This window comes from Budorcas taxicolor, chromosome 6, assembly GCF_023091745.1.
Source record: "Budorcas taxicolor isolate Tak-1 chromosome 6, Takin1.1, whole genome shotgun sequence".
NCBI lineage: Eukaryota > Metazoa > Chordata > Mammalia > Artiodactyla > Bovidae > Budorcas > Budorcas taxicolor.
In genome coordinates, this window is record NC_068915.1 from 112,960,623 (window position 1) to 113,986,271 (window position 1,025,649).

At 53.8% G+C, this 1,025,649-nt stretch overlaps 8 protein-coding genes and 2 non-coding genes across 12 annotated transcripts; 5 read left to right on the forward strand and 5 right to left on the reverse strand.

The window, feature by feature from the left end:
* Positions 1–9,700: 9,700 nt before the first annotated feature.
* Positions 9,701–9,772, reverse strand: TRNAS-GGA (transfer RNA serine (anticodon GGA)). The gene has a single exon. It is a non-coding gene; the product is annotated as a tRNA-Ser (tRNA).
* Positions 9,773–26,193: 16,421 nt separating this feature from the next.
* On the forward strand, positions 26,194–108,770 carry KIAA0232 (KIAA0232 ortholog). 3 transcript variants are annotated; one of them, XM_052641640.1, is made up of 9 exons: positions 26,194–26,263; positions 58,648–59,146; positions 74,253–74,390; positions 85,727–85,793; positions 87,008–87,089; positions 89,395–92,704; positions 99,163–99,274; positions 103,597–103,694; positions 106,213–108,770. In XM_052641640.1, exons 2-9 carry the CDS (start codon positions 58,916–58,918, stop codon positions 106,390–106,392), a joined length of 4,218 nt encoding a protein of 1,405 aa, XP_052497600.1. In that variant the 5' UTR covers positions 26,194–26,263; positions 58,648–58,915; the 3' UTR covers positions 106,393–108,770. The 3 variants fall into 3 exon arrangements, with proteins under 3 accessions (XP_052497600.1, XP_052497601.1, XP_052497602.1); XM_052641641.1 differs by having other exon boundaries at positions 99,166–99,274; XM_052641642.1 differs by lacking the exons at positions 26,194–26,263; positions 58,648–59,146; positions 74,253–74,390; positions 85,727–85,793; positions 87,008–87,089 and adding an exon at positions 87,117–87,243.
* A 19,191-nt stretch (positions 108,771–127,961) lies between these two features.
* TBC1D14 (TBC1 domain family member 14) lies at positions 127,962–243,218 on the forward strand. The gene is made up of 14 exons (XM_052641665.1): positions 127,962–128,070; positions 138,435–139,173; positions 179,179–179,299; positions 206,776–206,894; positions 208,809–208,891; positions 210,200–210,317; positions 213,327–213,433; positions 217,104–217,184; positions 218,282–218,376; positions 219,216–219,287; positions 220,102–220,230; positions 221,382–221,491; positions 233,934–234,192; positions 240,785–243,218. Exons 2-14 carry the CDS (start codon positions 138,452–138,454, stop codon positions 240,848–240,850), a joined length of 2,082 nt encoding a protein of 693 aa, XP_052497625.1. The 5' UTR covers positions 127,962–128,070; positions 138,435–138,451; the 3' UTR covers positions 240,851–243,218.
* Positions 231,148–231,220, forward strand: TRNAA-CGC (transfer RNA alanine (anticodon CGC)). The gene has a single exon. It is a non-coding gene; the product is annotated as a tRNA-Ala (tRNA).
* Positions 243,219–248,124: 4,906 nt separating the features above from the next.
* CCDC96 (coiled-coil domain containing 96) lies at positions 248,125–249,774 on the reverse strand. The gene has a single exon (XM_052641668.1). It carries the CDS (start codon positions 249,772–249,774, stop codon positions 248,125–248,127), a length of 1,650 nt encoding a protein of 549 aa, XP_052497628.1.
* Positions 249,775–250,494: 720 nt separating this feature from the next.
* On the forward strand, positions 250,495–263,099 carry TADA2B (transcriptional adaptor 2B). Its single transcript, XM_052641671.1, has 2 exons — positions 250,495–250,764; positions 261,988–263,099. Exons 1-2 carry the CDS (start codon positions 250,495–250,497, stop codon positions 262,999–263,001), a joined length of 1,284 nt encoding a protein of 427 aa, XP_052497631.1. The 3' UTR covers positions 263,002–263,099.
* Positions 263,100–266,917: 3,818 nt separating this feature from the next.
* Positions 266,918–281,029, reverse strand: GRPEL1 (GrpE like 1, mitochondrial). Its single transcript, XM_052641674.1, has 4 exons — positions 280,927–281,029; positions 277,549–277,711; positions 275,592–275,673; positions 266,918–267,996 (listed from the first exon to the last, which is right to left on the reverse strand). The coding sequence occupies exons 1-4, from the start codon at positions 280,986–280,988 to the stop codon at positions 267,650–267,652; spliced, it is 654 nt and encodes a 217-aa protein (XP_052497634.1). The 5' UTR covers positions 280,989–281,029; the 3' UTR covers positions 266,918–267,649.
* Positions 281,030–364,256: 83,227 nt separating this feature from the next.
* Positions 364,257–856,118, forward strand: SORCS2 (sortilin related VPS10 domain containing receptor 2). Its single transcript, XM_052641644.1, has 28 exons — positions 364,257–364,724; positions 553,454–553,521; positions 669,419–669,518; positions 770,948–771,112; positions 780,044–780,117; positions 784,968–785,032; positions 788,014–788,132; positions 790,495–790,584; positions 803,140–803,319; positions 808,474–808,620; positions 813,891–813,993; positions 820,839–820,915; positions 824,177–824,268; positions 825,266–825,373; positions 828,754–828,874; positions 829,694–829,827; positions 830,581–830,709; positions 833,545–833,716; positions 841,025–841,211; positions 841,800–841,933; positions 843,033–843,156; positions 844,733–844,845; positions 845,843–845,968; positions 850,155–850,254; positions 850,959–851,061; positions 854,089–854,234; positions 855,742–855,815; positions 856,095–856,118. Exons 1-28 carry the CDS (start codon positions 364,257–364,259, stop codon positions 856,116–856,118), a joined length of 3,543 nt encoding a protein of 1,180 aa, XP_052497604.1.
* On the reverse strand, positions 578,965–580,578 carry PSAPL1 (prosaposin like 1). The gene has a single exon (XM_052641669.1). It carries the CDS (start codon positions 580,576–580,578, stop codon positions 578,965–578,967), a length of 1,614 nt encoding a protein of 537 aa, XP_052497629.1.
* An 18,600-nt stretch (positions 856,119–874,718) lies between the features above and the next one.
* On the reverse strand, positions 874,719–1,020,144 carry AFAP1 (actin filament associated protein 1). The gene is made up of 18 exons (XM_052641645.1): positions 1,020,043–1,020,144; positions 965,463–965,591; positions 960,704–960,801; positions 947,891–947,999; positions 939,127–939,338; positions 936,320–936,499; positions 920,741–920,836; positions 919,271–919,352; positions 912,843–912,992; positions 904,121–904,332; positions 899,232–899,377; positions 890,518–890,635; positions 887,306–887,572; positions 884,609–884,723; positions 880,088–880,252; positions 878,248–878,438; positions 876,825–876,989; positions 874,719–874,821 (listed from the first exon to the last, which is right to left on the reverse strand). Exons 2-18 carry the CDS (start codon positions 965,587–965,589, stop codon positions 874,795–874,797), a joined length of 2,460 nt encoding a protein of 819 aa, XP_052497605.1. The 5' UTR covers positions 965,590–965,591; positions 1,020,043–1,020,144; the 3' UTR covers positions 874,719–874,794.
* Between the last annotated feature and the right edge of the window lie 5,505 nt (positions 1,020,145–1,025,649).

The following is a 1,025,649-nucleotide window of genomic DNA, read 5'->3' on the forward strand; positions in this document are numbered from 1 at the left end:
GCTTCCCGGGCTTCTCGCTGGCCGTGGGGAGCGGGACCTACTCTCCGGTGGCGCTGAACTGGCTGCTCACTGCAGTGGCTGCTCTTGCTGGGGAGCACAGGCTCAGAAGTTGTGGCTCACGAGCTTAGCGGCTCCTCCGCACGTGGCATCCTCCCAACCCAGGGAGCCCACATCTCCCGAGGCGCCTGCATCGGCAGGTGGATTCTTTACCACCGAGCCACCAGGGAAGCCCAGCTCCTGTAAGTGTTATATGCGTGATTTTACTTCCATATTTGTTTACTTTTTTAAAAGTATAGTTGATTTACAGTATTATACTAATTTCAAGGGTACAGCAATATTAATTTCAGGCGTGCAGCGTAGTGATTGAGTATTTTTGCAGATTTTACCCTAATTGCATTTATTCATTTTAAATGTCAAATATAAATGTACATTTTATATCACATGATCTGTGCAAGTAGATTTAGCCCAGAGCCTGCCTCTGAGTGAGCAGGCAATACAGTTTTAGATATTTTTTCAGCAATCTGATATACAGTAGGGCCTCCCTGGTGGCTCAGAGGGTAAAGTGTATTGGCGGTGGGAGAAGGGGACGATAGAGGATGAGATGGTTGGATGGCATCACCGACTCAATGGACATGAGTTTGAGTAGACTCTGGGAGTTGGTGATGGACAGGGAGGCCTGGCAGGCTGCAGTCTGTGGGGTCACAGACAGACACGACCGAGTGACTGAACAACGACAACAACACGGGAACGCCCCTTACACACATACACACCTTCTCCTACAATCAACCTCTCGATGAATCTTCACTGAGCGTGTGTGAGCACTGGGGCAACTCCACCTAGGCACATCTGACTGGCACACATCTGACCTCGCGTGGGGGACACAGGTGTTCAAAAATAAAAATAAAAATGAACACAGTGATATTATCACGATTGTGCCGAGGGCCCTGAAGGAAATTTCTGGGTGAAGGGAGCAAACAGCAGCCGGCGGCGGTCAGGGAAGCTTCCCAGAGAGAAAGTGGGGTGGTGTGTTTCTGGAGGCCAGGAGCCCGGCTGGCAGGGAGGTAGAGGCGTGATGTGGATGCGCGGTCCTGGGGGAGCTGGGCCTGAAGGATGCTCTGGGCAGACCGCACGGTGCCCTTAGCTGACCATCCCTGACCACAGCCCTTCTGCAGAAACCCTGCTATTCCCCACGGCTTTGGCCAGGAAACAAAAGAAGAGCCAGCCTGCATCCATGCATATGAAGTTCAGAAACAGACAAAACCAAACCCATGGGGCAGGAATCGGAACAGGGGTGGCTTTTGGAAAAGGAGGGGAGTCCACTAGAAGGGGTGTGAGGGCAATGGAGTCATTCGGGTGGTGGAAACACTCTTTCTCTTGGGAGCGGAGGTTACAGAGTGCATATGTTTGGAGAGACTTGTCAAATAGCTAAGTTCTGTGCATTTTACTGCATGAAATTATTCCTACAAAAAGGAACGCGGGGTGGGAGGTGGGGAGGAGGTTCAGGAGGGAGGGGCCACATGTACACCTATGGCTGAATCATGTTGCTGTATGGCAGAAATCAACACAATAGTATAAAGCAACTCTCCTCCAAGTAAAAATGAATTAATTAAAAGCAAAATAAAAGGGAGAGAGATGGAAGGGGAGAGGGCGAAGGATGGGAGAGAGAAAGGAAAGAGAGACGGAAAGTGGGAGGGAGGGAAGAAAAAGGCAGTGAGATAATGGAGCACCTAAGCCCGTGGGCCACAACTATTGAGCCCGCGTCCTAGAGCCCGGGAGCCTCAGATACGAGTCCACACACCCCGACTACTAACGCCCAAGAGCCTAGAGCCTGCGCACCACAGCAAGAGAGGCCACCACGGTGAGAAGCCTGTGCACCGCAGCCGGGGAGCGGGCCGTGCTTCTCTCCAGCTAGAGGACGGTTCAGGCAGCAACAAAGACCCAGCACAGCCAAAAATAGAAAAACAAATAAAAGAGAAAGAAATGGAAGGAGTCAGCCTCAAGTGACCTCAGCTAGGCCGTTTAGCCTCTCTGAACCCCAGCTGCTACCTAGGTAAGACCTGATCCCTGCACAGAGCCTGGTGCCCAGGGGCTCTTCCCGGGCCCTTCTGGCCTCTCCCTCCCCTCCTCTCTGAACCACACCCTCCTCACCGTGAATGGGGACGAGGGGCTGATGGCAGCTTAGAGAGGCCCCCGTGGGCTCCGCAAGGATCATCTGCCCCAAACCAGCCTCTGATCGCGCCGCCTGCCCCGGCCACATCAACCCGGAGAACGTTCCTTGTTTGCGCTCCACGTGCGTGTTGCAGTTCACAGCTATCCGCAGCTGAGCCGCGTTCAGCTCCTGGGACCGTGCAGTCGGCAGCTCCTCCTCACTCCACGGCTCTTGGCTCGGTCTTGCATTCCCATCTCTCAGAGTCCTCCGGCTGCTTCCATCTGCAAGGGAGGGGGGACCCCGAGGGGACCGTGGTGACAACTCCCCCACAGTGAACAGAACAGCTTCTTCCATGTCACCAATAACCCCGGGAGCACGCACTGCCCTGGAAAGCACCTCCACACTGTTCCTTCTGTATACCTTGGCCTTGGCCTGCTGCCAGTGCCGGGTCAGGACACTGAAGATAACATGGAGTGACCGCCACGGGACTTTCACCTGGGGATGAAAATCAGGCCCAGGGACAAGGAAAGGAAAGTCCTAGGGAGAGGTGGGGCATGGCAGTAGAAGCTCGATAGTGAAGAGCTTGCTGCTCTGAGCAAGAAGTCTGAATTTTACGTGTCCACATAAGGGGCAGAGGGGATGCTTCAGCCAGGAAGTGGGAGGGCAGTGGGAGAAAGACAGTGTTGCAGAGATGGCTGCATCCTTCTTCTCCCTTCCAATGAAACCCTGATTTAAATCTGTCCCACCAAAGACTACATTTCCCAGCCTCCCTTGCATCGTGTGTGGCCTGTGACCTAGTTCTGACCAGTGAGCCATAGAAGAATTTGGGAGGACTCTGCAGAAAGCTCATTGAAAAGGGGACAGAGAGCTGGTAAAGGCTTATTTTGCCCGTCTCCTCTTTCTTCTGCTTCACACTTGGGATGAAGACATGATGGTTGGTGCTCCAACAGCTATTTTGGACCCTGAAGTAACACCCAGGCTAGAGGCCAGGACTCAGGCAAGCAGAGCAAAGAGACAGGTCAGTTGTTCCTGATCCCAAGCCAGTGGCCAGCAGTCCAAGGCTGTCAGGCAGACTGGTGGCTTAACCTTTATCTACCTCAAGCATAAAGCATTCCACTTTGCCCAGCTTATTCAGAACTCTTGATGCCAATCCCATATCCCCTCATACCCTCCCCATCTCTGTTAATGTACCATCATCCCTCAGTTTCTTATGCCAGAAACGGGTGGCATCCTCCACCTGCTCTTTCTCATCTGTGAGCCCCACAAGCAGTCCTGTTAATAAATCCCTGATGCAACCACTTCTCCTCTTTCCCGTCAGTGTTCATCTGACCAAGTCGCTGCTCCTCCCCCCGGGATGCGACAGGTGTCTTAGCAGCTCACCTGGCTTCTGCTTCCCTCCCGGCAGCCTCAGTGCTGCTTTACAAACATTAATCAGATCGTGTCTTTGCCTTGTGACTTCCCGCTGACCTTGGGAAAGAACCTGCACGCCTTCCTTGACCTCAAGCTGACCTCGGGCTTCCCTGGTGGCTCAGCTGGTAAAAGATCCTCCCACAATGCGGGAGACCTGGGTTCAGTCCCTGGGTTGGGAAGATCCTCTAGAGAATGGCTACCCACTCCAGTGTTCTGGCCTGGAGAATTTCATGGACTGTATAGTCCACGGAGTCACAAAGAGTCAGACATGACTGAGCGACTTTCACTTTCTTTCTTTCAAGCCGATCTTTCCACCCTCAGTTCCTGCCACTCTCCTCCAGGTTTCAGACGAGGAAGCTGGGTGTGATGATGAGACCAAGGTCACCTAGCTTAGCATAGCTCCGCCGGGCACCACAGGTTCCCTGCCCCTGCCAGGAGCCTCCAGTCTGGAGGGAAATGCAGATGAGAGAGATGGTGACGAGACAAGGGAGCTCTTTCTCGTCTCAGGGTCTCCTCACATGCTGTGCCCTCTGCCCAGTTGCCCTTCCCTTCACTCCCCACCTAGTTTAGTCCCAACTCGTCTTGGGGCCTCACTCAGATGTCAGTCACTCTGAGAAGCCTTCCTTGCGTCCCCTCAGCCCCTGATCTAAGTTGGTCCCTTGTTGTATTCTTACAGCCTGTGGTGCACCAGTGAGCAGGCAGGACAGGGGCCGGGTGGGAGAAGCCCTGATTTGCAGCATCTGATAATGTCTGTGGTGCAAATACTCATTGTTGTTGTTCAGTAAATAAGTCGCGTCTGACTCTTCGTGACCCCCATGGACTGCAGCACTCCAGGCTCCCCTGTCCTTCACCATCTCCTGGAATTTGCACAAATTCACCTCCACTGAGTCCGGGATGTCATCCCACCATCCTCTGTCAACCCCCTTCTCCTCCTGGCTTCAGTCTTTCCCAGCATCAGGGTCTTTTCCAATGAGTCTGGCTCTCCACATTAGGTGGCCAAAATATTGGAGCTTCAGTCCTTCCAATGGACGTTCAGGGTTGGCTTCCTTCAGGACTGACTGGTTTGATCTCCTTGCTGCCCAAGGCACTCTCAAGAGTCTTCTACAGCACCACAGTTAGAAAGCATCAGAGCAAACCACAAAGTTTCTATGAATGACCTCATCCTCCACAGAAAGGATATCGAGAGCCCACCACAATATCTGCTCAGAAATGGGGCCCAATGTGTATTAGGGTTGTTGTGGTTAATATGATTTTAGCCTTATCTGCCAGGTGCTTTTACCTGTACCATCTGATTTTGCCCTCCCCACAATCCGTACAGTAGATTTTATTAACTGCATCTCGCAGGTGAGGAACTTAGACCCAGAGAGGTTAAGCAGCTTGCCCAATGTCACACAGCTGGTAAATGGGACAATTTGAATTCATAGAAGTCCGGGACATCCTATTGTGGAGGGAACACGATGTTACAGGATTTAAACATGCTGAGAGTTCTTATTTTATGAGTTTAAGATTTAAATCGGCGATACCTAATGTCTGGGGAGTAGAATTCTTTCGTGCACCCATCCAGCCTGGTTCTAGGCCCCGTCCCAGGAGTCCTGGCATGGGCAGGGTGGAGATGGGCACCCACCATGAGGAATAAGCTGTGGGTGGCCCTGCTTCCAGAAGTTCAGGGTTTAATGAGGGCACCTTAGATGGGAACCAGAGTCCCAGTGATGCTTTGGGGGTGCTCTGATAAGGCATGGGTGAACACCTTTCCATACTGGTGTTGATTAAACACTTCCCGTATGACAGGGCTGTTCAGGGCCTGCCCTGCAACCTAGTTCTGGGCTTGTCATTCCCTTGCTATGTGACTTGGGGCGAGGCTTTGTCATCTCTGGACTTTTGGGCACCACAAGGGTGTGGGCTGCCTGGCACGGGGCCCTCCAGCCTGACCCTGGTGACTTCAGGAGGAAGGTGGGGCCCCACTGGATGTGTGGGTGGCTGGGCAGACACATTCCTCCCTAAAGCTTGTCCAGAGACGTGGGGCCCTCACAGGGACAGCCTGGGTGTGCCTGACACTCTTGGAGCCTGGGACACTTGCCTGGAGCCAGGTCATCAGAAGCCAAGTGGCTCTGAGCACTAGGTTTTGGAATCAAAAACCAGGGCTGATTCATGGCTCTGCCATCAGCCAGCTATGTGACTTTGTCAAGTCACTCAGCCTCCCTGAACCTCCGTTTCCTCATCCATAAAATGGGAATATTTTCAGGGAACCCAGCACAGTGTCTGGTAGGTGCTCAGTAAATAAACAGTAGTTGACGCTGACAGTTATGAGCTGGTGATGTCAGAGGGTGAAGCATCAAAGCTGACATTTATGAGCACAACTACGTGCCAAAGCGTGTGGCACAGAATAGCTGCCCCAGTAACAAGGCGTGCGCGTCGCTGTTGTTCAGCCAATCAGTTGTGTTCAACTCTGGGACCCCAAGGACTGCAGCACACCAGACTTCCCAGACCTTCACCATCTCTCAGAGCTTGCTCAAACACATGTCCATGAAGTCAGTGATGCCATCCAACCATGTCATCCTCTGTCGTCCCCTTCTTCTCCTGCCCTCAATCCTTCCCAGCATCAGGGTCTTTTCTAAGGAGTCAGTTCTTCGCATCAGGTGGCCAAAGTATTGGAGCTTCAGCTTCAGCATCAGTCCTTCCAATGAATACTCAGGATTGATTTCCTTTAGGACTGACTGGTTGGATCTCCTTGCATTCCAAGGGACTCTTAAGAGTCTTCTCTAGCACCCCAGTTGGGGCTTGTTTACCTGTGTATAAACATAAACACACGGATTCTCGTAACAACCTCTGACTGACTCTCTCTGTCCCTTTTCTCCCCTCTTTTAGGCCACATGGTGCAACATGTGGGATCTTATTTCCGCAACCGAGGATCGAACCCGTGAACCCTGCAGTGGAAGTGCAGAGTCTTAACCACTGGACCACCAAGGAAGCCCCTCTCTGCGCCTTTCTATCTATGTACCTATCTATATTTCTCTATCTAACTACATCTGTATATCTATAGAGAGACAGAGAGAAAAGGAGAGAGGGAGGCAGGGAAAGAGGACTTTTGGGAGGGTAGCTGTGTGTCTGGGCACAAGGTCTGGACTTGGGAGTAAATAGCCCTTCTCTATTTTGAATTTTGAATCATGTGACCATTTTGCCTATTTAAAGTGAAGTCGCTCAGTCGTGTCTGACTCTTTGCGACCCCATGGACTGTAGCCTACCAGGCTCCTCCGTCCGTGGGATTCTCCAGGCAAGAGTATTGGAGTGGGTTGCCATTTCCTTCTCCAGGAGATCTTCCCAGCCCAGGGGTTGAACCCAGGTCTCCCACATTGCAGGCAGACGCTTTACCATCGGAGCCTCCAGGGAAGACTCTACTTGCTTATTTAAAGTCTCATTCAAATTAGACGGATCTGTTTATCATTCTGATCATTCTGTCCTCAGGATGACCTGCAAGAGAGAGAGAGAGAGAGAGAGAGCGCGAGGGCTAGGCTCCCGCCCACCTGGCAGAGGAGGGCGGTGCCATGACTTGCTCAAGGTCACTCAGGGAAGACATGGCTAATCCAGGCCCCGAACCCAGCTCCATATTACAGGACTCTCCTGGGGCCTCGGGTTGGCGGCTCGGAGCCTTCAGCTCTCCGGGTTGCTTGCGGTCGCTCCGTCCCGGGGAGGGGCCTCCCCGGTGGAGGGGGCAGTGTCTTCGCTGGGTCTGGCAGGTCTCTCGGGTTCTGTTTGAGAACCTGCCCCGCCGGCCTCAGCTCTGCACGGGAAGAAGTAAAAATAGCCGGGCCGAGCGGCCAGCCACCGGGCTGCGGGCAGCAAGGCATGCCTTTCCCATGACTTGGGTTCTGCAGAGCAGAGTCCTTCCCCGAGGCTGCTGCGTGCCAGGCCCCAGGGCCCGCGCTGAGTCAGGCCCAGCTGCCCGGGGGCGGGCCACGTCCGGGGCAGCGCCCTGCGGTGGGGCGGGGGCCGGGAGGGGCCGCATTGGCCGGGTGCCGCAGACTGTGCAAGAGAGGCCTCTGGCCCAGCCCCGGGGGTGGGGCGGGAAGGCTTCCAGAAGTAGGTCATGTGGGTGAACGCGGGGATTAAGGAGAGGTGTGTGGACGGGGAGGCGGGGAGGGGGGTGGGGCGCGTTCCAGGCAGCGGGAACAGCGCCTGCAAAGGCCAGAAGGGCTCTCAGCCAGGAGATCTAAAGGGTGGGGGGCCTGCTGGGGGTGGGGCCCCACGACAGGGGCCAAACGGGGCTGTGGGGAGTAGGGAGCCTCGGGAGGACGTGCAGCTAGGGGAGGAGACGTCAGATCAGCATCTTAGAAAGGCTGTGGGCGCCCGCGTTCCGTGAGGCAGCCTCTCGGAGGCTGAGGCTCCACCGTCCCCTACCCGTCCCTGGTGTACCTGCCCCAGGCACTGCGGAGGCCTCTTCTGGTTCTCAGCACCTGCAGCTCTTGAGGCTTCCTGGGTGGGACCAGCCGTAAAGAACCCACCTGCCAATGCAAGAGACAGACGCGGGTTCAGTCCCTGGGTTGGGAAGATCCCCTGGAGGAGGGCATGGCAAACCCCTCCAGTGTTCTTGCCGGGAAATGCCACGGACAGAGGAGCCTGGCGGACTGCAGTCCATGGGGACGCAAAGAGTCTGACACAACTGAGCCACTAACACTTTCACTTTCTTCCAGAGGCTTCCTGAATCCTTGCCTCGTGGCCCCTCCCTCCATCTTCAAAGCCAGCAGGTCAAGTTCCTCTCACTGACCCACTCTTCTGTCCTCCCTCTTCCACTTTTTAAAGGAAAGATTCATTTTTATTTATTTCTTTGGCTGCCGCGGGGTCCTAGCTGCAGCATGCAGAATCTTCCAGCTTCGTTGCAGCACACGGGATCTTTCTTTGTAGCATGCAAATGCTTGGTTGTGGCACGTGGGATCTAGTTCCCTGACCAGGGATTGAACCCAGGCCCCCTGCACTGGGAGCTCGGGAGTCTTAAACACAGGACCACCAGGGAAGCCCCCTCCCTCTGGCACTATATTAGGACTCATGTGATTAGGTTATTGGCCAGATAATTCAGGATAATCTCCCCCTCTCAAGGTCCACACTTTATTCACATCTGCAAAGTCCCTTTTGTCCTGTAACCTAACACATTCTCAGGTTCCCGGGAGAAGCAAGTAGACACCTTTGGGAGCCATTATTCTACTGACCCATCTCGATACTAAGCCACTTGCACTTAAACCCCTGCCCCAAGGTCTGAAATGGGGGCCCTAAACTAAAGATGCCAAACTTTACTTGAGGGCATACCCCAGCTCTAGTCGGCATTGCTCCTCCTTCTCTGAGAATCTTGGCAGTTCAGCTCCAGCAGACACTGGGTTTAGCTGACCTTTCACCATGAATTGCCTCCTCCAAGTCCACACCCCCTGACCAAGGCCTCGCCCACAGCCCTTGAAGTCTCTCTTAATCTAGGACAACCAAGGTGAAAAGCCAGGCAGAGAATTGGAGTCACACCTGGGATGAGAAAAAGGCTCAGGGTTGGTCACTGCCAGCTGTTGTGTAGTGGCTAAGTTGTGCCCCACTCTTTTGCAACCCCATGGTCTGTAGTCCTCCAGGCTCCTCTGTCCATGGGATTTCCCTGGCAAGAATATTGGAGCAGGGTTGCTATTTCCTCCTCCAGGGGGTCTTCCCGACCCAGGGCTTAAACCCATGTCCCCTGAATTGCCGGTGAATTCTTTCCCACTGCCAGAGCTGGGTTCAAATCCTGCCTCTGCAGCTTCCTTGCCCTTTGCCTGTCCTCACCAGGCAAAGGAGGGAGGAGTCTCAAGGGGTCACTAAGTAGATTAGAGAGTGGAAAGTGCCTAGGGCACAGAGGGCTCTCAGGAAACAGGAGCTGTTGTCAGGGACCAGGTGGTTCTAGCCCTAGGTGGTTACTATCTTCCTCTCCAGAAAATAGCAATGATAAATAAACAACTGCTTTGCTACCACCCTGAACTGCCAATCCGATTAGGGGGCTGAAAGTGAAAGTGAAGTCGCTCAGTCCTGTCCGACTCTTTGCGACCCCATGGACTGAAGCCTACTGTGCTCCTCCCTCCATGGGATTCTCCAGGCAAGAGTACTGGAGTGGGTTGCCATTTCCTTCTCCAGGGGATCTTCCCTACCCAGGGATTGAACCCGGGTCTCCAGCATTCCAGGCAGATGCTTTAACCTCTGAGCCACCAGGGAAGAAGAAGCATGTTAGTTTCCTGGATGCCAAGAACCAGCTGATTTCTCCAAGCTTGGTGCAACTGACAGTTATCCCAGAACAGGTCAGAAGGTAGCTGAAATGTTGGGCCAACGCAGGAGAAGGAGAGGGCTCTTCAGAGGACTCACAGGCACCTTTGTCCTAAAAGTGGGCCCTGTGCCAGCCAGCAGGGTAATTAGGCCAGATGGTGTTGAAGGAGAAATCCCAAGCCTCTTCTTGAAGCCCCAGATGGGAAGGATGTCTGACTGTACATCAACTTTCCCCTTCAGGTGAGTCGTCCCTGGAAACGTGTACTCTTCCCCCCATTTGACAGTGGAAATAAAGTTAGATGATGGAGTATTATGTTTCTTGGCATTAAATTAATGTGCTATTCCCCAAGAATATTCTTAGATATTCCCCTTGATGATGTCAACTAGATGGAATGTGGTTTTTAGCCTCTTATCCAAAGGAGATGTGTGAAATAGGAGTTTCTACAGGATTCTGGAATGCGTTTTGTTGTTCTTTTGCTTTCCAAAAGCTGGGTTGAGGGACTTCCCTGGTGGTCCAGTGGCTAAGACCCTGCACTTCCAACACAAGGGGGGAAGGTTCAATCCCTCGAGGGGGAATTGAGATCCCACATGCCACGTGGCATGGCAAAAAAAAATTCTTTTTAATTTTAAATTAAAAGAAAAGTTGGGCTAAAGGAATATCTTAATATCTTCTGCTTCTGTTAGCTCCATACCACTTCTACTTTTCGGAACATCTCAGTACGTTTCTGCCGACTAGATTGTCCACAGAGACCCCTGGTGCTTTTCTCCATCTTCCTTCCCAGGACTGACCCCCTCAGTGACTTGCTCCCCACCACCAGGAATGCTTGGGATGAGCCAGGGAGTCAGCAGCCAGGGGTCATAAGGACAGTTCCCTGTGAATTTGTGGACACACTGCCTTTAGGCACCGTGGACAGGAAAAACCTAATCACATGGGAGAATATGTAATTGACAGATACTGGACTTTGGAGCCTGTGACTTTCTGTCTCAGTTCTGCCACTTCCCTGCTGCGACCTTGGGCAAGGTCACTGGGTCTCTGCTTCGGTAAAATGGGATAACAGTGGCACCTGCCTTGCAGGGTTGTGTGAATTTGATGAGTCAACACACGTGAAGTCCAGAAGGGCACCGGGCAGGCAGAGAGTACTAGGCAAATACAAGCATTTTTACCCCGTTTATGAGACTTCCGTGGCTTATTAAGCAAATGTCGAGGAAATTAATTCATCTAAAATATCAGGACAGGGACACCATTTTCCAAATGAGGAAAGAGGCTTAAAAAGAAATGAACCGCTACTCGTAGTAGCCAAAAGTGGGGAGCAACCCAAGGGTCCATTGAGTTGCTTGTTGTTCAGTCACTCAGTCGTGTCTGACTCTTTGCGACCCCATGGACTGCAGCACGCCAGGCTTCCCTGTCCTTCACTATCTCCCAGAATTTGCTCAAGCTCATGTCCATTGAGTTGGTGATGCCATCCAACCATCTCATCCCCTGTCCTCCCCTTCTCCTCCAGCCTTCAATCTTTCCCAGCATCAGGGTCTTTTCCAATGAATCAGTTCTTCGCATCAGGAGGGCAAAATAGTGGAGCTTCAACATCAGTCCTTCCAATGAATATTCAGGGTTGATTTCCTTTAGGATGGGCTGGTTGGATCTCCTTGCAGTCCAAGGGACTCTCAAAGGTCTTCTCTAACACCACAGTTCAAAAGCATCAATTCTTCAGCTCTCAGCCTTCTCTATGGTCCAACTCTCACATCTGTACATGACTACTGGAAAAACCATAGCCTTGACTGTACGGACCTTTGTCAGCAGAGTGATGTCTTTGTTTTTTAATAGGCTCTCTAGAATTGTCATAACTTTCCTGCCAAGGAGAACCCCATCAACAGTCCATTGAGGATGAATGGATAAACAAAGTGGATCCGTACAATGGAATGCTACAGAACCTTAAAAAGGAGGGAAATTCTGACACTAGCTCCACGGATGGACCTTGAGACCATTTTGCTAACTGAAATAATCCAGTCCCCCAAAGAGAAACTCTGTATGATTTCACTTCCACGAGGTCCCTAGAGTAGTCACCCTCATAGAAACAGAAAGTGGGGTGGTTGCCAAGGGCTCAGGGGCCAGGGGCGAGGGATGGAAGTTATTGTTTAATGCACACAGTTTCGGTTTTGCAAGGTGAAGATTACGGAGATGGTTGGTGGTGATGGTTGCACAACATTATGTATGTATTTAATACCACCGAACTGTGTATTTAGAAATGGGTAAGACAGTATAATTTATGTTATGTGTATTTTACTACAGTTAAAAATATTTGTAAAACTGTAGCTTGCCTGGCTCCTCTGTCCATGGGATTTCTCTGGCACTAATACTGGAGTGGGTTGCCATTCCCTCCTCCAGAGGACCTCCCCGACCCAGGGATTGAACCCAGGTCTCCCACATTGCAAGCAGATTCTTTACCATCTGAGCCTCCAGACTTTAAAAAAAAAGAAAAAGAAATGACCCAACTTGCCCAGGTCCCTTCCTCTGCTGAGAAGTGTGAGAGGCAGGGTTTGGACTCAGGACAGAGTGACACCCTACCCAGCCAGTGGCTCCCCAACACAAAACCTCCCTGCCGTATGTCTGATCAGTGGGTACAATTCAGGGGAAGAGGGTGGGGCCAAGACAGACTGCTGAATATATTACTGAGGAAAGACACAAAAAAGGTGACCTGGGAGAGAGGAGCAGTCAGGGGGCATGACATGCGGAGGGTGGAGTGTCAGGCGACTTCTTCTGCGTGAGCTTGGGCACACCACTCACCCTCTCCACACTTCTGGATGAGGGTTAGGTCAGAGGGCATCCGGATGTGTCCAGCTCTAAGGTCTAGGGAGGAGTGAGGTGAGACACCCAGGGACATGCTGACAGTTACAGCAGGCCTGAGTGCCCACCCCACCTGAAGGTCCTTGCTGGGTGCTGGAGACTGCCTTCCCCCCGGGGGAACCTGCCATGCATTAATACCAAGCACCATTCTGGTCCAGGTCCCTGCCCTGGGGCTGGTGTCCTATTGGGGAGAACAGATGCTAGATAAACAAATAAACAGAAATCGGGTCTATGGAAAACAAAGATGAATAAGATGGCAGGGCGTCTTCATTGGCAGGGCCAGCAGAGCTCCTGGGGAGGGAAGCGGCCCTCCCTGGGGCCCCAGGGAGGCATTCAGGAGGAGATGGCGTTTGAGCCCCCAACTTTAAACCTGGTTCCGCAAGCCCGTACTGAGCACAGACCGTGCCAGCCAACCGGACGTGCGAGAGATAAAGACGTCAGGGGCCCAGTCTTGCGGGGCAGACAGACATGGCAACAAACGCATTGCTGCAGAACTGCGGGCGGGAACGGGGGAGGCGGCAGACCGTCTGATGGGAGAGCTTCCTGGGCAAACAGACACGTGAGCCGAGGTTTGGAGGATGGATGTGCTCATCAGAGCTGAGAAGTGCCCGCCCCCCCAAACGCTTGGGGTCAGGACAGGCAGGGCGGGTGGACCTCCTGCTACCGAGGTCTCCCAGGCTGAGCGGAAGGGGCCTTGGGGATCTGCCGCCCAGTCCAACTTGTCCACGTGGGAAGCAGAGGCTCTGAGACGCGGAGACCCCTGCCTCTGGCGGCTTGCTCTGCAGCAGGCTGTGTGCCAAGCGCCTTACCTGACGTGTCTTCTCACCTCAGGTCACCACTTTCTGGAAGACGCCAGCTTCTGCTAAGGGTACTTAAGCATTGTCATCAGACTGTGACATAATTATGGCACACAAGCTGTAATATCATATCCATTTTAACAGGCATCAATTACACTCGTTTCCCCTGTAAACACATGGGCTGTGAGGGACAGCTCTGTCTCTTAGGATTGACCCGAACTGGACTGTAAATCTTTGGCATCCTCTGATCTTTATTTATTCGCTCAACTGGTATTTATTGTGAGCACCTGCTGTGTGGGAGGCCCTTTGCTAGGGGCTGGGAACGCAGCCGTGCTTAGCATAGACAGAGCCCTGGGGACTTCCCTGGAGGTACCGTGGTAAGGACTTCACGTGGCCCCTGCAGGGGCATGGGTTCAACCCCTGGTCAGGGAACTAAGATCCCCATGAGCCGGCCAAAAGTTTAAAAACAAAACAGCGAAAAAAAACAAGAGATGCACATATCCATATGCGGGAAAGCACATATGATTAGCGCTGTGGAGAACAAAACCAGACAACACACCTGGGAGAAAAAGGGGCTGTGCCATTTTGTGACCATGAAGGATTTTTAGGGCCATAGTGTAGTGAGTCTGATGGTGCCCCCCAAAGATACGTCCATCTGGAAACTGTGAATATGACCGTATTTGGAAAAAGGGTCTTTGCCAATGGAATTAAATTGGTAATACAAATCTCAAGATGAGTTCATCCTGGCTTATCCAGGTGGGCCCTAAAGCTAATGACAAGTGTCCTTATAAGAAGAAGAGAAGACAGGGAAGGCCATGTAAAGGCCCCATGTGACCACAAAGGCAGAGATTGGAGCAATGTGGCCACAGGCCAAGGGATGCCTGGAGCCCCCAGAAGCTGAAGAGATAAGGCACTTGTCCTCAGAGGCCTTGGAGGGGGCATGGCCCCTGATGACACCTGGACTTTGGACTTCTGGCTTCCGGAACTGTGGGAGAACCAATTTCTGCAGTTTAAAGCCATCCCGTTTGTGATCATTTGTCACAGCAGGCACAGGAAATAAACACACATCATTTCTTTTCTTCTCCTTAAAATATTTTTCTTTATTGAGCGGTAGCTGATTTGTAAAGTTGTGTTAGTTTCCGGTGCAGAGCAAAGCGATTCAGCTATATACACTTGTGTGTATGTGCGTATGTTCTTGATGTAATTAACTCCCTTTTTTTTAACCTTTTATTAAATATTGGCATTTAGCTGATTAACCGTGTTGTGATAGCTTCAGGTGAACAGCAAAGGGTCTCAGCCATACACATACATGCATCCATTCTACCCCAAACTCCCCTCCCATCCAGGCTATGACACTGAGCAGAGTTCCCGGTGCTGCACGGTAGGACCTTGTTGGTTATCCACTTCAAACACAGCAGAGGGACACGCATAATTTCTGACTGAGGCTCAGAAGCAATGAGGAAGTAATCATGCACGTGTGTGGAAGAAAAGTATTACAGGTCAAAGGAATAGCAAGCGCAAAGGCCCTGAGGCTGACTGTGCAGAATCAGGGAACAGCAAAAAGCTGATACGGCCACAGCAGAGGGTGTGGGGGGTGCGGGGGGAGATGTCAGAGACGGTCAGAAGCGGCCTGGTGGGGAAAGGACTGAGATTTACTGTGTGACATGAGAAGCTGCTGGGGAGTTCGGGGTAGGAGGGGTAACATGAGCTGGTGTGATTTGTCATCAGACCACTCTGGCAGCTGAGATGAGAGTAGACTGAGGGAGTGGGGCTGTGGAAGCCCCCTTGACATGAGCTCCGAGTCAAACACAGCTCCAAAAGCATCGCAAGGCCTTATGGTTTATGGAAGTTTTGACGGGAAAACAGAGGGCAATTACGCAGCACAGCGCCCAGCAAGGCCCCTGCTTTCCTCCTTATGCTTCTCAGTTCCTTTCTGAGCTTCCCTGACAGACTACTGGATCTCCTTCTCTCCAAAGTCTCTTACGGCCAAACAAAGCCTCCTGCAAACCCTGGGAAATGACTCCAGCCTTCTCGCTTATCATTGTCCACGTTATCTGCTTATGGTTCAGACGGGGAGCCAGACCGTGAGCAGGCAGTTAGGTAGATTATCTGTCTCCCTCCAAACTCATAACATCTTAGGAAGTGGAAACGACAACCCTCATACCTGTTTTACGAGAAAGCTAAGGCTCGGAGAGGGGCAGGGACTCTGCCCAAGGCCATGCATCTGACAAAGAGAGGAGTCAGTCCTTTGAACTTGGGCGAGAGTGTCAATTTAGCTTCGACTGGACAGAGGTGGGGAAGCGACGATACGTATTTGCACAGACGTGAACTGGCAAAGGCGTCTGCCCATCACCCTTTCCACTGAGTTTTCACGTGGCCTTGGAAGTGACCAAGTGCATCCGGGAGACTCGACAGTGTCCTCTCTGGTGTCAGAAGTTTCCAGGCCTCTGGCTATATCCTAACTGATTGGGACCCAGGCCTCCAGACTCCAGCTGTAACCACCACCCTCTCTGCCTCCTCCCCAGGCTGTAGCTTAATTGGTGCTCTCTTTAGCCAGTCTTCAACCCTATTGTCCCAAACTTGCAGGACTGAAGGAGCCCCTGGGGCTCATTCAGCCCAGACCCCATACCAAGTGCTTCAGTAGCTCCTCCTGTAGGATCTCAGCTGAATGATCAGACCACATACAGACACTCCACTTAGAAGCTTCTCACCAACCCTCAGAAGCTCAGGCCCATCTTGGGACACCCACGCTGTTTTTTCTGTGTTTTGTTTTTTGGCTGTGCTGGGTCTGAGGCGCAGCATGCAGGATCTTTGGCTGTGGTACGCAGGATCTAGTTCCCTGACCAGGGATCAAACCTGGGCCCCCTGCACTGGGAGCGTGGAGTTTTAGCCATTGGACCACCAGGGAAGTCCCCCGTGGCTATTCAAAGTGAATGGAGTGCCAGGAGGGGGAAGATGGGTTATGATGCTTGGTCCAGTCACCTGGGACCAGTCACTTCATCTTTCTGAGCCTCAGTGTCCTCTCCTGCAAAATGGGGCTTTCGTGGGGCAGTGGGTGAGACTGAAGGGAAATAGTATAGTCAAACTGTCTTTGCACAGACCGTGCACATAGTAGGTGCTCAGTAAAAGCATCCATTGCCAACAGTCCAAATATGTACAGCCTTCCTGGAGGTAATTCCAGGCGTAGCAAACGTTCTGAATGCTCATTCTCTGCACCAGGCACATATTATTAAGCCTCTCTTACAGAAGAGGAAACTGAGGCTCAGTGGTCACCCAGACAGCATTGGCCACAGTCTGGCCCTTGGCACGATACACACTTGCCACGTCACAGGAGTCTGAGATACGGTTAGAAGTCAAGGGCAGAGGATCACTGAGAGGAAGCTTTTCTTTCTCTTTCAGAGGTTCTAGGAACACACCCCACAAACAGCTCTGCAAGCGAGGAGGCAGGAGCCCCAGGAAGGGACATAACTCACTCAGGATCACCAGCTGGTGAGACTCAGAAACCTGGCTCTTTCTCCAGATTTCTTCTCTGCACAGCTCCTGAATGGTGGCCTTGTTTTGGGGGCATTTTTGAACTGATACTTGAACTGGCATCTGGGAGACCGGAAACTCCTCACAAACCCAAGAACTAGTCTTTCTCTGCTTTAAACCAACCATAGCATGAAGCATATAATATGGGCTCAATCTGAATGCACTGAAAAGGTGAATGAATTATTCCCTAGCACACTCATCACAGAGTCATGCACTATGAATAAATTCTAAACTCTCTGCCATAGCTTACAAGGCCAGGTTTGACCTGCACTCCCTTCATACACACACAGGCACACACACACACACACACACACACACACACACACACACACACCTCCAGTGGCTTCTAGAATCCTCCAGCTGTGCCAAACTGCTTTCACTCTCTCATTGCACTATGACTTGCCCTGCTTAATGACCTTTGTATTTGCTATTCCTCTTCCTGGAATGCTCTCTTCAACCTACCTTCCCATACTGATCGCAAAGAAAGACCTGGGTTCTCTGCATTTTCCAAACCTCAAGGTATATATCACTTCCTCATAGAAGCCTTTTGCTGATAAAAGGCTAAGTAGATTCCCCCCATTGATGTCTTCTTGTCGCGTTTATCATGTTGTTGTTGTTGTTCAGTCACTTAGTCATGTCTGACTCTTTGTGACCTCATGGACTGCAGCACACCAGGCTTCCCTGTCCTTCCACCATCTCCCAGAGCTTGCTCAAACTCATGTCCATTGAGTCGGTGATGCTATCTAACCGTCCCATCCTCTGTCGTCCCCTTCTCCTCCTGCCCTCAATCTTTCCAGCATCAGTGCCTTTTCCAATGAGTTGGCTCTTCACATCAAGTGGCCAAACAAAGTATTGGAGCTTTGGCTTCAGCATCAGTCCTTCCAATGAACATTCAGGATTGATTTCCTTTAGGACTGACTGCTTTGATCTCCTTGCGGTTCAAGGGACTTTCAAGAGTCTTCTCCAGCACCACAGTTTGAAGGCATCAATTCTTCAGCCCTCAGCCTTTTCTATTGTCCAAGCTAGTAATGGTATATTTATGTATTTTTTTTTATAGTTGGTTTATCTCCATCCTTAGTTTGCAGGCTTCATGGAGCCATGCTCGCTTTACTTACCAGTGACTACCATCAATGCCTGCCAGGTTTGCTGACTCAGTAGACAGAAAGATGAAAAGGAAGAGAACTAGATTTGGGTGGATAAGGACCTACTGTTTCCTGGTCCTGAATCTGAACCAGCGGACCAGTAAACTTGTGAGAATTACTTCAGTTCCCTGAGCCTCAGTTTCCCCATCTATAAAACAAAGATAATAATAGTTTCTCCTTTCTTATGAGAATTAAATGAGATAGTGTGTGTAATGGGCTTTCCAGGGGGCCCAGTGGTAGAGAATTCGCCTGCAATGCAGGAGCCACAGGAGATGTGGGTTCATTCCCTGGGTCGGGAAGATCCCCTGGAGAAGGAAATGGCAACCCACTCCACTATTCTTGCCTGGGAAATCCCATGGACAGAGGAGCCTCGTGGGCTACAGTCCACGGGGTTGCAAAGAGTCAGACTCGACTGAGCGTGCACATGTGCCCAGTGTGTGGAATACGCAAACCCATGTTACGGGTTGAAGTGTGTTCCCTAAAAAAGACAGGTCGAGACCCTAATCCTCAGCCCCTCAGTGACCTTATTTGGAGGTAGTCTTTGCAGATATAATTAGTAAAGATGAGCTCATACTGGAGCAGGCTGGGGCCCTACTCTAATACAATTGGCATCCTTATAAGAAGAGAGAGACGTGGAGAAGATGACCGCGTGATGTCCAAAGCAGACACTGGATTGATGGGTCTGCAAGCGATGGAACACCAAGGATGGCTGGAAAACAACAGCGGATGGAGGAGGCAAGAGAGGATTCTCCCCCAGGGACTTTGTAGGGACACAGGCCTGCTGACACCTTGATTTCAGACTTCAGCTTCCGCTGCTGCAAGACCACAGATCTCTGCTGTCCTTTTTACAGCAGCGCTAGGAAATGGATGCAGTAGGCGCTCACCCAGTGTCAGGTCAGCGTGCCTTCCTTCCTTTTTCGCTCTGTCATGTTCTGTTACATACACAGAGGCCCAGAGGGAGGGTGCAGTCCTCAAAGCGCCTTAGGGTCTGATCCTTGTCGCGAGGCTCTGACCCGAGTCAGGAAGTGGGAGTCAAGCACAAGGGTGCCCTCGTAAGGGCCCTGTGCCCTGAGCACTGGGAGGTCAAGGGCCCACATCCTGTCGGGCTTGCCTGGCTGGGAACCACCTCCCTGTTGTGCACTGACAAGAACGGGGCAGAGCTGGGCCGGCCCAAGACCTGGAGGTAAACGGGGAAAATTTGGGTTTGCCCAGACTTCCCAGGGGTGGGACCTGCTCTTCTGAACAGCGTCCTCTTTATGACTTCCCAGCCTCTCCCCCTGGGACAGCAGCTGGGGAGCCCCTCTGATGAGATGACTACTTTCCTGCTCACCTGCTCCAGGCTCTTAAATATCACCTGGATGGAGCATCCTCTCCTATAGAAAGCCTGGGTGCTGGCAAGCTGCTGGTAGGCTAGGCTGCTGCTGTTGCTGCAAAGTCGCTTCAGTCATGTCTGACTCTGTGCGACCCCATAGAGGGCAGCCTACCAGGAGAATCTCGTCCCTGGGATTCTCCAGGCAAGAACATTGGAGTAGGTTGCCATTTCCTTCTCCAATGCATGAAAGTGAAAAGTGAAAGTGAAGTCGCTCAAGCTGTGTCCAACTCTTCGAGACCCCATGGACTGCAGCCCACCAGGCTCCTCCGTCCATGGGACTTTCCAGGCAAGAGTACTGGAGTGGGGTGCCACTGCCTTCTCCGCTGGTAGACTATACTCACAGTTTAATTGCTGTTTAGTCGGTAAGTCGTGTCTGATTCTCTGCAACGTCATGGCCTGTAGCCTGCCAGGCTCCTTTGTCCATGGAATTCAGGTGTGAATGCTGAAGTGGGTGGCCAATTTCCCTGGGGAGCTTCTTGACCCAGGGATCGAACTCAGGTCTCCTGCATTGCTGGAGGATTCCTAACTGCTGAGATAATCCCTTGATTAAGAATCACCCCCAAGCTCTTTGCGTCTCAGTCGCCCAGATGCAGGGTCCTGCTGAGCATGGAAGAGCTAACCGGTGCAGAGGAAGCCCCCATCATTAATAACAATACACTGTCAGCGCTGAGGCTGGGAGTGCAGTCAATGTCCAGCCTCTAGGTGGCTGGAGAGGGATATCAGCCTTTCTTTCCACCCAGACTCACAAGCCGGGGGGGTTCCCCAATCTCAGGACGGGCTTCAGATCCCGGGCAGCCCCGTTAAGAGACCGGTGCTTGCTCCTGGAGGGTGCTTCTATTTTTGAGGTTTGAAAGCCAGCTCGGAGAGAGGAAGCAACTCGCTCAGGGTTGCACCGTGGCCAAACGGCAGCATTGGGCTCCCACTCTGGTCTGCTGGACCTTGGAGCTGGACTGCAAGGGCATCGCCAGAGCAAATTTAATAGGACCATGACGGACGGGGGGAAGAGGCACTGGTTGACTGGGGAAGGCGATGAGTCAGCCGTGGACACGCTGGGGTGGGGGCCCCACCAGCAAGGTGACAAGTGCAGGGTGCAAGTCTGAGGCCTCAGGCAGAGATCAGGGTGAGGAGAGAGACACACGATAAAACTGCCCCAGGGGTGTGCTGAGCAATGGGGTGAAGCAGTAGGTGGGGCGGGGTGGGGGCGGGCAGGGAGGGCAGAGAAAGAAGAGGCCAGAGCTGGGACAGGCTGGCAGCAAGCAAAAGGGCTGGTGTGGACAGAGTGTTTCCTGTGCTCCGGGCACTATCCTGACCCTCTCCATGGATTCGCACATCTCCCACACAACAGCCCTCTCAACTGGGTATTTTGTTACGAGACCATTTTGCTGATGAGCAAACTGGTGAGGCTAAACAGCTCATGCATGTCAGAAAACTCCACGGTGGAGCGATGGAGCACGGCTTCAACCCAGTCAGCTTAACCATTGTGGTCCCCGACATCTACACTGGACGGTCCCTGGTACCGCTGCTGAGGTTCCCTGTGGATTGGGGCAGAGGGGCGGGAATGAGGGAAAAGCCAGCAGCCATCGGACCAAATTTGGAAGCATAATGGACTTAACATGTGTACGGTATCTTAGAGTCTGTAGAGGACACCACATCATGGATTCTGTTTGGCTTTGAACACAACCAACAGCTGAGCAGGGCAGGTCCATGACCCCTCCATCTTCTCACAGAAAGGGCAGCCCTGTGAAATCTGTGGGCTCTTCAAGATCATACCAGGAAGCTGCATCAGAGGCTTAATCTCAACTCTTCAGAGGCTGGAAGCGTGTCTGCCACCCCTAAGAGGAATGCAGGACCACTCAGAGGAGGGATGGCTGGTGGGGAGGGGCTGTAGGCCCAGCGGGCCTCCTTAACTGACAGCGTCCGAGCTGAGAATCTTATAGGAAGCGAAGGAACACAAGGGGGAGTCCACGGGGAGCTTCTCTGGTCAGAGATCATTCAGTCAAAAGTGGACTCTTCGGACTTCCCTAGTGGTCCAGTGGCTAAGACTCTGCACTCCCAATGCAGGAGGCCCCAGGTTTGATCCCTTGTCAGGGAACTAGATCCTGGATGTTGCAACTAAGAAATTGAATTTAAAAAATTAGTAACAGCTGGCTTGGGATGGACTCACAGGACAGAGTGAAGCACAAGGCAAAGAGCAGGCTAGTCAAATTCCGGTGCCCACCACATAGCAGCAGCGTGGCCTGGGGCCACCTAACCCCTCCACAGCCCGCGTGGCTCTAGCTGTGTCTTCCTCTGCTGGCTGGGGTGGGGGTTGGAATGCTGTGAGAAAGGTACCTGACACTCGGCTGGGGGTGGGGAGGCGTGTTAGCAAAGGGACTGGTGGTGTCAGGGTTGCACCCAGTTGAAGAGTGTACACATTCTTTTACTTTTCAAACCAGGGTTTATTTCCTGGAGCAATTTAAGGTTCAGAGCAAAATTGAGTGGGAAGGTCAGAAATATCCCATACACCTCCAGTTACTCCTCCCCAGCCTCCCGCTTTCATCAAAGGGTAGCTTCGATGAAATTGTTTCCAAAAGTGAAAGTCGCCCTTGCAACCCCGTGGACTATACAGTCCATGGACTTCTCCAGGCCAGAATACTGGAGTGGGTAGCCTTTCCCTTCTCCAGGGGATCTCCCCAACCCAGGAATTGAACCCAGGTCTCCCGTGTTGCAGGTGGATTCTTTACCAGCTGAGCCATGAGGGAAGCCCTTGTTTCCAGAGTTCACAGGAAAAAGTAAAAAAAAAAAAAAAGGAAAGAAAAGGAGACTTTTGAAATCTTGCGTAAGTCCCTTGGGAAGGGGAAACTGAGGCCCAGAGCAGGAGATTACACACCCAAGGTCACAGAGCCAAGGAGGACCGGCCCCTGCTCTCTGTCAGCGTGGGGCAGCGGAGCATCACCAAGTATTCTGCACTCAGCCTGGTCCCCACGCAGGCTGCAGAAGCGCCGCCCCAGCTGGCATCCAAGGGAATCCTCGCTGGCATCCCGAACATCCAAGTCAGAGGGCACTTGGAGTTGTCACATTGCACTCTTGCTGCGTTGTCCTCACACAGGGGTCAGAGAGCCCAGGCTGGAGGTTTTGAGGCTGGTGAAATGAATGATGGCAGCCAGACACAGAGGCCTGCAGCGGGACCCCTCTGACTCCACACCAACTGTGCATTAATACCAGAGTCCTTGGGCCCCCTCTGCACTCCCTGGGAACCTCAGCCCCACAAGAGCAGAGAAGCCACGGTAATCCCCAGTCTGTCCAGGCTGATTTCTACCCAGGGGCTGTAAGGAATGTCCAGGGCGGGCTGGCACACTAAAGAATGTGGGTTCGTGCTTGGGAACGCCGTTCCCGACCACATCCACGAACACAGAGCTGTTTTCTCATGCGTGTCCGCTTGGACCACTTTACAGATGATCGTTCAGTCCTTCGTCTACAAACTGGCAGAGCCAGTGGCGGGTCGGTGAGCACCACGTGCAAGCTGACTGCTCTCTGAGGATACGGGTCTTGGGTGGAAGGGAGGCTGAGCCTAAGGACTAAACACACATATAGCCAAGATAGTTTCAGATACTGACCAGTGCTGTGAAAAAAAGCCGAAATGAAACATTGTGACCGGGGAGCTGGGTTCTCTAAAGTGGGGAACAGGGAAGGTGTTTCTGAGCAGGTGACATTGTAGCTGAGCCTTGAGCAAGGAGGAGAGAGGACAGATTTTTGAAGAGGAATCAGCAAGTATAAAGGCCCACGTGACACTGTAGCTGAGCCTTGAGCAAGGGGGAGCCAGCTGTGCAAACATCTGGGGAGAGAGGGTTCTGTGAAGAGGAATCAGCAAGTGTTAAGGTCCGAGGCTGGAGTCACTCAAGTCTTCTACGACTTTTATTAAAACAAATAATCTGAAGGCCAGGGGGCACTTCTGTTAAGGAAACAGTAAACAAGATGCTTTCATTCTCTCACCTGTAATCTTCCCCCGCCACCTCAAAATCATACTTGGTCCTAGTTCTTTCCTACTCAGCTTAAATACCTCTTCCACCAAAGAAGACTTCTGGTTCTACTAGCTCATGGTTTATAAAAACTTCTCTGTGGCAAAACGAGAAAAACGTCAGTAAACCCTGTGTGTGTGTGTACAAAGTTGCCAACCATGTTCCCTCTCTTCTGAGAATCTCTGAGATTTATTGTTACTACAGTCATCCCTCTGTTCAGCCACGGTTGGTTCCAGGACCCTTTTGATACCCAAACTGGAGGATACTCGAGTTCCTTATACAAAATGGCACAGTATTTGCATATAACCCGTGCATATTCCCCTCCTCCATACTTTAAATCATCTCTAGATTACCTATAATCCTTAATGCAATGTAAATAGTTATTACAATGTAAATGTTATGTAAATCGCTGTGGCAAATTCAAATCTTGCTTTATAAAACTTTTTGGAATTTTTTTCCCACCAATGTTTTTGACCCATGGTTGGTTAAATCTGTAGAGGCAGACCCACGGATACAGAGGGCCGACTGCATTTTTATTTTTTACCGTTAACAAGTCTTTTTCACTAAATACTGAGCATGTCGTTGTTATTCAGTTGCTGAGTCATGTCCAATTCTGCGACCCCATGGACTGCAGCATGCCAGGCTCCCCTGTTCTCCACTATCTCCCGGAGTATGCTCAGATTCATGTCCACTGAGTCGATGATAATCAGTATAGATGACAACAAAGTTAACAGTGTGGCAAAAATTAAAAGCTGACCACTCTTTGCCAATCCCTTATATTGGTAGGGAATTTCAGAGGTCTGTGAAATCCCGGGTGTGGGGACACCTAAAAACTAGACTCCATTATTTGCCCCTTCTTTGCACCCAAGTCATCCTGGATTTCCCACACCCTTTCATCCTCTCCCTCTTTCCAGAGTTTGATTTCCAAGAGGGCAGAGCCACCCGGGGTTGGCCTCCAGCCAGACCCAGAATAGGTGCTCAGAAGATACTGGCTGAATGCACTGTGATTCACGTTGACACACTCAACTGAAATAAAAGGGGGAGCAAGCTGATGAAGGGAGAGAGCTGTGTAAAGGAGCAGACAGACCGCAGACCTTAGAGCCAGACGCCTGGGTTCAAATCCTGTAAGAGAGTGCAGTTCAGGGGAGCCAGAAAACCTCACCTAGTCAGGAACAGTAAAAGTGAGAGTTGCTCAGCCGTGTCTGACTCTTTGCGACCCCATGGATTATACAGTCCATGGAACTCTCCAGGCCAGAATACTGGAGTGGGTAGCCTTTCCCTTCTCCAGGGGATCTTCCCAACCCAGGGATCGAACCCAGCTCTCCCACATTGCTGGCGGATTGGTTACCAGCTGAGCCACCAAGAAAGCCCAAGAACCTGGAGTGGGTAACCCATCCCTTCTCCAGCGGATTTTCCCAATCCAGGAAATGCAACCGGGGTCTCCTGCACTGCAGGCAGACTCTTTACCAACTGCGCTATCAGGGAAGCCAGAGGTTGAGGTGGAATCCTTTGCTTTCTCAGAGCCTCAGGTGGAGGGATGATCATGCCTTGATCCAGCATTCTTCTCAAGAGCACACCCAGGTGTACAGAGAAGGACTTGGCAGAGACTGTGCAGGTATCAATAGCTCATGGTCGTTTCTCCAGCACCTGCAGCTCAGTGTCCAGTTTTCCCCATCTCAGCCCGCAGGTCAGCTTCTCCCCCACCAGGAACTGCTTCGGGAAACTGCCCTTGCAAGTTCTGAACAGCAAAGCTCAGAGCCCGGCACCCAGTAGGCGCTCAACAAATCCAACATGGCACCATAACGTCTAGGCAGGTCACCCTCCCTCCGAAGTTAAGCAGGTAACCTCTCGAGCTCCTTCCTGTCTGGTGCCTTTTTTCAGGACAGGTCTAGGAATCACGTTTAGGAAAAGTAGGTGGGTGTGAAGAGACTCTGCTTCAAAGGTTAGTGCCTATTTTTGGTTCCCACTTCCGAATCTTCCAGAATTTATTTTTGCCTCCTTAATAAAAAGAGCCCTGTCGCATTTCCTTAGCTTGTCTTCTGGATTTTTTTCTTTTTTTTAAACCGGTATTTTAAACCGCCCACTGCAGCCATCCCAGGACGCGGCGAGGAGGTGGGGAAGAGCGGGCGGTGCACAGACAGGTGGAGCGTGTGCCCGCGAAGGAGAGGACCCGGGCGGCGGCGGTGGCCCGGGGGCGGGGAGGGGCGGTGACGGAGTTCAGGAGCCCCACGCGCCCCTGCACCCGGGGGCGGGGGAGGGGGGTGTGCATCTCCGCTCCGACGCCTCGTACACCGGGGATGGTGGTGGTGCGGCTCCCGCCTGCAGTCCCCCAATCCCCTCCCCGCCTGCGACCCCAGCACCCACCCGCGGCCGCATCGCTCCCACCAAGCAGCAGGCCTCCCCGGCGTGCGAGCGCGAGCCCCCGGAGGCGCCCCGGCGTCGGCCGGAGGGGCGGGGCCGGGGCGGGGCGGCGGCGCTGATGTAATCCCGGCGCCTGGGCGGAAGGATATGGAGCGCGGCCGGCTGGCGGGGCGCTGAGGCCGGTTGCCGGGTAACGGAGCGGAGCGGCCGCGGTGCACCGCCCCCCCCGCCCTCCGCCGAGTGGCGCCGCTGCCGCCGCCGCCGCCGCCGCCGCCGCCGCCGCTGCTTTACGTCAGGCGCCCGCCCCGGCCCGCCCGGCGCTCGGCAGCCGCTCGGAGCCCGCGGAGCGAGGAGGCGCCCCCGCCGCGGCCGCCGCGCCGCCCGGCCGCTCGCTCGGCAGGTACCGCGGGCTGGGCCGGGGCTGGGCCGGGGCTGGGCCGGGGCGGGCGGGGCCGGGCCCCCAGCGTGCGGGGCGCTGCGGGCGCGGGACCCCGGCGCCGGGGGGGGGCGCGGGCGGCGGCGGCGCGCGGGCCGGACGATGAGTGCGCACAATGGGGCTCGCTGGGAGCGGCTCTCCGGGGAGGCGCGGCGGGGCGCGCGGGGCCCCGAGGGCCGGGCCGGGCCGCCGGGGTGGGCGCTCGCGGCGGCGCTGGCCGCCTCCCGTCCTGCATTGTCCTTTAGGGGCCCCCCGCCGACCCCGGGGAAGGGAGGCGGCCGGCGGGGGCGGGCGGGCGCGCGGGCCTGTGGCTCTCTGCGCGTGCGGGGCGGGCCCTGCGGCGCCAGGTCCGGCGGAGGTTACACGGCCGCGCGCGCGCGCGCTCCGGCGGGCCGGAGCCGGCCTCCTGCGCTGGCCGCCGGCGCGAGCGTACCCCCCGGCGCCACCGAGGAGCGGGGTGGTCGCCGGGGAGAGATGCCTGCGCCCCGGGCACCCCGGCGCCCCGAGCAGCGGGATGGTCACCGGAGAGAGAGATGCCTGAGCCTCGGGACGGAGCGGGGCGGCGCGCGCTTGTACTCGGGCCTGCCCCGGCTCCTGGGGCGGGCCTGCCCGGGTTCCTGGGGGCAGACCACCAAAATCGTGGCAGAACCCGGGTTTTCGATTTCTCTACTTGGCCGCCTTTCAGGTTTTGTCCTTTAGAGACAAGCTCAGGAAAGCCAACCTAGCAAAAAAAAAAAAAAAAAAAAACTGTAGGAGATTTAGCGGGTTGGGGGGACAGAACTAAATATGGTTTCTGCTCATCACTTGCGAGTGGATGCTTGGATGTCTAGCCCGTGCGTGTGTGCTGTGCTCAGCCGTGTGTCCGACTCTTTGCGACCCCCCCGTGGACTGTAGCCCTCCAGGCTCCTCTGTCCATGGGGATTTTGCAGGCGAGAATGCTGGGGTGGCGTTGACATGCCCTCCTCCAGGAGATCTTCCCGACCCAGGGATCGAACCCGGGTCTCCCGCATTGCAGGGCGACTCTTTACCGACTGAGCCACCAGCGAATCCCCCTGGATGTCTAGGATACTTAGATATTTGATACTCCGTCCAGGTTCCTAAGAGGGAGCTTTACGTGTCTGGGTCTTTGCTTGTTAAAAAAACAAAACAGTGGTAGACGATCGGTGAAGAGTTAGTTGGGTGCAAGCAGATTTGATAATAGGTAATGTCCTGGGTAAAACTAACTATACAGTCAAATCCTAGAGCTAGCTAGGTGCCAGAGCACCTTGACCATTTCATAAGCCTGAATCCGACATGGGGAGTTCTCCCACTTTGCAGCCTGAAGGTCACATATTCTTCCATCGGTTATTTTGGGTTAATCCATTCATAAGTGGTTTTTATGTTCTTGATGACATTTCTTTGTGACAGAAATGATTCCTGAAATTGTGTCTTTACGTACCTATATATGTGCGTAGGTATACACTATTGGGGTTTCCCTGGTGGCTCAGTGGTAAAGAATCTGCCTGCAATGCAGGAGAGCTGGTTTGATCCCTGGGTTGGGAAGATCCCCTGGAGAAGGTAATGGCTACTCACTCCAGTATTCTTGCCTGGAGAATTCCATGGACAAGAGGAGCATGGTGGGCTACAGTCCTTGAGGTCCCCAAGAGTTGGACCCGATTGAACGACTAACATTTATACTTACATGTAAGCTTCTTGCAATGAATACTTATTGTGTTCTATATTAAGTTACTGTACTTGCTAAATAATTAATTTTTAGTAATTCAAAAAATATTTACTGTTTCAGTTTGGGCACATGTAAGTTTTTACATAAGCCTGTGTCATCTAGTTTGGCCACTGAAACATTGAAGGAAGTAGAGAATATTACTCTTAAATATTTAACATTGCAGAAGATGGAAGTAGAGGTACAGATGTCTTGTTTTTCAGGAAAAGTACAGGTCTTTACTGTGAGGCTAACACAAGGCAAATCTGTAACTATTTTAAGGATAATTAGCTTATTTGCTACACAAGTTGCAACCATTTAAGAAAAGTAAATGGAATTTTAGCAACTCTTTTAAAGATGTCAAAGATCACTCTGTGCTTTATTTTGCAGTAGCAGTTTCGAAAGCAGTAAGATTGTTTTTATTTTGCTTTGTGTGGAGCATTGCGGAGCCTAGGTTCTCCCTGTTGTAGCAGCATTTGACTTGGAGCAGTTAATGGCCCTCTGAGCCAGTTTTCTCATCTGTAAAATGGGGAGAGTAATGATACCTGTTTCACAGGATGGTTGGAATGATTAGGGGAGGGGAGATGTGAAGTTGTTCTGTCAAGATTCAGTCCCGTATAAAATATTAGCTAGTGCTAATGTGTCAAAGCTTCCCATTCCTCTCCTGGCTTACAGCTTTCTTAGGCTCCTACCCGACCCTTCCTACCTGCACTTTGCCCGGCTGTCAGGCCATCTTTCCTAAACACAGATTGGATCTTGTCAGTCACTGGCTCAGAAAGCTTCTAAGCCTGCCTGTTGTGTGGAGACCGGAATCCAGAGCCGGCAGCATCGCGTTTAAGGCCCCCTGCAGTCTGGCCCCAGCCGCTCTGAACCTCACCTGTCGTCCTGGTTCCCTTCTCACACTGCCCCGCGAGAGGGCTCTCGGTTCTCGGATCAGCCTAGCTGCTTCATCCCTTTTGTAATCTTTTTCTCCAGTTGGAATGCCCTGTCTCACTTCCACCCACTCCACTTTTTTAAAAGTCCACATCTGATTTTAGGTCCTCTCTGGAGCCCTTTGGAAACCCTATCAAAGTGAATTATTCATTTCTGCAGTCACAGTCCTCTATTTTTACTTTCATTATTGCCTGTATCACGCGTTGTGCTTGTTAAACTCTGGCTGTGGTGACCATGTCGTTGTTTTATCCCCAACATGAAAATGTCTAAATGTTTGCTGAATGAAGCCAAAGTCTGTAATCCACCTTATGAAGAATATTATTATTATAAAGTATTTTAATAACAAATATCAGTACCAACCACAGCACTGGGAATCTGGGAATGAGGTTTTAGGATGTTAAAGATACTGAGCATATTTCTTTTCAATTATTTTTGATCTCTCATAAAACACCAAGTGGTATTTTTATACAAAAATAACAAACAACCACCTCTGCCCTGTGTGTTGAAAGTTTCAGGGTTCACAAAGCCAGCACTGCTGACTGAAGTCAGTCTCTTGGGAGAGGGGATTGGAGCACACGTTTTAAAACATTCCTTACCTTTGAAATATAATTACATTCCCAGCAGATTACCAGCTTTTTGTTTAAAACGTTTTTGGTGGGTTTATTTTTTGGAGATTTTTATACTCATAAAAAGTAAACTGCTTTTGAGGGTGCCTGTTTAGAGTCCGTCAGGTCCGGATTTGGAAGACTCAGGTTTGTGTCTCGGCTCATCCCTCACCCCTGGGTCACTGTGGGCAAGTTAGCTAAATCTCTCTTGAACTTCTGTTTCTTTATTTTGTGAGAAGACTGCTATTTTTGCTTTGCGGTGTCACTTAAAGTGGCTGTTCTTTGTGTACTGTGTGGCCTCGTTCAGATAAAAGGTAAGAAGGATTGCATAACTTCTCAGAACATTCGTCCTCCTCGTCCCCCGGGCTGGAAACTTTCTTGAGTCTTCTTTTTCTCGACGAGATTTTTACCGAGTCTGCCTCCGTGTGTCTTTTCCATCAGCCTCTTTTTTGTTTGTTTCCTTCCCCCAGCAGTCCCTCCGTCCCTGCCCTCCCTGGCTCTTGTCTGTCCTTGTGGAGGTTGTTCCTGTAGGTAGGCCTGCTGACCGGCCTCCCTTTCCTGAGTCCTCCTGTGTTCTGTTAACAGAATTATTCAATATGTAAAATCAGGTCATAGCACACCTGCCCACCCCCCCCCACCCCCACCCCAGGTGTATAGCAGAGGTTCTCAACATCTCCCTCCACTCCATCACACCTGAGGGGTATGACCTAGTTCTGTTGGTAGGCTTACTCCCACAAAGATTTTCACCTCGGAGGCATCACCACCTGGCCAGCTGAGAATTAGTGTTAAAGGGTTAGGAAATCATTGAGACCTATGCCATCTGGCATCACTGTAACTTTTAGCTTCATCTCTCACCACCTGGTATTTCGACACTTAGACCTCTGGCCACTTCCATGGTTATTTGGAATGGCTTTTACTTTACTCTGGAATGGTTTTTTTTTGCCTTTTTTTCCTTCTTAGCAGAATCCTTAATACCGAAGGCTTGACTTCAGTGCCGCTGCGTCTATGAAAGAAGCTTCCTCTGACTTTCAGAATCAACTCCTCAGTATCCGCCCACACGGTGCTTGAGGCTGCCCCCCCTCAGCTGCTTTTTCTTTCTTTTTAGTTTATTCGTTCCATGGATCATAAACTCCTTAAGGGGAGAGAGGAGGTTCTTGGCCTCCCTCTAGGGTGTCATACGGTCTGTCACACACTTCTTACCGGTGTACATGCTGGGCTGAGTGAACTCGAGCAGTCTCCGTTCTCTGAACTAGGCAGAAGGGGAGTAGGGTTGGGATGGCTGTGTGTGCGAGCTTCATGAATCCACGGGACACTCAGAGCAGGGCCCAGCGCGCAGTCAGTGCTCAGGGAGTGGCAACCTCCACCTGTTAATTGCGGCAGGTGTAGAGACCACTAGTGGTTGGGTAGGTATGTCGATTGAGTGTATACGTTGGTTACTGTAATAGTGTTCCCAGATTTATTTCTGGCTCCTGTGTAAAGGAAAAATAATCATCTGGTCTCCCCACCTTCACTCTTCCATTGGTTTTGGGAATAAGCGAAAAAGTGAGTGTTGGGTTGGAGGGAGCTTTTGCACAGAATTACTCTGAAGACCGAGTAAGTCTTTCTGTAAGTGAGCTTAAGAAAGTGGAAAAGGGATTGCCATGTTTTCTGCTCTGTTGTTTTTTAGTAGAGCACGTGTTTTTGTTGTAGTCTGGCAGTAGAATCTTACATCTTTGTTTCTGCTTTCCTTTCCGGCTGCGCGGGGTCTGGTTGCAGTGCGTGGGGGCCGCTCCGGTCGCAGTGCCCAGGCGCATCACCGGGGGGGCTCCTCCTGCTGTGGAGCGTGGGCTTGAGGACTGCGGCTTCGGCCTGTGGAGCGCCCGGGTTTATCTGCCCCTCAGCGTGCGGACTATTCGCAGACCAGGGCTTGAACCCACGGCCCCTGCGCTGACGGGCAGCTTCTTAACCACTGAGCCAGAGGGCCACCCTCATGCAGTATCTGTCATCACAGCTGTTTGTGACATCATCTCCGAAGCTCCTTCCTGTCCCCTGGCCTTCTCCATAGCTCTCTGTCTCTTCCCGTGTCTGCTCAGCAGTCTTGCTCCCAGGCTGGAGAGGGAGAAGCTTGGTGCTGGAAGCCAGCTGTAACTCTGAAACTTTTAATTAAACATTTAGTTACTATTTTTAAGATTATCCACATTACTGCTTGACAGGTTGTATCCACTGTGGTATCTTTGATTCTGTAATAAGAAATTCCCTAAACTTGCAGCAGCATAAGTGTGTGTGTCAATCGCTACTTTACTTACGTTGACCTTACTTCTGATTATGAACTTAAAAAAAAATCATTGGAAATCTATATATTCCTAATCAGTCTCTCTTAAAACCCACCCAGAGAACTGAGGGCGATAGGTCTATCCCAGGGGACGAGCCTGGTATGAGTTAGAACTGAAAGCGGTAGGACAGTTTAGAAGACGCATAATTGCAGAACTGCAGGCATGTGGCTTTGTGTCTGTGTCCTTCGTCAACGGGGTGATGAGAGAACGTGCGTCCTGGGAGTGCGGGCTCTGTGTGTGTGCGCGTGTGCGTGTCTGTATGTGGTTATGTGACAGGAAGCAAGGCCAGGCACTGTGTGGGTGGGTGCGCGTGTGTGTGGTCTCTGTAGTGCGGCACCGGGAGTGGTCACTCAGCGCCCAGTGCACGCCCGAGCCAGTCGTGTGTGGAGGCGGCGGCCTCGGCATGTCTTCAGATTTCCTTTCCGGTGATAATGGTTGCTCACCTCAGTACCGGGGAGAGGTGGAAGGCGGGCAGGGATTTGTCTCCCCTCCAGCCAGGAGTCCGTTTCTAGCCCTAGCACATTCCCCAAAGTGCCTGTGGCGTCTTAAGAGCCAGGACGCAGGACTACTGCAAAATTGTTTGCCCAAGTTTGGGCATTTGGTCAAGCTCTTTATTTATTTTTCCTTCAGTTACTAGCCTTTTCTTAGGTGTCTGATAACCTTTTGCTCCTCGTTAGCATCTTCCTTGAAGATATTAATGGTGAAAAAGTTGAAAACAGTACTTCATTGAAGTATAGTCGACTTACAAAACTGGATTAGGTTTGGTCGCACGACCAGAGGTTCAGTTATTTTTACACATCAACAGAATGCCACCAGGAGAAAGCTGAAATTGAAGAGACGCATTTCTGGGCCGGTGGTGGTGGTGGTGGTGGTGGTGACTTGCCACTACTTCCTTTGATCACCACCCTAGATAATGATTACTGATCATACTGTTAGTTTTTTGTTAGTATCATCAGAGCTGTTTCTTATTTTTGTAAAATATAAAACTTAACTTATTAAAACTATATTTTGTGTGATTCACCAAAACATTTTTTGAATATGCGTATGTGCTCAGTCGCTAAGTCGTGTCCGACTCTTTGCGACCCCGTGACTGTGGCCTGCCAGGCTCCCCTGTCCACGGGACTCTGCAGGCAAGAGTACTGGAGGGGATTGCCATGCCCTCCTCCAGGTCTTGCCGACCCAGGGATCGAACCTAAGTCTCCTGCTTATCCTGCCTTGCAGGTGGATTCTTTACTCACTGAGCCACCTGGGAAGCCCCTGTTTTGAATACAGACAACTCTTTTAAAACCTGTTTGTTTATTTTTTTTAAGCCTTTTTTTTTGAAGTACATGTTAAATCTAAAAAAGCAGTAAGTTTAAGTTGATTAGAAAAATCTCTTTCACTCCCTGCCCATCCTGTACTCATCTTGAAAAACGATTGATAAACTTCTTGGATGTCATAGAAAAAAAATTACGTCTGTACGTGTGACTTGTGGAGTCGTCGTGGAGAGTGTGACGTGCACTGGCATCTGGAGTGCTTTCCGTGTCAGCATCTGTATCTTTCTGCCTGTGTAGATCCACTTCACTGTGGTTTCTTTGCTGTGCCTGGTTTTCTGTGCTGTGGATGTGCCAGAATTTAGTTGATGGAGTGGACTTCCAAGTTGTTATTGTAACACAATGAACATTTTTGTACATAATGTTTTGGTGAACTTTCTTGAAAAACCCCCCTTACTCTAGGCAGCCTAAAAAAAGAAAAACGAACCAGCAAGCTTCTAATTTCTTTAAATTATCATTGATAATATTAATGATTATGATCATATTAATTGTCATAATCATAATTATAGTATTAATGATTGTGATCATTAATAATATGATCAATTAAATTATCATATTAAACATTTTCTTGGTGGCTTTATTAGTTTTAATAATTTTAGACCTCAGCCTGGGCATTTTCTTCTTTGAAGTAGTTGTGAGGATTCAGTTCAGTTCATTCTGTCAGTGGTGTCTGACTGTTTGCAATCCCAGGGACTGCAGCATGCCAGGCTTCCCTATCCATCACCAACTTCCGGAGCTTGCTCAAACTCATGTCCGTTGAGTCGGTGATGCCATCCAACCATCTCATCCTCTGTCGGCCCCTTCTCCTCCCACCTTCAATCTTTCCCAGCATCAGGGTCTTTTCCAGTGAGTCAGTTCTTCACATCAGGTGGCCAAAGTATTGGACCTTCAGCTTCACCATCAGTCCTTCCAATGAATTTTCAGGACTGATTTCCTTTAGGATGGACTGGTTGGATCTCCTTGCAGTCTGAGGGACTCTCAAGAGTCTTTTCTAAAACCACAGTTCAAAAGCATCAATTCTTTGGCGCTCAGCTTTCTTTAGAGTCCAACTCTCACATCCATGCATGACTACTGGAAAAACCATAGCTTCGAGTAGATGGACTTTTGTTGGCAAAGTAATGTCTCTGCTTTTTATTATGCTGTTTAGGTTGGTCATAGCTTTTCTTCCAAGCAGCAAGCATCTTTTTATTTCATGGCTGTAGTCACCATCTGCAGTGATTTTGGAGCCCAAGAAAATAAAGTCTGTCGCTGAGGGTGACAGTCCTTAGGGTGCTTAGGGTCATTTGGGGCTTTATTTAGTTGACAAGTGGTCAGAGTTGGTGGTGGAGGAAGGCAAGGGATTCTTAGAAGCAGCTACAGAGGAGAGTGAGCTCACGCTTGTTAAAACACTTCCTCCACGTGAGGCCTCTTGTTGGGGACCCTAGGTGAACTGTCCGTTGTACTCCTCCTGACAGCTCTTGAGAGAGGTGGTGGTGTCTTCATTTTACAGATGAGGAAGCTGGAGCGCAGAGGTCTCAGGACACTTCCCTAAAGTTAGCACATGATGCATGGCAGAGCAGGAGCCCCAGCGTCTGTCTTTGTAACTTAAAAATGGACGTCCTCTCCACGGCCTGGCTCTTCCTGGAGAGTCATTTGTTTCCACAGCACTTGGCTGCGCTCACAATGTCCCAGGCGTAGATGCCAAGATGGTTAGACGTGTGGGAGACTTCCACGAGGGGACGAGGGAGGGAGCAGGGGTGCTGGGAGGAGCCCTCGGCTTCCCCACGGTGCGATCCTGCTCACGAAGGAAGGAGAGGTGGCGGAGGGCTGGGCAGACTGGAGTCAGCCTTGGCCAGGCTTCAGGCTCTGTTGGAAGACGAGGGCTGGCACCCCCTCCTGGTCAGCACTGCTGGGAGCAAGCAGCGCGAGGGACACGTGGCCTCATGTCTTGGCCCTCGTGACACTGCATGTGCAGCGGCTGCAGGCTCTGGTCAGCTGGGCTCCCCCCCGGCAGGTGGTCTCTGGGGGCTGTCTGACCACCCATGGCCCCCTCACACCGTCCTGTGCCGGTGGGTGGGGGTGGGGGAGAGTCAGCAGATGGACACACAGGCCACGTGAAGACGTAAGGCCAGAGGGCTGCTGTGGGTTTAGGGTGGACAGGGAACAGCTCCCTGGTGAGAAGACCCTCGAGCAGAGGCCGGGGGGAAACCAGGGAGACAGATGGGGAGCCATCTGAGAGGCAGAGCAGCGCTCGGGAGGGCAGAGCAAGCGCAAGACCCCCGTCCTGGGCCACCGTGAAGGCAGGACCGGGAGGACTTGCTGATGGGCTGGGTGATGTGGAATGGGAGACGGACCGGAGGCGTCAAGGCTGATTCCAGAGCCTTTGGCTTGAGTAGCGGGAACATATGGACTTGCCCTTGATTGACGGTGGGAAGGTCATGGCAAGGATGCTGGTGGTGGTGGTGAAGAATTTGTGGGTTTTTTTTTTTAAGAGATGTTGTGAGTTGAGATACCGATTAGACACCTGTCTGGTAGCTTGATGGCTTTATAATTTTGGGATTCAAGAGAGAGGAGGAGGTGAGAGGAAGTGTGGAGTGGCCTCTGTGTAGACATATTTACAGTCGCGGGAGTGGAGATCAGCTCGGCCTGGCTGTTCAGTAAGCCAGCCGCCTGAGCCACATGCAGCTTTGGAGTGCGTGAAATGGGGCTAGACTGACTTGAGATGTTCTGTGTCAAGTATGCACCAGATTTCAAAGACTTAGTATGGGGGGGAGCAACGTAAAATAGGTCGCTAATGACTTTTACCTTGATTATATTTGGAGTGATAATATTTGGGGTCTCTCGAGTTATAAATATATTACTAAAATGAATTTCTTCTGTTTTTCTTCTTTAATATGGCTGCTAGGAACTTTTAGATTACATTGGTGTGACTTGGGTTTTGCTGCTGGATCGTGCCATAGGAGGAAGTGAGTGTAAACAGAGAAGCCCCAGTGAGGCCAGGGCAGAGGAGGGGCGGCGTGGGGGCGGGCATGGTTGTAGTCTCTGCAGCTTGAGGGAAGGAAAAGTGCCAAAGAGCAGGGCGCCCTGAGCCCCTCTCCCAGATGGGCGTGATTCCAGGAGTGAGCAAGGCTTGGAGCTGGGCTGTCGAGTGGTCTCTCTCCCTACCCTGTTTTGCTTTTGCGTTTTAAGTGCGTCTCATCAGGACAAGAAGACAGCCTTTCCCACAAGAGTTATAACATAGCCTCTGCGGATGCAGCCCTTGGCAGTAGGGAGGAGCCCACATTCAGAGGACTGGACGCAGTTCACGCAGGCAAGTGGCTGTAACCCTCAAAGCCTTGCTCCCGAGGCTTCCTCTCATCTTGCAATCTTCCCCTGATGAAACGACCGTGAGAATTCGTTGCCTTCCTTTTCCCGTTCTCAGCCCCGGAGTGAACCTTGCTACCACGTTACCATCTGCTGCCTAAACCTCTAATTTGGTTTTCTGGTTTACAGGTAGCTCAGGTGGTTGGTACCTCCTCGGCGTGATTTCCACCCACCCCCATTCCCCACCCCCAAGTCCACTTCTGGCCTGCCCAGGGCTCTGGAGCTGAGGAGCATGCCTGGGCCTTCACTGGCAGCAGGCAGTCTGAGGATTTCCCGGTGCCGCTTGGGGGCTTCTTTTCAATATGTCAGTAAGTGTACCAGGCTTCCCTGGTGACTCAGAGAGTAAAGAGTCTGCCTGCAAATGCAGGAGACCTGGGTTCAATCCTTGGGTCAGGTAGATCCCCTGGAGAAGGGAGTGGCAACCCACTCCAGTGTTGCTGCCTGAGAATCCCATGGACGGAGGAGCCTGGCTTGTAACATTGCACAGGAGGCAGTGACCAAAACCATCCGGAAGGAAGAAAAACACGCAAGAAGGTAAAGTGGTGTTCTGAGGAGTTGGGCACAACTGAGCAACTGGACTGCAGTGAGGAGGCTTTACAAATAGTTGAGAAAAGAGAAGCAAAAAGCAAGGGAGAAAGGGAAAGATATACCCAACCAAATGCAGAGTTCTAGAGAATAGCAAGGAGAGATAAGAAAGCCTTCTTAAGTGAACAGTGCAAAGAAATAGAGGAAAACAATATAATGGGAAAGGCTAGAGATCCTTTCAAGAAAATTGAAGGTATCAAGGGAAGTTCATGCAAAGATGGGTATAATAAAGGACAGAAACAGTAAGGAGCTAACAGAAACAGAAGAGGTTAAGAAGAGGTGACAAGAATACATGAAGAGTTATACAAAAAAGGTCTTAGTGACCCAGATAACCACGATGGTGTGGGCACTCACCTAGAGCCAGACATCCTGGATTGTGAAGTCAAGTGAGCCTTAGGAAGCATCACTACAAACACAGCTAGTGGAAGTGATAGAATTCCAGCTGAGCTATTTCAAATCCTAAAAGATGATGCTTTGAAAGTACTGCACTCACTATGCCAGCAAATTTGGAAAACTCAGCAGTGGCCACAAGGACTGGAAAAGGTCAGTTTTCATCCCAGTCCCAAAGAAGGGCAGTGCCAAAGGATGTTCAAACTACCGCACAATTGCACTCATTTCACGTGTTAGTAAGGTTATGTTCAAAATCCTTCAAGCTAGGTTTCAACAGTTTGTAGACCGAGAGCTTCCATATGAACAGGCTGGGTTTAGAAAAGGCAGAGGAACCAGAGATCAAGTTGCCAACATCCACTGGTTCATAGAGAAAGCAAGGGAATTCCAGGAAAACATCTGCTTCACTGACTGCGCTAAAGCCTTTGACTGTGTAGATCATGACAAACTGTGGAAAATTCTTAAAGATGGGAATACTAGACCACCTTACCTGTCCACTGAGAGACCTGTATGCAGGCCAGGAAGCAACAGTTAGAACTGGACATGGAACAATGGACTGGTTCAGAATTGGGAGAGAAGTACGTCAAAGCTGTGTACTGGCAGCCTGTTTATTTAACTTCTATACAGAGTACATCATGCAAAATGCCCGGCTAGATGACTCACAAGCAGGAATCAAGATTTCCTGGAGAAATGTCTACAACTTCAGATATACAGATGATACCACTCTAATGGCAGCAAGTGAAGAGAGACTGAAGAGCCTCCTGATGAGGATGAAAGAGGAGAGAAAAAGCTGGCTTAAAACTCAACATTCAAAAAACGAAGATGATGGCATCTGGTCCCAGAAATTCGTGGCAGATAGATGGGGAAAAAGGAGAAGCAGTGACAGGTTTTATTTTCTTGAGCTCCAGAATTACTGTGAACGGTGACTTCAGCCATGAGATTAAAAGACACTTGCTCCTTGGAAGGAAAGTCACTGACAAACCGAGACAGCCGTATAGTCAAAAGCTATGATTTTACCAGTAGTCAGGTATGGATGTGAGAGTTGGATCTTAAAGAAGGCTGAGAGCCGAAAAATTGATGCTTTCAAACTGTGGTGCTAGAGAAGACTCTTGAAAGCCCCTTGGACTGTAAGGAGATCAAACCAGTCAATCCAGAAGAAATCAGCTCTGAATATTCATTAGAAGGACTGATGTTTCAGCTCCAATATTTTGGCCACCTGGTGCAAAGAGCCAGTTCATTGGAAAAGATCCTGATTTGGGGAAAGATTGAGGTCAGGAGGAGAAGGGGGCGACAGAGGATGAGATGGTTGGGTGGCATCACCAACTGAATTAACATGAGTTTGAGCAAGCTCCGGGAGATTGGTGAAAGACAGGGAGGCCCCATGTGCTGCAGTCCATGGGGTCACCAAGAGTCAGACACGGCTTAGCAAGTAAACAACAACTTATATCAGGCGAGTGTTTTTGCTCTTAGATGTTATACTTTCCCCCCCTGCATTTCATTCTCTGTTTCCAGAAAAGCACATGTGCAAATCAAAGAACAGTGTTTCTAAGCTTTTTCACTGACCATGCGATAGACACTGTCACAGAAGCGAAATGCATCTTAAGTGGAACATATTCAGGCCTTGTCTGTGCAGGCGGGCTGTAGCCTTGAAAGGGCTCAGGGAGCGCCCTGCCGTCTGTACGGCTGCACTGGAGCAGAGCCCATCTCGCTTTCTCTCTGGCTCGGCCTCAGGTCGCCCAGCTTCTCAAGATGCCTCCAGACCTGTGGGGACAGTGAAGCGTATTTGGAAACCACGATTAAGAAAGATGTGCTGGAGGGTGGGGTGGGGTGAGCATCGGCTACCAACACAGGTGCCACAGGCTCGATGCCTGGTCCGGGAAGGTGCACATGCCTTGAAGCAAGCGAGCCTGTTCACCGCCACTGTCTAAGCCGCAGCCCCAGAGCCTGTGCCCTGCGACGGGAGAAGCCGCTGCAGCGGGGAACCTGGGCGCTGGAGCTGAGAGGCGCCCTCGCTGGCCTCACCTTAGAGAAAGCCTGGGCGCAGCAGTGAAGACCCAGCACAACCAGATATCGCTGGCCTCACCTTAGAGGAAGCCTGGGCGCAGCAGTGAAGACCCAGCACAACCAGATAAGAGGCTAATAAAAAGAAGGACGTGCTAGATGCGAAGTGAAACAGCTTGTCTTTGACTCTCCAAAATCTTATGCCCGCAAGGCTGCAAGTCAAATGAGGGGCAAACGGTGCTGCGGAGAGACACAGCTTTGGACCTAGGCCCACAGTGACCCCAATCCTAACCCGGGACCTTGAGTGCTCACTTCAGTTTCTTAACCCATAAGACAAGGAGGTTGGGCTGAACTCGGTGCTTGTTGGTGCTGTGAAGGCAGGATCTGCACAACTTAGGGGCTCAAACGTTTGCTGAATGAATGAATGGGTAGAATTCTTCGCCCAGGTGACTTACTGTGTGAGGCAGGGGCTGGGGTGATGGGCAGGCCCCCCACCCCTCCCTCGGCTGTGCCCCTTCAGCCCCTGTCAGATTTAGTCCTGGGATCTACCGCTTGATAGCTCATGTGGTAAAGAATCCACCTGCAATGCAGGCGACTCCAGTTCGATTCCTGGGTTGGGAAGATTCCCCTGGAGAGGGGCTAGGCTACCCACTGCAGTATTCTTGGGCTTCCCTGGTGGCTCAGCTGGTAAAGAATCCGCCCACAATGCAGGAGACTGGGTTCGATCCCTGGGTTGGGAAGATCCCCTGAAGAAGGGAAAGTGTCCCCCACTCCAGTATTCTGGCCTGGAGAATCCCATGGACTGTATAGTCTGTGGAGTTGCAAAGAGTTGGGCACAACTGAGCGACTCTTACTTTCACTTTCTACCACTTGGAGAAATGTTTGAACAGCCCTAGATCGGGTGACCCCTCTCTGAACGTGAAGATGGGGTGCTTCCAAGGCTTCCCCTGTCACCTCCCTGGACACCTTTTACCGGGATAAAAGCTGCGGGAGAAGAAGCGCAGTTGGCGTCACACGTAGGGGGGGCCGTGCCGCAGACGGGCTGTGTTTCCTGGCGCAGCTGAAATAGGGCCCCACCGCCCCGGCGGCTGCGAGCCACAGACGCTCCTGATCGGTCCTGGGGTCAGCAGTCCCCTGTCGTCGGCAGGGCTGGCTCCTGGAGATTCTGCGGGAGGAGCCGCTGCGTGCCCCTCTCCTAACCTCTGGGACTGCGTTTCTCGGTCTGCAGGCACACCAGTCTGGTCTCTGCCTCTGCCTTCATGTGATGTCCTTGAGTGTCTCTGCCCAGATTTCTTCTTCCTTCTGAGGACATCAGTCACTGACACAGCGTCTAAACAGAGGTAGATAGAAAAACGAATAGTGGTTGTAAGAGAATGAAGAGGAGTTACTAACTGAAAGTGATTACATTGCCTAGAACTTTGGTTAGCATACTCGTGTTCTTAAACATAGAAAACAGCGTTTCCATAGAGCGGAATCGTGGATTCTGCCTTTTCTGCAGAGCGAATGATATGCGAGCATGATCATTTCATGCATGTGCTGAAGTCACGTTCTCATAGCTTTTTAAATTACTGGATAGCACACCACCACTGCCTTCCAGCTGAAGCTGCCCGTGCCCCCATGGTGTCTTGCATGAAGTAGCTTACCCCAAGTGGCGGCTGTTTCTGATGTTTCAGCTGAGGGGCCTGTGACTCTGATGGGGCCTTCGGTTCCTTTGTGAGTCCTTTGGTGGGCGGGTGCTCTGGAAAGCAGGTGCAGACAGGTTAGCATGCAGAGTGGGGATTCGGACCTGCCCGAGGGGGCCGCACCTGCACGCAGAAGGGAGCCGTCGGGCCGTCGGGCTGCCTGGCAGGTCCAGCCCAGCCTTGCTCCCCTCCCGCCGCGGGGAGCTGCAGAGCTCCAGTTGCCCCAGATTGGAGCCGCGTATGCGCGCCAGTCAGTCACTGCATGTGGGGCAGTCCTGGGAAGGGGCACAGTGCAGCCAGTAGGGCGGCATTTGTCTTAGAATGCTTTTGAGTGACTTGGTTTACCGGTTGACCTTCTGGAGAAATACAGGATAGGGCTGTTCCCCTTTTGTCTCTGACTCCACTCAACACCCCCCTCACCGTCTATGTAACATGTACATATGTGTGTAGGGGGGTGACACCCCTTGTGCATGTAATGTGTACATATGTGTGTGCAAGGGTGATACCCCCACTGTATATGTAACACGTACATATGTACACTGTAACATGTACATGTGTGAGAGGGGCTACACCCCTACCATGTATGTAACATGTACATGCGTGTCTGGGTGACACCCCCCACCGTGTATGTAATGTGTGTGTGGGGTGACTCCCCTCACCATGTATGTAACGTGTACATACGTGTATGGGGAGACAGCCCCCATGTGTGTAACATGTACATGTGTGTGGTGACTCCCCCCACCATGTGTGTAATGTGCACATGTGGGGGGCGTTGACACCCCCACCGTGTATGTCATGTACGTGTGTCGGGGGTTAGACAACCCCATGTGTGTAACATGTATGTGTGTGGGGTGACTCCCCCATGTATGTAACATGTACATGTGAGGTGACTCCCCCCACCATGTGTGTAAAATGTGCACGTGTGTGGGGGTGACTCCCCTCACCGTGTGTAGTGTGCACATGTGGGGGGGTTGGGTGGTGAGCAGAGTGATGATGCACGTCAAGCTTTTCTTTCCCAGATTAAACGCACTGGCTTCCTGTAACTTACATTATTTCACGTGTTATCCATGCTGACCTGCTGTTTTCTTGGTGTGGTCTAGACTTCCTTGATTTTCTGCATGTTTTCAAATATTTATCAGTCACGTGGAGATCCTTGGAGCCACAGCTTCTCAAAAATTTGAAACCCTGTATAATGTGAATTAAATTCTCATCTCATTTAATCCTGCCTCTCTCTTTCCCCTGCTGATTCATCCCGCTTTGATGATCATAGGATCTCTTACAGAATCTGTGGTACAGTTGTGCTGTGTTCAAGCAGGGCGGAATCTCTGGAAAGCCAGACTTAGATGCAGACCAGTGCCGCTAAGGTCGTCCCCTTTGGGCCCAGAAGGACCCTTCTGGGTTGTTGTGAGTTGTTATGGGATGGTCTGCAATGGTGAGGAGCTCGACTCTGGCGTCAGCTCAGCCTGCTTTCAAATCCCATCTCTTCCTCTTTTGTTTCTGTCTGGGGAAATTCATTTCCTGAGTTTCAGTTTCCTCATCTGTAAAAAAGGGAACACTCAGATGGTAAGGCTTCAGTAAGCATGAGCTGCTTCTGTTGCTGGAAGAAAACCACAGCTTCTGTTCTAGGGAGGAAAGGATCTTTGCTCGCTCGTTCTGGACACAGGTGACCGGGCTGTCTCCATGATCTTAGATGTCAAGTAGCAGGAAACGTGCTTCACCAATAAAGAATGTCTGCGGAAAACCTAGAGAGCATCCTTCTCAGTGAGGAAGTGTGGAAACGTTTCCTGTATAATCGCGTACCCGACGCAGGACGCCCCGCTGGTGCTGCTGCCCTTCCCGGCGCTCCGCAGCCCAGACCGTGCGTCAGTGGGGGCGGGATGCGGGGAACAGAGCCGTCGGCCTGCGCAGATGACGGCCGTGGAGAGGACCTAGGAGCATCTGAACCTGGTATCTGGGAATAAAGCTCACAGCCACGGTCCGTGTAAAAAACTTATGATTTGGACACATCCATGAAATTTTAAAGTTTTGACCTGTACTGGGGCTCTTTATATAAATGTCATCATTTCACTCTGTCTTTTGAGGGAAGACGTTACTTGGTTTTGTTTTTTAAATTAAAAAAAAATTTTTTTTTGGCTGCACCTTGTGGCTTGTGGGATCTTAGTTCTCCAACCAAGGATCAAACCCACACTCCCTGCATTGGAAGCATGAGTCTTAACCTCTGAACCACCAAGGAAATCCCAGAGAGTTTTAATTACTGTAAAATTCGAACCCACAATGTATCGCCTTGTAGAGTGTCACACTTTGCCGAGTACAGTATTTTAAATATATATTTTTAGGGCTGTTGTACTGTTAGCTTGTCTTTAAAGTACTTACGTTTTGGGGGGTTTGGAAAAGTATAGCTGTTTCACTGATCTAAGGAGAATTACATAAGACAGGTCGTCGCTTGGGCTCCAGATATCATAGGGCCTCTTAGTGTGTTTCCCAAATTCAGGAATGCCTCAAAGTACACTTGAAGTGAAGTAGCTCAGTCGTGTCCGACTCTGTGCGACCCCATGGACTATAGCCTGCCAGGTTCCTCGTCCATGGGATTCTCCAGGCAAGAATACTGGAGTGCGTTGCCATTTCCTTAGTAGCATTTCTGAGGTTTTCAGCACATATGTTAGATCAGGTACCGTAGTTCTAGCCTGCGTCTCCACCAGCCCCAGAGTGTACCCCCTGAGAATGATCCTTTTCCCTCCAGTGTGGATCCACTGGCCAGCTGGATTCACTCTTGGCAGTGGTTCTGCCCTTAACCTCCTGTGTTTACACCTCCAGGTGTCTGCCTTGATCCCCTAAAATACAGCTTGATGGCTGTGTGAAGCAGAAACAGGCCTGAGCCCGCCTCAGTGGCTGTAGGCTCCCCACGGTGTTCGGGTGCCTGCCTTCCCGCCGTGCTTGTCTCGGCCGCCGGGAGATTGTCACAGCACGGAGGACGCGGGCATCAGCCAGCAGCCTCTCCGTGTATGTCATCAAAGATAACAGATGAGGACCCGGGCATGCCTGGGGAAAAGGGAGACTCTGTAAGTTTCCAGTGCCACAGAGGAGTACTGATTGATTTTACTAAATAGAATAGTACAATTTACGCAGATTATTTATAGAAAAGGAGAAGGATACAACTAATGATCTCATTCCTAAATCTTCAGTTTTCTTTTTAAAAATTTTTAAATTCGAAACTTTTGAAGGTTGTTGTTTTGGCTGCGCCGAGTCTTGTGGCTGCTTCCGCTGGTTGCAGAGCGGGGACTACGCTGCACTTGTGTGGCACGGGGCTTCTCGTCGCGGGGGCTTCTCCTGTGGCAGAGCATAGGCCCTGGAGCACTCGGGCTTCAGCGGTTGTGCACGGACTTAATTGTCCCGCAGCATGTGAGACCTTCCCAGACCAGGGATCGAACCCTTGTCCCTCCATTGGCAGGTGGAGTCTTAACCGCTGGACCACCAGGGAAGTCCCAGGTTAACGTTTCAGTCCTGCGGAAATTGAGGCTCTAAGGGCCTTAGGTGATCTAGGTCTTCCTTACAATGTGGGCCTTAGAGAAAATGTTAATTCTTCGTGGTTAGAAGATTATATTTACCAAAGCATATTCTGAGGAACACGAAACAGGTCTTCAGCAAGTATGGGGATGCTACTTTGGCTCCTTGCTGGAGGTGCCACAGGCATATCACTACCACAGTAAAAGTTTCAGGGTGTCCTAAAATTAACAGAAAAAACTGCTTTTATTTCAGCCCTGGTATTGTCCTAACTCATGCACAGAGGAGGTAGTTTTATGATAGAAGTGATACATTTTTTTGTCACCTAGCAGGCGCTCTTTTAAACCTTGACACTGTTCATTTAAATAGCTTCCTAGGGGCTATACTATGGCTATCTTAAGAGTTGCATCTAAAAACTTGATTTAATCTTTGAAGCATGTAATTAGTGGATGCAGAATGAAAATATTTACGGCAAACCTGTTCTGAGTTCTCAAATCTGTATCATTTTGCAAATTCAAATAGACAGTTTTATTTTGATGCTTTAAAATTTCTGACTAGTAAGATACGAGTCAGATAATCTGTATAAAATTTTTATACTGAATTAGGTATCCCTCATTGACCTGAAACATTACCCAAATATTGCTTCTTACCTAGGTTTATTTTAGAGAACTGTAATATGTATTAATACTACTGTTCATGGGGTTCTCGCGGCAAGAATACTGGAGTGATTTACCATTTCCTCCTCCTGTGGACCACATTTTGTCAGAACTCTTCACTGTGACCGGTCCATCTTGGGTGGTCCTGCACGGCGTATTTCATAGCTTTGTTGAGTTAACACAAGCCCTTCTTCTTCCATAACAAGTCTGTGATCCATGACAGGGGAGCCTGGCATGCCGCATTCCACGGGGTCACAGAGAGTTGGACATGACTTAGTGACCGAACAACAACAATATGTGTTAAGTAATACAGTAATAGTAACTACCAGCAAATTGGCTCACTGTCTTACTCTTAGTGAGTTGTAGGATTTCCGGCCATTTTGCTCCCACTCGGAAGCTCAGAAGATAGATTCCTTTGTAGTTTTGAGATGAGTAGTTGAAAGCTGTAAAGGCTTTGTACCTAGACATTTTCACAAGCAGCAGTATCACTTTTAAAACTTCCTGTAATACGCAGTGATCTACTCTTTGACTTGATAGAATGTTTCATCCTTGACAGAGTAGTTTTCATTATGTTGGAGTTTTTTGCATTTTCAAAAATTCCAAAAATCTGCCTGTTCTTTTTGTTTTGTTTCGTTTCCAAATAAACTTGCTTTTAAACTTCCCCGGCGGTCCAGTGGTTAGGAATCCGCACTCCACTGCAGGGGCACAGTTGCCATCCCTGGTCAGGGAAGATCTCTGTGAAAACAAAGCTAACAAAGTCACTTTGGGTTTGTGAGAATATGCATTTCTTAGAGTAGGATCAGTTTAACTTGCTCCTAACTGGAGTTTTTAGGTTCCTAAAATTTGGTTGTTCCTTCTCTTTTCCAACATTTTTTCTAAAAGCTGTCTAGACTTTCATAGTAGTGAACTTTGTTTGAATTTTTGGGTTTTCTTTGATAGCTGCTTTGTGATCTTTGAGACTGCTTCTTCACTTCATATACAGGTGTATACATTTCCATCTCCCTTCCCTGGCGGCTCAGACAGTAACGTGCCTGCCTGCAATGGGGGAGACCCGGGTTCAATCGCTGGGTTGGGAAGATCTCCTGGAGAAGGAAATGGCAACCCACTCCAGTACTCTTGCCTGGAAAATCCCATGGACAGGAGCCTGGTGGGCTACAGTCCACGGGGTTGCAAAGACTCGGACATGACTGAGCAACTTCACTTTCCTTTTGACCCAGATGGCTTCATGTATGTTTTTTAATCCTGCAAACTGTATGACATGAAATTTGCCCCTTTTAGGAGAAAAGGGGACATTTTTCTAAATCTCTGTAAAGACTTTTTTAAAGGCATAAAAACTACTATTTTATAGCCCTGCTAAAGAGTTCTGAGGTCTAAGCTAAACACCTCATTGGTTACTGTACTGTGACAACCTGCAAATAAATTACAATCTTTGAAAAAGCAGTTCAGCTTTTCAGACCGGAAGTATTGAGTGGTGAGTAGTGAATCAGCAAGTAACTGCTAGTCAGGTAAAACTTAGAAATAAAGCAGGGTTACTTGATGTAAGCAGTTCATCTCCTCCATGTTTAGCCCAGTTAAAGCTATCAGAACATAAAGGCTGGTCTGGACTTTGATTCCTATAAGCATTTGACAACAGCACGGTCAGTAGACGAGAATTCCTCCGAGTTGGACAGTTTTTCCCTTTTATTCATTCTCATCTCACACTTGATCTGCGTCTGATTTGTTTTGCTTTAATGGGAGACTGTTTGGTACTTCTGATTCTTAGTAGAACTGAGTGCTTTCACCTGTACTTTACCTTCATATAGTTGGTTATTCCTTTTAAACATAGATATTAACCAAGGTCTGTTACATGGCAGCAGTTTATTAAGGCATTTGCTAGTTACTTTTGTTATCAACTGGTAGTTCTTATTTATCTATGAGAACTATCTTACATTCATGAAAAAATTCATTTTGTTTGTCCCTGAAGAATATACACTGATCATTGCTGGTTACCTGGCCAGTGAAAGTGGGATTTCTTGATCTATTACGCAGTGCTTCCTGTTTGCACAGAAGGAACTCATGTCCTGCACTAGATTTGTTGATTGCATTATTTTATAATGGAGCCTTATTCATTTCCTAGGTCTGGACACACTTCTAGGTGGGGAAGAGACTGTAGATCTGATTGTCCATTTCTATGTAGTTTTCCAGTTACATGGCTAAACAGGTGTACATGACCAGCTTTTAGCCCCTGATCCTGTCCTCAGTGATAGAGCTGTGGGGGAGAATCCATAGATTCTCTGTGGGTTTTCCCTTCCAGCCATCCATTGGCTCTGGAGCCAGAGAATAAGCAGTACTTTGTGTTCCAAATTGGTGCGCTGAGATCTGAAAATAATTGGCAAGGATTACATGTATATGCTTAACTCCCTCATTATGTGAGTGCCCTCTCTGGTTTCCTGGCAAAAGTTATTCAGGAATTTTGTGACAGTAGTAGAATACGAAGAATCATAGTGTTTCAGACATCTGTCTCTTTATTCTCGTTTCCGTGTTGTTTTTTCTATTTTATACCCTTTACCCTTCCTCTTCAAAAGCTTTTCTTTATGTGAAAATCCTATGGACACCCAAATGGAAAAATTATGAAAAGATAGTCGCAGGTAATGTAGGCCCCTTTGGTGAATACTGGGTCGGACACGACTGAGCGCTTTCATTTTCACGCGTTGGAGAAGGAAATGGCACCCCACTCCAGTATTCTTGCCTGGAGAATCCCAGGGACGAGGGAGCCTTGTAGGCTGTCGTCTATGGGGTCGCAAAGTTGGACACGACTGAGGCGACTTAGCAGCAGCAGCAGAGTACTTTTTAACAATTTTTTGATGAAACTGGTAGTGAAGAAGGACCAGTTAAAAATAGAGTGAAGGCATAAATTATCCCATACTAGGTCACAGGGCAGTGGGTTCAGTGGGAAGAAGTCTGTATTGTGCCTAGGACGCAGGAAGCCTCTGGGAGGCGTGTGTGTGTTCGGGGCTTACCAGGTGCCCTCCCCCCAACACCCCCCTCCCATTCCAGTGTATGGATATTGTTTTCTCTCCCAGACTCTTTCCTTCAGAATTCATTCCCCCTGTTAGATTGGGGAGTATTTGGCCAGACAGTTTTGATCACCTGCCAAAGGGCTCAGCACTCTGCCGTATAGCACCTGGACCATGTCAGACTAGGCCCTGAAGACCAGCCTCATTTGGAGGGAACCCCCGCACCGGAGGCGCTTGGAGAAGCGTGTGAATGGGGGGGTCACTGAAGGACGAGGCTGCTGAGGACAGCGAGAGGCCTCAGTGTTGCCGGAGAGCACAGATCGCCCTGTGCGGAGACGGCTGCTTAGGGGCCCAGGGCGGGGCTCCACCCCATTACCACCTCGCCACTCTTATCGCTGCAGCGTTCGTGCCGCCAGAAACCTTTTTGAGCATTAAAATGAGTCTCTCTTGTATGGATTCTTTTTCTTTTTGCAGTGTTTTAATTCATCCATGGCTTTGAATGTTCCATCTGACTTTACCAGATGGCTGGGTCAGCGTTAGACTTACCATGTCAGACTAGAGTTGTTTCCTGTCGAGCCCCCTACTTGTTGCCCCTTGAAGCCACAGTGAGGCCTGGGGCTGTTGACGCCTGTTGCTGCCCGCCCTTCTCCTCCCTGGCCCCCCACCCCCAACACACACACACCCCTTGTGTAAATGAAGTGAGCCCCTGAGACTTGGTTTGATTGATGAGGTGGGAGTGACTCGCTCCAGGAGAAGCTTTCAGAGCTCAGGTACACACTTGGGTTCAGATAGTCTTTTCTTTTTTTCCTCTCACTGCTGGATTGGCAGGGTTCAGGGCTGACGGCCAGGGTCATCCTATGGCCCAGAGTGGTTCTGCTCAGTGATTGTGCCAGGCGCCCCTGTCCGTCCAGGACGGACATGGAGCATGAGCAAGATACTGGCATTGGTGTTCGTCTCCAGCGATTGGGTTTCTGCAGCACACCCACTCCCTTGGACTAAATAACCTTCCTCCCAGATGTTGCCCTTGACCCCCTGTCCTGTTTATTGTCAGCTTTCTTCTGTCTTGTCTTTTTGCTCTGTTTGGTTCAGTCGCTCAGTTGTGTCTGACTCTCTGCGACCCCAGGGACCGCATCCCAGAGCCTACTCAAGCACATGCGCATCACGTCCCTGATGCCATCCAACCGTCTTATCCGCTTGTCCCCTTCTCCTCCCGCCTTCAGTCTTTCCCAGCATCAGGGTCTTTCCCAGTGAGTGGGTTCTTCGCATCAGGTGGCCAGAGTATTGGAGTTTCAGCTTCAGCATCAGTCCTTCCAGTGAGTATTCAGGACTGATATCCTTTAGGATGGACTGGTTGGATCGCCTTGCAGTCCAGGGGCCCCTCGAGAGCCCTCGCCAGCACCGCAGTCCACTGCGTCTCTGACCGCTCTCTACAGCCTGGCTTCGTTCTTCCACGGTCTTAACTGTGAGTATGTTCTGCTGCGGTGGGATCTGACTACTTGAGACAGGTGAGGCCTCTCAGGCCTGAGGGTGGCGTTTTGCCAGGTCCCTCACACACTTCCTCTGGGACGCAGGTAGGCACCCCATCTTCTGGTACGAGGAGGAGTGTCTGTGCAGTTTGCAGGCACGTGAGGGGCGTGGGAACTCTAGGAAAAAGAGCTGACGGTTCTCATTTAGCCCAACACAGTCATCTGCTGGAGAGCGTCAAAGCCAGCCTTGTCAAGTAGAACTTCTGTGATGAGAGAAATGTCCTGTGTTTCATATTTGTAGGGCCACTGCTAGCCACATGTGGCTGTAAGAGCACTTGAAATGTGGCTGGGGAACTGATTTTTTTATTTAAATAGCCAGTGTGACTAGGGGCCACTGTATTAGACAACGTAGTAAGGCTCTGGAGCAACACTGGGGTGACATAATGTTTAGGTGAAAAATGCAGGATATGAAAGTATATATTCATATTTAATAAGTAGAAGTAATGAAAGCTTTTAAGTTCTGTGTGAAAATAGTCACACAAACACTGACAATCATACCAGTATACTAACAGTGAACGAGAGTGGAGAAACTGTGTATGTCTGCCCTTCTGCTTCCATATTTTAAAAAAATCCTTTAAAAAGCCTTTACAGTAAAAATGTATATTATAAACTTGTGCATAAAGAAAAGGGCTCTGAGACCCTGAAAGAAAGCTTCAGCAAGTGAATATTTGCTTGAGCAGGGCTGTGCAAGATTTTCACTTTGCCCAGAGAAGCCAGGTTTACGACTGTTCACGGCCTGGTGCTCTTTGTGATCAGCTGTCCTGTGACACAGGTGAGTTGAGAAGACAGCCCACAAGTAACACGTATGTTCTGTATCAGAGAATGTGCTTTTTGAAATAATTTTTATGAGTTTTTGTGCAAACCTAAAAATATGTATGTCACCAAAAAAGAAGTGGGGGGGGGAGTACCTTAGTATGTTTTAGTTTCTGCCGCATGTCTTTTCCACTTGAGCACTAAGGAAGCTGAGCTGCCGAGAGTGTGTCCTGTAGCTGTTTGAGAACACTGATGGGAGCTGCCGTTTGGATTGTTTTCATCACTGTTTGTGGTGTCACAAAGAGTGTAAGGCCAGGGCACTGTGTTTCTTACAACATTGTTACATAGGGGAGGAAAATCTGAAAGGTCAGTGACTTCTTCAGAACCCCCCATTAGCACCCCCAGACCTGCCGGAAAAAAAAAAGACTGCTTCATCATTAAATGACTCATTTGAAGATGGTGGCATTACCATGTTTTGTCTGGCAGTTTGCTGGAAAAGTCCTTATGTAATGACTTAAGTCCTTAAGATGTGTTTTCTTTTCTCCTAGATAGAGAAATCATTTGGGACTAATTATATCACTCCGAAAACATGTGGACCAGATAATTACAGAATTAAATGCTTTCATTTTTAGGATTCAGTTTGTTGTTCTGGTTCCCGGTCTGATCGTAGCTCTCACAGGCCCCAGGGCCCTGACTGACTGCTGGAGACGGAGGGTGACGTGGGGTTTCTTGTGTGGGGGGCGGTGGGGGCGTGGGAGTGAGCAAGGCTTGACGGACAATTCTCCGCCCCCCCACTCCACTGGGCTCACAGTAATAACTTGGCCTGGAGGCTCTCTTCAACCCCAAAGTCTTTGAGGGGTGATGTTCGTTCACTCCCAGGACTATTTTTAATTCTAGAGCCCTTGAAACACGTGGAAACGGTACAGTGGGCCGCACAAGGAAAGTGGTGTGTGCTGAGCGCCTGCGCCTGTATTGTTGGGGACAGTGTGGCCTAATAGTGCATCTGTGCACGGTCCAGACCACGGGAACCGGGCCGAGGAGTCCTCGGTGCTCCTGCGGATGCGCTCGGTCCAGAACACGGGAGACAGATCCAAGGGGTCCATGGCGCTTCTGCGGGTGCGCACAGCGCGGAACACGGGAAACGGGGCCAGGGGGTCTTAGGTGCTCCTGCGGACGTGCGCAGTCCAGAGCACGGAAAACGGGGCAGACGGGTCCTTGGTGCTCCTGCGGATGCGCACAACCCGGAACACGGGAAACGGGGCTGAGGGGTCCATGGCGCTTCTGCAAATGCGCGCGGCCTAGAACCTGGGAAACGGGGCAGATGGGTCCATGGTACTTCTGCGATGCGCACGGGCCAGAACACGGGAAACGGGGCAGACGGGTCTATGGCGCTTCTGCGTCCATCCTCTGCACTCCACCACTTAAGCTCTTCGCAGTCCCATTGGAACTTGTGCTAGAGACCAGACTGTTCCTCACAAAAGCAAAGGCTGCTATGACTAGAACTAGGTTATTGTAAACGAAGGTGATTTCATAGTTTTTTTTTTTAAGGATAGTGAGGTAATTGAGTATTTTTTGTACTAAAAGCTTAACGTATTTTACATAATTGCTGTTCTTCAGATAATCTTATTAGTGAAGAATCCTGTAAGAGTAAGCGGATAGTTGACAAGGGGAGTTTATAATAATACCTCCTTCCACTGGTATGACATTTCGTGAAATGCAGAGGCCACAAATAGTTGGAGGCGTTTCTCACTTGCTCATTTGCAGCAACCTTGTGAGAAGTCGAGAGGTCGGGAGAGCAAGGATTTACTATTCTCTTTTCCAGATAAGTTACGGGCACCAAACCGAGGTTGATGCGCTTCCCACTCGCCTGTCTTGTCTTCATGAATTGAAGAAGGTGCGCCCTTCCACGGGCATTTGATTAGCTATATATGTATTTTTTGGTTTCAAACCACTTAAAATTCAAAGTAAAAAAGACAAATTCTAAAATGAGAGTATTATTGTTGGACCTTTAAAATTACCATTTATGCAGCCCGCTCTTTAGGATGGTTTGGGTTAATTTTGTGTGGGAGAAGGATGCCCAAGATAATTTGAAGGTTCTTTTTTTCTCAGTGTAAACCTTTGTAGAAGAAGACATTGGAAAAATGGGACAAAACAGCCTTTGAATATATACGGTTGTGCTTTTTCTTTTTCTTAGAGAATTTTAACTAAATACAGTTTACCTTCCTGCTAACTCAACTTCATGTTCTGAAATGAGTGTGAAGGCAAATAGACAGAGTTTGCCATTTTGGTGTTTGCCAGCTGTGTTCTTGAACTTGCCAGGTGAATGATAAGTGGGTTTTGCATATGCTTGTTGCTGCTGCTGCTAAGTCGCTTCAGTCTTGTCCGACTCTGTGCAACCCCAGACGGCAGCCCACCAGGCTCCCCCATCCCTGGGATTCTCCAGGCAAGAACACTGGAGTGGGTTGCCATTTCCTTCTCCAGTGCATGAAAGTGAAAAGTGAAAGTGAAGCCGCTCAGCCGTGTCCGACTCTTTGCGACTCCATGGACTGCAGCCTACCAGGCTCCTCCGCCCATGGGATTTTCCAGGCAAGAGTACTGGAGTGGGGTGCCATCACCTTCTCCGATATGCTTGTTAGATCCCAGCATTGTTTTGGCCAAGTGGTTAAACAGGTAACTTTCAGTTCAGAACTAGACTATAAAGGCTTCCATTGGGTCAAATGTTTGCTCCTCTGCCAAAGGCTTGCAGCTTCGGAGAAGGGAAGCTTAGTTAACAGCCCACTATTTAAACCTGGGTCATCTGTTTACAGTTGAGGTTCACAGCAAGGAGCTTCAGGAATATTTAGACCTGTTGTTGTGTTACTGGAGTGCTTCTGTCTCAGCCCTTGTTGTTAGGGTCCTCTCCCTGGTGCTGCCCAGCTGACCACATAGCCCGATGCCCCTCCTCCCCGACCTGGCGGCCTTTCCTCTCTTTCCTCCAGTCCTCTGAGTCTGTTCTGCGTAGACAGTAAAAACAAACTGTAGCCCCTAATGACTAAGGAGATGGGCGATTCAAAATTTATATGAAGTCGACTGCTGAACGCATTACAGCAAGAATCTCTTAGGGGTAATGATGCAAGGTGTTAACTGGCTTTGATGAGATTATGGGCATTCAATGTGTTTTGCTTTATTTTGTCTCTCACCTATTTCTTGGATCCTTTCCCTTGGCTAAATCTCTTAATGACAACAGAGAGATTCCCACAACCATGTTTTAAAATAAACATAGTACACTAAAACAGTTTTTTTGTTTGTTGGTTTTAATCAGTCTTTACAGTGAACTGAGTCTGTTGTGTGAATTTTTAAAGTCTTTATGCATTTAAATGATGGAGAAAAGCCTTCCACTAAGTTGTTGACAGTGAAACAGATTTTTAGGAGTTCTCTGGCCAAGACAATTAACATACCCTTCATTAATGATGTTTCTCTGATTCCACTGTACTCTGTATGTATATTGTTGGATTAAATTTCCTAAACTTTTGTTTAGAATTTTTTGCATCTGTGTTCATCAGTTCAGTTGCTCAGTTGTGTCTGACTCTTCGCGACCCCATGATTCGCAGCACACCAGGCCTCCCTGTCCATCACCAGCTCCCGGAGTTCACTCAGACTCACGTCCATTGAGTCAGTGATGCCATCTAGCCATCTCATCCTCTGTCGTCCCTTTCTCCTCCTGCTCCCAAGCCCTCCCAGCATCAGGGTTTTTCCAGTGAGTCAACTCTTCTCATGAGGTGGCCAAAGTACTGGAGTTTCAGCTTTAGCATCATTCCTTCCAAAGAACACTCAGGGCTGATCTCCTTCAGAATGGACTGGTTGGATCTCCTTGCAGTCCAAGGGACTCTCAAGAGTCTTCTCCAGCACCACAGTTCAAAAGCATCAATTCTTCGGCGCTCAGCCTTCTTCACAGTCCAACTCTCATATCCATACATGACCACGGGAAAAACCATAGCCTTGACTAGACTGACCTCAGTCGGCAAAGTAATGTCTCTGCTTTTGAATATGCTGTCTAGGTTGGTCATAACTTTCCTTCCAAGGATTAAGCATCTTGTAATTTCATGGCTGCAGTCACCATCTGCAGTGATTTTGGAGCCCCCCAAAATAAATCCTGGCACTAATAATGTCTTGAGTGAGTGAAGCTGCTCAGTCGTGTCCGACTCTTTGCGACCCCATGGACTGTAGCCTACCAGGCTCCTCCCTCCATGGGATTCTCCAGGCAAGAGTACTGGAGTGGGTTGCCATTTCCTTCTCCAGGGGATCTTCCCGACCCAGGGATCGAACCTGGGTCTCCAGCATTCCAGGCAGATGCTTTAACCTCTGAGCCACCAATCTTTAAATATCCTTTAAAGATATTTAAATAGCAAGAAAATTTTAAGTTCCTGTTTCTGGTGCTCTTAGTTCCTTTGTGTGCATTCACGTTTTGTTCTGTTCATTTTCCTTCTGCCTAAGAGACTTCCTTTAACATTTGTCTTAGGGCAAGATTGCTGGTAATGCTTGCTTGCTTCTTTTTCATGTCTGAAGAAGTTTTATTTTTCAACCTCACTTTGAAATGCGCTTTTGGTGAGAATTCTCAGTTGACAGGTTTTTTGTTGTTGTTCTTGTTTCAGTACTTTAGAAGTTTCTGCCCGGTTATCTTCTCACTTGCATTGTTTCCAACAATCTGATGTCATTCTTATCTTTGTTCTGTTCTCCCGAACGGGCTCTGCACCCTCCACAACTAAGATTTTTATCACTGGTTTGAATAGTTTCATTATGTGTTTCTTGTGCTTAGAGTTCACTGAACTTTGTGGATCTGTATGTTTTGGTTTTGATCAATTTTGGAAAAATTTTGGCCATTATTTCTTCAAAATATTTCTTTCTATCCTCTCCCTTCCACTAAGTAATTGTAATATGTAACAATTCTGTCTTCCAATATGTAGTTTTCTTAAAGTTATCACACAGCTCATTAAAACTGTTAGTTTTAAAAAATTCTTTTCCTCTTCATATTTTGTTTTATGTAGTTTTTGTGTGTGTGTGTGGTTTAAGATTCAGTAATCTTTTCTTCTCTAATCTGCCGTTCAGTTCAGTCGCTCAGTCATGTCCAACTCTTTGCAACCCCGTGAAGCACAGCACACCAGGCCTCCCTGTCCATCACCAACTCCCGGAGTTCACTCAGACTCACGTCCATCTAGTCCGTGATGCCATCCAGCCATCTCATCCTCGGTCGTCCCTTTCTCCTCCTGCCCCCAATCCCTCCCAGCATCAGAGTCTTTTCCAATGAGTCAACTCTTCACATGAGGTGGCCGAAGTATTGGAGTTTCAACTTCATCATCAGTCCTTCCAGTGAACACCCAGGACTGATCTCCTTTAGGATGGACTGGTTGGATTCACTTGCAGTCCAAGGGACTCTCAAGAGTCTTCTCCAACACCACGGTTCAAAAGCATCAATTCTTCGGCGCTCAGCTTTCTTCACAGTCCAACTCACATCCGTACATGACCGCTGGAAAAACCATAGCTTCGACTAGACGGACCTTTATTGGCAAAGTAATGTCTCTGCTTTTGAATGTGCTATCTAGGTTGGTCATAATTTTCCTTCCAAGGAGTAAGCATCTTTTAATTCATGGCTGCAGTCACCATCTGCTGTGATTTTGGAGCCCAAAAAAATAAAGTCTGACACTGTTTCCCCATCTATTTCCCATAAAGTGATGGGACCGGATGCCATGATCTTCGTTTTCTGAATGTTGAGCTTTAAGCCAACTTTTTCACTCTCCTCTTTCACTTTCATCAAGAGGTTTTTTAGTTCCCCTTCACTTTCTGCCATAAGGGTGGTGTCATCTGCATATATGAGGTTATTGATATTTCTCCTGGCAATCTTGATTCCAGCTTGTGCTTCTTCCAGCCCAGCGTTTCTCATGACGTACTCTGCATAGAAGTTAAATAAGCAGGGTGACAATATACAGCCTTGACGTACTCCTTTTCCTCTTTGGAACCAGTCTGTTGTTCCATGTCCAGTTCTAACTGTTGCTTCCTGACCTGCATACAGATTTCTCAAGAGGCAGGTCAGGTGGTCTGGGTATGCCCATAGTTGTATCCTATATTTTTAATCTCAGACATTGCAGTTTTCATCTTTAGATATTTGATTTTTATTATCTTTTTGAACTTATGGAATATAGTCATAATTGCTGTTTTAGCCTTTTTCTCCTAACTTCTGTGTCAGTTTTGGGTTGGTTTCAGCTCGTTTCCTCCTCATCTCCACCCCCTCTGTGCTCCATCTCTTTGCACGCCTCCTAATTGTTTAGTCTTTTTCTCCTTCTAACTTCTGCGTGGATTCTGGGTTGGTTTCAGCTCGTTTCCTCCTCGTTCCCCCTCCCTCTGCTCCATCTCTCCGCACGCCTCCTAATTGTTTAGTCTTTGGCCACACTGTGCAGCTTATTGGATCTTAGTTCCCTGACCAGGGATTGAACCTAGACCCTCAGCAGTGAGAGTGCACAGCCCTAACCCCTGGACCGCCAGGGAATTCCCACATGTCTGCTAATTTTGATTAGGTGCCAAATGTAGTAAATTTTATCTTCTTGGGTGGTGGATATTTTTGCATTCCTATAAATTTCTTGAACTTTTTTCGGGGGCCTTAGTGAAAAAGTTGGAAGCAGTGTGGCCTGTGGGGCCTTGAATTTTAAGATGTACTAGGCGAGTCCAGAGCAGTGTTTACTGTGAGGCTAGTGACTCCCCCTTACAGAGTTGAGATCCGCTGAGCCCTCTGCCTGATGTGGCCGGAACTGTGAGGTTTTCCAGCCCCGACTGGCGGCAGCAAGCAGCGTCCCTAAGCCCTGGGCCTGGCTCCGCCTTTCTGCACGATGATCCTTCCCTGTGCACTGGCTGGGTCCTCGCCTGCATGCCCCGATTAACACTCTGCTGGAGGTGCAGAAGCAGCCCTTTGCTAGTGTCTGGTGATGTCCTCTGGGCAGCTTTCCCCTCGCTGGTGCATTTTCTCTGTGATCTTCAGCTGCCTTACCTTCTCTCGCCTACCTCCTAGAGCCACTGCTTTGCGTCCCCACATCGTCCTGGGGGACCTTCGTTGGATGAGTACCGACTTGTGCACCTGCTTCAGGTGGTGTCCCGAATTGAATGTACTGTTTAATTGATGATCCGCCTGGCATCTTGAGATCCAAAGATGTTAAAAGAATTTTGGAAGATGTTTTGAGAGTCAGCTGGAAAAGTTTAGCAAGTAAAACATAGAAAATCTTTGCTTTGATTTATGTAGTTTTTATAATTCAGAAAAGATGGTATGGTAAGGAAGATTTTAGAAAGCGGCAGAAGCCATATGACTGTGTGCATGGTCAGTCGTGTCCAGCTCTTTCTGACCCCGTGGACTGAAGCCTGCAAGGCTCCTCTGTCCATGGAATTTCCAGGGAAGAATACTGGCGTGGGTTATCATTTCCTACTCTAGAGGATCTTCCCGACCCAGAGATCAAACCCACATCTCTTGTGTCTCCTGTGTTGGCAGGTGGATTCTGTACCACCGTGCCACCTGGGAAGCCCGGAATATAGTAACCTAGTGACGCATTAATCTGGTAACATCGTCCTGTGGTGGATTTAAACTTGTATGTAACATCTAATGTGTAATTCTAGATGAAATGCAGGAAGCTGAGTCTTAAATTTTTGGTAAGGAATGTCTGTCTTTCTGGCTTGATGGTCTTACTAGAAATAACTGTTCATACATTTTTTTAAAAGTCATTTTTGGTAGCCCTCTGATTATCTACCAAGATTCATATAAAAGCTGATCCAATGAGATTTACCTATTACTGTTAGTTTTCATTTTCTAGTGGCATAAATCAATCAAAACTCTAGCATAAAGAATATTATGACTAAATAAAGCCATTATGTTAGTTTGACATGTTGAAAGTGTTAATCTAGTGGGAAAAGCTATTAAAAGAGTGGCATGTATCACAAGTGATCAGAGTCAAAGGGGAATGGTTCATTTGGATTTTTTTTCAAAAGATCAATAATTTATATCTATACATAATGCTCCCTTTTTTTCTCTCTTGTTTTTGTAGGTTCTGCTGGAGACTTACATTTGGCCTCGATGTGAAATTAAAGTAGAAAATCGTATCTACATGTATGTTAATATCAGGATGTTGATTCATTGGTCATGCCTGCAGAGTGAAATTCAGTTGTAGACGGCTGACTGCCAGCAGAAATAAATGCTTACCCTAGATGTCCAGCATCTCTCCTTTTTACTGGAGTGAAAATCCCCTCCAGACACCAACACAACGTCACTGCAGAAAATGCTTCGCATTTTAAGGATGTCAGCCACCTAAGTTCATGCGCCCTGTCTGTACAGTTGCTGTGGACGGTTTACCATCTGAAAGCTCCTCCAGCTCTTACCCAGGCCCCGTCTCTGTCTCTGAAATGTCTCTGCTTCATGCTCTGGGTCCCGTGCAGACCTGGCTGGGACAAGAGCTGGAAAAATGTGGCATTGATGCCATGATTTATACTCGATACGTCCTCAGTCTTCTGCTGCATGACAGCTGTGACTACGACCTGCAGGAACAGGTATTTGCGTTCTGTAAATGTTCTGTGAAAGCTCACGATTGTGTCTGCGTGTGTGCATTTTTCCTCCCGAGAGTGCTTTCGTACTCCGGAGCAGGTAGACGGCTGTGGTCCAGAAACTTTTAAGCTGACGAGCCAAGTCACCGAGCACACCGTCTGGTGCGGTCACTGTCTCTGAGACTTTCTCCATGTTCTGGCAGACTCTGGATCTTGTCACGGACGGTAGTAGTTAGGTGACCTATTGCCTTGGAGTAGCACTGCTCCAGAATGTTGGTTTAGGAAAATGAGACATGATTACAAGTTTTAATCATTGTGTCTATTAACACTCCTTAACGTTTCAAACTTTAATATTTCATCTCCAACAGTGACGATAAGCTGCTTATTAATCCAAGTGTGTGTGTTTTGAATCAGGAGACTTAAAATTTTGATAAAGCATATAACCTTGAATACTCAGTGGATATAAATTTGAGCAAACTCTGGGAGATAGTGGAGGACAAAGGAGCCTGGCATGCTGCAGTCCATGGAGTCACAAAGAGTTGGACCCAACTTTGCGACTGAACGATAACAAAAGCACCTTAAATGAGCCATTATACATATTACTTGACTTAGGTGCCTAGGTGAATAAAGCAAACAAATCTGTGTTCTTGACAAAGATCTCAACTTTGGTCTCACTCACCAGGAGAAGCTGTTGAGCGCGAGGCTTGCTGAAAGGGAAGCAGAGCTCTCAGCACCGGGCGGGTGGTTTCTGAGTGACTGCGGGGCACAGATTTCACCTGAAAGGGAGTGACTGGGACTTCCCTGGTGCTCTGGTGGCTAGGACTCTGTGCTTCCATTGCAGGGGCCACAGGTTCAATCCCTGGTTGGGGAACTAAGATCCCACATGTGGCGAGGTGCAGACAAGCCGAAAAAGAGAGTTGACTGTTTTGTGGGCAGTTTTTAGTCGTTGTTTTAAACCATTGTTAGGAACACTGAAAGCAGGAGCAGAATTTCATTGACAGAAGAAACTGGCTTTGATGTTCCGAACCCCAGAGGAGTCTTATAAACACAGGGGGTTTCACAGCAAGCCCGACACTTGCCACGCGTTAGTTGCGCAAAGTGTTCTTCACTGCGGGTGTTGTCTCGTTCTTTCTACATTTTCCTTGCTTCCAGATTGGTTACTGGCCTATCTGGTGACAACTGGGTCAAGTAAGGTTTTGAAGGATTTGACATGTAAAAACCTAATCATCAGAAAATGTGTTATTTTGGTGGTCAATAGTTTGTATAATTTTCTTGCCAAAGCTCTATTATTTTCCATCATCTTTCCAGTAACTATAAATATACTTTTTTAGGGGCAAGCAAAATGTTAAATCTACCAAATAGACTAGAGATCTGTTCAAGAAAGTTAGAAATACTAAGGGAACATTTCATGCAAAGGTGAGCACAATAAAGGGCAGAAACGGTATGATTCTAACAAAAGCAGAAGGTATTACGATGTGGCAAGAATACACAGAAGAACTGTACCAAAATGGTCTTAATGACCTGGGTAACTGTGATAGTGTGATCACTCACCTAGAGCCAGACATCCTGGAATGTGAAGTCAAGTGGGCCTTAGGAAGCATGACTATGAACAAAGCTAGTGGAGATGATGAAATTCCAGCTGAGCAATTTTAAATCCTAAAAGATGATGCTGTGAAAGTGCTGCACTCAATATGCCAGCAAATTTGGAAACCTGGCAGTGGCCACAGGACTGGAAAAGATCAGTTTTCATCCCAGTCCCAAAAAGCACTGCACAATTGTACATATTTCACATGCTAACAAGGTAATGCTCAAAATCCTTCAAGCTAGGCTTCAACAGTATGTGAACCAAGAACTTCCGGATGTACAAACTTGATTTAAAAAAGGCAGAGGAACCAGAGATTAAATTGCCAACATCTGTTGGATCATAGAAAAAAACTAGATAATTCCAGAGAAACATCTACTTCTGCTTCATTGACTTCACTAAAGCCTTTGACTGTATAGATCACAACAAACTGTGGAAAATTCTTAAAGAGATGGGAATACCAGACCACCTTACTTGCCTCCTGAGAAACTTGTATGTAGGTCAAGAAGCAACAGGCAGAACCAGACATAGAACGACAGACTGGACAGACTGGTTCATAATTAGGAAAGGAGTACATCGTGGCTATATATTGTCACCCTACTTATTTAACTTGTATGCAGAGTACATCATGCAAAACGCTGGGCTGGATGAAGCACAAGCTGGAATCAAGATTGCTGGGAGAAATATCAGTAACCCCAGATGACACCACCCTTATGGCAGAAAGTGAAGAGGAACTAAAGAGCCTCTTGATGAAAGTGAAAGAGGAGAGTGAAAAAGCTGGCTTAAAACTCAATATTCAGAAAACTAAAATCATGGCATCTGGTCCTATCACTTCATGACAAATAGATGGGGAAACAGTGAGAGACTTTATATTCTTGGGCTCCAGAATCACTGCAGATGGTGACTGCAGCCATGAAATTAAAAGCCGCTTGTTCCTTGGGAGAAAAAGCTATGACAAACCTAGGCAGCACATTAAAAAGCAGAGACATTGCTTTGCTGACAAAGGTCCGTCTAGTCAAAGCTGTGGTTTTTTCAGTAGGCATGTAGGTGAGAGTTGGACCATCAAAAAGGCTGAGCACCAAAGAATTGATGCTTTCTAACAATGGTGTTGAAGACTCTCGAGAGTCCCTTGTATGGCAAGGAGATCAAACCAGTCAATTCTAAAGGAAATTAACCCTGAATATTCATTGGTAGGACTGATGCTGATGCTGAAGCTCCAATACTTTGGCCACTTGATATGAAGAATCAGCTTACTGGAAAAGACCCTGATGCTGGGAAAGATTGAAGGCAGGAGAAGGGGCTGACAGAGAATGATATGGTTGGATGACATTATCGACTCAATGGACATGAGTTTGGGCAAACTCCTGGAGACAGTGAAGAACAGGGAAGCCTGGCGTGCTGCTGTCCGTAGAGTCACAAATAGTCAGAACTGACTGAGCGACTGAACAATGAGCAACAACCAAAGTACAAGAATTATTATTTCCAGAAATGAGAAAGGTGTTTCTGTTAACTCAGAAATCATATACTTCAGTTGTAAATATATGCTCATATGAAACAAGTCAGAAGTATTTAAGTGTTAGATGCTATAGGACATTGAAAGGGGAAAACGCGTAGGACTGCTGCTGAGATTCCAGTTGAACACTTACGTGATCAGACTTGTTTGTGAACCCCTGAGTTCGTTCTTCGCTGTAGGGAGCTGGGGCCAGGGGTCCTGGCTGCTGTCAGCGCGCTCCGTGTTTGCGCCTCCCTGTTCTGGTTCATGTTTAGGACACAGGACAGATAAAGTCCAGTGGAAACAGAGCATGCCTAGAATCACAAGGAGAATCCACTGGGAACCAGAAGGATCCTGAAACCCTTTTCTGCTCATCCCAGGCTAGCACAGTGCCAATAAGTCTCATGCTGATGGGGAAGGTCATATTGGAAATGCCCTTTCATAGGAGGGGACGCAAGGGTCAGCCAGCCCCTCGGTAACTTTTCCGAGCCTCAAGGAGGAGGAGGATATGCTCAGAGTTAGGGCAGGGAGCCACGGAAGGCGCTGAGCTGACCTCCTGTGGCTCAGACTGCGGCCAGGTGTGCTCGGAAGCCCGCTGTAGGCGAGGAGGTGTGCCACCTCCCTGGTCCCTGAGTCACACCCAGGGTGGCCTCACTGCCCGCCCCCCCCACACACACACCCCCATCCATTGGATGTCAGATGACTCCACTTTGGGGATGTTTGTTTCCTCACATCTTTTCTCACCCCTCAGTCCTTGAATTAGCCTGACCTTGAAAATGACTAGTTTTAAGGTCATGGCTTCAACTACTGGCCTTATTTGTCATAATCAATTCTTGGTTTTTCCCAGTTTTGGTTAAAAGAAATAGAGAGCTCCTGAGGTCTAAGAAACAGGTCTGTACTTGTCCCAGCATCCCTGGACCACGGGGTAGGAAGTGCAGCCGATCAGGCCCTCACGTAGGTCGAGGCTGACAGGCAGCCACAGTTAAGTGTGAGCCTCTGATCTGGGCGGGGCTGGGAGTACCGCTGTGGCATCAGCTGATGCCTGTGTAGTCCTGGACAGCAACCGCCTTCTCATATGTAGACACTGTAGTTGGGTCACAGCAATTTTACTTCCACATAGTTTTCTTCCGTTTTTTTTCCTTTTTGGTTAAGATTACCATATTCAGATAAACGTATGCTTAGATAAACCAGGTATTCACTATAAACTGCTTTTAGCTGTAAATATAAAGCACTTTTCTAATCCATCCTTCAAGGCCCAGGTCACCTTTCTCTGTGAATGCACTTCTGACAGCTCCTGACGAAAACGATGTTGTCGTCTTCCAAACCTGAGCGTATTTCTGCTCTTCATTATGGTTATTTGAATGTGTCTCTCCCAGTAATTTATAAAATGTTTAATGGCAGAAATGATATAATCATCTTAAAATTTTTTAACTTATTTTTTGAAATAATTTGAAACATCAGAAGAATTAGAAGAATAGGGCAAAGAATTTCAGTCACCCCCTTACTGCTAACATTTCCCCACTTTTGCTTATTTCTCCCCTCTCCTTTTGATGCCCATCTCTCTTACATGAACCAGCATATTCTTTGTTGATTGCCACAGGGCAGTTGTAAAATCGAGGAAATTTAACTCCAGCACATTATGACCTAGTATGCTGTTGATGTTCAGCGATGTCCTCCATTGTAATCTTTTTCCTTGCCTAGGGTCACGTGTTGACTTTCGGGGTCGCGTCTCTGTATAATTTCTTTTAATGTGGAATGGTTCCTCATCTTTCCTTTGTGTCTCATGACGCTGCCGTCTGAAGCGTACAGGCCAGTTATCTTGCAGAGTGTCCCCTGTTATGGGTGCGTCTGCTTCCTCCCGTTTCGAGTCCGCTCATGCCTCGGGGCAGTGGCATTGCTCAGGCGGGGAGCTTCCTTCTTGGTGCGTCCCGGCGGACAGCACACGACACCAGCCTGTCTCGCTCTGGCGGACGCTGACTTTGGCTCCGCTGCTGGCCGCCAGGTTTCTGCACAACGAAGCTGAGCACCTCGCTGTGTGGTTTCCAGATCGCCTGTCCAAGGGAGACTTTATGAGCTCACCACCAGGGATGGCTGCCACCTGGATCTGTTGTCACTCTGACGGTCACAAAATGGTGATTCTTTTCCTGACTCAGTTATGCCCTGCTCCTTCAGTCGTCGATGTCCTGCTTGCAAGTGCCTTCATCTTGTTGGCGTTCGTGTTCCTGTGTGTAGAGAGCGGACCGCAGGCCAGGCGCAGTGCCGCCAGCCGCTTCCCGCCACGCCTTGAACTGCTTTACTTATTAAAAGAGGGTCTTTGTTTTTTTACCTGTTTAGTTTGGCGTTTATTTGGTTTGTCTTAGCCTCAGTCTTTCTTTGACCACCATATTTAAAAAGAAACCTTCCCTTCTCAGTCTTTTCTCCCTTATTTTCCTTCATAACACTTGTTTAACCAGTGAACTTGCTCAGTTGTGTCCAACTCTTTGCGACCCCATGGACTGTAGCCCACCAGGCTCTTCCATCCATGAAAATTTCCAGGCAAGAGTACTGGAATGGGTTGCCATTTCCTTCTCCAGGGGATCTTCCTGACCCAGGGATCGAACCCAGGTCTCCCGCATTACAGGCAGACGCTTTGCCGTCCGAGCCACCAGGGAAGCCCATGACACTTGTTGCTGCCCAGAATTGTGGGATTGTTTGCCGTGTTTTCTGTCTATCTGTAAGCCTCCTCCGCCGGGATATACAGTTCATGGAGTTAGGGACCTTGCCTGCCGTGTCTTTTGCTGTATTCGTAGCCCTGAAGACAATTCATGGGATGTAGGAGAGGCTCAGATGTTTATTAAAGAAATGAACAGACGTGTGCTTCTTTCTCAGGCGTGTGACTTGTGTGTGGGTGGTGGGGGGAGCATGGTGGAGGTGAGTGCAGAGGCTGTAGCTGCACACTGGGGCCTGTCCTTCAGAGAAGTTACTGAAGTTTCTTCCCTCCTCACCGCTGCCATCTCTCCCATCTTGAAGTGTACACATTTCCGTGGTACTGTGCACATTCATAATGTTGTGCAGCCATCATCCGTCTCCGAACCCTTTTCATCTCATAAAATGGAAGCTTTATAAAATTTCCCCTCCCCCCAGCCCCAGGCAACCACCGTCCTATCGGTTGGCCAAAAGGTTTGTTGACGGATTTTCCCCAAAAAATGTTAATGTAAACCCGAGTGAACTTTTTGGCCAACCCAGTGCTTTCTGTCTTTATGATTTTTGACTGCTCTTAAGTAAGTAAGTAAGTAAAGTTGCTCAGTCGTGTCCAGCTCTTTGCAACCCCAAGGACCGTAGCCTACCAGGCTCCTCCCTCCATGGGATTCTCCAGGCAAGAGTACTGGAGTGGGTCACCATTTCCTTCTCCAGGGGATCTTCCCAACCCAGGGATCGAACCTGGGTCTGCCGCATTCCAGGCAGGCGCTTTAACCTCTGAGCCACCAGGGAAGCCCCTCTTAAGGACCTCTTATCAGTGGAATTGTACGATATTCGCTTGTTTTTTTGTGACTTCTTTCACCGTGCAGCACGTCTTCAGGGTTCATCCGTATTGCAGCAGGTGTCAGAATTTCCTTCCTTTTTAAAGCCGAGTAGTAGTCTATCATATGGATATGCCGCATTTTGCTTAGCCATCCATCCAACAGTGGACACTCGGGTTTCTCGCATGTGTAAGCTGCTATGAGCAGTACTGTTGTATGAACACAGGTGGGCAAATATCTCATCAAGACGCTGCGTTCAGCTTTGAGAGGTGTTGTCCGGAAGTGGAACTGCTGGACCTGTGGTTATTCTGCTTTTACGTGAGCTGCACTCTGGTGCACTCCCACCGGTAGTGAATAGGGTTCCATTTCTCCACATCCTTGCCAACGCTTGTTCTGTCCTGTCGGTTTGTTAGTTTCTCACAGTAGTCATCCTAATCGGCGTCTTGCAGTTTCACTTACACTCTCCCTGATGAGTGATGACGTTGAGCATCTCTTCACATGTTTATTGGCCGTTTACATGTATCTTTTTTGGAGACTCTCGAGTCTTTTCCCCATTTTTGAATCTCTCCTGGTGGTTGTTGAGTTTTAGATATTCTCTACAGGTTTTGGATACTAACCCCTTACCAGATATGTGATTTGTGGCTATTTCCCCCTCCTTCTGTGGGGTTTGCCTTTTCACTCTGTTCATAGTGTCTTTCATTGCACTAAATTTAAAAAACCTCATGAGCCCAGTTTGTTTTTTCTTTTGTTTCCTGTGTCTTTGGTGTCATATCCAAGAAATCTTTGCCCAACATTTCTAAGTTTTAGCTTTTACGTATAGGTCTTTGATCCATTTTGAATGGACTTTTATGTATGTTGTGTGTTAAGAGTCAAAGTTCCTTCTTTTGCATGTGGATACCTAGTTTTCCCAGCATCATTTGTTGACAAGACTGCCCTTTCCTCGTTGAATGGCCTTGACACCCTTGTGAAAAACATTTTGAGGATGACCGTAAGGGTGTGTTACTTGGCTGTCTGTTCTAGTCATTGGTCTGTATGTCTGTCTTTATACCAGTACCTCACTGTCTCGATTTCTGTCGCTTTGTCACAGTTTCTTGTCTCTTTTTTGGCCGCTCCATGTACCATGTGGGATCTTAGTTCGCTGACCAGGGATAAAGCTCCAGCCATCTGCATTGGAAGTACAGAAGACCACTGGACTACCAGGAGAGCCCCAGTTTCAGTTTCTTTTAAATCCCTTAATTGTATCTTCTGCCTCAGAGTCCATCATTCTACAAATGTAGCTGGATTTTTGCATTTTCTGTTTTTGCCTACAGGTTAAGAAAGAAGAATCCTAGTACTAATTGCTTGTTGAGATGGATCATTTCTGTATTCAGCAGAACTTGTTTGTTCTTTTAGCCCACTTGTAAAGTACTTTGCGGTATATCCCTGTTAGCTTAGCATTTTATGGCTTGGAAAGGCTGGTATTTGCAGTGTTTTCCTTTACCATAATCCGTAACGATAGCCACCGACCCATCCTACGTTCCTCAGGCTTCTTGCTGCATATACTGTATTTCAACAACCATTCACTTAACAGACATTAAATTAACTTGATACATGAGGAGTAGGAGTTAGTAATAGTGGTGGGTGCACAAGTTCATGTCCGAAAACTCCCTCAGATACCATAGTAAAAAGGGTGGGGTTTTTTCAGTAAAATCTTTTCATGCAATAGAGAAAATGGTCTGAGTAGAAATACTGCATCTAGTGCACATGTATAGGCTTTTACTCACCACGTGAGTGCCCATCAATGCTGGGCATTGATGGCGGCAGGATGGTGGAGATGACTGGGGATGGGCCCTGGGAGACAGCTTCCAGGCTAGGGGTCCCTGCTGTGCTCTGACTGCAGAGTCTGGGGCAGAACAGCCTTGAAAGGAGACAAACGAGTGGTCACAGAGGCAGGAGGGCCTGATGCTGGGAGCCAGGGGGGTGCTGTGAGGGGAGGGAGGAGACTGGCCTGGGAAAGGTGAGCAGGAAGCCAGTTCGCAAGAACCTGTCATTGTGCTCCACTGGGGGATTGGTATTTTAGTCCCAGAGACAAGAAGACCCGCTGCTGTATTTAGTCAGCAGTGCCAAATGGCAGCATTGTGGTGGGTGAGCTGGGTTGGGCAACTGAAAGCAGGAAGACCAATGAGGAACATGTTGGCTGATGACCTAGTAGGAAAAATGGATGTACTTAAGGTGCCATTATGCTCATTTAATTTGTGCTACTCACTTAGAGGCAATTTACAGTTCCTTTGAGCTGTTAGAAGTGAATTTATTACTGAGGTCTCTCTTCAAATTCTAACTGCATCTTTCATTCACACGCAGTCAAAAATCTGGCATACGTTGGCTTAATTGGGAAGGAATGTCATATATCTAGAAGTCCAGAATCACAACCGCCCCTGCCTGGTTCAGCAGAGCTTCCCTGGGTATCCTCAGGGTGTCTGCTTGGCCCCCTCTCCCCGGCCCTGCCTCCCCCATAAGCTTGGTTCTGCAGCTACTCTCTGGGGCTGGAGGGCATAAGAAGGTGAGCATCACGTTTGGCCAACGTCCTGTCCACCTGCTATGGTTTTTCTAGTGGTCATTATAGATGTGCAAATTGGACCATAAAGAAAGCTGAGCACCGAATAATTGATGCTTTTGAGCTGTAGTGGTGGAGAAGACTCTTGAGAATCCCATGGACAGCAAGGCGATCCAACCAGTCCATCCTAAAGGAAATCAGTCCTGAATATTCATTGGAAGGACTGATGTTGAAGCTGAAACTCCAATACTTTGGCCACCTGATGCGAAGAGCTGACTCATTTGAAAAGACCCTGATGCTGGGAAAGATTGAAGGAAGGAGGAGAAGGGGACGACAGAGGATGAGATGGTTGAATGGCATCACTGACTCAATAGACATGAGTTTGAGTAACCTCCGGGAGTTGGTGATGGACAGGGAGGCCTGGCGTGCTGCAGTCCAGGGGGTCGCAAAGAGTCGGACAGGACTAAGCGACTGAACTGAACCACACGCTCCAGAGGGTGTGGTTCCTGCATTCCCAGCAGAAACCTTCGGGGCAAGGGAGGTGCTTTATTTGAACTGCTCACTTCTGATTGGTCACATGCCTTTCCCTCAGCCAATCCTATGGCAGGATGCGTGAAACGTGCTGATTGCTATTCAGCCAATCAGGGCCCAGAGCTGGGAGAAGCGTTAGTCCCATTCAGGCGCTGTTGGTTCTGGTGTTCCAGGACTGCTAAGGGGAAGGAGTGGGCGGCGACAGCAGACGTCACTGATCCCAGCTGTATTTCAGAATGTTGTGTTCTTTTTCTTCCTCCAGCTCTCAATTGCCTTTGTGGTAGATGACAGCTAGACAAAGTCAATCAAAACTCTAGCCTTAAGTTCCCTCGCTATAGTGTCCGGAGAAGTACCATAATAGGTTCTCAGCCATAGCTTCTTTAGGGACTTGATAATTGCGTTTTATCTTCGAGGTTATGACTTTGAAAAATCATAACTTGATTTAGTGAATTCATTGTTGATCAGTCGCTCAGTCGTGTGCGGTTCTTCGGCGGCCTCATGCACTGCAGCGTGCCAGGCCTTACTGAGTTTACCTAGTGCATATTCCGCACACGCTTAATGTTCTATGTTCATGTCTAAGTGGACTTTTAATGAGTTTGCAGCATAGAAACTATAACAGTAGAAGTATAGAGATTTTTTTATACTGTGTTCTTTTAAAACCTGATTGCTAGTTTAATTCTAAAGGTTAATAAGTCATAATACATTCACACAGTACATGAAGCCCGAAAGTAGGAAAAGGGAGCTCTCAAATATAGTAAATGGAAAGAGCAGAATACATAACAGGTATCACATATGCTAGTGTGTGTATAGCTTTGCCTATCGACTTGGTGCTATTTCTTCATGAATTCAGCCTAAAGTCACAAGGCAAAATAGCACTTAAATGAAAATTTGTAATAAGGTAGACTCACTCTAACAGCTAACGGTGCTTGAGTCACGGTTAATGTCAGGTTGCGTCATTATGTTAGAAGTTAAAACAAGAAGCAAAACTTCCATTCCCAAACAAATCTGCACTGGGTGTGTTGTGCAGTTCCAGCAGCATCTTTCACGCCTTAACACGGTGCAGAGGAAAATGTCTTATCTTGGAATCTGTGTAACGGTTCAGTGCAAAGCTCCCACTTCACTTTCACTTGGGAGTGATTGATCTGCAATGTGATAACATGTTGAAAAGGCACATATCAAGAGAGGAAGCGAGCAGAATTTTATAAATGCCTTCTAAGCAACAAATAGTTACCATTAAACCCATGCCTGTTGGTTAATACCCCTATTCGGCAGTATCTATTTGTGTGAAAAGACATTTTCAAAGATGAGATACATAAAATCTTACAAATCAGCATTAACAGGACAGTTAGGTAAGGGGAAAAAAAGTCATCAGGTTGGAAAGGAAAAACAAAAACTCTTTCTAATGACATGATATAGTGTTATAATAGAAAATCCTAAGGAAGGAAATTAGAAAAGTTCCATTTACAGTAGAATCAAAAAGAATTAAATTACTAGGAATAAGTTTAACAAAAGAAGTCAAGACTTGCACAGTATAAGTTACAAACATCATTGACAGAAATCAAAGAAAACCTGATAAATAGAAAAGCATTCCATGTTCATAGTCAGAAAACTTAGTATCTGTAAAGTCTCATTGCTCCCTAAACTGATCTGCAGGTTCAAGGCAACCCCTGTCGGAATCCCAGCTGCCTTCGTTGGAGAAATTGGCAAGCCGATCCTGAAATTCGTGCAAAATGCAAGGGACCCAGAATAGCCAAAAGAATTTTAAAAAGAACAAAGTTGGAGGACTCACACTTCCAATTTTAAAACCTACTGCACGGCCCCTATAAGCAAGACGGTTTGTTCCTGGCCTACATGTGACTGGCTGTACATAACGGAACTGAGTTCAAAAATAAACCTTTGTAATTTCCAACTAGACCCTTCAGTGGGGAAAGAAATGCCTTCAGTAAAAGGTGCTGGGACAACAGGGCGACCATGTGTAAAGAACGAAGTTGGACTCTGGTCTCATACCACATATAAATATTAACTCAAAATGGGCTACAGGCTTAAATGTAAGAAATGAAACTGTAAAACTTAGGAGAAAACATAAATCTTCATGACTTGGGTTAGGCAGTGATTCTCTAGATAAGGTACCAAAGCACAAACAGCCAAAGAGGACATCAGTAAATTGCCTTGATCACAGTGAAAAGTTTTATACGTAAAAGGACATCATCAAGAAAGTGAATGGACAAGCCTGGTGTCTCTTCAGAAGGTTGAACCCTAGAGTTAACTATGTGACCCAGCAGTTCCGCTCCTAGATATAGCCCCAGCAAGACTGGAAATACATGTCCATAGGAAAACTTGTATTTGAGTGTTCATAGCTGTATTATTCACAGTAGCCAAAAGATGAGAAGAATTCAATGTCCCTCAGTGGATGAATGGGTAAACGAAATACGGTACATCCATGCACTGAAACATTAGTCATAAAAGACGATGAAGTACTGGTAATACGCCACAACATGCATGAGCCTTCCAAGTATTACACTGAGCAAGAGAAACCAGGCGGGAAAAGAAGTCGATTGTGTAATTTCATTTATACGAAGTACCCAGCACAGGAAAATCCATAGAGACAGCAGGTTAGTAGTTACCAGTGAGCTGGGGGAGAAAGGAAATGGGACGTGACTGCTGGGGGGGCGCAGGGCTTCCAATTGGGGTGATGGAAAATGTGTTAAAATAATGATTTCACCTTACCCTGTGAATTATACCAAAACCCCCTGAATTGTATATTTAAAATTGTATATTTTAAAAGTAAATTGTCTGTGGTATGTGACAGACAAAGCAAGTACCAGACACTTGTTCTAGGTGAAGCTATAGGAACTCTTTTCGTTTCTCTAGTCTTGACTTACAAATTTTCCATTACAACAACAACAACAACAACTTTTGACTGTTCAGGGAGTCTGCCCTAATTACAAGAAAAATTGTGGACCCCTCTTCCTGCTCACCAAGAGTCAGGCTCCTTGGTGGTCTCTCTGTACATTTCTTTCAGACATTTGAATGCACATTAACAGGTGTGTGTGTGTCCTTGAACCAAAAATGAAATCCTACTGTTGTATGAACTACTTCTCTTCTGTACATTGGGAATAGCTTCTCATGTCAATAGGTGTGTTCATAATCTCCTTAACGGCTGTGTCTTACTGCCTGGTCAGTTATAACTTTTTCACGAAGTCCTCCTCTCTTGACATTTAACTTGTTTGTCCATGTTTGCTGTTGAGAACTATATGATGAACATCACTATAGCAAGATCTGTGCACATTTTGGTGATTTTTTTTTTTTTTAGGCTAAATTTCCAGAAGTAGAGTTATTGATCAGAAGTACATATATGTGTTTAAGATATTGGATGTGTATTGTCAAACTGCCCTCCAGGAGGACTGTGTGTCCATGTGAATTTTGAAAGTTCCTCTGCCTATGAAAACTTTTATTTGGACCTTTAAATGTGTTATTAATCCTGCTGAGCTTAAATATGGCTTCAGTAGAGAAACGTGTTCATAATGCTCGGTAACGGGAAAGCCAGTCTCAGCAACTGAAACAGAAAGGAGCCCTGTTCTGAGTAATTACACAGACCTTTTCTGCCTTTGTTTTATACACCGTGAGCAGCAGAGCCAGATTACGACGGCTCTCCGCCTTCAGAAGCTTTGGCTCTACTTGGTCATGGGTCCATTCCCATCCTGTGAAAGGACAAGCTCTATCTCCAGAAGATATCACTGATAAGAAATGTCAGTGTCAGGCTTCAGCTGTCATGTAGCCAAACGTTAGATAAGCGGGAACAGACTGAGAGCTCTCACTTGGCCATCAGGCACATTTTCCCTTGGCAAATGGAATCAACACCTCTCAGGCAGAAAAGGGTTTTTGGGTTCATGAGATCATCAGACGTGCCCAAGAAATTACGTTAAAAGTATGTTAATTACGATGAGTATGGAGAGAAGGGTCCTCCCACTCTTTACCTGGTGTTAGAAAAGTAATTTTTATATATTTGATCAAAGTAAAGACTAGATAGACAGTTGATGGTATATGAATTTGATCCTTAAAGATCTTTTGAATTAATTATTATTGTGCTTTTCTTTCTTTATTCCAGCTCATTCATTAATTCATATCCATTTCCTGAGGGCTTACTCTAGGCCAGATAGTCTTTGGAGTAGTTTTCTTAATTTGCCTTAGTCTTTCTTTCTAATCTTTTTTTTTCCCCCTAACTCTTCTTGTATGTCCATTGGTTTTAATAGTAACTTACCAAATGAAAGGCAGAGTGAAGTAGCCGAGCAATTAAAAATATTCAAGTCCCAGTTTAGAGAAGTGAAGTAAACCTATTGAAATATTATGTAGCCAAAGAATTTGTAGTAACATGCAGGTAATGTTTACAATATAAGTTAAGTGCAAAATTATACAGATAGTGTGAATTCAATCATGTTTTTTTCTTTTTTTTAAGTGTGTGAAAATTGTTCTAATTTTCACTGGTGGTAGAATCATGGGAGATTTGCTTTCTTCCTATTTTTCAAATTTTCCTTAGTTTTTATAACAGGCATATATAATCAAGGGGAAAATAAGCTAAGAATACTAACATAGAATATTTTATATCTGTTGCTTTCTGGACTGCAAGATATAGAAATAGGAATGAACCATCCAACTGTTAAATGTCAAATTCTATTAGTAAGGGACTTCCCTGGCTGTCCAGGGATTAGGACTTTGCCCTTCCACTGCAGGGGGCCATGGGTTTGGAGATCCTGCATGTCACCTGGCATGGCCAAAAAAAATAAGCTAGTAATATGAACACTTGCTATTGACAGGTGGGAAGTACGGAAAAGAGGACATTTGTGTGTATGATTTTTTATATGAATGGCTGAGTTATTAGCATTTCCTACAAACATAAATGGGTGAGATTTATTGAGATCATAAATCCTAAATAATAATCTAATAGTAATCTCAGTGCTGCTGCTAAGTCGCGTCTGACTCTATGCGACCCCATAGATGGAAGCCCACCAGGCTCCCCCGTCCCTGGGATTCTCCAGGCAAGGAACACTGGAGTGGGGTGCCATTTCCTTCTCCAATGCATGAAAGTGAAAGGGAAGTCGATCAGTCGTGTTCTACTCTTAGCCACCCCATTGACTGCAGCCTACCAGGCTCCTCCATCCATGGGATTTTCCAGGCAAGAGTACTGGAGTGGGGTGCCATTGCATTCTCTGAGTAATCTCAGTAATAGGTATTAAAATGATGGATTATCCTGAATAGTCTGGTTGATTACTGTTCTGATTGACAGCGTTCTATGGCTTGATAATATAATTTATCAATATAATGTAATCATAAAATAATATTATTATAATTGATTAATGTGTACCAACTTGTGAATGAAGATATTTGTAGAGGGAATGTGTGTGTAAGTCTGTGGGAAATAATAAGTGTTTGAAACTTTATGTTGATCACTGAAACTGGCCTTAATTTTATTTCAGGAGAATGACATCTTCCTGGGCTGGGAAAAAGGAGCTTATAAGAAATGGGGAAAGAGTAAGAAAAAGTGCTCAGATCTAACTCTCGAAGAAATGAAAAAACAGGCTGCTGTCCAGTGTCTTCGATCTGCTTCTGATGAAGTGAGTTTACATTTGGTTTCTAATGCTCGGGAGAAAAAGGGGGGAGGTGTTTCTTAAAACTTTATAAATAATACATCTTGACCAAAAAAAAAAACTTAGAAAAATAAAGTACTCATCTTACCACTGTTAACGTAAATATTATCATGTTTTCCTTTGTAGCATCTTTCTGTATGTACTGAGTTTTCTATGATGTGTTTTTTTTTTTTTAAGTACTATTGTGATTAGGGAATACCTCATTCTATATCTTTTCCCCACTCAACATATATTTCACTTTGTTATCGCATTACCTTTTAGCGGCTAAGTTACATTATCCAGTAATATTCCAGTAGCCATCTGGTATGCTCTTTGTTACTGGATGTTTAGCTTGCTCTTAATTTTTTGTTACACTGTCTAGAATATTTTCATGTGTGCTGTTTCCATGTCTCTATTATTTCCTTTGGATACGTTGCTAAAAATGTGATAACGACTCTAACATTTAAGATCACTATATTTGCTTGATTCATAACTTTTTGGTTGTTTTACTGTAGGATGGTGTTATTGCTCTTTTAACATTTCATGTGAAATATTTCTCCTGTCCTTCAGCAACCTGAAATAGAATCATTTTAGAGTATAATCGCCTATTTGAATTCGTGCTACGAATTCTTACTTTATTGCTCATTATAAGATGTAATCTCTAAGATCATAACTACTTAGAAAATTGTTTTGCTTTTACCACGCTATTTGACCTAGGCGCTTTAGGTGCCTTTATAATACAGAGTTAAAGTGAGAAGATTCCTACAGCGTGTCTATTATAGAGAGGCTTCTGGGCTTCAGAAACTTCCTCCCTAAATTATCTCGTGGTCTGATGTTGGGGTAGCCAGCTTCGCTGCACTTGATAATCCGCATATTCTGTCTGACTGCCGCCTACCATACGTGTCTTTCCAAGCTTGTTCAGCACTCCCCAGCTGTGTGTTCTTGTGCCACTCGGAGCGGTCTGTGGGAGCCTTGTCTGTGCGTTCCCGTCTTCCCTTCTCAGCTGGGTTGGGACTTTGGCATTCCCCTGCTTTGCATCTTCTGGCGCCAGTAGACGGGAAGGTACTGACTGTCTCTCGAGCTGAGTGAACCCCAATCTCTGAAGGAAGAGTTCTGCGTTCACCCTGTCCTCCTCTTTCCTCTCCCTCCCCGCTTCGACTTAGTTAACTTCAGGTTTCTTGAAGCTGTGGCCTCATAGACTGTGGCCTAGGAGGTAGGAAATTGCCGCTCAGGTGGCTGTCTTAGGAACCTTTTTGTTACAGAGCGAAGAAACGTAATGAACCTCGTTTAAGACAAAGTGGACATACTCGTGAAGGAGGCAAGGGTCTCTCACTGAAAATGCCGCCGCCTGAGCTGGGAGCCCAGTGACTGACAGGCAGAGTTACTGTGTCTAATGGCCTACAGAATCTCATCTGCTCCGCTCCCTGTTTCGGGGTCATTCCTCCTCTACCTGAAGTCTGGTACCCAAGCCCGTTCAGTTAGAGGGAGAATCCGATTGGCTGGACTCGGGCCAGTTGTCCACCTTTGGTTTGAAAATCTGCATCAGGGGGACAGAGCCGCCTGGAGCAGGGGCTGAGTGATAGGAAGTCCTCAGAGAAAAGGGGTGGTTGGACAGTTACCCAAAAAGTGTTTCCTGTGTGACCCTGAAGGGGGTAGTAGATTGGGAAAGGAATTCAGAGTTTTAAAAGGAATTCAAAATGCAGATGGCTTTTAAAAGTGAGAGGTTAGTTCAGGTAAGTCCTCTGGGCAAAATCCAAAGACGCTACTGCTGAGTCATGGCTGGGAGGAAAATCTGAGTAGGGAGTTTCAATCTGGGAAAGGATCTTATTTCTGCTTTGGACCAAAGTTGCTGAGAAATGACTCTAGCCTTTAACTCATGGTGAAGTGGAGCAAAAGATAGGAGCTGAGGTCAGTGGGAGAAGGGGGAGTAGACACAGCTGATGTGCAGGACAGAACCCTGTCCTCCTGCAGCGAGGAGCCGGTGGGGCGTTGGGGGTGCCCACGGGAGCTCGAGGTCAGGCAGAGAAAACAGTGCTTTAGCACTGTTGCTTTAGCCTGGCTGTCGAAGGTGGGGTTTTTGTTTTCAAAACCAATGAAGCACATATGTCTTCTTTCCTTCTCCTTGTATTAAAAACTGTTGCATTGCTTTTTGCTAACAAGGTTTTTTCTTTGTTTGTTCTCAAATGAAAGTTGGCTGAGGAAGTGGACGTGCCAGGCATTCACCAGGAGCTTGGTGTAGGCCGTTTGCAAGTCCCCTGGTTTTTCTTTCTAGAATCTGCCTCACTGAAAAGAAGAGAGCAGAGAAGGCCCTGTGTGGGGAGTTTCCGCACAGACGTCTTCTATTTCGGCCACAGTGTCTGTTGTAGCGGGTGTGTTGTTCCTTCCCCAAGTACTGAGGACGGTGATATTTGCGGTTCTGCGCTTTGCTCGCTCCCACGCGGGTCTAATACCAGCTTCACGCCCTTCTCCGTGCAACTCTGTGTGGTCACTGCAAGCTGATGAGAGCCAGAGCCACTGAAAAGCTTACTGTCTGATCGATTGCAGTGTTAGTGACGTAATCGTGAGACAGGGACGTAGGTGATGCTCTCGCTCTGTTAGGTAGGTAGATAGGTAGCGGTGACGTCACGTGTTACATGTGAGATGAGTTCTTGTTTCTTGCCTGTGTGCAAATGTGACCACTGCAGCTGCAGCGCTGGCTGTTCCTGTAAAAGCACGCACCATCTTCAGACTCTCAACTGCATCGTGGTTTACGCAGAACGGCGGCCTTCTCTGACTGCACTTTGCATCCCTGTGATGTGATGCTTGTCCTCATTTAATCCTGGCATCAGGGTGTACCCACGCTAGAGCAGGCCCCTGGACCTGCTCTGCTGTGTAGGCATCTGAGAAGAGTTTAAAGCCGTATGCAAGTTCAGTCATGTCAGAACTATGTACGTTGGTTGCGGTTTGGCCGCACCATGAAGATGCGTGAGCTCCTCCAGGGGACCCTGCTCTGTAATGGACCTTGTTGTTTGTCAGGTCCATCCTGAAACTGCCTTTGCTACACTCTTCATTCACACATGCAGAGAACATGGAATTCTGGGTACTCATTGTTGTCTATAACATTTTGCATTCGCTTCGAGTGCAGCTGGTCCCTGGGCCGTAGAGAGGAATGGAGCTGTGACGCGGTGATGGCCACTGGACGTCCCCCAGTGGGCATCTCTCACACGGGATGTCAGCCTGAGCTGCTGTGGACAAGGGCACGTGCCTGCTGTGGTTAAGTGGACGTGGACCCCCTTTCCCCCTTTGAAGAACATAAAACAGAAAGTTGAACTGTGCCAGTGATTGTTTCTTGAATCCTCAGGTTTGCTTGGTTTTGTTTTCTCTCTGCAGAGTTAGAGCTTTTCGTATCGTTTGGTTTTGTCTTTAATGATTATATTTCTGTTTCATTTTTATTGAGCTACTTAAAACTGAATCAAAGCTAGTATTTCATCTCCCATTTGGGGAATCATGAGGAAATACCAAGGGAACATTTCATGCAAAGATGGGCTCGATAAAGGACAGAAATGGTATGGACCTAACAGAAGCAGAAGATATTAAGAAGAGGTGGCAAGAATACACAGAAGAACTGTACAAAAAGGATCTTCACGACCTGGATAATCACGATGGTGTGATCACTCATCTAGAGCCAGACATCCTGGAATGTGAAGTCAAGTGGGCCTTAGAAAGCATCACTACAAACAAAGCTAGTGGAGGTGATGGAATTCCAGTAGAGCTATTTCAAATCCTGGAAGATGATGCTGTGAAAGCGCTGTACTCAATATCCCAGCAAATTTGGAAAACTCAGCAGTGGCCACAGGACTGGAAAAGGTCAGTTTTCATTCCAGTCCCTAAGAAAGGCAATGCCAAAGAATGCTCAAACTACCACACAATTGCTCTCATCTCACACGCTAGTAAAGTAATGCTCAAAATTCTGCAAGCCAGGCTTCAGCAGTACGTGAGCTGTGAACTTCCTGATGTTCAAGCTGGTTTTAGAAAAGGCAGAGGAACCAGAGATCAAATTGCCAACATCCGCTGGATCATCAGTAAAGCAAGAGAGTTCCAGAAAAACATCTATTTCTGGTTTATTGACTATGCCAAAGCCTTTGACTGTGTGGATCACAATAAACTGTGGAACATTCTGAAAGAGATGGGAATACCAAACCACCTGACCTGCCTCTTGAGAAATCTGTATGCAGGTCAGGAAGCAACAGTTGGAACTGGACATGGAACAACAGACTGGTTCCAAATAGGAAAAGGAGTACGTCAAGGCTGTATATTGTCACCCTGCTTCTTTAACTTCTATGCAGAGTACATCATGAGAAACGCTGGACTGGAAGAAACACAAGCTGGAATCAAGATTGCCAGGAGAAATATCAATAACCTCAGATATGCAGATGACACCACCCTTATGACAGAAAGTGAAGAGGAACTCAAAAGCCTCTTGATGAAAGTGAAAGAGGAGAGTGAAAAAGTTGGCTTAAAGCTCAACATTCAGTAAATGAAGATCATGGCATCTGGTCCCATCACTCCATGGGAAATAGATGGGGAAACAGTGGAAACAGTGTCAGACTTTATTTTTTTGGGCTCCAAAAGCACTGCAGATGGTGATTGCAGCCATGAAATTAAAAGACGCTTCCTCCTTGGAAGGAAAGTTATGACCAACCTAGATAGTATATTGAAAAGCAGAGACATTACTTTGCCGACTAAGGTCTGTCCAGTCAAGGCTATGGTTTTTCCTGTGGTCATGTATGGATGTGGGAGTTGGACTGTGAAGAAGGTTGAGTGCCGTAGAATTGATGCTTTTGAACTGTGGTGTTGCAGAAGACTCTTGAGAGTCTCTTGGACTGCAAGGAGATCCAACCAGTCCATTCTGAAGGAGATCAGCCCTGGGATTTCTTTGGAAGGGATGATGCTAAAGCTGAAGCTCCAGTACTTTGGCCACCTCATGTGCAGAGTTGACTCATTGGAAAAGACTTTGATGCTGGGAGGGATTGGGGGCAGGAGGAGAAGGGGACGACAGAGGATGAGATGGCTGGATGACATCACAGACTCGATGGACGTGAGTCTGAGTGAACTCCGGGAGCTGGTGATGGACAGGGAGGCCTGGCGTGCTGCTATTCATGGGGTCGCAAAGAGTCGGACATGACTGAGCGACTGAACTGAACTGAACTAGGATAGAAGAAACTCAACAAGGGCCCTGTTTGGGGAACAAATAAAATTAGGATGCAATGATCACTTATTGTAAGTTATTTCAGTTAACTTAGTTTTGAAAGTAACAGCATGCTGCTTACCCCAGGTCCCTGCCTCGACCTGGTTATTTAAAGAGAAGAGCCTTGTACAGAAACCGTGTCTTCGGTGCCGTGGAGTCTCATTGCAGTTGCTCATGTTTTCTCAGTGAGCTAAGTTCACCAGCAACGTTCTTTCTGCCAATAAAAGTTCGCAGTACATCTCAAGATTTCACGTATGTATTATTTATATGCTCTACAGAGATGTGTATTAAAAAACACGTAAGATTGTTCATGGTGGTTTACTGTCAGGGTTAATTTTGACCAGGTACATTGTTCCTTTGCCTGCCAGCGTTTGAACCTAATTCATTCTGGATCACCGAGCATCCAATGATAGCTGATACTTACTGAGCCTTCGACATGTGCAAGGCCTGTCTGGGCACTCTGTGTGCCCCGCGAGAGGTGACGCCATGCTCCCTCTACAGGCCAGACCCCCAAGAAGCCAGCGGGTTTTAAAGCTGAGATAGTCCCAGTCTCTGTGTTTCAAAGCCAGCCCTACCCACGGAAGCCCAGGCCTTATCTCCTTGGGCAGAGATGGAGCTGGGCCTTCAAGGAAGCCTATAGGCCCTTATGAGGGCTCCGGCTTTTCCTCGGAGAAGCCTCGAATGTTGGAGAGCTTGGAGCAGAGGAGTAATGCGACTGGACTTGCCTGCTGATAGCATGCTGCTGGCTGCTACATGAAGAGTGCAGGGGCCGGGTGAGGCCGGGGAGGCTGCCGGGCAGAGGTGGACCCAGAAAGCAGGCGAGAGGCTATTATAGGCGTCCAGAAGGCCCACGACGGTAAGGCCTGGTTGGATTCTAAATATATTCAGAAGCAGAGCTGACAAGCTCGGGTTTGGGGTGGAGCCGTGGCCCCCAGCCTTTTTGGCACCAGGGAACGGTTTAGCGGAAGACAGTTTTTCCCCCTGATGGGATGCAGGGCAGGGGGAATGGTTCAGGCCGTCCTGTGAGCCACGGGAAGGGCAGATGAAGCTTCGCCCCCCACCGCCACCTCCTGCTGTGTGGCCCCAGCCCCGGGGGGTGCAACCCCTGCAAGGAGGGCAGAATCAAGGAAGACAGCCCTGAGCGACTGCAGGAGTGGACGCTTCCCTTACCAAGGAAAGGGAGTTCGGGAAGGAACACTAGCTCTGAGCGGACGGGTATGAATTAAGCCTTGAATGTGAGGTGCCTGGGAGCGAGCCGGCAGAGATCTTGAAAACGCAATTGGGTACGCGTGTCGGGTGCAGGGGCTGGTGGTCTGGGGCGGGAGATCACGTAACAGCCCACCTGTTGCTGGTCTGGCCGGGGACTGAGTCTGTGGTCTCGCACGTCTCCAGGGGCTGAGCCGGCTGCTGGCAGAGGGAGACGCTGGGGAGTGCCGTCCTGGGGATGCCGGGTCTTCTTCTCTCTTTAGGAAAAGGGGGGGGTGGTGTTTATAGGAAATTCCTGAACTCTTAAGTGCTCTAAGCGAGGGTGTGAAAAAGGAAACAAATGGGAGGTGCCCCCCTAACCATCTGAGAGTGAGGGCATGAAAAGAGGCGTAGGGGGGCTACGGTGTGTAGCCCAGAGCAGTGTTGAGCCCCTGTGGACGCGGCCGGGGAAACACGGAGCTGTGAGCAGGGCTTGAGCCCCCACCTCCCCTCCCTGAGCACGCCCTCTCTGTCTCTCTGTGTGGGTACCACCACTCAGAACCACGTCGTGACCACGTGTCCGGCTGCTTCGTGTGGCACCGCCTATGTGACACTCACCACGTGCTCGTGTGACTCCCCGGCCACCGGAAGGCCTGAGTCTGTGAGCCCTGGTGTACGCTCTGGGCGCGCTCCTTGCTCTCCCGTCTGTTTCTTCCTGAACGGTGCTGTGGGCCAGGCTGGGCCCCGCTGGGCGGCCCCGTGCCGGCCCTGTGTGAGGGGTCAGCCCGTTGCCGCCCACGGAGCGGGCACCGGACCATCCGGGCTTGCCCTCCTGGCTTGTCCGGTGCCTCCGCAGGGCCGGCCCGGAGCCGAGACCCTCTCTGCACAAGGCTGAGGCTCTGCTGATGGCAGATGGAGCCAGGAGTCAGCACCCCCAGAGGACAGGTGTCGCCCCTGCCAGTGTCTTGCCGAGGCGTCCCCGCAGACCCGTGGGGCGAGTGCCCGAGACCCGGTCCCCAGAGCACACAGCGAGCGGCTTCCCCGTCCCGTCGGTACTTCTGGAGAGGTGAGAGCCAGGCAGGAGTGCAGCAGCCAGCTCCTCTGCGGGAAAGGATGCGATCCCGTGTTGAAACCTGGAGCCTGACGGGCGGGTCCGCGTGGCTCTCCTCCCTGGCTGCCGCAGCTCTGAAGCCCGGGGAGTTCCTCACTGAGGAGGAGGTTGCTGCAGAGGAGAAACAGTCAGCTGGCAAGGTGGCCTCCTGAAAATCCTAAACGGGAGGATGGCAACAAAAGGCTGGGAGAAGGGTGGAAAGGTATAGCTGAGGAAGTCTCCCAGGAAGTAGACCCAAAAATGGAGCAGAGGTAAATAGAAAAGAGGAGTTAGGGCATCAGCACAAGAAGTCAGCTTCCCTGGTGGCTCAGAAAGAACCGCCTGCAGTGCCAGAGACCCAGGTTCAATGCCTAGGCTGGGAAGTGCTCCTTGAGAAGGGAATGGCTACCCAATCCAGCATTCTTGTCTGGAGAATTCTGCTGACAGAGGAGCCTGGTGGGTTACAGTCCATCGCAGAGTCAGACACAGCTGAGCAACTAACACGTATGAAGTCAAAATCCCAGCTATTTGGAAGCAGTGTTCTTACCACTTTCCAGATGTGGAAAGTAAGGCTTCAGTAGGAGCATAACTGACGGGCGGTCATGTGGCTAACCCTGGGGTGGACTTCAGACCCGCATCTGTCTGACTCCACCCGCCAGCCCCTGGTCCTGCGTGGAACAGGCAGTTGAGTGGCCTGCGTGTCACGCCTGTCAGTGAGCACGGTCGGTGTGGGGCTGTCGTCCAGCACTCAGGGGCTGTCCAGTCTAAAAAGGGTCTCTGTAAAAGGTTAGCCTTTGAGATGATTAGCATAGCCACAGAAACCTTTGTGGAGAGGAGGGATAACTAGGCAGGACAGGTCAAGGCCACCTTTGTTTTCTTGATGCTAAAGATTAAAATCCTTAGCTAAGAAGGATGGGAGGAGAGGAGGAAGAAGCACCGTGCTGTGGGGTGGGAGACGATCGAAGCCAACGGAGAAGCTTTCCCAGAAGCAGGGGGACGGTACGTCGCTGAGGGTCTGGCTGGGGGCTCCGTCATCCCGGAAGTGCCCCGAGTCCACCCTGTAGCCTGGGGGGAGTGAAGGCAGCAGGGGCCGCACTGTGCGGTCCAGGCAGGACCCATAGGACCTTGCGTTCTCTGGATCAGGTGTGTTTCTCTTTCTTAATCGCCCAACCTCAAACTCAGAGCAAAAACCCCAAGGTGCTGGAAAAAGCAATGAATCCAAAAATGAGACTCTGAGAAATGAAAGTCAGATCCACTGTCTAGAGATGGCACCAGTGTTTGTGTGGCTTGATGTGACAGGCACGCCCACCTTGGTTTCCTCTCGGGAACCTTGAGATGGGGGTGTTCAGAGACAAGGAGCGGGCCTGCACTCAGGGACCCAGGCCCAGGTCCATTGCTCCGGGCTGTTTCCTGAGACGTGGGAGTTAGTGGAGTGTAAGCTCCACAGGGATGAGGGGCTCATCTCGCAGGCTGTTCTGAGTGAGGGAGGAATAAACGAGTGAACGGTCGTTACAGAAGACGGCCTCCCGGACCTCTCCTGGAAAGCACCAGGCTCTGTGTGTGGTTTCCCAGTGTAAAGATTTGGATACTGTAACTTGCATTTTAGAGTGATTCTATGGTCTGCAGAGAAATTTTTCATGTTGGTTTGATACTGGGAGGTAAATGGGTATTATCCATCTTGCAGCCGGAAAAGTGGTTCTTGAGTTAAATGGTAGAATGTTAGTGTTTTGTTTTTTTTTTTTCATCTACAGCATTTTTCTCCCTTTGAGTTATCCCTAAAGCATGAATATAATATACTTCTTCCTTAAAATGCTGTAGGCTCTAGGTGTTCTTGAATGCCCTTGTGGATATGCTATGCTATTAAAATATGATAATTAAAATTATCTAGTTAATATAATTGGGAAGAAGGATAAGATTTCTCATTAGCAGCACCAAATCCACGCTTCAGAATCTCCTCCTGGGAGATGACAGGGTCCAGAATGGCTTTTGACACCCTTTATGTCTCTCAGTGTGCTCATGTGATAATCCAGTGGTCTTATGATTGTGTGTGTGTGTGCGTGTGTGTGCGTGCGTGCGTGTGTGTGTGTGTGTGAAAGTGTAGTTAGGATGCTGCAGGAATCAAGGAAGGAAGACAGGCCTGATGGGAGTGCCTGTCCCTTGTGGAGCACGCATGTTGCTTCTCTCCCATTTGCACATGAGAGCAAATGGAAATACTCCTAAGCTGCATTACTGTCCAGAGCAACTGAATTTTATAGTTGCTTGGAAGGACTTTCCAAGACAAAGCAAAAAATCGAGCAGCGTCCGGTGACTGTTGTCACGGCTGGCCCGTGGAGGACAGTACATGCCCGCCGGCTCAGAGCCCTGACTGGAGTAGAATAAGCGATCCCTTGGGCTCGGTGTTCGGCACTGGAGGCTGGCGCTGGGTTTAGAAACGGCGACACAGGCTTGCTGTACTGAAGAGCAGCGTGCCGCCGGCGGTCAGCTGACACTGGTGTTAGGTTCATGGTCCGGAGGAAATGGAATAAAGCGGCCATACTCACCCCACCTTGAACACTATGGTAAGCGAGTCCCCCGGTGGAATTGTGTAGCTGGGCCTGTGTATATTATGACTTAGTCCCTGCCGTGGTTTCTAGGGCTTCTTCAGGAAAGGTCAGCTCTGTCCTGGCCCGTTTTCCTTTTCTCCTTCTGTCCTGTCTCCCGTCAAAAGCTGTGCTGTGATGTGGATAGCGTGTAACTTAATCAGTGTGTACAATTAGCCGTTCTCATTGTGATCCTTCTCGCTGCTCAGACTGTGTGACTGTGCGGTTTCTCCTTTAGGATATCTCTAATGCTTGTGCTGAGTCATTTTGAGGGAAGCAAATGGGGTAACGTTCTATTTTTAGCTCCTCGAGGCCCCGCGGGGGCGAAGGGCAGTGGAGTCCTGTGCATCCGCTCAGGTCATGCCCACCTAGAGGGACTCGGTTCCAGTTTAAGTAGGACTTTTCAGCTGCTGAGTAAATGCGGAGCTCCTGGGAAATGCGTTCAGTTTTCCGGTACCTTGTGAAAGGTCGTTGCCTTTTCCTCCCTTGAGAGAGAGAATTTTAAAAGTTTGAAAGTCTGCGCAGTGAAAGGTTTGCTCATGCCTGTTTGCATCATCCATTTTTCCGTCGAGTGAGGCTCTTATTCTCCCCCCACCCTCCCACCAATTTCCGACTCTTCCACGCCCTCTCCTTAAATTTTGCCCTGATTCTGTCCAGAGGCCACTACCCTATCCATGACCCGTGCAGTGCAGCTTTCACATCTGTTCACAGTGATGACATATGTTTTCCATCTGCTCTTTCTGTTCAGTCATGAGTGTTCACTTTAAAAGAGAAAAAAAGAAAAAGAAATCACCTGTTTTCTTTAGACCGTGAACTGCTCAGAGGACCAGAAGGCAGTTTTTGTGATTTTAATTTGTATTGAGCCCGGTACAAGCCCTTTGCTCACACAGATGTTACAGATGTTGAATAATGTTTTTTTGATAGTGACAGACTCTTAGCTGTAAGACAGGCATTTAGGTCCTGAGGCTCCCCCATGAGCAAGCTGCTGTACCCCCAGGAAGACAGAGCCACTCTAGGAGTCTCATAAGTGTTTTTACATTCTATCAGCAAGTGCTGGTAAATATGCTTTATTAGTAAACTATGTCTATTGGATTGAATCTACTCTTATGTTCATTTAAATATGGAAAATGTATTTCTTTTGAAACATGAAAGATTTGTAAAGCTTTCCTGTTAAGACAATAGCGTACAAACAGCTTGACTCTTCCATACCTGGCACTCACCGTGTGCGTTTCTGTCCCCGCAGAGCTCTGGCATTGAGACTTTAGTGGAGGAGCTCTGCTCCAGGCTGAAGGACCTGCAGAGCCAGCAAGGTGAGAGTGCTGTCCCTGTGGGCTGTCCACGTCCACCACGCAGGGCACAGGTTTCAGAACCGATCGGAAAGAAAGAGCACGGAACCACAGTCTTCGTGCCCAGCGTGTCGCCAGGCCGGTGTCCTGCCCCGTCTTTGGCTGTGGAAGGCTGCTGGTCAGCCCATGGCCATCCTCTGCAGAGAGGTCCCTGCTCTCAGAGGAGTGGCTTCATCTGCCGGAGCACTCCTGGAGAGGAGATGAAGCTCTGGATCTGGAGCAATCATCTCTTGTCTTTCCATCCTCCCCCTGCTCCCCATCATCCCACACTAACACTCGCCCATGTGGCAGCGAGGCCTGCAGAGGTGTGTGACCTGCCATTTCAGGGTTGCCACAGGAACTTCTGCCGTGAGTCTTGACTGTTTTGGGAAGGCAGACTCGACAGGCCCATCGAGTCGTTGTCATCTGTGAACTCTCACAGCTTCTTTCCCCAGCGTTTCTGCAGGCCCATAGAGTGAGAATTACCTGTTAAGGGTCTTTCTTTTGCTTGTCCCCTTCATGGTCATCTTGCTGCGTGCCCCCAAGTCTTGAGCCTTTTTAAAGGCACAGTTTGTTTCTAATCTGAGAGCAGGATCGTGAGCTAAGAGTTGAAACACAGCCCTTGCTCCCCTACATGCTAAGTAACAGAGCTAATTGTAGGAACTTTCTTTACATATCAGTTTTAATCAGGAAGAGGCGATATAAAGTCCGTGAGTGCGGAATCATGTGAGAAAGTATTTTTGGAATCCAAACAGATGTTCTGTCCTTGCGGTGTAATTAATAAGCACCCAGGGGATTTCAGTCTCGTAACTAAGTGCCTCTAGCGTGCTCTGTCAGTGATGAGGTCAGAGATCTCAGCCCAGTGTTAATGTGGCTGAGCAGAGTTTGCCCTGGCTCACTGAAGAAAGAGGTTTCTTTCTTTTTGGCCATGCCACGGAGCATTTGGGATCTTAGTTCCTTGGCCAGGGATCGAACCCACACCCTTTGCATTGGAAGCATGGAGTCTTAACCCCTGGACCACTAGGGAAGTCCCTGAAGAAATAGATTTCTATTAAAAAGATAAACTGGTGTAGAGTTCTTTTTAAGCCACAGAATCCTGTGTAATTTCTGATTAAATTTACTTGAGAAACTTTTAAAAACACAAGCATTTACCGACTTGATACAAGACAAATCGTTCTGAATTCTTGTTTCCTTAACAGAAGAGAAGATTCACAAGAAGTTAGAGGGGTCTCCCTCTCCAGAGGCAGAATTATCGCCCACAGTGAAGGATCAAGTGGAAATGTACGTCCCACTGGGTTCCGTGATCAAGTCACAGTAATGACCGCCCTGCTGCACGGTTTACAGGTTTAGTTTGCTGTCTGCGGTTTAGTTTGCTATTTTGTAACTCAGGAATCTATTGAGCGCTTACTGTGTGCCTGACACAGAGAACTCAAAGGTGAATAAGATGGTCTTATCTTTTTTTCACACACATTGAATCAATATTTGTGAAACTGATAGAACGAACAAGTTTATTATTTATGGTCCGTTCATACATGACCTTCGAAATTCAATGCCAGTCCTTTGAGCCAGCTGTGGGAATTAGGATTGTCTTTGTTTTACACATAAGGAAGCCAGCTTCCCACTGCTGATTACTGAGGGAACGTGGGCAAGCCATGAACCCGTGTCAGACTTGTTTCCTGAAGATGCTTTTCCGCTTTCTTCATAAATGGTTTGTATTTAAATTGGCCGCATTGTAAGCAGACTTCCTTATCATATGTGTCATTGGAATCTTCCAAACTTGTAAATCTTAAGCAGAAAGCAGGATGCCATTGGTTGTGCGGCGTGCGCTGTCCGGCGTGGCGGCGTGCGCTGTCCGGCGTGGTGGTGTGCGCTGTCTCGTGCGGCGTGCGCTGTCCGGCGTGGCGGCGTGTGCTGTCCGGCGTGGCGGCGTGCGCTGTCTGGCGTGGTGGTGTGTGCTGTCTCGTGTGGCGTGCGCTGTCTGGCGTGGTGGTGTGTGCTGTCTTGTGCGGCGTGCGCTGTCCGGCGTGGCGGCGTGCGCTGTCCGGCGTGGCGGTGTGTGCTGTCTCGTGTGGCCGTGTGCTGTCCGGCATGGCGTGCACTGTCTGGTGTGGCGTGGCGTGTGCTGTCCAGAGTGGCGGCATGCGCTGTCTGGCGTGGGTTGCGTCCTGACCCCCAGAGTCCAAAGATTTCATATAAAAAAGAATGTAAAGCATTACATTAGCATTTTTACTATTGAGTAAATGTAAAATGATCATGTGGATATATTCGGCTAAGTAAAATACACTGTGGAACTTAATTTCACTTGTTTCTTCTTACGCTTCTAACGGGATTCCGAGAACGTTAAGAATGATTTACAGAGCCCACAGTAGGCTTCCGTCAGACAGCGTGGTGTAGGCTGAGGAGGAGAGTCCAGCGCAGGCCCTTGAGAACCCGGCCCTGCATCACTCCGTGTGTGACCTTGACTGGCCTCCGCAGTGGCAGTCCTCGCTCTGGCAGCCAGTCTGGCTCTCCCGAGTCTTCCTTGGCCAGTCGAGTCCGTCTCGCTCTGAAACCTTCCGGGGCTACCAGTTTCCTAGTAAACCGAAGCCCTGCTTCCAAGCCCTCCGACGCCAGCCTCCTGGTTTCCCACCCCGTGTTGCAGGAGCCACTCTCCCGAGGCATGGGGCAGGTGTCTTCGTATCCTCACCCCGGTTCCCACGCTGCACAGCCGGCGCTCACCAGACCGCAGCGTGCCTGGAGCATCAGGCTCAGGTGTGGTCCACCTCGTCTGATTGTTCCGGGCCTCACCAGCATCCATCCCCTTTCCCGAACCCTTGAATCCCACGATCGCTGCCATTTCTGACGGCCTGCTTAGCCAGCTGGGCGTCGCAGTGGCTTCTGAGAAGGAGACACAGTGACAGTCAGCGATTCGTTGTGCATGTTAATTCCTCCCTTCTTCACAGCTCTGTGAGGTAGGTACTGTGGTCAGCCCGTTTTCTAGGCCGCAGGTTTAGGACCTGTGCCTAAGGTCACGGAGCTGGCAGATAGCAGAGTGAGGACTCAGGCTCAGGGAGTGTGGCTTCAGAGCACCTGCTCACAACTACTCTGCTCTCCAGCTCTTCACCTGCATCTGTTTCTAGCGCGTGCGCCAGCCTTGCGAGAGAAGCCACGGTACCCCCATTTTCCAGGTGAGGAAGCGGCCCGTGGCCCTGCACGAGTAGCCTGACCTCACAAGCAGAGGAAGTGAGCCAAGATTCACGTCCAGACATTCCTTATCAGAATATTAGCATTCTTCCCACAGCATCCCATTTGTACTTTGTGACTTTACAAAAATCCAAAGTTTACAGTCGTCAGCTTAACATATTCTCTAAGTATTCCTGGAGTGCTTATCTCGGTGTTGAACTTTGAAGGTGCTTGATCCACGGACCTAAGTTTAAAGGTTTTACTGTATTGTCAGTTTTTTAAGTTGCTAAGTCATGGATGGCGTGTAAAAACACTGACTCTGTTGAAATGAAATGCCCCATTTCTCAGGTGGGTGATGCTGTGTTACTATACTGGATGACGTCTTGAGCGCCCACTTTTGAAATCTCTTGCTTGTTTTTTTCAGGTACTATGAAGCGTTTCCACCGCTGTCCGAGAAGCCAGTTTGCCTGCAGGAAATCATGACCGTGTGGAACAAGTCCGCAGTCGGCTCCTACTCGAGCTCGTCCTCCTCGTCCACAGCCCCTCCAGCCAGCACAGACACGCCCTCCCCCAAGGACTGCAACAGCGAAGGCGAGGTCATCCGGGAGAGAAGCGGCGACGCGCCGCCCGCCAGCCTGCACGAGAGAACGCAGAGCGGCCGCAGCCACAGCGAGAAGGAGAACAGGTTCAGGAACGGGCCCGGCGAAGAGCGGCCCGCGCCGCCGCCGCCGTCCAAGAAGCAGAGCCGGCACCGGCCAGACGGGAAGCCGCGCCCGCGCTCCTGGTCATCCGGCTCCAGCGAAGCCGGCTCGAGCTCCAGCGGGAACCAGGGGGAGCCCAAGGCGTCCGCGAAGTGCGTGAAGTTGAGGCACAAGGTGCGGGAGATCCGGAACAAGAAAGGTGCGCGCAGCGGGCAGAGCCGGCTCTCGCTGAAGCGCGGCGAGAAGGCAGAGAGAAGCCCGCACGCCGCCGGGAGCAGCAGCAGCAGCGGCGGCGGCGGCTCCTTCCGACAGCTGTGCAAGCGGGGCAAGCGGCCGCTGAAGGAGCTGGGCAGGAAGGAGGCGGGGGGCGCCGAGGGCAGAGACCTGTTCCTGGAGAGCAGGACGGACAGGGAGTACAAGGAGGAGCCGCTGTGGTACACCGAGCCCATCGCCGAGTACTTCGTCCCTCTGAGCAGAAAAAGCAAGCTGGAGACCACGTACCGCAACAGGCAAGACGCCGGCGACGCGACCTCAGCGGCTGTGGAGGAGTTGTCCGAGTCAGTGCACGGCCTCTGCATCAGCAACAATAATATTCATAAAACATACCTCGCAGCAGGTACTTTCATCGATGGCCATTTTGTAGAAATGCCTGCAGTCATAAATGAGGATATCGACCTCGCTGGGACCTCATTCTGTCCTCTGCCAGAGGACGACAAATACTTGGATGATATTCATCTGTCAGAATTAACACACTTCTACGAAGTGGATATTGACCAATCCATGTTGGATCCTGGTGCCTCAGAAACCACGCAAGGAGAAAGTCGGATTTTAAATATGATTCGACAAAAAAGCAAAGAGAAGACAGATTTTGAGGCAGAATGTTGCATAGTGTTAGATGGAATGGAGTTGCAAGGGGAACGTGCAATATGGGCAGACTGTACCAGCTCTGTGGGCGCTGAGGGCTTTCTCCTGCAAGACCTTGGCAGCCTGGCCCAGTTCTGGGAGTGCTGTTCGTCCAGCTCTGGCGATGCCGACGGGGAGAGTTTTGCGGGAGACTCCCCGGTTCGACTCTCCCCGACCTTAGACAGCACAGTGCTCAATCCGCATTTGCTGGCCGGCAATCAAGAGCTCTTTTCAGATATTAATGAAGGATCTGGTATAAACTCCTGTTTTTCAGTGTTTGAAGTGCAATGCAGTAATTCTGTTTTACCCTTTTCTTTTGAAACACTCAACTTGGGAAATGAAAATACAGATTCTAGTGCTAACATGCTTGGGAAAACACAGTCTAGATTACTAATATGGACCAAAAATAGTGCCTTTGAAGAAAATGAACACTGTTCTAATCTTTCAACAAGAACTTGCAGTCCATGGTCCCATTCAGAAGAAACACGTTCAGACAATGAGACGTTAAATATCCAGTTTGAAGAATCCACACAGTTTAACGCAGAGGATATTAATTATGTAGTTCCTAGAGTCTCATCCAATTATGTAGATGAAGAACTCCTAGATTTTTTGCAGGATGAAACTTGCCAGCAAAACAGTAGGACTTTAGGAGAAATCCCAACGTTAGTTTTCCAAAAAAAATCTAAACTAGAATCTATCTGTGGTATTCAGCTAGAACAAAAAACAGAGAACAAAGCCTTCGAAACTACGCAAGTGTGTGGTGAAGGCAGTCCGCGTGGAGATGGCTACAGCTCAGGGGTTATGAAAGACATTTGGACAAAGATGGCAGATAGAAATTCTGCAGCTCTGCTAGAAATAGAAAGCGTTGATGATGAGTTGTTTCCGACAGATGTAAATAACTACTGCTGCTGTTTGGATGCTGAGGCTCCAATGGAGCCCCTCCAGGAGCCGAGCAAGGCCGTGCAGAGATCAGAATACCATCTGTGGGAGGGCCAGAAAGAGACCCTGGAGAAGAGAGCCTTTGTGTCCGGCGAGCTGTCCAAGGTGGATGGCGGGGACTACACCACCCCCTCGAAACCTTGGGACGTGGCCCAAGACAAAGAGAACTCATTCATCCTGGGAGGAGTTTATGGGGAGCTCAAAACCTTTAACAGCGATGGGGGGTGGGCAGTCGTACCGCCCAGTCACACCAAAGGGAGCTTGCTGCAGTGTGCCGCTTCCGACGTGGTGACCATAGCGGGGACAGATGTCTTTATGACCCCCGGAAACAGCTTCGCTCCTGGCCACAGGCAGTTATGGAAGCCCTTTGTGTCCTTCGAACAGAGCGACCAGCCGAAGAGCGGGGAAAACGGATTGAATAAGGGATTTTCCTTCATCTTCCATGAAGACTTACTAGGAGCTTGTGGCAACTTTCAAGTTGAAGACCCTGGACTCGAGTATCCCTTCTCTTCCTTTGACTTAAGCAATCCATTTTCACAGGTTCTCCACGTAGAGTGTTCCTTTGAACCCGAAGGGATTGCGTCTTTCAGTCCAAGCTTCAAACCGAAATCAATCCTCTGCTCCGATTCCGACAGCGAAGTTTTCCACCCCAGGATATGCGACGTCGACAGGACGCAGTACCGGGCTATCCGGATCTCCCCCAGGACTCACTTTCGCCCCATCTCTGCATCTGAACTCTCCCCCGGAGGAGGAAGTGAGTCAGAATTTGAATCCGAGAGAGACGAAGCAAATGTTCCCATTCCTTCTCAAGTCGACGCATTCGAAGATCCACAGGCAGATCTCAAACCGCTGGAAGAGGACGCAGAGAAAGAAGGCCATTACTATGGGAAGTCCGAGCTTGAGTCTGGGAAGTTCCTCCCCAGGCTAAAGAAGTCTGGGATGGAGAAGAGTGCCCAGACGTCCCTGGATTCCCAGGAGGAGTCGGCCGGGGTCCTGCCGGCAGGAGAGCGGAGCCCGTGTCTGGAGTGCAGCATGAGCGGGCCTCTGGAGACCGGCCTGGAAAGCTCAGAAGCAAACTGTAAGATAATGGCACAGTGTGAGGAAGAGACTAACCATCCCTGCAGCTGCAGAGCAGGCTGCCAGCTCCCTGCTTATGAAGATAATCCAGTTTCTTCAGGACAGCTGGAAGAGGTATGTGTCAGTGGGGATCGGTACTTGGTGAAAGGATTTGATCAGACTTTAAGAACAGCCATTTCAGGCAAAGAAAAGATAGGGTTAAATTATTGGGAATTTACCTGGAATGTCTTAAAACTTAGCATCCTTGGATTTGATGTTTATCAATTTGAACTAGACAGTTGACATTTTTAAATAAATCAGAGTATGAGGTGTTTCTGAGTGGTCTTAACATGCGTGTGCTATGCTTAAAGCAAAGCTTTCACAACTGATGAATCCAGAAATGGCTGTTCACTCTTCAGAAGGCCCCTTGCTCCTCAGAAATGGCGGCGAAGGGTTTCTTGAAGTAGGAAGCCTGTCTGACTGTCTCTGCAACACTGATTAGTTTATTAAAAGTTACATTTTACATGTAAGATAAATTACATCTCTGTAGAATTCTCTGAAATTTTTTGTGGTACATGTAGCAATGAACCCTCTATACAAATGTAACAAATAACTTCCATAGATTCCCTGCAGGTGTACCCTTGCTTATTATGAAGTATGTATTCCTGAAGTTACCTGAACTGTATGGGTCAGTCTATCAAATGAGGTTAATAGGAATAGTTTTGTTAATGGAGTCATTGTACCATTTGTTATTGCTGAGAAGTTATCTGAGGTTAAACTGTACAAGAAGTAACAGTGAAGGTTCCAAGGAGAAGCCTGTGGCTCTGCCCCCCGCCCCGCACCCCCCGGCCCTTTTCCAGGGGCAGCTTTTTAAAAAGTCAGGTGGAGGTGTCGATAAGTCAGGCCACCTGTGGCTGGAGAGCAGCTGGGTCATCCCTTCCTCGCCTCCGTCGTCCTGCGTGCTCCGCCCGCCTGCCTTCACGTGGCTCCGTCCAGCTGGACCCACGAGGCGCCCCTCCCTCCCACGTCCCCCATTCCTCGCTGCTCCAGAAATCGCTTCTCCTTCCTTTTAATTTTCATGTGCTTGATGCCTTTCCTCTTAGTTGCATTTGCCATTTTTCCTGAGTCAACGGTGTCCTTTCTTTGTTAAGTTGTGAGCTCCTCATGGATTCAGATGACATCTCATTTGTGTCCGGTCAGTGCCTAGGTGAGGCTGTAAGTGCAGGTAGTGGTGGGAAGTCCCCACAGCAACCCAAGAATCTGTCTGAGGCTCTTGCCTGGGGATCTTTAGCCACGAATTGAATCCCGCCGAAACCCTGACATCTGAGCTGCTCAGGACGGCAAAAGAGTATAACGCTGTCAGCCTTCATCTGTTCGCTGGTCACCCCACTTTTCATCCTTAAAAGTTCCCTCATGTACTTGGTGTCTCGCCTGGCACCAGATGGAGCAGGAAGAAAAAGAGTGAGAGCGAGTCTGCGTCACAGCCACCACCACAGGCCTCCACCCCCTGGTGTGTCGGCGTCTCCGTGTGTTATCAGAGCTCTGGCTTGTCTGACACGGCTGTTCAGTTCAGTCGCTCAGTCGTGTCCGACTCTTTGCAGCCCCATGGACCGCAGCATGCTAGGCCTCCCTGTCCATCACCAACTCCCGGAGTTCACGCAGACTCATGTCCGTTGGGTCGGTGATGCCATCCAGCCCTCTCATCCTCTGTCGTCCTGCCTTCTCCTCCTGCCTTCGATCTTTCCCAGCAAACCTGACAGGTCTGGGGCGCCAGCTAAGTCCTCGGAGGACCCTCGCCGTCACCAGTCCTCTCAGCCCTGATCTCTCAGCATCGTTGCCTGCAGCTCCCACCCCGTAGCTTCATCTGAGCTGCAGAAAGGTTGAGGGTGGCCCGAAAGGCCCCAGTCTGGGGCCAGGATCTTGCCTCTTCACTCTCATGCTGCCTGTCCATCTCGGAGATCTCCAGCCAGGTCATCTTCCCCCCACTTCCCTGAGTGAGGGCAATCTTTGCAGAGGGCAGGGCTCTGTTTTTTTTTAAAGTCACTAGTTGCCCGTCTGTTTTAGAGCACAGGTGGTCTAGAATGTAGGATTTCTGATAGAATTGGTACCCAGGAGCATGAATTAACGATCCTTTTCAAAAGGTTAGTTGAGTTCAGTTCAGCAAACATTTATTAAACACTCGCCCGTCCTGGGCGCATCCCTGCGGCAGGTGCCCTGAGTGAACCAGAGGCTGTCCTTGTCCTGGGAGAATTCAGCCTGGTCCTGAAGACCAGTCTGCGAGCAGCTGACTTGTTCTCCGTCGTGCAGGGCATTCTCTGCCGTGGTTCCAATTCGGGCACTCCAGGAGGGCGTGTCTGTGGCGTACCAGTCCCCTCCTAGCCGCGAGTGTGAGTCCCAGCGTGTTGCCTCTGAGGACCCTGCATGCTTGTGGGAAGCACATACGTGTTCACGTATGTTCTACTTTTTTTTTTGTCCGACCTTTTTTCTTTTTTGACTGAAATGACACTTTATTTAGAATCACCCTTCTTTATTTTCTGCATATTATTTCTGCATATTCTGCATTTTCTCCATCATTTGGAGGTACTATAATTTCCTAGCTGGTTCCTTGCATTTGAAGGTATTTACGTGTGTGAGTCACTCAGTCGTGTCCAACTCTTTGCGACCTCACGGACTGTAGCCCGCTGGGCTTCTCTGTCCATGGAATTACCAGACAAGAACACTGGAGTGGATTGCAATTCCCTTCTCCAGAGAAACTTCCCAACCCAGGGATTGAACCCTGGTCTCCTGCATTGCAGGCAGATTCTCTACTGATTGAGCTACAGGGAAGTCCTTTGAGGGTGTTCGGGCCCACATAATTTGAGGTGGCAGGGGTGACGGCCTGTGGAGGATGAACACAGGAGGCGTGGGAACCCAAGGAGGACCGACCCAGCCTGCTAGTGCGGAGGAGGCTGGTGCACAGACCTGAATGTCCAGGGCGGAAGGGAGGAGGCGGGGCAGGCCAGGTAGAAGCAGCAGCAGTCGCACAGGTGAGCAGCTCACCTGTGCAGGGTGGCAGCCAGCACGTGGTCGTGGCAGCTGAGGTATGAGGGAAAGGTGAGGACAGGTGAGGAGCTGTGTGCCTTGGTGCCCAGCTCTGCGTGGCCTTGTGGCAGGAGTGTCCGCTCTGCCGTCTGCTCGATGGCTGACTCCCTGTCGTGCCCTCGAAGGCCCAGAGCAGCAGCAAGAGGCTTCGTCGTGCCTCCAGGAGTTTGCAGTCCAGCAGGGGAAGGCGTTCCTTGGGACAGGCAGCAGTGCCGTGGGGGTCAGGGGCTCTGACGAGCGGAGGGTGTGAGGTCCCAGCCCACCTGCGCCAGATGCTGTGCCCTCCATTGCCACCACCCCCCTACCAAATGCCAGCAGTGACGTTCCCCACCCCTCCCCGGGACGGCTCAGGGCACGTGGGCGCGGAGGGTGGGCCACCTGCCCCGGATCCCTGCGTGAGGGAGAGCCGGAGTTCCTTCTACCACCACGCACTTCCCGGCCAGCAAGGAGGACTAGGACAGCCGTGGCCCTGCTGGGCGCTCTGGCGCAGGGCGTCTCTTCACTTCCTCTTCCTTTCGTGACGTGAATAAGGGGAGCTGGCTGGGACCCAGGGCACCATTCAGCACTCTGTTCACAGAACAGAACCCAGGGCGGGGCCCTGGACTCCAGTCTGGTCACCAGATGCAGGGGTATTCAGTGCAGGTTTAAAGCAGCGAGCATTTACCCAGCTTTGATCTCCTGAAGAAGTACTGACCATTACATCTCCTGCTACAGATGTTTTCGATTAGGCTTTCTGGGTAGTGTTCGAGTCTTCCCTCTTTACTGTCCTTCATCCGTCGCACGTTTGTTAAGAGCCACTCTGTCTGGGCACTGCTCTGGGTGCTGGGTATAAAGGACCAGAGAGAGAGAGGTCTGCATCCTTGGAGGTACATTCCGTAAGCAGCGTGAAGCTACACGTACGTTAGAGCACTTGTGCCACGGGAAGGCAGGGCGAATGCGGGCGTGGCAGGATGGGGGTGCTCAGTGTGCCGCAGTGGACCCGAGAGTCAGAGGGGTCCAGGTAGCCAGTGAGCCTGGAGGGGAGGGAGCGGAGCTGAGACAGAGCTGCCGGGAGCGCCCAGGGCCATGCCCCATTCTGTTCTCCATCTCCTTCAGCCTGTCTTCATCCTTTTCATGCTCAGCCACTGCAGAAGGTGAATTAATACATTAAGCAGACATTAGTCAAGCAAGGCCTCCTGGTCATCTTTAGCGTGCAGGCTTCAACGCTGGAAATAGCTAAGTGGAAAGATGTCATAACGTAATGCATATTCACTGACCACGTATTCAGTGTAAACAAAACAGGAGAAATAAGTCCTCGCCATTGGAACTGATACTCGAAGGAAGGATGCAGGAAAAAAAAAAGACAATGGCAGAAACTGCACGACGCAACTAACGGTGGTCTCCTCAGGGCCGCGGGAGCGGTGTGCTGGGCCATCAGGGTCTCTGGCCGGGAGGGGAGCTTTTCTTAAGGCCAGCAGCCGTGGCGTCCCCGCTCTGTGCCAGCCCTTCTCCTGGAGGGGTGCCCGTCAGCGAGACGCAGCTCCTGCCCTTGCACTCGCTGTCCGGTCGGCTTGTGTCTGTCTCATCTCCTCCTGTCCTTGCTGCCCAGCCACCTGTCTGCCCCTTGGCGCCCCCAGCCTGCTCTTCCCCACCTGTCCTGCCCGTCCTGACGGGTCCTGTCCCTTTTCCTGCTCTTCACCCCATGCCCTGAATCCGGGAGGGGATTAAAGGAGAATCAGTCCAGCTGCGCCCACCTGAATGAACACTCGATCGTTCCACAGCCGCCCCAGGTGTTTTTCTTTCACAGGTAGGGGCTGGTTACCTTTGAACCCATCGCCCCTCGGTAGTGCCTTGGGTGACGGAGACACGTTTGTCCAGGGAGCCGTCCTTAGCGCTGAGGATCTGCATGCAGACAGGTGTGCCCTGCAGAGAAGGCCGAGGCTTTCCAGCGAGGGCTTCCGGTCCTGTGAGCTGCGTGCCCACTGCAGGAATCATCACCTCGAATTAACCGCAGCCCTGGCACATTGCTGGCTTCATTTGCATTAGGCCCGGCCTCATCGGTGCAGTTCACCTTGGTGTCTGCTTGTCTAATAGCTTTCTAATCGTTATTGTTGGAATACACCGCAAGAGAGAATGGTGGCGGTTGAGTGGCTGCTCTGGGTGGACAGAACGAAATCCTCTTCAGTTTCTGATTGAAGAGTGTTTCTGAGAAGTTAAACGAAAATCAGGAGCTGACATATATTTCCCGTTTAGCTTAATAAACACACATTCCTGAGTCCAAAAAGGTTTTGATAAAGTGATTTACGTTGTTTGTTCAGAATAAATAAAATCCTATCAGAATTGAAAATCATCGGTTGCTGAAACAGATCAGGGTCTAAACTTGTGATGAAACGTCTTCTGAAACAAAAGCCTGTGGAGCATTCACAGAGCATGTGCATCGACCCAGCAGGCCCTCGTTGAGGCTGTGAGGGGCGATGGGAGGTGTGGAGATGCCCAAAGCGGGCCTCACCCTGGAGGGCCTGGTGTCAGGCTGAGCAGGAAAGGAGCAGGGAGCGGGGGTTGCCCTGTCCCCAGCATCCCAGGGTGCACCCGTGGTGGCCGCAGCTGGCCCCGCCCAGGATGGTGGGCAGGTCCTGCTGGAGCTCAAGACCTCTGCCAGTGAAGGGTGGGGCCTGGGCTTGGACTTGGTCCCCCTCCCCGGCATGGGCAGCTTCTGCTGTGCCAGGGCCTGGGGCCTGCACAGGATGTGGGGTCTCTCCCGTGCTCCAGAGTCCCACTTTCCTCTTGTTTCCATGTACGTTTCCTGTTTTGAAGCTGAATTACTGTCCGTTTGGTTATTTGGTTTTAGTCCCAGCTTCCTTCTGGTTCTCACTGAAGCAGATCATTGCTGTAAAGACCATTAGGTTGGTATTGCTTCTTTGACTCCCTCCTGCCTGAGTGTGTGAAGGAGAAGAGAGTCCTCCCCACACTTGAGTGGGGAGAAGGGGCTCAGGGCCACACACACACACCCCCAACCCCCACTAGCTCTGCTGTTCCAGGATCTGGAAACTTGCTCTCCTCAAGGCTATTTCCTGTTGTTTTTGTCTTGTGGTAATCTTGTTGTATTTTTCGTATTCCATTTCCAGTATCAGTGCTTTTTTTAAGAAAAACTTCCTTTATGTGCTGTGAACGTGGCTTTTTTTTGTTTTTTCACCTTGTCTAGTAGAACAGTGAAAGTGAAAGTCGCTCAGTCGTGTCTGACTCTGCGACTTCAGAGACTCTACAGTCCGTGGAGTTCTCCAGGCCAGAATACTGGAGTGGGTAGCCTTTCCCTTCTCCAGGGGATCTTCCCAACCCAGGAATCAGAACCAGGGTCTCCTGCATTGCAGGCAGATTCTTTACCAACTGAGCTATCAGGGACGCCAGTAAAATAGTAAAAAATAAAATAATCAATTAAAAAAATCCTGGGTTTGCAGTCACTAGTTAATAATGTTTGAATTTTCCCTTTTATCTTGAAAGTTTATAAACTTGGTCTGTATTTGGTTTAATCTAAGCAGTTCCCTGTATTGAACACTGATGTGCATGGAATGAACCGGAGTCAAGAGAAACAAACCTGGTGGGAGAAAGCCTTGTACTCGCCTCTTTTCCCCGCCTCGGAGTGTGAAGGTAAGGAGACCTGGCGGGATCCTTCACCGGCTCAGATCTCTTAGCTCCTTAAAGAGCAGTCTGTTCCTTTCGCTGTGAATATTGGTCCAGAAGCATTTTGTGTGACAGGCATTGGTCATGGGCAACTGGGGACACAAGAGGTGAGCGCGGGCTGGACCCCACTCTTACACCCACCAACAGCCTAGGGCGGGATGGGCCGTGGAGACACGTAAGCCCCCAGGGAGGGGGGCAAAGGTGGGAGGGTCGGTGGCCAGTCAGGGTGGCAATCAGTTCCCCCCGGGCCCAGCCGAGGCTGGAGAGACCAGCAGGGGATGAGCCGAGTTGGTCAGCAGGCTCATGAGTTCTGCCGCGTTAGGTGGAGTTTGAACAGGAAGGAGAGGGCCGCTTGCAAGAGCTCACGTTGGAGGGTGTCAGGTCAGGTGCATTTTTTTCCTAAAGCAATTCTAGCAAGAGAATTGGAGTGGGGAAGAACTGGAGGGCACCTGCTGGGGCTCCTGGCCTCTTGTCACAGTCTGGTATGACAAGATAAAGGCCCCTGTGGGGGAAGGAGAGCACAGAGCAGCCCCAGGGGGCTGTGTGGTGGAGGCCAGAGTTTGCTGAGTGACTTTCTGTGACCGTGAGCCGTGGGAGGGCGCTTGGGCAGACCAGGGAGAGGGACGTGGGGGCAGACTGGGAAAGGGCTTCTCATCCATGAACCTCCCAGCGGGGGCGCCTCCTCAGAAGCGATAAACAGCCCGGGCCTGCCATTCTCAGGGAGGAGAGAACCGAGGAGGCGGCCGAGCAGTCAGCTCGGGGCTGAGCCTGTGCGGCCTGCTGTGGTCGCCTAGGCCCCGCCGGCTGCAGCGCTGGTCTCGAGGTCTTTCCACTCAGGGCCCTGGGAGGAGGCCAGGCTCCGGTTGGTATTCGCGTGTTCGCGTGTGCGTCCCGTCTCCCCTCCCCGCCCGCGGGGCAGTGCCCTCGCAGCCTGGCCTCAGCCGACCGGAGGACCTGGGGTTGTCCGCGTCTTCTCTTTGTCCTGTGGGCACAGAAGTGGCTCCCCATCCCTGCCTCCCCAGGGTCATGAGGGCAGCAGAGTCTTCATTTCCAGCATCTTTTTTATTTAACAGCCTCTACTGAAGGCCGGCTCCTCTGCCATTAGCTAATATTTAGCCACTCTTCATTATTTCCAAGGTGCTTCAGTCTTTATAGCCCCCACAGAAAGCCTGATTTTGCCTCAGATGGTGCATCCATCTGAACGGCTCCAGCTGTTCAGCCCAGGCCTGAGTGCTGGCTGTAGCCCTGCAGTCCAAGCGTGCCCTCCAGAGGCCTCCACACGCGGCGCCCGGGAGATACAGGGACAATAGGAGTGCAGACTGGACTCTGACCTGAGTCCAGTGGCTGCCCTGGCTGAGCGAGTCCCAGCTGCAGCCGTGGGGAATGCAGATGAGGAGGGCCAGGGGGCCCTGCACCCAGGATGCGCCTGCCCGGAGCGGGAGTGGGCGGGGGCCTGCACAGGGTGACCCCTAAGCACCCCGGGTGGGCTTCCCTGGGCCACAGGGACGTCTTGGTGGCCTCAGCCTGGTTTCCTGTCACTAGCGAGGCAGCCGCTCCAGCTCTTGGCCTGTGGTTTTCCGTGCCGTGCGTTGTAGGTGCTGCACGCGGCTCGAGGCACACAGAGCTCTTTGTAATTGCGGTGTGGCGTGCAGGAATGTTCAGTGAACAAAGCATGGTAGCCAGGCTTTCAGATGACCTGCCACTCCCAGCTATCCCTGGTGGTGATGTCATGAAGCCCGGTTCTTCCAGCCTGGCGGGGTTAGGGGGTGGGGGCGGGCCGGGCACAGTCTGAGGAGAAGCTCAGCCCGGAGAGCAAGTGGCTTCTCACCTGCTCAGCAGCCAGGCCTGCCGACTCCCCTCGCTCCTGAAGCTTCTGACGCCACTCATGCCTCATAAGAAGCCCGTGCAGCTCTGAGTCAGGGCCTGACCAGGCAGCCCCTGCCTCCCTGTGGGGGAGGAGGAGGAGTGTCCCTTTTTCCGAGCGAGTTGGGAGACGGAGGCCCTGGAGGGCAGCAGCACAACCCCGGAGGGCAGTGAGGGAACCCCCTCCCTTGCCCTGCTGTGCGTCCACACACACGCTCCTTTGGTAAAGCCTTCTTACACACTCATCTCATGCCAGGCGCTGTTCTGGGCGCTGGAAATGCAGGGACCCCAGGGAATCAGGACCCAAGCCGGGACTACCTGCAGGCGCAGTCCACACAGGGGCCGGGGCAGGTGGTGTGTGACAGCTGAGACCGTTTGTGGACAGAGGTGCTCACGGGGGCGCCCGCCGCGGGGAGCAGGAGCGCACTTGCTGTGCCCAGGGCCCCTGGCCACGAGGGCCGAGTGGACTGTGTGCCTCCCCTGGGCTGTCCCGAGCTTCCGCCTACAGGGCTCACACACTCAGTTCGAAAAGTGTGCTTGTTCTTTTGTCTTAGAGAGAGGGCCCTGCAGGGACTCAGTGCAGGTGACGGTTAAGGGTTCAGCAGACAGAGCTGGGCTGGAACCCAGTGCTTCCCTTCTCCAGCTGCTAGACCTCAGGTGATGACAAGCCTTTCTGTGCCTCCACAGTCTGTATTTGTAAAAAGAGGCTGAAAGAGATGGCTCTCTTAGAGAATAGTTGTAAAGACTGAAATGCCCAGAACTGGCCTGGCCTGTGGTCACCAGGGCCGTGGAGACCATGAAGAACCCTGACAACAGTCAGCATTGCCCTTTCCTGACGCCTGGGGCATCCACTGACCCCTTGTGTCCGCATAGAACCCTAAAGCAGGAAGAGAACGGGATGGCGGTGGGTTGGGAGGGGGGACCCACTCCACCTCCTGGCGCGTTCCAGCCAAGGACACAGTCACCTTCCCACCTCATCCAAGGGGCAGCCGAGTGCCGTGGGGCGTCAGGATGGTAGAGCTTGGCAGGTGAGCTGAGAAAAGCGGACGGCCTGGGCTGGGTGCTGGGTTTCTGCCTCGGTGGAGCGTCTTAACCAGCTGTCCCAAGGCAGGTGGGCCCAAAGCCAGGCTTTGGGTAGCAGCACTCGAGAAGACGTTTACTGTGTATACCAGCCTTGCACTTGAGGCCGCGCACCTGTCTTAACTTGCATAGAAATTTCTCTAGAGATGAGAGCACTGGGGCTCTTTCAGTAATTAGCCCCTAGTTACAGCACAGTTAAGTAGAATCTCCCCGAGTCAGCTGACAGCCTGTCTCATCACAGAGCCTGGGGTTTCTCATGAACGTGCACCAGGGAGGTTGAGGGCCCCAGGCTGTCAGAACTGAAGGTTGCGGAGAGTGCAGCCTTTCGTGGGGAGGCCAAACAGGGTGCACAGGCCCTCCCCTGGGGGTGGCGGGAGGGCGCAGTCCTCGAGCTGGCCCTGCCGCCATGGGCCCTGCGGGTCCCCGTCTCATCGGGTATGTCTCATCTCGCGCCCCGCAGTGACTGCCAGCCGGTCGGCCGGATGCTGACTCACAGGAGGTCAGGTCTCCTCCTCTGCACCCTTCCCACACAGCGAAGGTGCCTGGGGGCTGATCTGAGTTAAGGTGGGCCTCAGCCCTGACCATGCATCAGGATCGCCGGGGAGCCCCGCCGGAAACAGCTGAGACCAGAGCCTGCCCTAGACCAAGTGCGCAGCCTCGGGCGGGGCCTGGGGCTTCCAGGCTGGTCTTAAGGCTCCCCAGGTGATCTGCAGGGGAAAGCAGGGTTGAGAACCACGGGACCAGGTGACTGGCACTTGATGCCTTCGAATCCCAGCGTGCAGTCCCGAGCCCCCCAGTCGGCCCGCGAGCTCCCTCCTCCTGCCCCTCCCTGTCAGATGGCTTAGGCTGTGCTGAGCTGAGGAAGGACAGACAGGATGGTTGCCTGCTCTGTGTTCTCCCATCACCCCTCGTCTCGTCTGAGATGCGTTTGTCCCCTTGTCCAGCAGCGTGTTCATGGTGCGTCATCCGTCTCCCTCCACACCACGTCCACCCCCGGGGCCTTGGGGGCCTTTTTAATCCTGTGTTACCAGGGCCTGTCACTTGAGAGGTGTGAGTATGTTGTTGAGAGAGTGTCTCGTGGTGGGATTAACAAGACTGTGAGGTTATGTTGGCCTCTTTTTTTTTTTTTTTTTACTCCATGAACAATTCATTAGAAGCATTTTTTTTAAACTGGCCTAACGTTTTCCTGGCGCACACCTGGCTAGCTGATGCTGACCATGTCTGCTTTTCGTGATCTGACTGCTCAGCAAAAAAAATGAAACAAGAATGGTATGTTTCATGACTGTGTCTTAATGCAATCTCCCCCCCTTTCCCTCTTTTCCCTTCTCCATTCAAAATGATTTAAGAATGTTATACAAATGCCAAGGGAGAGAATGGTATAGAAGAGTATCCAGATGTTAAAGAAATGCCCAGTAATGAAGAGCGTCTGTTAGATTTTAATAGGGTAAGTGGACTGTCCTCCTCCTTACTACTAACTCGCAGTAGCCGCCAGCGCCACGCACAACCCGGGAGTCTCGCGGCTGCCTCTCCCGGCACCGAGCTCTGCGGCTGCGACCCTTTGGTCTGCCTTGCCTCCCACTCACTGCCAAGGCCTCCCCCCGGCCTCCTTCTCCTTGCAGTCTGTCCCTCACTCCTGCCAGAGCGTGTTTGCCCCACACACGCCTGACCCCGTGGTTCCCCCTTAAGATGCTCGGGTGGACACCCTTTTCATCTTTCAAAATGCACAGCAGAAAGGAGCCCCTCCACTCACACCTGCCCTCCCTCCCCGCCCCCCGCCCCCATAGAGCTCCGCTGTGGCCCTGCCGCAGCGGAAGGCACCGTGGGTCTGCCGCCCCTGCCTTCTGCCCTGCCCGAGCTCTTTGGGGCGCCAGCTCAGGGAGGGCCCGGATCTCGCCTGGTTAGGCAGGCAGCTGAATGAGTCCAAAGGAGCCCCTCTGGCTTCTCGGCGTGGTTTGTCAGTGTCAGTGGAAGTCTTGTGGAAGTCGTCCTTCCCCCGCCCCCACCCCGAGCGCCCCTGCCCCGAGCGCCCCCGTGGTCTTTGTGTCCGTGGACCTGCTGGACTTAACGCATCAAGACAGGCGTCTGGGGCGTCCCCAGCGTTCTCTGCTTCCAGCTCCGTGACCGTTCTGCCCTCGACCGCCGCCCCAGCTTCAGTCCCCAGACCGCCTGGCTGCTGGTCCCTCCTCCTCACCTCCGCACGCCGCCCACCCTCCTCTCAGCCGACCCCAGTCCTCCGGGCTCTCCCGCCTCCACCTCCACCATTCACACTCCCCCGCCCCCCTTTGCCGCCCGCTGCCTGCGCTTCGCGCGGGCTTCCTGCTTCCACCTGCCCCTCCACCCCCGTCTCTCTCACACCACAAGGCACAGCACCCCCACTCTGTTACCTCAGTCGCCCAGGAGGCGGGTGCTGTTCTGCCAATCTGCAGAGAACTGAAGGCCCGGAAAGATTCCGAGGGGCTTCCCCGCTGGCTCTCTCTCACACCACAAGGCACAGCACCCCCACTCTGTTACCTCAGTCGCCCAGGAGGCGGGTGCTGTTCTGCCAATCTGCAGAGAACTGAAGGCCCGGAAAGATTCCGAGGGGCTTCCCCGCTGGCTCAGGGGGTGAAGAACCCGCCTGCCAGGCAGGAGACGCAGGTTCGATCCTGGGTCAGGAAGATTTCCCCCCGCAGGAGGGCAGGGCAACCCACTCCAGTATCCTTGCCTGGAGAATCCCTTGGACAGAGGAGCCGGGCGGGGGTGGGGGGGCTTCAGTCCATGGGGTCACAGAGAGTCCAACACGGCCGAGCACACGTGAGCACAGATTTTCCAAACACGCCTCTGAAGTCGCACAGCCAGAGCCTGCGTGTCGATCGAGCCGCGCCCTCAGCCCCCGAGTTCGACGCCGCTCCCCCCCCCCCCCCCCCCCCCCGCGACGTCCTTCCGCCCTTGTGCACGGAATGGATGCGCTCTCCCTGCCAGGCCTGTGTGTCTGCCCTCGCGTGCCTCTGCTCCCACACCTTCCGCTCCCCCGTTGGTGTGGCAGTCTTTCTGTGCTCCTTCCTGGGGGGGGGGGGGGGGGGGGGGCTTTGAACCAGGGACAGTACTGCCATCTGGAGGTGGGGGTGGGAGCAGGGGGTGGGTGTTGCTAAGCCACTATGACTGGCGGGGCATGGCTAGTTACTGTAGTAAGTAGGGGGTGCTGGTCACCACGAGGGAGGGGCTTTTTGCTAGCCACTGGAGCGGGGGGCGGCTTGTTAGTTACTATGAATGAGGGGCATTGCTCATCACTGGGGGAACGGGAAGAATTACCCAGCCACTGTCAGGGGAGGGTGGCGTGGCTAATTAACCATGACGGGTACAGGGAAGCATTGCTGGGTACTGTGACTGGGGAGGGACCACCACTTGCAGCTAGTGTCCCGAGGGCCAGGAAGCTGCCTGTCTGCTGGGTGGGGGGCAGTCCCACACAACCAAGAGTTTCTCTAAAACGCCCCTCATGCCAGTGGGCCCCCGGTTCAGAAGCACTGCCCCCAGGGTCCCTGCCAGCTCTGCTTTTTCTGTGGCCCAGCTCTCTTCTCAGCATCTCCTCAAAAGAACCGCTGTCCCCGCCACTCCTGTCTGGACCCCCATCAGCGCTCCCCTGCCCACCCCAGCTGGTCAGCGCAGCAGGAACCTGGCAGAGGTGTGGGCGGATCGGTCTGCTTGCTGTCCGCCCCTAGAACGGAAGCCCCAGGAGGGCAAGGCGGCGCTCAGAGACTCCAGAAGGCGGGAACGTGCAGAATCAGGGTCCTGGGTCCTTTATAGGTCAGGAGGGAGAGCTTGTTCGTTTTGCTTTCAAACAGGAAAACTTCAGAGTCTGGTAACTCTCCACCGGAAAATATCCACCAATAGTGTGTTCCGTAACCTCTGTATGTGAAAAAAAGCGCCTCCCCCGGCCCTTCTGTGACCTTTCGAAAACTCGTTCCGTGTCCCTCTCCCCTCAGGTGTCTTCTGTTTATGAAGCGAGGTGCACAGCAGAGCGGGACGCCGGAGCCCAGCCCAACGGCTTCCACCGCACGCCGTGCTCCAGCGCCGGCTCCGCCGCGGAGGACTCAGGCTTGGAAGGTGGAGGCGAGTGGGCGGACCCCGGCGAGGAGGCGCTCTTCTCCCGAACTCATCTCTAACCCCGCCCCCCCGCAGAGCAGTACAAGTTATTTTTTTTTAATTGCTATGTGAGGGGGAAAGTACCCTTTTGTGAGGCCTGTTAATCTAAAACAACAACTTAGGTTTCTTCTTCAATTAACTGGTTCAGATCAGTAATTCTCTCTTGCTTATTTTAGAGTTGAGGACAGCTGTCCTGTTGAAGATTTTCTTTCTTTCTTTCTTTTTCTTCTTCCAAGCTGTTAAAATTCTTGGCTCTCTGAACTAGACTAGAACCGGTGTGCATGTGCTCGTCTTGAAGCATCACTGCCTTCCGCGTCCTCTCGCTGCCGCAGCCCTCCCCACTTCCAGCCGCAGTCCGTCACCGCCCCCGCCCTTGCTAGCACCGCAGCGTCAGCGCCCACGTTCACTCCTCAGAGACTCTAGCTTCGGGGACACGCAGGCTCTGTCCTCTCCGAACTGGGGTGTGAACGCATACCCCCGCAGCGAGTCATGCCTGTCTCCGGAGGCCAGAGGGCAGCCCGGGTGACTCATCCCCGGTCGCCATTCAGTAAAAAAAATCTCATGTACATTTAACGTAGGAACTGCAAGGGTGTGCTTTTAGAGACTTAACAAAAATACTGTGTTTTCTATCTTAGGATCTTCCCCTAGAGTATGTACCATGGACAGTGCCATGGTCGGGGCCTCCTCGCTAGCTGAGGCAGCCAAGCACTTGGAGGTGTGGGGTGGCATGTGAGGCCAGGTGCGGCGGAGGGCGGGCCGGGACACCCCAGCCCGCTCTCGTCGCAGCCTCTTTGACCCCCGCAGACACCAGTCAGGGTTGTTTGCGGTGAGTCTTGGCAATACTCGGTGAGGACCTGAGTTGCCGGTGAGATTCTTGCAGTGACCGACATGGAATCCAAGCCGCCCCCCACCCCCCGTTCCCACCCCCGCCCCAGAACTTGAGATTGTAAACGTCTGACCTGAAACGTAGGCCACCTCACGACCCCAAAGAGACCTTGGCTGCAGCAGCTGGCTGCGCTCCTGGCTCTGACTTAGCGTAGCTTAGATCTCCTTTTGTGTTTGAGAGAATGTTCTGGGCAAGTTGTGTGTGTGGCGGGCCGGGGGCAGAGTCCTGGTTTCTCCCATACCGCTGTGACGGCTCCACGGGGCCCACCCGCCAGTGGCATCCAGAAGCCAGGGCTCGGTCCGTCTCGTCCAGGCCCATCCGTTTCACAATGGTCACTTCCTCAAGCTTTTCACGCCGCCGGGCAACAGGCTGAAGTTAGAAGGAGCAATATTTGCAAAACCTAAATGTTTAAAATTACTTTTCTTTTTTAAACCGACGTGTGAGATCAGTTGAGCGTGTCTGTAACGTCGGGAAGTCTTAACTGGATGAGACAGCTCCACCACTGATTCTGGCGGGCACTAGACCCGTAACATGTACTAGCTGGGAGCTGAGCTGGCCGAGAATACGTGGTTTGCTTCAAGCATTGGGTTTCATTGCCTTGCCTTCATGATGACACAGGAAACTCCCTCCAGGGCCGTGGAGTCACCCCCTCCCCCGGCACTCTCTGTCCTCACTGTGGGAAACCTGATGGGCCGTGGGGTTTGGTCTCACCACACGTCAGGGTTTGTTTTTATACAGCACATCTTTGACACTTTAAAGTGGGTTTGTGTGTGTGTGTGTGTGTGTGTGTGCGCGTGTGTAAGGTTTTTATGTTGCTGTTATTTATTTATAGACTTTATAAGGGTTTATGTATTTTTCTTTCTTCCAGAGCTTCCTAAAAATTGATTAGCATCTGCACTGAAATATAATTTTTAACAGCAAAGGCAAAAAAAGAATTGGAAGTTGTAAAATTCCTAAAAAAAAATCACTACAGTGACGATCATTCTAGAAATCGTTGCTCATGTAGCCGAGACCAAATAAATAGATTTCAGACACAACCTTTAGCTCGGTGATTTCGGACAGCTGCTTTTTTTTTTTTATCATGAAAAGGCTCCAGGTGGTCACGTGCAGACTTCCTCACGCTGGTGGGAAGGCGACGCACCTCCCACGGGAACGGGAAGGGATTACAAGTGGGCGAGGGAGTGAACAGATTACGTATTTATTTGTTTTCGTAGCTAAGTGGCTGAAGCCCGGAGGCTCTCAGCGACAGAGTTGAAAGTTGTGGTTTTCAGTTTTGTAAGTGAGTGATCACAAAGAAAAAGCATCTCTTTAAAAAGTTGGCAAAACGCTGAAACGCACTGTGGTATGAAGCGCGTTGCACATCTTAGCACTGAAGCACCAGTTTCCCATTCCTGGGCTGAGATTCTTTTCCCGTGGTTGTATCGTTCTGATTTCACGTACACCAGAGTAACCGATTTTTTGTTTTGTTTTGTTTTCTTGTGGAGTTAACACCAAATAAAAAAGTTAAAAAGCCATTGGTTGTCTTTGTTTATCGCAGCAAAGATTCTTTCATAAAAGAACACCAGCCTCCTCTTAGCAACTTACTGACCAGAAACCAAGTCCATATTCCCTTATGTAACAAATCCCCTTACGTAACGCCCGCTGACGTAACGCCCACAGGTGTTAATTTCCGCAGAGATCACCCTGAGTCAATAATGTGTTAAATTCCAGATGAAGGTTATTTAGCTCTTCCTGGAGTTGGTGATGGACAGGGAGGCCTGGTGTGCTGCGATTCATGGGGTCGCAAAGAGTCGGACACGACTGAGCAACTGAACTGAAGATGGGCACTGTTGAAAGTGCTGGCGTCTGCTTTGCTGGAGAAGAAAGTGGCTGGGGCCTTGCTGAGAAAAGAACCTACCCCGCCCTCCACCCCCCATTCCCACCCCTGGGAACTACTGCCTGAATCCTGCTGAGAAAAGAGCCTACCCCCGCCTCCCCATTCCCACCCGTAGGAACTACTGCCTGAATCTTGCAAAGAAAAACACCTTTTTGTCCTGTGGTGGTAGAAAAAGCTTAGTCTTTTTCTTTGTGGGTTGGGGGGGGGCGGGGAATGTGTATTTATATTAACATAATGACTGTACATTTCAAGAAAGCAATATATTATTTTAAAAGTATAAAAGAAAACTCATCCATACCTCCATCACCCTGAGAGGGTAGCTTCTAAGCTTTGTGTGAACCACCTTCCTAGACAGCTGAGTGTGTATGTGGATGTATGTATAGAGAGACATTTACAGTACAGGGTGGCACTACGCTTGCTCTTCTGTAGCTTCAGAAATAGGTTTTTCTTCAAGAGATCTTCTCATTGTCAGTAACGACCTGCATCACTTTTACAGCTTATCATTCTAGTACATGGATTTAATAAGTTCTGCCAACATGGAGAAAGTTCCTCTCATGTTTGTTCAGTACCCTAAGTCGCATTTCTCTGTTGATGACCTTTAACCATGGACCTTCTCGGGCAGTGGCTCTGGAAGGCCAGTTCCAGCCCTTAGGACGCCTGCCGCTGGACGGACATCCACACAGACGCACAGTCCTGTGGACACATGTGAGCCCAGACGTCCTTTTCTCTCACCAGCCAGACGCTGAGCACTCGCCTTCTGTCAGCACAGAGGGTTCGAGTTGTGTTCGGCCTGTCCTGGCTTCTGGGATGTGCAGGCATGTTTTCACACGCTTCCCAAGTAGTGCAGTGGTCAAGGATCTGCCTGCCAAAGCAGGAGACACAAATGACTCAGGTTAGAAACCTGAGTGACCTCATCACCTTCGCCGGCTGGACCATACCTCTTCTTCCGTGTGGCCCCAGCACCAGCTGGGTGGTCAGTGCGGCAGGGGCCGTGTAACATGGGAGACGGGCGGTATCCCGGGAGCGCGCCCTCTGCTGTGTCCAGGGCTTCTCTCATCGGTCATCTCCCGGCACAGGTGTGTGCCTTACGGCCACACCAGCCATCAGCTCCACCTTTTCACAAAGTACCGTGAGCTTCACAAGGGTACCCACCTGCCGAAGCAGGGTTGGGGAGGAGGCGCCCTGGGCACAGTAACTAGTCACCTGGAGACTTTGTGTTCCCAGGAATTGAGGCGTCACAGCCAAGTGGACGGCAAAGGTGTGGCAGCCCCTGTGTGGGTGTGTGCCTGCAGAGCTGGGGTTCAGTCGGTACCACTGCAGGTGCCACCCAGCAGCCTGGGCACGTGGGCTGAGTGGCTGAGGCTGGGGCCTGGAGGCCAGCTCATCTGCACAGTGGGCTAGGGGGCCAGCAGGCAGGGCCCGGCTTCCCTGGTTGAGCTGTAAGAAACACAGAGACCAGGACGTGAGGTGCTGCTTTTAGAGACTGCAGCTGGCCTTCATCCCCTGTGGGGAGTTAACAGCTTTTTCAGGGGCTGTTGCCTTGGTTTACCGAACTAGCGGCAGCACCTGGCCATGTGGTGGGGCTCAGGGATCACCCTGTCCATGCCAGGAACACTACCAGCCAACGCTGGGGGCATGCCACGTGCCAGGCACTTGGCTAAGCAGGGTTTAACCCTGTGAGGTAGGTACAGTGGCCCCATTTTACAGATGAGAAAACAGACTGTGATCACTTGCTAAGGTCTCACAGCTTGTGACACGGCTCAGATGATTAAAGAATCTGCCTGCATTGCAGGAGACTCCGGATTCAATCCCTGGGTCGGGAAGCTCGCCGGAGAAGGGAATGGCTTCCAGCATTCTTGGCCTGGAGAATTCCACGGATGGAGGAGCCTGGTGGGCCACAGCCCATGGTGTCACAAAGAGTCTGATGCAACCGAGTGGCTTAACATTTTCTTTTCCCTCTCTTCACACCTGGCGGATGGTGGAGCCAGCATTCCAAGTGGACGCTGACCACAGAACCCATCCCAAAGAAAGCCTGTGTCTCGCCAAAACCCTGCTGTACAAAGCGTGTGGGGCCAGCCGCTTCCAGCAAGCAGTCTCTTGCTGGTCCTCGTGAGCTGTGCAGTGAGGCCGTCGGGGGCCAAGTCCCAGCCCAGCCCCCCACCCCTCCCACCCTCGCTGCCTGTGCACTCCTGGGTGAGCGTCCATGCCTCACCGCCCTGGCTGTCAGTGGAAGCTGGCATGCCCAGCCTGGGACGGCCGGGTACCCCTCCTCCCCTCCCTCCACCTAGTGGCTGCCCAGCCCTGCCTCAGGGTCAGGCCCTGCAGAGCACGGGGCGTGGGGGCGGGGGGCTGGGTGCTCAGCGTGGTCATGAGGCCTTTAGGCAGCACCTTAGCCCTCCTCTCACCCGTCACGAGATCCCCGTGTCCCTCCTGGTGGTAGGGGATCCGTGGGTAGCAGCAGGACCGAGTGTGCCCTTTGGTTCAGGGCCACCAGGCGGGCAGGAGGGTTCCAGGCACCCAGCCCTCTTCTGCTCAGACCCGGAGCTGGCCACTTCCTGCCACAGCCCAGGGGTCATGTGGGGGCCCCCCCAAGCGGGAGAGGTCTGTTTCAGGGGGAACCAAGGAGGCCCCACCCTCTGGGCTGCCACCTTAACAGGTCCTGGCTGCCCTGGACCACCCCCAGCCTCGTCCCAGAGAGGACTGCATGAGGGCCTGTGGACCTCCCTTCTGCTTGCCCACCCAAGAAGGTGCCTGGCTAGCCTGTGACCCTGGGCTGGGTACCCTCTCCCTGACCACGGATTGAGGACACCCCCCTCCCCAGGCTCCCAGGGCCAGGCTGGGCCACCCCGCTGATGGGCAGGTAACCCTGCGTCCTCCCCACCACCCCCCGATGTTGGGGCGGGGGGGGACAGGCCCCAAGCCCACCTGAGCTCCTCCCCTCCGCTCCTCTCTTCCTGGGGGTGGGGCTCCTGTTCTGAGCCGCCCCCTCCAGCCTTGGGAAGGCCCAGGAAGTCCAGGGACTTGGCCTGGAGCATCACCCACTCGCCCGAGTGAGCAGACCTGTGAGGTGACCCCCGGGTGGGGTCCCCTCCCTACCCTGAGCATCCTTTGCACCGCCCCCCTCCCACCCCATCCCCCCAGAGGGGGAGCTGAACTGACTGCAGAGCCGTGGGCTCAGGGAGGCCTGGGGGCCGCAGGCTGTGAGACCAGGCCGGCAGCACAGGTCCAAGCCAGGTGCCCAACTTCAGGGCAGGCCCTCCCTCTGCCCAAGAGCATGCTTGGCTGTGTGCTGAGCCCCCCAGGCTAACTGAGGGTCAAGTACATCCGCTCCTCCGGGCCTGCCTCCCAGCTCTTCTCCTCCCAGGCTTGGGGCCCCTCCCACGGCCCCGCTCAGGACCCAGCTCCTGCCTGTCACACACGTCAGATGTGACCGCGGCGTGCTCCCACACCACGAAAGCTGCTCCCCAGCGATCGCAGGCAGCCCTGCTCAGCCAACGCTCACCTGGGCCCTTGGCTTTCCCCCCAGCAGCCGTCCAGGCCCCAGGGTGGCTGGCTCAGGGATTGGGGACCCTGGAGAGATGCCCTCATTGTGGCAGACCGTGGTTCTCTGCACTGCACCGGTCACCCCCCCCTACACACACACACACACACACACACACACACATCTGTTCCTATCTCCATGCCCAGCCTCGGGAGCCTAAGATCGCCGGGCACTCCCTCCAGCTGGCTACCTTCCCCTCCCCCAGTAAGGCCCTACCAGAGTGCTGGGTGAGTCTGGCCTCTCTCCCAGGATGCAGGTATTTGTAGCATCTCAAGGATCCTTCTGGGCGCCTCACTTCTCCAGGCTCATCCCTCACGTAGACCTCCCCTTCCCGAACTGGGGAGGAAGTGGGGAGATCTGAGCCTCTGAGTCTTGTCCTCATGCTGAACTCTGGTCCTCACTCGAAAACGCTTTTCCCAGGCCTGGTGGCATCATGCTCGGAGGGCCTTTTGTTAACTGGATGAGCCTGGTGAGCAAAGGACCCTGGAGTCCACACCTGGACCTTGCTGAGTCATCACGTGGAAGGAGGGACAATCTGGGGCCTTCTGAGGGCCACTGTCTTTTCATGTAGGCATTAAGCTACCAATTAGGAAGAAAGGAACATCTCTGGGTCTTGGTTTGGAAACTTGTATTCATTCATTTGACAAACATGTTTAGAGCGTGGTGGTGGTGGTGGTTTAGTTGCTAAGTCGTGTCCGACTCTTGAGACCCCAATGGACTGTAGCCCTCCAGGCTCCTATGTCCAAGGGATTCTCCAGGCAAGAATACTGGAGTGGGTTGCTGTTTCCTTCTCCAGTTTAGAGCATACGATGTGCCAGACCCTGAACCTGATGCTGGAAATAAATTTCATTTTCCTAAGCCAGTCAGCCTCCCTCGGCCCTACCTGTGCAATGATAAGGAGACCAGAGTTTCCTCTTCCATCTCTCCAAGATAAACTTCTGAGGGTCTTTCCAGCCTGCCTGAGCTCTAAACATCTAGAATTTTTCAGCAGTTTGAAAGAAAGTGGGGAAGACGCCAAGCCCAGGCAGCCATGCCATTAGAAGCCTGGTTCTTCTTCATCTTGCCCCTCAATTTCCCTGCCTGGCAGCCCCCAAACTCCACCCCACTCAGCGGCCTTGGAAGTTGGCGGGTCGGGGGTGTTGGGTGAAGCATCAGGACCCAGTTCTGCCCTGAATGGTCCGATGGCCTTAGCAAGGCCACATGGTGTCCCTGAGCAGGGCAGGCTGGGGAGGAAGGAGGTATAGTCCTCAGCTTGACACCCTCAAAGGGCCTTCCCACGGTCCCATTTGATCTGGAAGAAACATTTGGGGCTCTGTTTCCACCCCGGGACTCTGCAGACTGGCCGTTAACAACGTGGTTTCCTGCTTGGTGGTGATCTGCCCTCCAGGGCCTCTGCGGATCACAGGAAACAGAGGCGCCTCCCTGGGAGGTCCGATAAGAGTATGTTGCGGGGGGGCCTCTGCCTCCCTCCCAGCCCTGGGCAGGACGGCCTTCTGGGGCCGTCGGGGCAGCCCAGGGTGGGGCCAGCCCGCCCATCTCCCCCGGAGCCCCGGCCTCCACCGTGTGGCCTTTGAAGAGACACTCACTCTCTCTAAGCCTCAGTTTTCTCATCTGAAAAAAGTGGAAAGGTGAAATCCACATCCCAGAATTAAAAAGAATAACGTGCCTGCACCTGTGGGTGCTGAACAGGGGCTAATCCCCTCCTTAGGGCCCACAGGGTCAGAACAAGAACCCAAGTTCCCTGTCCCAGTGGGTTTGGCTGGGGTGGGGGCAGTGAGGTGAGAGACAGTGGGGAGAGGGCCTTGAGCGTCCCTTGAGAGGGTCTGGACTCAGCCTGGAGGCGGCAGGGAGCCCGAAGGGGGGTGATTCGGGCACCGTTGTGTCCTGGGTGAGCGGTGGTCTCCGAGGTTGGAGAGGGATTTTAGAGAATCTCTTAGAACTTTTGTAGCTTTTTTTTTTTTAAAAAAAAGAAAATCACACAGGAGATCCTGTATGCCATGAGGCTTGGCAAAAAAATAGAAAAAGTAAAAAGATCATAGACCGCTTCCTCCATACCCTGCTGCTGGGTGAGCTGAGTACATGTCTGAGAGTGGCCCTCTGGGTGGCCCTCTGGGTGGTCCCGCTCAGGCTTAGCCTGGTGCTCTTACTAAGCTGTAGGGTCCTGTGTCACTTCCTTCCTCTGAGCTGTCTCCTTGTCTGCAGAAAGCTATTAGAGGATTATCAGACCTCCCTCCAGCAGAGCCTGGTTTTTCCATCCTGGATGGGAAAGCCCTTTGCAAACTGTACAGGAGAAAGTGTTAAAGTCATAATGGTTGTTGTTGAGTCGCTCAGTTGTGTCCGACCCTTTGCAACCCCAGGGACAGCAGCACGCAAGGCTTCTCTGTCCTTTACCATCTCCCTGAGTTAGCTTAAATTCGTGTCCATTGAGTCAGCGATGCCATCCAACCATCTCATCCCTTCTCCTTTTACCTTACACACACACACACACACACACAAAGCAACAGGCCTCACCGTTCTGCAACCCTCATGGCTGATCAAGACCACGATGACCAATGGCTGCAGATTCATCAGCTCACGTGCTCAGCACCGGGACTGACTGGTCCCAGGTGACGTCATCACCAAGACAGGGGATGAGCCATCCACTCCTGATGGACGTGTATCCAGTGCCCACGCAGGGATGCTGGGAGTGACCCCTAGAAGTGACCCCTCCCCTGGGCCTGCTCCCGTCTCCAGCTCAGTGCCTCCTAAGGGACCCTCTTTGGAGGACACTGCAAAATGTTCCCCTGGGGGCAAAATTGAGAACTGCTGCTTGAGATGAAAACCAAGTTGAAAGGGAATCCTGGGGCTAGAGGAGGAGCTTGTTGAACACCACCACACGTACATAATCCACTAATCCATACTTCAGAAAATTCTGCAAGACAGATAATGCAAGGTCATCAACAAATACATGGCTCAGGAAAAACCAAGGGTGAGCCCTTCAGAGTAAAAGAGACAAAGGACTCTTCTACCAAAGACTTCCCTGGTGGTCCAGCGGCTACTCGCTGCCAACACAGGGGGCCCAGGTTCCACCCCTGGTCAGGGAACTGGATCCTGCATGCTTCGACTAAAACTCGGCACAGCCAAGTAATAAATAAATACAAATGAATGTATATGTATATGGACCTGTTTGCCAAGAGCAGTGTGTCACCTTTGGAACTTGATTTGGACAAACTATAAAAAGACATTTTTAGAGATGATTGGGGGATTATAAAACATTGAGGAATTGTTAATTTTATTAGGTATCTGATGGTATTGTGATTATGCCTCAAAAAAAAACCCAAAAAACAAACCCACTTACCACTACAGATGTGGGTAGAACAAGCTGAAGTATTTTCATGGGCTCTGATATATCTGAGAGACACACTAAATGAATCCAGGAAAAATAAAAATAACAAGAGTGGGGGGAGGGAACAGGAGGAACAGCGTACGGATCTGTGTTGAGATGGGCTCGCAGGGACCTCTGCACCGTTCACTCTACTCTGTGTGTATGTGAAACTTTCACAGTGAAAACACTCTCAAGAGGTAAACAATAATAACTTAGAAGTGCAAAGAGAGGTTTTCAGTCAGCACGCGTGCTAAGTCGCTTCAGTCGTGTCCGACTCTGCGACCCCATGGACCTGCCAGGCTCCTCTGTCCATGGGATTCTCCAGGCAAGAACACTGGAGTTAGTTGCCATTTCCTCCTCCTGGGATCTTCCAGACCCAGGGATCAAACCTGCGTCTCCTGTGGCTTCTGCATTGCAGGCAGATTCTTTACCATCTGAGCCACTGGGGAAGCTCTGGGGCAGCGGGGGAGCCTAATTCTGGAGTCTGCCTGGACCTGAAGGAGGAGGAGCCATGACCTCTGGGCCTCCATCTCTGCCTCCCTCAGAGAAGGGAGCTCTGCTGGTTCTGTTCGGGAACCCTGGTGAATTTGTAGGCCCCTCTGCAGCTCCGGCCCCCGGCTCCCAGAGCACCCCACCCCACCCCACAGGAGGACACAAGGAGGTTTGAGCAATGCGCTTTCCAGCGGTTCTGCCCGGGAAGGCAGGACTGCAGGCCCCCGTGTTCTCTTCCGTGGACATGTCTGCACTTGGCAGACTTTCCACAATGGGTACCCTCACACGGAGGCAGAGTAACAGCTTGAAAGAATGCAATTTCCTTTTACACACTTGTCTCCTCTGTAAACTGAGAAAGGATTGTTCCTGAATCATTCCTGGGTCCTTAACTTTGAGCACATGACCTGGCATACGGGAGATAAATTTTAAGTAAGTGTTAGTCACTCAGTCGTGCCCAACTCTGCGACCCCATGGACTGCAACCCACCAGGCTCCTCTGTCCATGAGATTTTCCAGGCAACAATACTGGAGTGGGCTGCGAATTCCTTCTCCAGGGGATCTTCCCAACCCAGGGATCAAACCCGGGTCTCCTGCACTGCAGGCAGGTTCTTTACTGACTGAGACCAACTTGCTTAACCCATAGAAGGTAGGCAAAAATCACACCACCAGCCCTAAGCCGTAAGCAGAGGCCCAGACTACCTGGGCCCTGGACCCATCGAGGGCCACTCAGGGTCTCCATGAAGACGCTTTATGTTAATAGCTTCTGCAAACGGAAGGCCAGCCTTTTCCACTTATTTCCATTTCCTATCTCAAATGCATAACAACGCAAGCGCTTATCACCGTGCCTCTAGAAGCATCCTTGTGAGCATCTAGCCCGTCTCATCCACGCGCCTGTGTTAGCGCTTTGGGCCGCATGCTCTGCGCCGCAGGTAAATCGTGCTTTTTTTTTTTTTTTTGACTGTGCTAGGTTTTCATTATAGCATGCCAGCTTAGTTGCTGGGTGACACGTGGAATCTTGGTTCCCTGACCAAGAATCAAATCCACAACCCCTGCATGGCGAAGTGATTCTTAGCTACGGACCACCAGGGAAGTCCTAGCCCCACCCCTCTTGATGTGCCCATTTCTCAGATGAGGAGACTAAGTTCGGGCATGTTAGACACACCAACGCCATCGTCACGGGGAACAATGAGCACCACACCCGGGATGGGGACCCTGGTCTCCTGGCTCTAAGCCTGGGCCTCTTTCTGGCCCTACATTGTCTCCCCAAATAAGACTCTGGAGAGGCTCAGGGAGGCTTCTTGGACCCTTCCTATAATTTCAGTGTAGACGTCTGCTGGGAGCCTGGATGGGGCCCAGGTCAGGGCCCCCCGAAACCTACCCACTCACCTCCTCTGGGTGGTGCTGCACCTGCCCTTTCTCCACTCAGCCCCGGCCTCTCCCTAGAGACACAGCTATGCAAGGGCTCCCAAGAGCCAGGGGGAGTGCCAATGGTCACCCCCATTTTACAGATGAGGAAACTGAGGCTCACAGAGGGGCAAAGTCCAGACAAACCAGTGCCAGACAGGTGTCTCCAAGCCCTGCCGCATGCTGGGGGTGCAGCGGTGAGGAAGCGCAGCCCTGACTGTCACGGGCCATGAGAGGGTGGGAGGCAGCGTGGACGGTAGCGTGTGGACTGCTCTTGCTGGAAGCTCGGTCGGGCCGGTTTGGTGCAGCTGGAAATGAGCCTCGGAAGAGGTTTGTCTCCTGGGGCGGGAGCTGCTGAGCCACACGCGGGCTGGCGGGAGGGGTGGACCTGGACCATATTGCCCTTTCCTGCCCCTGAAGCCCAGACCCAGCTCAGCTCAGCTCCCCGAGGCAGGGGCGGTGGCTGTGCTTGGTGGGTGAAGCCTGGATCTCCCTGGAGGACTGGGCCCCCTGGGATTGGGAAGCCTGGAGGTGGGCCCCCAGCCTCTGGAAGAGCCGCCCTCCAACCATCCTGAGTTCTGCCTGTGTGCCGGGGTTGGACTCACAGCCTAACGGGGAGGCAGATGGACAGACAGGTCTAGAGACCACTGACCGGTTCTGAGAGGTCTACGGGGCGCTCAACCTGGTACCCCAGCGGCTCCAGACAGCACCCTTCACCACCTGCGGTTCTTGGCAAATCTCTTGGCCCATTTTAGATTTTAGGAGTGGTCCTCTCCACCCCAAACCCACTCCCTACCCCCAGAGATGGGAGGAGGGCTGGACTGGTTGGCAGGTGTTTACTGTCCAGCACTTCCCAGGACTAGCTGCTTGGGGTCGGGAGGCCCTTAATTCGGGGGCCACGCTCCTTCGGAGAATCTGGTTCACCTGCCATGTCTCCACTGTGGTGGGCCACAGGGCATGAGCAAGGGGCTCCCCAGCCTCTCAGGAGGGAGAGACCAGCTCCGCCAGGCGTGGGCAATTTGGGGTGGGGTTGGCACATGGCCGAGGGGCACCTGGGTCATGACAGCTGATGAAGGCAGGAAGGGGATCCAGGCAGAAGGAACAGGACAAGCAAAGGTGGGGTTTGTGCAGCCAGGATTGTGACCTGTCTGGAAAATGCCAGTCTGGTTGGGAGAAGGGAAGTGGGGGGCTGAGAGATCAGGCTGGAGCCAGGTTGGGAAGGGAGGGGCTGGAAAGTCAGGCTGGTGGCCAAGGGGGACACTTTGGTGGCTGCTGGAGGCTGGACTTGAAGGAGCTCCCCTCTGGAGGTGCGTCTGCCCGTATGTCTACTGGGTCGCCCCGGCTGGCCTCCTGGGACACTGAGCCAGGCTCCACCTTGCTCCTCTTGAGCCCACCCGCTCTCACCCTCACCTTTCCAGGCCCGTCCCTGGGAAGCCCCCTTGCCCAGATTCAAGCAAGAACAAAAACCTAGCAGCCAACTCTCCCAGCCACGAGCTCTCCCTCCACAGGGAGTGGGTGGCCAGTGCTCAGAGGATCACCGTGATTAGCAGAGTCTCAAGGTCTTTCTTGGAGACTTTTGAGTCCATAAGATGGACTTGGTTTATGCATTCACCTGGGTGTCAGTTGGACATTGGAGCCTCGCACAAGGCCTGGTGTAGAGAGGGTGCCTATAAGGTCTGGGGCTTGAGGGTGGACTGGCAGTGGGAGGGACAGGTCTCCTGATGGGTGATGCCTGCCAGGGAGGGGGGTCAGCAGGCTTGGGGCCCCTCAGGGCAGAGACCCAGGGTGGGGACGCTGAGGTCTTGTTGTTCTGTCCTATCCTGTCCAACTCTTTGCAACCCCAAGGACTGCAGCACGCCAGTCTCCCCAGTCCTTTACCATCTCCTGGAGTTTGCTTAGGTTCATGTCCGTTGTGTCAGTGATGCCATCCAACCATCTCATCCTCTGTCATCCCCTTCTCCTCCTGCCTTCAATCTTTCCCAGCATTAGCGTCTTTTCCAATGAGTCAACTCTTCACATTAAGTGACCAAAGTATTGGAGTTTCAGCTTCAGCATCATTCCTTCCAAAGAATATCCAGGACTGGTTTCCTTTAGGACGGACTGGTTGAATCTCCTTGCAGTCCAAGGGACTCTCAAGAGTCTTCTCCAACACCACACTTCAAAAGCATCAATTCTTTGGCACTCAGCCTTCTTTATGGTCCAACTCTCACATCCATACATGACTACTGGAAAAACCATAGCTTTGACTAGATGGACCTTTGTGAGAAAAGTGATGTCTCTGCTTTTTAATGCGCTTTCTAGGTTTTTAATAGACCAGCTCCCTCCCTAAAGAAGTGGATGGGCTGCTCTGGAGAGGGAAAGACAAGGAGCCTCCAGGAGTGTTTTCGTGAGATCTAGGAACACCTGCCACTCCAGGTGTAGGACAGAGGAAGGATGGAAGCTGGACTCCGTGCTGGGACATTTAGGAAGCCGATTTCTATAGATAGGATGAGGCTGGGGCCAACTGTGTGCATGTGTGTGTGTGTGTTTGTGTGTGCACGTGCACATGTGTGTGTCTATATATGTGTGTGTCTGTGTGTAGCTGTTTATTGGTGAGTGGATGGATTAGGAGGAAATAGGGGCTGAGGTCTGAGAAGAGGAACGTGGGGCGCATCAAAGAAGGTTCCTCTAAGGTACATGAGACCTCGGGTTGTCTCAGGATAGTGGAGGGAGGGATGAGGTTGAAGTCAGTAGGTCAGGGCGGGTGGATGCATCAGGAAGAGAGACAACACGTATCAAACACCTCCCCTGCTTGACATCCAAACCACTCCCCGACCTGAGGTATGTGGGGCACCCCTTCCTCTGAAAGAGGAAACTGAGGCTCAGAGAGGTTAAGAAACTTGCCGAAAGTCACACAGTAAAAACATGAAGAGCTGCAACTCCAGCCTAGACTTGCCTCATCTGAAGGCTCACGTCCTCTCCTATCATCGCCTTCTTCTCAAGGGCTGGAAAAAGTGGGGTCTCAGGTGGAGGAACAGTGGGGAAGGAAGGGTGGGGAGGGCATGGAGGGGGCAGGACCTCAGCACAGGGGTCCCGTCAGTCACCCCCAAAAAGCACCCCGGCTGACATTACCTGGAGCCAGAGGGCCTGGGTGCAAATCCTGCTTGTATCCTCGGCAGCTGTGGGGCCTGGGCAGGAAGGTTTCCCCCAACCCCGGGAGCCTCAGGTCCTCTGTGCACCCTCGGCGGCTGTGAGGATGAAGGGGGGGCCTCCGAGTGGGCCCTGGCTGCCACTGGGGACCTGGGGACAGATCAGAGACTTGGCAAGGCAATAGGCATGTGGAGAGTGGCCGGGGGTGGGGGTGCTGGAGCCCGGTACGGCCTGGGGATGGGCGTGGATTAGAGCTGGGGATGCTGTTCTGAGGGTGGGAGCACCTGGAGCACCGTTCTGGGCCACCCCCCAAAGGGGACCAGGAAGTATAAGAGCGAGGAAGCTCAGGAGGTCCAGGCCTGGGGCGGAGGGCAGGGCAGGCGCAAAGGTGAGGATGTAACAGAGTTCTAGATGCTTCTGGGGAGCCCCTGGGCCTGAGGGAGAGCCTCACGCGTGCAAGGGTGCTGGGAGGGTCTCCCATGGCAGATCATCAGGCCTGGAAGCGTTTGCCTCCCCTGCCCCCACCTCACGTGACTCCCACAGCAGACCCGATCCCGCAGCTTCTAAATCGGGTTTAGCTTCCCGATGGTGGAGGCAGCCGCAGGCGACTGGGCGATGCCTTTAAAAAAACAAGGCTATTTGGAAAATTCCACTGTGGTGCGCTGCAGCGTGGAGCCCCACCCCCACAGGCTTCTGTGGTTTCTCAGTACCCGGGCCTTTAAGGCCTCCAGCTCCGGGCACCTCTTAAGCATCAGGGGGCCTCAGGCCACAGGAGGTCCCCTGCAACACTCCCCGCCACCACATCCCATTGCCAGGCCAGGGGTTCCAGGCTCTTTGCAGAGTCTATTGGTTTCATTATAACTTCCTTCTTCCAAGTAATTATGTGGGCTGCCCTGAGATTTAGTGACCTTTGAATCCACACCCACCAGGAGTCAGGTGTCCCCAGTAAACGGGGTAACAATACAGCGTCACTGGGCTGCCAGAGATGCTGTTACTGACCCTGGGCTACACACCAGGTCACAGGGCTCTGTTATTGGCCATCCCATCACAGCAAGTCTGGCTGAGCACTGATTACCTGACCCCTTGGAGCAGGAGTGTTCCCTCTCGCAAAGTGCTAACAGGACTTGTCTTGCTCTGGGGAGAAGGGTCAGGGGGCAGAGCCCTCATCCAATGGCCTGGGTGCCTGTGCCTCTTGAATCCTGTTGGTTACCCATCAGGTGGCATCTGAACACATCTCATCACAGAGCACGCGTTTGTTGTGGGAGATCTATAAGTTTCAAAATACACCATCAGAAGAAATCATGTGTGTTCTGATATCATTTCAGGGTGTCTTTCCGTTTCTTTTTTGTGGATATTTCATAGACTTCTATTTTATTTGAAATTCAGTGTCACTCTTATAACAAGCATTTCCTGTTTGCTATGATAAACTTTTTAAAAACAGAGTTGTCAAAAACGTTAATTTATTTTTGGCTGTGCTGGGTCTTTGCGTGGGCTTTCTCCAGGGGTGGGGAGCGGGGGCTATGCGTTAGTTGCAGTGCGCGGGGTCCTTATCGTGGTGGTTTCTCTTGTTGCGGAGGACAAGCTCCAGGGCACAAGGTCATCAGTGCCTTTGGCTCACGGGCTCTAACGCACAGGCTCAGGAATTATGTAACACAAGCTTAGCTGCCCCACGGCACGTGGGATCTTCCCGGATCAGGGATCGAACCTGTGTCCCCTGCCTTGGCAGGCAGATTCTTAACCACAGGACCACCAGGGCAGTCGTATACTAAACTATTTGGAAGGCTTTAAAATAGCTGCATAGACGTTTCTCTGTTTAGTTAACCTTTCCTCCCGTGGTTGGACACCCACATCACATCCATTTCCCTGTTGTAAGTAACAGTGCAGGGCGCATCCTTTTACAACAGTTTTGGCCTGAAACTGAGGGTAATTTTATTACAGTTTCCCTTCAAGTGTACATTAAAAAGTATTCAGTGTCTTATAATCTTCTTTTCTGCTGCAGCCATGCCTTCTCCCTCTTATAAATGTGCTATTTCTGGGAGTTCCACCTCTCTGAAGCCTCTGATTTTAATCTCTGATGGTAAGAAACAGGTAACAGTGCTTGTTAAAGCTGAGTAAACGCGAGCTGATGGCCTGGGGTGAGGGTTAGAGGCTCGCGGTGGCTACCCTGTTTGCTATGACTTTTCCATCGGTGTGTCTCTGTCTCTGTCTTCTACCGGCCTAAGTTTGCCGGAAGGCTTACCTCCAGCTTCCTGGACTCCTGACGTTGTTGTTGTTGCTGTTTTTTTCTCATCTGGCTCAGTTTTCAGAAACAACAAGAGAAACCCAAGTTCCAGGCGTTGTGTCCTAAAAACGAGAACATCCAACTCGATGATTTCCCGTATGCCAAGGAATAAAGACAGAAAGGGTAGGTTTTCCTGGATTTCTGCAAGCCCTTGGGCCAGAGGAAAGCTCTTCTGAAATAAACGATGGTTGCACAGCCTGCTTCTGCCCGGTGGGGACGGGCCCACTGCCAGCCCGAGGGAAGAGTGACTGTCCCGGATACTTTCATTCACACCCTGCCCCCCACCATCAGTGGCCCTGACTGGAAGCTGTGTCGGGGCAAGGAGGGTGGGAGGGGGGCTACCAAGTGGGTTGGAGCTTCTGGAGAGTGGAGGGCGAGTGGTGAGACCCGGGCTGAGCGGCCTCACTTCCAGTGCGTTTCCTCACCTGTGAAGTAGGTGTGCCAGCTCAGCAGGTGTGGGGCCCACCTGGCAGGTATGGTGAGAGGGTGAAACTGCAGGCATGGCACAGGCTACCTGGAGGGCTCACATGAGTGCAAGTATGAGAAAGGCTTATTCACCCATTCAACAAGTATTAAGGAGCTCACTTTTGGGGAGGGGTGCTGGGGAAGTCAGGGTAAAATATGCATTTGGGAGACGGGATCCCCACACCTTCTGAGAAGCGATGCCAGGGCAGTTTGGCAAGGCAGGGCTGCTAGCCTGGGTCCGGTGCCCACCGGCTTCCCCACCTGAACTCGGGCCCCTCTGCACATCTCTCTCTGAGCCTGATTCCCCGCTGAATAATGAGAGGGGTGGGCTTGAGGACTCACAGGGGTCCTGCCAGCTCTGAGACCCTCCTTGTGACCTTTCTGGGGTCTGCACGTGTTCAGTTACCATTTTCTTGGCAAGGGGACATGGCTGCATTTACGAGTTGCCACGTCGGTCCGGCCCTGGGGCTCTGTAGGGCAGGAATCGTGGGCTGTGGACTCCTCTAGTGCTCCCGGAGCCCAGAAGGCTGGCACAGAGTGGGCTCAGGCCTGGTTTCCGTGGGTATCAGACATTCTGGGAAGGGCTTCCCACTCCTGCTGAGCAAGTCTGGGGAGGTTCAGAGGTCGGGCTTGGAGAAAGAATTCCCTCCGTGGGGCCCCTGGAGGGGGGTGGTCTCGGCGTCTCTCCTCACCTTGGCAGTTTGACCAGCACACTTTCTATATACATCATACTGCTAGGGAGGCGCCAAGAACTCCCCAAACATGCCAGAAACCAACAAGGCCAGACAGCTGTTTTACATTTAATCACCACACAGTTCGGGAGGTGGAGATGCTATGAGCCTTGTGGAGATGGGGAGAGTTGGGGAGGGGAGGTTTCGGGGCTTAGCGAGGCCAGGCCTGGGCCCGGAAAGGAGGCGAGGGAACTGCAGGCTGGGTGCTTCTCTACGTCAAGCAGCGGCTCCACAGCCCCCAGAGGTGGGACCAGGTGAGGATCAGTCTGGGACCCTGCGTTAGGTCTGCACGGCGTAACTGGGATGGCTGCCTGCCCTCCCGATGGGCAGCAGTGAGCCAGCAGAGTGGGACAGCAGGCTGACCACCCTCATCCAATTGTCTCCACATTGGAGATGGGGGCCGGGAGGTGTGAGGTTCTGAGAAGTGACATGAGTGCCTGCCACTGCGTGGCTAATCTTGTTCACTGTATTTTTAATTCTTAGACTGAAACTGCAATGAGGATTTGCCTAGAATGCTTGTGGGTGCTGGTGACAAGGGGTGAGACGGGGGTCAAATCACAGAGGGTGTGAGTGACACATGGGCTCCGGGGAGGAGCTCTGGGCTGGGGTGGTTGGCCGCAGGGTGGCAAGAGAGGGAGGAACAGGCAATAGAGGGCGCCCAACACGAGTCCTTGGACCACTAACAACTTTCTTGGCTCTGGATTTAGAACAATGGTTTCTGTCGTTGCGGGCTTTCAAAACCCTAAGACTGAGAATGAGGGCAGGTAGGGATTTGGAGAGTCGCAAAGAACACTGTAAAAGCAGATTTATTAATCTGAGGTATTAAATTGGGGATTAAGTCAGGCCCAGAGCAAGTCGGTAGTTCTCTGGTAGTGTTTTCTTAAAATAAGCTCAAGAGGGGACACTGGGCTTTGGAGGAGCCCTGGTATTAGCTTTCCTTAAAACATCCAGAAATGCAGCCATTTATAAAGCTTCTATTACGCCCTCAGCACTGTGAAGGCTGCTGATGTGTTCTATTAACAGATTTCCTTTTTAAAGCTCTCACTCCTCCTGCCATCATGACTGCAGGTGCGGAGAGTTTTTAGAGCTATGACCTAGGCAGCAGAAACAAGCCTGGGGTTCTCGGGACCAACACTAATGACTACAGCCAAAATTAATCTTCACCGTACGCCTCCAGATGTTCTGATGTACGGATACCCTTCCTGTCCCTCTGAGGTTTCTTCTCTGGTAGTTCTGCCTGGGGCAGCCCTCAGCGCTCCTGGCAGTCAGGCGCCAAGCCTTGCTTGGAACCCAGGCCTTCCAGCTCCCAATCTCTGAAGTCTTGTAGGCTCAGGGAACATACCAGTAAACAAGATAAGCCCGGTTTGGCTCAGGCAGCCCACATTCTTGGAGGACGTTGAGGAACAGGTCAATAACTAGTGAACAAGAGGTCTCTTATTCTGGGGCTTTGCATGATCCTAGAGGTGGGGCATCTGGCCTCTGACTCCTCTCAGCTACTGACCAGACCTGGACCTTGGGCAGGCGACTTCATCTTTCACTCTTTGTTGTTCAGTTGCTCAGTTGTGTGCAACTCTTTGCGACCCCATGGACTGCAGCACGCCAGGCTTCCCTGTCCTTCACCATCTCCTAGAGCTTGCTCAAACTCATGTCCATTGAGCCAGTGATGCCATCCAAACATCTCCTCTGTCACCCCCATCTCCTGCCTTCAATCTTTCCCCAATTCAGGGTCTTTTCTAATGAGTCAGCTCTTCACATCAGGTGGCCAAAGTATTGGTGCTTCAGCTTCAGCATCAGTCCTTCCAATGAATATTCAGGATTGATTTCCTTTAGGATGGACTGGTTGGACCTCCTTACAGTCCAAGGGACTCAAGATCTTCGCTAGCACCACAGTTCTAAAGCATCAATTCAGTGCTCAGCCTTCTTGTCCAACTCTCATATCCATACATGACTACTGGAAATACCAGTTTTGACTAGATGGACCTTTGTTGGCAAAGTAATGCCTCTGCTGTTTAATACGCTGTCTAGGTTCGTCCACTCTCTACCCACTGTTTTTTTTGGGGGGGGGGGGGGGCGGGGGAAGGCGCCTGCATGTGGAAGCCCCACCAGGGATCCAACCTGCGCCACTGCAGTGAAAGCGGCAGATCTTAAGCACTGCACCGCCAGGGAAGTCCTGCGTGACAGTTCTGATCACAGATCGTGTCTCTAGATTCTGCAATACTGACGGAAATCATGCAATGAACACTAGGCCAGCGGTTCCTAAACGTGTCTGCACATTACGCAGCTTTCAAAACCATATCTTACCTCCAGAGACTGTGATTTAGTTGGTCTGAGGCGTGGCCTAGCCTTTAAATTTTTCAAAGATCTTCAGGTGATAGAGCAGTGCAGACATGTTTGGGGAGGAGCGGCGCTGTGCCCTGTCTACCGGCTTAATAAGAGAACTGTCAGAAAAGCCCGTTTTACGGATGAAGAGACAAGGCCCGGCCGGGAAAGCCTCAAAGCGATATGCTCAAGGCTCCATGTTCCAGGCCGGAGCTCCGATCTTGCCCACCTGGCCTCCAGCTTGCGGGCAGGTGAGGGGCGGGACTTTCCTCTCCCACACACCTGCTCGGGGTGGGCAGGGCCACCCATCGATGCGCTCCGCCGCTCGGCTCCCCACGCCTGGTCGCTGCCCGCTCGTGCCCCTTCCCCCTCCCAGCCGCTTCCCACTTCCAAGATGGCCGCGGGTGGAGCCGACCAGGTAAGGAGGCCCCCTGGTGGGTGTCCACGGGGGCTCTGCGGGCATGAAGATTCCCTCAGGCCTCCCCTCGCGGCCCTTTTTGGCCTTCGGGAGAGAAAAGGGCGGGCAATGCCGTCCCGGGGCCTGTGGAGAGCGGGCGACCGGGCCGGAGAAGGGGCAGAGGGACGAGCGTCGAGCTTAAGGAGCAGCGGCGGCGCGGCGGGGGTGGGGCGGCAGCCCGGGCGGAAGAGCGGCTGTGCCGGCAGGGGGCGGGGCGGGGCGGGGCGAAGACGCGCGGGGCGGGGCGGGGCCGCGCGTGGGCGGGGCGAGGGCGCGCGGGGCGCGCGGGGCGGGGCGGGGCGGGGGCGCGCGGGGCGGGGCGGGGCGGGGGCGCGCGGGGCGGGGCGGGGCCGCGCGCGGGCGGGGCGAGGGCGCGCGGGGCGGGGCGGGGCGGGGGCGCGCGGGGCGGGGCGAGGGCGCGCGGGGCGGGGCGGGGCGGGGGCGCGCGGGGCGGGGCGGGGCGAGGGCGCGCGGGGCGGGGCGGGGCGGGGGCGCGCGGGGCGGGGCGAGGACGCGCGCGGGGCGGGGCGAGGACGCGCGCGGGCGGGGCGAGGGCGCGCGGGGCGGGGCGGGGGCGCGCGGGGCGGGGCGGGGGCGCGCGCTGCCGTTGGCCGCGGGCTCCTTGCCGGCACCTGCCTGGTCGGCTCGCCGCCTGCAGCGCCCAGCGTCTTCGCCGCGCACGTTGCGGGTCCCGCGGGGCCTGGGCTGCGGGCCCGCGGGCCCCGGGGATGGCGTCGGAGCCACGCTGACTCCGGTACTGAGGGCCTGCGGCGGGAGCCGGGCCGCGAGGGAGGGAAGGGGCCGGGCCGCGCGCGGGGCCGCTGCCACCTGCTGCCGCGTCGGCCGGAGCGGGGAGGCGGCGGCCCTGAGGCGCGGCCGGGCGCGTCCTGCCTGGCCTGCCCCCTCGGCGCTGCGCGGCCGCCGCTCTTTCCCGCGCCCGGGGGAGCGCGTGGGGCGCGGGGAGCGCCGCTCCTTGGTGAGACGCGCGCCCCGAACCGCACCGTTTCCGGAACTTGACGGAAAGTTTTCACCCTCAGGCGCGCGGGGCTCCGGGGCGGGAGACGAGCCGGCTCCGCGCGCGGAACCGCTCCCCCGACCCGCGAGAGCCCCGGGACCCCCTCCACTTCAAGGTCCCTGAGCCCCGGGACCCTCTCCATCTCAGATCTCTGAGCCCCGGGATCCCGCCACCTCAGGGTCCCTGAGCCCCGGCCCCCCAACCTCGGAGCCCCCCGGAACCCCCTCCACCTCATTGTCCCTGACCGCCAGGACCCCCTCCACCTGAGTCCCTGAGCCCCGGGACCCCCTCCACCTCAGAGCCCCCTGGGACCCGCTCCACCTGCGTCCCTGAGCCCCGGGACCCTCCCCCACCCCGCACCTCGGAGCCCCCCGGGACCCCCTGCATCTCAGAGTCCCTGAGCCCCGGGTCCCCATCCACCTCGGCGCTCCCCCCCGCCCCGAACCCCCTCCACCTCGGAGCTTCCGCCCCCTTGCTTCTCATGTCCTTGTCCTCCCCTCTTTCTCTTGGGATCCCCGTTGCCCAGGCCAGGGACTCCCTTTTTCTTCTGAGACCCGCGCCTTTGGGCTGCAGCCCCCAGCCTCAGACCCGGACCGGGGATGCATCCCACCGCAGCGGTCGTTCTGAGGGTGGGGGGCGAGGAGAGGGTGGGAGCGGCTCCTCCGCGGTGGGCTGGGCCGCCGGCAGTTGGACGGCCTTCTTGCCTGGCCCTGGGAGACCACGTCTGTTTCCAGACTGCTGAGGCACCCTGTGCTCCAGCGTGGATGTGGAAGCTTTGGAAAGCTCCCTGTGCGGCAGGCTCCCGGGCACTGCCGCGTGTGCCCAGACTGGCGGCGGAGGGGGCCCGTGTCCAGCGGATGTGGGCACCTCACCCCTTCGTCCTGGCTGCCTTTGTAGGGGGTGGTTGCTGCTGGCCACGGTGAGGTCCCTGGCATGGACCAGGCACACCTTTCAGCTTTTGCTTCCTCCTGCCCGGTTTATCTGGCCAGGACCAACTGGGTCTAATGTTTGCCTATGACTTCTTCTCAACTTCACACCTGCCCCCTTAACTGGGGTGCTCCTGCCCCAACCCGCCTGGCCTTCCCCCAGCTAAGACTGTCTTACTCCTGTCTTGGTTGTGGTATGTTTGATCCCTTGAGACTGTGGACTCCCAGCCCCTGATTTCCAGCCCTAGTGAGAACCTGCCCGTGCTCTTGGGACTCAGGGTTGTTGAGTGAATACGCCCTTTGGGAAACATCAAGAGAGGTACAGTAACTGGTTTGGGGTCACGCAGCTGGACAGCTGGAGACAGGCATGGATGAGATTCAGATAGTTAGGTCTCGGGGCCAGACGCTGCTCCCTTAGTGTCCTTCGTGGTCCCGGCAAGTCCTGGCAGGTCCCTGCTCAGCGCTGCTTGGCTGGGCTTACCCTGGGCTCGTGAAGCTGAGTTTTTGCAGTCTGCCCCCAGCGCTCCTCTCACGTTCTGCATCGGCACCGCCTCACCTGGCCTCCGCTGGTCCTTGCCCTTCCCCTCGGCACCCTCTCTCTGCCTCTCCACCCTCCACTCCTCCATCACTCCCCTCCACTGCCCTTCTCCCATCTGTGCAGCAGGTGAGTGCCTGTCCGTCTTCCCTCCGCTTGCCCTCGCTTGTGCTCTGCTGAAGACCTCTACGGAGTGGACTCAGCTTGTCCGAGGAACAGCTTGTTTTGGAATCTGTCCTCCCTTGGTCAGAGCTTCTTGCCGCCGTGTCCCCGCCCTCAGCACCGAGGATGCACGCCCCGCATGTCGTGGGTGCGCGTGGAGCTTTGAGACCTCAGGGGAGATTTGTCATCTTAACAGGCATAATACGGGAGAGAGGATCTTAGGCACGTGGGTATGTGCTGTCTGTTCATGTTTGTTTCAGGGAGGGTATAAAGTTTCTAAGGCCTGGGTTTAGACTTCTAGACTGTCAAGTTGGAAGGACCTCAGATAGACGGGCTGGGCTAATCGCCTCATTGGACAGGTGGGGAAGCTGAGAGCTAGGCTCAGTCAGTGCCCGCAGCAAAGGTGCGAGGAGGATGTTGGTGACAGGCGGAAGGTGTAGAGTGAGGCCGCGCAGACTGGCTGTGTCTGGGCTTGTTTATGCAAATGAGTTGCTAAAATAGTGCGCCTGAGCCGGGTGCCCAAGGAAGAGTAACACCAGCAGGCATCTTCTAAGGCTTGATTCTAAAAGCTTTATGTGGATTTCTTCACCCTCACTTTGTCAACTGCCTAATGAGATAGGGTCTGTTGTCCCCCTCCTGCTAGGTGGAAAGTTAGTGGAGAAGTTAGACTAATCCAGGATCACACAGCTGGTAAGTGGAAGAGCCAAGACTTGAACCTAGGCAGCCTACCTCCAGAGCCTGCGTTATCTTTTCCCCTGGCATATTTTCTTTTTGAAACTTTCTGTGGAAGTACACAGAGAAGTCTAAATATTGTTGGGTTTATCTTCGATGGTCACAGCGTTTAGGATCTGTATTAAGCACTCCAGCAAGCCAGGTATGGGGTTTGACGTCAGAACCTGATCTGCATCCTGTTCTCTTGCTGTGTGACCTTGGGTGAGTCGCTCAGCCTCTCTGAATCTCAGTTTCTTCGGTGTACTTGGCAGGCTTGTGATGATTAGAGAATGCGACAGCTCCTTATAGGTGTACGTATATGTGTGTGAAAGTCGCTTGCTGCTAAGTCGCTTCAGTCATGTCTGACTCTGTGTGACCCCAGAGACGGCAGCCCACCAGGCTCCCCCGTCCCTGGGATTCTCCAGGCAAGAACACTGGAGTGGGTTTGCCATTTCTTTCTCCAATGCATGAAAGTGAAAAGTGAAAGTGAAGTCGCTCAGTCGTATCCGACTCTTAGCGACCTCATGGACTGCAGCCTACCAGGCTCCTCCATCCATGGGATTTTCCAGGCAAGAGTACTGGAGTGGGGTGCCATTGCCTTCTCCATAGTCAGTTCAGTTGTGTCCGACTCTGTGCAACCCCATAGACAGCAGCCCACCAGGCTCCCCCGTCCCTGGGATTCTCCAGGCAAGAACACTGGAGTGGGTTCCCATTTCGCGACCCCATGGACTGTAGAGTCCATGGAATTCTCCAGGCCAGAATACTGGAGTGGGTAGCCTTTCCCTTCTACAGGGGATCTTCCCAACCCAAGGATCAAACCCAGGCCTCCCGCATTGCAGGCAGATTCTTTACCAGCTGAGCCACAAGGGAGGCCCCCCTAATGTGTTTGGTCTGTGGCAAATGTTCAGTAAATTGTTTACCATATTAATAATTAAGACTATAAACTGGGTTGGCCTTGCTGAGTGGCCTTTCTTCCTAAGCCATCAGTTGCCTCTCAGTCACTTTGCAGGTCCTTATGAGGATTAGTTTTGGTAAATTGCTGTATGAAACTGAAACGTTTTGGTCTAGTGGGGCAACCGCCCTGTGCACTGAGTGTCCTTAATCTAAAATGTCCCACCTGTGCCTTATAAATTGGAGAAGGAAATGGCAACCCACTCCAGAGTTCTTGCCTGGTGAATCCCAGGGACGGGAGACCTGATGGGCTGCCGTCTATGGGGTCGCACAGAGTTGGACACGACTGGAGCGACTTAGCAGCAGCAGTGTCTTATGAGCCCAACTACCTTTGGACAGTTTAAGTGAAGTATCTGTTTCTTAGGGTTGGGAAGGAGCCTTTGGGGAGCCTCAACCGTTTAACACCAGTTCCCGCCTATTTGCTGCTGAATGGAAACTTACTAACCTCCATTGTGTTGAGTTCCAGGTGCCTCAGAATTGCCATTCACTCTTCGGAGAAATACATTGGGCTTCTAGAAAATTCTTTCTTAGGGTTGTTTTTATCCTGAAGAGTAACTTATTTGAATAACAAACTACTTTTCTAGTTGCCGTTCACGTTCTGTGTGTGTGTGTCGGTGTGTGTGTCTGTGTGTATTTTGGCTTTACCTCTTGGCATGCGGGATTTTAGTTCCCTGACCAAGGATTGAACCCATGATTCCCGCAGTAGAAGCATGGAGTCTTGACCACTGGACCGCCAGGGAAGTCCCGACTTGCCCATCCTGTGTAACGCACGTTCCTCCATTGTTTTCGGCTTGCTTGTGCAGCAGTGGAGACAGTAATAAGCACCCTAGAGTCAGATCCAGATCCAGGTCAGAGCAGGAACACTCCACCTGTGTTCTGTCGGGGCCTCAGTCTTGCCTGTGGGATGGGGACGACAGTGTTCTCAGCTCCGGGGCTTGCTGTGGAGGCAGCAGAGACCACACAGACAGCGGGTGTAGACGCTGGGCTTGTGCCCAGCACGCAGCACGCACGGGCGCGCGGAGGCGGCTGCTGGGTTAATCGCTCCTGTGGAGGCCTTTGAGGCCCCAAACGGCCCGTGCCTTTCTTTTCAGGCTTCTTTCTGGCTAAGCCAGGGCTTGAATTAAAAAGAGAAAGGCACTCACAGCAGTTGGTGCTTGGGAACCCTTTACAGAGCAATCTGTTTTTTTTTGTTTATTTTAAAATACTTATTTTTAAAATTTTTGTTTATTTATGGCTGTGCTGGGTTTTTGTCGCTACATGTGGGCTCTCTCTAGTTGTGGCGAGTGGGGCCTCTCTCTCGTTTCGGGGCACGGGCTTCTCTTCGCAGGGGATTTTCTTACTGCGGGATGCAGCCTCTAGGGCGCAGGGGCTCAGGAGCTGCGGTGCGTGGGTGTAGTTGCCCTGCAGCGTTGGATTTTAGCTCCCAGACTACGGATCGAGCCCATGTCCCCTGCATTGGCAGGTCGATTCTTAACCACTGGGCCACCAAGGAAGTCCTGAACAGCCTGATTCTCATGGGAGGTGTTAGTGGGTTCTCCCTGATGTTACGTCCAGGCTTGAGGGGAAGGCCTGGGGGAGCCACTCCTGTGGGGAGCCTGGTGGTCCCACCAGAATCCTCCCCGGGAGACACGAAGGACCTGGAGAGGCCTTCAGGAGGGTGACGGGGGCGTTGGAGAGAGGGAGTGTTGAGGGGCCCTGCGTGTGAAACCTCGGGCAGGTGGCCACATCTGACTCAGCAAGCTCAGTGTCATCGTTCCCATCTGTGAAATCCTGCTCTTTGGCTGGAGGGGTGAGGATTTGAGGAGGTGCTCAATGTCTGCATGAGGGCTGCAAGGAGCAGAGCTTACTGAGGGGCTGTAGGGTGGCAGACTTGGGCTCAAGCCCCAGGTGCTGCCACATCCAAGTGGAGACCTGGGTAGGCTCTGTGCCTGTTTCCTCCTCTATTCAGGGAGGTTAGTGCCTGGTGCAGAGAACTGTTGAGGGCCCTAGAACAGACTGGTGTGTTAAGAGCCTCCAACAGTGCCTGGTGCTCACGAGACTGTAGTTTTATGGTGATGCTCTGGGTCGGGAAGATCCATCCCCTGGAGGAGGGCATGGCAACCCACTCCAGTATTCTTGCCTGGAGAATCCCCATGGACAGAGGTGCTCCAGAACATGGGGTTGCAGAGAGTCAGACCTGACTGAGAGACTCAACAGCAACAGCTGGTGTTGTCCGGACTTGCAGGCCGAGCGTCTGCCCTTCTAAAACTTCGGATCTGTGACAGACGTGCCCTTAGACCATGGCTGACAGAAAGGAGCTCTGTGCGCCCAACTCTTAAGCAGAAGGCACGGAAATAGGTGGCAGGGCTGGGTTGCCGGGAGGCTTGGCAGCGAAGGGGAGTGCACCCTCCCTGGAGGGTTGAGGGCACAGCGCCGTCCCTGTGGGATGGGAGCATGAGGGGACCGCTCTCCCCTGGCATCCGGAGAGGAGGCGGGACAGGAGGCTGTGTATAGCACACGCCCCGTGGACGGGAAGGAGCCACGGGGACGAGCGCAGAGGATGTGTGCATGGACGGGTGGAACAGGTTCTCCCCGAGGCCACCCAGGGGTGGGTTTTTTTTTCCCCCTGGGGATATAACTAAATCATTTAGCTGTGGTTTCATGAACTGGTTTTTTTTTTTTTTTTGTATTTATGAAGAGTTGGTTTTAGTCTTGTTACTTTGTAAGAAGGAGAAAATTAAATTGTTTCTTCGAGCCCGGCTTGTTTTCCAAAGCCTTGTTTCCAGTCACCCGTGGAAGAGCCGCTGTCCACTCTCTTGACTTGTGTTAAACTAAAGGTGGGCCCCTGGCGGAATGAGATCATTCCAGCCTCTCGGAGAGGCCCTTTGCCTCTTTGTTTCCTTCAGAACTCAGTTTCTGGCAGGTAAGTAAAATTCCGGTGGCCTTGCTGCCTGGAATAAAAAGCCTTTCTCTTGCCTGTGCTTGATGGCGTGCATGTTTCTCTCCCGCGGGCGGCGATGGCTGCTCATGGTCAAACTGGCGTCTGGTGCCAGGCTGTGCCCGGGGATGCCGAGAGCCCAGGTCGCGTGCTGTGACGCCCGCAGCACGAGGGGTCATGTGTGACTTTGGGAAAGAGCGCAGAGGGAAATTTTCTTTTGCTGTCCTGAGCCGTCCAAGGTCGAGCGTGTCAACCCTCGCCTGCTAGTCTAGCAGCCGCCCCGGCGCGCAGGACGGTCATTGCTCCCGGGCCGGGGCTGCTGTCCGCACGCTTTGCCGGGAGGGCGTGGTTGCATTTACTTCTCTTCCGTGAGCTCCCCTGCCCACCTTGTTGTGGAAACACAACCCGGCTCCCAACAGAGGTTTCTTGGATGGACAGCCGCTGACGCCTGCCCGCAGCTAGAATCTAGTCGTCGGGAATACTTAATTCAGCAGATAGGTTTTCGCATCCTTCACCATTGGAGGCGTTTGCCCAGGCATCGACATCCAGGTGCCTTGTTTGCAGCTCGGGAGCGCAGGGAGGGGACCCCAAAACTGCTGAAGGTGGGTTGTAGCCACAAAGAACCCCGGAGAGAGGAGGGCCTGCAGCTTCCTGGGGGGTGGGGAAGGCTTCTCTGAGGGGCTGCCTTGGGGGCGTGCTCTGTCTCCAGGGACATGAACCCCCAGGGTGCTGGTGGCCGAGCGGGGGACAGAGTCCCCAGGGCGGTGGGTGTTGAGAGAGGTGCGCTGGCGGCCCGAGACTGGCAGGGTTGGCAGGGGACGGGTCCCTGGGGCTGGTGCTGGCCCATGGAGTCGAGGCTTCCTCTGTCTTGAGAAAACGTGTGATTTGGAGGCCAGCCATGGGCAGCTGCCTGCTGGCCGCCTCCCAGCGTCCACACCGCTGCCTTGTTCGGAAGCACGCCCTTTCTTTGTGCAGCCCCCTACGCAGGCCCCGTCGGGAGGCCGGCTTTGCTTTGTGCTCCGGCTGGCTCCAGGTGGAAGCGCCTAAGGGCGGGTGGCTTGGCCCTCGCGGAGTTGGGTCTTAGAGGATGTCGCAAGAGGAAGGACTTTTTCCCCTTTTAAGTTTCTGTCTCCAGAGTCTGTTCTCTGAGGCTGTTTGGCAGGTTCCAGGAACTTAAACTGGACCTGGAACCCTTGGAGCCTCAGAGGCCCCTCAGCTTCTCCCTAGAAGGGGCCCTGGGGCTGTTCCGGTGGCCCCGAGGCCGAGGGGAGAGGCTGTGGGCGGGCCATCGCCAAGTGGCTTCGGCCTCCACCCCACCTGCTCTTCTCATCCCTGGCTTGTCTTGGCAACGGAGGAGCAGGGGGCCTTGGGCTCCCTTAGCACACTTGTTCACTGTTCTTGTCTATTCTGGTGTCAAAATGTCAGTTTAAATCCGCCCCCCTCCGTGTGTGTTCTCTGTTCATGTGGCTGAAGCAGAGGGCGCCTGCTGTGTCAGACGGAGGTGAGCCGCGCTTCACCAAGGCTCCTCCTCTCGCTGCCCAGAGGCCTGCCTAGGAGTTTCATGCTTGCTGCCCCAGTTTACTCCTGGGCCCAAGGGGAGGTGATTCTCAGAAAGGTTAAGTGTCTCCTGCACTAGCAAGTCAGGAGAGTTTCCACCGGGCCTACCAGAGGGTCCCAGCTCTGCCTACTGTCTGTCCTTTTGTGTTTATGGGGTTTTTTTTTGTCAGTGTGACCTGTTGGAATGTTGGTGGTGTCTGGATAATTCCCATCACCTCTACCACGGCCAAAGGTTAGCTCTTAACTAGGTGCTAAAAATGTTTCTCGCTGTATTTTCCTTTTAATTAGAATATTTTTTTAGAACTTTAAAGTTTGCACAGGTTTGTCTTCCTGTTGTGAATGCTGTGGTTTGACAGTGTAGTTCAGTTTGGGAGTTTTGCCAAGTCAGAGTTCCAGGGACAGTTTGCCGTGGCCTTGCCTGGGAGGAACTCGTGGCTGGGGACTCAGGGTAGGAACTGCAGCGCTGGGAATTCAGGGCAGCGTGAACTGTGGAGCATTTAAAATGCATTCCCTGTGGTGAGCTGATGCCCAGGTCCTTTTGGTCCTTCTTGCTCTGCAGGTTGAAAGTGAAAGTGTGAGTTGCTCAGTCGTGTCCGACTCTTTGCGACCCCATGGACTGTAGCCCACCAGGCTCCTCTGTCCACGGGATTCTCCAGGCAGGAATACTGGAGTGGGTTGCCATTTCCTTCTCCAGGGGATCTTCCTGACCCGGGGACTGAACCTGGATCTCCCACATTGCAGGCAGATTCCTTACTGTCTGAGCCCCTAGGGAAGCCCTGTAGGTTAGGGAAACGCTTTACTTAGTGTGATCACCTTTATGATCTCATTTTTGTATTAAGCTCTCCTTTCATTTGCCGTCTTGTTTTGGTGTCGTGCAGTGTGGTTCCATCTTGCCAAGGAAAATTGATAACCAGTTAGTACGACACCACAGTTAGATGATCCTTCCCTACCACTGGGCCACATTTCAAGGTTTCATATACAGTTTGGTCTGTCCCTGAACTGCGCGTTTTGGCTTCGCTCCTTATCTCTATCTTTGCTCCAGTGCTGCGCTGCGTGCCGAGCCCCTTCAGTTTCTGGGGAGGAGGGGCATCGCCCTCCTCTGTTGTCTGCTTTTAATGAATGTGCTTTTCCAACTTGACATTGAGAGGCCCGGCCAGGCTTCCTGAAGGGGAGCAGGACGCTCACTGCAGAAGCTAAAATAACACCCCAAAGGGAGTGGTTATCAGTGTCGCTGCGAGGCTTTAAAACTTGGCGTTTGATGACAGCAGCCGCCTGCAGAGTGCTTGTGGGAGTTCGAGGTGGGGGACGGGGGTCGGTGCCTGCTGACGCCTTTCTCGCGGCAGTTTCTTTCATTCTCCCGAGCCATCTAGTGGAATTGGGGTTAGAACCCAGGCATGTCTGAGTCTGGAGATCCATTCTGTATGTTGTTCTGTTCCGTGGATCAGACGTAAATGCGCCACTGGGTTTCTTTAGTTTTCGGTATTTTAGAGGACAGTGGGAAGGAACACAGCGGAACGCGCCAGGCTCTCAGTGAGGACTGCGCCTCTCACCCTCTCATCCCCGCCTGAGACTGAGGCCGTAGGCAGGGCCTCTGTGTCACCAGCAGCTCGGACTCTCCCCATCAGGCGTTTCCTCCAGGTTCGATTATCCTTCTTCACTGAACCAGCCTTCTGACCTGGGTTTTATAGTCCCAAACAGAGCCATTCGACCCCTGGGTGTGGCTGGTTTGCGGGCCAACCGTGTAGATCCCGACTGAGCCACCAAGTGACAGCGTGACCCTGGAGCCTTTTCTGAACCCAAGCCTCAGTTTCGTCCGTGGGGAAGTGGACAGCATGCCCCGCCATGGAGACTCGAGTCGGGTGACTGAAACTCCGTGGAGAGCACCCCTCACCTGCGTCTCGGGCTGTCTCATTGCACCTGGCGTACCCGCTCCATCTTGTTTTCTGTCCTGATGGAGACGTCTTGAGTTTTATGCTGTTCACACATGTTGTGCCTTGACTTGTGTGTGGGTTATGAACTCACGTGCTTTTGACAGGTGTCACGCGTCTGCCATTTTAGAAAGCACGGAAAACAAAACCCCTTTGCTCTGCTGCCAGTGCTGTCCTGAGGACCTCAGTTGTGACCCGTGGGATACTTTATGATGTCGTGATAGTACTATGTTTAAACTCTAGCTTCCGGTCCTGGACTAATACTCTGGCACGTAGGGCTTGTTTGAATTTCACTTTTCAAGGACTCCTCTTTTGAAGGGGGCGCCGGAACATTAGAATCCCAGAGGGGCTGCATCTTTGGCTTTTATATCCACTGTCTGTATTTCCATTTTTGTGTTGTTTTTTTTTCCCCCTAGTTTTTCCTTGGACCAAGATGACTGATGGAAACCTTTCCACCTCTGCAAATGGCGTAGCCTTGATGGGCATTCTGGACGGTCGACCAGGAAACCACATTCAGAGCCTGCAACACTTGACTCTCAAGGCGCCCAGGTCCCTCTCGTTGCCTGAGTATGGGCCCAAGCTGAGACTCAGTGCTTTAGAGGATTGGCACAGCCTTAAATCGGTGGACTCGGGCATTCCTACCCTCGAGATCGGCAACCCGGAGCCTGTCCCCTGCAGCGTGGTCCACGTGAGGAGGAAGCCGTCCGAGTCGGAGATCGTCCCTGAGCGCGCCTGCCAGAGCGCCTGCCCGCTGCCCTCCTACGCATCCCCGGCCCCCGCCGGCGGCGCCGAGCGGGAGCAGAGCGTGCGCAAGTCCTCCACGTTCCCCAGGACAGGCTACGACTCGGTGAAGCTCTACAGCCCCGCCTCCCAGGCCCTGCAGCGCAGCGACAATGTCTCTGTGTGCAGCGTGTCCAGCCTCAGCACGGAGCTGTCCACCACACTGTCCGTCAGCAATGAGGACATCTTGGACCTCGTGGTCACGAGCAGCTCCAGTGCCATCGTGACCCTGGAGAACGACGACGACCCGCAGTTCACCGACGTCACCTTGAGCTCCACCAGGGAGACCCGTGACCTCGGGCGGGACTGTGCCGGTGAAACGGAGGAGGGGAGGAAGCTGAGACTCCTGGGACCGTTCAGTCACTTCTTTACCAGGTAATGCGGTCTGTGTCTCTCTAGCGGAGCCAGGCTGTTCAGCTCAGACCCATGGCCTTGTTGTTCCATCCAAAGCATGTGGTGTGTTTCCTGCTCGCTGGGCAGACGCTGTTGTACAGATAGCCAGGCCGTCTGACCCCAGCAGCCCGGCATCCTGCGGGCCAAGGCCTGGCGTGTTGGCGACTCTGCGGTTTGCCCCCTCACTGCTGGCTGTCACTCCTGAGGCCCTGGCTCACGCGCACAGTCTCTTGCTGCTTCCTGGCCGCCGGCCTCTGACGTGCTGTGACTGAGGGTGGCCTGTGAGTGGCCATCGTTACTAAGTCAGCACCCTTTGTCAGCTGTATCCTCTGAGGGGCCCTTCATGCTGATAACTGGAGTTTCCTGGGCCAAACGGAGGTGCTGGTGAGGGTGATAATCAAGTTAGTAACCCCAGGCCCCGCTGGTGTCACCCAGGGCTGGTGTGTCTGGGCGGCCCTGGGTGTGTCCCCTGCGCTCCGGCATGGCCGTGTTCCTTTGTCCGCATCTGTTCTGGGCCTCCTGCTGAGGTGTGGCCCCCCCGCCCCCCCGCAGCCACCCACGTTCCCGCATGTGCTAGGAGCGGGCCGCGCACCCCATTCCCCTTCCCCAAGGTGGCCCGCGAGCCAGCCACTGAGCTGGGGGTGCCGGGCTCCCCGTGGCTCCCCGCAAGCTCCTGTAGCATCTGCCCGTCTCTTGTGCCTCACGTTTACGTTCGGCATGCGTCTTGTGTGTGTGTCCTGGGCTCTGCTCTTGACCAGAAGTGCAGGAGTAACATGGCCGTGACTCTGGGGGGCTTGCAGACCAACGGTGGTGGGGAGGGGACACTCAGTCAGTCACACAGGCAGGCACAAGCTCCCGCACTGTGGAGCGCTACGAGGAGGTGCCAGGGGGTCTGGAGAGTGGGCCCAGAGTGGCCGTCGGCTCCCCAGCGGCTCTCTGGAGGGCAGGAGCCAGGACCGGGCGGCTGGGCCTGCTTCTGGGGTTGCCCCGGCTGCCTTGTGCGTGCCTGTCGCGGAGCCCACGCTGGGCACTTTGCGGTGCTGGGCGTCCCTTCAGGATGGCGTGATGTCCTGGCTGGGTCAGCTGGAGACCTCTGTTGCCTTGGGCACTCACGTCCGCTTATGACTGCCTCAGCTGTGTCATCAGCCAAAGTGAGGGGTCGTCTTACATGAGCCTGAGTCCAGTCCTGAGCGAGAAGGTTCCCCGACATAGGCTCTGGTTTCACGGGGCATCTCTTTTCTGTGATGCACCCGTCAACGGGTACTGCTGTAGCCCCAGGAGAATTCCCAGCTCCAGACCTCAGTGACTCCACGGTCGCCTTCAGTGGAGGAGCCCAGGAACTGTCGGGGACACCCATGGGGACACCCACGGTCCCCTCAGACAGTGCTCTGTGGTTCAGATTCGAGCGGCCACCGTCCCCTTTGCTCAGATCAGAGTTTCTAACTTTCCCTGTTTGTGAATACCATCTGTGAAAGTCGCTCAGTCACGTCCAACCCATCGTGACCCCACGGACTATACAGTCCACGGAATTTTCCAGGCCAGAATACTGGAGTGGGTAACCTTTCCCTTCTCTAGGGGATCTTCCCAACCAAGGGATCGAACCCAGGTCTCTTACATTGTGGACGGAGCCTTTACCAGCTGAGCCACAAGGGAAGCCCGAATACCATCTGGGTGCCTGTTAAATATGGCTCTTCAGGGCCCAGCCCAGGTCTCCAGGATCAGAGTCTCAGGGAAAATGGCTTGGAGACGGGTTTTTAGAATCCCCTGGGGTTCTTGGCAGATTTGGGAAGCCTGGCCCGAAAAGAGAGGCGGCTGGGAAGCAGCATGGAGGAAGGAGCTTAGCGTTGGAGTTCAGCAGACCTGCACCTGTGTTCTCGCTGTGTGACCTTGAGCAAGGTACTTCACATCTCTTGAGTTTTCTTGTCTCTAAAACAGCAGTGGTAAGTGCCTGGCACAGGCTGCCTGTTAGGCGTTGATGGACGGCTTATGTCCTCTTACCTGCGTTGTCATTATTTGCTTTCCACGTCAGCCTCTTCATCTCCACAGTGGATATGATGAGACCGCCTCGTCGCTGGTCTGGGGGCGCGGTGGGCTCCCGTGTGTGAGGCTTGGTGCAGACCCAGACAGAGCAGGCCTGGAGAGCCTGTTGCTTGCTGTGGGCATCCTGGCGGCAAACGCTTGGTGTGCTGCCTTCGTCTCACTGTGGTGGAGCCCCTTTTCCTTTGAGAGCAGACACCATCCGTCGCTGCAGATCGTTTCTTGAAAATCTTTCTCAGCTTTGTGCCACGAAAATCAGACATCTCCTCTTTGTTTTATTTCTTACTTCTTGTCTCCTTACCCTTGTTTTTGAGGACTGAGATACTGTAATTAGGAGCCGTTACTAAGTACCTTTGGAGTATTAATGACAGATGAGTCAAGATGTGTGATCTCATGGCCCAAATGTAGTAGCACAAAATTTGTAGCACAAAGTTTTTGCGCCAGAACTCTTGAGTATTAGAGGAGAGTTTCAGCCTATAATCCCAGAGGGGAGAAAGGGTGGCAGTTCTGTGCCAGAAGGATTCGGGACCCACTAAGCATTTTACAGGTGAGCTACGGAGAGGGCTGGCCCATAGCTGGCACACAGAGGACGGTGGACCGTGTGTGTTATTGTCGCAGGCAGGGCTGGGGCTGGAGCTGGATCTTTGTGGTTCCCAGCCTGGGCCCCCGAGTCATCCTGCTTGTCCACTCTCCCCCGCTGGAGCCTGGGCCGCCTGTTCTCCTGTTCCTCACCAGATCCACTCTCCACAGCGTTTGTGGGCAGCGGCGCGGGCCTTGTGGGGGAAGGCCAATCAGGAGACTGGGGCGTGCAGGCAGGCGCTCAGGGAGCCGGGCACTCGGGGAGCTGGCCTGCGGGCGCCCCGACTGCCTGATGAGGGTGCACTCCCAGGGAGCACCCCCCCCCCCCAACCCCGGAAGCCAGGCCGGCTGCCGTCTGCGCCTTTGCCCCTTTTTTCACACAGGCTGCGGTGAGCGACTCTGTTGCCGGCTCCACCCTGAGCTTAGAGATAGTCCCTGCCCCCCGGGGAAGATGGACACACAGCGGGGCGGGGGGCATGGGTCTTGGCATGTGTGTGTGTGCGTGCATGCAGGCGTGCATGTTGGCGGGGGTGCTGAAGTCAGGAGCGCTGATAAAGGAGTCAGGTTGGCTGGGTTCAGTGTGAGCTCTCCTACTTAATAGCTGTAGGACCTTGCCAAGTTACTTCCCCTCGCTGAGCCTTCAGGGGCATAAAACTACCTAGCAGGCTTAGAGCTCAAATAGGTAGAGCGTTCAGGGCCTTCTGGCACTTGCAAGTAGGCGTTATCAGTGATGCTAGCATAAACGTGATCGTTTCTGAAAAACGCGTTTTGTGGCGCGTTCTGTAGTTCTCGTCCACGCGTTGGGCTTTGCTTTGATCGGTCCGTTAATGGGAAGAGTTGGGGTTTCTCCACTTCGGCTCTGCTGGTCCTCGGGGTGGGGTGAGTCTTTGTGGTGGAGCCTGCCTTGTCCACGGAAGGCTGCTGGCCTCTGGTCGATAGTTTTCAGCAGCACCTTTCCAGTGTGGCCACCAGAAAGACCCTCATCTGCTGGGGGTGTCCCCAGAGAGCCAGGGCAGGCGGGGTAGGAGAGGTGGGCAAAATCACCCAGCCGCTAACGACTGAGCTAGCATGCTGCAAATGTTGGTATTTAATTGCTTCTTTGTGGGAAATTTACTAATGTTTTGTGTGTGTTCTTTTAACTGAAGTGTAGTTGGTTTACAGTATTACTTTCATTGATCCAGTATTTTAATAGATTTACTTCATTTAAGCACTTCCCTTGTGGCTCAGTTGGTAAAGAGTGTCTGCCTGCAGTGCAGGAGAGCTCGGTTCGATTCCTGGGTTGGGAAGATCCGCTGGAGAAGGAGAGGCTGCCCACTCCAGTGTTCTTGGGCTTCCCTTGTGGCTCAGCTGGTAAAGAATCCGCCTGCAATGCAGGAGACCTGGGTTTAGTCGCTGTGTTGGGAAAGAGCTGCTGGAGAAGGGAAAGGCTACCCACTCCAATATTCTGGCCTGGAGAATTCCATGGGCTGTATAGTCCGTGGAGTCGCAAGGAGTTGGACATGACTGAGAGATTTTCGCTTCTTCACTCCACTTGAAGTTATTATTAAGTGCTGGGGGCCTCCACTGCTGTGGTATGTTTTGAGCAGGATCCTCATCTCGTGTAGACGAGAGGGACCGTGTGAAGGGGCCCTCTGAGCCCAGAGCGCATCAGAGCCTTCCTCTAGAGGGCTGGCAGCGCCACGAGAGGGTGGGGCCGCGTGCTTGCCTTCTGCGGGAGACAGGGCTGGGGCGTCTGGGAGGCCCAGGCCCATGGCTCTGCTCCGGTCCGGGAGGTGGGGATTAGCTCTGACCACGTCCATCTCCTTTTGCGCAGCCCCTCGTGACGCTCTCAGGAGAGGGGATCGGCGCGTCCCCTGCCTAGAAGAGGGGCTGGCACTGCATTCGAAGGATGAGAGGAGCACGCCAAGTGCTCACATGGAGCAGAGGGAACCACCTGTGGGATGGCCGGGAGGTGTGGGGCACCTGGCTGGGTTTAAAGGACTGTAATGATGCGTTTTTCTGCTCTGCTTCCCGACCTGGCCAGGAGCGCCTCAGCGGTGCGCTGTGTGTGGTTTGCCCTGGCACCGAGTCGTGACTTGAAGGTGGAGACAGGTGGCGTTGGTGGGCGAGAGCCAGCGCTGCTCCGACACCAGTTTCAACCTCCACTCAGCTGTTTTTGACTGGTGTGGCCTCCAGAAACTTCGTTAACCTCTGTGATCCCAGGGTGTGCTGGGTGACAGGGGTTGACTGTACCTCTTGTAAAGAGTGGGCGTGGGGATGAAACGAGGTCACACAGGGGCAGCTCTGGGCAGAGCACACACCCAGTGTGAGCGTGTGGGCTCCTGGGCCTGCTCTCTTGCTTTTGTTGGGTTTCACCTCAAGTTGCTCTTTTTAAAAAGGGCCTGCTGTCTGAAAAAGCTCGCAACCACTGGCCTAAGAGAACTAAATCTTTGTGTGGGCACTTTGACTCGGCGTGAGCGTGCGCAACTGAAATTTTTGTTCCTTTACTGGTCTAGGCCTTTGGGATTTGTTCATTTGAAAGGCAACCTGAGCAGTGCTAAGGAACACGTTTGCTGCTAGCTTTCTGGTTAGTGAGGTGAGCGGGAACCAGAGACACGTGGCGGCCGGAGCCCCTGGTGCGGGGGGAGCAGGCAGAGTGCAGGGCCCGCCGGGCGCCGTTCTCAGCCCCTCCGTGCGGCCACTTGGTTTGATCTTCAACTACCGCAGGCAGAGGGTGGGTGTTAGCTCCTGTGGGCTGGCTTGTTCATCCTCCTAGGGGACCTTCCTGCCCTGGGGAAGCCTGAGAGTTAAAGACGTGTATTTCTTGGGTCACTTGCAGCTGGGGCTCCCGGCAGGAATCAGGCCCCGTTTATGAAAGACGGGAGGCGGAAGTTAGGTGGAGACCGTCTCTCTGCCCCTTTGGGCTGTGTCCTCCTGTCTAGTGGTGTCACAGAGATGTGAGCACTGCCCAGCGCCCACTCCCTGACCGCGTGGCAGTGGCTGCGACCTGCATCCCGTCGTGGTGGCCCCTGTCTCCGTGACCCTGTCGCTCCCTCAAACTCGGTCCTTCCCGCGGCAGCTCGTATGTGACCACTCCCCCGATGCGTCAGTCCTGTATTGTTCAGGGAGCCATTCCTGGGGCCCCAGTTTAGAGCCAGCCGCTTCAGCCCTTAACAGCGATTGGAAGTCGTCTAATTCCCTGAGTTAAATCCCTTTCTGCTTAAAATTCCTAGAGTGATTTCTGTATCCTGCGCTGAAAACCAGTGGATTCAAGTGAGTACTATGATAATTCTCTCCCCTAGGGGAGGAGGCTGCAGCAAGAGGTGGTTGCATAGCTTCACGGGGTGCAAAGATGGTCCGGGGTTTGGACTCAGAGCTTAGGCTTCTTTTCTGGGAAACAGAAGCTCATGCTTCAGAAGGTTGCTGGGGTTAAAGAGGAGGAAATGTATATGTCTGTGAAGCGCCTGGCCCACGGCAGGCCTGTCAGTGTCTATTTATTTACTTATTGCCCGACTACCACTTTGACCCTGTTAGAATTAGTGTCAATAAACTGAGGTGTAACATTGTAGCCGAGACTTCCCTGTAGCATCCACTTGCCAGCATTCTTTTTAACTGAAGGATAGTTGCTTTACAGTGTTGTGTTCGGTTTTGCTGTGCGGCAGAGTGAGCCAGCTACAAGCGCACCTGTACATCCGCCCCCCCACCCCCCCCGCCCCCCCGCCCCGCCCCCGCCGTCCCCCCATCCCACTCCTCGAGGTCATCTCAGAGCTCCAAGCTGAGCTCCCTGTCTATACAGCAGCTTCCCAGTTTAATACTAAGCAGTGATTATAATAATATCAATATTAATGTCAATAATATCAGTCGCTGTTCAATAAGCAGTGATCTGTTTAATGCTTTGCATGTATTCCCGATGACTTCGATCTAGCACTAGTGATCCACAGAAAACGCCTACTGTATATCTGAGCTGCTGGGGTGCGTGTGCTTATGTGTGTGTGCATGTGCGCACACGCACTGCTGTGGTGCTTGGAAGAAGCAGTGATGGGCGCTCTCTTGCCCTCCTGTCTGCTGGGCTGGGGTCTTGGGGGAGCCAGGCCCTACGCCTCTCTAGGGCCTAGTGTCCTTGTTGCAGAGGAGCTGAGGGTATCCGCCTTTCAGAGCTCTTCGGAAAGTGAACGCAGGGCTCTGGTCAAGGTGCTGAGCCCCGGTGCCAGGCTGGAAGGCACGGAGATGGGCAGACACACTGCAGGCGGCCGTGTGAGTCCCTGCGCTGTGCGGTGTGATGAGGGCTTGGAAAGAGGCTGGAGTGCAGCAGATCCCTCAGGGGAGACTCAGGGGCCAATGTGCCAGCGGGCCTCTGGAGGTGCCTCCCGGGCGCTCTCTGGCAAAGTCAAGGGAATGGGGAGAGGCACAGCCCTTCCGGGAAGGCGCCTCGACAAGAGGTGCCCGGGATGGAGCCGGGAAGGCGCCTCGACAAGAGGTGCCCGGGATGGAGCGCAGAGCTGGGGGAGGAGATGGGAAGGTGGTGGAGCCAGAGTGGGTGGGGCCTCTGCGGACTACAGCACGGGACCCCGGATCCGAAGCATGCAGGCACCAGAGGGAGGAGCACACAGGTGTGCCCAGGGCTGCTGGGCTGCCTCCAGGAGAGGGCAGAGGCTGGAAGAAGCGGGTGCCCTGGTCTGAGCACACTGGGCGCACAGCGGGCGCTTCACCCCCTCGGGCGCCTCCCAGCCCTCAGGTCGAGACTGAGCACCCGCCCATGACGCCACAGGGGCCTGCGCCGCCCCGGCCAACCCCCCCCCCCCCCCACGACTCCCCGTGCACACGTGGGGCTGGGGCAGGGAGAGAAAGAGGAGAGGTGCCCTAGACCGTGTGTTCCAGAGCGTGGAGCGGGCCCAGTTCAGCTCTGAGTCCCGAGGCTCGGGCTCCGGGCCGGGGAGATCTCAGCAGAGAGAGGTTAGACCCGGCGCCGCCCCGTAGGTGGTCTCCGTTGTTGCCAGTGAGAGATCTGCCGGGGTCTCCACTCTTCCAGGCCTGTCCTCCTGCTCTGTGGCAGTGCTTTCCCAGGCACACGTTGACCCTGGCTCCCTCTCCACAGGGTTTTCTGTCTTCCGATGTGAATTGCCGCACCGGATGGATTTGCAGTAGCTCAGCTCCCTCCGTTGTGGAATGCCTGCACTTTGCTTTTCCAACTCCAGTTACACAGCTCAGCTCTCACCAGCCATGGTTGCGACACCTGGGAGGTCATCATTGACCTTGACCAGAGATGTTTCTCTCGCTCCCCCTGCGCTTCGGTCTGAGGTTGCCCTCAGGTGTGGCGAGGTCGCTCGCAGATGCGGGCGGGAGCGTCTGGCGGGCCCTCAGCTGGGCTCGGACGGGACAGCTGGCTCTGCTGAGGGTGTGTTGCCTCCTTGCGCTTTGCTAGGCTTTGTGGGTTTGTTTTGCCAGCAAAGCACAGGCATGATCATTTCTTTATTGAGTGCTTGCAGTGGACCAAGCCTCATGCTAGGCCCTGTTTCTCATTGCCCGTCCTTCCCAGGGATACTTAGTGAGCATCTGCCATTTGCCAAGACACCAAGTTCTAGGTGCTTGGGATTCATTTCTGGATGGAACAAGGACCGTTGTCCTCAGAGAGCTTAGACGGTGTTCTAGTGGCCAGGGGCAGATAATACTCACAGTGAATAAATGAGTGAAGCCGTGATAAGCGCTGTGAAGAAAATGAGAGAGTAGAGGCAGTGGGAGGGACGGGGCACCGGGGAAGACGGGTTGCGGAACGGTCAGAGTGCCCAGCGAAGCCGTGCTTCTCGGAGGGACGAGGAGGGGAGATTCCAGCAGAGACTTGAAGTGCGTCAGGAAGACCATGAGCGCAGACGCCTGGGAGCGGAGCGACTCGGGTTGAGGAAGGGCGCGGGCAGGCCTGGTGCGTTAGAGGAGCAGCGGGGAGCCCGTGTAATGGACTGAGTGAGCCGTGAGGGGGGTCGTGAGCAAGGTCGGTGGGGCCCGGTCCCGGGTGGGCCTGAGTCTGCGGGCAGTGATGGCAGGGACGCCCGGGCTTGGGTAGTTGGGTCTGAGCAGGAGATTCAAGTTTGGAGTTGTTGGCATCGTGGGGGGTTTGGAACAGGTGAGGTCACCGCTCATCAAGGAGTGACCTGAGGGCACCTGAGGGCTGAGAGGCCTGGGGAGAGGAGGCGGCGGGCAGGGGCGGGAAGCCGGGCGGAAGGGCAGGCTGTGATCCGCTGGGCCCAGGGTGCTGGTGCCGGGGAGCTGTGGGCTGACCCGTGACTCAGCGAGGGCCTGGGCGAAGCATCCCCGGGCGAAGCCTCGGGGATGAGAGGAGGCAGGCGGGAGCAGTGAGCTCGGGCGGTTCTGCGGTGGGTTTTCTGCATCAGGGCAAAGAGCTGGGTGAGAGCTGGGGGAGCAGCGCTGTGGGGTTGGTTTCTCTTTTAAATGTTGGGGAAAGCTTTGTTTTTGCTTTTGTTCTGTTTCTGCGCACTCTTAAAGAGTAGGCGCTGAGCGTGAGAGAGAGGAGCGAACTCCGGCGCGTGGCCCTGGCGTTGCTCCCGTAGGGGTGGCTCTGGAGCTCAGATGGAGGCGGCGGCTGGGGCCGGCAGGGGAGCCGGGCGTGGGCACAGACGTGGAGGCTGGACGCGGCCACCGGGGTCCGGAGTCCTCGTGTTCAGCACGTAGACGACTCCATTGCTTTCAGGGCTGCTGGACTGTTTTTCTCTATGCAAATGTAGGTTTTAATCAACATGTTTATTTTTTCAAAGGCTGATTTTATCTTTCAGGGCAGTTGTAGGTTCACTGCACGATTAAGCAGCGATCCCATGAACCCCCCCCCCCCCCCAACGTGTGCAGCCCCACGCCATCAGCATCTCCCCTGCCTCACTCACCATAAGCAGCATCGAGGCCTTCGCTTGCACAAGGGTTCACTCTCCGCGCAGCAGATTCCGTGGGTTTGCACAAGCATGTAATGACAGGCCCACATCATAGTGCCAGCCAGTCGCTTCTGGCCCTGACAGCCCCTCTGCCTGTCCCCCATTGTCCTCTAGCCCTCAGCCCCGGGACGGCTGACCTCTCTCAGGTCTCTCGGCACGCATACGGCATAGAGCCTTTGCAGACTGGCTTCTCTCGTAAGGCGCCTCTGTGGCCTTCTGTGCCTGCCTGGCTTATCTCCTCTTGGTGCTGAGTGATCCTCACGGCCTGGGAGATGCCACGAAGAGACGTCTGAGGGAGCGAGGCCAGCACAGGCTGGGTGTGAGGTGCCCTCCTCGCCTGCATCCTTGATCTCCGGGGAGCCACCCTCCTCCGGCTGCTGCTTGAGAAGACCTTTTGGCCCCTGTAGCCCAGGTCCAGGCCTGGTCGCTCAGGAACACCTCCATGCTTCTCTGCGCGCACGCACCCTGAAGTGTTTCTGCAGTGCTTACCCACTCTCGGGAAGGCCGGTCCAGCCTCCATGGGGGACCGGCTTCACGGGCCTTCTGTGACCTTCCGTGTGTCCTGGCGAGCTCGAGTTCACATGGGGGGCTCACGGGAGACCCTGGGGGAGCTCGTGTGTGTCACCTCAGCTGCCCCCACTGGCGGTTTGGTTGCCCTCCTCCTGGGGGCCCATCGCCCTGTTGCTCCAGGTCCGGGGGGCCCCCTGCAGCAGCACTCCCCAGAACATGGGAGGGGCTGGAGCCCACGTGAGGGCAGCGTGGGGTCCGCACCAGCAAAGGCCCAGACATGCAGGGACGCGACAGCAGCTGTCGTTTCCAGGGCTAGAGTGGGCTCGGCTGGAGAAACCTGCCCTCAGCCCTCGCTGGCGTCAGAGGGCGCCGTGGTCCTTGGCAGCTCTGCCTTCTACGCCCCCAGCCCCCGCCTCCGCGCCGCTGGCAGGGCACTCTGCAAGGCCGTGTCCCATGTGTGTAGCAGTCCATCCAGCAAGAGGAACTGTTTCATCTGCAGGTCGCCCCTGTCCCCCCACGGGCCTGCCAACCCCTCCCGGAGGACGTCCCACGTCTGCCCCTGGTGCTCTGGACACTGTGAACGAGAGGACTCTCTGAGGTCCCCAGGGAGGGGTGGAGGCTCCTCGGTTCCCTGCTGTTGCTATGGCAGTGCCATTGTGGGGTGTCACTGATGGGTGCCCCTGGAGGGACTCCGTCTCCCTCGTCCCATGCTGGCTCCTGGTCAGAACCCAGGAGACGCTTGGAAGTCGCTGAGTTCACCATTCTCCATTTCCTCCGTGGATACCTGTGGGGGCCCAGTGCTGGGGTGCCGCCGCCGACAGCCTTTCCCCAAAAAGTGCCGCAGGGCCCTTGTGGTCTCTTGTGACCACAGGTTGTGAGAAGTGCTCCGTGTCAGGCTTGAGCTGCTGGTGGGGGATCAGAAGCACAGTCTGGGGAGAGGGGTAGGGGTGGTGGAAGGCCGGGCTGGGGGGCCTGTTTGGAATAGGGGAGTCAGGGAGGGCCTCGCTGAGCAGGGGCAGGTGAGCAGAGGTCTGCGCGAGATGAGAGAGGCCACGGCAGGCCCAGAGGCTCGGAGGCTGGCGGGCACTGGCCAGGTCTCTGACGTGTGTGGGCTCCGCTGCCCTTTCCCCACCTCCCCAAGAGGCAGCCGGTGCGGTGGGCTCCCCGTCCCTGGTCCACAGCAGCCTGTGCAGCCTTCACCCGAGGTGCCCTGCGGCGCTTAATGCGGGACCCCAGACCTGCGCTGTCCAGCATCTTGGCCATGGCCACGAGTAGCTGTTTAAATTGAATTAAAATGGGTACTTTGGCTCCTCAGTGCCACTGGCCACATTCCAGTGCTCGGTAGCCACACGTGGCCGGTGTCTGCCACATGAGATTATGGGTACTTTGGCTCCTCAGTGCCACTGGCCACATTCCAGTGCTCGGTAGCCACACGTGGCCGGTGTCTGCCACATGAGATGGCTTGGGTTTATATGTTCCTGGCACTGTGGGGCGTTGTGTTGTCCAGCGCTGGTCTAAGTGGTCCAGATGACATCTCTGACTTGAGTTTAAGCCTCTGTTGTCACGTGTGAAAGTAGCACGTGGTGGTTGTAAAACAAGTGAGTCAGCAGGGAGGTGTGTGGAGCCCAGGGAAGCCTGTGGAAGGAGCCATCCGCAGGACCCTGTGGAGAGGGAGCGAGCAGACAGGGGGCCTGCCTCCTCCTCTGGAAGGAGGGGTGGGGCGAGAGCCGCCTGCCGCGTGGTGAGGGTCTCACCTGAGGCCGGTCTGACCCTGCCTGTGAGCTCGGGGATGAGGTTCAGAATCCCCGATACCGAAGCCGGGAGCCCGCCCCTCCGAGGGGTGTTCTGAGGTGTCTGTTGTCCCTCCAGCGGCTCGAGGCGGGGGGCGGTTCAGAGAGTGCAGCCGTGGAGCCAGAGACGTGACTGTCCGACCTGCCCTTCGGGCTGGGGGCGGGCCCTGGGCTTCGCTTTCCTGAACCCTGGGCTCCTTGTCTCCGATGTGGTGGTAACCAGGCGACACACAGGGCTTGGCATGGTGGTCAGTGCTGCGCCCTCTCCAGAATTTATCAGGAATCTCTTCCCCGCTTCTCGCTTGAGTAAGCAAATGGTGAAGGAATGCTCGGAAGTGCCAGCTTGCCCAAGAAATGAGCGGCCAAAAAAAGAGAAACAAGGGGTTCTGCGGCCTGGAGGGTGAACCCGATGCGTTTCTTTCACATGATGATGGCTTGGTTAAAGTCAGGCCACCGGCTGGTCTTGTGTGGTCACACTAGTTCTCTGTTAGGTGGAGGAACTCGCGGGAGCAGGAAGGTGTTCCGGGAAGCCCCAGCTGGGTCTCATGATCTGCTCCCTTCCCATTTGAGGATTAGGAAACTGGCCTATGCCTGAGGAAGGAAGCCTCCACGTTCAGCTGCTTGCTGTTCGGCACCGACGTCGACAGGCCTGTTGGCCTCAGGTGGGGGCGGGCAGGGGCTTTTTGTTCCAGAGTGCTGGAGCCCGTGATCAGGAGCGGCTCTGTATCTGCCCTGCTCAGTAGCCGGACTGTGTTCTGGTAACCCTCATGGGCCGCACCGACTTCTCTGCACCGTTTCTGCCCTGGCTTCTGCAAGGCATTCATGTCTTTAGCGATTCCACAGCCACAGGCAAGGTAGTTTTGGGGAGTGGGGGATGAAGAGAATGTCTTTGTTCTTTGCAAGATTGGTTTGGCTTCCTGACTTGATGCCGCACCCCCAGCGCCCTGGCACTATCGGGAAGGCGCGTGCTGCGTCTTTATGGAAACTGAAGTTATGGTCGCCTGGGAGGGTGGCTCAGTGTGCAGGTCAGGACCCTGGTGCGGGGGCACAAGGGCACGGAGGAGCCGCAGGCTGGCCCATCCCTGCAACACGCTTCTTCAGCTGCCAGCTACTCGCTGCTCAGAGATAAACTTCCCTCTGCCCGGTTGAGTATTAGAGCTGTTCTACTTAAAGAATGCTAGTGGAATGGTAGAGCAGCTAACCCCGTCTTGCTCGGTTTCCCGCCGTGAGTAGCGCCTGTTTTAAAACGGCTGCGCGCCCTGGACACCCGGTGCAGCTGACAGGTAAGCTCTGCTGCGCCATCTGCATCTTCCGTGTGCACGTCTTGCTGGATTGCCACATCAGACCAGCTAGTTCCTGTTGACGTTGGCTGAGCTGGGTCTGTAAGGGAGACTTCTGCTGGTTCTGTTGTGAGTCGTTGTGGTTTGTCTTGGGATCCCTGTAAGACTCTATATATGGAGGAGTGATGAGTCATCCAGATTTGCCTAATGGCCGTGGTGACCCCCGCCCCCCCCCCCCCCCCAGCCGCAGTCCACTTTCCCATTCATCCCCCTTTGCTTCCAGCCAGAGGCTTTTCGAATTCAAGCTCTGTGTACAGTGTTACAGGGAAGAGTGAATGTTTATAGGGGTCTGAAAACTAGAGTTTAGAATTAAGTCCTCATTTCCTTTAGGTTTCAGGATTAGGTGGTTAAATACATTTCCTAGCAGGAGGAGAAAGAAGTGAAAGTGTTAGTCACTCAGTCGTGTCTGACTCTTTGCGACCCCATGGACCTGTAGCCCGCCAGGCTCCTAATTCTCCAGGCAAGAGTACTGAAATGGGTTGCCATTCTCTTCTCCAGCGGATCTTTCCAACCCAGGGATCAAACCCGGGTCTCCTGCATTGCAGGCAGATTCTTTAGGCACCAGGGGAGCCTAGGAGGGGAGGTCCAGGAGAAAAGGTCAGGAGGGCATGGGCTCTGCCTCCCAGTTCACATCCTACAGGGCTGTGTCGACTGAAAAAAGTGCACCACCCAAAAACTGAGAATTCTGTTTCATTCCGTGGCATTCCTGCGGACCATAGCCCGGGAAGGCAGCCTCTCTGATAGCTCTGATGGACTGACTGTTCCAGAGAGATAAACAAGGAGCCAGGGTCTGGAGTTTTTTGATGGGGGAAAGAAACAACTTGTAGTCAAACACAAAAGATTATTGCTAATCACAGAAAGCAGATGTCTCAAGTTAATGGTTTTAGAGCTTTTCTAGTATGGGAAGATGCAAGAGTCTGTGCTGATTGAAACCATCCCTTAACTATCTAGGGCCAGTCGTCTGGTTCTCTCTACCCTGACCCCCCCCACCCCCCCGCCACTCCCAGGGCGCACCAGAGGGTCTTCTGCAGTAGCCGCTGGCCGGATGGTAGGCAGCACTCATATTTACGGGATGGCGGGTGGCATGTTTTTTTTGTTGTTGTTCACAGGTGGAGAGAGCCTAGTATGAGGAGGAAGAAGAGGGCAGGCGGCCAGTTAGACGAGAAAGAATGTTTCCTGGTCAGCCCGCACCCTCGCACCTGACTGTTTACTTTGAGTCTTTACCCCGGAGTGAACAGGTTTCATTCTTTTTAGAAGTTCCTTTGACAGCAGTTGTTTTTAAGGCAGAATAAATTGAATGGTGGTGAGAGATTATGGAGAAGGAAATGGCAACCCACTCTGGTGCTCTTGCCTGGAAAATCGCGTGAACAGAGGAGCCTGGTAGGCTACAATCCGTGGGGTTGCAAAGAGTCGGACACTACTGAGCGACTTCACTTTCACTTTTCACTTTCAGAGTTTGTGGGGAGAAGACATAAATACGTATTTGCTCAGGTGAATGCTAGATGCTGTAACAAACTTGAAATATATTTGAAGACTCAGACACAGCGGAGGTTTATTTCCACTCTCTTCCATGTCCTCTCCATCTCGGGGCTCTGTCGATTTCGACCTGAGGACTCCAGGCTCCTTTGCATCGAGCCGGAGAGGGGACAGAGTCTGAACGTGCTGCGTGTGGGGGGTTTCCTGGGGAGCACACACTTGAGGGGGTGCAGATCACCCCACTCACAGCTTATTGGCTGGCACTCCGACTCGTGGCCACACACACCTGTGGGGGGCGGGGGGCGGCTGGGAAATTGGCCAGTGCCTAGATACAGATTTCTCAGAACACAGGTCAGGTAGTCTGGTATTCCCATCTCTCTAAGAATTTTCCACAGTTTGTTGTGATCCACACAGGCAAAGGCTTTGGCTTAGTCAAATAAAGCAGAAGTAGCTGTTTTCTAGAACTCTTTTGCTTTTTCGGTGATCCAGCGGATGTTGGCAGTGTGACCTCGTAGCCCTGGCCGGCCGTTTTTCTCGACCCGTGGCCACACACACCTGTGAGGGAGGCTGGGAAACGGGCAGTGCCTGGATAATGAGGAAGTGGGTTTGGTGAAGAGTGAGGAGCCTTGGCCGGCCATTTTCCTGAATCATTTTTCTTGATCCCCTTTCTTCATAAGAAGTAGTGCCTGGGGCCTATACATTGAATGCTCTGGCACCCTCTCGCTTAAATAGTAGTTCTCACCATCTGCAGCATCAACACCTAAGTGCATCAACACCCAGGGAGCATTCTGTGTCCAGCCCCCGTCCTATGCCACGGCCACAAAACCCTACCAAAACATGACTTACAGTAACAGAGACAACACGTGGCGAAATGCGACTTAGAGTCTCCGGGGACTCGCCTGGTGGTCCAGCAGTTAAGCCTCTGCGCTTCTAAAGCAGGGCACACACATTCCATCACTGGTCGGGGAACTAAGGCCCTGCAAGCCGTGCAGCTCAGCCAAAAGCAAAAGAAGTGAGTCCTCTGAGCCAGCGTGGGTTACCCTGCACTTTGGCCTGCTGTGCTGGCAAACTCCCGTTGTCCCTCTGGAGAGCCTCCTCTGATCAGCTGTCCTCCCACCCCAGACCCCCTTGTTTGGGTCCACAGTCCATGGTCTTGTTTTGCGACAACACCCGCACCCTCTGGAGCCCCCTCACCGTGAGCTTCCTGCAGGTTGAAGGCACCCACACCCTCTGCAGCCCCTCACCCTGAGCTTCCTGCAGGTTGAAGGCACCCACACCCTCTGCAGCCCCTCACCATGAGCTTCCTGCAGGTTGAAGGCACCCACACCCTCTGCAGCCCCTCACCATGAGCTTCCTGCAGGTTGAAGGCAGGGGCTGCATCTTATGCGGCTTATTCGTTCTGGTTCTGTTTTCCTGGCCAGTGCAAGCGCTTAGTAGGGGTTCAGTAAATCCTCTTAAGTGAAGGAGCACTAGGTTGTGAATCTAAAAGAGCAATAAAGAGATCCGGAACACTTGGCTCTTAAAGCCTAAATATCTTCCTTTTCAGCTTTGTTATTGTTCTAGAATTTGGGAGAAGCTCTCCCCCCCCAACAGTTTGAGCTTCCCCATCAGGTCACCCTGCAGCGTAGGTTTCAGATTGCATGTGTGGCGTCCACACCGGCAGTGTCTGCGAAACTGGCGTGTTCTTCTGGGAGGTTTTTGCCTTTTGTTTTTAATGGTAAACCTTCTTTTACATGGTTTCCCAAAGCTTCTATTTTTTTAGTAATATGTAGGAAAATTTTGACTTTTTATGTCCATCATTTTGTTTTTGTCCTTTCCACTTTTACACCTGCTATTGATTGTCCTCTTTACTGTATTTCCCTACAGACTTTCTCTGAATTTTATCCATAAAAATGTGTGTTATCACTACAGCTCGATATCCTGCTTTTTTTTTCTTTTTTTTACTTATTGAAAACATTTTCTCACATGATTAAAAATGAATTGTCCACACACACTGATGTCTTTGTGGTGGTATCCCGTCCTGTGAATCATTGACTTATCCCACAATAAGGAAATGGTTTTGCTCCTACTCTTTGATGATGAAGTTGGCTGTGGGCACCTCAGTGTGCACCGCGTGCATTTCAGACGATTTCCTGGGACAGAATCCCAGAAGTGTTCTTGCCTCCTGACCGTGCCCCTGACCCCGGGTCGGCTCTGATCTGCCGTCTCCCGAGGCGAGGAGGAGAGCCTCCGGAGCCCTCTGTCCTGGGTGCAGATTTATGGCAGTGAAGGTCCAGCCCTGCTGTATGAACGGGGAAACTCACTGAGGGCCGGTGGACTGGTAGAAGTGTTCACAGCTCTGGCCTCTGGTTGCTAAGTTGAAGTTTGGGAGGATTTGTCCTTCCACGTCCTGCGGTCTGCAGAATGCAGAGATGCCTTTGGCTTCCTCCCGTCCTTTCCTTGGGCTCCCCTGGGTCGAGAAGATCCTCTGGAGGAGGGCATGGCAGCCCACTCCAGTGTTCTTGCCTGGAGGATCTTGTGGACAGAAGAGCCCGGCGGGCTATAGTCCATGGGGTCCCAAAGAGTCGGACACGACTGAGCAGCTGACATTTCCGCTTTCCCTTTTCTCCTTCCCCCGGGCGCTTGCTCTGACTCATGGGACAGTATGCTCTGAGCCCAGCACTGCTGGCTCACGCTGCCCTGCCTTTACCTGACACGCTCTCTTTCCCTCTGCCCTGGTCCCTGGGGCCGACTTCTGCAAAGCTTCACGGCCCGGCCCAGCTGACACCTCTTCTGTGAAGCCTGGCCCGCTGTGGCCAGGGCAGAGGCAGCCTCCCCCAGGCGTGCTGCCCTCTGTTCCCGCAGCCTCTTTCAGTTAGTTCAGCGTTGTTCCGTCTCGCTCTTACTGTGGGCCCCTCAAAGACAAGGCCTGGGGCTTCGCCACCCCTGATGCCCAGCTGGTGTCCTTGCCTGGCCCTGGAGTGTTAGAACGTGACTCAGTTCTGTTCACTTGGCCAGCATGTGCTCTTGTTCTGGAGCCGCACGGAAGAGACTGGTCTGTCTTAATCCTCACGGGCAAGGCCTGCGGCGTGCACACTCCGGGCTGAGTGTTTCCCATAGGAGAGAAGACAAGGATCTGCTGGGCTCCAGCGAATCCTGGGGCAGGGCCTGGATTTGCTGCTGTGGAGGGAGAGGGTGCGGGCAGGTGGGCTCTCCAGGCTCCCTGGGTTAGGGACCTGCACTAGCCTGGTCCTGGAAGCAGGGGAGACTGGAAACGTTTTCATCACAAAGCAGGTGTTCACAGTTCGGTTTTGCTTTAGCAAGTAGAATTGTTGGGCCATTTAAAGCAAACTCTAAAAGTAATTTGCTGTTCATGGAAACTGCTGGAATGGAGTTAATCTTAAATTCATATGCGTAGATTAAAGCATCAGTTAAACAGATAGCAGGGGAAGGGAACATTTATTAGTGAAGGAGCAAAGTTCTCAGCCTTTGCAGCACAATAGAATTATTCAGAAAACTTGAAAAAAAAAAAATTGTCCAGGCCCTGCCCTTAGAGACCAGTTTTAATCAGTTTAGGGTGAGAGCAGGGCATTAGGAATTTCGAAAAAGCTACCTAGGTGATTGTAGTTTGCAGCCAGGATTGAGAACCACTCTTGGAAAATACAGACTTAAGTCCAGATCCAAGCGTTCTGGTTTACTGCGTGACCTTAGGCAAGGTTATGTCTCTGAATTTCCTCATTTTGAGGAAAATTATGCATAAGCCTGTGGAGGATGGACACCTGTGTCTCTGATCATCATCGATTGTATTTCCTGAACTTGGCCCTGCCTCGGAGATGCTGCTACTGCTACTGCTAAGTCGTGTCAGTCGTGTCCGACTCTGTGTGACCCCATAGACGGCAGCCCACCAGGCTCCCCTGTCCCTGGGATTCTCCAGGCAAGAACACTGGAGTGGGGTGCCATTTCCTTCTCCAATGCATGAAAATGAAAAAGTGAAAGTGAAGTCGCTCAGTCATGTCCAACCCTCAGTGACCCCATGGACTGTAGCCTGCCAGGCTCCTCCGTCCATGGGGTTTTCCAGGCAGGAGTACTGGAGTGGGGTGCCATTGCCTTCTCCGGCCTTGGAGATGAGCAGTGCTCAAAATATATTTGTTGAGTGAAAGAAATAACATGTATGACTGACTAGGTGGTGGTGGTTAGTCGCACAGTTGTGTCCAACTATTGCGACCCCATGGACTGTAGCCCTCCAGGCTCCTCTGTCCATGGCATTTCCCAGGCAAGAATACTGGAGTGGGTCGTCATTTCCTTCTCCAGGGGATCTTCCTGACCCAGCGGTCAAATCTGTGTCTCCTGCATTGCAGGCAGTCTCCTGCATTAAAGGTGGATTCGTAACCGCTGAGCCACCAGGCAAGCCCCGTGTGCCTAGGGTCAGGATTCGACGAGATGTGGCGCTCGGCCCTATGTAGTGAGCAGACTGCTTTCAGTGTCATTGATAAGCCCTCCTAACAGTCCCAAGGCGGGCAGCTGGGTGGTGGTGCCTCGAAACCAAGAGCTGCTTTTCTTGCCCAGAGTCCAGCAGCTTGTTCCCATGGTGGGATGCAAGCCCAGCTCTGCTGATGCTGAATCTGTGTATGATCAGGGATTCGGATCTTACCTGTCAGAATCCCTAACATGGAAAGAGTGTGGCCGTTTCGTCCCTTTCCTCAGCCACCATTGTGGTCCTCAGACCACTCACGATTCATGATGCTTGCAGCCTGTTGCTAACGAGCAGCTCCGTTCTCCCTCTGTTCTTTGGTATCCAGACAGAGATTAAGTATAAAACTGTGTGTTTTTTCCCTTAGCAGTGTTCTGTACTACATTATGTAGGCATTTTCACCGTGTCTTCTCTTTCTTCTTAAAAACCTAAGCTAATGTTAGAGAAGACATCTCTCTTTAATCTTTCCTTCCTGTATTTAAATGATGGGAGTGTTTGAAGGAGATTTCAAGGAGGTTGTGGCCCAGGATAACACGGGGTTTTGTTTTGCTCTCTGACTTATCAGTGGGAGGCTCTGAGGTGGTAGTGCAGTTTCAGGGTTAGTTAATGAATTACTTGTTAATGCAGCAAATCCAGCAGGTCTTATGCCAGGCCTTGGAGGTACAAAGACCAAGTAAGGTTCCCCTGTATGTAGTGGGCTGCTGCTGCTGTTGCTAAGTCGCTTCAGTCGTGTCCGACTCTGTGACCCCATAGACGGCAGCCCACCAGGCTCCCCCGTCCCTGGGATTCTCCAGGCAAGAACACTGGAGTGGGTTGCCATTGCCTTCTCCAGTGCATGAAAGCAGTGGCGCGTAAATAACTGAAACATAGCCCCCAGCCCTCGGTCACAGTCAGTGTGAGTGCTCTGGGGGCACAGAGGAGGGACTTGGCGGAAAGGGGCTCCATCAGCACAGAGGCTCCAGAGGAGCGTGCTTGGAGCTGACTCGTGTTTGCCGAGTGGGGACAGAGTGAGCACCCACTCGTGTGCCCCTGCAGAGTCACACCCCTTCTCGGTCAGGACCTTGCTCCCTGGGGGCCGCCACTGTTCGGACTTCTGTCACCATAGACATGCTCCGCTCGTTTTGAACTTTAGGTGTATGGCGTCACACAGCGTATACTCTGTTCTCTGGCTTTCTTTGCTCAGTTTTGTCTGCGGCTCGCGCAGGTGCTTCCTGTGTGGCAGCAGGATCCATTCTTTCTTTCTGGGGGGTTTTCAGGGGTACAGGTAGACCCGTCCCTTTGCGTTCTCCTGTGGGTGGATGTTTCGCTTGCTCCGCTCGTGACCACTGGGAAGAATGCTGGTAGTAGTGTCTCTCTGTGCACGTAAACCTCAGTTGGACTCGCTGGGCCTGCTTTCGTGGACGTGGCTGGCTGGTCTTCCGGGGCGGTTGTCCCAGAATGTGCAGAGGCGTGTGCACACGGCTCCTTCCTCTCCCAGACTTGGTGGTGTCAGTTTCCTGGCTTTTCTTCCCCTTTTTGCCGTTCTGGTGATAGGATAGGGATATTTGATTTCATTTACATTTCTCTGATGACTCGTGGTTCGATGCACTTTTTCGTATCTTGCTGATTGTTTGAGAATCTCCCTTTGTGGCTTGCCTGTGGAGGTTTGTCTTAACTGGTTTGTAGGTGTACTGTCTGTATTCAGGATGAGAGTCCTTTGTGAGAGTTACGTATTGCAATATCTTCTGGTGGTGGTGGTTTAGTCACTAAGTTGTGGCCAACTCTTGCGACCCCACGGACTATAGCCTGCCCGGCTCCTCTGTCCATGGGATTCTCCAGGCAAGAATACTGGAGTGGGTTGCCATTTCCTTCTCCAGGGATCGTCCCAGTGCAGGATTTGAACCTGGGTCTCCTGTATTGCAGGCGGATTCTTTACCAGCTGAGCCATGAGGGAAGCCCATATCTTTTTGATTATATTCTTTGCAGCCAAAGATGGAGGAGCTCTATACAGTCAGCAAAAACAAGACTGGGAGCTGACTGTGGCTCACATCATGAGCTCCTTATTGCCAAATTCAGACTTAAGTTGAGGAAAGTAGGGAAAACCACTAGAAGACCATTCAGGTATGACCTCAATCAAATTCCTTATGATTATACAGTGGAAGTGAGAAATAGATTTAAGGGACTAGATCTGATAGATAGAGTGCCTGATGAACTATGGACTGAGGTTTGTGACATTGTACAGGAGACAGGGATCAAGACCATCCCCATGGAAAAGAAATGCAAAAAAGCAAAATGGCTGTCTGGGGAGGCCTTACAAATAGCTGTGAAAAGAAGAGAAGCGAAAAGCCAAGGAGAAAAGGAAAGATATAAGTATCTGAATGCAGAGTTCCAGAGAATAACAAGAAGGGATAAGAAAGCCTTCCTCAGCGATCCATGCAAAGAAATAGAGGGAAACAACAGAATGGGAGAGACTAGAGATCTCTTCAAGAAAATTAGAGATACCAAGGGAACATTTCATGCAAAGATGGGCTCACTAAAGGACAGAAATGGTATGGACCTAACAGAAGCAGAAGATATTAAGAAGAGGTGGCAAGAATACACAGAAGAACTGTCCAAAAAAGATCTTCACGACTCGGATAATCATGATGGTGTGATTACTCACCTAGAACCAGACATCCTGGAATGTGAAGTCAAATGGGCCTTGGAAAGCATCACTACGAACAATGCTAGTGAACGTAATGGAATTCCAGTTGAGCTATTTCAAATCCTGAAAGATGATGCTGTGGAAGTGCTGCGCTCAATATGCCAGCAAATTTGGAAAACTCAGCAGAGGCCACAGGACTGGAAAAAGTCAGTTTTCATTCCAGTCCCAAAGAAAGACAGTGCCGAAGAATGCTCAAACTACCGCACAATTGCACTCATCTCACACACTAGTAAAGTAATGCTTAAAATTCTCCAAGCCAGACTTCAGCAATATGTGAACTGTGAACTTCCAGATGTTCAAGCTGGTTTTAGAAAAGGCAGAGGAACCAGAGATCAAATTGCCAACATCCTCTGGATCATGGAAAAAGCAAGAGAGTTCCAGAGAAACATCTATTTCTGCTTTCTTGACTATGCCAAAGCCTTTGACTGTGTGGATCACAATAAACTGTGGAAAATTCTGAAAGAGATGGGAATACCAGACCACCTGACCTGCCTCTTGAGAAACCTGTATACAGGACAGGAAGCAACAGTTAGAACTGGACATGGAACAACAGACTGGTTCCAAATAGGAAAAGGAGTACGTCAAGGCTGTATATTGTCACCCTGCTTCTTTAACTTCTATGCAGAGTACATCATGAGACACGCTGGACTGGAAGAAATACAAGCTGTAATCAAGATTGCCGGGAGAAATATCAGTAACCTCAGATATGCAGATGGCACCACCCTTATGGCAGAAAGTGAAGAGGAACTCAAAAGCCTCTTGATGAAAGTGAAAGAGGAGAGTGAAAAAGTTGGCTTAAAGCTCAACATTCAGAAAATGAAGATCATGGCATTTGGTCCCATCACTTCATGGGAAATAGATGGAGAAACAGTGGAAACAGTGTCAGACTTTATTTTTTTGGGCTCCAAAACCACTGCAGATGGTGACTGCAGCCATGAAATTAAAAGACGCTTACTCCTTGGAAGAAAAGTTATGACCAACCTAGATAGTACATTCAAAAGCAGAGACATTACTTTGCCAACAAAGGTCCATCTAGTCAAGGCTATGGTTTTTCCTGTGGTCATGTATGGATGTGAGAGTTGGACTGTGAAGAAGGCTGAGCGCCAAAGAATTAACGCTTTTGAACTGTGGTGTTGGAGAAGACTCTTGTGAGTCCCCTGGACTGCAAGGAGATCCAACCAGTCCATTCTAAAGGAGATCAGCCCTGGGTGTTCTTTGGAAGGAATGATGCTAAAGCTGTAATTCCAGTACTTTGGCCACCTCATGCGAAGAGTTGACTCATTGGAAAAGACTTTGATGCTGGGAGGGATTGGGGGCAGGAGGAAAAGGGGACGACAGAGGATAAGATGGCTAGATGGCATCACGGACTCGATGGATGTGAGTTTGCGTGAACTCTGGGAGTTGGTGATGGACAGGGAGGCCTGGCATGCTGCGATTCATGGGGTCGCAAAGAGTCGGACACGACTGAGCGACTGAACTGAACTGAATATTTTAAAAGTTTGCTTAATTAACTAACAAAAGTTCTTCATGGTGATGATTCTGCTTAATAGAATTTTTCTTTTTATGGTTAGTGCCTTTTGTGTCCTGTTTGAGGAAGTCTGAGCTATCTTCTGGGCTGTCCAGGTGGTGCTAGTGGTAGAGAGCCTGCTTGTCAACGCAGGAGACCTGAGAGACACAGGTTTGATCCTTGGGTCGAACACGACTGAAGCGACTTAGCATGCATGCACGTTATCTTCTAGAAACTTTGTTTTGCCTTTACCAACTAGATTAATTTTCTGTTACAGTGTGAGGTAGTGAGCGGTTAATCCTTACTTATTGTAAAGATCATCCATCCCACTGAACCTTTGAAAGAAGTCAGGGGACTGTGTATGTTCCATCATCTGTTTTTTCTCTCACTTGTATCCCCTTAGTTACTGTTACTGTATCATAGGTCTTGATATCTGTAGAGTAAGCCCTCCTCCTTCGTTCTTCTTTACCATTGCTTTGGTTATTCTAGGTCATTTTCATTTCCCTGTAAATTTTAAAAGTCAGTTTGGCAATTACCACAAAAAATCTGCTCTGATTTTCTTTGGGATTACATTGACTCTGTTGGTTATTTTTTACTATAGAAGACTTGTATAGTAGAAAACTTCTAATCTCTGAATATGGTATGTCCTTTCATTTATTTAGTTTTTAAAAATTTTTTCACAGTATTTTATAGTTCTTTATGTAGAGGTTTTGTGTTTCATTAAATTTATTCCAAGATACTTGTTATTTTTGATGGTTTTCAAAATGCTATTTTATAAGTGTTAGTTGGAAACGGAGTTAATTTTTATGTGTAGACCTTGACTCCCAGAATCTTGCTCAGTTCAGTTCTTACAGTTTATCTGTGGTTTCTTTTGCTTTTTCTCTGTAGAATATCGTGCTGTCTGTGCATGGGGTTTGTTTCTTTCCAATTCTTACACTTTTTATTTACTTTCTTAAGTTATTGCATGACCAGGATCTCCCATACAGGTTAAATTGAAGTAATGCTGGCAGAGAGCCTTGTATGGTGCTGGTCTCTGGGAAAGCTTTCACCATTTCCCCACTAAGTGTGATTTTTGCAATAAGATGTGTTTTATTAGATGCCTTACTTTATAGTAATAAGTACTTTTTAAAAATCAGATTTTAAGGAATCTGATAAAAATTGTTAGCTTTTATTCATAGTTTTATTATTTAAAAAATCATGAGTGTGTTGCATTTATCAAATGCTTTTTTCCCCACATCTATTGATGATGCGTTTTAGCCTTTATTTTCTGAATGTGGTGAATAACATATTTTTCTAGTGTTAAGTAAACTAACTTGGCTTCCTTAGAATAATCTCAACTGTTCTTGATAGATCATCCTTTATATCTGTGGTTGGATTTGATTTGCTAATATATATATTTGACATTTTTTTCTGCCTCTGTTCATAAGAGTATAGCCTATAACTTTCCTTTCTTAAAATGCTCTCTGTCCAATTTCGGTGTGAAGATGATGGTGAGCTTATAAAATAGGTTGATGAATGTTTTTGTTTCTGTTTTCTCAAAGACTTTCTGTAAGATTTTCCCCTGGTGGTTAAATGAACTGACCAGTGTGTTAAAACTTGGAGACCTGCACACCACAAAGTTTGTTCTATTGTATATGAATTTTTAAAAATAATAGAAAGCCTTCATGGGAATTTAACATGTATACATGTACATACTAACCCATGTCAGATAACCCTCCCAGGGTCATCAGAAAGTCCTGTTTTTCTTGGTGAATCAGACGTATAAATGCATCAGTTGAGTGACCTAATAAATTTGCGGTGGTGGGGCTGGGGGGTCTAAAAGGTGTGTTCTCTGGAAGAGTTTGTGAAGGTTTCTTTCTTAAATGTTTAGAAGAATTCACCAGTGAGACCATCTGGACCTGAGTTTTCTCTGTGAGTTTTAAAATTGTGGCTATTTCTGGAAGCATTTCTTTTGCTGAGGAATGATTATAAAACATGAATACTGCAGGTTGAGGAAGAACTTGAAAGGACCACAGAAACACGAGTGTTCTGGAGCGGAGAGAGCACAGCGCCTCCCGAGGAAGAGGCTGCAGACGAAGCCGGGAACGCGCCTCCTGACAAAGACTGCAGATGAAGCCGGAACGCAGGCTGTCGCTGGGGGGCTTGGACTAATCTCTTCCAGCGGTTTTGTGAGGAGTCTCTTCAAGTGAGCTCTTTGTGAGTCTCCTATGGTGGCTTTGCGGATTCTTAGAGTGAATCTCTTCCATTCACGTTGTGAATGGCTGCTCTGTCCTCACCCTGGGCTACAGATGGAAGCGTGTCAGTCTGGCTCCTCGAGTAGTGAGGGATTTGACCAGGTGCTAACTCGGAGAGCAGGAATTGTTTGAAGCATGTAAGTGTAGTCAGAACAGTGCTTCTCAAACCTTAGCCGCATCCGAGCCACCTGGGGGACCTGTTAAACAGAGCTTGCTGGGCTGCGCCCGGGTTTCTGACCCAGTAGGTCTGGATGGGGTTAAGATTTGTATTTCTAGCCAGCTCCCAGGTAGGTGACGCTGCCTCTGGTCCAGCTTCCCACTCTGGGGTCCCCGGCTTTGTAGAGTGTGCGTGTTAGTGTCCGCTGCACTGGGGTGGGAGTCGTGTCCGTCTTACTCCCTGGTCCTGGGGCCCGGGACAGGCGTGTGCTGGGGGCCGCACTGTACCCTCTTATCGCCCATGCTTGACTGTCTTTTTTTCTTTTTAGTTGCAAAGGTTTGATTTTTTAAAAAAAATAAAGCATCAGTACAGTACTTTGTAACATAAAGTAAGTTTTCCCTCTGTTCCTCACCAGCTCCTCTTGCCAGAGATGTCCACCTGCTGTCTCCAGTCAGATGTCTTTTGTGTAATCAGATGTACAGACATGTGCCAGATGGGCATGGATGATGGGGCTGATCAGTAGCAAGTGAACCCTAGCTGGGCGCCTGGAGGATTGTCTTACCGTGGGCTGATTGTTGACAAATGACTGAATGATGCCTGCCCCAAGGGCCAGCCAACCCATGATATCTTGTGGCTTTAGAAGAGATCAGTTCTATAGACCTTGAAGTTGCTAATTAGATCTTGTCCCTTAAAAAAGCTTTAGCACTATTTGAAGTCATGGAGGGACAGTCCCCTAGTGATGGTTCTAAGGCAAGTGTTTGGACAGAGATTTAGTGACCGTGTTTGTGACTCACCAGAAAACCTGGTTGCTTCTGCACAGAGTGCAGTGTCTGGCCCAGAGGAGGTGCTCCGTTGTTCCAAGGTGCACTTTGCCTGCCTTCTCAGTCCTCAGCGCCTGTGGGTTTTGGGGTCAGCTGAGCCTGTCCTGCTGTGCTGTGGCTCTGGGTCTCTGCTGGGCACTGAGCTGCACGAGTGGGTCTGTATGGGGCCCTGGAAACCTGGTCGATCAGCCTTCCTCCCAGACTGCCCACACCCAGCCTCCTGGGGACTGGCTAGGAGTCAGAGCCCAGCACACCCCCACCGCCTGGCCTTTCCAGCCGGGCCGCTCCACCCAGCCTTCCTTAGCCTTCCAGACTGCATGGAGTGGGCTCTGAAGGGCGCCTGTGGTGCTGCTCGGGACTGCAGCTTGGGCCGGGCAGGAATGTTCCCGGGGGAGGCGCGCGCTCTTGTGGCTAGCCCCTCAGAGCCAGGCGCTTCCCGGAGATGTGATGGCTGTCTCCCCTGCGTTGCTGTTGATGGACAGGTTGGTGGTTGCGATCTGGCCTTTCTTGCTTCTGTAGTTGCAGACCTAACTGGAGCACGTTCCTCCCATGTTAGATAGCTTTTAATGTGGTTTAGATCCCCCCTCAAGCCTGCGTGGGGCAGACTTGTTTCCTTGGCTGTTCCTCAGTTTAACATGGGGGTGATCAGCAGGGGTCTGCTGGGTGTACCAGGAGCTCAAGGGCCCGATTTTATATCCGTGCTCACTGTCCCCCGCCCCTCACCCCTCATCCCGAGGGTTAGCACTGTTTTTAGTGGATTAAATGTTTAGCATCAGCTGCTGCTTGGGTAACATTTTTGAGAAAGGAGAGGGACTCCTGGGTACTTTTAACTGTGTGTGGAACTAGGAATTTGAGCCACAGTGCTTGTGGCCATAAGACCTCGGTGTCTCCCTTACTTCCTTTTACCCACAAGGTAGCTAGAATCTGATCACACGGGAGGTTTGCTCTGCAGACTGCAGCTTTCCCTTGGTGTCTCTCTGACGGTTGAAGTGGGCCAGCCTCTTCCCCTCATGCTTTCAGAGCAGAGCCGAGGCCCAGTGTGCGTCTGTGCAGCTGCGGAGCGTGTCAGTCGTGGAGGGGTGGGAATCTGGAAGAAACACATGGGGATGGACTTCTGAGGAGTCCGTGGAGCTTCTCCCCTTCTCTGCCGTTGATGAGTGTCAGGGTTTAGATGTCTCTCGAGTGAATTTTTGACCTCACTGAGCCTGTGTGAGGTTATGCTGTCTGTATTGTAGTAACGATGGCACCGTTCCCGTAGCGTTGTTTCACACATAAAATGCAGGAGAAGTGCCTGCTGCCGGAGCCTGACAGGTGGTCTGTTACTCAGGAGACGCTGAAGGAGATACCCAGCTAGGCCAGGCAGTCCTTGGGGGAGCCGAACACTGCCTGTTTCTGCTAGTTTCCGGTTGCTGTGGAATCAGAAGTCACCAGCAGTTTGTCACTGAGACAGGAGTGAGAGAGCGGGAACCCCCAAGTAATTACTGAATCACAGCCAGGAGTTCAAACGTACAGCCTCTCAAAGGAGGAAGACATCGGAGGTCTATTTCTCAAGACTCTGAGAAGTTCTGAGAAACCCTGGGGAGCGTGGGTGGCTTGTGGAACCTGCTCCACCGGGTTGGCGAGGACTGTCCTCCCGTCCCAGCCCTCCTCCACCCTCCGGGACAGCCTCATTCCGTCTCTCCCTGGGCAGGACTCCTCGCCCTCTCCCAGTCCTGGCTGCTTGGTTTTAAATGGACAGGAGTAACTCTCCAATAATCTTTATGAAAATTCCCTGTAAAAGCACACGTTTGATGAGTTTGAGTCTTTTCTTGTAGGCCAGGAACCGTTCTAGACACTGGAGGCATCACAGTAAATGGAAGAGACTGTGTTCGTGCTCACGGACTCTGCCTGCTGGTGACGAAGACAAACACAGCCGCAGTGATAGCATCTAGGAATGTATCCTCGTGCCCGCCTGTGGCTCAGCTCACACGCGGCACGTTGACACCCGCGAGGCCAGGGACCCAGGTTGAGCGGCTCGCAGGCCTCTTGTCAGCGAGCATTCTTGCTTGCTCCTCAAATTGCCTTCTTTTGTCTTCAGTAACTCGGGAAAGTTAACTCGGGGGGGGTGGAGGTGAAGGTAACAGCCTCAGCCTCACCACCTGTGAAGATAGCCTTGCAACCTTTGTATTGGCCCTTGGCTCTGTAATCACTCAGCTAAAAGCAGAGACGTGGGATGTTGGATTGTGCCGGAGTTTGGTGACCTGTGAGCTCGAGTGGCCGCTGCGTCCCTCTTCCCAGGGTTCAGAAGCATATAAGGCTGGGTTTGTGACGTGTTAGGGACGCCTGACGTCAGGACCTCTCCAGTTCAGTTTAGTCACTCAGTCGTGTCTGACTCTTTGCGACCCCATGGACTGTAGCCCACCAGGATCCTCTATCCAGGGGAGTTTCCAGGCAAGAGTACTGGAGTGGGGTGCCATTGAGGGACTCAGTTCACTTCAGTTCAGTCGCTCAGTCTTGTCCGATTCTCTGCGACCCCATGAACCGCAGCACGCCAGGCCTCCCTGTCCATCACCAGCTCCCGGAGTTCACTCAGACTCACGTCCATCGAGTCCGTGATGCCATCCAGCCATCTCATCCTCTGTGGTCCCCTTCTCCTCCTGCCCCCAATCCCTCCCAGCGTCAAAGTCTTTTCAGATGAGTCAGGACGACTTTGTGTTCCTAATTAGTTTTTTTTTTTTCCCCTTGAAGAGCATGCCCCAAAGTGTATGACCTTCGAGGCTCCCCAGATGTTCCTCTGCCCTTGCAGATGGGCGGCGGGAGGAGGGGTGAGGGGTGAGGCCCTGGAGGCCCCGCTCAGCTCGGGCTTGCACTCGCGCAGGAGCCAGGCCCGGTGCGGCCTGGTCCTTGGTCTCTGTCTCCGCCTTTTCATCTTTTACGTTCCTCCCTACCCCACGCCCTTGCAGCTTCTGGGCTCTGGTGGGAAAAGTGTGGAGGTGGGACCGGAACGTGCCTGCCGCGCCCTGGTGACTGCTTGCTGGCTCTGTGTGCCTCTGCAGGGCAGCAGGCAGCCAGGCTTCCTTCGTATCGCGGGGCAGCCTCCACCTGAGTGCCGGCTCTGGCCTGGCTGTGAGCCCCCAGTGGGTGGCCTCAGGGACTTACCTCACTCTGAGGCCATTTTTCTTGGACACCATCACTGTTTCTGGCTCGCTGGCTTTGCCCAGGGACCCGTGCCCTTCCAGGTGCGGCCCTCCAGGCTGCACTGCTCGAGGGTCCTCTCAGGACCTGCTCTAAAGGCGCAGAAGGCACAGTGATCTGCTTAAGTACCTGAATAAACATCTATTTTCAGCCCTCTCTTCCAAGAGGCTTTTTGTTTGTATATCAGTCGCGCGGCCACGAAACATTTTCTCTTCAGCTTTTTTGCTTCAGACACTTCCGCCTAATACAGCAGGTGCTCCGTGAACTCAGTGCGTAATGCTGCTAGCTGCATGGAGAGAAACCAGCCACTCTCTGGAGTTGGATGAGGGCTTTCTGATTTGAAGGATGGGGTGAGAACAGTGCAGAAGCCGTTCATTTTTTTATTGGCAGGAGTTCCTCGTTTAGCAGTGACTTTTTTATTTCTTTTTAACTTTTTTCAATAGGCAATGCATTTGCACGGCTCAGAATTCAAAGAGCCCAGGAGAGTATGTGATGAAAACTTCCCGTTCTGCCCTGTGCCTTTTGCCCCCAGCAGCCCGTCCCGGAAGCAGTGGCGACGCTGGTCGGTCGTGTCTTCTAGGGCTGGGCTGTGCGTGTCAGGCGGGTGCACATGCAGGCATTGACACGGCGTGCCTTACGATGATCTGTGACGTACCTTGCTTTTTTTTTCTCTAAGAATGGACACTTCACCGTCTTTCAGAAAGTGCCCCCTGACCCTTTAAGGCTGCGTATGCAAAGATCACGAGCCCTTGGGCCGCTTCAGTCTTTCTGGGACACTTGAAGGAAGGTGTTTCTTAGCCAGTGCGTTGTCTCAGCGTGATCCTGCGCACACTCCTAGTGCTCAGTGGCCCCGTGTGTGGCGGGTGGCCCCAGCGCAGGCCCACACGTCTTGTCAGAAGGCGAGGGCCGTCAGGCCTCGGGGTGTCATTTCCCCACGCCCGCGCGGCTGCCTTTTGCCGCTTCGGATGTTGGCCTCCCCTGTGCCTCCTGCCGACAGGGGCCGCTGGACGAGCCTTCGACCGTGAGGACCCCGGTGACTCAGAGTGTAGAGGAGGCCGAGAAAGGGAAAGCTGTGCCTGAATCTGTGTGGGCTCCGGCCTGACCTCTCCTGGTGAGGACTGGGGTCCCACAGGTCCAGCCCGTCCCAGGTAAATGTCAGTGAGCGGCCTCGTTGCTGCGTCTGACGGTGCTGGTCTCTCGTGGCCTGGCATCTGCCGGGCCTGTGCGTCCAGCCTCACGGGGGACCTAGCAGACTTGACACACTGGTTTATGTCTTTTAAGAACATCTTACTTTGTATTGGGGTATAGCCAGTTAACTATGTCGTGATAGTTTCAGATGAACAGCTAAGGGACAGCCACGCATAAGCAGGTATCCATTCTCCCGGAACTCCCTTCCCATCCAGGCTGCCACGTGGAGCAGAGTTCCCTGTGCTTACAGTGGGTCCTTGTTGGTGATCCATTTTAAATACAGCAGAGTGCACATGTCCATCCCCTCCTCCTGCAACCATAAGCTCGTCTCCTGAGTCTGGGCACACCATTATTGTCAGCGGGACTTGGCCGTTGGTGTCCTGTATCTTGTCCTCTGAGTTGTGCCTATTGAGACAAGAATGAATGTTTTGCCAGCCATGGATAAATGCCGCGGGAGACCCCTGCTCCTTTTTCTTGCCTTTGGCCTTCTTGCCCCCTCAGGCTTTGAGGGTGATGCTCTTCCCTTGTAGCTGGATGTGGCTCACCTGTTGACAGACTCTAAGGTGTGTTTCCTGAGGCTCTTCAGCTTTATTGGAAAGTGGACCTGACGTGCGTCAGCCATAGGCCTCTGGTGGGGCCCGCACCCCTGGGTCACCTTCCCTCAGCTGCCGGCCTTGACGCCTACCTCTGGGGGCAGAGTGCTGGCTTGGAGAGGCGGGTGGAGCTGGGGGACCGTGGCTGCCTGCTTGGTCCCCCGTGGACTTTCTGGGGCCCATGCACGTGCAGGTCCTGTGTGCAGCCCGTGAGGCCCAGCGCCTCCCCATGAGGCCGACCCTCCTGGCCCCGTCATGAGCGCTTTGAGGGTGGGGGGTTTAGTTGGCAAGTCGTGTCCGACCCTTGCGACCCGATGCCGTGCTCCGCTGTCCATGGGATTTCCCAGACAAGCGTACTGCAGTGGGTAGCCGTTTCCTTCTCCAGGGGATCTTCCTGATCCAGGGATGGAACCTGGGTTCCCTGCCTTGCAGGCGGGCTCTACCACCTGAGCCGGTGGAGGGAACAGCCAGTGTGTGAGTGCCACGAGGCCAGGGGAGCTGCGGGGGTCTGGTAGGGGCCGGCAGGTCCACCTGCGCTCTGCAGAGAGGGCCCTGGGCTCTGGGAGGGATGGCTGTTGGAGTTCAGCGGGGGCCCAGGGCTCGCGGGTCTTGGAGCTGCGCCTGAGGCACTGCTGAGGCACAGGTGGGGCGACCGGCCCTGGAAGCCCCGGGGCGGAGGGGCAGTGGGGCCGAGACCAGAGTTGAGGAGGAGAGCCTGGTGGTCTCTGAGCACGGAGGGCTGCCTCTCCCTGCCGTGCAGCGCGGTGGAGGCCTGCAGCAGCACCAGCCGTGGGACTGAAGCCCCGGGGGTACGGAGCAGCACCCCCAGCCCCCCACCTCCGGGGGCAGCGCCGCCGAGGCCCCCACGCCGCAGCCGGCCTCGGGGCAGGCGAGTGCTCTCTCCCCAGGGTCTCCTAGGGTCTTCAGGTGTGTCCCCAGAGCCACCACGCCCACAGCCCTCGCCCTCCAACCTTGAGGGGGGGGCTCGGGGGAGTTAGGTTGTGCCTACCACGTGTGTGTGTCAGACTGTGTGTGTTGGGTATGTTGGGTGTGTGCGTATGTGTGTGGTGTGTTGTGTATGTGTTGTGTGTGTGGTGTGGTGTGTGTTGGGTGTGTTGAGTATATGTTGGGTGTGTTGAGTGTGTGTGGTGTCTTGAGTGTGTGTGGTGTCTTGAGTGTGTGTGTGTGGTGTGTTGGGGGGGTGTGGTGTGTTGGGTGTGTGGTGTGTTGAGTGTGTGTGTAGTGTGTTGAGTGTGTGTGGTGTGTTGAGTGTGTGTGTGTGGTGTGTTGGGTGTGTGTGGTGTGTTGGGTGTGTATGGTGTGTTGGGTGTGTATGTGTTATGTTGTGTTGGCTGTGTTTGTGTGGTGTGTTGAGTGTGTGTGTGGTGTGTTGGAGTGTGTTGTGTGTGTGTGGTGTGTTGTGTGTGGTGTGTTGGGTGTGTGTGTGTGGTGTGTTGGGTGTGTGGTGTGTTGGGTGTGTGTGTAGTGTGTTGAGTGTGTGTGGTGTGTTGAGTGTGTGTGTGGTGTGTTGAGTGTGTATGGTGTGTTGAGTGTGTGGTGTGTGTTGTGTGTGTGTGGTAAGTTGGGTGTGTGTGTGTGGTGTGTTCAGTGTATGTGGTGTGTTGAGTGTGTGTGTGTGGTGTTTTGGGGATGTGTTGTGTGTGTGTGGTGTGTTGAGTGTGTGTGTGGTGTGTTGGGAGTGTGTGTGTGGTGTGTTGGGTGTGTGTGTGGTATGTTGGGTGTGTTGAGTGTGTGTGGTGTGTTGAGTGTGTGTGGTGTGGTGTGTGTGGTGTGTGTTGTGTGTGGTAAGTTGGGTGTGTGTGTGTGTGTGGTAAGTTGGGTGTGTGTGTGGTGTGTTGAGTGTGTGTGGTGTGTTGAGTGTGTGTGGTGTGTTGGGTGTGTGTGTGTTGTGTGTGTGGTAAGTTGGGTGTGTGTCTGTTGTGTGTGTGGTAAGTTGGGTGTGTGTGTGTGGTGTGTTGGTTGTGTGTGCGTGTGTGGTGTGTGTGTGTGTGGTGTGTTGGGAGTGTGTGTGGTATGTTGGGTGTGTTGAGTGTGTGGTGTGTGTTGAGTGTGTGTGGTAAGTTGGGGGTGTGTGTGTGTGGTGTGTTGGGTGTGTGTGGTGTGTTGGGTGTGTGTGTGGTGTGTGTTGTGTGTGTGTGTGGTAAGTTGGGTGTGTGTGTGTGGTGTGTTGGTTGTGTGTGCGTGTGTGGTGTGTGTGTGTGGTGTGTTGGGAGTGTGTGTGGTGTGTTGGGTGTGTTGAGTGTGTGTGGTGTGTGTTGAGTGTGTGTGGTAAGTTGGGTGTGTGTGTGTGTGGTGTGTTGGGTGTGTGTGGTGTGTTGGGTGTGTGTGTGGTGTGTGTTGTGTGTGTGTGTGGTAAGTTGGGTGTGTGTTTGTGGTGTGTTGGTTGTGTGTGCGTGTGTGGTGTGTGTGTGTGTGTGGTGTGTTGGGAGTGTGTGTGGTATGTTGGGTGTGTTGAGTGTGGTGTGTTGGTTGTGTGTGCGTGTGTGGTGTGTGTGTGTGGTGTGTTGAGTGTGTGTGTGGTGTGTTGGGTGTGTGCGTGTGTGGTGTGTGTGTGTGATGTGTTGAGTGTGTGTGGTGTGTTGAGTGTGTGTGTGTGCAGGGGCCCATGCTGGTGCGCCTGCGTGTGCGGGTAGGCGGCGCGGGACTCGGCGTCCAGGGTCCTGGGAGGCTGTGGACAGTCTTGTCACGGAGACCGTCGTCGCGCCCTGTGGACTGGAGACGGTGCAGCCCTGGGTCCCTGTCAGCCCTGGTGGTGTCGTTCCCTTCAGTGCAGGGACGCGTCCCCTCCGTTTCCGTGCTGTTTCTGCTCTGCAGTCAGAGACTGCGGGGAGGCCAGCAGCGGAGGTCCCGGTGCTGCCGGCGGAGGACGCGCTCGATTCCCTGCAGCGGGGCTTCTGCCCTCCCGCCCAGGGCCCTTCCCTGGGGTGGCCGGTCCTCCTCGCCGCCTCGAGCCCTCATCACCCCTGCTGGCGGCCTCCCTTGGGAGGCGGGCTGCGTGTCCTGCTCAGCCGCCCCTCCCCTGACTGCCAGCACCCCCTTCCAGGAGGCCCTGGGGGCCCCTCCCCTGCTCAGAGATTTCCTGTCTCATCCTCAGTCCTGAGCTCCGATTTGTCCAGATTTTCTCTGTTGCCTTGAGCCTGCATGGGGGCCCATCTGTGGGCCCCACCCTTGGAGGTGGCCGGCTCCCCCTGGCCTTGGCTGGGCCCCAGCCTGCCCCCTCCTCTCATGTACTTGTCCCCTTGAGGACACACGTGGTGGAAGGACCACTGCCTTTTCCAGCGGCACGTGCACGCTCTCAGCCGCTGGGACCCAGGAATGGGCTACACCGTGGTCACAGAGCTCGCCTGGGGACACCCCCAGGGATCCAGACACGTCTTCCTTCCAGGCCCTGTTGGACTGGCAGGAGCAGCCCCACATGTGGGCGTCTCCGAGGGTGTCTCTCAGCCCCATGTTAGGACCGCAGCACAGGGGCTGAAGGCACAGGTTGGCCTGGGGGCTCGCCCTGCCCCTGGCCCCCGGAGTGGGTCCTGTGATGGGCAGAGGTGCGTCCTTGGCTCCACCTGGCTCCTGGGCCCAGCAGCCAGCTCCACGCCAGTCTCCCCGTGACCGTGACCTGAAAGGGCAGCAGAGGGCGGGAGCTGGCTGGGCTCCCTGCTCCCCGCGCCGGCGCCGGAGCTGCAGGTGACACGCAGCTGAAGCTCGGAGGGAGTCCTTTCTGCTCGGAGCTCCTGGGTACTTGTGGTGACCTCAGCATCACAAAAAATAATACATCCAAAGATCCAGTTTACAGACCCTTCAAAAATCATGGCCTGTAATGTATAGCCTAAGCTCTTATGCTGAAAATAATTATGCAACTCTGATTTTTTTTTGTTTTTGGCCTCTCCAGGTGGCATGTGGGATCTTTGTTCCCCAACCAGGGATGGAACCCATGCCCCGGCACTGAAAGTGCAGAGTTGTAACCTCTGGACCGCCAGGGAGGTGTCCCACCACTTTGAGTTTTGATAAGCTTTATCTGCACTCTGTGTGGACAGTATGTAGCCTTAGCAGTGGACAGAGAAACCAAGGTTTCTGTTGCTCTTGGTTCACTTCCTGTCAGCCGTCTTCAGTGCCTAGCACTGCGATTGACACTCAGCCGCCCGGGTCACAAAGCCCACAGTTCCTTTGCATTTCCCCGTGTCCAGTGGCCTCTGAGTGGTTCTCTGCTGTTACCCCCAACACCCTTAGCGACTCCCGTCCCTGCAGTCTGGTCAGGGTCCTCGAGAAGGCGGGCCTCTCGTCCCTGGCCCTCTCCTTTCCGGGTGCCTTTGATTTCCTCACCTTTGTCCCTTGACACCCAGTTCTCTTCCCCAGAGGCACCTCCTCTCTTTAGCAAAATGTAAGCCGTTAGAACCCAAGCTCTGAATGCCCAAATTCTTAGAACCCTTCTGGGTGCCAAAGGATTCAGCGTGGTTTTAAATGTGGGCCTGGATTATCAAACAGGTTGGGCCTGGAGACACCTCAAACTTCATTTCTTACAAATATAAATAGACATTGCCTTGGGGATATGAAACCAACTTCTGAATAGGTTCCATTATAAACCACAAGAGAAAAGCAAGGAAGAATACAAAGAACCTTTTTTGAAAGTTTTTGTAACATTTGGGGGATATAATTTTAAATTTACAGAGACTTTGCAAGAAAAATATAAGGAACTTCCATATATCCTTTACCCCAATTCACTAGTTGTTTACCTTTCATTCCTGTTGTTTTATTCATTCTGTGAACAAGGCATCTGTTCTACATAAGTGCATGCGAATTTCGGGGAAGCATTAGAAGAGGCTGTTGGAGATATGCCCCTTTGTTGTTGTTCGGTCGCTCAATCATATCGTCGCTTTGCGACCCCATGGACTGCAGCATGCCAGGCTTCCCTGTCCTTCACTATTTCCTGGAGCTTCTCAGACTCATGTCCATTGAGTTGGTGATGCCATCCAACCATTTCATCCTCTGTTGTCCTCTTCTCCTGCCCTCAATCTTTTTCAGCATCAGGGTCTTTTCCAATGAGTCAGTTCTTCGTATCAGTTGGCCAGAATTTTGGAGCATCAGCTTCAACATCAATCTTTCCAATGAATAATCAGGGTTGATTTCCTTAGGATTGACTGGTTTGATCTCCTTGCAGTCCAAGGGACTCAAGAGTCTTCTCCAACACCACAGTTCAAAAACATCAGTTCTTCGGCCCTCAGCCTTCTTTATGATCCAACTCTCACATCCATACATGACTACTGGAAAAACCATTGCTTTGACTGTATGGACCTTTGTCGGCAAAGTAATATCTCTGCTTTTTAATATACTGTTTAGGTTTGTCATAGCTTTTCTTCTAAGGAGCAAGCGTCTTTTTAATTTTATGGCTGCAGTCACCGTCTGCAATGATTTTGGAGCCCAAGAAAATAAAGTCAGTCACTGCTTCCAGTTTCCCCATCTGTTTGCCATGAAGTGATGGGACCAGATGCCATGATCTCATTTTTTTTGAATGTTGAGTTTTAAGCCAGCTTTTTCATTCTCCTTTCACCTTCATCAAGAGGCTCTTTAGTTCTTCTTCACTTTGTGCCATTAGAGTGGTGTCATCTGCATATCTGAGGTTATTGAGATTTTTCCCAGCAATCTTGATTCCAGCTTGTGCTTCATCCAGCCCAGCATTTCGCATGATGTACTCTGCATACAAGTTAAATAAGCAAGGTGACAATGTACAGCCTTGTTGTATTTCTTTCCCAATTTGGAACCAGTTCATTGTTCCATGTAAGATTCTAGCTATTGCTTCTTGACCTGCATACAGGTTTCTTAGGAGGCACGTAAGGTGGTCTGGTATTCCCATCTCTTTAAGAATTTTCCACAGTTTGCTGTGATCCACAGAGTCAAAGGCTTTAGCATAGTCAATGAAGCAGATGTTTTTATCAAATTCTCTTGCTTTCTGTATGATCCAACGTAAAGTATACCAGAAGGGCACTCTCTTCTGTAACCATAGCAGTTAGCAAGACCAGGAAATGTAATATTACCCCAGGGCTATTCTGTTCTGTCATCTGTGTTCACATTGCACCAGCTGTCCCGGTAGTCTTCTTTATACCTTTTTGGCCTGTGGTCCAGGGTGTGGTACAGGGTCCACCTGCTGCTGTTGCTGTTCAGTTGCTGAGTTGTGTCTGTTTCTTTGCGACCCTATGGACTGCAGCACTCCAGGCTTCCCTGTCCTTCAGTGTCTCCTGGAGTTTAATCACACTCATGTTCTGAGTCCATCTCATCCTCTATCACCTCCTCCTCCTCCTGCCTTTAATTGTCAGGTCTCTGTGTGTGTGTGCTGTGCTGAGTCGCTTCATGTCCTGTCAGATTCTTCGCAACCCTGTAGACTGTACCCCACCAGGCTCCTCTGTCCGTGGGATAATCGAGGCAAGAACACCGGCATGGGTTGCCGTGCCCTCCTCCAGGGGATCTGCCCACCCAGGGGCAGCACCCGTGTCTCTCATGTGAACTGCACTGGCAGGTGGTTCTTTACCACTAGCACCACCTGGGAAGCCCCCAGGTCTCCTTAGCCTCCTTTTAATCTGGAACAGTTCTTTTTTCTTTGTCAGCTGAGAAAAATGCAGCACCTAAAAGCTGAGAATTCTGTTTTATTAGGTGGCCTTACTGAGAACTAAGCCTGGGAAGGCAGCCTCTCTGATAGCTCTGATGGACTGTTCCAGAGAGATAAGCAAGGAACCTGGGTATAGAGGAGTTTTTGAGGAAGAAAACAAAAACAAAAAACAACGTAGTGGAACATCAAAACATGACTGGTAATCACAAAAAACAGCCAGCTTGCGCTCGTGACTGTAGAGCTCTTCTGTGTATGGGAGGACGCAGCAGTCTGGGCTGACTGACATCAGTCCTTTGAAATACGTCATTACTACATGGGGCCAGTATCCTGGCTTTCTGTATCTTGAACCCCCTCCCCCCTCAGGGTGCACTGTTAGAGATGGCTACAGTGGCTGATGGCTGGGTGGGAGGCAACGTTCTTTGTTTACGAAAATGATAGGCGGTGTTTTTTGTCCACTTGGGACACTGCCATTTTCAGAGTCAGATGTATTGTTTCATCGGCTGTCCCTCTGTTTCGGTGTGTTTGTGTTTCCTCATGGTGATATTCTGGTGGTGCATTTTTTGGCAACTACGATCAACCTGGTGTGGTGTTCTCAGCATCAGAGGAGGTGACCTGCGCTCTCCATCCTGACGGTGAGGATGCCCACTGTGATCACTTGGCTAGTGAGGTGTCTCCACTGTGAAGTTAATTAATTTTGTCTTTGTATTTAACTAGTAATTTGTGGGAGATGCTTTCAAACTGTGTAATGATGCTTTTCTTCTTCCAGCTTCCACCTACCAGTTTTAGCATCCACTGGCTAATCCGTAAGCCCATCAGGCTTTCTCTGCTTGCTGCTGCTGTTGAGTTGCTAAGTCACGTGCGACTCTCTGCGACCCCGGGACTGTAGCCCGCCAGGCTCCTCTGTCAGTAGGATTTCTCAGGAAAGAATACTTATCTGGGGCATTCTAAGACTTTTCCTTCCACCTTCACTCGTGGATTCATTTTCCTGTTTGTATCCATATCCATTTGGGCTCATGGATTTCTTTTTTTATTGGGTGGGTTATAATCCCTTGTTCTCATTATGTATCTTGATGATTACATTCCAGATTTAGTCAGCAAGAGCCCTCTCAAGCCGGGTACTGTTTTTGTTAAACCTGTCGCAGTATTTCTTTGAGCACCTTCTTTCTAGCACACAAGATGCTTCATGCTTATCTTAAACTTTCCAGTGAGACCTAGAAACCATTCATTTTCAATGAATGAACCAATACAGTGTGTTCCAAAACAGTTTATTTTGTAGCACCATTGAGAATTTATTTGTGTTATTTCGGTTTGTTTACATGTTGTTGTGAGAGAAGATCATGTGGCTGTCTCATGAGTGGCTTTCTTTTTATGATACATGGAGACTTTATAAATAGATAATATAGATTTACCTTATAGATAATTTAAACTAACTTAGAGGTTCAGGACTAAAGCAGCTGTTATCCTTTGAGCACTGATCATGTACCTGTAACTTTAATTCATATAGTGACCCTTGTTAAACATAAGGAAACTGAGTCTCAGAGAGGTTAATCTACAGATCAGAGTCACACAGCTAGTGAGTGACTGAGCCAGGGTTTCAGTGCAGTTTGGTCTGACTTCAAAGCTCACTTTTTCCGGATATGCTTTGTTATGCTGTAATGCATATCCTTACTCTCGATGATAGAACTTGTACATATTTTCATTGAACTACAAAAAGCTTACTTGTTGTGGTTCAAGAGCTTTTCACCTGCTTCATAATTCCGTGTCCACATGAAAATCAAGTCTGCAGAATTAAAGTCTGTGATTCAGCACATTGATCTCTCAGAGGAAAGTCTGCCTGTTTTCACTAGAGGGATTCAGCAGTCCTAGTGTTTCTGTAAGTATCCAGCAATGCCCTAACTCTTTCATTTTCTTATTACAGGAATTTGCTTGCTAGGAAACAGAATGCAAGACTTGACAAACAAAATGACTTGGGATGGAAGTTATTTGGAAAAGTACCGCTCGGAGACAATGCTCAGAAAGATTCAAAGAAGTTGCAAAAGGTATACAAGATACAAAGACACAGAAATATGGGGTACAGCATCTGTTTATGAGCCTTGCATAAATGCCCATTATTAAGGCTTTGAAATTGGAAAGCTTTGTTTTAACTTGCATGCTAAGTACCTGCTATTTAACTCTGTCTTCAGAACGTGGGTGACTTCAACTTTTTTCTTACAGCTTGTATGCGCACATGGGAGAGTTGAGACGGCTGGGCTTTAGAACTTGATTAAATTTAATCAGTTTTTTCCCGATAAGAGTTACAAATGTGATCAAATTTTTACTAATTGTATTTGATATTAAAGAATTCTCCCTTCCTGATCCCAAGGGCTTTAGCTGTTTCAGTTCAGTTCAGTTTGGTCGCTCAGTCGTGTCTGACTCTGTGACCCCATGAATCGCAGCACGCCAGGCCTCCCTGTCCATCACCAACTCCCGGAGTCAACCCACACCCATGTCCATCGAGTCGGTGATGCCATCCAGCCATCTCATCCTCTGTTGTTCCCTTCTCCTCTTGCCCCTAATCCCTCCCAGCATCAGGGTCTTTTCCAATGAGTCAACTCTTCGCATTAGGTGGCCAAAGTATTGAAGTTTCAGCTTCAGCATCAGTCCTTCCAATGAACACTCAGGCTGTTTAGAACTTGATTAAATTTAATCAGTTTTTTTCCAATAAGAGTTACAAATGTGATCAAACTTTTTAATTGTGTCTGGTATTAAATAATTCTCCCTTCTTGGGACTTACCCATTCCTGTGCCGCCTAGGAGCAGGGCAGCTGGGGCCTTTGTTACCCAGGCTGCCGTGTGACCCCCTTCCCCTCGCTGGTGGAGGCTGCCCACCTGTCCTGGGAGAGAGGGTGGGGTTCAGGGTCAGACCAGGCCTGTGGTGTCTCACCACCGTGGGCTCCTTTGCCCCCCACGGCGGGGAGGGTGCTAGCCCAGGAGGCAGGTGCTCATCCTTCCAGGGAGAGAGCTCAAGCACAGACTCAGCAAGGCCGGCGGGTGTTTGTGGCCTCAGCCACCCCAACTGTGACCACTTGCATCTTCTGCTTGGCCCCAAGCCCCAGCCGTCCTGACAGTGGGGCGTTTGCCCAGTGCCGTGGCACCGCCAGTAGCTGGCCCCCAACCCCGCCCGAACCTTGGTTTTTTATCCACTGACACTTGTTCAGTAGACACTTCTCTAAGAGCCAGCCTCGTGCATGGCTCTGGAGTCGGAGAAATGGCACTGCCCCCAGGCTCCAGAGCACCCCTCTGGTGCGCAAAGGATTCCAAGGCAGGGCCACCGAGAGGGAGGCAGGGCCGCCATGGGGAACACACGCTGGGGTTAAATGAGTCATCATTTGGGTTTCTAGTTCATTTAAAACTCGCCACAACCTCATGAAGAAGTTCATTGCTGTCTTCATTTTACCAGAGGAGCCCTGGAGCAGACCGAGTGAGTGCGCAGCTGGAGGGCAGAGGGGCTGGAGGTCGGCCCCGGGCCTGCGGCTGCCAGGGCCCTCGCCTTGGCTCTTCCTCTGCAGGGCGTGCAGGGGGGCAGGTGCCAGGTGGCCCGGGCCCCGGGCTTCGTGCAGTGGGAGCCCAGGGAACAGGGGCGGGCAGTCCTCGTGGCGGGACGTGATGGGCTTGGAGCCCGCCCCGAACCTCGAGGCTGTGGGGAGCCCCCCACCAAGGGATTTACGCATGCAGGGAATGATGAGGCCCCCTGGCAAGCATGCGGCACTTGGACTTGTGCCGGTGAGAGAAGGGGGTCTGGCTCAGTGCCCATGGAAGTCGTGGGACTGTCAAGTCTTGTGGCCCCTCCAAGTATAGATGTGTTAGGTCCGGGGGTGCACTGTGTGGGGCTCTGGCTCAGACCACAGACTGGCTTTGTCCAGGTTTCATTGTTTATGTTTCGGCAAATTCACAGTGTTTCGAACGGTGTATAATGTTCCTTACAGCAGTTGTTGGGACCCAGGAGAATTGCAAAATAAATCAGTGTTGAAATTCATTTTTAGAGACTGTTACATTTTGAATGTGGATTACTTATTGTGTAGGCTGTTAAAATAATACACAATTAAAATGTATATTCACATTCAGAGATCAGCTCTGCCGTTTCTTAGGAAACTCAGTAGCTAAGCTGTTACAGAATTTTTGAAGAAATCTATGCTTTTCTAAAAAGCTATACTTTTTATGTACGTTTTGCTGCGTAGATGTTCCTGTGGCTCTTAATGCCACTTGCATCATGCTTGAGTTTCTCTGTTATCTTTGTCGTACCCCCCCTTTTTAAAGGCGAGTGTGGATTATGTTCTCAGAGGGTTTCTGTGAACTGAAGTGACTAGGTCAGCTAATTCTGTAGTAACCTGATACTGCAGAGAAGAGGGCCATCTGGCTCTGAGCATCAGTGATACAGAACGTAACGGCACCTGCATGCCTCATACAGCCCTGCCTCCGTCCTGTTTGCTCCAGCTTTGTGTCTGGGCCACCCATCCCTCACCCTGGGGCCTCCCCTGAGCTGGGAGGAAGATCCTGGGCACAGGCCGGAGCTGGCTGCTATCCAAGCTGTCGGTTCTCCCAGCCTCCCCTCCCCGATTCAGAGGGCCCGTCCCTGGGGCCTGAGTGTCCAGACTGGTGATCCCAGATGGTAGCAGTAGCTCTAGTTAGGGCTAAAACATAATTAAGATATTTCAGTTCAGCTCAGTCGTGTCCGACTCTTTGCGACCCTATGAACCACAGCACGCCAGGCCTCCCTGTCCATCACCAACTCCTGGAGTCACTCAGACTCATGTCCATCAAGTTGGTGATGCCATCCAGCCATCTCATCCTCTGTTGTCCTCTTCTCCTCCTGCCCCCAATCCCTCCCAGCATCAGAGTCTTTTCCAATGAGTCAACTCTTCGCATGAGGTGGCCAAAGTACTGGAGTTTCAGCTTTAGCATCATTCCTTCCAAAGAAATCTCAGGGCTGATCTCCTTCAGAATGGACTGGTTGGATCTCTTTGCAGTCCAAGGGACTCTCAAGAGTCTTCTCCAACACCACAGTTCAAAGGCATCAATTCTTCAGCGCTCAGCCTTCTTCACAGTCCACAACTCTCACATCCATACATGACCACAGGAAAAACCATAGCCTTGACTAGACAGACCTTTGTTAGACTCTTAATTCCTTTCCCCTTTCTCTTTGGGAATATTTTGTACCTGAGTAGAAGTGGCCTCCTGTGGCGATTTAAAAACATGGACTTTGGAGTCAGACTTGCTGGGTTTGGGTCCCCGCTCTGCCTCACACATGGGCCTCCTGCTGCCTACCCGACAGCTCCCTCTGGACGTCTGGTAGGCCTTCCCTGATGAACAAGCACCAAAGCTGAACTCTGATTTTCTTTTTTTCTGATCTGTCAGACCTGTGCCCTTTGCAGCTTCCCCCATTTTCGTAGATGACAGCCTTTCTGGTCAGCTTTAGAACTGCTGGACTTCTCTTCCTGACACCGCCCTTCCAGCCTGACAGGTATTTTGTTTGTGTTTATATGCTGTGGGTGGGGCAAATCTGATGTGCAGTCAGGTTTGAGAAGTAGTGACTTGCTGGAAAATTCTGAACCTCTGCTCCAATGAATTCGCATGGACAAAGTCTTACTAAAGAGGTGTTCCTGGCGTAGCTGGCAGAGGTGGCTGTGGCAAGTGGTCTCCCAGTTGCTCATGTTTTGGGGAATAGGGAGTGGAAGCCTTATATAAGCTAGTCACGCTCACCTGGTTATGGGCTTCCTCGGTGGCTCAGATGGTAAAGAATCCGCCTGCAGTGTGGGAGGCCCAGGTCAGTCTCTGCATTGGGAAGATCCCCTGGAGAAGGGAATGGCACCCCACTCCAGTATTCTTACCTAGAAGATTCCATAGATAGAGGAGGCTGGTGGGCTACAGTCCATGGGGTCCCAAAGAGCCGGACATGACTCATGACTTCCCTGGTGGCTCAGACGGTAAAGCGTCTGCCTACAATGCGGGAGACCCAGGCTCAATCCCTGGGTCGGGAAGATCTCCTGGAGAAGGCAATGGCATCCCACTCCAGTATTCTTGCCTGGAGAATACCAGGGACAGAGGAACCTGGTAGGCTACAGTCCATGGGGTCCCAAAGAGTTGGGCATGGCTAAGCGACTTCACTTTCACTTCAGCGACTAACACTTTGACTTGGTTATAGTAATGTGTAGAAGATGTATAAGAATATTAGGAAATAAAATAACACTTGAAATCTTACTGCCCCCAAATGATGACTGTTTGTATTTTGGTGTTTTTCCTTTCAGTATTTTTCCATGTGCTCTGCTTTTCTTTTCTTTAAAGAAAAGACCATTTGAAGAGTGATAGCGAGTCTTTGTAATTTGAGTACATGTCAGAGGGACTCCGGACTGTGAACCCCTGGGATGATGCTTCAGAACGGAGTCTGTGACTCTTTGAGGCCTCGTGCTGTGTACACAGATGTGAGGGACTGTCAGTGTTGTCAGAAAGTGAGGCTGAGCAGCAGGCTTCAGTCCTGGGTGGGCTCTGAGGCAGACGCTGCTTGTGGCAAAGACAGCAGCAGGAGGGGCAAGCTTGCAGGCTTCACCGTCCTGGACAGAACTGTCAGGGGAGCAAACACGAGTACATGTGTTGGGGTTCGTATAACCTGGGATGTCTTCGGTGGCCTTCTGGAATTTCAAGTCAGCTCTTAGATGTGAAAGAGAGAATCCCAGAAGAAAGCAAAACCAGGACAACTTAAAAGTGACATTCATTCTCACCTCTGGGTTCTCAGGAAATTATGAATGATCATGAACTGCAGAAAGGAAAAGCCTTGAGTACTCACTGCAGGCAACGGGTGGCTGGCCTGCAAGTATATTCTAAAACAATTTAATTTCATTTTAAAAGGAAACCTTTCTTCATTCTTATAATCCCTTATGCATTTGGAAAATGAGTTTCAACTAGTTTACAAAAAAGATCAGGTCTCAGTTACGGATAAGAAGAACGAAGCATACTCTAAAGTGTCTCTCCCAGTGAAGGGAGCCGTACCGCTCGAACATAAACGTAGTACCTGGAGCAGCGGTGTGGGGTTCTAGAAAGGAAGTAGGAGCAGGTGGTTTGGAGAGGAAGACTGGAAGCCCTGCTGAACGGGCCACACTCCCCACTCTCTGCGTCCTCTGGTACCCCCAGCTTGACACAGGGTAGTATACATAAGGGCTGACTGTGTCTCAAATCTTGCAAAAGATATAAACCTGCAGATTCGGGAGGCCAGGAGGCTCAGTGAGCTCCAGACAGGATGAACTCACAAAGTCAGTGCCCAGACATTTCATAACCATGCTGCTTGAAATGTAGACAAAGAAAAAAAATCTTAGAAGCAGCCAGAGAAAGTATATCACTTACTGGGGAGGGGCAGTTTGGATGACTTGCTTTTCCCATCAGAAACCGAGGAGGCCACCAGGAAGTGAAACAGCATTTTTTAAAGCGCTGAAAGGAAAGAACTTCTCGTTGCTCAGTCCCTGAGTCGAGTCTGACTCTTTGCAACCCCATGGCCTACAGCACACCAGGCTCCTCTGTCCTTCACATCACCCGGAGTTTGCTCAGACTCATGTCCATTGAGTCACTGATGCCATCCAACCGTCTCGTTCTCTGACTGCCTCTTCTTTCCCTGCTCCTCTTCATCTTCCCCACATCCGGGTCTTTTCCAATGAGTTGGCTCTTCGCATCAGGTGGTCAAAGTATTGGAGCTTCAGCTTTAGCATCAGTCCTTCCAGTGAATATTCAGGACTGATTTCCTTTAGGATAGACTGGTTGGATCTTCTTGCAGTACAAGGGACTCTCAAGAGTCTTCTCCAACACCACAATTCAAAAGCATCAATTGTTCGGCACTCAGTTTTCTTTATGGTCCAACTCTCACATCCATACATGACTACTGGAAAAACCATAGCTTTGACTATACGGATCTTTGTTGGCAAAGTGATGTCTTTGCTTTTTAATACTTTAACTCTTTTTAATGTCTAGGTTTGTCATAACTTTCTTTCCAATGAGCAAGCGTGTTTTTTAATTTCATGGCTGCAGTAACTGTCCACAGTGATCTGGAGCCCAAGAAAATAAAATCTGTCACTACTTCCACATTTTCCCTTTCTATTTGCCATGAAGTGATGGGACCAGATGCCATGATCTTAGTTTTTTGAATGTTGAGTTTAAAACCAGCTTTTTCACTCTCCTCTTTCACCCTCATTAGGAGGCTCTGTAGATACTCTTCTCTTTCTGCCATTAAAGTGGTATCATCTGCGTATCTGAGGTTGTTGATATTTCTCCTAGCAATCTTAATTCCAGCTTGTGCGTCATCAATCCTGGCATTTCTCATGATGTACTCTGCATACAAGTTAAATAACCAGGGTGACGATATACAGCCTTGTTGTACTCCTTTCCCAATTTTGAACCAGTCTGTTCCATGTCCGGTTCTAACTGTTGCTTCTTGAACCACATACAGGTTTCTCAGAGATGGGTAAGGTGGTCTGCTGTTCCCATCTGTTTAAAAATTTTCCACAGTTTGTTGTGATCCACACAGTCAAAGGCTTTAATGTAGTCAGTGAAGTAGATAGAAGTAGATGTTTTTCTGGAATTCCCCTCCTTTCTCTGTGATCCAGTGGATGTTGGCAATTTGACTCTGTTCTTCTGCCTTTTCTAAATCCAGCTTGAACATCTGGAAGTGCTTGGTTCCTGTACTATTGAAGCCTAGCTTGGAGAATTTTGCACATTACTTTGTTACTGTGTGAGATGAGTCCAGTTGTGCAGTAGTTTCAACATTCTTTGGCATTGCCTTTCTTTGGGATTGAAATGAAAACTGACCTTTTCCAGTCCTGTGGCCACTGCTGAGTTTTCCAAATTTGCTCGCATATTGAGTGCAGCACTTTCACAGCATCATCTTTTAGGACTTGAAATAGCTCACCTGGAATTCCATCACCTCCACTAGCTTTGTTCGTAGTGATGCTTTCTAAGGCCCACGTGACTTCACGCTAGGATGTCTTACTCCAGGTGAGTGACCACACCATCATTGTTATCCTGGTCATTAAGACCATTTTTGTACAGTTCTGTGTATTCTCTCCACCTCTTCGTATTAATCTCTTCTACCTGCTAGGTCTTTACCGTTTCTGTCCTTTATTGTGCCCATCCTAGCTTGAAATGTTCCCTTGATATCCTCGATTTCCTTGAAGAGATTTCTATTCTTTCCCATTCTGTTGTTTTCCTCTACTTCTTTGCATTGTTTGTTTAAGAAGGCCTTCTTATCTCTCCTTGCGATTCTCCGGAACTCTGCATTCAGTTGGGTGTATCTTTCCCTTTCTGCCTTCCTTTTTACTTTTCTTCTTTCCTTAGCTATTTGTAAGGCCTGCTCAGACAACCGGTTGCTTCACCTTGCATTTCTCTTTCTTTGCAGTGGTTTTGGTCCCTGCCTCCTGTACAGTGCTATGAACCTCTGTCCATAGTTCTTCAGGCACTCTGTCTACCAGGTCTGATCCCTTGAATGTATTTGTCACTTCTACTGTCTAATCATAAGGGATTTGATTTAGATCATGTCTGGATGGCCTAGTGGTTTCCCTACTTTCTTAAATTTAAGCCTGGATTTTGCAACAAGGAGCTAATGATCTGAGCCACAGTCAGCTCCATGTCTTGTTTTTGCTGACTTATATAGATCTCCTCCATCTTCAACTGCAAAGAATATAACCAATCTGATTTCGGTATTGACCATCCGGTGATGTCCATGTGTAGAGTCTTCTCTTGTGTTGGTGGCAAAGGATGTTCACTATGACCAGTGTGTTCTCTTGACAAGACTCCATTAGCCTTTGCCCTGCTTCATTTTATACCCCAAGTCCAAACTTCCTTGTTACTCCAGGTATTTCTTGCATTCTAGTGCCCTCTAATGAAAAGGACATCTTTTTTTGGTGTTGTAGGTCTTGTAGGTCTTCATAAAACCGGTCAACTCCAGCTTCTTCGGCATTCGTGGGCAGGGCATAGACTTGCATTACTGTGACGTTGAATGGTTTTCCTTGGAAACGATCATTCTGTCATTTTTAAGATAGCCCCCGAGTTCTGCATTTCAGACTCTTGTTGACTATGATGCTGCTTCATTTCCTCTAAGGGATTCTTGCCCACAGTAGTAGATATAATGGTCATCTGAGTTAAATTCACCCACTCCTGCCCATTTTAGTTCACTGGTTCCTAAATTATCATGTTGATGTTCATTCTTGCCATCTCCTGCTTGACTACATCCAATTTACCTTGATTCATGAACCTATCATTCCAGGCTCCTATGTGGAACTGTCCGTTACAGCACCGGATTTTACTTTGACCGCCAGACACATCCACGTCTGAGCGTTGAGTCCATACTGGCCCAGCTGCCTCAGTCTTTCTAGAGCTGTCAGTAATGGCCCTCCGCTCTTCCCCAGTAGCATATTGGACACCCTCTGACCTGGGGGGTTGTTGATTTTCCAGTGTCATATCTTTTTGCCTTTTCATACTGTTCATGGGGTTCTCACGGCAAGAATACTGGAATGGTTTGCCATTCCCTGCTCCAGTGGGCCATGCTTCGTCAGAACTTTCCACTGTGACCCGTCCATCTTGGGTGGCCCTGCGTGACATGACTTATGGCTTTCTTGAATAATGCAAGCCTTTCTTAACCCAAGAAAAGCACTGTCAACCCCAAATTCTATATCCAGCAAAAATGCCCTCCAGCAGTGGAAGTAAAATAAAGACCTTTTCGGATAAAGGAAAACTGAGGGGATTTGTTGCCAGCAGATCTAAAAAAAATTACTGAAGGAAGTTTTCCAGACAGTAGGGACATTATACTAGAAGAGACCCGAAACATTAGGGAGGAAGAGGAACAGAAATGGTAAAAGTCCAGATGAGCACAACAGACCATTGTTCTCACAATGAGGTCTTTGAAATGTTTTGTTGAAAGCAGAAAGTATGTTGTTGTATGGGATTTTCAGCGTATGTTGATGTAGTATGTATTACAGATAGACCATGCAGGTGAAGAGGGTATGATGGTAATGTTTCTACATTCCACGTGAAGTGCTAAAATATTGATTCTAATTAGATTGTGAGAAATATATATTGTAAATCTCAGATCAACCACTAAACTTCACAAAGAGAGCGAAAAATGAAATATTTTAAAATGGAATTCTAAAAAAATAAGTTCCAGGAAGTGAAAGCAAGACAGGCAAGAGGAAATGTAGAAAGGAAAACTAGAAAACATAAGATGGACGGCTCAAATGTAAACGTGTCAACAATTACCTTAATACAAATGGTCTGAGCATACCAACTGTGTGTGACATTGTCAGAGTGGGTTCAGAAACAACGACCCAGCTATGTACCGTCTAAAATAAATTCACTCCAAATAGGAAACATGTAGTTATAATTAAAGGGTGCAAAAAGATACCACTGCCGTGAAGACACTAGTCAACATGCAGATGGAGTAAGATCAGGAAAAGTAGACTTCAGAGCGAAGAAATCACCAGGGACAGGTGGGATGTTGCCAGTGAAGACGTAGTCACACTGAGTGTGTGTCTAATAGCAGAGCTGCAAAGCACGCAGCCCAGAGCCTGACGGATCTGAGACAACTGGGCGCATCCAAGGTTACAACTGGAACGCCAGTGCCCCTCTGAGTAACTGACGGGGCTACTAGCAGAATGAGCCAGCCCCACCAGGGAGCCTCCCATCACTGAGCCAGGCTGCTGGGCGTTCGGAGAAGACTCCACACCCCAGCAGAGCACGACACACCTTTTCAAGCTCATGGGGATGGTCACCACGGTAGACCAAACCTGTGATATAAAAGAAGCTAAATTGGAAAGGACTCAGTTTATACAAAATATCTTCCCTCACCTCAGTGGAGTTATCTTCTTCTTATCTTTCTGATAAGAAGAACATCTCTCCACACTTGGAAATTAAACACGTAACATGCTTCTAAACCCCTGGAGAAGGAAATGCTAATCTCATCCATTATTGTTGCCTGGAGAATCCCGTGGACAGAGGAGCCCTGTGGGCTGTAGTCCATGGAGTCATAAAAGAGTTGATCACGCCTGAGCATATGCTTCCAGATAAGTTTTGGGACAATAAGAGAGTCACAAGGAAAATGAGAAAATATTTTGAACTGAACAAAAATACAGTCTATCAAACTTTGTGGGATGCAGTGCTTAGAAGGACATTTTAATTTTTTGGCCTCACTGTGTGGCTCATGGGACCTTAGTTCCCCAACCAGGGATCAGACTTGGGCCCTCAGCAGGGAAAGCCCAGTGTCTTAACCACTGGACTTCTGGGGAATTGCCCAAGAATGGAATTTATAGCATTAAGCCAGTTCGGTTAGAAAAGAGAAGAGTTCTCTAATTTTCTACCTTAAGAAACTGTAAAAGGAGCAAATAAACCCAAAACAAGCAAAAAGGAGAAAATAACACACATGAGAACAGAAGACACTGAGATTGAAAACAGAAATTAATAGAGAAACCACAAGCTGGTTCTCTGAAACGATCAACAAAATCAAACGTGAACAAAACTGACAGCAAGGAGGACCAAATTATCAGTAAGAGAAGTTAGAGGAGGAGACACTGCTGCAGACGCTGCAGAAATTAAAAGGATAAGAGAAATTAAAAGGATAACTCTTATTTATAAGAGTTATAAACAACTCTCCAAACATAAGTTTGATAGCTTAGATGGAATGATCCACTTCCTTGAAAGTCACACATCACCAAAGCTCATTCAGGATGCAATAGATAACCCAAATTGTGCTGTAATTATTAATGAAATGGAAATTGTAGTTCAAAACCTTCCAAAAAAGAAATCTCCAAGCCTAGAGGGGGTTTCATTGATGAGCTCTTCTAAATATTTAAAGAAAGACTGGGAGCTGACTGTGGCTCAGATCATGAACTCCTTATTGTCAAATTCAGACTTAAAGAAAGTAGGGAAAACCACTAGACCATTCAGGTATGTCCTAAATCAAATCCCTTATGATTGTACAGTGGAAGTCACAAATAGATTCAAGGGGTTACATCTGACAGAGCGCCTGAAGAACTACAGACAGAGGTTCGTGACATTGTACAAGAGGCAGGGATCAAGACCATCCCCAAGAAAAAGAAATGCAAAAACGCAAAATGGTGGTCTGAGGAAGGCTTACAAATAGCTGAGAAAACAAAAGTAGCTAAAGGCAACGAAGAAAAGGAAAGATACCCATCTGAATGCAGAGTTCCAATAAAATAGCAAGGAGAGATAAGAGAGCCTTCCTAAGTGATCAATGCAAAGAGATAGAGGAAAACAATAGAATGGGAAAGATTAGAGATCTCTTTAAGAAAATTAGAGATACCAAAGGAACATTTCATGCAAAGATGGGCACAGTAAAGGTCAGAAACAGTATGGACCTAACAGAAGCAGAAGATAAGAGGAGTGGCAAGAATACACAGAAGAGCTATACAGAAACGATCTTAATGACCTAGGTAACCATGTTGGTGTGATAACTCACCTAGGAACCAGACATTCTGGAGTCCAAAGTCAAGTGGGCCTTAGGAAGCATCACTATGAACAAAGCTAGTGGAGGTGATAGAATTCCAGCCGAGCTATTTCAAGTCCTAAAAGATGATGATGTGAAACTGCTGCACTCAATATGCCAGCAAATTTGGAAAACTCAGCAGTGACAACAGGACTGGAAAAGGTCAGTTTTCATTCCAGTCCCAAAGAAAGGCAATGCCAACTACTCCACAATTCCACTCATCTCACACGCTAGCAAAGGAATGCTCAAAGTTCTGTAAGCCAGGCTTCAGCAATACATGAACCTTGAACTTCCAGATGTTCAAGCTGGATTTAGAAAAGGCAGAGGAACCAGAGATCAAATTGCCAATATCCGCTGGATCATCGAAAAAGCAAGAGAGTTCCAGAAAAACATCTATTTCTGCTTCATTGACTATGCTAAAGCTTTTGACTGTGTGGATCACAGCAAACTGTGGAAAATTCTTAAAAAGATGGGAATACCAGACCACCTAACCTACCTTCTGAGAAATCTGTATGCAGGTCAGGAAGCAACAGTTAGAACTGGACATGGAACAACAGACTGGTTCCAAATCGGGAAAGGAGTATGTCAAGGCTGTATCTTGACATCCTGCTTATGTAACTTATATGCAGAGTACACATCATGAGAAATGCTGGGCTGGAGGAAGCACAAGCTGAAATCAAGATTGCCAAGAGAAATATCAATATCCCTAGATACGCAGATACCACCCTTATGGCAGAAAGTGAAGAACTAAAGAGCCTCTTGATAAAAGTGAAAGAGGAGAGTGAAAAAGCTGCCTTAAAACTCAGTATTCAAAAAACTGAGAACATGGCGTCCGTTCCCATCACTTCATGGCAAATAGATGGGGAAACAATGAAAACAGCAACAGACTTTATTTTCTTGGACTCCAAAATCACTGTAGATGGTGACTGCAGCCATGAAATTAAAAGACGCTTGCTCCTTAGAAGAAAAGCTATGACCAAGCTAGACAGCATATTAAGCAGTCATTACTTTGCCAACAAAGGTCCGTCCAAAGCTATGGTTTTTCCAGTAGTCATTTATGGATGTGAGAGTTGGACCATAAAGAAAGCTGAGTGCCGAAAAATTAATGCTTTTGAACTGTGGTGTTGGAGCAGATGCTGGAAAGTCCCTTGTATGGGAATGAGATCAAACCAGTCAATCCTAAAGGAAATCAACTGTGAATATTCATTGGAAAGACTGATGCTGAAGCTGAAGCTCCGGTATTTTGGCCATGTGATGCAAAGAACTGACTCACTGGAAAAGACCCTGATGCTGGGAACGATTGAAGTCAAGAGGAGAAGGGGACGACAGAGGATGAGATGGTTGGATGGTATCACCGACTTGATGGACATGAGTTTGAGCAAGCTTCGGACATTGGTGATGGACAGGGAAGCCTGGCGTGCTGCAGTCCATGGGGTTGCAAAGAGTCGGACATCACTAAGCCACTGAACTGAACTGAACCAGACCCACTTCCACAATATACATCTTAAGATAACAAGATTAGTCATAAGGTTCTTGTTAAGGAGAAACATGTCCTCAAGAAGATACATTGTTATATTGATCAAGACAAAGCAATGTAGAAAAAGTTTGTCCTTTTCTCCTCCTTGAGAGACCCGGACCCCTTTCTCCTTCTCAAGGGTTCCAGACCCCTTTCTTCTCCTTGGGGACTGCTTATCACCTACCCAAGAATTGACTGTCTCAGTCTCAGCAGGAGATTATCTCATAAAATGTCTGTGGTGGTTGTTTAGTCGCTAAGTTATGTCCGAGCTCTTGTGACCCCATGAACTGTATTCTGCCAGGCTCCTCTGTCCATGGGATCCTCCAGGCAAGAATACTGGAGTGGGTTGCGATTTCCTTCTCTAGGGGATCTTCCTGACCCAGGAATCGAACCCAGGGCTGCTGCATTGAAGGCAGATTCTTTACCGACTGAGCTACGAGTATAAAATGTCTAATTCTTATTATCTTGGATTTTAGAGAGGCAGCACGTTCTATATCAGGCTTTTCTATGAGGCATTTGTGGAAGAGAAGGAAAGGGGGAAGCGAGGAGAAAGGGAAATGGCAGTGTGGTCCTTTAGTTTGGACAGGTTTTGTTCTGTGCATGGATTGTCTCCTGTTGTCGTGGTGACAGTTAAGTCATCTGAGCAGTTTAGCTCTCTCGCCTCAGATGCCTTAGTATAAGCTGGATTCCGTGCCCGGTGCCTCTCCAGGTGTGGAAGTGATGCCTTCCCCCGTCAGTCCTAGAGGGCAGAACTCGGGGCACACTTCCAGCCTTTGCGCTGGGGCTCCCAGGGGGAGGTGGGAGCTCGAGGCCAGGAAACGGACGGGCCGATCTTTCCTGGGGCCGCAGACCCTGCTGGGGTCCGAGGGGTCAGGCCTGGGAGGGACTCTGAGCAGAGGGCGCCTTGTCTGTGTCCTGGTTCAGTCACTCGCAGTCAGTTGCGTGGCTTCAGGCCGCTGACTTGACTTTGCCTCTCTTAACCGGTGGCTCCTTCTCTGCAAAGATAATGCCCGTCTTGCCTGTGCTTGTGAAGGTTCAGTGGGAGGAAGTCTGGGTGGTAGTGGTCCCAGTGGCAGTAGTGGGTGGTGGTAGCCGCAGTAGTTCAGTGGTTAGAAGGCTCTGTGCTTCCACGGGCTCGACCCCTGGTACGCTGAGACCCTGTGTGCTGCGTGGTGCAGCCAAAACAGATAAAAGCTAATGCGCTCAGTTTGTGTTTCAGTGTGGGTGTTCCTGGAGCCGCGGTTGGTGTCCAGTGAGAGCTCAGTAAATGTCAGTGGCTTCTCGTGTTCTGGTCTCACCTCAGGGCTATACCTTTACTCCTGTGACTGGATAAAAATCTTAAAAAAGTAAATTAAAACAACTTTGCCACTGTCAGGAGTGTTCAGTGTGTTTTGGAAATTTGTAGTTGGCAAAATCAGTCTTGAATTCCATCTGAAACAGCTTAAAAAACAATTTTTTTTTACAAATTATAAAAAATAGTTCATGAAAAAAAACACTTATAGAATCCCCAAATGACAGAGGCATGCAGAGTTAACAGGAAAGCCCTCTTCACTTGAGACTCCGCGCCCTGCCTCCCTACCCTCCCTGGCCTTCCTCTGAGCCAGGGGACAGTGTATGCTTTGCTCGCGGGCACACGTTTGTGATAGAGCTGTGCAGCTTCTCTCTGGCGTGTCCACAATCGGCTCTCAGGAGAGTTGCCCAGTCTGACCCTGAAGATGCTGTGGCCGGGATTGTTCAGAGGGGACCGTCCGTCTTCTGAACCTGGTCTGTGACTGACTGTGGGCTCCGGTGATGGTATCTGCAGCTGAGTAGCCTGTTGAATAACCTGAACCAGAAAAGTGTGTTCCAGGCAAGCAGCTGAATCAAGGCCACTTCCGAGGAATATGTAGGGAGGTGGCCCTTGGGAGCTTTCAAATGCTCCTGTGCTTCCCTGAACAATTTAATATGTTGATATAAAAATATTGACAGCCACATAAAACTGCTTTTTTTTCCCACATCAATCTAATTCCCAATGGAAGATTGAGATTTTTAAAAGTATTTTGTAGTCTCTGAGCACTGTTGGGTCAGCAGGGGAGACACTTCTTGGGCCTTTCCCAGGGGTTGATGGGCACAGGCCTGGCTGGCTTGTCTCGGCTGCAATGCGTGGAGCCTAGCTGACCCTTCTGAGGAGGTGTAGTCAGCAAGCGGCCACACGGGACTTGGAGGAACCTCAGATTTGAGAGGAGTAAGGCTGTGAACTTTCAGTTTCCTCTAAACTGTCCTTTAAGTTACTAGTGTAAGTTGAGCTCAGAATGTTGCTTTGCATCTTGTCAGTGTGTGAAAGCGCTTCAGGTGGAGTTTTCTCTTTGCCACTGGAAACCCCATTGTTGTTGCTGTTCAGTTGCACAGTCGTGCCGACTCTTTGCCACCTGGACTGCAGCTCGCCAGGCTTCTCTGTCCTTCACTGTCTCCTGGAGTTTGCTCAGACTCCTGTCCATTGAGTCGGTGATGCCATCCAGCCATCTCACCCTCTGCTGTCCCTTCCCTTGCCCTCAGTCCTTCCCACTCCGTGGTACCCTTGAGTTCACAGGCAAGTGTTAGGTTTGCTCCTTGGTCCTCTGCCCGTGTCTGATAGTTACTGTGGCCTTAGGACCATGGAGGGGGCATGGCTGTGGTAAAGTGAAGTCGTAGTTCGAAGGCTGTGCACCAGGGGAGTTGATAGGAAGAGGCTTCAGAGCCAGACTGCCTGGGTTGAAATCGCACCCTGCCCCTGACCAGCTGTCACTTAACCAGGGAAGGTACTCAGAGCCTCAGCTGCTGTGTCTGGGAAAAGGGGGGGTGGTGGGGAGAGGATGCTGACGGTACCTATACTCGTTTCTTGTTGCTCCTCAATAAATTACCACCAAAGTTGGTGACTTAAAACAATACAGATGTATCCTCCTATGGTTAGGAGGTCAGAAATCTGGAATGAATCTTCCAGGCTAAGATCAAAGTGTAGGCAGGGCTGGCCTCCTTGGAGGCCGGGAGAGAGCTGCGCCTCCCGTCCCAGGTTCTGTAAGCTGCCGGCTTCCTTGGCCTGTGGCTGCATCACTGCAGTTTGTTCCCATCAGCGCGTCGCCTTCCCCTGCTTCCATCTTCACATCCTCCTCTGCCTCGATCTGCTGAGGACACTTGGGGTTATTTTGGACCCACCCAGATGATGAAGGATAATCTCCCCATCTCAGGGCCCATGACGTTAATCCTGCCTGCAGAGTCCCTTCTACCACCTAAGCTAACAGTCACAGGTCCCCGGGGTTGACGTGGGTGTGTCTGCGGGCCGTCCCTCTGCCTGGCACAGGACTGACTCACTTTGTGGGGTTGAGGGGGTTGAATGAAACACGTCCCGTCTTAGCTCAGATGCTCCCTCCTAGGTGGTGTCTTCTAAGCGGTTTTCCCTGACCACCCAGTCTGAAGGACCATCCTCTGCCCGAGGGCTGTTGGGTATTTTCTGCACAGCGCTTTTCTCCGTCGTAAACTCTTGCCCACTTGCTTGTTGCCTCTTTATTGCCTGCCTCTCGACCCCTCCTGGAATGTGAATTCACGAAGCTTAGGAGCAGACTTCGTTTGCTTTTCAGTCCCTTTCTCCCCAGGGCTAGAACAGTTCCTAGCTTTATTGGATGGTTAAAACGAATCTGTTAAATGGGTGAAAGTGAAAGTCACTCAGGTATGCCCCACTCCTTGGGACCCCATGGACTGGACAGTCCGTGGAATTCTCCAGGCCAGAATACTGGGGTGGGCAGCCATTCCCTTCTCCAGGGGATCTACCCAACCCAGGGATGGAACTCACGTCTCCCACATTGTAGGAGGATTCTTTACTGTCTGAGCCACGAGGGAAGCCCGTTAAATGGATGAATGAATTTCAAAATTTCAAAGTACGCCACTTTGTAGACTTTGTTATCTCTATGACAACATAGACATTTCCCCATATCATTAAGTATTCTCCCGCGATCTCGTTTTTACGCACTGAGGTATGGCCTTTGTGCAGCCATGTCTTGGTTTATTTAACCAGTTTTCCTCAGCTGGGCGCTGGCGCCGGTGCTTTCCTGTGAAACCCAGTGGCCTGTAGCGTGGCTGGGCTTTGTCAACCGTGCGTTAGGGTGTTGCAGGGAGCAAATCACCCAGTCTCACCTCCTGACCTCAAAGGGTGGAGACAGCCATGTTGTAGGTTAACCAATAAGGAAACAAATCCAGTGTGCTGGTAGCCTGGGAATGCGCTCTGGCTGCCTCAGAAGCTTCAGGAGGCAGAATTCTTGACAGGGGAATTAAGATAGAGTCAAACCTAATGCCACACTGAGATAGAGGAGAGGCTCTGTTGACTTCTTAAGTTTCAAATTTTAGTAAATTCTATCTGTCCTCACATGGTATATAGTTAAAACTTTATAAATGGTACTCAGATGTAAAATACGTGATAGAAACTCTTGTTAAAGTAACTCGAAGGTTACCACCTGCCGAGGGGATAAGCAGTGTGTTTTTGGCAAGCATGTCTTAATATGTATTTAGCCCATGCTTAACACGTGTCTCTCATATTTAAATTCAGTGAGCCTGCAGGCTCACTGTGGACTAGATGTTGGTAGGAGAGGCTGAGAACCCACACCTGTCTTTGAGAACAGAATGAGCTCTCTTCCTGTCTCAGGACTTATTTCCGGAAGGACACAGTAACTCCTCAGGCTGGGTCGGCTGCCTCTCCTGGGGTCTGTTTCCTCTCCGTCACAGGACCGAGCACCCCCAGAGTGTGGTGATCGTCTGTTTGCTGGTCTGTGAGGGACGTGAGGACAGGAGCCTTGTTCATCTTTAGTCCTAGGGCCAAGCACGGCGAGTGCTTCTGGGAGAGATGGGAAGACAGGCGGGAGAATGACGGAGTCCACGCGCGCCGCGTGTCTCCTCTTTGCTGAGGGCTTCGCTCATCTCCAGTGGTGGAGAGACAACAGCCAGTCCCCACCCTCAGAGGTTTCTTCTTGAGGGAAATAAGTACTAATCAGAGAGTCATGTAATTACAAGGTGTGATTAAGTGCTGTGAGAAAACAGAACCTGATGCGGGGAGGGAGACGAACAGGGCCTTGCTGTAGTTTACATGGGAGGGAAGAGAGTGTTTCTGCAGGGAAGGTATTTAAGATGAGTTCTGAAGATGAGGTCGGCCTTCGTTTAGTCCCCTTGTGAAGAAAAACTCAAACCTAGAGAAAGGTTCAAGGAATAATTTAATGATGAACAGCCGTATATTATGCTCCGCTAGATTGAACAGTTGTTGACATTTTACCATATTCATTTTATCCTGCCTTTTCTAGTTTCAAAAAATGGAATCACTTGAAAGTAACTTGCAGGTATCATGACATCGTACCCATAAATACATCACCATTCAGCGCTCTACACAACCATGAAGGTGTCATCGGGCTTTAGAAAATCATCAGTAATTTCCGCAGCGGCGCCTGGCCGTGGCTGTGTTCAGACGCTGTTCGGGGCAAGGCCGCGTCTTCTTTCTCTAGTTGCACCAAGCTGCTCTTCATGGACCAGCATCCAGTCAGGTCCCTGTACTCACCTTAGCTGTGTGTCACTTAATTCTCTTCATGGAAAACAGTTACTCTGCCATTCTTTGATGACATTTACCTTTCTTAAAAAAAATGATCATGGGTTTAAGATTCATTTAACACATTGAGGAGATGTGTGAAATGAAGCAGCAAGATGGAAAAATTTATTCCAAAGACATTTGAGGAAGTAGATAGTTATAGACATAAAACCGAACAAAGAATTAGAATAAGATTGCTAGGTTAGATTTAAATAAACGAATACGGTAAGAAAACATCACCTCTGGAGTTAAGTTTTCAGTTGGACATAAATGTGCAAGTTAATATGTCACTTCACAGTTTCTGGGTTCTAATCGAGTGGTAGGTAGCACAGGCTTATCTCCTAGAGGATTAAAAACTTCAGGCAGGCTTGTTGAAAACAACCAGGTATAAACTGAGGAGACACCTCTCCCCTATGCATTTGTCTTACTTCCAAATTTTGAGTTAAGTTTTATAAACAAGGCTTTCCTTAATCCTTCCAGCCAGAATCAGCCTCTCCCCTTTTATCCTATTACTTTTAACAAATGGCTTTATTGTGGCAGGATTATTATACCATCAGATTCACTCAGTGTACATGTTCGTGATTTCTTAATAAACTTAAACAGTTACGCAACGGTCACTGCAATCCCGATGTAGAATATTTTCATCACTCGAGAAAGTTCCCTCATGCCTATTTGCAGTGGATCTCTGCTTCCACCTCCAGCTCCAGGCGAACATTGATTTGCTTTATGTGGAGAGATTTGCTTATCAAAGACATTTTGTATAAATGGAATCGTGCACATTATCATTGGTCTGCCTTTCTCTCCGCAGTGCCCTGAGGCGCGCCTATGTGCTGTCCATGTGCAGCGTGTATCAGTGCCCCTGTTCGTTGCTGTAGATGCTGTTTATCCGTTCCTCACTTGGTGGATTTCTTTTGGTGTTGGGCTATAATGAATAATGCTGCTGTGCATATTTGCTAGCAAGACTTTTTGTGGATGTATTTTTTTTTTCTTTTGGATAGATTCCTACAAGTGTGGTGGTGGTGGTGGGGGTTTAGCCGCTCAGTTGTGTCGGTGTGTATTGAACTGTATATATAAGACACTGCCAGATTCTTTCTAAAATGGCTGCAACTGCCAGCGACTTATGAAAATTTCTTGTTGCTGTCTGACTCCTTAACTGCAGCTTGATGGACACTGTAGGTTTCTGAGTGAAGTTTCTAGTGGTAACTTGGTAATGCTATTATTCAGAAAGTCAGCTGGGGAAAGCCTCCTTCCGTGGTCTGAGGAGTCGTGAGTTTCCATCACAAAAGAAGGGTCTGTGCTGTCTCAGAGCCAGAGCTCAGCCCTTGAACATTGGACCCATGGGCTGACCAGCAATCATTTTGACCTTACCGCAGATTTTAAGACTTAAAGCACTGAGGTATGATCTGCAAACAGTGGAATGCTCTCCTCTGAAGCGTACTATTCAATTAGTTTTGAGGAATGCTTATCAAGATAGTAATTCTGTCACCCCCGGTGATACACTCTGTCCCTTCCCAGGCAGTCCCTCAAGCTATCACTCGTCACATTTCTCCTACTCCATTTCTGTGTGCAGCTGACATTTTAATTGAACTGATCTGATTGTGGAAAACGTTTGAACTGTAGTTCAGTAAAAGACCCTGATGCTGGGAAAGGCTGAAGGCGGGAGAAGGGGACGACAGAGGGTGAGATGGCTGGATGGCATCACCGACTCGATGGACAGGAGTTTGAGTAGACTCCGGGAGTTGGTGATGGACAGGGAGGCCTGCCGTGCTGCGGTCCATGGGGTCACAAAGAGTCGGACACGACTGAGCCACTGAACGGAACAGTACAAAGAAAAGAAAATAGCCGTCACCCCACCCCCCGGGGCTTCCCTGGTGGCTCAGAGGTTAAAGCGTCTGCCCGCAATGCGGGAGACCTGGGTTCGATCCCTGGGTCAGGAAGATCCCCTGGAGAAGGAAATGGCAACCCACTCCAGTATTCTCGCCTGGAGAAACCCATGGACGGAGGAGCCTGGAGAGCTACAGTCCATGGGGTCGCAAAGAGTCGGACACGACTGAGCGACTTCACTTCACTTCCACCCCCCGGAGGTTACCAGTGTTACTATTTTTATGCAGTTCCTTCTGGTAGCATACGCGTCTCGTTTTCAGAAGTCTCACAAAGCAGAGGTCTGCGTGTGCTGCCGGGCGCTGCGCCGCTGGCCTTCGTAGGGAGCGTTTTGCAGCGTGGTGTCTGCTCAGCGCGCAGTCACTCGCTCAGTGCGGGCAGCACTCAGGCCCGGTTGTATTAGGGCGGGCGTCCCGCATCTAGACCCCCCTGGCCCGCGTGGGCACGCCCGGAGGGGTCCTGAGGGCTCCGCGCGACCCTCCTGCCTGGCCGGCGGTGCAGGGACCCCAGCGGGCTCCGGGGGCCCGGCGTCCTCCCCCGGCCCCAGCCCCGCCCCGGCACCCGGGTCCCGGGTGAGCCAGGCCTGACGCGCCGAACCCGAGCCGCGGATTGGCTGCGCGGCGTCTGCGCGCGATTGAGCGGCCTGCCGCCCCCGCCCGCCCGTCCGCCAGAGCCGCCGGAGCCGCCGCCCCGAGGTCCCGCCGCGGAGCCCCGCTCGCCTGCTCGGGCATGGAGCCACCGGCCGCGCGCCTCTGAGCCCCGCGGCGTTCATGGTGAGTGGGGCCGGGCCCGCGCACGCCCCTCCGGGGGTCCCGCCTGCCTGTCCCTGGCCGGAGGCCCTCGCGTGGGTGCACCCGTGTCCAGGTGTGGGCGCTGCACGCATCTTATCTGCTCCAGCGAGCTGCAGCTTGCATGCGGCCGCGGCGCTGCGCCTTCCTCCTCAATCGCCGTGCTTTGTCTGCGGTGCCCTGGAAAGGGTTGAATTCTGACGGTACGGTGGGAGACCACAAGAGAGAGCACCGGCGCGCCATGATTCTCATCACCCACAAGGGGATTGCAAGCCGGTGTTCAGATTGAGGACAGGCCAGACACCCCTCTTAGAGGCCTGAGTGGGGGAAGCCTTTGTACGGGGATCGGGGCGTACCCCCCTCTTTTACTCCCCCTGTTTGCTCCACGTGGGAATAAACGTCAGATGGCAGCAGAAAGCAGGCTTGTTAAAACCCACAGTTCAGATCTGTTCCATTTCATTCACCAGTCCACAGATGAACGTCTGTGTTCTACATGTTTTGGAAGGACTGTGACAGGCCTCCTGAGAGTTGTTTCCCAAATGCCAACATTTCCAGTAACCTAGAGGATGCTTTCTGGGGAAAAGACTGGGAAGCAGGTGAAAGAGGTGAAGTAGGAGGAGCCCTTCAGGGGATCCTGGAGGTCTCTCTTACTGTGAGGTCAGCCTCGTTGGTCACAGAGGGCTGTCGTTTCGGAAGTCCCAGTGTCTGTAAGACCTGTTCAGGCTACTCCTACCCGATGAAAATGGCAAAACAAAACCCGTCTCGTGTCCCACGCTCCGAAACTACGCTCACACCTCCCTGAAAGTTGCTCGTGACAAAGGGCAGAGCGTAAAGCCCGCTTCAGTGTTCTGGGTGCTTGGCATTCATCTGGTCTTCACCGCAGCCTTATTAAGCACCCCTCTTAGCGGGGAAATACTGTGAGGAATAGTTTTGTAGTAACTCAATGACAGTAACACTCCCTTGGCATTTTTGGGACCCCTGCTATGGCTGTGTGTTGGGTTGGTTCATTCCCTTTGACTAGATGGGGAAACAGGCTTGGAGACCTGAAGAAACATGCTCAAGGTCGCGCTGCTGGTGGTGATGGTCGGGAAGTGCTGGTTTAGACCCAGCCCTGCTGCCCACTCCCACTGCCTCTCCGGCAGGGGCCTTGCCTGTGCCCAGGCAGTGGCCGTGGTGTCGCTCTTGTTGGCTTGGGGCAGTTTTCTAATAGGTGCCAGGTAGTAACCTGCTGTGTTTTTATTCTAGACATACCTCTAAAACCTTCTATTTGTTTTAAAAAGCTCATCTTGATACCCAGTTGAGTCCAAGGTGTAAGCACAGGTTTTCACTGATGGCCCTCTCTGCTTGTAGCTGGGGTCGATTTCAGGAAGCTGAGGGGCTTCTGTTGCCGCGCTGGGCCATAAACAGCTGCCTTTCACCGCGCTCCAGCAGTGCTGGGAGTAGCAGTGACACCCCTCTGGTCATCCTCCCCGGAATTCCTCCTTCTCACCATTTGGGAATCTTGATCGTTTCCTCTTAGGCAAATGTCTGTTGAGGGAGACTTTTTTTGTCATTTCTTCTTTAACCAGCAGAGTAAACACAATTTCAGAGTCTGATGCGCTGTTCTCATCCTTAGCACTGTCCGGATCGTGCACAGGAGGAAGACCTTGCCGTTGAGTGTGTTTAATGGGCTCATCGCACCCTGGGCTGTTACTCTCTGGCTCTACCCCGAGTCTGGCTCTTCCTTTTTTCTCTCTCTCCTTTGCTCTCAGCTTGTCCCATCGCTTCCAGGTAGCTCGTATTGAGACCGTAAAATCTGGAACAGAACTTTGACTCAGCATCATTCCCGGTTTAAAGTGCTCGTGGCCCGCCCCACCCGCCCCCTGCAGATAGGCCTGCTGAGCATCGTCTCTTGGCTGCTGTCGTGCTGTCAGGATGCCTGGCCCTCATGGCTTCTAGCCCAGCTCCCCCGTCTTCTGTCCGCTGAGATGGCCCCTTTAGGAAATGCTCTGTCTGCCTCTGCAGCCTTTGGTGTCCTGTCCTTGGGGCTCCCGCAGCTGTGGCTTGCCCTCTCACGGCGTGTTTTATTATCTGCCCTGGCCTCGCAGCCTCTGCTGGCATCTTCCTGCCCCAGCTAGAACGAGCCCTTTAGGCCTGGGGTCTGGCCGTCCCCTTCACACATGGCGTCCCTGCCCCTGTGTGGTGTTGAGGCCCTGCTCAGCTGCCTTGGCCCCTGCCTGCTTACTGCTTTCTTTCCTGACCCTTTGCTGGGTTACAGACACGCCCCACACTTAGCCCCTGGTTGTGCACAGTAGGTATTTTGGGAGTGGGGTACAGCAGGTTTTGTTTCTTGTCTCTCTCTGGTGTCAGTCTTACCTTTGCAGCAGCATACAAGGTAAACCACTCCGGGCAGGGACTGTGACCTGTTCTAAATGAGTGGCTTGCAGTCCTGGTTTGGCACAACCCCCCACTCCTACCCCTGGGTTAGACAGTTTGGGTTGAGACTCAGGGCTGTCAAAAGGCACAGCCATAACTAGGCGTGGAACTGAAACGCTCTCCTTACTGTGTGCTCCCTGTTTTTTTTTTTAATTGTTTGATTTTAAAAATGCTGTCATGACCAGTTAAACTGAGTTGGCCCCTAGAACTTTGAAGAACCCTGTTCTAAATTCCCTCGGGTTACACAGGGTGTTGGAATCTGTAGTCTTCCTTGAATGGATATTTTATCCTCATTAGTCAGTAGGACTTCAGATGAGCACAGCAATGAATGGCATTGTTACTTGGTTTAAACCAGGAAACTTTGAAACTTGATCCAGTAAGGGCCCCAGGAGAAGAAACTTCAGAATGGTGACTTGGACTGAGGCAGGGACGAGCCTGCCTTTTGCCTGGCACACGGAAAGGGCTCATACTTTATGGGCAGCCATCGAACGTATATCCGTCATATCATCATCACAGGAGTCTTCATAGTTGCTCTTTTTTGTGGCTGAGAGAGAAGCAAGATGATTTGCCTCAGATCAGAGCCAGGACTTAGAACTGAGTCTTTCTGCTTCCCAGTCCCCAGCTCTGGCCACATCACAGGCTGACCTCGATGCTGATAAACTCACAGCTGAAAGTTGTTTTCTCCTGAGAGTGACTCATTCTCTCTCTCGTTCCTGATGTTGGTTTGTCCGGCTTGGAAGATGAGCTTGCTGTTGGCGTCTCCAGGTAACAGTGTGAGAACCAGGTTTGGAGTAGGACCTGTTACCAATCTCCAAAGCCGTTTGTGTTCTGAAGTGCCGTTTAGAATGTTGACGAGGCCTTCCCTGGGTTTGCAAGCGTGGACAGGACAGGCCTGGTTTTTTTTAATCATGCAGTGCAGTATGTGATTAAATCCTAAGTGTTTGCCCTGCGTCTGCATTTAATTGGCTGTTACAGGTTTGTGTCATAGTTGAAAGCCTCGTTTAGACTGAATGTGAATGACTGAGTTGCTTCTGGCCCAGGCAGGCTGCGGTGGGCCGCGTGGCTGCAGAGCCTGGGTGCTCCTGCCCCGTCTCCTCCAGCCCCTCCCAGCCGCCACCCCTGCAGGTCCTCTCTCTCCGGGTTGCGGGTGGTGTGAGGCGGGGAGGTGAGCCATTTCTGTGTGTGTAAAGCCCTTGGAAAGCACTTGGCTCATTACAGCTGTGCTGCGTTTTATCATCTATGATGGAGCCTTTGAGCTCCCACTGAAGAGACTGATCTTTTAAAGATCACAAATCAAGGCATTTAATTAACGTTACAACTCCTTTTCATATCTGTGCTCTTTGCAGACTTTGCAGGGCACCTTGATTGTTGTTTGGCCAGGCTTCCTGGAGCATCTCTCTGCCCCGGGGGCTGTGCTGGCTTTCACACGCCTCTCCCCACTCCTGAGACAGCCCCCTCTGCCAGGTGCTGTTGCCCTTTTTGCAGATGTGGAAGTGAGGCACCGGCAGGCTAGGCTGTGCTTCGGAGGTCGAGGCTGGTTCTCGGTGGATCCGAATTTGCTGCTGGGCCTGTCTGGCCCCAGAGACCACATTTGACTCGAGTGGGCCCTGGGCCCTTCCCTCCACGGCTGGACACCAGTGTGAGTGTATCTGCAGGGGAGGTCGGGCCTGCGCAGAGGGTCGGAGAGGAGAGTCCTACAGGCTCCGCACCTTGCAGGCTGTGGGCCTGGGGCCAAGTCACTTCACTCTGAACCTCAGGGGCCTTGCTTGTAAAACACGGTGACACCTGCTGTAGAGATTGTTACAGAGATAAAGCACACAGAAGCAAGTGGCAGTGGGCGTCCACATTCTCGGGCATCTAACTTGGGGCTCGGCTTCTCTGGCCTTGGCGTGTAGTTCATCAGACCAGGGTCAGCAGATGAGTAGCACTTTACAGGGTGTTCATTAACAATGCTTGTTAAAATGGAACATGTCTCAGAACCTTTCTGAGCACAACTCTAGGTAGTTTTCCTATAAAGTTCAAGGTTCCGCATCAGGTGCTACGTATGATACTTCCTCATAGCTGTTTATTACCGTGTTAAGTTGCAGCTGAGTGCCTGGCACATGGAGGTGCTCAAGTGTATGAATGGCTGAACACACGAGTCCGTTTTCTCAGCTTTGGGTAAGCGGAGGTCATTTTAGATTTTAGTGAAACCATTTTACATCAGGGCGACTCCTTGGAAAAGTCCCTGATGCTGGGAAAGATTGAGGGCAGGAGGAGAAGGGGGCGACAGAGGATGAGATGGTTGGATGGCATCACCAACACAGTGGACGTGGGTTTGAGCAAGCTCTGGGAGGTGGTGAAGGACAGGGAAGCCTCGTGTGCTGCAGTCCACGGGGTCACAAAGAGTCAGACATGGCATAGCAACTGAACAACAGCAACGAACATTGCTGAGCTGTCTAACCCTGTACGTCCAGATGTACAGAAACTGCCCCTCCCACCTGCTTCTCGGTGCACACCCTTCTCACAGCCTGTGGCTTCTGAGGAAGTAGTTTTTCCTTTAAACTTTTTAGAAACCTCAACAGGCTTTCCTGAGAGAATAGCTAGCCAGATAGTTTTACCAGCAATACCCCGTTAACAGCTAGAGCTAATAAACGGCACTTGGCAGTTCATCACTGTCCACTCCTGACACTGCTCTGGTTGCATCTGGAGCACTCACTTACATCTTAGGCCAGCTGCTCTGTTTCTACCCTACCTTCCCAGCTAGGTGGCCTTCGCTTAAGGTAGAGTCCTGAGAGCTTTGTCTGTAATAGACAACAAGAAAATGCTGGTTTTTATTTTTGCAGAAGGCTAAGGGTACAGAGGAGGAGGCCATGGCAACCCACTGCACTGTTCTTGCCTGGAGAATCCCATGGACAGAGGAGCCCAGCAGGCTACAATCCACAGGGTCGCAGAGCGTCAGTGTGACTGAGTGACTTAGCATGCACCCATGCACGCAAGGATACACACAGAACTTTAGAAACTGGGCTCTTTGGCCCAGGTCACTTGGCTCTCCTGCACTCTGCTGGTTGGGTGTTTGGAATATGGGTCGCCAGGTGTGACTGAGGTTTTGTGGTTGCCCTTCATACGACAGATTAGTGACCTGGAGGTGCCGAGGCTGCTCCAAGATTTCCAGGGCATGGCACAATTATTTATGTACCAACTGGCAATGATGGCTTCATACAAAGGTGTTAAAGAATTTCTTTTTTTGATGTTTCTGCTCTAAGAAAATGAAACAGCTCTAAGCACCTGCAAGCAAGAACTTTAACTCCTTCCTCATATTGGAAAAGATTTGAAAAGTTAACAAAAATCGATAAAATTGGGATAAATGGAAATGCATTAGAGATTTAGGATGGGAGTGGGAGATGAAGCCGGGGGGTCAGAGGAGTGCCAGAATTGGCTGTCACTCTGACTCTGAGCTTCCTGGTGGCCACTGCAACAATCATTTCAATTTACCATGTCCAGAAGACAGAATCCATGCCTCTTACCCAGAAGACACATAGGAGGCCTGAGTCAGTGTTTGTGGTCCCTCTGAGGGGCAGCTGGAATGATGAGATCTTTAGTGACTTCCCTACCAGTGCGGAAAGCCCACAGTCCCCATGAAGTGATGACCTGAACAGCAGAGCTGTAGAAACCCTTTCATTGGCAGTTTTTCCTTCTTAGAGCAAGAAATATTTTCAGTATGTCATCCTCAAAGTCAACTTAAAGGACTTGACAATTTCGTAACAAAACAGCTTTCTTACTTTGAAAAGGGCTTTGTAACCTCAGAATTGGCCGGGCCTGGAGTTATCCCTGGTCTCTTTGTCCTAGGAATATGAAGACAAGGCTGGACGACCTAGCAAGCCTCCTTCTCCGAAGCAGAATGTGAGGAAGAATCTTGACTTTGAGCCTCTCTCCACCACCGCACTCATCCTGGAGGACAGACCAGCGTGAGTCTGAACGAGAGTCTGTAGAGAGTTTGTTCTGGGGGATCAGTCCGCTTGCTGGTCGCCGTTTCATTAGCAAAGGACTGGGTCCTGAGGGAAGGAACAAGTTAGCACAACACTTACTAAGAACACGGGTTCCCTCTTCGTCCCCTGTGCTAATGTGTATTCTGTATGATAGTGTGACTGATTCGGAAAAGTTTCATGTAACATGGAAGTGTTTTTTTTAATTAATTAAATTTTATTCGTGGCTCTCCTGGGTCTTCGTCGCTGCTCAGGCTTTTTTCCCTAGACGTGGAGAGCAGAAGCTCCTCTCTCGTTGCAGGCTGCCGGCTTCTCACTGCGGTGACTTCCCTTGTTGCGGCTCCCGGGCTCTAGGGCACAGACCCAGTAGCTGTGGCACAGAGGGGTGGCTGCTGCGTGGCATGTGGATCTTCCCCGGATCAGGGGTTGAGCCCGAGTCTCCTGCGTTGGCAGCAGATTCTTTACCACTGAGCCACCAAGGAAGCCCTGACCTAGAAGTTTTAACCCGGATTTTCTGTTCAAGTGACTTTTTAATTTAGCATGTCTAAACACTTGCAGAACTGTTAAATAGACTGGCTTGTAACTGTAAGAAACAGCAGAGCGAATACCCTGAAGAGGGTGTTTTGGAGGCACCCCAGACAATGGCAGAACAGTGCCTGGACTAGCCTGCTGGTTCTTTGGGATGTGCTGCAGTAAACGGGCTGGGTGAACCTTAGCAAGGGTCTTCCCCTCCAACCTCTGGTTTGCCTCGAACTGACGAGGAGATTGGTTTTGGTGACTGGCCTGCGGATCGTGTTTGGAGACCCTAGTTAGATAAAGGGATTGCTCCATTGTACCAGGCCAGAGGTTATCTCTAGTTAAGCGTCAGGTTTCCATAGAACCCTGTTTTTGAACAGAAAGATTCCACAGTTTGTTTGTTTGTTTGTTTGTTTTTTCCTTAAGAGAGATTGTAAAATGCTGAGCTAGAATTTCTAAGGTCCCTGCCAACCCTGACATTTAAAACTGATGAAGTCTGAAGAAGCAATATGTGTCTTCCAATGTTAATTTTTGGTCGTTGGACATTGTGGATGTATGGGTAGATGGGACGAGAAACTCTGACACGGCGAACTCAGAGGTAGGTAGGGACTTAGGGACTGTGGGTGACAGCTGCCGCCCTGTGAAGCTCAGCCCTTGTGACACTCCCTGAGACGCGAGCTGTTGCCCTGCAGTAGAGATGGTCATTCAGCTCAGCATGGGAAGCGCGGGGGACACTGCGAGGCACATACCAGCCAGACATGGCCGCCCGCCCGGTTCCCCAGGGCCAGCAGAATCACCAGCACGCTTCAGAAAGAGAGCGTGCCTTTCATTACTTTAACCAGAATTCGAAGTTGCCCTCCACATTTAGATGTTTAGAATTGCTCTATGAATCTATGTGTGTGTGTATGCATATGTATAGATACAGATATAAGACGGATGAACCGCATAGCTAGTGTGAAACTTGCACACTTGAAAAACAGGCCAGGGAGTAGATTCATGCATACATGTAATATACGCCGTTAGAGCGCTTCACCGGTGACTGTTGACAGTGATCAGTGCATGTGGTCAAATCAAAGTTTCTTTGGAGATCTGGGGTGAAAAAAAGACACGAAAAGATTTAAGTGTTTATCTATTGGAATTGTGGGTAATTGCTATTTTCTTCTTTCTGCTAACCTTCAGATTTCAAGTTTTTAAAAACGAGCTTTATTTTACTTTGTTAAAAAAAAAATACATTTTTAGGTTTTAAAAGGGCTGTGTCTTTATCATCTAACAAAGGTAGCTTTCATCTTTGAGCTTCTCATTTTTTTAGTAAATGATGCTCCAAGTTTCTCTTTAATACTTGAAATGGTGGAAAATCTTTTTTTTTTTTTTCCTATCAAGAAATCTCCCAGCAAAGCCAGCTGAAGAAGCTCAGAAACACAGGCAACAGTATGAAGAAATGGTGGTTCAGGCCAAAAAACGAGGTAATGGAACTCGCACGCATTTGGCTATGTAAGGCAGCACGAGAGTTTGTGTCTTCCTAGGTGTTTTCTCTTTACATTTTGAAGCTTTAGAACCGGAACTTTGGTGCATGCCTTTAATATTTTGAAATTTATAATTTTTCATCAAAAATGTACATTCCTGCTAACTGTTCATTCCTGGTAACTTTATTTGAGGTAATACTTTGAATTTACATGAGGAAAGAGCTTGTGTAGGATGGAAGTACTAGGGTGGGCAAAGCTTTAGCTCGCAGGGATGGGGAGGCGGCTCTCTGCCCTCCGTGGGCTCAGTTCTCCTCACTTAGAAGGAGGTGTGTTGGGACTTGTTAAAGTGCCGTGTGACACCTAAACACCCTGTGATTCTTAGATGTTTAAGAAGTATATATAGTAAAATGACATGGTCTGCCCGTGCAACAGAATATCGTCCAGCCTTAAAAAGGAACGAAGTTCTGACACGTGCTACAACGTGAAGCTTGAAGACATTGTTCTAAGTGAAACAAACCAGACACAAAAGGATAAATTCTGTACGGTCCCACCTATGTGAGGCATCTGTTGGGCTGGCCAAAGTTCCAACAGAAAAACCCAAATGAGCTTCTTTGGCCAACCCAATAGAATAGCCAGATTCACAGACACAGAAATTAGACTGGAGGTTGCCAGGGGCTGGGGATCGGTAAAGGGGTAGCATGGGAAGTGGGTGTTTTCTGGGGACAGAGTTCCAGTTGGAAGGTGGCCGTGATGGTTGCGTAACGTGAATGTACTTCATGCCACTGAACTGCACGCTCAACGGGGGTAAAGTGGTACATTTTATGTTTTGCGTATTTTACCCCCCAAAAGGTATATGTAAATGGAAATGCGTGGTATTTCTCAGTTGCTGTTACATACTCAGAGTTATTCTTAAGCTGAGAAGGGCGAGGTTGCAGGTTCCGTTGGAAGGGGGATTGGGTGAAGGAGCACAGAGCTTCTGGCGCCTGTTGCTGTCCGGTCTCCTGGTTGGGGTGGGAACTTCATGGGTTTGTCTGTCACGTGATAGGTTTGCCATGTTCTTGTCTGAGTTCTTTTCTGTATACATGTTATACGACATGTGTGTTACAAAAAGCTGACTGAATGGTAAATAACACTGAAGGTTTCTAGACTTCCTAAGCTGTGAGATGAACCAGGTCAGGTCTTAAACACTATGCTTCAGTGCTGTCTTCCTGGTGTGTTGCAGCCTGACTCTTTGAGAAGAGTCACCCAGCCGGGAATCAGTGGATATCAGCTAACAGATGTTTTCTTCTTGTTAATTGTGATGTCTAGAGCTGAAAGAAGCCCAGAGGAGGAAAAAGCAGCTGGAAGAAAGATGCAGACTGGAAGAAAGTATTGGAAATGCGGTCCTCACTTGGAACAATGAGATTTTGCCCAACTGGGAAACAATGTAAGCTCTGACATCACAGACACCCTAGACGGCATGTCGTTTCTTGGCAGAATTTATCGGAAGCAGCTGTATTAAGTGTAGCTGGCGTCGCCGCCTTTGATGAAGTTGCCTGATAAGTTTGAGACGCGTCGTCTCCTTCCCCTGCCTTGGTTTAGCCTTGTTCCTCCCATGGGCGCTCTGACCGCCCTCCTCTCCCGCCGCCTCTACCTCGTCTTGTCCTCAGCAGTCTATGGCACAAACACGTGTCACTTCCACACTTAACACTGCAGCAGCCTCCTGTGACTCCAGTGTAGGATGTGAATTTCGTGGCTTAGCTGACGGGCCTCCCGTGCGTGGCACAGCCGTCCCTTTCCCTGTGGCCTTGCCTTTCACCTCTCCTTTGCTTGGGCGAGTCTTTCCCTTGGGGAGGCTCGGGGCCATTGCATGTTCTCGTCTTGCTGTCTCAGTGCTCTTGCCCCGTATCTCCTTGTCCAGTGAGCACGTTGTTCTTTAAAGCTCAATCTTCCTTGGAGAAGCCTTTTCTGCCCTGGCCCTGGCTCCAGGTGCCCACAGAGGACCCCCGGGTACACTGCACCGTCTGCTCGAGTGTCTGTCCTCTGAGGGAGCCGGGGTGCCGGAGCTGCTCTGATGACGGCCTCCAGGAGTCGGGGACGACTCGAGTCCTTCAGCTGCTGTCTTCTTTCTGTCTGAAGACGCACTGTGCATCTTTAGGATGGCTAGGGGCCGGCGTGCAGACGGCTTCCTGGGGCCCGGTGTGGATGGCTGGGGACCAGCGTGTGGACGGCAGTCCCGGGGCCGGTGTGTGGAGGGACAGCAGTCCCAGGCCCATGCACAGAGGCTGGTGGCTCCTTTTGGGCCTCCCCACATCAGCTGGAGCTGTGGAGAGGCTTGGATGCCAGTTCCTTTTCCCTTTCCTTCAGCCTGAACTGTGGGTCAGGAAGCTGGGGGCTTGCTTGGGCACTTAGCTGGCTGTCACTCACTTTCATCACTGGGAGTGGGGTTGGGGGAGATCACCCTGGGCTCTCCGCCGGGAAGACACGCTGCACCTAGAGCCTGTTTTCCTCAGACATGGTCAGAAAGCACCTCTTCCCAAATGGGGCCCAGTAACAAGAGTTGAGGTCTTCAGAAGCCCGGACTGTCTCCCCACGTGGTGGCAGGGCCCAGCCTGGCCCGTCGCGCACTGCCTGATGCTTGATGGCATCCAGAGGCGCGCGTGCACACAAGAACTGCCGCTTACGGACCCGCGCTGGGTGCCAGGCTGTGCAGCGGCGGCCTTTGTGACCTCCCCACTTAATCCTCTCTGGCCCTCTGTGTGAGGGGAGGTTTCATCATCTTGGCCTTAGGGAGGAGGGCGCTGAATGAGAGAGGAGAAGGGGTTTGCTCCGGGGGCTCGGGTGAGGGTGGGGCTGTGCCTTCTGCACCCTCAGCCCGTGCTCCTCCACCCTCAGCCCGTGCTCCTCTCCACCCTCAGCCCGTGCTCCTCTCCACCCTCAGCCCGTGCTCCTCTCCACCCTCAGCCCGTGCTCCTCTCCACCCTCAGCCCGTGCTCCTCTCCACCCTCAGCCCGTGCTCCTCTCCACCCTCAGCCCGTGCTCCTCTCCACCCTCAGCCCGTGCTCCTCTCCACTCTCACCCCGTGCTCCTCTCCACTCTCACCCCGTGCTCCTCGCACCCTCAGCCCGTGCTCCTCTCCACCCTCAGCCCGTGCTCCTCTCCACTCTCACCTCGTGCTCCTCTCCACTCTCACCTCGTGCTCCTCACACCCTCAGCCCGTGCTCCTCTCCACCCGCAGCCCGTGCTCCTCTCCACCCGCAGCCCGTGCTCCTCTCCACCCGCAGCCCGTGCTCCTCTCCACCCGCAGCCCGTGCTTCTCCACCCTCAGCTCGTGCTCCTCTCCACTCTCACCCCGTGCTCCTCGCACCCTCAGCCCGTGCTCCTCTCCACCCTCAGCCGGTCCTCCTCTCCACCCTCAGCCCATGCTCCTCTCCACCCTCACCTCGTGCTCCCCACACCCTCACCCCGTGCTCCTCCACCCTCACCCTGTGCTCCTCTCCACCCTCAGTCCGTGCTCCTCTCCACCCTCAGCCCGTGCTCCTCTCCACCCTCAGCCCGTGCTCCTCTCCACCCTCAGCCCGTGCTCCTCTCCACCCTCACCCTGTGCTCCTCTCCACCCTCAGCCCGTGCTCCTCCACCCTCAGCCCATGCTCCTCTCCACCCTCAGCCCGTGCTCCTCTCCACCCTCAGCCTGTTCTCTCCACCCTCAGCCCGTGCTCCTCTCCACCCTCAGCCCGTGCTCCTCTCCACCCTCAGCCCGTGCTCCTCCACCCTCAGCCCGTGCTCCTCCACCTTCAGCCCGTGCTCAGAAGCGCTGTGTTGAGTCTTTGGCACCTTCGCGCTTGTCCCCGTCTGTTAGCAGTGTGTGTTCACTGTGCACAGCAGACGCAGCGCCTCTGTGCAGCTCAGAGCGGTGTGAGTTCGCGGGCTCTGGCCGTTAGAGTCCAGCAGTCGTTGCCCGAGCGCTTCGCCCACGTGCAGCAGTGCGGTGGTGGGCGGCTCCCGTCACGGGGCCCTGGGGTCTGCCCGTCCGCTGCCGCTCTGTGGTGGTGCCACCTCCCCCCCCGCCCGCAGGTGTTTGCCCAGCTGTGTGCGGTTCCCGGAGCAGGCCAGGTCGTCTCTTGTTGCTGTGCTTTCCACTCGGAAAGCCCTTCCCACTCTTCATTTGCTCGGAATGCTACTGTCAGGCAGACTCCGGCTTCAGCACAGAGCCCTGGGCCCCTCCGGTTGCTGGTGCCCGTCTCTGCATGAGCAGTGCCTGCAGTGTACGTGGCCCGGTCACTGCTCAGTGGGAGGCAGTCACTAGTCTCCTGGTCTATACGGATCGCTGACCTGTGAGCCCCCTGAGGCCAGGGCTGTGACATACCCTTCTGTGGCTTGGGGGTGAGCATGTGGGCAGACAAGTGTTTCTTCACTGAAAACAAACTCACGAACTCACGCTTCCGTTTTCGTCCAGGTGGTGCTCTAGAAAAGTTCGAGATTTGTGGTGGCAGGGAATCCCTCCCAGCGTGAGAGGCAAGGTCTGGAGCTTAGCCATTGGCAACGAGTTAAACATCACCCACGGTGAGTGGCTCACGTGGTCCTCAGCCCGGGGAGCCCGCCCTTGGTCCCGGGGCGTCTCTCACCCCATGTACCTGCTCAGGAAGAAAGGCAGCTGTTGCCACGAAGCCGCGTCTTTCAAGAGGCCAGCGTGCCCTCCGGGAGGCGGTGCATTAGAGACCCCGGGTGCACCCCGGGTGCCTCAGTCATCTGGTGGCTCAGAGCCGACGCCCGCCTCCCTGCTGGGCCGGTCATCCTCCCTGACACATGGGGGGGAACGTTGGTGGGCTGAGTCACGCCAGGATCTCTCCTAGAGCTGTGTGGAAAGCAAGCCTCCAGGGGGACGGGAAAACGGTGTGTGTGGGGTGTTTCTCTTTGTGGGGGTGCTGTGTTTGTAGGGTGTGTGACCCCGCCCGGCCCTGGCGTCTTTTACATAAGCAGCTTAGTGGGGACAGCACGCTGTGCTACCGCCGGGTCCTTGGGGGTCTAGTAGCTTCAGCCCAGAGGGCGGGGAGCTCTGTACCCTCATTGTTTGGAGGTGCCATGCTGCGCAGCTTGTGAGATCTTAGTTCCCAGACTAGGGATGGAACCCTGGTCCACAGCAGTGAAAGCCCCGAGTCCTAGCCACCGACCACCAGGAAGTTCCTGGACCCTGCTTTCTCAGGGCTGTTTGCCCCGCCGCACGCCCTCGTACAGTTCGGGCGAGCTTTTCTTCCATGAGGGTGTCCACTGCTTCACTCCCTCCCTATCCAGCGCTTTGCATGCTGTGACCCAGAGTGAAACCGACCCTAGGAGCTCAGGCTCACAATGAAGTGCCTGGTAAACAGGAATCTTTACTTCCCTCCCTTCCTCTCTGTCTGCAGTCTGGAATAAACATATTCTACATTTAGACCTGCGATGTTCTAGATCAAATTTTTTTTTTGGGGGGGTGTTTTCTTGTCGGGAATTCATTTGTGTTTATTCTCTTACTTGTCCTTAATTCTACTGACGGTTGTTGATAAAAGTAATATCAAATTTCCTCTCTGTCTGCAGCCTACACTGCCCAGGCCAGGAACTCTTTCCTTGCCTTCTCTGTATTAGTGCCCAGCTTGTAGTGTTGGTGGTGGCTGGCTTTTTCTTTTTACCCTCTTGAAGGGCCTTGAGTGTAAAATAGATTGGTTTGTAGCTTCTCTGTGGCTGGGGTTCATACTGTTGTTGTAAGTTTTGTTTTGTAAGATACCGATCTTATACTGCGATTTCAGCCCTGGCCAGCAGTGTTCTTCCTCTTGAGTAGTGACAGCTGGTTGGGTGGATGGTTACTGGTTCTTTTCTTTGTCATCTCCTCAGAGTTCCATTTTTCTGTTGTTGTTAGTCCATACCTGCCCAAAACTTAACATCTCTAGGTGAAAAGATGTGTAACATTTACTTGTGGAAATGGTTTCACAAAAGCTTCCCCAAAAGTCAGTGTTTGGAGAATGGACGACAATTTGTCTCAGTCCCTGTTCCTGAGAGTTTCTAAACGTGTCAACAGCTCTAAGCCAGCTGGGCGCAATGCAGCATACTCTGGGTGTGTGTATTCTATTTAATTTTCTGTTCTCACCATTGGCTGCACTGATTTCATTTAAATTAAAATCCTCCATAGTCTATATCATAGTGTATCAGGCGAAATGGCTTAATTAATCAGTTCCATGCCTTGACAGTCTGCGTAAATCTCGATATTGGCCAGTTTTATTTAAATTGTGTCTTTCTTGTGTAGCTAGCTGCCTGGAGTCAGTTGCCGACCTCACTTGGCGCTCAGCAGGGTGGGGCCTCATGCTGTCCCTCTCATCACCTGAAGGCCTGCACAACCTCTCTGCACAGTCAGGCTCTCAGGAAGTGTTTGCTGGGTGAATGAAGGAGCAGATGGATGAGTGTGAATGCCACCTTCTTGGGTCCTCCTTAATCTCGAGATTGGCTGTGTGTTGAAGCCTCCGTGACTGCACTGATGAGCTTGAAGTCCCCTCTTGAGGCCAGGCATCGGATAGGCCCTTTCTCGTGTCGTGGTGAACGTTGACAGCAGTCTGAGGGGCAGGGACTGTCGGCCTTGTTTCCCTTCTGAGGAAGTCAGCCTCCCCGACAGGTTAGGCAGCTAACGCTGAAGCCTATGCTGCGATTTGGGAAGCCCCAAGGTTTTGCTGTTTCTGCAGCTATGCGATTGGAAACTCACTGAGGGTCAGCCTGGTAGTACCGTTGCCTTCACTCTTGAGGGAGTTAGCTTTGTACTTTGAAGCTCCTCCAGGAAGAAGGTGGGGTTACTGTTCGAACTCCCTCTCTCCCTACAAATGCACGCCAGCTAAAGCGTGGCGGTGTTGTGGAAACTGCCCTTTGCCCTGTGTTCCCCAGGGCTGCCCGTGTCTGCGCTGTAACTGTCGGGCGCCTCACTGGGGAGCGGCTCCCAGTGGCCAGCGGCCACGTGCTGGTTTTCCTCCACCTCCTGCCAAGATGAGCAGCTCCGCCTGCCTCCTGGAAGCAGAGTGGGCAGGGGCGCCCCAGACCCTGTGGCCTCCGGCTCAGCACATCCCCAGGTTTGTCCCATAAGCAGCTGAGTTCAGACGCTCGCTGCCTTCCAGGTTAATATGACGTTAATGCGATGTTACGTTGCACAGTTGTTCTGCCCTTACAGACGAGTGTAGATTGTAAGTCAGGTCCTTCCTTCACAAGGTTAGAAGAAGGTTGGTAATCAGAATTTAGCTTGTTATAACACAGTAGTGTTACTAGAATTTGACTTATGTTTTTAAAAATAGCATTCACTGTCTGGGAGGCAGTTGTGCTCTGCTTTATATTCCAGAAGTATTGAAGGAAAGAATAAAGCGGTAGGAATTCTCTGGGTAGCAGCCGTTAAGTCTCAGTGACTGTTCCTGATCCAGGGCAGCCAGTGGCTGGGCAGTGTTGGAGCCAGAGCAGCCGCGAGGCGCGGGGGCTGGATGGGCGCAGCAGAGGCTCGGAGGTGTCTCTGGGTTCAGTCTTTGAGGAAGGGTGGGGCGTGGAGGTCTGCGTACGGCAGTGAGATTTGTGAGCTCAAGTTATTTCACTGTTGCCAGACTACCCAAAGAGAAGAATGGCTGAATAAGTACGTCCCAGATATGAAGACCTGACGGTTGTCTTGTGAGAGACATCTCGCTGCTTTGCTGCCACTGAGAATATTTATTTTTGAAACTTCTGCCTGTGTTGCTTTCACCCCTCCTGCACTTTGAGGCAACAGGTTCAGGAAGACTGGGCCGGGGGTAGTGGTTCCATCTTGCTTTATTTGAAACCAGCTGGTTTTCTGCTTGTTTCCCACTTTGTTCATCAGTCGTGTGCTCACTGAGTGTCCTGGCCTGTGTCAGTCCAGTGCTGTTGTTCTGGATTCAGATGTGACCAGAGGCCCTCACAGTCTTACCCCGGAGCTCAGAGTCTAGTGAGGCCACAGCCTCATCAAACACACCAAAACGAAATAGCTTTACGGATGGGTGGTGTAATGAACACCAGGCATAGTGGCGTTTTGTGTATTTCTTTGTACATGGTGATGTCTTTAGAAAACAGAAGTGCCTTCCGGCCAGAAGGGAGGAAGTAGCTATAATAAGCGTGGTGTCTGTGGTTGAACTTTAGTTATCTGAACGAGGCGGCAGTGTATTCTCTGGTGTGCTGGGAAGACATGCGTGTGCACGTGATAACTTACCGAAGGCTTTTCTTCCAGAGCTCTTCGACATCTGTCTCGCCCGAGCAAAGGAGCGGTGGCGGTCCTTTAGCACGGGAGGCTCCGAAGCGGAGACCGAAGGTGTGTGAGGCAGCAACACCAGTGGGTTCTTTAGGTTGGCTATACAAGTTGTAAATATGCACATCATTACGTAACAAGGAAAACTTGCTTAACTGAAATAGTGGTTGGTGCAAATTTATGAAAGCTTCATGGGAAAAGGGATTAAAAAAATTTTTTTTGGCTGTGTAGTATGGCACACGGGATCTTAGTTCCCTGACTAGGGCTTGAACCTGGGCTTAAGCACCTGAGTCCTAACCAGTAGACCACCAGGGAATTCCCTAAAAGGGCTTTTGTTTTTTTTAAAGATCAATTGAGTTAAAGAAAATAAAGCTTTTACAAGACAGATGGTACCAGTTCCTGAGAGTTGTCTATGTCCAGACGTGCTGGAGGGCTGGCCATCACGTATGGCTTCCTTTGTTCGCTGATGGACAGTAGCCCGGCCCCCAGTAGGGCTCAAGTGCCGGTTCAGAGAGGAGGGTTGCAGCACCTTCCAAAGGGAGGGGAACACTGCCTGTTCCTAGGTTATGCTTTCAGAGTTTTCCACAACACACAAATGATGGTGGTTGCTTCTGTTTGTTAAGTAGTATCTTTCCTGCTGATCTTTTTTTATACCACGTGGTATTGGAATTTTAAAAATATAAAGCAAGTTATCTATAGTTATTTGTTACAAATAACACACAGTAATGTTACGCTGCAGTAACTCCCATATATTCTACGTTTACAGCAACGATGTTCTAGCCAGTTTCAAATGATTTTTCAAATGGTCTCAAATGGCTTTTCAAATGGTTTCAAATGATTTTTCTGATGCTATCTGTGTCTGTAATTCATTTGTGTTTATTCCCTTACTTGTCCTTAATTCCAACTATCAACAGTTGTTGATGATTTCAGACCCTAGAAAATATCTGATGATGATCTAGCCTTAGACGGTACTGTGAGATTTTTGCTCTTAAAGTAAAGAACTCTGCAAACTGTTGATGCTGTAGGTTCAGGTTATAATTAGGTCCACATGGTCCTGAAGACTGTCCCTTCCTTGTTTGATTCTCCTAAGTGTTTGAAGCCTTGCGATCACTCCACAGACTTGCCTCTGAGAGGTATGATGACTCCTGGTCTTTTGACAGATGCTGGTTTTTCAGCAGCAGACAGAGAAGCCAGTCTGGAGCTGATTAAACTGGACATCTCCAGAACATTCCCCAGTCTCTGCATTTTCCAGCAAGTAGGTGGTGGTGATCTGCTGCTTTAAGTAACAGATCTGTTGCTTTAAGTAACATTTTGTCTAAAATGCCAAATTGCATGTATTTGTGATCAGGTTTGAAAAATACTGGGGATTTTTGTTGGGAGGGTGGGTATTTTGCTAATACTTTCAGACTCTTAAAAATAAGGGTAACTAATGATGGACAGGGAAGCCTGGCATGCTGCAATCCGTGGGGTTGCAAAGAGTCCGACACGACTGCGTGACTGAAGTGAACTGAACTGAATCCTTTCTGACAGATAGTTAATATGACTTCGGAATACCCAGTCTGCTTCTATCGTGACCGTGTTTCTAGCATCATGCTTTGCACACGCTAGGTAACCAGTAAAGGATAGTGGAGTAAACGACAGCAGATGAGTCAGGGACCTGCACCTGCTGTGCCGAAACACCGCAAACACAGACAGTGACAGGCAGCGGGGGGCAAGGGAGCAGAAAGGATCATCAGGGTGAGGGTACGGTGGGAGGCAGAGGCAGACTGAGCATGGGCACGTACCTGCTCTGGAGAGCCTGGGTACCCGGTCACCTTGAACTTGAAGGGGCAATACAGTCATCCAGCAGCAGCTGGATTAAGGGTGTTGTTCCAGTGTGGTGCTCACACCGGCCCACCAGCTTGTTTCAGACCGGCTTTGTGGGTCGAGCGCATCAGCTGTGGCCGATGGTTCACTTGTCCAGTGCCGTGGCAGTGCCGAGCTGCCGCGTGACACTTGGCAGCTAGTCCTGCGGTGTGCCGCCGTGTGCTTGGCGGCGGGCCCTGTGCGCGCACTGACGTGGCTCACGCCTGTCTCGTGTGTTGGTCCTTGTAGGGTGGCCCGTACCACGACATGCTGCACAGCGTTTTGGGCGCGTACACTTGTTACCGACCGGATGTGGGTTATGTAAGTGAACCTTTCTGAGATTCTCTGACGTTCTCCTCTAGAAAGAAAGTCATGCTCTCCACCATCTCACCGTAGCTGCAGGTGGCGGGTCACGTGCCCCCGTTTTTGTGAGCTATGAAAAGGCTCACGGTCAATGACTCGCCTCAGTTTCCTTGTAGGGAAATTGAGCTGCCCTGGCTGCTCTGTGGCATCGATCTTTTTTTTTCTTTTTTAAAGCCTGATGTACGAGCCTAGTCACTCAGTTGAGTCCGACTCTTGTTGTGACCCCGTGGACTATAGCCCGCCGGGCTCCTCTAGGTCCGTGAGATTTCCCCGGCAAGAATACTGGAGCAGGTGGCCGTTTCCTTCTCCATAGATCATGTTTTAATAGGGTTTGATTTTCATTTTCTGCATGTGATTTTTTTACCCCAGCATTAAATCAAAAAAGCTTTTTAGTTGTAACTGTTTTTAAAGCTATGCTGCTGAGGTTTCTGCGGCTTAGCGGACGTGTGCCTGCATGGCTTTAGAGCAACATGTTCCCTTAGGTGTGCGTTTCTGTGGTGCCCGGATGCTGCACCTCCTCGAAGGCAGTGAGCCTGTCAGGTGCAGGAGCAGGGTTTGGGAATGAAGGAGTGCAGATAGGTGGCCGGCGTGGCAGGGCGGCGACTCTGCGTCAGGACGGGCAGGGCCCTCGAGGCCATGGGGTGGCAGCGGGTGGGGGCAGCGTAGGCCCTTCCAGCGCAAGGGCATGTGGGCTCCTCCTTCAAGGAGATGCGGGGGCTGCTCCGACTGCGGTGGCTGCCGGTGGTTTGACCGCCCTCTCTCCTTCCCTCAGGTTCAGGGCATGTCCTTCATAGCGGCCGTGTTGATCTTGAACTTGGATACTGCAGATGCCTTCATTGCTTTTTCTAATCTTTTGAATAAACCCTGTCAAATGGCGTTTTTCCGAGTGGACCACGGCCTTGTAAGTATCCCCATGTGCGTGTGGGTCCCTGGATGCCATGTCTGCACAGAGCAAGAGCGGCCGGGCCCTTCTGTTCGGCAGGAAAGTCCCATTTTTTCCCTCCCCGGGGTTACTTGCAGCAAGTAGCACTGTACAGCGTGGAGGATTACCAGGGCGCTGTGTTGACCCTGAGAAATGGGCGGCTAATAGCCATATGTGTGAATTTCGAAGTGCATTCTTCCAGCAAGTGTTTCTGAGAATAAACCCTTGGCATGAGAGGGGAGGGGTGCCCCCCCCCCGCCCACGGACGTCCTCGCTTTGTGTCAGAGCAGGTGCTTGGCCCCGTCCCCCCACGTGGAGGTCCATGGGGGAGGCCGGTGCCCCGCAGCTGTTTCAGCACAGTACCCTGGTTGGTGCATCGTGCTTTCGCACAGACCCCATAGGACGTTGAAGAGCCCATGCCGGTGAGACGCGGGCTGGGGCGGTTCCCTGTCCCTTCTGTGTTTTCTCCCGAGCTGTCTCCTGGGCTGCACATGAAGAGGCCTGCAGTTGCCCTTGCCCGAGTGTCAGTATCAGACCCTCTCCGGGAAGGCCAGGGGTCAGCACGGAGGCTGCGTGTTTCCTCAGATCATCCTTAGATGGCACGTTCCTTTCTGCTTCTTGGAGGAGAATGAGCCGTCAGGGGTCAGCCTTTGCCATGGGCCAGGGCGCGAGTTCGAGGCCGCACCTTGCACACACACGATGCGCCCTCGTTAGGCAAGTTACGCACCTGCTCTGCAGAAGGAGAGGGCACCCCCTCCAGTGTTCTTGCCTGGAGAATCCCATGGACGGAGGAACGTGGTGGGTTACAGTCCATGGGGTCACAAAGTCGGGCACGACTCGGTGACTAAAACTTTCTCTAACCCTCTGGGTTTCAGTTCTCTTATCTACAGGTTGAAGTAATGATGAAGTGTAGTCAGTTACAGTGACGTTACAGGGAGGTTAGAGATTGTGCCTGTTTAGAAATCATCTGCTCAGTGCCTGGTTTAGGGTTACCAGTAAAGATATGTGAGCAGTTTACATACGAAGATGATTGTTGGATTCTAGGGGCGTTAAGTATACTGACTTTCCCTGTAGATTGGAAACATGTGTTGATAACATATTTATTAGTGTATTTCACATTTTCTCCCCAGATGTTGACGTACTTTGCTGCATTTGAGGTATTCTTTGAAGAAAATTTGCCGAAATTATTTGCTCATTTTAAGAAAAACAACTTAACTCCAGACATCTACCTAATTGATTGGTAAGACTGCATTTTTATGCATTTTGAGAGTGTTTTCTCATGTCTGTGCCCCCATCTTTCATTCCTCACTGCCTGCTTCTTTCGGGGCCTAGCTGGCCCCCCACCTCCTGCTTTACAGTCTCCCTTCTGTCCGGAGCCCGAGATGCCCTGTGTTGACAGCCCGGGCTGCCGGTCATCAACTCGGCTGATCCTCTCTTGATGCCATGTGACTCTCACCGCTCCTTCTGAACTCCCTCCTGGGAAGGAAGGTACCTTGGACCTCTGTGTTTCCAAGATACTATTTATCCATTCCTCCCCGAGACATAGCTCAGCCCCTGGCCTGTGCGGGCTCTCAGCTGGGATCGAGGGCAGACTTGGCACTTTACATCCGGGGCTCCCACCTGGAGGAGTGCCTGCTCCTGGACCTGGGGCCGTGCAGCCTGTGGGGGCGTCAGGGCCCATGGGGACGACCCGCAGCTGGAGCTGAGGCCTGCTGTGAGCATGCACGCTCCGGGATCAGCAACTGCGGCCGGCGGGGTGGGACATGGGAGCCTCCCGCAAAGGGCCAGGGTGGCAGGTGCGAGCTCCAGCAGCTGAGTCAGGGGTTGTGGATGCCAAGCTGAGGGGCTCAGGCAGGAGTCCAAGGGCCAGAGGGAGAGGCTGGTGGCTTTCACTTGGAGTTAGGATGGCAGCGGGTTCTGCCCAGAAGTGAGTTTCCAGTTCCCTGGGAGGCAGGGGAACCGGGAGGCAGAGACAGTGAAGGGGAAAGACCGGGGCTTGAGCTGAGGCCGCAGAAGTGGGTGGAGGGCTGGGAGGGGTTGCGCTGGCCGGAGGCTGGGGCCCTGGGGTGTCCTGTGGCCATGAGGGGTGCTGCCGGTGCCGTCAGCCATGCCAGGCCGGGTTTGGCAGGACGGCGAGTGGAGCCGGTGTTGGACACATTGGTTTTAGGGCACCTGGTGGACATTGAAGTGGACGTACAGGGTCCCAGAGAACTCCTGCTGGAGCCTAGACCAGGAAGTCTTCACACAGGGTGGATTAGTTGCCTGAGGAGAGGCTGGAAAGTCTTGGGTGTTCCCCACCGGGCGCCAGGTGAGGAGGCCAGGGCCTCCTGGGGAATAGGGAGCAGTGTCTCGGGTCCCAGAATCCCGCCTGAGCCCCGGCCGCTCCCGTTACGTCCCTGTGGCCCGAGCACAGCCAGGGAGCCTCCCTGAGCCTGTGGCCTCATCTGTCCACACAGACGACTGGCCTGTGAGGGCCCTGTATGGGGCATCAGCCTTGCGAAGGCCTCTGCCTCACAGAAGGAGACGTCTCTGGGCCGAGAGGCCATTTGGGTTTTTGCACCGACGTGTGCGGTGAGCCCACAACTGCTGGGAACACACAGCGGGCTTGGCTTTCCTCTGTGCTCACTTGTTTCAGGAGGCAGAGGCTTACCTCTAGAAGGCAAAGGCCAAGTGTCTTCTGAAATGAGGCCCCACCTTTTAACTAAAGCTGATTTGTCCGCTCCCGTGGGAGTGAGCCTGTGGGACACTTGGCGTTCGTTGCTTCTGTCCTGAACCCCGAGACCGTTCCAATTCTGCTGAATTCGTCCTGGGGACAAGGGTATGGAGGTTGGGGCTGGTGTCACTGTGGGTCAGTCCAGACGTGAGGCCACGAAGCCGCCACTGGTGGGGGGCTGGGGTGGCCTGTCTGGGAGTGTTTGGGGCCAGGGTTAAAGGTCACCTCCATTTAACCAACAAATGATTTCTCCACACTGTGAAAACTCAGCTCTTGCACAGGCTGTCCTGCTGCACGCCTGTTTGTGCACCTGTGTTGTGAGATTTGACTGTGAACCCTGAGCTCTCAGATTCCCAGGCCTGGAGGGTGTCAATGGAGGGTCGTATGGGACCAGAGTCTTTAGCTTCGACGTTATCTGCTTAGGCCACCGAGTTAGATTCTTAGGATTCCAGGCTCACAAGGAACTTTGGAAAACACTGTCCTGGAATAGTATCTCAAGCTTATTTTTGCCCTGACTTGCAGAAATAAATCAGTTGTGTGTTGTGACGCAGCGTGTGGCCGTGTGTTTGGAGCAATATAAGATAATGTATATGACAGAAACAATTATAAGAAACAGTACTTACCAGCCTTTACTATGTGTAGGGAGCATGCTGAAGTTTTCTGTTTTGTTTGTTAAAAAAAAAAAAAGCTGCTGCTGCTCCACGCCGATGGTGTTACAGGGCAGCAGTCAGTGACGGTCACGATGGGTGGCATGAGGGGTGCTGTACCGCAGGGAGCGTCTCTGCTTCCTTCCCGGCTGATGGGGGAGAGGGGCCCAGGCCACGGGGACTCGCGTCTGTTAGCGCTTCTCACAGTATCTCATTCATCCAGCCCTTGGAACAGGCCCCGGGAGCGAATCGTAAGACATCTGTTTGACACATGAGGAAATGGAGGCTCCGCAAGGCAGAGAGACCTGCCCAAGGTCGTTGGCTCGCTGGACGGCAGCACCGTCGTTCGAGCTCAGGGCCAGCTCCAGAGCCTGCGTGCTTCCCCTCAGAGTGGGTTGAGTCAGGGGTTTCTTAACCAAGGCAGCATACCCTGTGCAGAGGGCCCCAGCGCTGCAGTCAGTGCTCTGATGAGCGTGGGCGCTGAGGGTTGGACGCGTGGGTGGTGAACGTGGAGCAGAGCGCAGGGTGTCTGGGTGCGGGACCGCTCTGAGGACTCCTCCCCTTAGACCTCTGTGATGCGATGTGCTTGGAGCCTGAGGCCCCGTGGACGCTCGCGGTGCCTGGGTGCGGCCTCTGCTGGTGCTGGGGCTTGGCTGCTTCCTAGAATTAGGGCCACGGGTGCCCTGTCTGTGTTTGCAGTCCCAGCGCAGGGCCAGGCGCACAGGAGGTCGTTAGTAGGTATTTGAGTTGATCTAAGCCCAGGAAACCACGCAGTGCACATCTGAGCGCGTCCGCAGGGACCCAGGCTCTCGGTTCGGTGCTCACGGGCAGGTGGACGCTCAGAGCAGGAACGGGGGGACGGAAGCCCAGGGAAAGGGCAGGCGCTGCTCAGGACCCGCCCCGGAAGCTGGTGTTTCAGAGACACCGCTGCCCCGTTGCATCTTCACAGCACCTGGAGCAGGCCCCTTTAGCACAGAGGGAGCCAGCAAGGCCTGTCTCGCAGCGGGCGGTCCAGGTGGCCCTCTCTCCCATACTTGGCCTACTTCTGTTGTGTCCCAGGCCCCGTCTGCTCCCCAGTGGCGGGGCTGCCTCAGGCGTACACACCTGTGCGTGTTTCTGCAGAGGGTGTGGGTCGCTAACCTCTGCACGGCTGTGGGCCCCCGTGGTTTGGCTGCCGAGTGTCCTGGGTGAGCCGTGTGAGTGCTCACGGGAGACCTGTCTGCCCGCCAGGAGACATCTAGGACTTGCTCCTTCTTCTGTCGCGGGACACTCTCTCCACCCCCTGGGTTATTGCGTTAGTTTTATAAGACGTGGTCTTGCCCAGTCTGAGAGCCCCTCTTCCAGAGCCCCCTCTCCACTCCCCACAGCGGTGGGGGCTTCCCTTCATGAGAGCACCCCTGTTTCTCGCTGCCCCCGCAGTAGACCCAGTGCAGTCAGTCTTCTTGGTGACCCCCGTGCCCGGCCCTGTGCTGGGCTTGGAGTCCTGACCCAGGGATGCACCCTCTCCCGAGGGGCCTCTTCCTTGAGTCTGAGGTGCACGGAGTCTAGCCTGTGTCTCGCAGGGGTGCCCGCCTCCCCACCTGTTCAGGGGCTGCCATCTGCCCAGCGCTGCAGAGCCTTCACGGTGGAGACTCAGATTCACTTGGTGAGGCCGTCCTCCTGGCAGGGATCTTACCCACAGACACAGAGGGGCCGAGCGGGCTCTCGCCCTCCATGCCTGGCTTCCTACAGAGTTTCCAGCGTTCAGACCATCAGATGTCCGTGTTTTGTGGGAGAACTGACGTGCGGTCAGTTAACTTGTCAGAATATTTCCCACTGCTGTCAAATATTAGAGTTATTAGGAGGCATGGATAGGTTTTGTAATAGATAATCCTGAATTAATGAAATTATCAAGCAGAACATTCTGTATCTTGATTAATGTTTCCTGAACGTTTGGTGGTACTTGGAGACCCTGTCGTCATGCCAAGTCTCTACCTTAAAGGCAGGTTGGGGTGAAATTCCTGGTGGAAGAGTTCTGTTTCCATGGCATCCAGCATCCTTTTCACTCATAGCTTCTGCTTTCCGGTTTCAGTCAGTTCAGTCGCTCAGTCGTGTCCGACTCTTTGCAACCCCATGGACTGCAGCACGCCAGGCCTCCCTGTCCATCACCAACTCCCGGAGTTTACTCTCAAAGTCATGTCCATTGAGTCAGTGATGCCATCCAACCATCTCATCCTCTGTCGTTCCCTTCTTCTGCTGCCTTCAATCATTCCCAACGTTAGGGTCTTTTCAAATGAATCAGTTCTTTACATCAGGTGGCCAAAATATTGGAGTTTCAGCTTCAACATCAGGGCTTCCAATGAATATTCAGGACTGATTTCCTTTAGGATGGACTGATTGGATCTCCTTGCAGTCCAAGGGGCTCTCAAGAGTCTTCTCCAGCTTTCTTTATAGTCCAACTCTCACATCCATACATGCCCACTGGAAAAACCATAGCTTTGACTAGATGGACCTTTATTGGCAAAGTAATGTCTCTGCTTTTTAATATGCTGTCTAGGCTGGTCATAACTTTTCTTCCAAAGAGCAAGTGTCTTTTAATTTCATGGTTGCAATCACCATCTGCAGTGATTTTGGAGCCCCCAAAAATAAAGTCAGCCACTGTTTCCATTGTTTCCCCATCTGTTTGCCATGAAGTGAAGGGACTGGATGCCATGATCTTATTAGCTTTCTGAATGTTGAGTTTTAAGCCAAATTTTTCACTCTCCTCTTTCACTTTCATCAAGAGGCTCTTTAGTTCTTTGCTTTCTGCCACAAGTCTGGTGTTATCTGCGTATCTGAGGTTATTGATATTTCTCCCGGCAATCTTGATTCCAGCTTGTGCTTCATCCAGCCCAGCACCTAAAAACTCCTCCAGAGCAAAGTTGTCTTGCTGAGCTGCAGGTGTTTGAGTCGCATCTGGCACCCCATGTGGGGGTCTCCTCAGCGTGTGTGTGGAGGGCGGGAGGAGGGTTCGGAGCCTGAAGGTGGGGGACCTTCAGGCAGAAGGACCCACATCGCCTGTGGTTACTGGCCCACCCACCCCCGCCTGGCGGATGACGGAGCCTGGGTGCTGAGGCAGGGTTCACATTACTTACCTGCTGTTTGCAGCCCCTGCTCAGGGCTGACGCCTAAGGTGGAAACACCTTTGGGCTCAAGTTGGAGGGTGCTCTGGGAGCTCAGAGGTGGTTCTCTCTGCTTGCTTCCAGGATTGTGGGGGGAAGAGTTAGGCTTGTTAATCACGTTTGGACGGAGACTTGTATAACCGCCTTCAGTTTTTAGATGCGTGTGGTTCTCTGTTGCTTCATGTTGTTTTATTTAATCGCACAGAATGTAAGGAGGCTGAGTAGTTACCTGCTCCTAGTCTGAATTTGAGGACACTGGGAGCACCGTGGTGGGGTGGGCTGGGGTTCAGGGCCGCTTCCTGAGCCAGCGCTGGGGGCGGAGGCTCCACGCGCTGGGCACAGCTGGACGTCGGTGGTGTCAGGCCCTGAAGGTCCAGGTCTCCGGGGGTGTCTCCTCAGTGAAGACACTGTGAGGTGAGCTTTCCCCTTATGCTGCTGTTCAGTCGCCAAGGCGTGTCCGACTCTGTGACCCCACGGACTGCAGCACGCCAGGCTCCCCTGTCCTTCACCGTATCCCGAGTTTGCTCAGACTCACATCCATCGAGGCAGTGATGCCATCCAACCACTTTGTCCTCTGTCGTCCCCTTCTCCTCCTGCCTTCAATCTTTCCCACCATCAGGGTCTTTTCCAATAAGTCGGCTCTTCGTATCAGGTGGCCAGAGTATTGGAGCTTCGGCGTCAGCGTCAGTCCTCCCAGTGAGTATTCAGGGTTGATTTCCTTTGGAACTGAGTGGTTTGACCCTTTCCTCTTTTACCTCAGGCTAAAGCCTATGTTTCTGCATCCTCCCTTCATTTGTGATTTCCTCACCTGTGGTTTTTCCAGTAGTCACATGTGGATGTGAGAGTTGGACCACAGAGAAGGCTGAGCGCTGAAGAATTGATGTTTTTGAACTGTGGTGCTGGAGAAGACTCTTGAGAGTTCCTTGAACTGCAAGGAGATCCAAACAGTCAATTCTAAAGGAAATCAGTCCTGAATATTCATTGGAAGGATTGATGGTGAAGCTGTAGTACTTTGGCCACCTGATGCGAAGAGCTAACTCATTGGAAAAGACCCTGATGCTGGGAAAGATTGAGGGCAGGAGGAGAAGGGGACGACAGAGGATGAGATGGTTCGATGGCATCATTGACTCAATGGACATGAGTTTGAGCAAGCTCCAGGAGATGATGAAGGACAGGGAAGACTGGCGTGCTGCAGTCCACGGGGTTGCAAAGCGTCGGACTCGACTGAGTGACCGACCACCACCACCACCTGTAAAATAGAGATGATGACGGCTCTTCCTCAGGGGTCACCGTGGCTGAGCCAGGTGGAGCGTGTAGAGCAGCGCCCAGCCCTGGGAGCGTGTGCTGCTTGTTGACTCTGAGGAGCAGCGCAGGGCGGTGTCAGTTCTCCCACCATTGATTTCTGAGAAGCAGCTTCTGCCTCCAGGCCTGGCTTCCCTGTCTCCCTTCCCTGGCCTGCTCCCTGTTTGCAGGCCAGCAGTTAGGTTAGACATTGCTATTGGAAATGTGAAGTCTTGGCAGGAAAAAGGAAAAGCAAAAGCAAAATTGTTCTGTTCCTCTTACATACATTATGGGGGAAATAGAGACACAATTTGTCTTTGTTGTCTTTTATGCGCCTTTAGCCCCTTATTAGTTTAGCAATATAGAACGACTGTTTTTTTTTTAAGTAGTTGAATTGGTACCTGAAGCCGTCGTTTTGAAAATGATTTTATTTAGCTGCGGTGCTGGGTCTTTATTGCTGCACGGGCTTTCCTCCAGCTGCGGCGGGTGGGGTCACTCCCTAGGTGCGGTGTGTGGGCTTCTCGTGGTGCAGACTACAGGCTCTCGGCCACAAGGGGTTCAGCAGCTGTCACTCCTAGGCTCAGCAGTTGCGGTTTCTGGGCTGTTGGCACAGGCTCAGTAGTTCTGATGAACTATCAGAACTGTTACTCTGTTACTTAGTTCTTAGTCACATCGAGACATGGTCTTCCCATAGGATTGGGGGCAGGAGGAGAAGGGGACGACAGAGGGTGAGATGGCTGGATGGCATCACCGCCTCGATGGATGTGGGTTTGAGTGAACTCCGGGAGTTGGTGATGGACAGGGAGGCCTGGTGTGCTGCGATTCATGGGGTCGCAAAGAGTCGGACACGACTGAGGGACTGGACTGAACTGAACGGAACTGATAGCACTGTGAACCTGTGTCTCCTGCACTGGCCACCGAGCCCCCAGGGCAGCCCTGAAGCTGTCCTTTTTTGATACCCAGGGTAGTAACGTGCAGTCGTACTGGGGAGCTCAGCACTCCTGTCCCGCAGGTGAGAAGTCCTGGGGGTCCCGCGTCCTGTGCGGGAAGCGCACCACGGTCCTGGGAGGGCCGGGGAGCCTTCCCTGTCCGTCCTGCCTTCCTCACGCTCATCCTGCTTGGAGAAGGATGACTCTCAGGGCTCCCTGTGGGGGGCAGGCGGGAAGCCTCGAGGCGGGGGAGGGGCGGCGTGCATGCAGCAGCCCCCTCATCCATGTGCTCTGACGGCGGGTCCTGGGCTGCGGGCCAAGCCGAGCGGCTGTCCACCCGCACCTGATGAGCTCTTCCGAGAGTAAACGCGAGAGCGTTGTTTCCGAGTCCTGTTCACTCGCTGGTTTTGACTCTGAGTGCTGCTGAAGATACAGGGAAGCGTTTGACAGCTGCTGCTGATGAACAGTTTTCCAGTGAAAGTGGAGGTGGGGGGAGGCAGGGAGCCTGGGGACCCTGGAGCCGTCTGAGCGCCGCGCTCTAGGGGAGGATGAGAGGGGAACACCGTCTCGGAGGCAGGAGGCCGGCAGGAGGGACCCTGGACTCTCGAGTGGGGCACAGGTGGCCCCGTGCAGGAGCCCAGGGGCAGGGAGCTGGCTGCTGGAAGGCCTCCTGGGTCTCGGGGCTCAGAGTAGGAAGGGCGGCTGGGGTTCCATCCCCGTTTGATGGCTGTCGTGAGACGGACATGTGAGGCGCCGTGTGAGCAGCTGACAGGAGAGGCCCAGCCCAGCCCAGGGGCAGGAAGCAGCCTTCCCAGGAGGGCCTTCTGAGGCCAAGCTGTGGTGAGGAGACATGTTGTCAGGGGAAAACTTTTACATGCTTTTCTTTAAAAGGCACATTTTATTTAAGATACAGTAAGAGTCAAGGCCTTAATGGTTCCATTTCAGTACCTGAAGATAGTAAACGATACTGTGTATGACACAATTTATAGTTTTCCACATGAATGACAAGCTTGGTGATCAGGTCTCCGTCTTGCTTTGACTTTGCAGCAGCATTTGACAGTCTTCACTCTGTGATTCCAGAATATTTCCTTTATCTGGCACCATCTATACACAAACTGTCGCCAGCCCCAGACCCTCCTCTGAACTTGAAATTGATTCATGCATCCACCTGGATGTCCGGTGACTTGAGCTCAGGTCCGAGCCAAAGGTCCCGCAGCTCCGCCCGTGGAGTTGCCCCACAGACCCACCCGTCACGTTTCCCGTGAGGCGCGTCCACGTTCGCTCTACTTTGGGCTGCCCCCTCTGCTGCAGTCCCGTGCCGACCTGCCTGGTGGGTTCAGTGGCCGCCCTGGTGAGACCTGCGTTCCCCTGCAAGAGCTCAGCACAGGGGACGGGCCCTTGCCCTGCTCAGCCCCTTCAATAGTCTTCCATCTCATGCAGAAGGAAACCCGCAGGCCTTGCGGTAGCCTGTAGGGTCCCGTGCGCTGGGCCCCGGTCCCCGCAGACACCCTCACGGGTTCTCCCTTTGGCTGTTAAGCACAGTGGCCTCCTGGCCGTCAGTGGGCGCGCTGGGTCACCTCTGCCTCCGAGTTGCGAGCTCACTGCGTGCTCTGGGGCTTCCTCCTCGGGGCTTTGTGGAAGTGTCGCTTTTCAGTCACGCGTTCTCCCTGACCGTCCTGTTCACACACCCAGACTGGCAGTCCTTGCCTCCCACCCTGCTTTTTATTTGAATCCACATCCAACGTTCTGTGCACTTCATTCAGCTTTTCTACCCACGAGGGCAGGGAAAGCTGTCTGTTCTGCTGGATTCTGTGTATTCTCACCACGAAGAACAGTGGCTGGCATAGAACAGGCTTTAAAAGCCGTTTATGATGTGCGGCTTAGAATCAGCAGGGCTCAGATCTCAAGAGCTGCTCGTGGAGTGATGGGGGATGGTCGGCAGCATCACAAGCCTTCAGCGTGGCGTTGCTTTGCAGGGGTGGCGGGGAGGACTGGGCTTGGCTGTGCTTATTTTAAGTATAAGTTCATCCTAAGTTCAGTGTGAGTTTTTGCACTTTGAACAGTTTCTGCACCACAAATGCTACCTGCAAGTAATCTGTATTTGCCAACTCAGCAAGGCAGATGGTTGCTAACAGCTTGACTGGTGAATTATTGTGAATTTTTAAAAAAATGTAAATTGAGGGACCTCCCTGGTGGTCCAGTGGTCAAGGCTTTGCACTCGCAATGCAGAGGGCTCAGGTTTGATCCCTGGTTGGGGAGCTAAGCTCCCGCATGCCATGTGGCCAAAAAATAAAGTTAAAAAAAAGTATCTTTTAAAAAATGTTAGTTGAAGAGGATTAGGTTGATCTTACTTCTGAGTTCGTGGTAAACTAGTCACTGTTTCATGTAAGTCTTGTTTGTCTGTAGTTGCTCTTTTTATCCCATCCTCATTCTGTTCCATAGACAATACTTCTAATGTGTTTAAAATGTGTCTTTTCTGTATACATTTTAAAGAAAATGTAACAGTAAGTAGCACTGGAACTACTGCTCCCTGCCAGATGAGTCTGGCGCTCCTGATCATTAGGACATCAGCTTCACAATGTATCTGAAGCAGTTTACAAAGACCACACACAAATCTAACACAAATTGTGTTAGAGAAATTTCTTCTGCTGTTTCTCTCTCTCTCTTTGCCTGTAGCCACTCAATTTTACCAGTCGTTTTTTGCCCTTAAGACTACTCTGCTTTTAAGATGTAAAGGTGTGACTTTTCACCTGTGAATTGGCAGGTAAGTGAAAATGAGGATTAGGTCACTTGCTTTTCGTTTTTTAAAAATAAAATGTCCTCTAGAGTTGAGAATGTTCAGATTGGGACTCAAAGATCTCTTGGCTCTCTCTCAAACTGTGTTTTCTAGACCAAGTGATGAGGTGGTTTTCTGTGTTTTGAGACAGTAAGGAGCTCGGGCAGAAGGTTTGTTGTGGCTTTAAAGGTACGGGGGCCTTCCCTCGCCTTTGCCTGAGGGCACAGGGCCCACTCTGGAGTCTAGGGCACGTGTTCAGGGTCTAGTTCTTTCACTGTTGGTGGCAGGAGCTGCAGTGACTTTTCTCAGACCTCTGTGTCCCGCTTCTAGCGTCTGATTTGAAATCTGACCTTTCTTGAATCTCTGACTTTTAAAGCACTGACAAGGGATGGCCCTGAACGTTTATTGTTCGGTCGTGTCCGACTCTTTGCGACCCCATGGACTGCAGCACACCAGACTTCCCTGTCCATCATCAACTCCTGGAGCTTGCTCAAACTCATGTCCTTTGAGTCGGTGATGCCATGCAACCATCTCATCCTGTCATCCCCTTCTCCTCCTGCCTTCAGTCTTTCCCAGCATCAGGGTCTTTTCCAGTGAGTCAGTTCTTCCCATCAGGTGGCCAAAGTATTGGAGCCTCAGCATCAGTCCTTCCAATGAATATTCAGGTTTGATTTCCTTTAGGATTGACCAGTTGGATCTACTTGGAGTCCATGGGACTCTCGAGAGTCTTCTCCAACACCGCAGTTCAAAAGCATCGATTCTTTGTCACTCAAGCCGCCTTTGTGGTCCAGCTCTCACGTCCATACATGACTACTGGAAAAACCATAGCTCTGACTAGACGGAGCTTTGTCGACAAAGTAATGAGCATCACAGGGTCTTTGCCAGCTCGCTGGGTTGACCGCACTGCCTTCACTGCGTGCCCGTTCCCCCAGGTCCTGGAGGAAAGGCTGTTTCTGGGGCAGAGCACCCTTCTTGGGGCGAGGGTGGGGTTCACACCCTGGAGGTCTCGGCAGGCAGAGAGCCTTGCAGCTTGTGAGCAGACTTGCCAGCGTGGTGTAGACCCCACTGCAGGGGAGAGTCCTGCTGTAAAGGCTGGGTGACAGGACCTCCTGACCAAGGCGGCCCGCATCCTGAGCGCAGCACCTGAGTTCAGGTGCCTTCACGGCCCTTGCGTGTCTCTTGGAGGCAGCGTGGGCACTCAGGGAATACTGCAGCCTGGGGAAAAGTGAGTTCCCAGGAGCAGTGAGGACTGTCTGGTGGGAAGGCAGCGAGACCTGCTCCCTGACGCCTGTGGCATCCTGGAGTGGCCTGGGGGCTTGTGGACACAGGTGTGCCACAGAGATGCCAGATGCTGGGCCCAATGTAGGGTGGGGCTGGGGGGCTCCCTCCTGGGGGCGGCATCTGTGGGGACGGTGGGGGCGGATGGCGCATCCTCAGAGCCCTGGGGTCGAGGGAGCCCAGGCAGGTGGCTGCATCTGTCTGGGTGTGGGGTCAGGAGATGCCCCGGATTCGGCCTCGGGGCGGCAGGAGGACTGGGCTCCACACAGTCGGCCTGGACTCACCTACCTGTTGACATGCTCTGGTCACCCAAGACTGTGTGTTTGGTGGTTTGAATTGAGATTGTCAACAGTTTTTTAAGGGAAGGCATATCTGTGTCTCACTGTTTTCACCTGATGGTTTTAAATATGAGATCAGTTTCCTGGGATCCACTGTCAGATTTACTCGGAAAACTGTACCCTGTTCTTCTGTGGCCCCTGCCGGGAGGAACGTGTGCAGCACTCCTCAGACACCAGGTGCGTGCGCGTTGATTCAGTGACGCATTTCCATTTGCTGTTTTTATTTCCCACCAAACGAAGCTCTACCTGCCTTGTTGACTTAACCTCTAGCGCCTGCCTCAGAGTAAGAATAAGCACGTAGTAGGTTCGTGATAAACGTGTTGCATGCCGAAGTGCGGTGTCTAATTCGGAAGCTGTATGTTGTTTGAGATTCTTCGTGAAAGCTGATCATACTGTTTTAGAAAATGTTTAAATTGACCTTCAGTGTGAATGCGGGCCAGAGCTCTTCCACCACCACCCCCTCCCCGCCGAGGACATGAAGTGTGAAAGGGCCTAAACTCAGGAGTGCCGGAGAGGATTGGCCCTGAGCCAGGGCTCCATTGTGGAACCTCCAGGACCTGACGCCCCCTCTCCCCCCCAGGATCTTCACTCTCTACAGCAAGTCCCTGCCCCTCGACCTGGCCTGCCGGGTCTGGGACGTGTTCTGCCGTGACGGGGAGGAGTTCCTGTTCCGCACGGCCCTGGGCCTCCTCAGGCTGTTCCAGGACGTCCTGACCAGGATGGACTTCATTCACGTGGCCCAGTTCCTCTCGCGGCTGCCAGAGGACCTGCCCGCCGAGGAGTTCTTTGCTTCCATCGCCAGCATTCAGATGCAAAGTCGAAACAAGAAGTGGGCTCAGGTAAGTGGGCTTTTGTTCCCTATCACGTCTGGTTGAGGAAGCGGGTTATGCAGAGCACCTTGTGAGGAACCAGCCCTCTTGAAGGTGTCCTGGGTTTGGGGCCTGGCTTTGCCACACAGGGTCTTAGACAGTCACTTCCTCTGAGCGAAGGAGCTGGAGAAGAACACTCTCCCCACCCCTCCTATAGGGGCTTCCCAAGTGGCTCCAGTGGTAAAGAACCTGCCTATAATGCAGGAGACAATCCCTGGGTTGGGAGGATCCCCTAGAGAAGAAAAGGGCAGCCTGCTTCAGTGTTCTTGCCTGAGCCTGGCGGGTTCAGTCCACGGGGTCCCAAAGGGTCAGGCACAGCAGGGCGACTGAACAACGGTAGCAGCGCAGGCCCCCGCCTGGTGGACAGCACTTTGTAAACCAAGCTCCCCCCTTTCTCTAAATCCCAGAGACAGAGAGCCAAGGGGGCTGACCTGTCGCCCTCTCACCGACAGAGGAGGCGCAGAGAGGGGCCGTGTGTCCTCAGTGGTGGGAGGGGAGGGGAGGGCTCCCCGGACGGGTTGCTGGAGCTCCCGCAGCTGCCCGCAGGGCCGTCCAGCTGACCGCAGGGGAGTGCGTGCTCCCGGGCTCCCCGGTCCCCCTCTGGACTTCGCTCCTAGGCCTGGTTCTTCGTCTTTGCCGTACGAAAGGGAAATAGGACACCTGGCCTCAGGAGCTGTGCGCGCTCGGCTGGCCTGCGCACCACGTCCTGGGGAGCCTTGTCCTTGCCATACGGTGCTTGTTCCTGATTCACGGTTTTTTTAATTAGTGGAAGATTTAAAGTACATGCAAAATAGAAGAAGAGAGAATAACCGACCCCCATGTGCCTGTCAAGCATCCCGTCAGCTTTCAGATTTCTGTTTTCAGACATCAGCAGTAGCTTTGTTGTTGGCTTAAATCAAGATCTAGATAAGGCCTACACACTGTAATTGGATGAACAGCCTTTCACGTCTTCTTACAATGTACAGGGTTACCCCTCCTTTCCACTTCTCCCTCCCCTTTACATATTGAAGAAACGAGGTCACATCCAGTAGCACGTGTCACATTCTGGATTTTGCTGCTTCTGTCCCTGTGGTGGTGTTCATCGTGGTCTTTCTACTCTCTTTCCTGTAAATTGACAGACTTGGAGGCTCGAGGAAGCTCCCAGTCTTTATGTTTGGCCAGATTACTTCACAGGTGATTGGACTGGCTCTCTCTGATCTTAGTTTTTTGCGTTGCTTTTCCATGGGGATGGTCTTGATCCCTGTCTCCTGAACAATGTCACGAACCTCATTCCGTAGTTCATCAGGCACTCTATCTGTCAGATCTAGGCCCTTAAATCTATTTCTCACTTCCACTGTATAATGATAAGGGATTTGATTTAGGTCATACCTGAATGGTCTAGTGGTTTTCCCTACTTTCTTCAATGTAAGTCTGAATTTGGCAATAAGGAGTTCATGATCTGAGCCACAGTCAGCTCCTGGTCTTGTTTTTGTTGACTATATAGAGCTTCTCCATCTTTGGCTGCAAAGAATATAATCAGTCTGATTTTGGTGTTGACCATCTGGTGATGTCCATGTGTAGAGTCTTCTCTTGTGTTGTTGGAAGAGGGTGTTTGCTATGACCAGTGCATTTTCTTGGCAAAACTCTATTAGTCTTTGCCCTGCTTCATTCCGCATTCCAAGGCCAAATTCGCCTGTTACTCCAGGTGTTTCTTGACTTCCTACTTTTGCATTCCAGTCCCCTATAATGAAAAGGACATCTCTTTTGGGTGTTAGTTCTAAAAGGTCTTGTAGGTCTTCATAAAACCATTCAACTTCAGTTTCTTCAGCGTTACTGGTTGGGGCATAGACTTGGATAACTGTGATATTGAATGGTTTGCCTTGGAGACGAACAAAGATCATTCTGTCGTTTTTGAGATTGCATCCAAGTACTGCATTTTGGACTCTCTTGTTGACCATGATGGCTACTCCATTTCTTCTGAGGGATTCCTGCCTGCAGTAGTAGATATAATGGTCATCTGAGTTGAATTCACCCATTCCAGTCCATTTTAGTTCACTGATTCCTAGAATGTTGACGTTCACTCTTGCCATCTCTTGTTTGACCACTTCGAATTTTACTTGATTCATGGACCTGACATTCCAGGTTCCTATGCAATATTGCTCTTTATAGCATCGGACCTTGCTTCTATCACCAGTCACATCCACAGCTGGGTATTGTTTTTGCTTTGGCTCCATCCCTTCATTCTTTTTGGAGGTATTTCTCCACTGATCTCCAGTAGCATATTGGGCACCTACTGACCTGGGGAGTTCCTCTTTCAGTATCCTATCATTTTGCCTTTTCATACTGTTCATGGGGTTCTCAAGGCAAGAATCCCCATGGAAAAGAAATGCAAAAAAGCAAAATGGCTGTCTGGGGAGGCCTTACAAATAGCTGTGAAAAGAAGAGAGGCGAAAAGCCAAGGAGAAAAGGAAAGATATAAGTATCTGAATGTAGAGTTCTAAAGAATAACAAGAAGAGATAAGAAAGCCTTCCTCAGCAATCAATGCAAAGAAATAGAGGAAAACAACAGAATGGGAAAGACTAGAGATCTCTTAGAGAAAATTAGAGATACCAAGGGAACATTTCATGCAGAGATGGGCTCGATAAAGGACAGAAATGGTATGGACCTAACAGAAGCAAAAGATATTAAAAAGAGGTGGCAAGAATACACAGAAGAACTGTACAAAAAAGATCTTCACGACCCAGATAATCATGATGATGTGATCACTAATCTAGAGCCAGACATCCTGGAATGTGAAGTCAAGTGGACCTTAGAAAGCATCACTACGAACAAAGCTAGTGGAGGTGATGGAATTCCAGTTGAGCTATTTCAAATCCTGAAAGATGATGCTGTGAAAGTGCTGCACTCAATATGCCAGCACATTTGGAAAACTCAGCAGTGGCCACAGGACTGGAAAAAGTCAGTTTTCATTCCAATTCCAAAGAAAGGCAATGCCAAAGAATGCTCAAACTACTGCACAATTGCACTCATCTCACACGCTAGTAAAGTCATGCTCAAAATTCTCCAAGCCAGGCTTCAGCAATACGTGAACCGTGAAGTTCCTGATGTTCAAGCTGGTTTTAGAAAAGGCAGAGGAACCAGAGATCAAATTGCCAACATCCACTGGATCATGGAAAAAGCAAGAGAGCTCCAGAAAAATATCTATTTCTGCTTTCTTGACTATGCCAAAGCCTTTGACTGTGTGGATCACAATAAACTGTGGAAAATTCTGAAAGAGATGGGAATACCAGACCTCCTGACCTGCCTCTTGAGAAATCTGTATGCAGGTCAGGAAGCAACAGTTAGAACTGGACATGGAACAACAGACTGGTTCCAAACAGGAAAAGGAGTGCGTCAAGGCTGTATATTGTCACTCTGCTTATTTAACTTCTATGCAGAGTCCATCATGAGAAACGCTGGGCTGGAAGAAACACAAGCTGTAATCAAGATTGCCGGGAGAAATATCAATAACCTCAGATATGCAGATGGCACCACCCTTATGGCAGAAAGTGAAGAGGAGCTAAAAAGCCTCTTGATGAAAGTAAAAGAGGAGAATGAAAAAGTTGGCTTAAAGCTCAACATTCAGTAAACGAAGATCATGGCATCTGGTCCCATCACTTCATGGGAGATAGATGGGGAAACAGTAGAAACAGTGTCAGACTTTATTTTTTTGGGCTCCAAAATCACTGCAGATGGTGATTGCAGCCATGAAATTAAATGACGCTTATTCCTTGGAAGAAAAGTTATGACCAACCTAGATAGTATATTCAAAAGCAGAGACATTAATTTGCCGACTAAGGTCCATCTAGTCAAGGCTATGGTTTTTCCTGTGGTCATGTATGGAGGTGAGAGTTGGACTGTGAAGAAGGCTGAGCACCGAAGAATGGATGCTTTTGAACTGTGGTGTTGGAGAAGACTCTTGAGAGTCCCTTGGACTGCAGGGAGAACCAACCAGTCCATTCTGAAGGAGATCAACCCTGGGATTTCTTTGGAAGGAATGATGCTAAAGCTGAAACTCCAGTACTTTGACCACCTCATGCGAAGAGTTGACTCATTGGAAAAGACTTGATGCTGGGAGGGATTGGGGGCAGGAGGAGAAAGGGACGACAGAGGATGAGATGGCTGGATGGCATCACTGACTCGATGGACATGAGTCTGAGTAACTCCAGGAGTTGGTGATAGACAGGGAGGCCTGGCGTGCTGCGATTCATGGGGTCGCAAAGAGTCGGACACGACTGAGCGACTGAGCTGAACTGAACTCTGATCTTAGTTAGCAGCCTATTTATTTTTGTTTCACAGCTTTAATAATTTACAGTATCATGAACTTCACCCCTTTTAGAGTACACAATCCAATGCCTATTCATTTATTACCCAGAGGGGGTCCCCTCTGCCCTGGGCCCTTTGGTCTGCCCCCGAGCTGGACCTCTCTCACCTGCTGTGATGCTCTCTGGCTGGTGGCCTTCCTTCCTGTCGCGTCTTTAGGGAAAGAGCACCGGTGCTGTGGCAGGCCCTTGGGTAACACCATGAAACGCTCCCCTGGTTTTACCAGCCGGGGGGCAGGGGCGCTGCTCTCTGCTTAGTGTGCTGTGCGTTACAGTTCCGAAGTAAATCCATTCAGTTTATAAAAAGGAGTGAAGTACTGACTCCTGCGACTGTGTGGGTGCACCTTCAGAACAGAAAGCCAGACTGCAGACCACACACTGCGTGGCCCCATTCCCGTGCAGTTTCAGAAAGGAAGCTGTAGAGATGGGACGTGGCGAGCGGGACAGGGCTGTGGCAGCTGGAGGGCAGGGGCTACTCGTGCCCCGATGAAAATGCCCCAAGATTGGCTGTGCTGAGGGCTGCACGTTATCCATGACTGTATTAAAAGCCACCAGATTGAACACACGAAGTGGGTGAATTTTATGTATGGTATGTGAGTAATGTCTCAGTAAGCTGTTAAAAAAAAAAGAAAAAAACAGAAACCTCAGCTCCTGTGTGAGCAGGACCGGCTATATAATTATCAGGGATCTGGTGAGAGGGAAGAAGAGCCTTTCTCTGGTTAAGAAATAAATGGACAACACACGATGAAGGTGTGGGGCCTCGTGTTCAGAATTAAGTGTCAAGGGTTTGAGGATGGCGACTGCAGAGCGCTGGGCTGGGCAGGGCCTCTGAGTGGGGTCCCCGCTGGACTGCGTAGGTGCCCTGGAGTCTCCTGGGACTCCGCCCCTTGCACTGATGCTCTGAAGTGGCTGCAGAGAGCCAGGGGCCTTCCTGGTGCGCGTGCCCGTGCCTCTGGTGCGCGTGCCCATCCCTCAGAGCCAGCGCTGCCTTGGCTTCCCATCGCGCACAGCTGCGGTCCGCCGGCCTCCCCTTGTGTTTCCCTGGTCCTCCCCCGCCCCTGTCCACGCACCCGCAGGGACACGCACAGACAGACGGGCCGAGTCCAGATCTGTCATTACGCCTCGTACATTTTAGGTGAAAATTGCCGGTTAAGACCAGGTCAAGGGTTATTAGAGAGTAGGACGCCCTCTAACAGTGGGGCGGTAATAGGAGTTAGCCTGACGGTGGGCCTCGCCACTGAGTTTGTTTAGTTCCAGGTCCCACGGGAACTGTGGTTTGTGCCCGTTTCTCTTAAATATGGTGCTTAAGAGTAAGGTCCTGCTGTGCTTTAGCAAACAGTTCCGTGGTTGTGTTTGGCTGGCCGCTTTGCTCAGAGGAGGAGAAGGGGGCTTCCAGATGCCAGCAGCCCTTCTGTGCCATGCGTTTGAAACTCTCATGCAGGGTTTCTGCTTTACCCCCTGTAACTTGTACTTCACCTAAAGTGGTCCAGTGCTGGGCCCAAGGAGTTTCAGGAACTGGTGCTCTGGAGATCCCCTTGGTTCCGAAGTAAGACCGATGTAAGTGTGGATCCGTGTGGCTTTTAGCGGGTCGCTCATGTGAGTGTCTGCCGCTCCCTGCCTTCCACGTTGTGTGGTTACATGGTTCCTCTGTGGGAGGTGCCTGGCGGTGTTCTGCATGGCTGCAGCAAATGGACCCGTCCTGTCCCTGCTGTTGTTAAGCAATCACAGTGGAATGTCATGCTTTTAAAAATAAAGGTGTTAACTTAGAGCTCAGAGCAGCGAGGAGGGAGCTAAATTGCCCTAGGGACGCGCGGGGAGGCCTGGCCGGGAGCTGGTGTCTCCTGGGCCTTAGAAGGATTGGTCATTCCCTGGTGAGGAGAGAGGGACGAGGCAGAGGGGGCAGCAGCATGGGAAGGCGTGAGGGCACGTGAGCCTTCCGGAGCGGGGGGCCTGGCTCCGCTGGTGGGGAGCGCGGGCAGCTGCAGCCAGACTGGAAGGGGCAGAGCCCAGTAGCCTGGCCTTGACATCGGCGGCTAGTGCCCAGAGGGAAGTCCCTGGGCTAACGTCCTAGCCCAGAGAGGGCATGACCTGGATTCCATGGTAGAAAGATGAGTCTGCAGGAATGTGGAAGGTGGACGGGAGGAGCGGCCGCTGGGGAGGCCATGAGGACCTGTGTCCGTGTGTTGCCAGTTGCCCACTGGTGTCTCCCTGTGATTCCCAGGTGCTGACCGCCTTGCAGAAGGACAGCAGGGAAATGGAGAGAGGAAGCCCGTCTCTGCGGCACTGACGAGGCAGTGGACTCGCCATCAGCTGGGAAGCAGGCTCCACGTGGCACCTGTGTAGCTTCAGGCGGATGCCCTGGCAGCTCCGGAGGACAGGGGCTGTTTCCACGTTTGATCCCTAATGCTGGAGTTGGCCTTAAACACAACACAACAAACGAAAAAACACTTTTAAAGAATTAAACCAAGGCTAAGCCTTAAGCTCAGTGGAATGAGGACCATGGCCAACCACTGCGTATTCTGCATGGTTTAAAAATAGGGCAGCGGCCAATTCCCTCCCCTCATTTCAGCAAAAGTTAATTAAATTGTAATGCTTTTATGTCAACTACCGGAAAGTACATTACAATTTTTCGTTAGCCAAGGTGCATGAGAAATGTTATTTGGGAGACCTCAGAGATGGCATTGGCTCACATCTACATATTTTAGTCCAAAAGGGACTGCTGATTTTAGTTGCCGAGGTAATCCTTCCAGAGCGCAGGTCATGTTTTTGAAGCCTGCCTACCAAAGACAGTAGGACGGGAAGATGGGCTCTCAGAGGACAGCCGCTGGTGCGTGGGCTCCCCAAACACACGCGATCTGACCTTCAGGCTGACCTTTTACCACGTTGCCTTGACAAAATTCCAGCACCGGGGCTGACAGCGCACGCTCAGGTTCCGGGGGGTGCCCCGCTGTCCCAGAGACCGCACCCCCGTTTGTCCAGCAGTGGTGGCTCACCCAGACCCTGCAGTAGTAGAGACGGGCGTTAGAGCAGAGCCTGCCTCTCTGAGCCAGGCGCGGGGGGCAAGACGCCCTACCCCTGGCCGCCCACCAGTTCTGGGAGGCCGGGCCAGCCCGCGTGGGGCGGGTGCTCCTCCTGTCCCTGCAGGGCAGGCGCCGTCCCTGGGGTGGTGACCCCGCCTCACGCAGTCCACTCACAGGATGGCTGTGGGCACCGGGGCGTGAGCAGCACGTGTCCAGCGGCCCAGTTAGCTTGTCAGGAATTCTCAGTGTCCCACCCCAACTTCATTCACCACCTTTTTGTCCCAGCTTTTCCTTGACTCATTTGGCGAACTTTGCGTTAAGAGCTTTGCTTATCTGAATTCAGAGACGTGAAGACCGTCGGCATGAAGAAGTCCAAAGGACAGGCCCCTCCGCACGGACACGGCTCCCATGTGCGCACGCGCCGGTCTCTGGGGCGCTCGGGAGGCCAGGCCCATGGGTGCTTGCCGCCCAGCCGCCCTTCTCAGCCATACGTCCGCCCTCGGGGTGGAGCCTAACCACGGAGTTAGTTTTATAGGTTTTTCTCCACCTGCCGTGCCCGCCGATGACACTTCAGGTGCAAAGCAAGCTGCTGAGCCGCTGGCCGTCCTCACGCCCTCCACCCCGGCTGTCCCACGTGTCCTTTCCCACCTCCTGTTCCTGCTGAACTCCCCGGGGAGCTTGCAGGGCATCCCCCACCACTTTCTGCCTCAGCCTTGAAGCGCCGACCCTCCTGACCCCTTGGAGGTGGTCTTCCATCTCCACCGAGCGCCAGGGCAGCCGTTCCCGGACTCTGCCAGAGGCTGAGTGTAACCGGGCCGAAAGCGGGCTGCTGGCCCCGTCACGCCCTTCCTCGCGGAGGTACCTGGTCTCGTCCCATGACTGTAGGCTTTCTGTTCGTGAAAGATGTATATATTTTCTTACTGTACATAAAGACGTTCCCGAAGTGGTGACAGAAAGCGACGCGCCCGGGGCCGCGGGCAGTTCCTGAGAATGCGTTTGTGCGCCTCGATGTGCCGTCAGCGCCCCCAGCCCTCGACGTGGCTGTCAGATGGATCGACGTGTCTCTTCAGATAGCACCGTATATGCATTGAGTTTTTAAGCAGGATTCCAGGCCATTCTGCAACACTTCCCGATCTGTAGTTCAGAGGAAGTTTTCATGACCTGTTCAGGGACCACACGAGCTCTCTGCTGGCTAGATGTGTCCACCTCGGAGTCTGGGAAGTTCAAGGTCCCAGTCTAGGGTCGCTCAGCCACTTGCCGCAGAGGGCAGAGGGCTGCTGGACCGCAAAGGGCTGCGCTTGTCTGCTCGCCATTCTGGTTTCGGAAAACCGGAAACAGAATTGGAAGCGCACCCCCCTTGGGAAGTCGGCCCTCTCCACTTCTGGTGCCACTGATTTTCAGAAAGTGAGGTGTCAGGGTTGGGGCGTCTGCGGCTGGCACCTCAGAGCCGGTTGCCGTGTCCCCACCAGTCACTGAAATCCCATCTGGAACGACATTCACTTTAAAGGGTACTTTTTAACTACTCCGTTTTTGACTATTTTAAATAGTTTGCTGATAGAAAACTGGTAACACTTGCTACATACCATGTTTTAATTGCTTGTACAGTTAACCTTTAATTTTATTCAGTAAAGTGTATCAAACTAGGGCTTTTTGAATTGTAAATATGTGGTTTTATTAAATAAAAAGTCATGTAAAATTGTTGCTTACGTTCACTGCCGTTTGGTTTCAAGTTAGAGTTCTCACCCCAAAGTATGGTAAAATTTGACTTTGAGCATCGTGCTATTTGAATATTTTTAAATGCACTTACTAGTCTCAGTTAAATAAAAGAGGTGGTTCAGTTACGGTGATTTGGTCAGGGGATCGGAAGGTTAGCGCTTTCCCCCTTCGAGGCCGAGGGGAGCCCCAGGCTTGCTGCCCCCCGAGCCTGACCACCTACAGCTTTAGCCCCTGGTCCCCCGGCCCACGCACCTGCCCCGCTCACCTGCTCACACCCCTACCACCCGCGCCTGCCCCCATCCCAGCAGGGCATCAGGCTCTCCGGGCCAGTTGCCCGGCTCTTCCCCTGACCCAGAACCTGCTGGGTGTCCGCGGCTACCCGTGGTCTCTCCCCGTCTAGGGGGCGGAGACCAGCAGTGCTGCCTCGCTGCGGTGGCGGTGAGCGAGAAGCGGTCCTCCAGGTCCCGGAGCCGGTAGGGCGATGGACTCTCACGTTGCCGGTGTGCATGCTGGTCCTTCCGGTCTCCGGTGCCTGGCTTCTGGGCCCTGCACGGCTCAGAAACAGCGCCTTCCCTGTGCACGGGGTGACCTGCCCCAGGCACTGCCCTGTGGTCTCCACCCCCTGCAGGCTGAGGCTGGGGCTTCGCTCACTGCTCCACCCATGCCAGGCCTGGGGCTCAGTCGCCAGGATGACCTCATTTACCTCCGCAGCAGCTCTGTCACACCATCGTTGGAGGCATGGCTCAGAAGCGATCTGCGTGGGCCCCTCTGGCCATGTGGTGGCAGAGTGGGGACTCAGACCCCAGCCCTTGGTCAGAAAGACGGCTCCCCAGAGAACATGTTGCTCTGGGGCTCCTGACCTCAGCTCTGAGGAGGCAGAGCCGTGCCCGACGGCTGGCCCTGAGGGGTGACCCCCTACCAACTCCCAAGCCGTGGCAAAGGTGGAAGTTGGGGAGTGTTTTCCTAAGAGAAACTAGGGGGCTGACAGTTCAAAGACAACCACTCCCCGAAGTGTGCAGCCTGCCAAGAAGGCAAGAGAGGGAAGGAGGTGCTGTGCCAGCAGGGCAGGGAGGCGGGCGCCCCCCCAGCTGGGCCTTGCGGTGAGCTTCGGGTCACCAGGAGGACCAGAGGAGGGGTATGGCCAGCAGAGGGAAGCTTTAGAGCCAGGTCCTCAGACGGGACACCGTGGAAGTAGTCTCCTGGGGTCCCTTTCATCCATAGCCTCTGCATGCTTCATCACCCTAAGACCATCTCAAAGTTTAAAACAAACTACGAATTGGGGGTGGATGAACTCTCTTTATAGAAGACACACTTCCCAGGTGGCTCAGCGAGTAAAGAATCTGCTGGAAATGCAGGAGGCACAGATTCGATCCCTGGGTCAGGAAGATCTTTTGGAGAAGGAAGTGGCAACCCACTCCAGTCTTCTTGCCTGGAGAATCCCGTGGACAGAGGAGCCTGGCAGGCTACAGTCCATGGGGTCACAAAGAGTCGGAGACGACTGAAGCGACTGAGCAAGCTTGCACGCCTGACTAGTGGTAAAAATCCAAATAGTGACTGCAGATAAACTTGCACAAAGAGAAGAGCATGTATCTCCACTGAGGAACTAGAAAATTTCACTTGTTGTCACCCAAAATGGTTTTCATTTAGTGGTGAAGAAGCGTTTCCTTTTCAGATGCCTTGGGCTTTATCCAGGTAGTGCCTGCGTCCCTCCTGCCACCGATACCGACAACAAACAAAAAACCCTCTGTAACAGCGGCCACATCCAGCTCAGATCACTTTAAAAGAAAAAGGCTAGTTCACCCTAAATCTCCCTTGCCTGGTAGGCTGCTGTCTGGCACGTACACAGCTACTTCCATGAGTTGAGCCTAAGTCACTGATTATCATTCTCAAGTTTTTTTATGCCAATGGTAGTAGTTATTGTATTTACATAATTCAATTAAATGGTATGTTAAACGAGTGTTGTGGAAAGAAACTGTTTCTTCTGAGAACACTAAAAGCTTTGAAAAGTCTCAAAGGCAAATCTCAGATGCTATTGAGTGGGATGTGGGCGAGACAGCTGGAGAATACTTAGAATCTGCTGCATGCGGACTGTGTGCCAGGCACTACACTAAGTCTTTACTAAAGTATGTTTCATCCTCACGACAACTCCGAAGTCAGTACTGAGGAAACCGAGGCACACAGAGGCCGAGCCACCTGCCTGATGGAGGAAGTGGTGTGGCCAGGATTTGAAAGAGGAGGATAATGGAGTCTGCACTGTGGTTATTTTGCAAGAAATTTAAGATGCCATAGACAATTCGAGAATCAAAGATTCTACCCTTAAGGAAAGGCCTTGGCCATCTACCCAAAGATTAGCAAATGGTTGTGCGTTTTATCTTCTAAATTAGGATAAAATGTTGAAAGCAGAAAACCAAGAGGCTACTTTTATGGACATCTCACTTAGATTTTCTTGTGCCTCCATTTTTCAGGCCCTTTACTTTTTGACAGAAGAAAAAAAAAAATCTTTATAGCCTTTTAGTGTTCATAAGAATCATCTTAGTTTTAGGGGTTTCTAGTCCGGACTGGGGCACTGCTCTGTAACTGTCCCCTCGAGGAAGCGGGAGGAGCTGTGGGGCTCTGGGGTCCTCCTTCCAAAGCTACGAGCCTGCCTCCCTGTCCGTGTCCTCATTGGCTCTACTTCATTGAGACATCCTCGTTACTACCTGTAATCATTTTTTAATCCGGCATGGGACTTGTCTGACACGTAACAGGAATTCAAGTAATGAATATATTCAGCAAATGAGACTAACATGGATGTTATTAACCCAACAAATTTATTGAACCCCGACTCTACTGCACAGTGTGCTGGTCACCAGGGAGGATGATAAACCCACTGTCTGCCTTCCAGGGTCTTTGTCTCCTCGGGGTACAGTCACAGAGGGGTGGGTGGGTCACAGGCTGGGGTGGGGCTGTGCCTGCACACAGCTGTCAGGCGCTGAGGGAGGGGGATGATGATTTTTGGGTCCCTGGCGTTCTTCCTCGGACGTGGGTCTGTCTGCAACAGCTTGTGAGTTATTAGAACTTTGTTATAAAATAATTAACAGAAGATGATTACCTTCTAGTCAACTGGAACATCTTCAGCACAGGTAACATAATTTGAGAGGACATCGGTAACTTTGCAGCTTAAACACAACTGAATACAGACACAGACCCAGACACACACACACACACACCACCCCCCCGCCCAGAGACCTACTGGTCACCAGGTTGAAGGCTGATGAGGAAATCCACCTGGGTAATTGCCAGTGGTTCAAAGTCAGCTGAAAATACCTGTTCTCTCTCTAGTGAACCAAAGGCAGGAGACTCATAATAAAAGCTGTAGGCACCGAGCCTGTTGCCAATTTGAACCTCCCCAGCCACAAAAGAGTGAGCCACTGCTGTTCCCAGTTTGAGGCACAGGAAAAACCAAGTTCTGTCTGCCAGGGAATCACTATTTGACTTTGGTCTTGATGAATAGGATGGAGAGAAGACAAAAATTGTAGAGGAAAAACAGAAGGGAAGCAGGAAGGCAAAGCTTCTTACTCTCCTCACTGTTAACATTTGTGTGCTTTGATTACGATATTATAAAAGAGTATTCATGCTGTGGAAGTTAGGGAATTCTAATCAGTCTTCACTTGCCTTAAAGGGAAAGCACTTTAAAAAACAAAATGTCATCAAAAGACGAAAGTTATTGTGATAGTGTCACGACCGAGTCATCTGCCTACAGTGGGGTTTTCTAAAGGTATTTAGCACCAAAGAAGAGATCACCCTTCTTATGATACTTCTTAAATTTAGGGCTGGAAGAATGCTTTTAATCCCAAAACTGCACATCTCAAAATTCAAGCTAAAACTAAGAAGAAATAAAGCCCCTGACTCCCAAAGCATCAAAGAAACCTTAAAACAGCCATCGCTGACTTCAGGTTAAGGGGATAGACCTGTCGGGTGTTTCTTACATTAACTCAAGGAACGATAGACATCTTAATATTTGACACAGTAAAAAAATCACGTGCTTAGTGACGGTCTAAGGTCTGAAAATATCTTGCTGAAAACGAAAGGCTTATGGACACAGCAGTCACACCACTCTGTATGTTTTGCACCTGCAAGACACAGTACAGTCACCATTTTGTCTTCACTGGAAAACAAAATTTCACTTTGGGTACGGATCAATGCATTTCTTTAGTGGGTCCAAGAAAACGTTTCATCAGCATTGAAGACTGTCCTTGAGCCAGAAACAGACATTCACAGTTAGACAGACTGAGCCTCCTTTTATTGGACAAGGCTCTTCTCCGTTTCTCATCCCTCCTCTTCCTGGGTGTTGATTACCCCAGAAGCTAGCGCTGTTTACATGCAAAACAGTTTTAAGGGAATTGGTGAGGTTTGAACTGAAACGAGCGATTCAGGACCACACAGTTCAATCCATTCAAAGAGGATTTACTCATGGGTTTAGTGCACAGGAATTTTCTGGGCACCCTGCCTGTTTGTTGAACCCTCTTGAACATGGAGGAGGATCAGTTCTCCTCAGTGTCAGGACACTGACATTATAGAATTGCTCAGATAGAAAAGGTCTGTGACAGCTTTTTATGAGAAGTCAGTACATTAAGCCATCCCTGTTTGTTTCCCTGTCCTTGTTTTACTATTTTCTCTCTATTTAACTCAATTCTGTGCTCAGCATTAATTTGAAAGCTGAAAAATTAAGAATACAAAACACACTTTCATCCCAATCATCAGGGGCCTTTTAAGGGCAACAAAGGGAGAAGAGGAGTGAGTGAAGGGTGGAGTTTGCTGAGACCGAAGTCGCCCATCAGCTGAGTCAGGAGGGCAGAAAGGCCTTGGCCTCCCTGATCTTCTGCTTCACGCCTCTGCAGGACAGAACGAGCCCGGCGTGGTGGTGCTTCAGGCTCGCCAGGCGCTGGTTGAGCACCTCCGTCCTGTCCACCTTCTCTTCCATGTCCCGGAGGAGGGACTCCTTGCCCAGAAGCCCACACTTCTGATTCAGCCTGATGTTGTCAAGCCGCAGGCCATCTCGGGCTTGCTTAGTCTTGGTCAAGATGTCCCTCTTCCGGGCCACCTGAGCCTCAATCTCCATGAGCTCTGCCTTTTTACACGTGTTTTCTATGTCCACAAAGTGTAACTTTTCCTTCACGTGAGTTATTATCTGCACGTTGTTGGTCACCTTGCCGCGCAGTTTCAGGAGCTCCTCATTCCGCTCCTCGACCTTCTCGTTGAAGGTCTGGTTCTCGATCTTGAGCTGTTCAAAGTCTATCAGGAGCAGGCCCTCGGTCAGGTCCTCCTGGGTCCTCATCCTGGTTTCAAAATGCACCAGGCTCTGCTTCAGCTGCACGTTCTCTAGCCTCACTGCGCTCATCTCCTTCTCCTTCTTATCCTCCAGCGCCTGGATCTGCTCCACCTCTCGCAGAGCGACCTGGCGGCCGCCCCTCATCCGGCAGCTGCCCATGGCCTGCATCACCACCTGCTTCTTGAGCGCCTGGAAGCGCCGCCACTCCTTGTCCACCCGGGAGACCTTCTCTTGGCACTGCAGCTTCAGCTGGTCCAGCTCGTGGTGATACCAGCGCAGGTCGTCGGCCTCCTGCTTCCGCAGGTCCTCCAGGACGGCCAGATGGCGGAGGTAGGCCTGCTCTTTCTCGGGGGCCTCGGGCTCCGCGCCCCTGTCGCCTCCAGGCGCCTCGGCGGCGGCCTCCACACCCTTCTTCTTGCGCAGCGCCTCGAAGATCTTGTGCTGCAGGTAGATGTTGTAGCGTTGGTGGCGGCCGCGCTCCGCCACCAGGGCGCGGTACTGCTCCAGAAGCTCGGCGCGCAGCTGCTGCTCCCGCTGCTTCTGCACCTCCTCGCTCCAGTCGCAAGGCTCGAGCCCAAGCCCCTCGCCCAGGTTTCTCAGCTTGTCCTCGTCTTTCTGGGGGACCCGAGCCTCCAGCCCCTCCTCGCTCGCCTCGCTCTCTTCCTCCTCCTCTACCTGGCCCTCCCGCTCAGCGCCCCGGGCTGCCGCGGCCTCTTCCTTACCGGCCGCGGTCTGCTGCAGGGAGATCTGCGACGGGACTTCCTTCCTCCCGGGCGCCGCCGCCGCCGCCGCCGCCGCCTCTTCGCCCTCCTCCTCCACTCCCGCCCCCTCGGGTTCCTCGGGCTCCGGCTCGGCTGGCTCCCCAGGCCCGGCCTCCCGTGGCTCCCCTGGCGCGGCTTCCTCCTGGGCCCCGGCTGGGCTCTCAAGCTCTCCGGGCCCCTCCTCGCCAGCAGCTTCGGTGACCGCCAGCCCTTCCTGGGATTTGGCCGGCTTCGGCGCGGCGGCGCCTTCCTCCGAAGCCTCTACGGTCTTCGTCACCGGCTCCGGCTCCGCGGGTTCCACCGGGGACTGGGGGACGGAGCTGGCCTTGACCCCGGACAGCCGCGAGGCCAGGCTCTCCACCTCTCCATCTTCCGTCTCTGGGTCCCCAGTGTGGTCGTCCATCTCCCTCCCTCCGGGTCAGCGCCGCAGACCCTCCAGCGGGGAGCTGCTGGATGTTTGGTTTCCAGGGGCAACCAGGGGCGCGCGTGGAGGGGCCCGGCGATTGGCTGGACCTCTGTCCCACGCCCCGTCCTTTCTCCTCCCCGCCTTCCCCGCCGGAGCAGATCAATGGGAGGCTGCTCCCGAACGACTGGGGGCGGCTTTGATTGGCGGAGAGCGTAGGCTCGTACCCAGAAGGGGCGGGGCGCGTCCCTCCGCGCTTCCTTTTCCGCCCACTTTCCAGGGCCTGGGGCTCTGCCCCCTTCTCCTCCCCGCCTCCCGCCAGAGCAGACCAATGGGTGGCCGGCCCCGGACGACGGGAGGCGGCTTTGATTGGCGGAGGGCGTAGGCTCGCACCGAGAGGGGGCGGGACGCGTCCCGCCCCGGCTTCCTTTTCCGCCCGCTTGCCAGAGCGCCTGGGCCTCTGAGGCGAGGCGGCCCGCCCTGGATGTCGGGGTGCGCAGGCGCAGAGCGGCGGGCCGGGCTCCCCCACTCCCACCCCGCTCCGCGCGGCGGCGCCTGCGCGGTGCGCGGCCGGGCCGGCCCGAGGGCGCCTGCGCGCTGAGGCGGGACGCGCGGCCCGGCAGGCCGGCTGCAGCGGGCGCCTGGGGCGGGGCGGCCGCGGCGGCGGCGGCCGCGGCGGTTTCGCTGGAGCGCGGGGCGGCGGGGCCCCGGTGGCGGAAGATGGCGGAGCTCGGCAAGAAGTACTGCGTGTACTGCCTGGCCGAGGTGAGCCCGCTGCGCTTCCGCTGCACCGAGTGCCAGGACATCGAGCTGTGCCCCGAGTGCTTCTCCGCCGGCGCGGAGATCGGCCACCACCGCCGCTACCACGGCTACCAGCTGGTGGACGGCGGGCGCTTCACGCTCTGGGGGCCCGAGGCCGAGGGCGGCTGGACCAGCCGCGAGGAGCAGCTGCTGCTGGATGCCATCGAGCAGTTCGGCTTCGGGAACTGGGTGAGCCGCAGGGCCCCGGGCGCACCTGCGGGGGTGCGGGCGCCTCGAGGGCGCAGGGGGTGGCGATGGGCGGTGGAGCGGGGGAGGCCCGCGCCCGCCTCCCCGGGCAGGGCCAGGCACCCAGAGAGGGTGAGCCAGCCGCCCAAGGTCACACAGCAGGAAGTAGCGGAGCGGGGCGGGGAGGTGGGGCGGAATCGGGCCGCGGCTGGCTGCCCCTCAACCCCCACCCCAGGGCCGTTTTCCCAGCCTTTTGGGCTGACCTCTGCTGGTGTCTGCCGAGTACACCCCTTGGGCGAGGCCGGACTCCCGGAAAGGGAGTCGGGGGGACACAGGCGGCTCTGAGACTTGACAGCAGTAGGGTACCCCAGGAAGGAGTGGGTTTCGCCTGGAGGACAGCGTGCTGAAGGCCAGAGGAGCTCCTGTCCACGCCCTCCGCCCTGCAGGCAGGCGCTCCTGGTCCTCCCTGCCGTCCTCACGGCCACCACCACTCACTTCGTGGCCTTGTGTCCCCTGCTGGGCACTTGTTGACCCTCGCGTCCCCGTGACACCCTGGGCTTCGTGTGCCCCTGAGTGGGTTCTGCCATGGAGCGCGTGGAGCGGGCCACACCTGACCTTTTGCATTTGGCTCTCTCCACTGGGGGCTCAGTTGGTAAGGAGTCTGCCTGCAGTAGACCCCGGGGTTCGATCCCTGGATGGGGAAGGTCCCCTGGAGAAGGGAAATGGCAACTCACTCCAGCGTTCGTGCCTGGAGAATCCCCGTGGACAGGGGAGCCCGGCGGGCTACAGTCCATGGGGTCGCAAAGAGTCAGGCACGACTGAGCAACTTCACTGCCTTTCTCTCAAGAGGTTTCTTTGGGGACGTTTATCGGAGAGAACACAGAGCTGGACTGGACTCATTCACATCAGGCTCTCGAGAGAGAGACACGTGGTGGCTCTTCTCCAGGTGGTTTCTGAGGAGTGCTCTTCGCGCTCTGCAAGAGGCTCTTGTCCGTGTTAGGAGGAGGTTTGGCTGGCTTTTGGCCCATAACCACCAGGGACATGCGGCCACCTCCGGGCGTTGTGAGGAGTGTGGGGGGAGAGACGGGAGCCCACTCCCTCATCTTTCCGGACTCTTCCACATGCTGGTCCCCCAGCTCCTCAAACCACTCTCCAGCAGCACAGCCGTCCCTCGTCATCCACGGGGGATTGTTCCAGAATCTTCCCAGGCCACCAGAATCATCCCATACTCTGTCCCTTGTCTAAAATGGTGGAGTGGGGTTGAGCCCACGGACGCTGGGGCCCGACCGCCGGCCCCTTTCCTGGGCTTGGTGGTGGAGACGTCCTGCACTTTTCCCCGCATCCCCAAACCTGCCCTGCCTGTATTCAGGTTAGCTTTATTCTATTGGTCAAGCAAGCCAGTCTTCGGGGACCCGTGCCCATTCTGCAGCCCTGGAATCTCGAGCCTCTCCCAGCTCCTTAGAAACCCTGCTTCGGGTTCTCAGCTGAGTGCCCGCATCACGGAGGCCACGCTCCAGACCCTCCTCACTGTCCTGAAGTGCTGCCCACGGATGTGTATGGAGCCTCTGCTCCATGCTCATCCTGCGAAGGAGTCCGGAAAGAAAGGCTTCAGCCTGGCCTTCACGGGCGTTACAGGGTCATGGCGGGCTGGTCCTGAGGTCCAGCCTCCGGTTGCAAACCCATCCCTCCTGTCCCTGTGCGTATCTCCTGGACTCCTTGACTCAGATCTCACACCTTGATCCTTCTGCTCCTTGGGCTGCAAATGGAGTACCATTCTCGGGATCTTCTTCAGGGTCCAGTTTAGCGGCAGCTCTGTCTTCAGAATCCTCCAGAAGCTAGCCTCCTCTCACAGCCTCAGTGCAGGCTGATGTCCATCTCTTGCCTGACTACTCCTGGAGCCTCCGGACTGGCCTCTCTGCTTGGTCGCCAGGCCCTGCAGCCCATTCCAGGCAGCAGGATTGGAGCTGTCTCTGAGGACAGGTCATGTCCCGTCAGCCTGCAGCAGCTTCCAGTTCTATGGAGATGAAACTTGAGGGCCTGCGGGGTCTTTCAGCGTCTACCTACCCCGGGATCCTTTTGATCATTTGTTATTTCTTCTGTTGAGAGCACTCCCCCCCACCGCCCCAATCATGGTTTGTGTCTGGTCTTTCTGCTTCCATATCAGTGCTTCAGAGAGACTTCCCTTCCCCGCTTCATTCTTGCAGCTCCTATCTCTGCAGTCGCCGCTAAAAATAGCTGGCGTGGACCAAGAGGCTCGCTGGGTGCCACGCACTGTGCTGAACTCGCGTGGTCCCTTGTGAGAGCCTCCCAGTGCAGGTCTGTGCCGCAGGTTCAGACAGAATTGTTTGGTGTCCGAGTCTGTGCTCCGAGCACCCCCGTCAGCACTGCCTCCCTGCAGCTCTGCGGAAAATACTCGAAAAGCAAGCCCGGGACTAAAAGATGTATTCGAGTATGCTGAGGGAGGCCGGGAGGGTGCTCTGAAAGCAGTGCGACTTTAACTTGCACACGAACCATCTGGAGAGCGTGCTGAAAGGCTCCGAATTGGGGCAGCAGCAGGCGCAGCTGTTCCCAGAGACAAAGCCGGGGCCTTCTCCCTGCTCAGCAGGCGTTGCGGTCTGGGGTCGGAGGTCCACAGACCAGGCCGAGGTGCGGCTCCCCCGTCTCTCCCTCTCTGCTCTGGGGCGCCTTTGCCCTGAGCGTCGCTGTGCTGCCTCAGAGGCTTCTCTGCGGTGCTGAGCTGCAGGCTGTGTCCAGGCGCCAGCCCTGAGCCGCATGCCCCACACAGGCCGCCATCAGCAGGTGTGGGCTCCGGGGGAGGCGCGTTGCAAGCATGTCTGCGTGCTCCTCTCAGCAGGCTGTGGGCTGGTTCTTGGTTGAAGAGCGGCAACCCCGAGAATGGAATGCCCTGGTGCAGAGCCCAGGCTTAACCTCCTGGTACGGCAGCAGTGTCTGCTGTGGCTGGGGGGCTGCACGCCCCTGGCTGGAGCCGGGTCTTGACTAGGTGGGGGGGTGAATGTGGGGGCCGGGGCTAGGGGACAGGGACCGAGTCCCACGGGTGGGTGTGGGTGTGGGGACAGTGATGGAGAGGCAGGTGAGACCGTTGGGATTTCTCTGGTGGTACTCGTGGGCACGGGGTCGTGGGGATTCTGTGGGGACAGGCCCTGCTGAAGTTTGGACCATTTGCTCACAGTCTGTCCCAGGGTCCGGGCCCAGCTGAGGGGTGCCGGCCACAAGGCCAGGAGGGTTTGGGGATGAGCAGCAGAGAGGATGGGGGTGAGGGGCTGACAACCGTGACGGGAGACAAGAACAGGGCTCAGGGTGGGCGGGGTTCACCGTGTCCCAACACCATGGGTTTTGAGCCCCCCGCCCCGGGCAGCTGGTTGTGTGGTGGGCACTGTGCAGATTCAGGATTGGAAGACACGGATCCTGGGGGGACGCAAGCACAGATGTGAATGCCAGCTGCATTTTCCCACAGTGCCGCGCATTTGTCAGTTGGTTGCTGGAGCATTGACCAGTTTGAAGGAGGCATGGGCCCCCCCTACCTCCCGTGGTCAGGAGGACTCCAGGGGCAGGTGGGGTTCACGCTGGCCCCGAAGCTCGATTTCACGTTGAAAAAGGACGTGGAGTGCTCTGTGGACTCTGCGAGGCCTTGTGCTATGAACGTTACATTCAGGCTGATTACCGGAGGCAGGCGGAACGTCATGAACAAGGGCTTCTCCTTTTGTAGATGACAGTGGGGCCCGGCAGGCTGGGTGATGCGGACGCGCTGTGTGCCTTCATCATCTGGCACTCGCTGAGGACCCACTTTGTGTTGGACCCCATGCTACACGCAGAGCATCCCCGGGTGAGGTCTGGACACAGCAGGTTACAGAGTGTCCAGGGCCTCTGACGCAGTGGGTTCTCAGCGTGGCTGTCTTCCTCAGCATGGTGGAGCCCTTCTGTGTGTTGGTGGGAAATGGATAGGTCCATCCTGTGAGCCTCCTGAGAGTGGGGGTCTTAATCGCCATCAAGGAGGGGCAGGGAAGAGCTTGGGTGGAGAAACCAGCTAGAGTTCAGAGGGTTTTACAGAGCAGGGCGTTTATTGTTTGGGGGGGGGGGTGGGCTCTGTGGGACCCTAGTTCCCTGGCTTGGGGTTGAACCCTTGGCTCTGCAGAGGGAACATGGAGTCCACAGGAGTTCCAGGGAAAGGAAGCCCCTGAGAAGTGGGTCTTAGACTTTCAGAGTGAGTGAGGAAACCCTGGGAGGCTCCTTAGGCGCAAATCCTGTCTTTCACCCCCGCCACCCCACCCTTCTGAAGTCAGGTCCGGGGTGGTGTGGGAATCTGCAGTTCCAACAGGGTCATGGGCTGCTGCTGCTGTGCCAGGGACCCTACTTTAAGAAGCACCGATGCAGCTAGAGTAAGGCTTGTGGCTTGTAAAACTTTTACTATTCAAAAGAAAGTGTATATTTTTATTGTGGTAAAGTATATATTATGTATACATAATGTATATATAAAGTATGTGGATACATGTATCTAGTGTATACATAAAGTATGTATCCTAATACTTCATGTATTATGATACACAGTGTATACTTTGTGTATACATTAGATGCATGTATCCATGTATACATAAACTTTATGTATACATTATGTATACTTTATGAATACATTAGACATACAGTGGACTGCAAGGAGATCAAACCAGTCAATCCTAAAGGAAATCAGGCTTGAATATTCATTGGAAGGACTGATGCTGAAGCTCCAATACTTTGGCCACCTGATGCCAAGATCTGACTCGTTTGAAGATACCCCATGCTGGGAAAGATTGAAGGCAGGAGGAGAAGGGGACGACAGAGGAGGAGATGGTTGGATGGCATCACCGACTCAATGGACATGAATTTGAGCAAGCTCTGAGAGTGGGTGGTGGACAAGGAGGCTGCAGTCCATGGGGTTGCAAAGAGGCAGACACGACTGAGTGGCTGAACTGACTGACGGTGTAAAGTTTGCCATTTTAACCATTTGTCAGTGTCCAGCTCAGTGGCATGAAGCACATCAGTGCTGCCGGGCAGCTGTCACCACTGGCCGGAACTCTCGTCGTGAACAGAAAGTCTGCCTCGTCACACACTAACCTTGTTTCCGTCTCCCGCAGCCTCTCTTAGCTGCTGTTCTGCTGGCAGTCGCTGTGGGCTTACCTGTTCTAGGGACCTCACCTCAGTGGGTTCTCATAATGTCTGTATTCTCGTGCCTGCCTTGTTTCTTAGGATAACGTGCCCCGGGTTGGCCAGTGTTGTAGCAGGCGTCAGAACCTCCTTTGTGTTTAAGGTTGAGTAATAAAATAGTCCGTGGTGTGGACGGACCACACTTTGTTTATCCAGTCGTCTGTGGATGGGCACTCGCTGTCGGGAGTGCTTCTGCGGTGAACACGGGTGTCCAGATAGCGCTGAAGTCCTCGTCAGTTCGGGTGAACACCAGGAGGTGGAATTGCTGGATTGTGAGGTAATCCTGTGTGTTTCTGGAGGACCCGCCATGCGGTTTTTGCAATGGGGCCCGGGGCTTCGTAAAGCTCTCTCACAAATATAGCCTGATTTGACCTGAGACGCTTTAGTCCCCCTGAGGGGCACTCACAGGTGTGAGCTGGTGAATTCTGAGTAGGGAGGAGGACGGGGACCCTGGAACAGAGGGGAGGCTTATGGAGCTTTCTAGCTTTAAAAAAAAAAAAAAAAAAAAAGACCCATCAAACGGGAGCGGTGGCCGCGCCTGGAGTGGCCTGGGAGGGTGGGCTGAGGTCAGTCCTCGTGGCAGCTGGCCTTGACCCGGCCAGCGGTGCATGCTGGGGGCGGGTTGGGCTGGAGGGCAGGGGGAGCGTCTGGAGATGCAGGCGGCCAGCCCGGGGTGTCCTCCCAGCCCTCGAGAGGCCGGCGGGCCATTCCCCTCACTGTAAAAGGTGACCGGCCGGGCTGGAGAGGGAAATGGCCACATCCAGGGCCCTGTGTGGGTGTGCTGGGCTGGAGTCCTCACTGCGGGGAGGGCGCGCGCGTACTGGAGGCTGGCGGGGCTGCAGGCCCAGGTCCGAGTCCAGAGCCCAGGTTGGGTCCTTGGGGCAGGACGGCCGGCCTGGAGCGCTTTCCTGGGCCTGCGGCTCTGACTTCACTCAGTCCTTCGGGCCCACCGCCCCCTCCTTGGCCTTGGACCCCGCGCTCCTGGCCCCGCAGGTGGCTCCCTCTGCCACCCCCCGAGGCCCTGCAGTGTCCTGGCTGGCCCCCGGGGTCTCTACCCCAGCTGCCCATGCGGTGGGCCCTCTGGTTGCTTCTGTCCCCTTGAGGCATCTTCTTTGAAAAGGAAGCGGGAGCCACATCTCCCTGAGGGAATGTAGCGCGCCTGGCCCTGGAGCCTCGGGAACAAAGCCAGCCTCGTGGCCTCTGCCCCCCAGGCAGACACGAGGCTGGTCAAAAAAGGACGTGCACCCTTCAGGGTGCTCCAGAGCAGCCCCGCCCACCGACCTGCTTGGGAAGGGTGCCCTGCGACGCGATTGAGAGAGCCGCCCTGATAAAGGCCCCGGTTTGCGCAGAGACCGGGGACTGGATGCTCCGCACTGGCAAGAAGTGGGTCTGCAGTGTCCCCCACATGTCCCAGGGGTCAGAGAGGGTGCCACGGCTGCGTCCCTGTGAGGTGGTCCGTCCGGAAAGGGGAGCGCTGGCACCGCCCTGCCTGTGGGTGGGTTGCACCCCCGGTGCCAGGGTGGGCGAGAGCTGGCCTGTGTTCCTGGGGTGGCCGCGCCCGAGGTGGTCCTCCCGATGTGGGAGGCGGGAGACGTTGCGCGGAGGATGAGATGAGGGGGAACCCGTACACGTTACCTGTGGTTGCTCACGATGATGTGTTTTATCCCGACAGAACACTTCAGGGGAGCGATTAGAGATCATAAGCAGGAGCGGAGGCGACACACGCCTCACAGCAGTGAGTAATTGAGTCAGGATGCGAGTCTCACTCTGGGCATCACGGACGCCTTCCTGGAGGAGGTGACTTGGGTGGACACAGGCCCGGGAAGTGACGCTAACAGCTTCGTAGTAGGAATAACGAAGCCAGCGTCCACGGGCCAAGCCGTGCCCAGCACTGGACCGTCCTGTGACGGTCAGTAGCACCCCCGTAATCCAGACCCGGAGACTGAAGGGCAGAGAAGTTAGTCCCTGACGCGTCCAGGTCCCTCAGCAGTGAAGGGGTGGGGCCTGGAGCGGGCCAGAGGCCCAGCCCCAGGCTGTGCCCAGAGAGGGCAGCTGGCATTTGTCAGCAGAGGGCGGGTCATAGGGCGGGGGCGGCCTCAGCCGGAAGGGAGAGACCCCGTGGCAGCCCCACCAGGAGCTGGCCAGCCTGCAGTGGGACTGGCCTCCATCTTTTCCCTTTGGTGACCTCATGCGCCCAGTTCAGCGTCTCAGAGATGCGTTTTATTTTTCAAAGGACTCCAGGAAGCAGCATATCGAACTCTCCTCACCTTGTTCTAGAAATGGGAGCTTTTTAAGTTCGTGTATAGGAGAACAAACCTCCAGACTTTGGGCTGCTTCCCGGGGTGTTACCGCAAGCTGCAGTGGGAAAGGGGGTGCCTTCAGGCTACAGCTGGGTGCCTTGTTCTGTTTCAGTTATACTTGAACTTTCCCTTCAAGTCTCTTTCCCCGAAACTCACTTCGGCTGCTCCTTGCTCTCCCAGCGGGCCTGTCTGTCTGTCCATTTACCCATCTGGATGAAGCAAAAAAACCTGGACCTTGAACGCGGGAGGGACAAGGCCTCCCCTTCGTCCACCCTGCCCCCTGCCATCACGGGCCGCTGTAAGGCACAGATGGGACCGTCCCTCCCTGGTGTGACCCGCTGACACATGGGGACTGGAGACGCGCGAGATGAGACGAGCTGGACGCCAGGCCAGCGGCCGGCATGAACCGTCATCGTCGGGGTGTGTCCGTCACTGCTTCCGGGAACCTGTGTGTCCTCTGTGGACTCCTAGGGTCAGAGCCTGGCTGTCCGCTTCCATCACGGCCCTCAGTCTCAGAGCCCGTGGAAGTCAGGCTCCTGTGGACTTTCCCGGGCCTTCTTCACTGGCCCCGAGCTCACGCGGCGGTCCCCAGGGTCGATTCTCAGCAGTCGCTGGCCGGCATCTCCCCGAGTAGCGGCCTCCCCCTAGGCAGCTGCCAAGGTGGTGATGCGGGGTCCTGGGGACCTGGTGACAGGGCGCCAGCCCCGCTGCTTTGTGGCTTCATGAACAGCCACTGCCCGGGTCCCTCTGGAGCAAGAAACCCCTTATGTTAAATGAAGAGGAGCTGGGTCACTGAGGTGTCTGCGCAGGGCCCACGGCCGTCCGGCCCCTTGCCTGGCGGGGCTGGAGAAACCCAGCCTGTGTCTGGAGACCGCCCGGCTTCTTATCCCCGGCCGCCCGCCTCCACGAAGGAGGCCCCAGGAGTGCGGACGTTTGCGGAGCAAGACGCGGAGCAGTGGGCCACGGGCCTGTGGACCCCGAGGAAGCGCGCCTGCGCGCGGCCGGGGGGCGGGGCTGCCTCCTGGAACAGAGGTCGTCTCTTTTAAGGACGCTTTATTTTTATATGATGCAAGGAGATCCAGCCAGTCGGTCCTAAAGGAAATCAGTCCTGAATATTCATTGGAAGGACTGATGCTGAAGCTGAAACTCCAATACTTTGGCCACCTGATGCGAAGAGTTGACTGATTGGAAAAGACCCTGATGCTGGGAGGGATTGGGGGCAGGAGGAGGAGGGGACAACAGAGGATGAGATGGCTGGATGGCATCACCGACTCAATGGACATGAGTTTGAGCGAACTCTGGGAGATGGTGAAGGACAGGGAAGCCTGGCCTGCTGCAGTCCACGGGGTCACAAAGAGTCGGAAACGACTGAGCAACTAAACTGAACTGAATTTTCATGAAAATCTTAGACCAGTTTAAACAGAGAATTGAGACAGAATTTAACTTTAAAAAAAAATCCCTTTTAGTATTACTGGAAAAAGTGGAAAACTAATGCACAGAACCTCCACCTCCCTTCCCGGCACCCCTCTCAGAACGTGAGCGTCTTGCATCTCAAGGCAGGAAGTTGGTAACACCCGCACAGACCGCCCCTGAGGGTCTGCCCCGGGTGCACACTTCCTCCTGTGTCTCCGGGGCACGCAGGAGTGCTGGCGCGGGCGTTCGGGGCACCTGTGGTGGGGGGCGGCCCAGGTGCCCCCTCCTGCTTCTCTCATGCTCGGGACTCGTCCTTCGTTTTCAAAACGGGCAGTGCCTGCAGCCAGCGGAAAGCACCAAGTCCTCAGAAGGCAGACGGCGGAGGGCCTCCCTCCCAGCACCCCCACCCACCCGCTCCGTGCCCTGGGCACCAGGCTGGGGGCCCGGGCCCCGAGGGAGTGTCTGACGAGCACAGGCAGGCCGCCGCCGTCTCCCACGTGCCCTCGCCGCCTCGCGTGGGGGGCTCACAGGGGCCTGGCAGCCTTGCGGGAGGACGGCTGCACGCCCCTGCCTGCTCCGTCCGCAGGGCGGGAGCTGATGGAGAGGCCCTCGCACAGGTCACGGGGCTGCCTCGGTTCACTCAGGCGCCGCGTCGCTGCCCAGCCTCCCGCTGCGCCCTCGGGCTGTGAGTCTCCCCGTCGCCGGGCATCCGAGGGGCGCGGGGGCAGCGCCCTCTCAGAGGGCAGAGCTCTACCGCAGGGCCGCACTGGACCAGGCCTGGGCCCCCGGCGCTGAGCCGCACCGCACTGGCGAGGGTCGGAGGCTGAGGGCGCGGCTCCCACGCCTGGCCGCCCGCCCAGCGTGGGCAGCTCAGCTCAGGCTGGTGGCACCCGGCTCCCTGGCGAGCACAGCCTTTCTTTCTGGAAGGACATGTGTCCCGGGGGCTCCCTGGGCCCGGCTGGGGTGGGCTGGGCTGGGGGGAGAGCGTTACCGCCCCCCAACGCCCCCCGTTCCTTTACTGTGAGGACCGCAGGCTCCAAGGCAGGAGTGGCCAGCCTGGGAGATGGTGACGGTAGTGATGGTTGTGACTCCCTGTTGTTTTTTTGGACAAAACGTTTCCTGGCAAAGGATAACTGCACACTTGGTGCTGAGAGAGGTTTTTAAAGAAAGAAGCTTGTAGTTTCTCCAGCAGTCTGCTCTCCGCTCTGATCCCCGCTGCCCCTCACGGTGCACAGAGGTGGCCTGGCAGGGTGGGTCCCAATGTGGCCTTCTCTGCCCCCCTCCCCCGAGCGGCGCCCCCTGGGGAGAGGCTGGCAGGGCAGACGCTGGTCTGGTCCCTCTGAGGGGCTTCTTGACACCTTCCTCCCCTCTGTGCCCGGTGGTCGGCAGGGTCAGCCCCTCAGGGGACCGGCTGGTTTCCTGGGCTCCCATTCGGCCTGTGGGGGTGCAGGGACCATCCCGACCGGGGGAGGGGGGGGCGGGGCGCTGAGCGTCTCTGGGCGGGAGGGCAGAGCCGGGGGAGTGAGGCCGGCCAGGCGCAGAGTGGCTGCAGGGAGCGAGTGCACACTGCAGGCGGCTGCTTTCTCAAGTGGCTTTAGCGGTTCCCTTTAAGGAAGAGGCCTCTTGGCAGAAGGAAAAGATTGAGGGACTTGTACAATTTCCTCCCATTAATAATCCTGTGCGCGCAGAACGGGTCCCTTCTGGAGGCGTGACCTCTGCCTGCAGCCCGGGCCGGTCTCCAGCTGCTTGCTGGACCCCAGGGGCCGGCAGAAGCGGTGGCCTGACTCTCGGGTCATCTGACCGCCACCCGGGGAAGGAACACACCGGCCCAGGGCCGGGGCATCAGAGACGGAGCCCAGCCCTTTGCGCTGGGACGCAGGTGGCACAGTGAGCCGGCTTCCTCCCTGGTGGAGAGGCCCGTGGCCGCATCTATTCTCCTAGTTCAAAGAGCCGAGAGGTCACTGGAGCCAGTGGGGACCCCCCCGCCCCAACCCCAGGGCTCTGGCTGCCCACTCAGGCCTGATTGCTGGCGTGCAGGGCGGCTTGAGCCCCAGGGAGCCTCTGCTTGTCCTCTTAAGAGAACCAGGAGAAGAGTTGGGGTCTGGGATGTGGCTTTCAGCTTTGCAGCTCCAGGCCGGTCGCCCATCTGGGTCCTGACTTTCTCCGGGCGTGGATTCCCCAAAGGTCCTCCCCCCAGCTCCCACATCCAGAGTGGCCGTGGGGGACGGACAGCACGGCGCTCGCGGGGTGGCGGCGCCCAGGGAACTCCGCGCCTGGCCTGCGCCTGACCCTCTGACGCTTCTTGTCTCTGCAGGAGGACATGGCAGCCCACGTCGGCGCTTCCCGGACCCCCCAGGAAGTGATGGAGCATTACGTAAGCATGTACATCCACGGCAACTTGGGGAAGGCCTGCATCCCCGACACCATCCCCAACCGGGTGACCGACCACACCTGCCCCAGCGGGGGCCCCCTCTCTCCCAGCCTCACCACCCCCTTGCCTCCCCTAGACATCTCGGTGGCCGAGCAGCAGCAGCTGGGCTACATGCCGCTGCGGGATGACTACGAGATCGAGTACGACCAGGACGCCGAGACGCTCATCAGCGGGCTCTCGGTCAACTACGACGACGACGACGTGGAGATCGAGCTGAAGCGCGCGCACGTGGACATGTACGTGCGCAAGCTCCGTGAGCGGCAGCGGCGCAAGAACATCGCGCGTGACTACAACCTGGTGCCCGCCTTCCTGGGCAAGGACAAGAAGGAGAAGGAGCGGGCGGCGCGGCGCAAGGTCACCAAGGAGGAGAAGGAGCTGCGGCTCAAGCTGCGGCCGCTCTACCAGTTCATGTCGTGCAAGGAGTTCGATGACCTGTTTGAGAACATGCACAAGGAGAAGATGCTGCGCGCGAAGATCCGCGAGCTGCAGCGCTACCGGCGCAACGGCATCACCAAGATGGAAGAGTCGGCGGAGTACGAGGCGGCCCGGCACAAGCGCGAGAAGCGCAAGGAGAACAAGGCGGCTGCGGCTGCTGCCGCGGCAGCAGGGGGCGCCAAGCGCGGCAAGGAGGACGGCCGGGACGGCGAGTTCTCGGCCATCGAGCACCTGCCAGGCTTCGAGCTCCTGTCGGACCGCGAGAAGGTGCTGTGCAGCTCGCTGAACCTGAGCCCCGCGCGCTACGTGACCGTGAAGACCATCATCATCAAGGACCACCTGCAGAAGCGCCAGGGCATCCCCTCCAAGAGCCGCCTGCCCAGCTACCTGGACAAAGTCCTCAAGAAGAGGATCCTGAGCTTCCTCACCGAGAGCGGGTGGATATCCAGGGACGCCTCCTGAAGCCCGCCGTCCGGAGCGCCCGGGACGGACGGACGGACGGACGGATGGTTGCGCGAGAGCCACACCAACAGCAGAGAGAAAAAAAAAGCTTTGTGAGCCAAAACGAAAGGGGGTGGGCGGGAGGGGGAGAGGAAACACTTTTCCGCCCCCCCCCCCCCCCCCCCCCCGCATTGTTGGTCTTTTTTAAAAAAAAATCGAGTCCTTTTTTTAGGGTATCAGTTCTTTTTACTGTCCTCTGAAGAAGCAATAGCAACAGTCGGATCAAGGGGAAGACAAAACCCGTGTGTATTTTAACTGAATCCCTAAACGTAGTTCTTTAAGGTGATGATTTGCCTTTAAATGTTCAGTGTGGAGCATATGATGATGAGATCGGGAAATTTCCCTTTTTTTGTTGCTTCCCAGTGGTACAGGACTGTGAGGTGGGCAGAGGAGCCCTTCCCTGCCGGCTGCCGGCTCACCCCCATGACCTGAGCTCCGCTGCTTCTGCGCTCGGTGTCGGGCAGATGGCACTTTAGGCGGAGGGCGCCGGGCCAGGCAGAAGAGGCTGGGGAAGGGCGGGACGGGCATCCGTAGGGAATCGCCGGGAGGAATCTGGTGTTGAACGGTTTGGCCAAACTGAGCTTCCCCACGATGGCTGGCGATAGCACTTTGAGGGAGCTCACTGTGGTGTCTGCGGGGGGTGGGGGGGGGGGGGAACGCGGGGCCTTGCTGGGCTTAGAACTCGGCCTTGTGTTTTACTTGGAAGAACTCATTTTAAATGAAGTTCACTGAGAGTTGAGAGTTCTGGGTTTTGGGTCAGCTCCTTCCAGGGTTCTCACCGCAGTTGCAAGCCCCTCTTTCTCTGACACCGGCCATGTGTCTTGTCTTGTGTGGTCTCAGGCGCTGGGCTAGGCAAGAGGGACCCTGGTGGCCTGGAGGCCTGGGCACTGCTTCTCTGGGAAGAAGTGGCTCAGAGTCTTGAGCCAGACTCTGACATGGCTCTGCCCAGCCCGGTTCAGAGAAGCTCTCAGGGGTGCCCTTTCGTGATGGGCATGGTGCCTTTGCGCAGGAACCTGAGGAGTCGTGTGTCTTCCAGCTGCCCAGGGCTCTCCTGTCCCAGGCCCTGCTGTAGAGTCAGTGGAGTGGCCAGACCCCAGTGCTCCTCCAGTCGTCCTGGGGCACATCCTGCCTCTCATCCCCCGTAGCTACCAGACTGTTTACCTCCCAGAATGCTTGGGCTTGAAGTTACATTAAAGTGAAGGTATTTGAGAGAGAAAAGAAAAAAAAAAAAAACCTTATCATTTCCAAGGACGGCGTAGTTATGGTGCCTTTTCCTTTCACATCCTGTCTGTCCCCTAGGGTGAATTTCCAGCATTAAGTACACACTTCAAGTATACTGGGGGCTTCCCTGGTGACTCAGATGGTAAAGAACCCAGCTACAATGCAGGAGACCTGGGTTCAATCCCTGGGTTGGGAAGATCTCCTGGAGAAGGGAATGGCAACCCATTCCAGTATTCTTGCCTTGGAGAACCTCCACGAACAGAGGAGCCTTGGTGGGCCACCGTCCACGGAGTCGCAAAGAGTCGGACGCAACTGAGTGCCTGACGCTCAAACACGTCGTCCGTGGCTTTAGTTGTAAACTGCATCGCGTGCTGGCAGAGTAGCACTCCCCGCGACCTGACCGCAAGCCTGGGACCTCTCTCTCTGACCGTAAAGCAGCGGGTGGTGGTGTCATTCCCGAGGGTAACCATGGCTGCCGAGAGCGCGGAGACGGTGCTACGCCCTTCCAGGGTTCTCAGCCAGGGTTCCTGGAGCAGCAGTGCAGCGTCCCCGGGGGAACCGGGTGGCCCTTCAGGGACTTGGGGCCCCCCCAGGCCTCGGACACACGGGGTGGGGCCTTGCAGGTCACTGGGATGCGTGCTGAAGTCTGAGAACTGCGGGCTTTAGCTGCTCCGGTGTAACCGATTTTCTACATCAGATTCCTAGTTTGGTGAGGTTTTAAATTTGTCTTATTTTTATACAAAACGATTGCCAGACTTTCACTAAGCTTAAGAAGCAAAATCTCCCTGTAAAATGTGCGTGGCCCTGGCCAAGAGCTGTCAAATGAGAAGTTCTGTGCTTAAGCAGGTTGTCAGTGTGTGTGTCTCTTCTCGACGGTATGAAGAATTTATTTAGGCTTGACTGTTTTTAAACACCATAATGAATGTATAATTTATGTTAAAAGTGTGAACCCTTTGTTACAAGGGAAAAGTAATTTCATGATTGGTTGCCTCCTGCCCCATCAACTCCAGCTATTACTGTCGCATTAGTCCCGCCTCTGCTGTTTGCTCGGAGCCTTTAAATTTCTGTATTTAATTCTTACGATAAATGAGTCACCACGATCCCGTCGAATTAGGTCTTTTCAAAACTGAAACTCTCTCAAGTCACAGAAGATAATCAGCTGTTCAGAATGATACTCTGGATGGCCAGCATTCCAAGAATGTATTCAGACCGAAACTCTGCCTACCGCCTTTTCTCCCCCTTTTACACATTAAACAGGTTGAGAACCAAACAGTGTCACCGATTGCTTTTTACTACCTGCCCCTGGAGCCACAGCCTTCCAGTCTCAGAATCAGGATGGGGAACAGCTTGTGACATGTCTTAGTGTGGCTCTTGGACTTTGCGCCTGTTTTCCCTCCGAACTGTTGAGTTCAAATAGATCTCTTGTTAAGCAGAAAAGCCCTTCAGGCCAGCGCTCCTTCCCAGAAAGGAAAGAAACACCCAGACCTTCCGTGGAGCCAGGCTGCGGAAGCCTGTGGTGAGTAGACAGCACCGGCTCCATCACCTGCACGGAGCAGCGGATCCAGGCCGCAGTTGGAAAAGACCCGAGAACCAGGCCTGAGTGCAGCCCACGGGCCTCTAACTGCGGTGGCAGCGTGGACACAGTTAATGTTTTCCTGTTGGTGTGACCATGGATGAGTGAAACGGGAAAACGTTCACATTTAAGCCAGACCATCTCTGGGTTTAGCACCTTTTAGCAGGTGCAGCTCCAGCTGAAAAGGGATGGGAGGGGACACTCACAGAAACTAGCGCAACAATTACTCACGCTCAGCGTACAGATGTATCCAGAGAGGCAAGACCACGTGCCCACAGCCGTGGTGTAAAGGCGGGCGTGACTCGGCGTGGTTTCCTCAGGGAGCTCTACCGCCTTTAGTTATATATTTTTAACACTCGTTTATTGGGCCGCCTCAGGTCGTAGCTGCAGCACACGGGATGTTTCCTTGCGGAGCACAGGTTCTCTAGTTGCGGCTTAGCTGCCCTGTGGCATGTGGGATCTTAGTTCCTCAACTAGGGATCAAACCCAAGTCCCCTTCATTGGGAGGTAGATTCTTAACCACTGGGCCACCAGGGAAATCCCTGGGCTATGCTTTTGACCAAATAATTTAAAGCAACTTAAAAAGGGTAAATTTTTTTGCAATTTTAATGATGGGATTATTACCTATACCTTTCAAACTGTGTGCCCCTGATTTTTATGCAGTAAATAGATGTAACTGTACTAATCTTCAGTCCCTGAAGTACCCCTCAGAAGCAAAGACTGTGGGAGGTTACTTTTTCTCTGGCTCCATCATTGTTTTTCCCTTAGCGTGAGGAGAGGAGGGTCCTAAGGAGTCACAGGGGCAGCATCTGCCGATCCCGTGTCTCTGCTGGTGCTGCTCCTGAGTGTCCGCGGTCCCCTCACAGTCGCGGGCGGACCCAGGCCTGCCCCCGGCACCGGCTGCCAGCCGCCAGCCAGGGGGAGCCCTGGAGGAAGCCTCTTGCCCTTCCGGGACACAAGCCAACACGTCTGGGCATCAGGCACACAGATGCAGGGTCTGAGCAGAGACCCAGAAGCCTTCGTTATGCTGTCCTTAACATGAGGATCTCTGCCATCAAAGCACACAGAACAGCTATCAGAACGTAGGAAAATAATATCAGGGCTTTAATCCTCTTAAATAAAATGTAACATTTAAAATATAGCAAGCACATCCTCAGGTTTCTCTAGGAAAGTCCATCTTACTAGGGGAAACACCTTTAGGTCACTGGTCACTAGCTGGGTACAGATTTCAACATTTCCAGAGGTGAATGAAACAGGACAACAGCAACTGATTCCGTCACCTTCGGTAACGGGCAAAGTAGAGGTGTGATGGTTCTGGGCAGGCAGGTAGTTACTGATTATAAAGAACTCAAATCATGTTTGTCACCAAGGGCATCATAAACCTTCCTCAGCAATCCCCTCCACTGCCTGAGTGGGAGCCAAGCATCCCAGGAGCTCACAGGCTACAGTGAGACGCACGGGGTGCAGAGCAGCCGGCAGGGCCAGCCAGCAGACGGGGTTCCTGAAGGCCTTTTATTTACTCCAAACACTCTGACGTCACCAGAGTCACAGCAGACACAGTGTTTTTTGTGATACCCCAGAGTCCAGCAGTGTCCCATCAGCCTGTTCCATAAGCACGTGGAACATGTTAAAAATCAAGGGACCGACTCCTGTATTCCAGTTTGTTAACGGAGCTGTGCAACTGGCTCGCTTTTCTGCGGGGGCCTTGCAGCAAGGTTTAGGAAAAGGTCAAGAGTATTCATAGGTGAGAAAAGACGAACCCGCCCTGGAAGAGTCAGCGAGTGATTACGACAAAGCGCTGCAACCCACGGGCTGCTAAGCCTCCTTCACCACCCCCACCAGGGCGGGCCTCAGGGTGCGCCCGTGCAGCTTGTAGCCCACTTTGTTAACCAGAGCCACCGTGCCCGGCTCCTTCCCCTCGACTGGCGTGTGGAACAGCGCCTCGTGCTCGTACGGGTCAAACTTGGCGCCCAGGGGGTTCAGCCGGAGCAGGCCATGCTTCGTGAACACCTTCTGGATCTGGACTTCGGTCATCACGAGCCCCTCGTAGAGGTTCTTCAGGTGCGGGTTGTCGTCCCGAATCTCTTCCTTCGGGACACACTGTGTGGCCTTCTCCAAGATGTCTGCCACCTCCAGCAAGTCCTTGCAGAAGCCCTGGATGCCTGCACCAAGGTAAGGGAGAACGTCATTGCATTCTGCATCCAACTGCACAGGCAGCTCAAAATGATGAGCCCTCCTTGTGTGAACGCGTGCGTGCTCACTCTGTCGTGCCCCACTACTGTGACCCTGTGAACTGCAGCCCACCAGGCTCCTCTGTCCGTGGGAGTCTCCAGACAAGAATACTGGAGTGGGCTGCCATTCCCTTCATCTAGGGGATCCTCTCAACCCGGGGACTGAACCCGCATCTCCTGCAACCGCAGGTGGATTCCTTACCACTGAGCCACCTGGGAAGTCCGTCTGTCACCTTTTTTCAAATCACTACTTTGTGCTAGAGTTTCAATGGGTTGGATTAAACAAAAAAACGTTCCTGAGGTTTAGACAAAAGCCAATGAGGTGTAAAGACAGGGAGCTGAAAACCTGCAGAGCCAGACTGGAAACTCCCAGTCCTGCTCAAGACCAAGAGGACACACAGACTCCCGAGCACGTCACAGACTCCCGAGCATGTCAGTCCCATCTCAGCTGCTGAGCGCTGGGCCTGGAGAAACACCCCCGGCTGTCACAGACAGCCCTGTGACTGTGCAGAAGCCCTCTGGGTTGAAGCTGCTTTGGTTACAGCGCAGGGCCAACAGTAGCTGACACACAGTGAGCTTATGAGGACAGGAAGCCACGCACCTCACAGCGCCTAGAGCACTAAGTGCTCCATAAACATCAGCCATTACTCGGCACCACGAGGTCAAAGCTACCAGGACACAAGCCTTGATCTAACTGAAGAAATAACAGTTAAAAATTTCATATAAATGCAAACGTCCGTGGTTTCAAGACAACCCTTCAGATGCTGAATGCAGGAAGCTGGGGCTGACAAGAGGTGCCCCCTGGGCCAGCTGTCCCCCTCCCCCGAGGTGCAGCAAGGAGGCTCCAACAAAACCCACTCACGTCTTCTCAGGTTTCAAAGGCTCTACGCTTTGAAGGAGGCAACGCTTGTTTAGGGCTTCCCTTGTTTTAGAGTATTTTCACCCAGTTGCTGGAAAATGAAATTTAAAAGTCTACTCATCCAATAAAAATGTGAGCATCTAGTAAGGACTAACCCCTCATGGGAGCTGTTGGGGAAGCGTCTGCCCACGTGGAGTCTTGGTCTGAGACATGGAGCGCACGATCGCCACAGTGAGACATACAATTACCAATTATACTTCCAGGACGGAGCCCTCCTGAGTGCTGAGGACGATTAACCTCAGGGACATGGCTTACTTAGCCTGCAGTGTGGCCTGAGTCAAGAGTGAGCCAAGCATTGCAGGAGCCCAGGGCGCCAGTCCACCAAGTAGACACAAACCCAGAGAAGCTGACAGCTCCGGGCAGGGTGGTGGACTGGAGGGGAGCTGAGGCCACTCTGCCAAGGGTGTGGAGCAGAAGCACGGGGCTGAAGCTGGCCTGGACAGAGTGGAGGACGTGGTGGAGGGCAGTCGGCAGAGTCCAGCCGCCCCCACCCCCAGGGTGGGAGGGGAGTGGGCGGAGTCCAGCCATGTCTGCCCCCAGGGCGGGAGGGGAGTGGGCGTGGGGGGAGAGCCTAGTTTCAGATGCCTGACCTGAACACCTGCGTGGGCAACAGTATCATTTACTCAAACGAGGAAGGAAAGCAAAGGGGAGAATTCAGTTTAAAATACCTCTGAGACACCCAGGTAAAGACAGCCAGGACTAGAATGGGGAAGAAACATCTGAACTGACAGCTCACCTGTGTGTGGACACCACTCAGCCCTGTTGGAGGGCAAGTCAGTGGGGGGTGGTGAGAGGAGGAGGGGAGGCCTGAAGAACGCGGGCATTTAGGGGGCAGCAGGCCCGCAGCTAGTGCAGGGGACAACCAGAGAAGAGGAAAGAAAAACAGGAGTGGAGGTGACGGCATCCGAAAGCGAAACGCCGTCTGCAGAAGCAGTGAGGTGCCATGGTCAGAGGCCCGTGGAGGAAGGTGGGCCATGGCACCATGGTCAGAGGCCCGTGGAGGAAGGTGGGCCCGCCCCAGCAGCCTCCTGCTGAGCATGGCTTCTCAGAGCCCTGGACGCCCGCCAGTGCTGGCTGCTCACCCCCACGCAGACGCGGCTCTGCAATCCACGCTACTATCGCCCACCCTGTAAGCTCAGCAGCATCTGGGGGACATCCAACGGGACTGGTGCTCCCGTGGCTGGCACGGTCCCGGCCGACTAAGGCCTGAATCTGTGGGTTTGGTGGGCGTGCCCACAAAAGCAAGGCTGGGTCTGGGCTCCAAGAGGTCTGTGTTGGCAGCTCTGGGAACATGGCGTGGGGCACGCCAGGGCTGCCTGCCTGCACTCCCACGGTGGAGGTGGGGCTGGGGGCAGTGGGCGACAGCACACCCTGTGAGCCTGGGCAGTGGGAGGGCTTCCTGGTGGCTCGGCGGTAAAGAACCCACCTGCCAATGCAGCAGACGCAGGTTCCATCCCTGCATCGGGAAGATCCCCTGGAGGAGGGCATGGCACCCCACTCCAGTATTCCTGCCTGGAGAACCCCATGGACAGAGGGACCTGGTGGGCTGCAGTCAGTCCACAGGGCCGCAGTCGGACACGATTAAGCACGCACAATAGGGGCCACCACGCAGCACGCTCCCTGGTGGCCAGCTGCAGTGGAGGGATGTTCAGTGGCTCTCCTCCCAGAGGGAGCGCTCACTCCCGCCTGCCTCACTCTGCAGCTCAGAAACAGATCTGGGGGGGTGTCCACTCTGACCAGGAGGGAGCAGACGCTTCCCCTGACAGGGCTGTGACAACCAGAGGGGAGGCCCTGCTCAACCAATCACACCCTTCCCCCCATCAATGGGACAGTGGCCAGGACACCCAGCAGCACCTATACTATAAAAACAGGCCTCGCACCAAAAATGTTAGACCCACTCGGGCTACTACACAGGGAGGCTCCCACACACAGAAAAAAAAGCCCTCCACGACCATGGTAGGTAATTGTTTCTCCTAACAAATAAGAAATCTGGAAGGCAGAAAAATGAAAATCACCCAATCAGAACAGCAGACAAGAAAGCCAAATGAAACAATATGCAAGCAATGTAAGAGCCCTATGGGATAATGTGCCAATGTACACATGACAGGGATCCTAGCAGAAAAGAAAGGGGGGGATGCGAATGTATTTGCGTGCATCACGGCTGGGCACCTGGTAGTCCAGGGAGTTAAAACTGTGCCTCACAATGCAGCAGGCGTGGGTTCAATCCCTGATCAGGGAGCTAAAACCCCACGTCTTCAAGTCAAAACACAAAGCAGAAACAATACTGTAACAAATTTAGCGAAGACTTTAAAAATGGTCCACATGGGAAAAAAATCAATTAAAATGGAACAGTTAAACAGCGGATTCTACAGACAGCACAAGAAAGGGAGTGAGCTGTAGGGGATCCCATACGCTGTCAGCGGTGTTCCCGCAGAGACACTGCACACCAGGAGGGAGGCGGCCAAAGGCCTGAAGGGGGAGGTCTGCAACCTGGGCACTCTACCCAGCAAGGCTACCATTCACAAGGAGACAAAGAACTGTTCAGACAAGCAGAAACTATTTGTACTTTTAACACAGCAATACTAAACCTATCCTAAAAGAAACATTAAAAAGTCTTCTCTAAGTAGAAAAGAAGAAGCTATAGGCAAGAGAAAACCCAACTGTAAAGTGAATCCCTTAAAGCCAGTACAAAGATTAAAAAAAAAAAATTACGTGAAATCAATGACACCACAATGAACACCTGAAGGGTAAACACGAAAGATGTAAAAGACAGCATCAAAATCACCAAGTGCGGGAAAGGAGTAAGAAAACGCTGACTTTTTTACCCCTAGAATATATTTGAGCCTATATGACCACCAGTCTAAAGCAAGCAGATACAGAAAGAGATTAACATACTATAAAGAAAGCTGAGCACCGAAGAATCGATGCTTTTGAACTGTGGTGTTGGAGAAGACTCTTGAGAGTCCCCTGGACTGCAAGGAGATCCAACCAGTCCATCCTAAAGGAGATCAGTCCTGGGTGTTCATTGGAAGGACTGATGTTGAAGCTGAAACTCCAATACTCTGGCCACCTGATGCAAAGAGCTGACTCATTTGAAAAGATCCTGATGCTGGGAAAGATTGAGGGCAGGAGGAGAAGGGGACAACAGAGGATGAGATGGTTGGATGGCATCATCGACTCGATAGACATGGGTTTGGGTGGACTCCAGGAGTTGGTGATGGGCAGGGAGGCCTAGCGTGCTGCAGTTCATGGGGGACACGACTGAGCGACTGAACTGAATATACTTGAAAAACAGGGTAACCACAAATCAACAATGCACACCAGATTTACAAAATCCAAAAAGACAACAAGCACAAGACAAAAAACAAAAATACATCAAACTACAATACGCAGTCTACCAGAGACCTACTTTAACCAAAGAACACACACAGGTTGAAAGTTGAGGGGACAAAACAAAGATATTTCATGCAAAGGTAAATAAGAAAGTGGGGGGGGGGGTGGTGGTCACGATATTCATCAGACAAAACAGTAAAACAGAAGCTATAAACACAGAAAAACACTATATATTAAAAATCAATACAAGAAGATGTTATATTCCTCAACATACATGCACCCAACACAAGAGCACCCAAAGTACATAAAACAAACGCTAACAGACATAAAGGGAGACACTTCATGGGATACAACAGCAGAAGAGTTTACTGCCCCCCTCGCGTCACTGGACAGAGCTACACAGAAAGTCAGGAACGCAACAGAGACCCAAAATGATGCGGCAGAGCAGCCAGACTTACCTGACGCGCTCATGCCATCCCATCCAAAAATACAGAGTACACGTTCAAGTGCACACAGGGCCTTTCCTAGGACTGACCACACACTGGGGCACAAAACAAGCCTCGACAAATCTAACAGAACAGAAATTATTTCTAGCATCTTTCTGACCAGAGCTGCATGAACCTAGATATCAACTACAGAAAAAGAAATGAAAACAAAAGAAAACAAAAACCCAACTATATCGAATTAAACAACATGCTACTAAAATACCAATGGGTCAACAATGAAATCAAAGCAGAAATTAAAAATTACCTAGGGACAAATGATGATGAAAACACAACCATACACAGCCTACACCATGCAGCTAAAGCAGTTTTAGAAGGAAATTCACGGTGATACAGGACTTCTTTAAGAAGCAAGAAAAATCTCAGAACAACCTAACCTACCACCTGAAAGAATTAGAAGAATAAGAACAAACAAAACCTGAAGTCAACAGAAGCGAGGAAACGAAGATCAGAGAGAAACTAGACATTAAAAAAAGCAAAAAACAAAACAACACAAAACAAAACTGGCTCACCAAGAAAAGGGAGAGGATCCAAATAAAGAAAATAAGAAATGAAAGAGAAATCACAACTGATGCCACAGAAATACAAACCATTAAGAGATTATGAACAAGTAACTATATCCCAACAAACCCGACAGTCTCGAAGACAAAAGCAAGTTCCTACAAATTCACAGCCCGCCAAAACGGAATCAAGACACGTGTGATTCCAACAGACTGGGAACTAGACGTGAAACAGAACCTGTCATTAAAGAAACTGCCTACAAACAAAAGTCCAGGACCAGATGGCTTCACAGGTGAATCCTATCAAACATAGAAAGAACTCCTACCGATTCTTCTGAAACTCTTTCAAAAGAATGAAGAGGAAGGAATACTCCCAAAGACATTCTATGACGCCACTATTATCCTGATACCAAAACCAAAGACAGACACTACTAAAAAAAAAAAAGTTACAGGCCAATATCCTTGATGAATATAGATTCAAAAATTCTCAACAAAATATTAGCGAATGGAAATTAACAACACAGAAAAAAGATCATACACCGCGATCAAGATGGACTCATCTCAGGATCATAACAACAATTCAGCACATGCAAATCAATCAGTGAGAAACAGCATGTCAGCAAGAGAAAAGACAAAAACCCCATGCTCATCTCAAAGGATGAAGAAAAAGCCTCTGATCCAACATCCACTCACAATAAAAACTCTTATGACATAAGGATGCCCACTCTTGCCACTTTATTCAACACAGTATTGGGAGTCTCAGCCACAGGAAGATGTAAAATTGTCAGTATATACAGATGACACGATAGAATACTTATTGAAAGCCCTTAGATTCCACACAAAAACTACTAGAATAAATGAATGAACTCAGCAAGATATCAGGATATAAGACTAATATACAGAAATTGGCTGAATTTTTTTACACTAACAATGAAATATCAGAAAGAGAATGTAAAGAGTAATATCTTTTAAAATCACATCAAATAATAAAAAACTTAGGAATAAACCTGAAAGGAGGTCAAAGACTTATATGCTGAGAACCATAAACCATTAGTGAAGGAAACTGAAAATGATTCAAAGAAATGGGAAGATATTCCATACTCTCCTTGGAAGAATTAACATTGTTAAAATGCCCATACTACCCAAAGCAATCTACAGATTTAATGTGATCACGATCACATTACCAGGGTTTCCCAGGTGGCTCAGTGGTAAAGAACCTGCCAGCCAATGCAGGAGACACAGGAATCTTGGGCTCCATCCATGGGTTGGCAAGACTCTCTGGAGGAGGAAATCGCACCCCACTCCAGTACTCTTGCCAGGACGCCCATGGACAGAGGGGTCTGGGGAGCTACAGTCCATGGGGTCACAGAGCTGGACACGCCTGAGTGACTGAGCATGCACACTGCCAAGTTACCCGTGACATCTTCCACGGGAGATGAGCGTGTGCAAGCTATTATACACAAACTGAACAACAGGTTACCACTGCGCAGCACGGGGAATTACAGTTAATCATCCTATGGTAAGACAATGATGGAGGAGAGTGTAAAGGGATGTGTAACTGAGTCACCTTGCTGCACAGCAGAAATTAACACATCATAAACCAACTATATACTTCAATAAAATTAGAAAAAAGAGAGGTTTGTTCTCTGTTCTCTGAACTTAGATCTTTGCTTCCACTGCAAGCACCAAGGTCTGTCCTTGGGCAGAGGGTTTAACCTTTTATCAGTTCTGCATCCAGAACAGGGGGACTGAAAACTCTGTCCCCTAAGTACTCAGATGGTCTTCTGGATGATCAACACAACATATATGGGGTTGGAGACAGGCCTTGGCGCCAGCACCATTTTAGAAGCAAATCATTTCAGCCTCAGTGACCTCAACTGTAAGGTGGGAAGCATGATGACAGAAGGATCCAACGGTGTCAACACAGACAGACAGTGACGGACGAGGTCTTAAGTGAGACCAGCATTAGGGCTGCTCCAGCTGAGGACCCGAGCCTCTTAGGGCACCTCTGCTAGTACCTGCAGGCTCACACTGAGGTCCTTGTGCAGAAGAGCGAAGGATACTCTATTGAAAGAATCACGTTCGCCACTACGAGCATGCGTCACCAGCCAGCTTTGCTCCTTCTAGGCAACAGCTGACTCATCTCAACAGCTGGACGGAATGCAGCCAGCAGCCGCCCCACCTCCCCACCTGACCCATCACGCTGCCTAGGGCCACACCCACCACTGTCCATGTTCCCCAGGATCAGTATCACACAGTGTTTAAAGTTACCATATAGTTTGGCCTCCTCCACCAATTTTTGGCTCCTCTGCCGCAAGTTCTCAGTATCTGCTAGAGCTCGCTTATATTTTTCCTTTAAAAAAAAAAGGAAGACAAATTCACACAAAATAAATCTGGAACAAATTAATCGGAAAACAAATGTGATATAATAAACTGCAAGGTAAAATACAAACAGCAGCTATGAGTACTTTGGAGACTGGATTACAAACAGCTGCTGTGGAATAAACAGAAGTAAATTAACCAGTGCCACTAGCTCCACTATGTGGGGAATAAGATGGCCAGGTGTCACATATTCACAAGCCCCCAAGGCCATTCTCTCTGTGTACAGCTGAGCAAAGGACAAGAAAAGCTGCCAGTTTCCGCTGGTTCTGATGGTTCCTCGCGAGGAAGGACCATTCATTCCTCTGCAGAATCTCCAGCTCAAGGGAACCCTAGAACCAAGGGTAAGGGCTGACCTGGCTTGGTTCTCACACCCCAAGGAGAGGGTCAGGAGAACAACAACCCTGAGTGGACAGTTTTGGCCTCTACCCCACAGAAGAGGAAAAACCTCAGGAATGAACCTTTGGTATTTTTAATATTGCCCAGATACGGTTCAGTTGGAACATTTATTGTGTAACAATCATTTGAATTCTTGTATCTTCCTCATTTTGCACCAACTCTTCCTATAATCGTACCCATCTCCTGGCATTTCTATTTTTCATGGGCACTCGGTTATTGCCTTCAGCTTTCTGGGGGTTCCAGAGCCATGGTTAAGAGCAAGGTCTCGCACGCTCAGACCGTGGCCCTGCCACTGGGTAGCAAGGTGACCTTGGAAAGTTTACCAAACAGTCCTGGGCCTCAGTTTCGTCATCTGTAAACAGGGGTATTAATGGCCGACTCACAGGGCTGTTGTGAGGATTCATATAAACAAGGGGGTGAGCAAAGCCCTAGCGCAGTGCTTCACGGCAAACAGATGGGGATACGACAGAAACAGTGACACACTATTTCCTTGGGCTCCAAAATCACTGCAGGTGGTGACTGCAGCCATGAAGTTAAAAGACGCTTACTCCTTGCAAATAAAGCTATGCCCAACCTAAGCAGCTTATTAAAAAGCAGGGACATTACTTTGCTGAGAAAGGTCCATCTAGTCAAAGCTATGGTTTTTTCAGTAGTCACATCTGGATGTGAGAGCTGGACCATAAAAACAGTTGAGTGCCAAGCAACTGATACTACTGATCTGCAGCTGGAGAACTCTTGGGAGTGCCTCTGACAGCAAGGAGATCCAACCAGCCCATCCTGAAGGAAATCAGTCCTGAATATGCATTGGAAGGACCGATGCTGAAGCTCCAGTACTTTGGCCATCTAATGCGGAGAACTGACTCATTGGAAAAGACCCCCAATGCTGGGACAGACTGAAGGCAGGAGAAGATGGTGAAGACAGAGGATGAAATGGCCGGATGGCATCACCGACTTGGGGGACATGAATCTGGGCAGACTCCAGGAGATGGTGAGGGACAGGGAGGCCTGGAGTGCTGCAGTCCCTGGGGTCGCAGAGTCAGACACGACTGAGCGACTGAACAACAACACTTTTCCACATGAGGTCATAATCTGTATTACTAATTAGTTCAAAAACTCCAACATTCCTAGGAGAGCACCACGTGACTTTACCTCTGGTTCCTCCCAAAGACCCAGGCTCAAGGGCCCTACTGAATATTCCTCACTTGTAAAGACCATTTCCAGTCTTAATTCAATATAATCTATGTAGCACATGAGGATAATTCTCATGACAACCAGAGTCACAGCGGATTTGAGTTCTATCCCTCCTTCAGCAGTAACTTGCTGTAGAACCCAACAGGGACAGAACTTGTCTGGCTTCCGCCTCTGTTGTCAGGGAGGCCATCTTCATATCCCCAGAAGATGGACCTGGAGTTCCACAGACCATGCTCCTCACGAGAGCCCACAGCCTTACCATGGTCTCCTTCAGCTGCTCTTCCAGCCTGACCTTCTCTTCCATGAGTGTCTTCTCCATGGAGGGAAGATCTGTCTTCTGTTCATTCTGACCCGCATCCTCTTCCAAGTTCTGGCCGTTGTTCTTCTGTTTTGCAGCTGTGCACAGCAGCCGCGGAGAAGACCTGAAGGCAAGCCCACACGACAGAAATTACGATCATGATTCTTCTGCTTGTTAAAGTCAGATGGACGACTTCGGAAATCAAAGGTGACTTAAAACTACTTGCTACGTGGGAGAGAAAGGATTTGTCTTAGATACAATAAAGGCAAGTTGCATATGACGTATGGAAGCTATTTGTTTATGTAGTCTTCTGCAATACACGCCTAAACTAAAACATCAGTGCACCAAGGCTACAGTACTAATCTCCCCTTCTCCTCACTCTCAGGAACTCCTGGTCATCCAGACCCCACCAAGAAAGAGCTACTACTGGAGGTGAGGTCCAGTGCTGCTGTCCATTACAAAGCCTCGTGGGCAGACATCTTGCCCACAGGATACTTCAGTTCAGTCGCGTCCGACTCCTTGCGACCCCATGAACTGCAGCACGCCAGGCCTCCCTGTCCATCACCAACTCCCGGAGTCTACCCAAACCCATGTCCACTTAGTCGGTGATGCCATCCAACCACCTCATCCTCTGTCGTCCCCTTCTCCTCCTGCCCTCAATCTTTCCCAGCATCAGGGTCTTTTCAAATGAGTCAGCTCTTCGCATCAGGTGGCCAAAGTCATGCAAAAAGGTATCTATATTCACAGACTGTAACTTGGGTTTGAAAGTGATAAAAGAGGAACCAAGTGCTTTGGGAGGCTCAGAGTAGAATATTTCTAGCTTTGGAGAAATGGAAGTCTGGGAAAGGATTTGGGCAGATGGACTTTGAAGAACAGGCAAGAGTTCACATACAGAGGCAGGAATAGACAAGACAAATCCACTTCAGGAAGGGCGTGAACAAAGGCATGGAGGCAGGAAAGCACAGGGGTGGTATGTACACAAAAAGCTCTGAAAACTAATGCTGGAAGTGACTTGGGATATTACCCAATCTGACCCCCATGTGGAAAAGGTTAAGTAATAAGCCCAAGGCCACAGTGCCATTAATGAATAATACGGATCTGTTCACCAGGTCCAGTGGGGCTCTAAAGTATGCCACAGCCCAATCTGATAATAAACTATATTCAATTTCCTTCCCAGATTAAAGCAAGCTGCCTCAACGAACAGAAAAGCTAAGGACACACAGAACATGTGTGTGTACAAGGGTGTTTAAGGCAGCACATACAGATGTTTTCCAGGATGAAAGCCTGAAACAGAACACTGCTCAGAAGGACAAACTGTTGAACAAACGGTTGAACAAATTTGTGAACAAATTATTGCTTCCACTGTCTGGAATACTGAGCAGCCATCAAATAGATGGTGATGTTAAACTGCCATCTTTTGGCCTACACCATGGGGGTACTGTGCAGGAAGAAATGCAACTTAGAGAAATACACAAAACATGACCCCAGTTTTATAAACACAAACCAGAAATCCTATTTTGAAGAGAATAAAAGGATACACTAGTCTGTTACCAATACTTTGGCCACCTTATGTGAAGAGGTGACTCACTGGAAAAGACCCTGATGTTGGGAAAGATGGAGAGCGGGAGGAGAAGGGGACGACAGAGGAAAAGAGGGTTGGATGGCATCGCCGACTCAATGGACGTGAGTTTGAGCGAACTCTGGGAGACAGTGATAGCAAGGAAGCCTGGCAGGCTCCAGCGCATGGGGTTGCTAAGAGCCGGACACGACTGAGCACCTGAACAATCACCTGGGGGTGAAGACCAGTGGCCTTCATGCTGCCGTTTCTACTTCTGCAATTGAAAAACTAACTATCTAACGACGGAATGCGCTGCTGTGACCTGCCCTAGTTTCCAGGTGTCCTGGCGTCTGGGTGTAAACAGTCACAGCCTTTCACGTCTGCTCCACTCAGCAGAGCCCCTCCTGCAGCAGCCAGTCTGGGTTTGCAGGGAGGCTCAGAGAGCTCCACACACAATTCAATTTGCCCTCTCCCCTACTTGAGCCTCCTTATACAAAACCTGTTCCTAGAGGCAGAAATGCACGCAGTCTTGGCAATCAACTGGATTTCCCAGGTGGCGCCAGTAGTGAATAACCCAGCTGCCAATCCAGGAGACATAAGAGAAGCGGGTTCAATCTCTGGGTCAGGCAGATCCCCTGGAGAAGGGCATAACAACCCACTCCAGTATTCCTGTCTGGAAAATCCCCAAGGACACAGGAGCTTGGCTGGCTACAATCCAAATGATCGCAAAGAGTTGGACACGACGGATCACGCACACACGTCCAGGCAATCAATGCCAGTTACAAAAATCGCAAATTGAGCCAACCGCCTGTACTCACTCAAGACTCGCCAGGCGGGTTTGTTCCCACGCTGTCTATACAATGGATCAGGCTAGAATCGCAGCTTCATCCCCTCGCCCTGTCCTCGTCCCCTTTTACCGACCCGTTTACCGTCTCACCATCACTAAATAAAGCTCCTCGAGGGCAAAGTCCGGCTCCCTCTCCCCGCAGCTTCTATTCCCATGTTCGGCCCAGAGCAGCTTCTCTTAACAGATAACCTGGTTCTCCGAAGCTCCCCCCAACGTGGAAGGTACTAGTTCAGTTCACTCGCTCAGTTATGTCCGACTCTGCGATCCCATGGGGTGCAGCAAGCCAGGCCTCCCTGTCCATCTCCAACTCCCGGAGTTGACTCAAACTCATGTCCACTGAGTCGGTGATGCCATCCAACCATCTCATCCTCTGTCCTCCCCTTCTCTTCCCGCCTTCAATCTTTCCCAGCATCAGGGTCTTTTCCAATGAGTCAGTTCTTCGCATCAGATAGCCAAATTACTGGGAGTTTCAGCTTCAGCATCAGTCCGCTAAGCACGGACTAAACTAAGTTAGGAGGCCGGACTTTGAAACGACAGAAACCGCAAAAAAAAAAAAAAAAAAAAGGCAAAAGAAAAGCCAAGGAGAGGGCAGGGCCTCGTGACCTCCGCCGCGGCGTCACTGCTCTAAGTCAACTGCTCTCCCCCACGGTGGGTTAGGTAGGGGACTCGGCAGCACGCGGAGGGGGAGGAAGCTCGGGCAGGGCGGAAGGAGCCCGCTCGCCACCGCCGCCTCGCGCGGGGCGCCGTCCCGTCCGCCCCGCGGGCAACACGGACAGAGAGGCGGCCGGGCAGGCCCCACAGGAGAAACCAGCGGAGCCCACGCCCAGCGTCTGGAAGACCCCCCACGACGCCCAGGCCGGAGCCGGGCAGGGCTCGCGTCTGAGCCAGTGGGGACAGCGCGCCCCTCCTAAACCCGGCCATCGGCGCCCCTTACCTGAGAGACAACGCGAAAGCCGGGAGGCTGCGCCGCGCCAGCCGCACACACCGAGCGGCCATGACTGCTGCCGGCACTGCGTGCGCGCACCGGGCATGCGCGAGGCTCTATTCTTGCTTCTCCCGCCCAATTGCTTCCCCTCAGCCAATCAACCACCGCTTTTCCACTGATGGACAGGCCATATTCACCAATAATTGCCGGCCTGGACGGTGGGCGGGGTTTGAGGCCTTGAGAGGCCCCAGAAAGTGAAGCTGAGGTGAAAGGTGAAGGAAACAGACTCCTCCGTGGAGGGGCGTGGTCAAGGGAAGAACCAATAGAGAGAGAGCATGGGGAGGGCGCCGGAAGTGCGGACTGAGGGGGCAAGGAGACTCTCGAGCGCGGTTTCCAGTGAGGCCCTCCCTTCCTGTACGTGCGCCTCAAGTTTCGGGGCGCTCTTTGCTATGGGAGGTGGCGAGACGCCAGGGCTTTTGCCTTTTCTCCCTCACAGCCCGAGCTGCTGGGACCGAGCCAGACTCTGGGTGCTCAGTGTAGGCTAAAGGCAAATAGGTCAAGGACGAAAGCTCGTGGACGGGCGACCGCAGGGCTCCAGGAAAGTCGGTTAAAACTGCGTTAGGCGGTCACCGCCCGTCCTGCCGGCGACTTCGCGGCGCAGGAGGGCGGACTGGTGGCCGGAGGGGGCCTCCGTCGGTACTGTGGGTTTTGTTAAGGCAAAACCCGGGAAGCCTGTGTGGTCCAGCGCGGAGGCGTCGGGCCTGGGTGAGGAGACTTAGGTGGTGTGTTTCGTTTGCACTCCTTCCACCTTCAGTTTTCTCAGTGTGTTAGTCGCTCAGTCGTGCCCGGCTCTTTTCGACCCCATGGACTGCAGCCCACCAGGCTCCTGTGTCCATGAGATTCTCCAGACAAGGATACTGGAGTGGGTTGCCATCTGTTTTTCCAGGGGATCTTTTCTACCCAGGGATCAAACCGGGGTCTCCTGCGCGGCAGGCAGAATCTTTACCGACTGAGCTACAAGGGAAGCCCAATTTTCTCAGAGTAAGACACCAAAGCATACCAAGAACAGCATCGAAGACGACTTCTGGGGACGCAACCAAAGCTCATAAAATCCGAATGTTTTCGTTACTCTTAAATGCCAGTGCTACTGTGTCTCGTGCCACGAAGGAGCCCAGGTGCTCCTTGTACCTGGGTGTCTCAGCTGCTGTCCTCTCTGCCCGAATCGCAGAGCCCGTGGTGTCCCCAACGGAGTGCTGCCTGCGTGTCCCATCTGTGAGGACCAAACCTCTGTTCTCCTGCTTTGCTTCCATTGAGAGCACTCATCACGTTGAATGTCAGGCCCTGGGCCACTCGCAGAAGGAGGCAAAAAGTCAAATCCAGAACGTAAGACGTTCTGTTGGGCAAATGACCCCAGTTAGGGTCTAGAGGGAAAAAGGAAGTAAGACTGAGAATTAGAGCACATAAAAGATGGACTGTGTGGACCTTTATTTGAATCATGATCGAACAAACCAACTGTGAAAAAAGACATTTGTAAGATAAAGGGGAAAGTAAAATATAAACTGTTAGATGACAGGAGTTATTGATATTTTTGTTAGGGAGAGGTGGCCTAATGTTTAGATTAAAATACCGTAGTTGTTTGGCGATGCCAATGGAAGTATTGAAATTGCCGCAGAATTTGGAATTTGCTTTATGGTTATGCAGGCTAAAAAAAAAAAAAAACGAGGATGGAAGAAACAAGAGGCAAAATGTTGGTAATTTTGGTAGCTGGATGATAAAGTGTGGGAGTTATGACCATTTTCTTCTCTGTGAAGTTTTCTATAGTAAAGTTAAAAACACATCACGGGGAAAGGATAAATTCAGTTCAGTTCAGTTCAGTCGCTCAGTCGTGTCTGACTCTTTGCGACCCCATGAATCGCAGCATACCAGGCCTCCCTGTCCATCACCATCTCCCGGATGGAGTTCACTCAGACTCAACGTCCATCGAGTCCATGATGCCATCCAGCCATCTCATCGTCAGTCGTCCCCTTCTCCTGCCCCCAATCCCTCCCAGCATCAGAGTCTTTTCCAATGAGTCAACTCTTCTCATGATAAATTAGGATAAATTAGGAGCTTGGAACTAACACACACTGCTGTATGTAAAATAGATAACCAGCAAGGACCCACAGTGTAGCACAGGGATCTCTACTCAATATTCGTTATCACCTATATGGGAAAGCAATCTAAAAAAGTGAATATATGTGTATATTTAACTGAATCACTTTGCTGTTTACCTGAAACTAACACAGCATTGTAAATCAGTACACTCTGCTGGTTCACTTTGTTGTGCAGCAGAAACTAACAGCATTATGAAGCAATTATACTCCAATAGAAAACAAAAAGCTATACGCTAATAAAGTTTAAAACATGTTTCTCATTGGCTGTGACCTTGTGCAGCATCATGTAATTGCTCTCAGCATTGATCCGCTCACCTGTAAAACTCGGACTATATAATTTATTCTGAGGATTAAAAGAGGTGCAGATACTCATTTCCTATCTCTTCTTAGGACTCAAGGGGATCAGACGGGAACTCTGCTGTAACGAGCTCACAGTGCAGCGTGGCTATCAACAGTGATGGCTTCCGTGTCTTCAAACAGACACCGGATGGCTGTGGCAGTCATGTTTCTGCTGTCCCTGAACGCGGGTCCAGGACAGCCAAGAGGCCATGCGCTGGATCTACATCCAAAACGGTCGGTTTTCCGGAGCGGAGGCCTGTCTGTGCTGCCACTTCGTGGCCACATTGGGAACTGCATCCTTGACAGCCTGCTGAGGTCTGCAGGTTCACCCCAGTGGAAGTCATCGGCACTTGGACGTGAAGCTGCCCTCATGGGGAGACTCCTGCGTCAGTCCTTGGAACGCATTTCCAGCAAAGGGAGTGGTGGCCCGGGCAGGGGGTGCAGGAAGAGCAAGCTGAACAGCCCACGGTGCCCCCAACAAGGATGGAAAGAAGTGAAAGTCGCTCAGTCGTGTCCGACTCTTAGTGACCCCATGGACTCTACAGTCCTTGGAATTCTCCAGGCCAGAATAGTGGAGTGGGTAGCCTTTCCCTTCACCAGGGGATCTTCCTAAGCCAGGGATCAAACCGGGGTCTCCTGCCTTGTAGGCGGATTCTTTGCCAGCTGAGCTACAAGGGAAGCCCAAGAATACTGGAGTGGTTAGCATAGCCCTTCTCTCGTGGATCTTCCCGACCCAGGAATCGAACCGGGGTCTCCTGCACTGCGGGCAGGTTCTTTACCAACTGAGCCATCAGGGAAGCCCAACAAGGATGGGGTCACATGTAAAAGAAAATGTCCTCAGGAGAAGGTCGTGCAGAAGACACGACAGCGCGTGGGTCATGGGTGTGATGCTTGTGACAGCTGAGTGCCTGCAAGTGCCAGGCTTCGCACAGGTGTCTCCTCTTGGACCAGCCCACCCTGCCACGATGGGGAGACAGGAGATGGGCCAGGTTCATCACACACTTGGGAAAAGGCAGAGCTTTTGCCTGTTTTTCCCAACCAATCCCAGCCCACGTAACCATCACAGCTGAAGCCAGAACCGTCATCAGAGTGTTGGCTGCTGCCACCAGCTGCATCACCCTCTTTATTATTACCATCTCTCAGCAGGGGCATGGATTTGCATCTTTTATCCAACTCTGAAATACTCAAATTAAAAAATATATATATGGCATGCTACCCACCCCTTGTTTTCCAGTCAAACACCAATCTAGGTGCTGCTGTGAAGGGACTTTGCAGGTGTCGTTGGGGTCCTAAGCCAGTGACCTTTTGTAGAGAGTATCTGGTGAGCTCAATCTCGGTGAGCCGCTTAAAAGCAGAACGTTTCCTCCTGCAGCAAAGTCAGAATGCTTCACGGCATGAGAAGGACTCAGATCTCTGCAGCTGGTGTGCAGATGGGGGGGGGGTCTAGTGAGAAGGTGGCCTCAGAGCAGAGAGCAGCCCCCATCTGTCCACCAGCAAGGACATGAGGGCCTCAGATCTGCTGTCTCAAGGAGCTGGACTCCATGGACCTTCTAAGCAGGCCCCCACACCAGCGCCTGGCCTTGTGAGATGTGGCACAATGGAAACCCCACCTTGCTCACTAAGCCACATCTCTGTCCTAGGAGGAGGGCATTACGGCCACCCTCTCCACTTTATCTGTATTTGGGCTCCCAGTACACAGAATGGGTTAATCGTACACCTTGTTCTGATTTCCATCATAGTGTCTCATTCTTGGCCCACTTCTGTTTGTTCACTTGTTTCAGTGCTACAGGAGAGCCACCCCTCCTCACCAAAAACAAAAAACCTTCCAGCTGGAGGAGACAGGGGCTCCCTGGTTAAGAGATTTTTCTAGAAGAAGGACCTGACAACCAGCAGCAAATGGCACTGTCATTCCTCTGGAGCACACGGGCTCCAAACTGAAGTGTATATTCTTGGTGAGAAAATGCCACCAGAAGGGGCCACAGACGTTCAGGCTGAAATAACCTTCAAAAAAGCCAAATCAGTTGCATGAGGAACTAACAAACATGTGAACTGACAGTCCAGAGCATCTGAGGGCTGGCGGCAACCCCTGGAACCAGCGGCCTCCATGTGTGGCTTGGGTGCAGGGTGAGCTCTGTCGGCTCCTCCTGCAGAGATGCCTGAAGGACAGGGAAGGAGGGGGTGGTGGCAAACTCCTGAACCCCGAGAGGAGTGTCTTATAAAGTCCGTGGACATGAGAGAGGATTTGAATCTGAGGCTGATTAAATTGTTCACCACCAGCGCACTGCGATTGGAATTCTCCTGTGCATCAACAGAATCAGCTGTTAGAAGAAAAATGAGAGCTGTGTGAAGCATGAGGGTTAGCAGGAGGGAGAGCTTCTCGTTATGAAAATAGTGGATGCTCATTATAGAAATGTTAGAAAATGTAAATGGTAGGATGTTGTTTTTGAGTCGCTAAGTTGTGTCTGGCTCTGTGACCCCATGGACTGCACATGCCAGGGTCCTCTGTCCTTCACTATCTACTGGAGTTTGCTCAAGCTCATGTCCATTGAGTCGGTGATGCCATCCAACCATCTCATCCTCTGTCGTCCCCTTCTCCTTCTCCCTTCAATCTTTCCAGGCATCAGGGTCTTTTCCAATGAGTCAGTTCTTTGCATGAGGTGGCCAAAGTACTGGAGTTTCAGCTTCAGCATCAGTCCTTCCAGTGAATATTCAGGACTGATTTCCTTTAGGATGGACTGATTTGATCTCCTTGCAGTCCAAGGGACTCTCAAGAGTCTTCTCCAGCACCACAGTTCAAAAGCATCAGTTCTTCAGTGCTCGGTCTTCTTTATGGTCCAAACTCTCCTATTCACACATGACTACTGGGAAAACCATAGCTTTGACTCTACGGACCTTTGTTCCTTTTTCTCTTGTCACTGTTGAGACCTTGGGTGCCTGCACTCTTTGTCTCCTCTTGAACTCTTGACCCTGAACTTGGATTGATCAGAAATCCAAAGCTGGAGCTGGAGACATCTTGAGGTGACAGCCGTGACCCTGTGATGAGCAGAGGTGAAGTGTACCTCTTGCCTGTTTCATGAGGCCAAAAACACTCATGTTATTGTGAAAAGCCCGGGCTTCCCACAAGCAGAGCACAAGGGCAGAGGGGCTCTCTGGAGCTGTGGCTGAACCCAGAGTGCCTCAGAACCTCCTTCCCCACCACTGGTGGCCTGACTGTCAGAAAACACGGACATGGATGTGGGGTCCGTGGAAGCAGTGGGCACACCTGCCCCTGCCCTCATCCTTACACCCTCCTGGACTAGGAACCAAAGCAACAGTAACTTAAACCAGAGAAGTTTAATTCCCCATCTGCCGAAGTCCAGGTGGCTCTGTGGCCCCAGGTCTTCAGGGGCCCCGGCTCCTTCCTGCTCACAGCTCTGCGTTCCCCTGGGTGTGACCCTTGTCCTCACCATGGTTCTCACAGCAACATCCCAAAAAGCAGGCTGGCAGAGGTGGGGGAAGGGAAAGACCGCACTGCAAGAGTCTTCTTAGGAGGTTCCAGGTACCATATCAGCTCACACCGTGTTGGCCTGAGTCACATGGTCATACCTAGCTGCAAGGGAGTCTGGGAAATGAGGTCTTCATTCTCATAATCCCTTCCCAGCTTAACATTCTAGTCCTGCAGAGGATACCAGCCACATCTCTATCTGGGATCTTCTGTGACCCTCCACCCCCTCTGGGTATGGGAGACCCTCTCCTCAACATCTCAGGAATTCGATCAGACCTCCTGTGAGCCAGTGCTGTGCTCTCACCAGCTTGTGAGGTTGGGTTCTCCATCCACTCATTCAACACTGCTGAATTCTAGGCTCTGCCTGTTCTTCCCACCCCACCGGCCGATAAACTGAGAGAGGTCCTCAGCCAATGCACGGTGGAACCAGCGTTTGGCCCAAGTCTGGTCCCAGATGGCCAGCGTGCTCCTTCCAGGCTTTGCTCCCCCCGCCGGTCCACCCTGCTGCGCATCTGTCTTGTTTATCCATCTCGCCTTTTATGGGCTCTCCTGACCAGCACATAAGTTTGTGAGGGCAGAATGGGTCTGTTATATCTGCTGTGGATCTCAACAGCCCACAACTGCCCCTGGCGCTCAGGGAAAGCCCCTGTCAGTGAGAGGATGAATGAATGAAGGCCTTCTGAAGTCCTTTCACAGCCACACTGCTTCCCTGTCCATGAGCGCATGCATGCTAATTTTTCAGTTGTGTCCGACTCTGTGCGACCCCATGGACTATAGCCTGCCAGGCTCCTCTGCCCGTGGGGTTTTCCAGGCAGGGCTACTGGAGTGGCTGCCATGCCCTCCTCCAGGGGTCTTCCTGCCCCAGGGATGCAGCTTGTGCCCTTACATCTCCTGCACTGGCAGCGTGTTCTTTAGCACTGGCGCCACCCGGGGAGCCCCTGTTCCTGCCAGGACTCAAGTTGAAGCGGCTTCGCGGCTTGGACGGCTTCTCCCTCAGGCAGAACGCTGGAGAGCACTTTCTCCAAGGGGAGTTCTCACAGCCGAAGACTCTCCCATCAGCAGGAACAGAGCCAGTGTCCGGAGGTGGCAGAAGAGCCAGCTGGAGCCCGAGTGGGCTGGGACCCCAGGGAGAGCTGGCCCACCCCCTGCGGGGCCTCTGGTGTCAGCGGCTCTGTGGGCCCCCGCGGGCCTCTGCCTGTCTCTGCTCTGGCATCTTGCCACTACCCTCCCAGTCCCTTCCGGCCACAGGGCAGCCTCGGGCTTCTCTCGTGCCCGTCTCGAAGGCTCTGCTGCTCACTCCCCCCTGGGGCAGCACACAGAGCACCCCTCCCGAGGGGGTCTCTGTGTGTGCCTCTGTGTGTGTGTGTACCTGTGTGTATGTCTCCTGTGTGTTCCTCTGTGTGTGTGCCTGTGTGTATGTCTCGTGTGTGTTCCTCTGTGTGTGTGTGTACCTGTGTGTATGCCTTGTGTGTGTGCCTCTGTGTGTGTATGTACCTGTGTGTATGTCTCGTGTGTGTTCCTCTGTGTGTGTATACCTGTGTGTATATCTTCTGTGTGTGTGTGTGTGTTCCCCTGTGTGTATGTGTATACCTGGGTATATGTCTTGTCTGTGTGTGTGTATACCTCTGTGTGTATGTGTGTACCTTTATGTATATCTTGTCTGTGTGTGTGTTCCTCTGTGTGTATGTGTATACCTGGGTGTATGTCTTGTCTGTGTGTGTACCTCTATGTGTATGTGTATACCAGTGTGTATGTCTTATTGTTTGTATGTGTGTGTTCCTCTGTGTGTGTATACCTGTGTGTATGTCTTGTCTGTGTGTGTGTGTGTATATCTCTGTGTGTACGTCTGGTCTGTGTGTGGGTGTTCCTCTGTGTGTATGTGTATACCTGTGTGTATATCTTGTCTGTGTGTGTGTGTGTTCCCCTGTGTGTATGTGTATACCTGGGCGTATGTCTTGTGTGTGTTCCTCTGTGTGTCTGTGTATACGTGTGTGTATATCTTGTCTGTGTGTGTGTATACCTCTGTGTGTATGTATATGCCTGTGTGTATATCTTGTCTCTGTGTGTGTGTATACCTCTGTGTGTATGTGTATACCTGTGTCTATGTCTTGTCTGTGTGTCTGTGTTCCTCTGTGTCTATACCTGTGTGTATGTCTTCTCTGTGTGTGTGTGTTCCTCTGTGTGTGTATACCTGTGTGTATGTCCTGTCTGTGTCCGTGTATGTGTGTTCCTCTGTGTGTATACCTGTGTGTATGTCTTGTCTGTGTGTGTGTATACCTGTGTGTATGTCTTGTCTGTGTGTGTACCTCTGTGTGTATGTGTATACCAGTGTGTATATCTTGTTGTTTGTGTGTGTGTGTTCCTATGTGTGTATGTGTTTACCTGTGTGTATGTCTTGTCTGTGTGTGTGTGTTCCTCTGTGTGTGTGTACCTGTGTGTATGTCTCGTGTGTGTTCCTCTGTGTGTGTACCTGTGTGTATGTCTCGTGTGTGTGTGTGTACCTGTGTGTATATCTTGTCTGTGTGTGTGTGTGTTCCCCTGTGTGTATGTGTATACCTGTGTGTATGTCTCGTGTGTGTTCCTCTGTGTGTATGTGTATACCTGTGTGTATATCTTCTCTGTGTGTGTGTTCCCCTGTGTGTATGTGTATACCTGGGTATATGTCTTGTCTGTGTGTGTGTCTACCTCTGTGTGTATGTGTGTACCTTTATGTATATCTTGTCTGTGTGTGTGTTCCTCTGTGTGTATGTGTATACCTGTGTGTATGTCCTGTCTGTGTCCGTGTATGTGTGTTCCTCTGTGTGTATACCTGTGTGTATGTCTTGTCTATGTGTGTGTATACCTGTGTGTATGTCTTGTCTGTGTGTGTACCTCTGTGTGTACGTGTATACCAGTGTGTATATCTTGTTGTTTGTGTGTGTGTGTTCCTATGTGTGTATGTGTTTACCTGTGTGTATGTCTTGTCTGTGTGTGTGTGTTCCTCTGTGTGTATGTGTATACCTGTGTGTATATCTTGTCTGTGTGTGTGTGTGTTCCTCTGTGTCTATACCTGTGTGTATGTCTTGTCTGTGTGTGTGTGTGTGTCCTGGCTCTGGGAGCCTCAACCCTGGTGTCGTCTTACTTTTCAAATGTACCAGCCGTCTGACTTCCCCTGAGATGTTTACTGCCCATTTTCCACCTCAGGATCCTTTTCCTAACAGTGCTCTGCTGGGCATTTATCCCAACGGAACACAGCCAGAACTCAGGCAACATGAGCAAGTCCTAATATTAGTCTAACAGACTGCAAACTGCGCAGGGACCCTCAAGTCCATCCCAAACCAGTTTTGAGTCATCAGGTGGGCACCCCTTCACCCCCACCTCCCCGAAGGATTAAAGAGAGCTGAGTCAAGCTGTGCAGCAGTGTCACCTCTTACATCTCCTGCACTGGCAGGAGAGTTCTTTACCACTAGGGCCACCTGGAACCCCATGTTATCTACATTTTACCACAATTAAAGACAATCATATAAGAAAAACACCTAGGATAGGCCTGGAAAAGTTTCACTAGATGTGGGCATGGACATGCTTAGGAAAATCCTGGCAGAGCATCAGGAGGAAGGGAAGTGAATTAAACCTCTCTGTGACCAAAACCAGAAAAGTTTTATGGCCCACTTGAACACTGTAAATCTTCAATTAAGACAAGAAATAAACCCATTCTGGAACTCTGAGTAGATGTGATGGGTTAAATTGTGTTCCTTCAAAATTTACATGTTGAAGTCTCAACCCCAGGGCTTCAGGATGTGACCTTATTTGGAAATAAGGTCTTTATAGATTAGTCAAGTTAAAATGAGATCATCAAATATTTGCAGGGCAGCAGTGGAGATTCAGATGTAGAGAAAAGACTTGTGGACATGGGGGGAGAGGAAGGAGAGGGAGAGCCAAAGGAGAGTAGCGTGGAAACACACACATTACCATGTGTGCAATAGACAGCCAGTGGGGGTGTGCTGTGTGGCGCAGGGAGTTCAGCCGGGTGCTCTGTGACCAGCTGGAGGCGGGGGATGGGGTGGGAGGTGGGAGGGAGGTTCAAGAGGAACCTATGGCTGATTCATGTTGTACAGCAGAAACCAACACAGTATTGTGAAGCAGTTATCTTTCAACTAAAATAAAGAGATGAGTCGTCAGGCTGGGCCCTGATCCGATATGATTGACGTTCTTATAAAAAGGGAACATTTGGACATGGACACACAGGAAGATGTCATGTGAAGATGAAGGCAGAAGTTGGGGTAATGCTTCTTCAAGCCAAGGAGCCCCAAAGATTGCCAGCAAACCCCCAGAAGCCAGGAGAGAGGCAGAGGACAGATTCTCCCTCAGACTCGGAAGGAGCCATCCTGGTGACACCTCGATCTTGCACCTCTGTCCTCCAGAACTGTGAATCCATAGATTCCCATCGATTAAGCCAACCAGTCTGCAGTGTACTGTCGTGGCGGCCTCAGAAAACTAATAGACAGGGCTTAAAACAACAGACCTTTTCTTCCCTCTGTGACCGTGTTCAAATGTTCCTCTTCTCAAGGGGCACCAGGCAAACAGGATTAGGGCACACCATTCTCCATCATCACAGATTACATCTACAAAGACCTCATTTCCAAGTAAAGTCATATTGACAGGCATGGGGTGGAGGCAGGGTGAGGATTCTCAGGCCTTTGCACTCAGACTGAATTACACCATCGGCTTTCCTGGGTCTCCAGCTTGCAAATTGTGTGATTGTTGGTCTTCTCAGCCTCCACAACCCTGTGAACTGAGTCCTCTAATAAATCTACTCTTGTGTAAATCTGTCCCTGGTTCTGTGTCTTTGCAGGGCCCTGACAAGCACTAACTCAGACTTCTGCTTCTGGGCTCTGAGCCACTGACAGGCGGCGGTCCAGGTATGTGAGGTTGGCCAGCAGAGTCTGAGCACACTTTTCTGGGCCCCACGAAGGAGGCCTGTCCACACTGGGGAGGCCTGGGGCCCAGTGTCAGGAGGCCCGTTGGCCCACAGATAGACACCACAGTCTCCAAAATCAACTTGTCCAGCCACAGAGATGGTTTCCCATCTGCCAAGTCATTTTCCTGACATCGCCCCTGCTTGAGAACATAGGTGAGGCACCACTGGCTGGGCCCTTGGGAACATCTGATCATGTGCTTCCTTTCTGCAACCCACAGGCCACCCTGCTGGCCCTGAGCTAAAGCTTACATTCTTAGGATGGCCAGCCTCAACTCCTTGCCCTCCAGGCCCCAGCAGCATGCTGAACTGACATCTTGCAGACCCTCTGTTCTCTAGAGTCCCAGCCTGGAGCATCCCTTCCTCTCCTCCTGGACCTCTGATCCCAAGCAGCCTTTGCCTGGCTGATGGTTGTAATGTTGTTCAGTCGCTCAGTCATGTCTGACTCTTTGCCACCCCAAGGACTGCAGCACTCCAGGCCTCCCTGTCCTTTATTATCTACCAGAGCTTTCTCAGACTCATGTCCATTGAGTTGATGATGCCATCCAACCATCTCATCCTCTGTCGTCCTCTTCTCCTCCCGCCTCCAATCTCTCCCAGCATCAGGGTCTTTTCAAATGAGTCAGTTCTTCACATCAGGTGGCCAAAGGATTGGAGCTTCAGCTGCAGCATTGGTCCTTCCAATGAATATCCAGAATTGGTTTCCTTTATGACTGACTGGTTTGATTTCCTTGCTGTTCAAGGGACTCTCAAGAGACTTCTCCAGTACCACAATTCAAAAGCATCAATTCTTTGGCGCTCAGCTTTCTTTATGGTCCAACTCTCACATCCATACATGACTATTGGAAAATCCATAGTTTTGACTATATGGACCTTTGTTGGCAAAGTAACGTCTTTGCTTTTTAATATGCCGTCTAGGTTTGTCATAGTTTTCTTTCCAAGGACCAAGTATCTTTTAATTTTGTAGCTGCAGTTACTGTCCACAGTGATTTTGGAGTCTAAGGAAAGAATCTGTCACTGTTTCCAATTTTTCCTCTTCTCTTTGCCATGAAGTGATGGGACTGGATGCCATGACCTTAGTTTTTTGAATGCTGAGCTTTAAGCCAGCTTTTTTATTCTCTTCATTCACCCTCATCAGAGGCTTATTAGTTCCTCTTTGCTTTCGGCCATTAAAGTGGTATCAGCTGCATATCTGAGGTTGTTGCTATTTCTCCCAGCCGTCTTGATTCCAGCTTGTGATTCATCCAGCCCAGCATTTCACTTGATGTACTCGGCATAGAAGTTAAATAAGTAGGGTGACAGTATACAGCCTTGACATACTCCTTTCCCAATTTTGAACCAGTCTGGCTGGTAGCTATCTTTCGACTTGGCTTCCAATCTGGCCGTCCCCTCCTCCAGGAAGCATTCCTGGATCGCCCTGGCTGCTTTAGGTCTCTCCTCTGCATCCTCCTTCATTAAGGCCCTGATCACACCAGGAGTGCGAGGGGGAAGGTCTTTGCGCTTGTCTTGGCTGCAGCTGTGGGCTCCGCTTGCCTCCTCTCAGTGTGCTGAGCAGAACAGAAGGAACCGTTTTTCCTCCCATCCTCCCCCATCACTGCCCCCTCCAGTTTCTCTTCCTTCCTCCTCGACTTCACCTGGTCCTCCTTCAATCTGCTGATTCCCTCACATGCCAGGATAATGAGAAAGCTGCAAGGGGCCTCCTCCCAAGCCGCTGACACCCCCCTCTGAGTCCAGCCTTCTCTCCCAGCTGCCCCCGCCTTCTGTTCCACGCCAGCCTTGATTTACTACATGGGTCGGGCTGTTTGCCAGGTGTCTGGTCCTGTCTAGAAGCAAGCAGTTAGCTTCGAGGTGATAAATGTGGCTCAACGGAGCTCAGCCCAGCCGTGGTTCCCAGGTCAGTCCCCAGATGCCTTGTAGTTCCCCCATTCCCCATCTCTGCAAAGAGTTTAGCCAAGAGAGATGGTTTATTTACTTATTTTAAAAATGCTTTTATTTGTTTTTTGGCTGTGCTGGGTCTTCACCGCTGCGTGAGCTTTTCTCTGGCTGCAGAGAGCAGGGGCCATGCCTCTGCAGCACACACGTTTCTCGCTGTGCTGGCTTCCGTTGTCATAGAATATGGGCTCCAGGGCACGTGGGCTTCAGCAGTTGTGACACGTAGGCTCAGTAGCTGTGGTACACGGGTTTAGTGGCTCTGCAGCACATGGGATCTTCCCAAATCAGGGATTGAACCCGTGTCTCCTGCACTGGCAGGTGGATTCTTTACCACTGATCTACCAGGAAAGCCCCAAGGGAGATGATTTAAATAACCTGCCTCCAAATCTTCTTTGTTCCTGGAACTGTCTCGCACACACTATATTTTGAAAAATCCATGTAAGAAGTTACACTCAATATACTCCTTAGCTGGGAAAGATGGACTCCTTTCAGCCTGGGCACTTCTGTCCCTGCCAGCAGGGAAGACACACGGGCTAATAGACGCCGACTACAGTGATGACCTCAGGTGTTTGGGATTTGTCTTTAGAGAGCCGAGGAGGAGCAGGCGCTCCGGCTGCCTTGTGCAGCCGGGAAAATGTGTGTTAAATATCTCTGAGCTCATGAAGGTTTTCAGTGAACAATGTGACAATATGCCCTCAGAATGACCCCACCTGCAGGACCTGAGGCAGAGGACGTGCCCCTGGGTCACGGAGCCATCTCAGCAGGGACGCCTGTGTGGCAGAAACAAAGCAAACGACACAAAACACCTGGTCATCAGACACAGAAAAGCCGCTGAGTAGCCCCTGAAACTCTGAGAAGAAATACTCCGTATTTGACCACAATGCAGGCTGTGATTTCTCAAAAAGAACATACAGGGTAGTTTATGTGGGCTTTCCAGGTGGCTCAGTGGTAAAGCATCTGCCTGCCAATGCAGTAGACACAGATTGGATCCCTGGGTTGGGAAAATCCCCTGGAGAGGGAAATGGCAACCTGCTCCAGGATTCTTGCCTGGAGAATCCCATGAGCCTGGTGGGCTGCAGTCTGTGGGGCCACAAAGAGTCAGAAACAAGTGACTAAGCAACGGCAATGTGGCAGAGTTCTATCTTGTAGACAATGGTGGGATGCTGCAGAGGGTCCAGGTTTGGGGAGCTGTTTGGGGCGTGGAGCAGAGGGCTCCATCTGTGAGCCCTGGGCCTGGCGACAGCCTGTGTGCAGGCCTGACTCTCAGCTCCTGGAACACGCGCTTTTGCCCAGTTCTCTTTGGGCTTCCAGGCCCAACTGTCCATACGCATGAGTTCTGGGTATCCGTCCACCCCAGTGCAGACGCCTACTCAACACACTAGAGGTGTTGGCCAGTGCCCGGCTCTGCTGTGGATGCCGGTGTTGGAGGAGGTGGTAAGACACCCTGCCCTGCCCTCGGAGTGCTGCAGGTGGGACAATGAGAGAAGTGGCATATATATCAGGCCCTCTCTCTAGGACCTCTTCTGCGGGACCTCCATGCAGCAACAAAGACCCACCACAGCCAAAAAATTAAAATAATAAGCGTGACTGCGGCTGTGCACAGAGCACTTGCTCTGAGCCCCCTGCACTGCTGAAACCTGCCCCCTCCCTGAACCTTCACAGCCTCCTGTGGGCTGGTGCTGTTTTCCCAGGGTCTTTACGGGAGGAAGTCAGTGTCAGACAAGGGGCAGGGGGTGTCGCTAGCCAGGGAGGGGTGGAGGTGGGCTAAAACTTGGGTCCATCAGACTCCAACACTCATGCCCTTGTCCTGCCCCAAACACCCCTCTGGAGGAGTTCCTGCAGGTAACGGAGCCTGGGCTGCACCAGTGAGGGGCAGGACCCCATCTGGGCCCCCAAGTGTGCAGAGGGGAGGAGTGGGATGGCCCCTGGCTCCAGCTCCCCTCCCTGCTCTTCCCTTGAGACCTTTCAGCACCTCCACTGGGCGCATACGGAGCCCAAAGAAGGCTGCCCGGGCCGGAGCAGGCGGCCAAGCATGTCCCGCCCTGACTGCGCTAGTGTTTTATTTGTGGTGGCGGGGGCGGCTACGCTCTAGTTCCAGCGCGCAGGCATCTCGCTGCGGTGGCTGCTCTGGTTGTGGAGCACGGGCTCAGGGGCTCGTGGATGCCAGGAGTTGCGGTGTGTGGGCTTAGGAGTTGCGGTTCACGGGCTTAACTGCTCCGTGGTGTGTGGGGTCTTCCCAGATCAGGAACCGCTGAGCCACCAGGGAAGCCCTGCGGTCACTGTTACTGGTCTTGACCCTGAAGGGCAGTGTACTGGGGTGAAGATGCAGCCACATATTCCAGAAGTGTGCACCCCCTGAGAAGCCCAGGAACTGGCCCCTGATGTGGACCCTGCAGCTAGCTTCTCTGGGGTGGCTGTAGAGGGAGAGAAGCCTGGTTTGTTAGTTTCCTTGAAACAGGCTCTGTCCCTTCCTAACTGTGTGGCCTTGGACACGTTGCTTAACCACTCTGAGCCTCAGTTTCCTCATCTGTAGGAGGGTGTGGTCTTGAGGTTATGTTAAGGAAGGTGCATGGAGGGAGCGGTCCCTGGTGTGATTTCAAGCTGCTGCATGAAGCTGCCAGGAGTGAGGCTGCTTTGTCTCAGGACATCACATCCACATCCCAGGCAGAGAGGACAGGAAGACCTTGAGGTCAAGAAGGGGAGCTCCTCTGCTGGGACTGGTGTGGACCAATCAATCACAACTCATCCCTTTCATGGGTGGCCCTGCCTTTGAGATGCTGAAAGCTCCAGGTGCTGTCTGCCACCTTTCGATGTGGGGGTCAGGATAGCGCAGTGGCCAGTGGCTGGGAGGTCGTGCAAAGTCCAGGCATGCGTAGCCTTACCTAGGCAGGAGATGCCCTTGTGCCTTGAAAAGACAGAGAAAAGAGGATGGGTGACCTGGTCCTGTGTGCCAGGTCACACCTGATGGGAACTGGCCCCAGGCCATCACTGTCCATGCCTGATTATGTTCCCCTGGAAGATGCTGGAGCTGAGACTCTGACAGGGGGGTCTCCAGTGAGATGTTACTTAAATGGTGTTACATCCAGCTGGCTATCAAGGCCCTGGGAGCCATTGGAGGCATCTCTGGCTTGCACACCTCCTGTGATGGGGAGCCCTCCACGTGTCCAGGACTGGCAGCTCTGGTCAGGCACTGTGGCCACGGGAAGAACCTCTCTGTCCCTGGGGAGGCCGGAAAATGAACAGACAATGGAAATCCAGCCAGGAAAATTTTATACACCATCTGCGCTCTGGCCAGGATGTCTAGAGAAAGAGCCTTGAAAAATGCAGCCTTTGAGCCAGACCCAAGGGTCGGGGTGGACTCGTCCAGCCCCTGGCTTTCAAATGGTTAAGCAAATCTCTGCAGCCCTCCAGCCACCCTCAGGCTGGTCCCTGTCCCCAAGGCTGTGAAGGGTAAATCAGCTCCAAGGGGGACTTCAGGTGTCTCCTCTCTGTCTGTCTCACCCTGCTTCTTTCTCCTCTCTCATTAAAGCTCAAAGAGTACTTAACAAAAAACACCTTGAGAATTTCCAAGGCCTGGATGGAGCTGCCAAGAAAACTGCAAACTCTGGAAAACAAACAGCTGGCAACGGTCCTCCGGCTGACCAAGGAGGGTCTGAGGAGAGATCTACTCTGAATCTCCCTCCAAACTCCCCACCAAAGACAGAACCCCTTTCTCAGGAGGCTCCAAAGTGGGGGCACCAAGGCTGATCTCAAGGGGTCCTGTGGACAGAAGCTGATGGGCGATCCCCAGGTAGAAGAGAAAGGGGATACTCTCTTGGGGGGAGACTGTGAACACCCGCAGAGACTGTCGTCTTTTCCAGACCCTGGGCCAGCGTCTGTGTGTCTGTGTGCTGGTTTGCAAGGACCGTCTCAAGAGCAGAGACGGTCCTCGAGGGGAGGGGAGCAGTGCCTACAGGGTGTAGGAGAGAGAGGACCGGCTGGAGAGCCTTGGCCGCTCCCGGTGCCGCCTGGGCCTGGGGGCGGGCAGACTGGGGGGACTCACCTTCTCCCCACACCCCATCCTGCCCTAGTAGGTGGTTAAGAGTGGCCACCCTACAACGGGGGGGCTCTGCCAGCCAAGCCTCCTCGGCCACTGGCTCCCTGAGCCTTTCGTCTGCATCTCCAAACGGAATCACAGTTCTTGGCTCAGCTGAGTTTTGTTGCTGTAACAAAAAGCTCTCCAGCCCCAGGGGCTTGCAGCAAAGGTTTATTTCCTGCTCAAACACAAAGAGGAAATATGAGGGCCCTGCAAGAAGTCCTTCTCATCCGTCGTCTGAGGTTGGGGTCCTCGAGATAAAGCTTTGCGGGGCAGGCAGTTTACCTGGAAGATGATGGCCAGTAGGGGAAAGAGAGAGGGAGGGAAGGAGGCACACGAGGTTGCTTTCTTTGGCTGACGACCCCGTGGATGGCAGGTTCACGCCCACGGGGCCGTGGGAGAAGGTGTAGAACCGCCCCACCCAAGGGCAAGGTTATCTAGTCCAGGGCGAGGAAGCTGTGGGTCCTGGAGATGGGTTTGCCCAGCCTTTTCATCTGCCTTCGAAGAAACCCAGGCCAGATACCCGGAGACAGAGCAGGGCTTCTGCAGGGAAGCCCAAGCATCAGTGACTGAGCGTGGGCACCAACGCTATCCGCTCGGCTCCGGAACCCTGGCTGCCCAGGAGCCAGGGTGCTGCCGGAGATTCTGCAGAAGGACAAGGGGACGAGGTGTCCTGCCCTGGTTCTGAAGCTTCCGCTGGAAGTGACAGGGGAAGCTGGCATTCGTAATTATTGGCCAAAGACTGGGACCTGCCCTGAGGGCTCCTGGGTTTACATTAGCTTAAGGGTCTGATGTCAAGTAGCAGCTAAGTAAATGTGATTTTCTTTTTTTGCATTAATTCAGCAAGCATTTCTGAGCCTCTTTGTGGGAACCAGGCATAGAACTGGTGCCAGCCTCTGCCCTCTGTGAGCGCGGGCTGGAGGGGCCAGCCACGCTGGCACATCATTGCCATGCTGTGGGGAAGCTGTGCCTGGGGTCTGAACCCTGGAATCCTGCATGGAGGAGTCATGAAAATCCTCCCAGAGTGGGGATGTTGGGGTGGGGCTTTGAAGGATGGCTGGGGGCTCTTCCAGAGGTGCTCAATAAAAAGCTTTTCTCATGAAGTAAAGTACTGTCATGACAACTCACGGATGCCTGCGACCTGGCAGTCTACAGCAGCATTTCTTACATGGAATTTCATTCACATGTCAAAATGACTCTTTGTGGTAAACATTAGTGTCCCTATTTTACAGCTGAGTAGAACTGAGGCTCACGGTTAAGTCAGTTTCCTGGGGTGATGTGGCTAGAGGGTGATTCAGGATTTGAGCCCCGGTCTCGTAGTCTATGCCAAGTATCTTCTAGAGGGGTGTGTCTGCCCCTCAGTAAGTGGGTGACTTTTCCCTGGTTACTCTCCTGCTCTGAGTTCCTCATCCGTAGATGGGGACAGTCCCCTGGGCTGTGCACCTCAGCATGAGCAGGTGGCCTTGGACCAGAAGGCCTCTGCTGACATCCCAGGCTGCAGCGGTCATGCCTGTCTTAGCTCAACAAAATGCCACACACTAGGGGCTCAGACTGCCCAGGCTTACCTCTCATAGCTCTGGACACCCCTGGTCCAAGGCCAGGGGGCCAGCGTGGTCGGGCTCCTAGGGGATTTCTCTTCCTACCTCGGGGATGGCTGCCTTTTCCCTGTGTGTCTCCTCCTCTGAAGAGGGCACGAATCCCATTAGGGACCCACTCTCATGACCTAATCACCCAAAGGCCCACCTCCAAATACCACCTCACGCAAGGAGTTGGGGGGGCAAGATGTTAGGGCCTCAACGTAGGAATTTGGGGGGGACAAAAATGTTCAGTGCATGGGAGACCCCTCTTTATGGGTGCAGTACCCAGCGCTGGAGCGCTGTGTGCCCTTTGCGGCAGCTTCTGTTGGTTTACCTGCATGTCTCTGCTCGGTCGCTCAGTCACATCTGACTCTGCGGCCCCGTGGATGGTAGCCCACCAGGCTCCTCTGCCCATGGGATTTCCCAGGTGAGACTCCTGGAGCGGGCTGCCATTTCCTCCTCCAGGATTACCTGGATCGCTTGCTATTTCTGTCTCCCCTGCTGGTGTGAAGCAATGGGTGAAGTGAAGTGAGGTGAAGTCGCTCAGTCGTATCCGACTCTTTGCGACCCCATGGGCTGTAGCCTATCAGGCTCCTCTGTCCGTGGGATTTTCCAGGCAAATAGTCCTGGAGTGGATTGCCATTTCCTTCTCCAGGGGATCTTCCCAACCCAGGGATCAAACCTGGGTCTCCCGCCTTGTATACAGACGCTTTACTGAGGCACCTGAGCCACCAGGAACTCACCAGGAAGCAATGGGTGAGCACTTCTTTATTGGAGATGGGTTACAGGGCAGAGTGGCGCCTGCTCTGAGCACCTGCAATGCAGCTTCTATGGTCACCAGGAGGGAAGTCTCCAGAACGGCCCATCTGAATGTGTCCAGCCCCACAGTCACCATCCTAATGGTCTAAGATGCCTCTCCTCTAACCTACCTTCTATGTGGTACCCAGGGCATCTTTTTAAAAGGCACATCGCGCCTTGGCAACCAGCTGCCTCACCCCGCCACGCCTCCTCATTACATTTACGGGAGATGACCTCTGCTTCTCGGGCTCCCCAGGTGGCGCTAGGGGTAAAGAACCCGCCTGCCATGCAGGCCACGGAAGAAACGCAGGTTCCACCCTGGGTCAGGAAGACACCCCGGAGGAAGGCACGGCAACCCAGCGTTCCTACCTGGAGAATCCCATGGACAGAGGAGCCTGGCGGGCTACAGGCCGTGGTCTCAAAGAGGAGTCAGACGTGCCGCAAGTGACTTCGCACGCAGCGCGCACGCCTCTGCGGCCCAGTTTCGGGGGCCCAGGGTCGGGTCCTCAGTTTCCTCTGTGAGGTCAGCTCTTCCCTGCTTTACTCCCTCAACACCAGGCCACTGGAATGGGTTTTGGCTCCGGCCCCATGCCCTGCTCTGCACTCCACCAGGGGTTGGGAGGTGTGGGTGGTGGGGAGGGGTGGTGGGGGTGGCAGGGCTTGTCTCCTGTCGAGCCTCTGCTTTGGGCCTCAGGCCCCATCCCCACCCCGCAGCCTCCCTAACCCTTCCCACCAGGGAGAGGCGGGTCAGTGCTGGAGGTGGGGGGCTCGGGGCTCTGGGTGCCCCCTATCCCGCACGTTCCCCCTCCGCGGAGCACCCCCCCCCCCCCGCCGCCACCCCGCTTCTGCTACCTTCTGGCCCCCACCTGGCAGGGAGCGTGGGAGGATGGAGTGATCCTCGGATGCACACGCAGGGCTTGGCGCGTGTGCCGCGGCAGCTCCCCGGTTGTCTGCAGTCTGAGCAGGAGGGCCCGGCGGGTGGTCAGGGAAACTCTCGGTCTGCCAGTGCGCCGTGCACACTCTGATTGTCCACGGGCTCCCCAAAGGCCAGGCTGGGATTTGTCCACCCCCGGTGCTGCCGGAGCCAGGGCCCAGGCCCTGTGTGCCGGCCACTTGCCTCCTGGGCCCCGGCTGTCGGCCTTGGGGATTCTTGTGTGTTCCTTTCCGCGCTCCTGTGATGCAGATTTGATACTGCTTTACCTTCCCTAAATGACCAGCAATTAGAGATTTATGTGCAAAGCCCTTGCTGGGTCAATACTAGGCTGGCCTTGTGCCCCTAATCTTCCTCCCCTTCCTTTCACCCCTCCTCCCCCTGCCTCCTGGCCTCCCATCCTTCCCCTGTGCTCAGAGGTGCCCAGAGGCTTCCCAGGGGGCACTAGTGGTAAAAAACCTGCCTGCCAATGCAGGAGACGGAGGAGCCGAGGGTTCTATCCGGCTGGTAGCCTCTGTCGGGTTGGATCCCTGGGTTGGGAAAATGCCCTGCAGGAGGGCAGAGGAGGGCATGGCTGGATTTTTGGCTGGAGAAGCCCATGGACAGAGGAGCCTGGCAGGTCCCAGTCAATGGGGTGGCAGAGTTCGACACGACTGAAGCGACTTAACAGGGCTCGCTCAGGGTTCCAGGCTGAATGAGCCCGCCCTTATGTTATGGTTTATGGGTCCTTCCAGTTCTCTCCAGGGTAGGCACTGAAGGCGGGGTGATGACACAGGTGTGAAAGGAGCATGGAGGTCAGAGGTCGAGAAGGTGAGAGGCAGCCAGGTGACAAGGAAAGGTCTGGCTCCTGGGATTGGGAGGTGCACATGCCGAGCTGGTCCTGGCTCTGCCAGAGTCAGCCCTGTCCAGTGGGAGGAAGGCTGAGATCTTACCACCATCCCTACCCCTCCTCTGACAGGGGGCGAATCCTGCCTCCCAGGTGGTTTTGAAGACCAAATAAATCAGGGACTGTACAAGTTCTCTGTAAATAACCAAAGGCACTGCACATTTTTGATTCATGGAATTCTACCTTCCCATGTGAATGAAAATTTCTCGTTTGAATATATATTTAAAATGGCTAAACTAAAACATGTGCGCTGAAAAAAGCTGAGCCCCACTCAAGCTGGTAAACAAAACGTGGAAGGTTTCTCTCCGAATCCAGAGATTCTCCGCTGTTAGCATTGTTTACGGGGTAGATGCAGAAACATCCAGAAAGCGTGGAGGCTGGGCTCTCTGCTGTGTGCTCTTGGTGCTACAGACGCACTGCGAGCCCCGAGCCTCGGCTTTGCCAGGTTTACACTGGGGATGAGCGTCGTCTCTACCTTTTGTGTGGGGATTAAATGATGCTCACCAGGCACGGCCTCCTTGCAAGCAGTTCCACACTGTGGCTCCAAGGCCCCGATGCGTTTATGGAGCAGGCTTGGTTCCCAACGAGCGATTTGCAAAGGCCAAACACAGCAGGACTCCTGCTACAATTCCAAGAGTGATTTTAATGGCAAACAAGTTGCTTTGGGCTTCCCTATTTCATTTGCTGAAGTTGCTTAATGCCTCCCATTCAGTGTGTTTCAAGCCCTGCTTTCCAGGTTTTAAAAAATTGTGATAAAATGCCCATAACCTAAAACCACCTCAGCCATTAGGCGTGCGGTTCAGTGGCGTTGTGTGCACTCACACGGTTGCACAACCGTCGTTGCCATCCACCTCCAGAGTTTTCCATCTTCTCGAACTGAACCCCTGTCCCCATCAAACACCACCCCCTGCTCCTCCAGCCCCAGCCCCTGGTGCCCAACATTCTACTTCCTGCCTCCAGGAATTTGACGGCTCTGAGGACTTATGTAAGAGAACCATAGTTTTACAAGTGGATTTGTCTTTTTGTGAGTCACTTCACTGAGCAGAAGGCCCTCAAGGTCCATCTGTGTTGCAGCATGTGTCAGAACTCCCTTCCTTTGTAAGACTGAATATTGTTCTGCTGTGTGGTTGGACCGCATTTTGCTGATCCATTCATCCATCCGGGGACATGAGAGTTGCTTCCACCCCTTGGCTCTTGTGAATAACACTGCTGGGGACATGGATCTGCACGTATCTATTCTAGTCCCTGCTTTTGGTTCTTTGGGGTGTGAACCCACCCAGGTTTTTAACACCTTCCAGGCCTGGCACCTCATTGGAAGGACTGATGCTGAAGCTGAAGCTTCAATCCTTTGGCCACCTGATGTGAAGAGCTGACTTATTGGAAAAGACCCTGATGCTGGGAAAGACTGAAGGCAGGAGGAGAAGGGGACGACAGAGGATGAGATGGTTGGATGGCATCACCGACTCAATGGACATGAGTTTGAGCAAGCTCTGGGAGACGGTGAAGGACAGGGAAGCCTGGCCTGCTGCCGTCCATGGGGTCGCAAAGAGTCGGACACAACTGAGCGACTGAGCCACAGCAGGCCTGGTGCTGGGTGTCGGGGGCGAAGCTATGAGGAGGGGGAGGTTTCTATCCTCAGGGATCTGGAGTCCGGAGCGGGAGGTGGAAATGGATGGGCAGGTAGTGACGCTGGGTGGGAGATGCCAGCTGTTCCTCTGAACAGCACTTTGACTTTCTGGCATGCTGTCTCATCTGTTATTTCATCACTTCCTCATGGGCACCGGGAAGCAGCCTCGAACATCAGCTCCATTTTTTAGGTGAGAAACTGAGTCATGGGGGGATGCAGCGCCTTGGCTGAGATCACCCAGTGAGTCATGAGATCCAGTGCCAGAATTCAGGTCCACAGGGCCCGGTTCACCAAGCTGTTCTTTAGAAAAAGATCCCCCATGCAGCTGGTTTGAGGCATTTTTGGCTGCACTTGCAGGTGACAGAAACCCAGCTCACGCTGGCTCCAGGGAGGGAGCTGATGGCCCGTGTAATTAGCAAGGCCAGGTGTTGGGCTGGCTCCCAGCTCTGCCAAGCTTTGGGGGTGGGGCCTGCCTCTGCTGCTCTCTCCGGCGGCGGCTGCCTTCCTCTGGGTCTTTATTTAGCAGTTCTGGGCAGCTGGGGAAGCTGACCCCCCGAAGTCCAGGCTTCTGTGGTCCTCAGAACACAGATCCCAGAGCCCCCCACCCCGCCCCTGGCCCAGGGGCCCAATTGTTGGAGACCTTCTGGGACCTAGCTTAGTTTTTGAGCCTGGGCTCAAGTGAGTCATGGGCCAAGAGGACAGATTTTGGACTTGCAGATCCGGCAGACCTCACAGGGGGAGAAGCAGGCTGGCAGGAAAGTCACGAAGTCCTCGCAGGGAGCGCTCTGGCGGCAGAGCCCAAACACGAGTGGAAACGAAAAGCTGACCGTGGGCGCCAGAAGCCCCGCGCAGTTTGCGTTTCCTATGTGCGAGCCCACTCTGAAGACGGCTGCAGTAAAAATAGCTGCCTTTCCGGGCACCTCGTGGAAGTTTATCATCTGCAGGGATTCGTGTATGAAAACCTTTCTTGTTTTTTGATACAATATTTTAACTTTGGTTCTTCAGCCTGCAGATGTAGACCTCTACCAACTTTTCCTCCCAAGCAGAGGTGCTCCTCCGAGTCCTCTCCTGGGTGTTGCCCACAGGCTGGGCTAGCCACGTCCATGCTGACGTAAGGTTTAAATAAAAACAATGTGGGCGAGGAGCCTTTACAACCTGGAAGACGGAGGGAGTGAGGAGAAATCAAACTGCCTTGAGGTTTTCCGTGCCCACTCTGCCTGCAGGGAGGCCATTCCCACCGGGACCTTCCCCCGCCACCCACCCGCAGATGCTGGCACTTTTAAGGAGCTGCTGTCAGGGGGTTTCCCTTGGCATCTTTAAGACCTACTCATCGGAGAGACAGTGCTCGGTGGCCTGGCCTGGGGTGGTGGCAGTGTGATTGGGGGAGTGGATGGAGGGAGGTCCCATGGGGGTGCCGTGGCTCAGAGTGGGGAGTGAGGTGGAACCTGCCCTTCCAACCTGCACGTGGACGCCTGTGGGAAGCCGGGGACCACCATATCTCCAGGCCCCTCTGCTTTATTTCTAGAGGACACTGCCGGTCATTGCTTCTTTTGGGGGGATTCAGGGTCCTCGCTTCTGTTCCCTCTGACCCACCCCGATCTTCTCCACTTCCCAAATACATTTTTAAGTTCTGGCTGGGTACCCGACCCTGTCTCTGGAGCTGGGAATACAGCTGGCAACAACACAGACAACCCCTCTTCCCTGAGCGGGGCTTATGATCCAGAAGGGAGAAGTGATGGCAAGCAAGGAACAAAGCAAGTCATCTGCTGTCGTGTGTGTTTGAAGATGCGGGGTAGGGTGTGGGGGGCACGGGCAGCCCCCAGGGACAGGGTGAGGCAGCTGAACCTGGGGCCAGAAAATTCCGGGTGGAGGTGGGGGCCACAAAGGCAGGAGGGGCCTGGCTGGCGGGAGGGGGGTGAGAGGAGGCCAGGCACACACAGGCCATGGCGTCTTTTTTTAAAAAATTATTTAAACATGACATTGTAATGCAACTATGCTCCAGGAAAAATTAATAAAGAAATTTAAACAGTTTTATTGAAGCATAATTCTCGTACCATTTAATCCACCCATTAAACAGACAATTAAACGGGTTTAATATATTTGATGGTTTTGCAACCACAGTCAATTATAGAGCAGTTTCATCTTCTCGAAAAGAAACCCGCATCGTTTAGCCCTGGTCACTCCCATTCCGCCTCCCGAGCCCTGAGCAGCAGCTCCCCCCGGCTTTCTGTCTCAGCAGGTTTCCCTGTTCCGGACACTTCATAGGAATGGAATCCCTGGGGTGTGGCCTTTCGTGTCCGGCTGAGCATCTTGTCCTGGAGTTTCATCCATGCTGTAGCCGACGTCCACCCTGCTCTTTTTCGTGGCTGAATAGTATTCCACCGTGTGGATGGACCATGTTTGGTTCACCCGTTCATCCCATGTGTGGAGGAGCATGGTTTCCACCGTTTGGCTTCTGCAGGAGGTGCTGCTGTGAACACGTGTGTATGTGTGACCATATGGGCATGCTCTCACTGGTGGCAACATTCTGGGTGGAGGAGAGTCACGCTCCAGCTCACACCGGAGGTTCTTGGGCAAGTTCGTATTTTCATCACTCTGGGGAAGCAGAAATAGGGAACGTCAGCCCCAGATGGAGAGATGGAACCCCGGTGGCCCCACGTGGTCGGAGGAGCTCCCCTTTCTAGCCCCGCACTTGCTTGAAGTGTGGGCCCAGGTGCACCTGACCCCGCCAAGCATCCCTCCCTCTCTATGATTAACCGTGGGACAGTTTCAGAACGGCCAAACATCAGCTTCCCCTAATGTTAACTGTGAGTCTCACAATGAGAATAGCTAATTAAAAAGTAACTCACGCACAAAACAAAAGGTGTGTCCTGAGAGATCCATCTCCTTCTCAACCACCAGCCCATCCTCCGCTGACCCGCCCAGGCCCTCCCTGCCCTCACCTGGGAAGAGGGTGGGCAGGTAAACATGAATCCCAGATAAACAGGGAGTCACTTTTAGTACAAGTATGTCCCAAGTAATGTAGGGGACATATTTGTTACTAAAAATCATGTCACTTAATCTGAGATTCAAATTTTGCTGAAGGTCTTATATATATATGTATATGTATATATATATATATATGTATACTTTTTTTTTTGGCGGGGGAGCTTCCCTGGTGGCTCAATGGTAAGGAATCCACCTGTAATGCAGGAGAGGTGGGTTTGATCCCTGGGTCGGGGAGATCCCCTGGAGAAGGACATGGCTACTCCTGTGTTCTTCCAGGACAATCTCACGGACAGAGGAGGCTGGCAGTCCATGGGGTTGCCAAGAGTCAGACACGACTGAAGTCACTGAGCACTGGTGTTTTTTTTTTGCTAAAACTGCAACACTGCTGAAGAAGGAAAGCAGCCCATGAGAGAGAGATTCGGCTGGAGAATAAAGCGGGGCTGGGATGAATCAGCTACTTCTGGGCTGCAGCTGTGGTCTTGATGATGGTGTTTGGGTTACCTTCTTCCTATCCAGCAAATTGGTTCCACAGGTCTCATTTTAGTTTCTGTTTGTTTATTCTTTTGTTCAACCCAAGACACCTACTGCGTGCAGGCCATAGTAAAGGCAGAGGCTGGGCACCACGGCTGCTCTTCCCAAGCTGCTCAGAGAACAGATGAAAAAGGAGCAACCTCCCCGGCATTCCTTTCACTGTTTTCCTCTAAAACATTAGCCCCATGAGGCTGGGGTCGGTCCTGCGTGTCTTGGTCACGGCTGAAGCACCAGTGCCCGGATCAGGGCCTAGGACAGAGCGGAGCTTTCAGTGAGTATTTGTTAAGTGGAGAACTCTGAAAATGGGCACTGGGCATTAACCATCATATGAAACTCAGCATGGCGATGGGGGCAGGTCATTAAATTTGAAGCACCCTTTCTGGGGTAATTTCATTGGAAATACTTGCAGGATAATGGGTTCCTGCTAGATTGCATCTTTCAGTTACTGCCCAGGACAACAGCTCAATTTTCCCCATCGTTGTATCAGTGAACATTGCTAGGATTCCAGAATCTCTTGCAAACGTGTATCCTTGGGACCCGGGTAAGCCTTATACCTCCTGGGTTCTCCCCGCCTTTCCTCCCCTCCTTGGGTTCCTTGGTTTCCATGTGGCCTCCGCCATCGAACTGTGTGCCGGGAACTTGAAGCCAGGCTGTCGCCTCAACTTTGTGAGGTGTGTGGACAGAAAGAGAGGCAGGGCGGGGAGGAGGAGCCAGAGTGAACTTCTGCTGCATGTGTACAGCGTGTGACTGGAAGACGCAGGTGTGTGGTGCCTCCCCACGAATATGGTGGGTTCTGTGTGCACTGAACGAGGTAACGGGGACCAAGGCCCCTGCCCTGGCCCAGCGCATGAGGGCAACACGAGGCTGCCTGCTTCTTCTTAACAAGGACGCCACTCCATGCCCTGAGCACCCCGGCACCTGGAGTGCTTCCAGCTGGAGCCTTGCAGCGCAGAAGTCACTTTGAAGTCTGTGTGTGAACACGGGCGTGCATGTGCACACATGCACACCCATGTATACATGTGTCACTCATGTGTGCACACATATTCGTGTGCACACGTGTGTATGCACATGTGGATATGTGAGTGCACGTGTACTTACGTGCACACACATGCACGTGCATGTGTATACGTGTGTGTTCGTGTGTGTGTGTGCGTGCATATACTTGGGAGGAACTATCTGGGGGAATGAGAATTTGGCAGTAATGCAGCTGAGTGGGATTTTACAGGGCATCTCCTGCTTTTGGGGTCCAGCCTGCACCTTCTGCAGACAGCGAGTTTCTGTCCAGACCCACTTCCTTCCATCTGGTCCACGCCCCCTTCCACACCCAGGTCCAGAAACCAGCCCTTCTGGAGATTAAGCTAAAACCAAGAGGTTTCTAGCCAGCATCCAGCCTGCACCCTGGGGAGGACTTTTGTTTGAAAGGGGTGGCTGTTAATGTCTCAGAAAAGTAGTCTTGCTATACCTCCTTTTAGAGGTAAAAACACCTTATGGGCACGATCCTCATGACCGCCATGCTGGGGAGACAGGGTCATCAACCCCTATTTGTCTGTCCAGTGTTCCTAAGTTTTGGGAACTCCTCCACGCTTCCACCCCAGAGGGGTTTTCAGAGAGGGGCCATGACCTCCCTGCCACAAGCTGGGCACAAGTCCCCAGCAGGCAGGCCAGAGCGCCTTGTGCGCCTGCGTGCAATGATTGGGCCAAGGCTGAGTGCACAGCTGAGGCAGAGTTCAGCTTCCCTGTTCTGAGGTGTGGCTATTGAGACCCAGAGAGGTTAAGTGACCTGCCTTAAGACACACAGCTGGACCAGAAATGGAGAGGCCTCTAAGGCTGTGGCACCTCCAGAGCAAGGGCAGGAGGCTGAACCCTGGGCCCTGAGCAGGGAGGGAGTGACGGTGGAGTTCTGACTCTGAACCAAGAAGGCCCCTGGGGGTGGGAGGTGGGGGCGGCACTGGGACCCCCAAAGACAGCCAGAATGTTCTGACAGAGGCCGGGGCAGCCAGACTGCTCCTGAGTGGCCGGGAGAGGATGCTGGCCCGCCAGCTGTGGAGGGTCTTGGCTGTGCTGGGGCGGCGGGAGCAGAGGCATTGCCTGGGGAGTCTGCTGGAGTGGGGCCGGGACCTTGCTGCCTGCATGGGGAAGCAGCCAGGGGGAGACGGCCCAGCGGGAGAAGGTGTGTGCTGGGTGGCCCTGCCCTGCGTGATGAGGAGGGAGAGGAGACCGGCCATGTGGTGTGGCCGCAGCAGGGCCACTGGGCCAGAGCCAGGACATCCTGGCAGAGTGGGTGTGCACTCTGGTGGGCATGGGAGCGTGTGGAGAAGAGCATGTATGTGAACATGTGAGCATGCACATGTGTAATGGTGTGTACATGTGAACACGTGCATATGTGTAATGTATACACACATGTGTGAACGCAATGTGTGTACACATATGCATGTGTGTATAGTGTGTGCACCAGGGCATGTGCGTGTGGTGTGTACCTGGGCATATGTGCATGTGCAATACGTATGTGCATAATGTGTACGCACATACACTTGAGCATGTGTATATGATGTGTGTACCTGTGCACACATATACACGTATGTATATGTGTATGTAATGTGTGTGCACACACATCCAGGCATGTTTGTGTGGTGTGTATCTGTGCATACATGTGCATGTGTGTATACATGTGTGTAATGTGCACACACACATCCAGGTACGTGTGGTGCGTGTACCTGTGCATACGTGTCTGTGTACGTACGTGTGTATAAACATATATCCAGGCATGTGTGGTGTGTATCTGTGCATGTGTGTGCACATGTGTACACATACACCCAGGCATGTGTGTACCTGTGCGTATGTGTGCATGTGTGTACATGTGTGTGTACTGTGTACACATGCATCCAGGCGTGTGCATGTGGTGTGTGTACCTGTGCATGTGTGGGTGTGCATATGCACGTGTGGTGTATGTGTACACAGGCGTGTGTGTGCAAGTTGCATGTGACTGTGTGTCCTTTTGGGGCTGGGGCTCTGGGGGTGGCAGAGGTGGGGGCACTGCAGGTGAGGCTGCAGGCACGGGATGCCGCAGAGGGAAACTGAGGTGGCTTCGGGCAGACAAATGTCCCCACAGGGCCTTGCCCCTGCTGACTGCAGGGGGCAGGGGGGCACTGCAGGCAGAAAGTCCGGCTCAGATCCAGGCCAGGGCGCTCTGCTCCCCCTACCGGCGCTCACACTCAGTCCCACCCCGGCCAGGCAAGAAGGCAGAGCCGCAAAGCTGCTGGAGATTGGGCGGCTTCTGAGGCAGAGGTTTTGGCCAACGCCAAAGGATTAAAGGTGGGAGGAGAAGGGGACGACAGAGGATGAGATGGCTGGATGGCATCACCGACTCAACGGACATGAGTTTGAGTAAACTTCAGGAGTTGGTGATGGACAGGGAGGCCTGGCGTGCTGCAGTCCACGGGGTCGCAAAGAGTCAGACACGACTGAGCAATTGGACTAAACGATTAAGCCTGGGAGAATACTAAGAAAACCACCTAACCCACCGATGGCAACAGTCCTCCAGTCCGAGGCAGCTTTAACGTGCGCACGCTGCCCGCACAGGGAAGGGAGTGGACTTGGGAGTCTTTATAAAATGAAGGACCCAGCCTCGGCTGCAGGCCCACACTGCCGCCCTGGGCCCATCCTGCCCAGGCTGCCCCTGCCCGTCCTCCTCTGGGCCTGGGCTGGGTCTGGGTTGGGCACCCAGGACAGGACGCCAGGGAGAGGCCAGTAGGCCCCCTGGGGTGGGAGGATGGAGAGGCGGGGTGGCGGACGCATGAGGGTGGCTGGGGACGGGGCGCGGGGGTGTGCGGATGGCCCCACACACCCAGCTTCGCAAGGTCACGGGGTGCGGGGGAACCTGCTCACAGCCTCGGCCTCTCCAGCTCGTTCCTCCCATGGACCAGTGTGGGGCGGCCCTGCTGTGGGGCGCACTGTCCGCTCCCCCTGCTCCACCCCCGAGGTCTTCCCAGCTGTCATCTGGGCCATTGCCCGGCCCCCTCCCTGGGCTCCCACCTCCATTCCGAGCCTTCCCACCCCACCTTCACAGTGGGAAGAGGCTGAGTCCCCTACCCAATATTCCCTTCTCTCTTTACATCAGGCAGAACCCTGGTTTTGTGTTGGAGGGGGTGCGCATCATGTCTGGATAAAATGCAGACCTCTCAGGCTTGGTTGCCATGTGGTGGCCACATGACTCAGGGCTGGCCGTGAGAATGTGAGTGGAATTCCTGGGTGGGGCTTTGGGAACATCTTTTGTTACTTAGTCTGTTCTCTTCCCTCCTGTCTGGAATGGCGACATGATGCCTGGTGTCCTGGCAGCCATCCTGTGACCATCAGGAGAGAACATACGCCTGGGATCCTAGAGACAGAAAGAGTCTGGGTCCCTGAACAAGTTCTGGGACTTCCTGAGGAGCCCTGGATTGGTGCTTATCTAGCCTGCTTATTATCTAAGAAAGGGTGGTGGGAGAGCAAGCCTTCCAAAGCCTCACAGTGGGGGACACAGCTTGTTCCAAGGAATGGAGATAAGAAAACAGTGGAGAGGCCAAGGCAGGGGTTGCCTCCCCATGTCTCCCTGGCTCTTGGCCAGAGGCACTCTGCTCTGTTCCTCTGGCCCTGCCGGCCCTGATGGAGCATGCCAGGGTGAACTCAGGAGGGACCAGCCTCTCCCACGCCCCTGTTCCCAGCCTCCACCTCCAAGTTCAGCTCCTCTGAGCCCTTGAGGGCCCCCTTGCCTGCACGGTGACCCCGAAGCCCCTCTCTGCTGCCTGTCTTCTGCCCCAGCTGGAGGGGCCGAGCCTTTGCCACCCCTGCTGCTGCCTGAGCATGCTGCGGTCTCGGTCCCCCAGCAGAGGCTCCCGGATTTAGGACATGGCGGCTACACGGAGACGGGGGTTTGGGCATTTGTAATGTGACAGCTGCGTTCACAGGCTCCTAGGACCTCAGGCAGCCAAGGGGCTCCCACAGCCCAGGGCCTGGGGTCCAAGCAGGTGCGGGTGATGGTTTGCCACGTCTCTCCAGACGGCATGGCTGTTCGGACACCTGATGACCGAAATGCCATGTCCAGCACCGCCTCCTGGGCAGCCGGCCTGTGTGTCTCCTTCCCGCATGCGGACAGGGTTGTCCCGATTCTCCGGGTTTGGAGGGCTGCCCCAGTAGCCGCGGGTGTGCGTGCACAGGTGAGTGCTCTGTGGACAAGGCTGGGCTGGTCAGGCCCCGCCCCGGCCACCCGCCCCGTCCTCTCCCCCGGCTGCACCCTGGGCCCCAGGACCTGTCCTCCCTGGACACTGGGGGGTCTTCACTGCTCTGGACCCAGGGGCGGCCCTCGTGCTTCCCCTGGTCTACCGTTGGGTCTTGGCTGTTCCTCTGGAGTTGTCCCTGAGAGCGTCCAGCACTCTCCAGGGATGCATGCGCTACATCTTGGAGTCCCAGGCTGGGCCCCCCGGGAAGCTGACCCGAGGTGGCACCAATGAGCTGGGGCTGTATCCGGGGTGCCTCTGGAAACCAAGCCCCAGGAAAGGGAGAGGAGGGAAGCAGGATTCGGCAGAAGTTGTTCAGTGGAGCCCAGGCCCAGGGCAGCCTCGTTCAGCCTGGCAGAGGGCTCTAGAGCTCGAAGGTCCTTTTGAGCTGAGAAGCACCAGGTCCTTCTGCTGCAGCCTGGACCGTCCTTGAATGTGGGCTGTCCCGCAGGGTCGTGGCCTCGGGTGCAGAGGCCTGTCCTGAGCAGGGGTGGGAATTGAAAGCCGGCCACCTCCGCCCTTGATGGGGTGTCTAGGGGGTCAGTCCCCCGATGTGGTTTTTGAAACCTCACCCCCTGGTGAAAGTGGAAAGTCCACCCCGCCACACCCTCCCGCCGGGGCCCTTCTAAGGGCCCGTCCTCCTCCCTGGGAGGGTCCCCAGGGCTTGGGGGCACCAGTGGGGATGGTCAGTGTCCAGTGTAGCCCCAGCCCTGCCTGGGGCTCTGACTGTGCAAAGGGGGCTGCTGTTAGGAGCCGCTGAATGGAATCCTGGCCGAAGCAGACTTTGGTGGCCAGAGGAGGACGCAATGAGAAACAAAATGGGGACTGTGGGCTTGGCTGAATGGGAAAGGGAGGAGGGGCTGTTCGGGCAGACCCATCACGTTTGGAAGACTGGAGACCCGTGCAATGTGGTGGAGGAGGTTTCATCTGACGGTCCTCGGCTGGCCTGTGTGGGTCGTAGAGCGAGGGGATGGAGGGCAAGGCTCAGATGTTGGCGCGTGCTGGTGTCTCGAGACACGTGTGGGCTGAGACTAGAGCCGGCCCGTCTATAAGGAGGGGTGGAGGAGGACAGTGCACACGAGGCCGTGCCTGCCGTCTACCTGCACCAGCTCCGGCCTCCAGGGGTGAAAGGGTCAGTGCTTTCCCACCCCGACTGAAGGTGACGTGGGCAGCTCGATACGGGGCAGGCACAGGCACAGCAGGAAACGGGCCCCAGTCCTCCTGCTGGCAGGGACCCTTGAAAGAGTCTCCGGTAATAATCGGCTGAAGGCGGTCTGTCTCTCTGGAGCGTGGTATCTTGAATGACCTCAGGACAAACATGCCTGGGCTGAAGCCAGGGCTATGGGCACAGCACAGGGTGGACACACTCAGATGTTCAGGCTTCGAGTCTAGGCATGGCTCTGGACGTGTGCACAGGGCGTGGACTGGGAACTGCCTAGGTTTTGAGGGAACTAGGTAACTAAAGCAGCCTGGGCCTGTCTGGGCTCATGGATGTTGAACCCCTCAGACTGTCCCCGGGCTCCCCAGTGGCACCAGAAAGAGGCGGGCCGTGGAGGGGTCAGCCCCCGGAGAGATGGCCCCCAGTGCTCATCTCAGGCGGCCGTGGAGACCCGTGGCCCAGCAGACTTGTCTCCACGGAGCACTGAGCCGGGGCCGTGGGGACACTGGGCAGCAGAACGTCTCCCAGGGCAGAACGGGGGTGGCCATTCGCTCTCGAAGGCAGAAACACTGCTCAGGCTTGACGGTTGCCAGGGAGCGCACGGGTTTCCTGTTCTGCAGTGGTCCAGCCAGGCTGTGATCATGATGGGCACGGCCCGCATGCCCTGGCTACACCATCCTCTGGTGCAGCTTCCCTACAGAGTCCGTGTTCTTCCCGGCCTTGGCTCCTTGTCTGTGCTTACTCCATAAGCTGAGAGAGACTTTCAGCTTTCTCTTCCTACTTACGCTTCAAGGCTCGGTCCACATGTCACCTCCTCCCAGAAGCCTTCTCTAACTGCTCAGGGCTTCCTTTGAGTTCGCCTGCGTTTACTTCCAAAAGGGGCTTCCCTGGCGGCTCAAATGGTAAAGAGTCTGACTGCCATGTGGGAGACCCGGGTTCGATCCCTGGGTCGGGAAGATCCCCTGGAGAAGGGCACGGCTGCCCACTCCAGTGTTCTTGCCTGGAGAATCCCGTGGACGGAGGAGCCTTCCAGACAAGCACTGATGGTACCATGCCATCATGTATCAGTCAGTTATTGCCCCATCATGCTATATAACAAATTATCCCCCCAGATTAGGTGGCTTATTACAGGAAGTACTTATTTTCTTACTCATGGGTCTGCAGGATGGCTGCGGCACGTCTGGCCAAGGCTGTGGGTCAGCTGCGCTTGGCTCCCAGCCTTGGGTTGGTTTCAGGTTTCTTCCAGGTGTCATTCCGGGAGCCAGGCTCATGGCGGAGCTCCAGAGCACAGGAGGCCAAGCTTCACAAGGCAGGTGCCTTGAAAGCCTCTGCATCACGTCCTCTAACACGCCACGGCCTCAAACCAGAGCTGGTGAGGCAGGGGGTGCCCTCCACGCACGCTGCCTGGGTATATACTGTGCGCTTCTCACTGCCTGCGCCTGAGTCTCCTGTGGTCCCAGCCCCCGTCAAGAGCAGGTGCCCAGAGTCCTTGAAGAGCTGGCCTCGCCCCTGAGGCCACCTGCTGGCCTCTGTTGCCCTCACCGGCTGCTGGGTCTGTCCACACAAGCCCTGCTTCTGCTGGGGATGTCTTCAGTTAATTAACGTCTCATCTCACTGCTCTGTTAGTTCTTCTGATCAAGGAAGTACACTTGTTCTCCTGAAGGGGAAGGAGTACAGAGGCTGAATTCTTTCTTCTGATACAGGATCGCATCACGCACCCAGGAGGTGCTTTCTGAATGTTGGCCAGCCAGAAGGCAGACTGGAATTTGGGATGTCATCAGGTCAAGCAGGCTGCCAGGCGGGCGTGAGCAGCGGCACCCCCAGTGGTGTTTGCGTGTAGTGGGTGCTCAGCGGGTGTTCCTTTCTTTCCCTCTGTTGTGCTCCAGCCCCCCTCAACGCCCCCAGCTCTGGATCAGAGCCCCTCACAGCCCTCCTTTCTGCCTTTTCCTTCTCTGCGCCCACCCTGTCTGTTCACCGCCTCCCAGACCTCGTTCTCCATAGGATGCTGGGGATATATTGTTTCTCCTGAAAGGAAAGAGGCTCTGGCAGTGAGGTTGCCAAAAACGTAGACTTGAAACCAGATATTTTTTTTTCCAAGAGGAAAAGAATTTAAAAATCTTGGCCTGAGAGTTTTGTTCCAGGGAGAAATTGAGTCCCAAATCTTCCTTTGGGACGTAGCTTCTCCCAGCTTTCCATCTTGAGATGAGTTTAAAGGAGAGGTTCATGGAGGGTTGAGGGGACTCTGTGCTGACCTGCAGCTTTGTCTTCCTGGCTGTTCACCTCTGTGCCTCAGCTCACTCTTCTCCCCTCCTGGGAAAGGCCTTTCTCTGCCCTTAACACCTCTGGCTCTTACTTACCCTTCAGGGCTCAGCACAAATGCTTCCTCCTCCATGAAGCCTCCCTGATCACTTTGTGCACACACAGTGAGTGGCCAGTAAGTGGGACTGGATTCAGAATCAGACAGCCCTGGGCTCAGATCCAGGTCCTGCCAGCTATGTGGGCAAGTCCCGCAGTGACCCTGGGCCTCAGTTTCTCACCTGTACAATGGGGATGGCAAGGGCAGCACTCACCTTAGGGGATGGTCAGCAGAATCAGTCAGACAGCATCTGTCCCCAGAGTTCCTGGCCCCTACAGGCGTTTGGAATTGCTGCTTCTTCATAACTGTCCCTGCACGTGCGTGCATGTGTTCAGTCCTGTCCAACTCTTCTGTGACCCCATGGACTGTAGCCTGCCAGGCTCCTCTGTCCATGGGATTCTCCAGGCAAGAATACTGGAGTGAGTTGCCAGTTCTTACTCCAGGGAATTTTCCCAACCCAGGGATCAAACCTGCGACTGAGTCTCCTGCACTGGCAGGTGGATTCTTTACCACCACGCTGGTCCCTGGGTTTCTGCTAAATCATCACAGTTCCCATGACCCATGCACCCTGCTCAGGCTGGGAAGAGGCTGGCAGTGAGCTCAGTTTGGGGTTTTCTGGCAGACTCCCCTCTCTGTAGCTTCTGCACAAGCAGCACGGCTTCTGGACTCTGCCTCCCAGGCAGGGGGCTAAGATCACCCCCCGGTTGCCCAGTTGCTCCCTCACTGTTACAGCATTGCTCTGAAATGTCTTCAGCTTCCTTTACGACACACAGACAAGCATCATCACCTGGCAAAGGCTTTGATTTTAAATCAGCGTTGCATGAGAAGATGGAAAATCACTCATCGGCCTTGGCAGCTGTGAGACGAGACTGACGTAAAGCTCCTGATCTGGTCACTGGCTTTTAAGAGTTACAGAAATGTGACGCTGGTTGGGGTAGAGGTTTCCTCCTCCCTGGAGCAGCACAGATGATTTTTGGAGGATCAGACGGGAGTGCAAACCCTCTTCCGATGTGTGGGAATACAGCAGGATGGGATTGAAAATGCCTAAGTCCGGTGTCTGTCGATTTTCCCTGTGCCCTGACCAGCTGGCCAATGGGGCTCGCTCGCTTCCTGGATTTGCACCCCAGGTCTCTCATCTGGAAAAGAGATTAATCTCTCCCTCAGCGGGGATTTGTGTGGATTTGCTGAGATGGTGTGGGGACCTGATCACCCACACAGTAGGAGCTCAGAAGATGCCAGACCCTTTCCCCAAGGCCCCTAAGTACCTCATCCAGGTAAATTCCCTAAAACATAAATTCTAGCAGGTGACCCTTTGGGTCAAAATCACACAACTTTAAGCACAAAGGCAGCATTCTCCTGCTCAGTGTTCAGGTCCCTCCAGTATGTGCCCCGGCTGTGTTCTTGCCCTGTGATCTTCCCGGTTCCCATCTGAGAGGGTGGTGATTAACCCTTGGAGCTCCACTTTCTCCCATCTCCACCTCAGGCACGCTCTCTCATCCCTGTCTCAATACCATTGCCTGTTGGCAAACAGACCTGCATTCAGACTCTCCTCTGAATCATCAGAGTTTAAGCTGCAAATAACCAAAACCCACTCTGGCTGATTCAAGCAGAAAGAATTTGCTGAAGAGGAGACTGAGTCACCTCAGATTTTCTGGACAATGAGGCGGGAAGGCAGCTGTTACTTGAAAAAGTAACAGTAAACTCAGCTCAGAATGACCGAAGCAACAAGGAAGGTTCACAGTTCCCGGTAACAAGCAGAAGTCCAAAGGCAGGGCAGCTCCAGGGGTGGTTCATTCAGGGGCTCTGTGATGGACTCTAGGACCCAGGCCATTCCATCTCTCTGCTCGGATGGGCCCTCCTGATGGTCACAAGGTAGCTGGAGCATCTCATTCAGACACAAGAGTGTCCATAGGAAGAGGAGAGCTGGTCTCTTCCTGTGAGTCATTGGGAATTAAGGGAATCTCCCAGCATCCCTTGGGCAGTCCTCTCCTCAAACCTCATTGGCCAGATGGACGTCACATGCCTGTGCACAGACCAGTCATTAGCAGGGAGGTGAACCAATCAGGAGGCTTGTCTGTAGCAGACAGGAGTGCAAATTAGTGCCACCCTCTTGGAAACAGGCTTGGCATGTCCTTCTAGTCAAGGCTATGGTTTTTCCAGTGGTCATGTATGGATGTGAGAGTTGGACTATAAAGAAAGCTGAGCGCCAAAGAACTGATGCTTTTGAACTGTGGTGTTGGAGAAGACTCTTGAGAGTCCCTTGGATTGCAAGGAGATCCAACCAGTCCATCCTAAAGGAAACCAGTCCTGAATATTCATCAGAAGGACAGATGTTGAAGCTGAAACTCCAATATTTTGGCTACCTGTTGGGAAGAGCTGACTCATTTGAAAGACCCTGATACTGGGAAAGATTGAGGGCAGGAGGAGAAGGGGATGACAGAATGAGATGATCGGATGGTATCACCAGCTCGATGGATATGAATCTGAGCAAGCTCTGGGAGTTGGTAATTGACAGGGAAGCCTGGCATGCTACATTCCATGGGGTCGCAAAGAGTTGAACACGACTGAGCTGAACTGAACTTTCGCCTTCATCAAGAGGCTCTTAGTTCCTCTTCGCTTTCTGCCTTTATGGTGGTGTCATCTGCATATCTGAGCTTGTTGCTATTTCTCTCAGCAATCTTGATTCCAGGCTGTGCTTCTTCCAGCCCAGTTCACATGATGAGCTCTGCATACAAGTTAAATAAGCAGGGTGACGATATACAGCCTTGACGTACTCCTTTTCCAATTTTAAACCAGTCTGTTTTTCCATGTCCAGTTCTAACTGTTGCTTCTTGGCTTGCATATATACTCCAAAAGTAATTATACTCCAAAAAAAAAAAAAGGTTATAGAGTGGATAAGTGCAATAACTTTACCAGTGATGCCAACTTACCTGTGAAGGAAGCAAGGGAATGAAGCAGCTGTTTCTAGGTGAGGTCGACACTCAGAGTCCCCTCCTTGATGGCTGCCGGTCTCCAGCCTCTGCACCTTTGAGACGTGGCTACTCCTCCTTGGCTCTCTCCTCTGGGTCAGCTCCAACAGGTCTCCCTGCTGCGCCCCGGCCCCAGGTCTGCCCTGCTCTCCCACATGGCACCCTCTGTCCACGCAGGACCCCTCTTCCAGAAGAGGCCGCTCTTCCTCCATTTGGCAAACTCCTATTCACCCCTCAAGGCCCAGCTCAGAGGTCATATTCTCTGTGACATCATCACTGCCTGCACAAAGCCCTGAAGGAGGGTGGAGCAAACCCTGGAGTATTGATGGGAGTGAACTCCTGGTTGAGGGCACAGCAGGTGCAAAGGCCCTGAGGCATTAGTGTTTCTGGAATGGGCGAGGAGTCCCATGTGGCTGGAGCAGTGGGTGCGGGGGGCACAGGAGAGAGGGGCTCATGGGATGAGGTCTGTGTGGGGCAGATGTGGGGTTTTGTAAGGACCTGGCTTGTACACTGCCTGTGATGAGAGGGTAAGGTCTGACTTTAGGTTTCAAGGAAACTCTGGCTGCTGAGTTGAGACAAGACTGTCAGGGGAAGGTCTGACGGTTAGGAGGTGAGGATGAAGTAGTGTCCTGGGTGTGGCAATCACTGCTTTGTAGGGGCTGAACCCCAGTGTCATGTCCTACCCCGTCCCCCGCTTTGTCTTCACAAACACACACGTACACACCAGTGACACCCACCCCGTGAGTCTGTTTGTCTTCTCTTCCTTCCTGATCTGCTTACCTGGTATGAGAGCCCAGGGGTGGTGCTCCTTCCTCAGGGAAGCCTCTCTAAGCTCCTCTGTGTCCTGGCAGATTACCATTCCCTCCTTTCAGTGTTCCAGAACCTTCCATGCCCCCACCCCCCGCCACTGTGTACCATAACACCAGTGACCTTGACTAAGCACCTCATACGACCAGGTCCCATTTGACCCCAAAAGAGTCGCAGCAGGGTCCCCATGTTACATCTGGGAGAGCAGGTCAGGCCACCTGCTGAAGAGTACACAGTTACCTCCGGGCCCCTGGGGCCGGCGGCGAAGCCTGCAGCAGGGACTCTGGGGGCCTTGGCACGTCTACCCGCAGTGGCCGTGGACCGTCTGTGGCCTGGTTTAACGCCAGGCGGGCAGCGTGCCTCTGGGTCTCAGGCCTGGGAGCGTTTCCCCTTCTTGAAGCCTCTTGCTTGCTGTGCTGGGAAAGAGGAAGCTCGTCTGCCTGCGTGCGTGCGTGGGGCTGACCCCTTAGCTCTCAGCACCTTCTAGCAAGTGCTGGTTTTCCTCGTTCATCTGGTCTACTGTCTCTGCCCAGAGCAGTGCTCCTCTGCTTTTGCTCTCTGGGTGTTTGGGGCTGGGTGACTCCCTGGGGGCGCCTGTCCTGTGTATTAGCAGTCCGTGTCCTCCACCCAGTAGAGGCCATGAGCAGGCCCGCCCCCAGCTTTGTGAAAACCAGACACATCTCCACCCGGCCCGGTGGCCTCCAGGAGACCGAACCACCCCTGCCTCGAGAACGACAGCCCGCAGCGTCAGCTGCATGAGGACGGGAAGCTCGGTCTGTATGTTCATTCCGGTGTCCAGCCCCGACCCCCCACCTGCCGGGGATGGGGCCTGGGATGTGGGCGTCATGAATAATCTCCTGCTGTGTGTTGCTGAGCAGAGTGCACATGGGCCCAGCCAGTCCCTGCAGGAGGTGGTGTCGTCCCATTTCTCAGGAGGGTCGAGCACCTGAGCAGAAGAGGGACGTGCCAGGAAGGGGGTACACCGTCGAGTCCTGGTGTCTTTGGTGTCCCAGGGCAGGGCTGGCCTCCAGCTGGTCGGTGCCAGGCCTGGAGGGGCCATATGAGAGGGAAATGTGGGGAGGGGCTAGCGGGTGCACCTTCCCTTAGCTCTGGTGAGGACCGACGGTAGCCAGGGCAGCAAAATTAATGGGAAAAAAAAAGCAATCAAAATATCATCCAGCCACAAGAAAGAAGGATGGCTGGCACTTGAGGGTATTATCTTCAGTGAGATAAGTCAGGGAGAGAAAGACAAGGACTGTATGGTCTCATTTCTACATGGAGTATTTTTTTTTTTTTGGTGGAATATTTTTTAAACAGTCAAATTCATAGAAACAAAGTAGGAAAGTAGTTGCCAGGGGCAGTCGGGAGTGGGGGAGGAGAGACGGGGATGAGGAAGAGGTTCGTGAACGGGAACGAACTTTAGCTGTAAGGTGAATAAGAGGTGAGACCCTAACATGAAGCATGGTGACTGCGGTTGCTGTTGCGTGTTGCTCACTCGCTAAGTCGTGTCCGACTCTTTGGGACCCCACGGACTGCAGCACACCAGGCTTCCCTGTCCTTCACCATCTCCCAGAATATGCTCAAACTCAGGTGCATTGAGTCAGTGATGCCATCCAACCAGCTCATCCTCTGCTGCCTCTTTCTCCGTTTGCTCTCAGTCTTTCCCAGCATCAGGGTCTTTTCCAATGAGTTGGCTCCTCGCATCAGGTGGCCAAAGTATTGGAGCCTCAGCTTCAGCATCAGTCCTTTCAATGAATATTCAGGACTGATTTCCTTTAGGCTGGACTGGTTGGATCTCCTTGCAGTCCAAGTGACTCTGAAGAGTCTTCTCCACCACCACAGGTCAAAAGCATCAATTCTTCGGCGCTCAGCCTTCTTTATAGTCCAACTCTCACTTCCATACATGACACTGGAAAAACCTCAGCCTTGACTCGACAGACCTTTGTTGGCAAAGTCTGCTTTTTAATTACACAGTCTTGGCTTGTCATATCAACTATGGTTGATACATTATATGTATAATTGAACTTTGCTCAGTGTGTGTGTGTGTGTGTGTGTGTGTGTGTTAGTCGCTCAGTTGTGTCTAACTGTTTGCGACCCTGTGAACTATAGCCCTCCAGGCTCTTCTGTCCATGGGATTCTCCAGGCAAGAATACGGGAGTGGGTTGCCATTTCCTTCTCCAGGGGAACTTCTCTACCCAGGGTTCAAAGCCAGGTCTTCCGCGTTGCAGGCGGATGCTTTGCCGTCTGAGCCACCAGGGAAGTCCTTGCTAAGAGAGTAAAACTTAAATATTCTCACCAAAAAAAAGAAGGGAAAGAGAGAAATGTGTGATGTGACTGGTGTGTTAATTACCTAGACGGGAGGAATCTTTGCACAGTGTGTCTACATATCAAATCACCATGACTCACACTGTGAATATCTTGCAAATTTGTCAGCTGTACCTCAATAAAGCTGGAAAAACCCCACATCAACTGGAGATTTTTGGTGGGAAGGCTGGTGTGGAAGCCCAGCTGGCAGTCTGGACCCTGCTGACCTCTAAAGGCAGAGCCTGGGGCCTGTCAACCTGCCTGTTTAGGTACAAAGCACCTGCCCACCCATCCGGATATGCTGGGCTCCCCTGGGTAGAACCCCTCGCTTAGGGCCCAGGTGCTGGCTGACGGGCTCTGGGAGACGGACTGCAGTCAATCTGAGTCAGCTCGTCCTGATTTGAAATTCAGATCCCGACTAAACAGAACATTAATCTGAATTTCATATTTTGTTATTTTTGCAGACCCAGCCAAGTGTGTGTGCCAAGCAGTGGGGGTGGGCACGGAGGCTGCTCTGCGGCAGGGCGGGTGGGGGGGGCGATGCCCACCTGCTGCCCCTCCCCCACCCCCAGGAGGGGAGCCGGCTGCTCTCTCTGGATAATTCAGCCGCAGCTGAACAACAAGTCAGAGACGCAAGGACTGGGGCCGACCTCCTGCAGCCGAGGTACAGCGAGCTTGTCTGGGAGTGGGGTGTCCCGAGAAGCCACACCGTCAGTGTCGCCGTGTTTCGGAGCGGCCCGCAGGCCCGGCCTTGAACTTGGGCTATGTGCGCTCAGCCAGGAGGGAGGAAATGGACGCCAGCCGGGCCTGGCGGTGGCACTGGGAGGGACTTGTGGGCCACTTGTTCCTGACCTCGTGAGGAAGAGTACGAAATGCCAACCAGAAGAGGCTCTCAGACCCCCCCACCCCACTCCCCACTCAGGGCCATCACTGCTGATCCCCAAGTAGGGCCCAGACTCTGTGGTCCCAGGGCTGCTGTCCATCACAGGCATGGACGGGATTGTGGCCAGACCTCCCCCTCCAGCCTCATCCTCCACCAACTCCATGCAGAACGACCAGGCCCCTCTCTCCCTCAGTAACCTTCCGTGGCTCCCGATGGCCCAGGAGGCATTAAAGCACTGGCTTTGGGGGGGGGGCAGTCAAATACTGGCTCAGTCAGTGGATTAGCCAAGTGGCCTTGGGCAAGTTTCTTAGCTTCTCTGTGCCTCGGTCTCCTCACCTGTACATGGGGATAAGAGTGAGGTAGGGTCAGGGAAGCGAATATGTGAGGCCCTAGGGCAGGACCCAGGCCTGTCTGCATCCCCAGCCTCCTCACTCTCCAGACAGGACCGGGCGCCCCCAGCCCGGCCAGTGTCCCTCCTGGGGGTAGGGGTGGTTGTTCCTGAGCCTCCGGATGCCCGCTGACACTCCAGCCTGGGGCCACGTGTCTGCAGCTGCACGTGGAGCGATGGATGACAGTCCGTTTGTCGCCAGATCCGTCTCCACTGTGGCAGCCCCGTCCTGGGCTCCAGCACTTTATTTACAGCTGACTGGAGGGGCTGGCTAAGCCCTCTCTGGACTCCGCTCTATCTATCAGCCCCTCCGACGTGGCTGATCACAGCCTCATCCTCTCCCATCTGGGACCCCCCACCTTTCTGTCCCAGCCCTTCCGGGGAGGAAGGTGGGCAGAGGGCGTGGAAAGTTATGTTCATCAATGGTCGTAAAAACAGCGACTTCTTGAGGGCTCACTGTGCTCCTTTTACATGTCCTCTGCACCACCCCCTGGGCACTCTTCGGGGCACAGACTCAACCACTTCCATTCCCAGCAGAGAAACAGAGAGGTCGAGGGGCCACCTGGACTCACATAGCAAGGACTCGGCGGGGCTGGGGCTGGAGCCCGGCCACCTGGCTCCAGAGCTATACTCTTTAGCTTGGCAACTGCAGTGTTATTACCAGACAGAGGCCATGGCTAGGTGACTAGGGCGGGGGGAGTGACCAGTCAGTCAGTCAACAAGTGTTTCTGAGACCTGGGCACCAGGGACACAGATGGTAGAAGTCAAAGCTGAGCGCAGAAGAGTTGATGCTTTGGAGCTGTGGTGCTGGAGAAAACTCTTGAGAGTCCCTTGGACTGCAAGGGGATCCAACCAGTCCATCCTAAAGGAGATCAGCCCTGAGTATTCATTGGAAGGACTGATGCTAAAGCTGAAGCTCCAATATTTTTGGCCACCTGATGTGAAAAACTGACTCGTTTGAAAAGACCCTGATGCTGGGACAGATTGAAGGTGGGAGAAGAAGGGGACGACAGAGGATGAGGTGGTTGCATGGCATCACCAACTTGATGGACATGAGTTTGAGTCAACTCCAGGAGCTGGTGATGGACGGGAGGCCTGGTGTGCTGCAGTCCATGGGGTTGTAAAGAGTCAGACACGACTGAGCGACTGAACTGAAATGAACTGAACTGAACTGATGTATTCCCTTCTTTAATTTGCTAAAGTAAAACCCATGCAAGTTAGGTGCGATTATTGTTATTTTTTCTTTTCCAGTATGGTTTATCCCAGGATGTGGGACACGGTTCCCTGTGCAGGACCTCGGTGCTTTTCCATTCTGCCTGTGGAAGTTTGCACCTGCTAATTTCACCCTCCCGTGCCACCGCCCTGCTGTGGGCAGCCAAGTCCATTCTCTATCTGCGAGTCTGCTTCTGTTCTGTGGATAGCAGACAGGCCCTGCAGTTACAGCAATGGCTGCAGGGTCCAACAGCCTGAATGGGCTTGGCCCCTACCCTTTGGGGGCTCTTCCGGGACCAGGGCAAAGGGAAGGACAGGCCCAGTGAGCTGGTGCTGAGCCCTGGGCATGAGTCCTCTACTCATCTGAGGCCCATCGGGTCTCCAGGGGGTGGGTCAGGGAGCCAGGTGCCCCTTCTGCTGGGGATAAAGGCATTTTGGTGGCAGAGGCCCAGAGGCAGCTGAGTCTCTAACGTCCCTTCCACTTGGCACCTCTTCCTGTTGTCTCTGCCTCCGTGAGGTCGCTACCCTCCAGACCTCATGTGATACAATTTAGATCTGCCATTGGAGGCCTGGTTTCACCAAAACATTTCAAAGTCACCATGAAGCTCTCAAGTGATTTCTGCGTTGGCCTGCCCTCGTTATCCTCTGTATGCTTTGGGCCTCTGGGGTGGAGAGATGGCCAGGAAGGAGAGTTCACGGTGGGGAGGAAGTGATGGCGGAGGGAACAACGAAAGGTCTGTGGCCTTGGGGAGCGGGCAGAGTTTGGGACTTCTGCCCCCCAGTTGTTGTGTGACTCTGAGTAAGTGTCTTCTGGGCTTCAGGGCTAGAAGCTGGTGAAATCCAAGGGTGTGGGGAAGGCTGCTCTCCCCCTGTACAAAAATGTCCAACTGCTTTGTGCCCCCAAACTCATTCGTTTTTATCCAGCAGGGTCATGTTAATAGAACATCTCTCATCTCTCCTGTTCTCTGTTACTGCTAACCCTGTCTAAGCTCAGTCCTCTTGGTATCGGACGGGGCTGAGGGCCTGAGTTCTGTCCTAAGTACCACGCACATCCCACTGGGTACACAGGACTCTGGCCCAAGGCCAGGGCACAAGGGAGCTTTTCGGGGTGATGGAAATGTTTTTCATCCCCATCATGCTGGTTACATGACTGTAAATACTTGTGAAGACTCAGAACCACACACTAAAAAGGGTGGATTCAACAGTTTGGGCCTTCCCTGATGGCTCAGCTAGTAAAGAATCCGCCTGCAATGTGGGAGACCTAGGTTCGATCCCTGGGTTGGGAAGATCCCCTGGAGAAGGGAAAGGCTGCCTACTCTAGTATTCCGGCCTGGAGAATCCCATGGACTGTAGAGTCCATGGGGTCACAAAGAGTTGTACATGACTGAGTGACTTTCACTTTCACTTTCTTTCTTCCTACTTGTGTTAGGAATTCCACTTTGGGGAATTAAGGGAAGAAAAGGAATTTGGACAAAGAAGTAAAGAGGTGAGAAGATGTTTATGAAAACAATTTACTACAATAAATATTTGAAAACAATGTGTGTGTGTTCAGTCATAGATGATAATAGATAAGCTGTATATTTACATGCTATAAGATTTTGTATTATTTTAATAAAAATAGGGATGATGAAAAAATTCTTTTAAATAGTGGCATCTAGGAGAGTGAAAAAAGCTGGCTTAAACATTCAAAAAACTAAGATCATGGCACCTGGTCCCATCACTTCATGGCAAACAGATGGGGAAAGAATGGAAACAGTGAGAGACTTTATTTTTGGGGCTCCAAAATCACTGCTGCTGCTGATGACTGCAGCATGAAATTAAAAGACTTGCTCCTTGGAAGAAAAGCTATGACAAAACTAGATAATGTATTAAAAAGCAGAGGCATCACTTTGCCGACAAAGGCCTATATAGTCAAAGCTATGGTTTTTCCAGTAGTCATATACGGATATGAGAGTTGGACCATAAAGAAGGCTGAGTGCTGAAGAACTGATGCTTTCGAACTGTGGTATTGGAGAAGACTCTTGAGAGTCCTTTGGACAGCAAGGAGATCCAACCAGTCAATCGTAAAGGAAATCAACCCTGAATTATTCATTGGAAGGACTGATGCTGAAGCTGAAGCTCCAATCCTTTGGCCACCTGATGTGAAGACCTGACTCACTGGAAAAGACCCTGATGCTGGGAAAGATTGAAGGTGGGAGGAGAAGGGGACGACAGAGGATGAGATGGTTGGGTGGCATCACCGACTCGATGGACATGAGTTTGAGCACGCTCTGGGAATTGGTGATGGACAGGGAGGCCTGGCGTGCTGCAGTCCATGGGGTTGCGAAGAGTCGGACACGACTGAGTGGCTGAACAACAGCATTTAAATCAGTAGACTTCCAGCAACACAGATAACCATCTGTGGTGTGGGTGGGCCTTGCCCAATCAAGTGAAGGCATTAGTGAAAAAAGACTGAGGTCCCCAAGGAAGAGGGGGCTTTGCCAGCAGATGGCCTCCTGCTCTGGCCTGGGTGTCCAGCTCACTGGCCCGCCCTGCAGATTTTGGATTTGCCAGCCCTCACCATCTCACGAGCCAATTCCTTAACATAAACCCCTCTCTGTACGTGCACACACACACACAGTCTGTTGGTCCTGTGTTTCTGGAGAACCCTGAGACTAGAGGCCCCTTCGAGGGCTGGGTCCTATCACCTCTGTTAGGACCTGAGTCCCGCATGGCTGTGGACTTCTGGACTCCGAAGGCTGGGCTTCCGCAGCGTAGCTGTGTGGACCGTCCTGTGCTGTCTGCGTGTCCAGAGTGCAGGACCGTGTGTCTCTGAAGCTTGTGGCCAGACTCACTGCTCCTGGCGGGAAATCCTCTCTCCGTCTTGGAAAGTTGTTTTCCTACCTTCAGATGGCGTGTTCGTCTGTCAGCTGTCCTCCCCGCCTCGCCCCTGCAGATCAGGCCCGAAGTGGGATTTCTCAGGCTGTCACGCCTCCCTCCTCTGCCCTCCGTGCAGGCCCACCTCACCCCTCCCAAGATCCGGGCTGCGTTCCTCTAATCTTCCCCCGTAAATCAACGCCCTGGCTATTAATCATGCTTGTCTCTCGGAGCGGTCTCGTGTCTTCTCTCCTGTGGGTAACAGTGCTTATCCGCCTTTCCCACCCCAAATAGAGATTGATTATCTCCCTCCGTGTGCGCGGAGATAAGGGTCGCTGGGCCCCCAGTGCACGCGGGAGCTGCGGGAGTCGGGAGCGCGCCAGTCTGTCTGCCAGCACCCACGCCCAGAGTCCTTGGCCCTCAGAGCTGAGGGCCCTGGCCAGCCAAGGCTGTGCCCCTGGATTCAAGGATGATGAAAGACGCTGCCTGTGCTTCCGGCCCCCTCGGCCACACGGCGCCTGCCTTAACAGGTGCCTGCCTTGCTGTTTGGGCTTCCAGGTAGCTCTAGTGGTGAAGATCCTGCCTGCCAATGCAAGAGAGATAAGAGATGCAACTTCGATCCCTGGGTGGGGAGGATCCCCTGGAGGAGGGCCTGGCAACCCACTCCAGTATTCTTGTCTGCAGAATCCCGGGGACAGAGGAGCCTGGCGGGGCTACAGTCCGTAGGGTCTCAGAGTCGGACACGATTGAAACGACTTAGTCCACACAGACACCTTGCTGTTTTCCGCTCCTAGAAAGCTCTGGTCTCTGTGGCATCCCCCCCCTTTCCCCAGCCCTGCGCAGGCCTAGACCCCATCATCTCACATCTGAAGCCTCAGAGCCTTCTCTTTTCTCTTGGTCTCGCCCACTCCAGGGTGCCCTTCACACTTTAGTAAGAGCAAGTCTGCTCACAGGCAAATCTGACTCCGCCATGTCTGTTGAGACCTCACTGCGGTGAGGCCTCCTCCTGGAGGCCACACTCACCAGTGCGCCCTTGCTCGGCCAGGTCCCACACCGTGGTCCTGAGGGTGAAGCTGGCCTCTCTCGCCTCTGCGCATCGTGCTTCCTCTCCTGGTTCAGGTTCCCGCTCATAACGCCATAGCGGCGGTAGCGACAGTAGCCTTGGGGGGTTAGTATGTTTGGCCTGTGAGGAGACAGCGGCAACTCTTGCCTCACCCCTGGGGCCATCCCTTCCATGTGAGCCACAGCAGCGCCCCTGGCTTTGGGAGAAGAAGCCATACCCCTTGAAAGGTGAGCACAGTCTCCACCTGGGGCCCAGCTGCCCCGGTTCTCGCCCAGCGCGTGTGCACACTGGCCCATAGGGCAGGTGGGCGCTCCTCTGTGTGGGGTGGCTCAGAGAGGCTGAGTGAGCTGCCCCAGGGCACACAGCAGAGCACCAGACACGCCGTGCCGGGCTGCAGGCCTCAGGGCCGGGCCCTCCACCTGCCCCTCCCCAGCTCCTAACACGTGTGCCCCCGCTTGGCTCCTGGGGAAGCGGACACTTCTGGCCCATGCTGTTGTCCAGATCATGGGAGCCCCACACGGGGCATGGCGGTGGACATGGCATGTCCCTGTTGCAAAGGCTCACATCACGTCCACGGCCACCGTCTGCTCTTGGGTGTGGCCTGCTGCCTGGGGAGGCATTCTGGACCTTTTTGGAGCCAGTCGAGATTCCTGACTATGGTGAGCCTTCCCTGGTGAGGGAAGAACCTTGGAACTCAGCCAGCCCGTCAGGGGACAGGCCTGTCAGCAGGTGGAAATGGTGTGTGTGTGCATGGTGGCCTCCACGCACCGCGTCCCACCCACCGAGTCGTGATCAGCCTGGCTCTCTACACCTGCTGGGACCCCAGCCTGTCGCCAGCTGGTGCCCTAACAGTGCCTATTGCCCTGGGCTCCTGATGAAAGCAGCTCAAGCGCCAGTGCATTCACTGCGAACGCCAGCACACAGTAGGACACAAGGTTGTTCAAGGGCTGAAGGGCCGATTCCTCACGCTCTGATCTGCTTGGTGTGAGACTTTGGCTTCACCATGGGGACCCCATGTGTGCTGGATGGGTGTGCATGCGTGCTAAGTCACTTCAGTTGTGTCTGACTCTTTGCAACCCTATGCGACCCTATGGACCCTAGCCTGCCAGGCTCCTCTGTCCATGGGATTCTCCAGGCAAGAATACTGGAGTGGGTACACATTCCCTCTCCTGAAGATCTTCCAACCCAGGGGATGAACCCTGGTCTCCCACATTGCAGGCAGATTCTTTATCGTCTGAGCTACCAGGGAAGCCCCAAGAGGGTAAAGATACTGGCTATGGGCTGAATTGGGTCCCCAGAGTCACATGTTGAAGCCACTGCCTCAGTGGGACTGTATTTGCTTTCTGAATGATCTCTCTGCCCCTTGGAGCAGCCCTGTACTCCTAACCAGTGCTCTTTCTTTTTAGAAAGAGTGAAAGTCAAGTGTCAGTCACTCAGTCGTGTCCAACTCCTTGTGACCCCATGGACTGTAGCCCACTAGGTTCCTCTGTCCATGAGATTCTCCAGGCAAGAATACTGGAGTGGGTTGCCAGTTCCTTCTCCAGGGAATCTTCCCAACCCAGGGATGGAACCTGCGTCTTCTGCATTGCAGGCAGATTCTTTACCATCTGAGCCACCAGGGAAGCCACACCCAGATATGAGACATTTTCATGGAGAGAAGTGAGGCTGACCAATGTTCTTTCTTGGGCACACGCACTTTAAGAACTTAAAGCATTTTCAACCTCCCGAGACTGTGTTTGGAGACAGGGGCTTTCAGGTGAAATGAGGCCATAAGGGTGGGGCCCAGACCCAAGGGGTTAGCGTCCTTGTAGGAAGGGACACCCGAGCGGCCTCTCTCTCGGCCTTGGGAGGACACAGTGAGAAGGAGGAACTGACTGGAAACCTCACAGAAAACGACCGATGACACCTTGATCTCCGACCTCTGGTCTCCAGAACTGTGAGAAAACGCATTTCTCATATTGAAACCCCTTGATCTGCTTGCCATATTTTGTTACACGACAGGCTGGGCTGAGACGCAGACAGTGACTAATGACAGACTGATGATAGGAAAGAGAAAGAACATGAAATTGGTCAAACCCAGAGGCTTCAGCTGTGTTTTCTCCCGACGAGAAAGACCCAGCGGAACACTCGCTTTTGCTAGATGACAGTGTTCATCTCCAGCTGTGGCTTCACGCAGCTCTGAGCAGCTAAAGGAGAAGTGGAAGCTGCACACACCAAGGCGATGTCCTGGCACGAGGCCCCGGCCCGCCCGTGGGCCCCCAGAGCTGCAGGGAGGAGCCGAGGCAGCTAGGGGAGTGCTGGGGGCTGCCCCCCGTGACCACCCATGGCCCCCTTCTCCCCAGGGGGGCTGGAGCAGGGCTGTTGGTGGATGAGGTGGGCTTGTCACACACCAGGCGGCGCAGGTACCCCTCTGAGATGGATTTTCAGGTCTCCTGGAGAGAGGGTCTCCTGAGCCTCGGGTTCCGACATCTGTTGCCAGCAGCAGCAGCAGCTTTGGGAAAGCGAGACCCGTGGCATGCTGGATGCTGGAGGCTGCTGTGATTTCTCTGGGTGAAGGGCCCAGAGCAGAGGGGTGCAGCCCCTCTTCCGTCACCAGGGCCCCAGAGGGCGTGTCAGCATCCTAGGGCTGGTGGAGCAAGTTGCCACGAAGTCAGGGTCTTAAGACAACAGAGATTTGCCCTCCTGGCTCAGGAGCCAGGAGCTTGACACCGAGCTTGTCCCGGGCGGCTCCTCTGGAGGTTGGGAGGGAGGGTCCATTCCAGGCCCCTCTGTAGCTCCTGGCGGATTTCTCAGGGCGGCTTGGTTTGGCTTCCAGCCTCCCACGGTCTCCTCAGTGTTTCTGTGTCCTTGGAGTGAAAGTCGTTCAGTCGGGTCTGACTCTTTGCGATCCTCTAGACTGCAGCCCGCCAGGCTCCTCTGCCCATGGGATTCTCCAGGCAAGAATGCTGGAGTGCGTAGCCATTCCATTATCCAGGGGATCTTCTTGACCCAGGGTTCAAACCCAGGTCTCCTGCATTGCGGGCAGATTCCTTACCGTCTGAGCCACCAGGGAAGCCCCTAGTCCCACCTTTCTTGTGTTAGGACCCCTGTCGTCAGATTAAGCGCCCACCTAAATCAAGATGAACTCATCTCAAAACCTGAATTGCACCTGTAGGCAAATCCCATCTGTTCTCAAATAAGCTCATAATGGCAGGTTCTAGGGGTTCGGATGCGGGCGTATCTTCCTGGGGTCCCCATTTAACCCCGCTCCAGAGGGCAGGGACTGGAAGGAGCTGTTGTGGGCATGGTTTACAGGGCTGTGCTGGGGTGAGGGGCCCCACGGGGCAGGAGAGGCGTTCCCACTCTGTAACTCCAGGGATAACTCCATCTGAGCTCCAGGGATAACGAGGTGAGTCAGCAATCCCTGACACCGAGCCGGCCTCCAGACCTGCTGGCCTGGCTGACGAGCAGCTCGGTGATGAGCCAGATGCATGAGGGTGGCAGGGACGGCCCGTGGGTGGCAGGAGGTGAGAAGGAGCTGCCAGGCAGGAAAGGGCAGGTCTGGGAGCGGCCAGTGTGTTTCGGACCTGGAGGGAACCGCCCAGCAAGGCCAGAGCGAGAAGCCACAGAGCCGGTTCCTTCAAGGTCAGCTTGGGTGAGCGAACCCGGCCGGTGTCTCCCCCGCCCTCCACTCACTGTCTCCTTGGCTGCCGACGGCCTGCAGCCAGGTGGGGTGACCACAGGCCTTTCTGAGGCTGGACGCAGGTTTTCAAGGGGAAAGGGGGTGGGCTGAGCTGGAGGCGGTGGCTGGGAAGAGGGTGACTGTTGAAGGGGGTTCTGACCGGCGGCAGGAAACCACCTCGTCCAGCTCCCAGGCCCCTGGCTTGCCGGTAAGCTGGGGCCAGAGAGGAGGGGCCGGGTCAGGTTCCCATGATGGTTGAGAACCCAGCTCCCTGCTCCCGCCCGTGTCTCCTGAGGACACACGGCAAAACCGGGTCAGCGTGTATTTCTCCAGGGCCACTCTTGTGACGAGGACCCAGTGTCCCATTCGGCCAGCCCTGTCCCTTCTCACCCGGGTTTCATCTGAAAACCGCAGGAGCACCGCATCCCACTGTGCAGAGCATGAGCGTCCAAGGGGCCCGGGGACCCTCCACGGGCCGCCCAGCACCGCCCCGAGGGCCCACCCCGCAGCCTGAAATGTGTGGCATTTCAGACTTGCTGCGATTTGTTCCATAAAGAGATGAGCATGGAACTGTGTTCCTGAAGCGAACCTCACACCCCCTGTCCGCCCCTCCTGGAGGTCACTCTGTCCTGGGCTGTCACCCCGTGGACGCTGCGCTGCCTTGGTCTGTGGGGCCGGGGGCTGGTGGGGTCTAGGTCTGATGGTCCACCGTCCACGTCGCGAGGCTGACATGGAGAAATGCTCGGTGTCCCCGGCTGACCAGCGTGGCAGTGGGGGTGCCTCGGTGCCGGCCTGCTGGTGTGGGCCCAACGGCTTTCAACTGCGTGTCTTGCTACAGGTAGAATGAATTGTTGGGTCAAAAAAGCCACGCGTTTAAAGCTTTGTTGGAGGTCAAAAAAAAAAAATTCACCGGCCAGTGAGGGTCGAGCCACACTGTCACGACTCCGAGTGTCGGCAGCCTTCACGATTCTCGTCGTCTGAGAAGCGAGGGCTCTTAACACAACGGGTATAGTCACGACGTGGCCCGAACTCCTGTTCTACGTGGTTCCCCTGCCCTGTCTCGAGGGGCCCAGGGCTGGGCTTGTCTGCACTCCCCGGCCTGTGACCCGCCCCCGGTCCCCTCCAGGCCTCTCTCGTGTCTGTGTATCTGTTTTTATTCCTCCGTCTCCCCGTTTACCCCCTCCCTTCAGACGACTGTTCCAAGTGGCTAGTACACGTCTTCATTTTTATCCAGTGTGCATGGATCTTTTTGGGGCAGGGATTGTGTGCAAATTTTAATTGAAAAATCACGCACATAGAAAATACATACAGAAACGTACACAGATCGTTAAGTGTGTGGCTAGAAGAGATTTTCACATTTATTAAACCAGTGTGATCAGCAACCCAGATCAAGAAACAGAATGTCGCCGTACCCCAAAGCCCCCTCACTCCCCTCCGTGTCCTACGGGGGCTGGACTCTGAGGTTGCTTGTGGTTGGCTGTGGCTTTAGGTGAACATGTGTGTGTGTGTAAGTTGAACTCATGCCAGTGAGGTTGTGATGCGCAGCTGGCGGGGTTTTGCAAAGTTCTGTGTTTTTAAAGCTTTGTCCCTGTTGCTCTTTACATCGTGGAAATAAAGACCAACGGAAGGAGGCAAGCAAAGGCTGTTGGCTCGGAGCTGGCTGAGCCAGGGATTAGCCTTGTCACTTGTGTTTGGCAGAGACTCAGAGTCAGGCAGAGGCGTGGGTGGGCTCCCAGTGGAGAAAAGGGGGCTCAGGGTGCCTGATGGAGCTGGGAGGCCTGCCCAAAGTCGGGGTGGGGGTGTCCTAGGTGACTGTTCAGGGGGCAGATGGGCCCTTCTTGTGCTGGTCCTGAGTCGGGAGCAGGACCATGATGAGGGAGGCCGTCCGATATTATCGAGCCCTGACCGATTGTCACTGGGGTTGCTGCCTGGCTGCCCGAGCTGTCACCAGAGGCAGGAGTCTGACTCACAGGTGTCTGGCGACCGGGGCCTGAGGCTGTGGGCCGAGGGTCAGAGTTCTGCTTTTGCACATGGTCTGGCCCTTGTCTCTGTATTCATCCCCAGCCTTTACTCTGCTTTTCCTCTCTCTGCGTCGTGCTCTTGGCCTGATCCACCAAGGCGGCCCCCAGGCCGCCTCCAGCTCCCGACACCCCCACAGCGCAGTAGGGGGCAGGCTCACACTGGGCCCTAGCGTGAGGCTCTCTTTGGCCCACATGACCATGGATGGATTGCCGGTCATGGAGTAGTGACCTTGGCCACCTAGGGTCATCCAGAGGTCCCGGTGGCTCCAGCGAGTCCCCCGTGTCCCTGCCCTGGGTGAGCCCCCGCCTGGTCCAGGTGCCGCTCAGCGTGTCTCCCCGAGCCCCAGAGTCAGAGCCGGGGTTCCAGGAGGAGACCAGGGACCAGGAGAATATGGAGAGAGGCGCCAGCAGCCAGGAGAGACACAGGGTGAGCCCTGGCCTCGCCCGGGGCACAGGGGCTCTTCCGAGGCAGGTGTGCTGATTCAGCCCTCATGTCAGTTCCACACCCAGACTTACTTACACTCACATGGCAGCTGCGTCTAGCATGTGGTCCAGGCAGCGTCACGGGGGTGGAGGGGGGTAGGTGGGACTTCCCAGGTGGTGCTAGCGGGAAAGAATCCGCCTGCCAGTGCAGAAGACTAAGAGATGTGGCTTCACTCCCCGGGTCAGGAAGATCCCCTGGAGAAGGAAATGGCAACCCACTCCAGCATTCTTGCCTGGAGAATCCCGTGGACAGAGGAACCTGGTGGGCTACCGTCCATGGGGTGGCAAAGAGTTGGACACGACTGAAGTGACTTAGCACCGGGGTAGGTGGGGGGAATTTGCTGTGCCAGAGTGATGAGTTTTCTGTGCCGGAGACTTGAATCCAAGGTAATAGCAAGGCATCAAAAGAAGCCCCTCCCCCTCTGATTTTTGTTTTGAAACGTTTAGAGCCTCTAGAAAGATGGAAGGACTAAACAGTGTAACTCTGTGCTCTTCCCTTGGTTTGGTGATTGTACACACACACCCTCTCTCTCTAGGACTTCCACTAATTGGACACAGCCCACCCACACAATGCAGGGGGTGACCTGCTTTACTCCCAACTGACCAATATAAATGTTAATCTCATCCAGAACACCCTTCTAGCTGACATAAAATTAACCATCACAACAGCGATCACCCTCCAGACATTTAGTTCGGATACAGTGTTATTTTTTAGAATAAATCCATATTCAAATTTCCCCACTCATCCAAATAATATTCCTTATGGCTGATTTTTTTTTTTTTTTTAAGTCAGGATTCAATCAAGGATCCCGTTAGGGACACCCCGGGTAGTCCAGTGGTTAGGAGTTTGCCTTCCCATGCAGAGGGTGCAGGTTTGATTCCAGGTCAGGTCACGTGCCTCACAGCGAGAATCCCAGAACATAAACAACAGAAGCGATAGCAATATTGTTACGGAGTCAATAAAGACTTTAAAAATGATTCACATAAATTTTTTTTTTTAAGGATAATGGGTTGCATTTAGTTGTCACGCTTTCTGGTCTGCTTTGACCAAAGGCAAAAAAACGCAACACTACCCCAGCCACCGTGCCCCCCCCCAACCCCCACCCCCATAACACTGATGCTTCAGAAGAATTCAGACCACTTATTCTGAAGAGCATCCCTTGCTCGGGATTTGCTGACGCTGCCTCACTGTGACTCAGGCCAGCATCTGCTGTGTCTTTCCCGGCAATCCTGCCAGGAGGCACATGGAGTGAGTGTGTCTTCCTCGCTGGCCTGCTTAAGGTGCTTTCTGCTTGGGTTCTCCAGGATAAAGATGCCTTTCCCTTGGTATCCAGCAGTAACCTAGCAAACTCCTGCCCTTTCCCCTCACTGAGCTCCGCCCACTTTTCTCCCCATGTTAGTTGATGGTGATTCCATCCTTTCAGTTGCTCGGACCGAAGTCTAGGGGGATCATCCTTGAATCTGATCTTTTTCCCATGACCTATCTTCCACATGTCCGCCCAGCCTGTCCACTCTACCAGCCAAGTGTTTCCAGAGTCCTCCGTCCAGTGTCCCCTCTTCTCCTCGCCACTTCCATCCCGATTCAAGCCGCCACCCTCTGACACCTGAATTACGGAATTATCAGGGTTCCTCGCCTCCCTCTTATACCCCTGCCCCAAGCCTATTTTCAACTCAGCAGCCAGAGTGATCTTTTTAAAGCTCAAGCTGGATCAAGTTGCTCCTGAGTCAAAGACCTGCAGTGGTTGGGTCACCCAGACGTCACCCCTGCTTCCTCCCCGATCGCGTCTCCTCCTCTCCTGCCTGCTCAGGTGTTCCCACCACACTGGCCTCCGTGCTGTCTCTGGCAAGCCCCTGAAATGCTGCTGCCTCAGGCCCTTTGCTCTTGCTGTTTCCTCTGCCTAGAATGCTCTTTCCCCCAAATACCCACGTGGCTGCTTCTCTCAGCTCTTTGAGGCTTTTGTCAAATGCCCTTCCTTCCTGAGGATATTGGAGCATTTAAAATTGCATCTTATTGGAGCCGTGGTCCTAAAGGTACACGCAGGCAGGACTGTGATGTTCATGCTTCACTTGGGAGGTGCAGGTCCAGGCTGGTGAGAATGAGGTGGGGAGGGAGCCTCTGAGGGTGGGGGGAGGGACCACTGTGTCTCCGGTCTCAGGATGAACTGTGAGATGCACAGGAGGCCACCTGACCCCCAGGAATTCTCCAGAAAGTTTTCAGGAAGAGGTTGTGTTTTGGAGGAGTCCACAGGGGACCCCTCTAGTGGCTCTGAGAGTAAAGAATCTGCCTGCAATGCAGGAGACCTGGGTTTGATCTCTGGGTCCAGAAGGTCCCCTGGAGGAGGGCATGGCAACCCCACTCCAGCGTTCTTGCCTGGAGAATCCTATGGACAGAGGAGCCTGGGGGGCTATAGTCTATGGGGTCGCAAAGGGTCAGACACGACTGACCCTTTCACAGGTGAGAGCACAGAGCGGGGACGTGTCCGCGCACGTCTCTCCACCCTTTTTCTCAAGGTCAAGGACCACGCCCAGGTTGTTTCCCCCACCTCCACTGGGCATTCAGGGACCCAGAACCCAGATGTTTTCTCCAGATACGAACGTGCCCGGGCCCCAGGCACAGGTGGGTGCCAACAGAGAAGGGGGCAGGAGACAGGCCAGAGATCCGAGCTGCGCCCCAGGTCTGCGGTCAGACCCCCTGCCGCACCCCCGGCTCCCTTTCCTGCCTTGTTTTTCTCCTTGCGACTTACTGTCTGACACACTCCAGAGTTTTATCTCCTCTGTTTATCGTCTCCTTCCCGCCGCTGGAAAACAAGCTCAAGAAGACAGGGATCCCTGCTGTGCGTGGCTTGCTCCTAGCGGGTAGAGAGACATCTGCTCCGCGATAGGCTCTCAGGAAACACTGGTTGCATCAAAGAGTGAAAGGGGATCCTCTCTCATTGACTCAAAGAAGAGTCTGTTTTGAATGATGCTGGACTATAGTTTTTCCTCTGTGCGTCTTAAATGCTTTCTTGAGTCTGGGCCTGTGTGCGCATGTGCTTAGTTCCTAAGTTGCTAAGTCATGTCAGACTCTTTGCGACCCCGTGGACTGTAGCCTGCCAAGCTCCTCTGTCCATGGGATTCTCCAGGCAAGAATACTGGAGTAGGCTGCCATTCCCTTCTCCACAGGATTCCCGATCCAGGGATTGAACCCGGGTCTCCTGCATTGTGGGCAGATTCCTTACCAAGGTGCCATCTGGGAAGCCTACAGGCCTCTCATTGCAAGGACTCCAGTCATGCTGGATTTGACCATCCTACTCCAGCATGACCTCGGCTTAATTAAGTACTCTCGCAGTGGGACTTATTATTTCCAAATAAGGTCATGTCTAGAGACACAGGGGTTAGGACTTCAGCGAACGATTCTGGCGGGAAGCAATTCAAACCGTCTCAAGCAGTTAATGTTGTTACCCCACCACGTCAAGCCCCTAGGTAGACTGGGAACTGGGATGTCCTTGGTCCTGTGACCGCAGTGCTCCGACGGTCCTGGGGAAGGGCAGGGCGGCCCCAGCTCCGGCCCTGGGGTCAGCTCTGTGCCTGGCTGCTTGGTCTGACACGCGGTTTCCTCATCTGGCAAAATGAGGCCACCCACTGCCTCCTCTCCCTGGGCTGGCCGAGGGCAACATCCTGGGTTGGGAGTCGCTGGAGTCAGGGGAGCTGGTGGGAAGGGCAGGCCCAGAGCCACGAGGACAGACTCAGCCAATGTTGACGACTTCACCAGGGTGCAAAGACGGGCTGAAATGGGTCTGCAGAGGACTCATGTTTTGAATTATTTCCTCACACCTCTCACTGCTCTGAACGGTTCTGAAAATCACCGTGTGAGAGATTATGAGAAAAGTGGAGAGCAGAGCCCAGATTGCTCCTAAGAACAGATGCCCCAAGATGCCTCCGGTAAGAAGAGATCCTCCAAGGCCTCCGGAAGGGAGAAGCGTGGTCAGCTTGCTAAGTGGACCAGAAATAACTGACATAACTGGTCTTCTATGAACGCATTCCTCACTGTGGCCGTCTGAGCAGGCTTTCTCTGGGGCCTCATCTATAAATCATGAGACACAAAACATTTAAATTGCCCCGAGGTTTAAACACATCTGGGGCAGCTTGTCGGAGTCAGAGCTCAGGCCCCCAAACGTCCGGGAGCTAATAGAGGGAGGGACTCAGCGCCAGGGAGAATTAGGCGGTGTTCTGCCTGTTCAGAGATGTCATGTCCCGTTCTGCTATTCTCAGCTCACTCCTGGCGTGAGGGCGTTAGAACTGAAAGCTTCTCTCCTCCCGATGGCCTTCCGTGTGTTTCCTCGTGTTTTAATGCTGCGCGGACAGCTTGGGGTTCCAAACTCAGATCTGCCGTGTGACCCTGGTCACTCAGCTCTTTCGCTTCTTACCTGGGAAGCTTCGATCTTTGGACAACACCCTGCAGGGCCATTAGATGATTCCAGGCAAAGGGGACGGACGTCTGGCATGGTACCAGCATCCCGAAAAGGCTACCCTCCCGTGGACGCTGGCAACCCCACTCTGGAGAACAGATGCTCCATTTCCTCTGGGTGCTCGGCTCCATCCTCCCTGCCGAAACTTGCTCACAGGAGGGGCCACACTTGGGAAGATGGTTTGCTGTTCTCCAGGGAAGTCAGGACGTCCCTCCCCGCGGGTCCAGCAGCCCACCCAGCTGCTCTGTGGGCAGGGATACGCGGCCAGCCCGAGAGGCCGGTCTGCGTCCACATGGTGGAAACAGCAGGCCTGGGTCCACACGCCAGGGCCCTGGGCGAGTCTCCTGCGACGGGAGCCACCCTCCGAGACAGGGCCGAGCCTGACGAACACGCTGGGTGCTGGAAGCTGGGCCCTGTGTGTGCCTCCGTTTGCGAGATGTCGGATCGCAGCTGAGCTGTGGGTCTCGTGCACATGGGGGTGTGGGGACGGAGCCACATGGCACACAAGGCCGCCGTGACACCAGGCTGGCCCCACCACCTCGGGAAGGGCCCAGGGCCCTCAGGGGCCAGCGCGCGCTGCTCCTCGTCCTGGGCTGTGGTCGTTTGCGCAGCGCCCCGGTGACGCCGACGTTTCTGTTTGACATGCTCTTGTCCGTATGTTTTATGTTGCACTGTGGGTTTAACTGTGGTGCCCCCTCTGATGCCCGATTCATATGCTGGAGTCCCCAGGACCTCGAATGGGACCTTCTTTGGAGACAAGGACTTTACAGATGATCCAATTAAGGTTAGGCCATTAGGGTGGGTCCAACATGCCTGCATCCTTTTAAAAAGGGGGTGTTTTTAAGCATGCACACACACACCGCACAGAAAGCCAAGTGATGATGAGGGCAGAGATCTACAGGCCAAGAAACACGGAGGATGGCCAGCAAGCCCCCAGGAACTAGGAGAGAGGCCAGGGGGAGATACCCTCCCTCCGCTCTCAGCCTCAGAAGCAGCCAGCCTGCTGGTGCTTGGTCCCAGACCGCTAACGCCCAGACCTGCGAGACAGTGCATTTCTGTGGTTTCAACACTTTTGCCCCTTCAGGCCTGGCTGTGGTGACACTGCTTGCTGTTGACCCTGGACAGCCACAGCTTCCCATGGGGGTCCCTCAACCCCAGCCTGTGTCTGTGCAAAAGCCCTTTTCGCTGAACCCTCTTCATGAGCCCTCTGAGTGAGGCACCCGGACAGCACCCCTGGGTCTTCCCCGAATGCACGGATGATTCCAGAGTTACCCAGTGCCCAGCTTGGAAAGGAGGTATTTAGAGGATGCTCCCTGAACCAAATATGTGATTTTCAAAGGGCCTGAAGCTCTTGGATTCAGTTCAGTTCAGTTCGGTCTCTCAGTTGTGTCCGATTCTTTGTGACCCCATGGGCTGCAGCACGCCAGGCCTTCTTCTCCATCGCCAACTCCTGGAGTTTACTCAAACTCATGTCTATTAAGTCAGTGATGCCATCCAACCATCTCATCCTCTGTTGTCCCCTTCTCCTCCTGCCCTCAATCTTTCCCGGCATCAGAGTCTTTCCAAATGAGTCAGCTCTTCACATCAGGTGGCCAAAGTATTGGAGTTTCAGTTTCAGCATCAGTCCTTCCAATGAATGTTCAGGACTAATTTCCTTTAGGATGGACTGGTTGGATCTCCTTGCAGTCCAATGGACTCTCAAGAGTCTTCTCCAACACCACAATTCAAAAGCATCAATTCTTAGGTGCTCAGCCTTCCTTATGGTCCAACTCTCACATCCATACGCAACTATTGGAAAAGCCAGACCTTTGACTAGACGGACCTTCGTTGGCAAAGCTCTAGGAATAAAGCATTTAAAAAGTGCAGAGTTATGGGATTATCCATATATTGTTCAGCCAAGGAGCCTTGGGATTCCTGCCACGTAAGCTCCGTGGCACTCTGGGCCCTTGTTTGTTTTCTGTAATGAAAGCCAAGGCCCTCGCATGTCCCGGCCTGGATTTTCTTTACCTGCGGATTCTGTGTTACTGCAGTGAATGAGGAGGGTGGGGAGAGAGGCTGCCTGAGGGTAAGAAAGCCTGGCAGCCCAGGGAGGGATGGTCAGTCCAGGATTGGGGTCCCTGGGTGCTGAGGTGCAGGCTTCGGTTGGCTGCTCCTGGCATCGCCTGGGTGCTGACACTTCCTGGAGGAGAGGGCTGAGCGAGGAACTTAGGGAGGGTGCAGAGTCACCCATCAACTCCCCCTGCTCCTGAGCAGCAATGGGAGGGGGGGCAACACCCTCCCTGTCTCAGGACCCCACGGGACCCCCCGAGACCTGGGAACAGCATCTGAAGCCCTTCGTCACGCTGCCTCTCCAGCCTCCTGCCCACGGCTGGCGGCCCCGCAGTGAATGAGTCAGCTTCCTAAACCTATTGTGCCCGCATCACACCTCTGCGCCTTCACCCATGCTGTGCGCTCTGGCTGCGATGCTGTCGCTCACAATCAAAATAATCTCAACATAAAGAAAAATGTCAAGGGTAAGACGGGAGGAGAGCTTGGTCCTTTGTGAGTGAGTGAGAGCGTCCCGCGGGAGAGACGAGCTCCAGAGCAGTGGGAAAGGTCCGACTGTTTGTGGAGACGGCCCCAGCCCCCTCTTCCCAGGGACTGAGCTGCCCTCAGGGTGGTCCAGACTCTGGGTGAAGACCTCTAGCTGTGGAGTCAGACAGGTGGGATTCAGTCCCAGCCCTGCCACTAGCCAGCAGTGGGAGCCTGAACAGGTTCCTCCAGGAGCCTCAGTTTCTTCATCTGGGAAACGGGTGATGATGCTTGTCACCCAAGATGGACCCATGTAAGAGCTAGTAGGTGGGCTGGTGTGTGGGACTCACTCAGAGATGGTCCTGGCTGTAGTTTAGGGTAGTGTTCGGGGCAGAGCTGGCCCCCAGCACCTGTCCTGGTCATGGTAGAGGGTCTTTGAATGGGGGCCTGGGCTGTGGACTAATGATGAGCCACTAAGCATAGGTTTCATGCTCCTGAAGGCATCGCTGGGTGGGCGGCTGGAAGAGAAGCCGTTCATTTCTCACAGTTCTGGAAGCTGGAGAGTCCAAGATCAAGGTCTAAGATTCCTAGAAGTTTCAGTATCTGGGCAAGGGGGGCTCCCTTCTTGGCTTGGCAGGTCCCACCTTCTCACAGTGTCCTCACATGGCCAAGGGAGTGAGGAAGGGCCCAAGTGTCTTTCTCTTCTTATACGGACACTAATTCCATCCTGGGGGACCCGCTCTCGTGGCGCAGTGTAATCTAATCACCTCCCCAAGGCCCCACCTCCAAATACCATCACGTTAGTGGCTGGGGCTTCAGCAGCTGAATTTTAGAGGGAAACGATTCAGTCCGTGGCAGAAGGGAAGGATGGTTTCTGCCTTCTTGATCTCCAGGCTTCTTTGAGCACCCAGACATTGGCTCCCTCCCATATTTGAAATTTGCTGATTTTGCTAAATGTGATCAGTCTCCGTTAGCGCCTGGCCCCCAGACCTCCACCCCCCTTGCCTGTCACCCCGCTGATCATCAGGGATGAGGGGAATGGTACACCGCGAAAGATTTGTGCTTTGGAGAGGACAAAACACCCTCTAAATGCACATTATTGTTATTGTTATTACAGGCATCAGAGCAAAACCACCCGTTCAAAAGAGCTAATTTAGTTAGATCAGGCAGAAGTGCTACTTGAGTTGAAAACTCATTCTCCTTGGCAATATTTTCTTTTGGGTATAAATCAAGAGAAGGGCTTTTAAAATATTTTTAGTGCAAATGAGCTTCAATCATGTGGCCGGTCACCTCTCAGCAGACTTACCTCTCAGGATCCCCACGTGACTATGGAAATTGGCTTGCCAAGACAGCCTGGTAATCCTTTCTCTATCCAAACCGTACTTGACTTCATCTATTTGAAAAGGAAGCCAGGAAAATCTCCCACAGCTTGGCTTGGATAATCAGGTGTCCCGCAGGACGATGGAAAGTTCCATCGCAGACTTGACCTCTATGTGGAACTGGACATCACTTTGTAGTTCCGTGGAGGGGTCAGCTCTAGGAAAGTTCCCTCCACCTTCTCATGAACGAACATAACAAATGTGAAGTCACTCAGTCATATCTGACTCTTTGTGACCCCATGGTGTGTAGCCCGCCAGGCTCCCCTGTCCATGGGATTCTCCAGGCAAGAACACTGGAGTGGGTTGTCATGCTCTCTTACAGAGGATCTTCCCCACCCAGTGACTGAACCCCAAGTGTCCTGCGTTTCCTGTATCGCAGGGAGATTCTTTACCAGTGAACCGCCAGGGAAGCCCTTCCACTTGTAGAGATGCTACAGTTTCCACCCTTGAACACACAACCCGCAAATCCTCGTGCTGCAGTTAAATGTCCTTGGGAGGCTGAACTTCCTAAACCAGGACTGATGAGCTAAACAGTCACTCACATGCCCTCGCCCGGGGCAGGCACCACTAACTGATCAGGCACGCGGACCTGTGAAGCCTTGATCTCCACCAGCAGCTCCAGGCAGCCGCTCCCGTTGGGTCTCAGCTAGCACGTGGGTGGAAGATATTAGCCATCCCAGCCTGAATTCGTGGTGGGGTACAAGAAGATGGGGAAGCAGATGGAGGTGGGGAAGGAGGCAGCTCAGGACAGGAGGGTACATGAGAACAGGCCCCTGAAGAGCAGGGGGGAACCGGGGAACTGAGGAGGCAGCCAAGGGAGGCCACTGCGGGGCGAAGTGGTGTGAGCAAAGGCACAGAGGAGCAAGAGGGGGTCATCTCCTGGAGGGGTGGAGGCCAGCTCCCAGGGTGAAGGCTTTCGCGCTGGTTCTGCGGTGCTGAGCAGGACTGGAATGGGGGCAGTGTGAGGACCTGGGGTCCTGAGGTGGAGGTGAAGGGGCTGCGGAGGTGAGAGTTCAGACCTTGGCACTGACGGTTGCTGGGTTACTGCGCACAGGGCTCCCCCTCGGAGCCTCGCTCTTTCCATCTGTAAATTGGGGATGAGGATCACAGACGGCTGATAACCGAGGTGAGGAAACGTGTACTATAATTTACCCCAAGTGCCCAGCATCCAGAGGAGGATGAATGCAGGAAACACTCAAAAAATGCTGGTTGAACCGGTGAGGGATGAAAGCCTGAAGCACTTTTCTTTCTTCTTAAAAAGCAGCTCTATGGAGGGACAGTTCCCACAACGGTGGAATCCACCATTGTCAAGCGTGCCATCCGGTGACGTTCAGCACGTTTCTAGATCCGCACAGTCGCCCCTCGGTCTGGTCCTGGGACCCAGCCAGCGCCGGTCTGCAGTCAATCCCCAGGCGACCATGGGTCTGCTTTCTGTGTCTATTGCGCCTCATGTGCACATTTTGAAATACATAGAATTGCACAACATGTCAGTTTGGAGTCTGGCTGTCTCACGCTTGGCTTGATGTTTTGGAGGTTTGTCCGTGGTGTGGCATGCATCAGATAGTCACTCATTCCCTTTCATTGATAAAGAGCGTTTCCTTGGAGGCATCGGCTATATTTTGCTTATTCGCTGCTCATTTGATGGACATTTGTGTTGTTTCTAGTTTGGGGCTGTAATGAATGTTGCTGTTGTGAACATCCACATATAGTCTTGGTGTGGGTGGATGTTTTATTTCTCTCTGGTGAAATCTTTTTATTTATTTTTCTGGCGTTGCCAAGTCTTAGTTGTGGCATTGATAGCTTACGGTGAACAGAGTCGGATTACAGTGTCAGATTTGAGATCTCTGAAGAAGACTTAGCTTCAGGACCAGAAAGCAGGCTTGACCACTCAGGGCTCTTGTGTGGGGGAAGTTTTATTACAGTGAAAGTGGTGGAGAAAGCTTCTGACACAGACATCGGGAGAGGGGGAAGGGGGCGGAGAGCGCCCCGCTCGATAGTCTTTGGCAAGGGAATTATATACTTTTTAACGAGTTATTACAAAAGAATGTCCCAAGCTGGTGGAAATTTTACCAGACTCACTCCCACAATTTACATTTTAGGATAACAGGATTAGAATTTAACAACAGAAAGATCCTACCAGATCCACTCCCACAATTTACATTCTAAGATAATAGGATTAGTCAGAAGGTTTTCAGGAAAGAGAAACTGTCCTCAAGCAGGATACACTGTTGTTATCCAATCCCTAGTACAGAGTTTAAACTGAGTTGTTTGCTGTGTAATCAATCATCTGTGCCAGGCTTAAAGAGAAAAGCCCGGAAAGAAAGAATCATCAGTTCCGGTCTTAGTCACGTGGCTAAGACTAAGGAATGTAGAGGGAAAAAAAGGTTGTCCTTTCCTCCTCCTTGAGAACCCCAGACCCCTCTCTCCTGGAGGACCCCCGGACTTCTTATCAACCTGCCTAGGAACTGACTCTCTCAGCATTGAAGTCTTAGCTCTTCGTTGTGGCATGCAGAATCTTTGGCTGCGGCTTTCAATTCTTAGTTGCATCATGTGGGATCTGACCAGGGATCGCACTGAGATAGATAGATAGATAGATAGATAGATAGATAGATAGATAGATAGATCTCACTGAGTCTTAGCCGCTGGATCACCAGGGAAATCCCTCTCTCAAGTAGATTCTTGAGTGAGCTTGCTCTCACGCCCCTGAGAGGTGGGTGCCCTTGTAGTCACCCCCATTTTACAGATGAGGGGAGTAAGTCCATGATCACTTTTTAAGAAACTTGTCAGCTTCTTTTTCCCAAAGTGGTTGTGCCATCTCCACCCTGGTGTACATTTCCACCGCAGCAATGTCTGCAGCGCTCACTTCTGTGTGTCTCACTCACATCTGTCTTCTTTACTACGGTTACTTTTGTGGGGGTGTAAAAGCAGATCACTGCAGTTTTAATTTGTATTTCTCTAATGACCAATGATGTTGAATGCCTTCTCATGTGCTTATTATCCATTCACGTATCTCCTCTGGTGAAATGTCTATTCAGTTCTTTTGTCCATGTTTGAATTGCTTTTTATTTTTGGTGGGGTCTTCTCAAGGTTTAAGAATACGTATATTCTGGATACAAGGTTATTTTATACCCTACTGAGTTCTCTCCGCACTTTTGCCAAAAATCTATTACCTAGCTGGATTTATTTCTGGACTCTGAACTCTGTTCCATTGATCTATACATTTTTCCTTCCGTGAGTGCCCCAGTGTCTTAATTACTGAGGCTTAACAGGAAGTTAGAAATCAGGGAGAGTAAGCCTTCCAACTTTGCTGGTTTTAAAAATTATTTTGGCAATTCTAGGTCTTTTGGATTTCTATATAAAATTTAGGATCCTTAAAAAAAATTCCACAAAAAAAAGCCTAATGAGGTTCTATGGGAATTACATTGGATTTATTGATCAATTTGTAAAGAATTGCCATCTTGGCAATATTGGGTCTTCCAATCCATGAACGTGGAATATTTCTCCATTTATCTAGAGCACCTTTAACCTCTCCCTCTCAGCGTTGGATTACAGTGTTTCAGGCCTTGCAGCTCTTTTGTTAAACGTATTCCCAAGCACTTTATTCTTTTCGAAGCAATTGTAAACGAAATTGTCTCCTTCATGTCATTTTTGGATTGCTTGTTCCTAGTACACAGAAATACAGTTGAGTTTTGTGTGTTGGTCTTGTATTGTGCAGTCTTGCTAATCTTGTTTATTAGTTCTACTGGTGTTTTTATGGGTCTCTGGGGATCGCATCATCTGTGAATAAACATAGTTTAATGTTTTCATTTTGAATCTGGATACTTTTGATTGTGTGTCTTCATGCTCTGGTTATAACCTCTGGTCAAATATTGAATAAAAGTGGTACAAACAGATGTCCTTGCCTTATTCCTGAGCTTTGAGGGGAAAGCATTCAGTTTTTGTTTCTTTTTTTTTTTTTCATCATTAAATATGATATTACCCATGGACTTTTGTAGATGTCCTTTTTCAGGCTGAGGAAGTTCACCTTTATTTCTACTTTCTTGAGCTTTTTCTTTTTTTTATCATCAGTGGGTACTTTGTTTTTACAATGCTTTTTCTGTGAGATAATCATTTTTCCCTTGTTCTCATGATATAGTGTATTACATTAGTTGATATGTGGATGTAAACAAACCTTCAATTCCTAGGATAAATTCCACTGGGTCATATTGTAGAATCCTTTTTACATGTTGCTGAATTCAGTTTGTTAATATTTTGAAATTAAAAGACACTTGCTCCTTAGGAGAAAAGCTATGACCAACCTAGATAGCATATCAAAAAGAACAGACATTCCTTTGCCAACAAAGACCTGTCTAGTCAAAGCTATGGCTTTTCCAGTAGTCATGTATGGATGTGAGAGCTGGACCATAAAGAAAGCTGAGTGCTGAGGAATTGATGCTTTTGAACTGTGGTGTTGGAGAAGACTCTTGAGAGTCCCTTTGACAGCAAGGAGATACAACCAGTCAATCTTTAAGGAAACCAGTCCTCAATATTCATTAGAAGCACTGATGCTGAGGCTGAAACTCCAATACTTTGGCCACCTGATGGGAAGAGCTGATTCATTGGAAAAGACCCTGAAGCCGGGAAAGATTTAAGGCAGGAGAAGAGGGAGAGACAGAGGATGAGATGGTTGGATGGTGGCATCACCAACTCACCGGACATGAGTTTGAGCAAGCTCTGGGAGTTGGAGATAGACAGGGAAGCCTGGCATGCTGCAGTCCATGGGGTTGCAAAGAATCGGACACGACTGAGCAACTGAACTGAATGGAACTGATATTTTATTTAGGGCTTTGATATCAATTTAATAAGGAATAGATAAATTGAAAACTCTTCCCCCCTCCTCTATTTTCTGAAGAGCTTGTGAAGGATTGAAAATATTTCTTCTTAAATAGTAATATTTGGTAGGCTTCACCAGTGAAGCTGTGTGGTCTGGGATTTTCTTGTGGGGAGATTTAAGATTACATACAGTCAACAAAAACAAGACCAGGAGCTGACTGTGGCTCAGATCATGAACTCCTTATTGCCAAATTCAGACTTAAATTGAAGAAAGTAGGGAAAACTGCTAGACCATTCAGGTATGACCTAACTCAAATCCCTTATGATTATACAGTGGAAGTGAGAAATGGATTTAAGGGACTAGATCTGATAGATAGAGTGCCTGATGAACTATGGAATGAGGTTCGTGACATTGTACGGGAAACAGGGATCAAGACCATCCCATGGAAAAGAAATGCAAAAAAGCAAGATGGCTGTCTGGGGAGGCCTTACAAATAGCTGTGAAAAGAAGAGAGGCAAAAAGCAAAGGAGAAAAAGAAAGATATAAGCATCTGAATGCAGAGCTCCAAAGAATAGCAAGAAGAGATAAGAAAGCCTTCTTTAGAGATCAGTGCAAAGAAATAGAGGAAAAAAACAGAATGGGAAAGACTAGAGATCTCTTCAAGAAAATTAGAGATACCAAGGGGACATTTCCTGCAAAGATGGGCTCGATAAAGGACAGAAATGGTATGGACCTAACAGAAGCAGAAGATATTAAGAAGAGGTGGCAAGAATGCACAGAAGAACTGTACAAAAAAGATCTTCACGACCCAGATAATCATGATGATGTGATGACTCATCTAGAGCCAGACATCTTGGAAAGTGAAGTCAAGTGGGCCTTAGAAAGCATCACTATGAACAAAGCTAGTGGAGGTGATGGAATTCCAGTTGAGCTATTTCAAATCCTGAAAGATGATGCTGTGAAAGTGCTGCACTCAATATGCCAGCAAATTTGGGAAACTCAGAGTGGCCACAGGACTGGAAAAGGTCAGTTTTCATTCCAATTCCAAAGAAAGGCAATGCCAAAGAATGCTCAAACTACCGCACAATTGCGCTCATCTCACACACTAGTAAAGTAATGCTCAAAATTCTCCAAGCCAGGCTTCAGCAATACGTGAACTGTGAAATCTCTGATGTTCAAGCTGGTTTTAGAAAAGGCAGAGGAACCAGAGATCAAATTGCCAACATCCGCTGGATCATGGAAAAAGCAAGAGAGTTCCAGAAAAACATCTATTTCTGCTTTCTTGACTATGCCAAAGCCTTTGACTGTGTGGATCATAATAAACTGTGGAAAATTCTCAAAGGGATGGGAATACCAGACCACCTGACCTGCCTCTTGAGAAATCTGTATGCAGGCCAGGAAGCAACAGTTAGAACTGGACATGGAACAACAGACTGGTTCCACATAGGAAAAGGAGTACGTCAAGGCTGTATGTTGTCACCCTGCTTATTTAACTTCTATGCAGAGTCCATCATGAGAAACGCTGGACTGGAAGAAACACTAGCTGGAATCAAGATTGCCGGGAGAAATATCAATAACCTCAGATATGTAGATGACACCACCCTTATGGCAGAAAGTGAAGAGGAGCTAAAGAGCCTCTTGATGAAAGTGAAAGAGGAGAGTGAAAAAGTTGGCTTAAAGCTCAACATTCAGAAAATGAAGATCATGGCATCTGGTCCCATCACTTCATGGGAGATAGATGGGGAAACAGTAGAAACAGTGTCAGACTTTATTTTTTGGGGCTCCAAAATCACTGCAGATGGTGACTGCAGCCATGAAATTAAATGACGCTTACTCCTTGGAAGGAAAGTTATGACCAACCTAGATAGCATATTCAAAAGCAGAGACATTACTTTGCCGAGTAAGGTCCGTCTAGTCAAGGCTACGGTTTTTCCTGTGGTCATGTATGGATGTGAGAGCTGGACTGTGAAGAAGGCTGAGTGCCGAAGAATGGATGCTTTTGAACTGTGGTGTTGGAGAAGACTCTTGAGAGTCTCTTGGACTGCAAGGAGATCCAACCAGTGAATTCTGAAGGAGATCAGCCCTGGGAGTTCTTTGGAAGGAATGATGCTAAAGCTGAAACTCCAGTACTTCGGCCACCTCATGCGAAGAGTTGACTCATTGGAAAAGACTCTGATGCTGGGAGGGATTGGGGGCAGGAGGAGAAGGGGACGACTGAGGATGGGATGGCTGGATGGCATCACGGACTCGATGGACGTGAGTCTGAGTGAACTCCGGGAGTTGGTGATGGACAGGACGGCCTGGCGTGCTGCGATTCATGGGGTCGCAAAGAGTCAGACACGACTGAGCGACTGAGCTGAACTGACCTGAACTGAACTGATTGAACTCAGTTTCTTTGTTGCAGATCTATTCAGATTTTATATTTCATCCTTTAAAAAATATTTAGTTGTTTATTTGGCTATGTCAGTCCATCTGTCTAGTTGCAACGAGCAGGCTTAGTTGCCCTGTGGTGTGTGGGACCTTGGTTCCCTGACTGGAGGTCAGACCCACATCCCAAGCATTGGAAGGCAGGTTTTGAACCGCTGGACCACCAGGGAAGTCCCAGATGTTATATTTCATCTTGAACCAGTGTTGGTGATTTGTATATTTCTAGAAATTATTTTCTGTTATTGGTCATGATACCCTCTTTTCATGGTTGATTTTGATAATTTGTGTATCTTTTCTCTTTTGTTTTTCTTCATCCATCTAGCTAAACGACTGCCAATTTTTGTTGTCTTTTTAAAGAACCAGCTTTTAGTTTCACCGATTTTCTCCATTGCTTTTCTGTTTTTTTTATTTCGCTGACTTCTTTTCTAATCTTTCCTGTTTTCCTTTCTTCTGCTTTATCTTCTTTTTCTAGTCTAAGTTACTTAAGACATTTTATTCTCTTTTTGGACATAGGCATTCCCTTTTACACACTTCTTTACCTGCATGCTGTGAATTTTCATATATTGTTGGGGTTTTCAACCATTTAAAAATAGTTTCTAATTCTCTCGTGATTGTCTCTTTGACCCTTGAGTTAATTAGAAATATGTTGTTCAGTTTTGAAATATTTGGTATTTCCGCGGCTTTTCTCTCTGTGGTGATACCTAATTTGAATGCCTGCGTTTTTTCCTGGAGGTATACTCAGGAATGGAATTGCTGAATCCTATGATAGTTCTGTTTTTAGTTTTATGAAGAAACCCCATACTGCTTTCCGTAGTGGCTTCACTAACTTATGTTCCCACCAACTGTGCACAGGGGTTCCCGTTTCTCCACGTCTTCTCCAGTATTTGTTATTTGTAGACTTTTTGATGACCATTCTGACAGGTATGGTATTGTTTTAATGGTGTTTCTTGGTTCTATTGTTTTATTTTCAAACGATTTGTGTCTTTGAATCTAATATGTTCCCTCTTGTAGATAGTGCATAGCTGTATCTTGCTTATTTATCTTGCCTGACAGTCCTTGCCTTTGGATTGGGATGCTTAGCCTACTCACACTTAGTGTAATTGACATATATGTCATCATACTGGTCATTTAGCTGTTTTCTCTGTTTTTCCTGTGGGCTTTTGTTGTCGTTGTTTCCTAGTTCTTCTCTTCTTCCTTTGCTGTTCTCTTTTGTGTTAAATATTTTTAATGTCCTATTTTAATTTCTTTGAACATATTTTAAATTATTTTCTTTGTGGTCATTCTAGGGACTACAAAATATATTTTAATTTGTCATAATCTACTTCAGATTAATACTAATTTATTTTCAATAAATGTGGAAAGTTTAATATAGTTTCAATTTCCCCGTCTTTGTGCTATGAGTATCACATATATATTACACTTTTAGTATTTTAAACCCAGCAATAAGAAGACATGATTATTATGAATGTCTTCTAAAGAATTCAATAGAATACTTGTATGGTATTTTACATTAACCTTCATGTTTACCATTTCTGGTGATTTTTGTTGATTTCTTTTACCATCTCGTGTCATTTCTTTTCACCCTGAGGGACTTCATTCAGTATTTTTTGTAAGACAAGTCTGTTAGCCATGAATTCTCACTCTGTCTATCTTGATTTCATCTACATTTTTTGGAGGATAGTTTTGCTGGACATAGAATTCTTAGTGGCAGGTTTTTTTTTTTTTTCATGTAGCATTTTGAATATGTCATTCCACAGCATCTGCCCTCTGTTTTTTCCCCTGTGAATCATATTGTTCCCCAAATACCTAATGAGCTGGCTTTCTCTTTCTCCTTTCATTGCTTTTCTCCTTGTCTTTCAATAAGTTGATTATGATGTGCCTAGGTGCACATTTCTGTATTTAACCTACTTGGGGTTTCTTGAGTTTTTTGGATGTTTAAAATTTTTTCATCAATTTTGAAAACTTTTGCCCATTATTTCTCAAGTGTTTTTTCAGTCCTGTTCTCTCTCTCTCCTCCCCACTGAGACTTACATAATACATAGGTTTGCGTGCTTGATGTTATTCTGTGGGTCTCTGAGGCTCTGTTCATATTTCATCAATATTTTATTTTTTTCTGTTCTTCGTATTGATAGTTTTCATTACTCTGTCTTCAAGTTCACTGATTTGCTACCTCAAATCTGTCATTGGTTATTTTACATTATTCCTCCTCTTTATTGAGACTCCTTACTTGTTGATTTATTATTGTTATACTTTCTTTTAATACTTCTGATTAGCTACTTTGAAATCTTTCACTACCACCAATTTCTAGAGACCTCTAAAGACTACCTACTGTGATATTGGTCATATTTTCCTGTTTCTTTGCATTTCTTAATAATTTTGTTGTTGAAAACTGGACATTTTGGGTTGTATATTGTGTCAACCCTGGATTTTTATTTCCTCCAGATGATTGTTGCTATTTTTTGTTTATTTGTTTAAATATGCTTGGGTTAAATCTGCGAAATCTGTTTCTGATGCTGGTCCTTTGCTTTTAATTTCTAATTTTTATTTTTAAATCAGGCTTTTGAGCCTTTGTCTCTGCACAGCTCTGAGGTCAGCCAGTATTTGATCAGAGGTCATTCTGAAACACCTTGAGCTAGGAAGCCTTCTAAGCTCTGTCAAAGACCTGGCACTCTCAAAATTTAGGCATTTATAGCCTGCCTGGCTTTTGCTTTTCACCAGGCCTCGTATGTTTCCTACGTATGCCCACGGTCATAGGGTCAGCTAGGAGTCTGCGGTTGCCTTGGGTCCTTTTTTGAGGCACACAGCTTTGGTCATTCTACACAATCTCCAAGACACTAATTTCCATGAACAGTGCTACTGGGCATGGCCATCATCCACTGTTCCAAGCTGTGTGATTTCCCTTCACCTGTGCCATTGCAGCTGCTGGTCCTCATGACCTGCCCTGTCTTGCAGAATCTCTGAGTCTCTCCAGCTGGGACAGTGGTGTGGGAGCAGCTCTGGGCCAGAATGCTGTAGATTCCCACTGTTTGTACCTGAAGTTCAGCAGTTTTCAAGCATAAACGCTTCTCTGATGGTTGCATGCTTTTGGATGACTTTCAGGGCATGGAAATTTTTTTTTTTTTTGGTCAATTTGTGCAGTTTCATAATTGATTTTTGAAGAGAGGATTTGCCAACCTCTTCATTTGGCCGTTAAGTGGAAGTTCTGCCTCCCTGAAGTGCATTTTCGATTGTGAATGTTGTGGGCACAGTTCAGGGTCCTTGGGAGGATGGGGGTAGGGGAGAAGTTGCTGGATATGAAGCTATAAAAGTTGGCTCAAGTGGATAAGACCTCATTTAGAAGAGGAGGAAGATAGTCACCTTCACAATGAAAAGGATCTTCCCAAGTTCTCAAAGCTCAGTCCATGGAGTGGTGGCATGGGACGTGGGTCTCCTGACTCCTAGTCCAGGGCTTTTCCTGCCCACGAATTGCTGGTCATTTTAGCAGTTGTAGTTTAGAAGTCTGAATGTCTAGGAGTTTCTAAGGTATCAGTGTAAATGATCCCCCCATCCGTCCACCCATCCACCATCCGTCTACCTATCCACCTACCCAACCACTCACCCATCTATCCATCCACCCACCCACCATCCATCCACCCATCCACCCATCTACCCATCTACCCATCCATCCACACATCCATCCATCCACCCATCTACCTACCCACCTACCCAACCACTCACCCATCTACCCATCCACCCATCCATCCACACACCATCCATCTATCCATCCATCCATCTATCCACCCACCTACCCACGCATCCATCCACAAACCCATCCATCCATCCATCTATCCATCCACCCATCCATCCACACACCCATCCATCCATCCATCCACCCACCCACCTACCCGCCCATCCATCCACTCATCCATCCATCCATCCAATATGGATTGAGAGCCTACTGTATGCCCATGATGGTGCTCGAAAGTGAGGCCAAGTGAAGAATAAAAACTGGCACAATCCCAGGGCTCAGGAAGCCTATGGTCTCTGAGTGGGGACCCCAGCCTCAGGGAAAGGCTTTTGCAAGAGCCATTTGAAAGAAGCATCCCATTTTCCTCTGCTAGACTTGGTTAAGGCAGGAACACTTTCCAAGGAAAACAGCGAGTTTTCCCTCAAACCATGATTTTCAACCAAAATTTTATTTGTGGAAAATGTTATTTTTGAAAAAATGCTAAGTGTAGAAAGCATTTACATTTAAAAAAATCAGTTTCATATACAATAATTTTAAAGCAAACATTTTGATTTCTAAAGTGACATTTAAAGGCAGGAATACAGTGAGTTCCCTTTTAAAATGTTTATTGGAATTGAAGGCTTTGAAAACCTCTGCTCCAGACCAATCTATAATCAAGGGGTCTTGGCCTTACACAGAGAGTGTTACAGAGCACCACGGCACTCAAACACTTGCCAAGTGCTTTTGGCTGCCTGTGTGACGCCAAGGAGCCATATGGAAACTGAAAAATTCAGGAGAAAGCTGGATGCCTTATCTACATGACAACAATCAATCAGATATTTGGAAACAAGAGATTTTGGGCTAAATCTTATCATCCTCTGGGAATTCCTAAATATCAACACAACCTCAGAGGTGTTGCTTGTTTTACCCTAGGGTTCTCTTTTCCTTTCTTCCCCTGGGTGATCTCATTCAACAGTCATGCCCAAACCTGTACCTCAAGCCCTGAGACTTTGCTGATCACCATTTCCAAGGATCTCTGGAGTCTCCCTGCCAGCATGACAGTGACAAGTAGGGCTCGCCAAACGTCCACGTGCTGTGGGGAGGAGGAGGCCACGAGTCCAGGTTCTGGGGATATCCTCCTCTCCACCGCTGCCCATGACTCTGCTCAGGTCTCATCGCCACTCTCCTGGACCACTGCCACGGCCCCTGGCTGGTCTCCTCTCCCCTTTCCAAGCTCCAGCTTTCAGAATCTGCCAGAAGCAGCTTTCCAAAACACAAATCTGATCATGCTGTTCCTTTTCTGAAAACCCTAGAAGGGTCTCTTTGATCTCAGGAGAACCCCATTCTCTTCTCCAGTCTAAAGGGCATGGCTCCATCCTACACAGTCAGCCTAGCGTGCCCACCCCACGCGGACCAGGCACCTTCATTCCTTTGACCCTTGTCTGTGCCGCACCCTCTGTTTTAGTCCAGCTGGGTCCCAACTCATCACTCAAGACCTGCTCAAATGAATTTCTTTCTGACACAGGCCCTCAGGCGGAATAAATTCTCCCCTCCCTGTGTCTTCCTTGTGCTCAGCACATATTTCTGTAATAGCCCGTGTTCTCTGGGGTGTTCATGCTGTTAAGTGGAAGTAAAGAACTACAGGGTCAGAAAGTCGGGGGAAAAACTGAATTAAAGTCAAGCAGACTGTTAAACTGCAGGGCTTTTCTTAATCCGCACATGTCACAGCATTGAGTTGGGGTGTTTCCTAAGCCACGCACCCCACAGAAATACCCTCTGAGCATCTCACAGACACTCATCTATCCCCACACAACCGATGACCATTCTTACTGAACACACGAGGAGACGGAGGTCCAGAGACACTCAGTGACTCACCTGAAGGGCCCAGATCACGCTCAGCTCCCGGCTCGCTCCTCACCCTGACTCTGAGCTCGTTTCCCCCAACAAACGCCAATTATGCCACGAGGGGGGCACTTTCAGACACAGGGCACCCATGTGGCAGGCAGGTATTGCCCATACATTCACAGCCACGTCCAAACCAGGACTGTGAGCACCCTGGTCCAGGCTGCCTCTCTCCAGCTGTGTGACCCAAAACAGGTTACTTAGCTTCTCTGGGCTTCTCTGCTTCTCAGGTCAGAAGAGCTGTGCACCAGAACACTGGCCCATGGCAGGCAGCTGGCATGCTTTGCCCCCTCTTGCGATTCCAATGGACCCTGGTGTGTGGTGGGGGTGTGTAGGGGGAGCTTGCCTTCTGCCGCAGGTGAGGCTGAGGAGGAGGGGGCCCCCGAGGCCGGCTGTGGCTCCCTCTTTGCCCTCTGCCCTGCTCTGTCTCCTTCACAGACACTCCTTGAGTTCCTACCGTGGCCCGGGCCTGTGCCAGGACTCTGGCCTCGGCCATTTGCCCCAAGGACGGTTTCTGTTTGGTTGAAGGTCTGTCACTCCTGAGTCCATCCTTCCACCCCTCCACCCTGCCTGCCAGAGGGACCAAACTGGGCTCTGGGCCCAGGGGAGGGGCCCCACGTTCCTGGGCCCATGGGGGCTACGTTCCCAGGCGTCCCCTGGTACCCACAGGAGATGACTTGGTATTGCGGTGGTCCAAGGCCCCGAGGGCTCCCTCCCGAGTCACATCTCCACCTGGGAGGAGAGAGGGGCTCCCTCCTGAGTCACACCTCTGCCAGGTAGGGGAGGGGTGTCTGAGACAGCACCCTGCCTGAACAGGCCAGCGCTGATCTCTGCCCCCCACGGCTCTGTGTGACATGGAGAGATGGGAACGACAGGGCTCAGGGGTGGCCCAGGCTCAGGCCCCACAGCTGCGCTTCCCTGCGGCATGGGGTGGACCGGCCACTGTCCACGCCAGGAGCCTTGGTCTCACCAGGTGTCAGTGGAGCTGATCCCCGCCCCACCGGCTTTGGGGGAAGACGGAGGTGAAAGCTAAGGCAGAGAAGCCTGGCCTGGAGGTTCCCCCTCACTCCCAGGCCCATCCCCCCACCCCCAAGCTCATCCGCATGTGGGGAAGCCCGGTTCACGGCCACCCCCGTGCTGCTGGCGGAGACCGGGGCAAGCCCCTCGCCCTGTGCTGTAGCTTCTTCCGCTGTGAAGAGGAGATGGTGGTGGTGCCCGCCCCCCGCCCCACGGGTAGGGTGGTGGAGGGCAGGGCAACCCTGGAAAGCACCTGGGGCAGAGCTGGCGGGGCCGCGCTGGGAGAGTGTTTCCCTGTCTCTGCCCCAGCGTCATTCACCTGCCTGTCGCCATCGCTGGTGCTGACCTTCCTGAGGCTGCACGCTGGCTCTGGTCACCGCCTGGCCCCCCGGAAACCATGATGGATGTTCCAGGGCCCAGGGCCTTCTCTCCCCACTCGGCCCCGCCCTGCACGCAGCCCCTGAAGCTCTTCCTCTAAGGCCCCTGCGTGGTTTTCCTCCAGCTCCTGCCCCACACTGCTCCCTCTGCCAGGACCAGGCTTGCCTGTCTCTCCACTAGTTCCTGTTTTGGCCTCCAATGATTTGGTCTGACCCCTTCCCTGTTCTCTCCCGGGGGCCTGGACTCAAGCCAGGCACACAGTAGGTGCTCAGCAAACATTTGATGAGCAGGAGAGAAATGAAGTGAGCTGTTTGCAGCAGCTGCTGTGCAGCGTCTGTGATTAAAGAGCAAGCCCTGATGGCCGGAACTGGCTGGTGGTCATCTGCGCCCTGTCCGGTCGGGCCTCCTGCCTGGCTGGTCTCTCATGCATCAGGGGTTTGGGGGCCCACAGCGCTGATGCTCCAGGATGCAAACCTCTGCCTCCAGCAGGAAGCAGCCACCACTGCCGTGGCCGCCCCCTTACCATGCACCCAAGGGACCACCACCGCTTCCTCTGTTTCCCCTCCATCAGTCTGGCTGTGGGGCCTCATCTTCCTTCTCCGTCTGGACACGCTTCCCTTCCGTCTTGGGATCAGACTTCTTCCTGACTGGGCGACCCCATTGCCACCTCTGTTTCCCTTGACAACCTGGTAATGAGGTTGTAGCGCTGATCTTCCTCTCAAAGCTGTCCCCTCTAACCCTGTTATTCACTGACAGTCATTAGGAGACTTGTCTGCAAGTCACGGCTGCCTCCCTGCCCCGGAGCAGGTACGGAACATCTCAGGGTCCCTGGGGGCTGAGTGGGGTGGCTGAGGGAGTGGCTGGGGTTCCCCTCTGTGGAACCCAGCCCCCCACCAGCCTGTCCAGATGCTCAGCCTCCCTCCTACTGGGCCCCCCAGTGTCCCTGGTGAGGTTCTTTCGTGATTTCTTGACCATCTCTGAGATGGACAGGCTAGGGGAGCCGTATCTGTTGAGCTTTGCCATGATTATAAAGATAAAATGTCACTAAATTAAATTAAAATATAATTTTAAAATAGTATCAAACAGACCTTTGATAATTAAAAAAATCTTGAGAAGTTTAATGAGCAAGTGGTCTGATTAAAAGCTGGAGAGACAAAGCCTGGTGGGCTGCTCTCCATGGGGTTGCAGAATCGGACACAATTAAGCACGCAAGGTGTGGGGTGGGCCCAGAAACCAGCATTTCTAACCAGTTGCCATTAACGCTGATGCCTCTGGTCCAGAGATGGCACACAGAGCATCCCCGAGTCAGGGCTGCACTGGTCCCATTTTACAGGTGAGGCAAGCTTCTGAAACAGGTGAAGCTGGGCCCTATTCAGGACGTCCAGTTGGTGCATGAGGACGTGGGCCTTGGAACCCTTCAGGTAAATCACGGCCCCCTTGCATTTGTTCGGAGGTTCTAGCAGGGGAGCGCAGGTACTCGTATGCCCTTGATGGAAGACCGGTCCTCCTCCACTGGGGGTGGGCGTCCTCTTCAACAGCACAGGGAGCCGTGAGGGAAGAAAGGGACAGCGCCTGGTCAGCGGATCAGCTGAAGCCACCCTGGCGGTCAGCAGGGTGACAGGTGGCGCAACCAGATCAGTTCATGCTGAGGTCTGACAGAAATCAACAAAATTCTGTAAAGCAATTATTCTTCAATTAAAAAATAAATGAAAAAAAAATTACTGCCCCTGCATGCTGTGACCATCCTCACCTTTAAATTGGGGAGAACAGGACTGCCCCCATATGGACATCAGAGGTTCAGTGAACGCTTCCATCCAAACAGTGCCCGGCCCAGAGGAGGTGCCCCGCAAGGGCCACTGACAACGTATTACTGCTGTCACTATTACTGGGAGGATGCGTTGAAGGGCACCCCTCTGAGCAGCTTCCCCCTGTACCTCAGAAGGCGGTGCCCCTTCCTTTAGGCTCCCAGACACCTCCCTGGGGGCACCTGCTTCCCTGATGTCGCTCCCTGTTCAGCTGTGTGCCTCCCCCATCAGACTGTGCACCTCCACCACCATTAGACTGTGAACTCCACCACCAGACTGTGAACCCCACCATCAGACTGTGAGCCTCCCCCATCAGACTGTGAACTCCACCACCAGACTGTGAACTCTACCACCAGACTGTGGACTCCACCACCAGACTGTGGACTCCACCATCAGACTGTGGACTTCACCACCAGACTGTGGACTCCACCACCAGACTGTGCACCTCCCCCATCAGACTGTGAACTCCACCATCAGACTGTGCACCTCCCCCATCAGACTGTGGACTCCACCACCAGACTGTGCACCTCCCCCATCAGACTGTGCACCTCCTCCATCAGACTGTGAACTCCCCCATCAGACTGTGGACTTCACCACCAGACTGTGGACTCCACCACCAGACTGTGGACTCCACCACCAGACTGTGCATCTCTTCCACCACCAGACTGTGAACTCCACCACCAGACTGTGCACCTCCCCCACCAGGCTGTGCGCCTCCCCCATCAGACTGTGAACTCCACCATCAGACTGTGCATCTCTTCCACCACCAGACTGTGCACCTCCCCCATCAGACTGTGAACTCTACCAGCAGACTGTGGACTCCACCACGAGACTGTGGACTCCACCATGAGACTGTGGACTCCACCACCAGACTGTGCACCTCCCCCATCAGACTGTGAACTCCACCATCAGACTGTTCACCTCCCCCATCAGACTGTGAACTCCACCATCAGACTGTGGACTTCACCACAAGACTGTGGACTCCACCACCAGACTGTGAACTCCACCACCAGACTGTGCACCTCCCCCATCAGACTGTGTGCCTCCCTCATCAGGCTGTGAGCCTCCCCCAAGACTGTGAGCCTCCTCCATCAGACTGTGCATCTCCTCCACCATCAGGCTGTGGACTCCACCTCCAGACTGTGCGCCTCCATCATCAGACTGTGAACTCCACCATCAGACTGTGCACCTCCCCCATCAGACTGTGAACTCCCCCATCAGACTGTGGACTTCACCACCAGACTGTGGACTCCACCACCAGACTGCACCTCCCCCATCAGACTGTGAACTCCACCATCAGACTATGCACCTCCCCCATCAGACTGTGAACTCCACCACCAGACTGTGAACTCCACCACCAGACTGTGGACTCCACCACCAGACTGCACCTCCCCCATCAGACTGTGAACTCCACCATCAGACTATGCACCTCCCCCATCAGACTGTGAACTCCACCACCAGACTGTGAACTCCACCACCAGACTGTGAACTCCACCATCAGACTGTGCACCTCCCCCATCAGACTGTGAACTCCCCCATCAGACTGTGGACTTCACCACCAGACTGTGGACTCCACCACCAGACTGTGGACTCCACCATCAGACTGTGGACTTCACCACCAGACTGTGGACTCCACCACCAGACTATGGACTCCACCACCAGACTGTGGACTCCACCACCAGACTGTGGACTCCACCACCAGACTGTGCACCTCCCCCATCAGACTGTGAACTCCACCATCAGACTGTGCACCTCCCCCATCAGACTGTGAACTCCACCATCAGACTGTGCACCTCCCCCATCAGACTGTGAACTCCACCATCAGACTGTGCATCTCTTCCACCACCAGACTGTGCACCTCCCCCATCAGACTGTGAACTCCACCAGCAGACTGTGGACTCCACCACGAGACTGTGAACTCCACCATCAGACTGTTCACTTCCCCCATCAGACTGTGAACTCCCCCATCAGACTGTGGACTTCACCACCAGACTGTGGACTCCACCACCAGACTGTGGACTCCACCACCAGACTGTGGACTCCACCACCAGACTGTGCACCTCCCCCATCAGACTGTGGACTCCACCACCAGACTGTGGACTCCACCACCAGACTGTGGACTCCACCACCAGACTGCACCTCCCCCATCAGACTGTGAACTCCACCATCAGACTATGCACCTCCCCCATCAGACTGTGAACTCCACCACCAGACTGTGAACTCCACCACCAGACTGTGCACCTCCCCCATCAGACTGTGTGCCTCCCTCATCAGGCTGTGAGTCTCCCCCAAGACTGTGAGCCTCCTCCATCAGACTGTGCATCTCCTCCACCATCAGGCTGTGGACTCCACCTCCAGACTGTGCGCCTCCACCATCAGACTGTGAACTCTAGCATCAGGCTGTGCGCCTCCCCCATCAGGCTGTGAGCCTCCCCCATCAGACTGTGCATCTCCTCCGTCAGACTGTGTGCCTCCCCGATCAGACTGTGAGCCTCCCCCATCAGACTGCGAATTCCCCCAGGAACAGGAGCAGGCCTGATTTGGTCTGGAGTCCAGTGCCCTTTATGGAGGTGAAGGAGGAGGGTGGCTGGGGTGGGTTTCCCAGTCTTGGGATCTTGCTGTTGTGAAGAATGAGGCGTTACGAACCTGGAGAGGGTTCAATGTTTATTTCATGCACCCAGTACCAGGTGTCGAACACCAGTGTCCACATGTTGCCCGGCTTTGCAACGCCTCCATCAGCATTCACGCTCCAGCCGTCAGCCACCTTGATGGGCACTGTAGACATGGCCTCTGTGGCCTCCCAAGATCCCTCTGCACTGGGGGTGTCAGACAGGAAGCCTGCTTGAAGCTCTCCTTTGCTTTCTACACTTGCCTGTGTCTTTCTCTTGCAGCCATGTCCCCGAGTCCCTGACGTGGGTCACTAAGGAAGGTCAACATGGCGGGTGGGAGGCACCCAGAAGCTGGCTTCCTTCTGCTCCTCCTCCCCTGTCTCTGCCCGTCACCCATGCCCAGCCGCCCTGGCCTCTCTCAGGCCTGGACAGTCACGTTCTAAGGCCTCCTTGCACCTGTCCTCCTCCTAGCCAGAGTGACGCTATAAGAACGCTGCTGGCCTTGCTCCCCCTGCTTGAAGCCCTCCAGAGTCTTTGCTGTGCTTTGTGAACACAGATCAAGCCTGGCGCCTCCCCTCTGACCGCACAGCTGCTCTGGGCTGTGCTGGATCTTACGGGCTCCCCCCTGCTGGGACGGCTCTTCTTGCCAGGCCCACGCAGCTCCTCTCCCTCTCTGCTCAAAGTCACCTGGCCCTCAGCACCCCCTCATCACCACCCCACACCTGCCTTAGCTTCTCCTGGGCATGTAGCACTGTCTGGGTTTTCTCCCAGATCGGCCTGTCGGCACGGACAGATATTTCTCTCCAGAACAGGGACCTTGTTTTCCTCTCTCATCACTGGGTCCCCAAGCCCAGAAATGTTTGTAAGCTGAGAAATCTGGGGGAAACATCTCTGAGCTTTGGATTCAGATAAGGGATGAATCAGGGCTTCCCAGGGGGTGCTAGTGGTAAAGAACCTGCTTGCCAATGCAGGAGACATAAGAGACATAGGGTCTATCCCTGGGTCAGGAAGATCCACTGGAGGAGGGCATGGCAACCCATTCCAGCATTCTTGCTTGGAGATTCCCCATGGACAGAGGAGCCCGGTGGGCTACAGTCCACAGAGTCGCAAAGAGTCGGACACGACTTGGCACCTGAGCTCACATGCACCCCTGCACCTCGCCCCCCCTCCCTTCAGCCCCGCACTGACCCCGTTCTGTTCTTCTCTGTCCCTGTGTTGGACAGATGTTCCCCCAGCTGTTGGCTCCTCCTCCTCCCCTGACCCTGGGCCTGAGCTGGAGATTCAGACTCTGACAGATGGGGAATTTACACTGTGGAGGGGTAAGGGCATACTCCGAGATAGGAGATGGCAGTGTAGATATCTAGCCAGCCCCCTGCCCCGCACCCCAGCGCTGCACACAGGGCAAGCCCAGTCCCTTATTGGGCATGAATTCCAGTTGAACCTGGGTGAGTCCACAGAAGAGAGGGTACTGGGTGGTTGAGCTCTTTGGGGGCCAGCGGGAAGCCCCGCTATCTTTCCCGAATGTTGGAGGCTTTGCTGCTCTGCCCTGTTAGGCTCCCTCTGTGAGCGTTCTCTCTTTTTCTGAAGCAGAGACCCATCTGGGAGGAGAGTGTGATGAGGACACTAAGCCTGAGGATTTCTAACGGAGGGCCCACTGCGGAGAGGGATGGGGGCAGGGTGGACCCTGGCCTGGCCGAGGAAGCAAAGCTGACTCTTACGTTGAATTCTGTCTAAAGCAGGTTCGTGACCTTGGGTGGGGGCTTCCATGCTCTGAGCCTCTCTCCCCACTCTGCTCGGTGGCCTGCCAGGCTTGGAATGGGACCTTGCCTGCACCCTCTTCTCGCCCAGGTGTCTGTGCTTACATTCAGGGCTGCCCCGTTGGTGGCCCCCGGGGTTGGGACATAAAGTCACTGTCTGCAAGTCCTGAAACCTAAGCCACAGGCATGGCTGCAGGAATAGGTCGTCTGGAAGCTGCCTTAGGGTTTTCGAAGTATCCCCCCTCCCCAGGCCCACCCCAACTTCTAAAGGTCTCCTCCTCATCCTCAGGGTGCTGGGTTCGGTTTTGCCCACTGCTGCTCCTTCAGAGGCCCCTGTAAGAGACCACCTTTCTACCTATGATCTGGCTTCATCCTGTCTCCCTGGGGTGATTTCGTCCATGATCGGGTCCACTTGGGGGTGACAGACCACTCAGCTGCTGAACCAGGCACCTGGCTGTGTTCACGCGGTTATCCCCAGTGCCTGGCACTTGGCTCTTCCAGAGTAGGTGCTCAGTAAATACAGGAAGAAAGGGCCAGAGGAAGGGCGGAGGGCAGGAGGCGGGGAGGAGGAGGAAAAGAGCAAGGCTTGAGGACAGAGGTCTGCGGCCTGCGGCCCTGGAGGGTGGGGGCGCGCCCCAGGACCTCCGCCGCCGCGGTTGCTGAGCGTCTGGCGCTCGCCCGGGCGGGCGCGGGGCTGGCCGGCAGGTGGCGGTGCGCCCTCGGCTGCGCGGCGGCGGCGGCGGAGCGCCGAGTCCCCTCCTCCCGCCGGCGCCCTCCCCTCGCCGGCTCCTTTCTCTGCGCTCTCGCTCGCGCTCCCCGGCGCCCTCCGCTCTCCCGGCCGCGGTCTCTCTCGCCCGCGCCGCCCCGCCGCCGGCCCCGCCGCCGCCCCTCGGCGACCATGGCGCTCCGGGGATCCCCGCGCGCCCCGAAGGGCCCCGGCCCCACCGCCCGAGCCCCGAGCCCAGGGGCGCCGCCGCCGCCGCCGCGCTCGCGGCCGCTCCTGCTGCTGCTGCTGCTGCTGGCCGCCTGCGGGGCGGCGGGGCGCTCCCCGGAGCCCGGGCGCCTGGGTCCCCGCGCCCGGCTGACCCGGGCGCCGCCGAACCCGCCTGCGGAGCGCGCGCTGCCCGGCGGGGGCGAGGATCGGCAGGCGCGCGACGAGGAGCCCGGTACCCCGGGTCCCGGTCAGGCTCCGGGTCCCGGCGAGGACGGCGCCCCCGCCGCGGGCCAGGGGCGCTGGGCGCGGGCAGCGCCGATGGCCGGAGCCGCTTCGCGGGCGCAAGTCTCGCTCATCAGCACATCGTTCGTGCTCAAGGGGGACGCGACGCACAATCAGGCGATGGTGCACTGGACGGGCGAGAACAGCAGTGTAAGTGACCTCCGCGCGCCCCCGCGGGCCCTGACCCGGACGCCTCGGAGCCTCCACTTCTGGACGGCCCCGCAGCCACCCCGCTATTCTCGGAGACATGGGGACGGGAGTTACCCCGGCGGCGCCCCTGCTGGCCCTGGGCCACTTGGGAAGAGGTCTCCAGATACGTGAGCACCCTGCCTCACCTCGGGGGACATTTCCACTGATTTCCAGGACCCTAAGCCGTTTCGGGGGCGCCCCCACTGGCCTCCGGACCGCAGGTTGGGGGTGTCTCTGGAGGTTTCGGGACCCCGGCCACCTTGGGGCGCCCCAAGGCCTTTTAAGATCACTCCCAACTCGGTGCTGCGCCTCGATCGCCTTCATGCTCCGCCGGGTCCGCCCAGCGCTGCTTTGGGATTTTTCTGGTTCCAGGACCCTCTCCACCTTGGTCTACCCGGTACCCGCTCTTGGCACCTCCATGGGCTCCAGGACCTCCGCGGTCAGCCCGGCGTCCGGTTCTGGGGCAGCCCCTCTCCCGGTCCAGAGGACCCGCCGCCGGACGCACCTGGATGTGCGGGGATCTACTAACCCGGGGAGTTGGGCTCCGCGCCGCGCTTCGGGCCAGCTTCCTGCACTCCCCGCCCTCCCCCACCTTCGCCGCTACTTTGGCCTGGCTCCAGCTGGAAGTTGGACACCCTTACCCAGCAAAGACACTTCTGTTAGGGTCCTCTGGCGCCTCCTTCCACCAGCCCTGTGGGTCCTACCCGCTCTTCCTCTGGGTGGTGTGTCAGGAGTACGGGGCTAACCCTCACCTTCTTCCCCTGGGTGGGGCTGGGCCGGGGGAAGCACAGCCAGCAGCTGTGTGTGTGGGAGGGGCTGGTTATGCGGAGAGGAGAAGGGAACCCCTCCTCACCCCCTTGCATCCATGTCTGCTCATTGCCCAGGGGCTGCCCCCAACCCTTCTCCCTGACCACTGCTCCCCAAACTTCTGGAGAGGCAGCATAGGGCCAGGCCCTGTGTGCATCAGTCCATCGGGAGTGGAGGGGTGGGGGTCCAGGCGCTCCCCCAGGCAGGGCAGCAGTGTAGCCTGGGCTGGGTGGTACTGATACTCAGCTCCTGCCTAGCTCCGGGTGCTGGGCGCCCTGGAGGGGGGGGATGGGGGGGGGAGTGAGCACCACGGCTGGGCGTTGGGAGCCTGTTGGGGCAGGGGCAGCATGGGATGGGCTGCTTGGTCCAGAGCTCAGTGCCGGGCTCTGATCAGCCGTGTGTGACCCTTCGTGACCCCATGGACTGTAGCCCACCAGGCTCCTCTGTCCGTGGGATTCTCCAGGCACGAATGCTTGAGTGGGCTGCCATTTCCTCCTCCAGGGATCTTCCTGGCCTAGGGATCGAGCCTGGCTCTCCTACATTGCAGATGGTTTCTTTACCATCTGAGCCACCAGGAAAGTGCCTGGAGGTCCAAACCCGCACCCGTCTGGAGAGAGGGGTCGGACCCCAGATGTGCAGCCAGGCCCTGCCCTTCCCTCATGCCCGTTTCATTCCTAAACCTTGTCTTGTGTACCCTAAGCTGTACCTTTGGGACTGCAGGGTAAAACCTGGACACCAGTAACTCAAGGAAACAAATAAATATTGACTGTTAAGTCAACTCTGTGGAGCCAGAACATTCAAACCAAGCCTCCCTCTCCCCCTGCTCCCGCCACCGCGCCCCCCCCTCCGTTCATCCAGCAGCTAATTCATTTTAGCTTCGTGGGGGGTGGCCAGCGGGGGTGAAAGAAGTTAGGGAGAGACACAGAGCGGGGGAGACCAGCCTCCCGGACGGGACCAGCACCTTCAGGACTCACTGAGGGCCAGCCTGCCCACCCCCATTGAGTGCAGAGTTTCCTTGGAAAGACGAGGGGGCAGGGCCTGGCAGAGGAGCCCACCTGGCTTTGCTCCTTGGGGACAGTGGCTGAGTTGAGTGTGGGAAGTGGGAAGGGGGTGCTGGTTTCTCTTTAGTAGGGGGCAGGAAGTCCAGATTTGGAGGGGAGCTTTGAGAGATGCCTTGCTCCCCTGGAGCTAGGAAAGGGGGCGGGCAGGGGTGACTGTGCGGAGCCCGCCGTGGCCTGGCGGTTAGTAAGTCACTCAGGAGGCGGAAGCCCATGTACTCTTGGCTGTTAACGTCTGTGGGTGAGAAAGCGAGCAGAGCAGCCAGGAGATGCTGACCAGGCGTTTGGCTCAAGCACCTCCCACTTCGCTTGTCAACACCGCCTACTCCCCCACCCCCAGCTCACCCATTCTCTGGAATGGGAGACTGGAGTCCTCTCTGGAAAAGCACATCATTCTTTGGCTTTGGCAGCAGGTGATGCCTGAGTTTCACTTGCCTGGGGAAAACTCAAGAGGAGTGAAAGCTGTAACCAAGCGCCGAGGAAAGCCATTTTTTTTTTCTTCCTAGTCTCCGGTTTCTTAGCACTCCGCGCATGCGTTACGTTATTTTCTCCGCTCTCAGAAATGCGCTCCAAGCCCCTCGGGCAGCCACAGGGCCAAGGATTTTAGCCAGGATTCTGCACTTGGATCACCTCCGCTCCTCTGCTTGAAAGCCCCATCTTTGAAAGCGGCAACAGGAAAGAAACTGACTCGAGGCTGATTTGCTGAGTAGAGTCTTTTCAAAATTTCATTTCACTTCGTTTGCGCAGGTATCCGGCCCCAAGGAGCTAGGCTCTGTCCAGGTGCTTCCCGTGAGCAGAGAAAGTGTTTGCTTCACCGTGTCAGGTGTTTTTCCAAGGTAATAGAAAAAGCATTTGCTGGGAGGGGTAGCTGCTTAAAACGGCATTTTAGAGCATCTGCAGAAAGGAATGGCGAATCACAGGATGTGAGCTGGCTCCAGGACAGGCCCCGTGGCTGTAGCGCTGAGAACATATGTGCTTTTTCCTTCCAAAGGCTTGGTTTCTTCCCGCTCCCATGGAGATGCACAAGTTGGAAGTTCAGACACTGCCTTTCTGTCTGCCGTTTAGCCATAGAAATGAATTGTTAGGTGTGAAATGAATGTTTCATTGCAACCAACCGGTGTTACCTTTGATGCTTCCAGACGGGGTGGTGCACAGAGGCTCCAGGTTGTGAGTCTCGCTAGCTACCCTCAGAGGTAGAGGGGTGATTTGGAGGCAAATATGACAAGAATGAAGGCTTCCCAGGTGGCTCAGACAGTCAAGAATCCACCTGCAATGCAGGAGACCCGGGTTACATCCCTGGGTGGGGAAGATCCCCTGGGAAAGGTGAATGGCAACCTACTCCAGTATTCTTGCCTGGAGAATTCCATGGGCAGAGGCGAGAGCCTGGAGAACTAAAATCCATGGGGTTGCAAAGAGTTGGACACGACTGAGCAACTCACACACACACACACACACACACACACACACACACACACACGCACACACGACAGGATGCAGGTCTCTGCCTCCAGGCTCAGGGTTTGATGCTACCCCAATGGCACGGTGCTGTGCCCTGTCTGAATTTTCCTGCTTCTGGGAAATCCCACGTTATAGATTTAAGCGCAGCTCTTCTGCAAGCCTTTCTTTAGGGCAGTGAAACTGTAGCTTTGATACGTTAATGGACTGGAATGTGAGCTTCCTGAAGCCAGGTCCAGTTTGCTTGGCTTTGTTACTGCTGGGCCACGGATTGGCCTGCCCTGCCCCCCCCCTTTTCTGCTTCTGCTCTGTGTCGTGTTTGCAGGGTTGGGTTGGAGATGTCTAGGGGAGCAGAGATAATTCTGCCCTGACTATCCCTGCTCTCTACTGGGGCATCTTTGGGAACCTAACATTTGTGCGTGTTTTATACCCAGAGACACAGAGCTCCAAATGGGAGCATGGAGCTTCTGAAGATGTGAAATGGGTCACACCCGACACACCTGTCAGAGGTCAAGTTCCTTCAGGGCAGTTGTGTTAGCCTCCTAGGGCCGCCACAGCAAAGAGCCGCAGGCCGGATGGCTCAGACAGCAGGGCTTCTCTCCGGGTTTTGGAGGCTGGTCATCCAAGGGCTTCCCTTGTGGCTCAGCTGGTAAAGAATCTGCCTGCAATGCGGGAGACCTGGGTTCAATCCCTGGGTTGGGAAAATCCCCTGGAGAAGGGAACGGCTGCCCACTTCAGTATACTGGCCTGGAGAAATCCTTGGACCGCATAGTCCATGGGGGTTGGAAAGAGTCGGACACGACTGAGTGACTTTCACTTTCACTTTCAACGGAGATCAAGGCGGCAGCAGGGTTGGTACCTCCCAAGGCCTCTCCCTCTGGCTTCTCGATGGCCCTCTTTGTGTTGTTCAGTCGCTCAGTCGTGTCCGACTCTTTGCGACCCCATGGACTGCAGCATGCCAGCCTTCCCTGTCTATCACCAACTCCCGGAGCTTGCTCAAACTCATGTCCATTGAGTTGGTGATGCCATCCAACCATCTCATCCTCTGTCGTCCCCTTCTTCTCCTGCCCTCAATCTTTCTCAGCATCAGGGTCTTTTCCAATGAGTCGGCTCTTCGCATCAGGTGGCCAAAGTATTGGAGCTTCAGCTTCGGTCCTTCCAGTGTTGATTTTCTTTAGGACTGGCCATCTTTGGGTCTGCGTCCTAATCTCTCCCTACAAGTACACCAGTCATACGGAGTCAGGGCCCACTCCAGTGGCTTCATTTTAAGTCGTGTTAGTCGCTCAGTCGTGTCTGACTCTGTGTGACCCCACAGACTGTAGCCCACCAGGCTCCTCTGTCCATGGGATCCTCCAGGCAGGAATACTGGAGTGGGGTGCCATTCCCTTCTTCAGAGGATCTTCTCGAACTAGGAATTGAACCTGAGTCTCCTGCATTGCAGGTAGATTTTTTACCATCTGAGCCACGAAGGAAGCCCCATTTTACCTTAATCCCCTCTTTAAAGACCTTATCTCCAAATATGGTCACATCCTGAGGTCCTGGTGGTTAGGAGCTAAACATATGATTTGTGAGGGAGGGGCACACTTTAACTCATAACAGCTGGGAAGGGGCCTCATTTACTTTTGTGTCCCTTGAGCTTCACGCAGGGGAGCTCAGAGTAGTCCTGTGGGGAAAGAAGGGATGGACATGCACAGTTAAGATATGGGGGCTGAGCACCATCTTCCCCAGTGGGGAAATCAGGGAAGACTGCCTGGAAGAGTCGCTATCAGGGTGAACTTACAGGTTGAGTGGGAGGGGACACATGGGAGACGGAGAGGGGCATTCTGGGGGAGGGGCTACTTGAGCAAGATCTGTGGGGAGGGGATGTGAAGGCACACTATGTGCCATCTAAGGAGACAGTGAGCACATTGTGCATGAAGAGAAACCAGAGGAAAGAAGTCTGAAAACAAAAAACTGCTTGAAGTCACCTCCTAATGGGTCCCAAACACGAGGCCCAAGGGCCCAGTGTGGCAGTGTGGGTTATGGGTGCTTGAGCATCCACTTGCCTGGGTTTGCAGCGGCCCTGCCCCTTTCTGGCTCTGAGGTTTAGGGTGGATGGACTGAGCTCTCGAGGCCTCGGTGTCTTAGATCTGGGGGAAGTGACGGCTCGAAGGTCTGTCTGCAGTACCGGGTCGTCCGTGTAAAGTGCTCCGACAGGGCGCGGCCTGAAGCAGGGACTCGGGGAGTGACTGCGGGGGCTGGGCTGAATTTCAGCCACCACCCCGGAGGCATTGTGTAGGGTGGGCTTGGGGAGACCCTGTACAGAGGCTCAGGGATGAGGCTGCTGCGGTGCTGAGACCTGGCCCAGGCCCTGGAGGGGGCAGAGGGAGGGGAGAGTGGGTCTGAGAGCAGGCTCCGGTGAGGATGGACAGGGCGTGGCTGCCCGCCTCAGCTCCAGCTTCCCTGTCCCCCCTGCAGGCCTCTGTCTTTCCTAGAGCGGCACTGGCCTCCTGGCTCATGGCCAGCCTTCAATGTCCAGAGGACCATAAGGGCCTTCATGGAAAGCCCTTCAGGTTCTTGAATGAATCCGGTGACAAAGCTGATTTGTAGCCTGGCGTCTGATGATGGGGGCTTCGTGGTGACAGCTGTGGTCCACTCTTGTGGGCGGGCTTTGTGGCTCCAGGGCCTTCCGTTTAAGTCTACAGAACCCTCTGTGAGATATTTCGGAATTCCAGGCCACCAGAGTGCCGGCCTGCAGCATTGTGGGGTGGGGACTGGATTGGAGAGAGAGGTTTCGTTCACGGTGGCTGAGCTGTGGCTGGTCTCTGCTTGGCCGGTGGACATCTTCCCAGATGCAGGGCGGCTTTGCTGTCTCACAGCCTTCACCAAGGGCAGCCAGTGGCCACCTCGACACAGACAAAAGCAGACAGAGGTCGAGGGACGTGGTGACCAGCACTGAGTGGCTGTCTCATTTGCTGTCAGGAAGCCAGCTGTGCCAGCCTGGGCCTGGTGGCGGGACCAAAAATGATGAGAGTGAGGGCAGCCGGTGCTGTGAGGCAGGTGGTGGTCAGTGGACTCATGGGTGGCCGGGTCTAGGAGAATCTTGGCATGCAAGCTGGCAGTGTGGTAGCTGGGGGGTGCCTGTCTTGGACGCAGGACCACCTGGGGTCTTTGGCATTCTTCTGTGCCTGGAGAACTTACTCGAGGTTTGAGAGTCCCGGGTGAGAAGAGACCTCACGTTAGCCTTCAAAGCAGCTGCTTTCTAAGAGGGTCTGTTAGGACTCAGAGAATGCACTTATGGTTGCTGGGGGTGGGGGGTGGAGGGGGTGGGGAGGGTGGAGGGAGGAGACAGCTAGGGAGCTGGGGATCGACGTGGCTGCACGGCTATATTAAAGGTGGATAACTAACAGGGACCTACTATGCAGCACAGGGAGCTCTGCTCGGTGCGATGTGGCCCCTGAACAAGGAGGGCAGTTTGGGGGAGAGTGGATACATGCGTATATGAAGCTGAGTCATTCTTCTGTGCCCTTGCAACTGTCATGGCATGTGAATTGGCTAGATTCCAATATAAAATAAAAAGTTAAAAAGAAGAGGCTCTGTTAGGTGCTGGGGTGCAGTGATGAGCAAAATCAGCCACGACTCCTGTCCTGGTGGGACACTGGGACTGGACAGGGATTTATTACAGAATTCTCATGCCCTAAGGATCTATGCTCAGGAGGTCACCAAGGACTTCCTGGAGGAGGTGATGCTTGAGCAGCTCTGAAGGTGGGTAGAGTCACCGTCACCGGTGGGAGGAGGTTGGGAGGGTGAGAGGGTACAGGCTGATGGTGAGGTATGGCGTCCTGGAAAAGCCCGGTGCACCAGGCAGAGAAAGAACAGGTCTGTCAATCAGGAAGCTTGGCTCAAAGGCACAAAAACAGCTCTGTTAATAAGGTTCCTGGACACATTGCACAAATCTACTTTTACTTTAATGAAGTGGCTATTTAATTTGTAGTTGCATGAGGGTTCCTGAGAGTGTTTTAAGGAGATCATAAATTAGCTTCATTCTTCTGCACGCCCCTTCAGATTAGAAGGCAGTCCAGCGCTTGGTAGGCCTCCTTTAGAGTTACAGTTGTTTTAACATTTGGTTTTAGTATAATTGGTCAGAGGCAGGCTCAGCCCCCCGAGGATGACACCGGGGAGTGTGGGGCTGGAGCCATGAGATCACGTGCCAGCGACACACCAGGCACCCCCATGGCGATCCCCAAGTTCAGGAGGACCCGGAGTGGGAGCTTGTAAACTGCCTTCTGTTTGGTGGGGGGGCTTCCTCATTTTTCTTTTCTTAGCATCTGGAGAGTGAGTTATTTGCAGATGCTTCCCAGTGGCCCGTTTCGCCCTTGCCCTACTAATTCCCGAGTTGGCACGGGTGCTTTATGGAGCGAGGGGCAATGCTGGTGAGCCTCGAAGCCAGCTGCTTCTGCAGCCCTGTTCCTGGCCAGCCCGTGCCCAGGCTTGGAAGCTCAGGAATCAGGGGGAGCCCTGGCTGTCACGGTCACGGTGAGGTCTCCATCCCCGGGTCTGGAAGGTGAAGCCCACGTGGGGGGGTCTATCCCCAGCCTGCTCTTGCCGTGGGAATCCTCAGAAAGCCTCATCCTCGGTGTGAGCGTGGATACACAGAAGTGCCATGAAAATGCACCTGTGGCTCTTCCGGGAGTGCCCAGTGAATGGCAGGCAAGGTGAATGCCCCACGCCGCCTCACCCGGGCTCCCAGGGTGCAACCACCCCTGACCCGCGCACCGTGGGTTGTAAAACACAGACCCGTTTAAGCCATTCCCAGCTCCCCAGGAGCTGGTGATGATGGATGGACAGCCCTCAGAGGGTAGCAGGGAAACCCTTCCTGCTGCAGCTCCGGGATTCCAGGATACACAGCGTTGTATCTTCTGTATCCCAGTTAAGCTCTGTTTATTGTTTTAAACATTTAATGGGAATCCTGGAATGGGAGCTCTCACTGGAGAACCGGGGGGGGAGGGGGGGGGGGAGGGGGGAGAGAGAGAATGAAAACTCTGCTGTTCTTTTGAGGTGGAAAAGGTGCTTCTTAATTTTGCATCTCTGCAGCAGTCAGTTACTGCATTCGTCCAGAAAATTATGATCATTTAATTAATTTTTTTTCACACCAGCTCCAAGATCTTAAAATAACAGCACCCTCCTTCCTTCGTGATTTTCTTGCAAAAAGCCGATCATTCCCTTCAATGCCGAGCTCGTCTTGACTCCAACAGGGCACATCTCTTGCACGACGCCATGTCCTGATGCTCGGAGATAAATTAAGTTCAAATTAAAGGAAGAAAAGAGCCAGGCTGAGTGTGGCTGCTTCTATTCGAATGACTTTTAATTCAGAAAGGGTTCTTTATGAGTGTCTATGCCGCGTGTATTTCTGAGGCGTCAGAGATACCATCTCCCGGGCCTTAGCTGGAGAGGTGGCATTTAGGATGGCCTCCATACTTCTGCTTTGGAGGTAATTCTATCTTAGAATAACAATTTCTCGTCATTTACATATTGCTTCTGATTAGTAATCATGAAATTAATAATCACGGCCCCCTTTTATGTGCCCGTGGCTGTGCCAAGCACATCACAAGCATCATCTCATTTACTTCTGCAAACAGTCCTAAGAAGTGGATACAACTATTGCACTCATTTTACAGACAAGGAAAGCACGGTTCGCAGCCTCCAGGGGACTTGCCCAGAGTCACAGAGCTAATACAGGCCCCAGAGGTGATTTCACTCTTCACTCTTGAGCCTGAGCTCTCCTTTTTAGGGCAAAAAATATATTTATGCTTTTTTCTTCTCTATTGTTTCTCAGCGGTGGTTCAGTTCAGTTCAGTTGCTCAGTCGTGTCCGACTCTTTGCGACTCCATGGACTACAGCATGCCAGGTTTCCCTGTCCATCACCAACTCCCCAAGTTTACTCAAACTCATGTCCATTGAGTTGGTGATGCCATCCAACCATCTCATCCTCTGTCGTCCCCTTCTTCTCCTGCCCTCAATCTTTCCCAGCATCCATTGAGTCAGCTCTTTGCATCAGGTGGCCAAAGTATTGGAGCTTCAACTTTAGCATCAGTCCTTCCAATGAATATTCAGGACTGATTTCCTTTAGGATGGACTGGTTGGATCTCCTTGCAGTCCAAGGGGGTCTCAAGAGTCTTCTTCAACAGCATAGTTCAAAAGCATCAATTCTTCAGTGCTCAGCTTTCTTTATGGTACAACTCACATCCATACACGACTACTGGAAAAACCATAGTTTTGACTAGACGGACCTTTGTTGGCAGTGGTGGTAAATTACAGGTAACTTAGAATTTACCCTCCGAACCGTTTTTAAGTGGACATTCAGTGGCATGAAGTCCATTCACATGGCTGTGCGCCCATCCCCACCGTCGTCTCCAGAACTTTGTCATCTTCCCAAACTGAAACTCCGTCCCCAAGAAACAGCAACCCCTGTCCGTTCCCACCTCCCACTGTCTCTGGAAACCAGCATTCTGCTTCTGTCTGTGAGTCTGTTTATTCTAAGGACCTTGTATAAGCGGAGGCATGCACTGTTTATCCTTTTTGTATCTGGCCTGTTTCACTTGGTGTACTGTCCTGAAGGGTCACCCGTGCTGTAGCACGCATTAGAGTGCCCTTCTTTTTCAAGGCTGAATCATAGTCCACTGTGTGGATGGACCACACTTGCTCACCTGTTCATCTATCCATGGACACTTCGCTGCTCCCACCTCTGGGCTATTGGGAACAATGCCGCTATGGACACGGGGGTATAAACGGCTATTGAAACTCCCGTTTTCACTTCTTCTGGGTATGTACCTAGAAGTGGGATTGCTGGGTCCTATGGTAATTTTGTGTTAGTTTTTGGTTGAGTCTGTGGTCTAACGCAGCAGATGCCACTCCTGCGTCTGCCTTGAGCTTTGCCCGCTTGTCAAAGCTGCAGTCCCTAAAGAAACCCGCGGCCTGTGCCGTCACCGTGCTCCGGGCCACCCCGCACCTGGGATCACACGGCGGGAGGCGGCAGTGCTCCTGTTTCTGCTTTCCTCCCACAACCCCCATCCTGCCCTTTGACACCCGAGGGGAGAGGGCTGTTACCTGGAGCCCAGGAGACCCAGATCTGTCTCCTGGGAAAGTCAGGAGTAGGCTGACAGGTCAGGGGCGGGGATGGGAGGTGGGTGGCCCAGAGGGGCGTGGCTGGGAGCTGCCGCCTCCCTGCCGTGAACCTTTTGCGTTTCAAGTTCACAAGGCTTCACTTCCTCTCTTTCCCCCTTAGGCCCTTTCCCTATGGATTACCTCACTGACTAGCTAAATAATTCAATTTTCACTCCATAAAAATAAAGCACTCAATAACAAAATCTTATGTTTTTCTCAATTTATTCCCATCGGTACAACTTAACCCCATCCAACTTGATGTTCTAATCACTTGACCGTAGAGGGGCTTTAGGGTTTTTATCCATCCCTGCAGCCGCTCTTCATCCGTGAATGGAGGGAGCTGAGGGGCTGGCCAGGGACACACATGGAGGGGCTTCCCAGCTCCGAGGACCACCCCTGCTTCCTGGCACAGGCGTCCTCAGCTCTCGGTGTGTCATAGACTCCCCCACAGAACTTTCTCAGAATGTGGGTTTTATAACCAGTGCAACATTCAAATAGAGAGGACTGAAAGGAAATACGTTCTGTGGTCATAAAGTCACCAACATATTAAAACTAACTTCCTTTAGTCACACATCGATGAGAGTTAGCAGCAAGTGTGATAACTCCTACAACTTTGACGTTGTGGTGAGCGTTAATGATATTTCGTGGTGAGCGTTAATGATATTTCGCGGTCAGCAGCACCTGTCTACACGCCCTGGGAAGCACCTGTGGTTGGTGACAAAGTCCTAGGTGCCAATGACACCCTTGTGACTTGTTGCCTGCTTCATGCTGAGAGAAGTGCCCAACTGCAGCTGAAGTTGATGGGCATAAAGAGGTCATTGCCGGGACTTCCCTGGCAGGTCCAGTGGCTAAAACTCCTCATGACCAGGGCAGGGAGCCTGGGTTTAATTCCTGGTTGGGGAACTAGATCCCGCATGCCGCACCTAAGACCTGCTGCAGCCAATAAAATAAATAAATATTGAAAATAATATTCAGTTCAGTTTAGTTCAGTTCAGTTGCTCAGTCGTGTCCGACTCTTTGCAACCCCGTGAATCACAGCATGCCAGGCCTCCCTGTCCATCACCATCTCCCGGAGTTCACTCAAACTCATGTCCATTGAGTCGGTGATACCATTCAGCCATCTCGTCCTCTGTCATCCCCTTTTCCTCCTGCCCCCAACCCCCCCAGCATCATTCTTTTCCAATGAGTGAACTCTTTGCATGAAGTGGCCAAAGTACTGGAGTTTCAGCTTTAGCATCATTGCTTCCAAAGAACACCCAGGGCTCATCTCCTTTAGAATGGACTGGTTGGATCTCCTTGCAGTCCAAGGGACATGCAAGAGTCTTCTCCAGCACCACAGTTCAAAAGCATCAATTCTGCGGCGCTTAGCTTTCTTCACAGTCCAACTCTCACATCCATACATGACCACTGGAAAAACCATAGCCTTGACTAGACGGACCTTTGTTGGCAAAGTAATGCCTCTGCTTTTGAATATACTATCTAGGTTGGTCATAATTTTCCTTCCAAGGAGTAAGTGTCTTTAAAATAATATTAAGAGGTCATTATTTCTCCATCCCAGTTCATGGGTCCCTGGATCCTGTGATCCTGGAACTGGCGGTGGGGGAATCACAGGGGAGTAGAAGTGAAGTTAATGCCATGTATGAGCTTCCTTTGTAGCTCAGTCAGTAAAGAATCTGCCTGCAGTGCAAGAGACCCAGGTTCAGTCCCTGGGTTGGGAAGATCCCCTGGAGAAGGAAATGGCACCACCCTCCAATATCCTTGCCTGGAAAATCTAATGGAGAGAGGAGCCTGGTGGGCTGCAGTCCACGGGGTCACAAAGAGTCAGGCACGCCTGAGCAACTAACACTTACTTAGGGCGTGGCTGGTGGGAAAGAGAGGACAGACGGACCCTGTGGAAATTATTCCCCAACCCCCCAACCCCAGCTCCTGGACCTAGTGTCCTGTGTCCCCCAGGCCCCAGCCCTTCCCTTGGTCCTCACCAGCCCCTCAGGGTGTGGACTGCAGGAGGGCAGGGCTTCGGTCCGTCTGTTCTCTGCTGTCCCCCAGTGCCTGGTGCTTAGCAGATGCTCAGTAAATGACACCATGAGGAGGCTAGGAGGAGCTCGCTGGTCCTGAAGCGTGGCTAGCTGGGAGGTCTGGCCCGCCTTCTCCCCTGTTGAGTGTCTGGGCATGACCGCACGGCCGGTGAGTGACGGAGCTGGCCTCCCTGTCCAACTGCCTGCCCCTCACGAGACCTCTGAAGCTCTGCAAGGCCTTAGTTGATCTCAGCCTGTGTGCAGCAAGGGTCCTGAGCCTTCCCGGTGGAGATGAGCTCTTTGGGGGGGCAGATGGAGAGACGGGACGAGGCAGAAGGAGACGATCCAGAACCTTCGATTGGCAGCAGTGGCCAGGCAGCCAGGTCATGGCGCCTCTGCCCTCTGGCTGGGGTGGGTCAGCTGAGAGCCAGGGCACTCAGCAAGGAGATAGCAGCAGTCCCCAGTTCAGCTGGGGCTTCTCTGGGTCCGAGTGTCGTACATTCACGTAAAACAGAACCCAGCACCTGGCAGATGGTTGGCTCAGCTTTTCAACAAACATAAGTGACTTCAGGGGACAGCCTTTAAACATGGAGGAGCTTTCCTGGAGGGGCGGCATGTGGGACTTGGAAGGTCGACCCTGATGGGTGTCTTTCAACAAGTGTCTTCGTGGGGTCACTTGTTCATTCGTCTATCTAGGCTAAATGCTTCCTCCAGGCCAAGCTCACAAGCGGAAACATCACTTTGCCAACAAAGGTCCTTCTTTTCAAGGCTATGGTTTTTCCATTAGTCATGGATGGATGTGAGAGTTGGACTATAAAGAAAGCTGAGCACCGAAGAATTGATGCTTTTGAACTGTGGGGTTGGAGAAGACTCTTGAGAGTCCCTTGGACTGCAAGGAGATCCAACCAGTCCATTCTAAAGGAGATCAGTCTTGGGTGTTCATTGGAAGGACTGATGCTGAAGCTAAAACTCCAATACTTTAGCCACCTGATGCGAAGAGCTGACTCATTTGAAAAGACCCTGATGCTGGGAAAGATTGAGGGCAGGAGGAGAAGGGGATGACAGAGGATGAGATGGTTGGGTGGCATCACTGACTCAATGGACATGAGTTTGGGTAAACTCCAGAAGTTGGAGATGGACAGGGAGGCCTGGCGTGCTGCAGCCCATGGGGTCGCAAAGAGTCGGACACAACTGAGGGACTGAACTGAACTGAAGCTCACAAGGATAACCAGGTTCTGATGTCATCCCTGGGGAGGGAGGGAACCCCTGAAAATTTGCCTACGTCTTTTCTTCCAAGTTGCATCAGCAGGTCATCTTTTAAGAGGTTGAGAAGGTGTCACCTCTGGAGGCTGTGGCTATGTGCTTGCACCCTCCCTTTACACCAGCACCCCTGGGGGTTGAGGGGATGCTTGGAGCTCACCCCAGCATCTGGCCAGGGCTGTGCTAATGTGCCGGGGGTGGCATCCACAGGGAGTTTGATGTGGTTCCATTGTTGTCCCATTTCCTGAGGGGCTTGCTGGAACCAAGCAAAGTCCAGCAATGTCAGCTCTGAGAGCCCACTTTTAAAGGGAGTATTTCTCCTTTACCAGAAACGTCTCGTTTCTGGTAAATTTCCTGATATGAATTATGGCCTGAAATGCTCACCTCCTAAGGTCTGATCAGATTTTCTTTTTATCTCACCAAACAGAGGCCCGGCAGCCACGGGGAAACCTGAAATCCGTGGCCTTTTGGGGAGGGGGATCTAGTGGGAGGGGTGCTTTGGGACGCGCTTTTCCAGCATCTCTCCCCCCACCGCACTGCCGGCCCCAGGGAGGGGAGCTGGGCCTGTGGTCACCAGTGCCCTCCTGACGAGGAGCCTGCCAGACGGGCCCTGGACACTGGGGTGACCTCGCCTCACGCTGCCTGGCCAGCACCCCCACCTCACCCTTCCGGGATGTGCAGGTCTGGCTGACTTTGCTGCTGGCCACCTTGACCTCTGACCTGGGAGAAGGATGGGGGTGGGGGGACTGTCCACGTAGCACGTGGGGGCAGGAAGTGGACCGCCCTCTGTTCCAGGGGTTCGTGAGAGTCCTGCTTTCAGGAGTGTTTCCAAGCGGCACTGCCCACTGGAGTGATGAGGAATTATTGCCGAGGGTGGGGGGGTCTGGGTGGGATGGGATGGGAGGCGGGGCTGTGGCCCAGGCGCCTGTCGCAAGATGGGGTCCCAGCCCTGCCTGTCCTGAGGCACCGCGTGCAGGGCCTGGGTCCCTCAATAGTGAAGGATGAGAGACTGTGAGTCTGTCCCCTGTCTGCCTCGGTTGGGGCCCTACCAGGCCTCACGGCTGGGCTTACCTCTCTGCCTGTCTCAGGGTCCCTGGGCTCCCAGGGGACTGTGGGGGGTATGACATCTCTATTCCCTTAGATGAGCTGGTGGCCAAGCCTGGGTCTGGGTGTCCTCAGCGTGAGAAGCGGCTCGCGGAGCTGCCTGTCTCCCCTGCCCTGGCTTGAAAGGGGCGGAGCCTGGAGGGTGGCCCCATCTGCCACCTGGCTCCCCTCTTATCCCAGGAAGGGGGTCTGAGGACCCACCGCCACTTGACCTGCAACGCGAGAGGCGTTTCGGGGAAGGAGGAGGGGGTGGTGGGCAGCCAGCTGCCAGCACCTCGATGCCCACCGGGCTCTTCCTGAAGCTCCTGCTATCCTCAGAAGGTGCTGACATTTATAGCAGAGCTGAGTCGGGGCCACAGACTCACCGTCCAAGACATCTCATGGGTCTGCCTTGCTTTCCTAAGTCGGTAGATTCTGACTTTCGGTCTTAACCCTCCTGATGGGAACGTAGCTTCCCCCAGCGCCTTCCCGTCTGGAGAAACCTGGCATGGCTTCCCAGAGGTGGTGGTGGGGTGAAGGAGGGTGGGGGGAGGGTCGGAGGGCATCGAGGTAGTGGCAATAGCAGGGCTGTAGTGTGGTGAGTTTGGGAATCGAGGGTGGGCTGGGAGAAGGGAGAACCAGGAGGGAGCATCCCCAGGAGGAGCCAGGCAGTGAGACTGGACAGTCACCACCCTAACATTTTCACAGGGCCTTTTGAAGGGCATGGATCGTCCGCCTGAGACTCCACCAAGTGCATGCAGGCCCCCAGCTCATTAAGAGGGAAGTGGGTGTGACGATGGGCAGGTAGCTAAGAGTCTGTCCACTAATCCTTGAGGTGAGGTGAAGTCGCTCAGTCGTGTCCGACTCTTTGTGACCCCATGGACTGTAACCTACTAGGCTTCTCCGTCCATGGGATTCTCCAGGCAAGAATACTGGAGTGGGTTGCCATTTCCTTCTCCAGGGGATCTTCCTGACCCAGGGATCGAACCCGGGTCTCCCGCACTGGAGGCAGACGCTTTAACCTCTGAGCCACCAGGGAAGCCCTCCCTCTTATTCTTGCTCCACCTGGAAGAAAATACAACGGCCATTTTCCATAGTAGTGCAGGAGCCTGGTGGGCTGCCGTCTGTGGGGTCGCACAGAGTCGGACACGACTGAAGCGACTTAGCAGCAGCAGCAGGTCTGTGAAGAGTGGTACCTAGTGTCCGTTTCTGCCTAATTCTGTCAAGAACGTGCCCAGCCGGATGTGTGTGCAAATCTCTTCTGAGCCCTGCATCCCCGTGGGCGCCCTGGCGGACTTCCTGTCCACCCCCAACATCCCCCCCGCCCACAACCCCGGGTTGGGGGAGGAAGGAAGACAAGGGGCAGAGTGCAGGGGGCCCAGGATGAGGGCTGGCTCCCGTCCCTGGGCGCTCCGGGGTCTGCCTCTCCTCCCAGCCCCGAACAGCCAGTGTTGGTCACACCCCATCTCCCCACCTGGTGTGTCTGGGCCGACTGGTGAGATCCTCCTGGTTGGGCCGACGGTTCCTGGAGGGCGAGGGTGTGTGCTCGCGCTTCCTGCTGTCCCCATGGCTCCTGCAACTCTTTGTGCAGAAGTGGGTGTGTTAAGCAAGATTCTTGGTCACAAGTCATAGAAACCCAAACCCACCTCGCCTGAGCGAAGAAATGGGCTCATCAGCCCCCAGGTCCTAAACGTCAAGGGTGCTGGCTTCAGGCGTGGCTGGCTCCAGGGGCCCCGGGTGTGGCCTCTCGGCCTCTGTCCCCCGGCCTCTGTCTCTGCACTCTGTGTCCTCGTGTGCTGGCCCCCATCTCCGACAGCCCATCTGGTCATGGTTCCCTGAGCACCCGAGGCTGAAGAACGCTGCCTCACACCAGGGCTTCCCAACAGAAGTCCAGACAGGGACCTGCTGGCCGGCACGGGGAACGTGTCACCCTGAACCCATCATCTTGGCCAGTTCAGTTCAGTTCAGTTGCTCAGTTGTGTCCGACTCTTTCCGACCTCATGGACTGCAGCACGCCAGGCTTCCCTGTCCATCACCAACTCCTGGAGCTTGCTCAAACTCATGTCCATTGAGTCAGTGATGCCATCCAACCATCTCATCCTCTGTCATCCCCTTCTTCTCCCACCTTCAATCTTTCCCAGCATCAGGGTCTTTTCTAATGGGTTAGCTCTTCCCATCAGATGGCCAAAGTATTGGGGTTTCAGCTTCAGCATCAGTCCTTCCAGTGAATATTCAGGACTGAAATGCTGATTGCCAGATGAAGTGCTGATTGCCAGGCCAGGGCGCTGACCCTGGACTCCTCCCCCCTTCACCCCCACCCTGCAGAGGAGACTGAACACATAGTTCGGGTGGGACCATGCAGAGGGCTCTGTGGTGAGTGACGGAGTCCAGCCGCAAGCAGCCCGGAGCCCCTGCCAGCATTTCACTGTCCACTCAGCCTCCCACGCCGGGAGAACTCCCGTGGCCGTCCATGACGCACCCCTACCACCCCCCACAGGGCCCTGCACTCCCAGACAGGTCAGTTGAGGGCTGCGTGATTTCCACATGGTCAAAGCCAGCACTGCCCCTCACTTCTGCTTTTGACAGCAAGCTGAGTGGTGAGGCCCCCCAGCCTGTCTGCAGGGCCCCCCCTGGATCTGCGGGGAGTCATGCCCCCATGCGCCAAGCTCAGAGTAGAGGAGGGCCCTGACTGGGTGGCCCTCCCTGCCTCTCACTGGCGTGGCGGCTCCTTCGAGGTGGCCTGGGCTGTCTGTTGGTCATTACACACGCAGTGGGCCACTGGCGCTTTGTGGGGACTGTCTGGGGTGAAGTGCAGGGGGGCAGCTGATGTCACTCCAGTAGGAGTGGGCGTTTCCTGGGACACCCGAGGCTTTGCACCCTGGACGTGGACCATCCCGGTTAGGGCTGGAGGCAGCCCTCTTGGGTCGTGTTATGGGTGGAAGGCAGGGCTGGGATGGTGTGGTCACCCTAGCCTGGGCCTGGGGGTGGGGTCCGTGCTCCCACTCATTCTGCCCCCGTGTGCCAAAATCTCAACCCGAAGAAGCCCAGAGCCCCTGAGTTAAACCAGGGAAGACGGGTGTTGTCAGGCATCTTAGAGCCTCTTGGCCTTGTGTTCCAGATGAGAAAACTGAGGTGCTGGGAAGTCAGTGGTTTGAACAGAGTCCAGAGCTGCGGGCGGTAGAGCAGAGCTAGACCAGGTCTGCAGGGTCCAGGCCTGGGCCCTTTCCAGGTGGTGATCCAGAGGGCCTGGGCGTGGGGGGGCCCCGGAAAGGCTCTTGGACGCCCGAGCCCACCCTGGCTGAGTCTCCGGGCTTGGGGCCATTGCAGCAACCTTCCTGGGCTTTTATTTCACGTCTCTCCCCTGAGCTACAGAGTTCCCCATGGGGAGTGAAATGTGGGCAGGGCTGAGATTCCTTCTGCCAGGAGGTCGGCTACGAATCTTTGTTTTGGTGTCTTTGCCTCCAGTCTCCAGCCCGGGATGTCTGACAGGAGTCGTAGGAGAAGGTGAATCACAGATGGGTCTTGTCTTCGAGAAGGAAGCCAGCCTGCGCTCACGGCTTCTTCTGCCAAAAGGACAGCTGTTGGGTGGGAAGGCTCTGGGGGTGCAGAATCATTCAGCAGACGCCACGTGGGCACCTACTGTGTGCAGGCTGGCTGCCCAGGAGGAGTCCAGGGTGGACTCAGAGGTCTCAGCATCTCCAGGGTGCTCAGAGGTCACCGAGTCCCAGCTGGGGATCTTTCCAGGGACGGGAGGCTCACCCCTTTCCTGAGACAGCACATTCCAGGGTGTCTGGTCTCGCTGAGAGCAGCTGAGGTCAGCACCGAGTCAAAGGCGCCTGAGAAGGTGATGCTAAAGAAAGCAGGGCGTGTTGTCTGGATGGACCTGAAGGGGACCTATCTTGGCCGGTGGGGTTTCTGGGCTGTGAATCTGTCCAACTCAGGAGCCTCACGGAAAGCAGGGCGGGGACTTCCCAGGCAGTCCAGTGGCTAAGACTCTGTGCTCCTAATGCAGGGGGCCCCGGGTTCAATCCCTGGTCAGGGAGCTAGATCCCATGTACTGAAACTAAGACCTAGCACTGCCAAATAAATAAATATATTTTTTTTTAAAAGAGGAAAGTAGGGTGATGCCCAGCACTGCTGAATGACCCCAGTCTTGCCTCCACGTGACAGCATACATTAGCCGAAGGTGAGACCAGGTGGCCTTGTCTCTGTGAATGGTGAGCACTGGCTCCAAGTGGAAGCCCAGCCCTGGACTGGTCCACCTGGGGCCAGCAGTGCTGGGCAGAGGCGTGAGGGCTGCAGCTGCTCTCCCAGGGCCGTGTCTGCGTGCTCTGGTTCCTTCCTGGCTGCTGTAACACACGACCCAAGCTCGGTGGCTGAGAACAGCACGATGTATTTTCTTACAGTTCTGGAGGTCAGACGTCCAGAGTCGTTCTCTCCGGGCTGGAGTCCAGGCGTGGGCACAGCTGTTCTCTCCTGGGCCTCCCCTGCCCTCCCCCTCCCGGGAGAATCGTTCCCCACTCCTGCAGCTTCTGGAGGCGCCCGCGTTCCTTGGCTTGTGGCCCTTCCTTGCATGACCGTGATCGCTGGGCTGCCGCCACTTCTCGGCCTCCTCGCCGACTCCGCCCCACAGTCCTCAGCTCCGGGCCCCCAGACCCCGTGGGCTCTGCCTCCATGCCCATGTCCCCTTGCGCTGGGTCAAATCTCTCTCTGCCTCCCTCTTTCGAGGGCCCGTGTGCGTATGCTGGGCCCACGTGGACGGTTCAGGACCATATCCCCGTCTCAAGACCCCTCATCACGGCTGCAGGATGCCTCACAAGGTCATGCAGGTGGCGGCTCTGGGCATAACGATGTGGGCATCTTTGAGGACTGGCGTCAGCCTGCCAGCCCTCTCTTCTTTTGCCGGCCTCGCCCCGGCTTTACACTGCGGCTGCTGTGGACTGTCCTCTGGCCACTCCTGCACTTCTGTCTTGGTCTCTGTACCTCCAACCCCCTCTGTCTGGTCTGGAACCTTCCAGCCTGGGGTTCTGACCACTGGCCTCCTCTGCTTTGCCCCTACCATCGCCCATACTGGAGACCATAATGTTCTGCCCTTGGTCATCTCCCTGGGACACTGGCGTCCCTGCTTAGGGCCCGAGGACCCTGTGGCCTTACGGGTGCCAGAGCCCTTGGGCATAGCTGCTCTCAGTGAATGTGGAGGGATCAGGTGAGTGGAAGTGTCTGTAGTGAGCTGCAGATAAATGAAAGCTGTTCTTAAAGTGCATTTAACCGGTGTGCGTGGCACTTGGCCTCGTGTCCAAATTCTTCCATCTATTGGACCTGCTTGAGGGTCCACGGAACAGACAGCCCCTGTCCTAAGCCCGAGTCTCTGTGCTTTTACTGAAGACGAACGTTTTTAAGTCTCTTGGAGCTAAAATTTGGCCAACTTGTTTTGGCCGTGGTGTCTGGCTTACAGGATCTTAGTTCCCCAACCAGGGAACCGGTGCCCTCGGCAGTGAAAGCTTGGAGTCCTAACCTCTGGGCAGCCAGGGAAGTGCTATGAGCAACTCTGAATGATAACAAATCGCAAATATTGAACGTTAATGAATGGAAGGTGGATGCCCCGGGGTGGGCGGAAGGGAGCGGCCCCCAAACCCACGACAGAAATGCCCAAGGCCTGTGACTTCTCTCAGGTTATTTAGTTTTGTGGGTGAGTGTGTGTGTGACAGGGCTTCCCAGGTGGCACCAGTGATATAGAACCCGCTTGCCAATGCAGGAGACGTAAGAGACGCAGGCTTGACCTCTGGGTCGGGAAGATCCCCTGGAGGAGGGCATGGCACCCCACTCCAGTATTCTTGCCTGGAGAATCCCCTGGGCAGGGGAGCCTGGCGGGCTGCAGTCCACAGGGTCTCAAAGAGTTGGACACGACTGAGCGAGTGAGCAAACACACACTTGTGTGCGACAACAGCGCACAAACGGGCGAAACGGAGAAGCAGCCGGTGGTTTGGACGAGCAGGAGGGGAAGCCTTGAGGGGGTGACTGGTGAGCATCTTCCCCTGGGAGGCTGGGGTCTTGAACAGAGGCTCGGGTTTTAGGATGGTGATGGCTGGGGGTCTGGGGGAAGGCTGAGAGCCCTGGAGAGGGGAGCTAAGCCAGGCCGGGGTCACATCGCCCATGGGGAATAAAGTCCCAGGCCTGCGCCTCCTGGTGATTAGCTGTGACCTTGGGTGGACCATCACACGCATAGTGTGGGACTCTCCCCACAGACCAGCGGATGGCCAGGGTGGGCTGAGCCGCTGGACCGGCCAGGAGTCAGGGGCCAGCCCCCTGCAGAAGCAGAAGTTCACCTTTGGAGCTTTGTGAGCCGTCAGACTTGGCTGAAGTAGAGGATTGGGTTAAACAGCGGGAGAAACCCAAACAAGGAGATTCTGTGTTCCTAATTGCACTTGGCCGGCTCACCTCCCATTCGGCCGGGTGTCACCTCCTATTTGCGCTGCATAAATGGATTCTAATAGCTTTCTTCTCCTCTATCACTCAAAGAATGGCCTTGGTAGCCAAAAAGGAAATTAGTTTCAGGTGAAAGCCTATTTTTGCCATGGTGAAGACCAAACTGTTAATTACCTAGAAATCACATGAAAATTTTTAGCCCCCCAAAGTTTTTTCTTGGGTTCAACTTTTTGTAGATACTCATTATAGATATTGGCTTCAGCACACTGAAATAATTCCTCTCTCAAGAGATTAAAGACATGTAAAACGCTATGCCTTGTTAAACACAGTGCATAGACTTTTTCTCTATTTCTGCTCGGCATATGGGGTGGAAATAGGAGACTGGGGAATTTAAAAATGACTTGATACCTTTTCTGTATTTAACTCATGGTGGATTCCATACTCTGTGTATGTTTTCGCTGAAGCTGGTGGGAATTGATGGCAAAGGTCTAGAAGGCCACCCTTTAATGTTCTGTTGGCAGATCCTCATGGGACTGTTGTGCCTCATTTCTAATACGTATCCATCCAGCCGTGTTCACATGCAGAGGACCGCCGTGGGGCTTCCCAGAGCCTTGACGTCAAGTCCAGACTCCTTGCCTGACCTCCACTCGCCCTGCCCTCTGCCCTCTGCAGAGCTGTGTTCTTCCAGCTTCTGGACACGTCAGGCCCTCCCCACATTATTGCCCGAGTCCCTGTGATTCCCTCTGCCTGCAATGTATGTTGGCTCCATCTCATTTTGAGGATCTTTGCAGCGAAGATTTCCCATCAGTCTCCTTAAACTCGTATTCGCAGCCTCCACCTGTTTCTTTCATTATACCAGGCAACCCGCATCTGGTGCATCTTTTTGTCTGCCTGTTTATCTGTTTCTCCGTCTCTATCAGAAATCGTCATTTCCTGACTACAGAGATGGTTTTAGATTTTGAGGCCACGTTGAGGTTGAGATGATGCATGGGACAGCTGGGTGCTGAAGCCCTGCAGGTCTGGGAGTCCCTAACTTGCCCTATGGTATCTGTAGCCCCAGCAGCTCCCCCAGGGAGCCTGGTTTAGTGGATCTGGGCAGAGGCCTGGCACCTGGATGGTTCTAGTCTGCAGCTGTCCTGAGCTAGGAACTTGAAGGAAATGCACGAGGCCTTTCAGGGCAGATGGGACCCCAACTCAGCCCCTCGGGGGCCACCACGAAGCCTCAGAGTCCTGCCTCCCTGTCCGTGTGAAAGTTGAGGAGTGTTTGGCTCACTCGGTGGAAGAAGCCAATTTGTGGAATGGATTTGAGTACTAGTTCCATGAAAAGCATTCATAGCATTTAAACAGTACCCAGTGCTGGCCACCCAGCCCAGCTGGCTTAGTGTCCCCAGGGCTGGGCTGAGGCTGCAGATTGCGAGCCTGGCTTTGTCATCGAGCCCTGGCTTGGCTGCAGGCCTGATGTGAGGAGGATGCCCTGGAGTGAGGAGGCCAGCTCCGTGGTGTTTTCCCAGCTCCTGAAGCAGAGACCGAGGCTCGGGGATGACAAGGCCCAGGGCCACGTTCCTGCTCTGTGGCACGTATTGGTGCTGGCGTGACCTCCCATTGCTGGAGGGTGCAGTGTTGGAACAGGTTTCACTCTGCACCCTAAGTTAAAGCTTGGTGCATAGTAGGACCTCAGGGAATAATTGGAGTGTAGAGATACATGGATGCGGGAGAGGCAGAAGGAGAGGGAAGGGCTGGTTTTCCTAATTCCTGGGCTTCCTGGTGGCTCAGACGGTAAAGTGTCTGCAATGTGGGAGACCCGGGTTCGATCCCTGGATTGGGAAGATCCCCTGGAGAAGGAAATGGCAACCCACTCCAGTACTCTTGCCTGGAAAATTCCATGGATGGAGGAGCCTTGTAGACTACAGTCCATGGGACAGCAGAGTCGAACATGACTGAGCAACTTCACTGGTTCACTGGTTCAAACCCGTGAGGGGCGTGGGTGGGTCCCAGGCAAGCCAAGATGTTGGTGCCCCCTTCAAACCGATTTTCTGAAAATATCCACTCAGTGTTCACTTTGGTGAGGGTGGGATCGATTCAAGCAAGGACCAGGGCTGCAGCCTGACTCGGGGGGAGGTGCCTTATGCCAGCGGTCCCCAACATTTTTGGCACCAGGGACTGATTTTGTGGTAGACAGTTTTTCCATGGACCAGGGGTCAAGGAATGGTTTCAGGATGATTAGAGCATATTCCCATTTATCGTGCACTTCATCTCTATTATTATTGCATCAGCTCTGCCTCTGATCACCAGACATTAGATCCCAGAGGTTGGGGACCCCTGCCCTATGCTGGGTCCAGCACTTGGGGTGGTCTTCCTGGGCTGGTGCTCAGAGGCAGCTGTTTTCAGTCCTTCTCCAGGTGCTTGCTGGGTCCTGTGCAGTGGGAAGGAATTCAGGGGGTGAGCTTATGTGAAACTTTCAAGAAATGATTTCAGCAGTCTTCACATTTAGTTTGTTTCCATGTTGCTATAGGAAGTAAATGATTAATTAAGCGGCACCCACATAGCTTCTTAAAAAAGGAATGATTTTCCCAAACAAAGCAATGTTCCACTGATTTGTCAGAGAGAGGAAAGAAGGCTTTAATAAGCAGGATGCTGTTTAATAAATCATAATTACTTACGTGGGCAAATGCGCCAGCTCACGGAGGCGCCCAATTAGACATCTAATCACATTGACTTTCTCCTTTGTGCTGGCATGCTAACTGCCCACCCCTAGGGTTGACCAGATGTCCCCGGGTTCTGATGGGCAAATAGTATCACCTTCTTTCCTTTCTGTTTTTCCCCGGGTTGCTGAAGTGATGTCCTTGAAGGCTTCTTTCCAAACTGGTGTGCATCAGACTCTCCTGGGGAGCACTTGTGATAAAGACATATCACTTGGATGTCCCGAGTGGGAGTGGCTTTCATGGAGCTTGTATTTTAGCAGGAGGAAGGACACAGAACCAAAAACTAGTGAAGTACGTTCCGATGGTGGTAAACGCCACGGGGAAAATCAAACTGATAATGATCTGCAGGGGGCAGGGCGGTCATGGATGGCTTAGGAGCCTGCATGCAGGGGGTCTGAACTGGGAATGGGCTTGGCAGGCTTGAGGGACAGACAGAAGGGAGGTGCCTCATGACTCAGCAGTCTTATCCCTTAAATATATGTACACACATGTGTTCGGTTGCTTTTTTGATTTCTTTTGAACTGTGATGTTGGAGAAGACTCTTGAGAGTCCCTTGGACTGCAAGGAGATCCAACCAGTCCATCCTAAAGGAAATCAGTCCTGAATATTCACTGGAAGGACTGATGCTGAAGCTGAAACTCCAATACTTTGGCCACCTGATGTGAAGAACTGACTTGTTGAAAAAGACCCTGATGCTGGGAAAGATTGAAGGTGGGAGGAGAAGGAGATGACAGAGGATGAGATGGTTGGATGGCATCACTGACTCGATGGACATGAGTTTGAGCAAGCTCCAGGAGTTGGTGATGGACAGGGAAGCCTGGCGTGATGCAGTCCATGACTTGCAAAGAGTCAGACACGACTGAATTGAACTGAATAATCAAGAGAAGTAAAAACCTGTGTCTACAAAGAAGCATGTATGAATATTCATTGCATCGTTATTCACAATAGCCCAAAGTGGAAACAACCCAGATGTCCACCAACGGATGATGGGTAAGCAATGCACTGTATCCATGCCAGGCTTTCCCTGGCAGCTCAGCGGCAAAGAATCTGCCTGCAATGCAGAAGAAGCAGGTTCAATCCCTGGGTCGGGAGGATCCCCTGGAGAAGGAAATGGCAACCCAGTTCAGTATTCTTGTCTGGGAAATCCCACAGACAGAGGAACCTTGTGAAGCTGTAGTCCACGAGGTCGCAAAGAGTAGGATGTGACTTGGCAACTGAGCATGAGCAAGCCCATACAGTGGAATGTTATTTGGCTGTTAAAAAGAAAAGGATGTGCTGATACACCCTGCGGAATGGATGGACTTTGGGAACATGATGCTGAGGGAAGAAAGCCAGACACAGAAGAGCTCATATTGTGTGGGCCCGTCCGTGTGAAATGTCTAGAACAGGCAGATCCGTAGAGACAGAAGGAAGGAACGTGGTTGCCAGGGGCCAGGCAGAGGGGATGGAGGGATGGAGGAATGGGGACTTGGGAGTGAAAGGTACAGGGTTTCCTCTCCAGATGATGAAAATATTCTAAACAAATATGGCGAAGTTTGTGCAAGTCTGTGAATGCACCAAGATTCACTGATGTGTACCCTTGAAACAGACATATCGTATGGTGTGTGAATTTCATCTCAGCAAAGTTGTTGTAAAAAGCGGGTGGTGCTGCTGCAGTAGAGGGATGGGGGCCAGGGGTTGTGCTTAGGCAGGGGGACAGGCAGGGGTGGGAAAGGGCACAGTGGGCAGTGGCTGTAGGGAGCTGGAGGGTCCGGAAATGGCTGGTGAGGCTCTGGATGGCAGAGCTGGGTGTGGAAGTGCACAGGTGGGCGGGGCCAGGCACAGCAGGTCTGGGCATCCCTGAGGGCACTCACAGACCGGCAGGCCTGGACGGATTTCTTGCAGGGGGACCAGATGGCAGCTAGGAAACTATTCCTCTTTTTGCCCCGCTCTGCCTCCGTTAATCCACTAGTTACCCTGCAGCAGGACTTTCCTGGGGGCTCTGTGGTAAAGAATCCGCCTGCCAAGCAGGAGACTGGGGTTCGATCCCTGGGTCAGGAAGCTCCTCTGAAGGTGGAAATGGCAACTCACTCCAGTATTTTTGCCTGGGAAATCCCATGGACAGAGGAGCCTGGCGGGCTACAGTTCATGGGGTCTTAAAGAGTCGGACACGGCTGAGCAGCTAAACAATAAAAACACCCTGCAGGGACCTCTGTCTCCTCTTGGGGCAGATGATGCCAGGGCAGTGGGGGTCTCCTCTGCTTGGTTCTGCTCCCTAAGTGGGCAGGGGGCCTGAAATCACAGCCCTCCGGAGCCCTGAATTGGCCAAGGTGTGTAGCTCATTAAACACCAACAATCAACCATCGGCAGAACATCCAGACTCATGTTACAGTTGATTTAAGGATGTAACCCAGGCTCATTTTAGATGTTGCGAGAGGAAATGTCTAAGGAAGAAGCCTGAAATTACCAGTAATCCTTCAGAGATAACAGTGTCCAATCTCTTGATCATTCCCTTTCTGATCTGTAGTAAGATGCGTTATCCACTGCGTCACTAGCCCTGTTAATGACCATTTCCTTTCTGAGCCAAGATTAGAACCCTGTGATATGGTTTGGAATTCTCTGCACGTTACCATTATCTTGTCAGCATTTTCGTCCATCAGTGGAAATCGTTTGAAAATGACCGTGACCGAATTCTTGTGTTGTTGTTCTAGAGCTTTATTAAAGTTTTTTCTTCCAGTTTTATTGAGATGTAATGATACACAGCATTGTATAAGTTTGAGGTGTACAGCCTGATGGTCTGTCTGACATCCTTCTTGAAATGAGGACTGCAATAGGTTTAGCAAACATCCATCATCTTGTATATAGGTACAACATTAAAGGAATAGGAAAAAAGCTCTTTTTTTTTTTTTTTTTTCTTGTGGTGAGAACTCTTAGGACTTCCCAGGTGGCTCAGTGGGAAAAGAATCTGCCTGCCAACATAGGAGACACGGTTTCGATCCCTGGGTCAGGAAGTTCCCCTGGAGAAAGAAATGGCGATCAACTCCAGTATTTTTGCCTGGAGAATTCCATGGACAGAGGAGCCTGGCCGAAAAAAAAAAGGGAAAAAAAAGGCTCTTCTTTTTTCTGGTGGTGAGAATTCTTAGGATTTAGTCTCTTGACAACTTTCGTACATAACACATAGCAGTGCCAGTTGTATTTATCACATTATTCTTTATATCCATGGTACTTACTTCTTTACACCTAGAAGTTTGCACCTTTTGACTGTCTTTATCCAACTGCCCCTCTCCACACTGTTCTGCCTCTGGTAACCACAAATCTGTTCTCTTTTTCTACGGGTTTGTTTTTGAAGTATCAATATAATTGACCTACGACACAGTGTTAGTTCCTGTCACACAGCACAGAGGTTCAATATTTCTATACAAGTCAGAATCATCACTGTGATAAAACTAGATGTGACCTGACACCATACACAGACGCTATGCAATTGCTGCCTGTGTCCCCCATGCGGCGCTTCCAGGCCCGCGGCTGACTTACGTCGTGGCCGGGGGTGTGCACATCTGGAGACCCGTCATCTCTTTATTGTTTTCCCGTCGTCGTATTCTCGGAAGGAAGCTCATATTTCATCATGAACAATTGTACTGACATCATTCGCTGAATCGACACCCTGGCATGCAACTTTATCCACGCTTCTGAGTTTCCTAGGACAGATTTGCTGAAAGGTCATCAGTCCAAGACCGCGAACCTGGAACACACCAGCTGCCTAGTTGTACTCATGTCTTCTGGAAGGATCTGCTGGCGTGTCCCAGAATCACAGCGTGGCTCCAAGTCCAGCTGTCCCACAGAGCCTCTGGCCCTTCCTGCGAAGTGCGGGGCTCGGGAAGGGCTTCTTGGAGGAGGCATGGTCAGGCAAGGTCCACTCTGGGAGGCCCTGCAGGGAGGACAGACTTGTGCAAAGTCTCCATGGCTGGAACAAGCACCTTTATCTGGTGGCGGGTGGGTGGGTAAGGGAACTGAGGGTCCAGAGCTGAGTGGTCCCCCAGGGATGGACAGAGCAGGGAGCTGACCGCTCTCGTGTCCGTACACAGCCCCCCGACATGACCTCCACGTCTTGTGAGCGTAGATGCTGAGCTTTGGTCTCCCGCCGAGCCTGGGTCCACAAAGTCATTTTCGCACGTGGGAGAAGCCCGTTGGGTTGGCCTGCGCTTATTAGAGGCTGTTCCTGTGGGAAGCAAAGCAAGCCCTGAAGTGTTTCTCCTGTGATCTCAGAGCGACTGTGGTTACCCTGCTCCCTCGGCCCCCTCCGCCCAAGTCTTTACTGCAGTTTTATTGAAAGATTAAAAAAGAGATCCAGGAATCTTTACTTAATTACGGCTGCTATGGCTTGCAGAGCTGAGCCTTCAAACTCTTTCCTTTGGTTCTCAAGTGTTCTGAGTGCAGGGCGGTGGGCGGGGCTGCCTGGTTCTATTCAGGAGTGACCTGCATTCCAGGGTCATTTGCTGGTCGGGCCTGGTCCATTGAGCGTGCTCATCCCCAGAGGACATGAGCTTTCCGAGAGGGCTCCAGGGGGCCCCTGGATGAGCACCACCAAGGGACTCACCCTGAGCGCTCAGGGTCGGGGCCCTCAGCAGCTGCTCCAGCGGGCATCGGTCACTCCAGAGTCCTGGGAAGATGGAGGTCCCCTGCATGGGTCCCTGGTTTCCACAGATAACTATTGATCTGATGGTTGGTCAGGGACCAGAGGCCCCGTGTGACACCCAGACTAGTGTCAGAAGTCCTCCCCGTGCCCTCCCAGATGGACTGATGTTGGGCGAGGAATAGATGCCCCTGGGGAAGCCAACCTATGTTGGCTGCTGGGGGAGGGGCATGGCTGGTGGGAGACAGCGGCAGCCGGGTGGGTGGCCAGGGTGCTGTGTGTCTGATTCCAGGCGTGCCCTCGCACAGAACAGGCTCTCTACCTGGGAGGCTCTGGCTTGAAACGCTCGCTGGAGGGAAGGTGGGGATCCACTGAGAAGGGACCTTTTGCAAAGGGCAGGGGGAGCCAGCCCCTGGCTTGAGGTTGGCTCAGATCTGAGCCGCTGCTGCTGGGCTGGCATGAGGGGCCCAAGGAAGGAGGCAGACCAGGGTTGTGGGGACCCCCGTCACCCCACTTGCAGGTGGGAGAGTCACGGCACAGAGGTGTTAGGTAGCTTGCACCAGGGCACACGGCTCAGCGGTCAGCCCTGGAATTTGAACATGGCTGCCTCACTCCAGATTCCACACTCTGAAGCAGCTGCGAGGTGGGTACTTACTGTCTCTGGGCCTCAGTTTTCTCATCTGTTCAGTGGGGTTACTGATACTGTGGAGGCGCAAAATAGGCGCTCAATGGCTCTTTGATCTCATTAATTGTTGTTCAGTCGTGTCCGACTGTTTGCGACCCCATGCACTGCGGCATGCCAGGCTTTCCTGTCCTTCACTCTGTCCCAGAGTTTGCTCAAACTCATGTCCATTGAGTCAGTGATGCTACGTAACCATCCCATCCTCTGTCTCCCTGCTTCTCCCCCCCGCCTTCAGTCTTTCCCAGAGTCAGAGCCTTTCCCAATAAATCGGCTCTTCGCATCAGGTGGTCAATGTATTGGAGCTTCAGCTTCAGCATCAGTCCTTCTAGGGACTATTCAAGGTTGATTTCCTTTAGGACTGACTGGTTTGGTCTCCTTGCTATCTAAGGGACTCTATCAGTCAATGGATAGAGTTGTGCAAAGAGTGTGGTGGCCACAGGGGCAGGAACCCCTGGGCTGGTTGGGGAAGTCTGCAGCGGGCCCCCGAGGCACTGTGAGAAGGAAGCCGAATCAGACCATCTTCTGGGAGGATGAAAACTCCTCAGAAGCTCAGTGCTGGCCAGGTGGTCCAGGAACTTCACAGACTACAGCCCCAGAGGCGGCCCCCAGAGCGTGGCTGAGCAGGCTGGGGAAGGCAGGTCTGACAGCATTTAATTTTCTCTTCTAAATCTGCCTTCTCTAACCGAATCCTCAAGTGTGGGGAAAATGCACTGTTAAGGCACCAAACAGCAAATGTGGAATTACTTTTTAGTAATTGAGATGGGGGTTGGGTGGGCAGGAGGCAGAGCTGTGACTCGACTCATGGAAGCTGTATCTGCAGGCACCAGACAGCTGTCTATTCTGGCCTTAAAAACCCCAGCTTTCATTCGATGTTTTTGCTTTGGTCACCTCCTTCTGCCCACACCTCCTGATCATGGTGATCCTCCTGGCTGGGGGAGGGGCTGGAGGCCCCTCCCCTGCCCTTCCCTCCAGGGCAACCCTGAGAATTGTGACCCGTCCCATCTGCTTGCTGGGGCCACACAGGCCAGTCCGAGGGTCCTGAGCTTCATACATTTTTTATTTAGGGAAAACGCTTGCCAGCTTTCCTTGAGTGTTTCCTCTACATGATGGTGAACAGACCAGGCTTCTGCCCACCTTATAGGAAGTGATGTACAAATGTTATGTCCACAAAAGCTCTAAAGAGAGGGAAGGGAGTGATCGAGGCTATGCTCCAATTATTAAAAAATATATATATATATATATATATATATATATATATATATGTTGGCAAACTCCTATTCAACCTTCAAAACCCTAATGTTTGAGGTATTGACAGGTAGTGCCTTCTCTTCAAAGCCTTTCCTGATTCCCCTGGATGAACTTACACTGGTTGCTCACATTGGTGCTTTGCTGCACACATGGTTTTTTATCATTATGGGGTCCTGTCGGTGCTGGGCTAAATCACTTCAGTCGTTTCCAACTCTTTGTGACCTCATGGGCTGTAGCCTGCCAGGCTCCTCTGTCCATGGGATTCTCCAGGCAAGAATACTGGAAAGGGCTGCCATTTCCTCCTCCAGGGGATCCTCCTGACCCAGGGATTGAATCCGTGTCTCTTGCGTCTCCTCACTGGCAGGTGGGCTCTTTACCACTAGCACCTCCTGAGAAGCCCTTCTGGGTCCTACTCAACCGTCATTATGGTTCCTCGGTGTCCAACTCTGGACGGTAGGGACCACTGTATCTTTATTTTTGTGCAACATTGCTCTGGGCTAAGAAAGGGCTACAACCACTGCTGAACTGAAAGGATACTGACAGCAGCCTTTGGCCAGAGCAGAGCGTGGCACGGCTGCGCGTCCCTGCCTCCTGAACCCTTCCACCTTTCTCCTCCCTACCTATTGGAACCAGCATGGTCCAGCCAGCCCGGGAGTTGTCGGGGTGGGAGCGTGTGTGTGTGTCAGGTCCAGTCCTGGGAAGCGGCAGGGACCCTGGCACCTGCTGTGCCCTGAACTGTCGGATGAAACAGCCTTAGCTTGAGCTCCCACCATCAGGGTCGGTGTGGACGCTCCCCTCTGGATGAACTCTCAGCTTCTCTGGGTGTACTTCGCCCGTGGACCAGTTTGAGCTTCCTCCCTGCTCCGTGGCCTCAGAGCAGAGGGGCGCTCACGGGACCGTCCTGGGCTCCAGCGCAGGGCTCCAGCCGAGAAGCGGAGGCCCCATGGCCTTTCAGGACGCAGCCTTGGAAGCCGCAAAGTGTCACCTCCACCACCACCCTGCCAGAAACCTGTCTGGGTTTGGGGGAGGGGAACATAGGCTGCGCCTTTCGACTGGGGTAAGTCAGAGTTTGGAGCTGTATTTTCAAGCCGAGAGGGTGAGAAAATGTGGCTGTGGCGGGCTGGAACTTCCTCTTGCAATCCCTGCAGCCCAGGGGCCTCTGATCTCTGGTTCCTGTCACACCAGGAGGGGCAGGAGCCTCGAGTCACCGCTTAAGGCATGTGTGCTGGAGCAGGACTGCGAGGCTGTCTTTGCTCCAGACCCCGAAGAGTGGCCTCCCTCCCCTCCTTTACAGTCGAGGCTGGAGGAGGCCACCTAGCTGGCCTGAGGTCACGAAGCCTAAGGAGCAGAGACTGGATGTGAGCCCAAGTCCACGTGACAGCATGCATGCCTCTGGGGGCTCCAGAGTAGAAGCTGATAGAGCTGTGTTCAACGCGCCCCACAGGTGTGGCTGGTGCTATCCTGCTTGCTGGCAGGCTAAGTCCTGACGTCTGGGCTGGGGCCGTTCATGATGGGTTTCTTCCTAATGGGTGGAGGGCGCTGGGCCACGCAGCCCTGATGGCCTGCTGGCTACCGGGCAGGATGAAGAAAGCTATGGCCCCTCCCCGAGTTCACGGATCCGGACTGCCCTGCGTCCCTGCTGCCACAGGCCGCCTCCTGCTCAGCGTCGCCGTTCAGGTCAAGAACGAGCGGTTCCGCCGTGGGAGGGAACCTCCCCAGTCCAGAGTTCATGGCCAGGCCCTGCTCTGTTTTGGGCTGGGGGTGGGGGGATGGCACAGCTGTTCCGTGTCTTTGAGGAGCCCCAGGAAATGCCAAGGGTGGGCTTTTCCTGTTTTGGGTTCCTCATTTCGGAGCCTCCTTATCGCCAAGATTGCGAGCATCTTAGCTGAACGGAGAGCTCTCTGCAAGCAAGTTAGTTCTCCGACTCAGAGGCTGTAGCTAGTTGGGCGTGGGCCAGGCATCGGGGCTGGGGTGAGTGTGACCTCGCTGTCCACACTTGCCCCCACTGCCCGTCACGCTCACACACACTCAGGGCCACTGGCCGTGGTGCGGCATGGCAGGGTGCTCAGAGCGCCAGGTGCAGGATTAAAGCCGAACCTCCTGGCTGTCCCGCCAGGCGCTGCTCTGAGGTCCCCATGCTCAGGTCAGCTCCTGCGTTCTGATAAGTGTCCCACGGTCTGAGCAACTCTGGGACGTGAGCTGTTTGGCAGCTGTGACTTTCCTGCCACCTGACCTCTAGAGGAGAAGGACTCACCCCACCGAGTGAGCCCACACCTTGCTGGCTGGACCCGTGTGGCTTCTGTGCCTGTCTGGGCGCCTGGCACTCGGGTCACTGCGGGCTCTGGGTTCTGATCCGTGGCTCTGAATTTGCTCCTACCGCCGGAACTGGGACGAGAAACTCCACGCGGTTCAGTGTCTCTAGGGAACCTCAGGGGCCTGAGGGTGTGGTGGCCTTTCCTGGTGGGAGGTGGCCAAGGGCGCTTGGTGGCAGCCCATGTGACACGCTCAGGTAGGGATCCCAGCCCCACTCTTGGTGGCCTGCTTGTGGGGCCAGAGTCTCTACCTGCCCTGACGTCCTGGGAGCAGGACAGGTGAGGAGGACAGAGGGCTGGGTGGGCAGGCAGAGGGGAGGGAAGTGGGGACGCCTGGTGATGCCACGGCCTCTGCCTGGGGGCTGGGGGCCGCCGTGTTTGGGCCTCGTGGTGCCCCTTCCCAGTGACCTTCTCCCCGCAGCATGCAGCCCTGGGGCCCTGGGCCCCCGGCACCCTGTCCACTGAGAGCTCCAGTTAGCAAGCGAGGCGTGGTGTGCGGCCTCATTATGCCAGTCCCCGTGGCGCCCTGGACAGCAGAGCCATTCTTTTCATCATCTCTGAAGCCCACCCCCCACCATCCCGGGTTCTGGTCCCAAGCTCTTAATTTGCTTCCCTGCTGAGCCTCGTGGTCCGTGACCTTTAGACTCGCGCTCGGCTCCGGCGTGCCGACATTTCAATCGGGCCCTCGGCAGGCAGCCGGGCTTCGCATGACGTGGGGCTCCTGCCGCGCCAGCTGCTGCCGTCTCAGGGGGGAGGCGCCGTGCCGTGTAGTTGCCTGGCTTCCTCCCTCCTGGGGGGCGGGGGAGCATCACTGTGGACCACCCCGCCCCCCATCCATGGGAGACGCTGGGGAGGAGCCCCGGGACGCTCAGTTTAATTCCACTCAATGGACTGTCAGGCACCAGGGGTCCAGGTCAAGGCTGGGCAGGGCCGGGGACCACAGGGCCCCACAGGGACGCGGCCGCAGGGCCCCGGGAGCAGCATTAAAGCCAAACCTCTCCGCTGCCCTGCCAGGCGCTGGTCTGGGCTCCCCGTGGCTCAGGTCAGCTCCTCTGTTGTGACGATGCCCCGTGAGGTCAGCACACCTATATATTACCACATGCGTACGGTGGGGTAGCCCGGGGGGTCATTCATTCAGCTGGGAGTGGCCAGGCTGGGGTCTGCACCCCGGAGTCTGACTCTCCGGCCCACTCGCTGGTGGAGGCGGATGGCGGGGGGCAGGTGTGGTCCCACCCCCGTGTCGCAGGAGGTGAGGCGCCCCAGGCGGGGGGAACAGTGAGGAGGTGATGATGGCCTGGGGAACTGCTGGAGCCAGGAGAGGGGGCAGGCCAGCCCCGACAGTGGGAGGGATGGTCCAGGGGCCTCCCACCTGCTGCGGACTTGGTCTGCAGAAGCCTGGAAGGGGGACGGGACCCCCATGAGCACGGTCAGGGTGACCACGACTACCTCCTGGCTGTCGCTGAGCCCCGACTCCACGGCGGACAGAGGCCCCCAGCCTCATCCCCTGCAGCCCTCCCGCTCATACCCGGGGCCAGGCGTGGGCTCACACCTCGGGAGGAGCGTACTCCCTTCAGTTCAGAGCAGGGCAGCTTCCCGCTACCATGGGGGCGGGCCCTCCCCCCGGGGCCAGAGGGAGGCTCCAGGTGCAGCTGCCGGTTCCTGCATGGTGAGCGTTTTGCAGACGGGGCATTAAGTCCCCAGGGGGTCTTGGCAAGGCCCCCTGCCGCCCCAGTTCTGTGCCATGAGGCACCTTCCGGGTCAGTCAGAGCCCAGCTCCGGGGCCGCCCTTTCTGTGTTTCAGTCCGGGCCCTGGCTCTGCCTACTGAGGGTTCAAGGTAGGCCCTGCCCCTCCGTCCTCAGTTTCCCCATCTGTAAAATGGGCGCCATCACTGTGCACACGTCAGAGGGTGGTTGTGAGCATTCTGAGAGTGACATGTGATACACCGTCCAGGCCCCTTCTTAGGCCTGGTTTCCTCGTGTGTAGGTAAGGCAGTTGGCCCTTCGGGGCAGGTGGGAAGCTGTGGGCAGGGGGCTGCTTGAGCCTCTGCATGGGTCGCGTGCCGTGACAGGCAGGCCAGGCGCCGATGGTCCTGGGCTTGGGGACGAGAACGTGAGGATGCTGGGCCGGTCACCCTGCTGAGCCCCGCCCCCTCAGCCTTGCAGCCCCAACACCCCAAGTGCCACGGGGCTGGGATGGTGACAGGTGTCTAGCAGGAAAGGTGACTCGACGCGTGTTCCAACCCGGAAGTGGCAGGTTTGTCCATCACCCGCGAATGTATCCATTTCTTTGCTCTCCTGAACTGATTCGGAGTGGCTGGGGCGGGGGTGGGGGAGGGCAGCTTAGCCCTGGCAGGATGTCCCCTCCCCCTTCCGTCCATCAGCGGCTTGTTCTGCTGCCGCTGAAAGGGAGGCGCCCCGCTCCCTGGGACGTCGACAGCCACTGTCCATTTATTGGTCTGTGTTTAGCAAGAGAACGTGACTTCGAGTTACATCCTGGGCCTCCTAGAGCACTGTGGGCCTGAGGATTTCCGGGAGGCTCATCCTGGTGACCCCGCGTGCTGACCACTCTGGAGTGTCCCTGGGTGGCATTGTGCAGCCAGGAAGTTAGATAACCACCTACCGGGGGGCGGGGGGGGGGGGGTGTTTCTAGAGCAGGAGGAGACGCCAGCTTCACCCCTTCTGTGGGCACTGAGGTCCAGGGGGCTGCCCTCCACCACTGTCTTAGAGATCTGCCCCCCAGGCACCTCCTGGGCCCCTCGGGGGCAGAGTCCTGGGTCTGACCGCTCACGGTGCCAGGGCACTCAGGTGGAGCTGAGCTTACCACCCCTGCAGCTGCTCAGGCTCCAGCCTCGAGGCAGGCTGCCCCCCACTCCGCTGTCCCCCGCCATTGTGGCCACGGGTTTGGGGATGAGCTTAGGGCTGCTCCGGGCTGGCGGCTGGGGGAGCCTAGCAGAGGAGAGGGGCTGAAGCTCGTGCAGAGCGGAGAGTGGGAGTTCACCCCAGGATGGGATGGGCAGAGCAGGCTGAGAGAGCTGTGGCCACCTGTCCAGGGTCACACAGAGGGCCTTGCCATGGTCCCCTTGGCCTTGAATTCCGTGCCTTGATTCTGGACCATGAGTGTTTCTGAATGAGACATCTCTGGAGCTGTGAACACAGGGTGGGTGTGTGGGAACCCCTCCCTGATTCAAGGGGAATGTTTGGGTAGCCAGGCTGTGAGGGTACAGATTCCTGGAGAGGGTGTGGCTCTTGAGCCCCTGGCTGGCCCCTGGTGGGGTCCCCTCTGGCACCCCAGTGACTGTTGAGAGGCCAGGTCCTGGCTGGGTGCTGGGACTGACTGTGTCCCTTGGGGTCCATGGGGGCCATGCTGATGAGCACTCAGGACAAAGACTCTTAGAGTTCATGGCGAGGGTGAGGCACCTCTCTGAATTCCAGGGGCAGCTTCTCGGCGTGGGCAAGCCCTTTGGGTCACATTGCTAGTGTCGGAGTCTGGTTTGCAGACAGGCAGGAGCACCTAGGAAGCATCAGCTGTAGGTTCCGCCCGGCTCCAGGGGAGCACACCCACCCCCACGAGTCTTGTTTGCGCTCAGTCTCCTCAGTCGTGTCCGACTCTTTGCGACTCTAAAGACGGTAGCCTGCCAGGCTCCCCTGTCCACTGGATTCTCCAGGCAAGAGTACTGGAGTGGGTTAACATTTCCTTCTCCAGGGGGTCTGCTGGACCCAGGGATAGAACCTGAGTGTCTTATGTCTCCTGCACTGGCGGGCAGGTTCTTTAGCACAAGCGCCACGAGTCTTACTGAGCTCCCGCTGTGGCAGGCGCTGCCCCAGGTGTGAGCAACAAGGCAGGCGTCATTCAGTACTCCCACCATGGCGGCGGCTGCTGCTGCTGCAGTCGAGTCTGACTTGGTGCGATCCCAGAGATGGCAGCCCACCAGGCTCCTCTGTCCACGGGATTCTCTACGGGAACATTGTTCTTCTCCTGTTCTCTGCTCTAACGCAGCTCAGTTCAACCTCATCACTCAGGACTTTCTCTCTGATTATAACACAGAGGGGGAAGAAAAAAAAGCAAGGGAGGAGACCAAATAGCTGAAAGTCCCTCTCTCCCGGCACCCCTGTGCAACAGGGGCTCACTAAACACACAGGAACGAGAAAACACATGCCCAAGACAGTCGCACACGGACACACGTTCACCCCTGTGAGAGTGTGTGGTGTGCAATGGAGAGAATAAAATGTTGGGGGTGGGGTAAGGGGGAGGGGAGAAAGAGCAGGGGTAGGGGGAGCATCTGGAAATGCAGGAGACGCTTCAGGGTGGACGGCCAGAGGCGCCCTTGCTGTGGGGAGGTGAGGAGGTGAGCCGTGGGGGCGTTTGGTGCCGGAGTGCTTGGGCTGGAGGAGGTGCAAAGGCCCTGGGACAGGAGTGTGTCCCTCTGTGTTATGGACCAGTGGAGTGCCAGTCGTGGAGGGCAGTGAGTGAGGGGCTGAGGGTGGTGGGAGACGAGGCCAAGAGATGAGGGGGCTGGAGGCTGTGTTCTCAGCCCCCCACCCCCACTGTGATCAGCTCATGAACTGTGGTCTTGACTTCCTGCCACAGGCTCACATCTCAGGTGTGAGAAGTGGCTGTCCTGATCTAGATGGAGACCCTGAGCCTTGGGGAGTCGGACGGCTCTCCGGGGGGCCAGCAGGGCCCCCTTAGCTCCAGTTCAGCCATTGGCGACACTGGCCTCAGCGGCTGGCCCCTCGGTGGCAGGCCGCTATTTTTAGTACCCGGAGGAGGTGTGCCAGGGCCTCCAGTCAAGCCGCGAGTGGAAATAGAAATGCGGTTTCTGACAAGCAGCAGATAACGTGGGCAATTCCCCTCTTCTTCTTTAGGAAATCCAACGTTAACAAAATTGATTGCAATAAAAATAGATGGCCTTTCAAAATGCCCAGCGAAAGCTCCCCAGCCAGGGGAACTCTCGCTTACAGCGATTTTTGAGTTAGGAAGAGGCCTCTTCCTTCTGACGGCTGTCCTGCTGTACCCACCAGCTCCTCTTGAGAATAGATCCCGCTTGACACCCAGGCGTCCGCAGGGGCCCTGGCTGCTCCTCCGACGGGACCCCACTTGCGTCCGTCTCCGTCGAGTGGAGCCAGCAGCAGGTGGAGTGAGCCTGGGAGTCCCAGGACGGGGCTCTGACGCTGGCAGGACTGGTTGTCTGTTTCCCTTTATTCGCGTGTTTATTCAGCAATCTTGCTGAGTCCTTGCTGCAGACCAGGGTCTTGGGCTTGATGCCACGGATACTGTGGTGAGGTGAGCAGACATGATTCTGTGTCCTGGAGTCGGTGTCTCTAAGCCTCTAGTGTCCCATCTGTAGAATGGGAACAATAACACCCCTTGGGGGTGTTTTGAGCAAATCCACATCATGTCACACGTAAGAAAGCTCTGAGGAAGCCGTGTGATGGGGCCCAAGGAAGCGGCGTTTTGAGTCCTCCTTTTCCTGCCCTCGATCCGTCGTGGATGTTTTACTGAGCTGAATTTCTCTAAGATGTGCACCACGATCCACCTGAAATGTGGCTTTCCTGGGGGTGTCTCTTTTGCTTCTGAATTAGAGAACACAAGTGTAGGAACGCGGTGCCGAAACACTCAGGGGTTTTAAAAGATGCTACCAGATGGCGGACCAAGGGGTGTTCCTGAAAGTCTGTCGTCTGAAACGTGAAGTGCATTTGTTTTGCTCACGGGCAGTGCTCTTTCTGATGCAATGGCAGTGGAGACGAGAGTCTATTTGACTCGTGGTGAGAGCGGGTCTGCAAGGCGAGGCTGCAGTTTTCAGAGGCGAAGCAACATGATTGGAACGCGACGGCTCCATGGCCCAGATGTGCTGCTCCACCAAGAGCCAACCGCGATGTCAGTAATTTTGGATGCGGGGGCTTGAGGACGAACAGATTTAATGAGAAGAGGTGGTGGAGGTGGAGGGCGGCTTTGTGGAGGAGTGGAAGGGGATCCCTGGGTACCAGAAGGGCTTTGGATGCTGCAGCCGTGTTCTTTACTATGTGTAAGGCCAAATCCAGGCTGGGTCGATCTTTTTCAAAGAAATAAGGCGTGTCCCCACACTGCGGCTGTCTAGGAGAACAGCTGGGGTCCCAGAGACTGCAGGGCAGGCAGTTCTTCTGAGTGCCCCTGAGGGGCACTGTCCGCCTGGGGCAGCTTGGTTGCTCTGGGGAGTGAGGGGGCGGGCGTGTGCATGCCTGGACTACGGGAGTGGGTTGCCATGCCCTCCTCCAGGGCATCTTCCCCACCCAGGGATCGAACCTGCATCTCTTACGTCTCCTGAATTGGCAAGTGAGTTCTTTACCACTAGTGGCACTTGGGAAACCCAGGCCCCGACGGTGGGTACCAACACTCCACCCGCTCTGGAGGAAGGAGGAGAAGTGTTCACGGGCGAGCTTCGTTCTAATCAGGTTTTACTTCTGCAAGATGTGTTTTACCAGCAAATTACCGGCGAGGAGCTCTTCCCGGGGATTCATAATTTGTTTGATACGGAACGCGGAGCCAATCCAGGGTGTCAGCTGGAATGAAAGATAAACTCTAATTTGCTGGGGAGCACGGAGGCTGGAGTGACGGTAAGTAGGAGTGATTATCTGCTCCCGATTCTGCCGAACCGCTTGCCCCTCCCTGCTTCTCCAGGTTGGGGAGGAGCAGAGCTTGGCCACCCAGGGCCCTGCTCTGAGGCCGTGCTTCTGGGCGGTTCTGTAGGGCTCGTGTTTCCCCGGGCGGGATCATGCTGGAGTGCAAGGTACTGTCTTTGCAAGAGGACTTCGCCTTCTCAGCCCTGGCTCCTGCTAGAGGCTCATGGCCGTAACTGACCACCTTCTGGAGAGGCAGTGGGTGATACACGACAAGCCCCAGGGCCCGTTCACAGACAGCGGCTGCAGCGGGAGACGTGGGTTTCCGACCCAGCTTGATCCTCATTTGGGGGTGCCCCATCACATACAGGACGCGCCGTTCAGTCTGAATCAAAGGGACAGTGAATACTTTGGTAGTAAAGTGTTCTCCCGTGTCCTATTTGGGATGTTGTTGTTCAGTCACTCAGTCGTGTCTGACTCTTTGCGACCCCATGAACTGCAGCCCGCTAGGTTTCTTTGTCCTTCACTGCCTCCCAGAGTTTGCTCAGATTCATGTCCACTGAGTCAGTGATGCCATCTAACCATCTGTACTTTAAAAAAAAGTTGTTTACTCAAACTTCAAATTCAAACTTTGCAAGGGTCATGCTTGTACTAAGAAACTACTTGAATAACCTGTGTTGTTTCAGAAATCCGGATTTAACTATGGGTCCTGCATTTTTACCTGATAAATCTGCAACCTACCCTTAGCGGCCTGGGACCTTGCATACCTGCCGGGCCTTCTGCCTTTCTGCATGCGGGGATGATAAATCCAGCTACGCTCACTACCGAGGGGGCTGGAAGCAGTGAGGCAGTGTGGCCCCGCACGCATCTATAAATGCCCACCCTGCTCACCCATGCCCCCCGTGAGCCCCTGTCAGCCTCACCGCTCTTTCCAGAGGTCCCCGTCTCATTTGGGGTATTAAGAGAGGCTCATGGGGGCCTGGCCTTTGGACCAAGAGCGCCCAGTTCTGTAAGATCCTGGCTTCTCCGCTCTGTCCAGGCCTTGCTGCTCCGTGTCCCTCTTGGACCTTGATCGTCGCTGCAGAGAAGGGGCTGGACCACACCGGCCCAGGAGCTGGGGCTGGTTGATCGCTGGTTGACAGACTCTTGAGGCCCCGTCAGGCCGTCCTTCTCTCATCCTTCGCTCACCGTTTTGGACACACCTGTCTGGGTCTTCTGGATCTCCCTGCTGATGTCGTGGGGCTGCCAAACCAATGGGGAGCTGGTGGACGGAGGGGCGGACAGCTCTGCTTGGCTTTGGGGTCCCCCCTTCTTGGCCGTGTGGCCCATTAACTGACCGCATTGTGTGCCCTCTCTGTGCCACGTGGTGGGGATGCCAACACACAGGGGGAGCCCACACAGCGCCAGGGAGGGGCTGCCCTGGTTGATGAGGAAGTTGCCAGCAGGGGTGTCTCTCAGGGTTATGACATCACCTTGGTTGGCTTTGGCCTCGCAGCCCCTCCCGGCTGCCACATTGGTTCTGCCAGGCTCTCTCACCCACCCTCCGTGGGGGCCAGAGTCAGGCTCCACCTTGTGGAGGCAGCTGGATGGGGCTGAGGATGCGCAGCTCTGGAGCTTTGGAAGCCCTGTTGCCTCCTGATTCAGTCCCTAAACCTTTAGCAGGATGTGCACTGTCCATCCTGCTGGCCTCAACCCCGCTTTCCTTTCTACCTTGACCAGCAACCGATTAGACTTGCCTGTCCTTTCCTCTCTCTCTCGGGAAAAAAAAAAGTCTCCATCTTCCTTCTGCTTTCACAAGCCTCCTCATGCTGCGGGACCCAGTGCAAATGTCAGCTCTTGGGGACGCCTTTCCCTGGTCCCTCGGCCAAAATGCCCTCTGCCCCAACTCCACTGCCAGCTGTTCCTCCCAGGGTTTGAGGGAGTTGACCTTGTACCAGACTTGGCTGTGAATATGACCGTGTGCCCGTGACTTGTCACTTAGCCCAGGGCTCTGAGCCCCGGAAAACATTGGTCAAATGGGATGCTCCCAGGAAGGCCAGCGGCACATGCCGGCGAGTTTTAGAAGGGACATTGAATCTGGTCCTCTGAATGGGTGGTCAGGTGGGTTCCCAAGCCATGCGTTTGCAGCTCTGTTCCCCAGGGATTTTCCTGCACTGTGGGTGGGTCCCTGTACAAATCTGGGAGACCATGCTAGTCTCCCCAACTTTGATCTCCCCAACCCTGAGGCTGCCCGCTGAGCTACAGAAATTGGCTGGGGCTGGATCTTGGCCATAGTCTTGGGTTTGGGGCAACGGTGGGGACTCTAGGAGAGGAGACCCTGCCATCTTTCTGTCTGTTAGGCCTTGCCAGAGAACTGGGTTCAGAGAGATGGGTGCCCAAGCGCAGTCCCACATTTGGTGGCCTACAGGAGGCCTCACGGGACTGGGCACAGAGCCCTCCTCAAAGCTCTGGTTTGTTGCAGGGCAGGATCCGGGGGCACAGCTAGGGGGGCGGTGAGGCTGAGCACCAGACACAAGCTCCGGGGGCATCTCAGGTGTGATGGCTCAGGACACACGTTCCCCCGCGTCTGGTTACGACAGCTGCTGGAAAGTGTTGCCCGCCCGCCCGCCCGGGGTTTCTCACTGGGAGCTGGTCACGCCTGCAACCTTCGCCTGGCACTTTCCCAAATGCCTAGACCCCCGGAGGGATGGTGGCATGCAGTGTGGCCCGCACCGCTGCACAAACAGCTTAGGCCCCTCGAGCCGCACTCATCAGTTGTGGCAGGGGCACCCTCTGGACACCCAGGCGCTCAGACCCCACCTGGGCATGCAGAGCTCTCTAGAGGGCTGGAAGCAGAGCCTGACCTCACACCTGCTCTTATGAGCCCTTCCCTTCACGGGAACATAGTGGGGCCTGACTGCATGTGGGGTTGCTGTTGGAGCTGAGGGCAGCCCGCGGCCAGAAGGGAAGCCCCGGTCAGTTCGGTGGTGACTCGCTGTGCCCCAACCCCCATGGGGTCACCACGGCTCTTCCTGCCTCTCTTCACCCCGATCGGCTCCTAGCTTTCCCAAGTGGGCCGAGAAGGGGCGCTCCCCTTTCTGAAGCCTTTGGGAAAGGGGCAACCTGCCCCCTGCCCCCTGCCCTCCAGGCCCGTCAGGCTCCCGCCATCCTCAGAGCCCAGCTTGGCTGAAGCCCCAGCTCAGCTGCCCGCGGAGCGGAGGCTCCTCCACTCAGACCGAGCTTGGGGAGGTGAGTGTTGTTTTCCTAGACTCAGGCGCTAACCCACGTGATGATTTATCCCCGAGATCCGTCCCAGGATCCATGGGTGAGGCTCTACGCGGCTCGTCTCTCCCGGCCACTGCTGACCTGCTGTTGAAGGAGATGCTGTTGTTCCCCCAGGCGTGGGTGACATCTGTCCTGCCGGTGATATCCCTGCCACTCCTCCCCAATCCCCCCTCCCCCGCCAGCGTCTGCCCTGCATGTTAAGCACAGGGTCCCCGGCAGGCCTGCCAAGGCCTTTTCAGGGCCCGTGCGTTTTCAGGGGCCGTGCAAAGCGTGGAGAGCAGGCGAGAACAAAGGGGGCTCTGGCACAGCCCCCCTGGTTCCAAGCACCCAAGGCCCCCTTCCAGCCCCCCGTGCCCCCATGAGCCCTTGCAGACCGGCCTGAGCTGCTGCCCCCGCCACCCCAAACTCTTGTTTAAACAATTAGGGGAAACCCTTTTCAGGCAATTAGGAAAAGGCAGTTGCAGCCAAAGAGGCTCCTCCAAGTGTATTGTTCTGCCCAGCGGAAGGTTTCCAGAATGCTGGGGGGCGGGGTGGGGGGGAGCCCCGTGCCTTAATATGCAAGTCAGCAAGGCCAGGATGCGAGCCTGCATGCCAGCCAGCACCCGGCGTCCTTGTGTGGGAAAGCGGGGAGGGGAGGGGAGGAAGCGGGCAGGGAACCCCAGGGGCCACCCCCGACCCCTGAGGGTGAGTAGGTGTGGAGGGCATGGGTCCCCTTGTGCCCTGGATGTGCCAGGTGCAGGAACAGGGGGAGCAGAAGGGGAGGGCAGGCCGCCCCCTCTCCCGCGACCTCGAGCCTGGAAGGAGGCCCTTTTCTCCCCACTCACCACCCCAGCTGCACCAGTCGGTGAACTGCCCCAGTGGGGTCTCCCGGCTGGTGGGGCGGGGACTCGGCATAGCCTGCCTGGTGCCTGGGAACATCCTTACTCCCGTCACCCTTGTGTGCTGGACGCGGCCGCGCGTTCCTCAAAGCCCCTGCTTCAGGGACCTTGGGGTCTGGCTGCGGGACCGGCCCACTAGTCCTCATGCCTGCTTTGCTTTCCCCCCGCAGCATCTCGGGCTTTAGGCTCAGAAAGACCTGGCTTCAACCCTGCCTCTCCCCCCTCCTAAGTGAAGCGAAAGTGAAACTGTCAGTGGCTGAGTCGTGTCCACCTCTTCGCGACCCCCTGGACTATAGCCCACAAGGCTCCTCTGCCCATGGGATTCTCCAGGCAAGAATACTGGAGTGGGGTTGCCATTTCCTCCTCCAGGGTATCGTCCCGACCCTGGGATGGAACTTGTGTCTCCTGCATCACAGGCAGATTCTTTACCATCTGAGCTGCTAAGGAAGGGCCACTGCACACAAGGCCTCTGTTTCTTCATCTGTAAAATGGGAACAGAGCCCGTGTCGAGGGTTTCAAATGTGCCCAGGGTGCTGAGGGGGTGCTTGGCTTGGGCTGGATGAGGCTCAACTGCAGTGGGGGAGCTCTGCTTCCTCCTGACCCGCCTGCCCAGTGCTAGAGCAAGGCTGGGTGGGCAGGTGCTCGGTCAGCGTGGGGCTGAACAGGTGACTCACCCTCTGCTGTGTGGACATGTATGTCCCTACCAGGGGTAAGGGGCCTGGGCACAGCCCTGGAGGGGCCTGAAGGGTGGGCTGGACTACTCTGCTTTACAGACGAGGGAACAGTGAGTGACGCCAGCAGGGCCACCCACCGAGGTCCCAAAGCTCAGGGTTAAACGCGTGGGGCCGCAGTGTTGGCACAGGAGTGTGTGTTCAGGGAATCTTGGGTCGATGATGGAGCAGGCTGTCACAGCTATTGCTCGCACGCCTGAGGGACGCTCCCATGGGGTTGAGTGACCATGACTGGGGTAGGAAGCAACGTAGTTAGGAACCCCGAAAGGCACTGCCTCTGAGCTGGGCTCAGACTTGACTTTACGTCCATAAAGGCAAAGGGTGGCGGGGATGGCCCCCCCTGGCCCCTAGGAACCACGTGTCCCTGTCAGCCCGCAGAACCGCAGACCTGTGTCTGGCCCGCAGGGGGCTGGAGCGTTTCCCAGGCACATGAGGGTGTGGGGCAGGGACGACCTCACAGGTGGGTTGAGGAAGGCCTGGGGGCCGAGCGTGGGGCGGGGAGGGCCGGCAGATGGCAGCGGCTGGGGAGGAGGCCACAGGTCCCAGCCTGAGCTGGGATGCAGCCCGGAAGCAGCCCATCATTGAGTTGGAGGACGCCTTTGGGCCCTCGAGGTGCTCAGGGAGCCTTGTTACCTGCACACACTCTGCAGGCCCTGTGGCCCCTTGAACCCTCTTTGCTGAGGGGTCCTCAAATCCCAGACACTCAGGAGCCCTTGAAGTCCTGCTGTGGAGTCTCCCATGGGTGGATAGCTCCCTTTCTTTGCTCTGGAAACTGCACCCACAGCCACCACGTTAGCGACTTGGCACACGAAAGGGGTGAGGGGCTCTGATTTAAGCCCCGGCTTTCACTGCGCTTAGCGGCCGAGTGTCAGCCGTGATGCTGACCTGCCTGGTTTTCCGCACACGGGGGCTCGGATGCCCCAGCTCAGCAGACAGAGGGCTGGCCTGGGTACCCGCAGTTCCCTGAAAGTCCATTTTGAGGGGACACAAAGCCGCCCACCAGCAATTCCACACTGTGTATATTTCAGTCCTGGGCTGACGTCAGAAACCACGGCCAGGCAAAAAAGGCCAGGAGAGAAGGCTGGAGGGTTCCACGGCCCGAGTCATCTGCGCCCCCACGCGTGCCTCTGAATCTGCATTCGGGATACCCGATCACGCCCAGTCAGGAAGCTTCTGCACCCTTATCCTTTTTTCTTCACTGGGACCTGTGCTCCGCGTCTAATCTGTAGATCTCAGGATTCAGAAGTTACAGGTCATGGGGCATCACCCCCCACCTGGCTCTTTCCTGTCCTGTTCGGCACCCTCACCAAATACGTCTAGGTCCCTGCAGGGCTTGGTTAGAAAAGGAATGCTCAGGTTCTCCTCCAGCCAAAGCGTTGGTGCCTGGGGATGGGTGGCCTGGTGGAGGCCCTGGGCAGCACCGTGGGGTGGGGCGGTGTGCCGGTCAGAGCTGGAGATGAGTCTGGGGGTGCCGTTCTGAGCTCCTGTGCAGTGCCCCGCCTTGCCTGTGAGCGGTGCCCGCAGGGTGAGTCACTGTATCCTTGCATCTTGAGCATGAAGGGTTTCTACCTGAGTGTCTGCACAGAGCCGGCAATGAGCGCCCAGCCCTCCCTCCCCTGACCCTACTGTCCACCTTCCACCCTGCCTCCTCCACGGGCAGGGTCCCCATCCAGCCCGGTGCTACCCATTGGCTTCCTCCTCCAGGCAGTCTGCCCTGATGTCCCCCGTCCCCGCCTTCTCCACGGGACACACAGCGGGTGCCAAGCAAGCAGAGGTGAGACCCTCGCTCTGAAAGCTGGAGGCACTGGGTGAGGGGGCAGTGTGCTGCCCTGGCCCGACTCGGTGTGCAGGCCTCACGGGCGCCGGTCACCAGCGGATCCTGGGCTAGTAGGGGAGCGCACTCTCAGGGCAGAGCCTCTGTTTCCGGCGGAGCTGATGTGGCTGACTGAGGATTACGTACCCTAGACGGACGACGCTGTCTTCAATGTTTTTTTGCGTTTATTGGAAGCTTTAATGTTTCTGGGTAATGAAATCCATTATCTGGTTTTCGGTGGAATACTTGGAAAAGAAAATTATTGGAATGAATAAACAATGCAATATTTGTACCCAAACATTCCTTTAAAATATAATGAAAACCATTTCTTCAGCACTTGAAGCGTTTTGGCTGTTTGGCCAACCCTAAACGGCGTCGTAAAACAAAACGAAGAAGCAAATTTATTAGTCTTCATGGGGACGTTTGCTATATGTTTTGTTTGGAGGCTCTGGGGTGTAAATGCAGAGTCTTAGCCGAGCCAGAACACTGCCAGCTCTCTCTTTGTGGATTGTGAAAACTGAGGTCCAGGGAGGCTGGCCTTGCCCAGGACGAGCAAGGGGTCATGGCCAAGGTTCCTCTCTCCCAGGGCCTGTCTGTCCCCCCATCACCAGTGATGTCAGCCAGGCGCGCATGTTGAGGGGTCATATATGAAGGTGTGGAGGGAGGTGCTTTATAAACCCTTCTTGTAACCAGAATCCAGGTCCCAGGAGGGCGTGATTTCTTCTTGCGCCAAATTCCTACCCCTCTCCAGCCCTAGTCATCGAAAAAGCCAAGCTCCTGAACTCCCTTGTTATATGCAGAGGTGCCCCAAGGACGGGGATCCCGGGTGTCAGGACCTGAGCCTGGGCCCAGCAGTCACACAGCTGGGAGGCCCCGGCTCCGTGGAGAGTCACCCTGCCTGAGCTCACATGCCGGCTCAGCTTCTTGCCATGTGCAGCCAGCGGCAGTGGAGCCTTCCCCAGCCCAGAAAGCTCGTCTGTAAATCGGGACAATTCCATGACCCCACAGGTAGGGTTGGATGGAGAGGCGGTGCGTAGAGAAGAGACGGCCAGCTGGAGGATGCTGTGTACGTTAGCTGAGGTTACAGGCCAGGCATTGCTTCTGTTGACGTACAGGGCAGTGCAGGACAATGGCTTGGAGTCGGGCTTTACATCCGGACCCCAGGTGTGTGACCTCCGTTGTGTGACTTTGAGCATGTTACCTGACCTCTCTGGGCCTCCAGTTCCCCGCCTGTAAAAAAAAGAGGATGAATGCCTTGTCTAGTCGGTTTCTTATGAGAAGTAGAGACGGCGTCCTGAAGTGCCTGGTGTGTGGAAGCATTTTGGAAATGGTTATGGCTATTAGTCTCACCCTCCGTGACCTTGGCTGGGCGCCTGGCGTGTCTCATTCTCAGTTTTCTTATCTTGACTAGTTGATTTTAAAAGGTCTCTTGCCCTTTATTTAATTTCATTTCTCTTTCAAGATATGTAATTCTTCAGCAGTATTTACAGTGTTTGAAGCCCCGTGCTTTCTTCAGAGTTTTGCAGAAAATACGTCAGTATCTTAAGAGGCCAGATGTTGCAGAGATGAAGTGTCCTGCTCATGGTCTTAGTGGGAAAGATTAGCCTCTGTGTCAGGCCAGAGCATGGAGACAGCTCAGGGGCGGGACCCCTGACAGCTGGTGTCTGGGGCTGGAGGGATGATGACTTGGGCCAGAAGATCAGGCTAGCAGGGTCTTAGCCATCATCATCTGAGCTATCTCGGGCCTCCTCACATGCATGCGTGTGCTTCATTGCTCTGTCATGTCTGACTTCTTGCAACTCCATGGGCCACATCCAGCCAGGCTCCTCTGTCCATGAGAGTCTCCAGGCAAGAATATTGGAGTGGGTAGCTGTTTCCTTCTCCAGGGGATCTTCCCAACCCAGGTCTCCTGCACTGAAGGTGGATTCTTTACTGTCTGAGCCACCAGGGAAGCCCCTCGGGCCCCTTATCTGTTGTTAAGTCACTTTAGCACTGGTATGTGGATGACGGTTTTATCAGTCAGGGTGTTTCAATGATGCTTTAGAGACAAACAGCCCCCAGCCTCTGTGTCTTAGGACAGTCATTTAGTATTATAAAGGTTATCAGGGTTGACTGGACCCACCTGCATGGGTCTTGCTTGGCTGTGGTCAGATGGTGGTGGAGCTGGAGTCATCTGAAGGTTTGACGGGGCTGGACATGCACGATGGCTTCCTCACTCTTCTCCTGGGCTGGAGCGGTCTGGACAGGCTGGAGGGCCAGCTGGTGTTGGTCTGTCTCTGTGTGGCCTCTTCATGCATCGGGCTTCCTCACACCATGGCGGTCCTAAGAGTTAAGGATCCCAGAAGGTGAGACGTGGAGGCTGCTGGTGTCCTAAGACCTGGAACCAGGCATGGGCACGGCAGCTCTCCCACTGTGTCCTTTGGTTGGGGACACTGTAGGGCCGCCCAGGTTCAAGGTGGGGGTGGCGCTTATAGATTTCCCCTCTAGAAAGGAGGGGTGCCAGAGCAGTTGTAGCCTTCTTTCTTTTTTTTAATGTTATTTTTTCCCTTTTATTACCCATTTTTATTTATTTATTCGTTTATTTTCCTTTTAAAAATTTTAACTGGAGGCTAACTACTTTACAATATCGTGGTGGTTTGGCCGAACGTTCACAGGACTCAGCCACGGGCGTACGTGTATCCCCCTTCCCCACCCTCCCTCCCACCTGTAGCTTTCTTTAGTCATCCTTGGCCACCCCCGGGGAGAGTCTACCCTGGACCCGATCCAAAGGTTTACAAAGGCTTTCCACCTGATCTAAGCCTCCGTGTTCCCTAGGGGATAGGTATGCAGTTGGCCAAAAACTTCTTCTGGGCTTTCGGTGAGATGTTATGAGCTTCTCAAGTGGTGGTAGCGGTTTTAGTCGCTCAGTCATGTTCGACTCTCGTGACCCCCACGGACTGTAGCCCGCCAGGCTCCTCTGTCCGTAGGATTTTCCAGGCAAGAATACTGGAGTGGGTTGCCATTTCAAGTGGCGCTAGTGATAAAGAACTCCCCTGCCAACGCAGGAGACGTAAGAGACACAGGTTCGGTCCCGGGGTGGGGAGGAAGCCCTGGAGGAGGGCATGCAACCTACTCCAGGGTTTTTTCCTGGAGAATCCCGTGGGCCGAGGAGCCTGGCGGATGACGGTCCACACGTTTGCAAAGCGGGAGGCAACTGAAGCGACTCAGCATGAATGCATGTAAGATGGTACGGAAAAATCGGGACGAACTTTTTGGCCAACCCAATACTACGAGATGCCCATTTTATAGATGAAGAAGTAAAGGTCGGGGGTGGGGTAACCTGTTCAAGGCCTCGCAGGGGTATGTGGGAGAGCCAGATTTGAACCCAGGCTCCCCTCCTACTGCGGCACAGATGTGTGTGAACAGCGACAAGGAAGGGACTGGGCCCTTCGGATTCCTCTTCTCCAGCGAGAGCTGAGTTTCTCCACGGACGTTATCCTCGGGCCCCTGAGAGGCTTCGCATGCGGGACCCTGCCCTCCACAGGCTCAGGCAAGACCGCGTCTTACTTAAGAAAGGGTGACAGTCTGCTTCAACCTAGCAATTACCCCATCACCCGGGCCTCCTGGACTGGGGTGGTTTCTTTTCTGTAGGTTGATCCATCCGTAATTTAAAAAACCCCATGGATCCTCTGTAACGAGAAACACGTTGGCTCTTCTGGTGTGGTTTAAACGAGTGGTGTATCCCAGAGGCGTCTCGTTGTGAGTATTAATAAAAACAACGTGCGTTTTCGTGTGTTTCCATAGAGACTTCCTAAGATTTACGTCCACAAGACATATCTTTGGATCCCATGGAATGATTATCTTCCAAACATCCCCTGATAGTCTGCAGGTCTCCCCGGCTGAGAGGCAAATGTCAGGATATTTGGGTATGAAATAAAAACAGTGGGGACGGGGCCAGCCTGAGGTCTTCCATGTACTTGAGAAGGTGAGATGTCGGGTACAAACAGGCGAGAAACATCTGAGCACGTGAGGCTCTTGCATCCGCGGTTGGGGCTGTTTAGAAGTCGGCGTGAGTCTGCCAAGAACAGCGGGTTCCCTTTTGCTTTGCCACCTAATAAGAGAAGCTCAGGCTTTCACTGAAACCAAAAGAACCTGACCTTTCGGTTAAGACGTTGCCTGAACCACCATGGTGCCAGGGTGCTGGCTGGTCTGCTGAGGGGAAGCAGACCCAGGCGGTATGAAGAATTTTGAGGACCCTGAAGCAAGAGTTAGAGCAGAGACCTTGTCCCTCCTCTGCTGCCAAAAAGCTGAATGACTCAGGCTAAGACAGAACTCTCTGGACTTCAGGCTCTTCATCTCCAAAGTGGGTCCTGTAGGGTGATATCCTTTCACGTGCAGATGACAGAAGGCCAGTTCAAGTTAAGAAAAAGAAACAAGAGGAGCATATGGATTTGTGTGATGGACAGTTCTAGGGGTAGAACTCTAGCTTCAGGTATGACTTGATCCAGCAGTATATGGGTTGGTGTAATGGAGAATTCTAGGGGAAGAAATCTAGCTTCAGGTATGACTTGATTCAGGGACTTAAACTGTGTCTTCTGAGCTCCGTCCTTTCTTCTTGTTCTGCCTCTGGGCCCTGCAATGTGAAGGAACAAATTTTAGAGGAGTTTGTTTCCTGAGGAGTCATCATAAAGTTTTCCTAAGGAACTGAACAACCAGGAGTTTTTGTTTTTTCTTTTTTAAAGAAATACACGCACTGGTATTGACAGAATGGAGGACGGATTGGGGGAGTAAGGCTACATTTTGCCTTGTCCCCTTGTTAGAGGATCTCATCTCATAGGTACAGGAGGCCTCAATCTAAGTCACGAGATGCCATTCTTGATTGAGGGGAGGCTGTTATGTGGGAAGAGAGTTTTGGACCAAGACGACCAGGTTGCTGAGTTTTGCTCTGGTATTTTCCCAATGTCTTTGACTGCAAGTGGGAGAATTCTCTCCCTCCCTTAGTGTTCCTTTCTGTGATTGGTAGAATACGATCTGTTGGTGTCTTGATTGGGTGGCTGTGAAGAGATAGACGGGTGCCTGGGTGTAGTAGACACTTCCAAATGTTACCTGTCTCCCTGACATCTCTATCCTTCAAAGCTCTCTTGATCCCTTTGGCATCAGTTTTTAGCTGCCTCTTGTCCATCTGATTCAAATTCAGTTTAGCCCCTTGCTCTGGGGGGCAGTTGGCCACTGGTGGTTTAACTGGTTAAGACTGTATTTGTCCCATTCTAGCAAATGTCTGGGGTGAGCCAGCTACTGCTGGGATGGCAGCTTCTGTCCCAGGCTCCTCTTGCTTGCCTGCTCTGCTGGCCTCAATGTGTGGCTTTATCCTTCCATTTACAAGATAACTGCCATAGCTCCAGGCATCACTTCTGTATTCCAAGCAGGAGGGAGGGAGGTAGGGAGGTGAGGAGTAAAGGAAAGACTTCAGAGAACCTAACCTTTTAAAAAAGATATCTCAGAAGCCCCACCCAGTGACTTTCATTTCTGTCCTGTGGGTCAGAACCGGGTCATACAGCCGCTCCTGGAGCCATGGAGTCTGAGGAGGCTGGGGTTTCAGCTGAGCACATTGTTTCCCAGAAACCTAACTGGGTTAGGTTGACAAGAAGGAAACCTGCAGACCTCAGTTTCCCCATCTGTGCGATGGGGAAGGACTGGGGTGTGTGTTCGGTTTAGCCAGAGTCCAGTTAATCAGCGACTTGGGGCCTGGGGGTCATGCTCTGCCAGGAGCTCCGTTTTCAGAGCAGCCCTGAGTATATCAGTGAAGTCACTTTGTGGGCTGCTTCCGAGGTGAGTCGCTGAGGGGGTGGGATTGGGCAGGGTCACTCCAGAAGGGGAAGAGGAACAGAGCAGGGAAAGGCCCCATCGCGTGCAGGAGTCCCTTCGGAGATGAAGTGAGTGAGGAGGGAGGGTGTGCTGTCCAAGATGCTTCCCTGGGAGGGGTCCCCACAAGATGCCCGGCACAGGGACGACAGGGTAGGGCAGGCCTGGGTCCTCTGAGCTGCAGTGGCACACCCGACACCCATCTCAGGAACCTGGGGTCCCTGGAGGCTGAGACATTGTCACCTGTCACTTGTCTGAGAGGGCAGGCTGGCTGGGTGGTGGCCGGGTGGGAGCACGACCAGGAGGTGAGGGGGCTGTCTGTGGGCTCCAGGATGACCCTTCCCTGCTGGGGGCCCCTCATTCCATTGGGAATTCTCTGGAAGCGGCGGCTCCCACCTACAGTACTGAGTTCCGTGTCAGGATCCCCGGGTTGCCACGAGGCCTGTCGACGAGCCTGGAGCTCCAGGGCGCCTTTGTTTATTGTGTCCAGTACTACTGCACATACAACGGACAGAACTTTACAGTGTCAGGAAGTTCTGCAAAGCAGACGCTCGGGCAAGTGACCTGACGTGCACAGACAAGAAGATGCTTCTTGTAATTGTTTGTGATGGTGAAAAATTGGAAACGACCCAAACGGCTTCCCGCAGGGGACTGGTTAAAGAAACGGTGTCTCTGCAGCCATTGATACAGTGCGTGGTTCTCTGCCCCGGGAACCGGCGTCAAAGGGTGTTAGTGACTGTGAAGCTGATGCACTGATGTGGGTTTAATTGGGTGTTGTATACAGAACTGTGTCATACTTGTGTGTGTGTGTGAGTGTGTGCCATCAGCCCTTCCGAACAACAGGTTCCTTGGGCTGGGAACTCCGTAAGGTGCTCTGTGTAAAAAGAGATCCTCAGTCCTGCACATGTGGGGGTTGGTCCTTCGGCCTCTTCAAGAAGTGCATCGTCCCCTGGCCAGTAAAGGCCCTGATAAGTCCTGTAAAGGAGCAGTTTACTTCCGCTTACGCCTCTGCCTCTCAAGCTTACGTGAGGTGAGGACCCTCTTCTACCCCCAGTCTTCTTTCTGGAGCATCCTCCTAGGATCTGTCGTGGTCTCTGCTCCATTTGGTAGATCTGTGCTGACCTCCACTGCCAAGCGCCGTGCCCAGCCCTGGGGAGACCAGCAGTGACCGGGAGAGACGCCCCCCAGGGTGCCCAGCGCTCTCTGCCTACTGGCAAGTTACCATCGTGGTCTGGCAGAGCGGAGGGGTGCGTGGTGCTGAGCCCCATCTCGGGAGCCCTCTTTTATGGCTCAGACGTGGTGGGGGTGTGGGGCGAGCTTGCTAGGACAGTGGTTCTGAGTGGGGGTCCCTGGACCAGCCACCACTGCGGCAGCATCCGCTGGGGTTGTGCTGGAAATGCAAGCTCTTGGCCCGGCCCCAGACCTGCTGAGTCAGAACCGCAGGGCGTGGCCTGGCGATGTGTTTTCATGCCCTCAGGGGCGGGCTTGCTGAGGTGCTCCTGGAGTTTGAGAACCGCTACTCTGGAGTGGCCCCTGGATGAAGGGAATGGCAACCCACTCCAGTATTTGTGTCTGGAGAATCCCATGGACAGAGGAGCCTGGTCGGCTACAGCTCATGGGGTCGAAAAGAGTGGGACTCGACTGAGCGACTAACACACATGCACGCCCTGGAGGGGACGGAGAGGGGCTGGCAGGGGGTGGCCTTGAGGCAGGAGGTTCGGGGAGGGGGGCGAGGGTCGTCCAGGCAGAGGCTCTGCCTGAGCCAAGGGCCTGTGGCAGGCACCTCGGCAAGCTCAAGGATCTGGCCGACGGGCGTGGCTGGGAGAGAGGGAATTCTGGACGTGGTACAGTTGGGGCCTGGGTGGGCAGGGCAGAGCTCAGAGCCGCGGGGCCAGAAGTGGCTATGTCTGCAGTGAGATGTCCACTCTTTGGGCAGGGGGGCTGGGTCAAGAGGGTGTTCCTTACCACCCACCCCTTTAAAAATATTCCTGTTTCGGTGGAAGTTTTTCATAGTGCCAGGGTGATAGTTGTAAGCAGGGACCACTGTTTACTGAGGGAGCAAATGGTTTTCCCCAGCCACAGCCCCTGAAGAGTGATTCTAACAATTAGTACAGGCAGGAGTTTCCAGCCGACCTGGGTCCTCCAGGGTGGCATCTGAAATCGTTGCTGTATTTCGTTTTGAAATATTTTAAATAGTCGAATGGGAAAATCTCCCCAGCAGACAGATCACTGGGCTGAGCGGCTTGGTCTCTGTTGTCCTGGCGGGGCCTCTGGAGGCGGTGTGGTGGTCCCAATCAGAGCCAGTGTTCCGGGTGGAGACCCCACTTGGACCCCCTGCACTGCTTGGATTCAGCCCCTTCCTCACTCGGCTGGGCTTAAGACCTCTGCACCCCACCCCAGGAGGCCTGGTTTCTCAGGGCCAAGAGGCATCTGAAAGGTCTGGGTGGGGATCATGGCAGCAGTTAAGCATTTAAACAGTGAGTCCCCCGGACCTCCCCCGCTGTGAGCTTCCGGAACAGCCTGTCCCCCGCCTCCCACATCCAAGTCCCTCATCCCCAAGAGTCCTCCCCACAGAGGTTTGCTAGCAGAGGCTCAGGCCTTTTAGGGGGGGTGGAGGAGGAACCCCTCAGGGGGCGGCTCTGGGTGCAACGTCCCCAGGGTTCCATCCTGAATCCATGGCTGCGTCCAGCCTTCTCCAGCCCTGGAAACAACACGTTCACATTACAATGAGCAGGGGCAGCGGGCTGGCCCGTCCTCACCAGCTGGACCTTGCAGAAAGGGGGAGGGTTTTATAAGAGGGGCGGGGGCGAGAGGAGGGCTGGGAGGAGCGGAAGCACAGTGGTGGGAAGGGGGGTCCCTTGGGGGGCAAGGTAGGGCGGTCAGTCGGGCCGGAGTGGGGTGGGGAGGTAGCATGTCAGGATCAGAATGGATCCCCAGTGCTGGGACCGCGACTAGAGGCCGTGACGTCCAGCTGGGGAGCCCGGACCAACTTCTTCCTCCAGTGGTTCCAGGTTGTGGAGGCCTGTGGGCGGGCCGGCCACAGTCCCTCCCCTCCCATCAGAAGGGACTCAGAGCCCTTGGTCTGGGGCTCGAGGGGTTAGTGCTCAGACAGGCTGGTCGTCCTGAGAGACTCAACTCGGAGACACGCAGACCAGGGAAGAGACAAACCATGTGGAGACCCCAGTGACTCACGGGGACCCTCTACCCTCCTGGAGGGGTGCCCGCCTCCCCACTGTCTGGTAGGGGCTGTGTCTGGCAGCTTCCCCTCAAACAGTGCAGAGTGGGGGGAGAGGAGCCGGACGTGGAGAATCCTGGGCCACCACAACCTCGGTGACAGGGTCAAGGTCAAGCGCAGTGCCTGGTCACGTGGACAGCAGCACCCCTGACATGATGGGGGGAAGGCACCTCCCCTCTGGGCTCTTCCCCCCAAACCTGTGACCCCTCTCCGGTCATGAGAAGACATCCGGCAAATCCTCCCTGAGGGGCAGTTTGCCAGACGCCTGCGCAGAGATTCTCAAAGCTGCCCAGGTTGTGAGGTGCCCGGACAGTGAGAAGCGGTCACAGCCCCGGGGGGCCTGGGGGATGTGAGGACCATGTCGCCTGGTGTCCTGGATGGGTCCCGGGGTACCCAAGGAACTCGAGGGGAAAGCTGAAGAAACTGGAATGCAGCATGGGCTTTTGTTAATTATCATGGTATCATCGGTCTTGCCTCATTAGCTTTGACAAATGCACCGTGGGGACGCAGACAGCTAACAGTGGCGGGGCTGGGGTGCGGGGGTTTCAGGGATTCTCGGCACTGTTTCTGCAACTTTCCTACAACTCCAGAAGACTTCCTGATGGTTCAGCAGGTAAAGAACCCACCTGCACACAGGAAACGCAGGTTCGATCCCTGCGTCAGGAAGATCCCCTGGAGGAGGAAATAATAACCCACTCCAGGATTCTTGCCTGGAGAATTCCATGGACAGAGGAGCCTGCTGAGCCACAGTCCCTGGGGTCGCAAAGAGTCTGACACGACTGAGCGACTGAACCTAACTCTAGAACCTTCTAATATAAGAAGTTGATTTAAAACAAAACACCCCAGATCGCTCCCTTTCCATGCTGGGTCCAGGGGCAAAGGCAAAACCCCTTCTGTATCAGAGCCTTTCACAGGCCCCCCTTGTGGAACCAGCTGTGAGGATGGTCTTGGATGTGAACTTGACTTTTGTCAATGGGGATGTGAGCTTTTTTCTCTTCCATCTTGACTCCCCTCCCCCTTGTCACACTCTCCCCGTTGTATTTCCCTCCCCCTCATATCCCTGGCCCCTCCCGTCCCCCCGCCCCTCTCCCCCTCCCCCCCTCCCTCCTCTCCCCCTAGACACAGGCACGAAGATGTCTCTCCTCCCTCTGGATCCGGGAGACCTTCTCACTCAAGGGCAGTTTCCAATTGTCACGACTCGCAGGGCGTGCTGCTGGCGCCTCGCAGGTGGAGGCCAGGGGCACTGCTGACATCCTGAGAGGCACGCCCACAGCAAAGAATCACCGCATCCAGAGTCAGCACTGCCAAAGGCGAGGGCTCTCGTTCCAGAAGGACGCCGCGCAGGCAGACTTCTGGCCCTGGCTGAGAAGAGTGGCCATTCTGCGCGGGCATCTGAATCTTTCCAGCAGACTCTGCCCTCAGGTATCAGCAGCCTAAGGGGCACCTGTGACGGCTCGCACCTGTGAGCCGGGCCTCAGGGTGAGCTGACTCCCTTCACACTCCCACTGCCCCAGTGTGACAGGTGCCTTGATTACTGTGCTCATTGAACAGGTAGGGAAGCCGTGGCACACAGAGGCTGAGCGACTGGCCTCGAGTCACACAGCTAGCAAGCGGCTGAGCTGCGCTTCGAACCCAGGCTGTCTGGCTCTGGATGGCATGGTTGTACCCAGCGTGCCAGCAGCCTTTCCTGCAGGAGCGCTGAGGCCTCTGAGTTACCGTGGGCAGATGCTTACACAGGGCTTCCACCTGCAGGGGCGCCGGGGGGTGGGAGGAAGGCCCCCCTGTGAGAGGAGACCCTGGAGGTGCCCGCCCCTGGAGCGTCTCCCTCACTCCTGCTTGCTGCTCCTCCCCAGATGTTGCCCACGTTCCTCGGGGCCACTTGGCATCCACCGGTGGGATGCGGGCTCCAGCCCCGGCCGCTCAGCCCAGTGCCCTGCAGACGTGGGTGTCGGGGGTGCCATGGAGACGCTCTGTGACCCGTCACAGGGCATCATCATTAATTTGCGGCTCTGGGGTGCTCACTGGCTGGTGATTTGAGAAACTCAGTGGGAATTTCTCAGTCCTTCTTATTCAGAGCAGGGTTTGAGGTTTTCCCATCCAGGGCCCAGAGGGTGGACAAGGGGGCAGGGTGTTGTGAGAACGTGTGAATCACTTGGCCCTCTCCTTCCGGTCCTGGAGACGCGGACAGCAGAGGGCAGCGGGAGGTTTTCGTGCAGGGGAGCCGTCTTTCCTTCCCTGGCACGCGCAGGGCCCTCACCTGCAGGATGGAGCCGGCAGTCAGGCCAGCCTGCCCAGGCCGGGGGCGCCCGCTGGTCAGAACCCTTACCTGGAAGAGGTAGGATGGGCTGTCTGGCTTGGTGCCCTGCAAGGAGCAGGGCTGAGCTGGCGTCCTCACCCCCTGCTGACCGGGAGTGAAGGTTCCTCTGGACAAGTCTCTTAACATCCCTGTGTGCACAGGTTTGAGGCTCCGTTTGGCTCAAGCTCCCCCACCTCCTCCAGACCCATTTGCCCATCTCCGCCCTGCTCTGGGGCGAGGTGGTGGCCTCATTCAGCTGGGCCCGCTTGCCCCCTGCTTGGGCGTCCTCTTCTCCCTTCTGCGCTGGGCCCTGGGCTCAGGGTACTTCAGTAGCTCTGTCACGTGCCTTGCTGCCGCCTGTGAATTTAGTAATGATCAGGTGGCCCCTCCAGTGGAAGCTCAGAGTCTTAACCACTGAATCACCAGGGAAATCCTTTTAACATTACATTTTTAAGGCAGGTTTTTGGACCAACCAGCCCACGACGGCCGTGGGGGCTGGTGATGCCCGTGTAGAGGATTCAGGCTCTGGAATTCGGAGTCCCTCCAAGGAAGGGCCTGGCTCTGGGCAGCTCAGGTGAGGCTCCATGAATGCCTTGGTGCACCACGTCTTGAGTTTTGGTCCAGGCTTACCATGCCGCTTCGTTAGTAAGTGTGACGCTTGTCTGCTGTGGCACCCAGGGCCAAGGCTTGAGATTATTTATTGACGCAAATCACGCCTCAGAAATTTATTTCCCTGTCTTGCTGTTCCTCCCTTCTTCCTTCTCTTCTCAGATTTATGAAGCATATGGATCTTCTCTTTAGACCATCCCTCAAAAGCTCTGACTTGCAAATTAGTTCCTTGAATGATCAGCTGTATATACTCTGCATTTAATAAATTCAGTTATTAGGGAAGCAGCAATTGATTATTCAGTTACAGTGGATCGGGAATCAGGCTCCTCAGCAAACCGCCTGAGACACTGGGTTGAGAAATAATGAAAGGAAGCAGCATCCGTTACAGCAGCATTGCCTGGTGATGACAGGTGCTGCGGAGGCCGTGCCTAGGCCAGCGTCCCCTGAGCTCGGCCCTCCACGCGTCCTGTGAAGGAACCGGAGAACCAGCCAACCGAGGTCCTTTCCGTTTGATTTGTGTGGATTGGAGCATTTGCATTATGTATGAGTTGCAATTTGCATTCCAATCCGGGCGGGGGGGAAACAAACAATATTGATAAATACATTTTATGTGTACACAAAATAGATTTGAGCAAGATTTAGGGGTCCTGGGAGTGGAGGTGCGTCGGGAAATTAGCTTTATAAAAACGGTGTTGATGCAGTGAGAAGGTAATCAGGAAAACTCCAAAAGGCCCCAGTTAACACGCAGAATCTGGTTGTACCTTCCCCGTCTAGCCAATCTGTGCTCAGCATTCAGGGGGTATCTCAAAGGCCACCTCCTCCAAGAAGCTCTCCAGATTTGTTTTTCTTCCTTTTGAAACTGCAGAGCGCTCTGTTAGTCTTTGCCAAGAGGGGCAGGAGGTGTGGGTGCTCTCTTCCTTCCGTCTTTCCTTCCTTTATTCTTGACTTCTATTCTTTCTGTTCGTTCATTCTTCCACTCATCTGTCCATCAATCTGTCCCATCTACCCATCTGTCTATCCACCCACCCCTCCACTCGCGTTACCATCCAGCCATCCATCCACCCACCCTTCTATCTATGCATTCATCAGTCTCTCATCTACCTGTCCAACCGTCATCCATCCATCATCCATTATCCATCCATCCATGTATCCTCCCATCCATCCATCCACAGTCCACTGAGGGCCTCTCCCCACAGGCCACTCTCTAAGCTCTAGGATAGACAGGTAACAGGACATCTACAGATCTCTGCCCTCTCAGAGCTTCCTGTCTGGTGTGAGGGGCACAAAACAAGAGATAAATCAACAAACGGAAGTCCCAGGTAACTGCTGGTAGGGGTAGGTTTTACTAAGGAAATACAGTTGACCCTTGAACAACACAGGTTTGAACTTTGCGGGCCCACTTAGACACTCGGATTTTTTCCAACATTAAGTGCTAACAGACCTGCAGCTGGCCAAATCTGCTGATGCAGAGCTGTGGGTGTGCAGGGCCGACGCTAGGTTATACATGGATTTTCGGCTCTGCGAAGGGTTGGCACCTCAATGCCTGCATTCACTGTTCAAGGGTCAGCTGTATATGCAGAGAAAGCCTGGATAGTGGCTGGGGCTCTTTGGTGGTGAGGCGGTCAAGGAGGGTCTCTGAGAGCAGGTGGAGAGCACGTGGCCACCCTTCTAAGGGTTCCCATCGGGGGACCCCTGGGCACGTGTGGTGGTGACCTCCAGGACACCCCTTAGCAACTGTGGCCACAGAAATGGCATGGCTGTGGCTTATCAGTGCCCTCCGACGGGTGGCTTGACTGGGTGTGTGTCAGTACAGAGTCCAGATCGCAGCATAGACGGCCCAGCTGCAAGTGCTGTGTGGGGCTGGCTGAGGCGGGCGGTCTGCAGCGGGGGCAGTGCCCTCAGGGACTGCGACTGCCAGGGGGACCCCCTTGGACCTCCTGGCCTAGACAAAGGCTCTGAGTGGTCCTCACGTGGGAGTGGGGACTAACTCTCCCCCGAATGCTGGCCCTTGAGGCCATGTGATGTGGAGAAGGACAGTCTGCCCCCAGCCTCTGCCCTGACAGGTGACCTTGGAAGTATTCTAGAAACTTCCTGAGCCTTGGTCCATCTTGGGGAGATGTTCCAAGGATTCAGGCATGTGTCCCTCTCCTCCTGGGACCCAGCCCTGCCGTGGGCTCCTTCCACCTCCGCTCTCACTACCCCAGCCCCTCTGCCGCTGGTCCTGTGCAGTCCTGGCCTCCTTGTGCGGGCCTCCCGGGACATGAGTGATCATTGCCACCTGAAACAGGGCTCCTCCTCCCTGTCCCCCTCAACAGCAGCCGATTCACTGAATTCTCTTCTCACTCTGTGAGAGAAGATTCCTGTCCGCAGCCAGGTGCCCTCTACGCCTAGCCAGGGTCCCAGGGCCGCAGGACACTCTCCCCAAAGGGGACGTGGCAGGGCTGACTGATGGAGGCCGTGTGTCGCGGACCAGGAGAGCATTGAGCGGTGGACCCCAGCCATCTCGTGGCTCCCTGACCGACCACCCCTGGGGTTTGGGGTCCTTGCCCTTAGATGATGTGTGAAGAGTCACACGGCGATCCTGAGGCTGTGCTGAGTTGGTCCCACGTTCTCCCTTCACTCATCCCTGAGATGGCAAGGCAGGATTGCCCAGCACCCCCTCTTCTTGGGCGGGGAGCTTGAGGTCCAGCTCTCGGAGCCTGTAGGCAGGTGCGCTGGGCTCAGGACGGGGGTCTCCAGGCCGCAGGGCCCCCAAGGGCTTTCAGGAGACCCGGAGCTCCGTGGGCGAGGTTTACTTCCAATGCCCTCCAGGGAGCCAGTGCGGGACAGCCGTGACCTCCACCCACAGGGATGTCGGGGGTCAGCGTCAGGGCACCCGCTCCCATCCTGGGAAAGCCTTGGCCTCCGGGAAGCCTTTGTCCTCTGGGGGCCAAGCAGACCCTGGGCCTGTGCCCTGGGGTTTTGTTCTGCCTTCCAGCCAGCACTGGGGGCATTGTTCTCCTTGCCCAGCCTCTGGGGAGGTGAAGGGAATCAGGGCCTGTCTTCAGGCCTCAGGACACAGCCCAGATGTTCTTGGCTAAACAACTGCAGTGCTCAGCCAGCCTACGTGGGATTTTGCCGTCTGGGTTGGAGGAGCTCTGAGCGGTCCTGCAGCTGGACTCTTTGCACCCCTGAGGTTCCGGGGGCCCATCCCAGCAGTGAATATATTTACCTGCTGTTCCCAGAACACCACGGAGGGAACCAGAGCGTCTAGACCCAGGATTGAGCCGGGTTGCATCATGTCACCTGGGTGAGCCTCAGTTTCCTTATCTGTAAAATGGGCTCCATGACCCTGTGAAGGGCAGAGGTGTGCGTGGAGAAGGCCCAGACTGTTGTAAATATTCAGTGAGGATTAGCGCTGAGAGAGGCTCTGGCCACGGCTGGATCTGTCTCGAGGCCGGCCACCTGGCGTAGGAGGACTCGGGAGACAGGAAGAGTCCAGCTCCCCCCCGAGCGGCTCTGGGGCCTCGGGAAGCCCTGCCTCCGCCCCATAACTGTGTCCACACGTGCAGGAAAGCGCAGCTTGGAGGGCAGGCAGGACCCTGCCTAGGAGGCCCTGTGATCCTGGTTCTGCGAGAGCCATGATAGGAGTTGAGCAGCGCGTCTGCCCTGAGCTTTGTCATCTTCCCTGTTGTCCCGGGAGGCAGCTGGCATGTCTCTACCTGGCTTGGAAGCTGCTGTGTGTGTGAGTGACCTTGGTGTGGGGTTCACGTGGTCCCTTCCCCTGCTTGGGGGTCCTCCTGCATTCAGGCGAGGAGCCCCATGGGCAGTGGGTATCACTAAACCCATCTTCTCTGCTGACGCTGCTTCAAGGCAGCCGTGGCCAGGGGACCGGTGACATCTGGGGCTGCCCGCCTCTGTGCTGGGTTTGGGAGGCTGGCAGGATCCACAGTGGACGCCCTCTTCCTGGGATCCCCCGAACCAGGCAGGGCGAGGGGCCTCATGGCCAGACTGTTTGGCATTGATGCGGGATTCTCACCGAGCCTGTGGCGGGTACCACACCTGTGTCTCCTCCCCACTGTCGGTTGGGGGTGGTGGGGGGCTGGCTGACAATGTCATTCCTCCACTCACACTCTCATTCATGCACACCCCTACCTGTGTCCTGAGGACCCAAATGTGCCAGGCCTCAGGCGGGGTCTTTGGGGGGCTCCGGGAAGGTTGAGGAGCAGACAGGCAGACACAGAGGCTGAGACAAAGATTGCGGTGGTGTCTGTGGGACGCAGGAGTGGAGCCTGGAAGTTGCCTGCCTGACCGTAGTGCCCTCCTAGCTGTAGCCTGCTCATGGGGTGTCCTGAAGTTTTTGGGGGAGGAGGTATGGCAGGCTGGGGCGTCCCTGGGAAGGCCGGTGAGCACGGCTGGTATCAGGACCAGCATGGGCTCAGCCCCCTCAAAGCACTTGGTGGTCTCTCAGTAAATGTGTATTGACTGAATGAATGGGTTAAACCAGTCCCTTTTTCCTGATTTAGCTGGAAAATTATTACCACGAGGGACAGACAGAGGGATTGTTAGAAATGAGTGGACATTTCCTTTTCCTTAGGCCTTTAAAATTTTGCGGCTGTTAAATTTTGCGGCCCACCCCGCCCCCCGCCTCCTTTTTACATAGAGTGGTGTATTAAATCCAGGGATGTTTATTTCAATTCTTTGCACAAGATACTTTGCTTAATCAAGGGCAGCGCCTGGGGTTCTTGGAGAAGCCTCCTGCAGGCGGTTGCAGCTTTGAGTCTCCCGTTTGGAGTTGGCGGGGGGGCTTCTATCTCCCACTTGGAGCCGACTGGGGACATGCTCCCCCCTTGTCTGGTCCTGCCGGCCTCCTTGGCCCTACTTGGTAGATAAAAGAGGGAGAGATTTGAACTCATGCAAAGCTGGGCTTGCCCTGGGCCCGGTGGGGAGGGGCTGTCGGCCTGTCTATTGATAAGTAGTCAGAGCACCTGCCGCTGATAAAGGTGTCCTTTGTGACAGCTGCTCCGGTGGGTGACCTTTGTGCTCAGGAAAGCTGGCAAACCACCTGCCCGGGTGAGCGAGTTGGAGCTAGCTGGCGCCAGCCGGTTGAGGAGGGGCTTTCCGGGAGGGATCCGGGTGGGTCCTCTACATAGCCTGAAACCTGATCTGAGTCGTGGGCCTGGCCCCTCCTGCAGGGCAGGGCCTCTCAGGCCTTCTCCTTGGACGGACCCCGAGCCTCAGATCCCTGGATGGGGCAATGTTCACACGTCTGCACAGGGAAGGGGGTGGACCTGGGGGTGAGCCAATGTGGGCTCAGGATCCTTCAGCAAACGCCCGGGTGGGTCCTTCCGAGTGGTCCAAAGCTTCCTTTCTTTTGTGTGGCCCCTTCCCTTAGTCAGAGCTCCAGGGAGAGCTGGCGAAGGTGGCTTCTCTGGAAGGGGATGACCGTCCAAACAGACAGCTCCTGGTTTGCCCATATACCAGTCTGTCAGTCACCCGCCTCTTCCAGCCACCCGTCAGCTGACGGCGGCCAACTAGTTGAAGGGGCTGGCGCCCAACGCGGCCACGGTGTGTGCTCTCAGCAGTAATCACGGCCGTGGCCGAGGGCCTGTGGCTGGCACAGCCTTGCTGCTTATCAGTGGGACTGGGCTGTTCGGAGAATGAGGCCCAACCCTGTCCTCCGGGGCTCCCTGGTGGACTAGTGGGGAACCCGGCTGCAAGTGAAGGAAGCTGAAAAGGTGGTGGGAGCACTGAGGAGGGACCAAGTCAGCCTGCGGGATGAAGAAGAATCGGGGGGGGCTTCATGGAGGAGGTGATGCCGGACATGTGTCTCAAAGCATGCACAAAGGGTGGCAAGCCTGTGGGCTTTCCGGGGAGAGTTGGTCAGCTTGCAGAAGGGTCTGGAGGAGACCCCAGCCTGGGGCACGGGGTAGGGGTGGCAATGATTGCTGAGTTAGTAAGTTGATGGGGTGAAGGGAGGGGGGAGTCTGATAATCAGGCCTTCTAGGATGGGGTATTAGTGAGACCGAGGGAAGGAGATTGGAGGCAGGACTGAGACTGGGACTCCAGGGAGGAGCGAGTGCAGGGATCCTGGGAGGGACGAGGAGGCCTGGCCTGGAAGCAAAGGGTTCGAGACCTGGTGGTTGGCAGGGGGCAGATGGAGGCGGAAGGGAGCAGAGTCCAGCAGCCGCTTAACCAGCACTGCCTCCTCCAGTCCCCGGGGCGGCTGGCCTGGTGGAGCTGATGTCCGAGTGCTGGGCTGAGGACCACCAGACATCAGGGTGCTGGTGGGGTCCCAGGAGGATGGCCTTGTCATTCTCTGAAACAGCAGAGGTCCTGAGTAGGTGGGATAGTGAATGGCAAAGGAAGTTGGGGGTGTGTCTGGGGGGCACCTATGCTTGGTGGGGTGGCAGTGGGGCTGCGGGGTGGGGTGCTGTGTTGACCGGGGCCCATGTCACCCTGGCCTGACGGTGGGTGTAAGATTGAATGGTGTCCCCCACAGAGGTGTGTCCTGGTCCTGACCCCGGTACCCGTGAATGCGAGCTTGTTTGGAAGCAGGGTCTTTGCAGAAGTAATCACGTTAAGGATTTCATGGTGACATCCTCCAGGCCCAAAACCCAGTGACAGGTGTCCTTACCCGGGAGGGGAGAGGGAGGTTTGAGACGCAGGGACACATGGAGGGAGAAGGCCGCTTGCAGGCGTAAGCGGAGATGGGAAGATGCGGGCAGGAGTCGAGAAGCACCAAAATTGCTGGGAGCTGCCAGAGCTCAGCTGGTAGAGAACCCGCCTGCAGTGCGGGAGACCTGGCTTCCATCCCTGGGTCGGGAAGATCCCCTAGAGAAGGGAAAGGCTACCCACTCCAGTGCTCTGGCCCGGAGAAGTCCATGGACTGAATAGTCCATGGGGTCGCAAAGAGTCGACCCGGCTGAGCAACTTTCACTTCACTCACCAGAGATCAGGATGGTGGGGCGGGGGGTGGGGGGGGGCAGAACTCCTTCTCCACCCGCCTCGCCCCAGCCCTGCCCACCTGGATTCTGCCCAGGGATGCTGATTGCAGATTTCCGGTCTCCAGAACCGGGAGGGAAAGGAATTTCTGTTGTCTTAAGACCCCCGCCGCCCCCCCCCCCCCCCCCCCCCCCCCCCGCCGCCCCACCACCCCGGCCCAGGTTTGTGGTTATTTGTATGGCAGCCGCGGGAAAGGCACGCGATGTGGCTTTAGAGTCTTGCCCTCTCCTCCAGGGACATCTGCGTGTCGCAGATGAACGGCGGGGACAGAGTGCAGGCGTGTGGGCGGGCGTTCCATGCAGGCACATCGCGCTCCAGAAATGCCGCGACTCCCTCCTGGCGCCTTCACCCTGACGGGCCGGCTGAGCCGGCTTGATCTGAACTCCGGCAGGAGGAGCGCCTGGCCGCCCCCACGCCCGTCCCTCTGCGCTCGCCAGCTGATGAGGCAATGGCAGCGGCAGCGTGGCCTGTGGTCCCGCCCCTCCGGCTCCGGGGGTCCCTCCGACCCGGAGCAAGGGTGGTCCAGCCCGCTCCTACACAGATTCCACCCCCACCTCTCTGCCAAGTTCAGGATGTGTTCAGAGTCATCGTCTGGGGACTAATAGTTGCTATGAAAATTGTTGCTGAGAATAACTTAACCTAAAATTAAAATGTGCCTTTCCATGAAAAAAAAAACAAAGCTTCGCCTAGATCCAGCAGTTCTCCTTAAAGCCGCTGTCAAGGAGGCGAGGACCAAAATAGAGCCTGAGTGCTCTTTCTGCGAAGCGTTTTACCAAGTGTCAAACGAGTAGAAAGAAATTTTGGGACGTCAAGGGGGTAAAAAAAAAAGACTCTTTTCTGAGTTAGAACCCTATACCTCTCTGGGGAATGGCGGTCACGGGTAGAAACCCAGCCCCTCTGGGCTGGCCACGCCCTGCCCCCAGCTCAGCGGGCTTTTCTCTTGGGAGAACCAGCGGATGGTTGGTTATGATACTGTCCTCTCCAGCGTCCCTTCATTCATTCATCTGTTTGTTCACTCATTCATTCATGCCCGTGCCTCTCGTGGTTGTATGCACCGGGCAGACACTTGGAGGAGTGGAGACCCCTTTTTGCTAAGGGAAGTGGGTGTTTCCATGACGACAATAGGCCAAACTCCAAATGCTGAGACTTTTCTTCAGGAAGCGTCTGATGGAGGTGGGCGGTATTGCAACAGCCTCCCAGCCAGGCTCCCGGCTCCTGCCCTGGTCCCTTCAGTCTGCTCTGCACACAGGGATCCTGTGAAAACACCATCTTGTGTTCTGAGAAGGTCCCAGCTCTCCTCTGAGCTCTCCCTGGCCTCCCCAGTTCTCTCAGGGAAAGTGTTACGTGATCCCAGTGGACCCCAAGGCCCCGAAGAGCCCAGCCTCTATTTCCATGCAGTCTCCTCTCTTGTTCCTCTCCCTCGGAAGGACTCTGACCTCCTCGCTATCACTGGAATCTTCCAAACACGATCCCATCTCAGGCCTTTGCACTGGCTGTTCCCGTAGCCTGGAATGCCCTCCTCAGAAGACCATGTGCCTCCCTTCCCACCTCCTTCGGGTCTTTACTCCCGCATCACCTTCTCTGGGAGGCCTCCCTGGCCACGGTATCTAAAATGTCAACACCCCAAGCCTTCTGAGGCTTCTTCCCGATGGTTTCACTCCAGGGCACTTGCTTTTTGTGTGGATTGTGTGATTTTTTTGTGGCTCCCTCCCCTAGCATGCAAAGTGCAGGAGGGCAGGACTCTGCCTGCTTGCTTGCTGTAGCTTTCTCAGTGCAGGTGCTGAATAAATGATGGTTGCATGATGAGTAGCCTGGGGTCTTGAAGGATGAATAGGAGTTTTCCAGCTGGAGAGAACTGGGAGAACAGCATGTGCAAAGGGCCTGAGGCAGGAAAGAGTGTCTGTGTCCAGGGAAGGGACAAGTGGGCCCTGGATGGGAGACTTAGCTTGGCGGGGGAGAGGGGATGGGTTCGGGTCTTTGACAGGAAGTCTTGAGCTTACCCCAGGGGCAGCGGGCAGTTTCTGCGTGGAGGCAGCAAGATTGGTGTGTGTGTGAGCAGTGTGTGAACGTGTGCTCAGGTCGCAGGGATGGGGCTGGAGGAGGGGAGGGTCTCTCTGATTTACCAGACTCGCCTTTGCCACCTTTCTTAAGCATTTCCACTTCCAGTGTGAACCGGTTATAAAGGGCTCCATTCTCACGACCACAGGATGGTATGAAAGGCCTGCAGTGAACTGATCTGGGTGAAGCGAGGTTGGGTATCAGCAAGAAAAAGGGGTGCACTCTTAGCCTTGCTGTATCTGAGCGCTTCAGCTACTCTATTTCATGCACTTAATCACTCTTAGCTGCACCCTGAATTGCATGACTATTTTATTCGCCACTCAGGAATGGCATTGATTATAAGCCACATACCAGTTTCAAAGAAGTTAAAATGTGGGGGGTGGGATGACAAAAGCCCTCAGGTCTTAGAATCAATGAAATACGGCAACAATGGAATGTAGGGATATGTGGGGGAACATGCCAGTTTCTTTCTGTGAATGCATCTGGTCGAACTGATGTTCTGGACCAAACCAAACAAGTCAAGATGCGCCCACATCCCCAGGCACATGTGTTCAGGCTTCCTGGGGCAAAGCCTGTCAGTGGGGAAGCGGGGCTCCCCTGCCCTGTGAGACGGGCTGGGGATTTCCAGGGGACGGGTGATTCGAGACGGGGTAATACTATCTGCTGCAGCCGGCCGGGGATAATCGCCATCAGATCCTGTGCTCCAGGGGTGTAAGCTGAACCCCAGAGGAGGCGGGAAGGAATGTTTATTCAAAGAGAAGCAAAAGTTTCCAGAGCATTTCCATTCCAACGTCCGCTACCCGCCCGGGCTGTCCGAGACCCTCTCCCCTTTCCTTTTCATTATTTCTACTTACTACCCTGGGGTGGGGGAGCCGCTGTTTCCCACCCAGTGAGCTCTGGACAGATACAGCCGAGTGCGGGGTGGGGGCAGCCACGTGGAGCGGGAGGCGCTGGGCTCCCTGGGGATGTGGGATGAGCTGTGTGCTCATCGCTATTAGAACCTGAGCTTCCAGAGGTGGGGATGGGGCTTGATCCCCAGCACATCTGGCCAGCAGCTTGCGGTGTCATCTCCCAGCGTCCTTAGAAGTACTCGGGAGGACACGATGCAGGTGGGAAGGCTCCGGAATGAAGACAGAGACGTGCAGACCCGGGGGATCAGGGGGCGTGACCTTTCTGGGAAAGGCTGGGGAGGGGAGTGCAGAGAAGAACACGGGTGCTCTCCCCCGGCCGGGGCCAAGCCCGTCCCCCTGCCCCCGGGGATCCACGTGGACACGCGGCGGAAACTGCCTGCCACGGATCCTGGCTCTTCCCCCATCATGGTTTGGTTCCCCCAGGAGCAGACCCCGAGCTGAGGCTTGGAATGAGCCTTGTTTATTTAAGGGGAGCAGGAAGTGAGCGGCGACTGTGCCAGTCGCATGGATCGGCACGTGGTCTCCACCGTGGGCCGGGGCCCTGGGGAGACAGTGCGGAACACGCACCCGGAGCCTCAGGCGTGCTAGTCAGCACCCTCCGCATGTGGGGTGAGGCTGAGGCGGGCCACAGGGGGACACAGTATCCTTAGTCTTTGCATCCCTTCCAAGGGGCACGTAGACACGTGGACTTCGAAGTCGTGAGATGTTGCTTGTGACTGTCACATTTGCTGATGCTGTCGTAACTGTGACTGGGGCAGTCAGGTCCCCGTGTGGCCACCGGCACACCTCCCTTCCTCATCCGTGAAATGGGAAGATCCAGTTCACGTGACCGTGACTGTGAGTGAGAGGGCTTTGTGCAGATGAGGGGGGCAGGGCGCACGGGAAAGGGGAGCGTGAGCCCCAGGGGGTGCCTCTCTCACCCCCCGCCGCCGTGTGCCAGGCTGCCGGGGGATGCGGGGAGACCCAGGGGAGTGTGCAGAGTTAGGGGGGACAGAGCTCTCAGAATCTCAGAAGCCACCACAGGGGGCACAGTGGGGAAGTAGCAAAGTCGCCGTGCTGAACCGCTCCCTCTGATTGGAAAGTCAGGCCAGCCCTGCGTCTCCAGGGTTTACTGCTTGTGCCAGGAGAGGAGCGGGTGGCACTTGGTTGAAGGGTTAAGACATCTGGAGGGTATATCTGGCTCCACCATATGACAGCTGTGTGATTCCGGGCGCCTTCCCAGCGTCTCTGAGCCAAACCTCGGTGTCCCGTGTGTGAACAGAGCTCTGGCCCAGTGCCTCCTCCCCATGCCGTTTGGGAAGCTTGGGTGCAAGAAAGCGGGATGCCTGGCGGAGTCGGGGAACCCACGGGACCAGTGGAGCGGCCTGGCCTCCAGGCAAAGTGGACCACCCCCTCCTCCATGCCTTGGACTCTGTGCTTTAATATCCAACACTCCAAGTTTCCAAAATGAAAGTGGACCTTCCCTGGCGGCCCCGTGGCCTGGGTTTTATTAACTCCTCGGTCTCCCTCCTGCGACCTTTCGCCCTTTCCCTCCTCTCTTCTGGCGTCCAGTCGGCCTGAAAACAGCTTCATTACTTTGCCCTTTCTCCGTAGGCGGTGGCTGTGAAATATTGAACCTCAGCGGCGCTGGTATTGAATTGGATATGGTTCCACTTCACTTCTCTGTCGTGGGGAGGGAGGGATCATTCATTCCTCTGCTGGTCCTAAGGTTTTGTGCTCAGAGCCTGCTCCCGGAGCTCTGGTCCAGCACAAAGTGGTGTTTTCTGGAGTGAGGGGTCTGGGCCGGCCCGACGAGGATGCTGGCACTGGGCTCAGAGCCTTGGGTTAGAGTCCCAGCCGCACCGCTTGACCTCTTCTCGCCCCTCTCCGAGCGCGGCTGCCTCTTGCTGAGGACGGGTGAGCTGGTGTGCGTTTCTCAGGGTGCTCGGGAAGCTGTGATGAGATGGGCAGGGTGCACTCAGTGAACCCCGGCTCCCTAAGTGCCACCTTGCAGTTCCGACGCCTGTTCTTTTAATGACTTTCGATGATAGTATTTCCAAAATGCCTCGGGTGGCTTCCTGGAAGGCAGGGGGCAGCCTTGTTGATGGCCAAATGTGGCCTGGTTATTCTACCAGGTGAGCCACAGTTTCCTCACCTGTAAATTGGGGTGAGCATCTCTAGGCTGCAGAGAGCGTTAGGTGGGAAATATCACCTGGGACCCAGCAGGCGTCTGGGTGAGAGGTCTCAGAGGGTTAGGTTCTTGTGTTTCTCGGGGCTCGGGGTCACAGACGGCCTTTCCTTTAGAGTGAAGTGGCTGGGCTCCCAGCCCTCTCTTCTCACTGCTCCTGGGATTCCTCCCCTGGCCATGTTGTGCTTCTAGTCTCGCATGGTCTGGAAACCTGCACTGCTAAATTTACTTACACTGTGCACAAACTAAGAGTCGGTAGGCTCTGAGGGGGGTTTGAGGAGTTTCTCCAGTGATGAAGGCACCTGGACTTCCGGCGGAATGACGTGACATGACACATGCCGGGCTTCCCTGCAGGGTCTGACTGCTGTGTCCTGTCTCACTTATTTCCTCATTCATCCATTCCTCAGGCCTGCGCTGAGCAGAGTGCAAGGCCAGGCATGTACCCACAAGGGCCCAGGCCCTCGGCCTGGAGAGCGAGGTGCCGGGTGGAAAACCTCCAGCGAGGGGAGGGGACCACTGCTCCAACCATGTAACTAGGGGGTTTCTGTCAGTCCCTGGAAACTAACGCTTCCTTGAGTGATCTGTGCCCTGGCTGTTCCAGGTTCCCTTCCAGCCACTGGACACTCTCGTAGCCTCTGTGACTCCCAGAGGCAAGCCCCAGTTTGCTGGGCGGTATGGAGAATTTTCTAGAATGCCACTGAGATGTGCTGTGTGGGCTCCGTCACTCCAGTTGTGTCTGACTCCTTGCGACACTAAGGACTGTCCCCGCCAGGCTCCTCTGTCTATCAGATTTCCCAGGCAAGAATACTGCAGTGGGTTGCCATTTACTTCTCCAGGGGATCTTCCTGACTCAGGGATCGAACCCATGTCTCTCGCATCTCCTGCGCTGCAAGGTGGGTTCTTCATCATCTGAGCCACCAGGGACAGTAATTTAAAGTACAGGATTTATTTGGCAAAAACAGAACTGTGTTTGGCAACATGGAACTGAACATTATTTGAACATTAAAAGCACATTGTATTTCCTTTCTGACCACTTGCTCAGTCCCCCATCTCTTTGAGACAGATAAGCTTCATCTAAATTATTTCATCTGACTGACGATTGTCATTTATAACTTTATCGCTGCTTCTGTCTCAGGCATTCCTTTGGAAAAGGTGTATGGATTCATTACATATTCTAATGTGTTGCCTATAGATTATAAGATGAAGTCAAGGATGTATCTGCTGATGCTTTTTAAATTGACCTGTCTTTATACTTAGAAATGTCTCCTAACAGTAGCCTTCCCTGGTGACTCAGATGGTAGACTCTGCCTGCGATGCAGGAGACACGTGCTCCATCCCTGAGTCAGGAAGATCTCCTGGAGAAGGAAATGGCCCCCCACTCCAGTATGCTTGCCTGGAAAATCCCATGGACAGAGGAGCCTGGTGGGCTACAGTCCATGGGGTCGCAAAGAGTTGGACCCAACTGAGCGACTGTCACTCACTCACTCCAGCAGGGAAGTTTAAAATGAGTTTCCAGAAGCTCAGCTGAAACTTGGCTGTGGTGAGAAAGGAGGTGGAGGTAGGGGGTTGAGGCAGGAAGGGTTGGGGAGGAAAGCGGAGGCGAAGAGGGGCCGGGGCGGGGGCAGATTTTCTGAGGTGCGAAGAGCCTGTGGAGGAGAAGTCTTCAGGCTCCGCTTTCTAACCCGGGCTGCAGGCGCGCCGTCACCGGCTGATGACTTCTGCACGGCCCCCACGTCAGCAGACCCGTGGGTGCAGCCCCCCCTGCTGAACGAAGGCAGACAGGTTTGACGTGAGGAAGACAAGAAAAACAGCCCTGCAAAGGGAGCTGGGAGTCCCGGGGAGAACGCGGGACTTTGAGGCCCTGCCGTGCCCTCTGCGTTTGGAAATTCCCGGGGCAAACTGAGGTCTCCTTATCCATCTGCAAATCTGTTGATTTGCTTGAAGGTCAGAAGGAGAGATGGTTGGATTAAATTAGAGACATGAGTCACTGCCTAGGCCCCGGACTCTGCCCCCTGCCCCCCCAAACTCTCAGGAGAGCTTCTGGAAGGAAAGAAGTCCCCATCTGACCGTGTGTTCCCCCACGAGGGAGCCCCCACTGCCCAGGATACCAGGCCAAGGGGCTGGGCTGGGCCGTGCCCAGAGTCAGGTCCCAGGCTGTTGGGCCCTCCAGCCCCCTTCTCCAATCCATGATCCTCTCGGCCTTCCAACATAGTGAATACATCCCCTCCCGGAGTGGGGTTTGCTTTGGGAGTTCCTCTTCTGCAGAAGATCGCTCTTGGATCTGGGGCCAGACCGAACATGTGCGGTGAGCAAAGCGTGTGTCCGTGAAGACCCCGCGGGCCTGTCTGCATGCTCACCTGTCTTGGTTCTATGGTCCTTCCCATTTCACGGATGAGAAGACAGAGGCCGGGGTGTACCCGTCAGGGGGCAGGACGTGCTGCTGGCAGCCTGACCCTGGGCTCCAGGGCTGCTTCTCAAACTGCCTGGATGTGCTCAGCACTTTGTGAGCCTGTTCTCATGTCCAAGGCCACGTGTGTTCTCACGGTGGCCTCTGGGAGAGGCACCCAACCCCACTTTACTGGTTGGGGGTACTGAGAGCTTGACAAGGGTCACCCCAATTGAAGGTGGTGCAGACGCCATCCTGCCCCTGCAGCTTCCGAGTTCTCACCTCCCCTGGGCACTGGCACTCCAGTAGAGGTGCCGACCGAGCCCTAGAATTCAATCAGGGCCCCTTCCTGGGTTGATGCCAGCCAGCATCTTGGCGGGGTGGCTGCCCGCCTGGGCTCATGGGGGTAGCTCATCCCCATGGCAGCTCATCCTCTGGGCCAGGTCCTGGGACACTTTGCACCAGCCTGTGCCCCCACCAGTTCCCTCCTGCAGAGCCGCAGTGTGGTGGGTCCTCCGGGGCCCAGCTGCACTTGTCTGTGACCTGGAGGGTCTGTCTGCCCCCTGAGGTGGCTGAGAGCTGAGCCTGGCTTTCTAGCTCTGCAGAGTTTGTGGAGCAAGGCTGTGAGAGGCTGCACCTGGTCCCTGAAGCCTCTTTGGACACCTTGGGGTGGCTCCTTGGTCCCTCACTCTTGTGCGGGGGACGCCCTGTCATTATGCCTGCATGACGGGTGCAGAAACTGGGACTGGCAAGGCTCAGTAACCCACTGAAGGGTGTGCAGAAGCGGGAGAGCCTGTCTCCCAGCCGGACCCTCCCGGGCTCCCACCTCTATCCTCGGCAATCCCCTGCCATATCCCAGGCTGGGTGGAGAGCTGCAGCCCTCCCTCCCTGGAGTGCTCTGGGGTTTCCGTGCTTTGTTGGTGCTGACATTTATCTGGTGGGAGTCACTTCCCTGAAGGCAGCAGAGTCTCCGTACTCGTCGGCTCCTCAGATGTCACGCTGGCTTTGCATTTGTTTATAAAGAGAGAGAGTGGCAACTAGGGGAAGCCAGAGGGTTAGTCACTCGGTTGTGTCCGACTCTTTGCGACCCCCTGGACTCTGGCCTGCCAGACTCTTCTGCCCATGGGGATTCTCCAGGCAAGAATACTGGAGCGAGTCAGGGCCATTGTGATGCCCCAAGCGAGTTGTCCACGTTTCCAGGAGGCTCCAACCACGCATGCTCCTCTGCGCCCTTCCTTCCCGTGGGTCTGCTCTGTCGGATCGTGTCTGAAATGGGGCATGGTGCCAGGTTGCTGACGGTAGAGGTTCAGAGCGCAGCTGTGCGTAGATTTGGGGATGGGTGTTATGGAGTGTCTCTGATATGAGGACCGGTGTTTGTATTGCCAGGGCAGCCCTCCCACCAGGGATGGGTGTTAGAGCTGAGAACAGCCAGGCATTGAGCCTTCATCACCACCAAAGGGTCTTCTTTGCTCACAGAATGGATCTGTTGTGATGCGGTTGCAGAGAGTCTCTTCTGTCTGGCTCCCTGAAAGGAGATCTAACACCAGGATTACCTGCTTTCAAGATACTTGGAAAGGCTTGAAGAGCACCTCAAAGCTCGAATCTCCAAGATTAAGCTTCTAGAAAACCTGCTGCCTGGTCCGAGGTCAGGAAGCCAGCAGGGGGCAAATCCGTCTATGGAGCCACTCGTGCTAGCCACCACTCATCTCTGCAAAGCAGCCCCCTCCCTCCCCATCTAGCTCAGCCCCTGGTTTAGGTTTTGCTGAAGTGGTTCCAAGAACTGACATTCTGGCTGTGACCCTAGCTGCAAGGGAGTCCTTGAAATGTATTTTAAAAGTTTTTTGTTTACTAACGTACCTTCTCTCTCTCTCTATTTTTTGGTTGTTTTTCAAAAAGAGGAATTGAGATGGCTTTGTTGTTGTTGTTTAGTCACTAAATTGTGTCTGACTCTTTTGCAACCTCATGGACTGTGGAGCCCACCAGGTTCCTCTGTCCATGAGAACACTGGAGTGGGTAACCATTTCTTCCTCTGGGGGATCTTCCCGATCCCGGGATTGAATGCGCTTCTCCTGCACTGCAGGAGAATTCTTTACCACTGAGCCACCAGGGAAGACCCAAAGATGTAAAAGCAACATGAAAATAAACTAAGTGAGGAAAAGAGGAGACGAAAAGGATGGAGCTAGGGACAGGCTCAGTTCATAAAATACTTGCTGTGTTGCTAAAGGTGGGTCACAGATTTGGCTCTGTGAGCTTCCTAGCAGCTGGAGTCAAGAGAGAAACTGGAACAGATGCATATAGACCCATTGAATCAGGAGAGCTTTCCTGAAGCGAGCAGCGATACCAACGGCTGTTGGGGCGATCCCATATCCTTGCAGAGAACGCAATGGTCGGTTTCATTCAGCTATTACCTACAATGGATCAAAATGCGGTGTGGTGACTTTATTCCCAATCCCAGTTTGCCAGAGTGGCTCTACCAGAAACCAGGACAGCTAGTTGAAATGCACTGGTCCCTGCCTTGTCAAGGGTGGTGAAGGCATTCACTCCATGTGGCATCAGAGATGTAGGTGGTAGCTGTCCAGCCTTGCACCACAGGGAGGCTCACCAGGAGGAGTTCCGGAGATGCTGAGGGAGCCTGTTTCCAGGGATACAGATATGCTACATTTGGAGATGGGGACAAAGGGAGCATTCTATATGCTCAACAACCTGTCGTAGGTAACGTTTGTATTTATAGCTAGCAGGACAGACTCAAAATAAAACTTGGTTTAAAAGTGCCTCTTTCTGGATTGCCCTCCCCCTCCTTGCCTCCTGCCCAATTAGTGCCCCATCTCGTTGTTGCTGTTGTTCAGCCACTCAGTCGCATCCAACTCTTTTTGACCTCATGAACTGCAGCACGCCAGGCTCCTCTGTCCTCCACTATCTCCTTGAGTTTGCTCAAATTCATGTCCATTGAGTCAGTGATGCTAGCTAACCATCTTGCCCCTTCTCCTTTTGCCTGCAGTCTTTCCCAGCATCAGGGTCTTTTCCAGTGAGTCAGCTCTTCACATCAGGTGGCCAAAATATTGGAGCTTTAGCTTCAGCATCAGTCCTTCCACTGAATATTCAGGATTGATTTCCTTTAGGATGGACTGGTTGGAACTCCTTGCTTCTCCAATCCCACAATTTGAAAGCATCATTTCTTTGGCATTCGGCCTTCTTTATGCTCCACCTCTCACATCTGCACACAGCCCCTTGTGTTGCATTTCTGCAACTTTCAGCTCCAAAGTGTGATCACTGCCTAGGAGACACTGTTGTTACACCTAGACTCTCAGCTGCCCTTAATCTTTGAATCTCAAAACTTTTTTCCTGACAACTAGCTGCAGATCAAATGGCCGTCTGCTGCAGCTTCTGACAGCTATGGGGCTTGTAGCTCTGAAGATTATCTGGAATTCAGGCCTCTTGCCTCCTTTTTGGGGAGTGTCACTCATACTGAGAAGTCAGAACTCGGGGGTGGGGGAGCAGTTGACACTCCCAGCGACGCCTCCCGCCAGTTTCACATCAGGCACCCACAGAACTCCACCCACAGGGGTTCCATGTGCAAGGAGTCACCTTATTTCTGTGCCCTTTAGGGAGGGGCCAAGGGTGCTGTGTGTGCATGCTTAGTCGCTTAGTCGTGTCCAACTCTTTGCAACCCCGTGGACTGTAGCCTGCTAGGCACCTCTGTCCATGGAACTCTCCAGGCAGGAATGCTGGAGTGGGTTGCCATGCTCCCCTCCAGGGGATCTTCCCGACCCAGCAATCAAATCTGCGTCTCCTGCATTGCAGGCAGGTTCTTCATCGCTGTGCCAAATTGGTGCTGAAGCTTTTTTTTTTAAATATAAATTTATTTATTTTAATTGGAGGTTAATTACTTTACAATATTGTATTGGTTTTGCCACACATCAACATGAATCCGCCACAGGTAGACACGTGTTCCCCATCCTGAACCCCCCTCCCTCCTCTCTCCCCGTACCATCCCTCTGGGTCGTCTCAGTGCACCAGCCCCAAGCATCCAGTATCATGCATTGAACCTGGACTGGCTACTCATTTCATATATGATATAAACGTTTTAAAAAACAACTGCATTCTCAAGAGGTGAAGATGGATGAATTCGGTTTTGGAACTGTGGTTGCATTTTCAGAATTTGTGTGAAAGCTTGTCTTTATTCATACTTAAACTGTGGCAGAACAGGCATTAGGGGACTTTGTCTCTTTTCCTTCTTAAAGCAGGATAACACTTTCATCTTTCATGCATGGCCCCTCTTTTGTCCTAAGTAGGAGGAAACCTTGCTTGTAATTCTGGGAGGGCCAGTGTTTGGTGGGATGTTTGGATCTGATTTGATGAAGCAAAGCAGGTGGAAGCGGACTGGGGTGTGTTAGGAGGGCAGGTGCTGCGATCCAGTCCAACTTGACTAAGTTACAGCTGACCGCTTGGGGCCTCAGCCTCCCCTTTTGTAAAATACAGAATTGGCCGGTACTGATCGTGACCCACTGTAGCAAGAAAAGGGAGGATTTAACCCAAGGACAGTCCTCACCCAGCGCCTGGTACCTGGGAAGTGCTCATGAAGGGTCACTAGCAGGGGTGCAGCAGGCTTCGATGAATTAACTGGAGACTGAATAATGGAGGCCTGTCCTCCTGTCTCCTAAATAGCCTGGGGTGAGCCCTTCATTAATTCCGTGAAAACAGGATGGCCTTTCCACACCATACATCAAGTCTCTCGTGGAACCGTGCCCCACCCAGAATGTCCCGGAATTGCAGACTCACAGCCCAGTCCTGGTGAACCCACCGAGGACAGTCAGGGCTGTGCTTCCTTCCGCGTTCTACACACTGCACACAACTGTTCTTACTTGTCAGTCTCACTGATGGAATCGGAGCACAGGGGTCACGTTTGTGACAGCCAGCGCCCTGCTCTTGAGATGGGACTGCTGTTTCGGCGAGAAATCATTATCTTTCGGGTGGACCGCTTCGCCTGTGTCTGCTTGTCAGCCGAGTGCTGCCTGACATGTTTGCAAACCTCTCTAATTCCTTTGTAGTCCCCTTGGCTGGGCTCGAGGCCTCATTTAACTCCGGAAGGTCTGAATCCGTGGGCTGCCTACTGGAAGCCCACGTCCTCCTCTTTTCCTGCCCCCCTCCCCAACCCCTCTTCCCCTTGGCCTCTGAGCACAAGCGCTTTCTCAGAGTCTTTCCAGCCTCTGGGCTTTTTCCTGGGTCTGGTCATCTTGCTCATATTATAGACCTTTCCATCCTCCCGTTCTCACAGACCTGTGCTGGGCACGTTCATTTCATGCCAACCAGTTCTCATAGACCTGGAGAATTGTCAAGCCTTCATTGAGCCATTTGTGGGGGCAGCGTATCCAGACGGTGTTGCAGCCTGGCAGGTCCCTGGTGGGCTGTTCTGTTGGGAGTGATTATATCAATTCTTCCCTCCTCTTGTCCCCTCCCTTTCGGCGTGAATCCTTATGTACTGAAAAGGCGGTGGCCTCCGAGGTTCACTGCTGTCCACCGATGGGGACTGGAGCATCTTTTTATTCTTTTTCCAGCCAGAAATCCACACAGAGAATCCTCATCTTCAAGTACTCATTGTGCCTTAGTGGCTGCGTTTGCTCCAGGCCTCACAAACACATTCCAGCTTTGACAGTGCCTCCTTTGCTGGGACCTGGGACAGCCCCTCTGCCCAGGGGCTTGGTCAGGAAGGAAGTCCGATCCGGCCCCACTTTTGCTCTGTACCCGCTCTCACCACAGAGTCTGGTTTTACTCCCCAGTTCTTCCCATGTTACCCAGCCCCAGACCACCTCCTGGCCCCGTGCCCAGGCCTTGCTGACGGCCCAGAGATGAAGGTTGGTGTTTCTGACAGGGCGATGTTATCACCGCAGGTTGCTACTGCGTCTGTGTCTGGCCTGGGGGGTCCTTTGCCTCCCGATGCACGTTTAAATGTCAACACACAATGATTCAAGCACTTTCTGGAGGGCTTAGAGCTTTGTCAGGACAGTGGACATGTTTATGAAACAGGATGTACCTCTCCACCCCTTTAAAAAGTAGATCATACGATGACGTTTGGGAAAAATATCAAGGTTTGAATGCATAAGCCGTGTGCCTTGTTAATTCTGACAGCAAGGGACTTGGGGTTGCAAGGTGTAAATGAACTCAGTTGGTATTATTGGGTCAGTCGTTCACCCCCTCAGTCAGTTATTCACCCCCTCAGTCAGTCATTCACCCCCTCAGACAGTCATTCACTCCCTGTCAGTCATTCACTTCCTCAGTCAGTCATTCACCCCCTCAGTCAGTCATTCACTCCCTGTTTGGTGCCATTTACTATTTTAACTTAACGAGGATGTAGTTGCGTATTACAAGGACGCAAAAGTGGCCTGGATTGTGAGACCTGTTCTTAGCTCCTCCACTAATTACGTGGCGAGCCTAGCAAGAGCTGGGGGTTAAGAGCAGAGGTGCTGGTCTGTGGGTGGTGCCAGTCACGTCAGGGCTTTAGGCCCCCAGATTGGATGTGCTTGGGTCCTCAGCATATGTATGAGGGAACCAAGAGGGAGAGAAATGAAATGACCTCACTCCCAGGCTCACTCAGTGGCCAGCGGAGTTGGGTTCACACCCAGGTGGGTCTGTCCTGAGGCCTCAGTTCCCAGCCTCTGGAGACGTGGCAGGCGGGGCCTCTGTCAACATGCATCACTCTCAGCTCCTGTCCCTGCTGGGCCTGAGAAGGGAGGGTGCAGACATCTGTGGTGGAAAGGGAAGGCGAGGAGCCATCACTGAGGCATGGGTTCTGCCACTCATTCACGCCCTCAGTCAGTCATTCACTCCCTCAGTCAGTCGTTCACCCCCTCAGTCAGTCATTCACCGCCTCAGTCAGTCATTCGCTCCCTCAGTCAGTCAGTCACCCCCTCAGTCAGTTGTTCACTCCCTCAGTCAGTCGTTCACTCCCTCAGACAGTTGTTCACCCCCTCAGTCAGTCGTTCACCCCCTTAGTCAGTTATTCACCCCCTCAGTCAGTCATTCACCCCCTCAGACAGTCATTCACTCCCGGTCAGTCATTCACTTCCTCAGTCAGTCATTCACCCCCTCAGTCAGTCTTTCACCCCCTCAGTCAGTCTTTCACCCCCTCAGTCAGTCTTTCACTCCCTCAGTCAGTCATTCACTCCCTCAGACAGTCATTCACTCCTCAGTCAGTCAATCACTCCTCAGTCAGTCATTCACCCCCTCAGTCAGTCTTTCACTCCCTCAGTCAGTCATTCACTCCCTCAGTCAGTTATTCACTCCCTCAGACAGTCATTCACTCCTCAGTCAGTCAATCACTCCTCAGTCAGTCATTCACTCCTCAGTCAGTCAATCACTCCTCAGTCAGTCATTCACTCCTCAGTCAGTCATTCACCCCCTCAGTCAGTCATTCACTCCCTCAGTCAGTCATTCACTCCCTCAGACAGTCATTCACTCCTCAGTCAGTCAATCACTCCTCAGTCAGTCATTCACTCCTCAGTCAGTCTTTCACTCCCTCAGTCAGTCATTCACTCCCTCAGTCAGTTATTCACTCCTTAGTCAGTCTCTCACCCCCTCAGTCAGTCATTCACTCCTCAGTCAGTCATTCACTCCTCAGTCAGTCATTCACTCCCTCAGACAGTCATTCACTCCTCAGTCAGTCTTTCACCCCCTCAGTCAGTCATTCACTCCTCAGTCAGTCTTTCACCCCCTCAGTCAGTCATTCACCCCCTCAGTCAGTCATTCACTCCCTCAGTCAGTCATTCACTCCTCAGTCAGTCTTTCACCCCCTCAGTCAGTCATTCACCCCCTCAGTCAGTCATTCACTCCCTCAGTCAGTCATTCACTCCTCAGTCAGTCTTTCACCCCCTCAGTCAGTCATTCACCCCCTCAGTCAGTCTTTCACCCCCTCAGTCAGTCATTCACCCCCTCAGTCAGTCATTCACTCCCTCAGTCAGTCATTCACTCCTCAGTCAGTCATTCACTCCTCAGTCAGTCATTCACCCCCTCAGTCAGTCATTCACTCCCTCAGTCAGTCATTCACTCCTCAGTCAGTCATTCACTCCTCAGTCAGTCATTCACCCCCTCAGTCAGTCATTCACTCCCTCAGTCAGTCATTCACTCCTCAGTCAGTCATTCACCCCCTCAGTCAGTCATTCACCCCCTCAGTCAGTCATTCACTCCCTCAGTCAGTCATTCACCCCCTGTCAGTCATTCACTCCCTCAGTCAGTCATTCACTCCTCAGTCAGTCATTCACTCCTCAGTCAGTCTTTCACCCCCTCAGTCAGTCATTCACTCCTCAGTCAGTCTTTCACCCCCTCAGTCAGTCATTCACCCCCTCAGTCAGTCATTCACTCCCTCAGTCAGTCATTCACTCCTCAGTCAGTCATTCACTCCTCAGTCAGTCATTCACCCCCTCAGTCAGTCATTCACTCCTCAGTCAGTCATTCACCCCCTCAGTCAGTCATTCACTCCCTCAGTCAGTCATTCACTCCCTCAGTCAGTCATTCACTCCCTCAGTCAGTTATTCACTCCTCAGTCATTCATCTCCTCAGTCAGTCATTCACTCCCTCAGTCATTCACTCCCTCAGTTAGTCATTCACTCCCTCAGTCAGTTATTCACTCCTCAGTTAGTCATTTGCCCCCTCAGTCAGTCGTTCACTCCTCACTCATTCAGTCTCTTGCTCATTCTTTCAGTCCCTCACTTATTCATTTGTTAACTCACTTGTTTACTCCCTCCCTCACTCATTTACTCCCTCACTCATTCAATCACTCTGTCATTCCCTCATTCACTCATTCACTCGCTCCCTCACTCATTCATTTAGTAGGTGGAGTAGCCACTGTATGGTACCATTCTAGGCACTGTGATGAGTCAGACAAGGGAGAGGGGAGGACAGATAATGAGCAAGAACAGGGATGAGATGATGTAAGGCAGCTGTGGGCTATAAGGAGTATGAGTCCAAGCACCTGATGGGAGAGGGTGGGAGAGAAGGTGAAGTGAGGAGGTGAACAAACAGTGGAGACAGTGCTCCTCTGGGTTTGCTGTAACAGGGAGCAGAGAGTGGGTGCTGGCTGGGTGGGGAGGTGGGACAAACGTCTGGCACTTAGCTCATGTTTTCATGTTGAGTGAGTGAATTGAGCCTGTGCTGAGTGAAGGGGAGGCACTGTGTTCATCTGTTCAGACTGCATAACAAGATATGAGACGTGGTGGCTTCACGTCAACAGAAACTTACAGTTGTGGAGGCTTCGAGACACACATGGCTTCGGCATGGCCCGTTTCTGGTGAGAACACTTTTCTGGGCTGCAGACAGCTCCTTCTCCTTGTATCCTCACCTGGTGAGAAAAGAGGGGAGCTAGCTGTCTGGTAGCCTATTGTAAGGATACTAATACGACTTGTGAAGGCTCCATCCTCATGACCCAAGGTTCCTGCTCTTAACATCATTACACTGGGGATTAGATTTTAACATGTGAATTTGAGGCAGGTGAAGCACAAGTGTTGAGACCACAATGGAGGGTATGAGGAATGAATGAATGAATGAATGAATGAAGGGATGAAGGGCATGATGAATTCATTCATGGATGGATGAATGAACGCAGTGACTGGATGGGTGAGTGGAGGGCACTTTGAAATCACGGCGCACAGGCTCAGGGTGGCAGTGGAGGGGCTGGAGTGACGATCCGGATGGGGTGTCTCTCGGGCCTCCCTACTCTAGGGTTGCTTTGTCGGACCGTTGCCTGGAGGTGTACAGAGCGGCTTCCTTCCTTCTGCAGTGCCCACCCTGTGGGTTGACACTAGGTCTAAGGCAAGTTTTGAAGCTCAGGGGCTCGGGTGGGTGGCGTATGCTCACCTTTCTCACTAACAATTTCCAGCAAGTGCAGGGCAGGCACACTCGGGAGTTGGGAGGAGCTCGGTCTGGCTGGAGCACCCAGGGTGGGGAGTTGGGGCTGAGGGAGGTGGGAGAGGGGGTGGGGCAGGGACGTGGGAGCTCTTTCTGCTGAGACTGGGGAGCCGTGAAGGACTTGGGCCAAGGAAGCGAGGACATCCTTTATGACGTGGACTCATCCCTTTGGCCTCCAGGGACCTGATTTTGCAGGCTCCTTCCCTGGCAGCCCTGATCGGGGGCCCAGCTTGGGGATTGCTCGCTCTGAGCTGCGGAGAACTGGGGCGATGGTGAGCCATCTCAAAGTGAAACGGCTGCTTGTGGAGTCCTGCCGGGGTGGCCTGTGAACAGCTGCAGGAAGGGGGCAGGACCGTGCCCTCCTAACAACACATGTCACTGGGCTCAGGGCCCAGCTGGATCATCCAGGGTGCTCATACCTTGACATTCTTCACTAACATCTCAACACCTGCAAAGACCCTTTGTCCAAACGGGCTCGTGTTGTGGGGTCTGGGTGTGAGGAGGCAGACACATCGGTGGGGGAAGTTGCTCAGCCTACCCACCTGCCTGCTGTCGCACCCTCCCGCAGCACCCCTGCGCTGCAGGGGCCTGGCTGGGGTGGGGGACTGATCTGAATTTTCTGTTGAGAGCCACTGTCCTCCCCAGGGACCCGGCCGCCGGGGGCTGAGGCTCTGAGCCACGGCTCCCCGGGCTTCCTGCACGCTCTGCAGCCCGCTGGCCGGGTCCCACCAATGACCGAGCCAGGTCATCCGTGGGGAAGCCCAGGAGGGGTGACAGGGCAGGGGGCATTTGCCTGGGGGCTCAGCCCTTCCTTCTTCCTATTGGGGAGACACGGGTCACCAGCAGAGCCTTGTACAGCCTTCCCAACCCCTGTCAAGTCCTTTCCGGGCTGGCTCAGGCTTTGGCGTCCCAGGGGGCCCGGGAGCACGTGGGCCGCTGGCTATTAAAGTGAAGCTGACAGCGAATTAGAGATTCCCCTGATGAGCTGGTGGGCTTCTCCGATGTGCAGGGCAGTCCTGATGAGCCTGGGGGCTCAGGCCAGCTCCCAGGATTCAGACCTGGATGCCCTAGTGCTGGCACAGGCCCACTGTTAGCCATCATGGTGAGCGGGCGCCTCCCATGGGTGCTGAGGGCCAGCTGCCCCCCTGCTGTCTTTGGTCCATCCTCCTGGCCACCTCCGGGCCAGGTGTTACTGTCCACCCATCCTCTCCACCCCTCCCCCGCTCCGGGAGCCTATAAATGGTTTCCTAGAGTCACCAGCGGGAACCCCAAGCCTGCGTTTCTTCCCACTGCACAGCTCCGACCCTGAGCCTGCTGCTGTGTGATGGGCGGGGGCGGGGGCGGCATGTCCCCTGCCTTCCGGGAGATGCTCAGATGGACAGGAGATGCTGCGGGAGAGAACCAGGGCAGGGCAGTGGTAGAAGCAACCTGAGCCCGAGGCAGGGGGGCCCGGGGAAGCAGCTGCCCACTCAAGCCTGGCCAGGAAGGCGGGCACTACAGGGAACAGAAAGAACGGGGTTGTGTGAGAAGGGAGGGAGTCCTGGAGAGGCCTGAGGTTTGAGATGCAGTGTCTCCCAGGCCGGTTTTCCTGTCTCCTCTTGCAGGGCTGCAGGCAGGCTGGCCTGGCCTAGAACTGGGCTGGTTCCAGGGCCAGAAGCGGGGCGGGGCCGCCGTTGGTCCCAGGCGAGCTGCCGAACTGAAGCAGAGAGGCTCAGAGAGAGCTTTGCTCACGGGCACAGAGGTCCGGAGTTGGGGCTGAAACTCAGATCTCTGCGTGCTCACGGGCCTCAGCTAACCAGAGTGGAGTAGGCTGACAGAGCGGATGCTAACTGAGGCAGACTTGGGGGGATGGGTGGAGCTTAAGTCCTAGACCGGGAAACTGGGAATCTCAGGCCTTGGGAGCCGCAGAAGGTTGTGAGCATTTCTGGGCAAGTCGGGGGAAGTTGTGGGAAGGTGAGCGTGGTGCTGCCAAGGGGTCTGATGGAGGAAGGAGCGGTCAGTGTGGGCAGAGACAGGAGTCAGGAGGCCTTGCCATGAGCCCTTCTTGCTTACAGTGGCTGCAGCCCAGCCTGGAGGCCACCTCCTCCGGGAAACGTTCCGTTGTCCTCTGGGTCTCAAGCTGCCTGTGCTGCCCTGGTCCCAGCTCTCCGTGTTAGCTTTATCAGCACCCTCCCTGAGGGCAGGCCTGGGGGTCTCCAGGTTTCCCTTCTCCGTGGGAAGGCCCCGATGTGCGTCCCCTGGGTCCAGGGCAGGAGCACGCAGGCCGGGACACCCGCTTCTTCCCGCCAGCCTCTGGGGAAGAAGTCTAATTTTACAGGTTTAGAATTCATCCGATAGATTATTTGTCTTTTTTTTTTTAAAGAAAGGCACTACAATACCAGTATTGACTGTCTTTAATTTGACACTTGACTGAAAGAAAAAAAATAGCTTCTTAGAGATTCAGAGTATTGATCGTGGCGTGGCAGGCAGAGGTGGGCATTCCATCTTTGGGGATTAAAGAGCGAAGGACACGGTAGATTTATTTAAGGTGTTTTTTTGCTTTGAAGGTAAGACCACTTCTGCTGTTTTGAAAGTGGTGTCTTGTTTGGAGGAGAGCATTAAACTGTCCGTTGAAAGCCCGATCAGATCCCACCCCCACCCCCAGCCCTTCCTGATGGCTTTGTTTGGTGGCTCTGGACATGCGGGCAGAGGAGCAGAGCGGCGGGCTCACCAGCCCAGCTCAGGAAGGCAGGGGGCCTTTATGAAAACCCATTCATGCTGCTGGGCTGCATCTCGTGATTTCACATCAGTGTCCCTGGGGCTCCGATGCGCCGCTTGCAAATTCAGAAGTGCGGTACATTAATTAACAAGTTAATCCGCGGAAAAGCTCCATGAATTAGCCAGAATCGTCACCCGTGTTCTCGGACGGGCACCTGAAGGACAAGGCCAGCTGGACCGTGAGAACGTGAACCTTCTGTCCGGAGCCAGGGGCTGGCCTCGGGGCCCCCTCGCTTGCGAGGCTGCTTTTGTGTTGGGGGGCCCTGGAGACAGAGAGTGGGTGGTGGGGTTCTGCCTCAATCTGCTCGCGCTGCTGTGATCAGGGCTGGACTCAACACAGACAGTTCCTACTCGTGGTTCTGGAGACTGGACTCCAAGGCTGAGGTGCAGGCCGACTCCAGGGCTGGTTGAGGGTCTTGTCCTGACTGGCAGACACACGCTGCCTTGTGTGGTCACGTGGTGGAGAGGGACCTCTTTCTCTGAGCGATGGTCCCCAACCTTTTTGGCACCAGGGACCAGCTTTGTGGAAGACAGTTTTTCCACGGACTGGGGTGGGGAATGGTTTCAGATGAGCCAAATGCATTTCGTTTATCATGCACTTTATTTCTATCACTATGACATCAGCTCCACCTCAGATCATCAGACATTAGATCCCGGAGGTTAGGGAGCCCTGCTTATAAGGGCACACTCCTATCGGTTTAGGGTCCCACCCTAATGGCTTCATTTAACCTTCGTTACCTGGACAAGGAGATGGAAACCCACTCCAGTATGTCTGTCTGGGAAGTCCCATGGACTGAGGAGCCTGGGGGCTACAGTCCATAGTGTTGCACAGAGTCAGACACGACTTAGCAACTAAGCAACGACAACAACCTCTTACAATCAGGTCGCGGGGTAGGTCTTCATCATATGAACTTGAGGAGGGCACAGTTCAGTCCACGGCAGGGTTGTGGGCATCAGCCCTTCTTGACTGGGGTGGCCAGTACCCGCCCAGGCACCGCCTCCTCCAGGAAGCCTTCCCTTCTGCCCTCTGGGTTTCCCAGGTGCCCTGTGTTGTCCCGGGCCACGGCCTTCTGTGTCGACTCTCTTGGTCAATCAGTCATTTGCTGTCTGGGTTTGGCATTAAGGTTAGACCTGAAGGGGCTAACAGTGGGAGACCAGCATCCATCTAGCGTGGGTAGGATGCTCTGTCTCCCACCCAGGGAACCTGGTTGCAGTTTGGGGTGTGTTCCTGGAGATTTGGGTGCTTTCAGGATTAGCGATTGTGCTACCCTGATTCTGCGATTCTCTGGACGGGTTGTGAGGCTTCATCCCTTCCAACCCTTGTCTGTCTGCCTGGAACACTCTCTTTCCTGTCTCTTTGGCCCACTCCTTGGGATTCAGCCTGATGTTTCTTCCTCCAGGAAGCCCTCCAGAGTGCATGGCTCAGAGCCCCACCACGCTGTTTTTGAGTAATCACTTCTCTGTCTTCGGTGCCTGGCAGACAAGGTCTGGCTTTCCTCCCCATTGCTGTTCAGTGTCTACCACCGAGTGCTGCTGCTGCTGCTAAGTCGCTTCAGTCATGTGCGACTCTGTGCGACCCCATAGACGGCAGCCCACCAGGCTCCCCCGTCCCTGGGATTCTCCAGGCAAGAACACTGGAGTGGGTTGCCATTTCCTTCTCCAATGCATGAAAGTGAAAAGTGAAAGTGAAGTCACTCAGTTGTGTCCGACTCTTTGCAACCCCATGGACTGCAGCCCACCAGGCTCCTCGGTCCATGGGATTTTCCAGGCAAGAGTACTGGAGTGGGGTGCCATTGCCTTCTCTGCTACCACCAAGTGGGTGCTGGGTAAATATTTGTTGGTGGAAGGAAGGCTCCCCCCCACGCCTGGAACAGTGTCTGACACCTAGTGGGCACTCAATGTGTGTTTATGAATTAAATTCATTGAAGTCGGCAATGTGGATCAGTGGCAACTGCCAAAGAGATTGAGCCGCAGTTAATAAAGCCCTCCCAGACCTGGGACATTAGTAAAATATCACAATTTATGTAAAGCTTTTCATTATAACTCTGTAGGGAGTTTCCTCCGTATTAGCATTTTTCAGATGCTCTTCTCAGCAGCTCTTCAAGGATGAAAGCTGTGAGCTGCAGAAGGCAGGTGTTGGAGAACAAACACAGGCGATTTGCACATTCCGCAGAGACGGAAGTCGGCAGGACCATCTTCCTGAGATGCTGGGGGCCTCACCGTGCCCGGGCCTGCAAAGGACTCTTAACGCACACCTCCTCACCACTGTGACCTGCCACCAGACAGCTAGTGGGGGAGAGGACAGAGGCCCCTCCAGAGCGACAGAAAGGCAGTCCTCACAGTCTCCCGACCCTCCAGGGGGCCTGGGGGAGGGGGCTGTGCCGGGGCGGGGGTGTGGGGGTGTGGGTGTGGGCTGCCTTTGTGTGGTAGGCAGCTGCATGACCCTGTGCTGGCAAGATGTTGATGGCTGACTCCAGGGGAGGCAGGTCAACTCCGTTATGGCCCAGCATCGTGGTTCTCAAGGTGTCTGGGGTGTGGTGGGAATTACTGGGGAGTCCCACAAAGCTTTCCTCTCCACCGTCGCTGGGAACAGCATCAGCAGTTCTGCAGAGCTGCCGTTTCTGCCCCCAGACTGTGCCGAGTGGCGTTCCGTTTGCTTAATTTCCCGCTGTCGTTATGGTAATCATCATGTATGCTCATTGGAGAAAAACAAGGGGGTGCAGTTCCTAGGGCACTGGGCAGCGACCTCTCGGTCTCTCTAAGGCTGAGACCACCCCGGTTGCCATCTTGGTGTTGCCCCCTTTCTCCCAGCCCTTTCCTGTTTTGGGTGGTGGGAGGGTGTGTGTCACACTTTGCTGCCAAATGAGTTTTGGCCCCAAACTTGGGCCAGACTTTCGGGTTGTCATAGGACTTTATTTTTTTTCTGCTGCGGCTGAGAATATTTTATTTATTTTCCTTTATTCTCCCTGTGTGTGAATTACATTATTATTTTTTTCCCCACAAACGTTTAAGTAATCTCATATTTATAGGATGTGCATCACTTATCAATGACACACTTTTTGTGTATTTTTGCATTAATGTTCTTCTTTTTTATTTTATTGGAGTATAGCTGATTTGCAACATTGTGTTAATTATTGTTGTACAGAAAAGCGATCCTGTTATATTCATTAAAAAAGAAAATAGATTCTTTTCCTTTATGGTTTATCACAGGATAGTGAATATAGTTCCCTGTGCATATAAAGTAGGACCTTGTTGTTTATCCTTCCTGTATATAAAAGCTGACATCTGCCAACCCCAACCTCTCACTCCATGCCTCCCCGAACCTCCTCCCCCTTGGCAAACATCAGTCTGTGCCCTATGTCCATCACAGGACTTTGGATCCTGGGATGACAGTGAGGGGCTGGCCGTGGCTGGGTTAGAGTGGGGTGTTGGCTTGGGGGCCATGTGAAGAGCCACTGCCATCCCCAACTCTCTTTGAATCTTCCTTTCTTGTGAACCTAGATGTTTTCTCTGTGCTTGTTTAATATGCTAAATATAGTTCCCTCACCCGCCGCCCCCCGACGGTGGAGTCAGAGCGGAAACAGAGGAGACCGTCCATGCAGACCACGTGGCCACCAGACCTCCCGAAGCATCAGCTTCCCCGTCTGGAAGGCAGGTAGCAGCCCTGCCGTGTCGCGAGGCTGTGAGGTTAGGATTACCGCCGTTTGCTGTGTGCCAGTCAGGACGCCTGGCAAGAGCTGCCGACAAGCACCCAGCGTGCTCACACAGTGACTGCTGACTTTGCCCTTGTGTGGGTGGGCCGTGGGCCGTGACCAGTGACCCGAGCCCCTCCGTCGTGTGGCTCCGCAGCCTCGTGGCCTTGGCTCAGCCCCGTGGACAGGAAGCAAAGAGCACAGACCATCGCCTGCAGTGCGGGGTGTGGGCCTTTCACCTGATCCCAGGGCCGTGGTCTGGACTCGCTGGGGTTACACTCCCCTGCCCCCTTTGCCTGCAGACTGAACCTTGTTCCTGGGCCCATTTCTTTCTTGTCACTTCTGGGATGTCTTTTTCTTCTTTTCTCCACACTGTGGACAGGTCGCCCCTGCATTTCCTCTGGCCCCAACCCTCCCTACTCTTCTGGCCTTGGACTCCATGAGCTGGGGCCAGGGGGGTTGAAGGCGCCTGGAGAGGGCAGACACATGGCTGCTGCCTCTGCTCAGACCTCAGTCTCCTCACCTGTGAAATGGGAGCCTTTTTGCTCACCTCACAGCCAGTTGGCCCTGCTTGGTAAGGCCTCTCATCTGGGCTGTCTCCTCTTGGCTGCCACTCTGGGCAGTCCCCACCAGTGCCTGTTTCCCGCAATGACTCGGACTGTCAGCTCCCCAGGGCAGGACGCAGCATCCACTGGGTGCCCTGTGCCTGGACAGGGGTTTTAGCATCGTTGGTGGAAGCTTTAGTGCTGAGAGGCCCTTGGTGTTGTTGTTTCTAAGTTAAGTCGTGTCCGACTCTGCGACCCCATGGAGTGCAGCCCACCAGGCTCCTCTGTCCATTGGATTTCCCAGGCAAGAGTACTGGAGTGGGTTGCCATTTCCTTGTCCGGGGGTGGAGGGGTGGGGTCCCCCAGTCCCACAGACCCATTGGCCAGACGGGGAAACTGTGGCCTGGAAAGGCCAAAGGCTTGCTGTGGGCCACAGCGGCTCAGTGGGAGGACTGGAGCCTGGAACCCAGGTCTACGGACTCCCAGACGGCGTTCTTCCAGTGCTGTCATGCCGCTGTGCGCACAGGGGAGTGGGGTCGGGGGTGCTCTCTGAGCTGGTCTGTGCATGAAGTGACCGTCCGAGGCAGCACTTATCCTTCCTTCCTTCATTCATTCAGAGAATGAAGGTCGAGGGCCTACCCTAAGCCTGGCACTGCAGAGGGCACAAGGGAACAAGGCAGATGTGGTCCTGGCCTGGCCCGCTTGGCAGGGGACTCTGACATTAAGGAAGTAATTTCACGGTTAGTGATTTAACGATGCCAGCCGAGAGCACGACTGCAAAGGAGCATGGTGCCGGGAGAGCGCTTCCCCTGGGCATCAGGGGCCTCTCTGGGGAGGGGGCCATGTTAGCAGAGACCCAGAGATCGGATGGGGGATGCTGAGGGAAGCAGCATGTGGAGGAGTGGTCCAGGCAGTGGGCGAGGCATGTGCAAAGGTCCTGGGGTGGGCACGGCCACGGCTGTTCAAGGCAGAGGCGGCTGGAGGAGAACAGAAGACGAGCAGGGGTCTCCGACAGGAGCACAGGGGCCCCGTAGCCAGTGACGGATTTTCAGCACACACAGTAGAGCAGCTGGTCGGCCGTGTGGCTAGGCTGCTTTCTCTGTGATCCCTTGGCTGCAGGTGCACAGCGGATGACGTGGGGTCTGGGAGAAGGCCAAAGCCCTGGTCCCAGGGCAACCACTGCTGTCCAGTCAGGCCTTTGGCTTGGGCCAGCCTGGAGGCCGGGCATCTGGGCAGAGGATGAGGACAGGCAGAGTCACTGAGTCACTGTGGCTCACAGCAAGCCTTTGGCCTTTCCAGGCCTCAGTTTCCCCGTCTGGCCAATGGGTCTGTGGGACCAGGGGACCCCACCCCTGGCAAAGGACGGCGGGGCGCCCCGAGCAGGGAGGCCTCCAGGACGGCTCGAGGGTTTCTGGCTGGACCCTGGGTGTATTTCTGGCTGGACCCTGGGTATAGAGCGATGCCTTTCTCAGGAGAGCAAAGCCCTGTGGACATTGGGGATGAGACCTTGGCAGGGGGTGAGGCCCAGGCCAGCGTTTCTTCTCCAGAAGTAGAAATGCCCCAGCGTGAGTGGAAGGGGCCAGTAAGCTGAGAGCGGAGTAAGAGCTGGTGTCTCAGAATCCAGGCGGTTGTTGAGGGTTGTTGAGGTGCTGCAGGAGCCATGTCCCCATTGCTGTCAGATCCTTGCGGGTGATGCTCACTGAGGCACAGAGAATGCGGCGTAAATCCTGTCTTCATGGGCGAGGTAGCCGATCGGCAGAGAGGAAGGCCACTCAGCTCGTCTAGGTTCACCGAAGTGCCCCCGCATCTACCCCAGCTCCACAGGGGCCCAGGAAAGGGGCAGGGGACAGTGCGTGGAGGGGTGGGGTGTGGTCTGGGGAGGACATGCCAGGGCCGGGCTTTGCGCAGAGAGCCGGCCCAGCCTCGCAGGCTGAGTGATGCCAGAACTCGGCTTCCGCAGAGATAGCTGAGCTGAGTTCCCCCTGCCCCCGCCCCCCACTCTCTCCTGCCTTTCCCATCACCCCACCCCCCAAGCAGGCCCCTGTGGGGACCACGATTGCAGACAGATGCACAGGAACCCGCTGCACCTGGGAGGGGGAGTCACTGTGTCTTCGGGCTGCACAGGACAAAAAGGTTGTGTGTGTCTGAAATCCCCCTTGTTTATTTTCTGTTATCATCTGTAGCTCGTTAAGGGAGAGGAGGTGGGCCACCAGTGAAATGCGCTCACGGAGGGAGGAGTTTGCCGACTTTGGTGGCATCTGTCTGCCAGCCAGGTGCATCGTGTCCTGCTGGGCAGGCCAGAGCTGGGGGTGGGGAGGGGTGGTCTGTGTGGTGGTCCTTGTGGCCACCAGTCTCTAGCTCTTCCTGAGAAATCTGTCCCCAGAGGAGATGAGATTGGCAGAGAGCCTACACCAGCCATGAGATTTGGCAGCAGGCTGAGTGTTTTTGTCCAGAAGACACTTATTAATTAAAAAGGGAAAAATAGTCTGTGCTCATTAGAAAATACAGAAAATCAGGAAGGAGGAGGGTTGCCATGGTAACCACATGCAGCCATTCCCTGGCACGTTATCTTTGGTTAGTTTCCTTCTAGTCTTTTTTCCCTGTCAGGAGTCTGCTGGTTGAGACGTTCCTGATTGCACAAATTCGTGTCCTGACTTATTTTTGGCTTAGCTTCGTATCAGATACATTCCCCTTGTCCCTCCACAGTCCTTCAGTTCAGTTCAGTTCAGTTCAGTCACTCAGTCGTGTCTGACTCTTTGAGACCCCATGGACTGCAACATGCCAGGCCTCCCTGTCCATCACCATCTCCCGGAGTTTACTCAAACTCATGTCCATTGAGTCAGTGATGCCATCCAACCATCTCATCCTCTGTCGTCCCCTTCTCTTCCTGCCCTCAATCTTTCCCAGCATCAGGGTCTTTTCAAATGAGTCAGTTCTTTGCATCAGGTGGCCAAACTATCGGAGTTTCGGCTTCAGCATCAGTCCTTCCAATGAACACCTAGGACTGATCTCCTTTAAGGATGGACTGGTTGGATCTCCTTGCAGTCCAAGGGACTCTCAAGAGTCTTCTCCAATACCACAGTTCAAAAGCATCAACTCTTCAGCACTCAGCTTTCTTCACAGTCCAACTCTCACATCCATACATGACCAGTGGAAAAACCAGAGCTTTGCAGTCCTTGCAGGTACAGTAATTCCCTTACATATGAAACTTCAAGTTGTGAACTATCAAAGATGTGAGCGTGCGTTCCATCAACATCGTGTGAGTAAAATTGCAGCTTAATCTGCCTGCAGTGCAGGAGACCAGGTTCGATCCCTGGGCCAGGAAGATCCCCTGGAGGAGGGCATGGCAACCCAGTCCAGTATTGTTGCCTGGAGAATCCCCATGGACAGAGGAGCCTGGTGGGCTACAGTCCACGGGGTCACAAAGAGCCAGACACGACTGCACAACTGCCGCCCTGTCTCCTGTTGCCGTTGGCCCGCCAGCTCTTCCATCTCCTGCCTCCTGCCCCTGCTCCGGTCAGTGACCCTTCCTGCCTGCTCGCGCGATGCCAGTCCCTGCATGCCAGCTGCCGCACTGCCCTCCCGTGCTTTTCAAGGTACCGCGCTGTAAGCTTAGCAATGTTTTCTTTATGTTTTGTGTTTGTTTTTTATGAACTATTTGTGTGCAAAGTGTTATAAACCTATTACAGGACAGTACCACATAGCCGATCATGTTAGTTGGGTACCTAGGCTTACCTTGTTGGACTTCTGATCAAACTGGATTTACAAACACGCTCTTGGAATAGAACTCATTTGTATGTGGGGGACTTACTGTATTGTTGGTGACAGCTGCCTGCATTTACATCGAGCGTTTATTCCCAGGTGTGTTCCACTGTGCCTTTACCGTTGGTTATTTTTAGTTCTCTGCAGATATAAATACAGCATTTTTGGAGCTGAAAAGATTATATTCCTTAGGAGAGATTCCTAGAGGTGTGACCATTTGCGGGGAGTCTGTGTAAAGCCCACCTCTTGCTCCCTGGAGGGCTCTATGTCACCCAGGCTGCAGGACAGGGGCTGACATTTTCAGTGCCAGTGCAGGCAGCCCCTCTTTGCAGGAGTTGCTCCCTGGACAGCCACCGAGGTCGCGAGGAGGGGCTTTCTTTGGCTAAGAGGGTCACCCAGGCTCCCCCCGGGTGGGCTCGTCTTCCCCCAGGGACTCTCCTCAGCGCTGCTGGGGTAAATGTCTCAGGTTAACAGAGCCAAGGCCTCCCGCAGCAGCGTGCACGGCACGGCCTGGCCTGCCGGGATCTTTCCTTCCTTCCTTCCGAAGGCTGCCAGTGTACCCCCTTGATCACCACCGATCGTCCAATTTTGCTTTTGTTCCCAGTCTCGCATGCTCTGAGACCACCGTGTCGCCTTCCATCCAGGCCCGGCTGTGGCCCAGTCCGCGCCAGAAGTTGGCGTGGAGCCGGCCCAGGAAGGCTGGCTGGGGTTCATGTACATCCTCCTTAACCGACAGGTCCTGAGTGCCTCTCCCGCGTGTGCACACACCCAGGTCACTAGCGTGTGACAGCTGAGAGAGTCCAAGAAGCGGTGCTGGAGGTGGGGAAGCGGTGATCTGGGAAGCTTCCTGCAAGCGGTGTGGATGGCCAGGAGGGCTGGGGTGGGCAGATACGGGCTAGGTTTCCTGCAGAGGGAAAATCTGAAGGTAAGGTTCTGTGATGGGGTGAGGGGCTGACAAGTTTGAGAACAACGTGTTCTCTGGAATCACGGGGAGGGGCCGGGGGCTGAAGGGAAGGAGGGTGTGGGAGATGAGGCAGGAGGGGGATCAGAATGAGACTTGAGCATCCTTGAGCAGGTGTTGAACAGCCAGTGGGAGGGGTCGGCTTTTATCCTGTAGGTAACATGGAGCTGTTGACTTGTTTCTGGACAGAGGGGTCTCGGGGTTCAACTGCGGGTATCAAAGATGCTATCACCCTGCTCTGTGGCACAATTTGATTTAATTTCCCATAAGTTCATTCAAAAACAGAAATAAACCGTTACCCTGTTTCTTTGTTATTTATGCTCTAAAGCCATGCTGGTTCTTTGGGCCTCCTGGCCGTCGGGATTCTGGGAACTGTTCCAGTCTGGGATCGCCGAGCCGTCCTGGACTGTGTTGTCCGTGCGTGAATCCCACCAGGGTCAGAACCAGGTCTCCCACCACCCTGGGCTGCTCCCCCTCCCCGACCCAGGACAGAGACCCTGGGATGCTCCTCTGGGGCCTTCTGAGAGGGGGCCCGGAGACCTTCAGACACAGCGTGGCCTCTGACAGTGTCCAGGGAGCACCTTTGACAGGGAGCACTGTCCCCCCAGCCTAGACGGTGGTGGGGGCCTGGGGCTCTGGATATCTGGAGGGGAGAGTGCTCTGTTCCATGAGCCCAACCAGTATCTACCACTGGTACCCGCAGTGGGTACCGCCCCGCCCTCCGCCTCCACCCCTTCCTTCTCCTCTGCCTCCCCTGCTTCTCTTGCTCTTGTCTCTCCTCCCTTTGGTCCTCCCCTCCCCCTCCCTTCCCTTCCTCTCCATCCTCCTCCCCTCCCCCTCCTCCCCTCTCCTCCCAGCACCCCCCCCACCTCCTTTCCTTCCCTCCTCCCTTTCCCTCCAGAGACATCACTAGGGTCGGTTGTCCACACAAAGAGGCGATTGTTAATCCAGTCCCAGCTGAAGCCCAAGGAACATGGTGGAGGCCTGATTTCCATGAATAATCAGCTGGGGCCACTGCAGGCGGCAACCTGAGCTGGAGCGGCCAGCCGGGTGGTTTGCTCCAGGGCTCTGTCTGTGAATCAAGGGCCCTGGCCGGCTGCCACGCTGCCTTGGCGGTGGGGGTGGGGCCCAGGGCCCAAGGCTGGATGCCCAGCAGTTGGGGGGCTGAAGGGGGATGGTCAGCAGGGGCCGGAGCCCTGGAGCAGGGGTCTGCAGGTGGCGAGGGGCTGGACGCTTTGGATGGAGACCCTGTCTGCCTGGGTCCTGTGCGTGGGGGCACCTGCCGGGCAGCCCCGTTTCAGGCGTGTGGACGGGACGGCTCCGTCGTCCCGATTTGTGTGGCAGCTGGCGGTGGGGTGGGGTGTGGCGGGGCTGGAAGTGCCCAGCGTGGGTGTGGCATCCCCACGTGTCAGGCAGACACTTCCTGGGATCGAGCCTCGGTTTCTCACCTGCCACAGCTGGGCGATGGTGGACCACCCCGGGTGGTGGACGCAGGGGGCCCAGCCCACGGCCGCCTGCGCTCCGTTATGACCCTCTAAGACAAAGCTGACGACCCCTCCCACGGTCCGGGCCGGTCTGTGTTGCAGACCAGAAGCAGGTCCTAGGGCCTCCCCTGAGTGTCTGATGCCCCTGGGGATGGATGGACCGCCCCGGGGGCATCTCCCAGGGGAGTGGAGCCCGGCGCCCAGCCCTGTGGCTGCAGCACCACCTGCTGGCGGGTCTCAGGCTGACCCCTTCATTGCTGGGGCTCCTTGGCCTGGTGTCCTAGTCTCCCTGGACACCCAGCAAACCCCAGCTGAAGCCCCGAGCTCTCACGGCCTCCAGGAACCAGAAGTCTCTTCCTCTGGGGTGGACACTGTTTTTTCTCCAGTGGTGACAGCGTGGAGTGATGTGTGCAGCCTCTTTGAAAGCCCTGCAGGCCCCAGGAATCTGAGCGGCCCCTTCCCTTTTGCCCCTGAGGACGTTCACTCAGCCCTGGTGGGGTGTGCACCTTGGTCAGGTAACTGTGTCTCTCCGAGCCTCAGTTTTCCCACCTGTTAAATGGGAATCACAGCACCAGGGCCTCCTGGGGATATTAATATCTGCAAACCACTCAGCCAGGCTCCGTCCTTCTTTACCACTGAGCCACCAGGGAAGCCCTCCTCCTGCAGGTCAGCAGCTGAAAAACAGTGAGCCCGTCTAGAAGCAGGCCCTCTGTGTGCCCTTGGAGGACCTGCCTGCAGTGGCCTTCTTGGCAGTCCCTGTCTGCTGGGGGTGGGTGGGGCATGAGCCCTCCACTTCTCGGCCACCATGGGGGTAAAGTCCACAGACCTGGCCGCGTCTGAGCTGCCCAGAGCCACGGCCTCCCCAGACAACACATCTTCATCACCCAGGGTTCGCCTGCACCGCTGCCCATCTGGGGCGCCCTGGCTCCACGGTCTCTGCCTTCAAGACTCAGCTGACTTCTCCCCTTCTCTGGGGGGCGTCCTCCCACCTCCCTCCCTGGGCCTCCGCTCCACGCCTGGGGGGACAGGGCAGGGACTCCTCACACATGTGCCCTACTTCCTGGAGGGTGGACACCCTGGCTGTCAGCCCCACGCCCCCCCACTGCCCGCCTCGGGGTTGCTTGGTGCCCCGCGGCTGTGGGAGGAAGCAGTGAACTGGGCTGGAAGGAGCAGCGCCCCCGCCCCCAGCTCCCCCACCTCGCCTGTCTCTGGGGCCCTCTTGCTGCATGAATGCCGCTTTTCTGTTCGTTCTCCCAGGGATGCCGCTGGGTGGGGGAAGCTGACTCTGGTCCTGCTGCCCCCTGAGGCCCTGGGTCCTTGGGCGAGCTGCTCCTCCTGGCTGAATCGTTGTACTGTGTGGCCTGAAGTTCCCTTCCGGGTCTGGAGTTCACAGGCCCACTTTTGCAGTTCCTCGACTGAGCTCTGGAAGCTTAGAATCTGTGTTTCAGACCCAGCGACTGAAGAGCTGCCCAGGAGAGGGTTAGATGTCTTTTCTGTGGCTCCCAGGGCAAGGCTGGCCCCAGACTTGGGCCCTGCCCATCTAAGGAGTTGCTTGGGATCCACAAAGCCCCTTGGGGAGCCTGCCCTGGCCCCATGCTTGGGAGCACCCAGCTCTGACTTCCCTTGAGCTGTGAGCTCCCGGAGGGCCTGTCAATCCATAGCCACTCTGTAGGGCAGGGAGAAGGGGTGTCCTGGAGCTGGTTCCAGGCTGCATCCGGGGTACCTCGGACCCTGTGATTCTGTACCCACATGGCCCGAGCTTGCTTCCAGGGCCTGAGAAACGGGTTCTCCAGGTCTGTCCTCCCAGAGAGAGCTGTGAGGCCAGTGTGTGCCCCCAGGCCTGAGGGCTGGCCAAGAGAGAGGTTATGGGGGCGGGGCGCAGAGGGGAACGGATCTGGGGGGGTCCACGCCGATGTCCACAAGCGTGTGTGCAAGGTTACTCAGGGTTCAAGGTGGGGCTGCCGTGGGATGGGAAAAGGGCGTTTGGGGGCAGCCTCTTGTCCTCAAATCCTGGGCTCCACTGTGTCCAGGGGAGGCAGGGGTGGGTTCCGGACATAGAGGTACCCCAGTCAGGACGAACAGTGGAGGGCTAGGGTGTTGGAAAGGGGGTCATGGAGGGCCAGAGGTCAGGCTGGTCTGGAGTCCTCGTCTGGCTTCTGGGAGGAGTGCCAAGGCCAGGAAATTGTACACAACGATGCAGTTTTCTGAGGAGGGCAGCTGGAGCCTTCTTTGGCTCCCAGAAGGGTCCACGGCCCAGCCCGGGGTCAGCACCAGTGGCCTGGAAGCCCCCCCACTCCCCCATGTTGGGGCTGAGCCACTGTGGGCACCGCGTTTCTCAGACCCATGGGCCTCCCTTCACTCAAGTGTTTGTCCTCCTCTCCAACCGGCCTGGTGGGCAGATAATTAAAAGTGACCTCACGCTGCAGAGTTGTGCAAACTGTGGGATTAGTGGGCGGCATTAGCGGGAGGCCTCACAAAAGGTCCACCTCGGCCCTTCCACACCCCCCCCAGCCCCCTAGCCCCCCGGCTCGGCACATAAAGCTGAATGGTGAGCCGGTGGGGGAGGTGAGCAGATAAGAGGGGAATGAGCCTGGGGGTGGGGGACCCGCTCCGGCTTGGTTGGCGGGTTTGAATAGCGGCTTCACAGACACAGCGGGCAGCCTGGCGGGGGCGGGGGGCTGCCCTGGCAGCTGGGAGCCCGGTGAGGTGGGGGCCAGCGGCTCAGGGGCTGGCGGGCTGGGCTGTGATGAGCCTTCGGTGATGAGCCCTGGACCCCAACCGACTCAGTGCTGCTGCTGGTTTTCCCCTTAGAGATGACCGCCCCAGACGGCTCTCCTCTGAGCAAGGCTCAGTTCCTTGCGGTATGGATCACATGGCCCTGGATAAATCTCTAGGAGACCATCTGGCCTGGGACATCAAAGAACAGCTGGGGATAATGCTCTCCCTTCCTTTTAAACCAAGGCGAAGGTTGGTTTCTGTTGTTTTCTTCTTAAAGGTATACGGGAGAGGCCTTAAACAACCCTGTTGTCCAGGCATCTGCAAATGGGGAGTCAGGGACCCGGTGGCCCAGGGCTGACTCAGGCACTTCATCTGATCCCTTGGGGGCTGATGGGCTTGCCTGGCCACCTGCAGCCTTGACCTTGGTTTGTCCTTCCCCCAGGCAACCCCTAGCCCTGACTGTAGTTGCCCCCTGAGCTGAGGCAGTAGCGTAGAGCAGGGGCAGCAAGACAGGTTCTAGAGACTTTTCTGAGCTAGAAGGACAGGAGTTAGGGGCTGGTAGGACCGGCTTTTCTTGTTGGAAGCTGATAAGACGACTTAGGGCTTCCCGGGTGGCTGTGGTCATAAGGAACCCGCCTGGCAATGCAGGAAGCGTAAGAGATGCCGGTTTGATCCCTGGATTGGGAAGATCCCCTGGAGGAGGGCACCGCACCCCACTCCAGTATTCTTGCCTGGAGGGCGCCACGGACAGAGGAGCCTGGTGGGTCACAGTTCATGGGACTGCTGAGTCAGACACGACTGAAGAGACTTAGCATGCAGGCATGATTTGGCAGGTTTGGGTCAGGAGAGAATGACCTGCCCTCTGCTGGGCCGTTGACTGCTGGATGGGGAAGGCACTGTGCCGTCCTTCAGAGCAAATGACCAGTGGTTTGATCAGGAGCTGAGCTGGATTCTTGTGGCGCCGGAGCCTGGAGAGCTTCCTGGAGGAGGGGGCCCAGAGTGGGGGGACCCAAGGAGGAGAGAGTTCTCTCCAAGGGATGGAGCAGGGGGGCACTGTGGGCGGAAGTGTGGGCCCCTTTCCTGGGGGGGCACTCTCTGGCTCACCCCTAGGTCCTACAACAGCTCAGAGCTTAGCCTCAGTGTCCTCTCACCCACCTCATTCATTCATCCCACACAAATATGTTTAGCGTCTACTACGTGGAGGTGAAAGTGTTAGTTGCCCGGTCGTGTCCAACGCTTTCCGACAGCATGGACTGCAGCCCGCCACGCTCCTCTGTCCATGGGATTCTCCAGGCAAGAATACTGCAGTGGGTTGCCATGCCCTCCTCCAGGGGATCTTCCCGATGCAGGGATGGAACCCGGGTCTCCCACATTGCAGGCGGATCTTCACCGTCTGAGCCTCCAGGGGAGTCATCATCTGCTGTATATCCTGGGCCTCAAAGACACAGCAGCCGTGGAAGCAGAGAACCCCCACCCTCATGGCGCCTGCCTGTGGTGGGGGTGTCAGGGACCCAGCACTGAAGGCCTCAGGTCACCCTCTATACACACTCGGGGTGACTGGGGGTGCAGAGACGGGGCGACCGCACACCCTCGAGAATGAATGAGCGAGCGGGTGAACGGGCCGCAGACCAGGGTCGCACGGGTTCTCAGAAGCTACTCTCTGCGCAACAGAGGGCAGAGTCCGGGGCTCGGGGCCAGGCTGACATGTGGGGCTTGGTCCAGTCCGTGGTCGAGACGCACACTGGCCTGGCCTGGCCTGGGGAGCACTGCGCCCAGAGCTCGCCGGACCCCCTCCCCACGGGGCAAAGGAGTAGGCTGGCCCTAGCTGCTCTGAGCCCCGGGGCAGCTCGAAACCCACCCAGCTGCATCCGCCGCCCTCTCTGAGTGTCGTCAGTCCTGGGGGGATAGTGGGGGAGCCTAAAGGAGAGTGTTTACTGAAATCCTCAGAACGAGGTGAAAATGGGCCGTTTCCCGTCTTTTTTCCATTAGCTCAGCTGACCGCCCAGGCGGTTCGTTCGTCGCCCGGCACATGTTTCCGGATTGCCCTCACGCTGATCTGGGAGGATGTGGTTAACACCTCGGAGTCTTCTTCCTGCAGATCCTTCTTGAGCAAACCCGACGGACACAGCACCCTACGGCACCACGTCTGGGCCGGGGTCCCCCTCCTCGCCTTCCCCTTGCTGGCCTCTCCCCACTCCCCTGCAGTAGGCTCTGTGGTTTGCCTGGGACCCACAGGCAGCACAGAAAGTGGGTGGGTGGGCCAGCTGGCTACCCTGCCCTGTCTACACCCGCAACCCGCCTTTCCTGGCTCAGCATGAATTGCATGGCGTTTTGCTCACTGCGTCTCATCCCTAGTCCTGTCCCCAGGGCCCCACTGCAGGCTCCATTTCGTTCCCCAGATTCATGGGGCAGCATTTGCAGGAGGGCCAGTGGTAGGTGGAGCCAGTCGTGATCCCTTCCCTCCAAGAGCTTGCGCGTGGCTGGAGGAAAGATGTATAAACCGCGACCCTCTGTAGGGGCTCCCATTTCACTCAGAGAAGCTGCGCTCGGGACTTCCCTCATGGCCCAGCGGTGACGACTTCACCTTCCAGTGCAAGGAGTGTGGGTTCGAGCCCTAAGACCCCACAGACCTGGAGGCCAAAAACACCGAGACCTAAAACAGAAGCAATATTGTAACAAATGCAATAAAGACTTTTAAAAAGATCCACCTGAAAAAGAAAGAAAAGCCAAGCTCACCACCAGGCCCCCGAGATCCACACTGCCTCTCCTCTCAGCCCACCCCACCCCGTCTCCTGGGACAACCGCTCCTACTGAGCACACTCCAGCCTCAGGGCCTTTGCACTTGCCGTTTCCTCCACCCAAACGCCCTTCCTGCAGCCAAGCGCCTGCCCAGCTCTTGGGGGGGCACTGCACAGGCATCATGCTCTTCCGCGAGGCCCCTGACCTCCTTCTGTAGAATTGCAACGCGGGGCTCCCCCTGTAGGCTTCGGACCCTCCCTCCATTCGGGGTGTCCCTGTGCCATTCACCAGCTGCGCGTGACCCGGTCCTAGCTGCTTGTGTAATTCTCTCTCCCTCACTATACAAAAGCTTGTTTGTCCACTGCTGTCCTTTCGGCTTCTAGAACTGTGTCAGGCACATAGTGGGCAATCAGCCCATGTGGGTGGGGTGTGTGTGTGTGCGTGCGTGTGTGTGAGCGTCTGTGTTCAGTTGAATCTGACTCTGAGACCCCATGGACTGTAGCCCACCAGGCTTCTCTGTTCATGGGACTCTCCAGGGAAATACACTGGAGTGGGTTGCCATGCCCTCCTCCAGGGGAATCTTCCCAACCCAGGGATCGAACCCGAGTCTTCTATGTCTCCGGCATTGCAGACAGATTTTTTTTTTAACCCACCGAGCCATCGGAAAACCCTAATATACATGTGCCTCCTTTTATACACTCTAGTGACGATATCAAATAGCATTTTATGGTGTCAGTAAACTTAAGACTACTATCTGATTAGCGCTGCAAAGCTTCCCTAATCATGCATTTTAATAGCTTAAGTTTGCACGCCCCTGGGGGTGTGAAGGTCCCAGCCAGGCAGTGACTCCATCTACAGAGCTCTGGGGCCGAGGGTGTCCTTGGGCCCAGGGTGCCGTGTCCACAGAGCAGTGTTAGCGCAGCAGGTTCTCCTGGTCCTCCCCGACGTGGGCAAAACAGAGCTGAGACAGGGGGATGGAAAGCAAGCCTAATGTGATTTTCCAAAATGAGTGCCCCGGGGGGCCTTCTCAAGGAGGAGCGGGCGTGGGGTCAGAGAAGATGCCTCAGCCCAGGAAGTGTATCCCCAGGGACACACAGTCTCCGGAGCAATGAGGCGTGCCCACCTTCATTAAGGAAAAGACAGCAACTTTTAAACTGTGTAGGGAACTCAGACTTTAAGGAATTATTATTTTTTATTTTTTAAATTTATTTTTGGAGTATAGTTTTTTTTTAAATTTACTTATTTTAATTGGAGGATAATTACTTTACAATATGGTGATGATTTTTTTGGCCGTACATCAACACGAATCCGCCATAGGGCTGCATGCGTGTTATTAATGGGTCTTATCTGTTGGATGGTGTCTTCTATGCTTTTTTTCTTTCACTGTCTCCAGTTCTTCCTCATCTAAAAAGAAAGCTAGCGTATCCCTTTTTGCTGCTTCAAGATTGCTCCATGCCTCTTGCTGGTCTTGAAATGCATTCGGTGTGGATTGGCACCATTCTGGATGCAGTCAAATCCGCTCGGCCCCTTCTTGGTCTTTCTTCTTTGTTTTTTCATCTGGGCTGTGGTGATTTAGAATGAGAATTTTTGCTTTTCACGTTGGTATCTGAGGTGGCCTCCGGACCCACATGCTCTTTGGGGAACTGAGGGTTTATGGTACTAGAGTCTGAGTACCACTGTCATCCACCATCTGGTCCTTGTTTCTGGATCTTGGATGGGGTCAGCTCACAGTAGGTGCTTAATCGTCATTTGCTGAATCACAGACGAAGGAAAACACCATCTAAAACCTGCCAGAGCTCTGGGCACAGACCTCAGCAGAGCTCACCGTCTTGGCAGGTGACGGCGACCTTCACTATGGGGCCCACTGTGACAGTGCACTGGGGAATGAGGCCAGAGGTCAGAGGGGGAGGGGGTCACCATGACTGGGTGGCCGGGCAGCTGGGCCCTGTGCCCAGCGATTCTGGGGGTTTCTCCCAGGAACTCTAGGAAGGAAATGCAGCTGTTAGCCTCAGTTGACAGCTGGAAACCAAAGTACACTTTCCTTTCTAAGGCTTTGTATCATTCATTCATTCACCACATACTTATTGAGCACCTGCTGTATACCAAGCATGGTCTCACGGCTGGAGATGCAGCCAAGAGCAAAAGGCTAAATCTGCCGTTTTTTGGCCTTGTATTCTCATCTGGGGGCTTCCCTTGTGGCTCAGCTGGTAAAGAATCCCCTTGCAATGCACGGGACCTGGGTTTGATCCCTGGGTTAGGAAGATCTCTTGGAGAAGGGAATCTGCTTATTTAACTTATATGCAGAGTACAGCATGTTAAATGCTGGGCTGGATGAAGCATAAGCTGAAATCAAGTTTGCTGGGAGAAATATCAACAGCCTCAGATATGCAGATGACACCAATATGACAGAAAGTGAAGAACTAAAGAGCCTCTTGATGAAAGTGAAAGAGGAGAGTGAAAAAGTTGCCTTAAAACTCAATATTCAGAAAACTAAGATCGTGGCATCTGGTCCCATCACTTCATGGCAAATGGATGGCAAACAATGGAAATAGTGAGATACTTTATTTTGGGAGGCTCCAAAATCACTGCTGATGGTAACTGCAGCCATGAAGTTAAAAGATGCTTTCTCCTTGGAAGAAAATCTATGATCAACCTAGATAGCATATTAAAAAGCAGAGACATTACTTTGCCACAAAGGTCTGTCTGGTCAAAGCTATGGTTTTTCCAGTGGTCACATATGGATGTGAGAGTTGGACTATAAAGAAAACTGAGCTCCGAAGAATGGATGCTTTTGAACTGTGGTGTTGGAGAAGACTCTTGAGAGTCCCTTGGACTGCAAGGAGATCCAACTAGTCCATTCTAAAGGAGATCAGTCTTGGGTGTTCATTGGAAGGACTGATGCTGAAGCTGAAACTCCAATAGTTAGGCCACCTGATGCAAAGAACTGACTCATTTGAAAAGACCCTGATGCTGGGAAAGATTGAAGGTGGGAGGAGAAGGAGACGACAGAGGATGAGATGGTTGGATGGCATCACCGACTCGATGGGCATGAATTTGAGCAAGCTCCAGGAGTTGGTGATGGACAGGGAGGCCTGGAGTGCTGCAGTCCACAGGGTCACAAAGAGTCGGACACGATTGAGCAAATGAACTGAACTGAACTGAACTGTGCAAGGGAGAATAGGCCTCTAGGGGGTGCTTCTGCCGGCTGACCGGATCCCCAGACCCCTCACTAACCCCGACTTCTGACTCAAGATGTCCCAGGTGGGGGCCGTCCCAGGACCAGTAGGAAGTGCGGCCGCATGGAGGGGGCTCTTGGGGGTTCTTATGGGCTGAGCTGTGTCCCCGCAAAATCCACATGTTCAGGTTCTGACCCCCAGCACCTCAGAATGACTGTGTGTGGAGACGGGCTGTGAAGAAGGTGATCAAGGTCAAACAGGGTCACTGGGGTGGGCCCTGGTCCTTGCAAGAAGGGAGGGGTAGAGCACAGATACCCCCCATGTGGGGACCCAGGGAGCAGACTGTCAGGAGACACAGCCCTGCCCATCCGTGATCATGGACTTCCACCTCCTGAAAACTGTCGTTTCAGGCACCCAGTTTGTGGGGCTTTGTTACGGCAGCCCCCGCACCCAAATATAGGGACCCTGAGTGTCCATCCAGGGGGCTCCATCCACTCTTGGGGCCACAGGAGGGCTTGAATCAGCTGGACGTGCCTGATCAGACGTGTCCTTGGGAGAGTCCCTGGGGATCGAGGACTCTTTGTTCGTTGAACAGCAGGGTGTGAAGGTGGATGGCGGGGTGAGGCTGGAGGCAGGTAGTCTGGCAGAGGCTCACATGATAAGACGGAGGAAGAGCCCTGACCCCCCGGGTGTTCACACTTGTCCCCCTGTTGCTGGAAGGCAGGGGGCCAGTGCAGGGCCTCTCGGGGCCACTTGGGTCCCTCCCAACTGTGGTCACTTCCCACCGTGACTCTCATTCCTGAGTTTTCCTGGAAGCGGGGAGAGGCTGGTGGCCAGGTCTGCCGGGACCACTGGGACCTTGCTTCCACCAGCCGCTGTCAAAAGACTCCCCGAGGAGTCACGTGATGTGCCAGCTGGTGGCATGGGGCAGGGGATGAATGCAGCTGGGGGGGAGTGGGGCAGAGTCACACAGGGCAGGAGTAAGCAGCGGAAGCAGGCGGAGGGCAGGGAGGGGAAGGGGAGAGGGCTTTTAGGTCCTGCTGAGTCCCGGGGAGCAGAGACAATCCAGGCCCACACGGCCTTCCGTTCTGAGGCTGGCGTCGCTGTAACAGCAGGCTCAGAGGCTGGATGGGGGTGTCTGACACTGGGCCTGAGAAACACACCCAGGACCGCCGGGACTCCCAGCCCATCACCCTCTCTTCCCGGAAGCTTGTGCTGGGGAAGGGGGACCAGACAGGGGGACCAGCCTGGGGGCCCTTCCTGAAGACAGATCTCTGCTCAGGACAATGCGCAGGGCTGTCAGAGGCGAGGGGTGAGGCCTGGTCCCTGCAGGGGTATGAGCATGGTGCAGGCCCCAAGGACTGAGGTTGGGTCCATGGGATAGCAGCTTGCAGGGAGACCTTGCAGGTGGTCCCTAAGAGGCCATGGGGGCTGGACTCGGCAGGGTTGGGGCGGGGGGAGCTTTCCAACAGCCAGCCCCTGGAGTAAGTTTTTTTGACAGATGAGGGAGCGGGTCTGTTTGACCCTGCCACACTCCCCCCCACCCCGCCCCCCATGAGGGATCAAAGCTGCTTTGCTGCCGGGGGCAGGGTGTGGGGAGCCTGAAAGGTCACACTGTCCACCTTTTGGGTTTTCTGAGATAATCCAGTTCTCGGGGATCTGCTGTGTTTGGACAAGGCCTCGGGGCCTGACCAGAGATTCCCAGGAAGGCGCAGAAGCACTGGGTGACCACAGCCGAGGGCCATTACGGCCCTCTCGTCCCCAGGCCCCGACTGCACTGAGAGCTAGACAAAGGCCTCGCTGTGCTGGAGGGACCTGCACAGACCCCGGGAAGGGGATTCCGGAAGATTCCAGGCTGTAACTCACCTCTCCTTCCCCTCCAACAATCCTGGAAGTGCCTTCCATAACTGATTGATTCATCCAGAAAAGAAGAAAATCAGCCCCTTGGATGCGCACGACTTCCTGGGCGTTGTCCCAGATAAGGCCCACGGGGAGCTGGGGCCGTGGGAGCCTTCGCTCTGGTCGTCAAAGAGGAAACAGAGGCTCGGGGGCCCTGCGCCCGCCCAGCCACCCCAGCCACACTGGCCACGCGGCCGCAGCAGCCACGCCGGCCACCCCCCGCAGGCCTGGGCCTCCGCCTCTGCTCCCTGCAGGCTTTGCCTGACTCTGCTCTGGGCCAGGCTGTTCACTGTTCCTGCGTTTGCCTCGCAGGCAGGGGAAGGACTGTCAGCGGGTGGGTGCTGACAGCTGCTCTGTAAACACCAGGGAGGACAGCTGAGCTTCAGCCAGACCTCACGGGCAGGCGCAGAGCTGAGGCGTACGCGTGCGTGTGTGTGTGGGGGCACATGTGTATGTACGTGTGTGTGTGGGGGCACATGTGTACGTGTGCCTGTGTGTGTGTTTGGGTGCTGCGTGTGGGGCTGGGACCCGCCTGGCTTCCTTTCATGGGTCTGGAGCAGCTTCAGACTGGCCTGGTACCTGGAACTCTGATGGGGGGGCGGGGGCGCCTCCTGCAGAGGGTGGTGGAGTTGGGGTGTATACCACAGACACACCCGCACCCTCAGGGCTGGACGCACCGCAGTCCCTAGAGGAGTCAGATGGTCACCCTGCCCACCCCCGGCTGGGCTGGGCCTCAAGCACCCCCGCCCCAGCCCGCTTCCATCTCTCTGTCCTTCTTCCTGCCTCTCCTGAGGACACCCTCGTCCGCCTGGCCTGTGTGAGCTCTGTCCACACGCCCATGACTCTGGACCTTCTACGCCAAGGCCTTCTGCCCAACCCCAGGCTTCTCCTGAACCCCGGGGTCCACTGTCCACAGGACCGTGTTACTGTGTTTCCTCCTCCTGATGGCCTCCACTGTTGTGGAGCTTTCCTGGAACGCCGCCCCCCCTGCCCCCATGACCCCTCTTTCCCTTTGCCACCTTCCACCACCTGGTCCTGACCGCTGGGTGGGTGGTGGGCATCTGAGTCTAGCATCCTGCCAGCCCCAAGGCCAGGATGGCGCAGACGCTGGCATTTGGGAGGGGCTCAGGGGCCACGGGCACTCTGGCGCACGGCCGTGAACTCCCTCGATCGGTGGGTGTTTACTTGAGTGTGAGAATGTGCGAGAAGTCCAGAGAGGTCAAGTGACCCACTCAGACGACCCAGCGAATTGGAGGCGTGTGGGGTGATAGAATTTAAGGCTCTGGCTTCTCTGGGGACTCAGGGATCCAGAGGGGCTCTTATGTACCTGAAACCTACGCAAGGGCTTTGACCCTCCTGGCAGCCACAGGTCGGACCTTTGCTTTACACGGCTCTGGTCAAAGGCCGACTTGGACGTCTTCACTGACATCAGGAGTGCAGAGATAGCGGGCTTCTTTTCCAGAAGCATTTGAAAGGGAAGCATGACCTGAGCCCTCCACACAGGCACTCGGCTTTTGCTGGCTGCTAATATGTTTGAGACATTTTCTTTTATTTGAGTTCTTCTGGGATGGAGCCGCAAAGCTGTGGGACTTGAATTTCATTCAGTCAGTGGTTACGATGCACCGTCTATCCTCTCGGCTCTGGGCTGGGCTCCAGGGGGAAGCAGAGACTCAGCCCCCACCTCATGCAGCTCCGTGGGGGGCAGAGGGACAGGGCTGCATGACACGGCCACGGGGAGACGTTGACGGGGCTCTGCTGGCACCCGTGCCCCGTGGGTGCCAGGCAGGGGTTTCTGTGTGTCGCTCGTTCCCTCTCTGCAGCAGCTCTGCAGACGTAGGGTGTCACCCCAAGGGGCAGAGGAGGGAACAGGGCTTCAGGGAGGCGGCTGAAGTGACCAAGATGTCAGCATTCAGAAGCAGTGGGAATCCTTAGGTGTGGATTTTCTGCTATATGGAGTGGGGAAGACTTCCTGGAGGAGGAGGCTTAAGAATGGGTAGGGGCGGGGTTTGGGGAACTTTGAGCGGGGAGAGAGGCGTAGGCGCAACAGGGGCCAGAGAGGAGGGCGACCTGCAGGATGTGGGTGGGCCTGAGAGACTTGGGTGAAGAGCTGATGGTGATCTGCCCACAGCCCACCTGCCCTTGGCCACCACCCCCACCAACCCCAACCTGGCCCTGGGCCTGGATCTGCTGAGCCCTGCACCCGTAGCTTCACGTTTAATCTGAACAACTCACGGAGGTATGGATCATCACCATCCCCATTTTAGAGACGAGGACACTGAGTCACAGAGGGGTTAAGTCAGTTGTCTGAGGTTGCACAGCTACAAAGTGGTGGAGAGAGATTTGAACGCTGGGCTCTTGATTCTAGAGGCTGAACCGGGTGGGTGGTCAGTTTGCCTGGACCTTTATTTGAGTTCTTGGCAGGGCCCCAGCCCCATGGGTGCAGGTGAGGTTTCTGCAGCCCCTTCTCCCTGCATTTGCAAGGAGGTGGGGAGTTTGGGAGAAGAAGTAAGGGCCCGAGGCATCCTTCCAGGGCCAGGTTCCTCTCCTGCGTCCAAGACAGAAGGTGCGCCCCTCCAGGCCTCAGCAGCCCGTTGACAAAATGGGACGTGTACCTGGAACACAGATTCTGAAGTTTGGGGTTCCTTGGGGCAGACTTCCAGGGTGCCACAAGCATTCGATTTGGATTTCAGTTTTGAAATCATTTGACTGTTTAAGCACTCTGAAGCCCAGACACCTCCCGGCTGCCTTCTGCTTGTAGGGAACACACAAGAAAGCTCCCACGACTAGGTTACAGGTCTCAGGCCTGATTGCATCTCTCAGGGAGGACTCTGTGACTGAGGCACCTTTCCCGTCTGGATCAGGGTTTCCCACAAAACACAGACAGCTCAGGATGTGGTGGAGACGTGGGTGGTGGGGGGCAGTCCCCAGAGAGGCCTGTTCTTGGGGGCAACCTCCCTCTCCACCCAGATTGGCTTTAAAAGCTTGTTATTATATAAACTTGCATATTGATAAAGTGAAACTTCTGTCCACTTTGTAAACTGGCTTTTGCAGATTGACGTCATTCTAAAAGTGGTCTATGAACCATGGGGCTAGAAACCTATAAGAGACTTGAGCAGTGACCATTCCAGAAACACAAGGATGTGATCTCCAGGACCCACCCCCCTTCAGGGATCCTCCTGTAGGCTCACCCCAGGTCAGGGGCACAAGTCAGACAGAGGGGTGGGTCAGGAGGGGGGTCTCCCCTCCAGGGCCTCCACCCTCCCTATGAGTTTGGCTGCCCTGATCTGAGAAGATTTCAGGTTGCAAAGATGGATATTGAACAGGACACCTTGGCAGATCTACAAAAGGGAAAGCTGTGAATGGAACCGCCTCGTACATCTATGATGCTGCTCAGCGTGGTCCAGAGTAGAATGCTCTGCATGAGCTAGAGGGGTCGGCCAGCCTTCAGCAGGCTTAAAAAAGGCTTACTGAGGCTTGATTGATATGCAGTCGGTATGAATTTAAAGTGCACGATGTACGCCTGGACGCGTGTATACCCGTGAAACCACCATCACATCGGCGAGGTGTCCATCGCCCCCGAGGTCTCCTCTTGCCCTCTTACAATCCCCCCGCCGGCTCCCCAGGTCACCTCTTCTCCTTCGCTTCCGGTCAGTTTGCCTTTCTTGACGTTTCCGTGGAGTTGTATAGCACCGGTGTCTTGTCGGTCCCCTTTCACTCCCTGGAGCTGCTCTGAGATTCTTCCATGTTGTCATTGTCCATCCATCAATAGGGTCTTCCATTCATCTGGCTATTTGGACATCCCACAGTGTGTTGATCCATTAGCCTGTTGGTGGGAATTTGGTTTGTTTCTAGCTTTTTGCTGCCGTGAGCCTTCCTGTGCGAGTCTGTGTGGGGACCCATGCCTTCCTTTCTCTTGGGTAAAATCCAGGCTTGGATGGGACGGCTGAGGCAGGCTGAGTTTCTGAGAGAGCTCCCAACGGTGGTACCATTTCACATGGAAATGAGTGAGAGTCCAGCTCCGCCCCACTCACCCGCCCTTGGTATGCTCCTCTCCTCGATTCCAGCCCTTCTAGTCGGCTGGTGGGATCTCACTGCACTTAGGTTTGCATTTCCCTGGGGATCCGTGATGCCCGCATCCCTGCTTTCTGCTTCTCAGCCGTCTCTCTTTCCGTCTTCTTTTGGTGAGGTGTCTGCTGGACTCCTTTGCCCATCTTTGATATTGGTGCTTTGGAGGTGGTGGTGGCTGTGTTCTGCGAGTTCTCTATACATGCAGGATTATGAGTCCTTTATCACAGGTGTGATTTGCAAACCTTTTCTCCTAGTCCGGGGGGTGTCCTTTTCCTTCTCCTCTTTTGAAGAGAACAGTGCCCTGTGAAAGGCAGAAGTATTCACCTTTGCAGACGTGCCGTCTGTCGATTTTACGGGTGATACTTCTGTCGCTCTTTTATGCTGCTGCTGTTGGCGGTGTGACTAGGGGATCTTGAGCTCAAGCTCGGGCTCTGATCAGTCCTGGCTGCATACTGGAGACGGGTCCGCTCTGGTCGCTTGACTTCGGCCCTGTGGCCCTTCGGAGCTGGGCGCCCTCGTGGCTTTTCCCTGGGGCGGGTGTGTGGGATGGGCCCCCCGTCTTTTCCCGTGGCCCCTCCATCCTCTTTGCCCCCCACCTCTCCCTCCCATCTGGCCTCAGCTGTTAGCAAGACCCAGGCCTTCTTTCCTGGGTGCTGCAGTCCCCATCCTGGGTCCCCACCCCTCAGAGCTTCTGTCGCACCTGTTGCTGTGGTTGGGGTTGTTCTGGGGAGCCAGGTTGTGCAGAGAGGTCCCCACGCTTTATCTCAGGGAGCCCCTCTGTGCCTCTCGCCATGGCCCACGGCCCCGCACATGGCGTCTTCCTGTTTCCACGCAGCACCTGTCAATCTTTCACAGGAAGAACTTGCTGGAACTGAGCTCACGGGCCCAGTGTGGAGGGGCTGTCAGATTACCCCCAGAGCCCAGGGCCCACTTGGGACACACCAGAACCCTCATGTCTGTAGGGCCCACAGAAAGGTAGGCCAGAGGCCACAGCTGGGACCCCAGGCGGCCTCACAGAGTTGGCCCAGCCCTAGCAAGGAGATGCAGCTCCCCACCAAGGAGAATGACGGATGTGAACAGCTTCCTTCCTGGCCAGGAGCCTCCCGTCCAGATGTCCCGGAAAGTTCCAGATGCTTGGGGACGCTGGTGGAGGTGGATGACGCTGAGAGTATTCAGCTCCCCGCGTGAGTGCCCCGCCCCCCCGACCTCCAGAGATGAGGCTGTTGGAGCTCTGAGCTCTGGGAGGGAGGAGACACAAGTTCTTTGTGGGGAAACGGGGGCGAGACTGAGATGAGCTCCCACCATGGAGGAGCCTCTGTCTTCCGCGTGAACCGTCCGTCAGGGAGCCGAGTGCTCTGCTCATGAAATGAGAAGTGAAATGACCTTGTTCTGTTCACGGCAGCCATGCGCGGGGGAAGAAGCATAGCCTGCTTTGGGATGAACAGCGTCCCTCCAAGTTCACGTCCGCCTGAACCTGTGGATGTGACCTTAGTTAGCAGTAGGGCCTTCGTGCATGTGATCTAGTTAAGAGCAGGGATGCTGGAGTCGGCAGCCCTGATCCAGTGACTGGGGTCCTCCTAAGAAGAGGGAGAATTGGACACAGACAGACCCAGAAGGGAGGCCCGTGAAGACGGGGGCAGAGGTCAGGGCGATGTGTCCACCAGCCGAGGGAGGCCCGGAGGAGGAAGCAGGAAGGACCCTCTTAGATGGAGAGATTCCAGGGGCGGCCTGGCTCTGTGAGCCCCTGGATTTAAGACTTCTGGCCTCTAGACCATGGAAGACCCATTCAGTTGCTGCAAGCCCCTAGTGTGTGGTGTTTTGGTACAAGAGCCTCAGGGAGCTAAAGCCAGACGTGCAGCAGCCATTCCTTGGCTGTGTGTCCCTAGGCAGGCAGCTTCCAGCTTCTGAGCTTCAGTTTCCTGAGCTTGGAATCGTGACAACCCCAGGCAGACGTTGTAAGGATCGCGTGAGCCACACGAGACAGAGGGGACAGTCAGTGCTCAGCCCATGGGGGTGTCCTGCCCTCGGACCTGCCTGAGTTGGTGGGGATGAGCAGACATCCTACTGTGCGGCTGACCCTGTGCTGTCCACCCAGGGGCCTGACAGGGCAGATCACACCCCTTCTTGGCTCTGGTGGGTCCCAGCAGAGGCCTCAGGCCTGGAACTGGCCACTCTGATGATGGAAGGGGGAGGTTCTTTTCTCTGCAATGAGAAGCATAATTGGACATCACAAGACTCCAGCTTCGGTGCCAGGTCCCTGTTGGATCTCCAGGCCTCTGGGCTGAGCCGGAGTCAGCTGGGCAATAAATGTTTTGCATGGCTGGACCCTGGGGTGGCTGACCTTTCCAGGCCTTATGAATGGGTCATGAAGCTGGGTGGAGGCTTGATGTGGGGGGGTCTTGAGGGCTTCACTGTGGTTTTTGGGGTGCTGTGACTGCTGGGCCACACTGTATTTGTGCTTCCCTACTGTGTGCAGCGTCTGCACTTGGGGAGAACAGGATGGTCCATTTCCCTCCAGCACACGAGCTGACTGGATGGATTCAGGTTCTAACATTAGTTGAGCTCCAGTATGGGAAAAGCAATGGAATGAACCCCATTGACTGAGATCGGCACACCCCGTGGCACTATCTGGTGGGGGTGTTCATCCGTCATCCATTCAGTCGTTAGAAAATTGTGGAGCACCTACTGTGTGCCGGGCCCTGGGGATGCAAAGGCAGCAAGGACGCAGCCCTCTTTTTGCGGGGTGGGCAGGAGAGAGAAGCACCTGAGGATGAGGGCAGAGGAGCCGACTGGGGTGGGCAGGGAGTGCAGGTAGAGAGAGGCTGCCTGAGTAAGACGGGGAGTGAGGAGGACAGAAAGATCCCTTTGGCCCAAGCTAAGGGTCACTAAGGGCAGCTTTTGGGAGGTGATTAGGTCATGAGGGTGGAGGCCTCCTGAATGGGATTAGCACCCTTTGCCAAAGAGACCACCCCAGAGAGCTCTTTTCTGGGCCCTCATGTGGCCTCATCTATTTATTTGGAGCAGCCTCATTGATTCTGGCAGTGGAACAGCTAGAAGAAGGACCTCGGTCCTTGTCTTCTGTGAAGAAAAGATTCAGCAAAGAGACCGAGGTTGTGAAATCGAGACAAGGCTTGTTAGAAGCAACACACAGGTGGAAAAATACACGGGTGAGCTCAGAGTGAGCTGTGTGCAGTAGGCGTGGCTTAGGTTGCTTATATCCCCGTGGACAGAGGAGCCTGGCGCGCTACAGCTCATGGGGTCGCAAAGAGCCGGACACGGCTGAGCGACTGAGCGCACCACAGCACAGCTTGGCGGCAGGTTCCTGGACTGTCTATGGCCAGGCACCTCGCGTGTGCCTGTATCCGGGCTGACTTGAGGTCCTTTCTGGTGGATGTCTGTGCATCTCTCAGCCAAGATGGATTCCAGCGTGAAGGTGTCTGGGAGGCTGGCAGGACGTATTGTGGGCCGGCATCCGCCCCCTCCTTTGGGCTCTCCCCTAGACTGAGGACTTCTCCTTCATGTGCTTCGGGTGGGGCAATGCCCTTGACCGCAAGCGTGAAGAAGCTGCGGTTGCTTTGTCTTTCACCTAATCAGGGCCGGGCGCTCTTGCTGGTATCTTGTCCCATCAGGAGACTGGTGGCAGCTGCTCAGCCCGGGCCCTGTCTCTCTCCTGCCTCCCTACCACTGGCTTTGCTGCGCCAGCCTTCCTTCCTTCATGCCATCCTGGGGGATGTTTCCAAAGACAGTTCTGCTTGTGTCGCTCCTTGGCCCCAAGGCCTTCCACCGCTCGCAGTGCTATGGGATCCAGGCTGGGCCTGCCCTGCTTTCAGGACATCTCCCCCTCAGTGCCTCATGGCACCAAGTTCAGCAGCTCATTCCTCACAGGCCTGCCTTTGACACACGTAGCCTCCCTTGGCCTGGAAGGCCCTGCTTGTCCTGCCCACTCCAGCAGAGCCCAGCATCGCCTCCTCTGTGGGGCATCCTGGGTCCTCTCCCAGCCAGGAGTCCACACTCCTCTCTGCGCACCCGTCACTTTGGCTGGACGAGGGTCTCTGCCTCCTCACCTGCCTGCCCGCCTGGACCTCTGCCACAGACTCAATATTTGTGTTCCCCTCCCCCTCCTCAGATTCACGTGCTGAGATCTCAGCCCCCCAATGCGATGGTGTTAGGAGGTGGGGTCTTGGGGGGTGAATGGATCGTGAGGGTGGGGCCCCCATGAATGGGATTGGTGCCCTTAGCAAAGAGACCCCAGAGAGCTCGCTCGTCCCTCCAGCCATGTGAGCCCAGGAAGGGAGGGGGTCCTCACGATGCTGGACCTGTGGGCAGCCTGATCATGGACTTCCAGCCTCTGGAGCTGCAAGAAAGAAATGTTGGTTGATTTGGCCACGTGGTGATGGGATTTCTGTTGTAGCAAATGGGCTCAGACACCTGGTTGAGAGCGGGAAGGGCAGCAGGTTCACCTCCTCCAGACCCCAGAGTCCACCCTGGCGGGTGCTCAGGAAACACAGGAGGGACAGGCAGGGGACACACCTGGGTAGCAGCTGGGATTCTGCCCGGGAAGAGTCCAGAAACTGATGTGGAGCCTAGGGACCTCAGAGCCTCCTCTTCTCCCCATGGGAGTTGTCCTTTCTGCGGCACAGCCACCTTCTCTCTTTTTATACCTGGAGCCTGACTGCTTTATGGGGTGTACTGGGGCAGTGATGGGCGATCACAGCTGAGCCAGCCCACCGGGCGAGAGGGGAGGCCGGGAAGGCTGGCCTGGTCCACGCTCAGCACAGACGTGGGACCAGGAGCAGAACGGGATGCCCCGCTCCTTCCTCCAGCATTCCCAAGAAAAGTATGGATTTTCTTACTGCATCCTGATGAATCATTAGGAAATGTTAAGTGGAGAGTGAGCAGGCCCTGGAGATCTTGTAAATTGTTGTTGCCATGCTGCCTAGGGACGGGTATGAAGCTAGTGTGTGAGCCATGCCTGGGCGCCCCCAGGCTGCCTAGGGACGGGTGTGAAGCTAGTGTGTGAGCCGTGCCCGGGTGCCCCGTTCCTCTCTTGTCCCTGTTGTAGATCATCGGGGTTTTCCAGGCAGCTGACCCACGCTCAAACCCGGCCTCTGCCAGCCCCTGACTCCGTGACCCAGGGCAGGCCAGCCTCCCAGCACAACCAGGTAGTTTTGAGGATCACTGAGGTCAGGTATGTCAAGCATTTGGCATGCAGTAGGTGCCTAAACTAGTCGGTCCTAAAGGAATCAACCCTGAATATTCATTGGAAGGATTGATGTTGAAGCTGAAGCTTCAATACTCTGGCCAACTGATCCGAAGAACTGACTCATTGGCAAAGACCCTGCTGCTGGGAAAGATTGAAGGCAGGAGTAGAAGGGGATGACAGAGGATGAGATGGTTGCATGGCATCACCAACTCAATGGACACGAGTTTGAGCAAACTCTGGGAGATGGTGAAGGACAGGGGAGCCTGGCGTGCTGCAGTCCATGAGGTTGCAAAGAGCTGGACATGACTGAGCGACTGAACAGCAGCAAGGCCCTCAGTGCGTGCTCGTTTCTCTGTCCATTCACGTCATCACATCCTGGGCTCTGAGCAGATGGCATGCAGCAGGAGCTGAGCCCATCAGAGCAGGAAGTCCTCACCAGCTGTCATGGGCTCCCCGGGTCAGGCCAGCGCTGCTGCTGCGGGAGGAGAAGGATGTGACTGAACTTTGACCTTTGAGCTCAGACCCCAGGAGGGAGCCATGTGAGGGGGCTGCCGACTCCGAGGTGCACATTGCCTCTCTCCCACCCTGTCACTTTGCTCGTGTCCTGCCTCCTTCCAGGAGGACCCTTCCCCTCCGTCTCTCATGGAAACTTTCCTAGGTGTAACCCAAATGCTGCCTCTCCCAGGAAGCCTTTCTTTCTCCTAGTGAGGAGGACTCTCTGACCTCTGAAGGCCCTTGGGTCTTCACCTCCCCTTGTGTCCCTCCGCTGCTTCTGCCTTCTTCCCCCGTGAGTCATACCCACCGCTACCCAACAATTGCTGGTGGCTTTGTGTCTTCCACATCACTTTCTTCCCTAGCACTGATGGTGGGGGTGGGGGGTGGATAGGCTTAGGGACCTTCCACCTTTCGTCCATTCATTTATCCGTCCATCCATCCAGTCATCTGCCTATCCACCTATCCATTCATCCAACCATCTCTCCATCTATCCGTCTATTGATCTATCCATCCACCTCTTCATGCATCCATTTATCCTTTAAATCACCTACGTATCCATCCAGCCAGCCACCCTCCCATCCATCCATTTATCTGTCACTTCATCTCTCCTTTCTCACATCCACTTTCCCCCGTGCACCCAGCCTACCGTCCATCCAACCGTCCACTCATCCATCCACTCACCATCCTTTTACGCTTCCTCCCTTTCTCCTTTTCTTCATTCCTCCATCCACTCCAAAGGACACATATGTATTGAGCATATCCAGTGATAACTATCTGGGATACAGGAAAAGACACAGGAAAGACCATTCGGGAAGCTTTTGTGGAGCACCTCTTGTGTGCCAGTGTAGCCCCAGCCCTCAATCACAAAGCGTCCAGGATAAACAGGTGAGTAGAAACTAAACACTTAGGACCGCACTGGGTAATTGCTCTGGAAGAGCTGATCTCATTAGCACTTGCGACGTGACCCTGGACAGGTTATCAGACCTCTCTGGGCCTTTACATGGGTTAAATGAGATGATGACCACAAAGTGCTCAGCTTAGAAAATGTTGACTCTGTTATTAGGTATTAAGGATGACAGGGTGAATTAATGAAATGTTCTGTACAAGGAACAAGTGGGGACTGGGGGACAGTGTCCTTGAATAGTTCCTGGCCATTCTGAACGGGTACCAGGAAGTCCCAGCCCCAGCCCCCTGAACAGGTCACATGGCTGGGTAAGAGCGGCATCTGCCTCGTGTGGAAGGGAGGTGAGACCCTGCTCTGGAGCCCCGGAATGAGGGAATAGGGTCCCTCTAGGGTTCCATTTCCATCACTGGAGCTGGTGTCCTCTGAAACAGACTTCCATATGCCCTTCACAGAAGTCCCCAGGTCACAGAGAATCCTTGTAACTCTCCCCAAACAACCACGCATCAGAGACCCTTAGGAGGACCAGAGCAAAGCTTCAGTGGTCCCCAAGTGCCCTGAGAAGGCTGCCCTGGTGGCTCAGCAGTAAAGAATCTGCCTGCCAGTGCAGGAGACACAAGGGACATGGGTTCGATCCCTGGGTCAGGAAGATCCCCTAGAGGAGGAAATGGCAGCCTACCCCAGGATTCTTGCCTGGGAAATCCCATGGACAGGGGAGCCTGATGGGTTACAGCCCACAGGGTCACAAAGAGTCAGACACAACTTAGTGACTGAACAGCAATAACGATGTTTTAATACCTGGTGCAGAGTTGGAGGCTGGGGCTGAGCAACGTCCAAGCTGCCTGTGGCAGTAGGAACACACGGAGTGTGTGTGGCTGGGGGGCCCCGAGGGGAGACGCAGGCTGGGGGCCAGGGAAGGAGGGTCTCTCACTTGAGATCTGATGGACGAATAAGGCATTGGCATGGGCAGGCTGCAGTGGGAGACGGCTCCTGAGGGAGCAAACAGGAGGCTGGGCATGCTCACAGAGGGCACAAGAACCCAGTGGGACCCCCCAGACCAGCAGATTAAATGCTGAGTAAGTGCCCATGCACATGTGCTAAAGGGCACCCCCCCAAACCTGCAAGCTGAAGCCCCAACCCCTCCGAATGTGGCTGAACTGGGAGTGAGGGCCTTTGTGTGCATGAGCTAAGTCGGTTCAGTCGGGTTTGACTCTGCAGCCCCACGGACTGTAGCTCGCCAGGCTCCTCTGTCCATGGGATTCTCCAGGCAAGAATCCTGGAGTGGGTTGCCATGCCCTCCTCCAGGGGATCTTCCCAACCCAGGGATCAAATCTGTCTCTCCTGTCTCTTGCTTTGGCATGCAGGTTCTTTACCACTAGCGCCACCTGGGAGGCCCGAGGGCATTGATGGTGTGGTTGAAGTAAGGTGAGGTCACTGAGATGGCTCTGATCCAGGGTGACCGGTGAGGCGATCAGGATACAGACACACACAGAGGGGATTCCACGTGAGGACCCGGGGAGAGGGTGGTCATCTCCAGGGCGGGGCAAGAGGCACGAGGGATCCGTCCCTGCCCACACCTTGGTCTTGGGCCTTCAGACTCCAGAATCGAGAGCCTGAATTCCTGCGGAGCTCTGTCACGGAAGCCTGTTAGCCCAGGGCCCCACCGTGTTCGCTGATGGTGGCTGGGCCGGAAGTATATTCACCTGGGCCTGAAAGGCACCTGCCGCGAGCCGTGATGGCTAATGCTCCCTCCCTGCCTGTCGGCCTCTCTCCCCAGATCTTCCCCAGGATTCCCTCCATCTTCCGCTGGAGAAATGGAGGCACAGAGAGGCTGAGCCACTTGCCTCAGGCCACTCAGCTGGGGGGTCAGGGAAGCCAGGATTGGAGCCCCCTACCCCGTCCACATTTCTGAGTCCAAGATGGCCTGGCCCTGAGGGTGGGCCTGGTGTGAGGCTCCCCCACACCACTGGGTGGATGGGTCTGTCCTTGGAGGGCAGGGGCCCTTCCCTGCTCTTGTATGGTGTGATGAATGCGTGGGTGAGCAGAAGGCCCCCTGACACCTGGTCCTGAGCTCGGACGTGGCAGGTGGGCTCTCCGTTGAGCTGGTCCCATGGGTGCCTGCCGCCTGCAGGACGGGGCTTCTGGAATCTGTAGGTGACCCAGGTGGGGTTCACACGGCGGCTCAGACATGCTCCGGGTGGCGGGGGAGGCCCAGGTACCTGGTTGGGGAAGGGTTCTCCAGCACACCTGGTGTGAGTCCCGTATCCACCCGCCAGCCCAGCACGAGGGGTCACGGGAGCCTCAGTCCTCCGGGCTCGGGCAGGGGACGGGGCACAGGTCATCGTGTCTAAGTTCGCCAACACTCAAGGCTGCACACAGCTTGACTGTCTGGGGTAATTGATGCAGGTGATGGTATCGCTCAGAATGAAAGGTCATGGCCATTTAGCACGGCTGTGCTGACCGCCCTGTGGGTTCCTTCCTGCTTCAGCCTTACAAGAAGTTAACCCTTCCATCTCCACCCAAGTCTTTGATATAGGGCCTAGTTTATTCACTAAGTGGTGTCTGACTGTTTGTGACCCCATGGACTGTGTAGCCCTCCAGGCTCCTCTGTCCTTGGGATTTCCCAGAAGAATACTGGAGTGGGTTGCCATTTCCTTTTCCAGGGGATCTTCCCCACCCAGGGATCAAACATGTGTCTCCTGCATTGATGAAAGTGAAAGTGAAAGTGAAGTTGCTCAGTCGTGTCCGACTCTTTGCGACCCCATGGACTGTAGCCCACCAGGCTCCCTCCAAGGGATTCTCCAAACAAGAGTACTGGAGTGGGTTGCCATTTCCTTCTCTAGGGGATCTTCCCGACCCAGGGATTGAACCCAAGGTCCTACATTCCAGGCAGACCCTTTAACCTCTGAGCCACCAGGGAAGCCCCTGTAGGATCTTGGGCTTCAGTTATCTGGAATTTTTTGTCTGCACAAAGCTTGGGAGGCTAGGTTGGCATAAACATTCAATGACTCCAAATACAGAAATTGGGGGACCAGCCAAGCCTTCAGCAAGTGGGTCTGAAGTACCTGCTGTGGGCCAGACTCCTCCAGGCTCTGGGAACATAGCACTGAATTAATCAGAAAAAAACCTGCCCTCCGAGAGTTGATATTCTGGGGTCAGGGGCAGGTGGTAAATAGATAAGCATAATAAACATACAGTTGTCACATGGTGGGTGTCCAGGATGGGAACTCTGGAAGGAGAGGGATGGACAGATCGGGGCGGGGCCTGGGGGCTGGTGGGGATGGGAGGTGGAGGGCCAGGCACGTGGTCACGAATCTGAAGGTCAGGAAAGGGCTCAGATAGTTTTGTGGGCCATTGCTTTCCCTCACCAGCATCTTAATTCTGGAAGCATCTGCATCACTTTGCACATGAGGGAAGAGCACCCAAGAGTGGGCTCAGCAGACCGGCTGAGGGTGGCACAGACTGGATTCAAGTCCAGGTCTCTAGAATCCAGTCCAGGTCCTTTTCTCTTACTCCAGATCTCCCATGGGCCCAGGGTGGGGTTATCTCCTGCCAGTGTCTCCTCAACTCCACACAGCAAAGGTCCACAGCCCACCTCCCAAGGCTGGCAATGCCAGGGATGGAAGGGGATGTGTGGTGCAGTCTCTGCTTGGGGTGTATGATTTTGCTGGGAGTTTCTGAGTGTGTGTGAGAGAGCCTGGTAGTCTCAGTGAAGATAGCAGAGAGCTCCCTGCCCTTTCTCGTCCTTATTTATGGGTTGGATTACAGCAGGGGGAGGAGGTTTTGTTTGAGCTGGTCTTGAAGCTGGAAGTAGTGATGGCTGGTGGGAGGGAACGCTGAGTAGAGGAAATTCTAGTTCAGGCCTGGCCCCGGGAGTGATGAATGCAGTCCAGAAAAGTGTCCAGAGGGTTTGGTGTGAGGGATATAGGGAGGACAGAGGCTGAGGCCATGATGCACGTAATAACAGCAGCAACGGGAACCCTACCGAGGGCAGCATCTGCTGTGTCACACGTTGGCTAGTCACTTAAACGTTTTGTTCATTTTGGCTGTACTGGGCTTTCTCGAGGAGCAGGGAGCAGCGGTTCCTCTTCATTGCAGTGGGCGGGCGTCTCACTGTGCTGGGTTCTCTGGTCGTGGAGTCTGGGCTCTCGAGCTTGGGAGCTTCAGCAGTTGCGGCACGTGGTCTCAGAGAGCGTGGGCTCAGCAGCTGTGGCACATGGGCTTCGTTGCTCTGAGACATGTGGGATCTTCCAAGACCAGGGGTCAAATCTGTGTCCCCTGATGGACAGGTGGACTCTTCGCCGCTGAACCACCTGTGAAGTCCTCGGCTAGTCATTTGCACGTGTATTTTGTTTTGTCCTCGAGTGGTCCTGTTGATATGTATCGTCTACATTTTACGGACAGGGAAATTGGAAGTCAGGGAAGTATGTCACTGAGAGTTCCAGCTAGGAGGCAGCCGAGCTGGGCTCTGTCCCCTTGGTTGTTGGTTCCGAGGTGCCGGTGTCACTTGGGGCTGTCTGGTTTATGACCCTTCGGAGGCTCAAAGCACTGTGCTGGGTGCCAGAGACTCTATGGGGAACCCCAGCTTGTTCCTGGGCTCATAGACCTCGCCTTGCAAGCTCTAGAACGTGGTATTGATTCACCACCACGAGCACACTCTGGGGAGTCAGACATGCCTGGAACAGCCCCACTCATAGCTACGTGAGCGTGGACCACTCACCTGCCCTCTTTGATGCCCAATTTTGTCTGTAACACTTTGATGGAAGCTACCCCTTGGGTTCTGAGGGGGATTAAATGAGATGAACAATTAGTTCAATAACTGGCCCTTAACTGTAATAGCGCTTGCTCAGTGAGTGCCATGATTAAGCTAGTCCCTGCTGAGCTCCTCATCCATGGCCTGACCATTCCTTTTTCCTTCCAGGTTACTGAGGGAAGATTTACATATCATACAATGGACCCCTTTAGGTGTAAAATATTATTAATTCTGATAAATGTTTATGGTCATATCAACACCACTACAGTTAAGATACAGCGAGATTCTATTGCTCCTCCAAATAGCTTATGTCTCTGTGCAGCCAATCCTCCTGTCTATTTTACCCATGACAACCACTGAACTGGTCTTTTCTATAGTTTTGCATTTTCCAGATGCCATGTAGGTGGAATCATGTGGCTTGTAGCCTCTGAGTCCAGCTTCTGTCATTTAATACAATGTGTTTGAGATGCATCCATCCTGTAGTATGTATCAGGTTTTTTTCCTTTTTAATTTCTGAATAATGTTCCATTGTGCTAAGAGATCCTAGTTTATGCTTTTCCATTCACCATTTGGGATGCTTCTATTTTTTAAAAACTGTGTCCTGTAAGTTTTAATTGGGTGCTAGACATCGTAGACTGGCGGTGAATTGTCTTAACCCTAGAAATGGCTTGCTTCCTACTTTATCAGGCTGCTAGTATCGAGGTTTCAATCTTTCTAGTTAAGAATTGAGGTGGGTTTGGGTTTTGTTGCTTAAAGACCAAACTTGCCCCTCTGACTTGTCCTATACGGTTCGTATGGCATTTTCTAGCTTTTAAAAAGCATAAAAATCTAGAATTCTGGATTCTCGTGAAAAGTCAAGAGAGTGGTAAGCCGAGGGTTTGGTAACGCTGGCCCTCACTCCTGCATCTCAGCAGTCAGCTTGTGTAGGGTAGTAGCTGCCCCAGCCTGGGTAGGGCCTGGGCCCCTGCTTCGCTGCAGCCTGGGTGGGGCCTGGGCCTCTGCTTCGCTGCAGCCTGGGTGGGGCCTGGGCCTCTGCTTCGCTGCAGCCTCCTCCCCCCTAATGTGTGCTCCCATCTTGCTTCTCCTTTTCATAATCTTCCCGGTTCTCGAAGATGGTTGGGTGTGTGGTGTCAGACTGCACAGTATTCAATGCATTCTTCTTAAAAAGGGAGGGAAACATAGGCATCACTTAAAAATAGATTTCCACCACATTGGTTAGAGTTAAAGCAATGATCAGAGAGGTTTATGCTGGAGGTTTTACTATCCCTGGTGGTTCAAATGGTAAAGAATCTGCCTGTGATGCAGGAGGCCCGATTCAATCCCTGGGTTGGGAGGGTCCTCTGGAGAAGGGAATGGCAACCCACTCCAGGATTCTTGCCTGGAGAATCCCATGGTCAGAGCAGCCTGGTGGGCTACAGTCCAAGGAGTTGCAAAGAGTCAGAAACGACTGAGTGACTCAACAGCAACAGCAACAGCAACATTTAGAGAGGTTTATGCTGGAGGTTTTAGAAAGCTCACCTTTGGAGCCCTTCTTTCTGTATCATGGCATCTCACGGGAAGCCCTACCTGTTCTGATTCCCTCCAGGTCAGCTCAGGGCAGAGCATGGGGGACCGCACACCCTCTGCCTTCTGAGCTGTGGGTTTAGGGTGACCGCTGATGAGAAGGCTTTTTACTGAGGTCTGGACACAGTGGACACAGGAAAGGCTAGGTTTCCACCTCCACCTGAGGTGTCTGGTATTACCTGCTGGGAAGACTCACATGTGCAGTTTATTTAGAGGACGCAGCTTTCCGAGTCTGCTGCCAGATGGCCAGAGAGACAGCTGACGTGCGCCAGACAGCTACCCAGCGGGGATTTAGAAACGCAAACACATCCACACGTTCGGTGAGCCACTCTTTCCGGAGGGAAGGGAAGAGCCTGTGACTGTTTGATGATGTTGGCCAGAGTTGCTCTGAACACCACGGGACTGGGGCCCCGTGTCACTGTCACTTGCCCGAGGAGGGTGGGAAAGGGTCGGCGGTGGGTCCAGTGGAGTGATGTGAACAGCAGGGCTTGGTTATGCCATCCGGTCACCTCCATACACTCCACACGTTCACTTAAAGAAGTGCCCCGGCCTTACCGCTCTTATGCAGTGGTGAACAGGCTTCCCTGGTGGCTCAGATGGTGCAGAATCTGCAATGTAGGAGACGTGGGTTCAATCCCTGGATTGGGAAGATCCCCTGGAGAAGGGCATGGCAACTCACTCCAGTATTCTTGCCTGGAGAATTCCATGGACAGAGGAGCCTGGCAGGCTACAGTCCACGGGGTCGGAAAGAGTCGGACACGACTGCGTGACTAACGCTTTCATAGCTGTGAGCAGAGCAGGGCGCCTGCTCTCGGGGAGCCCATGCGCTAACAGGGGAAACAAAAGTCATTGACAGGTTGATTTCACACGCGTGCGAGTGCCATAGGGACTGAGGAGCAGGTCTGGGAGCTGGGGAGTGGCCAGCCGGGCAGGGGAAGGCGGGGCCGTGTGGCTCTGGATGGTGCGGTCAGACCCGGGTGAGGAGCAGGCCGCACTTCCGAGCTGTCCGGGCCGAGGAGGCACAGGAGGCTGGGGGCTGTGGAGGGGCTTCCCACCTCGGCCGCCTCCCTGGGACAAAGGCCAGTGGATGCTCGGAGGATGTGGCGAGCGCAGGCGAGATGGGACGAGCAGGTGGGATGGGTGTGACTCTAGCCCCTACCTGCTCCCACAAGCCTCAGTGTATCCATCTGTAAAATGAGACTTGTCGCCATTGTGGGGTTTAAATTAGATGATGCAGGCAAAGACACCTCTTGCGGTGCCTAACTGCCAGGGAATGAATGAATGAAAGCAGGAGGAAGGAACAGCTGAAGGCTGTAACTGGTTCTCTCTAGAAGTTCAGGGGATTCTGTTGGCCTTACAGGTCTGCCCAGGGGCCTCTGCTAGGTGCCCCAAGAGCCAGGGAGGGGGGCGGCTCCACTGAACAATGGTTTTACAATTTTAACTGTGTGGTTGTGGACGAAGCTTTCGCAGAGAGGAAGTGAGCTCACCATCTCTGGGAGCATGCAGATAGCTCTGGAAGGCCCATAGGCAGGGATCTTTTGAGCGCAGTCCTTCTCAGATCAGGGAGCTGCGTGACCACTGGTTTCCTCCCAGCGTGAGTGCTGGGTCTTTCCCCTGTGTGTCCCTGCTTGTCAGGCACACGAACGTGGATGGTCCTGCAATGCCACCCATCTTCCCTCAGCAAGCGTGTGCCAAGCACCTATGGTGTGCCAGGCACTGCCCTTGGAAGGTCACCCTCCAGGGGTGGCAGGTGACTGGGGGAGCCCTGCCACCCACAAGGAAAGGGCAAGGGAGTAAGCATGGAGTGCTTCTCAGAGGAGGCGTTGTGTGATGGCCAAGTGGATTCCATGGGATGGGGAAGCAGGGAAGGGTGTTCTGGACAGAAGGATCGGCATTTGCAGAGGCTCAGAGGCAGGTGACGAGAGGCTGTTCTGGAGTTCCTGGGGTTTGATCAAATCACAAGCTGAACAGTAGGAGTTGGGAGGCTTCAGACAGGTTAGGGCCAGTCACTGGGGTCCCCAGATAAAGAGATCTTGTCCTGAGGTGGGTGTGTCCTTCCTGGGATTTTGAGTAAGATGGGCGTCAGGCTCCATGTCACCCAGGGCTTTAGTTTCCTCCCCTGACAATAGGGCCCCCACTGTCATGAGGCTGCTGGTGGCTGTTGATTTCTCTCCCATCCCTCCCTGAAGCTGCACCATCACTGCTACCGACACAGCGCTGGCTTTGCACAGGTCTTTTTCTTGGGCAAACTTGTCGTCTGAGCTGAATCTGCCTCAGTCAGTGTAGAGCTGCTATGCATCCCTTGAGGGGCTCTGGGGCTCAGAGGAACCCGCTGCCCCGCACTCCCAGCCCGCTCCAGGAGCCCTGGCTCGAGACACAATGCGTGAGTTTGAGCAGTGTGTGTTTGCTCTGCCTCGGCTGGGGAGCGGAGTATCGGGGTGCAGACTGCACACTGGGCTGAGGGGCTCCCTGAGGTCTTGGGCCAGCATTCGAGGCCACCGAGCTGGGTGCCCTCAGTCGCCGCTACGCCTCCTCCCTGAACCTTGAGACACAGGGACTTCTGCGTCCTTTGCTGGACACGAGGCCCAGCCCCAAGCAGATCCATGTGCTCTGCGTGGCCAGGATGGGGGCATCTCACAGTGGTGATTTCTTTCCGAATGAGGACATCATGGTTTCCAGCATCGGCGTCTGCTTTCTGGACAGGGGAGAGTTGGCTCCATAGCACATGGGCTTGTGTCCTTGGGAGCCATGGGGCCACCACCCAGGCCTCTCCACTCAGGTTTTACAAATAAAAAAACTGAGGTGCCTGGAGACGAAAGAGGGACTTGCCAGGTGCAGGACTCGGGGGGCTGAATGTGCGCTGCTTCTTCTGACCCCGGCAAAGCCCGGGCAGAGGAACTCTCCCCACCTCACGGAGAGGAAACTGAGGCCCGGGGCCCTCTACACTGGTCTGCCTCACTGAGGCCTGACCCCAGCCTCATTCACTTTCCCCCACCAGGCCCGCTAGACCCCCACGGCCCTGGCACTCAGGCAGGCTGGTGACGACAGTGATGACAGACTGATGTCCTTGTCACCCTCCCAGCCTGGACAGGAGGGAGGCTGAGTGTGGTCCCACTGGGCCTGGCCAGAGGCCAGCCTGGCTTCCGAGGGCCGGCGTCGGGCAGGAAGCGCGGCTGCAGAGGTGGAAGGGCAGGGCCGCGGGGCGGGGCTGGCGTGGGGCCAGCGGGTGGCTCGTGAAGGGCCCCATTGATGGGTGGGCACGCAGTGGCCTTCCTGTTGTCCCCCGTCCCCCACGGCTCAGGGGCCTCCGCCCTGCTCCCAGCTGCTTGGCCGGTGTTCCCGGGGCTGCGTCACCTCCACGGGAGCCAAAGCTCTTACTCCTGCTCCCTTCTGGTTCACAGGCAAGCCGGCGGCCGGGGGCTGGGGGCTGCATGGGTTTCCGAGGGCTGCGTGAACAATCCTACGATGGTGGCTTGAGACGACCAAACTCGTTCTCTACAGGCTGGGCAGGCATCTGGGCTCCGGTGTTGGGCCCGTGCGCCCTCAGAGGCTCTGGGAAGGAGCGCTCCCCGCCTCGTCCGGCGTCTGGGGCTCCTGGCTGTCCTGGGCGTCCTTGTCCTGCAGCAGCACCCTTGACCTTCCTCCCTGTCTGTGGTGTCCCACCCCCCGTCTCCTTGCTCTTATCAGTCATTGGATTCAGGGCCCATCCTTACCTCGTATGGCCCCATCTTAATGTGGTCACGTCTACAAAGACCCCATTTCCAAACCAGCTCATGCTCTGAGGTCCCAGGTAGGTGTGAATTTGGGGGGACGCCATTCAACCCCTCACTCATCATCAGGCCCAGGCCCGCCGCTCCTCCCCCCACCCCCCGCCCCCACCGGTGTTGCTGTCTGCTCCAGAACCACTCGTGGGCTCTCACCTTCTGCCTCCTATTGGCCCATTGGAAGCTTTCTTGCCCTTTGGGGATCAGTCTCCATGTGGCCACCTCCATGGAACCTCTTTCCTTCCCCAGGCACGTGAGGGCTCCTCCCATGTGAAGGCCCTGCAATCTCACTCTGGCTTCTCTGATGCCACTGCCCATACTGTCCCCCATCGAAGGCATGTAAAGTTTTTTCTTGTCTCCCCCCACCCTGGACCATGCACAGGTTCCTGAGCTGGGGACCTCACTGTGACTTTATCTTTCTCTTTATCCTCAGAGGTCCAGCACCTGCTCTGTGCTGGCCATCATACTGGGTTTTTGACCTGTGTTTCATGTTGAATCCTCATAGCCACTCCAGGAGGCAGGGCTGTTGTCATTCCCATTTTATAGATGAAGAAACTGAGGCTCTGAGACACGGGCACATGCCCACTGTGATTGATGCTGGCTAGGCTTGACACTCAGATCACTTCATGTCCATCAGGGAGTGATCCTCGTGGGCTGTCCTAGGAACAGCCACAGGCAGAGTCTGGAGTTGGTTCATTTATTCAAAAATTGTTTCTCAAGCACCTTCCAAGTTCTCTGCCTTAGGGACCTAGAAGGCAGCTGACAGCCCCTATCTTTGCCACATGGACTTATGATCTGTGAAGACAAAGACAAATGCCTTATCATCTATGCACACTGTGAAGGGCACTGGCTTTGCCACTGACCCCCTTCTGTGACCTTGGCCAAGGGCAGCCCCTCGGGGGACCTTGGTTTCCCCACGTGTGGTCAGCTGATCCTTGTGGGCCCTTGCAGCCTGAGAAGGAGCCTTCTGTGTCCAGCAGCCCTGCTTGTGGCATCCCCTTGTCTGTTAGCTCAGGTAGGACTGGAGTCCTGCATCCTGAGAGGCCCCAGATGGCCCACCGCTGGCCAACAGCCGTGATCAGGTGGGGTGCGTCCTCCCCGAGTCCCCGGCAGACTCAGAAGCCTCCTGCACAAAGGCCAAGTTGGAGCAAAAGTGGTTTTTGAATCCCTCTGGGCCTGTGTTCCGGCTCTGGGAAAGAATCCAGAGGCTCTTTCCAAGTCCTGTGACTCAGAGCTCCCAGTGAGGGTGCCGGGTCAAGTTCCACACTCAATAGGGGCTTTCAGAGCCCTGCAGAGTTGACCTGGGCTGGGACCCGGCCACTGGAGGGCCGATCTTCCCACTGCCCGCACAGGGGAAGCCAGGTTCATGATGGCTTACCTGGGAAGGCCCCCGGGGGTCCAGGAAGACAGGGAGTGGGACAAGCTTTGGGAACAGCCAAAGGTCAGCAGGCCAGTCTCCCACCCACTGAGGACACGCCCACCAGCCACACGGCGTCACGTGAGGAAAGGGTGGTGTCCGCATCGCTAGCTGCACACGCAGCTGAGGGGCCCTCGGAACCGTGGGTCATGGGACCCCGCCCCCAACCTGAACACAGTGGAGCCTGCAGGGGAGCCCAGTTCACATCCAGTTTTCTTTTTAACTTTTAAAAAACGTTTAATTGGAGCATAGTTGATTTACAGGGCCTTGCTAGTTTCAGGTGTACGGCAAAGTGAATCACTTGTACATATACACATGTTCACCGCTTTTTAGGTTCTTTTCCCGTTTAGGCCATTACAGAGCAGAAGAGTTCCCTGTGCTATGCAGTAAGTCCTTATCAGTTATCCATCTTCCATAGAGTAGTGTGTATCAGTTCAGTTCAGTCGCTCAGTCGTGTCTGACTCTTTGTGACCCCATGGACTGCAGCACACCAGGCTTCCCTGTCTGTCACCAACCCCCAAAACTTACTCAAACTCATGTCCATCACATTGCTGATGCCATCCAGCCATCTCATCCTCTGTCATCCCCTTCTCCTGCCTTCCATCTTTCCCAGCATCAAGGTCTTTTCTGGTGAATCAGTTCTTTGCATCAGGTGGCCAAAGTATTGGAGCTTCAGCTTCAGCATCAGTCCTTCCAATGAATATTCAGGACTGATCTCCTTTAGAATGGACTGGTTGGATCTCCTTGCAGTTCAAGGGACTCTCGAGCGTCTTCTCCAGCAGCACAGCTCAAGAGCATCAGTCCTTAGTGTGTATATGTCAATCTCAATCTAGTTTTCTTTAGTGAAAGCCTTTATCCCACCTCACTGTGCCAAACTCAGCTCAGGAGGGAAATGTGAAGCCTGAGGGTGCTTGAGGGAGAGACCGAAAATGCAGGAACTGAAAACAACACAGACCCACTCTCCTACGGTTCTGAAGGCCAGGGGCTGCAGTGAGCCTCAAGGAGCTAGAATCAATGGCTCAGAAGCCCGTTTATTCTGGAGGCCAAGTCCAGCCTTTGGTAGTCAAGTCTCCCTCCGCCTCTGTCTTAGGAGAACGTTGTGGCTGCATTTAGGGCCCACGTGGACCATCCAAGATAAATCCCCACCTCTTGCTTAACCCCATCCCATCTTCAAAATCCCTTTTGCTGCACGAGGCGACATATTGAAGGTTCAGGGAATTAGGACATGGACGCCTTTGGGGCTGTTTGTCAGCCCATTGCAAAGAGCCTCCGATGGGGGCTTTGCCCACACTGGGGCATCTGGGGTTCTTTCTTTTTGGCCTGGAAACCACTGGGGCCGGGAGCAGCATGGGACTTGTGTGATCCAGGCCTGTTCACAGCCCCAGCCCTGGGTTTAGGGAGGTTCTTCCGGCAGGGCTGGGGCAGGTCTTGCCCCCCTGAGCCCAGAGCTGGTGGCATGATGCTGGGTCAGGGCACCTGGGAGCAGGGGCTAGCACCTGGGGAGGGGGGTGCTGGCAGTGTGGGTCTGTGAAGCTGGGAGTGACAGGATCACAGGTGAGCGGGTAGGGGACTTGAGAGATGCTGGTGGAAGCGAGGCGCAGTCTAACCTCAGGTGGGAGCGGAGGGCTGGCGAGCCAGCGGGTCGGGGATCGATTTAAAGCCCAGCGAAGGGTGGGAGGGAAGGGCCCCCCCTTCCGGCTCCTCCTGGCAGTGCCTCTCAGGTTCTCAGATGCCCACCGTCCCTGGGGATCTTGTTAAAATTCAGGTTCTGATTCAGTGGGTCCGGGTAGGGTTGGATACTATTTCTAATGAGCTCCCAGGTGACCCACGAGGCTCCTCCGTGGGGTGCTGTGAGAGGCAGGGGGTCAAGCGGCTTCAGCCGTCCAGCTGGTGGGAATGTCCAGACCCTGCTGGATGGACCTGGGGAGCCCCAGGGACACAGAGGCTCCTAGAGGGGTCATGAGCTGCTGGAGTTCTCACAGGAAGGGGAGGGGTCCAGACTCGAACACAGGGGCTCCACCAGGCCAACCTGAGAGTGGGTTTTTGCCCAAATCACCCAGCCAGTCCTGGGGAGCCAGTAGGAAGCCTCACCAAGGCTCTTATGGGGGGCACAGCTTAGGGGTGCAGCTTCTACATGAACCAGTGTCCACAGGCAGAAGAAGCAGGAAGGGAACCATGTTTAATGAGCACCCACTACATGCCAGCCCCCTCGTGCATCGACTCGCTCATCCTTGATGCACGCCAGCCCCCTCGTGTGTCGCCACGCTCGCCCTTGATGCACGCCAGCCCCTCGTGTGTCGCCAAGCTCGTCCTTGATGCACGCCAGCCCCTCGTGTGTCGCTGCGCTCGCCCTTGATGCACGCCAGCCCCTCATGTGTCGCCAAGCTCGTCCTTGATGCACGCCAGCCCCTCGTGTGTCGCTGCGCTCGCCCTTGATGCACGCCAGCCCCCTCGTGTGTCGCCGCGCTCGTCCTTGATGCACGCCAGCCCCTTGTGTGTCGCCACGCTCGCCCTTGATGCATGCCAGCCCCTCGTGTGCCGCCGAGCTCGTCCTTGATGCACGCCAGCCCCTTGTGTGTCGCCACACTCGCCCTTGATGCACGCCAGCCCCCTCGTGTGTCGCCGCGCTCACCCTTGATGCAGGGACAGCTGCTTTGTCCTGGCTCCTGCGTGTTCAGCACACAGTAGGTGCCCAGGGAAGGTCACGATGACTCGGAGCATCTCCCAGCCAGGCCCATTAGGGCCAGAAGCGCCTGCTGGATGCCACAGCAGCCCCGGCAACTCCATCAGATGCTTTGGGTGCCTCCCGGCTTCTCTGAGGTCATTTGTTCTGCGAAAACGGTGGCTGTTTTCAAATGAGATGTTGGTGTCGCTGGGGGCATGGGTTGGCCGGCTCTCGCACTAAACCTGCCTCCTCTTGGGCTCAAGAGAGCGCAAAGGAGACACTCCAAAACGGAGCCAGGGCCCTGACCTGTGTGCCTCTGTTTCCCTGAAGCTTGATCCAGCCTCTGCTTTGTAGCCCCCACCCCACGGCCCATGTTTCTCCACTGAAGGCTCCAAGCCGGTTCTTTCAAACCATCTGAAAGTAATAAGGAAGCAGCTTGTGGATGGAATGCCTTTAACATGAAGCTGTATCTTGCGGTCAGTGTTCTTTTTGTCCAAACATTTCTCCTTCACTGAGCTGGGCTGGGGAAGGGGCCCAGGAAAGCTGTGGGCCTGAAACTGGCAGAGAAACCAGCTCACACCTCCTGGGGCAGGAAACAGCAGGGCTGGTCTTTGAGCTGAGGTTTCCTCCATCTCTGCCCCCTTGGTCTGGCCTCCAGGCTGCCAGGAGAGCATCCTAAAACCAGAGCCGACTGGACGCGTCCCGGGGCCAGAGCCTTCTGTGGCTCCTGCTGTTTTGGACTGTTGTCTCAGTGCCCCCACCATCTTGGGCTTCCCTCATAGCTCAGCTGGTAAAGAATCCGCCTGCAGTGCAGCAGACCCCAGTTTGATTCCTGAGTCAGGAAGATCCGTTGGAGAAGGGATGGGCTACCCACTCCAGTATTTTGGGGCTTCCCTGGTGGCTCAGCTGGTAAAGAATCTGCCTGTAATGTGGGAGATCTGGGTTCAATCCCTGGGTTGGGAAGATGCCCTGGAGAAGGGAAAGGCTACCCACTCCAGTCTTCCAGCCTGGAGAATTCTATGGACTGTTTAGTCCATGGGGTCATGAAGAGTCAGACACGACTGAGCACCTTTCACTTTCTTTTCACTTTCCCATCATCTTATTCCTCTTGACAACCCTGGCCCCTGAGAGTCTTCCCAGGGTGAGGATTCTGCATCGACTGTGTGGAGGTCTTCACTCAGGGACAGAGCCTGAGAGCAGCCCCCTCCCTGCAAACGTGATGCCCCCTCCCCATCACAGCCTCCCTGTTCCCGCCCTGGTCCTGGACCTGTTTCTCCCTCATCACCCTCCCCCACCACCCCAGTGCAGCTGTCCTGGGGTTCCTTTTGTGCCCAGCCTCCTTCCAAGGGAGGCTCCTGCTCTGGATTCCCCAGACTCCACCAGGCACCCGTGGTCCCCAGGTGGCCCTGTCAAGCCCTCATCATGCCTTCTTATTCTTTGTTGTTTGTCAAGCCCTTGAGGCTGTGAGTTCTGTGAGAGCCAGGACTTGTCTTTTGTGTTTATTCCCCAGGCCAAGCACAGGGCCTGGAACATAGTAGTTGCTCAAGAAATGTGTGTTGGGTGGGTGGATAGATGGATGGATGGATGGTGGATGGATAGATGGATGGGTGGATGGGTTGATAGATGGGTTGATGGATGGAGGGATGGATAAGTGGTGGATGGATGGATAGATGGATAGTTGGATGGATGGATGGTTGGTGGATGGGTTGATGGGTTGGTTGAAGGATGGATGGATGAGTGGATGGAGGGATGGATGAGTGGGTGGGTGGATGGATGGATTGATTGATGGATGATGGATGGATGGATAGATGGATGTTGGACAGGTTGGTGGATGGGTGGTGGATGGAGGGATGGATGGGTGGATGTATGGTTGGATGGTAGATAGGTTGATGGGTGGATAGATGGATGATGGATGAGCTGATAGGTTGATGGATGGATGGATGGGTGGATGGATAGATGATAGATGGATGGATAGATAGATGTCAGTCAGGTTGATGTATGGATGGTAGATGGATGGATGGGTGGATGGAGGGATGGATGAATGGTGGATAGATGGATGGGTGGGTTGATGGGTGGATGATGGATGGATGGGTGGATGATGGATGGATGGGTGGGTGGATGTATAGTTGGATGGTGAATAGGTTGATGGGTGGATGGATGGATGGTGGATGGGTTGAAGGATAGATAGATGGATGAGTGGATAGATGGACATTGGACAGGTTGATGGATGGATGGTGGAGGGATGGATGGTGGATGAATGGGCAGATGGAAGGATGGATGGGTGGGTAGATGGATGGTGGATAGGTAGATGGATGGATGGATGATGGATCGATGTGTTGATGGATGATGAGGGCCTGACAGGGCCACCTGGGGACCACGGGTGCCTGGTGGAGTCTGGGGAATCCAGAGCAGCAGTCGTGACTGGCAAGGAAAAGGGCCTCAGGAGGGAGTTCCAGGTTAGGTGGATAGATGGTTGGATGAGTAGTTAAGTGAGTGGACAGTCTCATAACTGAACTTTATGAGTAATTTTAAGCCCTTCATAGATGCACATGAATCCTGGGCTTAGTCAAGTAGGATGACCTGGACCTCACTGACTGTTGCAGGAGGCCACATGGTCTAGGACCACAAACAAGAGGGACTAAAGCCATGGAGATGTGTCCGAGGCCTGGGGATACAGAGCAGAGCTGGACACAGTGCCTGGCGTCTTGGAACTCACTGTCCATTGTGGGAGATGGGAGGGGAAGACCATGGTGGCCCGCTGTGTTTGGGTGGTAGCAATGATAAAGTGCCCGGGGACACAGAGAGGGAGGGACCTAGTCTTCAGGCCGCACTCAGGAAGGCTTCATGGCAGAGGTGACATCTGAACAGGCTTTGTAGGATGAGTAGGTGTTGGCTGATGAAGCTGGTGGCTGTGGAAATTCTTGGTAGAAAGCACAGTGTGCATTAGAGTACCAGGCATTGTCCGGAGCAGAGAGGAGAGCTCTGTGGCTGGAGGTTAGGAGGAAATAAAGTGAAGGAGGTGGATTGAGACGCCATCTGCCAGGGTAAGGACTTTGAGCTGGATCTTAGTAGCAGTGGGGAGCCACGGAGCATTTCACACAGAGGGCATCCACACTGCTTCACCCAGCCCAGAGCTGGCAAACAGTGCCAAGGTCAAATCCACCTTCATGCTGGAAAGGGCAAAATTCCTGGGAAGTCTTGTCCAGAACACTCCCCACCCACCCTGCCCTTCTCTTCTCATCTCCATGCTGTTTTAATCCCATGGATGGAGTAGCCTGGTGGGCTACAGTCCACGGGGTCGCAAAGAGTCGGACACAACTTAGCGAATCCTTAGTAGTACCTTAGCAGTAGTAGTGTGATAGTCGCTCAGTCATGTTCAGCTCTTGGTGACCCCATGGACTGTAGCCCACCAGGCTCCTCCATCCATGGAATTTGCCAGGCAAGAATACTGGAGTGGGTTGCTATTCCCTTCTCCACGGGATCTTCCTGACCCAAGGATTGAACCCAGGTCACCCGCATTGCAGACAGACTCTATCATCTGAGCCACCAGGGAAGCCCTGTTTTACCCCCTGAGTCCCAACAACAGGGTAAGAGATGTCTTGTTTTTAGTGGGTTTTGTACAGGTCTCCACTTCATCTGGGAAAGGTAGAAAATAGAAGTCCTGCTTTTGTTCTGCACCCTCCCCTGGGAGAGAAGGGAATTTTACAGGGAGGGAGGGTGCTTTGATAACCCAAACATTTCCCCTGGAACCAAAACACGGAGAGCAGTTCCTCCTGGAGGTTCCTTCATCAGCGCCGCCCCCACCCCCCACCCCCGACCTGCCGAGAGCTGCCTCCAGGGACCGTTTTCTCCCCATCGCCGGGCTCTCGCCGCTCCCCAGTTGGGGGGCTGGCTGCTTGGCTTCCCTCCTGCTCTCGCCCGCTTCCTCAGCTTCCTGTAAACAGGAGGAGGCCGTTTCAGGATGGCAGGTGTGTCTTGCTGGAGACAGATGGGGCTGGAATTTCCAGGACTGGGCATCAGCAGCCCTCCACCCTTAAAGGCACACAGCGCCGGCCTGCTTTCTGGGCGGGTCTCCCGCTGGGCTGCGTTAGCCCGTTCATGTGTGAAAAGGGTGAGGCTCAGCGAGGCTAGAAGATGCGGGTTCCCAGCCCGATGGTCCAATGGCTCTTCCTGCAAGGAGGGGTGCCTGGGGCCCATGCACGGCGGAGGAGGCGGGGAGGCCAGGGCGGGGACCTCTGCTGCTGGGTTCAGAGGCCGCCTGGCTCACGTCTCAGCTCTGCCCCCTGCCGCCTGGGGTTGGCAGTGCCTGGCTTTCTCACTTGGGTTTGCGGGGAAGGTAACTGATGACTCGATGGACTTGAGTCTGAGTGAACTCCGGGAGTTGGTGATGGACAGGGAGGCCTGGCGTGCTGCGATTCATGGGGTCGCAAAGAGTCGGACACGACTGAGCGACTGAACTGAACTGATGACAGCTCACTTCTCCCCCAAGCCTAGCTGTTCACTGGAGTCCATTTATTATTTTTTTGGCCATACCGTGGAGCTTGTGGGATCTTAGTTCCCAACTAGAGATAGAATCTGTGCCCTGGCAGTGCAAGCATGGAGTCCTACCCACTGGACCGCCAAGGAAGGCCCCTCGGTCCACTTTTTAACCTGAAGTCTCAGATGGGTGACAACGGCTTTGTTCTGTGTTCTGACATGCTGTCCTCTGAGGGTGTGGACGGGGGTCTCCCTCCCATCCTGGAGGGGATGGGCTACCCCACCTCCCCAGGGAAGAAGCTAGAGGAGCTAGAGGAGGCCCCACCTACTTTTTTGTGACCCCCCCACCCCACCCCTGCTTGGTTGACGGAAGGGAAGTGACAGTGTGTCTGGCAGGTAGTTCAGTGACCTGGTGGGATGGGGGAGCTTCTGGGAGGAAGTGTGAGCCCAGCTTTCCTGTGATGACTGTGCTCCCAGGGTCGGGGTTGGCCAGGAGACCCTAACTCTTGTAGTCCATCCTAGGGGCTGGGGAGGGAGGAGGGTGCAGGGCCACGGCCTGGGCCAGGAGGATCCAGGCAAGCAGGGGCTGAAGGGTTCTTGTCTGCCAGGACGGGACTTCTTGGGTCCTCCCAGACCCTCATGGAGATGCTGAGAGCAACTGGCCCCAGGCGCGATTCTGAAGCCCAAGGCGTGAGGCAGCTTCCTGAGTTCAGAGGATCTTTGTGCTCTGGGCTCAAGGCCCAGATGGCTGAGTCAGAAAGAGCGTGGAGCTGGAACGGACCGCCCCGGATCTGGACTCATCACCAAGCTGCTCCTGTTCCTGCCTGAGAAACAGGAATCAAGGCCTTTAGGGCCAGCATGGAGGTAGCAAGTACTGAAATGACAGGGGTCAAAGGGCCGTGTGAACGCTGTGCACCTGAGTGCTAAGTCACTTGGTCGTGTCCAGCTCTGCGACTCCGTGGACTGTAGCCCACCAGGCTCCTCTGTGCATGGGATTCTCCAGGCAAGAAAACTGGAGTGGGTAGCCATTTCCTTCTCCAGGGATCTTCCCGACCCAGGGAACAAACCCACATCTCCTGCATTGCAGGCAGATTCCTTACCACCGAGCCACCAGGAAAGCTTAATAAATGGGCTTCCCTGGTGGCTCAGACAGTAAAGAATCTGCCTGCAATGCAGGAGACCTGCATTTGATCCCTGGATCAGGAAGATCCCCTGGAGAAGGGCATGACTACCCACTCCAGTGTTCTTGCCTGGAGAATTCTGTGGTCAGTTTCATAAACACTGGTGACTAAAGAGGAAGGCTTAGTTTGACAAGCTCCTGTCTACACATCAGAGCCCTGTGGGATCTCCCTCCTACCCGAGGACTCCTGTAGACAGACATTCCCTGTAGAATTTCAAAGCGTTGGGGTCACAGGGGTTTTCATTAATCCACTCATTCGTCCATGTGTTCATTCACTTACAAGGATTTGACAAATACCTGCTCTGTGGGGACCTGGTGCGAAGGGCCGGCGTGCAGCACTCTGAGGGGGAGGGTGTGTTCCTGCTTGTCTGGAACATGCAGGCTGGGGGCCGGGAGAAACGCTAACCAGATAATTGCACAGGTAATTGTTGACAATAGTGGTTGCCGCTAAGAGGAAGGAGAGTGTGTCGGGGAGGGGAAGGGGCTGCACCTGAGGGCTTTCCTGGGAACGTGGCCTGTGGATGGATATGTGATGGGCGTTCACTTGGAGCTGGGAAGGGGCAGGGCTGCAAGTGCAAAAGCCCTGTGGTGGGAGGAAACCTGACCTGTTGGGGGAACTGGCAGGCAATCCAGTGGCTGGCTGGGGGCCTGGTGGGCAGGCCCCGCAGTGCCTTCCAGCTACAGGAAGGGGCTTGGACTTTGAAGATGGCGTGGAGCCCCTGAAGTGGCTCCTCACTGTAGTGACGGGGCCGGCTCTGCAGCCTGGCTGTGGTGTGGAGAATGGTTGCCTGAGTGCTCAGACACTCAGTCGTGTCGTGTCTGACTCTCTGCGACCCCACGGACTGTAGTAGCTTACCAGGCTCCTCTGTCCATGGGGTTCTCCAGGCAAGAGTACTGGAGTGGGTTGCCATGTCCTTCTCCGGGGGATCTTCCTGACCCAGGGATCCAACCCGTGCCTCTTGCATCTCCTACATTGGCAGCTGTGTTCTTTACCGCTAGCGCCACCTCGGAGAACGGTTGCCAGGCTCTAAATCCTGATGGAAGATCAGGGTCTGCGTGGCCTTGGTAGCATGTGTGGTGAGGTCCACATGCTTTGGCAGGCCGTGCATGGCCCCCCAGGAGCCGGCCTTGAGCCTTCCGTCCTGCCTCCCCTCCAGGCCCCTGGGTGCTCCTCGGAGTTTCCAGAGCAAGTGTCCTCTCTGCGGGTCTGCATTTGCACGTGCTGTGCCCCTGCTGGAAACACCCTTCCCTGGCCTGCGAGCTCCCCGTGGGGTCACCTATGGTTCTCTGCAGACGCTCTGTGGCTGCCTGTATGCCCACCCCCACCCTGCTGTGGGGTTCCTCCAGGGCTCTGAGCTCCCTGGAGGCAGCATGGAGCCTGGCACCTGGAAGGGGCCCTGTGCACGCTGGTTGACTGAGCAACCAGCCTGCTGGGCTGTCTAGTGTGTGCTGAACAGAGCTCACAGGCTGAGGCCATCCAGTCTGAGTCCCTCTGTGCCGGCGTGGAAACCGAGGCTGAGTCACGCAGAGGCGGGACAGGGTGGAAGGTTCAGGGACTCCTGGTCCAGTACTCTTTCTGCAGCACATTCTGGCCTGCCCCTCCCCGACCCCGCTGCCCCCGACCCCCCAAAGCTGCTGTCCTCATCCCTCAGCTCACACATAAAATGTTCACGCCCTCACTTATTCTTTAAAAATTAATTTTGAGATATTTTATGCGCCGCCTCAATCACAGTTGGAGACCATTTATTTAATCCCGAGTGGCAGGGCACCAGACGGCTGGCGTGATGGTTTTACAGTTCCTGGGGCTGTGCGGCTGCTGCTGGGGGGCACGTCTGCAGCTTCTGGGGAGCATGTGGCCCACGCGGCCCCCGAAGCCCTTCCCACAGCAGGAGCCGCTGCCTCCACGGAAAACACGTGGAGACCCGCAGACCCACCGGGCTGCTGCAGGGCAGACTCTGGGGGGCACAGCAGCGCCCCCTCGGCCACCCCCACAAAGACCCCTTCTGAGAGGGACCTCCCCAGCTTTCCTGAGGGCTTCCCAGGAGGTTGATCCTCGCGACTTTGATGCCTCATGTGTGACCCTGGGTGTTGTCACCTGTCACTGTGCTGCAGCCTGGATTAGGGGAGTGGCCCCGGGGTGCTGGGCGGACGGAGCGTCGAATGGCTGGAGAGAAAGTCCAGCATCGACTGGCCAGTGCCACCTGCCCGAGCCTCCCCTGGCGTGGTCAGCAGCTTTGTCCTGGAGAAGTGGCCCTCTGCCAGGAAGCAGGTCCATGCAGTTGACCCATGGGCAGCTGTCCCACGACCCAGGAACACGACTCCCAACCAGAGTGTGACCCGGGGTCTGTATCCATCTGCCGGAGCTGGGTAACAAAGGGCCCCAGGCTGAGTGGTTTCAACAGCCGAAATTTCCTCTCTTCTGGGCCTGGAGGCGAAAGTCTGGCCGGGCCAGCTGGGCTCCTTCGGAGGCTGAAAACAATCTGTCCCAGCCTCTCCCCCAGCTGGTGGGGGTTTGCTGGCAAGTTTCGGGGTCCCCGGCTTGTTCAGGCATTGCCCCCATCTCTGCCTCTATCTTCACACGATACATCTTCCCCCCCGTGTGCCCATGTCCCCTCTTTGTAAGGACAGCAGTCATATCAGGTTAGGAGCCTCCCTATGGAACTCACTTTAACTTGATCACCCTAGTAAAGACCTTATCTCCATATTAGGTCACATTCTCTGGTGCTGGCGGTTAGGGCTCTCCCGTGAATTGGAGGTCACAGTTCAACTCCTAATCAAGTGAAGTCGCTCAGTCGTGTCTGATTCTTTGTGACCCCATGGACTGTAGTCCGCCAGTCTCCTCCATCCATGGGCTTTTCCAGGCAGGAATACTGGAGTGGGTTGCCAATTCCTTCTCCAGGGGATCTTCTGGACCCACGAATAGAACTTGGGTCTTCCGCGTTGCGGGCAGACTCTTTACCATCCGAGCCACCAAAACCCAGCTCAGTTGTCTCCATATTTGCAACTTTGGGGGCTGGGAACTCGTGGGATGACTGTCTCCTAAAGGGAGTGGGGGTCTAGGGCAAAGAATTGGAGGAGCCACCCTGGGCTGAGGCCAGGCCGCAGCCAGGAGCCGCCAGGGGCAGTTACCCCCTGCTCAGATGAGCAGCTGAGGTTCGGAGAGGCGAAAGCCCTGGCCGGGGCCAGAGAGGACTCAGTGTGGATGCTGAGCTGGTGCTGACTTGGACGTTAGCATGGGGGGCAGCCAGTAACGGGGCTGAAGGGTGGAGGAATGGCACAGGACCCCCAGACACCCCCGGGCTGGCCGAGGCAGACCTGGCTCCTCAGGGGGGGCAGGAGGTGCCCTGTGGGTGAGGCCGGGGCACGGCGGGGGTGGGGGCAGAGACTTTGAAACAGAGTTGCCCACTGGGCTTTTCAAAGAATTTTCTCTCCTGGGTTCCCAGGAGATGGCCGAGGGCTCCCGGGGTGTTGCTTTCGAGTGAAAACAACCACAGGCTGTCTGGGTGTCTCCCTTTCCTGGGCTTGCCCCTGTCCCCTGCAGCCCACCTGGGCAGGCTGGCGCCCAGCGAGGTGGGGATGTGTGGCAGGTACAGGCTGATGGGAGCCGGGAGGGCTGCCCTGCTCCCTGCACCATGGAGGGCTGGGCCCTGCCAGGCACGGCGATTACAGCAGCTGGGCCTAGCCTGCCACAGCTGCCCTGACCTCGCGGGGCGTCAGGGGGTCATCCGCGACTTCAGTGCTGTGGACTCACAACGGGCCCCCGGCTGCCCAGCACGAAGCTGGGCCTGCCAGTGCCGCCTGGCAAGGACTGGGAAGTGCCTGCAAGCTGATGCCCGTATCTTTGCTTTGCTTGTTTCTGTTTTGCTTACTCTGGCTGCACGGGGTCCGCATTGCTGTGTTCAGACTTGCTTTTGTTGCTCCGTGCAGGCGTCTCATCGCGGTGGCCTCTCTCATTCTGGAGCAGAGGCTCCAGGCACACAAGGCGTCAGGAGTTGTGGTGCCCGGGCTTGGTTGCTCTGCGGCCTGTTGAATCTTCCCAGACCAGGGATCGAACCTATGTCCCCCGTGCATTGGCCGGCAGATTCTTAACCACTGGACCACCACAGAAGTCTGCGCTCACATTTTTATCTGATAGATGTGGCGACTGAGGCTGGGAGGCAGATTGGCAACGCCTCGGCCCCACAGGTAGTAAGAGGCTGGGTCAGGACCTGGACCCGGGCTTGCGTGACCCCTGAGCCCCGCGCAGGACTGTCTGGAGTGGTGTGTCAACGTGCCCAGTGCCATTGTAGTCGGGGAGGCTGGGCTGGGCCGGTTTGCAGGGACTGCATGGTCGTCGGGCGCCCCAGCCTCTAGAGAGTACTTCCCGTTTCATTGTTAGGGCTATTCCACCTGCCCACTGGGCTGTCGGGCAGCTGCCCACCCTCAGCTCCCAGCCCTGGGCTCTGGGGGGGCCCATGCTCAGGGACCCTTGTCGGGAGGGCCTGGTGTCTAGTTTATGCTGGTGCTGCCGTCTTGATGTTCTGAATCATTTCTTAACAAGGTTCTGCATCTTCGTTTTGCATTTGGCCTCTCAAGCGATGCACCCAGCCCTGGATGGATCCCACGGGGATGCGTGACTGGCTTCTTTTCCTTGGTCTTCATTCAGCGAACAAGAGCTGAGCGCGGGGTGTGGTGGGAATGCCCCGAGGCAGCTGTCTGGCAGGCCAGGCTATGTCCTGGCGTCCTTGGACATGCAGGTCTGCAAGGGCGGTTGGGGGGTGGGGTGCGGGGTGACCTGCAGGGCCCCTGGCCCAGCCTGCTCGCTGTTCTGGAGCTCAGCACACAGAGCCAGCAGCGCGAGACTTTTCTCATCCTCCCTTTCACAGACTTCCCTCCCTGAAGGATTTCTGAAGCCTGGGTAATGACGTGTCCCCTATAAATGTTCGCATAAAGTAATCTGCCTTAAAGAAACGGCCCGGGAGGGGTAATTGGCCGCTGACGTGGGCAGTCACGGCATCGGTCGTTAACCCCCAGAGCCATGAGCGGGGCGATGGAGCGGGTGTGGCATCTTTAACGGTGAATCGCAGGTGCCGAGGCAGGAAGAAGACGCAGTTACCGTGAAGGTGGAGACGCCTGCCGCCCTGCGCGCCAGCCTGGAGGAGGGGCCCGTGGGAGCACATGGATCTGAGGGACACGGGAAGGACACGGGAAGGATGCTGCAGACGGGTGTGGGGAAGCAAGGGTGGGGGCGGGAACAGGGCGACGTTTGCTTGACAGTCTCTCTGCATCGTCCTCTGCTGGGGCTCTTCCTATCAGACGACTCTGCAGTCAGGACCAAGTGACCCTGAACCTCAGATAAGCCCAGGGTCTGGCCCAGGATCACTCAGCTCAGACGACAGCGCCAGGTGCGAGCCTGGTCTGACTGTGCCATTTGCAGACATGCCCAGGCGCTCACGGGGATTCTGAGAACATGGGTTTTGGACAGATTTGGGTGGACTGAGCCATCCTGAGCAGTGGGGGGGCAGGTTAACACTGTACCTGGAACTTTGCAACCAGGGGGTCTCGTTTTGGCTCCTGGTATGTCTGCACACTCGGCTGAGTGACACGTCTGAGCCTCGGCATATGTAAGGTAGATGAAGCCGTCCTGATACCGGGAGGGTGCGGGTGTGATTCGATGCGGGCAGCACAACCCTGCGCCTGGCACATGAAGGGTGCCTGGGAGCTAGTCTTCTTCTCCCACCCCCTCTGCAGAGGAACTTGACCTACATAAGTGGCACAGCACAGAGAACCAGCTGTCTGGCTCCAGCTGCAGAGCCCAGAGTGGCTATTCCTATCTGAGTGACTCTGGGCACATTTCCCGACCTGCCTGCCTCCGTTTCCCCATCTGGAAAATAGGGCTAATAATACTAGTACCTGTGTGTGTCATGTTCGGAGGATTCAGAGAGTTGATACACGGCATATTCCAAACGGAAGCGGTTCTCCACTTACACAGCACCTTGCCTGGCCACAGCTGCGTCCCCGAGGGGTGGAGACTGGTCTCGTTAGGAGCAGTGTGAGGTTTCCAGGTTCGGTGGCCAGTCCGAGGCAGGAAGCTGGACAGTGGCGTGGCCAGCAACCTCCGAGTGGCCGTCTGTAAAGCTGGAGGGAGTTGGTGAGCCTCCGCGGCAGCTGCCCCAGATGTTCATTGCCTCAGGCCTGCGAGTGTAGACGTGCCTTGGTGAGGGGGGATGGTATGGTTTGGATGCTGGGTCCTGACACCCTCTGCCCTGCGCCGTCCATTATGCGAAACCACTGCTGCTGGACAGTTGCGGGGACCTCAGGACATCAGCCAGTACGATGGTGCCTACTCTTCCCCTCCCCCTGGGATCTGAGGTCTCAGTGAGCTCTCTCTGCTGAGTCATCAGGTCCTGAAGAGCAGAGGTTTGGGGTTCTCCAGGCCCTAGCAAGAGGCCCTAGCCTCTTGCTTATCCCATGGAAGATTCTCGAAACAGAGGAAAAGCGGGTGACTTGCCCAGCACCCTCAGGGCTTAACTTCTGGCTGGAAGGAGAAGAGAGTCACGGTCAGGGTGCTATTATATCACAACAGGGGTCCGCCCTCGTCAGCTGGGGTCCAGAAGAGACCTAGGGGACACTGCAGAAGGCAGCATCGGAGCTGGGGGCAGCGAGGAGGGGGGATGTCAAAGACAGGTGCCACCCCTGCATTGCTCAACTTTTCTGGCACTGGGAGGGGCAGTCTGGGTGGTCCCTGCCCCCGAGGGACTGAGAGACACACGAAATGAGGGGCAGAAATGCACCCTTGACCAGCAAGCCCTCTCCAGACACGGGCAGGAGGTAGGGAGCAGGCTGACGGGTAATTGGAAACATGGGTTCTGGCTTGGAAATGAGGCTGATATTGTTGTTCACTCAGTCATGTCTGACTCTTTGCAAGCCCATGGACTCAACTCTCCAGGCCTCTCTGTCCTTCACTATCTCCCAGAGTTGGCTCAAACTCATGTCCATCGAGTCAGTGATGCCATCCAATCGTCTCATCCTCTGTCGCCCCCTTCTCCTCCTGCCTTCAATCTTTCCCAGCATCAGGGTCTTTCCCAATGAGTCAGCTCTTTGCATCAGGTAGCCAAAGTACTGGAGTTTCATCTTCAGCATCAATCTTTCCAATGAACATTCAGGGTTGATTTCCTTTAGGGTTGACTGTTTTGATCTCCTTGCTGTCCAAGGGACTCTCGAGGCTGATGTTGCAAAGCTCATAAAGGCCCCTTCCATGCCCGCCCAGCTCCCCCAACCCAGACTCACAGTTTATCTGCACAGAGGTTTTGGAAGCTTTGGGCTCTGCCTTCCAGCTCTGGGGGCCACCCAGGCCCCCCACCACACTGACACTGTGGGCCCCTCCTTGCTGGGTTCCTCCAGCTGCTCTCGGCTCCCAGGGGCCTGGGGCGTCGTCTGCCCTGCTTTGGTTCCCTGGCTGGGGAAATGCGCTGTGACTCTCCCTCCAAGGACTAGGACAGATTCCAGGAGGATGAGTGATAATTTTATACTGTGATAAAAATGTCACTCAGATCGGGTACGGGGCCTGAATTTCCGAGAACTTGGGAGTTGCAGAAGCATGTTCCAGAAAGCGGAGACTGTGGTATTTATTCCTGCTTGGCATCTGTTCTGAAGTTTTAAAACTTTGTAGTATGTGGCACAGGAAAGGCTGAGCTGTGATGTGCTCGTAAGACCAATATAAATCTACAAAACACAGATTAGATAGGATTCCAGGACAGCAGAACTTGTCTTTATTTAGAATCGTGCATGCCGTGGTGGGAAGGAGCTGCAGGAGCTTTGCCAGCAGCCCCATCAGTATAGCCACCCCCAGTGATGGCTTCCCTGGTGGCTCAGACGGTAAAGCATCTGCCTGCAATGTGGGCGATGTGGGTTTAATCCTTGGGCTGGGAAGATCCCCTGGAAAAGGGAATGGCAGCCCACTCCAGTATTCTTGCCTGGAGAATCCCATGGACAGACGAGCCTGGTGGGCTACAGTCTGTGGGGTCTCAAAGAGTTGGACACGACTGAGCGACTAACACAAGAACCAGTGATGGATGGCGTTTTGGGGGTCTCCCAACTGCCCTTCCAGTGCTCCGTCCAGGATGACTGACTTGTTAGTTGTCACTGACTATGTGCCCTGGCAATGCCACTGGCCAGCTGTGTGACCTCAGGCAACTCCCAAGACCACCCCAAGTCTCAGTTTCCCATCTTAGAGATGAAGTGACCATAAAAACCTCTGACTGTGTCTCTTTTCTGCTTAAAACCTTCAAGCGATGGCTTATTACATTTGAGGTGATCTAAGCACCCTTTCCAGTAGTCACGCACGGATGTGAGAGCTGGACCATAAAGAAAGCTGAGTGCTGAAGAATGGATGCTTTTGAACTGTGGTGTTGGAAAAGACTCTAGAGAGTCCCTTGCACTGCAAGGAGATCAAACCAGTCCATTTTAAAGGAGATCAGTCCTGAAAATTCACTGGAAGGACTGATGCTGAAGCTTCAATACTTTGGCCACCTGATGCGAAGAACTGACTCATTGGAAAAGGCCCTGATGCTGGGAAAGATTGAAGGCAGGAGGAGAAGGGCACAGTAGAGTATGAGATGGTTGGATGGCATCACCAACTCAATGGGAATGAGTTTGAGCGACTCCTAGGAGACAGTGAAGGACAGGGAAGCCTGGCGTGCTGCAGTCCATGAGGTCCGCAGAGAGTCGGACATGATGGAGCGGCTGAACTGACCTGAAGCATGCTGACACAGCCACAAGACCTTCGGGACTTTAGGATTCCCCCCACCCCATGCTTCAGTTTCTGGAGTGTCACCATGCCCCTGCTGCTCTCTCGCCTCTGCGTTTTTACTCTCGTTAGTCCTCTGCCTGGAATACTTTCTTCCTCTCTCTCTCCCTTCATCTTCTCCCAGCGATCTTCTCTCTGGCCAGTTCCTTCTCTTCCTTCAAAGTCAGTCTAGCTAAACGTTGATCATGTCTCTTTATTTTCTCCAGGAACGATCTTTTGGTTTCATTGATTTCTTTCTATTGCTCTTCTGCCATTGATTTCATTCCCTTCTTCCATGCTCTTTATTATTTCCTTCCTTCTGCTTACTCTGGGTTTGATTTTTCCCCTCTTTTTGTAGCTTCTTGAGCTTAGATGGCTGATTTTGGATTTCTCTTGCCTCCTAAGATAAGCATTTGGAGCTCTACATTTTCCCTTCACACTGTTTTACCTGCCTCCCACACATTACGATCTGTTGTGTTTTGTTTTCATTCAGGTCGGGATTTTTTCTAATTTTCCCTGTGATTTCTTTTTGGATCCATGGGTGTTGAGAAGTGCGTTGCTTATTTTTCAATGTTTTGGGGGTTTCCTAAATTTTTTTTTGTTGTGAACTCTAATTTGGTCCCATCGTGGTGAAAAGAACATATTTTGTATGGCTTCAACCCTTTTGTGCTTATTAAATTCTATTTTACAGACTTGTATGTGAGAGAATGTTCCCCGTGTCCTAGAAAAAACCATTTTTTCCCACCGTCTTTGGATTGAGAGTCTGATAAATGCCAGTTAGGCCAAGTGGGTTGACGGTGTCGCTCAGGCTTCTGGACTTGTCCTGATCTTCTGTTCTAACCATTACTGAAAGTGGGGCATTGAAAGCTCTGGCAGTGATTGTCGCATTTACCTTTCCTCCTTTGAGTTCTCTCTGGTTTTCTGTACCCACGTTGGGGCTGTGTTGTTAGGCGCATACACATTTGCGCTTGCTCTGTCTTCTTGCAGAACTGACGCTTCTCCTGCAGCCTCACTGAATTGTCCCTTTTCCAAGGAGGTCTTCCCAGATCTTCACTGGCACCCATTTCTCCTGCTGTGAGTTCCTGTGACTCCTTTTATTTTCCCCATCACAACATTCATCAAACTCTAACTGCTTGAAAGAACCATGGAGCCAGTGAGCTTGTCACACCTAATCAGCTTTGTACGCCCAGCACCTAACATGGCGCCTGTACATAGTCTTAGGAACCCTGGAAATCTCTGCTGATCAAAAATAAGAGCATGTCTATGAGAAATACTTTATTAATATTCATTATTCTTATTCCTATCATGCGGCACTGTCTTCACCTACAAACATGAAACACTGGTGCTTGAGGACAGCTGAGCAGAACGGATTTAAGATACAGCCTTTGTCCTGAGGAAGGCTGTCAGGGCAGCTCCCCCAGGTCTTCTGTGTTTGGGACCGCTCAAGGTTACTTGTCTGAAATGGGGCACCTGGCCCCGTCTCCCCCGCTGGGGATTTGACTTGTCACCGGCTTTTCCGCTGAGGTTATCCTTGTGTCTCTGCGTGTGGTCTCCTCGGCAACCCTGGATCCTTTTCGAGTGGACTTCCCATGTGCCGCGCCTTGTGCCAGGTATTGACAATGCAATGATGGATAAGAATTAAACACACCTACCATGTGCCAGGCATTCTCCTGGACCTGCTATGCACCTGTTTCAGCCTCATGACAATCCAGTGAAACAGGGCTTCTTGTAGCCCTTTGCACATGAGGAACTCAAGGCCCAGGGGGGTTCAGCACTTTACCCAAAGTCACACAGCACGTACAAGCAGAACCGAAAAGCTCACCTGAGTGGTTCCAGATCCCGTGCTTATTTCCACTCTTCCCTTCTCCCCTGAGAGGTGAGGAATGCTACTCTGCTTCTGTGGGTGTGTGTGGATACTTCTCCCCAGATCAAAGCGCATGTATTTGAACCACAGCATCTAAGATGGAGATGAAAAATTATGTAGTAACAACATTTTAAGGCAAATTAACCTTGATAAGATCTTTAATGTCGTGTATTAGACTATTTCCCCTTAGTAATGCATTAAAACTGTCAAGCCCGATATGATCACACAATTAATGAGATTACGCATGATGTAAATTTCGATTCATTATTACAGTGTCTGTGCTAATAGACTTGCGATTAACACCCAGAAACCATGCTGGTTCAAAAGGACAACATTTTTGTGGCTCGCATGAAATGAACAGGGAACCAGTCCTGATGAACTGGAGTGAGGATGCTTTCTGCAATTATCTAATGACGTCCTAAGATTAGCCATCAACATGGAGTTAATTGAGAGGGTCCTGTCTGTGAGGCTGAACAGTGATGTGAGATCAGCTGGCCTCCCTGGGTCGCCCTTTCGGAATTCCTGGGGAAATGACTCACTGCTAAGTGCGTATCCTTCAGGCAGCTCATTCTTCCAGCGCTGCTGGCTCTCTCACAAGAATTAGGAAATTGGATTTCGTTCCGAGAAAGCAAATCGTGTGAGGAAGTTCTTCTGTGAACTTGAGGAATAATAAAAATAGCTTATATTTCTTAAGTTCTGACAATATGTCAGACACTGGAATCGGATGTTCATGGTGCATTTGTGTATTCAACTCCCCACCCTGCAGAAACCCCTCAAAGCCTGGCTCCTTTATCAAACCCCTGTTTTTACAGTTGATGAAACAAGTTTCCAGATGCTAAGGAACTGGACCAAATCATATGGCTGGTAGAGAACAGCTTTGAATTCTCTGTTTTTATTTTCATAGTTTTTATTTCTCCAGGTTTCGGCTGTGCTGGGTCTTCCTTCTGGTGCGTGGGCTCTCTGTTCCATTGGACAGGCTTCTCTTGTTGCGGAGTGTGGACTCCAGAGTGCGCAGCCTCAGTAGCTGTGGTGTGTGGGTTTAGTTGTCCCATGGCATGTGGGATCCTAGTTCCCTGACCAGGGATGGAACTCCCTGCACTGGGAGGTGGATTCTTAACCGCTGGACCACCAGGGACATACCCTCCTCCCCACCGTGTTTTTAACAGTCATCTTTTTCCTGCCTTTTTGCTATCAGAAAGCAAAAAGGAGAGGGCTTACGTCGCCAGAATCATGTTTGGAATATGATGCTAGCATTCTCCTTGGTCCTACACAGAGGATGCCGAGATATACACCCTTCTCCATACGTGTAATTTATTAGCCCTACAGACGAGAAACTCAGCTTCATGGAGCAGCTACCTCATGTGCCAGTTGCTAAGCTAGCACTCTGAGTACATTAGATGCTTCATCTTGACAACAGGCTTTCGAGAGAGGAGCTGTTTACACGGGGAAGCCGAGGCCCAGAGGCAGCGGAGTGGAGCTGCTGAGGTTCAAGCTCCAGCCCAACCCACTCCAGTACTCTTGCCTGGAGAATCCTACAGACAGAGGAGCCTGGAGGCTACGTCCATAGGGTCGCAAAGAGTTGGACACGACTGAAGCAGCTTAGCACGCACTCATGCACACGTGCATGCAAGCTCCAGCCTGTCCAACACTCTTGCCCTTTCCTCCCAGGCCTGGGCAAGGGGGCAGGGGAGGGGCTAGGGTCCTCCGCCTAGCTGACAATGCTGGACAGTCTCAGGCCGTCCCCACAGCATCCCAGCCTTTCTATTTTAAATACCCTGAGGGGTCCTTTGCAAACCCATTGTACATCCCTTTGCTTCCCCCACACACATTTTATCCACACGTTATCCTTCTCTTGGATGCCTTGGCGGCAGATTTTTAAAAAGGGGCTGGAAGCACTTGTATCAAAGGTAGTACCTGCTGCTGCTGCTAAGTCGCTTCAGTCGTGTCCGACTCTGTGCGACCCCATAGACGGCAGCCCACCAGGCTCCCCCATCCCTGGGATTCTCTAGGCAAGCACACTTGAGTGGGTTGCCATTTCCTTCTCCAATGCATGAAAGTGAAAAGTCAAAGTGAAGTCACTCAGTCGTGTCCGACTCTTAGTGACCCCATGGACTGCAGCCTACCAGCCTCCTCAGTCCATGGGATTTTCCAGGCAATAGTATTGGAGTGGGGTGCCATTGCCTTCTCCAAAGGTAGTACCTAGGGCAGCAAAAATGCAATGCAAGGGGTCTTTTCCAGGTGGTTCCAGTTTCTGTCCTGCTGTGAGTTGACGCAGCCTCTTTTAAGAAAGCACACTTGCCCTGTGACGAGAAAGCCCTACTCTGAATTTCTCTGAAGACACCAGATCATTCGCAGTCAGGAAGCATTCCAAGCGAGGATGTTCACATCGGTGTTATTTATGGTGTCACGAAGCAGGAGACGACAGCAGTGCCCTACTGTCGGACTGTCTTTAAGTAAGCTGATTGACTTCTTGTTATCAATGGTCAATAATTTTAAACGACACTTGGAAGACCATTCAGTGGACTTCCCTGGTGGCTCAGATGGTAAAGAATCTGCCGCCATGCAAGAGACCTGGGTTCAATCCCTGGGTTGAGAAGATCCCCTAGAGAAGGGAAAGGCTACCCACTCCAGTATGCTTGCCTGGAGTATATACTTGCATGGACAAAGGAACCTAGCAGGCTATAGTCCATGGGGTCTCAAAGAGTCAGGCACGACTGAGCGACTTTCACTTTCACTTTTCAATGGGAAAAAGAGCTTATGATATGTGGACAATGGGGTGAGTCCTTGGGCAGGTTTGGTAGGGCATCCGATGCTGTGCTTGGGAATTTTGACCCCCTACATCCCAGCCTGGCGGTGACCTCCTGAAGGCTGCCTGCTCAGTGCCAGGGTGCAGCTGGGCTCCCCAAGAGCTTGCAGAGCCCAGGGAGCTGCTCAGAGGGTCAGGCAGGCATGTTTCAAAGGAGTTCGGGGGCCGCTGGGTGGACCCAGAGGACTGTGGAGGAGGGAGCCCAAAGGCCAGACCCCGGAGGCCGTCAGGGTGGGGCCTGGGTCAGCTCCACCAGGAGGGCTGGGGCTGTAGAGGTTTCCACCAAGGCCGCACGCAAGCCTTCTCTCCTGCCTTACTCACAAAGGACTATTGGCCACAATTGCTTCTTCAATTGGCTCTGAAAAATTCACTGCTCTTAATTGCGACTGCAATCGCTAATCTCGTTATTAGAGTTGAGCTCACGTAGGAAGGTACCCCAGGGGTCGGCTTCCTTCATCTGTTTGCTCGGCCCAGCCGCCATTCCTGGCACCCCTCTGAATATGGGGCTGGCCCACTAACGTTGCTCGCTGCTCTGGGGAAGCAGGTAAGGGGGAGACACTGACGGGGCCTGGGCAAGACCAAGGAGGGGCCCCGGCAGTGCTGGGCCAGCATGGGACTACCTGCGTTCCTGTCGGGGTGCCCCAGGCTGGGGTTCACATCTCGGGGTGCTCCTAGTCTCACCACTCACGTTGGCATATCGCCCTCGCCTTGGACCACGTTGCTGCCAAGTGGGCTTGGGGGCCATGACCATGAACTTGTGGCTTGCACTCACTGCGCCCACTGCCCTTAATCCCTCCCAGCCTCTGGCCAACGGGCTGGAGGGAGCCCTCCGTCCCTCTTCCGCCACACAGGGCTGCAAGGTGTGTGAGGGAGGAGCTGAGGGACCCTGTGGACGGACCTGCAGCCTGTGGGGCCTCGGGGCTCTAGTGGAAAATCAGAGCTCCACAGCAACCTGAAAACCCAGGTTCGACCTCATTAATCAGCTAAATGGTCGACTGACTCCTTGTACTCGATGGGGAGGTTTACTGTCGGTGATGTTTGGTGCCTCCATGCAAAGTATGTGGCTTTTATCAGCGTTTGTTTCTCCCAGCCTCATCTTCTGTTTCCAAACAATATTGAGTGATAGGAAAACACAAACATACACAGAAAAACAGTCCCTCATTTTACTGACAACACTCAATCTGTTCAACACTTTACCCACCCAGCTAATGAGGTTCTACTGGTTTCATGATTCCCGAGTTGTGGGAGGGGCCCTGGGCTCACTTGGAGGGACCCCGAGTTGGGTCCAGGAGCCACACTAAGGTGAGGCCTCCCCCGCTTCCCTCTCCCCTCCCCACCTCAGGCAGACCCTCCAGGGAACCTTTCCTGCTCCTCTGGGTTTATGGTGTCCCCCAGGCTTCCCTGGGGCCTCCCCGGGCCTCGGGACATATTCTTCGGGTTTAGGACGATCTCCCCACACCTGTGGACAAATAGCTCTGTCCCACAGTCTGGATCAGCCGGTGTAGGTTTGTAACAAACCACTCCCTGCAAGTTAAGCTTTAGACTCTAAGCGCTTACTCTTTTTGCAGCAACCAATCTGGGTGGTCCTAGGGGGCCGGGGCTCCCACGGGGCATGGCACGGAGACCAGGCACCTTCAGCCTGCGTCTCTCTGCTGTGCCCTCCAGTCCAGAGTCCCCTGTCCCCGCTGTGTGGGTGGGAAGGAGGGGGCGCACATCGAAAGCGCAGGTCCTCTGGAGGCAGCTATGAATGGAACCCAGGGCCAGGGACACGCTACCAGCGCAGGGGCTAAACACTTGGAATAGTGGGAATAGGAACTTGAAGGAGGGGACCCACTTTCTGCCCCAGCGCTCAACTCCACTTCCAGGGAGACAGAAATGTGGCCTTGTTGTGAGTCCTGGGGGAGAAGGGAATGGCCTCTGGGGGAGAGCGAGCGCTTTCTTCTTTCCAGGCTGTTCTTGCCCGAGTGAGATCAGGAAATCAAGGAGCCCAGGCCAGCTGGTGGGAGGTGGGCTTGCTTCCCTGGGGTCCCTCCCAGCCCTGCATCCCCTCTGGACCTCTCTTTCGCCCCTCTCCCCAGGGTCTCCCCTCTCGCAGCCCCTCGGGCCTCCGTTCTGTCCACTGGGCCCCCGAGCTTATGACTGCCGCAGGGCCTTTGCACTGACTTCCTCTGCTCGGATCAGTCTTCTCATGCCTGCTTCTTCCTGCAGGTCTTTACCGTCACTTCTTCAGAGGGTCTCTCATCGGACCACCCAGAGCAGGGCTGTTCCCCAGACCCCAGGGCCACCGCCTTGCAGATCTGGCCCCTTCTCTGCTGTTTCCCCCCAGAGCTTGTCACCATCTGACACAGTGTGTACCGGGCTTATCTATCGCTTTGTTTTGCGTTGGCCTGTCCTAGTATACTCAGGCTGCTGTACAAAATGCCACAGACAGAGGGGCTTACGTAGCAGATGTTAATTTCTCACAGTTCCTGGGGCTGGAAGACTGGCACTGAGGTGTGGGCAGATTCAGGGCGAGGTTAAGACCCTCTTCCTGATTTGTTAACCGTCCTGCTGTGTACTCATCATGTAGAGGGAGCTGTCTCTCGTCTTCCTCTTCCTATAAGGGCACTAACCCCAGCATGAGGGCCCCACCCTTATAACCCTGTCTAACTGTCATCACCCCAAAGGCCCTACCTCCTAACACATGACCTGAGGGTTAGGGTTTTAGCGGGTGAGTTTTAGGGGAACACAAACTTTCAATCCTTAGTGGCCCCTCTGCCTGCATTGCAGTGTTAACAAGAGAGGGGGACTAGTCTGTCCTCTCAAAGCCACGTCTTCTGGGACTGAGACGGCCCGGGGCACAGAGTGGCACCAGGAATGTTTTCTGAAGAGCCCATGTGTCTGTGAATGGATGGCCCCGGGGTTTCTGAAGGGGCCTGCAGTCCTGGGCCCGAGTCCATTCAGGGGGAGACCTGCCAGCCAGCTGCTCGGCCCCAGTGCAGGCCAGACACTTTATATCCATGATCTCGGGGAATCTCTCCAATGAACTGAAAGGTCATTCTGAGCCCGTGTAGAAGTGAGGGAACTGGGGTAGGACTGGAGCTTGCTCTAACCCTGCCCCCTCCCTGTGCTCCAGGGCCTGGCGGGGGCCCTGGCTGCTCTGTGACCTTCCGTCTGCTTGGATATCTCCAGCTCTGTGTCTCTGACCGCCTGCCCCTGGGACTCGGGAAGGTTCCAGCTCAAATCTGCCTTCAGGGCCCGGCCTTTGCTCTTTTATTGGAAAAATCTAATTAAAAGTATAAAGCCTGTGCATATTGGCGTTTCTGCTGGCTCCTCATCCCAGATGTGAACATTTGGGTTGTTTAATGAGGGGACAGAGCAGATAACAGACTCATAGATCCTGAAAGTTTGTCTAAAACTTCAGCTGATGGTAACTGATGTGTGCTGCAAGGTCCCTGAGGTGGTTATCGGAGTTCCTTCCAGACTCCGGAGGCTGGGACACTTCGCTGAGGAACTGGATTGAAGGAGGTGCTAATTGCACGCTTAGAGTGTTAATAATCGCTAATCGGCAGCACTGCTAATTGAGTGATAATTTTGTTCTTTCAAGGTGACTTAACCTTTCTGAACCGAGAATTTTTAAGAAGATTCCTTGAGCTAATATGAGCTCTGTCGGGGGAAGATAGAGAAATACAAATCCTTCTTTGATTTGCAATGAGAGGTTTAATCTTGGCGTGATGCCTTGGGTCCAGGCCCGCAGCTCCAGGCTGGGTGGGGGTTGGGGGAGACACCCCCGCCCCTCTCCCTGGCCTGCTCTACCTTGGGGTGTGGATGGAGCGTCTGTGGACTGCGTGTTCTGCCAGCATCGGCTCAGATGACCAGAACGAAGGAAAGCGGTTCCTCCTGTTGGGGACCATTTCAAGGTGGGTCCCTTGGGACTCTGTCTGCTTCCCCTGCCTCTGGTTCCCAAGGAGAGGAGTGAGCAGGCTCGGGTTTCCTGAACATGTCGGAGAGGAAATACTACACCGGGTCTCGCTGATGTGGAATCTGCTCTCTTTCAGACGGGTCCCAGAGAAAACCTTTCTTAGCGTCAGTGCAACGCTGTCCGTGGTGACAGAGTGAGTGAAGGACCAGGCTGTGTGACCTGGTCAAGGAGGGGGGATCACTGGCTGACGATCGTGGAGTGCCTGCTACGTACTGGAACGTGGTTCACATCATCTCTGATTCTTGCAATAGCGCTTGGGTTGATATTAGTATTTTCATCAACCCCATTTTGCAGACGACAACACAGAGGCTCAGAGAGGTTGCCATTCCCCAAGTCATGATCCTGAGAAGCTGGCAGTGTTGTCATAACGACTATCTGCTCTTTACTCGCATTTCACAGAAGAGGACACTGAGGCCCAGAGAGGTCACAGCCCTGTGGGCTAGACCTTCTGTTATTGTGTTCACAAGCAGCGCGTTCCGTTGCTCAGTCATATCTGACTCTTTGCGATCCCATGGACTGTAGCCCACCAGGCCCCTCTGTCCAGGGGCTTCTCCAGGCAAGAATCCTGGAGTGGGTTGCCGTGCCCTCCTCCAGAGGATCCTCCCGACCCAGGGACTGAACTGGCGTCTCTTCCAGCTCCTGCATCGGCAAGCAGGTTCTTTACCACTAGCGCCACTGGGAAGCCCCTTCACCACCCACCCTGGGTCAGTTTTTGTGACTATCTCATGGGCGATAGAAAAGATGCTTTGTTTGCCCTATCAGTGAACACTATGTTCTTAATAAAATTTAGGTCTTTTGCGTCGTTTCCTAATTTTTCTTCTTTCCACCTGACCAGAACCGAGAGCAGGAAGTGAAAAGGTCCCACACGAATGTCACGGTCTCCTCCCGTCTCTTCCTCTTGGCTTCTGATTGGTTTCTGCTTAGCGCCAGTTGACGCTGTGGGATCTGATGGCAGAGCACCCGTAACTGTTGCGCCTTCTCGTGAATCACAGCGCTGGCGTCGCGCAGTGCGTTTCCCAAGTGCCTCTGACGGGCTGGGTACTGGGCTTGGGGCTTGTCTCCTGGCTGTTGAAGCAGTGGACACTCCTGCAACACTCCTGAAGATGCATACCGGTGCCCAGAATGAACCAGAGGCGTCTATGTCTTGGGACTGTGGTCACGATGCGACAGGGTGTGGGCGTCTCCCGTCCTTATAGAGGAGGAGGACACACCCGAGCTCAGAGAGGATGAATGACCTTTCTGGCTCTGGAGCCAGACTGGGCAGGGTAATTGCTGCCAGAACTCGGGGTGGGGGTGGGGGTGGCCTGTGACTCGGGACTTTGAAGGTTTAAGCATCAGGGGTCTGGACTGGTGAGGCCCTGGCCTTGGCTTTGGGCTTATTCTTTCAAAGTCTTTTAGTCACCCTGTGCAGAGGATGAGATGGCTGGATGGCATCACCGACTTAATAGACATGGGTTTGAGTAAACTCTGGGAGTCGGTGATGGACAGGGAGGCCTGGCATGCTGCAGTCCATACACGACTGAGCGACTGAACTGGACTGCTGGTCACCTCCCTCATGAAGCCAGGAGTCCATGCAATTTGGGGCAGGACAGAGGCTGCTGAGCCATGGCCCACGGCCTAGCCTGATCCACAGTTCTACTGCCAGCCACGGCACCCCAGCACTTGAGAATGAGTGCCTTTATTGGTTTCCTGGGGACTGCCAGGACAGACAACCCTAGCCTGGTGGCTTCAGTAGTAGAAATCTCTTGTCTCCCAGCTCCAGAGACTGGAAGCCCAAGGCCAAGGTGTCAGCAGGGCTGGTTTCCTCCGAGGCCGTTGGGGAGGGTCTGCTCCAGGTCTCCCTCCTTGACCGGACCTATCATCTGCCTTCTGTGTCTGTCTCCTTCTCTTCACAAGGAGTACTTCTTTCTAAGGACACCAGTCAGGGTGGATTAGCACCACCCTACACCAGCAGAGTCAGACACGACTGAGCGACTGAACTGAGCTGAACTGAACACCAGCATGGGGCTTCCCTGGTGGCTCAGATGGTAAAGAACCCACCTGCCAATGCAGGAGACGTGTGGGTTTGATCCCTGGGTCAGGAAGATCCCCTGGAGGAGGGCATGGCAACCCGCTCCATCATTCTTGCCTGGGAAATCCCACAGACAGAGGATCCTGGCAGGCTACATACCGTCCAAGTGGTCGCAAAGAGTCAGACACAGCTTAGCAACTAAACAACACCACCATCATGACCTCATCATAACTAATTTAAGATGATTACAACACTCTTATTCCAAATAAGGTCATGTTCTGAGGCGCTGGGACGTTAGAACACCAGAATGTGAGTTTGGGGTGGGGCTCAATTCAATTCGTCATAGTTAGTGACCTTCAAAAGTGAGAGCTACGGCTTCGAGTCTGGATGTTCAAGTTCTCTTGAACATCAGGAGAGTCTAGCCATCCTGGGCATCCAGCTTTGCATCCCGGCCACTTCAGGGTGGGGGTCTTCCTGCTCTCCACGCTGCATCGCGTGACCTTTGGCGCACCGGCTGCAGGCACAGGCTGTGTGGTCTGTAGACCTAGAGCTGAGTCCCAGTTGACCCACATCACAGCTGGGTGACCTCCAGCCAGTCACGGGGTTTGGTGGACTCTGCTTGTTGTGTCCATCGCATTCACACGATCTCCATTCTCAAGGTTGTGGGGGGGAGCCCGTGACCTAATTAATGCGAGTGACACGGGATTATACACGTGATCTGCTCAGGGCTGTCCCCCTTATCATTGATGTTAACAGTCTGTCCAGGCCTGGGCGGGCCTGGAGAATCGGGGTCAAGCTCAGACACCCCGCTCAAGGGTCCCTATTTGCAAATGCAGGTGTTGAAGCTTCTCCACTGAGATATTTTATCTGACAGCTGCTGGCACTCAGGGATGCTGAGCTCTGTGATGCCGGGTTATTTATTTTTAGGAAAAACCACTCAGGAAAAGTGCTCGGGGGCACCACTCTTTGTTTAATTGGCTTTGTGTAAGCAGGGGCCAGGGAGGGATCTAAAAATACGTCGGCCAGTTCCTCTCCGGCCTGGAAAGGACCCATTGAGTTTCTGAAGATCTACGCTGGAGATCCCGAAAGCCGGCGGAAAATGCGTTCAGTCTTTGACCTTTGCCGGCTGCTGTTAGAACATCGTTCTGTGAGAATGAATTTACTTTTCCACGGAACGTATTCCGCTCTATGGCTGTAGACATGAATGTAGCTGGGATTAAAATCAGGTCAAGAGACTGAGAATAAATAGCACTTTAACCTGCAGAATACAAACGGGCCGCCAAGGGGCCAGCCTCGGCCAAGAGGAGGCTCTTCTGGGGTCAAGATCATGTCCCCGGGGGACTTGCGCTGCCGGAGGCAACAGAGGGCCAGGGAGGAGGGCAACCTGGGGTAGAGGAGCCCTGCCGCTGTAGCTGTCACTGGGAAAGGAGCCATGGAGAACAGCAATTATGCCGAGCGGTAGTAATAGTAGCTATCATGTTGAGCACGCGCCCTTGAATAGCCGGCGTGTTAAAACGATCACAGGCATTATTTTAATTAATCCTCACAGTACTTATTCTAATTTTAGCTAATGCCCCATGAGGTAGATGATTATCTCTTTAATATTTCCACCATTGATCAATATCAAATGCCATTGATCTGCCTGCTGTTTGCCCCACAGAACGCACAGCGCTCTTTCGGCGTTAGCTCAGGCAGCCTCGTAGTATCCGTCATAGCGTTGCTTTACTTCCATGGTGCGGACAAGGAAGCTGAGGCTCAGAGAGGTGAGGTGACCTGGCCTCATGTGCTGCAAAGGAGAGTGACAAGGAAACCACCTAGTCTTGACATTGTCCTCCCGTCTCCCAACCTTTCTGCTGGGTGGTCCTGGGTGGCCCCCATCCCCTGCAAGGTCCATTTCATTCTGGGTGGCACTCTCTCTAACCCCCAGCTTCCCCTCCACCCAACCCAGAGTCCTGTAGAGCCATCATAGCCTTTTCCCCAGGATGGCATCAAGGTCTGCTGACCGTGGCCTCCTGTCCCAGGCCCCAGCATCCTTCCCCTCACCATCCAGGCCTCCTCCCCTGGACACCAGCGGTGGTCAAGGCCAGCTCAGAAGGGCCCGCAGAGGTGGTCTGACCAGGCCGAGAGGAGCAGGACCATCTCCCCCCTACTTCCTGCATGACTGAGCTTCCTGAGCATCACCCTTCCTGGAGGCCACAGGACGCGATCCATCAGGCTGTCCGACAACTGGCCCATCCTCATAGCCACAGCAAGGCCACACATCCCATGCTGGCCCGTGGCTGGAACAGGGGCCTGGTTGGTGTCACTGGTCTGGATCAGCTCCAGCCTGCCTGGACAGGTGGGGCTCCTGGGGGAGGCTATGAGATACGTTCGCTCCTGTCTCCTTCTAACGGGGTGGGCGTGGGCCCTCTGTGCCCCAAGGCTGTGGGGACAGCAGGGGGCTAGGGAAGGCTGCCCCTCGCCCTGGGGCCCATGTCCCCCACGCCAGCCCTGGAGTAGGGGGCCTGTGGCAGCTGCCCTTTTAGGTGGGGGGCCTGCAGCCCGGGGTGGGGGAGGGAATCCCCACACTTGGCAGCTGGATGGAAGCTGTGAGACCACAGGAGCCGACACTCACCACGTCTGATGTATTGGCGAGACTTGAGGCCAGGGCTGTGCAGGCTGGGTACCACAAGGCTATGGTCAGGCCCCAGGGGGTCTGAACAGGCAGGCGCCAGCCACAGGGGGCGATGCTCCCCTCTGAAACAACACAGTGAGGCTGCATTCACAAGTTGTGAGCTAAGAAAACAAAAGGAGAAAAATGACTGAAAGTCTCTGAGTGTTTGCAGCAGACCTGACGCTGCACTCGGTACACTGTCATCTCCCTTGTTGCTGCTCAGTCACTCAGTCGTGTCCGACCCTTTGCGACCCCTTGGACTGCAGCACGCCAGGCTTCCGGTCCTTCACTGTCTCCTGGAGTTTGCTCAAATTCATGTCCATGGAGTCAGTGATGCCATCCAACCGTCTCATCCTCTGTCGCCCCCTTCTCCTCCTGCCCTCAGTTTTTCCCAGCATCAGGGTCTTTCCTAATAAGTCAGCTCTTAGCATCAGGTAACCAAAGTATTGGAGCTTCAGCATCTTCTTTTAAAGTGAGGACTTGGAGGATCAGAGAACTTGAGTGTTTCATGCAAGGTTACTCAGCTAACCAGGGGTGAATGGAGGACCACAGGCCAGTGAGGAGGTTGTAATGCTGGGGTTGAGCTTGGCTGTGTTGGGCTAGCTCATCTGCTGAGTCGCATATGCTGTTTCTTTGGGGTCTGCCTCTGACTGCCAATGGGCTTCCCTGTGGCTCAGAGGATAAAACATCTGCCTGCAATGCGGGAGACCCGGGTTTGATCCCTGGGTTGGGAAAATCCCTTGGAGAAGGAAATGGCACCCCACTCCAGTATTAATGCCTGGAGAATCTCATGGATGGAGGAGCCTGGTAGGCTACAATCCATGGGGTCGCAAAGAGTCAGACACGACTGAGCGACTTCACTTTCCTTTACTTTCTGACTGCCAAGCAGCAGAAACACAGGGTCCTGTGGACCACGAGGACAGGAGTCCACGGTGATGCCCGAGCTCTGTCTTGCTAACCTTCTGGTGTATCTTTCTGCTTCTTCCCTCTAAGGCTTAAGGGGTTTGCTGGGACCCTTGTGTTGTGTGAGGCTCCGTGAGTTAGAGATGCTGGAGCCGTGGGGGCAGATCTAAGTGGTCACAGCTTGGGCCACGAGCAGATCCTGTGGGCATGATCCTGGGACCCACTGCATCTCCCAGTCCACGGCCGCTGACCACTCAGCTCGTGGTCCCCCGACTCACTCCTGGGGGCACTGTATGTTCTTGGTGAATCTGTATTGGTGTATCTCTCTGAAATCTCAAAACTCTCTGTTTAACATTGATTCCATTGTCATGAAGGGTTTGATTCTAAGCTCACTAGGTCATTCTTTCTGAATTCAAATATTCTTTTTCAAAAAAAATAGGGACACTTATCCCCCTCAGGGCCACTGGCAGCCCACATTCTCACTGCGAGCAGGTGTTTCGACCCAGTCAGCTGGATCTAGCCAGAGTCCCAGATCAGCAGCCTATTGTCTGACTTTGGACTGAGAACCCGAGGCTCAGTTTTCCCCATCTGTGAAATGGGTAGACCAGTCCCCACCTCGGAGGGTGGAGGCTGAGTGTTCCATGAGTTCTGTGGGTGAATGTCTGGAGAAGGGGGAGCTCACAAGTGTTGGCCACTGCCCCCCACCCCCCATCCCCAACGCCTGTCTCCCTCTTCTCCGCGCGGGATCGTGGTGGCTCCTCCGTGTTATCTCAGCCTTTCCGGGCGAGTCCCTCTCCCTGGAACCTGAAGGTTCTGCACGGTCATTGCTCCGTCTTCCTGCGGGAAGACCTTGGTGCCAGACTGATGGAACGGGGCTGGCCCCCAAAGCCCGTCCCGGCCCCTCTCTGCGCGTTTTTCTGCTCTCGGGGGTGATAAACGTCCTCTAGTTTGAGGACAAGAGTGCAGCCCCAAGGTCCCCAGGTTCTGTTTCTCTGCGCCGAGCCCACCCAGGCCCCGGCCCTGTGCCCATCCCCGGCCCTCGGCTTCCTCGCTGCCTCGTGGGGATTTATGAGCCCCCTTCCCTTCCTCCTCCTTTTTGTGGCCCCACCCCACCCCACCCCCTCCACGCTCTCTACCAGTGGGATCGTTATTTTAGCAAACAAAATACGTCATTTGGAGGTTAATTCATCATGCCTAATGGTAGCACGTGGATGCCAAGCAGAGTTTTAAAATGATGTCACCTCTGAGTTTCCTCAGGGAAACCTTGTCAGCAGGGACTGGAGAGGATGAGCCTGTGTTTCCGGTGACTGCTTCCCCATGAACATCACCCCTTGCTAGCAAGCAGCGCGGCAAGGCAGCGGGAATCTGATTCGGGTTTAGCGAGTTTGTTTGAAAGCGAGTGCCTACAGCCCTTGCCCAGATCAGTAGCTCCTCGCTGGAAGCCTGGTCCACCCACCGGGCCCTTGGTGCCGCCCCCGCCGCCCCCCGTCCCCGATCAGCCACCTGATGCGGGCTGGACCACATAATAGCAGCACCACCCCCTGCTTCTGTTATTACAGTCCCAGGGAGCCGATGATGACGAATAATATTATTTCACAAAGAAAAGATACAGAACCTACTTGCTTGACTCCAAAGCAACAGGAGACATCCCCACACGGAGAGAAGGGATGCTGGGGACCCCGCTGCTGGCAGCTGTGAGGCTTTCATTAAACTGACCTTCACATGATGGCTAAGGAGGGACAGGGAAACTGAGGCACCGCTGCAGGTGGAAACCTAATGACTGAGCGCCGGCGTGGATGTGAGGCTCACACAGACGCTGGGGCCTCCAGGAGGCCCGAGCCCTTCTGAGGTCGCCCTGGGGGGCGGGCACGCCTCCTTTTGATGCCGTCCTGGTCTATGACACATGGTCTGATGCGTGGAGGCGTGGGGCTAGAAGGGCACCGGACTTGGGGTCCGGACACCTGGGTCTGGGTCTTGCACACCAGGACCCACTCTGTGATCTTGGGCCGGGCAGACAGAACATGGAAGGGCAGAGGGAACAGCCCGTGTGAAGGCGGAGGGCGCTGAGAGGCGAGAATGGCAAGATGGGACTGCACGTGATCCAACCCGCATCCCCGATGTCAGACTCTTCCCTACCCTCGGAATGTGCATCTCAGCCAGGCGTGGTGAGAGGTCCTGGCCTTTTAACAAATGAGCTCAAGGCTTGCTCAGAAATGGAGTCCCCACACCAGACCCCACTTTATCTTACACCCAGTCCAGGTGGATAGTTTTCCCTGCCACGTGGAAGATCAGAGATCTGGAGAAAAGGCAATGGTGATTATTTTTGCTTTATTCGGCTTTCCACTGTGGCTTAATTAGTGGGCCCTCATTGAGCTGAGCCTATGTGCTCATCACCCGTGCAGCTACTGGACGGGCTCCCGGGCTCCTGGGACAAGACTGTCTCTGCTGGGGGCCGAGCCCCAGGGCTCAGGGGGAGTGTCCTGCCCTGCAGAGCTGCAGGCCTGGTGGAGGCTGACTACAGAGACCGGCCTTACCACGACTGGGTGTGGGCCACGCCGACAGCTGCCCTCCTCGGCTGGCGACCCACTGCCAGATGTAACACCTGAGCCCTAGCCTGGCCTTCAAGGCTCTCCTGGCCAACTGTAGCTGCATCTTCTGCCCCAGAAGCCCCCACACTAACCCAGCTCAGTCAGGGACCTTCCCGAGGTTCTTCTGATACACGGCGACTTTTTGTGACTCCTTGTGAATGTACCCCCTGCCCTATCACAGCTCCTCAGCCCACCTGTTTGACCAGCAGACCCCTCCAGTTACATTCAGGTGGACCCTGGGGTCAGACGGATCTGAGGACAAACACTCACTCTGCCACTAATTACAGATGTGACCTTAAGAAGCACACCTAGGCCTCCTGGGCTCATGTGTCCATCTATGAACGCGGAACAATGATAGCATAGTAATTGCACAACCCTTCACTGGTTTGTTGTGAAAGGCAAGTGGAACTGAGCATATACAACACTTTGTACACTGCAGAGGCCTCAGTAACTGTCTGGTCAGCTTCACCATCACCACCACCACCAACACCACCACCATCACCACCACCACCATTAACATCACCATAGCAACCATCCTAATCACCAGCACCCCCATCATGACATCAGTATCACCACCACCACCAACACCACCACCATCACCACCATACCCATCATCACCATCACCACCATCCCCATCATGACATCAGTATCACCACCACCACCACCATCAACACCATCCCATCATCACCATCACCACCACCACCATCAGCACCACCACAGTCATCACCTTACTCACCACCACCACCATCATGGTATCAGCATCACCACCACCTCACTACCCCCACCTCACTACCATCACATCACCATCACCAGCACCGCCACCTTCTTAGCTTATAAAGCTTCATACACAGGCTGGGGCTTAGAATCCAGGTCCAACCCAGGTCTTCTAGGCAGTAGGTGCCTCAGATCAGCTGGGTTGATTCGTGGGCATCTTTCTTTCCACGTGGGAACATTCCGGGCTGTCCTTGGACAGGCAAACACACCTGTCTTCATGGTGACATCTTGTTCTTGTTCCTCTCAATGTGATAGAAGCCATGGGACTGACCTTTGCTCTGAGCTGTCTCCGGAGCCCCGGGGACCACCGCTTGTCCGCAGAGTGTGCTGCCAGGGGCCTGCGGCGGCGGGGCTGGAGCGGCCCCTCCTGGAGCCCGCCTGCAGGTCCCCTTCCCGGGCTGGCTCAGTCTCCTGCGCAGAGCGAGGCCCACCGTCCTGCTGCCTGCACTCTCAGTTGTGTCTCTTTGGACCCCGTGGACTGCAGCCCGCCAGGGCCCTCTGTCCTCGGAACTCTCCAGCCAAGAATCCTGGAGTGGGCTGCCATTTCCTCCTCCGGGGGATCTTCCTGACCCAGGGATCGAACCCAGGTCTCCTGCATCTCCCGCACTGCAGGCAGATTCTTTACCGCTGAACCACTGGGGCAATGCACAGGGGTTTAGCAAACGGTCAGGCTCAGAAGGAGCCTTGGCCGTACTATTTTCTCTTCCTTCGAGGATGGCTTTTGTTTTGTTCCCTGTAACGAGACAGAAGGAAAGTCAGGGGTGGTGAACGGACCTTGGCAGGAGCACCCACTACATACATGACCCTGTTGTGCAGACAGCTTTCACCTTGATTCCTTAGACTGGGCAGTGACCGCAGAGGCCAGGGTTGTCAGCTGCATTTGCAGAGGAAAAGCCTTAGGTCACAGGGCTCAGGAACCTTACCTGATGTCACATGGTGCATAAGTGACAGAACCTGGGTCACAAGTGTTCCCACCAGCGGCTCTTCCAGCTCCTCTGCGTTCAAGTTTCCTGGCAGAAGCAGCCTGGAAGAATCCCCCTTTGGAGCTGGCTGTGTGAGCCGCTCAGTCATGTCCGACTCTTTGCGACCCCATGGACTGTAGCCCGTGAGCCTCCTCTGTCCATGGGGATTCTCCAGGCGACAGTACTGGCGTGGATAGCCATTCTCTTCCCCAGGGGATCTTCCCAACCTGTCTGAGCCACCAGGGAAGCCGGCTGGCCGGGGTTCGAATCCCAGCCCTGATGCATCCCAGCGGCATGCTTCCTGATCTTGCTGTACGTCTGAGATCGCGTCTGTGTGAGGCTGACAGCTCCTGGCGGAAATGCCATCAGCCTCACAGGTAGCTCAGTGACTCAACAGCGGGAGCTGGGACTCATGCTGTCCCCACAGAAGGAGAGAGGTCCGTAGACCCAGGCAGGCAGAGCTCTGCGAGCTGTGGAGGGAGAGCAGTCAGGGGCTATGGAGGGGGATTTGATCAGACTGGCATTTTGGAAACATGGCCCTGGATGCAGCGTGGCAGGGGGCAGTGGGGAAGGGAGGGGTCCAGGGGTCCCTTGAGGGCCGAGGAGAACCTGAGTGGTCCAGGTGAGAGAGGGCGGGGCTCCCTGGGAGTGACGTCAGCCAAGCAGGAGGAAGGGGGAGGGTCTGGGGGGAGATGAGAATGGGCCGGGATGGGTGGCAGTTGGGCAGGGGCATAGGGAGAGGGTGTGTCACAGGACCCCCAAGCTTTTGTTTGGGGCGTCTCAGTGGACTGTGCTGCAGCCTGAGATGGGGCCTGGATGAGGGTCGGGCTTGGGGCATCCGGTGCAGTCAGGAGATCTGTTTGGATGGGATGGTCTTTAGCTTTCAAGTGTTTTTAAGGTCCAGAAGCATTTCCTCAAAAAAGGACCTCAGAGCCTGACGTGCAAAACAGAGGTATGGTCCCCAGCAGCAGGTCCTGCCCATAGGCATCCTGTGGAGCCCCGGGGGAGGGGAGGCGATGGGGCTCCCCTGTGTTGGGGGCGGGGGCAGCTTCGTGGCCCCGGGAACCTGACAAGTACCTGCTACTCATGATCACGCTTGCAGCAGCCAGGGCTGCCGCTGACGGTAATGAATGATGTGTGGACCCGCTGGGACTCCCCAGGAGAGAAAACCAGGCACCTTCTCCGCAGAGTATCTCATAAATTCACAGCCACCTGCGTCTGCCTTGCTTGGCAGGGACCACAGACACAGCTGCCAGGGCCTCCGCCGCCACCCCCCACCGCCATCAGACAGAACAAGCCTGGGGCTGTCAGCGCATGCCTTTTTCTGTCGGCAGGTACGGGAAGAGGCCCTTGTTCTTGTGTGTCTCAGTGATGTCCGTCAGCCTGGGCACCAAGAGGTGGACGCGGAGGGCCAGGCCTGGGTGAGGCTGTCAGAGCATCCCTACAGCCTCGTCCTCCTTGGCATCTCTGGTCCGTCTGCGGACGAGGAAGGAGAGGCCGGGAGGCCCCCTTTTGGCCTTCCTCTCCGCCTCCCTTCCTCCCCTGCTCTTGCCCTCCCCCTGCCCTCCCCTTTTCCTGCCCCCCTGTCTCTGAGACGCTGTCCACGTGGCCATCGGTGGGCTGTGTGCTCCCCGGTCTGGGCTTGTCCACCTCGCTCCCCCAAGACGGCCTACTCTGTGGGGGCAGGGAGCACTCTGGTTCACAGTGGGCTCAGGCCCTTGGGATGCAGTTGCGGGCTGGAAGTATCCATCCATTCATTTGTTTACTTAGTCTCTGAGGCACCGCCTGAACACCTGCCCCTAAGATGCCCCGGTCAGGCAGTCACCCAGTCCAGCCTTCAGGAAAGCGGAGGAAACCCTGACTCAGGCCACTGGGAGATGAGGGAGGCCCTGGCTCGAGTGCATGAGCAGCTTAATGGCGAAGTGTGACCTGGTGGGAGGGACTTAGGTCCCGGAAGCAGTTTTACGGGGATGCATGTAACTTGTGCCTCCAGGTTCCCAGTCCTGCCATCCCAGAAGCAGGTTAGAATAGTCGCAGGCTCTCTGTGGAGGACCAGCTCCCCAAAGGGGAATTGTGTGACACTTCCCTCCCAGGCCGCATTGACAGAAGTACTGGGCCTATGGCAAGGGAGGTGATAGTCTGTGGTGTTTTTCAATGACCTGACTACCCTGAATACTGTTCAAGTAGGTCGCACTTTAAGAGGGGTGGCAACAGTTTTCGGGGTGTCCAGAACAGCATGGCTAGAATGGCGAGCCGGCGCATTCGTAAATACAGCGGTGAGGCGCAGAGCACGGGACTCGGGCGACCTGTGCCTGCCTCGCTGCTCTGCCGCCTGCTAACTGTGTGAGCTTTAGCAAATTCATTACTCTCTCCGAGTCACGAGTTCTTCATCTGTAAACAGGAATGATCTTATCTCTGCTGCTGGGTTGTTGGAGAATTAAACAACAGCATCTCTGTGGAGATGGCTAGCACAGTAAGAGAGGACAGGACATAACAGAAAGGGGCAATTTTTGGGCAAGATCTCAGTGGACCCCTGCCACCCTCGTTGTTCAGTGCCTAAGTTGTGTCCGACTCTTTGCGACCCCAGGGACTGCAGCACGCCAGGCTCCTCTGTCCTCCACTATCTCCTGGAGTTTGCTCAGATTCATGTCCATTGAGTCGATGATGCCATCCCACCACCTTCCTCTGTCGTCCCCTTCTCCTCCTGCCTTTCAATCTTTCCTAGCATCAGGCTCTTTTCAAATGAGTCAGTTCTTCACATCAGGCAGCCAAAGGATTGGAGCTTCAGCTTCAGCATCAGTCCTTCCAATGAACATCCAGGACTGATCTCCCTTAGGATGGACTGGTTGGATCTCCTTGCAGTCCAAGGGACTCTCCGGAGTCTTCTCCAGCACCACAGTTGCCACCCTTGGGGGTTGGTCATTATGCGTCTGCGAACCACTGACAGGCCTGGGTGTGTGCACACTCAGGAGGCGGCATTGGCTCTGACACTTGCTAGGAAATTGCTTATTATGGGGCTGTGAAACTGTGCATTGAATTCACGCAGTTTATTTTTAAATAAATTTGGGGGAGTGGGAAAACAAAGAGAGACAATTTAAAAAGAACGTTCTCCAAGCATAATGAAGGCTTTGGCAGGGGCCCAGAGCCTGACCCCGAATTGCAGCTCCAGAGCGCGAGCTGGTGACAGACACCCCCGCCCGCCCGCCTGCCTTCCCACGCCACCCGGGGGGCTGTGTGTCAGCTGCATTTTCAGCTTTGCCTCTGAATGGCTGAGCTTCCTAGGGCCTCAAATCCTCTGCTCTGGGCTGCCGGAAGATTTACCGGGGATTGGAGAGCAGCTTAAAGACAGAAGGATCCCTTTTCCTACAAAGGGTTTTTCAGCCATCACCGCCTGCCCCAGACTACACGTCCCCTCTTCACACATGGAGGGGGCAAAGGGGAGAGTGCAGGGGGCCTGTAATATCACAGGGCCCAGCCTCCTGGATGAGATGTTCCATTGACCTCCAGGGCTCCCATCCAGAGCCCCCTTTGGGTACAGCCCCCTTTGGGAAGTCTTCCCTACTGAGAACCACCCCTTGGGCTTAAAGGACATGTCAAGTCGCGACCCCCATATGGTTTGAAAGCTGTGATTCTTGGTCCCTGAAGCAGCATTTACGGGTGAAACTGGCCTGGTGGTGCAGGTGAATCCCCCTCTCTAAGCTCCGTTTCCTCATCTATGAAATTGGGATAATAGTGACAATAATAAAAACAAAAGTGCTAGGATCGTGAACAGACAGCTCCTGCAGCTCCTGTGGGAGAAAGTCCTGTTGTGGAGCGTCTGCCGTGTCCCCGGCCCGTGCTGTGTGCCCAGGACAGGCAGGCTTGGAGGTTCCTATCATATCATCCCCTTCAGCACCCAGGAAGGGCCTGGGGGTGACTGTGCCCAGAGACGGCATGAGCTTTGCTCACGGTCACCAGCCTCTCGTGTCTGAGCTGGAGTGCGAGCCTCTGACCTCCAACCAGAGCTGTGCTGAGGCCACCCGAGGGCTGGGAACCAGGACTGCTGCCGTTTTTCTTCTATTCTGATGAGCGAGCCTGGGCAGAGGGAAGGAGTGATGAGCCCCCAGTTTCCCGTCCTGAGTGTGCAGGCTGGCGCTGGGCGTGGAGGAGGCAGGAGGGGGAAGTTTGTATTCAGAGGACCGACTGGTCCATCTGGGAGCTTCGTCATTACTGTTCTCGATAACAAGTTATACGGAAGCTGAGGAGAGAATTAACAGCTCAGGTAAAACCGTTTCAAATGAGGGTCCTTGGCAGCTCGGCTGACTAATTTCAATTGCAAAATTATACATCAACGCCGTCAAAGCTTTCCCCCCAAAGAAACAAGTTCGCCCATCACCGTCGGGCAGCCGTTTTCCTGTCCTCCTGGCCACTCCTGGCCTGTGAGCGAACATGCTGGTCTGTGGCTCTGCAGCTGGAGCGCTCCAGGACCTTCTCCTGTGTCTGCAATTCCTCAGCACACCCCGTGCTGCTCCGCCTCATGCCTAGCTGAGGTGCATTTCTCGGGCTGAATCCACAGTTTTCCATTTGCCCGGCGCCTTCTGGCTGCAGCCTGGAGTTGCCTTCATGCTGCGCTTTGTCCCAGCTGAGCCCCGGCCTTGGTGCACACAGCCTGTCCCCGCCTCGGTGTCCGTCTCCGTGCACTTTGTTCCTCCTTCCTGAGGTCTACCTGCTGGAGCATCCACACCCCATCCCCCAGGCTGCTCTGCCGTGGCAGCACGCCTCTCCTGGGTGTCTCCACCCCAGGAACCTGCCCCAGGCCTTGGTCCAACTCAGGGGTCTCTCCCTGCTCTGGGGAGCTCCTGGAGGCAGAGAGGGGTGTCCTTAGCACCAAGAAGAACTGGCCTTTTGCTGAACATTCTGAGGGCCTCCTGCACAGAGCCAGGCTGTTTATCCCGAGGTCCCTTCTGCTGCGTTTCTGTGGAGGTTTGGAAGGGCTGTGCCCACCCATGTACTGGCTGCAGACTCTGAGAGTGCAGGGGACCCTGATCCTGGTTTGACAGGTCGCCCGTTCTCACCCTGCAAGACCAGGGAGGCCCCATCCCGCGGTCCGCTCGCTCACTCCTTCCAGCCCCAGAGTGCCCGCTGAAGGGCCCGCCTCGTCCTCCCGGAGAACCTCATGACACCTCCCTGGTTTCCATGGTGACGTCAGTTTCCATCCCGACTGCTCCGGAGAGGGATTATAAATTCATTATTTCGTACTTGGGTCTGGTGCTCCGCCTTCCTCAGCCTCCAGGTTTCGGTGTCTTGGTGGGACTTTATTCATTCATTATCTGATGGGGAAAAAAAATGGATAAGTTGCAGCTAGTTATTTCCTTCTCCCTGGGGCTTGAGAATCATCATGTTGGAAGATGAACTGGGACACTTGAGAGGCTGGCCAGGCAGCCTGGAACTCCTGGTGTGCCCCACGGGTGTGGGAATTTCAGGTTTTAATCACTGGTGGATGAACTGAGTTGCCACGGGCTTGCCTACACATGCGTCCCGGGAGCCACAGGGGTGGGGGAAGTCCGCTCACCACAGATCGTGACCCTGCTGGTCCCTGGGTCACTTGATGTTGCTGAGCTTCTCCTGTGGAAATTGGTTGCAGCAGCAAGGGGACACCCCCCCGCCCCCCACCCAGACCTCCCGGTTGTGAGATTTTCGGATGATATGGCCTGACTCACCCGTTTTCTCTTTCTATTCACATTCTCTAGCCAAGTTAGCCTCTGACCCTGCATGGCCTAGAGCCTGCTGAGCCCAAGGCTGGCGTCTTGGTGGCCATCTGAGCAGACCACGCCTTGCAGGTAGTATCCCGAGGGGGCCCGAGTCCTGTGCTATCCCCCTGACTCTGCAGTGGCCGTCTGCCCCTGCCGCCTCTCTGCTCAGGTGGACGATGGCTGGGAGGAAGGGCTTTGAGCAGGGACACCCCAGCCAAATCATGTCTTCCTATGGGCCTCTGAGCTTTGGTTGGGGTTTAGTTGCCAACAAATCGACAGATGGCTGATCTGGGTTGCAGGAAGTGTCTGACCAAGTCCATCCATCACCGGGCTTCTGGCGTGTGATGAGACAGGCCCGGGGCAGGATGGGGGCATGGGACGAGAGGAGGGCCTGTGAGTCTGTCTGGTCCAGCCCCGGCTTGGGTGAGTCCCCCTGGACACCTTGTTCATGTCCTCCCCAGGTGTGTGCTTGCTTGCCCCTGGTGATGGGGAGCTCACTGCCACTATGAGGGGAAACTCAGCCTCAGATGGAAAGCTGTGTCTTTTCCCACCTCTGAGTCAAGCGCGGGGGTGAGAGGTGTCCAGCAGGGGACCTGGAGTCTGTATCAGTGTCTCATTCAGAGGATAAACGGAGAAATCCGAGAAGCATCTGGGCCAGCTCCACAGACCTCCCAGGACACGAAAACCCCCACGTTCCCAGGGCCTGGGCTGGGTAGGCACTCTGTTTCTGGGCCTGGCGGCATCCCGGGGCCAGCGGCAGTGTATGCCGTAGCGCTTCTGGAGAGAGGACTCGCCAGCACCAGCAGGTGGGCACGCTTGTCTCATGTGCCCAGTTCTCGTGAACAGTGCTGGTGAGCATGAGGGGGCTCGCCTACGCTACCTCAGTTTGCATGGAGGAGCGTCTCAGTTCAGGCCGGACCACCCAGAACCAGCCTGGGCCAGCCCAGCGAAAGCAGTAATAACAGCTAAGCAACACCACAAAGGAAGAAGGAGATAGCAACCTTCGGAGAAGGGAATGGCAGCCCACTCCAGTATCCTTGCCCGGAGAATCCCACAGACAGAGGAACCCTGCGGGCTGTACAGTCCATGGGGTTGCAAAGGGTCGGACACGACTGAGCAAGTTCCGCTTCACTTCAACAGCACAAACAGAGCAACACACACATTCGCGCATGTCAGCCGCACTGAAATAAACACCCGCCTGCCCAAGCGTCCTTAGAGACGACAGATCAGAGTGTGTCCGCGGGGTCGGGGAGAGGTGGGAACAAATGTGGCTGATTTCTTGTCGGGTAGACCTGGCCGGGCTCTCCATCTCGTTCAAGCCCCTTTCTCTCCCATCGGCTGCATGGGATCTCAGTGTGAGCTACTTAACTGCTCTGCACATCAGCAGTCACCGGGACAATAGGAGGACCTATTATAGTCATGGGGTTGTTATGAAGACTAATTTGGGTGAATGCTGACATCCTAGAAAGTTCCAGATTAGAGCCTGCCATATAAACACAAGACCTCGGTGAATTCAACGCAAGGTGACGTGCGGGCAGTTCTCGACACCCAACAGGAGCGCAGTGGGTAGCGGTCTCTGCCTTCCTGGCCGCCCCAAAGCTCATCTGGACAGAGCTCTGTAACCATGCACAGCTGTACCCACCTCTTCCGTCACAGGACGCCCCCTCACTGGGTTGTAAATCATACAGTACATGCCTATCACAGACAAACCTGCAGGCGTGCAAAAGAGAAAGAAAGCAGTTCGCTAACAACCTGTCCTTACACTCAGATGTGTTTCTATCTGGTCTGTTTTCCTCACTCAGATGTGTTTCTATCTGGTCTGTTTTCCTCGTGCACATGTGTCTTTGCGCATTCACACGTAGGTGTGCGTGAATGTAGTTGTTAGCAGTTACAAGGCACGCCATTCCCAGTTAATCAGGAGTCTCCTCCTCGGGGTACCACCCCTGCACCAGGGCTGGGATCCGAACATGGCGTGGGTCATGCTGGTTGCTTTCCAGGACTTTATAGCCTCCTGGTGGAAACTGACACACGCAGATATTTTCCGCGTACTTGTAAAAGTGCAGGAAGGACCTGCTGTGGATCGAATCTCAAATAACTCCCGTAATATTGTGTATGAGTATTTTCTGATCGCGTTTGACTCTGTTCCTGTGATGTGTGTTTGCTGATTGAGTTAAATGGCATCGCTACAGTTGATTCACCCAACAGACGCTGCTCCTGGCTTGCTATTCTAAGTCAAGAATGCCGAGATGACACACAGACACAGCTTCGGGTGTTGACAAGCGGGTGTGTTAGCCCAGCCCCAGAGCTGGGGGCAGCGTTGGGGTGACAGATCAGACGGTCTGCCAAGGGTCTGATGCTGGCGGAAGGAAGGCGCTCACAAAGCCACATGGCTGCGGTCTCAGCTGGAGCTCCCGCGACATTTACCACTGGGGCCTCCGGTCTGAAAGCCGAGACCACATCTTGATGCATGTTGAGGTCGTTCTGCCAAATTTGCCCCATCATTAACTTTCAATCACTGTTAATTTTAGACAGGGCTCTTAATTCAAGTTTTCTGTCTTTGTCAAGTTGATGGAAATGGGTCTGTTTTTAGCTCTGGTGGGAGGTGGCGGGTGGTGCTCCTTCACCCGGGACTGTCGAACACTCTCCGCCGCAGCTGGTGATGAAATGCCAGGCTTGTGATTTAGGGAAATCGGCTCAGGAAGTTTATGTGTGGAGCTGGATTTGACAGTTCTGCTTTAAAACAAGTCGCTCCTGTGAAGGCAGCATTCTGCCTGAGATACATGAGGTACGATTCAGCCAGATGTTTGGGTCTCAAACAGAATTGTTCCCATCCTTGTCCTTTGGAGGAAGATAAAGTGACTTCACCCCAAGGAGAGCTTGTAAATTAGATTCAAACGTAAAGATATTTTTGTGTTCAGGAACCCAACCATTCCACCATTTTCTTCTCTTCAAACAAGTTACGAATATATGCCAGTTTTCACGATGAAAGACATATAGATATATTTTTCCCCCTCTACTTTTAGCTAGAATTCCTTAGACTAACCTGAAGTATGGAGGGAAGCAGGGTCGACTTCATTTATTACAGATAATATGTATATGGGAAGATGGTGGCTGTTCTTGGCTATGAAAATGAAACCAGTTTGGCTGATGAAAGTGACCCTGAATGAAAGGGACATCTCTGTTGAAATTTACTTGACTGCTTCTTCTCCTGGTTGATGGTTATTATTAGGGATCCATTCAGAGGACATGAAGCTCTTGTCTGACGCCTTCCCTTCCTGCTGTTCAGGGGACCCCTGAGCCAGGCTTTGCCCACGGCATCCCCAGGTTGCTGCCCATTTCCATCACTCCCCTCCAGACCCACTTCCCACTGCCGCTGTCACTGACAGCTGAGAATAAGCCCAGGTCTGCCCCCCCCAAGCCTGGGTTCCATCTGTGATGGTCTTCATCAGAGGAGAGGGCAGGTTTCTCTTCTGGCCCCATTGTGCCACATGACACAGATGAATTCTTGGCATTTGTAATTGACCTTGGCTGAGAAGGCAGCAAGAGAGCCTTTTATCAGATCCCGCTCCTTTTTCAGTATCATGCAGAACCCGTCTTTGTCTGATCTGGTGTAATCAGCATGTCGATCACACATCTGAAATGAAAGTGTGCGGGTATCTTGGAATTCTGTGGCCCTGGACCCTGTGCTGGGAGGGTGGCTGAGGATGCCTGGGATGGAGGGAGGCAAACTGGGGGACAGGTCACCTCTCCGTGTGGACTTGCTTTGAAAAGAAGGACTAGTTTAGAAATTGCAGCTGGGCTCTGGTTTACTCCCTAGTTCACTGGTTTGTGGCAAGTTCAGTGGGGGCTGGGAGACTTGAGCCTCGGGGTAGGGAGGGAGGTCAGGACTGCGGTTCAGGGGTCAGATGCAGCCTGTGCTATCCCGAGGCAGAGCTGGGGCTGGTTGGTAGCCCCTCAGGGAGACAGGTTCAGCTAAACACAAGGAGGAGCTGTGGGAAGTAGGGAGCCTCCGTCATATGACATGCAAGCTAAACGGCCACTTGGCTGGGGTGCTGCAGTCACAACGGTGTGTGAGTGAGGCCTTACCATCTGCAGGTGAGGTTCATGTGGTATTCACCTCCTCACTAAACATTCTCCTCAAGCAGATATTATTGGAGTCCCATTTTACACGTAGGATGTCCAAGGCTGGGAGTGATGGGCAACCTGCCCAAGCTGCTTAGCTAGACTAGGGCAGAATTTTATAGACCCTGAGGTTTTCTGGACTCTTTTTCTCAGCAGAGACAAGGGACTCACTAGCAATATGTTGCTTTGTTTGGAAGATTTATACTAAGGCCACTCTGAAAGTCCACATTCTTTCAGGCTGTGGCATGCTTAGCAAACATGGTGAAGAGAGCTGCAGGCATTTGCTTTTTAGAGACCACCCAATGTTATTTTTAAAATTCTTTTCTTAAAATACTTAGTCTCAGAAGTTCAAAGCATCCACTGGGATGGTTTGCTTCTTCCTGGAGCTGGTCCTGCCCCCACCCATCCCCCAAGTCCTCCAGCTCCATTCTGCCTCCCCAGCCACCCAGTGCCAGCTGGGGGCCAGGTTAGGAGAGGTGAGACATCTGTGATCACGGGCCTCCATAGTAGCAGCCACTTCCAGAAAAGGTGTGAACATCTGATGCTGCCTGGGCTGGGAGGGGCGGTTTCTGGGAGTAACACTGGGAGAACCTTCTCCTGGGGCCAGAGTCTTGCAAAGAGGCTGCCTCAGTGAGGATGCTTGTGTGGCAGAAGCTGAGATAACAGCCAACAGAGGTGGGGGGTGGGTCACTGTTCTCAAAGACACGCTCAACATCAGCCTGGGATTCTGGGCTTAGCCTGAGCCTCTGTGTACTTTCTGTTTAGACACTGACTCATGTCCGACTCTTTGAGAACCCCATGGACTGTAGCCCTCCAGGCTCCTCTGTCCATGGGATTTTCCAGGCAAGAATACTGGAGCGGGTTGCCATTTTCTCCTCCAGGAGATCTTTCCGACCCAGGGATGGAACCCGTGTCTCTGGTGTCTCACGCACTGCAGGCAGACTCTTTTCCACTGAGCCACTGGGGAGGCCCTGTGTGCAAGCCTGGCTCTATTTGAAGGGAGCCGCTGCTCACAGATAGGAATCTGGCCTGCACGCCCCCCAGCTTTTTGGCTTTACAGAAAGAGCGCTCGCTGAGGCTGAGCTTCTGTGGGCAGCCTGGTCTTACAGAAACGGAAGTTGCTGGGGCTTGTCAATGATCTCACGGACACTTCTGGTCCTACTGGAGTTCTCTTGGCGAGGTGATGAGCTCCCCATCACTGGATTTCCAGGTTGCTGGAGCCATGGCAGGGAAGCTGGGCGTGTCCGGGATTCTGTAATCAGAGAAGCTGGGTGTTTTCTCAAGAGTGGAACTTCTGCCGCCGTGGAGGGGCCGGGACAGGAGCATCCAATGACCCCGGAGGCCTGGCAGGAGTCACACTCTTGTGTCCATCGTCCCAGAGCCTGGCCCGGGTGAGCGCGCCTCTGACCGTGCCCTGCTTCCCTTCTCATAAGTTGAGGGCAGACCCAGGCCCTGGGCTCGTCTTGGGTAAACCACACAGAGCAGGAGAGAGCGCTTTGTTTTCGTTGAGTTTGCTTTGTGGGTACTTCCCATTGACTTCCTTGTCAGAGTTGCTCTCTTTTCCATTTCTAGAAATGGTGTGAAAGTTTCCCATTTAAGTAAAAGAAGTGAAGTGTTATTGGGTCAGTGGTGTCCAACTCTTTGCCACCCCATGGACTGTAGCCCACCAGGCTCCTCTCTCCATGGAATTCTCCAGGCCAGAACACTGGAGTGGGTAGCCATTCCCTTCTCCAGGGGATCTTCCCATCCCAGGGATCCAACCCGGGTCTCCTGTACTGCAGGTGGATTCTTTACCATATCTAAAAAACTTCCGAAGGTGCCCTCCTGGTGGGTGATTCTGGTGCAGATGTTGAAGGTGGTCCCTGTATGATCAAACACGGGTGTTTTTGAGGCGTTTGGCTAAGCAATGCTGACAAGGATTCCTGGCCCTGTTTGAAGGGGACTGGGATGGCCCCCTAACCTGCAGCCCAGCTGAGAGAGTGTTCAGGCCGGGGCTGTGAGAGAGACGGGGACCCCAGAGCCAGGAGGCGAGCCCTGGAGGGGGCAGGCTGTGCTTGAGGCTGACTCACACTAGGGACAGCTTTCCCCAGGATGTGACGCCGAAGACCTGCCCTCCCTACCAGCCCCTGCCACTGGCAGCTGCCCTTAAAATGTCCCCTTTCTGAAGAAAGCCCTCCTTCTCCTCCCCGGGGAAGGCTGAGTTCCCGCAAGGTGACTGAGCAAGGGGCCTCTGGGCAGAAGGAAATGCCGCTCCAGCTGCCCCCCTACCCCTACCATTCTCTTTCTAATTCAAAGTATGATGTAAACCTTCTTTGAAGCAATGTCCCAGGATAGTGGATAGCAGACAAAGCTAATCTCCAACCTCCTGAGACGTCCCAGTGAGAGCGGTGGGGTCATCCCCACCTTCCTCTGCCCTGACAGCCTGACAACTCTGGTGTACCAGCTGTATGTAGCCTACAGCTGCTCACAGCCAGAAGACCTACTGTGTGCCAGGTGCTGGGGAGGTGGGACAGGCAAGCCCTTGGTCCCTGTGCTCCCGGAGGGATGGACCCCAACCGTGAAGTGTCAGAGGAGACGTGATGCCATGCGTTCAGTAGTGACGAAGAGAAACCAACCCGCTTCTCTAGGAGCTTCCAGGGAGAAAACGGGCTGGTGAACTAGGGTGGGATATGAGGAAGAAAGTGACTGTCAGAAGACAGGGCATCATCGGGAAAGCCTGAGACGGGAGAGGTGCTGAGGACCACAAGGGGTGGGTGGCATCACTCGGGGTGGGGAGGCATCTCAGGGCCAGGAGTGGGGTAAAGCTGGTGCCTGGGGCTGAGTGGGGGAGTGATGGGGTTGGGGGGTCCTGGCCTGCATGTCTGGGCTACAGGTGAGGGGTCTGGGCCGCAGGAGACACGGGGGCACTCACGCCTGGGTGTGCAGGGCTCGCCCTCCTCGTCTACATCAGTGCAGCAGTCCTGGGAGCACAGCGGGTTGCCGGGCGACGTCTCCAGGCCGTCCCCACACTTAGTACGAGGCACAGAGTCCAGGCCCCTCTGGACGGGCCCCACGACTGGTCAAGGCCACCGAGATGAGTTTGAAATTGATTTCCTGTCTGCCCTGCAGCAGAAGTGGAAAGGGCTTATTGGCCCATAGATTGATTGGGTCCCAGTGACATTGAAAAAGTCTCTCAGCCGTGCCCGACTCTTTGTGACCCCATGGACTATACAGTCCATGGAATTCTCCAGGCCAGAATACTGGCCTTTCCCTTCTCCAGGGGATCTTTCCATCCCAGGGATCGAACCCAGGTCTCCCTCATTGCGGGCGGATTCTTTATCAGCTGAGCCACCAGGGAAGCCCAAGAATACTGAAGTGGGTAGCCTAGCCCTTCTCCAGCGGATCTTCCCAACCCAGGAATTGAACCAGGGTCTCCTGCATTGCAGGCGCATTCTTTACCAACTAAGCCATCAGGGAAGCCCCATACTGGGTCCCAGACTGGTCTGTAAACCCTGGAATGGAGCGGAAAATGGTGCTGATGCGCCTGTATGTTCATAGGTTTGCTGAGATTCTTAGCAGGGCCCCCTTCCAGAGGAGAGGTGACAGCCGCTCTCCTCCCAGCTGAGGGGGCATGCATTGCCGACCCGCCTGCACTTGAGAACCCAGCAGGTGAGGGGGGCTGGGGGGCGTGCTGCAGCTGGACAGCAGAGGTGGTGGGCCGGTGAGGGTCTCCTGCACATACGGGACTCCGTACCAGGGCCCACAACCCATTTAGAGACCCACAAAAGTGTCTTACTGTCCTTTAAAATCAGAAAAAGAAGAAATAAAGTTTTAGGTCACAGAAACATTTCAATATATAATAGGAATATATCCTTTTTTTCTAAACACCAATGCAGCTGCAAAATAGAAGTGTTAATATCTTTTACGGAGGAAGCGGCCCGCAGAGGCCCAAATGCCTGAGGCCCCCAGAAGTCATTTTGCACCCACAGATGGCTGAGAGGAGCCGATTCTGGAAACGGAGAGAATCCATTGTTGGTCTCTCCCGCTGGCTTTCTTGGGAAATAAATTCATCTTTGCAGGTCTCAGAGGAGCACTGGTGGATTCTTTCCAAGCTGGTAGCTGATCCACCAGCCTCCCTGCTTTCCTGACACTCCTGAGGGATGGGTCTTTCTGGGTGACCTGCCTGTCTGGACTCCGTGGGGTCAAGAGACCTGTTCAGGGGCTGCTGTGCCCCCCAAAATCTTAGCCTTCCTGGCTGGATGCAGCCAAAGTCTTCACTACCCCATTGCCCACACTTCCTTTGTTCTGAGCGCCTCTGTTCTGACATGACAGCATCTTCTCCAAAGAGAGATTCTTGGAAGTAACAAACGTGCCGTTTTCTGACAGCAGACGGGTGGGGGTGGGGAGGCGGCGGGCATGGGAGCCTGGGGAGGGCTTTCTGTTTTAGAACCAGTATCAGCAATTTCCACCCCCCTCCAAGAGATTCCCCGGGCGCATTTTATGTCGAGAGAAGGTGGCCCAGCAACATCACAGTTTCTCCAATTATCCTTTATTACCATAAATAGATCTGAAAAACACCAGCACTTCCAGGTAGTAGAAACACCGAGCATCATTTTGAAGAGTGACGGCCAGGAGGGGGAAAAAGGTCCTGTAATTTCATTAAAAACTTTACTTCGAGTGACTGTTAAAAAGGAGGGATGAGTGAAATTAAAATTCAATCAGGTCATGAGCAATGGAGGGTAAATAATATTTTTAAAGGACAGCTGAGGTGGAAACGTCGATGAAGACCCACCTATTAAAATACACTTTATCCCTCAAACAGATTTGATGTAAAAACGCCGTTTTCCACAGATCAGTAGTGTTCCTCCATTTATTTTCTGCTGACTGATTTTGATTTATAGGGATTCTTTCAAAGCTTAGTTCTCAACTCTTTTTTTTTAAACACTGGGCTGCGTGCCTGTGAAGGCGGCTGATTGATGGAGGGGTTGAGCAGGCGCTCACTTGCTCTCTGTTAAGGCCCAGCCCAAACTGGGAGCCCAGCACCTCCCAAGGGGAACTGGCGGCTGGGAGTGAGCAGGGGTCCCCAGGGAGCTGGTCAGCTGTGCAGAGCCTCCCAAGGGCCCCTGCTGTCTGGGACTGGCTCTCTGTTTGAAGGGGCACCTGGAGCAGTGGGAGGGGTCCCTAACTGTGGAGTCAGGCAGCCCCCGGTGGAGATCCCAGCCCTGCCCATTCCCAGCCATCACCTCCTACAAGTTGAGCCTCAGTGTCCCCATCTGGAAGATGGGCGAGTGCCTGGGGTGCCTGATCAGTGTCCTGGGGTGATAGCAAAGCACTGCAAACAGAGTGGTTACATAGCAGAGATTTATTCTCCCAGGGTCTGGAGACTGGAAACGCAAAGTCAAGGGGTTGGCAGGGCTGGTCCCTTCCCAAGCTGTTGAGAGTCTGCCCCAGGTCCCTCCCCCAGCTTCTGGGGGCTGCTGGCCATTCTTGGGGTTCCTTGGCTGGTAGATGCCTCCACAGGCTCCAGGGGGACATCCTTTGTGCGGGCTGTATCTAACCCACCACGTCCTGGGTCTGTGGGGGCTCAGAGCAGGAGGCGGGCAAAAGGTGCCTGAAGTCTTCCCAAACAGACGTGCCTGGGAGGAGCTCCTGGGAGGAGTTAGGATGTTCCCAGCAGGGAGAGGAGGACGGGGCAGGACATGCGCACTTAGGAACAGCAAGCTGAAGGCTGAGCGCAGCAGGGTGGGATCAAGAGAAAGGGTGAGGGGCGGGGCCTGTTGAAGTGGGCGGGGCCTGTTCGGGTAGGCGGGGTCTCTTCCAGTGGGCCGCTGTCTGTCCTGCCTGATTGGCATGCGCTGTTCACCTGTGCGTTCACTCGCTCATTCATTCCCGAACCGGGGCAAATGCTGCCACAAAGGCGGGGCTCGAGACCTGGCCCCGGCTCCGGATGCTCTGGGGGTCAGCCTGTCTGTGTGGTGGCTTTGAGGCATTACGAATAAATCAGCCTTAATATAGCCTTTTGTTTGGACGAGGGCTCTCAAAGGAGTGGTGAAATACTAACGTGCCGAGATCTGAAATTGGAACCGTAAAACACCCAGTGCAAAGTCAGTGGAGAGCCTACTGGGAACTTGGCCAGGTCGCAGTGGGCTCGAGGTGGGCTAGGGTGGGATGGGTGCCCCGACCCTGAGCCCAGCCTGGTGCCCAGGGCCTGACCCTCCAAGGTTGAGGAAAGCCCACAAGTGGGGGGAATCTGTCAGCTGTCAGGCAGCACTGGGGTCCGTGAGCCCGGGGCTCCACTGCCAGCTATGCTCTTTAGCTCCAGGATAGCTCTGAGCCTGCTTTACCAGGCCCCTCCAGGGGCCAAAGCTCAGGATGGGAGTTCGATTACAGCAGGAAGCGTGCTTTGGTGTCCTCCAGCCCCACACTGGCGAGTTCAACCAGGATGCACTGGGCAAAGGGCCTTTCTTCCAGCCAGACTCCCAGAGGCCTCAGGGTTGTATTCTCAAGTCAGGGCAGCCTCCCCTGGTGTGCCCCGACATGCGTACCTGGAAAATGGGGACAGAGTGGTTCCCGGCAACCAGGGCTCCTGGGAGGATTAAACGAGCTGACATCTAGGAAGTGCTCAGCGTGGGGCCCAGTAGAGTAAATGCATCTGCTTTTCATGCAATAAGATGATCGGGAGGAGGTTTTCCTGGCCCGGTGCGCTTGCTGCTGCCGTGCTGGACTCTGTGGGCTGGAAGCCCAGAGTCTAGATCACACCTGCTGTCTAGGAGGGCCGGACAGCTGCGTCGGGAAATGGGTTCAGGTGAACAGTGCGCCTCGGCAGACGACTGCACTTCAGCTGCCAGTGTGGACACCGCAGGGCCCTGGAGAAGCCCCCCAGGGACCCTACCCTCGGGCGCCTGGCTCTTGCTGTCTCTTCCAGGGAGAAGGGGCTATGGCCGCTGGTGGGTGGCGTCACGGGTTCAAGGCCACGGCTCCTGTGAGCTGTTCTCTTCCTCGCCTCCGACGTCCTCTTTTACTTCTTGCATCCCCGGCCCTGGCTGGTCCCCACGTGCTGGGAACCCCTGGGCCGGGCCTGCCCATCACACGGAGGGACCACACCATGGCTGCTGCTATGATGGCATTTTTATGGGCCTTGGTCTCCAACACGGGGCCGGTTGGAGAGCGGGATGGAGGGTGGCCGCAGGCTCAGCCGTGTCTCCAGGCGCCCTCAGAGTGCGGGGAGGTGGGAGCTTGCGTAGTCTCCATCTGTTTACTTCTGTATGCATCTGGCTGGTGTGTCTCCCAAGTCTTACTCTCTTTTTATTATTTAAAAATAACAAGAAGTTACAGAAATAGTGCCGAGACCCATGTTCGCTTCACCTGGCTTCCTCTGATGATATTGCTCTGCGAGCCGGCAGAACCGGGAAAGTGGAACCTGAGCTCCTTTGCAGAGAATCCTGCCTTTGGGTTGAAGCTGGTGCCCAGATCCAAACTGCTGCATCTGCCTTGTTTGGCCAACATCTTCTGTGTACATCTGTGTCCTTCCTCCTAGGACGAGAGGAACCAGTGCCCTCCCACCCAGAGTCCCACGAAACCCCCCGCCCCCTCCCCAAGCCTCCAAAAGGCCGTCCTTGGATTGCCTTGTTGTCTTGGCAGAAGCTTCTGAACAAGGGGCTTCTGTAGGGTCACCTGGCTTCTCCATCCACAGAGAGCAGTGATCGCCCCTTCCCAGGGCCGCCCCCCTCCCCTCCAACCTCCTCTGCTCCTGGAAGCACCAGCTGCTCTCTCCCTGCTTTTCCTAAGCTTGGGGGAGTGGGTAGGGTGGAGAGATCGCTCAGATACCAGGGAGATGAAGTGAGGTCCTACTTGGGACTTGCTGGGTGGCCTCTGATCTCTATTCCTGTGACCAAGACAGAATGGCTGAATGGGGTCAGAGCTCTGTGACCTCAGAGAGGGATCCTCTTTGGGGCTGGGTGTCTCAGAGCATGGCGAGGCATCACCAAGGGCCTGGGTATCACCTCCGTTGCTGAGGAGGGAAGGCACAGTCCACTGGCCAGCCCCCCTCGGTTGAGTCAGTGGGGTGCCAGGCCTTTCACCCGTGTTATCGCCACGCTTTGTCATCACAGCCATTGGGAGGTGTGTGGCCTTTATCCTCCAGGGTTACGGGTGAGGAAGTGACGCTAGAGCAGGGAGGGGCAAGGCGCAGCCACATAGGTTCACCCACGGGCTGTGCACCTTCCCCTGCCACGGGTCTCACCCTGGTGCTGGGCTTCAGGGCGGAGCAGATGGTGAGGGGATGGGGCTCAGCCCCAAAACATTGTGCTTGAGCTCACGCTCCCTGTCGGAAAATCTGATGTAATCAAATCGGCAGCCTCGTCTGGAGACATCCGGAAGGCTTCCTGGAGGAGGTGGCAGCTATGCTGGCCCAATAGGTGGAGAGGTCAGGGGTCTGGGCCAGGGGATAAAGGAGGATGGGCGCAGAGGCGGCAGAGGAGCCTACGGTGGTGAGTGGGTGGGTCTGACTGTTCACTGACTTATTTAACAAGCTTCTCACGGATATTTCCTTGTCGTCTACACTAACACGTACGATGCTTCCCTGGAGGCTCAGACGGTAAAGAATCTGCCTGCAAAACGGGAGACCCAGGTTCGATCCCTGGGTTGGGAAGATCCCCTGGAGAAGGAAATGGCTTCCCTCTCCAGTATTCTTGCCTGGAGGATTTCATGGACAGAGGAGCTTGGTGGGCTGCAATCCAGGGGGTCTCAAAGAGTCAGATGCGACTGAGTATCTGATACTTTCACTTTCACATCATGGCAACTCACCCACACTGCCAGACACAGTGCTTCTCAGGAGCACCGCTGAACACGTGCTGCCGGGCCATGAGACGCAAAACAGTGTTCCACAGAGAAGGCCCATGCCACCTCCCGTCCCACCCCAGCCCTGAATCTGACGCTTGCTGGAGCCCCATTTGCCCCAAACTTTAAACCTAACCCTCACCCTAAACCTCACACAAACTCTAACTTGAGTCCCAGCTCTAACCCTGGCCCTAACCCAGCTCATTGTGGACCCACCAGCCTCTTTCCATCTCTGCTCCAGCCCTGGGAGCAGACACAGCGTCTGTGTCACAGATGAGGAAACCGAGCCCCCGAGAGCACAAGGCTCCTCAATTGCGGAACCAGTATTCAGACCAGACCCCTCGGGCTCTGGGAACACGGTTGTCCCCTTGTGAAGTCCTCTGGGCTCTGCAGAGGAGCCTGGAGCCGGGGGGCCCCAGGCACTGAATCCAGAGGCAGGGCGTGGCAGGTGGGGACCCAGGCTCTCTGCTCTGCGGAGGTTTCTGCTGGAGGAAGATGTCTGGTGCCATCGGCAGCCTTGACAAGTGCTTTAATGGCCCGGTTGGGACTGAGAACCTCCAGGGGGCTCCTGGAGCATGTGGGGAGTTCCCCAGCATGGAGAGTCCAGGAGGGCTTCATGGAGGAGGGAGAGAGGGCAGAGCAGGTGAGCCTCCTGGGGTCGCGGCAGGGAATGAGGACACCCACGCAGTCTGGGGTGTCTACTGGGAAGCGCTGAGCTCTGCCAAGGCCCAACTCTGGAGAACTAGCACCCACCACGTGGCTTTCTGAGCCTGACGAACCTTCACCCTTCCCCTCCGGGGCCTTTAGCAGAAAGAAACAGGATTCCTTTCCGTGGTAAATAAACATGGAATCTATTTCTCAACCAGACTTGACTTCTTTGGGCGGATGCATCTCGGTGAAGGCGTCCACTGCTGAGCCCACGGCCTTCCTTCGGGGTAGGGTGTGGGCCATCCGGCTGCCTTGTGGTCAGCAGGAAGCCCCTTCCTCTTCAGCTCGGGCTGGTGAGAACTCCCCAGGAGGCTGTTCTAGAAGGAGCCATGGGCTCGGCCTCAGGCCAGTGGGTCTGGTTCTAGTTCCACCGTCTCCCGAGTGTGCCTCTGGGAGTGGCCACAGCCCCTCCCACCCCCACTTCCCATGCGAAGTGGGAACCAGGGGCCCATTTACAGGGCTGTTGGGGGAAACAGTGTGAGAACATGCGTTCTCTCCTGGCCTCCTGTGTGCAAGCTTTCGGGGAGAAGACTGGTGCTTTTGAGGGGCAGGGGTCCGTGCCTGCCCCCATATCGTGATTCACACTCATGTCTGGTTGAGGGGTGGGGACCATCCGGGTGAGGCCCTCCTTCGGTTTTCCATCACTTGGTCCGACCCCCTCTCTGCCCCCGAGGGAGCAGGACTGCCTCAGGGTCCAGGCAGCCCAGCTCAGTTACGAAGGGGTTTGTCAGCGTGCTTCACTGGAAGCAATTATTAAGCACCAGCTGAAAGCTTTCATCAGGGTCTAATCTTTGCCAGCCATGTACGCCAGCCCCACCAGCATGAAAATGAGCGTTTATTTTTCATGTTTTGAAGGTAAGAGGGAGAAAGACTATGACCAGATATGAGGGTTCATGAGAGGTGAGGTGCCCTGCAGTGGCCCTGCAGCCCGAGCTCACACATACACACACACACGTGCACACATGCCCTTCTTGTGTGGAGACGGAATCACTGACCCAAGCTCACACACACACACACACACACACACACACACACGTGCATGCATGCCCTTCTTGTGTGGAGACGGAATCGCTGACCCAAGCTCACACACACACACACACACACACGTGCATGCATGCCCTTCTTGTGTGGAGACGGAATCGCTGACCCGAGCTCACACACACACACACACACACACACATACACGTACACATGCCCCTGATGTGTGGAGGTGGAGTGGCTGACAGGCCAATGGTTCAGAGGGCTGCAGATAGTAAAGGGTCCCCTGTGGAGATCACCCCTCTCCCCCTGTCAGCCCTCCCCCTCCCCCAAGGCCACCCTGCAAAAAGTCCCTTCTGCCCCCTCTAGTGTGTCACCATGCGTCTTTAAGCAGAAATGAGTATCGACCATTATCCTCTCTCCCTTGTTTAATGGAGGTAAAATTCAAGGAACAGAAAACCTACCATCGGAACCGTGCTACAGAGTTCGGCTCAGGGGGTCCGCCTCTCCTGTTCTGAACACAGAAGGGACATGGCACTGCTCTTTCCCGGCTCCACTCACTGAGCTGGCCTCCTGGCGGGGCGGGGGAGGGCGTGTCCTTTCTGCTGTCTCCATGGTGCGTCTTTGCTCTTGGACGCCGCCCCATGTCCCTGTGGGCAGCTGCGTCCCGGCGAGCCGGCCAGGCCTGTGGGTGGGTCTGCACGGAGCTTCTAGTCTCCAGCTGCTATAAACGGCTTGCGGGCATTTGCTCGGGACACCATCAGTTCATGTGCACGGGGACATCCATGGAAGAGCTCCCTAAGCGGGAGTGCCGGGCCACGGGGCGATGGGCCGTGACTCTGCCGGCTGTCGTGTTCCCGCTGCAGTGTGTCCCGGGGCCCGGAAAGAGCTCTGTCGTGAGCCCGTCCTGCCCACGTCTCTCCCGTCTGTCCTGGTCCAGCCTGTGCCTCCCTGGGCTGGCATCCTTCTAAGTGCAGGGAGCGAGTGAGGCACCAGGACCCACCAGGGCTGGCCCAGGAGGACGTCTTAACCCTCGAGACGTGGGCCCAAGAACAGCTCTGCTGTTGGGTGAGGCATCGGCTGAGTCCTACATTATCCCCGCGGACGGAGGGGCATGCTGGGCTCAGGGAGGCCAAAGGCCGAGGTGACATGAAGCAGCTCTAAGGCTCGAGGCAGGGAGGTACCCACGGGCCTCCCGGAAGGTCAGCCAGCAAGCTGCCGTCCTGCAGACGCAGCCTAGCCAGGCCAAGACCACAGCCCCGTGTCCTCCAGGAGGTCACCCCGACATCCCCTTCTTTAGCACCCGCTGTAGGGCAGCCTTCTTGCCCAGCGCACAGAGCCCTCACCAGGACCCAAGTCCCATCTGTACCTGAGGTCGGGCGCCTTGTTTACATTGAATTAGGCTTCGTCCACGATCCTCTGGGGCCCCCAGGGTGGTCTCCGGAGAACAGAATATGGATCTCTTGTGAAACTGGTGCAGTTTCCAATTTACTGTGAATGTTCAGGTGATTTTATTTTTTTTGCAGTCAGTGATATCAAAATGCCTCCCTCCTGTGTTTTGATCAACAGCCCCTTCCCCTAGGAACTGGGATTCCCTGTTGACTCAGATAGTAAAGCGTCTGCCTGCAATGCAGAAGACCGGAGTTAGATCCCTGGGTCGGGAAGATCCCCTGGAGAAGGGAATGGCAACCCACTCCAGTGTTCTTGCCTGGAGAATCCCATGGGCGGAGGAACCTGGCGGGCTGTAGTCCATGGGGTTGCAAAGATTGGACATGACTGAGAGACTACACTTTTCTTTCTTTTTTCCCCTGGGAACTAATGCTTGCCTGCGTGCATGCTCAATTACTCAGCCGTGTCTGACTCTTTGGGACCCCATGGACTGTAGGGCACCAGGCTCCTCCATCCATGGGATTTTCCAGGCAAGAACACTAGAGTGGGTTACCACTTGCTCCTCCAGGGGATAGACCCAGAGACTGAGGGACATGGAGCTTGAAGGCTCTGCCCCCAGAGCAGAGGGTTCTTCCCACTGCCAACTGCAGAATCAGGGGTGTCAGCTGGGGCTGTCCGGCTCTCCCCAGGTGCCAGGCTGATCAGCTGGGCAGTTCCTTGGGTCCACCCCGAGACAGACACAATCTGGGTCCTGGCCTCGGACCTCTATTCCCCTCCTACTTGGTGGGTCAGCGTGGTGCCTGGCAGGTGAGTCTACGCCCCAGCAGGAAGAGGGGTGGTATGCTCTTGGTGGAAGTGTGGCTTGTGAGCAGGCGGCCAGGGCATCTCCTCTGCCTGGCTTCGCCGCCTTCGTCGTCGTCACTGTGGGAAATGCCATCTATATTTCTGCCAATGAGCGGTCTGAGGGCTTGCTTTACAGCAGGCTCTGTACCAGCACTGGGACATAAAACAGGCACAGCCCCCACCTCCCTCAAAGGCTCATGACTCAGGGTGCTGACAGACCTGTGGGCTGTGCTGGCGGAATGGGAAGCGCAGGGTCTGAAGGACTTAGGAGGAGACAGTGAATCCAGGGGAGGAGCCTGGGGGACTTCCTGGAGGTGGTGTCAGTTAGTCTGCGATCTGAATACTGAGTAGGATTTAACTCAGGAGTTAGGGGTGGGGGGTGGGGTGAGAGGAAGAGGGTCCCACAGTGAGGACCAGCTTGTGCAAAGGCCGGAGCTTAGAATGAATGAAGGGAGTCGGGAATCTCACTCAGAGGGAGTGGGAGGGGGTGCCCCTTGGTGATGGCCCACTGTGGCAGGACAGAGTCCACACGGGCAGAAGTTACCAGGAGACTGAGCTCGGCGCACAGAGGGGCCCGAGCACCAGGCCAGGGGCTGAGCTCCCCACCGCCCAGGTGTGCAAGAGCCCACATGGCAGCTGCTCTCCAAGGATGCGAGGTTGACAATTCCGCCCTGGATGGGGCCAGATTAAACAGACTTTGAGGTCCCTTCCAGCTGTCACGCTCCCACTTCTTGAAATCCCCTCTGGGAACAGCAAGACGATAAAATATAAATCAATAGGTTAAAAATACGCTTGTCTCCTGCACGTCCAGGGCCTGTCACTCTGCCGCCTTCCCCGATCTTCAGAGGATTCCTGCTTGACTCGGGCAGCCCAAGAGCCCAGCAGGAGAAAATCGCTTTGTTCCCGAGCAAGGCAGGCCGATCGCGCCTCCATTGACAAGACCTCGGGTTTTTTTTAATCATTGCTGCCTCTAAAATGCACACTGTCCCATTTCACTTGACATCTCCTCCTTATATCTTCCCTGCTTTAATCACCAGGGAAAGAAAGATCAACCAGACTGTGGCAGTGACTACACCCCCCAAGACGGAGAGCAGAAAAGTCCTGCTCCCCAGAAGGCACCAAACTTGGGTTTGGTGTGTGATGACCCCAAATTAACCAGGCTGACCGCTCTACTGGGACCCCGGGGGCTGGCCCCGCTTCACCTCCTGGGGTTCCCATGGCAACGGGGATGTTAGGAGCCGCTAATAGGGTCTGGCAGTGAGTGAAATGAAATTTGATGTATGTGGAAATGCAGAGGCTTGTGAAGTAATTGGGGAGAGGGGGCCCCTTTCTCGCCCGGCAGGTGAATGAAATCCCATTCCCTTGCTGTTCATACATTCTGGCGGGGGGCGGGGGTCAGGTGGGGAACTTTTAGCTGCTTATGTGCATTTATTTTCATTTTTATAAACAGTCGTGTTTTCTGCACAGGCCTGTAATGAAGACGCTTTGTTAAGTTAGGGCCCAGTGTGTGTGGTGAACAGTTTAGCACCAACAACAAAAATCGTGTGTGCCTTTGATGATTCGTGCCCGCTTCCTCCCCAGCTGCCACACCCCCCCCAGGTCCCAGCTGTCCCCACCCGCCTTCCCAACCCGCTGTCATCGGCTCTGCCGTTGGCCGCTGCTCCGGGGAACCTTAATGACAGCATGTGCTTTGGGGCTGCCCCATCCTTGCCTGCAGCCCCCAGCTGCTGTTTCTGGCCACCTTCTTGTTCTCGAAGGCATGGATGGGGACAAAGCCCCTCTTACAAAGCCTCACCCAATACGTTCCTGCTCACTGGGACCACCTCCTCCTCGGCTCCCTGGGGCCACAGTCCAGGGCTGAGCTGGGGAGATTTCTGCTGAGTGGCAGCTACTGTTGGGTGGACCTCACGGGCGTGGGATGTTCCAAGTGTTACGGTGAAGCGCAGAGCGACTTTTTGGAGCAGAAACCAGCATAGGGTCTGAGTGCTCTGGGGCTTGGCGGCTGCGGCTCATGGGAAGAGCCCCCCTCCACCCCATCCTGGGTAGGGGAGGGTCATCATACCCCACCCTGTTGAGAACCCTGAAAGCCCCTGATCTCTGCCTTTATCTCTGTTGCCATCACAGGTGATCTTGATCCTGACCAAGTATTACCACGCAGACATGGGGAAGGTTCTGGAAAGTTCTCTGTGGCGGTAAGTCAGCCCGAGGGTGGGCCTCATCTCCTCCTGTACCTGCGCGTCTCCAAGCTGGGGCTGAGATCCTGGGGCCGGCTGGAGCAGCCCCCTCCCGCTGGCAGCCTCTAGACTTCCCTTCCGCTGGAAAATGCGTGTAGGAGGTGAAGGCCAATTAGGAGTCCCGTCAGCGGCGCACGCAGGGCTGGGCACAGACAGGCGTCAGAAGGCGTCTTTGCTTTCTTCCCTTTGTGTCTGTGATCCTTTCCCCTTGCTGTCGTCCTCCCCGGGGGGAGGGGGGCTGCCTTGTGAATTCAGGTCAGTGCACAATTTCCTCTGCTTGTGCTCTGAGCTTCCGACATAGCTCCCGGAGTCCCCCCAGACACGCCGATTAGCCTCACGGTCCGGGGGTCTTTCTTTCTCTCTGGCTCAGTCCAAGAGCTTGGAAAATAAAGAACCCACCACTGCCGATGGGCGCTATCTGTCTATGTGAAATGTGAATTCAGTCCAAGAGGTAGGCAGCCTCTTTGATGGTTTCAGGGAGGTGGGCGAGGAGGAGGCCTGGAGATGTCATTTGGGTTATGGTCAGCTTTGCATTTGTGTCTGCGGCACGGCAAGCCACTCGCGTGTTCTCGCCTGGAGAATCCCAGGGACAGCGGAGGCACAGAATGGGACTGAAGTGACTTAGCACGCAAGCTCCCTGGAAGGGGAAGGAAGGGTCCCAGCATCTCGGGCTGGGGTTTCAGTGCATTTCTCAGGCGAGGACGCTGTGTCCTGCGGGCATCACTCGACATTTTCACTTTCTCTGCGTGTTGAACCGTTTTGCTTTCCAAGACATGTTTCTCAAGTAATAATTAATTCTTTCTTTTTTCTACTTGAAATCTATTAAAAACACAGAAACCTGCTGATCAGGACTCCTGACATGCATGTCGCCACCTTGAGCTGATTTCCTGTTGGCCTTTGGCTTTGCTTTTAGTGAAGGGGCCTCATGATTGCTTCCTAGTTGGTTCTCACCGAGGCGTTGCCCTGATGCTCCTGCAAGTTGCTGAAATGAGCTTTGAGTTGGCTGTGTCCTTTGCCAGATGAGGAGCAGGGTGGCCTTGTGCGGGTGTGGTCGCCCTGGTGCAAATGTGGGGAGTGGGCAGCTGTGCGTTTTCCTTCCCTTTTCCCGCAGAAGTGCCTTTCTGAGCCTGCCCCTTTCAGCCCCAGACTTGCCTCCCAGACTCGCCAGCCTGCTTTCCAATTCCATGCCAGCCTCAAGATAAGGCGCCTGCCACAGATGCTTTGCGGCCGGGACCCCCACTTCTTTATGTGTTGGGATGTTTCAATCTCGTGCCTTGAAGCACCTCATTCAGCAAGGAGCCTGCTTTCAGAAATGCTCCTCTGGGGGTAGATAAGGCTGTTTGTTCATTGTTTGGGATGAAAGCAGAGAGTGGCGTGAGCTTTAAAGCTCCAATGAAATCTCATTGGTTGCCCTTTGAAGGTCCGCATTTGGGGACTGGTTTCGGGGCCAGGCTCCTTGAGAAGGGCCGGCTCCTGGAGGGTTCCCCCCTGCCAGGTGGATGGTCCAAGGACAGGTCCCCTTGGCTGCAAAGTAGAGAGAGGCACGTGTCCTCTCTAGCTCCAAGCAGAGTCCTTCTACTAAGTTAACTCAGTCTGCAGCCCCTGCCTGTCAGCCCAGGTCTCCATGAATGTTTGTTAATCCCCTGGAGTGTGGGAGCTGGTTCTGTCTGCTCCTGCAGCATCTACACAAGCCGGGACAGAAGAGGTGAGGTTATTGTGAGTGTGGCTTGAGTAGCCAGCAGTCCTTCCTGGTATCATTGTGCTGCTTCCCACAGAGTTGCTGGGTGGACTTAAAATTTGTGGCAAGGCTTTGTGGGGGCTTCGTGGGGGTGGAAATGACCTTGGCTAGCCCTCCAGTGTGGCCTCAAGACTCAGAATTCTTCATATACAGATATGGAAACCAGGCTGTTACCAGACAGGGTTCCTGGCCTCCTTAATCTTTGGAAGGACTGATGCTGAAGCTGAAGCTCCAATACTTTGGCCACCTGATGTGAAGAACTCATTGGAAAAGACCCTGATGCTGGGAAAGACTGAAGGCAGGAGAAGGGGGCAGCAGAGGATGAGATGGTTGGATGGCATCATCGACTCAATGGACATGAGTTTGAGCAAATTCTGGGAGATAGTAAAGGGCAGGGAAGCCTGGTGTGCTGCAGTCCATGGGGATATGACTCAGCGACTGAATTCAAGAGGCCAGACTACACATTCAGGCAAGGCTTTACTGGGGTCCCTGCTGCAGCAGGAGGGAGTGAGATCAAGTAACAGGTTTCTTTGCTTGCTCCCTGTGGGGGGCCAAGCTGGTTCCTCAATGGGGTGAGGGCAGGGGTGTGTCTGAGGGTTGGGCAGAAGGGCTGGCTTAGGTGGTTTGCCCACCTGTTGGTGATGTTGAGTGCAGATGTCAGGTGCAGTACGCTGTTTTGCTCCTGAAAACCTCTTTTTACTCCTGGCTTTTCAGACATGGCTTCCCTGGTTGACTCAGCAGTAAAGAGTCCACCTGCAATGCAGGAGATGCAGGTTCAATCCCTGGGTTGGGAAAATCCCCTGGAGAAGGAAATGGCAGCCCCGCTCCAGTACTCTTGCCTAGAGAATTCCAGGACAGAGGAGCCTGGTGGGCTACAGTCCACGGAGTCACAAAGAGTCTGGATAGGACTGAGCGACTAAAGAACAACGTAGCTTCAGACGTGGCAGCTGGGGTTTTGGTCTTTGTGAATCTTGTCCAGAATTTGCTCCAACGGTGCATGCACGCAGCAGTTTTTAGTCCCTTATATCTCTTTGTGTTTTATTGCTCGAGGAGACGTTTGTCCAGGTGAAAGCTCTGCCGCAAAGGGTTTCCAGTCCCAACCTGTCTCAAGGAAGACAAACCACCCACCTCAGAGAGTCTCCACAGGGAGCTCTTTTTCCTCTCAAGAGCTGCTGTCTCCTTGTCTGTAAAGTGGAAACATCCCTGGATGGGAAATTGTGAAGACTGAGGGAGAGTGCATACGAACCGTCCCCAGAACAGCACGCAGTCTAAATTTAGTTTTCCTCCGAAGCAAATCAACAGATTTTAATTTTCCACATTCTTTTCTCATCAGTCTCTAGACTCAGACATTTCCTCTCCTTTATTAAAAATACATGCAGAAGCATCAGTCATTTCCAGAAAGTTCATCCACATCCCCACCTGTCAGGCCTGATTTCTGTGTTTATCTCATCTCTCTTGTGCTGAGACTGCCGTACCGTGAGACGTAGAATCAAGCTGCGCACCTTCTCTCTCTCACACATGCAAGGAGTTTCCCGTTTTTCCGTGCGGTATCACGGACCATGTGATAATTTTTTAATGGCTGTGCACTCACCCCTGGGATTTATTTGTTCTAACTCCTAGCCCTGCCTCCCTTGTGGCTCAGATGGTAAAGAATCTCCCTGCAATGCAGGAGACCTGGGCTCCATCTCTTTGTTGGGACGATCCCCTGGAGAAGGGCATGGCAACCCACTGCAGTATATTCTTGCCTGGAGAATCCCGTGGACAGAGGAGCCTGGTGGGCTGCAGTCCATGGGGTCGCAAAGAGTTGGACATGCCTGAGCGACCAACGCTTTCACGCCGTACACAGAGCTCCTAGGCCTACTGCGGTCACGAGACATTCCGGCAAGTTGCTTTCCTCTCTGCTTTGTTTCCTGGGAAGCGTCTGCAGTTCAGTCGCTCAGTCATGTCCGACTCTTTGCAACCCCATGAATCGCAGCACGCCAGGCCCCCCTGTCCATCACCAACTCCCGGAGTTCACTCAGACTCACGTCCATCGAGTCAGTGATGCCATCCAGCCTTCTCATCCTCTGTCGTCCCCTTCTGCTTTCCATTTCTGAGCCAGACGGTCTGAGCAGATTCATGGCTAGCACGTGGCAACACCGAATTCTTTTCCAGGAGGAACGCAACACTCCACGTGGGGCAGCGCCCTGCTTCCTGGTCACCTTTGGGCTGACAGCTTTTCTAGAACTTGCTAACCTATTGGCCCAGAGGAAGCCAGTGCCGTTTCCATACCCCTAGTGAGGGCGAGTGGTTTCTGGGTTTAATCGCGTTTTCTCTTGCGAGCATCACCTGCTCATATCCCCCGTGTTGTGACCGTGCAAGCTTGTTTAGAAGAGGAGAGACTGCCATTGGCCCTTGGTCAGAATGTCACCCGCCCTCTGTCTGCTGTTAAGGGCACACGTGGAGGGCAGTTTGGGGCGCTGGTGCCTGGCAAACATGTATTTAGTGTGGTTATTAAAGACACATTTATTGAACATGCACCCAGACTCCCAAGAATTCTCCTGCGTAATTGCGATAAATACATTTTTACTGACAGATGTGGTATTTACAGTCTGGAAATGACTCTGAAATCTAAGCTGGATGCAGGTTTAATTGTCCTGCCTTTTGTGGGCCACATGGCGGGAGTGTCTCTCCCCGTCTCCCTGGCTGGTTTTGAGGATCCAGCCCTCTGCCCCTTCCTTCTGCATGGGCACTGTTCTCTGCTCAACTTCTCAGCCTGGGGGTTGGGGGGAGCATGGGAGCCCTTCCCCCGAGAAAGCTGCGGATTGGCCTCGGGTGTTGGACAAGCATAGAGCTGGTCCACCTCACCTCCTGGACCATCCAGAGGTGAATGGTAACTAGAGGAGCCGGCTGACCCTGCCCTGGCCTACATGTCCAATCTCTGCAAGTGTCCCTGGACTGCTGGGGCAAAGGACCAAAGTCTAGGGGCTTAAAACCAGAAGAATGTTCTCCCACCGTCCTACGGCCCAGGAGTCTGAAATGGAGATGCGGGCAGGGCCAGCCTCCCCCTGGAGGCACTGGGGAGGATCCTTCCTGCCTCTTCCAGCTCCCGGGAACTGGGGTCTGGGAGCCGGGGGCCTTCCTAGCGGTCGCGTCTCTCCAGTCTCTGCCTCCGTCTTCACGCGGCCTCCTCCATGCCGCTCCTCCGTGTGTTCCTTATAAGGACACTTATGATTGGATTTGGGGCCCACCTGGGCGATCCAGGGTGAGCTCATCTCGAACTCTGTAACTTCATTACATCTCCAAAGGCATCGTTCCAAATAAGGTCGCACGCAGCCTCAGGGGGTTTGGATGTGAACGGAGGTGCTAGCGGTAAAGAACCCACCTGTCAGTGCAGGAGACTAAGAGACAAGGGTTCAGTCCCTGGTGGGGAAGATCCCCTGGAGGAGGACACGGCAACCCACTCCAGTGTTCTTGCTTGGAGAATCCCATGGACAGAGGGGCCTGGTGAGCTACAGTCCGTAGGGTGGCAAAGGGCTGGACACAACTGAAGTGCCTAGGCACACACACCTTTCTGATGACCCTGCTCAGCCCAGGACACATCCGCCACGAAGCTGTGTGGCCCCTGCCCAGATCCGGCCTCCCCGGTGGCTCTCGCAGCAGCGCCCTGTGTCCTTGTTCCTTCGGCCACCCTCCTCTCCGGACACCGCGTGCTCGGCGGTCCCAGCAGCCCTTCCCAGCTTGCCCCACTGCTGCCCCCCAGACCCCTCTCCTTGCGAGGCCTGAGGCTCGTGGTACGCACACACGCCCATGTCTGGTCCTGCCCGCTCGCCCTGGTGGCCGCCATGGCCGACACTCATGTATCCTGGCGCCCTGTCTGAGCCCAGGCCGGGGAGCTCCGTGGGCAGGGCCAAAACCTGCAGGGGCAGGCAAGAAGAACATAAGCACTCACGGGGCACCTAAAGGCCTGGTGTGCAGCTTGTATTTCCTCCTCGACAGACCTGTGACGACGTTGAGGTCAGGATAGACAGTCCTGGAAATACAAATGCTAGGACAAAATGATCCATACGTAGCCCCCTGGAGAGTGCCCATGCCTGCATCTCTGGGCATCTCTGGGAAGCTGCAGGGCCCAGAGTCTCAAGAGCCCAGGTTGCTGCCAGCCACCCAGGCTAGGGTCCTGAGAGGCCTGTTTGGGGTCTCCGAAGCTGGATCCCAAATGGCCAGTTGGGCTCGGCAGCCTCATAAATGCTCCCAACAAGGTGGACGCAAGCCCTCAAGAGCTGAGCAGCGGCAAATGTGTAGATGGTGAGTCCTTAGCAGGAGGTACATAAAAGTCACTTGAAAAGGTCTTAAAACCTACCACCCTGCCTTGGCAGATGTGGACTCAGCGTGGGAATCTCTCAGAAGTGCCCTAGGGGAGACCAGCCCCAGGAAGGCCGCTCCAGAGCAGGAGTGCTCAGGCTTCCCTGCTTTGCGTGTCCACCAGGTTTCCAGGTGCAGCCCAGGCTGCTGCTTCAGGGACCACACTTTGAGCAGCCGGGGGCTGGGCTGACAAGAGTGAGGCTCAGCATGCCGCTGGCGCCCCCCCTGGGGGCACCCAGACCAGCTCCCAAGCCCCACCCCCTGCAGGGACGCTGTTCCTCAGCTCCCATCCCACCCCCTACCCCCTCTTCCACTCTCACCCTCACTCCTCAGCCTCCAGCCCCAGCCTGCTGGCTGAACCTTGACCATCGTGTATAGTCCATCCCTTCTGTAGAACTTGCATGCTGTGCCCTTGATGCTGACCCTCAGGTACCAGCTCCTCGTGGACGTTTCATCTCAGTGTAAACCTCTTTTCCTCAAAGAAGCTGCCCCACTGCTCAGCAAAACGCAGCCCCCCAGGCACTCGACCACATCTCTCCTGAAGGGTGGGGGGTCCCTGCGTATGGTTTGTCCCCTGTATGGTATGGTGCCCCCTTCGACCCCTGGTTGCCAGAACATACGCAGGTTGAGGATGGAGACCAGTAGGGTCTGCTGCAATGATCTCCCAATGCCTAGAACCTAGATCAGATCTGGTACAGAAGGTGATGTTGGGCATTGGGTGTATGGGTGGATGGAGGGAGGGATGGATGGGTATGCAGATGGGTGGATGGAGGGATGGGTATGCAGATGGGTGGTTGGAGGGATGGATGGATGGATATACAGATGGATGAGTGGATGGGTGGATGGATGGATGGATATGCAGGCTGGTGGATGGGTGGATGGATATATAGATGGGTGGATGGATATACAGATGGGTGGATGGGTGGATGGATATATAGATGGATGTATAGATGGATGGAGGGAGGGACAGATGTACAGATAAACATACGACTGGGAGGACAGAGAGACGGATAGACAGATGACAGATGGATGCATGGATGGACGTACGGTGATGTGGTCCTTGGGAAACACTGTCGGGACCAGGAAGACCCTTCAGGCCTCTGAGGCCACCCCAGCAGGTAGGACGGGAGCCAGGAGCACAGAACTGGCCCCGATGCCATCAGATGGCATGAGAGGGGCTGGGGGAGTCCTGAGCCAGAGAGAAATCGGGCCTTGGCTCACGTTCCACGGTCCGCTTCCCTCTGCTGTCACGTAGCCCCAGCCCGCGGCCCTGTTCACACACTGCCTGGATGCTGTGGAGGCCGTGCCGGCCCTGCCCTTCCACCCCCACATGTGACCTTGGGCGGGACTTTTAGTAGGGCAACCTCGGGAATACTGGGGTGGGAGTACTGGGGTCTCGAGTTTTCTCTGAGTGACTTGGTGGAACCCCCCTTTTGTTAGGGGTTGTTATTCTTGTTCAGTCGCTCAGTCATGTCTAACTCTTTGCGACCCCATGGACTGCAGCACGCCAGGCCCCTCCGCCCTCCACTATCTCCCTGAGTTTGCTCAAACTCATGTCCATTGAGTCAGTGATGCCATCTATCCATCTCATCCTCTGTTGCCCCCCTCTCCTCCTGCCCTCAATCTTTCTAGCATCAGGGTCTTTTCCAATGAGTCAGCTCTTTGAACTGGGTAGAGGGAGGGGGAGGGGGAGGGGGAGGGGGGATTCTCGTTCTCTGTCTTCACTTTAATCCTGAAATCTTAAATGGACACAGTGGGTGTGGAATGTGGTGTGCCAGCTGCCTGAGTACCCACGTGCCAGAGACAACCCCGTGCTCACTAAATAATCCAAGCGTTTCTCCCTCCCCCGGGCCTCCCGTGTGGTTATTGTGGGGTCACGTCATTTATCTGAACCAGTGGTCCATGACCGGGAATAATGCGGCTTAAGCCACTGAAATTTGGGGCTTCAGCTGTTACTGCAGCAGAGCGCAGTTTAGCCCAACACGGGCTCCCCGTCTTTTTCTTCCTGGGCTCTCCGTCTCTTAAAACCTGGCTACACTCTTCCGGGTTCGGATCCAGCCCAGCTCTCCCCTCCTTCCTTCCACCTCCCCCACGCCTGCCATCCCCGACCCCAGAAGTCATCCCCATGGGGGTGTCCTGTGTTAAGTACACACGTTATGTGTCTATCCACAACCAATATGTCCTAGGGTTTACTGTGATTTACAAATTAGCGCAGATGGCATCGTTCTGCCTTTAGAAACATGACTAATGCTCGCGCCTCGGTTTTGGTCCTTCATCCCTGCAGCCCTGGAAGCCCTGTTAGCTGGCTGAGCCACGCCTTCCCCTGCTGTGGAGTGCGAGGGTTTCCATCCCCAGGCTCCACTGTCCCCATCTGGGCTGCGGAGTGTGTCCGCCCGTGTCTCCACCCTCCCCTTTCCTTTGTTAGTCTCTGCAGAGCGACTCCTGCCCCGCACCTCCGGAATCATCAGACTTTGTATGTCTGCATTCAAGTGGACGTTAGAGCATAATTCAGTGTTATCCTGTCTTGCAATTACCTGATTTTTCGTGGAAACAAACGTACTTTCTTGTATCGTATCTTATTGACTGTTCGAGGCCCCTCCTCTGGGATTTAGCTGTTGTATTTCGTGTCCATCTTTTTTCTATTGCTAAATCCCTTCTTCAACCCTGCCTCTCTGCTGCAAATCGCCCAAGTCCTCTTCTGACCCTGAATGTTAAGATGGGTATCCTCTAACTGTGTTCTGAGCCCCTATGATTGTCCTTTATCCTTTCCCAACACTCTCTAAGAATGTGTCCTCCAAAGAGTGTTCTTCTAAGTCATATTTTGAAATACGCGATTCTTAGAAGAGTGTCTCTATAGGCTAGTGTATTCCTCAGCTCCAGTGACAGTGATGCTGTGTAACAAGTCACCCCAAACCCAGTGGCAGCAGCAGGCTCCTTCTCACGCCTTGGGGTGACTGGTTTGTTCGCTGTAGGCTGGGGTGGCTGGACTGCTCCCCCTGAGCTGAGGTTGGCAGGCTCGGCTCTGGTCCATAAGTGTGGGACCCCAGCTGACCGGCCAGAGGCCATCAGGACCCCTTCTTCCCATGCACAGACAGGGGAGCGAGAGAGGCAAGCGCCCCTATAAGCACACTTAAGGCTTCTGTTCACTCACATTTGCTAAATTCCACTGGCTGATGCAAGGCAAACCCAGCACCAGTGGGGGAGGGGAGGGGAATGAAGGGACTTGTTTGCTCAATGACGCTCAAAAGTACAACAGGTGCTCATTGATGCTTCCAGAAAATATACGTTGTGCGGCCATAAGCTAGGCAAACATACTCAGATGGAAGAAAACAGATCAGGCTTCTTCACAGGAGAACACATCAGTCTGTAACACAGCCCTGGGCACCGTACGTCTCCAGGAGAAGAACATGCGGCACTTCTCCAATCCCATCTGATTCCATGAGCTTTCATTAAAAAAAAAGTTGTTTAATTTAAAATTTTATTTTAATTTTTACTTGCTTCAATTAATTTTACTTGTTTAAATGTTTTATGCAGTTGAACTCTTATTTTGCTCTGGCTCCTCTGAGCGTTTCCTGGGGTTGGTTTTCCAGGGAGCAAGATTTGGGAAGTGACTGTACAGGCCTTCTTTTCCAGATGAGCCGCCTTTGAGGTTTCCAGACGCATCTGCCTCCCTGCAGGGCTACTGGGTGTTGATGCCATTCCATTTCGAACCAGGTTGGGTTCTATGTTCCTAGGATACCCCTCTCTCTCTCCATTTTTTCATATAGAGAATTTGGGGGTTATGTGTTGAGGACGCAGAGTTTAGGGGATCTGAGCCATCAAGCCGGACGATAACCTCTTGATACGTACTAATGTAAACGAGCGTCAGGGTCCTTTCCTGTGGAGACAGATGATGGCTGGGGATGGGGACGTCCTTCCAGCTGGACCGTCCTGAGGGTGAGGTGGGCAGAGCCAGGCTGAGTGCAGAGAGTTTCGGAAGCCCACGGGCAGTCCCTGGCATCGAAGCCTGTGTCTTCGGGGCCTTGAATGTCCAGGCAGACAAAGCGCTGCTGTGCTGTTAACGTCCTTACAGGTGGACGGGCTGAGTGTCCACAGGAATCGTTAAACAGGTGGCAAGACTTGCTCTTTGTGGGCGGGAAGAGCGGGCCTGATTTTAGAGAGAAAGTCTTAGACGGTGATGGGCTGCTGTGTGGCTGACTGCAGGCATTCCAGGCCGGGTGGCAGGTGCCCCCAGACAGATCTGGATTCCATCTGTCTCTGCACCTTCCCTGCTTTGTGGCACCCCCCACCCCCACCCCGGGCCTTGTCTATACCCTGAGTCTGACGGCGTAGACCTCGCGGTTTGGACGTGAGGATGACAACAGCTCTTGCGTGTGCAACGCGTGGCGCCTGGGAGGTGTCAGGGGCGGCTTCCTTCCTCCGTCTCTTCCCCTGACGCGTCCGGCTGCCTTTCCACCGGCTATGACTCCCTCCCCGCAGCAGTCTCTCTCTGCGTGTTTGCTTAACATCACCATGGAGACCTGAGTTTGATTTAAACAAGACGCAGACCCGATAGGGATCGAGGGAAGCGCTGACACAGGCGTGTGCCTGCTGTGGTTTTCTCTCTCTCTTTCCCGCCTCCTGCTCCTCTGACCCCGCTGCTGTAGGCCTTCCTCAGGCTCCAGAAGACTTCTCAGGGAAAGAGCAGACCAGAGCAGAAGGCAGACGGGTTCCCGGGTTCAGCAGGACAACCCCGAATGAGCCAGGCGTGGGCTCCGAATTTAGCTTTCTGACGGCTGGCCAGGGCACCTGGCTTCCCTCGCGGCGCCAATGACAGCCCGGCCCACACAGGCGACCCTGAAACTCGGTGAGCCCACAGCGTGGCTGCCCGGCCCACACAATCATCTCAGATGCTTTTTTGAGAGACAGGAGACAGATGCCCCGTGGAGAGGGCCAGCCTGTGAGTGCTGAGTGGATGCTCTGATGCTGCGGCCGGCACTTACACCAGAACCATCTTGTGGGGGCCCCTGACACCGCAGATTCTTCTAGAGTTCTTCCCCCGACCCCACCTTCGTCCATCTGGCAGCGTACCTCCCTACATGCCTTGGCACAAGCCCCCCACACCCAGGTCTCAGCAGCAGCCTCCTGTCCCCCCACCCCTCTGTGCCCAGAGGTCCCTCCCCTTTCCCCAGCCCTGCACCCCAGCCCCAACCCTGGCTGGGTCAGGCCCCTCCTCTGGGCCCTTGCAGACCCTCCCCATAATCCCTCCTCATCTCTTCTTGGGATCTGAGTTTCCCGTCATCTCAGTATCAGGGGTTTCCTGAGCTGGATTGAAATCCACAAAACACCACTCCTGGATTCAGTGGTAACCACCTCACATTTCCTTATAACGGGGTGCTGTGTAATGCCATTCTACCTTATAAAGGTTTAGTAACATATTAAAGATAGTACTGATAAGGATATTGCTAAATTCCTCTCCAGAAGCTTCTTCTTAAAAATATCTTATTTTTAAAAGTGGTAACACATGTTCATCACAGAAATTTTAGAAACTATGGCATCAACGAACCATAAAAACAATCCCTTGTGTTAAGCCACCTTAGGAGATAACAAATGTTAATGTTTGAGATGAAAATTCTCACCAGTCTTTTTAAGATGCAAATGTATACGCGTTTTATAAACTTTGAATCCCAGTATTAAACATTTTCCTATGCTCCCACATATTCTCAAAACCACTGTTTTTAGCAGCCGTGTAATGTAGCCTCAGATGAAGGAGATATTATTTATTTAGCCAAATCCTCATTTTTAGACATCTGCGTCATTTTCAGTTTTCGCTAACCTAAAGATGCAGCGAAAGCTGTGTTCTTGGCCTCGTACGTACGTTATTCCACGTTTCTGATTATTTTCTTAGGGTGCATTTTAAACAGGGGCTTTCTTTCCTGTCCGTTGCACTACAGGGTGTCAGGATTCTGCCCTGTACTCGAGCGTATGGAGGGTTTGTCTCTGAGGCTGTAACTGATTGTATTGGGGGGCAGAGAAATGAAAGAGCTGTTTAGGTACACAAAAATAAGATAAATATGCCTCCGTTGCTGGTGCGAATATACTTCCAGCTAAAGTAAAGCTTCAGCAACAAGGTGGGGGCCTCCTTATGTTCAACAAATTCCACAAATAGCTGGAGGCCTCCGACTCTGACCACCCCAAGCCCCGGTCAGGTCACTTGCAACTTGCTTTCGGAGATGCTACAATGTGTCAGGCGCCGCTTTGGCACCAAACGTTCAGAATCAACCAAGCACTGGCACTTGCCGCCCACGATCTAGCCAGCTGGTGGGCGAGCAGGGAACCCAAGACGGCGCCCTTCTGCATGTGTGTGTGGGGAGGCGTGGCTGGGCCTCCTGGAATGAGGTGCTCCGGCAGGCCCCAAGGCACAAGGTCCCATCAAAGGGACCTGGAAAACGGGTTCTGAAGGATAAAAAGCGGTTCACTAGGCAGAAGATGGCAAGTGAAGTGGGGGAAGGCACTCGAGGGAGTGGGCCAGGAACTGCTCTGGCAGTCCAGGGGTTAAGACTTCACTCTCCAACGTGGAGGGTGTGGGTTTAATCCCTAGTTGGGGAGTTAAGATCTCACCTGACTTGTGGCCAAAATACCAAAGCATAAAACAGAAACAATATTGTAACAAATTCAATGAAGTCTTAAAAAAAAAAAACCAGTCTGCATTAAAAAACATCTTTAAAAGGCAGGTGGCAATGGTGCAGAGGCTGGTGATGCCCAGGGGCTGGGAGAACCCATGTAAACAGCCAGGCTGGTGCCCTGGCTTTCTCTTGCTGCTGTAACCAATGACCACAAAATTCATGGCTCAAAACCAACACAAGTTTATTACGGCACAGTTCTGGAGGGCGGAAGGCTGACATGGGTCTCCCTGGCTAACCCGAAGATGTGAATAGGGCTCACTTCCTTTCCTGAGACTTTAGAGAAAGCTTTTTTTTTTTCCTGGCCTTTCCTGGTTTCTAGAGGTGCCTGCCTTCCTTGGCTTGTTGCCCCTTCCTCCATCTTCAAGCCACCAGTGTTGCCTCCTCCGACTCATCTGTTTCCCCTCCTTTTTTACCCATAGCTTGGAAAGGGTCTCCCTTTTAACGACCCATGTGATTCAATGAGGTGCATGCGCATAATTCAAGATAACCTCTCCATCTCAAAGTTCTGAGCGTAATCACATCGGAGTCCCTCTGCCTCCGAGGTGACATGTAAAGAAGCTCTGGGCTTTAGGAGGCGGACATGCTTGGGGGCTCCTTATTCTGCTGCCCACACAGGGCATGAACGCATCTAGAGTTTGTCTGTGTTTCTGATCAGTTGAGGACCTGGCTGGAGCACCAAGATTGAACATGAGACACTAAGACCGTTTTCATATAATTGAACCTTGTAGAATTTTCTTGAGCCTCAGGCCTTAGGATTGGACATGAATGAGACACCAACCTTGTCAGAGAGGAAGGGACTGAAGGAAGGACCAAATTCTGTCTGCTGTTAAGGAACTCATGGGAGAGAGGGACTGGACAATTTGGAGGAGGGGATGTCTGGATAGGGTTTTGAAGGATGAATAGGAGTTTTCCAGGTAGTCAGGCAAAGGAAAGGGCATTCTAGACAGAGACAACAGTATGTGCAAAATCACAGTGGTGCCTACCAGCCTGGTGTGGGAGGAACCCTAAGACGTTTGGAGTGGCAAAAATGTGAGGTGGGCAGAGGAGGATGGGAGAGCACGCTGGCGAGGCCCTGGGGGAGTTGGACCAAGGCCAGTCTTGTAGGCCAGCCCAAGAGCATTGAACTGTATCCTCTAGGTGGTGGGGCTTGTGGATTAGAACAGGAACGTGGCTACAGCATTCAGAGTGGACAGTGAGGCTGCAGGGGTAGAAGGCATGGTTTAGCAGACACTGAGGGGAAGTGGTGTTTGACAAAGTGTTGGCACCACAAAGCCTCTCATTCCCCTTGCCCTCCAGGGCCCAGCTGAGTGCAAAGTCCTGTTCCTTGTGGCTCCTGGGAGGGGCTGAACCTGTGGTGGGCGGGGCCAGAAGGCTGCATTCTTTCCACCCCCACCTCCCACACTCACTCCGCACCCCCTCACCCCGACCCTGTCCCCGCAGAAAAGCAGGCCTACATCTCTGCCCTTTGCTGTAAAGTCACGCTCTGTCCTGGAGATTTATTGCATTTTAATAAAACTCCCTGAGTGGGAAACAGATTACCAAACTACCTTTGTTTTCTATTATGTAATAAACCTCGCTTGAGTGTGTTTTGAAGGATGGAGCCATGAACCCGTCTACAGGCCGAGCAGCGTCCAGGGAGTGTGCGGGCAGCCGCGTGGCCTCTAGGGGCTTGGCCAGCTCTGCCGTTAGCAGCAGGTTCCGGGGACAGTCAGTCCTTCTCTCTGAGCCCTGGCTTCCTCGTCTAAGAAAGGGAGCCCCTGGCATCAATGATCGATACTCCAGGTAGAGTTTGCTCAGCACAGTGTCCAAGATGCCAGCTGTTTCTATGATGCTAGGAAGGCTACTCTGTTTTGGGGTAAAAACCTAATGTTGGTTGTATCGGGGAGAATCATGGGCACCCTAATTCTGGATGTCCCAACTCTGTCATTTATAATGGCCTCAGGCAAGCGGCTCATGTTTCAGCGGCCAACACTGGGACGAGCAGAAATAAGCCCGTGGAGTTTCCAGACTGGTTTCACACAGTCAGACCTGATTCCAAGCACCTACTGGGTGCCATCAGCCTGAAGCCACGCCCAACCTAAGACATGTCACCCCTCCTTCCCCTCCATGCCCCTTCCCTCCGTCCCTCAGCTAGTTTTCCGGGGTGCTCACCCCTCCAGGTGCTCTCCTAGACTCAGAGCGCTCAGAGGTGAAGAAGAGCCTTGGCCTCTGCCCGGCTGGGGGTTCCATTCCGGGGGGAGGCAGCCACTGCTCTGCTCCGCCCCTGGTCTGCACAGTATTCGCAGCTGAAATTCTGCCTGGGTCCCCTGCAGGCATCCAGAAGGTCTGGGCTCTGTCAGAGGGAGAGCCTGCGCCCTGCACCACCGTGCCACGCGTTTCCTGAGAGATACCTGTTATTGCAGCTCCTCCACGCTTTCTCCCTCTGGCAGAGCCTGCACAAGAGGTGCGAAAGCCCAGGCTTCCAGGCCAGAGACGAGTTCCTCCTGCCTTATTGGCTGTGTGGCCTTCCTTGGGAAGTCACCTCGCCTCTCTGAGCCCAGCTTATCCCATCTGTAAAATGTGTGCAATGAGGTAACGGGTGGGAAACGTGTAACGCTGTGCCTGGTTCACGGGAGACAGTGGCTGTTACGTCCTCGTTGTTCGAGCAGCGCTGTTGCTCGGCCAGCGTTGCTGGATCAGGCCTGAGTCCCTCTGTGCACTGAATGGGGTCTCCAAAGCCCCGGCCCAGCAGCGTCTCTGTGCCCCTCGAGGCTCTGTCACCTTCTCTCACGTCCTCCCCCCACCATCCCTGCCCCCCTCACCTCTCCCTGGACACCGCCGAGGCCCCCCTGCCCGCCTGTCTCCACGCTGTCCTCCTCCGGTCCCCTGGGTCCTTGTGAAGCTTAGATCGTGTCTTGAGGCCCTTGCTGCTCTGAGAAGGACACTCAGAGAGCAGGGTGGGCCTGCAGGGAAGGGCGGCCAGCGGCGGAGGGGTGGACCAAGGCCCACTCGCCCCCTCGGTGTGACCTTCGGCTACTCACTGCCCTTGCTGACCCCTGACCCCTCCCTTGTGAAATGAAGGATGAGATGGGGAGAGTCCAGCCTGGCTGATGCCGCCTTCCAGCATTTTCCTGCATGCCCCCCTCATGGTGCAGACAGAGGCCACCAAACTTTGCAGGTTGATCGGACACGTGACCTCGGGTCAACATGTCTGAACCGAACTCCGCTGCCTCCCGGTCCCCAACCTGCTCCTGGCCCCTCACCCCCATGGACTGTGGCACCTCTAGCCCCCCTCTAGACCTGGCAGCTGAGCCCCTTTCATCTCAGAGCACCCTGCTCTGGGCCTCCTCGGGGCCACGCCCTCTCACGGGACAAAGGTCTCATGGGATGAGGGGTATCCTGCTGCCGAAGTGTGCAAAGCCCTGGGATGGGGGCTGACCCCTCCCCAGCCCTCCCGAGGAATGGATGGTGTGGGGGAGGCTGGGGTGGCTGTGGAGGGGATGTGCAGGCTGCAGTCCACACAGGTGCATGAGGCCCCTTGCAGTGCAGGACAGAGCTGGGTGGGGAGCTGAGTATGGAGAGCCCCAGCCCCCATCGGTGCCCCTGCCCCAGGCCCGTGTGTGTCAGGACGAGGATGTGTTAGGACCAGGATCTCTGCACGCTATTCTAAGACTCACATCCTCCTTAATCTCCTCCCCGTCTGATCCAACAGCGGGCCCTGTGGTTCCTCCTCCAGGGTCTGTCCCGAACCTGGACACCTGCCCGCTCCATCCCCACAGCACCTCCATCACCTGGATGTCTGCACCAGCCACACGTGGGTCTCTTGGCTCCTTCCCTGCCCCCTTAGGTCCAGCCAGCACCACAGCGGACTCTCAGCAAAGGGACTTGTCACTGCCCAGCTTATAACCGTCCCACGGCTTTCATCACACCTGGAGGTCCACGCAGACCCTCACTGCACCCCACGGGGTTCCCCAGAGAATGCCTCTCACCTCCCGGTCACTTCTCCTGCAGCCCTGGTACTCAATCCAGCCATGCCTGCCTCCCCGACCCCTCTCGCCCTCTCCCAGCCTTTGCCCCAGCTCATCCCTCTCCTGAAACTCTTCCCTGGGTGTGAGCCACAAGTCAGCTGAGTGTCACCTCCTCTGGGCCCCTGACAACACTCTCTGAAGTAGTTCTTCCCATTAGATACTATTCCTCCAGCCTCTTTACTCTTCATTACGTTTATTATAATCTCTCAGGGTTTCAATGCATTATTTGTGATGACATTACTTTAATAAACTTTCCATTTCCAAATGTTGGTATGACTTTTTCATAGATGGCTTGTCTATCCTCCCCCATCAGGCAGCAACAGCCTCAGCTGTGTGGCTCACAATGTATCTCAGGGCCTAGAACAGCACCTGGCACACAGTAGGTCCATCCACAGAGTTGAAAGCAGAGACTGGACATTCTGTTTGGCTGGTCTGTGAGTGGCTCTGGGAGGGTAGGGGCAGGTCTGCCTTGGTTCTGGAACCAGTGCCCACCCTCCCCCTTCGTTTGGCAGAGTCAGTAGTCAGAAAGGCTGGAGAGGCCTGGCAGGTATGTCAGGGGTGTGAGGCTGCCTTCGGTTCTTGAATTCTGGAGCTTTAGGGGGAGTGGTGAGTGTTTGACCACCAGCAGTCCAGGAAACAAAATGCAGACCAACAAAACCCCTTCTAATTTGAAGCACTTTCCAACGTCTGTGATGTTTCTTATCACGGCCAGTTTTAAGCTTCCAGCAGGAAGTCACTGGACATGACTTGGGAGGAGATGCATTCAATTGACTCTGGCTCACGGGTGCGAGCTGGTGTGAACTAGCAGAGCTGGGGCAAACTAGTGTGAGCTGGTGTGAGCTGATATGAGCTGGTGGAACTGGTGGTATTGGTGGTCCTAGTGGAGCTGGTGTGAGCTGATGTGAGCTCTTGTGAACTGATGTGAGCAGATGCAAGCTGGTGTGAGCTGATGTTAGCTAGTGTGAGCTGGTGTGAGCTGATATGAATTGGTGGAGCTGGTGGAGCTGATGTGAGGTCTTGTGAACTGATGTGAGCAGATGCAAGCTGGTGTGAGCTGATGCTAGCTAGTGTGAGCTGGTGTGAGCTGATATGAATTGGTGGAGCTGGTGGAGCTAGTGGTGTTGGTGGTCCTAGTGGAGCTGGCATGAGCTGGTAGAGCTGGTGTGAGCTGATGTGAACTTGTGTAAGCTGATGTGAACTGGTGTGAGCAGATGTAAGCTGTGTGAGCTGGTGGAGCTATTTGTGCTGATGGTCCTGGTGGAGCTGGTGTGAGCTGGTGTGAGCTGGTGTGAGCTGATGTGAGCAGATGTAAGCTGTGTGAGCTGGTGGAGCTATTTGTGCTGATGGTCCTGGTGGAGCTGGTGTGAGCTGGTGTGAGCTGGTGTGAGCTGATGTGAGCAGATGTAAGCTGTGTGAGCTGGTGGAGCTATTTGTGCTGATGGTCCTGGTGGAGCTGGTGTGAGCTGGTGTGAGCTGGTGTGAGCTGATGTGAGCAGATGTAAGCTGTGTGAGCTGGTGGAGCTATTTGTGCTGATGGTCCTGGTGGAGCTGGTGTGAGCTGGTGTGAGCTGGTGTGAGCTGATGTGAGCAGATGTAAGCTGTGTGAGCTGGTGGAGCTATTTATGCTGATGGTCCTGGTGGAGCTGGTGTGAGCTGGTGTGAGCTGGTGTGAGCTGATGTGAGCAGATGTAAGCTGTGTGAGCTGGTGGAGCTATTTGTGCTGATGGTCCTGGTGGAGCTGGTGTGAGCTGGTGTGAGCTGGTGTGAACTGATGTGAACAGATGCAAGCTGGTGTGAGCTGGTGTGAGCAGATGTGAGCTGTTGGAGCTGGCAGTCCTGATGGAGCTGGTGTGAGTTGGCCCCAGCACACCAAGGTTGAGGAAGGTTCTGGAGCCCTCCAGCCTCCTAGGACTCTGCAGATCTATGTGCACTTCTGGCTGGGGGAATGCCGCTGGCTTTCCCCAGGAAACTTGGCCCCTCTCCCCCTGGCGAGTAACCCTGGTGTCAGCGGTTTGTGAGGAGGAGGTGGAAGGGGTTGGACCCCGCCTTTGGCTCCTCTTCTGAACAATGGAGAAACAAGCTCCCCGTCTTTAGAAAATCCTCTGTCAGCAGGAATGCCTAGAGCAGAATGGAGTGGGGAGCTCTGTCTGTAGCCGGGGAGATCCTGGCTGAGGGCCGTGTCACCCCAAGATGTCCCTTTGCCTCTCTTGGCTTCGCCGCCTTTGTCTGCCCGGTGTGGACACTGAGTCCTGCCTCTTGGCTGTGGAATCCGGATCTGCACAGCCCTCTGAACCAGGTGGGGAAACAAGGGCCTAGACGAGGCAGCAGCTTGCCTGAAGTCACCCAGCATGTCTGTGTGAGAAGCCCCCCCTTTTGGTTCCACCCCCCAGCAGGGCTGACTCCCAGCAGCTCCTTAGCCCACCCACACTGAGGGTGATGGCTTCTCCCAGTGTGGGAGGGCCTCAGCGGGAGAAGCAGGGCAAAGGACCCACTTTGTCTTCCCCGAGGGCTGCACTCAAGACCCGGTAAGTGGCTCTCACCTGTCCCAGGAAGGTCACTAGCCAGGGCTCGCCACAGCCAGCACCATAGTCGGGACGTAAGTGGCCTCAGACCACACCCCTGTGCTCCCTGCCTTCTGGAGGGGCAGGTGCCACCCCCTGGCACACCTGGCAGGATGCTTGCTGGCCTGTGTTGGGGGGTGGGGCCAGCAGGAAGGCAGAACAGACTCAGCCCCGCCCCTGATCTCAGCTGCGTGGGCTGAGTCCCGGAGCCTGGGGCTGGGGGCAGAGGGCAGGGCGAGGTGCAGGGGCACGTAGCCCTGTGCGGAGGAGTCAGGGCTGCCCTGGCCCCTCCCACTTGCTTCACCAGGTCACGTCCCAGAGTGCCAGGTTCTGCTAAACCAGCATCACCTACAACCGGCCCTTTGCAGGTGCCCCAACCCCTGCCCGCGATGGCTATGGAGGACCGTCTGGAGCCCTCCAGGTCTGCCTGGTGGGGCCTTGGGCAGCGCACGTCGCTTCCCCATCCCAGCCCAGCGGAGTAAGCTGCCCCTGGAAGGCCCCCTCTCCCTGTCTGCTGTCCCAGCTTCATAATCTTGCCCCTCCCCTGGGACTGGGAACCTGAGAAACTGGTCTGGCAGGGTTGAGCTTTCCTTCCTTTGCATCACTCCCATTGTCCTGGACAAATGGCTCCCTGCACCAGGAACCTGACCCCAGAGGGGCTCCTGGGGGAGCGGGGATGGGGGGTGACTGGGGTATGGTGCTGCCTGAGGAATCAGAACCAGCTGGGCTTCTGAGCCTCCGAGACTGGTCCGCAGGCTCAGGCATTGAATTCCAGCAGGAGATTCCCAGCCTACTGAGGTCATGTGCTGGGGGCCCAGCAGGCCAGGCTGCATCTTCAGGCATGTTTGGTTTGGCTAGAAGAGGACTCTAAAATGAGGCTATTGCGCTGTCAGCATGGAAGAATTTCGAGGTCTCTCGCAGGCAGCCTGGCACTCTGATCTCTAGAGAAATGGGCCCTAAAGGGGCCTAGCTTCGGCCATTGTCCGGGACCCTCGGGCCCAGGGTATCTGTGCTCTGACCCCATCTGGTCCAGCCTCTTCCAATTACAGAGGGGAACAGAGGGGCAGAGGAGCAGCGGGCAGGTCGTGAGAGTCAGGCCTGCAGCCCAGGGCCCCTGGGGGGAAGCCCTGTAACTTTCCCCAGGGGACCAGAAAGGAAAAGTGCCGTGGTTTTCCGACAACCCAGCTCGTGACCCCTCGGCGGGAACTATCTCACTTGTTGGGCTGCAGGCCCAGGAGGACGGCTGAGGGGCTACTGCTGGGGATCAGGGCCCAGTTTGTCTCAGGCAGAGAGCCCCAGGTCGAGCCTACTATTCCTGAGACGTCTTTTCCCACGGCCAGAGAGCGCACGCTGGTATCCCATGGTGGCTCGTGGCCCGGAGCCTGAGGAGGAGAACGGGAGGGCTAAGCAGGCCTTTGCTGCTGGGTTTTGGAGGCCGCCAGGGCTCAGGGACCAAGCACGTGCTGTTTGAGCATTGATGTGCTGGTTTTTCTGGAGAGAAACCGAGGTGTGTCACAGAGATGGGAAGATCCCTTCTCGATCTCTGTGTCTCCCTCCCCTCTGCCCTCTTTCCCCATCTGCCCACTCCTCCCGTGTCCAGCAGCGTCTCCTGGCCAACCTCACACTTTGCACTGGACTCAGTGGGACAGTGGGAATGCCCGGAACGTCTGACCGACAGACTGTCTCAGGCTGACCTGGTGGCCTCAGGCCCTCGGGTCTTCCTGTGGATCTCGGCCCACGTTCCCGGGTTCTCCGAGCTGCAGGAACTTGTGAACATTTAGCTCAGGCCGGGGCTGGTGGCATCTCCAGCTGTGTGCCCGGCTCCAATGCGGTACCTCTCTCAGTCCTCCAGCAGATGCCATGGGAGGGGCACCTTTATTATCCGTGTCATACAACAGGGCAACTGAAGTTCAGACTTGCTAAGGAAGCTGCCCAAGGCCACACCGCAGTGAGTGGCGAAGCCAGGTTCAAACGTGCCCCTCCACACGGCCTGCATTCTCTCCGCTCTGCCCCCAAGACTCCCTGACTGTCTCAGAAATGTCCCACCACGCCGAATCAGGCCTGGCCCCAGTGAGAGTGGGCATGTGGTGACTCTGGGGGGGTTTCAGATCAGTGGGGCAAGAGCAGCCTTTCCGGGGGTGGTGGGCTTGGTCACTGGAAGCTGGGCCATCCAGACAGGGAGGTGCCCATGGTGGCAGGAGGCAGGGACGTCGGGTCACTGCTGGGCCTGGCATGATGGGCCCCACCTGCCACCAGCAGGGCCCCTGCACTAGCGCCTGGGTCTGAAGCATCGCAGGGTCCAGAGGTGAGCCTCTCAGACCTAAGGCTGAGCTTCCAGGGCAGCATCCCGGGTAACGGTGTCAGTGCAGGGGGGCATGAAGCCGTACTTAGGGGCCTCCTGGGGAGGGAAGAGCAGACCCTCCTGTAAGTTGGGGCCTTGGAGGGACCAGATGCAGCTGTTTCTCACGCCTTTAGCTGCATCAAAGCCAGATTCTAAAAGCAGCTGAAGCCTAAGCTTGGGGGCCCAAACCCCCACGACAGGATCCAGGCAAGACGCAGTCCCTCTCTGGGGCACAGAGATTTGAGCCTGCTGAGCTGGGCATCTGTAACATCCGTGGGTCGGCAGGATTAGGACCCGGTGGGGATGAAACAGAACTGATGCTGACTCAATTCAGGGTTGCTCCTGCCCCCGGCCCACCCCCCACCGCCACTCTTGAGTTCCTGCGAAGGAGGGACGGGTCCAAAGTGTCCAAGCGGGGCTCCAGTCCAGGAGCTGGAGCATGCCCATGGTTCAGGGGCTGGGCTGCCTTCGAGGGTGACCATCGAGGAAGACCCTGATGCTGGGAAAGATTGAAGGCGGGAGGAGAAGGGGACAACAGAGCATGAGATGGTTGGATGGCACCACCGACTTGATGGACATGAGTTTGAGCAAGCTCCAGGAGTTGGAGAGGGAGGCCTGGTGTGCTGCAGTCCCTGGGGTCGCAAACAGTTGGACATGACTGGGCAACTGAACTGAACTGAACTGAACTGATCGAGGTGGGGTGAGTACAGATGCTGGCAGGGAGGCAACAGGGGGACAGAAGTCCGCAAGAGGGAGGGACCCTCGCAGAGACCTGGGAGGCTGTGATGCAGATGGACCGAGAGGGGCAGGACCGAGAGGGGCAGGCCCATGGAAGAAGCAGGACTCTGGCGGGGCGTCTATTGCACTGGTCGCAGTCATCCAGGGGGTTGGCTTGGAAAGCACTTCCACTGTTGGGATTCGTTTGGCGGGTTAGTGGCGCATTTCCCAGACAAAGAGATTAAGGCAGAGGAAGGAGCATGAAGGGCAGACCTGCTCGCAGTCCTCCCGCCTACCCTCCGCAGATATGGAGTTGGCCCAGCAGACTCTGGCTCTGCGCAAACCATCTGTGCAGAAGCAAGTATGTACGCAGACACAAGCCTGCGACACACCCACCGAGAGGTCTGAGGATGATGGTGGAGTCACAGGCCCCCGTGCTAAGCAAGTGCTCCCCAAGCCCTCTGCCGCTGCCCGGTGGAGACCTTTGCGGGCTCCCTGGGGCCGGGTGTCCCGGCGCCCCTGCATGCTTGCTCTCACGGCCTCGGCAGCTGCAATCAGCTAATTTAGCGCCCCCCTCCCCGCCAGCTTTCTAATCGAAAAGGAATTTGATGCGGTGGGAAATGACAAGGAAACAGCAACAGACAGTGGTTAAGACACTCACTCGGGGAAAACAAATCAGCCATATCCGACTGAGAAACCTCAGTGCGCCTCTTAGCAGGAAGATATGCGAAACGAGAACAGTGAGACACGGTGTAGGAAGCAGCCTGGAAGCGCAGAAAGGAGGGCCTGTGCGGGAGGAGGCCTGCAGAGCCCCTTCCTTGACCGTGTGTCTGCTGAGCAGGCCCTTCTCATACAGTGGTCCTACTGAGGACCCGGGGGGCGGGGCATCCATTCAGGAATGGGAAACTGAGGCAGAGGCCATGGAGCGCTGGAGTCAGGCCTTGAACTCCACCAGCAGGGGTGAGGGTCAGGAACACGGGCCCTGGAGCCCCTTCTTGCCTGGGCTGGACTCCTGGCTTCACTGTGTCCTAACTGTGTGACCTCGGGCCAATTACTGAACCTCTATGAAATGCTGTGATAATGGTGCCTCCCTCAAGGTGGTTGTGGAGGGTGAGGAGTGAAGCCAGGCAGAGCTCCTGGGGCAGGTGGGAAGCCCTCAGGGGGTGGTCAGCGGTCAGTGTCCTTGGATGACCACCTTGCCCAGGTGCATGGCCGGGCTGACGTGCAGCCACAGGTCTGAAGTGGGCGGGTGGGGGCAGGTGGTTCCCAGGCCTGGGGGAGGGGCACGTGGAGCCCCCTCACTGACCCCCCTGCTGCAGGTCGCTTTGGGCTGGGGGAGGTGATGGGAGGGCACCTCGGCTCTGCATGGATGGGGCACCTGTGAGACGAGGTGATCACTCCCTCCTGGCTGCTCGTGTGTGAGTAGTGACGTCCCAGGAAGCTGAGATCTGTCTCACTGTTGTGAGCAGGTGTCCCCCAGACAGGCCAGAGGAGGGGCCGCAGCCCACCCTGTCCCATTGAGGGGACAGGTGCGCGCAGACCGACAGTCCCCGGGGCTGTTCCCGGAGATGCGGTCTGTGCCCAGTCCCATAATCTGCAAATCCGTCCATCACAGGCATCTGTGTCACGGAATCTGGCCAGGCCTGCCTTCCTCTGCTCACATCCAGGCCTTCAGGTCGTGGGCTGGCGCCCTTGCCACCGTGGACAGGGCTGACCAGTGGGCCCAGCCACAGCCTACAGACGCCAGCACCGAGGAGGCTGGAAACTCAGGCTGGGGGCACCTGTCTCCCTGGGGTGATGGTGGGGCCCAGGACACTTACCCAAGTGCTCAGGTGTGGCTTCTCAGAAAACAGCGCCCACTCAGGTCTCCTGTAACCCAGGCCTGGGCACTTCTCTTCCTCCAGAGGGATTCATCTGAAAGGCCCGGCCTCCACTGAAACACTCGCGTGTGTGACCCACTAATGTTTCAGCACCTACTGTGTGCTAGGGGGGCGATGATGACAATATGGCATGAGGAGTAATCACAGAGGGCGCCTGCACTGGGCTGAGAGCCTCAGGAAGGCTTCCTGGAGGAGGGGAATGCCGGGGCGAGGCTGGAGAGAAGGGGGTGCTACTGCAGCGCGTGCCAGGGCCTCAGGAGAATGAGAAGACAGCAAATCCCACTGGGAGGAAGCTTGCGGTTTACTCGATATCTGCACTGCCAGATTCTGCTGGGGACCCTAAAGCTGGGTCTTGCTGGCTCCAGCAGATAGGTGGATGCTGGTCCTTTCATAGGAAGAAGCTCAGGGACATCTCCTCTAACGGTCTCAGCATCCGCATGAGACAGGTGTTATCAGCCCTATTCTACAGATTAGAAAACTGAGGCTCCGACAGGTGGAGGATCTGCCCACCATCCTGCGACCCATTGGGCTCTTTTACAGCACGTTTTCCTTTCCTCACCTGGAACGCAGCACAGGTTTCCCTGCAGCCTAGAGTCTGGGGTGCAGGGAGAGGCTCCTGTGGTGGGAGGGGGCAGAGGGCATCAGAAGGACTATGCTGAGCCCAAGAACCCCTCAAGGCATTTAGTCAAAACCCCAGGCTCCTTCCCAGAGAGACGCTCACCACGTCATATATGCCTTTAAGGCCACCGCCAGGACGCCAAGGTTGAGCAGCTGTGGCCTGAACAGACGACGGCCAGGGGATAAGACCTACTGCCCCTCCCCAACAGCTGTCACGGCCCCTCCCCACCTGCCCTCTGCCCTGCCACTGCTCACCCCAGCCTGCACCCTGTCGGCAAAGTGTAGCGGGGGCACCAGAGGCCAGTGCCAGACCCCCCCACCATCAGCCACAGCACAGCGATGGAGAGTCAGGGCAGGCAGCTGGCAGCGATAGTGAAGCAGGCGGTTCCAGTCCACTCGTGGTGTGGGCAAAGGCGCAGCCTCGGGCCTGGGGTCAGGACGGAGCACAGGTCCTTTCCAGCCTCCTCGCTGGGAGTCTCAGTTCTCACTTGGCACGTGGGGGCAGTGCCCGCCTCGCAGGGCCCCTGTGGCAATCAAGGAGAGGCGGGCCTCTCGAGGGGAGGGGCATCCTGGCTCGGGCAGCCGCTGTCACCCAAGCTCTCGGCTTGCAAGGGCGCCTCCTTCCACACGCGGCGCTGGCAGTGCTCCACCGTGTTGCACATCTGGGCTGCCTCCCGGCTCTGGCACCAGAAGCTTGGGCCCAGGACACACTGGTCGGTGCCCAGCAGCGTGTCCCTGGGGTCGTGGCAAGCATGCAACTTCGTGCAGAGGGTGGTCGGGTCCATCATGTCCCTGAGGGTCTCCATGAGCACGGGCTGGTACTCGCTCACGAAGCGGCCGCACTGCATCACGAAGGGCAGGGGCAGGATGCCGCAGGCGAGCTTGAAGGCCCGCAGGATGCGGTGCTCGGTGCTCTTCTGCTCCAGGTTATGGACGGACAGACCGAACAGCCGCTGGCACCCCCTGCAGAGACTGTCCTTGTCCAGGAGGCCAGGGGGTGGGTTCGTGGGGCCCTCGTGGACCGCCCGGGCCCGCCTCCATCCCCTGCACAGTCGGATGACCATGCACATCTTTTCTGGAGTGAGTCTGCTCAGGACGTCCACCAGGGTGGGGATGTAGGTATCCACCAGCTTGATGCACTCCCGGACCACGGGAGGGGGCAGCACGGAGCACACACGCTCCAGGGCCTGGCTGATGAGGGTCCTGCTGCTGCTGCTTTCCAGCCAGTGGTCCAGCCTCTGCACCACCTGCAGACACACGTCACAGGCCACGGGACCCTGCATCTGCACCTCGCTCTTCTTCCACGGAGACGCCAGCTCCAGGGCAGGGACTCCGTCCACGGCAGCCACGTGAGCCGAGTTGGGGGTTCCCTGCCGCTCCTCACAGAAGCCCTCCTTCCCGCAGATCTCGCTGGGCAGCATGAACCTCAGTGTTTGCTCAGCAGGAGCAAAAAGCTGGTGGATGTAGTTCTTGCAAAGGAAAGCCAGGCCCGGCCCCAGGGACTTGCACTGTTCCCGTGTGGTCACCTGTGCCAGGCTGGACAGGCCGGGCCCAAGGGCACCCTGGAGCCGGGTGACCAGCCGGACACAGTCCTGGCACACAGTGCCCGCGGCAATCTGCTGACGCCGGGAGCTGAGGAGGCCATTGGCCACGAACGGGGCCACCACGTCGTATATGTCCTCCTCGGAGAGTGGCCTTGGGGTGGCCAGGTGCCTCTGCAGCGGCTGGCAGAGGGTGAGAGCCGTGCATACCTGTCCTGGGGCACTGCCCAGGTCCCCGCCAAGCATGCTCAGGACGGCTGAGTAGTGGGCATCCACCATCCCCTTGCATTTGACCGAAGACTCCTGGCTGGGAAGCCACTCACAGGTCTTCATCACTGCAGCCAGGACATCGGTCTCGGTGGCCTCGGGGTTCAGCCCGTTGCTGGCAGTGGCTGCCACATCCAGGCACAAGTCACAGGGCAGGGACCTGGTGGTGGGCTGGCTCCAGACCGAAACGCGGCAATGCCGGACGGCCCCGCATCTCGTCGCCGCCTGCAGGTCCCGACACCACACGGCCGGGCCCTTGGCGCACTCCTTGGGGCCAGAGATGGAGCCGGCCAGGGCAGTGCACAGCACGCCCGACAGAAGCAGCGGTGCACAGAGCATGCCTAGCCGTCACAGGGCCCGCTCCACTGCGCGCACGGCCACCCGCTGCTGCTATAAAGCCCCGGGCACGCCTGGTGGACAGCCCCGCCCTCCAGGCTCCTCCGCAGCCTGACTCATCGCCCTGTTGTTCCCTGGTTCTCTGCAATAGTGCAGGTCGCTTCTCCCTGGAGCACCGTTCGTCCCTCTCCCCCCACCCACTGGATAAACTCTCACTCGGCTTTCACAGCCCAGCTCAGTCTTCAGGAAAGCACAACTCAGCCACCTTTTTCCTGGAAGCCCGTTGGCCCCCTTCCCCACGGCTCATGCCCCCACTCTGGTGTCCTCTGCTGTGGGTCCCCTCCTAGAAAGAGAGCCTTTGATGCCTGTTCGTGCGAGTTGCTCAGTTGTGTCCAACTCTTTGCGACCCCATGGAAGGTATCCTCCTCTCCACGGAAATTTCCAGGCAAGAATACTGGAGTGGGTAACCATTCCCTTCTCCAGGGCATCTTCCCAGACCAGGGGTCGAACCCATGTCTCCCACACAGCAGGCAGGTTCTTTATTGTCTGAGCACCAGGGAAGCACAGAATGAGAGACTTTTGGGGGATTTTTGTCCCCCTGTGGGAGGCACAGGCATTCTGTCCTTTTAATGCCAGAGATGAAGTGATTTTAATGACTGGGCAACCACAGAAGCTCTGTTTCCTACATCTGGCCTTGAAATGGCTCGCCGGGCTGGCTCCGCTCCTGGCCCTGGCCGGCAGTGCCACATAAGGGCCCCTCCTGTCTTCATCTGTGATGCGAGTGCCCGCCGGCCTCCTGAGACAGCCGCCAGGGACAGGTCTGGAAACTTGGCTGAGTGTGGGCTGGCCCACCCTAGATAGGAAAGCGTTGGTTGAAAGCACCCTACACAGGAGGAATTTGTTTCATTTCTGTGTCACTCATAATCTTCTTATTATTCTTGTTGCGTTTTTACATGAGTTATCAGTCGAGTAGATCAGATGTCAGGCACACCCAGGCGTCCCGAGCTGGAGCCGGTTCATTAAAAGGAGGATTCCACAGCCAGCCTCGCCTTTGGCCTTCTTTCCACTTGGCTCATGGCTCCCACGGGGCCCTCCCACGCAGGGGTGGACAGGTCGGGGGCCCAAGGGCAGGGGGCTCCCCTGGAGTCGCCTGCTCCCGTCGGAGGGTGTAAGCCCCCTGCGTGGTGCTGTCTGTCAGGTTCAGAGGGGCAGCCCGCACCCCCACCTATGTGGGTCGGGCCTTGGGGCCTGAGATTGCAGCCACCTCATGGAGGAATGTGGCCGGGTGGCTCCATCCACCTCCTCCGGCGCCAGGGCTGGGAAGGGCGCGTGGAGAACAGGCCTCGCTGAGCTCTTCGCACCGGCCCGAGGGCTGTGGACCCTCTGGACCAGAGGAGGGACAGCCTTTGGGTTGCAGTGAGCCTGGGCGCTCGTATGCCCGGCTCCTGAGTCTCACTTGCAAAGTGGGGACTGGAGACATGGGGGTCCCATCTTGAGGTGCCTGGGGCAGGCAGGGGTTGGCTCACTTCAACACCCTTGCCACATGCCTGCTCCTCACTGAGCGCACCGCCTGAGATTCCTGAGCACCCACTCGCATCCTACGAGGGCTGTGGGCACCAGGCCAGCAAGCAAGAGGCCCTGCCCCGCCACTCTGCACCAGGGCCCCAGCCAGGCAGCCCCAGACCTCCTGCTCGGCCTTCCTGGCTGCTCTCACGGTCTCCTCCCCCAGGCACCACACTGCCCAGAGGCCCAGAAATCTCTCCCCACTGATGAAACACGAATTCGATTTTATTTTATAGAAAAATACATCAGTCAGTCACTCAGTCAGTTCAGTTGCTCAGTCGTGTCTGACTCTTTGCGACCCCATGGATGGCAGCACGCCAGGCTTCCCTGTCCATCAGCAACTTCCGGGGCTTACACACACTCATGTCCATCGAGCTGGAGATGCCGCAGGAGACTTTTCTCTTGGACTTTCTAATATTTTTTAAATTATTTATTTCATTATTTTACCAAGCCGCGTGACTTGTGAGACCTTAATTCTCTAACTAGGGATTGAATTTAGGCCCACAGCAGTGAGAGGCATAGAGTTCTGAGCACTGGACTACCAAATTTCCTATTAAAATATTTAATGCATACAGGAAAAGGCACAGATTATAAGTGTTCAGCTCAGGGAAGATCCACAGACTAAGCAAGTGCCCAGGCCCAGACAATGTCCATGATTCTGGGCAGCCCCAGCACACCTTCCAGCCACCCCTGCCCCGCCCACTGCCGGGAACCCTGACTGTTTCATCTCCGGCTTCTTTGGTGTGGTATTGGGCCTGTGAGCTCCGTTTGGGCTGCTGGGTGGGTCCTCATTTCTGTGCAGAATCCGTAGGGTGAATTCACATTTTACTAATCTATTCTACCCTCGTGAGCATTTGAGTCACATCCAGTTAGTTTGGGGCAGGCGTGGACACTTCTGTGCCCATCTAGGGATGCGTGTGTACCCCCATCTCTGCTGGGTTTTCACTGGAAGCGGAATTGCGGGGCTCAGATGGCAGACGTCCAGTAAAAGCCGACAAGGCAGTTTTCCACTGTGGTTGTGCCCACTGCCCTCAACAGGGCTCAAAGAGTTCTGGTTGCTCCACGTCTGTTTCGTCTGGGGGGAGGTTATGTTTTATTTTGATATAATTTCAAACTTAGAGGACCAGTGCAGAAACAGAGCAGGGAGCTCCTGGCCAGCGGTCACTCGGGCACCTTGGCCCGATTTGCTTTGTGGTTCCCCTCCCCGCTTCCCTCTCGTCGACCCATCCATCCACCTGTGTTTGTATGTACAGACACTTGTGTCCTAACCTGTTGAGAGTATAGTGATGTCATGTCCCTTTACCGCAGCTACTCCAGGGTGTTTCCGGAGGACAAGGACGTCCTCTCAGACAATCACAGCGCATCTGTCAGCATCCAGGGCTGTGATGTTGATACAATCCCACTGTTTAACCCGCAGCCCTTGCTCGGACCGTGAAGAGGCCTCAGGGCTGCCCTCTGACCACGATTCACTTCCTGGTCCCAGCTCCAGGGTCAGGGGCTATGTGCGCTTGCCACGGCTCCTCGGTCACCTTTCGGTGTTTTTCTTGACACTGGAGTCCCGGCGGGTTACTTGTAGCATGCTCTCCCCTTGGGTCTGCCCAGGTTCCCTCGCGCTCAGACATGGCAGGACCCCTCTGTGCCCCAGGTGGGGAGGGTGGGGCACAGCATCCTTGCGAATGCTTATTTTATTTAACAGATTGTAGTCCAGGCCTTTTTTGCATTTCTTTTTCTTGGGGATGGTCTTGCTCCCTGTCTCCTGTACAATGTCACGAACCTCCGTCCATAGTTCATCAGGCACTCTGTCTTATCAGATCTAATACCTTAAATCTATTTCTCACTTCCACTGTATAATTGTAAGGGATTTGATTCGGGTCATACCTGAACAGTCTAGTGGTTTTCCCCACTTTCTTCAATTTAAGTCTGAATTTGGCAATAAAGAGTCCATGGTCTGAGCCACAGTCAGCTCCCAGTCTTATTTTTGCTGACTGTATAGAGCTTCTCCATCTTTGGCTGCAAAGAATATAATCAGTCTGATTTCAGTGTTGGCTATCTGGTGATGTCCGTGTGTAGAGTCTTCTCTTGTGTTGTTGGAAGAGGGTGTTTGCTATTGTGTGTTGTTGGAAGAGGGTGCTGCAGCCCAAAGACTGAGACACGACTGAGGGACTAAACGGAACTGAACTGAGTCCATGCCTACAATTGCTCTGACGCCTAAACGGCTCCACATCAGCTCAGTGGGGCCCTTTGAGCTGGCCTGTGTGTCTCTGACATGTGTCCACCATACTTAGAGTGCTTCTCTGCTTTTAAACAAAGACTTGCTCCAGGCTTATCTTGTGCATTCCTTGAACCAACCCTGGAACCAGCCTGGTTGATGGAAGATAGTATTTAGAAACCAAGATCCAGGCATAGATGTGCTCATTGAAACTGTGGTGTCATTACGGCTGCCTTGGTGAACAGAGCAGTGAATACCTTACCTCTTACTGATGCAGGTGATGGAGGAAGGATGTGTTCACATAGAAATGGAGACACAGACATTTGTAGGTATGACGACAGACATGTACATACACGTAAACACATGTGTACTTGCAACCATCATCCATTCACCGTATGTCTTCATCAGACAATGAGTTCACTTTGATCCTTAGGCAACAACACCTTGGACAACATTCTAGTTTTCTTCCTTTCCAAATTCTTGACTCTCCTGCCCAATGGTCAGGTGTCTGGGTCCCATTATCCTTAATATACTTACTCATTTGCTGAATTCTAAAATAGAAAAAAGTAGTAGTCTCAGAATGCCTAATCCTGGGACTTCCCTGGTCGTCCAGTGGCTAAGACTGCACGCTTCCAATGCAGGGGCCTGGATTCCCTGGTCAGGGAATTGGATCTCATATGCTGCAACTAAGACTTCACACGCTGCAGCCAAAGATGCTGTGTGCCACGACGAAGACCCAGTGCAGCCAAATAAATACATATTTTAAAAAAGAAAGATAAAAAAGAACTCTTAACTCCTACCACCGTAAAAAGCAAAACTTACCAGCTAGACGTCTGCATTTGCACACATCTATCTTTACCCTTTTGACATACAATTTACATGTAGTAAAATGTACATGCTGTAACTGTGCAATTTGGCCTATTCTAGCACACATACACCAGAGAAGGCAATGGCATCCCAACTCCAGTACTCTTGGCTGGAAAATCCCATGGACAGAGGAGCCTGGTGGGCTGCAGCCCATGGGGTCGCTAAGAGTCGGACACGACTGAGCGACTTCACTTTCACTTTTCACTTTCATGCATTGGAGAAGGAAATGGCAACCCACTCCAGCGTTCTTGCCTGGAGAATCCCAGGGACGGGGGAGCCTGGTGGGCTGCTGTCTATGGGGTCGCACAGAGTCGGACACGACTGAAGTGACTTAGCAGCAGCAGCACACACACACACGTGTGTAAACCACACCCATCGCCCTCAACCAGAGCAATCGCTTTTCTGATTTTCTTCACCTTTGATCAGTTTCACTTCTTCCTGAATCTGCATCAGTGGGGTGGGGTGGTGTGTCCGCTGCTTTCACCCTCTGGACAAGACCCCGCCCTGTGGTTTCTGGGCCTTACCGCCTGGTACTGTCCCCTGTGCCAGCTGCCAGAGTGTCCTCATCGCCGAGGGCTGGCGTCGGGTATTCCAGTTTGGGGTTATTCAAGTATCACTGCTTTGTACATTCTTCGGAACACTGTGCAGTGGGCAGAGTGGGCATTTCTGTTGAGTGGGCATCTGGAGGAGGACTTCGAGGGGCCCGGTGTCGGTGTGTGCTGAGCAGATGCACCAGGCTCTGATGTGGTGGCCCCGGGCCTGTCCCCCAGCAGCGTTGCTCCACACGGCTCTGATGTCACCCTGCAGAAAGTGCTGGAAATGATACAACCAGCGTTCCTCCACCACCCACCATCCAACGAAAGGCAGCACTTGCTGTATATTTTATAAATTCCATCTGTTTAAAACATTTCCCTGGAAGGTACTTACTTTTTCTTCCTAACTAGAAATAAGCCTGGTCGCAATGGGATCGGGGGGTGAGAGGGGGACATTTTGTGCGTGAGGCCCCGTGTGTTGAGCTAGGGTCAGGGAAGGGACCCACAGGAGGTGGGCCTGAAGCTTGCAGATGCCCTGCTTCCCAGAGGACCAGTGAGGAGAGAGAGGGAACTGGGAGCAGGGCCCACTTGTCCACGCTTTGCCTGGCCCTCTGGCCTCCATTTCACCATCAGTCCTCGAGGCTGCCTTGCTGTCTGGGCGGGGGGAGCTGCCCCCAGGTACACGGTGACGCGTGCACGCTCTTCTGCCCACACGGAGGGACACAGGCTCCAGCCCCGTGGGGCTCCCCAGCCTGTGTTCTGGACTCTGAGCGCAGAGATGCTGGCCTCTCCGACCTCTGAGCCCTTTCCTCTATCCCGCCTGATGCTGTTGCCCCCTGCCACCCCGACCCAGGGCCGCCTCTCTTTCTCTCTGCCTTTCCTGCCTCTTCTGGGTGACACTCCCGTGCTGCCAGGCCATACTGCGGGGGTGTTTCCTGCCTGTGTTTGCAGCCCCTGCTGTGAGCTGGGGCTCAGCACCAGACGGAGATGGATGAGGACTGGATATTCGGGTCCTGGGGACACACCACTCGTGCCTCTTCTGGCGCCAGGTGGAAACGATTTCTACGAAGTAAAGAAAAGCGGGCGAGGTTCGCTGAGGGCTGCTGGGTGCTTTCGCACAGGGTGGCCTGGGGGGGCCCTCTGGGGGAGGCCCCTCTGGGAGGGGGCCTGAGCACAGCAGTGGCTGCGGTGGGCACCCAGCAGCGGCACCCAGGAAGGAGGCACAGCAGAGGAGGCCAGAGGCGGTTACGTGCTGCCATTGGTGCAGGGCCAGGAGGCCAGGAGGTGGGGCATGAGAGCCTCCTGAGTCAGCCAGCCCCTTCCCAAGAGGGGAAGCCCACTGTTGCTTCTGAGATGGTGGAGGTCAGCTTTACCTGAGTTCGGTCTTTGGGAGCCTCCTGGTAGGCGGTGTGGGCAGGCAGCCCAAGGCAGGGGTCAGGACCTCCCCCAGGAGAGCACCCAAGTTCATCAGAGAGCCGCAGGGAAGCAGAGCCCATCCCCACAGCCAGGCCCTGGGGTGGCCTGGCAGAGCCAGGAGGTGAGTGGGGGCTGCCCGGGAGCTGAGTGGGAGGCCGGGACTCATACCTGAGCCAAGAGGTGTGGGCGCATGGGTGAGCCGGGCAAAATTACAAGCAAGAGCAGGGCAGTGGAATTCCTGAACGGGGCTGGGATAGGGCGGGCAGGGGTGATGTGTGCCAGGAGGCCTGCAAAGCATCTTCAGCGCCCTCGAGGGGAGCTGGACCTGTAAGTCCAGCGAGCCCAGGTCAGCAACATCCAACACTCTTCCCAGGGACCAGCCAGCTCGCTCGCCCCGCTCCTGGAAAGGCGCGTCGCGGGACTTAGGGGCTGCGGGGGATCCTCATTTCACAGATGTGGGCGGAGCAGGGGCAGAGCGAGGGGCGGGGCCCAGCAGCCCGGCTCCAATGTGGGCGGGGTGAGGGGCGGGGCGTGGCACCTCTGGCTCCGAAGTGGGCGGGGCCTGGCATCTCCGGCTCCCACAGAGCTTGACACCACCGCCGCCCCCCACACCCAGGATGGCCTGCCCTCATGGGTCCCCTTTGAGGCCTCGGTTTCACGGTAGCGACAGAGGAGGAGACCATGCCTGCCCCACTTGCACCGTCAGAGTCTGAGAACAAGGTGTCGGGAGGCTGAGCTCCGGGGCAGGGGGAGGGATCCTTCCTTGCCTGTTTCTGGGCTTGAGGGATGGCCAGTAACCCTCGGTGTCCTTGGCCTGTGGCTGTCCCCCCAGCCTCTGTCATCACATGGCTTCTCCCTGTGGGTCTGTGTCTGTGTCCAAATGTCCTCTTCTTATAAGCACACTCATCATCAGGGTTGGGCCCACCCTGATCCAGCATGACCTTGTCTTAACCAGTTACCGCCAGTTTAATCACTCAGTCGGGTCCAACTCTTTGTGACCCCATGGACTGCAGCATGCCAGGCTCCCTGTCCATCACCAACTCCTGGAGTTTGCTCAAACTCATGTCCATTGAGTCGGTGATGCCATCCAACCATCTCCTCCTCTGTCGTCCCCTTCTCCTCCTGCCTTCAATCGTTCCCAGCTTCAGCGTCTTTTCAAATGAGTCAGTTCCTCACATCAGGTGGCCAAAGTACTGGAGTTTCAGCATCAGTCCTTCCAATGAATATCCAGGACTGATTTTCTTTAGGATGGACTGTGGATCTCCTTGCAGTCCAAGGGACTCTCAAGAGTCTTCTCCAACACCATAGTTCAAAAGCATCAATTCTTCAGTGCTCAGCTTTCTTTATAGTCCAACTCTCACATCTATACATGACTACTGGAAAAACCATAGCTTTGACTAGACGGACCTTTGTTGGCAAAGTAATGTGTCTGCTTTTTAATATGTTGTCTAGGTTGGTCATAGTTTTTCTTCCAAGGAGCAAGCATCTTTTAATTTCATGGCTGCAATCACCATCTGCAATGATTTTGGAGCCTCCTAAAAGTAAATCTCTCACTATTTCCACTGTTTCCCCATCTATTTGCCGTGAAGTGATGGGGCCAGATGCCATAATCTTAGTTTCCTGAATGTTGAGCTTTAAGCCAACTTTTTCATTCCTCTTTCACTTTCATCGAGAGGCTCTTTAGTTCTTCTTCACTTTCTGCCATAAGGGTGGTGTCATCTGCATATCTGAGGTTACTGATATTTCTCCCAGAAATCTTGATTCCAGCTTGTGCTTCATCCAGTCTGGCATTTCTCATGCTGTACTCTGCATAGAAGTTAAATAAGCAGGGTTAGAGCCTTGACGTATTCCTTTCCCGATTTGGAACCAGTCTGTTGTTCCATGTCCAGTTCTAACTGTTGCTTCCTGACCTGCATACAGGTTTCTCAAGAGACACATCTACAAACATCCTGTTAATATTTCTAGAATAAGGTCACACTCATAGGTCCCAGTTTAGGCCTTCAGCCTGTCTTTTACAGGACATGATTCATTCCATCCATAGCAGAGGGGTTCTGGGCCCTGCTGACCTTGACATTAAATGCTACCTGTGGTTTGGACCCAGCCTTGGCCCTGGGAAGGCTGGGGCAGGGACCCTCCTCTGCACAGAGAGCCTCTGGGTTGGGGCCAGGCACCTGGGTATTTGTGGAGCACTCTGACACACCAGCCACTGTACATGTCTGTGAAGCTCCTCTGAGCCCCTGGCAAGTCGAATAGGATTGGAGTTTGGCTCCAGAACACGCAGGCTGAATGGCAGGGGGTTTTCAAGGGCAGACCCTAGTTCTCTGTCCCTTCAAGCCTACTTGGATCTTCCAGCTCCAGTGGCCCCCACCTCCAGGCATTTAGGAGCCCCTCTAAAGGCATGGTAAAGAATCTGCCTGCGTTGCGGGAGACCGAGGTTTGATGCCTGGGTCGGGAATATTCCCTGGAGAAGAGATGGCGACCCACACTCGTATTCTTGCCTGTAGAATGCCATGAACAGAGGGGCCTGGTGGGCTACAGTCCATGGGGTTGGTAGTAAAGAGTCCAACATGACTGAGCCGCCAACACTTTCACTTTTTGAAGGCTATGAAGCTATAGCCCCCAGGATGGAGACTGGCGATCAGAGAAGCAGGGACGTGAGGAAGGGGTGTAGACACAGGTGTGTGGGGCTCGGACACACAAGCCTCCACAGCCTGGATACCTTCCCTTGAGGGGCAGCACGTCTGCGCTGGCTGAGCGTCCCCCTGCGCCCAGCACCTCGGGTGGTCCTGTGTATCGTCCGCTGAGTCCCGCCTTCCTCCCGGTGTCCCACAGCTGCACAGGTGCCATCCTGCCTGCCCCTCCCGGTGGGGCATGCCCCGCCTTCCAGGGCCAGGCTGCAGCTCCACCAGGGTCTTAACATAACAAGCCCCACCCGGCCTGCCCAGGGGAGGATGGCCTCCGGAAAGCACCTGGGGGAGCTGGCAGGGCCTCCCTGGCAGGTAAAATAGGTCGTCTCATCCCCACAGGCGCAGGGAGAAGGCTGGTCGTGGGCAGAGTTCCTCTTAGTCGGTTAGAAGAGAGAAAACAAGCAGATCCTAAGGACAGATGGGCCAGGCTGTGCCTGTTTTGCTTGACCTTCACGTATATGTTCAACAGTGAGGCACTGCGGCCCTATTAGGGGCTCAGTGCTGCTGTTCTGAGTACTGGGGACATTCTGATTAATGAAACAGAGAAAGCCCCAGGTTCCTGAAACTAGTGGGAGGGAGCAGAAATTAAACAACAATTATAAAACACAAGTAGGTGTTGTAAGATAGAAAAAGGTGATGAGTGAGAGGGAGAGAAATGGCATGCAGGGTGGGAAGGGTCAGAAATGGGGGTGGTCAGTGATGCCACAATCCTAGGGTAAAGGCTTGAGAAGGGATGGGCGAGAACCAGGTGGGTGTCTGGGGAGAGTATGCTTCAGAGGGACTGTGCAAAGGCCCCATGGCAGCGGGAGGCAGGATCAGCAAGGGGGCCAGGGGTCACTGCGGTGAGGCAGCTGAGCTCCAGGGGAGGGCCTGGGTGACAGGGAGGGGCAGCAGCTGTGGGCTCTGCTACGTCTGTGAAGTTAGAGCAGACAGGACGTGCTGCGGGTTTGGATGTGGGATGTGGGAGAGTGGAATCGCCGACCAGCCGCATGTCGGACCCGAGCAGCTAGCTGGGAGGCTGGTCTGGAGGAGAGGGACCCGGGCAGGCAGACCTGTTGGCCCATTGTTGTGACATCCAGGCGAGAGGCAGGTGCCTGACACAGGGCGTGGGGTGGAGGAGGACTTATGAGGGAGGGACACTGAGGACCCAACCTGTGCGCTGGGTGGTGAGACGGGGAGGAGGGCACGAGGCGGGGCTTCCTCCCAGGAGGAGAGGCATGGTTTAGCCAGTCAGTTCAGTTGCTCAGTCGTGTCCGACTCTTTGCGACCCCATGGACTGCCGCATGCCAGACCTCCCTGTCCATCACCAACTCCCGGAGTTCACTCTAACTCATGTCCATCGAGTCAGTGATGCCATCCAGCCATCTCATCCTCTGTCGTCCCCTCCTCCTCCTGCCTTCAATCCTTCCCAGCATCAGGGTCTTTTCAAATGAGGCAGCTCTTCACACGAGGTGGCCAAAGTACTGGAGTTTCATCTTTGGCATCAGTCCTTCCAATGAACACCCAGGACTGGTCTCCTTTAGGATGGACTGGTTGGACCTCTTGCAGTCCAAGGAACTCTCAAGAGTCTCCTCCAACACCACAGTTCAAAAGCATCAATTCTTCGGTGCTCAGCTTTCTTCACAGTCCCACTCTCACATCCATACATGACCACTGGGAAAACCATAGCCTTGACTAGACGGACCTTTGTTGGCAAAGTAACGTCTCTGCTTTTTAATATGCTGTCTAGATTGGTCACAACTTTTCTTCCAAGGAGGAAGTGTTTTTTAATTTCATGGCTGCAGTCACCATCTGCAGTGATTTTGGAGCCCAAAAAATAAAGTCACTCATTGTTTCTACTGTTTTCCCATCTATTTGCCATGAGAGGCGTGGTTTGGGGGAGGGAAAATGCTGACCTCTCAGACCATGGTGAGAGTGGATTTGGGACAGACAGTCAGCCCTCAGCGGGAAGGTCCCGGCCGGGGTGAAAGTGCAGAAGACCACCTCTGAGTGGTCTTTGAGGTGCTGAGCAGTTGAGAACTTTCCGACAGCCTCCCAGAGGGACTTCTCATCCAAACGCAGCCTGCACATCAGCAGACAGCCTGTGTTTCCTTCGCATTGGTCCTCACGTTGGTTTCCTGGGCTGCATAACACAGCAGGCTGGGGGCATGAACAACAGAAGTTTATTGTCTCCAGTTGCAGAGGTCAGAGTCCAAAATCAAGGTGTCAGCAGGACTGGTCACTCCGAGGCTGAGAGGGAAACTGCCCAGGCTTTGCCCCGGGGTCTGAGGGTTCACTGGTGGTCTCTGGTTTCCAGAAACATCACCCCATCTCTGCCGCCCTCATCACACAGCCTCCTCCCTGTGTGCCTGCCTGTGTCTAGTTTCCTACTTATGAAAACCGCCAATCATATCAGAAGGGGCTCACCTGCATGGCTCAGCTGGTAAAGAATCTGCCTGCAGTGCGAGAGAGGCAGGTTCAGTCCCTGGGTCGGGAAGATCCCCTGGAGAAGGAAATGGCCACCCACTCCAGGATTCTTGCCTGGAGAATTCCATGGACAGAGGAGCGAGGCGGGCTACAGTCCAAAGAGTCGGACGTGACTGAGCAACTAAGACTTTCACTGTCCCCTACAGCAGCGTGACCTCATTTTAACATTTCCTCCTAGAATTATCCTTGCAGTTTTGTCAGAAACTCAATTGACCATATATGGGCGGGTCTGTTTCTGGGCTGTCTGTTCTGCTCCATGAATCCCCATGTCAGTTCTGTCTGGAGCATATTGTTTGGATTACAGTAGATCTCGAAAGCAGGCCATGTGAGTCTTCTAAAGTTCTCCCTTTGGACACTTGTTTTGTCTATTCTAGGGAGAGCTTTGGCCATTTCCATATGTAGAATTGTAGGAGATCCCCCCATTCCCCATCCTGCCCACAGGGTGTGGAGGACCTACCTGTACCAGGAGCCGTGCTGAACCCACCCAGGTGCGGCCACGGCATGGAGGGGGATACTACATGGGGGCCCATGCCAAGGTGCAATCGGGCAGTTTAAGAACCCACAGGTCACAGAGTTAGTGGCAGTCGGGGCCAGGATTCCAGCCAAGCGGCCGCCCTCTGAGTCCCAGGCCCTGTGGCTCTGGCTCCCTGGGAAACCTCTGCCCTCGTCCTATCTCTCCACACCCCGGGATCTTTGGATCCCGTGGCAGCCGGGGGAGGAGGGCAGGGGTTAGGGTTACTCTGGTTCTATCGCGGAGGATACCGGGCTGAGTGCTCCCAGGCACGGGTCCGGTCCTCCCCGTCCAGCTCATTCTCTCCTCCCTCCACCTGGAGCGGGGTGGCTGGCGGGGCACTAGGGGTCCATGTTAGCTGCTAGAGCACAGGAGGGCCTTGCTAGGCAGGCGTGGGCTCTGCTGGGAGCCTGGGCAGGCCGAGGGTGCACAGGCCGGGCTTCTGGGGCACAGCCAGGGGACCCCTCCACAGAGAGGGAGCAAGACAGCTTCCTCTAGGGGCTGAAGGGTGCTGGCTGCCATCCCCACCCCCTCCCAAGAAGCCCTGATGCCCCAGGGGATTTCCTTTCATTCTGGAAGAGAGGCTGAGAGTCCGTGACACAGCTGCCATGCCAGGACGGAAGTGCCTCCTTTTCTGGGAGAGGCTGTCTGGCAGACAGCCCTGATTGACAGCGTCTGCTGTCCCAAAGCCCCCAGCTCACAGGACCTGCCTCACGGTGGCCCGTCCTCCCCTTACTGGTCACTCAGGACATGCAGGGCCATGTGCTCGCTGCTCACCCCTTGGATACGATCACTGCTTCTCCAGGACGACTTTGCGGGGCAGCATGGTGTCCACCCTCATCCATTTCACAGATGAGAAAACTGAGGCTCGGAGAGGTCAAACCCTTTTCCTTAGGTTCAGCCAGTGTGTGCTCAGCCATTGTCTTGGATCCTGTCACTTCTATTTGTTTGCTAATCCTATCCTAGGGAGAAAGGTTCTATTTTCCGTGGAGGGATGGACGCACGGTTGACATAAGTAAATGAATCCTCGTATCAGGAACTGTGGAAGTCAGAGCCAGCCCCTGGGGTCCTTCAGGGCTCAGGACAGGGAGCGTGGCTTCTGCCACCCGTCTGGAGGACCCTGCTGCCGTCAGAGATGGATGCTAACATTGAAACACTGCAGTTATGAAGCATTCCTGGCTGTGGGAAAGCACATCACCGACCCTTACACATCGGTGGACACAAGGCAGCTGTTAACGTCCTGCATACGTGTTGCAGGTTCTCTGAGAGCAGTGGAGCACTGCAGACACAGCGAGGCCCCACGTGAAACCCCGCTCTCACTCTGACCTGCTCCAGCCTCATCTGTGTTCCTGTGGTTTCACCACATCCATCCGTGTCCATGAACAAAGGCAGCCCTTGGGTCATGTGCCTTAAATCTGCACACGTGGTCCCAACCTGGACCTCTCCGCCAGCGGCTTGTTCTTCACTCAGCGCTGTGTTTATGAAATGGATCCCTGTTGATAGGTGGGATTCTGTTGTGTGGATAACCCACCGTTGATCTGTTTCCCTTTGGAGGGATGCTGTGTTTTCTTCCTCCCATTTTTTTGGTTTTGTTTTGGATATTTTGGCCAGTCCAGCACAGCCAACAGCCTTGCGTGGGTCTCCCAGCACACCTGCGTGAGCCAGCCAGGATATTAGGCGCGGTCCTCTGTAGGCAGACTGCTGTTCAGAGCACAGCACATCTCCTGAGTCACTGGTGTGGCCACGGTTGCCCCAGAGCCCTGTGCCAGTCAAACCTGGAGTGCGTGTGTTCAAAAGATTTTTTTTTCCCTCCCTCCCGCCCACTTCCTCCTTCCTTCGCCTCTCCCCTGCACCTGCAGCGTGGGATCCATACACACCGACCAGGATGGACACCCTCGCTTTGCCACCCACTTGTGGGACCACGTGGTGCTGTGGTTCTGCCTCCTGGCTGTGAGGTGGGGGCGATAATTCCCTTGGGGAGGTTGCTGGGACCCAGAGTCACCCTAGACGGGCGGCATGCTGGACAGGGTTTTCAGTAAACGTTGGACGGCGTCTTCTGCTCGCTGCTCGATTCATTGCTGCATTCTTCCACGCCGCGAGCTCTCAGAGCTCACGCGGGTGGGCCGGCTCCCCGCCAGGCCCCCTGGAGCCTCCTGCCAGGCTTCTCCCCTTCCCCAGCTGAGCCCCGAGGTCAGGTTCTCAGGTGGGTTCTGTGTTTGTCTCCGCAGTCTTTGGCCTGGAAAATCGCTCCAGTTTTCCAGGAATCTGATTGCCTCCTCCCCTGGAGTTTCAGCAGCCAGAAATTCCACCACACCCAGGCGTCCCCAGGGAGGGCCCCCTTTGGCCCCAGAGGGTCGTTTGTGAGGGAGGCACCTGGGCCAGCTGGAGGGTTGGGCCTGGGAAACATCTGGAAATTCTTGATCCTTGAAATTATTTAAACAAATACCATTTGCTTTCTGCGTTGAGCTTTAAACCACCCGAAGGATGGGGGCCCCCCAGGACGCATGGGCAACTGGGTCTTCCTGCTCCAGGGGGGAGGGTCCCACAGGGGTGTGGGCAGGGCCTGCGGAGCCACCAGATGGACTGGGCTCTGGTGCCCAGCCTGTGGAGCGGCCGTGACCTCAGCTCTCCCTGCCCTGTTTCCTCATGTGTGTCTAGGTGCGTTCATGGAGGGTCTTTTCTGACTCGTGAGATCTACCTGGTGAAGCTGGGCTTCCCAGTGTCTCATTGGTGGGTGCCGCCCGCCCCCCACCAGCCAGCGGAGGGGAGGAGTTAGGGAAACCAGGGGAGTCACAGCTGAAACGGGGGAGCAGTCCCCCACCCCTGGCCCTTCCCTGGGACCCTGTGGTTCCCAGGGGCCATTAAATTTCGTGAGCAGGCTTCAGGTGAGAGCATCTCCTCTTCGCGACTGCTCAGAAGCAGCCTGGTCAACCTGCGCGCCAAGGCTCCCATACCATGTGAGGGGCCCCCAGCCCCCCAGCTACTGTTCCCCAATCTGGAGGCCCTGTTCCCATCTGTGTAGTGCTCACCACAGCTGCAGGGTTCTTTGCTTAGTGATCCAATCTATGCCTGCTTCTCCCAACACATGCGCCCCAACCTTCCAGGGCTCTCCTTCTGGTGTCTGGCGCTGGGGCAGGCCCAGCACCTGGGAGGTGTCCATGAGCCACAGAGGGAGGGAGGGAGGGAGGGAGTGAGTGAGTGAGTGAGTGAATAAATGAGTGAGTGAATAAATGAGTGAGTGAATAAATGAGTGAGTGAATGAATGAACAGGTGAGTGGGTGAATGAATGAACAGGTGAGTGGGTGAATGAATGAATGAACAGGAATGAATGAATGAACAAGTGAGTGGGTGAATGAACGAATGAACGGCTGAGTGGGTGAATGAACGTGGTGACCTGAGCCCAGGCCTAGACCTGAACAGGAGAAGTGGCCTGGCCTGGCAGCTGGCAGGCCCCACCACAGAGCCGCCTGGAGCCCTGAGGCTGAGCCTTGGCCCGCCCTGGGCCCCAGTCTCCCCTCCAGGCATGGGGGAGGGACCAGACTCCTGGCCCCAACCGCTCCCAAATGTGTGCGGGGCACCCCTGTGCAGGGCCCAGTGTGGGGCTTAGGAAGGCCCAGTCCCCAGCCCCGGATCCCCCTGCTGAAAGTGCAGGCCAGGGAGGGGACCCAGCCCCCTGCACACCCACCGCCCTGCAAGGACTGGAGGCCATGGGCATCCCGAGCGGGACGATGTGGATGGCTGAGTGGTGCACACGGCTGCTCTGAGCTGGCTGGGTCGGGATGAGCCTGGACAGCCTGGAGGGGAGCTTGGGCTTGGTCTCCAGGGCGGCGGGAGCCGCAGAACAGCTGCAGGGCTGCAGGGTGGACTGAGACAGGGAGCCCAGAGACGCAGCTGGCGGCACCGCCCATGCTGAGGCCATGGAAGTGGGGAGGCCGCGGAGGTGTCGATGGTCTGAGCTTTGTCCATCGGGGGAGGACCTGCACACAGCCTGGAGGCCCTGTTGGTGGGATAGGCGTTTCAGAGGGGTGTGCGTGTGGCAGCCCGTGAGACAGACAGATGGAGACGGAGACGGAGGTGCTGGCAGCCCACCCCGCCCCGAGGCCCGGCTCTCTGAGAAGCTCTGTGCTCTGAGGTCTGCCGACAAACAGGTGAGGAGCCGGCAGGTCCCCTGCCCGTGGGCCCAGCTGCCCAAAGGGGAAGAGGCCGCGAAGCCTGCCGGCTCGTCTCAGTTCACGCTCCATCTCTCTGTTCTCCACCATCCTCCTTCCCTCCTTGCGTGGGCTCAGGAGGACCCTAATCCCTCTGAGCTGCTGTTTCTTCAGATGCAGGTGGGTGTCAGGGAGAAAGGAGAGTCGGATAGGTCGAGGGCCTGGGAAAGCGGCCAGCCAGCCCTCTAGGTCTGCCTGGCGCTGGCCCCCGCTGACTCCTCCCCTTCATCCTCATCCTTCATCCTTTCATGGTACGGATGCTGTTATCCCCATTTTACAGGTGAGGAAACTGAGGCCCAGGAAGCAGGTGGCTTTCCCCAAGGCCGGCAGGTGGCCAGTAAAGGGCAGAGCTGGAATTCAGTCTGCCTCCCGACGCGGGTTGCCGGCCTCTGTCCTCCCACTTTCTACTCTGAACAGGCAGGTGGGTTTCAGTCAAGGTCCCCTGTCAGGCTGGGCCTCACTCTTCTCATCTGTAGCTGGGGATGAGGAGCTCCTTGCAGGCATAGGTGGGAAGCCTGGAGCCCAGCCACCGCAGACCCTGGCCAGATGGTCAGCCCACAGTGCCCCCCCGACACACAGGCAGCCCCCTCCAAACTGCCAGAGTCAGTTTGCCAAACAGGCTCTCCTGGGGCCAGAGTCAGCCAGGACCAGCTAGTTCTGACCTTCTGTGTAGCTAAACCGGTTCCTCCTACATCTTAGTTATCCTGAGTCCTAGGAACTGGGACACAAAGGGTGTTTTTCCAGGAGGCCCAAGGCTTCCTGCGGGACAGCAGAAGAAGAGGCTCTGTTTCTGGGTGGGCCCTGAGGGACAGGGGCCCCTCCCCCACCTCTGCCCTGAAGCTGCTCTGGGCCTTCAGGGGAATTTTCTCATGTCCGCTGGACACACAGGTGGCCTCAGTGGCAGACAGGCCACTGGGTCAGGCTTCCCTTCTGCTCACACCCCTGCCTCCCTCGGGCTGGCATGCGCCACCTTGCTATACTCCCCCAAGAGCCAGCAGGATTGACGGGCAGGTGGCTGACCTTAGTCGGTCACAAGGTGACCCATTCTCCCCCTCAAGGCTGAGAACAGTCCAGCCTCGGAGTGCAGCTTTAGAGGGGAACAGTCACAGGCAGGTCCTAGCGACACCTGAACGGGGCAGCACGGATGGTGTGGGGCCACTGGGGTCTCTCCTTCGTTTTTTTGGAGAGGAGAGACTCACCCAGGCAGTAGTGGGGAGGCCCTGGCACCAGGGCTGTGTGACCTTCTGCAGGTGACTCAACCTCTCTGAGCCTCCCATGTCTTCCTTCACCTTGGAGGAGCCGGGTGGAAGGAGCCACCTCTCTGCATCCCGCCCCTACCCCGACCCCCACAGCAACCTCGCACAGGGACCGTGATGCCAGGTTAGAGCCCAGGCTTCCCAGGGCAGTCCTGGCCCCCTTGTTTGTGAGCTCAGTGAATGAATGAATGACATACTTGCTTTCCGATCAGGAAACCAGAGGCACCAAGGAGCTGGTCTCTGTTTTACGTTCAGGGCAGGTTACGAACCTTCCTTTTTGTGCATTTTTCTGCTGTTTCCCACCCATAAGCTTGTGGTGTGTGGAGGTAGGAGGGACCTCCTCTACAGGACAGAAACCTCGGTAGGAGAGAGGCAGCCTGGAGCAGGGGATGACAGGAGAGAGGGAGCCTAGAGCAGGGGGATGGCAGGAGAGAGGCAGCCTGGAGCAGTGGTTGGCAGGAAAGAGGCAGCCTGGAGCAGGGGGATGGCAAGAGAGAGGCAGCCTCCGGAGCAAGAAATGGTGGGAGAGAGGCAGCCTGGAGCAGGGGATGGCGGGAGAGAGACAGCCTGGAGCAGGGGATGGCGGGAGAGAGGCAGCCTGGAGCAGCGGGATGGAGAAGCCCCACGCACCTGGGGATTTTGTTTTGGGGACCACTAGCTCCGTCTCACCTGGTACACACACATGGGAAAGCAGGAAGGGGCTTCTTGGCACAGATGCTTGGATTGTCGCTGCTGTGAAAGAAGACTTCCCATGCACCTGGGTCTCAGGAGGTGGAGAAAGCTGATACCCAGCTGCTGGACTTGGGGTCCCTGGCTGCAAGGCCATGTTCACACCCGTAACGCCCCGCCCTGCTGTTCCCTGCTTGCTGACCCTGGCAGGCTCCTCCTGCCCTGGCTCCGTCTTGCCCCCGACAAAGAGAAGGGGTGCCTGCTGCTGAGTTGTGGGGGAGTGGTGAATAAGAGAGAGTCAGCATGAAGGCCTGAGCCCAGCGCCCAGCATTTCAGCCCCACGTGGACGCCGTCTTCCTGTCCCCCCCTCTCTGTGCCATCCCCATTCTTTCCAAGGGCTGGCACACTGTAGGTGATTCACAAACGTAGCACCTAGTAGGGCCACAGACAGACTCCCCCCTGCCCGGTCCTTCCTGGAGGGCGTTTTCTCCTCCCAAGCACCTCGTTTGTTCTGCCTGATTTCTGACCTCTCATCTCAGCACTGCTGGGCCCCAGAGCTGAGCGACTTTATTCCAGAAAGGACGGGAGGCAGACTCGGAGGCCCAGCTGGGATGGGGAGGGGACCCCGGCACCCTGGCCCCAGGCGGCTTTCAGGCAGGAGCCAGCTGAGTGCTCCCACGGATGTCCTCCCAAGTGACAGACCTGGGCCCAGGGCTGGGGTGGGGCAGGCGACTCAGCAGGGGCTGCACCAAACGCACTTTCCTTGTTTGTCTCTGCTTGACTAGCTCAGCTTTCTTGGCTTCGGGGAAAGGCCAGGAAGGGAGACCAGAGGTCCTTGAACTTCATTTCTGAGCAAATGTGCTCAGGCCTTGCACACACTGGGCCTCTGCAGAGGGGCCTAACCTCCAGGGCCGGGGATCTCTGACCTGCAGGCTTGGCAGGGTGGGTCTCAGCAGAGGGGATACACTGAAACAAGCCTGCCTTGACCTGGGTGGGTGGCATCCTACTCCTTTCGGGCACTGTGGGAGGCACAGTATTTCTCAGAAAAATCTGAGGGCGGGAAGAGCATTCCAGGGACAGAGAATAGCCTGTGGGAACAGAACAGCCCTGCCTGTGTGAAGGCAAGGGTCCCACGAAGGCCTTGCGGGGGACAGGACGTGTGGGGCTGCGGGCAGGGCCGGCAGGGAAGTTTGAGGTCAGAGGGTGGGGGCTATGGACATCAGGCGGGGACAAGGCACCGTGGGTACTGAAAGTGAAGTCGCTCGGTCGTGTTCGACTCTTTGCGACCCCATGGACTGTAGCCCACCAGGCTCCTCCATCCATGGGATTTTCCAGGCAAGAGTACTGGAGTGGGTTGCCATTTCCTTCTCCAGGAGATCTTCCCAACCCAGAGACTGAACCGGGTCTCCCACATTGCGGGCAGACACTTTACCATCTGAGCCCCAGGGGGGCCGTATGGGTACTGGGGAGACACTGAATGTTGTTGAGCGAGGGAGGCTGCGTGTCAAGCGAGTCTTACATGTTACCGTGGTAGTTTCCCAGCTTCATTCGATAAGCGAGACTGATGTCTTATCATTCAGGTGTCATTTATTCATTCATCAGGTGTGATTTAAGCCTCCTTCCTCCAGGGCCTGGCCTGGGTGATGCTGGGAACTCAGGCGCTCAGACACAGTTCTGGCCCAAGAGGAGCCCACCGTGGGGGCAGCAGGAGCCCCAGAGCTCAGGGCGGGGCCAAGGGGAGCCCCGACACCAGGGCAATGGGCCCTGCCTGGCAGGCTTCTTGGCAGAGGTGAAAGGTGAAAGGTGAAAGGTGAAAGTCGCTCTGTCACCTCTGCCTCTTGGCGACCCCAGGGGCTCCCCCATGGGGGACCCCATGTGCATATACAGTCCACGGGCTTCTCCAGGCCGGAACACTGCAGTGGGTAGCTGTTCCCTTCTCCAGGGGATCTTCCCAACCCAGGGATCGAACCCAGGTCTCCCGCATTGCGGGCAGATTCTTTCCCAGCTTAGCCACCAGGGAAGCCCAAGGACACTGGAGTGGGTAGCCTGTCCCTTCTCCAGCGGACCTTCCCGACCCAGGGATTGAACCGGGGTCTCCTGCATTGCGGGTGGATTCTTTACCAACTGAGCTGCTAGGGAAGCCCTTGGTGGAGGTGAGCAAAACGCTAAAGGTGAGCAGGAGAGCCTCTGCTCCAATCCATCCAACATCTATCCATTCATCCGGCAAACACCTGTGGGCCTGCTGTGTGCCAGGCAGCTCGCAGGGCGTGGGAATCAAGGAGGACTCATGCTCATCACCCCCGTCTTACAGGGGGAGGCCGAGGCTCGGAGGGGCTCCCTTGCGTGTCGGGGAGGGTGGAAGGAAAGCCAGTGGCTCCGTCCTCCGCTCTCTGCCTCTGCGCTGTACTTCGCAGATGTCCTTACCCCAAAGGCCTCCCTGGCCCCTTCCTCCCACCTGGGTGACATGCGCACACACCTTCCACAGGGCTCCAGGGCTCCAGCGAAGGTTGGCACTCACCACTCTGGATGGCACTTATCTTAGGAGCCCACCTACCCCACCACATTGTCGGGGGGGGGGGCAGTAATCTCAGATCCCAGATGGAGTGAGGCACCCCCCAAGGCGTCCCAGGGCTCTTACCACACCGAAGTGTGCCCTGGGCCCACGGGCACGAAGTAGGGGCCTCCAGCCTGTGGCCAGTGCAGCTGTGAGACCTCCAGGCAGGCATCTGAGGTCCAGACAGGCTGGGTCCCAGCCCCAGCCTTCTGAGCTATTCTGTGATGGAAAAACAGCCTGAAGTCGCAGCTTTAATCCCGAACTCCCCTAAGGGCCCGACTTCTATTCCATTGCATACAATGTCAAGAGCACTTTTCCCTTTTGGCTTTCACAAGCCCCGTGGTGCCCTTGTGTCCAGAGCCTGCCCTTCACAGCCATCTGGGTGGCTCAGCGGAGCGGCACGGTGAATTTCCGTGTCGGGTGGGAACAACCACAGGCTTGTCGGAATTACACGCCGAGAGCTGTGTAACTGAGATTGGGCAAGACTCGTTTCTTAGGAGCAGGAATCTGGTGGGAAAGTTAAAACGACATGACTTGGCTGGATGTTCAGATCTGGGAGTAAGAGACGCATCCCCTACCCTGCTTCCCCCATCCCGCCCCAGCTGATGGCACGTGTTGACTGTGACCCCAACCCCACTGCAAACTCACCTTGCCCACCCTCGACCCCAGACCCCCAAGGCCTAGTATACACGTATGTGTGCATTCAGTATACACGGGCTGAGTGAGTTCTTTGCACGTTTCATGCTGCCACGCTTGAGCAAAGACACCACATTTCAGGCAAGGAATTTCTTCCTCTTCCCTGCCCCCGCCAGCCTCCTTTTCTCCCTTCTGGTCACCTCCCACCTGGGCGGGTCCAGGAATGCCCACCCTGGAGGCAGAGCTAAAGCGTGCTGGAAGGTTCTGAGACCCACTTCCCCCCGCACCCCACCAGAAATGTCAAAAGAAATTGGAGAGAAAGTAATGTCAGGCCTGGGGACGTAGAGATTCAATCCGTGGTGTAATTCTTTCTGCAAATTAAATTATTCATCATTCCCTGGTCCTTAATAAAATAATTACTCCCGTTGCTTTATTTCCTGCCTATAAAGGGACTGACTTTGCGTCTGAATGTGGAAGAAGCTATTAAAGCTAGTAAAGCAGCCCAGCCCTGTACTAGGCCTGCCTAGGACTCTGCCACCTGCCTGCACCCCGGCTTTCTGCCAGGAGTCCACCTCACCCACCGCCCCTCAGTGGCTGGGGTTCCCCTTGGCCTCTCTCTGGGCCTCAGCATGGTGGCTGCAGATTCTATGTGATCACCAGGAAAAAGGTGGAACCTCCTATCCAGAGATGGAGTCTCATTCCAGAGCTAGGATTTTATGGATGTGATTAAAAAAAAAACATGCTCAAAATTGACGTTTTGAAAGGTGAGATAAAATGTGAAATGGACCTTTACTGTTTTCACGCGTGCGGGGCTCATTCTGGGAGGCCTGCGGGGAGAGGAGCCTGCCCAGTGATCAGAGTTCTTGACTGGGGCTCCTCTTCCACTGCCCGCCTCCCTCCTCCAGGGCTGGAGCCAAAAGCTGGGCAGGGCATTCTGGGTGCAGCGCCTCCGACCCCTGCCTAACGTTCACAGCCCTGCTAGGCCCAGTGTGGTCAGAGCCTGCCCCAGACCTGCCCCTGGGGGTGACAGGGACAAACGGAAGCTCGGTCCCCACCCACCCATCCCCATCCTCTGCCCGCTTCCCTGGCCCCCGGTCCCCACCGTCCTACTCTCTCTCCGAGTGTGACTGCTCTCGGGACCTCCTGTAAACGGAACCGTGTCTGTCTTTGTGTGACTGCCTTATTTCACTGAGCATGATCCTCAAGGCTCCTCCCGGTTGGAACCTGTGACAGGATTTCCCTCCTCTTTAAAGACTGAACAGCAGTTCGCTGTGAGCAGAGATCTTATTTTGCTCATCCGTTCTTCCATCCATGGGCGCTTGGGTTTCTTCCGCGTTTCAGTTGTGAACAAAGCAGCTATGAGGCCGCAGATTCCTTATTAAGGCCTTGCTTTCAGCTCTTTGGGGGTATTGTCCGGAGGCAGAAGTGCTGACTCAGATGGTAACTCTGCCTCTGATTGTTTTGAGGACCTGCCCTGTTGTTATTGGTGTTGTTCAGCCCCTCAGTCATGTCTAACTCTTCGTAACTGTCGTGGACTGCAGCACGCCAGGCTCCTCGTCCTTCACCATCTCCCAGAGCCTGCTCAAAACTTATGTCCATTGAGTCGGTGATGCCATCCAACCATCCCCTCCTCTGTCGTCTCCTTCTCCTCCCGCCTTCAATCTTTCCCAGCATCAGGGTCTTTTCTAAGAACTCAGTGCTTCGCATCAGGTGGCCAAAGTATTGGAACTTCAGCTTCAACATCAGTCCTTCCAGTGACTGTTCAGGACTGACCTCCTTTAGGATGGGCTGGTTAGATCTCCTTGCTGCCATACTGTTTGCCTTAGTTTTGTATTCCACCATTCTATTTTCATCTTATATTTTATATTCCCACAAACAGTGTGCAAGGGTTCCAATTTCTCCACATCTTTGCCAACACATTGATTTATGTGTGTGTGTGAGTGTGTGTGTGTGTTTTAAATAGCCATCCTAATGACTCTGGAGATCAGTCCTGAGTATTCATTGGAAGGACTGATGTTGAAACTGAAACTCTAATATTTTGGCCACCTGATGGGAAGAGCTGACTCATTTGAAAAGACCCTGATGCTGGAAAAGATTGAGGGCAGGAGGAGAACGGGACAACGGAGGATGAGGTGGTTGGATGGCATCACCAACTCAATGGACATGAGTGTGGGTAAACTCTGGGAGTTGGTGATGGACAGGGAGGCCTGGCGTGCTGCGATTCATGGAGTGGCAAAGAGTCAGACACGACTGAGCGACTGAGCTGAACTGAATGACTCTGGAGAAGGGAATGGCAACCCACTCCAGTATGCCTGTCTGGAGAATCCCAAGGACAGGGGAGCCTGGCAGGCTATAGTCCATAGGGTCGCAAGGAGTCGCACACGCCTTGATGTGACTTAGCGCTCGCGCGTGCTAATGGCGCTGGCGTGGTGTCGCACTGCGGTTCTGACCCTCGCTTCCTTGGGGACCAGCGATGCGGAGCATCTCTTCACCTGCCTCTCGACCATTTGTTTATCTTCTGAGGGGAAACGCCTGTTCAGTCCTTTGTCCATCTTTAAGGGGATGGTTTGTTGTCCTGTTGTTAGAGAAGCACATTTGATGGTTTGCAAAGGCTCTCTACATGCTCATCTGATCCGCACGTAGATGGGCAAGAGATTCTGGTTCCTCTTTCACAGGTGAGGGCACGAGCTCCTTGCTTGGGGTCACACACCTCGATCAGCAGCAGGGACTTGGAGCCCAGGGCCCCTTCCTCCGGCACTGGGCCCGGACTCCTGTCTCTGCTGAGTGAGAGCTAAAGGGGCCGTTAGCCTGTGTCCTGCCCAGGAGGGAGTACTCAGCCCCAGTGTACCAAGGTAAGATTCCCTCCCTCCTGGGCAGGACACAGGTGGTACAGGTTTACCGGATCATTGTAGAAGCTGGGATCACCACCACCATCAAACATGTCCTCAAAATATGTAGGCCCAGCTAGAAACCTCCTAGATGGTGGCCCTCAGCCCTGAGGTTTTTGGAGTCCACCCCCATGCCTGGTCCCCCTGAATTAGACCTTTGAACGCTGGTTTTTGGAGGGGGGAGGGAAGGCGTGAGAGGGGACCCTGCAGTGTGAGCTCTGTGGTTGGAGCTGAATCGTAACTCTGCCCTTTGCTAACACAGACCTCAGTTTCCTCATCTGTGAAGTGGGGGCTCACGTGTAGAGTGCATGCCGTAACGTGCAAAGCCGCCTGTAAACAAAGGGAGAGGGAGACGCAGTAGGTGAATGTGAAGACAGCTGCTTTCTCGGCTGATGCCTGGGGACCCTCGAGAGACAGCCTGGTGTAGCGCAAAGAGGGGGCTTTGTGGTGAGAAGCTGTGTGCCGGTTAGCTCTCGTGGTGTAACAAACTGCTCCGAACTTTAGGGACTTTGCAAGCAACCTTTCTGTAGCTGACCTTGGAGGTTAGCACCCTGGGCCGAGCTGACTCAGGCGTCTGCACCCAGGCGCTGGTCAGCTAGGCGGCTCTGCCCCCGGGGACCTGGGGAGACCGGGCTGCCTGCCTCTCAGCTTCCGAATGCAGGTGGAGGCACCGCCCACCCTTACGGAGGCACCGTGACGCCGGCTGCCACGTGCAAGTGTTCTCACGACCTGGTCACGAACCGGGCACCTGCATGCCTCAGCTGAACAGGTCATGTCTTCCTAAAGCATCTGTTTCTGTAAGGTGGGGTTGTTGACACCCATCTAGCCAGAGAGATCTGCGGATCACGTCACCGACGTCTGTGAAAGAGCCCAGTGCTGGACTTGCATGTAGTAGGTGGTCGGTCCTGTTCACGGATCCTCCTCACCCAGGCCCTGGGCCAATGGCTAGAGGCCAGGACAGGGCAGGGAGAGTCCATCCTCCCGAGAGAGGCATCGGCGAAGTGAGTGTGGGAGAAGCTACTCGGAGGGGCATCCAGACAGGCGTCTGAGCCAGGCAGTGAGAACATTCCGGAACAGGGCCCTGCTGGCTCCTCTCCTGGAGCAGGGCGTTGGGAAGAGAGGCTTGGAGTTTTCACGTTGGGCCTTTGTGGCGAGAGTGTGGAGATGGATTTGCTGGGAAGGGCTCCGTGGAGATGGTGACACGCAGGTCAGCTGGGTTTCCAGGAGGAAAGGGGTGATACCCTGACAGCAGCCTGTGTGTTCTCGGGGGGTAAGTGCTCTGGGGTGGCAGTGGGGACGCTTCTCTCAGGGTGTTTCCCTCCAACACGTACCCGTCGGACTATGGCTTCTTGCCAGATAAGCCCAGCCCGCCTCCCCCAGGCCTCGGTGGTGTGAGCTGGGTTCGCATCACTTGGACTCCCCCCTGTCCAAAGGCTGCCGGATGCAGCTTGCGTCTGACAGTCACGGGGCCCAAAACTCCGAGGAATAAAACTGAACCTTCCAGAGAAGCTCAGTGAGAGTGTCAGGGAGAGGACAGATGGGTGACACTCGGAGAGTCTGTGAACCAGTTTCTCCTCTGCTGGCCCCGGGGCTCCGGGTGGAAACCGTGAAATCACGGCAAGGGAAGGGGCTGTTCCCCCCACACCCCATAAGAACTGCTAATGTTGGAGCTGGCGAAGCAATTTGCTGTTTAACTTTGGGAAGAAAAAAAAATTAGACCAGTGATTTGTGCTTATTGAATCTGCAAATAGTGGGCAGGAAGATTGGGAGGATTTGGGGAGATGGTGGTTCCGCTCCTTCGTGGCTCAGAAGCACAGCCGGGCGCATGCAAACGGGCCTGATTAATTGTTCGGCAGGAGGCCACACCACCTGCGTACTGATGCGCTTCAGACTGACGTGACGCGGTTTCCCGGTGGATGCACGGGGAGCCCAGAGACAGCAGCACACACCGGGGTGTGGGGCAGCCGTGGTTTCAAGCCGGCCCCCCCGAGCCCCCCTGTGCCTCTAGGCTGAGGGATGCAGAACGAGAGAAAGCAAGGTGATCCTTTCTCTATTTGGCTTCTGGGACCACTTGTGAACCACAGTATTAATTAATTTGATCATTGCCCTCGAGACGCATGCATTGAGCTTCTCCTCTGGCCAGAAGTGAGCTAAGAGCCGGAGGTGTCACAGCGAACGGGACACAGCTCTACAATCCAGACGCTTCCAGTCTAGAGGAGTGAGATGGACCCAGACCACTCCACCACCCTGTGGGGTCATGGTGTCGGGATCCAACCCACAGAACCTGCCAGAACCCTCGTGGGTGAGCCACTGACTAGCTGAGGGAATCAGAGAAGCTTCCGTGGGACTGGGATGGGTGGGGTGTTTTGTGATGGGGATTGAGGGATGGATAGAAGTTCGCTGGAGGGCAGGAAGCAGGTGCTACAGGAGAAGACACAGCCTGAGCTCAGGGTGCCCGAGGAACTGCGGTGTGTTCAGGAAAGCAGCAGCAGCCTGCAGGTGAGGAGTAGGTTGAATGGGGTGGAGGGAGGAAGGAGGAGAGCAACCAGCCTGACAAGAGAGCTTGACTGCTGCGCGCTGCGGGCGGAGGCCGAGTCCTGACGGCAGGGGGGCCTCAGAGGTGGGCCACGGCCAGATTTGCCATCTGGGAAGACACGTGTTGCAATCAAGAATGGGTTGTTCTAGGGTGTTTGGTTCCATTCAGTGGAGGTAAGAGAACCGGGAGGACCCACACCCCTGGCGACCCGCAGAAACAGTGCTGTGACCATTTCCATTGAAATCAATGAAGAATGAAAACCAGGACCATACATACATTACATACATTAAGTCGCTCAGTCGTGTGCAACTCTTTGCAACCCCATGGACTGGAGCCCACCAGGCTCCTCTGTCCATGGGATTCTCCAGGCAAGAATACTGGAGTGGGTTGCCATTTCCTTCTCCAGGGGATCTTCCCGACCCAGGAATCGAACCCAGGTCTCCCACGTTGCAGGCAGACACAGGCAGACGCTTTAACCTCTGAGCCACCAGGAAGCCCAAATTCTCCCCAGTACCCAGACTTTCTGGAATTCTAGCAGCTGTAGAACCTGGTGTTGAGGTGAGGAGCCCAAATGTGTGCCTGGCGGGCAGCTGTGCCCGGCTCTGGTCATGGCCTACCGCGCCCTGACGCCCCCGGCACTGCCCCCCTCACTGCATGCTGAGGGGCACGGAGCCCTCGGGGGCTTTGCCCCAGGTCCTGGAAGTCCCAGCCGAGTTACCTGACCTCTCCTTAAGTGGAGGACCAAAAGCGCCCACACAGGACCACTGTGTGTCCCAGCTTTCCCACGGCCCAGGAGGCCTGGCGTCAGGAATGTCCTCCTACGTTTAGCCCTGAAGAATCCTCTGGGCATCAATATTTAATCTTCATGGTTTCCATTCTCCTTTGCACTGCGAAGACTCTCTTTCATTTTAATTTAGTGGAATGGTACAAATCGTGCAGGTTTCTTTACAATGTAACACGCGCGGTGTCTTGGCTTCCTTCCACAGGCAGCGGGACTTGGGCTCAAGTGCAGGGAGGCAGCGAGTCCATGGGGGAGGAGCTGGGCTGCGTGGCGTGTCCTTGTTTCTGCTGATTTTGATGTTTATAGCGACACGTCTCCCATCCCCAGGGGGCTGTGCTTACAGATCCATTCACCATTTTTTTCCAAGTTTGTTTTTTTCCTCCTTTATAAAAATACAGAGTCTTTATAAAGTCTCCTTTATAAACAATACCGAGAAAATGTAGGACATGTTGACAAGAAAAGACTCACCTTTAATCCCACTTGCCAAAGATGAGAGGCTTTGCTCCTTGTAGCGGTATGCATCTTAAATAGGGCTAATGTTTAATCTCTGTAGACAAACACAGAAAACAAACCAAGCAGACAGACGATTCCTAGCATCTCCTGTTCTGAAGATGAGTGGTCCCAGGGTCACCGCACAATCGTCCTGAGAAGGGGGCTTCTCTGTTGTTCCCATTTTGCAGATGAGGAGACTGAGATTCAGAGAGGCCTGGGCAGAGCCGGGGCTGGAAGTTAGACTGGCAGAATTAAAACCAGATGGCTCCAAATCTCACTGGTGGGAGACCCTCCGCTCTGCACATGGGAAACCTTCCTCCAGTGTTTTCCCCACACGGGGATGCAGAGCCAAAAACTGTCCCAGGGCGTTACCTGCTCTAACCCACAACCCCAAACCCAGAGGCGCCTTCCTGGCCTTGCACAGCCTGCTGTGGCCTGTGGGGTGGGCAGGGAGGTCTTGGGCTCTATCCCCTGCTGTCATTCAGGGGCCCAGGCTCCTTCCGTCTCGTGGCTCCTCTGCCCTCCTTGGGGTCTTCAGGGAGGCGTGAGGTGGGGGTTTAAAGGGCCAGTCCAGAGTGGGACCCAGGCCGCTGACCAGGACTCCGTCTTACGGCCTTGCCTCACGCAAGGTGGTCTGGGAGATGATGTCTGGGGGTTTGTCAGGGTTGGGGAGGTGGCGGGCAGCTTGGTGAGCCATTTAGGGAAATTGCCTCTTCCCTGTTACACCCTCCCACCCTCTGACACCACCCGTTTCCCAAAGTGGAGTCAGGGCTATGAGATCCCTCTGGCTGCTGGTGGACAATGAGCTTTAGGGAGAGTCTGGCTGAGAACTGGTGAGGCCTGAGCTGGGGAAGCAGGGAGGTTGGGGGCAGGGAGACTCATGACTCATTTAAGAGGCAGAACTAGGGGGCAGCTGATGCCTTAGATGGGAGGTGATGGGGAGGGAGACTCCTGGAGCGGGGCCCTGGCTGGGCTGTGGGTCCTGCAAGACAGAGGCCCTGAAGAGGGCCCAGAACCCTGGCCAGATGCCGTCACCTGGATTCTGTTCGAAGTGTGGCCGCCTGGGCACGGTCCACGGGGGGTCCGGGGGTGACACCCGGCTGCATCTCCCTCTGGAGTCGTGTGGGGCTTGTGGGTGCCCAAGGCTTCTCGGAGGGATGTCGAGGTCTCACGGCTTAGTGTCACCCGGCAGCTGGCCACCCTGCCCGGCCAGCCTGGCTCTGGCCCAGGTGCTGGCGGCTGCAGCTGTCCTGGTGCAGCAGGTCCCATGGGCCCCTGGGCATCCGGACGGCAGTCTGGGTGATCTGTGGGGCCCGCGAGCTGCTGCTAGAAGCTGCCGAGCGTGGCCGAGTGACAGGTCACCCCACACTGCCACAGTTGTCTGCATGGACCCTTGCTGGGGATGGCAGCAGCAGACTGGAATTTTCCAAGAAAACTCGGATGCGTCGTTCTTCTTTCTCGGCCCCGTGAGATGAGGAGACCACGGGCCCAGGGCCTTCCCCAGCACAGGGACCCTTCTTCCTGCACTCAGCGGTCTGTCCTGCTGGTGGGCTCTGGCCACTCCAGCCCAGTGACCCCTGTCATTGGAGATGCCCACAGGGTTTCCCCTTGTGGCTCAGCTGGTAAAGAATCTGCCTGCAATGCAGGAGACCCTGGCTCGATTCCTGGGTCGGGAAGATCTGCTGGAGAAGGGATAGGCTACCCACTCCAGTATTCTTGGGCTTCCCTGGTGGCTCAGCTGGGAAAGAATCTGCCTGCAATGCGGGAGACCTGGGTTCGATCCCTGGGTTGGGAAGATCCCCTGGAGAAGGGAAAGGCTCCCCACTCCAGTATTCTGGCCTGGAGAATTCCAGGGAATGTATAGTCCGTGTCGTCACAGAGTCAGACACGACTGAGCGACTTTCACTTTCACAGGGTTGGTTGGGGCCGGCACCTGCCTAAGGCTCTGCCCTCCTGGCTTCGGAAGGGAGGTCCCTGTCCCTCACGCCACCCCCACGCCCAGCTCCCACGCTTGCGTTCAGCTCCACTGTCTCCTGCAAGGCATGGGGCTCCGCCACCCTCTTGTGAACCTACTCCGGCTCCGTGTCTCCGCAGTCGCTGCTCATGAGGCTTCTGTGTGAATAGCCCCGGTCCCAGGAGGACGCCCCAGCCTGCTTCTCGCTACAGAGCGGTGCCTCTTAATGTAGCCCCAGGCCGCGCCCTTGCTGACGGTAGCTAACTCCTGCGCCACGCCTGGCTGGCTCCCTGCCCCAAGGTGCCCAGACCTTTTGTGCAGGCTGCTGTTAAACACTCTTCATCTTCCTCAACCGCATCCCAGTCATTTCAGCATCCCTGGGACCAGCCTGGGCCTGGAATGGAGCCAGGGCTCCAGAACGATTTGAAGAGCCTGCTCTGCAAAAAGACGAGGTAGAAGCTTCAGAGGATGGAGTCACCCTCTGCTCACATGAGAGCCGGAGGGGCCTCAAGGTCCTGGGTGTGAGAGGAGGGCAGTACTTGGGAAGGTTTGCGGGGCGGATGGATGCCTGAGTGAATGCGCTGATACAGAGCAGGAGCAGGGCCTGACTGTTCTCCACACCCAATCTGATCTTCTTAGTCGAAGTGCTCTGCCTAGTCTGTTGTTTGGACTCCAATCATCTCCTGTACCTTGATCGAGTCTCACTGTCAGCATTGTGGGGGGACTCGATCAGGCAAAGGCAGGGCTCTTCCTGGGCACCGAGGACTTTGAGTCTTGATACCATTCTTTCCCATTGTGCTGCTGTGTACCCAGCTGCTCAGGCATGTCTGACTCTTTGTGACCCCATGGACTATAACCCACCAGGTCCCTCTCTTCTGGGGATCTTTCTGACCCAGGGATCGAGCCTGCATCTCTTGCGTCCCCTGAAATGGCAGGCGGATTCTTTACCACTAACGCCACCTGGAAAGCCCTCCCTGCCCACTAAAAGCACCAAATCAGGTGTCCAGCAGACGTGCATCCAAATCCCCACTGTACCATCTTGTGGCTGTGTGACCTTGAGCAGGTTGTTTAACCTCTCTGAACTACCATGTGTGTTCATCTGGGAAATAAACTGCAGTATCTTGAAGAATTGTTGTGAGGTCAGATGTGAGGAAAAACAAAGAGGCATTCAGCACAGAGCTTGCAATGGACGTGAGACAGCAATGATGTCGGTAGTGGTGATGATGGTGATCGTGGTGATGGTGGTGGTGATGGTGATGGTGGTGATGATGGTGGTGATGGTGATGATGGTGGTGATGGTGATGGTGGTGATGGTGATGGTGGTGATGGTGATGATGGTGGTGATGGTGATGGTGGTGATGATGGTGGTGATGGTGATGATGGTGGTGATGGTGATGGTGGTGATGGTGGTGATGGTGATGGTGGTGATGATGGTGGTGATGATGGTGGTGATGGTGATGGTGGTGATGGTGGTGATGGTGATGGTGGTGATGATGGTGGTGATGATGGTGGTGATGGTGATGATGGTGGTGAGGATGGTGGTGAGGATGGTGGTGATGGTGATGATGGTGGTGATGGTGATGGTGGTGGTGATGGTGGTGATGATGGTGGTGATGATGGTGGTGATGGTGAGGATGGTGGTGATGGTGATGATGGTGGTGAGGATGGTGGTGATGGTGATGATGGTGGTGATGGTGATGGTGGTGATGATGGTGGTGATGGTGGTGGTGGTGATGGTGGTGATGGTGGTGATGGTGGTGGTGATGGTGGTGATGATGGTGGTGATGGTGATGATGGTGGTGATGATGGTGGTGATGGTGATGGTGGTGGTGATGGTGATGGTGGTGGTGATGGTGGTGATGATGGTGGTGATGGTGATGATGATGGTGGTGATGGTGGTGATGGTGGTGATGGTGGTGGTGATGGTGATGGTGGTGGTGATGGTGATGGTGGTGATGATGGTGGTGATGGTGATGATGGTGGTGAGGATGGTGGTGATGGTGATGATGGTGGTGATGGTGGTGGTGATGGTGATGGTGATGGTGATGGTGGTGATGATGGTGGTGATGATGGTGGTGATGATGGTGGTGATGGTGATGATGGTGGTGATGATGGTGGTGATGGTGATGATGGTGGTGATGATGGTGGTGAGGATGGTGATGATGGTGGTGATGATGGTGGTGAGGATGGTGGTGATGGTGATGATGGTGGTGATGGTGATGGTGGTGATGATGGTGGTGATGGTGATGATGGTGGTGAGGATGGTGGTGATGGTGATGATGGTGGTGAGGATGGTGGTGAGGATGGTGATGTGGTGAGGATGGTGAGGATGGTGGTGATGTGGTGAGGATGGTGGTGGTGGTGATGATGGTGATGATGATAATGAAATTCATTAGCAAGGGGCTGAAAAGAAGATGACAGAGATAGGGGTCCTGTGATTAATCTGATGGATAAGAATTGTTTCTTCAAGAGCTTCAGCACTCTGAGAAGTCGCAGTTGGCTTGGCACAGACCCTGATGGTAAGTGGTGTGGTTTATTTCTCTTCCCTCAGCTCTCTGGATGATTCCTGGGAGAGCAGGTGATGGATCAGAGCCTACAGAAAGAATCTTGATCATCCAGAGAGATTCTGCTCTCAAAACACCTGTCTAGTCTGTCGCGTTCTTCTAGCCACCAAGGGCTGCCAAGTCTCTAGCAGATTGGGCCCCAGTCTCTGAGGGTGCTTTAAAAATTACAAGCCTGGGCCCCACCCCCAGAGATTCTGAGTAAATTGGACTGCAGTAGGGCCCTTGTGTCTGCTTTAAAAGCTCCCCCAATGATTTCAATCTGCAGCCAAGACTGAGAACACTGCAAGGAATTTCATTTTTTCACACTGCAGACCTGTTTAAAAACAATCTCCCACCTGACATCTGGTGGGGAGGTGAGATTAGTGTCACAGCCAGAGTTTGTCATCAGAGAGAGGGAGGCAGCTATTGCCAGACAGTGGTCCTCACATTCAGTCATGTTGAAAAGAAAAGAAAAGAGAGGAGGTCAGAGGTCACGAAGGAGGGAGACAGATGAACTGAAATCACAGGACTAGCGGTTCCTGTCTTCCTCAGGCAGGTCTGTGGCCAAGGGAAGACATTTCCTTCTCCTCCTTGGGCCTTATCATCTCTTTTCCCCAAATGAATTAATGGGACTCAGATTGGGTTAGGGAGTTGCTCAGGGTCTTACAGCAACTTACCATATCTATGCGTCCACCTACCTACCCACACACCCACCCATCTATCATCCATCCATCCACCCATCCACTCACTCTCCCACCATCCATCCTTCCATCCATCCATCCACCCGTCCATCTATCCATCCATTCACCCATCTGTCCATGCAGCTACCCATCCATTCACATCCATCCATCCATCCATCCATCCACCCATCCATCTATCCATCCATTCACCTATCCATTTATCCATCCATCCATCTACCTATCCATCTATCCATCCATTCACCCATCTGGCCATCCATCACCCATCCATCCACTCTCCCACCATCCATCCTTCTTTCCATGTACCCATCCATCCATCCATCCCTCCACCCACCCATCCACCCACCCATCCATCTACCCATCCATCCATTCACTGTCCCACCATCCATCCTTCCTTCCTTCCTTCCATCCATCCACCCATCCATCTATCCATCCATCCACCCATCTGTCCATGCATCTACCCATCCATTCAATCTCCCATCCATCCATCCTTCCATCCATCCACCCACCCATCCATCTATCCATCATTCACCTATCCATCCATCCATCCATCCAGTCATTCTCCTACCATCCATCCATCTACCCATCCATCTATCCATCCATCCATCCATCCGTCCGTCCATCCATCTACCTATCCATCTATCCATCCATTCACCCATCTGGCCATCCATCTACCCATCTATCCATCCTTCCATCCATCCATCCACCCACCCATCCATCACCTATCCATTCATCCACCCATCTTCCCACTTTCTCGTCCATCCACTTTCCCACCTCAGTCTTGTTAGGAAGAAAATGAAGCAGAGCTCTAGGATGAGCAGGGGGCACCCCGGGCTGAAGCCCCTACGGGCATCCCATCCACCAGCACATGTGCTCTTTCCTGGCCCCTGGACCAGGCAGTGCTGGGATTTTAAAGGAGACTGAGGCAGGAAGCAACCCTCAAGGGGTCTGTGGCTGTGTCTGGGGAGGAGCAGACACCGCCGACAGACACAAGGTTGTGATCAGGGTTGTCTGAGAGGCAGAGGAGAAGGTACCCACGCAGGGAGCCAGGTCAGAGAATGAGGCTGGGAGAGGCCGCCTTCAGATGAGCAGCTCAGGGCTGTGCGGCTCAGGACACCCGCTTCAACCTCCCTGCGCCTCCCCTTCCTCATGCACACGGAGGTGCTGCCTCGTGCTTCACTGGGGCCATCGTGAGGGTCTCTCCCTGGGGCACCTGGAGAGGGTGTGATTATTTTAGATGCTGACAGCTTTCAAAGTTATTCTGCCTGTGCTGATCTCAAAGGTCACTGTAGGTAGCTGGCATCTGAGTTACTTCTCTTGAAGATTTTCAGGAGGGGGATCTGGGTGGGAGGAACAACCTGGGCAGGAAAGAGAAGGCAGGAGTGTCTGGGGCCATCCTGAGTCCAGAGGGTAGTGGGCCTGGTGGGGGCCTGCTGGACAGGTGCATCGACATGCTGTGGGGGCCTTGGCTGCCGGAAGCTAAGTCGGTCTGCCTCGGGCTGAGGGAACCACAGGCTGCTTTGGAAGGAGGAGCTGTTGCAATGGTCTTGGAGAGATGCCTGGGGACACACAGGCAGGACCCTGAGCCAGGAGGAGAGAACTGAGAACTGTCGGGGCTGAGCATTTGAACAAAGCGCCCTGGCCCCACGGAGCTCACAAGTCCATGCAGAAAGGCCTAGTCGCTCAGTCGTGTCGGACTCTTCGCGACCCCGTGGACTGTTTGCTGCCAACTCCTCTGTCCAGGGGATTCTCCAGGCAAGAATACTAGAGTGGGTTGCCATGTCCCTCTCCACCCATGCAGAAGGCAGGCCACAAAAGGAAGAAACACTGATGCTTTACCCCGATGGCCTTGCTGCTTCATCCCGAGCCCACGGTGGTTCTCGGTGCCAGGTGAACGTTTTGTGCGTGAAGATCGGTGACGTCAGAATGATGAGTGGAGGAGAGGGGTGACCACGGTGGAGGGAATGAGAGCTGGCATTTCAGATGGGTGGTCAGGGAGGCCCCACACCCAGAAGGAACCATATGAGGGCGGTGGCCAGCCCTGGAGGGGCAAAAGGAGAGAGAGTTCCAGGCCAAGGAACAGCTGAGGCCAAGGCTGGAGGCCTGGGTCGTGTTTCTGCAGCTCTAGGCCAGGCCCTGTGGGTCAGAGGAGCTCGGAAGGGGCTGCCTCTGCCCAGTGTCCCAGCGAGCATCCTTTCCACTGCCCTGACCCTTCGGACTCACAGAACCCACTTCAGATGCCAGAGAGCTGTTCCATGCCTTCTCCCTTCATGAGGACAGAGCCTCTGTGCTCCCCCATGTGAGCATCTTTTCAATTAAAGCTGATGCTGCCAGGCCTCCAGCTATGAATTGATAAGAAAGGCCTGCAGACCCGAGCCTGCCACCCTGCCCCTGTGTCTTCTAAATGGCACTTGTTGGTGATGGGGCAGGTCTGGGCATCCCAGCCACACCACCTTCACCTTCCTTCTAGGGAAAGGGCAGCGGTGCTCCCAGGAGGGCTCACTGGGCTCCCTGACCCTCCGTCACACAGCAAGCGGACCGGGCACCCAGGGGAGGTCTGAACCGCTCTCGTCCCCTTGATGCGTGGTGTTCCCGGGAGGAGGCTGTTCTGTGCGTGGACCAGGCGGGTCCTGAGTGCTGCTGGCCCAGCGTGAGGCTCCTTCCTCCAGGTCTGGAAGCAGGCCTTGCTTTGCAGAATGATCCCCAGTGGGCAGCCTTTATACAGGCTCTGCTGATACGGACTTGCAGGTCAAGGTCCAAGGTGTCTTGCCCCACCTGCCCGCCTGCCCCATGCTTCTAGAACATAAACCTTAAGGAGTAGGAAGCCGGGCTCTGGAGGAAGGCCTGGGCATCCGAGTCCACTTGGCAGTTCATAGTGCCTGGACTCTGACACCTGAGGCTCCATTTCTTTGTCTGTAGAGCAATATGAGTGTCCCCACCCTGGCTCGCTGGGATACTGGTGTCAACTAAAAAAAGATGTACAACTTGAGAGTTGTGTAAGTAAGTTAGTTAGTTGCGCAGTTGCACCTGACTCTTTGCAACCCCATGGACTGCAGCCCACCAAGCTGCTCTGTCCACGAGATTGTCCAGGCAAGGATACTGGATTGCCATTTCCTTCTCCAGAGGTGAGTTAAGTTTTATTTGGGTCAAAATGAGAACTACAGCCCAGGAGGCAGCATCTCAGATAACTCTAAGAGACTGCTCCAAAAGTCAATATATAAGGTTTTAGTGAGGGGAGAGTTCAATACTCTGAAGCACTCATTTTACAAAAGGCTTTTTGTTAGTCGTGAGGATCTGATGTCCCCATGAAGGGATTGAGTGCTTCTCTAGATATGAGGAGATGCAAGGATGGAGATCATAAAATCTGTTCCTAAAAACATCCAACTATCTAAAGACCTGTGCCACCAGACTCCCTGGAGCACAGAGGGCCTCACTCCACCCTGAACTCCCTCAGGGGGTGTTGAAGGTCAATATAGCAGCATGGGGTTCAATCTCCGTAGAGGCAGATGGCAAATGCCTTTGTTGTTCAATCATTGGCAGTGCTCTTGAAGCAAGTGAAGTTAAGTCACTCCGTCATGTCCGACTCTTTGCGACCCTGTGGACTATAGCCTAACAGGCTCCTCAATCCACGGAATTCCAGACAAGAATACTAGAGTAGGTTACCGTTTCCTTCTCCATGGGCTCTTCCCGACCCAGGGATCGAACCTGGGTCTCCCGCATTGCAGGCAGACGCTTTACCGTCAGAGCCACCAGGGAAGCCCTGGCGATGCTCTTGGTGAGCGCCAATTTGAGGTTGACACCAGCAGGTGGCCCGGGGCACCCAGGGATGCCCTGGCTGCCAGCTCTGTTCCTGGGGCCTCCTGGGCCAGCTGTGCAGACGGACTGCTGGTTGGGGAAGGGTCAGTGGGCAGCTGGGAATTCACTGGGTAGGGAAGGGCCAGGGAGCACGAACCGGGCTAGGTGGACGCCCCACCTCAGTGGAATAAGGGGACATGGAGCCTCCAGAGAGCCCACAGCTGGCACAGGGGCCGGCTATAGGGAGATGCAGGTGGCAAGGACGGAGCCCAGGTCTTGAAGGACCTAGCGTGTCGGTGTCAAACCCAGGTGCTCGGTCACCGTCCTGTAGGAGCGGCCTGTGAAGAGGCAGAGGGATGGACAGAGCCCTCTGCCCACCCTTCACCCCCCATCCTGTTGCTTTCCCGGATCCATGCTTCTCAGAGGAGCTAGGAGCAGAAACTCACAAGCCAGGAGCAAGAGCCTCCAGCCCCACCTCCTGCGATCCTGTCAGGAGGGGCTCCCTGAGTGAGACAGGGTGGGTAGGTCCTCATCCTGTTTATCATTAACGTCGCCCTGGGGGGTCCCCACCCTCTGGGACCCATGTGACTGGGAGGCAGGACCAGATTAACGGAACAAAACTTCGTCAGCTCAGATTGTGGAGGAAAGCGGGATTTGAGCATTAATAAAAAAAACAAAAAACATTTCATCCTTGAGACCATAATTGCCAATTAGATACTTTGTTTCATTGATTTCTTTCACAAAGATGGTACAGGCCCCTGGCGTGTGCCGTTCTGTATGCTGGACACGGAGGAGTTTGTTAGACTAACACCTTTAGGCTCACGATGTTCGCCAACCTTTGTTCTAAGCATTGATCATTAATTTTTTGATATTAAAGCATCTATAGGAGGGATGTTATCAGGAATGCAAAAAGCTAATGAGCGAAGATGAAAAGCTGTTTCTAGAACAAATATACCATGAATAAAACATCAGTGTGTGTTTGCTGAATTGAATGTGAGGCGTTAGGTCAGCAGCTGGGGATGGGAGGCGGGGGTCTCCTGTATTCTGGTTGTGCAGAGGGGCAAAGGACAGTGTCTGTCCCCAGGGAGCCTGGAAGCTGTTGGGGTGACTCAGGTACCTAAAGGGACCGTGATCTTCAGTGGGGGATGGGTGGTTAGGAGACACCCGGGAAGAGCCTGCCTTGGCCAAAGACAGCTTCAGAGATGGGAGTGAGCTGATGGGCTCAAGTGGGGCTCGAGGGTGACTGCGCCAGGCAGAGGCAGCAGCAGGTGCAAAGGGTCAGAAGGAAGACGTCTGGAACCTTCCAGAAGGTTGGTAAGCAGAAGTTGAGGGGTCGTACTATAGGGATCCTGCTGGGAAGAGGCCAGACCCCAGATGGGATCAGTTCACAAAGGGCCCTGAACATACATGAACATGAGTGCAAGCATACACACGCATGCACGCATGCACACACACACACACAGTTTTTGGCTTGGACTCTGCTGCTGCGGTTTGGGGCCCGGCCCGGGCCTTCAGAGCACAGCGCAGTGACTGACCCTTCTCTGCTGCTCAGAGAGGGCCGGTGGGGGCTTGGCACCTGAAAGCTCTGGTGAGAAGGACGGACTGGGTCCCTGGCCCCAAGGGAGCGAATGAGGCGCTGCAGTGGACACCACGCCAGCGCCCAGAGGGGAGCGGGTGGGCCTGAGGGCAGTCTCTGGCCAGGGTCCAGTGGGCCCTCTTTCCTGAGAGGCTCCGCAGGTGCGAGGGGCTCGGGCAGCGTGGCAGCCAGGACACTCCAGAGAAACTGAAGTAATGGGAGACGATGGGCAGGTAGATGGATGGATGGATGAATGGATGGACAGGTGATGGATGAATGGATAGACAGACAATAGGAAGATACAGGCATAAGTGTGCGAGCCATGCCAAGTCACTTCAGTCATGTCCGACTCTTTGCAACACCAGGGACTGTAGGCCGCTCCTCTGTCCACGGGATTCTCCAGGCAAAAATACTGGAGTGGGTGCCATGCCCTCCTCCAGGGCACCTTCCTGACCCAGGGATCGAGCTCACATCTCTTGCACTGGCGGGCAGGTTCTTTACCACCAGTGGCACCTGGGGAGGCCTAGGTTAATGGATTTATTTTAAGGACATGGCTACTTAATTGGCAGTTAGCAAGTCAGAAAGCTGCAGGGCAGACCTGCAGGCTGGACCCTCAGGCAGGAGCTGATGGCGTGGCCTTGAGGCAGAATTTCTTTGGGAAACTTGCTCTTGAGTCCTTGAACAGGCTGGAGGAAGCGCCCCGGCATGATCAAGGGTCACCTCCTCAGTCAAAGTCCGGCGTGGACGGACTGAGCATCGTAGATGCGAACCACGTCAACAAGATTCCTTCACAGCCAAGCCTAGACGTGGGTTTGGGGGAGCCACTGAGGCCGTGGTCTGGCCCGGTGGACCCAGGAACCGTCACCGGTGGCTGGACACTTTCTTGACAACACACAGCGGGGACATGGGCCTGGGAAAAAGCAGAGTGGAAAATGCTCCTGAGAAGCCAGAGTGCTGGCCGGCCAGCAGCGCCCAGGTCCGCAGGATTGGGCCCTCCTCCCCCTGCGGCCCCTCCTCCCACTCCTCCTCCCCCTACAGCCCCTCCTCACCCTCGCCCCTCCTCCCGCTCCTCCTCCCCCTGCAGCCCCTCCTCACCCTCGCCCCTCCTCCCGCTCCTCCTCCCCCTGCAGCCCCTCCTCACCCTCGCCCCTCCTCCCGCTCCTCCTCCCCCTGCAGCCCCTCCTCACCCCTCGCCCCTCCTCCCGCTCCTCCTCCCCCTGCAGCCCCTCCTCACCCTCGCCCCTCCTCCCGCTCCTCCTCCCTCTGCCGCCCCTCCTCACCCTCGCCCCTCCTCCCGCTCCTCCTCCCCCTGCAGCCCCTCCTCACCCTCGCCCCTCCTCCCGCTCCTCCTCCCTCTGCCGCCCCTCCTCACCCTCGCCCCTCCTCCCGCTCCTCCTCCCCCTGCAGCCCCTCCTCACCCTCGCCCCTCCTCCCGCTCCTCCTCCCCCTGCAGCCCCTCCTCACCCTCGCCCCTCCTCCCGCTCCTCCTCCCCCTGCAGCCCCTCCTCACCCTTGCCCCTCCTCCCGCTCCTCCTCCCTCTGCCGCCCCTCGCCCCCGGCCCCTCCTCCACAGCAGAGCCCCCCCAGCACCTGCTCTCAGCTCTCTCTGCGCTGCCCTTTCCCTGTGGCGCTGGTCGTAGCTTCACATCCCATCCCAGGGCGTGGGCCTGCTGTCCGCTTCCCGTAAGGGAAGGGCTGCACTTCCTCAAGCAAGCAGGTCCGAAAGCCAGTCTCAGGGCTGCGTCTGGGAAAGTGCACACCTCCTTGGCTCTCCTGGCATCTAAGAAAATTTCCCTGAAGATGCTGTGAACTTGACTGTCTCCTTTAACCCCAGGGCACCGCTGGGGACATGGCTGGGGTGCCAACGACCCCCCACCACCACCTGAGGCCTTGCAGTGACCACGAGAGATTGGCAACTGCCCTCGGGATCCCCTCTGGGCCCTGGGGAGGGGTCTCAGCCAACAGGGTCAGAGGCAGGATGGTGTTTGGTAATGTGATATGAGACGTAGCCTCCTGTAGGAGGTGGATCCCAGTCTTGGAAAAAGCCAGCATCTCTCACACAAAGTCCACTGGGCGATCCTGGTGGCCATAGGGGGGCTTGTGGGGGACACACGTTGGGAACTGTTCAGCCCCAGGGCTCCCGGCCGGGGGACCAGAGCAGCTGAGTGACCCCCACCCCCGCTCCGGATTCCGTGTTCTTGCAGAGTTCGGGCAGCTGGTGGCTCAGCCAAGTGTGGTTCCACACCCCAGGGGGACCAGGGGCTGGACAGCACCCCGCCTCCTCTAGGCAAAGGAGGCACGACTGGGGATGGCCAGGTGGAGGGGGCTTTGATCCTGAGCAGCTCAGCGCCCTTCCCAGAGCAGCCTGCGGCTGCAGATTCAGCGTCAGCCGTGCAGAAGGCCGCATGCAGACGTGTCCATGTCCCTGACCCTGGGACTCATGTCCGTGCTCCTAGCCCCCCAGCCCCAGGCCCCTTTCACCCTCACACGGGCGGGCATGAGGGTGCCCTGAGGGGGCTGTGTGCTAAGCAGCCCCCCTGTGAACAGCTTGGGACCTGGGTGGCAGGTCAGTCTGTCCTGTGAGTCCCTGCTGCTGCGGCAGCTGGAACACTTGCTCAATGAGGCGATTTAAGAAGATCCCTGGTGCATAGTAGGTGTGCAGTAACAGACAGAAAGAAACAGTTGAAAATCCAGCGATGGCGAAGGAAACTCCGCAGCAGGGCTTCCTCTTGGGGCTGTGGCCGGCCCAGGAGACCGTCCCTCCAGGTCTGTGTGACTCGCCCCCACCTCCTGGGGCCTGTGTTGAAACGTCCTTCTGGGCGAGGCCTTCCATCTCCCCCAACACGCTGCTGCTCTCCCCTGGGCACTGACTCCCCCGGACTTTACATTGCTCCTGTGCGCGTCTACTCTCCTTGCCAGGAGGCAAGGGGCTTGGTCTGTCCTGTCCTTCCCCCACTGGAGGGCAGGGCACCTGGAAGCCCCCTCTTTACATGTTTCAGGGGCTTTTCTGCCTGGGGACAGGCCCACTTTAGTTACCCCAGACCCCCAGTGTGTTTGGGATGAGCTTCCTTGCTGTGCGTGCACGAGTGCTCAGGGGCTCAGTGGTGTCTGGCTCTGCGACCCCATGGGCTGTGCCTGCCAGGCTCCTCGGCCACAGGATTCTCCAGGCAGCAATACTGGAGTGGGTTGCCGTTCCCTTCTGCACCCCTGGCTGTGGGTGCCTGGTGTCTCTTTGGTCAGTGCCCAGAACGTGGGGGAAGTGGCCTGGCAGCCCCTGCTCCCTGGGCTCAGTACAGAGGGGGGCACGGGGCACACACACGTGTGTTGTGGGTGCACAAGCCTGGGCAGAGCAGGGAGGGTGTGAGAGCTCATCTGGGTTTTCTGATGCTGGTCCCAAGGATCAAGGGAGGAGGACCCTTGCAAGCAGTCCCGGGACACATGGGAGGGGCCACATAATGACAGGCTTATCACAGCCTGGATTGTCACTTGGCAGGTGTGAAATTGGGTACCTCGGAAGATGGACACATAGGACGCTGGACGCCGGGCGCCGGGCAGGGAAGCGAGGCAAGCGCCCACCCTGAGGCCGTGCCAAAGCCAGCATACACCTCTGGGCACCCCCTCCTCTCTCTGGCTCTCTCTCCTGGAGTGTAATTCTTCAGTGTCTGGAGCAGAAAGAGCCGAGGGGGAACCATGGTGTGTCCCAGTCAGAGCTCTGCAGGTTGCAAAATAGAAACTGCCTCCGTTTGACTTAAGTACAGTGAGGCTGGTAGTCGGAAATCAGACATACTCCTGATCCCAGGGGCAGACAGCACTGAGGGGTGAGGATGGTGCTATGGGGGCGAGGATGGTGCTATGGGGGCGGGGCCGGGCAGACGGTACTGGGGGGCGAGCATCGTGGAGTGGGGCGGGACTGGGCCTGTCCACTCCCCACTTCATCAGACACCTTCTCCCCCCTTTTTCCGTCTAAGGACGCCTCTTCCCCTGCTGGCCCCGCAGCTGGGTGCTCGGTCTGCTCCACAGACCCACTCATCACGGCAGCCTCCAACCAGAGTCCTTATCAGAGAACAGCTCAGAGGCCCCACTCCAGCCCGCTTCTCCAGGCCTAGTTCCAAATTCCCAGGAGGGAGAAGATGACCCGTTCACTGAGGGCCCGTGTCCAGGCCTGGCACAACCAGCCGTGGCCAGATGGGCAGGGCCTGCCCTCACCAGCGACAGCCCTCCCCAGGCAGCTCTGGACAGGAAGGGACTGGAGAGAACCACACGCATCTCCCCTGGGCGCAGCCATGGCCCTGTAGAGCTCCCAGCCTCAGTTTCTTGTCTGTGAAATGCAGATGTAGGCACTTAGGCAACCCCCTCTTGCAGGGGTAGATGGTGGAAAATGAGATGCTCGTTTGAAAAGCACTTGGAACCGCCTGGACCTTGTATCTTCTGATGCAGTCCTTACCATGTGCTAGCCGGGCGAGAAATACAGGCATGGGCCTTCAAGTGGGGGAATGGACCCACCCATTTGCAATGGACCCCACCCATTTGCAACATGCCCTCAGGACTTTCCGGGCCTCTTGTATCAGCTGCTCTATTGGCCTCATGGTTCTAGAAAGGTCCAGTGAACTGAGGTTGAAGAGTACCTGGCTCACGGCAGGTCCTTGATGTGTGTATGTGTTTTTGATAAGTGAGTGAAAGATAGACATTATTGGTAGTGTTTTCCACTAAGGTAAATATGAAAATAATTGTTTTATATGAATTCATTTATTCATTCACTCGTTCTTGGCTGCATCGGGCCTTACTTTTGGCATCCGGGTTCTTCCTTGAGCAGTGCTGGCCTCTGTCTTGCTGCGGGGTGCAGACTCCAGATCGCAGGCTGAGTAGTTGGAGCACGAGGGCTTCGCTGCCCCGTGGCATGTGGAATCTTAGTTCCCCGACCAGGAACTGAACCCTTGTCCCTTTGCCTTGGAAGGCGGATTCTTAACCACTGGGCCACCAGAGAAGTCTCTGAAAATAACTTGGAAATCAAGTCTAAACAGAACTTTTTCCACCTGGATTCTCAGAACTGTGGGACTTTGAGATAGTCTAATGCAAACCTTTCATTTATCAGAGGCGGGGCCTCCGGGGTAAAGAGAAATTTAGACTTATCGAGCATTTACTACAGGCCGGGTCACAGGCCAACCATCTCCCGAACATCTTCTCTTTTACGCGTCTGTCAGTCCCTTAATAAAGGGAGGCTCCCTGAGTCCCCACAGTTGGGAAACTGAAGCCAAACACGTTGAATCCCACTGACTGCGGAAGGAGCGTTTCTGGAAGTCAGAAAGTCAGGCTGTTCTATATCCACAGACGTTACTTCCCAGCTTTTTTTTCTTTTTCAAGCACTCAGGGGCTTTTGCCTTCCTTCACTTCTCTGGTGTTTCCTAGAAAACACAGCGCAGTGAAAATCAACACGTGATAAGAGGCGTCTCAGAGTTATCAAGGCCCCTACCATCCACTCGCGGGGACTCACCCGCTGGCAAGTTGCGCTCCTCCAAGCGTGTTTTCCAAGGGGATGGATTCAGGTGTGCGAGAATTACCTCTCTGTTTCCCCTACAGAGGCCGCCGCTGTCACACGACTCACACCCCCCCCATATTTCCCGAGTCGGAAACCAGCGAGGCCTGCACTGTATCAACTTTATCTTCCTCATATTTCACGAGTTCTCTTTCTGATGGAGCCGAGACGGAGCGGCTGGATGGGATTACCATGGCCTTGCCGTGGGAAGGAACACGGTCTCGGGGAAGCCTGCTTTAGTGAGATCTGCGGAACAGACAGGAGTGTGGCCCCATGAGATCTAAAAGGCTTTGGCTAGAAAGCGCTGATGACAGTGTGGAAAGAGGAGGCTTTCAGTCCTCAGCCCGCTTGCTGCTCGCACCCCTGCGGGATTTTCTTCTCCTTTTTACCTCCTCCACTCTCATCTCATTCAAAAGGAAAAAAACACCAGATGATGCTATCTTTAAATGAGAGGATGCTGAGCTGAAAGGGACGTTACAGATTAAATGTCAGCTTTCGCTGCACACAACCCCATCCCTCTGCGGGTCCCCTCTTCCTTTCTTGTGTGTGTGTGCACACGTGTGTGTGCGCGTGTGTGTGCACGTGTGTGCATGCATTGTGCACCTGTGTGTGTGCGTGAGCGTGTGTGTGTGTGTGTGTGTGTATGTATTGTCTGCCACTCCGGCTGCAAGGGGGGCCCCTCCCCAAGTGTGGAGCCTGGCTGACTTGTTTCCCATACGGGCACGAGCTGAGTGCTTAAGGGGTGTTTGTTGAATGAATGAGTGAGCAAGTGACGCAGGACTCTGGCCCCAGGCTGGACCTCCCCATGGGCACAAACTCCTGAGAGCCTTGTGGGAAACCTGAGCACCCCCGTTGCCTTTCTGGGTCCTCACAGCACCCCCTCGCCCATCTCCAGGTGAGACCCGCTCATCACTTTTATCGCCGTGAACAGCCCTGTCCTGCTCTTACAGGGACCCCGAGTCCCTGGGAACACAGCTGCCTTGGGCAGGATGGGCTGCAGGCGGAGCACCGGGGTCTCACCAGCCCAGAGCCTGGGGGGCCGTCCCCCGACTTGTCCATCACATGGGGGTCCAGCCTGGCCCCACAGAGCCCCCTTCCTCTACACAGCCTCTGTCGAGCCCCACAAGAAGTTTCCTCCCCCAGCTTTGCCTTTACAACCCCCAGCCTGCTGTCCCTCTTTCTTCACGATGGAGAACACCAGCTGGGAAACAGGTCAAGGGGTCGGCTGGCCTCCAGGTCTTCCTACTCGGGCCTTGGTGTGGACACAGTGGAGGCGGGGAGCTGGGGGTGGAGGGCAGGGTGGGTGGCCCCACAGCCAGCCCCTCCGGGAAGGGCAGCTTCCATGCAGACAGCCTGTGAGATCCAGGGAGGCAGGTGGGGGAAGCCTCTAGGGGCCTGCCCTGGGCCCAGGGGAGCCAGACTAGGTGAGACCTAGAACAGGCAGAGGAAGGGCTTCCCAGGTGACCCTAGTGGCAAAAAAGAAACCTCGCCTGCCAGTGCAGCAGATGTAAGACACGTGGGTTTGACCTCTGGGTCGGGAAGATCCCCTGGAGGAGGGCATGGCAACCCACTCCAGCATTCCTGCCTGGAGAATCCCATGGACAGAAGAGTCTGGCGGGCTACAGTCCATGGGGCTGCAAAGAGTCAGACACGACTGAAGTGACTGAGCACGCAGAAGACAAAGAGCAGATACCGGGTTGAAAGGCTGGTGTTGGGGAGGGTCCGGAAGGATGCTTAGAGCGGGGAGGCCCACGGCTCAGGACCAGGGCTGGGCTGTGGCAGCTCGGCCCCAGGGAGTGCGTCCCTTAAACCCACCACACCTGCAGCCCCATCGTTGCCTGCATCACGGTCTCCATCCTGGCCGCTGCCTGATGACTCACGCTGGCTACCGGGCTCCACAGCGCCCTCGAGGGCACCTCCCCACGACCTTGGATCCCCGCTCCCGGGAAGAAAAGTCTCTTTTGTTTTCCACTGAATCGCTTGGGGCTCCGTGGGCGCATAACAGCAGGCTCCCCAGCATTCTTGAGGCTTTTTCCTAAATGCTGTTCCCAGCAGTTGAAAATGAGTCCTGCTCCGTTTTAGGGGCCACAATACATTGCCCTGAGTCCATGTGGGCCTGGAGGCGGCTGTCGGCAGAGCCGGAGGACCTGGGTTCAGAGGGTCTTCCGGCCTCAACCGCACTCAGGGCTGGACTTAGCCTCCTCCTTGAGGACCCCCCTGGCCCCGAGCAGGGTCACCAGGGTGGAGCCCCTTTTCTCACGAGAAGGTCCCATCCAGGGGCCTCCCTGCCTGTGCTTCCTGAGGACCTGGGGCTGAACCATCCCCTCCTGGCCAAGCTGAGATCCCCCCCAATAACTAAGACTGCATCAGTGTCCCAGGGAACAAGTCACTGCAAACTGGGGGCTTAAAAAGGACTTCTCTCATGGTGTGGAGGCCAGATGTCTGAGAGCAAGGTGTCAGCAAGACTGGGCTCCCTCTGAAGGCTGTAGCGGGGGGATGCTTCCTGCTTCTTCCAGCTTCTGGTGACCCCCGATGTCCTTGGCTTGTGGCCACATCACTCCAGGCTCTGTCTTCACATGGCCGCCTCCTTGCATGTTTCCTCTTCTGCATCTTATAAGAGCACTTGTCATAAGGTTTAAGACTCTCTCGGATAATGCTGGATGATCTTGTCCTGAGATGCTTAACTAGCTTATATCTGCAAAGACCTTCCCCTCGCCACCCCCCCCCCCCTACCCCACCAAATAAGTTCCCACTCACAGGTTCTAGGGATTAGGATTCAGACACATCTTTTGGACGTGGCTGTTCAACCCCTTGGGTCCTCCCTGGTGACTCAGCAGTAAAGAGTCTGGCGGCCAGTGCAGGAGAGGCAGGTTCAGTCCCTGTGTCAGGAAGGTCCCCTGCAGTAGGACATGACAACCTGGTTCAGTGTTCTTGTCTGGGAAATCCCACGGACAGAGGAGCCTGGCAGGCTACAGTCCATGGGGTCGCAAAGAGTCAGACACGACTGAGTGGCTGAAAGACAACAGTTCAAGCCCCTTACAAACCCCAGAGGGAAGATGCTGAGGTTACAGTCTGGCCTGGATGCTCCCTGGTCCCCTGGGAGGGGGAGGTTCTCCCCACCACCCACCTCACCAAGGACCAGCTCAGGGGGCACAAAGCCCCGCCTCCCTCCCCTGCCGGCTGGGGCTGGGTGACTTACCTTCTGCACACGCACACGAGGGGCCCCGGCGTGACCTCTCCCTGCACAAGAAGCCCATGATGTCAGACGCAGCAGGAGTCATCTCTCAGGAATAACTGAAGCTCTGCTTTCCCAGGTCCCCGGACATTCCTTCATCAGAACGATCTTCACCTGAGGGCCAAGTTGCCCCATCTTTCAGGGGAAGGGATGGAGGCTTGGAGAGGCCTTGGCACGCCCAAGGTCCCTGTGGGGAGAGGCAGAATGTGATCTTGAACCTGAGACTCCTGCCCCCTGTCCAGGCTGCCCCGAGAATATCCTCCAGCACAGATACCTGGGCGGTGGCTTGTTGGCTGCGATGTAAATTATACGGGAAGGCTACGAGAACGGAGCTGCAAAAATTCTCTCACCTGCCTGGGTTGGAGAGACCAGGCGGCAGTCCGCTGGCCTCTGCCCTTTCCGCTGTCTGGGGATTGCCAGCCTGTGGGGAGACCGTCTGCTAATACCAGCTTCCACGAGACTCTGCTTACTGTGAGGGTCTGGCCCATTTCGGGAGCTCAGAGTCGCCTTCGAGGCTCAGAGCCTCGACTCCCCTGTCCCAGCCCCATACTGCTTGGCTCGCCACCTCTGTGCCACCTCCTCTCAATTAAGCCCCAGCAGCTCCGGCCCCGAGCGATGCTGGCTGTGTGCGCTCTGTGTCTTAATTCGGGGTCACGGTGAACGGTATGATTTCCCAGGCTTGCCGTGATTCTGTGAAAATTCCTCTTTGTAGACCTTGGGCACGGCCCAGTTCCAACCAGGGACAGAGGAGGAAGAATCCAGGACAGAGAGGCTTGCTCTCCAGCAAGTCGTGAGCTGTCTTCCCAGCGGCGCAGCCTAGAGGGGGTGAGGGTTTTCAGCATCAAAGGTAATTTATTAACAGGTCGTCTGGTGCCTGGACTCTGAGCTGGGAGAGACGCTGAAATAAACGCGGTTTCAGTGACAGCGTGGTGATTGATTAGTGATGTCTGCCACGTCCTCGGGGGAGGGCACTGGGTCTGCACCATCGATTTACCTTTCTGGCCAACTCTTTCAGTCTGGCCAGCCTGGTTTGCTGTCACCCAGGGAGTACTTCCAGCTCCCAGAGCTTGCCTGGACCCATGGTGGGGGCCGCAGCTGTGCTGTCTTTGGGAGGGTCCCACAGCGAGTGGGTCATGGGGCTCTGACTGGGGCCCCATGGGTCAGCTTAAGCCTCAGAGTTTGGGAAATCAGGCTGGGAAGAAGGGGTAGTTGTCTCCATGTGTCCCGCTTCCCCCCATCCACATGGTATACACCAGGGATCCCCAGTCTCTGGGCCACAGACTGGTACCCACCGTGGCCTGTTAGGCACCAGGCTGCATAGCAAAAGGTGAGCAGAGGGCAAAACCAAAGCCATCTCCTTTAGTTCCAGGGTTGATTTTGTTTCTTGAGGCCAGATCTCAGAACTGTGGCCATTTCATGTCATGGCGACAGTCTGATCATCGTGTAGCTAAGTTCTTCCACCTGGTGGGGTTTCAGTCTCTGTAACACTGCTCACAGGATGTGGTTAGAACATGATCTCTAAGCGTTGGGAAGAAAAATAAAGGTCCCTGACTTTGCTTAGCGGCTAAACCGTTCTTTTGTCTTGTTTGACTGGTTTCCTTTGCTTCCGCATTTTCTCACCCTCTGACTAAATCTTTCCTTTGTCTGATGTTGGTTCCCTTATAGACAAGAGGCAGGCACAGGACATGGCAGGGGAGTCTGTCCTGGAAAGGCCACGCAGAGCCCTGCTCCATTACAGAGGGACCACCAGTGGCACCCACGTCACTGGCCACCTCATGTTAAAAGACCCCACTGTGTTTGTGGATGTGTGACCCGTGCTGCCCGCGGCCTGTGCTTCTGTCTTCTGAGCCCCCAGGAGATGAGAGGACACCCTGCTGTCTTCTGAGCCCCCAGGAGATGAGAGGACACCCTCTGTCTTCTGAGCCCCCAGGAGACCCTTGTGTCTCAGAGTAATTGTGCTGCTGACACCAATTCTGGAGTGTGGATTCTTCCCAACACCAAATGGTTCTCGACACCAGGTGGATGTCCTACCGTGCAGCTCATTTCCAACACTGTCTACCTGTAGATAGCATCAGACCATACAGGGGAAGGGCTTGAACCCACCAGACTGCGCAACTTTTGACACCAGCTTCTGACTGACCAACTACAGATCGGCAGGGGGTGGAGGGGGAGGAGGTCCCCTTCTTGGGTTTCATTAATTTGCTAGAGTGGCTCACAGAACCCAGGGAAACATTGTACTTACTGTACCACTGGTTTATTATAAAAGATATAAAACTCAGGACTGGTCAGATGGAAAAGATCCTCAAGACAAGGCCTGAGGAAGGGGCTGCAGTGTCCAAGCACCCTAGGCTCCTCTCTCCCTGCACCTTGATGGGTTCACCACCTGGAAGCTCTCAGAACACTGTCCTTTGGGGGGGCTGGTTTATGGAGGCTTCATTATATAGACACGATTGATTAAATCATTGGCCATCAGCTGACTGATTCAACCTCCAGCCCACTCCACTCCCTGGAGGTGATGGGGGTGGGGTGAGGATGGAAAATTCCAACCCTCCAAACAAGCGTCAGCTTCACTGGGCAGCAGCCCACATCCTTAGGTGACCCAGGGTCCTTCCAAAAGTCACCTTATTAACATGAAAAGGAGGCAGTTATGGTCTGTCCCTGGGAAGTGGGAGTGTTAGTCGCTCAGCTGTGTCCAACTCTGTGACCCCATGGACTGTAGCCCAGCAGGTTCCTCTGTCCATGGAATTCTCCAGGCAAGAATACTAGAGTGGGTTGCCATGCCCTTCTCCAGGGGGTCTTTCCAACCCAGGGATTGAACCTGGGTCTTCTGCACTGCAGGAGGATTCTTTACTGTCTGAGCCACCAGGGATTCCCATCACTAGGGTGATGCTCGAGAGTTGTCCCCATACTCCGGCTCTCGAGCCCTCAGAGGTCCTGCTGGGCAGTGTGTGGACTGGGCAGGGTGAACGTGGGCTCCAGAGCCATGTGGAGGGGTCGGTGGGGTGGGGCACAGCCGGTGTGGAGGGGCAGTGAGCACCAGCAGCAAGCTGTGAGCACACAGCCCCCAGGAGGCTGCCCGTGGTCCTGAGTGCCCCTGAGGCCGTGGTAGGGTGGGGCACCCTTGCCTCTGCTCCCACAGCCACTCTGCACCCTGGTCACGTGCTTTCCTGCACATGACTGTGAATCAGACCTGCCGCGTCCATCCCAGGTCCCCACGAGGGCACGTCCTCCCTGAGGGCAGACATAGCAGCTGCAGTTTGCATGCTGGCGGCCCCGGATAGCCAGGCGCCAGGGCAGGGTGTGGCATACGGTAGGCACTCATGTCATGCTTGTTGACTGAATAAATGCAGAGCAGCCGCTGTGATGAAGATCTGTCTGGATTTCACTCTTGCTGATCCTACGTGGTGCTTCCCAGGTGGCGCGAGTGATAAAGAACCTGCTGCCAGTGCAGGAGACATACGAGATGCTTGTTCCATCCCTGGGTTGGGAAGACCCCCTGGAGGAGAGCATGGCAGCCCACTCCAGTGTTCTTGCCTGAGGAATCCATGGACAGAAGAGCCTGGGGGCCGCAGTCCACAGGGCCGCAGAGTGGGACGCACGCACACAGCGTGATGCTGTGTGACCTTGCTCACGTCACTCAACCTCTCTGGGTTTCCATGTTTGCATCTGTAAAAGGATGCAAACAGTAACAGCTGGTGTTTATTTAGCATTTATTAAGTCCTTTTATCAAGCTCCTCTGAGCCCTTTCTGCATGCACGGTAGCTCATCCAAGCCCCACACCCACATCCAAGGCAGCACTGTTTCTGTTATCCCTGTTTGTCAGGTGAGGTTAGGAGGCTGGCTCAGGGTCCCACAGGCCAGGGGCAGTGGACTTGGAGGCGGTGTGGCCTCGTGGACCATAACCCAGCCTCGGCACCGTGACCTTGCTTACCCAGATGAGATGCTGAAACTACTGGGTTTTGTCTCTGCTGGGATCGGCACTGATTCGGGCCCCAGGGGGTCCTGGGATCCAGTGGAGTAACAGGAGACGCGGCAGAAAGGGAGGACTTGGGAGTGAGGCGAGGCTGGGCTCAGATCGTACCTGCTTCCTTCGAGCCGTGTGACCCTCTAACTCCCCGTGCCTCTCTGAGCCTCGGTTTCGCCACCTGCAAAATGGGTGCAGTCCCGTCTTGCTCAGCGAGAGGTCTGAGTGCCTGTGGGGAGATGCCCAGCACGTGGTTTGGGCTCAGTAGGTGTTACCTCACATCCCCTCCACGTGCACTGCCCTGCACTCGTGTCTTTTAAAGCTAATCTCCCAGGTCAGGGATGGGGCTGCCGTCAGCTGAGGTCTGGGGGGCGGGCCTTCCCGGCTGGCTTCAGCCCCCATGACCTGCTTCCTAGCGGGGCCGGCGTGGGGAATCTGGGCCAGGTCTCTGTCGGGCTGTGGTCTCCTCCAGCTTTCTCTGAGGCTGCCCCTCTTGGCCCCCGTCCCCCTTCCTGGTCCCCTCCCTGGCTCCAGCTAGCACTGGGATGTGCCCACTGACCCTGGAGAGATGGCCGAGCTTGGTGTTTGGACTTTCCCAGGCCCAAGCCAGAGTCTTTCTCCAGCCCTGACCAGCTGGGGGTCTGGGAAGTCTTTGTGCCTCTTGGGAGCTCAGGATCTTCGTCTGAAAAGCAGGAATACCCAGGCTGGCCTGGCCTTGCTCGCAGGAGAGTCTGTGTGTGTGGATGTATCCCCAGGGACTGTGAAGCGGGGGGCTCTGGTGACCACAGTGGTGTATGCACAACCACCGCCCAGCAAGGGACCTCCTCCCACTTCTGGTGCCGACAAAGGAAACTCCGGCTTTGGAAGGACAGTGGATGCCACGGGCAGTCCCCTTCCCTGAGCCCCTGGTCTGTGCCAAGCACAAGTGAGCATGTTTTAGCCCCGGCAGTGGCCCCTTGAGGAGTCAGGAAAGGGCACGCCGAGCCCTGAAGTGTGCCTCCTCCCTCAACCTCAAGGCAATCTCACGCGGCTGTGGTGGAGCCCCATCAGGCAGTCGGGAACTCAGAGAGGCTGTGCAACTTGCCTCAGGTCACGCAGCTGCCTAGCAGTAGGCTGGGATTCAGATCACAGTCCATTCGGCTTGAGCGTCGTGCTGGTCCCAGGACCCCAGGCTGCCTGCTCAGGCTGGGCCGTTAATGACGCGAGATGGCCTTCTACCTCCTTTGAGGGCTCCCGAGTGCAGTCAGCCAGCAAACACAGCCGCTCGGCGTCCAAAGCAAACAGAAGAAGCGGGGAGGCTGCCCTCACTGTGCTGGGAGAGGCGAGAGCTCAGAGCCCCCAATCCAGGCACCGGGCCTCACATCCAGCTTACAGCAGTTTGGGAAAGGCCCTCCCTGTACAAGGATCACACAAGATTGCACAGAGTGGACCCAACAGACTTGAGTCAAAAATGCGGAAGATGAGAAACGCACGCCTCAGGAGTCAGGAGCGCAGACGCCCGGCCACAGGGGCAGCGCCGAGCCCTCAGGGCAGCGTCCACGGCTGCCTTTCAGACACCCTCCTCTAATCCACGTGAGCAGAGGGAGACCTGGGGCAGACTTCTGCCCCAAACAGCTGAGTGTCCTTGGGCAGCTCTCGCCACCCCCTTCTCTGGGCCTCAGTTTGTCATCCATTAAATGGGAACGGCTGTTGTCGTGAGGGCAAATGTTGTCCCAGCACAGGTCACAGGTTTGCAGAGTCCCTCCTCAACACCCCCACCCACCCAAGCCTGAGTATTCCCTGTTCACCTTGGAAACAGATTACTGCATCGGGCCGTTGGCTCACAGCGCAGCTGGAGAGTCGGGCAGACTATGGACGTCAGCAGCCTTGTGGCGCAGATCGGGAAACTGAGACGGGGAGGGAACGGTGATGCCAGTGGTGTCCATGGTTCTGATGCTGGGCCCAGGCTCTGGCTCAACAGGAACACTTTACTCTTGATTCTCAGCTTCCTTATCTGAGTTGCCTGACACCATCGTGAACATGTTTCAGACCAAGGGACCCAGGAAAGAGTCTGAACCCCAGAGAGCTTGGGTGCTTTACTGGGGTCACCCAGGGAATTGGGGCTTTAGTAAGTTCAGAGCTTTGATACTTGGTTGTAAAACAGCTGGCACAGCATCTGGCACATCAAGGTCCTTAGTAACACTGGTCCTTTACCTTCCCCCAATATGTCATACCAGCACCTTCATCACCATCACGATTGTCACCACCATCACCACCATCACCACCATCATCATCACCAACATCACCACTATCATGACCACCATAATCACCATCATCACCACCACCATCACCACCACCATCATCATCACCACCACCATCATCATCACCACCACCATCACCATCACCACCATCACCACCACCATCACCACCACCACCACCACCACCATCATCATCACCACCATCATCATCACTACCATCACCACCGTCACCACCATCACCACCATCACCACCACCACCATGGTCACCATCACCACCGTTATCACCATCATCACCACCATCATTATCATAATTTATTGAGTATTTGCCTTGTGCTGATTCTTTCCATGTGAGTTATTTAACACTCACAGGGAAGAACTTTAAGGTCGGTTTTTAACATCACCTTGCATTCTCTCCATTTTACGGAGGGGCTAAGTGACTTGGGAAGTCCAGACAGCCAGTTAGGGGTTAGATTGGGGTCTGAGTAGAGAGGCTGCAGCCTTGACCACAGTGTGGCGCAGCCTCCCATTTGCACAAAGAGCCCAGCAATGAGGTCTTCATGGTAACAGGCTCATCGTTCAGATTCATTCACACTGGCTGGGAGCTGTGCTGAGCACTGGGTCTAAGGTCCTAGGACTGGGTCAGGGCTGGTGGTGAGGCGTGAGGCCAGGCCTAGTTCTTGAAACCCTTGGAGCCTAAGTGTGTGGCAGCTGGTGGGCTGGAGAGGGGTGTGTGGGGGTGGGGTGGGGTGGAGCAGCTGGCAAGGGAAGCCTGAGGTTGCAGAGCACCGAGGACCAACGCCACTGCACACTTAGCCAGGACAAGAGGAGGGCCAGGGCCTGAATTAACGAGGGCTGAGTCACCAGGCTGGCACCGACCTTGACAGAGGGGGAGGATGGGCCTTGAGGAAGCAGACAGGAGCACAGCAAAGGGGGTTGGGCCCCTGCCCCTTGTAGTTCAGGGCCTGGCGAGTTCCTGGGCATCCCCTCTGCTTGTCTCACCCTGCTGCCCCCAGGGGATGAGAAGCCTGGGAGGGTAGTCCCCATGCCCGGCCTTCTCCTGTGTCCTTGGCACCCGCCCAGGCCTGGCAGAGCAAAGCAAGGAAGAGGGGGTGAGGCCTGGCCACAGAGGGAGCAGGCCCAGCCTCAGAGGACCTGGGAGGGACAGGTCAGCTCCTAAAGCCCTGCAGGAGAGAGTGGATGGGGAGGGAATTTGGACCTCTCTTGAGAATGTTCCAGAAGAGTCTAGTGTCTTGTGAATTTTGCAGTATAAATGGGGAGACAGAAGCAGTGGGCCCACTTTGTGCCAACATCACCACCCATCCATGCATCCTTACATCACAAAGCTCTCAGGAAGCCTGCAAAGAATGTCCTCTCCTGTGTTACTCAAATAAGAGACCCAAAGCCCAGAGAAGTGAGATAGATGCCTGCCCAGCCCGCCCAGGAAGCAGGCTGTGAGGATTCCCATCGGTGTCTGACTCCAAGGCCCCTTCCCTTCCCATCTCCCCACCCAGCCCCCAGGAATTAGAACTTTCTGGAAAGCTACTGGGGCCCTCCTCGCTCATTCCCTGACCCCCGATGGGGGCGTGGGGTGGGGCAGAAAGCCAGTGGAGCTCCACACAGACGCTGTAAAATTAGCAACTTAATTTTGGCCGTCAGAATAATCAGTTGAGAGAAAAATGAGTTTCCAAGAGATTCGCTTTCTTACAAACCAGCATGATAAAAATAAAGAGAAAGGCCAACTTGCAGGGAGAAAGGACGTTTTCTAAATTTATAACAGGGATTCATTATTCATGGGCCACGTTTGAAAAGGCCAAAGCCACAGAAAGGAAGTGGGCGTGAGTGGAAGGGCCGCGGCTGGAAGGGGGGCCTGGCCGGGGAGCCAGGCAGAGGGTGGTGGCCACCGGGAGGGGCCTGGTCCTCAGGGCGGGGTCCGAGGGGCTGTGGACATCCCGTGGCTGCAGGCACAGCTGGGCTCTGTCAGGCAGGCCAGGCCTACCTGTCCAGCACCACTGAGCTCTGGCCTCGGTTCAGAGGGCCTGCTCATCGGGCTAGTTCGCGCAGTTACCCACACGTAGTGGGAGGGTCTAACACAACCTGAGCAGGGGCTCTTGTCGTTACACACGTGACCTGATCTATTGCAAACCCAGATGCTGTGAGTGCCTACTGGCATTCTGCAGAAGAGGACACTGAGGGTCAGAGTGGCACAGAGAGACAGCAGCGCCACATGGCTGATAGCAGTGGCGGAGGTCTCAGCGTGGAGGGCCCCATGGCCCACTGTCTTTCCCCACCCTCCGTGCTCCGACATGCCTTCTTCCCTCGGTCGGGCTGTTTGGTCCACGAAGGATGGAGAGGAAGGAGGGTGATGGTGATGAAAGGCCTGCTGTGCCTCTCACCCTGCCCTGCTTCCCCCGAGGAGGGTCTTAGCCAGCCCTCCCCACAGCCCCGTGGGGTTGCTTCTGTTGTCAGATGAGGAGTCTGAGGCTCTGGGAGATCTGGGACTGCAGAACTTTGTAAACCAGGTGGCTCCTCCCTTTGCCAGCACCCAGCGCCACCGAGTGGGGGAAGCCGTCCTGCTGCCCACCGTCCAGGAGCATCCCAGCATCCCTGCAAGAGCCTGACCCCCAGTGACCTCACTGCCTGGCTGGGTGCCCACCGAGGGTCACGCAAGTTGCACCATCACCTCCGGAAAGTCCCGGGTTGGATTTCTCCGTTCGTTCACAGTCACCAGCCCAGCCACTGTTGGGGCGAGCTCTGTGAGCTCCACAGTCAAGAACCAGCACAGCTCATCCCTACACGACCCACGGAGGTGGTGCTTCTGTGATCCCATTGCACAGAGGGGTAAAACTGAGGGTCGTCAGGGGAAGTGACTTCCCCGATTGCTGCCTAGTGTGAGGGCCAGATCCAGACCCCATACAGGTTACTCCTCTGTCCCAGAGCAGAGTGATTCTACGAAAACTTTCCCAAGTCAAAATGGCATAATGCGAAGGAGCCATTACCTTAGGGCGCATCTTGCTAACATGCATGGACTATCAGTACGTGGAGGTAATGGGCAGAGGCTGACAGACGCGGCTCACAGCTCTGGCGGCTCTGTGCTGAGAGGCTGAGTGTGGTCTCTGGGCAAGGAGACTAGGGGAGTTGCTCTTGCTGCTTGGGGGAAGGGGGACGGTGCACTGCCCCTAATACCTTGCTGCAAGACACATACTGAATGTTAGCTTCACTTATCACCTTTTTTTTCCCTCCCATAAAAACAGAAGTCCTCTTCAGATAGGTTTCAGCTAGCTAAAACACGTGCTAATGCAGGTCTTTTGTAAAAAGCAGAGGGGTATAAAGTGAATGTTCACAATCAGGAAGGTCTGCTGTCCTCTTTTCAGAAAGTTCCTTGCCATGAAATGCAGAAGTCAGAGGGCCACCGGAAATTTTGTTTTAAATCAAAAAAAAAAAAAAAAAAAAAGGCAGATAAGTGCACAGACAGGAAGAGTTTTGAGAGATGGTTTTCTGCTGTGATTCCCTCCTGGCTTGGGTGGCACACAGATAAGACGGGAAGGTGGCAGGGGCACTCTGGCGTGTTCTAGCGGGAGGAGCAAGTGGGTGGGGAGCCGGCCATCGCCACCCTCCTGAAATCCTTGCTTTCAGTGGGATTTGTGTGCGGTTGGACCATCAGAGTCTCAGGCACTAGGCTGGTGCTAGTGGCCAGAACTGAAGGTTGGCCTCGTAGGGCACAGTGGCTTGGGCACCTCCCTCTGCGGCGAATATACCAAAATTCATGTACCAAAGCCCAATGCCAGACAGTAGACTTCTCTGCACCCCAGCATCCTCCCAACAAAAGAGGATCTTTTCATTGTTTGACTGTGTCTCTGAGCCTTGGGACTGAAGGAATCTGGAGCTGTGTTCTCCCCTCTTTCTCTTACTTTCTTTTTAAAGTATGTCTCATCTCGACCGGGGAGATCCTCCCCCACTAAGACACAATTAAGATTCTCAAATTAACTATGCGCCTGACAGTAGGGTTAGTGATTTTCTTAATTTCGCTGTAATTACATCAGGAGAACAGTCACCCCCGGCTCTCCCGGGAAGGAAGCGTGGGCCCAGCAGCCAGCCTGGGTGTCTGAGGAGCCTGAACTCTGCCTGTGGACTCGAGATGGACGCTTGGCCCAAATGCACTGCGTGTATCCTTGCTCCTTCCCTCGCGAGGTAGCCCGGAGGGGCTGGGGTTGTCATGAAGAGCACCGTCAGAAGTGAGGAGATGGCCTCTAGGCTCTGGAGGTCTACCTGTCCCTCAAAAGGAACGTGAGAGGTTTAAAGCAAAGAGTCGAACAAGGCCTCACAGGGCTTAGTAACTTGTGCCTTGCATCTCTGTCTGGGGAAGAGGATCCCGTGGTCATAGCGGTCCCCACGAGTCTGAGTGACAATTCTGAATCCTGAGCTGGGTAGCAGTCTCTGTTCTCAAAGAGATGATTTACGTGAATGCAAATGAAAGTCATTAAAATGTGGATGTGGGATGGTCAGGGTATGATGAGAATGGTTTTATTCAGTCATTAAGTCGTGTCCAACTCTTTTCGACCACATGGACTGCAGCACACCAGGCCTCCCGATCCTTCACTGTCTCCTGGACTTTGCTCAGATTCATGTCCATTGAGTCGGCGATGCTAACTATCTCATCCTGTGCCCACTCCCTTATCCTTTTGTTTTCAGTCTTTCCCAGCATCAGGGTCTTTTCCAGTGAGTCAACTCTTCCCATCAGATGGCCAAAGTACTGGAGCTTCAGCTTCAGCATCCGTCCTGCTAGTGAATATTCAGGGTTGATCTCCTTTAGGATGGACTGGTTGGATCTCCTTGCAGTCCAAGGGACTCTCAAGAGTCTTCTCCAGCACCACAGTTCGAAGGCATCAGTTCTTTATGGTCCAACTCTCATAACCATACAAGCCTACTGGAAAAACCATAGCTTTGACTATATGGACCTTTGGCGGCAAGAGATGAGATGATTATGATGAGAATGGCGATGACCATTTATAAAGAAGAGCTGGTGGACTCAGTTGGCCTGTCCGTGAGCAGCACGCCGGCAGCCTTGGTTGCGTCTCCTCTTTGGCCGCAGCCCCCGTGATCACCTCGTCCCTCCCGTGACTCCTGCTTTCAGGTCTGTCTCCTTCTGGCCCACAACTCCTTGAAGACAGGGAGCACACGTGAGGTGCAGAGAATGGAAGGGACTTGCCCAAGACCACTCAGCAGGAAGGGGCAAAGCCAGAATTTAAATATGACCTCTGTGCTCAAAATTACTGTGCAGGAGAAAGAGAGGCTGGCCCTTCCCCCTGAGGCAGCCCAGAGACACGCTTTGCTCCAAGGTTTACACCTTCAGTCTCGGCAACCCAGGGAGAAAAGAATATTCAAAAACTATTAGGATGGCAGTGACCCATGGGGAAACGCAACCTATTTAAATGTTATTTCACTTTTTAAAAAAGAATCTGGCTGCTTCCTTAAATCTCAGTGCATTTATTGGACAAGTTCCATCTGATTTCATGTTTTAAAATTAAACAGCTGAGCAGAGAGGCTTTGCCCATAATAGCATCCTAGCGCTTAGATCATAGACTGATCTCTGTATGTGAGCCCAAACTCAACTGAGACTTGGGAGATTCAAAAACTAATAATAAATTTCAAAAAATATGTATATTTTACATAAACTTCTATATCTTATCTTTGTCATCTTTTCAGAAGATGACAGAAGATCCCCCACGTAGGAGTATTGTTCCTTCACAGAGCGGGGAAATCCAAAGTCAAGAGGTGAGAAAATGCAGACATTTGTCACCTATTCATAGCCTTGGAATTCCTGGCCTATTGAAAAAGAGTAGTGAGGCTACTTGCTTAGAAATAAAGTGACGGAGTTTGGGGTACAAATTTTTAATATCTTCTAGAAACACAAGCGAAAGTCACTCATTCTTGTCCAACTCTCTGCGACTCCATGGACTGTACAGTCCAGGGGGTTCTCCAGGCCAGAACACGGGAGTGGGTAGCTTTTTCCCTGCTCCAGGGGATCTTCCCAACCCAGAAATCGAACCAGAGTCTCCTGCATTGCAGGCAGATTCTCCACCAACTGAGCTATGGGCTTCCCTAGTAGCTCAGATTGTAAAGCATCTGTCTGCAAGGCAGGAGACCCAGGTTCAATCCCTGGGTCAGGAAGATCCTCTGGAGAAAGAAATAGCAACCCTCTCCAGTATTCTTGCTTGGAGAATTTCATGGACAGAGGAGCCTGGTGGGCTACAGTCCATGGGGTCACAAAGAGTTGGACACGACTGAGCAACTAACACACACGGAAATACAAAGCTGGTGGTGACCGTGACTTGAATCTGGTCCATACAGATTCTCCAGCCTCAACCACAAAGAAATAAGATGAAGATGATGCAGATAAAGATACAGATTCAGGAACAGAGGGAGATGGTATAGATGGAGGTCCAGGGAGAGATACAGATATAGATGGAGACAGAAATGGAGGCAGACGCAGATCAGAGGTGGAAACGGAGTCAGGGGTGGAGGTGGCTTAGACGCAGGCACAGATGCTGATGGAATTGACCATGTGCTCCCCAGGGGCTAACGCGGGCCCAAGCCCAGGATAGATGCTCCTGCAGCATCCTTTGACCTAAACAGACAGGCCTGACCCCTGGCTGGCTGGATATCACACTTTTCATTTTAAACTTCACAGAGAACCAGAGGCCAGCTGCAGGGAGCTTCTAGGTTGCCATGGCGGATGCTTCTGGAGCCCCTCCGAAGCTTGTTCTGGGGCCTAGAAGAGAGAGGTTTCCCCTCGCCGGCCCCTCCCCTCTGACTCGGAACTGTGGTGCACCCCGCCCCGCAAGGCGCTGGGCGGAGAGGAGGAGATGATGCCACTATGAGTGCACACCACCGGCCCTGAGCCCTTGCAGACCTCATCGTGGTCCTGCCTGGGTCTTCTCACCGCTCTGCAGGTGCCGGGGTGAGGGCTGTGGCCTTGTTCCTGTGCAGCCTCTGTTGTGGTCTCCCCTGATCTCTTTGCAGCTCAGCCATCAGATTGGAATTGGGAATGACAGATGGGGGGCTTCTGGCTTCTGCTCAAGGCTCTTTTTATTACAGCATATGCTATTAAAACGCTGGACAGTTGTTCATTAACATCATTCAAACCCACGCGCCATTGGTGAACCTAGAACCCATTACAGAACCTGGAATATCTTCAAGTGGGTTTGGCATTAGGCTCAGTTCTTCCCTTGTTCACATGACTTTGCTGGGGGTACAGAGTGGAAGACTGGGAGATGTATTAGGTATCTATTTGGTGCTGAGGATTCCACTAAGACCTTGGATAAATATCAATCCATTTCATCTTAGTATGAATACTTTTCGTTTTATAAACTAGGAAGCCAAATGTGGAGAGGTTAATCACTGCTATCATCATTCAGTTAATAAGAAGGGATTTGAACTCACATCCTTCTGACAACTCCTGACCCCGGGGCTGGTGACCTGTGGGGTCGCCAGGACCCCACACTCAGCAGATCCACAGGGTTGCCTGCTTTCCTGCTGCCATCTTGAAATTCCCGGTCACCTTTGACCTCGGGGTCAGAAGTTTTACTTTGCCCTCAGCCAGTCTTGCCTGAACTTGTGGTATTTCTGTCCCCACGTGCCACCTTCTTGCTCTGGTCGAGCTGGACCCTGATCATCAGGGACCCCGAGAGACCAGTGGTGAGAAGGGAAGCCCAGAGGCTGTGTGTCCTGCCAGCCTCTTGCACATGCTCCTTGTTGAAGTGGAGAAATTCCAGCCCAGGGCCAATCAAAGGACCAAAGCTCTGGTCTCTCACCTGTAAAGTAAGCAGGGTCCCCAAAGGTGGGGATCTGGAGTGTAAATGGGAGTTGGAAGCATGATGGTGGACCCCATGGCAAAAACTGGATGAATCAATAAATATGATGGAAACTTGAAGGTGTGGAATTGATGAACAGCTTTCCCTTCGCTGAGACCTACTTAATTTTAAGAGAAAGTGTGACTGCATAAGTAGGCAAGGCTACTTCCTGTGAAAACTGCGCAGGGCATGGGCCCAAGAAGGCAGTGCTGGCCGGTCCGTGGCGGCGGGGTTGGCACGCAGAGCTGCCACCCATCCTGCCTGAAGGGAGGGGTGGGCACCAGCCTGGGGCCTGTCCACAGTGAACTGTCTCATCAGTCCCCCCAAAGTGGGCCATGTGAACCCTGTGTGCCCATGAAGACAGCAGACAGCTTGGTCCACCCACACCAGGAGGGACCCTAGTTGCCAGCCCCATGCTGGGCCCCGGCCTGGCCTCTTCCCTTTGGGGGTCTCCGCCTCTTCCTGTCCCTCCTTGGACAGGGAGCTCAGACCCTGTAGGCATCACTTGCCTACTTCATTCCCATTCCAGAAGTCAACTCTTGGCCCCAAAGTGCTCTTGACCCCAAAGTGCTCTTGGCCCAAAGTATTCTTGACCCCAAAGTGCTCTCAGCCCCAAAGTGCTCTTGGCCCTCCTATGGGTCTGTTCTATGCCTGTTCTTCTCTCTGCTCACATGACTGACCACCCTCCACCCCCGCCGGCTGACACTCTCCCCTGCCCCTCAACCTCCTGCACTGCCACCTAGGTTATCCTTGACCAACCCCAGGACGTCTGAATGATCCTTGTAGACCAGTCAATTTTGCCGGGGCTGTAGAGAAGGAAAAAAAAAGTCCTGCATAGAAGCAGTTTGCATCCAGGCTCAGGACGCAAAGCCATCTCTCCCAGCAGTTGGACAGTGAGAGGGTTAGCTGCAGGCTGCTTGAGTCAGAAGCCTGGTTCTACTGTGTGACCTTTGTGAGTTAATGAACTTCAAGAGCCTCAGTTTTTTTTCATAGGAAAAATGGGGCTCTTGTTGAGGGGGCCTCCTGGAACTAGAGTGAGGATCTGGTGGTGGCACGTAAAGCATGCTTCGAATAGAGCCTCTTGGAGAGTGTTACTAACCCCTGACTCCCCTCTGCCTCCGTTTCCCCATCTGTGCTTGGGGTAGCAGCACTGAACTCCCAGAGTGGTCCCAAGGGTGTCAGGAAAAGTCACACAACACCCTGCTAAGGGTTAAATCCCCACTGTCTAGTCAGGCATTCATCTGGGGTTGGGGGGCGGCTGCTGGGAACTGGGGGGCATGGGGGACAGCACAGGGCCTGCATTCACTTCAGCTGCAGCATCCTCCTTGCATGAACCCCACGCAGCAGCGTGTGGGAAAACAAACTTTCTGAAGTCTGAACAGACCACTTCCACTGAAGCACAGGAGGCTGCTGTGGTCTGAGTCTAATGAGCCTGAAGATGTCAACCATGGGGGCTGTGGCTGGTGGGCAATATTTGGCATCCAGCTCCATTTGGCGCAGCTGTATCTGTGCCATGGGTGGGGGGGGGATTAACTCCCCCCCACAGCAATGCATGTGTAGTTTTCCACTTAGCAGTTTCCAGAAGCTGCAGACAGAGTTGTTTTATCTGTGTGTCTGTCCATCCATTCAGCTATTCAGTCATCAGCAGACATTACTGAGGTCTCACTCTGTCAGGGCAGCAAGATGACAGGGGGTGCGAAGGAGCCCCAAGCTGACCGTGTGCCCCTGGCTGGTCGTTTTGCTCCTCTGAGCCTCAGTCCTCCTGCCTCTCAGTCTTCTGACCTCGTGGTGCTGCTGGGAGGTTGAATGAAACAACACTGAGGAAGCGCATGGACCATGCGTGCAGTGGGAGCCACATAAACATCACCTGAGGCCTTGTGCAGTCAGGGAGGGCTTCCTAGAGGCAGCAAAGTCTGAAATAGAGCTTAAGAGATAGACACTCGTCCACCGATACATAGCTACAAAACAAAGCAATGTAAATGCCACAAATTGAAAATTACGATAACCTATTATATTGAGACTTTAAGAATGTTTCCTCCACATTAGCAGGATTTCCACAGGATCGCTTGAACCGATGACTGCATCAGCATCTAATTGTCCAGAATACCCACAAAAGCCCATGATAATTGGCAGGAGGCTGTGACTATTAGAATTAAGTGTGTTTCTGAGTGTCTCTGGCTTACTCAAGGATTGTGGCATCCGAGACCCAATATTTATTTAGCCCTGGGCTTAGCAGTTTTACTGTATACAAATGAACATGGATAAAATTCTGTTAACGTTTAACTGGAAGGGTAACTATTCAAGAATAGCAAACATTTCTAAAAACAGTAAAAGAAACCAAAGAAAGGGAACTTGTTTAGAAGCTATTAAAGCTTACCATAAAGTAGCTGCCCTCAGAAACAGTCTATCGGTGGGTGAATCAGCCCCTCCCCGAAATAGACTGCAATGGACATACTTGCACAGTGACAGATGAGAATTAATGAGGAAGATCTCTTATCAAGTCAGTGGGGGAAAATGTCACCGGCCGATTTGGTACTTCCAATGAGAGGAGAATCGTGCCCTGTTTTTGGTGAGGGACTAGGTGTGAACACAAGGTTGTCTAGACTGAAGACATGTGCCCAAATAAAATTCAGACACATCAATGAAATTTAAGTTAAAAAGGCGGATTTCCCTGGTGGCCCAGTGGTTAAGACTCGGTGCTCCCAATGCAGAGGGCAGGGATTTGATCCTTGGTTGGGGTACTAAGATCCCATATGCTGCATGGTACAGCCTAAAAGATTTAAAAAATAATATTAAAAACTTTTTAATTTAAAGAAAGGTAAAAAATCCAAATATTGTAAAGATTTGGAGAATATTGTAAGGAAATGTTTGGAGAATTTTGCAAGGAATATTGTAAGGGAAGGAGAATACATACAGTCCTTTAAGCAAGACAGGAAATTCAGAATTCATAAGAGACCATCTTGATGCATTTGATATATAAAACGTAATTGACAAGAACACTGAAGCTAAACTCAACAGCTAAAGTGGGTTGATGAGGAATGCAGCACTTCCACGAGGACAGGGTTATCACTGAGTGGAAACTCACCCCGAGGGCTTTCTAGACAGCTCTTGTAAGGGGAAGAGGGGCAGATGGATGGGAGGTGGGTGGAGAGTCACAGAACGGCAGGGCTACCTGGTGGAAGCCAGTTATCTGGGGAAAGATGCTCTGTCTCCAGGTGGCAGGGAGATGCGAGGGAAGGGGAGGACTTTGCCGTTATCTACTGGCCCATCAAAGAGACTTAAATAAGGGTGAGATGGGAAGAGAGAGAGAGAGGAAACCTTTTCTCAGCAACCTTCTAGAAAGGGTGTGAGAAGAGTCAGTGAGCATCCCCCGTGCTCGCGGTGGGATGAGCCTGCTAGCAACATCTGACACCAGGGAAGACCCGCGTTCTGCAGTCCCTATCCTGCTGATCCTCCTGGAGCCGTGAAGGCAGCAGCTCTCAAGGTTCTCTTGGCAGACGCATCCCTTCCATCCAGCAGGGCTGATGGGGACAAAGACAAGCACGATGGGGAGCAAGGTGGACGCCCATAAACAGGGCTCTGCAGGAGGCCATTAACTCCAGGGAGCCTTGGGCAGCCACGGAAAGGGGTGTTCTCAGTCGACATGAAGGGGCTCCCACTTTGTGTTAAGTGAGAAAAGAAACAAACGGGGACAGCCACCCCGGTGTTGACACTTGTGTGTGCACATGTGTGAGCTTGTGCTTCCCTGCTGGCCCAGTGGCAAAGAATCCGTCTGCCCCTGCAGGAGACACAAGAGCCACGAGTTCCATCCCTGGGCTGGGAAGATCCCCTGGAGGAGGAAATGGCAACTCACTCCAGTGTTCTTGCCTGGAGAATCCCATGCACAGAGGAGCCTGATGGGCTACAGTCCACGGGGTCGCAAAGAGTTGGACACGACTGAGCAACACACACACACACGTGAGCTCATAGAAAGATCCAGAGGGGTCCTTGCTGGGATGTTAGTTTTGGCTTGCTTATCTCAGAGCGGATGGTGGGAAGCTAGATGGGCAGGGTCGGGGGGACAGTGAATTTTGTAAAAGGCATAGAAAGGGAGGGAAGTGAGAGACAAGCATAAAGGGTGCAGCTCAGTCCCACCCGCCGGCTCACCTACCACTGTGGTCACGGCAGGGCAGTGGGATTGCAGACTGTTTATCTTTCTCTTCTTGTATGTGTGAGCATCACTGGGTTTCTACAACGCACAAGTGTGATTGATAAAACCAGAAATTAAACAGCAAAGCTATTTTCATGGCGTGAAAAAAAATGACTGTGCCGTGTGTCAGAGCTCCAAAGGGAGACCCAAAGGATTGAAATTAAACCCAATATTGATAGAAAGTGACAGAGACTATCACAGAAAGAAGACAAAATAGAAAAGAGAAGAAAGGGCTGAGTGACAGGAAGCCTGGAGGTGCCCTGTGAGGGGTCCCTGTTCCCTGGGAAGGCATGTCGCAACGAGCAGGGCATGAAGGAGACGCGGGCCGTGCTGGACACCTAGAATACACACGGTAGCGTCGTCGCTCACTGTCCAGTTTCTGTGGAGACAGCACGTGTGCTACTTACTGTCACTTCAGGCGTGTCCAACTCTTTGCGAGCCCGTGGACTGTAGCCCGCCAGGCTCCTCCATTCTTGGGAGTCTCCAGGCAAGAATACTGGAGTGGGCTGCCATGCCTTCCTCCAGGGGGTCGAACCCAGGCCTCTTACGTCTCCTGCATTGGCAGGTGGGTTCTTTACCACGAGCACCACTTGGGAAGCTGGAGACAGCCTATGACAAGGCCCAAAGAGGAAATCAGCACCTGCTTGAAATGCAGGGACCAGAGAGTGGGTCACCTTGTGATGGTGAGGCCGGGGAGCCGCCCAAGGCAGGGAGGCCGCTGAGACGAGGCCTGTGGGGTTCACCTCCTCTGCATCAGGAAGACGAAAACAGAGCATGGTGTTCCTGCAGGCCAGGGGCCGGGGCCAGCAGAGGCCAGAGCAGGAGCGGAGGCAGCCTCCGCTGGAGACAGCCTGGAGGCAGAGGGAGAAATAACCCTGAGTTCTCCGACCTTTGCCAGCAAAGGTCCGTCTAGTCAAGGCTGTGGTGTTTCCAGTGGTCCTGTATGGATGTGAGAGTTTGGACCATAAAGAAAGCTGAGCTCCGAAGAATTGATGCTTTTGAACTGTGGTGTTGGAGAAGACTCTTGAGAGTCCCTTGGACTACAAGGAGAACCAACCAGTCCATCCCAAAGAAGATCAGTCCAGAATATTCATTGGAAGGACTGATGTTGAAGCTGAACCTCCAATCCTTTGGCCACCTGATGTGAAGAGCTGACTCATTGGAAAAGACCTTGATGCTGGGAAAGATTGAGGGTGGGAAGAGAAGGGGACGACAGAGGATGAGATGGCTGGATGACATCAGCGACTCAGTAGACATGAGTTTGAGTAAACTCCGGGAGTTGGTGATGGACAGGGAGGCCTGGTGTGCTGCAGTCCATGGGGTCACAGAGAGTCAGACACAACTGAGCGACTGAACTGAATTGAACTGAGCTCTCGCTCCTCCCACCCTCCGGCCTCCCACCAGAGCCTCCCATTGGCTGAACCCAACAGGAAGTGAGCTGGGAGATGGACAGGTTGGAATAGGGCCGGGGCTCCTGGGGCTCAGAGTGGAGCAGGTCAGAGGATGGACTCGGAGGAAGATAGCAGGCTGGTTGCCCAGCCAGGAAAACCCTTCCAAGTCCACTCTGCTCATTCGCCCCAACAGGAGGGCTCTGAGGCAGACCCCATGGAGAGGACACCCTCACCATTCCCATCTCACAGATGGGAGCCATGAGGCTTCAGGAGGGCTGGATAAGTCCCCAGGGAAGGGCTTGGCTGGCTGGGGACAGCTACGTAGGACGGGCAGAGAAAACAGCCTTGCGGGGAGGCCAGGAAAGCCAGGCTCTCCTCTTGGCCGTGACCCTGTCAGGCTCTGGGAGAAGGTTCAGCCTTCCCACCCTACAGGGCTGTGTCCTGGGGGCCCGGGGAGAGGCTGTGTCTCAGGAGGGCACCCCAACCGTGTGCGTGGAGCCAGAGGAGGTGGGAGGAGGCCCTGGCCCAGGCCTGCCTCTCCCCATCACAAACTCCATCCAGGCAGCGCCATCATTGCTTCAGGCACCATGAAATGACCTCCCTCCAAACACCCCTTTTTCCTTCTTTTTTTTTTCTTAATTGCCACGGTGAGAATAATCCCAGCCTGTCTTTCCTTTCACCCTTGACGCTGAGTTTAATGTAACAGACTGTAGCGCGGTGCCTCTGATCTTTAAAGGCCGTGTTTATTTGCCTTATTAGTGTCAGTGTGATGTCTGCAGACAGTGCGGGGGTGTCTTGTGCAGGGGGTTTAACCAGTGCTCTGATGGGGTCCGTGGCCTTGCTGTGTTCAGAGCCCCAGGTCAAGACGGGGACGTGGACACCAAGCCTCCCCTTCCTGAGGGCTTTGTGGGACCCCGCCTGAGTGTGGGGCTGGCTGGTGAACTTAACCGGAGGAAGGGGACTGAGGCTGCCCCTGCGGAAGTTTCCAGAGTCGTGGCCAGGAGAGCTCTGCTAGAGGCCTGAGGCTGCACGGAGGCCCTGCGCTCCCAGCTGTCAGCCCTCCTCTGTGTGTGGCGGCCCCCTGCCCCGTCTCCTGTACCTCGGTCAGCACATCAGCCAGGTAGGCTGAGGCTGAATCTGATGGGCACTGGTTTCATGATACAGGCCAGCTCCAGGGCCCTGGAGTCCAGTGGCCATCAGCAAGCAACCAGAGAGGAGACGTGCCCGGGAAATGCAGCCTGGTCATGGAGTCCCACCTCAGGGCCTTTGCACACGCTGCTGTCATTTCCAGATGCCCACGTGGGCTGGCTCCTGGGTGCACTCCAGCCTCTGTTCCAGTGTCCCCTCGCTGAGAGAGGCCACTCTGCCTGAGAGGGCACCCCCAGCTCCCCACTGCTTCTTTGTCTTTATTCCCAAGGCGCAGCACACCCGCCCCTATGCTTCCCTGTTTATTCTTGGTCGCCTGCTCCTGCAGGGCGTCAGTCAGCTCCCGGGGTTGGGAGCACTGCAGGGAAGGTTCCTGCTTCCGGGTGGCCAAGCAGGAGATGCCTCACGTTGTTCCCCAGGCCTCTCTGTCATGGATCGTCCTTTCTTGGGGTGCCCTTAGGGGAAAAGGGAAGAGGGACGTAAGAGGGGTGAATGGAGGAGAGATTGGCTCATACAGATGTGGACAGACAGAGAGACCGAGAGAGGCAAGGACAGAGCTGCGTGTGTGGGGAGACCCTCAGGGACCTAGGGAGACAGAGATGCCCACGGAGAGAAAGAGGCAGAATTCCAGGCGCAGTAAGAGACACAGAGGTCCGTGCCCAGAGAGACGGAGACACAGGCTGTGGCGCGGGCCCACCCGGCGGAGGCTGGAGGGGGCCCTGAGGGCCGGGAGGCGGGCGCCGGCAAGGCCGGCCAGGGCTGCAACTGCGTTTTCTCGCGGAGCCGGAAGGCCGAGCGCCTCTCCTTCGCTGTGTCTGGAATCCCAGTGTCAGCCGTCCGCCACTCCCCCAGACACTCAGACGCAGAAAATTCAGATGCACCTTGGCCTGGCCTGTCTCCAGGCGAGAATCTGTCCTCGGGAGAAAATGTCCTTAATGGGGAGGAAAACTGAACTGACACCACCCTGGGGTCCAATCACGCATTCTTCTTTAGGCAGGTCCTGGCAGGTGGCACCCGGCTGTTGCAGACATGGGACGCCCCCACGTGGGCAGCGGGACAGGCCCCAGAGGTTCCTTCCTGGGCTCCCTCTGAAGGACACTGCAAGGGGCAGACTGGTGCCTCTAAAAGGGAAAAGTTGCGTCATGTTCTGAGATCAGCTCTGGAGCAGGTCCTGGGATCCAGGAGACGCAACGAGGGCGTCAACGGGCACCAGGGATGACTTTCCAGGCAGGCAGTGGCCGGGAGAGCATCTCAAGGGCTCCCTCAGGTGCTCGTCAAACATCCCCTGTGTGCCTGGAGGCAGTCTCTCCAAGGCATCTCTGTGTCCCCGCCTCAGAGGCCAGGGCAGGGCCAGGCGTGGAGCAGGGACCCGGTAATGTGTGTTGTATGAGCCGGACGGAAGCAGGGCGGGAAAGAAGGAAGGGAGGGAGGGAGACGGGGAGGGAGGAAGTGAAGGGCAGAGGGACAGGTGGGTGGCAGATGATGGAAGGATGGATGGAGCGATGGGAGGAAGGGTGGATGGACCGTCTCTGAGAGAAGCAGAGAGGAAGTGTGCTCCAAGAGGGCCGGGGGCGTCCAACCAAAAACAAACCCGGAATCCCACGAGGAAAGGCTCACTGGTCCCCAGCGTGAACCACGGGACTGGTTCCTCCCCAGAACCCCGCCCCCCAGACTCCAACCTCACCAACCAGCCTGGTACCCACCCTCAGGCTTCCCACAGACCCTGAGAGAAAGTCCGCTCCCTCCTCCCCTCCTCCTAGGACCCACTCAGGCCTGAGTTCACCTCCTTTTCCATGTTATTTATACCATGCGAGGGGCAGCACCCTCTACTGATGGGCACGGGCAGGTGTGGCTGTCCATGAGAGTGTGCCACCCAACCCCACACCTCTGCAGGGCCAGAGCCCCAGGGGTGGGAGCTTCCCCCAGATGCGAGCCCGTCTCCAGAGGCGCTCTTGTCGCTGACCACAGGGCCTCGGCCAAGCTGTTTCTGGTCCCGGAACCTCGGCTTTATTTCTTCCTTTTTCACGGCAGATTCTCACACCTCCCTCCAGGCTGCAGGTGCGGTGAGAGGCTGAAGGTGGAGCCGCCGGCACTATTCCTGGAACACGAGGGCACTCGGGGGATTGTAGCCACTGCTTTCTCTGCAGGAAGAAGGGGAAGTTCGAGGGCTGTGGGATCCGACGGTCCTGGGTCCCCCTGCCTCTCCACCTGCTCATTCTGGGTTTTTCTAAGCAAGTCACTTAACCTCTCTGAGCCTTGATTTTCTAGTCTCTAAAATGGGACCCTCTCTGGTAAGAGAAAGCACTTTGAAAAAGCAGGGTGCGCATGCAGGTGTGAGTTGCAGGCCTTTTAAAAAACAATTTTGCTGAGGCCGAGTGGGAGTTCCAGCCCCAGATGGCAAAAGCCCCCACGCCCCACCCTGCTGGGATGGTAAAAGCTTCCCTGGCAAGGGAGAACCACGCTCCAGCTTGGTTCCAGGAGTGAGATGTTCATGAAGGGTCACATTCTCTGTTCACAAGGCTTGGAACTTAGAGTGTCCATGTGTAGCCAAACCAGGGCCTTGGCCAGAGCCAAGGACCGCAGGGCTAGCGCCGGGGAGGCTGGCAGACAGCTGGGGCATGGGGTAGCCAGAAGGAGACGCAGAGCAGGGGTGGCCAGTCCTGCCGGTGTGGTGAGATTCCCAGGACTGGGTCACACCCACGCGCTTGGGAGAAGCCTGGATCCCAGGCTAGCCTTCCCTCCCTGCCTGCCCGCCCGGCCCACAGACCTGTCTGGTTGGAACCATCAATTCTGCATGCTTGCTGGATGACGCACCTTCCCTGAGAATGGCTTAGCTCATAATTTTCAAGCGCTTAAAGGCATCTTGTCATTATTTAACTCTCAAATGGGATTCTTAGGAACTGGAGAAATAACGTTCTGCCAATTTCCACCCATTTGGGTTTCCTTGCCTGGAGAGCCAAGTGCATTAAGTGATTCCAGGGCACCCGGGTAGAGGCGGAGGAACAGGGCTCCTCTGCAGAGACAGGGTGTTCGGGAGGTGGGGACGCGGCCGGCTCCTCACTGCACTTTGACTGCTGTTTATTGCCATTATGGAAACAGTCTGGGCGTCACTGATTCACATCAGCACACTTTCCCCTGTCTGCTCGGCTGGGAGCAGGGAACACAGAGGTGAGGGCCGCAGTCTTGCAGCTGTTACAGGGTCACAGGGGCTAGGGGACAGATCCACGGGCAGCAAGCCCAGGCCCAGACCAGCCCTGACTTAACAAGCAAGGCTCCTACCCAGGGCAGTGAGGGAAGGTGGATTTTCAGTACATGCAGCAGCCTGTGGGGGGAAAATAAACCTTGACTCTGGATTACTCATAAAACAAAACCCCAAGACAGCGTCAGTGATGAGGGCCCCCCGGGCTGGGAGATATGGCTGCAGCTTCCCAGGGTGGAGGGAAACCAGACACCAGCCAGCACCCGCCTCCCGGGAGCTGATGTCCTGGAGCGAGACAGACAATAAATCAGCAGGACGCATGCGCAGTGTCAGGCAGCAACCTGCACCATGGACCACAGCCAAGCGGGAGAGTCCCCGGGAGGGGCTGGGGTGGGGTGTTCTCCTGCTTGAGGGGACGTTTGAGCAGAGCCTGGAATGCAGTGAGGAGTCAGTCTGCGTGGGCATCGGAAGGATAATGGCGTGTGCAAAGGCCCTGGTCACCCTGGCTGGCCATATGGGCAGGGCTTCACTCTTTGAGCCCCGTGACTCAGTGACATGTAACAATACATAGGAAAGGCTGCAACCAGGGAAACTCACCAAGTCTTGGTGTCCAAAGTGTTTACTAAAGTCAGTCATGCAGCTTCGTGGTTGGCCGTGGTCTCCAGCCCCTCCAGAGGTAAGGCTGAGACCCGCTGACCCAAGTGTGCACATGTGTGCTCAGCCACTTCAGTTGTGTCCGACTCTGTGCAACCCCATGGACTGGAGCCCGCCAGGCTCCTCTGTCCATGGGATTCTCCAGGCAGGAATACTGGAGTGGGTTGCCCTGCCCTTCTCCAGGGGACCTTCTTGACCCAGGGATCAAACCCACATCTCCGTGTTAATATTTATTATAAACTGTTGATATCATGGGTCAGTTACCACTATATACGTGCTCGGTCGTGTCTGAGTCTTTGCGACCCCGTGGACTGGAGCCTGCCAGGCTCCTCCATCCATGTGACTGTCCAGGCAAGAATGCTGGAGTGGGTTTCCATTCCCTTCTCCAGGCCATCTCCCCCACCTAGGGATTGAACCCAGGTCTCTTCTGTCTCCTGTGTTGGCAGGCGGGTTCTTAACCACTAGCGCCACCTGGGAAGCCCGTTGACCCAAGACCCCACCAGGAATCCTATTGTGAGCTGAGACTAACTGTCTGGCTCAAGCCTCAGAAAATAGAGACGCTCGGAACAGGCAGGACCTTGCCAGGGCTTAGAGGTAAACTTCCTGGTGCCAGTCAAAGGCCAGACCCTTACTGGGAGCGTGCAGGGTTCGGACAACCCAGCCCTGCTGAGCTAACCCCTTACTGCACCGTCATCACCTTCCCTCTGCTTCCAGGAGGGGTGGGCAGGGAACAGAGTGGGAGGAAGGATCTGACTGCCTCCAGGGCCAGGGGCTCTGCTAGAAGGTTCCAGTTCGGCACTTCATTTAACCTTTGTGACCACCCCGGGTGGGAGGGCCTGGTACAGAAGGGACACCTGAGGTCTACTAAGTTGAGCAGCCAGCTCCTGGTCACACAGCCGGTGGGCGTCAGCCTGTCCCCACGCCTTGTCCACCATGGATGCTCTCTTGGAAAGACTGCTTTAGCCATGGGGGCATCTGTGGGAGCTCGGCTCCAGGGAAGACGTGGTCCTCTCCCAGGCTAGCCACCGGCTCAGCCAGGAAAGTGCCTGGCAGGGGTGGGGAGTTCTGCAGGGGACTCACGCAACCGCACAGCCTCTGCTGAGCCACTCACCTTCTCAGGCTGTTGCCACGGCCCCAGCTCACCCTCTCCTAGGGCGCCTGGCATGCAGGCTCGGCTGCCCACCCGGTGTCGACACCTGGCTGCCTCCTCTGCATGCTGAGAGTCTGTCTGGAAGCCTGTCTGTCCTACCACCTCCCCGGGGCTGTGGGGACAGACACGCTGCTGCAGACCGCCTGCTCTCTGCTCCCGCCTCACTCACCTGGTGCATTCTGAAGAAGCCTCTGGTGCTTGAAGGGGCAAAGGGCCGGGTCTGTCTTGTCTCCTTGACTGTAAGCCGGAGTGGGGACGATTCTACCATCCACCCTGCAGCTGTCTGCCTAAAACAGCCCAGAGCAGCCTGGATAGAGAAATACTGCCCTGGGGGCCAGGAGACCTCAGTTAGATTTGGCTGCTTGGCTGCTCAGCTGCTGTGTAACCTTGAACAAGTGACTGCCCTTCTCTGAGCCTGTGTCCTTTGCATAAAGAGGGGTGTGGCCAGAAACCTGGAGGTCTCAGGGGCCCTCTTGGCTTGTGCAGTGGGGTTGAGTGCTGACAGCTTCTGTGGGGTGTCAGTAATACCTGGGACGGTGTCTGGGTGAGAACTGTATCATTCTTTCAGGCACTTGTTCAACCGGCATCTACTAGCACTTGCTGCACGGGGTGTGTTGGGCCAGAGGGCTGCCCAGATGCTGTCCCAGCCATCGAGGAGTGTTCAGGTGGATCAGTTCAGTTCAGTTCAGTCGCTCAGTTGTATCCAACTCTTAGTGACCCCATGAATCGCAGAACACCAGGCCTCCCTGTCCATCACCAACACCCGGAGTTCACTCAGACTCACGTCCATCGAGTCAGTGATGCCATCCAGCCATCTCATCCTCTGTCATCCCCTTCTCCTCCTGCCCCCAACCCCTCCCAGCATCAGAGTCTTTTCCAGTGAGTCAAGTGGGGCCGGGAGATCCACTTTCAGCAGAGCAAGTGTCACAGGGGGCTGTGGGCACGCAGAAGAGCGGCAAGGGGACCCACGCAGGGGGGACTTGGGCTTCCTGTGTCCTGTCTGCACCTGCTGGAGCCTCTGCCATGAGTAAGGGTCCCCTCTCAGAGCCTTGCCTCTCTCCTTGAAGAACGGGCACCGACAGCGTCCTCCCTGTGTGCCTTCCCAGGCCCTGCTCTCGTTAGGGACTCCGGCTCTAGGGAGACGTCGGCGGCTATTCAGAGGGTGATTGGCATGACGTGGGAGAAGAGGAAACCAGTGTATGTTGACGGGACGCAGCATCTGGGCCTCTGGCCGACACACCTGCAGGTTCTATCAGCTGGGAAAACACGGGCCAAGCGGGTGTGAATGAGTGGCACTTCTCACCCCCCAGGCAGGCCCTGTCCTTGCATGTGGCTGATGTGTACGGCGTGCCCGCAGGAGTGGGGAGACAGGGTGCTTCCTGGGGAGACGGCATGCTCCCCACTCCCGCCCCCAGAAGGAATTAGGCCAGGCTCACCTCCCGCCCCCAGTCTGACCAGGAAGGGGAGATTTCTGACTCACATGGAGCTGTGGCCTCCTTCTCTGGGTGGTCTCCCCATTGACTGCCCCCCCCACTCCCCGCCGCCCACCCACACAGTCACATTTGCAGACACAGGTTGGAGAAGTCTCTTCTCTCACACCATCCTTCTGGAAAGTAGTAGCGAGAATGTGGGGGGTTACATGTGGTGGGGCTAAATTCCTTGGGCTCAGAGCCAGACCACTCTGTGTGGGGCTCACACTCAGCTCCCCCACGGGTTACCTCACTTCTCTGGGCCTCAGTCTTTCACTCTGTGAAATGGGCTGGTGCCTCATTCTTGCCTCTTAGAGGGGTTGGGAGGATTAAGTGAGCTAATCCAACCAAAGCACTGAGCATGGAACTTGACCTATGGGGCAATAATTATTGATGATTATTTATGGATGATGATTGATGACCATTATTCTCATTATTGTCACCTGATATCACAAGCAGATTAAGTCTCAGAGATATTGGTTGACTTGCCCAAGGTCCAGGAAGGATGGAGGCCTGCCCAGATCTTGAAATGTCAACACAGAGCAGGTCATGGGGCCTCCTGCTAAGAAATGTGAGGCCAGGGGCTTGCAGAAACCCAGGGGCAGGTATTGGAGAGTGTGTCTTTAAGGATACAGTTTGGAAATGGAAATCTGTAGGTTACTGGATTAACTATTCAGTTTTGTCATTGAATCAACCTTTGTTTTATATTCCATGAACTTTTTGCCTTAAAAAAAGTCAATGGAAGGTCCCCATATTCATGACTCCAAGCATTTCTTTGATGTTTATTAAGATGGGGAGTTGTGTTCAAAATATCTTATTTCCTACTCAGTTTTTGTACTTTGTATTGAAATATTCCTCTGAACATTTAAAATAGAATTTCCTTCCAGATCGCCCATATCTCATCTGTTAATGTCTCTTTACATTCTTTTCCTCTTTAAAAATGTTCAATATATCATCTGGGCTGCCTTTAATAGAAGCTGGGTAGAGTCAACAGTTACTCAAAAAATCAATTTAGACTGTCAGATTCTATAATCTGGGAATTGGCATGTAAAAATGTTACCATCTTATGCCAGGACCCCCTAAGAATAAATGAAGACTCTTGCTTTTAAATTATTGAGTTCTAAGAGTTTATAGGATCCAAGAATATAGTTTCTAAAAGCCATTCGGGAACTTAAAGCCCCTGGGACTTAATCCCAGGGAAGGGGCAGAGGGGTTTACATTAGAAATAACAGTCAATTTCCAAAATGCACAGCACATCGTAGGCACTCAGTGTTTATAGAAAGGCCTTTGAAAAGTTTATCCTGACCAATGACCCATCAATACTGCCACCTGCACTGGGTGGAACATTACACAGTGGGCAGGAAATGCTGACCTTGCAATTACAAAGTCAGATCAGAATTTGGGCTCACGTATAGAAACACATTCTCTTGAGGACAAGGAGGGAACAGGTCCGCTGGGATAAAGGGACCCGGTTGCTGGTTAAACTGGAAGATTCTTTTCCTGTTATTGATTCCAAGAAGAGTGGAGAGTGTGTCAGCTTATCAGGAAGGACATTTTATCGGGTGTGGATCGTTACACTTCAGGAATTTTCCTAAGGGTGGATTCCAGGTCTCAAGGGCCGCCTAACCTGGCCCAGCCCCCACCAGGCTTTGATGCCAAGCCTCAGTCCCCGATGCTGTGGCTCACACCCCGCACCTCAAGCATTCTTCCAGCTCCTCTGTTCCCCACCCCCCACTCCTGCTGGGAATTCCCGGCCGCACCCCCCAACCACCCACAATGAGGCAGTTGCGGAATTCGGAAGCTCTCAGGAACTGCGTGGTCTGGTCTGCAGCAAGTCATTTGTGTTATTATTTGTCTCGTTCTATTTGGGTGCTTCCTATTTGAAATGACACTTCTGGGCTTCGGAGGGGCCTGGCGTCCTCCCAAATCGATGGGCTCCCTGGGAGATGGTGTGCGTCGGTGCGCTTGACCCTGGGCAGTGGGGGAGAGGAGCCGGACATGGTAGGGCCTGTCCCCAGGGAGCGACTGGCCTGGCCCGCTGTCAGACTAGCTTGTGTGTCCTTCCCAACAAATCCAGAGTGACATGAGCTACCCCCCAGCCTCTCCACAGCCCCGCTCCATCAGGGCCACCAGACTCACCGTGGCCTTGGCAGGCACGCCCGGCTGAGGGGTGCAGAGGGACTAAAAGGGCAGGGTCCTCAAGATCGAGACCTGGGTACCAAGGTGAGCAAGCGGGCGGCTTCAGCCCTGACCCCTCAGGACGGTGCCCAGGGACACGTCCAGCAACACGGCCCTCATTTAGCCCCGATGGCTGTAACCCAGTTTGAAAGACCCCATAGCTGGGAACAGAGTCATTGCAAAGGTGTCCCCCTCTCTGCTTTGGGTCATCTTCCCACCCCCAGAAATAAAACCAACAGAACCATCCAGAGAGCTGGAGGCTGGAAGCTGATGCCCAGCTGAAAACCCAGGGTCTCACTTTGTCCTTTATGTGAACCGGGCAGGGGGCTCCAGCTGCTTGCGTCTGTTTCTTCGTTTGTGCAGTGAGGGTCACTGGTGGGAATGAAGGTCAGATGAGGTCGTAAACCCAGCATCTTTATCTTGGACCTGGAGCAGCTGCAGCCCCGTGGGCGGTCCAGGCTGAGGACCGTGTAGTATGGTGTCTCCTCTGGACTCGGGGCCTCGCCGCTCCACAGCCTCTGCCTGAGAACCGGGCTTTCACTGCTTCACCGCCGCTGCGCGGAGCAGACAACTCCCTACCGCACCTGGGCGGGGCCGATTGTCAGGGAAGGTTCTGGAAAAACACTCCTGCTTTGTGCTGTGCCCTCTTTCTCCCCTTCCCTTCTCGGTTCCTGCCAGTTCCCCTGCCGGCCCTCCTCAGACCCGCAGGCACACATAGAGTCTTTGCTAGGTTCCCTGGGAGCCCCCCTCCCCACCCCCACCTCCCCTGGTTTCCCCAGGAGCCCCCTGACACCTCCCCCCTGGGTTCTCTGGGACCCCCAGCACCTCTGCTCAGGTTCCCCAGGAGCCCGTGGCACCACACTGCCGCCCCCCAGCCCCACCTCCGGGAGCCCCTGACACTCCCCCGGGTTCTCTGGGACCCCCAGCACCTCTGCTCGGGTTCCCCGGGAGCCCCTGGCGCCACACTGCTGCCCCCCTGCCCCCAGGCTTTGAGAGCTTCTGGCGCCTTTCCAGGCTCCAGGCTCCTCTTTGGCCCCAAATCCAAGGTCCTTTTTCTGGATGTTGGACTCCCAGAGCCCGGTACCCTGCCCTGCTCCTCGGAGCACTGCTCATTCAGAGTGGACCCTGGGACAGCCCAGAACAGGCTCCTGGTGGCCCCCTGCTAAGCTGGGTGTAAGCCCTTTGCTGCTGGTCTGTGAGGTCTCGGGAGGGCAGGGTCCAGGAACAGTGGCTCGGGCAGTGCCTGCTGGCTGGTGGGTGTGGAGTTTCCAGCATCTGAACAGGAAGTACAGTCGCACTGGCGTCAGCAGCCATAGAACCCCCCCCTCCCCTTCCCTCCACACTCAGCCTGAAGCCGGCACAGAACAGGCGCTCAAGAAAGGTGCACTGGAAGGAACTGTTGAGCCAAGGGAATCACGTGTCTCAGGGATTCTGAAGGATAAGACAGGTTCATTGAAAGGGAAGTGGTCCTCACTATGGAGTAAGCAGATGCAGCCGGTCAGAAGCCAGCTCGAACAGACCGTCCTGCGGGCAGCCCTGCAGGGTGGCCTGGTCCCAGGCCCTGCACCACTTCCCATCCCTAAGGTGTTGGCAGAGCTGCAGGTGGGGCTAAGGAAGCAGGCCCCAGGGCCAGGCCCTGCCCAGCCCAGCTCTGTTCTAGAAAGATCCACTGACAAGCTTCACAGCACCTAACACAACTGAGCACAGAGCATCCACAGAGCCGTGGCAGGGAGGCTAGAAACCACGTGTGGGAGAGCTGGCTGGGAGAGGAGCTCCTGGTGCAGACACTTCCTGGATGGGGAGGCGGGCACTGACATGTGATCGTGAGTGCTGGCATGGAAAACCAGGGCCCCCCTGCTAAGGAAGGGGCTGGCCAGAAACACTGCCTGGGCTTACGCTTGGGCTCAAAACATGGAAGCAACCTAAATGTCCATCAACAGACGGATGGATGAAGAAGAGGTGGTGTTTACATACAGCGGAATATCACTCGGCCATAAAAAAGGATGAAATAAGGCCATTGGCAGCAACATGGACGGACGTGGAGATTATCTTCTAAGTGAAGTAAGACAGACAGAGACAAACATTGCACGACATCACCTACATGTGAAACCTAAAATATGCCACGAATGAACTTCTCTCTGAAACAGAAGCAGACTCACAGACACAGCACAGACCTGTGGTTGCCGGTGAGGAGAGGGGATGGGGGGTGGCGTGGGATTTGGGGTCAGCAGACACAAGCCGTTATTACAGGATGGGCAGACAGCACAGTCCCGCTGCAAAGCACAGGGAACGGCATCCAATGTCCTGGGGTAAAAGTCGGAATGGAAAAGAACATGAAAAAGTACATGGAAGTGAAAATGTTAGTTGCTCAGTCGTGTCCGACTCTTTGTGACCCCTTGGACTGTAGCCCACCAGGCTCCTCTGCCCATGGAATTCTCCAGGCAAGAACACTGGAGTGGGAAGCCTTTCCCTTCTCCAGGGGATCTTCCCAACCCAGGGATCGAACCCAGGTCTCCTGCATTGCTGGCGGGTTCTTTACCATCTGAGCCCCCAGGGAAGACGCTGAGTCACCTTGCTGTACAGCAGAAATTAACACAACAAAAAATAAAAAGAAAAAGAAATTAACACAACATTGTGAATCAACTATACGTCAATAAAAGAGATTAAAAAAAAAAAAAAAGACTAGCCCTGAGTTAAGGAGAAGATTTCCACTAGGGAGAAAACCCTCAGGAAATACTGAGAGGACTCCGCAGCGGGTCTGGGCTGCAGTCAGCATATGAAAGCTGACACGGCAGAGAGCATCACCCGCCAGGCTCTGCGAGAGGGAGAAATGGAGTCAGAAAGTCCAGCCACACAGGGTGAGTGCCCGGCCCTGTGAAGCCCCCAGGGACAGGAGTGCATGTCTGGACACAGCCCGGGGTGGAGCAGAGGAGGCAACTTGAGCCAACAGCCTGGGCTTAAACTGAGCTTCCTGTAGTTACCGTGAGATCCTGCGCAAGGCAGGTGATATGCCTTGAGCCTCAGTTTTCCCACCTGTAAAATGGGAAGGCCTGCTCCTGGTCCAGTGTGGTCATCCTGTCCAAGTGAGGTTGAGCTCCACCCTGGGTGTGGTGTCCAGAGTGTGTGAGTCCCCAGGTCTATTAATCTTCCCCCAAGACTCCTTTCCCATTGGAGGGAGACCACGGTCTTAGAGTCTCAGGGCAACCTGACTGGCATCTCCCCCACCACTGCTGTCACGCCCCATCAAGGGCACACTGAGACCCCTTCCAGCAGCTCACCCATCTAGCTGGCACCTGACCCCACATTTCACACTCAAAATCTCAAGACACATCATGGAATTTTCTAGAATGACTTGACCAGTCTATCAGTGGCTTGGGCAGATCTTTCCCTCGATGATTCCACGAGGATGTATTTGTCTGCCCTGGGTGGCAGATCAAAGCCTCATCTTTCCAGAGCCCCTGGGGTTGTCGGTTCCTGAGGACCCCGGGGTGGTGGCCCCTCACCATCCATCCCTTCTCATCTCACATCAGCAGGGTGGTCAGCTGGGAAACCGTCCTAACACACAATGCCCCCTCTGCTGGGAGGGAGGTGGGGGAGGTCCCCGGAGACTGGAGTTGAGTCCCGGCTGTGCCATGGACCCCCAGGGGACTCTGCACACGTCCCTTCCCAGCCGGGCCTCAGAGCCCTGGCATGGCCCTAGGGTCTGTCCAGGGGCTATGCACAGTGACCATGCGGAGGCGGGGCTGGTCCTCAGAGTTCTGATCATCAGGGCACAGGAGGCAAGTCCACGCAGCTGTGCATCCTGCCAGAGAGGTCCACACGGGCGCGGTGTGGAGTCAGCACCCCTCAGGTGGCCCCGGGACCGTGAGTCCACCGCACGGGCCCTCCTCCCACCATGTCCAGTCTCATCGTAGGTGTCTGAGGTCTGTGCTGTTGGCCCCTTTTACAGATAAACAAACTGAGTCTCGCTGAGGTCCAGGCCTTGCTCAAGACCACAAGCTTGCAGGTGGCACCAGCCACATAGGGGGCGTCCCCTTCCCACCTGTGTGGTTTTCCAAGGTAGCCAAGGAGATCCTCAGAGCCGGGGGCTCACCCGTGGGGGAGGGGTGGGAGCTGAACACATGTCCCTGCCAATGAAATAATTATAGAGTATGAAAACGGCTCAATTAAATCATTTTTCTTTTAAAAGTGCACATGTACAAACACTTAGCAATTAAGCAGCCAATTTACAAATAGCAGTTTTCCAACTGCACTTGCCTTTCATATATCTATTTGCCGGATGTAGAGTCTATTTTTATTCAAAATTTTTAATTTGAATAAATCTAGATGGGATGATCACGTTTGAGTTACAGTCAGAAGAACCTGGAGACGGTCTTAGCAGTGGGCAAGGTCAGGGTATAGGCTGGGAGGAGGCCTGGCCCAGAGGAGACCCTGGGTAATCTCTGTTCCCCTCCTCCTCTCTTCTTCCCCGTCTCTCCCCCATCCTCCTTTTCCCCTCCCCCCCTCACTCCTGTTCTCCCTTCTGGACATGCTCAGCTCTCACAGGAATTTTGACCATCCTGAGATGAACCGGGGAGTCTCCCCTCAACAGGCAAGTCCAGGGGGCACTTGTTGGCTGGTGTTGAAACATCGGGCACATCTGACTGGGTTCTATGGGAAACTTGCCCAGAGATGGATACTTGCTCACTGCAGGTCACACAGCCTTCCTGTCCTGGTACCTGGCGGCACTGTAGGAAGGAGGCAGCCTTAGATTCAGGGTTGGTGCTCTGGGGCTGTGGGAAGTTTAGAGAAGAATCAGGAATGGAAGGCATTTAACTGAGTCATCCGTGACTCAAGCTTGGTGAGCGCATTACAGAGATACCGCACTCCAGGTACCAAGAGACGGGGACCTGGCCTGTGCGTCATCTGGAGTCTGGGGTGACCCCAGGCAGTTCTGATCTCCATCTCTGGTTTGCATACTGAGTGGTGCCTATTTCTGGCAGCCCCCAGACACACAGGAAGAGGCAGGGACCACGCAGCACTCCAGCTTTCACTTTCCTTCCTTGGAGTAAATCTTCTGAACACGGACACCGTCCCTGCTGGGCTTGTTCTTCCACTTGTATTTCTTTGAAAAGCAGGTGGTCTGAGGACAGAATGAAGTGAAATCTGGACACCTGTGTGGCCCCCGGGAAACAAGGTCTGCCTGGGTGAGGGTTTCCCCAAGGAAACCAGCTTCAGGGCGGGGAGGCCAGGAGGCAGATAACAGGCAGGGACGCCGCAGAAGAAGGGCATATGACCTCAGCCTTTTCCATTCACAGGGGCCCCAGGGACCCTGACTGCATCCCTCTGGTGCCTGAAGGGGAAACCGATGCCCAACCCTGAGGGTGTGCCTGGAGCTCACACCCAGTAGCAGCGAGGGGGCACGGCCCAGACCCCGACCACTAGACCCCTCGTTCCCAGCTAGCCGGATATCACAGTACCTCTCAACCTCAGGGGTCTCAGGACTCTCCGACCGGTGCCAGGTGAAGGATAGCCAGGCTGTGGGCACCGGGAAAACGTGCTTCTCTGAACTCTCCCATCTTCCAGCCCCACTGCGTCCTGCCAGCTTGGTCAGGTGCTGGTGGGCAAGCCTCAGGTTTGTCCTGACTCCCAGTCCAGTCCATTCCTAAGCCACACCGGGGGCCACACCCCATCTGAGCAGTGTCTCCCATGCCACTCAGGTCACCCTCCACCACCTCCCACCATCTAACACCTCATCTGCCCTGCTCAAGCGATTCCACCCCCCTGGGCACACATCCTGCCTTCCTTTCTGCTCCTCCCCAGCCCCGCAGTCACTCCAGTCTTCCTAAAGTAACAGTGACGACGAGCTCCTACCGGCTGCTTCGAGACACTGTCTAACACGCCTCACCCCGTCACTCTGCTCATCCCCCCTGCGACGGTGCGTTCCAGACAGGGACGCAGACCCGACCACAGAGCCCCGCTCACACCGTGCAGAGCCCGCCCTGGCCTCCATCTGTGTCTAGACCAGCGAGCCCAGTAGAAATAGAATGTGGATTGTCATGAAAAAGTAGAAACGGGTGACTTAAGAAGACCTGGAGGCTCCTGGAAGGTATATTTCCACGGGAGAGAAGCTGGTCTGAAAAGGCTATAGACAGCGTGATCCCAGTACTGTGTGTGATATTCTGGGAAAGGCAGAAGTATGGAAACAGTGAAAGGATCAGTGGTTACAGGGGTGGGGCGGGGAGGGAGGGTGCGCAGGTGGGCCCAGGGTGATTTAGGCGGTGACACTGCTCTCTCTGACACCGCGGTGCTGGGTCCTTGTTGCCGCATGTTTGTCCATAGAACGTACAAGCCAAGAGTGGCCCCCGTGTGAGCTGTAGACTCTGGGTGACGATGCTGCCGTCAGAGCGGGCGCGCCAGCGGGAACACACGTGCTGCTCTGGTGGGGAGTGGAGATTACGCGCGTGTGGGGCCCGAAGACCTGGGAAACCTCGGTACCTTCCTCTCCATTTAGCTCTGAACCTAAAATTCCTCTTAAAAAATTAACTATTCATTAAAGAAACGGATGTGATGCACCTGAATAATGGACTTTGTTTAGTTCAGTATATCCAAAATACTATGTCAACAGGCAACCAATATGGGGTTCCCCAGTGGCTCAGCGGTGAAGAGCCCGCATACAACGCAGGAGCCGCAGGAGACGTGGGTTCGATCCCAGTGTTGGGAAGGTCCCCTGGAGGAGGGCATGGTGACTCACTGCAGTATTCTTGCCTGGAAAATCCCACGGATGGAGGTGCCTGGCGGGCCACAGTCCATAGGGCTGCAAAGAGTTGGACACAACTGAAGCGACTTGGTACGGAACCAACATGACATTATCATGGAATCTTTTGCATTCTTTTTGATCTACTAAGTGGTGCCTGTAATGCAGGGCAGGCCCAGGCTCTCTGCGGCATCTGGGGCCATCCGTGCCTGGTCCGTCCACCTCTTCCATCCCTGGCCCTGTCATCTTTCTCCCGATCCACGGTAGCCCCTCCGCCTGCTCACCCTGCTTCTCATGGAACCCCAGACCTGGCTCAAATGCCCACTCAGGGAAGGAGAAATAATACCTCCCAAGACTGTTGCTGTTTCTGTGTGTGCTCAATTGCATCTGACTCTTTGCCATCCCATGGACTGAGGCCCACCGGGCTCCTCTGTCCATGGGAATTCCCAGGCAAGAATACTGGAGTGGGTTGCCATTTCCTCCTCCAGGAATCCTCAGAGATACCACATCTTAATCCTTGAAGCCTGCGGATATGTCACATGGCAAAGGGGACTTTGCAGGTGTGATAAAATGGAGAGACAGGGAGGGAGTTCCCTGGTGGTCCAGTGGTTAGGCTACTTTCACTGCCAGGGGCCCCAGTTCAATCTCTGATCCGAAAACAAAGATCCCACAAGCCAAGTGGCTTGGACAAAATAAGAATGTGGGGAGATTATCCTGGATGATCTGTGTGAGCCCTGTGTAATCCCAAGGGTCTTCATCATAGGAGTAAGAGAGAACTGGGACCATAATTGAAGGCAATTTGACTACGGAAGCGGAGACGGGAGGCATTTACTTTGAAGCTGGAGATGGGGCCATGAGCCAAGGAGTGCAGGAGGCCTCTGGAAGCTGGAAAAGGCAAAGAAATGGATGGCCCCCACCCTGAGCCTTCCAGCAGGTGTTCCAGGGCATCAAGATGCCTTGATTTTAGTTCAGAAAACCATTTTGGACTTTTGATCTCCTGAGATGCATAATAATGGATGTGTCTTGTTATAAGTCTCTAAGTTTCTGGTAATTTGTTACAGCAGCCACTGGAAATTCATTCACCACCACCACCACCACCCTCCTTGGGGATCACCAGCCACCCAGTCAGCACTGGCCGCCTCCTCCTCTGATCCTGTCATCCACTGGGACCCCCTCAAGGACAATGGAGATGAAGAGGGCCTGGGTGGAGGGCTGGTGGTGTTGGGGTGAAACGTGCCCAATTCAGGAGGAAGAGTCGACAAGATGGGGGGTCTGTGGATTGGCTGGGCAGTGAAGATTGCCGGGAGAAATATCAATAACCTCAGATATGCAGATGACACCACCTTATGGCAGAAAGTGAAGAGGACCTAAAGAACCTCTTGATGAAAGTGAAAGTGGAGAGTGAAAAAGTTGGCTTAAAACTCAACATTTAGAAAACTAAGATCATGGCATCTGGTCCCAGCACTTCATGGCAAATAGATGGGGCAACAATGGAAACAGTGACAGGCTTTATGTTTGGGGGCTCCAAAATCACTGCAGATGGTGACTGCAGCCATGAAATTAAAAGACGCTTGCTCCTTGGAAGAAAAGCTATGACCAACCTAGACAGCATATTAAAAAGCAGAGACATTACTTTACCAACAAAGGTCTGTCTAGTCAAAGCTATGGTTTTTCCAGTACTCATGTATGGATGTGAGAGTTGGACTATAAAGAAAGCTGGGTGCTGAAGAATTGATGCTTTTGAACTGTGGTGTTGGAGAAGACTCCTGAGAGTCCCTTGAACTGCAAGGAGATCCAGCCAGTCCATCCTAAAGGAAATCAGTCCTGAATATTCACTGGAAGAACTGACGCTAAAGCTGAAACTCCAATACTTTGGCCACTTGATGCAAAGAATTGACTCATTTGAAAAGACTCTAATGCTGGGAAAGATTGAAGGTGGGAGAAGGGGGTGTCAGAGGATGAGATGGTTGGATGGCATCACTGACTCGATGGACATGAGTTTGAGTAAGCTCCAGGAGTTGGTGATGGGCAGGGAAGCCTGGCGTGCTGCGGTCCATGGGGTCGCAAAGAGCCAGACATGACTGAGCGACAGAACTGAACTGAACTGAGGGAGGCATGGGAGCTGGGCATGGCCCCTGGCCCTGAGACGGGGATGAGCATGGCTCCTGGACTTGAGCGGGGTGACGTCCCCCCTTAGAGTCTCCCAAGGTTCTCTGGATGTGTCCATCTGTCTGCTCTCTCTGTCTCACCAGCCAGCTTGCCACCCCCACAGGGTAGGGCAGTGTCTGTCCTACTCACCAGGGGATAAAGTGACTAGAACACAGTAGATATGCAGTAAACATGTGGGGTGGGAATGGATTTGAATACAGAAATTTCAATTCCCAGTCCTGGTGTGAAGCTTACAGCATAAAAGAACTGAACAAAAGAAACAAAAAGAGTTAAATGAAAGAGTGAAGGAATGAACGAACTGATGTCCCCAGTCCCTGGCAAGCGGCCTGGAACTTGGTGCTAACAGCCATTTGAGGAATTGGATTGCATTGTCCTGTAGGGTGAGGCATTCCTGATGCTTTCACAGCTGGACTCTGCTCTGAACAGACCCCATCTTCCCTGTCCAGAGAGGACAGGGGAGAGGGGGCCCTGTCCTTGGGCCTTTGCACCTGTGCCTCTGTCTACCTGGAACAGTGCTAGCTTCTGGGGTTGTCATATTAAGTACCATACTGCCTTTAGGCGGAAACTGTGGTCCACAGTTTGGAGACTGGAAGCCTGGGTTCTGGGTGTTGGAAGGGTTGGGTCCTCCTGGAGGATCTAGGGGAAATCTGTTCCCTGCCTCTCTCTGAGTTCCTGGGGGTGGCTGGCAGTCCTTGGTGTCTGTAGCTGGCACGCAGCACCCTGTCTTCCTTCCTTCCCATCTCAGCCCAGTGTCTGAGGGGCCTTCCCTGCCATGCTCTGAGACAGCACTTACTGCCCTCTCTGTCCTTCACCCTGTCTGTGCTTCTTCCCAGTCCTTGTCTCCTTTGACAGAGCTGTGTTTTCGCTTTTTTATCAGCCACCTCCCAGGCCCTGATAGAATACAGATTCCCAGGCGGCAGGGCCTGGGTCCCACTCTCTCCCTGCTGAGGGCTCACACCAGCAGGTACCCTTGAGTAAGCAGGTGTGAACAGGCTGCTGTGGCCACAGATGAAGGAAGGGAGGCAGCTGGGCTGGGGTGTCTGGATGGAGGGAAGCGTAGGTGGCCAAGTGTCTGGAAGGCAGAGATCACAGGTCTTAGAGGTGGCTTGTTGGAGGTGGGAGGGAGAGGGGAGGGGATCAAGAGGCTGGAGGTTGCCAGGCAAGAGCTTCCAAGCACAGCTGTTTGTTTCCCTGGGGGTTCTGGAATTTCCTGGGTCTTTAAATCGATTCCTCCCGTAATGGGCCTCCAGCTTCCTCCTTCCCCAAGGAAAATCAATTCTCCATGGTGTTGAGAGTAAGTGCTTCCCTAATGTCACCTGGGGAGGGGAGCGTGTAGAGTCAGAGGATCCTGTTGGGGGAAGGAGACTGGGGTTGGGCAGCCCCTGCTGGCGTTCCCGGGAGTCAGGGGGCACAGGGGCTGCTTTCTGTCCTGGCCTGGGGAAGGACCTTGTGACCTCAGGCCTTTGAGGGACCTGACCTCTGGGGACAAGGCGCCACTGAGCACCAGGGCCATAAACATGACCCATCTTTCTGGAGCCTCAAGGAAAGGGCAGGCTTAGGGAAGAGGCAGGGAGGAAACACATCCCTGTAGAAAGGTGAGGCTGTCCTATAACGGGGTGCAGCTACAGCACTGCCGGTGGGCTGGGGCCCTCACCTGGGCAGCTCCAGGCCTCCCCCTGGACCCCGGCCACACTGGGGGAGCCTGAGACTCACAGCCCGACCCAGCCCTTCGATGGGTCCAGAGAGGGCAAGGGGCTGCCCTGGCCACCTGCAGCCCAGGCCCCACACAGGCCCCGTCAATAGCTGAGATCGGCCGCCCTTAGCCCTGGAGCTCGGCTCCGTCCAAGACTGTCTCAGTGGTGATCAGATGGATAGGTCCAAGGGGCACCAGCTCAGCGGGCCTCAGCAACCCTTGGTGCCCGCTCCTGTCCATGTCCCCACCTCGGGGTGATCTTCCTGACTGGTCAGAAGACCAGATGCTCTGGGAGAAACTGAGGCCTCTGGGACTCCACATGTCAGTTTAGGGAGTGGGTGGAAAGTGCCACCCGGGTTGGACCGTGCCTCCGGCTCTGCGGTCACTGCACTTTTTAACTAGCTGGTCCCAAGGAGTGCTGGGCCCAGGGTGCCTGAGCTGAGCTCAGCTGAGGGTGCTGAGCTTTAACATGGGATTAATTCCATGTCCCAATGCGCTGGCTGCTGTGAAATCGCCCTTGATGCCTATATCTCTTCCGCTGCTGTGGCTGCTCTGGGTGGAGGCTAGAGCTCGGAGGTTCCTTCCTGCAGCCCTTGCCTTACAGACAGGAACGTGGGCCCCTGGGCAGGAGGGACTGACCCCCAGGCCCTGCTGAGTAGAGTGGGTGCTGACACCCACCAGCTGGCTCGAGGACAGGGGTCTGATTCCCAGGGCCCCTGGGGGCGCACGTGGTCAAGGAGAAGGGTGCAGCTTCCTGGAGGACCTCACGGTCCAGAAAGGGAAACGGACAAGCAGAAGGACTCAGGACCTTCTGTAGAACAAACAGGGCACCAGCTGTTCATGGGCAGGCTAGTATGCACGTCCTGAGTTGGCCACCTGTTAGCTGAGTGATTTCAGGCAGGAACAGCTCCCCTCTGGCCCTCTGCAAGATGGACATGAGGACATAATCTGTCAGGGTTTTCTGAGGAGTCAAAATAACGTGGCCAGGACCTGCGAGGCCCTTCCTAATGAGAGTGATGCACAGAACTCGCACAGACCGCGGACAGGTGGGGCCCTGTGGAATGCCCAGGGCAGGCAGCTCGCTGGAAGACAGTGCTGGGCATGCCCTGGGTGTCCCAGAGACCCCTGGCACACAGCTTGTGCCGGACACCATCAGTACACACAGGCGTGGCGGGGACCCGTTGCTGACAGCTGTCGTCCTGTCCCCCCCAGGTCGTCGGACTTCGGGACTTCCTACACCAAGCTCACCCTCCAGCCTGGCGTCACCACCGTCATCGACAACTTCTACATCTGCCCGACTAACAAGAGGAAGGTAGGCGCTGCGCCCGCCGCCTCTCTGGGCGGGGTGGGGGGGGTGGTGTCACCTTGCTCCTCTGGAGCCCTGAAGGCAGGTGAGGGGTCAACCTCTCAGCTCTCTGTGTCTCTCATCGCTCTTCCACCTGAGTTCATTTGGACAAAGAGGTTTAAAACTGCGGCTGGGCCTGAGGGCAGGGAAGGTTGTCCTGGTGTCTGTGTCTGCACCTGCCCTGGGCCAGCCTCCATCCAGGCAGAGTAGGGGTTGGGGGGTGTAGTGGCTGCTCTAGAGGGGAGAAAGAGTCTTTCTGGCCTGGAGTCCTGGCAAAGCAGCGAAAAGCAGTCTGATCTCCTGCCTTTTTTTGTTGTTGTTGATTTGGTTTTTCATCTGAACTTTACTTTCTGTTTTCTTGGCCTGAAAGAGTCTCCTGACTCTGCTCTCTGCCTGGTTGTGGGTCAGGGAACTTGGCCATTTCCAGGTACTGCCACTCGTGCCAAGTTCTAAGAGAACTTGGGCTTTTGCAAAGCCAGGGTTGCCTCCTGGCCCCCTTAGGACCCCAGAATGGGTCAGAGGCAGCACCGCGGGTGTGTCCCCAGCTGTCCTGCACGCTTGACTCCCGCCAGAGAAACAGATCCGTGTCACAGAGAGGGACCTGGACAGGCCAGGCACCTCCTGGGGAATGGGGTGTGACCCCAAACTGGGGATTAGAACACAGAGCGTGATACTTGCTCGCACGAGGGCAGCTCACGGGCACGGATAGATGCTCTGACGGTGACTTTAATGGACAGGGCGGAGCAGCGTAAAGCCTGGGAAGGCCTGTGTAGGCTGAGGACATCCCAGGAAGGGAGTCACAGATGCCAGAGGGCTCCATGCGGAGGGCACTGGAGGGTGTGATGGTTAAACTGATGGTGGGTTACTGGGCCCAGAGGAGTTGGTGTGTGCGTGCACTTGGCAGGTTCTGCAGGGATCAAGGCCCCTTTGCAGGGTTTTACGGAACATGGGAACTGGTGTGCGTGGCCATTTGCTGTCCAGATCACCTCGGTGGCACCTTTTAATGCGATGTCAGCTTTCTGCAGGTCGTCCCCCCTCCCCTTTCCTTGACTTTTACTGCTGTAAAGGTCTCTTGATGGACAGAATGGTTATGCGGAGATGGGGAGGGCTGCTGGGGGGAGGGGCACATCCATGGGGACACTGGTGCCTGGAGGGGGCTCGGGACTGAAGAGAGAAAGGCAGGGGGTGGTTTCCCCAGTGCCTGAGTTTCCCTAGACCCTGCCTGGCGTCTTCACATGCACGGTCTCACTCTGTTCCTGGAAAGGAGGGGTTAGTATCCCATTTTCCAGGGCAGAAAACTGAGGCCTAAGAAGGTGAGGCTACCAGCCAATCATCACACAGCTGGTGGTGGGAGACCTGGATTTGACCCCAGCCTCACCCGGGTCCAAAGCTGGGAGTTTCCTTTGTGGAGAATGACAGTGAGTGGGAGGGAGTGGCCCCCACCCACTACCACCACCACACTCACAGCATCCACAGCTCAGCCCCACCTGCCCCCGAGCGGTCTTCATCCCGTGTCCGACTCCAGCCCAGTTTGGTAAGAAGACAGCTGGACTCAAACCCTCATTCTGCTGTGAGCAGCTTGCCTTTCCTGAGTGCCGCCCCCACCCTCTGAGCCGCAGGGCTCTCTTTGGGGGGGTGGTGAGTGAGGGATACGCCCAGGCAGCACCCCAGCCTAGCCTGGGCACAATAGCGTGTAGAGCATGGAGGCCCTTCATCGGCCACGAGAGCTGAGTGCTGGGACGAGCAAGGACAAACACCCTGCCTCCTGCCCGCTGTCTTCTTTCTTCCTGGGGTCACTGTGACTCAGAGGTGAGGCCAAGGAGGGCTCCTGGGGGCTGGTGCTGACCCAGGCTAGAGAGCCCCGTCCACCTCTAGACTCTAGGCAGCAGTGGACACAGGAGGTCACACCACTCATCCCCTTTGCATCCCCCAAGTTCTGTCTGTCTGACCAGCCTGGCCCTGAAGCCATCCCCAAGCTGCTGTTCGTGGTCCCTATGAGAGGAGACCCCACTGTGCTTCGCCAGCTGGGATGTGACCGTGGCTCCAGGGCTGGCCCCAAAGGCTGTGTCCACCTTTGGAAACGAGACAGGCAGAGGCAACAGTGCAGACATGGAGCAGGGTGTCTCTGAGGCCGGGAGGCCAGGGAAGGCTTCATGTAGAGCCAGGCCTACAGCAGGAAGGACAGACAGACCCTGGCCCTGCGTGCAGCAGCCGGCAGGGCAAAGGCGGTGGGGTGGGCGTTAATGAGATGCTGGGCAGGAACTCAGCAAGGGGGCTTCAGATAGGGCATCCGAGCAGGCCAAGGGCACCAGGAGTGAGGCAACCATGCTGATCCCCCGGGGGCTCGGGCAGATGGAGCGGGGGTTGGGGCTCCAACTGGGGCACGAAGCAGAGCCTCCTCTGCAGACAACATCTGGACAGGGGTGCAGGCAGGGAGAAGTTTGCATATTTAGAGAAAAGGAGAACACTGATCAGTAATGCCTTTGAGAGGGTATTTGAGAATTTAGCCTGGAAATACCGCTGGGGGTAGACATGTGCCCCGCAGAAGCACTCAGCTGATGCTGAAGGAATGAATGAATGAGTGAGTGAGCGTCACAAGCAGCAGCTGGTCCTGCTGAATGGATGCCATTGCCTCGTAGTTTTTTCTGATCCCCGGATTCCCCCTGCACCTGGGAGAGCAGGTGTGGCCGGCCCATGGTGTGCTGGGCCCTTCCTGGGGTTGCCTGGGGCCCCCTGAATTTGAGGGGGCCCAGGGAGCCACACCTAAACTGGGGACCCCTGTCCTCATTCCAGCTCTGACATGATCCCCCAGCCAGGGGACATCAGGGAGGTCCCCAGGCGTCTCATCTCTTAATCGGGTGAGGATCACGGGAAGACGCGACAAGTGAATGCAGAAAGCACCTCGCTCATTTCACTGCCGCTCAAGGTACATACTGACGGACAGTTCCCAGAGGGCTCCCCTTCCCAGTGTCTGCCACCTGTGATGTCACTGTGTGTTCTAAATGCGCAGCCTTAGTGCTCAGCTGATTCTCAAGAAATACGGGAAGGAGAAAGCCACAGTCGCTGTTACTGAAAAGGCTGATGTGAGACCATGTCAGATGAAGAGCCAGAAGCCACAGGGATCGGGGAGGGTGGAGGAGAGACGTGGGGGCCACGTGCTGGTCTGCGAACTTCTGAAGGGTGGTCCTAGGGGTCGGGGAGCAGCCCAGGCACACGGCACACCGCATCAGCGCTCAGCTGATTCTCAGGATACCTGGGAGCAGCGGGCTGGACTGGGGCTGGGGTGGGGCCCCGTCAGGAAAAGCAGAAACGTCCTCCGATTGTATCCATGCGTTCGCTCGTCTGTGCTTCCCGTTCCTCAGCCCCGCCCTGGCGATCATGCAGAGTACGCCAGGCCCTGGTCCAGAACCGGATGCCAGTCGTCGTCATTTATTTGTGTGGACGCAGGGCATGACGGGGGTTTGCATCATCACCTGTATTGCTCAGATGAGCAAACAGAGACTCGCGGGAAGCTGGGCGAGTTGTCCAGGTCACCCAGCTGGTGGGGTAGCTCAGCTGTCACCAATGCGGTGAACATATTGTGTCTGTACTTGGCATTGAGCAAGGTTCGGATCCAGTTCTACTGGAGGCCAGAGCATGCTCTATCACACCCTCGAGCTCACCGGGCACCCTGCAGCAAAGTTCTAGGGAGCAGATAGTGGGCCCCATGTCGGTACAAGCCCAGCCCAGCCCAGCCCAGCCTGCTTTGCTGGAGGTAGGGGTGTCAGTAATGGGTGGTGGCTGGACCAGACCCCATCTGACCACGGCTGAGCTAATTGACTCTGGAAGATCCCATTTCTCCTCCAGGCCTCAGTTTCCCCCTCTGTAAGATGAAGAGGTTGCACTAGGGGTTCTCCAAAGCCCCTCCCAGCTCCAGGATTCTGGACTTTCCTGGGCTCCTCCCCGCGGAGGAGCAGCAGGTGGGGAGTGAGATCCCCACGGGCAGAGCCCAGACTCTGCTCTGTCCACCGCGTGTGCTGGCTTCTCCACAGGGGGCAGGTTCCACCAGGTCTCCACGTTGCATCTCAACACCAACCCCCATCCATTCAGCAGATGTGGGTTGAGGTCCTACTATGCGCCAGGCGACAAGCTTGCTTCTGCAGAGTGAGAACCCTCGGTTCAATCTTATAGATATCAGATTCAGATGAAGCACCTACTATGCGGGACAGATACCAGATGTAGTTTAAGTACCTGCGGCATGGTGCAGATATCAGATGCAGATTAAACACCTCGCTGGGCCCTGGGATACGGAGGTGAGCTGGACAGACAGTGCAAACCTTCTTGAGCCTTTGAGGCTCTGGTGGAGCCCTGGGAGACCAAACCTCTCTTCCTGCTGCATTTCTGTGGGAGGAATAAGAACAGGGCCCAAAGTGAGCCCTTCCGGTGCAAGAGGTTACCCCAGCGTGAGTCTGATCTGGGAAAAGACGGGGTCCTTTATTTGCAGGGGCGCCTGTGTGAGCGTGAGTGGAGGGTCTATCTCTGCAGTTACCAGCAATGGATAGGTTTTGCAGGAAGATGTGAATGCTATTAGGAGTCCATTTAGCAACAATTACAGGCTAAGCAGCACTTTATAGCCCCTTAAGAGACCACTTTGCAACCTGTCTTACAAAATGAATATCCTTTTATTTTTGTCTTGCCTGTAGTATAACCAGAGCTCCCACCTTGATACCCATGGGCACGACATTCTACCATTGTCACGGCATGACCTGAGACCCTGGGGGCCCTGAGGACCCCTCAGTGTTCCCGTATGCCTTCTGTGCTGTCTGAATTCCTGATTTAGCTTTGGACTGGAGCGTGTTTCTGACTCGGCCTGGAAAACCCCTTGGCAGGGCGAGAGGGTGTGCGGTCACAGCCCAGGGGAGCTGGCTGGGGCATGGAATTGCTTTCAAGTGTCATGGTTTATATTAAAAATTCATGTGAATTTTCACTTTACTTCATGATGTATCAGCGCTGGTTTGAATGCTAAAATCACACACAGAGACGCACACTTTCTACAGAAAAAATCTCTGTTAACCTGATGACCCAGGAGAAGGCTCCAGTTTTAAGCCTCAGGACCCCTGGCCCATCCACCAGCAGGTGCCCTCCTGGGGCCTTGGCTCCTCATTTGGGAGGCACGGGGTCAGGACAAGATCTCCATCAATTCACCTACTTGTTCATTCTGCTCACTCACTCGAGACGTCCTGAGAAACTGCCACGGGCCAGGCACTCAGGATGGAAATGAATCAGGCCGCAAATCTCTCTCTCTCGAAACTCAGTGTCACAGAGTACAAACCGTGCCTGGGAAGAGACTGGTCGTCCTGAAGAACGGCATGAGTTCCGAAGGCCCTCAAAGTAGCAGGCCTCGTATTAGGAGTCTTACGTAGGCTACCTCTGATCCCTGCAACCCCCTGTAAAGTCAGGGCTTGTACAGCATCTCACAGGCGAAGGAACCAACAGGTCCAGGGTCTTCCCTAAGGCCACACGTGTAGGACAGGTAATGGGCACGCTGTGTGTCTCCATCTCTGCCTCTGTCTCTTGTTAACAGTTGTTTTGTGGCTTCGGTGTCTTCCGTCATGTCCGACTCTTTGCGACCCCAAGGACTGTAGCCGGCCAGGCTTCTCTGTCCACGGGGTTTCCCAGGCAAGAATACTGGAGTGGGTCGTCAGGTCCTTCTCCAGCCTCTGTCTCTATCTCTCCTCAAATACTTGGGGTTTTGTCCCAAACCTAGTCTCCACCTCTGAGCCCCCTCGCTAGTATAGAGACCCTTCCCGCTGTAGAGACCCCGCCCCATCCTGGAATGCACGCCCCGCCCACCTATCTGTAGGCCCCGCCCCTCCAGCGCAGAAGCCCCGCCCCCTCCCTGCTGTGGAGGCTCCGCCCTTTTCTGGCATGAACCCCGCCCCCTTCTCGCAGCTGACCTCCTGGCTCAGTTCCCTTGTCTTGCTTCTTCATTGTGGCCTCCGCAGTCCATGGGGGGGGGGGGGGGGGGGGGGAGGGGAGGGGAGGTCTGCCCTCAGCAGGGAGCCGAGGTTAGCCCCGTCCCATGGCCTTGGCCGTTCTCAGACCCTCCTGCTGTCACTCAGAGGACTCCGAGGTGGGGCGGTCTCTGTCTGACCTGCCCACATTAAGAGCAGCAGGCCCAAGGCATGCCTGCTGCACCCCCCAAACCCCCACCTCCATGCCAAACAGTCAGAGGTTGTTTCCTGGGAGCTTGGAAGCCCGGGTATGCTCCAGTGTTTCTAAGACTGTGCTAAGCATCAAGGCCTTCATTTCATTCCTCCTCTCATTGAGATGGGTTGCATGGCTGTTGTTTTGAAATCTTCTTCTGGAGTGTTGACCAGCGTCTCCCTGTTCCGCAGAAGCATCTGACCAGAAAGGGCTGAGGCACAGAGCTGGGGAGGACCCGGCTTGAGGGGGTTTGCTTGCCAGTATCTCCCCGTCCTGGCTCTCTGGGGTGTAACTGGGGGTCACAGGAAACGCACAGGGTAGCACAATGCTGGCCCCTGTGGCAAGGATGCTGCGTGTGTGTCAGACAGCACCAGAGGCTGGTGCCCCTCCACCTAGCCAGGCCAGTGCGTGGCCTGCGGGCACAATGCCCATGCCACGGGGACTCTGGGAGGACCAACCCCGTCACTCCACATCTTTCTGATGGCGTTGTCAGGCCTGAGCCTGGACCCCTGCTCTGTCCTCCCATCAACCTAGGGGGACCGCCATCTCCTTGTCAGGAAATGGGCTTGAGATCACACTGAGCTTCAGGTGGCAAGCTCAGGGGTGTCCACGCCTGTCCTGGGCAGCTGCAGAGCTGGCCACCCCCATGTCTGTGGCCTGCTGCAGTTCAGGGACGTGGGCAACCGGGTGTGGTGCCCTTGCGGTCAGTGCTCACACTCAGGCTGCCTCTCTGGGCCTGCGCCCGCCGGGGGGCTGCCGCCTCCATGAGAAACCCCTCAGCAGCCACCAGATGCTCCCTTGGAGTGAGTGTGCTCCACCAGTGGGAGGCAGGGAGGGACAAGGTGCCGGCGGCATCGGCTCTCTGGGGCGGGTTTCCTGGAGATGCTTGCCTCCCAGGGAATGCTCATGGTGCCCTGTGCTCCTGCTTGCTTGCAAAGTGAGTCATGTCCAGAGAGTGCTCTCCAGGCAGGATGCCTGCAGGCCACCCATTGGGGGACCAGGCGCCCTGGGAGCATCTGGGTCGGCTGTTCTCAAGGGCGAGACTGGAGGAGTCCTCAGGATGAGATCAGATGTGCTGGCTTGCCTGTTTTTTAAGAAAGCTCTTTTGCTGTGATGGGGAGACTGGAGTGGACTGAGGGAGAGCCACTCTCCACCCATCTACCTGCCTACCCACCCACCCATCCATGCATTCATTCAGCCACCCACCCATCCATTCACTCACCCATCCATCCACCCACCCATCTATTCACCCACCCACCCATCCATCCACCCACCCATCCATGGATTCATCCAGGCACCCATCCATCCATTCACCCACCCAGCCACCCACCCATCCGTCCATCTATCCATTCCCCATCCATCCACCCATTCCCCATCCATCCACCCACCCACCCACCCACCCACCCACCCACCCATCCACCCACCCACCCATCCACCCACCCACCCACCCATCCACCCACCCACCCATCCACCCACCCATCCACCCACCCACCCATCCACCCACTCACCCATCCACCCACCCACCCATCCACCCACCCATCCACCCACTCACCCATCCACCCACCCACCCATCCACCCACCCACCCATCCACCCACCCATCCACCCATCCACCCACCCATCCATCCATCCACCCATCCATCCATCCATCCACCCACCCACCCATTCACTCATCCAGCCATCTGATGGGCATCTGCTGTGGCTCCAACACTGGTGGGGTCCAGCTTAGTGATAAAGAGGCTGAAGCTAGGTGGGCGGGTTCATGGGGAAGACAAGGACACAGTCAGGAGATGTATTGTGTTTAGAAGATGCCCCAGCCTTCTGGTCTGAGCAGTGGGTTAACAGGGACACGGGAGGGCCCTGGAGAGGTGGCAGGCCTTAGGGGGCATATGAAGAGCCCAGGATGGGAAGGCTGAATCCCTGGGCATCCTCTGATGCCCATGGCATCCAGAGGTGATGCGAAGGATCCCTCAGGTTGGCCAGGCCAGAGTGGGAGACAGTGATCAGGGCCAGTGGTACAGAATAGTCACGTGTGCCCTCTGTGGTTCTGATTCTGGGGGGATCTCAGGGGCCCCCTCGGCCTGGGCAGGCTTCCCAGGCCTCCTTCCTTCCAGAGCTCTCTGGTCAGCCTCAGCTTCAAGATGAGGCCAGCGGGGTGGTGTGTTCATCCCCACCCCCTCGGCTCTCTGAGAACAAAGTCAAGGCTCCTGGAGAGCCCCTGCCGTCCCCAGGCATCACCCCCTGCCCCGGCTTGGTGCCAGATCCCAGAGGTCAGTTACCAGGAGTAGGAGCCCCTGCCTGGTGGGAAAACAAGCCAGCTTTTGGGACCTGCAGGGCAGGGGGAAGTAGACCAGAGGTTAAACAGGCCTTCTCTTCCAATCAGTGATGGTCTCCATTTCCCTGGAGTGCCAGGCATCCCGTCCCGTCCAGGAGAAAAATAGTTCAATTGGGCCTGACGGTGCACTGAGCTTCCATCTCAGACATGGAGTGAAGCCCTCAAATCCCCAGCTAATGTGTGGAAAATGATGCCCTCCTGAAACCAGTAGATTATTGCCAGGAGAGAGGAGAGAGAAGGAAAAAAGCCTTCTCAGAAAACACACCTCCTGGGCTCTGGCCTCTGGAGCTAATAAACAGAGAAGGAAAGGGATCCTGGATTTATTCTCTCTTCTGCAGGTGATGCAGAGTCTAAAAAGCCAAAACCACAACTCAACTCGAACGTATCAAAAAGGCCATCCGGGTGCATCTCGGCAGCTGGCCACCTGTGTGTCAGGGACTCCATCCGGGTTCGCAGGCTCCAGGGACCTCCTGACGCACACCTGCGGCGGTCCACTCACTGCTCCCCGTGCTCATGTGTCTGTCCTTCCAGGCTGGTGGAGTGAGGGGCAGAAGGGCTGGGCTGGGAGCCACAGGGGGTCGCCCAAGGGCACAGCAGCATCCCCAAAGCAGTGATTGTGGCCACTGTGTTAGAGGTGAAAAGACAGGGGCCCACAGGCGAGGCGATGGGGTGGTGAGCAGGGTTTGGACACGTCTCTCGGGGGTCCACGTTGCATGAGTCTACTCTTTCCTTGCTGCAGGCCCTGGGAGGCTCTGGTGTTTGCTGGACCTTCCGGCCTTCCTTGATAAATTAAAGCCTTTGGGTGGCTCTGCCTTCAGGGCAAACAAAGGTGCGCCTCTTTGGCTGGCCCAGAACCAGCGTTGCCACATCTCAGAGCCCCTGGGAGGCAGCCGATCACCATCCCGTGGAGCTCAGATGCCTTGAGAGTCTTGGCCTCCTGGTCAGCCGACAAGGAGTGGACACTCAATCCAGTGCCCACCTCCCCCTTGGCCCTGCTGTTTCTCCCCCATCTTGGATGCCGGAAAGAGGGGGCATTGCTCAGCTGCACCTCCAGCCTGCCCATAGGGAGCCTGGGAATAGGAAAGCTCCTTTCTCTTCGTGGGTGGTGCAGACACCCCCCACCAGCCCATTGTGGTCCTGAGTCTCTGTATTGGATGTGGCCTCCATTGCGGTGACGGAAGCCCTGGCTGGCTCAAGACGCAGGACATGATGGACAGTGCTGTCCTTTGGGTGGGAGAGGAGGCGATGGTTTATTTCTCTCATGCCCCGGGGCTGCCAGGGGGACCCGCGCATGCCGCTTGCCACTGAAGGTCAGGTGCTGTGTCCTGAGTCTGGTGGTGGAGGAGATGCTACCCCGAGGCTGCGGGCACTGGTGTGAGCCTCCTGAAGAGCACAGACCCCATTCTAGCTCCCCTTGGTGCCCCTGATCAGCTTCCCCATTAAGAATCCGCGCTTAAGAAAACCGCTTCTGATCAGCTGTTGGCCGCAGCCTGAATTTCGTCTCTCTCCCCTTCAAAGACAAATGCTCAGAAAAGAGACGCAGGCGAAGAGTTTGTCCTTGTGCAGTGTGGGTTCTTAGGAAGCTTGACGGGCCATAGCCTGGTAAAAGCGGCTTAAAATTGAATGTGATTTCTGGGGGAGGGAAACCCGATCTCAACAAGGAGGCCCTTGAGAAACAAGAGCATCTCCAGCTTCTGCGATCTTTTATTTATCCATTTATTTAGCACCAGTACTGGGTCCCCACCTCCCCAAACCACTGCCATGGCTCCACCCCAAGACTACAAAATCGCCTCCTGCTGTAATGTGTCAGCTGGTCTCCAGCCCTTTATCCCCTCGGGCACATAAGCAGAACCCCGAGGGCAGTCGTTAGCACTGCCATCTCCCTTACCCTCTCTCTACACGCCGCCCATTGCAGACGCTCGTGAGTGCCCTGGGCCTCTCTCCATCTCCTCTGCCACCCCCACACAAGCTTCCCCTTCCTCTTGCCTGGTTCACCCCAGTGGCTGCCTCATGACTCCAGTCCTCTCCGACCTGCGTCCCTCAGCTTCCTGAGCTCCGCTCTGCCGGGGCACCTGACCTATTGTTCTTCGTGTGAAAGCCAGGCTGTCTGCCTCCCAGCCTCATCTCATGCCCAGAGGCTCCTTCCTGCTGACCAACTGGCCATCAGAAGGGGCACTCCCTTCCAGCTCAGGCCTTTCCCCATGTTCCTCTTGCTCAACATACATGCTCCTGAGTCCCGCCTCTCCTAAAGTGGTTAGGACAGATGGCACCTCTCTGTCCCCTTGCTAGGGTCAAAACATGACCCCCAAAGATGTCCATGCCCTAATCCTCCAGACCTGTGAATACCTTACCTCTCACAGCCAAGAGGACTGTGCAGAGGTGATTAAGCAAAGAATCTTGAGGTTGGGAGATTATCCTGGATAATCCCTGTTGTCACACTAATCTTTATAAGAGGAGGCAGGAGGATCAGAGGAGGAGATGTAACAAGGGAAGCAGATGGTCACAGAGTGGGAAGGCTGGGGGGAGTCAGGAGAGAAGGGAGCCGGGAGACTGGAAGATGTTATGCTGCTGGCTTTGAAGATGGGAGGGGCCGCGAGCCTAGGACCGCAGGCTCCTCTAGGAGGTGGGAAAGGCTGGGAGTGGATTCTCCCCTGGAGCCTCCAGAAGGGAACCAGCCCTGCTCACACCTAGACTCAGACCTCCAGAACTGGAGACAGTGCACCGGTGTTATTTTAAGTCACGAGGCTGTAGTAATTGGCCACAGCAACCACGGGGAAGTCAGGCACTAGGGTCCCAGGGTCCTGGGGTCCCAAGGCCCCCAAGTCGGTGGGGACCAGGAACACCACCGTGTCTGTGCTTGTGGAGAGCCAATACCATGGAATGGGGCCCCAGGGTGCCTCACCTCCTTCTAGTCTCATTGACATTGCGGTGAGGGTTCAAGGGCTTCTCGGAATGGAAGGAGCTTTGCAATGTGGGGACGGGACAGAGGACAGTGGGCAGGCGTGTGTCTGTGGGGACGCTGGTGGTGATGATGGGCGTGCTGGTGCTGTCTCAGGCAGCAGGCATTTACAGCAGCCCTGGGGAGAGGAAGGGAGGCCCCCTGACATCCTGGCAGTGGAGACACAGGTGGTCCAGGCAGAACTGGGGCTTGGGAAATTTTCCTGAGCCCCTCTGAGCCCAGCTGGTGAAGTGAGTGCTGTCATCAGGGGATTTCTGTGAAGATTCACGAGGTGCTTTCTGGGGTGCTGGGCATGGGGTGGGGCACCGATCCCGTTGGCAATCCTGGGAGCAGTTTTGGTGACACTATTATCCACTGAAGCCACACAGGGGCTGAGCCACAGGTGTCCACGGACAGGTGAGCAGCCGGCAGCTCAGAGAGATGGAGTGATTCTTCAGGGTCAGGGTGGTGCGGAGGCATGGCACAGCTGGACCCTGCCCGGGCAGGGGCTCTTACCGTGTCAACCCTGCTCCTGGCTCTGTAGGGAGGGCCTGCAGAGGGAAGCTCAGGGCAAGTGCTTTGTAGGCATGTCTTCAGTATCTGCCTATCACCCAGCTTTGGCATTTGTGTTCTGTAATTTACAGTCATGCCCTTCCTCCGCTTATATACAAATACTCTGGTTTCCGGGAATCCGGCAAGTCATGTGGCTTATCCAAGAGGTGTGGCTGAGAAATCGTTAGACACAAGGGAAGATTTAAATCAAAGGAATGAAGTGTCTCCTGTACTTTCAGGGATTAGATTAGCAGGGAGAATGGGACAAGCTGCTTCGCCTCCCTCTGAACTAGACATGAGTTGGACCATCACTCCCTACCTACATCCCTCCTTGGAAGTCTTTATGGGAAGGACTTGGGGCCACATTCATGCGGCGGGAAGTAGGCCTGACCGGTCCATGGTGTCAGGCTTGGGTGCCGGAGGGATGGAGTGGCGGCTTCCATTTCTAGTGTTTTCTGCTCTACTTGTCTTCCTTTGACAAATCTGCCACCAAATAAATACTTGCCCTCTCCTTGTCCCCCCATGCTGTATTCGTCAGGACTAATTTGATTACAAGTAATATGAAGTCACTCAAACAGGAAGAGCAACACATTGGCTTATGTAACTGTGAAGACCAAGGGTAGATCTTCCTTCAGGCACAACTTGATCCAGGACCTTTAATAGTGATGTTAGGACTCAAGGTCTGTCTCCCCACTTCTTAACTTTGCTCTCCTGGAGCCAACCTTCAGTCCTAGGCACAATTTGGCTGTTTGGCAGAACAGATGAGCTCTGGCCACCCCAGACACATATGATCTGCAGCACCATGGTCTCAGAAGGAGCAGGGGTCCTTTTCCAAGTAGTTTCAGCACAGATCCCAGGGAAGACTCTCATTGGCTGGGCTGGGATCGTGTGACCTGTTCCTGAAGCAGTGGTTGTGGCCAGAGGGAGCTTGTGCTCTGATTGGCCAGGTCTGGTCATGTGTTCTCTGAGAGGTGGGGTCAGCCCACCCAGGGTGGAATACAGTGAGAAAAAGATGAGTCCCCAGCCGGGTAAAGGAGGTTTTGTAAGAGCAGGTAGGAGCTAGAACAGCCTAGTGCCCATGTCCACCAGCATTTACTGACATTGCTCCTATTGAATCACTTCTAACTATACTGTTTAAAAAGTCATTTCCTTTTCTGAGGATTTTTTCTTTCAAGCCTCAAACTCTCTCTTCCTGTCTCTTTAAACACAGCAGTAAGTGTATATTTTTAGCTTGAAAGAAAGACCTCACAGCTAGACTTTTCAGCCAGCTTGCCTTCCCGTGGAAGAGCCCTGCCTGCCGTGTTCCAGATGTGGACCCCAGTGGAGCTTGGGGGCTTTGGGTGAGGAGCTGGGGGGTATCCCCATGCCAGCAGGCCCTGAACCCAGACCAGAGCTAAGGGCATTGATAATCTACCTGTCACTGGTCCCTTCCCCTCCTCTCACTACTGTGGGGAGAATTTTGGCAGCCACTGGCCTCTCGAGACCCTGTGTCCTCAATGGGGCCCGTTGTTCTCTGCACAGGAAGGGAAGACTATGGTAAAGCTTGGGAAGGGCCCAGTGCCCAGCCAGGTGCATAGTAGGTGCTCAGTTAATGCCTGTTCCTACGCACACTCACAGCCCACTGCCTGCACAGAGCTCGTCGTCGGGGTGCATCTCATCCATTGTCCCCAGACTGGCGAAGGCTCCTCCAGGCCCACACCATGTCTTACCCATCTTCGTCCCCAGGCCTGTCCAGGACAACCATGTCACAGGCCCCTGGGGACTGACTAGAATGCACACATCAGCTCCAGCGCCAGGAGCGCAGGGAAGCTGGCTGTGAAAGGCGGGATGGGATGGACAGAGAGAGTGAGTTCTGGGGTTGGTTCGCAAAGCCTGGGGTGAGTCGAATGTAGCACCAACATGAATCTGCTGATGAGCAGGGCTGGGGCACGGGGCTGGTGGTGGTGGGAGACAGCAACTCCTCCTCACAATATGGGAGGCAGCCTGGGATGCCTGATCCAAGGTTGAGCTCTGTTAATTGCACTAACAGGTGTGGCAACTGCCAAACACTCGGCCCCTCTTTCTGGTTACCCTGTTCCTGAGGCTTTTGGGTCACCCCCTCAGTTGCTTTGAGCTGGCCATTTAAGAGATGCTGGATAGAGCCGTAAAGAATGGGACTGAAATTCTCGGGGAAAATACCTTTGATATTGCTCATCTGCATCTCTCAGAACACCCCACCCCGAGAAATGGTTGCTTTTATAAATGGGATTTTGGGTCAGAGCTCTGTGAGGCCTGTCCCTCCATCCTGGTTTGGTGGGTACACAGTGACCCCCAATTCTGGCTCAGAATTCAACACCATGCAGTACTGAAAACAATAAAGCCCCTCTAGGCCCTGGACATGGCGAGCATCAAAGCCCAGGAGAGCCAACAGGCATGGAGATGGGCAGTCCTAACACGGGGTGCGTCGCATGTGCTGGGCCAGAGGGCAACGAGGGCCACGACCTGCAGAGGGGCACCAGGCAGAGGCCACGGCCCCACGCAGCAGCAAAGAGCCCACCCAAGTGGATGCCATGCCCAGGGCAGTGTCCTTCTGTCTCTTGGGTCATGGTTGGACTGGGTGGGCTTTGCCACCATGAACCTGGTGTCAGGTCTGGATTCCCAGCTCCCCCCCTCCAGACGTCGGCCACCTCCCCTTGTGAACACAAGGGAGCCCGATAGCCAAGCCTCTCATCAGATGACTTTTATGTTATTTTTAAAAAATTGATCAGCGCTTCCTGGGCCGGGTCCCAGTTAGTGAAAGGAGTCTGTGATTAGGTGTGTGAATAAATGGTAATACACAAATAATACCAGCCTGTAATTACTCGGGTATAAGAGAATCATTACATGGGTAATTATGCTCTGTAGCTGGCAGCCCTGCCCGCTCCGCAGTTCCTGGTGTTCTTAATGGCTGCGGGCGCTGTAGCGGCCTCACGCAGCCCATAAATAGATACCTAAGGACACGGGCACGATAGGAATTCTAATTGTCAAGTAATTAGACAGCAATTAAATAGTTATTTGTCCCACATAAATCAGCAGTTATATGTCCTCCAAAGTCCTGCGATACTTTTAACAAAATGTGGTTGTCGGGAAAAGAAATACATGTCTTTTCTCCCCTAGAGCGAGGGCCCACGTGAATCCAGCACAGTCATTTCTAAGGGTCTTCAGCAGTGTGTGTGATATCACTGGGGTTTCTGGCCTCTGAGTTGACCCGTCCTTCTTCTCGCCTCTGTGTGGAAGGTGAAGATTCCAGGAAGGTGTCCTTGCTCCCCCAGGGCACTGGCACTTTCACCAAGGCGAGGAGGGTGATCTTGTGCTAAAACCTGGATGGTTGGGACTTCCCTGGTGGTTAAGATCCCATGCTTACTACACAGAGGGTGCAGGTTCAATTCCTGGTCAGGGAAGTAAGATCCTACATGCCTCACTGTGTGGCCAAAAAGATCAAACCTGGTTGGGGTTTTAGTCAAATAAAAGTTATTTTATTTAATAAAAATAAAACCAGGGCAGGGGCATCTATAGACCATGGGACTGATTTCTCAGACAAAGCAGCATCCGCCCCGGCCCCAGCTTGCTCAACTTCCCGCTAAACTGACTAGGAAGACGGAGCGGAGATAAACTGCCAGAGGCGGAGACTAAGCTAGGACCCGTGAGCTCCCACTCGGCAGGAAGTTCAGGAGCCAGCGCAGTGCTGCCCGCCAGCAAGAGGTTGGGAAGCCCCCATCAAAAGCCCTGCTGGGTGGGCGTCTCGGCCGCGGCCTCACCAACACCCCGAACCCCCGTGCTCACACAGCCTGTAAGGCAGGAAGGGGCGTGGGGGCGGTTGGGGGGCGTTGACTTCCTGCGGTGCGCAGTCCCCGTAGGGCGGCCACTGTGGATGGAAGGGGGATGCTTAGGACAAAGGACCGTGATGAGATGCAGCTCCCGGAAAGCAGGAAGAAGTGGGACGGGGTGAGGAGGTTGAGGAACACCTGTAAGATCCCAGAATTTCAGTGACCGGCGAAGGGCGTTTCAGAGGCCCGAAAGAGCAGGGAATCCCACTCGCGGGTTCTCACCAATGAAGAGGCTCGAGACAAAAGTGTCACAAGAAGGAAGAGGCTTTAAGAAAGAAAAGAAGGAAGATGCCAGACAGGGGAGAGGAGAGAGGGCCAGCCTGAGAGCCGCAGGTGTTTTCAAATAAAACACCAGAGCGACAGGACCAGAAGCAGTGATCATAGATGAGGCTGCTGTGGGTGGAGGGGGCGAGCTCTTAAATAAAACTTTAAAAAGTGCCTGTTAAGCCTACCTCACATTCTGCCTTGTTTTCTTTCATTACGAGGGTTAAATGTCGTTTTTCTCAAGAAAGAAAAGCTCTTTATGAAAGAATAAGAAGCAGGCCATTACAGACATGCTTTCTAATATTACATTTCAAAATAATAGAATGGATTTCAGGGTCTGCAGATAAGGACCGAAAAGCTGTGATCTCAGGATTTTATCTGCACCTCAGCTGTCATTTGTAGCTTTAGGGAATACAGAGGCATCTAGCTTAGAGGGCCAGGCATCTGTCTTGAAAGGAAAATGCCAGAAAAGGTATTCTGGCAGCAGAGGGTTGCGTTAAGCTCAGAGGTGTTGAAGTCAGAGAAGGTCTGGCATAGAAACACAGGAGGAGGACTGAGGCAGGTAAACGGCAGGTTCAGCTTCAACAGATGCTATGACACTGGATAGCAGCCAAGTGCACATGTCAAAAATATATTTTTTGGAAAGAAAAATCTATCATCCAAAATCTGGTTAATATTAATAAGGACTATGATGTATGTTGGGCCTGCCAGGTGGTGCTAGAGGTAAAGAACCGCCTGCCAGTGCAGGAGACATGAGACACGGGTTCGATCCCTGGGTCGGGAAGATCCCCTGGAGGAGGGCACGGCTATCCACTCCAGTATTCTTGCCTGGAGAATCCTATGGACAGAAGAGCCTGGTGGGCTACAGTCCACAGGGTTGAAAAGAGTCGGACACGACTTTAGAGACTCAGCAGGCATGCCTTATGTTGGGAAAGTCAGGGGAGGAAGATGAAAGTGGAAAAGAAGCTTCTGGACTGCTGTCCAGACATTGACAGAAGCCAAAGCCATCCCTCATTCCTTATTTTGGTAGTTGGGAAAACGTAAGTTGAAGAATATTTTTTAGAATCTTTAAAGACTCTTTCTTTGAAAGGGATCAGGAAGTTTATTGCTCACTTTGCTGGAGAAGGGAAATGCAAGTGGAACCACCATGAGGCAAAAGACATAAGGGCGAGACGCAGCAAGGAGCTGCATAGAGCAAGACGGCAAATACGAGCACACGCCCGTTGTGGCCGTGAAGCAGACCCCGACTCCTTGCCCCTGATCCTCCAAGGGGAGCACTCGGCCCCCTGGGAGGGATGGACCACGGACAGAAGATGTCAAGGGAGAAACGCATCTGCTTTAAAATACTCCTGGAGTCTCACCTGATAGATTCTGATGTTGGAGGGTTGGATACTGTGAGCTTGGAGATGCTTTGCAAGCTGTACAGTGTGAAAGATGTTTGTTATCGTGGCTGGGTAGATGACACCAGTGAATGGCATTAAGATATTATTAGAGGGGCTAGGAGAAGGAACCCCCATCAAACCCTTTCTACCTCGACTTCAGCCTACTTTCTGTTGCTAGACATTCTGCCATTAAGGTTTTAAGTCCCCAAATTAACTTAACAACCCCCCTTGAAGTAGTTAGAGGTACACAATTTAGAATAAGTGGAAATAGGAAGATGAAAAAGATGTCTGCCTTGTCCTCAGGACATGTTTTTTATGGACAAATTATTGGATGTTATTGAAACACATTTAAGAAGATGCCAATGAAGGAAGACGATACTGTGTTGATGGGGGAAAATCAGTTTAGCAAAGAAGCCAGTTCTTTTCAAATACATCTGGAGACAAGGTACTTCTGCATTAAACACCAATAGGTTCGGGGTTGTTTTGTTTTGTTTGAACTTAATCAGCCGATGTGGGAATGAACACGTGCTGCAGTTGCAGAGTTAGACACGACTGAGCAACTGAACAGCAAATCAAGGAGCAAGGGACCAAGAACAGCCAAAGAAGGCCCAGCAACCCTGAAGGGCAAAGCGGGTGCCTTGCTTCACTGGAAATACCCAGAATTATCACAGCGATTGGCATTTGGAAAGACACGTTGACCGACGTGGCTGAACCAGTGCCTGGAGACAGATGTAAATAATGTACAGAAACCTCAGGCCCGTGGTTGATGGGGGAAGGGGTGGCACGTTTTAAATGGTGGCAAGGAAGTTGGTGATGCCCTTGATAAGAAATGAGACTGAAGCCCATGCCCACGACAGATCATTCATTCCTAGCGGTTTAGGCACTGTACAGAGAAGGCAAACCCAGAAAACGCTTAGAAGATAAAGCAGAAAAACGCTTTCCTGACCCTGTTATGAGGAAGGATTTTCCCCTTTTCTCCAAGACAAAGGTCAAATCTTGAAGGAGGAGATGGAAAACTCCAACACTTGTACATGCTTGTGGAGACAGCAGGGCGTTCGAATACCTGGCAGAGACACAGAGTAAAGTGCCAACGCTGAGGTTTGCAGAGAGTGTGGGAGTCCTGAGGCAGCCCAGGTCCCTGAGAGAAATAGCGTGCCGGCTGAGCGGGCCACACAGGGGGAGAGGGGAGGGCTGGGGCACTCGAGAGAGGCATCATGGCGTAAATGCACCGGTATGTGAGCACAGGTGTGTGGGGACAGGTGTGTGGGGACAGGTGTGTGCGGACAGGTGTGTGGAAACAGGTGTGTGGGGACAGGTGTGTGGAAACAGGTGTGTGGGGACAGGTGTGAAAGGACAAATGTGTGGAGACAGGTGTGTGGGGACAGGTGTGTGGGGACAGGGGTGTAGGGACAGGTGTATGGAAACAGGTGTGTGGGGACAGGTGTGTAGGGACAGCTGTGTGGGGACAGATGTGTAGGGACAGGTGTGTGAGGACAGGTGTGTATGGACAGGTGTGTGGGGACAGGTGTGTGGGGTCAGGTGTGAGGAATGCAAGCTAAGTGCCTGGAGGCCAAGGTGCTAAGACTCAGGGGACATTGCAGAGACGCCATCACAGCTGTGACTGCCTGGCGTCTTCTGCTCAGCCTGGCCCATCACCAAGCTCATCACACGAGAAGGATGGAGAAGTATCATCCAGGTGCGGGTCCTGTTTAGGCCTCTCCTGGAAGCAGGAGTTGAGATTCAAAACACACAGATGATCTGCCCAGGACCCCTTCGGGATAAACCCATCCTGGGCGTTAAAGTGATGATAATTGCCTGAGACAGATCATTCCAGAACTTCTGGCCGTGTGAGTGGCTCGCTATTAACCTGTCTCGTTTTAATGGCCACTTTCCCAAGGAGCAGTTAGGTATAATCCTCTTTGAAATTGTCTGGGAATGGCTTACACTGGGCAGCGTTCTGATGGTGCTTGCTAGCAGATACCCCGGAGGACTCCCCACTCACCTGCGTGGGCTGGCGGGACCCAGAAGACAATGGTGCCCCCACCACCCTGGGCAGGCAGGTGGCAGGGAGGATCTGAGGTGGGGGGGGTCCATTCAGTCATGCTCAAAGCCAGCCAAAGCCAACATTTGGGGAAAGCACCCAGTTCTCAGGCTTCCCTCATGGCTCAGATGGTAAAGAATCTGCCTGCAATGCAGGAGACCCGGGTTTGATCCCTGGGTTGGGAAGGTCCCCTGGAGAAGGGAATGGCAACCCACTCCAGTATTCTTGCCTGGAGAATCCCATGGAAGAGGAGCCTGGCAGGCTACAGTCCATGGGGTCGCAAAGAATCGGACACAACTGGGAGAGTCAAACACACACACACACACACACACACACACACAGAGTTCTCACTCATCCTTCAGGTAGTTAGCGCTGGAGATCAGAAAGGGAACAAAAGAGCCACCATCTGTGGCCAAAAGAACAAAACATAAAACAGAAATGATATTGAAAAAATTCAATAATTTAAAAAAAAAATGTGCCACCATCCACGATTTCCTTCCCCTGAGGCATGGAGACACTGACTCAAAGGAACTGTTAGTGGAGGAAATCCATACTGTTAGAACACGTCGCTTTCAAAGTCTCTCTGGTAGAGACTTCCCTGGTGGCCAGTGGTAAAGAGTCCACCTTGCAATGCAGGGGACTTGGGCTTGGTCCCTGGTCAGGGAGCTACGATCCCACATGTGGCAGAGCTACTGAGCCCCTATGCCCTGGAGCCCTTGAGCTGCATCTACTGAGCCCATGCACCAATCAAAAGGGTCCAGTGTGCTGTAGCTAAGACCCGTTGCAGCCAAATAAGTACACTTTAAAAGTAAACAAAGAGAAGTCTCTCTGGTAGAGGGTCCTGGGGAGTTCTCCCTTCAAAAGTGGCACTTGAGCCAAGATCCAGAGCAGGAGTTAAGCAGGTGAAAAATGGGAAGGAAATAGCAGGTGCAAAGGTCCTGAGGCTACGAGAGCTGGAGAAAAGCCAGCGTGGTGGAAGGCAACAGAGGCAGAGTTATCTGGGGAAAGTGTTCAAAGAGAATAGATGAGACGGCTTGTAATCAGTGTGGGCTTCCGAGGTGTCACAGTGATATAGAATTTGCCTGCCAATGAGGGAGACGCAGGAGACAAGAGTTTGATCCCTGGGTCAGAAAGATTCCCTGGAGGAGGAAGTGGCAACCCACTCAGTATTCTTGCCTGGAGAATTCCATGGACAGAGGAGCCTGGCTGGCTACAGTTCATAGGGTCAGAAAGAGTTGAACATGGCTGAGCAACTGAGCATGCACACCCACGTGTAATTAGCACAGCACTCGCCCACTAGGGAAGACTGCATCTAAATTGGCTACAGCTTCTGGGGACAGTCTGTGCTAAACAGAGGATGCCAACATTGAGATTCTATCTGAAAAGTCAGCTCTGGTGGGATAGGAAGGAGACCCAGGTGGAGGCCACTGCCTTTGTCCAAGTGAAGGGTGATGGAGGTCTGGACCGTGGTCTTCAGCCTTCAGCAATGGGAACAATGGGGTCACCCCTCAGAAGGGGAAAATGCTGGGGGGAGGAGTGGGTTTGTGGTGAAAATAATGAATTTTCTCTGGGGCATGTTGATTTTGGAGAACCTTGAGAAGTCCAAGTGGGAAGCAGGCATTTGGGTGTGTGAGTGAGAAGCTTGGAGGAAGGGTTGGGCTGGAGACTTGTGTAGAAAGTGTCAGCTAGAACTTGGGCACAGATGAATTCTCCCAGAGGGGATGTGGAGGGCCAAAAGAGGAAGATGCCTTGTCCATAGCTGATGGATTGAGCCAGACACTGTGCAAAGAGAGAGGAGACCAAGACCTGGTCCTAGGCTGATTGCAAATCCACACAAGTCCAGTCTTCACAAGAAGAGCTCAAGAACATACAGTCATAAAATTAGGCTCCAGAGTTTGCTGTTCATCCACCCACCCACCCAACCATCCATCCATGCACCCATCCATCTATCACACATCCATCCATCTATTGACTTTTCCATCCACCCATCCATCCATTCATCCATCCACCCACCCAACCATCCATCCATGCACCCATCCATCTATCACACATCCATCCATCTATTGACTTTTTCATCCACCCATCCATCCATTCATCCACCCACCCACCCAACCATCCATCCATGCACCCATCCATCTATCACACATCCATCATCTATTGACTTTTCCATCCACCCATCCATCCATTCATCCACCCACCCACCCAACCATCCATCCATGCACCCATCCATCTATCACACATCCATCCATCTACTGACTTTTCCATCCACCCATCCATCCATTCATCCACCCATCCACCCAACACCATCCATCCATTTGCCCACCCATCCATCCACCCATCCAATCATGCATACATTTTTTGGGTTTTCCATCTATCCACCCACCTGCCCATCCATCCATCCATCCACCCATCCATCCACTCATCCACTCAACATCCATCCACCCACCCATCCAACCATCCATGCACCCATCCACCATCCACACATCCATCCATCTATTGATTTTTCCATCCACCCATCCATCCACTCATCCATCCATCCACACATCCAACCACCATCCATCCATCCACCTATCCACCCAACATCCAGCCATCCATTTGCCCACACATCCAGCCACCCATCCACTCACCCATACATACCTTGGATTTTCCATCCATCCACCCACCCACCCATCCATCTCTTCATCCACCCATCTATCCATCTAGCCTTCCATCCACCCAGATATCTTCCCTCCCTTCCTCCCTCCATCTCTTCCTTCTTTGTTTCCATCCATCCATCCTATCCACCCCCCGTTTCTCCCACTTCACCTCTGCCAGGCATACTACTGAGGCTCTCTACGCTCAATGGAGAGACGAGTGTGCAAACGTGACATGCAAGGGGGGGCAGTTGTCAAAATGAAGTCCTCCTGTGGCGATACAGAGGAGGGGCCGTTTAATCTGCCTTGTCTGTAGGGGTCAGGGATGGGTGAGAGGCTTCCCAGAGAAGGGACGACTCATGAGGATTTTAAAGGGTCACTCAGAGACTGAAAAGCAGAAAGGGTACTCAGCATCCTGGCGAGAAGTGCCTGTGTGAGGGCTCAGAGGGCAAAGTGCCCACCTTGGGCATGGGGCTTGCCAAGGAGTAGATAAGAACAGACTGCATTCATTTATCAAAAGTGCATGAGTAAACTGGTGCTTCTAAGTGTTTGCAGGGACTCAAAACTATATGTATATTAAACTTACAGTTGATATCCTCACAGTCATGGAATTCACTCATTTAGTTCTATCAGCGAATCAATCAATCAATCACTCCGTTAGTCATTGTCCCAGAGAGGGTTCGGGGTCTTTTCCGTCTTTCTTCCTCTTACACTGACCTCAGATGCATCACCCAGCTGGACAGACGGTGGGATGTGGGGGAAACAGACCTTTTCTCCTGTCTGAGCCTCAATTAATTCATCTGTAAATTGGGGTGGGTGACATTGTTCTGGCTTCTGCCTGTTGTTAGATACAAATGACATAAAGACCAGAAAAGGCTGTGAAGACTGTCTGTGCTTTACAGACTGTAGAGAGTCCTGGCAATGCGAGGACTCTTCATCACACTGATTAAGTAGATAGAGATTAATAGCCAAGCATGAAGCCTGAGAATTGGATTAACTGCTCTGGGCTAGATTCTATTATCATAATGATAATCATTTGTTCACCCAATGAATATTTACCGAGTGCTTTTCCCACTCCAAGCACATTTAGAAGGGGTCCGTCCTCCTATGGATGAGCCGTTCAAAGCCCCTTGCTCTGCAGATGCCTCTGGGAAAAGCACAGGGGTCCTGGGGCCCCTCTGGAGGAAGTGGTGGTGGGCGCCGAGCCCTGATCTATGTGGTTCTGCCCCTCCCCTTGCCAGTCCCAGTGATGCCTTGTTTGGGGAAGGACTGGAGCTGGAAGCGCAGTGCCTGGTGTTGGATAAAGAGTAGCTCCCATTTGGTTCAGTTCAGTTCAGTTGCTCAGTTCTGTCCAACTCTGTGACCCCATGACTACAGCAGGCCAGGCCTCCCTGTCCATCACCAGTTCCTGGAGCTTATACAAACTCACATCCATCGCATCAGTGATGCCATCCAACCATCTCATCCTCTGTTGCCCCCTCTCCTCCTGCCTTCAATGTCTCCCAGCATCAGGGTCTTTTCCAATGAGTCAGTTCTTTGCATCAGGTGGCCAAAGTATTGGAATTTCAGCTTCAGCATCAGTCCTTCCAATGTATGTTCAGGACTGATTTCCTTTAGGATGGACTGGTTGGATCTCCTTGCAGTCCAAGGGACTCTTAAGGGTCTTCTCCAACACCACAGTTCAAAAGCATCAGTTCTTTGGTGCTCAGCTTTCTTTATGGTCCATCTCTCACATCCATACATGACTACTGGAAAAACCATAGCCTTGACTAGATGGACCTTTGTTGGCAAAGTAATGTCTCTGCTTTTGAATATGCTATCTAGGTTGGTCATAGCTTTTCTTCCAAGGAGCAAGTGTTTTTTTAATTCAATGGCTGCAGTCACCACCTGCAGTGATTTGAGAGCCCCTCAAAACAAAGTCTGACACTGTTTCCACTGTTTCCCCATCTATTTGCCATGAAGTGACGGGACCAGATGCCATGATCTTCATTTTCTGAATGTTGAGCTTTAAGCCAACTTTTTCACTCTCCTCTTTCACTTTCATCAAGAGGCCCTTTAGTTCCTCTTCACTTTCTGCCATAAGGGTGGTGTCATCTGCATATCTGAGGTTATTGATATTTCTCCCAGCAATCTTGATTCCAGCTTGTGCTTCCTCCAGCCCAGCATTTCTCATGATGTACTCTGCAGAGAAGTTAAATAAGCAGGATGACAATATACAGCCTTGACATGCTCCTTTTCCTATTTGGAACCAGTCTGTTGTTCCATGTCCAGTTGTAACTGTTGCTTCTTGACCTGCATACGGATTTCTCAGGAGGCAAATCAGGTGGTCTGGCATTCCTGTCTCTTGAAGAATTTTCCACAGTTTGTTGTGATCCACACAGTCAAAGGCTTTGGCATAGTCAATAAAGCAGAAGTAGATGTTTTTTCTGGAACTCTCTCGCTTTTTTGATGATCCAACAGATGTTGGTGATTTGATCTCTGGTTCCTCTGCCTTTTCTAAATCCAGCTTGAACATCTGGAAGTTCACAGTTAACCTAATGTTGAGGCCTGGCTTGGAGAATTTTGAGCATTACTTTGTAGCTCCCGTTGGCCACATTCTAAGCACTTTGTATCATTAGCACATTTCATTCTACAACCAGACAAGGAAATAGAGGCTCAGGGAGGCAGATGACTTGCTTACAGACCCAGAGAAGATAAGCAATGGAGCCGGGGTCCAGCCAGATGGGTCCCTGGAAAAGCCTCAGGTTTCCTGCAGCAGCAGAGCAGATGGTGGGTGTGGAGAAAGGAGGGGCCCCGGCACCTGACCACAGCCCCCATCCCCACCTGACTGCTTTGGATTGCTGGAACTCGCCCTCCCCGGCCGGCCAAGGTGACCAGAGATGCTTAAACGGGATCCGGAGGGATAAACAAGCCCTTTTGGAGACATTTTCTTGGACTGGCTCTCTCAGCCTTGGCACTGTTGACACGGGGCTGGTGGTTCTGTGATGTGGGCGGGGCGCCGTCCTGTGCGCTGCGAGGTGCTTAGGAGCATTCTTGGGCTCTACCCACTAGATGCCAGCAGCGCCGCTGCCCTGGGTGCTGGCTGAACATGTCTCCAAAGGTCGCCAAGTGGCCCTGGGCACAAGCCTGCAGCTAGAACTTCAGACTGAGGGAAACCAGATGAACTGGCCGCTCGCAGAGAGGGGACCCCTCTCCCAGGCGACGGGGAAGAACCCAGCTCTCAGAACAGAGCTGCAGGGGTATCCAGCTCCCTGAGCTGGACTGTGGCCTTGGGCATTTGGCAGCACGACTTGGGCATGAGCTCCTGTGAGTGTGGCCCCACCTGCCTGCCACAGGGTCTGCAGGGACATTTGGCATCTTCCCCAGGCAGCACTCTTATGGCAGAAAGTGAAGAGGAACTAAAGAGCTTTTTGATGAAAGTGAAAGAGGAGAGTGAAAAAGTTGGCTTAAAGCTCAACATTCAGAAAACTAAGATCTTGGCATCTGGTCCCATCACTTCACGGCAAATAGTTGGGGAAACAATAGAAACAGTGACAGACTTATTTTCTTGGGCTCCAAAATCACTGCAGATGATGACTGCAACCACGAAATTAAAAGACGCTCACTCCTTGGAAGGAAAGTCATGACCAACCTAGACAGCATATTGAAAAGCAGAGACATTACTTTGCCAACAAAGGTCTGTCTACTCAAGACTATGGTTTCTTCAGTAGTCATGTATGGATGTGAGAGTTGGACCATAAAGAACTGATGCTTTTGGACTGTGGTGCTGGAGAAGAGTCTTGAGAGTCCCTTGGACTGTGAGGAGATCCAACCAGTCCATCCTAAAGGAAACCAGACCTGAATAGTCATTGGAAGGACTGATGCTGAAGCTGAAACTCCAATACTCTGGCCACCTGATGTGAAGAGCTGACTCATTTGAAAAGACAGCTGGGAGAGATTGAAGATGGGAGGAGAAGGGGACGACAGAGGATGAGATGGCTGGATGGCATCACCAGCTGTATGGACATGAGTTTGGGGGGACTCCAGGAGTTGGTGATGGACAGGGAGGCCTGGTGTGCTGCAGCCCATGGGGTCGCCAAGAGTCGGACACGACTGAGCAACTGAACTGCCTGGCCGGGCAGCTCTGGGACTGGCTCACAGACTCCAGAGGGGAGTCCGCTGGCCCCACACATAGCTCATGACCCCCCGCCCCAGCCCATCCCTGAGATTCCGGGCTGACCTCCTCCAGCCCCCGCAGGACTCAACCTCAGGGTTCTCCTCTGTCCTCCTCTGCCCCGCCCTGCCCTCACCCTTTGATCAGCCAAGGCTCACTCCTCCCCTGACCTTGGCGCCAGTTTTCCTGGATTCTGCATGTTCGGAACCATCTCACCTCTATGCTTTGCTGTCCCAGCAGCCGGGCGGGAAGGTGGGTCTCTGGGGCTCTGTGCCCTCACTCTCCCCTCCTCCCCACCGAACTCTGCTCGGCCCTCAAAGCCCAGCCTGCAGACCCCTCCTCCACGAAGGCTGGTGGTCCCTGCACCCACCAGTGTCCTCTGAGCCCCTCTTGCAGCCACTGTGAGCTCTGCATGGACCTAGCCAGGCCTCGTCCATCTCTGACTCTGGTGAGATGGTCTAGTGCCCAGTCCAGCTCTGCAAAGCTGGACTGAAGTGGAATGAAGCTGCCACCAGCCTGGTGGACGCCCCGAGCCACTGTCATGACCGACAGAGGGCAGGGCGTGCCCAGGGGACTCTAGAGCCCAGGGAACACCCGGGGGTGGGGGGAAGGGCAGTCTCTAACAGGCAGAGGCCCGAGGATGGCACGGGGAAGGCCCAGGTAGGCAATCACCACCTGAACCTTGGGGCCTCAAGGCCTTGGGAGGTGGCACAGGATGAAGGGCCTGGGTTGGAACCCATAGTGCCATCTCGGAGGAGTTCCCATCCGCTCTGTGCCTCAGTCTCCTCATCTGTAAAATGGGGCTGACAGCAGTGCCCTCCCCCTGATGGTTGGAGGAGAGGAACGAGCTGCCCCCACAAGGGCTTAGCCCAGCGGCTGGTACCGAGTAACCTTAACAAACATCTACATCCGCCATCACCTGCGGTCAGGAGATGTGACCCGCGGCGGCACCGCAGATGCTGCTGAGCTGGAGTTCGTTCCCAGCCCTCCTGGTTAGGAAGCAGGCGCGGGGCTGCCTATCCTTTCGCTGTATGCTGGTGACAGACCAGCAGGACTAGGCCGGCCGGGATTCCAGGGACGCGTGATGGTCTGACAAACGCCCCCATCCCAGCGCTGAGAACTGCAGGAAAAATGCTGGCGGCCGAGCCCACCGAAAGGGCTCGTAATTACCTTTATTGATCTGTTTGTCCTGTTTCACTTGTCCCTGTCTGGACGGCCAGGACCGGGGAGCTCCAGGCAGACTGTCTGGATCTGGTCATCTTTATTTACTCCTCTGGCCAAGGAGCCATGAAGAACGTAGCAGCTGAGGGTGGGGGTGGGGGGGGGAGGGGAGAGTGATGGGTTGGTCTGCACCTGAAAGGTAATTCATTTGGCTGGAGGGAGGGTGGTTGTGGGAAGAAAGGAGGTGGACCCTGCGATCGGGCAGACGGAGGCTGTGTGTCCACTCCCTGGTGGCTGGTGGCTTGGTGCCCCCCTTTGAAGAGGGGATCCCAGTGCTGATTCTGTGAGCCACTGGGAGGGGTGGAGGAAAGAATTCACCTCGTACAGCCTACCGGGCAGTGCCTGGCGCGCAGTGTGCACCCCGAGAATCACGGGGCTCCTCCTGCCCCCGCCCCAGCACAGCCAGGTTCAGAGGGAGGAGGGAAGCAGTGAGGGCTGGGCACGTGCAGCCCTGCGGCTGGCCGAGGCCCTCAAGCTGCTGCCTCCTTCTGGCTCTCCCGCAAGCCTGCTGCCAAGGGGTGGGAGTATCTCAGTTCCCTTTGGATGTTAGTCCTCTTGATCACGAGTCCCTGCGAGCGTGTTGATCACCTCTCAGAGTCAGACCCTTGTTTCCTTATCGACAGAGACTCGTAGTAGGTTAGAAATGCAGCCTTGATAGTTAGAGAGAGGAAGGTTTGCCAAGCAAGATGAAAGCGAGGCCTTCTAGTTAGTGGCTGGCAGAAGACAGGTGGATTTGGCTGCTGTTTTCCAAGACAGCAGTTAATGGCTGGCAGGGGCTGGTGCTTGGACAGGACCTCAGACTCTGCTTCTTGTCTAGCTTTTTTTTCCCAGCCCACCCGGTGAACAATTTGAATGTCACTTCCTCCCTGAAATCCTCCCAGATTGCCTCAGGCATAATTTTTTGTTTGTTTTTTAGCTGCATCCCCTCCACCTTCCTTGCCCAAGTCAAGGTGACTTAAAACCTGTCTCCCAAAACAACAGCTGGCATCTGGTAAATGTTTCCTCTTTTAATGGGGGCCCCGTGGGAGCCTGTACCAGCGTGGGCACCTCCTGTCACTTGGTTCAAATTTGCTCCATCTTGTATACAGTCCGGGACTTCCCTGGTGGCTCAGACGGTAAAGCGTCTGTCTACAATGCAGGAGACGTGGGTTCGATTCCCGGGTCGGGAAGATCCGGTGGAGAAGGAAATGGCAATCCACTCCAGTACTCTTGCCTGGAAAATCCCATGGACAGGGGAGCCTGGTAGTCTAAGTCTATGGGGTCGCAAAGAGTCGGACACGACTAAGCGACTTCACTTTCACTTTCACTTTGTATACAGTCCCACAGAGCCGTCAAGACCTGGGAACTAGAGCTCCTGTAGCTCTCGAATCTGAGGTTCAGGTGAGCCTCCAGCCAGGCAGGACGCCAGGGTCAGGCCGCAGTTGCGGTTGTCATTGCTGTAGCTGTTCAGTCGCTCAGTCGTGTCCGACTCTTTGCGACCCTGTGGACCGCAGCACGCCAGGCCTTCCTGTCCATCACCAACTCCCAGAGTCCACCCAAACTCACGTTCATCGAGTCGGTGATGCCATCCAGCCATCTCATCCTCTGTCGTCCCCTTCTCCTCCTGCCTTCAGTCTTTCCCAGCATCAGGGTCTTTTCCAATGAGATAGCTCTTCGCATCAGGTGGCCAGAGTGTTGGCGCTTCAGCTTCGAGACTCAGAGCTTCTGAAATTAGGCTCCTCCATGTCTCTCCCTCTCTGTGGGTTCCCTGGTGGCTCAGCTTGTAAAGAATCCGGCTGCAGTGCAGAAGACCCCTATCCAATTCCTGGGTTGGGAAGATCCCCTGGAGAAGGGAATGGCTACCCACTCCAGTATTCTGGCCTGGAGAATTCCATGGACTGTATAGTCCATGAGGTGGCAAAGAGTCAGACACAACCGAGCGACTTTCTCTAACTCCCTCCCTCTCTCCCCCGCCACCCCCCTCCTCCTTCCTCCCCCTCCCCCCTCTCCTTCCCTCCCTCTCACAGCTGTATCTAAAGGGCTTACTTAATCTGCCCAGAGCACTGTGGTGGGTACTGATGGCTTAGCTCCTGCCTCATGGAGTTGACAGCCTAGTGTAGAAGCAAGCATTGACTCCATAATGGACTGATTAATTACAATTAACCATCAATTTTAACTTATCACTCACTGTCACTTGTACTGAGTTACCCCTGTGACCACACAGCAAAGCGCTTGGCCCACTTTGGGAGCACCGGATAAGAAAGAGCTGTGCTGGGGAAGTGGTGTATCACCTGTGATCAGTTGCCTGTGCAAAGGCCCTGGGGCCAGAGGGACGGGGGCAGAGGGGAGGCGATGGCCCAGGATGGGGCTGGGAGGCCAGCGAGCCCTGAGGCTGGGGTGCGGATAGCAAGCTTGGTTTTACTCAAGAACAGAGGCGGGCAAACTTTTTCTATGAAAGATTGAATAGTGACGGCTTTGTGGGGCACACATGGTCTCCACTGCGTATTTCTCTCACTCTCTTTGTTTTGAATTGTATTGTTATAATATATAACCAGTACCTGTTTCCCATGGCTGCTGTAGCAAAGTACCACAAACTGGGTGGCTTAAAAACAACAGAGATGTATTCTTGCACAGCTCTGGAGGCCAAAGCCTGGAACTGAGGTGTTGGAGGGCCCATGCGCCCTCTAGACTCTCTGGGAAGAAAGGCTTCTTCACCTCTTCTGGCTTCTGGTGGCGTCAGCAAACCTTGGCTTGTGGTCGCAGCCCTCCAGTCTCTGCTGTCATACATGGCTTCTCCTCCTCTGCGTGTCTGCATCTCAGCCCGCCCCCTCCTAAGAGGTCACAGCCACCGGATTTAGGGCTCAGCCTGCTCCAGTGTGGGCTTCCCAGGTGCTGCTAGTGGTAAAGAACCTGTCTGCCAATGCAGGAGATGCAAGGGGCACAGGTTCAATCCTTGGATCAAGAAGATCCCCTGGAGAAGGCAATGGCAACCCACTCCAGTATTCTTGCCTGGAGAATCTCATGGACAGCGGAGCCTGGAGGGCTACAGTCCATGGGGTCACAAAGAGCTGGACACGACTGAAGCGACTTAGGGCTTCCCTGGTGGTGTTGCTCCAATACGACCTCATCTTAACTCATCATGCCTGTGAAAGCCTCATTTCCAAACACAGCCCCATGCTGAGGTTATGGAAAGGCTGTGCACTGGGAGGATCTATTCAACCCACTGAATTTCCTGGGTGGCTCAGTGGTTCAGAATCCTGCCTGCCAGGGCAGGAGACACAGGAGACACGGGTTTGATCCCTGGGTCGGGAAGATCCCCTGGAGGAGGAAATGGCAACCCACTCCTGTATTCTTGCCTGGGCAATCCCCTGGCAGGATACAGTCCATGGAGTTGCAAAGAGCCAGACACGACTGAGTACACTCAGACACACACACGCACACATTCAACCCATTCAAAACCCTTTAAAAATGTAAAAAGACTTCTTAGTTCTGCAGCTGCACAGAAACAGGCCACAGACAAGAATCACGCAGCAGATGGCAGTTTGACAACCCCGGGTCTAGAGGAGCAGGAACTGAGGCTGGGCCTCCTCGGCGCTGATGGAGGCGTGAGGGGTGGGCCTGCAGGGGGACCCACGTGGGCAGGCTCGAAGTGAGGGCTCCATCTCACTCCCACTGCTCAGAGACTGTGTAGACAGTTACTGTGTGTCGTTGCACACCTGCCCCCAGGACCGCGAATGCCGCAGTCAACACCAAGGACAACTGTCCCTCTTGGAGCCTCTATCCTTCCATTTGATCAACAATAAAGCTGAGTCTCAGGGGACGAGTGACCTGTCCAGGGCCAGCAGCCTAGTGTGGGCGGTCCAGGAGGTACTGGGACAGGCCCCGAGGGTCTCACCATCTTCGTGTGGAGCAAAGTCCTTGGGGGTTATTTCCTCTGCAGCGTGAGTTCTTCCCTTCCCGCTGGGTGGGCGTCACTGCTGACCGGCAGGGGAAGCACGCTCCCTGAGCCCCAGGGTTTGGAAGGGAGTCTGACCAGCCCCTGCCCGCTCCCAGAAGGATGCTCCTAGAGCAGACGCCATCTGCCTTTGCTTACATGCTTCCACTGACAGGGTGTTCAGTGCCTCTAACACGTAGCTTGGCTAGAAGCTCAGTCCTGCAGTTTCTAGTTTATGCAGACCAAGCTTCTCTCTCCCGAAATCAGCACAGACCCAGGCTTGTTTATCTGAGGTGTGCCAACAGTGTTCTTGAATCTAAAACTGTCTGTTCGTTTTTTAAACTGTTGTCAATACAGAGACACCTTGTTGCTTTTGACTATCGCTAAGCAACGCAAGTGGGAATAATTTGGCTAAAATGTAAACATCCTAATGCCAGTAAAATGGTGCTTGTTAGAAATTACTTAATGAAAGGTAAAGTGTCAGCTTAATTTATTTGATAATGTTTCTTCTTTGCTTTTTTCCTCCACAAGTTGGTGTTTTCGCTTTAGTAGAAAGAAACCTGCCGGAGAAACCACATAAGGTATTAGCTTAAAGCTCTTAGGGTACTTCTTGGTGGGCATGGGGAAAATTTCATCTCTGCTTTGCTGAGAACTTGGCCAGTGGTGTCCCGCACAGGGACGGCTGTGGGGCTGCGGACCTGGCCTCAAATCTCCGCCATCCTCTGTCCACTGGGGGCAGGGGAGTCGGGTAAGTCTCATGACTGAGGCTGTTTGCCATCCATGGATGGGAGATTTTTCTGTCTCTTCCCTTAGTTGATGGTTCGAGGATAAAGTGGGGAGATCCAAGCTTTTGAGCCTCACTGACAAGTGTAAATGTGAGGGACCTGGGTTCGATCCCTGGTTTGGGGAGATCCCTGGAGAAGAGAAAGGCTACCCACTTCAGTACTCTGGCCTGGAGGATCCCGTGGACTGTGTATACACGTCCATGGGGTCGCAAAGAGTCGGACACGACTGAGCGACTTTCACTCGAGGATGAAAAGAGATAATTATGTGAAACTCTGCTTTGTCTCGCTAAACAGAGTTGGCGCTCAGCAATGCTCTCCTTAAAAACAGTTGTTTTAGAGGATTGTTACCTTTCAGTGGTGAGAACAATGGGTTTTTCATTCCTGTGTCCCTGGCACAGGAACTTGTCTTTAGCAGAAAGGAGGCACATGACAAACACCCGATGAGTGAGCGCAGCCTCATCCGTCAGAGCATTCTGGAAAACGCAGGGTGCTCAGAAACGAGGAGGCCCATTTGTAGAGCCCTCACTCGGCCAAGCATCCTCGGAGTAACTGGACCAATCCTTGCCGACCCTCATCGCCCTGTCAGGGGCAGCTGTCCGTGGAGGGGCTCTGACATGTTGGGGGAGACCACGGATGGCCATGTCCTTCTCCAAGAAGCCCCTGCCCCATTCCCCTGTCTCTAAGCTGATAGTGCCCTGAGAACGAGCCAGCCGCCATGCACAGAGCCCTCTCTGAGATCCTCCTGAGAAGGGGTGCCCACAAGTACACGGACCCGTGCTCCCCACATTCCCTGTCTGCTCGTCGTCCGGATGAGGGAGCCAGGGCTAGGCAGTGAATGAGCATCCATTATGTCCCTGTATCTGTCACGGTGGCCGAGGTGCCCGCCCCTGCAGGACAGCTGGCACGCACAAAAAGTCACGGCGGGGAGGAAAAGGGAGAAGGCAGGAGAGGGGAGGCAGAGGCGGGAGCCTGCCTGCCTGCACACCAGGGGCTGTTTGTTGCCAAGATCCTCTGTTCACGTCCTGGGGCTGCTGTAAAGAACCACCACGGATTGTGGTGTAAGCAGAAGAAGTGTCTTCTCTCACGGTCTTGAGGTCAGAAATCTGAAATCAAGGTGTGGGCAGGGCTCTCTGCTCGCTCGAGGCTCCAGGGGAGGGTCCCTCCTGCCTCTCCCAGCTTCTGGGGGTCTGCTGGTAATCGCCGCCATTCCTTGCGCTTCCCTGGTGGTGCAGAGTGTGAAGAATCCGCCTGCCATGCAGGAGACCCAGGTTCAATCCCTGGGTTGGGAAGATCCCCTGGAGGAGTGCATGGCAACCCACTCCAGTATTCTTGCCTGGAGAATCCCCATGGACAGAGGAGCCTGGTGGGCTGCAATCCACGGGGTCACAAAGAGTCGGACACGACTGAGTGACTAACAGTTTCACTAACACTTTCACTCTGAGGCTACAGGGCGGGCGGGGGGGTGTCCCTCCCACGTCTCCCAGCTTCTGGGGGTCTGCTGGCATCTCTCATTCCTTGTTGTCTAGAAACATCACCCTGGTCTCCGCCTCCATCTTCACACAGCCTCCTCCCCGTGGGCCCGTCTGTGATCAAATCGCCTCTATGTATAACGACACCAGGCGTGTTGGATCTGGGCCCACCGTAATGACTTCTTATCCCCTTGGCCCCTCCATAAAGACCCTGTCTGCATACCAGGCCCCATCCTGGGGTGCTGGGGGTTAGGACTCCGACGCAGGAGTTTGGGCACATCACTCACAGTGTCGTTGGCCGTGGGTAGCAGTGTTCCCATTTCACAAATGAGGACACCGTGGCCCTGGAGGGGAGGGGGCTGCCTGAGCTACCTGCTGAGAAGGGAATGCGCCTCCCGAGGCCTTCCTCCTGCTCTGGTCTCTGTAGCATCAGGCTGCACGAAACTCTTTGTAGAAGGGAACCCAGGACCACGGCGACTGTTACAGTAAGCATTCTAGAAAGAAGAAGCAAAAGTCCTGATAATTAAGAGAGGACACCCCAACTTCCCGGCAGCCTCCCCACTCTTAATCACAGGAGCTGACCTTGGGGAGCGGCCCATCCCTCCTTCCATCACAACGCAGTGCCCCGGCAGGCTCTGGAGTCACGTCACTCTGACAGCTTGTTTGCTGCTGTGAGCTCAGAGGGAGGGCAGAGCAGGTGCTGCCTGACGTCTCTGGATCCTGTGGGGGCCCTGCCTGCTCGGGCCACATTTGTTTCCTCTGACGGAGGATCGGTGAGACACGATTTTAAAAATGAACAGCTAGTCCCTGAAGAAGAACGGTTTCGCAACAGCTTCCTGGCCTCCCCCCAAGACAGGAACTCCCACCCTGCTCGGAGGCTAATGGAAAGGTGAGAGGCTTGCCCTGCACTGGGATCAAAGGCCGTGGGCTGCATCTTGTTCAGAAACTGAAGACAGTGATGACAGGGACTGGTGATGATGAAGATGGTGAAGATATGATGATGGGGATGATGGTGAAGATGGTAGAGGTATAAGATGGGGATGATGATGGTGGCGATGGTGGTGGTGGTGAAGATGACGACCCTTATCATTTACTGAGCCTAGATTGCCACCGAACATTCCTGTCTTTACCACCATTTAATGCAGAAGGAAATGCCCAGCAGAGGTCGCACAGGTGGGTGAGCTTGGACTAATTCACACCAGCTGCAGTGCAGACCAGCAACCCACAAGTCTCAGCCATTCAACACAAACCCATTCCCCACTCAGAAAGTCAAAAGCCACTCGGTTCTTAGCTCTCTCAGTCAGGAAGTGACGTGCATGCAGTCAATTGTGTGGGTTAGTTGCTCAGTTGTGTCTGACTCTCTGTGACCCCCATGGACTGTAGCCCGCCAGGCTCCTCCGTCCATGGGATTCTCCAGGCAAGAATACTGGAATGGGTTGCCATTTCCTTCTCCAGGGGATCTTCCCGACCCAGAGATCAAACCCCAGTCTTCCGCACTGCAGGCAGACTCTTTGCCATCTGAGCCGCCAGGGAACCCTATCTCCTGGTCCCGCTTGCCCTGTGGGAGCTTTGGGAGATCCATGGGTGGCTGCGGGCGTTGACTTTCTCGGTCACCCCCACCCCTCACCCCAGCTAGGAAGCACCTGAGCTGAGATTCCGACTCAGCACTGCAGCACCCACTGTTATTTTTCAGTGCATCTTTTCTAAATTTTAAATTTTGTAGCAGTTTTAAATTTACAGGAAAATTTGTATGGATAATACAGTTTCCTCTGTTCTTAATATCTTTGATTAGTACTATATATCTGCCACAAATAAAGAAACAGCACTGATGCATTGTTACTAACAAAACGACACTGCATTCAGATCTCCTTGGGTTTTGCCTAATGCTTTTATTCTATCTGGGGTTTCCCAGGTGGCACAGTGGTAAAGCATCCACCTGCCAGTGAAGGGGATGTGCGTTTGATCCCCTGGGTGGGGAAGATCCCCTGGAGGGGGGCATGGCAACCCACTCCAGTGTTCTTCCCTGGAGAATCCCATGGACAGGGGAGCTTGGTGGGCTCCAGCCCATGGGGTCGCAAAGAGTCGGCCACAACTGAGCGACGGAGCGCTCCCGCGCACGTATTCTGTCCAGGACCCCACGTGGGACATCAGGCTGTGTTCAGTCGTCCCGTCTCCGGGCATTCTTCTGGAGAGTGACAGGTTCTGGGGCTTTCCTTGTTTCTAATGATCTTGACATTTCTGAAGAGTACTGGGCAGGTCTTTTTTAAAAATGTCCCTCAGTAGGGACTGTTAGATTCTTTTTTTTAATGTTAGACTTGGGTTACGGGTTTGGGGGAGGAAGCCCACAGGTAAAGGGCCCTTCCCATCTCGTCGTGTCAAGGTAGATACTGCCAGCATGGCCTGTCGCTGTGGACGCTGACCCTGATCAGCTGGCCGAGTGCTGTTCTTCAGGTCTCGGGCTGTGAAGTCCCTCTTGATGCTTGCTTGCTATTGCCTTGCTGCTGCTAAGTCGCTTCAGTTGTGTCCGACTCTGTGCGACTCCACAGACGGCAGCCCACGAGGCTCCACCGTCCCTGAGATTCTCCAGGCAAGAACACTGGAGTGGGTTGCCATTTCCTTCTCCAATGTATGAAAGTGGAAAGTGAAAGTGAAGTCGCTCAGTCGTGTTTGACTCTTAGCGACCCCGTGGACTGCGGCCCACCAGGCTCCTCCATCCATGGGAGTCTCCAGGCAAGAGTGCTGGAGTGGGGTGCCATCGCCTTCTCTGAGTTTCTTTTTATTTTGCGCTGTCTTTCTGTCCTATCTTGATGCACCTTTACTATCATTTCAGTTTTTCAAATTGAAGTATAGTTGGGTGGCTATATCCCAACTGGTGGCTCAGACAGTAAGGAATCTGCCTGCAGTGCAAGAGACCAGGGTTCAATCCCTGGGTCAGGAAGACCCCTGGAGGAGGGCATGGCAGCCCACTCCAGTATTCTTGCCTGGAGAATCCCACCGACAGAGGAGCCTGAAGGGCTGCAGTCCATAGGGTAGCAAAGAGTTGGATAGGACTGAAGCGACTAACAGCAACAGCAACGGCAACACGTAGGTGATTTACAACATGGTGTTAATTGCAGCTGTACAGCACAATGGTTCAGTTACAGATACATATCCCTCTTCAGATTCTTTTCCCTTATAGGTTAATACAAAACACCGAGGATAGTTCCCCACGTTCAGAAGGGAAGCCCATACCTAAGGGGCCCCCTCCCCTTGAGGGCAGAATGTCTACATAAGTTCTCTAGAATTCATCCCTGATTATTTAAATTTAATGAATTGTAATTGTTTCCCCTAATTATTTAAATTAGAGAGCAGGTGAGGCGCGTCACGGGTTCTGCCCTCCACTGCCCCAGGGAACCAGTGCCCGGGTGTGGTGAGGGGCTCCACCCAGACTCTCTGCCCTCAGAGCCCCCCTCCGGGGTGATGGTCACACAGGGAGCTCCCTCCCGCTGAGAGTGAGGCTGGAGCTTAACGAACTGATGCTGTAAGATTCTGGGTGGCAAAAGAATCTACTTTTCATCCCGTCCGTCACTACCTGCGTTGTGTACCAGCACGAGTGTACACACACACAGTGTTACACGTGTCTCTAGCACACAGACACGCAGACATGCTGTCAACAGTTTGTGAGATGTGCGTGTCTTGCACACACAACAGGGTGCACCTTCCTTTGTGGAGACTCTACCAGGCTCCTCAAGGTCATTTTGACTTTCTCAAGCCCACCTCGTCAGGGGGACAAGGCCCTCCCCTCTACCCCTGGGCAGTGGTCCAGGGTGGGTGGAGTGATATGTTACACAAGCAGCGAGGCACTGCTTAACGGCTCCCAGCCAAGTAAATGGTCCTTTCTGAGCCCCAGGATGGATGCAGCCACTCTGGGACCTCCTTGTCCCCACCCTGATGAATGTGGCTTTTAACGACAATGGGGGTGATCTGTTAGCCGGTGGAGACAAGGTGCTTTGTTCTCTAGCTCTGCCAGTGGGCACAGGAGCAAGCAGCCTATTTCCAGGAGGGAGGGGTGTGCTTGCTGCTACAGGGATGAAACCAGCCCTCCACCCACCCGCCAGATCCCACCCCGGTTCTAAATGCTGATTGCCTGGTCTAAGGTGTTATTGATAAAGCCAGCCAGAGGGAGTGGCGAAATTCATTAATTTGGTTTCGATGGCTGCAGAGGGGACGTCAGTAAGTAATGGATGAGAAGCGGCTTGCCTCCGGTGGAGTCCCGATTTATGGGCCCATAAAGCAGTGGCCAGCAGAGCCTGGGACGGGGGGCAGCCAATGTGCGTGGCCACAGAGCAGGGATCCCTGGGCCCCCGCCAGGCTCTGCAGGTGCCCCGAGAACTCAGACCCTCCAACACCCTCTGCGGGGGCTGCCAGTCACCACTCAACACCCACCCTGGTTCTCCCCCTCTGCAAGCTGGGGAGGCACCCCCAGAAAGCCAGCGGGTCCTTCCATGTCCCCTACTCTTCCCTGTTCTCGGGGGGAGGGGATCTGATCTCTGAGGGCCCCACACCACCCTGTGGGCCCACCTGCTTTCCTGAAGACAGGGAGGGCTGTGGGGTCCCTGGGGACGTGAGCGGCAGGGATGGCCACACAGAGAGGCACTGCGACTTGGAAGGTGCCTTTCCTACCACCCCTTCTGTCCTTCCCTTCAGTCTGCACAACACCGGCCGTGCTTTGACACCGTGCCTCTGGTCCCCAGGAAGCTCCTGCTTTCTCCCAGAAGGCAAGGTTTTCACTGGGTGCAGGAAGCCAGACTCCAAGGATGGGCAGGGTGGGGGAGTGGTGATAATGAGGCCAACATTCCTGAGAGGATTCGTTTGAACAAGCAAGGTGGTGAGTTTACTTGCCATGTGTGCAGCCTGGCTGGGAGGAAGGGCTGGGTCCTGGGTGCCAACCGCCTCCTTTGCATCCCGAGATAGCCTCAGGGAGACCTCAGAGGGGAGGCTGGGGGCTGCTTTCCCTGGAAATCTGCACTTGCAGCTTTAACGAGCATCTTGCCAAGCGATCCCCATCTCCCGAGCCGGAGCATCCCGTATTTATGAAAAGGATGTACCCTGTTTGCTCAGGAAGCAGAGAGAATGGCAAAGAGCTTCTGCATTATTTGTTCTTGTAGTTTATTTTCAGCAAATGCTCTCTGCGCATCACCTCTGTGCCTAGAGCTGGGTTCTGCAGACACGGAGATGGAGAAGGTGCAGGCTCGAGAGAGGCAGACACGGGAAGAGGTCTTTGGTAGCTGGAGAAGCTTTGAAAGATAGCCTTGAAGCTAGACCATGACGGAGGAGTCTCGGGCCAGGAGGGGAGTTGGGAAGGGATCCCAGGGGTCAGCATGGCCAGGGCAAAGGTGCAGAGCAGATTCCTAGACCAGCCTGGGTCGGGAATTTCCAGTCACCCTGGGACTGCTGATGTAGCTCTGGGCTGGGCCCCTGCAGGTGGTGGGGGCGGATCTGAGATGAACGAGGTGGGGGACACCGGGGGGCCCATCAAGCAGCCCAGGGGGAGATGGAAGGAGAAAGGAGCGGCAAGGAGAGGCAGGAGATGGTTGGAGTGATGGGGGTGGGGCAGGGATACAGGAGGGACCTGGGCCGAGAGCTGGGGATGGGGGGTGGGGGTTGGGCTCGGTCTGTGCCAGCCAGCAGGACTCATTGTGGGGCAGATGCCCCCCCACAGGGAGACCGCTTCAAAGCCTCATCCCCAAACGAGGCCCAGCACGAAGTTATGCTCACCCAGCGTTAGTTTGGAGAAGGAAATGGGAACCCACTCCACTATTCTTGCCGGGAAAATCCCATGGACAGAGGAGCCTGGCCGGCTGCCATCTGCAGGATCGCCAAGAGTCCAGACACGCCGGAGCCCGCAGGCAGTGTTAATAATGGTGAATCTCATCAGTGGTAGAAGCTTATCCTGTGACCGAGCGCAGCCAGCTGGCCTCCTGGGTCCCACCAGTGATGGGCCGTGCCTTCACCGCTCTTCAGGGGGTCTTCTCAGCCTCCTTCACCCAGTGCTGTGAAGCTGCCTAGGAGCCCAGACCGTCGGGCACCGGGCGTGGTCTGGCCACCACAGGAGGGCCAGGCAGGGTGTGTCCACAGGTCCCCACGCAGGTCTGATTGTCAGCCCCCCAGGCTGGAGTGTTTCTGCCCAGACCCAACCTTGAGCTCCACCATCTCTGAGCTTCCTGCCATCATCCCGCTGAGCTCCAGCCTCTGCCTTTAAGTCAGGGCCTTGACCACGTCAGGCCGACCTGGGGGCCGTGATCCCTGCATCCTCCCCTCTCAGCCCCCTCTGCACAGCTTCAGCTGTCCTCTCAGAAGAAACTACCTCCTCTGGGCAGCCTTCCGGAGCCTGACCCGGCCTGGTCCCTCCGCGGGGCCCTGTGTGCTCCTGTTTCGTCTCTTGAAAGGACAGTGAGGCTCCTTCTGTGTCTCCCTCCAGCCCATCTGCTCCCCGAGCTCAGGGCCCCCGCGTTGGTCTGGTTCACGGTGGGTGCCATCCCTGCCAGGCCTGGGGCCTTTGTGGCCGTTCAGCTGTCCTCCCGGTGGCTGCAGGCTGAATGGGTGGATGGCCCAGGGGAGCAGCATCCTCCCACAGGGCCAGGGGTGGGGCGAGGGCTCCTCCCCAGAGTGAGGGAACCCCCCACCCCAGGAAGGGGGCAGCCTTCCGTCCCTCCGTTCTGCACAGCAAGCCCACTGAGAAATGTTGGATTTTTTGTGTTTTTAACAAATGGGCTAAAACACATGCTGAACCCCTTTGGAAGGTTTCCACACAGGCTAGATGCTTTTGTTTCCAAGAATGTAAGGTCTGCATCTTTGAGAGATTTCGTAAGCAATGCACGTCATTTTATAACCCTGGAAATACTGCCAAACATCCATTTTCAAAGTGCTCCTCCTTCAGCCCCAGTCTCTTCGGAAAGGAGAGATTTTCTCCCTTATTATGCAAGCTGCTCTTGATTTGAGGGAGTAAGTTGCCTGCGTTGATACCCTTTTGAAAACAAGAGCCAAGTAAGCCCGAGAGTGATAACAGCCTGCCTGCAGTCCTCATCTGGAACTTGCGTCTTTCGGGAAAAGACAAACTCAGAATTCATCTTCAAGTTCAATGGCTCTTGAAAACCGCTTGTTTGCCAAATACTCATCTGACTTCAGCAAGTTCACACGCTGTGCCCATCCTGTTACACCCTTAGTGAAGGGTGCTATCTTTATAAAGTCAAATTCTTGGACACCTCTTGGCAAGTCAATGTCAACAGGTCGCAGAGGTAAGACCTTGGTCACCGCCGGTGACGAGGCCGGTAGAATGGCAGTGACATTGTCAACCCAGTTAGGAGGAAAGCCAATTTCTTCTTTACTTTTCAGATCAAATGAGCATAAGCAGAGTTCTATTAGTTTCTTCTTGTCCACCCATCCCCAGCCTCAAGAAATTACAAGGACAAAGGCAAGGTTTTATTTTTATTTATTCTTTATTTAATTTTATTTGTATTTTATTTATTATTTATTTTATTTATTTATAAGCATTGGCTGTACTGGGTGTTCGGTGCTGCACACGGGCTTTCTCTAGCTGCGGCGAGTGGGACTTCTCTCCAGGTGTGAGGTGTGGCCTTCTTGTCGTGGCTGCTTCTCTCGCTGCAGAGTACAGGCTCTGAGGTGCGCAGGCTCGGTGGTTGCGGCACACTGGCTTAGTTGGCCTGTGGCATGTGGGATCTTGCCAGACCAGGGACTGAACCTGTGTCCCCTGCATTGGCAGGCGGATTCTTCACCACTGGATCACCAGAGGAGTCCCCTAAAGGAAGTCTTCCCGCAAAGCATCTGATTAGAAGCTACACATAGACACCCCAGCCAGGCTGCCAGCTGCCTGGTGCCCCGGTGGCTTCAGGCTTCTGAACCCTTAGCTGACACATACCGGATGAATGTCACACTGCTGTCCTGGCCCCCAGGGCCGTGTGTCCCATGCTCACCAGGGTCCCATGACTTCCTGGCTGTGCCTGGGAAGCACAAGCTTGGCTCACTGCAACTCACTTCTGCTCGGGGCCCATCGTCTCCAAGGTCCTCACAGACCCTCCTTCTCAGCCCCTTTTCTGTCTCTTCCCAAGTCTTACTTTTGCAGAAAACTGTCTAAAATGGCCCCTGACCTCTCCTTCTGTTTCTTTCCAGCATTTTTGCATGGCTGCGTTTTCTTCAAAGTGCGCTTTGAGTTTGGAAATTACAGTCGTCCCTAGGCATCCGTGGGCAATTGGTTCCAAGACCACGTGCGGATGCTGGCCCTCCTTATCCTCGGGTCATGTATCTGCAAATTCTGTATCCAGTGGTTCAGCATTCATGGCTGCACAGGGCCAACTGGATCTTATTTGTGAGTTTCCTTGTTCTCAGCCCATTTTCCCCGAAGCTTGGGAGTGAGGGAAACTTGGGTATGATCCAAGCTCGGGGGGGCTCTGTCCCTTCACGGCTCCTGTGACAGGATGTACCTGGTGGCTTTTCCGCCCTTCTCCCCACGGATGACCTTGGTGACCTTCCTACCCACCGCAGAGATGGACTGAGGGAGGAGAGGTCCTCATCGGGAATGGTATCATGAGCTTGGATGTTTAGAGCCAAACACATGTCTTCACCTGTGGAGCAGGGAGTCATTTATATTCAGGAGTGAGATGAAATTCTCCGGCTCACTTGCCCCAGCCTCAAGCTGGTCATCTTGATTCCCGACAGCCCTGACCCACACGCGAGATGCAGAAGCCGGGGCGGGGCGGGGCAGCGGCTGGACCGCGTCCCATTAGAGGAGAGACAGACATGGGAGGCCACTTACCGAGGAGGCGGAGTGGCCCTTTCCCCCAGCTCAGGACTCTGAAAGGTCGGTCCCGATCAGCAGCAGGACCTCTAGCTTCATGGCCTGAGTTCCAGGAGATGGTCGTGTTCATGTGAAAGATGCTTTGGGCCACACTGCTGCCCGCTGCCCTCCAGGGCGCCCAGAGTGGGCACGCCTGTCCTGCGAGGGTTCCTTGTCAGCTCGCTCGTCTCATAAAGATGGAAGCACGGCCTTCTCGTGTCCATGGGTGGCTCTTCCCAGGCCTGGGCTGAACAGTCGTGCACATTTCTGGTGTTTGTGAGTCCTGCTGTCTGACCTTCAAGTGGTGGAGGCAAGACAGGGTCAGAAGTCAGAGGGGTCCTGGGGAGATGCCCCACCCCCAGGTCCTGGAGCAGGAGCGGGGAGCTCGGACCTCCACTGGAGACCCTGGGTGAGGGAGCCGGGCCTCAGAGCCTGCTGGAGCCGCTCTCTTGTTAAAGGAAGATGTCTGTCCACGTTCCCCATCCCAGTTCCAAGGAGCTCAGTCCATAGACATGTCACACCAGCCACATACAAGATTTCAGATTTTCTAATAGCTACACTTGAAAAGTAAGGAGAAGCAGTGAAGTTGATTTTAATAGTATATTTTATTTAAGACAGTATTATCATGTCAATGAATAACTGATGTAAAGTAACCAAGGAGATCCTTGACACTCTTTTCCTCATGCTAACTCTTTGAAATCCAGTTTTTATTTTATTCTGACAGTGCATCTCGATTCAACCTTTAAATTTTCATTGGAAAGACTTGATCTATATTTAGAGATCATAAAATTTGCTGTTGAAAAGGTGGATTTGCCTGCCTGAGTTGCTCCAAAGATGCTTGAGTTTTCCAATAGTCGAAGCAAGTGTCAGTTTTTAAAATTAAGTTTAGATTAATTACAGTTAAGTTAAAGCGAGACCACGATTGCTCAGCCACGCAGATGCGTCTGGATTGGACAGCACTGACCTGGCTCTCGTTTATCCCGTGAATTAACCAGGGTGTTTACACATCATCTCTGGGAAGGTGAGCTCACGCCCGCCTTGTTTTCTGAGCTGAGTCAAGCAGGCGGCCGTGTCTGACTGCTGACGTGTTGATGGCCTACTGTTTGCTGTGTGGTGAGAAAGGTAAGCTGTCTGATGTTTCTGCTTCTGTCCCGCAGTTTGACAAATGAATGATCTGAGTTCATAATTGAGAAATTAGGTTTTTGAAAAGCTCCATTGGCTTGTGAATTGATGAAGTTGGGACTGTCACCTTTCCGGGGTTGGGGTGTTACATCTCAATGAAAAGACAAGATTTTAATGACTGGTGCACAGCTGTGCATTAGGCTGTGGTGACTTTGGAAGGGCAAGGTTGAACCGTGAGCTCAGCTGAAGCACCGGAGCAGCGAAGAGAAACCACGCTTCCAGGCTCTGTGAGTCACTGGGAGGAGTCGGTTGCCTACACATAGTAACAAGTCAGTAGGGCTCTATTAATGAGAAATTTCCTTCTAAATGATGAGCTTCCTTTCAGCAACCATTTCTGGGGAGCTCTTTTCAGAAAATGAGTAGACTTCATCAAGTAATACTAGCTTCTCCTTGGATTCATCAAAAAAAAAAGCGTTAGGAAAGGGCCAGTCAGCTGAGTGCCTCCTGGGTGCCAAGCACCATGTGATGGAAAAGCGGTCAGATCCCACCTGGCACACATCCTACTACAGGGGTGACATTTGTGCTGGGCATTGAGGGATGAATAGGAGTTGGCCAGACAACGACCCAAAGAGCTTGCGGACAAAGGCTTGCTTATTTGAGAAGTAGGGCCAGAGGGACACATTTGTAAGGAGTAGCTGGGAAGGGGTGTAGAGTGAGAGCGACATCTGCAAAGCATAACAAGCGTCAGAGAGGAAGGGCCTGGAACAGCAAGGCGAGGAGTTGAGGCTCAGTCCTGGGAGCTGGAGGCTGCCAGCTCCAGCAGCTATGGGGCTGCTAAATGGAGTCGACCAGGCTCGTGGCGCCAGCGGGGACTGTGACCTTGTGCGTGCCCCTCCTGAGAGGCTGCAGCTACTCAGCTCCATTCAGTCTTGACCAGGGAATGCATCTGGTCGCCACAGTCTTCTGAGGTTACAAGAGAAATCAGCTTTGTGGACATTCACATGAAATGTCAGCATCGTTGAAGCCCTGTGAGGACGGAAGTGGTCCTCTGGCAGCCCGTCTGCTGTGTGTGTTAGGTTTCAGGAATGAAAGGTGCAGGCAGAGGCCTGGTGGAATCGGGCTCCTGCTCTGGAGAAACCCCAGCTCTGATGCAAGAAGGCTCAGGGGGAGGTGGTAAGCTATAAGCGGGTTAAGGTAGGAGCTCGCAGCATTTTCCCAGAGCAGAAAGGGGTGAAGGAAGGTAACAGGTATAAGGAAGGAGGACTGAGTGCCTTAAAGAAGGGCACCTTGCATCTCCTGGCACCAGCTTGAAGTGGGCAGGCAGGTGAAGTCAGGTAAAGATAGAGATGAGCTCAGATGAACAGACAGGTGAAGTCAGCTGGGCATCTAGATACACTTAGGTGGCATACAGGTGGCATAAGGTAAGCTCAGGTGGGCATATGGATGGACCGGCGGATGGGGTCAGGCGGGCAAGCCGATGAAGGGGCACATTATAGAAAGTACTTTGAAGGGTCCTCAGTGAGCAGCCAGCAGCTCACGTCTGCGCCTGTGAATTACAACCAAATTATCTATCACAATTACTTCCAGTTAATTTGTCCGCTCAGCTCGAGTTGGTTGATGAGTTTTCTTAATTTTTATCATATGCTCAAGGGAGTGTTTAGTTCCCCTACATCTGAAGTGTGTCTAAAGGCAAGCAGAGACAAGAATGCGTGCTGGGGGCCTCAGACCTAGCAGACAAGCTGGGTGCCGGCTCCATCTCTGTGACAGGCAGGTGACCTTGGCCAAGACAGGCAACCTCTCTGGGCCTGAACTTCGTCATCCATAAAGTGGAAGAAGTGTGGTATTTAGTCTCAAAGCTTTCCCCAGTCCTGGAATCCTACTCAATTTCATACTTCCTGGAAGACGGTAATGACTTAAACCTCACGTTTCTGGGTATGACTTGTTTGTGCAGTTTGATGTGTGTGCTTATGAAGGTATGTAAATGAAGGTTTGGTTAAACCGGTTCACCCTGTCAGCTGTGTTTCCAAAACCCAGGCTTACTGCAAACCCTTCCAATTCAGGGCAGATAGGTCTAACTTGTCATTTTCTATACAACTCAACAAGTAGTATTTTTTTCCCCCCAGCAGATAGAAATTACTTTGCATATTTACCTACTTCTTTACAAAATTCTTGACCTTCTAAATTTCTCCCATAGAAAGTATTATGGGAGGGACTGACCGTCTCTAAAGTCTACTCGTTTGGGGTAGGAGCCAAGTGTGGCAAAAGCATAAATTCCAAACTCCCGAGGAGCAGAGTTTCTCGCATGGTGCTCGAGAGCCACGGGCCGGTGTCAGGAGGTGCAGGGCGCCGGGAGGCCGCACCTGAGTGTCAATAATGCTGATGCACTGAGTTGTATGCTGTTGTTGTTTAATCACTAAGTCATGTCCAACTCTTTTGCGACCTCATGGACTGTAGCCCACCAGGCTCCTCTGTCTGTGGGGTTTCCCAGGCAAGAATACTGGAGTGGGTTGCCATTTCTTTCTCCAGGGCAACTTCCTGACCCAGGGATGGTTGGACCCAAGTCTCCTGAATTAGCAGGGGAATTCTTTACCACTTAGCCACTAGGAAAGCCTTGTATAATCTTTGTTTTATACTCGAATCCTTACAACGGCCTAGGAGGAAAAACATGTCACCTCTATACAGGTGAGGAAACCGAGACCCAGAGGAGGGATTTGCTCAAGTTTATCCAGTGAGAGAGGGTGAACCTGAGGCTTAAACCCAGATCTGCCAACACCAAAGCGTTTTGGCCTTCACATGTCCTTAAATTTTTAATAAAGTCACAATAAGATATTTTAAGGAAAAAGATACTTATAAGGCAATGTACAAAAAAAATAACAAATTTTAATAAACCTATGAAAAGGTGTTCAGTCTTTTAATGAAAAGCAGACTTAAATAATTGATGCCCTTTTTAGTTCTAGGAAAAAGCTAAGTCAGCCCCAGTGATAATATTCCTCTTGATCAGGATGTGAGGAAACAGGATTTCTGGCAGTATGTGCTTCTCCTCACCTTATTGTTATGTGTAAAACAGAATGTTAAACCAAAGTCAGTGATCTTTCAATCAAAGACCGTAGTCGACTCTGTCCTGAAGGGGAAACAAGTCATCTGTCTCCTTCTTGGCTGGTATGACATTTAGGGCGCAGAAGCCCCTGCTATGAGCAGAGAGCCCACCTAACGGTGGTTGCACCTGGTCACCGGAGATTCAACAAACATCCCAGAGCCAGGAGCCCCGAGCCAAGCAGCGTCTGGGCTGCCCTGGGCGCTCTCCGTGGTGCTGACCCAGCCAAGCCTCTGTGACACTTGGTTGGTTCCCTCAGAGACCCAGTCAAGTCCTCCTACACTGAACGTGGATTCCACTGCCCGAAACCCCTCCTGAATCTGCGTCTCTTGCGTCGCCTCTACAGCAATGCTTGTTCACCAAAGACAACTCAAATACTGAAAGTAGCATCCTACCTATAAACCCACCCCTGGAGGTATCTTCTTGCAACACCTTGATACATTTCCTTCTTGTCTTTCTTCTGGGAATCTTTAGTAGGTTGCTGAGACACTTTTATACTCTGAATTTTCATCTTGTAATTTTTCTCCACATTATTAAGAATGCTTTGTAAGCATCATTTTAATGTCTTCACAATAGCCTGTGATTTAGATAATGATGATGTAGCCATTTTTACAGCCGTTTATTGGAGACATGTGCTGAACATGATATCAGGTATTTATAAACATTAATTCTGATGCACCAAAGAACTTTGACATGAAAATGTTATTATTCCCAATTTTACAGATCTTGAAACCAGAGTTCAGAGAGAGTAAGTGAATTGCCGTGGATCACACAGCTCATTAAGGGGCAGAGATGGTTTTGAATCAGTAGATGTCTGATGGCAAAGGCCTTGGTCTTACCATTGCACCACACTGCTTCCCACAGTCCCTTACACAAGATGGCTAAATGAACCATGCATATACCATGATTCACTTCCCATCACCAGATAGGTGGACATCGAGGTGGTTTTGTGTTGTTGCATAGAGCGTTGCATAGAGGAGCCCCATTTCCCCCTCCTCCGCTCGAGATGAGGGTTCCTTTCCCTGCTTCGTCGGGAAAGGATTCCCGGCATTCCTGTCGCATCTCAAGGGGAGGCGCTCTAAACAGGAAAGTCGAGAGATGAAAGGGTCACAGATTGAGACTGGAAGACCCCCAAGACAAAGTTGATGTCTTCCCGCTTCCCCCTCTATGAGTATGCCGCGTCCAGCAAGAAGGTGTGCAGCCTGTTTGAAGCCACACCCCACCCACCCCCGGCTGCACTGAACCCTGCTGCCTGGGCGAGTCAGTTTCATCAGCACTTACAGCTGTGGCTTTAGTCTGGACGCAGTCCAAGTGGTCCTGCTGAACACCGTCACCCAGGCCCCTGCCCACTCTGGGCTCATCTATCAAACGTGTGGCCACGGTCACGTAGCAGGTGCTCGATACACATTCACTGTGATGACAACTGGCTCTGTGTTCATGACCTTGGCAGATGTCACCTGGCTCCAGAGAACTGCCCAGAAACACCTCTGCCCGGGACAGCAGGCAGATCAAAGACAGATCAGCCTGGGATGGCAGCTGCCCAGTGGGAAGATGAGGGGGTTGTGGAAAGGCCCAGTGCAGCTGCCCCTCACCATCCCGCCCCCGTGACATGCCTCAAGTGGGTCCAAATGTCTGAAATGATCCCCGAGCATTGAGCCTTCCTTTCCTGAGCGTGTGAGGGGCGCCACTGGAGAGCTTGCCTTCGGGAGTGAGCAGACATCACGGTGGTCTGCTCTGGATGAGACCTTATTATGAATCCCAGCCCTTCTCTCCAGGCTCTAGAGGATGTAAAAGGTTGGGGCATGGGGTGGAGAGGAGGAGGAGGGAGAGGGTGGGACAGACGGAGAAAGTAGCGTGGAAACATTTACACTGTGCGTGTGCGTGTGTGCTAAGTCACTTCAGGCGTGTGCCACTCTTTGCAATCCCAAGGATGGTAGCCCACGAAGCTCCTCCGTCCATGGGATTCTCCAGGCGAGAACACTGGAGTGGTTACCACGTGCTCCTCCAGGGGATCTTCCTGACCCAAGGATGGAATCTGCATCTCCTGCCTTGCAGGCAGATTCTTTACCATCTGGGTCACTGGGGAAGTCCAAACATATACACTGCCATGTGTTAAACAGAGAGCCAGTGGGAATGTGCTCTGTGACTTAGGGAATTCCAGCTGGGGCTCTGCGGCAGCCTAGAGGGGTGGGAGGGGGCGGGGCGGGAGGGGTGTTCAAGAGGGAGGGGACGCATGTACACCTGTGGCTAATTCGTATTGATGAATGGCAGAAACCAACACAATATAGTAAAGCAATTGTCCTTCAGTTTAAAATAAATAAATAAATAAAACCATGGGCTCAGTTTGACACATATCAGTCACCATACACGAGCAAAGCAGAGCTATGCCCTGGGCTTCACCCTCAGACCAGGAGTCCTTGCCCACTTGAGGCTCATACGCGGTCAGTGTCATCCCCAGCCTAGACACACAGAGCAGAGAGGACGGGGTCTGGGGCTAGAAGCCCCGGATTCTGCCCCTGATATCCAGTGTCTTCCGAGCTTCCCTGATGTCTCTGTGTCCTCACATCTTCATTTGTAAAGTAGGATTCATAAGACCTGCTCCAGACACATGTCTTGAGGACTGAGACAGTGTCTGTGGATGCGCTTTGCTGACTCTAACACACAAATGTTGGCATAGCAGCAGCATCTTCATCCCCTTCATTCACGATCCACACGCTGGCTCCTAACATGTGTCTATCACATGGCAGGTGTTCCAGAGATGCCAACGGAATAAACTGTTAATATTAATAGTAACAAGTCACTGTTGCTAATCAGGAGTGGGAATTCCTTCTTATCAGTGACAAGAAAATGGGCATTCCCATGGCCTCTGAGTTGGGCAGGAGGAAAACACAGATAAAGTGGTGTCTCCTGTAGGGTCTCCTGACCCTACAGCCAGGGTCTGCGTGCATCGCACACCAAACTCTGGAAACACAGAGTAACATGTCAGCAAAAGAAGCTTGCCTGCCATGGCGGGCTGAAAGAGAGATGCTCCATCAACACTGAGTCCTGGACCGGAAAATTAGACACACCCCCAAGCGTCAGCCCTCATCTTACAGGAGGCATGCTGGGGTCTGGAGAACGCAGAGGACTTGCCCAAGGTCGTGGAGTGACATAAACGAGGACAACTCAGGCCCTTTTGGTCTCTCTGCCCCTCCTAAGCCAAGGAACGAGGCCGCCACCCCAGTAGACACAAAGAGTGCCAACGAGAGCGTGTGCCTGCCTCCTCTCCCCAACCCAAGGCCGAAACCACAGAACCACGGCTGAGCTTCACTGGAGGGAGGAAATCTGTGCCCGGGAAGGCTGGCAGCCAGAGTTCTGAAAGCATCACAGCTCCGCGGCCCCAACAGACACGTGTGAGGCTTCCAGAGTGAAATAAACGCTGCTGTCACCCGGTGGAGCTGAGAATGTCAATATCATTTGACATCATGCCTCATGATGTGGTTTCTGTTTATAGCCTCTGATGCCAACGCCGGGAGGTGGGGTGTGTCAAAATAAGGAGCACGCATGGTGAAACACAAAGGGAGGTGCCCTTGTCGTCAGTATCTTATTGGGTTTGCTTCTCCACGTGCCCACGCCGAAAGGGGAAGAAACAGCAACAATCTCTTCCAATATGTCACAGGTCCTCAAAAATTTCTTTCTCTGATGGGCGAGAGCATCGGGAGGAGGCATGCAAAGCTCTGAGAACGTGAAACTGAAGAAATGTAATTTCTTCCTTCTTGGGCCACAATTTTTTTTTGGGGGGGGGCAGCAGAAAATGGACATAATGGGCTGTGGAGCCCCTTGCATCTCCCTGAGGTAAGGGCGTGGGGTCTCTCAGGAAGATGGAGGGTTTGGCTCAACGGTCACCCCCAATGGGGTCGCATTCCAGCACCAGCACCGCAAAACCATCAGGCTTCAGAGGAGGGGTCTGGGCCAGCCCGTGGAAGCAGAACACTGGTGGCAGCAGCCAGAGGAGGACTCTCACAGGACGCCCTCCTCCCTGCAACAGGCAAAGCCCTTCTCTCATCTGTCCATGCCCCAGGCAAGGCTCAAACTCCAGAACAGACTCTCAGGGGTCCCCGGGGATGGTAGACACAACATGCAGACGGGGGCCATTGAGTTATTCCTTTCTCACCAGATGTCTTTGCATTCAAGAATCACCGGCAGCACGTCCGATGTTTTTATCATCATATTTGCTGCAGTGGTGAAGACAGCCGCATAGGTGCATGGCTTTTCACAGTGATCTCAGTACCAGTCCCTCCCGTTCCCTCATCTCTGGGTCGTCAGGGAGTCACCCTGAAGACTGTGTTAGGATGAGTGTGGGGCTGGTACTGATAAGGCACAAGGACAGTGTGTGCATGTGTGTGTATGTGCGCGCGTGCGCACGCTCAGCAGGGTCCGACTCTGTGACCCCACAGACTGTAGCCCGCCAGGCTCCTCTGTAATTCTCCAGGTAAGAATACTGGAGTGGGCTGCCATTTCCCTCTCCAGGGGGTCTTCCAGACCTGGGGATGGAACCCAAGTCTCCCGCATCGGCAGGCAGCCTACCACTGAGCCCCTAGGGATGCCCACGAGCATAGCAGTGGTGACAAGATCAGGCTGCTCTGACTTTGGGTGTTGGCCATGCGTTCTGAGAGTCAGCTTGTGATATAGATTTTTGAGTCAGCCGTTTTGTCTCAAGCATTGTAAAGGGGTGCTTGGCTTGCTTGATACTTAGTGTTAGAGGGGTGCCTTATCCCGATCTGATTGTTCATTAATTGGCCTGAGGCTCGCTGTGTACGGTTAAACGTCTTAATTCACAAGGATGAGTCTGACGTTGGCATCCTCTCAACACCTGGTCCTGGGCAAGCTGAACCACTCCAACCGTAAGATTTCTTCTTTGTCCTCGGTGATTGGAGGAGGAAATGGCAACCCACTCCAGGATTCCTGCCTGGAGAATCTCATGGACAGAGGAGCCTGGCGGGCTGCAGTCCATGGGGTTGCAAAGAGCCGGACACTGAGTAGCTAACACCCTTCGGCGATTGCCCTTTTACACTCATTCTGACTGCTTCCTCAGGAACTCTTACAATTTGAGGATAGATCCTGGGCGCTAACCTTTTTAAAACTGTGTTTATTGACTTGGCTGTGCCGGGCCTTAGCTGTGGCACTGGGCTCTTTGAACTCGGTTGCAATACACGGGATCTGCAGTCGCAGCGTGGACACCCTTCGCTGTGCCATGAGGGGTGCACTTCCCTGACCAGGGGTGGAACTCGGGCGCCCTGCAGGGAAAGCAGGGAGTCTTAGTCCCTGGACCGCCAGAGAGCTCCCCGCCTGCCCCCACCTCCGACGGCGCTGGTCGTTAAGGCCGCTTTCCTCTCCTGTTACTTCTCTGTGTGCCTTTTTCTGCCACCGTCTGGGGGGTTTCACTAGCATCTCTGAACGTCCCCGATTCTTTTTTGACACGCGCTTTCCCTGGTGCCCATTCACCACCCCCCCACCCCACCTCGACAATTTGAATCCCACTCTTGCCCTGAGAGCTTCCTTTCATCCCCTCTTTGTTCCCACATCCTCCCGAGGATGCCAGCAGAAGTTTCCTCCCATTTTACTCAGGGTGTGGAGGCAAGTCCTCTTCAGAGAGAAGGTCTTTTTCTGACTTTTCAGGATAGTATTTCTTGAACTCAGCCGTGGCTTTCTTTCACAAGCACCGTGCTGGGTTTTTCCTCCTATTTTTCTGTTCACCGGCTTTGACGGAGGAGAACGTCACCCCCAGGCAGAAGGGAGGAGTGGGCTTGCCCAGCCCCACCCACTGTCCGCGGTCTGGGTCCCCGGTCCTCAGGGCCCTGATCTGAGGAGCCCCGGTCCCCGGGACCCTGGCAGAGCGGTCTCAGCCTTGGGAGCCCTGTTCCGGGGTGCCCACAGCTCCACCACCCGGGGTCACCTCTCCTTGACGTGCGTCCTCCTCTCTGGTCTTGGAGAATTCACGAGAAGTCACGAATGCAGCGTGCCCTGCGCCTGTGGTGACACTTCCCTGTCGCCAGGTTGCAGCGGACCCCCTTAGCAGAGCCCCCCGCCTCCGGCGATGGTCACCTGCTCCCAGGGGCTTCTGCCGCCTGGAGACTTAGCCCGAGAGCGCCTGACGGACGGTGTGGCTCCGTGCTTGGCGAGAGGCAAAGCCATAGCCAAGTCAGGAATGGCCCTACCATTCCTGACGGGGCTGAATCAGAAAGTCTGGGAGGGTCCCCAGGCCCCGTCTGTGCCCAGGCTCTGAGATCCGCCCACAGAGCCCTGCAGCTGAGCCCCAGTGCCGACGGTAACACTGGGACTCGGCTCTGGGCCGGACAGCAGGCTTCTTGACCCCATTTCCCCATAAAGAGATGGGGTCTCTGAGACGGTCACGCCCACACAAAGGGCCGGCCAGGGGCTGGGAGCCCAGAGCCCCCGACTCTCGGTCCCGGTTCTGTTCCCTGCCAAAAAGAGAAGGAGCAAATACGGCCGGCGTCTCCCCATCTGCCTCGCTCTGCTTGTTGTTTTACACTGTTCCACAGATAATTAATTGCAGGCAATTAAAAAGTCCCCAAGCTTTCCTTTCTGCATAACATTATGGTCCCCGTCACAACAGCGAGGACGAGGACAGCGAAGCTGCAGGGCGGGGGCGCCCCCTGACAGCCAGGAAGCTTAGAACGGCAGCATCTGAGCGCAGGCGGTGTTCACAATGCGACACCTTGCTCGTGTGCTGTACACGTCTGCCGCGAGTCCCCTGGCGGCCGTCAGAACTCTGGGGTGGTGGGGGGAAGGCTGGACCTCAGGAAGCCGGGGCCCCACAAGGTTAAGGAAATAGCTGCGCAGCCACAGGCTCCTGCAAGCCCTGGCTCTCTGTGTGACCTTGGGCAAGTGCCTTCACCTCTCTGCACCCCAGTTGCCTCACGTGCAAAATGAGGACAAGGACGGTTGCTACTTCTCAGGGTTGTGATGGAGACTCTACTGGGCCATGCCTTAGAACAAAGCTCAAACACCTCCTGTATTTCTTGTATAAAATACACAGTGGTTAGGAGAAATCCTTTCTTGCAACCCAAAGCAAGGGCGGGAATCTGGTCCCCAGCTCTGCAGGGCACACGGTAGGGTCCTCTCACCCCACCGCCGGCTGCTCAGCTGACGTCCCCAAAGCCAGCCACGCCAAGCTTAGAGATAAAAAAATAATCAAAATGGCAAGTGACACTCAGCCCTTGGAGACAAGCAGGAAGTGCTCAGAAACTCAGACCCTCTCCTGGCCCCAGGTCTCGGGAGGGGTGAGCAATGCGGTGAAACGCAGGTGAGTGGTTAGTCTAGAGTCTTGACTGAGCCAATCTGAGGTCCGCTTCTCAGAAAAGCCTCCTTGACTGTGAAGGAGGCAGTGCCACAGACTGGGGTCCGTTCCGGCTGACTCCAGCCCTGCTTCTGCTGTTCCTTCTGACCCCCTCCCCCGCTGCCCCCATGCAGGTTGCCAGCAGGTGACAAAGTGGCCTGCGTCCTGTGCAGCTGGCAAGGGCCCTGGCACTGGGCACTGCCCTGGAGAAGGTGATGTCCGGCTCATCACAGCCCCTCTGAGGACAAACACAGGCTGAGTTAGTTTATGCAGCGTCCACACCAGGGCCAAGTGTCCAGTTGCTTAGAAGCATGTTTCGAAGAATGTTTGAGACCCCAGGAATGTACCCGAGTGAAAAAGTTGAAACCAAATGTGTGTACGAAAGTGAAGTCGCTCAGTCGTGTCCAACCCTTTGGGACCCCATGGGCTGTAGACTGCCAGGTTCCTCCGTCCATGGGATTTTCCAGGCCAGAATATTGGAGTGGTTTGCCATTTCCTTCTCCAGGCGATCTTCCTGACCAAGGAATTGAACCTGGGTCTCCCACACTGCAGGCAGATTCTTTACCATCTGAGCCACCGAATGTGTGTATGTCCATCTCCCAATTTACCAAAAGTAAAATACGCGTACAAAGCAAACAGGCAAGAGGGAAATGCCTAAATTTATGACATATCCTGTTTGTTTTCATTTTCCACTTTCTATTTTTCCTATCTCATCAATAACTGACATGTGTTTCTTCTAACTGGAAAGAAAGGACTAGATCGACACTGCCATCACTATCGCTAGAATATTTTTTTAAATTGAGACGCAATTCACATAGCGTACAATTAGCCCTTTCAGGTGAACCCTTCTGTGGCATTTCATACTTGCCCTGTGTTGGGCAGTCACCATGTGTATTTAGTTCCAAGGAACATTCATCTCCCCAGATGTACAGGCACTCTGGAAGCCCCCCACCCCCCGCGCCCCCAGCAGCCAGTCATCGGCTCTCTGTGTCTTTGGACCTGCCTGCGCTAGACCTCATGGAGCAATGAGGTCACGGAGTATGCGGCCTAGGGGACCTGGATTCCTTCATTCAGCGGCAGGCTTTGGAGCCTCTCTGAACTGCAGCAAGGCCCCCCTGGTGGCTTCGTGGATAAGACGCCGCCTGCCAATGCAGAAGGCACGAGAGGGTGGGTTCGATCCCTGGATAGGGAAGATGCCCTGGAGAAGGGCATGGCAACCGCCTCCAGTATTCTTGCCTGGAGAACCCCATGGGCAGAGGAGCCTGGCAGGTCACAGTCCCTGGGGTCACAGAGAGTTGGACACGACTGAGCACATACCGTAGCAAGGGTCACAGCGTCACTTCTTGTGATGACCGAGTGACATCCCACTGGCACCAATATGCTGCATTTTGTGTGTCCACTTACCCACTGATGGACACGTGGGTTCTTTATCCTTCTGGCTTTCATGAACGGTGCTACCCTAAATGGTTTGGACATTTGCTTGTTTTTAATTGTTTGAGGATTTATATCTCAGATATACATTATTCTGAAAAAATGCTGAAGGCCTTTGAAGCTCAGTGTGATGACAGAGGCCTCTGGGATGAATAGCAGCACCTGTAGTTGTCCAGCTGCTCACTCGTGTCCAGCTGTTTGTGACCCCATGGACTGCAGCAAGCCAGGCTTCTCTGTCCTTCACCATTTCCCAGAGCTTGCTCAAACTCATGTCCATTGAGTCAGTGATGCCATCCAACCAGCTCATCCTCTGTTGTCCCCTTCTCCTTCTGCCTTCAATCTTTCTTAGCATCAGGGTCTTTTCCAATGAGTCAGCTCTTCACATCAGGTGGCAAAAGTATTAGAGTTTCAGCTTCAGCATCCGTCCTTCCAATGAATATTCAGGATTGACTTCCTTCAGGATTGACTGGTTTGATCTCCTTGCCGTCCAAGGGACTCTCAAGAGTCTTCTCCAGAAATAAATGGTAGAGGAGGGCTTTGAACCCAGCTTGAGGCATTCAGGGTCCAAGCTCTCCCTCCGAAGGCCACTCTGTTTTGAACTAGGGGAAGATGCCTGGGAGTGACAGAGAAGCAGATCTCAACCAGTAAAGAGGAACAGCCCCTGAGCAACTACAGGTGTTCAGAGATGGGATGGATAGGGCTGGCAGGGAGTGAACGCCCTGTCTTAAGAGATGTACAAGCCGAGACCGGGCAACCCCTCAGAAGGATACCATAGACATGTGTCTGGCCTTGGATGGTGGCTGGATGGTGGCTCTGCTCTCTGACTTGGGGTCTCTGGACCGTGGTGGGGGTCAGGGTTGGAAGAGGAGGCAGGCCAAGGCTTTACAGGTTGTAGGTCACTGCCACCTTCTCCGCTGCTCTGTGACCTCGGGCTGAGCCTGGGTCCCCTCTTCTGACAGTGGGGACCTCGCTGGCTAGAGGACCACTGCCGGGCTTAGGGTAAGACTGACAGACGGCTGGCTCAAGCTGGGACTTGGGCCATGGGGTGGTGGGTTGGTGAGGCCTCAGGCGGTTGCCCGAAGGGTTTCCATAGAGACCCACTCTGCTTCAACTGCTTGGAGTCACTACCACCCAGCACCCCATCTGGCACTCACGGAAGGTGGGTGCCCCTGCAGGCTGGGCTTCAGTCTCTTCCCCTGTCTCCCCATCACTCTGAAAACAGGAGGTGGCCAGTCTGGGACTCTCTGCCCCAGGGGCTCTCAGGCTGACCTCTTTGGCTCAGAAGGCCCCACCCCGCCGGTGTCAGGAGTCCTCAGAGCAGCGCTGGCTGGGAACGCCTGTCCCCATCTCCCGAGGACCGTGTTCTGATAAGCTGGACTGTCCTCGGGGAGACAGGGCAAGCATTTTTTAAAAGAATCAATTTGTCATCTCAGTCGCAACGACACGCAAAGATGGATGGCCTTTCTGTAACGACAGAAAGCACTTTATCAGGCCTTTAAAACCAATTTCTTTAACTGTAAGAAGCAGCCCCAAAGGATTTGTCACGGCCCCCAGGGACAGAGTTTCCCTGTCTGTCTGACAGCCTACGATGTCCTCTGTCCTCTGTCCGGGGTCCCCAGAGAGAGGAGCAAACTGGAAGGAACGTGAGCACACCCGCCCATCCGGTCTCCCTGCATAAGGAATGGGCTGATCAGTGAAAGCATCCTCCCAGGTGGACGGCCACGCTACACTGATGACCCACTTTTTAAGTGTCCTGCTGGAGGCGGCTTGGGGCTGTGAAAGGTCTCCAGTGAAGCTGGCCTCGGGTTTCTATAGGTTGATGGAATGTGTGGCTGCCAGTTTGTTTTTTATTAGAAGGAAAGGGTGTGTGTGACACCACCCTTATGGCAGAAAATGAAGAAAAACTAAAAAGTCTCTTGATGAAAGTGAAAGAGGAGAGTGAAAAAGTTGGCTTAAAATTCATCATTCAGAAAACTAAGGTCATGGCATCTGGTTCCATCACTGCATGGCAAATAGATGGGGAAACAGTGGAAACAGTGAGAGATTTAATTTTGGGGGGCTCCAAAATCACTGCTGATGGTGACTGCAGCCATGAAATTAAAAGACGCTTGCTCCTTGGAAGAAAAGCTATGACCAATCTAGCTGCTAAGCTGCTAAGTCACTTCAGTCGTGTCCGACTCTGTGCAACCCCACCGACGGCAGCCCAGCAGGCTCCCCTGCCCCTGGGATTCTCCAGGCAAGAACACTGGAGTGGTTTGCCGTTTCCTTCTCTAATGCATGAAAGTGAAAAGTGAAAGTGAAGTCGCTCAGTCGTGTCCGACCCTCAGTGACCCCATGGACTGCAGCCCACCAGGCTCCTCCATCCATGGGATTTTCCAGGCAAGAGTACTGGAGTGGGGTGCCATTGCCTTCCCCGTGACCAACCTAGACAGCATATTAAAAAGCAGAGACATTACTTTATCAATAAAGGTCTGCCTAGTCAAAGTTACGGTTTTTCCAGTAGTCATGTATGGATGTGAGAATTGGGCTGTAAGGAAAGCTGAGTGCCGAAGAATTGATGCTTTTGAACTATGGTTTTGGAGAAGACTCTAGAGAGTCTCTTGGACTGCAAGGAGATCTAGCCAGTTCATCCTAAAGGAAATCAGTCCTGAACATTCATTGGAAGGACTGATGTTGAAGTTGAAGCTCCAATACTTTGGCTACCTGATGTGAAGAGCTGACTCATTGGAAAAGACCCTGATGCTGAGAAAGATTGAAGGCAGGGGGAGAAGGGGACAACAGAGAATGAGATGGTTGGATGGCATCACCAAATTGATGGACATGAATTTGAGTAAATTCCAAGAGCTGGTGATAGACAGGGAGGCCTGGCGTGCTGCAGTCCATGGGGTCACAAAGAGTTGGACATGACTGAGCGACTGAACTGAACTGAAAGACTGTGTTTTAACTTGGACTCTGATTAGGTGGCCTCTTTTATGTGGAAATCTTTCCATGTCTCCCAGGGTCACTTGGCTCTGGGAGTAGGTTTTGGGGTCCACTGTGGCCCCTGCACATTTAGGGACCCCAGGAACCAGTTTCCCAGAGATTTTAGGGTTAAGTTGGTACTAAGGAAATGATACCTGGGTTCCCAGCTTGGGAATCTGCTGAATGCTACCCAGAGGACTGAGGTTTCCTCTGTGGTATGGACCCACTTCTGACTGCATTTCAGAGGACTTGCCAGGGCTTGTATTACCCATGGACACTCGACAGTAGCTGGGTATAAAAATTCTTATAAAGGCATTTGTTTTCCACCTTGGAAAATTGGTATCAGACGTGACTTCAGGGAGAGACTAGTTAAGGCCCTTGCCTTGGAGAAGGACCTGGTAGAGAAGATGGCTCCATGTCCATCCATCCACCCATCCATCCATCCATTCACCCATCCATCCACCCATCCATCCATCCATCCATCCATCCATCCATCCACCCATCCATCCATCCACCCGTCCATCCATCCATTCTCCCATCCATCCACCCATCCATCCATCCACCCGTCCATCCATCCATCCACCCATCCATCCACCCATCCATCCATCCATCCACCCACCCATTCATCCATTCACCCACCCATCCATCCTCCCATCCATCCATCCATCCATCCTCCCATCCATCCATCCATCCATCCTCCCATCCATCCATCCACCCATCCATCCATCCACCCATCCATCCATTTACCCATTCATCCATTCACCCACCCATCCATCCATCCACCCATCCATCCATCCACCCATCCATCCATCCACCCATCCATCCACCCATCCATCCATCCATCCATCCATCCATCCACCCACCCATCCATCCATTCACCCACCCATCCATCCATTCACCCACCCATCCATCCATCCATCCATTTATAACACAGTGTAGTGAACACTCAGACAGTGGTGTACGCAAGATATCTGTATTATCTGCTTTCATTTTGTTCTGTTCTTTTTCTCTCCAAGCACAGAGGGGCTGGCAACTAACTCAGCCAGGGTTGAGATACTTCACAGAGGACCCAGAATTGCTTCTCTGGGGGTCACTGGTAATTCAGAGATAAGTGGATAAGCATTGAGAGCCCAGGGAACAGTGTGTGCAAAGCCTCAGAGAACTGAAAGAGCATAGCCTGTTTGGGAGATGGTGGGCCTTCCAGTGAGCCTAGTGCACAGCGGGTGGGGGGTGAGCCCTTCCGCAGGGCAGGGTGAGGCTGTGAGGGCCCTGACAGCCCATTGCAGAGTCTTAGCTCCTCCTGGTGAGCCCACATTTTCCATCTGAGAGGCCACCTGGGCCAGGGCAATAGCCCAGGGGTGAAGCCTGACATTGCCAATGAGTGTGGAGAGGCTGAGAGAGCCTTGGGCATAGAATATGTGGTCTTGGTGGCTGGCTGTATTAGTGATAATAACAATAGCAGCATGATGTTAGTAGGTGACATTTATAGGTGTGACCCGGGCTTCCCTGGTGGCTCAGCTGGTAAAGAATCTGCCTGCAAAGCAGGACACCCAGGTTCAATCCCTGGGTGGGAAAGATCCCCTGGAGAAGGAAATGGCAACTCAATCCAGTATTCTTGCCTGGAAAATCTCGTGGACAGAGGAGCCTGGTGGGCTACAGTCCATGGGGTCATGATGAGTCGGACATGACTGAGTGACTGAACCACCACGAGTGTGACCTTTGCGTGAGCGCCTTTCTAAGCATCTTGCATGTGGCAATCTGCACGGTGACCTAGGCAGCAGGAACTACCACCATCCGCCCTTTACAGATGAGGAAACTGAGACTCAGAGAGGTTAAATAACACAGCTAGAGTCACACAGCTGAGAAATGGCAGGGCAGGACCTGAAGCCAGACAGTCTGGATGTGTCTGGAGACACAAGCAGATCCAGCACCGGGGTGGGCGGGAAGCGATGATGCCTTTGGAGGAGAGAGGAGACACATCCTGACATCGGCAGGACGTCGGTACAAGCCAAGAATGGGAGTGGCCTTTCACTGCCGTTTCAAGGGCACCTCTCTTCAGCACAAGTAGAGCGAGAAAAAGAAACCCAGCCTTACCGGGGCACGTGCACCCTGTTGGGGAGTCGGCCACGCTTGTTAACAAAGAGACATTAAACTGAAAATATGTCCTTCTCCTGTGCCTTGTCCCAACGTTAAATAATGACTGATTTGAATTTAAGTCTGTGGTGGAAAATTAAGCTGCGATCCCTTCTTCTGGAAAGGAATCCGGGTGTTTGATTACTCAATGAGTCATGCATATTCATCGCTATGCTTCAGTCTTGCCAACTGGATTCTCCTTGTTATTTGCTGACTCCAAGGAGGGAAGGGCTTATGGAAGGGCTTATGAACACGCTGTGCTGATCCGGGGGTCCAGGGGCCTGACTCTCCTCGCAGGCCCTGGGGCGTGGGACCCTGGGTACACTGTGGGTCATCGCCATGTACCTTGTCACCTCCAAGCGCGTGGATGGAGGTGGATAAAGGTACCCATTTTTGAGATGTGGCAACTGAGAAGGGAGACAAACTGGCAAGACCACGCTGCTGCTAAGGATGGCGTGGGCTCAGAGTCACCTCATCCCGAGGCCCTGACCCTGCCCTAGTGACCTCCTTTCACTTGTCAGATGCACAGAGATCACTGAGCTCCAGCAGGGTCACAGGACGATGGTTACCTAACCATGTCCCAGCACAGGAAAGGGTCGCCGCAAATACTCATAGAAAGGAGCTGGTGGATCTCACTTGGACTCCAAGCCTCATGCCCTGCCACGGGAGAGGTTAGCCCAGCTGAATCAGGTCCCACGCCCCCTTCCCACCTGAAGGTTTATGAGCAGAAAACCAGCCTCTGCTTGAGCACAGCTGCTTGGCCTTTGGCTTCATCTTACACACTGTTTGTAGAGCCCACCTTGGAAGGCAGAGTCAAGGCCCCTCTCCCCTGGAACCTGGAGAGGAACCTGTCCCTGGAACCTGTCACATCTCTACCTGACCTAGCAGAAGGGTGGTCCCAGAGGATCCTGGTGACCCCATCCCATCACACTGGCCCTTAAAAGCAGAAAAGCTTTCTGAGCCTGGTGTGGGGAGATGTGACTTGGAAGAGTGGCTGGATTTGAAGATGGAGGAAGGGGCCATGAGTAAAGGAATTCAGGCACCCCTGGGAGCTGGAAAAGGCAAGAAAGCTCCCCAGAGCTTCCAGCAGGAACCAGCCCTGCCCACAGCTTGACGTTAGTTCCGTGAGCCCTGTGTTCAACGTCTGATCACTGGACCTGTAAAATAATAAATGTGTCTGGTCTTAAGCTTCTTCGCTTGTGGCCATTTGTTATGGAAGCATTAGGGCGCTAAGGCACCACTCTTGTTTATACGAGTTAACTTTCTCATCTTTATTTTTCCCCAAACTTTAACCCTTTTATTTTGTATTGGGGTTAGCCCATTAAGAATGTTCTGGTAGTTTCTGACGAGCAGCAAAGGGACTCAGCCATGCATATACGTGTTTCCATTCTCCCCCAACGCCCTCCCATCCAGGCTAGCACACGACATTAGCAGAGTTCCCTGTGCAATGGGCTTCCTGGGAAGCTCAAATGGTAAAGAATCTGCCCGCGGTGTGGGAGACCTGGGTTTGATCCCTGGGTGGGGAAGATGCCCTGGAGAAGGGCATGACAACCTACTCCAGTATTCTTGACTGGAGAATCCCATGGACAGAGAAGCCTGGTGGGCTACAGTCCCGTGCTAGGCAATAGGTCCTTGCTGGTTACCCATTTTAAATACAGCAGTGTGTACATAACCTTCCCAAAGTCCCTAACTATCCCTTCCCTTCAGCAAGCAAAAGTTCGTTGTCTTTAAAATGTGGAAAATGTCTTTGCAGCTTGCCGGTGGTTTAAACCAAAAAGGGGTCTTGCAGGGCTGGTGCAGATAGCCACGTTATCTGACCCCGCGGCACACTTGCTGATGCGTCACGCCCAGGCCCACTCTCTGCCGGGGGGCAGGTTCGGGGAGCCCCCAGGCACACAGCCGGGAAGCCAGGACTGGACCCATCCTGTCTGCCCTTCCTGCCTCCATCCTTCCAACTGGCTCTCCCCGCCGACCTCCGCTTCCTCCCTCCTCCCCTTTCCAAACCATCTGGAGTTTCTTCCCCCCTCCCCTTCTCCTTCCTGCTCACACTTCCTGAGTGTGTGGTGTGTGTCCACAGCCTAAGGCTTCTCTCCAACCCACACGTACAGCTGTCGCCCCATCTTGCAGCCCAGCCTGGAGCTGTCCGGAGTCCCTGAGCTGGGTGGCGGTGGGGGGCAATTTTCTTCCTCGAAGGCTGGCGGAATCTTAGCCCATCTGGTACAGGGGAAATCTCAGGAGGAGCCACTGGAAGGCTTGGGGTGGGGGAGCCGTTAGCACAGCTCGCAAGGCCCAAGTTCAGCCATTAATACAGGAAACTCCTGGTCCTGGACCGGGGAGAAGCAGATCCCTGTACTGACTCTGGGGGCCTCTGTGGACCTGAGCATCCAGCCTGGTCAACCCTCAGCCGCCCCCTCGGGCAGCTGGCTCACGAGGACTGAAGATGTTGTTGGGGGAGGAAGTGTTAGCTTTGAAGCAAAGCCGATCCCAGCCCCACACCCCGCCCCACTCCAGAGGGCTTTCTGAGGCCGCCCTAAAGCCCCAGAGTCTGAGTGCAGGCCTGCAGCCCCGCGGCTTCTGACCCATGGAAGGGTGGGTGGGTCTCCTACTGACGCCCGCTGCCCTCCTCCAGCCATGTCTGCGCTTATCTGGGTCACTTGGAACAGTCGTTACACTTCTCTGTGCCTCTGTGTCAGCCTCCAAAAGGCATTCAAGCCCTTCTCAAAGGTTTCTATGGGGCCATTTCAGCGGACAAACAGAAAACCCCAGCAGGCCGCAGATGAGGGGGAAAAAAAAAAAAAAAACCTCCTTTAAATTGGCCGAGCACCTGGGAAGCTGCCGGGCTGTCATGCTCGAGGCTTTTAAGCATAGCACACAGCCTTGAGCTTCTCCTCTTTACAGTTTCAAAGGACCCGCAACTGGTTTAGACCTCTCAACAAAGCCCCTTTCATTCCCTCCGGGGCTCTGGTGTTTACAGCAGCCGGTCCTGGTCATTATTTTTGTGGGCTCCACCAACTGGCCGCTTTCACCCCTCTGTTACTACTCTAATGATCATCTTTTTTAAAAAACAGAAAAATTCCAGCTGTACCCAGAGGCCCTGGTGGTGTATCTGGAGCCAAACAGGTTGGTTCTACCACCGACTCACTAACACCTTGACCGCAGCCATGAGCTTGGGCTCCCCAGCCTGGGTGTCCCTCCCACCCCCGCATAAAGCCGGAGAAGATCGGGGGTAGGTTACCTCCACTTCACCTTTCCTTAGGCTGTGTGGGCGTGGGTACTCCCCAGACACACAAAGCAGGCATGGCCTTGTGGGAGGCTGGGAAGTGATGCACCGTGAGAAGCCCGCATGCAGATCTGCAGCCTCTCTCCCCATCTGACAGGTGAGAAGGCCGAGGGCTCCAGGGCCTGGGTCCAGGCATGGCTGTGTGGAGCGCAGTCTGGACTGACGATGCACACCAGAGACGTAAACCTTCGATGCGTCAGGTCGCTGGGACTTCAGCCTGAATTTGCCACAAAACCTACCTGTCATTTCTAAAACATAATGCTGATTTCGTGATATTGTGAGGGTTTGTTGAATGAGGGAATGAATGAATGACATAAACCACCATACGGAATGTCTGACTCCTCGCAAAGTGTGTTACTCAGCTGTGTCCAACTCTTTGTGCCAGCAAGGCTCCTCTGTCCGTGGGATGCTCCTGGCAAGGATACTAGAATGGGCAGCCTTTCCCTTCTCCAGGGGATCTTCCTGACCCGGGGACTGAACTCGGGTCTCCTGCATTGCAGGCAGACTCTACCATCTGAGCCACCCTGCAGAGTGTAGTAAATGTTAGAATTTTCCCCACTTGAAAGTAATGCCAGTTTCCAGGGGTTGCTCTGGTTCTGTACTACTGCATAACAAAATCCTCCAGCACTCAGGCTTAAACACTCATTTATCCTTATCTCCCAGGGTTCTGCGCGTTGCCTGGCTCAGCTGCGAGGCTCTTACTTGAGTCTCCAGTGTGGTTTAGGGTGGATGTTGGCTGGGCTGCTCTCACCTGAAGCCTCAATGTCCTGGGCTGGACGTCCAGGTTGTTTCCTCCGTTGATGCCGGCAGTTGGCTGAGAGCTCAGCCGGACTTCCGCAGGAGCTCAGACACACTTACACGTGACCTCTGCGTTGGTCTGTGTGTCCTGGCGGCTGTGTTTTAAGAGGGAAGATTTCTGAGCTTCCCAATTGGCCCAGATAGACACGCAAGGCTTCTTACGACTGTCTCTGCTGCACAGGATCGGGTGAGATGGGCAATGTCCCTGCGGGTTGTGGGAAAACGCCGTCAGCTGCAGGTGCCTATAATCAAGGGGCAAAAGCACCTGCTGATGTCACTGCAAATGGACTCATCAGGGGCAATAAGTGCCCCCAGCTGTCCAGGCCTCTCACTGGTCCCGGCCTCTCGGCCTTCGAGGGTCAGCTCTGCCACCTCGTGGGGCTCCGTGGTCCTTTAAAGAGCAGCTCAGTTCCAGGTGATGCTGGGGTTCAGAGCCCTGCAGAAACCGGGCCACACCGAGGGCGCCTGTGCGTAGGGGCGGCCCCAGGTGGACCACAGAAGCAAGAGCAGACTCTGCGGAAACAGGCGGGAGCGCCATTCACCAATTAGCACAGGAGCCTGCAGCTGAGCCATTGTTACTTACCGTGCAGAAATTGCCCAATTCTACAGGAATAATGCTGCCACTATGGGCAGCCCCGTCGATGGCAGTGACTCCTCTGCCCTCTTGGGAGCCTGTGCCGAGAAGACACCTTTCCGAGGAACACTGCTCATAATGAAAGACAGCCCAAACTGGAACCATCCAGACATTCTCCACTTCGAGGTGGTTTTTAACTCGTTCAGTTATTAGGCCTTTCTTGAGCATGTTCATCTGCGTGGAGCTGGGAAGATTGTGCTTCAGTATGCTAAGTTGCTTCAGGCATATCTGACTCTGAGACCCCATGGACTGTAGTCCGCCAGGCTCCTCTGTCCATGGGGATTTTCCAGGCAAGGATACTGGAGTGGGTTGCCATTTCCTTCTCCAGGGGATCTTCCCGACCCAGGAATTAAACTCACATCTCTTACGTCTCCTGCATTGGCGGGCGGGTTCTTTACCACTAGCACCACTGGGAAAGACCAAGTGACGCCAAAATAGAGAACACTCAGTCCTGCTTCACATGTCTCCGGTCTCCAGGGGAGTAAAACGAGGAGAGAGAGGGCTGGATGGACTGTCCAGCTCAAGGGCGCTGGGCTCCCACCCCAGGGTGGACGCTGCCAGCCGTGCGCCTTGGGGATACACTTTGGCCCCGAGCTTCAGTCTCCCTGCGCCTGTTTCCCTGCTGGCCAAACAGGTTCAGTTGTTCAGCTCGGTGGCTACGGGATTCACGAATGCAAATGGTCATCACCGGCAACAGGATCTTCACGTGGCCTCGAGCAGACAGTAAAGTGAATGCACTTTCATAACTTACAGAATAAACGGAGCCCTGCGCGTCTCTCTCGGGGGTCATGGAAGAGGCGCTGATCTGGGGTGTTGCGGGCCTGCCTCTTCCGTACCTGCCCCGCACGGGGTTCCAAGTGGAGTTCTGAGTGTCTCAGAGGCGTGCCCTGGGGCCTGATTCTCCCTCGTCATTGGTCTGTCATCTAAGGATGCATCGTCTGGGTGCCTCAGTTTCCTCCTCTGCAAAACCAGGACAATGACAGTGGCAGCTTCGTGTACCTGTTTTAAAGACTAAAGGGGACGAGACACAATGTACCAGATCAACGCGTCTCCTGACGCACAACCCCGCCCCAACCCCTCCTCTCAACTCTCCAGTTCAGTTCGGCATGGTTACTGGGGTCAGCAGAGACCAAAGGTTAAGGGCTCCATCCCAGGAAGCACCCCCAACCCTCCAGGCCTGTGCTTCTGATGGATCTGCTATGAATTCCGGGGGGTTCCCACCGCCCCCACCCAGGGCCGAGGATATGCTAGAACAAATCACAGAGCTAGGCTGGAGCTTCACTCACTCCTGCTGGTTTGCTATACAGGATGCCGCTCAGGACAGGCAGGGGAAGAGCTACACAGGGCAAGATCGGGTGGGGGTGGTGGGGGCCTTCCACACCCTCTCTGGGAGCACCACCCTCCTAGCACCTGCGTGGGAGATGCTGGTTCGCCAACCAGGAAGCTTTGGAGACCCACTCTGGGGATTGTGTGGAGGTTTCATCGCGTGGTCTGATGGCTTCCACCACGGGCCCTTTGTTACTGAACTGAACTCTAGCTTTCTCTTTGCTGAAGACAAGGGTCAGGGGAGGCTGTCAGTTTGGACCTTCTAATCTCGCCTGTTTGCTGGTGAGCCTCCATCCTGAAGCTATTCAGGGGCCACCAGCCACCCACGGTGTCATCAGCATACAAAAGACGCTCTCATCACCCTGGGGATCGCCCAGATCTTAGGACCTGTGTGCACCAGGAAACCGGGAGGAAGACGGGTTAAGACTTACTCCGCCGCAGTACCTGGATGCCAGGATTCAGTGGCTTCCTCATGTCTACACTGCCAGATACCGGTGCGCGGTGGGTCTGTTTAATCTGCACACTTACAGGTGAGCACTAAACACTTACAGATGCCGGGCGCCAGGCTACACTTGGATATTTCTTGGTGCACCGGGCGCGGAGGCCAGTGTCTGCTCTCAGGGGTCGCAGTCTAGAGTCTGCGCTGCCCTCCCCGGGTCTGGAGGGACGCACAAGTGCCCGGCAGCTGCCCTCTCCACCTCTCCCCGTCGTGCGTTACTGCTGCAGGAAGTGGCAGGCACTCATTCGGGCTGCAAGGCTGCAAATGAGACTTTTCATTGGCGCACGCAGAGTCCTGCTCTCGGATCCGCCTCGGGCGCACGTGGCACCTTTTCACCAGTTCTGCTGCCTTCAGGAGACTACACACCTCCACGCTGGATTAGCAGAAATCAAGCACATTAAAGAGTGGGTTTGTGAGCCTGGCGCAGAAGTGTGCAGTGAGGGGTGTTCAAGGACCGTTTCCTGGGAGAGAAGAGGGTGCAGAGGGATCCGGGAAGATGCTGAAGGCGGGGGGTGTGGCTTACGACTCTGCCTTCGGAGGGAAGCATCTTTTCTCTGTTGCCCCAGACGGTGCTCTCAGCTCAGGTGGCTCTTTGTAGGGACTTGCCCATTCCATCTTCAAAGTCCTCTTCCGTGCCAACGCTCTACTCTTTGACTCGGGGGAAAAACGCTGTTTAATTAGCAGGCTCAAAAAGATACCCAATTACGGGTAAATTGGCCTGGAAGAACCCATTCTTTCAAATTTCCTCTTCTTTTGTGTGCTAACCCGTTTCCAGCCCCACCCACCCAGACAAGCTTGCTAACTTTTTTTTAATGTAATCTTAAAAGGATGTTCCAGGAGAAAGCCTGCCTGCCTTTGGGGAGCCGTTGAGAGGGGGGCCTGCTCCGGGAGCTCAGGGATCCCGGGAGTGGATGCGTCTCGGGTCAGTCATCCCCACCTCCAGGGGCACTTGGCACCTGCTGGGCTTTCTGTCGTCCACACCCACACCACCCAGAGTTACAGAAGACATCCTGGCACCAGGTGCCATGCAGCAACCCCCCTCGGGGGGACAGCGGAGACAGGTGTCGGGAGACCCCAGGGGCCAGGCCAATCCCGCCTGTGGCAGGATGCAGGGGCTCACTCGCTGAGTGGAGAGACTCCGTAAGCCACCCTATTCAAGTGGTGAGGGGCTCACAGGACGCCCCGGGGGGTTCAGAGTAAGGGGCACAGCTCTTCGCATTTGGAGAACCCCAGGAGGAGCCCCCGAGGAGCGATGACAGTGTCACAGTGGGAGCTGTCACACTGGGCTGGGCCTGGGGGCTGGCTTCCTCTGTCAGATGGAAAAGAAGTCCACTCACTGCTGGCCCCACGTGGAAACCCTGCCCCCGAGGGGCCGGGGCCGCCTTGGCTTTGCTGTGGCCCCACACTGATGCTCTTGCAGATGCTTGGACTGAAGTGCAGCGCCAGGAAGGCAGCTGGGAGGAGCCTCGCTGAGACCCGTCGTCCGTGGGGAACAGGCTTAGTCAAGGGAACTAAGCTTCCTTATGCAGAGTGGGCCCCACGCTGGCCTGGTAGCCTAGGCCTGGCACCAACACCCAGGCCCTCGGGACACCTGAGTTGCTGAGTAGAATCATCCTGACTCCAGAATGACCCCCGTCGCCCTTCAGTTGCTGCTAACCTAGCCAGCCGGGGCTGGGAGGAGGTCGGTGTGGCCTCCAGGCAGCACGTGTGATCGTGAAAGTGACTGCTGTCGCGGCACCAGGCACCGAGCCAGGCTCTCTGCACTGGGTGCAGGCGGTTCCCTCAGCAGCCTTGGGGATGCCTGTCCTCATCCCAGCCGGCCCGCCTGCCCTCACACGTGGATTCGGAGGACAGGTCCACGGGCTGGAGGTGTGGCCGGCACCAGGCGGAGTCAGGTGTGACACCGGAGCCTTCAGCACTGGGTCACCCCAGACCCCAAGCCGCGCACCCCAAAGATAGCCCGGGTGGTGGGTTCTTTACTGCTCTAGCTTGTCTGTCCCCAGGTGGCCCCGCAAATTGCGCACACCTCGTACAGGCACGGTCCCATCTGGCAACACTGGTGTGACTCCGGTACTGCCCGGGGCCGCTCCCTGCGCCCTCTGAGTGTTGATGGGGAACAGTTGGGAGAGTCGCGAGGGGGCAGGATGGGCAGGGGCCAGGTTGTGGGGAGAGCCGGGTCCTTGCTCTAGAGCTTAGACATCATTCCAAGAGCGTCAGTGAGAGCCAGGGGAGGCTTCCTGCATGTTTACGTGCATGAGGGATTTGTGCAACCTTTCTTTCTTTTTTGTCTGCGTTGCTGACATGCAGGGTCCTAGTTCCCCGCCCAGAGATCGAACCTGCATCCTCTGCAGTGGGAGCGCGGAGTCTTAACCGCTGGACCACTGGGGAAGTCCCTGTAACCGTCTTTCGTCAGTGGCTAACGTGATGGCATGCGTGTTGGTTTCCAGCAGCTGCCATGGCACCTCAATAGAAAGGCGGTGGCTGAAACAGTAGGAATCTGCTCTTTCACAGTCTTGAGGCCGAATGTCCAAAGTGGGTTTCACCGAGCTAATATCGTGGTGTTTATGGGGCCATGCCCCTTGCAGCGACTCTTGCAGAGACTGTTCCTGGCCCTCTCCAGCCTCTAGCTGCATTCCTTGGCTTGTGGCTGCTTCCTCATCTTCAAAGCCAGGAACAGAGCATCTCCAACCTGATTCAGACCCTCCGCTTCCACGGACACTGTGACCCTCTCACTCTGACCCTCCTGCCTCCCTCTCGTAAGGATACATGTGATTGTATGAGGCCCACCCAGATAATCCATGATATTTTCCTATCTCAAGATCTTCCAAGTAATCTCACGTGCAAAGTCCCTTCGGCCGTGAAAGGCAACATCCTTACTGGTTCCGGGGATTACAGCCTGGCCATCTCTGGGCACTGTTATTCTGCCAGCCACCCAGGTGGCCACACAGAGCATGTGGCCTGCATAAGTCCTTTAAATTAGTAGAAACTTGCTTTTTGACACAGTGTATAGTGTATTATCGGAGAAGGCAATGGCACCCCACTCCAGTACTCTTGCCTGGAAAATCCCATGGACAGAGGAGCCTGGTGGGCTGCAATCCATGGGGTCGCTAAGAGTCAGACATGACTGAGTGACTTCACTTTCACTTTTCACTTTCATGCATTGAAGAAGGCAATGGCAACCCACCCTGGTGTTCTTGCCTGGAGAATCCCAGGGATGGGGGAGCCTGATGGGCTGCCGTCTATGAGGTCGCAGAGAGTCAGACACGACTGAAGCAACTTAGCAGCAGCAGCATAGTGTACTATGTTGAACGTTCCGTAAGTTCCCCCAAGGAATGGTGTTCCCAGTTGGGTAGAGCACCCCGAACATATACTTGGATCAAGCTTGTTTAAACTGCCGTTTGAATCTCCTATAGACTCACTGCTTTTTTTTTTTGTCTACTTGCCTGCTGACTGTTGAGAGAGCTGTGCTATGATGTCTACAGCGAATGTAGATTTGCGACTTTCTGCTTGTAGTCCTGTCAACTTTTATTTATTTTCAGGCTATATTCTGAGGTTAGAATATTGCATATTCTTTGATCTTTCTTGTAAATTGAAACTTTTATCACTAAATTAGTGAACTTTCACCTGTTTAGCAGTGATCTTGCCTGAGACGGGTGTGTGTCTCTCGTGTGTGTGTGTGTGTGTTTGTATGCACTTGGCTCCTCCTCTCAGGGACAAGATAAAGATGGGCGAGATTTTTTTCGGCATCATCGTTTTCTCCCTACTTCAGCCTTACCCCAGAGACGTGGCCCTCTGGGGCCCCAGCTTTGGGCAGAGGGCTTCTTACTGGATTCCCTTTCTGGGCTTTGTCTCCTGACCCCCTCCTGTCATGCAGCCATCAAAACAGACATCCAGGGTCTCCCATTGTGCTAGAATCCATTTCAGGCATAAATACTAACCTACAAACTCAAAGCAGCGTGACTTAACTGAGACAGATATTTACCACTCTGTTTCTCTCTTGTGCCCACTAAATCTGGCAGTGGTCATTGCAGGGCTGGTTTGATGATCCTCAGCATAAGGGATTCAGGGTTCATCTTCATGCTTCATTCAAGGTCCCTCACTGTCCAGAGTGGCTGCTGCAATGCCAGCCATTGTGTCCATATTCCAGTTATTGGGAAGGAGAAAGGGAGTGAAGAACAACATGCTTTCATTTTAAGGACACTTTCCAGTGCTTCACACAGCTCTTCTACTCATGTTCTTGGGTCAAACATAGTTATATAGTCACCCCAAATTTCAGGGGAGTCTAAGAAGTGTGGTCCTATGTCCAGCTGAAAGTTGAGGGTTTTGTCATTAGAAAGAAGAGGAGGATGGCTACAGCTCTGGAACCTGTCCTTCCAGGATGTGGCGGATCCACTAAGGAAGGCTGGCTCTAAGCTACTCCATGAACACTTTGCACTTTGTGTTTCTAAAACTCCCTATGTCCTTGCCATCTCAGTGATGCCCTTTAAAATCCTTTAAGGTGCATTTCATTAAGCTTGGTTGTTCACATAGTGAGGAATTCGATGTCATTCAGTGTGCCATCTTGCCTGTAAAATGGTGTCTCCCCAGGTGGACTTTTCAGGAAAACCTGCTACTTCACACCAGCCTCTGCTCTCTGTTCAATTTCATTTGTCACATGTTTGTAAAACATGTGTGCATCTCTGTGTCCATCCTGGGGGGCCAAAGTCGGGGAGGGGGGATGCAGAGTTGGGTCACATAGACCCCCCCCCCCCGCCCCCCGCCGCGAGGGCAGGAGGCTGCCGCTGGTGGATAGTCAGGCAGCAGAGCAACCTCAAAAGCCCACAGACAATCCTCCAGGAGGCGATCTTGGGGGAGATGGTCCGGGGACCTACATCAAGCAAGTCACAGATGGGACACACACAGGGTGCCAGGGCGAGGAGAGTGGGGTCCCCTCAGGCCAGAGAGGAGGCACCAGCTATGCAAGTGCTTCGTTAATCTCAAGCCCTTGAACTTGGACCAGTCCATTTCCACTCCCACGGACCAGCCCCTCTCCATAATAATTTACTCTTTAAAGCTGAGTTTCAGTGGCTTGGATATAAAGATCTTATGACTCTTTAAGCTGAGCAGCAGTTGAGTTATTCCAATGAGGAGCCGCTTTAAATCATGGAACAATTTGCACTTTATGGCCTTTTGGAGAAGAGTGCTTGGGTCTTTCTAGCCATGGATGATATCCGTTCAAACCCATTCGACTGTGGATTGCATTTCGCTAGTATTTATTAAAGGACTGTCCCTGTGGCCTCAAGACCCCAGCGGTTGTCACTCAAGCTGAGATGGTTCTCTGGCATGCCTGCGTCTTGATCTGACTCTTGGCTTTTTGCTGGGAGCGGTTGCTCTGTAAGAGTCACTCACTCCTCTCAGAATTTTCCAGGGTGCCTTTCTGGTGGCAGACTTCTAACAAGGCGAGGCTTCTGCACCTTCCCCAGAACAGGGACACGTGTGTCCTTGGGGCTGTCTCTTTGGGCTCCACTGGCCCTGCCCCATTTGTGCCCACTTCATCCCACCTTCTGCAGAGTGGGCACGGCACGTAGCGGTGCTGCCAGGATGGGAGGGCTGAGCTGTTGATCATGACCCCAAGCGTAGCATCCACTGCAAATATTAGCATCTGTAGTCACACCCTCCATCAAAATGTTATGGGGCTGTTGGGTACTCGTTCATTGCATTTCTGAATAAACGGGATGAGGCCACTGGTGAATCATTCTCCATAGTGAGCTTTCCTTTATATATATAAATAAATTAAATATATATAAATTGTGTGCTTAGTCACACGATCGTGTCCGACTCTTTGCGACTCCATGAACTGTAGCCCACCAGGCTCCTCTATTCATGGGATTCTCCAGGCAAGACTACTAGAGTTGGCTTGCCATGCCTTCCTCCAGGGGATCTTCCCAACTCTGGGATCAAACCCAGGTCTTCCCGCATTGCAGGCAGATCCTTTACCAACTGGGCCACAAGAGAAGCCCATTTATAAATTATATATATATATATATATATATGGCATGTATATATTTAAATAAGAAATATTTTTAAATTAATTAACCTCGGCTGCACTGGGCCTTCGTTGCTGTGCTGGGCTTTCTCCAGTTGCGGTGAGCGGGCGTCTCATGGCCATGGCTTCTCACGTTGCAGAGCACAAGCTCTAGAGTGTGGGGGCTTCAGCAGTTCTCCCACGGGCTCCGGTTGCCCCATGGCATGTACAGTCTTCCCGGACCAGGGATCGAGCCCGTGTCCCCCTGCATTGGCAGGCAGAGTCTTATCCACCGTACACCAGGGAAGCCCCTGAGTTTTCCTTTGAAGCTATTCAACTATGAGTGTCCAGTCTAGTCCCCACGAGCCCCAAGACCAGGATCCATCTCCCTGTCACCTGCTTGCTAATGAAAAGCCCTGCTGATAGCTTTTGACTTCAGTGTTTTAATTGACTGTGTGGTCTGGCCACAGATCGGCACCTGGGAAGACGTGGGTTGCCATCCTCAAAAGCGCTCTCTCTGGGTTTCTGGAGTTCATTTGTATCTTTCACTGACCTTTCAGCGATGAAAAGAAATTTGTGTCCAGCATTTAAATGAGTTCATTTCGGGAGACGCACTCTGCTCTGGAGTCCTCAGGGTGAGGTGGAGAGGTCACCTGGGAAAAGTCTTGCGTTATAGACTGTCCCCTCCTCCCAGTTCAGCCTGTCACTTCTTCCAGGAAGCCCTCCATTCTCCTGCCCCTCCTTCTTTGGCTCCAAGCACTCCTGGATGCTTGGTGCTGCAGGGATGGCCTCATGTCCTCTTTAACGACAGTCCTCAGTTCAGTTCAGTTCAGTCGCTCAGTCGTTTCTGACTCTTTGCAACCCCATGGACTGCAGCACGCCAGGCTTCCTTGTCCATCACCAACCCCCAGAGACTATTCAGACTCATATCCGTTGAGTCAGTGATGCCATCCAGCCATCTCATCCTCTATCATCCCCTTCTCCTCCCACCTTCAATCTTTCCCAGCATTAGGGTCTTTTCCAATGAGTCAGTTCTTTGCATCAGGTGGCCAAACATTGGAGCTTCAGTTTAAGCATCAGTCCTTCCAATGAATATTCAGGACTGATTTCTTTAGGATGGACTGGTTGGATCTCCTTGCAGTCCAAGGGACTCTCAAGAGTCTTCTCCAACACCATAACACCAATGACAGTCCTAGGTGCCTGGAATTTAGACCCTGGCCTCACAGATAAAACTGGGGCTTGGAGAAGGAAGGGACTTTTTCTCAAGGCAGCTCTATCCAATTGTGGGTCGGTCTGAGATTCCAGCAAAGTCTCTCTGACTCTCTCCACTGGGCCACCCTGCGTCACTAGGGTCGCAGAGCAGTTGGGATCTCAAGGCTGCTTTGATCCCCATGCTCGCTCTGTTGATTAGAAGGTCAAGGCTGGAGCCTGACAGGGGCCACTCCAGGAGACAAGCAGGGAGGATGTGACGGGAGGTCTTGCACCCTGGGCTGGCAGCTGCCTGTAAGCCACCCTCTAGATGCCAGGCCTGCTCCAGAACCAGATCTGACCACGTCCCCACCCTGCTTCAAAGCCACTGGCCCTACCCATTCACGGCCTCCCAATTCACGGCCCTCCCCAAACACGCCACCCCAGTGCTTCCTACACAAGGCTTCTGTTCTCACAGATTGCGATGGAAGCTGAAAGTCTAGACACAGGGCCCCTCCAGCCTGGCCCCTCCATACCTGCCTGGGCAACCACTATGTGCTGTGCGTGCCTTCCCACCGCCTGGTCATCTAGCGGGGCCGCCCTGCTCACCCCATCCTCTGCTCCCCTCAATGAAGTCTTAGTCTTCAGCACCCACCTTGGCTGTCACCACTTCCAGGAAGCCTCCCTGATACACCCTACAGACTCAGATGCTTCCCTTCTAGGTTTTCCCTAGACCTCTGGGCTTCCTCTCCTCGTCCTTCTCCCCACCGTTTTATAAAGAGCTTCAGGAGGCAGGGACCATGTCCTGCTCTGTGTCCTTGGCCCAGGGCCTGGCAGGTAAATGATCAGAATGGAAGCCTCAGGGCCAGAGCGGCTATGAGCATGGACATGGGCCTGAGGAAGGGTCAGGAACTGTTTATGTCCCACCCCCCAACCCCCATCAGCTGAGGATAAGCTTGGGGAGGCGAGATGAGCCAAGCCAGGAGGTGAGCTCTTGGCGACATGTCTCTGGAGCCTCGCTGGTCCGCATCTTCTCCCCGCAGCCTGTTTGGATGGGGTCCGGCAGTCTCTGAGCACAAATGCTATCTGCCTCTCCCTTCGTGTTTCATTGTTGGCTAATGCAACCTGGCATCTGATTTCCTTCATTACTTGGCAACTGTGCTCCGGGCGAATAGTCCAATGAATTTTTGACCATAATCATCCCTGGGCCCGTTTTCCAATCATAAAGCTGATGATCAGCCCACTAATGCCCTCTCCCCAGACCGCCTCCACGGGGCTCCCAGACTAATTAGCGCCAGACATGCTAAGTCAAGTTCACGGTGTCAGGGACTTTTTTGGAAATCTTACCAGCTCTGAAAGGACTGAGTGCCAATGCGTTCAAAAGATGCAATTAGCTGTTGCTGAGTGGGGACTTGTTGGAGAAGAAAATTCTGAGAGTCGGGTTCCCAGCCCGCCCCACCACCCAGGCCTCCCTGGGTGCCCCCCAGACATTGGGCGGGTGGTGCTGAGACACGCGCTATGTGAGGGCGTGAGGGCAGGGGCTGAGGGCGTGTGGCTTCATCCTGCCTCGGCACTGTCTGTGCCCCTCTGCACCGTTCTCCCCTCTGCTTGGCTGGTGCTCAGAATGAGGCCCAGGGGCTGCGTTTCCTGACTTGTTTGCAGAGTTGAAGCTGACCAGCAGCCTGCTTTTGTCTGGGAAGGCCACAGCTGAGGTCCTTTCTCCTGTGGACAGGTGACTGCGGCGTCCCTAAGGTTCCCGAGTGCCTTAAAACTGCAGACCAAGGGGAGTGTGTGTGTGTGTGTGTGTGTGTGTGTGTGGTGTGTGTGGTGTGTGTGTCTAGTGTAATGTGTGTCTGTGGTGTCATGTGTGTATACGATGTGTGTTTGTGGTGTGTATGTGTGTGATGTTTGTGTGCATATGAGGTGTGTGGTATGTATGTGTGTGTGATGTGTGGGGGTGTGTGATGTGTGTGTTTATGTGAGGTGTGTGGTGTGTGTGTGTGTGCATGTTTGTATGTGTAAGTGTGTGTGTAGGGTGTGTTTGTGTATGTGAGGTGTGTGTGTGGTGTATGGTTCATGTGTGTTCTGTGTAACGTGTGTATGTGCAGTGTGTGGTGTGTGTGCATATGTGTAATGTATGTAGTATGGTGTCTGCAGGTGTGTGTTATGTGTAACATGTGTGTATGTGTAATGTGTGTGTGTGATTATGTGAGGTGTGTGTGTGTGCATGTGTGTGTTATGTGTAATGTGTGTGTCTGTGTGTAATGTGTGTGTTGTGTGTGCAGGTGTGTGTTATGTGTAATGTGTGTGTGTGTGTAACGTGTGTGTATTTGTATGTGGTGTGTGGTATGTGTGTTTGGTGTGTGGTATGTGTGCAGGAGTGTGTCATGTGTAACATGTGTGTGTGTAGGGGCACACTCAGCGCTCACTGCCCAGCAGCCCGGCCAGCACCCCGTCAGGCCCCCTCGGGGTCTCAGCCGTGGAGGTCCGGGATCCCTGCCCTCACAGCTCCGCCCGGGTGAGGAGACCCTGATGGGCGCTGTCTCAGGCTGGGGAGGCGCAGGAGGGACCCAGAGCCCCTGGTGCCCAGGGGTGCCAGCCCCGGCGTGGGCTTTCCGAGCTGCTGATTCAGGCCGTCCTTCCGTTCCCGGTGGTTCGGAAGGACTTCTAGTCACTGGGCACCTGGCCACACACACCTGTGCACACGCGTGGGTGCGGGAGGGCTGGGGCCCCCAAGGAGTTCAGCACCTGGCCTGTGTAAGTGCCCCGCTCCCCCACTGCTGGTGCCAGGGAAAACACAGACACCCTGAGACTGGGTGACAGTTCTCTCCAAAGGGCGCCACGTCTCGGGACCAGAGAGCGTGGCTGCCTGGCACCCTGCTTGGAGCTGCGTGGGCCCAGTGGGTCCTAGCACTGCGGGCAGTGGGGAGCGTTGAAGCTGGGAGCTTGCAGGTCAGCAACATCCAGAGGAACTAGGACCACAGAGCAAGGGTGACCGGGGCCAAGTCTGGGCTGGGGTGGGCGAGAGCAGGGCACTCGAACAAGCCCAGGACCTCCTGTTCGTGGGGTCCCCCCACCCTCCAGTCCCGTCGAGAGCCCAGCTGGGCCCACAGAATGGCGGTGTTTTCTGTCCGCAGGGCTTTCATTTATCCACATGCGTGCTTGGAGCAGAGGCCATCACTGCCCTGCCTGTTCACGTCCCTCCAGAGGGACAGCCCCAGGGAGTCAGGACGTGCCCAGTTATTTCTCCAAATGGTTGGACAACAATGTAAATGGTTTTAAAAATTTAAAGAGTGCTCATCTTTCCCAACGTGTGAACAGATGTTCTGTTCCACGCAGCTGTGGGATTTTCCCCATCTGTCCATCTGCTGCCACGGCTGTTCCCAGGCCATGTCCATCCATGAGAAGCAAGGACGGAGGCTGTGTGGCCTGCAGGCCAAAAGGGTGACTCTGGTCCTTTCCGAGCAGGGTCGCCAAGCCTGGTCCCGGGTTCCTAACTCCCGGGGCTGCCCAGAAGAAGGCTGGGCTGGAGGCCCATGTGAGTGGCTGCAGCCTGGATGTTGGAGTTTTGTTATGAAATAAAGAGCTCGCCCAGACAGGACAGAACAGGAACCGAGACGGTTTTGTGAAGGTTGCAGGGAGAAGGCCTGGGAGGGAAGAGTGAGTGTGGAGCCTGGGGGTGGGGCAGAGACGCCCCCTCGTTCACACCCCTAGGGCTTCTGCCAGCCATGCCCTCCTGCTGCCCCCTGGCCGGTCCATGGCCAGAGCTGGGAGAGCAGACGGGGCTTTCTCCGTCTTCTCGGGGACAGGCCTCGACCTGAGTCACCTCGGTGTCCCCCACAGAGTGACTGTGCACCCTCGTTCACGCTGGGCTGGGGAGGGGAGTGTGGGGTCACAGCCCCCAAGCTTTCATCCGAATCCCCCAAGAACCAGACCTGCTCTGGGGTCCCCATTCTCCCCTGAATCCTGCAAAGGAGTGGCTGGGCCAGCGTGTTCAGGTCTCGGCAGGGTACCCCCACCTCCGCCCACCCCACACCTCACCTCTCCATCAAGGCCTGTTCTGTTGGCAGAAAGCAATATCGGTAATAACCCATCACATCACTACAGCAATTTCCAATTTGCCGTGTACCTTCCCATCCATGATGCCTTTCATCCCACCCTGCGGGTAGCTGCCAGGACGAGGAGATAATACAAGTTAAGCCCTGGTACGGGCCTGCCCCCACAGTAGGCACCTGAAATAATGAAAGCTGTAACTCTCGGAGGAGGGAGAAGAGGGGAGAGGAGGGAGGGGAACGGAGGAGGGGAGGAAGAGAGAGGGAGGAGGCGGAGGGAGGAGCCCTTCTTCAAGTCGCGCCAGGATGGAGGCCAGCAGCACTGCCCCTGGGCCAGCGCTCCTCTCTCGAAGGCGGAGCCTCCCTCCCCCCCAAAACCCCCCCGCCCCGCCTCCTGCCAAGGAGCCGCAGACGCTGCCTACCAGGCGCTCAGGGTCCCAGGGCTGGCCCGGCCACCGACACTGGGGCCACTTGGGCTTTGAAGGGGGACCTAGCATTGGAGGCCGAGGGACTGTTTGCTGGATGAACAGACAGACATCAGGGATCTCGGGCTGGGTCAGCCGCCGTGAAAACGCAACAGCATTTAAAATGTACTTACTGATTCCCTGTGTGTGCTAACACACACCTCTCCATCAAGGAAACAGTGGAAACTGTGATAGACTTTATTTTTTTGGACCCAGCTGGGCATGGTTGTGCAGCAAGGCAAGCCCAGGCCACCCAGTCAGAGAGGCAACTCCGCCCCGCTCACAGGAGTGTGCCAAGACACCTTCAGGAACTAAGGGACACTGGCCCCAATGGAAGCATGCCTCTGAGGGTAGCATCACAGGAAAGGGATGTTTAGGACCAAATGAGCAATGTAACCCAGTTTTCCAGGAATGATCCTTGGGAACACTGCTTGCGGAAATATCTCAGGAACTGGCAAATTAGGAATTCCTCCAATTCCGTACACTCTCACTGATTTCTTAGTACAAACTGCTACTCACTGCCCAGGTAGGAGGCCCTAGATGGTGGATCTGGGCCCTGCCATCCTGAAGCTTGCAACTCATCCACTCATCCCTCCACCCAGCCACCCATCCATCCACCCATCCATTTATCTACCCATCCATCCATCCATCCATCCACCCATCCATTCACCCATCCATCCATGCATCCAGCCAGTCACCCATCCATCCATCCATCCATCCATTTACCCACCCAACTATCTACCCATCCACCCACCCATGCATTCACCCACCCATCCATTCACCCATTCATCCATCCATCCATCCATTTATCTACCCATCCACCCATCCATCCATCCACCCATTTATCTATCCATCCAACCATTCATCCATCCACCCATCCATCCATCCATCTACTTCCGGTCCCTCTCAATGCTATTTTTCAGAGGCTTACCTGGCACTACTGTGGGTTCTGGGGATATAGTCTTCATTAGGAGGCTTCCTTGCATTCTCCCTCTGAGCACCTCCCACGCACACCTAGAGGAACGCACACAGCCGTAACCCTGGCTTCCCTGCATCCTAGGTGAGCGGTCCCATGTCTGTGTCAGTCACCCTCTACACCTCACACACCCACAGGCCTCCACCTGGGCCAAGACCCGAGGGAGCCCCACATCTGTGGGTTGGCTAGATCACACAAAGCCAAACATCAAGTTCAGTGGAGTGGCCTCAGCCCTAGGTAGATTTTTTTTTCCTGCTAATTATAAAATCCATTGCAATAGAAATCACAAAACAGAACAACTTGGCTATTATAGGGACATGCTTTATACTCATAACTTAAAGAGCTTGTTTTAAAAACTGACTGTAAAACCACTTAATTACTTGGTATTAAAACCAGTCATGTGGAAATTATGTTCCCTCGATGTACGTTTTGGAGGTGATTTCTGGCAAAGAGAACTCCACGGTGGTGCATACCCTGCCAGGTTCCTGGGGGCTGCCTCACATGTACATGGCCCTGTGCCATCCCTCAGCTACTCTCATGGCCACTGTGAGCCTCACAGAGTCCCAGCAGATAGACAACTGGTCACCCCTCTCCGTGTGAAAGGTGAGGAGCCAAGGGACCAGCAATAGGAAATGTGTGATTCTTGCCAGGCAGCTTACAAGAGGGAGGCCAGGACAAGGTTCTAAATATCTTGACTACAAATTTTGTTGTCTTTCTATCATGCCTGCATTCATCCATCCATTCATCCATCCAACCGCTGACCCAAGTGCCATTTACCTGTATATTCATCTGTCCATTCACGGTCCCATTCATCACCTACCCATACACCTGCCCACCCATCCATATATCCATCCATCCACCCATCCATGGGCCATTTGTCTCTGTAGACATCCATCCATCCATCCATCCATGTATCTATCATCCACTCACCCATCCACTCAACTAGCCACTTACCCATATGTTTATCCACTATTAAATCCTCCTTTTATCCGCCTGAACACCTATCCACGCATCCACCCACCCACTCACTCATTCATCCCTTTATCCATCCATCCATTCAACAAGCCCTCAGGCTTTCAGAGAACCCCTCAAATGCTGAGTCTCTGGGCAAGTTGAGGGAAGAAGGTGGAAACAGAGCCCATTCCCTGACCTCAAGGAGCTCATTGCCCAGGGGGCTCATGAACCATGATCCTGAGGTGGGCTAAGTTCTAAAGTGGAGGTTGACTAAGCTTCTGTGGAACCACAGTAGGAAACTGGGCACCGGAGGGAGCAAGGAGTGTTTCATAGATGAGGGGATTTTTAAGTTGGCCCTTGAAGGATGTATAGGTGTTGACCACCTAGAAGAGGATAGGGCATTCTAAGGAACGCTTAAATGTTCTGAAGTTCATGATCAAGGACTCTGAGTTCACAATCTGGCTCCACTGTCCTGGCTGTGTTTCTGGGGCTGAGTTTCAGTCTCCTCACCTGTCAAAGGGGAGATTCACTTCCTACTGGCCTCCCGAGCAGCTTTGCTCACCTTCTCAGCTCACCTTCCCCCTGGAATTCACAGCAGTGGGGCAGGATGTTCCCCAATGCCAAGGCTCTTCCCTCTCTCTTCCAAATCCCACCTGGTTTTACGAGTTCACATAGCACACTTACCCCCCACATACCGCCGCCCTGGCGTCTCCTGCAGATTCCACACTCAGATCTGCCATGGCCTCCACGACCCCTGTAGGGGATCGCTAACAGGCATCTCCAAGCCATCAGCTGTGGTCAGAACACCACCCTTCACCTCTCCAGAACAAGTTCAGTTCAGTTGCTCAGTCATGTCCGACTCTTTGTGACCCCATGGACTGCAGCACGCCAGGCCTCCCTGTTCATCACCAACTCCCACAGCTTGCTCAAACTCATGTCTATTGAGTCAGTGATGCCATCCAACCATCTCGTCCTCTGTTATCCCTTCTCCTCCTGCCTTCAATCTTTCCCAGCATCATGGTCTTTTCCAATGAGTCAACTCTTCACATCAGGTGTCCAAAGTATTGGAGTTTCAGCTTCAACATCAGTCCTTCCAATGAATATTCAGGACTGATTTTCTTTCGGATGGACTGGTTTGATCTTTCAGTCCAACGGACTCTAAAGAGTCTTCAACACCACAGTTGAAAAGCATCAATTTTTCGACACTCAGCTTTCTTTATAGTCCAACTCTCACATCCATACATGACTATTGGAAAAACCATAGCCTTGACTAGACGGACCTTTGTTGGCAAAGTATGTCTCAGCTTTTTATTATGCTGTCTAGGTTGGTCATAGCCTTTCTTCCAAGGAGTAAGCATCCAGAACAAGGGGCCACCCCTAGTTGGGCCAAAAGCCTTGGGGTCACTCTTGACCTCTCTGCCTCACCACCCATATCAAGTACGTCAGCAAGTTCTATGTTGATGCATCCCAACAACACGGTCCCGTCCACATCCCACCCCAAGGCGGGCACTCCAGCCCAAGCCACCCTCATGCCTCCAGCAGGCATTTCTCTTAGAACAGCCTGGAAGCTTCGGGCCAGCAGGACCTCACTCTGACCAGGCACCTCTGGAGTCCATGCTCAGAAACGGGGCAGAGTCTCCTGTCCTGGACTCAGCATCAGGCAGCCAGGGCTTTGGCTCAGCCCTGTGGACTGTAGGGAGGTGGCCCCCGCTTCTCGGACGCTAGTATCGCCGACTGTAAAGTGAAGCATTTGGACTCGGGGATGTGCCCTCTGGGTACCAAATCCCCACGTGAAACCAGCTGGTGAGATTTCCCTGCCACTGTCCCACAAGTGTCTGGGGGCTCTGCCAAGAGCAAGTGTCCAGCTGGTACCCAGACATCGTCGTGCACCCGTGTTAGGGGCTGCTTTTAGGAATGTACTTGCGTGTGCGCTTTTGCACGTTTATGTGTGTGTGTGATTTTACAGCCACATCAGGACGTCACACCAAGAAAAATAAAAGTGGTCTCAGCAGACTGCCAGCACCTCCCCCACTTCCCCTGATCCTGACTCTCCCCCACTTCGCGGATGGGGAATGCCCCCCCTGCCCCCAGTGCGGGGAACCATGCAGCCCTTCCCAACCCCGAAACCACTTCAGCTGCTGGAAGGATGGAGTTGGCTGGAGAAGACCTTTCCCAGACCAGCCCCTCTCACACTGCCGCTGTTTGCTGTTTTCCTTGGTGGTGACTCAGATGGTGAAGAATCTGCCTGCCATGTGGGAGACCTAGGTTTGATCCCTGGGTAGGGAAGATCCCCTGGTGAAGGGGATGGCAACCCACTCCAGTATTCTTGCCCGGGGAAATCTCATGGACAGAGGGGTCTGGCAAGCTAGAGTCAGACACGAATGAGCAGCTAACACACACACACACACACACACACACACACACACACACACACACACACAGTGTTAAAAATGTGAGGCATTTCGCCTGGACTTTTGCTGACAGTAATGACTTTCTAGATCCCATGCCATAGACACTGGTCTCTGGCGTTTTTCAGCCTCTCATGAACCCGAATTTTCACAACAGGTCCTGCTTGTTTCCTGCAACCCATGTCCGAGGAGTCCTTCCTGGTGTGTGCCAGACCCACGAGGACAGCGTGGCTGGTCCCTGCTCTCCTGGACCTGGCACCCTCTCTGGAGCCCGCGGCTTGGGGAGAAGGCAGCAGCCTTAGATCAGGTTCCCAGAAGCAGAGCCTGAGGCAGGGATTGGGTGTGCGTGACCCTGAGAGGGCAAGTTCTGGGGGATGGGCTGAAGGAAGAAGTGGATGAGGAGGGACGTGCCCTCAGGCCAAGCCTGGCCAGGTCAGGTCTGCGGTCAACTCAGAGGTGCTCCTCCTTGAGGTGGGGACAGCCTTCCCATGTCCATGGGGCACCGTCTGGGGTCCTCCAGGGGAGCGTGTAAATCTCCAGGCTGAGGCCTCCATAGACTGTGGGCAGTTTTCTCGGAAAGGGCTGAGCTGCGAGCTGTTGGCGGCCAACACCGGGTCTGGGACTCAACACACCCTCAGCCATGAGGCTCGGGGCGCCGTCTGGACAGGCGTGTGTTACAAGCTTGAAGCTGTGACACAGCTGGCTTTGTCTCGGTTCCCATAGGCCGGCCTGAGGGTGGCAGGGTGAGAGGCCTCTGCCCTCTTCTTCAGATGAGACGCGGAAGTACAGGCCTGGGGGTTGGCCAGGAGCCGGCTGGGACTGAAGGTCCTGGCACAGGTCATCGCCAGCTCACCTGCTTCCCATCCAGGAGGATGCTCCGAGGATTCCAGGCCAGGGCCCCTGTCCCCGATCCTTCTCCTGTCTGCCACCCCTGTAGTTAATCCACCAGCAGGAGACCCTGACGGGCAGTGGCCAGCAGAGAGGGGGGTAACTGGCTGTGGATGGGACAGACACTCAGATCTGGGTCCCATCAGCTCTGACCGATGTGCAGAAGGGACCCCCAGGTCCTCTGAAGCTCAAGCGCCTCCCCAGTGTGGGGGGGTGGTTGTGTCTGCCCTGGGTGGCGTGGCCAGTCCAGCAGAGATGAGGGCAGTCTGCCCATCCCAGAACCCAGCCAGGGGCAGTGCTCCCTACATGGAGCAGAGCAATCTTCTCAGTTCTCCCCAAGAAGCTTTCCTTTAATGCTCCTTCCCCTGGCTTATAAAATGTGGTGTGTGTATGCGTGTGTGTGTGTGTGTGTGTGTTGCACGGTGGTGATTGGACAGAACCAAGCATGGGGAAGTATGTCTCTTTTTCAAACATCAATACTTTTTGCTGAACAAAATCTTATACAGAAATCCTATCAATAGGTCAGATCAGAGGAGGCAGCTCGGCCTAGTGGCCTGGAACGTCCCTGTCAGCAGCTCGGCCTCACGTGAGCGGGGAGACCTCAGGGCAAGGGGTTAACCTCACTGGAAACTGGACACAATGACAGAACAGCTTCTTGGTGGGGGGGAACCAGCGACCGGTCACAGATGAAGCACTCAGAGCAGCGTCGGCCCGGACTGGGTGCCCACTGGGGCTGCTGCTCTTCCTGCTCTTGCTGTGATGACTGTTATTGCCGCGGTTGCTGCCTGGCTTGGTGAGATCTGTACACTGTCACAGCTGCACGCTGTGACAGCAAGTCTGTGATCAGGGAGGCTGTGGCATTTTAACGACATTCTGACCTGAGTAGGAAATACTCACCCCCTCCCCTGAGTGCAGCCCCTCACCCAGGTCAGCTTCAAGGGAGAGAGGCCACAGAGCAGCTACAGGGACAGGTCGGGACCACCATGCTCCTCCCAAGGCCTCCTCCCACCACCCTCCCTCTGTCTTCATCCTGAGCCTCCAGTGGAAGGACCAGACCAGACAGGGGAGCGAGGATGGAGGGGGTGTCACTCCTTCTTAAAGGGTGGGCTCTGGGATCCCGGGGCCGCTGAACTGATTCAGGTCACGCTGCCGTACGTGCATGGCCAGAAGTCAGCGTAGCTCTGCCAGACTCCCAAGCTCTTTGTTGTGTGTCTGTAAGGTTGAGCTTGTTTCTAAAAACAAACACGCAATCAGTGAGGTAGGGAGCCCCTCGTCACCAGAGGTAACCAAGAAAGGGGGAAGGGGTATTATTGTGGTGATTGCAGCATCAGAAAGCATGCTCGTCCAGTGAGTGGGGGTGGGAACCCCCCCCTTATCACGTGGTGTCCAGCAGAGGGACAGGGGCTAGTCACAGCACTTCCATCATTAAAGACTATGCCACTTCAGCTGGGGCTGCAGTCAGCCCTGAGGCTCTGCGACTCGGCCTGGGCCACCTATTTCTGGGTATCCCTGTGTCTTGAGTAACAGGAGGGGCTGGATCTGTCCCCCACTCTCACTGTCTCTAGTCTGTGCCTGTGCGACAGGTACAGCCAGGCCTCCACCTAGAGGGCCGTGGGGAGGATTCCGGGAGCCTTCGTGCAGGATGGACGTCCATACTTCTCCATCCAGAAACATCGATACTGGTGGTTCCCACAGATCAGAGCCTGGGTTCACCGCGGTCTCCACACGATCCCAAGCCCTCGGGAGCCTGCTGGTGCAGGGCGGCAGCCCTGGGAACTTTAATTAAATCATCATTCATCTGCAGATGGAGGAGGAGAAGAAACTGACAAGACAGGTGACTGGTGTCCCCCATCGTCGCCGAGAGTTTGCTCAATTCACCCACCGCTTATGGGGCGTCTGTTCTGAGAGGGGCTATCAGCCAGCCCCCAGAGCCACTCCTTGTCCCGAAGGAGCAGAAACATTCACTGATGCCTGATGGAACATGGTCAAGAGACAGAAAGAAGGGGTGGCAGATGGCACTGTCTCTGCATCACCCCTCCCCCAGGAACACCAGTGCCCCCAGGACTCTGTCTGTGACAGTCATTGGTGCCCCGGGACACCCCACTTGTAACAGTCAGTGGTAACCAGGGACACCCCACCTGTGACAGTCAGTGGTACCCAGGGACACCCCACCTGTGATGGTCGGTGGTGCCCTGGAACACTCTACCTGTGAGTCGGTGGTAATCAGGGACACCCCACCTGTGATGGTCATGGTGCCCAGGGATACACCCCTTGTGACAGTCAGTGGTACCCAGGGACACCCTGCCTGACAGTCTGTGGTGCTCAGGGACACGCCACCTGTGACAGTCAGTGGTAACAAGGGACACCCCACCTGTGACAGGGACACCCCACCTGTGACAGTCAGTGGTACCCAGGGACACCCCACCTGTGACAGTCGGTGGTAACCAGGGACATCCACCTGTGACAATCAGTGGTACCCAGGGACACCCCACCTGTGACAGTCAGTGTTACCCAGGGACACCCATCTGTGACAGTTGGTGGTAACCAGGGACATCCACCTGTGACAAGCAGTGGTACCCAGGGACACCCCACCTGTGAGTCAGTGGTACCCAGGGACATCCACCTGTGACAGTCAGTGTTACCCAGGGACACCCACCTGTGACAGTCGGTGGTAACCAGGGACACCCACCTGTGACAGTCGGTGGTACCCAGGGACACTCCACCTATGACAGTCAGTGGTAACCAGGGACACCCCACCTGTGACAGTGGGTGGTGCCCTGGAACACGCCACCTGTGAATTGGTGGTAACCAGGGACACCCACCTGTGACAGTCAGTGGTAACCAGCGACACCCCACCTGTGATGGTTGGTGGTACCCAGGGACACCCCACCTGTGATGGTCGGTGGTGCCCAGGGACACCCCACCTGTGATGGTCGGTGGTGCCCTGGAACACCCCACCTGTGAGTCGGTGGTAATCAGGGACACCCCACCTGTGACAGTCAGTGTTACCCAGGGACACCCACCTGTGACAGTCGGTGGTACCCAGGGACACTCCACCTGTGAATTGGTGGTAACCAGGGACACCCACCTGTGACAGTCAGTGGTAACCAGGGACACACACACCTATGACAGGGACACCCCACCTGTGACAGTCGGTGGTACCCAGGGACACTCATCTGTGAAAGTTGGTGGCAACCAGGGACAATCCACTTGTGACAGTGATAACCAGGGACACACCACCTGTGACAGTCGGTGGTGCCCAGGGACACCCATCTGTGACAGTTGGTGGCAACCAGGGACACTCCACTTGTGACAGTGGTAACCAGGGACACCCACCTGTGACAGTCGGTGGTAACCAGGGACACTCCACTTGTGACAGTGGTAACCAGGGACACTCACCTGTGACAGTTGGTGGTACCCAGGGACACACACACCTGCGACAGGGACACCCACCTGCGACAGTCGTGCTTGCTCCACCCTCCCCTGTCTGAGCTGCCCACATGGCCGCCCCCTCGGGCCCAGGCCCCCCTGGGCCTGTGCTCTCTGCTCTCATCTCACCTCTGTGCCCACTTCTTCTCAGTCTCCTCCCCAGGCTTTTCTCCTTTAAAGGCCGTCAGTGCCACCAGGGCAGACCCAGGTCTGTGTGGCTCACTGCTTCCTCCCAGCACCCTAGGCACGAGACTCCCTGTTGCCCCGCCCAGTGGGCATGCAGCCCCCGAGTCTCCCTTCTCCACATTGCCTGTGGGCCTCTCTTCCCCGTCTCCCGCCTCCGCATCCCTTCCTGCGGGACCCGGCCAGCTCCCTCTCTCTGTATTCTTGCCAGGCCCCCTCCCCCCCGACCCTGTTGTCAAGGGTTGGGGCCCTGCCCAGAGCCCAGAGCCGCTCATCTGGGGGCTTCCTTGGTCACGTCTCACCACTGGACCGTGTGCTCCATGAAGGCAAGGACACGTAAGCTGTGCTTCCTCTGTCCTCATCACTGGCTGACATGGGCTCTGTGATGCACAAGCAAAGAGCAAAGGAAGGGCCATGAGCACCCCCACCATCTCTGCAGCGTGCACCCCTCGTCTCTGTCGCCTAGAGCCCCTAACCTCGGCAAACATGCTCCCCCCATCTTTGCAGTGTGTGGGAAGGAAGCTGCCTGGGTTGCATCTTGGGTCAGCTCCCACCATGTGACCTGAGGTCACTGCCCTCCCTGGAATTCACTTCATCCATCAAACAGGGACAATAACAGCAACCACCTCATCAGAGGATTGTTGGAAACATGAGCCAAGTATTCGGTATAAGTGCCTGGCACACAGTAAGCGCTTGATAAATGACACATAGGATTATTTTTTGCCTTTTCATACTGTTCATGGGGTTCTCAAGACAAGAATACTAAAATGGCTTGCCATTCCCTTCTCCAGTGGACCACGTTTTGTCAGGACTCTCCATCATGACCCGGCCGTCTTGGGTGGCCCTACACAGCATGGCTCACTACTTTGTGGACAAAAGTCCATCCAGTCAAAGCTATGGTTTATCCAGTGGTCATATATGGATGTGAGAATCAGACCATAAAGAAGGCTGAGCACCGAAGAATTGATGCTTTTGAACTGTGGTGTTGGAGAAGATTCTTGAGAGTCCCTCGGACTGCAAGGAGATTCAACCAGTCCATCCTATAGGAAATCAGCCCTAAATATTCATTGGAAGGACTGATGCTGAAGTTGAAACTCCAATACTTTGGCCACCTGATGAGAAGAACTGACTCATTGGTAAAGACCCTGATGCCGGGAAAGACTGAAGGCAGGAGGAGAAGGGGACAACAGAGGATGAGATGGTTGGATGGCATCACCGACTCGACGGACATGAGTTTGAGCAAACTCTAGGAGTTGGTGATGGACAGGGAGACCTGGAGTGCTGCAGTCCTTGGGGTCGCAAAGAGCTGGACATGACTGAGCGACTGAACTGACTGAGGATTATTACCAATGCTATTATCCACTCCACATGAGGCAGGAGTGTCTCATTCAGGAAAACCACAATCCAGGTGATTTCCGCTACAGGCCATTGACTGGGGCTCCCCTGGTAGAGCCAATTTCCTCCCTCAGATACGAGGAAGCTGCCGTACTGCTCCTTCCTGCTCCGTCCTTACTGGCTTCTACGAGCACCGAACATCAATAGTCCCTGCACTGATGGACCGTGGCTTTGGCCGTGCTTTCCCCAACAAGCATGGCAGTAATAATCTTGGTCTCTAATCACACATACTGAAAGAGAGCCTTTGGAGATTCCACAGTCACTCCACAGTCAAACGCTGTCATCAGTACCCCAGAGGCTGCCCAAGCCAGCGTGGAAAATGCACCCCGAGAAGGCACGGAGATCATTCCCTCGCATTCTGCTGGTCAGTTAGGCGCAGATAAATGAGCAAACTGTTCACAGATCTAACCACGCATCGTTAATATGACTGTCCTAATAAAAGACAGTTTTCCCGAGCAGTCACTCCAGAGAATTAACCGTCCGCCACCCTCCGCCCAGCAAGCAGGCTTTTCAGCTTTGCAAAACATCCTCAGACAGCCAAACAAAACAATTACACCCTACTCACTCCAGAGCCTCAGCGTCAGCCCTTCAGAGAACTCAGATCATCAATAATTACGGGGGAGATGGGGGCCTCATATTTCCCGAATGTTACAGACAAGATTGTATATGTAAGCCGCGGCTCTAAAATATTGGCAACGAGTTGTTTTTATAGGTCCTGTGATAGGTTCGCCTTATCTGGTTACTATCGATCAGACACGAGATCTTCCAAGTCAGCGTCCAGCCAAAGGGAAAAGGTCTGCCTCTTCATTCAATTTACAGATGTTCTTGGGGATGTTTCTTGGCATTTCAGTGATTGTCAGGCTGGTAATTAAAACTGAACCAATCCTTTCCTGACAATCAATTCTGTAATTGTGTTTGAGCGGATGCTTTACTAAATTGTGTTGGATGCTTGTCGATCTCAACACAGAAGCAGGACAAGGGTTCTCAGCACCAGAGTCGGCTCTGTGCCAGGGCAGAGGCACGCAGACGGTGCGGGCTGGAGTGGCTCATTTCACCCCTCTGAGCTCCTATTTCTGTCTTTAAAATAGAAACAAAAACCCCTCCCGCCTTGTGGCTGTTGTGAAAATAAGATGATAAAAGGCTGGTGCCTAGTGCAGAGCCTGGAGCAAAGTAAAGTGAAAGTCGCTCTGTCGTGCCCAATTCTTTGTGACCCCATGGACCATACAGTCCATGGAATACTCCAGGCCAGAATACTGGAGTGAGTAGCCATTCCCTTCTCCGGGGAATCTTCCCAACCCCAGGGATCGAACCCAGCTCTCCCACATTGCAGGCAGATTCTTTACCAGCTGAGCCACCAGGGGAGCCGGGGCACTGCAGAGTACATGTTCAGTAAATTTATCTCCTTTTTGCTTTCCCACCCCTACTTGATGGAGTTCAACTTTATGCAGAGACAAGACTGGGAGGCACAAGCCTCTGGTGCCACGTCAAGAAGGGTGGGTTGAGGGTTGGGCTGTGTGATGATGGTTACATCCGGTGACTAAAGAGTGCGCAGGGCTCCAAGTGTGCGGCACTCGCTTGCTATATGTTCGTACAGCCTCTCCCCAAAGCCATCCTCACTGGGTCGATGGATGGAGGGTGAATAGTGAATTGGAAGAGGGAAGGAGGCAGAAAGGGAGGGAGGGAGGGGAGGAAGGAAGATTGAATGAATGGCTAGGTGGATGGATGGATGAGGGATGGGTAAATGGATGGGTAGATGATGGACGGATGGGTGGGTGGGTGGGTGGATGGATGATGGATAGATGGATGGATGACGGTTGGATGGATGCATGCATGGTGGATGGATGGATGATAGATGGATAGATGGATGGATGGATAGATGGGTGGATGTATGATGGTTGGATGCTGCGCAGAGAGAGAAAAGGAAATACAATTTAACATATTAATAACTGTTCATGATTTTCTAAAAGTAAACCTTCATTTAAAAAAACTATCTTCCTATCTTGTTCACTCAATAGAGAACTGCACATACATTCTTAGGCCTTTGCCCGCTAGCCAGTTCTTCTTTTTGTAAAGTATATATTGTTCTTTTCTGATGGTACGTTTAGCACACTTTCATCTTAAAATGTTAATTTAGGAAAATGTATCTGTTGATCCCACAGATATGTACTGAGTACCTCTCCCATCTTAGGTAAACATGACATAGTAGGAACGGAAGTACAAGCAGTAAGACAGAAAAAACTCAACACCCGCAGTCTCATCAGCCGGAAACAGTGCTTTATCCTTCTGGGCTGCTTCACTCACCTTTCCACAGATGCTCGTTCACATGTGTTAATCCCTTAGTCACGTCCAACTCTGTGCAACCCCACGGGCTGTAGCCCGCCAGGCTCCTCTGTCCATGGGATTCTCCAGTTGATAATACTGGAGTGGGTTGCCATTCCCTTCTCCAGGAGATCTTCCCAACTCACGGATCAAACCCCGGTCTCCTGCATTGCAGGCAGATTCTTTACCGTCTGCACCTCTGGGGAAGCCCATATTCACGTGTATGTATCTCTTTATACATACATATATGAATGCCTGTGTGCCATATATACATACAAGCTTGTGTGTGTATATACGCATGGACACGGGTATATACATCAGTCGTTTAATCACCTGATTTTATTTTTCTCGTGGTCATACATACATACAAGCTTGTGTGTGTGCATACACATGGACGCAGGTATATACACACAGTCATTTAATCACCTCATTTCATTTTTCTCGTAGTGCGTCTCACTGTCTGAAATCATCGTGTTCCGGCATTTGCTTTACTCCCTGTCTCTCCCCCTCAGCCTTAAGGCCCAGGGGAAGGGCCCTCCCCATAGGCACCTTCTGCAGCGGTCTCTCTGGTCCCCATCCCTGGCCAGTTCTTTCTCACTCCTTGGGAGGGTCCTCCACTCCCAGGACCCCCACTCACACGTCTGAGCATGGACCTTCCAAAGGCCTACCCCAGGGCAGGTTTCGCTGCTGAACTTACCCCAAGTACCAACCCCGAGCTCCTCTATCCATCTGGGGTGACCCTCAGGAAGCTCAGCCCCAGCGTGAGGCTCACGCTGGGCCCCTCTTCATCCCCTAAGCCAGCCCTCCCCCTCACCGGCTGGTCCTCGTGTCCACCAGCGGTCAGCGTCCACACGCCCGCCCGAGCCATGCGCTTAGTGTTCCGTTATTTCTCCATCTATTTCCTTCACCAAACCCGCTGAACTCTGACCATGAAATGTCACGGACACCCGCCCGCTCTCCTCCAGTTGCATGACGTCTGCCCCAGCCCAGGCCACCAGCTTATCTCAGTTGATAACCCCTGAGTCCTTCTGGTCAGCCTCTGGCCTGCCCCCTCCAGGCCTGCTTCCTCACTGCGGTCAGGGAGAAGACAGCCAGGGCTTCCCAGGGCAAAGGAGTGTGAGGGTGCAGCGGACATCTGGGGATGTGGACATGGTCTGAAGGCTGGACCTGGGCCGGTGCCGGGGAGTAAAGTCAGCCGGGTGAGGTCACTGGGGCGAGTCGTGAACATCAGACCCAGGAGCCCCGGCAGCAGAGGCCCTGAGGGTTTCAAGCAGGGACGCAGCGCCACACACTTGTGTTTGCACAAATTCCGATGATCTGTGACTTCAAGAATAGGTCTTTCCGGTTTGCCTGCATGCTCCATCGTGTTTGGCTCTTTGCGACCCCACGGACTGTAGCCAGCCAGGCTCCTCTGTCCAGGGAATTCTCCAGCCAAGGATACTGGAGCGAGTTGCCTGTCACTTCGTACTTTCTGGCTTAAGAAAGCACAAAAGCCATGAAAAGCCCTTCTATTTCTGCCACAGTTTCACACGTGGCACCTAATTTAGGACCTCAGCCCAGAACAAATGATTGTTTCTGAGTTGAAGGTGAGGAGAGAGACGAGCCCAAGGTTACCCAGCAGAGCGGCATCTCCGCCAGGCTCTGCGTTCTCTCGGCACCCCCCAGACTGAAAGCCGTCACGTGGAGTAACTTTCTGCTAACACCCTGGGTAGCAATCCGAGTGTGTGCTGAATAGCCCAGCGAGAGGCATTCAGCCGCACGTTCTCGCCGGGTAGCAGAGTTATTCTCACTCAGGATGACTCACACTGGCGTATGTAAGATGCTCTGCACAGATTCTAATTTGAGGCCCAGGGGGCGGAGGCTGCTGTATTTGTCTCCACTGTCTGCCTCTCCGGGCGTCAAAGCCCAACTTCCTGTGTCCCCAGCTGGGCGCATCTGTCTGGCAAGGAATGCACTGGACGATTGGGTTTTAAATAGGAAGGTAATTTCCTGAGGACCCCCATCCCCGGGGATGCGGAGGGAAGCCTCTGAGGGCTCCACTTGGTAAAGAGAAGATGAAAAACAAGTCTTCTCCTTGATAAAGAGTCTGAAGGGAAACCCAAGATCTGTGGCGTACCCAGCCAGAGCTCTGGCAGAGGTGAGAACCACTTGCTGGTTGCTGTTTGTTTTCCTTTTTTAACTCAAGGTTTCAGAGCTAGGGTTTACGCTGCAAGGCAGACTGGGATGTTGGCACCACCTTTTGGAGGAGATAGGGGAATGGAAGCCCAGCAGGGCACCAGAGGAGACGACTTGGCAGGTGGGACCACACGTGGTTCATACAGGGGTGACTCAGGCAGGGCAGGTCTGAGTGGGAGGCCAGGTGGATATGATCCGGGCAGGCAGGGAGGGGCAGGCCCATGTCGAAGGGTTCCAGAAGGGTGTCCAGGGTGCCAGGTTCAGGCAAACCTCCTGACCTGGTCGTGGGAGGCCCACATCGGCATCTTGCACATCCTGCCCTACCTGGGGGACCTCTCTGCACTTGGCCGACGTTGACCCACTCCTGCCGGGAGCACACAGCTCGCCTCCGTTCCAGCCCCTTCTCAGGGTCGCCTGTCCCAGTGCACGGCTCACATCATTCAGCAACTTCCCTTGTCTGCTATGGTCTCCCTGGGGGCCAGGCTCCTCTGAGATTCATCTCCCAGCTTGCGGTCTGACACATAGCTGAATGGGTGCGTGAATGGCCTCAGAATAGAATGGTGGGCCAAGCAGGGGAAACAAAGATGAAGATGGACGGAAAGCCTGCCCCCACCACCATCCCGGTCTCCCTCCGCTGTCTATGGGATCAGAAATCCCCCAGATTCAGGACTGACCTGCAGTCTGGAAGCCATGCCTAATAGTCTTTAGAGCGGTGGTGGGGGACGGGGGAGCGAATCTGTCTAGACCCTCCCAGGCCCGTTGCCCCATGTCGTTTCCACGTTCTGGGCTGACGCAGTCACATCACTGGTCATGATGTGGTGTGGATGAATGATGCAGGGAAGTGCTGGGTGCAGACCTGGCTGACAGTACAAACTTCCACGAGGCCTCTCTGGCCTCAGCTTTCCCCTTCTGAGAAATGGGGATTATCGCACCTAAGCTTAGCAGGTCTGCAGTGACCGCGAAGTGCAGTCAGCGATTCACACCACCCCCACCTGCCCCTGCTGTGCCGCCCCAGAGCTACCCTGCTTAGTACTTCCTGCGTCTCTCCAACCAGAAGCGAGTGGGACCCTGGGGACACCTGCCGGGCTTGGCAGGGAAATGACAGAAGGGTTGTTAATTTTCAGGCCTCAGAGGCCTGGTCTCTGTGCAGGCTTCCCACCCAGAACACCTGGCGGAGAGAGCTAATTGATCTGTTTTAACACAGACAGGGGCTCTGGGGGAGGCACAGAGGCTGCAGGCCTGGGGAACTTAGCCTCAGGGAGACAAGCACCCCAGCCCCATGCCCCCTCGCCTGCAGCAGGCCACAGGGAGCTCTCTGCACACACTCGTGCTGCAGGCCAGCTTCACGGCAGCTCCTGCCACTCCACGTCACAGTGGCTTGTATTCGTGTCCTGAACAGGACGGCCCCTCCTCTGTGCCCACTGCCCAGTGTCAGGCCTCCCCTCACCCCATTTCTGCCACAAATCCTATGCAGGGGAGCAAATCTGGTCAACCGACCCACCGACATCCAGGCTACTTTGGTGCGGGTGGAGCATATCCAATAAAGCACATGTCAATAATGTGACCGAAAACCAAATCCCCAAGCAGGTGACTCTCTTCTAAACAAGGGTCCTGTCACTCCCGCTCAGCACCAATGTGCTGTTCCCCTGAACTCCACCACCACTGGTTCCCCTAGCGAACTCCTATTCATCCTTCAAGACCCAGCTCAGGTGACACCACCTGCAGGAAGCCCTCGACCCCAGGCCAGGCCTGGGCTGGGGCAAGGGCAGCTCAGGGTACACAATTAGGGAGGCAGTCAAGCCCACATGCCCTGGCCTTACTCCCACCCCTTAGAGAAAGAGCTCGTCACCCTGGGGACAGCTTGTTGGCCTTTGTCCTCATCTGTCCTGGAGCTCCCTGCCATGTGCTTCCTATACCGTCCTTCTCAGCACCGCCTTTGAGCTGCCTCAGCTCCAGGGCCTTGACCCAAGGAGATGCTTGGTGAACCCAGCTTCTTTAGAATAAAATACCACGAGAATAAACCCGCTGTCGTCTCAGCCTGTTATGCACTTTGCTTCCTTTATCTCTTCCCGTCACCTCTGCCGTGGGAATCCTATCTTCATTTCACAGGGGAGGAAACAGGCTCAGAGACGTGAAGTGATTTGCCCAAGGTTGCAAAGCTTACAGGAGCAAAGGAGGGGTGAGGCCAGCTCCCCACCTCCGGCTCTGGAGGGGTGAGGCCTGCTCCCCGCCTCCGGCTCTGGAGGGGTGAGGCCTGCTCCCCGCCTCCGGCTCTGGAGGGGTGAGGCCAGCTCCCCGCCTCCGGCTCTGGAGGGGTGAGGCCAGCTCCCCGCCTCCGGCTCTGGAGGGGTGAGGCCACCAGAGCCTGCACTGCCCCCGCGCTGGCAGGCCTCTGCTGTGGCCTCCGTGTCCATGAGTGGTGTGGCCTCCCTGGACTCCGGGGCTGTCGTGGGTACCTCCATCCTACGGGGCAGCATCGCAGTGGATGGGATGAGTAGGAGGCTGAGAGCAGGGCTCTAATGCAGCTGGTTATTTCCTTGTCACTTGGCAGGGAGCAGAGGCCAGGTCCGCCAGCATGCTTGGAGTTGGGCACAGGGCCGAAACGAGCAGGACCTGCGACCTAAGGCAGCACCCCCCACCCAAGGGAGGGCGCCTGGGACTCACCAGGGGCCATGAAAATGCAGGTCCCAGTGGGGCCAAGGCACCGTGAGTCTGACAGTCTCCAAGGGTGCTGCTACCACTGGTCCTGGAGTTATTAACCGAATAGCTCTGGGAAGAGCCCACTCCGTGAGTGTGTGACCCAAGCCATCTCAGGAGGATCCATGCTTGGTCTGATGCCCTACTGGTCCCATCTTGAAATTCCTGATTCTCTTTGAACAAGGGGCTCCATGTTTGCACCATGTACGTGGCCTGGCAAATTAGACCCTGAAACTCAGGCTTCATATGGGCTGGCTGTTAGTCCAGTGAATCTATCAGATAGTTCCCTTTAACTGAGCTGCCTCTGATTTTGAGGCATCCAGCCTTGCAGGCCCCCAGAAACTCGCTCGGGTACCATATGTTTCCCCAGAATAGTAAGCAGTGAAAATACACCATTGAAAATAGTCTGGTTCCCAATTTGGAGGAACAATCTGCCAGCCTCCTCTCTGCACGATGCTAATTGATTTGTTTTCTTTGCTCCAATAATCCTTTCCTTGTCAGCACTTTCTTCTTCCCCCGTCTTTCCTGGCTTGTCCCACTCTGAGGCCAAAAATAGCCGGTGATCCAGATTGCTGGGCCCCTGGCCAGAATCACTTCCTCAGGTTCCTTTTCCTTCTGCCTGGGTGACACCATGAACAGGGCCTTAGCTGTAACTGAGGGCTGTCATGGAGAGGCGACCTTGTGCCCAGGGATCTCATTCTGTGTGGGAATGGCCAACACCCATCCTCTGGGCTGAATGGCAAGGACGAGGAGTGGGCCCTGCCAGGCTGCACAGCCTCCCCGCCTGGAGGGAAAGGCAGACTCACAGAGAGAACCCTAGGAATGTTAGACTGGAGCAAATGAACACATGAGATGCTGGGGAAGGGGCAGAGGAGGGATGAGAAAAACTCTGTTGGAGGATGTATATCATGGACGTCTTCCTGGAGGAGGTGACCTTCGAAATTAGCTGTGCCAGATGAAGAGGTATTGGAGAAGCACTGGAAAAGAAGGAGGATGTCCCATCATAAAAACAGGCTGAACTCATGCTGGGGGCACCCTCAAAGCAGGCACATGAATAAGAAGAGAGAAACATTCAGCTTTGTTGAAGTTGCCCAGAACTCAGGGCTCAGAAAACTTCAAAAATTTTCATGTTATCACACATGGATTTTGCGACATTTAAAAAATCTGGAAATCTGATTCTTCATTGTCAGTGGTGAGGTCGGGGGGTGGGGGGTCTCGGTCCTGCTGTGCGTTCCAGCCAGAGGGAACGGTACACACAGGTGGGAGGAGGACATGAACGGTCTCAGCAGGGACCCCCGTCTGCTTGTCTTCAGTCCTGCTGGCCTCTCTGTCTGAGAACCCCCTTCCCCAGGTCTGGATCAAATTTCCGTTCATTCTTCAAAGCTCATCTGGGCGTCGCCTCCTCCCAAAGCCCTCCTTTTGTTCTGCACTTGGATCTGACGTCCCCTGCTCTGCTCGTTCCCTGCTCTGCTCCCGTAAACCCTGGGCAACCTAAATTCTTGCATGATTTAGGTTACAATCCTGCAGGCCTGGGCTGACCCACAGCTCGGGGTCAGGCATGTGCTGGATGCCGGAGGGAGCAAAAGGAGTTAAGTCCCTACCCCTGTGATCAGGGAACCTAGAACCTCCCCCACTCCCCGGCTCTTTCCCTCAAACCCAGAACCCCAGCATCAGCAAGAGAAAAACAGCAGACAAACCCAAACGGAGACACAATTACAAAATATCCAGCCAGGCCTCCTCAAAACTGCCAAGGTCATCAACAACAAGAGAAGTCTGAGAAAGTGTCACAGCCTAGAGGAGCCCGAAGAGAAGGGGCAACTAAGTGTCACGTGGGAACCTGGCACAGGGACAGAGAAAGACATCAGTGGAAAAGGGGTGAAATGTAGCGTGTGGTTTAGATACGACCAACGTGTCCATGTTGGGTCCTTATTGTGACAAACACATAATGTTGATATCGGCTGTTAATAATAGAGGAAGCAGGGTATGCGCTGTGTGGGAATGTCCTGTACTATCGTGGCAACTTTTCCACCAATCTAAAACTGTTTGTGACTTCCCTGGCCATCCAGCGGTTAAGACTTTGCCTTCCGATGTAGGGGGCGCAGGTTCAATCCCTGGTTGGGGAGCTAAGACGACCCCACATGCCTAAAACAGAAGCAATATTGTAACAAATTCAACACAGACTGTGAAAATGGTCCACATCAAAAAAAAATCTTCAAAAATATCAAACTATTCTAAGCTAAAGAGTTTATTTCAAATTTAAAAAAAATCTTAACCCCACCGCTTAAGACTAACCACTATTAATAACCCCCTGTGTTTCTTTCCTTTCTCTTTTTTTAAAAAACAGAGCTGTAACTGACAAGCAATATTAGTTTCAGAAGTGCAACAGAATAAAATTTGTTCACATTGTGAAATGATAACCACAACAACTCTAGGCGATGTTGGTCTCCTTACATAGCCACAGAATTCTTTGTGTGATGAAACTTTTAAGATCTACTCTCTTAGCAACTTTCAAATGTGCAGTAGAGTTTTGTTGGTTATTCTCAGCGTGCTGCAGACCCTCCCCAGCGCTTCTGCTTCTTATAACCGGGCATTTGTACCTTTCGACCCCACCCATCCATTTTGCCCATCCCCAATCCCCCACCTCTGCTACCACCAGTCTCTTCTCTGTATCTATGAGCTTGTTTTTTTCCTTTTTCATCTTAGATTCCACACATAAGTGAGATCACACAGTATTTGCTTTCTCCGTCCGACTTACTGTGCTCAGCATATTGCCCTCCAAGTCCATAGTGTTGTCACGAGTGGCAAGTGTCCTTCTTTTTGATGGCTGAGTAACAATCCTTCCACCCTTCTTTCTATGCATTGTCCACTGACAAAATCACACTTACTTTTCCACACCTACCATAACAAAACTCTCATATACGTCCTTACAGCTTTGTCAATGGGACATGTACAGAAACTGAACTTGCTTACAAGGTCCTGCTCTTTTGTGTACGAGTGCATGAGTTCTCTTGTCCCTAAACACCATGGAAACATCTGTACACGCTCTCTGGCTCCCCTGACCATCTCCGCCACCCCCTCCCATTTTTCCTGCCTGTAAACCACACCATGAAGAACATCTCCGAGCACATGTCCCCCTTTCAGGGATCAGAGTCACCAAGCAATCAAGCTCCAAGCCCCTCTGCTTGCTGGGGGGACAGAAGGCTTTCTGCTGGAGGTGAATGACCTCACCCAGGAGCCCAGTAAGGTTTCCTTGGAAAAAAGGAACACACTGGTGTATCCTTTGTTCACAAGAAACAGGAGTTTTGTGCAGCTCATTGATTTATGCTCCCCGTGCTTCGTTGTCTTCCAGAGGCATGTCGGGGTTTGGGAAAGTCATTCCGGGGGCGTCTCATTGTACTTTCCCTCCCAGGGAAAGCTGAGCTCATCTTGGGCCGGGCTAGTCCAACCCAGGCTGCCAGCTCCAGCCCAGCTAAAACCCCGCCCTGTGTGGAATCGCCAGTGACCCTGGCCCTACCCAGCGTGGCTCTGTGACCACAGGAGCTCACCTGCCCTCAGTCTCCCCACCTGCCAAGCAGGGGGGACAGCGGCACAAGGACAGTCGCCAAGCGGAACGTAATGCAGGCCGGCTGTCGCGTTCATATTAGCCCTCCGTGGCGGGCTCACCCTGTCATTTCCCATTGTACAGACAAGGAGCACAGAAGGCACTGGTCACACAGACATGGAATCTGAGCTGGGTTACCCAGAGACGGGGTGTGTGTGCCCAGCCCCCTGCTCCGCCGACACATAGTTCATTCCTCATTCATTCTTTCCCTCATTCATTCATTCCTTCCCTCATTCATTCATTCCTTCCCTCCCTCATTCATTCACTCACTCACTCATCCTGCATGTGGAACCCCCAGGCCCTGTGGGGAGGGGAGGGGAGGGCATCAGTAGTGACCTCCACAGATGTACCCCTGACCCGACAGGGCTCTGGTCCCAGTGCAGGAGGCCTCTTCCATGAAATGGGGTGAGAGTGTTGAGGACAAGTCCTGGGCCCCCAGCAGCCTTGCAGCAGGAGAGCCAACCAGCCAGAGGAGGAAGGCCATCCCAGGGTGTGCGCCCAGGTGGAAAGGGGCACGGGCGGGGATGTGGACAGAGGCGGTCGGGAGGGTCCTAGGACCCACATAATGGAGTGGGCATCTCCTGGGGCTGTGAAGAGCCGTGAAGGTTCTACAAGGTCCGTGTGTAGGAGAGTCCCCCAGCTTCGGTGCGGGGGGGAATGGTTCTTCTGATGGAGCAGGAGGTGGGGCCACGGTGCTGGGGGGCGGGGGCTGGACCAAGTGGCTCCCAGGCCCTCCACCCTGCGTTCCGGGCTCCTGACTCAGCCTCGGCTGGTTGACCTTCCCCCGTACCGGGAGCTCGCGTGTGTCCCTCCGCAGGGCCCTGTCATTCTGCCGAGTGGCCCCAGGGCTGCCCTGTTCTGACCCTTGGCTGGCCTGTCCTGACCTTTCTGTGACACGGCGGACAATCCTTACACACAGTCCGGCAGGGCTTGTACCTGTGAGAAGAGGAACCTGGAGGGAAGGCAAACGTGAAGGGACCTCAGGGGGTGGGGGCTGGGGGGTGCGCATGGTGGAGGTGCCCCTCGTCCTCTCGGGGGGCGCCTTGCCATCAGTTTCACGTCGGAGTGGAGTCGGGGCCACTCTAAGCCGTATGCATCTCCTGTCATCTCCAGCGCGATCCAATGCTGGGCTTGAGGTCAGGGGGAGAATACGGAGGGTGGGCTCCAGCTCCACCCCAAAGCCTCCAGCTAGGACGAGGCAGCCTCCCACACGGCCCCTGCTCCCGGCACTCTTCGCAATAAGCCTCCTCCAGGCATTCCCCACCCCCTGCCCCAGCCCTTGCAGAGCTCTCACTGGACAAGTCAGTGTCCTGGGGCGGCCGTAACAAAGCACCCCAAACAGGGCTCCGAACCGCAGGACTCTGCCGTGCGGGCTCTGCAGGCGCGAAGTCTGGAGCCAAGTGTCGGCTGGGCCGGTTGCTGCTGGGGGCTGCGGGGAGCCCGCTGCAGGCAGCGGCCTGGAAGAGTGCAGACGCATCTCCTGACTGGTGTCTTTCAGATCATTCTCGTGAGCTCCTCGCTCAGCGACCGGGACCAGAGCCTGTTCCTCAGCGCGGACGAGGGCGCCACCTTCCAGAAACAGGTCGTCCCCTTCTCCGTGGAGACGCTCATCTTCCACCCCCGGGAGGAGGACAAGTTGCTGGCCTACACCAAGGAGGGCAAGGTGAGCCGCCCGGGGGAAGCCCGGAGGACAGGGAGCCTTCCCATCACCCGGGACCTGGGAGCCCTGGGCGGCAGGAGGGCTCCCCAGGACTGGGGCCGGGACCCCATCACCCCGTGCTCCCTGGGGCTGGGGCTGGGGACCCCATCACCCCCTGCTCCCTGGGGCTGGGGCTGGGGACCCCATCACCCCCTGCTCCCTGGGGCTGGGGCTGGGGACCCCATCACCCCCTGCTCCCTGGGGCTGGGGCTGGGGACCCCATCACCCCCTGCTCCCTGGGGCTGGGGCTGGGGACCCCATCACCCCGTGCTCCCTGGGGCTGGGGCTGGGGACCACATCACCCCCTGCTCCCTGGGGCTGAGGCCGGGGACCCCATCACCCGGCTGCTCCCCAGGGCCCAGTGGTCAGGTGCCCCTCGGAAGCTCATGGGTTCAAGTGAGAGCCGGTGGGATGGAGGTGAGGTACAACAGGCTCATGAGATGGTTGACAGATCCTCCAGTCTGCCCCTCAGCACACTCCAGCCGTGGAGCCTCCCTCCACTTCCAGAACATTCCACACACCCTCCCACCCCATGCCTTTCCCTCCGCCTGGAAGTCTCTTCCACCTTCACCAGGAGAGGGAATTGTCCTTCTGACCCCAAACCAGCGTCCTCTCCTCTGAGGGCAGTCCAGCAGGGCCACAGGAGCCCAGGGCACCTTCATGGGTGACTGAGGAGTGTGCGGTGAGGGGCTCTCTCCAGGGCCAGCCTGGGTGCGGTAGGAGACCCCAGGGCTGGGAGGGGGCGGGCTGAGGGCCCCTGGAGGAGGGGCCGCCCGCCTGGAGGAAAGGCCTGGGTCGGGTTCCTGTAGACACCATAAGGAACGACCACAAACCTGACAGCTTAAAACAACAGAAGTGTATCGGCCAAAGGCCCCAGATCAGTTTCACGAGGCCAAAGCCAGGGCGTGTGTGGGGTGACTCTCCCCCTGGAGGCTCCGGGGGGTCTCTCCCTCACCTCCACCAGCTTCTGGAATTCTGTGGCTGGTGACGAGTCACGCTGAGCTTCAAAGGCAGCGTCTTCAACGCTTCCTGCTCCGTCTTCACGTTGCCGTGTGTGTGTGTGTGTGTGTGTGTGTGAGTTCCCTCTGCCCCACCTGGATAATCCAGACCACCCTTCCCATCTACGCATCTTCACTGAATCGACCGCAAAGTCCTTTTTCTGTCCATCTGGTCCCTTTCACAGCTTCCAGGAATTCTGACAGAGATACTTTGAGGGACCTTTCCAGCCTTCCCTGGGTGCTCAGTTGGTAAAGAATCTGCCTGCAATGCAGGAGACCCTGGTTCCATCCCTGAGTTAGGAAGATCCCCTGGAGAAGGGATAGGCTACCCATTCCAGTATTCTGGCCTGGAGAATCCCATAAACTGTATAGTCCATGGGGTCGCAAAGAGTCAGACATGACCGAGCGACTTTCACTTTCACTTTTCAGCCAAACACCTTGCCCGATAAGAGGCCTGGAGCCCCACTGTGACAAAAGGGCTGAGGAGGAGGCTGGCCCCAGGGAGAGTCACTCAGCCCCGAGAAATTGTGTGTTTGGGCAGTCGGAGAACAGGAGTCATGGTACCTATCTCTCTCCTCCTGTCCTCAGTCTCCTGTGAGCTGAACCCCCTAGAAGCCAGGGAGAAGGGGCCTGTGGATGCCGCCTACACAGGCCAGCTCCCAGGGTTGGAAAAGGGTGGAAAAGGCAGAGCCTGGGTCTGGAGCAGATGGAAGCTATCTGGGTCAGAAGCTTCCTTGGGTGCTCCCAGACCTGCCTGGGACTCACCATTCCACACTCTTCCAGATCCCAGTGACTCTCTTTCCCAGCACGGGTCACAATGCCCGATTAAATATTTGTGTCATTATTTGATTATTGTCTGTACCTTACACACACACTTGAGGTCAGCTCTTTGGAGGGGGAGGGAGGGCTATGCCTGGCCATTTCTTTCACAATTTTATCTCACGTTCCTGGCTGGAAATATTGAATGAAGGATAGAAGGAAGGGGGATGGATGAGTGGATGAATGGGTGGATGGATGGGAGGATGAATGGGTAGATGGGTGGGTGTGTGGGTAGATGGAAGGTGGATGGATATAAGGATGGATGCATAGGGGTGGATGGATGGTGGGTGGGTAGATGGGTGGGGGTGTGGGTAGATGGAAGGTATGGATAGGTGGATGGATGGAAGGATGGATGCATGGGGGTGGATGGATGATGGGTGGGTGGATGGATGGATGGGTGGATGGATGGATAGGTGGGTGGGAAGGTGGATGGTGGATGGATGGAAGGATGGATGTGTGGGGGTGGATGGATGATGGGTGAGTGGATGGATGGATGGGTGGATGGATAGGTGGGTGGGAGGGTGGATGGTGGATGGATGGAAGGATGGATGCGTGGGGGTGGATGGATGATGGGTGGGTGGATGGATGGGTGGGTGGATGGATAGGTGGGTGGGAGGGTGGATGGTCAATGGATGGATGGGTGGATGTGTGGGGGTGGATGGATGATGTAGATGGATGAATTTCTACCAGTAGGGACCACCATGGTCAGGGACCTCCAAATGAAACTTCCTGCCTGAGCCATGGCTGTCTACAGGACCTGGCCTCCTTGCTGGTCCTCAAGTTAGTGTGTCTGCTTTGACCTGGAATACATCACACCCACTCACACACCACTGGCCAAAGCAAGTCTTGTGCCAAGACCTGGTCCTCACTGACTGACTGAAGTTCAGGATGTCCCTGAAATTCCCTGGCCTGGCGGGCTGCCTCTGCTCTGGGTGCTCTCCTTTGGGACAGCATGTGCTTTGGGGTATTAATAGCGCTACTTAGCTTTCCATGTAATTAGACTAAAGCACAATCACAGAGACTTATTTTCCTGCAGAAATCCACTGCATTGCAATTGCTCTTTAATTTATGGTGCCCTGAAAAATTAATGGAGCTGAAATCTCAGTTATTTTCTTTGGTTCATTTTTGTGACTATCAGGAAAGAAAAAGGGGAGAAGACAGGCTGCGCTGTGGTTGTAAAGGGAATGAGGAATTTGAGGACATCAATAACAGTGACAGCAGGGCTTTCGGCTTTTTAGGCTTCATGGTTTAGGAAGCTCGCTAACTCCCCAGAAGCCAGATGGCGTGGGTGGACAGCGTCGACTTTGATGCCCACAGACCCGGTGTGTCAGGCAGTGTCTGCTGCTCTAGAGCTGAGTAACACACAGCCCCAGAGCGCCTCGGCTCCCGGCAGCAAGCATTCTTTCTCATTCCCGGGTCTCTGAGTCAGCGGGCGTCCTGGCAGGCTTGGCTGGGACTGCCTAGCCGTGGCTCCTGGGCAGGGTTTGGGTCTCTAGTTCTGGAATCAGTGGTTACTTGCGGGCATGCTAGTCTCATGGCAGAGGCGCAGAGGAGACCACACGGGGACCTTCATGGGTCTGCTTATACCTGGAAAACATCACATCCCCTTCCACGGGCAAAGCAAGTCACGTGCCAAAGGCAAGTGGACCGCAGGCTGGACATCAATTACCGGCTCACAGGGGCTGACAGATGTCTGCAAAACCAAATGCCTTCCTCTGCTTCCTCCCCGTCCCTCCCCGCTCAGATGCCTGCCCCCTCCTCTAGCAGACAGACCCTCTTCCCCTGCTCAGACTGCCCTAACTCCCTATTTCTAGTTCCCTCCTTTACTGTGTCACTGAGGCTACCCTATTTGGATCCTGGACAGGCTCCCTGGGTGAGATCCAAAGGCAGTGGTTTTTCTTTCAAGGCTCAGCAAATTGCATTAGGCTCCTGGGATCAAAAGGATGTCAGAGCCGGACAGCCTGGCCCCCATGTCAGCTCGCTAGGGACCCCTGGTATGACACTGATCAGTCTGTTTCCTTCCGCTCGAGCCTCAGACCTGCTCGCAGACAGAGCCCTGGGCACTTAACCTCTAAGACATCAGTAGACCCACTCTTATGTTTTATTCTGCTTCCTGTCAAGAGCCTCCTCGCTTCCCAGCACTGTGAGAAATTGGCCTGAGCATGAGAGTGCCTTCCAGAAACTTCAGTTCAGTTCAGTTCAGTCGCTCAGTCGCGTCCGACTCTTTGCAACCCCATGGACTGCAGCACACCAGGCCTCCCTGTCCATCACCAACTCCCGGAGCTTGTTCAAACTCACCTTTCATCGAGTTGGTGATGCCATCCAACCATCTCATCCTCTGTCGTCCCCTTCTCCCATCTTCAATCTTTCCCAGCATCAGGGTCTTTTCAAATGAGTCAGCTCTTCACATCAGGTGGCCAAAGTATTGGAGTTTCAGCTTCAACATCAGTCCTTCCAATGAATATTCAGGACTGATTTCCTTTAGGATTGACAACTTAGTAGAGGAGAAAAGACACCTTGGCCAATCAGGGAAGCCTGCCTGGAGAAAGGGGGTTGAACAGGGGCTTAGAGAATGAGTCAGGATGTAAGTTTACTTTTTAATAGAACTTCCGAGCAACAAAGATAATTGCACAAGAAAAGAAAGGAAAATAAGCCCCGGTAATCCTCCAGGGGTTGCTGGTGGGGCAAACAAGAACTCTCCTAAGAAGGGATGAGGGGAATCTGTGGTCAGGAGAACAGCTTTGCAAGCAGTGAGAATCTCGCAGCTCTGAGTGTGTTCGTTTTCGCTCCGACCTTTGTGTCTGATGGGGCTCAGGCAGGAAAGAGACCTCACTCTGGATATTTTAAGTAGAAGAAGGATTTAGGATTTAGGGCAATTGGGTCCTCTCTAAATTGCTGGGCCTCTGGAAGGGGGCTTCAGACCAGACTCCCAAGGATCCTCCCAGAAGCCTGAGGATCTGGACCAGCAGAGGAAGGCAGAGTACCAGAAGCTCTGCTGGGGTCACCAAGATCAAGAACACGCAGCTGATGCTGGGGTCCAGGCATCTGAAGTCATCACTGCCGCAGCCCACACTGCCTGGGAACGTCCACAAAGCCAGTGATTGGCCCTGCGGCTGCCTCCACCACAAATGCCCTTCCAGCCCCCAGGACCGGAGGATGGATGCCAAGCATGTCCCCATGACCTTGCTGGCCAGCAAAACAGAGTTACCACGTGATCCAGCAAGCCTACTCCCTGGGCATATATCCAGAGCACACCATAATTTGAAAAGACACATGTATTCTAGGGTTCACTACAGCACTGCTTGCAGGAGCCAGGACATAGAAACAGCCTGAACGTGCATCGGCAGAGGAGTGGATGACGAAGAGGCGGTCCATACGCACAATGGAACATCACTCAGCAGTAAGAGAGAATGACATGATGCCATTTGCGAGAGCATGGCTGGATCTAGAGATTATCATACAAAGTAAGCCAGACAGAGAAAGACAAGTACCATATGACAGCACGCACATGTGGAATCTAAAAACAAAGGCACGGATAAATCTATTTACAAAGCAGAAATAGACCCACAGACGTAGGAAAGAAACTCACCATTACTGAAGGAGGGAGAACACATTAGGAGGTTGGGATTAACATACAGACACCGCATGCGTGTATGCAGAGTCGCTTCAGTCGTGTCCGACTCTTTGCGACCCTATAGACTGTAGCTCACCAGCTTCCTCTGTCCGTGGAATTCTCCAGGCAAGAATACTGGAGTGGCTTGCCAGGCCCATCTCCATGGGATCTTCCTTACCCAGCGATCAAACCCACGTCTCTTACGCTTCCTGCATTGGCAGGCAGGTTCTTTACCACTAGTGCCACCTGGGAAGCCTAACATACATACACGTTGCTGCTGCTGCTGCTGCTGCTAAGTCGCTTCAGTCATGTCTGACTCTGTGCGACCCCATAGACGGCAGCCCATCAGGCTCCTCCATCCCTGGGATTCTCCAGGCAAGGGTACTGGAGTGGGTTGCCATTTCCTTCTCCAATGCATGAAACTGGAAAGCGAAAGTGAAGTCATTTCAGTCGTGTCTGACTCTTAGCGACCCCACGGACTGCAGCCTACCAGGCTCCTCCGCCCATGGGATTTTCCAGGCAAGAGTACTGGAGTGGGGGGCCACTGCCTTCTCCATATGTCCACATTACTATATATAAAATAAATAAGAAGAAACTACGGCATAGTACAGGGAAACAGACTTGCATTTTGAAATAACTTATAAGGAAAAGAATCTGAAAAGTAAAGAACATATATATATAAAGCATATATAATTTATTATATATGATTATATACATTGGGCTTCCCTGGTGGCTCAGCTGGTAACGAATCTGCCTGCAATGCGAGAGACCTGGGTTCAATTCCCTGGGTTGGGAAGATCCCCTGGAGAAGGGAAAGGGAATGTATACAGAAAAATTATATACATTATTTATAAACAAATCATATATATGTATAGGTTACTGCGCCGTACAGCTGACGCGAACATGACATTGTACATCAAAACTGTATTTCAAGAAATAGATGGCCAAGGCCGCAGGGAACTGATTCCACGGCACTCTGGCCTTCCAAACCTCGCACGGGTGCGTCTGTCTGACCCAGAAGTCTAGCTTCGAGGGAGTCTGAGCAACGCTGGATTTCAGCTTTGCAGCCTTTGTGGCATGACCAGGTACCCTACAGCAAGGGAGAAAAGGGTGCTGAGTTCCAACCATATCTCCAGCCTGCCGCTGAACGCTGGGTGGAATTGCCGTGCTTCTGAGAATTGTGTGAGACCCCCAGCACACGTGTCCGCGAATGCACCTTCCCTCCGCCCTCCTCCCCCTCCTCCTCCTTTATTTCTCCCTCGTCCTGACTCCCGATCGGTTTCATCCTTACATCAGAGCAGCACGTGCTACGGCACACCGTTCCACTCCATCTCTTGAAGCCTCCATCTAGAGCAAGCCCGCTTATCCCCAGGATGCTGCCTGCAGGTTTTAGCTGTGGTAACTAGGACGTCCCTGATGTGTTTATTCTTGTGTATTCACTGGTATTGGTCTTTTACTCAGCAGAAATGTTCTATTTCTGCAGTGACTGGCTGTGCACTATGAAATCACCTCCCACGAGAGCAAATTGGAAAGGCTTCATAAAGTTCCGGGCAGGTGTCATAAACACAGAAGCGTCGGCAGCAATGGAAACAAGCCCACCATCCATTAAGCTGGGGGTTTCATAACTTGCAGCTGGAAACTGACAGCTACCATCTCCTTTCTCATTCACTTATACTGCCTGAGGATCTGAGCCATGCTCTCTCAATTTGCAGATGGGTAAAGCGAGACTGCCCTCAGGGAGAGGAGTCAGCCTGGGGGCGGGAGAGGGGAGGAGGGCTGTTCCAAGTGGAGGGGACAGCATGTGTGAAGGCCAAGAGGCAAGAGAGAGGAAAGCGATGGACCCAGAAAAGAGCGAGGGTTGAACACAATGGGAGCCTGTTGAGAAAGTTGTGAAAGGGCCTCTGGTTCTAAGCAGCCCAGGGCTGGGAAGTCCCGGAGGGGTAGCTGGGGAGGTGACCGGCACTGAGCGGGAGACGCACTAAGATGCAGACTCAGCCTCTTCGGGTAAGAAAACCTTGCAGACTGGGCGTTCTCCCCCTGCAGGTGAGAGCAGCTGAGCAACTCCAAGTTTATGGGAAAGGACCAGGCTCCCCTGGTGGCTCCATGCTAAAGAACCCACTTGCCAGTGCAGGAGCTGCAGGTTCGATCCCCGGTCGGGGAAAGATCCCACGTGCCGTGAGGGCTCAGCCTGTGCAGCACACCTGTTGAGCTTGTGCTCTAGAGACCAGGAACCGAAATTACGGAGCTCACGTGCCGCAACTCCTGAAGCCCCTGCACGCCGGGACCCATGCCCTGCAGCAAGAGAAGCCCCTGCAATGAGAAGCCCCCGTGTCACAACTGGACAGTGGCCTCTGCTTGCCGCACCCAAATGAAAGCCCAGTCAGCAATGGAGGCCCAGCACAGCCAAAAATAAACAAACAAAATTAAAAAAAAAAGGAAAAAGTGCTCACAATTGTTGCCAGGGTCCCAGCATGTCCGTCAAACGACCATTCAGAGTGACTCTAGAGTCTGTTGGTGATGTTCACGGCGGGGACAGGCTCCCTGAAGAGGGCGTCTTCTCACAAGTCCCAGAGGTTAGGAGGTTCGGAGATGCTCTCGGCAAGGAGGAAGCACTCATGCAGGAGCTTGCTGCTTTTCTGCGGCTGTGGCAAAGACAGAAGGGACGTTTTCTGCAAGTTTCTCTCCCAGGCAGCCATGGGATCTGCAGCGGTCAGGGCCGTTGTTGGCAAGGGGGCGAGGAGGTCCAGGCACCCAGACTGACAGTGTGGGTCGACCCAGGACAGATCAGGATTGAGGGACCAGGCGGGCATGGGGTGTTGGCTCCTGTGGTCTCCGCCCCGCCCTGGGTAGCTCTGTCCAGGAGAATGGTGGGGCCGACACACCCCCCAGGGACCCCGAGTCCCACGTCAGCTCATTGTTCCACCTGGCTTCACTCACAAAACCTCAAGTTCAAAGTTGAAAGGATTAGGTCTTTCGAGTCAGTGACTGCAGAGCATGAACCCTAAGTGCAGGCCCTGGGTCACTGTAGCGGTCAAGGCCCCAGCCAGCCTGCAGAATGGGCGCTGCTGTTCCAGCACTGACCGGCTCTCCCTTCCTGCCCCTCCTCCCCAGCGCCCAGCCCCCATGAGAGCTTAAGGGACGTTCAGGTCCCTCCCACATGCCTGCACCCAGTCACACCGCGCCCAGGACCTCTGCCACACACACCCGCACCGGCCGTCTCTAGGGTCGTCTCGGCCGGCCTGGGGTCAAGAACGGCCCTGTGTGGAGTTCCCACTTGACCTTCTGCTTCTTGGAGGCTGGTCTGCAGCCACCTAGAGCGCAGGGCCTGCCCTCCCCGCTTTCCCGCTGGGCTGAGCAAGACCCACCTCCGCGGGGCGCTCCGCGTCCAGGGCAGATGGGCCTCTGGGAAGAGGCTCGCTCCTCGGTCATAACCAGACCTTCCTCTCTGCTCCTTCTGCCCTAAAGCTCTACGTGTCGTCTGACCTGGGGAGGAAGTGGACCCTTCTGCAGGAGCGAGTGACCAAAGACCACGTGTTCTGGTGAGCATGCCCCTCGGGGCCCGGGAGCCCCCAGCCCTGCCCTCCTCACCCGGGGGGCCTCCAGGGCACACTCTCTGCTCTGCTGGGTGGTGTCAGAAACGGCGGAGGGCTGGGACTTGGCGTCCCCCGGCCACGTGTGTGTTTGTTTACGTGTGAGTCTCCCTCTCTGGGCCTCCACTTCCTCGACAATAGACAGGGACGCTAATGCCCATAACCCACAGCACCCACGCTCGCAAGCCTCCTGCCCCCTCGCAGATCTGCCCTGCCCCCCTCCCCCCTCCCCCACCGCCCCTCCCACTGCCTCCCCTGCCCGCTCCCTCCTCCCCTCCCTCCTCCCTCCTCCCCACTGCCCCTCCCATGCCCCCTCCCTCCTCCCCTCTGTCCCCTCCCTCCTCCCCTCTGTCCCCTCCCTCTTCCTCTGCCCCTCCCTCCTCTCCTCTGCCTCCTCCCTCCTCTCCTCTGCCTCCTCTCCTCTGCCTCCCTCCTCCTGTCCTCTGCCTCCCTCCTCCTCTCCTCTGCCTCCCTCCACTGCCTCCCCTGCCCGCTCCCTCCTCCCTTGCCCCCTCCTTCCTCCCCTCTGATTCCTCCCTCCTCCCCACTGCCCCCTCCCTCCTCCCTTGCCCCTCCCTCCTCTTCTCTGCCTCCTCCTTCCTCCCCTCTGATTCCTCCCTCCCCCCTACTGCCCCTCCCTCCTCCCTTGTCCCCTCCCTCCCCCTGGCCTGGTCCTGACTCAGCCCCTGACTCACTGCCCAGCTGTGCAGCCCCAGCCAGCTCCACAGCTTGGTCCCCATTTCTGTCATCTCTTGGGAGCTGATCAAAATCGGTCTGCGTAGGTAGCTCTCTGGTCTCACTGCCCCAGCGAGGGGGCTCCGGTGCTCAGGAAATGCCTGTTGGATGAGAGAGCGAATGAGGCCCACAGAGGATGAGACTTGGCCGAGGTCCGCGGGCAGAGGGAGGGGGAGCCGAGCGCAGGGTTCCCGCGGCCTCTAGAGGTGCACACAGAGACAAGCTCTTTCTACCAAGGTGTGATTCCTGAGTGTGGACATGTGCGCACACACACACTCATGTTCTCTGCTTCGAATCTTATTCGGGCCACACTCTAACACATGGACTCCCCGCCAGGCCACAGTCCTGTCTCCACAGGACAAACACGTGGAAACAACTCCCTGCCCACCCCGCTGCCTCTTCAGTGCCTTTATGCCAATCAGGACCAGGAACTAGCTGGCTGACACAGGGCCACAGGCCTCAGAAGGGAAGCCTTGGTCTCTCCCCTGGAGCAATGGCCTGTCGGTGCGCCTTTCACCACTTGCCTGCCCTCGAGAGGGCCCGGGTCTTCCTCAGAAACTAGGGCACCAGTCTCAGGCTTTGTCATTCCTGTCAACACGGGCTCAGGAAAGTGGGGAGGGGTCAGGAGGTGCGGAGAGGCTGGGAGGAGGGGAGGGGTCAGGAGGTTGGAGGGATCAAGAGGAGGGAGGAGCCAGGAGGAGGGAGGAGCCAGGAGGAGGGAGGGGTCATGAGGAGGGAGGAGGCCAGGAGGAGGAAGGGATCAGAAGCTAGGAGCGATGAGGAGGAGGGGTGGGGCTAGGAGGTGGGAGGGGTCAGGAGGAGGGGAGGAGCTAGGAGGTGGGAGGGGTTAGGAGGTGAGAAGGGTTAGGGAAGGGGAGGGGCTAGGAGGTAGGAGGGGGTCAGGAGGACGGGAGGGGCTAGGAGGAGGGGAGGAGCTAGGAGGTGGGAAGGCTTAGGAGAAGGGGAGGGGCTAGGAGGAGGGGAGGAGCTAGGAGATGGGAAGGCTTAGGGGAAGGGGAGGGGCTAGGAGGAAGGAGGGGTCAGGAGAGGGAGGGGGCGGGGAGGGGGCAGTCTCTGGGCTGGAGGCCTGGGAGATTAGCAGAGCTGGCAGCTCACTGATGCGTCCAGTCCCAGGGAGACTTCTGGGGTCACCGAGGGAAGCAGCCCACAGACACTGAAGAGTTTGTGCTCATTTGGACACATTGTTATCTCGGGCAAATCAAATGATTTCTTCCCCAAGCTTCTGTCCTTGACCTGACAGCGGGAATTGCCAAAGCCCCATGTTCTAAGGCCTTCATGTTTTGAGACACTTAAGCAAGTGAGCTCATTAGATTGACCTCCTGGGGCCATGGCTAGGGACTGGGACACCTACTGTGTTTTGGGACCGTGATGACTCTGGCTCATCACCTCCCTGCTAGTCTCTCAGTGGCCCTGGGACAGAATCGTGAGGGCCTCCCAGCAGCAGCCACGTTGTGAACACTGATCATCCACCAGGTGCCGACCACAGGTCCAAGTGCATCATCTTATGAAATCCACACAACAACCCCGACTGTCTCCCCTTCATGTGACAGAGGGGGACGCGGAGAGAGGCCAGGGCAGGTGTCCTCAGTCACACCGCCCGGAAGCAGCAGCCCCAGGCCACGGCTGCTTCTGCTTGTGGCCGGTGGCCATGCCCCTGGCCGCGCTGCCGAGCAATCTGCTCTCCTGCATTCCCCAGGCATTTCCAAGTTGGCCTTGGCACTCCAGCCCAGGTCCACCCATAAAGCCTCAGCCTTCCTCTTCCGTGAGCTCCAGTGCCTGCCAGGTGGGGGGCAAGAGGCAGGGCCTCTGTCCTGAGGGGAGGGGAGGGGGTGACCGCTGCAGCCCTGGAGGCGGGTGGTGGGTGTCTTGAGGGTTCAGCGGAATTGTTTGCATCAGAGCTTTCCTTAGTAACTCTCAACTCCCCAGGCTCCCAGAGCTATGGGCTTTTCCAACAGCTTGCTCAGCCACAGGTCTTCTCAAGCAACTGCTGCTTCCAAACAGCAGACCGAGGGCCTTCCCCAGACACCAGCTTTGGGGACCTTGACAAACAAGAAGGTCTAGGGGGCAATGCTTGTCCCTTCGCGCAGGGAGCCAGGCTCCATCTGAGCTGTGTAAGTGCAGAGAGTCACGTGGTCTTTCAAGACCCACGGTCGAGGGTTTCTAGGGGAACGGACCTCAGGCTCACCATGCCCCCAGCCTGTTGCTGGGCCTGGTGTGTGGACCCACTGGAAAGTGGCAGGGGAGAGACTCTGGTGGAGAGAGAGAGAGGGGATGACAGAGGGAATGAATGGATGAGATAAAGTGAGATAAATGAATGAGTGAATGAATGAGTGCATTAGAAAGTGAATGAGTGAGTGAATGAGTGAGCGAGCCGCAGGCTGGGTGTTATTACCCCATTCACAGATGACGGATGGTCAAACTAAACTTCCTCTGCTGAGCTGAGGACCCGTCAGCGCTCCTGGTAGGGAACAATGTCTGACTTTATTCAGAAAAGAGGAAAATGTCACGCAGGAGGCCTCCTTCCAAGGAGCTTACAGATGGCCTATTCAGCAAGCCTAAATCAACACTTCGCCTTGCACTCGAGACTGTCCAGAGGGTTGGCGTGATTGATGCTGGCTCCCACACTTAAACACTCTGACTGCACTTCCCACCACCCGAGCATCTGTGGATTTCCCGTGTCCAGCAGGGACCACCTGGCCCCTGGAGGAGACGAAGCACACAGGGACCCCGGCGGCAAGCCTGCTGGGCGTTGGATTGAGAACCGAGGGGCCAGCGTGAGGCCAGGGGCTGTCCAAAGTGGGAGCTGAGTGCTCTGCGGGGACGTCTCACTGGCCTGGAAGGGCCGTGGGGATGCCTGTCCAGAGCTCTGAGTGAGTGGCGCCGCTGATGACACTCACTCTGATGCAGTGAGACTCAGCGACAGATTCTCAGTCTGCCCTTCAGCAAAGTAACTGTGCTGCACCAACCAGGTCGGTGTCCGTGAGAGGGTCAGCCGGTGGACGCCTTTGGAACAGTCATATCGGCTGGAATGTACGTTATAACACACGCAGTCAGCTCATCACACCCACGACCTCCTGAGTGTTCTCGCCTAAGAGACAGCTGAAGCAGACAGAAGGTTTTCAAGGGGGTGGACAGACAGAAGGTGACCGTCCAGTTGGCATGGGGAACCAGTAAACTCTGGGAAACCCTGGACCACAGCACATCGTCCCGAAGTGTCCTTTCAGGTGTAAAACCTGCACTTCACCCCCTGGGTGCCGCGCTGGGCTGGCGGGGGCAGCACTCGCCTCGCCCCCAACGGAGGACGTAGCCCCAGCCCCTGCGACGCGTCTTCCTCCCGTTCTTCTCAGCCTCGTTGAGCACTCTGCTGACACCAGCCATGGTCCCCACTGTGTCCTGTGCTGCCTGAACCCCTGGTCCAGTCGTGTCTGACTCTGCAACCCCATGGACTGTATAGGCCTTGGAATTCTCCAGGCCAGAATACTGGAGTGGGTCGCCTTTCCCTTCTCCAGCGCATCTTCCCAACCCAGGGATTGAACCCAGGTCTCCCGCATTGCAGGCGGATTCTTTACCAGCTGAGCCACCAGGGAAGCCCAAGAATACTGGAGTGGGTAGCCTAGCCCTTCTCCAGCGGATCTTCCTGACCCAGGAATCGAACCGGGGTCTCCTGCTTTGCAGGCGGACTCTTTACCAACTGAGCTATCAGGGAAGCCCCCAGACTAGGGTGATATTCCCAGGCCTCTCCTGCCTCCTAAGATCATTTCAATCACTAACACACGTGTGCACACGCACATGCATGCACACACGTACAGACATGGACGCACAGGTCTTCTCTAAACTACTGTAAATGGAAGAATGCCCAGCAACGCAGAGGTGGGGGCTCCGTCGGCCTCCCAGGAGCAGCTGGGCTCTGGGGGAGGGCCGTGTCCTCTGAGCCTCGGACCCAGCAGGCCACGAGGCTCCCAGGGGTTCTGGCAGCAGGCAGGCCCGGGAGGAAGGGCTTGGGGGCTTCGTTTCCAAAGCCAACCTCTGCCGTTCTTTTCCAGGGCTGTGTCTGGGGTGGACGCTGACCCTGACTTGGTCCACCTGGAGGCCCAGGACCTCGGAGGAGGTAAGCGGGGAGGATTTAGGAGCCGGGCACCCTGAGTGCTCACCCCATGGCAGGCTCGGCCGCCCTTGTCCTTGGCGACTGGCCCTGAACAGCTGCCCTCGCTGTGTTACGTTGTGGCATAATTTTAAATGTGGTTGTTTTCCAGCCAGGGATAAATCGAAGTCAAGAAGCTCCACTCCAGTGGAAAAGTCTATTAAGAGGGCGATTTGTTCTGGCCCCTGAGCACTGAGTGCTTCCCCATCTCTCAGCCCCGATCCCCTCCTTGCACTTGCTGAGTGTTGAGGTGGGGCAGGGACTCTGATGGCTTCCGTCGGCTCCAGGGGGGCAGGAGCCTTCCTGGCAGATGAGCCCAGGGGCCACGCCCGTTATGAGGAAGGTCCTCTGTGCTCACTGCCGACAGAACCACGGAATGTTCTAGAACATCACAGCCAGTAGGACCTATAGGTTGTGTCTTCACTCAACAAACACTGGCTGAGCCCCCTGTGGACCAGGCCCAGGGCTGACCCTGCTGAGGACCCGCAGGTGGACAAGACACAGCCCTGCCCCTTGCCTGGCAGGACCTCCTTTGTTTCTACTGGCATTCAGACCTGGGCAGGGCCACGCTTCACCTACAGTGGGTGCCGACAAGTGCAAGCTGCTGTCCCTGGGGGGGACGTAGCACATGGAGGGCGGGTTCAGTGCCAGGCACCGGAGTCCTGGTTGGTGACCGAAGCTCTGGAGATAGCTCCCAGCCCTCTATGTGGCAGCTAGGTGACCCTGGAAATGACCTCAGCTCCCTGCCCTCAGCATCCTTCTCTGTGGAATGGGTCTCACGCATAGTGCTCAGCCTGGGGCAGCGTGGGTCATCAAGTGAGGGGGGGTGGTCCCCTTACCACGTCCAAGCCCTTGGCTCTTCCCTGGATGCCCCAGCCCCTGTCCTGCAGGAAGCAGGGCAGCGTTACAGTTGCTTCTGCTTTACTTCTTGAGCTCAGTCATGGGGTCTGGAGCCGGTACAGACCCCAGCCCTGCCACCCTCCATGCAAAAATCCCAAATCACCACCCCGGCCTGGGAGTCCCACCAGAACCCCATCCAGCCGAGCTTGGTGGCACAGAATCCCGGCCTTTAGGATCCACTGCACTGGCCACCCCGCCTACCCTCCAGCCAGCCTGAGCTACTGACCATTCCCCAAGGTCACCCTGGCCCCCGCCATTGCCCCTGTGGGAAGGCTGGGCCCTGTCCCCGGAAGGCCCCTGGGGTGACAGTGCAGGCTGTGGACGGGAGGACGGTCACTGCTGTCTCACTGGGGCTTGTTCACGAGAGCCGAGCGCCCGCCTCCCTTCTCAGCCCCGTGGTCAGAAACTTCACCTCGGCAGCCAGAGTGGTTTACGCCACAGAGATTAGCAAGGGCCGTGGGTCAGCCCTTCTCCCACGGCACAGACTGTCCGCGCCGCGAGAGGTGGCCTTTGTCTGTCTTGCTGGCAGCAGAGCCGGAGCAGGGAGGACCTGACCATCGTGACGTGAGCAAGCGAACCAGCGGACGAAGGCGTGGCCGAACGAGGGGGCGGGTGGGCGAGCAAATGGGTGAGTGGGCAAGTGAGCAGACGGCCCACTGAGTCTGGCCTGGGTTCGACTCCACAGCATGCCCAGCCAGGCAAGCCCGCAACAGGATATTCAGTGTTGACCACAGGGAGTGACTGGCCTGTTTAGAGGGGAGAAGGACACGGTTCTAGAGGAATCGGGCTGTGGCACAGCCATGGCTGATTGTGAGCCTACTGTGCGCACTGTTTCAGGGGTCCCTGCCAGTGAGTTAGGGCAGGGCTTCCAGCCCCCAGCCCGGCCCCCTGGCACTCTCTGTGCTGCCCAACTACCCCAGGCCGTGGGCAGGATATGCCCCCAAAGGTGCTGGTGTCTCTGAGCGCCTGGCTGGGCTCTATTTGGCCCCTGTGGTTAATTCTGCTCCTGCCCACACGTGGGAGAGTTGAGTCCCCAAGGCAGAGGCTCCAGGCAACTCCCTGGGGGCCCCCCATCCCAGAGACAGAGGGTCTGATGGAAACGGGAGTCTCCAGGCAAAGCTGGTGTTCAATTTGCTCAAGCATAGATATTTCAAAAAGGATGAAAGGGTTTGCCTAAATCTAGTGGGGAAAGAACCCCTGAGTCCCTGCTCACACCCACCTGTGGATTGGGTGTGAGTGGAGAGACGTCTGGAGGGCGGGAGGGGTTCCAGCCGTGACAGGCACTGTGGCCCTGGACTGTCCCTTCTCTTGGTGGCCACACGCCCACTGGGCCCGGGGAAGGCCAGTGGCTGGGGGTTGTGTGGGAATCTCCTGCCCACACCTCTGGGGGTTGCTCTGCGGCCCCTCTCCCAGAGAGGGGGTCCAGGTGTCCAGGGAGGCACAGGTGTTGTGTCTGCAGGCAGAGGGTGCACCGGGCAGAGCGCGGACCTAGTCCTACTCACACAGCTGTGCTTTCCTGCGCGACTTTAGCCCAGGGTCAGCAAACGCTTCCCATCAAGGCCAGCTGGCAAATGTTTCAGCTTGGCTGGCCGTGCGGCCTACGCTGCCCAAGACCGCCATGGTAGTGTGAAGGCGCTGTGTGTGATACGTAAACACGCAGACATAGCTGTGTTCCATTGAGCCTTTCTTTGGGAAAAGCCTGGAGGCTGGCTGGGTGGCCCTTCGCTCAGCCTCAGTTTCTGCATCTGGAAGATGGGATCCCCCCGCCCCCCAGAGTATGGTCCTGAGGATTGAAAGAGCTCCTCACAGGAGAGCGCCGGGCACAGAGCCCCCCACGCCCCGCCCCACACTCAGCAGCAGGTGTAGTCATCTCAGGGCCAACCCTTTAAAATTCAGACCCACAAACAACATCCGCGGCGGTGGCATCGGAACACGGAGCGAGAAGGTTCAGCACTTCGTCGTGTCTGGGGCTGCGTCTGACTCCGTCAGCTAGCGTCTGGGCATTTTGAGACCTGACGCCCCGCGTGGCTGCCTCTTGTCTCCTGCAGGCTTTCGCTATGTCACCTGCCGGGTCCACAACTGCTCCGATAACACGCGGACGACGCCCTTCGCGGGGCCCATCGACCGCGGCTCTCTGACCGTGCAAGACGACTACGTCTTCGTTAAGGTGCGCTTGCTTCCGGGCTCCTGGAAACTGGCAGGAGGTGATGTGGACTATAAGCCACTCTGGGGGAAAGGGAATCACTCCAACAGGAAGCCATGAAACGGCCTTTTACCTTCAAGTGCCACTTACTTCAGCTCCGGCTGCCCCTGTGGCGAGGCGCCCGCCCCCCAGGTGGCGAATGGTGCAGGGCTGCCATCCGCTCCTTCTCCCTTCTGCCCCCCAGGACCCTCCCACAGCTCAGGGCCCCCAAGCCTGAGCCCGTGTTGCTCCATCTGGTTCTGGTGGCTTTGAGTTGGCATGGGTTCTCTCTGGTCATTGTTCTTGGCTACTGGGCGTCAGCCGTCCACAGCCCAGGGACCAAGCCCTGCCACCTGGCACTCAGATCGCAGTTGGGACCACCCTCCAAAACCGTGGGATCTGGCTGTTCAGAGGCTCCAGGGAGCACCTGGTCATACCAGCTCTTGATCACTTCCACTGGTGAGGAACTCGCTCCTTTCAAAACAGCCCATCCCCTCCGAGACAACTCAAATCTTTGGAAATGTCATTACGGCGGTGAGATAAAGGGTTTCCGCTACTCTCATTCACCGGCCCCTATTCTGCCCACTAGGATCCCAGGAGATGATACCACAGGCTCTGGTGGAGACGGTCCCTAAGGGCACTGGCTGGGGGCTCTCTCCACCGAAGGCTCCCCCATCTCAGAGACACTTCACCACCCCAGCAGAGTGGGCCAGCACCTCCTGTGGAGTGGGGGCTGGAACTGGCGGGGTGTGTCACGGCCGCCGTTGGGGCAGTCCGTAAGAGGCTCCTGCCGCCACCAGCCCCGACTCCCAGCCCTGCGCTCATTCTCCCTCACCCACTGCTGAGGCCCCTCGGCTTCCCATACCTTCCGTCTGTTTGCACGTGCTCTTCCCTGGGCTTGGAGCGCTCACGGCCCCTTCCCCACCTCCTCTTCCAATACTCTGTCATGTACCCCCTCCTCCAGGAAGCCTTCCCTGGCTTCCGCCTACTTCAGCCCGCTGGTTGCCTCCTTGGAGTGCCCCCAGCTCTCTCTCCCTTCCTTCATTGCCGCCCAGGCCACACTGGCATCCTTTACTGTTTACCGTAGACCCTGGAGTCTGCAGGGAGGGTGTACTCAGCACCTCCCACTGCATTTCTCAAACATCTGCTGAGTGTTGGAACAACAGTGGCATCAGCTTCTTTGACATCAGTCCCACATGGAGTGTTTTCGAAACACTTTGCTTGGTCCGCCACCACCCCAGCCTGAGACCCTGGGGGCACAGCTGTGGCTGAATGGGCTGGGCTGGCCCTTGTGCAGCAGGGGGCCCTGAGTCGGGGTGGAGGCTTGGTTAGAGGTGCTGGGAAGCCTGGCCAGGCTGCGGGTGGGCCATGCAAGGGGGCTCAGGGAGGACTGGGGTGCTACAAGGAAGCAGGGGGAACCATGATCGGGCAGCTCAGGGGCCAGGTCTAGAAGTGGGGGCTCAAGAAGCTGAGTGCAGTGGGTGAAGGAGCCACCCCCGCGCTCAGCCTTGGCGGTGCTCAGGCGTGATCGTGACGGCTCTCAGCTCTGTCGCAGAGGCCTGGTCTGCCGCTGGTGACACGGTCTGCGTCAGACAGGAGAGATGCGTGCCTGGCTAGGGGCTGAGGTCAGGGGCCACAGGGCTCTGTCCAGCTCCTGGCCCAATCCGTCTCCCATCGCCTGTTTGCCCCCTTGCTCCTCTTCCCCTCTCCCTCCTCCTCACCTGCCCCTCCCCCCAAAGAAGCAAATGCCGCTCTTTTCCTGGCTCTTCCGTTATGTCCCACGGGAGACAAGTTACTCCAGCTCTGGGCCTCACTTTGCTCATCTGTAAAATGGCAGTGCCCACAGCTCGTGGAGCTGCTGCTCCTTATGCCGACGAACTGTCTGGCGTCACACACGTGGCCATCCCAGGAGCCGTGCCTGTCATTCTGCTTCTCCTGCCTTGGGTTTTGGCGGCATCTTATGTGACTTGAACTGACCTTTGCCCCGTCTCTTCCCCCACTCAGCAGCTCACCAGGTACGCTCACTAAGAGAAGTTCTGGGGAACAGAATTTTCTTTCCCTTGTACTGTAACTCAGATACAGGGAAGCAAAGTGCTGAAAGAGCACAAGGGAAGGAGATTAGTTCTAACTGAGGGAGGAGGAGGAAGACTTCCCAGAGGTGGGGCATTTGGTATGGGGCTCTGAAGGATGAATAGGAGTCCGTCTATTTCAGGCAAAGCGCATGTAAGCAACATAAAAGGGCATTTTCACCAGCTGAGACACAACGTGCAGTTCTTCATTCATGAAGATCTGTCTTGCTTAACTGGAAACCTAGCCCCTTAAAAGAGTGTTTTTCCCCTCCTGTTAGGCAACCACAACAAACCAGACCAAATACTACATCTCTTACCGCCGCAATGAATTTGTCCGGATGAAGCTGCCGAAGTATGCGTTGCCCAAGGTAAGAGTGGGTTCCCTGTTCCGCCTGGCCCTGAGCTGTGTCCTGAGCCTGCGCTGACTTGGGGGCCTGCAGGTGCCTGGTGACGGCCAGGTCAGGACGGACAAGAGCGAGGCGGCCTTGCTCCCTGCAGTGACTCCCCTCCCCCTCCACTCCACCCTTGCACGTGCCCAGCGGCATCCTGTCCTAGGGCCTCCACCACGCTCCTTCCTCTGCCTGTTCTTCCTTTTCCCCAGACTCCTGCACACGTGATGTTTCAGAGCAGTATCTCCTCCCACTGAGCCTCCAGGCTGGTCCTGGTGACACCTTACACTTCTCTTTCCCCACCTTACACTCAGGGTGGGGCTGGGGCGCAGTTTCTGTTTTATTTACCACTGCATTCCAGCTGTCTACTATGGTGCCTGGTGTGCAGTAGGTGCTCAATCAATGCTACTTCCTTCCCCTTGTGTGTATGTGTGTATGAGCTGGTCAGTCATGTCTGACTCTTTGTGTCCCCATGGACTGTAGCCCGCCAGACTCCTCTGTCCATGGGATTTTCCAGACAAGAATACTAGACTGGGTTGCCATTCCCTTCTCCAGGGGATCTCCCTGAACCAGGGATCAAACCTGGGTCTCCTGCATTGCAGTCAGATTCTTTATCATCTGAGCCACCAGGGAAGTTCTGGCAGCAAGGGACGTGGAGGCTGCCCAGACCCTGCCCCCGCCCTGTTTCAGAGTGAACTCCACACTCCCCTCCCTGCTGGTATGGTATTCCAGTTTTACAAAGGAAGTGACTGAAGATCAGAGAGGCTAAGTACCCTGTCTGAAGTCACACAGCTGGTAAGAAGCCAAAGCACGTTTCACACTGAAGTCGAGGGTGAGGGGGTCTGAGACCAGCCTCCGGCTACATCTCCCTCCGGAGGATGTTTCCACTCCATGTGCATAATTCGGAAACACAAATAGAGGCAGCCTTTCCTCACCCACACGCTTACTGAGCATCACGTATAAGCTGGGAACTGACTCTACAGCTGTGAGTCAGACACCTCAAATTCCTTCCCTGGCTGGGTTTTCAGAGGAAACAGGCAGAAAGTCAGGCAGACAAATGTGTGGAATAATTGCCGGCTGTGGTGTGTGCTGTAAAGGGGATAAGAGGCCAAGCCAGAGAGTGACAGAGGATGGGGGAAGCTTCCCTGAGGCGGGTGTTTGCTCTGAAGCCTGAAGCCTGGGGGAAAGCTGTTCAGGGGTAGGACGGTGCAGGTGCAAAAGCCCTGGGGCCAGAGAGACCTGGCTGGAGGGTAGAGGGTGGGGGCCAGGTGAGAGGAGGCAGTCCTTCCTATCACCCAGCTTCAAAGGATGACCGAGGACCTCCTCATAGGGGTGGCGTTCGTACTGGCACTAAGCGTCCTCACTCAGAGGTCCTGCCCAGGACCAGGAATGGGCCAGGGGTGGGGGGTGATGCACAAGTCAGGCTGCTCTCAGGGATCATCCCCCGACCTCAAGCCCAGCGTGGGGTGTCCCAAGGCCACATTCGGTCTTGTGAGCACACTGCCCACCCAGGCAGCAGGCTGCTTCCTCTCCACCAAATTCAGGAGAGCAGCCAGACCCCGTGTTCCCACCAACAACGTGGAGAGCTACCTAACTGAGTTTCCTAATCAGATTTTGCTGTTATACGGTGAATCTGTGACTCTTGCCTCTTTCCTCTGCTCAAACCATTTCCATCTTTTTTTTTTCTTTCTTTCTTTCATTAATGGCCCAAGTAACATCATGAAAACAACAGAAACCAGAGCCGAGGGGAACTCACCACAGCCTCCCCACCTCCTTCCCTCGCTCCCCTACCCCAGCCCTGTTCGATTGCCCCTGGCCCCTGGCCCCAAGCAAAGGCGACTTTTCTGCAGCTGCGTCATTGCAGTCACTCTGTCTGCAGCCTGGCTTTCACATGACAATGTCTTGGGAGAATTTTTCCCAAATGATACATGATAGCCCCTTTTAAATGACGGCAAAACTTTCAACTCAGGAAACCGTGCCTTGTTCAGCTAAGCCAGACTCCTGTTGTTTGGGTATCTGGGTCGTCTCCATATTTCACAGTTATAAACTGTGCTGCTAGGAATATATTTACACCCACAGGTATTTATTTTTTTATTTTCACGAGTTAGTCTAAAAAGAATTTCTGGACCAAGGATATAAACATTTGTGGAGCTTAGCTGCTTTCTAAAAGGGTTCCACCTTGCCACCAGCAAAGTTAGAATAGGCCTGTTTTAACACGGCTTTGCCAAATTTTGTGTTGTATCAATTCTATTTTCCTTCTACTTAAAAAGGTATAAATGGCCTCATTCTGTCGTTTTAATTCACCTATCTCTGAAAACTAAAATGGGTAAACAGTTTTTATTCTTTGCTTAGATTGTTACTTGTAGAGATTTTTAAAAAATACTCAAGTTCCCTAAGAGAAAAAAAAAATCAGACAAAGGCTACAAACAGACCAAAGAGAGGAAAAATCCAAATAACTACAGATTCTATAAAAACATTCATAAGCATAAAGTGAATGCAAATTTACTTTAAAGTGAAATAGTCTTTTATCTGTAATATGTTCACATAAAATAAAATCCATAAAGTGTAGGAATGAAGGAGAAAGTGACATCAGGGAAGAGGGTGGGGTGGAAGCACGGAGTCCGTCTTCTCACTTGGGCAACAATCACACTGGCAGAACCCTCCTGATGTAATGATTTTGGAACTTCTGGTCTGTTCCAAGGCTTGCAGCTTCCTAGGGAAGGCTTGGAGGGTAAGTCATTAATTTCCACAGTTTTGGCTCTTCCCAAGGTAGCAGCTAAACGTCTCTCCCGACCTCCCCCTCAGCCGCAGGACAGCATCCGTGCACATGTTCCTGGAGCCGTGGACACACAGCTTGCAGGATTCGTGACGCTAATCCCTGGGCACCAGCAGGTCTGGGGCTATATGCTCGTGATCATGAAGTACTTAATTTCTTCCACTTGGTGGTGGTTTCAGCATCTGTAAAACAACTCAGGGATTGTACGTCAGACACTATTATCTAGGTCCTTCAGAGAGGAGCTAAAGCTGAGGATACAGGGAAGGGTCTGTCCTGGGAAGGCCCCATAGGGTCCTGCTGGTCTTACAGCCAGAGCCTGTTTCCACCCCCATCCCCACATTTATTTTCCTTCTTTTCCCTTTGGGGAGCCAACATTTAAGGACAGAGGATGAGATGATCAGATGGCATCATCAACTCAATGGACATGAATTTGAGCAAGCTCCAGGAGATAGTGAAGGACAGGGGAGCCTGGCGTGCTGCAGTCCATGGGGTCACAAAGCTTCATACATGACTTAGCAACTGAACAACAATTTAGGGATGAGGACATTCAGAAGCAACCGCCATATGGAGGGATTTAGAAAGTCACCAAGCATGCCCAGGAAAAAGCTCACGCTCAGATAAGACTTGAGGAGAACTTCAGTTTATGCCTCAGGCTGATTCCCAAGACACACACAATCTGCAGCAATAAAATCAAAATTAAAAAAACAAACAAACAAACAAAAAAGCCAGCAAACCCTGAAAGGGGTGGGGGGGGATCTGATTTCCAGAGTTCCTGCGTTACTAGACTCCAATATTCAGTTTTCAACAGCAAGGAGACCACAAGGCAAGCAAAGCAGGGGCCATCCATGCAAAGGGGAGAACGCCTGCAGAAGCGGCCTCTGAGAAAGGCCAGACGGCAGACCTGCTAGACAGACTTTAATGTAACTGCCTGCAAGATGCTCAAAGAAGTAAAAGAAACGGGAGACAGTCAGGAAAGCAATGTACTAATGAATTAGAAATACACGCACACCTCATTTTACGGCACCTAGCAGACACTGCATTCTTTTTAACAAATTGTAAGTCTGTGGCAACCCTGCATGGAGCCAGTCTATGGGGCCATTTTCCCAACAGCATTTGCTTTTTTGTCTTTGCATCATATTTGGTAAATCTTACAATATTTCATACCTTTTCATTATTATCATATTCATTATGATCAGTGACTTTTGATGTGACTGCTATAGTTGCTTGGAGCCAACTTAATTGATTGACATTTTGTGTGTTTTGACTGCTCCACTGAGCAGCCATTCCCCTATCTTTGTCCTTCTCCTCTGACCTCCCTATTCCCTCAGACATACCAAACTGACGTTAGAATGGCCTCTAAGTGTTCCAGTGAAAGGAAGAGTCACACTTCTTTCGCTTTAAATTAAAACCTAGAAATGATTACACTTAGTGAGGAAGACCTGTTGAAATCCAAGACAGGCTGAAAGTCAGAACTTTTACAGCAAACAGCCAGGTTGTGAATTGAAAGGAAACGTTCTTGAAGGAAATTAAAAGTGCTACTCCTATGAACACATGAACAAACAGCCTTATCGCGGATATGGAGAAAAACCAAACAGGCTCATCACTGACCAGGAGAAAGTCTGAATCATCTGGATAGAAGATCACACCAACTACAGCATTCCATTAAACAAAGCTAAAACCCAGAGCAAAGTGCTGTGCTATGCTAAGCAGCTCAGTCATGTCAGACTTTTTGCAATCCCAGGTTCCTCTGTCCACGAGGATTCTCCAGGCAAGAATACCAAGGTGGATTGCTACGCCCTCCTCCAGGGGATCTTCCCAACACAGGGATCGAACCCAGGCCTCCCACATTGTAGGCGGATCATTTTACCATCTGAGCCACCAGGGGAGCCCAAGGCAAGCACTAACTCTCCTCGATTCTATGAAGGCTGAGAGGTGAGGAAGCTGCAGAAAAAAAGTCTGAACCTAGCAGAGACTGGTACATGAGGTTTGAGGAGAGAAGCCGTCTCCATAACATCATTGTGCAAAGTGACAAAGCAAGAGCCGATGCACTAACAGAAGCTGCCACAAGTTATCCAGAGACAACTAAGGTTATTAATTAAGGTAGCTACCTCATTGGAAAAGACTCTGATGCTGGGAGGGATTGGGGGCAGGAGGAGAAGGGGACAACAGAGGATGGGATGGCTGGATGGCATCACCGACTCGATGCACATGAGTTTGAGTGAACTCCGGGAGTTTGTGATGGATAGGGAGGCCTGGCGTGCTGCAATTCATGGGGTCGCAAAGAGTCAGACACGATTGAGTGACTGAACTGAACTGAACACTAAACAACAGACTTTCATTGTAGACATACAGCCTCTGTTGGAAGAAGATGCCATCTAGGACTTTCATAGGTAGAGAGGAGAAGTCAATGCCTGGCACCAAAGCTTCAAAGGACTGACTGACTCTCTTGTTAGGGGCTAATGCAGCTGATGACTTTCAGTTGACGCCAATGCTTATTTACCATTCTGAAAATGTTAGGGCCCTTAGGAATCATGATAAATCTACTCTGCCTGTGTTCGGTAAATGAAACAAAGCCTGAATGATGGCGTATCTATTTGCAGTGTGGCTCACTGCCTGTTTTAGCCCTACTCTTGAGACCTAGCACTCTGAAAAAAGATTCCTTTCAAAATATCACTGCTCATTTGACAGTGCACCTGGCCCCCAAGAGCTCTGATGGGGATATACAGTGAGATTAATATCAGCGTGTTGGCTTCACACCTGCTGGCACAGGGTGCATTCTGCAACTCATGCATCCAGGAGTGATTTCAACTTTCAACTCTTAATATTTAACAAATACAGCTCACAAGGCTATAACTGCTATAGACAGTGATTCCTCTGATGGATCTGGGCAAAGTCAATCAAAACCCTTCTAGGAAGGATCTCCCATTCTAGATGCCATTAAGAACATTTGTGATTCATGAGAAGAGGTCGAAGTGTCAACATCAATAGGAGTTTGGAAGAAGTGGAGTCCAGCCCTCATGGACGACTTTGAAAGGTTTAAGACTTTTGTGGTAGAACCAGCAAGAGAACCAGAATTAGAAGTGGAGCCTGAAGATGCAACTGAATTTCTGCAAGCTATGGAGGAGCCTGGTAGGCTGCAGTCCATGGGGTCGCAAAGAGTCAGACACGACTGAGCGACTTCACTTTCACTTTTCACTTTCATGCATTGGAGAAGGAAATGGCAACCCACTCCAGTGTTCTTGCCTGGAGAATCCCAGGGACGGGGGAGCCTGGTGGGCTGCCGTCTATGGGGCTGTACAGAGTCGGACACGACTGAAGCGACTTAGCAGCAGCAACATGATAAAACTTCAAGGAATGAAGAGGTGCTCCTTACGGATGACCAAGAAAGATTTCTTGGATGGAATTTACTCCTGGTGGAGATGCTGTGAAGATTGCTGAAATCACAGCAAAAGATTTAGATGTTACACAAGCTTAGTTGGTGTGGCAATGGCAGAGTTTGAGAGGATTGATACCAATTTTGAAAGAAGTCTACTGTGGGTAAATGCTATCAAACGGCATTGCATTCTATAGAGAAATTATTCAAAAAAGCAAGAGTGAATAGATGCTGCATTGTTCATTTTTGTCTTATTTTAAGAAGTTGCCACAACCACCAGACTGATCACACAGCAGCTGTCAACATCTAGTTCAGACCCTCCACCAGCAAAAAGATTATGACTCACTGAAGTCTAAGATGGTGGTTACCTGTTTTTCAACAATGAAGTACTTTTGAGTTAAGGTATATACATTTTGTAAGACATAATGCTACTGTGCGCTTAATAGATTACAGTATAGTGTGAATGTAACTTTTATATATACTGAGAAACCAAAGAAATCTGTGTGACTCACTTTATTGTGATGTTTGATTTTTGGGGGTGGTCTGGAACTGAACCCACAGTATCTCTAACGTGCCCCTGTACCAAAAAAATAGATAGAACACATGGAACCAAAAAGAAATCCTGAAGCTAAAAGGAACAATAATTGAAATGGACAATCCACTAGAGAGATTCAAAACCAGATGTGAGCAAGTAGAAGAAAGATGCAGAGAACTCTGGAGATGGGACAATTGAGATGATAAAACCTGGGGGACAGAAAGAGAAAAAAAAAAGTGAACCCCATCTAAGAGACTGTGGGCCATCACCAAGTCAGCCGTGGGAGTCCCGGGAGAAGGAGAAAGAGAAAGGGGCAGGGGAATTATCTGAGAGACCGAAACTTCCCTAAAACTGATGAAAATATAACTATTAAGATCTTTTAAAGCTTGGTGAGCTCCAAGTAGCATAAACACTAATAAGAGTTCCACACCAAGACATTATAATCAAGCTGTGGGAACACAAAGAAAGAATCTTGGAAGCGGCAAGAGACAAGTCACTCATCACATACAGGGACCATCAGTAAGATTATAGGCAGATTTGTTATCAGAAAGCTGGGAGGCTTTGGAGCTGCAACATTCAAAGTGCTGGAAGAATTTGGTGAAGATTTTGGTTCATTCAGCTGTTCCTTAAATTTTATGTAAAAATTTATGAGGACATTTCCCCTATCATTCTTACTAAAATGTTCTTAAGCCTTCCAAGAGTACTTCTTTAAAATGGTTTCACTACAACTAACGGAATAACGCCAATTTATATACCATCTCTGCCTGTTCTCCACTCCGTTCCTCCTTTCCGTGACAATCTCACTTCATTCCTCAAGGCCGCTGTTGTAGGAACTTTTGCTCATTTGTGTCCAACTTCTTGCAACCCCATGGGCTACAGTCACCAGGCTTCCCTGTCCTCCACTATGTCCTGGAATTTGCTCACACTCGTATCCACTGAGTCAGTGGTGCTATCCAACAACCTCATCCTCTGTCACCCCTTCTCCTCCCGCCTTCAATCTTTCCCAGCATCAGGGTCTTTTCAAATATCAGTGCTTCATGTCAGGTGGCCAAAGTATTGGAGCTTCAGCTTCAGCATCAGTCCTTCCAATGACTATTCAGGACTGATTTCCTTTAGGATGGACTGGTTGGATCTCCTTGCTGCACCAAGGGACTCTCCAAGGGACTCTCAAGAGTCTTCTCCAGCACCACAGTTTGAAAGCATCAATTCTTTCATGCTCAGCCTCCTTTGGGGTCCAACTGTCACATCAGTATATGACTATTGGGAAAGCCATAGCCTTGACTATACAGACCTTTGTTGGCAAAGGGATGTCTCTGCTTTTTAATATGCTGTCTAGGTTGGTCATACCTTTCCTTCCAAGGAGCGAGCATCTTTTAATTTCGTGGCTGCAGTCACCATCCACAGTGATTTTGGAGCCCAAGAAAATAAAATCTGCTTCCACTTTCCCCCCACCCATCTATTTGCCAGGAAGTAATGGGACCGGATGCCATGATCTTAGTTTTTTGAATGTTGAGTTTTAAGCCAGCTTTTCCACTCTCCTCTTTCACCTTTATCAAGAGGCTCTTTAGTTCCTCTTTGCTTTCTGCCATTAGAGCGGTATCATCTCCATATTTAAGGCTGTTGATCTTTCTCCCGGCATCTTGATTCCAGCTTGTGATTCATCCAGCCTGGCATTTCACATGATGTACTCTGCACAGAAAGTAAATAAACAGGGTGACAGTATACAGCTTTGATATACTCCTTTCCCGATTTTTAACCAGTATGTTGTTCCACGTCTGGTTCTAACATTGCTTCTTGACCCACAAACAGGTTTCTCGGGAGACAGGTAAGGTGGTCTGGTATTCCCATCTCTTTAAGAACTTTCCACAGTTTGTTGTGATCCACACAGTGAAAGGCTTTAGTGTAGTCAGTGAAGCAGAAGTAAATATTTTTCTGGAATTCCCTTGCTTTCTTTCTGATCCCGTGGATGTTGGCAATTTTATCTCTGGTTCCTCTGCCTTTTCTAAATCCAGCCTGTACATCTGGAAGTTCTCAGTTCACATACTGCTGAAGCCTAGCTTGAAGGGTTTCGAGCATTACCTTACTAGCATGTGAAATGAGCGCAACTGTATGGTAATTTGAACATTCTTTGGCATTGCCTTTCTTTGGCATTGGAATGAAGACTGACCTTTTCCAGTCCTGTAGCCACTGCTGAGTTTTCCAAATTTGCTGACATGTTGAGTGCAGCACTTTAACAGCATCATCTTTTAGGATCTTAAATAGCTCAGCTGGAACTCCATCACCTCCACTAACTTTGTTCATTGTATATTCATTCTTATTCTTCATCTTAGTTTAACAAACCCTAAATCTTAGCTGGTGCCTTGCTTCCCAGCTGGGACTAAATTTTACAGCTTCCCTTGCAGCTACATGTGGTCATTTCTGAAATCTGGCCAATGAGATTAAGTGGAATCGTCAGGTCTGGGAGACTTCTCAGAGCCCTATTTTAAAGACTAGCCTTTCCCTCCTCTTTCCTCTCTCCCTCCTTTTGCCTTGCACATTGACGAGATGGCTGGCTGGAGCTCTAGCAATCATCCCGGACCATCAGTAGATGGGGCAGAACTGGGCAGGAGAATGGTGACTCAGAAGGAGCCTCTGTTCCTGGCGACTCTGTCCCTGGTGATTCCAGCTTCTACACTGGGATGTCTACCTCTGGAATCCTTTTACATTTGGGGAAAAATGAGTTTCTATCTCATTTGAGTCACTTTTTTTTTGCAGTTTATATTACTTATGAAGTGAACTCGCTCAGTCGTGTCCAACTCTTTGCGACCCCATGGACTGTAGCCCACCAGGCTCTTCCATCCATGGGATTCTCCAGGCAAGAATACTGGAGTGGGTTGCCATTTCCTTCTCCAGGGGATCTTCCTGACCCAGGGATCAAACCTGGGTCTCCCGCGTTGCATGCAGGGGCTTTACTCTCTGAGCCACCGGGGAAGCCCCTATATTACTTATAATCAAACCTAATTCTACCTGATAACAAACACTGGCAACTCTGATGTTTCCACATATTTCTCCAGACATATAGACGTGTGTGTGTGTGTGTGTGTGTGTGCACGCGCGCTCAGCCTCTCAGTCATGTCCTTTGTGACCCCATAGACTCTTTGGGACTCCGTGGACTGTACCTGGCCAGGCTCCTCTATGGGATTTTCCAGGCAAGAATACTGGAGTTGCCATTTCCTCCTCCAGGGGATCGTCCCCACCCGGGGATCTCTCCCGCAGCTCATGCATTGGCAGACAGACCCCTTACACTGAGCCACTTGGGAAACCGGTATAAGTATACACACACATGGAAACACATGTACATATGTGTGATATTTTAATGACTTTTGTTTAGAAATGGAGTCAACAAATGTCTCTGCTTCTAACTTTCCTTTTAAAAGAAGAATAATATGAATAATTTAAGGGGAAAATTGTATATTACTTATCACTCTCTAAACACCAAGGATTTTTAAGACTGGTCTCAGTGCATGGAGAGAAACGAGCGCCCTCTAGCTCTGCTTGGGGGAATGGAACATAATGTAACAAGAACTTTAAAAATGTTCCTTCTCTCAGATGCAGCAATTTCCCTTTTTAGATTTATGCTGTGGTAATACAGAGAACACAGAGATCTATGTCTGGGAATGTTTATGCCTGTTTTGCACATCATGCTGGAGATGCTAAAAAGCTCACCAAGTGGGGAAATATTCAGTGAAATATGGTACATCCACAAAAGGGAATATCATGCAGTCACTAAAAGTGGTGTTTATAAATAATTGTAACAACAGAGAAACATGCTCCTCATATAACATGCAAGAGCAAGCTACAAACCATACTTGAGAAAGTATATGAATCACATTTGGGAACAAGCCCAGAAGTAAACATTTTTAAATGTTTATATCAGGTTTCTCTAGGAGCAGTACTACAGGCAACTTTTACTCCCTTTATACGTTTTCCTTTGTTTCCCAAATTCTAGTAAATGTCTACTCAGGTTTTGTAAACATTTACCCGGGTGTGGGGGAGACAAACTCAGAATGAAGGCAATAGCGGTAAATACTGATCGATCCCCGTGTGACTGATGCTGGGCACTGCGTGAGCTCGGAACCTCGGGCCAATAGAAGGTTTTCTCATGCGGGGCTGCAGGATTAGTGGTACCCGGAAGGACACCTTGGCCTAGCATGGAGAAGTAGGAGAGGGGAGGTGGGCGAGAGGAGCAGAGATGCCCCACTTCCCAGGCTTCAGGAGCAACCCTCCGACTCGCCATCACCCTGCTGTCCCGTCTCACAGAGGGAACCGCAGGCCTGTGGCCCTGGCTCTGTAAGCCCTCCCTGGCTGTGAGCTGCTCGGGTCCACGGGCCAGGGCCCCGCCGCGCTGCAGGGCTGCCCCTGGGAGGCAGGTGCATCGCAGCTGTTTCACAGCACTGCCCCCCTCGTTTTTGCAAAGCCCTTGTTTTTGGCTGCACAGCACCGAGAGGTGGGGGTGCGAACAGGCAGGAGGCGAGGGGCCCTCACCGGCCTGCACCCTGCCCAGGCGGCCTCTTCACCGGATTGAAAGTCTGTAAAGGGAAGAGAACCCCCAAACTACACTGGCCGCGGTGGGCGGAGCAGCGGTCGTGACCAGCGTTGCCCCGCCCCCTCTGCCATCTGTCCTCGGCTCCTGGATCTTGGAAGCTCCTCCGCCAGAGGGGCAATAAAAGTCTAGGAGTGATAGAAGGCAAACGAGAGGCTGCAGCATAAAAGCTCGTTATGGCATTGAAACAGGCCTGCTCAGATGCCTTTTCATGTGGCTCCCACGCAGCATTTGGCGCTGGCTGGGAGTGAAAAGGAAAACAAGAAATTCAGCTTAGCCCTGGGTTTCTTCTTCTTCCTTTTTATTTGACTGTGGATTTTTTTTTTTTTTTTTTTCTGAATTGTCAAATCTGGAACAAATCCTGAGAGGGGGTGCCTGGCCCACTCAAGAGCTGCCAGGCGTCCTGCTCCAGGTGGGCTTTGGCCTTGGCCGCTGACCTTCTCGGGGCAGGCCTCCTGCCCGCCTGCTGGCCAGGCGCCTGCCCTCAGCTCCCGCCAGGCCTTGTTGGCTGTGTGTCCAGCAGGGGGACCAAAGGCAGGGGCGTCCTGGCCTGGAGGAACTGTGGGCAAAGGGCAGCTCTCTGTATGTAGCAGGCCATCGAGGAGGCCCTGGGCACGAGGCTGAAGCAAATTAACCCAGCCCGCCTTCCCAGTGTACAACCTGGAGGGCAGAGACCAGTGTGGGTCCCCAGCAGGGCCCAGCGCCTAGCACAGCGCCTGGCACACAGCAGGCACTTAATGAACACATGCTGCGTGGGTGAACTGACAGACAGCTTATCTGATCCTCAGGACGGAGGCGGGGAGGGGCCCGGAAGGAGACCGGGCCCCGCCTCCCAGGGGTGATGGTCTGGGGTGCATGGGAGTCTCAGGCTCCTCCTAACTGCAGGGACAAGCAGGCAGACGGCATGGCAGGGGCAGGGGGTGGGGGGAGGTGTCACTGCACCCCGCCCAGTGTCTGGGCAGCACCCCCACCCAATGTGGAGGGTGGGAACATGACCCCCATTTTGAAGCTGGGAGAACAGAGACCCAGAGAGGTCAAGGGACTTGTCTACTGCCACAGGGCACTGCGGGCAGAGCCGGGATGAAAATCTGGGTCAGCCTGACGCCAAGAGGGCTGTGGCCACCCCCCCACCAGTCCCACCAGGTCTGAGGCCTGCCCACCCCTCCCCTTAGGCCTGCCCCATCTCCCCTACCCCCCACGCCCAGGCCAGCTTCCCTCCCCCGCACCGGCCCCCAGCCCGCACTGACCCCGCTCCCCCACGCCCCCAGGATCTGCAGGTCATCAGCACGGACGAGAGCCAGGTGTTCGTGGCCGTGCAGGAGTGGTACCAGACCGATACCTACAACCTGTACCAGTCGGACACGCGCGGCGTGCGCTACTCACTGGTGCTGGAAGACGTGCGCAGCTCGCGGCAGGCGGAGGAGAACGTGGTCATCGACATCCTGGAGGTGGGACCTGAGGGGCGTCTAGGGCCCACAGCCCGGGCTCCGCCCACTCCCTCCTGGCCTCTCTCACTTCTGCCCTGGCCCTTACCATTCCAGCCCCGGCTCCTCCCACCCTGCCCCGGCTCCTCCCACTCCCGCTCCTGCCCCTCCCACTTCCACCAAGGCTCCTCCCACTCCCTCCCTGGCTCCTCCCACTCCCTTCCCAGCTCCACCCACTCCCGCCTGACTCCACCCACTCCCACCCGGCTCCTCCCACTCCCACCCGGCTCCTCCCACTCCCTCCACGGCTCCTCCCACTCCCTCCACGGCTCCTCCCACTCCCTCCCGGGCCCCCATCCCACCCTGCAAAAATGCCCTAATTTAGGCTTTGCAGATCTAGAGGATACCATGCAGGTACTTTCAGAGCAAGAGAGAAAACTCACTCTTTGTGGTGAAATTCAAAATCCAGTCTAGGAGCACTGTGTAACACTGCTCGTGAGAAGAATGGAATTCTTTTGTGGGGATGACATGTTGCTGAGTTGAGGTTCAGGTTAGCGGTCTCCACCGTCAACTTACTCGTCAGCCGTCGTCTGCAGAGCCATGCGTGCCTTGAACGCCACTGCACGGAAACAGGCTGAGGGACAGAGGCTGGGACCCCTCCCATTGCTGGCCTCGCTGCCTCCCCCCACCCAGGACTGGTCTCTGCCCCGCTCTGCATATCTCACCTCTGTCGGGCTCTCTCTAGCTTCCTATCTCTGCCCTGGCCTGCAGCTCTTGTCTCTGGGGCTGGGGTTTGGGGCCTCCCTGCCTGAGATTCCCAGATCCCCCAGTGCCCTCCCTGGGGGTCCCACCCCATCTGTGTCCCATTTAAGCCTCTACGTGCTCCTGTCGCATGATGCCAAAGGGCTGACCTGATCAGGTCAGAGGCTCTGAACTGGGGCTCCTGGCTCCCATGCTCTTGATTCCATACATGTCAGTCCCGTACCCACAATGGCCCAACTGGGACATGGCCCAACTGGGACCCGGCCTTTCAAGGCCACCTCTTGTATCCTTGTCCACACCAGACCCGGGAGGGGCTCCCTCAGCCGCTTTACAGGTAAGGAACCAGAGGCTCAGACAGGGCAGGCAACCTGCCCAGGTACTTGGGGAGGAAGTGAGAAAACCAGGACCAGCCCAGGTCTGTTGTCCCAAGCTCTGTCCACCCTCCTGGCCAGCACTCCCTCCCTCGGTCATTCACCATTAAGCTCCTCCCTCCGGGAGCCCCTGGCCAGTGTATTCTCGTAGCAGATGCTGGTGGTGGGCCTGCCAGACTCTGCCGTCCCTGCCAGGCTGGGGAGAGTGTCCCATGGGTGGCCAGCCAAGCCTTAAGCAGACAGAGCAGGTCAGCTGGGGTGGGAGCAGGCCTCCCAGACAGAGCCGGGGCTGCAGCCTCCATCTCTTTGAGTCGTCAACAGCAGCACAGAACCACCTTCTCCAAGGAAGTGATAAATGTAAGCATTGGTTTACAGTGAGAACCCATTTGTGGGTTTACTGCCCCAGCTGGACACAGCCGACGGCTTAGGGCCATTTGCTAAAAGTTACACGCAGGAAGGGCATGTCATTGACTAAGGATGAGGGCACCGCAGACACCGCGGTTACACGCAGGATTGCCTGGCCCTCCGTGGGTATCCGTACCGCCTGTAGCACACGGCCAGCTCCAGGCCCCATCCCCAGGACTCAGGGGACCACTTCTCCCAGAATTTCATACTCTACAGGAAGATCAGCCCCCGACAGTGGTTCCCACCCGGTGAGTCAGCATCTGGAGAACGCTGTGAGTGGCAGTTAGCCAGCCCGGGATGGGAGTCAGGGAGTGCTTCCTGGAGGAAGGGATGTGGATGGATCTAAGACCAAGCTGAAGTTAGCCAGGCTTGAGGAACCTGGAAACGGCAATTCATGCCAAAGCCCAGGCAGTGAGAGGCCATGGGGACTGGAGGGAGCTCACGTGGCCAGGCCCAAAGCTGGGCCTCCTTGTAAGTGACTTGGCTTCTCTGAAATCCACCTAATGTGAGTCATGGGTAGTGGTTACGAGCACAGCTCTGGAGCCCCACTGCCTGGGCTCAAATCCCAGTTCTGATATGTATTTGCTGTGTGACCTCAGGGAGGTTACTTAACCTCTCTATGCTTCAGTTTCCTCGTAGTGAAACAAGGATGACAGTAGTGCCTTCCTCAGAGGGCTTCTGTGCCAAGTGGAGGCACAAAAGGAGGCCTCTGTTTCCACTGAACACTTACAGCAGCCCAGTACTCAGCGAGCTCGCGACAGTTTTCACAGCAGTGGCCTTTCTGGGGATTCAAGATCGTGCGTGGGGAAGGCCTGGCCTAGAGAGTCTACACGTGTGCCAGTTGCATTATCTCCGTGGTTATCATTCATCTGATGGCAGATCCAGGAAAAACGTCTTGTCCGAGACATCACAGGCAAACACTGGCCTGAGAGGCCTGGACTTTCAAGGGCCGTGAACTCACACCACTGCTTGGGGTGGGCAGGGGTGGCGGGGAGGTGTCCTGGTTCTAGACCAAATGACAGCTCTTCTCTGGGGGCCTCCTTGTGTTGAAGCTTGGGTTAGGAAGGGGGATATGGGGGCTTCTCTGGTGGCTCAAGATGATAAAGAAACTGTCTGCAATGCAGGAGACCTAGGTTTGATCCCTAGGTTGGGAAGATCCCTAGGTTGGAGAAGGGAATGGCTACTCACTCCAGTATTCTTACCTGGAGAAGCCCATGGACTGAGGAGCCTGGTGGGCTGCAGTTCATGGAGTCTCAAAGAGTCGGACACGACTGAGTGACTAACACTTTCATGGGGGTTCCCAGCCCTGTGCCCTGACCCTGAGAAGTCCTGACCACACCTGGGAGACAGCCATGCCATTGTAATGGGCTGAATGCGACCTCCCCCACCAAAAAAAAGGTAAAACCACATTGAAGCCATGACCTTGAGCTGCTTAGGGAAAAGGATCTTTGCAGCGTCACTAAGTAAAGGGTCTTGAGATGAGCTTGTGTTGGGTTCTAAACTCATGACAAGCATCCTTATAAGGATCAGAAGAGGAGACACAGACACACAGAGAGGGGGCTCTGTGAGGATGGAGCAGAGAGTACCTGGAGACCCCTGAAGCTGGAGGAGACGAGGGAGAGGAACTTCGGAGAGAGGACCGCGTTGCCAGTGCCTGGATCGTGGACCTCTGGCTTCCCCACTGTGAGGAAACAGAATTTCTGTTGTTTGAGCCCCGCCCGCTCCCACTTGGTGATGCTTTGTCACCTCAGCCCCAGGAAGCCAGCACAGCCGTGAGAAGGGTGGGCACTTGGAGTGGGCACATCAGCTTTGGAAGCTGGCGCTCAGCTGATCAGACCCACCCCAGGGAGACTCGGCCTGCTCCTACCTCTCTGCGACAGGAGGGTCCGGGTTATTTACTGCTGAGTGTTTTCATGGAGACCAGTTGGGATATAAAAGAGCGCTTTCCGTCAAGCCATCACCGGGCAAATCAGCATCGAATCTGCCCCTGGGACATTAGGGAAGGCTCAAACCCAGCACGAGGCAGGCTGGATGCCTGCCCCCAAGTGATGCTCAGATAGGCCTGAGACAGTGACGTCACCACGAGTGAGAGAGAAGGGGCCGTGGTCCTCCTCCCCTGGGTCATCCCCCAGAAAGACCATCCCCGAAACATCATCTGTGGAGTGAGGGCCAGACCGCCATCCTCGCCCCAGACAGCAGCCTCCTAGCAGAAGACACAGGCAAAGGGGATGGAGTCGGCAGACAGAAGATGGGAAGAGTTTCCAGCGCTTTCCATGAGGCCCACTGCACTCTCGGGGGTCCTCGCGAGTGCAAGGAGCAGAAGGGAACAGGAAACCCACGGAACCGTGGAAGAATGCCCAGGGAGCCGCTGCATGACTGGCTTTGAAGATGGAGGAGGGGCCGCAAGCCAAGCACCTCGGGTGCCTCTAGACGCTGGGAAAGGCAAGGACCCAGCATCTCCCTGGAGCCTCCAGGACAAACCGGCCCCCGACACCTTGCTCTCAGCCTGTGGGACCCACTCCCGTTGGGCTTCCGGCCCCCAGAGCTGTCACACGATCTTGTGTAGTTTAAGCCCCATCGGTCTGTCACCTGTCGCAGAAGCCACAGGAAACGCGCACACCATTCACTCTGCATCAGAGTCTTCAGGTTCCTCCCCAGCCTGCTCCCCACCTGGCGGGCCCTTGCCACGGAGGCCTAGGAAAGCAGCGACCTCGTGGAGTCTGAGAATTTAATGCAGTGCTGCTTATTGGCCCCCTTGACCGCAACATAGAAGGCGCTGTGAACATCACCGTGGCCCTGAGCTTCACCTTTGGTCAGGGAACTCCAGATAAATCTTGTAACTCCGTGCCTCAGTTGCCCTGGGTTCATGCTATTTATAGAGCAGCAAAGGCTGCTTCAGGCCCATGGGGGCTCCAAGGAACTCAGGCCACACCAGCAGGCCTCAGTTACTAGGTCCCAGGCCTCCACGCCCAAGGAACTTGCCAGAAAAACTCATCTCTGTAGGATCACTAGATTGAACAACTGGGAATTGCTGATGCTTGACCATTTCTTATAAGCCGACTCAGTGGCTGACTATGGCGTGTGTGTGGCCCACCTCCCTGGGCCCCCAGGAATCCTGAGAAAGGGAGCATGGGGAACTTTGACCCTCATCCAGGGCAGGCTGGGACCAGCATGGACCCCAACCTCAACCTCCTGTGGCAACCTCCTGCGGGGCTGAGCTGATGAAGTCCCTGGAGGGAAGCCCAGAGTGACTCCACTGGTCCAGGCCCTGTGGGTCCCCTGGGAAGGAGGCGAGGGACTGGGACTCTGAGTCAGGAGCTCAGGCTAAAGATGGGGTGTCCAAGACGTGCATGCATGTCAAGGACCAGGGCTCTGCTCGCCGTCTGACAGCAGAGGCTGGACCTGGGAGGACAGCTCGGTGTCGTGAAATGCACTTGGAAAGTGGGGTCAGACAGAACCATCTCCCAGTCAGAGCTCAGACTGCATCTCTGCTCCCTTGCACCCTGAGCCCCACTCACCTCCAGGGTGTACAGCCAGCCTTGGCTCAGGGCTGTTGTCAGGGACAAACGAGGCCTTGCACACAGAGCTCTCACAAGGGGCCAGGCAGGCATTTACCATCCTTCTTGTGCTTCTGTCCCAGGTCCGCGGGGTGAAAGGAGTCTTCCTGGCAAACCAGAAGGTCAACGGGAAGGTGGTGACACTCATCACCTACAACAAGGGCCGCGACTGGGATTACCTGAGGCCTCCCAGCACGGACATGAATGGGAAACCAACCAACTGCAAGCCTGTGAGTGCCCTGATCACTGCACACACCTTCCCTGGGGTGGGCACTGGCAGCAACTGCAGGATCCAGGGGTCAGAGATGCTGACGTCTGAGAAGGGCCATCTGAGAGACATGAGCCACCTATTTCTCTGGGTGTGGTGGAGAAGGCAGTAAGAAACTCCTTGCTTTACTGAAGAGGTCAGAGAGGGGAGTGTATCGGTCAGCTCTGGTCACAACAGTGCTGTGTAACAAACCACCCCAAACAGCAGCCACTCTTTTTCAGATCTGTGAGAGGCTGGGCTCGCTCACACACCTAGGGGCTATGATTTAAGAAGGGATCTGGCATCCTCCTCCCGGGACCAGCCCAGGCACACTCTGGGCAATACAGAGGTGCAGGAGGGCGACCAGACACATTGCAAGAAGGTTGCAGGCCTGCTTGTGCTGCACGTGCTAAGCCCTGTTGGCCAGTGTCAAGGGCCAAGCAGCACAGTCTGCCTGTGGAAGTGGGGGCTGGGGCTGGATAAGTGAGCGGGCCAGGACACAGTCCAAATCTCATGAGCTCCAAGCTGACCCTGATCTTCCAAGGGCGCCTTTCTACATGAGTATGAGTGTAGGCTGCCCCATGTCTTGGCTCCCCGGGGGGTGGGGAAGGCTTTTCCTCTCCATTCAGTGAACTCCTGTTGACATCTGAAAACCCTGTCTGCATGTCCCTTCTACAGAGAAGCCTTCACTGGGCACACATGCTTCTGTTTCCCACTGGCCCTGACTGGAAGCTCCTCACAGGCAGGGGCCCCCATCCATTGCTGTGCTCTGTAAACAGAAAGAGCAATGGTGCCTATTTTACACGAATATTCATTCAACAAACATGTACCAGGACCTGTTATGGAAAGGCACTCTTCTGGGTGTTGAGAATACATCAATACACAAAACAGCAAGCAATTCGGCCCTCTTGGGACCTGCCTGGATCTCCGCAGGGCCCCTCAAGATGGTAGGCACCCCACCTGACCAGCCAGTGACTGCCCCCCAGGACCAGGGTGGGGCTCTGCGCCCTTCGGGCAGAGCCTCAGGTCCTTGTTCCCTGACCTCACCAGCTAGGGGGCTACACTTGGCTTCTGCATAAGCCCCCCTCCTGCTAGCGACAAGGGATAATACACCTGTCGACCTACGGGGAGAATTAATTACCTGCCACTTGTAAAAGCGCTTCTGAGAACAGAATTGCTGTGAAAGGGCTAATTTTTGTATCATCATCGACAAAGTTAAGCCATATTAATCTGTCAAAGCAAGTTTTCGCTAAGAATAGATTCTTGTCTGCAATTATGCAGCTCAGCAAGGAGATTACCTTTCGAGATTTATGCCCCGGTCTTAAAATAATAAAAGTGGGAGCCAGCTGGTAGGTGCGTGGCCGCAGGCAGTCAGGCCAAGAGCCCGATGGGCACAGCGGAAGGATGACAAGCATCAGGATGCCCAGCTCGGCCCGAAAGGCAGGAGCCGCGCGCGGCCTTGGCTCCCCGGCCATCCCCTGCGTGTGCAGCCCTGGCGGCCGTGGGCGGGGCGGGTGGGGCGTGCGGGGCGGCGTCAGCGCGGCCCTCCTCCTGGGTCTCTTCTCTGTGTCCTTCACTCAGCCGTGCAAACTCTCAATGCACACGGCAGGCTACACTTGAGGTTTTACTTCTCATTGGAAAAGTGAGTCCTGCTTATTGCAAAATACCCGGAAAATGCAGGAATGCATAGAAAGGGGAACAAGTTACAGCTGTAACTGCATCACTCAGAATTGACAGCGTCAGGCATTTTGCTTTCCCATCCTTTGGCTTCCAGTCACGTTAAAAAGTTCTGTTGGGGATCCCGACACGTGGGATTTCTGAGTCTTCTGTTTTTCTTTTAACTCTGGGTCAGAAAGATTTTCCTGGGTCATATGACAAGCTCTCTGGCTGGGAAGATCGCCTTCTAGTGACAGGGAAATGAAGGAGTCTTTTTTATTTATTTATTTATTTTTTAACTGAAAGATAACTGCTTTACAGAATTTTGCTGTTTTCTGTCAAACCTCAACACGAATCAGCCATAGGTGTACATATATCCCCTCCCTTTTGAACCTCCCTCCCATCTCCCGCCTCATCCCACCCCTCTAGGTTGATGCAGAGCCCCTTTTTGAGTTTCCTGAGCCACAGAGCAAATTCTGAAGGGGACTTTTTAACAGACGAGCATGGATCAGACCTGTTTTCGGATGTTCGGTTGCCCTTGGAGGTAGTTTTGCCTCTCTTGACCTTCGGGCTCAGAATGAAAACCTGTCCGTTTTGCCATCCATGGCCGCTCTTCTCAGACACTGGCTGAGCCGAGCGGTGGGGTGTGCAGGTGAGCAGGTCCCCTTGCTCACAGCGGCCAACAGCGGGGCCTTCCAGCCAGCCGACAGTCTCTGATGGACACCCCTTTAGCACGCCAGCCAGCTCCCACGTGTGGAGGGGCCAAGGAAGGGGCGCCCTGGGGCAGCGTGGTCCTGCCCCCTCAGCCCATCACACCCACCCAGGCCCTGCAGGTACCCAGGCCCACTCTCCAGGACCAGGCGCTCAGCACCGCCTCCCTGGCATCAACCTGCCCTTGAGGTCTTCCCACCCATGCCCTCGGTAGCCCTGGGGGACCCCGCCATGTCTAACTCTGCACCCCGAGAGCAGCCTGGTGCTCGGTGCGTCCCCTCCCATCATATGTGCAGGTGCTGAGGGCCCTGTGGGTCGGCCTCTCCAGGCCTGCCATCCCTTCATCAGCTCAACGCAGACACGGCTGGGCCTTGTGTCAGCAAGTCAGAACCCCGGCAGAGCGCCCCCAAAGCTCCAGGACCTGCTGGAAGGACCTGTGTGGCTCAAAAGGGGACCACAGCCCTGCCAGGGTCCTGTGGGCCACTTGTGACCACAGGGACCCCTGAGGAGTGTTCCATCTGTGCCCCCATCAAGCGTCCAGCAGTTAAGACAGCCGCAGTGGGCTGGGGATGGGGAAGGGAAGTCAGGCCTCACCACTCCCAGAGATAGTGATACTGTGAGCACAGAGCATCAGGGGATGTGCAGAAGGCTGGCTGCAAGCTGGGGAGCATGGCCACTCCACCCAGGACCTGGCACCTGGGACTCCTGGGGCGCCAGAGCAGGGCCGTGCCTGGGCCGGACCTTCTTGGCCCAGGAGCACGTCTGTGGACACAGCAGGGCGGGCCATGTCCCTGCAGAGGCGCCTTCTCCTCCTGCCTTGAGCTTCCTTCTGCAGCTGGAGACTGGCCCTGCTCACAGAGGTCATGGGCACCCCTCCCCCAGACACACCATCACCCCCCAGGAGAGGGGGCTGAAGGTGCCCCGAAGGTGTTAGGTCACCAACCTGCTTCTCAGTTGTAGGAAACCAGGAGAAATCCAGGTCAGGCTGCAGCTTAACCTGCCGCAGCAGGTCAGGTTTATCCTGCTCAGCCAAGCGCTCCCCTTGTCTGGGGGGCTCCCGTCTGGGGGGACTCAGTGACCAAGCTGCCTGCCCACGGGGCCCTGCCAACCTCAGGCTGCCCTGGGGAGGGTCTAGCCCACCAAGTCTGCTTAAAAGTGGGGCTCTTCCAGCTCATTTTGCCACCTCTTACTTTATTCTTTAGCAGCTTGACTGAGATGCCGGTCACATCCCATACAATTCACCCATTTAAAGTGTGACAATTCAGTGGTTTCTGGAATTGTCACAGAGCTGTGCGCCCATCAGCACGGTCCACTTTCGACTGAAAAAGAAACCCTGTACCCTTGAGCCACCACCCTCATTCTCCCCACCCCACGCCCTGCCCTGAAGTCCACTTCCTGTCTATAGACTTCCCTGCTCTGGGCATTTGCGATGAATGAAACCATACAGGGTGTGATGAAACTAATATATATTTTAAAACACTGGTACAGACCAATCAAGCTCCTCTCCCACTGGATCAGGCCCTGGGCACCTGGCCCAGATCAATATCCAATTTATTGATCACTTTGATTTTTAACTTCGGATAATCTGTATAAAATGTATGCAGTTCACGGGCCAGAAGAAAGTGTTAAAGCAACATTAAATGTAGAGAAAAGAGAGATCTCTCAGGTGGATTTCGGTAGATGGTAGAGTATGGAATGTCCCTGGGAGGGGTGGGCAACAGGCAGTCCTGGCTGATGGCGGGCAGGTCACTCCCTGGGGTCGTGTCTGGTGGCCTGGGGGGAGCTGTGTGGAGACCTGGGGCCTCGTCCTAGGTCCTGCGGTTTTGTGTTCTACGCAGATGTGACCGAGGGCTGGTGGGGCTTGTGGTCGTGAGTCACCGAGGTCTGGGGAGACTCAGGAGGGTCAGTCCAGAGGATACATCCTTTCAGCTCGTCTACTCCCCTGGGCCCCCCAGGGAGCTGGCTTGGCCTCTACCATCTCAGCAGAGTAGGAGGGGCGGGGGGACAGGCGGCTGGGGCAAAGACAGATGTGGGGGTCTGACGATGCTGGACAAGAAACAGCTGGTACTTCCTCATTCTGGGCTCCACCTGCCTGGTTTGCCTGGAAGTGCCAGCACCCGTCCCACCCACAGGGCTCACAGTGTGGACTTTGAACCAGGCAGCCCCAGCTGTGGCCCTAGCCCCAGCCGTGAGAAGTTGCTTAAACACACTGTGCCTCGGTTTCCCCGTCAGCACAGAGGGGATGGCAGGACGGATGCTGAGAGTCTTCTGTGACACGCACCTCGTAAAGCGTGTGGCTTGGTGCTGGCCCAGAGGCGGCCGCCAAGCAACATGAGGCATGCTAGAGGGCTTCCAACAGCCAGCGTTTCTGCCCCTTCAGCCAGGGCGCCAGCCAGGCTGCATCCCTGATGTCCTCTGCTGATGTTCGAGAGTAACCTGGGCTCTAACACACCCACTGTACTGCCTGCCTCCCCCAGAGGATGCAGAGTTTACGGGCTGCCCACAGCTGTCCCCTGATGCCCTTGGTCACCTAAGAGGCCCAGAGTGAAGGTTCTGGGTGGATGAATGTGGCCATGGGTCGTGCAGGCTCCTGGAGTCCCGTTCTGTGGCCCAGCTCTGCACTCAGGAGCCACTTTGGGGAATCCACCCTCCAGCACCCAGGCCGGGAGGCCCCTCCTCTGGAGAAGCCCTCTTGGGCCCAACCTGATGACCTTCACCCAGGGGTCAGCCTCCAAACCTCCTCCCACCTTCCTCCCACTCGTCTAAAACACCCTGGCCCTGCCTTCCCGCCCAGAACCCACGGGGCTGCGTCCGCCTGGGCCCTGCCTTCTCTCGGGTCGCCGCTCCCTCCCCAGCGCTGACCGAGACTCCCTCTCCCCCTTGCAGCCGGACTGCCACCTGCACCTGCACCTGCGCTGGGCAGACAACCCCTACGTGTCGGGCACCGTGCACACCAGGGACAGCGCCCCCGGCCTGGTCATGGGTGCAGGTAGGAGGCCGCCTTCGTGGCCAGACCACGGGAGCCACACCGCCCACGGGAAGCTCCAGGCTCGGGGTGGAACCTGATGGCCACAGGCCTGGGGCCACGGTGTGTCCACTGGGACAGCACCACAGCATCCCCAGGAAGCCCAGGTTTCTTGGCACCTCCCCCTGAGGGATGTCTGCATGGTCCAGAGTGGGCACATGATAGGTGTTCACTAAATGAATGGAGGGATGGATGGATGGATGAAGGGTGGATGGATGACCAATGGAAGAATGGATGGATGGATGAAGGGAAGGGTGGATGGACAGATGGATAGAAGGATGGATATAGGTGAATGGATATAGATGAAGGGAAGAATGGATGGATGGATGGACAGATGTATGGAAGGATGGATAGATGGGTGGATGACCAGTGGAGGAACAGATGGATGCATGAATGGAAGGAGGGAAGGGTGGATGGGTGGCAGGATGGGTCAGAGCACACTCGAATAGTTGAAAGAATAATAGTCCGATGGCCCAATGAAAGGATGGAAAACAAAATGGTGAGTGAATACATGGAAGGATGGATGGGTGAGTGGATGGAAGGGTAATCTGTATCATGGTTGATAGTTATTGGTCCCTAAAGAAGTTTCTAGTTGGGAGAGAGAGACACATATACAACTTACATAAGGGGAAAAAAGAAACATATGTTGTGACTGTGTCTGTCTACCCCATTAAACTAGAAACTTATTCAGGGGTCACTGAATGTGTGCCGATCAAATAAAACTCTAAAATAAGGTTTATGTGAGTTAGAAGAATCATTGCAAATAAAATCACATGTTTTAAAAGTCCACTGCCAGGCAGCGGCTGGCGTCTGGCTTCCCTTTCACCCTTCAGAGAAGGGACAGCCTCACCAGCTCTCGGCAGCTCAGCCCTGACGCTCTGCCCACAGCTGCCACAGTGGCCGTTTCTCCCCTGCCAGGCCCTGAGCCCCTCTCATCACCACCGTGACCCTGAGAGGTCAGCACCCCCACTTTGCAGAGGAAGTAGTGAACCCGAGGAGATGGAAGACTTGCTCGCAACTTGCAAGGTGTCCTCCTGAAGCTTGAGACCCACCCCAGGCTCCTCTGGGAAAGGAAGTCCCCTGCCCTGGGAGGACTGCTGTGCCCCTTGAAACTGCAGAGAGCAAGACTTTGGGGCAGGCCCACCAGCCGGCCACTGGTCCTGGGGGCAGAAGGGCCAGGCTGGGGCTGTGCACACCCAGGCGTGGATGGGGCGTGTGGCAGTCAGGGAGACAGTGTGTCTGCCTCGTCACAGAGCAGGGACCGCCAAGGCCCAGGCCAGGGCTCATGGCTGCCTGAACCCGGGGCTCTATCCCTCTTTCTGCTCCAGCACCAGCTGCAGCCTGGAGAATTTGGACCCCAGACCCTGGGCTGGATGACGCATCTGACCCTTCAGCAGATGTGTCCCCGCCTGGAGGCTGTGTGCGAGACAGTGAATGAATGAGTGAGTAAATGAATGAGTGAAGGAATGAAGGAGTGAAGGAATGAGTGAGTAAGCTAGTGAATGAGTGATGAGTGAGTGAATGAATGAGTGAGTGAGTGAATGAATGAGTGAAGGAATGTGTGAGAGAGTGAATGAATGAGTGAGTAAGCTAATGAATGAGTGATGAGTAAGTGAATGAATGAATGAGTGAAGGAATGAGTGAGTGAGTGAATGAATGAGTCAGCAGATGTGTCCCAGCCTGGCGGCTGTGTGCGAGAGAGCGAATGAATGAGTGAGTGAGCTAGTGAATGAGTGAGTGAGTGAATGAATGAAGGAATGAGTGAGTGAGTGAATGAATGAGTCAGCAGATGTGTCCCAGCCTGGTGGCTGTGTGTGAGAGAGTGAATGAATGAGTGAGTGAGCTAGTGAATGAGTGATGAGTGAATGAATGAATGAGTGAAGGAATGAGTGAAGGAATGAGTGAGTAAGCTAATGAATGAGTGATGAGTAAGTGAATGAGTGAGTGAGTGAATGAGTGAAGGAATAAAAGTGAGTGAATGAATAAGTGAATGAGTGAGCAAATGAAGGAGTGAAGGAATGAATGAGTGAATGAATAAGTGAGTGACGCGTGAGTGAATGAGTGAGTGAATGAATAAGTGAATGAATGAGTGAGTGAGTGAATGAGAGAGTGAATGAATGACTGAGTAAAGGAATGAATGAGTGAGTAAAGAATGAATAAGTGAGTGAGTTAGTGAGTGAAGGAGTGCGTAAGTTAATGAGTGAGTGAATAAAGGAGTGAAGGAATGAATGAGTAATGAATGAATGAGTGAGTAATGAATGAATGAGTGAGTGAGTGAGTGAATGAGAGTGAAAGAATGAGTGAGTGAGCCAGTGAATGAGTGAATGGCCACGCTGAGGCGGCAGGGCCGTCCTTCCAGACAGAGGAGGGAAGATGCGTCTCAGAATGACCCGATCAGAGCCCACAGGCAGGCCGGGAGGTGAGGCCCCTGCGGGCACTGTGCACCTCAGAAGGCGAGAGACCTTGGCGGTCAGGGTGGGCATCCCACGTTATCCTGGAGAGGGGGGCGTTCCAGTGGGGGGCGGCAAGTGATACAACCAGACAGAGATGACGGCAAGGAAGAGCTTTCCGCTTCTGGGCCTCCTTCTGCCCATCCGTGCCCCAGGGGTCTTAGTCAGTGGCTGCCACTGGGGTGGGGTCCACCTGCTTCCAGGTGGGTGTCGATGACAAAATGCGCATCAGCCTCGATTTCAATGCCGCTCGTGGGGCACCAGCTCCCACACAGAGAGGGTTCGGGCCACCTGTGTCAGGCACCCTCGGTCTTGTGGACTCAGGTCCCTAGACCCGAAGGCAACGGTGTATTTAACACGCACGTTCGTGATGGCTTGAAACCTCAAATTCTTGACCAAAGGTGCAAAAGGCACAGTTTCAAATGTTCCCAGCACTCAAAAGACTTTGAAAGCTCAGGACAAGCGTTCCAGCCCCCAGGGAAGCTGCGAGGATCTGCAGGAGCTTCGCTTCACCGTATGCGAGTCACAGAAGGGGGAGCGCAGGGGGTGGGTGGCCGCCTCCCTCTGCCCCTCCCTCCCTCTCCTCACTGTCCCCCCACCAGGGGCAGGATGCTGCACTTCTACTCCATTCCGCAGCTTTTTAGCCTCGCCATGGCTTTCCCGAGATGGAGATGGAGCCATCCGTACAACGTGGGCCAACCGAGGTGTGAAGTTTTTACATCCTCCATCTAGCTCTGGGTGTCTGCTGGGAACAGAGAACCAGAGACGGGAGGTGGACTGAGCTGGGCTCCCTCGGGCCCCGCCGCTGCTGCTAAGCAGGGACCAGCTTCCCACTGGTGGCCCCCTGTGGGCTGGGCAACGTGGCAGGAGCAGTGGGTCCAAATGAGGGCTGGTCTCTGTCTGGGCTGAGCCGCCTGAGGCAGCCGGGGGGTGATGGCTGTCTGTTTCCAGGGAGCCTCTGCGCGGATCTCCCATCACTCACCCCTCACCCTGGGACAGGCAGAGGCTGCCATACGCCCAGTTTCTGCCACATTCCAGCTGCTGGGCTCTGGGCGTGACTGGTGCCTCCGAATCTCAGCACCCTCATCTGCAGAAAGAGAGAAAGACCTCTGTTTGGCGGATGCCAGGCGTGTTTCCGCAGCTCTCCCTATCACTTAGACAGTGCCTGGGCACCACCGCCTTTGAGCCGAGCTCCACGCCAGGTGCCTTCTGCTGGAAGCCTGTCCTCCGGGCCCGTGGACAAGAGGCTAGACCCACAGCGGTGACTCCAGTGAGGTCGGAAAAGGAGAATTTAAGAAGCAAAGAAGGGAACATTGGCTTCTAACAACCAGGGTCGAGAAGCAGCCTCAGAGGGTGAACCCAGCAATAAGCGCGACAGGCCAGGGTGCCAGCTGGAACGTTCTCCCCCGGCTGGGCCGCGTCAAGGGGACGAGCTTCTAAGGAGGCAGCAGACACAGATGCGTGGTCTGGACTGAGGGGACCGGTCCAGTTCGGACTCGGCCCTTCCCGAGTTCTTGCTGTAGGGCGGGCGCTGTGCCTCCTGGAGCTGCCCTGCCAGGTCCTGGGCCCCGAACGCAGCACACGCTGCTTCCGGCTTCACATCCGGGGTGGGGTGGGGGGTGAATCCTCAGGGCCACCCAGAGCAAAGGCTGCAGACACCTCCTGGACACAGCTCCGGGGGAGTCCCACGGCCAGGAAAACCCTGAGGGGCTGTGATGGGGAGCTCGGAGCACCTCCGTCCTCTCTGAGCCAGGAAGAGCCCCCGGGGCCCCCAGTAGGAGCCCTGTCTCCTGGTCCAGGCCGCCTTCCTCCTTGGCCAAGAGGAGATGGGGGTGGGTCTTGTGTTGATCTTCTGCTCTGTTCGGGCCCTGAGGTCCTGGCCGCTCTGCGAGCTGCAGGCCAAGGAAGGTCAGAAAGGAAACGTGCATTCAGGGAGTGCTTACTGTATGCCAGGCCCTGAGAGCATGGACGCAGGGCAGAGAGGCCGGACTGTTGGGGGAGGAGGCCCAAGGAGAGCCCAGAGCAGCCAGGAGGGACACAGCACCGGGGACGTCCCCTGGGCCTCAGTTTCCCCTCCCTAAGGTGAGGGCCCCAGCCTCCAAGCTCCTGCAGAGCCTTCCGCTCTGACGGCCTGTGGACGTGTCCTCTGAATGTGCCCTGATGTCCCGCCCCCCGCCCCTGTGCCTGTTTGGTGACTGGCAGCCTGACAGCCTTGGTAGACGAAGCAAGGAAAACAGATCGAGTCACTTAAAAGAGAGACATCACTCCCCCCGAAACCACGGGCGGCAGATCCGCCTGTGAGGTTGTGCTGACCCTGCAGCCTTTGCTGCACGGCTTCAGTATTGGACGCACGGGTCCTGGCATCTCTGTTGGTGTCTGAAGGACGGGGGGTGGAGATAAAGGGCGCTCCTTCCATCCTCTGCCCACCCCCAACCCCCAGCTTTTGCCTTCATTCCGTCACCCCACTGACTGTGCTCAGCAGCTTTTCCTGAGCGCCTTGCCGTGGCCGGGCGGGTACAAGGGAACCCAACTCAGCACCTGCCCCTCTGCCCCACCTCCCCTGACCAACCTCCCCTCCCACCTCGCTGCCGTCGCCAAGGCCCAGCCCACTGCCTGGCACACCTGCCCCTTTCGCTTGGCCAGTGGCATTCGTCTTTCGAGGCAAGGGGCAGAGGTCGCTTCCTGCAGGAATCGCTCCTGGATTCCCCTCCTCCGTGGGTCTGTCACCTTTCCCTCCTCTGCTTTCACGGTTCCCCGGGATCCCAGGCATCCTCGGCCCTGCCCCGGCTGCAGGGCATCCTTCTTCCCTGGCTAGGCAGAGAGGTCCCTGGGAGCCAGGGCTGTGGTTGCTCAGCTGGCACCCCCTGCAGCTTAGCACAAGGGTGGGGAGAGAGCAGGCACTCAACAGATGCTGATGGATACGTGCAGGGGGAGGGGGGGGGAGGGGTGGAACTGATGAAGGAGAGACAAGGGGATGGAAGGATGATGGATGGAAGATAAATTAACGAAGGCTGGATGGATAATAAATTGATGAAGGGTGGATGGATAATAAATTGATGAAGGATGGATGGATGGATAATAAATTGATGAAGGATGGATGGATGTGTGGATATTGGTTGGACCTCAAAAAAAAAAGGCAGGCACGCAAGCCCTTGGCTGCTCTGCTTGAACTGGCTTTGACTCGTCTCTGAGAATGATCCCTCTCCCGTGGGATTGTCTAGTGACATCTACACTTGGCTCTGGAGGAGGCGCTCCTGAGGGCACCATGTGGATAAGGCGCCAGAGGGCATGTGCTGCTCAGGTTGCCGGGTCAGGGGCCTCTGGGGCTCCAGGAAGACTCTGGAAGGGCTACTGTGTCCTCAAAGCAGGTCCCCTTCATCCTGGAAGGAAGCTCAGGTCCCCGGCTCCCCCACCATCACCACGTGGTCAGAACAGAAGCCTGTGAAATCTGACATGTCAGAAAATTCTGCTGTCAGAGCCCCTTCCCGGGAGGCTGTCTGGGGTCACCCAGCCCAGCTCCAAGTCTGCCGTGACCATCCTGGAGCCGTGTCCTCCAGGCGACCAACATTCTTCCTGTTGGAGTCCACTCGGCCAAGCCTCCTGGTCTTCAAACCGGAGTCACCTTGGTTACTAAGCAGGGGTTCTTTGCCCCCACTCAGCAGCACTCCCAGATTAAGTCCTAGCCCCGCAGAGTGGCCCCTTCGAGGCTGGTGACCCACCTGCCAGCCTGGTATAGGGTCAGGTGAACCAGGACCCAGGAGGAGCCTGTTGGCCGCCCAGCTGACTTGGTGCCCACTTCTCCATCCTCCAAACGGCCCCTTGACGGATGCTTAATGAGCACCTACTATGTGCTTGCCCAGCTCGCGCCTGGACGGCCCCATGCTGCCCGGACCGGCCTCTGGCCTCCCCTCTACCCATCCCCCAGGGGCTACCTCCAAATGCAAACCCAGCCGTGTCCTGCCCCAGTTTAAAGCCCGTCACGGGCTGCTGGGTCCACACGCTGCTCACCTGGCCCGCGTGGTCCCCAGCCATGCTTCTTGTTCCTGAACCCCGCTCCTCAGCCATGGGTCTCCTGAGGCCCCCACGCTCTGCCTGTACCTGGGCTCTGCCTGAGCTGCCTGAGGCCAGCTTTCTCTGGACAAAATTAACCCTTTACCATGCAGACCAGGGCCCGCAGTGGTGACGGCAGGCCTGTCGGCACCCAGGAGGGCAGAAGGCACACCCACTGTGGCTTTGGTGGCGTAGACCCAGGGCCCATCCCCCGCCAGCCCCGGCTCGGGGCCCTGGCTGTGCTCAGACCTCGGTCAGGGGAGAGAGGCCGGTCCTAAGAGCAGCTCCATCTCTTCTCTTCCGGACCAGGTAACCTGGGCTCCCAGCTGGTGGAATATAAAGAGGAAATGTACATCACGTCGGACTGCGGCCACACCTGGCGGCAGGTAAGGTGGCAGGGAGGGGCTCACCATGCTGGGGCCCCCAGAGATGTGTCTGTTCCCGCCCCCTCCCTCCCAGAGGAGCTCTGAGACACACTGCTGTTCCTGCCCCGGCCTGAGTGGCTGGACAACACTCCCTTTAGAAGTTAGGTCGCCATCGGGGAAAAGAGGACCCAGGCCCGGCTGGCCCCCACCTCCTGCTGTTCTTGCAGCAGCGACTGCTGGAGGATTTGCGGTCTGACGCATCTCCCCACGGTCAGGTTACCCTGAATGTCAACCCAAACGGAACAACCGCCAGGGATGGGGTGGAGGCGCTGTCCCGGCAGGAAGGCACATAGAGACTCCCCGAGAGCAGGACGTGGGGGCCGCAGGCCAGGCCCGGGGTCCTGCAGGGGCAGCTGCTGGGTGGATGGCAGAGACTTGGGAGAGAAAGGAGACATGGGGGAGGAGCAGGGTTGGGGGGGTGGCGGTGAGTGTGGTTCGGGGTGCCTCAGGCACATCCACGGGGTGATGATCTGATGTTCAGTGCGGCCTGAGAAAAGAGAAACAGGAAAATGACAAGAATCAGGAGACAGCAGTTGTGCAGGAAATGGGCCCCTGGGCTGGGGGGTCACACTGCGAGGGCCCATCAGCACTACCCCAACACGCGACTCAGAGTCTCAGACTGGAGGGGTGGGGGCTGCTGTCCGAAGGGCGTCCCGCGGAGCAGGGTGGCTGATGGTCCAACACTTGGGCAGTCTGGCCAGACCCAGGCGCTCCGCCCCAGGAGAGGCTCGGACCCCCTCTGCACTTGCTGTTTCTTTCTTTCTGAAAAAAAAAAAAAAAAAAGCCTCGTGGTCTGCCAACTTCATGGAGTGGCAATTTCTACCTTAAGCGCTTAAAAAATTGCACTAAATTTTCATCGGTGTCTCCCCTTCCTGAGGATGGAAGAAGCTTTATTTTCAGGTCGATTTTTGCACCTCTGAGCTCCCCACTTAACAGACTCCTCCCAGCTGCTGCTCTGGACAAAGACGTTAATCCTCAAAGTGCAGAGCTCACCTGCACCCTGGTTTAAAGTCCTGGCAGTTTTTTGTTAATAATATGCAAGAAACCAGGAATTTTGAAAAGGGCAAAAGAGATTTATTGTGTTATAATATTTCTGTTTCACTAAAACTAGTGAGATATGTCTAAAACTCTCTTAAAGGTCACTGCCTGTCCATTTATTACGGAAACCACCCCCACCCCCGGCCCCAGCTTATTAGATTTAATAGACCTGGTGAAACAGAGAGATGTATTTTGTAGAAACTGACTGTATGGTATTCACAGTGGCCACTGTTGGCAAGCTGTTTGCTTAGGCTTCAAACTTGGGAACTTGTCAGAATTAAGTGGGAGAATGTTGGTTTAGGCCTGAGCTGCAGTGATGGGAGGTGGGTACGAGGTAGGGGGCACAGGAGGGTGCAGGAGTGCCCGGGTGCCTGACAGAGTAGGGGGAGCCCATGTGTCAGAGGGGGGTAGTTTACTGGGGTGGGGGGGCAAGCAGGAGGCAGAGGTCAGGGTGGGACAAAGGCAGGAAGACCTGGAGAGCTCAGGCTGGCTTGTCAAGGATGCCATGAGATGTCTCTACCGCAAAACTCTGGGCATGTAAATTATAAATGACAGCGCATACGCTGCTAAAGGGGCATATTTTAAAAACAGGACTCCCCTGGAATGATCCCGAAATAGAAAACATTTAAGGAGCACCGTCTAGAGCTCAGGGTGTCAGGAAAGTGGGAAAGACGGGGAATGGGGCTAGGGGCCGCTGACTGTTCCAGGGGCAGAAGACCAGAGCACTGGATGTGCAAAGACCCTCGGGTTCCTTGTGGGTGTTTTGTTGTTCAGTTGCTAAGTCGTATCTGATTCTTTGAGACCCCCCATGGATTGAAGCATCCCAGGCTTCCCTGTCCCTCACCATCTCCCAGAATTTTCCCAAACTCGTCCACCAAGTCGGTGATGCCATCCAACCGTCTCATCCTCTGTCATCCCCTCCTCCTCTTGCCTTCAATCTTCCCCAGCATCAGGGTCTTTTCCGATGAGTCTGCTCTTCACATCGGGGCCAAAGTGAGTCTTCTCCAACACCACAGTTCAAAAGCATTAATTCTTCGGCGCTCAGCTTTCTTTACAGTTCAATCTCACATCCATACATGACCACTGGATAAACCATAGCTTTGACTAGATGGACCTCTGTTGGCATAGTGATGTTTCTGCTTTTTAATATGCTGTCTAGGTTGGGCATAGCTTTCCTTCCAAGGAGCAAGCGTCTTTTAATTTCATGGCTGCATGGGGTTGGAGTCGCCTGATTTCCAAGTCCCCAGCTAATGAGGGTGGAATCGCCTGTGGGGCTCCCATGGGGAGACTGGGAGGCACCTGTCTTCCCTGTGGGTAGACAGGGCAGATGCCCCCTGCTTGTCCTTGTGGGAGGCGGGTGTGAAGATGGGGAGTCTGACCACATGTGAGGGTTGTGAGCACATCTGGGGCTATGTCCTGCTGGCCACCAGAGGTATTTCCTCCTCTGAGAGCCCTATCCAGGTCTCTCGACACTTTGTCCCCGAAGGACTTGGTGGGGATTCACTCACTCACTCACTCACTCATTCATCTATCCCACACACACTTCCTGAGCCCTGGCACCTCCCGCCGTGAGCTGAGCCAGTACTGGGCCACAGAGAGGACTCAGAGGCAGACTGGGCCTTTGAGGAGCTCCCTGGCTGGAGAAGACAATGACAAGTTCATGCAGTAAGTCCTGGGACAGGGGGCCCAGAGACTCCCCACACCCACCCAGCGTGGCATCTGGGAGGGCTTCCTGAAGGAGGTGGCACATGGACCGAGTCAGTGTAAACAGAGGTTTGCTTTTACTAGTGGATGCTTACCCTAAAAGCTTTCCTAAATTCTACAGCTTCTTTCTCATCCTCACATTGCTGGCCTTTCGGCTGCCTGAGGTTTTCCTATAGGCAGAACCACTTGCGGTGTTTATTTGCATTTTGCTGTCTGGTCAGTGGTCTAGAAATTGCCATCAGCATCCATTCATGCCATTCGTCCCACACGTACTGAGTCTGGGTGGTTGGGGGAAGGAGGAGATGGCCTGGGAACACCAGGGGCCCTCTGACCAGCCCTGCCTCAGGGAGCTGGACTCTGCTGCAGCCCCCCAGCCAGCGTGTGGGCAGCTCTGTCCCTGGGAGAGCGACCCCCGACCCTGAAAGCCCCCAGGCGCTCCCCAGCCCCTGCCCTCAGAGCCCCGCCCGCGGTCTCCTGCAGGTGTTCGAGGAGGAGCATCACATCCTCTACCTGGACCACGGAGGCGTGATCGTGGCCATCAAGGACACCTCCATCCCCCTGAAGATCCTCAAGTAAGACCCTGGGCGCCCAGCGCTGAGTGTGGCAGGGGCCTGCCCTCTCCACCTGGGAACCCCTCGGAGCATTCCTCGGGATGGCCCCTGTGCAGGACCCCACGACGAAGGCACCAGACCCCGCCAAGGGGGTTAGTGCCAGGCTCTGCAGTGTCCACCCCCCACCCACCACCATCACCCTGCCTACCACCACCCCGCCCCCTCACCACCCACCACCACCACCACCCCCACCCCTGCTGCTGATAGCTGCTCCCTGCCAGGCGTGGGGAGACAAGGGGTGGGGAATGATGCCCCAACATGGTCGAGTGGGCCAGAGGGAGGCCTGGGGCTGTGAGGATGCCCCTACCCGCCCCTCCTCCTGAGAGAGCAGGGAAGGCTTCCCAGAGGAGGTGACTTTTTGGGATGGACCTGAGTTAGATAGGTGGAGGCCAGACAGGGAAGCCAGCTGCGTGTGCCCAGGCCAGAGTGGGTTTGGCATCAGCTTCAGACGTGTGAAGGGCTGTTGTGGGGACGTGAGGGCAGGCATGAACTGCGGACTTGGGAGGCAGAGCCCGGGGAGCTGTCAGGAAACCAGTATCACTTTAGTCTGAAAAAGATCTTTCTGCACGGCAAGCTGGCAACACTGATACGCCACACTGGGAGGCAGTACTCCCATAGGTGACCCGGCAGACCCTGGGCTGGGCCTGGGCACTGGGTAGGGCTGACCTGGATGTTTCTAAGACCTGGATAACCGCAGACCAGGGGATCTCCCTGAGCAGACGTGGGTGCCGCCTGGTGCTGGCAGGTGGCTGCCGTGACCTCCTACAGGAGTGTGAGGGCAGGGGTCCAGTCGCGCTGGGGACACCAGACTGGCCCTGGGGCTGGTCACTGCCCCTGCCGGTTCGCCCAGCTGCCTCAGCTCGACAGCTCTGGTCCCTGGGCGTGGGCAGGGCTGGGTCCGACAAGGCAGCTGGCCCTGGGCGCAGACTGTGTCCCCAGCTGCCCCTTCTCTTGGCAGGTTCAGCGTGGACGAGGGCCTCACCTGGAGCACGCACAACTTCACCAGCACCTCCGTGTTTGTGGATGGGCTGCTGAGCGAGCCAGGGGACGAGACGCTGGTCATGACGTGAGTGCCCACGGGAGGTGGGCAGGCAGGTCAGAGCCGAACCCCAGGCGGGCCGTGGCGGAGGGCACCCCCGGCCCTGCTGCTGTAGGCGGGTTCAGTACTGCCCCCCGCCTCCCTGCCCATCCTCCCCACTCTCATCCCCATCTTCACACCTGCCTCCTCGTCTCTGCCATCCTCTGCGTCCTCTCACCCTCTGCCACTGGGAGGTGGCCACTCTTCCCTAACCAGGGACATCTGTCATCTGCCCAGGATCACCAGGCTGGTGAGGGGTGGGACTGAGAGTCAAGGGTCAGCCCTGGATCACTGCCCATTTGGCCCTTTGAGATTGGGATACTGTCGATGGTGATGGTGATGATGGTGGTGATGGTGATGGTGAAGGATCAGGAAGACCAGCTGGAGGACTAGGCTGCCCACTTCAGTATTCTTGGGCTTCCCTGGTGGCTCAGCTGGTAAAGAATCCACCTGCAATGTGGGCAACCTGGGTTCTATCCCTGAGTTGGGAAGATGCCCAGGAGAAGGGAAAGGCTACCCACTCCAGTATTCTGGCCTGGAGAGTTCCATGGACGGTGTAGTCCATGGGGTCGCAAAGAGTCGGCCACGACTGGAGTGATTTTCACTTTCCGACTTTCAGAAGGTGGTTCCAATGGTAAAGAATCTGCCTGTGATGTGGGAGACCCCAGTCCGATCCCTGGGTCAGGAAGAGCCCCTGGAGAAGGGAATGAGTACCTACTCTCGGACACAACTGAGCGATTAACGTTTTCACTTTCACACACACATTAAAGGCACTGACTTCCTAAAACTCAGAGTTAGCCAGATGCCAGCCATTTCTCAAAGTATCAGCTGAACGTTTAGGCTTCATAAAAGGCAGGACTTCAGAGACACGGAGGGGATTAGTTAGATCAAGTGGACCCGCCTCTTTTCAGAGACTTCCCTGGTGGGGCCTGTGCAGCCCGCGCAGGAGTTTGTGCAGTGGTCACACTCCGGCCAGTGCGTGTTTCCCGGGCCGGGCATCAGAGCCCCAGAGCCACCAGCTGGGAGACCGAGCCCGCTCCCCATGGGCGATGGCTGAGCCATCCCGAGGGTTCCCTGGCCTCAGTGTCCTTGTCAGTAAGGAGGGAATATTAACAGCACGCACCCTGGGGTGGTGAGGAGGAGTGGATGGGGGGTGGGTGTTTGGCAGGGGCAGAGGACGCGCCAGCAGTCACTGCTGCAGTCACCTCCATCATAACTCGGCTTCCGGAAGAGCGGGAGACAGGCTCAGGCTGTGGAGGGCCTGGCGTGAGTGAGTGAAAGGCACTCAGTCCTGTCCAACTCTTTGCGACCCCATGGACTGTACAGTCCATGGAATTCTCCAGGCTGAAATACTGCAGTGAAGATGTCCCTTAAGGACATCCCTTCAATGAGCTAAGACCCTCATGCCCTATTTAAGTAACAACCCAGCTGGCTCTGCTTGGGAGAAGGGGATGCCATGGCAAAGACAGTCCCCATGTGGTGAGACTCCCAGGGAGGGGACTGTCCCCATCAGCACGGGAGTCGGGACAGCGGACCAGCGGGACACCTTCACGACCACCGTCACCACCCCCATCTGGGCCACCCATGACCTCTCTGTCAGGAGCCCCTCTGAGAGCTGCTGGACCAGGCGGAGGAGAAGTGGGCCATTTGGTCCATGCTGGGCCACGTCCACCAGCAGCAGGAGAGGCCCAGGCTGGGGTGACGGGGGTTCTGGCTCAGCCTCAGGCAGCAGAAAAGCAGGATGGATTATGGCAGCTCAACACGATTGGGTGAGAGGCTCAGGCTGGAAGGAGGACCACAGGGTGTCTTCAGACACCAGGGCTGCCTGTGGGCAGGCAGGAAGGAAGGCAGGAGCCAGTGGAGAGCGATCGGGCCTCTCAGAGCCGCGGACGAGGAGGTGGACCCCAGGGGGGGGCACCAGGCCAAGGCAGAGGGCGGCTGCCAGGACCAGAAGAGGCCCCTGTAGAGGCTCAGGGTCTCGCCTGTGAAATAAAGACCACAGTGTCTGCTTCTGGGGTGCTCGGGGCAATGGAGGTAATGTGCGTGCATGTGTGTCGGGGGGTGTATGTGTAACAGTGAGTGTGCGTGTGCACGTGTGTCTATAAACCTACAACCAAGCATCCTACACAAGCCATCGCTAAGCCACCGTGGGTCCCAAAAGGCCAGTGTCATTGTCCCCATTTTAAAGCCAAGGAAACTGAGGTGCAGAGAGGAATGGACATGCCAAAGGTCACAGACAAGTAAACAGGTGTCAGCCCAGGCTTGTCTGGCTCCGAGGTGTTCTTTGGAGCCAAAACTCTTCCAGTATCAGCCTCAGACATGCCAGCCATCATGTCCCCCAGAAAACATTCCAAGACCCTTCTCAACTACCCTCCTAGATTGGAGTTTGTGCCCTTTAGGCCATGACTGACTTCCCCAAGTATCCAGCTCCTATACGTGAGCCTGGAATGGGGACCAAGGCCAGAGTGAGTACATCACCTCCTCCATCCAGGCACTCAACCTCTGGTAATATGGCCGGGGTCCTATAGGGTGAACTGGAGAAGGACCAGAGAAGTGCAGGCTGGGCTCCTAGAGCCCAAGTGTGAGGTGCTGGGAGGAAACCCCTTAAGCAGCAGCCTTCTAGGCGAGCGAGGGGTCTGGGCGTCGCATGATGGGCACTCAGTACCTGACGGCTGTGGGCAAAGAAGTGGCACAAACATGCTGTGTGGCCTTAAGCAAGCTACTCAGCCTCTCTGTGCCTCGGTTTTCCTTTCTGTAAAGTGGGCTGTGGTGAGGATTTAGACCAAGCAGCATACACAGTGCTCCCAGCCCGCTCTGAGCCTGCAGGGGGTGACTCCCTGCCTCTCCATGGACTGTCCAGTCTGCCTGGGGGGGGAATTCTGTGGCCCAGCTATGCAGAGGGAGCTGGGTTTCTGCAGCACGAGCCCCCCACTCCCGGTATGGACAGGCCGACAGAGGCGGGGACGCAGGCGGGGAGAAGCCAGATAGCACAGAACGCAGACACCAGACCACGAGTCACCCTGCGAAACAGTTCTGCCAGGACCAGCCTGGCCACTGAGGGAGGGCCGGGCTCCTGACCCCACTGTGCCTGCGTCCTCGTCCGCGGGGCCCACCTGGGATGGCCCACGGCAGCGCCATCCACGAGCCGTAGATAACGGGCGATGGCGGTGGGAACGCTTGACGCTGATGCCCAAAGGCCTGCAGCCTGCCCGGCCCAGCGCGGGGTCCGTCCTGGGGCTGCCCAGCGGGGGCGGGGGAGCGGCCGCTGGCCCCACCGGGCAGGTGTGGGCGGAGGCCGGCAGGGGACTGGGGGCGCCTGGGGGGCGGGCTGGACTAAGGCGGCTTCCTGCCCCTGCTTCCCTCCCCAGCGTCTTCGGCCACATCAGCTTCCGCTCGGACTGGGAGCTGGTCAAGGTGGACTTCCGGCCCTGGTTCTCCAGGCGGTGCGGCGAGGGTGACTACGGCTCCTGGGACCTCACCGACCTGCAGGTGGGCCCGGCCCCGCGCGGCGCACCCTCTCTGCCCGCAGACCCCGTCCCGCCAGGCTGCCGGCCCTCCCCAATGCGGGTGCTCCTGCTGGGCTTGCTGGCCCTTCTGGGCAGCCTGGGCCAGGGTCTGCGGGTACACCCAGGGGCACAGGGGCACGGGCGTGACCCAGCCCGAAGCCAGCTGTGCTCGGGGTCCTGGATTTGTGGGATGGAGGGAAGGTAACATGGCATTGGGTAACACCAATAGTCTGGGACAGGCCCCACTCCATAATCTCAGACACACAAAACTTCCTACAGCAAAATGAGGAATATTCACACGGAGGGGACACGTGAGGAACAGAAATGGTCTTCCGCTGCAGTTCGGGTTGGATGCTCAGGATTTCAGAGTGGAGGAGCCCAGAATCGCTGGGGTCAGGGGGGTGCCCACAGCTGTACCTGCCATGGTGCCTGTTCACACCGGCGTGTCCTGCTCGGATTGTTGGCTGAGCACCTGCTGTGTGGCCCTTGAGGCCTGGAGGCCGTGGCTCATCCCAGCCTCACAGGGCCCATCTGAAACCCTCAGGCCTGAGGATTGCACGGGGCCTCTCTTCCGGGGCCTGAGACCCCCTCAGGGCCCAGCAGGGCCAGGTACACATCACTCAGCGAGTGCTGGGGGGTGGGACAGGGGCCGGGCTGCCCCGGGTCAGCGTCAGGCACACACAGCCCTGCCCCTGGGCCCTGGTTTCCTGCCCCAATGCCCGCCCAGGCCGGGGGAATAAGGAACAGGCCAGACCGGCAGTGGGAGCGCAGCGGGGCGGCCCCTCACCCCTGTCCCCCGCAGGGTGACCGCTGTGTCATGGGCCAGCAGAGGAGCTTCCGCAGGAGGAAGCCCGCGTCCTGGTGCGTCACGGGCCGCAGCTTCACGGCGGCGCTCACGGCCCGCGTGTGCCCCTGCCGGGCCTCGGACTTCCTCTGGTGAGGGTCCCACTCTGCCCTAGCCCTGGGGGTGGGTGGGGGGGCAGGGGGCGTGCTGCCTGAGTGACCCCACGGCCGCTGCCCCTGTGGGGAAGCTGAGAGCCACGCTCCAGCACAGCTCCCTTATTCTGGGCCCGATCACCCAGCCACCTGGTCTGGCCCACGTTCAAGAATCCGTGGGTGTCCTTTCCAAGCCGGCAGGGGCGGCCTGCTCCCAGGTGGGTGTGGACACGGAGGAAGACGGAGGGCAGCCTGGGGACCAGCCAGCAACCCCCTCCACCATCCAGAGACCTGGCTGGAAGCCCCCTGACCACCCCCCGCCCCGCTGCCCCACTCAAGGACTCCTGTGCTTGCCCACCACGAGGAGAATGTCTGAGTTCTGGAAGCTGGCTCCCTCCCCAGCCATCCTCGCCCTTCCTCGTCCTGCCATCCCCACCTGTGTCTAGCGGCTCTGGCGCTGAAGGGGCTGGCCCCCACCTGCAGTGCCCTTCCCCCCTTCCCCCGGTTATCTCTTGATCTTCCATTGAGAGTCCGCTTGCCTCCTCCAGGCAGCCCTCCAGGATGCCCAGGCTGGGTTCAGTGCTCAGCTGTAATGTCCCAAAATCCCCTTGGCATCCCTTCTCACCCTTCTCCCCTCTGGGACGGGGCCTATGGATCTACCTGTGTGTGTCCTTGGTGTGGGGCACCTACCCTGGGCTGGCTCGCACCCCTGCCACTGCCGATCTCCTGACCGCCATGTCTTCCTCCTCCCAGTGACTATGGATTTGAGCGCGCCCCCTCCTCGGAGTCTGATGCCAACAAGTGCTTTGCCAACTTCTGGTTTAACCCCCTGACACCCCCTGACGACTGTGTCCTGGGCCAGACCTATACCAGCAGTCTCGGGTGAGTCGCACAGGGCAGAACCATGGTGCCCCCTGCCTTTCCTGCCTGGTGCCCACGGCTCCTCGCGTGGAGTCAGGGAGAGAGAAATCAGGGCTGACCGCCCTCTGCACTGGGGCTCCTGCAAGTCAGCCAGACTCTGCCCCCGGCCAGGGCTCTCCATTCGGAGCCCAGATGGGCCAGCATCAGGGAGAAGAGACCCCCTGAACCTGCTCTGAACAGAGAGCAAGGAGGTCCCCGGCCTCGGCGCTCATACCCGCTCTACCCAGAGAAGGATCCCGCCTGCCTGGGCCCCCTGAGCCCCTGCAGTGCCAAAGCCCCTCCCCATCTGCCAACCCTGAGCAAGCCAGGCCTGAGCTGGGCCAGAGATATTCACACTCCCTTTAGGTCTCAGCTTGAATGGCACCTCCTTCAGGAAGCCTTCCCTGACTCACCCTGGGCCCCGAGCTTACTCTGTGAGAATAGAACATCCCCAGTTATTGTCACGCTCACCCAGTTGTCCCCTGGACTGGACTAAGCTTTCCGACACATGGTGTGTCCCTCGGTGTGTGGTGTGATGGACACACGCTGTGCATGAGGGGGAGGGAAGTGCTCCGCAGGTGTGACCTCCTTCCCCCTACAGAGGCTGAGCATGCCGTGTCTCAGGGATCAAACTATAACAGCGTTCTGTGTGTAACAGCTGGGAGCCCGCCACTCCACAGGTCCTAAGCAAGCTTCGTCTTAAAGGTCTCTGCGTCCCTGCGTCCCTGCGGGGAAGTTCTGAGCGGGAGTGAACTGCCTGTGGACTTACTAGGCAAGCCTGGTTGCTGCCCCTGGGGATGGGGCAGGACAGAGCCTGAACAAGCAAGAAGCAGGGCCAGAGACTGCACGCTCGGACCTCAGTGGCATAAATCCCATCATCCATCCAGCCAGTCATCCACTCACCTATCCATGTGTTCCTCATCCACCCACCATCCACCCACCCATCTGTCCATCATCCACCTATCCATCCATCCATCCATCCAATCATCTATCTGTGTATTCCCCATCCATCCATCCATCCATCATCCATCCACCCATCTGTCCATCATCCATCTATCCATACATCCATCTAACCATCCAATCATCTATCTGTGTATTCCCCATCCATCCATCCATCATCCATCCACCCATCTGTCCATCATCCATCTATCCATACATCCATCTAACCATCCAATCATCTATCTGTGTATTCCCCATCCATCCACCCACCCATCCATCATCCCTCTATCCATCCAATCATCCAATCACCCGTGTATTCCCCATCCATCCTTCATTCATCCATCCATCCACCATCCATCCATCCATCCATCATCCATCCACCCATCCATCATCTATCCATCCACCCATCCATCCATCATCATCCAATCATCTATCTGTGTATTCCTCATCCACCCATCTGTTCACCCATCCATCCATCATCCATCTATCCATCCCATCATCCATCTCTTTATTCTTCCACTCACTCGCCCACCATCTGTTCATCCTCCCATCCCTCCAACAATTCACCCATCATCCATCTATCATCCATCCCTCCCTCCATCAGGGAGCCACAGCAGCTGCTCCAGGGCTTGGCAAGCAGGGACTCTTGTCTGAAATGTCAGAGTCAGGACCCATATCAAAGGCAAAGGGTTTCATTTCACAGCATCTGCACACTCTGGATGCCAAGGGGCTGTGGGAGGGTAGTTCTTAGGGAGGGTATTTTCTTCCCAACTAACCACATGCATCTTTGCATGATAACAATTCAGCAACCCTTGCAGGGTTTTCCTAACGTCTCCTAAGAGTTTGTTGTTATTGTTTAGTCGCTGAATCATGTCTGACTTTTTGCAACACCAGGGACTGTAGCCTGCCAGACTCCTCTGTCCATGGGACTCTCCAGGCAAGAATACTGGTGTGGGTTGCCGTTTCCTCTTCCAGGGGATCTTCCGGATCCAGGGATTGAACCCATGTCTCCTGCATTGGCAGGTGGATTCTTTACCACTGAGCTACTAGGGAGGCCCTAAAAGTTTACTAGAGTGCACTGGGCTCTGGCAGCCAGCCCGTCTCCACCCTCATCTCACACCTGCCTCCTCCCACCACAGGGCCTTTGCACACACCGTTTCCACTGCCCAGGACACTCTTTACTCCCCTGCTCACCTTATGCTCTCAGTTGAAAGCCCCTTTCTTGGGGAGCAGATCCCCAGCTGCAGCCCCTTCCCCATACTGTCACGGTCGTGATGTTGCTTTGATGTGGGGTTGGTTTGGTGAGGGCTGCCTTCCCACTGGACAGTCCTCTCCGCAAGGGCAGGGGCTGTGAGGGATGACCTCAGCCCTCGTACCTGGCGCACAGCAGATGCTCAGTCAATTCGCGTTGCACGAATGAGCTGGTGAATCGGGTGTCGTCTGTCCCTAGTCCTTCAGTGTAAAGGAGGAGGCCTCCCGTGGGACTGTGCTTGCCCACAGCCACGTGGTGCGTCACCGGGAAGTCCCAGCCCCTCCGGGGCACTCTGGCTTCCCGGGACCACGTTTCCCAGCAAAGTCGCAGTATCCATTCTGACTTCTCCAGTCGTCCCCCAGCAACAACACCTCTCAGCATTGTGAGAACACGCTTGGATCAGTGAGGGCCGTGGTCCTACCATTAGAGCTCATTCCCTTCTCTGAGCCTCAGTTTCCCCAGCTCCAAAATGGGGTAGAAAGAGCAAACAGATGGAGTCTGGAAGAGGGAGGGGGTTGAAGCGTGGGGGTCACAAGCCAAGAGCCCTCGCACGCGACCGAAGCTGTCCCGCCGGGCGGCAGGCCCCGGCCCGTCCGGGCGGATGCTGACCCGCCTTCTGGCTGCAGGTACCGGAAGCTGGTGTCCAACGTGTGCGAGGGCGGCGTGGACCCGCGGCAGCGCCCGGCGCGGCTGCAGTGCCCGCTCCTGCCGCCGCGGGGCCTGCAGGTCAGCATCCGCGGCGAGGCGGTGGCCGTGCGGCCCGGGGAGGACGTCCTGTTCGTGGTGCGGCAGGAGCAGGTGAGGGGTCGCTTCGGCCGGGCAGACGGGGCGGTGGGCGGCGTCCTCTCCCCCTCGAAGTCCTGGAGTGCGGAGTCATCTGGACCAGCGTTTCCAAACTGCGGAAGGTAACAGTGCGCTGGAGACCGCTGCCCAGGTCCAGACCAGCACCGAAGCAATGAAATGGAAAACTCGGGAGGGAGTGGAGGGCAGGGGCAGCGGAGCAGCCAGCCGCCAGCTCAGGGCCAGCGAGAGGCAGCTTCAAACACGTCTGCCTGGATGTTGACCGCATGGTGATGTCAGATTCGTTCATTCCCGTGGGCGGCAAAAGAATGTTTTAAACCTCTCATTATACTGATCTAGCTAATTTGGAATCTTAAGAAAAACAGGCAGGTTTTAAAAAAATTATTACTTTATAATCTCATAGCCAATACAAATTCTGTGATAGGTGATAGGCAGATGTATCAGTTCAGTTCAGTTGCTTAGTCATGTCCAGCTCTTTGTGACACCATGGTCTGCAGCACGCCAGGCTTCCCTGTCCATCACCAACTCCCGGAGTCCACCCAAACCCGTGTCCATCGAGTCCGTGATGCCATCCAACCATCTCATCCTCTGTCATCCCTTTCTCCTCCTGCCATCAATCTTTCCCAGCATCAGGGTCTTTTCCAGTGAGTCAGTTCTTTGCATCAGGTGGCCAAAGTATTGGAACTTTAGCGTCAGCATCAGTCCTTCCAATGAATATTCAGGACTAATTTCCTTTAGGGTGGACTGGTTGGATCTTCTTGCAATCCAAGGGACTCTCAAGAGTCCTCCCCAACACCACAGTTGAAAATCATCATTCTTCAGCTTTCTTTATGGTCCGACTCTCACATCCATACATGACTATTGGAAAAACCATAGCTTTGACTAGACAAACCTTTGTCGGCAAAGTAATATCTCTGCTTTTTAATATGCTGTCTAGGTTGATCGTGGCTTCCCTTCCAAGAATCAAGCATCATTTAATTTCATGGCTGAAGTCACCATCTGCAGTGATTTTGGAACCCCCCAAGATAAAGTCTGTCACTGTTTCCATTGTTTCCCCATCTATTTGCCATGAAGTGATGGGACCGGATGCCATGATCTTCATTTGTTGAATATTGAGTTTTAAGCCAGCTTTTTCACTCTCCTCTTTCACTTTCATTAAGAGGCTCTTTAGTTCCTCTTCACTTTCTGCCCTAAGGGTGGTGTCATCTGCATATCTGAGTTTATTGAGATTTCTCCCAGAAATCTTGATTCTAGCCTGTGCTTCATCCAGCCCAGCATTTCACATGACATAGTTTGCATATGAGTTAAATAAGCAGGGTGACAATATACAGCCTTGACGTACTCCTTTCCCAAATTGGAACCAGTCTGTTGTTCCATGTCCAGTTTTATTGGTTACTTCTTGTCCCTCTTACAGATTTATCAGGAGACAGGTCAGGTGGTCTCATATTCCCATCTCTTTCAGGATTTTCCATAGTTTGTTGTGATCCACACAGTCAAGGCTTTAGCATAGTCAATGAAGCAGAAGTAGATGTTTTTCTGGAATTGTCTTGCTTTTTATATGATCCAACGGATGTTGGCAATTTGATCTCTGGTTCCCCTGCCTTTTCTAAATCCAGCTCGAACATCTGGAGGTTCACAGTTCACATACTGTTGAAGCCTGGCTTGGAGAATTTTGAGCATTACTTTGCTAGCGTGTGAGATGAGTGCAACTGTGTGGTAGTTTGAGAATTCTTTGGCATTGCCTTTCTTTGGGATTGGAATGAAAACTGACCTTTTCCAGTCCTGTGGCCACTGCTGAGTTTCCCAAATTTGCTGGCATATTGAGTACAGCACTTTCACAGCATCGTCTTCTAGGATGTGAAATAGCTCAGTTGGAATTCCATCACCTCCACTAGCTTTGTTCATAGTGATGCATAGATAGATAGATATAAATGATAAATAGATATAGATTGATGAAAAAAATCATTGATAGTTAATGGATGACATAGATACAAATATAGATGGACGGATATAGAAATATTTCATATATGTGTATATAGATACACACACATATATATATGGGGCTTCCCTGGTGGCTCAGATGATAAAGAATCTGCTTGCAGTGTGGCAGACCTGGGTTCGATCCCTGGGATGGGAAGATCCCCTGGAGAAAGGAATGGCAACCCACACCAGTATTCTTGCCTGGAGAATCCCACGGACAGAGGAGCTTAGTGGGCTACAGTCCATGGATTGCAAAGAGTTGGACATGACTTAGCAACTAACACACACACACACACACACACACACACACAAATTTCCTCCCTGTCTCCTAGTATTTCTTTCTTTTTTTAGTATAAGTGTTACTTTTTTTTCCTGATTTTAAGAACAGTATATACTCATTGTAGAACACTGGGGAAACACATCAAAAACATAAGGATATAAATGTCACCCAAAATCTTATTCTCTCAAGGTGATCACTGTTAATTTATTCCCTTCTAGTGTATTTAAACTAATATGCAGGTGCTTATTTTTCCGATTATAGATGTAACAAATGCTCGTTGTGGAAAATCCAAAAATAGAAACTAAAAACACTCACAAGCAGACAGGAATGCACAAAGGGGGTGCAGAGGCCCCTCTTCCCGCCCAGGGCCCCAGCCCCCGGCTCACGGCTCTCGAGCACTGGGGGCTTCAGTTAACAGACATGCTGGGCGAACCGAGCAAGGCTCCGTGCAGAAGACGTCCTTCCATGCCTGCCCAGGTGGGACCGGGGAACGCTGACGCGGTCTCTGATGCTGGAAAGCAGGGGCTCTGGTCCCATGTGAAGAACTGAATGCGCAGGTGCCCGCGTTCCCCTCCGTCCTCCCCCGCCCATGGGCTGCGCTCCCACCAGCCGGCTTTATAGCTGGGGAGGCCGAGGCTCGGACAGGGGCAGCCACCCACGCGGGGCCATGCAGAGCTGGCGTTGGGTCCAGGCCTGGGGGCTCCATGAGGACACCTCCTGGTTTGCAGGCCCCAGACCTGAGCCAAGGGTGCATCAGCCTGCTGGCCCCGTGATGACTGAGCCTGGTCCTGAGAGTCACACTCCAGCCTCGGGCCACCCTGGGGCAGTGTGTGTGTGTGCGGGGGTGGGGGGGAGGCTCGTTCACTGCAGAGGAGGGTGCAGCCCCTTGCCCAGCCTCGGGCCACCCTGGGGTGGCGTGTGTGTGTGCAGGGTCGGTGGGGAGGCTCATTCCCTGCAGAGGAGGGTGCAGCCCCCTGCCCAGCCTCGGGCCACCCGGACCTCGGAGGGGACCCAGCTGCCACCCGGAGCTCCAGGACTGACTTGCAGGAAACAGGGCCACCTGCTGCCCTCTAGAGCCCGGAATCCCAGCAGCTCGCCACTGCTGGGACGCTCCATCCGACCCAGGGCAGGACTGCAGGCTGGGACCCTCGCCTGCAGGGGCAGAGGCGAGGGAGCAGCAGAAAGATGCTCTTGGAAGAGAGTCCTTTGCCCTCCACTGTCCGGAAGAGGCCACTGGCCCCCGCGTTGAAGCCTTGGGAAGGAGTGGGTGCAAGGTTGGAGCGGGTACACGCACTGGTGTACCCACCTGTTCTCTCTCTCACACATACACGCACACACAGACACGGACACTTACACATTTTCACACGTGACTATGCACTCGCATTCGTACACAACCACAGATACACGCATCCAGTCCAGGTGTGGAAACAGCCCTGGATTTAGGGGAATCCAAGTTCCATGAAGATCTCAGAACTGAACATAAGATCTGAAGGGGAACCCAGAAACAGACCCACACAGACGGCCCAGGCGCAAAAGCATTTCAGCGAAGGAAGGACGGGCGTCAACGAACGAGGATATGGTGAAAGCGAACCTCATGCCTGATGCAGAGTCGACTCAAAGTGGATCACAGCCTTAAATGGAAACCTGTGAAGCTTGTAGAAACAACACAGGGGAAAATACTGTGCTCTAGGGCTAGACAGAGTTCTCAGCATTGACACCATAGCACCATCCATGAAGGAAGTGTGATAAACTGGACTTCATCAGAATGCGACACGCGTCATCTGTGACAGAGCCTGAGAAGGTGAAAAGACGGCCACAGAGAAAATAATTACAAACCGTATCCAACAAGGACTAGTACCCGGAATATATAACCATTTCTCAGAACCCAACCATAGGAGGACAAGCAAGCCAATTAGAAGGTGAGCAGAAGGCACGGAGAAACGTGTCACTGAAGAGAAAGGCAAATACGCACAGGGAACCACGTTCAGCATCACTAGCCATCAGGAAATGCAGCGAAAAGGGGGGCCCTGCGCGCCTATGGGAATCACTAGCCATCAGGAAATGCAGCGAAAAGGGGGGCCCCGCGCGCCTACAGGAATCACTAGCCATCAGGAAATGCAGCGAAAAGGGGGGCCCCGCACGCCTACAGGAATCACTAGCCATCAGGAAATGCAGCGAAAAGGGGGGCCCCGCGCGCCTACAGAAAGGACTAACGTGAAAGACAGTGGTCCCACCAAACGCTGGTAAGGATGCAGAGAAACTGGGTCCCTCCTGCACAGCTGACGCGGACGTGGAATGGTACAGCCGCTCCGGAAAAGTTGGTCATTTCCTTAAAAACTAAGCATGCAACAACCGCAGGACTCAGCAGTTACACTTCCGGGCCTTCATCCCAGGGAAACAAAGAGGCTCACAGGAAAACCTGTATACGTCAAGGTTCACAGCAGCTTTATTCATAAGAGCCAGAAACGGGAGACAGCCAGATGTCCTCGACGGACGAGTGGATAAACGCGAGGTGAGGTGATACGTCCATCCCACGGGCGGTACTCTGAAGTAAGAGGGAACAGGCTCTACACCACAGCTTGGGCGAATCTGCAAAGAATTATACTGAATGAGAAAGCTAATCCCAGCAATTCTACTTAGAGAATATTCCCCAAGTAACGAAATTATAGAAATGGAGAACAGGTTAGAGGTTCTAATCCCATGGAGTCGGGGATGTGACGGAGAGGCGCGTCTGGGTTTGAAAGGGTAGCCCTAGGGACCCCAGGGGTGACAGAATCGTGGCTGAATCACTGTGGATTCCAAGCCGTGATACGTGTTCTGCAAGATGTTCGCATGGAGACCGCCAACATGGGTTATATCCTTGACAATTACGTGTGAATTGGCAGTTGGCTTAGCACGAGACTTCCGAGTGTTCTTGAAGCACTCAGGAGTAAACACACACACACACACAGATCTGCATGGAAACACTACGCTGTGGGTGGTGGGTGTTGTGGTGATGGTACCATTTTTCCTTTCTAGCTACCTCTCTGCCTTTTTCTATTTTCTTACATTGCCACTATTACTTTCCTGATTCTGACAAGGTTTTTACTATTATTATTTTTAATATAATGTTACTTATTTATTTTGGCCGTGCTTGGTCTTCGTTGCTCTGAGGGCTCTTTTTTAGTTGAGGCAAGCAGGGGCTACTCTCTCGTTGAGATGCTCAGGCTGACAAGGTAGGATTTTTTATTTTATTTATTTATTTTTGCCCATACCACATGGCACATGGGATCTTAGTTCCCCAAACAGGGATCGAACCTGTGGCCCCTGTGGTGGAAGTGCAGAGTCTTAACCACTGGACTGCCAAGGAAGTCCCTGTGATGAAGTGTTTTAACCAAGGGAAGTGTTTCAGGAGTTAAAACACACCCTCTTGGCTGCTCACAGGCAGGACACAGCATCCCCAGGTGGTGTGGCTCCTGCCCATCAAAGCCACACGTCCAGACTCAGCCAGAAGCCCCTTCTTCCCCCAGGAAGCTGCATGGACACCCCTCCCTCCCGGAGCAAGTTGACCTTGAGACCACCCCCATCTACGAGGCTGCCTTTAAACAGAGAGAGCCCTGACCGCAAGCCAGCCTGCAGGTTCTGGACTCATAGACCCTCAGTCCTTCAACCTATAGAATGGGGAGCATAGAACATACTTGTGTAAGGTCCCCAAGGCCATCACGACAGTGGCCACAAACCGGGTGGCTTGAAATATCAGAGATTTCTCCTCTCAAGAGCTCTGGAGGCCAGAAGTCCAAAATCAAAGTGTCAGCAGGGCTGGGCTCCCTCTGGAAGGAGAGTCCTCCCGTGTCTCTCAGCTTCTGCGGGTTCTGGGCAGCCCTGGGCGAGGGCAGCACCCCCTCCAGCCTCTGTCTTCACCTGGCTCCCTTTCTGTGTCTCAGAGCTGCTCCTCTTTCTGATAAAGACCCAGCCATTGAACTTAGATTGTGTTCTAATTCAGTGTGACCTCGAGTTAACTAATTACATCCGCAAAGACCCTATTTCCAAATAAGGTCACATTCTGAGGTTCCAAGTGGGTGTGGATGGGGGAGAGATGATCCAACCTTTCACACCGTAATTGTGAAGAAAGGTGAATGAACATAATTTACATAAAGGTACTCTGTCAAGTTCTAGGGTTTGGCAGGTGTAAACCAAGAGGCTCACTAAACAGTTAATGATGGCCATGTTTCATTCCTGACCCCTAGGACATGGTTTCCTGGGTGCTCCCCCAGCAGGCAGAGGGGTGGCAGGAAGACATGATAGGGAGGTGATGGGGAGAGAGGACCTGGAGTAACTGAAGAACTCATTCTTGCCACGAAGTTGGAAAAGTTCCTGTTTGCTTCCTCAGTTTCCTTTCCCAAGACTCCATGAGGAAAGCACGGTTATTGGAAGGGCAGTGTTCGCGGTGGGGATTAGACGGGCGATTAGACGGCTCGTGTGGGTGAGGAGATGCCAGGGAGGGGTGACAGACGTGGGACCCGCCTCCCTGCATAGAGCCTGTGCACCCAAGCATCACTCCTGGCAGCACGTAGAGTGAGAAGATAAAAGAAAATGCAGGAATCGCAGCGTCAGAGGGGAAAATAACGTTTTGTTTTGTTTTGTAATTTCCTAGGAGACTCAGAGTTTTTATGCACACACATCTCCCTGTTCCTTAAACTGTCCAGCAGGTGGGCGCCCTCTCCCTGCCCTCCCGGTCCCTGGCTCAGGCCTCCCTGATCTCATCTGAGCTGACTCCTCTCCGCCTCAGCGGTTGGGTCATCTTTCTGAAATGGAAACCTGGCCCTGGCTACTACTTCCATCCTCTCCTACTGGTCTCAGCCCTGCCCTCCAGTCTGGGTGGCGGGGGGTGCGGCGGGCAAGGATAGAACAGACCTGGTTCCCTGGAGTCCCCAGGGAGCTCGCTGTGAGGAAAGAAAGGAGTGGGGGGATGAATGAATGAGTGAGTGAGTGAGCCAGTGAATGGCCCATCGCTGGCTCCCAGCTCTGCGGCCAGGTCCTAAGCGGCCCCCTGGTGTGCCTTACAGGGTGATGTCCTGACCACCAAGTACCAGGTGGACCTGGGGGATGGCTTCAAGGCCATGTACGTGAACCTCACGCTGACCGGCGAGCCCATCAGGCACCGCTACGAGAGCCCCGGCGTCTACCGCGTGTCCGTCAGGGCAGAGAACGTGGCGGGGCACGACGAGGCAGTGCTGTTTGTCCAGGTCACCGGTGAGCCCATCGCCCCTGCCTGGCCCAGGGCGACTCCCTGTGGCAGAGAGCTGTCCTTGGGGAAGCACGGGGAGCCCAGGGGCAGGGAGGCTGCAGGCGGGGCTGGAGGCCACACCCACGATGCTCTGTGCAACAGCGGGGCTGGTGGTGACGATGGTGGTGGCGGTGATGGTGGTGATGGTCATGGTGTTGACTGTGATGGTGATGATGGTAGCAGTGATGATGCTGGTGGTGATGCTGGTGGTGATGGTGATGCTGGTGGTGATGGTGGTGATGGTGGTGATGGTGGTGCTGGTGATGGTGATGATGGTGCTGGTGATGGTGATGATGGTGGTGGTGATGGTGATGATGGTGGTGATGGTGGTGATAGTGGTGATGGTGGTGCTGGTGGTGCTGGTGATGGTGATGATGGTGGCGATGATAGTGGTAGTGTTTCTAGTGGGGCTGATGGTGGGGGAGGTAGTGAGGATGGTGGTAGAGGTGTTGGTGGTGGTGATGAGGTTGATGGGGACAGTGACCAATAGCAACCTGTGACATGGCCAGTGCCCTGATGCCCTCTGACCCCTGACCTTTGTGTGGCCCCTGCAGCCCCCCTGCAGGCCCTCTACCTGGAAGTGGTTCCTGTCATCGGCATCAACCAGGAGGTGAACCTCACGGCTGTGCTGCTGCCCCTGAACCCCAACCTCACTGTCTTCTACTGGTGGATCGGCCACAGCCTGCAGGTACGCAGGCCCGGGCCCCTGGAGGCCCCTCCTCCCCACAGGCTCCCATCTGGGGTGGAGCCTGGGGCAGATCCCACCCTCCGTAACAGGCAGGACAGAGCATGTGGCACCATGGAAGTGAGGCGGGTGCACACCAGCCCTCCCTCCACCCTACGCATCTGCTTGGGGTCCAGCTGTGTCTGAGTGCGGTGGACAATGTGGTCGATCGGATCAGACCAGACCATGCTCTTTCCTGGGGAGGACGTGTGAACAGAGTAGGTGACCCAAGTTGGGGTGTGACACATGCCACAGGAAGGGGACAGATCATTTCTAGTCTGAGCGTGGAGGTGATCAGGGAGGGCTTCATGGAGGAGGGGGTCCCTGGGCTGAGCCCGACCTCAGAAGCATCACCCAGGGTTGTGGGTTGTGTCCTGAGAGCCATGGGGAACCGAAGGCAGGTGTCTGGTGGGAGGTACTGAGGACCTTTGTGGACAAGGCTGCCCCTTAGCCTGGGGGAAGGGACCCCAAGACCCAAAGGGGATCCTTCGCTCATTCAGCAAATGGCAGCCCTGCAGCCCCCCGAGACAGCGGCCAAGGGCCCAGCCTGGGAGGGGCTCAGGACTCAGGACTGTGGTTCCGGGGCACGGGGATGGGTGAGGAAGGTGCTCGGGCTCCGGGTTCGAGCAGCAAGTCAGCCGCCTCCAGCTGAGCCCTTGGAGAGCTGTTGTGCCTCCCAGAACCTCTGTCTCCCCATCTGCAAGGCCCGAGGTCATAGTGTGGACCCACGATCGATGTGGGTGCCCCACCCCATGGGATGGGTGCTGAGCTAGGACCTGGGGTCTGAGCATGAAGGTGCTACAGCCCAGCTGAGCTTGGGCTGGGGCAGGAAGGTGAGAGGGACGCCCCGCCTAGCAGCCACACTGGGCCTTCGACACCATCCACACGGGGGATCTTGGTGCCTCTGGAGGGCAGGGGGCCCTGGGAGACGCGTGTCTGTGCTGGGGAGCTCTCAGGTCCAGGCGTCTCTCTGGGGGTATCTCCCCATGCCCCCCGGGCGCTCTCAGCACGCTCCCATGGGGCCAGCTCTCCAGCCCGGTCCTGAGCCCGCTTGTGCCCGCAGCCCCGCCTGTCCCTGGAGAACTCTGTGACGACGCGGTTTGGGGACCCGGGGGACGTGCGGGTGACGGTACAGGCTGCCTGCGGGACCTCCGTGCTGCAGGACTCCAAGGTGGTCCGCGTGCTGGGTGAGTGCCCTCTCCCCCACCGCAGCAGGCAGCGCAGCTTCTCCTTCCCAGGGTCAGCTCAGGGTCGGGCTAGGCGGGGGGGGGGGGGTACCCACCGAGGCGCCGGTCACCCTGGGGCAGCCCCGGCTGGACGGAGGGATGGCCCAGCATGGCTCCGACACCTCTGGGCTCCCTGGCCTCGGTTTCCCCATCTGTAAAATAAACACCAACGACCCCTGTGCACGGGGCACTCATGGGCCCCACACGGCATGAGTGAGGACGCAGCTGAGGGGCTTGGTGAGGTCACGCACCGGGGAGACAGAGCTGGGACTGGGCACTGGGAGGGAGGGCCAAACCTGCTCTGTGGCTTCCCCATCAACCCTCGAGGACAGACAAGCTTGGCCTTCCATCTCCCAGGGACCCACTGAGTTTGGCCGGGCTGTCCCCCCACCGAATAAGAGTCCCAGAGAGCAGAGTCCACCCGCCCCCACCACCTTCTCTTTCTCTCAAATTCCCCAGGGCCCCCGACTCAAGACAAGCCGCAGGTGGTGAAAGAAAGACCAGTGGAGAGAGGACAGTTCACTCCCTCCTCTCGCCCCCGCCGTGGGCACCTGTCCTCAGCATCCTGACACCTGAGGACTGTCATGCGATTATATCTCAAAGGACATGGGCTATTGACTTTAGTGGGAGTCCTGCTCTGAATCTGTGTCCCATTTATCTATTATTCCCTGCTTGGGGGCTCTGAGCCTCACCCCCAGGAGACAGTTGCAACCGAAAATTGGAGGCGTCCTCAGAATGGAGGCATCCCACCACCCAGAGCCATGTTCCCCTCTTTATCACCCCGATAAAAACCTCATTTTGCTCTAAGACAGCATCTGCCATGGACAGCAGCCATCAGTTAAGTATTCAGGGGACAGCCCTTGGCCATTGTTCACTCCCGCACCCCGAGCCCGGAGCCTTGAAACACACTCACCCCCACCTGCACTGCACGTTCACGAGGCACTTATCCCTTTGACTGCTCACCCTTGCAGAGCCCCCTCCCTCTTTACAAATGAGGAAACCAAGGCTCGGGAGCTAAGTGGAGAGAGGACAGTTCACTCTGAGGCTCCCAGGGCTGGGTCTTTCTTTCACCCGCTGCTGCTTGTTGGTTTAGAAGAGGTGTCTGGAGTTGGGGGCCCTGGGGAATTTGAGAGAAAGAGAAGGTGGTGGGGGCGGGTGGACTCTGCTCTCCAGGGACTCTGATTCGGTGAGGGGACAGCCCGGTCAAACTCAGCGGGTCCCTGGGAGACGGAAGGCCGAGCTTGTCTGTCCTCGAGGGTTGATGGGGAAGCCACAGAGCAGGCTTGGCCCTCCCTCCCAGGTCAGCACCGCCGTCCTCGTTGCTGTCACTGTCGTTGTTGTTATTATTATTAAATGGCAGCAGTGCAGTGGGCCCTGCCGGGGACAGCTGCTGGCACACAGACGGGGAGGAATCTTTTTTCTGAAGGTGGGTGGCAGGATCCACCCCCAGGGCCAGCCCTGGACCAGCCAGGGGGTGTGGCCGCCGGCTGTGAAGGGAGCAGGGCGGTGACACTCTCCCATCTCCGCCTCTTTCCAGATCAATTTCAGGTCGTGCCTCTGCAGTTTTCCAAGGACCTGGATGCTCACAACCCCAACACCCCCGAGTGGAGGGAAGACGTCGGCCTCGTGGTGTCCCGGCTCCTCTCCAAGGTACCCGGCCCAGCCGTGGCAGAGCTGCCGCCCTTCTTATGCGTTGAGGGTACCCCGGGAAAGTGGGGGGCAGGGGCCAGAGTCCTCAGGGAAGGGAGGAAGGGGGGAAGGGCAGGCTGCCCTGCGTCCTAATTATCTGTCCTTTGGGTCCGCCAACAATGGTGCTTGGAAGCCACTTAGGATCCTTTCACCTGGCCCTGGGGGACACGGGGTCGGAGCATCCTCATGTGGGGGAGGGGCAGGGCTGCATGCTCCATGCACATCTAGTGAGCACCAGCTGTTTGCACGAGACGCAGTTGCCCTCCTCCAATGGTCCAGAATCTCTTTAAAGTGATTCTCATTTACTCACTGCTGGATACGGGAGACAGAGAGATAAGTCTCTGTGATGTCTACCGTCAGGGAACTTACAGAAGACAAAGGCAGGGTGGGCATGGGGCACTTGAGGCCCCTGACCCCCCAGTGGGAGAAAGCCCAGCTTCCTAGAGTCATCCACGGTTGTCCCAGGCTGACGCTCACCACGGCCATGCCTCCCTTTGGCCCATTAAGAATTCGGGTAGTATTGTCTTGGGCACTGAAGGGTGAATAGGAGTTTGCCAGGTGAATGTGCGTGGAGCGGGACTTCCAGGAAGCAGAGCTTTGTGGGTTGAGGGAGCTGCGTGGTCAGAAGCCCTGACACCTGGGAGGACAGTAAGCGAGGGAGGGGCCTGCTCACCTGCAGACAGTGGGAGAATTGAGCTGGAGGGGGCCAGCCCTGGGCAAGCGGAGGCCGTGGGCAGGGTGGGAGGCGAAAGGCTGAGGGCCCAGGAGGGCAGGGATGCAGGAGTGTGGACGATGACGCCAAAGGATGCTGGGGCTACCCCCATGCCGGGCAGGGGTCAAGAACGGCCAAGACTCGGACAGGTCACGCGGAGAGGGGGTGTGATCGCGGGGGCCGTGGAGCACGGCTGGGACAGAGGAGGCACGCTGGCGCACCGGGCGGCTCTCTGTGTCCCCACAGGAGACCAGCATCCCTGAGGAGCTGATGGTGACGGTGGTGAAGCCGGGGCTGCCCACCTTGGCCGACTTGCACGTGCTCCTGCCCCCTCCCAGGCCTACGAGGAAGAGAAGCCTCGCCAGCGACAAGGTACCTCCCACGGCCACTGGGCCGGGTGCGCCCCGCACAGCGTAGGGTCTGATGGTGATACCCGACAAACACGGGGACCTCAGTCACTCTTCATCACATAAAAGCTTATCTCTCACCGATCACTGTCCCTCCTCCCCCTTGTGGCTACCCCTGGGTCACGATGGTGGAGGAGTTGGGGGACCAGGGCACTGGGCCGGACCAGCCCCCAAGGGGCATGCACCAACTTCACTCACGTTTCTTTGGCTGGACCTGGTCGCCCCACCCCAGCCTCACTGCGAGGGGTGAGCACCACCCAGGGGACTCTGGGACCTGGTTTCAGGACACCCAACTAGGACTGGGACTGAGAGGTGAAAGGGAAGCCCTTCACACCTTCCAGGGCAGCTGTAACTCCACAACAAGCAGGCAGTGACGAGCATAGATGAGGATGTGGAGAAACCTGGCCCCTGTTCACTGCTGAGATGGAACGGAAAGTGGTGCAGCCGCCGTACAAACTGTCTGGCAGAGCTTCAAATACGAAGTTACCATATAACACGGCAGCTCCACCCCCCCAGGGATGTACCAAAGAGAAGTAAAAATGCGTGTCTACACACACACTCATGCACGAGTGTCCGTGAACCCAAAGGGGAAGCAACCCACATGCCCACCCGCAGACGACTGGGCGAGGAGGAGGCGGCCCAGACGCACAGCGGAACAGACGACCAGGCGAGAAGGCAGTCCAGATGCACAGTGGAATATTACTCAGCCATGAACAGGAGTGACATTCTGATCCAAGCAGCAACTCGGGTGAACCCAAGCACGATGCAAAGTGAAAGAAGACGGTCACAAAAAGCCACTGATTGTGTGATTCCATTTATATGAAATGTCCAAATCGGCAAATCCACAGAGACAACACAGGAGTGGTTGCCAGGGGCTGAGGGGGCAGGGGGGTGACTGCTGGTGGGGGCAGGGTTTGCTTTGGGAGGATAGAAAGGTTCCTTTGGGAGGAGTTAAACGGTAGTAGTGGTCGCGTGGCTGTGAATAGACTAAAAACCACTGAATGGTACACTTTACAAAAGTAAATATCTCAGAAAAAAAAAAAGAAGAATCAGAACCGCAGCCAAGCTCTGGACTAGTCACGGGCACTGATGCCCACGCAGACGGTCTGGAGAGAGTGACCAGCGCTGAGGCAGGGCTGCAGCACGGCCCGCAGGACCCCTGAGGGTGGGTGGTAGTGCCCATTTTACAGACGAGGGAAGCGGGGCTCAGTGAGACCCCTGCCAGGAAGCACAGTGCGGGCACGGAGCCCACCCCCTCTCTGGCTGCAGAGCCGTGCTCCAGCCATGCCCAGGCGGCCTCTGGGTGGACCCTTGACTGTGCCGGCCTGACCCACAGCCCTTCCCGAAGGGCAGCTGCGTCTGAACCCGGGGCTCCCAGCCACGCCTGAGCCCTGATGATAGGTGTCTCCAGATGGTGGTCAGCAGCCGGTTGAGAGTCATTGACCCATTTCTCAGATGAGGATCTGAGAGTAGAGGCTGGGTGAAGGTTGGGGAAGACTGCAGGGGTCCTGGCTGCCAGCACTGGGCTCAGAGGCTGCACCCACTGGGGGCACTTTAGACTGAGGGTTGGAAGAAAAGGAGGTGGGGGTACTCCCCCCATTGTGCTGAGTGCTCAGCGTAAACCATGGGGTACTGCCCCCATTCCCTCTTGAGAAACCTGTATGCAGGTCAGGAAGCAACATTTAGAACTGGACATGGAACAACAGATTGATTCCGAATAGGGAAAGGAGTACATCAAGGCTCTACATTGTCACCCTGATTATTTAACTTATATGCAGAATACATCATGAGAAACACTGGGCTGGAGGAAGCACAAGCTGGAATCAAGATTGCCGCGAGAAATATCAATAACCTCAGATATGCAGATGACACCACCCTTATGGCAGAAAGTGAAGAAGAACTAAAGACCCTCTTGATGAAAGTGAACGAAGAGAGTGAAAAAGTTGGCTTAAAGTTCAACATTCAGAAAACGAAGATCATGGCATCCGGTCCCATCACTTCACGGCAAATAGATGGGGAAACAGTGGAAACAGTGACTTTATTTTTTGGGCTCCGAAATCACTGCAGATGGTGACTGCAATCATGAAATTAAGATGCTTACTCCTTGGAAGGAAAGTTATGACCAAACTAGACAGCACATTAAAAAGCAGAGACATACTTTAGACAACAAAGTTCCATCTAAGCAAGGCTAGGTTTTTCCAGTAGTTACGTATGGATGTGAGATTGGACTATAAAGAAAGCTGAGCACCGAAGAATTGATACTTTTGAACTGTGATGTTGGAGAAGACTCTTGAGAGTCCCTTGGACTGCAAGGAGATCCAACCAGTCCATCCTAAAGGAAACCAGTCCTGAATATTCATTGGAAGGATTGATGCTGAAGCTGAAACTCCAATACTTTGGCCACCTGATGGTTAGAGCTGACTCATTGGAAAAGACCCCGATGCTGGGAAAGACTGAGGGCAGGAGGAGAAGGGGACGGCAGATGATGAGATGGTTGGATGGCATCACCATCTCAATGGACATGAGTTTGAGTAAACTCTGGGAGTTGGTGATGGACAGGGAAGCCTGGCGTGCTGCAGTCCTTGGGGTCACAGAGTCAGACATGACTGAGCGACTGAACTGAACTTCTCTCACTGTGCTGAGTGCTCAGAGTAAACTACGTGCCCAATGTCAGGGAGAAGCCTTAGCCGCACACCCGTCCACCGCCAGCAGCCAATCCTGCGGAGCCTGCTGTGTGCAGAGCTCAGGGCTCGGGGCGCCACGCGAGATGCTCGTATGAATCCTCACGATGACCTGAGGACAGAGAGGTGTCGAGAGCCTGGGGCATGGCTGGGAGCCCCGGGTTCAGACGCGGCTGCCCTTCCCGGGCTGTGGGTCAGGCCGGCACAGTCAAGGGTCCACCCAGAGGCCGCCCAGGCGTGGCTCTGCAGCCAGAGCGGGGGTGGGCACCATGCCCATGCTGTGCTTCCTGGCAGGGGTCTCACTGAGCCCTGCTTCCCTCGTCTGTAAAATGGATGCTACCACTCACCGACAGGGGTGCTGCGGGCCGTGCTGCAGCCCCGCCTCAGTGCTGGTCACTCTCTCCAGACCGTCTGCATGGGCACTGGTGCCCGCAACTAGTCCAGAGCTTGGCTAAGGTTCTGATTCTTTTTTCTTTGAGATAACGTTTGCTTTTGTCAAGTGTGCCATTCAGTGATTTTTAGTATATTCACAGCCATGCGACCGCTATTCCCAACTCCTCCCAAAGGAACCTTTCATTCTCCCAAAGGAAACCCGCCCCCACCAGCAGTCACCCCCCTCCAGCCCCTGGCAACCACTCCTGTGTTGGCATCTTTCTGTTCTCAGTTCAAGGGGCAGAACCAGGTGCTTCCCAGATCCTCCAGGTGGGGAGCTGTGTAAGTGACAGGCCAACCCAGCACCCTCATTCTGTGAACAAGAGCGGAGTCCCAGAGGCCAAAACGCTGCTCAGCAAGGCTCGGCCAGAGTCCCCAGGGAATGTCCCCCCCCACTCCAGAGGCCCTTGGAGCGATGCCACAGGACCCCCATCCCTGGGGGCCTCCTTCCCCAGCACCTCTGCCCCCACCTGTGCAGAAGGGTGACACCTGACACCCATGTGGGCTGATTGAGTCCCTTCCAAACCCCAGAAATTCCCCGCTTGTGAATTTCCAAACCAGTAGGGTGCCCCAGAGGCCCACTGCCCATTCCCCACCCCACAGTCTTGCAACACCACCCCTGGGAGTTCTCTGCCTCAGGTGAGGGGTCACTCGCCTGCCAGGGTCACCTGCCCTGACCCTGCCTTGTCCTCTTCTTGGTCTTCCACCTCCAAGAAGCCTCCTCTGATTACTTCTGGGGTCGGGGGCCTCCTGGACATCCCTGGATTACCACACTCCATGGTCCCAACTAAAACCAGGGCTCTCTGAGGGCAGGGCCACACTTGGATCACCTTGTGTCCCATCAGAGGTTCTTGGTCAGAGTTGGTTGGTGGCTAGCATTCCCATTTTACAGATGGGGTGACTGAGGCCGGAGAGGCAAAGGGGCTCTCCCCTAGCCCCCTGACCATGGAGGGTCAGGGCGGACAACCGCCCAGCTCCCCCGCTCCCCCTGCTGGGACACTGAAGGCCCCCCCTCACTCCCCCGCTCTGTGCTTTCAGAGGCTCACGGCCATCCAGCAGGTGCTGAACGCACAGAAGATCAGCTTCCTCCTGCGTGGCGGGGTCCAGGTCGTGGTGGCCGTGAGGGACGTGGACACGGGTGAGGCCCGGGCCGGGCTCGCCTCTGCAAGGTGGGACGGGCGGGCGTCCAGGCCCCTCGGACGATGCTGGCTGCTGTGTACACTGGGGGCAGAGGGGGCCCCTCTGCTCACCACATATCCCTCCTGGCCGGGTGGCTGTCTTCAGTTAAATCCTGGTCAGCCGTGCTGCCCTCCCCTGTGGACGTGCACGGAGCTCTTGCTTTAATTTACATCATTTAGGTCTCGGATAGGGCTTCCCAGGTGGTGCCAGTGGTAAAGAACCCGCCTGCCAGTGCAGGAGACACAAGAGACCTGGGTTCGACCCCTGAGTCAGGAAGGCCACCTGGAGGAGGGCGTGGCACCCCGCTCCAGTACTCTTGCCTAGAGAATCCCTTGGACAGACGAGCCTGGCAGACTACAGTCCATGGGGTCACAGAGTCGGACGCAACGGAAGCAACTGAGCATAGATGCAGGGTCTCAGATGCACTCTGCCCCCACGCCCACCACGGACTGTCCTCCCCGCTCTGGGGCAAGAATCTTGGCAGGAGCCCAGGGGCCACTTTCTGCTCTGTGAAGATGCATGTCCACACCAGCATCGGTCTGGACGGAGCTGTGTCCACTTTCTAGGGGGGGAAGACCAGGGCCGGGATTTACCCAGTGGTGTCCCAGGTTCCGGGGGCAGCCGCTGCCCACTCTGAGCGCTCACAGGCCTTTTTGCCCACAGATTCCCCGAGCCTGGGAAGTGGAGGCGGCTACTGGGCGGTGGCGATCCTCTTCGTCAGCGGGCTCTTCGCGGTCGGGGCCTTCATCCTGTACAAGTTCAAAAGGCAAGGCCACCTGGCCTCCCTGGGCTCACGGGGCATGCAGATGGGACCCGAGGGCCACAGGGGGCTGGGACTGTGGCCTTGATGGGCCGCGGGACAGGGAGGGGGCCTCGTCGGGACCTGCGCGCTGGTCCTGACTCATCTCAGTCCCTGAGGGCAGCCGGCCACTGACAAGCCAGGGAGCGTCTTCCACCCAATCCCTGCCTCTGCTCCACACACCCGTTTTACAGATGAGGAAACCCAGGCTCAGAGAGGTTAAGCGATTGTCCCAGAGCAACATAGCTGAGGAGTGAGGATCTGACCCCAGGCCGCGTCCTCCACCACCCATGCTCCCCACAGCGCTCATCCACCCTTCCCTCCACGAGCTTGAGCCAGAGCTGCCCTGTGCCAGGCGCCGCATGGCAAGTGGGGGGGTTGGGCTCCAGCTTCTTTCCGGGAGAAGTCAGGGTTGGGTAGTGACACCCAGGGTGGGAGCAGGCAGGGGCTTGGGATGAGGCTGGGTGGGTGGCAAGCTCAGCGTGCGCTCATCAGAGGGGCTGTGGTGCCTCCTCCCCTCTGACCTTGATCCTCATCTGTAAAATGGGTTTAATAGCCCGCAGTGCTAGGATTATTCATGGGCACCCTCAGAGGGGCTGGAGAATCTGATCTTACCCAGATACAGGGCCCGGGGATGGACACAAAGGCCAGAGAGTGTCGCCAGACTCATGCCCTTCAAATGCAGCTGAGATCCGACCCCCGCGTTTCACCCCATCTGGTTGGTTCGGCTCCAGTGGCCTCAGGGTCTCCTCGCTCAGGGTCACCATTGGGAACAGTCTGGAGACACCCTGACCCTCTGGCTCCTGCCCCTTGGAGGCCAAGGGTCCCTCCTGCAGCCCAGGACTCTGCTGGGTCTCTGTCCTCCAGGACCATTCACACTGGGCGACCCACTCTCCCGACCTGTGGGGCAGCCCAGACGGTCAGCCTCCCAGACCAGCTCGCCATCCAGCCTGCGGCTCCGGCCAGTCTCTTCCCCTCCCTGGGCCTCAGTTTCCTCATCTGTAAAAGGGGACTAATCAGGAGGGAGGCAGGAAAAAGGGAAGAAGAGGTGGGCAGGTGCAGAGGCAGGGCCCTGTCGCCTGCAGACATTGTCCTGAGCACGTCTCCCTTCTTACCGTGATGTGTTTAGTTGGGACCTTGTGAAAACCGCCCAGCCCTGGCCTGGCTGAGGCAGGCTGTTCGTGGGTGAGTCCCGAGAGGCTGCAGAGAGGACGGGTGAGACGCTGCCTCCCAGGTCAGAGCTGTGCTGGAGGCACCGGCTAGACTCGGGGTTTGGGCCCCCATCTCCTTCTCTTTCCCCTCGGACCTTAGTCGGGGCGAATTTGGGCTTCTCCCAGGGTAACCCACTCCAGTACGCCTGCCTGGAGGATCCCACGGACAGAGGAGCGTGGCGGGCTACAGCCCATAAGGTCGCAAAGAGTCGGACAAGACTGAAGTGACTGCACACAAATGAAGGGCTCCTGAGAACTGCAGGGTGGCAGGAGTTGCCCGGGCAGCAGAAGGCAGGCCTAGCAGGCCGGGCATGAAAGGGGCAGGGTTCTGGTCTCTGTAACTTGCCGTCTTCAGACCCCCCGAGGCCCAGAGTGCAGCTCCCACGGTTGCTCCAGGTTCACGGTGCCCAGTGTGAACGGCCCCGAAGGCAGCTTGTCTCCAGAGGAGCAGAGGTGGGGAAGGGAAGACCTTGAACCCAGCCAGGAGCCGGCCCCAGGAGAGGCGAGGGCGTGACCCCTGGGCTCCACCAGCACTCTCAGGGCTTATTTCTGAATCAGTCATGGGAGGGTGGTTACCATGGAAACCGTGGACATAGCACAGTTCTGGGGGTGAGCGCGCCCCCAGAGCACTGGCGTCCACCTGGGCAAGAGAGCGCAACAGGTAGGCGGAGGTGCCCCATTCGTCCGGGCGCTGAGCTTTGTGGGGAGCTGGGCTGGGCCCGCCTGCATACCAAGCAGCTCCTGAGTCTCAGAGGCTCTCAGTCACCGGGTGCTGTATCCCCTGGGGCCTGTCGTGACCCAACCCACCCAGGGGCCTGAATGTGCATCTTGCCATCTCAGTATTTCCAGAGAACTGCTGCTGTTGGCGAACTGCCTTTGGTGGCTCTGAGGAAGCCCACCCTCCCACTGAGCCTCAGTTTCCTCATCTATAAAGTGGAACCATGCACCCTTTGGAGTTTTGCCCCAACTAAGTGGGCATCACACACGAAGGAGCCAGGCCCAGGGCCCTGAGCCTAGTCCCAGCTGAGGCAGCGGGGGGCTGTGCCCTCCATCTCCTTTCCCTCTGCCCTGGAGAGGATGGGCACTAGAGGATGCCCCAGGGCCTGGGCAGGGCTCGGCAAACACCTCTCGGAGCCTGTCAGCATCGCATGCCTTGTAGAAACACACACCTGCCGACCTGATCAGAACCTGGAGGTGATGGGTGACAGGGACCTGAAAGAGATAAAGAAACACCCTCTCCCTGCAGCACGCCTCAGGGGAGACAGATGGACGGTCCTCGCTGGGGCAGAGGCAAACCCAGAGCTGTGGGAGCTCACAGGAAGGAGGGCTTCCTGGACGAGGTGGCTTGGCCCAGAGGTGGTGCAGGGGGGCTTCCTGGAGGAGGTGGCATGGCACAGAGGTGGCGCAGGGGGGTTTCCTGGAGGAGGTGGCATGGTGCAGAGGTGGCGCAGAGGTGGCGCAGGGGGGCTTCCTGAAGGAGGTGGCGTGGCACAGAGGTGGTGCAGAGGTGGCGCAGGGGGGTTTCCCGGAGGAGGTGGCATGGTGCAGAGGTGGCGCAGAGGTGGCGCAGGGGGGCTTCCTGGAGGAGGTGGCGTGGCTCAGAGGCGGCCCAGAGGTTGTGCAGGGGGGCTTCCTGGAAGAGGTGGCATGGCGCAGAGGTGGCGCAGGAGGCAGACCCAGGAGCGATGAGAGCACTGCACAGAAGGGTGGGCTGGGGGCCTCCAGGGACAGGCGTCCCAGGCAGAGCCCTGATCTCCCCACCCCCCCACCCCCCGCCTTGCAGGAAACGCCCTGGCAGGACCGTGTATGCCCAGATGCACAACGAGAAGGAGCAGGAAATGACGAGCCCCGTGAGCCACAGCCAGGGTGTGCGGAGCGCCACCCAGGGGGAGGAGTTCATAGAGGATGAGCTCCACCCACAGACTCTAGGTAACGCCCGCCCCCAACACCCCCTCCGCCACCGCTGCCAGGCCTGGGGCCGGGCGGGCCCTACCCTGGGTCCTCTCCTTCTGACAGGTGATGGCAGGAGTCCCCCGGGGCTGCCAGTGGACTCGGACCCCAGACGCCTGTCCCCACAGTCCCCTGAGGGGTGGGGCAGACAGGAGCGCTGGCTTCCATGGCGAAGCTGCTGTGTTCTGGGAGGTCCCGGGGTCCTCTCCCCGCAGTCACCCCCTCCACGCTCCCGGCATCCCTCTCGTCACTGGGGTGACGATGCCCTGGGCCGTGCGCACATGGACATAACTACCTGTGCACAGCCCTTTACAGTTTGCACAGCGTCTCTGTTTCATGACCCCATTGCCTGCCCCCCTGCCCCGTCGCCAGCCGGAGGACGGAGCAGCTGCCCACTTAGTGGCCTCCTCTGGGGATGGGGTCTGTGTTGACCTCCGGTTCTCTCCTGGGGCCTGAGCCGGCATTCATGGGCTGAGCCCCACCACCTCGAAGCTTCTGCCGGTGATAACGCAGCAGCCGGCTCAGCCCGCTGCACTGTCCACCCAGCGCCCGCCTGCGGCCTCTGCGCCGCAGAGACCAGGGAGGGGACAGACTGGCTGTCACCGCTGCCCTTTGGTTCTGACTCTGTGGTTGAGGTGACCACGGTCTGTCCATCTTTGGGGGAGACACACACTCTGATGGGACAGCAGGCCCCATCCCCACTCCCTCCTCAATCCATGGGGAGACTGAAGCCCGGGAGCCCTGAGTCCCGCCCGAATACTGGCGCCGCCCACCCGGCTGCGTGAGCGCTGAGTGCTCCAGGCCACGTGAATGCTGAGTGCTCCCAGCTGCAGGAGTGCTGAGTGCTCCAGCCGGCATCGCTTCCTCCATAGCCCAGCAGGGGCGCTCCTTTTCAGAGCTGAGACCTGGACTGGCCCCGGGCCAGGGCCACACAGCTGGTGGGGAAGGGGCTGGAGTCCAGACCCTGGGGCCCCAGCTACCCTGACCCTTAACAGTCGCTCTGCACCCCATCTGCGCTGCACGCGCCGCCCCTGGGGTGCTGTGACGTCCCCAGTGGGGTCCGAGGAAGCTGCCACCTGGGGGGGGGGGGCGTGTGTGTGTCATCGCTGCGCTTTTATCCCCTCAACCTGTATCTGCCCTGTCCCTGGGACTGTGGGAGGCGGAATCGCGGTCCCCACCTTTTAAACGGCTAGAAGTGAGGTTCAGAGAGGGGACGTCTCCCACCCAGGCGGCCCAGTGGACAGGTGGCTGACCTTGGACCCAAAGCCCCGGGCCGGCTCACAACCCCGTGGCCCCCACGGCCCCGCTGGGACCTCTGCGCCGCTCAGCCTCGATGCGCCCGGGAGGTGGGGGCTCCAGGCGGCCGGCGGCCACGCCTCTGCTCCCCGAGGGTCTCAGGACGCGGCCCCGCCCGTGCGTTTCTGACGGTGCCCTGTGCCTTTCTCTCTCCCGCCGCCGCCCGGGGCCTCGCCGGGCCGCCCTGCAGCGGCCCCTGCCCGGGGGGGACAGAGCCCCGCCTACCTCCCCCTGCTGCCGATGCCGGGGCCGACCCCCCTGCAGGTCAGTGGGGGCGGTGGGGGCGGGTGGTGGGCGCGGCCTCACCCCCGAGGCGCCCTGGGTCCACTGCTTTGCCGGCACCGGGTGACCCGCCCTCAGTCACCAGCCCACCCCACCGCCTCCGCACCCGCGTCCAGGCACGACCCGGCACGGCGGGAGGAAGCTCGGGATGCCTGCACGTCGGCGGAGCCGCACGCACCTCGCCCGCACCGCGCACGCACACCGCCGCCCCCGGCCCACGCCGCTGGGCCGGCCGCGCGCTCACGCCGGTCTCTCCTCCAGGGAACCACTCGGGCGTGGTCCTGAGCGTCAGCTCCCGGGAGATGCACAGCTACCTGGTGAGCTGAGGCCGCGGCGGCCGCGCCCGGAACGCTCTCCTCTCCGCCGCGTCATCCCCCGCGGAGGGCCCAGGACCACACGCGCCCCTCGGCTCGGGGTGGGACCCGCACCCCCGCGGAGACCTCGGGAAAGCCTCCTCCTCCTCCCGCCGCGTCCACGCCAGCCTACAGCTGTCCCCGCTCCGTCCAGCTCAAGCCCGCCCCGCCCCGGCCCCCAACTCTGGACACTGCCAGCCCACACCCCGTCACTCCGGCGAGGAGGCCTGACTTATAGGCCAGGCCGGGCCCCCTGAGGCTGGGGGGTGAGCCTGCCGGACTCTCAGAAGCGCAGACCCCCCACCCAACCCCCTCCGCCTCCATCACCTGCACGGTGGGCTCCTGTCCCCCGGAGGAACACCGAGCCACCGCTTTTTTCCTCGGAACCCCCAGGAGGGCAGCTCCCACCGCTCACGTGGCCGTCCCTCTGCGGGGGGTCGTGCACACCCCCTCCAGAATCCGGAAAGCCCGCTGCGGGCCCCGCCCCACCCCCGACGCCACCCTCCAGGCCTCCCTCCGTGCTCCCCCTCCTCTTTTTAACCTGCAGAGATAATGTAAATACCTCTCTAGGTAGCCATTTGCGGTTTTTTGGGGGGGAGGTTGTTCTCTTTTTATTGCCAGGCAGTAGCCCCCGTCCTTGGGAACCCCCTTGCTGAAAGCCCAGGAATTCTCCGCCCCCACTGGCAGCCTTCTCTCCTGCCCCCCGCCCCAAAAAAGCAAAGCTCCCCCAGCCCCGCCCTTCAAGGGCTCCAGCGCGCCCACCCCCGGCCGGCCCACGTGCAGGCTTCCTGCCCGGGACTGGCCTCGAGACAGATGCCCAGTGCTTTGCGATTCCTCATTCCTAGAGGGAGCCGCGTAGAGACCCAGGAACCAGGAGCAGTTAGAAAGGCAGAGCGTGAAGGGCCGACAAGTGGTGCCCCCTCGTCTTAAAGACAGAGCCGCTGAGGCCCAGAGAGGGAGTGGCTGCCCCAGGGTCACACACAGCAAGGGGCCACAGAGGTGCCCCGGGAGCCAGCCCCCCCACCAGGGTCACACACAGCAAGGGGGCCACAGAGGTGCCCCGGGAGCCAGCCCCCCTCCCCTGCCCGCACCGCTTCCCAGATAGTTCGACCCTCCTCGCTCACCGATGCCTAGAGTCAGGGACGCCAGGAGCATCTAGGGGCGGAGTTTCACCTTTTGCCTTGAAACTGGAAGTCAGCGTCCCCTCCCCGCACCCACCATGGGCTCTTGGTGACCAGACCGTCCTCCCAGAGGTGGGGACACCCCAGATCCCAGGCTAGGACCCCGCTGGCCGCGAGGAGGAGTCCGGGATAAAGCCCGGGGCGGCGGGAAGACAGTCCGCTTCCGCAGAAAAGAAAGGCGGCCTGCGGAGGGTCATCCGCACCCCCAGAGCAGCTCCCACTCGCGGGAGGGGGGACCCTGGTGTCCAACCCCATGTGTCGCAAATGGGGTCTGAGACCGGCTCAGAAGGGGTCACTGTAAGTCGCGCGGCGGGCGGCAGAGGCGCCCCTCCCCCCACTGCGGCCCACCCGGCTGAGCTGCGGCCCGCACAGCTGGCGGTGCCAGCGTCCTCCACACCCTCCTCGGGGAAGTGCGGGAGTTGCGGGGTGCTGCGGGGAGAGGCTGGGTTCTCGAGGTGTCTGCCTCCGCCAACTTGTCTGCTGTCTCCAAAGACCCCTTAGGGAATCCCACGTCCTGCCATACACCCCCACCCGGCCTGTGAGCCTCATTGCAGGGTCAGACACCGTCAGCGCCGGCCAGGTCCCAGGTCAAGGTCAGCAGGGAGCCCCTGGACGCAGCTCAGCAGTGCCTCCGGGTGGCCACGCGCCTGTGACCTCCTGACCTCAGCTGCACTGTCTTGCTGATGGGATAGGGCTTCCCTTTAGCTATTTGTGTTCTCCTATTTTATGTCATCATCTCTATGAAGAGCGTTTTGGGTGTGCGGACCCAAGAGCCTGGGAATAAGTTGGCGTCTATAACCGAATACGTTTCCGTCCCCGTAACAGTGTAGATCCACACGTAGGTCTGGGTTTATCTGGTTTCACGTTTTGAGGTCCTGCGTCTGCCGTACAGGTATGCGCGGGCCCGCGGGAAGAGCGGGCTGGGCTTGGACCGCTAACGTCTCATTCAGCTGGATCGAGCCCACACTTCTATATGCACATAACAGAGATGCGATAAATTCTTTCTTATTTTTCCTTTTTAAAAATCAATAAATCATTTGTGATGCTTTTAACAAAGATTAAATGCGTACGATCGGTGTTTGCCTTATTATGAAGCTATTTGTCAACGTTTCCGTAAACACACACCCAGGGCCCCAGGACTGTGGTGTCATGGAGGCTGGGGCAGGCCAGGGGTCCCTGCACTTTGGGGGGGAGGGTGCCGTGACATTGGCCATCTCGGTCGCTGGACCCGGATGTGCCACCACGCCCTCACATGGGTCGCCTCACTTCTCCCCTAGCGGCCAGCGAGGGGCCCTGGAACATGCTCCGTTTGCCCAGTGAGGTGCAGAGGCCAGGGGTTGAGGCCTGGAGGTGCACCGCAGCTGAACGGAAGGCCCTGGAGACTGAGGAGCCAGGAGTGGGTAGAGGAAGCCCTGATGTGGTCAGATCACCACCTCCATGCACATGCACACTCAGACACACTCACACAGACACAGATTGATATGCTTGCACACAGAGACAACACACGCAGCTTTCACGCAGACTCACAGACACACCCCCTTCCTTCTCTGGACCACAGTACATGGAGTTCAGTGTCGTCCACATCCTCAAAGCCTTCTGGCCAGATCTCGTGCACCCTGGGACCAGGGCTGGACCTTAGGCTGGAGCCCTGAGTGAACAGGACACGCCCCTGGGGCCCAAAGGAGACCCCGGGCCTGTGGGGACGCTAACAATGATTGCAGGGCCCAACCCGGAGGGGAGGGCCGGGGGCCCTGTGGGAGCCAGGTCTCCAGGACGAGGAAGAAGTGGACGCGTGGGAAGCAGGCCAGAGCCGGGGCCATGCAGGGTGGGGGAGCCGAGAGGAATGCGTGTGTGTGTGAGAGTGTGTGCATGTGTATGTGTTTGCAGGCTAGGGCCGGGGCCATGCAGGCCAGGGGACTCCGAGAGGACTGTGTGTGTCTGTGTGTGTGTGTATATGTGACTCTGTGTGTGTCTATGCTCATGAATGTCTGTATATGCCTGTATTTGTATCTGTGTGTGTATATATTTGTGTGTGTGCTTGTGTTTGCACTTCTTTGTGTCTGTGTGTGTGTGTATGCATTTGTGGGTCTGTGTGTATTTGTGTCTGTGTGTGGGTATGTATGCATGTGTGGGTCCATGTGTGTATCTGTGTCTGTGTCTGTGTGTATGCATGTGTGGGTCTGTGTGTATTTGTGTCCTGTGTCTGTGTGTATGCACGTGTGGGTCTGTGTGTGTATCTGTGTCTGTGTCTGTGTGTATGTGAATGTGTGTCTGTGCCTGTATTTGCATCTGTGTGTGATGTGCGCTGTGTGAGGAGAGATAGAGACAGGGGACTCGAGGGCTGGCACCCACGGCGCACGAGCAAGTCTTCTCCGTGTGCGTGTCCCAGGCCTGGGGGAGTGAGAACCCTCCCTGCTCTGCTGGCCGATCGCGATCCCCAGCTCTCGGCGTGCAGGGCTTGTCGGGGGCCTCCCCCCGGGAGAGGCCGGGGGGTGTGACTAGAAGTGTGCAGCTCCCGTGCCGATCCATCTGGAGCCCCTTCCTGAACGGAGGGCCAGGCGGGGGGTGCAGGGGAGTCGTGCGGGCCCACAGCCCCCGGGACGGCCCCGGGCACAGCCAGGGGCAGCCTCCTGCTCAGACCAAGAGGACACAAACTCACCCTGTGGCGGCTATGAAGTGCGGGCGCTGTGACCACACCTGGGCTCCTGTGGCCGTGCAGGCCCGCGTGTCCCCTGTCCACAGACGGGGCGACAGAGGCGCTGGCAGAGAAAGTTAATTTTAGCCCAAATAAGAGGTGTGGCTCTAACGCTCCAGCGAAGTCCCAAATTCCAGGTGGACTCGAGTTGACTGTGACCGAAGACACCAAGTCTGGCGTCCAGAGTCACCAGGGGGCCACGAACCGCGGAGGGACAGACAGAAGCATGCAGAGTCACCGACAAAGCAGAATCAGGGGAAAAATTCTTCCTCGAGGATCTGCTGTGCTTGTCCCTCCGGCTCGGTCGGTAAGACTGTCAGCCGGTCCCCTCGGGAACCCAACCAGCTTTGCGTCTTCAACAGCAAAGTTTTACTTCCAAGGACTTGGAGGCCTCCTTCCCGACCAGGGGATGAGGGGTGGAAGGGGGTGCAGCTGCAGGGCCAGCGAGCGACTCGGAGGAGCAGCCCCTACCCAGGTGGGATCCCCGAGAAGGGACGATCACCTCCTTCCTCAGCAGCAAGGCCCAGGACCCCCGCGAAGACACCCTGGCATGTGGCAACACGTCGCCCGGGAGGCACAGAGGCTGCTGTCAAGACCAACAGCCATTCTGGTGGGGACTCAGGGTCCGGACCCCTTCGAGAAGGACCCCACCGAGCTGAGAGAGGGCACAGCAGCCCCGACCCCTGGCCCCAGCCAGGCGCACGCTGCAAGGTGGGCCTTCCCACCCTCCCACATCTGACACAGACAGTGTCACCAGCGGCAGGCCAGGCCTCGGCCACAGAGCTGAGAGCAGTCGCGATCACAGCTGAACACGGACTGGCCGGCGCTGACCTTGTGCCTCCAGGCTGAGCTCGGGGGCGGCTCCCACCTGGGACCCACTTCCAGACCTGATCACTGAGCTGCCCGATCACAGTGCCCCCGCTCTGTCCAGCCACAGCGGGGCCCTCAGCAGCTCCCTTTGTCCTGAAGGGGCAGGGGGGACCCTGGGGACGGTGAGCAGCCTCTGTGTGAGGCTGCTGTTGACTCAGCAGGACCAGCTGGAGGAGGAAACCCCCTCCGAACTCCGAGCTCAGCAGCAAAGAAAGTGGCCAGATGCGCCCATCCTGCTAACGTGGTGGGGGCTGGGGTGGGGGGTCTTGGGCAGCTGCCCCTGCCCCTGCTCATCCCAATTCCATTTGGTGTGAAAACTTCACACAAGCCTTGGGCTGCAGAAATGATCACCCCGCGCTGCTGTTTCCAATGGGATGTGCTGACCAGCGTGGGCCCGGCCACTCCCGGCCACCCCTCTCCTGGCCGCGCATGGCCCACCCCACAGGGCCTGATTTCCACAACCTGGGCCTGTGAGGCCCAGGGGACTTTGCAGCTCCTCGAGCCCAGAGTTGCCAGTTGCAGGCAGTACGTGCACCAGCCCAGGCGTTTTAATGGCCCGTGCCCATGACCCCCTGGCATTGGTGTGATGCTATGATGAGGTTGCTAATCTCCAACAGTACTAGCTCAGCAGACGGCACTTTATTCCAAAATCTGCCCTGACTCTGCACGGGGACACAGGACCACGCGCGTGGTTTGCAGCTCACAGATTACGGCCCCGGTGCTTGGCCCTGTCAGCGGTCCAGCAGGATCCACCCACCGCCATCAGAACCACGAGCCAAGGTGACCGCAGGGATGACGGCGGCTCCCACTCTGTCTCTGCCGTGTATGGGGTCCAAGGCAGGCGCTTCCCGCACACAGCCGCGAACCAGGCTGGCAGCAAGCCCGGAGACAGGTGCCAACACCCCCGCCCCAGAGTCAGGGGCAGCGAGGCATAAAGCAGTGCAGAGCTGGGGTTCAGTCCGACATCCCCGGGAAGCCCAGGCCCTCTGCTGACCACAGCACTTCTGCAGGCAGGGAGAGGCCACTGTGTCCTATGTGAAGGGTGCTTCGGAGTGGGGCTGGGTCAGCCGTGCAGAGACTGCCCAGATGGTGAGTCACAGGGCCAGACTGCAGGCAGGCGTGAGAGCAGAGGCCTCCTGGGAGCCCGTTGAGGGACTCACGGGAGGTGAGGCACTGGACAGCCAAAGCACAGAATAGCGTGCTCTAGAATTTCCTGGCAACTCAAGGACAGAGAGCCGGGGCAGCAGCTAGGGCAGTGTGTGGACGGGAATGAGTTAACAGACCTGGAGAGACAGAAAATGCAGGAGGGAGAGCAGGGGATGCCGGGCAGCAAGGCCTTAAGGGGTGAAGGGCCAGGAGCCTGAGTGTGAGCAGAGGGTCAGATCAGATGGGAGTGGGGACTCCTGGCCCTGGGGAACAGAAGGGCTCAGAAGCACCTCGGTTGGAAGCTTCTCTTCCAGGGGCTCCACGTCCTCAGGGAAGTTACAAGTGAGGTCATCCTCAAAAGTGAGAAGAGGGAAGGGAGCCAGGGAAACAGGAGAAGGTGTGAAATTTTATCAGAACAGTGAGAAAGTAGTTTGGCTAAGGAAGTTGTTAAAATCGCCAGCAGGGTGGAGGTCTCACGGGAGGTCGGCATCACAGCGTTCCGTGGAGACCTTCCGGTGTAGCTCTGTGTCTCCAAGCCACAGGCCACTGCTCGGGAACAGAGCCACCAAGGTGACCTCAGGCTACTAAATGGCTGCAGCAGCTCCAGCCTGGACATCTTCCTCTCATAAAATCCAGACGCTTTGGTCAGGCCACATGGACATCCCAGGAGGAACCCCGATATAGCTCACTGTCTTAATCCTCAGTCACGTGGTACTCTACTTTCAAGCAGGAGGTGGGGTCACCGCATGTCCCTGCACTTGGGCCAGAACCACCACAGGAAGCTGATGATGATGCCAACTCAATGCTCAGCCTGCAGTCCTCACCTCACATGGAGGTCATTTCCCGAGGGGCACCGCTGTGATGGTCAGCTAGATGCTCACGATTTGTCTGGGGCAACATCACACTGCCTTCAGGATTAATGTGCAAAAGGAGGGTTCCCCCAGCAGCTGAGAATGCAGTGAGGGGAGACGGGACGAGGCTCCTGAAATGGAAAACGCTTGGTCTGGAGGGAGCGCTCTTCATTCGAGGATAGATAACGGGAAAGAAATACAACCACAGACTCCGGGGGTCCGAAGAACAATCCTGCTTCTGAGACCGCTGGAGGGCTGCCTTGCCGGTTCAGAGAGAAGCATGGTTGGTGCACAAGAGCTTATTAAAGGAAGCTGGAGGAAATTTTAGAGACTGTATGCGTCGTGTCTCAGTGTGAAATGTCAGAAGATGTGGCCTTTTTGAGACCAGACAGAAGAGATGCAGGCTGAGGAGGAGGGGACGCCACTGGAGGGAGGTGAGGCAGGAGAGTGAAAAGGAGGAGCGGAATTAGCATCTATTTGCACTGAAAGTAATAAAGAGCAGAAGGCGGAAGAGCAGATCACCTCTCTCTAAAAATAACAAAGGAATGAGGAAGAGAGCCAATAAATGCCTTGTAGGAGACGGACAGAGCGCTCCCATTCAACACAGGCTTCCTTGGGAATTAGGGCACACAAGCCAAGCTGGAGAAAGTCACAACCTGCAAGTTAAAAGGCCTACGCAGTATCAGGACAAAGTCCATCCTGTAAGGTCAGGAATTGAACCAAAAGATTAAAAAGTCTTACAAAGTCTACACAAAACACGCACAGTACTTACCAGGAGGGGGATGGGCAGGACTGAGGCTGGGAGGCAAATAGAGGGACTGTGCTGACTGGGCTCAGTCTGAGTGTGAGTCATTTGTATAGAAAGTAGAAGGGTTCACGTAGATTTGAAAGCATTCAAAACTGTAAGATCTGGGCACCTTTCACAGGAAAAATACCCCCAAAGACATCTTTCTATCAACCAAGGATTGGTTGGCCACCTGATGCAAAGAGCTGACTCATCTGAAAAGACCCTGATGCTGGGAAAGATTGAAGGCGGGAGGAGAAAGGGACGACAGAGAATGAGATGGTTGGATGGCATCACTGACTGGATGGACGTGAGTTTGAGTAAACTCTGGGAGTTGGTGATGGACAGGGAGGCCTGGCATGCTGCAGTCCATGGGGTTGCAAAGAGTCGGACACGACTGACTGAACCGAACTGAAGAGGTGGTTCAAAAGCCAGCGCCCCCCGGTGGGCACTTTGGGAGGCAGCCGGGGCTGGCGGCCGCCTCCGGACCAGGTAACTGTTCAGGGTAGCAGATGTGCAGACAGAGGAGAGCAAGAAGCTGCAAGATTCCCGAGCACTTCCCTGAGGCCCGAGGCTTGGTGTGGACTTAAGGACAGTTGCAGAGTGGGATCTGGCGCTCAGACTGGCTCTGTGCCTTCTGCTTTTGGCGTCGAGATGGGAGTGACCCACAGGGCGGCGTGGCATCGCTGTCTTTGTTCTGCCATCCCACGTGCCTGACTGTCATCCACCTCACCCCCGGCATCACTCATGTCCCCGTGGAAGGTGTCCTGAGAAGCTGGGGCAGAGGTGTGATCTGGCCAAGAAGAGGCAGGGGTGCAGATTCAGACAGATCTGGGCGCCATCCTCTGGGGAGGCGGCTACGGGTAGCATGTGATGGACACGCGGTTGGAGGCATTTTGTTTGCTGCCGTAGACTCGGGCGGCTGCTGGGAACTTTCAAGCAGTTCCTGAGAGTCAAGCAGCTTCTGGTCAAGTTCTCCAGAGCTGCCCGCTTTCGTGCCAAAGACCGAGGCATTTCAAAGACAGTTCCCGACTTGCTCGTCACCAGCCCGTGGTCACGCACGCCTCCAGCACCCTTTCTGAAACCCCCTGTGTCTGCAGTGTCCAGAGCAGCTGATCACCTGCGTCCCACCAAGGCGTGGAAAGGACCTGCTCTTTTCTCCCCACCAGACCCGACCAGCATGATTGAAGGTGCTGGCGTTCTGGAGGAGGAGAAGCCAGCCTCCCTGGCCGCTTAGAAAGAGCTGGAGCATTTGCCTAGACCTGTGAGGGCAGCTGCTTCCTGCCAGGTGGGAGCAACTTCACCAATAGGCATAGAACAAAAAGAGTCACCTGCCTCCCAGGTACTGGGTGGTTCAGTCGCTAAATGAAATGAACACAATGAAGGTTAGTTACTCTGTCGTGTCCGACCCTTTGCGACCCCGTGGACTCAAGCCCACCAGGCTCCTCTGTCCATGGAATTCTCCAGGCAAGAATACTGGAGTGGGTTGCCATTTCCTCCTCCAGGGGGTCTTCCCAACCCAGGGATAGAACCCAGGTCTCCTGCATTGCAGGCAGACTCCTAACCACCATGAAGGTGTCCAACTCTTTGTGACCATATGAACTGTAGCACACCAGGCTTCCTTGTCCTTCGCTATCTTCCTGAGTTGGTGATGCCATCCAACCTGCTCATCCTCTGTCATCCCCTTCTTCTCCTGCCCTCAATCTTTCCCAGCATCAGGGTCTTTTCCAGTGAGTTGGCTCTTCGAATCAGGTGGCCAAAGTATTGGAGCTTCAGCTTCAACATCAGTCCTTCCAATGAATATTCAGGACAGATTCCCTTTAGGATGGACTTGTTGGATCTCCTTGCAGTCCAAGGGACTCTCAAGAGTCTTCTCTAACGCCACAGTTCAAAGGCATCAATTCTTCGGCGCTCAGCTTTCTTTATAGTCCAACTCTCACATCCATACATGACCACTGGAAAAACCATAGCCTTGACTAGATGGACCTTTGTTGACAAAGTGACGGCTCTGCTTTTGAACAGCCTGGAAGCCATGCGGATTCCACAGGAAGTGGCGCGGCGGCAGGGTGCTCACCCCCGGCTCTCAGGTGGGAAAACTCAGGAGAACTGGGCTGGGCTGTGGGCGGAGTCCCCGCCCCGAGACTCCCAGGTCCCGGATGGCCGGATGGCCTGCAGTTCCTCTAGGGCCCTAAGGTTGCTTTGTTTACTGTTTCAGGAGGAAGAGGACTTTTGATGGAGTGTGTGTGTGGGGGGGGGCGCGGGGGAGGTCCCTGCCCTGGGAACCGCTGGGTCTGGAAACCAGGAGGAGATGCTTCCTGTGGCCCGGGCTGTATCCCCAACACTGTCAGGAACCAGGGGAAGGATCACAGCTGAAACCCTCTGACCCAGGCAGAGGCCGAAGCTCCACCAAACATCTCAACCCCCGAACCCCAGTTCTGGCAGGGGGGCCTCCATGGCACTGGGGATCCCCAGGAACCTGCCTGGGGTGGGAGCCAGCGTCTGCCACCCCCAGAGTGTGCAGCCTCCCCACCCATCCCCAGCACAGCCTCTGCCCGCGTGCTGCGTCACACCCGTGGGGAGGTTGGGGCCGAAGCCCCTTACAGACTCAGCTTGGCATCAGGTGTCACGGCTGCAAGTTCCCTGGGCTCTGGGGGCTCCGGGTGTGTGACTGTCTAGACCTGGGAGGTGGCAGCTACGCTCCCCACTGTCGCGGCGACTCAAGTCAGTCTTGAACCGCCAGGCCCAGCGTGTGTTTACGGCTTGATCCACAGAGGTCAGCTTGAGAACTGAGTGGCATGTCCGTGACCCCGAACCTAGGGACACCGGGGTCAGTGAGTCACACTGAACATCTCCCGGGCTCTCCTCCTCCAGAGTTGCCTTCATCCAGCCCAGGTTCAGGGGAGATGGCTCCTGTTCTTAGCGGCCAACACAGAGCTTTTCAAGAAGCACCCCCTGGGCCGGAAACCCCCATCCTCCCAGGGTTGGTGTGGGAGTGTCCCCGGGGACCCCAGGGTCCCCTGATGCAGAGGGGTGGGGATGGGTCCTCGGTGCCTCCCACGGAGGGCTGGTGTTTGTCACCACCAGAAGACGGGGCGGGGGTGGGTGTGTCTTCGTGGCATCTCACGATTTATAATTACGTGTTTATTAGCGAGGTCGCCCGGGTCACACGCATGCTCATCACTGGCTGCAGTGAGGAGCCGGTGCTGACAGTTACGTTTATAGAGTTTTGCATCTCCAGAGCCCCAGGCGCCATAGGGGTTTCAGTAAACCGTCCCTGAATGAGGAAATGAACGCATGATCAGTTGAAGTAAATGACAGTGTTTATCCTGCTGGAAAGAGAACACACAGAGGAAAGGATTTCGGTTCAGCGAGAGTCTTAAGGATGCTGAAGGCCGTCTCACGGTCGGGTCATCTCCCAGCACACGATACCCAGCGTGCCTTTCCCACAGACTGGGCTGTTCAAACCGTGGGCTTTATCACTGCCCAGTATGGCGGCTGCGGGGCGGGTCAGGAGGTTGGTCTGCCACAGTCCCCGTTCCCCATCCCCATAAGGCGGCACCACATCAGGCCGGGCCAGGCCCCGCAGGGAAGCACCCGGGGCCATCAGGAGGCAGAGGCAGGGGCCGATGAGGACACGAGCCTTCACTGACTGCAGTCTCCACAGGAAGGAAAGGGGCTGGGCTGGCCCGAGTAATGTGGCAGACTCCGGGACCAGGGCGGCACCCGGCCCAGCGGCGATGAGGTCAGCGGACAGTGGTCCCGGAGCGTATGAACCTAGAGAGGAGGTGGCTGGGGTGCGGACTCTGGCCAGCTCGCTTCACATGTGAAAGCAGTGTTTGCGGGGAGTGGTCCCGGGAAGGGCCGTGCCTCCAGGGTCAGCGAGGCCCCAGCTGTCAAAGCCTCAGAACAAGGAGACCTCCAATGCCCTGCCCTCCGCCCCTGGGCATGCGGGCTGTCCCAGGCCACACTGACTTCTCGGTGTCCAGGACCAGCCCCCCAGGCCTGGAGGTGAGTCTACCTGACCCGCTTCATCATCCCTACTGTGCCTCCTGCTCTGATTTGTGGCTAACTGGTCCCTGAAAAGATAGTCATTTTTAAGAGCATCGTAAAATTGATGAAGTCCCCATCATAAAAGTTCCTGGGTCACAGACAGCAGCTCACATTTTCCCTGCCTCCCCTTAAAGAGCCGGGCTTCTGATTTATATGCTGATCAGGGCTTCGTGTCGCCTGCTCCCAGAGTTATAGCTGGAGGTATAACTATCCCCAGGTTTGTCTCCGTTGGTTGTAGAAAGCAAAACCAAGAACTCTGGGGTCCCTTTTGCTGAGTTTTAAAAGAAATGAAAGAGGCATTTCCTTCTCATTTGCAAGCCTGCCAGGACGTGGCCCATGTGCAAGTCAGAGGAAAAAGCATCAATTAAAGTCGGTTCTAATGAAGCTTAACCGGGCCCCTCGCCAAGCAGAACCACCTGCTGTTGGACAGCAAGCGGTAGGCAGAGGACTGCCCTGGCGGATGGCTTGGAGGGCAGAGGCCAGCTGAGAGCACGCGGACCATCATCTTCCTGTTGTTTGCGGGGGCCTGGAGAAGTGAGCTTACCTGACTCAGGGCGGTTGCTTCCTTCTAGCAAAGGAAGGGCCCTCATTATCAGGGGCATGACCAGCCAACACCCAGCCCAGCCCCAGGGAGGGGAGAGTGGAGGTGAAGGAGGCCCCCTCTGGGTCACCTGATCCTTGACCTCTGAAAGGGGGGCCCAGGGACTTCACTGGTGGTCCAGTGGTTTAGATGCCACACTTCTAATGCAGAGGTGCGGGTTCAATCCCTGGTCGGGGAACTAGGATCCTGTATGCTGCATGGCCTGGCTAAAAAAAAAAGTCCTGAAAGGTTGGTCCTGGTGGGTGATAGCTTGGGTCCCCGACTCACACACAGACACAGGCCACCCCTCCTCGGTGACCCAGGTGCCCTGCAGAGCCCAAGCCGACACCTTATTCGTGCCACTCTGGCCAAGCTCTGTTCCCCTGGGTTCCATGTCAGGTGGCAGGTTGGCCAGCCCCTTGGGGCTCCTCTGTCTGAATTCCATCAGCCCTCAGTGGCCAGCAGTGGCCTTTCTGCTCCTGGCCCTGAGGCCAGTGTGCCACACACGCCCACCCTCCCCCTGGCAGTGGTCTTCCTACAACCAGAAACCTGGCCATCCCCCCACTCTACCAAAAGGCTTGGATGCTCTCCACAGAGGCCCCGCCCAACCCCCATCTGCAGACAGGAGGCCCATGGCCTGATCCCGCCCGCTCTCTGGACCTGCTCTCACCCGCCACCCCGGTCTCCTGTGGTGCCCCTCTCCCCCTGCTGAACTCCTATTTAAACACCATGACCCAGCTCAAATACCCACCCTGCAAAAGTGAAAGTCACTCAGTCGTGTCCAACTCTTTGAGACCCCATGGACTATATACAGTCCATGGAATTCTCCAGGCCAGAAAACTGGAGTGGGTAGCCTTTCCCTTCTCCAGGGGATCTTCCCAACCCAGGGATCGAACCCAGGTCTCCCACATTGCGGGTGGAATCTTTACCAGCTGAGCCACAAGGGAAGCCCTGCAAACCCCACCACCAAAGGCAGTGACCTCAAAGGCAGCTGCTCCTTCTGCGGTTCTGGCATACTCCACACTATGGACATGACTGTCTCCCTGGCTGGAGCAGGCGCCTTGAGAACAGTCACTTCCCATCGGCCCTGTTTGCAGCGCCGGGCACAGAGTGGCATTGAGAAGGGACACAAATGCTCCCTGATCCAAATATTTAGGTCCTCAGGCTAAAAGCTACTAAAAGGACCATGCTTCTTTCATGAAAGATTTTTGCCAAAGAAACAAAACATGTGCTCCACCTTGACCCCTCCTTATACCCCGTCTCAACCCGGCCAGCAAAATGAAAGCGTTAGTCTTATTCAGTCGTGTCCAACTCTTCACAACCCCATGAACTGTAGCCCACCAGGCTCCTCTGTCCATGGGGATTCTCCAGGCAGGAATACTGGAGTGAGTTGCCATTTCCTTCTTCAGGGGATCTTCCCGACCCAGGGATAGAACCTGGGTCTCCTGCATTGCAGGCAGTTTCTTTACCGTCCGAGCCACCAGGGAAGCCCCAGGAAGCAAAATGCCTTGTTGGTAAAACTCCATCCACTGGACAGTCCTTCCCGTCCGCCCACAAACCAAGTCAGTCAAGACACAGAGGCTGGATTGGGAGAGTCGAGTTTATTAGCAATACACAAAGATGGCACGCCGGAGGGCGCCAGTCTGTGGGCTACACCGTGTAAAACTGTAGAAAATCCATAGCAAAGCAGAAAAGTCAAGTGAAGCTATTACAAAATCGGGCAAATGGACTGAAAATGAGTATTTCCAATGCGAGTCTCTTCTGCTAAATTTTTCTTTTTTTACTTTATGAATTAAATACATGGTGAAACAGTGAAAATATATTTACAGTTATTTAAAATGGACATTGCCAACATATTTAATTAAAAAAACCTTTCCCGTTTCTTGCCTGTTTCAAAGAGAATTTTAAATATGACTTTAGCTTTTAAAAAATACAATAAGGAAATAATTACATTCTTAATATGAAAACATTTTACAACTCACAGCCATGGTCAATTAACGCTGAACACGTATAATTTAAAAGTTGATGTTAAAGTTTAAAGTTAGTGTTTCCTTTCTTTTTAGAAAAAAAAAAAATCAAAGATTATCGTATTAAAAACACCTCTGGTCCCTAAGAACTATGATCTGATGATTCCATCTGGAGAGTTTCTTCCGTGGCAACAAATAGAAACACCTGGTGATGCTTGTCTGCTGTCAAGCTGGGTTTATCTGGAAGGACATAACTGGGTTATTTCACAAAAGATGGGGTGCACATGAGGCCAACATTCCCTGTGCGTGAAGCTCTCTCGTCTTCACCAAGGACACAGGACAGACAGTCCTGCCAGGGCTCGGGGCCCACCAAGAGGCTGCTTCTTTTTCTGGGATGCTGAGCCGTGCGTAGTATGTATGTGTGTGTGTGTGTGTTGGGGAGGGGCATGAAAATGTTAATTTATTTCTAGTTTATTTCACAGTATCAACCCAGTCCATCATGGGGATAATAATAAGACAGTAAGGACAAGAACAACACAATACCCTCTTTAAAACTATGCCATGGTCTGAAATTATTATTTTTCCATTAAAAACCTTAATTTAGGAAAAAAAAAAAAAAGAGGAAGGCAACAGTTTAATACTGAAGTGTTGCTGAGTGGAGGTGGAGACGCCCGGGCGTCCTGCTGGCTCCTAGAGGAGGCGTCGCTGGGCGGAGCGGCCCAGCTGGGACACAGACACGCAGGGAAGGCCCTGCCCGAGTGCCCGCCCCTGGGCCAGGCCGCGAAGGCACCAGTCCCAGGACAGACGCTGGTGAATCATCAGAGAAGGCTGCCCATGGGCAAAGTTTACATTTCCTTCCAAAAAGGGCGCTGACACTTATTCTTTGGGAAAGAAAGGCTGGGGCCGCAAACAACAGCGCTCTGCGCACAACCCTCAGGCCCAGCCCAGCTTCAGCCCTGCGCTCTCCCCTGGGAAGTGCAGACCCAGCAGTCTGTCTCAGCGAACAGCAGCCTGAGCCCCTCACTGGGGGCCGGCCTCCAGGGCCAGGACACACGCCTTTCACTTTCTGTGACAGATTTTTCCAAGTTGGCACGTCTCCAGCCCATCAGGGTCATCCTGGGTTTTCACGAAAACACCCCAAACTAGCTGAGGGACCAGGGAGGTGGACAAGGGGACGGTCCAGCTGGACAAAGCCAAGGTGTGTGGACCGAGGGCCACGACTGGTTCTACACAGTCCCTGGGAGAAGAGCCTGGGGAGACGCGCGTGCAGGCACCCCGGCCCCGGCAGGCTCCCACAGACAGCTGTCGGGAGGCGGGGGCGCTGCTGGCTCCTCGGACCCCCAGACTGGCCCTGCTCAGCTCTCGGTGGCCTGGGAGGGGCAGTCCTCTCCCCTTCCTGAGCCCACGTCAAGGGTGACGCGGCGTGCCCTCTATGTCTGTGCAAAAGGTTGGTGAGTGAATGAAAAACACGAAAAAAATGTAGTGTAGGCTGCCCACTCCAGTATCCTTGGGCTTCCCTGGTGGCTCAGCTGGTGAAGAATCCGCCTGCAATGCGGGAGACCTGGGTTCCATCCCTGGGTTAAGATCCCCTGGAGAAGGGAAAGGCTGCCCCACTCCAGGATTCTGGCCTGGAGACTCCTACGGACTGTATAGTCCATGGGGTCGCAAAGAGTCAGACACGACTGAGCGACTTTCACCTCACTTCATAACAATGTGAAAATGAGGGGATTTTCAAGGTGGATGAACCCTTGCCAAAACAGAGCCAGGAACACAAGCCTGAGAGGCTGACGGTCGCCCCGTCCTAAGGGAAGGACCTCGAGACCCCAGGGAGGCGACCGTCTCACGCCAGGGCTCTGGTCCGGTCACCACGTTCATCTCATTTCGGTCAGGATCCTATTTGGCCAGCACCCTGTGATCACGACCGTCTGTTGGAGGGATGGGGACGTGGCCCAAGGATCCGCTGCTCCCAGGGGATGGGGGCCTGCACCCCGGAGCAAGGGTCCAGGCCGGCTGCCTCTCCCCCGAGCTGGCTCGGTCACCGCTGCCTCCTGGTCTCCCCCGGGGCGAGGGGGCAGCCCCCTGGGGTGCGTTTCGGGTGGGCTACAGAGATCGCTGTCACTGCCAGGATTCTGACAGGATGTCCACGGTGTGTCTAATATGTACAGATATAAATTAAAAACTATACTTACTGAACATATACAAATAAATAACTTATTTTGAAGCAAATGCCTTAACTTTCTGATCAAATCTAAGATGTTGAGGGAAACGCATGACATCACCCAGCCTGACGCTGGTGGCTTTGACCCCCACGGCGCCCGTTTTACGTGGCTGCGGGGAACGAGACAGGGTTAAATCCTCCGTTCTCTTTAAAAGGCTTATGGTTGTGAAAGTGAATTTAAAAACGTGGGCAGGAAATACATACACCAGGAGTCTGAAGACCAGGGCCCAAATCCTGCCTCTGGTACCAATCGCTGTCCTCGGGTGCCACCCACAGAGATGGTCGCGGCGACTGCTGCCAACCGGCCCACGGCTGGTTGACTCTGCCCACCTGCGCCAGGATAAGATCACCTTCTCCCTTCTCGGTAACGATCGGAGCCTGACCGTCCTCTTGGACAAAGCCGGCTACCAATCAGAGGAGCCGGACAGCCATGATGGAGAACGCTCACTTGACCGCAAGGCAGCGGGAATCTATAGTGGCTCACAGGTTATGGAAACTCAGCTTCATATGACGCCATGTGGTCCAGCCTCCTGTGTGGATGGGAGAACAGGGGGAGCAGCGCTGGGGAGATGGGCTCCGCACTTCCTGCCTGGACTTCCTGGGGTCAGGGCCACAGGTATGGGCAAGACGCCCCCCACCCGCTGTATCAACTACGGAGGATGAACCTGAGCGTTGGGAGCCAGGTGGCAGCTCGCAGACCAGACAGCCGGCTTTGCGAGAAATCCAGGCTTTTCAGGAGGGCTCCAGGTAAACAGGCTTCCCTGATGGCTCAGATGGTAAAGAGTCTGCCTGCAAGGCGAGAGACCCGGGTTCAAACCCTGGGTCGGGAAGATCCCCTGGAGAAGGAAATGACAACCCACTCCAGTACTCTTGCCTGTAAAATCCCATGGATAGAGAAGCCTGGTAGGTTACAGTCCAAGGGATCGCAGAGTCAGACACGACTGAGAGACTTCACATGGTCCAGGTAAACAGCTTCTGGTTCTGCTGCGAAATTCCTAGGCACCAAAACCATTGCCCTGCTCTGGTCGGTAAAGCCAGCCAGGGCCCGTGCCGGCCTCGGGGGCCACCCTGACCCTGCTGCCGACAGCAACATTGACCAGGGTGGCCTGCAGAAAACGTGAGCACCAGGACATGGTCACAGGACGCTGCCTGCTCGCCTCCTGCTCCTGTATCTGACGACAAACACCCACAGGGCAGTGGATGCCAGGCCCGCTCCGGCGGCGGGGGGCAGAGAGCCTGTGCAAGCATGTGACTGGTCCTTCGGTCAGCGTGCAGGGGCCTCCGGGGTGACTGATGGCTGTCCTGGGCAGTGGCCACGCTTCCCACAAGGAGTATTCCTGAAAGGTCCCTCTGCAAACGGGAGGGCTGGCCTGGTCCTCAGACCCAGATGACCTCAGCCTGTGGATGGGCCTGTCCCTATCACATCTCAGGCTCCAGAAACATCCCACAGGAGGCAGACAGTGATGCTGCAAGAGGCCCTGCCTGACAGCCAGGCCCCTGGGGAACGAGTGTGTCCGCCACCCCAAGGCCGCCCAGGGCTCTGAGACCACCCGCCAGCTCTGGGGGGGTCGCAGGGGGCGCAGATGCTAGAAAAAGCAGGGAAGGACACACACGACGCGAAGCACCGAAAGCCTCTGCCGCCCTTCCAAAGCGGGACAGACCATTCATAAAATGTGACCCAGAGGCTCCGGCAAGCCCTGGGCGCTAGGTGCAACCCAGGACGCAGAAAGGACGTTTCCTTAGGGTCTACAAAGTGTCCTGGTGACAAAGTCATCTGTTCATAGAAGGTTTGTAAAAACAGACAAACTGCTTCACAGCATAGCTCTGTCGTGACTTTACCAGGCATGTGCGAGGCGCTGGTGAGACTCGTGGGGCAGTGGGGGGGTGGGGGGGTGTCCCCAGGGTGCCCGACCGAGCAGCGGGCAGCCGGAGGCCCACGCTGTGCCCAGCGTGCAGAGCGTGTCCGCATCAAGGTCCCTGCAGGGCTTCGGTCTGGAGGGGCGGGGACGGGTGGAAGCCGCCATCTACCTGGGCGGGAAGCTGTGGCTTCTTCATCTGCCGGAGCGGGGAGGCTCCCCACCTTCTGCCCTTTGCTGTCTTTTCACAAATGAAGTTGGAAGCCAAAGCATTACAAGTAAATCTCTTTAAAGGGAACCATTATACAGTAGAGAGGATATGCGCGGCGGGCCTGGGGCCTGGGTCCTGGCGCCCAAGCGCAGTCGCAGGGCGGTCACTCGACGCTGCGAGGGCCGGGTGTCCTCTGGCTCTATGTCCCGTTCTTCAGCTCCCACTCCTGCCAAGCGAGGGGAGAGGCGGCATGTACAGGTCCACAGGGCACGCCCGGGGCCGGGGAGGGCCAGGCTGCCTCCCGCACGCACTGGTGCCCAGACGGGGAGGACGCGGCTGCCCAGAGCTGGACGTCGGGGCCCGTCAGCCCTCCTCACACTGGGAAGCCCCGTGTCGGGCGACCTGCCACTCCCCGGCTTTCAGGGGCACACCCTCTCACACTCAGAGCAGCCCTCTTCGGGAGTCGGGTATTACCCTAGAAACACTGCCTGGGATGATGGCTCTCGATGAGAACCCAGGATGTCCCAGAAAGAAAGGCGACCGTGGGAGCAGAGGCCACATGTGCGCCCCCCTCACAGGTGGATGGACGCTCCCGGAGGCCGGGCCGGGCCACCACCCCTTTCCTCCAGCCACGGCTCCCCTGCCACTATGCTCGGGAGTCCCAGGAAAACCCCGCTCAACCCCATTCCGTCAGGGAGGCCCTGGGCTGCTCTGAGTGGCCAGCTGTGCGTCTGCCGCAGCCAAAACCACAGTTTACATTTATCGTGAGGGGAACGCACAGAGCACGCGCCTCTGCATGCAGGCCAGCGAGATGGGGCCTTCCAGGGGTTAATACGCTGGTTTCTTTGGCAGTAAAGGAAAAAAGGGAATATTTTTATCGCATTTCCCTTCTGCAAATAATTAGGGGGACTTTATGGGACAGCTCGATTCTAAATATCTCTCAGGCAAAACATATTCCTACGCAAACTAAGAATACTTAACGGATGCTAAGGAAAGGTGGAAGGCAGGAGGAGAAGGGATGACAGAGGATGAGACGGTTGGAAGGCATCACCGACTCGATGGACATGAGCTTGAGTGAGCTCTGGGAGTTGGTGATGGACAGGGAAGCCTGGCGTGCTGCAGTCCATGGGGTCACAGAGTTGGACATGACTGAGCGACTGAACCGAACTGAACTGAACTGAAGCAAAGTAACAAATGGCGCACCATCATTCTTTTCTCCAAATTTACCAACACACACAGGCTCGGTCAAACGCACGTGCTACGAAGGCAGACAGTGCAGGTGCTGTTTATAACCGCCACCGTCATGGACCCGCCCGTGAACAGGGCAGCCTGCGGCCAGTGCTCAACACTGGCTCTCATCAAACACCAGACCCACTTTCCAGAAAACTGTATCTCCCCAGCCAATCTGCATGGGGCTCCAAAACCGCCAGAGAACAAAGGCGACGGCAGCACAGAGAGGCAGAACCAGAGCTGCAGGCTTTCCTGACAACAGGAGGGAGAGAGGGGAGGGCGGCCGGCCTCCACGTTCATCAGGACAAATGAAACTCACCCGGACGAAGTAGGGCGACTGGACCAAGTAGGATCTTTCCGCAGCACACACTGTCAGCTACGCCACCCAGAACTGCCTACTTTGATAATCTATAGCTTTTTTGTTGTTGTTTAATTTTCTGAGATTCTAAGTTTGGCATCAAAACTTTTCAGTGGGCAGTGCCAGCGAACAGCTGAAAGGCATGACGGGATGGCCCCTCGGGCACAGGTTTATGGGGTGAGGTGGGGGGAGGCCGGGGAGGGGTTGGAGAAGAGCACGCCTCGACTTTTTTTTTGTCTTAAGGATCCCATTGGTCACCTGGCCAATCTCTGCTTCATCAGTGAAGACACAAGTCAGAAGCCAGGAGGCAGAACCAGAGCTGCAGGCTTTCCTGACAACAGATGGTGCGGGCCTAGAGACCAGGCTTTGGCCGTTTCTGACTCTGAAAGGACGGCTTCCTGAAGGAGGGTCTGACTTTAGAAGAGAACTGGAAAGATACTCGTGGAACAGTATCTAACATACAGCAGCGGCAGAACCGAATCAGGAGGCCATGCTGGCTCCTCAGCCCCCCATCATCCCCAACAGACTCAGCGCTGAAGTGCCCCCTCCCTGCCTGCAGCGGCGCTGGGGTCGCCGCCCCCCCAGGATACCTGCACCTCTTCAGCGCTGCCGCTCCCCCAGCAGGCGGGGAGGGCACTCACCTTGGCTTTCCGCAGCACGTGGCCACGGCAGGGCGAGTTGCCAGGGGCCGGCCGGCTCTTCTTCAGGACGGCCGCACTGTTCACGGGCAGCGGGCCCTCTGCGTCGCTGGTCTCACAGCTGGACATGGGTGAGCTCTCCAGAGTCCGGTGCCTGAAAACTGGAGACTGTTAACAGAAAGAGGAGGCGCTGGGTGAGGCGTGGGTTCCAGGTCAGCAGTATTTTCCATGAGGGAAATGTTTAATGAAGAAAGCGGGCTTGGGAAATAGGCAGAAATGACAACCGAAGAATTGGTGCTTCTGTGCGGTGGTGCTGGAGAAGACTCGAGAGTCTCTGGGGACTGCGAGGAGCTCAGTGCAGTCAATCCTAAAGGAAACCACCCCTGAACATGTATTAGAAGGATGGATGCTGGAGCTGTGGGGTGTGGCTCCTGGTAGTGGCCACAGACCAATCCGGAGGATGCCTGACCGCTTACAGCCCGGTCTCCGTGGGTCAGAGCAAGTCCTGAGGTGGAGCGGAGCGAACCTGCAGTCGCCCGGTCCCCAGTGAGATCGCAAGCTGCTCCTGTAACTTGCTGTCCTTCCCCGAACGAGGCCTCGAGGGCTGACTGCCCTGTGCTCACTGCATGATGTGTGATGGGAGACACTGGTCAGAGCGTACAGAATGTCGTTTCAGGAGAACAGTGCTTCAGTGGCCATTCCTAGCGGTGGCTGAGAAACCCCCTAGAGGCTGCAGCCAGCTTCTCCACATTTTGCTTCACTTGGAAATGCCTTCAAAGGCCACTCTGGCTGAGGGGTAGGGGTGGGGTGGGGGTGGGGAGGAGGGAGCTGCTCCATCTACCCCCCCCGGGAAGCCGAGCTGGACCCTGACAGGGGCAGCCCGTGCCCTCCCCCAGGACAGGTGTGCCTCTTGGCAGCCGCTGTTCCCAGGCTGTGGCCAGGGTGGGGATGAGGCTGAGAGCCGCACACGGGCAGATGGCAGCTCTGGGGTCCCAGGAGGGGACTCCAGAGACAGGAGCAGACCCGAGGTAGGGCACAGGGAAGGAGAGCTGGCAAGAGGGGGCTGAGTGGGAGACCCTCGAGAGGAAGGGAGGGTCCTAGAACGTGGGGTCACTCCAGACACCGAGAGCAGCGATCGGCGCCCAGAGACACGACATCAGACGGAAAGAACCTGACCAACCCAATATTATACCCAGATTTTGCCAAAAGGAAGGAAACAACTTGGGGTTTCCACCACCTTTGAAAAAAAGTTCAGTGAGACAGAGAAGAAAAAATTCAGGGTCCGTGACCTTGAAACATGGCCAAGAGCGCGTTTCAGGTGGACACGTGAGCTGTGTCTTGGCGAGGCTGGTGCTGGGGGATGGGGATGGGTCGCGACCTGGGAGAGCGTGCCTGGCCCCTCTCCCGGGGAGCAGGCGGGCTGTACCTGCGGGCTGGATGTCCCTGAGCGGGGCTCGATGGCCAGCCCGAGGGTGATGCCGCCGGCCAGCGCCTTCTTGAGGCTCTCCTTGACCTCTGTCAGCTCCAGCTCCAGGTTGACGCGCTCTGTCTCCTTCTGCTTACACTCCTCCTCCAGCTTCTTCAGCTTCTCTTCCAGGACCACCTGGGTCTTCCTGCCTGGAATCCCAGAGGAACACTACTGCTCCAGCTGAAGGCAAACACTTCCAAGCATTCGAGGACGGACATTTGGGGACCCCCTGCGAGGCACTCGGCCCAACCCTGGGGGTCTTGCTCCCCACCCAACTAGAGTTTTTCCCACCAAACTCCAATCCAGCAGTTCCTGAAAGGAGCAGGGTCCCTTCCCAAATGCCCTCCTTTGTGTAGCTGGGAGAATATGGACTGGGAAGCAGAAGACCCTGATTCTCACAAATGGCAGGAATTTGGGGCCTGGACCTCAACACCCTCATTTTAAAACTGAGGAATTTGGACTAGGTGGCTCCCAAAGGCGCCACTGACTTGAAACATCTGAATATTTTTCTGTTCTCATTTTTTTCTACTCTTGAGTCATCTTATTTGCTAATACAGCTCACATCTCCATAGAATATAGCACATTCGCTTTATTTATCTTATTTGAAATGTGTCATGGTGACACAGGAGGGCAGATAAATGTGCCCATTGCACAGATAAGGAAACTGATCCCAAGGATTAACCGACTGATGGGCATGGCCCCAGCCTGGTGCCTGGCAGCACACAAGGGTTCTCTTCTTCCAGGCCTGAAGCTGGTCTAATCTGTCTGCATCTTCACTAACCTGCAAACTGGAAACACAGAGGGAAGGACTCTCTTCCCATCCTGCTGACCTGGGGGCTCCTGTTCAGGTCTCTGCCTGAGCCTCTGATCCCTTTCCCTGTCCCGGGGTCGGGGTGGGGGCGTCTCACAGGAGATACCACCTCCTGCCCCTCCTACAGGCTGTCTCAGACTGGCACACACCGGCCTCCCATCCTTTAAGCTCTGAAAGTGCTTTCCTTCTTAAAAAATCACGTAGGCACAAAGTCAGGGATGGCTGGAGCTGCCGGCTAACTGCTGCACATCTGCCAGCTCCTCTGGCACAGACGCCAATGGAAAGCAGGGGCTTCCCTTCCAAACCGCCCTGGTCTCTGCATCCCTCCTCCTCACCCCCACCCCCGACCCAAGGCCAAAGGATCACAGTCGACAGCGTCACCCTCGCACCAGGATCAGACTCAGCCCTGAGCGGAGCAGACTGACGTTTTTGTAGTGCCCACCCTAGAGCCTGGCACTGCTCGCCCAGCTTCCCGGGGGAGGAGGCCTGACGACAGGCCTGACCTAGAGACAGACGGGCTGCAGTCCGCATCGGGGTGCCCTCCTCCCCCCTGACCCCCCGGGGTTGCTCCTGTCCCCCTGGGCTCTTCCCAGATCCCATCCACGAGTCCGCCACCACCCTGCTCTTGCTGATCCCTCTGCAGGGAACAGGGGGCTCCTTCCAGCCCCAAGGGGGAGCCTCCCACCTGGGCTTCTGCGGACGACGTGTCCTCCTGCTGAGAGCCCCGTCACAGCCAGGGACCAGAGCTCTGGAGCCCTGGGGCTCATGCCCCCGACAACTCGGCCGTCAGCACCCGAGGATGGGACAGCTCCCGGCACCCACCCAGGCCCCAGTAGAGGCCTGGTCCTTACTCCACACTGTGGCCCCTGCCCAGGCTTCCAGCAAGGCTTCCAAACTGCGAGAAGCACCGCGTGGAAGGACGAGAGCCTGGTGAGGGTCAGACCCTGGGCGGAGGCGCTGGCTCCACGGAAGGGGGCCCCCACATACCTGTGTTCACTTCGATGGCTGCCCTCAGCCCCTTCCTCTCCTTGCGCAGCTGGGCCAGCCTGTCTCGCAGGCCCTCCCGCCTCTTCAGCAGCTCCTCCTCTTTGGCCTGCAGCCGCTTGGCATCTGCTTCCACCCGGTTCTTGCCATATTTGTACTGGTCAGCATCTTTCAAAATAGAAAGCATCGGTAGGAAATAAGGTTTAACCAAGCAGATGACGGGCCAATTCATAAAGCCCGTTTAGTCCTCCAGCTCCATACAATAAATTCAAAGCGAGTCATTTTGCTAATCCAACAAGGAAAAAAAACAGGACAAGTTTGAACCAAACAGAAAAGTGACTGGTTCCAATGATCCAATATTCTTTGAAACAAATTTCAGAGATGAAAACAGAATGTTCAGTTCAAAATCGCTCAGTCATGTCCGACTTTTTGCGACCCCAGGGACAGTATGAAAAGGCAAAAAAAATATAAAAGGATATTAGAAAATTTCTTTAACTCCTCCCATCGAGACAGGATTCCACGTATACTCTTCAATAAGGTCGAGAGTGAACAAAACGTTCTGCAATCTGAGAAGAGGGGTCTATCGGCGCCAGAGATAATCTCCTAATGCACGCAGGCCTCGTGCCGTCACGTCTGACCCTTACAACGGTGCTGTTGACTCTTCTACTGACTCTGATGGCACCTATGCCCCCTCTGGGGTGGCAGGGCTGGCCCCTGGTGTGGACAGAGGTCGTAACAGGAATTTGCTGGGTACGTGGGCACGTGAGAAGGTGAAGGGGCACGCAGAGCCGCGTCTGGAGCCCGACTGCCTGGGTGGGGGTCCCAACTTGCCGCCTGTGCTGTGTGGCCTCCAACAAGGCCCTGCCTTGCCCTGTGCCTCCGTTTCCTCACCTGCGCGATGGGGAGAGTGAGAGCGGGCAGTTCACAGGGTGGTGGTTGCTGTTTATAGTCCCTCGGTCATGTCTGACTCTGCGACCCCGTGGACTGGAGCCCACCAGGCTCCTTGTGTCCATGGGAATTTCCAGGCAAGAATACTGGAGTAGGGTGCCATTTCCTCCTCCGGGGATCTTCCCGACCCAGGGATGGAATCCGAGCCTCCCGTGTCTCCTGCCTTGTAAGGTGGCTTCTTCACCGCTGAGCCACCAGGGGCGCCCTCACAGGGCTGTTTTGAGGGTAAATTAACACTCATCAGAACTCTGAGCAAGCACAGAACAAGCGCTAGGTAAACGGTCATTAAACACCGAGAGCAGATAACTGAGCAGAGAGGAAACTAGCCTTAAGGACAGTGGACAGGCTTGGCCAGCATCACACCACTAGCTAATATCGTGCTAAACCCCGAGCCTGTGCTCTTATCCTCTAATTATGCTGGCCTTACCAGAATAATCAAGGCTCACAATTCTGTGAGCAGACACTTGAGAGTCCCTTGGACTGCAAGGAAATCAAACCAGTCCATCCTAAAGGAGATCAGTCCTGAATATTCATTGGAAGGACTGATGTTGAAGCTGAAACTCCAATACTTTGGCCACCTGGTGCGAAGAGCTGACGCACTGGAAAAGACCCCGATGCTGGGAAAGACTGAGGGCAGGAGGAGAAGGGGACGGCAGATGATGAGATGGTTGGATGGCATCACTGACTCGATGGACATGGGTTTGAGCAGGCTCCGGGAGACAGTGAAGGACAGGGAAGCCTGGCGTGCTGCAGTCCATGGGGTTGCAGAGTGGAACATGACTGAACAATGGAACAATTCTGTAGCTCCCACGGTCTCCCGACACCCCCGCAGCTGACCGCTCACACCTGACACGACTCAAGGCCTCCCGCACCCCCGGCCTTGGGAGCTCACATCCCACGAGATACCACAGTAGTTTATTTGCATGCCTGACACTGTCACTAGACTGGAAATGACTTCTGGGGAGAAGCCTTGGGGGAGGAAGGGGTGCCACGGTCAGTAATAAAGGCAGTGGACCGGGGAAGAGGCCACGACTGTGGGCCAGCAACTGACCTCCTGGAGCCTCAGCTTCAGCCCCCGTAAAGCAGAAGTGCTAAAGCCTACCTTGTGCATTAAAAAAAAAAAAAAAAAAATCGACGCCTGTGCTAAACCCCTCCCTCTGACAGGACAACGTGACGCCCGGGCCGTGGTGGACACCCCCAGGCAGCTCTCATCCCAGTCAGCAGTAAGGGAGCCCCCAGAGCACTGTCCACCCTCCCAGGCAATGGTGAGCCCTTTCCAGCCACTGCCAGTGCCTCTCCTAAACCCAGCATTCACCAGTTCTTGCAAGGCAAACCACGGTGACTGCGTGAAACTGCATTTACGGAAGCAGGTGCACAGCTGTCAATCTTGGCTCAATCTTCCCCTCACTAAAAACCCACCAACACCCTCCCGCCCCAAAGGATGATATTAAAAGGATCGCAGCATGAGAATGACCAAATCAACCACCTGAAACGTAAGGGACTCCCCTGGCGGCCCGGGGCTCAAGGCTTCCCCTTCCAGTGTAGGCGGGCCCTTCAATCCCTGTTTGGGGAGCAAAGATCCCATGTGTCTCAGGATCAGAAAACCACAACATAAAACAGAAGCAATATTGTAAGAAACTCAACATAGACTTTTAAAATGGGCCATGTCAAAAAGGAAAATCCTAAAAAGGCTTGAAAGAAAAGCACTGCTCTGGGGGGGGGGGGGGGGGGGCGGGGCGGTGGATACCGCGTATTCTACAAACAGCGCGCAGTCCAAATGCGGCTGCTCGCTCTGATCTAAGCTGCTTCCTGACAAAGCTGTGTGCAGTCGCAGACCGCCCCCTGCATCATTCAGTCCCCGTGAAATAAACACCATCTGGGATGCAACGCAACAGGCTGAGCAACTGACAAACACAAAAACACACCGCAATTTCTCCTCTTTCATCACTGCTTGCCACCAAAGGTAGCAAGGACTCCCCACCGAAGGCCTCATGAGATAAGGAGAGCAACTGTCTGGGAAACAGAACAGGAGCGGGTGCTGAGAGGCGGAGGAGGCAGATTTCCTGCAGCCCGGGCTCTACAGCACAGGGGCTACAGACACGCTACTCTGTCCCCCACCTGCCTCTCCCCAGGTGGGCCGAAAAGTGTAAGTACACCCGACTTCGTGAGGGAAATAAGGTCTGCCCGAAAAACGAGGTTAGAAAGAGCACTTTAAACAAGGGACGACAATGAGGCCCAACGGGGGAGTGAGACCGTGTCTGAGAAGGGCAGAGCTGGGGAGCTGACGTACAGGAGGCCCGTGCTTCCCCAGGGCAGGCACCACGAGCGCCTCGGAATGACAGCGGGCCCGTGCACACCCGAGGCCACGGACAAAGCGCCATCTCACTGCCACGTGCTGAGTCTGAAATCAAGACGCCGGCACTCAGCGTGGTCGGCAGCCAGGTGCCGAGTCACCCGATTTGGGGCTACTACCTGGGGGCAGCTACGCCGAGCCCAGCTCAGAACGTGTCAGCCCAGCTTCCCAGGTGGTCGTGTCAGACTGAGCTCCTAACTCCCACCTTCCTCCCGGGGAAACTTCCCCGACAGGCCCACACTCAGCGAGGCACTCCCGGGCCCGCTGAGAGCCCACGCTCTGAGGCCTGTCTGGAGCAGCGTCTGCCTGCAGGACCCTCGGGGACAGAATCCCGGGTGCCCACTGCCTGGTCTTCCATCTGCAGCCCCTGCCCGACTGGCTGGCTGAAGAGCGATCCGATACGGCCGAGGCTGAAGCAAATACAAATGCCTCCTCTGACCGAGCCCCCGGAGGCATGCATCTGCGGATCACGACAGACGCTGGGCGCAGGCGGGCTCTTCTGCTCAGTCTGGCCCCTGCCGGATCTGCAGCCTGGAAACCCGGTCCATGCACGGGTTTGGGGAGACCTCAGGGAGCCTCATCAACTCCCTGAGCCTGCGTCTACACTCGCACAGTGGGATGGACCATGCCACCTCCCCGATCCGGGGTGGGGGCCGGGGGGACGACATGGCAGGACAGAGAACACGGTGGGGTGGGGGGAGCAGGACTCCTCACAGACCCTGAAAGAATCCCGCGGTCTGAGGGACACACACCACCCCAGCTGTTTCAGCCAGAGGCCCCAGCTGACAGCGACTATGCCTCCCACACACAGAGAGTGAGCTCAGATAGCTTATGAGACTCAACCCAAGCGGCTCACTCGGTAGACCAGGGACACAGACAGAGGAGTCCAACCCACCGACCAGGGTCCCTCACAGCAGCACCACCTCCCGAACCCAGAACTACCTCAAGGGCAAACATGCATGAGCAAGTCTGCATTTGAACCAGCTGTGTCTGCTCCTGTATGCAGCAACCTAAGAGCCAGGTTAAAAGTCACGGCCATTCCGCAACCCAGCAGACAAGGAAGGGTCCAGGTGTGAACGAATCTCTCTCTCCAACTGCCCCCCCTGCCCCCCCCAAGACCTGGCACCCTCCACCTCCCCAGGTGGGAAGGGAGATGGCCACGTAGCCCCAGCTCTGCACGCCGCACCCAAAGCCAGAACATGGGAGACGGAAGGTCGACTTACTTGAAGGCGTCCGCTTCATGCCAGCCGCCGAGTCAGGCTTTTTCTGCTGCCCGCTCGGAGCCTTGCCTTTGCCCATGACGCCATTGGAGGCCATGGGGGGCTTCTTACCCTTCGACTGTGGAAATAAACACATGGGAGAGTGAAAAACAAGCGAACACCTCTGGGTTTTTTGCAGTCAGCTGTTTCAGTCTCTGACTCTTTCAAATGTGGCGCACACAGAAAAAAAGTACAGGTGTTTGGTAGACACCGGTCTGGCTTCCCAACCCTGGAAGGCTGTGAACTCCCCAGAGCGCCTAAGAAGGTTCTAGCACCGAGGTTCAGAGCAAATGGAACCCTAGGATGTCCTCAGTTGGAGTGCGCCAAAGTTACCCATTTCTACCGGGAGGTGGCACACGCCGATCAAGACACTGGCACAGACTGTGGGTTTCTGAGGGCACTGGGCTGAGGTTACCAACAGTCTGCTTCCAGGGATAATCAGCTGTTACTGTGCAGGAATGGTCTCTGGGGCAGGAGCAGAGCGTGTGCACTGAAGTCTTCAGCTCCCAGGCCTTTCTACTGACGTCCTAACTGGATAAACAACTACCGTTTGATTCACCCACGGGGTCTGAGGAAGGAAGCAGAAACTAAATACAGGAACAGAATGAACCACAGTTTAACTCACTGCAGGATTTTAGAATAATTCAACGTCTCCCTACTTCTCTGATGGCTGCATTCTGCTCAAGTGATGTGTGCGCACCTTAGCTGGGCCACGGATCCAGTTAGACAGCCAAGGCTGGCAGTACATGTCCGGCCCAGGCTCCTCCATACGCACGTTTCTTACTGCTGGGAGCCTGGGTTTGCGGGAGGTCAGGGTGGGGGCTTCAAATTCCCACTCCATCATTTAGGAGGTGTTGAGCACTTCATGAACGCTTTCTGAGCCCGCGTGCTCATTTGAAAATGTAAAGACACAGATGCCACCCACAGGGCTCCTAAAAAGCTTAGATGACACAGCGCCCACACCTAGAGTGCCCATACAGCAGGTGTGTGTTGAGTGTAGCGGGCCCACTGAACGGCCAAATGGGGGCATGGAGACTGAAGGAAAGCGACTAGCAAACATGCTGCCCACTTGAAAGTAACGTGAACAAAAACGAAACACAAACAAGCCACGTGTCAAGCGATTCCAAACGAATCAGGGGACACTGATAGGATAAGATATGATATTTTGTCCCATCGTTTTTACCAAAGTGAACTCCAATACCAATACAAAGACAGGTCAATACCTTCGCCTAGTAAGTGAAGCATGTGACCTGTGAGACTTTTCACCTAAGTAAGTGCTCATAAATAAGTATCAGGGGCTTCCCTGGTAGCTCAGCTGCTAAAGAATCCGCCTGCAATGTGGAAAACCTGGGTTCAATCCCAGGGTTGGAAAGATCCCCTGGAGAAGGGAAAGGCTACCCACTCCAGTATTCTGGCCTGGAGAGTTCCATGGACTGTACAGCCCAGGGGGTCGCAAAGAGTCGGACACAGCTGAGTGACTTTCACATCGCTTTCACTCATAAAGTACTTATGTTTGAAGATGCACTGGCCTGGGCCCTCAGGCTCGCTCAATCAGCATCTCCAGCTATTGTTAGAAATAAAACACAAAAATCTTCCTACGTAACTTTGATGAAAAGAGTGGGTTTGGAAGAACCACTGTGCACTATCACACTCTGAAATTCTAGGATCTTACTTGGCATTCACCATTTTCTCAAGATTACCCCCAAAACTGGAGGGAAAACAAAATAATTTAAAACGTGGTCCTGTGCTTTATGTTTATAGAGTATTCTTCCAGGCACCACCTGATCTTAGTTTCAATGCATGCAAACACAAAATTAATATTTACACTGAAACATCACGGTTTGCCACAAATATCAGGTGTGGGATGGACAATCGCTCAATATCAAGATTCCTGACCATTCAGTGATAATCCAAGGGCCTTACTGCCTACTCCATTTTAGGGAGTATACTCCTATCCTCATGATGGGCGCCTACTGTGATCCTGGGATTAACCCTGCTTAAAGGTCTGAAAGCAGTTGCCAGTGGAGCCCACCCAAGTACATGCAACAGAAACACAGGAAAGGAACCCGCAGCTCAAAAATCTGAGAACTTACCACCCCATCCTCTCTAACTCTTTGCCTTTAATCACCCTAACTCACAGAATTCACTGGGGAACTTTGAATGGACAGAGAGGCGGGCACAGGCAAAAGACAAGCAGAGCGCAACCGCGGGCTAGCAGTTGCTGTTTAGTAAGTCGTGTCCGACTCTTTGCGACCCCACGGACTGTAGCCCGCCAGGCTCCTCTGTCCGTGGGATTCTCCAGGCAAGAATACTGGAGTGGGTGGCCACTTCCTTCTCCAAGGGGATCTTCCCCACCCAGGGATTGAATCCAGGTCTCCTGCATTGCAGGCAGGTTCTTGACCTCTGAGTCACCAGGGCAGCCCCCTGAACTAGTCAGGCTGGTACGTAACATGGTTAAAGCTCTGTGTTTCTTGTGACCCGTCCCTGGGTGGCCGGACGCCGAGGGCACTTGCAGGTCGCACTCTAGTTGAGGGGAAGACTGCGCTCTACCCCTGATGGGGCTCACTGACCGTGAGCTGGCGGATACTCTGTCGCCGCCAGGCCCTGCAGGAGAACCGTGACTGAGAGATTCTAGGAGACGACAGAATGGGGGTGCTGTACCTGTGAGCTGAGCCCGAGAGATGCCCTCCCCACGGAAGAGGTGTTAGTGACAGACGGGGAGGAGGGCAGCCCGGAGGAGGCAGGGTGTTTGTAGTGGTTACAGGACAGCCTGTCAGGAGACGGCCTAGCAGCCTTCCTGTCAGCGGGAGGGTAGCGAGCAAAGATTTTCGGAGACGGCAAGTTATCGTACAGGACGGCGTTATCATAGAGCGCCTCTTCTCCCAGGCCTCGGCCGCGGGGAGCGGGAACGTCGTCCTCGGGGCCCCACTGGAACACACACAGTGCGTCGTTAGTTGGCGCCCCCGCCGCAGGAAGCAGAGCACATTGAGATGTTATTAGCAAGCACCCCAGAACACGTATGCATGCCCCACACTGTTGTCAGTAACACACAGACACACACACACACACACACACACACACACACACACAACTAGGTGAACCGATTCAGAAGAGCTTTCCTACCTTTGGGGACTTAAGATATCTTTTTTCCTTAAATTGTTCCCAGGGTTATTGGCTAATGATATTTTCGTTTTGTTTTGTTTGTTAAAGCTCGGGGGGAAATGAAAAAACAAAACTGACATGTCTTTAAAGAACCAGGTTTTGGAAGTCCTGATCTAGGAAGCAGAAACAATGTGATTTAAGGAAAAGGATGCTGAACTGGGGTCCATCTGGAGATCAGGGGCTCTGGTTCTCCTGAGAAAATGTGTTAACTTCTTGATCAGAGACGTGTTAATACGTCCTTCATTACCTGAGCATTGCTGACGGGAGACGTATCAATATTCACTTACACAACAGGTTACCGGTGATAGGTGTTGGTTTCTGAGAAAAGTCCCCTGGTCAATAGTGAGTTTAAGATCCCAGAAAAGCACTTTATCTTATTTCACAGTAAAACTGATGCATGATGCATGGAATTCTGCCAGGAATTTTACAAAGTTGGGGAAACTAAGGCACGGAGCTCAGGAGGAGCTGTAGGAGGCAGAGCCGGAGCGAAGAGCCGTGCCCGTAACTACCCGGCCCTCAGCGTCTGCACCTCAGGCTCCCCCCAGGCCAGGAAGGGCTGGGCACAGAACACCCGCAGACCCTTCCAAGCTTGCCAGGCGGGCTTCGGGATGTAGGCTCTGTGGGTCACATGACTGCCAGCATCACCCGCATCCCATACTTGATTAGGCCTGAAGAAAGTGCAACGGCCAAAATCACAAGCTGTTACAAGAAAGAAGTCAAATCATCATAGAAAATAGGATGCTTCAAACTATTAATTGATACAATGGCATTACTTCAGTGGAAAACCTTTATACAAAGGATTAAAATAGCTACAAGCCACTTTAGAACATGGACATTAAAGTATAAATTAAAACCCAAACTCACAACCACGGCCAGATTCTTTTAAGTTTTAAAGGTCTTTATAAATTGCTTTGCATTTTAAAAAACAGAGAGAGAGAAAATATTAATTCATGTACTATACTTATTTTAGTCTATTTTTATATCCTGGCAGACTTCCTTTCTGCCAGAATGCAATTACGGTCTTTTGTTATAAAAATAGAAAAGGCTTAAAATTTCACTGTAGGAATGTTTTCGTTCCGCTCCAGTCACTTCAGTGCGTCTATTTTTGTGTGCTGGGGACCCATCTATAATCTAAAAATAACAATACATGCAGATAAACGCGGATGTGAGTGTTTCATAATGACAACCTAGCATATATTTGTCCCGGGTTATTAAAATGGTCTAGACGGGACCATCCTCTTCCTAAAATACCAAAGGATTAGGTCACATGGAAAGCAAACTCCACAGCACCTGCAGGTTAAAAGTGCAACGCGCGCCTGTCAGGAGATCCTTTTCGAGATGCACTTTCATCTAGGCCTCAGGGAGAGCGTGAAGGGAAAGAATTACTGAAACTGAAACGCTGCTAAAACGCCAGGTGTTGTGGCTCGAAAGCGTGAACTTTGTCAAACTGAGGAGTGAGGGCGCCTCCAAAACAGAGGGCCTGGTCACAGCGCCCAGGAAGGGGAGCGGCAGTCTAAAGAGAGGCCTGAACTCCAAGGAAGTCCTTAAGCAAGGGAGTCAGACGCCTGCACGCGCGACGCTCCTTCGCTCACACCGCCCGCCCAGTGACGCGCATGCAGGAATGCCTCCTCGGTGCAGTCTTGGAGCCGGCAGCTTCTCAGCTCTGGGCCAGCGGGAGCTGTGCTCATTCCTGGGGTGACGGAACCTGCGTGGCATTAACTGGAACGAGGGGGTCCAGGCGGGCATCTGTGGAGGTCCTGGCTTGCTCTACACTGCTCCGCCCACCACGCGCCCTGGGAGAAACCCCTCTGGGGGCAAGGTTCACAAGGGGGCCTTCAGGCAGTTAGACAGAGGCAGGGTTGCGTGTTCTCAAAACATCTGGGGCTGGGGCCAAAGGCTCAGAGGAGCAGACTGGCCCATGTGGTTGGTTCTACGATGGTGGGGGAGGCTCCCCCAAGACTAGCAAGTGGACCCCGAGAGCCGAGCCGCCTGGGGAAGGGCCCAGTGCCTGGCCTGGGACCTGCTCCTGTGGGGCTGTCCCCGAGCTCCTGGGTCCCGCTCTGCAGGGCAGGTGGCTACAGCCACAGCGTGCACCAGAGCCCCTCCAGTCCTGGAGACCCCAGCTGAAGGTGGAGTGGGGATGCGGGGCAAGGGGGCGAATGGCCAGGGCTGATGGGTGGGACAGCACTTGTGTCCCGGCCACCCTGGACTCAGGCTGGACTCCCTAATTTTGGGCTCTGCAGCTGGGACGGGATCTCCAAGCCTGCCCGTACCCTGACACCCCTGACCTAACAAGGGGCCCCTTTCATCTCAATCCACACTCGAACATGGCCTTGCAGGCCAGGCCAGCCGGCTGGCTTCTCCTCCACCGATGGGAGTCCCAGCTACTCGGAGGCCAGCTACCCTGAGGATGCAGGAAGGTGTTCGGAGCCAGCGATTCAGTCATTACCCTGTGGCAACGTCTCCCTTCTGATGGAGATTTCTGATGGTGTTCGGCTAACAGCGTTAACGCAGATGGTAAACTGGCTTCTGATGCCAATGACCCTCGTGTTCACACGTGGATTAAGGCAAACAGGGTGTCAACACAAGAGAGATGGGGTGTAATTTTCATCCTGCCTCTCTCGTTTAGGCCGAAAGGAGGGGAAGTCACAGGGACCTGTGGCGCCCACCTTCCAGCACAGCCGACCCCCAGCTCTGCCCGCCACACTCACCGAGCTGCTGATGCAGGGAACGTCATCATAGTGAAGCGCCGTCCCGCTGGGGTGCGCGTAGCCGTTGGAGGTGCTCCCCACGTAGGGGTTAGTGGACAGAACACGCCGGTTCATGAAGCTGAAAGAGAGGAAGTGGGTTACAACCCTCCGGTGGATGACCGAGCCTCCGGGAGCGCTGACGGGTGCCTGGGCTCTGTCCGGGGCTGCGGGTGGAGAAACGTCAGGACCCGGGCAGGACCAGGGGTTCTACAGCCATCAAGGCGGACCCTCACCTGCAGGACGGGACGTCACCTGTACCTGGGACTGCAGCACAGATCGGGGACGAGCCTGCCGGGGACTCGGAAAGCAGCCCTGCACACGCCTGGTGTGCCACAAATAACCCGGCGTTCAGCAGTTTATAGCAGGGGCTCAGCCTGCTTCTGCCCATAAAGCTTGACCAGAACACCTTTATTTACCAGGACCGTTCATTGATAAGCTGTCAGTGTCTCTTTTTTTTCCACATGCCTTTTTCATGAGCCTGGTAATTCTGGAAGGCAGAGACCATCTGGCCTGCAAAACCGAAGTATCTCTTCTCTGGCTCTTCTCAGGGCAAGTTCATGGACCTTGTTCTAGAAGTACCTTAGAGCGTCCATCCCACAGCCTTTCTTGAGCTTTGCTCCCTCCTTGAGTGTTTGTTCCCTCCCCTCTGCCCTCCCCACCCTGAACTTCTGGGAGCCTGAGGGCGGCCACCCCGAGCCCTCGGGAGGCAGGGCAGGCCATGTCACCGTGGTGGCTCCAAGACCCACATGAGTGCTGGTGACCTGCGAGGCTCCAAGCGCCAAGCCCACTCCCCACGCCCTCCACCCCTCCTGCTCTTTACCCCAGGCTCCCAGCGGCTCTCTGCCTGCAGCTCTGAGACCCCTCTTTCCCGATCACCCCAAGTAAACAGCGTCCCCTTCCCCCTCTGCACCTCTCTGCTGTCCCTGCTCCTTCCTACCACTAATCATCCCCTGACACGTGACACAGTGATGTCTGCCTTCCCCACTGGAACCTCAGCTTCAGGAGGACACGGCCTCTCCCAGCTCTGTTCCTCAAGGGCCGGGGTGGCAGCCAGCAGATAAAAGCTGCTCAACAAATATGAATGAAGGAAGCAGGGAAGGAAGGCATGTGTGAACGGTCTGCTCGTGGTACAAGTGAAAAACCTCAGTGCCTAGGGAGGAATTACCCTAGAGATTTTCCGATTTTCCCAACTGGAAAAACTAAGACAGCCTGAAATTTAAAACAAAACAAAACAAAATCTGTTTTTTCGAATTTTGCTTTTTCTTGGGATCTTACATTTCTACAGTAACTAGATGAATTTAAAAAACAGGCAAATGAGCAAAGCTGGGGGCAGTAAGTGGGAAGTGGAGACCTGCCTCTCAGACATTTGCGACAAAGCTGCCCTGGGATTCCTGGCTCCTGAGAGAATGAGAGGAAGGGGCTGTACAGGATCCGCCCTGGGGGTAAACCTGCATTCCCCACGGGAAGGTGGCTTGGGTCCAGTGCTGCCCTCTGCTGGGAGAACACAGAACGCACAGCGAGTCCCACCCGGGACACACAGCCATCTCACAAAGTGACTCTTCCTGATACAAAAATGCATATGATTGTTCTGTATTAAAATACTTTAACATATATTTAGGAAAAGGTGCAGGAGACATGGGTTCAAGCCCTGGGTCAGAAAGATCCCCTGGAGAAGGAAGTGGCAACCCACCCCAGTATTCTGGAAATCCCGTGGACAGAGGAACCTGGCGGGCTACAGTCCATGGGGTTGCAAAAGGGGCGGACGGGACTTAGCGACGAAATAACAACAATGTACAGGAAAGACAGAATACAAGAAAGACAGGTTTGATTTGCTTTCAGATACACATTTAACGTTTTCTGGTTTAAATACCCCATTAGAGGGTATTTTGGGGGTGAAGGATTGGTGATGAGAGGCACGCCATAGGATGACCACCCCAGCCCCACTGGCTGCCTGTGGCCCGACATGATCCAATGCCCGTGAGCACTACAGGGCTGTTCCTTGCTCTGAGACAGATGCCCTACCCAGGGGCTGTCTCCTGCCTGGTCTGTGTCTCCATGCTCTGGCACTGGGCACAGATGCCAGGAGGGAGCATGGACCACGAGGGGTGGGGCAGAAGCTCGCTCACTAGGAACAGACACCAGCAGGTCACTTCTGAACCACAGGACCTAACGGGAGGTCACAGACACACAGGATGTCCTGTCCCAGCTGGAAGAGATCTCGGCCACCAGCCAGGCTGCCCGTTCTCTCTCAGACAGGGACCTGGGCCCCCCAGCTAGGTCGCTGGGATCCAAGACCAAATACGAGGTCCCTCACCTTTTGACCAGACACTGTTCCTGCAATCCATTGGTGGCTACATAGAAACAAAAATGAGACATGAGGCCACGTGCCACCTGTTAACCCAAAACCCAAGACACAGAAACACATGTGCCTGCTCAGGCGCTTCAGCTGTGTCCACATCTTTGTGACCCCGTGGGCTAGAGCCCGCCAGGATCCTCTGCCAAGGGGATTCTGCAGGCAAGAATCCTGGAGGGGGCTGCCATGCCCTCCTCCAGGGGATCTTCCTGACCCAGGGACGGAACCCACGTCTCCTGCATTTGCAGGCCGGTTCTTTACCAGTAGGGCCACCCGGGAGAGATATATATCAGTTCAGTTCAGTTCAGTCACTCAGTTGTGTCCGACTCTTCGCAACCCCATGAATCACAGCACACCAGGCCTCCCTGTCCATCACCAACTCCCAGAGTTCACTCAGACTCACGTCCATCGAGTCCGTGATGCCATCCAGCCATCTTATCCCTCTGTTGTCCCCTTCTCCTCCTGCCCCCAATCCCTCCCAGCATCAGAGTCTTTTCCAATGAGTCAACTCTTCGCATGAGGTGGCCAAAGTACTGGAGTTTCAGCTTCAGCATCATTCCTTCCAAAAAAATCCCAGGACTGATCTCCTTCAGAATGGACTGGTTGGATCTCCTTGCAGTCCATGGGACTCTCAAGAGTCTCCTCCAGCATCACAGTTCAAAAGCATCAATTCTTCGGCGCTCAGCCTTCTTCACAGTCCAACTCTCACATCCATACCTGACCACAGGGAAAACCACAGCCTTGACTAAATGGACCTTTGTTGGCAAAGTAATGTCTCTGCTTTTGAATATACTGTCTAGGTTGGTCATCACTTTTCTTCCAAGGAGTAAGTGTCTTTTAATTTCATGGCTGCAGTCACCGTCTGCAGTGATTTTGGAGCCACAAAAAATAAAGTCTGACACTGTTTCCACTGTTTCCCCATCTATTTCCCATTAAGTGATGGGACCAGATGCCATGATCTTCGTTTTCTGAACGTTGAGCTCTAAGCCAGCTTTTCCGCTCTCCTCTTTCACTCTCATCAGGAGGCTCTTTGGCTCCCCTTCCCTCTCTGCCGTGAGGAATGTCACCAGCTGAAGCACTTTTAAGTGCCCGCTTCTGGGGCCCCGGGCACAGTCACCTTGCTGTACGGCCAGTGCCACCGCCCGTCTCCAGAACGGATCGTCTTCTCACACTGACATAACTCTTTCACGGCTCGCCTGCATTTTGGAATCAGACCTCCCGGGACTCGGCTGGGAGGCTGGCTCGCGGTGGCGCTTCCCTGCCACTCTGCCTGCCCCCTTCTCTGTGTCCACACTGGTCCACAGCTCCTAGCATCGCCCGTGCTGCCGTGGCCCTCTTCGGGGCTCCTACCCAGCATGACTGGAAATGAGTTCCAGCAGGAACTTTCAGAGCATCTGCCTTCTATCATCCTATAGACCATGTCTTATTTAAAAGCAGCCCACAGAAAGGCATGCTTCGACTCTTCACTGTTACTAATACTCTTCAACAGCCCACATTTTCTAGGAGATCTGACACTATGGCCTTTTCCCAAAATACACCATTGTCCTTTCTCCAGACATAATTAATGCCCAGAAAATTCCCCTAATGACCTCGAAAAGATTCGCTAACTGGCTGCCAATTACATACAGGCAGAAATTAATCTCAGATTATTTATTACACCGGCAGGCTACCATATTTTATATTTTGAACACAATTTCCCTGTTAAATCTCTTCTCTCTTAATTGTTACAGAAGGTTTAACAGAAAACTAATAAATAAAAATAAACTTCTTTGCTAAGTGATAGCTCCAATAAAGATTTCAATGGGGCGGCAAAGAGCCTTGCAGCCATAAACTTGTGCATATTTTTAATAAATCCATTTTCAAAATTGCAATCTATGTTCCTTTTCCGAAAATGTGACCTTCTCATATATGGTTCAGATGAATATTCCACTCATCTGGGTCCTGGGGGAGATATTGTTCATCAAGGTTTCTCTTAAATGTTGTTGTCAGTCTGCTTATTATTGTTGAAGATACATGTAGACTCATGAGAGGCTTTTTGAAACTAATAACGTCCAGATGGTACAGTGAACAATAGTGAACTCCGTTCTTTGATGTTACTCTAGATGTGCAGATTTTGCAAAACTGGACTTAAGAATATTACGTTTCTTTAGAAACTACTTTAAATGTGCTTTATTTACTATACAATTAGGAGACTCACTGTAATTTACTTCAGTTCAGTTCAGTCGCTCAGTTGTGTCCGACTCTTTGCGACCCCATGAATCGCAGCACGCCAGGCCTCCCTGTCCATCACCAACTCCCGGAGTTCACTCAGACTCACGTCCATCGAGTCAGTGATGCCATCCAGCCATCTCATCCTCTGTCGTCCCCTTCTCCTCCTGCCTCCAATCCCTCCCAGTATCAGTCTTTTCCAATGAGTCAACTCTTCGCATGAGGTGGCCAAAGTACTGGAGTTTCAGCTTTAGCATCATTCCTTCCAAAGAAATCCCAGGACTGATCTCCTTTAGGATGGACTGGTTGGATCTCCTTGCAGCCCAGGGGACTCACAAGAGTCTTCTCCAACACCACAGTTCAAAAGCATCAATTCTTCGGTGCTCAGCTTTCTTCACAGTCCAACTCTCACATCCATACCTGACCACAGGAAAAACCACAGCCTTGACTAAACGGACCTTAGTCGGCAAAGTAATGTCTCTGCTTTTGAATATGCTATCTAGGTTGGTCATAACTTTCCTTCCAAGGAGTAAGCGTCTTTTAATTTCATGGCTGCAATCACCATCTGCAGTGATTTTGGAGCCCAAAAAAATAAAGTCTGACACTGTTTCCACTGTTCCCCCATCTATTTGCCAGGAAGTGATGGGACCAGATGCCATGATCTTTGTTTTCTGAATGTTGAGCTTTAAGCCAACTTTTTCACTCTCCTCTTTCACTTTCATCAAGAGGCTTTTTAGCTCCTCTTCACTTTCTGCCATAAGGGTGGTGTCATCTGCATATCTGAGGTTATTAATATTTCTCCCGGCAATCTTGATTCCAGCTTGTGCTTCTTCCAGCCCAGCATTTCTCATGATGTACTCTGCATAGAAGTTAAATAAGCAGGGTGACAATATACAGCCTTGACGCACTCCTTTTCCTATTTGGAACCAGTCTCTTGTTCCATGTCCAGTTCTAACTGTTGCTTCCTGACCTGCATACAGATTTCTCAAGAGGCAGGTCAGGTGGTCTGGTATTTCCATCTCTTTCAGAATTTTCCACAGTTTATTGTGATCCACACAGTCAAAGGCTTTGGCATAGTCAATAAAGCAGAAATAGATGTTTTTCTGGAACTCTCTTGCTTTTTCCATGATCCAGTGATGTTGGCAATTTGATCTCTGGTTCCTCTGCCTTTTCTAAAACCACCTTGACCATCGGGAAGTTCATGGTTCACGTACTGGCCAAGCATTAAGTTAACGTTCATCCCACAACCCCATTCAAGACTGCTCCAGTCCCCCACAAACACCACTCATGTGGAAAAGTTAGATGGCGGTGTGGATGTTAAAGAGACAAATAGTGCAAACGTCTGCGTTTACCTTCTTCCTACTCAAAGGACTGCAGAGTCTTCGAGGGCCCGGGTGGGCTTGTCAAGTGTTGTTGCCATGTTCACCGTCACCTGTTGATCATACAACTCCGTCACCTGCTCTGTTTCAATCCGCCTCCCTCGAGCCCCAGTCCAGATTCTCTGAGGACGAGAGAGACGGAAGCAGGAATTTGGGGATCAGAGCTACGAGAGCCTCGAGTTTCAGATATCACGTTACCTAAACTCTGTGTTCTACAAAAAGAAGCTGGACGCTGACAGGTCAGGAAGGACATGTCTCAAACCTTTCCGTTTAGTACCTGCTGCAGCAGGTCAGAAGCCAGGTCCCTTCCTCCTGGCCCGGTGCTCCTTCCGGCGTAACCTCACAAGGCATCACTTTACATAAAGGACCCAGCAAACTCCTGCTGCGCGCAACCACGTCCACTGGTTCCAGGACCACCCTGCTGCTTTTGCCCGACTGCGGGGAGCTGAGCATGGTAACAAAGGGGGGTGGTCGTACTGGGGAACACTTTCTGCAAAGCTGAAAGTGCCCACTGACTTGCCCTTCACAGAAAAGGGTGCCCGACCCCTGCTCTGCACGGCACAAAACAGGAACCAGCTGTGTTTTCCTTTCACAGATGTGTTCCGGCAGACGAGCAGTCCTCCTGCGTCCTAAGTCTCTACACCATGTTCCACCCTACTGAAGACTGAAGGGCTTCGGTTTACGTGGGCGCTCACTATCGAGGCGGTTTACGTGCGTGCTCACTATCGAGGCGGTTTACGTGCGTGCTCACTATCGAGGCGGTTTACGTGCGTGCTCACTATCGAGGCGGTTTACGTGGGCGTTCACTATCGAGGCGGTTTACGTGGGCGCTCACTATCGAGGCTGACGACACTTGCAACCGAAACTCAGGAATGTGTTCGCCTTTATTCGTTCAAAAGTAACAGGAGTAAATCCACTGTATTTCAACATATTTTTATGAATGTTAACGATACCTTTTTAAAATTTTTTAAAAATGAGAAAAATGGTACTGTTTGATATGCTTGTAAATCTATCCCATGTCTGGCTCAGTAGAAGACAATGGATTATCAAACTTGTTTCTGCGTTCAGTCAGTTGCAATATTTTGTTTTGGTTGAAGTAGGCGAAGAAAATCCAGCCTCCTACAGATATTTAGTTGGAAAAGTGAGGTGTATTTTTAACAGCTTTTCCAGGTCATGGAAGATATTCCTTGATGCTACACCAAAACTCAACGAGTGGTAATTTCTTAATGATTAGTTGCCATGTAGAATCTGAAACTGTATCCATGAACTTGCTTGTCCGCTTTGGCATGGATACCCATTCATTTATCTTGCTTGTGGGAGGGATCTTTGACCTGCGCATGACTGACACAGACCTTTGAAATGCACACACTTCATTACACAATACCAAAAATCACACTTAACATCACCACCAACGTTATCACAAAAGTCTGAGTACTGGGAAGGCATCGGCTCGGAGTGGAAGATGGAGCGCTCCGAGAGTTCTCAATTCTCAGTGAAAGTTCAACTCCATTGCAGGCAACAAACACTGCCAAGCCATCGTCCCTTGAGATGAGAGGCTCGCTTGGTCCATTTTTGAAAAAGTGTTTGCAAATGCCTACATCTGAATAACAATAGTTCATCTGTGAATTGTTCTTTCCAGTAAAAATGGAAAGAAAAAATGGTGGTGGGATGGGGAGGAGCTAGTTGAGTTAGTAACTCAGTCACATAACAGCGTTTCCTCAAGACAACAGAGAGTTCAGTCAATAAAGCGCTTCGTGTGTCCTGCCTGCCACGTCTCATAGATGTCAAAAAGACGTGGACCCAAGAGAGTTAATAAAAAATATCTACTCTCTGGCCCTTCACAGAAACAGGAACAGTTTCAGTGCTTGACCACAGACGTCTCACATGAACCCAGCACCTTCTTTTGCTATAAAGGCGTGGTGGTGACCATGGTCACAGCACCTTGTTAAGCGACCACTTAAGATGGTACCAAGGCACCTGCCAACTTACCCCCCTGCCCCTGGTTCCTTCTGCATTGCTGATGCAGAAGCAAAGAATAACAATAATTTCTTAGCGTCATTATGGGAACAGTTTTGACCTTTGGGACTGCCTAAAAAGGGTTTTGAACACCCACAGGGGTCTATGGACCATACTTTGAGAACGGCTGCATTAATTATCCTGGCCATGATTATGTGAAAGAAATACTCATTCTTTAAACGTTTTTATACATAACAGCCCTTAAAAAAAAAGATCACATTGAAGTTTTAAAAGTATATGATTGATGGTTTTGAAAATGCAGTCCTCACTTATACAATAAGGAGAATTATTTCTGCTTTATAGAACTGTTTCCCTAATACAGGGGTCAGCAGGCTACAGTCCATGGGACAGATATGGCCCACTGCCTGTGTGTGCAAATAAAGTTTTATTGGCACACAGCCATGTCTATTCACTTATGTGTGTGACTGTAGTGGCAGAGCTGAGCAGTCTTAACAGGGAATACTAGGTCTGCAAAGCCAAAATTATTACTGTCATGCCTTTTGCACAAAAAGCTTGCCAAACCCTGTTCTAATAGAAAACACAGATGGTTGAAATGAGAAATATTTCACCAAAATCTGCATTAGTACAAAAAAGGAGAGTCTTCAGTTGTTTTTCTTTTTTCCCCCTTTAAGGCTATATACTTACATAAAAGGGAAAAAATTAGGGAAAAAATAAAGTTGTTTAACTCCATTGCCGTTTCTCACGGCAGAGGATCTTACCAGAAGGTTTGCTTGGCCGTCTGAATGACGTTCGCGGACATCTCCACGTCTATATAGTCATAGTGCAGGGCCCCGGGGTCTGTCGAGGACCCCGTCTCAGCCAGCAAAATCCCAATCCATCTGCCCATGTCTTCAGAAGAAGATGCCTGGTGAGGTGAAGAGGCGGAAAGAGCATTTTATGTAAGTAACAGTACGGTTTTCACATTTTCGTAAAAGTGTCGGTAAAGAGACCCCGCAACAGGAAAGGCACTGTAACACGGGGCGTGTGCAGACGTAGACGCCGCCGAGGATGCGGTCGCTGCCCGCGTCACGGGATCAGCACCACCTTCACGCTAAGTCTTGGTGCAGAAGCTGCACAAGGATTACGCCCTGGGAAATAAAAAGCAGAGGCACTAAATGCCTCCCAGCTACTTTGGGGAAAGGCACTAGGGTGTAAGACGTAGGAGCTAATAGGATTATTTAAATCTCAGCCACAGAAAGCTGTTTAGAAAGCCTCCTTAGTTTGGCAATAAAATCCGGGCAGCAGGAGGAGCCTCTCCAACCACAGGCGTCTAACCAGGACAGCATGTCAGGCCTCGGCCACCGTGGGCATCACCTCTGCTGAGCAAGAGCCCTTGCTGTGGTCTCTGACGTGGGCCTGCGACAGCAATTTTATCACTCTGACTGGACAGCACAGAAAATCAACCCACTTTCGTTTTCATAGTAGTTGTGTGGATACAGGTGTAGTTGTATTGACAAGCATTGGGCCGCTTTGTGCATGCTATTTTTTTAGGATATTTCAAATGCTCCCCAAATGTCATCTGCCTGATTTACAAGTCAGAAATAGATCTTTAAGATTCAGTGCATTAAAATTCTAAGCCGCCCCGTTATGTGATTCAGAAGGTCAATTACGTTACATTCACAATAGCATTTCAAATGTCTAAATACTTTCGTTAATCAAATCTGTGAGCAATGTTTAAAGTTTATGGGAAAGAGAGTTATGAGGTACCTGAATGTGAAAACCAAATAATTTTTTTAAGTTTTTGTAAAAGTTGCAAAATTTTTATATAAAGAAAGATGTGTGAGTTGAGCCTAAACCCTTAAAGAAAAATGGGTTTTCAACACTGTACCCTGGACGAGTTGAACATGGATCAGAGTATAGCTAAGCACATATGCCTCGTGGTAGGCACAAAACCTCTCAGAGGAAGAGCGGCTGAGGAGGGAGGAGCTGTTTCCTGTGTGCTGATGGAGCTGGTCAGCGACACTGTACAAGCGCCAGACCATGCCTGGCCAGTGCCGTATGGGGCCACTGGACCGAGTGCAGGGGTCCCAACTGTGTGCCTCACAGAGAGCCGGGATATGACCAACGCCTGCTAAGCTGAAACGAACACCTGGATACTAGAAAAAACCACGAACAGGTTCTCTTCACTGGTCTTCTGCCTTTCCCCAAACAAAATCTATGCTAAGAATGTATCTGTGACTGATCCTCCAGCCATGCGTCCGTACCTATTTCATCTAAGCATTCTCAAAAGCATTTTAACACCATATCTAAGATGCCGTGGACACTATTACACTCTTAACTATTTTCCTCACTGTTCATTTTCAGAAATTTCCTCAGATTTTTAACAACTATCTCAGTGGTATTATACTGAATTTAAAATATTAGTTACAATCTTGTGGCTTTTAGTGGATAAATAGGTAGAGATTGGGCTTCCCTGGTGGCTCAGCTGGAAATGAATCTGCCTGCAATGCGGGAGACCTGGGTTCAATCCCTGAGTTGGGAAGATATCCTGGAGAAGGGAAAGGCTACCCACTTCAGTATTCTGGCCTGGAAAACTCCATGGACTGTGTAGTCCGTGGGGTCACAGAGTCGGAGACGACGGACAGACTTTCACTTTCACTTTCAGGTAGAGATGCGTGTGTATACATACATATATGGGTTTCCCTGGTGGCTCAGATGGTAAAGACTTCGCCTGCAGTGCAGGAGACCCGGGTTTGATCCCTGGGTCAGGAAGATCCCCTAGAGAAGGAAATGGCAACCCAGTCTAGTATTCTTGCCTGGAGAGTTCCATGGACAGAGGAGCCTGGCGGGCTACAGTCCACGGGGGTCACAGAGTCGAATACGACTGAGCAACTGACACTGTTACTACTGCTAAGCAGGTACATATGCATATGCGTGTGTATGACACATATAACAAACACGCCTGAACGTATGTATGTATGAACATGCACACAATTGCCTATGACAGCCCAGAAACTGTGAGCACACCCGCCACCCAGATCCTGGCTTCTAAGCACCACCATCCACCAGGAGGAGTCCTCTAGAGCTCTCTGGACCATGGCTGATTCCAACAGTCCTGGGGTAGGGAAAAGTCAAGATGAGCCTGGAATATCTTGGTGCATCATAATATGAGGAAAGAGCTCACAGAACGATGGGAACTTCAGCGTCTATTTCAGGGACATAGCAGAGGTCACATAGCTTGAAGGGCTTTCCACCGACCAATTCTGTTAATCTGACCAGGATAAATCCTGACAATAAAGGATTATACTCATTGATTACAACGATAATCTCTGTACCCTTGCTGATATATAAACACACATGAATGAATGAATGACTAATTACATGAGGGGAAGGGAAATCTCCCTGGCAGTAGATACTAACCAACAAATGTGCAGGGAAGAATGGAATTAGGAAGTCGTCATCAGCAGCTGTTTCGGGCAAGACTCATTCATGAATGCTAAAAGTCAGTAAAACTGTGAGTGGTAGGACATCTCAAAGAATCTTCCCACATGGAGCTCATTAAAGACAAATGGGAAACACAGTAACTCTGCAGTAGGGAAGCCGTGCAGACAACCCACCCACAGGTCAGAGTCAACACCAGTCGTGGGGCAGACTGACAGCTGTACTGCACACCACATCACTGCTTCCATGGGCCCTGCCAAGCGCGCTGACCCCAGATGCAAATTTCCAGGAAAACAGCAGATATCCCCAGACTGAGGGATCTTCTCCATGATAACTGCTCTGCACCATGCCCAGAATCAATGTCACGAAACCAGACAGGGAAAGCCAAGGAGACTGCAGCCCAAGGCAGTATACCACCTGGCGTTTCCATCTGCTTACAAGGGACATTACTGGGACAACTGGGGGAATCTGATTAAAATCTGTGAGTCAGATAATTGTATTGCGTGAGGGTGAATTCCCTGGTTTTGATGATTATGGAGTGGTTTTGGTAAAGGAATGCTCTCGTTTTTTAGCAAATTCACCCTGAAGTGTTTAGGGAAAGTGGGACAAGATGTCTGTCAAAGGTCCTGAAAAAACATACAGAGAGAAAAGGTGAGGCGAGAGAGACCACGCAAGAGACACCAAGCGTGGCACCATGTGAGTACTGGGGATGAGGGTAAGGGGTATATGGAAGTCTGTGTGCCGTGTTCACAGCTCTTCTCTCAAAAGTTCAGATAAAAAGATCTTGGAAAGTGTGCAGAACACGATTTTACTGCCCGCGTCACTGCGTTTCCTTAACTGATTCAGGCAGACTCTGCTTGTGCTGGAACGCTGAGCGCGGTTACTTTTCTGAGTGTGTGTGTTTGCTTCCACAGCTAGAACAGGGAAAAACAGTGAGATACAGCCACCATCTTTCGGGGACCTGAGGCTGCGCCTGCAGGGCGGGGAGCAGAGACAGGTAGAGCCCTGCTCACCCAGCCCATCCCTGCCCCGCCCCCGGGGCCTCCGGCCTCCACATGGCATCCAGGCCAGAGACTCCCTTTCCACCCTGAACCCAGCGTACGCCAGCCCACGCCTCCCTGCCCTCGCACTCCCGTCAGACCCACTGCCGGCCTCTCATGTGACACCTGCGTTGCTCCGCACCAAGAGCACAGCTTCCTCATTTACGCTTTCAGCTTTTTTCTGCTGCCATCCGCCCTGCAGCGTTCAGCCCGTATAAATGCTTACCAAGCACACCAACCGTAGCCTGGTGCTCTGTTTCACAGACAAATAAAGAAGCTGAGAGAGAAAAGCAGATTGGGTTGTGATCAAAGTCTGCAAGAGAACCAAGACTGGGGCCAAGACACCCCAGCCCCAGCCAGGCCTGCTTCCCTTCTGTGAGGTCAGCCACGATGGTGGGCTCGGACATTTGACCTGTGACCTCAAACCATCCAAACCATCGGGTGAGGAGCTCGTGGGAGGAAGAACTATGATGTTAACCATTTTTTGCCCTCACCAAAAAAAACAGTCTCTGAAACAAACTCCAATCTCCTACCAAGACCTTCTAGGTTGGCTAACTGGCCGTTTCCTCCGATGGTCAGCATCACTGCGGTCATTTAGAACCTGGCTCTGCATCTGATTGGGCTTCCCTGGGGGCTCAGAGGGTAAAGAATCTGTGTGCCATGCAGGAGACCTGTGCTCGATTCCTTGGTTGGGAAGATCCCCTGGAGAAGGGACTGGCAACCCATTCCAGTATTCTTGCCTGGAGAATTCCACTGACAGAGGAGCCTGGACACAGGAACCTGGCGGACAATGGTCCATGGGGTCGCAAATAGTTGGACACGACTGAGCGACTAACACACATGTTCGATTAATTTCGAACACACATTGGCCATTTTACCAAATCCAAACAACCCTTATTTCTATTGACTGTACAACATAACGTACACATATACTGAAAACTCTACAGCCTATTTATGTATACACATATATGTATGTACACATATGTATACAAATTTGTGTGTATCTTTGTAGCTTACTCATGTTAATGCTAAGTGAAAAAAAAAAAAAGGAAAAAAAGGTTTGAATTAATAGAGAAGCAGAAAATAATAATAGACCAGAAACAAAAATTTTAAATTTTAAAAATGAAAGCTTCCAGTGTGTAAAGAAGAAATTAGTTTTAATTGCTTTCCCTGCAACTGGCCCCTACCTCCAGCACGGCCACCTCCTGGCCGTTGCGAAGCAGCCGGAAGGTCAGGGGGTGCTTGGAGTCCAGGCCCGGGATGACCTCGCAGCCGCGCAGCGGGATGGAGGCAATGTGCATCTTCAGGTCGGCCCTGTCCTTGTGCAGGATGAGCTTGTTGTCCTTGACGCGGCACCAGCGCTCCCGCCAGCGGCTGTTGGAGAGCACGTTCAGGTAGCCTGCAACCAGGGAGAGCGGCCATCAGCCCGACAGGACGACAGGACGGAGGCACCCGAGGAGGAAGGGAACCAGGGAGCCTGCAAGGACAGCGGGCGTCAGTCCCCCCGGGGAGGGAGGCACCCGAGGAGGGACGGAACCAGGGAGCCTGCAAGGAGAGTAGCCGTCAGTCCCTGGGAGGGAGGCGCCCGAGGAGGGAAGGAACCAGGGAGCCTGCAAGGACAGCGGGCGTCAGTCCCCCCGGGGAGGGAGGCACCCGAGGAGGGACGGAACCAGGGAGCCTGCAAGGAGAGTGGCCGTCAGTCCCTGGGAGGGAGGCACCCGAGGAGGGACGGAACCAGGGAGCCTGCAAGGAGAGTGGCCGTCAGTCCCTGGGAGGGAGGCGCCCGAGGAGGGAAGGAACCAGGGAGCCTGCAAGGACAGCGGCAGTCAGTCCCTGGGAGGGAGGCGCCCGAGGCGGCCGCGAGGAGGAAACACACCCCGCACACAGCACACCTGCGAGCGCAGGCTGCTGGGGATGAGAGGAGCCACCAGCAGGAGACGACTGCCCCCATCAGCTCTGGGGGCTGGGATGCTCAGGCCTCCCTGGAGCCCAACGCTCTGCACACTGAGCACCAGCTCCCAGACGCCTTCGGGACCCCGGAGCCCGACCAGGCGTGTGACAGCTCGCTGAGGCATCAGTGGGTGGAAGGAGAGCAGGGATGAGGCCACACAGCTGTCCTCAAAAAGCTGAAGGGGCTTCACCCAGGAAAGCGTCCGGGTTCATTCCAAGTAGCTGCAGATGACACAGCTAGGGCAAAAGCCCCCGGGGGGCAGATTCTGGCTTCCCAGGAGGAATGAAACTATCTGCAAAGGGAAGGAAACAGGCGGCCTGGGGAGGTGGGGAGCTCCCACCGCTGGAAGGATTCCAGCAGATGACGGCAGGTCTTCAGCACGAGACTCCTGCCCAGAGAACAGACACGCCCTTCCTCGGCCCTCTGACGGGAGGATCTGCTGAGGTCTGAGGGTCTGGGTCTGACGCACGTGGAAACCCGCCATCCACGTCTCTGGGGCTGCCCTGTATCAGCGCAGTACAGATGGAATGGGGTGGAATTACAAGAAGAGCTGTCATCATGTTTTAATCTCCTCAAATACTAGTAACCGATCATTTTCATTTGCCACAAACATACAATGCATTTTTCTACAAGTAACAAGGAATGAAATAACAGATATCACCGAGTGCCAGCGACTTCTAGCCCGTCCACAGGGCTGTGCCTGCGAGAGGGAGGCAGTGAGGGGAGCAGTGTGCAGAAGGCAGGTCAAGGAGGAAGAAGAGAACCAAGGGTTCCTTAGGTTATCCAGCTGCTCTCTCAACTCATACACACACGTACACACACATACACATGTGCACACACATGCGCACAGCTCAAAATTAGAGGGTCCTTCCTTGGTGGTGCAGTGGTTAAGAATCTGCCAGCCGGTGCAGGGGACACAGGTTCATTCCCTGGTCTGGGAAGACTCCACGTGCCCCAGAGCGGCTGAGCCGGCGGCCATTAGCGACCGGGCCTGTGCTCTAGAGCCTGCGAACCGCAAGCACTGAGACCACGTGCTGCAGCTGCTGAGATCTGAGTGCTTGGAGCCCATGCTCTGCAACAAGAGAAGGTGTCCTCATGCAACACTGCCACGAGAAGCCACCTCCACGAGGAGCCCGTGACTGCGATGAAGGGCAGTCCCTGCTCGCCGCAGCTAGAGAAAGCCTGCACAAAGCAATGAAGACCCAGCGCAGCCAAAAGATAAATGAGTAGATTTTACATAAATGCATCCTTTCTGACCCCAGTTACTTTTAAATGTCTTCCCCAGAAAGGCAATTTGGACCATGCTTTTTGCTTCTTTTCTCTTCGACACCTTACACACTTTATTAGCAACGGATCAACACTATAAAGGCAAAAACCAAAGGAAAATAAAAAAACAAACGTATTTTCAGGGCCCAGAATGGTGCTTCCTATTTTCTGTATAAATATTACTATAAATAATTGCTCAGAGTTTATTAGGGAGACACTTAGCAGTACTTAAATGTCCCCATTCCTGAATGTGATGTCAGTCCTCCCAACATACTACCCTAAAGGGCACCTGGAACTGTTTTGCGACACGAGCTGCCATATCTGTAAAATTACAGAGAAAATGGAGAAGCAAGTCCCAGCTCAAGGTCCTGGGACTCAAAGCCCCCTGTATTTTACACACTGAAGGGGCGTGAAGACAGGCTGGGGAAGCCGAGCTCACAAAGGGGAGGAGGGAGGTCATGCCTGATCCTGTTCACGGCCTCCCAGCAAAGACCCACCTGAAGTTCTTCAGAGAGCCAAAGATGGCAGAGAAAGAGCTGCGGTTTTCATTTGGGAAGCAGCATTTGTTAAGTGGCCCAGTTCTGACACATTCTTTTGTAAGCTCTCCTTAAAACATACAGTCAAACATAATACCTGGACACCCAAGGGGTGGCTATTAGAGCTATTTACTGTCTCTCTGATATCACCTGTAAGTCATCAGTCACGCTGAAGGCCTGTCTTTGGACTTGTATGGAAACAGCTGCCAACCGGAGCCACCGTGTGTGCGTCCAGGTGTGAATGGACTCACAGGATGGCTGGCGGACAGCAGACAGTGTGTGTGATTAAGAAGAAATAAGCTGAAGCCTGGGGCGGCCTCAGCTACCTGAGCCTGCTTGGGCACACCTTTGCAAGGGCTCTGGGGCACAGGGCACTGGCGGGCGCGACCACCCCGCCACCCCAGGGCCCGCAGAGTGCAGGCTCACGCGTACCCAGGGCATGTCCTCACCTGGGCCTTGAGAGGTGTGGGGAGCTCTTCAGGCCTGGAGAAGTGGGGAGCACGGCAAACTAAGACTTGGGACGTCTAGGAACCTGGTCACAGGAAACCTCAGATGCTACTGCAGGGACCTGGCCTTGACGCAGAAGACGGCGGGGAGGGAGAAGGCGCTAAAAGGAGTCTGGAGGACTTTAAGCACGTCTGCCTTGTCAGGAGCAGTGACAGGACTCCTCTGGCCTTCCGCAGGGCTTCCGGAGTTTAGAATCGCCGCGCGGGCACACCTGTCCCTGGCGCAGAGCTGGGGAGGGGTGTGTGTGTGTGCACGCGGGGTGTGTCGCAGCTTCTGAGCACGCCCGGCCTGCCAAGAGAATGACCCAACGCCTGGAGCGGTGAAGGGGCCCGCCTTCCCTGACCGAGTCACCAAATGCTATGAATTTCTCAACATGCGAGTCACAGGAGGAATGATTACGCTGGACAGATTCACACTTTACTTAGAGGGTGACTTCACAGGCAATTACCATATTTTAACGCCTGCCTCATCTTTAGTTACAGTGCCCAAAAGGCAAAAGCAAAACGAGAACCCAAGTGGGTAAGAGGCCTGTCTCTGTAAACAGCAAGCGCCACGGAAACGAGCCCACATCTGGCTCATGGCCTCCCCGCCGGGCTCACCAGCCGCTCCCAAGAGGCGGCCCGCATTTCTACTTCCTGGGCGGGGAGAGGCCACGCAGGGACACGGCAGGCAGCCCATCTGAGGCCTCTGGAGCCAGAGGGCAGGCCCTGTGTCCCCTAGGAGTCTTCTTCCCACTCCCCCCTCACACACACACACACACACACACACACACACAGAGGCAGACAGACACACACACATAGACACACACACCCACATACCCCCCCCCCACACAGAGACAGGCAGACAGACACACACACACACACACACACAGAGGCAGACAGACACACACACATAGACACACACACCCACAGACAGGCAGACAGATACACACACACACACACGGGCAGACAGACACACACACCCCATACACACAGACAGGCAGACACACACACACACACACACACACACACACACACACACACACACGGCCAGTCTGTGATGGGATTGCTGCCACCCCCCACTCCATCACCACACACACACAGCACATGCACACACACACGGCCAGTCTGTGACGGGATTGCTGCCAACACAGGACCCATCCACCCCGACAGTCAGCCGGAGCAGCCACCCGCCACCAGGGGGCACCAAGGGGCAGCCAGGGCCGGGCACAGGCTGGCCTTGGTCACTTCAATGCCCTGCCAGTAAGGCAATGCCAGAATCCTTTGATTTTTCTTGCTTGTTTGTTCCCACTTATCATGTCACGGTGAGAAGTTACTGTATCTGAACAATTCACAAAGTTCCGTTTGATGTTTTGAGACTATCTTTGCTCCAAATCCTAAAGAAAGAACTCTTTAAGGCTTCTTACAAGAGTGTGGTGGCGAGCGTGTGCGCGGTTCCATGACGGCCTGAGGCCGACCCGACAGGCACAGCTTTGGGCTCAGGAGGAGGGGGCAGCTGCAGGCGCCCGCGCATCCCGCTGTGTGTGGACCAGGCGGCTCCCGAGTCCCAGCCGCTGCAGAAGGGCAGGCAGGGAGGCCTGGCTGAAGGGGGCCCAGTATCCACTGCCTCCTTCTCTTGGACGGGGAAGGGCGGCGCTGCCCAGGGGATCTCTGTGCTATGGGCACACGTCTGTGGGGACTTCCACTGCTCCTCTCATCTCTGCAGGCCTCCATCTGTAACTGGCGGAGGGGAACAGGGCAGTCGAGGAGTGACAAGGGCTGCCAGTGGGAGGGCGGGAGGGGAGACCAGACGTCCAAACGCTGCCGACAGCTGACCCTGGCCCCACAGACACTGACGCCAGAACCCTCCCTCCGCCCCAAGTGCATGCCCTCCAGTGGGCGCACGGGCCCAAGAGCTCCAGACGCCCCTGACATGGTGACAGACGCCAAGAATGCCTCCCGCCCCCCTCCCCGCCACTGAATGTCGCCTGATCTTTTGCGCCTGGATTACGATAAAAAGTGAGACATATAACCTTCATGCACATTCACCAACAACTCTGTTGCTGAAAACATCAGAGTCACCAAACATTAGAGTTGGGAGGGGCCTGAGAAATAACCAGGAAGTCCTTCCAACTTGTTCAGGTTACACTGCCTCCAGGAAGCCCTCCATCCTGGCACCTAGGGAACTTCCCTTTCATCAGTTTCTCTCTTCCTAGTGTAGACATTATCTGTGTCAGTCTTCCATCTGGCTATGTTGGCATGCTTAGGTTTTTCTCAGGCGACCAAATGAATAATAGAGACCATTTACTGAGCGTAAATTGTGAAGTAGGCAATGTGCCTAATGTTTCATAATTTTACCTTCAATTTTAAGGAAAACAAAGTAATTTTAAGTATGAGCCCATTTCACAGGAAGGGAACCTGAGGCTCAGAGAAGCTGCAATTTGCTTACGGTAATCATTCACTCTACAAGTGTTTACTGAGGTGCTGTATCCCAGGCTCTTTGCTTGACGCTGGGGATAAAAGTGGGGGCAGGGGGGTGAATCCAACCTGCATCTTCATCTAGTAACTTAGAGGGAAAAGGTGGAAAATCCAACTGAGACAAGACTGTCAAAGGCCCTCGGCTGACTCAGCACTGGATGACACGATTAGTGTCATTAGTCTAAGGGTTCAAAACTCCCACTGGGTGGCCGGCAGGGGTCCAGAGGAAGAGAAGGTGGGCAGCTGAGAGGCTTGGGGGCTGGCCCAGACAGACAGAAACGGAGTGGAGAAGAAAGAAAGAGGCGAAACGCACATCTCCTGGGAACCACAGCTGAGCTTACACAGTGAGGACAATGCTGGGACCCTGAGCACTGGAGATGGGCAAACAAAGGACACGGCCGTCTTTGCTCAGGGGCCCACGTGCCTGTCTTCGACCAGCTCGGCTGAGTGACTGTTTGTAGAGCAGACCTGGCTGATGCTGGCATAGTGCCCACCGACTGAGGGGGAGGGAGAGCTGGGCGGGTCGGGCAGAGCCAGTGGGGGGTGGGGGCGCGGCCAGCCAGGCTGTGTGGACCTGCCGAGAACCCTCTCCTACCCGCAGGCATTCCTCTGGTGCACCCGGAGGCCAGGGAAGAGATCTCAATTCAGCTCCCAGTCGCCTCCTCCCCGGGAGAGTCCCCTGTCCCCAGAGTGGCCCCACCCTTCCTGCTGGCAAGGAAAGCAGCTGTGGAGTCTCCAAGCGCAGGATGGGCGGGGAGCCTTCATCCAGCGGCTTCTCCTGCCTGAGGCCTTGCAGCAGTTCTAACATCATGGAACAGTCACCCTGCCCCTGGGTTTCTGTGCAGAGTCCTCTCCCGTGCCAGCCAAGAACTGGATGATCATTTTAAGACCATGTGGACAGAGGGTGTTCCCTTAGTACAGGTGACAGGTGTCCACTCAGAGCCTGGTGGAAACCCACACGGAGCTACAGACCCCCACGACTCTGCCTCAACGCAACTGCGCCGTCCAGCACGCGCCCCCCAGCAGCTAACAGAAGTCACGAAGGTGGCAAGCCCTGGGAGGGACAGGAGGGGGCGCAGCAGACCTGGGCTGCAAGACAGGCCCGCGGGCCAGCCCTGTCCTGCCCCCAGCTCCCTGGGTGGCTCAAGGCGACCCCCACAGCCTTCCTCAGCTCAGCGTCCGCCCGCACAGCGAGCGGCCTGGAGCTCAAGTGGCCAAGTCGCCTTCCATACCAACGTTTCTCAGGAAAGAACCTCTTTCCTCCACTGGCCTAGGGCAATTTTGAGAACAACAAAAAAAACAAAGCTAAAACAGTAATCCCCTTTTGTTGGAGAATTCCCGTTTCCCACCTTAACCTAGAACTCCCATCGTGGTTCCAGAGGCAATGTAAGAGGAAACCAGCCCAGCTGCCAGGGCTGTGAGCTGCTCCAGGAAGGCAGAGGGCACAGCCCTGGCGTCAACAATGCTCCCTCCCCGCATCCTCCCATGAGAGCTCTGCCCGCCAGCTTAGCTTCTGCAGGGCAGGTGTGCTCCGTGCAAAGAACGTGGGTCAGTGCACTCGCTTCTGTGACCCGACTGTCTGACAAGAGCCAAGCTCAGGATCTCTGTGTGCAAGGCGCTCCCAGACCCCTGGTCTCCTTTTGGGGGTCACAAAAGGAGTGGCTCCCCTCCCAGCTTGACCCACGAACGGCCACTTCACAGGGGCCTTCCCAAGGTGACACCTCCACCCGGCGAGGCCCCACCGCTGCCTGCCTGCTGTCTTCCACTCCACACGCACTCTGCACAACGGCCCAGGGGCTTCCTGTGTACCACGACTTCTCAGGACCATGTCTGTGAAAGCCAGGGGCAAGCTGTGAACCCACCCTGCCCTCCCCTCGAGAGGCACCCCCACCCCAAGCCTACCTGCCCCGCATTCCACAATCGACCCCTCCTCCCGACCAACGCGGCTCTGGCTCACGCCGCCCTCTCAGCACAAGCCACGCCCTGGGATGGGATATCTGCTCAATAAAGTCATCTTTGTGTGCGGGGGGCCCAACTTGGGCACCACTGGGCAGCATCTAAGAGCTGTTTATTTTCTGGCATCCCCACATAATCCGACACCTGGACAGGAGAGGCTTGGCCAGAGGGGGAGAGAGGGGTGGAACAGGGAGCACGCACACAGGCGTCGCAGCGCTGGCGCCGACGGACAGCAGCCCACGAGCCGCGGCCACTGAAAAGCATGGCCCACTCCCCGTTTCCTTAAAGAGCGAGTACCCATCCTTCAGCCTCTGAAGACTTTCTACTTAGAAGAGTCGCCTAACTTGGGAGCGTGGTTGCCTAGGAAACAGCGAGCAAGGACAGTCCCACTTCTGCAGGGAGGTGGTCCCCGACACCGCCCCGTCTAGGCCACGTCCCTGCCAGACTCTCCCGTGGCTGACCTGGTTTCTCCTTGGGTTTGTGACCACAAGTCAGTCGTCACACACTCGTCTCTGCGACTCCTTGCTTCAGGCCAACCCTCTGCCACTAGACCAGACGTGGTTTTCTCTGCAGATTCTTCTCCTGTGCCCTGGCCCAGCCAAGCAGGGGCAGTAGGGGAGTCTCGGCCAGCACCACCACCTCCCTGGTGCTTCCCCGGCCTCGACAACAAGGGCTGCCTAGAGACCTCTTACTGGACCAAAACGGGTGAGGGAGAGGGGGTCAGCCAGCCCGACTGAGTCTGAGGCACAGAGCACCCCTTGAAAGCTGAGTTGCAGGGCTTCAGGCTAAGTGGGGAGCTGCTGGGGATTGTGTAAACGTTCTTACACACCTGACACGCCTCTGCTGGCCAACCGGACACATACATATTTCCCTCTAAAGTCGCTTAAAAGGAATTTGGGAGAGCCTCATGGGATCAAACAGAGACTCTGTTTTTCATCTTGAGAGAACCTCAGAGATATCTCAAACCCTTGCAAGGGCTTCATTAATAAGCGGTAAAAATAAATAAATAAATAAATAAAAATAGCAGTAAAAGTGTAATCCGTTCCCCCAGCTTGCTGCTGCTGCTGCTGCTGCTAAGTCGCTTCAGTCGTGTCCGACTCTGCGACGCCACAGACGGCAGCCCCCAGCTTAACCGATCACGATCCCAACCAATGAGACTCAGACGAACGCAATGCAGAGGGCCTCTGTGCTCAGGGAAGGGGCGGATCTGGTAAAGCAGGCCCCGCCCCCGTCTCACCGCACGTCGGCACGTCTTCCTCTGCCGAGGAGGTCTGCTCGTCCGTCGACGGCTTTTTCTTTCCCAAACCGATGATCTTGGTGATTTTTTTCCCAGTGACTTTAGACACGGTTCCCTTGGCCTCTGATTTGGAACTCTTTTTCCTCTTAACTGTGAAGAAAAAAGATGATGACAAAAAGGCATGTTTCAATGGTAGACTTTAATGGGGAAAAAAACCCCATCAAAATAAAGCATGCATCGTGGCCAACTTTCTTTCCCTGAATTTTCACTCATCGAGTACCTGCTTTGTGTCTGTGATTCTAGAGTCTAGAGAACACAGCACAAACAGGAGCTCCCAGGAAGCTTGTGTTCTAGAGGGGGCTGAACACGCACATACGAGCTCACACACACGTGCACACACCCTCACGCACCCCTGGGGGAGGCTTCACGACGGCAAGGCCTCTGTAGACCTGAGGCGGGGTTGCGTGGCAGAGGGACCAAGCGGTCGGGAAGCACAGGCGCTAAACACACGGCAGCGTCTGTGCAGAAACCCTGGGGCAGAGCCGTCCGGGCGGGAAGAGCATCAGCTCTCGCAGAGCCTGTGGCGCCAGAAGGGACGGAAGGCAGGCTGGCGCGGTCCGGCAGGTGGAGGGGGCAGTCCTCAGGGAGCCTCCACCAGGCCCTCGCCGACCTGTCGGACTCGCATCCCAGCCCCAGCCCCATGGGTTCTGTCTGGCCGGCAGAGCTCAGTTGTGTGCATAAACTCATGACTGTTTTGCACAAAGATTACTTCTGGCTTTCCCTGGAAAACTGGAAGATCTAGCCACTCTGAACCCACAGTTTGGTAAGTGATGGCGGGTGGGGGAAGGGCCCGAGACCCAGTGGCCGTGCGTGAGGACCAACGTGCCTGGCTGACCACAGCCCCGGGCCCCCCGGCAGACTGAGCGCTGGCTGCCAGCTGCTCTCCCGTGCCTGACCCGCGCCGGCCATCTGCTCTCTCCAGCCCCTGCGGGCTTGGTCCACAACCTCCGACAGAGTCACAGGGTGGGGACCAGGTGCAGACCGGGGTGGACACAGAGGATCCTCCAGGACCGACAGCACCTCTGGGAAGTGAGCCGTCACTGGGGGCTATTCCATGTCTGATCCTGGAGCCAAGGGCCTCGCAGGACACCGAGCCTCCAGGCGGCTCAGGTACAGCCTCGCTTGGTGTGGATAAGCTGGGAGGGCCCCAGAGGCCCCCAGGGCATCAAAGCCAGACGCCATCACTGACTCCCGAGACCCCTCCCAACAGCCCCTTCCCAGGCCTCTCCAGGAGGACCCCTCATCCCGCCATTTGCAACCCAGAGGGTGGCACAGACCCTTTGCAAAGGCAACAAAAGTCAAGAATTCCTTCAGTGGCCCTCTGCCCAGAGACGGAGCACACAGTCACACAGGATCAGCAGAGAAAGAGGACGCGGAGGTGAGCTTATAAACCGTCGGCCTGATTGCTACATCCGCCCTCTACAAGCGGAGGCACTCACTACTTCCTTCCCCCATGCTGGCCGCTCAGTGGGGCAGAGGGGCCCCCCTCTCCACAGGTTCCACTCTGCCACCCACCCCACGTGCGGAACGGCCAGGCCCAGCCTCCTCTGGGCTCCGTGCCCCTTTTCCCCGCTCCCCGCCCCGACTCAGGGAGGTCCCTGAGGTCAGTCCCTGTGCTTGAACCCTGATTTCCTCTCCAAGAAGAAAGGACAGTGAACAGCGTCTGAGGGCAGGAGCTACGGTGCAGTTGAGCAAGGAGCCACACTACAGGGCGAACGGCACGACGGACGATGCCTGCGTCTCCCCACGTCTCACACAGGGGTAAGCCCTAACCTCCGTGCAGCTGTATTTGGAGACGAGCCCCTCAGGAATCACTGACGGTTAGGTGAGGTCTAAGGGTGGGGCCCTGGTCCAACAGGATTGGCGTCCTCATGGGATGGGGGCAAGGCCACTTCAGGACCCAGTGAGGGGATGGCCATCTGCAAGCCAGCAAGGGGGCCATGACTGGCAGCCAACACTGACAGCACCTGGATCCTGGGCTTCTGGCCTCCAGGACGGTGAGAAACGCATCTCTGTCGTTTAAGCCGCACGGTCTGTGGCATCTCGTTACGGCAGGCAGCCTGAACTAAGAGAAGCACATCTGTGCCGTCTCACACAGACCAGGTCATGTTAGAAACACAGAACACGGGGTGGTCACCCTGACCCCTCCTTACGCTCTCCCACTGCACACAACCCCCTGTAAAATAAAGTACCAGGAACCTGCTTCCATCTCCTGATCTGAAGGCACAGCCCCTCCCCAGCTGCCATCAGACATGGAATCCCTGGTTGGAATGCCAGAACCACTGATTTCAGTTCTACCAAACCCAAAGTGAAAAGCGGTGGTGGGTGACCCTTCTTCGTGGTTTCTCAAGAGCGTCGAGACAATCTTTCACCAGAGTCCCACTCAAGCTAAGCTTTGATAAGGTCCTCTCAGCGAGGGCACCCTGTGCTCCGAAGGTGCCTCCTGCAAAGCTCAGGAGCGTGAATCAGTCATTCCCTGCTAGGTGATGCCTGAGAAAGCTGAGTCATCAGACTGACTTCCAATCTGACAAGGATTTGCTACTATTGGGAAAGCTCTTGCTGGACTCGACTACAAAGAAAAGACGTTAGCAAGGACCTTTAATTCTCTGAAAGCCCATGGATTGATTCTTTGCTTTTGTTTTTGCAAAAGCAGAAGGGAGGCCATCCTTGGAAGAAAAAGCCAAAGCTGTAGGGATGGAAAATATGTTGATAGAGCAAGACTGTGCACAGTGTTCACGCAGTAAGTGCAGCTCTGAAGAAAAACCCAGCAATGCAGAACTCTGCACGCACTGACCTCGTGGAGGAGAGACAGAGTCCAGACAGCGTCGCTGTGAAGCTGGGGAAGGGTGCAGGGAGGGGGCAGTGAGCACTGTCAGCATTTTGAAGCCACGAACGCCATAAACCCGGGCAGTTCTCGGTTACCCTACACCAGTGAGAGTCTAGGTGTTCTGACGTCTAGTCAGGCGGGAGGAGTGGGGACATGGGCAATACCATCAGACTATTCAGTTGCTTTGCCGCTAATGCCACCTGGGGGCTCCCCAGGTGGCGCTCGTGGTGAAGAACCCACCTCCCAGTGCAGGAGACTTAAGAGACGTGGGTTCGATCCCTGGTTTGGGAAGATCCCCTAAGGAGGGCATGGCAATCCACTCCAGTATTCCTGCCTGGAGAATTCCATGGACAGAAAGAAGAGCCTGGCGGGCTATAGTCCATGGGGTCGCAGAGAGTTGGACATGACTGAAGCGACTTAGCACTTGCTGAGTCCACCAACAGACTCGTTAGCCCGTGATTAAATGGTAAACGCGTGCAGGACTAGTTAGGGACAACTGTTGCTTCCACACAGATCAGCCCCGGGGACTCAATTCTCTTTTCTTACGTCAGCTGGAGTATCAGTAGCAACTCTACTAATTTACCCAAAATCACACCATACTGGTTCATTATATGCCGGGGCCTGACACCTGGAAAGAAGAAGCCAGAGTTTAGAGTCAATCCCTGTGGCTCTGGTCACAGAGTCTGGCTCGTGTCCGTGTTCAGCTGAGAGTCTAACATTCCGGGAAAGCTGCAGGAGTTCGGGATTTCCTCCACGCAGTCTGCAGAGAAATCTGTCTGGGCTGAGACATAGCGTGGACCAAAGGGGCTTTATTGGAATTTCTCAACAAATTGGCCAAGAGTGTGCAGTAAGGATAAAAGCTCCGGGAGCAGGTCAGGATGTACTTAAGCCATTAGCTTCCTTCAGTGGCTATCCACTGGGGGTCTGACTGTATGCAAAGTTTCATGCCAGGCAGAAGTGTCTGAACCAAGGTCACCTTGGCAGAGCAGAGAAGGCTGGTCCTGTTAAAAGGAAACAAGACCGTCAGATGCAGACACAGGCACTGACCTGTATGTCCAGACACACAATACCATTCTGCAGAACCTAATTTCAGGCAGGGACCCTAGGGGAGGAAATGGCGAACAAGGAAAGAGACCAGCCACAGCAGTGCCCACTGAGCCTCGGCGTCTGAACAGGAACCCTGAGATTGTATGCTGTCCCATTTCAGGGCAGAACTTAAAGATAGCTTTCCTGGCTCTGATGACACATAATGTGCCCTGTGAAGCCAGAGATGATACCTTCCACCAAACAACTTCCGACACAAAGAACTAAAATTACACACAGAAACAACAGACTTAGAGAACCTCGTGGGCCGAGGCAGAGGTCATGACCCTTCGGGGTAGACCATGGCATCAAAACAGCCCAGACGATCTGGGCTCCAGGATTCTTACTGGTGTGGACTGCTCCTCGGTTTACGGCGACTTCCTTTCTGAGCCAGGAGACGTCTGTGCACCAGTCCCCCGCCCCAGCGACAGAGCACGGAGAGCCAGGCGGGCAGAACCGCTCACGGGGAGCAGAGACCGGGCTGGCCGTGCACAGGGAAAACATTCCCCCCACCCACAAACCCAGCTCTTCCTCTCAGTTCACGCAGCACGAAGGAACCCAGAAGTCAGCCCATAGACTGGGGTAAGACATGTGCAAAAGACGTCCGAGGGAGGACTTGTGTTCAGAATAGATAAAGAAGTCTCAGAAGTCAGTATGAACCAAAAATCCAATAAGAATACAGATAAAGGTTTTAATAGACGTTTCCCTAAGGATGGTAACTCTTCAGAGTCCCTTGGACAGCAAGGAGACCAAACCAGTCACTCCTAAAGGAAATCAACCCTGAATATTCACTGGAAGGACTGATGCGGGAGTGAAGCGCTAGTACTGTGGTTACCTGATGTGAAGAGCTGACTTATAGGAAAAGACCCCGATGCTGGGAAAGACTGAGGGCAGGAGGAGAAGGGGGTTGGATGATATCACTGACTCAATGGACATAAGTTTGAGCAAGCTCCAGGAGATAGTGACGGACAGGGAAGCCTGGCGTGCTGCAGTCCACGGGGTCGCAAAGAGCTGGACACAACTGAGCGACTGAACAACTAAAGGCAATACATAGTTGGCAAAAAAATATTTAAAAATGTTCAACATTGTTGGTCACAGGAAAATGCATTCTAAAGGCACAATTACACAGCACTTATTAAAATGGCCAAAGTAAAAAGAACAAAACAAAGACGACAATGGAAGGCTGGTGAGGAGGCATGAGTGCCAGCAGCTGCAGAGCCCCACCCCGAGGTATCAGCCCAAAGAAATGAAGACGTTACATGCTCACACGAAAGCCTGCTATGGACGTGTGCAACAGCCTCACTCATAAACCGCTCAAACCCGGAAACAACCCAGCTATTCTCCAGTCGGGAAGTGGATACCTAACTGGTCCATCCACACTGGAATCCTCTCAGCCTAGAAAAAGAACGGATGACTCTACTCAGCACGTGGATCCGCCCCAATCGCAATACATGGAGTGAGAAGCCAGACCTGGAAGGCTGCACCCTGTGTGATTCCGCTTCGAGGACAGCAAACAGGTCAGTGGTTGCCAGGGAACATCTTGGGGGTGACAGCGGTGTTCTACGTCTTGATTGCGATGCAGGTTACATGTATGTGTCTGTCATATGCCAAAAAGGCTGAATATGACAATGTGTGACTTACACCTTTATAAAGTTGACTTTAGGGAAAAAATAAAAATCAGTATTTGCACCCCCATGCCCACAGTGGCATTACTGACAATAGCCACAAGGTGGAGGCCACCCAAATGTCCATCAGTGAATGATCAGAGAAGGAAACGTGGTCCACCCACACAAGGGAATTCTATCCAACCTTAACAAGGGAGTCCTGCGCCTACGCAACGGGGATGAGCCCTGAAGATGCCATGCCACGCGAAATTAGCCAGCCACAGAAGGACAAACACTAGACAATTCCACTTACATGAGGTTCCCCGCCCCCCGAACCACATCTCCCAGCGAGATGCTGGCACCCCACCCCTGATGCAAACCTGTCCCGGTGATAAATCAGGTGAGGAAGTAGCCTGCTATGAGTAAAACACGAGGACCAGGGAGTTCCCTGGCTGCCCAGTGGTTAGAACGTGGGAGCCTTCACTGCCAGGGGCCAATCTTGGTTCAGATCGGAACTAAGAGCCCATAAGCCAAGAGGCACAGCGCCCACCCCCCCAACCCCCCCCCCCCCACACACACACAAAAATACAATAAATTCATGCAGGGAACATACCCAGACAAAAAGAGAAAGCCTAGACCAAGGCTTGGCGGCATTAAAATGAAGACCTGGAGAGACAGTGCTAACCTCTGGATTTCTGTCTGTGTAACACGGGACGATGACACCTGCATCGCTAAACTACTGAGGGCGTTTCCTACATAATCAGGGTTTACAGACCTGGTCGTCATGCTTCTGTTTTGGAGTTGGTTTTTTTTTTTTTTTTGGTTTATATATTTTTGGCATGAACAGAACTCACCTTGTTCTTTTCCATTACACATAGCAATTCCATTTTCGGCAACACCCTCACCATCTGAACTTGGTCTCTCTGAAGACAGTTTCTGTGAGGATAAAAAGATTAAGTTACCTTACCACGGCCACACTGACCAAGTGATGTATCATAGATCAGCCATATGTTATCTCAAAAATGAAAGAAAATGTGGGCCACGTTCCAATAACCTGGAGGTGGTTAGGGCTCAGCTAGAACACAGACTATCTGGTTGGTTTGCCACAAAAGCTTTAAAAACATCAAAAGAACAAAGGAAAAGCTCACTGAGCTTACAGTAACACGTGCTCGATCACTTTTTCTGGCAAATAATTTTGAAAAAATATTGGGAGTACATAAACTATTTCCCTCACCAAGCCACATCACCCTAACCTGGCTCCATAATCATCTGAGCCAGCTGCTCACAATGAGTCTCTCATTTGCATGTAGAATTTTATTTTATATTTAAATTATATGTTATAATACATATAAAATATGTGTACGTATACATACACACACAGACTCTTCTGTTTCTCTAGAGAGCCCTGGCTACAAGAGTAGACGGAAGGGAACTGTCCACGGGGCAGGGGTCAACAGGGAGGGCTCAGGACGCTCCTGGGAGACAGGCCACCAACAGAACACCACGAGGCGGGAAGCGGGGCTCGCCGCGGAAACGGGATCTTTCCACAAACGGGCAAACTGTGGCCATCAGGTGACCACAGTACTAGCACTTCGCTCCCGCATCAGTCCTTCCAATGAATATTCAGGGTTGATTTCCTTTAGGACTGACGGGTTTGGTCTCCTTGCTGTCCAAGGGACCCTGAAGGGTCATCATCCTTAGGGAAACATCTATTAAGACCTTTATCTGTATTCTTATTGGATTTTTGGTTCATACTGACTTCTGAGACTTCTTTATCTGTTCTGAATGCAAGTCCTCTCGCAGAGGTCTTTTGCACATGTCTTACCCAGTCTGTGGGTTGACTTCTGGTTTCCTTCTCACTGTATGGGCTGAGAGGAAGAGCTGGGATTGTGGGTGGTGGGGATGTTGTCAGAACACCATCGGGGAAAGACAGCAGGCATGGCAGGTTGCAACCTGTCTGTGGGGAATAAGCCTCTGGGAAGGGACACTCGGGAAGCACAAGCCGTATTCCAGAAGAACACAGAGCTGCCTGCTGATTGCACGCTGCTGTTACAGCCGGTGGCCTTGAACACCTTAAACCCTGTGACACCTTCACACCCCTTTCCTGCATCTACAGCTGGAGAGGACGAAGACCACGTGGTCAGTGGAGCAGCTGACCCGTGCTTCCTACCAGGAAAGCAGAGGCGCAGCAGGGGTGCATCGTTTTTTTTTTTCTTTTTGTTTGTCAACTAGAAATGCTGAAATTCTCAGAGGTGCTGTTAAAACTTCCAGGAAGGCCTAAATCAGCTGCAAGGTTAATTCCTGGAAAGAAGCAGGCCCCTTACCTTCTCCAGCTCCACCTTGTGCACCGGGGAGCTCGGCGGGGGAGGGCACTCCGGCTCGGCGGGCCCGCTGCAGCCACTGCAGATGTCTCTGACCACCTGTGGCAAGTGCAGAATGGCAGAGATGCTCACACGAGGGCCGAAGGGGAGGCAAGAGGCGCGGCGGGAAAGCCTGAGGCTCAGAGCCCTCTGGGGTTAAGCCTCGGAGGCCAGGCATTCACTTGTCCATTCTCTCACTCATTCATTCTGTCCCTGGAGATTCTCCAGGCAAGAATACTGGAGGGGGCTGCCATTTCCTTCTCCTTTGGATCTTCCCCCCTGTGGATGGAACCCAGGTCTCCTGCATTGGCAGGCAGATTCTTTATTGGCTGAGTCACCAGGGAAGCCCCACGCAGTCACTCACCATTTGCCAAATGTCTAGACCATCCTGAAAACAACAGAGGTTCTGGGATACAGAAGGGAATAATGTACGTGAGAGTCCTGCCCTCATGGGGCTTACACTCCAGTAAAAGTTAGATATCACAGCAAACTGTGAGTATTGCCCAAGAAATGAAGGTGATGTAAGACAGTCGCCAATGCTACAAAGAATAGAAAAGGGTCTTTAACAGGAAGGGGCAGCTGATTCAGATCAAGGGAGGCCTTCCTGGGATGACATGTGAGATGCAAGCTGAGCTAAAAGGCCAGAGGATGTGGCCATGGGAAGAACCAGTAGAAAAGGCTCTAGGCAGCGGGAACGAGGTACAAAGGGTAGATGTGAAGAGTTTATGGGAAACCCAGAGTGCTGTGTGGCGAGATGGGCCAGGAGAGGCCAGCGGGACCCCGGGAGCCATTGCTGAGGCTGGTGCTCTTGGCTCTAGAGGGGGTACGTCTGGGGTGGGGCGGGGAGAGACAAAGTAGGGCAGAGCTTCGGGGAAGATACACGGTCAGTACACAGGATGGCGCCAAAGGAGGGGAGTGGCTACAAGAGTCCAGCTGCAGTGGACACGGAAGCCGGAAGCCAAGCAGGAAAGCACACTTCCCAGGAGCAGGGAGCAGGAGGGAGGGAGGGAGAGAGCTGAGTGGGACGGCCCAGCAAAGGATGCCTGGAGGAGGAGTGTCTGTGTGAGAGGCAGAGAGACTGGGGGGCGGGCATGGCTGGAGGGGATCCCTGGGGAGGGGCTCTGCAGAGCCAGGAGAGGGCTGGGGTCTGGAGAAGCAGGGAAGATAAGCACTAAGAGTCTGAGAAGGCGCCTGCAGACCCATCTGCGAGGCAAGCACATCAGGAGCAGCCGAGTTGCACGCTTTCTGACCTCAGGGTCCTTACTAGCAAAGGAAGGCGCGTCAACAAGACCTGTCTTGTATTTGCAGTTGAATTAAGAGAACATGTGACCCTGTGTGCAAAATGCCTCAGCCAGCACCTACGTGTGTACCAATACAAGGAAGACACGGTGGCTGCGGTCACCGACGCCGCCATCACTGCCAGCACCCGTACTGTTGACGCTGAGAGCTCCGGAAGTGCTCCCAGCTCAAACCCTCAGGTGTGAGGACCACCGTGTGGCACCTACTGCCGACCACAGCCACCCCGCAGCCACCCCCATCCCTTCCGTCCTCCCTGAGTTCCTACAAGGTGCTCTGATCACCAAGGACAGCAAGAAACAAGACAGACAAGCTCCCGGCCTGGTGCAGCTCACACTCCTGTGAATGAGGAGCTAGCAGGCACAGCTTTCAGAATGTCTACTAGTCTTTTTGGAACCAAGATGCAACCTGAGTTCAACCCCAGTGCCTTCTGAGCAAAAAAAGAAAAAAGAAAAGCAGCAATGCCAGACTCCCAGCTATCTGTATAGGAACTCTGCAACAGGATCCCAGCAGACACACTAAGACCCCCTCGACTTGCTCTTGGGTTGGGACTGGAGCCGGGAGCTGAGGGGAGGCTGGGACGGTGTCTCCAGCCATCCCGCTGCTCAGCTGCTTTATGAGAGAGCAACGGGGGTGAAATCCACACTGGAGACTAAAACAGGCAAAAAGAAAGAAGAAACCCAGAGAGCTCGCTGCCATTGTTTCCCTGCTGAGTCTCACGTGTGAAAACCAGCAAAGGGGCACCAAGCAGGTGACTTGCCCCTCCTGAACGTCTCCGGCGGGAAGGTTCCCTCAGTTTGGCTGTTTCGTGCTAATTTCGCTGCTGTCTTTGCACTGAGTCTTTAGTCCCCCACTTCCTTGTGCTTATCACGCCTTCAGCTGACAAGGAACAAGCTCTCTTGATCTAAGGATGAGACTTTTTCTTTCCTTTGGAGAAAGACCACCTGTCTTGTCCTTATGGTTGGATTAAGAGAAAATGGGACCCTGGGTGCTCAGCCACCACCTGCATGTGTATCCATACCCACTGAAGACGTGACTGTGGTCACCAATGCCGACATCACTGCAGCAATGGAAAACTCCTGGGCTCCTGTCCAACAGGAGCTAGGGCTGAATCCCAGCCCACCCCCCAACCCCAGGGGGCTCCAGATGCAGGGCAGAGCCTCCCTGTGAGCCTCACCCCCCACCTAGAATGTGCGCAAAGCGACGGCCAGCACAGCAGCTCAGCGACACAGCTGACGTGCGCTCTTCCTCCATCCGAGCGGTACAGACGTGAACGCGTATCCACTTGCACACACACCCTGAGGGTCTTGAGGGACTCAGTTCACACTAAAAGGCTAAACTCCACAAAGCATAACCTGTAGAAATCTATCTCTGGCAAAAGCTTCTATGCAGAACACAACTGTCTTTTTTTCTTTCTCCTTTTTTCTTCCTTTTTTTTCCAAAGGTAGAGGATCGACACAACTCCAGTTAGACCTCAGGGGTCTCCCAGGGAGGTGTGCTCCCCTCTTGGCTGAACAGGACTCACCCTTCCAGGGCGGCCTGGTTCCCACATGACCAGGAAGCCTGTTCAGACCCTCCTGCGTGAGACACGGTGCAACTGTGCCTCCACGGGCACAGGCAGCCCCAAGCTGCGCTCAGGGCACAGGCACAGGCATCCTGGGACGTGGTGCAGCTGTGCTTCCACGGGCACGGGCGGGCACGGGCGGCCCCACCCTGTGCTCAGGGCCTGGTCAAAGGCATCCTGAACCCGCTGGTCTGCTTCCTCTATTAAAGCTGGGCTCATTTTCAAAGAAGGGGCTCCGCCTCGCTCAGGCTAGTTTTCCCAATGCCTAGCGTGTAACAGCAACTAAAAAAAAGAGTTTGATGAGAGGAAAAATAAGAGAAGGGAATGAAGAGATAAACGACTTGAAATTCTCTATGAGGAAAAAAAAAAAGGTGTGAATGAAAAACACAAGGCAAGAGACTAGACCATCGCAGGAGGCAAGCAGAGCCTCGTGACAGTTCTCCCGGTCCTCCACGCGGAGTCCTGAGGTCCTCGGGGAGCTGGGAAGTTTTTAAAACAAGAGAGAGAAAGCGTGTGCATCAACTAGAAGCCACGCCTGCATCACCAACACCGCAGCCTTGCTGCCTCCCTACCACTCTCTCCTGGTCCCTGGACCGTCCCCTCCACTCACCCCTGTCCCTGTTACCAGGCCCTGTTTCTCCATCAGATGGAGGTTTGAGGAGCTGAGGGGTCTCTGGGCCCCTGCAGCCTGGGGCGGTTACTAAGCAGCCTCTGCTGATGAAGCCGGGATCTGCGCACTCACAACATCGCGCGCAGAACAGCTGCACCTCTTCTGCCTCAGTTCTCCCTCCCTGAACCTACACTGTCCCCGCAGAAGGAGCAGATGGAGGCGGCTCCCGGCACACCTGGGGCTGGTGGGGTTACCCGTGGCCTCTCAGCATCGCCAAAGGATTTAACAATAGGAATTATCCGTGACTACCCTCCCAGGCACAGAGGAAGACGCTGTGGAAAGGATCCACGGGCAGAAGCCGGTCGTTCTTTCCACAGGTTTCATCAAACGGTCGGCTTCTTTCAGGTTATACTTTCGTGGGACTTTCTGCTCTGGTTGCTATGTACTGCCAGACTGCCCCTGCAGAGTTAATTCAGAAGTTCTAAATAAAGGGTTTATTGACCTATTTTTTTTAATAGTTGCAAAGGAGGTTTTTATATTAATATACTTTTTTGGAAAGAGCCGCGTCTAGAGAGAAGTTCAATGAGTATTTAAGGGAACTGGATCCAAGTTCAGAATCACAAATCCTTCAGAAAAAGAAAAACAAATTGTTATATGTTCTGTGGTATTTTTTGTTTGCTTTTAACTTGAACCCTCATCTTCAGAAACACAATCTCTGCACATTTTTGTAGGAAACCTGACCACCCCATTTCTGGGAATATTGGCTCTTGTCTTCTGACTGACCTCTACGAGATGGCTCATGTTTGCAACATCTGCAGACACACACACACGCACACACATCTGCACACGCACACACACACACACCTGCACGTGCACACACGCGCACACACACACACACACACACACAGTTAACTTTGGCAAGAGTTGTTGCTAATGGAAGTTGCAGACCGAAAGGAGAGAAACACATTCAGCAGCTGCCCTTGAAGAAGTTTCTGTCAAGTCATGTCCTGGCCAAACACAGGCCCCGGGCTTCTCATACCTGAAAGAGGGGTGTGTGTGATGTACTGAAGAGATATTTCACTGCTGCACTGAAGCCATGTTTCAAAATACTGAAGGCCTGGGATGAAAGGTTTAGGACAAGATGGGAGAATAGGAGTTTATATTAATAAGGGAACTTGGCATTTGTTTTATAAAGTAATTCAAGTTAGAGACTTCTTAGAGCTTTTCACGCAAGGAATCCTAAGAGGTGATGCCAATAAATCATATATTTTAACTGTTTATTATAATTCTAAGGGGGCATTTATATACCTTTTCCATAACAGCTTTTTGATCATTCTGATCAGTATTACTTCCACTTGACAGATAAATGGGAAAATTGCGTGACTGAAAATATCATAATGAGTTAAAGGCATTCTTAGAATACACTCCAGATTTCCAGGCTTTCCTTTCACTCTTCTGTCACTCTAACAGGCTGTCATCAAGATTAATACGCCTCGTTCCTTGCATGACAGTTCTTTAAGGAAAAAACATCTGCTTCGAGCACGAAGATGTGGCCTTGACAAGGTGACATTAAAAACTAGGATGACAGTGCTGGCTTTTTTACACATAAAAACACGATTTCAAAGTTTTTAATCATTTAGAAAAACAGAGAACCGTGCTGGAAACCACATGACAGCTGATTTCAAGGCTCTCTCTAAAGATGCAGCAAGCAAGACACTGTGGCCTGACCTGTGGAGCCGGGACACGGGGCCAGTGAAGGGCTCGCACGCAGCATGAACAGTGCGTTTCCCGTCACAGAAACTGGTGTTTCAGCGGTTCTAAGACAACTGACCATACATACGTAAGAAAATGGATCTCGACTCCCACATCTCATCCTGTACCTGAGAACCAAAACGGATGAATCAGAGGCCTACACGGACAGAGCCAGAAAACTTCCGGAAGGAAATAGAGGCTTTATCGTGATGACTTGGGATATGCTAAAATTTGGGGGGCAGGATGCAAAATGCACTGACTATACCAGTAAAAAAAGGATTTAGGCGGTGGCTCAGAGGTAAAGAATCCACCTGCCAACGCAGGAGACACAAGAGATGCGGGTTCAATTCCTGGGTAGGGAAGGTCCCCTGGAGAGGGAAATGGCAACCCACTCCAGCATTCTTGCTTGGGAAATCCCATGGACAGAGGAGTCTGGCACGTTACTGTTGGACAAAGAGTCGGACATGACTTCGCAAATAAACAACAAACATCAATAGAAGTAAAAGACTTCATATGGTGGATTTCAGATTTCACAAGTTCTATTCATCAAAAAGGTACCATTAGGGAAGATTATCAATCTACAGATTAATCAGAGAGTAATTCTTTAAGCAAGAAACACTGAAAGAGGAACATTTCAGGTTTTAACTCCCAGTAAATATAGCCATTTAAATTATATATGTAACAAACAACACAGTCTCAAAAATATTAAGCAAAAACTGAAGGAAATAATAAAGACAAATAGATAAATTCATAATCAAAGTGGTAGATACTCCCACGTCTCTCCCTTGGAGTAACGCATAAAATAAATCGATTAGTAAAGATGTAAAAGGTCTTCACATGACAATTCATGACTGTGCTCGAATAGCCATCTATAGAAGAGGACACCCAGCAAACGCACAATACACACCCCTTACGAGTAGACACAGAACGCACACCGGAAACTGACCACATGCCGAGCAGTAAGTCAAGTCTACAAAACATCTACTTTGTGAAACCACGTAAAGTTCTGTGACTAGAGTGGAATTAGACTAGAAATTTAAAACAATCAGGTAAATTTTTTTTTAAAAATCACTAAACACTTGGAAACTCAGCAATATATTGCCAAATAAACCACTACTAAAAAGGGGACTCACAACAGAAATTAGAAAATATTTTAAATTAAATGATAAAAAAGATCAAAATAGAGGTTTTAGCTAAAATTGTGCTTAGAGGGAAATGCATAGCTTTAAATATATATATATATATATATGTAAAAGCATAACAATTAATTATCTAAGTATACTATTCAAGAAACTGGGATAATTGTAGAAAATCAAGCCAAAACAAAGTGAAAGAAGAGAACTTAATAAAATAGAAAGCAATAGTACCACAGAGAAACATCAACAGTGGAAAAATTGGGGGTTTTTCTGAAAGAACTAATAAAATGGATAAACTTCTGGCAAGACTAAGGAATAAAAATGGAGCACAGGGTCTCCTGAGCTCTGTTGCCACAAAACAGGCACACAGGCCACCACTCTCACTTTGACAAAGCAGTGTGGATAATGTTTTCTAAAAAAACCTGTAGCATTTTTTTAACTCATTAAAGCACTGAGGATACAAAGAAGCCTCAGTGAGGTAAGTTCTCAAAAGTGAAGAGTCCTTCTTAAGAAGGAAGTGACCCCAGCTGCCTCCCAAGTGGCAGAACAGCAGGAGGAGGGGACCCGCCACAGAGAGGAGGAGGAACCAGAAAGTTTCTAGCAGCCACATGACTGAGTGAAGTGAAAGTTGCTCCGTTGTGTCTGACTCTGTGACCTCATGGCCTATACAGTCCATGGGATTCTCCAGGCCAGAGCACTGGAGTGGGTTGCCATGCCTTCCGCCAGGGGATCTTCCCAACCCAGGGATCGAGCCCAGGTCTCCTGCACTGCAGGCGGGTTCTTTACCAGCTGAGCCACCAGGGAAGGCCAAGTAGCCACATGAAGGCTGGCATAACCGTTTAAAAGTCAAGGAGACGCAGTGGCAGAATGAGTCTATACCCGCCTGCCACTTCTTTCCCTTGCTTCTGTCCTGAGTGTGTAAGAACAGCCAGGAAGGCTAGAGCTAAAGAAGCTGAGCTCAGGGATGACTCTGGAGACACACGGGACTTTGGCCAAGTGCAAGGCAGCTGCTTCATGGCAGCAGTGGAGACGATCCCCTCCTCCAGAGGGACCTGGGCTTTCCCAGAGTACAAGGCAGCCAGCCTGCAAAAGCTAGAGACACACCAGGACAGAAAGATTTCTCCCAAGGCATGGGAGGCCAGAGGCACAACTGCAGGACAGAGAGGAGACCCCAGCAAACCAAAGAGCCAGCCTTCATCAAGCCAAAAAGGAAAGCAAGGTGGCCCAGAACACTGCCGTGTGTCTGTAGCACACAGAGAGCTCCAGACTCCCACGACAGCTCAGAACCTGAGGCGTGCTGATGGAAAATTCCAGATCGAGCCCTGAAAACATGCGACAACATGCAAAGTGAGGCACAGTGAAGCTGCAGCCCCCCGAGTCCAGATCCGCCTCCACTGCAGGGGAGACCGAGGCAGCCCACCTACGAGCGGCAAACAGGAGAAGGGACACTCCCCTTTCTGGAGGAAACAGTCTTTACTTCTGTCTCTACTGTTCTTTCACACAAAGCACATGTAAACTCAAGAGAGAAATTCAATGCGAGTAGTCCTAGGGATGAATCAAACATTAAAATTACTAGAGACTTTAGGATAACCATGATAGGAAATCAGAAGAGATCACGAAAAAGATACACAACACGTGTGAAGAGACAGGGCATTTCAGAAGAGAGATAAAAACTATTTCTTTTTAAAAAAAGAGAGATGCTAGAAATGAAACATGGGCCGTTACATAACTCATTAGATGGGCTTAAAGGCACGCTAGACACAGAGGAGGGAAGGACCAGGAAACTTGAGCAGGGGTCAAGCTAAATATCCACCCAAACTGAAATGCATGGGAGAAAGAAGAGAAGAGAACAGAGTATCCAAAAACCCCTGGGCTACTCCAAGTGACCTAACACATACAAGAAGAGGAGAGAAAAAAATGAGGCAGAAAAATACGTGAAGAGATATGGCCCCAAATGGTGCAACAATGCTGAAAAACCTCCACCCACAGAACAACAACAAAGCTCAAACCCTGAGAAAGATCAAAACCTATAGAGCTACACCCACACACATCATCGTCAACTGATAAAAAGCAAAGAGTAAGCAAATCTCAAAAGAAGACACAGGGAAAAATGACACGTCACACTCAAAGGTGCAACTGATGCAAGCGGTGGCTGACTTACCACAAAGAGTTAACGTGAAATAAAGACATTTCCCATCAAAGCTGAAAGGAGCTGTTTCAAGAAGGTCTGCTCTATTAGAAACAATTGTGTTTTAGTAACATCTTTAGAGTGAGAGTGATGCCGGAGGCCCTACTTCAAAAAGAAATGAAGGAAAGGGAGATCCTGGGTGAACACAGACTTTTCTTTTTTTCATTTTTTTTAATGCTACATTTTTCAACTTCTTATTTTACTTTTCATTTCTTTACGTCTCTATCGATGTGAACAGCTGACTCATTGGAAAAGATGCTGATGCTGGGAAAGACTGAAGGCAAAAGGAGAAGAGGGCAGCGGAGGATGAGATGGTTGGATAGCGTCACCGATTCAATGGACACGAACTTGGGCAAAGTCCAGGAGACTGTGAGGGACAGGGAGGCATGGCGTGCTGCAGTCCCTGGGGTCACAAGGAGTTGGACACAACATAGAAACTGGACAACAACAAATTAATTTCTTACAATATTGCTTCTGTTGCTTGGTTTGGATTTTTAACTGAAAGGTATATGGGATCTTAGCTTCCTGACCAGGGATTGAACCCACACCCACTGCATTGGAAGGTAAAGTCTTATCCACTGGACCACCAGGAAGTCCTGAAAGACCTTCATTAAAGGACAAACCGGATGGTGTTCTCTGAGCTGACGTATACAATAAACCATGCTGTGATTCCCTTGAGAGCTCTGGCAAAACCACAATGCTCTCAGCACATTAAACCATGGTGAGAACTCTTCCCAACTGTGTTCCTCCAAAGCAGGAGCGATCAGGAGATGCTGTAAGAACAGGACGACGCTGCCCAGCTGGGAGTGGGGGAAAAGAGCAAGAAAAGGGTGGATGAGACTGATACCAAATTTATACCAAAGTCAGCACTAGAACTCTCACAGATTCTCCTCCGAAGAGGTCAGTGGTGTCTACAGTGCAGACAACTCCCTTTGAACATTCTCTCTGGGGACTTCCCTGTGGTCTGGTGGCTAAGACTTCATGCTCCCCACACAGGGGGCCTGGGGTTCCATCCTTGGTCAGGGAACTAGACCCCACATGCCACAGTTCAGAGTTCATATGCCACAAGTAAAAAAAGATCTTGCACGCTGCAACGAAGACCCAGAGTAGGCAAGTTTTTAAAACCTTCTCTTTGGTGTAAACTGTTTAGAGGGTTGTTTGGGATGTTTCTTAGTTTATTTTGCAATAGGGGATGTGGCAGAAGATTGGCACGCGGTGTCCCGTCTGAGGGTACACAGGAGGATAGTGCTTCCCGGCCTCCCTGCAGGTCTGGACAAAGGAGGGCAGGAGGAAGGGAGGTGGATGCTTACCACTCTGGCCCCCGAAAACATCCTCTGTTATCCTGACTTCCAAACTGATGTCAGCAGGAGCTTGTAAATTGATTAACACCACCACCAACAGCAGCTCGCACGTACATACGTGCTCATACAGGCGAGGTGCTCTTCTAAATGCTTTAGGTCTTAAGCTGGTGGCTCAGACAGTAAAGAATCTGCCTGCAATGCAGGAGACCTGGGGGTTCAATCCCTGGGTCGAGAAGATTCCCCTGGAGAAGGGAATGGCAACCCACTCCAGTGTTCTTGCTTGGAGAATTCTGTGGACAGAGGCTATAGTCCATGGGGGTCACAGAGTCAGACTAACACTTTCATTTTCATATTGCTGTATCCTCACCACAACTCCAAAAGGAAATACTCCTTTCCACCCCTTTCACTTCATAGATGAGAAAACTCTATGTTTTGAGAAGTCAAGTAGCTCATCTGAGACATTCAGCAAGAAGCTTCTGGAGCTGAGATCACAACTCCGGGTCAGGCTCCAGTCTGCCCTCTAGTGACACGCTCTCTACGCAGGACTGGCTCACTCCCTTCTCCCTCCTGCCTTTTTTACATTGATTATGATGAATTTCGGAAGCAATTATAAGACCCAAATAAAACTTGAGTGAAAATGGCTATGGAATGCTATTTACCTTCGCAGACTACCTGACTGAGAGCTTACTTGTGGTCTCAAACCCTGCTTCTTCCGTGAGAACTTCTATCCAAGTGGAAATTACCAGGCTGGGCTAGAGCTGTGACTACCAAACCTGGCTCAGCCTCCGGAATCGGGAGTTTCCTTAAACAGAGATTTCTGAGCAGGATATCTACAAAGAGGATATAAACAGACAGCTCACAGAAACAGCAACACAGCCGTAGGCTCTTAAACTCTAAAAGGATGCCCCGTGCCGTTCATAAGGCGATAAATGCAGATTAAAACTAGATGAGGTGTCAGTCTCCCCTCCCAGGCTGGCAAAAATCCAAAGGCTGGTAACATGCTCTCTCTGGCAAGACAGTGGAGAAAGAGGCACATACATACTGTTGATGGGAAGCTGAACCACTCTTCATGAGGGGTTCATCTATATCTCAAAATTACAAATGCTTGTAACCTTCATACAAATAATTACTCTCTTTGGAAATTTAGCCTACAGACTAGCAGAAGTGTGAGATGCTGTGGACACAGGATAAGTAATACAGAACTCCGTCACATCAAAAGATGACAACAATCCAACATCCATAAATAGGAGGCATATTCTGTTTATAAAGCGAAATGCTATGTAGTGTAAGAGAGAAAAAAGGAAGTGTGGTATTCTTTAATTTGGAAAAAAATCTCAAAATTACTCTATTTGGTGGGGGAAAGACTAGGTGCAGAATACACCCTTTTTATGAGGGTGGGAGGATGGGAATTGAAATCCGCATGTCTGTTTGCTTGCACATGTACAAAGAAACTCTGAAAGGAACACACAAAATGATTCCTCTCACACACTGCTGGAGGAGGCTCAGTTATACAAAGGAGCCGGGAAAACAATCTGCCAAGCTCCAGTAACGGTGAAGATGAGCACATGCCAAACTCAGCAGTTCCAATAGATGGTCCCCATCCTGGAGAAACCAGGACACCCAGACCAGGGCACACGCGTGAGAACACGCACTGAACACGGCCCAGGATAGCGAGAGTGTGCAAATAGCTGAGTGAAGAAAGCTGGCGGCAAGACATGCACAGGCTGAAGCCATTTATGCAGAAAGTTTAAACATGAAAAATAATATTGTCCTTGTTTATGAGTATATACATGTGTAAGTAAAAAGTCTTTCTAAAGCATACCTAGATAATAAAGACCAAACTCTAGATAAAAGTTATCTTGGAAGAGGGAGAGAGAATTAACAGGGGAGGCATGCTTCAAGTACACCTGTGGCTTTGGGGATCTTAAAAAGGGTAAAAGACATAAACCAAAAAAAAAAAAAATTCTTAGGTAGCAAATCATTAGAAATCTCTGTTTTAAATTCCAGATAATTCTGAAAAGGCAGCCAATCTAAAGACAATATCTGGATGAAATTAAACTGAAACATCCCAGAGCTCTGCTGGTTTTAAAAAATTAAAATTTTGTATCTGATTAAAACCAGTTTTGTCATCTGACTTTCCTTTCTAATCAAGCCTTCTTAGGTTCCTGTATTATAATATGCAATTGGGAGTGAAGCACAAACGTTAAATGGAGTAATTAAGGTAAACCCTTCAGAAAAAGGTAATTTACCACATATTTGCTTCTTTTTAAAGAAATATGAGCAAATGCTAAAAAGTTCTTGCAATTCGACGTCCACTGACAGAGTCATCACTCTGAAATTGGCTAAGTAGCCCTGAACTGTATTTCACATTTGCTGAAATAGATGTGAGACTGTTTCACTCCACTAGCACCTGACTTCTTGAAAAAGTTTTGTCTTTAACTGTGTGTTTGTGAGCAGCACGGTCAGCTCAATATTATTTCCCGACGAAGTAATAAAACCCAGTGAACTCTACATGATTTCACATTAGAGCAGTGTAACTAAGAAGGGAGCTGGGACTCAGTGCGCATTAAATAGTCAACAAACTGTGAGAATGGAGTGAAGAGAGAAGAAAGCTTAGGTTTCAGAGCATCCTTTCTCGGTTCTCCCCTAAGAAACAGGTAAACACAAAGATGCAGAAGGCCAGATACAGGTAACCAGGTGGAGAAAGCAGAATCATAAATAAGGCTTTTCATCTATTTCCTCATTCTTTCCCTCCTTAATGAAGGAATGGTGCTAAGAACCCAGAAGTCAGGAATAAAAAGAGAAAACGGCAAATTGTCCGATGGCCCAGCAGAATGAAGATGAAAATGAAGTCAGGAAATTCTGAAGCCCACTCCTGGCTCCATCACAGGTTGACTGGTGCGCCATTGTGTCTATCTGGGACTCAGTACCTCACCTGTAAAATGAAATGGCTAACCGTTACAACTTTTAGGGGCAGCTTTGTTGACGATGGAAAAGTACTTCGGTAACAGCAGGGGTTGACATGTGACATATTAGGTTCTGTGTCTGGAAGGAGAAGCAAACTCAGCAGCCGGAACTCTCAATCACAGGACTCCCATTAAAAAAACAAACGCTCTGCTCCATCCCCAAATTACAGACATGCGAAAGCCACATCTGTGTGCCCTGCCCCAGCAGAAATGATCACTGTTGTCACTGCAGAGTCTGGCCCTGTGCTTTTCCAGGGGAGGAGAGGGAAGCGGGGCTCTGAGTTTAACGGGCGCCGGCATCTTATTATAAAAGCAGCGTTATAAAACGCCTCCTCAAGCTTTCCCAGCCCATCCCAGCCTTTTTCTTCACAGCAAGTACTATCAGGCAATGACAGACTAGAAGGTATGGACCAATCCCCCTGATAAAGACCATCAGGAAAGCAAGATGAGATACACACAGCGTCCTCCTAAAAGCAGAGAACAGCTGTGAGCATAGCGTGGAATTACCCGGCCGTGACCCAGAGGTAGACGGAGATATCGAGAGGCAGGCCAGCAGCTAGGTCTGCCTTCGCTGCTCCCCAGAGGAGGTAGCTGAGAAGCCAGCTAGTACTCTGACAGCTCGGGAGGAATGCGAACCAAAAGCTTGGGTCTAGGGCACAGAAAAGACAGGTCCCTGGCAAAACCCCACACTTTTGTTGTTGTTTAGTTGCTAAGCCATGTTCGACTCTTTTGTGACCCCAGGGACTGTCAGGCTCCTCTGTCCTTGGGATTTCTTAGGCAAGAAGACTGGAGTGGGTTGCCATTTCCTTCTCCAGTGGATCTTCCCAATCCAGGGGTCAAACCTGCGTCCCTTGCCTTGGCAGGTGAATTCTTTACCACTGAGTCACCTGGGAAGCCCTACCTTTAAGAGTAGGACCCCAGGATTAGGAGCTGGAATAGGACTAAAATAAGTATAAGCCTGCCTTTTAGTGGACTGCAGCCTGGTCATCTGGAGGGCTCTGAAAAATCTCAAGCTCTGAAATCAGACGAAACTGATTTTGGAGACCTAGTGCCTAGCAAAGCTTGTGCCACAGGCAAATGACAGTGCTCTCCAGGAAATGACGCCACTGTGCTAAGAATCACATTATTTTCTAGAGGGATAACTGGATGCCACAGGAGAAAGAATGGGACTAAACCCCTACTTCACACTATAACCGAAGGTGAAATCAAAGCGGATCACAGATTAAATGTAAAAGCTAACACCGCCGAACTATTGGAGGGAAACAGAGCTCCAAACCTTCCAGGCCTTGGGCTAAACAATGGTTTCTTAGCAAAGACACAGAAAGCAGAAAAAAGGAATGACAGACTGGCACAGATACAGTGTGGACGAATCTACAAGCATCATGCTGAGTGAGAGAAGACAGTCACGAAAGGATACATGCTGTGTGAGTGTGTTTGCAGGAAATGCCAGAACAGGCAAATCTATAGGGACAGAGAGCGGATGAGTGGTTGGCTGGGGCTGGAACTGGGGGAAGTGACTGCTAAGTCACAGTAAGGACAGTGTTTCTCTTTGAGCTGATGCAAACGTGCTGAAATCAGATTATGCTGATAGTTGCACAACTCTATGAATCCACTGAAAACCAATGAATCATACTTTAAAGGGATGAGCTGTAGGATATTTGAATTATACTTCAGTAGAGCTGACACCAAAATGTACTATAATATTTTTTTTCCAAATGTGAAGATAATGACCAGCATGATCATCAGATACCCTGACAAGAAGACAAAGCGATATACACAAGAAAAGAATCCATAGATCCAAACTCAACAGAAACCACAGTCAAAAGAAGCATGCCTGTATGTGCTTGTCATGGAGAGAAAAGCCAAACAAAAGTTCCTAAAAGGAAGCAGCTACAAATTCCAGAACTGAAAACTACCAGAGACGAAATAAAGAACCCAGTGAACAAGAGCAAATTTATTAGCAGATTAGATACAGCTGAAGACAGAAACTGTGATCTGGAAAGTAACAGGAAAAAATTAACAAGACTAAAGGGAGAAAATAAGGATAAGAAACGAAAGGAGAAGACAAAAGTAGAAAACAGTGGGAAAGTCTAACATATATTTACATTATTTGGGAGAGGCAAGGGAATGGGGCAGTGATATTTTAAGGGAAATGGCTGAAAACTTTTCCCAAAACTTAGAAAAAACTTTAAAAAAACTTAAATCCACAGATTTAAAAGGCCCAGGGAAACCTGAGCAGGGAAAAAAAAACTACATCCAGACACAAAGGGCTTCCCTGGTGGCTCAGACGGTAAAGGCTCATCTGCTTGCAAAGCAGGAGACCCAGGTTCAGTCCCCTGGAGGAGGAAGTGGCAACCCACTCCTGTATTCTTGCCTGGAGAATTCCATGAACAGAGGAGCCTGGCAGGCTACAGTCCATGGGGTCGCAAGAGTCGGATACAACTGGGCAACTAACACTTCACTTCAGACATGACCAAGCAAAACGATAAAAACCAAGCCAAAAGAGAAAATTCTAGAAGTAGATCGCAAACAGGAGGCAGAATGCCCTTTTGAAGACAAAATTTAAAATGATTAACCTCAAAGTAATCAGAATATTCAAGACATCAAAGACAGGCTAATCCACTGTTTGCCTGTGCTTCCATAAAAAAACGCACATTAAACAAAAAAAACAGATCTCAGGAAGAGGTTCAGGAAGGAAACTGGCTCAGAAACAAAAGCAACACAAGTTACCTTCAGCCACTGCTCAGCCTGCTCCTTACTCTGGACGGCAAGAACAAGTGGGTCTGTGCCCTGCTGGGTGATTTTCAGCTCATGCTTCTTCTTTTTGCTGTCTTTCGGGATATATGTAATGTTGCAACCTTGGAGCGGCAGTTCCATCTGGGGTTGCTGGTCCTTGGAACTTTTGTAGCACTGTGATGGACAGGAGAGATCAGAGTAAGGGTATAAGCAAGTCCTTTACCACGGATGAAACTACGCACAGTGAAAAGAGCGCTGGAGAAGCACCTGGAGGTCCGGCTGAAGGGCAGAGATGCTCAGAGGCTGGAGTCCCTGAAGATCCGGGGACTCATACACAGAGCCCCACTGTACACCCACACCTCACCTCTGTGCGTGTGCAAACACACCTGCTCGTAACTCAGCAGAGTTAACTAGCATGACTCGGCGGGGTGTCAAGTCCTGATGGATCTTATGTTCCAGCTTCCGCTACAGGTGACATGAAATGTATTAGATTTTCTCTAACGTGGGCATACAGCACCTTGGAGACCCCACAATTTATGTCATTTCATGTCTACCTATCTCATCCCTACTCTCTCTCTGAAACACAGATGAATCATTTTATGAAGAGTATACATATCAGCATATAATAGACCGAAACGTCAGCCAAGCTGTGCTTTCCAGTTGAGTGCAGGGTCCACGGAAGGGCACTGAAGGGGTCTGGGCACATCTCAGTGCCCACCAGAGAGCCGCCTGGGTGCAGAGACAAACGGGTTCTGGAAGGACATTCAAAGAAGCTAGTCATGGTGGCGCCCGTGGGAAAACACACTGCGGGCATTTAGGGGAAAAGGCTGCTGTTTTGTTTTCCGTTTACAGCTTTCTGTTCTGTGAGACTTAGAGAGTACTTGCTTTTATCACTGTTAATTTTTTTCTTTCAGTGTCAACAGGAGTAATCTGGGCAGTTGGATCGTAGGTCATTTTTGAATGAAAAAAAGTTTCATAACAAAACTTTGATTCTGCATTTCATCAAAGACAGTGCTTTTGCATGGCTTTCCATTCATCTCTTCTTAAATATTTACAGCTACTCTAAATGGTATCATCATCCCGGTTTGGAAGATGGGAAACTTGGTAAGTGATGGAAGAAGCAGCTGACGAGTGAGGGAAGGAAGAGACAGGAAGGGAAGGGGCTGGGGCAGAGGGTGGACTCGGCACCTCTGGCAACTGCTGAAAGTGAAAGTGAAAAGTGAAAGTGAAGTCGCTCAGTCTCTTCCAACTCTTTGTGACCCCGTGGACTGTAGCCCGCCAGGCTCCTCTGTCCATGGGATTCTCCAGGCAAGGATACTGGAGTGGGTTTCCATCTCCTTCTCCAGGGGATCTTCCCAACCCAGGGATCGAACCCGGGTCTCCTGCATTGCAGGCAGACGCTTTATCCTCTGAGCCACCAGGGAAGACTGACAACTGCTGACCCTACCCCAACCACAGGCTTCCCACAGTATGCTCTAAAACTTCTTTTACATGAGAAGTGAAGTGAAAGTTGCTCAGTCGTGTCTGACTCTTTGCAACCTCATGGACTATACATACAGTCCCTGGAATTCCCCAGGCCAGAATACAGGAGTGGGTAGCCTTTCCCTTCTCCAGGGAATCTTCCCAACCCAGAGATCGAACCCAGGTCTCCTGCATTGCAGACAGATTGTTTACCAGCTAAGCCACTAGGGAAGCCCTTTACACAAGAGCCAACTGTGTATTTTTAAAACGTTTATATAACATATCCACATCTTGTAGCCATTATGTCAGATTGTAAATACGGACCATATTAATCTTTTTAATCTTTCTTTCTTTCGTTCTTTACTTTAAAATTCCCCCGTGGCATCATCATTTTTTGGCATAGACCAAATTTGGGAGAAATTCAGGCCACACATGTGGAAAAAAACATGTACTCTCACTGCTTAAAAAGTGTTGTTGTTTTTTTTTTTTTTACAAAACCATAAATCAAAAAACATAGTATGTCCTAAGAATCTAGTAAAATAAGATTCCCATAATTCACAGATGAGACTGTTTTTTTTAAAAGGGAGGTTCTCTGCTCCACTGAAAAGTGAGATACAGAATCATACACCCTCACGTGTTCTGTTTTAATGATGGGATTTTGAGTGATTTTTGTTCCCCAAGCTTCATCTGAAGGCAAAACAAAATACAAAAACATAGTCTACCATTCTTAATGCCAACAACCAACCGTGATTTCTGAAACTGGGAAGGAAGGAGGGAGGAGGGACAGAGGATGAGTCTCAAAAGGCTCTTCCCCTCTAGGCTCCCCCGCGGCGCCTGTAGCAGAGGGTATGCGTCCTCCTGCCCCCGCTCCTCTCTTTCTATTCTGCCTCCCTGAGTTACAAAAAGAGGAAAGAGTCAGCTTTTAGCTCTCCAGAAGAATTTCCTTTCCTGGGCACTGTCCCCCAGACCTCGCCTGGCCTGCCCGTTCGCCTTCGATGACCTGGCTTTGAGGAATTCACTGACTCACTACAAATGAGAAAATCCATCCTGGGACGTCTGGCAAGCTCCAGCAGCGTGCATTTCCACTGACACGAGCCGCAGACGCTGGCCCGAGGCGGGGATGGTTTTGCCCACTGAGTGCTTAGGGAGCTGGCAAGAAAAGGGCGTTAAAGGCTTGGGAGCCTCAGCCAGGCTTGCTGATGGCCGGTCACGGGCCAGCGCTTCAGCGCTCCCTCTGTGTCCACCAATGTGAATGTTGGCTGGGTGTAGATTAAACCTGGTTAGACGGCCCACTGCGTCTCACCAACTCTACACAAGAGAACCGAGTGGCGAGGCTTTACCAGCAGTTTGGTGTCTTTGATGACGCAGAGTAACTTAGTCCACTGCCCGAAGCGCTTCTTCCGCAGGAGGAAGGCGCAGATCTTGGCGTCCTTCACCAGGTCCATGGAGGCTTCCTCCGAAGGCCACTGGTGCCGCGTCTTCTTCCCCTTCCCATCCTCCTCTTCCTCATCATATGATTCGTAAGAGCTACTCATCGCATCAGAGTCATAATCTGTCAAAGATGAGAAATAAAAGTGAGCAAAAACCTGGTTGCAAAAACCTTATCTTGAGGACGACCTGTGGGCTCCATTATTTTATTTGTAAGTGAGGAGGGGGTTTCTGCATTCAGGGTGCTTGGAAAACATCAACTGGCAAAACTAGGGGGAAAATAACTCAGACTTGGGTAGTAGAAACTCAACAAAGAGTTTTCAAATGAAGTGACTAAGAATTCTGCATTTATAAAAACCACTTCGGCACCTGCAGGCCCCACACTGTTAAATCCTCGCCATATTCTTGCTGGGTGCCATGACCCCCACTCAACAATGGTTTCTGCCAAAGGAAACTCCCACCCACACCTGATGTGAAAGTTCTTTCAGGACTTCCCCAGTGGTCCAGTGATTTGGAATTCACCTTCCAATGCAGGAGACCTGAGTGCGATCCCTGGTTGGCGAACTAGGATCCCACATGCCAAGAGGCCAGCAAGCCCAGGCACCACAGCTGCTGAGCCTGTGTGATCCGGAGCCTTTAGCTACTTGGGGGTCCGTGCACTGCGACCAAAGACTCAAGGAAACCAAATAAGTAAATCTATTTTTAAAAGTTCTTTCAAGTCTGCAATGCCCTCCTTCCTCCACAGGCACCAACCCTTCTTAAGGTTCAAGATCCAGACCCAGGCCACGCCGCTCAGTCAGGCCACCCTGCGGGCTGCCACGTCCACGCCCACCCCTCCTACTCTGCCGCACGTCAGCACTTACATAGCAGAGCCCGTTTCCTTCCTCAGGGTCTGTGCACACACTGCTCTCATCCAGGCTCCCCGTTTATCCCACTCCATCTCCTGCCTTTGCCTGGATACATGCTCGTCACTTAGGATCTAACTCAGAGCACCTACTCCACGAAGCCCGCCCTGGACCACCTGACGGCTGTGCACTGAACGGGGTGCCCCCACATTCAGGTGCTGAAGCTCCAACCCCAAAGTCACTGTATCTGGAGACAGGACTTTTAGGAGGTAACTATGGGTAAACGAGGTTATGTGAGTGGGTCCGAACCCACCGAGAAGAGGAGGAAGAGGAAGGCCTGAGTTCTCTCTCCCTGCCGCGTGAGGACACGGGGAGAAGGCGGCACCCGTACACCAGGAAGAGCGCGCTCGCCACACGCTGATCCCGCTGGAGCCCTGATCTTGGACTTCAGGCCTACACAACTCTGAGAACATAAAAAGCATCGTTTTGCCACCCAGCGGGTGACACTGTGTTACAGCAGCCTGAGCTCAGATGCCGGGCGAGACGACCCTCCCCTCGGCTTCCACACCGCTCAGCGCGTAACTCGGCCACCGTGTTGTCGCTCGTCTGTCCCACATCAAGCTGTCTCCCTTGCAGGAAGGGAGACCCCCTTGCTGGATGTGACTGTCCCAGTGCCTCGCAAAGGGCCTGGCGCAGAGCAAGCGGTACGTGTGTGTAGAAGGGAGAAACTGTTGCTTGCTGTTCAGTCGCTTGGTCCAACTCTTTGCAACCCCACGAAATGGAGCACATTAGACTCCCCTGTCGCTCATTATCTCCCAGAGGCGGCTCAAACTCATGCCCATTGAGTCGATGTTGCCATCATCATCTGGAGAACTGTCAGATCAACTTAAATGCAAAGCCCTCAGAAGGATGGCTGGCATCTTAAAAGTGATTAATCAACACGAGTGACTGCCAGTGATCTGGATCGCTTCAGCCCTGCTGGGTCGAAAGGTCCTGGAGGCAGTGTCTGATTCACCTCGGCATTCCCTCAACCCCAGACACATCTGGAATACATTTGTTTTTCATAATACATGTGAGAAGTGAACACCTCAACGAGGAATGAAGGATAGATAAGGAGAATCTGTGGCTGAAGCAACTGGACGCACGAGAACTGGCCGACCTTCTACAGAACAGAACTGGCCGGAAACTGGACTGTAATATGCAATCAGGAGACATGTGTGTACGTCAACTTCCTTGCAAAGAATTATTTAATAAGGGAGGCGGGGAATAGAGTGATCGATGGTTTAACTTTTAATCCTACTAAAGAAGTCAGGGGAGAATTTTACGGAAGAGACTAGGGTGACCAGTCTAGACTAGGGTAACTGACCCTAGAGGTAACTCTGGCAGTGGCAGAGAGAGTGGGCTGAAGCTGGGGTGACAGTTAAGAGGCGTCTGCCGTGATGGTGGGAAGGATGCTGTGCCAAGAGACGTGTGGGGCTGGGGGATCTGAGCGCCTGAAGGTCTGGGTTACAGACCACCGTGGAGAGAAGAGTCCAGCTCCCCTCCCGTGCTGCTTGAGTCAAGGCCTTTCTCCTCCTCCTCTGCACTCCTTCCCCCACAGTAACACACACACACGCATGGGCAAGCGCACACTCACTGTCCCCCATACGCCAGCATCTACGTCTACACAACAGCCCCTGTTCACATGGCAGCCACCATGGCCGTTTAAAATCACATTCTAACTCAAGTTAAATAAAACTGGTCTCCAGATCCACACTTCGAGTACTCAGACAGGTAGGGAACCAGAGGGCCGTGCACACGGCACACGGGGAAGGCTGGACAAAGCCGTCGGCCTCCACTGCTTATGCAACGGCGCCAGCCAGACAGGAGAGGCTAGGAGAAGGGACACGACTTGCAAAAGCAATGAAAAATATAAACAGTGGCGAGCCATGCACTTTTCAACAGTATTTATGTCACTGTCACTGAAGCCAAGTCAGGGGCGACCCTTGCAGGGAGGAGGCTGTCGAGAGGGAGGAGGGAGCTTCCGGGGCTGACAGCGCTCTCCTCTTGACCTGGTGGTGACATTTCGGTGCTCCATTTTATGGAAAGTCATTAAGCATAAATTCATATTTTATGTACTGTTTGACAAATGTATTTTATAATAAAAGCTTTTTTTTTTTTTTTTAATTTTAGTGTGGCTGGAACACAGGGCCCAGGGAAGAAAGCATGAGCCTGTGAAAGACCACGAGCTACTCCACGGTCCAAGGTTTGCTGACAGATTTCAGTCGGGCAGCGGATCAAGTCCTATTTTATCCTAGAAAGACCATGCTCATAGCCGCTTGGGGGACCATGAACCCCTCAGTGCTTAACTCACTTTCTAGAATATCAAATTCACTAAACACTGAGTGAACAAATGGACAACAGAATGAATGACTAAATCAGCCAGCGATGGGAAAATCTCATTTCATTCCTGCAAGAAATACTCAATGAGCACTTCCTACGTGTCAGGCAGCGCTTCTTTCTAAATAGTTTTATTGACTTATTTTAGGCCATGTTGGGTCTTTGATGCTGTGTGCGCTTTTCTCTAGGTGTGGTGAGCAGGCTTCTCGCTGCAGCGGCTTCTCCTGTTGGGGAGCACGGGCGCTGGGTGCGTGGGCTTCAGGAGCTGTGGTTCCCAGGCTCAGCAGCTGTGGAGCACTGGCTTCGATGCTTCGCGGGATGTGGGATCTTCCTGGATCAGAGATTAAAGCCGCGTCTCCTGCACTGGCAGGCGGACTCTTTGCCACTGCGCCACCAGGGAAGCCCCCAGGCAGCACTTTTTATATTTATATTTGCACGCTGTGGGATAAAGCTGTGAGAAGAGGCGGCTGGCTCCACAGTCACATGCCCTGCCTCGCTGGGCCTCTCAGCCACCCGGAGGTGGGTGCACAGCTGTGTCCTTATCTCAGAGGGAAGGAAGGATGATGTTGGGAGAGCAGGTGACTCATCCAAGACCACATCCTGGCGAAGGAAGATGGTTTGGGCTGATTCTGATTCTGAACTGAAAGAGCAGACCATGCCCCGGCCGCCCTTCGCATCAAGGGGAGGATGGGGTGAGGTCCACGGGTTGAGGTCCTCTCACTGAAAAGACAGTGAGCCCATGACCCGCCTTCTGCTGAGAGAGCAGGACCGACAAGAGTCATGCTAGAAGAATGTCAGCCACTTCGCAAACCAAGCGGCTGGGAGGACGAGTCTGAGCACGCAGGACAGCATGCCAGTCTCTCGGGCGGCCTCCCAGCAGAGCCGGGCCGCCTCCTGGAGGCTGAAGCGGGACATCCAGGAGCCCGCCACCAGCGCCGGGACTGATGACCTGGTGAGGAGGTAATGAGGACCCTGTGCAAAGTGAAGAAAGACATGGAGTTGGGCAGGAGGGCAGAGAGTCACCAATGGTGCGTCCACACCTCTGCCACTGAGTCCAGCTCTCCTTCCACACGCGGGGGGACAGCCTCCCACTGACTCCTTCAGCAGCTCCACATCATGTGAGGTCCAGGCCCTGGAGTAAATCTCCTGCGCCACCTTGAGGTGCTTCTGCTTTGCGGCTCAACCGTTTCAGACACTGACACAGAAGCCTTTGGCACGCTCTCCCAGGGGGGATTTTGAAGCACAGCTTCAACAATCTCCGATGAGAACTAGGTCATTTTCAGGAAATGGCTTTGTCTCTCCAATACCCCCAAGAAAGTCTAAAAGTTTGATCACATTCCCACTAACCCAAGTTGCCCCACTTGGGCTCTGGGTCATCCCACCCACCAAGGAGCATGCAGCATCACACCAGAGCAGGCGCCTCTCTATTGGGCTCCATCATCCCCATCCGGCTCCACCATCCCCGTCATCCCCATCGGGCTCCATCATCCCCATCTGGCTCCATCATCTCTATCAGGCCCCGTCATCTCTGGTCCATCACCTCCACCAGGTTCCATCACCTCCACCCATCATCCCCATCCAGCTCCATCATCTCCATCATCCCCATCGGGCTCCATCACCTCCACCAGGTGCCATCATCCCCATCGGGCTCCATCATCTCCATCACCTCCACCAGGTGCCATCATCCCCATCGGGCTCCATCATCTCCATCCAGCTCCATCATCCCCATCGGGCTCCGTCTCCTCCATCCAGCTCCATCATTCCCATCGGGCTCCATCATCTCCATCACGTGCCATCACCTCCATCAGGTTCCATCACCTCCACCCATCATCCCCATTCAGCTCCATCATCCCCATCAGGCTCCATCATCTCCATCACCTCCATCAGGTGCCATCATCCCCATCGGGCTCCATCATCCCCATTGGGCTCCATCACCTCCATCCAGCTCCATCATTCCCATTGGGCTCCATCATCTCCATCACCTCCATCAGGTGCCATCATCCCCATCGGGCTCCATCACCTCCATCGGGCTCCATCATCCCCATCGGGCTCCATCAGGCCTAACAGTTACAGTCACTCAAGGGGGAGAGCGTAACTTGGCTACGAGAGAACAGTGTCACCCAAAGTGGACAGAGGACACTGTATCCTCTGGGGGAGCTGGGGAGTTTATGGCTGCAGTTGAATGGTGTTAGACTGAACCGTGACTCGGCTCCTGTCTTTACTTGGAAATTCACCGTGGTAAAGAGGGGTGCATGGATACCAAACCAAGCCAAGACCAACACTGGTGCTTTTCACACTGTATCAACTCAGCATTCCCCTAAATTCCCTTCCCTGGATGCCTCTAGGTTAGGACTGGCCACACAGGAAGTTTGCGGGTGACCTGGAAGGCAAACAGGAAGCGGCTGCCAGTACACGGGCAGGTCAAGAGACTGCTAGGCATGCAGCTCTGCGGAGCTGTGGTCCAGCCTCTCATGCAGGGCTCCCGTGTGGGGAGGTGAGAGGCAGAGGAACTTCCCAGCAAGCTTCTTGCCCCCAGGCTTCGCCCAGCTCTCCTTGATGACAGCTGGCCCTATGACACTCGTCTTCCCAGGTTCCCACAACTGCACAGGGTCTCGTGCCTACCACACACCCCTCACTCTACAACACTTATATGGTCCTGCTTCTCTGACAAACAGACATGACACAGAGCTCAACAAAGTTGCCCGAAGTCCACAATAAGTGAGGGGTGTGTGACCCTGGCCAGACCTGGACTCAGCCCCCTGCCAGGGGTCCACTGGGAGGGGTCCTCGCCTGCAGCCAAGGTTCAGTCACAGACGCTTGGGTTAAGAAGCCCAGAGTGTGAGCTCTCCTGACCCGCTGCCTCCCCAAGCAGCAGTCCTTCCATGACTGTTTCCTTGGAATTAGCTCAACCCAAGGGGCCTGCCCATCAGCAACTCAGGACACAACACACTAGTCAGGTGGGGCTTCTTGGACCGAAAATAACCACAGGCTCCCACAGGTAAAACAAAAAGACTATCAATTTCTAGTCTTGAAAGCATGTTGGAGGAAGGAGGAGTGGAGGCAGGAGACAGCTGGGACCAAATGTCCCCAGAGCTGGGAAATACCCTCATCAAGATGTTTTTGTTCTTTATTCTCGGCTCTCAGAAAGAAAGGGATCCAATGAACAAGCTGTTTAACTTCTGTGTGTTTTCTACTTAATTTACTATCTCCTGACCCGAGATTTCACAGCCCTCTCATGAGAACAATCCCTTCTCTCACTCAGACCTCATTCAGAACAATGAGGGCCTACTGATGCTGGGCTGAGCCTTTGTAGGAAGTTTCCAGAGACAGCAGGAGTGAGTGAGCGGGAAAGGCCCTGGGCCCTTGAGTCCAGCCCGCTTGGCTTCTGTGTGTCTCTGTTCGTGTTCACAAAACATCCCAAGGGGATCTCCTGCTAACGAGCAAGTCAGATTCCACTTTGCTCTAATAGCTCTGCTTGCATGCTGCCAGGGGAGAGAAAGATGGCAAACCCCAAGTCTGCATGAAGCAGAGACTTCCGGTGACAGGCGGATGGCGAGGATGAAGGAGAACGTGTCTGAAAACAGAGGAAGTGGGATGACAGGCACGGGGAGTCTCTCTATGGTACAAGCTAATACTCTTTCACTCCCATTTTATCCATGTTTTATGGGAAAGGCAAGTTGGGATCCCTAAGTCAGTGCACTGGGAGAGGCCATGTCTGCCTCATTACGAGACAAAGCATTCTGCCCACCAGAGTACTTTCTGCTGTTGTTCAGTTGCTCAGTCGTGTCCGACTCTTTGCGACCCCATGAATCGCAGCACGCCTGGCCTCCCTGTCCATCACCAACTCCCAGAGTTCACTCAGACTCACGTCCATCGAGTCCGTGATGCCATCCAGCCATCTCATCCTCTGTTGTCCCCTTCTCCTCCTGCCCTCAATCCCTCCCAGCATCAGAGTCTTTTCCAATGAGTCAATTCTTCGCATGAGGTGGCCAAAGTACTGGAGCTTCAGCTTTAGCATCATTCCTTCCAAAGAAATCCTAGGGATCAGAAATCTGATCTCCTTCAGAATGGACTGGTTGGATCTCCTTGCAGTCCAAGGGACTCTTAAGAGTCTTCTCCAACACCACAGTTCAAAAGCATCCATTCTTCGGCGCTCAGCCTTCTTCACAGTCCAACTCCCACATCCATACATGACCACAGGGAAAACCATAGCCTTGACTAGACAGACCTTAGTCAGCAAAGTAATGTCTCTGCTTTTGAATATGCTATCTAGGTTGGTCATAACTTTTCTTCAAAGGAGTAAGCATCTTTTAATTTCATGGCTGCAGTCACCATCTGCAGTGATTTTGGAGCCCCCAAAAATAAAGTCTGACACTGTTTCAACTGTTTCCCCATCTATTTCCCATGAAGTGATGGGACCGGATGCCATGATCTTCACTTTCTGAATGTTGAGCTTAGGCCAACTTTTTCACTCTCCACTTACTGAAGGAAAAGAAAAGACGCAGGAAACAACCTGAATGTCAGTCAACAGGTGAGTGGACAAAGAAGCTGCGGCACATACATTCACTGGAACACTGCTCAGCCATACAAAAGAACAAAACAGCAGTGTCTGCAGCAACATGGGTGGACACAGAGATTATCCTACTAAGTGAGCTAAGTCAGACAGAGAAAGACAAAGACCATGCAATATCACTTAGGTGTGGAATGCAGAATATGGCACAAACGAACGTCTCGATGAAACAGCGACAGAAGCAGGGACTCAGAGAACAGGCTGGTGGTTGCCAAGGGGATGGGGGTGGTAGAGGGTGGGATTGGGGATTTGGGGTTAGCAGATGCAAACTGGTTATATACAGAAAAGATAAACAGCAATGTCCTACTGCACAGCGCAGGGAACTCTATTCAATATCCTGTGATAAACCATAATGGGAAAGCATATGAAAAAGGATATACCGGAGTCACTTTGCTGTATAGCAGTAGTTAACACAACATTGTAATTTGACCATACTTGAATAAGAAATAAATTTAAAAACAAAACAAATAGCTATGATATGTCTGCTTGTTTTGCATGTATCTTGTAGACACGCCCTCCTGGCGGCACCATGAATGCAGCCTCCGAGGGATGTGCTCTGGTCAAGCCGGCGGGGACCCCATGGGCACATGCCTCAAAAGGCCATCCCCTTCTGACCAAAGCGAACACATTTCACTAGCTGAGACATGTTCCCATGGCAACAGGATTTCACTCATTTTGAGTCACAAAAAAGGACAACCATCTGAAATTACCCAGGGTATGTGGAGGACACCTTAGACTGCTCAAAGCCCTTCCCATATTCCCTCCCTTGGGTTCAGGATCTCCTGATTCTAAACTTCCATGCTCTTGAGTATGCTCCAACTCCCCTTTACCCCAGGAAACGGGGGGCTCCCTAACAGCCCGGCTGGACAGGAGGCCACTCACTTGAGGTGATGTACTCTGGAGCTTTCCCGGGACTCAGGGGCACGGCCTCCTCGTAGTAGCCTTCTGGGAGAGAGGACGTTGGGAGCGGTGGCGGCCCGTTGTCAGGTGGCTGAGTGAAGGGAAGAAAAAGAGCAGAGCACCAGCGTTAGCAGAGAATTCTGGAGTTTCACCTGACAGTGTCCACGGGCACAGTCCTCTCTCCTTTGTGATGTCTCCACCGAAAAATAACGCCAGCCTACAAAGAGCTTCTCCACCGAAAAATAACGCCAGCCTACAAAGAGCTTCTCCACCAAAAAATAACGCCAGCCTATAAAGAACTTCTGAACTTCGGCTCCTGGCGGGGTCTCCACTGCTCGCCTGCCCACGACCACCTTCTGCCTGGCCCTGCCACTCACCAGCTATCACCAGACACAAACTCACGCAGAGGCTGCAGTCACTGGCCCTCACAGACCCTGCCCCAGAGCAGAGACGGGTGTCTCTCCTCCCCTCCACCCAACGGCTCACCCTCCACCACCGACCCTCCCAGGTCCCCAGGCTGACTTCCCCCTCCTAGGACCACACCCCACACCGGAGACCCCTGAGGGGCACAGAGACGGTTCAGATCGCCCGTGCACACCTTAGAGCAGTGCTCATTACGTGGCAACTGAAGAGATGAGGGTGTGTGCCCTCTGTCTCACCAAACTCCTCCTGTGTTGTGTCAGGGTAACTTACAAAGAAAGAGAAGAGGAAATCACCCACGAGCCAGCTCTAAAAAAAACTGCACGTTATTCTCTGGACCAGGTATCTGCTCACCACTCAACCCAGTCCCATCGCAGTTCCTTGACAGACTCTGAGACAAGCCAGCTGGTTTCGAAGCCATAACTTCACAACATGGAAAGCTGGAAGGCTCAGGTCCATCCAAATTCTAGCAAGACCAGCTGAAGCACCGGTCTCTCAAACGTCTCCGGCGACACTAAAGTAGACCCAGGTCTTCCTCCCATGAACACGTGTAGGATCTGCTGGCTCCATCCCCTCCCTCCTGAAACTCAGGAAAACAGAGACAGAAGGGCTGGAAAGCCAACACGCAGCAACGCCTGCTGCCTGCTGGCACCACCCTGAGCAGCCGCTGCCCTAGTTATAAGCTGCATCAGCCATCCATGCAGGGACCCCGCAAAGTCCACACTACTTCATCTTACATTTCACAGACACCGAGAGGGAGGCTCAGCGTCTAAAACCACCTGCTCAAAATCAGACGCTGCTTTGTGACAAGCTGGGGTCTTCAAGCCCAGGTCTGCCCAGCAGTGGCCTTTTTCCGATTCATAGTCTCTCATATTCACTCTCTTCCCCTTTCCTAACTAGTCCACACGACCCATCTCCTATAAACAAACAGGAAAGGTGTCGCTGGGAATGGAAGAGAACAGAGGCCCCCAAATGAACAGCAACCAAGTTCAGTTTCCAAGGAGAACAATGACCTATAGAACATGAAACTCTACCTTTTTTTTTTCCTGTAACTCAAGCCTGAAGCCAAGAAGTCCTTTGCAATGACTAATCGCCACTGTGGGCTCAACCCACTCCTTCCTCTCGGAGATGAAGAAAGATAATTCACTCCAGGTCAACTGCGCAGCACCCCGCCCCGTCCTCGAAGGCAGCGTCCCGGCCCTGGTTCCCCTGCACTCCCCTCCCCAGGCTGCTGCCCACCGCCCGTCACCCTGGGCTCTCATGCTGGACCACATCTAGGTCCCCCTGAGGGGCAGTGCTGACAGCAGAACCTGATACCCGATCTTCCCTGGGCGAGGTAGAACAGAAGTCCACATCGGGGTTAAAAATCTCCATTCGGTGCTTTTGGTAGATGGCTCTTTGAGTCCCTGAGTGTTTTTATTAATGAAATGAGAATGCTTCAGCTTCCTCTTGGTGTATTGAAACAGTGGAATTATTCATGTTCTGGGAAAGCATTACCAATGGCTGAATCAAACAAACACTCGCCAATTAGCACAGCACACTCCTTTCCAGGGCTGCTAAGGTGCGTCAGGTAGGAGCCGGCGCTCAGCTAACGAGACTTCTCAGCGGACTCTCAGACCCTGCTGCTGTGCACTCCACACAAGCTCTCCGCACGTATGCCCCTAAATCCACGATTCTACTTCTAGAAACACATGCTAAGAAGGTCAACTAGTCTCATGAGCAAAAACATATAAGGATGTTCAATAAAAGTTTTTCCCTCCAAATTTAAAAGCAATCAAAATATTCCCTGAGATGAGACTGTTTAGGTGTTCCAACACATCCACGCGCAGCCATTTAAAAGGAAGACGGTGCACGCCTGCAGTCATTTACTTGAAAAGTCTCTACTAGACGCTGTTACACGAAAGAAAACAAGTGCCTGTTAGCCTATCGGAGCTGTGTTTATGCGGACCTCTACACAAAGACGGGTCACTCCCCAAAATGCTAACACAAGGTTACGGCTGTTTCATGCACATCTGTAGAGCTTGAATTCTCTTCTTGGGTATTTTTGTTTGTTTGCTTGCTTGCTTTTGTGTTTTAAGCAGTACCTGCGGCATGTGGCATCGTGGTTCTCTGACCGGGAACCGAACCCCTGACCCCTGCATTGGAAGTGCACAGTCTTATAACCACTGGCTGGCCAGGGAAGTCCATTGAATTTTCTATATAATATTGTTTTAAAAACAAAAAAAACACCCAAACTTTCGTCTTGAAATCATATGCCTCAAAAAATAATATTTCTAGAGAAGCACCCTGCCTCTCCAAAGAGGATCTCTCACTCCACCCCCAAATGCCACTCGTTCTTGAACGTCTGCCTCAGGGGTTACAGACATGGGCAGAGGTGACGGTTTGTTAAAGCACAGATGCAGGGAGAGACAGAAAAGAATACGAGGACCACGGTTTAGCGCCACTGCCTTCAAAGGGAAAGCTTCCTTCAGATCCTTCCAGTAGGTCAGAAGTCACTGGACTTGCTGGAGGAGACTCCTGAGAGGCCCTTGGACAGCAAGGACATGAAGCCAGTCCATCCTAAAGGAAATCGACCTTGAATATGCACTGGAAGGACTGAGCTGAAGCTGAAGCTACAATACTTTGGCCACCTAGTGTGAAGAGCCAACTCACTGGAAGAAGTCCTGATGCTGGGAAAGATTGAGAGCAGGAGGAGGGGGTGACAGAGGATGAGATAACTGGGTGGCATCATCGACTCAAGGGAGACGAGTTTCAGCAAGCTCCAGGAGATAGTGGAGGACAGGGAAGACTGGTGTGCTGCACGCAGTCCATGGGGTCGCAAAGAGTTGGACACGACTGAGCGACTGAACAACAAGATGGCACAAATACAATGATTATTTTGCTATTATTTCAGCAGAATAACAATATTAACTACTATTCACAGACTGCCTTCCGTGTGTCACACACTGTCCTGGAAGACTTTCTGTATCTTTTTTCTTGTTCAGACGATAACTCTGAGAGGTTAATGTTCTGAATATAATTTTGCAAATGAGGAAACTGAGGCTCGGGGGATGATAGACGGCACCCAGCGCCCCTGGTGTGGCCGAGCTGCTTCGTGGAGGAGGAGGAGCCAGCTGGGTGGGCACTGCAGCAGTGAGAATGCATCCCTGTGCCAGGACTGAGGCCCGGACACCTGCCGCTGTGGCGGCCGAGCCATGTGAGATTCAGGGGAAGCACCTTCCCGGCCTTCAAGGCCGCGGGGCGCAACCCGAGGCTCCCGGCCCCTGCAGCGCCGTGGGATCTGCCCTCCCTTCTGGAGGAAGGCATGTCTGCACCGCCTCTGTCTCCACTCCCGCTCCTCCACTCTCCTCTCTCCCCTACTGCGCTTTCCCACCCCAGCACCTTCCCCTCCGCCAGCCCCAATTTATCACTCAGGCCCTTGCACCAGATACGCCAGTGAACCAGAAGACCTGACTTTAGCAGAGAAAAACCCCAGCCGAGAAAGTGGAATCTCTTTCCAACTTTAATTCTACATACACAGGGGTACGTCCAGATTCTGCCTTTCCGGTTACGGTGATTAAAATCTTCAGTGAAGTTGTGTGATGGGCCGAGCACACACGCGTTAGGAAGAACAAGCGCACGAGTTCGTGTGGGCGCGGTGTGTCCGGCTCTTTGTGACCCCCGCATGGGCTGTAGCCCTCCAGGCTCCTCTGTCTGTGGGCTTTCCCAGGCAAGAGCGCTGGAGGAGGTTGCCACTTCCTTCTCCAGGGGGGCTTCCCAACCCAGGAACTGAACGCGCATCTCCCGCATCTCTTGTACTGGCAGGTGGAATCTAGCAGCGGCCGGAGCATAGGATCTGACGGAAGAGAAGAGGGCCCGGCTCTAGCTCTGCCGTGCATTGGCAAACCCTCTTCCGCACGAGGACAGCACCCCACAGCATCAGCTAAGCTTCCTGACTGTCAACAGGGGACAAGAGCTTAAGGTCTAAACTGCAAAACGTGGTTTCAACCCCCACGTCAAGAATTCCGAGTCTGGGGCTTCCCTGGCGGTCCAGCGGTTACACTCCATGCTGCCGCTGCAGGAGGCACGGGTTCAACCCCTGCTCAGGGAACCACGGTCCTGTGTACAACAGCAGGGCCAAAACAATTTTAAATTTAAAAAAAAAAAAAAAATTTTGAGCAGGTACTCTTCTTGGTAAAGTAAAAGTTTTTTTTTTTTTTAATCCAAATGACAACCCATTCCCTTCTGATCACTATTTCATTTGCATTCCAACAGCACTTGAGAAAACACTGGGAAATCATTCACGCATATTTTCTCAAGTTTTATTTATACACAACTCAGAATGAGAGGCCGTGAAGCCACTTTCTCGTCTGTTCCTCCTCCTCCAGGAGGCAGGGAGGGGGAAGAGTCCTACGGCCACGGCAACAGGACACAGGATAGATCCATGATGAAGATGCCACGGGGAGGAGCCGCAACGCCAGACTCCAAGGTTTCCAAGAGACAAGGAGAGGAGAAACGGGATGGGTCACATCCACAAGAAGGATCACATCTGACTTCCTGGGAATTCCATGATTTTGTTTTAAATCTCAGGCTCAGTCTCCACTCGGCACCTGGTAAAATAACTAATTTTGTCTTATAATCTCAAAGAATCTCATGATCCCATCTGTTAAACACAGAAAACGAAGCTGCTGTGAAAGTACTTCAGGAAGGATGAAATGCCATCCAGGCAGGTGCTAGGGGCTGGGACCAAAACCTCAGTTTCCGAGAGACAGGAAGTAGAATGCTGGCTCCAAGGGCTGGGGGAGGGGAGCCCTGTTCACTGGGGACAGGGTTTCAGTCTGGAAAGATGAAAGTTCTGGAGATAGATCATGTTAAGGGCTGCACAATAATATGTATGTACTTTACGCAACTAAACTCAGCTTAATTCAGTCACTCAGCTGTGTTCAACTCTTTGTGACCCCACGGACTGCAGCACGCCAGGCCTCCCTGTCCATCACCAACTCCCGGAGCTTGCTCAAACTCATGTCCATCAAGTCAGTGATGCCATCCAACCATCTCATCCTCTTTCACCCCCTTCTCCTCCTGCCCTCAATCTTTCCCAGTATCAGGGTCTTTTTCAATGAGTCAGTTCTTCACATCAGGTGGCCAAAGTATTGGAGTTTCAGCTTCAGCATCAGTCCTTCCAATGGCTATTCAGGACTGATTTCGTTTAGGATGGACTGGTTGGCTCTCCTTGCAGTCCAAGGGACTCTCAAGAGTCTTCTCCAACACCATAGTTCAAAAGCATCAATTCTTTGGCACTTAGCTTTCTTTACAGCCCAACTCTCACATCCATACATCAGTTCAGTCTCTCAGTCGTGTCCAGCTCTTTGCGACCCCATGAATCGCAGCATACCAGGCCTCCCTGTCCATCACCATCTCCCGGAGTTCACTCAGACTCACGTCCATCGAGTCCGTGATGCCATCCAGCCATCTCATCCTCAGTTGTCCCCTTCTCCTCCTGCCGTCAATCCCTCCCAGCATCAGAGTCTTTTCCAATGAGTCAACTCTTCCCATGAGGTGGCCAAAGTACTAGAGTTTCAGCTTTAGCATCATTCCTTCCAAAGAAATTCCAGGGCTGATCTCCTTCAGAATGGACTGGTTGGATCTCCTTGCAGTCCAAGGACTCTCAAGAGTCTTCTCCAACACCACAGTTCAAAAGCATCCATTCTTCGGTGCTCAGCCTTCTTCACAGTCCAACTCTCACATCCATACATGACCACTGGAAAAACCATAGCCTTGACTAGACGGACCTTAGTCAGCAAAGTAATGTCTCTGCTTTTGAATATGCTATCTAGATTGCTCATAACTTTTCTTCCAAGGAGTAAGCGTCTTTTAATTTCATGGCTGCAGTCACCATCTGCAGTGATTCTGGAGCCCAAAAAAATAAAGTCTGATACTGTTTCCACTGTTTCCCCATCTATTTTCCATGAAGTGATGGGACCGGACATCCATACATGACTACTGGAAAAACCATAGCTTTGACTAGATGGACCTTTGTCGACAGAGTAATGTCTCTGAATATGCTGTCTAGGTTGGTCATAGCTTTTCTTCCTAGGAGGAACTATCTTTTAATTTCATGGCTGCAGTCACCATCTGCAGTGATTTTGGAGTCCAAGAAAATAAAGTCTCACACCACTAAATGGGACACTGACCAGTGATTGAAATGATAAAGTCTGTGTTACATATGCTTTACAATAATTAAAAAAACAAATGACCTGTTGCGTGTTGGCATAATAAGTCATCATATTTACACAGGGTCTGGCCTAAAAACATCAAAACAGTAAATTGTTATCTTCTACCCAATCTAAATGGGGCTTTCCCAGTGGCTCAGTGGTAAAGAATCCATCTGTCAATGCAGGTTCAATCTCTGGGTCAAGAAGATCCCCTGGAGGAGGAAATGGCAACTCACTCCAATAGTCTTTTTTTTTTTAATGGATGCTACTTTACAATATTGTGGGTTTTGCCATACATTGACATGAATCAGCCACGAGTGCACATGTGTCCCCCCATCCCGATACCCCTTCCCACCTCCCTCTCCACCCCATCCCTCTGGGTTGTCTCAGAGCACCAGCCTTGGGTGCCCTGTGTCATGCATCGTCACGCACCTATTTTACGTATGGTAATATACATGTTTCAATGATATTCCCCTACACTGTCCCACCCTCGCCTTCTCCCAGAGTCCAAAAGTCTGTTCTTTACATATGTGTCTCTTTTGCTGTCTTGCAGATAGGGGTGTTATCACCGTATTTCTAAATTCCATATATATGCATTAATATATTGTATTGGGGAGAAGGCATTGGCACCCCACTCCAGTACTCTTGCCTGGAAAATACCATGGACGGAGGAGCCTGGTGGGCTGCAGTCCATGGGGGTCACTAAGAGTGGGACATGACTAAGCAACTTCACTTTCACTTTTCACTTTCATGCATTGGAGAAGGCAATGGCAACCCACTCCAGTGTTCTTGCCTGGAGAATCACAGGGATGGGGGAGCCTGATGGGCTGCCGTCTATGGGGTCGCGCAGAGTAGGACATGACTGAAGTGACTTAGCAGCAGCAGCAGCAGCAGCATACTGTATTTGCGTTTCTCTTTCTGGCTTACTGCACTCTGTATAATAGGCTCCAGTCTCATCCACCTCACTAGAACTGACTCAAATGCATTCTTTTTTCTTTATAGCTGAGTAGTGAGAGTCCCTTGGACTGCAAGGAGATCCAACCAGTCTATTCTGAAGGAGATCAGCCCTGGGATTTCTTTGGAAGGAATGATGCTGAAGCTGAAACTCCAGTACTTTGGCCACCTCATGGGAAGAGTTGACTCACTGGAAAAGACTCTGATGCTGGGAGGGATTGAGGGCAGGAGGAGAAGGGGACGACCGAGGATGAGATGGCTGGATGGCATCACTGACTCGATGGACGTGAGTCTGAGTGAACTCCGGGAGCTGGTGATGGACAGGGACGCCTGGCGTGCTGTGATTCATGGGGTCGCAAAGAGTCAGACAGGACTGAGTGACTGAACTGAACTGAACTGAACTGAATATTCCATTGTGTATATGTACCACAGCTTTCTTATCCATTCATCTGCCGCTGGACATTTAGGTAGCTTCCATGTCCTAGCTATTGTAAACAGCACTGCAGTGGACACTGGGGCACATGTCTCTTTCAATTCACTCCAGTATTCTTGCTTGGGAAATCCCATGGACAGAGGAGTCTGGTGGGCTACAGTCCATGGGGTCACGGAGAGTCAGACACAACGAAGCACACACACACACTCCCATCTAAGCGCCATGTAGTCACTCAGTCGCGTCTGACTCTTTGCGACCCATGGGCTGTAGTCCAGCAGGCTCTCCTGTCCGTGGACTTCTCCAGGCAGGAACACTGGGGTGACCACTCAAGTGAGCAAATAAAAACATTTCTGGAAAATGCCTTGATGAGGTATCATCCGAATCGTCTGCAGCCCCCAGAGGAACGTCCCTGCTCTCCTCGCTCAGCAGGGAGGTGTGAGGTCTCCCTGTCCGAGGACCCCCTGCTACTCTGGAGCGGAGGAGGGGAGGACAGGAAGCACAATCCCCAGTGGTCTGTATCAGCCCCGGCTGGCAGGCTGGGCGGCCAATGTCAACACAGATGGGACCCATTTCCGGATGAACCGGCCGCCTTCACAAATACTCCCTCTGCACTGGCTGCGTGCTAACTAAGGACCAGGCCTTTGATAGCTGCACAGCTCTCAGTGTGAAACAAAACCAAGAATCTGTTGAAAAGCGTGGCCCTTCCCAGAAATGTTTTCACGATGCATATGCATGCTTTGGCTTGCTCCAGTCGCCCCCCACCCCGGAGAGCAAGGGAGCTGGAGGGGCTCTAAAGCACTGCACCCCGCCCTGTGACCTCAAGGGTTGAGAGCAGTTCTGAATTCGAAGAGCACACGCCCACACTCCCACCACCTGACCTACAGGCCACACTGAAGGGGTCGCCAGCTCATCCAGGGACCCTGGGCTGCAGCCGCATTGACTCTAAGGGCAAAACAGAAACGTCCACTGTTCCCTTCCTCTACAGAAGGATCATCAGTGTGACAAGGCAGGCTTTTCGATGCGGCCCTGACCTTGAGCGGTTGTCCAGGCGTTTTCTGCTTTGCAACGTGAGGAACACAAAGGAGAGGAACACACGCCATCTTCAGAAGGTTAAAATCTAGTGCAATGAGGAGAATGCCAAAAGGAGCTACTGCTGATCAATGCGCATGAAGCTGCAATTACCCCAAATGGATAAACTTTGGAGGCCCACTGGATCCCGCTCTCCCCTCCCTTTCACTTCTATCACCTGAGCGTCATTCACCAGCTGCGGGGCATAGAGGCCCGTCTGGTCTCTGCCACATCCTGTTGGGGAGGGTGGTGCCCACTTAGGTGTCAGCCAGCCAAAGAGGAGCACTGATGGCCCAAGAGGGCCTCACAGAGCCCGGTGAGGGCCTCAGTGAGGGGCCCATCAGGCCTGAAATGGGGGGTGACGGGATGCTGAGTGTACTCGGAAAAGTGGCCAATGTGACCCCGCCTGCCTGCCCAGCCTCTCAAGTGTCCAGGAAAAAAGGACGTCAAGAGACACTTAGTAACAATTGCAAAAAGCGAGGTTCAACACTAAAAGGGCTAAAAAGAGAAAAGGACTCATTTCTCAGAGATCGGAACATACAGAGCTGTGATAAAAGGCAGTAAGTATTCCTTTGATACCTGCCATTTCTAAAAGAGCTGAAAATGCAACTGTGGCTCAAATGAATGAAACACCAGGTTGGAGCATCCTAAGTCTTACATTAGAAACAAACCCCCCTCGGTCACTTAGAGTTGCTCTAAGGATGGTCCGATCTGCTCTGCAGGTAGGCCCACAGCCCTTCAAGGTTTAACCCCCATTGTGGTGTGTTCCAGCCTCACCCGCGGACAAGCCACCCAAACCCCATCACTCAGTCACACAGAGGGGCCTGCAGGCTTCAGTCCTTCGGGGTCTTTCTCGGGCTTGTGCTTTAATTTATGATACGCTCTCTGCCAGGCATAGACTCCTACCCACATCTCTACTCTGCTGCTGCTGCTGCTGCCAAGTTGCTCTAGTCGTGTCCGACTCTGTGCGACCCCATGGACGGCAGCCCACCAGGCTCCCCCGTCCCTGGGATTCTCCAGGCAAGAACACTGGAGTGGGTTGCCGTTTCCTTCTCCAATGCATGAAAGTGAAAAGTGAAGTGAAGTCACTCAGTTGTGTCCGACTCTTAGCGATCCCATGGACTGCAGCCCACCAGGCTCCTCCGTCCATGGTATTTTCCAGGCAAGAGTACTGGAGTGGATTGCCATTGCCTTCTCCGATCTACCACCAGCCAAATCTCCTGGAAGTCAACGTGCCAACAGCACATGACCAACTGGACAGAAGCCAACTCCCCAAAGGCAGTTTACAGAATGACGGGCTTACTTGCTGAGTAACAAATGCCCTGAAGAAGCACCAGGAAAATACTTGTGTTGTGGAGCACGAGTTCTAGGGCACACGGGCTTCAGCAGTCATGTCTCCCGGGCTCCGGAGCACGGACTCAGCAGCCGCGGCTCTCGGGCTCCGGAGCACGGGCTCAGCAGCTGCGGCTCCCGGGCCCTGGAGCACAAGCTCAGTCGTCTTGGCTCCCGGGCTTAGTTGCTCTGCAGCAAGTGGGATCTTCCCAGACCAGGGACTGAACCCACGTCTCCTGCACTGGGCAGGTGGATTCTTCACCATTGAGCCACCAAGGAAGCCCAGAATGTTCACGTTAACAAGTTCCCTGGAATTTTAGAAAGCACTGCCCTACATAGTAACTGCCGGCTCTCGCACAGGACTTAATAGATGCAAGGCAGATATTCCAAGCACTTGAGGCACACCAGCTCTTTTCAGTTTCACAACAATCTCACTAAGTACTCTTCAGTTCAGTTCAGTTCAGTCGCTCAGTCATGTCTGACTCTTTGCAACCCCATGGGCTGCAGCGCAGCAGCCTTCCCTGTCCAACACCAACTCCCGGAGCTTGCTCAAAGTCATGTGCATTGAGTTGGTGATGCCATTAGCACACTCGTTTTAGAATGAGGCCTCTCAGACACAGAGACGTGAAAGCTACAGTCTGAACCCACACAGCGAGTGTCAGAGCTGGTGCCTGGAAGCAGGCAGCCACGCTCCCGTCTGCACCCTAGACCCTGCTGCCTCCTCAGCACCCAATGCAGAAACAGGCTCGTGGTTCCTGACAAAACCTCCCGTCTGTGAATGCTTGTGAGTGCTCACGTTGGTTTTGCTGCCTCACTTCCACAGATACTGACAGTATTGTTGAGAAAAGGCTGGATTTGAAATCAAAAGAATAGGTTATAAAAATTTGCTTTTGCCTTTCCTCCTAACCTCGGGCTGTCCCTTTGCCAGTGGAGCCACAGTTCCTTTTCTGTAAAGTAGATATCACACTGTTCACGTGTTCAGAGGTGTTGCAGGCTTCTCTGAGGTCAGGTTGTGAGGATTCAATGAAATTATAAGTGGAAAAGGAGCCAGCGTGCCCTGTGACATGTGGTGGGGACCCAGCTAGTGCTGAGCTCCTTCCGTCCCCTCTCCAGGGATCGTCACGGAGCACCCACGGGACACCAGCCCTGTGCTGGGACCCAGGCAGGGACAAACCAAACAAGCTGTGGCCCTGTCTCCCTGCAGCTCTTCCCCGGCTGGACAGATGATACAATGATCATACAGAAAGCAAACATTAGCAAAAGAGTTGCTAAGTAACTGATACTGCTCTAATTTTGAATGAGAGCCTAATTTTCCTGAGTAAGCAAATTAGAAAATAGCAAAAGGCAGAAAAAGCTGAGTGGGCCATGAAAAATGGCAAACATGAAGATCCCCAGATCACAAAAATAGCCAGAGAATTCCAAAACAAATTTTGAATGCAGAAAACCAAATAAAATACACATTCCTGAACTATGTACATATTTTTCTTCTGGTGGAAAAAAAAAGGATATGTAATCCCAGAAAGAAGCATAACAATGAATATTGAAGTTTCAGACTACAGGTATTCAAACTCAGAGCTAATGCAGACAGACGGGCATGTCACTAGGCTCTACTGCCATTATTTTGCTGATAAATCATCCGATTTTTTTTTTTTTTATCTGACTTAAGAACAGATTTCCATGCACCTGTAGCTCCAGCAATTTTCAGAGGCCCAGCAGCCTCCTATGGAAAGGCCACACCTACAGCCTCCCACTTAATCATTACTAGCTCCCCAAAACATACTCATAGGCACGCCCTGGGCAAACCAAGGACTCTTTTCTTGCAGAATCAGAACAAAAATAACCCAGGTGTCTGGTGATTCTTCAGTCCCACTGACTGTGGGACTTTTTTTTTTTTTCCACTTTTACTGAAGTACACTTGCTTCACGATGCTGTTAGTTTCCGCTGTACAGCAAAGGTAACCCGCTATATGTGTGCATATATCCGCTCTTTTCCTGGATTTCTTTCCCACTTTAGGTCACCCGAGAGCACTGGGTGGAGTTCCCCGTGCTGTGCAGCAGCTTCTCATCAGTTACCTACTTCTAAAGTAGGACGTAGCAGTGTGCACACGTCAATTCCAGCCTCCCAGTTCTCCCACCCACCCCTTCCCCCTTGCTGTCCATACGCCTGTTCTCCAAGACTGCATCTCTCTGCTTCATGTATCACACCATCTATACCAACGTGGTACGTAGATACCACGGCATATTACTCAGCCATAAAAACAAATGAAATTGGGTCATTTGCGGAGACATGGATGAACTCAGAGTCTGTGACTAAGTTGGAAAGAGGAAAACAGATACTATATATTAACACATACATGTGGACTCTGACAAAGTTCATGGTGGGTCTTGCACTCACCAGCCATGGCTGTGGGATCTCGGGCAAAGGCATCTGGGGAGGGGCTGGCAGGCTGCTGGGGGTCTCCGGCTTTGTGGCATGATCCTTCACTTCAAAACCTGCACCAAAAGCACAAATGAGGATGAAGAAGGCTTGCTCCTTGGAAGACAACCTATGACCAATCCAGAAAGTATATTAAAAAGCACAGACGCCACTTTGCCAACAAAAGTCCATCTAGTCAAAGCTGTGGTTTTTCCAGTAGTCATGTATGGAAGTGAAAGAAAGTGAAAGTCGCTCAGTCGTGTCCAACTCTTTGTGACCCCATGGACTGTACAGTCCATGGAATTCTCCAGCCCAGGATACTGGAGTGGGTAGGCATTCCCTTCTCCAGGGAATCTTCCCAACCCAGGTCTCCCACGTTGCAGGCAGATTCTTTACCAGCTGAGTCACAAACAAAGTCCATATGGATGTGAGAGTTGGACCATAAAGAAGGCTGAGCGCCAAAGAATTGATGCCTGTGAGCTGTGGCGTTGGAGAAGACTCTTGAGAGTCACTTGGACTGCTAGAGATCCAACCAGTCAATATAAAGGACATCAGTCCTGAATATTCATTGGAAGGACTAATGCTGACGCTGAAACTCCAGCACTTTGGCCACTGATTCTAAGAACTGACTCATTGGAAAAGACCCTGATGCTGGGAAAGATTGAGGGCAGGGGCAGAAGGGGACAACAGAGGATGAGATGGTTGGATGACATCAGTTACTCCATGGACATGAGTTTAAGCGAGCTCTGGGAGTTGGTGATGGACAGGGAAGCCTGGCATGCTGCAGTCCATGGGGTCACAAAGAGTTGGACACGACTGAGCAACTGAACTGAACTGAACTGGATGAGGAAGAGGAGCAGGCTGTGAACAGCTGCCACCTCCTTGACCCCACACTGAACACATCACAAATATTTACTTTCTCTAATCCTTTACAACAGTCCTGCAAGGTAAGTATTCTTCTGCCTCGTTCTACAGGTGAAAAATCTACAGCTGGACCAAAAAAAAAAGGGTTACAGCCCTTAAATAGAGCACGGACAGGAAGAATGATGGAGCTGGCACCAACGCGGACATCCTTCCCTAGGCCGGAGTCTCTCAAGGAGGGCAGCCTCTCCTGAACTTCTGCCCGGGTTAGCGCTTACCCGCGTACCGAGGGGGCAGACGCTTCCCTGGGAATCAGTGAGACTGCACTGAGCACCCTCCTGGGGTTGCATGCTGTTAACAGACTTGCTCGCTGCTGACAAGACTGATAGATTCGAATACCTTCAGGCCAGCATAGTCAAGTTGGGAAGACAAACATATGTATACTCGACTCTCAGGAGATGTGGGGAGCAGGGAACAGGAAGGCACTAATTTGGGCCCAGTGTACTTTACATGCAAGGGCTCAACTTCCTAGACCTAGAAAAATAACTGCTCAATGATCACCTATAAAGGGTTGAGCACGATGTCACAGGCTGGGAAAAGACAAACTCCCCGACCTGGGGAAGCTACAACAAAGACCAGAATCTTGGCAGAGGACTGGAAACAGTAAAAAAAAAAAAAAAAAAGAAAGAAAGAAAGATAAAAGATGAGTGGAAATTCTACTGCCAAAACAATCAGTGGATGAGTTTTAAGCAGAATAAAGAGCTGAAGAGAAAATCAGTGAATTGCAAAGTATGAGGAAGGTATTCTACATGCAGAATAAAGCATGGAGGGAAAGGGTGTTGGAACCCACTGGGCAGAGGAAGAGAGGAAGGGAAGCCAGGGGGAACAGACAGCAACTCCAGAGGCAGGAGGCCCTAACTGTGGCCGGTTCAGACCAGTGGTCCCAGGTGCCCGACCCAGGTGTACACAGAAGAGATGAGGCTGCGAGAAATGTTGCCTCTGCTAGCAAAAGCAAGAGCAGGAGATAACAGTCAACAGTTACTCATACCTGCCACGTGTCAGGCTCTCTTTGGAAATGTTTTATATCAACTTGTCAAGCCGCACAACATCCTTCTGAGGTAGATGCTACTACCCCTTTCTTCCACAGGGGTGGAGACTGGTCATTGACAGATTAAGTAACTTGCTCAAGGCCACAGACTGGTGATGGGCAGAGACAGAAAGCCAAGCCCACATGAATGCACAGCAGGCTCTCCCAGCTCAGTCCCACCGATTCTGTTTCTCTGAGGACCTCTGATTAACAAACCTGCTTTCCTGCCAGTCTGGGATTTTGGTAAGTGTGAAAGTGAGTGGAAGTCACTCAGTCGTGTCTGACTCTTTGTGACCCCATGGACTATATAGTCCATGGAATTATCCAGGCCAGAATACTAGAGCGGGTAACCTTTCCCTTCTCCAGGGGATCTTCCCAACCCAGGGATTGAACCCAGGTCTCTCGAGTTGCAGGTGGATTCTTTACCAGCTGAGCCACCAGGGAAGCCCAAGAAGACTGGAGTGGGTAGCCTATTCCTTCTCCAGTGGATCTTCCCGACCCAGGAATACCTCATGTCATAACGGGCCTTGTAGGCAGCCTGAAGCGCCTGGGGTTCATCCACGGGCCATCACAGGTAGTGAAAGGGCCCAGGCAGGGAAGCAGCAGAATCGCTTAAAAGCGAGCTTTCATCCCTATTTTTGTCTCTGTCTCAGAGACAGTGGCTTAGTGGCAAAGAATCCACCTGCAAACGCAGGATCCCTGCGTCAGGAGGATCCCCTGCAGGAGGGAGTGGCAATCCACTCCAGTGTTCTTGCCTGGAAAAACCCATGGACAGAGGAGCCTGGCGGGTTATATAGTCCATGGGGTCACAAAGAGTCGGGCACAACTGAGCGCATAGAGCTCTCTCTCCATCCTACTGGTTCTTTCAGCCTGACTGACCCCAAAACACCGTCCTCATCCTGCACTTCCATCTCAGGGACTCAGGCAGCTCTCATTCCATCTGCTACCAGATCCTTGAACCCACCGCCCAGACTGACCAGCAGAACCTTCTGGAATGCCAATCTAACTTTGTCAAACCATGGCTGTGCACACTAAAGAGCAAAGAACTGCACATTTAGATGGCTGAAGTGCATGGCATGGGAGTCATGTCTCAGTGAAGCTGCTCACAGTAAGCCTCTACACCTCATCCAGGTGTCCCCTGCCTTCAAGACTCTAACCCCACATCCCCCCTAACTGCCCCCTCTCTCACTAAGTGGGTCTGGGGGCATCCGCCTCTTGGGTGCTCTCCTAACACTGACGCTCTCTCCCCACTACTCTGTCTTACCCACCACGCACCAAAGCGGGGGACACAGCAGGCCTGAGCCTGCTGCCTTTACCAGGGCCTGCAGCCAAGGCTGTGCCCTTGGCTGGCACTGGGGAACGTGAATTTCAGAAGCGTTTCCAACACTGCTTAACTGATAAGGTTTGTCTAACGTTGGTGCCTGGACTGTTTGAGCAAACAACACAGTCGACGCCAATCACCTGCTGCGATGGCTAATTTTGTGTGCCAACCTAACTGGGCTCAGAGATGCTCAGAGAGCTGGCAGAACGTTATATCTGGATGCTTCTGTGAGAATGTTTCTGGGAGAGATGAGCATTTGAGTTGGAGAACTGAGCAAAGAGGATGGTCCTCCCCTTGTGAGTGGACATCCTCCAGTGTGCTGAGAATCTGAACACAACAGAAAGGCCGAGGAAGGGTGGACACACCCTCTGGGCTGGAGCCAAGTCATCCGTCTTCTCCTGCCTTCAGACACTGGTGCTCCTGATTCTCGGATCAGGACGCACACCAACAGCAACCCTCCCTGACCCCATCGCCCCTTCTTGGACCTTCGGACTCAGACTGAATTACAGTCTGGTAATTACACCACCGGCTTTCCTGGGCCTCAAGCCTGCAGAGGGCAGGTCGTGTCACTGCTCAGCCTCTGAGGCCACACGAGCCAATCCCTATCACAGATCTCCTTTCCGTCTCACTCTGTAGCTCCGTGGGTTCTGTTCCTCCAAGGAAGCCTGACCAGCAAGCCTCCTCTCCTGCGAGTCTGGGATCTGGGTATGTGCCAGGCAGAGGGTGCCCATGTGGCCAGCCCCCAGGAAAGTCCTTGGGCGCTGAGTCTCCAGTGAGCTTCCTGGAATAGAAGCACGACACACGGCAGCTGCATTTTGTCGCTGAGGAGACAGTGTGACCTGTGTGAGCCTCGCGAGAGGAGGAACATGAGGAAGCCTGTGCATGGAACCCTCCAGGCTCGGCCGGAGTCTTTTTCCTTTATAGCCTGTCTGGGTGTCCTTATAACCTCTGTGATGAATCCCAGCCGTGAGAAAATACAACTCCATGCTGAGTCCTAGCAAACCTGCCAATGTGGGGTGATTTTAGGGACCCCCCCCCCAATGAATCCACTATTCCATTAACCCCTTAAAGGCTTTATCTTTCCAAACCCAGAGACTCACACTGTCCCTGGCACATAGTAAGGCCTTTGATGACAACCTGAGGAGTAAATAAATTCATTCATGAATGTGTTCTAGAAAGATGAGAATTAAAGATAGCTTAGAGGCAAAAAGGTGTTACTAGTGGTAAAGAACCCGCCTGTCAATGCAGGAGACATAAGAGATGAGGGTTTGATCCCTGGGCTGGGAAGACCCCCTGGAGAAGTAAATGACAACCCACTCCAGTATCCTTGCCTAGGAAATCCCACGGAGAGAGGAGCCTGGTGGGTAAAGGTCCACGGGGTTGCAAGAGTCGGTCACGACTGAAGCGACTTAGCACCTGAGGCCAAAGGAGACGGGAAGCAGAGAGACTGGAAGTCTGAGAGGACGCACCTGTGGACGACTGTATCCTCAGCAGGATGTCTGTGATGACTGCCTTTTTCTCCCTAACAGTTGAGGTGAGATACTCGTGGTCCAGGAGTTCAAGAAAGAGACGAAGTTCAACTATTAACTCTTCCATTGCTGAAAATAAAGGAGAGGAGAGAAGAGTACCGTGAGCCCCGTCGATTTGCAAATGTCAAAATACGAGTGCAGAGTTTTACTCAAAGCACTTCGTGTTTAGCCTGATGGATGACTCTGGTTTTCCAGCATGAAAAACAAACGAGCTGAACGCAGGTCGTCTCAGAGACTCACGCCTCGTCTTCTAGACCGATGTGCTCCCTGCTCTGAGGCGACGGTATTCGGCCGGGAGGAGCTCCGATGCCACACCGCCAACAGATGGAGTCGCGGCTCGAGAGCCTGACGCCATCATTTGGTGTTGACTGCATGATATTAAATTTCAGTGTCCAGAAGGATAGACGGGAGTTTAAAATGTCAAATAGTTTTCAGATAACCACTAGGACGTGGTTTCAGAAACTCAGCATCCAACCCTGTGCTTCTGAAGGGCTGGCTCCCTCCCCAGGAAGGCTGAGCGCGTTTACAGTTGCGACAAGGGTGCCAGGGAGGACCGCGATGTCAGCTCGAGTCCTGACCTCCGTCATGCCTTTCATTTCTAGGGTTAAAGCAGATTCTCCCTCTGACTCCCACAGGACTGGACCACAGGGCTGACATCAGCGAGCTTCACCCCGCAATATGAACCTCCAAGAGACACCAGCGTTCTTTCAGGGCATCCGCGAGCTCAAACTATTTTCACAACACTGTGTCATCATTCACCATTTCCTGCACTAACGGTGCAAATGAAAGGGAGGGTAAGCTGTGGGCATCTTAGTGCAAATCAAAGCAGTGACCCCAACTGGACTCTTGGCCACTATATTCTTCACTTACACACTAGCAGTGAAAATAAACAAAATTTATAGAATGCTACTTTCACTTAAGAGCACCTTCGATGAAGCAGTAAAAATCATTGTTTTTATTAGATCTCAGCCCTGGAGGAAACCTTTTTAACATGCTGTGTGGTGAAGCAGGAAGAACGCACGACAAGTGTCTGAGCCGTGAGTTACACAGAGCCACTGTTGTTACGCAGCACCGAAAAAGAAAGAGACGAACTGCAATTATCCAGACCTGAGAACGTGACCAACTTTTCCTCAAAAATGAACAAACCTCATCATGTCCAGGTAAACAATGACAGCATTTGTTGCCAAGGATACAATTTGTGCTTCCAGGTAAAAATAAAAATTTCAAACAGGCGTCCACCACCAGGAGCACGATGGCTTCTCAACAGAGACTTTTCCAGTGAGATTAGGGATGACACCGAGGAACACGATCCCCTGGTGTATAATGCAGCGTGTCCACATTCGGAAGATCTACACAACTCAGGAAACCATCATGTCATAAAATCACATGTGGGTAAAGACCCAAGCAAGGTGTAGAATAAGCTGAAATATCCTCACGTCACAGAGAAAACATCACCGACTCAATGGACATTAGTCTGAGCAAACTCTGGGAGATGGTGACGGCCTGGCGGGCTGCAGCCCATGGGGTTGCAAGGAGCCGGACACGACTTAGCAACTGAACAGCAATAACTGAGAGTGAGTGCTCTCTGATACAGCGTCAGAGTCCGCATGGCCACTACCGTTAAGAAACTACCGCTTGCTGAGTTTCAGTGTAGTGTCAAAGAATATCCACAATTTTCTGGAAAGGTACTAAAATACTCCGCAGTTTTCCGAGTACATATCTGCATGAGGCCAGACTGTCTTTCTGTACTTCCACCAAAACAATGGTTCATAACGACCAAAAAGCAGAGGCAGACACAAGAACCCGGCTCTCTTCCATTAAGCCAGATCCTGAAGACACCTGCATAAACACAAACAGTGCCCCGCTTTCACACACTGTATCACTTTGGTAAATGCAGCTACTTTGCATAAATATATTAATAAATATCTCAAAAATCTTCCAGACTTAAATTCTAGTATGATAAATATCCACAGATATAACCACACAGATTAAAAAAAAGCTCTTTGGGATTCTCGACAAATATTTTGAAACCAAAAAGTCCTAAGCAAAAAAGTTCAAGAACCACTGGTCAATGGGATTCTTCCCAAATCTCTGGAAGTCTACAACACCCTCCAGAAAAAAAGATCCTAACTGAGGCCACTCTACAGCTACCAAAGTTCCCATAATTTTAGGTAAGTGGGCAGAGAAATGGCAAATGAGTTCAGAGTAGGCAAGGTGTGTACTCAGTGGTTCCCTTTTCCTTATCTCCCCTCCATGAAATGAAGAGGCTGGAAGAAACCAGTCTTTAAGCTCTTTTTCATCAGAAAGACCATTTCCTGGTGATTCTAAGTAGAAAACAATCTCATCTATACTTCAGAAACAAACGGCTGCTAGTACTAATCCTAATAGCCAAATATGTGGAAACAACTCCAGTGTCCATCAATGGGTGAGTGGAAAAATAAAATGCGGTCCATTCTTACAATGCTAAGTGATTCAGCCTGAAAAAGAAAGGAAAGTCTGACACATGCTACACCACGGGAAGCTCTGAGGACATTATGCCAAGTGAGATACGCCAGTCACGAAAGGACAAGCACTGCGTGGTCCCACTCATATGAGGTCCCCAGAGCTGTCAAACTCATGTTGTTGTTTAGTTGCTAAGTCGTGTCCGACTTTTTTGTGACCCCATGGACTGTAGCCCGCCAGGCTCCTCTGTCCATGGGATTTCCCAGGAAAGAATACTGAAGTGCGTTGCCACGCCCTCCTCCAGGGGATCTTCCCTACCCAGGGATCGAACCTGCGTCTCCTGTGTCTCCTACATTGTAGGCGGATTCTTTACCACTGAGCCATCAGGGAAGCCCAGAACTCAAAGAGAAAGTAAAATAGTGGCTACCAGGTGCTGGGGAAAGGGGAGGGAGGGTCAGCGTTGATGGAGACAGAGTTGCAGTCGGGCAAGACGAAAATTGTGGTGACGGATGGTGCTCACGGTCACCCAATTGTGAATGCATGTAATGATAATGACACTGAATTATACTCTCAAAAAGGGTTAAAATGGGAAACTGTATGTTACATGTGTTCTTCAGTCACTAAGTCGTGTCCAGCTCTTCGTGACCCCGTGGACTGCAGCACGCCAGGCTTCCCCGTCCATCACTATCTCCTGGAGCTTGCTCAAACCCATGTCCAGTGAGTCGGTGACGCCATCCAGCCATCTCATCCTCTGTCGTCCCCTTCTCCTCCTGCCCTCAGTCTTTCCCAGCATCAGGCTCTTTTCCGTTGAGTCAGCTCTTCACATTAGGTAGGCAAAGTATCTGTTTATTTTACCACAATACAAACAAAATCAACCTTGCCCAGAAATTGAAGGGCTGCCAAGAGCTATAAGCAAAAAATGTTAAAAATGCTTATGGATCCATGTTATGCTTGCAGTACCCACTGTTCATCACCATCTGTATACTCCTTTATCAAAAATGCCTCTCTCGCATTTGCTAAATCATATTTATCCGACAATTCTTCCCTGGGGTTTTGTCTAGCAGCATCAAAATATCTGGAGGACTAAAGACAGCGCCTGCCCTAACCCATCTCCCTGGGTTGCTTTCACAGAGCTCCCCTCGGGGATCCATTGCAGGGCTGGGGATTTCCTGGAATCACCACTGGGATCCTGCCCAGTCCATGCCCTGCAGAGAACAGAGCCCTCAACTACAAGCTGGACCCTGAACAGCATCTACACCAGCAGACCAGCCCCGAACCCCGCGCCCAGGTCATCATAGCTGGACCACCCAGCTCAAGCTGGTCAGTCTTCCCTCTGTACATCTCGCCTGGGACTAGGAACTCTTAGCCAGTTGCGATCTCTTGAACTGAAGATGTGTGAACTCAGGAGCTACGGAGCTGCCATGCTTAGGCACATACGTGCCGGGGCGTGAAAGTCATTAACAGAGGAAGAAAGAATGAAGTTACATCCACAAGAGGGCATGCAGATACTCAGAGGCAAGAGAGAGGACGCGCCAGGCAGACAGGGTGCAGGACGGATTCCTGAGGCCGTCCTGGAATTTTTCAGTTACCTGTGAGCCTGGGCTGCACGTGAATCGCCTGAGGTACCTGCATCCTTATGAATTTTCATTTCATAGTTTACTAAGCTACTGTGTGGTTTTCTTTTCACCTGAAACCGCATCCAAAAGATTCTCGAAGCAAAGCTCTTTTCTGCACCTCAGAATGCAAAACATTCCCGGATCAGAGACTCGAAACCATTAGAAAAGTTCTGCATATCTAGGATCTCCCACAGACTGAACAAACCACGTGTACCCTTAACAGGCCTTTCAAACCCCCTCTCCCCTAGCCTTCTCTAATTCAACATCCCCAGTAAGCTCCTCCCAACTCAAACCCTCCCAAGTCACTAAATTCTTTCCTCTCTTACCAGCTGCGCCGATAACCAGGCGCTGACTGACCTTAAGATTTGTTTTTTCCTCAAAATAGCGAGTCAGCTGGTTAAGAGCAGGCTTTATACTCTGCTCATCTCCCAGCATCTTACAGCTGCCTAGCAGCACAGGCCACGAAGAAAGCATGCAAGAATCGTTGACGGGCGAGTGACTGACAAAGTAGGGGAAGGAGCCCTTTCCGAGAAGCTGTCACATGAAAGGCGTTGTTCTCGGCATCTACGTGGGACACTTTAATTCTCACAGTAATGCTGTGAAGACTCACTCGGCCCCACAGACAGGGGGACCAGAGGCCAGGGCCCATTTGTTCCCCAACACAGCAGTCACAGGCGCGGGGCACCATTCTAGCCCCCTTACATGCATGACTTCGTGCCGGCTCCCAACTATCCCAGGAGGGGGAAACCGGTCTCACCCCATTTTATAGGTGAAGAAACTGAGGCTCAGAGGTGGCCTAAGGTTATGAAGCAAATAAGTCTCTGAGCCCCTCCTCCAGGTAACAATATACTAACAGCCACACAGCTGGAATGGAGCAGGACAAGTCTGAACGCAGCTCTGACTCCAAAGGCCCTGCTCCGACTATTTCACAATAGTCACGCCATGGATGACCTTCTGAGACGACCCTGGCCTGCTGAGCAGCGATGGCCATGAAATAAAAGAAAAAGGTTTTACTGAAATGGTGATTCACAGTGCTGTGAGCCTCAGCAGCCTGGTTCAGTTATATACGTCCGTGTGTCCTTTTTTGGATTACTTTCCACTATGGTGTGTTACGGGATATTGAACATAGTTCCCTGGGCTACATGGTAGGTCCTTATTAGTTACCTATTTTACATAAAGTAGTGCCACATTTTAATCCCAAACTACTAATTTATCCTTCCTCCCTCCCTTTCCCCTTTGGTAACCATAAGTTTGTTTTCTATGTCTGTGAGTCTATTTCTGTGTTTGAAAAGTGGGTAACTCCCCCAAATTATGTCAGCCTTAAAATGAGATGATTATTACGTATCCCAGGATTGTAATGAGGATGCAATTAACTGATACCCACACAGAGGCAGGCATTTCACAAATGGTAGCTGTTACTGTTATTATAGCATATGCTCATGTTATTAAAACTTCACTTTAAGCCTTGGGATCCATGAACACTTCAAGAGGACACAACCCACAACTTCGTTATTTTCTAAAACTAGGAAGTCCTTAAATACCTACACACAGCGTAAGAAAAGTCTTGAAAGACTGCTATGTACATATGCAAATACATCTGAAACTAAGTGAAATAGACGATTTCACAGGAAAGAGTGAAATTTACCAAACCATTCCAGAAACTTCATACAGGCCAATTTCCATAGAGGAAGCAAAGAAAGTTAACAAAGAACTAGCCTCACAAAAAAGCATAAGACCCAGATGGTTTTACACAGGAAGTGTACCAGAGCTTAACTATCAAGATTACTACATACATTTTTCCAAAGGATGGAAACAGATAAACAATTTTCCAACCCTTTCTTTTTTTCAGGAGCAGGTATAAAAATGATGCCTAAACCTGATGCAGATAACACCAAAAAGAAAACCAAAGGCCAAGCTTACTTATAAATATCGATGCAAAACTCCTAAATAAGATATTAGCAGACAGAAGCCCACACGGCACCTTAATAGTACACATGGCCGGAAGAAATCCGCTGCAGGAAAGCAAGGACGGCTCCACGCTACAGGAGCTCCTGATGCCGCTCACACACCAACAGAGCCAATGAGAAGGCCAGACGATCCTCCCCACAGAGGACGACAACGCCTTCAAGAAAACTCAATGCCCATTCCTGACTTAAGTCAGTAAAATGGGAATTGACACATACTCCCTGAGTTTGATAAAATATATGTACTAACTGTCCTAGGCCGAATGCTTGTCTCCCCCTTTCCAATTCTGTTGAAACCTAACCCCCAATGCGATGGTATTAGGAGGTGGGGCCTTTGGGAGGTGATCAGGTCATGTGGTTGGAGCCTCTACAAACAGGATGACTGACCTTACAAAAGTGACTCAAGAAAGCCATGTGAGGTCACAGTGAAAAGTCAGCCATTTGCAACTGAGACGAGGCCCTTCATCGGGATCCCACCAGGCAGGCACCCTGACCTTGGCCATTCAGCCTCCAGATGCACGAGAAACTCACTTCTGTTGTCTGTAAGCCACCCTGTGTGTGGCATTTTGTTCCAGCAGCCCAAACAGACTAAGACATCAACACACAACAAAAATTATATCTTCCCTAATGAAGAAACACTCCGGGCATTCCCAGTAAGGTCACAAACAAGTCAGGGAAGCCCATTTCTTCCACCGTTTTAACACTGCATTAGAAGTATTAGTCAATGCAATCAGAAACTTAGGAATGGAAACGAATAAAATTATCTCTGTGTACAGCTGATATGAAAGCATACCTAGAAAACGGAAGAGAATCCATGATAAACGGTAAAACTGTGACCAAAAAATGTTAATAAAGTAGGATATACAGAAACTGTTGATTTGCATAGCATTCCGCCTGCAATGCAGGAGACCAGGGTTCAGTCTCTGGGTCGGGAAGATCCTCTGGAGAAGGGAATGGCAATCCACTCCAGTATCCTTGCCTGGAGAATCCCCACGGACAGAGGAGTCTGGTGGCTATAGTCCATGGGGTCGCAGAGTCGGACACAACTGAGTGATCAACACTAGTATTTTATACCAAACAATAAGATATAAATAGAAGAGAAAATTCCACTTTAAAAGGTGACTTAAAACATAAAATACTTAATTTACCTTACGTAAAACTGACATGAGGAAAATGTCAAAGCACTTCTGGAAGACAAAGGAGTAACCTGAACAAACAGAAAGCGCCCCTTGCCTTTGGACAGAAAACTTAACATCAGATAGATGTCAATTCATTCCAAGTTATCAGGTAAATTTAATGCAAGTCCAATACACACGTAACAAATGTTCTTTTGTTTTGTGTCTCAAACTAGACAAATCGATTCTAAGATTTATAGGGAAAAATAAGAGATGTCTAAGACAATGAAGGGGGCCAGCCATATCCTCTACTAAAGCATAACAGAAAAGTGCTATCATTTAAATGGTGTTATACTGATACACGGACTTCCCTGGTGGCTCAGACGGTAAAGCGTCTGTCTACAATGCGGGAGACCCGGGTTCGATCCCTGGGTTGGGAAAATCCCCTAGAGAAGGAAATGGCAATCCACTCCAGGACTATTGCCTGGAAAATCCCATGGACAGAGGAGCCTGGTAGGCTACAGCCCATGGGGTTGCAAAGAGTCGGACACAACTGAGCGACTTCACTTTCACTTTATACTGATACACAAATTCCCAATAAGATCCATAGTGTAGAACAGAAGGTCCAGGAACAGACTCATAGGATAACCTACTTAGACATACAGCCTGTGATAAAGACAGTATCTCAAATCAGTAGGGAAAGATGAACCTCTTAAAAATTGGTGCCAGGACAACTAGTAGCCATTTGGGGAAAAAGAAAAAAAGATAAAATTAAATACTGACATCAGACATAAGAAAAAAGGCTAAAGATACTTCAGAATCTAACTATGAAAAATGAAACCATTCAAGTCCCAGAAAAAATAGCAAGTGAATTCCTTTATAACCTTGGTGTGGGAAAAAATTTTCTAACTACGACTCAAAATCAGATGTAGAAAAACAGACCGACTGATGAGCCTGTAAGAAAATAAAAGTCGGAGCCCCCAGGGTAGGGACCGAATTAGGGACCTCATCTCTACCCGCCCTGCAAAGAACTCAGACAGACGGTGCATCCCATAAACTCCTGGGTGGGGAGGGGGTGCACCTGAGAATTGCTGGCCAGCCGTGCACCTGCCCTTTATGGAGACTGTCTCCAGGGGCTGGGTCCATGGTCAGGACCCTGGAGCACTGGTTTCACAAAGGCCCATCTCACCCCTCTCACTAAGGACCACTGGGCGATACTGGAGGCGCCTCGGAAAATGCCCCCTACATTCTTCTTTTCAATGACTCCTCCTGATCTTGTAGCAGAATCTGAACTAGCCCCTGCTGATTTTTCCAGACTCGGCTCTCCCCACTCCCCACCCACAGCTCTTCTGAATGACTCACTTCCCACATAAACCAGGCTTGCTTTTGCCCTGGACCTCGGCTCACACTGCTGCGCTGCGCCTGAATCCTGGGTGTCCCTGTCTCCTCCCCTACACACCCTTCTCCCAGCCACCTCTTACCTATCTACCCTTGGAGACCCCAGCCCACCTGCACTGCAAGCACTCCCCACCTGACGCTATAACCACGGTTAATCCGTCTCTGTCTTCACCCGGCACGAGGCAGGCTGAAGTCAGGGACCATGTGTGACCTCTCTCTGTACCTAGAATGCTGAGCACACGCCTGACATGGGAGCTAGAACAACGCAAGACCCTCAATATGTGTTTGGTGGATTAATTCACTTGCTCATTTCGCGATCTCCATAACAGACAAAACTCCTAAGATTTGAAGAGAAAGTTGCAGAGAAAAATACCACGGATTGCCTTCCCGCAGTCAGTGACGACACCTCCTATGGACTTAGAACAAGCACACTGAAAGCAGGGCAAGGACGATTGATCTTCTCAGGCAGTCTCGTCATCACCTGGTCAGGGTCTGCTCTGCTGAGGCTGCACTGACACCACAGGAGAACAGGCGGGGGACTCGGCGGGGACAGAACGGGTGCCACCGCAGCCGTGGGGCCAGCGCTCAGCAAAGCACTTGCATATTTTCCCTTATAGGGCTGCAGTTGAGACTCTTCATGCAGACTCTTCCAAATATTTCCACAGCCTCTGCAGATAATCTAACTGGGCTGCCCAAAGGTTGAGCTGAGAAACCTCAGAAAAGCAGCACCGCTTCAGATGCTGTCTGGCTGGAAAGTTTCCCCTGGCCAGACCACGTCTAAAATTCCCTCAAACTCCAGCTGACCGCTGTTTGAGTAACCTGGTGACTCTGAGCATAGACCACTAAGCTTCCGTGACTCCCGGTGCCCTCGTCTAGAACGTGGGGATAATAACAGTCCTGGGCTGTTTGGCAAGACCACAGTGCAGATTCCAGAAGCTGCTGTGAATAAAGGAAGGCCTCTGAGTTCAGGGACATCCAATCGAGGGTGCTAGTTTAATCTGAGTCTGCAAAGAAACAGTCAACAAATAAGGTCCCTAACTCTACTTGTCACAGTGTCTGAACTGGACTCAGGGCAGCGAGGGCTTGGTTTCAGCACAGATTCTGAATCTTTAAAAGATTTATCAATATCCCAGAGCAAAGTCTGTGTCTTTAAAGGAGGAGGTGCGTGTATGTATGTTCTGAGTCCTAAGACCCTTCCCTTCTGGATTATACACAGCTGGCAAGAAGCCCCCTAAGGAATCAGTATAAAAATCCAGGATACATTCTTTCCAGAAATTAGCATGATTCTTAAGGGTCAGATTAATACAGGGATGGATGATGAAAGCCCTAATAAAAATATCCTGCTATTGTTTTGAAGAAAGCGAAAGACAAACCCTAGATCTGTTTTTTTTTATTAATCATGATAATGTGTGTACCCTGACAACATCGTAGGAACCAGATTTTCTGATTCGTGAGGCCTGATTCCTAAGTTGGTATGAGACTTGACAAAAAATAAGCTGGTTGCTGAGAAGAGTTTTAAACACGATATCAAGGGTGTATATTTTCATTCCACTTAAATCAGTTCAATTTAATTCAATAATAAGTTGTTAAACGTGACCTTGTTTAAGACACAATACTTGATGTCTTCAAAGGCAAGTCTCTGACACCCAAGGGACCGCAATCTAGAGCAGCAGATAAACACCTGGATTCATGAGAGTCCCGCATTGTCAGGAAAAGTGCCATTGATCGAACCCCACCTTTGGAAAGGCAATCTGTTCTGGTAGTGGCTGCTGCTGCTGCTGCTGCTAAGTCACTTCAGTCGTGTCTGAGTCTGTGCGACCCCATAGACGGCAGCCCACCGGGCTCCCCCATCCCTGGGATTCTCCAGGCAAGAACACTGGAGTGGGTTGCCATTTCCTTCTCCAATGCATGAAAGTGAAAAGTGAAAGTGAAGTCACTCAGTCGTGTCCAACTCTTAGTGACCCCATGGACTGCAGCCCACCAGGCTCCTCCGTCTATTGGATTTTCCAGGCAAGAGTACTGGAGTGGGGTGCCATTGCCTTCCCCGTCTGGTAGTGGCGCTGAGGATGGAATGGCACAGTGAGAGGCTGGGGCAGGAAGAGATGTTCTCAACCAAGAGAACACGAAGAACGACAGCAAAAGGATGGACAAGAAAAATGCAAATTATTAAATTTGCTCTACATGAGATTATAATTAAAAAATTATTAAAAAATGCTCTACTTATTATAAGATTGTTTAAAAATATTTACTAAAACAACTCACCAAAATACTTGAGAACCTAATTATAGGGTATGCGATGACAAGCGAAACAAACGCAATCAACATTCATGTTGGAGAGAAAAACAGTATGCAAATAAATAAAAACAGCCAGAAATTATGGTGGGTACTATGAAGAGAGCTTCCACAGAGAATTTTAGGTCACAGTTTCTTGCTCCTAATCCCTGCTCTCTGGGGTCCTCTGCTTTCTAACAACAGCAAAATGGTGGAAACAACACAAGCGTCCACTGATGGGTGAAATGAAAAGTGACTTATCCTCACAATGAAACAGGATTCAGCCTTTAAAAGGAAGGAGCTTCTGGACTTTCCCAGTGGCCCAGTCGTTAAGACTCCGAGCGCCACTGCAAGGGTTACAGGTTCGATCCCTAGTCAGGGAACTAAAATCCATGCACCATGCAGCCCTCAAAAAAAAAGGGGACTTCTGACACATGTTACACAGGGGTGAACCTTGAGGGCACCAAGCTAAGTTAATTAGCCAGTCACGAAGGGACAAACACCTAGGATTCCACTCAGATGAGGCCCCCAGAGGAGCCAAACTCCTAGAGACAATAAGTAGGATGGTGGTTGCCAGGAGCTGGGGGAAGGGGGTGGAAAGTTAGTGTTCAACGGATGTGAAGTTTCAGTTTGAGAAAACGGGAAAGTCTTGGAGATGGTGGCAGAGATGGCTGCACAGCAAAGCGAATGCAGTTAGCACCCCCGAACTACAAACTTCAAAATGGCTAGAACGGCACCTTCTATGTTATATATATTTTACCACGACTTTTAATACAAAAATGAAAAAAAAATGGCTCATTTTCCAAGCTCATAAACACAGAAGGACTCCTAAGTGCTCACTGAATAAAGTGCTAAGCTTGTCCAGCAGTAAACCCCTGTGAATCTGGCCCCAGTGTCCTTATAAGCTCATCACCTGCCACACTCCACCTCTCACGCTCCGGTGCGGCCTGATCCAGCTCCCTCTCTCATTCTCAGCTTTCCCTGTGCCCCTGCCCGCCCTCAGCAGCGCTGCTTTCTGAAACACTCTTGTCCCTGGCACTCACCTTCTCCTCCAACCGAGACTTCTGTAGGTGCAACCAAACGTCACCTCCACCGCAAAGCCTTCCCCAAACCGACTCTGTGGAGAGGGAACGCCCCTCACCTGTCTACTTATTTGTCAGCTTCTCTATAAAACAGGAAAACTCCTCACTAGGCAAGGAACAACTGAAAATTGGAAGAAAAACCAGTACTATTCAAATAGCAGTGAAATACAAGAACTACTTCAGGATGAACTTAACAAAACATGGGTGCGACCTATAAACTGACAACTGTGAAGTGCTGCTGAGAAAACTCGGTGAAGATCTAAGCAAAAGGAGAGACAGTAGATCATCCATTTGAGAGGTTCTCCCCCAAATTAATCTACAGACTCAACACAATCCCAGCAGCGTTTTTTTAGAAAAACTGTATTGCAGGGCTGACTGTAAAATGCATGAAAATTAAACAGACTAGAATAGCCAAACACTGGAGAGAAAAAAGCAGTTTGGAGACCCCAGGTCACCTAGTGTCAAGGCTCAGTTCAACCTACAATAACCAGCCCGTGTGGTATTGGGTCTGGGCAAATCAGAGAGACAGGGTTATAAATCCTCACCGAAATCATTTATTTCATATGCACCTGCGTATACACTCATTAATCATTGGGTTAATGCAATTTAAATCACAGCAAGATGCCCTTATATGTCTACCAGAATGACCAGAATTCAGAAGACGGCTCATAGCAAGCCTTGGCAGCGGAACCCTAGCTTTCCTGCAGGGAGTCCAACGTCACAGAATAGCTGGCAGTTTCTTAGAAAACTGAACAGACATTTACTATTGGACCCAGGAATTCCCCTGGAAGGTATCTACCCAGAAGAAATTAGCACACGTGTCTACACAAAAACAGCAGCTCTACTCATAATAACCAATAACTGCACACAAGCTAAATAACCAATAAGAAACATGTGGGTAACAACAAATAACAGCCAGCAACTAACGTACGGGTCACAAATAACAAAGCACTCAGACAATGGAGTATTTCTTAGCAAAAACAGAAACGGACTGCCCACTTGCATAACTCAGACGAATCTCAAAGGACGTAAGAGAACGGAGCTAGACACAGAGGCTGACTTGCATGGTCCCATCTACAAAAAGGGCCTAAGTGAACAAAGTGAGACACAAGAAGGCAGACCCGCATGATCCCATTTTTAGGAAATTCTAGAACCAGCAAAACTAATCTGCGGTAACAGAAAGCAGCGGCTGCCTTGGTCTGAGCAGCTGATGCACCTGTTCCTCCGTCTTCATAGCCTGGGACGCTGGGCTGAAGAGTTAGAGGTGGAGAATTAAGAATCAGAGAGAGGAAAAAAAAAAAAAACCCTAACTAGTCAAGGTGAAGTAAAATTAGAGAGAAGACGCTGTGCGTACTTTATCTGATCACGCTTGGATACGTGAATTTTTAAGAAAATCCAGGTAAATGGAATTTTAAGAAAAGATTCTGCCACCCAGCAGCAAGAGACAGGAGTGGGAACACTGGACGGGTCTAGCATAGACAGCTAACTCTGCTTCTGCAAGGATGAAAGCAAGGTTCAGTCTCAGGCAAAGACTCGGAAAGCTCTAACGAACCCAGTTCTCTTCCCAACCATAAAGCTGTACTGCACCTTTATGCCTGAACGAGCTTCCCTTGTAATCAGAGGGGGGAATAACAACAAAGGGGGAAGGAAAGGAAGACTGAACCGACAGCGTGGCCTCGTTAAAACCACCACAGGCTTTCTCCGCATGTCACTGGTGAGGTGGATGAGCTCAGCCCACATGCCCGGGAGGAAGGAGCACCCCAACCAGCTCTGGCTCCTCCCAGAGATGGCAGAGCCCCTACAGCGGGCAAGGTCAGAGGGAGACGTCTGGTACAGGAGTTCACGGACCCTCTCCACCAGGCATTGGGGGAGGCCACGTGCTGCCCCGGCTCCCAAAGACCCCGCTGAGGAAGGAAGACCAGGCCGGGGGCGAAGGGGAGGAGCCAGTCCCAGCCCCCAGGCCTGCACCCTCCGTCAGCATCCCTTCTGCGGCCAGCGTCACACCAAGGCAGAGAGGGGCTGAAGCGTTCGTGAACACGCCTGTCACCCTCCTGGTGGAATTCTCACCCAAGTGCTTCTCCCCTACAGCTCTGGTGTCACAGATGTTGCCTTGGAAGCCCTGGAAGGAACAGGGACTTCCAGGCTCGAGTCCAGCTGATGGCACACGTATGTCTGGGTGCTTCCTGTGACACCACCCTGCCTTAAAGCCCTTGGAGACGGTGCCAATTCAGGCCACTGGGCATAAAAGGGGCCCTGGCACCATCCCCAAATGGGGAAGCATCACCTAGAGAGTGCTGACTTACCAGTCACAATCTAAAAGCTGAGAGTTATGTGTTTTATTCGGTGGGAATTCTTAGGACTTCAAGTCTGGGAGACAGCATTTCTCAAGTGATGCTGAGAGAACTGCTCTGAGGAGGCGAGGGGAGGAGCCAGGTTATATAGAAGTCTTACAACAAAGGGCAAATAGTCTGGACATCAAAAGATTATGGTTAATTAAAGAAAACCAGGTATCTCAAGTTGAGGAATTTAGCGTTTTTCTGTGTGTGGGATGACGCAAGAGTATGGGCTCACTGAAGCCACTCCTTCCAGGTCCGTGTCTCAGCAGTCTGGGCCAGTATCCTGTGATTTTCACACCCTGCGATCCTCAGTGCTCTCTGCTGCCTGATGGCAGGGATCCATCTCCTTCCTGAGTGCCCTTCAGTTCAGTTCAGTTCAGTTCAGTTCAGTCGCTCAGTCGTGTCCGACTCTTTGAGACCTCATGAATCACAGCACACCGTGCCTCCCTGTCCATCACCAACTTCCAGGGTTCACTCAGACTCATGTCCATGGAGTCCGTGATGCCATCCAGCCATCTCATCCTCGGTCGTCCCCTTCTCCTCCTGCCCTCAATCCTTCCCAGCATCAAAGTCTTTTCCAATGAGTCAACTCTTCGCATGAGGTGGCCAAAGTACTGGAGTTTCAGCTTTAGCATCATTCCCTCCAAAGAAATCCCAGGGCCGATCTCCTTCAGAATGGACTGGTTGGATCTCCTTGCAGTCCAAGGGACTCTCAGGAGTCTTCTCTAACACCACAGTTCAAAAGCATCCATTCTACGGTGCTCAGCCTTCTTCACAGTCCAACTCTCACATCCATACATGACCACAGGAAAAACCATAGCCTTGACTAGATGGACCTTAGTCGGCAAAGCAATGTCTCTGCTTTTGAATATACTATCTAGGTTGGTCATAACTTTTCTTCCAAGGAGTAAGCGTCTTTTAATTTCATGGCTGCAGTCACCATCTGCAGTGATTTTGGAGCCCCAAAAATAAAGTCTGACTCTGTTTCTACTGTTTCCCCACCTATTTCCCATGAAGTGATGGGACCAGAGCGCCCTTAGGACCCCAAAATTTACATTCTGAGGGCCAGAATCGCTGAGGACTGTGACAGCCTTGTTTACTGCTAAGGCAGGAACACTCCATTTCTCAAAAGACACGGAGGCCTCTCAACGAGGAATGAAAGCCTGCCCTCCCTGCCAGCCCATGCTGCAGCCATGAGCTGCCCAGTCGGAACACTAAGGCTCCGCAGATGTCCAGAGTGACTGCGGGGACAGCAGGCCCCGGGAGGAGGAAGCAGCAACAGCCCAGCGTGAGAAAGCCGCTTACTCCCCGAAGGGGGCGGAGTAGGGAGGCCCAGGGTCACCAGGCCACGCTGCCAGCTGCAAGACACCATGTTTGCCACAACGGAGACGAGAGCTATGTCCCATGAAATGCCACTGGTTCACACTTCCCACTAGATTAACTGCATCTCTCCAGCCACCATTTGATGTGAATTTAAAAAGCTTGACTTAATTAAGTCATGTGAAAATAGACCCTTGGATCTGGCGGAGGCAGAGGCTTCCCAGAGGCTAACAGAACCTCTAAGACTTTAGACCTTCCCAGTGGGCAAGCGCAACAGCCTACTTGTCCCCAGAACTGTCCCAGTGACAGATGGTGACGCCTCAGCATGCTGGCTTTCCTTCTCGGCCCTTCTAAAGCTCTGCAACCACAGCGCATCTTAAGCCTCTCCCTTGACCCCGGCCAGCTGTGCTGAAATTGCAGACCATCAGTCAAGGAAACTGGAGAAGGCAATGGCACCCCACTCCAGTGCTCTTGCCTGGAAAATCCCATGGGTGGAGGAGCCTGGTAGGCTGCAGTTTATGGGGTCGCTAAGAGTCAGACACGACTGAGCGACATCACTTTCACTTTTCACTTTCATGCATTGGAGAAGGAAACGGCAACCCGCTCCAGTGTTCTTGCCTGGAGAATCCCAGGGAAAGCAGAGCCTGGTGGGCTGCCGTATATGGGGTTGTACAGAGTCGGACACAACTGAAGCGACTTAGCAGCAACAGCGGCCACCTTAAAGGGAGTTAGTTGTAAGAATTCAACCAAGATAACAGGAACTTTCCAGTACAGAGCATTCACAGCACACAGTAAGCTCTCAATAAACCACAGATCCTCCTCCAGAGAAACTGAGTCTATTCTCCCTCGTATCCTCTGCGAAACACCAATAAACCTAATGGGAACTGCTCTTCCAAACATGTCATTCAGAAATATTAACAACAACGTAATCTGCATGATTGACACTGTCATTTCATAAACAGAAAACTCTCAGGAAGGATAAACAACTGACCTGAGGACACGGAACTCCAACCAGGCCCCCTTCTCAGCCCAGAAAGGCTCGCAGCTCACCTCGTCTCTTCCAGCTCTGCCCCCACCCCTGTAATCTGTCCTCCACCCTCAAACATTTGACGAAAACACAAACAGAGAAGGAGCAAATGTCATAAAATGTTTGGAGAATCTGGGCGAAGAGCATACAAGAATTCTTTGCACTGTTTTTGCAACTTTTCCGTAAGTCTGACTTATTTCAAATCAAAGAGGTATAAAAGAAAAACCAAAACCCAGTCTCTCCCTCTGTGGACCCATCCGGTCTCCCCCCAACCAACCTGGGGACAACCCCCATTAAGTCCATCCATTTTTTCATGAAACATTAGTGAGCCCTTGACTTTCTTTCTGTGCTTGGGAGTGGGAATATTAAAAAAAGTGTTCATAGCCAGCAGTCTGTCCTTACACGGTTCTCAACTGAATGGAAAGGAGATACACCCAGAAGAGAACCCTTAAGCGACGTGATGAGCATCTTACAGGGGAGCAGAGCTCCGGAGTCGGGCTGACAGACGCGGAGCCTCCTGGAAGTGCCCCACGAGCTGTCTTGCACCTGGGGGTGCTCCCGGCACAGCACTCGCCAAGCTCCGACCAGCATGCGGATCGGTTCCCTGACCAGCCGTCTCCTAAGGGTTGGTCCTAGAGCCTCGCAGAGCACCTAGGACAGGAACGTGTGTGCGGCTCAAGAAGCAGTGGCTGAGCGAGTAATGAGGGCAAGAACAGCTGTCAGTCAACGTGCAGGGAGGGAATACGAAACGCGCAGATACGCAAGCCGTGTTTTTCTTGTTGGAAGCAAGGGTTCACAAGCACCCCCTCCCTAAGAAGGGCAGAAGTCGAACTATGCCCCACTCTACTCAGCACACTTGTGAGTTCCTGGCACAGAATAAATCTCATCATTAAAAAACCGAATATACCCTGAATGAGCCCCAGGCTCTGATGGAATCCCCCCTTCCGCCCATCCCATCCCCAGGGCAGAGGCAGGCTGACCGGTGATGCCAGGGAAGGGAGAGAGAAACAGAAGGAGCCCTGGGCTTGGGATGCTTCTGAACCAGAGACAGCAAACAGGAGCCTGACTGACAGTGGCCACCATAGGGGCTATGGTCTTCTAAAAAAAAGTGTGCAGCGTGCGTGCGTGCGTGTGTGTGTGTGTGTGTTTAGAGTGCAGGAGGGCTCAAGAATTCAACAGGCCTGATCAAGAAGCCCAACAGTGATTAGTAAATGACACAGCCAAAAAGTACCTGGCTGTGTCTCAGTTATTCACGGCTTAAATTGCCTTCAAACTCCTTTACGTCTGAGCCATAGCAAACACCTCCCACAAGGCTGCCAGGGGGACAGCTAACTGACACATCTGGCCAGGCAGGAGCTCTCAGTATCAAGTTAACACTGAATAAATCCTGACTTCCTAGACCTTCGAGAATGACATTCGTGACAATTACAAGGATGGCTCTAAAAACCCGGAACGCTGTGAGGAGGAGGAACCGTGAAAGAACACGTGTCCAAACGCTTCCCAGCCTGCCTGTCAGAGAATCAGAGCGCGGGCACTCGGAATCGACGCCTCCGTTCCAGCTTCCTCAGCAAACTCCTTCACGTGGATGTCTGGGCGAACTGGCCATCGTTTCCCGGCCCCTGAAAGCGTGTGCTAAAATAAGGAAGGAAGGAGACCCAGACGTGGCCAGAAATGGCCCGAGGCTAGGAAACCAACACAGACTGAGTCAAGTGCGGGGCGGGACGAGGACGGGAAAGCAGGTCCCCCCAGGGAGCGAGGACTTCCCGTCTGCCCGCGAGGCGGGCAGCTGTCACCAAGGGCCACCCGCCCCCACTCCCTCTGAGCAGGTTCTAACCAAAGTTGCCTTTGGAAAGAAATATAAATATACCACACAGAACTCCCTTCTGAAAGAATGCCTGGCAGCCAGCAAGAAACGGTAGGCAAGGACGTCGCCGGTGGTCCAGCGGCTAAGACTTTGCGCTCCCTAGGCAGGGGGCCCACACACCACAACTAACACAGCCAAATAAATAAATAAACGTGCTTTTTAAAAAAGAAAGAAACTGCAAGCACAACTTTTAAAACTGCACAAGCCTCCATAACTGTGTACACACTGCCACACTCAACTCGGGCCTGCTGTTACCTGGCAAGGACGCACTAATTCCTCAGAACAAAAGACTGAATGGCGGGATAACGGCATGCAGGTATGGGAGGAGGCGCCCATCACGGGGCAGAGCGATGGCTCCAGACGCAGCTTGGCTCCAGTGCTACCCTGAGCAGGCATCAGGGTCAAAGGCAAACTCGCCTCTCTGGCCCTGTCTCTGCCTCATCCAGACGGGAGAGGCTGGACGCGGTGACCTCTGTGCTATCTAGCTCCGCCATCCCGGCTACTGGCTCAGGTTTCAGTACTCACCTCCCAGCTGGTCCACAGAAGCATCTCCTTTGTAGCAAGAGCAAACGTCTGTGTTAAATGCAGTCTGACGCCTACTCTACAAGCACAAACACAGCCATGTAACACTATACGCTTTCGAGGCAAATTCACAGGCGAGATGTGAGAGGGAGCCATCTGTCCGAGTCTGCCTCGTGGGAGGTGGAAGAGGGGCTCGGGCAGTGCAGCGGACGCACCTGTTACAGTGGAACCTTCTCTGTTCTCATGCACATCCCTGACTTCCTTCCGACATCCAGTTTCAGGCATCACCGACTTTTCCAAGGCTTTCCGCCACGATTAAAATACCCAGCACAAGGGACGAAGAGGTCCCTGTTCCCACCACCTTCATCTCTCCTTTTGCGGAATGATACAGTTCCCAGGCTACAGGAGGGCCGCACCGTGGCAGCGGCAAAGCTGACCTCTGCTGGGTCAGCAGGAGCCGCAGCAACACCACACCTCAGGCTGCAGTCCTGCTGGGCCTCGGGGCCGTCACCCCGATGGGAGAGCAGAGGGGGAAGGCGGAGGGAAGGGAAGGTGGGCAGGACAGCTGGGCAGGCAGGAGAGGGCCTCCAATGACAGCCGTCCAACCTCGGGAGAGAGGCAGGGAACGTGCACGCTCCTTCAGGTTGAATGGTTCACACTGAAATAAACTCTTAACTCAAGACAAAACAGAAGGAGATCTCTTTAATAAATGGTCGTCTCTGGTGTGCAGGGTCGTGCCTGGGTAATCATTTAGAAAAATCCAATCTATGCTGGAAGTGTCACGCTTCCGTGTAAACAAAGTCCCAGGGCCTCTGCAGCAGGGTGAATGCACCTCTCATTCACATCAATAGACACGATGGATGATGAAAGACCGCTTGTGTCTGCTTCTGTAATTAAACAAAAACATCACCCAGATTTGAAGGGCAACAGAGAAGACAGCCTTTTGACAGCTCAGCTTCAGAATCTGGGTGGTGCAAATAAACTCTGATGCTTCCAAAACAATCAGCAACCTGACCTTACCAACTGCTACAGGAGCAAGCCCTCTGGACCCAGGAGGAGACTAGACAGAGCTCAGCTGTTGGCGGGGGAGGGGGTGCAGCCAGTCTCAGACCCCAGTGCAATGTGAGCAAGTAAACGCTGTAGATGGCCAAACGCCTAAATCCACACCCACCTCACCATCTGCTCCCCCGTCATTCAAATTCAAAACTAATAAGCCCGCTGTTAGAGGGCAGGGTTGCCACTGCATCTGTTATTCTAAAATGGTGTATAACGCCTGGCCACACAGAGCAGCTCCTCACCAGCTGGGGGCCGTACCTGACACAGGAGCCTGAAGTTCTGGATGGAGAATATAAAAGAGAAACTGTAACTCTCTGGTTTGATTGACTTTTTTTTTTTTCCCTTTTCTAAAGTTACTGTTCTTCCACCGTCTTCTCTGGCCTTACTTGGTTTACAAAATTCAGGAGAAAATGACAGGCACTGTGAAATATAAAAGCATTGTGGAAAATGGCCACACTCTTGGGACACAGGACTTGTGAACAGCATTTTAATCTGCTGGGTTATTTGTTTTCCCCTGCACCTGTGACGCCAGAGAATGGTCTCCCCCTTGCTGTTACATATTCAGAGTCAAGGCAGATGGCTTCAGCAGCAAAAAGTGTGTGCGGTGAGCAGTTAAACAGGCTCTGGGAAGACAGGCAGAAGTACTGATCCCAGCTATACCTGGGGGTGTGTGTGTGCGAGCTCAGTCATGTCCGACTCTCTGCACCCCATGGACTGTAGCCCACGAGGCTCCTCCGTCCATGGGATTCTCCAGGCAAGAATACTGGAGTGGGTTGCCATTTCCTTCTCTAGGGGAATCTTGCCAACCCAGGGATGGAACCCACATCTCTGCCATCTCATGCATTGGCAGGCAGATTCTTTACCGCTGCGCCACATGGGACGGCCCGGATGTTGCTACCTGAGTGACCTTGAGCAAATCACATTCTTGTGCCCTGAGCTTTGCTCTCAGCTGCCCAGGAATTCCTCAGCCTGGGATTCTAGGCTCCAGCAGCTCTTCACATAACACACACGGCAGCGCCACATCCCTCCGTGAGAAGCTGGGGCACGCGGCTGATTTCCTACAGGGCGCATCTCCGCGACTGCGCTCCAGCCCCACACCTTCCTCCAGGTGACAGAGCTGGGATGAAAAGCCATTGGCAGCCACCTGCACAACCAGAACTGCTGACACTCTTCCCCGTTCCCTTTCAGACATTTGCCCAAAAGCATTTTTCACGACGTGGCAGAAGGAAGAAGAACAGGTTTTTCAGCCCATCCATTCAACAAGTATTGATTAATCCACCTGCTGGGCCCTGGTAACAGAGCGAGTGAACGCGAGAGACAGCCATCTCGGCCTTGGGGGAGGTGGGGAGGAGGAGACAGACAAACCAAATGACACCTGAGACAGTGAGAAATTCTCTAGAAAAAGAAGTGCAGCAGCAAAGAGGAGAAGGGACGTGTCCACCGCACGGGAAGGCTCACGTCATGAAATGTACATAGGGAACAGGCACGGGGGAGGGACAGACGGACTGAAACCAAAGCCTCTGCAAGGTGACACTCTCCTCCCCTCCACCCTTCCCTCCTCAAAACAGTGGGAAAAGTGTGTGTCTGCTGAGCAGGGACGGGACCCATCACATTAGGGCAAGGTTGTAAGACAGCTTCGGATTTCAGGTGTCTTATAGCCCAAGCTGTGCATTTCAAGGCAAAGTCTCTAAGCCATATGGCCAATGGCTGAATGCCTTTTTTTCTCTAATGAGAAACATGTAAATATGGGTAAATGTGTTTGTTTGTGTGACTGCTTTGTGTCTGCACCACGCAGACGGGGCTAACAGACGGTCCGGGTTTTGCTGCATTTGCCAGCTTGCGGTAAAGAGGCTTCCACGACTGTTCTAATTGTTTATAAATAGCACAAACACCCAAACGTGCAGATTAAGCCAAGCTGTGCTTTTAGCCACTGCTGCCATGATGACAGCAAACGCCAGCAGGCAAATCAGAGGGCTGTCAGACAGACGGCATGAGAAGGCCCCATCTCTCTGGGACACGTGAGGAACAGGAGGCAGCGGCTCGAGGCACCCACAGCCTGCACTTTGTCCTGGGGTACACCCTGCTTCCTGCGTGTCCTTGCTCCATCAGCTCGGACGGCGCTCACATCGGTTGCTGAAGGTGCCGTGCCTTCTATCATAACTAGAGCCCACATTCTCAGCACCAGCCGCGGTCTGCAGGCCTGCGGCAGACACAGTAGAGGGCGGGTGCAGGGCCTTCCGTCTCGGAGATCCCCGCCACAGCCCAGACTAAGAGTCAGAAAACATCTGAGCAGAAGGTGGAAGAGCCCACCACTCTCCATCCAAAAGGTCCACACAGACAAGTCAGAAAAAGGAGCCACAAACACACAACGAACCACTCAGCCTCGCTGCCGCTCAAAAACACAAAGTAAAACACACTGTCTTAAGTGTCAGATCGACAAGCCACAGCTTCAAATGATCAGACAGTATCAGTGAGGACGCAGGAAGAGGGCCTCCCCTGTGCGCTGCTCATGAGGATGTGGGCGGAGACCACCTTTGCGATGAACGGTGTGGCTTGGTGATCAGACCACACGTGCGGTCATGTCCTGTCATCTTCTCACTCCCAGAACCGTGTTCCAGGAAAATAATCAGAGATGCACAACCAGTTCTACAAACAAGCATTTTCATGACCTATAACGGCACTGTGAATTGCAAACTTCACATTTCTAACGTTGCATAAACCTTTAAGTCACAATTTGAGACAGTTATAAATCACCTTCTGAAAGAATGTTTTAGTGATATGATAAAAATGCTCACTGGTATTTGTTGAATAAAAGAGATCTCAAAAATATACAATATCCATTTTACTTACTTACTAAAGCTCAGAAAAGAAAAGGACCTCTTGTCAGGGGTCCCCACAAACACCCCCAGGCCCGATGGCCAGCTAGGAGGACTCACAGGACAGCAGACAGACACACTCAAGAGCTGTCGAGTTTCTGTTTTGTTCTCTTTTAAATCGGTCCCGCTGTGCAGCATGTGGGGCCTTAGTTCTCCAACCGGGGATTGAACCGGTGCCCCCTTCCCATGGAAGCGTTGAGTCTCAGTCACTGCTCCACCAGGGGCATCCTCCAGAGCTGTGGTTTATCACAGCAGGAAGGTACAAGGCAGCGTGGGCAAGCCACAGGGCGCAGAGGGCGAGACCCAGGGGAGACCAGGCGCGAGCTCCCAGGAGCCAACGCCCCCATGGAGCCACACAGCAACAACACACGTGATGCTCGCCCCTCGACCCCAGGAAGCCCGCGGAGACCCAGCACCAGGGGTCTGACTGGGGGCTGGCACACAGGCCTGCTCTGCCTGGCACATCACACCCGGGCCCCCAGAAGGAAAGCAGGTGCTTAGGGCTTCCCTGCTGGCTCAGTGGTAAAGGAGATGTGGCTTGGATCCCTGGGTCGGGAAGATCCCCTGGAGGAGGGCATGGCAACCCACTGCACATTCTTGCCTGGAGAGCCCCGTGGACAGAGGAGCCTGCCGGGTACAGTCCATGGGGTCGCAGAGAGTCGGCCACGACTGACAGCAGCACACAGCACGTGCCATCTGCACCCCGGCTGGGGCCCAGGAGGGCACTGCAGCCAGCCGGATGGAGGGCTGGCCTGAGACCCACGTTCCCAGAGCCCAGCCAACTCCATCTGCTTCAGTAACACACAGGCTTGAGAGCTTCCAAAACGGAGAAGCACACAGCGCAGGGAACTGGAGCCAGTATCTTGTAATAAGTTTTCGTGGAGTGTCATCTATAAACAGACTGAGTCACGACGCTGCACATCTGAAACTGGTACATCATCCGATACGTCTATTTTTTTTAAAAAAAGGACAAAGCACTTGCACAGGGGTTACCTCATCAGCTCTCGCAAAACCCTTCGAGGGAAGCATAACAGAAAAGGAAGGTCGCCCCAAGACTCCGGGTGACTTTTCCAGAGTCCAAGAGCTGGGTGGGGGAAGACAGGCTCCGGCGGCATGTTACCCAGGACACTTGACTCCTCACTGTGCACACAGCCCACTCAGCGCCTAAAAGCGAGAACAGATGCCGACCTAGGGACGTGAAACAGCAACGAGAAAGGAGCAGGATGAAGACACGTGTCATTTTTCAGCTCAAAAAGTGACTCTCTCCCTCGGGCAGTAGAGCGGGAACCCAAACCCAGTTCCCAGAGCCGAAAAGCTCTGAGTCTGTTTCTTGGCAGGTCATCCTTCGGGTTGAACGAGTGGGAGATCAGGTACAGGGGTCCCTCCTGGAGGACAGTCCATTCAGAAGGTTCAAAACCACCCCAAACACACACACAAGGTCAGCCTAGGGTTTCAAGAATGCCCACGCCTCAGGGAGAAAGGAGGCAGAGGACAGGTCATCTCACGGCTTCGAAATGAACTGAAATTCCCCAGATGTAAGGGGTCCAGAGAAGGCTACCCCGAACGTATCCCGAGCACCACCATGTCAGCAAGGGAGGAACCGGGTCACCAGAGGCCCGAGATCTACTCCCAGCCAGCTGCTAGTTCAACCCATGACCTTGCTCAAGGCGCTCAGCTTCCGCAAGCCACAGTGAAGTCATCGGAAAACAGAAGGCACGAACTTGCCTTTTTCACAGAACAGCCAAGGGGATAAAATGAGCTAATGGATTTAATAATTCCTAGTGAACTATGAAGCAAAACATAAACTTAAGGAACCATGATTACCGTTAAAAACAACCATGTAAAATCGAGTTAGAGGATGACAGCCTTTTCCTCCCATCTTCGCCCCCGACCGAAAGCAACACGGCCTACAGCTGGGGGCTCGGGCCCGGATGCCCACAGCGCACACTGCGTCATTCCCTCCGAGTTCTCCAACAGAGAAGCAAGCGGATATGCAAGACCAAGTTTCATCTCCTCCAAGGGTCTCAAGTCACCCAAACTTAGAGCAGGGCTGAGCAGGGAAGGAAACTGCCGCCACTAGACTCGACGGCTATGATCTGCTCACTCCTGGAGCGAAGGTGAGAGAGCAGCCGGATGTCAAGTGACGACCCTCCACCCCTGTGCTGAAAGCAGAGTCGCCATGCAGGGTGGGATCCTGAAGACAGGCTCTCGGAAGACACGCCCGGGGTTCCCCATCACCGCGCTCAGCACCACCTTCGGCACTCAGGGTGCTCCCTCCTCGCAGCTGCCTCCACTCACGCCAGGGAAAGTTAACACACATTGCGGGCCCCTCGCAGAGCACCGAGCAGATAATCGGCTGACGCCTCTCCCTGAGCTCACCGACAGCCGCCTTCCCCCAAAATCAGGCTGCAAAGTCCCAGGGACATGGGCAAATGATTCCCAAACTGCTTTGTTCTTTCTCCGCTCCCGAGGAAGACGGATTGAAATGGTCAGTCCCTGAGTCAGAACTCAAAGAGCCCGCGACAGCACCTGGCCCGACCCTCCTGGTTCGGCTGTGGGATGTGGCGCCCAGGAAAAGGAAGCAAATAGTCTGGGTTAGTGACAGAGCAGGAACCAAGACCTCCTCGACGAGCCTCTGGGCCAAGCTCCTGCAGCAACGCCAGCCTGTGGAGCTTTCTCCCTAATGAAGGAAAGGAAAATGAGGCCTGGGCAAAGGCCATGCGACCCATACTACAGCCATGTGAGAGCTTATTTAGCACAGACTCCAGGGAGGCGCTTCCTATCACATATACAAGCACGAATATGTAACGACTTTGGACTTCTTAACCTGTGTTAATAAAGCACAAACTCTACCCTCTGTTTGGAGAAGGAAAGAGCAACCCACTCCAGTATTCTTGCCTGGAGAATCCTGTAGACAGTGGAGCCTGGTGGGCTGCCGTCTATGGGGTCGCACAGAGTCGGACATGACTGAAGCGACTTAGCAGCAGCAGCAGCTACCCTCTGTTCCAAGGGCACATGGTGTACGCCCCATTATTTTAACACTGACCATCTTCTATCAAGGCCGTGTGTCCATCCACCCCACCAGGCTGCTGTTCACGATAGCAGGGATCAGATACTGTCCTTCGAGCCCCAGTGCCCATATAACACTCAATAAATGATCACTGAACTACGTCAGCTACTAAAACATTTTCCACTGGCATCGACAAGACTGATGTAGTGAATTGAGTCGATGCAGATTTCATACCACGTAGCTTAATGCTACCGTGTGGACTTAGCCTGCGCTCTGCTGTATTATCATTCGTAAACACTTAGTGAGCACTTCCAAGGTGCTAGATATTGCTAAGCAAGGAGGACGTGGCACTGACAGCAACAATCAGAGTCCTGGTTCAGACAGAACTTCGAGTCTAATGGGGCAAGGGTGGGGACGCCCCGGTGGCTCAGCGGTAAAGAATCCGCCCGCCAAGGCAGGAGACACGGGAGACGAATCCCTGGGTGAGGAAGATCCCCTGAAGGAGGAAATGGCGGCCCGCTCCAGTATTCTTGCACAGAAAATCCCATGGACAGAGGAGCCGGGGGGCTACAGTCCGTGGGGTTGCAAAGAGTGAGACAGGACTGAGCGACAGCACAGACGAAGAACAGGTGAAAATATTATCAGTTTGATGGGAGACAGCTAAGAAGGAAAGGCACAGGGGGCCACAGGAAGCACCTAACCCATGAATAACAGCACCTCGGCGCTCCCTCTGGCGTAAGCTCACATCCCCTAAGGCTACTAATGAGGCCGCAGTGAAACCACCCCTGGGTGCTGGAATCACCGCAGAGGAGTGTCCAGGAAGAAACCAAAGAAGCAAATGGAGCTCCAGGACCCTTCAAGCAGATTAAAATCAGCTTTCAGAGGAGGGCTCCTGTTGTGAAATCCCTTGGCTACACTCACTGGAAACAAGGTGCTCATGGGGCTAACACCTAAGCACCCTCCACAAGTTAAAGCTTAAGAAACCTTTGGTTCTAAGGCTAAGGATGAACTATCTCTGACAAATGTATTAGCTCTGAATACGTACATTGAAAATCTAAATGATTACAAAAAAAAAAACTAATAAGAAAGAAAAACTCCATGATGCGATTAGTTGCTGGCAAAGTTCCTAAACACTTGCTGCGTGCTGGCAGAGGCGCTAAACTGCTCGCTTTATATCTGTGTTTGCACTTGAACCTCAAACCCTCCTGTCAGATGACAGTGGCTCCTGTCTGGAAGTGAGCTGTAGACAAGTCTTACAACTTTCCCCAAATCTCATGGCTCATCAGCAAGAGCCAGGCAGCCTGACTCTACAGGCCTTGCTCAGAGGTAACGTTTATCAGCTGCTGGGCACAGAGCTAGAGCAGACAGGAGGGCAACGAATACCCACACGGCTCTAGACACCCCAAGTCCTTCGAAGCCAATCAGACTAGACTTGCTCTGGCTCTGCATAACCAGCTGTCATCACATTATTCCACGAATAGAAAGAAGAATCGGTAGATGACCCCCAGCATAAACTGAGGGGCTGACGGACATACTCACGGGAAATACTAACAGGATGTGAACAGTGAAAACAGTGAAAGTGTTAGTTGCTCAGCCATGTCCGTCTCTTTGTGATCCCATGGGCTATAGCCCGCCAGGCTCCTCCATCCATGGGATTCTCCAGTCAAAAATATTGGAGTGGGCAGCCATTTCTTTCTCCATGGGATCTTCCCAACCTGGGGATGAAACCTGGGTCTCCGCACTGCAAGAGGATTCTGAGCCATCTGAGCCATCAGGAAGCAGCATTTATGTAATTTCCACATCTATTTGCACAATGTTCTTAGTCACCCCAACAGCACCGCAAACCCTTCTACGCTGCTGAAAGCAGAAGGCACTCGCGTTACCTGGGACTCCCCTCACCTCGGACGCTGGCGCTCAACCTCACCGTCTACCATAATCACCTGGCCTCTTGTAGGGCCTCTAGATGCCAAAGCTCCATTCCCCGGGATTCTATTCCAGCAGGTGTGCAGAGAACACACATCCTCCAGTGGAGGAGAAGGGGTGCAACCCACAGCCCAGCCCTCGCACACTTCCACCAGTTCACCAACACTCACTGAAACTCTAGGCACAGGGAAGCGAGGCAGAGTGAGGCAAGTCTGGCTCAGTGCCCTAGAAAAGAGTCTCCAGTTCTCTGTGCCTCTGGAATAAAGAAACCAATGCCAGAGGTTTATTCCAGTCCAAACCAAATAAACTCCCAGGTGGAGAAAGACTCTGGTGAAAGTTTACACACAAAACAACTTCCTTTACATTCCCCATCAGTAGCCAGGGATCCACTCTGAGCCACGAGAAAGCTGCATGAAAGAAAAATTCAAGTCTGGGCCATTCTCCATCCCGGAAGTGCACCCTCCCCTCTAAAGAGCACAGGGCATCTTAGATTTATCGCACTGTCAAGGATGGAAACAGAAAACTCACACAATATAGAAAAGAGAGCCACTGGGGCTCAAGGAACTGAGGACTCCAGTCCTAGTGAGTGAAAGTCGCTCAGTCGTGTCCAACTCTTTGCAACCCCAGGGACTATATAGTCCATGGACTTCTCCAGGCCAGAATACTGGAGTGGGTAGCCTTTCCCTTCTCCAGGGGATCTTCCCAACCCAGGGATCAAACCTAGGTCTTCCTTTACCAGCTGAGCCACAAGGGAAGCCCAAGAATACTGGAGTAGATAGCCTATCCCTTCTCCAGCAGATCTTCCCAACCCAAGAATCTCCTGCATTGCAGGCAGATTCTTTACCAACTGAGCTATCAGTTCAGTTCAGTCGCTCAGTCATATCCAACTCTGTGACCCCACGGACTGCAGCACGCCAGGCCTCCCTGTCCATCATCAACTCCCAGAGCTTGCTCATACTCACGTCCATCGAGTCGGTGATACCATCCAACCATCTCATCCTCCGTTGTCCCCTTCTCCTCCTGCACTCAATATTCCCCAGCATCAGCTGAGCTATCGGGGATGTCTAAGCCCTAGTCCTGGCCCCGGGGCCAATAAGCAGCATCACCTTAGGGAGGTCCATTGTCCTCTCTGGTCTCAGGGTGGCCACCAGCTGAACGAGAGGGTCAAGTATGAAAAGGCAGGTGTCACCTCCAGAGCCTAGGAGTGATAAAAAGGAATTTCTGCCACCAACCAGAAAAATAACCAAAGGACTTTGCCCATTCTTAAGCCGTCACAAGTGAAAGCAGAGAACTAAGCAACCAGGCTACTTAGTGGCCAGGGTCAGCAGGACGCACGTGCTCTGAGTCCTGACCCAAGAGCGGAGGGGTTATCATCCATGCACTCAGTCATTCATCAGTCCCTCAAACACCTGGCGCGCCTTCCACGTGCCTAATGCTCCTCACTGCCCCCAGCTCCAGCCCTTCCCCACGTCCACGTGTCACCACGCTGCCTCGTCCAGTCCTCAGAGGAGCCCTTTGCTGTGGGTGGCTGTTGCAGACAAAGTCACCACAGCCTAAGGAGGTTAAGAAATGGACTTGAGAGACCCCTCCTAGGCGTCGTTTTCCAGGGACCAGGGCCAGGCCAGAGCGGCAGGGCGTGGACACCCCCCCACCCCGCCCTCTCCAGCCCCTTGGCTGACCCAGCACTCCCCAGAAAGCTATCCGATCCTGGCAGCTCTGTCACGGGCTGTTCTGAGGCCACAAAAGCCATAAACGTACCGGACTAATCCAGTCCATCTGTCTCCAGCAGATCTTTTACTTTTCACGCGGGTCACTTCTGTGAGCAGATGGGTTGAGAAAGGCTTTGGCAAGTTCCCATGAAGTGACTGCCCGCCCGGTTCCCCCGGTCCTTCCCCCACGCCCACTGTGGGCCGCAGGCGGACTGGCGAGTGGGCGGTGAGCTCTCTTCTCCACGGCTCTCCCTGCGCCTTCGGTCCCTAAGGCGCTGAGCTGGTGCCAACAAATATAGGCAGGAAAGAGCCTCCTTTCCAGGCTGTGGGTGGGGGAGGGGCATCCTCGGGTAGCTGTAACTCCGCGATAAAGAGACCCTAGTGCTGTGCTGGGTGGCGGTGGGGGGTGCCCCGTGTCACAGGTACCACCACACACAAGGACCCGCTGGTGCCCTAAGGCAGACCTACGACCGGGCTTTAAATTATTCCAGAAACCCTGTTTACACCATGTCACCCCCACAGCATGTAAACGCCTTAACAGACTGCAGAGCTTTGCCTCCACGCATCTCATCTGCTCCTCCCTGCAGCCTTGTGTGTGATCAGCCAGGACGTTTCATCACACCCCTCTCTTGGGAGAATGAAACCAAAATGCACAGACATGGAGGAGGAGCTTCTCCAGCGACATCCAGCGAGTATCCAGAACCGCGATGAGAGGCCTCCTGACGCTAGCTAGCATCAGCAGCGCTGCCAGCATCCCACATGGTCCCTCCCAGGATCCTCCCCTGGTCTTACAGATGAGCAGGTGTGTCTCCGTAGAGTCCTTGGGATGCCCAAAGATAGGGAATAACATTTCTAACAAAACGTGCACCCTTGCTGAGCTGGTTGCACAGGCGAACAGAATTCATTTGTGTTTTGGAAAGATCATCCTAGGGGCGATGTGGAAAATGAAGTACAGAAAGTATTCAATGTTTATTACAATGATTCAAATGCAACACGAGGTTCTAGCCCAGAGCCCAAACGGCGAGACTAGAGCGAGAAAAAAATACACATGCAAGAAACATACAATGAGGTCTAATTAGACCCAGAGGTGAAAGGAGAGTAAGAACCACAGAGGGGTCTAGTCTGAGCGACGAATGAGTAAGGATGCATTAACTCAGAAAAAACAAACCGGGCAGGGGAGTTGGGTCTGGAAGAGAGAGGGGGAAGAGGTTGGACTTGAGCTGCAGAAGCAACTCCAGTTAAGGGACATGGTCATTTTTTAACATTCAACCTTTTTTTTTAATCTTGTGGTGGGGTGTAAGCCAATTAAGAAACAAATGATGTGACAGTTTCAGGTGAACAGCGAAGGGACTCAGCCATATATGCATACATATCCATTCTCTCCCAGATTCCCTGCCCACCCAGGCTGCCACGTAACACTGAGCAGAGTTCCGTGTGGTGTACAGTAGGTCCTTGTTGGTTATCCATTTTAAATATAGCAACCCACTCGATTATTTTTCATTTGCAAAGTCCAGCACACAGCAGACTAGACCCCTGAAACTGTGGAAGGGAGCGAGGGAAGAAAAGCAAGGAGTGAACTCAGCAGAAGCGACCATCCAGACACCAGGGGCTGGGACAGAAACTGAGCGATCAACCCAATGTCAAGTTCACCAGCTCTTTAATTTAGTCAGTGACTCTGAGTGCCTGGACATAGGAGCTGGAGAGCCCTGCAGAGCCCGGGAGCTCACACAGCAGGGAGCTCAGAACTGAATGGGGGAGACAAATGGCCAGACATGCGTGAATCACAGCAGAAGGGAGTGTGGTGAAGGGGCAGCAGAAGCCGTGGTGAGAGGCCATTCACACGTCTGTTTTTCAATGCACACCAATCTGCTGTTCAAACACCACTGTCAAAGCAAAGCACCTTCAGTCCTGCAGAGTACCCTCAGAACCATTCAGAGGCCTCAGCAAAACAAAAATTCTGATTTCAAGGGACTGCCCTGGTGGTCTAGTGGTTAAGACGCCAAGCTTCCAGTGCAGGGGCTGCAGCTTCGATCCCTCATCGGGGGACTAAGATCCCACAGGCCGCACAGCAAGGCAAAAAAAGAAAAACGCTGATTCCAGAGGTGGGGGCATGATAATTTGCATTTGTAACAAGCTCCCAAGTGACAGAGGTGTGCTGGCTGGAGGACCACCACTCTTGGAGAACCGCTGCTCCAAGGGACAAGGAGAAGAAAGGGCAGGGCTGGCGCAGGCATGGTATTAGGAAGGATCTTAACACTGAGAAGCCAACTCTGCCCTTAACTCAGTGTGCGCCCGTGATCAAGTCACCCAAATTCTCTGATCTTTGGCTTCCTGACATCAAAATGAGGGTATGCACTGCCACGGCAGTCTTCAGAAGGAAAGCAAACTGAATGTGTGGTGAAGGAAATACTTGTAGTGTTTCCTCCTGAAGACTGTCATGGCAGTGGGTTGGAAAGATACCCTGGAGAAGGGATAGGCTACCCACTCCAGAATTCTTGGGCTTCCCTTGTGGCTCAGCTGGTAAAGAATCCACCTGCAGTGTGGGAGACCTGGGTTCAATTCCGGAGTTGGGAAGATCCCCTGGAGAAGGGAACAGCTATCCACTTTAGTATACTGTCTGGAGAATTCTATGGACTGTATGGTCCAGGGGTCCTAAAGAGTCGGACACGACTGAGCGACTTCCACCTTCAAGTCGAAGGTGATCTTCGGAGGATGGGATTAGGGTGAGTTTTTTTTTAAAAAAAACATTCACATGTGCACTTTTCTGCATTGTTTGACTTCTCTATAATGGGCATGCAAAATCTCAGAAGAACCATAAATATTCTCGAAAAGCCAGAAGGTCTTAAATTCCTCTAGAAGAGTTCTCCAGCAAATAACATAATCAACTGAATGCTTAGCAACCAGCATATTTTTATTAAACTTTCTTACTTTGAAATAACTGTAGCCTTACATGCAATTATAAGAAAGAAGAAATCCCATACACTCTTTTCTAATCTTTATTTTATATTGGAGCACGGTTGACTCATAATATTCATGTGTCAGTTTCATGTGTACAGCAAAGCGATTCAGTTAAACAGACATATATAATCCCAGACGATCTTTAAAAAATATTTATTTGGCTGCATCGGGTCCTAGTTGTGGCCCATGAGATCTGAGCTGTGGCCTGTGGGATCTAGCTCCCCAGTCAGGGATCGAACCCAGGCCCCCTGCACTGGGAATACAGAGTCTTAACCACTGGACCAATAGGGAAATCCCTAATCTCGTATAAAGTGTTAGTTGCTAAGTTGTGTCTGACTTTTGCAACCCCGTGGACTGTAGCCTGCCAGGCTCCTCTGTCCATGGAAATCTCCCGGCAAGAATACTGGAATGAGTTGCCATTCCCTACTCCAGGGAATCAAACCTAGGTCTCCTGCATTGCAGGCAGATTGTTTACCATCTGAGCCACCAGGGAAGTCTCTAATTCCATATATTCTTTACCTAATTTCTCCCAGTGGTAACATCTTACAAAACCATAGTACAATCTCACACCAGGATGCAGGCATGAAAACAGTCAAAATACAGGCCACTTCCAGCACCACAAGATTCCTCACATCACCCTTTTATAATCACTCCCCTCCCTGCCGCCCCCTCCCCCCTTTTAACCTCTAGCCCACTAATTTGCTCACCATTTATACAATTCTGTAATTTCAAGAATGCTATATAAATGGACTCATACACTGTGCAAACTTTGGGAGTTGACTTTCTTTTTCACTCAGTATAATTCTCTGGACAGCAAGATCAAACCAGTCAATCCTAAAGGAAATCAACCCTAAATATTCACTGGAAGGACTGTTGCTAAAGCTGAAGCTCCAATACTTTGGCCACCTGATGTGAAGAGCTGACTCACGGGACAGACCCCGATGCTGGGAAAGACTGAAGGCAAAAGAAGCGGGTGGCAGAGGATGAGATAGTTGGATAGCCTTACCGACTGAATGGACATGAGTTGGAGCAAACTCCAGAAGACAGTGGAGGACAGAGGAGCCTGGTGTGCTACCGTCCATGGGGTCGCAAAGAGTCAGACACGACTTAGCAACTGAGCAAAAAATAATTCTCTGGAGATTCACACAGGTTGTTGAATATATTAATTCATTTCTTTTCACTGCAGAGTTATGTTCCATGGGATTGGATGTACCATATCCCTTAAACCTACTCAGCCCCTGAAAACACCTGGGTTGTCTCCAGTTTCTGGGTATTATGAACGAAGTTGCCGTGAACATTCACGCTCAGGTTTTTGTGTGAACCTAAGTCCTCGTCTCTCTGGATAAACTGGCCCCAAAGTGTACGTGCTGAGTCCTGTGGTAGTTACACGTTTAGTTTTTAGTGTTTTTTTCAGTATTAGAGGATAGTTGGTTAACAATGCTGTGTTGGTTTCAGGTACACAGTACAGCGATTCACTTACACATACATGTGTCTACTCATTTCCAATTTCTTTCTCCAATTATTTTTCCATTTATGTTGTTACACAATACTGAGCAGAGCTCCCTGTATTATATAGTAGGTCCCTGTTGGTTATCCATGTTACATATAGCACTGTGTACCTGTCCATCCAAACTCCCTATCTGACATGTGCTTTTTGCCTTTTTTTTTTTTTAAAGAAACTGCCCAACTGTTCTCCAGACTGGTTACACTACCTTACGTTCCTATCAGCCATGGATGACTCAGTTTTCCTGAATCCTCACCAGCATTTGGTGGGGTCACAATTTTTTATTTTAGCCAATTCCTGGAGGTGTGCAGTAACACCTCACTGCAGTCTTAACCAGCCTTTCCCCGATGGTTAATGATATTCAAGGTATTTTCAGGTGCTTCCTTCTCATCCATGCATCCCCTTTAATGAAATGTCTCTTCACGTCTTTTACTTATTTTCTATTTAGCTTGTTTATGTTCCTGCTGAACTTTGAGAGTTCTTTTTTTAATATATATATTCTAAATACTAGTCCTTTATCACATACGTGGTTTGTAAATATTTTCTCCTGGTCTGTAGCTTGTCTTTTCAATCTCTTAACACAGTCTTTTGTTTTTCCCTCTACACAGGAAGATGACATGTTTGATTAACTGGTTTATTTTTATTAAAGGATACTTGACTTACAGTATTAAATTAGTTTTCAGATATACAACATAGTGATTCAATGTTTTATAATTATGCTCTGTTTAAAGCTATCACAAAATACTGGCTGTATTCTCTGTGCTATACAATATATCCTTGTAGCTTATCTTGTAACTTTTTTTAATCTAAGAGTAGTGTGTACCTCTCAGTTCCCACTCTTAACCTTTTCTCTCCCCATACCCTTCTCTTTTCCCACTGGTAAAATCTTCAGCAGAGCAAAAGTTTCAATCCTGATGAAGTCCAATGTATCAGGTTTTCCTTTTCTGGGTTGTGCTTTCAGGGTCAAGTCCAGATAAGAATGTTTTGCTTAGCCCTAAACCTTACAGGGCTTCCCAGGTGGCACAGTGGTAGAGAACCCACCTGCCAATGCAGGAGACGCAGGAAACTTGGGTTCGATCCTTGGGCTGGCAAGATCCCCGGGAGGAGAAAATGGCAACCCACTCCAATATTCAGTTCAGTTCAGTCACTCAGTCATGTCCAGCTCTTTTCAACCCCATGGACTGCAGCACGCCAGGCTTCCCTGTCCTTCACTGTCTCCCGGAGCTTGCTCAAACACATGTCCATCAAGTCGGTGATGCCATCCAACCATCTCATCCTCTGTCATCCCCTTCTTCTGCCTTCAATCTTTCCCAGCATCAGTGTCTTTTCCAAGGAGTCAGTTCTTCACATCAGGTGACTAATGTATTGGAGCTTCAGCTCTTTCCAGCAAATATTCAGGGCTGATTTCCTTCAGGATTACTGCCTGGGAAATCCCATGGACAGAGAAGCCTAGTGGGCTACAGTCCATGGAGTCACAGGGAGTCGGACACGACTGAGCGACCAAGCACAGACCTTAAAGATTTTGTTTTGTTTCTTTTTTCCTCAGAGTTTAATAGTTTTACATTTTACGTTTAAGTCTGTGGTCCATTTTGAGCTAATGTTTGTATAAGGCGTGAGGCTAAGATCAAAGCTCATTTTTTTTTTTTTTTCTGGCCTGTGGATGTCTAATTGCTCCAGGCAACCAGCTCCATGTTTAATGAAATTAAAGATCATGCTGATTCATCATCTATATTACAGTACGTACTGTTTTGTAAAGCTTTAATTCTAATTATATACTGAACAATGTCCAGTTTGAAAGTTTGGAAACCGTAAGTATTCTTTCCTTAATATTCTGATTTCTACCTATGACAGCAGATCCTGTTGACATGAGTATCACAAGCAAAGCCTAAGCAACAGCTAAAAATGTGTAACAATTAAAACAATGAGCATGTGTGTCTATTAATTAGGAATTCATTTCCCACTGGTCTTCGCAGGTGGTGCTACGCTAGAGGTAAAGAGCTTGCCTGCCAATGCAGGAGATATGAGATGTGGGTTTGATCTCTGGGTCTGGAATACCCCTTGGAGGAGGAAATGGCAACCCACTCCAGGATTCTTGCCTAGAGAATCCCATGGACAAAGGACCCTGGTGGGCTACAGTCCATAGGATTGCTCAGAGTTGGACATGACTGAAGTGACTTAGCAGATGTCGGGGAAAAGGTCATCACTAAAAAGCCCTGTGACTGAATAATAAATATGTATATCAACAGCAAACCTAAAGTGTAAAATGCAAGACTGAAATATACGCTTTCAAATACTCCATATTTATTGAAGGCAAGGAAGTTTACTCTAAGTAAATATCTGTCAATAATAAAGATACATAAAGGCAGCTACGTCAGGGCCATTCTGATCTAAGTTCAGCTCTATAGCCTCCAGGAGTTATAAGCCCATTTTGGAATCAGACTATCTGTCGACACAGACAACCTGTGTTTGATTCCGCTTTGCCACTTCCTGGCTGTGTGACTTTGGGAGGGTGCCTCAAGCTTTCTGAGCTAATCCCCCTCCCAATTAACTGGGGATGAGCACCATCTATCCCAGCTGGCTGAGTGTGAGGATTAAAAGCCACTTCTCAATGCCCGGCACTCAGTTAAGAGTAGCTGTTATCATCATTGAAGGGAAGTAAAATCTTGCTCATTTCCTCAGGCTCACTCAACATGCAATTAGCAAAGAAGAGCAAATAAAGGAAACCAAAATACTTGCTCAATTTTTAATAAGAAATATTTTAAAAAAGAAAGAAAAGAAAGCAGGGAGGAGGAGGAGAAGGAAGGGGAGGCAGAGGGTGGGCAGGGGTTTCAGACAACACATTACAGACCCTGTCGACCTGGACTGTCACTAGAGACCAGCAAACAGACAGGAGTACTTCCCCCCCACTGAGAACACACCTCCCGAGGGGCTAAGAAATCAGAACGCCTTGAATCAGGCAGGTGATTTGGGCAGGAGAGTTACAATTGCCTTAAAGAAACCGAAGCACACAAAGTGACCCACAGAGGAGGCACCAGCTGCTGTAACTACCTGGTAACAAAAGCTGAAGCCGCGCCTTCTATACAGGAGACACCCAAACAAAACTTCCCAGAGAGCAGGGGAAGCACAGAGCAGAAGGCCCCGCCGCTCTGTCAGGCTGATGCCACTGTCGCAGGAATGTTTACAACCAATGACCCCACGGCACGCGGCACTGCCTCCTGCCACACTGTACAAAGCTCTCTGCCTGCACGCACGCAACCGGGCTCCCCTGGTGGCTCAGCAGTAAAGAATCGACCTGCAATAAGGGGGACCCAGGTTCAACCCCTGGTCCGGAAGATCCCCTGGAGGAGGAAATGGCAGCCCACTCCAGTATTCTTCCCTGGAGAACCCCGTGGACAGAGGAGGCTGGCGGGCTGCAGTCCACGGGGTCGCAGAGTCGGACGCGGCTGAGCAACTGAGCACGCAACACACGTGTCACCCAGCAAAGTGCCAGACCCTGCCCTGTGGCCTTGCAGCAAAACCCAAGACACGGGAAAACCGTCGAGGTGGGAAAGAGCGTGAAAGTCTGATCCTTCACCACCACCATCAAATCCATGCGCTACGAGATGCCCACTGAGCCGCTTGCAGGCACAGCACTCCAGTCCCTGTGACGCCCCCCACAGGAGTCAGGGGGTGACGGCGGGCCAGCTAGAGGGGCAGCAGCTCTAACCTTCAAGGCCGGGACTCAGGCTGGCTTACACTAAAGGCCACTCAGGCTCAGGTTTCTTGGGCTTCCCTGGTGGCTCAGCTGGTAAAGAACCCAGCTGCAATGCGGGAGACCTGGATTCGATCCCTGGGTTGGGAAGATCCCCTGGAGAAGGGAAAGGCTACCCATTCCAGAATTCTGGCCTGGAGAATTACATGGACTGCACAGTCCACGGGGTCGCAAAGAGTCGGACACGACTGAGCGACTCTCACTTTCAGTCTCAGATAAGCCAAAATCAAAATCAAGTCTCTGGGAAGCGTCTCTGCAAGAACTGGGCCTCGGACCAGGCTGCAGGAACATCAGAGTTGCGTGCTTTGTCCAGAGACTCGCTCCCTCTGCTCCCCACAGGACCCCTCCCTCCTTCCACGAGCAGGTCAGGTGGCTGTGGACTGTCTCCCCTGTGTGAAAGTGTCAGCTGCTCTGTCGCGTCCAACCCTTGGTGACCCCGTGGACTGCAGCCCGCCAGGCTCCTCTGTCCATGGCATTCTCCAGGCAAGAATACTGGAGTAGGTTGCCATGCCCTCCTCCAGGGATCATCCCGATCCAGGGATCAAACTCAGGACTCTTGCCCTGTACTCCATCCCTAAATGCAATTTCAGGACAGCACCCCTTACAGAGGACATACTCAATAAACACTTCCTGAAACTAGCAGGGTGCTATCTCTCTCAGAAATAACGCCAAGAGCTTGAGCAAGCAACTTAGCTGTTCTCTGCTTCGGTTTCACTGAGCACAGGCTCAGCAGTCACGGCCCATGGGCTTACCTGCTCTGCAGCATGTGGGGTCTTCTTGGGCCAGGGATTGAACCTGTGTCCCCTGCTTTGGCAGGCAGATCTTAACCACTGGACGACTGGGGAAGTCCTCTAATTTCTTAATATTTCTAACAAGAAGAGAAAGATGAAAGGCAGTATACAAGACAATGGCCAGACCGTGCAAAAGCAGAGCTCTGACCCTCAGCCTGCAGCTGCCAGCCCAGACAGCCAGCCTGCTGTGAGTCAGACCTTCAGGAGGACAGACTGTGGTCTCCAGTGACAACCCAGGAAGCCAGACAGCAACCCCCATGACAGTCAGCCAGGACCAGACCAATATCTAACGGCCTTCCTAATCTTTGTCCTGCTTCCAACTCAGGACCAACCTACCTGCCCCCTGAACAGTCACCTGGACACTCCTCTAGAGACCCTGCAGCGCCCCAGTTCCATCAGGCACCCTGAGCCCCCTTTTCTCCACTAGGAACCTCGCCCCCTCCGCTGAGCCTCTGCCAAGCGCAAGTGATGGAGGCCAACCCCTTTGCTATAAGCCAGCTCTGAATAAATAGCCATTGCCTCTTTCATGTGGTTGGTCTCCGTCTACTTCCGCAAAGAAAGTCTTAAACCAGGCGCTTCGCTCCAGATGGTCAGTCCCTAATTTAGAAGCCCAGTGTGGCAGATTCCAAGTCCAGAGAGACCTCATGCCCCCAGGGCCCTCTTTCCACAAAACCTCACTTTCTTGAGCTTTGAGTCACGACCTTGCTATCCAGGGAAGTAACCAAATGTCTGGGAAAGATCAAGGGCTTTTGAGGTCAAACCCCTGAGTTCATCAAGCATTTCATTTTCTCCACTTGTAATTATGTGACCTTGAGCAACTTTAACATCTCTATGCCTCCATCTTCATCTTCATCAAAAATACTTACCTCTAAAATTATATTATAGGCGACACTTCTGTAAGACAGCTGGCGAGTACTGGGTGCTCAGCAAGGGTGGGGCCCCTCCTCCTGGCCCACCTTCCCCCACAGGGGGAAACACAAGATGCCCCAACAGCAGGCTGGTGGTCCCCACACCTGAAACCTTTTATTCACACAAGTCGCAGTGGTATCCAGTGCAACCCAAAGACAGGATTTGTTTCCATTTTTCACCTGGGTACGAGGCGCTTCTAACTCATGCTATGTGAGCCGTGATACAAAAGTGGTTTTTCTGCACCACCCTATGCTTGTATTCCCAGTAGACTTGATTAACTCTGAAATCCTCTTCAGAGTCAGTCTGGGGACCTGCGGTGTGGCCGTCACACCTGGCCGCCCTCCCTGAGGCTCAGGCGATGCGGACAGACCGCCAGGACGTCAGGGACCTTGGAAGCGCCTTCCACTGTGGTACAGAGGATGGCTCAGTCCAGACAGCAGGCAGCGTGGGAGTCAGTCACAGCAGCCCTTCTGTCCAGGAGGCCATCTGTCCACCCTCTGTCGTCCCGGGGACACGCTGACTATTCTGTGCCTTGTCTCTTCCAGGGAACTGTCTCTGGGCCCCAGTGGCGGCCGTCTTTGTGCAGCTGGAGGACTGGACCCAGGCCACGTGGACACACCTTTGCACCACACCCGCCAGCTGTCCCAACAGGTGGGAGATGCAGACTCCTCTGTCCAGCCCAGGTGCCTCCAACCTGCTGAACGTCCGAAACTGGACTCACAGAAATAAGTGGTGCAAAGACGATGCCTTTTTCTGCACTAAGAAACAGAGATTCCAGGAAAAGACATCCGCGTGAGATGGGGTGGCTGGAATCTTTAGTTCCGCTGTGGAAAGCCAATGCCCCCTGCAAGGTCCCCCACAGGACCACCCCACGGTGGTCCATTCACCCACTTTCCGAAACCCCAGCATCTTGTGCGGCCCTCCCTAACGGCATCTGTCTCACCTCTACAGTCAATCTCTGTACACGGCCCCTCCCGATGTGTGTGGCTGCGGGAGCCGCCGGGGTGGGGACCCCTGCACACAGACCCTCTGAGCCACTGAATGGGGGAGGGAAGGGAGGCGGGGGCACAGACACCGAAGACGGGCCGGGTGGGTCGACAGCGGCAACAGCGACTGGGCTGCCCGTCGGGGCTGGCTCTGCCCACTGCTGTGTCCTGAGGGGCTGCCTGAGAACAGCTCTTGGGCACACCGGTCACCTGGGTGTGGGCCACCAGAACGTCGTAACAAACGAAGAGGCCAGGCTGCACGCTCATCACGGCTCTGGCGTTGGCGTTGGAATCCCACCTCCTTCGTGACCTTCAGAGTTCCTCTCTGTCTCTTCACCTCATTGTTTTACCTCGAAGTAACTACCAGCACTGCTATTTCAGGCTGACAACCTAACTACTTGACACGTGCGTGCACTGCGAAAGGACCACAGTAAGTCTCCTGAGCATCAATCACCTCGCGCAGTTACAATTTTTTTTTCTTGTGATGGGAATGCTTACGATCTACTCTCTCAGCAACTTTTAAACGTACACTACAGTACAGTTAACTCTAGCCTCTGTAAGTCTTCGTCTCATTTTGTCAACTGCAGAAGGAGGACATTACCTCCCCAAGAGCTGCTGAAAAGGTTAAAAGAGATACAGGTGGAAAGTGTCTGGCCCTGTGCCTCAGACATAGTAAGCTCTCAGTACACAGTGCCAGCCGTGATGGAGGTGGTGTCTCAGACTCCAAACGGCAGTGTTGGCCTTTCTGGACCACTTAGTCTCGCTCACTATGAAGACTTGTGCTTCCCCGGTGGCCCAGCGGTAAAGAACCCATGTGCAATGCAGGAGCTGCAGGAGAGTGGGGTTTGATCCCTGGGTCGGGAGGATCCCCTGGAGGAGGGCATGGCAACCCACTCCAGTATTCCTGCCTGGAGAATCCCATGGACAGAGGAGCCTGGAGGGCCACAGTCCATGGGGTCGCAAAGAGTCGGACATGACTGAAGCGACTTAGCACACATCACGAAGACACAGCATGTCTGAGCTTCTCAGAGGGTCCAACAGACTTGATATGTTGAAACCTAGCTCCCAATGTCTCAGCATTAGAGGAGTGGGGCCTCTGGGAGGTGATTAGGTCATGAGAGTGGAGTATCCCTGGAGGGGATTAGTTCCCTTAGAAAAGAGACCCCAGTCAGCGCCCGTGTCCCTCCAGCATATGCGGACACAGCCAGAGATGCTGTCTGCAAGCCAGGACGCGGGTCCTCACTGGACACAGAATCTGCCTGCACCTTGAGCTCAGACTCCAAGCCTCCAGATGCTGAGAAGGAAATTCCTCTTGTTCAGAAAGCCCCCAGCCTACGTGTTCTGTTATGGCAACCTGAACAAACTAAGACAGTGGGTCACACTTTAAGCGCAGGAAAACTCAAATGATTAACCCATCTGGAGAAAAAAAACTCAAGTCATTTACAACCGCCCAACACACAAATCTGTATTCATTGGGAAGACAGGATTTTAAAAGAAAGCAACATGCCCCATGCCCCCAAGAACTGCTCCTGCCTCTCATGGTTAAATTAATTCAGAATCACATGCTGCAAATGTTTAGGCAAATCCTTTATGGGTTTCAAAAGTCATTCAAAAAGTAGGGCTCCAAAACGACTTTCAGATGTAGTCTTTCTCTTGGGCATCCACCACAAAGCTGTTCATCAAACGTCCCCTAGAAGGCACCCTGTCCTGTTCCCAAGAAGTCACTTCTATAACTTCCTGACAGAAAGGTCCACAATAGATGACAACCCCAAACCTAACTCTACATGAAAGTGAAGTCACTCAGTTGTGTCCAACTCTTTGTGATCCCATGGACTGTAGCCTACCAGGCTCCTCCATCCATGGGATAGTCCAGGCAAGAATACTGGAGTGAGTTGCCATTTTCTTCTCCAGGAGATCTTCCCGACCCAGGGATTGAACCCGGGTCTCCTGAGTCATTGGCAGATGCTTTACCGTCTGAGCCACCAGGGAAGTCTACCTACCATGGCTAAAAATTCCCCTTGTTTGGGAATTCCCTGGCTGCTTAGTGGTTAGGACTCTGAGCTTTCACTGCTGCTGGGGAAATAAGATCCCACAAACCAAAGAGCATGGCCAAAAGAAAAAAACAAAAAATCCCTCATCTGTCACACCGTAATTTAATGTCCAAAGCAAGAATCTGCCATTATTACTACTTCTTATTCCTTTTCTTGATAAACTTATAAGTAAAGTATTAATACAACCCAAAAAAGGAGGCTCCTCAATGCCACTGCCCGCAGAGACTGCATATGCCTTGAGCACTAGGGTCAAGTAAAAGGAAACAGGATTCCACCAAATTGGAAAAGAAGTAAAACTCTCACTCTTTGCAGATGACATGATCCTCTACATAGAAAACCCTGAAGACTCCACCAGAAAATTACTAGAGCTAATCAATGAATATAGTAAAGTTGCAGGATATAAAATCAACACACAGAAATCCCTTGCATTCTTATACACCAATAATGAGAAAGTAGAAAAAGAAATTAAGGAAACAATTCCATTCACCATTGCAATGAAAAGAATAAAATACTTAGGAATATATCTACCTAAAGAAACTAAAGACCTATATATAGAAAATTATAAAACACTGATGAAAGAAATCAAAGAGGACACTGATAGATGGAGAAATATACCATGTTCATGGATCGGAAGGATCAATATAGTGAAAATGAGTATACTACCCAAAGCAATTTACAAATTCAATGCAATCCCTATCAAGCTACCAGCCATATTTTTCACAGAACTAGAACAAATAATTTCAAGATTTGTATGGAAATACAAAAAACCTCGAATAGCCAAAGCAATCTTGAGAAAGAAGAATGGAACTGGAGGAATCAACTTGCCTGACTTCAGGCTCTACTACAAAGCCACAGTCATCAAGACAGTATGGTACTGGCACAAAGACAGAAATATAGATCAATGGAACAAAATAGAAAGCCCAGAGATAAATCCACACACATATGGACACCTTATCTTTGACAAAGGAGGCAAGAATATACAATGGAGTAAAGACAATCTCTTTAACAAGTGGTGCTGGGAAAACTGGTCAGCCACTTGTAAAAGAATGAAACTAGATCACTTTCTAACACCATACACAAAAATAAACTCAAAATGGATTAAAGATCTAAATGTAAGACCAGAAACTATAAAACTCCTAGAGGAGAATATAGGCAAAACACTCTCTGACATAAATCACAGCAGGATCCTCTATGATCCACCTCCCAGAATTCTGGAAATAAAAGCAAAAATAAACAAATGGGATCTAATTAAAATTAAAAGCTTCTGCACAACAAAGGAAACTATAAGCAAGGTGAAAAGACAGCCTTCTGAATGGGAGAAAATAATAGCAAATGAAGCAACTGACAAACAACTAATCTCAAAAATATACAAGCAACGTATGCAGCTCAATTCCAGAAAAATGAACGACCCAATCAAAAAATGGGCCAAAGAACTAAATAGACATTTCTCCAAAGAAGACATACGGATGGCTAACAAACACATGAAAGGATGCTCAACATCACTCATTATTAGAGAAATGCAAATCAAAACCACAATGAGGTACCAGTCAGAATGTCTGCGATCCAAAAATCTGCAAGCAATAAATGCTGGAGAGGGTGTAGAGAAAAGGGAACCCTCCTACACTGTTGGTGGGAATGCAAACTAGTACAGCCACTATGGAGAACAGTGTGGAGATTCCTTAGAAAACCACTGCTGGGCATACACACCGAGGAAACCAGAATTGAAAGAGACACATGTACCCCAATGTTCATCGCAGCACTGTTTATAATAGCCAGGACATGGAAACAACCTAGATGTCCATCAGCAGATGAATGGATAAGAAAGCTGTGGTACATATACACAATGGAGTATTACTCAGCTGTTAAAAAGAATACATTTGAATCAGTTCTGATGAGATGGATGAAACTGGAGCTGATTATACAGAGTGAAGTAAGCCAGAAAGAAAAACACCAATACAGTATACTAACACATATATATGGAATTTAGAAAGATGGCAATGACAACCTTGTATGCAAGACAGCAAAAAAGACACAGATGTGTATAACGGACTTTTGGACTCTGAGGGAGAGGGAGAGGGTGGGATGATTTGGGAGAATGGCATTGTAACATGTATACTATCATGTAAGAATTGAATCGCCAGTCTATGTCCGATGCAGGATACAGCATGCTTGGGGCTGGTGCATGGTGATGACCCAGAGAGATGTTATGGGGAGGGAGGTGGGAGGGGGGTTCATGTTTGGGAACGCATGTACACCCGTGCTGGATTCATGTCAATGTATGGCAAAACCAATACAGTACTGTAAAGTAAAATAAAGTAAAAATAAAAATTAAAAAAAAAAAAAAAGAAAGAAACAGGATTCCAAACTCTGAACCCACTGATGGCAGCTCCTCACAGGATACAGAGTGGACAAGCTTAAGTGCACAAAGCAGATGGCAGTGTCAGCTACAGCCTGGGCATTGGTGGAAAAGAAATGTTTTCAACAGAGGTATCTGAAGACATACAAAAGCCATCTTCTAGGGACTTCCATGGTGGTCCAATGGTTAGGATTTTGCATTCCACTGAAGGAGTTGTAAGTTCGATCCCTGGTGGGGAAGTAAGATCCCATATGACTCAGAGTGTGGCAAAAAAAAAAAAAAAAAAAAAAATCTAATACCACCAAGGACCAAAAGCTAAGTCTTTTCTCCATATTATCCAATAAACAATGGGCCAAACGGAAACATCTCTCTTCAAACTACGGCAGTGTGATGAAACTACTCTCAGATCCTTTGGGTTTCATTAGACAATCAAGCTGAAAAGCCATGAAAAGCTAAACCTTTCCTCCAGGATGCAGGGTGTAATAAAACCTCTGACCACCATCCTTGAAACAAGGAAAGGCGGTATTTTTATTTTTATTTTTTAATATTTTCAGGGACTTTGAAGGAGCTCTTGAAATTGAAATAATCATGGCAACACAAAATTCAAAGAAGGCTTTGGAGAAGTTGGGGAAATCTCCCCAGTGGGAAAACAAAAAGACAAAGGAACGGGGAAACAGAAGTCCTGAAGGAGATTCAGGCTAGAGGACAGGGGTCCACAGACGGAAGAGGTCCACCTGGTTCCCAGCACACTGGACAACACAAAGTCCACGTCTCGGCACGGCCCTGTGGAATTCACACAGAGGAAGACACAAGTCACAATCAAAGGAAAGGCTCTGGGCACATCAACTGCCACCTGGACGTTGAAAGTCAACTGAACAGCATCTTCCCAACTCTGCAGGAAAATGATTTCTAACCCAGGATTCTACACTCAGCCAAACTGTCCATCAGACGTGAGAGTAAAACGTCCCACCATTACGTGTGTCAGTTGCTCGGTCCTGTCTGGCTCCACGACCCCATGGGCTGAAACCCGCCAAGCTCCTCGGTCCACGGGATTCTCCAGGCAAGAGTATTGGAGTGGGTGGCCATCTCCTTAGAAGCTTTCCAAAAAAATCACTTCTTAGAAAGCTGCTGCTGAACATGCTCAACCAAAACAAGAGAGAAAACTTTTAAAAAGGTGGCATCTTCTCTGGTAAAGAGGTGAAAGAAATTCTCAGGGCAACAGGGAATGTGCAGCAGGCCTGGGAAGCAACCAGTTTAGAGAAAATCAGGGCCTCCCTGAACCTGGGTATTGCTTAGCAGAATCTGTCTGCAGTTCAGGCGACAGAGATGATGCAGGTTCGATCCCTGGGTCAGGAAGATCCCCCAGAGGCGGATACTGGCAACCCACTCCAATATTCTTGCCAGGGAAATCTCATAGACAGAGGAGCCTGGAGGGCTACAGCCCAAAGGGTCGCAGAGTCCGACACAACTAAGTGACTAAACCACCACCAGGTGGGTGAGAGGTTGAGAAAAAACTATCCTAATAAAGGACAGAGTGGAATATTCCTTGCTGTGTGTGGACCTACACAGGGGAGATTTACACTTTGAGGGGCTTAGTTGTCAGCACAGAAAACTAAGCAGAACAAAGCAGGGCAAGTCTCAACTCTAGAAAAAAAGGGAAAATCTACAAAAGAAGGGAACTGTAAGCAAAACAGACGATATATCTCAGCTGTGAATAATGTCTCCATAATCATAACAGGTATTGCTGAATATTTAACCAAAACCTTCAACGTAATTATACTGAGAGGACAGAGGAAAAAGATGTGGGTGGTAGGAGGAAGGAATAGGTGACCCCAATTGTCTTCTTCCTAAGCAGGAAGTCTCACACAAAATCTGGAAGAAACAGCTAAAACATTGAAAGAGGGAGGCCTCGGGGACGGGAATCAGGGTGGAGAAGGGTGGGGTAGGTGACTGCTGGGTTTTTGTTCTAAGTCCTGTAGAACTTTTGACTCTTAAAACTATGCGTCTGTGTAACTCTGTTTAAAATGGGGTATTTCATTTTTAAACAAAATCTGATACTTGACCAGCAAGAATATCAGATTAAGCAGTGTGTTCTTAAACTTTCTGGAATCCAAGGCCTTCAAAAAAGAACAGAGAGCTATAAATCCTCCCCCTAGTAAACATACACACAGACAAAGACACACAACATTTCTGCACAGGGTATCAGGCAGTCGGTAAATTCCTGAAGGCTGAGTTTAAAAAAAGCCTTAGGATTCTAGATTCTGATTTCTTATAGAAGGAAAAATATATATGTAATGAAAAACTATTAAAAACACTTACATGATCAAATTCCAGGAGATAGTGAAGGACAGAGAGCCTGGCATGCTAGTCCATGAGGTCACAAAGAATCAGACACGACTTTGCGACTGAACAACGGCATGAACAAACAAGATCACGTTGTTGCTGTTCAACCCTAAGTCGGGTCTGACTCTGGGACTCCATGAGGTCATGCTTGGTCCTAAACGCTCGTGACCATCACCCACTGCTTCCTTGACCACAAGACGTACCTCACTTCAAACCATCAATCAAAGTATGAACTCTGTTTCCTGGGTTTGCTTCAGTCCTGAAACAGATGCTCTGAAGTTCAGGAACGTGAATCCCCATTGGGCCGACTCAGCTGTTTCCACTGGAGAACCGGACATGGAATTGTGCACTCTTCACCCAAAGAGGAAAAGTCCTTCACATCCCAAATCCCCCATGTGGCTGTTTTTTCCAACAGAGGAATTACTTTAATGACTTCTTGGCAAAACTTCTATAATCAGAGCAGCCCATCCATTTAAATACTCCACAACACAAATTCACTCTGCTGCTTTCTCACTGACCTGCTGCTATAAAGCCCACCATCCGCTCAAGGGTGAGTCAGATGAACTGTCTTGTCATTTAAGCAGAATCTTGATGGTCCTAACAACTTGCTTAAAACACAGATGCCTTTTATTTATTTGTGAACTGAGGGCAATAATAACAGTGTCACTGGATGTTGTCATAAATGGATTGGGTAATTGTGGGAGGCAGAATAATGACTCCCCAAGATGACCACGTGCTAATCCCTGGGCCCTGTGAGTATGTCACATTACCTGGCAAAAAGCACTTTGCTACAGACCTCAGACAGGGTCCCAGAGGGACGCCCCTAGGAGCTGGGGGCAGCCTCCAAGCTGGCAGCCAGCAAGGAAACAGGGGCCTCAGGCCGACAGGTGGCAGCAACTATATTTGATGGACAATGTGAATGAGCTTGCAAGCAACTGTCTGTCAGATTCTCCAGTAAGGAACACAGCCTTGAGGACACCTTGTTTTTTGCCTGATGAGAGCCAAGTTAGACCTCTAATTTACTGTAGGAAAATAACTCTGTGTTGTTTTAAGCCACTCAGTTTGGGGCAATTTGTTACAGCAGCAGAGGAAAGCCATACAGCCATACATGTGAAAACACCCGGCAGTGTCTGCCACATTCTCGACATTCAGCAAGAGCCAACTGACTTCCTTAAATCAAAAGATAGGGATGGGGGCTTCCCTGGTGGTCCAGCGGGTAAGACTCCACACTTCCCCTGCAAGGGGCACAAGTTTGATCCCTGGTTGGGGAACTTAAATCCTACATGCCATACAGCCAAAAAAAAAAAAAAAACCAAAGGAATGGTCATACTCCATCCAAAACAACAGAGGTCACAGGCTTGTTCTGATACATGCAGACTCGGGGAATTAGAAACTGTCCAGAATGTCTACCTCAGGTCCAGGCTTTGGGTAAGTCACTGCCTTTTCTTTAACTTGTAAACCTTCCATTGCCTGTCTTACCTAATGAACTCTAAACACCATAGAGAAGAATAAATGTGGGACTGTGTGAGCCCTGGGAGAAGGCAGTGGCACCCCACTCCAGTGCTCTTGCCTGGAAAGTCCCATGGATGGAGGAGCCTGGTAGGCTGCAGTCCATGGGGTCACGAAGAGTCAGACATGACTGAGCGACTTCACTTTCACTTTTCACTTTCATGCATTGGAGAAGGAAATGGCAATCCACTCCAGTGTTCTTGCCTGGAGAATCCTGGAGCCCGGTGGGCACCATCTATGGGGTCGCACAGAGTCGGACACGACTGAAGTGACTTAGCAGCAGCAGCAGCAGTGTGCACCCTGGCCCCCAGACTCTCCGGCAGGCCCCTGGCAGCACCTACTGCCTACACTGAGTCGCACCCAGGTCTGCCTCTCCCGCTACACAGCAAGCCTCCAGCTCTTCTCCGACGAGGCCCTGGGTCCCACCTTCCGGTCTGCACAGGCCGCCTGCCCGCATCACAGGTGATCCAGGCGCACGTCTGTCAGCCTGTGTGCCAGCGTCACTTATCACCTGGGCCTGCAGTCTTCGTGGACCACTGCTGTATTTCATCAGCCCTTGTATTTGCCTCCTGCCAGTGCCTGGCGCATCAGAGATACTCAGAGCTGGGAGAGGAAGGGAAAGGCAGCCTCGCCTGGTGGGTGGGAGACCCTGCGGTCTCCAAGGCACCATGAGGTGAGAAGGCCTGAGGACGCCAGGGGGCTGAGGCCAGGCTCCCACGGCTGCTTTCTGGGGCATTTAGACACGAACCCACTGGCACTCTTGTTGATCTGACCTGGCAACGCCTCCCGCCTTTCCCAACCTCAAGACAGGTCCCTTAGGAACAGGAATGCCAGCCATCAGGCTTCACGAAAGGAAGGCTCACAGGACCATGAACACGAGAGGGACGTAAGACAGAGGCCGTTAAGGGCTACAGTCTGCGCCTTCCATAGCCTTACTGTAAAAAGAGTAACATCTCCGAAACTTGAATTGGATGTTCCCTCAAAAGGCTAAGATATCAAACAACACTAGCCAATTAAAGACAGAAAACAGTCCTACATGAAGTTGCCTGATACCCTTCAAGTTATGGACCATCTGTATATTAAACATTGGAGTTAAAAAAAAAAAAAAACAGACTCATTACATTCTTAATGAAGCATTATCTTTTAATCCTTGGCAACATATTTTACACCTTACAAAATTCTGTTACACACAGGATTTCATTTTATCCTCAGGACAATCTCTTCAGCTAGGGAGGGAAACTAAAGTTCAAGGAAGTAATTGACCTTAACAAAAGCCTTCCTGGGGCCAAGCTTCCTGTGCAAAAGTTCTGGAGTAAGTTATCTTGAATATATTATTCATATGACATCCTGTCAACGTTCAAAAGGGTTTTGATGTAGCCTGTAATAATAGCCACATATATGATAAGATCTTTAAAACGGAAAACAAAGACGAAAAATCCATTTGGTAGCTGATGTGGGATGCAGGCGGCGGGGGGGGGGTGGGGTGGCGGGGGGGCAGGCATGGGGAATGGGTAACAGCCAAGACTTAGAGTTATATAGCTTAATAAAAAAATTTCTCTCTGAACTTCTAGCTCTAAAAAAAAGAATGCTTAAACAAGATGATTTAGAAAATATCATAAACTAAAAAAGGAGGGAGTACCATCAGTTCTTTAAGGTGAGGTTAAGTCAGCTCTCTAATTAGGCCCCCAGGGAAGAGCTGGTCAACCCTCTTCCAGTGAAGAACAGGACGAATGACAGCCAAAAGCACAGCTCAAACGCTACCTCCTCCATCCCCAGGCAACCTCTTCTCTGAAAGCTCCCTCTTCATTTAATCCATATAAAAACCAGCCCTGCCTGCAGAACAAGTAGCAACTAGTTTTCAGTGAAAACATTAAGACAATCTAAGAAAACCGCAAAGAAAACCCATCTGCATTTCTGCAAACTGCTCCCAAAACTTGTGTGTGCTTAGCTGCTCAGTCGCGTCCGAATCTTTGTGACCCCATGCACTGTAGCCTGCCAGGCTCCTCTGTCCGTGAGATTCTCCAGGCAAGGATATACAGAGAGTAGCCATTCCCTTCTCCAGGGGATCTTCCCGACCCAAGGATCAAACTCGGGTCTCCCTTATTGCAGACAAATTCTTTACCATCTGAGCCACCAGGGAACAAAACAAACCATGTGGAGTGCATACATATATAAAACAATGCACTTTTTAATATGCTAGATTAATTAAAGGCTGCAAATCAAAATAAAGACAAAAAATGCTACTTAACATGAAAATATAATTTGGTGGCATCACTCTTTGACCAAACAGCTATCATCTATGTTGTATTCCTGTAATCACCCAAATAATAGCAAAGAAAACTGTTTATCCTTTCAACAACAGACATGTGGCTCTAAAAGAATCAAGCACATCAAATTCCCATCTTGCCAAACATAAATTGGAAGGGAGATTAATATTTTTAAGGACTAATTACTATATTCTTTAGAATTGAAGCTTTACAGGTCATTTAACATGATGCAACTTTGCAACTAATAATTTTAAACTATGTTTTAATCCATTATACAAAGCCACAAACACCCACTCAAGGTACTCCCCACGTTCACTCGTTCCATACTCTCCAAATTAAAATCTCCATTAGAAAGAGACTCACAGACTAAGAAAATGAACTTATGGTTGCTGGGGGGAAGGGATAGCTAGGGACTTTGGGAAGGTCATGTACACACTGCTATATTTAAAATGGATAACCGACAAGGACCTATACAGCACATGGAACCCTGCTCAGTGTTATGTGCCTGGATGGGAGAGGGGTTTGGGGCAGAATGGATACATGTGTATGTATGGCTGAGTCCCTTCAATGTTCACCTAAAACTACCACAGCATTGTTAAATCAGCTATACCCCAACAGGAAATAAAAATAAAATTTAAAAAATAAAATCTCTGTTAGAGACTGGGGCATAAAAAAAGCCTGCAGTTGGCCAACTTTGTATGACACTCAATAGATCAGCAACATACTCCTGCCAAGAGTTCTGAACCCAACAACTTCATTAAGGAAAACTTCAAACCAATTTGACAGAGCACAGATGTTGCAAGTAAAATGCAATTATGAAGAATATGCAAGACAGTATCAAGCAGTTGCCAAAGCTTCCATCACCGACAGTGTCTTTCAACTCTGAGACAAAGAATACACCCACAACTAAACTTTGTGGAAAGAAACAAAACTTTCCCTTTAGAACCTACATTTTAAAGGATCTCCATTATCTATGCCACTGCCACTGAGACAACTTTCCTCTGCTGTATTCAGTTGAAAGAATTAAAGGTTTAGGGCTGACAAAGTTCTTACCTAGTTTAAAACCCTCGAGGGTGAGGAAACTGAAGCCTAGTGGTTTTGCAGGAACAAACAGCAGCTTCATTCCAGAGCCAGACTCAGACCAAATAGATTCGAGTTAAGTACTCCACACTGCAACAAACACAGTGATAGCAACTGTGCCTCTGAAAGGTCTTAGGAGAGCTGAGGAACTGCAGATTTTAAATCACGGGAAAGACTTGGATCCAGGGTGGGGAAAAGGGGCCTCTCCTTCGGACAGACCTCATTCTCTCTGGGTACTGCAGCAAACCACCCTGTCCTTGAAGACCACGGCTCTCAGAGGGCAGGACGAGAAGATGTCAGGGGAGCCTTCAGAAAGAAGGGGTCGCCTAAACTGATACTGTAAGAATGGGCAAGCAAAGCTGGAAGCCCCGGAGCTGGGTGCATGGGGCAGGCGGAAGAGTGAGCAGGGGCAAGGCAGAGTGAAAGGCCAGCGGGCTGGACTTCGGAACAGTGACAGCTGCAGCTATGGCCACACTTCCATCTTGCATTGCTGTTATGTATACCCTGTCCCTTCACGAAGAATTTCCGTTTGGATATTACCTTTACTTGTGCCTACAGCAGTTTTCTGTCTTAGACCAGGATGCTCTTGAAAAGGAAAAAGACTGACCTGTTAGACACAGCATTCCCCAGGGGAAAAGAATCAGTTCTCCTGGAACATAATAGGTGTTTTCACACAAGGGTAGATGAATGACCCACAGCCTCACCCCCTCTGTTCCTTGCCTAAACCTGACCTCTAACTGTAACTGCCTTGCCCTCATTCCGCGGGTGTGGATTCCCCTCCTTCAAACCCACTCTCCAGCCCGCCAAATTCTTGGGAAAGTTTTCTTCCACTCTCCAGCGCTGAGAGCTGCAAAGTTAAATCTGGCTTTCCAGACGTTTTTTTTTTTTTTTCTTCTTCCCAATCCTAACGGAAGAAATCAAGAAGCGCCGGGCAGAGGGACCAGGCTCCCTCCAATCAGAGCCGGCTCCCGCCCGCCCGGCCGAGTCTCGCGCCCCAGCAGGAAACGCCAGCCGCAGCCCCGACGCGCGGTCCCTCGGCGGCGCAGTGACAGCCCCGCGCTCCCCGGGGACCGGGCCTGGGAGAGGGCGGGTTCCGGGGCCAGTGCAGCCACTTCTGTTCACACGGCAAAGGAGACAATAAATAAAAGAGCGGCTTCTCCCCCACGTACAAACCCGTTACAGCCCGGCCGGCGCCGCTCCCCGCGCAGGAACACCCGTCGATACATGGAACCCCACCTAAGACACACGCGCGCGCCCGCACTGTTGTGGGAAAAGGGGAGCGTGTACCCGGGCCGATCACACCCCCACAAGCCGCGGGGCTCGGGGAAGGAGGGGTAGGGACGGGGCACAGCCACCCAACTCGCAGGGTGGCCAAGACACTGCGCGCACGGGTCCACGCGGAGCCACCCTCAGTGACCCACCAACACTCAGAGCCCCTCACTCTCGGAGTGACCAGAATCCCTACGATCAGTTACCCTCAGTGAGACACCGCGAGCCAGTCACCCGGTGGAGGTAAGGGCGGCGGCGGCTGGGGGGGACAAAGACAGTCTCCCACTCCCAGGATGTCCGGGATCCCCTCGTGCGAGGGCCCACCCAGAGCTGCCTTCGGGCGACACACTGCGCGAGCCAGCCACCCTAGGGAGGGAGCGGGGACCGAGGCAGTGTCCCCGCCCTCAGGATGACCGGGACCCCGCGCGGGGGGCATCACCGGCCGATCCCCGCGGAGTCCCAGCGGGCGCGGAGAGCCCTCGGAGCCACCCCGAGGCCGAAACAATGCCCGGCGCCCGGACGCGCGGCGGTCGGTCCCGCTCCGCGTCCCCGTCCCCACTTGGCGCTCAGGGCGGCGGCCCACACCTCGGGCAAGCGACCCCGCGGCGCCCCGCTCGGATGTGCCACACCCAGGAGGGGACCCCCGTCCGGCTCCCGGGATCCCTGCCTTCTCGGAGACCCCTGCCGCCTGGGACCCCAGTCCGGCCCCGAGACCCCCGCCCGGCCCAGGACCCCAATCCGGCCCTGGGATCCCCGCCTTTTCGGAGACCCCTGTCGCCTGGGACCTCAGTCCTGCCCCGAGAGCCCCGTCCGGCCCTGGGACCCACGCCCGACTCGAGACCCCTGCCCAACTGGGCCCCCGTCCGGCCCCGGGACCCCAAGCCGGCTCTGGGACCCCAGGCCGGCCCTGCGGACCCCCGCCCGGTTCTGAGGCTCCAGTCCGGCCCTGGGGAGCCCCGTCCGGCTCTGGGACCCCAATCTGGCCCTGCGGACCCCTGTCCGGCTCTGGGACCCCATTCCGGTCCCGGGGCCCCCGCCCGGTTAGAGACCCCTGCCCCGCCCTGGACCCCGCCCGGCTCTGGGACCCCTGACTCCCGAGGATCCCCTCGGCCGCCCGGGACCGCCGCCCGGCCGTGAGACGCTCTCCCAGCCCCGGAGCCCGTGTCCGCCCGGGGGGCCCCCCGCCCGGCCCGGCCCCGCCGCCCGCCGCCTCACCTCAGGCCGCCTCTGGGGCAGCGATCGCCCCCAGTCGGAGGCCGCCCTGGCCGAGCCAGGCGGAGCCGAGCAGCCGGCAGAGCCGCCGCCGCCGCCGCAACAATGGAGCCCCGGGGCGGAGCCGCCTCGCAGCCGCCTCAGCCGGTCCCCGCTCGGGCTAGCGCTCCGGCTCTTCAGCAGCAGCGGCCGCCGAGGGGCTGCGACCCGGTTCTGGCTCCACGCAGGCGCACTCGCCCCGCCCGCGCCACGACGCCCCGCCCCCGGCGGCTCCCCGGCGTTCGGGGCCCGCCCCCCGACCAATAGGGAGGGAGCTGGCCGCGATGGGCGGGGCCTGCGGAAACAAAGGGAGGTGGGGCGGGGCCGCTCCGGGGCGGGGCTGCGGGAGTCCCCGCACCGAGAGCTCCCGGAACCTCGGCCCACCCGGGTCCGACCCGGGACGGCCGGGCGTCAAGTCCACCCGGGGTCCGCTCAGCGAGACCGTGGCCATACCAAACCCGGAATTCAAGTTTATGGAATTGGTTCTCTTTCAGTTCAGCTCAGTCGTGTCCGACTCTGCGACCCCATGGACTGCAGCTCGCCAGGCCTCCCTGTCAATCACCAACTCCCGGAGCTTGCTCAAAGTCATGTCCATTGAGTCTGTGATGCCATCCAACCATCTCCTCTGTCATCCTCTTCTCCTCCCGCCTTCAACCTTTCCCAGCATCCAGATCTTTTCCAACGAGTCAGTTATTCGCATCATGTGGCCAAAGTGTTGGAGCTTCAGCTTCAGGATCAGTCCTTCCAATGAATATTCAGGACTGATTTCATTTAGGATGGTCCTCTTTACAGAAAGGGAAACTGAAGCCCAAGGAAGGAGACCTCCTGGCCCCCAAGCCAAGTGTGCTTAAGTTGCTCAGACATGTCCGACTCTTGCGTCTCCGTAGACTGGAGCCAACCAGGCTCCTCTGTCCATGGGATTCTCCAGGCAAGAATGCTGGAGTGGGTTGTCATTTCCTTCTCCAGGGGGTCTTCCCGAACCCAGGTCTCCTGCACTGCAGTCAGACTCTTTACCGACTGAGCTACATTTTCGAAGCCCCAAAGATGTACGGTTAGAATGGAGTAGAGGTAAGTTTGGCCCTCCCTTAAGGACCTCCTGCAGGCAGAATCAGAGATTTCTAAAGGTCACCTGAAGTCACAAAACTGGTTCTCTGAACAGAGCTCTTTCCCCTTCCTCCCACAAAGCTTTTTTTCCTATGCTCTTCCCCACCTGAAGCACTCTCCTCGTCCTGCATGGCACCCCGTAAGTCGAAGTACCAGTCATCCATAAAACCTCTGTTCTCACCGCCTTTGATCTTGGGTATCCTGGGACACCCCACTTTCCTCTAGGTCACTGGCGGCTCCTCCCTGGTAGCTCAGCTGGTAAAGAATCCACCTGCAATGCAGGAGACCTGGGTTCCATTCCTGGGTTGGGGAGATCCTCTGGAGAGGGGATAGGCTACCCAGTCCAGTATTCTTGGGCTTCCTTTGTGGCTCAGCTGGTAAAGAATCTGCCTGCAGTTCAGGAGACCTGGGTTCGATCCCTGGGTTGGGAAGATCCCCTGGAGAAGGAAATGGCAACCCACTCCAGTATTCTTGCCTGGAGAATCTCAGGAACAGAGGAGCCACAGCTATAGTCCACTGGGTTGCAAGAGTTGGACACAATTTAGTGACTAAACCCCCACCACAGGCGGCTCCTCTGGAGTCTACACCCCGTCTCTGCCCAACCTGTCCATGCTGGGGAATTAGGGTGGCCCATGGCTCCGGTATAGACTCTTCTATTGGGAAATCTCAGACTCTTCCAGGCCTTAAACCATCCACAGTCATGTCCGATTCTTTGCAACCCCAGGGACTGTAGCGTGCCAGGCCTCCTTGTCCATCACCAATTCCCAGAGTTTACTCAAACTGATGTCCATTGAGTCGGTGATGCCATACTAATATATATATATATATATAACAGATAACTAATAAGTACCTACTCTACAGCACAGGGAACTCTACTGAGTACTCTGTAATGGAAAGACGCTAAAAAAAAGAAGACTGCATATATATACATGTATAACCAAATAACTGCTGTGCAGCAAAAGCTAACAACATCGTAAACCAACCATGCTCTGATAAAGATTTATTTAAAAAAAAAAGAAACTCATCTTAGGCTATAGGGAGAGGTTCTGTGTATAGGCTGTGCTCTGAGCGGGCCTCTGGAGAAGCCCACCTGGAGATGGCTGGATGGTGCTAAGACCTGGGGACCGCCTCCGGCCAACAAAGAGCCAGCAAAGAGGTGGGCTCCTGCCAGGCAGTCCCATGGAAATGAATCCAGATGCCAACCTGAAGGCGCTTGGCAGGGACTCCCCTGGTCAAGCCTGCAGGGAAGGACACATCCTGGCTGAAGCGTTGAGTGAAGCCTGGTGAGCCCTGAGCTGAGAACCCACCTAAAATGGGCTAGACTCTGACCCACAGAAACTGAGTTTAAAAACATGGGTTACGTTAAGCTGCTACATTTGTGGTTATTTCTTATGAAACCATAAAAAACAAGTGCTGGGTCCCCTCCCCCATACGTACACTCATAGCCCCCTGTACTTCTTTCCGGCGGTCACCACGATTCTACTTAGTTCACATCACTCGCTTGCCACTCGCACAGAAGCTCCTTGAAGATAGAAACAGAGTGTGTCTTATTCATTGCTGTGCTTCAACGCCCGACTCAGTTCTGTTCTAGGCAATGGGCCAAAGGCAGACCAATCCGCCAGTGGGCTTGCTGGCTCTGCTGCTCTTCCTGGCCTCCTTTCCCAGCCACACTCCGCTAGAGACACTCCAGTCATATACTACCCTGCCCAGTGTCCAAGGTTGTTGTTTTACAACAACAAGCATGATTTTATTTGTTTAATAATTTTATTTACTTTATTATTTATTTTTGTCTGCACTGAGTCTTCATTGAAAATCTCTGAGTCTCATTGGAAAATCACTGAGTCTCTTTGGAAAAGACCCTGGTGCTGGGAAAGATTGAGGGCAGGAGGAGAAGGGGATGACAGAGGATGAGATGGTTGGATGGCATCACTGACTCGATGGACATGAATTTGAGTAAACTCCGGGAGTTGGTGATGAACAGAGAAGCCTGGTGTGCTGCAGTCTGTGGGGTCAGAAAGAGTCAGACACGACTGAGCTCCTGAACTGAGTCTTCATGGCTGCAAGGACGTCTCTCTAGTGGTGGCAAGCAGGGGCTACTCTCCAGCTGCAGTGCCCGGGCCCCTCATTCTGGTGGCTTGTGGAACACGGGCTCTAGAACATGAGCCCAGTAATTGTGGTGCACGGGCTTAGTTGCTTGGAGGCAGGTGGAATCTTCCTGGACCAGGGATCAAACCCATGTCTCCTGCATTGGAAGGTGGGTTCTTTACCACTGGGCCACCAGGGAATCCCTGAGTCAGCACACTTTGTAGAAGCTCCTGACCTAGTTTGATACTGTGAAGGGCTATCATATGGGGTTAGTTACCCGAGACGTCTTCCAGATTCCTCCACTAATATATCTCTTGAGGAAGTAAATTTAATTACAGGCTATTTATATCCTCAGGTAAGCTACATTTCCATGGCACTTTTTAAAAAATTAATCTATTTATTTTAATTGGAGGCTAAAATTTGTGGCTACTTTACGATATTGTAGTTTTTGCCACACATTGACAAGAATCAGCCATGGGTGCATGTGCGTCCCCCATCCTGAGCCCCCTCCCACCTCTCTCCCCATCCCATCCCTCGGGTCGTCCCAGTGCACCAGCTTCGATTGCCCTGTCTCATGCACTGAACCTGGACCGGCGACCCATTATACATGTTTCAATGCTATTCTCTCAGATCATCCCACCCTTGCCTTCTTCCACAGAGTCCAAAAGTCTGTTCTTTATATCTGTGTCTCTTTTGCTGTCTCGCATATAGGGTTATCATTACTCCATGGCACTTTTGACGCAGTCTTCCTAAATTCTGAGACCCAGAGGGAGCAGAGGTCCCCTGTGGGGGGCAGCAGTGAGAAATCCAAGCCCACGTTAGGATGTGGCGTGAATCACCAAGGCTGAAAACCCACAGGGCTCTCACACAGATCATGTATTGCTTTGTAACAAATGACCCCGAATCCTAGCAGTTTAAAACAACTTACAGTGGGATTTCCCTGGCCATTCAGTGGTTAAGACTCTGTGCTTCCAATGCAAGGGATGTGGGTTTGATCCCTGGTCAAGGAACTAAGATGCTACATGCCAAGTGGCCAAAAAATTAAAAACAAAAACAAAAACAACTTACTTTCCTTCTCTCACCATTTTGGTGGGTTCGCAATCTAGCACAGCCCAACCAGGCGCCTCCGGTTCGAGGTCTCTTGCAGAGTTGCAACCAGGCTGTTGGCTGGGGGCAAGCTTTGATGTGCTGGTTTGATGGGGGATGACCTGTTTCCATGTCACTCCAATGGCTTCTTGAAGGCCACATTCCTCATGGATGCCAGGCCTGCACAGGGCCACTCACAACACAGCAGCTGACTTGCCCCAGAGCCCCTGAGACGGAAGCCACGCATTTCACCAGCAGTGAAAGTCCAAGTAACTCCACTGTGTTCTATTGGAAGCAAGTCAGGAGGCCCAGCCCACAGTCAATGGGAGGCGACCACACATGGTGGGAACACCAGGAAGCAGAGATCACTGAGGGTCTTCTCAGAGGCTGCCTACCAAGCTGCTGAAAACTCACTGTTAGAATAAAATCTTAAAAGCAGACATAGAAAACAAACATCATATTCTGAGGAATAACAATTAGACTTACAGGGAATCCCCAGTGGTCCAGTGGTTAGGACTCTGTGCTCTCGCTGCTGAAGGCATGGATCTGATCCCTGGTTGGGGAGCTAGGATCTCATAAGCCACGTGTCATGTCCAAAAACTAATAATAATAAAATTACTAAATTTATTTAAAAAAAAAACAGTAAGACTTACAGATAACTACTTACCCAAAATAATGGAAGCCAAAAAAAAAAAAAAAAAAAAGGATAACAGTCTTATAATGTTGAAAGGAAAAATAAAGTGTCAGTCCATCTCCCCCCGAAACCCACAACCACTTACACGCACTGTCTTCTGTCTCCTTCACGCACACGGCATAGTAGGAAAAGAACCACTTCCCAGCTGGTCCCAAGCATGTCATTCTCCCGCTCTGCTTGATGCCTTTGTAAACACTGGTCCCTCAAGTTAATGTGGTGGCTTGGTGTTTGGAGAAAGCATAAATCTGAGAGTGATAACAACCGTCTCTAGAAACCCAGCTCTGACACCTGTATGACCTTGGCAAGTCTTCAAGCTGCTCGGAACCTCAGTAGCCTCCTTGAAAGCTAATTTTGGTTTTGAAGACTCACTGCCCATCAATGTGGAGGGGGCGCTGAGGCAGAGAAGCAAAGAGAGCCCAACTTGCTCTTTACAGGAAACTGAAGGCAGCTGCATTTGGAGCACCTGGAAGGGGAGGTGCAGACAATCAGAGGGCAGGGCAGCCAGCAGAGAAGAGGAAGGGGCTGTGGGGGAAAACCCTAAATATATCCCCGTACATCAGACTGTCTGGTCTCCAAGGTCCTCTATACCGCCGACATCACTC

What these genes read in the sequence shown, in the direction of transcription:
- KIAA0232 (XM_052641640.1), top strand. Translation starts at nt 58,916, where the DNA reads ATGCGCCCTGTCTGTACAGTTGCTGTGGACGGTTTACCATCTGAAAGC. An exon ending in CCCCGCCTCGGAGTGTGAAG is followed by an intron (nt 99,275 to 103,596) that starts GTAAGGAGACCT and finishes AAATGATTTAAG; the next exon opens with AATGTTATACAAATGCCAAG. An exon ending in GTCTGTTAGATTTTAATAGG is followed by an intron (nt 103,695 to 106,212) that starts GTAAGTGGACTG and finishes CTCTCCCCTCAG; the next exon opens with GTGTCTTCTGTTTATGAAGC.
- TBC1D14 (XM_052641665.1), top strand. Translation starts at nt 138,452, where the DNA reads ATGACTGATGGAAACCTTTCCACCTCTGCAAATGGCGTAGCCTTGATG. An exon ending in ATCCTGGAGGACAGACCAGC is followed by an intron (nt 206,895 to 208,808) that starts GTGAGTCTGAAC and finishes TTTCCTATCAAG; the next exon opens with AAATCTCCCAGCAAAGCCAG. An exon ending in GGTTCAGGCCAAAAAACGAG is followed by an intron (nt 208,892 to 210,199) that starts GTAATGGAACTC and finishes TGTGATGTCTAG; the next exon opens with AGCTGAAAGAAGCCCAGAGG.
- CCDC96 (XM_052641668.1), bottom strand. Translation starts at nt 249,774, where the DNA reads ATGGACGACCACACTGGGGACCCAGAGACGGAAGATGGAGAGGTGGAG.
- TADA2B (XM_052641671.1), top strand. Translation starts at nt 250,495, where the DNA reads ATGGCGGAGCTCGGCAAGAAGTACTGCGTGTACTGCCTGGCCGAGGTG. An exon ending in AGTTCGGCTTCGGGAACTGG is followed by an intron (nt 250,765 to 261,987) that starts GTGAGCCGCAGG and finishes TTGTCTCTGCAG; the next exon opens with GAGGACATGGCAGCCCACGT.
- GRPEL1 (XM_052641674.1), bottom strand. Translation starts at nt 280,988, where the DNA reads ATGGCCGCTCGGTGTGTGCGGCTGGCGCGGCGCAGCCTCCCGGCTTTC. An exon ending in GCTTTCGCGTTGTCTCTCAG is followed by an intron (nt 277,712 to 280,926) that starts GTAAGGGGCGCC and finishes GCTTGCCTTCAG; the next exon opens with GTCTTCTCCGCGGCTGCTGT. An exon ending in GGAGGAGGCCAAACTATATG is followed by an intron (nt 267,997 to 275,591) that starts GTAACTTTAAAC and finishes ACCTTGGTGCAG; the next exon opens with GCATCCAGGGCTTCTGCAAG.
- SORCS2 (XM_052641644.1), top strand. Translation starts at nt 364,257, where the DNA reads ATGGCGCTCCGGGGATCCCCGCGCGCCCCGAAGGGCCCCGGCCCCACC. An exon ending in ACCAAAGACCACGTGTTCTG is followed by an intron (nt 780,118 to 784,967) that starts GTGAGCATGCCC and finishes GTTCTTTTCCAG; the next exon opens with GGCTGTGTCTGGGGTGGACG. An exon ending in ACGACTACGTCTTCGTTAAG is followed by an intron (nt 788,133 to 790,494) that starts GTGCGCTTGCTT and finishes CCCTCCTGTTAG; the next exon opens with GCAACCACAACAAACCAGAC.
- PSAPL1 (XM_052641669.1), bottom strand. Translation starts at nt 580,578, where the DNA reads ATGCTCTGTGCACCGCTGCTTCTGTCGGGCGTGCTGTGCACTGCCCTG.
- AFAP1 (XM_052641645.1), bottom strand. Translation starts at nt 965,589, where the DNA reads ATGGAAGAGTTAATAGTTGAACTTCGTCTCTTTCTTGAACTCCTGGAC. An exon ending in GAGGATACAGTCGTCCACAG is followed by an intron (nt 960,802 to 965,462) that starts GTGCGTCCTCTC and finishes CTTTTGGTGCAG; the next exon opens with GTTTTGAAGTGAAGGATCAT. An exon ending in TTCCCTGCATCAGCAGCTCG is followed by an intron (nt 887,573 to 890,517) that starts GTGAGTGTGGCG and finishes TGTGTGTTCCAG; the next exon opens with TGGGGCCCCGAGGACGACGT.